The sequence below is a fragment of the Neodiprion lecontei genome, chromosome 1, assembly GCF_021901455.1.
Source record: "Neodiprion lecontei isolate iyNeoLeco1 chromosome 1, iyNeoLeco1.1, whole genome shotgun sequence".
In the NCBI taxonomy this organism is placed as follows: domain Eukaryota; kingdom Metazoa; phylum Arthropoda; class Insecta; order Hymenoptera; family Diprionidae; genus Neodiprion; species Neodiprion lecontei.
The window spans coordinates 8,077,962-8,886,288 of record NC_060260.1 but is presented as its reverse complement, the minus strand read 5'-3'; the positions used below and the strand labels follow the sequence as shown (position 1 = coordinate 8,886,288).

Here is an 808,327-nt window from a genome sequence, read left to right as displayed (position 1 = left end):
ACCGTGGGTGATAGCGATGGTGGTGGTGGTAGTGGTGGTGGTAATAATAGTCGTCGCTATGGACCATATCGGTATTGGTGGTAGTGGAATCGCCGGTTGTGACGGTACCGGCAGCAGCACCAGGCGGCACATCGCGTTTCCAACACACACACACACACACAAAATTCCACGCGCATAACCACGCGCTGCAGTCGATAACGCCTGCGCACTCAAAGATGAGTACCTCCAGTTTGCCGCTGTGCCAGACAGCCCGCCGCATCTCAACAGTTGGCGTTGGTCTCCGAAAGTCCAAGCTTCGCATCATCCGACTTAAGCAGAGAGCTTGCGGAATCCTCGAACAAACTTACCGATATCTCAAAGAAACGTGGAAGAAACTGATAAAAAGAAGAAGGAAAAAAAAAGGAAAACAACCATTCGAATCGATCGCTCGAACACCGATTGCAGAGAATTTCAACGGTTTGTAGAAAAGCTGAGACAAAACAAACACATAGATTGAAAACGATCTTGAATAAGATCGTTGGTCTCATCAGTAAGATATTAATTTTATTTGCCCACGCTTATGGTTAAATTCTTATAATCTCGAAAATTTCGTCAAAAATTTAAATCGATCGAAGGATCCAGAAATTGATGGATTCGCGGTGTATGAAAATCGGTGATAAGCTAGACTTGTGATTATTTTTGGTATCACGCCGCGAGCGTTAATAATTCTTTTGTTATAAACAGCGATGAAAATTGGCGATAATTATCGATTCAACGGAGAAAAGTAAATTTGCAATTAACTGAGAGAAAAACAGATACCGAGATACAAAGGTAAGGCGGGGGGAGTGAGTAGAGTCGAAGAAGAAGAAGAAGAATAAAAGAATAAGGAAAAAAAATTACTAGCAACAAATAGTCGAGCAGACGCGATGCCAGTTGTGTAAACTGAAAAAGGTGCCGTGCGGTGCCGTTGATAACTTGATGGCCGATTCGTCGGGAACGGTGCACGTGATATTGAAATTTCCAATGCTACAACCCCCGTCACCGCTTTTGGAGATGGCATCTCTTCGTCTGCCGGATTCCGAGGAGTTTGACATAGACACGCGACACAGAACGAACGGTAACCAGGTGGTCCCGAGTAACACGACCTCGGCAACGACGATTTCGGGCGCGATACTATCGAGCACCCATTTGACCACGCAACCGGGCAACAACGACCTCTTCGCGAAGGTGAGGAACGAGCTCCAGGAGTACGTCGGCAACTCTCTGGTAGACCTTGTCACAGCCCCGAGTCCGGCAGGTTCAACGATGGAGGAATCGCCGGTTGGTTTCCTGAACGCGAGCGGATCCGCGAACCTCTCGAGTGATCGGCTTCCGGATCTCTTTTACAGGCACAGCATGGCCATGACAGCCGTTTACTGTGTCGCCTACATGCTTGTGTTTGTTATTGGATTAATCGGTAACAGTTTTGTGATCGCTGTGGTTTATCGATCGCCGAGGATGAGGACCGTCACCAACTTCTTCATCGTTAACCTCGCCGTCGCCGATATACTCGTCATCGTCTTCTGCCTACCAGCTACGCTGATGAGCAACATCTTTGTCCGTGAGTAAAAATAAACCCTCGTCATTATTCTCGTTAACACCAGACTTATTCCGTCCTTAGCGTTACACTCTTTGAAAACGAATCGTGGATTAGTCACTGGTGCAAATATGCGCGGCTAAATGTCACTACCGTGCTCGATCACTTCCATTTGTCTTCGAATCAAAGTTGGCAATAAAATTAGGCCGTGATTAATCGTTGGTCGAAGTTGGAGACTGCTATTTCTCGGACAGCATTTGACGAGGCACTCGGATATTCAAATTCCGAGAAATACGAGAACGGAAACGTTCACCACATTATAAACCATCGCTCCGCGTCTTTTGGCTGATTTTCCAAAGCCTTTCAGAGTTCGGAGCTTTTGCTCGCTTTCGGGGCAGAGTCGAGAGTCGATGACTTTTTTCACTTCCACGGCCTGTCTTTGTCTTTGCTATCTGAAACTGACACGGGTGGATGAAGGTGACGGGGTGTGCACAGTATATTTTACCGTCACTTTACCGATACCGATGGCCTATCGCGTCGATGATCTTAATGCAAAAATTCTACCCCGGGGTGAAAGTGCATCCAGAACGCGAAAACTTTCACGAGATACCAGCCAATACGTAAGAAAAACGAACTCAGATTTGAGAAAAACCGAAAACCAAACACGGCTGGAAACATTTCTTGTCAGGGTTCGGAGCTTTTATCGGGCGATGGAAGGTGAAAAAGAGGTGAGGAAAAAATTAGGAACGAAAGGGGATGGGTGGAAAAAAACGTGGACAACTATATCAGTTGTATTTTTACTCTCTTAAGTATGATGGCATTTGTTATTGCGAACGTGTCAATCCGACCTGGTCTGTACCGATAAAATATTTACCAGAGTAAAAAGACTCGAGAAATATGAGATCCGGTAATAATGTTATTGTGGCAAATGGAGCTTCACGCGTGTCATCGCAGTACGCATCACGTCTGTATGCATGTAAGGCCGTTGAAGAAAATAGGAAGGGGAAGAATTGAAAGCTGTTTAAATAAAAACACCAATACCATACAGACCGTAAGGTCATTGAATGGAATGAAAAATATCTATAGAATCATCGAGCGATAAAAGTGGATCTATAGGTATTGACTTCGAATGAAAAGAGACAACGAATCTTGCCGAATTCTGATGTGTATGAAAAATGTCAGGCAACAGGCGCTTCCCGACACAATCAGCTCTTGTAGCACTTCTGACGATGATTTATCTACACGCACTATATTTGACTCGTGCGGTCCCCCTTTTTAGCCCGACTCTTTCGGCTATACACGCCAGTTTCGTTGGATAAATAGAGGGCCAATGTTTGCTCGGAGAGCCGGACTAGAGAAATACCGTAACCGAGAATGAGGCAGAGCTTCTGCGTTATGCCGACTCGATTCGCGAATGTAGGCAGTATTTTTGTTTGGATCAATTTTTTTTTCTTCCACGCCAAGAAAAATTTTCCCACTTAGATTCTGCAGCGATTGAATATCGAGAAGTATTTTTTCCTATCGTATAAAGTCCGTGCTAAAATATCTAACGTTGAGTAGGTGGATGAAAAGTTGCCAGGTTGATGATGAAAATTACGCTCGACCTTAACATCTGGGAGGAGAAACTTAATGACGTACACATTTCTTGCGCACTTGTCTCGTATACCTTTAAGCTACTCGGAAACAGACTGCAATCTACCTATTCGTGCTGTAATTTTCACGAGAGTGTAAGTATTTAAGTATATACATGTATAATATTCAAGTGCAGCAGTGATCTAACCGCTGAATAAACGCGACGACATCTATGAGTACGGCTGCAGAAATTTGCAATTTTCATTTTGTCACCAACGTGTGAATACCCAGCGATAATTACCTGCACAGGGTGAAAAAAGGAAGAGAATCGGAGTAAAAGAATACTTAGATTTTTTTTTTATCTTTTCTCTAGAAACGAAACAAAACGAAAGAAACGAGAAGCAATATAAAGGACAAGAGAAAAACAAGAATCCAGCGTGGAATTTGCAGAGCGGATAAAACAATCCTAGTTAGGTTATAGCGGAATTGTTAGTGGTGAATGTGTAACGTAAAATGCGTCTGGAATTTAGCGGTGATGTTAAGAGAGCTGAAGAGAGACGGAAAGATGGAGAGTATAAGGAGCAAAGCTCGCATAACGTCTGGGTGTGCCGTGTGCGATGTAGAATCGACGAAATGCATTCTCATTCTCGTACCGCAAAGTATAACTTCTCTTTATGGTATTGCCTCGATGGTAGGAATTGCGAGGATTACAACAATTCATTTGCGACGTGGAATGAATCCTTTTGTTTTTCGGCTTGTTGTATACCGAGTTCGGCAGAAAATCCCTCCAACGCTTTGTATTGTAATTATAAGATAATACGGAGTCGCCGTTTCGTCGATCTTCAACCGATTAGTTAGTGAGAAAATTTCAAACATCATTGCGCAACCGAATTCGCGCGCAGTTGCCGCAGAGGTGTATGTGTATCGCAAATGTGCCGCACATAGCCCAGTGTCAATGGATCCCCATTATCCAATGCGGAATTCATTAGCCTTCGCTGTTAGGAATACGTTACGCTTCTCTACGTAGCCTTGCCTTTAACCTGGCGTGGTATAGTTGTAAAGAATGTACGTAACTTGCCAACTCACATCGCTCGCAAATACTCATATTATATGCACTTATCAGGCAGTCGAATAAAAAGACGAGAACGAAGAAGAAGAAGAAGAAGAAGAAGTGTCGAATAAACAAGTTGAATTTCGTTTCTCTGACAGTTACAAATACATCTTCTTTTCTTCTCTTTATCACATCTTATTTTACTGCATTATAATTATGCCAATGGCCAATATGGGAGGAGGACAACCACGCCACAAAGAACTTGGCACAAAAGGGGAAACGTATTCTTCTCTCGCATGACTGCAGGTGTATTTTAAGGATGGTTCTTAAAACGGTCAAAGTACACCCGAGTTCACGCATCTTTTCGAGGGAAATCGAGCGAGATTAACGTCATCTTATGGAAGGCCAGATTTTCATCTTTATAATATTCATGCAAATGTAGAATACACACACACATACACACACACACATATGTATGTATGTATTTACAAAAACGTGGATGTGAATTAAAAATCTCCTAAGTTGGTCTAGAAATCGTAGAAATGCAAGAGGTTGCAATGTGCAGAATCGAAAGTTATTTACTCGGGAGTCTAGAGATGCGCGAGATTGCCATTTTAATTGGCTTATAAATTTCGTTTAAATGAAATTTATTATTCTACTGTCAGCGCAGACTAATTTTCTCTATCGTGTCTTTAAAACCTTCCGTTTTTTAACTTCACTTGAGCTTCTGATTTATTGCAAATCGAATTGTTACACGACCAATGATATCACAACCAAGAATCACGGCATGAATCCGAAACTTGTTGATTTTTTTTTCCATTCGTTGATAAAAATGATTTAAATAATCGTTACGCTTTAACGATAACATTTTTGGCAAACATGATTTGTTTGAAGATTTCTTCTCGGGGGTGAAAAAAGAAAAAAAAGAAACGTTCACCCGTTCCAATATTCGCAATTTCGTAATTCAAGTAGGCATTTAAGAGAAAGCATCACGTGCTTCGATTTAAAAAATCACATTTTCGTAACTCATCCCGGAATGGGTTCGTTAGCGATTGGAGGTCAGTAGGTCGAAGTTTTTGTGCAAATACCTCACGTTGCTGGAAGTTTATCGAAAAAAGGAGAATAAGGTAGGGAGGGACCAAAGTATTTAATTTTTGAATGTTCTCCGGGAAGTCCTTGGGGTCGAGCTGCGGCGGCCTAACCTGTTAGGTAAAATGGAATTTAGGTCATGTTGCAGCGGCGACGATGGGTCGAATTCTTATCACGTAAGGTGGCACAAGCTCTGCGCCGATTCAACCTATTGATTTATCTCTCACGATCAGAAGAGAGAGCTTTTCACATTATTCGGATCTGGAGAGGAACTCAGGTGGCATCGATCAGGCTTCAATTGAAGGCTTGCCCCGTTCGTTTATCTATTTTTTCCGCCCACGTCTTCCTCTCAGCTTTTGGACTCGAGAAATGATTTAACTAAGGTGAAAAATCTGCGATCGATGTGAATTGAATTGTGTTTAATCAGACGAATATTTCCTTCATTTCCGATTATAATTCAGAAGCTACGAATTTTTATTGAAATGCTCGGTTGTTAAGTATTAACTACATCAAAACAGTAACGTCACCGTATGACATTCTTACTGCAACGAAATCATCGTTAGTTTGATTTTTTACCAATTTCGCAGCTCATTACGTTCATCAATAGAGTTTTCCTTATCTTCGCGATTGATGCAAAAAGAAACGTGTCATTCTTCGTTATGTAAATACATCAATATTATTTCAAACTCGCTTCAAGATAATTACAGAAGAATCCATTCACAGACAAAATGGATCTTAATTCGCAAAGATTGAACGAAAGATTTTGGCGACAAAACACGGATCAAGTCTATTTATTCGTCAATTATTAGCAAGTCAAAAATATCTTCACCCAAATTTGCACTTTCCAAGATCTCGTTCTATTTTAAAGAAAAAAAATTGATTCAATAAAATTCATCCAATTAATTTTAGTTCAAGTACTGAAGCCTTGATTGCATAATTTCTGAACTTCGGTAACAGTGTACATAATTATTTATTTTCATCTCCTACGCGCTCGAGTAATTTTTAATTTCATTCGCAATATTCAAACGTTCGGAGTTTAACAAACAATTTATCGCCATCCATTCTCCTTGTGAAACAAAAGTCTGTCATCGAAAGGTTATCTTGAGATAGAAACGGTCGACTGGTTCCAAATTTTGTGGTAATAATTAATTAGCCAGGTTTTTTTTATCGCACCCAATAATTCTCGGTTCGTTTCACCCTTGTCCAAATTAATTTGGCTAATCACAGTGAGCTCAGTCTGCTGGTCCTAATTATGCCGAGGAATCCGCGATTGTGAGAATTGTTCGGTTGATTACCGAACGACAGAGTCTCGGCTCGTTATTCAAATTTATGTAATCACCGTATGCAAGATTATCGTAGATTCCCGATTCCCGCGATTTACTTCAACAAACTAGACATATCCAATTGAGACATATCCATATTTATCGTTCATGTAGCGATAAAATGAAGGCAAAGCGTTACATCGCGTGGCTGATCGTTAGATAAATTTCAGAGGCACGAGGGAACCGAACGTTGGAATTTACACAACATACCGATTAGTAATATTGAAATTATTTTCGGCTAGTAATTTCTCCTTTCAGTGCTAGACAGGCAGTGATCGATTGACGACCGACTTCACCTTTTATCCTGCGAAAAAGGAAAAAGAGAAGAAACCAACGAGAATAACCATACTCTGTAAAACCGATGCGTTTAATCCAGCCAAACCTGATCGGTGTGGATTAAGTCATTTTACCGTGTTTTCTCACCGGCGATAACGAGAAAAAGTAGCTATCTTTCATCCCTTCGTCGCTTTCAAAAGACAAAGAAATGTATCAGAGGAATTCTCACAATGCCGAAAAGAGAAAGGATAAGGAAACAAAAAAAAAATAAATAAAAATTTCACCGCGATTACGTCGTTTATGATATAAAAAAGAAGAAGCTACCGTTCGACACGCGAGGGAAACTGACACCCTGCGATAATATGTTATTTATATAACTGGCAGAAAGTTGTATGGCAATCGCGTATCGCGTGTGAGATTGGATTCGATAAGAATCTTTCCTCGTCACGAGATTTTTGAAAACTCCTTTGTCACCCATGTACAATGTACATTATATATAATATAATGTAGCAAAAGTTTTACGTCTGGAAAGCTTTCTTTTTTTCTCCTCACCGCGGAGAAGGACAATGGTTGAAAAAAATATTATATCACATCGTTGAGTTAAAAGACTCGTGGATATATTGCACTGGATTCTTTCATCAAAATTTCACTCAACAAACTGGACGAAATTTCCGAGGCAACCTTCGGAGGACGAATTTACTCTTAGATATTTTCTTCGGATATCCCTTGTCGAGTAAAAAAAGGTAAGAACAAAAAAATAAGTGAAAAAAAAAATGGAAAAAATGGGAGATGCAGAATATATTCGAGCGTCGTTTAGTCAGAAAATATGGTCTCTGACCCCGACGTTCTACGTTCTTGGGTAAAAGAAAAACAACGAAAACAAACAAAAAAACCTGCCAGTTATTGAACTCGAAATATGTCAAATTCGTTCATAACCCTGCCCACTGTATGTGAACACGGCTAATATATGACTCGGTATTGATCCCACTTTGAAAAATTGAACTTGGGTGCATAAAAAAAAAAAACAAAAAAAAGTTTCCCCTGCGTTGAGAGGGTGAATTTATCCGATAATTAATTCCGCGACGCGGCCAGCAGAGATCAAATTTCCACTCAAGATAGTAGAATGGATGTGAGAAGATGAGTAAGGTGTTTAAGGAAGGGTGAGATGAATAAAAAAAGATGTATCGTAGAAGGTTTGGTGATTAATTGATCAATTTCACCTGTTTTCGCGTTGTCGAAATGGAGGCGAAGTGCCCATCGATCGAGTGCAATTTCTGGCATGTACGGTGAATCTCGTTACTTTATCGACTGGCTATTTCTGGGCTCCGTCACCCAGTAAAACCAATTTTAGTTCGGTAGACTCGACATAAAAATCAATGTTCCGTACATCGGCGATCGGAGCTGTTTTTATCGTTCAAGGAGTAAATTTTCTTTCCTTTTTTCTCGTCTTCCCTTGAACACAGTGTTGACTACGCAAATAGTATTTCATCAGCCGTTCGACTATCGATTGTTTTTAAATTCAATCCCTTAAAACCCGGTATTCCAATCTCCTGAGGGGTTTCGTTTAAAAAATTCTGAAATTTTTTCTTCTCCACCAATTGGCTGTGCGTATGAAAAAACATTGGGAATTCATAAAATTTTACACACCCTGTGCATGTGTCATTTTTTATTTATTTATTTATTTTTTTTTTGTTTCTTCTTTTCTCTCGACACAAAGGTCGGGGTTACAAACAGTGTCTATTCTTTGGACTCGCGTGATTATTCAAAGTTGCATGTATAATACTTGAGTAATGCATAACTTCATCGGTTATTACCAACTTCTATTAGTGTGAAAATCAACAAGGTTCAAACCGTTCGATCATCTTCAAAAATCATGAAGCAAAAAGTGGTTCAGGTTGAACCGAGGCAAAAGAGAAATAAGATAAGAGTGCCAAACGCTTGTTCCGCTGGTAACAAAAGCGTGGAAAAATAGAAGCAAGAAAGCTGAGTAAGCTTCGGTTGAAGGAAAAATACCGCTTTATATACTATAGTTACGGCAATCTGTTATAATCCACGAATACCCAGCGTAACCCGTACAGTTTATGGGTACCTCGTTCTTTTTTTTTCTTTTCATATTTCTTTCTATCATTCGGTCCCTTTCCTCCGTTTAATTTTTTTCTTCTTTCTTTCTTTCCTTCTTTTATCAATTATTTATATCCAGACTCGCTTTGTCCCGCGTCTCTGAAACAATTCACAGCCTTTCCAAAACCCGGCGGGGATACATTGACTGTCAAGTCGATGGCCTCCCTCCGGGTTACGGATTGCTTCAACAAAATGCACCGACTAGGTGGAATGGCATGTTCATTTATCAGGGCCGGTCCAAGGAGACGTGTGTGAATTTTACACCGCCTCCTTTGTAACTCGACGTTGCTTCCCGTTGGATAAATTAAAGCTCTAGTTGAGCTGCGGTTCTCGTCGATTCATTTTCCTTGAAAACAGCTCTGGGGATGGAAATAAATTCAAATTACACGCGCTTGCCGAGCCAGGTAGTCATACTTTATGCAAGCTCATGTTTTTGTTCTTTGAAAGCGATAGAAAAAAATTGACTCGCATAATTACAAAGACTCACAATTGTTTGTACATAAGAAACTCGGTTCAATTTATCGTTTGATTCTGCAGAGTTATTTCCGAGAAGATATAACGATGTTTTGGGACTGTTAATTGAAATTTTAATGTCCTCTGTCACGTGGTAAACGCTTTGTTTTCTCACTCCACGAATTCTAAGTAACAAATATCGAGTCATGAATTACAGTAAGTGAATTGATCTATTTTCATGGTCAGAAGAATCAATGTTTCGCAAAAAAGTAATCGAAATGTGAGCGTGTGAAACTTTGAAATTTGAAACATTTGGTCTGGATTCATTGAACGAGAAAGGTATATTCTCGAAATCAAATCTAGTCAATCATTCTCTGATGGGATTCTGAAATATTTTATTGCCGAGTGTATCACAGGAGAATCTTTGCAAAATAATCCACACGTAGAAATGCAAAAAAATGAAAACAATGATGGTAATAATAATTATCAAATAGAGAAAAAGAATCGATCGTAAACCCGAATATATAAACTGCCAATGAAACTGAATTTCTTTGAAAACTGTTTGATTTCCTTTGCGTCGAAAAAGGGAAGAAAACCAAAAAATCTTTGGTCGTAAATTACAGGACGGGAAAATAAAATTACCAAATTTGGCGCACAGGTAACGGCGAGGCGAGGTTAAAATTTCCAATTTGAAAATTTCCGACATCGTCAAATTCCGAATTTATTGGTGGCGAAACTTACAATACAGAAATCAAATTTCGACGAAACATCAAAGTTTCAAACGGTCCGAAACTTGAAGCTCAAGGTTCCGAAAGTGCGTGAATGAGAAAATTTAAAAATCTGAAACATCGAAATTCCGAATGATCCCAAGATTTTCAGTGCTGTAAATTTCTGGCTTGGTGAAATTTCACGACTTTGATCTTCCTTAGTTTCGGATTTTCGATATTTTTATTTTCGGAATCCTGGTCATTCCGATTTTCGGTTTTTCTGATTTTTTACACCAAGTCGTCGAGTAAACTACGCTGTATGAGCATACTTCAGCTCTCAGAATTTTACTTCATCAATGCTTTATTTTTCGAGATTCTGCCTCATCGTAACTTGAATTTTTGGAATCAGCCGTCGGCTGTCCAACCATTCGAAACTTCGTCGTTTCTTCAAAGTTTGATTTCGTTTACCTCAAGTTTCGCCACGAAACAATACGGAATTAGAAGCTTTCGGAACTTTTCAAATTCGTAACTTCAACCGCGCTCCGTAACAGCTGGTATAATTCGCGAGCAAGCACGAAAGCTGCATAGGTGAAAGCCGGCGCCCCGTATTCGCGAGGGTTGCATGCACTCTGATGCAGAGGCAACGGCGACCCGGGCAGGTGAGTGTTCGTACGTATCGAAGGCTGCTCCGGGGTGAACGCCCTTCGGTGACCGCGTCCCGACGCCCGCGCCGCCTGACGTAGAGCGGAAACGCAAAGTCCAGAAACTGGGGCTTTCATCGTTATAGTTATACCTAATTCCTAGTTGTGGAACAACATTGTTTATGACTGCGGTGAAATCCCTCCTTGAGCAAAAACCCTGAGCGTAAGATAAGAAATTGCGGAAGAAGACGGAAGAAGACAGAGGAGGCCGTATTAAAGATGCGCAGACGCTTGCCAAAAATGGGGTCGATAGAGGCTCGTATACTTGTGATCGGAAATAATTCATTAACGCTGCTGCGATTTCCTAATGCAGCGGTCCGTGATCGTTGATCCTGACGGAAAGCAACGGATGTCCCGTCGTCGTCCGAAAACTTCTTGCCAATACAGCGGAAAAATTTTTCGCGACCTTGTCTCAATCCTCATCCTTCCAGTTTCTGGCCCAGTGTCGATAAATTTCACCTCCATTGATTTTAGTTCGCTACCGCAGCGGCAGGTTTGCATTATGGCAGTGAAAATTTGCCAAACGAAACTTGGCGAGAATGATTCGGGTTCATTTCAACCTTTCTGAATTTTTAAATTATCATTTAAACATTGTGACTGTTCAAAATCATTTAAACGTAAACAGTTTACGTTTCAAGCTAATTATCGCGTGTTACGATATTATCGCAATTATGATTTAGCACAAACCAAAACCGAAACAGCTATTAACCATCTTCGAATTTTAGTCACTAGCATAAATAATCGCGTCACAAATATTTTCGAATAGTCGTTTAACTCCGGAATTGGTTTTTTTTTTTTTATTTATCTCGTCATCCAGTGAGCGAAAAATTCCTCAATTCAGGCCAGACGTATTCCTAAAGATCGAAATAATTACGAGTACTTCGATAATGTGGTTCGAAATTAGGTCGAACTAATTGTAAAATGCAGCACAATCCACGGAAGAAAAAAGTGAGCAAAAGAAAAAACCAAAACGAACGAAGCAGAAATAATTCACACACAATTCATGAATATTTGTTGCAAAATAAATGCGTTCCACAGTTTTTACTACCGTGTAACAATGTTCCGATTTTTTTTTTTTTAACCGTCTCTTCCTTCATCCAAGGCCACAAAAAATTATGGGATGGAACTTTTTGTCGAGGAATATCCTCGAGCTTGGCTCAACTTCGAGTTGGTAAGATTTTCCATGAGAACTTTTACGTACATGCGTGCTGCGGGCTTAAGCAATATATGGGCGCAGGTTATGCAAGTTTATGCTCGAAGCTCTGGCGAGATGTTTTGCCTCAGAAATCGACTGCATCTGGCCTCGAGTGCCAAGCAGCCCGAATATAGCCAAGCGACGCTGTACCAAATCGACTGAGCTTACAGGTTTATGTGCCCGGTTTGAAATTTCCGCATCCGCATCCGGATCGATCGGACTTCCCTCCTAGCTGCGCATCCCCGGTAATTCAGCTCCGAAAACAATCTGATCGATATCAGATGCGCTTGAAAAAGTGATAATAAAAGATGAATTATCGCGGGTGAATGTATTCGGTTATCAAATAGTCATTTTCGACGTGATAAAAACACAAATTTCACTCGGTTATACCTACAAGTAATTTTTTTAATATCTCTCTCTTTCTCTTTCTCTCTTTCTCTCTCTGTCTCTTTGCATAAAATATAAACATGGACGAAAATCCGTTGAAATCATTGGTTTTTATTTAAATTTATACTTTATCTTTATTCTACGAGTAAATAAGTTGATTCAAATAAATTTATTTTGCTAACCCAAGTGAGAGAGTAACTAGGCAAACATAAGTTATGAATCGTTTGACTGATCATTTTTTTTTTTTTTTTTACAGAACATCCAATCGACGCGTAATATAACGGTGATATTATTGATTCTATTTCATTTACTTTTTCCACTCCTTAAAGGAGGCGTACATCTGCCTGTCATTTATAATTGAACGACAACCGGCGCAGTTGGTCAAATGACGTCGTGCTTGAAACTCTAATAATAAACACGTTGACAACACATCCTGTGTCAGTTATTTTATGCGATGTTTCGTTGATTAGGTAAGACGTATTGACACGGTGAAATGAGGAATAAATGAATGAACAAGCGAAGTGCGTTTTTAAAATAGATTTTTTTTCACGTTTTAATTTATAACGGATCGAAAACGATAAACAGGAAACTTCAAGAATTGCGTATTCGTGAATATTTCAGAGCGTACAAGACTTTCGAATAACGAGTTCTCAAACAAACTGTCGCTAATTGATTACACCTTTACCTCAAAGGGGCGGAACGGGCGCTGTTTAAAAACTAAAAATATGCTCAATTTTATCACGCTTCACGCTCGCTCAAAGAATATAACAACGGCTGGCAAACAATCTGCTTTTCATTGCTGATTACGGACGCGCGAGATTCAAGTGATCTCGGAATGGTCGTGACGATGACAACCAGATTGAAACCGCGATTGTTTAAAGAATCAACTTGGCACGTGTGAAAATAAGAAGATAGATTTAAACTCCAATTTTTATACGTGCATAAAACGGATCGTATTATTTTTATTTTTCCATTAAAGAACATATTTACCAATCTCACAATTAGCGGCAAATGAATTTCACTGATTTTTGCTTTTAAACTTATCGTGTGAATTGATTCAATCATTTAAATCAATCGTTAAAATATACGATCCAACGATTTTTGGTTTCTTCTCACTTTATCCGCGTTTGAATTTTTTTTTCCGTAAACATCTAATTATGCATTTCGCGTACCTTTATTTTTTTATCCCTTTATTGTTCTCTCTCTGCTTCTGAATAGCCAATCCTATTACTCAGCATCACTTGCCTCCGGCATATCTACCTGTAACAAGTCACGGACGTCGAGGGATTTTTATTTTATTACCCCCGACGGTACTTGACTCGGGATTTTCTAGTAGGCACCAGCCATGCACATACTTAAGGATAATCAATATCGAGGAAAGGAGCCTGTTAAGCGGTCAGCGAACGATGACCTGATAATCTACGGATCTGTGTGTGTCGGTGCAAGTGTGTTGGCGAAATTGCATAATATTATATTGCGATGAAGCATGTCACGTATCACTTCGCGTGAGGTTGCGCCGTCGGCGCGGTGACGGATTTTGAGAAGGACCGACTATAGGCTGAAATAATTTAGTGAAATACTGAAGGGAAGAAGCGCAGAGGCAAGTGATCCAGTGATTTTACACATCGTGCGATAAGAATTCAAATTTCCCGATCCGCGAGTCTGGTAAGAATGAGTAAAAATAATCGATGTCTTTCCCCGACTAACAGAGTATAATCGATTATTTTTCAAACTTGATTAATCGACCGACTCAATTATTTTTCCTCGAAATCAGTTTTTTGGTTTTTAATCCCATGAAAGTTGCAACGCAATGTGAATTTATGCGATTAAAGTATCAATTGTCATCATTCTCTTACTCACTAAGTACCTATTTCATATAAAAAGTGAAAGATAAATGAATATTTTCACATGAAATTGAAAAATATTTTGAATGAAAAAACTTTCCCGCTATTAAGACTACATCCTAAAATTTACGTAACTTTGGTTTCACATGCATCGTGTAAAAAAAATCTGAAATAATCGATTAGTCAATCGATTTTTACCGATTCAATCGAGCAGTGTTCGATTATTTTTTTTTCGACTCGATTAATCGATGCATCGCTAAAGCGTCGGTACTAAAAAATTTCAGCAGTAAAACAAGAATCCCATATCCCGATAAGAAATTAAAAATTTCCATCCTTTCTTTATTTCTAGCAAATCGCCGATGCACGCGCAGAACACAAATCATATCAGAAGGTGAAAAAATTTTCTTCCTTAAACGAAAGGCACGCGATGATGGAATTTATTTGATGTACATTAATTGTTCTCCTTTTACCCGTCGTCGATAGAATGCGTATTGAGCGACGAGTGTGTGTCGATGGAGAATGAGTACGATGAGTATTTCGTACCTGAATTCTTTCTTCCCATTGTTATTCGACCGAGATTTAAGACCGGCCCATGATCAACATTTACGATTCAAAAAAATAACAGCCATTGAAAATACGAAACGTACATTTTGTTGTTAAACGTTACACAGTTTCGATTCAAGGGGCAGGACAGAGTTCGCGTTTCCACTGACGTGATGAAACATCGTCAATTGCCGATGAATTTTTTCAGCTGCTAAAGAATAAGCATTCTTACGTATACACAACTGTCCTCGCCTCGTTCGGTATAATTCGTTTTATCAGCGTCTCAGGCGTGCCTCCGTGTCTGTGAAGAGTGTGTTTGAATGTGCGCGTCTGTTGCAAACGACGGTCTTGAAAACATGTTATTAACAACACGATCCGTTTACCGTGCTTACAGTCTCAGCAGCCGCAAAGGCGTGCGACGAGAAGGCCGCGCATTTGACAAACGATTCGTCTTCAAAAGACGGAGAATAATTTTTAATTACCTCTACCCAGACGCATTATCTATTCTCTCAACGACGGAGACTCGAGACTTTGGATAATCGATGCTTAGGCGCCTCTTTCGCACTGCCGACCATAAATCAATGTTGCCTTTGGCGATATTTTCTGAGGGTAGACATTTTTGTGTCGGTTTTGCAACGGGGTGAAGTGTTGAATATGCTTTAGATTGTTGAGAAATTTTTCGAGAATTTTTTTTTTTTTTTTCAACTCCAATTTTCATCCTTTCCAATTTTTTTCACGTTTTCAACACAAAGGCAAACAAATTCTGCACCTCCGTAAGTAGCTTCTTAAGATCTTACGCAAAATACGGCATATATAGTACAGATGGAAAAAATATCACGAGGTAAAAATCACCTGATATTTAACACCTGTTGATTAACGGGTATAACTTGTGTTAATTGGTATACCGAGCTTGTGTGATAATCAAAATATCTTGCTCTAATCAACTGAACCGCTGCTTTTCGACTGATTACTTAAGTTTTAACGGTAAGTTTCACTCTTTCGCGGGTAACTCAAATCGGTAAATATGCGTAGAAATTATGTTAACCGAGTTTTTTTTTTTTTTTTCGATCGCTAATTTTAAATACAATATCAGCTAAAGCCTCGAATAATTTTCGCGAATACATTTCACGTGACGAACAAATCACTGAATTCCCTTTTCGTCATCAGGTATCGCACAGTTTCGTCGGCGTAACGTTCACCTGATCTGTAAAGATACGTTTTTGAAATTTCGATGCATAAATTTGTTCGCAGAGCCGAATGAGTTAACAAACAACAGTATTGTTTCAGGTAGTTTGTACATCGATCAATGTCAGTTGTTGAAATAAATTGAAACAAACACGTTAAAAATGGAAATTGAAAAAACACAAATGAAATGAATGTAAAAAAGTTGTAACACTACAGACACTCTACACGTTAATTGAGGTGTAGAAAAAAACTCAGCCTTAAATATTTTGACAAGCACAGCGTAAGAGGTTCGATAAAATTTCACAATTTTTTACATTCCTAAAAAATTCTTACGAATCAAAAATACAATCTCAGAGAATACTTCTGAACCGAGTTATAATACACATTACACATGTAATTAAGATATTGAATTGGAGCTAAGGGAAGTGGTAAAGCAATTGTTTGCAATAGTCAAGTGAGCAGTAGATATAAAGATACGCGGGTATCGAAGAGGAGCGATGGCCACCAAGCTAAAAATAATCCATGCATCGATTAATTGAATTCAAAAAAAAAAAAAAAATAATCGGACAAAACTCGATTCAATCGGTAAAAATTAATCGATCAAGCGATTATTTCGTATTTTTTTTTTTTAAACGGTGCACAAAAAACCAAAATTTCACAAATTTCAGTATCTGGTCTTAAGAGTGGAAAAGTTTTTTGATAATTTATAATTTCATTCAAAATATTTTTCAATTTCAGATGAAAATATTCATTTCATTTTCACTTATTATATCGAATACGTACTTAGTAAGTGAGACAATGACGGTAAACTATAAATTGATATTTTGTTGCGTCGTTCATGGAAGTAAAAAACAAAAGCCCGTTCGCGAGGAAAAATAATCGGCTCGGTCGATTAATCGGGTTTGAAAAATAATCGATAATGGTCGATTAATCGGGAAAAAATATCGTTTATTTTTGGTAATTGTTATAAAAAACAGGCTGTGCAGGTAGGAGTAGGCGCCGGGTAACCTGCATTCGTGTCAAGGCAACCGGGGGCAACATTCGCAGACGGCTTACATCGGTCGATCACAAAGCTGGGTAGCGGGCTCTGCCTCCACCTCCACCTTTGACAAGGGGAGAAAAGGGGGATGACGGGGATGCCGAGCCGCGCCGAGCCCAGCCGAGCGAAAGCGTGAATTGCAAAATCGACCCTGTTCGTGGAAATCGAATATGTATGAAAATAAAGATCAGAATTCGAGATTGAAGAACAGAATTTGACAGGTTGTGGCTGTTTCGAACCTCGTCGCACAAACCGACCCCTGATTCTCACATGACGTCGAGACAAGCCGATTCTTCCCGAGATAAAAAATTTACGGTCTATCTCGAGTCGTTGATAGCCGGTGGTAATCCAGTTTTCATCCCCTATTCCGAGTCGCTGTGTATTCTTTTTTTTTTTTCTTTGGTTACATTCGGTGAGTTATTTTACGTTCGTTGATGTAGAAGGTACGTCAATAAACCATGTTTTGTTTGATTTAATTAGAAACGATTTTTGAATTTACATTGTGAAGTACTATTTTCAGTTTCCAGATTCGTAAACGTCATTAAATTGTCGAGAAGATATCTACGGTTTACAGTTATTTTCTTTAACACGAAAAAAACCAAGAAGAGAATAATTCATAATTGTCGGTAAAATGCATTTAATTGTGAAATCGATAAACGAGATATTTGAAAAAAATTGAAGAAGAAAATATGTTTTGCGCGGTGTAATAAACGGGTGAAAATTTGTTGATTATTATCAGGCGAAGAATGATTGTTTCGAAATGGAAAAGTTGCAATTCCGCGCATCCTGCTCCCGGTAACGTTTCACGTGAACCGGAAAAATTACGGATCAATAAAATGAGTTGGTTTTTGAGCGACGCGAAGTTCGTGACAAACGGGAATCTTCGCGAGGCCATTACTACGTATTAAAGTTTCCTACTCGAATTGATATTCCTCTGCGAAGAAACGTCGATGTTATCTTGTTCCAGAATGAATGAATATCCCGCAGATGAAAATCGGACCCACCGGTTGTTCCGTTAAATTACAATCCGCACGCTACGCCGACCACGATGTAAAAGAATCGAGGGTAATCGTGGGTTTGCCTAAAAAGTATAATGCGGGTGATCGCATTTCCGTTCCCGCGAGAAAAAAACGGCCGCTCAATACACCGACGCCTCCTCTTCTGGTCGCAAAACGAAAATAATGAAAGGAAATATTTATGTATAATAAGCGAAAACAATAAGGCGGGAGAGAAGGTTCAGAGAGCCAGCCGAAAAGTGGGGCATATCAAGTAATGCGAAAGGATGAATAAATGAAATGTCGAAATGGAAAGGGAAGAGAAGGGGAATTAAAAATTGAAAATTGAACCCCTCGGCAGACTAGCTGGCGCACCGTGGCCTGGATAGAATGCAAAATTATACAAGGAGCAACGTTCCTAGGCTAGGGCGGTGTACGGCAGGCACCTACAGGTGAACTAACTAGGTCAGCGTCCCAGTTGGGGCGCGGGTTGGGGATTTACCTGAAGCGCGAGAGCTTGCGAAACGTCCTTGAACCAACCGAACTCGTTCCAGGCCGCTCGCTCCTCTCTCCCTGTACATACGTACACCTATGTATTTGTGCATATTATCGGATGCGCAGATGTATTAGTTTCAATGATTAATTGCCGAATCGCAATCGCGTATTGATATTTTCCTTTATAATTGCAAATATCGATCGGTAAGAATGCAGCCTCACCTCTGCGTTGTAATGCCGAATTTGAAAAGTTTACAAAGCGTCTGATTCCGAGTTTTTTACTGGCGAAACTTGAAGTGAAGAAATCAAACTTTGACGAAACATCAAAGTCGTCAATGGTTCGAGACCCGACGCTCAAAGTTCCAAAAGGGTGAAATTCCCAAAGAATAAGACGCCAATAAGATGAGAAACTTTGAAAATCTGAAACATCCAATTTCTGAGTAATCGAGGATTTTTATTTCTGTGAATTGCTGGCTTGGCGAAATTACACCACTCTAATATTTCTTTGTTTCGGATTTTTGATACTCTTATTTTCGGAATCCTGGTCATTCTGATTTCCAGTTTTTCTGATTTTTTACACTCGCTCGTTGAATCAACCACGCTGTGTTGTAATGTTTTAATCTTTTCGGAACTTTGAGCCGTCGGCTCTCCGACCATTCGAAACCTTGTTGTTTCGTAAAACTGATCATGTTTCGCCACCAAACAATTCGGAATTAGGCGCTTTCGGAGCTTTTTCAATTCGATACTTTAACCCCGCCCCAGAGTGCAGAAATCTGAGGTGATAACGTGGAAATTATTCAATCACGCAGTCATATTCCTAAATAAGTATTGAACGATTTTTGGAAGTTCCGAATCATGAAGATCTCTTTAAATAAATTTACAAATTTACAGAGAATATCTGAGTCAATCGTTTCTGCAGACTCTCGATTAACACATTTTTACAGAAAATTATATTAGGATTTGGAATAGAAAATTTTCACACTGGAACTAAGAGTTATCAACCACAAATTGCAGGGATAATTAGAAAGTTCAATAAATTTTTATCAACTTTTCACAAGTATTTACAAACTCGGCTCAAAAATTAGGAACAAGAGTCAAACATTTCTTTCAGGATAATTACAGGAGGTTGATTTTTCCAATTGTTTCGACATTTTTACGCTATGCAATTAACATCATTATGGAAATGAAAGTTAATTTATACTCAACACTTATCTCATCGACACGAATATCCAATTCGCTGAACAAGAAATTCATGTTTCGTGTAGCGTTTTGCAGAAGGAAAAATTTTAGTCCTTTTTCCGCCTTGGCTGCTAGTTAAAGTCATAATTCGACCGAGTGTGGAAGCATTTACAGAGACGGTCGTCGTCATAACCCGATGAAATGGCTCGCAAAACCGCGCGGTAATAAGGCGATAAAAAGGCATCAGAATACTTATCTCTGTTTAAAGACTTCTGCTTGAAATTCTGGACAATAATTTCCCGATGTTTTAGACGTACTCTAGGATATAATAGGGGCGGATGATCGCACTAAAAAAGTTACGAAAAGTAGTTCAAACGAATGTTCAACAGATGTGTCTGAAGTCAATCAGTTGGGTTCAATGAAACAAAGTAATAATACGTATTAGGTGACAAAAATATGGACCAAAAAATTTAACGAAATCATTTGCGGTTATTAATCATATATTACGGAAATCACAGAATTAGATCATATTTTTTTTAATGCTGATAACGCACAGCATCTGATATAAGAAATTATAAAACTTTACGTTTGTAAATAAATTCAGCATGTTTCTTAACTTCTCAATTATTCACAACAACGTGGATGTACAAAATGATTCAAGGGTATAACTAGTGAATTTTCAAAACTCGTCTTAGGCTCACAAATACATGGGTATTCATGTGGAAAATGTATTCACGTCAAAATCAGACTCAGTCCTTGAAAGTTGGACAAACAATAGGAATAACTGAATAGTAATTTGATATTTCCAACTCTATTAACAATAATAAACTTTCAGTATTTGAAATTGCAGGCTTAAATTACTTTCCATGACAAGGGCTGGATGTCGAAATAAAATCCGCCTCAATCGACGGCTTTACTTTTCGAATCTCGACTTCACCATTCTCTGTTATACTATAAAGTTTTCCGATTCAATTTCGATTCTCAAAAAGTAGGTTCAAAAAAAAAAATTGAACGCTCTCGTAAGCGGTTTAATTTCCTTTTGAATTTTGGCCAGTCAGAGGTTTCACTCGATCATAGCGTTCGATTTATATGGAAAGTTTTTTTTTTTTTTTTTTCTACCACCAAGTCTTTTTCCAGCTTTGTAACGGAGGGGCATGAATTTATGACTCGAATCGATGGCGACTGCCAGTATTAAATTGAAAACTACGGATGATGAGATTCTTTCGCACACTATCCATCTTCGGAGCTTGATATACAAGCCATTCAAAGCTTCGCCGCATTATTTAACCAGAACATTCCGAGGTCTCGGTGACCACGTATAAACGTCGACAGGCGCAGATTGCACCTTCGGTATCTATGACCTGCAACGATCGCTTCGATGTCGGGAATGCAAAGTACAGAGACACGGTTTGCTGTATAGACGCGTGTCCCAGTTGTCTGACCCACCCCAAGGTCGTGACCTGTCAGGAGATAACTACGCATCTAGGTCACAAACGGATTCCTCATCGATGCAACGGTGAATGTTAGGTACGAAGGTATAGCTAACCACCTGGCTATAGTCCGCACCCTTCATCTAGCAGCTTGTAGACTTCGGGAAAAGAATCCAATGGTGTTCCGCAATATCCACGAATAAAGAAAAGAAAACGTCATTTTCTCACAACGCTTCTTCGAGGACTGGTCGATCACTCGTTACATGAATCTGCTTTGTCATTTTTTTGGAATGGTCTAGGAATCCTTTAATGGGGCTGAATATCGTGAGAAAATGGTGATTGATGTGAAGTACCAATTTTGTGAAACGACAGGGTGAAAAGGTAGGTCAATGACAAGATCGACGTAAGGAAGTTTCATTTTGGAATCCATCAAATTGATAGAACATTCGCAATAAGGAGTCAAATTGTTGTGATATTGGTCAAGGTCGTAATCGAGGGAAGATGTTAGATCGTAATTTGCTCAATTCAGTGGGGCCATCAACAAATGTGATCACGAGGATGAAGACAGGTCAATTCGGCAAAGAAGCTAGATGAAATATAACGTCGTATTGATAATATAGACGAGCATGCAACATCGACATCAGTGGTACAAAAGTGACTCACGTTCTCTCAAAGTGAGAATGGATCTCGGGTCATGTGTGATCGAAATATCGAACACCAAGAATTTCAATCAGCTATCAAGGACCTTGATGAAGGTTAGACGGCCTCAAGTTACAGCTGATCAGTTGTCAGCGAGGAAAATAATACGATTATCACGTACCGACTCAAAAAAATGTAAATCGCGTTTTGTATCTCCAATGTCTGAGCCACATGCTCGTCAATAATTGACGTACGTTGGTGAATCCTTCACGTTGATTGGTTCCGGATAAAAGAGCTGTTCGGAGGCAAAGATTTTCATCAAAGACCGCACAGACTCCCGTTGCAATTTCTGGGTTTGGCAGAAGGGATGATCGATTTTTCCTATCAGGCTTGTCGAACCAATAAACAGGTATTCATTCAGGGTTAGCGCTTAAGTAATGATGAGAAAATCATGATTCAGTTTCCTCGGTTGACCTGTATTGATCATAATGATCAGGTATTAATTGGTTGGTAATAATAAATATATATATTCTACCGTGGTATTGAATTTCCTTCGCAAGTCAAATGGTAAACCCATCATTACGTTTGACTAGTTGAAGCTATGCTATGTTGAGAAGTGTTTTCGTTCAAAGAGGTCTGTGGAAAATTACACGAAAGTCGGTAACCAACATTTATGGATAGCAAGGGGTCAGATGATCAGAAGCTCAAAGAACTCCGACTTCAAAATGAAGGCAAAAAAAAAAATTTCAAATCGACCGCCAATAAGGTATCGAGTAGGAGGGATAAAATTGTTCGTCGAAACCCTCCGTCACAATTTTGCGAGATATTGTGAGAAAAATTACTTTTTTTTTCTTTTCTTCTAGGGATAGTGAATATATCCATGCTGTCGTAACTCGTGCAGGATATTAACACATCAATTTTACCTTCGGCCGGTTCGCCTGTCAGAAACCCATTCCAAAAACTGATCCTCCTTCTCCGAGATATGAGCATTGAGATTTTCAAAAGTTATCAGCCGGCGATATGGGCCCAAATAAACGAATCTTAGTACTAAGTTTTGACAGTGTGATGGAAAGGATGGCGTGGTATTTCACCTAGGAAAGTATATTCCCAAAATTTCCCGCCGAAACGAATATTGGAGAAGTGCTAATAGCGCGGTCCAGACTTCGTCTGCGACATATTTTCTCCCATATCTTATTCGGGTGCGTGTATTTGCACATACATACATATCCAAAAGTTAGAGGCACCCAGCGCAGCTGGTACCGAATGTAAGAAAAGTCGGAGTAATTTATCGAATTGATCACGTGATTCGATGTTGAGAATGATTTGTCAAGGAGAGTCGATATCGTATTATTCCTTCGTTTCCAAATCTCCATCAGCTAAATTGTCCCAGGTATTGAACAGCGGTTTGTCACACGGTAGAATTTGCGAATTATCACGAATGAATAGCTACTTTAAAAAAATTAACAATCTATTGGTGAAATCAAATTCGTTTTTCAGTCAATCATGACAACACTGACTTACGATTTCAGACTGATCTCTGCGTGAGGATCAACTACTCTGAGAGTTGTATTTTTCTTGTGACAAAATATCGCTCTCATCACACTTTCATTCGATAATTATTGTGGCAATACAAAAGCATTTTGTACCAAACCGTCACTCGAAATAACAGTTAGGTTTTTATTTCTGAGCATTACTGAATAATTACGTACCCAAAAAATGGCGCCACCGTGGTCACTTGCCTCATAGGGTATAAAAATAAGCAATTTCCATCGCAGCTAAAATTGGCGATATAATGAAACGACTTTCGCCAACAAAATACCTTGAAAACGTAATCACAAGTCTATATATGTACATACATACACGGTATACATGTGTACACTAGTGGTGAAAATTACCCGATAAAAATCTGACAACATAATGTTGCGAGAACAGCGAAGATAGGTTGGGAAATGATCAAACGAGACTCGATTTCGCTGGTGACCTTATACAAGTCCGGATGATGTGTGTTTAAGATATCTTGGAAAGATGTCTGACGATCTATCAAACGCACTACCCCAGCGAATTGGGAAGTGAAAAAGTGTCGTTGGAGTATCTACAGTACGTACAGTATGACAAAATCTTACCGGGCACAACTTTCCCGAACAAATAATACGTACAGAATCGATTCACCAACTATCTACGAGTTTTTTAGGTTAAAAATTTCCCTGCGAATGTGATTCTGAAGTGTTATAGTGTACACTAAGTAATGAAAATGGTCTAGCTACCCTTTTTAGGCTTCTAAACGTTACCGTTCACAACAAAAAGGTCGATCGATTTTATCACGGTTTCACATTGAACCTGTGTTTTCACTGACTAAAAAGTCTAAGGTTTCCGAAAATGATATCAATTTCGAAGTAGATCCTCAGGAACTACTAAGTAATACTATATTGTGTTACAAGTGCGGGAAGTGGATGGTTTTCGATTGGTGTGAAGTTTGCTATGAGAGCCGAAAAAGCGAGTACTGCAATCGCACGTGTGACACACGCTGATTATTCCAACACTTGTGACGGAAAGTTTGATTTGAGAAACCTACGAATGTAATATAATAATAGTTTAAAATAAGTAGACCAACGGCTATCAAGGGCTATCAAAAGGTCCAGATCCACAGGCCTGGGTTTCATGAAAGCTAACTTGTGTAAAATTGAGTGCGCATGCGCCAGCGTCGTTTTACCGCATCGTTCAGAAATGGCGTACCTTACGCACGCTCCACAGGTTTATAAGATGTAGCTTTCCAATAATTTATTGAAAAAAGCTGTTTCTTGAGTTTCCTGAGAATCTACCTCAAAATGAATCTAACCTTCGAAAAGATCAGACTTTGTTACCCAAAAAAAAAAACATATCGGATTATATTTTTTCTCCGGAAACAGAAGGAGTTGAAAGTTTATAGACAAAGTTTGAATTCGAAAAACGTGATAATATTGATCAACCCATTTTTCTCAAACGGTAAGGCCTAAAGAGGTCTAAAAATTAGGGGATTTATCCGATAAAAAGTTTCATCCAGATAGAAATGTCACCCTCAACAAGCTGTCCAAGAATTGTTGGATCGGCTGATACATAATACGATGCGTCCCGTCGCTGCAGTGATTCGACGGCAGAGTGCCATGGGTATGCGACATGTGTGGATGCCTGTGTTTATAGCCACCGCGCAAACGGGGTACAACTGGAAATGGGGTAAAAAGAGGGTTGGAGGTAGTGACCTAGTGCAAGTGACCGAGATCCATGACCTGGATACCGATGCCGCACAGGTGTCCCACTGGCCTCTGCCCCTCGCATCGCCAGGTGGAGGATGGGCGAACGCATTCCGGAGGGTCTTCGGGAGGACCTCAATCCCAGAGAGTTTCAGATCGTATCAGGCACTGATCCGTTCAACTTGTAGGTACCCGCCCCTCCCTCTCTTCGTGGTCTATTAACCAAACAAGTCCCGGGCAATGTCGCGATCGATTCTCGCTCCGCCAATGCAACGGATTTAATCGCAAAGTAAATACAAGTGAATCGGTGTCTCGGTTACTTCCAGTCTTAAACTTTTTCCTACAGAAGTTCAGAGTCTCGAGTAACGGAGCTATGATCTTTTGGTAAAAGTCTGTCTTTCATCCGATCCAAGCAGTGGCTGAAGAAATTCTAGTCGGAAATTCACGCGGGTAGAAAACTATTTCGGAAATTTTGTCTGACAATATAATTCTTCGATTCGTGTGTTTTTACTTTTTTTCCAATTGAGTGGAAGGAAAAGTAGGTATCGTTCTTCACATTCCGTGACCTCGATAAGAAGTCAAAACGCAAGATCTTGGCAAAATGTTCGGATGTATAGTTGGACTCCAAATTATCCTCCAAACGGCTGTCGATTAATCGTAGTCTCAACAAATTTTTGGGCGTATTCGGTTACCAGGCAGGATAAAAAAAAAAAAAAACTCTAATCAAATAGGCCTGATCTAACATATGGTCAGATATTTATTTTTCGATAAAGAAATTTTGTCAACTGGGCGATAAAATGTCGAAAGCAATCGTGTTTGCTATTCGTTTCGTTAATACTCCCTGCCGTTAAAACGTTCAAATTTTCTCTGTACATATTACAAAATCTCTCCACACGACTCGCACAGTCACGTTCTACGCAAAATTCAATTTATCGTTTCAATTTCTTCACGTCATATTGCAGAAATAACCCAGATAACCCGGGTAGAGTTCGAGATTTTAATAAAACGGTGGATGCACCGACAGGTGAACTTTCGCAGCGATACCTGGCAAGTCAGTGCAGAGTTCGCGGGGTTACGGAGACCTTGAAGGCATCCGAAACCAGGGCATCGGCCAAAGACGACGACGCATGCGCAGCAAAGACGCAACGCTGCCAGCCGGGCTGCCCTACATCGGAGTGTTACTACTGGGGAGATGCGCCGCGGCGGCCGCCGGACGCGATCCTTGCTCTCACTCCTTGCGTTGCTTATTTTCCCTGCATAATTCACCGATTTTCATTCCATTGTTTGGCAATTTTTTTTCCATCTTCCACGACGATTGCTCATCTTTTTTCTATTCATTTCTGTCGTACGACGCGCACTATGAAACTAGATGAATTTACGGAACCGATGGAATTTCACAGATACAAAAATTTCATCGGAAAGAACCGAAAGGTTTGTTTGTTTATTCGCTTGTTTTTTTTTTTTTTTTTATTATTTTCTTCTTTTTCACTAGCACAGATTTTCATCTAACGTTCCCTATTTCCGACTACAATCTACAGTTGTTGACAACTTTTGTCTACCAGATGAAATTGACGTTTCAATATTTAGTCAGAAAATGTCTCCTGCAACCATATTTAGCTACACCTACCAAACGGTTACGTTATCGTTTTTTTCATTTTTTTTAAAATCGTAGTTAATTTTCTGTGGTTGCTAACCGAAGGTGATAATGTATATGTTTCTTTGAATACTGCTTTTCAACAGCAGAATTTTCCGAGAGATAGGAGTGTCACGTATCGCCTGGGGCCATATGAAAGTGCCTACTTGAAAAATTGCATGAAATAGAGAAACAAAAATATAATGACACGAGAAGAAAACATATGTTTCGCAGAGAGGTGAGAGCTTTGCAGTGTTATCTGTAGTACCTAGGCTGTGTGGTTGAATAATTTACTCGAATCCCGTACGATCGAGTTATAGCCATAGAGAGAGATATTGGCGAACTGATAAGAAGTTTATCGAAAAATGAATCAGCCTTTGAGAGTTGACGCGGTGCTGAAAGCGTAAATTGCGAGCAATAATAATCGGATCTTCTTGCAAGTTCCTAGTTTCGCGAGTGAAACGAATCGTGTGTACATAACTGAGGATAAAAATTTTCTAGAAAGATTAATTACATCACATTAAAGAAGACTAGAATATTCCAGAGACGAGATTATCCGCTGGTCCCGGATTCAGCGAGAATTACTTCTGAATTCTAATTCAATGATAATTTTTGTAGGCTTTTTATATAACCCAGTTTACCGAACAGCCCCTTCATTAATTTGCATTTTCATTTTCTGTCCTCAGTCCAGTTTCACACTCCTGCACTTCGGAAATTTAATCTCAGGAAGTCTCGACTCCAACAATACATATATATACATATATACATATATATAGAGATGTATATGTATATGTATATACCATTCAAGGCAACTTTCGGTACGACTAAGAGAATGAAAATTGTATTAGCTTAGAAACTCCAAGAGTGTGGCAATATTCTCTTGATAAAATTATACTTTTCATCAAATCATACAAATTATTCAACAGTAGAGCATTCATTCGATGGCGAATATTTTCACAGTCTCACTTTCTCTCTTTCGTTTCACTTCAGTCAAGCTGTTGATTTTCGGGAGGTATCGATATGACGGTGATTCAAAATTATCGAAATATACGTCGCGAATCAACCGTTTCATTACGTATTCCAATTTTTTTAACTTCCCGTTTCTCTGTTCTCAGGCAAAAAAGGAACCTATTGCAGGGTGGCGACAATTTTGCTCGAATAAGATCCCCGACTTTTCTCGTAAAAAAATTCAACATTCCCTAACGTTTTCCCACGAAACTTAAGTTGTTGTTGGGTAGCTTTGAGGACCAAAGACTCCAGAAGTTGTGCACCTTAAATATATAAATTTAGTCCTAAAAAACACGTAGTATTGCTTCGTTTGACACGTATAATTATAAATTGAAAAATACCATTTTATCTTAATACCAAGTTAGGATCAGCTGAATTAACGAAGCATGGCGGAAGTTTGAAAACAATTTATAGAAAAGTGCGTTCTTCCCTATGGTCCATCATAATTCTTTGACTTTTCCCGAAGCACAAAATTTCTCGAATATTCCCGGCTTTTCCGGTTTTTCAGGTCTGTCGCCACGCTGAGTTTCAATCATCGCGCAAAAGGCGCGACCGATTAACCTGTCAAAAAACCTTAAATATCTAGGACTTGTCGCGAAATTCTGTAGAAACCCAATCCGCATCTGCGTCTTTTTGAATCTGACACATTGCGATGCGGATTGTTCTTCCGAGATGCGGGTCAAGTCCGGGAGGGAGGTTGGAGGGCATGCATTATTGTGTGGCGTGACGGTCGGCGGTCCTCTTCGACGCGAAGTCTTCGAGCTCAGCATCTCTCCCCATCCAGCGTACCACGGAACGCGATGGATGGTCCAGAGATGCGTTTTGCCCATTCAGACGATCACAGCGATCAATTGAGTGGAATAATTATCGATATGGACTGAGTAATTAAATTGAATAACGACTGGAAAATGATTGCAGAGCGACAAGAAACGGGTAATTGAACCTCGTTAAAATTTGAAAGCTCGCTAATAGTTTAGAGACTTTTATGCCGAGTCTTTCGCTGGCTTCTGGAGGAAAATCACTGTGATCGTTCGACGCTGTGGATTACAAAAGTTAGTAACATCGCGGTACATCGCGACCTTCCTATCCTCGCCTGATTCCCAGCGGAACCACCCAACGGAAATGTTGAAAAGAGATTCACACGCACATCTACATTAAACCCCGCGACGGATCCCAGAACGACCACCTTACCTACCCGATTACCTATATCCGCTCTAAACGATTCTCCATTCTTTCCAACACACATCATTCTTCTTCATTTGCGCCGTGGTCACTGTGACTTACTGTTTCGTTGGTTACCTGTCGGGAGCAAAATGTTTTTGTACCGTAGTCAGCGAATGTACTATTTTAGCGATTGCTGGCTGACTATCGGTACATCAACCTTTTGTAAGACGGATTAAAAACATCCTGTATGCTAATCAGCATTTATCTAAGCGAGCTAAGCCTGTAGTTGTTTGATAGTTGATAAGTATTAAAAAATTGAAAATGATTCAGGATATATCATACAATTTCATTACGTTACGTTATACTGGACTTTGAAATTGAATCGATTGAAATTGTTGGAATTTGTTCAAACCTCAGGGGTATCCAGCACTTGAACGACATTACTTGTAAATTGGAACACTAAACACATAACTGTTTTTCGCGGATGTCGAGCAAGCGATGGTTCCCTGTCGCGATGCTCATTCCACTTTCAGCAACGTGCAAAAAATTTATAACCTTGAGTGACTATGGTAAAATAAGTAAATTGCAAAAAAGAAAATGATCCAACCTAAAGTCAAGCATCGTTGCGATCGTGAATGAGCCTATCCATGCAGCTAAGAAATCAAAGATTTGTTTAACAATTGTTACCGTCACGCCACGTGACAGAGGAATCCCAGGGAAATACCCGTATAACCTAACACGTGCAAACTCACCAAGGTTGCTGAGTAATGGAGAAGTTACTCAGATGTCTCCGCTAAGCTCTGGAACAGCGAAAAGGGAAGCTCGAATTAATTTAACAAACTGGATTTTCGGTGCTTGGATAAGTCATTGCTCTTGTCTACTTCCATATTTATTCACCGCATGTTATGCAATAACACAAATTAGGTTTCAAATATACCATACTGAATTATCAAGCAATAATTAAAATAAGGTTTCCTTACCTCGTCCGCGTTGCTCCACGCTCTACACGTATATGTAGTAGTTCCCTCAGCATCTCAGGTTGAATGGTGGTAAGACACTTTTCACACTGCAATAAAAATATGATAAAATATTACTCGCACAATGAACTTGAATCAGATTTCATCAAACTACAGATTGTCTGTAACGAAATAAGTTATTTGCGTGATATTTCAATGATTTCTGATTCATTTCTATATGAACTGTAGAAATAAATACTGGAGGGATAATAAAACAAGCACAGATATTGAATAAATGCCTAAAAAAAAAAAAAAAAAAATAACAAATACGATATCTCGAGAATGGATGAACATATTCGAACGAAAATTGGCACGGTAAAAATTTTTGGGTCGCTCATCACGAATCCAAGGTAAAAAGCTCAAAATTTGTAATGATGAATCCATTCCAGTAGTTCCAAATGAAAAAAATGGTTCTATGTTCATGTAATATGATGCATGAGGACTTTCAAATCGTTATTGACAAATCTGAATTTGTGGTTTGAAATTCGAATTGGATGTTTACATTTTATTATTTCTCTGAACTTGGAACCTGCAATGTGAAAACGGGAATTTCGAGGGCTGACGTAGCGAATAGTTTTACCTTGTCACAAATTGTATCAGTTATTGTAATGAACTTTTTTTATTCACGTAGAATTTTCATCGATCATCACAGTCATCCCTGATAAATTGTCCGTCAGACCAGAAAATATAACTGTAGAATATAATGGGCCCTGTTCGATTTCTATAAGTGACACGAACTCTCCGCAGGAAATATCGAGTCCTTTGCCACGATACACAGTCGCAAATCGCGAGCGGCTGAACCGCAGTAGTCGTGGGAAAATTTTTGAGTGTACAGCAAACAGCGTTTATTATCATCCATCCCTTGCAACGCAGCTTCAGCTAACGCCGTCGACTCCGGTGTCAATTACACCTGTTATATAGAGCCATCCGTAAGCTGCACACTATGTTTACCGATGTGTGGAAGTGAAACGGATTTACTGACATCGGGACGAAGCTTTCCGTTCGCACACTCATCTTTCTTTGCTTAGTTGCAATTCAAATATCTCGTCGTCATTCTCAATCGGACGGCGGCGTTCAAAGTACAATGAATTTTCGGTATCGATATGCGTTCCGATTTGTTAATCCGTGAATTGTTATTCCAATAACGTTAAACTCTGTTAAAATCGATCTTGCAAAGTATACGATTTCGTAAATTAATTAGTCTGTGACAAATGACAGGATAACAATACCTACTGTGTCATTTTGTAATAGGAGAATAGAAATCAAACTTTTTTGCTTTTGAGAAAAGTCGATATTGGTTGGGGAGGAAATCTGGGTAATTGTTATAGCTGTAGAAGAAACAGCTCAAGAACTTCAACAATTTGAAAAGAAATAAAAATAAACACAACAATTCTCAAGTAGTTTTCGAACTCGCAATAAAATTCGACAATCAATATGTTGAAGCAAATGGACGGAGATTCTAACCTTCCTTACAAAATCGAACTAAATCATTCCATTAACTCTTGTCTGCAGTACAAAAAAGAAAGAAATTTAAAAGACTACGGAAGACTCACCCTTGCAGGAAACTCTGGTCGTAATTTTTTTTCGTTTCCATCATTAATAGTTACGTCAGAAACACGCTGCGGGTCGGATTTAATCAAGACTCACTTATAAGATAAAAAACGAACACGAAACTCACAATTAGAATCAGCAAAAATCACATTTTTTCCGAAAAAAATATCAAAGCGATGTTACAATTCGTTTGTCGAACCGAAAACAGAGTTTCAAAAATGGCATACGTGAAATTCAAAATACCGCATGATTAACCAATCCATTCGAAAAAGTTTGATTCTTGATATTTAATTGATATAAAATTATGTTTCTAGTTTAATTGAAACGAATATATTCATCGCAATTAGTGAAAAATGTAAAAGAGAAACTTTGTATGCATTTAACAGTAAAATTGCAATCAAGTTCACCGATTTTTCGGGTTGATTCCCGGATGACGATAACATCGCTTTGAGGACTTTTAGAAACACTGTGAAAAACTTCACCACAGTTTCACCACAGAGCTTGTTTTCCGATGCGAACTGAGAGGAAACGAGACTCACTGCATGACAGTCAATCACAAGTCACAATACTGCATTAAAATTGCTTCGGCAAGACTTCCGCACTCGCTGTTCTTCAACGATCGATACAAATATCGTAAGAATTTCGCGACGTGTATTCATCCCGAGCTCAAACTTGATACTGAATGCGAGAGGCGTAAGAGAGTATTATGAAAACAGACGTTAGGATTAGGTACGCGACAATTGCGAGTCTGACCCCAGGGATGTTTACGTTCTGTTTATAATGGCGTAGTTCCAAAACAAGGGTGTTTCCCTGATCGATTACCCGCATAATACACGTCATAGAATATATTAATGTTTATTGTTTCATTCATTTGTGTTATATAATACATACTGACGAACGTTACAACATTTGAATTCGAGTATTCGATTTTATTCCATATATTCGCAAAACAAGGAATTGATCATAAATTTCGATTACTTATTCGACAGAGTGACATAATTTTTTCATATCACTGATCTCCGGAGTTTCCAGAATATGAAGTACATCAAGGGATCTTTTTTGATCGAGAATCTTTCAGGGTTTTAACAGATGCGTGAGGCCGATTTTTCCTTGCACAAATAGCAATGTGATTCGTTTTTTACTTTATTACATGCTGCGTCTAGTATTATTCTACAATTTTATTTATCGAGCAGTCTTCATTGCGCTATGATTTTTTTCAGTCTCAACGGGATGTTGAGTTTCAAGTAATTTTGCCGACCCTTAACTAGGTTTATACCATGATGTAGAATCAAGGACCCAGAAACTGACACTTTTTTCACGTCGGACGTGTATAACACATGTCATAGAGAAACTTTATGGTTCGGAAATCGACTGCACGATTGTTTTCGAATTGCAGTTCATATCTCAAAGTTTGTACCTCATACCTTCGTCTCTGCTCACAATTAACTCAGAATCAAAGAAGCTTCTCTCTCTCTCTCTCTCTCTCTCTCTCTCTCATCTTTGGGACTACGCAGCTAGGGATTTTTCGAGACCCCAATTAGTGCATTTCTCCAGCCATGCTCTAATTTTGAGAGCGCATCGACGTTGGTAAAAGCAATTCTATCTAACCTATTCAGGAGGCGATTGCTTTTATCTCCAGTTTACTTTGCAGTCGGTCAAGAACTCGCGGCCACGAACAACGTCTAATAACAGAGCTCAGTTGGTCTGTTTAATTCAGGAATTAAAGCCGTTTATATTCGATCCAGGTCAAGATATTCCCCCGCGACTTTCCAGCGTCTCTCTTTTACACACTAATTCTCTGGGTGTAAATCTTCCGGCGTCCGAGTTGTCTGACTTCCTCGGATACCCGCACGCTTCGACTTCGGATACGCCATTACTTATCTTTCAGAGTTCTTACAATTTTCTACCACATTTTTTATTCGACTCGCGATATTACCCTTCGTGTGCGCTGTTATTCCGGAAAATCTGGTTCTCGATATCGCCTCAATTATTATTCAAGTGGTTTTTGGTACATATATTCTGATTCGATCGGAGAGATACGTTGAAAAATCAATACCTAAAACAGTGATGATGCATTCAGCAGTAAAGCACAATTTTTATCCAAGTTGAATGGCGTTCAGCTGATTGGGAGCTGGAAGACTTTGTGTTTTTCTGATTCTTATAATAATTTATTATCAAATTTCAATCGTCGAAAAAAAATTGCATTTTTACCGGTATTATTTGAGACAGACACGAATAGAAAATCTGGAAAATACACGTGTTTCGACTTCACATTGACTAGAAACGATTCGAATTCTCGTTTCTTTGCAATTTCGGTTGGCTCGCGACAAGCGGGGGACGATTCGTGAGTTTATATCCCATTGCAAAGGGCAAGCTGTTGCTTCAGACGGAACACGCTAGGAATAATAAGTCGGGGTTTGAAACCCTCATTGGTTACGGAGCAAAATACGTCGTAAGAGGGATGAAGAGGATGCAACTACTAGATAAGCTGATCCGGTTTCTGCGTGCAATTTCGCAGAGTCGTTGATCGCCGGAGAAAACTTTGTCCGATCGGTGTTGAATCTTGAAAATTATCTCGATTCGGATCGTTTACTTCGCAGGATCGTCGGAATCGTGAGCTTTATCGCTGAATTTAAGGCACCTTTGTAAACTCTTTCTGTTTCCTACACACCTGCTTTTTTCCGTGCAAGTTCTTTTACTCTCTCACACTTTTTTCGGCATCAGAATCAAACTTGTAATCTCAAAGGATCAGCGACGAATATCTGGGGGTGAAATCTTCAGATTAAGTCAACCCTCCGTGCGGGAAAAGTTCTTTGAATCGTCGCCAAACGCTGAAACATTTTCCTTTTGTTAATGGAAATACGTTTCACCGTTTCACCCTCTCGTATACCGTGGTGCAATTTTCTTGAGGACTGTTCAAGGATTTTTTGCGAGTCGCAGAGCTATAACCAGTTCCTCGTTTATTCGACTCTCTCTTTTTTTCGCCTTCCCGAGAAATTTTCAATCAGCGGGTGGAAAGCTTGGCTTCAACTCGATTATACCGTCATGAGGCGGATTTTTACCCTGCACAAACGAAACCGAAGGCAAAGTAAAAATTTAGTTATAAGTAAAAAATGCTCGTATCTCTGATTTGAAAACTGGTTTCGCTTCAATGTAGCATTTGCTAAAAACGTGAAAAAATCAGACCTTTTCTGTTCACTCCGCTGATTCAACCTCGTTCCTTTTACCTTATCTTCTGTCTCTTCACTCTCCTTGCGAGACGTGTTGACGGAAAGCGATGAAACGACCCCTGATCCTTTCACCTCCTTGATCCATCGAGATTTGTCCGACCAGTTGTCAAAGTCGAGTCTGCAGGGGGATGAGAGTCTCCTGGCCCAGTTTTTGCTCTCCGAAGGAGTTTGAGGCTTCGTGGAAGACCATCCAGACCTGGGGCAGGTTGACCCGAATACATGATGCAGCAACTCGGAGGTGGAATCCGAGGCCTAACAGTTGCCTGGCATCTGTTCCCAGCCTGGAGGGAAACACGAAGATTTTTCCAACGTCAGCAAAGAATTCCTATCTTTCGTCTCGCTTGCTCTGAGTTTTCGCTTCCTCTCGCTCCCCGGCAGTATCAGCTGAAATAATGCGGGACAGAATTTCGTTCGCCAATTCTCGCGAATCGCAAAACTCACGGAAAAAAATTTCTGATACAATTAGCGGCGAAAATTAAGCGCCCCATTGCAAGGTTTTATTCGGGATTTTGCGGCATGTTATAGTTTATAATAAAGGTTCGGGGAGTGGAATTCATAGAATGATATTGAATTTATTGAAGCAAAGACATCTCAGAAGCGGAATAATCAAAGGAAAGCGATATAATCTACAAGATTTCCAAGTCTGTTGCGATTTGTACATTAATATGATATTGTTAGATATAAAGAATCAATTGGCAGTGCCAAAGAGGTCGCCCAATGAATTTTATTACAAAGACACTATGGATTAAAAATTTTATAAATTCAAAATGAACAGGACAAGAAACAAATTACAACGAAATGTGAGATATCACAATGGGATATAAGTATACAACAAAAAGGTGGCTTACAGCCTGAAGCGTAATTCTTGGTGACTGATTGATTTATAATTTTAATTTTAATTCATTCGAAACAGTGGTTTCATTAAATTCCACGATATAAATGACACGTCGACTCACATTAAGATAACAAGTTCTTTGAGAACTCCCAGCGAAGATGACGGCATAGATTGCACAGTTCAAACAATGTGACGTTCGTTAGATTAAATTGCAGGTGATACAAGGATCGATGGTTGAGACAAGCCTCTTGTTCAGTTGCGCGATACGGAAAAGCCTGGCATGGTACAGAAATCCGAGTCAAAGTTCAATCGAAATAAAACCAAGCGAAGCAAGCGATCCGAGCGAAGCGCTAATTGCTATGATACAAACAGAATAAATGTTAAAAAAAAAAACACCAAGTTTACAGAGGATGTCTGATATTATTAACCTACTCCTTGCGGGCGAGATAAAATTTCTATCGCTGATAATTTGTGATGCGTGAATTCAAATGATGCATGTGACTAACGAGTCTGCAAATTACTGGTCAGGATCTTAGGCCGTTTCGCCTAAATCTAATTGAGAATCGACGAAAATACGGTGATCAGCCGTGGATAGCGCGAATAAAATAAAGGATACAGCATGTTTCGGTGTTTCATCTGAAAAAAGTGCAAAATTTATTTATTTCTGAAAATCGACTCCAAACATGCTGGTCGTTTTGAATCAACTGATAAAACAGAGCAGCGTGCTTAGATAAAGTTCTCTGAATGATATAAAATTGATCTGAAGATAAAGAAAGAAAGTTATTCCATATACCCTGTTGCGTTAATGTCTCCTTGTGAGCCAAGTCTAGGGATCAGACTAATTCTCGGATCCCAAGTTAAAACGTCTGATGAGAAAATCTGAGGACATCATCGGCGTCCTTGCCAAGCGGTTCTCGCCGGGTGTCCGAGGATAAGAAAGACTTGATTCTCGGGAGGAAAGTGTTTGCTGCACAGCTTCGACGCGTGTTTCATGTTGAAAACTACTCGAGCGAACGCATCGGGATTACGCCGGATGGATTCGATGGATTCGATGGATAACGAACAATCCCTCCGCGTAATTCTGCAGGATAGAGAGCATCCCTCGGGGTGTGTGCTCCACTTTATCCTCATTCACAACCACAGTCGAACCGTCGAGTCAGTCAAGCCCTTAATTAGGTCGCCAAAACTTGCCGAAAGTGGAACGCACTCGAGGGATATAATATGCTTACACGGGATTACATTATTCCACGATTGCTTATTTACCTACATACCGAAATAACTTCGGTCTGTCTTTTTTCACCCCCTTCAATTAGACCGGAGGATTTAGCCCAGTTTTCTTCCTCAGCTTGTCGAGAAATTTCCTGGTAAACATGCACGTGTCATCCTTCGGACGGCGAATTAAGACTCTTATCAGGATTAAGACTACATTCAAGCGATGTTTATGAGCACCTGAAAAACGACGCGTCACACGCCGAAGTTGGGATATTATCATCCCCGAGGCCAGGTTCATACCCCTGATCGTATGTCGGCTTTCAACCTTCGAACGGACCTTCGTCACAGGCTTATTGAGTCGAAAGTTGCAAATTCTGACGTGAAGCTCGAAAATTGTTTATCTCAAACATTCGGATTTCATAAAATTTTATAAAAATGATGATAGTGAATATGAATTTTTCTCTGAAATCACGTCAGTTCAACGAAACGCACGGAGTTGATAAAACGTTGTCAAATTTGATGAAAATCGGAATTTTAATACTTTTAAAAACTTGTTCTCCACGAATTTTCCGCATTTAGGGTAATTCAATTTTCAAATTAACCGAGTAACAGTTGACAAACACACCGACGACTTTTGAACAACGTTTCAAAGGTAGCTTTTCAAATTCCCGTATTATATTTGCTGTTCGAATTGACCCTGAGTTCTCTGAAAAAAGATCCAATTAGATTCCCGCACACTCCGAAGTCGTAAAACGACCGTTGGTGAAAGGCGGTGCTTTTGTTTTAGAATCTCTGCAAGTTCCGTTATCCACCGTTTCCTCTTCCTGTAAGGCTCGTGAACTCCCAGTCCTTTTCTCAGACGGGTAGCTTTGTAGGTCAGAGGGTAAGGAGGAATGGGAAACACCCTAGGGAAGTCTCTGCAGAGTCCGGGAATTCGAGGATATCCCGAATCCACGTGTAGCCTTATCGAAATTTCAATTTCTTCCAGCATCTCGGGCAGAAACTCGCGTTCGCGGAGCCGCCTTTAGCCCTGTAAAAGTTGCATTAATTTGTTAAAAATTCACATACTAATTTCGAAAAATTCGTTCGAACAAACGAATTGTAAAACAGTTGTGGAGGAAAATTTGGCAGCGAGATAAACGGGAAGCAAATAACAAACAAAGGAGGGCAAGAATGGAAGGGATCTTTAATTTTCCTCTCTCCTCAGCTCCAGGGACCAAAATTGGCTGGGCGTCAAATCGCGGACAAATGTCGCCCTGAGATTCGGCGAAAATTGAACACTAGGCAGCAAATAGACGGTCCAATTTGCGTGGGCGGTTCCTATCTGCGAATAAGCTGATAATAAATTCTTCAGAAATACCTTGCAGACAATAAATGATACTTTACAACATTTGTTTACGGTGAAAATAAACCCGTTTAATCCCGGTACCCGTGTTACAGTGCCGGGTTGTCAACGCTGTCGGTATAACGCGTTTTAGAGGCAAAGTTATACGGACTAATAGCGCCAAGCTCGATGGCGTCAAACGGCCGTTTAATATGCAACGTCTCTATCGACTTGCAAACACCTCTGACACCCCGTCACGTGTCGGCTATTACATGTTTTCAAAACTCAAAGAGCCGAGATTACGTCCAGGATAACTCGTCCCACTCTCCTTTTCATCGCACAACCATTACTGATCGAGTCAGGGTGTATCAATTTTTTTTATAAAAATCACCTCCATCAAACATTCTCATTGGAAAGGGTTCTGAAAACGACTCTGTTTCAATCAGATTTCACAACGAATCAACATTCGAAGATGCAAATACGGTAATTCAGTCAAGATTTTACAAAATCATAATACAATATACATACAATATTTGACATTCATTGATAAATTATCACATCATTCCAGCTAATGAAAGTGTGCAAGCCACTAACAATGCAGAGAAGAAATTCAAGACGATTGATCAAACGACAGTCAAGAATGTACAGTTTCTATGAAAAAGTGTATTAGTTTTTATTGGGAATAATTTTACCGAAATTGAGTGTTTTAACGGTTATTGTTGATTTGACGCAATTTTCTGTTAACGAAAGAAAATAAATACACAAAAAAAAAAAGCATAAGACTTATTATTGAAAACACAAGGTGTAAACTATAAAGAAACTTGTTCAAACCCGTATATCTAGATGCAAAATCAATCAATGTTGTTTTATGATAGAAATGTCGAGTGAATTATCCTCTTTTCACGAAAAATATACATATGTTCCTTCGTGTTTAACACATTACTAACAAGTAAACCAGGGGTGTATAAACAGTATAAATAAGATTGTAAATACTAATTATTTATCATTTATTCGTCCAACCATTCATTTGCAAGATTAAAATACGCCTTTTATGTACATAATGCTCATTGTCAAATGATTTTTTATGACAATTCTTTTGTGACTAGTCTTTTCTTCGAACAATAACAGCTTCTTTTTAGCCTTCACTTTTCATTGTTATAACCTTGCTGAATTTGTTATATTTTGACTCGTAGTTCTAGAAGAAAATGTGACTAAACTTTGTTCAGTAAAAAAGAAATGTATGTTGTAAAATTGAATAGGTGAAAGAATAAATTGAAATATGGACTACGATGTACTAATTCGATGTTGATCCTTCGGCGTCTTCTCGCAGACTGCTGACCGGTGAAACTCATTCATTCCCAGACACTACACTGCTACTTTCTTATTCGATTTACGTAGTAGGCGCGTGATTCAAATCGTTACAGGTTTTCGATATTTTCTCTGGTCATAGAGTGGAGGCGTAGATTATTATTTTTTTTTTTTAGAATCACGCAACAATCAACCGAATCCTACATTTTATGAACGACTTTCATGAAATTTTTATAACGATTTATATTTTCTACATAATTCTCGTTTCATTAATCGTACACGAATTAGACAGGAATTTTTTGGCCCACAATAATCTACACATTGTATCGTTGATGTCATACCCGGGGTAAATAATGACGTGGGTAAAAAATTTGGCAAACTTTTTGATACGGAGGGCAGAAGATAACAATGGTAACGAGATGAAGAAGTTGCAGAACTCGAAGTTATGTCGGAAAAAAGGAGTGAAATAATCGCACAAGAAGAAGCATGGAATGGTTTATTTGCAGAACGATAACATCGCGCCGAGGGACTGCAGAGGGTACCAGAGCTAGCCAAATTGAGTAGATTGTGAGGTTGTGAGGAGTATCAGAACGCTTTACCCCATGAGACTCAAAGTTGTACCGGTTTGTTTTTTTTTTTTTTTTTTTGTTTCTTTATTTTTTGCGCATCCACTTATCTAGAGAATTCATTCTAATTTACCGAATTATCCTCGACTAGACGAATGCCATTAGGAGTACGTATCCACCCTGCATACGGGCCTAAAAACACCTGGAGATCAGAATCAGTAGCCGTGCGATACGTACACGCTTTTGTTTAACCCTCTCGTTCGAATATATGTTTCAGTCGCGAAGCTCGGTTTTTACGCGGAATACACCTGAGTAGAAATTTAGCGCTTGCATTTGACTCTACCGAGCTTGATATAAACCTACTTTAAAGGAAACTGAACTTGGAAATTTTGCATTGACCCTCAAACTTCTAGAAATTTAAGAAAAAAACCCTAAATTGAACCGTCAACTCCTAAAAATTAAAGTACCAAACCCAAGTTTGATGATTTCAACAGACGGACGATTGAACCTGTTTCGACGCTTTTTATTTATTCTTAGTTCCTTCGTTGGACCGTTAACTCCTCCTCTATAAATATAATATTATAATGAACAAACTATTCAAGTGTTCGCAATAAATGATCCAAGGGCTATTTCGACATGATTCTGGTAAGATTCAATAACATTTGAAAATCAAGTATTGCGTTTCAACTGTATTAATTCAACATTCTCACAAATACGACAATCCTTTTAACTGACTGAGTATACAGAAAATACGATTAAACTCACGTGTGAATCAATCCTTATTTATTGGGATTTTAATTTGATTTTATACGCTGCAATAGTATTTTTCGTATTTCAATCGTAATCAATCAGAACCTATGGACCTTTATCAACGGGGCAGGATTTTGAGCGTTAAAGGAGGGCTTTAAGCAAGCAGATTTAACACTACCTCTGGAGGGTTAAAGGAAGTTCTAAACAGACACTACTTTGAGCCTAAACTCGGTGAATCTGTAAATTTGGAACATTTTTAGCGTCAAAGTAGGGTCTGATATTGCATTGAAACAGAGCCTACTTTACTCATCTTTAAACTCCACGCGGGAGCTGCTGCACGTAGGGCTTAGGGTAGGCTCTAAATTTCTACTCGGGTGAAAATCCATCTCGAATTTCTGAAAAGCCTCAGGGCGACTTGGCGTAAAAGTTTTGAAACGTGATTCCGACCTCCGGAAGTGACTCGGTTTACTTCTGAAAGCTCGCGACAGTTAATTTCCGAATATCCGTGCATCGGCGTGCATGTAGTCCGTAGCAACGATAGGCCGGCGTGAAAACGGTCGGTTCTAATTGAAATTGTGCTTTTCACAACCGACGCGCACCTTTGTTTCAATTTCCATGTCGAACGACGCGCCGCACCGGCTATTCATAACTCCGAGCAATTTACGAGCTTTTTGTACCTACATACATGTCAAGTTTGCACTGGAATTTCGTTCCCTGGATATTGTTCGGTATTATCGCGATGCCCGAGCATGTTGGCGTGTCCTTGAGTCGATGCTTTATTACGCTTTATCACTTCGCAGGCGCGATGCGTTATTACGCGCGAGTTATGTTGCACAATTCGTACGTTTTGTATCTATTAAAAATTGCTCAATTTCAACGTGACGTGGGCGTGCAATTTCCGAGGTGACGTGATTGAAAAAAACGCGTCTAGACTCTTAGGATAAAGATCCATATTTCAAATGCTGCTGACACAAATCTCGGGACTGAAAAAAAGAAGCCATTTCTTTGTAAGATCACCTAAAATCTGTCTGAATTAAAAACTATGAACTTGTATGTGCGGCATTTCATTCCAAACCGACCTACGTGTGATCTTCGCCATCGGCGATTTTGTTTATTTACAAATATCGTGTAGAGCGTAAAAAAAAAAAAAATCACCATACACTGAGTCTTAGATTTTTTGGAACCAATTAGGGTTTGATTTTTAGCGCTCCCGAATTCTTTGTAAAAAAAAGAGACTGAGAGGGAAGTGGGCAAGTGGGCAAGCTTTTGGTTTAGAAGCTACAGGTAAACCAAGCAATTGGAACGTAGGAAAAGTCAACTAAAATATGAATTTGTATTTTTGAAATTAATATTCGTTCCGATTTTTCTAAGTTTTCAATTACTTGCTTCTTCCATCTTGGTTTCAAAATTTTCGTTTCTCACCGAAGAATTTATGAGAAAAATTTCAAGCCAATCCATCGAGTCTATTAATTCGAAAATTGGGTTTCCTTATTTTTGAGAGCAGCAAAAATCAAACCCGTGTTTCGAAATATCCAAAACCCTGTGAAAGATGATTTATTTTTTTTTTTTTTCTTGCACACTCTACATCACACATGAAAATTTCATTGCCTTACGTATATCCGAAAAATTTCTATTGCAACATCTGTTGGCTGTATAACCTATATAAAAAATAAAAATGTATCATTCCTGTGAATGATATTGCCCCGCGAATGCAGAGAAATTCATTTTGAATCTTGACATGGCCAGCGGTCGTAATACCGACAATGTCTTATGTTAGTTTGGTATGCATAGTTATATTCATGTACCCATACACAATGTCGTCGCGGGTTCCGAGATGTTGAAACTTTCCTAAATCCATGTAGATTCGAGACAGAAGCAGACACCGACACGATTCCGAGAGTGTATTTGCGTCTGCAGCAGTACGCTGCCTTGCGGATATTATATCCTCTGAAACTTTGTCCGTCTAACAGTTTCGAGCGTGGATAGAACGCTACGCTACTGGCAGACAATGCAAATTGAGGTTTCAAGTTTGTTCAACAGTTTTGATCCCGGCCGATCGGATATCGCGGAGGAACGATGCAAAATCTTATTTTCAGGCCTGGAAGTAGACGTTAATTGGATTGGAAAGTGCCGAATTGGTGAATAATTGGAAAGTAGAAGAGAATCTGATACCCCGAGTCGCGCACCCACGCAGCGTTCACGGATCGTGATAAAATTCAATTTACACAGTTGCATTTCGCCTTGAAGATTCGAAGAAGTTCCGTCTGAATTTCATTCGGCGAACTTAGCCAGCTCGCTGCAGCAAAGTCCGAGTCGGAAACTCTCGACCTCGAGATTTTAGAACTTTCAAATGATATACGTCTGGCGTCGTTCGGGGTTCGAAAACGCTGTTATCTCTCGGAAAGGTATAAAAATTTTTCCACGTGAAAATCGTCTGACGAATTTATGAACAATAAAATTCAAGTCCCCGTACGATCCGATGGATTTATCTACGGCTTAACTATTTAACTTCAAATTCCAAATCCAACCAATCCCGGTACTAACAACCTCTTTCGAACTTTGCAGACCCCTGATAGCGGTTTATTGCTCGTCTGGATTATGGATTATAAAAAGACTAATTTACGGACTGCCGGAAAATGGCACCGATGTTTGAACAATTTTTTATCCCTCGAACAACAACACTCGGGCGATTGTATGCACCTGAAAAAAAAAAAAAAACATTGTTCACCTGTCAAAAGTTGATAGAATTTGTTTTGTTCGATAAAAATTATCCTGTACAACAGCGAATAATAATTTTTTGTCTTATAAAGTCAAATATTTCTCGTAGGCTTGCATTGAAATAAAACTTTCTAGTTTGAAACTAACGAGTTTCCGTCAGTGGAATTAAAATCGCGGATTCTGAACCACGACGTCATCATTTCTGTTTTTTTCTTCGTTGTTTAGTCGATCGATGAAATTTGAAACAGCAACTGCAGTGTCTCAGAAATTTTTCGTAAGAGTGAACTCCGCATCGGTGTATAATTTGTTTTTTACATCATCGGAAATGTCTGCGACGTTAGATGTATATACACATTGGTGAAATTGATTGAAAATCGATAACTCGGCAATTTTCTTGAGGACAATTTGTCTCGGAATGGATTTGGCTCGGGATTCCTCGGCTTTCGCATTCGACTCGAAAGAGCAATCGTTAGTAAGATTGTCAGCGATCGTCGACCGGGGTTTTCTACTCTGTAGATATAAAATTTTCATCCACGGTTGCAGGAAATTTTCGGATCAAACCCCGTAAAGCGCGAACAGCTATGGGGGAGCCAACGAAGCTATATGGTCCGTGAATAACATGCAGGAACGCCATAAAGCGAGGAGCTTGCAGCGAACGCGGATCCCTGCTGACGTTTCGCTTCTCGTCGATTGCGCGAAAAAACTTCAAGTGTTACGGTGACTGAAAAATTTTAATAAAATGCTCACGTATGCTTGAAAAAATGGTTCACGTATGGATAAAATTGAAAGCATCTCTTATCCAATACGATTACGGTTGTCAATACTACGTTTTCCGGTTACTGCAACGAGAAATCCGTTCGTTTCTTATTTGAGTTTTCTAAATTTTCCGTTTGCGTCAACGAAGCTCGTTCTCATTTTGTCTTAAAAATTTTACACTCCGGTTGTGGTAAAAAATGAGAACACTTATCAAGGACCGTACGAAGCGATCGTAACTGGAAATATCCTTCGGTGCATGCAGGCGCATTTAAGCACCCGCCTAACTCAAATTCACGCGTACTTTATGCAATTGCACGAACCTTATTTATCCAGCGTAAAAGGGGCCGACGCCTGCAGTTCCATAAACTTGGAATACTGATTACCGATGCAAAGCATGCCTCGCGGCGCTATCGGGGTGGTTTTATTCAAGCGAATATCCACCGTATCAGTTCCGGTTCTAAAGGAACGAATCGTTCCGATATCTTAATCCAAGGCCAGGTTTGCGCCATTGACAACAGAATCTCCCGGACTCGATATCCTCCCCAGACTTTCTTCACTTACTTATCTTCAAGGTCCTACTGCAGCTGATCTCTGCACGCCACGATGCTCTGAAACCCCACGAAATGATCAAATCCATTTATGTGGCTGGGAAAAATTGAGCTTTTTATTTATCTGGAATAGCGTCTCGATTGATCTCGCGATTCTTTCCCATTTCAAACTTGCCTTACAGTCAATGCCAAATACTTTATGCCGGGTATTCTTTCGATTTTATCTCATCCAGACGTTGTATCAATGCTTTACATCCGTCCTGATAGCCAGCTGTAACAAAAGAGTCTGCGGCATTTCGTTTTTCACTTGAGAACCGTACCAATCAGTCCAGCTACGTGTTTCTTACACTGAGAGAAATTTTTAGTTCCGGTTACCGCTCAGTCCTCGACTATTTTCATTTCTTATCACAATCGAAAAATATACTTGCAAGTACAAAATGAAAATTAGTTTTCTAGCTGTTACCGGAAAGTCTAGTATCCGTTACTATTCTTTCTCATTACGATCATTGTTACTATATTTTCTTGTAACTGTTGCGAAAATTTAATGCTTGTGCAACGATAAATTGACGTTAAAGCCTTATTTAACTAAAAAAGTAGAGTAAACCGAAGAAACTGATTTTGCGTTGCTATTACCGAAAAAGGATCGACAATAGCGCAAAATGGTTACGCGTACCTCGTTTTTCGTAATTCCAACAATATTCAAACAGATTTGTTAACGATACCTGTTTAACTGAATTTTTCTAGTCACTATAACAAATGAAATTCCTCTCAGTGCATATCCAAAACGATAGGAAATCATCAATTTCATTTAAATGTAATAACGTGCATGTGCATTACCTTGAACTAATTTACTCCACACATTTGGATAAGACGAGACGATTTCACGACGTCGCTTAATTTTTACAAATGAAAATATTTTCGCGGAATAAGGGTAAACAGATTAAGAAAATAATTGCCAAGAAAGTTGTTGAAATTTTACGGCACTTGAGAAGCGCAAAGAAGTTTCTCTATTCGTTTTTATTCTTCTCTTTTTTTTCGACTTCTAACAATAATTCCTCAACTACAGTTTCCTAAATTTCTTGAAATATTCGCGCTGATGAGAAATCATGAATTATTCAAATATTCAACAATTTTTTCAATGCCTCATTTTTAACACAAAAAAAACAACACTGCACGTTAGCATGCTATGGATCTGATACGTACAACGAGATGATTCTGCTGTATTGGTAAGAATTTTATCAGCCAAGCAGAACGGATCGACAGCACATCGCGAACAGGTTTGTTGCATTAGCGAAGTCCTTGGTCGATAAATGTCACCTTTTTCCATATTCAGTGAATCTTTTTTGTGTTTGATGGAAATATTATATATTTATACGGTCACATAACTATTTAAAAACTAATATGTACATCTATGCATGTATGTATATTTTAGCACTATAAGACTGAAGCTAGTAACGTTAATGTAACGATAATTTGAAACTAAAATTATTGTTTTGAAAATTTAGGACAACTTCAAGAGAGGTTAATTTCCAAAATCTGAATACACTTTGCTTCTTAAAAATAGATTACTCAATTTGAGAAACGATCCTACGCTTACAAAACAATCATTTTTCCTAAAAATAAGTCGTTACATATTAACGTTACGAATTTCACTCTCTATTTGTTTTCAAAGTTGAATCCATACGGTCGATTTTCAACGATTACAGAATAGTGATGTAAGAAATGTAAGTTTTTAAGTATTCACGGATGCGAGTAGACATTTTTAAATTTGACATCATTTCGCAGGTACACCATTATGCAAATCGCATCTTATTCCGGAAATTGCCGAGCCGAGATTATTTGTTCTATTATTTGACGACAAATTTATAACAGAAAAAAATTAATTTTGAGGCTAGAGTGTGATTCGAATGTTAAGACGAGCTTTTGTAATTAATCTCCACCATAAAACTAATGTCTTCTGTCTTATTTAATATTAATTTCGCAATTTTTATCTGCAAAAATGAAGTAGGTACTTGTGACGATCACACTCCCAAAATATTCGCACGATTTTTGCGAATACTCCTTACACCACTATTTATAGAATAGAACGCTTAGTTACGACTGATAATTAATTAACCAATCAAGTAAGCCCTCCATCGAATCGAGCATCGCATTCGTCTATCCTTCGTTCAATCCATGTAGGAGGTACATATATCGCCCACTGTAGGCGTCACACGTGCCTTCGGTCCAGAGCGGTGGGCAGACTGAACTTTCCTGTTACATACACGCCTGGCACAAAGAACCTTTACCCATGTTAAATAGAGCAGAAACTGAAACTGGCCACCGCGTTTCGACACTCCGTGTTACATTCTCGCAAACAGCTACAATATGAAAATTTCCCGCAGTATATGGACGCGGTACACGCTCTAAAGTTGCAGGGTAAATCGATCAGGCCGAGTCGCCATCTTTGATGCTAGCGAGGAGCTTTTTCTCCTCAGCTGCACAAAGGCATCGATTATAATTCAGTTTCCTCGACGCATCTCAACTTCTTACTATATCTGGCTGGTATATACGCCACATTTTGTCTCCCTCGCCGGCACATCCTTCGATGTATGCCATCGGTGATGGATAATTTAGTTTTCATGAAAATAATTGTTGTTTTCCCTGAGGTTCCACGCAGCGCTTTTCAGGAGCTAGAAGCTGCACTGAGAGAAATTTTTAGTTCCGGTTACCGCTCAGTCCTTGACTATTTTCATTTTTTACCACAATCGAAGAATATTGTTCTAGGTAGAAAATGAAAATTAGTTTTGTAGATGTTACCAGAAAGTCTAGTATCTCTCACTGTTCCTTCTCATTATCATCGCTGTTACTACATTTTCTTGCAACTGTTGCGAAAATTTAATGCTTGTGCGACGATAAATTGACGTTAAAGCCTTACTTAACTAAAAATGTAGAGTAAACCTCAAAAACTGATTTTGCGTTGCAATATTACCAAAAAAGGATCGACAATAGCGCAAAATGGTTAGGTGTACCTCGTTTTTCGTAATTCCAACGATATTCAAACAGTTTTTTTAACGATACCCGTTTTACTCAATTTTTCTAGTTACTGTAACAAATTAAATTTTTCTCAGTGTATCTCACGAGGTAGCCCTATGGAATAAAAATTCGTCTCTGAAATGCGTCAGGATGAAATATTTCAACAAACTTTTATAAGATTCTACGATGATATGTTGCAAGATTCTAATCTGAGAGAAGTAAATCTACATTTAAACACGGTGATTTTCGTAAAAGTAGAATTAAATGGTTTCTTTGAAACATCTTGTTTAAATACCTTTTTCACCACGCGACGAGGATATTTTCAGAGAGAGTTTCTGAAAAAATTGCGAATGCCAGATATTTATCTGAAAATACCGAACGAAATCGGCTCAAACTTGCATTCAAACTTATTTCAAGCTTCGAGGCGAGTCCGAAAAAATTTGAGGCACACGGACGTCTGGGATAAGGGTTTCGGAAATGAACGCGCACTGCGACACGAGATTTTGTATCGAACTTGGCGCCGGCCTTGCCTGACGACCTCCGAAGTCGCCAGTCGTGCATCAAGTCGGTTTGACCTCGAGTGGTTCAAGTCATCCCGCCGATTTTACAGACGATGTATTATCAGCGACGAAAATTCGCGGGCAAAGCCTGCGTTACAACGTCCATAATATTGATTTCATTTTTCATCCGTTATACCGTCGAAAATCTTGAAGGATAATGTCGAATTAATCACCGCGCGATGTAAGTTTAAGGCGGACTTTTGTGATTGATCGCAGCCGCTTACCAAGCATCAAACGAAGCTCCTCTAATCACTTTGGAGTCTAAAAGCTACCCTGGATCCTTTTTATCAGCGTTCGAATATCAAACTCTGATGCAGAGGATTCGTTCCGAGAGAATTTGTTTTGCTGAACATTTGCAGATAACAGGTTTACTGTATACGTTTTTTCTCAAAGCACAAGACTTTTAAATTGCCTGATAAAAGCTTTTTGGACAAAGCGCATGAATTAAGACTATTGAATCAGCGGTTGCACGACACTTTTACGCATACTACACATTTCGTCTCTTTAGATAAATTACAGGACTTGAAGTATATAAGTATATACATATAGTATATAATATAACGTCTTGACTGGAAAACAAGTGCGTTTCGATCTATGCGAATATTTTGTAACAAAAGTCAGTACCCCAAATTCATTTTTATTGAAATTACTTTTCACTTTTCAACAAGGCTGTTCAAAAAAATACTCAAGGACGAGGAGTAAAAATTGCAGTTTGATATGAACGCAGCTTTTTAACCCCGTTACGTGATCGTCCGTCTTGCCTACGTCATAAGCTTTCGCGTCGCTCTTGAAACGATGAGAATATGAATAAGACGATCAGTCGAAGTGGTTAACTTCCTTTTCCCGCGGAGCAGTAAAGAGGATGTTGACTCGTAGGCGAAGGCGCGGAGCCTGACTGATGTCCAGATTAGAAACTTTCCAGGGTGCGGCGGGGATGCTCGGGGCGAAGGGTGACCGACCTGACCCACTATCGGCTGCGTGCATGCTCGTTAATATTCCAGGATGAAGGTGCTGCCGAGCCGGGAAAAGGTTGCGTCCCGGTTTCCTCGACGTAAGCTCGTCGCGCGCCTCTCGGAGCAACGAAATCAAAAAAAAAAAAAGAAGATAACAATTTCTTACCGCACGTGGAGAAAAATTTTGACCCATTTTTTATTATATTAAAGTTAGCAGCGTAACCGTAGAGATAACCGTGAATTTCAGTAAACCGTAATAAAACGACATATTCATATTTTGCTATTTTATTTCATTCAAAATCATTCCGAAAATAAGTGAATAGTGATTTTTCTCAGCATTTCGCTACGATGACTTCAATATCGGACTTTTTTTCTTTTTTTTTGGATAATGTGAAAAATTCGGTCAAGAAATTTTTCTTTTTTCCTCACAGCCACGATATTTTTTGCTAGTCTAAACGTTTGATTGCCTCGGTAATCGTGATGACGAGTTTCGTGTTTCGCACGTAAACACGTAGCGGTTTTCTGATCTAATAATATTCTTTAGAAATTATATTCAGTCATTTCAATACTACAGTTGAGACTTGCATCCGTGCTCTTTAATCTTCCGGCAAACAGTTTACATTCGGCCGAATTACTCGATTGCTTTGGTTTTGAAAGTACCGATTTCTTGATGTTAAAAAAATAAATAAAAACGATAGAGATTTTTCATGTTGATGACGCGTTTCTGCTCATTTTTCAACTTTAAGTTGGTAATAAACGTCGTTTGCTTAACTATTTTCGTTTTTTACCCTAACTAAAAAATACAATCTTGGGTAAAAGCTGGATGTGATGTAACATTTTTTTTTCATCATGGTCACTAATGTCACGTTTTCTTGTAAATATTGCGATGATCTGAAGTTGGTGCGCGAATGACTCGATGTTCATGAAACTGAACAAGCAAATTCAGTAAGGCAGTAAGGAAAAAATTTCGTACGAACAACCTTAACCGCATTAAATAGTTACCAGTCGTACCAAATTATCTTGCAAATCCAACAATTTTTGTGACGCCAGCGGTTATTTTACCGGCATTTTCCATTACCTATACCAATAAACGAATGAAATTCTCCTCGGTGCGTGTTTGGAATTTATCTGAAAATGAAACGGCCGAAAGGATGATGCTGACGCGAACATCTCACTCCTGCCGTCTACCGGCTCGTGTTTAAGCATACCTAATAGCCAAGTGTGTCTTAATTCCTCGCATAGTTGGCGCAGTCGCGTCGGTAAATATTTCCAGATTGGCGGTCTCTCCGAGGGTCCGGACGCGCCCTGAAGGTAGCGAATGCGAAAGGGAGTTTTCAGGGCGTTCAATATCGTTGCCCCCATTTCCCGAGCTTCGGTACGACCCTTGCTGGCTCTATATACATACATCCGTAAACGGCCGGTCAGTCTGTGATCTGCAATTAATTCCACAGGACGCAATTTGCATCCAGATGTTCCGTACACTCGTTACTTTTATTTTCACTTTACGCAATTCGATGATTCTCCTCGGGAGAGAACGACTGAAATATTCTCGACGCCGAGCTTAAATATAATTCCGGTAACTGCTACAAACACAGCGTTGCTACGTAACGTGATCCGGATATATTTGCTTTCGAGAATGAAAGATGAACGAAAATATACCCACGTATGTAATGTGCATAATCGTGGTTTACTTATCAAAGATCCATGAACTTTTCGACTGATGTTGAATAATGTATCAACTGGTTTTTTTGCGATTGTCCAATCCGTCATACACTTTTCAGGTGGTCGGAAATTGAGAACCAATGGCATGAGTTCGGTTAAAAAATTCGCCTTGTTATTATTTCCTGCAAGATTCAATTTTTCAAATCCTTTAAAATCATTGGTGATAATATTGATGGTTCAGGTTTTCCGGAGATCGTTATAGTTTCTTTTAAAAGTGAAGAACTTACCATTCCTCAGCGGAATAACTCCGCTTCTCTGAGTCTTGGGTAAAAAAACTTGTATCTTGTAAACAAAAGAAGTTTGTTGAAGTACTTTCGTACCCGCATTTTCTTCACCCTCACGATTAGAGATTTACTCATTTCTGAAGCTTCAGTGGAATCTGAAAATCCAAAATCAGTCCAAGGGTCAGCCAGTTTATAAAGCCGTAATTTTTTTATTTTCAGACAGTTTTTACAGATCAGCGCAAGTCCATAAAATTTCATACGATTTTCCCGAGGCATGAATTTGAGTACGACTACTGTTTACATGCTTAAAATATTACGTCACGTTTATTTTTAATATCAGCAGTACTTGACAGTGTGTGAAAAAAATGAACAAACAACTAAATCCTGGTTTAATTAAATGAAATTGATGTTTGAAAGGAGTGGTAAAGATTTGCACGATAAACGGAGGCGAATTGCATCGATGTCGCCACCTGAACGAACCCCTGCGACGAGCCCTGGTCTTCGGAGCTTTATGGCAGCACCACGGACTCCACGACTACCTCTTCTCTAAGAATGACGATCACGGAGGTATCGCAAGCCCGTAGCGTGTTTCCCGCTTCAAGTAAATACAGGATATTAGTTCCCCGGATAGTTTGAAAGTAGATTTTAATCTTCGATTTATATACATTTCGTAGAAACAATACGTAGGTATGTATAATATTTGCCCGCATTAGATGGCTAGATTTACGTATGTACCGTAATCAGGCCGATGAATGAACAATTCGCCTCGCAGTTTGGTGTATGTTCAGTAATGTGTGAATCGGGGTGTTTCAGAAAAAAATTATTTGCGAATCTCCGCTATGAAACCCCCAGAAAGTTTGTCAAGGCTAAAAACAAAGGTTCTTTCAAAAAATGAGCGCTCTACGTTATGTGGAAGATCGCGCTAAGTTGATTTTTCACTTTTATACAATTTTTCAAATTCATGAAGAATCGTGAGTAAATTTTTTTTACTGCTTTCAGTTGAACACAAATGTCAGGAAAGGAATAATAATTGAAATGCTAAAACGTGTTTCTTCACAAATTCAAAAGAATGTGTTAAAAAAAGTGAAAAATCAAATGAGCGCAACCTTCCACATAACGTAGAACGCTCATCTTTTCACAGAATCTTTCTTTCAACGTAAGTAAACTTTGTAAGGGGTGCAACGGTGGAAAATCGTGAATCATTTTTTTCTGAAACACCCTGGTGTGTATACCGAAGCCAAAAACTCCCCAATTTCAAGTTTTAATGCGAATAGTCCTTCGCACACAAAGGAGAAAGAAAACCTGAAGTTCACGCAATTAGCATTCTTCATACTTTCGCATTGATCTCGTAATGAAATCAACCGTTCCGTACGCACACGTGACTGGAATTAACCATCAAATCCATCCAACCCAAGTGATACGAGGACGAAACAAGTTGTACACATCATTTAATACACACCAACTTTGAGCGCAGCTGCGTCGGGTATGAAAATGCTGCATCTATGATTATTGCGCGGGATTACATATCTACGCAAATAATCCGATAATTCCACTAACGCAAATGCAGTGATCGAAATTAAATCGTGTCCATGTACAACAGGAGATGACCTATTTTTTATATTATCACTCGCTTTTCTCGAGGCTTTCTAACAACGTAAAACGGCAGTGGCAATCGGCGAATATGGTTACAAAAGGATTAGCGAAACATTTGAGATGCCGCAGACAGCGCGATTCGTCGGACTCTGGAGTCGTTTAAGAATTGTTATCAGCGTTGCATGAGGTTGGAAAAGAGTTGCAGGTCCATTGGCCAGGATCTCTGCAGCGATGCAGTTTGCTTTTACTTCCTCAGTTTCTCGGTTGGTTGCAGCAGAGAATCGCTGATCTCTTTCATCGCACCTCGCAGTCGCCGTCTTTACGTACATTCATGTGCATATATATATATATGTTTGTGTATGTGTGTGTGTGTGTGTGTATGCATAGCTACCGAGCGATATCAGATTAGCCGACATTATATATATATATATATGCATACATGTATATAACGCATATCTCCGATTCGCTCTCCCGTTGCGGAAAATAGCGCGAATGGTAAATTCTGGGCGCGATAAGTTATATCATGGGTGTGGACCTTGTCCGAATGCGAAATGCACGCTGCTGTCAGTTATTGCGGATACGTAATGCTCGCGTAAAAATTGCACGACCGGTTACTCAGCCGACACTGTCTGTAGCTGGTACGGTTCTACACTGACAATGAGATTAAAGATCTGCTTACGCGACTTTTGGCCAACGTCACACCGTGATTCAGTGCTACTCAAGTTTTACTCCGATCAGCTTTGTACTCGCGAATCTTTCATTTGGTCGTTGTTATTTGGCTGGAAAATCCGATAAGGAAGTACGGAATGGATAATAGATATTGACAATTTGTTTAGCACACTTGTAATATTGATGTCGTGTCTTTGTGACAAAGAAAATATAAATTACCATCAACTCTTATTAATTTATGGGAATCTTTGTCAGATTAAAAATTATATTTTGATATTTTGATTTTAATTTTCGAATCTGAATGTGAATACTTTCATTTCGTCCAGGGTATTTGAATTATCACATCAAAAAATCCGTGAAGATTCTTCATTTTTGTGAATAAGCACGAAATTTTTTAGAATCTGTAAAGATCCGTACGAAATCTAAATAGTCTCTAGTTTTCTGAAGTTTCCTTATTACATGCCAGCAAATGATCGTAATTTTATTTATTTACTTTCTTTGCCTGAAATTTCTAAATTATCTGACAAAATTCCGTACAGTTTTTCGATGTGAAAGAAAGTTCTCAAAAATTTCGTTTACATTTCCAGAGTCTCCGGAATCTATGCGGACCCTAAAAATTTTCGAAATCTTTTTACCCATGATTAATTTTTATTTACCAGTCGATTTTATTGCCTTGCGATATGCGGTTTGCAACAGTGAAACGAAACAGTTTAACTGCCTTGATATTTGTTTAAATTTATCCCTAATCACGTAACAGCAACGCAGTTTGGTCGATGGCAGAGAATGAGGTTCTGTTTCGTCCACATGCGTCTTTATTTGACTTAAATAATCTTGAACTCACTGAATCGGTCCTCGATACTCGTGGAAGTATTAGAATTTAGAGAAACAGACCGTATCCGAACCACGAATCGAAATTCCTCTCTCTTGATAACCGAGTCTGCACACATTACACGTGTATACAGATTTTGTTGTCAATCCTAAATGGATTGAAAAAACACTTACCGCAGGCCAAACACCGAAACCTCTGATTGGCGAGCTTCCAATCTTCACTGAGCATTATCAAGACCGAGAGAACTCTTTCTGTACGACAAGCGGTTCGACACTTTAATCCGATGCTCTTTGCCGCCTCGCCGCAAGAGTTTGCAGCCATAGAATTCATTTTTTATCCCTCTCACTTTTCACTCCAATCGTATAGGCCCAGACTCCGTTCACCGCCTGGAAGAGCATGATTCATCGAATTTCGAACCTGTTAGACAATCCATTTGCTTGATCGAAATTTTATTCGACGTTCTCTTCTCGTCTTACGATCTTATTCGAGATCAACCACGCCCGCTCAGCCTCTTTTATAGGAACGATGCTGCGAGATATAAAAATTTCCGTCCAATGATTTCGGCGATAAGAAGACATTGTTGAAATGCAACGAACCTCGGGCAAGAATTTCTCGAGTAAATCGAAGTCTGAATTCGTTTGCGTCCTGGTCCAAAAAATCTTTCCCGGTACATGATTTTCAAAGCTTGCAGGGTGATGCGTAAAAAAAGATTCAAGACCATCTCAAACGTCTTGGATAAAATTTTTCTTCTATAATCGAACGAATCGAAAATCAAAAGTGTTTGGATCAATTTGACAGACCTTTAATCGTCGCTACCTAACAACAGTCTCAAGTTGAAAAAGGCACGTCTTTTCGTGCCTCAAATACCGCCTCGATCAGACTTTGATAACGGAGTGTCGAAAACGACATTGTGGCCTGTAATTAAGAAAGAAGTTCGGCACTAGCTTCGTCACAGGATCGACACGAAGCACTTGAGGCTAATAAATAACAATTTAGTTCATATACACAGCGGATATTTATTATACCGGTGTAACAGGGCATGAATTATGCGCCTATAACGTATGTGTATAATTATAAGTTAACGCTTGATTGCTGATTCAGATTGCAGTCTGTACCTACTTACATTTGCAAGCGATGCGATGCAGCGAGTGCCGTTCACTTTCGATACGCGGTGCGGTGTTTCCACTGAAGCATGAAGGGCTCGAGAAAAGACGTGGAAATCGTTGTTTTTCATGAATAAAATTAGCGGACAAGAACCAAGGAAAATATCGCGGACAGTCGGATCAAGGCACGAATTCCGAAGGAAGGATTGCAGAGGCGGCGAAATTCAAATTCGTTGGTTCGTTCCAGCTGAGCGAAAGAAAAAAAAAAAAAGAAAAAATCGAGTGACGTTAGTCCCTCTCGATTTACAGTGACTAATCTTGGATTCTTCGCACTCTTTCGCCCATCATTTATACCCAACGATACTGATACCGGCGTTAAGTGGCCGTTTTATCGGGTCGGACGCTATCTAATTATATCAGTAGGTGCGTTTAACTGCCGTCGAGCGGTCTTTCTCCGATTTCCGAGGGGCTCAATTAATTCATAATGCCATTTTCAAGTCCGTTAACCAACTCGATACGATGATAATTTAAACGTTTATTAGTGTACGTGTAACTTAGCAGATACTCCAGATGTGGGCTCGGTTTGATGTTATTGACGTGCATTTCTCTTTCTAAAAGGAACTGCCCAAGTTTTAGAACGATTTTTACTGTAAAAAAATTCTGGCGGCAAGAAAAGACTTGTTTTCTTTAAAGAACCAAATCTAAAACTTCTCAAACGACATGTTTTTGAGGTTTTAAAAAAAAAATTAATCCTATGATTTGATGATAACGAAATTCAACTTTTTATTTCTCATTTTCCCAATCGATTCAACCTCGTTAATTATCGAATTATAAACGCTTTTGTAGACCACGTATTTTCAGGTGATATATAATTAGATTGAAGTTTTGTCAATAATCCAGCGTATTGCCTGGACGAGAGTAATTTTAGGAGGTTAACCTCGACAGCCAAAATCGAGTCCCGTTGATTGTTATGTATAAGAATTTCCTTGTACATGCTTAGTAGGAGTAGCAATATCCCCTGATGTTGTATCGATGCAGAGCATCGTTTTATCAATAAATGGGATTTCCTCGTAATTGATTGATTCCCGTGTTATTAGTTGTACATTGATATGCATAACAGAGGATGGAATCCAGCCATCCTAGCCAAGCTGACACGACAGAATAGGAATTGATTTGCCCTGTACCACTTGACTTGTAATTTTTAAGTTAGAATCGTATTTTTAATTCTGGATACTTACGACTTCAACAAGAAACGTTTTATGTGTCAACTTGTTCCCAAAATTGATTCAATTTTCAAATGAGAATTTCAAGAAAATTATCAGAAGACTCGTAGATCGGCTCGAAATTTGTTGTTTACCGTATTATGCAGAATAGATTGGAGTCTCGTAGATAATTGAAATAAAGAATAAATTAACGCTTACAGTACCGATGAGTGTTTAAGAAAAATCGTTACTTCGCACATTTAGGATCATTCCCAAATTTAATAAACCACGACGAATAAAACATACTCACGTATTTTGAAAAGTCAACTTCTTGAAGATCATTAAAAATTTGCACAATAATGATTTTTTCTTCCTGAAGTTTCGTTACGTCAACGTTAATAACTTCAGCCTCACGTATTTTGATTTGTTGCATGAGAACTGAACGTCAGAAAAACGGGGAAACTCCGGAAACGTAAAGTGTCACACTTATCTCAAATTATCAAGTTGATTTTATTGCCATTTCGAATTAATCCACAGCAATACCCGATATATTGTAATTTTGCGAAACACGTAATTACGCTACAACGTTTCACGGTATAATTAAAATCTACGAACCTTGACGCGAAGAAGAGTGACATTTTGCGTCCGTGCCGTTTCCCCACTTTCGGAAGCTCTGATCGCATTGCAAAGGGGAGTAAAATTTTCACGACTTTTGTTACGCAGCTGAAAAGTTCGTATTTTTCATCCCAATTATTTGAACTCTCATTGACATTTTCGCTAACGTTCAAACAGACCTTCTGTTTCACTTCGACTCGTTCACGGTTTGGAAGATTGGAGACCAATTCCTTGCGTCGTTTGCCCGCGAAAGTTCACGTCAAGTTTTCTCATTGAAGAACACGAACTCCTTTTAACGAGGCGACGTTTCTTCAATCGATTTCGCATACCAGGAACAAGGTAATGGCAAACACTTTTTCCAGGAAAACGCAATTTTCTCCCGCTCAATCTTAAACTTTTCAAAAGAATTCCCGGCGCATTTCTGATGGTAAATGCAAAACGATAGCCTCAATCTAAGGGTGCGTCCGGCATAAAAGAGTCTAAAGAAAAAGGTATCGAAACAAAGAAAATGGTGAAACAATATGGATGAAAAGCTGTGACTGAAGTCGATCTGCAGTTAAATTTGGTTTAAACAATATTTCCTTTGATTAAACTAATTCTTCGACGTATGAACCTTGCCTCAAGATACCCGATTGTGAATAATTTCAAAAAATTCTTTTCAACAAAGTCATCTCAAAGCGAAATCAACGCTGGTTCGTCAAAATTGGCTAAAAAAAAAAAAAGAAACGAGATTTCGACATTCGAATAGCAGAAACATGATTCAACTTTCTTAGAGTTGCAAGCAATTTCAATTTTCGGTATCCTAATCGATTGTTTTCGAGTTTTTTTTTGTTCGTGTTTTGAAAAGATTGTTCGAGGAAAATTCAATTTAATCAATTCGGTTTTCAAGCTTTGGCTTGGTTACGTTTTAATTCTACTGACCTTCGAATTCGTTTATCGCATCGTTAAATACAGCACCCCCACTCATATGTTGATAATTTGATGTTTTTTGTCACAGCATGGATCCTGGGCTGGTGGATGTGCAAAACCGTACCTTACATCCAAGGCGTTTCGGTTGCGGCTTCGGTCTACAGTCTCGTTGCTGTGTCGTTAGACAGGTGAGTGAAACAGAATTCGTCTACATTTTCCACACCGTTAGTCTGATTTCTTCCAATTATCTAAAAATTTATCTCGCCTCGCCCAAATCGTCCGAATCGGACTAGCCAAGCTCTGCTGATTCCCTCGAAGCTCCGCACGTCGCGTCGCGTCAATAAAGTTTCCAAAATCTCCGGTCACTTACCGTAACAATAACGGTCGCATCTACGTCTGTTATCACAGCGTCGAAACTTCTGTTTGTTATGCAAACTTGCACAGCATTGAGCAAACGGCTATATACCCACCAACCAGTAGATGATTAGACAAAGGTCTAGACACCTCGGTGAGACTACTGCCTCATTTTGCACTTTAGCTCGACGGTATTACAGGGGACGAGATGCATACGTCTGTCGGACAGAGGTGAACAAGGAATAAGAATGACAAAAAAGTAATCGATTATTTTTCAAACTCGAGTAATCGGCTGACTCGATTATTTTTACTCCCGTGACGACGCAGTACAATATCAATTTACGTGATTAAAGTATCAATTATTATCACTGTCTCACTTATTAAGTACCTATTTGATACAATGAGTGAAAGATAAATGAATGCTTTCACCTGAAATTGAAAAACATTTTGAATGAAGCTCGAAATTATCAAAAAACTTTTCCGCTATTAAGACTACATACCGAAGTTTATGAAATTTTGGTACATTGTGCAACGTCGAAAAAAAAAAAAAAATAAATACGAAATAATCGCTTAATCGATTTATTTTATACCGATTCAATCGAGTCGTGTTAGATTATTTTTTTTCGACTCGATTAATCGATGCATCGATTATTTTCAGCTCGGTGGGCATCGGTAATAAAGGCCCACCTTTGAATGACTCTTGGAAAAATGAATATACCGACTAGCTGCAGCAGAACCTTTTTTTGCCACCTTAAACACCCTCGAAATTCCCTCGTTTTTGCCCCGGGTTCCGAGTTAACCGAGACGTTTCTCGAATAACTAAGCGATCCTCGTAAATTTCGGCGAATATGGAACGGGGGTTGAGGGGGTGGAGAGACGCCCGGTGCCCCCTTGTTTGGTATTTAATCGCTACGAGGGGTGAATAACGATATTCCCATACGATCGCAGAAAATCCCACTCTCTGCAGACTTCACCTCGAACCACTCTCGGCATCTCGGCGCTAAATGTACAATCGCTTCGCATATATGCATGTATATATGTATATGCTCAGTTATCCACTCGCCAAGGTGGGCATATTATACATTCTATCCGTCGTTCAAGATCAGACTATTTGTACAAACAAGATATTCCGGGCAGCGTTTGCATCCCTGCAAAGGATCTTCACCGCTCTATTTCGTAATCCATTTTGTGCGTTCGCCTGTGTATTCTGTAATTTAGATTCCTGGGGAAAAGCTGTTTTTTCGATAGTTTTTTGTTTTTTTTTTTCTCTTTCTTTCTTTCTTTGTTTTTATCATACTTTGGAACAAGGTCGAAGATTAGTTTTTGGCGTAAAAAAAATTCTCTCACAGTGTAGACTTCTTAGCTCAGGTCCGAGAGATGCCTCGCAGCATTTGACTTTCTACATTTTAAATAGCGCGTGTGAAAAAAAAAAAGCACTTACCCCAATTTCTTTGCTAGATTTTTTTTTTCGTTCCTACAGTAACAGTAAAATTTTCCGTTCCCTGCGAATTATATTCTTTGACCTGAGCGGAGAGAAAGAAAATTTTTAACTTCGAGAGAATATATTTCCAGTTCAGCGAAGAGGGACGTGTAAATTATTTTTTTTCTTCTTCTTAGCCTCTTATTTTGAGCAAGTCACTCGAATAGATTTATCCGGGTCCAAAACTTCGCAAAATAAGTAACAATCGAACGCCGATTATTACGAAAAATATTTTGGGCAAAAATATTCTCAGATGAAACCTTCGTATAGGTCGGGTAGTATAATTTTAACCTTTCGAAGTCTTCAAATTTTTTGCTCTTCAATTCGCCGACTGTGTAATCGCCGAAAGTCAATCGTTCCCCGTCCCGATGCGTGATAAGCTCGTTTGCATGATACGAAAAAAGCTTCTCTCCCCCCGGGTCGAAAGTATAGCTTTGAAAAAAAGCACACACAGTTTCTTAAAATGCGGGGATCGATGTGTCGGTGAGTTTGCGCAAACTCTGGCGATAGTCAATAACAGATTCGGCTAATATTGACCGTGTTAACAGCCCGGTGTTATTAATAATGTCGTTAAACAAACGGATAAAGATCAGTCTCTACCTTTATTTGCTGACATAGATATATCACGAAATCATTTTTACGATCTTGGATTGAAATTTATTCGCTCGCGTTTCGTCCAGGAATGATATTTTGTACGCTGAATGTTCTTTTTTTGACGATTTTATTTTATTTTTTATTAAACATCGGTTCTCACCTGACAAAAAAAAAAAAAAAAACTTCTTCAACAACTTCAACTTTGCGGGTGAGTTTAGCGAGAGCTAAATTTACAAAAATATTTGGCTTGTAAAATGTAATTAACTGCGGGCTCCAGTTTGACGTGAGTGCCTTGTCGTTACTATTACCGAAAAAGTATTTCAGTGCTTCTTCTGACGCGACTGTACTTGGCATTTTTCTATTCTTTCCTTTTTTCTTTTTTTTTTTGTATAGTTCGCTTGCTCTGCACGAACAGCTAATAATTATGTTCTAACTGTGCTTCGAAGTGAATTTATGCGATCAAAGTTTCCATCGCGATATAACCACCACACCGAACCCAATTACGAACACCGATTCAGCACCAACTTCTCCAAGCCACTGATTGCACTACCGTTTTGTGAATGTAAAATCGATGCGGAATTGGAAATTTCAAATTTATGCTTTTCTCACCGTTTTTTTTTTTCTTCACGATCGACAAAGGCAATAGTTTCTCAGCTAGCTAACGGTCGGTTAAATCCTTGCAGGAATTTTCGAATCGTGAAAATTCCATAAGGTACTTTGGAAAAAACCTCGAAATATTGGGAAACTTCATCTCATTTCTTTACGATTGTTCCAAGCTTTGCCTATTCGGGAAAAAACGTTGGATTCGAATTCACATTCGCAGCATGCAAATTCAGAAAGTGTACCTTCGAAACTTGACGCAACCTTCGACTGATTTCAGTCGACAAAAATAGTATTCTTCCAAAACTCTGCAGATTTTTCTAGTAAATTCAAACACGTTTCAAGCGAAGTAAAATTTCCTCAAGGCCAAAAATGGAGCCTAAAATAAGGCGGCGGTCGGTGCCTGAAAATATGAAAATAATTTTAAGGATATTTAATAGACGATGAGATTTGCCTGGGCACTCGGCTCGTTTTACAACAAAGAGGCGCTCGTTGACTTGGAAGTTTAGGGGGTCCGCAGTGCGGTGCTCTTATTCAGCATAAAGGGTAGATATACGTGAAAATTATACCCGAGCATAATTCGAAGGGAGGCATTATAACAGGGGGTAATTTTGTGCTCGTGCAAATAGCAGCTATTAGAACAGGGGAATTGAACGAGTTCCGGTGTAATTAGCGTGTCGGTAATAAACTTTTTCCCAAATTTGTGATCCGCGAGACTGCAGGCGGCATTCGAAATCGAGTTTAGAGTTTTTTAAGCGGACGTTTGATCGCCGAGTCAAGTCTCGTTGTGAAACGAATCGCCCAAGTTCCCGCGTTTATATATCGCGTCTCTGGACTCAGGAGAGCGCAAAACAGGCGTGCCAGTGACCCAATCCTTCAACCTTTGCCTGTAAATTGCATAATGTTTCTGCACGTGTAATACCTGCGGTGCATAGGCGTATAGAATGTAACACTCGTGAGTTTTCAGGCACGGTTTCAACCTTCCGCCGCGGTCGCATCGAGAGTAATTTCTAGTTGTCGTTAATGTACAGTTTTTTTAGTATATTTTCATTACTTGGCATAAGCGAGAAATATTATCCTGGCTACGGAATGAAGATGAGTTTTGTTAGTCTAACCAGAAGATGAATAGTACGTGTCACCATTCTTTTTGATAACGGTCACTCGGATTATATTTTCTTCTGGCCATTGAGATAATTTGACGTTAGTGGAACGATAAATCGACGTTAAGGCCTCATTCGAGTAAAATAAGTTCCGGAAACTGAGAAAATAGATTCGACGTTGCAATAGCCAGAAAACGAAATATTGCCAACTATAAACACTTTGTATCAGGCTCTTCTGTAATTCCGACAATATTTAAGCCTCGATTGCAATGTTACCCGTTTTTACTAGAATTTTCTAGTCACTATACATACGAAATTCTTTCTAGCATGTTTGGCCGTTTTATCATTAGGCTGGCGAATATCGCAAACAAGACTGCAATTAGTCGGATTACTGATTAATGATCTTCATCTGTGCGGCTAAGGTCCGAATATAGGCTTGCACATCATAGTGCAAGCTGTGCTTCTCAAATTTCCCCATTATCGATCTCGAGTTCTTGCCTTTCAATTCAGCGCGAAAGATTTGGCACGCAAGTTTTTCGAGGTCTCTGTTTTCTCCGCAGATTTATCGAAATTCGATGTATCGTCGAAGCTGTACAGTTTCTTCTGTAACCTAATCTGTATCTTGATAAATTTTTGTTTCGCATTAATTTTCAGGGAAAATTGCTCAGTCGTGAGAAGCTCGTACGCCTTTGCAAGACCGTTTCTACGCACGAATCCAGAAAACAACGTGGCATTAATCTTAAGCATTCTTTTTCGTATTCCTGTTACTATGTGAAAGTTACATAAAAGCTCATTTCACTCTCAACCGTGCAGCAGGCTTATATTTTCTTCAAATGTTGGACGATTTTTCAGACAAGCAAAAAAGGAGAAGAATCAAAAAACAGAAACCAACAAAAAAAAAAAAAAGAAAAAAGGAGTAAAACTGGAGTTGAAGTTGTTACACGAGATGAGCTTTTTATACAGTCCCACTACTTTGGACAGGCAAAAAATCAGTGAGAAAAAATTTCCAAACATTTCTCACTTGCCCGATATTGCAGAATTTCGTCGAATCATTTTTGGCTAATTCAATAAAAAAAAAAAAAAAAAAAAAACGTTGCTGCTTTTTTTTTATTGAAGATAACATGGCAGAAGGAGTGGAATGAAAATTGAAAAGGGTCAGAATTCTGGAATAAGAAATATAAGCAGAGTGTATCCACGCCCATAAGAAATAACAAATACGATAAAAATTCAGGCTTTACATCGGAGGATACGAGGCAACGCTATCTTCAACTCTGACGTGTGACCCAGCCCATTTCATCCCTCTAAAAACATTTTAAAGCCCTACAAAACAGCCGCCTCCACACTCTCGTATATATTGCATTATAGTGCCCTTGTCGTAAAGCGGAAACGTAATATTCTCTGGATTCTATTTATCGGAAAAAGTTACGTCGCGACAACTTTCTATACACTGCAGGAGTTTGAAATTTACTATAATTCATGTCAAATTATTGCCCAAAGAACACGTGCTTCGTCTCCCGGAATACTTTTACCCGAAACTCGAAACCGACTTTATTCGACAAATGGAATGATTTCTACAAGGAAGACGATCGTTTTATGGGAAATACTTCCACGGCTTGTGGCTATAAAAGGGGCGCGGAAATCGCTCGAAACTCTCCGCTAATTTCGTTTACATGAAAATCGTCGACGTTACGTTTTCTTTACCGTTTTTTCGTTTTTTTTTTTTTTTTCCTTCTTCTTTCTCCCTCAGCCGCAATGGTGGAAAACAGAAAAATATTTTGCGTTCAGGTTTGACAACGCGCGGAAAAATCTACTTCGCTGAGTCAGCTAATTTCAAGAAAATTAGTCACGACAGCTAGAAATTGACCAGTTTAATTAACCAACAGGCTTGTTACGTCGAAACACGAATTTGCCTGGCTATGCTTGCAAAACTTTGACAGCAAAAAATTTTCTCCTACTACATTGGCACCAAACTTACTCGCTGATCGAGTCAATTATTTTTGTTTCGTGCAAAAATTCACCGCTCTTATCCACGAAACAAGGCACTTCGAACGGTACCTCGAAGCAAATTTTAGAAACCAAGGGACGAAGGTACAAAGAGTTCCGTTCCCTGGAGTCAAATGTGGAGGGACAAGCGTTCGGGAGTCGATAATGTCGGCAGCGAGTGGATAAGTTCGAAAAGGGGATTCGGGGGGAGAAAAGCCGATCAGGTGACCGATCCCCACCAGTGCAAAACCGGCTGACTCAATTATTCGCAATATGCCGTCATCTGGTTTGTTGACCCACGTGACCAAAAATTTTCCATCCAATCACCGGTCATTTTTTCAATTCAAAACCACTATAAAACCCCGGAGATACGATGCAGAGGCACAAGCTTACTTACCTCCAAGTAGTAAACTCCTCTCTCATTCAACATGTTCAAGTTGGTAAGTCGAAACACAGTAATGAAAACGCGTCAATCGCCAAAGTCTCGGTTACACACTCGATTCGTTTCTTCGATTCGTTACTGGAAGTGTAAATCATCCAGTCAGAAAAACGCAATTACTCTAAAATCAAAAAGGCTCATAAACGACTTCGGGACAATTTTATTCACACTGTTATCTCGTCTTTATTTCCAATTCTTATCGTCGAACGCGGGGACCAAAGTACCGAAAAAGAAAACTGGCTATCGCGGACTTGAACAAGAAAACAAAGAAAACGACAGAGACAATCGGGAAAGAGTGCGCGCAGATCTAATAGTCGATTCCTTTTCTCTTTGTCCAAATGACAACTCGTTCCATGTGCACGCACAGCGTAGACGATAAACGGTGAACCGGTGCCATTCACTCGGTCCGGGGTTAACAAAAAAACAAAAAGAAAACGTGGTTGAAACCACTCAAGCATGGGATAACCGCTCCGGACTCCCTCTGAGCGCTCCGAGTTGTTTCGTCAAAAATGGTCCCACACCTCCTCCTTTCCCAGCTCGATTCTCACCGGGTATGATTCCCAGGTCGTTCTCGCCGCCGTCCTGGCCGTCGTCGCCGCCGTTCCCGGGGGCCATACCGGAGTACCGATCAGCTGGGGCCACGGACCCATCGTCGCCCCCCAGGTGATCAGCCACGCCGTCCCGGTCCTGAGGGCCCACGTCGTCCACCAGCCGATCGCCCCGGTGGTCCACTCCCCGCCCGTCGTCACCAAGACCGTGCTTGCCGGTCACGGATACGCCCCGGTCCCCGTCTGGGGCCACCACTAGGCGTTCAATCGGGTTACGCAATCAGGCCCCATGCCCACCGCAATCCACCGCCACCTGCAGCAGCCCTCGATTTCCTTTCGCCCCTCGACACCGGCGAGTAATCGTCGACTACCGCGATGTCGAAGGGAGCAAAAATGTAAAACAAAAAAATATGAAAAACAATTTATTCCGTTATCCTCCCACACACCCCCGCCGCCCCCCCGCCCCCCATAGCACTGATTCGAAAGATGTTTAAAACGCAATTTTTCTAGGGTGAGAGCTTTTTACTCGGAAAGCTTTTGCGCTGTTAGCTGCGTTGTGAAATTTGTCATTTTATCACCATGATCATCTTCACTATAATAGGCGTTTCGATCAAATTCAAATAAAATTTCTTTTTTAAACCTTATTTTTGTGTGATTATACTTTGCTTTTCCACGATTACCCTGTTCGTTGATTCGATCGTTTTTTTTTTTTTTTTTTCCATCGTGAAATCGCACGGTCGATCAAATATCCGAGGCAAAATTTTAAGCGGTTTCGAAATTGCATTGCGGTTACGTCTCAAGTGTGAATAAATTTTGCCTCGTTGAAGATGTGGAGAGAATATTGTCCTTCGAAAATTCTACTCGATACAGATAATTTCATTCCCAGTTATTACAGCGAACGCAAATCAACCGAGGCGAGCTGCAATGATGAAGTAAGCATCCGCGAATCCACTCGAATCGCATCCATGCATTCGAATCAGCAAAATAGTTGGCATTTGTAACGAAACTGACAAGCGAACGAAGCACGTTAGGCAAAGCGGGAGTAAATATCACACGATCGTGAGTAGAGGAGTGTAATTTTGAAAGAATGGTGAGACTCGCGAGCGTGCGACATTAAAAGCTATTTTTATACTTTCGACAAGGTGGCCGGCGTCTATTCTTCGGTAAAGACATTCGCTACACCTTAGAGAACAGTCGGATGCACGTGGCTCCGAGTGTGTGGATGGTAATGCAAAGTGCAATTGTCTCGTCACGTGAGGTACCCGAATTATATGCGCTCGACTGCGGCAGAAGCGAGTGTAATTTAGCCGAGAGTCTAGATTGCGACGGAATCGCATAAATCACAAACAGCTGCACGGTCTCTGTCTCAATTGGTGCCCGACAATCCCTGCCTGTTACTCTCCGCGTGCCGATTACCCTTCATGGATATTCCGATAATTAACACAGGTCGTGAAAGAGTCATCGACGGACACGGATCGCGACGTGGGTGTTTTAAGAAAAAAGATCAACCTTCGGTTATTGTCTTCGCTGTTTGAAATGGCCGGGCTTAATTACCTCCGCTTATATCGGCTTGCATAATGATTCCGCGACTCCCGCGAAAACACGACGTCCATCTATCGTCGGTTAATTGAATCTGTCCTTATCTCCAAATTAATCGTTTCAATTAAACCTCGGTTTAATGACTCGCCCGAGTTCATCGCGATCGATGTATAATATACGGTGACTCCCGTGGTATAGACTTCGTCAAAGTTTGTGAAACAGAACTGTGAAATCCGATAGTAAGTCGGGACCAAATTCATTTCATCCCAGATACAGTATAATCGAAATCAAATTTTTCCCCACGCAGTATAACAACGATAACGAATTATTCAATTGCGATGATCACATGTGTGGTATAGAAAAATTTAGTACAATGTTGTTTCGGTGGGATTTTCGAACCAGTCGAGAACCAATGCCGTTAATTAATTTTGTAGAATTATCAAACACCTGAACAAGCTCGAATAAGACGTTATTAACGAAGCTCCGGTGTACAACGTAATTGATTCAAGAAAAAACGTCCATTGTCATTAATTATACCGATCAACGCTGCGGTCTCAGCGGAGTCGTTAAAGCTCCTTGAAGCGTGTCGAATATGTTATATCGATAATAACCAGGCAGCTGCGGGCAGACAGCGCGTACTTACGCAGCGTCGTAATTGGATAACACCTTGCAAGCGGTACCGTAAACCAGCCTCCACGATTTAACGAATCGCCTTTGTTTCAGGTTCCTGGCCATTTGGTGGCCGCTGAAGTGTCAAATAACGAAGCGAAGGGCTCGCATGATGATCGTGGTGATCTGGTTCATCGGTCTGACGGCGACGCTGCCGTGGCTGCTGTTCTTCGACCTGGTCGTGATATTCAGCTACGCGCCGGACGTCCAGCTCTGCCTCGAAGTCTGGCCGGAGCCGTTGGACGGATCGCTGTTCTTCCTGATAGGAAACCTGATGCTGTGCTACGTCCTGCCGATGATCCTGATATCCATGTGCTACGTCCTGATATGGATAAAGGTGTGGAAGCGTCACATACCGAACGACACGAAGGACGCCCAGATGGAGAGGATCCAGCAGAAGTCGAAGGTGAAGGTGGTCAAGATGCTGGTCGTCGTGGTCATCCTCTTCGTCCTCTCCTGGCTTCCCCTCTACATAATATTCGCCCGCATAAAGCTCGGCGGTCAGATAGACGAGTGGGAGGAAGAGATCCTCCAGATAGCGACGCCCATCGCTCAGTGGTTGGGCTCGAGCAACTCTTGCATAAATCCGGTCCTCTACGCCTTCTTCAACAAGAAGTACCGTCGCGGTTTCATGGCGATCCTGAAGAGCGGTCGGTGCTGCGGAAAGCTCCGCTACTACGAGACCGTGGCGATGATATCCTCCTCAACCAGCATGCGGAAGTCCTCTTACTACGTGACCAACAACAACTCCTCGACGAGGAGAGCGGCCGCCGCTCACGGACCGCCGGTTCACCAGGACAGCAACGTCTCCTACATCTTCAATCACACCGGCGTTTAAGCCTCGGTGAAACGGGCAGGCGAACTGACGAGAATGGAAAATGATTTATCGAAAATTAAAGACGAGGAGACGATTCGCTGAAATCGAGCCGATTTCCGCCTTCTCGAGTTTATTGGCTTGAACGAACCCCGAGGATGTACCCGGGGCTCATTGGAAGGCTGGTCCGAAGATTGTGTGCTTCGATCACCCTGTCGTGGTCGGTTGGTTTGTTCTCGGTCCAGATATCTCGACGAGCTGTTATTGTCGGCTTCGAAACGAGCCCGAAACGAAAATGGTTAATCAGATTTTCGCATCACGATAACGACAACGACAACAACAAAAGTAAGGATCGCACCTACCGGCGAGTACGCGATAAGAATCTCTGTAAGAATTCCTCGACGTATTTCAATCCGTCGCAAAAATGAACATGTCGCGGGCATGCCGTTTTACCGCGTCTGATACGGTCGTTGTTACGTATATCCGATTCCTTTCCAATTACCACCGTTTGAAGAAAAATAAAAAAGATAAATAAATAATAATCGAGCATCCAATTCAAAAAAGAAAGAAAGAGAGAAAAACAAGTAACATTGTTCTACCTAAAATATACCTACTTACATATTTGTCGAAATGATCATACTATGTAACGTATTAACGCATACCTTAATTACTATACCTATATCCATACCATGTATAACGTCGTGTGAAAGCGTATCGTACTTTCTGTAATTGATTATCTCAAGTTATAATTGGTGAACATACCATAGCTAACATACCCTTTAATAATATACAAAATATTCTTGGTAACAAAACATATTATACTACATTATACATACATATACAATACACCTATACTTAACGCGTCATATCCTATAATTATCATGTACCATTATTCGCTACGCACATTTCGTACAAAAAAAGAAGAAAAAATTAAAAAAAAAAAATACAAAAAAAAAAACCAAACAAAATAAACAAAATCGAATAAAATTAACAGACATTCTAAATTATGCGTGAAGGCGAACGAGAAACTCTGTACAACTACATACCTATGTTACAGATATGCGTAGGAGTTTGAAATTAAAAGCGAAAAAAGAGGAACGCTGTTTGCCGTTTTTTTTTTTTTTTTTCTAGTAGTCCGTGAAAACGATTGTAGGCGATGAGAATTAATACTCCGCAAACAAACACGGGTACAGACACACCGATAGTGAGTTACGGCCTGCACAGCGTTAGACACGCGTGACAATTGACCATGCACGGCAACGTATTCGGTTCCAATTATTTCCACAATGTTGAACAAGCTCGTGCCTACTGCTTAATGTTTATGGTTTCGTATTTTTATTTTCTGCTCGATCATGTCTATAAACGGTTAGTAAAATCGGAAATATTATACGCTAGGCGTACGTGATTTGAACAATTTAGTGCAAAATTGCAACACTCGTAGGTACGAAACTTCGTCATTATGTTTATGATTATTAATTTATACGTAACATCATCCGCATTATTGATTATGCCGCTACTATGTGTGTAAAACTTGTTCCTTATTATCGCAATTACACAAATAGTCGTTGTTATTATCATTCATCCTCATATTCTCATTTTATGCCTATAATTTCACTCGCGATTAATTAAACTTCTTTTACTATAATTGTTAGCGTTGTCGATGTCGTTGTTGTTGTTGTTGTCGTTGTTGTTGTTGTTATCATCATTATTATTATTTGTATAATGTTACCACCGTTGCCATTGTGATTTATTAATATTAGGAATATTAATTTCCATTGTATAAGTTGTGCGTCTTATTTTAATATTATATCATGGTATATAAAACCTGCAGCTGTATGTTATACATTAATTGCATATTAATAAAACTGTTTTTGGCAAGTTGTAATTGAAATAATTCAGGTCTGAATAGAGACTTTTTTCGCGTTTAAATGGATCAAAAATAATTATTCATGAGGTATATTCGCGTAGGGATCGCTCAGTGATGGGATGAAAAGTGTTAATACGTTAGCATCTGCACATATTAAACTCGAAGAACAATTTGAAAGGTTATTACGATAGTTTACTTACGTTTTGTTTATAGTGTAGTACATCTGGTAATTAACTTCTGATTGTAACAGAGGAGAGACAAAATTTAAGATATCACGTGTCTAATTTACGTAATTATTACGATAAATGCTCTGCAAATCATTATGTATAAATCACTGACGATGCTTTCTTTGTTCAGGGCATCCGTCCTAATTTATTATCTGATCAGTTTCACTGCGAATTTTAAAATCTTGCCGCAGGTTAATAGAATGCTTAAACTAATTCACTTCACACTGCACTTATGATTTTTTCATAAATTTACCATTGTTCGGTTCATATCGTTATCAGCATACCACCAATCGGCAGATTTGTGGATTTGAAATTAAAGAAAATGTCAAAAAACTTTTTCCTTGCAGAATAGTTGAAATAATGGTCCAGGTATGAGCCTCACCAAACAAAATTTCAGCTTTTGAATATTTTCAACAGCAAGGCTAATTGTAAGCTATTCTCGCTTCGAATCAATATAATGCAACTTTTCTGTTTTTCAACTGTAAGACTCGGTTCCAGAATTATCGGACAACTTCAATCGAAGTAAATTTTTCCGTCTGAAGAGAAAATTCGGATAGTATAATATTACTGATTGTGAGTTGAGCTTTTTACCTTATCAGCGTATAACATGGTTTTCACACAGTCAAATAGCCTCACACTCACCGGATGTTCCTGTAAACAAGAGAGTAAGAAAAAAAAAAGAAAAACGATTAGACAACCACACCAATGTACTAAGTCGTGAAAACTATTTTCTAATTTGAAAATTTCATTTATTTCACACTATTTTTAAGCACAAGCTTCCTCCATACCTTGAGCAAAGGTATTTTTATAATAATGTTTATACGCATCACTGCTTATATTTAGGTACATAATATTTAATTTTATCCGTCATAACAGCAGTCTCGCGAACGTCCAATAACGTCCAAAAACTGTCACTCATGCAGGTGCCCCGTGAATGGAATTAAACTAACCACCATTTCACACACACACACTTGTGTTACTTAATTTTCATTCCCAATACGAATAGCTACTGCTGACCATTAGTAACTTAATCTCTATCCGAGGAAATTTTCAACCGTAAAATACCGTTGCAAAAGATCGAGAGTCGAGAGAATCCTGAGAGAAAGATAGCAGATTTTCTGAAATTTCCTGGAAATTTATAACTTTTCTATAAATGTTGATTAACATTTAAGAAACTTTTTATTCGTGCATAAATTTAACTGATGATAAAATTATTCAGTTATATGAGAGAAATTTTAAATTTGATAGATGTCTTAAAAACGGGTACACATACATTCAAGTGTCCGTCAGAAAAATTTCAGCATCTTTTTTATGAGCAAAAGACGTAGAGACGTAATTACGCTTTTTCGAATAAAAAAACTTCACGATTCCCGAGTAATTTGAAACAATATTATTTCATTCGTCACCGAATAATCCTCCAAAATTTGGCTGGTTTCTAAACTTACATTTAGGATCTCTTCGTTTCTCCGGGAAAATTGAAACGCTGTATTTGTGGAACGACTATCTAGTGATATTCTTATTTGTGGAACAAAAGATTTGATTCAGCTAGTTGATAATGCATTTACGGTATTGAATTGAATTTTACACGTTAAAATCTAGTATATAGACGCTGCTAAATAAAATGGGCAAAGAGAGTAAAAAAAAAAATCTTGTCTCAGTAAATTGACATATGAATAAAGAATGCATGTGAAGCATGTTTGTTTAGATTGAAAATTATTAGCCAACTTCTCCTAGAGTATAAACTTAAAATACAGTGTTCGTGAGTTGAAAATTTATCCTCAAATTTACGGGAAACAAGGATTTTTCGTAGGTAAAGGACATCAGGGGATGAAAAGGACGGATTCTCTTATAATCGCAAGCTTATGAGTTTGACACGGAACCGCAGATAATATGATAAAGATTTTTTATTTTCACGAATACGATTTTTTGAGAGGAGTAGAGATATAGAAATTCCACAGGTATCAGAGAAACCGTAAAATTTTGAGAAAAAATTATAAATACTGAAATTTATGTATATCCAAGATGGCAGAAAAAATTCAGAACAGCTTTTGAGCGTGATTCGAATAACCAGCGATCCTCCAAAGAATTTCACAAAACGAAGTTCGCGCAAAAGTTACGCTAGGATATAAAAATACGTCTGCTAGCAGAGGCGTAGAAGAGAAAAATCCGAGCTTTCACTCTCGAAAAAGTGAACGAGGGATGTACCGAAAAACTTCGATATCAGGAGGAACGAATTCGAAGATTTAACACAGGAGCTTGGGCGAGTAATTCAATTCCTAATTGCAAGCCTCACGGGGTGCCATTTGCACCGGTCTATCATCGCCACTTATCGGGCACTGCAAAGACCCGGCAAACCGGAACCCTGGAACTAGTTTGTCCCGACAAGACTCTGGGGAACCTTGTACCTACACTAAAACCTGCTCAATTACGGTACAATAGTCCCGTATGGCTCCCCATGGCTCAGCATGAAACTCATGTGGGTTTCAAGCCCTCTGAACAACTTGTACAACATTGGGGCGATTTCCCATCAGCTCGTCTGCTCGTGACGAGTGCGATCTCGGCTTTTACCCTCGTCGAATTACCGCGGGTTCCGTAATTAGCACATCTGATTATTTGCTTCAGGTTCAAAGTTAGGGGTGGTTTCAATTTCGACTAATTAATCTCACCGCGTTCGCCAAGTCGATCGTCAAGTTTCAACAACGAGGTATATCTCACTTTCATCGGTAATGGGTTTACAGCTGGTCATTTTTTCGAACTACGTTGCACCTTGAGAAAATTACAGTTTCAACTCCCGGTAGGGCTTGGGATGTGATTGTAATCGCCAAAGTCACGGGGTTCCGAAAATAGACACCCTTGTATATTATTTCTGACAACACTTGCACGTTAAACGAATAAAAGAGACTCGGAAAACTCCTCTATGGCTTGTATCCAGTCAGACGATATTCGAAACCTGGTGAGAAAATCCTGCTTCTCATGATTCAATTCACACCGTCACGTTACAATAGTAGAAATGTAGGATAATTGGTACTATCGCGTATAGAGCATATAAACTAAAAATGGTACGACCACATAAAATAGCCCACCAAAATCGTAGATATCGGCATTTGAATTATTTATCGACACTTGAAAGAAGCAATCTCGTAAAAGACGAAGAACAATCGGAATGAAAGAAAAAAAAAAATTAAAGAACTTGATTGCTGTACAAAAAGCAAGGAATAGAGAGATAAAAACTATCGACACAACATGAGCTATGTAGACATATTAACCGTGAACTTCGAATACGAATTTGATCGATTATGACATATCCACGATCTATCGATTCATCAAATATCTGACCACATAATATATTTCGTAAATTATAAGTGCCTGAGAGTGAATTAGTAAGTATACAATACACTTTTACGACGCAATAAAGAATTGCACGAAGCAACATATGACGTATAACGTTATATTGTAATTATTCTGCTGTTAAACACTGCGAACGATATGAAAAATATTACAAAAATAACAATTATGTCTGCCCAGTTTGGTTAATTATCGCGAATTGAGTTGACGTAGAAACTTGACTTGTTCGAAATCGGTTGACAATGTGTGTCAGTTGCAAAGATATCGACGACAAAACTGGCGATCGTTATTATTACACTTACGTCGTCATTCAATAGAACCATGTTCCACCAATACATCGATGCAATATCATCACGGTTAAGTATTGTCAGTTCACGGTCAATATCCAAGTCCATCGTCTATATAAATATGCCCTCCTCTTCTCATTCGCATTATTATTACCACTCACGTTACGGGGTTTTTTCTATTCGTATAGAGAATATAATATATTTTTGTTACAGTGAACGGTATGGTGTACGAAAAAAATGTAAAAAAAGCAAACAAAAAAAAAAAAAAAAGAAATAAAAAAAATCACACACACACACACTATATATTTTTTAAAACTGTACAGTATACCCGTTGTAATTTTAAAAAGGCATGTATATCTTAGAAGATATAAATTCATGTTCAAAAATATCATTGAGTACAGTTGAAATGAGAATTGCGTAAAAGCATTGGCACGCAATTTTTAATAATCTAATTTGAAAATGCGGCACTCCGGTACGAGACGAAAATTAAGTGTTCGCATGTACTGCGTTATATGTAAGGTTAAATTAAATTAGTTTTTTTTTCACTATCTTAAAGTAGCTTCTATATGTATTGTGTATATATATATATGTAACAGGTTGACGAGTTACGTAATTATACGCAATTGAATAAAAAATTGCATCGCTTGAAATTGAATAGCACCATCCGTATATAATAGCTATATCATTTGTATTACAGTAGGTGTAATATTTAAGGCCTAATTGTGACTTCTACGATTCTATTCAATGCTTGTAAGACGGACGGCACGTAAATTTAATGGAATATTGAATAACTTTTAACACTGTTCTAAGGTGATTCCACGGAAAAGGAGTCTCAAGTTGTTGCAAATATATTTAACCCGATGTCAAGAAACTTATCATCGAGTCAAAATGTCTGATAAATAGTATTCTAGAATTGTATTGTTGAAAAAATGAAAGAAAAAGAATAGATCGTCACGATAATATACCTAAATCAAGAAGAGACAAAACAAAAAAAAAGAGTGCTGTTTGACTTGTGTAACTGGTACAAAACTGTAATTTATATATGTATGTGTACAATTTGTGACCCATTACGTACGTATATAAACATTGTATGTTTAACGTGTATAGCTTGAAATTGTATTACCCATTATCTGTGTATATAATATGTCTGTATTTTCATAAAAAATAATGTTAACAGATGACCCGAGTAAGATTTTGGAAATATTTCTGATCAATGAATTGAAACATATAATAATATATAATATATTAAATAACGTAAGACGATGTTCAAAGTAGAAAGGGACGAAAATTGGTACAATACAATTTAAAATGTCACTCGCTCTTACACTTGATAAATTATACGACCTTGAATATAACTTAAATTCATTTCTAGCGGAATTTTCTGTTTCATTCTATCGAACAATTATGGAGCATATTGACAGAATGAAAAACTCATGCACGTGTATGAAAAACAAATACTTTAACGAAGATGCTTGAAATAAAACGTAGTGGCTTAGGTCTTGTTCAAGTTTTATCACGCATGCAACTAGACGTAAATTATGTATGACAAAATGCAGAAGAAAAAGAACGATTCAATGCTGGATATACAATATTTACCGTTTTGAGATAAAACATTATTCTCGTGGGATGATATTTCAATGTAACGTTAGTTTTCATATTTATGCATAATTATCGACTTCGTTTAGAGTAAATCAGAACATCCCGGCCTCCAATGAATAATAAAAAAGGTAAATTGTACGAGAAATACAGCGAATGAAAAAGATGGATCAATTCGTAAAATCAAGAGTATGGGAAACGGTTGAGCTGTACGTATTGAGAGAGGAACGATCGCGAAATAATTGTGCAGTATTTGATTATGTTCGATAAGGCATCGAAACTCTCCGTAATCTGCATGTATAAAATTATCATCTTTTTATCTCGTATCACGATTTGCTGGAAAAAAATTTGTTATACCCTGTGAAAAAAAATTACAGAACCAGAAAAAAAGAAAAACAAGACAAAAGATTCTAGTTATATGCCGATGAGCTAATCGTGAAGTTCGACTGGTTCAGTTTTGATGTATAGGAAAAAAAAATCAACATATATAAGATACGTGTTACGTGGATATGAGATGCTCATCCAATTAACAATGAAATAATAGAAACATATTAGGTAAGCTATTTGCCAACTGGAAGAAATATTATATATGTATAACCATTTGTTGATAAGTTACACTTATAACGTGACGTAGCGTAATGCAAAAGTTATTTAATAATCAACTACACAGTGATGTAACTAAGCTGACTATATTGTGAAATATATTTCAGTTATTATATATTATGGGTTACGTAGATGCTGGATAATTTAAATGTACGAAATTATATCTAATTCATCGTGATTGGATGTGTAAACGGTTACATGGTTTCACCCAACGTACTAGGCATGAATATATATATATACATACGTTATATATATATATATAGAAAAAAATAAAAAAATTTATAATTAAAAGTAAAACATTATTCCCAAGATAAATACTCGATGCGATATAGTGTCACAGGTCTTAATTATTGCAACTAGACACCTTTGATCCAACTGATCGTTATATGTATAAGTATGATAATAATAAGCAAAGTGCTGAATAGTGCATTGCATTTATTAACTCATTTTCTTATTCGATTTTAGATTTTCTTTGAACAAGACTGTTATGCTACATCACTCAAATATGAAGCAAATATAGTACATAAATTAAATGTATTTTCCCAATAAACTAAAATAAATCATCTAGTCTGTCTCGCGTTTGACTTAATACGTCCAAGTCAGAGATTATTTTTACTTACGTAATACGTATAGATGTATACCACGTTCTCTTTCCTTCCATAAAATCTCCCGGCCACGCATATTCTTTTCCCTTAAAACTTATCGGGGAATGAATTTCTTCGCAAAGCATATCTCGTATCATCTTACGGAATATTCCAGCGCTCCGTTATCGACGTGGAAATCTGTTTTCTTGCTCAGCTATTGCTCGATTGTTCGCGATTCTACGACACCAGTGCACGGTAATATGGATGAAATCGTCGGTGCAGAGGATTTCTTACAATGTGTCATCAAGTACTCCGTGCACTTTGACAGTACCCGAATAATTGGAGGATTGTTTTTTTTTTTTTGTAGAGTCAAGCTTTTGTTTGAACTTTTGAATTTTGAAATCTAGAGCGTGGTTGAGACTACGGATTCATTGAGCCCAATATCCATATCATTACTAATTAAAAATTTGCGTTTGAGTGATAAATCTTGACGAATCAGAAATCATGGAAAATTGGGTGTTTTGATAGTCCCTGTACATTCCATGCTACAAATTGAACGTTAATTATTTAATTTTTGCACATAAATCGTATTTAACATTGAATGATGGAGAGGCTTCATATTTTTTTTTTTTTTGCATCTATGTTTTAGGAGTCTACGAAAAGATAATTCGGTTATAATATTTCTCACTTTGCGATTTTAAATAAAATTAAAGCAGATTCTACAGCTCCGGAAAAAAGTACTGTGTAACGTCATTCATACTAAAGTATAGTTCGATAAATATCAAAATCAGTGAAATTCATTTGCATATAACTTGTGCTATTATAATTCTTTCACACAGATGACAAAATACGATGTTATTATTTTTAAATACTCTGTTTCATGTACATACGAAGAGCAGAATTCGTTTTATGATAAGACTTGACTATTGGACTCACCTGACGTTATAATTTTGTTGAAATCGCCAGCCTCTTGATAGTGCCGATACAATTGCCGTAGATTCACGATGAAATCGAATTCACGTAATCCGGATTATTTTAAGAGCACCTCAAATCACGATGACACTGAATGCATCACATTTTGACACCATTCACCATCGACGCTCATTTTCCGAGTTTTTAGCAAACATAAAACGTGGGAAAATCATTCGCTCACGTTACTATTCCATTTTCTGAAAACGAATGAATAATGGTTAAATCAATTACTAGGACGAGACTTATTATAAGACGGTCAAAATTGGACCCGTGGAGACGATCGTGAGACTGATTTAAATCAATTCAGTTCGAAGTGAATGACATATTCACATTACGGTAATACAAATTTGGATTACAGAGCTTGTCACGAGAAGTGACACCGTCGCAAAAACCGCCATTTTGAAATACCAACGTGCATGGATGGATATATGCAGATGTGCAAGAATGAATAATTGATCGTTGGAATGGACGGTAAGTGTTGCCATGCGATACTTCGGAGCCATTATAGTAATTGCCACAATTTAAGAAGTGTGGAGATATTACACCCAGGCTAAAAACGAACACCACGCACCACAGATCGTCGAGATGTCGTCTTACCTAGACAGGAATGTCTCAGTCAAGGTTTCACGGTTTTATATGAAAGTTGTCGGAATTTGGTATGCTGGAACAGAACGTGAGAAATGGATGCTGAACGGGGCTCTGATTTACACAATAGCCGCTCTCGTCTTTGCCATTGCCGTCATCTTAGTCGATTTGTTTCATATTTGGGGAAATTTTCACGTGAGTACAACATTGGACAGTTGATACCGCTTGGATTCATCAAATCGCTGCCAGATTCAACGTTCTAAAACAAAAATGTATCTCCATATTACAATGCGTTTTCTTTTTGTTCTAGAAATTGATATTTACGATTTCAGGATGTCATGGAAAATCTCGTACTGGCGATGTCGCTGTTCAGTTCGATTTTAAAATTGATGATCGCAATAGCGCGAAAACATGCAATTGTCGATTTAATCGTATTTTCTGAAAAATACTTTTGGAAGGTGAAATACGACAGTTTTGGCGAGCAGGTATTAAACGAGTGCGAAAGGAAGGGTATCATTCTGCTGTGCAGTCTGGCATGTGCTGTCCAAGGAACAGCGATCTCTTATGTAGCAAAGCCGCTTATACGTGAGTGTAAAGCTTAGGTAGGTTTACAAATTACATTCTTCTTTCTCACTTATAATAACTCAACAGCAAACAATGGATTGAACGATACTCATAGAGCACTGCCGTTCAGACTTTACGTCGATTTGCCTTTAACCGTGACACCGTATTACGAGATTACTTACACAATTCAGGTATCGTAACTTTATTCAAGTATGCACAAAATTTACAACAATTTCCATCAGTCTGAAATCAAGATTACTCAACTCCTAGCATTGAGAACTGTTCAATCGAGATGCAAATTATTGATACGGAGAAGATATATTCAACCGAGTCAGTTGCTGTTTTTTCTTTTATTTTGTCGCAGAGCCTGTCAACCATACACTCAGGAATCTGTTTCTTCTGCTTCGACAATTTGATGGGTATATTGAACATTCACATCGTTGGTCAGTTTAAAATACTGCAGCACAGATTGGAGACGTTGTGTGACGAATGTATGAGTCACGTGCATGACGAGAGTCAAAGGAACTATTTTGAGACGGTGGATGTGAATTTGCCGAGAGAAATCTTCAACAAAAATGAAATTTTGAGAATGCAAATCGACGTTGTGACGGCTGGAGTGAAGAAGAATCACTCGGATCTCAGTACACAGAGTTACGACGAATTGAAGAAATGCGTAAAACAACATTTGTTCCTAATTGATTACGTCGAAAGACTCGAGTATGTCTTCAGCCCGATGCTTTTCTGTCAGATGGGATTTTCCAGCATATTCATATGTCTGACAGGCTTCGAAAGTCTTGTGGTGAGTAAGGTGCAAAGTAAGGTGAACAGTCTTGGCATTATGGTCGAATTCATTCAGATTTATCGAACGAGATGTCACGTTTGACAGCAAATACTTAGAGATTTTTATCAACAGGCTAGACGTGCAGTATTCATCTTACATCTGCTGTCCGCCTGCTTCCAGACCCTAATCTTCACATGGACCTGCAACGAGATAATCATCCAAAGCATGAAAATTGCGGATTACGCATTCAGCGCGAAGTGGTACACGATACCGGATACTGAGGAAGGACGGTCCATTCGCAAGGGGTTGATGATGATCATGATGAGATCACGTCGCGCCTGTTCTTTGACTGCTGGAAGATTTCGCGCGATATCTTTGCAGTCCTTCACGACTGTCAGTAAACTTATACTCGATTTGAAGGAAATTCAGATCACAGAAAGAATAGGAACCTACTCATCGTTAAGTCATCTAATAACAACGTTCGCATTACAGATCCTCGGCACAACTTCATCCTACTTATCGGTACTGCGTCAGATGAGCGACGGAACTTAGTTCATTCAGTTATCATAGTATATTCAGCAGCCAAGAATCAGATTTTAATATGAAATCCCGAATCGCATGAAATTCGGGATGCAAAACATCGGCTCCAATCAATTGATCCGCATCTTAAAAAATCTAAGACTGAAGTGCACGATATAATCCCAACAAGGGATTTCTTGTGTACAAAAAGAAGCTTCAATTTATCTTGGATACTGTATTTCATAATTCATTAACAACGTCTACTTGTAAAATGTGACTATAAGGTTAAGCGAACGTTAGTTACCGAATAAAGAAATGTACCCAGCTTTTTTCGAGAATGCTTGAAAGCTTCAAACTAGAGCTGTACATTGAATCGATGGTACGAGGACCTGAAACACGGACTTACAATTTTGCACAGGTTGAAAACAGTCGTTAATCCGAAGGTCTGATCCTCCCTTGTGCGTATTACACATACATGGTGTGGTTAATGGATATTTTTTCTGTTCTCTGGTAATTACAACATTGCCTTCGTTAGCCGTATTGCGTCTTGTTTCGCCTTGTGAGTCCATTATCTATTTTCAAGCATTTTGTTTGACGTAATTTGAAACCAGACTACTTTAGTCTGCAGTCAAATCATCTTTCCAGTCTCAATACTTTTCTTTCCGATGTTTACTTTGGCGATTTGACTCCGACTATCGTGCGATCAGCTCTAATCAACTCGATGGATGTGAAAAATTCATCATCGGATCGGCTTGCCTAAACCATCGCGGGAAAGGAACTATTTTTGTGAGTTCGCGGGATATTTTATTGCGGATTTAAACCATCGCTCATGTCTGCCGTCAACCACATACATTGTGAATGAGCTCGATCGATCAAATAGGATATCAAACGGAAAGACAATCATTGTGCTCTATTACAGCATAATCGGTGTACAATTTACCGGCTCACTTATAATGCCGTAGACTGGATAGTCCGTACACGTTGAGAAATTGCGGAGACGACGTTTTACGAGGACAAATACTTGGCCATAAAAGGGGGGCAGTATGCGAGTTATTAGGTTTCAGAATTATAAAAATTGGCAAGAGGAATTGAATAGTTACAGTTGGATGTGCATTAGAATGTTTCAGAATTGAATAATTCGTGATTATACAACATGGCACACCCTGAAAGGATTGTCAAGGCTGAAACAAAGGTTCCGTCGAAAGATGAGCATTCTACGTTGTGTGGAAGATTGTGGTTGGTTGATTTTCTCTTTTATAGATTTTTTTAAATTTATGAAGTATCGTGAGTACATTTTTTTTTACTGCTCACATCAATCTCGATTTACGTCACAAATGAGACCCACAGTTGCAATATCAAGCCTCCAGTTGATGTTTGAGAAGTGGATCTGACGACTATTCAATCTCACGAAATAGTTATAATTTAATACGAACTTTTAATATAAGAAAATAAGATTCCCGGTTGATATATTGTCATGTTACAGATCGTGAACTTTGCGTTGAGTACAAATGTCAGGCAAGGAATGATAATTGTAATGCTACAACCTGTTTCTTTACAAAATCGAAAAAATGTGTTCAAGAAAGTGAAAAATCAAATGAGCGCAATCTTCCACATCACGTAGAAAGCTCATCTTTTCATAAAATCTTTCTTTCAACGTGAACAAAAATATTAGGGGGTGTGACTGCGACACTTGTTTATGTGCGTAAATAATTAATACGATAATTTGGTTTGTTGTTTTCCATTATTCCATGTGAAATGTCGTGCCAAGTAATGGGGAGTTCATACTGGACCAACAGCCGCCTGTATGTATCAATTCTCATCGCAGAACTCTAGGATTTCGGTGGAAAATCGTAAATTATTCTTTTCCGAAATACCCTGATATACGTATTGTTCGAGCAAGTTTCACAAAGCTGAGTTGATGATTATAACAAAGCAGCCCTGCTTTTGGAACATATCCAAGCCGCGTATAAACTTCCGATACTTTGTTATTATTAACGAACATTTCACGTGAATGAGTAGTACACTTATTTCTTACATGATATTTAAAGTCATCGTTATGTAATCACACTAGGTCAATAAATTTTGGGTTATTATTTGTATGATTTTTATTATTATTTCATCAAGATCAAGAATGTTACCTTGACGCAATAATTCTACGTCGCATCATATTATCGTATTATAGTATGCCGTCAGTAAAATATCTGTACCACGATTTCTTCTCAACTTGTCTTATAGAACTTGATTATGAATAAAATTCGCTCATGTCAATTATTCAACGATAATAAAGGTGTTGAATTATATGAATTCGACTTGCAAAATTATTCAAAGTTTTCATTTTTGAATAGGTGAAAGCAGTGACTTCGAGTCCGTAACACGAGTCAATTCAATCATCGAAAATCCAATACCTGAGGTATCAGAATCGTTGAAAGTATACTTGAACTGCTATACGATTCATTCGAAATTCCGATGGATCTGTAACCAAATCATTTCGTCGCGTATTTCTCGAATCGCTTGATCCGCTTTTTTGAGAAAATCTCGCTCGTGTCTCGTCGTTAATACGCCAATGTATAAAATTACTCCTGCAACTACAATTTATGATTTCATGTTTCGTCGTTATTATCTTATAATCCCTATCTTCTCCGGATCTCTGACGCAGAAATGCTGCACAGTAAAGAATTCTTGAACTTCACATGTGACTATTGTTGGTCAACGATATTTGCACTCTTGACTGTCGTCGCGATTATTACCCACCTTGTTTTCGTCGACTGTCGGCAATTCCGCACCTTCGAACAGCGATCGATGCATTGCGCGGTCGTTGGTAAAGAAAGCTTCTCCCAACGTATCGTCTTATGCTTTGTAAATTTCCTCCATTGCCTGAAGGAAGGTAAGATAATACGGAGTAGAAGCCCCGTAGTTTACCTACTTGCCTATAGAAATTAACTAACGCAGAATGATTACCGTCAGAGGATGAGTTTTCATGAACGAGAATTGTGAAATTTACTTGTCGATGAAGGTGGCACTTTAACTGTCGAAATTGTTATTCCAGTCGTTTCCAGTAAAAATATCGATAAATAGTATTTTAGAATTGTACTGTCGAAAAAATAAAAGAATGGATCGTCACAATAATATAAAATAAGAGAAGAAACAAAAAAAAAGCGCCGTTTGATTTGTGTAACTGGTACAAAACTGTAATTTATATATTGCAACGTACCGTTTACCCAAGCACACTCATAACCGAGTACACGCATGATCGAGCAAAACCTAATGTGTACGGGACAATCTCTACGCACGACGAGGCGACAACACCGAGGGATTAAACCAATTATATAAGGACCACGGTGAGCAGCTATAGTCAGCAGTGTTCCAGAAAAGAGCGAACCTGACTTTAAAATTGATGTTAGGATCAGGGGTTTGAGAAAAGATAAATTCGAGTCAAAAGCGACCAATTCAATCATACGCAAAAGAAACGTGAGTTCGACAAACGTAACTCAATCTTGAAAATTTAATATACCAGAAGAAGGGAAAAGTAGGCGACATCGGGGAAACTAATTGTAAGGCAGCTTCGCGCCGAAACTCGGATTACTGTAAAACTAAATTTATTTTTGTTATATTTTATCCATTTTGTGATTCAAATCGACATACTATGATTTTTGTGAAATATATTATTATTATTATTCATGCATTCGGCACTTATGAACTATCCGCGGTTGTTTCCTTATCCGAGCAACTAGGGAGTAATATCGTATAATATGGGGATTCAGCGACGGTGACACAACCTCACACTTGGCATCGTTATAAACCATGGCCCAGTCGGGTAAATGTCATTGACAGCCACGTCAATCCACCCTGGACTGTAGAGACTATCGATAAAATAAAGAACACGCACGGCGAGCACGGGAATCTAAGTTGTGGAAAAAGGCGGCGAAGGTAACCCATTAGCTCGACAGGGATAAATTAAAGCAGAGTAGGGTTTTTTTTTTGAATGGACAGCACCTATTTTTCCTGCTCCTATTCCCTTGAGATAGCCCGAATTTAACAAATATACTCACTATTAGCACCTTTCTGCAAAGAATTCGCAACCGATGCACTTTCCATGAGCGAAACAGCACTCGAGAAAGCCAGCAAACGTTACATTTGGCGCCTAACGTGAGGCTATCTCAAATTAAAATCAATTTAAAATCAAGAATTTACGTTAAAATTAACTCAAAGTCAATTATAAATGAAGAACTTACCTTGAAATCAAATTAAAGTCATGAAAGCAGTCAAAACAGACTCACTTTGAAAGAGATCTTTACTAAAAAGCTTAAAGTAATTCACGTCGAAATCCAAGGACTTGCTCATTCACAAAACATTGCGATTTTCAAAACATTTCACTACAAGTCAACTTTGTCCATCAGGCTTGGGATCCACAATTATTGAGATTGAAAAATATCGGATAAGGAAACAACCATGGCAGGGCATAGTGGCAATGTTAATCAAAATTTAGCCGATAGAAGTGAAAAAATTTCCAGGATAACGGCGTACATATGTCAGAATTCGTGTCAGTAGTTCGTACAAGCACGCGAAACCCTTTAATTAGTCGAGAAAAAGGTCCAGATGATATGTTTGCGGTACTGTTAAATGCTATTAAGGAATCTTAGCAACTCATTTACGAGAAAATAACGGCACAAAAGGGTAACGTAGATCGACTTCACGTGGACGTTCGCACGTTAAACGTTGAGATAGACACCGGACGAGCCGATTGCCATGATAAGTTCGAAACATGTGAAAATATTGTACGAAAATTTGAAAGAAAGAATATTAAATAGCAGCAGATGTAACCAGATACTGAATTAAATAGCAGACATGAAAAATTAAAACAAATTGTAAGCGAGGATATTCGTATATTGAGATTTGTAAACAGAGGACAAAACAATGTAAATAACGACACGTCAAATCTGACAGCTAGACAGATAAAACTACCGTAGTACTTAGGGAAAAACTGGTAAAAAACAAGTAAACTATGTCGAGGAAATGGAAGAATATTTCGAATTTTTAGGTATAGATAGTAGCCAGGTTTTGATTTTATTGGGACGAAGCCTGCAAAATGACGCAAAAGTTTGGCGGACTGCGCGCCGCGATGTGATTGATTCGTGGGACGGGTTTAGAAAACGGTTTTTTGCTAGACGTTGGAGGGAGGATACGCAAAGAGAAATCCGACGTGACATAGAATTCGGATACTATGCCTCCGACTTCGAATCAACATGGTCAGAGTACGCGAATCGAAAATATGCGGCAGCAGCCGTCTGAGATCCTCAGATATCACAGTGAGAAATAGTGCGAAGTTTAATACGTCACTTTGACGAGAGCATTGTTAGCAATACGTTTTGAGCTGCACAATTTGGACGTAATATAGCATGATGCGCACAGTTTGAATTAGTATCCGACATTTTCTTCAATTTCTGCAACGACGGACAACCAAATTTTCTTTTCCAAACCTTTTACGTAAACTGTCGAAGCATCAGGCAGCGACACCCAGTCGATGGTGAAATCGAGCTTATCAAAAGGCGAATCGTCACCTTCCCAGGATAGTCCGTGATAATTCCGTGACAGCTACAAATTTTCGCTTTCACATGGAGCGAGTAAAGAATTCCAATCGCACGGAGGTTCGAAGAGAAAAGTTAACGGATTGGTATCTTCGTCGAGTGACACAACTGCCGATTCTTTTGGTGTAAAACCGGAACCCGGTCTCCCGAATCCTTGCACGTCGAGTATGAACTCCATCGTGAAAAATACTGAACGGACTGTCGTAACCTTCAAGGTTTTTATACCAATTTCCTCACTCCAGCAGTCAGCGGATTATATTCAATTATACGATCGTGTAAATACTGGTCCAGATTTCAGAGCTTCGTTTTGTTTCGCACTGTCGATGAAAATCAAAGGTTCGTACTGTGGAAATTCGCTCTTTGTCAACAAAGGCTCGGATTCTTTGCCACAATAGGTGGCTTGAAAATTTGCGTACATCTCGTACACTAACGCAAAGCGATTGTGACTCATGTCCAAGTTCAGGTTACCGTACGGATAAGACGCGGAATTCAAGATGAACTTCTGACGATATGTCATCAAGTACTTCGTGTACTTTGACAGTACCCAAATAATTGACGGTCTTGTTTTTTTTGCAAAGTCAAGCTTTTGTTTGAAGCTTTGAATTTTGCAATCTAGTGCGCGGTTGAGACCACTGATTCATTGAACCCAATATCCACATCATTCCTAATTGAAAATTTACGTTTGAATGACAAATCTTACGTAATCAGAAATCATAGAAAATTGTTTTGAGAGTTCCTGTACCTTCCATGCTATAATTTGAACGTTAATTATTTATTTTTTGCACATAAATCGGATTTAACATTCAATGATGGAGAAGCTTCGTAATTTCTTTTTGCGTTTAGATTTAAGTATTTCACGAAAGAATAATCCGGTTGTAATGTTTCTCACTTCCTAATTTTTCAATCAAAATTAAAGCAGATTCTACAGGTCGGGAAAAAAGTACTGTGTAACGTCATTCACGCTGAAGTTCAGTTCGATAAATATCAAAATCAGTGAAATTCATTTACATATAACTTGTGCTATTATAATTTTTTTACACAGGTGACGAGATACGACGTAATTATTTCTAAATACTCTATCTCATGTAGATGCGAAGAGCAGAATTCGTTTTATGATAAGACTTGACTATTGGACTCACCTGACGTTATAATTTTGTTGAAATCGCCAGCCTCTTGACAGTGCCAATACAATTGCCGTAGATTCGCGATGAAATCGAATTCACGTAATCCGGATTATTTTAAGAGCACCTCAAATCACGATGACACTGAATGCATCACATTTTGACACCATTCACCATCGACGCTCATTTTCCGAGTTTTCAGCCAACATAAAACGTGGGAAAATCATTCGCTCACGTGACATTTTCTGAAAACGAATGAATAATGGTTAAATCAATTACTGGGACGAGACTTATTATAAGACGGTCAAAATTGGACCCGTGGAGACGATCGTGAGACTGATTTAAATCAATTCAGTTCGAAGTGAATGACATATTCACATTACGGTAATACAAATTTGGATTACAGAGCTTGTCACGAGAAGTGACACCGTCGCAAAAACCGCCATTTTGAAATACCAACGTGCATGGATGGATGTACGCAGATGTGCAAGAATGAATAATTGATCGTTGGAATGGACGGTAAGTGTTGCCATGCGATACTTCGGAGCCATTATAGTAATTGCCACAATTTATAAAGTGTGGAGGTAATAGATAAATAGACCCAGGTTAAAAACGAACAACACGCACCACAGATCGTCGAGATGCCGTCTTACCTAGACAGTAATATCACAGTCAAGATTTCACGTTTTTACATTAAAGTTGTCGGAATTTGGTACGCTGAAACGAGTCGTGAGAAACGGATGCTGAACGGGGCTCTGATTTACACAATAGCCGCTCTCGTCTTTGCCATGGCCGTCATCCTAATCGATTTGCATCATATTTGGGGAAAGCTTCACGTAAGTACAACATTGGACAGTTGATGGCGTTTTGTATTTACAAACACACACTCCAAAAACGTTGTTCCGGGAGTCGACTATAAAAATTTCTGTTTCTTTACGATTGGCTCTAACGTTAGGATGCAACGGCGTCTGAAAGTGCATCAAGTTTTGGATTTATTCTGGTTCGTCTTCGTGAGGGTTCTAAGAGTAGTTGACTCCTTACATCTAAATTTCTATCGAGTACTTCTATTTAGAAATTACATATTTCAAGTCGAATTTCTGCGAGATCGGACGAAAGTTCGAGCATTCCACAAAATTGTGATCGGGGAATATTTTTTTCAACCTTCATCTCTCACCGCTTGAAATTGGAGATTGTCATAATTATTTCAATAGTATTTTATAGTTAAGAAAAAAAAAAAAGAAATGAAAATCCTATTCGAAAACAGGAATTCAGTTGCAATTACACCACGATGGATTATCACTTTCTGACTATCCCGTCACCATTGTCAGCATCATTGAAAATTTCATATCTTCTTAATCAGAATGCTAGCTGCTTTAATAGACTTGCTGAACATAGACATCAATAACGAAACATAATTTTCGGGTGGTCAATACAGAAATTTCCTCAGAGATACGAAATTGAAAATAACGTTTCTCGTTGCATAAAAAGTTCGTATTGGAAAAATTTTCTTGAATTGGTAAATATGATAGAATAAAAATTCAGCTGTAAAACAAAATCTCCTCGGAATGTGAAAATGAACTGACAAATAAATTGTCGCAAAGGAAAAGCACCTGAGTAGTAAAATGTTGAAACATGATAGACTTATCTGAATAACAAATCGCTGCCGGATTCAACATTTTAAAACAAATATGTGTGTATCTCCATATCAGAATGCGTTATCTTTTCGTTCTAAAAATTTGTATTTCCAGTTTCACGATATCATGGAAAACATCCAACTGTCAATAACGCTGTTAAGTGCGATTTTGAAATTAATGATCGCAATAGCGCGAAAAGATGCAATTATCGATGCAATCATATTTTCTGAAAAATACTTTTGGAAGGTGAAATACGAAAGTTTTGGCGAGCAGGTATTAAACGAATGCGAAAGAAAGGGTATCATTCTGCTGTGCAATCTGGCATTTGCTGTCCAAGGAACAGCGGTCTTTTACATATCAAGGCCGCTTATAAGTGAGTGTAAAGCTCAGGTAGATTTACAAATTACATTCGTTTTTCTGATTCATAATTACTGAACAGCATACAGTGGACTAAACGATACTCATAGAGCACTGCCGTTCGGACTTTACGTCCATTTGCCTTTAACCGTGACACCGTATTACGAGATTACTTACACAATTCAGGTATCGTAACTTTGTTCAAGTATGCACAAAGTTTACAACAATTTCCATCAGTCTGAAATCAAGATTACTCAACTCCTAGCATTGAGAACTGTTTCATCGAGATGGAAATTATTGACACGGAGCAGATATATTCAATCGAATTAGTTGTTGTTTTTTTTTCGCAGTGCCTGTCGATCATACACTCAGGAATTTGTTTCTTCTGCTTCGACAATTTGTTGGGTATATTAAACATTCACATCGTTGGTCAGTTTAAAATACTGCAGCACAGATTGGACACGTTGTGTGACGAATGTACGAGTCACGTGCATGACGAGAGTCAAACGAACTATTTTGAGACGGTAGATGTTAATTTGCCGAGAGAAATCTTCGACAAAAATAAAATTTTGAGAATGCAAAACGACATTGAGACGGCTGGAGTGAAGAAGAATCACTCGGATCTCAGTACACAGAGTTACGACGAATTGAAGAAATGCGTAAAACAACATTTGTTCCTAATTAATTACGTCGAAAGACTCGAGTACGTCTTCAGCCCGATGCTTTTCTGTCAGATGGGATTTTCCAGCTTATTAATATGTCTGACAGGCTTCCAAACTTTTGTGGTGAGTCAGGTGCAAAGTAAGGTGAACACTTTTGACGTTATGGTCAAATTAATTCGAAAATTCGTCGCAGATTTATCGAACGAGATGTCACGTTTGACAGCAAATTCTTAGAGATTTTTATCAACAGGTTAGACGTCAAGCATTCATGTTACAACTGCTGGCCGCCTGCTCCCAGACCCTAATTTTCACATGGACCTGCAACGAGATAATCACCCAAAGCATGGAAATTGCGAATTATGCATTCAGCGCGAAGTGGTACACGATACCGGATACTGAGGAAGGACGGTCCATCCGCAAGGGGTTGATGATGCTCATGATGAGATCACGTCGCGCCTGTTCTTTGACCGCTGGAAAATTTCACGTCATATCTTTGCAGTCCTTCATGAATGTCAGTAAAGTCATACTCGGTATAAAGCAAGTTCGACTCACAGAAAAAATAGGAACCTACTCATCGTTAACTCATCTAATAACAACGTTCGCATTACAGATCCTCGGCACAACTTCATCCTACTTATCGATACTGCGTCAGCTGAGCGACGGAACTTACGATTAGTTCATCTAGGTATCCTCTGTATACGGCAGCTAACCATCAGATTCTACCACACTGAGATAAAAAAATTGTTACATTTAATAAATATTAATTAATCCGAATAGTCGGAACGTTTGCATAGTACTGAGAGCACATTTATTCAAAGCGACAATTTATGTAGTTTTCAATCAATAAAATCCGTACTTCAGACACTAAATAATAATTTATATGAATTCAATAACGATTGAGCGGCGTAACTTACTTCAGTTGCTCTTCTGGTTTGATATCTCCATCCAAACGCTGCATGCTTCATGTCCTACAAATTGGCGCTTCACTCAAATCATATTTACAAGGACCAATAGGATATTTTTTCGATCGAAGAAGATATGGCATTTTGTATGATAAGCTGAAATCACAACGACTGACCCCGTATTTTGATTAAAAATGTATTTAAATAATTCAATGATTTCTTTAGCATTTCAGTATTATTCCAGTTCTGCGAACATGTAATGCACTGCTCTAGAGTAATATGTAAATGTGGTGTAAATTTCGCTCGGTTCCATATTTTGTTACATTATTTTTTTTTTTTTTTTGTCTTTTGCATACGATATGCTGTTGTTATTGACTGTCACTTACCAAGTGTAGTAGCGTCATTCCAAATTATTTATTGGAAAACTTATTTGGATCACAACCATACCCCAATATATTGCGTAACATATAGTTGGCCGATTTGTTTAGAGCTGGACTAAGGTAACGCTAAGCATTCGAGTATATAAACATCTCTGATTGTGAAGCTACTTTTCAAGCGGGGAAGCTTGCCGTTCAGTGACAGAAATTTGTACTACTTGGAATGAATTATCATTTCGGTTGAAAAACGTGAAACATGCACATCAAAAAATCAGAAGATTATCGAATCAAGAAAAATTTTATTTCAGTGAAATAATATTGATCTCGTAGAAACAATGATTCATTTATAGCAATGGCGTATGCAATGGTATCGAGAGTTCTTGAAATGAATTTGGAGTGTATGTTTGGAATTTTCAATTACGCATATTTGTTTGAAACTGAGAATGGTTATATTTCATTGTATCGGTCAATAACTTGAGTTAAGTGTGGTACGTGGGTATAGCAACGCAAGAAATCTTTCTTGGTTCCACTCAAACATATCCTCATTTACTTGGACGGAATTTTTTTTGTTTGATGTGCTGTATAATCTGATGAACAGAATAATTTTCTTAAACGAATATCAAAACCTGTCTTGTGAAACAAATTCTTGTTTCAACCTATTGCACATTTCTTTAGTCGTAGTTATCGTTGATCATGTCGGACAAACATCACATTGAGGCAAATATACAATCTGGCAATAACGTTACTATTTTAGCAAGCGCAGGATTATCATTTCCAACGTCTTGGTGCTTTTGAACCGATGTGTTCAGCGGTTGAAGTACTATTATTTCACGAATTGAATGAAGTTTCTCGATTCAAGGGAAGTTCTCGTTCCAAAATTTCCAGTTTAATTCTTTGAAATAAATATATGTACTTGTTTGAAATATATTAAACTCGAAAGTATGCAGCATTCAAATCAATGAATCGATGCTTTTGTTTCAACTGAAAATTAGTTGTTTTGAGTGAGAAATTGTTCGAATCAAATAAACTGGAGGCCAAAAAAATTAGTTGTTCGGTTCGAGACCTTTTTTTTTACAGCGTAAGAAATCCCGAATCGCATGAAATTCGGAGCGCAAAACATCGGCTCCAATCAATTGATCCGCATCTTAAAAAATCAAAGACCGAAGTGCGAGATATAATCCCGACAAGAGATTTTTCGTGTACAAACAAAAGCTTCAATTTACCTTGAAAGATGTAATTCTTAATTTATTAATAACGTCTGTTTGTAAAATGTGACTATAGGGCTAAGCGAACGCTGGTTATCGATTGAAGAAATGTACCCAGCTTTTTTCGAGAATGCTTGAAAGCTTCAAACTACAGCTGTACATTGAAGCGATGGTACGAAGACCTGAAACACGGACTTACAATTTTGCACAGGTTGAAAACAGTCGTTAACCCGAAGGTCTGATCCTCCCTTGTGCGTATTACACATACATGGTGTGGTTAATGGATATTTTTTCTGTTCTCTGGTAATTACAACATTGCCTTCGTTAGCCGTATTGCGTCTTGTTTCGCCTTGTCAGTCCATTATCTATTTTCAACCATTTTGTTTGACGTAATTTAAAACCAGACTACTTTAATCTCCAGTCAAATCATCTTTCCAGTTTCAATACTTTTCTTTTCGATGTTTACTTTGGCAATTTGACTTCGACTATCGTGCGATCAGCTCTAATTAACTCGATAGATGTAAAAAATTCATCATCGGATCGGCTTGCCTAAACCATCGCGGGAAAGGAACTATTTTTGTAATGTCACGGGATATGTTATTGCGGACTTAAGCCTTCGCTCATGTTTGCCGTCAACCACATACATTGTGAATGTGCTCGATCGATCAAATAGGATATCAAACGGAAAGACAATCATTGTGCTCTATTACAGCATAATCGGTGTACAATTTACCGGCTCACTTATAATACCGTAGACTGGATAGTCCGTACACGTTGAGAAATTGCGGAGACGACGTTTTACAAGGACATATACTTAGCCATAAAAGGGGGGCGGTATTTGACTCGTTGGGTCTTGGAATTAACAAAATTAGCAAGAGGAATCGAATAGTTAGAGTTGGATGTGCATTAGGACGTTTCAGAAAAAAAATATTTGTGATTTTACAAGATGGCACCCCCCGAAAAGGTTGACAAGACTGTAAGAAAGGGACCGTCAAAAGATGAGCATTCTACGTTATGTGGAAGATCGTACTGAGTTGATTGTTCACTTTTATACATTGTTTTTAAATTCATGAAGTATCGTGAGTAAAATTTTTTACTGCTCATATCAATCTCGATTCACGTCACAAATAAGACTTACACTTGCAATATCAAGCCTCCAGTCAGGAAAGGAATGATAATTGTAATGCTACAACATGTTTCTTCGCAAGATCAAAAAAATGTGTTGAAGAAAGTGAAAAATCAAATGCAATCTTCCACATCACGTAGAAAGCTCATCTTTTCATAAAATCTTTCTTTCAACATGAACAAAAATTTTAGGGGGTGTGACTGCGACACTTGGTTATTTGGGTAAATAATTAATACGATAATTTGGTTCGTTGTTTTTCTTTATTCGACGCGGAATGTCGTGCTAAAGAATAGGAAGTTCATACTGGCCCAATGGCCGCCTGTACGTATCAAGTTTCATCGCGGACCTCTAAAATTTCCCCCGCTCCTGCCTGCTCAGATATCGTAACGGTGAATAATCGTAAGTTGTTGTTTTCCGAAATACCCTGATATACGTATTGTTCGAGCAAGTTTCACAAAGCTGAGTTTATGATTATAACAAAGCAGCCCTGCTTTTGGAAAATATCCAAGCCGCGTATAAACTTCCGATACTTTGTTATTATTAACGAACATTTCACGTGAATGAGTAGTACACTTATTTCTTACATGATATTTAAAGTCATCGTTATGTAATCACGCTAGGTTAATAAACTTTAGGTGATTATTTGTATGATTTTTATTATTATTTCATTAAGATCAAGAATGTTACGTTGAGGCAATAATTCTACGTCGCATCATATAATCGTATTATAGTATGCCGTCAGTTAAAATATCTGTACCACGATTTCTTCTCAACTTGTCTGTTATGTAACTTGATTATGAATGAAATACTCTCATGTCAATTATTCAACGATAATAAAGGTGTTGAATTATATGAATTCGACTTGCAAAATTATTCAAAGTGTTCATTTTTCAATAGGTGAAAGCAGTGACTTCGAGTCCGTAACACGAGTCAATTCAATCATCGAAAACCCAATACCTGAGGTATCAGAATCGTTGAAAGTATACTTGAACTGCTATACGAATCATTCGAAATTCTGATGGATCTGTAACCAAATCATTTCGTCGCGTATTTCTCGAATCGTTTGATCCGCTTTTTGAGAAAATCTCGCTCGTGTCTCGTCGTTAATACGCCAATGTATAAAATTACTCCTGCAACTACAATTTATGATTTCATGTTTCGTCGTTATTATCTTATAATCCCTATCTTCTCCGGATCTCTGACGCAGAAATGCTACGCAGTGAAGAATTCTCGAACCTCACATGTGACTATTGTTGGTCAACAATATTTGGTCTCTTGACTGTCGTCGCGATTATTACCCACCTTCTTTTCGTCGACTGTCGGCAATTCCGCACCTTCAAACGGCGATCGATGCATTGCGCGGTCGTTGGTAAAGAAAGCTTCTCCCAACGTATCGTCTAGTGCTTTGTAAATTTCCTCCATTGCCTGAAGGAAGGTAAGATAATAAGGAGCAGAAGCCCGGTAGTTTACCTACTTGCCTATAGAAATTAACTAACGCAGAATGATTACCGTCAGAGGATGAGTTTTCATGAACGAGAATTGTGAAATTCACTCACCCCAAACACATGTATAAGATTCCAAAATCGTCGATGAAGGTGGCAGTTCAATTTTCGAAACTGTTATTCCAGTCGTTCCCAGATTTTCATTTCTTCATGCTCAAAAAATTCAGAGAATCACGTCAGAAACGGCAGTATAAACATTGCTTCAACATTACAGTTTTAATTACACAAATACGTATTTCAAGTAATATTGTGTCCTTTCCATTTACAGAGGCGATTTGAAATTCAATACATCTTCGTTACTTTCATTACAAGATACTCGAACATCAGAAATTTATCAATTTATAAATTCATAAACAACAATGGTTTTACTCAAAATTTGAGAAAATGTGTGCTGAAATTTTAAACGATAACTTGCATATTGATTTGCCATTTGAAATCACTTCAAATCGTTGAAAATCTGATAGATTCCTTCAACTTTCTTCCACCGTGGCTTATTTTGCTGTAAAAACCATTTTATAAATTCAATTAAACATTTTCTATTTTTTTCCGCATTCAAATTTGATATTATTGGTTTTTAATCAAAATCCATATCAGTGAGATCCCAAAAAACCGAATATGTGCTGAAACGAACGAGATACTTGAAGCGTCTTAATGATGTAAAAAATAGTCTTTTCAATAAAAATAATCCATTGTTGAATGAAATCAAACGATTATATTAAATATTCAACCATTTTGCACTGATTTTAAATAAAAAGTCGATATCTCAGCTCTGGGTTCTAATTTTTGAATTGGTTGTTTTTATACTTTTTTAGAAAATTTTCGTGGTTTACGAAAACGTGAGTTTAATGAATTCTCAATGTGCAACTATCTTGTAATAAAATAAGTGAAATACTATCTATCCCTGACTCATCAATCTCCTCAAATCAGATGAAAACTTCAGTGAGTCCTTCCATGTCAAAAGTGAATGACTGACTGTTAGGTCTTGGTTAAAACAACGGAAGTATCAAAACTTATACTCACGAAGTGTTTTAGGTAAAAGCTCATCGATAATAGGCTTGCGATATGACTGAACTTTTGTAATCTTGAAACACACTACGTGTTTGGTTTCAGAATTATCTGTAGTTTAAATATAATCATTTTAAAACAGTTATTACGTGAACACGGAAATACCAACTGAAAAGTAAGAAGTCAAGTCTCACGTGACACTTAATTACGTTGAAATCGATAACCCGTATCTATTTTGCACTCGCAGAATTGGCGCAAGCTTGGCCAATTAATGAGATCAAGGGTAAAAATAACAGATTGTTGAACTTTAACAAAACTGCTTGAGCACAACCTAGAACATTACATATAATTCATCCATAGGTCACAGTGTGGTAATTTACGTTTTCCGTCTCTAAGAATAAGTCGCCGACGCGTAGCTTTTGGAAGCTTATCTACTTTCTCAAAATTTAATGATATCGGCCAAACGAAGTAGCAATAACTAACGCTTCAGTGATCAGCAGTTGCACAACTGGTATGAAATTTTTATACCGATCTTTGTCGCCCTGAGCAAAATTCAACAGTGTGGATCAACTCCGCGGCCATGGATATCAACGTCAGAGTGCGGAGCCACTCTCAAGGAGTAGACCGCGTCGCAAAAACCGCCATTTTGAAATATCGAAGTGGATATATAAGTATACGGAGATTCGAAGTGGTAATGATAGATTGTTCAAATGGGCAAGTGTTACTGTGCAATCCTTCGAAGCCATTACCGTGATTGCCACAATTTACAAGACGGAGATACGTGCAATATAACCAAGTTAAGGAAGAGTGTCACGTATTACAAATTGTCAAGATGTCGTCGTACCTGGACAGAAATATCTCGATCAAAGTTGTACGGTTTTACATGAAGGTTGTTGGTTTTTGGTACGCTGAAACGAAACGTGGAAAACGGATCCTCGTCGCTACTCTGATTTATACAGTAGCGGCACTTATTTTCGCCATTGCCGTTGTGGGGGTTGATTTATACCATATTTGGGGTGATCTTTACGTGAGTACAAATTATGGAACAAATTGTATCCGGCGGATAATGATCAGATGCATAATATATCGTGCAACGTATTTGCAAGGATTACGTTTATGCGGAATAATGCTCGAGAGCAGATTTCATAGTACGAATGTGTCTCCGATCATTTCAGGAGGTCACGGAAGTTCTCGCCGCCGTCATTCCGGTAATTAGCAGCATTATAAAATTATCTATCGCTATCGTAAGACGAAATGAATTGATCGACTTGATTGTGTTTTCCGAGAAAAACTTCTGGAATGTAAAATACGACAGTTTTGGCCAGCGTATACTAAAGCAATGCGAAAAAAGGAGCATCATTGTGCTGGGCAGCATGGCCTTTACTGTTCAAGGAACGGTGATCTCTTACTTGATAAAGCCGTTGATCGGTGAGTTTAATACCGCACTGATTGTGAGTACCGTGTATGCAGTAGCAAAAATATCGTCTTACATGGGCTATGCGTTGTTTAATTATCGTATTTAATCGACAGAAAACTACAGGTTAAATGGCACCGATAGAGTACTGCCGTTCAGGCTTTACGTCGATTTGCCTTTATCTGTGACACCGTACTACGAAATTACTTACTTGATTGAGGTACTATACACCAATCAATCTTAATCTTAATTCTTTGATCGCAATGTACTTAATTGTTAGGCCAAAATTAGTATTCATGGTAATTGGGACGCACGGAAAGTAATTTTCAGAAGTACCGGAGCTTTGTACTCATCGGATTTTAAAACTATACTTCGTCATTGAGATCAAGTGTCAATTTGTTAACAAACCATGTTAAAGGAAGAAAAATAGTTCTCATGAGTTCAAATTTATGTAAAACATTTGTTTTTGCTGTACCAATTTGTTAGTCGGTACAATCCTTAAAAATCCGATCTGTAACATGCCGGTAAAGAAATTGTCAGTATGATAGTTGAAAAATTGTGTTAAACAACTCTTTCAAACTTCAGAGCCTGTCTACCATACATACGGGAATTGTTTTCCTCTGCTTCGACAACTTGCTGAGTATATTCAACGTACACGTCGTTGCACAATTCAAAATTTTGCAGCATAGATTAGAGACGTTGTGTGATGAATGTGTACACCATGTAAGTGATGGGATTCCAGTGACTCGGGGTCCTCATCTAGCAGCGAATGAAAAATATTCGGAGGACATTTTTGGCAAAAACGTTATTTTGAAAACACCGACCGATTGTGTAAAATCTAGAATACAACAAAACCATGCGGATCTCGGTAAAACAGTGAACGATAAGTTGAAGGCATGCGTAAAGCACCATTTATTCCTGTTCGATTACATCGAAAGACTGGAACACGTCTTCAATCAGATGCTTTTTTGTCAGATAGGAGTGACTAGTTGCCTCATATGCTTCGCAGGATTCGAAACTTTTTTGGTAAGGAATCACGCGCTTGTAATTTTATTTGTATCTTCACCCGATTCTCAACTTCATTATATCGAGGTTCCTTATGGATCGTTCAATTCACAATACGACTGTTTAATAAAAGATCCGTGACAATTATTCTCCACAGGCTGGACGCCTGGTATTCATTTTTCACTTTTTGGCGAGTATCTTCCAAACCCTTATTTTTACTTGGACCTGCAACGAAATAAGCCTCGAGAGTGCGAAAGTTGGCGAAGCTACATTTCGGTCCAAGTGGTACTTGATGCCAACCTCCGAGGCAGGAACGTCTCTTCGCAACAGTCTGATGCTGATCACGATACGATCGCGTCGAAACTGTTGCTTGACTGCCGGAAAATTTCACGCAATATCCTTACAAACCTTCACAAATGTACAGTTCATTCGTCTGCAATGAAAATACCAAAATTTCTCCAATCACCGCGTGATAACAATGCTCTGTTTCAGATCATGAGGACAAATTTATCTTACTTGTCAGTACTGCGACAAATGAGCGAAGAAACTTGAGTGGCACTTCAAAGATCGACGACAACAAATCAAACCTTACGTTGCTTATGTCGCAAGTAGTCAATTCGAGCATCGAATAAATGCAAAGAATTTAAGTATGATCTTCATAATTATTTGGTTCAGTTCAGTTGAGATAAGCTTGCATCACCTAAATACGTAAATTGGGCTGCTCAAAAGCCGTTTCGTTTTGTTCTCTATTAATCTGCCTACCAGTGAAACAACATCGCAGCATTAATGTAGCCACTACTGTGTGCTAGTGAAATAGAAATCACACCTTTTTCTGTGTCATTAGGCGCAAATTCATAACGATCGTATGCTATCCATTTCTACAAACGAATTCTCGTGCCATTCAAACGGACGTATATCCGTTATCATGTCACTAATTCTGCTACGAAATACTTTGAAACCAATTACGCAAAGCCACAGACCAACCATGTCTTTCTTATCAATCTTTTTCGAAGAAAGCATTAGGCCTGCAGCGACTGACTCAACTTCTAGTTAAGTTTGGACATAGCTTAATGTAACGAATATCATCACAAGTTAGGGTGATTTTTGAAACAGAATTTCTGTCGCTCTCATTGGTCTATTAAGTCGTTCCTTTGTTAATTTTGTGGTTTGACTGTGAGTGACGTACGGTGGACTCTGATAGCCGTCATAATACCTCCATGAAATTGGTTTCCAATACGCCGTGACTCAAGAGAAATCACTTCTGTGAATCCATAAAATATGCCATTGGGTACTCACACCTTCGGTATAATGTATGTAGCTCACCATATGCCTCGTGAAGTTGTTCGATCGATCAAATGGGGCATCAAACGGAGTAACAATCAATGTTCTCCATTACGATAATAGGTATACAATTTGTAGAACGGCATGTATAACTCTGTAAGCCGAGCAGGTTGCCGGGTACAGAAATTGCGAGGATAACCTGTTACGAGAAAAAACTTTTGCTGATAAATTTGACAAAATTCTTCTTGGCGGTAGTTCGGTTTTCGATCTGTGGAAATCAGCGAGAGAAATTAGTGCCAAAGATCTTTCTGGCGCACAGTGTTGCAGCCCTTGTATTCTTTAGTGTGGTTCGAGGGAATTAACCTTTTTTATAGCTGGGCTACGTAACTGGAGTACGTGGGTGCATTTCGAGTAATGTCTTGGATACATTTTTCATTGGTTCATAGTCAAGGCTCCAGTCCATTCGCACATAGAATCACCTGAATTTCATTTAGAACCACCTGATTTATTGCGAAAATCGGAGTTTTTGAAACTCGTCGGGATGCTGCTATAAATTTGATAAGATTTTCTGAGAATAACTTCCGCAAGAGATCCTAAGATGATTACGGAAAGCACATAACGAAGGAATGCGAACAAAAAGAAATCTTCCTTGTCTTCAGTTTCACTTCCCTCACAAAACGGACAATAGCTAATTAATTATTTACTCCAATAATTGGTGAATTTATCTCTACCAAAGACTGTCAGAAGTGTTTCAATCCATCAATTTACCAGACCGAAACGCGTTAGAATGAGCAAACCTTTTTCGCACGTACTCTAAGTATCTTTTCAATGTCACCAAGGCATTGAAGAACGACGCTTTGACAATTATCGCTATTCAGACAATATTGGAAGGGATTCATCGGAACGAGTTTCATCGTTCGAATATTGGGTAAATTTATCTTCGTCCACGTGACCGTACTTTGAAATACTTTTTACAATTCCGGTATCGGATGCTGGTCGCTTTTAGCGTTGATGATTGGGATTTTTATACAGTTCTAAAAGGATTTCCGCAGGCTCTGTCAACAGTTTACACTGGATTTTGCTTTTGCTGGTTCAACGATCTGCAGGGCATTTTGATCATTCGCGTCTGTGGTCATTTCGGAATTCCATATGTAGTAAAAATTATTTTTAACCGCGTGGCTACTTCCATGAGCATTTCTTAAATCCCTCCAAATTTTCGGGATCATTAGATCTTAAACTACGTGGATTAAGTAAATATATAATAAACAACGCATCGTAAGCTAATACTTTGTATTAATTTACAAAGGTTATCGAGCTGGATCGTGGAGAAGAAAATTAATGCGAGGAAAAAATTTTTACCACGTAACGAAATTTGCCTGTTGATGTACGGAACTGTTCTCTATTTACTTTCCTACGTAGTAGGAACGTGTTGGATAAAATACATATTGATTAAACATTGCCGTCGAAGATACGCCTGGTGTACTTAACTGTACAGGCGTGAAACATCTGTTTAATTTTTATCGTCCGTCGATCGTTTTACGCTTCTGGATCCTTTAGAAATTGCTTCATAATTTCGGCTCCATCAGCATTGACTTTCCGGTACCCTGGTGCGGATCGTTTCACTCGTTCGTACCATCGGCTAACGTTTCCGTATTTTTTGTGATGAAAATTAAGCGCCTGAAAATTTATGAAGTGTTAAAGACGAGAAAACATTCTTTGGTAATCGAGTACTTGCCGATTTTTACGAATCAACTATGGTGAGATAATTTTCACTCACATCAGCGGTTGACACAGACGCTACCATGGACAAATCAGCCAGAGTCAAATTCCGCCCTGCTACATAATCTTGGCCGTCCAACAATTTGTCCAATATTTCGTAAGCCGAAGTCAAATTATCGTACTTTGCCGGATCGTGCGTTGTAGCTCCCATAAAAAGAACTGGGTACTGAAATAACGTTGTACATTGTTATTGTAACAGCTTGCCCGTATCGTGTAAAGTTTACATGACTTTGACGATACGTTCATCGTACGCACAAAATATTCCGAGATACTCTTGTACAGATGGCCCATGTCGAAATAAAGACGCTGGTTTACAACAGCACGTGCAGCTGGATCCTTCGGGTAAAGTCTGTCGTTTTTACCGTACGCGTTCACCAGGTAAATCATGATGGCTCGACTGGAATTGAAAATGAAACACAGCATGTACAGCATAGATCATTCGAGTATCTTTCACGGATAAGCTGTTTACCCTTCTTTCAATTCGGGAATCAGAGAGTCTCGTACCTTTCGGCTAGCTTGAAGTCGCCATCGATCAAGAGCGGGACCGTCTTTTGCGGATTCAACTATAAACGCACCATTCGTTATTTAACCATGAAAATCTCGAAGAAAAGTGCAAGAATTTTTCCTTAAAGAAATACCTGCTCGTATTCTGGTTTAAGTTGTTCACCGCTGAACAAATCGACGTTTATACAGTTGAGGGAAATTCCAATCGCCTCGGATGCCAGCAGCACTGCACGGCTCGGGGGACTGAATGGTGTGTAATACAAGTCAAGTGACATGTCGTAGATTTGCTTCCAATACTCTCAGGCAGACACCTGCATCTGTATTAAAAAAAACAGTGCAGAGGTTGAGTCACGGAGAAATTCGCTCAAAGTATCGAGACCGTCTTGAAAGTATTCCAAATTAAACTTATGAGTGCGATTTTCACCTCGAGATGACATAAAAACTATGTCACGACGTAGCAGTGTTACGCGAATGACGATCTATGGACTATGAAATTGATTTCAACGTACGTTTGAATATAAGTGAGTGACGAGTTGAGCAACTGTACGATTGTTCAGGTCTAGAGCAGCCTTCGGACTGTTAAGTACGGTTGTCTTTACTTCTATGTCTCATCGTCACACGACCGTTTTCCCTTCGTACCTGAGCTTCAAAAATTCATAACTCCAAGTCACGGAAGAATATTTAATCTGGCGTCAAGCAAGCGTGTCTCTGAATACATTGCAATGTCCTGGTTTTCACCACATGAAACACGACGTCAGTTGAGCGTCTGATAACGCATACCGTTTTGGCTCTAGGCTGTTACGTCATTCCCGGTTCTAGTTACAGCATAATCCATATACCGTGTAGACTTTGGGGTGAATTTATATCGCGTGTCTAATGGCATGAGGAAGTATGCGCCATTGTACGACCTTCTACCACGCGTAAAGGTAAATTAGCAATTTTAATTTCTCCCTTTGTATTAACGCGAAAAACATGAGGATACGTTCAAAACCGTTGAAATTGAAAAATGGACGAATTGACGGTAAAAGGTCCTAAAGTACTGACGTTTATGCCCTTTCGTCACGAATTTTATGAAAAATAATCACTTTCACTAACGGTGCAAGGTCGCTTTTGCCCATGTATGACATTATACCACGCATAGCGGTAGAAGGGTGGATACATAAATGTATTTCATTCACAATAATACAATGTTTAATTAACGGTAGAAGGTCGTCGGTAATTACGTTTTTATACAGTTACGTTTGATATCATTTCTAGGGAGACTGGAGAAATTTTTTTAAATTCTCCCCGATATCGATAAATCTTCACGTTTCGAATATTTTTGCGTCGTTTGCCAACTAGGAAAAAAAAATTTTTAATAGTGGATGCGACTTTATACCATTTATAAACGTTATACGTGAACGTATATTTTGGTGCTAAAAAGGCGTATCCAGCAAACATAAGTTACCTTATACATTTATTTATTTTTTCGGTTAATCTTGGTATACATATGCATTTTCAGTGCTTTTGTAGCAAATTTCGCAGAAAATATACGTCTTTTTAACTCTAAATTTGCCTTTTTGGTGCCTTTTTGGTCCGTATACCGTTATATATATGCGATATATGTATGTTTTGTCAAAAATGTAACATTCATTAGTTGTAGGGATAATATTCGCGGTCTGGAAAAGTTGGCAAATATTTCAATCGGTAATAGAATTCATTGAGAGAAATAGTTGAAGAGAAAAACGTTTCACTATCTACTGGCAAGTAAATATGAGACTAGTAAATTAAAAGTTATTAAATGTTGAATCGATTTCATCAGCTGTGTTTTTTTCGATATTCTTGAAACGAGTGTAATTGACGTACTATTTGACTCGACAGTTTGAGATTCTGCCAAGAAAAAATCGACTAAACGTTTGGTAAGTCGAGAAACCAGAGAATTGTAATTCTAGAATTGCCTAACGCGATGTATGACAACTTTCATTGAAATTCGAACTTTGGAAGGATTTGGTTGATATTCGATGATAAAAGTATAATACATATATTCCTCACGAAATGTGTAACAAAGTTATATATTTGTGCGAATGGTTTACAGCCTTTGATCAACTAATAAAAGAGGAGAAAATAAACTATAATTCTACGAGAACTCTCGAATCGGTTCTACTCTAGGTAATACCGCTTACGTGCACTCGCACGATCTTTTATATATAAGCAACGTACAGTGATGATGAAAAAAAAAAAATAATAATCGATATGGCTAAATCTACTTCTTCAAACTGTCAACTAGCTCCTTGAAGGCTTTGGCTCCAGCTCCGTTCGTCTCCTCGTATTTCGGAGCTTCGGACTCGATAGTGGCAAGCCAACGTACGACGTTCTTGAACTTGCTCAGATCGAGGTTCATCACCTGGAGAAAGTTTCATCATTATGGTACCGTAACATTCACAGCTGCGACCTCGCGATGTCTGCGATTTCTTACCTCGAAATTGGATACGGTCACTGCCAGAGCGAGATCAGCGATCGTTAGGGTCTTGCCAGCGGCGTATTTTTGCCCTTCGAGGAACTTGTCCAGAAATTCAAGTGCCTGATCGATCTTCTCCCGCTTGACCGGATCGGCAGGCGCGTTGCCGAATATCGTTGGATACTGCAGTGGGCACATCGAGAAACGTGTATGCATGAATATATTTCCCCCGATTGTATAATAAATTAATTAAAGACCGAACAAGGCAAAATGTGGTCAAAAAAGAAAAAAAAAAATGTCTGGACCTTCGGAGATTTTATATTATTAATTATTGGCAAGAAAAATTCTGTCTCTTCGCTTCTGGTAAATTCAATTTCAATACGTACGAAGTATTCAGCGAATGCGTTGTAGAGAGTTCCGTGGTCGAAGTAAAGTCTCTGGTTGATAAGCGCCCGCGATTTAGGGTCCTTCGGGAACAAAGAATCGTTCTTCGCATATTTGTCAACCAAGTATCCCATGATGGCGCGACTGTTAACAAAAGTTGTCACAATTGAAACTTGCTTTATGTACTACGAGTGGGCGCAATTTATAAATAGAAGAAGGCCAATCATTTCTGAAAGATGTTTCTGGAATAGCAGCTTCCGCGAGAGTCAATCTTGCCTGTTAGGAACCCGACAAATTTCAAAGTCTTAGCTAACAAGAGTAATTGTTCGTCGTTCATTTTCAACCTTGCTCCTACGGAGACCTTGAAGATATCCTGTCCCGTGTTCTATTTATAGTATAGCCGGTATTCCTACGCTACTTCTATCTCTCAAGCTCGTGTAATTATAATGCTAGGATTTATTACGAGGCGGCACTCGTGGTTTTACACCGTCTTTATTCTTGAGCGGTTGATCGATCTGATTGAATTCCTACCTTTCCCAGAGGTAAAAACCGTCGTCGTCCAAGGTCGGTATTGTGTGCTGGGGATTCATCTGGAAAATGAAAGGATAAAGGTACGTGTACAATGACGGTTTTAAGTACGATGATGTTCGCAGGGCATTTTTTGGGATTTTTTTTTTTTTTTTTGCATTTAAGAGCTGTGAGGTTAGTTGAGTTTATTTCCCTTTTTTTTCATCGAGATAGACGTAAAAGTAATCCAAAATATAGCATTCAGCATGACTGTTGATTAGTTTTTAAGTCCTTTATATCTACAGAAAATTGCGTATGATTTAGTTTTATCATTATTTCAATCTTGATTTCCAAAGAAAACTGCTCGTCACATTGTGAACAAGAGCTTTTGTTATACAATGGTAATAAATGTTATGACTACTGCGAGCTGCATTTATTCATCCACGCACTCCTTCTGTAATGCAATTATGGTATAAACATTTGTAGTTGTTTTGAATTGCAAGCCAGTGACGACAAATTTCTAGCGCAAGTGAAAACGGCTAATAATTATGGTAAAAATAATGACACGAAGAACAAAAAAGCAAAAGAAGAAAAGGATATTTGATGATTATTTGACGTTTGATTTTCATTCTCATATTCATGACATGTAAGTATGTACTAGGCAAAAACTATTGTTATGATAATTATTTTCGTAATATCTTTCGAACCGTTTAGCGTGAAACGAAACTCTCAAGGTGCATAGAGACCGTTTACTTTACAAACAAGTGAAGTTCGTACCGTGAATGTTACCTAATTTTACTTATACGCTATGACTGCGAAGGCATATTAACCGTCAAAATAAAACACGCTACCGCGCATTTTTTGTTTTTATAAATCTCAACACGACTAAGTGAAAAATTGACGATATTGTCGTTGGATCGTGAATTCAAGTTTAATATGCTCATTTGTGTAAGAATTTGACGAATGGACAGGGTCGTAAAAATGTTGCTTGTTATTTGAGTTGAATTTGTGCAAATTAAGCATATTCACAGCAAAATTAGCACGCGCGCATTCATGTGAACTTGAAAATGTAAGTAAAAATCTGACAATATGCATCAATAGTGGTGAAATGAAAAAGGTAATAGGCCTGTATTGTCACCTTCAAAAACTCGGGCTTCAGATGTTCGCCTTTCATCAGATCGGTCATTTTTTTATTCAATTCGACACCAACAGCAGCGGCAGTTAGTAGAACAGCACGGCAAGGCGCGCTTCCCGGTACGTAGTACAGATCGATCGTCATTTCAGCTTCTGTCAAATGATAGATATCGGTGAGAAGGGTGAGTCAATTGCACTATTTCCAAGTCAGCGTAATAGCAGATATCACTGAATCGATCAACGAAATAAGAAATTTAAAAATATCATAAATCGAAAAATACAGCAATCACGCGTAAACAACAATTGTATCGAACTTCGATTCGCAGGAGAAGAAGAAGAAGAAGAAGAAAAAAGGTTCGAACCTTGTTTGAGAGAACGTAGTTTCTAGAGAACAGTGGCCGTGACGCGTCTGGCAGGTTTGGAGAGTGTCGAGAGACTAGCAGAGTTTGTGATAAAGCGGTTTTATAAGCACTCGCCGGTGCCGCCGGCACAACCATGGTGAGCCATTCCGTCTACAGGCGAATGACCTTGCAGGGGTTCTCAACTTAGCCGAGGAAATGTGTGTCATAATCGCCGAAGCGTGGAGAAGCTCTTTCCTTGAGTCAGAAGCGGAATGAAAACCGACTTTATCGTTAGTGACTGACGACGAGTGGCCGAATCGTGGTACCGGAATATTACGAGTATAACGCCGGGCACTGAATTCTGGATCCTTTTTCGTGAGACTCTCCGCAGATCTGTTGCTGCCTAGCCGATTGTCTATCCACACCCATCGGCCAATCGAGGCTCGCCAAGTCTCGGAGAAGTGAAAGTTACCGGCTTGGTCACGGCCATGAATGGTATGAAGCCGTGCATCAAGTGGCTGGATTTCTGCATGCGTAGCACTTTTATGATCCGTTTGATGGAACGGAGCGTGGAGAGACAAACGGCCCGAATTCTCTCCGCCAAAGTGATCAAAGGACAAGCGGGAGACGAATTGTTCCAGCGTTTGTATCGTCGAAAAGAATGGATATCAGAACCACTGAACGATTTCCAGTGGCAAAGTAATCGGAATTGGAACATGCGGTTTTTCTATCCAGTTCAGTTATTCATTCATTGAGCATTGAAACGCAGAACCAGAGGCTATTTGTTGTTCGCCCTGTTGCCCTGGGAACAATTTATATACTCGTTCGAAGGCTGTACAACGTACAATGTTATACCTTCGACATCGATTTCTCTGGAAGAACTGTAACGCCAATGTGCCGTAAATGAACCGAATGATATTGCATTTTACAACACGTTTTAATCGCGGACGAGTACGCATGTCGGATATTAGTAGTGGCTCGTCATGAATTTTTCAATACCATTTGTATGCTTGTAGGCATGATGGACGGACCCTTCACGGGTTGTCGTCCACTCCCACATCCCGATCTATGAAATTAGCTTGCAAATATTGACAGAACGAGAGTACGTATGACGTTCTAGATTTTCTTCATCTCCCAGACGTGATCATGACAATTTTCATGTTTCATCGAACACATCGCTCAACTTTTATCCATAGCTTTTGTACGAAAATCATCGAGTACGGGAGAAGAAATATCATTTTCGCGTAGAAAGTGCGATTGAAAGCGATAACGAGTCAACTTTTACACAATGTCCCGCAAAATTGTCGTCTTGGAAAGCTTCGAACAGTTGTTTGCAGAGCATATACATTCAGATAAGAATTTACAGATCATATCGTGGAATAAGTTTTGCAAAGTTTTCGTATCGTGAAAGCCACGTGTGTTATCATTTTAGCGTGATTACTGCATTGATAAAAGATAGCGAATAATAGATAATATTATGTATTTGAAGTGATACGAAGTGCATGATTCTCCAACATATTTCTTAATTATCATTCTGTAAGTGATTAAAAGCGTTTTGGGGAACGACGATCAGTTTCCAAAATCCCATGAAAATCTGTTGCGAATTCTGACTATGCGGAAACCCGATTCCACGATCATTTTTGTGGGTTCAGTGAACGTGAATTCGTCTTCGTTTTTCCAAAACTTTCACTGTGAATTTTGAAATTAAATTCATCAAGTACTGCCAGGATTATTATTACTTGAAAATAATTAGTCTTGAATTTCCAGCTCGTACGAAATTCAAAATTCTCGTAACGATTGAGTGAAGGAGTAATGTAACCGCGTATATTCATAATTTAAACCGCGTAATCAATACTACCGCGAAAACAGAAATCGTACAATAACGGTGAGTGTATTATCCATTGATCTGTCGATGTTTGTGAATGAGATTTTGTTGCTTTTGAAACTTGCTGATAGTCATGGATTTCCCCAACAGCTCACCTCAACTCGGGTGACGCGAAACGTGAATAAGATCGGTATTCGAGTATCGGGAAAGACCGATGATGGCGGAAATCGCATTGAAACCGTTGGCCACGGTACTAAAAACGTTCCATTCAAGTGTTGAAATCCTTCAATCTCAACGGTTAAGCCCGCCTGCCTGTAAACACGACTACATCAAAGCGGAGATCCAGCTTTCAGAGCGTTCGACTCAATTTTCGCACAGTCATGCGAGTCGAGCGTTATGTAAGTTTGCACAACACCATTATTGCTGTACAGGTGTGCCGACACCCACTCGCAAGTTACTCATAGCGGACCAATTTCCGGGAAAATCACCTTGTAGTTGATTACTTAATTTCGGGCAGAATGCTGATCGGATAAGACTGCACATTTTCTTCCTCATGTGCGAAAAATACGGCCAAAAATAAGCACGGTGTATTGGAAATATTTCACCATTTTCTTTTAACTCGCAGCAGCGAATTACGACTCGTAAATTTCCCATACTCAATTTTCTTTTTTTGGGCCTGAAAATTACCACCCTTACTTGCCCTTGTTCTTCCTTGTTCACATTTCGGCCGAAAATAAAAATTTATAAAAATACCGACGAAAATGTGCAAAAAACTAATTCGAGTTTCAAAACTGTGTTTCAAATGATCCTGTAAAATTTTCTATAATCCTTTGCCACCTTATCGACTCTGTCTCAAATTTGAATTCGCAGATCGTACCACGTGACATTAAAAATTGAAACAGAAATTTCTTTCCCTAGGAAATGCGTTATGCTCAACAATTGGCCCGTTCATCGCATGTTCTTCTACGGCTAACTATAAATGTAAGTAATAAATGAATCACAAATGAAATCATCTTTCGCGCCGAGCAGATATTTACGGTGACTGTGCACAATTCCGATGCCTCTGAAGTTTTCTACAACGCAAAGTAAACGTGGCGCCTTATTTGCAATGCTTCGGATCGTATCTCGTATTCTCAGCGATCTTTCAATTTATTTACCGAACGAATTGACATTATGCAGTTCTACTCGTTTTCAAGAATTACTCGCCGCGCAAGCCTTATCAGCGTAAACGCGATGAAAGCGACCACGCTGATGAAATTGGCGAGATATCTTATCCTAGATAGGAAGCTTCGGTTATTGATAAGAACACGTTTTCCTCGGTAACATATTACGTAACTTTACCACCCAGTCAGCTTTTAGATAAGGGACGGGACGATTGGATTCTAACGATTCGCGACATGTAAACAGTTGTTCTATTTCCATGTAACTATCGCAAGCAAGATACTGAGCAGCTGCATTGTCCTAGGCTTGTGTTTTGCGCCAATTACCAGTAATAATTACCCACACGACACAATGTTACCAACTACAGTTAGACAATGAGAGATTGTGCGTTCCAAACGCGTTGTTATTTATTACGTTCCGTGAAATCGTTTTCACTTCGTTCAAGTCGAACTCAGCATTTCATGTACCCGATTAAATTTTCCATTTTACACGTAGGAACCGGTTTCCCATTGCGTTCTAAATCGGAAATTCTTTTCAGCATGCTGTTACACAACAAACGTCATAAGTTTGCTGCGCACGAAATGACAAATCACTTTTGTGACTATTAACCGTGACTCCGGCGTACTCAGTCAAATATTTCACAGGATAAACGTTTAAAAGGTTTACATTTTGATACTCCGTTAACTTAAACCGTTTAATATTGATCTAATTATTTCTACATACAGTTTGATATCTCAAATTTCTTTTAACTTAAGGATTGAATTTCAGTGCCACTTGGTAAGGATTTTTCATGATTTCGGATTAACGTATTTGAGCAAGACCGCAGAGAAGATGGTGCCCAAATATTGCGACTTTCAACTGCTGTATGATCTCTAAAGTGCCAGTATATGCACTATTTGTGTAACTGGTTTTTGATACAGCTTCGAACCAGGACAATCATCCGAATTAGTTACGGCTGCTGAGGCTTTCGAGTTTCGTGCAGAACTCCGGCAATATCAGCGGATGGCAGTCCATGATTTACCGACGGCTGAAAGAACCTTCACCGTGCGTAGCAACAATCGAATTCAAATCGTTCAATTCTGCAGACGTACCAACTGCAGTAACGTTCATGAGATGATTGTAATCGGCGGTTGAACATATTAAATTTAAAAAATTACTTCCTCAATCGGGTAAGGAGCAGACTGCGGGTAACTTACAATTGTGGGTCAAAGTGCTGAACCATCTTGAAATAAGATAAAGTATTACATGGATAGCTAAAGATTAAAAATTCAATAGGAGAAATTTTTCTGTTTAAATAAAATAGATTTGTTGGATCTATCGCTATCAAGTAGTATTTAAAAATATTTTCTCTCCTAGTTAAGTGACTGAAGAATTTTTCTTCAACCCAATTTCGTCATCTACCTCATGATTTCATGTAAAGAAATATACAGCCATTAAGATAATTGCAAAATACACGTAATCATAACAAGGTGATATTTATTATTTTGACTAAGTAATTAAGGTGAAATAATCTGATAATAAGGTGAAGATTAATTCTTATGAATAATAATGACTAATCAACAAGTTTCTCAATTAACCGCTTCGCTTGCAGGGTCCGGAAAATCTTCCAACGAGAAACCTCTCAAGCGGAGTGAATTTTTGAGGTAAAACTTTCGTACTGACGCAGAAAAAATGTAGGCTTCCACTTCTTCAAATTACACCGATGCACCGCTGCTTGCCAATCGGGATATTGCGCTGGGCACACGTGCGAGGAAATTGAAACGTGTGCTTCTAACGACTAGAAGATCTTTCATTTCTTCGGACCAACAGGCAGCGCTGCAGTCCGAGGGTTGAAGCGATTTGTTCGATCGTCAGAGATCCGAAATTCAGCTGCGCTTTTTCAGCATATCCCCCAACATTTTGGCTCCGTTGGTGTTTATCTCTTCGTACCCAAAGTTGGCCAGAGCTTTTTGACACAGTCTGTACCAGTTGGCGACGTTGTCGAATCGGCCAATGTCGAAGCCGAATGCCTGAAGCAAATTTTTATTGGGATTCTTTCACTCCTCCGATTCATATACCAATTTTCAACGATCTACGTCTCGATTGTGCAACAACGGATAGTTACTCACGTCAGCTGTACTGACTGTGGCGACGATGCTGAAGTCGGCGATGGTCAACTGATCTCCGGCCACGAATCTGCTCATCTCTAAAAACGTGTCAAGTACTTCGAACGCCTTTTCCAGAGCTTCCAAATTCTTATCGTCGACACTCTCAGCTTGGCCAAGGATAATTGGAAACTTGCGAATGAGAAACAGCTCGGTCAAATTTCGACTGAGAAACGCACCTCGCCCTGGCAATACGATCTTTACACTTACGTAAGTCTTCAGAAGGTTTTGGTTCAGCGTACCGAGGTCGAAGTAAAGTTTCTGGTCAACGTTGCCTCTGCGCTGCGGATCCTTCGGATACAACGAATCGTTCTTTGCATACTTTTCCACAAAGTAACCCATGATGACTCGACTAAAGATGAAAAAAAAAAAATGTGAACATGACGAATCGTTCCAGTAGTGTGAAAAATCTGCGATACATTTAAGTGAAACGCAAAAGTCACGCACCTTTCCCAAAGTATGAGTCCGTTATCGTTGATCGTTGGTATCGTGTGTTGCGGATTAATCTGAGGCGATCGAATGAATGATGTATCAGTTTAGTTACCGTAGAAATTTTCAATTTCATTCTCGTGGGAGTAAATTAATCATTTGACAGCACGGCTTATTATTTCCACAGGCAAAAGGCATCGACAAATTTGTAAAACTTTTCATAATTGAGATGAGAAGGATTGATCGATGTATACCTTGAGAAATTCCGGCTTCAAGTGCTCGCCTTCCAGGATATTGACTACCTTCAAGTTCAAATGAATGCCCAAGGCTTTAGCGAGCATCATGACGGCTCGGCAGGGAATACTTGGCGGTAAATAGTACAAATCCACAGGCATTTTGGTGCTTTTGTTGTACAGTTTCTACAAAATGAAAGGCAAATGTTGATGATTGTTTTGAAGTTTTTCCCGATCGTTTGCGAGGGTCGCGTTTCCATCGACGATTAAAATGATGCATGTGCATTGATTATTACCGTGTAGATTAACACAGGTTCATTGAACGCGGTCATTAAAACTTTTGAAATTAAACACCTAAATACGAAAAGGGCCTCTGAGCCTTCCAGATCCACAACGCCTTAATTGATAAAGTTTCATGAAATATTCATCCTACCCCTGAATTTTGCTCGTCAGACATTGCCTGCTTCCCGCCCACCTGCAGCTGCAGCATATATCATAAAGGGATGGGGAAAAATGGTTTACTTAAGTAACATAACGCCTTTGAAAAAAAAAAAAACAATCCGAACGTTGCCAAAAAGACCGACTGATCTCGATGAATTACGGAGGATTAAGTAATTCCCATTTATATGCGTCAAAATTCTCCACCCGCCAGCAACTTTTGGTACTATTTTCATCGTCACATCTTATTGAAATGATCGGAAAGGTACGAGAAAATTTGGATTTTATTGTCTCTGGTCACGTCTGTGTATTTATATCGCGTACTTCTCGGTTTTTGTGTCCTCTTGGAGATATCGTTAATAAATCATGGCGTATATTGCACGTGCTGCAAGACGTGTGCAAGCAAGCCAAGGTGTTAGAGACGGTAAATCTCTGTTTAAGCTCCACAATTTACGAGCGTTCGTAAACGAGATCCTCGTTCCAATTACTAACACAAGAAATACAATATTGCGAAGTGATCGGACAAAGTCACTCGCGTACGCGCAGATATCGAAATAATTAGAAAGGGAGACTTAAAAATTTTTTCAGTTACAAAAGTACCGTCCCGTGGGTGTAACCATGTATTTTGGTAGGTAAATATTGTAGAAATTTATTGACTCAGACACAGACGAGTAATCTCGTTTGTGAGAAAGTCAAGGTAACAAATACACGTTATATTTCTTGAAATTACCGTGTACAAGACATCAGGCGAAAATAAATCATGTGCTTTGAATAAATTTCATTATTTTTAGACGAGACTTACGAATTTCAGGGACAGACGAAGTAACGATCAAGTAAACAGACCTGATATCTGATCAAGCAGTGTAACAAAACAGTGAATCGAGAGAAATATGTACACATAGAAATCTACAAAAGGTGTGACAGTGAGACATGCATTTCGATAGACTGAAATTCTACAATACGGACGTGCTGAACAAATGCTGGCTTTAATTCCGCGTTACCTGAATCAATTCGACGTTCCGAGTCTCAGCGACTTGTAATATCAATCCACGAATGAAATAACGTTCGATTACAGAGCTCACCACTCCAGCAGATGTAATATTCAATCGCTGTGTACTGCCTCGAATGGAAGGCTTTCCACCAGTTGGACTGGCGATAGGTAAGCACGGTTTAGTTTTGTGATAGAACCAGAAGCACGGTGTACGTACGTGCAGAGTTACTATGACGATAAGGCCAAAACAAATATCGGGACGCCCGTTACTACAGTGATGCTCAAGCGACTTAAATGACGAGTCCGCTCGTCGATGGTTGAATCGAGTCCAAGAAGTTGGACACCAACAAAGTTAACGGAATTACCCTCGAGTCAAGGATTCGATTGATCAACATACGATGTCTACCTGGCGATTGTACCGTTAATGTAGCTTGCTGACGTCATAAGTAAAGCTTCCGGAATGAGAAATGCTTTCTTGGTATGTTTGACATAACTTCACTACCCGTACACGAACTCGTGCTCATGATTGCAGGAAGTGAGAATGCTGAGCATAATATCGATTCAGCCACTGATTTCTCATCTGAAATTCATCAACCTCATTCCTTACTGCACGCTTTTCTCTTTTCCATCGAGAAGACTATCGGTGCAACTTCAGATCATGCGGTGCAAAAAAAAAGCTTGCAAATGCCTGGCTCGTTTTCAACGACGTTCTCCGTCAACCGTTTTCCTCGACTAGTCGCGACGGAAATTAAGGCGGGTCAAGAACGTGTCGCTATTTTTAAAAACGGAGTTGTCAAAATGACGGGGAGGTTTCAGACCGAATTCAAAACACCATGGACGCTGATGAAAGCGTCCGAAGAGTGTATACCGAAAATTTTCGCATGCGTAGGACCGGTGAGAAGAAAACGAACTCGCGTCTTCTAACCTCGTTAACAAACTAACGATAAGTCACCTTCTCGGACCAAACATTTTCAGTTTCGAAACCTTCTAGTCGGAGCCTTTCGCGGTCAGAGATGAAATCACTTACTTTGGCAACGGAAAGCAGGAGGGTCGAAGGAGTCGCGGACAGCTGACCACGGGGTACGATCGCATTCATGACACGGCCCCTTTCAACCCCAAACAGCAACGCTGTGATCGCAGGCAACCTGCTCTTATCTGGGACGGAATTTACGAGGAAAATAAACGGCGCAAAGTAGCTATCGTCACCAGTCATTGGCACGGTCGACCTAACAGAATACAACTCGATTTTCCCGAGAGCAAATTCTATCGGTCCAACAAAATTCAAGATCAGTTTTACAGAAGAAACAACGTCAACGTCGATTATGATCTGGACAGGCAGTGTCACAGCTATTAGCCGTGAATCTCGTTTGCGGACGTCTGCATTTTTTGTTAATAACATTTACAAGGCTGCACGTACTTTTACTCATATTTACCCGTCATTTTTTACCATGTACTTTGCTACGATTTTATTAAATCACTGAAAAATGGTACCGCGTTTCGGTAGAAGAATATTTTGTTCAGAAAGTAGTAAAATCTTTTTCATTTACACTTCCTGAAAACATTTTTTCCGTGTGAAATGTAATCTGGTCATGATTCACGAACGTCTGTATTTTCTTGCTGTATCTGAGAACACGATTCACTCTATTTGTTACATATGAAATAAAATATAGAAATAAGATTTTCTACGTTTAAATGCGTAATTAAGGAAACAAGATTGCTGTACGTGATTGAAAAATTAGTAAAAATACCTCGTCTCGACTTTGCAACATTGGGATTAAATCTAATTTCGCATGATTTTCATGACATCCACAAGAACATCGAAGACATTGCTTCATCCAACTTGCTGACCAAGTTATCTATGTCTGTAATACGACCGTCAAAAAAAAGCGCAATCTTTCATTTTTCACAAAAAGTAATAGCTGCAGTCTTCCCAAGGGGTGGATTTCTTTTCTCCCCATTGTTCGCTCGATCACAGTGAAATAAATCCACCTATCATCGAGTCAAGGCTTACTAAAATAAAAAGAAAAGAACGCTCATCTTACACTGGATAGCGCAAAGCCCAAGTATTATTTTTATACTTTCACACGATCCGTTTCACTCGTCGGACGAATGCGTGACCTAATTAAGCAAACAGTTATGGAGTAGGTTAGGCTGGTTCCGATGGACGCAATATTGTACGTCAGGACACTCACGCGAGGCAAAGCGCAAAACCAAATTTATACGAAAGCGTGGTCGTAACGTTGCAGCAGCAATGGTCGCGGTGTAAGGTAGACGATTTAGTATAATCTGAACTGTACGTTGCTGCGAGCAGCGAGGCTTGACCCAACTGCCGAAGTTTGTTTGAGAAACACATATAAACGTCGCACATCCGTAAACAGGATAACTGCTTCATCATACAACTTGTTACGGATTTCACGGAGAAATACGGGATTCAGTTCGCGTGTTTTACGACTGCATTGGCATTTCTCATCCAAAGGCCGTTTAATGTCCGTTCTACAACGACGGTGAAATTCTCGTTCTCGTAGTTTATCGCCATTTTCTCTGATTATGTGAGACTGCGATGGTTGTCCAGGTGAAACAATTAGTACAGTCCTGCACTTTCAAAATGAGGTATATGATTTGAGGATGATTATGTTATTTCTCGAAACGGGAAATTCGTTTTGACACCACGGTTCGACAGTTATAACCGAATGTATTGCCATGGGTGTCGATTTATTTTTCATGTATTTTCAATTTGAAGTAGGAATAAAAGGTAACTGGTCTTGAATTACGAAAAATTTTACTAATTCTATATCGTGCTCGCGACGGAGATGATTAGTTAGAAATGAGGCAACGAGAATTGTACGAATACGAATCTTGGAGTACTTTGGCGGTAGAATGGCTGGGTGAAATGACTACCAGGCTGTAATTCCATGTTGATTCAAATCTTACACCAGACATGACATTATCTTGGCTATTCACAGATGTATTTGCTCCAGTCAATTTGATAGCAATAAAGTGGCGATAAGAAGCTGCGTATAAAACTGGAGAATTTCTCTGCGATTTTATACCGAGCCAGTACCGACGTGTCTCATAATGAAGACAAAACCAGTTGAAGCAAGCTTGAAGTCCGAAGCTGTGGAAGCTCCGGTTTTAACCACAGAAGAAGTATTGACAATAATGAGGAAAAAAATTACTGGAAGCTTTGATCTGGTTGAGTACAACCTTCGTGTAATAAACAAGACCAATGGGTTTATGGGACTATACCACGCGCTCACCACAGTAGTGAAAGTCAACGGTGCGACAAGAGTGGACCATTTTTTCTTGAAAGCGAAACCGTTGAAACACAGCCCCCAGTACGAATTCCTGGTCGAGTCGAACCATTTCCAGAAGGAATTGACGATGTACGGGAAGATCATTCCACGCATGAAAACCGGAAAGAATCAGGCCAGATGGTCGGCCGAGTGTTACTTAACGAGGGACGATCTCATAGTTATGGAGGACCTCTCGGCCCTTCGATACGCGATGCCTGAGAAGTACGCGCCCTTCGATTACAACCACTGCGCGGTCCTCCTTCAAACCTTGGCCCGATTGCACTCGGGCTCCTTTGTGATCGAGGATAAGCTCAAGTCGGAGGGCAAGACCTTGTTCGAGGTCTACGGGCATGTTTTGGACGAGCCACTCTTCAACGGCTCCGATATATCGAGGAGATACAGAGCCTCGTGCGTCCTGGGAACGAGATCCTTGATCGACCTTCTGCGCGACGAGCTGACCGAAGAGCAAAGGGCCGAATTCAAGGAACGCGTCGAGCCGTGGTGCGATAACTTCCCGGCGATCCTGAGCCCTTCGACGAAGTACAGGAACGTAATTTGCCACCGCGACCTCTGGGCCAACAACATGATGCTCAAGTACGACGAGTCGGGAAATCCGCAACACTGTTGCTTGATAGACCTGCAATTCGCTCGGTACGGTACACCGGCAATCGACTGCGTGATTTCTCTACACTTGATCACCGACCGAGAAACGAGAGACAAACACGGAGAATCGTTGTTGAGAGTATACCATCGAACCTTTGAGGAGGAGTTGAGGAACGCCGGACTTGATGCCCGGGACTGTCTTGAGTGGTCGACGTTTTTGAAGAGTTGCGAAGAAACGAAGCCAACCGCTCTTGTCTACGCTATTCTTAACCAACCTGTAACAATGCTGGATCCTGATACATGCAGTGAACAATTCGCAGCGTCGCCGGAGTTGTTGAACGAGAGCTTGTATAACGATAGATCGGCGCTGGTGTGCGGTCAGTTTCTTTCCGTACAACCATACCGGGAACGAATTACTGAAGCCTTGCTAGAGGCGTACGAATTGTTGCCAAACTACGTGGCAAGTCAACTGTGACGTGAAGCGTATAACCCTCTGTCAAGACCCATCGGATCCTCGTACCTGTTTCAAGAAACAGTTTGAAGCAATAAACTTTGACGTAGTAAATTGGAAGATTTTCGTAATCTCCTTGCATGGATCAAAAACTGTATAATGTGTATTTGATCCGTGCTCCATGCTTACTTTTCACAAGTTAATGATATTTAATTACAATGACAGTGATGTAGGATTAGGAAAATGCGTATTCTATACAATTATATGTAGACGTATTTATCGGACTGAAAGAATGGTTCTTTCTCTTTGCGCTATGTGATGATGAAAATAAAAAACTGCATTTGTATCAGACATTTTTTTAAGGTATAAAACCTAACTTGTGGAATTAAAAAAATAGAACCTCAGTAACGGACGTATAGATAAGCAGCCTTAATTTGAATTTCCCTTTCAATTTCATTTACTGCGACAATTCTCCATTCGAGCCAACATTCATGAATCCCGCTTTTCTTCTATTTTTAACCATGTTCATCGTTTACCGTCATTTTATAAATTTTAGCAAACAAGATCCAAAAATTTGAATTCAAAATTATCTAGTTATGAGTTTGAGTTATACAGAGTTTGTACAGATATTGCAGATCGCATGACTGAAGTCGCAACTCGTTGTCAAATATTATTAATAGAAACAAATATACTGCAAGCAATTATCTTACCCAGCCGAACTGGTGTTATCTTTTACAATACATGTAAAGAATCTACCGTATCTCTAAAAATATCTGACAGCTTTTGATGAAAATTACATGTCCAAGGGTCCCATTCGGTGAGGCGCCGAACTTAAAATCAGAATGAAATGAAAATCACCGTTTCCCAGTTATTAAATATTAAAGACGATGAAAAACTTCTTCTTTTTTCCATCTTTTTCGCGAAACGCTGACCAATATTCCAGCTAAACCAAATCATGCTACGACTTGGAGTTTGAAAAGTGGGTTATACCCGAAAAATCTTGACCTCTACTGATTTTGGGCAAAATACGACAGGTAAAAAAAGTTATTTGATCCTTTTAGAAAACAGGACTTCACCGTGACTTTATTTCAAGCGAATGAATGGTCACAAAGTCTCGAATTGTAAGAGGAGGATTTACTGAGACGTAAACCAGAGCCCGCTCGACTATGAAAGATTCATTGATGTAATACCGATGAAACCCCAAAAATTCGAACTCAACAAATATCGGCATGCAATATAAACAACAAGTCATTTGTCGCAGTTACGTGATTCGCGGATGTATCCGAAAAAAACAACGAATTTTCACTGTGATGGCAAATATTTTCAAAGCAAAGTCAAGTGGGTTTCCCGATTCAGCAAGTTCGTTAGTTGAACATCTTGATAGACATTTCAAAGCTATCTTCCACAATCAATTGGATATGCTACCGAAATAAATTGATTTTGGGAATGAATTTTTCACGACAACTTTAAAGAAATATCTCGCAACACCGGAGTCTTCAAAAAAAAGCAAACACTGCTGATGTCTTGAAGTTCTAACAGACGTAACAAGATAACCTAATTTTCAGGGACTTTTACGAAACAACAACAACAACAACAATTCTTACAGCGAAGATATTTAAATCTACAACTTTTGAACCATACCATCTTATAGGAAATTTCGTGCCGAACAACTTTGCTTTCATACATTTTTGTCCTATAAATGATATTTTTCGAGTAATTAAAGGAAGTTTATTGAAAAATGTGCCGTTTTCGCAACTTCTATTGGATATTAACTTTTTGCGAAAAAGTTGCCATTGTAAAATCACTGCAAACGTACAGGGGATATAATTCATGTTATTTAAAAGCTATTCCAACTATAATATTGCTGTTCGTTCTTACATCCATGTTACAGGCCTTTTTAAGATAATTCCAATGGACTAGAATATTTTCCTGATTTCTCGCTCACGCACTTTCTCTACTTTGACTCAACCTCAAAGCTCCAATTATTCGCGCGCGAACCTCTCAATAAGAACGCTCAGCCAACAAGAAAAGAAAGAGAGAGACAGAGAGAGTCGGTGAGCGCGAAGCGCGCGCATTAGCTGAAAAACTTTTCAGCTCGGGGGCTTTGGCGTTATTATTGAGAATTCCTACTGTAGTACAATAAATAATTATAACTTGAAACCAATACAGCGTCAATTTAAGACAATTTGCTGAACGGAATGGTGAGGTTTGAATTCGCAATTAATCGTATTTGCGTATAATAACCGAGGAGTGCATACAGTAGTTCACATGACTTTTTTTATAAAAAAAACAAAGACCGTTGGCGACAAGTTTCTCCGCTAAATTTCCTGCTTCTTAACAGAAAATAGATACTTGGCGTATACTTCTCGACGTTTCCTTTATTTTTTTCCAGGTATTTGAATATAAACAAACGTCCAATTGTTTGTTGACGCAAGTCTCACGTCTGCAGACTTTATCTTTGCCATTTGCAAATGCACTTGGTTGCAGTGTTATCAACAATTTGATGCAGATAAATTGTTGATAACAAGCCGTATATAAGATCGTAGACGTCCGTTGCAAGATCACATCAAGTAACAGTGCCACTGCATACGTACCATGAAACCAAAGCTGATAGAATTGAACGACGTTTCGGCGACCATGGAATCCGAAGCTGAATCGCCGCTTGTGACTAAGGAAGAAGTGCTGAGTATACTGTCGAAAAAACTCTCCGGAAAGTTCGAGCTTGTCGAGTACAAGCTCCGCTCATTAAACTCAACCAACGGCTTCCTCGGAATCTATTACGGACTCACGGCCCTGGTGAAAATCGACGGAGTGACCAAGGAGCACAAGTTTTTCCTGAAGGCTCAACCGTCGAAGCAGAGTCCTCAGTTCGATCTGCTGATGGCGGCAAAGGCGACGGAAAAGCAGTCGGCGATGTACACCGAAATCATACCGCGCATGGGAAACGGGAGCTGCTGTTCCGGCTGGTCGGCCAAGTGCTATTTGACCAAGGAAAACGTCCTGGTCCTCGACGACCTGTTCGCCCAGGGTTACGTTACGACGGACAAGTACGTGCCCTTCGACTACAACCACTGCCTGGTCGTCCTTAGATCCTTGGCCCGATTCCACGCCGGGTCCTTCATAATTGACGAGAAGCTCAGATCGGAGAACAAGAGTCTGTTCGAGGTCTACGGCGACATATTGGGCGAGTCGTTGTACAACGATAGCGGAATATCAACGCGAATGCTGAGCTCGTGCATCCTGGGAACAATGTCATTGATCGACCTCCTGCAGAAGGAGTTGAGCGAGTCGGAAAGGGCCGAGTTCAAGGAACGCGTTAGACCGTGGGGCGAGAATACGGAGGAGCTCTTGAACCCTTCGAAAAAGTATAGAAACGTCATTTGCCACCGCGATTTATGGGCCAACAACCTGATGTTAAAGTACGACGCTTCGGGTAAGCCGGAGCACTGTTGTCTGATAGACTTGCAGATTCTTCGTTACAATCCACCGGCGACCGACTGTGTCTACGTTCTTTACTTGACCACCGACAGAGAGACGAGGAACAAACACGGTGAATCGCTTTTGCGAATGTACTACGAAACGTTGGAGAGGGAATTGACGAACGCGGGACTCGATTCGAAACGCTGTCTCGACTGGCCGACCTTTCGGAAGAGCTGCGAAGACACGAGGTCTGCGGCTATTGTTTATGCGATTATGAATTTACCCGTGATGCTACTTCATCCTGATATGATTAAGAAACAATTCAACGACTCGCCAGAGCTACTGAACGAGAGTTTATACAATGACAGATCTGCCGTGGTGTGCAATCAATTTTTGAATGTCAAACCATACCGAGAACGATTGACTGAAGTCTTACTCGAGGCTTACGAGTTTTTGCCACGATATAAAGAAGGCATCAGACCATAGCAACAAGAATTTCGTCTTGCGTTCGTATTGCTCGATTCCTTATTTTTGTATCAACCATTGATTAAAAAATCTACGTTTTACAGTTTCTTGTTGCTCTTTATTTTTCTAGTAAATAACAAACTTTATTCTCAAAACAGGAAATGCGTTTTGGCACCATGGTTCGGCGATTCCAACCGAATGTATTGATTGATATTGATATCGATTTCTTTTTCATATATTTTCTATTCAAATTGGGAATAAAAGTTGACTCTTCCTGAATTACAGAAAATTTTACAAATTCTATATCGTGCTCGTTATGGAGAAAATTAGTTAGAAATGAGGCAACGAGAATTGTACGAATACGAATCTCGGAGTACTTCAGCGGTAGAACGAATGGGTGAACCGACATATTGTCAGGCTACAATTCAATTTTAATCCAAGCCTGACGCCAGGCATGACGTTACTTTGGGCATTCACAGATTCATTTGGTGCAGTGAATCTGATAGAAATGAAGTGACGATTAGAAGCTGTTTATAAAGCTACAGAATTCGTGTGTGAATTGATACCAAGCAAGTATCGACGTGTCTCATAATGAAATCGAAACCATTTGAAGTAACCTGGACGTTCGAAGTTGTGGAAGTTCCGATTTTAACCACAGAAGAAGTGTTGAAAATAATGGAGAAAAAGTTGCCGGAAGCTTTGATCTGGTCGAGTACAACCTTCGTGTAATAAACAAGACCAATGGGTTTGTGGGACTATACCACGCGCTCACCACAGTAATGAAAGTCAACGATGCGACAAGGGTGGACCATTTTTTCCTGAAAGCTCAGCCGTTGAAGCTCAGCCCCCAGTCCGAATTCATGGTCGAGTACGACCGCTAGTCAAATTCTACCTGCAGTTACAAATTTTCGTTGTTGTCTCTGTATTAGCCGATACTAGGAACGAAACTTGCTGGTCCAGTGAACATCCATATGGATATTTCGAACCTGTGGTTAAAAATCAATTAAATTTGTGATCTTGTAACGCGAATCGTCAATGTTAGCTACAAATAGAACCTAACACGTAATTCGGGCAAATGGGTGCCAATATATCCACCAATCACTTGATTTCTCCAATAAAATAGGAAAATGTTGAGCGCAAGGAAGGTTATTTTATGCTTGCACCCTTGCCTTGGCCATCTGGTCCCGACCTAGCCCGCGGTGTGATGTTTGATGCGGGACCGGGTCGTGAAGATCGTTCGTCGAGACTATCCAGCAGTCAGGCTCTGCTAAATTGACCAGAGGGAGTCAGGGTAGGTAAAATAAACGATAGTGACGACAATCAACGGTACGATACCTTTGGTTTGTTGTAATCTGGTCTCAGGTGCCTGTAAATCCTCAGAAAATCACCGCACTCACTCTTGTCTGTATCAGCATACAAGATTATTCATAAAAAATAAATTTGTTACGAAAACTTGATCAAAGAATGAACAACATCTGCAAAGAAAACTCGAAAAACTGTTTACCAAGTTCAATAACTATTCGGCGAATATTACCAGATGCTTCCATTTCGAACTCTCTTATCAAGAGATACCCTGAAATAATGTTTCGTAGTCAGCTTCCGATTCTTATTGGTTGTTTTATTTGTAACCGACGTTCAGATATTTTATAGATTTCTTCGAAATCTTGATCATGTAGTACAGAAGCCTGTCAATGCCCAAATCAGGTGCAGAGATTATAGTCAGTAGCTCAAATTTGGAATGATTCTTGACACTTTCTCGGAAGTTGAGACACCGTTCGTATACCCATTAATTAATTATTAGTCTGACTTAAAATTTCTGATCATTTTGTTTGTGTTGATTGTAATCATTTTGAGAGAGCGTTTCCAGAAAATCTTATTGAATATCGTTTCAAATAACGGTAGAAGAATCGCGAAGATCACGACTATGTGGATCGCAAGATCGTACATTCAAAAATTATTCCTATTGGCAAATCAAACAATCCAGATTTTGTTTTAGAAATATTTATATTTACCAATTCAATTTTGCAATAATTCAACATATGCCAATTACAATTAGAGTCGCATTTACTATTATAATTAGCAAATTCTAGCAATGAAAAAGAAATAGTAAAATTCAAACAAAGCGACTCAAGTATTAGCTCTAAATAAATGAATCGAAGCACAATTAATATTGCAATAATGTTTGTCATTCTTGTGCATATTATACTTACAATCCGTTACACGTCTTGTGATTACCAAAAATGCAGTTCAATAAACAACTACAACACGAAACAAATGCAGCGTTGATTTGAAATAATTTACTGGATGGAATAGTGAGATTCGAATTCGCAATTCATTTTACCTGTGTATGCAGTACTTGGTATGAATCTTTTATCGAATAACAGAGACTGCGGGCAACAAGTTTCTCCACTCAAGTTTCTACCCAACAGAAGGTAGGTACGTAACGTATATTTCTTGACAGTTGTAATATTTTTCTTACGTATTTGAATAGAAACAAACATTCAATTGTTTGTTGACGGAAGCCTCACGTCTGCAGGCTTTATCTTTGTCATTTGCAAATGCGTTAATGAAATTTAATACACACAACATTGTGATAAGAAGCTGTATATAAGATGGTAGGCAACCGTTCCAAGATCACATCAAGTAACTGTGCCATTGCATGTCTCACCATGCAGCCGAAAATAATAAAAGTGAGCGACGCTTCAGCGACCATGGAATTCGAAGGCGAATCGCCGATTGTGACTGAAGAGGAGGTGCTGAGTATTCTGTCGAAAAAACTCTCCCGGGACTTCGATATGGTCGAGTACAATCTCCGCCCATTAAACTCAACCAACGGCTTCCTCGGACTTTACTACGAACTCACCGCACTGGTGAAAATCGACGAAGAAGCCACAGAGCACAAGTTTTTCTTGAAAACTCAGCCGTTGAAGCACAGCCCCCAGTACGAATTCCTAGTCGAGTCAAACCATTTCCAGAAGGAATTGACGATGTACGGGAAGATTATTCCACGCATGAAAACAGGAAAGAATCAGGCCAGCTGGTCGGCCGAGTGTTACTTAACGAGGGACGATCTCATAGTTATGGACGACCTCTCGGCCCTTCAATACGCGATGCCTGACAAGTACGCGCCCTTCGATTACAACCACTGCGCGGTCCTCCTTCAAACCTTGGCCCGATTGCACTCGGGCTCCTTTGTGATCGAGGATAAGCTCAAGTCGGAGGGCAAGACCTTGTTCGAGGTCTACGGACATGTTTTGGACGAGCCACTCTTCAACGGCTCCGATATATCGAGGAGATACAGAGCCTCGTGCGTCCTGGGAACGAGATCCTTGATCGACCTTCTGCGCGACGAGCTGACCGAAGAGCAAAGGGCCGAATTCAAGGAACGCGTCGAGCCGTGGTGCGATAACTTCCCGGCGATCCTGAGCCCTTCGACGAAGTACAGGAACGTAATTTGCCACCGCGACCTCTGGGCCAACAACATGATGCTCAAGTACGACGAGTCGGGAAATCCGCAACACTGTTGCTTGATAGACCTGCAATTCGCTCGGTACGGTACACCGGCAATCGACTGCGTGATTTCTCTACACTTGATCACCGACCGAGAAACGAGAGACAAACACGGAGAATCGTTGTTGAGAGTATACCATCGAACCTTTGAGGAGGAGTTGAGGAACGCCGGACTTGATGCCCGGGACTGTCTTGAGTGGTCGACGTTTTTGAAGAGTTGCGAAGAAACGAAGCCAACCGCTCTCGTCTACGCTATTCTTAACCAACCTGTAACAATGCTGGATCCCGATACATGCAGTGAACAATTCATCGAGTCGCCGGAGTTGTTGAACGAGAGCTTGTATAACGATAGATCGGCGCTGGTGTGCAGTCAGTTTCTTTCCGTACAACCATACCGGGAACGAATTACTGAAGCCTTGCTAGAGGCGTACGAATTGTTGCCAAACTACGTGGCAAGTCAACTGTGACGTGAAGCGTATAACCCTCCGTCAAGACCCATCATGCAGCTCTTTTAATCTGTATCCAGAAACAATTTAAGACTATGAGCTTTAACCCAATAAATTGGGAGGTTTTCGTAATCGCCGTGCATGCATTAATAACTGTACAATGTATGTTTGCTTTGTTCTTCACGTTCACTGTTCATATGTTAATGTAATTTAATTAACAATTACAATGATGTTGGATTAAAAGAATGTATGTTTTGGAAGAACAAACTTTTTGAAACGTCTTAATTATCATTGCGTGAGCTTTTATCGAACATTAGTAATTCAAACAAGAATATCATCAAACGATCTTCAAGATGCAGCCAAAAATCATTACGAAAACATCTGCTTATGGCATTCGATTTGACCGACGACCCAAGTCTTACGATCACAAAAATGATCTTCACTTTTTTTATGCATGCATTATTCGGCGTAATCAACCTAAATAAGACGATAAGAAACTGCGTATAAAAATGCAAAACGCGTATAAACAACCCTACAAACAAGGGCCAATTTCAGCTTTTTGAAGGACGAAAAATTCTTCGAGTCATGAATTGATCACCGCGCAATGTTTTGCTCGAGGCTGAGATAACCGAATTCAAAAAACGTACTTCGGCATGATGTGAGAATATTGGGGATGCTCTGAGACCCTCGGAAAACAACAGGAACGTAATTTACCGCCATGACTCGTGGGCCAAGAATTTGAGGTTCAAGCACGCGGTTTCAGGGAGGCTAAAGGCGTACGTGTTGCTTAATAGATTTACAGTTCGTGCGTTATAATCCGCCGGCAACCAACTGCGCGTTTGTTTTTCACTCGACCACTGACAGCCAGACAAGGAGAATAAACACGAAGAAACATTCTTGCGAATTCACTGCTAAACTTTGGGATGAGAATCGAAGAATTCGCCCGATCTGACGTGAAGGACTGCAACCTCGCATGATACGCTTCTTTGAGAACTGCGAGTACGCCAAACTTTTTTCTATACTTTCACGAATTTTCTTACATATTAAAATGATACCGCATCGATCCGTGGAGAAAAAAAAATCACCTGGTCACTGGAGTTGCTCGAAGATACTTCATACAATGACAAATGATCGGCCGTGACGTGCGATCTATTTTTCAACGTTCAACCCTCCTGGGAGCGAATAACCGAACCTTTGCTGGAGGCTGACGAATTATTACTAAACTACGTGAATGTAAATCGTGACGTAAAGCGTCTAGCCCTTCGTCGAGACGTATTGATTTATCGTTTCGATGATAACAGACACAGGTTGGATGATTCAATTGTAATGCGACTGTAGCTCAATGCATTTTGATTAATGTAACGTGCGTATACATTGTACAAAATATGCTGTCTTGGAGAGAAATTTTAGGCGTCGAATGATTATGGAATTTTCAAAACAACGAGTTTAAAATCACCAGCTTGAAATTTTTCCAACGTCGGATTCTGCTGCGCTATCTTATGAGTTGGGGCGATTGCATCGAAGAGATCGTTCGTCATTGCTCCGAAAATGCAATTTTTTTAATCTTCCATTTTCCCCTATAGAGACGAATATCGAGTGAAGACAGTTTCCCTCAGCGTTGTCAATTTCCAGAATGAGTGACGGGGGTTTTCTTTCTTCTCTTCTACTTTCTAGTTAATAACTCGCGGAAAGCTTTAATGCCATAAATCTTGGAATCGACTTAACGGATAAAGCGCGACTGCTTGGTCGCAGAAGTATTCGATCTTGAAAATTTTTTCCGAAGAACATACAAATAGAGCAAGGTAAAAAAGAAGTGACAAACTTATAATACAAAAGTTTCCGATGCAGCGTAGCTCCGGTTGTACTTTGATAATTTTCTCCATCCCGATTGAATTCCAATAATTAATCGCAATCCCATTAGCGTTTATATTATTCGAGTATTTTCAGTAATACTTACTCACGAAATCTTATTTTCTATACAATTTGGAGCGAGCCTTTAATTTCCGAGAAAACATTCGGGCGCCTGCCGCAATCTCAAAAATGACGTTTCAATTGAAGAGCTGCGTGAAAACGAAGGCAAAGCTTAAAATATCAGCGGTCTTTGAAAAGCAGGATGTGAAATCGTTAACGAACTGTGGAAAATTGCTTTGGTTGAAACGGGCGTCTGCTCGTCACAGAATTTCAGGTCCTGTGAACTCGCGTCCATAGTCCGAAGATAAGCCTGATATTTTTCACTTATTTTTCTTACCGTCGACGACCCTTTAACACCTTGGACTTTATATTAGTACCGTTGAAAATTTACGGACGAGTTATTTTACGTGAAAAAACCAGGAGTTCCATTGTAGGTAGCAAAATACGTGACAAGAAAAGCTCCGTGAAAAGCCTGCGCTTAACGAATTATCCCAATTATTCTGTGCGATATCTTCACAAATGTGAGAAATACCGCGTTTTGCGCTCGCAGCAAATTGGAGCTGTTGAAAACTTGGCTTCTGGGTGCCGAAGTTGTAACAGGAATTCAACGGTTTCCGACGTTATGCGAAATTAAGTCAGGAATCGAATTTATTCCCGATATACCTACTCAGTTGTTCTGGAATTATTGCCTAAGCTTCAAAGTTTTACTAGCCGCGTGGCTCTCCGAGTTCGTTGAATAATTTCAGTACCTTTAACCGAATAGCGTAAACCGAGGATTGGATACGAGCATCCTGAATTTTCTGCAACTTCTGGTAAATTGTATTTTTCCAGGATACCCGAAATTCCATTTCCTTTCCGTCAAAGTTAATAATTAGCGATGGCGTATAATGAGGGTTCATAATGGAAAGAAATGTTCGAGCATTCTCGTTCTCGCATGGAAACATAACTTTCCAGTTCATTTTTCAGATTATTTCTTTTTACATAATTTACAACAAACGTTTTATTCCTGTGAATGAATTCACTCATGTACGTAAGATTAAAAATGATGTAAACGTATTTATAACGCGATGAATAAAACGAAATTGCAAATAGCGACGACTCGTTAAATTTACAGAATTCAAAAGTTATTCATCGCAAGTATTTTACCATTATTAAACCTCGCGAAACAATATCGGAAAACTGTTTTGCCAACAGACGAGCCTGTAGAAACAAAATTTATGAATCCATAAACTTGCGTATTCTGCGCAACAATGACGCTTAATAGGCCAGTAAAAAATTTACATTTTCATTCTCTTCCTGTCGATAAGAATCAGTCTGCTACGGGTACACATGTGCAGAAACCCTCGTCACACGGTCACGTGTTCAGATTTCCATAACTAGTGAAGCCGGCTTATTATCCATTCATCGCGATTTTATCTTCGAGCAGCTTGCAATATTTTTAGATTGATCTGATTGGTCAACTATCAGTGTTAGGTGATCAGTCGGATTGTAAGCATTGTGTTTGCGAATGTCTATATTTAACGAATTTTTTCTGCACTTGACAAAAGCCCGAAGAACAGTCGATTACGTTTGTAACGAGGCGATATGTGGCAGCGATTAACTATCGCTGATCTTTTGTTTTTTACTCGATGAATAATTTCAACTCAGCAATATAATCACGAGTTGAAAAACAATTCAATGCGTCACGCTCTTCAATCGTTTTTCAGATTCTGCAATTTGCTCTGAACCGTGTAAAAATTGTTCAAAGCTTGAAGAAAAGCTGCAAGTGTTTCGACACGTAACAGTAACGTGTACGTACTGCGAATAATCGCACAGAAACACGTTTCCAATGTAAACTTTGCTAATTCTGCACTCATGTAAACATAACGTGTGTATCTTTACTGCGCTCGAAACGAATAGCAATATCGCGATGTGAGCAGTACAGCTGTACAATTACGAGTGTTGTGAATGCTTCTGAAAACTGTCGATGCCAGGGCATTACGGGGACGGAAATTATTCAAGCGTGCGAAAGCAAACAGAACAGACGTTTCGGCGGTTGCTGATTGTGCCCGATTGATCCAAAAAAAACGTGTCTAATTCAGGAATACTTCAAATCTGATATTAAAATCTGATATTTGCTTCTCGTGATCAGCCCTCAGCTTTTCCCCTCGTTCTCTCTTTCGTCGTACGATCAAACTGCACGCAGGCTGGTTCAATCGGAAGCAAATATATTTTTTGTGAAACACCTAAGAACGAAAATTTGTGTGGACAATCGATCGATTGACACTGGGTGAATAAAGTATGTCATTGAAGCAACAAACTCGCGTATTCGATTCATCGTTTGTCCTCGGGTGAAATTTTGCATAGTTCTGGCATGAAATTCCAATGAATGTGCGTAACGCTGTTCGATTTTCACTACTCGAAGTTCACTTTCTCACCAGGGTAAAAAAATTAATATTGGCGAGAAGGAAACACGAATTTGGCAAGAATTTTTGTCGCGTGAGAAATCATTTCGATACTTTAGTATACAACCCTTATTCCACAACCAATTGCAAAATATTACCCCTGAATCGAGCTGGGTGACGAAGTAACCAAAGGTTAGTTAGAACTATTAAGTTTTCCCCCACGTTTGATTATGACCAAATTTTTTCGCAACACATTCTCGAGACAACAAAGCAATCAAATTTCTATTGGTTTTTTTTTTTTTTTATTGTCTCTCATTATTATAATCAACGCTACCACTCTTACCAGTCAATTTCCTTTTCGACATTTGTTTTTGTTGTTGTCGTGATGGAATGTCACAAGTTCTCGATTAAGATAGTGGAAGGGGAAAGTTGTCTCAGCCCGCTGATTGTGAGACCGACTCAGGTGTGTCTCAACTACGATTTTGCACCCGGCATCTGGATTCGCGGGTTATGAAAGGGCGGAAGTGCGCAAGCGCCGTCGGCACTGGCGGCAAGCTTTTGCCCGAGTTGTTCAGTGACGCGGTGGTTATCGCCGAGAGGACTTGTGCTCGGAGAGTGTCACATCGCGTTCGTCGTACCGACGATACTGACCATGTGTGCTGTGATAATTGACCGTGAAAAATTTTCAACGATCGGAAAGTGACGATAATAATCGGGCCGATCGTTTTGTGAACATTTGATAAATTTCAGGAGACGAAAACGGTCGTAGTTAAATTAATTAAAGAAAAAAAATAAAAATGGGATTTCTCAGACGCTGATCTTCGGTTAATTAATTTGATCTACTTTTGAAAATCGTTGAAATATTTTACATTTTGTTCGATTTCCTCGCTTCGTGCCAATTATCGAACAGCAGCGAGATATTTCTTGTACAAAAGGATAAAGGATTTCAATCGAGTCCGAGTTTGGATTGAGTCGATTCTAAAAGACGATGATGTAACCTTTGAGACACGTTGTGCACACCTGAACTTTGTTATCCAATTTACGGAGGTTCGTTCTTTTCACGAGGGTTGTAAAACCGGGCCAGAGATATACGCTCCGTTATTTTCAATTCGATGTTTCTTCCTTTCTTCTCTTCAAGAGAATTCGAAGCCCCGCGATTCTGATATTTCACGTATAATTGAATTATTATAGCGAACGTAAAAAAGTGGAAAGTAAATAAAAATTATCGTAAAAATAAATAAAATGTAGCTTATATCTTCGAGTGTTTTGTTTGATAATTCAATATTTGTTACCTCGACCAAGTACCGAAGTTTGTCAATATATCAATTCAATCGTCAGATGTACACAATCCGTGACATTGAGAATCCCTGATGCTTGTATCGTCAAAAGAAGAGATTATAATTCGTGCACACAAAGTCTTAACCATGTAAACAATTTCAATGAATGGTACGGGTAATTTTACGGTGTGAAAATCTCACTAATATTAATGCCATTAATGAAAGTGACGATGATAATAATAAAATTAAAAGCGTGATAATTCGTCGCGAGTTTCAAGAATCAAGTTCAAAGAAAGTGAGAAAAGCGACGAACTCGCGAATGGAAAATTTAGGGGAAGATATTAGCTATGGAATGGATTTTAATAAGGTGGTGAATAGAGTGACGACGGTGATTTCAGTGGCAAGATCGTTCATTGGATGTTGGTGGATCTTGGATGTGTCCGGTGGTGGAGCATGAAGGGTGTTACATCTCTATCGTAACGGTAAGAGGATCAAATTGCTTAAGGAGCGTGTCGCGACTCGTTCGCAAGGAGCGTAAGAAGGTGTCGCGGGCTTTTTTGCCCCCAGCTAAACGCCGGGAAAGGCCCATCATTCAAAACTCTGTCGTCACCCTCACCGTGTACCTACTTTTGTGTACTCCCCAAACAGGGACTGAAAAAAAATTGAGGGATTAACGAGACGCGGTTCATACAATCATTCGTCGAATCGTTATCGGCACGTTTCAATTGCATCTAGTCATTTTTGACCCTTGTTAATTTTGCTCGTGGAAAGCTAATGAATGTCAAGAATTTTGTACAACGTTAGAACGATATTCATTAATCTTCACTCAGCAGACATGATAAATAAACACGTCTTGTGCGATTGAGTGACTTTGAAATCCGAGGTGATATTTGGGCCAGTAAAAATACACAATGAAAATTCCTTTTCGCCTACGTTACGGACGAATAAATAGCCGCCGCATTAATAATTGCCGAAGGCTTATCAGAGCGATGGCACGTAATGTTCGATGTTTTATTACAACTTGTGGACTCGTGGCGCGATACTTTTATACCTGATAATCGTTTCGCACAGAAAAACAACGCGATATTCATGATACGCGTAGAAAACGTGTCGCGATTTACATCCTAGAACAGCTGCGGTGACCCAGCCAGCTTGGAGCCTTCCTTTACTCACCTACTACTCCAGACTTTACACGTATCGTCAGTTTCATCTTCGCACGTTGTATACAAGCATCGCAATATCACATGTGATATAAGAATTCGGCTCAAATGCTACGCCCTTTGCTCATATTTTCATCTAAAATATTCACCGCAGTGAAACGTAGACTTCCAACTCTGTCCCTTTAAGTAAAAATCTTCGAAAGCTATAATCATCTAATTGACGTTTATCTCGTAGGGATTACTAACTTTTTCAATTAAAAATCACCTCGAATAACTCTGTAGGAATGATTTTTAAAATTTTTACTCCGTGAATGAAGTATTCAGGAATGACGGTGGAATGTAAGAAAATTGAGGAAGAAACTTGAATCTCTCTTTTTCGCTCATATCTGAATCATTTCTGTCAGGTATAATTAATGTTTGTCAAATTTGTGATTATATCGACACAGAGCGAAAAGAAATTCTCGATATTCCAATCCGCCGAGCGAGTGAGATACAACGACAAATTGTTATGGTAGAATGCCGGAGACGCATTTCTGTACGGCCACCTCGGCTGATTGTGAGATAATTAAAACGAGCAAACGAGTTTGGGCAGTGGTAGGCGATAAAAATGGTTGGTCGTTATGGGAAGTACTAGCGCTTAAATTTGAATCAGGGAATTAGGAGTAATTAGCTGGCGCAATTAAACTTAACAGACCCAGGATGATTAGCCACGAAGAACAAAAACCTGAGCTTTTGACCTCGTGCCCTGATCCGTTTCGTAAATAAACTTTGCTCCATTGCTCTTAAATCTGTAGTACACAAACTCACCCCCTGCCGAATATTAGGGCGTCCATGATCTCCGAGTTATCGGAGTGAAAGCAACCGACCTCGGTTTAAGGGGAGGGAAAATAACTGATTTTTATCCTACTAGGAAAGCTCATCGCCTCTCAATCAACCCTCGTATTCGGCGCATAATATTCAACGACAATTATCGCGCCATCCCATTTTGCGGAGAATCAGAAACCGCGAGGACTCGTTCGCCCGTGTTTATCGTAGCGTTTACCGTGTTTGAGTTGAAGTTTGCGTGCCAACACCGGTACATGCGAACACATGTGCCATTATACTGCAGGGGACGCGGCCTTGCTCATTATTTTAGCTCAGTTTCTCGGCAGCAATTAGCGTCAACGAGAACACCCGGACGGTTTTAAATCGGCGATGATAATTTGAGAATCGCGCGAAAACCAAGGGAGAAACGTGTTGAACCGGAATCTCGTGTCAAGATCATTTAATTTCTCGAAAAAATATGCATCCACATTAATTTGCTAATTAGTCTCGATTATCGTATCGAAGTTAGTAACGTTGCCGTAACGTTTCGTGCCAGGGAATCACCGCTGTTTCGTAATAAAACAAAACCCACTCGCAATCAGAAATCTTAGTTCGTTGAAAAACCTTGTAGAAATTAAGCTAGCGGTGATTTTTTCCCCAATTTTTCGTTACGATAACTTTACTAACTTCGACCTCGTTCCCGAAATTACGACACAGGTTTGAAATCCGAACGAATTATCACCCCTCTTTGAAGAATACTTCTCGTTTGTCAGAATGAGACTCCTTTTTTTCGCAAGGGACCTTGAAGGACTTTTTGATCCTCGACATTCGTACCTTCGCGCTTAGATATGCAGCCGCTGTGGCCAGCGACACGTCACACTTCCGTGTATGCATTTCAGTGCAAATATACGCGAAGCAAAAAGCTGCACGCGAGGTTGAAACGTGTCTGAAATTCTCAGCGCTCTATATTCCGCGCATATACTCGACGTATACCTCACGCGATACGTACCTTATACTCCTTATAAACGACGCGGCTTCGGGGCACCAGATGCGGAGATACACGGATGTTCCTAATTCAAACTCAACCTCTCGCGCAAGTTCAGTGATAGCGGACCCAACCAGCCAGACTATGAGTAGCTGCACCCCGTACGACTACGAATATTTTACCTATCCGCACTCAACTTTCCGGAACTTGAACTTGTAACACTCGCTCTGCCTTGTGGGTCTCTTTACTCGCTACGGAGGTTCGAGCTCGGAACTGCGAGGTTCGTTCGAACGTCTAACTTAATTTGAGTAGTCGAGAAAATTGCCTCAATTTTTTTCCGAAAAGATAAGAAGAATGGATTTCGGCGGCTCGAATCTGTTTGATATTTTTTCGACTCAACTGATTGCGCACGACACTTGGATTCTTGGATTTATTTCTCGATAGCAAAAGTTTTCTCCAACTTTTACTGTAAAGCATCGAGTTAAATAAAAAAAAAATTCTAAGAAGATTGAATTTTGTTTGTCTTTTCGTGTATCTCGAAGTATAACTGTTATTAGTGTAACGGTTACATCAATTTTCGAATAATTTCTTAATCGAAAAATTGCAAAGGGTAGTATTCGCCAGATAATTATCCGTCTGTACTCCAATAATATCGCTGAAAAGTTTAAGGGATTTCTAAAGCACAGTAAACTGCCGGCACGCTGGAATTCGAAGTATCGTTTGCATTCCGATGATGTTGTTTTTCGGACTACAACTGTAGATTATCTCCCTGGTTCTTGGGAGGTGGAAGGTCAGGAATTACTCGCAAGCGAAATGAGATTTCTCAACTTACCGAGAGTAAACCTACGCACCGATCGACGAGGTTCTTAAGGCATACTTGTTCGATGTTGAGGCATCTCAGCAATTTCCAGACGCTCCCACGTGCCGTATATTCAATTCAATGTAATTGGTTGGCTCGCGGCAATTAGCGCGGTGATTCCCGGGAATTCCCCCGCCTTCGTCCCTGCTTCATAAATGGCTATAATATACCCGCACTTATTTGTACCCTCAACACCGTCATCGTCACCTCAGGAGAGCACTTAGCTTCTCACTCAAACGTAACGTCTCGTCATTCGCTTGATACGTTATGTCCTCTCGCACACTCTTTACACGACGCCTTTCTCGCGTTTCCTCCAGTCGATTAGCAACCTTTTCCCATCGAGATATCCGCCTTTATTTTCCGCCCGTCAAACTCACCGAAATTCGCCGGCTCCGTAACGTTGCAGTTGAAGTTTCCGAAAGAATGTTGAACTCTAATTAAATCCTGGGACGTGATCAAATATTTCGTTTTCAACGGATTCCGAAATTTGTTAGCTAAATCGATGAAAAGTAAAGATGAATTAAGGGGGGTGGGGGTGCAGCTTGGACGGTCTAAGATCATACCTATTTTTGGAATTTAAAAAAATAAAAAACGAAGACACCAACAGCAATTTGAGTCTGAGGGCTTTGTTAAAAAAAAAAAAAACGGCAGAATTTTGTCATTGAAATTATCCGGTGGCACATATTCCTCGGTCAATTTTTTTTCCGATCGACTTGAAATTTTTACACAATCTTTAGAACTTGTTTATCGATTCGACCGCATGGCTGAATTTTTTAATTTCATTCCCAAAATGATTGTTACATCATTTTTTGGTCGAGAAAATAAAACTTCTTGTTCGTAATCTGTAATAGGATATGACTGCAAATAGATGAATTAAAACGGGTCAAATACAGCGCTAACAAGGCAATTGGTATTGCTTGGAGTTAGGGAGTAAAGTCGCTTTCTTAGAGCCGATAGGACTACAAGTTTCATCTTTCGGTGCTGTTTTCATATCGACGTTTCGGGTACAGAAATCTGCCACCGTCTTGAGAAGTTGGTGATCCGGTTATCCGCAACTTGACTCGTATTTACGACTTCTTGAGGCGTGATTCGGTGAAACGTGGTGGTAGTATTTTAATCACTGTTTCTCTGATTAAATGATACCCTAAAACTGAAATTGGGTTTATATAAGAAATTGCACACGCGGGTGCTTTTCGATGAAAAAACCGTGGACTCCGTTCCAGGAATGAAACGACGACCAATTCACCTGAGTGACACCCTCGCCCTTTAATCAGTTGCCAATACGTAGCGTCGTGCGAAAAGAGGACTGCAATCTCGTTTGGCAGGAAGTCGTGGCATGCTTTGATGGTTCTAGGATGATACTCTTGGTTCGTTGGAACCTGACCGTCGATAAGCGGGTTTCATCGCTCGGTGGATTCTTCATCGATCGTGAAATTTCCTCGAACACTGCAGAATCAAGACCGGCCTGAACGTCGTGGAAAAATATATACCTACGTTCGAAACTGAAACGTATTAAATACGTACCGCGAGTGACTTGAAATTGATTGAAAAATTGTTGAACCACTAAATAAACGATTCTCGTTGAGACCTTGATCCTTTGATCACGCGCAAGCGAAATCCTTGAGTGTGTTATGAGAATCCGTTAACACGAGTGTTAATTGCGAAATTAACGAGACAAATTTCATCCCCGTCTTGTTCCCACACACGTACATGCTAATAATGCTACAGCTACCAAACGACGCGACGCCGAGTAAAATTAGCATGAGGTACGCGCTGTTCTCCGGCAGATCCTTTCCCAACGTTGAGTAGGCACTGTGATAACGAATAACCGACGATTTACAAAGAGTTTCAAATGTTTTACTGTCCCGCGTTTTGAATTTCCTCTCTTTTCCCTCCCAATCTTACAGGCGTGAAAATCAATGGACTCTGCGAATTTCCGGCCGCTTGGAAAAGCGATACCGAAACAGGGTGGTTTTGAGGTCATTTTTTTTTTTTACCGGCGGATCGCTGTCAATGGGGGAAAAATTTATACCCACGCGGTTCAATTTCAATTGGCAACTCTGTTTGCCTCTTGTATGTGTGGCGCGTCGAATCCCCCTTTAAGGATACCAACCAACAATGGGTATAGATTCTGATTTATTCGGTGACCCGAATAGAGCAGTCGCCTTGGTGCAGAGAAATTTATCACACAATTGTTGAAAAGGACTTTTTAGAGGTCAAGGTAGTTTTCAAGAGTGGACGGCAGCCTAGCCTTTCTCGGTGACGTCGAGACGGTGTTATTACAGTTGAGAAACTTTTCCGACATTCTTCTTCGGCTTGAAATTTCACATTCTCTTCGGCGCGCTGCAAATTCAATGACATACCTACTTTTCGCGTGTATCTCATGCATCGTGTAACGACTTGACACCCCGCACGTTCATCTTGTTCGTGTTACACTAGCTGTGAATATTATTCAGCTAATTTTTAACCCTTTCACTTTTGTGTATAATGTTGGTGTCGCAGCGGGGTCGCCGCATACCCCGCATATATCAGAAATCATGTCGTGGAAACGGAAATATCCATTCGGATAGCTGGAAAACATTTATGGGATACTCTTTAACTACGATATTTGAATGCGAATTAGTTATGTTTGGGAAAATGAAATTTTGAATATGCCGGAAAATGGATCGTTCTACTCAAGAAATCATAATTCACTGAATTTTTAATATTATGAGCTGAAAATTGACTGAGTAACTCTCAAGACACAGTTATTGGAATGAAAAAATATGGCGATACTGCGCGATGAGAAAAAGGTATTTATTTGAGCGAGTGTAGTTTAATTTTTGAAAAAAGTATGAATTACCGATTTTTACGATATTTCATTATTTATCTTGGATCAAATCAGATTATTTTGGATGATTTTCATACGGCCATTTTGACCCCGGTGTACAGCGTAAGAATTTATATGAAATAATTTTTCGAACACATGGTCGATACGAGTTTTAATTGAGGTGAATTACTGGAACAATTTTTATTAATTGTTGAACTAATAAACCCGATGGAGGTATGCGACGAAGCGTTCACCTGAAACGAAAACCATACAATTATTGACTTATCAGTTCCGCATTAACAAAGGCTGCGAATTACCGTGCAATAATTAATAATTGAATGCTCACTATTATGGTGCAGAGATACAAAGCTATGTTATAGAATATCCGACTGGTTCGTTTTAAACGTGGCTAGAATGTAATAAATCCCCGATAACTGGCGTACGGATGGATTATATGAAATTAGAGAGAAATTGATGCGCTTTCACATCACGTTACTCGCTGCAGTGAGATAATTTTTAAACAATTATCGAGTGATTTGAGCGGTGCTGTTATTTAACTTCGTTGAGTTATAATTGAGAGAATTTTCATGTTTGCCTATCAAGCCTGATAAATCCACCATTTATCCAAGGCTAAAAACCAAAATAAGCGGCAAGATTTTTCGATAGCAACATTTGAGGACAATTATTGATCGCTCGTTTGAACATAACGATTCAACAAATTTGAAGTCGATATTTTCAAGACAAGCTGGAAGTCGAGTGGGTATAGTAGGTACAATAATCTTTACGCTAAATACAAAATCGGATCTCGCAGCAGATCCTGAAACATCGCTGGTTACAGTAAAATTGTAAAATTGTGTGTAGAATGAAACTAGAGAAAAGAAATTTCGACATTATTCCTCGTCTTATATCGTAGAGGTATACGTATTATCGAAAGTACACGGAGAGAAAAATTTGAGAAAAATTACCCTGCTGTTACTATAATCGTGATGTAAAAGACATCTAATGCAGTTTTTACCGTGCTGCATCAGAAAAATGCGTCGTCACATTTTAAATTTTGTGCCCCCGAAATACATAGCTTCTAAGCGAGATAGTAATTTTTTTCATAAAAACCCGTAATTTTTGTAACATGCATCAATAAAAAGTGCATTAGGTGTCTTTTACATCACGATTAGTAACAGCAGGGTAATTTTTCTCAGATTTTTCTCTCCGTGTACCGAGATTCAGAAGAACGGTAAAACATCTGGCACAAAGAATACTCACCGGTCTTCAAATAACCTTTCCAAAACGAATAACAAGAAATTGCGAATCAGAATTATCTGAAATTTGGTTTTCTGTCAGGGATGATAAACCGCCAAGTATGTAAGGGAATCCAGTAGACTCGAGTAGGATCTGCATCAAGAACCGAAACAATGACGGTATATTATCACAGTTGTTAAGCTGTTTATAATTTATGGCTAATTTAACGGTTGGCTTACGGTTCGCGTCCCCTTCCATCCCTACGTCGTTGTTGGGTCAGTGCAAAACTGGTTAATCGTTCGTTGATTGATCGCTTTGCACCTTTGCCTCGGCGGCGTTAGATCTACACAGCCAAGAAGACCAGCTTATGGCCGGCTGATCCCCCGGCCAGATAATAAATCATCGTGCAATATGCCGCAAGCGTGACAAAACATCCTCAAATACCTTGACAGCGGTCGCTGATGGAGGTGCGGATCGAATGAACGGTCTGACAACGTAACATTAACATGAGGAAGGGAATAAAAAAATCAAGTGTTAACAAGGGGGTAACAAAAAATTGTGGTAAGTGCTTGAAGATGGTTGCAAACATGCGTTTGTATCTTCATCGGATGTGGAGAAAGTTTTGACAAACCGGAAGGAATACTTTGGGTGTAGAATCGACCCGATTATTTAACGACCAATCAAAGTACTTGTTGAAAGGATGAACTTTGAATTTTTCCAGATTTTTTTGACACGTGATTTCATCACGACGACTCATCCAATAAATTGATTTCAACAGTGTTCTGATCTTTCACTTCGATCACATTAAAATTTTATAACAACAATTGATGAGAATGTTGCAATTAAAATCTATCAGACGATTTTTTTGCGAACGACTTATCAGAATTTACTGATATCCAGCAATAGAGGATCAGCAAAGCTTGAGATTAACAATAAACTATTATTCGTAATAGTTATGCATGATAAGTATACATTACACTTTATTCTATATATTTTTTAGCACAATTACGTTACATATTTATCCAGTCTATTGCAACATTTGGAAATAAAGAGATAAAGAGAGAGAGAATGAAAGATAAAGGCAAAAATAAGTACATTCTTGTTAAAATCTGAGTAGTAGATTGTTAAATTTTTTTTCAGAAAATCTGAGAACCGGAACTCATCGAAACAAACGAGTAAAATATCAGTTAAAATATTCAGCGAGGTTGTAAATTTATTATCGCATAAAATTTTTCATTCGCAATAATTGACAGAGTAGAACGAATAGATCGATTTACGGGGCTGGTTTTCTTTGAGCAAATCGCAAGCCAAGCAGGAATTTTAATAACCCGGACCAGCTGTTATTGATGAAAGACCGCGTATCGCAATATTCGTGTTTACACGCCCGTGTCATGCATGCATATTATATGTGTCGTGGATAAATTCTGTCATAAATTTTCTCAAGGTAACTATTCCGGTGGATATAAGTAATATATTTGGCATGAGGATCAAGTTAGAAAATATAAAAGGCTTCAGAGGCCGGGGGCGAGGAGGAGGCCTGGCACAATATCCATGCAAAGAGATAAGATCCAGCCTTTGAAAAGCTTTGTACCTAACGTTGCATCGTCTGTGTGTCGGTGCGTTTACATACATACATGTATATATACGTGTATACATGTATATGTATGTATATTATACACCAACATTTTTTTGAAAGATTTATCGTTGGCAAGGAAGCTTCGCGCAAAAGGAAAAAGTCGCCGGTTGTTGGTCGGCGGGTATTAGGAGGGCCATGAAAGGTATACAACGCATCAGCCACTATTAATAAATCCACCCACCGTGTTGTCTAGACTCCTCGTATAAATGCCTCCTATATCCCCTTACGTGCAACGAGATGTGTATTTATTATTCAACCACTTAATGTAAGGATGAATATAAAATATCACGGTGCACCGAAGGCACGTAATTCATTCCGCGTATCTGCTCGCTTCTGTATCCGTTGGATCCCCTGCGGCTAGATCCAAGTAGAGAAGCTGATTCTCCGGGGATCCCTAACGCCCTTACAGTCTGGGGATTTATTTCTCGCCTAAATACTTTCCATCTGGATATTCATTTCTCCTTATAATGCATCTCGGAAGCGTAAATTCGATTTACTCGAATATGTTGAATTTGATTCGCATCGAACGGATACATCGTCCCTGCACGAAGTTTTAAAACGAGGTTAAATTCCGAAGATTTTGTGGGCGACGTGCAGTGGAATAAAATGTCAAGTTATTTCACTGAACATTAAAGTCAATCTAGCGAGTTCGTCGAATCAAAATTAATTCAGCATTCTTCGATACTTTTAAATTTCAAAGCTGTATCCAGCTACGTTATGGTTACACCAACTCGACTTTCTCAGGAGTGATTCTGCACGATGAAAAAAGTTTGAAATATGTTTTCGGCAGGCACTTTGTACCATTTTTCAATTTCCCCTTCTAAAAATCATTTGTCAAAATAATTAGATTCTTGCAGCATATTAGTGAAAATTGAAAATTTCTTTTGTGTTCTGATCGAATGGAGCGAGGTACTGTTTTTATTTTATTTTTTTACAATTTTTTTTTTTTTTTCACTTTATGCGAAATCCCCTATCGTCGAGACTTAATGCTGCAGCTCGGGTTGGATGAAAAACAAATTTAGACGAAGGTAGAGATCAAAGAGAAAAATATCGCTGTTTGAGTACGTATGTTTCTGAATGAGAAAGAAATTGATATGAAATTTGCAACATTTAATTCTGCAGAAGTGGAACGACGTTTACACAGCAGACATTTAACTCCCATACAGTACGAGTATTATGAAACAGAAATATTGTGTGTACACTGCAACATATATCTAGAATAAAACTTGGCTTGAAATTCTGACGTAAAACCGTGGAGGATATGAATTCACTGACGTCATTAATTCCTTTCCTGTTTTCTTTTTTTCATTACGTTACGTTTTTCTTCCCTCTTCGCAAGCTCAACTCGGAGATACTGCAAATTTTAATTGGTCGCTCTCTCGCTTTATTACTCTTGCATGTTCCTCTGTCTACTTAGTCGGCTATAACGCGATCGTATTGTTCACAGGCTACGCTGTCGCGTGGATCAGATTATGTGTACGTTCAGGCTTGGGGCTATTAATCTGCACGGAAGTGTCTCGAGCTTATCCCTCGACTGAGGAGACGCGCGCCATTTTGAAAGATCGGGAAAATCGACGAGATTTATTGTTGAAGTCTTCGTACAGTTTTCATGCAGGTACCTTGATATTGGCGCAGAATTGATTTTTTTTCGGACTGTGAATCGCTGGTATATCATCGGACTGAAGTTTTTTTACATTATTGTAATGATGGATCTTTGGAAAAAGTGGTTATTTTGCCACTTTAAGATTAGTTTGAATTAAGTAAACCGTTGATGCAATATCGAAAATCTCTGATTTCGTAAATTCACCTTCTTCGGTTATTCTAAAGTAGCGAAATAGTAATTTTATGTTTGAACGTTTCGATATTTTAACGTTACCAACTTCGTATTGGAAAACAGAAATGCTCCGAATTGCATACTTGGAACCCTCGGCACGAGCCCGTCACTTTTCTTATGCTCTTAATTAAGAAAAATGTGTTTACCTTTAATACCCGCCTTATCAATATTCATATTTTAATATGAACCAACGACCCGTGACGGATCTATCTATATATAATGTCAAGTAACAGTTACGCGAGTTAGAAACGCTTCTGAAATTGTAGCTATAATTTAAGGGAAATTTTTCTGGTCTCAGATACTTTTATGCATATTATATTACATAATATTCCACACGCGCAAGCCTACTCAACGAAGCTGTAATTTTATACGAAAGGGTTAATACATCAGTTCGATCCGACATGACGTAAGGAAACTTACTTGTTTTATAGGCGCATAAACGTAATGCGTAACTCTCGATACGTCTGTCAATCCAAATTTTCCAAAACGCGTTCTACTTCATCAATCGGCAGGAATTGAAAACTTTAATATCGACGAATCAAGGTTTTAATTTCTTCATTTTTTTGCACGCCGTAACCAACTTGAGTGTAACGATTTTAACTATAGCGGTATACGATCAATTTTTAATAAACCGGTAGAGATGTATCGAGCTTTGAAGGGGGAGGGAATCCAAGCCTCGCATCACTCTTGCACTGCAAACTTCCAAGTGTAATATATTTACACGATTCATGAAGATAAAAATATTAGCGTTCACCTCAAAGCGGACGTGATAAGATTTTCGAGGCGCGCACATCGTGAGATCAGCTTGCGTCGATCTTGCAGCAAAAAAGAAAAAAAAAAGAAGGCTCTGCTTTACACGGAATAAAAAATTTCTCAGTGAAAAAGTGATCTTCTCAATTTTTCATTTTCCTCAGGTCCACGTCAACGTGCGTTTTTACCTCGATTGTTATCCTAATATTATGCTTTATTGAAACAATCCGAAGTTGATTAACTTTAATTTATTTTTTCGCGGTTTCATTTGCGTTGTAATGAAATCAACTTGGAGAAAAATAAGACCTGAAATTATGATCAAACAGAGAATCCGTATTTTCACGACAAATACGAGACTGCAAACAAACATTTCGAACGAATAACTCACGTAACGAACGCCCGTAACGGGGTGATTAATTTTTTTCGTCACTAAAATTTCATTATAATTAGCAATCAGCAAACTGTCTTCAAGAACGCTCAAATGAATTCACGAATTATGTAATATCGCGTTGACTTGTACTTGTAAAAGGTTACGCACAGGCCTGCAATATACGCACGTAAGAATGCCGGGATATGCCCTGGAAATTACTCTTCGCAACGATAATAAGGCGAGTAAATTACTTCGGTTTGAAAATAAATCTTTCAAGACTGGAATTCTTGTATAACTCATTAATTACTAATTAACGCCGGGTCTCCCTACTGTGCAGGTTTCAAGACAACTCGCAAAGTCCCCTCGATCTTGGCCGAGCCTGACGGCGTTTACAGTCGAAAGTAAATGAGGTGCGAAATGCTGAAAGTTTTCAATTTAGAATCAATTCCCTTTCGCACCGGTTACGTGCATAATAATATGTAGGGGAACGTGGGACATGACGAACTCCCAAGCCACTAATTATTTTTTTTTGGCTTTTGACCACCGGGTACAAGTTGTTGAGATCTATGTCGAACAAGTTCGTCATTACATTGCCATAATTTCCAAAATAGAAGAAAAAAAAAAATCCGGGGCCTTTTTTTTCTAATTTAAAATTTGCTATTTTCTTTTTGTTCAATGACTCAGCATCCTTTGATTATACCTGTATCGAATGAATCATTGATTGTCTATCAATATGCATGACCAAAAAAATGTATATTCCTGGAGCTAATGGCCTTTGTCTAAAATATAATTTTTCTTAAATTTCTATATAATAATATCTCAAGTTTAAAAAAAAAAAAATTTCTGTATATATTCGACGTTCCTAGATACTGAAATTTAATAACAAAAATTCCAAAAACATTAAAACTTTCTTTTGGTACATATAGATTTAGTTTGATATAGTGTCATTATACGATCAAATCAGCCATCGTCTACCTCATGATCAAACACGTACTGCATTTATCCTCAAAACGATTCTATACCAGAAAGGTTTTTTCCACAGGATTATCAGGTGACTTGTGAGCCCGAAATTCCTGTTCACCTCACGTTTCACGATCGGTTACCGTCAAAGAATTTTGTCGATAATCCGGAATGTGATGAACATTCATACAAATGTTTCATCTAAGAATCTTTACATATGAAATCTCGTACTGAGGAAAAGTAAAACAATAGTCTTTTTTCTTTTTTTTCTCGTCTGGCTTGCTTAACGTTGTTTCAATTTATATTTGTGGTAAAAAGAAATTCTCGAAACTCATCAATATATAAGATAATTGAAAAAAAATCACTGCTGGTCAAATTGATCGTAAAACTATTAGGTGACATTTTTTTTCTTCCTTGATTAATTTCGGAAAGGGGTTTCACAAATTGCTAACTCGCACTTATCCTCGTGTTTTGAAATGATGAGCATTTTAAAAAATTACCATTTTTAAAATACCCGAAGAAGTTGAATTTACAAAATCCGAGATTGCAGACCTTGTATTGATAGTTGACTAAACTTAAACCATTCTTAAAGTTGCAAAATAACCACTTTTTCCAAAGATCAATCATTGCAGTAACATGACAAACTTGAGCCTGCCCGAATACTCGAAAAGTAAACATGTTCCGAACCTAGTTTCGATATTAAACGAGAAATGCACACATGCAGCAGCGAGATACATATTGAATGTACGTAATATCAATCAGGCGATAAGCCGAAGGCAGAAACCTCGCGTGGAGGAGCTGCAGCCGTCCGTGATGCAGATTCGCAAAGTGTTTTCAAACATGCGATATAACACCGTCATGCACTCCAGGCAGAGCCGGTTAAATGGATGTTTACATGCAGCTGCAGGCAACTGACATCAATAACCCTCCAGAACCACTCCAGAATCTCAAGTCGCAAGTTTTGCGCCCGAAGTCCGGGCTTCCATACAGCCGGGGATCGTGTGCGGATACAGTTCCCGAACAACAAGAATTTCCAATTTTCCTTTGACCAACGCGATAATTGCTTTTCGCTCGGGCGAACCGGTTCCAACGTTGGAACCACGTCGCGACCCACCAGCGTTGAATTCAGTTCCCACGGTTAAATTTGACTACGCGAAAAGTTTGGCCAAACTTTGCTCTTCCCGCGTCGTTTTTTGTTTTTTTCTCCTGCTCCTTTTCACTTCTTCCCTGCTGAGCTGATTTTCATCTCTTCCGTCTGGTCGGTGACAGATGTCGGTTTATTTTATCAAGCAGACTGCTTCCCGATGGTAAAAAATATCTAAACAGAAAATTCCCTTTCGATTTTACGATTTTTAGATTATTTTTCACGTTCCTGTGTGTGGGATGGGGGGGGGGGGGGGGGGGAGGGTTAGGTGGTAGAACTACCACATTTTTTATATCATATTGTCGAACTATTAATTCCACGAGGAATATCGTGCCTGAAAAAGTTTATTGGGTTATGTAAATTCGAGCGAAACGGATTCAATTAATGCAAGGGTAATGCTTAATGATACTCAACAACCTTGTCTTAATTGTTCTCGACGTTGATGTTGGCAAGGAAAAAGTTGAAGAACACGCTGGTTCCTCTTTAAACGGAATAATTCAAGAGATTCCAAAGATATTTTCAAGTACATTCCAATTTCACTGTATTAAGTATATCCAGATGAAGCATATTCTCATTTATACGAAGCCTCATTTAATACCCGTCAGAGCGGCTAAGCCACTAATTTGAATCGTTTTAACGGTAGGGTAAAAAACGCGAATGCCGAGAGAGAGAGAGAGAGAGCGGGGTGGGGGGGGGGGGGGGGGGGAGGTGGGCGGCAAAATGATGTTAGAATAAATTAAAAGCAGTGATCTGTATTTCGAAAGGATTATACACTTGAAGCGGTATTGTCAATTTCAGGCGACAGCAGCCCCTCTCTTCAGATAACGTCGTTGAATATAAACGAAATGCAAATTTGCAAACCCGCTTTTCGATTGCCCCTTAATTCTCAGGTACTGGTATATGAGGGGGGGGGGGGGGATTAATTGACGATACGATTCCAAAGCGACGCTGCGATGTTTCTCCGCACTGGCAAAAAGAAAAAGAGAAGACAACCGACAAGGAAACTAAAAAACGTCAGACATGTATTTTTTATACAGACTAATTCAATGATTCAAGAGGTAAGGATCATCCCCAAAGTTCACTCCCGGAAAAAACAAAGGATACAAACCCCGAGGGAAAAACACTGCGCATATTATCGTCTGGTCATAATGGACAACCATTTTTTGCGGTGAACTTAAAGGGGCGGGTTCGAAATTCCGAATTTGAAAAGTTCTGAAGCGCCATATTTCGAGTGTTTTGGTGACGACACTTATAGTTAAGAAATCAAACTTTAGTTTGATATAGTGAATCTGAACTTTCTTTGTTTTAGAGTTTCGATATTTTTACTGGTCCTCTACTGGAATCCTGGTCATTCTGATTTTCAGTTTTTTTCTAATTTTTTTGCCCCGATCCGTTCAGTAAACTACGCTGTGTGAGTATATTTTAATTTTTGGAATTTTACGCCACACAAAATTTATCTTTCGGAATTTTCTCTGCTTTTTTAAAACTTGACTCTATCGTAACTTGAATTTTCACCCTCTAAACGACCGAATTGGCTGGTGAAAAAATACGTGTCCAATACTTTTGATTCGCTACAACATATTGTCACAGAATGTACAAAATCGATGAGGTGCACTCCGGATATTTTCCTCCTCAGTGAAAATCTGATTTCACAAAATGAAAAATAAATTATACTCGGTCCGGAAAATCGCGACTTACGTCGCGTAGTAAATGCTAGTATCTGATTATTTACGATTTATTTCACACTTGTCGCGCATGTGTACAGAGTCGTTATAAGTATTAGGTAAAGGCACACGTTGAGCACGCGTGGCTATAAGAGCAATGCCCGTACATACGATAATATAATAAACCCTGATGCAGAGTGTTGTAGTTCTAACGTGATTACAATCATGCATAATGCATTAGCCTCGCGTGCTTTTAGTACGGTCGGTAGCAGCAGCGGGGAACGTATCCGTGGGCGGTAAGGATTCTTGGCGTGTGTCTGTGTGTCGGTGATCACGCGTCCTTTTCCTTTCCCGACTAGGCGTGTAATGAAATTCCCATCGAAACTGCTAATAACTTGTCGGCAGTGGTCAATTTTGCGATCAACGCTTTTTTTCACTCACGCTGGTCGCATCAACGAGGAATGCGAATCCCGGAAGCAGTTTATTCGCCAATCAACGACGTTGCCTGCGAATGGGATGCTTCAAAATTATAGACAAGGCGATGGAAGTTTCGCGAGCATAAGGATCCGGATATCACGGTCGAAAAAATTGCAGATTCCGATACGCAGTATCAAAGTATTTACTTCGCTTCAATCGTGCTGTACAGTGATTTTAAATTTACGTCACGGAAGTTGGAATTGATATTAACCGTTCCAACGCGAAACAACTTTTAATATAAATTGACAGACTCACGTGGTTGAATCGGAACAAGCTCAAAGTAGCTTTGAAAACCAATAATTTCATTTTTTAAATATTGACGAGCAGTAGAAAGAAAAAAGCGACCTGCTTAACCTAAAGATTCCGACACAAGAGAAATGTGACTAAATTCTCTCTGCCGAATCTTTAAAACAAAAAACTTTTTTCTTTTTTTTTGCCCTTGTAAATATGCTCGTCGAGCTGCTTCAGTCGGTTTTTTTTTTTTTTTTTTTCTTTAATCGTAAAATACAAAATTGTCGAGCAGTTATCAAATTACCTGGATGTTTCAACCTTCGATAAAGACACTCGAATCGAAGCTTGAGAAAATTTTGCAAATATTTCTATAACAATCCGTGCTATCAGCTTGAGTGTGAATTTCTGTAATCTTATTCGGTAATATTAACGGGTAATTTTGTATCGCTGCGTACGATTCTCTGGAACAATATTAATTTTACGTTGTAATCTTATCGCGTCTGGTCTCTAAAATGAGATCGTAGTTCGTTGGCTGCAGGTTTGAAAGGGTGCACGAGCAGAGAGGGCGCAGCTCTGAGCTGCTCGTACGTTCGTGGGCACGAAGCTTTTGTCCCAGCTAATTACCCCACACGTACGAACGGCACGTGGTGATGTGTGTATACGTACCTATGTGTTTAGGTATTTACACAACTACAATGACCTTTGCTCTTGATGTTGACCGGTAAGCAGCGTTGTTTGTGCGCCCCAGTCAAGCTGTTCTAACGTTCTGGATTCGCGCAAGCTCATAACAAACTTAACGACGAATAAGCTTCTTTCAATTTTGACGAGAACGAAGGAGAAAAATTCTCGAAGCGTTTTTTTCCCCCCACAGACTGACGTATCGTTCAGATCTTACAAATATTTAGAAGCTGAGGTTATTTTTTATCTCATTTTTAACCAGCAGTCTTAATACATTGTTAATAACAACCGCTCGTCCCGTATAAGACAAAATTCCATTGTACTCGTATATTGAAGCAAGTTTTTAATAGTCTGATTGATTGAAATGTGATTGAAAAAATTAAATAATACAAAAGTAAAGCGTAATCGACCGAACACGGGTAGAAATAAATCACTCGGTGCTCTGAATAGCTACGCGATGCAAATGAGAGCAAACAGAGCAATCTGGCGGACCAATTATGAGGTGATTAATTTTTCACGCTTACATTGATAATATGACATATTCAGATCTGCACAAATCTATATCTGATCCAAGCACCCGACTCGCTGTAATTATCGATCGGTATAAATGGGGATTGAAAATTCAATGACCGAGTGCTTACTCATTGTCAGTCAGTAATCTTGACATTTTCAACTGCAAGCTGTGAGCGCATACTGTGACTAATATTCTTCATTTATACGATATTGAGAGCTAATTGATCCGTAAAATGTGAGAACTAATTAACTGCAGGATATTCAGTATCGGAATAAATAGTCTGGTAATTACTGTCCTCGAGTTTCGATATACTTTCGAACGAGTTTCTGACTTTCTTTTTTATTACTTTGCGTTTTGAGGAAATTCTGATTTCATCAGAAAATCTCACGCAGCTATTCTGCGGATTGTGAATCAGATTGATGACAGACTCAATTCCAAGATGCCACGAAGTAAACTTTCGCTTGTTTCACTCGTAAGGGGACAAAATTGCCAGCGCAAAGTTTCCTAGGAAGCAGCGATTTCTCGACACGTTCGTATCGGGGTAATTGAAGGGAAAAGGTGGCTCCTCAGTTGACATGGAAAGCTTGATATACCGAGTGACGTGTTGAGCAGGGCGTGAATCCCGGACACTGCATAGCAGACAGACGAACACGTGCGTAGACAACCTCATATTCCACGTCGTTTAAACGAAACTAGGAAATTTATCCTCGAAGATACGAATTTCAAAAGAGAACAACGATCACAAAAGTCCTGAATATCTTTGCTCGTAATTATTGATGAAAACGTCAAGGCGCATCATCTATCTTCGACAACATTAAACCACCCGAAATACTTTTCTAAATAAAAGTGTGAGTCCATTGTTTTTTTTACAAATATGTAACAAATATTTCAGCTCAATGAAATATGGTGAAAATAGCGTCTCACAATTAGCGTCATCAACTACCGAAATATGTTCGATACCGAGTTAAAACAACACGATTAGTCGTAGCGTCAGAATATTTTCCGACTTCCGGTACGCAGCGCCTTGTACGCCACACACATGAAAATTTTCAAACTTCAAAGTAATTTCCACTCCGCAAAGCTCGCAACCGGAATTTCGTTTGACTCGCAAGAACACTTTTTAGTGCTTCAGCGTATAATTATTTTTTTCTCTCCCTCTCTCTCTCTCTCTCCCTTTATAGCCCTTTCTCTCACTATCTTTTTCGTATTCCTAGCTGTAAACTATTTTATTTTCAGACCACCACGTAACGTAAAAGGCTTGATTAATTATGCACTCCGGGTGCATATTTTTGCCTTTGCTATGTATATATATACATATATATATATATATATATATATACATTTACGCGGAGCATATTCTTACCTAAAACATATAAAATTTCTGCAGTATCTTCATCGTAGTACGAACGTTTTACATGATGTATTTATTTTACACCTATATATACGTGAAACGTTGCCACGATAATTCGCTACGTTGCACTATAATGCATTCTCATTTTTGTTCCGTGTTATTTTAGGTGTCAAACCGCACGGTATGTACCGAACGAAGGTGAGAAGTATGTTTTGAATAACTGTTGCCATTGTTTCTCTGTGCGAGAATTTATTCGAGTGAATTAACATAATTTGCAAGTTTAACAATATCACCACCATCTCGAGGGCTGCTGACTACGTGAAAGTTATTTATAAGGGCGAGGGCCGTTTCGCATTTCGCGGCACCCTTCATTAGCTGAAAAAAAAATCACATGCAAATTTTAACTAGGTACAAGCGTATCGGCATTCCGTCGATCCGCAAAATAATCATCAATCCGATTAAGCGCCTGAAGGGATATCGAAACTGCAAGGTTCATAATTCATTGTAAGGAATCTGATAAGGAGAGTGATTTGCTTTTCTAGAATATTTGCAGGCAGAAAAGTGGGTGAAAAAAAATTCGTCCTTTTTCGGTGAATTTCCATTGGAATCGGAACACTTTTGGCAATTCTTCTTTGAAATCTTCTCTGGTAGTTTCTTCTGTTGTCGGAATAATATCGATCGGTAATACATTATTCGTCACAATATCCAAGTTTTTTTTTTGTTTTCTTTTAGCATGAAATAATCCAATTTGCCAAATAATCAGGTACCTTGCATCGCGCACAGCCGTCCCGTAATTGACATCGAATATCCACGTATCGATTACGTCGTCAACAGAGAGCCCAGCAATTTTCGAAAATAATTGACTAGGGTTGCACGGGTGTTTGAATAATGCATGCAACGCATGATGTACCCGGGTATTAATTCGATTATTAGACGTTACTTCGTACCGTTCGTTCGGCGCAGAAACAGGAATCGGCATCGTTCAGCGACGCGAAAGTGCTTAACGTTCTTTCTGTCTGAATTCCCTTCAAAGTATCTTCCATGAATGCATAATACGAGCTCCGCGAGTTAGCTATGATCAGTCATTAAAATTGCGTTACGAATATCCAGGTACCGGGGGCCTTGGAGAATCGCAAATATCGTTCCTCGAGCTTTGAAGCTTACCTAACTAAGTGTATATACCTACGCGTATACAACGTGAACTTATTTCTGAAAACAAATGGAATCTCGTGCTCCTCTTCGGTAAACTTGAGTGCAAGGCACGTTGATCGATAGAAAATTTCAGATGCTTTACCAGATTTCGGATTGTTTACGAACGTGGTCTGACGTTCGATTCGGGATTTTCGATATCAAGATATCCGCGGCTGGTAGCAGATCCGTTCTATTATCTGGCAAAACTCGGCATCCACACTCTGAAAATATGTCTTCATCGGATTGTAGTTGGAGAAAACTTGCCGTTTTGCAAACGAAGGTACATATTTTGCGCGCTATTTTTACAGGTAGTTACTGTTTCTTACAATTAATCGGTGAATCGATTGACCCTTTAATCCATACATTTGTCCTCACTTGAGATTCACTTGAAATTATGCATACATGGGCTTTTGGAGTCGCCAATTACGAATATGAGTTTAAAATTCAAAGATTTGACATAGCGGATCCAATATGGCGGATGTAAATTCAAACAGTTATTTTATTTTGATAAAACTGTGTTGAATGGTATTTTTGTCGTCACTGATTGCGAATCTGAACTCAAGAATCGAAAATTCAAAATAGTAGATTCATTCGGATTTTCATGCTAGATTAACATTAAATGCTTTTTCGCCTCTAAAAGTACAAATTTCTGCCGTTTGTTTATATGCGCTATTTTTACAATAAATGCATAAATAAATTTTATACTTCTTTTTCGACTTAGAAATATTTCGGGGACCATGTGGAGCCAAAAAACTCGGCAGTTGTTACTAAAATAGCAGTTTCATGAATAAAAAACTGCAAAAAAAAAAAAAAAAAGGAAAAATGATGGGACACGGAGCGTCCCGGTATTCATTAAAGGGTTAATCAACCTCTTTGCATGATTGTTTTTCATAATAATCGCGGTTAATCGAAAGGAACGATCGATTAAAGTGGATCAATCTCAAAGCCCTTGTAAAAACAGATTCACTTCGATAGTAAAAGACTGGTCCGGATACAGTGAAAGGCTGATAACTGGAGGGCTAACCCTCGGCCCTTAGGGGACCGTAACAACCCGGGAATTACATAAAAATGAAATCTGGGTTTTCTTGGCTGGAGGCAAAGCGACCGATGGGCACTCGGGGTTCGGTCGGCGGGATATGAAGTATTTATTACCCATACATTTTACGCCCTACAGGGAGGACGAGTCGATCTCCATAACAGAATCGATCTCTGCGGTTTTTATCCACGCCTTTTCACACACCCCCATCAAATGATACCCTCGTATAAGTCGACGTGGGTGAAGCAGCGCACACACCGATTTTCCAAAGGCAACGAGACAATAACAGGCGTCATCGTCATTGTTTTTAAGATTTCTTTTCTCACCCGGGGGTAAAAATGTGCAAGCCCCAGAAAGTATCGAAGCTGCACAATCACATCGAATTTTCGAAAAACGCGAAAATATGTTTACTAGAATATCAAAAAAAAAATCAAAGTACATATTGAAAGGATGAACTTTGAATTTTTTCAGACTCTTTCGACACATGATTTCTTCACGACGACTCGTCCAATAAATTGATTTATACAATGTTTTGGCTTTTCGCGCCTACGTAGCTGAAACCCTGAACGACATACGAAAAAAGTCCCTTCACAAAAATTTTAGCTTTCCTTGTGAACTTGTTGAGAGTATTTTTTTCGGATTTTTCATACCCCGTTTCAGTGTAATTTTGATACAAAATGCGCGCAAGTTATTCGTAACTGAAAGGTGTCCTGATCGAACGAGCTACAATTTATAAGTTTTTAACGTGACATATTTTCCTACCACCAGATGGCATCCTTTGATATCCCGGATCCGAATAGTACCAACAACGAAGCTCCGAACACCCTGTTCCCAGATGATTTTCCTCTTTCTCTCCCCAATTCCGGAAACGTTAACAATGCTTGCAGAACTTTTCATTCCTGATTTACGCCGCGTTTGTTCGGCACGGTGCGAACCGAAACCAGGCAACCACGCAGCTCTCCCGCTTTCGAAATTACACCGCCCATAAAGATACCCACTGTGTACACTTCGTACGTAGACGTAACCGGCGAATGCGAGGTGCAATGGACCGTGATGAGATAACAATTTCCATACTCCACGTGCCCGCGTCATCACTCTCGACGGGGTCCCTCCGAATATTATTTCCAATCTTCGTACCGTCCGATCGCGGATGATGAGCCTTGCTTGTCTCGGGGTTATTTTTACCCTTCCCAAAAAGCAGTCCCTATTTTTGTCTCGTATCTACGATTTTTTTTTTTTTTTGTGTTTCTTTAATCTCGTATTGTCGACTAATCGAAAGGCAAACAGCTTCGTGTAATTGATTCGTCGTTTTTCTCTGAATCGATGTACGGATCTGCTATTTTTTTTAAATCGATGCAGGATAGCGCCAAAATTGTGAAAATGAGGTCAAAATGCTTCAGTTTTTTTGAAGCTTAGATGAATGGGATTCGTTTGTTATCCGATTTGAACCCCTAAATTTTAGCTTTTGCATTAAGCCTCATTTTCGGCGAATTATGACAAGCTGTGGAAGAAATCGGTCGCGTTGAACTCGTGAAGCTGTTGGAATAGTGAAAATAAAATGAAGAATACGTGATAGATGAATAACGCTTGAGAAAATAATATTGCACTTTCATCAAAACCTTGGAGAAAGAGAAATATAAAGATCTGAAATGTAAAACTCTAGAATCATGATTTCATTCAGATACCAATAAATTTACGCCACGCAGTTTAGCGTTGGCTGTATCGATTTTTCCCTTTCTTCGAACTCCGGTGAAAATACGATAGTACCGAACTTTTCGCTTTGAAAGTGGCTAAAAAACATGTGATAAAAAAATTCCTCGCAACAAAATTTAGAGTACAGTAGCATGTGAAATATGTGTGCAATTTTTTTTCAGGATTCATACTACCATAATCTAAATTCAATCGGAAGGAATTTTTGATCCCATCCTTTTTAGTCATTTTAAAAACGAAAAGCTAGGAATTATCGAAGTGTCACCGGAGTCCTTCTTTTTAATCCAATCGATCCTCCGATCGCGGGGTGAAAAAAGAACGTACCTACAAAAAAGCGAAAGAAATTCATCGAGCGTTACTCGAACTCAGTTGTATAATCGAAGAGGCAAAGGTATTTCTCGAAGGAATATAAAAGCTTCGTTTCTGCAGAACGTTACACGGGCCGATGCAATTTTCCTGCAGCGAGGCCGTGTTACCTCATTCTCGTGAATTATGAATGTACCTCCTGCTGCTTAACAGCACCGTGTATATACGTACATCGCAGAGAACCAGGGTCTCTAGCTTCGGCTGAGAATAAGTCTGTTTTAGTGGAAGGCAGCTGTCAGCTGGTTCAACGGTGTGCCGTAAACGTAAAACGCGAACTGGGATCAGATATTCTTTACAAGTTTCTTTATCCAGTGCGTATTTTCCACCCTTAGCCTACAGCGTTGTTCTATAATTCTCAGGATTTGCTAAAGTATTCTTAGCAGTTATTTTACAGTAAGATATAAGGGTACACGGCAGCCGAGAAGTTGGCGTGAAACACGGTGAACAAAAGATCTCGGAAATCTCACGGGGTTAAAAGTTGTTTTAAAAGAGGGAAAGGAGATTTAAGTATACGTATACATGTGTGTATGTGTACACGTGGAGGTGCATCAACGGGCCACTGATAATAAAATAAATACCTTCGCGACCCGATAACTTCTAAACTTGGAAACAGAAGGAAGAAGGAAGGAACGATAAGAATGGACGTTAAAAATCAGCGAGTTGGCCTGTTTCGTACGATTCGTTAGTGGCGAACAAGGATTTTAACTTTCCTCGAAATACGATTTTTTGCGTCTTTTTGCAGATGATAGTCCATGCCTTAAGCACTGTCGACAGAAATTGAAAAATTTGTTTTCCATTCGGTAATTCCTTTGCTCCATAATTCATCCAAATAATTATGTCGAGATGCGATTCTTAACGCGTTTATATGTCGATGTAGAGACTTGTATTAGGAACGGAAGGACGTTTCGACGATTGAACTCTGCGGTAGGTGCGCAATCAAACTAATGGAAATTTCAGCGAAAAATCGTCACGTCGTTAATTTTGCGAAAGAGGAATTATCGATTGACGGGTGATTTCACCTTGGAATTATATATGGGTTACATTTAGATAATTAATTTTAATTTCTAATGACTGTGGAAGAAGAAGGAAGAGTTTATTTATTCCTTGCCAAAATTTCACGTGAAAGAAAACGAGTTTTATCGACTTATCGAAGGAACAATAAAACGGCGGTAATAACTGAAACGTTAGAAAATTAGTAAGCAAAATAATTCGGTTTTGTTTGCGGTCGGAATTCGAGCTTACCGAATCGCGTGCTGAATTCGAAGTATAATGAAACGAGGAAATTCGAGACGTGGGTGAGAACGAGTTTCGACCTTTTTCCGCTTCTCTCTCTCTCTCTCTCTCTTTAGCGTAAAATAATAATTGAAAAATTAACGCCCCCGTGTTTTTGGGAAATTCGCTTTGACGAATTTATTTCTCACCCTATTCACCGCCCACGCAGATTCAGGGAGGGGGGGGCAAATTTCGTCGTATGTGCCGCACGTGTGAGCTTGGACAAACCTTTTTATGAACTGCGGTTTCGTACTCGAGGCACGCAAGCATCCCTGACCGCAGGTTCACGCCTTCACCGGCCTATTTTCGTTGGTACCAAGTGACCTTGCCTCCCTTCACCCTTGGGCCTTCTTTTGCTTCGTCCCCCGACCCCCGCAGACCCAATTAACCACGTATGTTCGCCTCGCGGTTGTTCGCGTACCGGCAGGGTTTTCAAATTTGTTAAATTAGAACTGCAGCTGGATCCCATCTGGAGGTGGATTTTTGTACTACCTGACGGTTCTCTTCGGAATCCGTTACTCCCCTAAAGAGGATAAATAATTAAACCCACCGAAAAGCCCTTCGGTACATTCATCTCCGCATAGTCCGACGTTTAATTAACTTCCAACAGATGTAACATGTACATACACGTATACACATATTATATACATTGTTTATCATATCAATTTTATTCAAGAGTGTCGGTTGAATTGGTTCTACATTTTTATTTCTTTATTCAATTCACATAGCAGATTAAAATCGCAGTTTGCTATTCTTTCGACAGACTAATTCCCCTCTTGCAAGCTTTCTTCAGAAAAAATAGCGATAAATTTCATTTTTGCACAGTTGTTGCTAATAAAACGTTTGGTGAAACGAGCATCGTGAGAGTATCGTGTAATTTATACTTATACTGTTTCAATTACAAGAAAATATCGTATATACCTACAAATATTCGTTATATGTGATTATTCAATCGTGACTATTAAATTTTCTGAGAATTTCAACAATCTTATGTTATTCCAGGTAACATGTTTTCAGTTAAATGAGGCTTCAAATCAAATTTACTGCTACATTATATCAAATCATCTAAAATGTTTCTAAAAAAAATTGTGTAGCACGAGTAATTATGTTCAAAATTAATGGTAACTAACACTTACCAGATTTTCCTGGTTCGATGTACAAAATTAATTTTCATTTTATGCCAACGATTCCTCCCTGTACATTTGTGGTAAGAATTTAGACGGCACAAGGATTCTTATAGTAACTGCAATGGAAAATTTCTTTTGGTGGATGTATACTGTAAAAAATGTCTAGTTATCGAAAAATTTAATCCTGGGGACAAAATGAAAATGAGTCTTGTACCCGTGGTTAGAAAATCTAGCATGTGAATTATCATTCGTTTCTTGTTACAGTTATAATAATTTAATGTTTGTGCAAAACGAAAAAAAAAAACAAAAAAAAACCTTGTTTTAGAGTACATGAAAATCTACTTACATATGTAACTAAAAAAAGTTGAGTCATTCAATTGAAAAAGATGTTTTCAACAGCATAAACAGTTTTAATTTTCTAATAACAAGAAAATGAAACGTCGGCAGCTACGACAGAATTTTTCAGTCATTGCAACAGTATTAAAATCGTTATTTCAACGATTCCCGTTGTACTATAATTTCCAAGCATTTATGGCGGATGAATTTTTTTTCAACATTTACGTCTTTTCGCGAAATCTGGCCTGATAGAATATCGCAAAAATTTGTATTTCGTGAAACGTGAGCTCAAGCTCGGCGCGCTTGGTGTTTCGGCGCGTACAATTGTATCGCGAAACGTCAATAACATCTGGTATCAAACCCGGTGTGCATGAATCGTGCATCACGGAGTGCAGAGGCCAGGCCGTACTGTCTGCTGAATATTAACACGTACGTTGAATACTAATACCTACTCCGATTTCCCGCGTTGAAATCGCGTCGATGCATCGAGCCGAGAAATGGCAATGTTTGCAGGGTGCGCCAAATATTATTGCAGCGAACGCCGGAAGAGACGCAAGCCCGGCGATAACCGAACCTACAATCATGCATCCCACGCATGAGTTCGGTATAATTCCTGCACTTATGCCGGTAGTGTCTGATTCGGGGTGGTGGGAGGGAAATTAGAAATTTAAAAAGTTCCGAAAGCGCCAAGGTCCGATTTTTTCGCTGGCGAAACTTGAAGTTGAGAAACAAAACTTTGACAAAACGTCAAAGTTTCGAATGGTCCGAAACCCGACGCTAAAAGTTACGAAAGAGCAAAATTCCGGAAGGACCAAATACCGGAAGGGCGTAACTTCGATAAGTTAAAGTTCCGAAAGTGCGAAAATATGAAAATTTTCAATTCTGTAACTTTCTGGCCTGGTGAAATTTCACCACTTTGACCTTTCTTTATTTTGGATTTTCGATATTTTTACGAGCAGAATCCTGGTCACTCTGATTTTTGGTATTTCTGATTTTTCATACCCATTCATTGAGTAAACTATGCTGTGCGAGTGTATTTTAATTTTCGGAACTTTGCTCAATCGTAACTTGAATGTTCGAAATCTTGCATTTCGGTACTTTGATCCGCCGGGTTTCCGACCATACGAAGCTTTGTTGTTTCTTCAAAGTTTGATTTCTTTGCTTCAAGTCTCGCCCCCAAATAATTCTGTATTACACGCTTTCGGAACTTCAACCCTGTCTCTCTGCTTCGCCTCTGTGAAGCGTACACTTGCATTCCCGTTTAATTATCCTGAAATTGGCTCGAAAATCCAACCGCCAGAGTCGATTATTCAACGGCAATACCGTATGCAGATAGAAATTTAACGCGGTTACTATTTTACCCGTTATAATTCCCGCGCGAGTAATTTAAATCGAAAATTTCCACTAGCCATCGCCACGTGGTTAACGATTTACCGTCCAAATTTTCCGGTTTAGGACAGAAGATAGATACCAAACCAAGTGTAATGAATTACGAAGAAAAACTTTCTCGCTAATTTTTTATTTTTTTTTTTTTTACGCTATCTGGAAAATTGCAGCGATTCTAGGAGAAGGAAAATTCCAGGGTTTAATTTCTTCTCGCCGAGTCCGTTATCTCCGACTCGTGATTTTGGGAAAAACGGATGTTAGCCTTCGAGAGCAGCTCGGATGGATGCCGTGGGCGTTTCGGAATGAAAGTGCCTTCGCTTTAAGTATACCGCCACTCGCAGTTTCATTTCCCTTTATTTATTTACCGTTTTTTGAGTAATTGTGATGTGTTTAACATCCGCTGGTTTCCTTGCAATTTCTCTTAAATTTCACGTATAATGATGTAACATATTATTCATGCGCCGTAATGTTAAGTGTGTTTGGTCACGTTAAATTGCGATTAATCAACCCCCTATCGCTTCGTGACTATATATACATATATATATATACATATATATGTTCTCCGGAATGCATAAATCTGCTTCTCTTTCCGTTCTGTATCTTCATCATCGCCCTAAATTTACACGAATTCGTTATCTTTTGATTTAACGCTGCGCTTGCACTGTAGATACAACTCGACTTTCTTCTGTGGCAGTTTCTTATCTCGCCAAGCGTGTTTCTTTTTCACTTTCTGTAATCAATTGGAAAGAAACGGGGGAGTAGCGGTAACAGATTCAAAGACAAACCAAGTAAGAGAATTAAAAAAAAAAAAAACTTCACTTTTCTCGGTTTAATAGAATTTTTCGCAACCCTTTTTTCACCAGTCGCATATTCGACAACTTTGAGACTGCAGACTGGATTCAAAATTAAACAAAGCGGGCGTGCAGAAATGAGAGTTTTATAGTTTACACAGATTTAATCCACCTAGAGAGACAACAGATCCAAATGAAGACGGCATCAAGGTTTTCACCTCAGTTCTGGAACGGAGATACTCGTGTGTACGCTGATAAGGGAGTTTATATTTACCGTGAACAAAATAAATGCGAAATAAATAAATGTTTCCTTATATTATTATGAAATTTTAGCTGAGCCTAACATGATTTGTTAACTATTAAAAAATTTCTATCGATCATTATTTGGCTCAACTAAAATTTGATAATTTACAACAAAACCTTATTTATTTCGCATTTATTTTCTTCACAGTAAATATAAACTCTTTTATCGGTGTACGCGTAGAAGCAGCGAATTGCGTGTGCGCAGCATCGGTTCAGGATATACACTGAGAGAAATTTTTAGTTCCGGTTACCGCTCAGTTCTTAACTATTCTCATTTTTAGGTAGAAAATGAAAATTAGTTTTCTAGCTGTTACCGGAAAGTCTAGTATCCGTTACTATTCCTTCTCATTACGATCACTGTTACTGTATTTTCTTGTAACTGTTGCGAAAATTTAATGCTTGTGCAAGAATAAATCGACGTCAAAGCCTTGTTTTACTAAAAAAGTAGAGTAAACCTCAGAAACTGATTTTGCGTTGCAATTACCAAAAAAGTATCGACGATAGCGCAAAATGGTTAAGCGTACCTCGTTTTTCGTAATTCCAACGACATTCAAACAGTTTTTTTCAACGATACCTGTTTTACTGAATTCTTCTAGTTACTGCAACAAATGAAATTCTTCTCAGTGTACTCGGTGCCTGGTGGTTGAATTGAAAGATTGGGCATCGGGCCGCAATAGCTTTCGGCGGGATTGTCAAACTCTGCAAGTTCGCAACTCTTCGAACTTATCGCGATCCTACGAACAAGCTCGCAGTCATTCCACATCTGATCTTCGTACGCAAAGGAGCCTCGCGTGAGATCCTTGACGGTCCTTATTGTGCCTCGAGAAACTCGCCGACGACGAGCCAACGCCATCCAAGGCAGAGGGAAGTGAATTTATTGCTGCAGACTGTAACGCCGCCGCCTCTCCTCCCTCTAGAGTCTAGACAAATGGTCACCCCCCTCAATTTATAGTCTTTCGATAGGGGCAGAGGTCGCATAAATTTCCCGAGTTTGAAAGGGCAAGACAGGAAAGCTTCTGGTTGCCTCGTACCGAGATCTACTCACGTTCCGCCTTGCATCTCGGCGTTATATGCGTCATACGTGTCCTTTCTTCCGGTACACGTCCTTAAGCTTCCTTCAAGCTTCAAATTTAGCGTCAAACCGATCGAGTTTTCAGCCGGAATTATAAATTATCGGTAGGTATTCGGGTTGTTTGTGTAACATTCGGTCGAAAGGGTTGAAGCTACTAATTTCATTGGGTTTATTGATGGTGAAAAGTTTGAGTATTCAGATAAGATTGCCAAGAGAGCGGACAAAATTGTTCAGCGTACAGAAACTCGGGAACACAGAAACTTGACAAAGTTGATATCGAATTTGTTTTTTTACTTTTTTGTTACATCGCGTAAAACTATCCAAAAATCTGCCAAGCAATTTTATAATGCGTCCGTCCCAGACCCTGCGTCTTATTTAGGGTTGATAATGGACGATCCCCTAATCAATTGATACATGACCAGGGGTCCGACTTTAGCGATTTATATTCCCGTACTAACGAAAGTTCCATCCTAGCTGCCCGAGTAGAAATTTAGACCCCCGTGTACGCCTGCAAGTCCTGCGTTTGGTAGAACGTAGAAGGACCTGTAGATGATTAACTTTGTAATGAAAATAGAAGCAATTCTAGACTCAAACTCGGCCGATATTACCGTTTCATCCAAAGACTCGTTACTTTGATAATAATTAATGTAATTCAAATTAGTTTTTCATACTCTGACAATTATCAATTACTTTATTTCATTTTTCGGGTGATTAAAGATCTTAGGTTTCGGGTATTGTTAATTATTTTGGTAAGAGATAACGCATTACTATTTTTTATGTTACTGTTTTATTTTCGCAGCCTTGATCCCTTATTGCATATAGTTATTCCGAGTAAGTAGAATAATATAATCGCCAATCCCGACATTGCTGCGGTACTTTGGGTGCTGGTAAAAAATCAGAATGGTCAGAATTCCGAACATAAATATATGGAAAACTCACAGTCACGAAAGAACGAATTGGTGAATGTTCGTTATGCCAGAAATAATGTAAATAGAATATAAAAGTATCAAAATTTGAAGTTACAGAATTTAGAATACACAAATGGTGAAAATTCCGAAAGTCCATTAGCAGAATGAGGCAAATGCGATTGCTCGCAAACACGAATAAATAACCTTCGGATGGATCGTAAAGTAGAATTTTCTTCTATTCGAATTCGTAAATGCGAAGGATCAAGAATCAGAACGGTTAGAACTCCGAGTAGTAATCTCATAGAAGGCTCGGAATATAGAATTGCGGTATATCAAAATCGTCAGAATGAAGAATTCCAATACTCGTATATCAGAAGAGCCAATACATCATGTTGTGTTAGAAGCCGAGAAATATAAGTTTATGATATCAAAAGATGTGAGCAGTTTATAAGTCAGAAAATAAAAACAGGCACATCGTTGTCCACACTCTAAAGGCCTAACTCAACAGCTTTGACAACTCAAAGTTTTGAGGACATTGAGACATTGAACAGGCTCTCATATGGAAGGAGAATAACACAAAGTAACAGAATAGGTTACAATACGAAGTTAAAATCCACAAGGCCTTCAACTATGAAAAGACAGTTCTCTTAAAGTTCTGAGTAGGACGTGAGGACCAAAAATTACTGGATAAGGCTTTGCTTAGTACCTGCAGGCTTATGGTAAGGTCTAAATTTCGCCCTGTTTTGGGGAAAAACATCCGTCGATTTTGACATTTTATTCAGAGTCCAAAGGTTTATAAAAATTTCACCATGCAGCCAAGAAATGATCGAAAAGATTGACATTTGAATTATTGCAGATGAAATAGCGGTGATTTTCTTTTTTTCGCCATTTGACAAAAGCTTCGTCAGTTTTTTTCCTACCTCCCGAGGAAGAATTTTTTTCAACAAGGGTTTGAAATTTTCTTTCCAATTTTTATACCACGAACGCGCAGCTCCGTTTTCTCCAAGAAATACATATTTGTCTTTTGCCACACCGTCGATTGGAATCCAGTCCTATTTGTCCGCAGCAACTGTGCAGCGAGGATTTTGCAGCAACGTCGATGCCCAGGATTCTAGTACGTATGGCAGAGCATTTGAGGATTGAGCGCTCGTTACTTGGACAAATAGAGCCGGTGTTGAAGTGGGCTCCATTTTTCCCTTGCGCTCTGAACGTACCTATCCAGGAACGAATTTCGATGGAGATACCTTCGTGAAGAATATTGTCTCTGCCAATCGCGTGACACAATCCGTACCGTTTGATCTCACGCAGTGTGATTGCGATGGAAAACATTTTTTCCATTTTAAAGGTACTTATGTGAAATGCAGGCAAATACTGCTAAGCATGTGGATGTTTCAATCGTGCTTTATCAAGTTTGGTTTTTTATGGAAAATAATTAGCTTCACTGACACGTTGTAAATACATATTCTCGTGCAGTTTGATTTTACGAAATATGGTTTATACTTAATGCTAGAGAGAGCGTATATTACACATAATTATCGTATAAATCGTACATGTATTTTAGTACATTAGACAGTTTTTATAAAAATTGTATTTTACGAGCGGCGTCTCAACTTCAACCATATCCGCATGTTTTCAAAGCCCGGATATTAACCGTGGATTCAAATTAGTAGATGGTTTTGTGGACGTAATCATGTAAGATAAAATTATATTCACTAACGAGATTCAAAATTTATGCAGTTTATTCGTCCCGCAATTTATAACAGTTTTTTCAGCCGTAACATTATCTTAACATACAAAAATTTTCTATTCAAATCTAAATTTTTAAAAAATGTTTTCCCATGTTATTTAAATGAGAAATAGAAAATTGAGAATCGCCACCTCTAAATATCAATATTAAGAGCTAATATTTTACGGTGGTAATTTTTGAAGGACACTCGGAAGATTTTTCAATGTTCTTCGAAAAACAAAGAAATAGTCGGTTTTTTTGAAACACTCTAATGTACATAAATGTCGATGTGCGCAGTTTGTGCAACAGTTACTGACGCAGGCGGACTCGCTAGACCTCCTTTTTCCCTCCCACCCTCTCATAGGTATACAGATCGACTATACGCATACCCATAGAACTTTCCCATTACAAGTGGAAAAGTTTTCCATAGCTGCTCGTGGAAAAGTTTAGAAACGGTGAACACGGAGCAGTTTCTCAATATGCAGTAACAAATCTCGAACCCGCAATTTGCGGCGCAGAGGAATAGGAGGGAAAAATTTTCAACGCTGAAATAACATTCGGGGCTTGAGTATCGAGGCTCATTTTTCCGCTCTTTTTTTTCTTACGGTATCACAACGGATTTTACAGATCGCTGATAGTCGAGCGGATAAGGTGAAGGTGAAAAGAAATTTAAACGCTTTTCGGCACACATTTGAACCGAACAAGCAAAGAAAGAAGAATCCTAGTTTGAAAATCGAATGATAGTAGAAAAAAAAAGATAAAATAAAAAAACAAACAGATCTTTTGGGGAGAATCTTGAGGAATATTTGTTTTCAAATGTTGATGTTCTTTTCTTCACCAATTATATGATAAACTTACAGCGTAAAGCGAGTATTTGTGTATTTTAACAGATCTTGAAACACTCGACGAATATATCTGCGAAGATTACGCGTCACCGTATTGATGATAATTAAAATAGAAAGGGGTAAAATAGCGGGAGGGTTGGAGGGGGGTGGGGGGGGGGGGGGGGATGATTCACGTCCAGCGGTCAGTGCGGTGGCTGGTGCGATTATTGGAGAACCACGACTACGGTTATAGACCTTCCCCCTCCCATCGAAATGGATTGAATGTTTATTTACTACGAGCAAATAACGCTGAAATATATCGTTGCTGCCGCGTTGAACATCGCTGCTCGCCTGTTCACAACATAAAGGAAGATTTATGCACGTTGAAATGGAACAATGCGCCAAATATACGTTACTTTATTGCCGCTGGACTGTGTGGGTGTATATGCATGTATACATATATGCCTCTGTGTGTGTGTATGTGTGTGTGAGTCGGAAAAAGTACCCGCAGGCATTTTTATCCACGATTTGCATTTGACTAATTCGGAATTTAAATAAATGCACCGCTATATAAAGCGAAACCATAACGGTGAATTTTAGTTCCATTGTGGCGAACAAATGTTACAACGATTTCAGTATAACTATATCAAAAAATTTTTATCGTTCGGGTCCGGTTTTTCAAGAGAATGAAGTTCGTGACGTTAATATGTAACGATACATCTTTAGAAATGGTCATTATTTCGTAACTGTAGAATCGTCTCGCAAATTGAATAATCTATTTTTAAAAAGCAAAGCGTATTCAAATTTTTTAAATCAAACTCCTTTAAAGTCGTTCTCAATTTTCAAAATAATCGTTTTAGTTTCAATATTTCGTAATGTTAACGTTACTAACTTCAATCTGGTAATGTTTCGCTGTTCAAACAGTAATACTTGGACTCTCAACACGCTACAGCGCAAGTCTTGAGCAAACTTCGTTCTGAAACTAAAACTATATAATGTATATGTAATGTATGTATATATATGTGTATACATGTATTTCCCTGACTGCACAAACTGGTCGTTAATTTTCATCCAAAAGTTACGTTCCCCGGGCGAATTCTTTGGAGAAAAACTGTCGGTTTGAAACTATTCACACACAGATCATTATACGAATTGTAATTTACACATTGATATATAATGTAAAATAAGTCACCTCGGTTTCAAGCCCGTTTTTTTTTTTTTTAAGGAAAAATTTACAGTTAATTCTCTCTTCCGAGTTATGGTAAAGAATATCGACAGCTGTTCTTTCTCCGAGTATTTTGACGAAGTTTGATAAATTTCTCCAATTACCCATTAAGATCGAAAGAATTAATCAACGAATAAAAAGAAGTTTGAAATAACTGAAAAAGTTTCTTTCAAAGGAGTTAATTAAGTTCTTACCGCATACATTATCCGAAAAATTAACTTTGCTATAGTTAGTCAATTTTGGAGATACATCTTTTTCGTCGACAAAGACTTCTCGCAAGTCCAAGTCAATATTCTACTCCAAGATATCTTACCGCGTGTCAAGAAAAGCTCTTTCTACACCTGCGAGATAACGAATATTCGATGATCAAAGCTACAGCATGAATCACCGAAATAAATTCGAGAATTGCTGATAAAACTTTATATTATCCGTGATAAATAGTGAATTCGATACCTTGTAAATTTAAGTAGAGAACAAGCTATTCGGCTTAAAAAGGAATGAAAATCCATCGACATTTCAGTACAATACGTACAAGTTTTCCAGGGAAACGTTTATTTCGGAGATAATTAAGATCGCAGATGCCCGATCCGCGGAACCAGAAACACCCGACCAGACCGCAGCCAAGGAATCCAAGAAGTGGATATTCGTAGGTCGGAACAGCGAAGGCCTGCAAGAAGCAGGTCCTCGTCACCTAAGCTCTGCTTCTCGAAGGCGAGCTTCTAATTCACTGTGTTGCGAACGAATTTATGCGGGGAGTTAAACAGGCACGGGGTTAAAATGATACAATTCCTGCCAGGCTAGAATTCCGGGAGGGAATTCGGGGCGTTTAATCGTGGGTCTGGATACACTTTTATGCAAATAGCGGACCTGAACCGAGAGCGGAAGAAAATGTTGGAAAAGAAAAATGGGCCGGAAGGTTGCCCTGAGAAAACATAAAAGTGTTACACGCGATCTGAAAGGGTTCTCAAGGAAAACGGAATAAAAAGGTGAACGGAGGGGGTAAGAAAGGGGGAAAAAATTGAGACAAAGGGTGTTGCAAAAGCGGAGCACCGCAGGTGCGGGATAACGTCTTAGGAAAACACGGGTCACGGATGAACGAAGATAAAAGTCAGGCCGATACTCTATTTTTCGCGACACATATCGCGTGACTATTGGAGAAAGGGCGTAAGCGACGCGTTTGTTTTTTGAATCAAAGGGTTCGTCGTTGAATAGGGGAAAAAATTGTTTTTTCTCTTTTTCCGTCATTATAAAAGAAAGCTTCTGTGTCAAAAAATGAGAATTAATAAAAGCAAAAGGGTGAAAAACGCCGGAGATATGCCTTTAGCTGTTCAAAAAGATGTTACGATTGATGCCAAAAGGGCGAGGCAGGGTTGAATTTCCGAATTTGTAAAGTTCCGAGAGCGCAGAATGCCGAATTATTTGGTTGGCGAGACTTGAAGTAAAGAAATCAAACTTTTGTGAAACAATAAGGTTTCGAATGGTTGGAAACCCGACGGATCGAAGTTCCAAAACGCAAGATTCCAAAAATTCAATTTACGATTGAGCCGAGTTCCGAAAAATAAAGTTGCGAAAATTAAAATATACTCACACAGTGTACTTAACTCAACGAATGGGTGTAAAAAATTGGAAAAACCGAAAATCAGAAATACCAGGATCTCGAATGTGAAAATATCGAAAATCCAAAACAAGGAAAGATAAAAGTGGTAAAATTTCACCGAGCCAGAAATCCACGGAAGTAAAAATCTTTGATCATTCGGAATTTCGATGTTTCAGATTATTGAATTTTTTCATTTCCGCGCTTTCGGAACTTCGACTTTGATGCTTCGTCAGAGTTTGATTTCTAAATACTTTAAGATTCACCACGAAAAAATTCGGAATTCGGCGCTTTCGGAACTTTTCAACGCGTGATTTTCGTCTGTGAATAATCTTGCAGAGAAACAGTTTGGATTTATCTGATTAGAATAAACGTTGCAGTTATAGTCAGACGTTGCGTTCCTCGAGATAAATAATTTTTATTAATACATATAAAATTGCGGGATCCAGCGCGGCCATGCAGATGAGCGTGTAATGTAATTCTATGGGGCGTCGCAAGATAAGTCTCTCGTAAATCTGGCGCACTAGGCTCGTGCTTTTTTTATGCTTTATAAATACTTTATGAAGTGAAATAATGCAGGATTTATGATCGCGTAGCCGTGAGCCAACTTTTTTAGAGCTTCGATCTTAAACCTTATCCTATTATCCTTAGCATAATTAATCCGACCCGATTTTTGAAATATTTTCTCATATACGTAGAAATAAAAAGCGAAAACAAAGCTGCACACGCGATTTTTCAATCCATTGTCTAAAGTTCGTGGTGAGTACATCGCAGGCTTATCGCACTATCGTTTGCGTTTCAATAAATTGATTCCAAGCAAATTAGTACACCTAATTAGACAAATATCGATAAAAAATTCATTAACTAGAGTTTAGGACAAAATCTCGTAAAAACATTTTTAAAACCACCCGCAGTTAAATTGATACGATGAAATTAATCCCGTGTCTCGATAGAATTTTTCGTCGGTCTATAAAGACTGTTCAACTATTTTCGTCTCCTAGACTCTGAGAAATGAGTTGTGCTAAGCTTTTGAAAAAAAAACAAAATACTCGTGCTTATGTTTCACATCGTCGCGAAACCTTTTGCTGCGAGTAAAGAACAACCAAAATTATTATCAGTGGTAAGTTGAATTGACTCAAACTGCTTATAGCAGGAGCGAAAATGTAACGAATCGATACAATATTATATTTCGAAAAAATGAATTAGAAGAACTTGAGCGAAGTGGGTACGATTATCATGGATGTGAATAACGTGTAGGCGAATGAAACGAACGGATTACGCCTACTCGTTCCTACGAAAAACATTTTTCTCCTTCACTTTACCGGAGCATTTTACACGCAGTAATAAATCAGAGGGAGTTTGTTGAATTTCGTGACAGGTGAGATGTGCAGAAAAAATATTGGAGAATTTTTCCAACGTATCTACGTTGGCGGTATAAAAGTAGCTCGCTCTATATAGACGTCTCATTTCAGCGAGCAGTGACAGTCGCTGAATCGTCTCGTGCGTCAACAGATCCGAACTTGTTATTGATATTCTGAAATAATATAAGTAAATAACTGAATAAACGTGAAGAAATGTGGGGCCGTATTTGACGGTTGACATTTGTCGTCTTCGCGTGTAGGAAAGCATGGCTGACGCAACGTGAAATAAGCACGATGCCGCTTTTCACGTTTATTTCTACTACTGTGTCGTCGCTGAGTTTGATTTAGATGTGATCCGAGTCATCGAAATAATTCGAAATTCGATAATGTGAAAGAAAATATTCGCTACACGAGGTTTGGAACATGCTTGTTTCAAAGAACAGGATAAATTTTGATTCTCTTGCATTTTCGAGTTTGTTCTCTTTGCGAAGTCGATAACGACCTCAACTGTTACTAATTATGCTGAGTCGAAATTGGTGGAAACACTAAAAGTCAAGGAAAAAACATTGAAGCAGCCCCCAATGAGCTTCGAGTATGCATTGAAACTAAACAACTTTTTAGTGCGAAATTTAATCGAGCCTTCAAGCTTCCACGACAATATGTAAAACAAGAAGTCGAGCAAAGAACGATAAAAATAATTATCCTTGTAGAGAAATTTGAGGCTTGATTGTCCCAGTTTTAGTTTGATTCGCGGCGTCAGGTGAAACGGCAGGGCCGACAAATATCTCTGTAATTAACAAGTAGCTCGGAACTCGAACGTTATCTGTAGATTAACAAAGTCGATTAAGACTTAACAATTCCACGAAGTAGATCGTAAAAGTTAACGGCTCTGGGTTACTTTGCGTTGACTCACTTCTCCATTGGCCTTACACAAAATACAGAAGCAAGTACTTTCGAGTGTTTTGTCCAACCTAACTTTTGTTCGTTGAAAAAGTTTACAATTTGCTTCTCAATATTTACGCCATCGAGATTGCAGTTTATCTTTCTAATTAATACGAAAAAAAGCGATAACGAGAGTAGAAAAAGAAACGATAGATTTATCCGCGATTTGAATCTCGGACGATGAAATCATCGCGGATAAAGGATGTGAAATAATTCACAGTAATTATATGCTGACTGTATTACTTTGTGCATAATTGTGAAATGTAGCATGAAAAAATTTTACCTGGAAAATGACACGTTTTTAGCTTGATAAAGGATTCCTTCTTCTCTCCAGACAAAAATAAAAATGAAACGAAACTCCTCCGTTGAATTATTCAACGAATATTTAAAAGAGATTGCTTGTATGCGTATTAATACGACGTGTGTGACTAAACCGCAGCAGAGTTCTCGACAAAGGGTTGAAACGTGAATGTCACGTTAATTTTGAACGCGGAGCAAAGCCGAGTTTTCCTCTCGTAACGATCAGTGAGACTTTGTGGGGATAAACTAACCCGGAGTTAATAATTTTACGATCATTACTCGACGTCAGATGCAAACTATCCGCAATGTCGAAACAAACTTTTGTTATACGACGTGTTTTTGGAATGCGGCATGATTTTTTCTCGCGAATCAACAGGTTTTCAAAATTGACATTACCCTCCGAATCTTGCCAATTGAAATTCAGGTTCGGTGTGTCAACAGATTTGATCAACTCTATAAAGACAAGGTACTGATGAAATAGAGGCAAGTATTTTGTCGTACAACAATCCTTTAATTTTGGTTTCAATTGATCTTCACGCACTTGACAGAAATTAATTTGCATAGACAAACAATTGTCGGTTCAATTGATAAATGCTGAATGAAAATCAGCTTTTTTCTGCGCGATATTATACGAACGCCGAGAAAGAGGTTCGATAGTCGTATTAATGAAGAAACCGGGTTTCAATGAAATTCTGCCGAGCAGAATCTCGCGAAAAATCGAAATCGGACGGACGCCTTTATCCGCTGTTTCAATCACTGACGACACTTTGACCTCTCTAATTGCGTTGATATTGTACTCGAGGGTAGATTGATGTTTGCACTCGACGCTCTCCGCGACGAACAATTTGGTATTTACTCTCCATTCTGCCGCGGTCAGGATCCACCAGCAGTGGAAAACATTCACAAACACAAATAGATAAGACAAATTGACAGGCATGAATATGTTCGAGTCTGTTGGTTAGATGTTGTTGTAAATAAAATAAAAATAAAAAGCGTACGGATGTTGCGTAAACTGTTATTGCAACGATTTTATTCATAAACGAACAATAATTTTGGATCGATTATACGGTTTCTAACCGAATTTGTTTAATTTGTTTACTCGTAAATTGAAAAATTGAATATCTTTCATTTAACCGTGCGATAATTTTTGGACTTGAAAGTTGAGTCAAAAGTGGTCAAATTGATAAAAGAGGAAATCACTCGGTTACAATGAGATAAATTTCTAGTCGTCGTTACTATACTGTTACTTATTTACGATAAATTGACGCTGAGGCTTTATGTAACTAAAAAAAAGCAGAAAGCTTATAAACCAAAAGTATCAACTCTGCTATAACCGGGAATCACAGTGCCGAAAAGTATAATGGCATTAAATAGTTACTTATAAAAAATTTTCCTCTCAGGCCAACAATTCGTGAACTATTGTTGTAACGATACGCGCTTTGCCAGAATTTTTTTCGCTGCAACAAATGAAATTTCGTCGAAAAAGTCGCCTCGAGTCTATTTCAGAGAACCGAGTGAGTTTTTCGCAACGATTTTGTAGAGCTTCTGGGAAAACCTGCAGGGAACGTGAATCCGGGTTCCGGTTGCCGCAGGGATATCCGAGGCTTCGACTATCCGCGCGAACTCGGTTCCTCGCCATTATTATAATTGTTTCGCCCGTTAATTGGGGAGGATATATTTTGGCTAGTATAAGGCGGTACACCCGCGTAATTTGGTCAAAGACAAAAGGGTCCGGAGGAAGCGGACTGTTGATTTCGGGCACAGCCACGCGCGAAAGGCTCGCTACTATATTGTTCTATAATCCGGACGTGGAGAGGACCAATGAAATTTTGTTCAATATCGATGAACAGTAAACGGCACTCGATGACTGTTCCGAGTCATCGAAGCTCGAATACTCACCGAACCAGAGAAGCTTCGGGGCGAAGCTATTCAATAGTTGAGCACTCATCGATTGTACAAGGCGTGGAAAGCAAAAGAAGTTTGAAATAATTGGTCGTTGAATGACGCGAGTGAAAATTTTTTTTTGTTTTTTGGAGTTTATATTTAAAAAAACGCAATTCTAATTCCATACACCGAATAATAACCAAAGTTTTCATTTATTGCTTGCTTATGTCATTTTTACGTTGATAATAATCACTGATCAAGACGAATTTTGAGTCTGGTTAGCAGACAGCAGGTTTTTATTTCCTCTACGCAACTGATAAAAGGAAAAATAGTTGTATCAGATAAAGTTTGCTTTTTGTACAAGCCAGAACGATATTTCGGATTTTAATAAAAATTAACTGTTTTTTCAAACATTTATTGTAAATAACAATTAAACAATCTTCAGTTTCTCATTTAAATCACCTTTACTTCAAACATTTTAACGCAAGACTGAAGTTTGTTTAATCGTTATCTATAATAAATTTTTGAGAAAATGGGTAATTTGTCTTAAAATCCGGAACATCGTTCTGGTTTTTACAAAGGCAAACTTTATGTAATAAAATAATTTTTTCTTTCAATTGTTACGTGGAGGAAATGAAAATTCGTGTACATCAGTGTAATTGAATTAAAAAGCTGCTTCATTCTTACGCGTGAAAAATAAAGGAGTTTCCGATGCGTATTTTCCATATGTTCTCCATATTTTCGGTCACATAAATATCTCCAAAAATTCAACATAATCCGTGATCCGGAGGTCCGATAATCCCGTTGTAATTAGTTTAACTTGAGAATGACCCTCCGCTCCTTTTTTGCTCCCACGACTAGTTCGTCCGGACGGTGTAACCCCCGAAATTACGTGACCTTAGAATTATGAGTGCCTAAACGGCGTCCGGTGAATGTTGATACCGATATCGCGTTTCGCCGGTGGTTAATAACGGAGACTGATTTTCACAAACCGTTTCGCGAGTCGTCGGGACGAGTCTGTGATCTACGACGCCTACGCGTTACAGGCCGGAGGGGTGAAATATTTCTCGTTCATATCACACCCGGCGCTCAAGCAACCGAAACTGACACCTTGACGCCGGAGAAACAAAAGAGAAGGGAAAAAATATTTAAAAAAGAATGGACAAAACAGAAGGTGGAAAGAGTCGAAGGAAAAGCTAAGACGAGGAAAAAAGATAGATGTAATCGATTTTTCTCTTTTATCTGAAGAGAGGCTCATTAACTTTTCTCCAAAGTCTCTTTCCTCCTCCCTTCTCTCTCTCTCTCTCTCTCTCTCTCTCTCTCTCTCTCTCTCTCTCTCTCTCTCTCTCACTATCTCTCTGGTTTTTTATTTCCTTTCCCCTCGACTCGCGTCTTCCTCCCTCATCTTCCCGTCCGTCGAGTATATTTTATTCCAAAGTAGAGATCAGCATTGTTACCAAAGTGCTTTACGTCTCTCAGCCTTCCGTGAAGACTTTTTTCTATTTCGTTCTCTTTCGCCCGTTCGTCTTTTTTCTGCTTCTGTCTTCCTCTTCGTTTTTCCTTTTTTTTCTTGTGTTTTCCCATTCCCACTTACTCGAATGTTTCCTTAGCTGGCTAGTTAGCTAGCTGAGACGTGACAAAGAGTGTCGTTTCTTCCCATTTGTTTTATCATGCTGCGAAATAGTCGTCCTCTCTTTCTTATACCACTAATTCTCACTCGTGTCGGAGACTCGCGATTCTCTCGCAACGACTGCGAACCTCCTCCGAAAAATTTTCCACCCAACCCGTTAATGCTTTTGAAAATTACTCCGCTGATATAAATATATATTAATTCGTTCGATCGTTCTAGCCGAATCGAATAACACGTAAATTGTTTAACGGAACACTAAACTTAATTCTATTATTTTTTTTTTTTCTGTTATATTTTCACTTCGTGAAGAAAATAACCATTCAGATTACCAGAATTTATTCGGATCCCTTACGCTGGATATTTTTTCATTAGCTTATAATATGATTTCCTTGTTCATAAAACTGAGGGTAACGTGCGGATTATTTATTAACGTTACCTCAGTGCTCGCTTTTGTGTTCACTCTGGGTACATGCATATAATACTGCGGGCTAACGGGTACGATATTGAAATGTTAATGGATGAAACGTTGGAAATCTAAAGTTGTTTTTTTTTTTTTTTTTTGATATTTTTTATCTTTTTGTTTTAAATTTCGGTACCGGTGTTTTTTTTTTTTTTTCTCTAAGAATAAAAAAAAAAGCAAAGAGACTATACCGTTTTCCTCTCTCGCCGCGCGAAAACTCGACGTCAGTCGCAGGTTTGAAAGGTAATTTTATCGAGCTACGTCGTTTTATACAAACAATACTACCGGGAGGCTCATAAATTCTTCAAAACGAACTTTTTAACAAGGACCTTTGGGTCTAATCCAATTTTCAGCCAACTGCTGAATTTCCATACACAAGGGAGAAATGGGTTGGTTTTGTCGTCCTGTGTACCGTGTCTACAAGCCAAACGCACACCGACACGTATCGCACGTAAACCAACCGCGTTTCACTCGCAAAATAGTACCTAGCGGACCGTCGCACTGTTGTTGCTGCTACGTTTGCACAGCTTACATGCAACGAATGTTGTATTTCCGACGGGGGAAAAATTCGACTTTTAATTCAAAGCACGAGAGAAACGCGGATGAAAATCATTCGTCGGATACGGATACAAGTTTTGACAGATATGTAATATATTTCGAGTGCGGTGCGGTTGGTTTCGGAGATGGAGAACCGTGAACATTTCTTGCCAAGCGGCTGCTGCGCTATTTCTACGTCGTTTTAACACCTCGAACCTCTTCTAGCCATCTCGGCTTGTAACATTCTCGGAATGTCTACCTCTGCACGCTGCTAGTAATAAGAGGAATATCTGCCGTATACGTCACGGGGGGCGAGGAGAGGCGTTTTAGCTCTGGTCGTGATATTAAATTTGCAAATAATAGATCCGCGTGTACGTTGTAACTCGTTGTCAAGTTTAAGAGATACAAAATGGACGCAGGCCGTCGAGGCTCGCGGTTTACCCGAAGATCCTGAATTCATTCAGTGCTTTCTGCTCTCAAATGCGCGAATAAGCATACCGCTGGAGATACTAAGTGTATATTCACTGGAAATCAGTGGGATATCAGTGAAAAGTCACCGTAACGTCAGTACGCATGCACTGTTTTTTTTTCCAGTGGTATACTCACAACCGGGTATTCAAATTTAGAGAGTGTGCGCCGAGTATTCGCTTTTTCTTTTTTTCTGTTTTTTTTTTTCATCATTTTTCAAACTGACCGATGCGAAGTGTCAAGGGAATTGCGACGAAACCTCGTGAGAAATAGCGAAACAACGTTACTTCATCCGCTCTGGATAGCAGTTGAGTGGTAATATAGAGCCGTCACATTTCTCCGAAGAGCTTACTGCCTGCAGGCTGATCAAAGGAACTCTCTCTGTCTCTTCCGACGACGTCGAGTAATAACTTGAATTATGTCGTTGATACCCCCATCAGAACGGTACGCTTACCCAGCACTCAAACCTTCTCGCTTGAGATTTATCTGCTGGTAAATGCAGTCTACGCTGTTAAAAATTATTGCGAATTTACTACACATTTACTGTAGAAAAGACTTATCAAATTACAAAATCATGTTGCAATATTTGCAGATTCAGTATAACGATGCAAATTGCTACATATTTGCTTTAAATTGCCGATTGAAAAATATTTGTTTTACTAAAATTTGTAAGCAAAAGAGGAAAAAAAAAGTAATTGGAATTTACTAAATTGTGTAGTAAGTTTATTGTATTTGTACGTTGAATAAACGGTGAACGTATGGTGAACGTACACTCTACCCTATCCGAATAAAGCTTTCAATACAGAGTAGACAGTTTCATGCACAAATTTTAAACATTTTGAAGCTTTTTTCAGACGGCGATCAATGCTTGTAGTAACACCTCTACGAATTGGCGAAATATTAATTTTGTATTCTCGTTTTCGACGCATCCGGTACTTAAAACTATAACAATAAGTGAAAAAGCTGCTTTTTATCGCGCATTTATAAGCAGCTTGCGCTGCCGAAGAAGAGGTGAACGAACTCGCGAATCGCGAGCAATGAAGCGCGTTGATGTTTGAGAGGAACTTTAATCCGAACCATGATGGATCATGGGCAACACCGTTGAATAATTAATTTGAAATAATTACCGGGCTAACTGGAATTAATGGAAGACCGCCCTTACGAAATTGGAAATGTTTCCCTCCCTATGCTCACATGTCGGTGTTTCGCTGTTTAACGTATGCCGGTCTCATCCGTTCTGCGATAAAACCCATTTGCTACCAGCTTCCCCGTTGTTTCCTCATAATCTGCATATATCCACCTCTTGCGGTTCTGTTTGGACATATATATATATATATATATATATATATATCATCTGGTAATGCATCATCAGATTTACATAATGCCAAACAGCTGAAGTGCAGCTAATAGGAAAGTCGAGGGATTGACATATTTCTGAAGGAAAATTAATGACGTGATGCTGCTTTGCGCACAGATGAAATTCCCCGAAGAAGCATCTCTGATGCAAAAAACTTTCGCCGAGTACGTTAAAAATGTTTTCTCATCCTTCATTAAACAAGATTCACGCGGATGAAACAACCACCATCCACCACCAATTGACCGTGAAGTTGGACTACAATTCGCAATGCTTTCGTCTCGTCCACGAATGATCAAACACTGGTAGAGTTTCCATTCATCCTACTTTGGTATGGAGAATTCAGTGACTTTTCCTCAAGACTGGCTCTAGAAATGTTGTTGTAAAACATTGATGGAGTTTAACGTAATTGCCTGGTGAGAGGATCAAATCGTGTTGCTTCTAAGCTTATTAATACTTGTCACATTCAAGATTCACTGAATCCTACACGATGAAACAATTAACTGTAATCATGCTTTATCTCGAAATCCATTCATCTTAAGACATTCCAGGTTTTCTGTTTCACAAAGAGATTACGCAAAGACTGAACTCTCGGAATCCGTAAACGTGAAATCAAACAATTTTTATCGACTACAGGAAAATTGTCTATCGGTGTCCTCAGTTCTGTAGATCGTCAGTTAGGAGTTAAGAGCGTCCTTCATAATGAAGGAATAAATTGCAGGGTCGTTCCAACTCCATAGAATTTCTTTCGGGAATCACAATGATTATCATCTTTGAAATAATACGGTCACAAAGTCCACCACAAACTCGAAAGTCTTTGCAAAATTTCGTCTTCGCCTCAGCTTTGGCAAATCTTCGATCCACTTGGTCAGAAAGCGTTTGGTTGTCTCCATTGAAATGCGGAATATAGATCGTTAGTAAATAATCACAGTCCATTAAGTATCGTATATAGCATAAAATTCTCTGCGGTATTTGACAGTCGTTCCGTGGTGTCGTTAACTTAAAGCACAATACAAGCGGTTGAGAGTACAATGAGAAAGATGAAGTTTCTTCTTCCTTTCTGCTTCTCCCTTACCGAGTCCTTGCTGCCTACGTGAAACGGCTTTATACCAGGTGACGACAAATCATCTTTATTCCCGTATTTATTCACTTCGTAGTCATTTACTCGGAAGACCTCAACTCCAACCGTACGGGCCTTTTTGTTGGATGATTTGTGAGAAGAAGCGGACCGTGTTGGTAAAATTTTTTTTTTTTTTTAATGTAATACGAGACAAAGAGTAGTACGATCACATATGTCGAGTATGGAATTTTGAAAAGTGTTAAAATCAAAGTCTGAGACAATCTGATTCTTTGTACCAAACTCAGCTGGGATTCTAATGTCGTAGTAAAAAATTTACCTGTCTTAGAGGTTAATATTTTTTGGCATTTTGAATTTTATAAAACGTGATGAGTATATGGGCGAAATTAATCGTGATTCAGAAGGTTATACTTTAGAACAACTGGACATCTGAAATATCAGTAATCAATTAATATTACAATTTCAAACGCAACAATTTCGTGTAAGTAGAATATAGATTTTTCAATTTTACATTTTCTTCCTTTCAATTTCAAATCTTCGTCCTCAAATATCCAGTCACCGATGATTCTGTACCATGATAGTTATCACGGTGCGTATAAGTCATTCATAACTTGGCATATTTGACATAAAAATTCAGACATTGGACAGATTTGTTTCATAAAAATGATCAATCCTGAATTTATCGATGTTTTATTATTGGTTCAGCAGTATCGCATATTTTTCATTATCGTTATTTTTCCACTTTACAAATTTCTTTCTACTTTTGAATTTAAGTAATCGATCAATTGGTTTCGTGGTCTTTCGACGTTCGAACACCCTTCACCCGCGGAAACGCATCATTTAATTTTCAAAGTACGTCAGTCGTTGTCTGGCCTCGAACGAGCCTGCGAGCCAAACGATGCGCTGGAAATTCGCAAGCTTGCAATCTCCGGGTGGTTATATGCACGGTCTGCATGTGCTCGCAGGTACCTGTACCCCATGGAGAAGGGTGCGCGGTAGTCGAAATCGCCGCGAAGATACAAGCTAGGATTCAGCTTTGATCTATTTCATTCGATCGCACGCTGGAGCCGCACCCGCGATGCGGAAAATGGGAAAAAAAGAAGGAGAACAAAATCGAGTAATATATAAATCCCACAATATCAACGCGGGGTTTGTATCGCGCCTCGCGTTTCTTGATTGGTTATTCCGCTTTACCAGATCCAGATCGTGCCTGCTGACGTTGTGTTTTTCGTACCGACTAAAAGCTTCGCTCCCGACTATCTGCACGCCTCTCTCTTTGCCGACAGAAAAGTCCAACGTATTTAAACTGTATTGATTATCCAGTTTCCACAGTTTGTTGTCTGTTTTCAAAACAAATTTACGTATCACATGGAAATTGGGCAATGGGAAAATGATTAAAAAACAGTAATCATTCACAAAAAGTCCAACTTCTGTTCACCTGATTCATCTGAATTGGCCGCGCATTTTATTTGCCTCGAAATAAAGTTTTCGTCTGGTACTTATCGTCAGATTTAGTTGACTGTAAGAAATTTTTGTCGATCCAATACGATGTTTGATTAATAGTCGCTTGTGTCAGTTAAAAATAAAAGTGGGGGACGAAATGTGGAATGACTTGACGATTGAAGGGTTAGAATATCGAATTTTCAAGCAACCAAAAATCGAATTTACAGAATTTCAAATTACAGAAAGGTCAAGTGCCTGTATAGAAAAGTCATCAGGCTGAAGTTAGCAATGTCAACGAGAGGAAACCTCGGGCTGAGAAATCATCATTACTGAGCAATATAAAAATGACGTTGAACGACCTAGTTTTTTCAAAATTGAACTATATTTTGTTTACGACGGTTAGCCAAATCTCAGACATTCCTAAAAATTCGAAGTAGCGATTTTTCTTAAACACGCATCGTTACAATAACGTTACTAACTTCACCCTCATGAATAGTCAAAGTGTGAACAAGCCGAGTATAGGAAGCCAGAACATAGAACCGTTAGAATGAATGAGAACGTGCGGCAATCCGAAACACGTGATTTTCACAGATCTGATGATTTTATATTTTGGTTTTCTGCACTTTGTCGTCAAATAGATATTCACGTCATTAAAAGTTCGGCACTGCGAACCTTTCCTTCTACGACCGTTCCACTTTTTACTCCCCGGAAAAAATCGTCGTTAAATCGAGTGACGAACGCAATAAAACATATAAATCTTTCAGTTCCAATCAAACCTTTCTTCCCATCAAATATCGTTCACAATCAATCGAATCCAGTTAGCAGAACCTTCTCTATTTTCCCACTACCACAGATATATAGCACCTTGTTTCCACTTGCCTGTTCAAGAGGACCATTTTCAATATCAGACGGGTCCTATTATTCTCAATCTCGACCGGGTCTCTCCCTTCGTCATAGTCAAGGGAACACGAAAGCCTGGGTTCAAGGCACTTAGGTACTCGCTTGCAGCCGCTTTGAGTCAACGAAGAGACGGAGCTTTCGGCGGTCCGCTAATATTTCCGAAATCTGACGACGACGCAACCCTTTTACTAGCACCGCGTGCCTTTTTCCGCGAGCTCATAAGTAGATTTCCGAACGAATACTCGCCTCCCTTTTTCCGTTCGGCCGATAGAAAATCACGCGGGACTATTGAACGATATTTTACTGATATTTTCGCAATCTATTTCACACTTTTTTCATTATTGTATTATTTTACATTGTCATATTAATAACTTTATCCGTACGAAAAGCCTCTTCGTCAATCAGGCAGTCAACTTTTTTGCTTCGGTTTTACCGTGAGATGTAATTCGGCTATAATGATAGAAAAATGTTCAGACCATGATCTCAAGCCAGAGAGAAATTATTTAGCGGCAAAAAAAGCGCGATTGAACTTGCGAATCCTGTGAAATATTTGTCGAGAAGCGATCTCGGAACGTCTCGTTTATTATTTTATAAAGCAGCTTCTGCAGTCAAAGACTCTCTTCATCCTCTGATTAGACAACTTGCCGTGTTTAAAATCCTTTGCGAAAGGGAGATGTTCACGACTTACTTTCTCATCGTATACTCGAGCCAGGATTTGTACGGCTTCCGCAGCTGTACGAGATTCTATTCTCTGAAGGAGGACGAGGTTCTCACCGATTGTTACAAGTTAACGTTAATTCAGTCCTACATACAAATTTTTACTCAAAAATTCATGCAAGGATATCGATTAGCGTCAGGATTGAAATTAAGCTGGTATTTGATGCAGTTCACTTCCATGCTGTGACGGATGACAAATGTTTTATACGTTGAAAAGATTGACAAGATTTAGAAAAAAAAAAATATGTACACAAAAAGCCACTTTACTATTAGGAAAAAAGGTTTGAATTAGGCCACGAACGTTTGCAGTCTGCTGTGATTTTGCATAAGTTTCGATAAAGGAAGGTTGGTTTTGTGCCTAGAACTTGGGCGCGTGAAATTTCGTTATTTCAGCGTATCTATTCGATCCGAGACATTCGAGGAGGGCAAACGTATAAATAAAATCGAAGCCCAGGTCGCACCCATCCTCCGGAGTATACAAAGTTGGTGATAGTTGACGAAATGAAAGTGGTGACATTCGAAGCCATGGTTAAAAGGTTCTCGTGACAGGCGGCAGTAAGTAATGAATCGTATACCTACTTTGCTAGGAACCGCCCGCCCGCGACCTCGCGTGCACGAAATATGAAGTGAAAGAAAAAAAGAGGAAAGGAAAAAGAAGCCGAGAGGGATAAAAAGAGGGAGGGAAAAAGCACACGCGTAAGGTAAAATGCGGGATTAGAAAAAGGGAAAATCTTTACGCACACCGACTCGGCGCTGGGGGATCACCGCGTTTGTATTTTCTTCGGCTCTTAATTCCATTCGTTTCTCCGTTTAAACCAAAGCGTCACGTACGAATCAGGGGCCAAATTATAAGTCATGTATGCCGCACCTGCAAGCACGTACCGCTTAAATTAGCGATTATATTAAAGTCCGGGTTTCCGGTTTACTTTTGTTTTCGGCTCACGTGACGCGGATTACAAGCCAAAGCGACGGCTGCTGATCCTCGGTCAAATTTCTCTTTTTTTTCCCCTTTTTTCCCCTTTTTTCCATCCACTTATGCCACATATTTACGGTATCATTCGTTCCGATAAAGGGGAAAAGCGCCGAAACCATCTTTGCAGCGTTTTTTATCGATCAAATTACGAGAGAGAGAGAGAGAGAGAGAGTTGAAATAATTTTCTCGTTTACTTGTACCCAAGGAATAGAACTGAGAGAATATTTCTATAAAGAATGCGAGCCTTTTCCCGCATTTATTGATATCGGGCGGATATTACTGCGACCGCATCAGGTTACCGAAATAATTTTTCTTATTACATTTCACGACACGTCTGCACAAGGATTATCATAAGGTGTGGATATCCGAGTCCGCACCTTCGGTCCTTCATCTTCCTTGTTTCATCCCTACCTACCAGATGTCTTCTTTTTTCGCCTCTCTCTCTCTCTCTCCTTTCTCTCTCTTTCTCTCTTTGCCGCTTTTTCTCATTTTCTCTCATATCCGCCATCAGTGCCAGGCGCGATTTCTTCGAATCACTTTGGCTGATCTGTTGAGCAAAAAATGCGAATCACTTTTTTCCGCAGGTATTTCCGTTCGACGATCGGAAGCCGCCTTGGATATATCCTTCTACCGGTGGTCGCGTCACGTTCTACGCCTTGATTCGAAACTGCAACGAATCAACGAGCCCTGTGTTTATTCTCGTGTTCACTTCAACAAACATGATCGCAGAATGCCGAATCGCGATGGAATCTGTTGCTTATACAAGTTTTACCGCACACGGTAGCTGCCCGCCACCCTCGACAATGTTTTTCTTTTTCACTATTTCTGTTTTCCAAACGGACGATAACGCTGAATTTCTGCACAATTTTACCACGCGTTGTTTGTCTGTGGTAAAACGTTGTTGAATGTGTAAAAAGTCAACGTTAAATCGCAAAACCGTCGTTCTCTAATTCTGTTTCCATCTCGCTTTGGATTCGCGCTGAATTTGCTTGGACGTTGAACGACATTTAAAAACATTGAATTACCAATTCGATTGTAAACACGTCGTGTACTACCGACTGACTTTCCAACAATTCAGCCAAACTGTCGGACCTCCGAGCGATTTGTCGATGCACTTTCGACCTGTTTTCGATTAATTGAGGCTCGAAACAGCGCCGATAAACGTTTAATAAAACGGATGCGGATTTTCGGTGTTCCGTAAATGTCCTACAAAAATTGTCAGGTCAATTTCAATTATAAGAAATTAGAAACAGTGCCGAATCAATTGATTGAAAATCGCATTTGCGATTGGAAAACGCGAGTTATACGAATTTACAAAACTTTCTGTGATCGAAAAGAATCTTATCATACACTGAGAAAAATTTCATTTGTTACAGTAACTATAAAAATTCAGTAAAACAGGTATCGTTAAAAATATCGTTTGAATATTGTTGGAATGACGAAAAACGAGGTACGCGTATCCATTTTGCGCTATCGTCGATCCTTTGTTGGTAATTGCGACGGAAAATAAATTTGTGAGGTTTACTCTACTTTTTTTAGTTCAATAAGGCTTTAACGTCAATTTATCGTTGCACAAGCATTAAATTTTCGCAACAATTGCAAGAAAATATAGTAACAGTGGTCATAACGAGAAAGAATACTAAGAGATACTAGACTTTATGGTAAGAGCTGGAAAACTAATCTTCATTTTGTACCTAAAAGTATATTTTTCGATTTTGGTAAAAAATGAAAATAGTTAAGGACTGAGCGGTAACCGGAACTAAAAATTCCTCTTAGTGTAGATCCGACTGTAACATTTTGTTACAGTATTATTGCTACAATAGTTTCTAACTGATAGAGAATGAGAGAGTATGGATATAGTTCAGGAAATAATAGCCGGTGGCAATTGAGTGGCCTCAAATTTAACGGACGCGAATAGATACGAAGCAATAAATACACGCGGCAACTGTAACGATAACAAAAGATGAAAGATAATCGACACACGGAGAGTGATACATATATGTATAGTGTATACGTATATCGAATAAAACGGTGGTTTAGCCCCGATGTACCAGCACTCGTACGATCATTGGCCAAATCGAGGGCGATTCGTCGATGCCAATATTAGGCAAGTCGGTGAGATATTTTGCGCTATCAAATATATACCATCGTTTATTCCAGTATATGGACTCTGAATGTGATTTGTATTTCGAGAGTAGTTCAGAAGTCCATATATTGTGCGTATTTTCCGCTTTATGTGAGCAATGTGTACGATTTTTTCGATACTTGAGACGGTTCAACGACGGTGAAGTTCCGTTGATCCTCGGACAGTTTTATATTTGCGCCAATGGTTGATAATTGAATGAATAGTTTAGACAAGTGATAAAAATTATACCACGACGAAACGATTTTGGTAAAGAAAATGGCGGAAGAATATCGTTTTCCTAAAGTTATTAATCAGTGAGCTTTTTTGCACTACAAATATACATTGTCTCAGTTCTTTCTTTTTCCACAAGAAAAAGATTATCGCGTGCTTCTGGAGAAATTTGGCTCAATTCAATTTCGAGTTTTAATTTTTGAATCTATTTTTGATATTCTTTTTTTTTTTCGTTTGATTAATTTGTTCACTTGCCTTCACATCTGATGAATTATCGTATATTCGGAGATCGAAATTTTCCCGAGCTTGGAATAAAAATGTCTCAGTTTAGTTGACAAACGGCTCAGCTGAAGACGGAATTCGATATTTTTAATATCCGTAATGTGTCGTTCCCTGTAATATCCCTCGGATATTGTTAAACTCTGTGAAAGCACTAAGGATATTTCGCAATCTGAGCAAACTAAAAATAGGTCTAGCCGATCTGAGCTGTCACATCAAACTGACAAACTGACTATACGACTTTCACTTGGTGCTCGAACGATTTGAAGAACAATTTTATGATAAATTGAATGGAACTTATATCGAAGTCAATTATCCTTGAAATATGTTCCTCTTCTCATTTTCGACGTTTAATCCACCTAAAAATTTTACTACCTTCTCAGACGCGTCGGTATAATTTCTTGTTCCATTTTCTGTATGACGTTAATTTGACAAGCAGATAAATTCCCACAGAATTACCTCAGCTTAACATTTCATGTACAGTTAAACTTGCAGTCAAGATATTCGTACACTTTCCAACTTCTGCATGGTGCAGGTATCTTCACACCACACCAACACGTGGATTTGACTTCTATCACTTTGCGTGACACTGATCGCATGGGAATAAAACGCGGTAGGGTGGCTATTTTATTTTCCTTGCCGTATCTGCCGTAAGTTCACGATGGAAGGAAATTTTCTTTTCCCGAGGATATGAGGAGCGCATAAGAGTTTGTATTCATCCGTGTGACCTCGTATCACCCTCTCAGATTACCTGTCTTATCTCGGTCCGCGTTCACCGGCTTGTCCGGCGAGATAATCGTTACTCTTCCAAATCCGAGCCGCCTTCGATCCAATTCCGAATTTGGAGAAGTAAGCGTTCGAGTACTTGGCGCTTACATTTTGAGAAATAATTATGCATATTCGCTACTATGACAAGACAAATCCGGGTATTTTATTCCGTGAATAAAGTAAGAATGGTGATTTCGATTTCCTGTTTAAAAATCACCTACAGATCGTAATCGCACTATCGATCAGTGCAGTTATTAGAATTGAATTTCGAAGGGATTCTTTACGGTCGCGAAGAAATGATAAGAATTCAGAAGACGTAACGTTCTTTGGAGGTAATTAAAGGTCCGCGACAGGGGGTCGAATTGGGAGCCTCCAATTTCTTAAAGGCAATTCAATGAAAGGCTTTTGACGAGGCGAAGCAGCGATGGTCAGTCGATCCTTTCACGTTGCGTTGGTAACCATTACAGCATTATTCTACGTCGGACGAGCCGATCAAAGAGCTTGTTTCGATATATTGCACCGTCTTCTCAAGCTTACAGAGAACGAGCCTCTCTCCCTCTGATAAGAATGGTGAGAGAAATTCTCTACGCTTCATTGACATTCGGTTTACCTTTGCAATAATCGATGCGCTGTTAAGCTAGGCAAAGAAAACTTCTTTTACCTTCGATTCAACATCGTCCTAGTTATGGAAAATTCATTTGCAGATGTTCATTTTGTTTAATTAAGTTTTATTTTGTGATCTGACAGGCTTTCGCGATAAAGATCTATATTCGTGAATAGAAACCCTTTTTGATATGGTTAAACATATCGCACTGAGAAAAATTTCATTTGCTGTAGTAACTAGAAAAATTCAGCACAACAGGTATCGCTGAAAAAAAACTGTTGTGAATATTGTGAATATCGTTGGAATTACGAAAAACGAGGTACGCCTAACCATTTTGCGCTATTGTCGATCTTTTTTTGGTAGAATTTTACTTAAATAAGCCTTTAAGATCAATTTATTGTCGCACAAGCATTACATTTTCGCAACAGTTGCACGAAAATATAGCAACAGTGATCGTAATGAGAAAGAATAGTAACGGATACTAGTTTTTCTGGTAACAGCTAGAAAACTAATTTTCATTTTGTACCTCGAACTATATTTTCCGATTGTGGTAAAAAATGAAAATAGTTGAGGACTGAGCGGTAACCGGAACTAAAAATTTCTCTCACTACGGCTATATTGTATTATTTTTTACGCTTGAAAGAAACGAGTCTGATTTATTCTACACAATCAGGGAAGTGTTTCACTGTTAGAAAGAGAAAATATTATGGTTGAAAAATACAGAGAAATTTAACCTGAACAATCGAACCATTATTGTGAAATTTGACGGTACGAATGTGGATGAATATGAATAATTTGGAAACGATGCACTGATTTTCGTAGAATTTTGTTTTGTTTTACGATTGTACGATTTCCGTGGAATATTAACGAGCTGCTTCTTCTTCGTGTCTACAGATGCAGCGAGCGGTCTTACTGCTATGCTGGCTACCGTTGCTCCATCATTGCCAAGCCGTCAATCCAGGTAATTCTATTTTACACACGTACGCAACATAGCTAATTTTTTATTTTATTTTTTTCCATAAATCCAACGTCTAAAAAAGCTTAAAGTTATGCGGAATATTACTCAGTTGTTTAAGCTGTGCTGGCGCAACCCAAGATGCGCAATGTTTTACAAAAAATTACATTTTCAATGTCACTTAATTTCACCACAGTTTTACAATCGTCGACGAAAATATTTCCAGTGATACGAATAATTTTTTTAATTAAGTGGCCCAAATATCGTGAGAGTCGAAAATTGGCCCCAAGTTTTGAATTTACTAAACTAATCACAAAATTTAATATGATATCTTAGGCGTCAGCAAAAGACAAATACATGCCACTGAAAACCGACCCGCTTCACATTCGCGTTGATTTGGGAAACCGATTTCGTGACCGTGAATTTTTGCCGTCTTTTGTTTCCGATACAATTGTCACGAAACGAGCTTTGAATTAGACCATCACGAGTCAGTTGAGACGGAAATTTTGAGTCAGATTATATTATAGCCTCGATCATAACAATGATTTCACTCGGAAATTATAGAGTGTTCGTATTGTGATCCATGTATCAGATTCTTATTGATTATCGTTTTGCATTTCATTTATAATCGATTCGAAAATTTTCGATAAAACACTCAGATATGCTCAATCGTCGGAAATGTGATTTCATGTACGACACTGCCAGACTAATCGGTTTTCGATGATTTATAAACTCTGAAGTTTCTCGTATATTATATTCACGCGTATAATATCTGACTACGACATTGTTCAGTTGTGAGTACTTTATACGCTAATTATTTTCTGTTATTGTTGTAACATACAACTTATACACAGGACTTGGGATGTTATTTAATAATGAGAGGACACAGTATTTTACGTAATTGGTGACAAGTGTTTATTCACATAATTTTTAATGTTAATAATTGAAAAAAAAAAAAAAAATGTCACAATTTTTGCTGAGACTGACCCCCGTAAGGGCTGAAAGGTGAGGGTAGAAGTAATTGCTGCTCTTTGCAGCAAATAACTCATACACATCATCTTCAATAAAGTTGAATAAAAAATAAGTCAATAAATAGATAAACCGAAGAAATTTCCAGCATGGTTAAAACGAGCGTGTAATCCTTGTCCCAGATTTGATGTCAGATCCATATTCAAATAATGGTAGAGGAAATATTGGATCTGCGTTGGTATTCTCAGTATTTCCGTGATTCACAGGTTGACAAGCGCTTCGATCAATGGCTTTCCATCTAAAGAACGAACTCAGTCTATAATATTTTGGTGATAGTTTCAGGTACTTGCAAAACTGTCGTGCGGTTGCGATTTCTGCACAGAGCTTTTTAGGACACGAATTTTACAGAGATTACCAGTCAGAAACAGTCGAGCTTTCCGAAACTCTTCATCGTCGAGCAATTCGGAATTTGCGTAATCTATGGAACAGCAATTGAAATATCAATTCCGAACTACAATTTATCGCACTTTTTGTAATCAAGCGGTGAAGTACCAAATCACTAGAATATCAATGATTTGCTATATTTGTAGTAATGGTTTTTAGAGATGCCAGTAGTAATTTAACGTGTTATCAGTATTTCTCAATTGGATAATAATCGCGTACTATGTTAAATTCGTGTTGCTTATAATGCGGATGTGATATGAGTAGCTAATTGAATGATCAATTTTCTATATTGCTATCTTCCTAAATTGACGTCTGAATAATAAAGGTATCGTGGCAAAAATTCAAATAACCATTCGGTTTTAATAGTGGCATTTCTCCGATGCGGCGATTCAAGAGTGTTGGCTGAATTTTAAAAATATAAAACAATACAGAGGTACTTTTTTAAATCTGTGACAAATTATTTGATAGTTCTGGAGGTTAGATGTTGAATTTCTTTTTTTCACAACAAAAATCAGAATTCGGACGAAAAAATTTACGAGTAAAATTTTTTGAATTAGATTGCCGATGCTGGGTTGAAAATAAGTATAACTTGACTCAATACTCAACCAAAAATGGTCTGGACTACGAATCATAGATTCTCATAATGCTGCCAACCCTAACCCTATCCTAACATAACTGTTCAGCCTACTTTTGATCTCGTTGCGTAACATAATAAATGACCATAATTCAAAAATATTTACCGCCAGAAGAGTTGCCGCCTGCACACAATTGAATGTATACACTTGCGATAACGAGGAATACGATTAACTTGGACATTTTGAGGTATTGTTGGTATGTGCCGAACTGATGGATTTGGTGTAAAATCTTCTCCTTATATACCATCTTGAATCGCGCAACGCCTGTTTAGCTATAACATTGTTTATGATGTTTATTGATTTATCAAGGCTGAAAAAAGTTTGCACTTTGCAGTATTATTTTCCCCCAAAGATAAATATGTACGTAAATCATAAATGTGACAATCGCAAGAGAATACGGCATGTTTCACTGGATTTGTGAAATTTCACTATGAATTTTTTAACCACTCCTATGATGGCAGAAAGGATCCTAATTTTCAAGTGTGGTACGGATTTGAGGTCAGCCAAATGGGTTTTAACAAAGTTTATAGCAGTTTATAAAGTAAAGAAAAGGCTCTCAACAATAATTATCTATTTGAAACACTGGGAGAAGGAAAAATGGGCGATGGAGATCGATCAGTAGGAGAATGACCGAAGGCGAGGGTAGCTGGAAGGGAGCTGTGTTATTTTAGGGAGTCCAAGGGGGGTACAAATTGGGGAGTATTGCTCGGCACAGCTTCCACGCACTTGGCAAGGGATTTTTTCACAGTCATCGAAGGACTGCGATTCATATGTATCTCGTAGTGTGTAAAAAATTGAGAGACAGGTATTTGTTTTTTCATCTGCTACGCTATGACAAATCCCTCACGGACATGACCTATCGATGTTTGAAATGAATTTTGAATGAGAAAGTGCAAGATGTCAAAAATGAATGAATAGGAAATTATGCATGTCGAAAATTAACTCGAATTGCGCGTTTCATAGGCCAAATGCCATTGCTATAAACGCTTTGTGACTTTTTAGTAGTTTTCAGAGGTTGCAACAGCAGCTGAATTATTTTTCGTTCATCTTCGAAGTAAACAATAAAGTACGATTTTGATAGACGTCTACTTATTTTTCCTTCAATCACGTTTATTATTTTCATTATTTTATACCATTCCTTGTTATTTAACTGTCATTTCACAGTGTCTCCGCTGTATTTGCGCTGTAATATTCCAACAATTTTTTGTATGCACATCAGTCTTCAGTGTTTTTAGTCCAATTTTACGGAGGACGGGTGATTAATACGGAGCATTCCACGAAGATGGAGATTTCAGTACATAAATATATTTCAAAAATTATTCTTAGAATACATTTCTCACATGAAAATGAACAAAACAATTCCCAACAACATGGGTCGAAATAAATATATTTGCAGAGTCACCGGTAATTACGTCATATATTTATATCACAATGTTTTACAATTAACAGAGCCAAAGGTTTAATCATGCTTCATTTGATTATGTTACAAGTGACATCAATAGCTACGGGCTTTAATTTTATTTTCGGCTCCTGGAATCACGCAAGTGGATTTGTTGCGCGTGTGGAATTGTACGCGCGAATTTGACTGTGCTTTTACACTCACATTGTGTCGTATATAGCACTAGGAGAATCACTAGAAAGATTCCCGTAAAGAAAAAATATTACATTGACAGAAAGTGAAGCGTCCGTAAATTACGTAATCGATTTTTAAGAGTTTGTGAATTCTCGCTTTTGTCATCTTCCGTCAGCTCAAGAAGTAGAGAATGCTTAAAACTTTAATTGATTACTAACTCAAAATTTTTACTGAAAAATTGAATATAAAATAGCCTATACATCACTTCTGGAACATTTGAAAAAAAGTTTCATCGAAATCCGTCACATAAATTTTAAGTTCAATCCGTACAAACATACATACATACATATATACATAGAATTTTACATATCAGCATAGATGTCAGTGCGATGCAACTCGAAAAAATAGTCACCACCGAAGTCTTCGCCAGATAGCGCTCTGAACGTTACTCCCAAAACAGATGTATATTTATATCCGTATAAAATCGCGGAAATACTCCTTCATTCCAATAAACAAATGAAGAATGATCAAACCGTTAGCTCTATTAAATATAACACATCGTGATATGTATGTTTTAATATAAATATATCATGTCATATCACCTGTGACTCTGCAAATATACTCATTTCGACTCATGTGAATAGAACTTTTTTTTGCTTCATTTTCATATGAGAAATCTATTCTAGGAATAACTTATCAAATTTTCATCATTTATGAAATTACAATTTTGCTGCGATGCAGTCCCTGTTTTCAGATGGGGCTCTGAAACATTTTCATACTTTCCTAATTGTTTCTGAATTTTTTTTAAATTTGACAAAATAGGCACTCTGGAAACGGAGTAACATCTCAGACACGGGTGATTGGGAAAATTTGAAAGAAATCAGAGCTGTTTTTCGACCGGTGCTTTCACAAAAACGAAAGATAAAAAATAAAAAAAACACTTGGATTGAATCGAAGATATCGATTTCCGATCTTGATCGATACTTTGCGGAATGCCCTATACATATATGCGAGATACACTAACCGCACACATATCGGTACGCATCCAAATTGACATTTTTCAGATAAACAACTGTCAGCTATTTGATATTTTCCGACACACCGAGATGTATAGTCGTCATCTGTCACGGACATTTAAAATGTACCGGAATAAACATAAACAAACCATCCGCAACCTGAATAAATGAAAAGTTTCGAGGTTCACAAATAGCAGCTAAGATATAAACGTAGGTGTTCTCGGAATCTAGTTGACTACTCGAGTATTGTAAAGATCCATAGCGACGGGACGCTGGCGATGGTAGAAAGTTTTCTTGTCATGGCGTATTAGTTGAAGAGATTGTAATGCACAGGTCCAGAAGCCACAGTAGCAGAACACACCGGGACACCATGACCCGCACTGACAGATTTCAGACTTCAACTTAAAATATGTACTATCCAAATTTTCAAATTGAAATATTAAAAATTTAAAAAGTTATTGTATTTAAAGCAGAGTTATTTTTGAAAATGTAAAAAAATTCACTAACGCTTATTGAAGTGAAAATGAATCGAATGTTTCGATAGACGCCTATCCTCCGGCTCCACGCCTTTCCCAATACTCCAACGATAAGCGTCCCTTGAGTACTTTTTCTCAGAGCTGAATTCCGTTGCGAAAAGGAAATATAAATCACACGTTACAACTGCAAACAGCGACAGCAAGAAAGTTCAACATGGCCGTGAAACTTTTTTTCAATCTTTACTATCCGAGCAACGTCATGACTTAGGTTTTAGAAGGACCTCGAGTATGGTACTATTGTTCATAATGTAGGGTCAAACAGGTAGGGTGATAAATTGCGTGGTTAAGATTTGTCAAACAAAGAAGTGGGAAATCCCGCCGTCTTGACTCTGATACATTTGTCGCAAAACTGACTAACCCATCACGGGCCGGTTGTGATACCAAACTTGAATCGGAGCATTACAGCCTCACGGTAATGATTTCACTCGCAAATTATAAAGTGTGCGCACCGTAACCCATGTATTAGATTCCGATTGATCAGTATTTTGCACACCGTCTATAATCGATTTAAAAACTTTTGGATAAGACAGCATATTTTGAGCGTGTTCGTGCGAATGACAACCACACTATAATTTCGGGCTCTGATTCTACACCGTGTGTCAGACGTACGGATAAGTGATATTGTAAACTAGTGTCGTTACAGCGCTCGCCTTGGATCACGCTGCGTTCACAAGAGTGGTCTAACCACTCACATGAACTTGGCCATTACGAGTGTGATTCTGTGTACGACACTGCCAGACTAATCGGTTTTCGATTATTTATAACCTCTGAGGTTTCTCGTGTATCGAAATCACGCATCGATCTGGCTGTGACAATGTTCGCTTGTAAGTAATCTTACACGTTAATTATTTTTCTGTTATTGTTGTAACACATAACTTGCACACTCGACTGGGAATGTTGTTTGATGATATAAGGACGTAATTTTTGCTACATAACTGGTGACAAGTGTTTATTCGCATACTATTTCATGTAATTTGAGGAAAAAATTTAAAATGTTACAATTTTTGTTGAGACTGGTCCCCGTAAAGGCTGAAAGGTGATGGTAAAAATGATTGCTGCTCTTCACAGCAAATGATTTATGCACTTCATCTTTAATTAGATCGATCGAAAAATGAATCAATAAATAGACAATCCAAAGAAATTTCAAGCACGCTTAAAACAGATATGCAATCCTTGTCCCAGATTCGCTGTCAGCGCCACACTCAAATAATGACACAGGAAATGTTGGATCTGCGTTGGAATTCTCAGTGTTTCCGAAACTCATCGAGTGTTGACAGCATTTACAATAGCCGGGGTGGCTTAGCAACTGCTTCCCGCTCCACAGCTAGCTCGAAATACATCTGGACCTGGAGCTGTACCTAAAAAACGAAATCAGACTGTAATATTTTGGACTTTTACACAGAATGCCACCCAGAAGCATTCGAGTGTTCTGAAAGCTGTTACCATCAAGAAATTCAGAATTTGTGTAATTAAGACAAACTATTGGAAGGAAATTTCTCATAATTTTTCTTCGTGCTTATTGACATTTGAATAAACTTTATGAATTTTCGGGAAACGAAATATTGAATATAACCCAAAGCATACTGCCTGACAGGCAATTATATAAAGAAAAGTGTGAATAGGATATTTCAAAAAGCACTAGATCGATCCTGCTCAGATTTTCACAGCATCTTCAGCTTAACTATCCGCACCGCGTGAACTAAGATAACCATGATTGCTTTGGTATTTTTCGTTTCACGAAAGAAAATTGAAATTCGCATTTGCTCGACGTTTGTTTACCGTGTAAAATAAAAAATACCAAAGCAATTATGAATATTGCAGTTCACGGGATAGGTATGGGTGAAGGAGAAATACTTTCAAAATTCGAGCAGAATCGGTCTAGTGCTTTTTGAGATATTATGTTTCGACTTTTTTTTTTACATTCGTTCCTATCGAGCAGCTTACATTTGCTTATATCCAATATTTCGTCCCCAAAAATTCAGAAGGTTTGGTCATATGTCAATGAATATGATGTCAAAATTATGAGTAATTTCATTTTAATGGTTTGTCTGAAAAACAGATCCAAAAAACCTTTGAAAAAGCAGATTTCACACTAAACGACCCCCGTAACAGACTAGCAATTGAAATATTAATTTCATACTGCATTTCCATTTTCTGTTTAATTGTGAAATACCAATGCCGTGTAACATTACATTACCTAACGCAGTACCACGTCACTGGAATATCAATGGCTTCCTAATATTGTGGTAATGGTTTTTAATTGAGATGCAAGTAGTGACTGAACGTGTTTTCAGTGCTTCTTAATTGAATAATAATCGCGTTTTATTTTAAAGTGGTGTTATTTTTAATCTGGATGTGATAGGACTGCTATATTAATCAATTGTCTTATTGCTGTCTTTCTAAATTGACGACTGAATGACGAACATATTGTGATGATCATTCAACTGACTATCCGGTTTCAATAATGGCATTGAAAAGTGTTGTTAATTGCAATCCTTTCTCAGCATTCTTATTTCTGCGCCTACGCTTAGCAAAATTTGAAAAACATTGAACACTTTCAAGGTACTCGTTAAAACGTGTAGTGAATTATTCGATAGTTCTGGAGGTTGGACATTGAATTTTTTTCTATCACAAATATCCGAATTGGGACGAGAAATTTGAGGTTGAAATTTTTCGATTGAATTGTCGATGGTAGTTGACAAATAAGTGTAACTTGACTCAAGACTCAGTCAGAAATGGTCTAGACTATGAATCATAGATTCTCATGGTGCTGCCAATCCTAACCCTAGCCTAACATAACTATTCACCTTACTTTTGACGTCGTTGCGTAACATTGGCGTCACTATCACAATTCAAAAATATCGACTGCCGAACGATAAGATGAGACATTTACGATGAGAATTGTTGCGTTACCTTGAGCAGAAACGGCCATTGCATACAAGTGCATGCATACACTCGCGATAACGAAGAATACGATTAACTTCGACATTTTGAGGTAATGTTGCTGAGTGGCGAATTGATGGATCTGGTGCAAAATTTCCTCCTTATATACCATATTGAAGTACGCAACGCCGGTTTAGCCATAACATTGCTTATTGACTTGGCACGCCTGAAAAAATTCTGCATTTTGCGGTCCTCAATAAGCACATGAAAAAATTATAAGAAATGAGTCATTCTCAATAAACACGTGAAAAAATTATAAGAAATTAGTCATTCTCGATAAACATATGTCAAAATTATAACAAATGAGTCATTCTCGACGCAAAAGAATTCGGCATGTTTGATGAAATATTAAAAAGCATTTCAATTTTAAAGCTTGATGGAGATTTGGGGTCGGTGAAATAGGTTTCAAGAAAGCTTGCGGCAGTTGATGAAGTATAGGAAAAGCTATGGTACAAATTTATGTGACAACTGTCAACAATAATTAGTCATATCAATCGGCTGGAGAAGGAAAGGTGGGTTACGATGATGGGTCAAGAGAAGGATAACTAAAAGCGAGGCTGTTTGGAAGGGTGCTGTGTTATTTTGGAGGGTCCAAGGGCCCAGTGGAGATGATAGGCTGTGGTGGGAGAAGCGGCTCCCAAAGCAAAGGGATGAATCACTCGGTGAAATAACTTTTTTCAGGAATGTTCATCTGTCCGAACGATGTCTTATCCGAAAAAGTGTATTTAGAATAGTCGGCATTCCGAATGACCGAAGCACAGAATGTGAGGATACGAAAAAACAAAAGTTCCTAAATTAAAAACTTAGAGTGGCTAATACTTCGAACAGCTGCAAAACCGAAGAAATTAGTTGTTGGCAATTTATGTTTAAAAGCAGCATAATTACGATCTGCAAAACGCAGAATACGATTGCCACAGTTATGTATACTTATGCTGGATGGCACTAGACACCGTCCATTGGATACGCGTGGTGTTGCAGAGAAATATATGGGCTTCCGACGCCATCCAACCTTCCAGCATTTTGGCCATTCTGTCTTTAGCGGGTTTCGGAATTTCGACCTTTCGAGACTTTCTTCGGTAGTTATTGGTAAATTCGGATTCGTAAACATTCGACGAAGACTCAAATCTGACATTCGTAAAGTCGGCCTTTTGGCTGTCCGTATTATCGCAAAACAATATTTTACCGTTCGTAATCTTGGCCACGTTGAAAAAAATTAATAACTTTATTTTTACAGACGACTTTTTGGTCATTCGCAGTTTTGCATCTCCTCCCTCGTTTGCCACATTAAAATGACATCTCTTGGAATTGCAATATTACCACGACCCAGCATAGCAAAAGACTTCATAAACGAATAGTTGTGAAGAATTATCGGAGTAAGTCTTGTTTTAAAAATACTTTTTGTCAGTATATTATACTAATAAAACATCATCTCGAAAAGTCTAGTACCAAAATTCATTTCCGGTAATAAAATCGATCACTCGATTCTATTCAAGAAGATATAGAAAATTATAATAGATCTCTCATTCACGGGACGGTTCAACGAAATTTGAGTTAGCAACCATTGAAAGGTCGTCGCTTCGTTGCCGTGTTGCTCTTCGCCTGTCAATATATTGACAATGACAATAACGTCGTGCAGACGAGTCACCGCTGTCCGCTCTTGACGACTGCTTTGGAGGTTAAAACACCATCCGAGTCATCCTTGTTTGCTCCTCCTTGAGTCAACAGAAGTTGGCAAAATTGGGGCTCTGTTTGGTTTCTCCGACTTTTTACTTCACACGCACCTTGTCCTATCATCTCTCTATCATCACCCAGAATATTGCCGTATTGTTCTTTGTTCACTGCTGAAGTCTCTTCAAAAGTCAATATCCGATTTCTCGAGTATTAAAACAAATGCAAAGATGCGTAAGGTAGAGATAATGAAGCCAACGATTGCTTTCTAATGGCATGGATAATTTACAGAAGCGGTATAAGCATCGTGACGGCGAAAAATTCGTTATTATCAATAATTGAAATTATTCGTGAATCCTTCGTTCCCATTTCGATTCACACTCACGTTTGCTTCGATGACTGTAGCTTGCGCTTTCGGGACCATGAATTTCTGCTACCTTTCTGGTAGTTGCGGTTTCAAAATGGCAACATTAAAATGATGCGAAAAGCCGGATAATGAATCAATAATTTTTACACAAACTCATACAAATTTCATTGAATGTATTCCAATTTTTTATAATCTAATATAGTTTTTAGTTCAGAGAGCATTTTATTCTTTTTACTTCCTATAAAAAGGCTTGCGTGAAAATAATTTTTTCGGCGTAAAACGACACGATGTAGGCCGTAAATCGAAAGAAAAAGTGTCATAATTAAAATAGGGCGTTATAGCGAAATGCCGCACCGAGAGGCACCGGTGTCAACAGTGTGATTTTCGCAAAGCAGCGGTTCAAGAGAGTTGTTGATTTGAATCCTTCCATCAGCAATCTGGTTTCCGCGCTGACGCTTGGCGAAATTCAAAAGATATAGAATAATTCAGAGTAATGTACTTAATTATTTGACAGTTCCGGGGGTTGGATATTGATCTTCTATCGACAGCAAAAATCAGAAGCTGAATAAGAAATTTGGGAAAGGAATTTTTAAAGGCTTGATTCAATACTCAACCAGAAACGGTCTGACCTGTAAATCATAGATTGTGATCCTGCTGCCAGTGCCAAGCTTACTCCGACCGAACTGTTCGCTTTACTTTTTATTTCGTTACGTTACACGGAAATAATCATCAAATTTCGAAAGTATCTAGTGCCGAACGAGAGAACATTTCCTCCCGAAGAGAATCGATGGTTCCGTATCGTAGAATCTGGATTTCCAATTGGAATCGTTACGTTACCTAGAGCAGGAGCGGCGATTACAGAAAACTAAATGCATATAGTCAGGATAACGAGGATTACGATGAACTTTGACATCTCGAGGTGATATTGGTGAGTGCCGAACTGACGGATCTGGTGAAAAATCTTCTCTCTACATACCAACTTGAATCGCTCAACGTCTGTTCATCCACAGCATTGTTTGTTCATTTCGCAAGCCTCAAGAATTTTGAACTTTGAACTTTGCATTTTGCGATATTACGCAATGGATATAGATCGTTATCATAGATTGAAAATGTTTTCCCCAGACTTCAATAAATACATGCAAAAATCAAAAACGAATCAATTGATCTAATGGAATAGGGAATGTTTCACTCGATTTTTTAGCTACTTTCATGACAGCAAAAAGCATCTCAATTTTGAAGTTTGTTGTTAGGGTAACCGTATGAGAAATCGTGAAGGATACCGACCCGGCAGAATCATGTATTTCCATTCCATAATCTTCGGAGCTGTGTTTTCGAATCACATTTTGTCAACGATCCACCGGAATCACGATGCTGTGGATGAACCTTGTGAAATGAGGAAGTGGAAAGTGCTGCGGTCTCTTGACTCCGACACATTTTTCTCGAAACGAGCTACTAATTTACCTATCAAATGCAGGCTTTGATATCAACTTTTAATCAAATCATTCAAGCCTCACAACATTGATTTTGCTCGGAAATTATGGAGTGCGCGTTTCGTAACCCGTGTATCGGATTTCCATCTATCAGTATTTTGAAAGCCAACTATAATAGATTCCAGAACTTTTGGATCAAGCAACATATTTTGAGCTTGTTCGTCTGAATAACAACCACACTATACTTGCCGGCTCTGATTCGACGCCGTCTATCAAACGCACGGATAAGTGATAGTCTAGACTAGCGTCATTACAGCGTTAGCCTTGGATCACGCTGCGTTTACAAGAGTTGTCTAATCACTCAGACGTGCTTGGCCATTGCAAATGCAATCCCATGTACGACACTGTCAGACTCGTCGGCTTTCGATGATCTACAACCTCCAAGATTTCTCGTATGTCGAACTCACGCATAGATCTGGCTGCGACATTATTCGGTTGTGAATACTTTACACGTCAATTATTTTCATGTCACGGTTGTAACGTATAACGTGCATCGTCGACTTGGAATAATATTTAGTTATGAGAGGACATAGTTCATTTCACAGAACTGGTGAAAAATCTTTATTTACATACTTATTTATATATATTCCGGAAATAACAAAATACACAGTTTTCGCTGAGATTAACCCCTCAAGGGCTACCTAAAAGGTGAGGATAGAATGATCGCTGGTCTTTAGAATATCAAAAACTTATACACATCATCTTTGATAAAGTTTTACGGGAAATTAATCATTTAGTGAATAAACCGAAGAAATCTTAAGCACACTCAGAACGGACGTGCAATCCTTGTTCCATATATGCTGTCAGAGTCATCCTATAATAAAGGGTCTATGGCGAAAATTCTATTATCTATTCGGTTTTAATGGTCGCATTTCCCTGATGCGGCGACTCTCATTTCCGCGCCTACGTTTAGCAAAATTCGAAAAATTTGAAATACTTTGGAGGTATTCGCTAAAATGTGTCGTGAATTGTTTGATAGTTCTGGAGGTTAGATATTGAATTTTATGCTACAGCAAAAATGCGAATCGGGATGAGAATTAGATGAGTGAAATTTTCTCGATTAGATTGGCGATGGTGGGCTGGAAATGGGGATAACTTGACTCATTACGTAACCAAAAAATGGTTTGGATTATAAATCATAGGTTCTAATAGTACTGCCAATGCTAACCGTAACCTCACATAACTATTCACCTTACTTTTGATCTCGTTCCGTAACTTAGACATGACTATCATAATTCAAAAATATTTACTGTCAAACGACAAGATAAGACTTTCACGATAAGAATTTTCACGTTACCTTGAGCAGAAACTGCTATTGCATACAAGTGTGTGCACACACTCGTGATGACGAGGATGACGATGACGAAGTGATGGTGGTGAGTGCCGGACTCACGGATCTGGTAAAAAATGGTCTCCTCTTTTAACATCTTGCTGTGCACAAAGCCGGTTCGGCCATCACATTGTTTACTTATTCAGCACACCTGACGAAAGTCTGCATTTCTCGGTATTCAAGAAACACATGTGAGAATTACAAATAAGTCATTCTCGACGCAAGAGAATTCGGCATGTTGTACTGGATTTGTGAAATTTGAGTTCGAATTTTTTCAGCTACTTCTAGGACAGTAGAAAAGCATCTAAATTTAAAGTTTCGTTAGGTAGGGTAATCATTTCAGAAATCGCGAAGGATCTCGACCGAGCAGAATGTATTTCGATTCTGTAATCTTCAGAGTCAAGTCGAAACCAGCTACTAATTAACCCATCACATGCCGGCTGCGGTATCAATTTTGAATCGGATCATTAAAGCCTCTCGACAATGATTTCATTTGGATATTACGGAGTGTGCGTCTCGTGGCCCATATATTGGATTTCCATCAATCAGTATTTTTCACAACAACTATATTCGATTACAAAACTTTGAAACATATTTTCAGTGTGTTCGTCTGAATAACAACCACATTATGCTTTCTGACTCTGGTTCTACGCCGTGTGTCACGCGTACAAATAGGTCATAGTCCAGACTAGTGTCATTACAGCGCTCGTCTTGGATCATGCTGCGTTCACATGAGTAGTCCAATCACTCCGATGTACTTGGCCATTGCAAATGCGATTCCATGTACAACACTGCCAGACTAATCGGCTTTAGATGATCTACAACCTACGAGGTTTCTCGTATATCGAACTCACGCATAGATCTGGCTACGACATCATTCGGTTATCAGTATTTTTATTGTTGTAACACATAACATGTACACTCAACTTGGAATGTTATTCAATGATAGAAGGACATAGTTTTTTTCGCACAACTGGTGACAAATGTTAACTCACACACTTTTTCGTGTACTTTACGGAAAAAAATTATAGATAATCATATTTCTGCTGGGATTAGTCCCCGTAGGGGTTGAAAGATAAGGGTAGGAATGATTTCTTATTTGTACAGCAAAGAACTTATACATATCATCTTTAGGTAAATTTAACGAAAAATAAATCAACGAATAATCTTCTTCAAATTTGTCCCAATTCCGGTCCTTGTTATAAATTTACCTTGACGTCTAATAATGATTTTTCCTTTCCACCACCATTTTCCGATCCGTTCGAACCTAAAGAATGAACGTAGTCTGTAATGTTTTGATGATTGTTTCAGATACCTGCAAAACTGTTACACGGTCGCTTTTTCTGCGTAGATATTCGGAGTACACAACTCTCGCGTAGAATACTACTCAGACACGGTCGAGTATTCCGAAACCCGTTATCGTCCAACAATTCAGAATTTGCGTAGTCAATGGTACAGCATTCGATATATGAATTTTCAACAACGATTGCACTTTTTGTAATTTATCGGTTAAATTCCTGTGTCTTGTGCCATTATACTACCGCAGTATCACATCGCTGGAATATCAAAGTTTGGCTATATTTGTGGTAATAAGTTTTAAAGATGCCGGTAGTAATTTAACGTGTTATCATTGTTTCTTAATTCTCTCCATTGGTATGTTCCTGAATTGATGTCCGAACGATAAACGTATTATAGTGAGACTTCGATTGACTATTCGGTTTCAACAGTGCCATCCCCCAACGCGGTGATTATAAAAGTGTTGTTAATTTCAACCCTTTCTCGGCAATCCTAATTCCGCGCCTACACTTGGCGAAAATCGAAAAATATTGTTTGATAAATTATTTGTCAGTTCCAGAGGTTGTCCGTTAAATTTTTTTCTACAACAAAAATCAGAATTTGTAGGAGAAACTTGAGAGTGAAATCTTCTGATTTGGATGGCCGATAGTGGGTTAGAAACAAGTATAACTTGACTCAATACTCAGTCAGAAATGGTCCAGACTATGGATAATAGATTCTCATGGTGCTGCCAATCCTAACCCTAGCCTAACATAACTATTTCTCCCCGTTTTATCTCGTCGCGTAACATGGATATAACTAGTAGGTATAATTCGAAGGTATCTACTGCTAAAGAATAAGATGAGATATTTACGATGAGAATTGTTACGTTACCTGAAGCAGAAGTGGCCATTGCATACAAGTACATGCATACACTCGCGATAACGAGGAATACGATTAACTTCGACATTTTGAGGTAATCTTGCTGATTGGCGAACTGATGGATCTGGTGTAAAATTTCCTCCTTATATACCATATTGAAGTGCGCAACGCCGGTTTAGCCATAACATTGCTTATTGACTTAGCACGCCTGAAAAAATTCTGCATTTTGCGGTCCTCAATAAATACATGAAAAAATTATAAGAAATGAGTCATTCTCAATAAACACATGTAAAATTATAACAAATGAGTCATTTTCAACTCAACGGAATTCGGAATGTTGTGCTCGATTTGTGAAATTTAACTTTGAACTTTTGAGGCACTTCTATGACAGCGAAAAGCATCTCAATTTTGAGATTTGGTATGGAATGGGGGTCAGGAAAATAGGTTTCAAGAAAATTTGCAACTGCTCCTGAAGTGTCGAAAAAGCTGTCACGCAAATTTGTGTGATAATTGTCAACAATAATTATTAATAAATATGATATAGTGGAAGAAGGGAAGATGGGTTATGGCAATTGAGGAGATAGAGGATAATTGGAAACGAGGTTGTTTGGAAGGGTGCTGTGTTATTCAAGGGAGTTCAAGGGCCCCGTGGAGTTGTTGAGCTGTGGTGGAGGAGGTGGCTCCCAATGCACCCAGAAGGGATGCATTTTGGGGAGTATTGCTTGGCGCAGCTTCCACGCACTTGGCCAGGGTTTTTTTTCTTCGCAATCATAAAGGGATTGCGAAATCTGACCTTTGATAGGTTGACCCCTCCGATTTTGGTCTGATTCATATATGTGTATCTTGTAGTACATCTAGAAATAAGAGACACGGGTTTTCATTAGTTATTTTGTACTTGATGTTTTTCTTTTTTGTACCCGAACCTCGTGCGTTTAATTCGGTCGCGGAAGCAGATTGTGTCTGCTCTGGCTACTACTGGGCGAGCAGTGTACCAGACGCGTCAAACAAGCGTCCAGGCGCTCTTCGCGCTCACCCCAGGCCAACTTCGGCAACCAAACTATGGTCTGAACGACGGGTGTCAAAGAAAATAACCCCAAAAATATTTTCATCCAAATTCGAAGTCGGAATTCGCTGTCTTCCTGATTTTGTGCCCTACAGTTGCCCGGAAAACGATACCACATGAAAAATAAATCGGATAGTCAAGGATTCATTAGCCAGGTATGCCATATCAATTAAAACAAACGCAACGTGATTGTTGAGTTGGGTGGTTGTTTGCATCCGTAGAATACTTCTGCTGCTGATCTTGTAGTCCATCGGTACTGATGATCCGAGATAGTTTGCATCAGTGACTTGACGTTGATCAAGAGAGCAGATTCCAATCACTCCAAACCGGGTTTACCGATATCAAATGGTATGAGCGCTAGTGAACGAATGATTCTGATATTTCGGATATTGAAATAGTTTCTCCAGAACTTTCCCTACCGGCCATAATGCAATCATTGTAAGCAATATCAAACTCACTTTTTAACGTGTTGTAAACGGTTTTGATGTGTTCATTATGTCCCAGTCGGGATGGTTCAAGTTACACCGTCAGTTCCCTCTCGCTTGCAAACCGCTTTGTCTTTCATATTATCATACATACGAAAAGAACTCACTGTCTCTCTAACTTCTTCGTAGGAATGAACTCAAAATTATCTGTCATTTTTTTGAAGTGTCAGCATGAACGACTGTAGTGCAGGACTTCAGTATCGAAATTTATAAATCACCGGCACTGGTTGTGAAATATCGTTTTGTACGATAAATAGGAATGTTAAAGGATATTTTTCATCAATCAATCGAAAAGAAAGAAGAGCAAAGTGTTGGAGTAACTACTGTTCTAATCATTGGTTTCAAGATTCATATACTATCGCTATTTGAATGAAATTATTTGAATCGTAATGAAAAAAAATGTATTGAGAAGTGGTGAAAATGTTCATTAGTTACGAACAATTGGACATCGCCGCGTCGAGAAGTGGTTGTCAGCAAATATGCTGATCGAGCGCAATTCTGAAAGTATAAAAATTGTCTCATTTGAAACCAAGGAAGAGTATAGTTCGGTTTGAATTAATCATGATCTATTGAACTATCCAACTAGACTGAGCGAGATGAATGTGAAAATTTTGCGACTATCACGTTATAGTGATAAGCCTCTAAATTGCAATACTACCACTACCCAAGATGGCAAAAGACTTCATAAACGGATAGTTGTGAAGAATTATCGGAATAAGTCTTGTTTTAAAAATACTTTTGGTCAGTATATTATACTAATAAAACATCATCTCGAAAAGTTCAGTACCAAAATTCGTTTCCGGTAATAAAATTGATCACTCGATTCTATTCAAGAAGATATAGCAAATTAGAATAGATCTCTCATTAACGGGACGGTTTCAACGAAATTTGAGTTAGCAACCATTGAAAAGTCGTCGCTTCGTTGCCGTGTTGCTCTTCACCTGTCAATATATTGACAATGACAATAACGTCGTGCGGACGAGTCACCGCTGTCCGCTCTTGACGACTGTTTTGGAGGTTAAAACACCATCCGAGTCATCCTTGTTTGCTCCTCCTTGAGTCAACAGCAGTTGGCCAAATCGGGGCTCTGTTTGGTTTCTCCGACTTATTACTTCACACGCACCTTGTACTTTGTCTATAATTTCACAAAAAATTACCGAGTCATTTTTTGTTCACTGCTAGAGTGTTTTCAAACGCAGCATTAGGTTTCTCAAGTTTTTGAACCAATTGGAAAGATACGTAAGGTACCGCCATTGAAGCCAACGATTACTCTCGAACAGTTATGAATGATTTCTCCAAGCACCATAAACGTCGGTGATCCCTGAAAATTCGTTAATATCAATAGTTAAAATTATTCGCGGATCCTTTGTTCTCTCTTCGTTTTACATTCACGTTTGCTTTCATGACTGTAGCTTGCGCAAACGATTTCGTGACCACGAATTTTTGCTGCCTCTCTTGTAGCTATCGCTCCAAAATAGCGAAGCTTAGAGTTGAAGGCCTTACTTTTCAACAAGGGTTCTTGTCTCTATTTTTCCATGCCACTAGTTCATGTTCTTTGCTCCGATAGACGCCTATCCTCCGGTCTCGCACCTTTCTCGACACTTGGAGTGTCTGTTGAGTACTTTTCCTCTTTCGAAATCGAAATATCTACACACGTTACTGCTACAATTACTAGAAAGATCAACAAGACCATAGAACTTTGAAACATCGTTACTTAGATTTTGGGAAAAGCCTGAGCACAGTACTACTATTGATAATATATTATACACGTGCCGTAATCATTTGAGAAATCAGGAAGAATCAGGACTGGGTAGAAACATGTATTACGATTCCATGATCTTCAGAGCTGTGTTTTCGAATCACCTTTTGTCACTCTGATCAGTACAAACAGTGAATATGTGAACGACCCACCGGAGTTAAGACGCTGTGGATAAAATTTGTGAGATAAGGGAGTGGGAAATCTCGCTGTCTCTGGACTCCAATATATTGGTCGCGAAACGAGCTAGTAAGTATTCCATCACAGACGGGGTAGCGATATCAATTTTGAATCAGATAATTATAGCATCAGGATAATGATTTCACCCGGAAATCATAAAGTGTTTGCATCGTAACCTATGTATTAGATTCTGTTTAATCAGTATTTTGCACACCGTCTATAATCGATTCAAAAACTTCTGGATAAGACAGCATATTTTGAGCATGTTCGTCTGAATAACAACCACACTATAATTTCAGGCTCTGATTCTACATCGTGTGTCGCACGTACGGTTAAGTGATATTCTAAACTAGTGTCGTTACAGCGCTCGTCTTGGATCTTGCTGCGTTCACACGAGTAGTCTTATCACTCCGACGTATGCACTTGGCCATTGCGAGTGTAATTTCGTGTACGACACTGCCAGAATAATCCGTTCTTGATGATTTATTAGCTCTGCGGTTTCTCGTACATCGAACTCACGCATAGATCTGGCTGTGACAATGTTCGCTTGTAAGTATTTTTACACGCCAATCATTTTCCCGTTATTGTTGTAACGAATAATTTATACGCTTGAATTGAAATCTTATTTACTTAGAGGACATAGTTTTTGATACATAACTCGTGAAAAATGTTTAATCACATTCTTTTTCATGTAATTTGCGGAAAAAAATAAAATGTCGCAGATCTTGCTAAGACTAGCTCCTATGAGGGTTGAAAGGTAGGGGTAGAAATGATTTCTGCTTTTCATAGCTGATAACTTACATACATAATCTATAATTAGGTTAAACGAGAAATGAATCAACGAATAGAAAAACCGAAGAAGTTTTGAGTATGCTTAGATCGGACATAGAATCTTAGTCTTAGATTTGCTGTCAAAGCTATACTCATATAATGACACAGGAAATATTGGATCTGCGTTAGATTTATTAGTATTTTGACAATTCACATACTGTCAAGCGCGTCTATTCCGATCAAATCTTTTCGTATTATAGTTGTCGTTGGACTTCCTCCGTTATTTTTACCTCCGCTTCCCTTGTGATTGTCACCTCCACCAAGACCTAGACGTACTGTAATTCCATGTTGACTACCATCTCCGCTACCCTTGTGACTTCCACCTTGATTTCCGTCTCCACTTCCACCTCCACTTCCGGTTTGATTTCCACCTCCTGTTCCCGTTGAATTTCCACCTCCACTTCCCGTTGAATTTCCACCTCCGCTTCCGGTTTGATTTCCACCTCCTGTTCCCGTTGAATTTCCACCTCCACTTCCCGTTGAATTTCCACCTCCGCTTCCGGTTTGATTTCCACCTCCTGTTCCCGTTGAATTTCCACCTCCACTTCCCGTTGAATTTCCACCTCCGCTTCCTGTTTGATTTCCACCTCCTGTTCCTGTTGAATTTCCACCTCCACTTCCCGTTGAATTTCCACCTCCGCTTCCGGTTTGATTTCCACCTCCTGTTCCCGTTGAATATCCACCTCCACTTTCCGTTGAATTTCCACCTCCACTTTCCGTTGAATTTCCACCTCCACTTCCCGTTGAATTTCCACCTCCACTTCCCGTTGAATTTCCACCTCCGCTTCCGGTTTGATTTCCACCTCCTGTTCCCGTTGAATTTCCACCTCCACTTCCCGTTGAATTTCCACCTCCGCTTCCGGTTTGATTTCCACCTCCTGTTCCCGTTGAATATCCACCTCCACTTCCCGTTGAATTTCCACCTCCACTTCCCGTTGAATTTCCACCTCCACTTCCCGTTGAATTTCCACCTCCTGTTCCCGTTGAATATCCACCTCCACTTCCCGTTGAATTTCCACCTCCGCTTCCGGTTTGATTTCCACCTCCTGTTCCCGTTGAATATCCACCTCCACTTCCCGTTGAATTTCCACCTCCACTTCCCGTTGAATTTCCACCTCCACTTCCCGTTGAATTTTCACCTCCACTTCCCGTTGAATTTCCACCTCCACTTCCCGTTGAATTTCCACCTCCTGTTCCCGTTGAATATCCACCTCCACTTCCCGTTGAATTTCCACCTCCGCTTCCGGTTTGATTTCCACCTCCTGTTCCCGTTGAATATCCACCTCCACTTCCCGTTGAATTTCCACCTCCGCTTCCGGTTTGATTTCCACCTCCTGTTCCCATTGAATTTCCACCTCCACTTCCCGTTGAATTTCCACCTCCGCTTCCGGTTTGATTTCCACCTCCTGTTCCCGTTGAATTTCCACCTCCACTTCCCGTTGAATTTCCACCTCCGCTTCCGGTTTGATTTCCACCTCCTGCTCCTGTTGAATTTCCACCTCCACTTCCTGTTGAATTTCCACCTCCGCTTCCGGTTTGATTTCCACCTCCTGTTCCCGTTGAATATCCACCTCCTGTTCCCGTTGAATTTCCACCTCCACTTCCCGTTGAATTTCCACCTCCGCTTCCGGTTTGATTTCCACCTCCTGTTCCCGTTGAATTTCCACCTCCACTTCCCGTTGAATTTCCACCTCCACTTCCGGTTTGATCTCCACCTCCACTTCCCGTTGAATTTCCACCTCCGCTTCCGGTTTGATTTCCACCTCCTGTTCCCGTTGAATATCCACCTCCACTTCCCGTTAAATTTCCACCTCCGCTTCCGGTTTGATTTCCACCTCCTGCTCCCGTTGAATTTCCACCTCCACTTCCCGTTGAATTTCCACCTCCGCTTCCGGTTTGATTTCCACCTCCTGTTCCCGTTGAATATCCACCTCCACTTCCCGTTGAATTTCCACCTCCGCTTCCGGTTTGATTTCCACCTCCTGTTCCCGTTGAATTTCCACCTCCACTTCCGCCTTGATTTTCACCTCCACTTCCCGTTGAATTTCCACCTCCACTTCCCGTTTGATCTCCACCTCCACCTCCATCCCAACCTCCACCCCAACCTCCACCCCAACCTCCACCCCAACCTCCACCTCCAGCTTTGCCTCCTCCGTCGTTTTCGCGATCACCTTACAAACGAATTTGGTCTATAATATTTTGACAATAGTTTCAGATACCGGTACAACTGTAATATGGTCGCTTTTTCTGCAAAGAGATTCTAGGTACACGACTTTTACATCCAGGACCACTCAGAAACAGTCAAGTATTCCAAAACCTGTTATCGTCATAGAACTCAGAATTTATCTCACTAATTACTAACTAATACTGCGTAATTAATTGGAACAGCTATTGAAAAACCAATTCTAAATTACAATTGTAGTTTATGTAATTTACCGGTAAAATACCTATGTCTTGTACCATTACATTACCGCAGCACCACATCACTGGAATGTCAGTGGCTTGCTTCATTTGTGGTTATGGTTTTTAGACATGCAAGTAGTAATTCAACGTATTATCAGTGTTTCTCGATTTGACGATAATTGAGTATTTTGTCAAAATGGTGTTAATTGTAATGTGGATGTAATATTAGTACTGAATCGTCAATGTTCTTTGATGCTTTCTTTCTAGATTGACGTCTGAATGATAAACGTATTGTAGCAAGAATTCGGTTGACTATTCGGTTTCAATAGTGAGATTACCCTGATACCGCAATTATAAGAGTGTTATCAACCATTTCTCAGCAATTTCATCACCGCGCCTGCGCTCGGCGGGATCCAAAAACTATAAAATAATTCAGAGGTACGTTTTGAAATATGTTATAAATTATTTGATAGGTTTAGAAGTTATGTGTTGAATTTGTTTCTACAGCAAACCTCAGAATTGGGACGAGAACTTTACGAGTGGAATATTTTGAATTAGATTGCCGATGCTGCGTGGAAGATAAGTATAACTTTCTACAATACTTGACCAAAAAACGGTCTGGACTACGAATAATGGATTCTAATAGTACTGCCAATGCTAACCCTAGCCTAACATAACTATTTCCCCCACGTTTTATCTCGTCGCGTAACATGGATATAACTAGTGTGATACGAATGTATCTACTGCTAAAGGATAAGATGAGATATTGACGATAAAAATTGATACGTTACCTGGCGCAGGAGCGGCTATTGCATACAAGTGCATGCATACACTCGCGATAACGAGGATTACGATCAACTTCGACATCTTGAGGTGATGACGGTAAGTGCCGAACTGAGGGATCTGGTGCAAAATCTTCTCCTTATATACCATCTTGAAGTGCACAATGCCTGTTCAGACATAAAGTTAATTGTTTATTCAGCATGTCTGAAAAAAGTTTGTATTTTTCAGTATTTTGTGAAAACACGTAAAAATTATAAATAAGTTATTCGACGAAAGAAAATTCGGCATGTTTCATTCGATTTGTGAACTTTCAACATGAAATTTTAGCCACTTTTCTGGGAGCAAAAAGCGTTTTAATTTCAGAGTTTTGGGTAGATGAAATAGATTTCCAGAACGTTTATGGCAGATTATAAAGTCAAGGAAAAGGTACGGCATGAATTTTCGCGATGACTGTCAACCACAATGAGTTAATTAAAATAGCAGGGAAAGGATGGACGACGTTAGGAGGCTGATTTTCAGATGTTTTTCATGAATTTTTTTGCCTGGGATAAACTAATTAGATTTTGATCAAAAACCTTTACATTATCTTGTTAATATGTTGCGTTGCAGTCACAAAATGTTTCTAGTCATTGATGGCGAAGATATCGAAGATATAGTCTGTTGTCCACCGAAGATCTTCGCTTTAGTTTGTTGTTCGTGAAAAACGTGGACGTCGCAATTTTTATCTGGAACCAAAATGGTTGTTTTTTCACATTATTAACACATTCTAACGGGTAAAAATTGTCAAGATTTAAGTGTTAACAGGTGTTTGAAGAAGATTTCTCGAAGTTCACCATTATTTTCACTCATTTTGCGATAAAAAAAAACCCATGAAATTGTAACATTCACCCCAAATGTTGGTTCATGTTCTTAAAAAACATGTTAATACTGTAAAAAAAAAAAAAAACTATTTAGCTTCCGGATAAAAATTGCAACCTCCATATTTCCCACGAACAATGAACTAGGACGACGACCTTCGGTGGATAACAGCCCCCAACTTCGACATTTTCGCCAGAAATGACTTGAAGAAATGTGTAAATGTAATTCCTAATATTAATAAAATAATTTCAAAGTTAGCTGAAGTTCCAATTAATTTTTGCCACTCGAAAAAATTCATAAAAACGCCTGAAAATCAGCCTCCTAATGTGGTTGCCCCCTTCAAGAGAAGGATAACTAGGCGAGGGTGTTTGGAAGGGTGCTGTGTTATTCTAGCGGGTCTAAGGGCCCCGTAGAGCTGGTGAGCTGTGGTGGAAGAGGAGGCTCCCAACGCACCCAGAAGGGATGCACCTTGGACAGGATTGCTTGACACAGCTCCTATGCACTTCGACAGGGGTTTCGGCACAATCATCGAAAGACTCCGAATTCTGCAACCCTGACAAGGAACTCCAGATAGGTCAACCCCTCCGAGTTCATATCTATCTTGTGGTGCATCGAAAACTAAGAGATAGATATTTTTTTTATTCGCCAACAATCAGTTCAAAGCAGGTGAAAATGATCCCCGTAGATAGGTATTCATCGTCGTGGTTTTCCGCTTTTGAATAGAAGCATCTGATTTATTTGAGGAAAGCTGGTGCTGAAATATTTCATTCATCGATAGAAGCGTTGAATTGTTGAATGCTACTCAATCTGTATCGAAATAACCAGTTTTTTTTTTCAACACGATGTGAACTTTCGTTTACATCGAACTACGATGTAAGATGATTTTCTTGTTTCTCTTGTGCATTTCTGGATGTCGTCTATCGAGAAGTAATCGATAATGCATTCATATGTGGATGATTTTGGATAATCCATTTTAACATTTCTCGTAAATCATAGTTTGAAAAAAGTTCTTTGTCATATTTCATTGACATCGGATCTTTTACTTTGGGTTATATCGCGTTTGACTTCATTTTTCACTCCATCCTGGTGCTTTCAATTCGGTCATGGAAGCAGATTGTGCTCGCTCTGGCTAATACTGGGCGAGCAGTGTGCCAGGCGCGTCAAAGAAGCTTCGAGGCGCTCTTCGCGTTCACCGTCAGGCCAACTTCGACAACCAAGCCTTGATCTGAACAACGAATGCCAAAGACACGCCACTGTCCGTGCCGATGTTGAGCAAAATAAAAAAGTAGTGCGAAATCTTCTCCTCATATACCACCTTCAGGAGCACAAGGCCTATTTAATAATGTCATTGTAAAGTGATTCTGCACCCTTGAAAAAAAAAATGCGGTTGCAGTATTGTAAAACAGATGTATTGGTTTCGGAGCATTTCAGATCAGTTTGACTAGGACCTTACCCTCAACTCCTTGGATTTTGTTCACAATTATTTTAGCTTGTTTTTCTAAATCTAAAAATCAATCCATTTCTTATATCAGAGTCTTCCAAGATCAGCAGGGCAGTTTATCTTATATGCTGATTGAATTGTAATTATTTTCATTCTACTAAAACTTGTTATTACTGTCATTCCACACCTCTCCAGTGTCCAGGATTCGCATACAATGTTTTGTTTATTGTTTCAGCAATTTTACGCATTTATTCGGTGTTTTTATTAAGATCAGGATCGTATAATATTGATGTGTTTGTCATCACAATTACACACGTGTCGTATGCATCCAAATACACGCTTTTTTTAAAAACTTTGAGTAAACAATCGTTGTTTATTCAATTCTTTTATGCTTATCCAGACAGCTTTTACTTATCACCAACTGTTTCGACCAGCCTCTACAGAGACAGACAACCGTCTACAAACTGTATAAACAAATGCCTCCAAAATTTCACGAATAACGTCCCATATATCGAGGTAGGGGAGACAGAACTTAGTTGTTACACTTTTTACTCTCTCATTTTCAGAAGTTTTTCGCATAAAATTTTAGTCAATTCATATCTGGCACACTGTAGATGCATTCTTTGCGCACTTGGAGAAAATTCGTGGTTGTTCTATAGCAAGTCTAAAGAGGGTTTATCAGATGAAAAAAAAAAAACAAAAAAAAAAAATGTCTCATGTGACAACTTACTGCCTCCGGGGTAAGTTACCCCAACTATTTTAAATGACGAAGACGACACAAAAAATCTTGGATAAGATATCTTTTTTTTTTTTTGCACGTTTGTCTACTCTTTTTTGTTGCGACGCACGAAACTCGGATTTTCAAGATATAATTTCACGCAATCCTTTTTTCGTTATTAAATTTATTCCTGGAATCCATGAAACAGTCGACCTGGACTCCGAAAACCCCGAAAACCATGAAAAATTCGCCTTATGCTCCGAAAATCGATACTTTTAAGACATGATATATTCGGAAAAATAATTGTAGTATAGCGCTCGTTCGATAAAATTATTCGGCACATACGATATTGTTTGAACGGGTGTCAGGTCAACACTGACGCTTGATTCGTTGTGCGATTAAATAGCTCATATGCTTTTCGGTAATGTGGTTTAAATTTTTAGTATTTTACGTTTGATTTCGAAAGTCAATCATGTTTTAGCTATTAGATGATCCTAATTTTTTGTTTCATTTGTTTACTAATAGCTGCTCAACTATTACTAATTTTTATTCTCGAAATGGTTCTCTGTAGTTTGCTGATTGCAAATAGTCCCATCATTTCTTGAGTCCTTGAAATCCTCTAATTTTACATTGAGGAACGATGCAATGGTATTTCTTTCATCACATTTGAACAGGAATATTTAAAGATTTTTCAACCTATTCATCATTTTGCCTGTACCAGAACTTTTCTTCTCACAGCCCGAATGAAATTACGCTCAGTTCAGAAATCAATGTATATTTCTGCATGAAACGAAAAAAAGTAATTATGCTACTTGAAATCCTAAGATATGAATTGGCAGAAATCGTATCACTACAATCCGAACAAATCGATCGAACGAAAATCCTCCTAATATTTGTGTTTGTTCGGCCATTGCGATAATGATGCTTGCACAATAATTATACGACACCATGATTTCTCACTACGAGGGTGTTTCTCATACACGCGGTACGGCGATTCATAGGTAATGGCAAAAGGCTTTTAGAGGCACATCGACGCCCCCGTAGAAACTGGCTTCTTGCACTCTCGATTCGTCGCTCGCCTTGCGATCGAGCAGCTACAATCCACTTCCGTTTTTCACAGCGTTATATCGCATTTCCAAAAAACTCAGGCCACCTTCTCTGTCGCCTTCCATTTCCCCCTTATTTCATCGACCCAAGGCGTCAAACCTGCACGAAAGTATCTGCAGCCCCTTGTGCCGGGCGAAATTAATTGAATCAATTCTGACGGTCGGGGTCATTAATTTGATAGCTATGACAGGCGCGATTTTCATCGTTTCGTTAGAATGAGGGTCCAGTTGAGGAATCTTCGTCAACGTTAGCTTAGGCTGAGTGATTTTTGTGTAAACAGATCTTTGTTAGGATTATCGTGAAATAAGCTCTTCCCGGATAAAGCGCGTATGTATAGGTGTAAGTAATTCTTTTCCGAAGGCGTGCCTTATTCCCGGGCTTTAACGGATCGCTACACGGTACTCGGTGAAAATAGGAAAGACGAAAAGTGTTGTCGATTTCTCAAGTGAGTTCAAAAGTTACGTGATTTGCTTCTTCGATGATTTTGATGAGTGGAAATAAATTGCATAAAAATTATAAAAGTTATGTTATACGTTTCTTATGACTTATACTTCTGTTAATGAATTCAGACCGAAAGAAAAATGGACAATTATTGCACAATATTTTAGTTTCCAAATAAAAATATGAGTAAAAAAAATTGAGTAAGTTTTCCAATCGCCTGCAACTCTGGGAATATCTCAACAACGAAGGCATACGGTATAGTACCTGTTCAGTTATAGGGTATGGAATTCTTGAAAAATGTCATACTTGACAGGAAAAGTTGGAACGTCAATTGTTTCAGCCCGTTTATTTGGAAAGTTTTTGCCCGTTCGGCGCTAATATCAGAAACTTGGGAAGTCTGGCAGTTACTAAAAAGAGGTCACCAGCTGCTCGCTGAAGCCCTTGTCCAGAGATATATTAAAAAAAACTGCACTCACCACTAATATAACTCTCGTCTGTTTGTTATTAGAATATTGAATTCTATCGCTGAAACGTTTCTATTCCCTTCAATATCGGGGCTTCGTCGTTACTGTTATTTATTTCTTTTTTTTAATTTTTTTTTTGGAGGAGTGTTCTTCGGTTCCTTTTTTTTCTTATTATTGATAGACAACGAAAAAACTCTTGCTAATCACTGACAATCTCTTCAATCGATATACTCAAAAATTTCCTGTGAAAGAAAGTATATTTGAATATTTTCTTACCATAAATATTTTCTCTGTTCTACTTCATTCAGTCTTGCCAAGAAAAGAGAATCTTGACGCGATCTATCAACTAACTCATAACAGTTTATGAAGAAAGCTGAAATTGTACGCACGGCCGTGCCATAATGTCAAAAAAAAAAAAAAAAAAAAAAAACAACTATTCTTATTCATTGTCAAATCGTTTCTGAAGGTGTTACGAATCTGGGAAAGTAAAAATTAGTTATTGACGACTAAAATTTCATCAGAATTTGACCTGCTGTAAGAAAATCACTCTGGTGTCGTATTTGGCTGGAATTGAGCGTAAAAAACACGCACACGGTAGTTTACAAGTTTTCGATTTTATCAACTGTCCCGATTCTTAATTGTTATAGGCTTTGTTCTAAATTTAGGATTGGAAAGCAACATTTTTTATTTAGTGCTGAATATTTCATCAAACACAAGAATAAAAAATTCATGTTTCGATGGCAGCTAATAATTGATTTGTGGCAAAAGAAAATGTTGAAACGGTTAAAGAAAAACCTATCTCATTTAATGTTTAACGATAGCGTTCACGTAAAGCATATTTATATCGGAGAAGAAGAAATTAATTTATATGTGTATATATATATATATTTATTCAATCAATTACACAGAATTAGAATTATTACAGTACTATTGATTCGGTCGATTACGGAGAAATTTAATCAAGTAAGTCTCACGGGTCTATCATTATTTCAAAAAATAGCATTCTGACGAATTTTCGAAGCAGAAATTATCAGCTAATAATTTGTTGGAACGAACCACCTCGACCGCAGACTAGTAAATTACGATTTTTCGATATTTGATCCCATAAGTTACGCAAGAGGAGAAACGAAATTCGTTTCACATAGATTCCGTGCATCTGCTCGACCGAATTGGCTCCGGAAAATTCCTAAATAGGTATCTCTGGGAGAAAGCTCTGGCGAAGCTTGCAACTGAATTGAGAATATTTTGACTACGTGTAAGAACACTCTCGGAAAAATTGATGTTTTCGATACGCCGTATCAGCCGAACCGAAATTTTAAACTAAATTCACTCAGACTGTCAAAGTTCACATACGCAATTGTTTTGTCCCTCGTACTATACTTTAGATACAGTGAAAGTAATTTTTTTTTTCTTCTTGAGAGGGAGAAAAATTAATTCATTAGTCAAGTTCGTAAAAATATACTAAATAACTACAGATTTAATTCGAAAAATCTAATTACAACATTACAAATAGTGTTTACTAATTGACACTTACAATTTCATGAGGTTAGGATATAAAACGTTATTTGTTGCATTGTCTACGGATCGAAATTTGCTCGGAGTTTCGGATATAAGATTTCTGATTTGGCATTAGATTACAAGAAACTTGACGATTAAACGATTGGCACACTCGCCGTTTAGTTGTTGACTATTTGAAAGATCGATGCGCGCTGAGTTCGGTTAGCAAATCGAATGAAGAACTTGAGAAAGTATTTTTGAAGAGTGGAGAAGCGAAGAGGTGTGGCATGGGTAATTTTAGATTGTCGGATTGGTTGGAGAAATACTTTATTGGAAGTAGCGGGAAAGTCGAAAAACTTTCTCGTCGCAAGAAAGTGGGAAAAGGATCAGGTGTACTTCATAAGTTGAACAATAAAGGCTGTTTCACCGTTATTTGACACAGAATCACTTAGAAATTGCACGCAAATATACGATGCTACCAAAATCGAGCGCCGACATGCAACAGCAGTCAATGGTTGGCGGACAGGCGTTATAGGGGGCGAGTAGTGAAATTAACATCCTCGTAAATTCGGAGCTGACTCAATGGCATTGCCAAATTCGTAATTGAAATATTAATTTCTAACGCAGAGCTCGAACGTCGCCTATTGTAATTAACACGGTCTGTAACCTCGTGTCGGCGGATATGCACAATGCATGTGTCATTATGTATACCCGAAACGGTGCAGCGCCGCCGCATTACATAAATACTCGGCTTTCGGTCACGGCAGATAATAGCGAGTCCGATCCACTCCTCGGAAAACAATTAACACGATACTCTACGTGTAGTTTTGTCCAAAAACGTACGGAATTTTCCTCGTTTCGACGATCGCGCGTATTGTCAAATAACACCGGCAATATTTTCGCCGTTATGAGATCAGGCATAATCAGGGGAAATAAATTATTTTTCTCGAAATTGTTCATCGGTTCCTCTATCGACATGTAAATATGTCTACTGCGAAATTTTCGCGTCAAAATTTAGCGACTATCCGAATATGCAGCAGGAAATTAGGCGGTTATCTCATTGTATTTTTATATCGTCCGTGATTTTTTAGCCCAGTAATATTATTTCGAAAGAAAGCAAACGATTATTGCTAAACGAGGCAAGTATTTTCCCTCCGTCAACGCCATCGATCGATAATAGTCATTACTCTACGGAAGTATCGAGACTGTTTCAAATATCAGTTGTTTCGACCGATCCTGGGTTGGATAAACGTTGGTGTGCATAAATTGCCAAGCAAAGTGGAATAGCGTGAATAGGAAGACCGGTTATTCAACTCGTTAAGTTTGACGACCGGAATTGTACGTATAGTGTATACCCATGTTAATTCCTCTTCATAAACGCAGTGAGTATTCTCTTCGCAAAGCGTAGTGCGCAGTTATATACATTATACGAGTGAAATAAAACTCATCATTACTGCGGTACGTTAAATGCATTTAGCGTGTACAAGTCGACGACGGCTTTGATTATTAAGCCCATAAACGCAGCCAAGCGAGCAGAGATTTTCGTCATTCGCGTGCGTTAATTCCGAAGTATCGTCGAAACGTTGGAAAAATATTCGGCAATAATTTCTTGGGCGACTGTTGGATTCGGAATATATTTCGATTCGTTTTAGAATCTAATTCGCGAATTTTCAACCTGATTCCGAGGTCGATAAAATGCATTATGAATAACTGGAGAGATTGTGCGATTCGTTGTCTTCGCATGGAATGTATTTAATATACGCGAGGCTAGAAATACAGAACGGCAGAATTTGTACTGCGGTAAGAGTAACGAACTCGCTGAATTTGTGGCGTTCATTCGCCTCTCTGGCTAACTGCAGCGGTGCGTAAAGCGTGTGCAATCTCATGGGTACAAAGCGATGCAAGACTCGATGAGTTTTCAACCAATCAAAATTTTTATTCGTTCGATTTTCTGTTTTATTTATTTAATTATTTATTTATTTATTTTTTTTTTTTGTTTACTTTACTTCTTTTTTCACAAATTTCAACACATCGAGCTCGTAGCTCGTACGATATTCGCATCATGAGATAGTTGTTGGGTTGAAATATTGCAATACGCAAACGAGCGATCTCGATGCAATCCAAGCGGAGAGTCAATTGGGCGATACCTGCAACCGAGCAATCGACCCGGTTGGTCAATAGACGCGGAATCCCCGGGCAAGTTCGTTTCGCATTTACAATGGTTATTTTATACTTTTTTTTAGTTTCGCGTTTTTCTACTCTCATGCATTTTTATTTTTCTCATTTCAATACTCGCCGCGTGTAGGTTATATTATATTCAAATGTGCGTGGGTTTCCTATTTGCATTTTATAATGTACCCCCTTCTTTGTTAATTACTTTATGCGCGGTGCGAATTTTGTATAACGAAAATATTGCCTGCGTAGCGTATTATATGCAAATCGCTGACAGTTAAGGAAAGAATATTCTCCTTTGGCCTCTGATTGATTTTTAGACTTGAGATTGTATAGGTATAATCATCAAGTCATGATCTTAAGCTGTTTCTTGCACAAATGCGAATATTTTACAATTTACTGATTCTTGCCTAAAGTAAAGTGAAAATATATGCCGTTGAAATAGACAAATGTCAAGCCAAGTTACCAAACATTTATCCATAAATTACGACTTAAAAATCGTTAAATTTATACATTTCTATCTAACGATTTATATACTGAATAATTATAGATGTCTGATAAAAAATTGGTCTACGCCTGTGAAAAATTCTGAAATATTCTAAAAAATCCGATGTAAACGAATGCTTAGGAAAATAATGATGATAAAACTTGAAATGTGTTACAGGCAGAAGAAATTTATAGGAATTGAGTTTGGCAACGCATTTCATTAAGAATTCTCAATTTTAGCTTGTCATTAGGTGTAATAATTAACTTAAACTCATTTTTATTAAGAGCCAGTCGAATTTACCAATGATCAAGAAGGGGCCTTACTTATGCTCCCACAAAATACTGCCCACTGTTAACGATAAGTGTCGCGGGACTTGTCGCATCGCTTTTCCAATTCTTTAAATTAAAAATCTTGGCACCGATTCAGCAGCTACACTTTTCGTTACATCAACTTCGTATCGGACGAGGGAAAAACTCTGTGAATCTTTTTTAAACGGTGAACCGTGAACATTTCTTCAGCACGTTTGAACGACAAGGAAGCATATATTTCAAAAAGGTCAGCCGGCCGACCTTTGTTGAAGTTGACTCAAAGCTCAGCCACTCGAAATCCAAGAAAATCAATAATAGTCGAATGTGCCACGAGACTATTTGGTATTACCTAACGGCTCCTTTTTATTAGATTTACGAAACGCGATTAATCCCAAAAACGAATTGAAGTGATTGGAGAATCGCATTGACTGACGAATATTGAGAAAACTGCAGGCATGCATTTCGACCAGATATCTGTTTACATTTCTACTCAGTAGGGAGCAGTGGATTCTTTCTACTAGAATTTTTACATATCAAAAGCTCCTTTTCGAAATAGGTTGAAGTGGGTTCTTACAAACTCATCGAAATTCTTACGAAGCGTTTGAAAATTAAGTGACAGTTAAAAATCCGATGAGAAAAACAAGACCTTACTTCAGAGATAAAAGAACGAGCTTTATTACGTAGGAAGGAATATCTGTAGACCTAAATGTATCGAAGATGCGAGACAAGGGCTGAATAATACGAATTTGCATACTGTTCTTGGTGTTAGTGTTTCGGCTTTGGCATCGCAGTTCTTGTTCACCGAGTGGGCTCAGGATCACGTCGGCTAGGTTAGGGTCAAGTCAGCGAACATGTTTGTAGATCGTAGATCACCTCGAGCTACTTTGGCTCGTGCATTATGACCATGCATATATACAGAGCCTCGCTAACTGGACGTTGCGGCCTGTTCAGTCGCCGCTAATCATCCGTTCTCTCAAACCAACAATCGTGAAATTGATCGATTGGTTCGAAATTGGCAAGTGTACCTAAGGTCGTGTAATTGGAGCCGATACATGGTCGTCTTTTCCACAGATTTCCGTTTTTACACTCTGTCTATGTACCTTGCAGTAAAAATCGCGTACAGATGTTTAGAGAAATTCCAGAAACAAAATTTCCTGAACGAAACATATGCAGATTCAAATTTTTCTGCAGATGATTGGCCAGATTGTGTACGATTAATTGTAAGTGTAATTAATCGGTAAAATAAAAATGTACTCACGAATGAAATCGTAGAAGAATTTGCGTTCATCGAACAAATGGCAGGGTCTCAACAGAAAACCTTATAGAAACGATAATTCTGAATATAACGAGTTTAACAAATTCAAATACGTTCTCAAAAAGGTGAATTGTGTGATTTCCAACTGGATCGATACGTGTTTTTACCTTGTGAAGTGAGTAACTATCGGACAGTCGTTACACGTTACGTTTGCTTTAGAACGTGTTTCTTTGTCCTAAAATACATATTTATCTAATCACTTTTTCCACGGTACCATTCCATTCTTTCTCCCAGTACAAAAGTATGTCACGCGATAAAACATTCCTCCACCTATATGACTCCACGCTATCGCGCAATGCGAAACTTTTTTGAACGGGCCAAATTCCGATGGGACTGTAGAATAATTCCTGAAATAATGGTTTTCAAACGCTTGATATAAGCTATTATTGTGAAGTATTTCGTCGGACTTTCCGATGTTCCAAACTATCTTCAATCAAAGATTTGCCATTCATCAATGATCAATAAACGACTGATGAATAAGAATTCTCGACCTCGTATGTAATATATTAAAGAGTCTTGGTGATCGGTCAATTAAGAAAAGCTTAAAAAAATTTTCTTAATTGACCGATCACCAAGACTCTTTAATATAATAAACGACTGAGGCTATATCGTTCCAAATTAGTTGAATGGGTGTTCTTGTCTGATTAATTCAAATTTGATTTTCTCCAAATTACGACGTAGCCATTGCCCAAGTATCACGAGTCTGATCTCTGTTTCGTGGGATGAAATCTCGTCGGAAAAGTTCTATTGGTGAGAAAGGACGTGAAGAAGCAGTATTTCGATTCATCGACGATGGACAGTCGTTGTGACAGCTGTCAAGCAGCACTTGTCTAAATTATAAAAACCGAAGCCTCTTCCGAAGATGCCAAGTGTGAAGAAATGGCGAGCGAAACAAACAGTACGGAGAAACGAAAAAAGAGAAATGGCTGGATAGTGAGAAGGAGGGAAGGACGGAGTGTAAGTAAGTGAGAACGTACGAGTTGAGACCATGGTATAAGGTTTGTTCTCAAGGGGTATAAGTTATGCGGCATGGGGTGGCGGGAGTGCAGGAGATATCGAGATATCGGAATATCGGGATAACCAGTTACGAACTTTCCCCATGATCGTTGGCTTTCCAAACCATCGCACCGTATCAAGAAGGTTCTTGTTAGGTATACGCGCTCCTGGCCTCCGTCCGCAAAGAATACCTTTATTATGTATGTATGCGGGCAATGTGTGTGGAAAGGTGGGTGTGCGGTAAAGTAGCCAACTGAATCGCGAAACTGACACCGTTCCACCCCGTATCGTGAGCCATCGTTTATTCCCGCTGACGATATGTTGATAGCAATGCTCCTACCATCATTCTTCTGTGTATTATCATTCTCCTTCAGGAGGAGATGGATGAAAAAAAAAGAAGGCGAAGAGGTCCAAGCGGAGAACAGAAAGAAGCAAAGGAAAAAAATCACCTCTCCAGAAGTTTATCGCGCAATTTAACCGTTCGACCCTGCAGTCTGCACCTTCCATCTCTTCGTCCGACACCATTACTCCCACTGTCGGTATGACAAACTGCCAAAGATACCTGTTACCAGTTTCCGGCATGTCTAAGACTCTTTTTAATCAAGGTTTCCAAGAATTCACCATCCTTCCTATTCTTGACAGCTAATTGTTGTATGAGGTTGATTTATTTCGTTCAAGCTAAAAAATCCTTCAGTGTTGTCGGAACGACAAAATGTGCCAATCATTACTATTGACGATGAGACCCTTCGACTGTTCTCGATCCAAAATATACTGTCAACGTAGAAAAGTGAGGAAATAGAAACTTGTTCCTTTCTTCACTGGAAGGATAGTATGAAAAGAATCGAGTATTTCCACATTGAGAAGCAACCTACGGTTTTGCGATTCGTTTGATTGCGCGCAGTAAGGTTGACGCTTACGGCCTGCAGGCACCTGCAGCTACCAGAGCTGAAGTTCATAGGTCATAGGTCAGAGGTCAGGTAAGGCGTACCTGCCTTGTCCGTGTACGAGGTTGCCAAGGCGAGAGATCTAAGAATAATCACGAGGCAGGTGGTGGCGGTGCTTGTCCGAAGAAGGCTGATGGAAGGGTCTCAAGTAACAGCTGATCATGCAACGCCAGAGGAACATACCACGCTCAGGGGTTCGTCTGTGAGAAGGGGCTGAAAAGTGTTGTAAGCGTTTTACCCTCGGTCACGAAGACGGTGTGCCGATCCGTTTCGTAGGCGCTATTTACTTTTTCACGCTCACTGCGTCTTGTACAAGTTGCTACGAGAGCTGAGAAGTGGAACCCTCCGCACTCGTGGCGTTCCTCCGCACGAAACTAACCTTCGGTTTGGTTACTCTCATTTTATTTCCAAACTACAGCTTGGACACTGCTCATTCAAAACCGCGGACACATAGAGGGAGAAAGATGAACGTAATCTTTTTCGCACACCCACTTCGACCGGGTCTGCTGACCCAAGACACTATAAAGTCGTTTTATGAGTGGTATAACGAACCGTCGAGTAAGAAGATTTGTCGCAAGATGATGGGAATGATTTTCAACGTACACTCGGAGACGGTTTGACAAACTTCTTCAATTCCGTGCTCTCGTTTTTTGGTTCTATATATTCTCATCCCTTTACTCGCCTCTCCGACTTTGCTAGAAGCATTTCGGTGTCCAAAAAGCAGCGAAGCGCTTGACTTAAGCTACATCTCTGTCTGAGATTCGTGGGAAAAGAAGAGAAGTGGAGAAGATGAGAAGTGGGAGGAACGAATGCAGATCGAACAGGAAGTCTGCTCTTGGCTGTGATGCAGCCAAGTATTTCTCGCTGTTCCTATGCAGTAGCAGTGCCCGACTCTGTTCTATGCTAGTGCTTCTCATAACGCGGTTATTTTCTTCTACGTTTCGAGATGGATTCACCCCTTTCACATTCAGTCAGAGCACTAAGTGATTTCTTATGTTCAAGGGATATCAGGCAGTAGTGACTTTGGTAGTGGTAAACGGGTAAAAAATTCATTTCCAAGCTACCCAAAATAGCGGATGAAATTTATTCTCAGGTATAAATTGACTGCTATATTTCCTCATCTTCGAAATTATGGTCAATGTATATTTTTCTTATCAGAGGCAAACTCGTTTTGCTTAAACTGAGATTTTCACAGAATTAACTGGCATCGAACAACCCTTCAAATGTGGGAACTTGGAGCAGAAAAATTAGGCTCACTAACGTACTTTCTGAAATTATGCCTAGGTGGTTCAAGTGAATTTTCGACCGAGGGCGTTGTCTAGAGAGGGTGAAGTAGGTGAAATGTGAAAAGAGAGAGAGAGAGAGAGAGAGAGAGAGAGAGAGTGAGAGAACGAAAGAAGGGGAGAAAAAACTAAAATTCATTTTTTAATTCATTTTTTAAAGCAGCGGAGTAAAAGAATTATACCAAGTACCGGACAGCGAGGGTGAAAAGCGGAGGGGCATCGGTTTTTTGCTAATTTACTAAAAGTCCCTCTAATTTGTGGTTCCGGAGCGCTATTAATTTACGGGCAGATAAAGTCACCGCCTTCTGTCTCGGATTTGGTTTTTCAAATAGCTTCGAGGGGGCTGATTAATTACGTTGCCATCTTAATAAATTGGTTTGTTTGGATTACCTTTAGGTACAACGGGCCAGCCGGCTTGGATCTTAATGGATCAGGTAATGAGGGTAATCGTTACCTTCTCCTTAACCACGGCTGTTCTTTCTCGATCCAGACAAATCGTACGAACGGTAGGAAACAATAAAAATGAAAGTACGCGAACGAAGAACGGTTGAATACAGATGAGAATACGCGAGTATAAAAAGTGACGTAAAGCGAGAAGTGTGAGTAACCGTTAGGAGAATATATTTGTAACTCCCCGGTAACCAGCCGTCTCTTTCACACACCTACGCAAGCATGTATGACCCGAAGCTTACACGTACGAGCATATAATACTTACATACCGAAGTACACACGTGACTTATTATCGGCCGAGCCGATTCCTCGATCTACTTCGAAATTCCCCTCAGCTCTACTGGGAGTCGTTATGATTAATACGAGATGGGGTGTAAATTGTTTGGGGCACTGGTGTGTTGTAGTGCCCCATCAAACCATGTGCGACGTATGAAGTGAGTATACGAATGGGATTACCTCCCACCCACGCCGAGGTGCATAAATTACGTAGCAGTAAACTTCCGGATAAAGGAATCGATTTTCATCTCCTCTGTTCTCATCTTTCTTTGCTTAAATTTCTACCACCGATATCGTTGGTCCGAGAAGAAATTTGTGTCGAAAAGACAGGTACGAGGATTATTATTCTTCTAGTAATGAGCATTTTTTTTCTTCTTTTGGTACAGATACACACCGAACTTGCTGATCTCTGTCGGCTCATTTGTGCATTTGCATTTCTAGTGAAAAGGAAATCTCGATTTCATCGATTAAACCATAGAAAAAAATTTGTTGTATTCGGTCCTGTTGCACTTGAGAAATTTGAAAATTTTTCAGTGAAACAAGACGAATAACCGACATGCACCGAATGATATTACACTCCGTCATGCATTCGTACATCCATTTGGTAAACACGTTTCGGAGAAACTTCCCGGGCACGTATCTACAACGTCACATATGAGCAGCGTGGGAGAATCATAGGGGAGGATGAAGGGTGCTGCGGAGGGTGGAGCGGAATTAGTGAAATAACACGGGAGTTAATTGAAAAACAGGAAATTAAATTTTCGCAATTCCCAGCGTGGCACGGTCTGGTGGATAACGGGAAACGAGGAGCGTATACGTACAACGGGGAATAACTCGAAGGTGAATTATCGATGCCTTTAATCATTCAATATACGGATGTACATGCCTACGTATGTCGGGAAGGAGAGACGAGAACGTACATATTTTACCATTTCATGAAAATTCTTCTTATACACCTTCGAAACGTGATCGGAAAAATTTATGACGAAAAAACGTGTTTGGCCTCGTTCAGCTACGTGTCAGACTTTGCCTACACATTTAATACGGTTTAATACTTTGCGTTCTGATCAATTCCAATAAACGATCATTCCTTACCCCACGCTGCTCCACGCCATTTTATTTCTCAACTTTTCCGATATTCTTCATAATTACTTTCTTACATTTACATTACGAAACGTGGAATTTCAGTAAAGGAAAATTCAATATTTTAAGCATGGAGTCCAAATTTTCAAAATATCCAAGTTTTGTTTTATCACTGATCGATCTTGATATCGGAATACGCGACTTTAGGTTGGTCGTGAACCAGCCCTCGAACTTCCCGTCTTCATACTGCAGGTTCCAAGTTCACAGAAAATAAAGTGCTCGTATCTAATTCGAATTTTGAACTACAAATTTAGATTCGTGATTAGCGATTCAAAGTCCTCAGGTATCATATTACATGAAAATATAGCGATTTTTTTTCTGTATTGAACCACTATAACGGATCCACCATTACAAATTTTGGAATCCCGACCTTGGATTCGTTATTTGTTATTAACCTAACCCAAAAAACCTCCGCCTATTAATTTCTACCAAAATTCGAATATTTTTCGTTTTTTTCCCCACTTTATTGGATTCGCTATTTTGAATTTTACAAATCTGACCTCAGATTCGTGATCGGTCACCCAACAGACCTTGAAGGACCAATTTTCATCAAAAATACAAATATTTATAGTTTTTTTTTCAGCATATTGCGTAACGAAATTCATATTTTACAAATCTGATTCTAGACTCGTGATCAGCGATCCGAAAAATCTCACGATACGATTTTTCCTTCGAATCGATTAATTTATTATCGATATATCATTATCTTCATACTATTTGTAATTTTACTATTCAAATAATTCAGAAAGTACTGAACCGATCAAAGCCAAAACCTAATCAGTTCGAACATCGGAAAATCCGCGTCGATTTAGAACACAAGCATTGAAATCCGGTAACTTGTTCTCGAGATATCGTCGGAGAAATAAATTGATCACAGACATACACATACATCCACATAAACGTTCATTTGAAAAAAGTTGGAGGTGATTCTCTAGATCTTGAAGCATTGAGATCTAGTGAAAACTGAACTCTTAATTTTCGAGGTGATTAGAATAATTTATTTTTATCTGAAAACAGAGAAACGGGAATTTAGTAATCATAGTATAAATAATTCCCGCTCCATTATACTAATAATCTCGCAAGTCTCGAACGATCACTAACAAATCAATATAATATTTATGGCATACATTTATATCCGCACAACAATATGGTGACAAAATGTGATTGAAATATTCTTTCTTCAAATAGGTTGTGCCTGTGTCGTGTACAGCAGCTTGTACAGCCCACAAGGTGGAACCTTCACTTCGCCGGATTATCCAAAAAAGTATCCACCAAACCTGGACTGTCTACTCTACACCTTTACTGGACAACTAGATGAAATTATCGAGCTGAAATTTGATGACTTCAACCTGCACCGAATTCACAAGAAGTGAGTAAAATTTTTATTTATATTGTATGTATACGGATCCTATGCATTAGATAAACTTGAAACGCAACGAAGAGAAGAACGTATCGTATCAACTTTAGAGAAAACGATGTTGAAATTTTAGTCAAAACGTTGTTTTTTCAGATAAAACTATTAGGTACGGAGAAATAGAAACTTCTTCGAAAGAAACTTGTTCACTTTCATTTGCAAATACTTCACTGGTCTGCACAGCGTGTCGTTCAAGCCGCGAATCGCGCATCTTGTCTTTTTCTCAAGCAAGTCAAGTTCGAAGTAGAAGGCATTAAACGTTCCGCTGCGGAAGCAAAGTCGTTCTCTAACAACAAGTGAAGAACACATCCTCGTCGATGGTAAACGTGGTAAACGTTAATAGCTTCGATGATTGATGGATTAAGATTGTGTTTGGCACATTAGAAAACTGATCTTCCCACGATATCGGCTCATTGTCGGTCGCGTCAGGAAACGGGGGTTGCATGCCAGCGGTGAGGGCGTGTTAATATTTTATCCCCAGCTAAGTAGGGCTCGACGAAACCTTGGCGCGAAGTGCTACGGCAGGTTATATATAAATAACTCGGATTACCGTTGCCCTGAAATATTTAGTCGTAGCCACGATAGAGACGGGACGCGTAAACAGGGTAAGTATGTGAGTACGCGTAGGACGCGATGTGTGATGTCGCAAAAACGAATATTGGGAAATGGTGCGTGACACCCGAGACTGTTGGAAGGTTGTCGAAAATCGTGATCGCAAGGCGATCGGAAACCCGAGTCAAGGTCTCGTTAAAACCTGCTCCTTCTCATCTATCGAAACGAGTAAGTTATCCGTAAGCGTGCTTTAATTCGCTCGCTTGCGTCAAGTTTAACGATCACAGCACCCGATCCTCTGCTCTTGAAGGGTTATTTTCATAACAATCCTTATTACCCTGTAATGGAGTCACTCCCCATCCGCAAAATCCACTTTATATGCTCACCATTAGAGATTGAATCATTAAGCTCCGCGCTTGCGGCTTTTGTGTAGACACATACTTATTCACAAATCACCAGCAGCTACGTATGCTAACATCAACCCTTCACCGACAAAAGCTTAACAAGGATCAGGTAACGTCTGTTAAAAACGACGCTAATCGTGTACGTTTTTTCTTTTGTACAATATTGTTGAATTTTGCTGCTTCATTATCGCATCCTGATGTTTCGAAAATGCACAAGAAACGGTGTCTTGATTTTGGAAACTTTGCAGCGATTTTCGCGGTAATGAACTCACGGTTAAAAACATCTTCGACAATGGAAATATGGAGTGCTTGAAAACTTGAATCTAACGTGTTAGTTTAAAATATATCACATAACATACATATTATGCATATAAAATAACTGTCTAATTCCAAGACTGACGATTAGAGGGGAAATGTTACTAAAATTTTTCTTCGTACAACGGATGATACATGCTATCTGCTTGTGAATCTTGAAACAGTGAAAAAATAAACTCCTTTGGTAATTGATCGGAATTCGGTGACAGTTGTAGATCATGGTCGAATAAAGGTACTTTTGATCTCTGATCTGTGTTGGGACAAGGCGGAAAAAGAGTTTCCTTGTCCCGGCCACGGAAAATTCTCTCAACCCTTTAGACGGCTCGCAAAAGGGTTCCCAGGAGGGTGGTTGAAACGAGCATGTGGCGGCGCCGACCGAGCGTGACCGGATTCATAATTCGCTTTCTCGCTCTAGCGGATCTCCAATTTTAACTCATTTTTCGTTACGTACGTATGTGCGCATGATGTACACATGCAGGCAAAGTAACTTATTTGGGATATCGAATCCGCATGGGATTCGAGTTGTTTGTTCAACGATCCAACGACGCATTTTTCAGACGAATCTGATTATGAGTCACCTGTAATTAATTTTGAAAACAGAAATCAATGGAAACCCTGTCGCTTTCATGTTCCGGGTGTAAATATTGTCAGAAAAAATATGCAAACGGGGAGAGCATGTAAAAAACTTTCTGATATCGAAAATGGGCAGAGAAGTGTTACATTGTTTGAAGATTTTCTAAAAATTTAATCTAAAAGTCTAATCCAGTCTTTCTTTTAAATGTAATTGAAACTATTCCTTCGATTGTTCAAACGAATAACAAGAATGTATTGAATTAAAATTCTGCACTTAGCCAACCTTACCCAGTGAAAGGTGTTCGTAGATTATTTATTTCATATACTTGTCTTAGATTTAGAGTAGATTTTGAGTTGAAATCAGTTGAGTAAAGATGCCCAGATGTTGTAATCTTGCAGTATTTTAGCGCTGAAAGGCATGGTAATAATTGTCTAAATTATCTTTCAGTCATACAAACACTCGAGACTTGGCCCAGTTGTATCATTTGCGAGGCTGATCAACTGGCGGAGCTTCCACTTATACTACACGAATACATTCATCAGCCTCCATTAACTCGAGATTGCTGAAACAATGACTCAGGTCTCTTTGTGCAATAAAACGCTTCAATTGCGGTAACTTGAATGAAAAGAATTTGTGGAATATCGTTTTCTTCGGGTCAGAGCAATTAGCGATTGGCAAAAATCTCTGCAACGGAATGAAAAAGTCTGACGAATATGAAATATATTGAACATCGTAAAACGTGCGGTCGAAATTCTCGTTTATATCTTCAACGTGCGGGCATCGAAATTGAATAATTTTCGATACAACCTACAGAGATTCCGTTCGTCATTTCGAGTCGCAAAGAAGCTTACGCGTTAGCATCGGTCAATATTCCCTGAACGGAAAATCAGATCTTAAAGATATCGGAAAGAGGCTTAGGCGACTAGAAAGAGTTTGTATGATGTCAGGTTGGCTGATAAGTTAGGTACGGAAATTGGATCGGTAATTGCGTATATTCTAATCAAATATGGCCGCTAAGGGATGACAGCCCACGAAATTTGAATCAATGACCGAGGGACTTAGGATTAAAGTAAGACTTTAAGCTCTGACGAAAAGTTATTAATAACTTCAATAGTCTGGTCGAGGATGCTGCTCGTACAAATTAGATTTTGAGAGATAAGCAGATATAACAGTAAAAAATTTCACCAACTCAACTATCGAATTAGAATGCGAAGAGTTGTCTCAGTCCGAAGATCGTGTTTTTTGAGCTTGCCGTGAAGTTTCCTCGAAATTCCGTTTGCGACTTCTTTTCAAAATTGCGAACCTGATTCAAACTCTACATTCCGAAAAACTATGGACAGCGGGTGTTGTGAGTTCTTGTTACCACGGTAATGTTTCGGCACTAAGAATCTTAGAAGTGGGAAAAGGATCGATCACTTCGGAAGGCAGAAGTTCAGGGTCAGGTCGAAACAAGACACTTCGTAGCATGGCAACTGACTCGTCGATCTAGAATCTCAGGAATGTCAAGCTTAGCCCGGTTGCCAGGAAGTCCCTGTTCTTTCTTTTTCCTTCTTCTTGTGTATTTGTCTTCTATCTTCATTTTTTTTTGCTTCGCGAAAAACAATGATAACACCAGCCCATCGTTCACCCACGCCTCGGCATTCGACGGAGGTTCGACTCCAGCAAAATGAACTATTAATATTCGCACCGGGGTCAGTAGATCTGGGATTTATAAAGGTATAAAAGGTATACGATAATCGTAAAGGGAAAGAAGATAGTGAAATGGCACAATTGTCAATGCGTGAATTTCAGTTACGGTTCTTTAAGGGGTTATATGGGTTTCGATGGTTAAAAAAAATGTGTTCTCTAGTTTTTTAAAAGTTTAATAAAAGAATTATCAGATTCAAACTTACGGCATATGAGAGAACAGTATTTGAACATTTCATAAAACTTGCATTCAAAAATTTTGAAAATTCAGCCGCTCAGAACTGGTTTTCAGTGACTCGGTATTTTTAGGGTGGACACGATAACTCATGCTGGCCTTATCAGAAATCATAAAAACCAAATATTTTCTGTCAGTAGGTGTGTATAGCTTGGACTTGGACGAAGGATTCATAAAAAAAAAAATTTAATTTGAATTTTTAGCAAAGTTGTATGCAACTAAGTACAATTTAAGGTAAAATCTACACCATGCATTGCCTTGTAAGATAAATTGTGATCAAAGAAGAAAAAAAATACTTTCGTTCAAGTACTAAGTAATCCTATGTAAAAAAAAGTGTTCAAAATTTTAAGAAGATTGGTGCATTAGTTTCTGAGAAATCGTGGCCACTGACTTTAAAAATATACACTGAGAAAAATTTCATTTGTTATGGTAACTTGAAAAATCGAGTAAAACAGATATCGTTGAAAAAACTGTTTGAATATTGTTGGGATTACGAAAAACGAGGTACGCGTAACCATTTTGCGCTATTGTCGGTCCTTTTTTAGTAATTGCAACGCAAAATCAGTTTCTGAGGTTTCCAATTGACTTGAAACTTTGGAAAAAATATTCTTGACGAGTTGTACTATTAGATAAAAAAATATTTAACAATGAATTTCTTGAAATTTCAAAACCCATGTAACCCCTTAACAAGACCGAATAAAATAGCGTGAAAATTAGGCGCGGTTGTTTAATTCGCGAGGGAGGAAAACTGCCGGGTTATTTCCTGCTGGTCAGGATAACTCGTTAGAAGTACTTAAAAGTAAATCGAGATTTAATGTAGCCGGGTACAGAGCGCTGGCTTACCTACCGCTCCGGAAATCCAACGCGTTATTAAATCATCCAGAAGATTCTATACCTCACACACCGAGAAAAGGCGAATTAAAAGGGTAGGGACAAAGAGTGGTGTACACGCGATATATTTCCACATTGTTAGGTGAAGATTAATCGCGACCTACAAATGAGCTCGATCCACCTGGCAAAGTAGCGCAAATTGAGTTGATTCTGCCCCGCATAATCGTTCCTCTGTACGCCAATGTTAGCTTTGTACAAATTCTCGCATAAGTTTCGAGCAAACCGATCTCTCAAAGCGGCGAATAAACAAGACGGCATTGTTGTTGGGTTGCACGCGTGCATTGTAGGTGCGCCATCGTGTTATGTCAAGCTTAACTCTTGAGTAGAAACAGAGCTGTATATTGAGTTACTTGACAGTATCGTCTCGGAGTGAGTTTACCTCAGTCCAATGGCGAAACTTCGCCCTGGTAAGTTGTCCTCCTGGTGTTGTCAACGGCGTCGCACGTCTGGGTCACCGTGCAGGGTATATACCGAAGAGAAAACCGTAATCCGAGTGCCTGTGGCCGGGACTAAAGTCTTTGGAAATGTCTTTTGACGTCAGTCGCGGATAAAATTGACGCGATAGAGTGACGGAAGAGGTTTTTTTTCCAACTTGAATCGCAGTCGACGAGCTCTGCGTACCGAAATTAGGAGGCTGCATACGGCGAAAGTACCGATGAGACGAGAGTCGTCCTCCTGCAGCGTGACAGCAGATAACGCCTGTCAGAGAAACTGCAGAGGCCGAACTGTCACCCTGTCCAAACACCATGCCCCGTTCATATAATCCCCCATAGGGCAACTGGAGGGCCGTCAACTCGTGACGTCTAGCATTAACCGATAACGACAGATCCGTAATAAAATTGGAATCGAATCGATAAGCAACTGTCACTCTTCTATAACTCCAGAGACGTGTACATATATAAACTTGGCCCGTGGCGAACGGTAAAATTTTACGCAGATTTAACGAGCTTTGAACTGCAGCTTGCAGGGTTGACTGTTAAAATTATATGCCCATGGTAAAATTCACGGGAAGTAACGAGGATTTTCTGACAAAAAATTATAAGAGAAGCACGCCGGGTGTTCCAAATAAGCTTGGTAAGCGTACTTTGAGACTAACGATAAGTCTTAGCTACATGACCGATCTGGAGAGTCTGTTTGCAACAAATATTTGTAGTAGAGAAATTTAGCGTCGTGTGTTTATCAATCTTCATGATCGATTCTTGCACGAAATTGTGTATGAAATTCGTGTAATCAAGATTTGCAAACTCGTATTGCAGATTGTTCACCAACTGAATGGGCATTGAAAATAGCGGTTGGAAGTTTGGATTTCTCAGCCTGGATATCTGACAATAAAAGCTCGCGATGTCTCGTGTCGGCGCCGTCACCCTGTCTGGATAAAGCACGATTGTAAGACGGATACAACGTATGCAAGTCTCGAAGAGTAACAATACAAACAGACTTTAAACTCCTTGGATTCTCTCTCTGCGAAAGTTTCCGACCGCTGTACGAGTACAAGAAATACTCAGACTCTGGAAGCGAGACAACCTTGTGACAGAGTTGTCAGTTCCAAAAAGGATTACTTTACTCCAGAGCTCACCCTGGATTTTCGGTTTCATATACCTATTTTCCCGATTTAATCGCCGGCTCAAGTGTCACCGTGACGAATTGAACATCGACTTGAACAAAATGTTAAAAAAATTCCGTACGTTTTAGTCGTGAAAGAATCAATATGCTACAAACGGCTATTGATTCGGTTATAACATTGCATATTAATTATTCAAGTGATCCAACGCGAAACAGTTAATTCTGCCAGATATCTGTCGCAAACTCAAACAGTTTCAGCTGTTCTCCACAGTGAAACCAACAGATCAATGATCAGTAGCGATAACAACTGACAATACCGGTACAAAATAAACGAGTAGCATCTTGTATTTTTCTATTTCAACTTAACCGCACTCATTATCAACATAATCGCAACGTTGTTACAGTCATACCATTACAACAATCAGCCCAGATTTCGACAGGATTTCACGCAATGAAACCTTTGTGACCTCTTGAATGTTCCTTTTAGTACCCACAATGACGTCATGTTGTACCAACATAGATATGCTCGCTTCAAGGGACACCTAGTGTAAATTTTGACGCGAAGCCATTCAGCCCGGGATACGACATTTGAAACGTGATGTGCTGAAGGCGATGGCGAACAGCGTCGTCTTGGCATGATTACTTCAAAGAGAAGCGTTGTACATAGTTCGGGTTGATTGCAGGTCGACGTAAGTGACTTGAGCGACGGAAGGTAGGTACGTATACCTCAAAGCAAACCCGAAACTACGGTGTAACTAGCGACACGCGAGATCTTATGCTCGTTCAACTGGTCGAAATCTTCTTACGGTTCCCGAGTCTGCTCGCTTTCATACGAAATTAGCTTTCGCCATTCACTGGAAAGCGCAACTCGACTATCCAGTTGCAGAAATTCTATTCCGCTATTCTGGACCATCGAGATCGGGAACTGCTGATGACGTTGGCTGTGACAAGCACTCAACTCTACCCGTAATTAGTGGAGTTGAATCGGAGTTAGGCGCTTCGGTGACACTTTTCGAACGCGATTCTTTTCCAATCGCCGATCGAACGAGGCAGGACAATTTTCAATACTATTGGATGTCTTACGGTGCGAAGCCGCGAAAGTTGTGGAACCTTTCTCCGGTTCGCCACGTTTCACGGTACGTTATCCTCGCTGTACGCGCGTAAAAATCATTCAGAGATATCTAGTCCCGGCAAAAGCGGTTGAACCGCAAGTTAAACGGCTGCAGGTCGTTAAAATTTACAAACCATTTTCCACGAGCGTTAATTGGAAAAGTATTCAGTGTGAAATTTTTCCGTAACCACTGCTGCACCCGAGCAGCAGCCAACTACTTCCGGAAAAGTGGTCTGGATCCGGTTGGTGAGTGTTTCTCTCATTTTCTTTTTTTTTTAATTCTTCCTTCTTGCAGATAAATTGCAATTTGTATTTGGACATTTTTAAACGCTCGTAAAAAAAGAGCGAGTAAGGCTCAGAACCGTGTAATTGGTTATCGAATTTGATCATCCTTTCGTCATAGTTTTGTGATATTCTAACTCATTTCTTCCTGCGTTAATTTACCAATTGTTCACTATTCGTCATGAGATTAATGCATGTTAATATTGGAATGCCAGTTTTAATGTTGATCGTTATTTGAGCAGATTTTATTACCAGTAGGATAGGACTAATTTCAACTAGAATTAAATACGTCGATTCCAGCAAGTAGTAACAACGTATTAGATAAGATTACTTGCTCAAGATTAGGCAGCCACGATTTAAGAGCCACTAAATCATTAGCGTTCACTTTAATGCGCGATAAAATTGATAACTACGTGACTCTCTTACTAAATTGGATATTGTCATAACTGTAGCTAGTTAACTTTTACCCCCTATTAAATTATACCCTTATCTATTGATTTCGGGAAAATATTTACCAACACATGTAGGTATAATTTATCGTGAAATCGTTGACAGTCTTCGGTGTTAGTTTGTAACGAAGATAACGAACGATGGGAAGGAACGCGAGGTGGTCGTTTCTCTTCCGGTACACTCGGTTCGTTTCTCATTCCTTTCCGAGACGAAGGCTGGATTGATTGATTGCTAGAAAACGTGAAAATGATGCAAGCTAACGACCCACTGTACCTCATATTCCTAGAATTCACACAAGCGATCGAATTTCCAAATTCGCTATGCCACGACGCTTTTGCTACGAAAAACCTGGATAAGAAACAACTAACACATGATTCACTAACATCAAATCCTCATTGTCCACGTTTTGGAGCTTCGTGATTTTGAAATAAAGTGCGGGGACTGTGAGCTCAGAGCCACACGAATAGAATTCATAGCCGGGAGTCCATTCCCTGGAACGGAACGTTGATGTGTTGAATTAGTCAAACCGCAGGATTGTTGTAGAAATGGGCATTCGTGGTTGGCGAAAACTCGTACGGCTTATACATGCATAATGTATGCACCGGGTCGAAATCTTGCCGCTTGAATGTTAACTTTGCTCTTCGTGGTCTTCCGCAGCTTAATTCTCTTCACGCGTGTTTTAACATCGCCTCGAAATCATCTTAACGAAAATACGAATGTTCATCGTTGATCGGCGCAACAATTCTGTTTAACGATTGTTAAAAATTTCTTAAATTATCTCGCGCAAAGTTCAGAAGTTTGAACATCTTACAATTATTCTGCAAGTTTCTCAAGTCAACGATTTCAGATTCCATGTCTGTGTCCCATCTTGCGAGGATACCATCGATCGAAAATGATGAAATGATCTTGCTTCTCCTTGAATTTCGTGCAAATTGGAAACTTGAGTATGTCCCGAATGTTGACGATGAATAACTGCTAGTAGAAGCGAGTTTTGGATTGGTTGAAAAATTCAGAAATGATTCAGGGTGCTTGAAAAAATCCGGCGGAAGGTTGAAAGGTCCTCGTATTTTATTTCCTTTAATTTCCTCCGGTTTTCAACTCGACGCTTCAACGATTTCATATCCGCCCACAAGGCACTTGTTCGTGAGATCGTGCGACCGCCTAAAAATGGTAAAACCAGCAATTCTCACATCTGTAATTTTCCGTCCTTATGCCGTCGCACGAACAGCGGTACACGACACCGCTATGGCTGAAATTAACATCGAAATCCCCATGGCTCGACATGGCATGGGCGTGATCTTCTTGCCTTCACACCCATGCCCGCAGTCAAGGACCCAACACACATTTAGCCATCCACTCGCGCGTGCGACCTGCACTACGTTTTCACGTGTGCTCGGTGCAGCGGGTTCTCAAAGGTTGACAGCACCGGTCTTGTATTGTCTAGAGTCTAGACTCCAAACTCTGAAGTTCAGGTTTTAGGAGCAGCTGCACGATTGCAGCAAACCCCTGGCATCCGATGTGTAGAGACTCGGCTCGAGTCTGACTGCAGAGCAATAATTGGAAGATAGAAAGGTGTCGTTCCTTAGAGAGTTCTACTCTTGACGTCGAGATTCTCGCACGAGTTCAGGCACGAGTTGCATGACTTGGAAGGTGAATTTTAGAAAATTCTCAACGAGTGATTCGCACGTATTCTCACTAGAAGTAAAACTGACTTCGTTACAAACGCTGTGCTGATTTACTCACACGCAGGTTGGATAAGCCGTATAATAATTTTGAGAAATTTTTCATGGAGAAAATGTACCCAATAACTTTCTCATCGCAATCAATTCCAAGACAAGGTAAACGGACAGAATCTTGCTATATTCTTGATCCCATCAGCTTGAAGTACTAGATATTGACGAATGATGAAAAAAAAATTCGTTTATGCTCCGTTCTAATAATCTGGGAATGTCGATTGCTCGAAGTGCAGACAAAAACAAACGAGCAGCATCCTTCGGAAAAGTCACTTGGTTTGTCGCAACGTTCCAAGTTAAGTTCCTTAACTTTTTCCTACCCATTCAAGTTACCGAAGGTCATTGAACACAAGTTTCACTCAACGGTTCGTCAATGCCGACCAAAAGCGCAAGAAAATTTGGAATATGAACGTTTGATGTTCAAAGCGTTTTGCGATTACGAGATAACGAATGAATGACCTAACATATGAATTCGTGAGTACATGTTTCACGGGGGTAGGTCCGGTTTTTCATTCTAATTAAATTATTTTCAATATGTACACTCGGCGCGGCAACGATTAATGCCGAGTATAATACATGGACCCCAAGTTAATAACTGAGTAAACACGTTGAATAATATCTCGGTCCCCCAGCCGCAGAAACTTTGCTTAGAGAATGCTGCATGCCTTAGCCCGCCCTCGAAGGTCCAATATCCTTTTCCATTCGGGCAGGCTCGTTCACCCAAAGCCAGCCAGGATCACTGTTAAGTCGTTACAGATAATCCAACCGCCGCCAACTTCCGCCCCCAAGCGAGCTCTCCTCTTCGCCCCTGATCCTCGGTTCAATTGAACACCAGATCGTGGCGGTTGAAATTGTTGGAACGAAGGAAGTAAAAGGGCAATGATAATAATAATAATAATAATAATAACAATAATAATAGTAATAATAACAAGAGTAAAAATTTAATTACCCCAGTCGGAAAACTTTTGCAAGGCAAACTATTATCGAGATATCGGAAGTATCGGAAGTATCGGAAGTATCGGAAAGTTCATAACTCGCTCTGAGGGATATGGATCTATACCGTGGCTATCCAAAGTTGCCAGGGGGCACTCAGCATGTGCTCAATATTTCCGTCGATTGGTTATAACTGTCGGTATATCCTTCGTTTTGGGTTCAAACTCGTTGTTCTTCATCGCAGCTTGATCAAAGGAAAGTATCAACGAGCAAGCTGCTGGATCTATTTCTCTTTGAAGAGTTTCAAAATATTTGACTAACTCGGTTTTCAGTCGTCAAGGCTAGGCGAGGATACCCTTTGACGAACCGTCCTTTTGAGGGAGTCGAAGTCCCGGGAATGAGTTACTTGTATCCGCAGAGACGTTTCCCCCGTGTGAAATAACTTCGGCAGTTAGTTTGAATGCTCATAAAGGTCAGAATTAAACCGTCTAATTTTCAACACGGGGGCAATTGAACGGTTGATTAAGATTCACCCACCAACGCGAATGGAATTGCGACTCGTTCATGTGGGTAAGGATATTTCCACTGAATTTTCATCCCGGAATTTCATACGCAAGCACGGTTACCCAACAAAAACGATTCGGCGACGCATAGTTTGTTACGGAATGGAATAACTCGCGAAGGCGTCCATAAAACTTCAAGCCTCCTTATTAGAACGTGTAAAATTCTCCGGAGCGAAAATGTCAAGTCTGAGGAAGAGTTTTACTGCTGTGAAAATGTCAAGACAGTCGCGCATTTTTCAGGGAATTGGCAAAAGCTGATCTCCGTTCCGCGCAGCGCGGAAATGACTATTTACGAATCACGTCTAACTTAGCGTCGTTAATCGCGTTCAAGAATGATTTAGAATGGACTGAATTGCCGGAATGACAAAGACGGACGAGACTGTCGGTACTTTTACGTTTCCATAGATCGTACGCACGGTATATTTACTTATTGTTATACGGAACTCGATGTCTTCTCCCTAGCAATTACAATCGCCTCCCCCGATACTTGCAGTGCTTAATAAACATAATTGTTATTTGTCTTGTCGAAATTTTGCCCGTGTATCTGTACACAAAGTGGGTATAAGTCAGATTCGAGAAACGTCTCGAGCAGGATGAGGATTGCTTCTCTGGATCCGTTATCAAACTTGACTCTGCAGATCCTGCGAACGTCTTCAACCCAATTAAAACGACCTGGCGGATTTTCGTGCGGGAAATTTATGCCGGATATACTAATCGACCCGCTAGTTATATCGCTTCGGCTAGGTTAACTCGCTCGAACTTAACCGCTGATCCCTGATAGCTGGCTACAACACGAGACTATCCGTCTTCGTCGGCCAATATAAGCCGCGATCTTAATGGCCAACGCCACTCTGAAATAACTGTGAAACCTTGCTCCTGTTTTCGCATTACTTTTTTACCATTATTTGCGATATTTCGGTTATTACTCTCACTGGCAAAAGACAGGCCAACATCTATTTGAGAACTTCTTTTCGTCAATGCTTCATCGTACGGATATGGTTTCGAAGTTAATTTTTCTATGACATGCTCAACTTCGGGGTCCGTTAGAATACTACATCAGGTAAGGCTTCAGGGAAATCTGTGTCCCGTTATTAACATTTAATAAATTAACAGAGAGAAAAAAATTAACGGTATTATCAATTAGGCATAAGCCCTTTTAGAATAAAGTTAAACTTTCACCTTTGATATTAATCATGCGATCTTCAGCTTTTGCCAACCTCAACAACTGCTAAATCCATATTTATCGAATAATGAAATATTGATCGAGATCTCACGAGAGTAATTATATTTTGAAACTTGTTAATAAATTTTTGGGAACACGCATTTGCAAAGGACCATTGCCAATGGCGAAAAATGTATTCAAAAGTTTTCGCAAAACAAGAGAATAAAGAACCTCGCGTGAATCGGTCCGCCTTCAGCATCTGTCAACCGTACGGAAAATCTGGGATATCTTCTGAAAAATTGAGTACAAGTAAAGCCATAGAAAGATGAGGAATGGAAACCGAAGCGCGATTGAATAAAAAAATAAGGAGGTCGGTGAATTTACGAGGGTAAATAACAACGGAAGAAAAGTGTGCCTCGGGTTTGAGGAAAGTACGCGATTTGCCAAATATTTGCTTTCCAAGCTGCACGTTCAATGCGAGAGATATTGTATCAGTTGCATCAAATTTATACCAGTTTTTTTCTCTCTCTCTCTCTCTCTCTCTTCTATTTACGACGGAAAGCTTCAACGTCGACCGTGCAGATACTTTCATTTATATTATTGTCCCTGTCATTTCGTTTTATGTGTTTCCTCCTTTTGGATTCTGGGTTGACACAAATTTTTTGTTTCTCCATGATCGATTCACTTTTTCATACAACGCTTCAGTTTCGAAGTTCGTTAGACCCTCTCTCAAATTTGAAGTATAATTTGGTCTTTCTTATTTCGTGAAAACTCGCTGACTTTTCCTTTTTTTATTTTCCTTCAATTTTATTTTCGTTCAATGGATCTGACCATTCATTGTCAGACGAGGCAAGCTATTCTTCTAACACGTCTGTATCGTGTCTCTGCCTCAATTCGAAGGTGAGTCATCGATTTTCGTACCATTTTATTCAAAAGCGGTACAGACGACGGCTGTAAGAAGTTACGCCTGCGAGACCCGCCTGTACGAAGAAGGCAATTCGCATTCCTGTATACATCGGCAACGTCGAATCATATTTGACGGTTATTTTTATAGACAAATAAATATTCTCGGCTATCGATGGAACGAAAGAGAGAAGGAAAGACAAAAAGAAATGCCGTAATTTATACGCCAAGCGTGCGTACCTACCTTGTGACGTGGAGATGATATCTGTAGAGAATACATTTTCTCCGGGATAATGGCACAATGGTGGCATAAAGTATGGAGAAGCAGTGCGCAGGGGTGAGGGAAGAAATTTCTTTCAGATCCTGAACGAACCTTTTTGCAATTCTCGGTTCTTTCCTTCGCGCCGACCGCAGTTCTGCGAGCAAAGCCTCTTGGAAAAATAAATGTACGACACAAGAATAAAGAAAGGTTCTTCGCAAAGGATATTGTAACTTGTCGCCACCACGCAACCCGGTTCACCCAACAATTTTTCCTCCCTTTTGTTTTTCCCCTATCGTTTCTTCTGTCCGCCTTTCCCATACTTTATCAGCTTATAGATTTTCTATTATCACAAAATTTTTAATAATATAATTGTAACGATTATCTGCTCGATTCTGAAACTGATTTAGGATAGTCGGCTATCGAGTCTAATTTCGTTCGCCCAACTCTTGAATTCTTTCATACCCCAGTAATAAAATCAAGGGCGAGAAATTTGATCGGTGAAATCGTCGGATCTAAGCTTGCAGGAAAGTTGTTCGTCTTGATTCCTTTCGAGTCGTTTCGAGCAAAAGTATAAGACACAGTATCTAAGGGTTCTTGAATTCTTGGAGAGTCAGTGCGGTGTCTCAAGAGTGACAGGAATCGGAAAGAAAGCGATGGCCGCGGGGGTTGAAGGTAGATATTTAGCGAAGTAGGAAATAGAACGCTTTACGGGAGAAAAATAGGGGAGAAATAGAGCCGAATTGTTTAAATGGAGAAAGAGAGGAAGAGAGTGAGAGAGAGAGAGAGAGGAGGGGAGAGTCGGAGAAGGATCCTCTTCGTCTGAGAAAAGAATATACGCGTCGGCGAGAGCTTGCGAGACCTGCTGAATAATTCATTTGGGGCAATGAAAAAGCCTTGAAAAAAAACCGCTGCAATCAGAAGCACACAGCGCTCGGTTAATTCGTGTTTCGTCCTCTTTTTGGCGAGGGTTTAGGCACCCTGCACACCGTGACCGCCACGTATACCTCCTGATATTACGCTCTACGCTCGCTGCACGCACATTCGCGGGGCTGCAAAAGCGAGAAGGATCGTCGAAGGTAATCACCGCGAATGGCCCGACTTACCGACTTTTTACCTTCCGACAAATGGAATAGAAAAACCGATAGCTATATCGGATGAATACAAATTTCAGGCGGTATCCTAAGCTGAATATAAACAGGCAACGGTGCGCCGATCCTGGTGTACCTTTTTACACCCGAGTCGATGAATCGATAGCTAAGGGGATGAAATTAGAATTATTTAAGGGGGTGTACAGTACGAGTATATGGCGGAAAAAGTGGGTAAATTTTGGGAATTTATACAACTCGAGAACTAATTATTCGATTTGATTGGTGTTTGTTGTACCGAAAAGTACCTCTATGTGTATATATATGTATATTAAAACTTCATTCGCGTGATATCTTCGATACAATCAATTTGTACAAAGCATTGTTATTGAGAGTATCGTCGATCATTTTTCTGGGAGACATGTTTAGTGGTGTCACGATACCTCAAAAATCGCTCCACGAATCTACCTCGAATATGGAGACAATATTCTCGGATCCATTCCCTTAACCCTTTCAGTTACGCAATTCAGTTGTGTTTTCTTTTTTTTTTCTGACACGGAAGCGCATTTATACGTTTCCTACGTAATTTCCGACGCTGAATCCGAATCGAATGTCAGAAATTCAATAAAACTGAAAACAAGCTCTCAAATTGGGTCTAAACGGGGTGAATTATCAACATTGTTTCAGACAGTGTTCTTGGATGAGGCTTATACATCTATGAATATTTATTTTGGAACAGTAGGATTCTAAGCCGAGAATAGGTGCAACCCCCAATACTATCTATGCATCCCTAAGAATGGCGAAAACTACCCCTATGTATTGAATCTTGTAAATCTCATAGCCGTTCTGTGATCTCTGTTTGTCAATCAATGAATTCCAAGCGTTTTTAGTATAGGTTTATTATGAAATTTAACCGATAACGAATTTACATTCAAGAAACCGAGTTTCTTTTTTTGGATACGTTTTTTATAACAATTATAAACAATTATAGATTCACAAAAAATCATAATCGTTCCAAAGTTTAAGTGTTGTTTTACCTGAAAATGGAAATGCAATCAGGATTTTGTGTGGAATATGTGAAAAATTACAAAAAAAAGAAAAAAAGAAAAATGGTGTCACTATAGTGGCTTATGTCACTGAAAGGGTTAAATAGTTGTAGAAATTATAACAATGCGGTAACAAGAGAAAAAAAAAATGTCCAGAGAAGAATCGAATGTACATCGTGTACGTGCAACTGATTCTGTATTATAAACAGGTTATAAAATATTCTGCACCCCATAAGCATTCGCCGCTCTTATTGTTACGAGAGACGGTGATCTCGGTGAAATGGATCGATGGTAACAGTAACGCCGGACAGTAGAAGTAAGAAGAGCGATCGGAAGAATGGGAGTGAGGAAGGTGAGTCGGAGTGACTCTGGCAATAACGCGCAAGACTTCGAAATTGACGCCTAAAGGGTTTCGCGGATAAGAGGGGCGTCGTCGCGCAAGCATGGCCGGAGCTGGGATAGTCAGGGAGGGTCAAGTGGGTTGAGATACGAAGCTGATGGTCATTGCATGTCTCCCCGAGGGGTTACAACCTCCACCCCCCGACCCCCCTTTGCGAGCCACTACGAGCCACCGTCTTTTCTCATTTTATAATACCATTCCTCGAGAAATGAGGATAGCGGATAACGCGTGTATGTTGCATACGTATGTGTATAAAAATCTCCGCGAATGAGATGCCGAGCGATCGTTATTTTGGTAACAGTTGGAAAAGCGGGAAATTCGACGTTCCATCGGCATGCCGGGATGTATTATCCTTACTCGCAACGTACTTTGTGATATTGGTGGCGAATGGCTTGGCACCTCTTTCAAAAAGGTATAGGTATATAATCATTGTTCGGGAACTGATGGAGCAATTTTTGAAGAAACCTGATTTAGAGAAATTTCTCGCAAGATATTCTTTTTGGACATCTCTTGATGTTTGAACTACCGTTGGTGAAATTTATAAGAATTTCGGCTAGATTATTTTGAAACTATCAAAAAGAAAAAGAGATCGTTCGATTTATTTACCAATTTTTGTTCAAAACGTTCGTTACCGAATAACTCGATACTCTTTCACAACTCTTGTGGAATTTAAATGAACAAAACTAGTTCGTCTTTTTAAAGAAACCCTGTAACCCTGGATCAGTGATGGAATCCTGAAACTAATTATATTACGTACGTGAAGATCGATTTTGTCGATGTCCTCGGTCGGTAAATGATCGAGCATAAAACTATTACGAGATTGTTCGAGAAGGAAAATATTTCTCTGAGAGATCGCTACGAATGAAATTACAAACAAATGATAAAGATTAGAAAAACTTTGTTCGCAAAGTAAAATTTGAATTACGTAAACTCCTACAAATTTTGACCAAGAATAAGTGACGAATGAATTTTATGGTTACAAGTCAGATGATTCGTTGCTCATTACACGGACGGTGAAACAAAATGGCACGTGTTTGAGGATTTGTAAGTGTACAGTTTCGACGAATACAAGCTGCGTTGGAGGCCGTGAGTTGTTCCTTTGCCTGGTAATTGCATGAACCTGCAGCCATCCGGCGCCAGGAAATTGAAAAACGGGATTAACAAGCACGCTCGGCTCAAATTGACAAACGTGAAAGAGAATTTCTCGTATTCGCTTCGTTTTATCAAATTATACAGAACGCGGTATTAATAGTCGCGTTTCTCTTGACGTTATAATTAGATATTTCTTTCTACTTTCTCTAAAATCTGAATGAAAACTGACGGAGTAAAAGTAGGAATAATTCATGAACATCTTTGGTCGGGAATACTTATCGAATTTCACTTCAGTTCTATTAACATCTGAAAAGCCAGAATTCTTATTCCTAGTCGTTATACAGTTATTGATATCTAATCAGTGTTGAAAAATCCAAATAGCTGCACTTTGATTCTCAGTGAACTTCAAGTCTCGTAAAGCGCGTGAATTGAGATTTCAATATTCTTGTATTTAGGATTAGTACAATTTTTTGTCACAAGCGCATGAATTGACAACAAAAATCTGCAGTCGCTCAGTATATCGATTCCTCCACAGTATCCATTTAAACATCAAAATTGTTTGAGAAGATACACGGCGATAAATATATCGATTATTCTAATGAAATTAAATTCTTACAATAAACACTTAAGACAGCCTGGAAAGCAACAAATTTATAGGCACTCACCGTCAAATACCAAACTAATTTCTAACATGTTGGCAAATTAAAAATATAAAAATAAACTCTGCGAGGTTGAAAACTATGATAATTTATATCGGGAAGAAACATTTTTTGTATTCGTCGAACAGTGAAAATCAGTGTTTGGTTCTCAAAAGAAATAGCAAAACGAGAACATCTAAACCAAAGTAAACTTATAAAACTTGAAATACTTATTCAACGATAAATTAGAATAAGTGGTATATTTTTCCGCCTTCAAATAATATCATTAATTGACACATTAGCTACAATGATTGTGATAGAGATGTAGTGGAATCTACAGTGAAAGAATTTAAAGTAGTGTGAATTGAAAATTGTGCACGAACGAAAATATGGTTCCAAATTTTTTTCCCCGGCACGTTTTTGCGTGCCCCTTGAATCGTCCGATTGTAATTTAAGGGTTTTATGGAGAAACGGTGCAGTGTTTTCGGTATCTGGCAGACCGAAATCGATGGGACGTGGGAGCGAATATATGCGTGTACATATCCATAGATAAAGCGGTACGGCCAAGTAAGTTTCACGCCGGGTTTCGGATGCAACGTGTAAGGCGTACAAGACTGCGAGATTATTCATCAGGACACATTATCCTCGAATCGAATATCTGCGAATGTAAATCAGCGGTAAAATTCACCCGTCGAATAACTCATACCGCCCTAGAAATAATTCATCCGAGTGAAAAAAAATATACTCTGCAGCTTGCGTTCGATTCGAGCCTTGTAAATTCAGATTAAGGATGCGTGGGACGAACAGTCGTGTAAAACAAAAAAAATGTTTAAACAAAAACTTGACGAAAACAACGGATTGGAAAGTGATAATGAAACGTGATCTACTCACACTTGACTAGATAGTTATCACGATACGGGAAAAAAACCAAAAACGCATCGTTTTAACTGTAAACACCTCGTTGTATGTTTTTTAAAAATCAGAACAATGACATTATTCTCGGAAGTTTTTATGGAAAATTCTGTGCTAGATTTTCGTTTCCGATAGATAAAAGGTCATGGTATTTTGTAAATATTTCTTTGCATATTTCGGTAAATTTTAAGGATTACTTGACATATATTTTTGACCTTGAAGCCAATCTGCCATGTGTCTGAATTTCAGAACATTCAAATTTCATACATGACAATTTGCATTGACTTTTCTCATCATAGCCCGAATATCAATTTGCTAGCTTATGTTATCTACCACGTGCTGAGTGATCAATGAATATGAGAAGTTCGCTGGCAAAGTTGAGACCGAATGTGAGGCACATTGAAGCTGAGAGAGTAGTCACCACCAGCTGTTGGGATTGAGTTGAACTGATCTTAATTTGTCGATCTCATGGCTGTTTTAAACAAACCACGTAATTCAACTTCGAAACAAGTTTCACTTGTGTCAAGTTCAAATTTCGAAACTTGTCTGAGCAAAGCCAGGCTTAATAGCGATCTCGGAGCAGTAGGTATACTACATAAGTAACTGGAAATCAGTCACACACGATCAATCTTACCGAAGTCTTTGAGTTCAGTTTCAGTTTTGGAAATAATACCGGGACCATTCATAGAGTTGCTCGTGCTTGCAACAAGGAATGTCAACGTAAAATGTAAAAGTAAAGTTTCACCGTTTCACCTTCATCCTTTACTCCGTTACGAAGTACAGTTTCGAAGAACGTCACTCGTGTCACTCTGAAGCAAAATGACAGTTACTTGGTTAAGAGCATTCCAGCCGTGCATCAGTATTCCCTCCTCTCTCTCTCCCTTCCTCTCTCTCTCTCTCTCCCCTCCCCCAAACTCCGATGGCCCCCTATTCCCTTTATTAACGGATCTTATTATTCTGAAAGGACCCCGAAGCCGTTGTGTTCGCCTTACTTCCAGCCTCCTCTCTTTTGTATCGTTCATCCAGACTCGGTTGACAGTGCGAATCTTTCGAGCGGTTAATTGGAGTGTAATTAGCGTAACTCTGAATAATAAGAGGTTACGAAGACACGAACGAAACGAAAAGGAGACGAAGAAAAAAATTCTCAGGCACAGCAGACGGTTGAAGAGAGGGCAATTTCAAATAGAAATTGATCACCTAATCAATTCGATTAAGAGGCCAACTTGATGAAAGAAATTTGTCCTATTAGAGCGCGTCTGCGTGTGTGCGTGCGTGTCAGGGGTAAATAGCAGACTGCAATTTACCGTTCGATCTGTTTCGCGGTCACAGGATATATATTTTGATTAAACGAGACTTACGACCCAAGTTAATAGTCTCAACCGCATTTCGTCGAGCTCGCGTTATTCGCGAACCTCATTTCGTTTCCCGACAATAGAAGTCTATATCGATACGTGCTCTCCAAAGAGTTTCCAGATTGCTGAGACGGCACCAGAGCTATTACAGAGCCTCTAGATGTGACCGATTGTCTTCCTCTCGCCCTCGATTCACAGGATAAGTTCTTCCTCGAGACGGTGAACCGCTTTTCATTTGAAACTGCGGAAAGCTCATCGTTTCGATGTATCGTTTTTACATTTCATTAGGAATTTCTTTCCCTCGAGGTGTTTGTGAGTTCTTGAAAATAAGAGGCTTCGGCTACGCTCGAGTCTCAATATATACTCCGAATCGCCGGAGGTGTTGGGGTGGTTAAACATTTTATGGGATACCTAGTCTTGCTTTGTATACTTTCTGTTCTTTTGCTCCAAGTCTGGTACCTCACGTCTCACCTTGGCTCATCAGACACGGTCGAGTGTAAAATATTGATGAGATCGTTTTCCTGTCCCGAAGTTTGATTCTCTGAATTATGATGGCTTGCTCAACTTTGGAGTAAAAAATGACGAAGGTACATATCGAAGCGCACGAGACATAAACTTATGAATTCATACTCCTCGTTAATACTTCAAGTTGAAATTAGCTCATCGCTCAACAGATTAGGGTGAAGTTTTCATCCTGCTGTTGAATAAGTACCTGAATTGCATTTTAAAGTGGCAAAGCTTTAACCCGACGATCAACGACTCTAGGTACAGGCAAATGTACGGTAATATTCACCGATCCCTTAACCTTTTACCTTACTTGTTTTCGGTCCGAAACGAAATGCGAGTTCGATTCTGTACGAATTACGCGTCACCGGCCATTGTTACATAATTCATATGGAATTGAATTCGTCGTTTCTTTCAGACCGAAAACAAAGTAGCCGGAAGGATAAGGCATTGATGATGAATATTACTGTACAATAATGAAAACGCTTAAAAACTCAGCTTTTCCGATTGATGTCTATGGATTTCGTGATTTTCATGAATTATAAAGCGTCAAGGGGACTTGAAATCAAACAAATTACTCAAAAACTGCAATAACTGTTAATTCTCAAAGTTAGGCAGGAAGATGTGATTGATTCCATCCATGAACTCGCTGTTTTACCGGAAGCAAGTGTAACGTCAGATTTCCCGTGAGGAACGAGACTCTCCAACTCTTGCAGTAGTGGACTTCTTCTATTTTTCACGCGGTTACGGAGCCTCTGCGATTTGGTTGTGTAGTTTTTGAGTCATATATTTGATTTCAAGTCTCCCTTGAAGCTTCCTAATTCGTAGAAGTCGCGTAATCCATAGATATAAAAAAATTCATACACCTCCCCTTCGAAGGCTATACTTCGGTACCTACTGATTATTGGAACTTGTGTCCATGAGAACCTTCGATTCAGAGGATATGTAGGAGGATATGTCCAATTTGTATAAGTATTCTGCGGGGTCCTTTGTAAAATTTAAATTGACACATCTGCGCCGTATTATTGAAGATGCAGCTGCACTGTTGCAATTCTGCAGAAAAGTTTATTTATCCAGTGGTTGTATCGAACCCTCTTTCGTTTTGCACGCGAGGAAAAATCGCGGAAGGTGGAGGTATCCGTGAATATTGAATAACCGAGGATGACAGGCAAGCAAGATGAGGTATCAGACTCGATATTTCGGGTCTGCCGATGTCAGGACGCCTCTGCAAGTCGTTACTTTGCCCCTACGCAGCATGTCAATTCACGTCGTTTGCAATGGGCTCGCGTCGTCGTCAGTCGACAGATGTCAACAATTTGACGTTATTTAAGTAACCATTTGAAATCGCCGGTATTCAGAGAGCGACTAGACCGACCTACGTCATTTGCTGAATGAGGCGAACGAGATGTGGGAATAAAATTGAATTTTTAACTCCAAAACTTGGTTCTTAGTTAGAAGGGAGTAAAACTTTGGGTTGTACTTAGGTTGAGACGGAGTCTTTTTGTTCTTAATTTTCTCATTTTTTATTTTTATTTTATTTTTGTTACTCGTAAAACTTTCCACGTCTGGCAATTGACGTTTCGCGAAGAACGAAACCGGATATTTTGACGCGCGGTTCGTGACACTCGCGTAATTTTTGCGCACGGTTATGCCGATACGTAAAAGTGAAAATTTACGTGACTGTTGGCACAAATTACTTTCGCATTTATACAGCTAGTAAAGTGAACGCCGTTTGTATTCACTTGCACCTAGACGCGTGATGAAAATTGAATCAAAATTTTTTTCGAAATGGTCAAAAGATTGAACGCAAGCGTGGAAAAGCAGTGTTGTCAATATTTCAGAATGACCAGACCCTGTATGTTGGAACAATTGTAACCAGTTGAGCGAAATGTGCAGCCAAAGTTAGGTTTTTAATAAAGTTCCGTTATCAAGTTTCGTATCGTAACGCTTTTCAGCTACGGTAAATTTCCTGTTTCTATGTAAATCAACGCCTAACGCAGGAATGATATCCGCTAACGTTTTTACATAGTTTAATTATATCCCAAAATTGAGATATTACAATCGAAACATGTGATATCGTTGTAAAATAACCCCGTGTATCGTAACGTTGTGGTAAATATTGGTGCAAACACGCGCATATTTCTGTTTAGAGAACGGTATAGAACAAATAATTGCAGACCGGCCGTACTCGCAGTTGTAAATTAATCGCCAGGTCGAAGCATCCGTCATTTAATATTCGGGATCCGGAGATGGAAGGTATCCGGTAACTTTAATCGTAGGATATTTCCGATAGAGGTCAGCGGCTCTGCGTAAGCCGAGGGAAACCATCTTCGTGGATAATTTAGTCGGGTTTCAGGCCGTGCAACTGTTTGCGGGGTGGTCTGGATGTTGAGCGAAAAGGGTTGTTTCGCTCGGCGGACAAACCCCGTTGCACAGCGGCGACGCGGCGGTTCTGCGGCCTCGGAATTTCATCTTGCACATAATTAATCTTGCCAATTACACACCCGACAAGTATAATTCGACGATGTCAACCGGGGTTACAATTGTCGCTTCTGCCACCCTCGTGCACCCCCCCCCCCCCCCACCCACCCCTCCCCTCTACGTTATCGTTGTTGTTATTATGCACGTGTATCAACGTTGATGTACAAACGCAGGAACGCGTGTAATCCGCGCGTGTCTCCGCAATATTCGCACGGCCACAAATTGACGCTCGTGCGAACAGGCTTCCGGCGACGAGACTTGCTGCACAATTGAGTACATAGATTATGATCTTGAATTTGGAGAAATGCGGTGGGGACTGGGGACAGAGGAGGACGGATCTGGTTATTTGCTTGAGACGCGAATTGCAGAGGTTGCCGAAGTACCCACAATCCGAGTAGTCGAGCTATTGCGGAATCGAATGTAGATACGAGGGCTGTAAAACTTTTTTGCCACACGGTCTATAGCGATAAAGAGAAGAGAATTATGTGAGCCGACGACACGAGATACGAGAATCAAATTAAACCGAGATTATTCAAGTTTTTCCGATGATTTTTTTAATCTTACAATAGTACCGTGCACAACAGACAAAAAATGTAATGTACATTTCTTTCACATCGACGTTGCTTTATTTTGTAATAAATCGAATTATGGAATGATTTAAACCAGGCATCGTAAATTAAGCCGAAAGACGATATAAATGCCGATTTATCTTCGTTACATGTTTTCGTCGTAGAGTACCGTACAATTGAATATCAATAAATTTAAAAAAGCGGTGTTTCCTTACGGGAAAAAACGACATTTTTATCGACTCTCCAACGCGCTGTTCGCATTAATCTGAAAACGTTTTTCGACCCATTCAACGACTCTTCAGGCCTTTGACTTGATCAAATTCGACGAATGGTTATTCGCCTGATTGAAATTTCACAGGATTATTTTTTTTCATGACGATGACCGTCGGATTACCATTTGATTTTTAACCAGACGCGTGGATTCAATCACTGTGAAAGCTTCGACGAATTGGATCTTGTGGAGCGACACGTCCAAGATTCATTAAATACCGAAAAACCAACGAGACACTGAGATTCAGTGTGATATAAATGGGGCTGACTCAATGGCGTCCGGTTAATAAGTACCACGATGCACAAAGTGGCCGAGGCATAACGCGCCTGACTAATGACGGAGCGGAGCAGCTTGGCTTCCATAAGGTCACGTAACAGTCCGGTGATTACCTGCGTGCTTATTCGCGTTGGGGGATATTCTCAAGCAGCGTCTGAAGTTGACCCGCTCGCAGAGAATGAGGGCAATTTTCGATGCCAACTAGATACGCCGGTGAGTAATCACTGATTAGTATACATGGTTCAGCCTTTAACTGCGTGACGAATCAATGCCTCGGAGGTGGGTTCCGGTCCTTCCTGCGCTAAGGAAATCACCCCGATTAAAGGGATCGACCCTAAGTTGAAAAGGACAAATCGATCTTCGCACTTGAACTTTGTGATTAATTGGCGGTCGAGACGTCACTGTTTGATGAGTTGAAACCCATTCGTGAGTATGATGCAAGCAATCGGAAAGAAGTTTATTTGTTTTGTGGCATAACGGTGCATTTTCTAAGCGTGTAGGTATATTAAGACCCGCTTTTATTTCAATACCCCGCAGGCTGTGATGTTATAGCAGAAGGTAATTAGCGTTGTGAAAAGATGTTAAGGAAAATGAAGTCAAACTTAAATTCTGTGAAAAAGCGGTGTAGGTATTTGGAATTTAGGTATATAATATCTTTTCTAAGTCCGATTATACAAGACTGTTCATAAATATACAATATCATTGCTGGTTGTCTTACAAAGGGAGTATCTGACTCGAATCACAGATTCTGCCGAGTGAAAAATGGCGAAACTAGACAGCAGAAGCTTTTCATTTTTGGGGCAACTAAAAGCAACCCTAGAAGGTCCAGCAGAATCCGTGATGCTGAGGTCTGATACCCTTCTTGTTAGTAATGGTATTGATTAAAGGGTTATTCTACTGTAATCAGCATCCAAAGAGGCTAATTTTTGGGAATTTATTTGGGAATAACTGCAAATGCAGTATTATAATTTTTGTCATATGTAGTTGTATACATCTTAAGGAGTATGTGTGAAAATTTTTACAAATTATTCTTGACGTCGGCTGATGTGTAATCGTCCGGTGTAAATGATTCCGTAAATATGTTTGATCTGAAACAAACAAAAAAGATATCTTCATTAACCACATGGCATTAGCAATGAAGTTACGAACGAATTTGTCAGTAAGTTTATTTTTTGCAATATACATCGCATTATTGCTTCAACAATTGCAAAAAAGTTAAGAAATTTTTTTCTCGTAACCTAACACGAAAATAGAAAAAAGCTGTGTCACTTCATAGCTAATACCATGTAGTTGATAAGAATTTTTTGTTTTTATTTCGAACGAAACATATTTTTTACAGACGCTCCTTAAAATGTACGTAAGAACATATTGGGTATTCCACGTCAAATCGAACGGTTGGTTTCTCTGACTCATTTCAATCTGATTGCCCTTTCACAAAATCAAGTACATATTGAAAGGATGAACTTTGAATTCTTTCAGATTTTTTCGTTCGCAAATTGTTCGTAACTGAATAATTTCCTACTCGAGTGGGATGCAATGTATACGCAGCGTGTCTTCTTCAATGCGAAAGGTTGTCTGAAAACATTAAGTAGTGGGCGGTGCATGGTTCAGAAGATGCATCAATAAATATTCACACAGTGGCGATAATTCGGTTCAAACTTGGCGGCGCGGCAAGCAATTTTGTTACCCTGCGCGTGGCGCTGCTGCGCACTCGAACGCGATCTTCAATTGTTACGCGTCTTGTTTATAATCTCGATTGTCGACTTTTTCTCGAGGAGCATACTTCGGTCGATTATTTATCACGATTCCTGACACGATGTGTGAATTCCGTACCGCCGAGCAATATTATTCAAGCGTATTCGTCCAAGGTAAGAATTCAACTATGCGCTGCGTATCGTAATACCGATTGTATAACTTTCACCGTTCATACCGCCACATTATAGTACGTGTGGATGGGAAATGTCCCAGACCCGTGCAAGCTGTTACTTTTAGCTTTTGAATCACTTTTTCGCCCACTACGAGACTCATAGACAATCTTTGGTAGTGAAAAAGACGTGCTGTGTAAAAATTCCAGTCAATTCTATAGGGCACTATTTTGCTACGGAAGATTTTCGGAGATTTTTCGTCAAAACTATATTTTAACGGGGCACGAAAGGTCGTACAAAATTTTAGAAATTATTATTTTTAGAAATTTCAAACAAAGCTGTGAAACTTTTGTACGAGAACTTTTTTCACGTGTCGTATGAATTTCAAACTACGTTAACTTGAAAAAATGATTAATCGTGAAAAACTGATTTTTCGACTAGCTGTGGTAAGAAAATCCTTGGTCAGGAAAATTGGAAAAAATTCATTCAAAATTTGATGCTTTCAATACGAATTTCGAATGAGTAAAAGGGCGATAACCTCAAAATTGGTCAGGGGAAAAATCTCGTTTTTTCCTTCGATGTGACGTTGAATCCGCCATGTACAAAAATTAATAACGTCGCATTAGAAGTTTTTCCGAAACAAAATCCCGTAAATTAGCTTGTTCAGACGCCGGTTAGAGTAGGATAGCCCTTCAAGACAGTTGATAATACGAGTATATGATCTGTAAATCGAGGGTATAATATACAAGAGGTGTGAGTACAACTTGGTTACCCTACGCGTACGTAAGGACTACAAGAACGTGACAGAAACTTGGCAGAGTACCTGCAGAATCTATGATCATAGTGTAATTGAGTAAACCGCGGAACAGAGTAACAGAGAGAGAGAGATAGATAGATAGATAAATAGAGAAAGTTCTCCGACACCCCTCGACGCAAGTTCTTGGTCTTGGACAGACACAAAACGCCCTCTATAAGTGACGTGGCGGATTCGATATCCCGCAAGGGTCGTGTAATGGTTGTGGTGGTGGTGGTGGTGGTGGTGGTGGGTTTGCAAACAGAAGGTGTTGCTTATAGAAGGAGCCCTCAGGAATCGGGCCTGCCTGGCATGCTCATCGGGCGTTTGGTGCCTGGTGCAGCTCGTGTTTAGCTTCTCAAAATATTGACGCTACCCCCGCGGTGTTGGCGTGAGGCAGGTACGTCCCACCTACCGAAATGACTTTGTCTCAATTCTGACATTAGGCGCTATTGTAATACCGATTTCTACCCACGTTCTCACATTTACTTCCCTGCCTTTTGCACCCCGGAAAGACGCGATCCCCGGATATTTGTATGTTTCTCAGGAATGAAGATCGGTTCTCAACGTTTTTTCGAAAACCTTTGAAGCACTCGCTGGAGAGCTACCAAAACCACGTTTCAGTCGGAAACGGTGCTGGAATCATATTGTCAAATAAGTATATATTTCGTGGTGCGATTGAAGTTCCGTTTGAACATAGAACAACTTCTGCATTCCTTAATTTACAGGAAATTTGACGACGGTCCGATTTTAACCAAGAAAATTCATTGAGCATATCAAGTCTAGAAAGCTCGTGTCGTTGTACGGTTTTAAAAATGCCAAAGTGTATAATTGCTTGTACAATTTTGATAAAGTAAAATACTTTAATATGGTCGTAAATATGAATTCTCGTGACATCGTTCTACTAACCACATTGTTAGCACTTATCAATGCTTGATTATGTTTTTTGATCGTTGAGAATGAAAGCATGTAATACTTTTAAAAAAATTTCATAGAATATTCGTTTACTAACGAAATGAGGCACAACTAATTCAAATTGTCGCAACGATACACTATCAGAATTTCTAAAATCACCCAATATAGTTTCAATTCTTCTAATGGTTTGATAACTAATCATTTTTTGTGGACTATCGCAATTAAAAACTTTTTCTCCCACCAAGAGGACATTTTTTCAATTAAATTGAAGCCTGTTAATTTTCATTTTGCTTATTTTGAGTCATCCGTGCAGAATTTTTTCCGTTTTAAAACTATTGTGATTAAATGTTACATTCGACGTACACTTTTTCCTTCTTGATACAATGAGGAAATTAGATCTTTACACTTTTGAAGCATCCCACAAAAAAGCCTCTCCATATCAGGCTGTTTTTTATTCCGCCTACAGATTCTGTAACTTTAGAGCTTACACATCGTTTCACGCGAGATGTCCGAATCACGTTGAAAAGAGGCTGCGTGGGTGTAAATAGCTGTAAGCGTGATAGGATCGGCCCAAGATGGACGGGTTTCAATCTGCTGATGGCAGCAGTTATACATACATACACACAAACGTGTCTTTGTATATACCGCATTCCTTCCAGAGGCAATCTTTCAAACGCCTACACACTTCTCGGTTCTACCAAACGATTTCTCTTGTCACTGGGGTCCGCTGGCAGCCCAACCCCCCAAAAATCTACTCAATCCAACCTGAGTAGGCATGAAAACTCAACGACAGCTAATTTTCCATTGAAACTGTTGAAAAATCCTGGTGAGAAATGTGATTACAATATTGAAATCCGAGAATGATTCTTCCAATAAATTTTTGCGATTGAATCTAATATATTTCGATTTATTTGTGGCGGAACTTGAACATACATGCGAATAATTTTGTCGCCTCATGTTTCAGCGTATGCAAAATTGACTCTAGGAAAATAGGCGTAATAAAGTTTCCTCGTTGAAAGAGGAGAGACTGCAGCGAAGTTATATTCACGTGACAGAAAACTTTCCACTCAAACTCGAGAAATTAAAATACACCGCGTAGAGAATATTTTCCAATAATTCACCATCGCTTCATCGAATGCAGTAGGACGTGTGTAATAGAGAAATAATTTTTTCCTAATCGGAGTTCGAAGAGTTATACATTCATTGTCCGTAACGATATTACCAGAAATAAAGGCATTGTTTCACTGTTAAAAGCAAATGAATGTACATATATTAGAAATGTTTCGAGTAGGTTTAGAATTTATACAAATGAAATGAATATCCCAGTAAACCAAAACGGATTGAATAAAATTGAGTACGACCAAAACGAAACCACCTCGAATTAAAACGAATCGAAAAGACTTACGTGCGAATTCTTTTAAATTTGTTTTAATTTGTTTTAATTCGTGTGAATTTCATGTTTGTCGTACTCAATTCGATTTGGTTCACTGGGATTATTCAATTGAAAATGTAAAACGATTATCATCACGGTCCTATTCGTTCAAAATATTACTATAGGCATTCACTTTCATTGAATATCAGTGAGCTTATAAAATTAACCCGAAAGATTAAAAACAAGAGGAAAGAGAGTGAGTTGCGGTCTACTAAAAATTCCCAGTGACAGTTTTCCAATATGCAATGCACGTGACGAGGGATCTTATGAAATTCAGTAAGCAATGCCACGTGATCGGCTAAAGTTCAACAGGATTACTCTAAGTTTAGCTGGCTTGCCAGAGTCTTAAATGGAATAGCAATTATCTACCTATACCTGACCGGACGAAGATTGATTTTTGACAGGTTACTAGAGGAAACAAGAGTCGAAAAAAGAGGAAAATTTCAAAATTCGTAGACCCTCGGGCAACCATTAACCACGTAACCATTAAGTAAGATCAAGCTTTCTATATTACAAATACTCGACTTATCTCCGAGGAAAATTCTTTCGAAAGACGGAGAAAAAAAATCTACGAAATGTCTGCCTAGTAATCGTTCAGAAATTACAACGAAGTCCTTGAGATTGTACAGAGTATAATACCGGCTCACAATAATGGGACGTGAAGGATCATTGCTTCAACAAAAGCAAAAAAAAAAAAAAAGATAATACAAGGGGAAGACGAAATGAGACAAAACATTCCGTTGAGAGATGGAAACGAAACAGAGAGACCGGAAAGAAATAGAGGCTTTAGATGGCGAGTGAAGGATCGTAGAGGGGAGAATGGAAAGCTGTATAAACTCTCTGCCAAAACAGAGGGAATAATTATCCGGCAATTATACCGAGAATTATGAAGTAGGTATATGATCGCTTGGTTGCCGTGCATCGAGCATTCTCTGAGCGAAAACTTGTCATATTTTCGTTTTATTTCTTGTCCAACGTTCTGGAAATTTATAGAAAAAAAGACATGTACCCTAAAGCTTTCATAAATCGATGATAAACGCTAGCCTTAGTAAAAAAGTGAATAGAACGTTTTCTCAACGAGGAGACGAACAGCGTCCTGCTGGAAAAGAGATAAATGATCCGAACGTGAGGGTAGTTTAGGACAAATACGAGACACGCGAGCCGAGATCCTGCAAACGCGAAAGTAAACCCACGCTCACGATTCCGGAATGCCAGGAGCGTTGACATTTCAAGGATGCGAAGAGATTCATCGACTATTAATATAATATGAGCTGAGGGGTTTATTTTTTTTTTTCGGGACAAATCAAAAATTCAACAACGTTGACGAATCGTTCAACTTGACCTTGGATCTGAATTCTCGTGATATTTTTTCACCCTCGTCTGACGCAAATTCCTGAGATATTACTTGGGATTATGATATCGTTTGAACGATTTACTGGAACATGTTTGTCAAGATAACGATCAGTAAATTTATACGGAGAAATACTAAACGTGTCGGAAATATTTCCATCGATGGCCCAGTGATTTAATTTTCTTTTAAAAAATGAAAATAAGTTGATTATTCTAACCAGCGAAGAATGGCAATAATTTTGTTGGTAAGATTGATAAAATGAAGAAATCTACGAGGAAATCTTTTTTGACTGTCTGACGGCGTTTAGTTGAATTTTTGTTTTTTTTTAGAAAGGCAAAGAAAGAGGTTGCGTTCGTTTCCGCATATTTTATCCAAATGGAAAAACGATACGTCGATTTGGGCACCCCTTAGAAATTTTCAACCGATCGCGGCCGATTTTTCATGGCTAAATCGCGGGTTATAGGTGAGAGAGAATAATACATAGGTGCGTTTTTTCAAACGGTCTATATAATGCATGCGGATTTGGATTTCGGGGGCTTAGGCTCACCCTCTTCTTACTATAACAATAAGCCGAACGGGCTTTCAGCGATCATCGATCCGAGCATTGTACCTGTTTGAGGTGAAAACATTTTTATGCCAAGTACTATCGATTCGTCAACGCAGGTTGGCCATTGCTGCTCCGATTTCGTTTTCCTTGACGCCGGATGACACGAGTTCGACGCACGATGAGAAATGCTTAGGTGTAGAAAAGCTAGGTCCATTTAAAATTGAAAGCTCCCATTGTCGGGCAAGTTTCCGGCCTCACGGCTTTCTGAAAAATTATTATCACTACACATTGAGAGCTGTGTGTCATTGACGCGGGGTTAATGAAAATGTAGGATAAAGGAAAAATGAAGGAGAAAAAAGAATATGAAAAAAACAAAAAAAAAAAAAAACAACGAAAAACAAATAGAAAGGCGAAACAATAAAGCGGGAAGTCGCGCCCGAGTTTCGTAAAAGCAATTCGCTTTTTCAAACAAAACATTTTTTATTCAAAAATCAGGGAGTACAACGACGCCGCCGGAAGCACGGCGAAACAAGATGAATGGCTCGTGAAAATTCACCTGCTGGATATTAAAATACAATTTCAGATTGTTGCCAGTGCGAATTGAGCGGCGCCCGCGCAGTGCAAACAACCGGCTCAAGTGGAATACGAATTTGTTCCACTGGGAGGGTGCAGCAGGCGAATGCTCCCACATCCGATGTACCGTGTCTTTGCATGTGAGCGTGTTCTATGCGCCGAACTGTCGCTCGTATTGCTTATTTATTCGCACAGTGCATGATTTACGCTGTTTTCTGCAGTACAAATTGCCCCCTTTGGCGAAGAAGAAAAAAAAAAAAAAAGAAGAAGAAGAAATAACAGGAAAAAAGGAAAATGAAATACAGTCACCGAGCGGCAATGCTGCAGCGCTTTTCAAGTGCCTACCGGATATAAGCACCACCACCGCTACCACCACCACTACCATCTGGAACGACGAGCACTCATGTCAGCGAACACCGGGTACTAAAATTATACAACGCCATCGCGAAACCTCGCTGACAGCATCTGCCCCACTTGGCATTACAACAAATCTATGATGAATAGGTGGGTTGTTTACTCGCTGAGCTAATTCCTGTACACCTGTGCTTATCTCTTTGAGAGGTGCTTGGTGGAGTTGATGTTTGAAGGGAGACGTTGGTTGAATTCATGGTAATGTAACCTCTCCACAGAGTGACTGATTTCATTTTGATTTTGGAGGTCTTGGAATGAAAATGTAACGGTTCGAAATGAGGTGAGAAAATTGCTAACTCTTGTACGAGGAAGTCGTTGTGCGTTGTGGGAATTTCTTATGATAATGATCCTCGACTTTGCTATTCCCAAGCGAAAGGAGCCCTAAAACTCCAATGCGGCCAAATTGCTAGGTACGGTGCTGTTTGAAACTCTGAGCCCAGCTCGAATCTCTGATGAAACGGATCTGGGTAGGCAAGGACGCATAGGGCTAATAGGAAGCTTGACAAAGTAATGCGAATTTGGTCAAGTTTTAATCACATTTCCTCTCGAGTCCGCGGGTCGAGGACCACAGTCAAGGATAACAAACTTGCGGAATACTCGTACGGGGTGACAAAGTTCAGACATCGTGGTTGAATTTCAAACGGACAAGCCAGCCTGCATACCTTGTCGGAGTGCAGAACTAGGTGCAGAGCATAACTTGAAATTCCTGACTTAAGAACTGAGCAAACGGCTCACCTCGAGTGACAGAGGGACTGGTCAAACGTACTTACGAAGGTTCGTTTTCACCGCGAAATCCAAAGTTCAAAAAGCTAGTGAACACAGTTCGCACACGACCCTGAATTTCTCACAATCAGACCAAAATAATGATGCTTGAAAAAATAGCTAACGGATAAATATTGTCGTCGAAAACCCCTTTTCGTTTCTGATTCTAAGCTCTCTGAGTCTATTGAATTGAAACCAATTACCTTCAAGAGCAGCTAAGGTCAGGTATGTTACATGAACCTGGCTTTCTGGAGAAATTAAAGGAAAGGCATACAAGGAAATCAAAAGGAAAATTGACAATTCATGATCCATGAGGCGAGGTGAAAAGAGTTTCATGATATCGTTGCACAGTAATCAACATTTCAGTTCATCAACAGGTTCGTAGTGGCTTGCTATTTTTTTTTTTTTTTTTCTTTTCTACGGAAATTTTGATATGTCTATGATCATATTAACGTATCGTTTTTTTCTGCTCTCACTTGCATCGCTAGCCATTGGCAAGTGAAATTTGCTTGGTAAGGAAACTCGCTGCAGTTTTGATTCCAAAAAACATAGCGAGCCACTGGGAATCCATTAATAAACATTTCTGTACGTATCGACTTACAGTTTAGGTCATACATAGGAATCCCTTCTAAACTGAAAACTGTGTATCCTAACCAAAAGTGAATTACAAATCGCCGGGTAAAAATCAGCACAATTTTCATAAAAGTTTAGGCGTCTGTACTTTCAACATAGATTCATGGTTCAATATACGAAAAGTATGATAGCTTTGGTCATTTTGAAAATCGCGATGACAATTACATCAATGGCTCATCCTGACATTAAATGAAGCAGGGCAAGAATTTTCCCCGTAATTTCCTTCCAGTAATATTTTTTTTGATCTACGTCCAATACTGGAGTTGAAGACACTGTTAATGCTTCTTCGTAACAATTTAATGTACCTACAATTCATCAAGTAGCATTGAAAAGTGCTGGTTCAATCGCCGTTGACAAGTACAAGTAACGAAATAAATCGAGCAACGATTACAAGTGAATATCGTGGGAAATTTCACGGCGTATTTTTAACCTTTATAAATGTTAGGTTGGCATTATGAAACTAATGCAAAACCTGAATGTCTCAGGTATACGTTGAGTGTCTGCTTATCAATCGTCTTGGCACGTTCACGATACGTACCCAACTAGATCTCATCCTCATTTACGTTTCTTTTCCGAACATTTTTCAAGTCTCGCCCACCGTATTTCTGACGCACATCGGTATGTATAATGCATGTGTATAGCAATGGCCATTGTACGCTGCATCCCTTTATTCTCTTCCTGCATCAATGAATTTATTCTTGCCCCCATGATCGTGCTTTCGCGAGATTTTGTGATATTCTAAAGAATGAATAGAACGATCTGGGTCTCATAGAAAGTTTCACTTCCCGATTCTACGGCTCATGGATCAGGGAAATCAGGCAGATGAGATACACAAGGCTTTCAAAAAGGGATAACTACAACCCTCGAAGTTTCTGGGACACAAAGGTGACCCCCCATATTCTTTTGACCAAACCTCGATAGTATAACGAAATGAGGGTATCGTAATTTCTACAAAAAAAAAAAAGGAAAAAAAAGAAGCTGCACACGATTCGAACCAGGATTCTGTACTCGACAATCATAATGAAACGGAGAAACGAAATTAATTGAGTAGAGATTCGAATGAAATTCTTGACCCCACAGCTCTGCGAACGGACAGTCCAGGATTCTAATGCATATTCCATTTGATAACGTTATCAGCTCGTGAATAAAGTTTCCCGGTTCATGTCCTCGCAAATAACCAGAGAAAATCATTTCGCAGAGTAGAATCTTGAATATTCGCTCGGCCCACGTACGCCGCACGTGTTACCCGGTTGCAATCTAAATCGCGGAGGAAACTTCCATACAGGTCGAATCATAACTCATCTCTGAAACAACGCGACACCCATTGATTTTTTCGGATATAATCCTTACCTCGAGAAATGACGCGCGTAAATCTTTCCTCTTTTAGCTCCGTTAAAATGCCCGCCGTCACGCGTTAGCTCGTTTCATTAAATGAACATGCGTGTAATAAATATGAAAATGATCCTGGAACGTTATTGCTGAATTTGTAATCTTCGTGTTGTCGAATTCTGAAAACAAACCGTCTCGATTTGAATGACGGAGTCCTGTTCGCGTGAGACTGGCATAACTTTTTGCTCAAAAAAAAAAAAGAAAGCTGCACCCATCTACCAAGTTGGGGTAAGAATAATAACGAGGAAATCTTGAAAAAGCATGAATTTTTTTACTTTTTCGCGAGAACAAGTTGGCAAAAGAACTGTCTGTTTTTATGCCGTAGATACAGGGATCGGGTAATTTTTTGTTCTCGTCAGGGGTTTTGGACCTCTCTGTATAAGCGCCTGCTCCCGTACCTTTCTACGTGTCGTTAGGGGTTGGCCTCCGGGTTATCATACATGTAGCTCTACACGCGAGTAACGTGTACCTTCTGCTGGTTGTATAACGGCGAGTGAGGGGCACCAGAATGAAGCCGCAAGTAGGCAGAAGCGAGAGAGAGAACAAGAGGGGAGGAAAAAGGAGAGGGAGGGAGAGAGAGGGAGAGAAAAAGAGGGGCGGAAAAAGGAGGGGGAGGGAGAGAGAGGGAGAGAGGGAGCAGCACGCGCGAGAGTAATCGCTCAAGAGCGCGAGTTAATTCCCGCCCCAACTCTCATTCCCCTTCACCGCGTTCGCAATACGTTATCCCGGATTCTCTATGCGTCTGGAATACATATAATAGATCAGCTCCTTCTTCATCTCCTTTTCATCCTTCGCACACTTCTCCTTCCGTTACACATTTCTTAAAAACTTTGCTTTTTGTCTCTCTGGCAAGTGCAGCATCCCTTGTTTCGATTTTAGAGAGGCAAAAGGTAATACGTGGACAGGTGGATAGCCAAATATCGATGGTTTTTTTTTTCAAATCTTATTGGGAAACAGTCTCGCCTTGAGTACTTGTTATCAATTATTCCTTTCGTAAGCTGCGAAGGTCTTCTCAAAAATAAAGATATAGAAAATACTGGAATCTCGAAATTAAGCTCAAGTATAGATGCTTCCTTTCGTACTATTTAAAATTAATAGTTGAAATATTCTAAATTTTTTCAATTTCACTCGACAATAGCTCATTTTCTTGAGAATACTATTTTCTACGCTGAAACATTTTTTTCCTTCATGTTCGCATCGTTAAATATTTAATATCACAACATTGCACATATATTGATTGTGATTAACAAATGGCAATATCAAATTGACTTCTGGAAAAAGACAAAATCTCTTCTAATGAATTTTTTGAAAATATTCTTTTGAATTAAATGATCCGTCGTAGACTGATATCGGACAAATCTACTAAATTTTCAACAATTTCAAACTGATTTGAACCGAAGGATTGATGTCCAAGTTTTTCTTTATAAAATCCAGTATCCTCTATTTTTGTACTTGTGAGGATAACTTCACAACTTATGTATATAATAATTTTATAAATACACCTTTGATAAACTAGTAAAAGCTATGTAGGAAGTCGGTACATGTACAGGTACCTTCGGTATTCTAAACCGTCATGTTGATTTTCAATAAAATTTCACAGAAAAATTAGCAATCTAGGAAACTTTGCTGTTTGTAGGTAAAAAATTTTCCCCATTTCTGTCGTTGAGCAGTTGCATGTTGTCCCGAAATGAGAAATTCTTTCTCTCATACAGAGCGACGTCATTCTTAGACGAGAAGATATTTCAACTCCGACGAAGTTTTACTCGACTCAGCAGAAAAATGGTACAAGCTAATTTATTTTTATTTTGAAAAGTTCTTTTTCGAATTTCATTTCACCTAAAAAAGTTTCAGAGAACAGCACTAGGCTTCCGTTATAGCCCTACTCGTAACCACTCGATTTATACCACCAACGGGAAAGGAAAAGTAAAAGAAAGAGAGTTAAAAAGGGATACGAAAAGAAATTGGAAGAAATTACTACATGAATAACAAAGACGTTGCGGGCGAACGCCGAACATTGGAAAATATTATCATACACCGTGAAAAAAAGTAATCGATTCTACTTGGATTTGAAAGTGAAAATAATAGCGCAAAAAAGAAGTAGAATAGAAGAGTTCCTTGAGGTCGTCGTTATCCAAATGCTGATCTCCAAGTTGTGATACAAAATCCGTTTTCTCCTAACGTGACTAGATTAGAATAAGTTTTCTTCAACCCGAAGCTAAACTCAAATCAGTATACGCGTGTCTCAGCTTGGTTCACTGCGCGATATTTCCCAGAGGATTCTTGTGAAATCGTTGATTTAAAGCAGTACTCGCAAAGACGTATGTGCGCATAACTTCCTGAAGATTATTGACCCGCGAAAGGAATAATTTTGAAACATCCAAGATTATGGCGTACCACGAAAAACTAGAAGAGATGTTTGTTGGCTCTTTTGCTCTGCACAAGTTTTTCATTTGTGATAAAACCAATCAACTCTGCTGTAGGACTTTATTTTCTTTCTTTTTATTTATTAACAATTAATACCAATTTGTAGAATTTTACTTTCTTTCCATTTCAGTTATTAACAATAACTGCCACACATACGCACACACATTCATCCATTCGTATCATATAACAAGCGATTATACTAATTTGTAGAATTTTACTTTTTTGGAAATTTCTCATGGATTAACAATAAATACCACACATACACACATACACACACATCCCATCCATTCGTATCATCTCAAAACAGATTGTAAAGAATTGGCGGTCGATTTTTCTCAACTTTGACGAGACGTCACAAAATATGTTAAAAATTCAGCTATTTTTGGATTGGATTCGACTTATCGTATTAATCGTCGGTATGGTCAGTCCCTCGGTGGCTCTCTCCCCGGGACCGGAGGTTTCTAGCGATGACGGGAGTCCGCCGAGTCGATGATCGTCTCGTTTCGGGTTGTCAGTCCTCCAGGGCCTCGCTGGAGTATTTTCCTTCAACCGGTTGAGTTGACGTCCCGGGGTTAAGAGAGCGAGATCGGGTTAACTTCTCCACCACTGGATCTCGATTTTGAGTTTGGAGTGGGGCGCCGGCTTCCCCACTCCATTTCCAAAATGGGTGTCAACCGTGATCCCTCCCAAAATGAGGGGATCACTGATACTGGTGTTTACAGCGGTTCGAAATAGGAGATCTTACAATTTCCCCCCTTTTCACGAGAGTGAGGGAGACCAACGATCGGGAAAAACTCGATGCATTAAAACTCCAAACATCACAATTCTTTTTAAATCGGCCATTGCCTTTCGTGGTTCTTTCATACATCCCTACACACACTATCATACCATTCACTCAAATTCATTCGCAAGGACATTTTCCGACATATTGGAGAACAATATAACAAGCACAACATGGCGAATCAAATGTAGATTCATATAAAACATTCTTGACATATAAAAACATATTCGTGCACAGAATCAGCAAAGTTCAAAGGGTGATTCTTCTTTCTATCCCTTCAGAACACGCATCAGACAATCATCAGTCTTACTTAGATGCATATACAATATTTTCAACAATGGACACCAAGGCCCTTCTCGATAAACAATTTACCAAGGCAGAATAAGACATGTAACAAAAGAAAATACATAAAGATTAATACATTTCATAACAAGCACATATATTCGCGAGTTTGATTTCCGTCACCGGAAACTATGAGGAACGTTCATGGTACTTTCGTAAATTCCATCGATTATAAGTCCCTACTTCGTCATAATTCCTGTTTGGATCAGCCAAAATGAAGGCGTTGTCGCCAATTTTACGCACTATTTTATAGGGACCCTCGTAGAGGTGGAAAAATTTTTTCGTTACTCTATCCAATGCGTTAGACAGATGTCGAACTCGGAGCAAAACAAGATCTCCGATGTCAAGTTTTATGACCGAAACTTGGCCCTGTTGTTTAAGCCTATTCTTAAACGACCGCGTCATATTCTCACGGGCGAGCGTAATTAGGTAATCGTGAGAGCGCCCTTGAGGTTCCGGAAAATTCAGGACTTTCAAAATCTTATCCTGAATCGATTTACCAAAATGCAATTCGTGAGGAGAAACTCCCGTACTTTGATGCACCGTTATATTAAGAATTTCCTCCATTTTCGGGATAACTTGAACCCACTTTGTGTGCCGGTCCGAGCACCAAGTGCGAAATAGCCTGCCTAACTCCCTCATCACTCTCTCAGTGGGGTTAGACTGGGGATGACGTATCGAACTGTATAAAGTTTGAATTCCTGCTTGTTCAAGTTCTCTCCGCCAAATTTCCGACGTAAATTGTGTCCCATGATCTGCTAAAATGCGTTTTGGAGTACCGAGACTTGGGACGAAGTCCTTGAGAATCTTGTTAACACAGGCTCTCGCAGTTGCCTTTCGGATGGGGTAAAGTCGGACATATTTGGAGAAAACGTCAAGAGCCACAAAAACATATTGTAAACCCCCTCGTCCAATGGGAAGGGGGCCATAAAGATCCACGCTAATCAAATCGAGCACGCCCTTCGAGATTACGGGTTTATGCGCTCCTTCCATGGAAAAAGTTAGGTATTTTACACGCTGACAAATATCGCATTCAAGAACAAATTTCTTTACCTGAACGCCCATCTTTTTCCAGTAGTAAAATTGCTTTAGATATGATACCGTCTTAAAAACTCCAGGATGTCCTAATTTAACATGAATGTCTTCGATAAGGAGACGTTGCACCTCTTTGGGAATCACGACTTTCCATGACAACGAAGCCTTTTCACGATGAAAAAGAACCTGATTATGCATGAAAAAATCATTCGGAGGATTGGTTGAAGAACAATTCTCAATAATCTTTGCAAGGGCTTGGTCCTGGACCTGCCATTCGCCCATTTTCTTAAAGATACGAAGGAGGCTCGCATCGTAATCAAGCATGGCGACTGTAATTAACGATGGGAGCTCTTTGCTCTTCTCTGGCAATAGATTTTGAGACAGCGTTGCAACCATTAACCGCCGTTCATCATCCTCGTGAAAACGATTATCCGGGTTTCGGCTAAAAAAATCGGCAACTAAATTATCCGCGCCGCGACAATGAGAAACAGAAAAGGAGAACTGCTGAAGAAAGAGACACCACCGAGCTATGCGAGAATTACCGAAAGAAATTGAATTCAAAAAAGTTAAACATTTATGATCGGTGATTATTTCAAAATGCGTTCCTACGAGATAAACACGGAATTTTTTCACCGAATAGACGATGGCCAGGAGTTCCTTCTCTGTTGTAGTGTAGTTCACCTCGCATTTGGTTAAGCAACGTGAAACCACACCCACAACGTTATGGTCTCCCGTCTCCGTCATTTGATAAAGAATACCGCTTATTCCTCGATCGCTCGCATCGGTCTGCACTCGATAAGGCGCATTAGGAATGATATGTTTCAAAGAAATACATTTTACGAAATCTTGTTTCAAATTCGCGAATGCTCTCGCGTGTACGGGAGTCCATTCCCAAACTGCATCCTTTCTCAACAGTTCCCTCAACGGGGCCAAGGATTCGCTATGGCGAGGATTAAACTGTCGATAATAGTTGCATACGCCTAAGAATTGTTGCAATTGACGCTTATCGTTCGGCTCCGAAAACTGAATAATAACTGACAAGCGCGATGGGTCAGGCACAACTCCACGCTCAGATAGCATAAACCCTAAGAAGGGAATCGACTCTTGAAAGAACAAACATTTTGATATTTTTAAGGTAAAATTAAATTGCAAGAGACGTCGAAAAATTTCTTCCAATACATAAATATGTTCCTCCGTATTTTTTGTTCCGATTAATATGTCATCTATATAGCACGAGATAAATTTGTCCAAATCCTTCCCTATGGCGAAACTTAATGACCTAATAAAGCCGCTACCCGCGGTCTTCAAGCCGAAAGGAATACGACGAAATTGGTACAAATTTGACTCAAATAAAAATGCAGTGTACGGGCGAGATTCTTTGCGCAAGGGTACTTGCCAATACCCGTGTGTCAAATCAATTTTCGAGAAATATTTGGCTCCATGAAACTTTTGGAGTAAATCCGACACAAGAGGTGGAGACTCTTGATCATCGTCAATGACTTGGTTCAAATGTCTCGCGTCTAGACACAATCTTACGGAGCCATTTTCTTTTCTTACTATTCTAAGCGGATTACAAAATTTACTAACGGTCCTTTCAATCACATTATTTTTCAACATTTGTTCGATTTCTTGAGCTACCGCAGGACGTAATTGATGAGGAATTGGATACGTGAAGCGAATTTTCGGGTCCTCGCAGTTCAATCGAATTTCATGCTCATACCCACGAGCACAACCCGGTTTGTCCGAAAATAATAAGCTATATCTCTGTAAAAGATTCGCGAGATTCCGCCTATCACTATCCCCTAGCGATAAAAGTTTACACGCGCATGAGAGGGGGGTGACAGAAGCATCGGGGATGTTCACGGGAACGACGCTGCGTTCGTACCTTTTTTCTGGATTATTTACTTGGGCACTTTTATTCGTTAAAGAATTTTCATTATAACTCGATTCTTCGACGCTAATTATATAAATATGCGTTCTTTCCTTTTCTCGCGAACACACTAAGGCCTCTGGCGCCCCCCTGTCAAATATCGCAGTTGATTCCGACAGGCAAATTCCTTGAACCTCGATTGCTATCGTTCTGTAATTGATAACGGTTTCGTTCCGCGACATCCAATCATGACCGAGTATAACGTCTGAGGTTAAAAAGGGGATTACCAAAAGCAGCGTTCCAATTACTATATTCTCTATTTTTATTGGAACGAAAATTTGTCGCTTTATGACTGTTGCCTTTTTCCGAATCGCCGTGGACACTACAATATTTGAAACGGGCAATTCTTCAACTTTATGTTTTTTTATTAACCGATTGTACAACCGTTCGGAAATCGCGGAAATTTGGCTCCCTGTATCAAACATAACAATCACATCCATTTCTAATATTTTCGTACGGGCATGTGGGCTTTTGGCGATACGAGTTCCCTTTCTACACGCATGTTCTATTCCTTTCTCAATTCCATCATCTAATTCTTCTATAAAATCATAATGTTGTTGGCACGATGTCGGACCGGAATACAACGCGCCCATGTTCAGTTTAAATGATTTGAATTATTTGAATTAGCAGTTTCCCAAGGTTGATTATTGACATCTTGTAACGGTGGGGGAAAGCGAGTGTCGGGCATCGCGAACCTGTGTCCGCTATGATATTGCTGGCCTAATCTCCCCGTATTGTTCTGATAACTTGTCTGTTTACGGCCTCGACGATTAAGCCTTTCTTGCTTTGTTGTCCTCTCTGGTAACCCGTTAGCGTGATGATTTGAACTCATGCTATTTACTTTGACTCCGTTATTTCTGGGATAATAACTGTTGCCTGATTTTTTATTTTGTTTCTCGCGCTCTAGTCTAATAACGTCAAGGTTGCCCAATGTTTGTACGATTAGATCTGTATCCGCAAAGTTTAACGTTGAAAGAGTTTCTTTTACCCACGGAGAATATTGTTGAATAATGTTGTAATTGATTTCGAATTCCGAGAGTGTGGGTATAAAATAACGAGCTTCGGCCAGTTGCTCATAAAAATAAGCTTGCAGTGATTTTACGCCGCTCTCACATCGCTTTTCTGACCAATTCTTTTTATATCGAACGCGAATGGGTATTGAATAAAATTCCTCTACGAACTGATTTTTGAATTGTTGAAAATTTTCTATATTTCCTCTTAATTTAAACCATGAATTCGCCTTCCCTTCGAGAGCGTGTTCGATTACTATTAATTTTTTCTCTTCCGGGACATTCTTAATCTTAAAAAACTTTTCCACCTCCTCCACGAATTTAATGGGATGAGTTTCAACCTCATTGCTAAATTTTGGAATTGATATGTCAAATTTAATACCATTTACGTTACTCACAATCGCGGTGAGGCCCTCCGTGATGTTCCGTGCATTTTCCAGGTCTGCATTTTCATTTACAACACGTGTCGATGGTTGTAATCGTTTTTCCTGGGCTTCGAGACTCGCTTTTAGCTGTTCCAGTCTTATTCTCTCTTGGTTTAATCTCTGCCACTCTGCCTCTATTTGACTCGCTCGCGACGTATTGCTCTCTTTCTCACGTTCGTCCTCTCGAGTGAGCACCATCTTTTTATTTACTGTAAAATTTAAACTTTCAAATTTCTGTTTTACCGGACGACCCGATTTCGTAACGTACGTTTGCTCGTTTTTATCTCCCATTAACTAAAATATTTCCTAGAGAATTCTACTAGTCAGTTGTGACAATTTCAACAAATTTCGCAAGTTTATCGTCACTCGTCAAATATAAATCATTCAAACCACATAACCTTTACCGATTCTCAATATACGATAATATAAATTATTGATTCAATTTTCTGAATAGTTGTTAACCGTCATTCTGTAAAAAATATGGAATTCAGGCCTCTTTGTTGGGCGCCATTTGTAGGACTTTATTTTCTTTCTTTTTATTTATTAACAATTAATACCAATTTGTAGAATTTTACTTTCTTTCCATTTCAGTTATTAACAATAACTGCCACACATACGCACACACATTCATCCATTCGTATCATATAACAAGCGATTATACTAATTTGTAGAATTTTACTTTTTTGGAAATTTCTCATGGATTAACAATAAATACCACACATACACACATACACACACATCCCATCCATTCGTATCATCTCAAAACAGATTGTAAAGAATTGGCGGTCGATTTTTCTCAACTTTGACGAGACGTCACAAAATATGTTAAAAATTCAGCTATTTTTGGATTGGATTCGACTTATCGTATTAATCGTCGGTATGGTCAGTCCCTCGGTGGCTCTCTCCCCGGGACCGGAGGTTTCTAGCGATGACGGGAGTCCGCCGAGTCGATGATCGTCTCGTTTCGGGTTGTCAGTCCTCCAGGGCCTCGCTGGAGTATTTTCCTTCAACCGGTTGAGTTGACGTCCCGGGGTTAAGAGAGCGAGATCGGGTTAACTTCTCCACCACTGGATCTCGATTTTGAGTTTGGAGTGGGGCGCCGGCTTCCCCACTCCATTTCCAAAATGGGTGTCAACCGTGATCCCTCCCAAAATGAGGGGATCACTGATACTGGTGTTTACAGCGGTTCGAAATAGGAGATCTTACACTGCTCTATAACTTATGACAGGAAAAATGATAATTTTGGATAGTTTGTTTCAATTATGAAGTATGAATCGGTGACTATAATAATAACTGGGACATGAAAATGTTAGATACGCATGAAATTGATCACGATTACTGGAAATTATTAGAAATCCTGAAGGAATCGACCAGCTTAATTATCAAAACATCCAATCAAAAATGAATTCGACGAGCGTTGCTGATGATGAATTAATTTTTCGTGGTGTCAAAGATCAATCGTAAAACGAGATCGGACGGGATTTTCATCTATGCTCTTTGATTATTGAGTATGTGCGCGCTGATGCACGAGCTCTCTGTGACTGGGGAATCGAAAAAACGTTCTTTTTATAATTCGTCAAAGAGAATTCGGTCGACTGGATAGGGTAAAAAAATGCGAAAGATCAAAAGGTCGGTGGCACGGAATCCCGAAAGTCAAACTACCGACAATTAAAAACGTAGAAAGACCATAAATACGAAAAGATGACTCGTGGAAAAGTAAAAATGTAGAAATAAACTTATACTGACATTTTTTTTTTTTTTTCTTGACAATCAGCAAGCTTACTAAAGGCAAAATATTCAATTGCGAAAATACCGAACAGTCAAAAAGTCGACTTTTCCAAATGTCAGACTCAAGCCTTTTTCAAAAATCTACGAACCCGAATTCATCAATAACGACTGACCAAAGACTCGAAAGGTTGAAATCTCGAAACCCGCTGAAGACAAAATGGCCAAAATGCCGGAAGGTTGGATGACGTCATAAGCCCATATATTCTCTGCAACGACACGCGTATCCGATGGCCGGTGTCTGGTGCCATTTAGCACAAGCCCACGTAACCATGACAACCGTATTGCGGCCATTTGGCTTTCTGGCCCTTCTGCATTTTGCAAATCGTGATGTTGCTCCCTCTGAACCTTGATTTTCAACAACTATTTTTTTCAGTTTTACGGCTGTTGGAAGTATTAGCCGCTCTCGATTTTTAATTTCGGAACGTTCATTTTTCCGTATCTCCACATTTTATGCTTTAGTCATCCGGAATGCCGACTGTCCTGAAAATACTTTTTCGGATAAGCAGGCGTTGGGTTAAATGAACATTCGGGAAGACAGTTATTCAACTGGGTGATGTAGCAAAATTCCCAGCTTCGGTACGCTGGTCATTCGTTGTTTTAGAATTTTTATCTCGAAAATTTCGGGTTTTCCACCAGTCGACTACTTGATCTTTTAGGATTTTGACCCCCACCCAACCGACATCACACCCCTTTTCGCAAACGAACAGCATTACGCTACCGAACTGCATCTACCGTAGTTGTATTGAAGCTGCTGTAGATATTCGGAGTTCGGTTGATTTCATTTTATACTTTAATGAATACCGCTTCAATCTCATCACGAGTTGAAACTGGGTCGTGAAAAACGCGTCGGCTTTCAGTGAACCTTTAAATATAATTAAAAAACCACCTGCTTTCTGGATATTGACTCTGGTCATTCGACCGACTCTGTTTAACTGTCAGATCGAGCACAATATTATCAATTTGTTGATACGACGCGAAAAATGTATTTATCGAAAACTGAATCTACAATTAAATTATTTTGTCGTTTGAATCGTGAGAGCGTCGTGTAAATACGACGTACCATCTACGTTTCTCTTGAATGTAGAAATCAATTCGATCCTAAAGTTTATATGTAGAAAGAAATCTTGGAAATGTTGGTCTGATCAGAAAGAAGCATCAATTTTTGTCAACGTTTCGGCCCTTGGCGTGAGCCCTCCTTAAAACATATATTTATTTAAACATCTGCGACAAAAACAAAAACAAAATTCATTTTACATTCTGTGAATATAAGCAATAGTAAACAAGAAAGCTTGGAACTGACCTCGTAGAAATTCAGACCATGTCCGGTGAAGACTCAAATTCTTACGCTTCGCACAGCGTCAATAACTGTTGGATTTCCATTAGAAGGTTTCTCTTTAATTTCTCAATCTTGACCATCAGATTGTTGAGAAAGATTTTGTCGACTACGCGCGTGGTACGATCGATAAAACTTTCGGGGTCAAACGAAATTCCGCGGTTTATTAAAGAATATTGATTTCCTCCGGACTTTTCAAAATCCCCAAAAATCGTTTCTAAAAAATATCAAATATTGTGATTACGTTGTTAATCTCGTTGAACAGTCTTCACCGATCATTACCTCTTTCCGGTAAATTTCGAACGTTTAAGACGATCCTAAGGGCGGGACACGAAGACGCAGATTTCGAGAGGAAACGCATACGAAGATAATACATTGACATTATATGCGTGCTGTGTTTCAAATAAAAGCAATAAAGCCCCGAGAGACAGCTGCGTGTATATCGCGGACCGGTGGGATGAGCCGGTGGAGTACGAAATGAAATATTGGCTCCATCTCTCCGGAGTATGTGATGATATTGGTGTAGCCGAGTGTCAGGGCCAAGTGTGATTACACGCTGATAGGCGGTTCTTCGAACTGCGGGGAAATTTGTGAGGGCCGAGGGTTTTGGAAAAGGTGTTTTTGAGAAAAAAAAATAAAAAAAAAACAAGTCCACGAGTGACGCGCACGCACTCGACGCGTGTCTTTGCGTCGCGTCGGCTGACGGATACTTCGGAATGTAAGAAATAAACCTTTCTAAACGAAATATCTCTTCCCGCAATAAAACATTTTCTCCTACCATTTCGCTCCGGCCGCGATATCACTCTGTACAAAAATAGAACTTCCCTTCGCTACACGCGTATGGGTATGAATATTTTACTATTTTCATACCGGAAAAGCATCCCCGTCTCGCTGCGGCTGAAACACCCGAGATTTCTCAAATTTATCTTCCCAACTTTTAGGGCACGGAACAAACAGACGAACAATTTTCAAAAATTTACACACGCGGAAGAGCGATGAACGGATTTACGTTCAAGTCTCGTTACGATCGTGCAAAGCTTACGCTCGACCAGCTGAAAGATCCTTCCGCCGACAAATCATCCCCGAACAATTAGCCGAGCGAGCTAATTAGCTGCCATGCATGGACGTATTCTCTGCATCTGAGTTTAGCGCGAGTTTCTGATTTGTTTAGCCCACACGGAGAACGGCGCAGAGCCGGATTCTGACAGATGCGGAAAGCTGAAGTCTGCAAGCTCTGCTAGGTATTTCTCAAGCTCAATTTGCTACTCCGAAACTGAATTCACTCTGTAAATCTGCAGGTTTGGTTGTGATTCATACACGGGAGGAAAGCTTAGGCTGCCGATATTCGTCTGAATCGAACAAATTTTTGACACGTGTTCGTCCGGTTCGTCGTTCTAACGTGTTCTGCAAAGGATTTTAGAGTAGATGGCTGAAATGCACGTTTAATAGTTCCTGATTTTAGTTTGGAAGGAAATGTTGACGAGTACAAACGAGATCGTATTTCATTGTGTTTCAGAAAGGATTATCAAGCTTTAAAGAACTCCGTTCCTCATTCCCTTGAACAATATTTTCTCGCTCTCGAAAAGTTCTCGCATGCGTATTCTAAGTCTTATAATTAGCGGCAACGAAACTCCTTTTATGGAATAGCAAAATAGTATAAGAAAAATGAAGGCCAAGACCATGTGAAGTTGACTGGAATAAAATAAAAATCCAACTGCCTGTTCATCCACTTCGTACGTTCAAAGTTACACAAACTTGAGATGAGCTTGCTGGGATAGAGTAAGAAACGTTTCGTCCACATCTCAATCGAAGCTTGTAGAGATGCTTGAATCGATTCTCCTTCTTTTCTGCACTTGAACAATCACAGAACTCGGTGAGAATTTTTATAGAAACTCAAGGAGGTGAATTTTTCAGCAATTGACACGCTTCGTTCATTCGTAAGATGCTCAGACATTTGACAAGCATTTACTCAATCGAAGCGATTGATAAAGTTCTCGAGGAGAACTTGCGGAACAAATTGGTGATAAAAACTTTCAGTACGTTTTGTTCCGCCACTCCTCTCTCCTCTCTCCTCTCTCCTCTCTCCTCTCTCTCTCTCTCTCTCTCTCTCTCTCTCTCTCTCTCTCTATCCTGCACCACTCCCTAACAAATTTCATTAATGTCAGCTTGTTTTTCTGGGCTCATACTTTGTTTCGCCGGTTGTTTACTCGTGACAGCTGTACCCCCTGGCTCAACGTGCAAGCATCGTTGTCACGCGTAAACTCACTTTGAGAAAAAAACACATGTGTCAAATTTCACACCTGGCAGTGAAAAACCTTCGAACGTGCTTTCGCAATTTGCCGTTTTCGATCAAATTTCATACCCACGTGCAGCGCAATTATTGTAGTCGCTGTGTTGCCATCGGTGACCGATAAATAATTACGTGCGATCCTTTCAACACGATACATACGTATGACGTATATTCGGAACCCTATGAGTTTCTATTTGTTTTCATGACTCCTAATCAAACAAATGTACATCGTGTTCGGGTAAACGTTTTTTGTTCCCCCCGAGTAACAGAGATAAATTATAAACAATCTACTCGTACGCATTTCAATCAGGCAAACTGGAGTACTTTTGTGACTGATGATCGCTATTCTCATGCGTGACCAGATGGAATTACATTCAGAATTGTACGTTTCTAATTTGTATTCAGACGAAATTCCGCTACTAATTAGTTTCGTCGCATTGAGTCGGATGAACCTCCGGCTCGAAATTGCTCTTCTAATTCGTGACTTCTATTCTCTTAATATCTCTGATCATTAAATTTCAAATTCTGGATGCTAACCAAAGATTTGACTGATTAGAATTTGCCGATCTTCACCACTGACGATTATAATTGCTGCAATTTTCAAACGCGAATATCCGTGTGGGTATAATCGCGAGATCTGATAAAGAAGTGAAAGTGAAAAAGTTGTCGGAGTATTTTGTCACCTCAAACCTCATGAGGTGACTGCGGAGGTGTGAAAATCGGGGTTTCAACCATGCTCTCGTCTTTTAGCGAAGAAATTGGCAGCGAGAGACGATCATCCAGCGAAATTTGCCGTAAGAGATTTTATGCCGTCAGACGGACGACGGTGCGTTTCCACACAGTTGATCTTACGATATAATATATCAACGGCTTATACTACCTGCCATAAAATCTCCAGCCTTGGATGAAAAATGCCGCGATTCGCCTGAGTTTTATTTCGAAATTTTCATCATTGCGCACCGTTTTTATCTATAATATTAAAAAAAACGCTAATGCGAGTCAGTCGATATTTGATAGATGAAAAGCAAAACTGACGACAAATAATATAGGTAACCTTAATGGCTTGGACTACGTAACGAAAGAAAAAAAGAAATTCCTTTAAATTGAAAATGTAAATATTCATTGTTTCCAGTGTAGATTGATACTTCGTGTGCAGATATATTATCGTAAACAACTCCTGGGTATAAGAAGTGGAAAATTGCACATCTATGAACGCTAGTAAATTCGAGCTTAGCATGGGAGGCGTGCGTAATTGATAATTTTTTTCCAGTCCTTGGAGCGAATTTTAATTCACTGCACGGAGCTTTAATTAATTTGCTACACGACGCGCCTTAAAGAGGATCTCCCTCTCTGCGCGATGCCCGAAGCTTATCGCTATTACACGAAGCTTCTGCACGTAACTTTTATTAGGTCTTTCAGAGAAATTGACCCTCTAAAAGTATTACCATTATTACTAATACCGAATATGTTCAGTATATTTTGTTACAATCATTTTCATAAGTAATACGATGCTCGTTATAAGATCTTGGAATATGCAATGAAGCTCCAAAACGAGGGAGCTTTTTTGCTCGGGAAAACTTGAGGCCACGAGTAATACGTTGGAATGGCGTTTGAAGCTTCTTTATTTGAACGTTTGAAACTTAACCCTTTGGATCATCTTTGCCACACATTCTAAATCGTATCACTGACACTAGATTGGCTAGTAAAATAGGTTCTAATTGTAAGTGTAATGTTTGCTTGCTGAAATTTATGATGAATTCTCGAAATTGCTTCCATAGAATCCTTCTTAATTGGTGTATAAGCGTGCGACGTTATGCACAATATGATATAATATTACGTGGAATCCTTACATCAAAAATAGCCTTTTTGTTTATACAATCCAGTGATGACCTTGCGTTACGTGGAAATAATAATAGTGCAATAGTTTCCACGACTCCAAAGCACTTCGATTGAAAAAGTTTTCTACAAACTACAATTTCATGGATCAAAACATATGAAGGATTAGTTGAGTAGAAGCAAGCCGAACTGCGAAGTCATTCGAAATTCAAGTCAAGTTCAAATTCAATTTCCAATTAGAACGCGGCGATCTGCCACAACGACGTCATCCTCTCGAGGGTTTAACCTAACAGTATCAAACCCTGAGTCGACTTGAATTTTTATCCACAGTGGCTTCGTAAGAATCGTTGTCAAAGCTTGTACCTATTTCTTGGCAGCTTTTCGCGCGCTCTAATCGGCATTTGCTACCGCGGTACAACTTTTTCCAGGAAAGATGACGACGCTGGTATCGTAAAGCGGATATCCATCAACCAAGTTGAAGAGGTTGATAATTTTGATCCTGAGTTTGCGGCGTCGCGAGCTCGTCATTGCTGCACATGGATCCATATATCGAGAGTCAACCCATTCAACCAGCGCGCTGAACTGGAGCCTACATCGGTTTCGGAACATCGTCGGGTTGTATTCAGCATGACAATAGAGATTTATGAATGCGAGCTGAGCTAAACAATGGAGCTTTATGAGAACGTAAAGCTACCCCAATGGATGCCGCTCGCTTCGCGTGTAAAGATCAATGTTTTAAGGTGGCTCTTCTCCCTACTTTAAGCTCGCACGGCCTCCCGTCTTTGTGTATCGAGCTTCCTTTGTCGACTTGCCCACTCTTCTCGCCGCCCAAGCCTCTTGGAGATTGTTTGTAACTTGCTGGATTTTACTTTTACCTGTTATTTTTCCATAAAATTCGCAAACTCCGCTGTTTTGGAGATTCGTCGTCGTCGTTTTTACCCCAAACTCTGTTCGTTGCGGATACCACTGCTCATCGTGAAAAGGTGTTGAAGAACAAAATTCCAGTTTTTTTTATGATATTATTTTCTAATCAATTTCAGCCGTGACGACATTTGCGGTGCTGAACCTCTTCTTCGATAAACGATCAATAAAATTGGTGTATTTTTGTTACGGTCGACGCCTTTGAGTTTGCTACTTGTCGATTTTTACCCTTCGAGAAATCGTAAAAATTCCAAGAATAAGATTCACTGCATACCGGCGATTTCGATATTCGATCCAAGCGAAACAGAAAGAATTTTACAATTTGAACAACTTTGTGAAAAAATACTTTTAAAACATTACCATCTACGAACAGCGTAAGCAATTAATCAGAATTATTCAGAGAGTAGAAAAAAACTGAAAAATGTATAACTTGTAAATGTTTTCGGTACATTCCCTCATATCTTTACAACGCGGCGACGGTCAACGTTTCCGTCCGCATGAAGTGTTTTATTATAAACCGTTAGTTCGCGTACAGCAATTTGTAACATCAGGGTATCGAGATTGACTGAAGAAATCCGAGTTGACGTGGCAGTTTCCTCGGACCTTGTACTAAACTTGAAAGTTAAAAATTCCTCCATCACACCGTAAAGGTTCACGCACTGTCCGCTTTACGGTTATAATAATTTTAACTGGACTATTCGCCATATTGCTGGACCATAACGAAGGCGATCGCGACAGTCGACTGAAAGCTGTAACGTAGGTGTGCCCATCAGCCCATCCAGCGTCGTAATTCCGAGATGAACCGATTCGTCGTTCGCGCGATAAACGTTACGGCGATACTTGAGAATTGCGAGAACGCGGGGTTCAACCCTTGAGAAACACGGTTCGAGGCGTCATTTCTTTCTGCGTAAAGATAGCGGGAGGCTGCGAGAGTTAAAAGTTTACCTAATGTTCGTAAAGAAGAAAATTTGCCGGCAAGTCGATCTACAGAGCCAGGATTCAGCATTGATTTATCGCCTCGATATTGAGACGTTTCGCTCGAGCTTCTCGCCTGGACACAGAGGTAGACCATTTGTCAAACTGCGGCACAGTGGGAGGATGAAGTATCGGTGACGGTGCCTGGCGTGGAAGCAACCGAGAGATACACGATCCCGGAAAATTGTTGCTCATTCATTTATTCATCTAAAATGCGAAATGAACGAGGGTTCCTTCGCTCTCCGATCTACTCGCGATCCCTTCCACTCGAACACGACTCTCTTCCAACGCGTTGCCGGCCTTGCGTGACGGTGCGAAGAAGGATGTCGAGTCTTTATTGCAGGTAGTCGAAGATTCGAGCGAAGTACGACCCTTCGAGTAACAGATCGAACCTAGGGGATAAAATAAAGATTAAGAGTCCGGCTCGCCCCTTTCGACATCACCACGGCTCCCCGAACCTTGCCGAATTCATGTACTCAAATTAGCCGAAGACGCGACGCATCCATCGCTAACTACCTGATAACGAGTGTGGTTGTGGTTACGGCAACGCCATTAGGCAGGAAATAAACATCAGTTTATGGTCTATGTAATAATACGAGTTTCTACCTCCACTCGTCGCAGTTCTTGTTACGTTAAAATTGGACACTCGAAGTCTCGGAAATGGAGTGAAGAGGTGAAAAAAAAATCGTCGTACTGACTTATTTGTTAATTTTCACCAAGCTTTTACCGTTTTTCATAGACTCAAGTTTCCCGTTTGCGATCCTTTGTCCATTGCGTTAGTCGATACCTTGTAACGTGAAACAGTTGTTCATTCCGTCTCTTGGAAAACAAAGGGAGATAATAGCGTTACTTTAATTATTTTTCACCGTGTCACTGGTACGTTATATTCATGTGGTTCTGGGCATTGCGAACAATCCAATTATAATACGTTTTTTTGATAAATTTCCTTTAGTGCGAATATTCCGCTAAATCCTGATGATTTTATTTTCTTCCTTACTTTTCTGCAAAATATGGATGTGTTTCGAAACGTTGTCATGCGCGCAAGTAGACGTGAAAACACTCGGCGGATTTTGGTACCATCCGAACTAAATGGAATTTCTGTCGCGTGATTGATACTCAAGTTGAGGCGTTGGAACATCAGCCCATAAATTGAATGTAAGCATAAATTAATCTTGAACTCAATTTAAAGTACATGAGTGGTGCGAGCTGCTGTCTCATCTCAGGAACGCAGGAAGAGCGACTGCTTGATTCAATTATTATACTCACCGTACGACACCGCTGCCTGCGTGCATTACACGGTGAAACATGCTGTTTACGTCTGTAAACCCTCGTAAGGTTTGAAGGATCCAACACCATTCGATACTTCGGAAATTGTAATCCTACCGCAAGCGTCGGTGTAACGAACTCTTCTACTTATAGTTACCCACGGGAGAAACTGTTCTTTGAATTTAAAGATGAAGAACCTGCCAAGTTCAATTCCTTCGGTGCGAAGAAATCGGACCATTTGGTGACTTTTGATATTCCCTCGGCGCTTGATTGGTTATCCACGAAATTGTTTACCTTAACGTAAACTTACTCTCATCTCAGAGGCACGTCTATCGGTATGTAGACCGTGAAAATCACCTTGCCGAATTTGGTTTGCAGAATCCTGAAATTGAAGGTTCTATAGAAGATTGAAAAATTCAGACGATGACAGTTTTTTCAACATCGGTGTTGGCGTACCGTTTCGTAGGTATCGTGGAGTTCATACTCACTGTAGATTCTAGTCAGCCGGTCTTTGGGGAAAATACGATTCCATATCCGTTGCATACGGCACGGCTGTGAAACGGTGCTGAGTCAGCAACGGTTTTTCCCTCATACACGACGTTCACCTCTCCTAATTCTCACTCTCCGGCAGACGCTTCTCATCTCGCCGATGGGAGAGGATCTCTGAATTATCTGGTCCCAATCAACGACCTTCCTTGATCTACCGGAATTCATGACGATTTCTCAAACGTTCCTTGAAGCACCCAGCCAAGTTGGTAGAGATCGATATAATGGTGCTTCTGGGACGTTCGATGCTGATGGATTTTCAATCACGATCACACGAAACCCGGAAACTTCACAACCCAAGCTCTCATGATTATTCCGAATTTTTTTTTTTTTCGAGACAGTGAAGAGGACTGAGAATCGACGACGTCTCGTCTAATCTCGGGCCCCGGAAAATGCCTGCAGAATTGAGGTGGTAATATTACCCACATCCTTTCCCGAGTGACAATCAACTTTTGACAAAACTTTTCGAGTTCAGAATTTCTCTTGTTTCGTTTCGTTTCACTTCTTGTTTGTTTTTTTTTTTCTTACGACATTTCCTACGAAGTTTCACGGCCCTCCTTACGTTAGACTATAGTGTCGTCGGGCAATTCGTCCTCGACACGTGGGGAATTCAACGTTTCACCTGGCCTCCCTCTTTCGAGAACCTCAGAGCGCAGCGGACGCGGCGTCTTTATACCGGCAAAACAAACCACGAAAGTCTAATGGAATCACCTCTAAAAGCTCTCTCCGAGTCTACCGGAACTCGGGTGAAACCGAATAACCTGAACCATGCACTTGCTGCACGGTACAAGAGTGTTTCAACGTGAGAATAAAATAAACACGTTCTAGATTCCCGTGGTAACGTGTAATGGACATAGACGCGAGCTTAAATGTCCATTCCAATCAGATTGTTTGAACACCATGCGAAGCCTTCGAATATCTATCCACCACGTATCGGGGATTAACGAATCCTGCATAGTCTTGTTACTTATCCCACACGTGACGGCAATATAGAATTGTTGCTAACCGCAGTCCCCACCCGATTGTCGAGAGGAAAGCTTGATCGCTGGAAGCATTTTATTCAGGAGGTAATATGAGGCTTGATCTCGTCACATACAGTCTCTGACCGGAGATTAATCCGGGTCCAAAAGGTGGTCCGATGTTACCTGATGAATAATACAGGCTGGTTTTCACTGTTGTTGTTATTTTATTGATAGTGGCAAAAGTGCGGGGATTCAATAAGCTCGGCGCTATGTAAAAACCGTTGGAATAGCAAAGAGTAAAGGTTTCACAAGACCTCAAGTACAGGAAATATATCTGCGTGTTTGAGAAAATATGAAATTAATTCATAGGCCTGGTTCGATCAAACTCGATCCAACAGCAGCCTGCGAATGTAATAGAATATTCCTGTCACTAAGCTTGTAATAGAAACAATGTATGGATATTACAAAGTACAATGCTAATTGTATTGGAAAAACGACATTTCGGAGCAACAAAGCGTTGAGAAACTCCAGTATATATCCGAAACTTTCACCGCGATACTCTCAAAGGGCTCATCGTTGTAAAATTTCATTAAGAAACTAATGTACATAATTAATGATACGTACGACACGGAATACTAAATTTGTAAACTGAGCCTCGAGGTAAATAAGGTTGGCTATGAGTATACAACCGAGTTAACTGTGCATAATTTTCATTTGCACATCCATTGCACACTTCAAATTCATTTTAATTTGAGATCCCGCTGAAGACAGCCGAAATGCCGAAAGGCTGGATGACGTCATAAACCCATATATTCTCTGCAACGACACGCGTATCCGATGGCCGGTGTCTGGTGCCATTTAGCAGAGTCTACGTAACCATGACAACCGTATTGCAGCCTTTTGACTTTCTGGCCCTTCTGCATTTTGCGAATCGCGATTTTGCTCCTTCCGAACTTTGATCGTCGACGACTCATTTTTTCGGTTTTGCGGCTGTTCGAAGCGATAGCCGCTGTCAATTTTTAATTTCGGAACAATCATTTTTCTGTACTTCCACATTCAGTGCTCTGGTCATTCGGAATGCGGATTGTTCCGAAAATACTTTTTCGGATGAGAGAGCGTTCGGTTGAACGAACATTCGGGAAAACAGTTAATCAACTGGGTGATTCAGCGATAATTACAACTTCGATACGCTGGTCATGGGAATTGCTTTAAAATTCGTATTTGGAAAATTCCGGGTCTTCGACCAGTCGACTTTTTGGTCCTTCGGGATTTTGACCCCCACCCAACTTCTCACTTACCGTCCAATCGCAACTTCGATTGTGCTACCCCGAAACGACCGAGCCATTTGCGACTCTGGAATTCTAGCTGGAGTTTCCTCGACACTCGACACTCCAGACGATACAGATACTCAAAGTATCCTCTAGTTACTCGCGTGTAAGCGTTTCGCGAAACTCCGCTAACCCTTCTACCCGACGATCCTACGTCTCGAGCAAGAGAGTCGATTTGTTTCAAATGTTCTCTGCCTCGCGATGCTCGTCGCCGCTGACTCGATTTATCCGAGACTGACGGCCCGATACGTTTCACTTAATCAAAACTCTGCATAGTTAATCGCTGATATTCACGTCGAATATTAGCCGTCGTGCAATGCGCGAGATTCGCGTTGATCCGTTTTTCGATATTCAACTCGGATTATCCGCCCGTCAATCAATGGTGTCGGGTATAAAAGCTGGGCTTGTCCAACGAGTCCGAAAACCTCAGCTACGCATCGAAACACCCATCGCAACGACGAAGTGCAGAATGAGTGACTTTTTTTCATTCATTCGGTCTTCGATTTTCATCGAGAATGTGCTTGGATACGAAAATACATGACGGGTTCACCTCTAATAATTTCGAAAAATACGCAAACACCGAACAGAAAAAAAGCGTAACATCATCGATGATCTACTGTGCTGGAAAGGGTTAACACAGAGATGTGCTCGTCAGATGCGTGAAGGATGTGCCGTAACGTAAAAGCCAAAACCAATTTAGGAGGTTCGAAATGCAACCATAAAGTTGAAACTTTTGGTTCGGTAGCTCTCCGCTGCTCTCTAGAGTATAATTTATGAAGATAGAATCACGCAGTGGAGTGTCCAACTTCGGCACATAAATACAGATAGAGAATCTTCGGAGAAAAATCCCTTATAACGGTCAAGCTGCAAAAAGGTGGAGTGAAACCACAGGGAGATATAGCGATCTAGCTTATACACACAAAATCGAAGGTTTAAAAACCCGCGGAAGATAAAAGCCAGCCATCCTTTCTCAATCTTATCGCAGCAGGATTTTCCACGATTCACGATTCCTCCTCAGGGTTAGGACTGATATTTTTCTTTCTATTTTTCTTCTCATCCGAGGTAATGAAAATTTTCTTACCTCTGATGTACTTGTTTGAACAATCCGATGCGGACAAAAGGGTGAAATGGAAAACCTCTTTTCATTCTTGAGTAAGCTTCAGAAGTTCTTCATTTCCGTTTCAACGTCGTCTGATGTACACTCGACGGACTCGGTAAAGAATAATCCGTAAGGGTCTCCGGGCTGGTGCATAATTGATGACGAGAAATTCTCAATCCTGATATGATTGGTTCGAAAAATATGCGTGGAAATCACGTGGGAGCATAAATTCCAAATGTAATATTCGAAAAAGATTTTTCACCGTTGTCCCTTGGGTCTCGACGACGACGTCTGGCGTAACGCCAGTCACAGTCCTCGCGTTATCGCGAAAACGAGTCTCGAAGTGCCAGTCTTCTTGCGACAAATTTTTTCGCATCTCTACACGCTTCGCTGCGCTAATCATCCTCCGCAGCCTGTGTGATAACCCATTTGCTTCACTTGCACTTTTCAACGCACATCGAGTTAAAGTTTTTGAAAACCTTAACGCTTCTCGATTTAGTTACCAAATTACGGCTACCCGTACTTGAATTTCTTGCGCGATAGTTTTTCGGACTTTTAAATCACTGGGCTTTAAGCTTGGAAACCATTTGCTCCAGTTTTTGGTAACCAATGTCGGTGATAACTGTTTTGGTACCTACAGGCACCAATGGATCAATTTCCGGAGAAACGACGGTCAGTTCTTTAACGTTCAATCGCTGAAAGTATCTTTTTAAATGAGATCCGGTGACTTGAAATTTATTCGACGGCAGTGCTAAGTATCACAGTTAGGTTCGTAACTTTTTGGCGAAGGTCGAGGGTAAAAAATACCTCTTGTCGAGGTCTGGAAGGAGTGAGTCAGAATTATAACGTTGCTAGGAGCCTCCGTGCAGGCTAGAAAACCGGTATAAATCTTCGTTCAGAGTTGCAGCCCTCATTTCTTCCCCGCCCTCCACCCTCGCAGGATATAATTTCACACCCTCGGGCCCTCGCTGACTCTCTTTCGGCGTCTTCGAGCCACCGTCGCCTCAGCTATTCCATCGCAGCTTTCCGGGTAACCACTTAACCTTCATACTCTCGCTCTTTCCCATCTTGTCCCCCATCAACGTCTATGAGATATGGAGATTGAGGTCCAGAAAGGTTCAATCACGAATCGTGTTACGTGACAATTTTTCACTTAGTCTTTTCTGACGACAATCTTAGGACAAGGGTAGAATCGTTTAAACTAGTGGCAACGGTCGTGAATGGTGTGAAGGAAAAACATGACCGTAGTCAAGTGTGTGACGATGTATTCTACTCAAAGTAAACACTGAGGATTGAAGGTGTGAGCGGATTAATGAGACAGTAGGCCTGCGACACTCGGAGGCGAGAGAAGTCGGTTTCAAATATGTTTAAACGAAATTCCGTGAAGTGTGTGCAGAGAACTAACTTCTGATCAGGTAATAAACCGATAAGAAATTCACGACGACGCTTAGAATTAAAAAACAAAAAATCACGTGATCAAATTAAATAATACACGTAGTAAACTATTTACATTAAATCTCCCTTCAACATACAACGTCTTCTATCCGCTCTACGATCTTATGCAAATTTTAATCATCAATGTCCGATATTATATCTTTCATTCCTCTTTGTTCTATTTTAGGAGTTGTTTTTAATTAAATTCGTTTTCATTTTATACTCCTTGTGCTGTCTTTTCGCATTCAACTCTAGCCTATCAAACGAAAATTTTTGGCTTGCGATGAGTACGGAGGATTCATTTTATATTCTATTAAGTATAAACTTTATTGTATGACTCGTCGATCGTAACATAAATAAATTAATAATTTGTTTTTGACACTGTCTTGAACCATTTTGTGTATTTTTCTGATTGCTCTCTTTTATTTCATATTCAATCTTCTTTAAAAATGTTACAAGTGAATTTGAAAGTGAGAGGAGTTGTTCCTGAGAAGTGTTCAGGATTTTCTTCGATCAGATACAGTGTGCTATGCGAAGTAGGGTCGAGAGTATGTCCGTCGTTTGGTGTTTACGGTTCGTTCGTGATTCCGGTGCGTAGTTGCGCAGTTGAGAGAGTACAGTGCAACCTGAATTTCGATCAATCGGCGAACCAAATACGTACAAGTCGAGGCGCAAGTCTTTTGTACAGGCGTTCTTGATAAGGATTGAAAGTGAATTTGGTAGTTTTCGTTAATTAGACAATTCCCGAAGCTGATCGAATCGCGACGCAATGAATTAACTACAACAAGATTGAAAACAGGATTTCTAAGTCACCGGAAAGAACTGATTACGAAATACTTGCACGTTTGATCAAGTAAACGTTTTTCATCGTACCATTATCATATTGGAAAACAATTTTCCCACGTGAAAACTCGCTGTGTTCTGCAACGAATTCATTGTCACTCATCTCGAAATTCCGTCCTTGAAATCATCACGTTTTAGCCGGGAAACGAGTCCTAATCAGCACGTTTCTACATTGAAATTAACCGTATAATTAGCCGATCTGTTTCGGTATGCCCGCTGCGAAGTGAAGTATAGAGCTCCTCTGGGCAAGGCGTGGCGGACCAGGATGGCAAGGAGTCGGAGACAATTGGCCTGTCGGAGAGATAGATGAGGCTGACCCCGGGGTCACGGGTTCGGAAATCCCAACTATCCTCATGTCCAGAGATTATAGCCGGCGTCAGAAGCGTCTAACGGCGTGCATTTTGATAATATTCGCGGTTCAAAATAGGGGAAGGTTCATCAAATGTAAATATCAAGATTTGGCTAAGTTCGCGTTTATCTAAATCGTCTGATAACTAAGTTATGACCAGTTTTTTTTTTTCTCTCTCTCCTTTTTTCCTCACTTTTTAACAATCTTTTGGCAGAAATTCTCCTTCGCGTTATGTTTTTATTGGCGTAAATTCGATCCCGAATTACGTTCAACACGAATTGTTGTGTACGATATTCTGAAGGTTTAAAAAACGTGGCTCTATACGTTAGTCGGGATTCAATTTTCGCGAAAGTTTGACACGGTGAAAGGTTTCGGTACACTCAGATGCGGATCAAACGTCAAAAGCATGGTATGAGGACTTGATCCTACTCAAGTTGATAATGAAAGAGTTTTTTTGAAGGACTTTTGTACCTTGTGGAAATGTTTTTATAACGTATCTTAATTAAACTATAATGCTGTGTTTTTTTTTTTCTAAATTACAATCCAGTCCAATTAAAGATATCTCAGATATAGTTTTTGAAGTTTCGCCTAATTTTGCATTAGTATGACAATTATGAGAGTCACCTCTGTGATCCTGGCTTTTGAAAAACGCTCGAAAAGTCAGGTGCACGACTAAGTGAAATGAAACTGGATTATGAAAGAGAATCAGTTTAAATCGAGAGGCCGGTGTAGATTTCTTTCAGTGTATCTCGAAGAAGAAAAGAGGGCGGGTTTTTCTCGAGCTCGGATTCCGCCGAACGGTAATCGGAAACACTTGAAATTCGAAAATGCAAATTGGGTAAAGGAAATGGGATGAATCAGCTCCTCTTCGCCCGTGTATATGTGCACCAATTACAAACAATGGCTAAGCCGAGACCAGATTAACATTCTGATGTCGTATTTACGCGCTCAGCATTACGCACACGATTGCAGAATAGCCCTGTACACAGCTATACGGGGAGATAAGTATATGTTCTACGCCCACATAGCTGTACTCGAGCATTATCTCGTGGCGTGGATTAGGCCAAGCTTACACAGGGTGTTGTTAGATACGAGGGGCTGAAAGAGAAGTTAGCTTTATCTCTATACTAATTGTGAGCGAGAAACTATACCGACGTATTAAATTATTCCGCCGTTTTTCACCCCATAGGAATTACGGATATTTTAAATCCCATCATAAATACAGAAGAAGTAAGCAGTTGGCAAGATTTCTTAATTTATACTTCAAGCGTAATGAGAACTTGGGCCTTTTTTCTCTACAGATATCGTTCGTCACCTTGCGTGCAAAAGTAATTTAGATAGATTTCATACTTTTTTCACACTCGCGATACATGGTTAGCACTTTGCTAGGTATTCAAAATTACGTGTGTAACAGATCCATGTATGTAGGCATAGTGAATTTAGTTTTACAACATGTACCGTTCGTTTTGCTGTATTACTTCAAAACTTCGTTATTTAATTAAAAAATGTCACATTTTTCATCGCGCATGATTCAGTATAAATTTCGAGTGATTTTGTCTAATAATTGGATTCTATTCCCATTTGCAGAGGAGTAAATAAACCGTCAATTCTGTAGCTTTAAACATTCTGTCGTGCCTGGAATTACCGAACCGTTGTGCAAGTGAAATATTAGATATTGATTGATTGAAATATGCGTGGAAACTGACGCAGAAGCATCGCGTGCGAGTGAGGGATGGTCGATTCCATTATTATACAGTCCTTGTTGAAGGGATGAGAGAAGCAGGGAAAAGAAAAAAAAAAGAACGTGGAAATCGACGCTTAAATACATTTTACGAGATTGATACGTTTTCGGTCCACCAGAAATTCGGCAATGGCGATTGGCATTGCATTCAAATTTTCGCGAAAACACGCAATGAAGGCAAATAACCATCAGGCACACACTCTATCCACTCGAAGAATCCGGGGTACGCCGAGTGATGAAAGTAAAAAATAAAGCTCGAAGCAAACGGGAACCGAGATAACATAATTGAAACTTTATTACGTCTGACTCGTGTAAAAATAGAAGAAAACAGACGAGAACTAAACCAAATAAAGAGAGAAACAATCGGATTAACAACTTCACTCCGCCTTCTGCCTTGCGGATTAGTTGAAAAGTATCAATGAGCAGACAGCGTCTGTCAGATTGAACCTTCTACGTGATCTACGAAGCATCTTTTTTCCCCTGTGCAACGTGTAAAAGGGGTCCTCGAAGGATAACAACCTCTGTAAACTACAAGAGTCCACAGAATGTGTGATACGTTCTGGTTTGTTTCAGCTGTTCGAGTGGGGATTTTATCAAGGTGTTTCTACACTTGGAGAGCAAAGGGGTCTCCGAGTACACACCCTGGTCCGGTCTTTTATGCGGAGGCTTGGGGGACATCCCGGCGAAACTCTACAGCTCTGGACCAGTGCTTATTCTCGAGTTGCACACAGAAGGGGCTTCGACCAATGCGACTGGCTTTACCGGCAGTTTTCATTTCATCGACAGACGTGAGTTATTTCGAGTACCAACCTATTTTTCGAGGGTTCGACCCTTGCCACATGCGCGAAGCTTCGCGTCCTTACGGTCCTTGTACGTGGTAAAAATTGTCGAGACTTTGTTGAATCGTGGTTCGTTTATAATCGGCTAATTTAACAGGCGCCAGTGAGCGCGAATCCATGACAATAACAATATCAACGTCCAGGACGGCTGCATTGATCGATTAGTTTACATTCAATTTGTAGCTGTACATAGACCGCGTTGCCATTCCAACTATCATCAATAATCTTCCAGTACACGGTCTGACGGGTATTAACCCACGACTCGCTGATCGCATTACCGCTATCGCGTTTTCGCTATCAAACACTGCAGTACTAAACTGCATCGTCGAATAATTGCATTACTATTGGAACGTCACCTCGACTTACCGCTCGATAATAAAGCTCGAGGATCACGCGACTTAGAGGCCCGGGATCGGAACGCCGAGGCACCCCAAATCCGATCTTTGCTGTTCTGCGTTCGACTTTGATGTCCGGATAAGACGCCGCTCTCATTTCAAATCTTCTACAATTAACTTTCTGCTCTCTTTCGAGAGCTTTAATCGAGTGGCCCGTTTCCGAGCACGTCTCATTTGTCAAAGTAAATTTGAACAGTCCTTGCATCGGAATGAGAATCGTTGGGGACTAAAGAGAAAAGATCACAGTCTTTTATTATTCCGTCCGTAAAACACAGTTTAAAAGCCCAGAAGCATTACTACTTTCTTTCTTATTTCTTTCTTTCTTTCTTTCCTTTCTTCCTTTCTGATCTTCAATTTTGCCGACAAGAAATCCGAGACGAAAATGTCACAGCTCTCAAACCTGCGAAGCTTTTGCTCTTATTGTTAGTCCGAATCACCGTTGCGGGTGAATATTGCGGACGATGCTCGCCGCTGAAAGGGTTCTGCATGGATTTAATGCATTTCGCTTCCGTTAAGCATCTTTCGTAATGACGTTGTATTTATCCAAAATCGTGAAAACCGTACCTATTGTCCTGTATGCGCAGATGGCTGGCCATTAAAGGGCCTGTGACCCTTTTCTTTGAATGCACACGTCGCAGGAGTTCCGCTTAACGTTGCAGTTTTTATCTGTTGTACAATAATCGTGATTTATTTTTAATTTCAAAGAGTATAGAAAATAAAATTCAGTCTTAATTTTTTCATGTCCAATATTGTCGTGTACAAAAAACGAAATATTTTATCTCAATGCGAATTGTCTGTCTGAGAAAAATTCCTTTTATTGCATCCGTCGGCTGTCTTAGAAAAATCTTCTCAACTTTTCAAGAATAAGCCGATGAAAGTTTCCCAGAGCTTCATACAGCTGTGGTGGCAAGTAAAAGTTGCATTTGTCGTAAAGCTAGAACGGCGACGGTCTCTAAAAACGTGGAATTTGGCAGACTGCGTACGTATTCAAGAATGACAGTATTTTCGAAAGAATCAGCATTTTATCAATTGACAAAACTTAACGGGACACGTTTTGCAAAGTTTTTTTCAGGCAAAATTAAACGATTAAGTAATGAAAAGAAAATTAGTCAATTTCCGGGAACACTAATTGTTTGAAATTTTTATTCTTACGTCGAATACCGGTCAACATTTATTTCTATTCAATTTTTGCAATATCGGTAACCCCATCAAAGCGAATTTAAAAAAAATTGAAACCATTTTTGCATTACAAATATTGTTGCGAGAGGTATTTGTTTATTTATTTATTTTTTTTCCAATGGAAAACCTCAATGTGTTCCTTTTTTCCTCGAGTTTTGAGTAAGCTCTGTTCTTTTTCTTCTCTGCGTATGGCAAAGGATTCTCGACAAACCTACACTGAGAAAAATTTCATTTGTTACAGTAACTAAAAAAATTCAGTAAAACTGTTGTTGTCAAAGAAACTGTTTGAATATTATTGGAATTACGAAAAACGAGGTAAACGTAACCATTTTTCGCTATTGTCGATCTTGTTTTGGTAATTTCAGTGCAAAATCAGTTTGTTCGGTTTACTCTACATTTTTAGTCAAATAAAGCTTTAACGTCAATTTATCGTTGCACAAGCACTAAAAATTTTCGCAACAGTTACAAGAAAATATAGCAACAGTGATCGTAGTGAGAAAGAATAGTGACGGATACCAGAGTTTCCGGTAACAGCTATAAAACTAATTTTTATTTTCTATCTAGAACTATATTTTTCGATTGTGGTAAAAAAATGAAAATAGTTAAGGACTGAGCGGTAACCGGAACTAAAAATTTCTCTCAGTGTATAATTGTCTTCTAACGACACTTCACATTGTTTGGATAAGGAAGGGTAACGATGTTACTCAATCGCATCCATATGGCTTGATCATAGATCGAGGATTTCGATCAATGGTGGCATCATGAAATCATGTAATAGCGTAATATCCATATATACGGTTGGACTTGCGACCGTTTGGCTTAGAGGGAAGATGGTACGATGCCATGCCGGTGCGGCTAGGACCGTTTCAATAAAGGGTTGCCCTCGGGGAGTCCTGGGGATTTAATACCAATATCCGTCTCCCCGTCGCGTCGCCCGTACGTGTATATTGTGCGTGTGTGCGTGTATTCATCCTCAAGGAGTATACCTTTACCCTCACTTCTCAACATCTCTATTCCCTTCTTTACCACACGATTCTTAACCGTTTTCCGGTCACTTTTTCATCCTCGAATATTACCCAAGAATTGACCGTTCTCCAGACGATAATCGATAACCAACCACCGAAAATATTTTTACCCAACTTATTTTCGGGGCTGTTCATGTCATCCTCGGGGGGGTTAAAATTGAGGAGCTACTTGAAAATAGAGTCCGCTCCAGACCCCATTTTGATTTGACTACATATTTCATTCCGCACCGTTTCACAACCCTCGCCTTTCGCGCCAACAATTTTTTTTCTTCCTTCTTCTCTACTTTATGTAAACGCGTAGGTATACATATGTGTATTATCGTAATTGCCTCGCTGGGCCAGCTTTGTCGAACGAACCGTTTTAGCCACATATTTTTTCCAAGAGTATCGAGTTTATTGCTGCAGTACCCACTGGTAGAAACAATTTGTCCAACAAATGTTAAGCGTTTCGTGCTGTGAAATTTCGGCGTTTGAATAAGCTCGGGTTTCAAATTGTTTTCGAGGAGGTAGTTTGGATGGTTAGAATTGCTTTATTTGATTCATGTTTTAGTTCACAATGATTATAAATGCGGAAGATTTGCTTGATTTTCCTCTATACGATCGCTCTTTTTTTTTTAACAACGCGATACCAAATGGATATACCTAATTACTTATACCTAGAAATTATATGAGGCTAGATAATATTAGATATGAACAAAATTTATTTGTATAATTATACGTGTTCATTTTTTTCCATGAAAACTACGTAGCCACTGGAAAAGATTTCCCTTTTTTTTCTGTAAACAATTCAATATTGTCATTGCTGGCGTAATCAGAATCCTTGCAATATTGTGAAATTGAATATTCAATTATCCCAATGTGAGAATAACAGTGTTTCAGTGCGTCTGCAGAATATGACCTTGTCAATAAAATCAGCTATCTTGGAGTAAAGTGGAACGAACACGTTATTTTTTTTTTTACAATTTTAAAGTGATTCGATACGAAAGATGAACATCTAAGCTATTGCTGATGATTGGTGTATTTTCTAGTTTTTTATTTTTAAAGAGATCTTTGCCAGCTTTCGAATTTAACAGTTCGATAAATGGAAAATACACTTTTGACAACGTTAAGAAAGTACCTGAATCGAAATTTCCACTTATTTCCGTATACTTTAAAAATCTGGTGAATTTCTCACGATCGTGCAAAAAGAAATAATCATCGTTCGACACAAGAATCCAAAAGATCTTCCGCCTGATACGGCCTGAAATTCAGTTTTCAACCCGAAGGAAATCTAGCTGAAAATCACGTAATCGCGGTTCGCCGTGAAGCGATAAATAAAGGATGCGATAATTCTTGTATAATTCAAGCGAAAGCGACACTTTCGAGCCGTCGACCCGTCGCAGGTACGTCGGTTTAACGGCTCGGCTCTGACGGGGATAAAATATACGGATACCGAGAAGCGCGGACAGTTATACCTAGATAATACAGGCTTATACACGTATATTATACATATACATTACCGCATTATGCATCGCGGATAGAGTCTGGATGCACGGTGGCGAGACGTCGAGGTGCATGATTATGCAAAGCGGGAAGCGAATGCGGCGGCTACACTTCGGTTGAGTTCAATCACGCCAAGGCCGGGTAATGCCCTTAAGATTGCCGGCTTATCAGCTCCGCCCTCTCTTCCCCCCTCTCTCCCTCTCCCCTCTCTTCTCCAGCCCGGTGCAGTAGCCTCGGCAAGAAGCCGCAGGAAGCCGAGATTCGCCGGGGGGAGTAGCTCCGAGAAACCGGAAGGAAGTTACGATTAGTTGCCGGGCATGCCCCGCTGCATTCTAGTGCCGGTAATTGCAATATCTGTTTAGAGCGTGAAGCCTACACCTGTTTCTTTGGCTGTATCCGTCAGCCTCTCGTCATTCATCCGCCGACGCGACTTTTACGGAATCGTCTCGTTATCGTCCTCTAGAGAAAAATTATAACAATGAACTTTATTTTGGAGATTCTAAAAGTCCGCGGTATTTTCTTGAACGTCAAATCTCGAGCGCGGGTGAAAATATAAAGAGATGAAAAAATTGAAGGGCAATAATATCGATGTTTTAAAGAACCGAGAACTCAATTTAGGTATAGACTTCGAAGTGTGGAAAGTAAAATTGTGGAGAAGTGGAAGAATAGAAGGGTCGGAACATTGAATGCCGAACCGTAGAATCGTCAGAACTCGTCGCGATGATATAGAATCGAATATAGATTCTCGATTTTGACGTTCTATGTTTCGACTTTTCTATATTTACAATTTTCGCAACTTGGACTTTCCACATTTTTAAATCTTGTGAATAAGATTTTTACGTCTATGAAAATTCGACAATCTGGCCCCTCTGTCAATCGACAATTACAGTTTTTTATCCCCTACGGAAATCTGAATTGGAAGTCGTAGATTTTTGGCCTTTGCGATGTCCAAAATGCGCCAATTATAACCATCGAAACGATACTCTTCGTCCTTTCGATACTGTCTTCAAATGTAACACAGTTCTAGTGCAATTCGTCGGACAATTTTTTTTTATCCCAATGTTGCTGCAGCTTCTTCATCGACTCTTCAGAACCCCGCGACATCGGTGCAAACCCTTTTTATCGCCAAACGAAAAGAACGTTCAACCGACATTCTACTCTGTCAAAAACTTTGAATGATGACCGCTGCTGGAAGTGCCATGAAGTTAATTGCTGAGATTAATGTGAACAAGGAATACAAATTTTGTGGGTACAAACTATCAAAAATTATTCATTAAAATTGCATATACTTGCAATTTTTTACACAACCTTTGCAGAGAAACTAATTGTTAATATCACAAACGTGAATCACAATATTTATACTTTTTACAGCGTCTTGCAATTAAGATCGTTCAATTGACAATAAATTTGAACTGTTACATTTTAATTAATTCAATGTCCAAGGCGGAACAGGAAAGCTCAAATAATTGAAATGTAACAGTTCCAATTTATCGTTAATTGCCACCGTGTGAATTGGCTTCCTTGAAGAATAAAAAAAACAAAAATAACCACTTCAAGCGGACACGTTGAACTCTAATGCGACAAACGTCAATTGATCGATACGAAGCGGTATTGTTTCAGCAACCCGACGGTGTTTCCCGCCAATTTATCGTGGCGATCATCTGTGGCTGGCAAAAACTTGACTTAGCTTTTGTCGACTGCTAATTGTGTAGGTCCGATAATCGGCCGGATTCAACGATATCCGTGCACGCTGCTTGTGTATCCGCCATTTTAGGCATGCAGGGTATTAACGCGGTTGGCCTGCAAGTTTTTGTTGGTGAAGAGATTAAATTGGGAGGACCGATCCGCGCTCCGAGTCCTTGACCCTCGAAATCTCCGGCTTAATCTTTGGCCAACTTAAATTGGATTAGTAAGTTACTCGGATCGTTAGTCCTGTCGGTGACCAGTGTGGCGACTCTGCAACAAACTACAATTTTCAAAGCCCGCAATGACCGGTGCTAAAGTGAAACGTGCCGGATGCTTCGCTCAGCTAATCGTAAGATTGACGGATCATGATAACGACGCGGCTGGATTTCGACCTACGAAACTCTAATTGTCGGGATGAATTCTCACCGAAATGGAAAGTCGGCAGCATCGACTTAAGTTCAAAGTGAAAAGAACCTTGGACATTTTTCTGTTTGTAAATTTGATTCAGGCTGGTTTTGGAAACTAGATCGGAATATTTTTCATACTGTCGTTCGATTTTATTTTTTGTTTTTTGTTTTTTTTGAGAGAGCGAATCGATAGACCGTTTTAAATTTCACGCGTAATAAGTAAAGTGTCGAAACTATAGAAGAAATTTATCGAGGTCCAGGCCTGAATTTTGCAGACAGTTTAGTTGTGAATACTTGGTTCGTAAATAAATCAGAGAATTTTGCACAGAGAGTAATTTCAGCTGTGAAAGGTGAACCGCTCGATGTTGAGAACTGAGAACTGAAAATTCTCGGCTGGGTTTCTTTTCGGACAAATGGAAGGGGTTGTTTGCTTATCGCTAATGGAAACTCGGGAGAACCTCGCCCAACTCTACTTGCTTGCTTAATTACCGGACGGATCGTACTAATGATTCAAGGCCATAAAATGAAGTGAGTCCCACCGAGTGCCAGGGCAAGGAATATAATTCAACCATATTGCTCGTAAATTTATCAATATATATGTATACGTCAATCCAAGCTTATGCCTGATTCTCTTATTTAAAATAGATAAGTAAATAAATCAATAATCACTATCGGCGTGTGAGAATCTTATGACGGTTAAATGTAGATAACAATTCGGAAATAAACCAACTATTTTCAAGATCTGAAAGAAATACGATCCCAAAATATTCCGCGATTTTCACCATTTCAGACTACGACATCAAGTTTTGCAGATAAAAGGTTTGTTACCTTTTTTTTTTTTTTTTTTTTTACCTATGTTCTAGGCATTTTTTAATTTAAATGACGATAAATGAATGAACCAAATTTCACTTCAATCGGTTTTCATGTTTTTCAGTTATTTCTACGATAAAAGAAAAAGTTTTTTCGAAGTACTCGGAAATAGATTATTAAATTGTTACCCGACGTTACCGAGAATCTGATCGGTACTAATTTCAGAATAACCGGATCGATCGATTAAAAAATCATCAAAATCACTTCACACCCAGACGTTCGTCTGAAAATGATTGGAAACGTTTCTCGAGACCTGAGATTATTAAGATCTAGTAAAAACTCAACTTTTCACTCCCGAGATGATTACAACAACTTTCTCTTTTTTAAAAATACAAAAAATCGGGAAGTTGAGAGACATATTCTTCTCAAAAAAAGCTCGATATGATGAGTCGAAAAATCATTCGGCACGAAAGCAATCGAGTTAAAAATGGAAGAAAGAAGAACACAAAAGTGTGAAACTGAAATTGGAATATGATCTTTCTCGAGGTTCTCCACGAGTCAGTTCCAGAGGTATTTATTACATATATATATCTATACATGTGTGTGTGTGGTATACCTATATACATGCATATATATATATATATATATATATATACGGCTGATAGGGACAGGAAGGGCGTGACGCTGCGAGGGAGCGACGTAGAAAGAGAAGCACTCGCAATTTTCTCATTAATTGTTGAATTTGGGCGAGATTGAGGCCACAGGCGAAGTAACGTAGTAAATGAATTAGCCCAGGGTGGTGTGAGCTTTCACTTTTCCCTCCCTATCGCGATAATATATCCCTTTTTCTCTCCTGCTATCCTCCCCTCGTTTCACCTGGCGGTGACGGCCTGTCGCCCAACTTTCAGTTCCGTCTATTCTACCCCCTGGAACAAAATTTTAATGTAGTTTCGTCATAGCTTATACATCCAACGAGTTGTTTCACTCGCTTAGAAAGTGCTTTCTTCTTATCACACTATCGTTCGAAATAAACTCGACGAGTTCAAATTTGCTGTGAAATGTATATAATAATAACAGGAAGCGTAAAGAAAGCTTATTTATCGTTTTTGCGAAATGGTATGAAATATATTAACGAGCGAAAGTGAAAGTGAGGCGAAGGCGTAATTTGAAAATTACGTTAAATGGTCAGTCATCCGCTTTGTGTCGTTCATAATTTGCTTTGCCTTCCGGTGAGTTGATAATTGTTGGATAATTTGACGGCTAATTAACCAGTCGTGATGATTTTAATGAGATTTCTGTGTTATCATTATCACCGGGTACACGAGCTTTGACGCTATTGTCCAAATTAATTCAACAGTCTTGTCTTGAAATTTACGGTGGTTTCAGTCAACTGTTAGTCGCTAATTGTGTCGCTCAATTCTGTAGGGCATTTGGTGACGGAATTTCACGGCTGACTTGTTATTTATACACTGCAAAACGATAAGCCGAGCCTAGAAGCAAACGAATATCATTGTGAAAACCTTTATTTTTCGCGTAAGCATGTTATTTGACTAATGTACAAAAATTTATGTCTCGCGTACCCGTACAGAACAATTACGAACCTCCGTAGTTGAGAAATTTCTACGTAGAAAATTGGATTCTTTCACAAAAGGAAGCGCTAAAGTTCATTTAGCGATTAAAAATAACAGGGAAGAAGGATGTGGTGAAAAGCAGAGGAGCATAAAACACGTTAAGAGAAGAGGATAAGGAGCAGAGAACCAGAAGAATAGAGGACAACAAAACACTTATGTAAGCCAATGAAGAGGATTGAATTTGGCCAGTCCATGGCAGGAATAAATGGAAGCTGAACGAAGCTGACCACATGGCAACAATATCCAGTGGAAACGCGGAGAAGGGAGAAGAATGTATGTCCGAACCGTCGGGACGTACATCCACTCTAAAAGTGAAAAAGCATCCACGCAACTACTACAAAAATTTCTCAAAGACGGACGCGAAACTTCGAGATATCTTAAGATGAGGTATTGAGTAAAAAGAAGATACTTGTATAAAGTGGAAGTCACTGTAACAAATGTACAGTTCAGTCACCGTTTCGCGGTAGAAAGATACAAAATGGCGAGGTGAAAAATTTGTTTTGGGAATAATTTATCGTCTCTTGAAAAGAAAAAACGACCATTTAGAAAATCGGCTTCAGTCTTGTCGCGTGTGATTTTTGCGAAATCAACAAAACGCGGAAAAAATAGGGAACAGAATGAAAATTCGTTTCATTCGCTTTGGAAAGGTTGGAAAAGTTGCATGGAAACACATTTCCCGTTCGTGTGAATTTCGAGTTTCGAAAGGTGTGCAAGATGGATCCGTGCCGTTGAATCGACGTCGGTGTCACATCGTTTTGACAAAATATACGAACCGGGTAGTATATATACAGAATTTACAAGCGAAGCAGGGGTATTGATAAGCGAATACGGTATGTGTGTAAACGCTGGTGTGCGTAGGCGTCATCCATTCGGAACCGAGAAACGACGCTCGACTAGCGTTGTCGTCGCGACGCCATCGCGTCGCCGGCGAATTCGCCGAGCGAAAGAGCTAATACCCTCTTAAAGAGGGCAGCTTCACGGTAGACTGAATCCATTCGCCTATTCGAAATAGGGGCAACGTACTGGTCCTTCCGTTATTCGGCCCTCCCGACATTTCGCTTTTACATATACGCCAGACCTCGCATCCTTCGCGTTTGCCTTTTGACACGCTTTTCCGTTCAATGATCACCAAATACGGGACAAAAATTCACCCCGTGCAAGGTCTTTCGAACGGTTCCGTTGGGGAAAGAAAAAAATTGGAGTTCACGTACGAACGCCCTTAAGCGTGGAAGAAAATTTAATGTAGATTTTTTATCTGTCGTGGTGAATGTATGGACAGCAATTTTTTCGACTCAGATCTACGTCAATTACGGTAGATTACCTCTAAGCATATTTTAACTCTTGCTTTTGATTTGATAGCTCTTATTATCGCGTTTGTAAATCTCGTCGCAATTGGTGTAGATTTGACTAAAAAAAAATACTGTACATGTATTCATCGCGTTGGTTGTAAAATCTACAATATTTTTTTTTTTTTTATTTCAATTGGAGATTGATCGGTAATAAAGAATTGATTACACTTTCATTTACTTCGATTATTCACTGAAGAGAGTTGACTTTTTCGCATCCTCGTTCCCCTCGTTTCGTCGTTCGCCTGATTTATACGTTCGCAAACTTGAGAGTATGTTGAATGAAACTCGTGCGGAAACTACGTTAAGATTAAACGGAGTCGGGCTGTATTGTAGTTTCAAATCGCAGCCTAGGCCGTGAATTCAACTGGAAACGGCATTAGAGGAGTTCGAAGAACGTTCATTGCCCACGTGTGTATCAACGTGCTTACATTTGAGAAACCGCACACATTTGAATTAACAGCGAGTGTTTGGAGCTGCGACTGGGTTTCGATTGAAATTATGCTAGGGAATTTCGCTCCGCACAAAGCTCTTCAGAGACATATTGTTAAATTCACGTGGCTAGATAATTGATACGACTCAAGCTCAACGCGCAGCATTCAATGCGAATGAATTCCTTCGCATTGCAAATTATCTCACTCAGTGTTGACTCACAATAAATGTGCTAATGGATCCGAACTGCCGTTTCCTTTTTCTATCAAACAGTCGACTGCAGGATATAAGATACAATAATCACGAAAAGAAATTGGTAGAGTATCAAAATTTAACCCTAATTTTATCATTTTTATTAAAAAAAAAAAGTAGTCAGTTCCCGCAACTTTAATTAACAAACTTTTTCGTAAATAAATATCGTTTATCCAACACTTGGATTATTGTATCGAAACAATAATCATCTAGTTTGGTTATAAGTTTGAAAATGAGCCTCAACTTTACAGTGTTGTTGAACTTCGGGTATTCAATGCGAATTTGTGAACAATTCTAGTGTAATAATTAGGAACGCGACTGTGCGTTATGAAATTTGGAAAAGCGATACGTGCATGTGACGCAATATCGGTAGCGATATCTCAGCCGAAATGAAAGCCCCCTCGACAGGCATAAAACAGGAATTCTAAATTTGCTAGGGTAAATTATTTCCAACAACTTCCGGCGTAATTTGCAACGCCCGTTTCGCACGATTGCAAAGGGAAAAAAGCAAGAGAGAAGCTGCTTTTTTTTTTTTTTTGTTGCATCGATCAATCCATAAATCAAGACCGTTTCAACGACTTCAAATATACCCGCGGAAGCAGTTACTCCGCTTTTTCGATCTGCCCTTTAATATCTTCCTCCGCGGATACATTTCAGCAGTTCCCCCCCTGCAAGGCTGCAGGCAATTCAACCTATAATTTCGACTCGGCCAAAGTGGGTTTGTATCCGAATGTTCGATGGGAAACTCTCGAGTCGCCTGCGGAGTTCGCGGAATCTATAAGCTTACCGAGATGTATATCTAAAGTTCCGGAAAATCTACGGCGTTATGAGACGGCTTGGATCTGACTGTAAGTTAGTGTACGGAAACGCCAACTAGCCACGCAATTTGGTTGAAATGAGAATGTTACACAGAAATTATTATACACTTTTTTTGATTTTGATAATTCGAGCTGTGAGCGGCTCTGCGTACTCGGCGGGAAATTGGAGAATTTATTTTGACAAGTTTCATTAGGTTCGGTGATTAAGTGACCACTAATTAATTATTTGCAGGGTCAGAATTGAAAACGAAATAACACAGTGTTTATTAAATGAGAATGATTAATTTTAGAACACGGTAGGAAAATGTTAATTAAAATATTTGATTTGACATGAAAATTTTAAATGCGGCTAAGGTTTTTTAAAAAGAAACTATTATATGGGTTTACAAGAACAAAGTACAAAGTGTGAAAAAATAATGTCGAATCAAATCCAAGAATTGAAGTGACTCGGTAAAAGTATCTTTTTCAAGCGAAGTCTCTTATTGAACAACGTCTCACTTGGAATTTGGAGAAATTTGACAAACTCTCTGATTGGCTACCAACAATTTTCGGGAAGTAAGACCAATCGAGAAGAAGAGAAAACGTTTCGCGCTTTTTAATTTGCCCATATTTCTATCCTCTCCAGTATCTTCGGGAATTTACTTAATCTTCAACAAATATTCAAAAGATCCTTCTGACGCACGAATGCAAAGCGGTTTACGTAGATTATCATTAAGATTACTTCGTTTCACAACGAAGGAAGAAAAAAGAACAAACCGCGCAAGCGGTTGAAAAACATGAAAAAAATATATAAAGTATACCTAATATCTCGGGGCACGGGACATTGATCGCAAGCTCAGTCCGTGAACATCGAGTGTCCAAAGACAAAGGAGAATCTCTCAATTCCTCAGAATATATCCCCAAGGAATAAGAGGCGCGGATTTTGTCGTCTGACGGTCGCACGCAGCTCGTGTCTTTAGTTAAGACGCTATCAGTCCTGATCCTGTTTATTTCCCGACTGAGCTTTATCGCTCCGTCACCTCGTCAAGCTCCCGTTAACGGGCTCAGACGTCGTTATGTTCTGGCGAAATAATTTTTCACCCATTTCCACTCCCGGGGAAATTTTTTTCTTTTATTATCGTTCGGAATTTTTCACGGGGATGATTCCCGGTCGAGTCAAACGGCGCAGATGAAACTGTGCGGGCACTTCACAGTCGATATTTACCGCAACGAATCGGAGAATCAACCGGGGTGCGGAAATCGCTGGGGTGGAGGACGAGTAAGAGCCCCCCAAGTGACGGGAGGGAGGAAAAAATGAAGTGAAACAGATTTGAAAAAGGTAAAAGCAAAAGGGGAACCTCGCACTCCGCACTCCCGACTCTCGACTCTAGAGCCGAAAGCCAATACAAGTCGCAGCTCGATTCGCCACTGAAGCGTAAAGCGCGAGTTTTCGATGGACTTTTCCTGCACTCCGTAGTCGTACCTACATCGATTACAATGTTCGCCGATCGTCGAGGTTCGGAATGACAATGCGAACGAAGGTGAAAACTCGATGGAAAATGTACGTCAGGCATACATGTGGTATCTTGACTTTCTGCAAAACGAGAATCGATCGATCGATCCGTCTCCCTTGACGTCTAAGCACCTCCTGCAATTTGGCGACGTCGACGGCACTTGCGAAAAGTATTAACAAGAATCGTGAAAGTCTCGTGTACCGATCGCGTATTTTCTGGATCCTTGATTGGACAGCCGTTTTCCACGGGCTTCCTAATTATCATCTCATCCTTTCAAGGCGAGTAAGATAGAAGGAACCAATTCCGAGCGACTTAGTCGCAGTCTAGCTTTCCGAGACCGGTATTAACCCAATTCGTAACGGTTATAGTACGCCATTCATCTTTGCCGAGGAAAGTGCAGAGCTACAATATTACCGAGACCACTGAGAAATATCGGACCAAAGGTTCGCTACGAACTTGTTCTTGATTAGATTCTTTCCGCACACCTTGTCTCCGATGTTTCTTAGAACAAAATCGAAAACCCCGGTAGGCGGAAGATTTCCGAATTAGCGATGAGCTTTACGGACCTCTCAGGCAATATTTTCACTCCGATATATTATCGGTAGATACCGCCTCTTATTTAACAAATGGTTGCCGTAAAAGGCACATTATGCACCGATAATCCGGAAGGAAAGTTTCCGATCAAATGGTTAAAAGCAATACCGGCGGCAAAGGCCATCCTTCTCTATCAGCCGCCCTTCTCGCTTCGCCTTTTTTCATCTCCTCTTTTTTTCTTCCCTGTCTCTTTGTGTCGATGGCGTGAATAACGGTCAAAAGAGCGCTCGTTTTATCCGCAACCGCGACAGGGATGCGAGAGAAAAATGAACATTTCGCAGGCTCGCTCGCCAAGACCTGTCATCAGGGAACAACTTGATCTTTGATATCGCTGCCCTGTTTTCATTGAGACGAAGGGAGGTGAATACTGAGGGTGACAAGGCAAACGCCAAAATTGTACAAAGTCCTGTAGGACAACGCTCGTTCAACGAAGGGTAATCATTCTTTCGCATTTTTACACAGGGGGTCCAAACTTACGAACTTGGAGATACGAGGTGCGAAATAAGACGAGATACTTTTGTCCAAATAGCTAAATATAAACTGGCTCAGATAAAAGGGTTGAAATTTATTTTTAGCCGCTAGTGAAAATCGCCGAATCTTTTTCCAATCCACTGGTATAAAGTCCTAAACTGTATTTTACAATCAACGTAATTGAACGTATTTATAACACTTACTTTGAAAACTTCAATCTACGTACTTCCGTATTAAATTAATCATGAAAATCTCGTAGATTTCAGAAAAAAAAGGTTTGATACGTTTCTGTTATTTGCCGTGCACGACTATCTCTCAAATTTTTCGACACATTGTCTTAGACGGTTGAAAATTGTGGAAATAATCTAATATTGGTTTATATTCCGAAGTACCATACGGCTTGTAAACTGATTGCCATGTCATGTTCTGGTTTCTTTTCGTAGGAAAAATGCTGCGGTCGTATTTCAAAAACGGTTAGACTATAAATTGTTGTATTTAAACTATCGATCACTCGATTTTTTCAAATAACGTTCCATGTTCAAATTCGAACACAGTGTGGGGACTTTTGTTTTTGTCAATTTTTCATTCTTTCAAAGCACTTGTCGCGATTCTCGGCAAATCCACGATCTTTTCTCGATTATAAAATATTCCGCTTTACTTCCATTGTTTATTGCAAGTGAATTCGAGTATTGTTGCAATTATTTTTCTCAAACCACATCGCTTTCTTAGGTACAAAACTATTCGTTCCATTCAAGAGCTTATGTTACATTCACGCTAAGCCCAAGAGAAATTTCTAACCTGAATAATAAAAAACGTATCTTCTTTTCCAAGCATTACACCAACACCAAACGATCCCCACTCGGGTACTCGAATTTAAATACTTCAGTCACAGTGGCAAGCTTGGTACTCTGCAACGGTTACCCAGTTCGGTACATTCAGCAAGGTTAACACGATATTATAAGTCCGATGTGATTCAAAATAATCGTATGAGGTATGAAATAAGAGCTAAGTTAAAAAGGGAATGAAAAAGTAGACTTATAGTTTAAGTAATTATCATTTCATACCCAAAGTTTGATTTTTTAACGATTCTTGAAATAAATTTCTTTGTGACAGTTTCATTTTTGCTTTTTGCGTTAATTTTGACTTTTATTTTGTTGAAAGTTTGTGTAGTTTCTTTTATTTGTCACTTGATTTACTAAACAATATTTAATAACTTTTTCTGAATCAAGAAATGGAAAATGCACGAATCGCTTGACGTGGTTGAGATAGTTGAACTTCTCCACAGATTAATCATGTTTTCGTCAAATTCGACGGCACTGCTGCGATAGATAACTTGACGGAATTCAGTGAAGTTTCAACTAAGAATATTGCGTGAAATGCGACGAAACTTTTCCAATTTCAATTACTTCAGCCCTCCGACTCCTGAAAAACTGATAACTTTTTTTTATTAACATTGCAGAACCTTTTTATCAGACTCATCACCAGCAACAGTTTTTTAGTCTACTTTTTTTTTATCATACTTCGTTAAACTTCAACTATTGAGCCATCGATTTTGATTACTGTGTAATGATTTGTTTGCGTTATCTTCAGCGGAGTACCAAGTGATGACTGAACATTCAAACATGTTGGAATAAACGAAATTGTGAAACGAAGGAAAAAAACAATATCCATATTCGGTAGCAAAAAATCCAAACATCCGAGAATTGTAGGCACTTGAGAAGTGACAAAAAATCGAATTGCTGTAGCGATACTCTACAGAATGCGCAAAGTCTTATCGACAGCAACGCTTTACGTTCACCGGTGAAAAAAAGTTGAGCTTTTCAGCTCCGCCAAGTGAAAGAATCGCTATCGAACTAGTGAATTCATCGCAGTAGTATAAAAATATGGTAACACAGAGAAACAAATGGAACAATTTAAAAGCCAGAAAGGTTTTCCTCCAAACTTCGCATCTTGCGTTCAAATATTTTCCGATGCAACTGATGACAGAGGGTGAATTACATCCTGACGTAAATGGTCGATAAATATTAATTTCGAAATGAAACACTTTTGCCAAAAGCAGCGTGAACACGTGTGATCTTTTGATTTCTCTGCATCTTTGATCCCTGTTCGCATCGCGACTCCGTTTTCTTTAACATACGTATACGTGCATTATGCTCTGGAAAGGAGAGTGTGACTCTGAAGGGAATTGCTACGACCTCCTTACACCAGTGCTGCCACCACCGCTGAAAGTGAATATTTAACGCGTTGACCTCGCATCACGTAGGCAGTCGCGATATCCACTTTTCCACAACTTATTCATCCCGAATGTTGATCCAATATTCCACGAATTCTGACTAGAATGTTCGCATTGCGGATTTCTACTCCGCAAATCCCATCGTCGGCTCTGCGCCGTAGTAACTTTATATTTCTTATACGCGGGTGGGGGTTAAAGTCCCGAAACCAAAAAATCGACCGCTCAAAACCCGAAATTTTCAAGATACTAATTTTAAAATAACGAATTATCAGTGTACGGAAATTTAGATTTTCGATAAATCACCCAGTAGAATAACCGTTTTCCCGAAAGTTCATTTAACCGAATGCTCTTTTAACCGAAAAAGCATTTTCAGAACGATCTGCATTCCGAAGAAACAAAGCAAAAAAAAAAAAAAAAGAAAGTTCCAAAACAAAAAAATCATTTGTCAAAAGTTGAAGTTCAGAAGAGGCAAAATTTCGATCCGCGAAATTCAAAGGGACCAAAATCCCGAATCTCCTGAACTTTCGGAATTTTTGAAATTCGTCTGCATCGTCAAACAAAAAAATAACGCCAATGAACAGGAAATATATTTTTAATCACACTCAATCGTACTTCGTAATCTTGGCAGTTCCCCAAAAAAAAAAACATGTCGTTATAAATTTATTTACACATTCTTGCGTTCTCCATTTTTACTTTTCTACAAGACAACTTTCCGTATTTATGGTCCTTCTAATTTGAGATTTCACATTTTTGTACCCCACCCTCATACGTACGTTGTAACGCAAAGAGCGAATTTGAAGTATATTCGAATCCGCGCCCACCGGTAAGAGGGGGGCTAAGAATCGAACAGTCTGCGAGTCATCTGTGACCGGTAAACTCGTCAGTCATATCACAACACCCGACATGTAACGACGCGTCTTATTTTCAAGTGCCAATCGCGTAATAGTGAGTGCGAGTGTGTAAACACGCCCGAGAGTCAGGAGGTATAAGACCTGTGAATAATTTGGATTACGCGTCCGTCGAAGAAAAGGTAATAAACAGCATTAATTAATTCGACATCTTTCCTCAATCGAGGTTTCGTTGTTCTCTCCCCCTTGAGATTAGCACAAGAACTTTCGATTCGACAGTCGTCGAACGCCGACACAAGTGAAATAAGGCTCGAATTGTTCCCGTGGACGCATTACAGGTTTTTCCACTGAATCGCGGACATCTTGTCTTACCACGATGCATATTCGACCTATTAAAGCACCCTAGTTTTATATACTCGGCTTGAAAAAAAAAACCGTTCTGATAAATACACCATATTACAAAATTAATAATTATCATACACGCCGGCTATTTTGTACAGTATATTCCAGCTTTCATAAACATTTTTATTTTTGATTTATTGTAGGCAGACAAAATTGTCTTTCGTCAAAAGAAGCTAGCTTCACAAGATTCGCGAACACTTTGCTTTGAAGTATTAGAACCTTGTCAGTTCGTACAATAAAACAAACGATCGATTTCAGAAACAACAAATCATCGTTTAAACGAAAACGAATTTTGGTCAGTAAGACAGGTTTTATCTTTCATTAATGACCAGGATTGTTTCATCAAAAGTAAGAGCCCCGTTGGTAAGTCTATTAATTATCTTCGTGCATAACGTTCGACACAAGGGATCGCCTTGAAACACGGAAGTAAATTCAGCTTCGGACAGATCCTCGCCGAGTGTTATACGTTCGTAGGCAAATGTAATTCCCAAGATAGTAATCAATGGCACCGAATCCGTTCAGCTTCACACCTCATAAATTGTATTAGCACCCCCGATAGCTACGCCGGATGATTCCTCAGTTGAAATTTATACCTCGAATCAAGTTTCAAATAACCACTTTACATTCAGAGCATCATCCAGGGGACATTTTTCATCCCCGCTTCTATACCTACATTTAATAGCTACACCTACACCGAAAACCATGTGCCAACGCCGTTTCTCACTATCCAATTATAAAAGCCATCGGACGAATGGAATATTCATTATCCCCTCCCTCCCTACCCGCGAACAGCGCAGCGTAGTTTAATCCGTCGTATTTACTGAACGAGTGACTTTTTCAATTCCTTCAAATCACACACCGCACTTTGTATCCGTCTTTTTTCTCTCTCCCATTCTTTTATTCTTTTCTTTTTTATTTTTCAATTTTCCTTTTTCACATATCTCCTTCGTATCTTTCCGGTGGTATTTTTGTTTTCTATTTCGCGTTATCTCGCTCTGTGCGCTTCCGCCTCTTGACTTTCTTATTATTTTTTTTTTTTTTTTTTTATCTTCCGTGATTTTTTCTTACTTTTTTCTTTTCTTTTCTTTTTTTTTTTTTTTTTCAGCCATTCCTTCCTGATCAAAGTAACGAAAACGACATGTGAGTGTATAGAAAACGTGCCTCGCCACGAAGCTCGAGCTCTCCGTAGAGACTCTTGTGAAAATGATAAAACAAAAACTTTCTCACAAACCGCTCGAGATCTTTTCCGCTTCCTTCTTCTTCTACTTCTTCGCCTCCTTGTTTGTTTTCCTCTGTCTCTCTCCTCTCTCTCTCTCTCTCTCTCTCTCTCTCTCTCTATCTCTCTCTTATTCCCTTTGTCCCTTTACGCGACCCGTTTGAATAGGTACCGGTGCCCACTTTATCCACTCGTAAAAATATCCCCATGCGTCACAACCCACTATTCTCAGCTCGTAAAAGAAATTATTATTTGTTTTCGGCCAATTTATCGTCGTCTTTGCAGAACGAAATTACGTTTAGCCTGTTCCGCTGCAGTCAGCGTTGCCGGTCACATCTTTCCGGCACTTTCGAATTCATTTCGAAAATCTTTTATATTCGGGGCGAAACCTCGGTAATTATTATGCCGGGCACAAGTTTTTATATTGAAAAAACGTGGAGTGCGTAGAGAGATCAAGAACAAAAAAATAAAAGGAAATAAATAAAAAATAAAACGGCAATCATAAAAGAGGAAAAAAGGTAAAGGGCGGGTTCGTTTTGTATTATGCGTCACGTGTCAGCAATCCGCTCCAAAAGCGTCGCTATCCACCGTATAATATTTCCATTTGCAAATTCATTTATTCAAATTTGTGATAATTGAGTTTAGAGAGCCACAACCGTTTAGAAGACGGTGGTCAGTCTTAGAAACGATCGGGTTAACACGCCTGTGATTTGCTCAATGTGATGCGTAAATACGTCGTGAGTTTGGAAGTCGAAATACGTTTGGACTTAACTGATGATAGTTTGGAAAAAAAGTAGACGCCGCATTTTCTTGACACGCGCGGCAATCTTCTTTGGCGTACAATTTAACAATTTTAAACGGCTTGAGGCGATTACTGCAAGTTGAGAGGATTTTTTTTTTTCAACTCGTTAACGGCTGCTCAGCAACAACCTTTACTCTCCTTTTTAGTAGTTGTCGTATTAAAATCTTAGCAGTTTTGCATCAGGTACACCAGCCGCTAATTATTCTTTTACTTCGTGATCTTTACAGCCTTGCCGCATTTAATTCAAACTATTCGCGGAGTATACGGAATCAAAGTGAATTTCTCGCGAGTTGAAACGGAACGTTTAATTAACTTGGGTAGACAAATAGAAAATGAAAATATCGGAATTTTTCTACCGCATTTTAAATTAAAAATTGTGCAATCCACTCGAGTAATCAACAACGCGTGTTATATTTTATCCATTATGAGTTTAATTACAAAGCAAAGTTACGCGTAACTCGATATTGCGATTTATTAATTCTTACCAAAGCATCGATGTCATGAACTGTAAATTCGGTACTTCGGAAAATAAATCAAGCCTTGTGAGTCAAACGGAAGATATTGAAATTTCCGACTGTCGCAGGACGACGGATTTGCGATATAACAAGTTGACTGTTCACGAAAATTCGTTTATCGACTAGCTTGAGGGCCCAGGACCTCAGGCTTCGCGGCTCAAAGGTAGGCAGCGGTCCAATTATCAATTGCTGAAATAATTCGACAAGGGACGGACAGTTGGGGAGAGAGACCGGTAATTGAGGGAGGAAACATTTCGCAGGGCTTGCGTATACGTTTATCTGCCTGCAGGAAATTTTTCTTGCTCAAAGAAAATCTCCACATCGTGTATGTTATATTTTCAGCCTTCGATAATGCTGTTCTCCGCAATTTGCCTTGAATATTGAATTTCGTTGAATGCTTGCTTTGAAAAAAAGAAAACGAGATAAATAAATGAATCTTATGCCGTTGACACCGATTATCCGATAAACGCGTAAATGCTCAAAGCTTGTCACGGACAAGAGTGAAAGAAAGTCTGTCTCGAAATTAAACGTGACTCGGAGAAGAACATAGAGATTGAATATTTCAGTTTGGACAGTGGCAGCTTATTTCCCAGAAGACGAGAGAAAATCAAGTGGCTCGGAAAAGCCGCAGGTTTGCAGCTCTCACTTTTCACGCAAATTTTAACTTTTCTGCAAGCCTACTACGCGACGCACACAAATGACACTTTGAGTTATAAACCTCGTTTCGATCCGCCGAGGGTCTACATTGTTATTTGAATCTTATTAACATTCAATACCTTGCGATAATCTCGAACCCCGCATATTCTCGGCCAATAAAACCTCCCCCATATATATATATTATGCGCTATCCAAACTTGATCCAACCGTAATGACATCGAAGAGGCTCGAAAGTCTGCAAGAATCGTTCGATCATCTCTTGGTATCATTCTTTTGAATTTGATATTGGACGTAAGCAGTTTTATATTGCACCAAAAAATTTTACCCGACATTGACACGCTCGGAATTTCATATCTAAAAGAATACGGTTTTGTTTATAATTAGTTAATCGTTTTAAATGTTTGAGATTGATTGTCACCCGAAAGACGATGAGTCTCCGTCTAGTAATTTGGAAATTTGAGCGTCCTATACAAAAGAAAAAACAAGTTTTCGAGGTATAAGAATTTATTCATCCTACTTACGCAAAAGCCTTTCATTAAAATAAGACCGGTTCAGTTCTCCGAAAAAATTAAATTACCAAGAATCTGTAACACTGTCTGCAAATCCTACGCCCAAAATTTTCACAGGCAGGCTTCAAAGCCCACTAAAATTGAATACATTTTTTTGCCAATCTAGACCTCTGTTTACAATGAACAGAATCATCCCATCGAAAAAATTTTTATCACCTGCATTCGTTCCTCACAAAAATTATCAGCAACATTTTAATTACCCTAATTGAACCGGAAAAGAATGAATTCGTGCGTCTCCTTTCCCCAAAAAATTACGATATTTTAGTGAATTTGGTTTCTCCGCGTAGCCAAAATTCTTCCATCCCTCATCCGCGCCTCGTAAATCGTTAAAGTAGATATAAATTCATGTTAGCGCGTCAATATACTGATACAGAGATCCCACAGTTTCCCGTTCATAAAGTAACGCAAAAGAACGATTAACAACGAAGGATCAGGCTCGATTCCGGTGGCGGAAAAATATATAAAACTGATAAAAAATGTAAAATGAAATGACATTCACTGGACGGTCGTCAACTACTAACAATGAAAAGAAACCAACCAATTCGGACGGTAGAATTCTTTCTTCATTGTAAATGATTAATGACGATTGTCCGGGGTGATAAATTGTCTGGTAAATATCGTATTAGCGGACCACTCAGGAAAGCTGGAAGCTTCATAATACCGCATTGTCTTCTGGACAATGCGCGTGGGCACCGAAATCCTACGGAGCTGGTACCGTAAGCTGTCACTATACATGTGTAATGTATATATGTATATGTATACACACACCATATATATATATATATATATATATATATATATATATATATATATATATATATATATATATATATACATACATATACATATATATATATATATATACATATACATATATATATATATATATGCATACGTACACGAAGCTCTGTTAGTGCCGTGGGAACAGGACGAGGAAGCTCGCGCTTTCGAAGGACTGAGAAGACTCTTTCCTCTGTCGGCAGCTCCACTTGATTTAGGTACCCTCGTGCAGTTAAGCTCAACTCCATGTACATACCGGACCAGTACATAATATTCATCCTCGAAATGTGTTTTACCACCAAAGTGCCCGAGTGTCATTTATATTCGCAAATTTCACACGCGTTATTATTATTTTCACACGAAAATTGCTGTTTTTCTTCCCCGGTCTTATAAAATGAACACGATGTCGGTGTGTTTGTTGGCAATTTGTATTTTTTTGTTTTTGTTCTCTCGTGTCGTGTGAAAGAAAAAAGAAGTCGATTACTACTAACTGGAATAAAATTTTTCTACGCAATTGATAATTCTCGAATCATGATATCATTTGTCGAAATTTTCAAACTTTGTGATCAAATCTACAATCTGTTGAACAATTTTTTTTATCAAAGTTTTATTTATGCATACAGTGTATGTAGCACTAAAAATATAGTAGTATTTTCATATTGTTTAAAAATAATTTCTGTTTATCAAGAGATTGTCGTGAAATTTTTGAACAAAAACAACGGTGAATCCTTAAAGTGAAATTATATCGGCTAGGTTCTCGTAGCGCGAAATATCCGGTGCTTATTTCCTTGTATAAGAATGGGGGCAGAGAAAGGATGCGGTTTAATTTCCCGTACAAATTTCCAAGCATCAAGAATGATGCAAACAGGACTTTCCTGACTTTCTTTTTCCCGTTTTATCACTTTTCCTTTCGTTTTGATTTCTTTTTTCATCTCATTGCCATTGAGCCCCTTTATCGAGGCCTCAAATATCGAGGGCAATATCTTCTGGTTCGGCGTACCGAAAGCGGAAGTTACGCAGGGGGTACCTTGAGAATAATTAGGTATGCCAGTCCCGGGACACCCGATATCAACTTTGCTTGATAATGCTCCCTTACTTAGTTGGCTTATTGACGTTTTCATTTCACGACGCGGTTTTTTCTTCGAATGAACAGTTTCTCGCATTGCGAAGAGGCTACGCGATAGTCGAATCCCTGTATTAATATAACGACAAATTTCATCAGCCTAATCACAATTCGATAACAACGATGTATGTGACACGTACAGGCATACAGAAAATGAATAAAATCGAAACAAGTATTGAATGAAAATTTCTCAATGACATTCTAGTTAACGAATTGAATTTCGTGAAAATAGTTTTTCTTCGATAGGGGAGAAAAATGTTAAACTAACTTTTTAAATTAGTTTTACTCTCTCTCTCTTTTTTCTTTTTTTTTTTTAACCTATTTTCTACAAATTTTTTGTGCGAATCGTCCAGAGCAAATTTATCGCTTTGGTTTAATCTTTTTTTTTCTAATTTCTAAAGTGGAACTTTCATTTATTGCGCATATTATATTGGTTCAAGATGCTAATTATTCGGAAATCTCGTGTCAGCGACCGGGCGAAATGCACGCAATTGCGTTACATGTGCGTATACGTACATCGCACGAAAGGGTTGGCTTTCAGGTCACGGAACCCCACGGGCGCAACGGTGATGCCAATTAGTCTGAGTGTGAGCATTGACGCCTGTGCAAACCACCGGCGCAATTCTGTCCTTAGCAAGTAATGAAGCTGTAAATTCATTACAAATACAACGGATCATCGTTTGTCGTGAATACGCCCCTGGTAAATCAGATTCATACGTAATTGTATGCGTTAATTATGGAAATGTCTATAATTCGCAAATGAACAATGACGAGCAACGCAATACGCATAATCGATTTCGAGAAATCACGCTTTAATATTCTCACGCGGCGACGAATTTATGAACGATACATCAATCATTGTCTTTTTTGGAAAACTAATCACACGACAGGAAAGTATATTCGAAATACTTCGTGCTTTTATAAATCACTCGCAGCTTATTGTGTGAATATGAAATAAATAAAAACACCATCGTAATCTTTGCGTCAAAGATCCGATCAGTGTTTCAATAATTAAAAGTTCAACATGATTAAAGAAGGCGAATAAGTTCCAACGCTGGTCCAAATTTTTTTTTCCAACAAATCGCAAGGCTTTTCAAAACAAGTAAAAACGTGAAATGTACCAGTTTTGAAAAACCGAAACAACGAGCCAAAAGACTGAAGGAAAAACTAAATTTCCTCGTTACTTGCCTCGAAATCTAAGCCTGTATCGAAATTACCCTTGACGGTTATAATAAACCCTTTCGTTATCCCACGGTTGGAAACACAACAGAAACAATTTGTTTTCGAGATCGCGGAAGCTTTTGTCAAGGTGTATAATGAAACAAAACTTATTAATGTCTTCCGCGAGATAACTTGTGCGTGTATCGTGTACTTAACCAGAGAGACGAACTTGTCGGGCCTTCTTTGCCCTCGCCTCGAGCCACTCTCTACCCGACTAAGCGAACTGGTGCCTTCGTATTTCATTTAGAATTTATCCCTTACGTCCTGATACCAGTTACCACATCGCAGTTGATCCTTACCTTGAAAATAATTAATATCAATTTAACTGCACGCTGCTATACGAAGAAGAATATTAATGTTTTTCAATCTTTTTGCTCCAAGCTTTGGGACTTCGACAGTAACAGCGATCGTGTACGAATTTCTGCACGAAATTTGGGTCGCTTGATAGAAAAGTTGACAATTTACTTGTAGATGTTCATAAAATAAACACTTCTGCTGAAGCGAAAAATATGGCGCAGAGGTAAACTTGGCGAGGAGTATTTGTTTGGGGTGAAGAGGATTTTCGATGAAGAAATGATGCCAACGAGTCTCTTGCGTGCCACTGCGTTGCGCATCTGTATATGGTCCATTGGCTTCGCATACATAAGATGATGGAAAAAGTTTTGGTATTCATTCCTATCAGAATGAAATATACATACCTTCACCCTAACAATTGTTCCTACCTACCGCAGCTGAAATCAGCATTCTCGGCTGCTTTTGATACCTCAGGTATGCCTCTGGTATGCAATTTGAAGAATTTTCTCATATCGCTACCACATCATACTAGTTTTCCGTCTCACTCTCACACTCTTTCTCTCTCTTTCTCTTTTTCTCTCCATGTCTTCCCTGATCACTTTCCATTCTCGGTTTCAAACTCTTTGCGTCATATATTTTCATTTCTTGTCTATAATTCGAAGAGATTAGTATCACCGTGAAATGGAACCAAAAATGAAAAGAACAATCAGAGCATGGACAGAGGAAAAGAGAATCAGAGAAATGAGAGAGAGCAAAACTGCTCGTAACTCCAAAAATCTAAAGCGGTGATTCCACTTTGGTCTAAAGATAAAACTGTAACTGAAAAAGCAGGAAAAAATGCCTGGCCTGCATTCAGGAAATTTTAAATTTTACTTTGCTCTAGAACAGAGAGAAACCAAACGTTAAAAACGGGTAAAAGTGACCGGAGCATATAATTCGTCGTACATAATTCCCGACTCGAAGTAAAGTTCTGCAGTATAACAAGCATGGGTGGCTAACTTCGAGGAACTGCAGGAAAATACCGTTCGGCGAGAAGTTGAAACCGAGTAGGTGAGAACTTCGCTGAGCTTTTCGCTGTTCGTCCGACAATTGGTAAAAAGGCAGGGTTCTATTTTCACCGGTATACAGTGGCAAAAGTTCCAGTGTACTAGCAGGGCGTCGAAATTGTACAGCGTAGAAATTCTAGTCACGAAAACGAGCCCTCTTCAAGCCGAGAGCCCGCGGTTTACACGCCGGTCGAATTCTACATTCTACGCCTCTGATCCGAATCGTTTTTCCCGATGTGACGTCACGCCACGTTGCGATCGCTTCCGCCGGCTCTACGAGGGACGGATTCGCAGCCCAACTGACAATGAGGAGAGTTCCAAATTTTCCATGGTTTCCCGTAACCTTTTGAGCGGGGGATTTGCTTCCGCGGCCCCTAACTGTTGTCTATTTCCGTGAATTGAACATGCGGCATTTAACCTGGCAATGGTCTGGACAAATTCGCTTACCTACCAACCGCTTTCCATTTCAAACTCTCATGCTTTCCGCTCCTGCTTGGATCCCCGTTCACGTAACCGTGAAACACAACTTATGGAATTCGTTCCGTCGGCCAACCTCCGCTGTCATTCGCTACGTATCGTAAACTGCGAATCTCGCTTTGCGATAACGATCAATTTTCATTATACAAACGTACGGTTTTAACACTTTGATTATCTGTCTTCTTGACTGTTCTGCTCGTTTGGAACGGTGGATTGAAATTATACCATACCCTTGAACACGTTCTTGCGTGTTGATTCATTTCCTTCTCCCAAATGGCAGGAAATGGTTCCAATTTTCAACTCTCCGGGTCGACGTCGCCCCTCGAAAGTGGCTATTTGAGGGAAATCGCCTAGTATGAGAAAGGTTCCTTAATTTAGCGGGCCGCTCTATGCTCGATGTTACAGTAAATCAAGCAATGTAGTTCCAATTGGCATAGTGCTTAACGCTCCTTAAATCGGGCTGAAGTATTTCCGCTAAAAATTTTGTTTTCATATCCATCCTTTCAAATGAATTTTATGTCAGTGCTGTACGATAAAAGTAAGAAAAAGCCTAATTTCAGTACACCGCCCGATATAAAACTTTCGGACTTGAACTTCGAGAGCTTTCAAAGTGATTCGCTTATTTCAAGGAAAAGTATCGGGACGCTGGAACGACCGTAAAAGAAGGTAAAAAGCTTCCACTCGAATTTCTTCATACTAATCAATGAAATGCTATCGAGCCTCAACTCCCTCACCCTAATTCCGAGAAGTAAGGCAATGCAGTTGCTCTGATTTTGTATCTTGAACATATGCTCGGAAACTTTTTCTCATTAACGAGAACTAACGAGCACGTACCTTGTAATCGGGGCTAGAATCGAACGGCACGAATGCGTCATAAAATGAACGCTGGAACTTAAATCACCGGTCTTGATTGTTGATACTCGTCTACGAAGGCATACGTGCCTCGGCACCGCTTCAATCTACGTGATCCCTTACGGATAATCGTGGAACGGTAAATCGGTATTGTATACTCTGTGTAGACGGTGCAAACACTTAGAACTGCAGTGAGCCTTTTGCAAGGGTGAAGAACAAAGGGAGAATTGATTTTCCACCGAGATTCTATCCTGCACTTGGAGTGAAATAAGATTGTCGCAAATTTTGGCTTCGCGTTAAAAATACACGGATGATCGGACGAATTTTTTGCTTCTCACCGCGTTGAAAAACACGGCTCATTGGTCAGGACGCTGGATTTCTGCTCCTTTCCGCCGCTGCACGTTCTCACCATATTTGGAATGTTTTGGTACCGAGCATCTGCGGAATACCAGATCGCATTTCTTAACCGCAAAACGTGGGAAATCCTGCAAATGTCCAGAGAGATTTCCTTTTATTTCGTCGTGTGCGTGTACAATATTAACACCTTGCGCAAAACACCTCCCACGTATTTTGAAGCCCGTTTTCCAAGAGCTCTTTCAATCACCATAAACTCTTTGATGTCCTCGACAAAACATCCCCTCGCCACCGCCTCTTTAATACCGTTCGTATCAGGCTCGCCTGCCAGCTAAATTGAATAAATTAATCAAGCTACCGAGGAACTCCGTCTGCTTCGTCGGAATTTGATCAAATTTTCACACCGTTCGGAAACAGGGACGATAACCACGCAGCACTTGGACTGATATTCTTCAAGTTCAATCGTGTCAATATGTACTTGCGTCAAGAAACTCACTGCAACCTGCAAGCCTCCGAACACAAGATTGCGAACCCGTTTGATTCGGTGCTGTCTTGATAAAGGAGGAGACCTGGAAACCTGAAAGTCAATTGCACAATAGAATTCTCGCGAAACTGACGACAGAGTCTGGCCCGAACGCAATCGCAATCTCACCTCATTTCTGAATTCCAACAAGACCAGCCAAATTTGGTCTTAAGTCAGTCAATACGCATTGCCGTTGTAGGTATGCCTTTCTCTTATAGGGTTGATAACATCTGTTTGCTGAAGAGCAATTCTGGCATGTTTATTGGACCGTGAACTTTGTGTAAACTAAAACCAATGTTCGGCCTGTATCTCGTACGAACAATTTAACAGCGAACTTTCAAAATTCATTCCAGAGAAATAATGAGACCATTAAATTCTTTCGTAGAAATAGTGAATATAGCTGGCATAGTGAAGGTTGAGGAGTCTCAGACCGTGCACTTTAACTGTAAAAAAAACCGCAAAAAAAGAGTCACGGTGTGTTGCAGACATGAGTTATAGTACTGGCATGTAAGGGTTCATATAATGCAATTTCCTTCTTACTAGTGTCCCTCGCCGCCGGAGGTTCGATAAAATGGTTTCAGGAGGTGGTGAATTTTACGAGATATCACCCGACTCCTATTTTTACTGTTCACCCATGGACAACAGGAGATATTTCGCTCGCTTCACGCCTTATCATTATTTACTCTGGGTACGTGTGATGGCGTATGCGTCTTACGAGTGAGGACCTTTTTCACCTTTAAAAGTTCGCAAGTTAGTCTTTTTGCTTCCTTTAGTTTGAGCTTGCACTTTCTTAATTGAGAAGATTCGATCCAACCTGCAGCTACGCGTCTCACCTGCCCAACGCCCTTACACAACACGGGGACGATTCTCGAGTCTCGGTCTGCTCGCAATTTCTTCAAAGAAACGAACGCTCCTCAAATAGAAAGACTTACTTCTAGAAAAAAAAAATTACACTACGAGCACAAAGTGCACATCGCCAGCTCTAATTGCAGACGAAGAAAGCGCTCTTATCTAGCTGGAAGCACCGCTAAGGACACCCATTAGGTATCCGGGACCATCTCCGCACGGGCATCTATAGGGCAGACCGTAAAATGGTCCACCTTTATTGTATTTACTGGCGAGACGGGAAAAATGACGCCGAGGTATAAACGCAGAAGCAGGTTCAATGGGACAATGAATTTTGCCTCCTCGCCTCGTCACGAACTTGCCAACTTCTAATTTAACGTAGAAATAGAAATTTCGTAAGTAGTATTTGACAATGAAATATTGCAGCGAAGTTCATTTACTCTCGAATTGATGTCCGATGCATTATTCGAGAGTGCCAATTTCGGAGAGGCCGTAAGATCCAGTGTTGGATGTTTAATTTGTTTGGTAATTGAATGAATCACTCGGCAAAGACTCTGCGATTGCCTTTGATCTCAGCGTTACGGTGGTAATTGCTTATAATGTATTTTTCATTGCTTCTTGATTTGTCCATTCCGAATTCCGTGATCATTACTCAGAGATCAGTGTGTCCAACCGGAGAACGATGTTTTCCGTGAACTTATTCAGAGCGAAGGTTTCAAACGATGCATCGCATTGCACGAGAGTAAAAATTAGAAACATTCACTATGTTCGAGAGATACGCTGTGAATGTAATATATTCCCAAATTTGTATGAAACCCGAGCCGTACTTCCGTACGTACGTAGGCGAAAGCAACGGGACATGGAACCACGTAGAGAGAAGCGCCAGAAGCACTGCAGAAAATAAGATGCATGAGAGAAGTGCAAGTATTGTGTGACGCGGTTGGATAGACCGAGCAAATATAGCAGAGGCTTCACGGTTGAGGGTGGTACAACAGGATTACAAGGGTGAGGGAGCCGCCTGCGGTTTCTCTGGAAAATAGAACAGAGAGAACGAAAAGTGGGACGGGAATAGGAAGAGCAGAGATTGAAAAGACAGGAGAGGTTGAGATCTCAGGAACGGAGAACGGAAAAAGGAGAATGGTTTAGTTGTATTTGATTTAAGGAGTTCAATGGCGAAAGTAACCCCGGGATAAACTAAACTTGCATCGCCAGGTAAAAGGGTGGACAGAAAACAAGGTTTGGTTCTAGAGGGAAAGAGGGAGAGAAAGAGAGTGTGAGAAGGAGGGAGAGCTCCTCGTCCACGATATCCTTGGTAAACTCTTGACAAGTTTTCGCGTAACTTCTTCGAACAAAGAGTTATAAAAGCCCCGTCTTATCGCCAGCTGCTCATCGTACGATGTGCTAAGAACTTTCTCAGGGACCCTCGTTCACCACACGAGTTTGATTTCGAGGTGAGAATAAGAATTAAACCATGAAACAGCCCCGACTACCTGTCAAGGAAGGGCGACTCCCGGGAGGGTGTCACGATTACCAACTTTTACCAATAACTTGTTTTCTTACCGAGACAGATATCGTCCGGAAATATAGGCTCAAATTTTTGTGCCAACACGTTTGGCACGTCAGGACACTTTCATTCCCACTTTTTGGTGGAAGTTTTTATTTTTGCCAAATCGATTTCTCCTCAAAATATTTTCACCCTCTGGCATCTCGAGTTTCTTAAGCGGAAGTCGGTGCAGGTCTGCAATATATCTTGGCGCAGACGGTCCGCTATCACTTTGTTTCGTCTTCTCAGTCTAGGAACAGTGCCAACCGTGCCGAAGTGCATCTCGGAGTTCAAGAATTCCAGCCCCGGTAGAAGAGTCAAATACCGAACCCTGCGTTTGCGGGAAGACATTCGCACGAGTTGCTCGGTAGCATGACTGTCGATCAATTCGGAAATTCACATGATTTAGTTACGCACTTGTATCCTCGCGGAGAAGAGAAGTCAAACTTCGTTACCATTCGCAGAACCAGTTACAGTGAAACTTCTCTTAACGTACACCTCCCAACGATGGTTTCCTCTCTTGAACGGACAGTCTAAAAATCTCAAGAAGCACAATTTACAGGTTAATGTTGTTTTGAATAACGGACACTACTCAATAACGGACGATATTTTTAGTCCCGAAGATGTCCGCCATTGGGAAGTTTCACTCTATCAAAATTTCATTACTGGCTGAAGGTTTTGATCCTAATTTGGCGGAGCAAAGACTGTGTATGAATAACGAACACCGTTTCTGATAATCAGTGGATAGTCATGATCAGTAATTCGCTTAGACTGACAGAAGTGATTGTGAGCAGCGAGCTTGAACCCTTCTACGGTAATTTAGTCCCCTGGGAAGCCTCCGATTACTCGAACACCTAAAACACGTCCCAAAGGGTATGGATCAGAGCATCATTCCGAAATCGGAATTAATATCAAAGCCTGCGCACGTTGAGAGGAAGTAACCGGAGACGAAAATACCTGCAGGCATCCCTCTCAGAGGCGTGTCTCGCTTTCACTAACCTGATCAACCCATCTCGAGTTGCGTCTGGTTGTTGGCAGGTCATTATGTCATAGTCTGATTACGTCAGTCACGTGTCAGACTGCCGCGAAAAGCGACGTCATTTGTCAAGAGATAAGTGAGATGTATACGGTGTGCGCTAGCCTACAGTGACGTAAGGTAAACTGAATATCTTGCCAATCTATTTTTTCCTCTCACACTCTCTTTCCGTACTTTTCTCTCTTCTTTCCGACAACTCTCGGCCAAGGTTAGACTCCTTTTTACAACGCCGCACGGCGCCGCCTCCATCCGTCAAAAACCAATCGATGAGTGCTTCTCTCGAGATTATACGACACAGTGATGGACTGCTCTCGCGTCGTCATTCTGTGATGAGGAACATTCGATTCTTGCCAATTCAGGTCTTGGGAATGGTTGGATGAAACATGGGACGGAGATGAAGGAAGAGGAACCGATTGACCCGACATTCTTTGACCAGTGACCCTGTTTAACAAACCCACGTTCTTTCTTGTTTCAGGAAAGTTCGAGATCGACGGACAACCGATACCGGGAAGCATGTGTGACTACGAATTCGTCAGCTCCACCCTCACGCCACTGCGTGGACGGTTTTACTCGCCTCGCTATCCGTCCTCCTACCCGAAGAACATCCGGTGCTCGTACCGGTTCCGGGCAAGGTACGGTATACGGTATAAACACACCCTGTCTCCTTCCTTGACTCACTCTCCGTATCTTTCCATCTCTTCCTCCCATCCTCTCGTCACAAGAAATTCTTGTGCTTCCGACGGCGAACAACTTTCCTCATTTCTCACCGGGTCTTCTTGTCATACAGTCATGAAACTTTCTATATTCTACCTCGCCTCCTCTTTCACCTTTCTCAAATTACTGTTTTAAGGTCGGGTATAATGTACGTAAGGATATTTGGAAATGGGCTGCGATAAACTTGGAAAAAGTTTGCAAGTACAAACAAGGACCAAATTGGTGCGGAATATAATATCGTTGGGTAAAGCTGTGTCAAATGGTCTCGCAAGTAGATCATGGTCATAGATATTGTCTTTTAAGAACAATCGTTCAAAATCACTTGTTACTGTTCATCCCATCAGTCCAAATATAAGTTTCAGACGATTTTGTGAATACTAAGAGTTTGGAACGTTCGAGAATGGGATGTAATTTTCATAACGAATACTACAAATATCGGTCAAATTTATGCACCAAATGAGCCCCGACATATATATAGAGTTTATTAGGCGTTGAGAAGGGATCTTGCCGTACAATCCACGGATTTAGATTACAATAAACCTTGACCCATAGTCAGTTAAGTCTCGGAAATGTCTTTAATGAACTCATATTCTAGACTAGAGTCGCAACTTTCAGAAACTTATATCATTCACTGACTTTATTACTCTCTGCAGTCCACGATATTCGAAACTACGGTATCATTTCACGATCGATCGGTATTAAAACCACTCTGCTTCTGTCATTTCGTCTTTTATTTCTTCATTGTTTTATAATATTGGATCTTGAAGTTACGTAGTCTGACAATCATGATAATAATAATAATAACAATAATATTGTTATCGATATTAATGAGGGAGAAAAGAAAGTTTGACAGACTTATTTCACGTTGATAAATTCTTCGAAAATGTAAAATATTTTCTCTGCTATGTCACAGAAGGCCAATTATTGAATTCAAAGCGCATAAATATACTTTCATTGTTACAGATTAAAGGAACGAATTCGTGTGCTGTTCGAAGAAATCGCACTGCAGAAGGGTGATCTGAGGTAAGCCAGAGTCGAGGTTGCGTTATTCTTATTCGAAACTAACTTGATATTAACCAATGTATCGTACAAAGGCCGAACGGTATAAGCTGGAAGGGTGCAGATCAAAGTCTGGCCCAAGATCATTTGCGTATCTTTCAGAGGTTGATACAAGGAACAAAACGTACTATTGTTACGGTGAGGCAAACAATTCTTCCATTGAGAAATCGACTAAAGGACAGAGACCGAGGGCTGCTGGTTCCCTTTGACTGGCGAAGGGTGCCGGCTGTTTCTTTATCATTTTCGCGCGTAATACCGTAAGGGTGAAAAGAGTAGAGAGGCGAGAGATGTATAAGACAAACGGGCCTCAAAATGAGGCATAAATGCCTCACTTAAAAGTTAAGCCACTCTCGTGTTTTCCACCGACGGCCACTTTTTTCCCCTCTAACTTTCACTCTCCCTTTTTACTTTATTCTTCTACCCAACGGGAGGGGCAAATTTTCTGAGCAAATACTCAATTACAAAACTATGCGAGTCACTTATGTTCACACTATATACGTAATTGCGTCCACGGCTTGAATTCCGTATCGGCTTTACTTGAAATTTTTCATCGACTATGCGGAAAGTTTTTTTCACCAATTACTTATCACTCGAAGATTATTTTCAGTTTTCACTTTTTGCTCACTCACCTCTCCTACAACCGATTGATTTCGAGTGGTTAATAGAGTCGCACTTATCTATGAATCGAACATTTCTAGCCTCGATGCCAGCAGGTGTTTACCAATGCACGGAATTCCGAAGATCTATGGCAAATCTTCCGTATAATATTCTATTTGCCCGTTGAGTTATATCATGGAAACGATGATGGAACCGCGTCAAGTCCAGTGGACCATTAAACTAATCAAATAGCTTGAACAAATGTTTGCGAAACGTTCCGACGTCTTCACTCTACGGCTTTTCCTATAACGTACGAACGGATATCGGTATGCGATTGACTCTATCTGCAGCCAAGAAACCATCGAAACATTAAGAATTCTCACCGTGTGTGTACGAAGATCCGCTGAATTTCTATCGCTTACTTCTCGGATGAATTAATTGCTCTTTAGCTAAAAAACTGGGGAAAAGAAATTAATTTTGTGTAACCAATCATTGCATTTCTCTCTGTTTTTTTTTTTTTTTTTTTCTAGTATGCAACTTTACGAATACTGAAAAAAAAAAAAAAAAACGGAAGCTCAGCTTGATCGACTGACCTCTTTTATCGTCCATTCAGGTATAATTAGTGCGTAATTTAAAAAACTGACGCGAGATTTGCAGTAGATTCTAATGTTCACGACTGGATGAAATAAATGTGTATTATGTATATCCGCAGATGTTATGCATGATGGATCGGAATTTTTGTCCGACAAGGAATTCTTACCTCTTTATTTAGTGATTTATTTGCAGAAACGAACGGAGTATCCAAGTACCAAAGAAAATACGTTTAACGTCGAAATCGATTCGAAACGAACGAGATACAACGAATTTATCGAGATACGGAGTTTCAGATAGTGAAGGTAAATTTAAGCTGGCTTCTAAATAGGCTCGGTTGCTAAGGCTCCCTGAGAGAGAAGACTCTCCAGTTTCCTTCAATAGAACGAATCAATTCACCGAACCTACCAGTCCGTCTAGGGAACCCAATACGATTATTCACTCACTATGAGTCCTTCGTGGCTCGAGTTGCGTAGCCGTAATACGAATCAATCAATAGAACAATAGGTCCAACGAATAAGCTGCAGTGAATATTCACTCCGAAAATTTCACTCGCAACAACTGTTTGTGTTTCAGCGTGATATTTTAGCTTGGCCCATATTGTTCGATTCCTATTTCCATTGATATAGTCTTCTAATCACTCGTTCACGCTTCCATTTTGCGATAATATAAATTTGTAGAAGCCGCAAGAATTTCGTGATCCTTTTTTTTTTTTTTTTTTGTAGTGAATAGACCGATTAATTGCGGCTCTCTCACCAGAATTACATTCAATTTCTCTTAAAATCTTATTGTTTTCGGGCAATGAGTTTATTAACCGGACAAAATTTCTATACAATGATTTTCGAGGATCCAGCGTAGTGATGTAAAAAAATGAAGACTGAATGTGCAAGAGAAAGTGGCGGAATTTTTATCCAGGTGAAATTACTGGGGTAAGTTGAGAAAGGAATCGAGTAGAAAATGAAACAAGCTGAGTAGTTACACGCTATGCAAAAATTAACAATTTTGTAAGGCTCTTCTGCATTCCGAAGGCCAAGTATCGAAACAATATGATGCAACAATGATAGAAACTGGGGAAGAAAGGTCGAAGAAAGCAGTACAGTAACAATAAATGCCAAGCGAGCAATACCGTCCCCTGTTTAAAATTGCGATAGCTAGAGAGAGGGTGTAGGAAAGAAAAGGATCGAAAGAGGGACGGGCGAAGCGGATTTAAGCAGCATTGTTCTACGGGGAGGGCGGAGATCTGACGTATTATGAACCCATGAATGAAACATAGGCCTTCGCAACGCTGGATTTTACGAACGCCGATAAGTCAAAGGCCTAATGCCTCCGATATTACCTACATAAATCTGTCCACTCCTGATACCGGCTGACGCCGGCCGGCGAATCGGTAAGCTGACCTCACGCTCTTCGCTCGATGAACATGTCAAAACCGCGTGTCGACAAGTCCCGGATCAAAGCGTCATCCGAAATCCACGTTTCGATTTAAATTTTCCCCGGAGAAAATAGCTGAGATCGAATAGGGAGAGATGTCTTCGGGGTAAAAGGGAGTGGAAATTTTTAGAAATTTGATATTTTTAAATTCGCAAACGTTACCGAGATTTTCCCCTTCGTAGAAGGAATAATATCCCACGTCCTGTTGCCGCGAAATGAAATTCCTTTCCTTCGAGATATTCCGTGCACTTGAGCATGCGGAACTGAAGACAAATGCGACATACCTCAGATCAAACGAAAATTTTTTAGGCACGATCGTAAATGATTTAGAGATTCGTAAATTATGAAATTTCACAACTCCCGTCATCTCTGGAAAAGTTTTGTATCTTTTGTGCTGTAACAGTTGTAACGAATCGGTGAAAATGTCCGATCGATCGGAGATGCAGCAAAGATTACCGAAGGAGAAGAAAAAGTGAATTCACATCTGGTTGGTCGTTTTTTCGAGTCTGAATCCACGTGAAATCGGAGAAACCTGCAGAGTCCCCGGCGGAATGAAATTAAGGAAGCTCAATACGGAATTAGACGAGAGTTGGAGGATTTATCAGGGATTAACTCCTGCAGGCTGGTGCAGTTTGACCGGGTTTCAAGGAATGTGTGCGTAAAGAGACTCTGCAGCCGGTAAACCGCGAGGTGGTTCATCCCTTAGCATCACCTGCGCCACCACCAAGTTTCGAGACGAGAAAATAGTGGAAAAAAAAAACGAACGTACGCAAGCAAACTTCTATCCGGGTTAACTGTACGAAGATCCCGGAGTTTGTTTCCTCGGCGCGAATCGTGCAGCTCTCTCTATATGGACTTTCTCACTGTCGTCAGACTCTGAGCGACGGAGGTATCAAGAACGAGTGTAAAGAGGAGTTGAAATACTTTGCATTAGAACACAATGGGGCCTCGGTCTCGGCTGTCGCCACGTTCGCACAAAGGTTAATCGTTCAAAGTTACCAACTTCATACCGTCAGGGGTTTTAATTGTTGAGGACAATTATTACCTCCGTGAAACTTTGCTCTCGGTTTCCTTCCACTAGTGATTAAATCTTCTAAAACACTTTGCCGACTCGACTGACGTGTCATGATTGTCTTTTGCTATATATATATATATATATTGATCCTCGAAGGAACGCCCGCGTCTTAAAGGATGTGGAAGAATTTCAACAATTTTCCATCGCCGAGCGGGTTCAACGATCGATTTTTATCCAGCTTTTAGCAGTTATTTATTGAACGTTTTCGATATCGTTTCGATATACGTAGTATGTGAAAATTTTTTAACTACACTCGGAAAAGTTTTTCTGCGTAATGAGCAAAATTTGCTCCTAGCAACGAAATTTCAGAGTTAATATTCATCAGACCAAACATCATTTTCTCACAAACAAAAAGTTTATTTGATCTTAAAGCGCGCAGAAAAGAAAATGTTTTCATATTGTTTAAAAAAAGCTCTGGCACCATAATCTTACAGATTCTGTTGCAATTGCAAAATCGGATTTGCGCAGTAAAATCATTCAGTAATAATTGAAAAATGATCGATTAATTGTCGTGACTAAAAAAATTATCGCCTGATCGTAGTTTATATTGCTACAAAAATTAAGGGCCACATCAAACAACGACAAAGAAATATGCCATTGTGACTTGACGGACTGATTCAACGGTATCAGACCACGCATGATTCGGTTCTACTGATGTTACTAGACACATGCCTGTAGCATCTCCTAATAATTGCTGATCTTACTTTTCTCGCGAGAAAGGATTTTTAACGCGTTACAGACACTATTTTACTATTTCAACAAAAAATTTTGTAGAGTCACGGTATGACATATTATTTAATAGCGATAATTAAGCTGTAGCCTTCATGATTTCCTGAATCTTACTCATCTTTATTCACCGAACAGATTTAGCGGGCTGCATTAAACGATTTAGTTGAATGTACCGGAGCGTATTCAATATTTTGATAATATCACGAAAAATGTATTATTGCATTAAATCGACTAAATTCCAAGTGAGATTTCGTGTTTCGAAATGTATTTCATTGAAATTAATTTGTTCGCGATTTTGAAACAATTGTTTCATTAGTTTGACTATTTACAACATAACATTATGTTTCCACGCGTGAATTTCGTGTAAAATGCGTCTACAAATTGATTCTTTTAAATGGGCAAAAAATTTTCTCCTTCAATATTACTGCGATAAGATTCGATTCCCTGAAAATGCCATCTACTTACATTGTGTTTGAATATCGCAAGAGCCCGAAGGATATATCCGACACAGTTAACACGCAAGGCTGGATGCGTAGTCGTACGGAAAATGCAGCAAAGGAGAGAGCCCTCAGCTTTTTGAGGAAGGAAAATTGTTACGTTAATCCCGTATGTATATGTGTCTGCGTGGCTCGATGTTGAAATTTTCGTTTTGTATACAAATTAGATGATTTCCCAACGGCGCTCGCCTTCTCTATGTACGAAATAAGACCAACCTAGCTGCGATGTAGCAGCCTGCAGGAGTGAGGATCGCCTCGGCGAACAATCGGCTGAGGTACAAAAATGCAAAGACCAAAAAGTCGACGGAACGAAATCCCGAATGCCAAAACTACCGACATTGAAAACGTAGAGAGATTATAAATACGAGAAGTTGTCAGGTGGAAAAATAAAAATTGAGAACGCAAAAATGTATAAATAAATCGATACCGACATTTTTTTCAGAATGGCCAAGATTACGAAGGGCAAAATATTGAATTGCGAAAATACCGAACAGTCAAAAAATCGACTTTACAAATGTTAGAGTCGTGCCTTTGTCGGAAATTTATGAATCCGAATTCACCAATAACGACTGACCAAAGACTCGAAAGGTCGAAATCTCGAAACCCGCTGAAGACAAAATGGCCAAAATGCCGGAAGGTTGGATGACGTCATAAGCCCATATATTCTCTGCAACGACACGCGTATCCGATGGCCGGTGTCTGGTGCCATTTAGCACAAGCCCACGTAACCATGACAACCGTATTGCGGCCATTTGGCTTTCTGGCCCTTCTGCATTTTGCAAAGCGTGATGTTGCTCCCTCTGAACTTTGATTATCAACAACTATTTTTTTCAGTTTTACGGCTGTTGGAAGTATTAGCCGCTCTCGATTTTTAATTTCGGAACGTTCATTTTTCCGTATCTCCACATTTTATGCTTTGGTCATCCGGAATGCCGACTGTCCTGAAAATACTTTTTCGGATAAGCAGGCGTTGGGTTAAATGAACATTCGGGAAAACAGTTATTCAACTGGGTGATGTAGCAAAATTCCCAGCTTCGGTACGCTGGTCATTCGTTGTTTTAGAATTTTTATCTCGAAAATTTCGGGTTTTCGAACAATCGACTTTTTGGTCTTTCAGGATTTTGACCCCGACCCAACGACTCGCGTCGTCCAGTGACTTTGCGCCCTTTTGATACATACACGGTACGGAAAACGAAACACGATCCAGAAAGTAGTAATTTTCAACAATATTGAGCAGAATTTCACCGTAGAATAGCGCTTGCGCGGCTTTCGTTCTCCGATCCAATTTATTTATACTTTCATCTCGACCCTCTGTTCACTAAATTTTTTTATGCCGTTTGAAAGCAAAAGATTCAACTGCAAATACCGCCACGAATTGTTTGCAGCTTGAAACGAGTTTATTGTACGTACATGAGATTTGCATTTTTCCAAGCTTCGTTGTGACTGCTTCCAGGAAATTTTACAAAACTCATTATTACCGACAGGTTCGAGTTTCCCTCGGGCAAGTTGTTGTATGGTCAAACCCACCGCGAAGTCGATGAATGATGTTTGCAAAAAATGCAAACTCTCTTTTTTTTACCTGTACACATTCACGGCTACCGGAAAAACCAGTTTCAAAAATATAAATAAACTCGAAATTGAACATTTACGTAATTATACTAGTTCGAGAGGCAATTTTAGTCAATTCATCTGTAATATCACGTCATATATAATATATACGTGTATGTAATACATTTTTAATGCAGAATAACCTGATTTTCCAGTCAGTTTTTCGTAAGGACTGTATTTGAGACGTGACAGTGCTAAGAAATATGTGACATGATAGAAATTAGTCAACGAATCGACGAATTTGCACACTCTGAATATTGCGGAGTTTCGATGGATTCAAATGTACAAATTGTATCGCATGAATTTGAAACATTTTTTTTGCTTTTCGTTGCGACAACAGATTCGTTTATTCTCGGCCCATTTTTTTCATCAACCTATAAATACCTTATCCCCTCTATAAACAATATTTTATCAATGGAGTCAGCTGTTGTACTAAACCGGCGTACAATTTTATGGGCTAACCTGCCTTTAATCTTTGTAATTTAGTGAGCCATTCAGACGAGAGAAATTTTCGGAACAGTACTACGTCAGGTTAGTTTTGGTAACCGTGCAGAGCCCGCCGAATTTTACGTGCCATATGTACGTTATCTTCGTTTTTTGCCCCGTTTTCTTTTTTTTTTCGTTTCGAAAACAATAAACTCATTTTGAGGGCGCAGGACGCTAACGTGTTTGGAGAATTTATTCGTATTTCCTCTCCACGTCTCTCGTTTTACTCCTCTAACTTTCTCTCTCTCTCTCTCTCTCTCTCTCTCTCTCTCTCTCTCTCTCTCACTCTCTCTCTCTTCGAGACTAAAGGATTCTATGAAAACAGCGGTTTCCGTGTAACCATGTGCAGATGTGCCGCCTCCGAACGAGGTGCTAAGAGTAATCCATCTGCCGTTAACGTGGAATGTGAACAGTGGCTCAAGTTATAATGGGTCGACCCTAGCCACAACCGCACTCTGACACCGACGCTAATCGCTTTCATTAGTTTCTGCAGATGGTTTTCCCAGCCATGGAAAAGCGGGCCAATGTACCCGAACATCCTTTTCACACTTAAAACTTTCCAAAAAACTCTACAGCTGAGTGGGCCCAACCGAAAAGCCCTGCTTTCAGTCGGACGCTAGTCAAAGATTCCGGTCAGAAGCCGCCCAAAATCGGCGTGCTTGTTTCGCCAGATCGAGAACAACAACGTATAATTATTATTTATGAAAATATAACCAATCTATTCTGCAATGATTATCAAATCTAAATCACAACCTTACACTTCCGGTGACGTAATCCAGCTTTGTACAGACAGTGAAAAAACCAAATTCATTCTTTATTAGGCAATGCAGAAAAATTAGGTTAACAAGTCGACGCTTATAATTTCTCTCCTGGTAGACGAATCTGAAGCAAGATTAGATCAGATTATTCAAAACTTTTGGTTATTTACACTAAAGTAGGGAAAAAGTATGTGTAGGATATTTTTTTCTTATTGTTAGTCGTTATAGTTATTTCGAGTGATTACTCGATAAGGACCTTTTCAATTACTATCTAATTTCATATGTTTTATTTTTTCTTTTTGCGATGAAAAAAACCGAACTTGATCTCGTTCTTCGAGAAGTAGATCCGAGACTATCTGGATCTTGTCACTTGAGAATTCACGGGTAATGCATAATTTCTATCGTAATTGGGCTGCGACGTGTGAAGCTATTTGTTCTGGTTCGGAAAGAACACCTTTATTTCAAACTGATAGAGACAAAGATCTCTCACGCATCGTGAAGTAGCGCAAGTTATCAGTGCAGGTGAACATAGTAACAAATAATTCGTGCTGACTGATCATAATTTTTATCGGTTTAGCTTGAAAGATTTTTGCAGATTTTTAAAACCGGTATATAAATATCGTTAAATATTTTACCGTAAATTTATCCCTTACAGTCAAGCAATTCAATTACCTGACGATGCAAAGAGATTCAGGATTTGTCACAAAATATAAAAAAAAATTTCAAAGAAAAAAAGGGTGTCACTATAGTGGCTTCTGTAACTGAAAGGGTTAACCTAAAGAGAAAGATCTGACTGCAAACGTGTTAAATGATTTAATTCTGCAATTTTCAAACTCAGCACTGTCTCTGTCTTAAACGTCTGTTTACGATAATACAATTTCAATTCCACCAATTTGACATCGAATTACGAATCTATATTTCGATCACTAGACGATGTCTTATCATGGCGTCGTAAAAGAATGAAGCTGATCATCAAAGCCCTTTTTAATCAAATGGATAATTTATGCTGGATATAACAAGATATTTGAACGGAACGAGCACTATTAACCAAGGATTTTTTTCCTCTCGCTCTGTCTCTTCAGCTGTTCAACGAATATATTTCACAATGCAATGAATAATTCCTTCATAATGAAATGAGTGTAATTTATTCCGATATCTCTGTCTGCAGAGTGTTTATTTGAAGGCGTTAATTTTATTTGAAATTATATTAATATTTATACATACATATATATATATATATATATATATATATATATATATATATATATATATATATAATTATTGTATTAATGAAGTTTGAAATTCAACTCCGTGAATCCAGATGAAATAACGGTTTTCAACGATGGCGCACTTTCAGCATGAATAGAGCTGAAAGGATTTTGTACACAGTGGAAAACCAGATTTGATCCCATATTAATAATTACTTTAACGACGCGTGCATGATTAAGTTACACAATTCAATAATAATCAGATATCGCTTACAAACATAAAACTCAGTGAATCAGTATAGATTCTCGTGTATCAAGTGATTGAAATAACAATCACTCGTATTTTCTGTATTATTAAAAATCACGTAGAGAGTCACGAAAAATCACCATTGTGCGTATTTTTCTTTAGTCCAAAATCTATTTTTGGATTTTGGATTAACATTTTTTTAGCACATCTTCCCAAGTTATAATCTCTCGAAAAAAAATGCCGCACCATGATTTTTCTTTACTTTACTTTCCTAATGCCTTACGAATCAACTAAACGTACCGCAAACACTTGATGATGAATATATTTGAATTAAGCATAGAAAAATCTGCGTAAGACAAACCTGGATTCATTATTGCCTGTCAAAAATCAACATTGTAAGACGTGAGACGGTTTCGTTGAATGCAAACAATAAGAGTACGTGAAACAATTGCTGCAATAACAGATTTCGTAACAACTTATCTACTTCCGATTGATTTCTTCTCTCGCGTATTCGACAGGGCATTGCCCAGTTGAGTCTGGGGAAGCTGTAACCCCGGGTTTGAAATGACAAGTCCCTCGGAGGCAATCGATGAACGTCTGCAGAGGTCAGAGAGAGAGAGAATTTCCCGGCTAGTGGTGCCGGATTAGAGGGTGGGAAATGGGCATGAATCATCGAGTCAACCGCGAAATCATACCGCGGGTAGCAAGATCGTAAAGAGGGTTTCCCATTGTCATTCGCGGTCGAAGTCGTGGCCCCGTTAAACGAACATATCGCCCTTTGGTTGTGAAAAAATGCAGGGGAAAAAGAGAGCGGGAAAGAGGGTGGAAAAAGTCCGGGAATAAAGTATGGAATGAAAAAACAATTGGAAAGAGCGATTTTCCATTCGCAGTGTTATACGTGTTCACGTGTCAGTGTGTGTGTGTATTTGTGTGTACGATTGCGTTTGCGTATGAAGGCGTGAAAAACAACGCTTGGAGGAAAAGTAATATAATCAAGACAGTCGGGCGTCAACTGAAAGCGTCAGATAACAAAGAACTTCTCGCTCGTATTTTCCCTGTCAACGATGGATAAGGATCAAAACTTCCACCTCGCGTACGTTGAGGATGAAAATTTGAAAATGAAGAGTAAAATAAAACGCATCAACTACTCGCACGTTTAAGTCGGCGATAATTCAACTCGGAGTGCAGGAATTAAAAGAAAACTGAGTATTTAAACGAACTGTACAGGCTTTATACCGCTACGCTGTCCGTATAATGCTGCACATAGGATTATGACGTGGCATTTATCTGTTTGCATTACCTGCATCGCGATGAGCTTTTTCTTTACCTTCTTTTTTTAAACAAGTGACGAGAGTCGTGGGATTAAAGTGGCCGTGCTTTTTATAACAGACGAGTCTAATGCACAAAGCATGGATCTTATATTGTCTCGAATGCTCGGGTGCTGCTCATTTTTCTGAATACGTGTCACGGAATATTGCGACGGTTGACCGGATGCGGAACTTGTCATAAGATCGCAATTCGTTTTCATCTCCTACGTTGAGACTTGAAAGGAAATGACATCGCCACGTGTCCTTTATTTTCACGCGAAACATGACTGTCATCATCATCGCGTTCAGTGATCACGGAAATTCACGTGTCATTTGGTTTTTCCTCCTTTGCAATTCCACCTGTATCAAATCCATCTTGAAACTGATTACGAATCGAAAATTATCGAGGATGCACGATTCTGGACGGAAAATTGATTGTCCTATTTACCGATAGCAGTTTTCACTAATGTCACACCCTCTTATTTGGAGTACCTACCGATGGATTGTAATTTCCTACGAGATTCGACTCCGAAGTTGAAACCTTCCGACGACCAACCACGTGGACATTTTACCGGAGAATAAGGATGGCCCGTTATAGCTCGAGTGGCCGAGAGTTTTCCTGAATAAAAAAATTCCACCTCCCAAGTATGATATTTCATTAAAAAAAATCACGGGCTAAGCAGTTGCGTAGAAGAATTTTTGCTCCCCTTTTTGTTGGCCCGTAAAAAATGTTGAAATAATTCAAACTTGAAGTGCCAAACGGGTCCTCGACGTGGAATTGACTCTCCAAGGGCGGATCATCTTCTCAGCAGTAAAGTTTTGCCCGCATTAGATGGGCATTTATACACTCTGCAATGGGCTCTGCACTTTTCAAACACTTAAGCTTCGCTTAATAGTTAATCCTTAGCAAAAAATACATCTCGACTTGTAAGTCGCGTTTATGGTATAACGTTATACCGCCGCAGGTAGTATAAAAGTACTTGAAACTTTGCCCTGGCTGAAAGTCTGCAGCCTCGAGAAGTTGTTATACGTTGGAGCGGATAGATAACCCCGACATTTACTCGTCGAACGTCGTATATGACTCGATGTAAACGGCACGTCGCTATTTACTCAAGTCGCTTAGCCACGGAGAACGCGGACTTCCACATGCCATTCCAAGTCGACAGTGGACTGACTGCTATTCCCTGCTATTCCAAGCTTGTCGCGGAACGCCGGATGCTCGGCGACACGGACGCGAGATCCTTAATCTTTTTCCACGATTCCGAATTTCCCTACAATTCTCAAATTAGAAGACCCGAAAAATTTGTTTACATGCCACGCAAATTTCGCGAGTTTGGCCCGCCTTTCATCGGCCATTTTTTGGTCGCCAATTTTATTTCACAAGCTTCGACTTCGTTCGAAGGGGCCAATTTTAGATAGCGTCAAGTTGGAATTTGGTGCCGATAAAGTGTCTATACTGATTATCCTCGGAATCTTTCAGCGGCGTCATTTCAGATGACTTGATTTATTGCCAAGTGCGGAAAACCGTGAACGAACAGCGTTCGCACAGCGAGTTAGAAAATTAACCGACTTGATCAATCCCAATTTACCGAGATCGTAACTAAGCTCCATAAAATTATTCGCTCTGTCTGTTGGCGGTATTCTGAAAGCACTAGACGAATTTGTTCATCAATTTCAATTACCGTATCTTTATGACAAGCTTAGTGCAAATTTGAGTGTTTAGGATAGTGGTCGTATTATTTATCTAACGAGCTTGATAATTTCACGTCGAAATGAAAACACCTTGGACAATATTCGCAAGAATGGATCCGCTCCAGCGCTGTGGTTCTTCTGAACCGTAAGCTGGGTCAAGTGACGTTTCTAAAACTACTTCATCGGGACCCGTGACTCGTCGGGGGAATTTATCAAGGATCATCTCCGATGTCGCGCAAAATACTCAAGATCCTGGTCTGTGAACGTTCGCCCATCCCGACGTTTTCACATGTTCCAACATCGCCTCGGAGGCGTACCAACAATCCATCAATCAATCCGATGACACGCGTAGATGGAATGGCCATAAATATCGAGCCGCGAATAGGTGGTTTTGAGGTAGCAGCACCGGTTTTTCACCATCGATGCAACACTGAATCGCAGTTAAAACGCAGGCAACACTTTACTCCGTTAAAGAGGACTTGGCTCATGAAGGCGGATCTGCAGTTCCTTTAAACGCAGCCGACCCTGTTTACCTTATATTTTTAATATGCATCGTTTAAGAATTTTTACGCCGTGTAACCAGCCCGGATTTTTAATATGACAGCAGGCTGCGGTGGGTTTTTGGTGCAGCTGCTGGCTGCAAGGGTCGTTAAGAGTTCACGTTGGTGTAATACGTCCGCTAAGTGATCCGGTGGTAGATGATTAAACGGGACAAGTACCATTACCGACGTTCAATTTCAATCTTCGGGAACTCTTCGTCGTTAATCTCCTTTTCCATTCGGCATGAAACTTCTTCCAAACGAAGGGCAAGCAGTGTCCACCGCCTTGAAACTCAACAATTTTCAGCCATATTACTCTCTTCGATATTGGTTCTTATAACTCACCGTGAGAAAGAAAGGAGGAAACACAATTTCGAGAGGCTTATACTCAGGGACTCTCGAGCCTACATCGATCCGGCCGTAAAAAAGTCAATTGACTAAAACCATGGAATTTACATTTCAATTCGACTCCTGCAATCTTTGAACTCGCTGGTTGAAGAGGGCCTCCGTCGACGGCACTGTACCGCGGATAAAAGTATAGACATCGTAACTCTGTACATGGTGGAGTAGCGACGATGGCGGTGGAGGTTGCTGGTCGGACGAATGAAAGGCAAGCCTTCGCCGGGTAAGGACGAAGGGCAAGTACGAAGAACTGGAGGAAGAGGCGAAGGAGGTGGTGGCTGAGAAATGCCTCGATATATCAGCGCTAAGCTGCTCTGTCAGACGCACTCAGATATTATCCTGAATATGGTTGATGGATGCGGAGAAACTCTTCTCCCCGTGGTGGAAACCCTCGTCAATATATGTATATTATAAATATACACGCTTGCTTATTGTTCGGTCAAGATCCAGAATTCGGTTCTCGATTAACCTCCGGAGCTTTTTATCAGCGCGAGCAGCAACGGATGTAGGCACACCTACACGTACGCCTTCGAACTCGGAAATTCAATTATAACTTGGAGTTGTGCGGGTGCATCGATTTCTTTTTCCGCGGCTCAACCAGAGATATGAACTTGAACATTTCGTTGAAAACTCTGCCAGGCTGTCACCGATAACTTCCATTGCTCATTTTCCGCTGAAATAAACTTCCTGACCTTCTTCGTGCGGACTGAAAATCACCATCCCGACGACAAAAGCCTTGCAGCTTTCGGAAAGGAAGCTGCGGGACTGCAGGGAATGTAATTTGGAATTATCAGGGTTGACTAAGCTGGTCAAATAGAGGTTCTTTTTATGGGACCCTCAAAGCGACAAAATTGGAAACAGTCGTGAATGTGTGCATTCCAACAAGAACAAAATAGTTCTTGCCCCCATTCAGACATTCGCATACAGTGGGTTACGTGCTTGCCAACTCAAGCCCACAGGCAGCGAAACTTATTTGCTGCTCTCAAAGTTACACAGAGGCTAGATTAATCCGTTCCATACTGGTACTTTCACGTGCTGATTCAGACTTTCATTCCTCTCGCAGCGGTTCTCTTTGCATTCGGGTATCTGACCGCCCTTTATTCAAAGTGTCAGAGACCCTAAAAAGCTCTAAACTGCCAAGTTGTGGTGTCTCGTAATTTCTTCAACTTCTTCGATGAAACTGATTCGACCGCGTATGGTACGTATCGATGATAAAACTAAATGGTATATCAGGTCCATTTCTGCTTCGATTGCCGCGTTCCAAACGCGACTCTCAATATCAAAGAGCCGGTACGTATCCAGCTTCCGTAGCAACTTTCAACCGCGACTTTATGACTCTCTAAAACTCTCCGAAGCTCGAAGAACCTTCCTGAAAGTACGACAACTAGCAGAGCACGCTAAGCACTTTCTATCGGGTACATGAGATCATAGAGTTCAAACTCGTTCATCTTTAAAGACCAGCCTGGAAGTTTCTTACGGTTTTGTTTTTTCCTTCTTCTCAAACACAATTCATGGGACGCGGTTTAGTTCACCTCCCTTCTCTCTCCCACAAAAGTTTATCAACCGGAAGCTGTATGGAATAAAAAAAAAAAAAAAAAAAAACAAAGTAAAAGAAAACAGGTATAAAAAAAAACCACCTACGGTTAATATCGACTACTGTTTCTTCGAGTTAAGGGCTGTACTCTTCTCTGCATTCAGTCTTACTTCGAATCTTATAGTCCGTCTTAGAGTATCTCGTTCTATCTCTCTGACTTGGGACAGCCCTCTAATGAGGCTGGCTCTCCTAATTGGCAAACCCTCTTAGAAGTCAGAACTTGGACAGCTGCTACTGCTACCCTAGGTTAAGGCTTGAGAAACGGAAGCGGAAGTGCAAGCAGATATTTATTTGGCTCCCGCACTCTGATGAGAGATCATTTTAGGTTAGAAACTCCGAGTAGTTACTTTTCGAATTGATCCACGATTTTCCTATCACGCTTCCGTACTTCTTTCGCCAACTAATTACCGCTCAGTTCAGTAATTTGGCATTAGCGGATGTATTATATACACCAGATACTATTTCCAGTTTTGCTGATTTTGGGAATCCAAAAACTAGACTAGATAATTTACTTATTTTCCCTTCTACATGACTGAAAGTGCGATGTTTTCATTTTCGAATTAAAGAAATTTCGAATTGACAAATCGGTAAGCGATTCGTGCAGCATTGGGGAAGAACTAAAATGACGGATAGTGCTTTTTATTTACGGAAGCATCTGATTCAGTCGCTTTTTCACCCCTTTGCGAGGTACAGCGTTCGTTCCTTGAACCGCATAGCACCCCGAAGAGCATTCACTTTTCCTCTCTCAACGAATGATTACCGCTAAATGCTCTCCGGTAAGTTCCTTGTACCACTTTCCCGATGGTATTAATGAAATGCTGAACTCATCCTTACATTTTTCTGTGAAAAATTACTTGAGACTATCCTCAACTAATTAGCATAGTGTATACATATAGCTAGCTGCTAAGAGTTTCTGTAATCGAGTTTTTATGTAAGTGGACCCAGAAAATTCTGAAACCCACTATTTCTCTGTCTCTCTCTCTCTCTCTCTCCTCAATGGGATTTCACTCAAAATAGGGACTCTATGAAATAATGTTAACCACAAATTATTTATCGGGAACAAATGCCAGGATCATGAACAGAGTCGCAATAGAAATCATCCCTCCATTCGCGCCGGGTGAAAGTTATTCGTTTATTCGTTCCACGAATTATATCCCACTGCTGCCCGACTGTCTTTGGCTGTAAATGTGTTAATCCCAATTGATTATCACTCCAGAGTTTTAATTGATTGGCTGGAATCGCGCAACATGATTAAGAAACAAGAAACTACCATTGCTGGGTGAAATATCAAAGAGTTCTAAAGTACCAAGGATCCCTCTCAGCTACTGGACTGAACAAAGTATCCCTCCGTATCCTTCTCATTCTCTCTCTCTCTCTCTATCGTTCTTCGGGTGTCTTTCTTCCTCTTCATCACTCTCCGCTTCATGTTCTACACTACATCACCGGCCATTCTCATCCATTATTACAGACCGATAGTACAACACGAACTGTGAGATCAATTCCAGAGTATAATCTGTTTCGCTTCGCGGTTAGAGTCGACCATTTTTTAAACACCTGAAAATGGAAGAATCGAATTAGCGTAATGTACCGATCTCATTGCGCGGCAAAAGGTGTAATGAGTTCGAAGATGATGACGAATTTGAATAGATGGGAAACTGGGATTGCCCGAAAACGGACAGAATTCTACAGCTACGTCGCAGACGAGTCGGTAATACGAGTGACTAGGCGGTGCTGGGTGCAGGGCAAGGGATTAACGTGGCTGCGAGAATAGATTACATTAATATATAACAAACCAGTAGCGCCACCTGGGTTTTAATAACGAGGCTATACAGTGAAACGAAAGTAGGCACCAACGTGCCCACCCGCCTTCCGTCGTATACCAAAGCACTATTACATGATTTCCATAATCTAGGGTTGGCTCTGTCTTCTCCGGGTCTCAAAAATGCAAAATACATTTCCAAGCAAAATTGCACGCACCGCTCTGCTCTACGCCTCTTTCGGCGGCTATTCACATGAAAATTACAACATATCAGATATTTTTTAACACCTTTTCTTGTAGTATCGATCGATGACTCGTTATCGGTGATTGACGAATGTATCGTCCTCGGTTACACACCGTGGACACGTAAATACTGTGACCATTGTGACCATCGGTGTTAGGGTTCCCCAGGATGGCTATGGGGCAGTTAATGTCTAGATTTCCTTGGCACGTTCATCGACCAAACCCACGTTCAGTGGTTTAATTTACCCGTAGCAGTGTAGCGGTGCACTTTGCGAACGATTTCCAGATGCACTATAAACGCTGGAACCATAAATCTTCGGGAATCCGATACGTGACCAAGAGATCGAGAGTTTAGAACAGCTGATTCGAGATACAAGAAGCAAGAGTTGCAACACTGTAGAGCTTGGCAGGACACGGGGAATGGGGGAAAGGAGAAAGAGGATCGGTGGTCGCCGCGAAGGAAGTTGGTGCGAGAAGAGAGGAAGGTTAGAGTGTGAGCCAGGGTGTAAATTTCCATTGTTTTCTCTTGAAAGAGGTGCAGGGATCCAGCCTTTGTAAACTCTGCCGACGTTTAAGTACTTACCATCTCCTTGCGGTTCCTAACTTTCTTTTATAACTTTCATTATTTCACGGACCACGAATATACCTTGGCTACTAAAAAAAGAAGAAAGATATAATAATCATAATAGTAAGAAAGGAGCGAACCCAACAAACGGACGCCCTTTCATTTTAACCTATCTCTGCGACATGCGACACTGGGAAAATTTTAAGTCAAAATATTCCTCACTTGAAAAAGTCATGCTTCATCTCATTTTTATACGTTATATCACCACGGCCATTCTTTTTATTACTTTCTTTCTATAACCGACTCATTCAATCGCGATATCATCAACGTTTTTAACCGGTATAAAACTTGCGGATTTGTAGAATTGATTTATCATTTGTTTTAAGAAGAAGCGGAAGAAAAGAAACAACGAGACGTAGAATAACCGTGCTCGCCTAGGAAGAACACTCGACGTACTTTGTTGAATAAAATAACAATCATTGTATTTCGACGAAATTCACTACGCGTTTGCCCTCAGATATTCCGACAAGTAAAACCGAGAGAATTCGAGTCCACCGGGTAATTTATTTTCAAATAAAAATTTAGATGAGCTTTATTTCATCAAGCTTCCATCCGCTCCCTCGGAACATCTTCTTTCAAGTGGCCTTACGAAACGGTACGTCGGTTAATTCAAAAAATGATGAGGGGGAAAAATTGCAAAGAAATATGGAAATTGAGAGGAAAATTTTTACTCATATAATTTTAATCGCAGTATCGTACCAAGGGGTGTACATAATTTGAGCAGGAGTTTTCATTCAAGAATTCATCTCGGACTTGGGATAACAAGTTCGGTCGGTTATTCGTCTGAGTCGGTGCAAGGGGAAATTCCGAATTCACCAATGGTTTCCATACACGAGACACCAGCTGCATCGAGGCTAGTCGCGTTGGTTTAAAGATTCGCCGTTACCTTCGACGGCGTTACATCCCTGGTTCATTTGAATATCAACTAAAAGTTACCGGGTCTAGAATCGAGTTTCAAATAAAGATTAGCCGCGATTCCATTCGCTACTGTACAACGCCGGCCATAAGCTGACGGCATTTTCCTTCGCCGTTTAATGACTGCAGTGCAGGTATCGTTACATGAACCCCGGTTTTTAGTGCGGTCTTTTAGTTTCCCGTCCGATATTCCGCGCCTCCTATCTGTCTCTAAACCCTGAGGCAATCTCGCAAATGCACCGGCACATCCTTCCGTCCTTCTGTTGGTCCTTTACCACGGGTCTTAGTAAAGGAGGAATTCTGTACAGGCATCTGCCCCTTCGTAAATTTTCGACAATACCCATGCCGTGCGATCGGACCTGTAAGCTTTGAAGATTAAACTCAACAATAGTACCAAATTATACGATACGATTTCTCCTTGGCGTGAAAGAGCAAGGCTTCATATTCGCTTCAAACCGATATTCACAACGTGCCAAATTTTGACAAGTCTTAAATTCATGGTGCTTATTGCTCACTGATTTCAGGTTTGAGGTGTAAGATAGTGAATCTAAACAGAAAAACGAAAGCTTGAATATTTGTTGCTCCAAGCTTTCGGATTAAAAATAACGTTTCTTAGGTTGGAAGAATTGCGATAATTATTTTGCATGATTTTTCGGGCTGCTCTGGTAAAGAATGCGAAAAACAGGGTTTAAGCCCACCACCTTGGTCTCGCCAATTTGAATTTCGCAATCCTCGAAGAGTAGAATCCGTGACGAACAGGCCAAAAAACTCACGGAAACGTCTCTTCTGATAAAAAAGAAGTCCGCGATCGCGTTTCTCGATAAAGAGCTGAACGGGCTTGACTTGAAACCTGAAGAAAACGATCACCCGGCAAGCGAGTAATCGCCGATCGAGCTGCGAACCTATTCGATGACGAAAGGACGGGCACTCGTAACGAGACCTCTGTAACTCAAAATGAGTAATTCATAAGATAACAGCCGTGTAAATCTCACTTTACGATGTCGAGTCTAGCCTGGAATTATCGAGGGGGAGATTCCTGGCCGATGGTTGGGCGCGAATGGGAAGTTGGAGGAACCGGAGACGGGGCGATGTCGGAGATATCAAATCGGCAAAGTCCAGCTAAGAACGAACAGCATCCTCTTACGTGTCTTGACCGTAATACACTAACCTGTTCCTGGGAGGCTCTCGGAGGCGTAAAACTCCACTCTTATAAATGGACAGAACTCGTCTCGAGCGGACCGATATAACGAAGAGGAGGAAACTCTTAACTAGTTAGTACAGTTATCGTGAAAGCTCGTATAACTTGGCAGCACGGAGTTTCACCTAAGAGGCATGGTATAGGTGTATTATTACAGTTTTACCGGCGATATGAAGTGGCGGATTAATGAGCTTACACCCTCGCAGTAAAACTAATCTTTTCGAGACGACCGAGGATAAATAAAATTCCGATCGTAAAGGAATACTGGAAAACATGGAGCTTGCGAAAAGAGACGGTTAACAGTTGCGAATTTCAACAGACTGAATGTCAGAGAGAAAGAAAAAAAGAGAATTACGAGAGGAAGGAGGAGGTAGATGGATAGATATGTAGGTAGATTTTATTAATCCACAGCAATACTGAATAAGGATATCCTTCTTTGCTTTACAAAAGAGTAGCATGTAAGGCAAACCGATAACTTTACAAAAGTGATGCTTAACCTAAGACCGAGTGCAAAAAAGTTAACAAATAAACGAAATTACATCAAATTAGAAAACCATGAGAAAAAAAAAGAGAAAGAGGGCAATATTGATATTGAAAATTAATCCAATCAATTGAATTATATACATACATTATTATATCCATACACACACCTGTCGTTTAAATCTGTTCAGCAATACCTTTATATCTTATCTGTGATTTATAGGTAAAACGTCACGAATGCCTGTTGTAGATATAACTAATGACTTTGCACCCTTTGCAAACTGAACAACGATTAATCACTGTCGTTTGCCGTGCAGAGGACTGTATGGTTTATACCTACGCGATAGTTTAAAAAGAAAATTTCATCCTCCCGCAGCCACCGTCGCGTTACCCCGTCGATGATCCCTTTCTCCGCGTCGATTAAGGGGATCCGATTGTTCCTTGGACTTCCGGAATATATTACAACTGTTACTCGGATGGATTTTTATATCCATTGATCTATTTTTCTACGGGGTTACTTGAATGTTTTTCAAATTTTCATCGATTTTATGCGGAAAGAAGACTTGTAAACTTGTGTTTACTTTCATTTTGTATAGGTTTCTTTCTCCCGTAAAATATACCGAATCGAAAAAAGAAATTTGCGAAATCTTTTGGAAGAATTCATTGAGAATTCAAAAGATCGGATGCATAACCAAAGATCAATGAAAACGAGCCGTAGAAACAGTATTTTTTCAATTCAAATCAGTTCAATTATTGGTTAAAAAACAATATCGACTATTATCGAAACTTTTTATCGGCTGTGCTTTCTTTTTGTCACAAAATAACTTTTGTATGCATGAGTTTAAAGCGAACCGCTATGTTTGTTTCGGATTTTGTTTATCACTTTTCGAAATCATATGATAAAATTGAATTTAGAAATTGAAAATAAAATTACCACCGTACAATCGTATAGTAAAATTTTCGAGGACTTCAGTTTCCGAGTAATTAAAACTTAAAATCTAAATCTAAAGTTAGCATTAAACTCTAACAGCACGTTAAAAATATGCCACCGATTGTTGAGAAAAATGACCTACAAGCCGACAAAGAATGCAGTATGCGTGTAATTATTTATACACCACGTTGCCTTATTATGCCATACTCTCTGTCGCTTGTGTTTCCTCAACCGCTCTGTGAAAGCGAGTGATATTTTTCCATCGAATGCACTCGCGTTACAAAAATAAATGGCAAAAGTATCCGATGTGCTTGTGGGAACAAAGGTTTCTATCCTTGTACGGAAGCGAGGTAAAAATCGTTCACGATTTATAATGCAGTGTTATTATTGTTTATAATTATTGCATTGAAGGCCGTTTGTTTGTGCAACGTGTCTCTGCAGTTGTCTTATTGTTCACATCTCTTATTATTCCTATGTATAATTAATATACACGATGTACCATCGAATGGTAGCCTGTGAAGTATCTCGTATCTTTGGTATACATGATAAGGTGTTTTCATTAAATCGAATTGTCGGCTCATTTTTCATTTGCTATGCCAAAAGAACGTTTTCAACAGCGTAAGAAACGCGCTCTGTTTCTCATCACATCCACGCGGTGGTATTCGGTTCGGATTTTCACCCACCCTTGCCATGGGGAGCAGCCCTTAAATGTAAGGATTTATATCCTACCAGGACTACGTGATATCCGGTAGACGTGTGTTTTACATCAGCCACTTATCACGGGCGCGAGAGCAAAACGTTTTACGGAGTAGTTTCCTTTTTTCATTAATTTATATACACCTAGAGCGAAACGAGTGTTAATTTTTAATCGTAGATATATTTTTCCCGGATTCTAGTTTATACAACATTTTTTTTCATCGTTATTCATTCAATTATTCAGCTAACGGGGATGTGTTTAAATACAGACGAGATGTGACGTGAAGTAATGAAATGAGAAAAATACCCACGATTGTGTGTTTCAATGCTAAGTTTACAAGTGTATGACATACAAGATGCAGAGGTGAAGAAATTCGCTTAAAAACTGTGAAAGTACCAGGACCAGACCGACCGTCAATTTGCGGGTGACGCAATTTTAATGGCCAAAGTTCTACACCTAACTTAAAGCCAAAGTGTTGGGGGAAAATTATTATGGAAAAAAGTTGAATGCAAATTTCGTTTTCAAAACTAAATTTTGAGTATAAAGTTTCTGCTTCGACCTTTCGTGAAGTTGTGTAGAAAAAAAAAAAAAAAACAAACAAAAACAACAAAATAAAACAGTACTTCCATAATTTAGGTTTATTATAATTTCGCCTCTATTAATACAAGACAATTAATTTCATTTTGGAATCAGTAACTTCTGAATTTTTTGAATTCTCCGTGGGTTGGAAATGTATTGTAATTTGGAAGCCCGGAAATTCAGTCCACTAAAATTGTTGCATACATTTGCAAAATAAAAGCTGATATACTTTTCGAATAAAGAACAATGCAGCAAAATTAACGAATAAAATAATTTAGCAAAAATGTGCATCAGGTCACGCGCATCGAAATTGGGAAACGATTTATCTCTACGGGAATGCGGCAGGTGGTGATATTCAGCCAAACAAACGCGTGCATTTGGTTAATCCCTTTAATTGCACTATATGTAATAAGTACAATAAACAGCAACCCTTCGCGTAAGCTCGGCATTTGAGCGTGCCAAAATGGAATTAGATAACGTGAACGTTTAATTGAAACGCCGTAGGCGCGCGTGTTGGTGATACGTGTTACGACAGAAGGAATTTATAGGAACCGTTTCGAAACTTTATAACCGACACGTGGAGAAAATTTGACCTGCAAATTTCATTTCCGCATTGAATTTTAGTTCGATTTTTTTTTTCCTTGTGTTTTAGACACCCGGTGTTGTTCAGATGCATTTTTTGTGCATTTTTTTCGTCGACACTTTAGCAAAGGAAAACAAATTTTGTCAGTAATTAATTATCCCGTATTGTAATTTCCAGCGAAATTTGAATCGATAACATACAGTGTGAATGAAAAAGCACTGAGAATGTTTTTAGAGGATCCTGTTATGTTCTTAATTTTATACACTATAAGGTTTTATTTGGGATTTTGCGATGTGTTATATTTTATATTAAAGTTTGAGCAAGTACAATTTATAGAATGAGATTGAATTTACTAAAGCAAAGACATCTCAGAAGCGGGATGATGAAAAGAAGGCGATATAATGTATGAGATCTCTAATTCCAGTGTGATTTGTATGTTAATATAATGTTATTACATGTGAAGAATCGATTAGCAGTGCAAAAGAGGTCGCTCAATAAATTTAGTTAAAAAGATATTATAAATTTGAAATTGTATAAACATAAAATGATTCGAAACAGGAAACAAATTACAAACAAATAGGCGATTCGTAATGGGAAATGGGAATGAAAACAGTGGCTCACAGCCTCAGACGTAATTCTTGGCGACTGATTATTTGTAACTTTAATTTTGATTCACGGAAAACAGTGATTTCATTAAATTCTAGGATATAAATGACTCGTCGACTCACATTAAGATAACAGGTTCTTTGAGAACTCGCAGCGAAGTTGACAGCATAAATTGCACGGCTCAAACAATGTGACGTCCGTTAGATTGAATTACAGATGATACGAGGATCGATGGTTGAGACAAGCCTCTTGTTCAGTTGCGCGATACGGAAAAGCCTGGCATGGTACAGAAATCCGAGTCAAAGTTCAATCGAAATAAAACCAAGCGAAGCAAGCGATCCGTGCGAAGCGCTAATTGCTATGATACAAACAGAATAAATGTTAAAAAAAAACACCAAGTTTACAGAGGATGTCTGATATGATTAACCTACTCCTTGCGGGCGAGATAAAATTTCTATCGCTGATAATTTCTGATGCGTGAATTCAAATGATGCATGTGACTAACGAGTCTGCGTATACTGGTCAGGATCTTAGGCCGTTTCGCCTAAATCCAATCGAGAATCGACGAAAATACGGTGATCAGCCGGGGTAGCGCAAATAAAATAGAGGATAACACGTGACTCGGGTATACGTAGTATAGATCATCCATCAACAGTTTAACATACCCCTCGATCCGTTACAGCACCGTATTCATTCTCCGAAAGAATCGCCTGCAAAAATGAAACAAATCAAAGGATTTCAGTTCTAAGTTGTGGAATTCACATTTTTTTTTTTGTTTTTTTTTTGCAGCTGCATCAACAGGGCAGACTTGATAAGAGTCCACGACGGAAGAGGTACGACCGCACCATCAATAGCCGTGCTCTGCAACCATGGTGCCGAAATTGAGGTCCTCAGCACCGGCGCTGATCTCTACGTCGAGTTCGTCGCGAATTCAGACTGGCCTGGTCAAGGCTTCAAGGCAATATTCCAGTTCCAACCCTTGGACGACTCGCCGCCTTCTCTTGGTAAGTTGAGTAATTGAAAAATTCAAATATTTTCAATAAAGCCTGCTCGGTGGGCGGAGGAGAGATTTACAAAATTCAATGGGTTATCATTTTTGATGTGCAATGAACATGCGTTCGGCATTGCCCTGCAGGAATGAAGCTCTACGGGCAAATCGAGGCAATCTAATAACAAACTCGACACGCCTTCCGGAGGAAATATTATATACCCACCTCATACATTTTTGCCTGAATATTTTCTGTCAAAGGGGGAAAAAAAAGTCGCCTGGGGATTAACTGCAAACCGAAGTCTTTTCTCGGCTGGGTAAATTTATATTTCTTTTCGTTATTCAGGGGGTTGAAAAGGAGATCGGTTGTTTCTTTTTTTTTTCTTTTCTTTTCTTTTCTTTCACATCCAAGACATCTGTCCGCGAGTTGTTCATCTTCGAGATTGAAAATATTCGACGAAGCATTCGCGAAGATTTTAATCAAGTGCAATTTCAAGCACCTTGAAAATCGTGCGTGCAAGGTGTTCCGATTTTACGTGAGCCGATTGTTCTGTTCTTGTTTTTCTTTTTTTTTTTTTCTTCGTTTTTCGCTCAGTCACCCTGAGCGATGTGCACGAATTAGTTTACGATCTTCAACTCGGGGGAGAACACACGTCTTGAAAGGGAACTTTGGCCCTTTCGGGAGACTGATCTCTCTCTGGGGATTTTTTTTACTCTCGACCCAGTCTTGTATTAGAGTTGCTTTGCGTAATAGAATACGGGTGTCTAGACCTTCTCCCTTTGGACTAGCCTGTTCAGAAGTTGACTGAACGGACGTTCAGAGACAGAAGATACATTTCACCGCCATTTCATAGTCGTTTGTTTTCTTGTCACATCGTAATATTTGGTCATTTGTGTTTTACTGGTCCATGTTTTTTTATTTTTTTTTATATTCTTTGAGCGACGCTTCAAGCTAATACGAAGTTATCAGTGGTACAATGACCGGAACTCTTTTATTCTTTTAAACTGAACCAACGAAACCAGATCATCAAATGATATTATCAGCGATGTTTAAAAACAATCACAAGTCCAGATTTCCATTGTCAAGTCAGTGATTGGAAAGTAATTTTGAGGAGGTAAAAAAAAATTTGATCGATTGTAATTTTATTTCCTATTATTTTCAAATCAACTTTTACGAACCTCTAGGTTATAACCAAATCCAACAAATTTTGAAATGGGGAAAAAACATTCACACGATTTCTTTTCCAAAAGGTTAAAAGAATACTTTAACTGATCTTTCACATAATATACTATTCATACACAAAATAATAATCGTTGTCAGCTTTCGTATCTGGAATGAGTTTGAGGTCTGGTTAGCGACGTTGTGTCAGTAAAGTGAAGCTCCGTGTCGAAAGCTCGATTAGGAGTAGCGCAAGGGGGATGAAACTCGAATGGTAAGACAGCTTTGCAGATACCTGCCGAGCTTGAAAGCTACCGGAAATTTTCCGCTGAGTTTCCCGTCGGTATACGATAATCTCAGGAAAAGCGGGGTCGATCAGAAAACCTCGACTCTTGTATCGACTGCCGTATTTTCTCACGACAATTTCGCTTATCCTTGGAAAGGAAAACTTCCTTTTTCATTACCATCTGCACCAATTGTGACACAACCTCGTGATTGAAAATTTCCTCACTATCAAGAAATTCTCAAGGCTGCAACTCAGTCTTAAATAAGTAAAAGGTAATGAGTAATAAAAAAAAGAATTGCCGGATAGCTAGTAAATTTGTATGAAATTAATGCGTGGAAAAAATTCGACAATCGTTGTTTTCAGTTCACGGTTACATGATTGGGAAATAATGGTCATGGTCTTCAGACTTCAGAATGTAATTTATTTTAATTCGCCTTGGCATTCGACTAAAAATTATTCTAGTAAAAAATACTCGTGAATGAGAGGCTTTCAGCTACTCAAAGTACTCTGACAACGAAACGGCAAAGTTCTTCATATTACCGTTGCTGGTGTGGCGAGAAAAAACCAGTCTACATATTTTGTTTGTATAATATTGAAAAGCGATGTGACTCTGACGATGAGACACAGAAAATTTTTCCGATTTTCACTTCCTGAGGAAGAAAGTACGGACAGTTTTTTCAAAAAATGTAGAATATAATGTACTACAGTCAGTTTAGCGTTGTGACTGAAAGAATTTCTAATTCAGAGGGTGCGATATATTCCGCGTGTAAACGAGCGGGAGAACGTGAAAAAAGAAAAAGAGAAATAAAAAAAGCAAAGAGGAACGTAGAGGGGGCGGCGAGGGGGTAAAGGAAAAAAAGATTTTTCGATGAAAAATACTTTGAAACGGGAGGTAGAAATAAATCAAAAGAGACAAGAGAGGGGTGGAGGTGAGACCCTTACATTAAGCCAGATTAGCCAGGTTTGTGCCTGCGAGACAATTCCCGGCAGTAATTATAATGGCCCTGTATTTTCCGTTGGTAATTACAATAATGTGTTACAGAGGTGGACAAGGTCGCCCCTGGGGCTGTCACTGGGACTCCAAGGTACTCGGTCATTGGACCGGCTGTCAGTGCAACGAGTAAGTACAACGCTAGTACATTGGAACCAACATGTTTTCCACGCCCCATATATTTCCGACTTTTTCATCCTCGCTCTCTATTTTGTTTCTTGCTTATTTGCTCATTTTTTCTCCCCGTTTTTACTCCCCGGAGTATATTACGTGTTCGTAGGTACCAAAAGCTTTTAAAACTACCCGCACACTCGCTTTTTTTGCTGCCGGATTTGTATAATCTATAATACCGACCTTCATACCTGTGCATATTTGCCTCTGTGTCACGTATGAATACATATGAATTACACACGTTTGAATTGGCGAAAATGAGAAATTTTCTCGCTTGGCGACACGCCGGCTGAAGCGTTTATTGTTGGGTAGAAAGATAATAAGGATTCTTATTCTCAGTCGGAGACAAAAAATAGAAGCGATGAAAAAGATTGATGCTACTACCCAACGTCTTAACATTTCTCTGATAGTTTGCACGATTTCGTGATAACGTCAACGCAGTTTCGTGTTAATTGACGGAGGAAATTGCCAGGGATTTACTCTTTCGTAGACACCTCGATTTGGTATTTTGTCTTGCAAACGAGTCTATCACCCTCTAAATCAGGTTAACACTCGCCAACGGGTTCCCTTGCAATATCGTAAAATGTTCCAAAATTTTCTAAAATTTTCCGACTTTCAAAACGAACGATCTTACGAATTCAAGTGAAATCCGACAGGATCCTGTGACACTTTGAGTAATAAGAATCGCGTGAAGTATAATGTTGAAATTCCTGAAACTCAATGAACAGAGACATTGCAGAATGATTAACTCCTCATTCCTCAACGAATATCCGACATTGTTAACGTCAAAACTAAGCATGGGAAATCAATATGAAATTAATCACAACGAATAATGGCTGTCACCGAGCGATCGTCAAATTGACCATTGACCGACGCTAAGGTGATCGACCTTACAGTTATAATCAAAAAACCATCGTCCGATGTCGGTGAACTTTTCCCAATATAAAGCGGTTCGTATACGAGATTTGGGAATTCAAAGAAAAGTTGTAAAATAAAAATTCTCGTACAGTCTTAAGTACTATATATATATAAGCATGCACGCAGTGGAAACTGCAGCGCTTACGACACATTGATGATGGCCGCTATTCGGATTCGTGCCAGAGGGATCAACGACATCTCCTGATTTTGAACCTCGATAATGCGTCTACCATACGTATATAATATCGATTCTTCGAAACCACACCACGCGACTTACCGTCCGCGCAATTTCCACATTGAAGATTATGGCATGCCTCTGTGCAGAGGCTGCGTCACGTGTCTATATATATATATAGTATGTTCATCGTAAATATTATATCGATCCTTCCCTATGGTTGAACTTTATCGGCGAGGTATCTACTTCGAGGGTACAAAAAGTGGAAAACTTGGAGCAAAACAGCGTTGGATATTGTTATTCAGCCACGTACTGAACAAAATTGCACCTCGTTTAATACGGGCTTCACACGAAACTCCTCAAACCTCCTCCTTTACGATCTTTCTTCGATCGAGGAAATACCTCAGAAACATCGCTTGAAATTTCCCAACCACGCTTTCTTACACGGAATTTTGCAAAGCTCAAAAATTTTGACTGTTGGATGACGGTAAAGTTTGGGGACAACATCGAACAAACAACGGATTATTCGGATATTTTTAATGAGCTGCTGTTGCTTTTTTGAGAAACTATAAGACCGTGGTTTGTTTTTTTTTTTTTTGGATTTTTATTCTCGCGTTACCTAATTAAGCTGCAAGTAATATAGGAGGGGAAAAAATGCAATGGCGGTTTTGCTTCGTGACAACGAAAAGAAAATGATGGGAACACTCAAGAACTCTATATTCGAAAAATTTTAACGACAAATTTGACGTGCTGAAGAAAACTTGAACGGCAGGTCGGAAGTATGAATGTAACAATGACACGAGATGCCAGCGAAAGTTTTAAAACATTGTCGTGAGGTAGAGCGATTAATAATTCATTCAACGTTGACAATTCATTTTTAAAGAACGTCTGCACGCGGTAGTAGTTTTATGCAAAATTTATACAGGTTAGCAATGTTTTCTTCATGTACAAAGTGGGTTGTGAAAACTTTACAGCGGCAGTCGCCGGGTCGGTACAAGGGGAAGTAGAATAAAAAGCAGAAAAAATCGAGGTCACGCGAAAACATTTCCCCGCAAAATAATCCAGGGAATTATTGATGTTCGTTACTGTGGGAAAATCAATCTCGGAATAACGGTGCTGAGGAAACGAGCCGATCTTTTTGAAAGCGCGAAAAGTGCACGACGATGAATGCAAATTTGACCTGCAGCCTCGGGCGCAAAAAAACTGCGGTAAACTTTTGAAATCCTTGAACCAGAAGTGACCTTTGACTGGTGAGATACGACGCCGACATTGGTACACGGAATTCAACGCTTCTGTTTGCGTTCACCCTTTCCTCGGTTGGTACGTGCATGCAATGTTTGAAACGGCGACGTTGGCTAGGACGGGCTTCGGTTACGTGACTCAGAAATCGCATCCTTCTCCTTCTCAAGGAACATCCATCCACCTTTCCCCGTTTTATTCAGACCTGCAAAACCACTCCCTGGTTTCTACCTTGTGTCTAATTGGGCCGGCTCCGCTTTTCTTATAGATCCGATACTTTGGAAGAAGATGAATGCCGATGAATTGATATTGCATTTGCAGAATACGACTAAAGTCGTTGTCACGGAGCTTCGGTCACTTTTTCATAAACATCGTTACATTTTTCATATTTTAGTAGGATATACAGTCGATTTCTTGGGATATGAGGATAATTTCGGGATCTGTCATATTTTGTAGTCACTATGCCCGATCTTATTATCAATTGGGTTTGGTTTGTAGTTTAATGACCGTTATTTGGTTATATTCACTGCATGAAAGACGATTGTTTTGTAGTTAGAAAATATTTTAGGAACATTCGGTCACTATTGCTTGTAATAGGCTAAACTTTATATTGTTACCAATGGAGTATCGTACATGAGATATCAAAGGACAAAAGTCGTCGTGAAATCATCTGCGAGGGAATTTTTTCTCAATACCGTAGAGCATCTGGTCTACGCGTTTCCGATTCCGAAAACGGCTGCGACAGAATTCGAATGAAACAGCGACAAGCAATGACTATTTACGAAAAGCTCGCTGCGACATTCGCGGCGCCGTGGATAAAACCATTTTCACTGGCGCAGGTGCGCCTAGATCGCAGGAAAAGTGGTGAAATCTGGGTTTTATAGCACCGATAACCGCGCGTCGCTTCGGCGGAAGGGTGTAATTTGTGCAGCGAGGTTTTTCCGTCTAGGAAAATAACCGAAGAGAAGAACGCCCCGAGGGGTGCGACATCGTTGGGTGTAACGAAACCGGCTCATTTATTCGCGTTACAAGAACATCGAGGTGCCGCAGTCACCGTTCAACGAAAGCTCCGATTGCTTAAACGGCAGGTAACAAGGACGAAGGATCCAGCCTGGCTGGTATCTCTGAAAGCTCGTCGAGCTGCGCCGCGATGCGAGGATGGCTTTGTTATTTATGCCGTCTTCCCCCTGGGGACGGGGGCACGTAACGAAGGGGTTGGAGGGCGGGAATTGGCGTCCCGGAAGTCGAGCCCCTCGCGTCGTCGGCTTGTATCAGCGCCGCGACGATTCTAGGATGGAGTTTTGAGCCTCGCGTTAATTTCAACCCGACTGCCAAAACATCCCAGCCCGGTGTAAATCATTTCTCTTTGCGTTATAGCGCCGTCTATGCGCGATGTACCGACGACGTGTAGGGAGGTACCGCTGCGGGTGCTAATTAGCCGAGTACCTACAGTTGTTCGAGGGTTAATTATTAATAGAGCTAATTTAAATTCAGACTTCATTAATGTTAATCAGTGCAACCTCCACCCTGACGACCTAATTCACCACTCTCAAACATTCGCCTGCTTCGTCCAGCCCCGTTACGGACATTCCACCTGTGCAGTTGGACTTCGCGTGACTTTTGCCTGTCTCTATTTTCTCTCTCTCTCTCTCTCTCTCTCTCTCTGACATTTGCGAAGCTTAAATATATGCTTGTTAACACAGATACGGAAACCAGTAGTAGCATTTAATCAATCAATTACTGAATCAACTTGTACGCAGCTAGAAAAGTTATTTATTTCATTGCGAACTTTCGGTCAACAGAAGATTTTTCCATACGGATAATTAGGTTTATTCTTCGTGGTAGATAAATAATAATGTTGAGAATACGGAAAAACTGATTTTTCGGGCAAAATGAGATGAGTTTTTTAGTTTGCATAAAAATTAATCACTTTCCGAATTGAAACACCATTTTTTCACATTGTCTTAGTCAAATAATTGAATTGCATGAACTCAATGAATCAGAAGTAAATTATTTTTTCCACGGATATGGTATAGCTGAATTATTTCTTAATTTCAAAACTTGCCCACTCTCTGAGAGAAGAATATTTATAACCGCAACTTGTCTTTTTTCTTTCTCTGAAACGGAAGGATACGGGAACAATTCGACGGTCAGTCTTTGTCAGCGACGATACGACAAAGTAAATGTCATCGTGAAAAATTGGAAAAAAATTTTCAACCCTGACTGGGTAAAAGCTTCAAAATCTGTTCATCCATTTTCAATGACGGAAAAAGGAACAGGTACGCTTCATTTTTCATCGTGAAAAAGACGAGGTAGCCAGGATCAGATACATCGGTGACCATTGTTTCGGTCACGAGGACTGGAATTCCCATCTCGATGATGTAACAGAGTTTAAATAATGACGCCGCCGAGCATCCAAGAATAATGTGTCCCCGCACGGTGGCCAAGATTGGTGAATTCGGCGGTCGGGTCAGACCGGCTCCACAATGAGTTACCTCGATTTAGATTAGGTCGAGTTAGATTGAGCCGGGTACGAGACACGTTTACGTACATACTGCTATCCACCCCTCGGATTTGTTCCCTCGGGGCACGTGCGGGGAGTGCATATGTTGCACTTCCTACGTCCTCGGGATCACCGAGAGTGCAATCCTACCGCAGTACGTATCCGACGTCCCTCAGGCTCAGCCTCGTTCCCGGCCATCATTATAGAGCCACATTCTTTCCCGAGATGAGTTTCGAGTCTCTCTTACTCGCCGGCTTCGCGAAGGCTGCCCCGAGTCGGGGCGGGGCTGAAATTCTGAATTTAAAAAGTTTCGAAAGCGCTGAATTTCCAAGTTTTTACCGGCGAAACTTGAAGTGAAAAAATTGAACTTTGACGAAACGTCAAAGTTTTAAATGGGCCGAAACGCGACGCTCAAAGTTCCGAAAGTGCGAAAATGAGAAAATTTCTAAATCCGAATCATCGGAATCCCGAATGATCGAAGATTTTCAGTCCTGTGAATTTCTGGCTTTGAGAAATTTCCCCACTTTGATCTTTCTTTGTTTTGGATTTTCGATATTTTTCATAAGCCACGACGATTTTCCTTAAAATTTAAATGTAATAATGAATACAAAAAGGATGAACGAATTCGATTTCTTTTTCTATAGAAAATTGTCTTAGATTGTGAAAAATGTGGTAAATTCGTTCTATTTCACTCTTCCATAACTGGTTTTCTGACGGAGAAAAGTGTTTTATACTATCAGATTCCAAGAGACTTTTCTTCGTCGCGTCGATATCGTTCAATATTACATGTTTCCAGATTGTATCGATTTTTATCAACAAATAGCAACCTGAATTAGTAATTGCAAAAAGAAACCTGTTCGAGTAAACTTGTGAATAATATCTTTTCCATTAAAATGAACCATCGTAAAACGAAACCGAACGAATATTTACTAAATTTTTTATCATTCCGATAGACGACTTTCGATTGAAAACCGATTTTTCACTCTACGCTTATTACAATTCTGATATTTTCATTTCCTATATCATTAGAAAAATTGTGATAAATCTAAAAATTTCGAGGATGTTATTACCGCGAGAATACAGTAACTTGAACATTTTGAAACAACAATTTGAAATTTATTCCCCAATCTGCGCGTGTAGGCATTTTTCTTATAAATTATTGAGTTCTCACTGAGCAGTGATTCGCTGTGTACTTCAACCCGAATATACGATATAAACCAGAGGAGTCTCAACCCTCAGATAACCCTGTCCAAGTATGAACTGCTACCATTCGTCAGAAGAAATCCGAAGCATTTTTCTAACCGAGCATAGGCACCTGGTACGTGTAATGCCGAGGGTGAATGTATTGACAGTGACATGTGGGGGTGAATTAATATTCCCACATCTGTATCATCTGTACGGTATTCTCGTGTTATTAATATTTACACATATTAATGGAGAAGATTTGTTATGCCAACGTGCATTATTTCGCGTGGTTAAAAATTTTTCAATAATATCACCTCCAGTGTCTGTAATATATCAGAGGGGAAAAAAGTGAACGTTGCGCAACGGAAGGAATCAAATTAAACGAAATCGTATTAGCATTTTAATTGCAAATTTTTTCCTCATAATCGATTTGGCGAAAGTTTTAAAATGGGTGAAAAATTTCCGAGGTAAAATAGTTTTCACATTTTTCCCGAGAGTGAAATTCGTTACCCGGCGAAAGAAAAATTACTTTTTGTAAACATACGAAACTCGGTTTTTTTCACTTTGTACACCGTTAACCTGCATTAGTATGTAAATTGCGTGAAAAAAACTTGTAATGGTTTCGTTTATTACCCGCGATCTGTAACGCGATGTTTTTTTTTTTTTTTTTCGTAAAAATTTCACCCATTCGGCTACGAAAATCTGAGCAATCGTCGAAGATTTCTTCTTTTTCAATCGACGCACATAAACGACCATTTCTCAAACTTCAAAACATCGCGGTGGCTAATATTCCACGTTCAGTTTCCGTAACGTTGAGATAAATCGTTGCGACATTATCAGCGCGATAAATATGTAGGCCTATATAGGTATATGAATACTTAGGCAAATCGTAGCGGCCTCAAAAGGGACGCGAATAATTTACGCAGAAATGTTTTAGTATCGAGAGCGACCGTTTCGATAACAGGTGTTATCGACTACGAGGAGGACGACTCGTTTAGTGCCAGGGTCTCTCTCTCTCTGAGTTTATTACTCGATTTGTATACCTTGTTGCTTTACGTGCCTGTGTTATACTTACCTTCGCCTGCAGAAATACTGACATAAACAGATTGCGTATGGAGCTTTCCACGTGGAATCGGACAAGATTTTAAAGTCGAGTTTGTGATTTTATTCGCTTATCTTATTTCTTTCGAATTTTTTGTAACAACTCCTACTTCAGTCACGAAGTTTCGAAAAATTTGCCGTTTCAACTATATTAGTCAAATGGACATAACTCGAGAACGAAAAAAGGTTTTGACAAAATTGAATACAAATTTTTTTCGCCCTGATCCATAGATTCGTAAAAAACAAAAAAATTTGAAGGAATTATATCTACTCGAAATCACCAACTTGCTTAAGTGTTGAACAAAAAATTCTACATGACATTCACGTTTTATTATTTATAAGAAAAATCTTGAAAAGTATTGGTTTTTTTACGAATCTCAAGCCAATGGGCCGATCTTGTTACATTTACATTATTTACTTATATTCAAATCCTAACAATTCAAATTTTATATAATTTGTTTTATATTTTTATTTAATAACGATCAATCGATACTCACACTTGGCGTAAAATTCATGAAAAAATCAATCCTTTTCAGGACACATTTCGCAGAAAAATAAAACGTGATCATCGTCACATCGAACGTGTAATTTTTTCATATCAAATTCAAATAATTTGATGATTTTAAGCAGACACAATTTCTTTACGTTCTGTTATGAATCTGCGCCTTAAGGCGAAGAAAACGTGTTTCGATTTTCGTCAACATCCATTTCATTTTCGAATTTAGTACATTTGAAAAGTCGAAGTACGAAATTTTACGGAACTTCGTAACCGTAGAACAAACTGATACGATAATTTCGAAAAATTTAGCCATCCTCGTTTCGATGTTCGGATTGAGAGAGAAAAAAAAATGAAAAATTTGTCCCAAACATCTTGTTCAGTTTCACGTCGAAGGTCCCATATGGCGCACCGCATCTCATGTGGCGCTAAGCTCCTGCAAATAGCTTGTCTATGCAGTGCCGTTGGTCCATTAGATGTTTACGGTTGGTTAAGTCAAGTATCGCGTCGAGTAACCAGCTCGTGTATATCTCCACGTCTCGTTACAACACGAAATGCACGGAGCAGCCTCGGCTGCGCTTTCCTCTTCGGGACCGTAATCTGATAATTATTATTACCCGCCGTGCTGCTGCAAATTCCATCTGCATCCCGGATTTCTGCAGCTGGAGCTCAGAGCGCGACATATTACCGTAATTTGCATCATGCGAAGTCACGAATCAGACACGAGTTGCGGAAAGTGTTAGAAGACAGAAGAAGTTTTGAAAAATTCGTTACGTACCTACATCGTCATAAAATCAATCCGTCGTTGGAATCATGACGTCTTCTGATAAAAATTTCAAACTTTTCCGTTCCTTTTTGTTTGTTTTTGTTCCAGAATTTCAAATAGCTGAGAAGGATAAGCGAACTTTCGTTTATGAGAAATTCAAAAGTTTTCGCGAATAGAAAAACGGCGTGGGGTTTGATTGAAGAGGATTATTTTTTAATCGATGAAAAAAAATTAACAACTGCAGCGATGTTACGCCATTTCTTTTTTTTTTTTTTTTTTTATTTTCCTTCTTATTCGTCATTTTTTACGATCCTAGCCAGTTGATTTAAAAACGGGAATTTTTTTACAGCTGACATTTATAATATCTCCCAGTGTGCAGGTTTTATTTGCTGTTCGGAGAGAAAACAGAGAAGAAAAAAAAATTCTTTTAATGATATATCGTAAACCTTTTACGACTCTGCGCTGGGCTGAAATGATCTGTATGAGAAAATGAACGGAAAGTACGGCTGCAGCTGGATTGCGAAGCTGGGAGCGAAGCTTCGGCGTCTCGGCGCCGCGGCGGCTGGAAACTTTTCCTGGAAACACGAGGGCAGAATCCCGAGCGTTTCTTCACCGTTTACGTATTGTATAGGTATGCATTACGAACGTATTGTAACCGGTATCTAAATTGTCCAAAACTCTAAACGAAGAATACGCTCCCTTGCTGCTTCGTTTTTCCCATTATTATGTATGGCGGCAGCGCCCCGGCTAATGGGATGAGCCAGCTTTTCCGTGTCCGTGTACCTATGTATAATAAATCCAGCTTGCAAAACTGTACGTGGTGAAAGTTAATTGTGATTGATCGTTTTTGAGTCATTAAACTCCTGCGCAGAGTCCATTATTTTTTATAAAGATTGCTGTGCTCGCCGTAAACAACAAAAAAAACGTTTAAGGAACGTTCAGTTTTTCGCTACGTTGAAGAATTATATGGTGGTTTGAGAATTCGGATCTCTTTACCGAATTCTCTAACGGATCTAGGTATTCCTTGAGGAGTTATTTTTAGAAGTTTTTTTTCAGAAAAAATTAAAACACTCGGACAATTTGAGTTTTAGAGCTTTATTATTCACAGTTTCAGAAGCGTTTAAGAGTTTTTTCATTGACGTTAATAACAAAATGGCGAACGACTTCGAACTCGCGAGCTTTTGCGGTGCCGCATCTATTGACATCACTGTCCAACTTGTAAAAGATATAAAAATTGTTTTAGTTACAAACACCTTTTTGGGGTTCGATTTCATACCTTGAATTAAAAAACAAAACAAAAATTGCTCATCACATATATACGATTATGAATAAAATATTTCGTCATTCGACCCAAACATTATTAAAAATACTTGAATAAAACTACATTTTTGGTAGTGAAATTCAAAAATCTAGCCACAAACTCGAATCGATAAATCAGTTTTAATGATTGTGTAAAAATTTCGAGCAGATCGTTTATAAATTGACCGAAGAATCTGCGCCGTCGTATTGAAAACGTGGTCGTTCGCTACTTATATGCGCCATGCCGCCATTTTGTTAACAATTTCAAGGAAAAAATTCTAAAAGGTTTTTGAAATTATAAATAATAAGATACTATAACTCAAATTGCTCCAAGTAATTTCATTTTTAAAAAAAAAAAAAATTCCCAAAAATAGCTATGACTTTAGCCCGACTAAGCTGTAAACCCCCCCCCCCCCCTTAACGTATATATCTCCAAATATTGAAGTGCGCTCATCTCTGACGTGGAAAAGGGTTTAACAACCCCATTCTGTAGACAATTCTGAACGAAGACACTGGAATGCATTTTCATTTGATGCAGAAATAAAGAAATCATATGGATTCTACGAAATCGCAATAGTAAATTCGTCCTCCGATTCATTATTAGAACTTACTTTAAGCTCTGTAAAGAGAAAAAGACGTCACGGAGATTTTGTCGAGGCGCCGTACCTCAGACGCAAGGTATAACGCTGGAATTGAAAGAGTCATAATTTATAGGATTTCATAACGTGTATAAAAGCGAAAATGAGTCTCAACATTTTAACAGCGAAAGTACCGAGTATGCTGCAAAAAATTTCGCGGCAGGAGAGAAAAAGACAGAGAAGTTAATTAGTCAATTAGCGATAACCAGTAGACGAGCAATATGTACGCAAAGGGAATATTGTAGTTGAGAAATGGTGGAAATTCCGAGGCTCCTTCATAACCAGGAATCCGAAAATATTTATGCTATTCACTCTCGGCGAGCCGGACGTGGCGCTTCGGGAGAAAAACGTCGGAGGAAACGGGTTGACGGTGTATTATATTCTGAATGCGAGCTTTTTCTCGTTGATGAAAAGCTGCGGAACCAATCCAACAAACGTAAAGACGACGATCGATGTAGCCTGTCGTCGGGGATGCTGAATTGGCCGGAAAAGGGAGGAAAATTAATGTTGGATCATAAAATCGTCTGTGAGATTCGATCGGGGATGAAGAAGGACGGTTGAAAGTCGGAATACCGTCGGATCTCTGGGTGTCTCTTAAATCCACAGTGCATCGATTATGAGAACGTTATTTAATAAATTTGAATTAATTAACTATCGCGTCTCTCGTTCCTTGGCATAATTGTGTTTATTTTAACATTTTCCAACTGTATCGAAAAGGTCTTTTGATATTTTATAATGCCGAGTCGGAAACACGCGCGGTATTTCAACCGTTGAGAAGCGAATTCTAATTGTTGAAATCAATGAATCAATGAATAAATTAGCGTAGGAAATTATATAATACACTTATATTATATACGTTCTAACTTGGTTAACGTTCGTTTTCTATTTCATTGTCGATTTGTCTGTATTTTGTTTTCAGACTCTCACCGTTAATTTAAATTTCCACTAAAAAAAAAAAAAAAAAAAAACAGACGTGTTCATCAATCGCGAAACGAATCGCGTTTTTAAATTGATAAGGGTTGTTTTTGCCTGATTTAATTTTTTCAAGGTTTAATCACCGGAACAGTAATTGCTCCTACAACTCATTGTGAGTATTATTGAAAAGCGATTTTTTTACACAAATGAAATGCCCAACCGGTTATTTCAATCTATTTAAGGCATTTGGGTATTCAAGTTTCTTTTACGGACTATTTTTCGATCCAAGTCCATCGAATGAATAGACGAGAAAATAGAAACTGCACAAAATTTAATCACGAATTATGTTTCCTGCGTAATTTATACCTCACATCAACAATTGATCCCTCCTTTAACCCTGTAAAAAAATCACTATTGTACCGGAGATAAGAATGAGACATTTTTCATATAAAAAAAAATTACCATACACAAACCCGGTTACGGATTAGGTTTTTTTGGCAAAATTTTCGCCCCACAGTGGCAACAATTGATCCTACCTTCAACCCTTGTGAAAAAATCATAATACCACGGGAGATAAAAGAGGGTAAATTGTGAAAAAATATTTCTTTTAAAAAATGCCGGACGCTCGCCTATCGTTTATTTATATTTCATATATTTCTCGCGAATACGCCTGACGTCTCGCGTAACTTATAAGGGTGTGCGGCGTAATCGTTAACTCTGACGATTCAGGAGAGCATCGGGCGTGTTGGCGAGATCGAGGCTGAGGTTTGTAAATAATTTAAAATTCCGAGGCTGAGTGCATTGCTGGTGCAGCTCTCCGCCTTAAGCGAGGGTTATTCTGATTGATACCACGCGAGGGACTTGACCGTTTTAAATATTACCGACGAGATGATTATTTCATGTTGCCGCAGCACATAGCGCAGCAATGCTGCTCCCAGAAACCGAGGCATACACACGCACACACACACACGGATACGGCACGAGTGCACGCGTGCATGTGCATCCATAAATTCCTGCATCTCCAAGTGTGCGAAATGCAGGTAAGGTCTGTACGACGACGATGACGCGAGGAAAAAGACTGGAATACGATTTCAATATGACGTTATGAGCTCCCTTTGTCATTTTCAACCGTTCGTTCGCACGTGTGCAGTGAGGGGGGGGGGGCATTTCAACTTGCTGCAGTCCTCCCGATGCTTATACTTCACTCTCGGATGCTTACTTTTTCCTTGATTTTTTTTTGGTCTTTTTTATAATTCTTCGCAGGAGAATAATATGCACAGTTGAAACACCGGGTACGCATGAAATATACGACTTCACGTGATACGGAATTTGCAATTTTCTTAATTTTCAAGACGTTGCGAGAGAAATTCTATCTCGTATGGTCTTTCTCCGTTCCAAGTCTTCTATTTTATCTGATTGTTTATTTTTACTCCACACAATGTGTTAGCCTGTGAAAGATACGCGCGGGGAATAATTGTTTCTGATTTTTTGACGACCTTCGTTGTAAGACCGGTTGATTCATTTCACTCGAAAGCTAATACTCATTTTCCCAACAATCGATCGTTTGCGATAAAACAACAAATGATGGACAGTGAAGTATCGTTTGAGCAACGTCAAAAATTAACCGGCTAGTCGACAGAGGATGAAGACGAGAGAATCGATTTGCAGTTATTTGTAATTTGTAATTAATCGATAAACTACGATGTGAAACTAAGCCGTAATATAATTATTACCTCAACGATATTTTTAGTAACAACGTGTCATACCTGTAAAGTTGAAAATTGATAGGTAAAAATTATGGCTCGTGATTTTATTCTCGGTAGACCGTCATTGACTTTTGACAAACGTTCGTGTAAATGTAAAATTCGTTCAAATCTACAGCGTAACGGCTGCACAAGCCTTGCACGTACGACAAATAAAATCCCAACATTTTGCAAACAGATAAGGTTGCAGCAGCGGCCTAACGACCGCGAACATTAAACCTGCATTACGCTTTGCGTAGATATTTTCCCGCCAATTTCTTTGGCACGCCATATTGCCTTGAATTAAGTTCGCCAGAGATTATACCCCCCATCCTCTTCTCCCGACTTGCCCGGAACTCCCGCTTCCCAGGTAACCCGTAAAGTGATGGAAGGTGCGCGGAAGACGGGGGGAGGGGGACGAGTAGACGAAGGGGCCGAAGGGGATGAAGGGGATGAAGGGGATGAAGGAGGGAATAATAAAGACACCGGAATATACAGAGACTAAACATTGGCGACGGCGAAACGTGGGGGAAGCAGTGATAAAGTACCGTACTAGTCAGCCCCTCCCTCTGTTGTCCTCTTCGTCTCCGCGTTGTCTCCAGGCCTCCGTTCCCCCCTTTTATTTTCCCCTTCTTCGACCCAGCGACCGAGGCACTTAGCACGACCCGGGAAAATATCGCCAAGTATACGGCTATATTTTTTCCCCTAATTTCAAACACTTTTGTACCTTAAAGTGCGACGATGGGCCGAACCCATTAAAGCTCCTGCAATGACGACCGACGACGCTGCTCTAACTCTCATTATTCATTCCGTTCTATCATTCGGTATTGAGTTTCAATTCTACGGTACACAGCCGAGGCTCCCTTCGTTATTGACGATTTTTTTTCGAAACTCACCAATTAAGCAGTATATTAGACATTCTCAGGGTTAGTGTGCACAAGGAAAACCTGGAAAAAAACTTGAAAAGTCAGGGAATTTCGATAACAGGACAGGAATTTTTAGTCTGTCGAAGAAATAAGCTCGTTCTTATACAAAAGTACTATTCAGCTTAAGAAATAAAAAAAAGTAACGGCACTTAAAATTTCGTTTTCTGGCAACATTTCGTACATTCTATGTGTATTATTTTTCTTTCGAAAAATCCCAGACTGTTTTTTGTAAATTGATAGTCAGATAGTAAGTTATTATATATATATACTATAGGTAATATTGAAGGTATTGGTATTAGTGTGTAAATAATTGTCAATAATCAGCGCGGCGGCACGTTTCTTGAAAAGTTAGTAGAAGAGTCCTATTTTCATGCTGGAATACCTAGAAAAGTTCAAGAATTCTAGATTCCAAAAAGCGTACGAACCACGAAATTCTTCACTTTACCGCACATCATTTGTAGAATTATTTATTTGCAATACGACTTGATACTGTAACAATGCAGTTGAACTAGGGAAGAAAAATTCATTCGTTTGTGCAATAGGGATGTAATAATTGTCGCAAAATGATATTTTTTGTTTTCTTTCTCAAATAAAACGACAAAAGTGAGGCGAGTATTAGAATACAGTGAAAATTTGAGCTGTAATCGAAGTTTATAATCATTCCCGAATTTAAGATTAGGAAATTTTTGTTAATCGTTGTCCAAAAGTTGTTCAACGTTTCTTGAATCGAGGGAAAACGCACCCTTGTATGAGAAAAGAAGGAGCGCGTGAATGCAGATGTGGGTTTAGTGAGTCGACGACGAAAAATGAGTTTCCCGCGGTTCGCTCACTTTTCACCGTTTTCACAATAATTTCGTCATCCGTGAGGGTGGATTTTCTAGGGCGTTTGAATTTCCCCGTGACTACCCAGGCTACCTTAACAGCTCCTTGGCACCCCTTTTGTGTACTTTACCTCCAGCGTTGCTCGTTACGGAAACGGACGAACCACGAGAATTCGAGATTTCAAGATTTCAAGATTTCAAGACCAACGCAGAACTCCGCGCTCGACATTCAAAGAAAAGAAAATTTTAAAAGCACACAGACACAAACCCTACGCCCTTCTGCCGGTTTTCGACTCGGGCAAAACTCCGGATAAATCGTTAATTCGAAATGAGTAAATCCTCTCGAATTAAGCTGGTAGATAATAATACCTGCACCCTAATGTTCACGGAACGGTTTAACGGAGCTTTTATTTGCCTTTGCCTTTGACTGGGCAAGGGATTTGGAATTTTCTTTATTTTTGCCACGTTTTTTTTTTTCTTTTCAACTACTTACTTAGATTTGGAAACAAACGAGAAAGTTGATTCGAATCACCTGCAGCAGTTCGACTCCGGCATCAAAAGTACAGGATATAATATGCACGAGTTTATTCTCACCGTTGGATGAAAAGTTCACCCCAACGTACATTTCATTTGAATACATCAAATAAATCTCAAACAGATTTATTTCGTCGGAATAAACAAGTGGCTGCAGTGTACACGCTTGAGTTGCATAATTCGATTCAAATAACCTCATGAGTAATACATGTTTTTTTATTTATTTTTTTTTCAATTTATTTTCTTTTGTTTCACTCCGGAATAAGTAACTTCCTTCCGGATTCCAAATGAAAAAGAAAAACGTTAACATATTCCCGGAATCAACTAGGTTGCACTTTGTTCTACAATATTGCTTCAGATTTTCCTGTTGTTAAAGCTTGTAAGTTTCTCTCATGCTTTTCATCCATAATTTTTACACATGGTTATACAAGTTTTGCCGCATTCATGTAATTCGAATCCATCGCATTTCCGTCAAACCGGGCCTGTGAGGCTATTGCAAATGTCGATATTTCTACTCTTCTTAATTTTTAAACCCGATATTAAAATCATGTTCTGACTATCCGTGTACAAAAACTAACCAGAGACAAATCTGTACCTGCAATTCTTTTCCGCAGGTTGGAAAAAAAGGAAGTTGATTGTTAAATCCGTTCTACATGTGGAAACTTGTTTACATACTTTGCAAATTAAATGAAATATAAAAAAGCAATTCTAACTGCACAATCTTTGATCGTTGTTTGAGGATTCAATTTCTGGGAGCTTAAATCGACCAACTGTTTACACAAATTACGAAGCAGAAGTGAATGAACTTTTTTTATTATTACCCTTACGAGTAACGTGGGTCAGATAATTTAAGAATTTCGACGTGGAAGATATTCGAAATTGTGGACGCTGCGAAGGAATTCGGTAAATCATCCGTGATGATGACGGGGATGTTAATTAAACGAGCCCGGCGAAGTTTTCGAACGAGTTACAGGGGTGCGCGGCCTATTGAAATTCGGCGAGAACGAAACGTCGGCTGCGATTCGGTTCCCCACAAATTCCCGGATTTCCGCCAGCCTGACTTTATTCTTCGATCTGAATCGACTCTCCGATGTTTTCCCCTTTCTCAGTAGTGGGTGTTTTATGCCACGTTTCTTCCCGAAGAAACAGCCCGTCTTCCGGCCTGCGATTTTTATCCCCTTCGGCGAGAAATTTTCACCCCTCAGGGCCCAGTTTTCACCACCGGCGGAGTTTTTCCTTCCGGTAACGCGTCGCTTATGCGTCTTAAGAATTCAAACAAGTTTTCAAGAATTCTTATCTCCACTTTTTCTCAACTAGCAAAACACTCGCGAAAAGAAATTTCTAGTTCTCGTTACTATGTACAGTCCTTCGTTATACTTTCGTTTTTTACTGCGCAACCTAGAGACATAAATTCTGGGTACAAAATTATAAAATGAAATTTGCAACTGTGGTCAGAAAATCGTTTTAATACTATTCTTCTTGATCATTTTCACACGCATTGTAGTTTCTTGCAAATGTTGCAACAATCTGATGTTGGTGCAAGAATAAATCGGTTTCAAGGTATTGATTAAGTGAAAAAATTCAACAAAATTTGATGTTGCAATAATCAGAAAACCTGGTGTATTTACGACTACGATCAATTACACTGAATAGTAACTTTATGCGCAATATTTTTTTTTTACAACTCCAACAATACTTAAACTGTTGTTCTGGAGAAACCCAGTTTCGAAAGTTCTCTAATAAGTTTAAGAAATGACATTTTTTTCCGCTCTCGCGTTTCTCCGTCGATTCGCAACGTCTCGACTAATTGTTATCGGCAGCACCGTCGTGACGTCACGTCGATCGCAATTGGAGACTCGAGCATATTCCGGTGATCTCGTCTCAGCGGATCTCTCAGCTGATCTCGACGGTCCGCTGCAATCAGCTTGGAGTTGATACAGTGTCCCGTTAACTAAGTCCAATTCTCATCCCCGGCATCGTGTAATACAATTTTCTCACGAAGCCCGGTGCTGTTTGATTCTCAATCTGTCGTGTTTTTCTTATTTTTTTCGAAAAACTTTCTCGTACCAACTGGCATTTATCTTACAATTACATAAAAGTTGTTGAAATACAATTTTTCAAAACTAAATTTCAAGGTTGGTAATATATCGTCTATTTTATACCAGTATGCCAGTAATAGAAGAAAATTTTGATAAACAAACTTTCTGGCAACGATATACGTGCGATACTTTCAATTCGGTATTCAGTGCTTTTTATTTCGGTGAAATCAAGTTTGGACGTAACGCTTAAGGTAGAGTTAAAAATTTATGTGCGGTTCAAGATCGGAAAGTGTAATTATTTTTCAATAAGATAAAGAGTACATTGAAACACGTAAAAATGAATCATCTCAACTCAACTTCTCACACAACACTAGACAAGAATCCCCTTACAGAAAGTTGCGACATCGAATACGACGAAATTGGTACTTTACGATGAGATTGATCTACCCGACCCGCAATAATTTCCTCAGGCATTTTTCAATCCATGAACGAATTGTTTGTGTTCGAATAAAAATTGGAACAGGAAGAGAGAGAAAAAAAAGAAAGAAAATTCAATTGAAAAACAGGGCTCTTAAGCAGCTCTGAGCCACCTGGCCTGTATTCCTACTCGTGTAACAAGTCTCGGAGATTTAGAGGAGAAAAGCTAACAATAAGAGGGATGTTGGTGGGAGGGAAAGGGATATGGAATAGACGTTAAGGCGTAGTAACAGGTACCCGTTAGGAGCACCTGCGGGTTCCAGCTTCGTCTCCAGGGATGGTCAAGCTCTGGCCACAACTGTAATTGGCACCCCTGTATATCGCGCTTAGCCCTCGTCGAGATAATATTATGTCCGTCACGCCACCTGTAACTGAACTTCATCCGCTGATTGTGAGTATTGGGGAAAGACTCGTCGAAAAATGTGCCTTCAGTTTTTACAGCGAGTGGCATAAATATTTTTACGCGTGTTTTGCTCAGCATTGGGTCTTTGAAGTTGTGTGCAAAAAAAAAATAAAAATAAAAAATCATTAATCATATTACGCGAAGCGGAGAAACAAACGTTAAAAATATGTCTTCGCCGGTATTGGAACCAATTGAATTTTAATGATTTTGTCATATTATGGACATAACTTGATACAATACGCAGAGCTGACGTCACCTTTTTGTGCTTTTGCAACTACTGTAATGTTGGATTAAATTTGTGTTCAATTTTGAAAAGACAATGTATGAACCAATTGATTTTGGCTTCGATGCATATTAATAATGGGGAAGTTGTTTATGCCAATAACGAATCCAATATTCACGGGGGTTGCAATAAATTTCCGAACAATGTAAATCAAACTGATTTTATTGTTGTTACCTTTGTCAGTAATTCTTTGGGGTTTCTGTAGACGAGAATTTATCAGAATATTCAAATTCTGATAAAAAGTTCAAAAAATGAAAAGTTTATTACTTTGACGTACAGTCTCTTTAAAATCTTGTTCCAACATTCTTTGAAAGTATTTCCAAACTTTCTGAAAATATTCCAATAATTGTGATTACAGAATTCACGTTTCTATACGGAATAAATATTATGAAAATCAGTACTTGTTATCAAACTACGCTTTTTCTGAAATCTTATTCAAACCCTGACAACACGCTCTCAGTAAACTTAAAAACTTTCCCAAATAATTCCACTATTTATCAGATTTCTAACCGCATATTGCCATTATTGTTTAATATTTAATTTTTCGAAATAAATTTATAATTTTAGCCAGTCATTCTTGCAATGAATATTTACACGACGATCGGTTTCCCCTACAGATGCATCCCTCAATTTCCAACAAATTTTCTCGACAAACACAGGCATCGTCAATAATAATTTCAAATCTCCGGACGACCCGTTAATGCGCAAATATATATCCGGTAGACTGCGAGTATCAGATATATGTGTTTCCATTTTATTTTATAGCACCCCAAGCACGGCTGAGAATACGTACAATACATGCGTGCGTGTCTGCGTGTACTATATTTATCAATGGAACCCGGGAGACAGTCCCCGTGAAATAATTCATCCGCGAGATTTATTCAGGCGGCGGTAGTGCGTTTCCTACTGTATATTTACTTGACAAAATCTTGGAAAAAGAGTCCCGTGAATCCTTGACTGAAATATGCGCACTTCCGTTAATGCTAAGGCAACTGGAGGAAGAAAATTGGACGATAATTTAAACTGGATTTCACGCATTGTAAATCACTTTAATTCAATTTCAATATGAGAAATCGATCATTTTATCGAGTAATGCTCCGCGTTGTTGTCGTATATTCGTGCGAATCGAATGCGCGAATAACGAAGCTGAGGGGAATCGTTTATTCCGGATGACTGTAAGATACATTTTCTTACGACCGTTTCCCGGAAATGAATATTTATTGCTCTCAATTACATCGGCTTTGCGTCTTATCCCTAAATTAATTGCAGACGAATGAACATTAGCATAGCGAGGAGGCGAGGGCCTTTATTTGGCAACCAGACTGCTGTAAAACCTCGAAAAATGAGCTTCTCTTAATACTTAATCGTGAGGAAATTTAGAAACCCATAATCCTTCCTCACGCTTGGACCTGCCATCGAATCGATAGTAAAGTTTTGGGTAGAAAAATGTCGACTAAAAATCAAACGCGTAAATTTGGCTTGTGCATCTTTAAGGTGTAAAAATTCGTTGAAAAAAAAGCTAATTTTTACACAGAAAGTCAATAAAAATTAAGATTGTCGTTTGAAATCCCGCGTTAAAAAATCAAAAAATCATTTGCATCCGCGTCGTACAGTTATTAAAAATATTATGCATTTCAAATACACTGCCAAAAAGTATTATTTCATTAAAAATGCCCAAACAAATTGCTTCTACGACACTGTGATACGGTGCAAACTAAATCGACGCATCGAAGCGAGGTGTAGAGAGATGAAGGCGGCTCGTTAAGGCAGCGAAAAGTAAAAAATAGTCCCTCTTCTTCAAAATTCTATGAAATTTATTAAGATATTTGAACAAATAAATACTTATTGTTAGTATTGTTATTTTTGTATTTCGCTATACTTTTGAAATCGTCTGTTTATTCGCACTACCAAAACTTTCGAATTGTCGAAGTTGGTAACTAGTTGGATCAAAGGTGTTTTCGGATTACAAGTTACAGTACGTTTCCAAAAAGGACCCCTAACCGAATATCGCTGAATTATTTTTGCAGAGAACTTAGAGCCGCCCCCGTTTCTACGCCGAGCTTGTGGCTGCGTATATATAACACACGCGCATAAGTCTCTGCAAATACATAATACATAACCTACCTGCCTATACTACCACATGCGAATGAGCACCTGGGTTCACCTTTTGACCCAGTGCGTACGGCGGCGTTCCTGTAGCCAGCTGTGCCGAAGGTGCTTTCCCAGATTTTCCCCTATTTGTGAAAATACGAAGTGGCACTAACCCCGGGAGAAAGATTTTAATTACAACGGAAAATTTTTCTCTGCTACGATCGAAAAACATGTAACCTGTAGTTACGCTCAATTTTGATTGAACACGTTTTTCATTTTCAATAACTAAATTCAACTCCTGTAGGTTTAACGTTGGGTACTGAGCAGACCCGTATCTGGATATGTAAAATTTCAGTGCATCTAGATGAAGTTTCATAATCTGTTGAAAAGAAATGATATCAAGTATGATTATTGGTGATTTTTTTTTTTTTTTTCTCTCTTGGGTACTTATTGAGAGTTGTTTATACCTCGAGTATTTTAATCTAATGAATTGATTTACATTTTGATCATTGAACGTGAACTTGGGTCAATTAAAATTAACTGGAGTTTTTCGAAGACACGCAAACGTTTATTAAGGTCCCCGAAAGTCATTTGAAGTTATGCAAAATAGTTCTATGAAGTATTTGAACTCTCTTGAAGTCCCTAGAGATCTTTTAAAGCCGCACCGATGCAGACTGAGTCAAAGTGTTACACGTAACTTCTTTGAAAGTAGTTTAACTTCGTTAAATTTTTCAATTCAATTCAGAATAATTTTATCGTTAAATCGAAAATATTTAGTGTGAACGATTTGCCCGAATTAATCCTAGTGTTCAGGAATCATGGCTCAAGTATAACAAATATTTAGGCAAGGTATCACAAAATAAATGCAAAATCTTAGGATCTTTTTTTTTTATATCTTAGGAAATTCTAATCGAAATGAAGAGAACGAGACGTGACGGAAAAACCTTATAACTCACGTTCTTTGGTCATTTAACCTTTCGCTGGGCCTTTATCTGGAATAACATTGCTGGCAACTTGGGGTCTTTGAAGACCCCAAACGAAAATTGCTTGCTGTAACGATGCAATTTAATATTTTGCCTAGAATATTTTTTGGGTATTCTCTTAAGTGTCTTTTACAAAATAAAAATGGTCGCAACAATGATTTTTAATTCTAAGACGGTAAAAACTTGAGTCAGATTTTCAAACTTTGAAGTAAGGAAAATCTCGATTAAAAATCCTTACCTCACGAAGGACCCCAAGGTGCCGGTTAAAGGTTAAACCAAAAGTTTGTTTGACCCCGTAGAAGAGTTGTTGGTTCGGAATTGTTCGAGAGTGTATTTTTGTTACTCAACGAGGTGCGAAGCCGTTTGAAACTGTGACTCGAAATGGAAAAAGCGAAACCGCCGCGGTTCCGAAATTGAGATTACTACATCCTCCGGGTGATTTGGACGTGACGTATGACTCCGGCACGTAGGCGCCATTAGGCTTACATGTGACGTGAGGCTAATGCCTGAAACAAACGCGACTCCACACTTAGGAACTGCGGCTATAGGCGGAGTCCTCGAAATCTCTCATCTCTCCCAGAAGCGGGAAACGAGCCAGTCTCTAAGTAAGACGGCTCCGAAGCAAAAGTTGAGAAAGTAAAGTTCAACGAAAGTTCTCCCACGTGGGAATATCGCGTTTAGTGATGCGACTCTCTTCTCTTTTCGGAACTCTCGGGTCCTCGGATGTCTTACACCACTCGGGAAATTCAGCCTCCCTTGGTTGTAAATGCGAGCGATTAACACGCCTGCCTGCTAACTGTTAATTACGTCGTCTTTGTTGATACTGCGAGAGAACTATGACCGTGACAAAAATATAGGAATTTATAAGGTGAAGGAAATTTTGCCTTTTAAATCTTGACGAGGTTGAAGTTAGCAACGTTATCGTAACGAAATATCGGGGGATAAAATCACGGTTTTCTTAATTTTACAATAATTTTAAAGGAACTAAAATTTCGAAATGTAAGTACGTTTTGTTTTATTACGGTTTACTGAGTTTCAGACAATTTCAAAATCGCGAAATAACGGTTTTTCCTCAGCGTTAATCGATAACGATAACGTTACTAACTTCGATATGATAAATCTTGATTCTGTACCCTGTTGAAATTGTTCACATAACAAATCGTAAAACCTTATGGAAGAATGCATCGTGTAATTCATTAAATGATTTATCTTTTAAATTCGATAGAATATATAAATATAAGAAATCACACGTTTTTGACTTTTGATCTAGTATATCTGTCGATTCTTGCATTTGTAATTTATTCAGTGACTTCTTATATATTTTACCGCATTTACAGGATAAATCATGTAATAAATTACACGTAACAATTTATGATTTATCATATAAACAGTTTGGATTCTACTCTACGTACTGACGGTGGTACGTCAGTTTCCTTTCTTGTCAACACTCGCACCTCTTCTCTTATTACATTTCCACGATGCGGAATTGCAATTGGAGAAACTTAGTAGCTGCATTTCAGTACGTCACCGTTTAACTTTACGAATTTCATTTTGACTTTAATGTCTGCAGCTACAGCGTTCAAGGAACTATCATGACAGACGATCAGGTGCTGTCTCATTGTGCTTTAGCTGCAGTTGAATTACAATCCAGCTCAGTTTTTAACTTCTTTGAAATCTCGTCTGAGTGAACAGAAAAAATGATCGATCGCATACTTACGAAACGAACGAAGATGACGGATTGATTTTTTGACAAAATCCAATACTCCATAGAATTTCAACCTTCGCAAGTATTTTTCGTGCGATTGGAATTATCGTTAGGATAAAATTCGTAACTGAAAAAAAGTGCAAGCAGCATAAAAACTTCATCAACCTTTCATCTGTGGTCAGTTTTTGAATTACCCTTATCCTTTTACTAAGTCAGATTCAAGGAGTCTGAAATTCAATCACAATTTTCACCAAATTGGCACAAATAAGAAACAACATAAATTATTGCATTCTGATTCAAAATTACATATCATTTTCCAAAAAGCTTGCCTACATAGCACCAAAATAGGTCAAAAAGTACACTTAACGAATAATTCGTACATTACTACATCTGTATAATGTATAAGCGTTGGCACCGACCCGATACCTTTTTTCCCTAAACCACAAAGGATACTTTCCGATATTCCAAAGTTTTGAACCGCCTCTTCGTGGGGCTAAAAAACTTTCCACAGCTTAGCGCGTAAGAATTTGTTTCAAGCTGTACCACCGCGAAGTTGAATGCGTTACAGCGAAGAAAAATCAATATCAACGTAAAGCTAAAAAAGTAGTAAGTGATGACGCAGACGTAACAGGAGCAATAATCAGTGATTCGCTTGTTTGATTAATTAATTGCACAGCTGCACTCCGAGAATTGCTTATATATCGCTAGAATTCCGTGAACCGCTATCAAACGCCACGGAATTCTGAGCGAAACTTTGATATTACCCCACGTTTAGCGATCAACGATTAAAACGCTCGTCAACGCTTAAAACTTACGGTTCCATCTTCATGGGGAATAATTTATTACCTTGACAATCGACCCTGGCCATCCCACAAATTTTGCAACCGATCCTCATAATTGTACTTCGGCTTGTTGCAGAATACGAAAATTGCTGCCGTTAGTCATGTGTAATTAGCAAAAGAAATTTTATCATTCTATCACTGGGATAATAATAAGGTAGCGATTTTTTAATTGCGAAAAAAGAAGAAATGTGAGCATCGTTAAAGCCACTCGTATCGTGTTTTTATATTTCATTTACGTTATTTGTTGTGTATTGTAATTCTTATATATATACAAGAGCCTCACTTTTTCCCATAAGACTAGCATGGGATTTTATGATCACTTATTTTCTGGCAATTGTCATGGGAAAAATCTGCATTAAACTGGCGTTTGCTCAAGTATAATTGGCTCTTTTCCAGAATACGTTTTTTTTTCTAATAAAAAATGGATGTAAAGGTTAAGTATAGTATACCTGACACGCGATGTTCAGAATTTTCGATCAGAAACTCACTGAAAGTAATTGAAAAATGGAGCCATCAGAATGAAAAAAATATCCTCGGAACGAAATCACTATACTTGATAAATTCCCCTTCAATTTATATTTTTTTCATTAAAATTCCAAAAAAAAAAAATAAAGTGTGAAGTGATCGTAAAATCCCACGTTATTCTTACGGCGAAAAAAACAAGCATTAGATGAAAACCTGGAAAAATTTTTGTATTGTTTTCGAATTATTTGCAAAGGAAAAAAAATTCACCTACACCCTAAATAAGGGCCACCCTATTATTTATATAAATTCTATTCATTCATATAATTCATATAAAACTATTCACTGTTATTCATTTTCTCTATTTTCCATTTCTTCTGGAACCATTGACACCATGGCAAAATTTTCTTCATAAAATTGTTCGCTCTAACCCCTCAGAAGTTAGGCGAAAATGAGATTTTCGTACCACTTTTATCCTGGAAAAAAATGTCATAGATTTAGGGCACAAAAGTAGCACGATTTTTTTCTGCCCACATTTGCGTCACTGACATTCAAGGGGTTAACGACAAAAGTTCGATATTCTTACGTTCCAGTCTTTTACCACTTATTCTCCTTCCCAAGAATTAATAGGGTAATAATCGCTGATAGCCATGTTCGTGTTTTGACTCGTTAGTATTTTTTGCTGCAATTAATTTCCCTACTACATCGATTTCGCGACCCGTATATGAATATGGTTGACGGTATAATCTCGTCTTTGAAAAAAGTGCAGTTTGAGCGAAGAATTCGTCGGTTAAACGGTAAACGGAAACGCAGCTTTTACTTGGCGGCTAGCTCGGCGTGGTGGAGAAAAAGTGGTGGTAAAATACAGAATTTTCCATTCTTGGCAATCTCGGTGATACTTTTCGATTTTTATTTTTCCACCTTATATCCCCGGAGTCGGGGGTGTTTTATTTCCATCCTTTGTCCGTGCGGCAGCTCGGTGCATCGGCCAGTTGTTTTCGCCCAACTGCTGGTGCAGCAGCTGAGTTTCACTTAGCTGAAAAAGCACCGGGAGATTACTCCCAACGAAACTTGTAATAAAACACCAATAAAATTATCAACTTCCGGCTCGGCTAAAAAGTTTCACGCTAAAAATAAACTCTTTTATTTTAACCCCCGGAGGTTGCGAGGATCGCGGATCTAAACTCCGAACTTTTAGCAGCTAGCAGACGAAAGGGTGGCCGCAGGGCAAAAAATATCTCTTCGCGTCGCGTCGCTGCATTCCTGACTTTATGTTGCAGGAGATGAAACTCGTACTGCAAATTGTGCAAACGCACACGCGAAAACCCTAACAAAACGCACCTTTGCCTACTTCTCATCCTACTTCGTCCCCCTGAAGAATGCACTGAACAGGAAACGCTCCGAGGATCGTACAGCGGCCTTCCGCATCAGCGAGAAATTATTACTGCAGGTGCCTTGTACCAAACTGCTCGTTTACATCACGTCGCTGACTTCGCTCGGTTTACCCTTCGTCCCTTATTCTCAGGGAGAGTTCTCGACTCCGCCACCTTCGACAGCCTCGTTTTACCTTTTTCGCAAACGCTACTCGCCTAACTCAAGCGGAGAAAGGGAGGTTCGTTTGAATTTCTTACATGGACGATGCGGAAAAGTTTTTAAAACTCGCGAAAATCGCGTTACGTCCTGCTGATTAACCCTTCGAGTCATAGTCGCAAGTATTCTTACCGTCTGTTTTGTATACATTTTTTTGTATATTTAGAGAAATTTGAAAACATATTTTTTTAATGGGTTTTTAATACTCCAGAGTAATTGTTGCGATATAATTTAAATTATTATTGTTGGAGACAAATCGATTGAAGAAAATCGTGAAAATCGCGAAAATTGAAGGAATGATTCATTTCCGAGAAAGTTACCCCTTTACACATGTACATAATTTATAATTTTTTGGGCTCTGTGATTACGAATCTGAAATCAGATTTTGAAAACCCCTTGCGTAAAGTTTGTTGGCCGTATTCGATCAAATTTGAAATTTTCCAGCTCTTTTCATCCCTTCAGCCGCGGAGATTTGTACGTCACTTTTTGTCTCCCGAATATCTGGAACGTTTCGTTTCTCTGGATAATTGAACATTGTTGGAGGTAAAATTCGGAATATGTAAGAAAATGAGTTGCGAATACAATTTGAGGAATTTATGTCTCACTTGTTGAATAACGAACGATTTGAATTTCAGTATTTATTCTTGTCTACAGTTGAGTCGTGGTATTTCATTATTCAGATAAATCTTGTATTTAGAAGAAACGGAATCTAAAAAAATTGTATAAATAAGAAACGGTCAGTTTTTTTGTTTCTGAAATGCGTCGCGTCTCTATTCATTTGACGATTTCCAACTCAATCCGAAGAATGTAATGAATTTTCGGTGAAAGGAAATTCTCGTTTTCCGATGTTGGAATTCTATTCGATAATTTAACGACTCTTTGAATTCTTTTTACTTGTCAGTCCTTGATATTGCCAATTTACAGAAACTCGGAGAGCGTTTTGAAATAAATTGTGTAGATAATTTCCCAAAGCTTTTTTTCTTCCACCTTCCGCATACAATGACACATTTCGACCGAGCTGTATTCAATCTGATATAGGTACTCGTTAATGAATTTCGTAATATTCAATCACGTTCCTTGAAAGATAAATGAGGAAAATTTATTCGAAATCATAAAATAAAAATTATACAGTCGTAAGATGAAGTGATTGAATCTTTTGGGTAATAATTTGGTGCAAATTGCCGGAACGAGCTCTTTATTTATTTATTTTTTTCAATAATAATCGCGACGTCCGTACGACATCGGTAAGCTTCGTATATAAATTGACGAAAATCCGAGAAACATTTAGACCGATTCAGGCACCAGCTTCCCAATTAATAATAATCCCCCAAAGAAGTTTAAAGTTAAAATTACGCTGAGTATTATCGATGAGATTGGAGGAAATTTTCCCAAGGCAAGTAAGTAAACGCTGAAGTAATACGACGGGATTGGGGTTTCCCGCAAGACGAGGCGGAGAATAATCTTGTGTAGCAGTATTAATTAGGCATGTCAAGGATACCCCAACCATTGTTCGCCCCGAGGACAATGCCCGGAGAAGAGCACTGTATATATATGCAAAGGCTAGAGGGTCTCGGGAAGCCGAAGGCAATGAAATCGTTTTCACGGAAACGCAAATAGCGTTTTGGCTTCACGAGAATCCCGGAAATCTAGCAGTTAATTTTCAGCAAGCGCAAAATTACCATTATTAATTAACTCCCGTTGCACTCTTCTTTCATTATACCGTCAAATTTATACAACGCCGAGAATCGAGTGGTGGTTTATTTACAAGTTAAGAAAAATATTTCACCCTTAATTAAACCTGAACCGTCTCTTTTTTCAAGCGACATACGTACATAGCCTCAAATTTTCATTCACTGCAAAGAGTAATAAAAATTCTTGTGATTTTTTTCACCAAGAGAAAAAAAAAAAAAGATTTGAGCAGCCTTTGCAAAGTGAATTTCGAACACAGTGACAAAGAAAAGATTTTCCCTCGACCCGCAGCGAAAGAACTCGAGTTGTAATTTAGAGAAAGTATAATTTTCACTGTCAGCACTGTTTGCTCAATGAATTTTCAACGTCGCTTGCAAAGTGGGTGGAAATTGTTTAACGGGATTTTGATCGCCATTCTCACCAGTCTTATCGACATTTTTTCGCGAATCGTCCTGGACAACCAGAAGCGTAATAATCTATGCATACCCTCCCATCGTTCTTCTTCATTTGTTACTTTTGTGTTTGCACTGAGAGAAATTTTTAGTTCCGGTTACCGCTCAGTCCTTAACTATTTACATTTTTTACCACAATCGAAAAATATAGCTCTAGGTAGAAAATGAAAATTAGTTTCCTAGCTGTTACCAGAAAGTCTGGTATCTGTTACTATTCTTTCTCATTACGGTCACTGTTACTATACTTTCTTATAACTGTTGCGAAAATTTAACGCTTGTGCAAAAATAAATTGACGTTAAAGCCTTGTTTAACTAAAAAAGTAGAGTAAACCTCAAAAACGGATTTTGCGTTGCAATTACCAAAAAAGGATCGACGCTAGCGCAAAATGGTTAGGCGTACCTCGTGTTTCGTAATTCCAACAATATTCAAACAGTTTTTTCAACGATATCTGTTTTACCGAATTTTTCTAGTTACTATAACAAATGAAATTTTTCTCAGTGTGCTGTTAATTCACTTTTCTGAAATATCTGCAGTGATACTTGCCACAACGGCGACTTAATATCCACGAAACCTTTTTATCCGCCTACAAGTTACACCAGATGGGATGTTTCACGTGTTCTAAAAAAAAAACCGAAACACCGTCGACTTCCTTCATCTATTTCCGTTTAATTTCCTCACTCTTAAATAACATTTTCAGCAATGAAAAGAGAGGTCTTGGCGCAAATATGCCGGGTTTTCAATCCGTTTACATCACGTGTTCAAAGGATCTGTCTTCTGAAACGAGATAGAACCGATCCGTTTACCGTTAGATTTTTACACAGCCTAAGTTCTAAAGATGAATTGAATGAATTTAAAAAAAACAGCATCAGACTGCGGTGAGAAATGATTTTTCTATACTACAGCATATCTCGTAACAACGTAAAGCAAATCGCGAAATTATGTTTTATCCGTGAAGAGTCGATTTGCAGATGTATAAGCTGGATTATATGCAGCGTACAGAGATACGGGTATTCGAATAAACTGAATCCCCGTTATTTTTCTTGGTTCTCGGTGTGATCCGATTTCCCTGATAAAATGCCCTGCGGTGGCTCAATCCGCGACATATTTATAGATCGCGTATAAGAGATACCGTTGAATTCGGTTTCTCGGTCCCCTTTATCATTCGCATATCAAGTATTCACTCCTGGATACATACGATCCAAGTTTATTTCTTCTTACTCGAACGAACCGCGAATTTGCGCCGATGTTGGAAAAAAATCCTGTCAACTCTGACGTCCTTCAACGCTCAATACCCACGAATTTACCCCTTGACGCGTGTCAGGAATGAACACTTTTTAAAATCGATCGCATAAATTTGCATGAAAAACAAAATTCCTAATTTCCAATCAAAAATTATTGTTACATGGATGAGAGCAAGTTGATCCCGCAGGATCACTCGCTGACGAGAAACACAACACGAATACTGATAATCTCGAGTCTTGCTTCCGACTTTCAATTGGATCGATCGACTGCAACGGAACGATATTCGGAGGGAATCCGTCTGTCCCTTGTTTGCAAACGAACGGCGATCCCTTTGCGAAATTCTCCGAGGTGTGAATAAATGATAAGAAAAAGTGAAGGTTTAAGTCACACTTTTGGGCGATAAAATTTGAAAAAAACCATTTTTTTTTTTTTCACTTAAAACGGGTTTGAGAAAACCAGAAAGCAAATATTGCAATAGTTTTCGGCATTTCGGAGCGCATTGAAAATTCGGAAAATGGGAGGAGCGGCCGGAAGTTTTATCGAGGCGGGAGTAAAGGAGCTGCGACGGAAGGCGGGAACTTCTCTAAATCTCGAGACACTTATTTATCTCTCCTCATCCTCGTCTTATCTCTGTCCCTTCGCCCACATTTGTTTCTCTCTCTCTCTCTCTCTCTCTGTCTCTCTCTCTCTTTCTCTTTCTCTCTCTCTCTTTGTCGAGGTAACGTCACTAAATTTCTCGTGAAATAAATCACCCTGTTTACGACTATAGTCATACTGTTTTATACCCACGGGTAGTTCTTGTCCCCTCTCACTGCCTCTGTTTATTCAGAGTTTTCTCGTTTTTACCCCCATTCGTCTTACCTCGGGATGCGTAACCGAGTATATATGTATATATATTTCGGTATGGTTTTAAATTCGCGCCTATAAGAAACACAACCGACAAATATGCCCTCCATTTTTTACGCGTCAAAATTATGTCCAACAACGCTTTATTTGATACCCTGGAGCTCGTAGTCAAAGTTCGCTGACAAATCATCGTGAGTAGAGTTATTCATGCCTGAATGCAGTTATAATTTCAGACAAATTGTATTTCCTTTTGTGTCACAATCGTAATGCTCAGTTTTACGTACAACTGGTGTATACGAAATTCATTACATTCATCCTTCACATCGTGGTATCGAATTGATTACGATATTGACGTTGGACGATGAACGAACTTCAAACGAAGTTTTAATAATCACGAATAGAAGCAATATTATACTGCTGATGAATATTTTCCGCAAAGCTGAGCGAATTTGATACGGTTATGTGACATAATTACATGGGGTATTATTCAGAAGCAGCCAGACCGTAACGAAAACTTTTATTTAATTTTCCCACTCGGCTAGTTTTCGATCAATAATTATTTTGAAAATTATCTTTCCTGTGTTTTCGTTTCTGTAAATTTGCCAACCGAGGTGAAAACACGAGCCAAACAATCGATTGTTCATTCATTTCAATTTATCGTTGAGGTGGAACTTGAATTGTCGTTCTTAACTGCAGATATCATTGATCACGATCAATTACGCAGATTTCGATAAATCACAAACTTCAAATTTAACATATTTTTTCCGCAAGGTCAAGACACGCGAATTTGTCACGCGTATTAACAGTGAAATTATTCGCCAAATATATACCACGTTGTATAAATACTCGAAAAAGGGTTGATGAAAAAAAAAAAAAAAAATAAAGCTCTTGGAAAAATAAAAGTAAATAACGATAATACAAATCTAGAACGACGAAACAGAGCTCTGTGCCAATCTACAGCGGAATCCTTTCCCGAGTAACATGATTATTTTATATTTATAACTTCCTGCAGGGAGAGGATTTAGTACTGCGGTTTTAACGATGCGGTCCCGGGACTCTCGCTGTGGCGATATTTTCCCTGAAACATGAAAGTTTCATTACGCCGGTTTAATCATTCAAACTAAAATCCAAAGCTCCGTTCTTATACCTGGGATCATCCAGTTTTCACGGATTTACGATCACAGTCACCCGTAACTAATTGGCCGCACTGACGGAGGAAAAAACAAGAAAGACAAAAAAAAAACCAACGGGGTCTTGCACGTGTTTATTACAAGTTAAACAACGAAAGCAGTCTCGTTATTCATTTTGCGAATAAAATATTGTAATAATTCTGTTCATAAAACCACAATATATAAACTCAATCAAAATTTTATTCCGCACACGAGTTACTTGCAGCAGTTATATATATATATATATATTACAAATAAACTCGCCGGTCGATTCATACAACTGATTTAAAAACGATTTCGACCCTGAAGAAGAAAAAAAAAAAAGACTTCCTCAGTTGAGACTCTGAAAAGAACCTTTTACACAACGCGAGTAGGATCTCGTCCCTTATTCAATATCTGTCGGTTATTCGTACGCGAAAATTGTTGGCATTCGTTTCGAGCCTTTTCGAGAGACACGCTGGTACTTATCCGAAAATCTGACCACCCATGGCAACAACAGGACGTTTCGTTTGGTGGACATCCCACCGTTATTTATTCTTCGATTAATCGTCAATTCACTCAAAGGGCGAGAAGTTCTCGCCATGGAAAAGCGGGTTTCCAGTCCTCGTGGAATCTGATTGTTATTGGAAACCAAAGAGTAATTATCATCAACTCGATTTTACGAAAGAGAAACCCTGGGCGAGGATACGAAATGACTTGACGCAAAGCTCAGCTTTCGATTCTGGCTGTTATTTTCAGTCTCAATGTGTTCAAGACTGAAATTACTAAAGTGAAACAGCTGCGTTTACACGAGAGAAAACCTTGCGCTCCTTCTGACGACGATCCCCGTTGTCTACCGAAATAGAGTTTTCTAATCGGGCAATGTTAATCCGGGTGAACAGATGGCGGAATTGATGGGCAAGGGTAAATGTGTTACATTGTTTCACCAAAGAAACTTTAACATCCCCATTCAGTTTTCTGCTCAGGGAAATGTCGCCTGGTTGTTGAAGATTCCTATTTCTATTTGATTACTTGATACACGTCTCAACAAAATTTCTTTAAAACTACAACACTGTTTAAAAAGGCTGGCCAGAAAATTTAGAGAACAAAAATTCCATGACATTTCCAAGTCTTCCAGGACCTAAGACTCAGACTTTCCTGACATTTTCCCAGTTCTAGTAAGTTACTTAAATCTGAATCGATCTGCTTATTAACTCGTATAATCGGTTCAAATTCAATTCGAGTTGAAAAAAAAACTTATTATGATATACAAAAAAGTCAGCGTATGCTAATATTTTATTTCGACATGAAAAAGTAAATTTACCAACTCAAAAAAACATTTCCAAGTCACATGACGGAAAACTGATGTTTACCATTTTTTCTGTGACCAAAATGAGGCCACCCTGTTAAACTATATTTGTGCAACGAGACTCGCGCTACTCGAATTTTCTGGCAACCGCAAGAAATGAGATTTCTCTCAGTGTAGCTTTAGGAAAACTTAGAACACGACCACAAAGTCGCCGCTCGCTACTTCCTGAGATTTTCATCTCGAGTACTTTCCTGCCAAGTTAACGACTGCGGATATGACAGAGAAAAACTATTTCCCCGTTATCAGCGCACTTTCTTCTCTCTTTGAGATTCCTCGGTCGGATGAGATTCTCAAATCGAAATCCGGTCTTCGACAGTCGCGTTCGCTTCAATATGATGCTTCAAAATCTTCCATATATTTTACGGTAATTGCGCAACGGGCAACGCGGCCACAAGTCATACACGTTTCGTCTTGACTTTTACAGTCCAATAATCTAGCAGCTAAGGATAATGCCGGTAAAAGTTGACAGGTACGTAAAATTTGTACGATGTAAATTATATACGTATTCAAATTACCGAAGCGTAATTGAAGCGATTTACTTACATCAAATTCGAACTACATTGGCTGCGAAAAATGAGTTTACCTTCGTGAAGTTAACAAATTGCAGTTTGAAATCGAAAAAGCTTATATAAAAACATGGAGATTACATCTTCGAGACTACTGAAGTGTTGGGTTCAAATTTGAAGTAAATCGATCCAACGGTTTTTCCGTTATTACCCTGAAAATTGAATGTATTTCAAAAATTCCTAGAAAATAATCTACTGGTTCGAATAATAATTATCTACATTCAGCGAAACTTTTCTTACCATGCACGAGCTGCAGCTGAGTATTTAATCAGGTCATGAAATATCTGCCGGAAACAATTGCAATGAATATTTATTGATTCGATCACCTGAAGTTGGAAAATAAAATAACGACACCTGTGCGCTGCTGAAATTTATAGAAAAAATTTAAATTGAACAAAATGCTTGATATTCGTTTGAGTTTATTTCGAGAATGCGAAAATCCCGTTAAAAAACAAACCATTAAGGAATATAATCTATTCCGTTCGAAATTCTAAGTCTCGATTGAAATTCATCCACGATGATGTGAAGTTTCATTTTACGGTGAAACTTTTAGGCGATGTACGTAGATTGGTGGACCTGGGGCGGGGTTGAAATTCCAAATTTGTAAGTTCCGTAAGCGCCTAATTCCTAGCTTTTAGATGCCGAAACTTGAAGTAAAGAAATCAAACTTTTAGGAAATATAAAAGTATCGAATTGTCGGTAACCAGACACCTCAAAGTTCCGAAATGCAAGATTTAGAAAACTCAAGTTACGACAGAGCAAAGTTCCGAAAAGTAAATAAGGTATCGATAAAATAAAATTCCGAATATTAAAATGTACTCATACAACGTAATTTATTCAACGGGTAGGTGGAAAAAATCAGAAGAACCGAAAATCAGAATGACCAGGATTCCGAAAACAAAAACATCGAAACATCCAAAACAAAGAAAGATCAAATTGGTTGAATTTCTCCAAGCCAGTAATTCACAGAACTGAAAATCTTCGATCATTCGGAATTTCGATGTTTCAGATATTAAAATATTCTCATTTTTGCGCTTTCGGAACTTTGACCTGTCGAAACTTTGATGTTTCGCCAAAGCTCGATGTTTCACTCAAAGTTTCGCCACAAAAAAATTCCGAACTTGACGCTTTGGGAACTTATCAAAGTTCGAATTTCAACGCGATCCCGCGTACCCAACGTCGAGGAAAATGATAATTTCCCAACTCGAAGATCGTCCGAAATTGACGCAAACCAAACAATACTCGACCCCTGCCAAAGATTGATTTTCTCTCTAATACCTGTGTACGTTTAGTTTCATTAACGCTCCCAACGTTTCCTTCTCTTTCCATCATCGTTATCATTCGTCCGCTCACCGCGTCCTCACCAGTGAACTTGAGGAAGTCTCCGTTGTCGGACAGCGTTGACAGTGACTGTAAAGCATCCTCTAAGGCTTTCAGATCCTTTCCCAGGTGACTTTTCTAGGAACTAGGGTAGCCTAGGCACAGGTTGGCGATATCCGCGCAGCCGCGACACCGCCGAGTCTCACATTCGCCGGTCCTGCACCCCGCGAAACGATCCTCGTGCTCACGCTTCCTCAGTTTCGGTCCAGACGCAGACCGACACAGTCGTCGTGTCGGCATTCCTCTCAGCGTTACCTTATCAGGCTTATCGGTATCAGTAATATCAGTAATTTCAGTAATTTCGGTAATTTCACACCTCTCAAGTTCGCGTGAATCAATTACTTGTAATACAGCCGATTCACCGCAATCACTGGAGTTTATTGTATACGCACACACACACACACACATATATATATATACACATATAAACGTAAATAAATAAACGGCGCCTTTCCTGTTTCTCTGCTTTTATCGTACCTGATTTGGTAGCGATATTTTTCATAGCTGGGTTTTTTTTTTTTTTTTCACCTCATTCACGATTCAACCACAGCGTCTATGTGTATTATAAATATGGAATTTAATACGTGACGTTTTAATGTGTATTTTTTTGGTTTAATAGAACGTTATTCTAAACCTGATGTGTGAGCATTTTAACAAGGTTTATAAAATAAGCTTGTAGGATTTGTTAAATAAAATAATAAACATAATAAATAACGATAAATAAATCTAGTAGAAATTTAATAAGACGCACGTTCGTTCTTCAGTTACATTATACGTTTATAAATATTTTCAGTCTCTTCGGAGCAGAACTGTCGATCAGTTTATTATTCCTGTTCGTTGAAAAAATTACTCCCGACAACTTTCGGTTCGAGTTGAATATTCTAAAAGATGTGTATAGAGTTCCTTATCAAATCGTTATAAAAGGGGAAGACACGTATTTTTTGTAGCACGGGAATTGATGTGGTGATTAAACCGAATGACGTTAGTATGAAGAAAAAGTTAATCGACGAAAGCTGTGGGGAGAAAAAATTTCTTGAAGAAGTTTGATCATTAAGCACGAAGATGCCACTTCGACTTAATTAACGTTTCATCCATATCTGAATAATCTGATGAGCCCCAAACACCCGAAGACCTTCCGAAGTGGGGCCAAGGCCGATTATAATCATTTATCAATCATTAGCCCCACGGTGTTAGCAAAACCTTCTCATCCTGACCGATACTGTACGTGATGTTACTTGAACTACTCTCAATCAGCTACATTGATTTTATTTCAACATATTATGGCATGGATACTTTCCTCGAGCTACTTTTCGTTTGGTTTGTTTCTCGGTGTTTATTTTTCTTTCAGAAGGACCGATAAAATTATTAAATTACCGTAATGAAAATAAGAATCCGAATCAATTATTGGAAGAAATAATTATTACTTTCCAAGTATTGCACTGTCAATGAAACTTTTTCGTTACAATTCTGACAAAACTGTGAGATTGATTCGAGTCAAGTGTAAATAAGCAGTATATCTGAATTGTTATATAGATCTTATCAAAGCTGTCATTTTATTAATGTAAAAAAAAAAAAAAATCGTTGAAGCGTTTGATTTTTGCCTAGTCATCACAGTCATCACAGTGATTCGCACGCAATTCGCAACTACAGATAAGGATAAATATCGAAAATCTGATAAAATATGTAACACCCTTTGATTCTTTTCGTACGTTTAAAAACGATCAATATTCACCCTTCGTTAAACTAACTCGAAGGGAATAATAAAAGATTATTTCTCAGGCCAATAATTGTAGCAGTGCTTTAGTTGAAATATCGTGGGATTAGTATTGAATGACACGGAGAAAAAAAAGGGGGACAACGCGAATGCCAGAGTTATCGCAACGGTTATTTCTTATTCAATTGAACTTGTTTTACCAAGTTGAGACGATTATACACGATTCATTTTCATTTCGTTTTTAATATGTCAAGTATTGAAATTTACGTGATAAAAATTATTTGTTTTTTGTCACACGCCGGGGATTTAAGCAATTTATATAAATCGAGACAGGTAATAATTTATATACACGTAGATAAATACGTTTATTTCACTCTGAAATTTCATTTTCTTTTATTGAAAACTTTTTCACTGTCCGTGTAGACGGTGCATGACTTCTTTCTCGTTTAACTAATGTAATCCTCCCCTCGGTTCATTCCTTGCCTGTCATATTTATCATGCATATTTGATTTTTGCCCATTTATTTTTTTTACCACCCCCTCCCGCTCCTTCGTTTTTTGTACTCGTAAAAAAAAAAAAAAAAATATCCATCTCCCTGCAATATCTGCCGACTCTAAAGTGGGGATGAATTTTTATGTGTTAAATTTTAAACCACTCTTTACCGGTCGCATCGTCGCTCTGAGCTAAAATTTCTTTCCACCACTTTAAATCCACGCGTAGAGACCTCTAAAAACACTGGAATAAACTGAACGACTTTATAAACGCAATTGTAAATATTTCGTTAAAAATCGCAGATCTAGAAACCAAAAGAGATATAAATAATTGGCGCGTAGAAATTAACAAAGAATTGCAGAGAATTTTTGTTGCTCCTTTGAATGTTGAAAAATTTACTTTTCAGGAATATAAAACTGTTGTAGAATTGTGTGGAGAAAAAAAAAAAAAATCGAAAAGTTCGGTCTCAACCGCGATAAAATAGGAAGCGGGATAACCGAAGGCTGAGAAAAGTGGACAGTTTTTTAACCGCATAAAAGTGAGAAAAAAAATTTGTGACCCGGAAGGAATTGAAGGCGTCAAACTGGAGTTCATCAAAGCAAGCTCGATGCTGCTGCATGTGTGGTGGCTGATTGGCGCCCTGTCGTTTACCCTGGGAGCTCTGCGTGCGAAGGAGATGGGCGAGGGAAAAGGTACGTTTTATATCCCGGGGAATGATTTGACGCGAAAAGGGACCCTCGAACCTGCGCCGCCCTTATCTTCGCCGGGGATCCGGCCGTTCTGCCAATTTCAACTTGCCCGAGCTTATCTCGTCCTGGGAAAAGGCGTTCTTCCTTGACCACCGAATAACATTCCTGAGTTGTTGTGTAACAGGATGTCGTTCCCCCAAATTTAGAACCCCTGCATCGTCGCGTGAAAACCGGCGGAAAAGGGCGGGGTTGAAGTTACGAATTTGAAAAATTCCGAAAGCGCATAATGCCGAATTATTTGGTGGCGGAATTTGAAGCAAAGAAATCAAACTCTTACGAGACGACGAAGTTTCGAATGGTCGGAAACCCGACGGCCCAAAGTTCCAAAAAGTAAAGTTCCGATAGGGCAAAATTCCGAAAAATAAAGATTCGAGGAGTTGAATTCCGAAAGTCAAGATATACTCACACAGAGTTGTTTACTCAACGAGTGGGTGTAAGAAATTATAAAAACTAAAAATCAGAATGACTACGATTCCCAACATAAAATTATCTAAAATCCCAAACAAAGAAAGATCAAAGTGGTCAAATTTCGCTAAGCTAGAAAATCACAGGACTGAAAATCATCGGTCATTCAGAATTTAGATGTCACAGATTTTTTCATTTTCTCATTCTCACATTTTAGGAACTTTGAGCGTCGGATTTCAGACCATTCGGAATTTTGATGTTTCATCAATGTTTGATTTCTTCACTTGAAGTTTCGCCACCGGAAAATTCGTAACCTAGCGCTTTCGGAACGTTTCAAATTTGGAATACCAGCCCCGCCTCGACTGTACCTCCAGAGCTTTGCAAGCTGGAAAAATAAAGAATCATTCGAGCGGAATACGTATTTTTAATAAATCGCAAATCGGTATCGATGTGTTTGCTGAATTTAAATGAATTTTGTTCGGAATATTACGACTTGAACTAACACGAAAATGATTTGAATTTTATCGAGAATAAATCACAGGACGATGAATTTGTCCGAATTTTAGAATACATTTTTCGTCAGTATTATGAATATGTGGGTACTATTATTGGTTTATTCCTGATTGGTAAAAGTTTCCTTGGGTAGCAATTAAACAGGCGATTCAAATTCTGTTTAATAAACTGTCGGGTGAGTTGACGTTTGAATAAATCGTGTTTCATGGTATACAGATTTGCACAGTTTGATCTGTCCGATTGGTAGTAATTATAGATAGAAAACTTCTGAAGAGTAAGCAGATGTAACTATCGACTTCTTTTTATTACGGATGCAAAGTTGAAGACAGTTAAATCATTCGCGGGAGAAAGATTCTAACTTAATAAATTCTAAGGGTGTTCGTGGAGTTTCAATCCAAATATTGAATGCAATGCGTTTCACAACGTTAATCAGTAGCATCGCTAAATACAACAACTTATATTGTTAGAAAAAATAACACGAAACAGAGAAATTTGTCGAAAAGTTTAATTTAATTTGAAATAACATTACAAAAATACTTGCTTCGCAAAAACGACCGTTCCAACGAAGAATCGAAACTCTTTCACCCAGCTTGATAGGATTGAAAAACAGAAAAGGAAATCGAAAAGAATTATCGTACAACAGCGAAGTTTCTCATTAACCGCACCGATCTTACTTAAAAACTTGAATTTCTTATTTCCAGGTTAAAGCATTTAGTAAAAACTTTACGACGAAACGCTATATTTAGAAAATTAGTTCTCTTCCTCTTCCATCTCTTCAAGGAACGACACAATTTGACTCCAAACCGATAATGGAACTGTAAATTGAATCCTCTTACGTCCTGGCTATCCCATTATAAAATTTATTAAATCTAAACTAGGATTCGGCGACGTTACAAAATTGCGGAGAACTAATTGAGGTCCTGAAAAAAATTCGAAAATTAAACTCGACCTTTCGTAAAACACGAACAATTTCTTTTCGAGTTACGAATTTCCTTGAAAAATTATTGAAAGCTCTAATCTCGACCCGACACCGATAAACGCAGACAAGTGAAACTTAATTTTCTATTCGTGCTACAACGGAATTGCTCGCAGTGCGGAAGCTTTGAGAAGTCTGACGTACTTTATTTAAGCCATCTGACCATCTTAAGCTTGGTAAAAATCGATGACCGCATAATATGAGGCGAAAACTTGGCTCAGCGTCATAAAAAGCTTCATCATGTATAACCGCCCGAGATCTTTATTTTTTTATTTATCTATTTCTATTATCTCTCATTCGTTTATCTTCTCCGGTGGATATTTCGTGCAGCTACAGTACCTATACTTTTTGATACATTACACGTACAAGTCTTGAACATAAACATTGAGGCTAGGAATCCCCTGAGCTCTAAATTTTTCGCCCAGCAAGAAAATCTTCAGTCGCGTAAGTAAAATGATTCGTCGCGGTAATACTTGTAATTGATTTGTCAAAATTGGCAGCATTCGAGTTAAATGTCAAAATCCTCTCTAATTCACACGACGAAACAAGGTTATCTTAATTCCTAGAAATTTTCAAGTTTTACAAAATTCCTGTTTTTGGTACATCCTGCAATTATCCCGGGCAGAAACAAGTATACCAAATTACGAAATAAAAAAAAATAAAAATACCGCACGTTGAAAGATCGCACAGAAAATCGTATTAACGTATAATTGATAATGAATACCTTAAATTTTGTTATATTGTAAAATTGTAGAATACTACGACTCAACTATGCTGCTCCCTGATAAATTTAGATTCGCAAATTTGACTGAAAACCCTCTTCCGCGAAGTATGAGGTAGTAGGTGAACATTGAGTAACTAAAAACTTAAAAAAAAAAGAAACAGAAAATCTCCATGTCGAAGTTAGCAAGAATCCTGTAAAGGAATGTAAAGCGGCAGTCCGTGTATTCGTACCTTATCGAATTGGCATGAAAAATGAACGCCGCCTGCACGAGAGGGTAATACAGACTAGGTATTTTATTGGCATACGCATTCGGCGATCATCGCACCGCTGAATGCCAACGCGGTTGGGATTTTATGACCATGAACCATAACGCGTATTTTTAGAGGAGAAAAGGAACGATTACCGCGAGTCGTCCCGGTGCTCCTAATGGCAATTTCACCCGTCGCGTCGGCACCAGCTGGTGCATTCGAAAAGGCGAGAAGGAGGGAAAAGGCAAGTTTGAAAACCCTGAATTATCGCAACGCTGCAACGGGTACAAGATTCAGCGACTGCCCCGAAAATCAGGACCGAGGAAAGGACTGAAAATGGGAAATTGATTCACTTCTTCGCAGGCTTGATGGAAAATAATCAAATGGAAGAAAAATATGGACTCGAGATAATTTCCGCCGGTTTTTCTATCCCCGGATTTTTTCTCTACCAGATCAGGAATCGCCTCGCCTTTGTTTTTCAATTCGAAAAAATTGAAGAGGAGTTTACGAACATGAATTTCACAGTTCGACTGGACCGTAAAAACGTACAATGGAACATCGGGAAAAATCCTGGACAAAAAAAAAAAGTCTCTTCCTCCCCTTTTCCCTGCCAGCAAAAAAAAAAAAACTGAACAAAAAAAAAAACAACATAATATCAACAATAAAAATCCAAGCCATTGTCGTCACGGACTGGAGAGCAGCGTATTCACGATTTAGGCACGAATTTTTACCGACAAGCCCTGACAATACTCGTCGAAAAAATTTTAACACCGCTAGACTCGCGCGAATTTTAAAACAACTATATCTGCTGGAACAGAAATGCATCACTGTCAATTTCGACACTGCGGATTTAAGTCAATTTCAATACCGCGCAGATTTCTGTCCAGTTTTCTACACCTTGATTTCTTGCACGATTTAAATTGGCATTGGAATGTTGAGGCATTTTTAAAAAAGTTTCCATCCACTTTTTCGCATCCAAATATCTCTCGTCCGTTGCCCAAATCTGCATAGCGCACTTTTCGATAAATTAATAGGTATAAAGTTAAACTATACAGTCAATTTCGAATATGAATTACTGCGAGAGTGCGACGTGTCTCATTTGTTTTCAGATTAAAAGATCAAGATCTTTGTTTCTTGGTATTACTCTTATTTAAATACTGGCAATAAGAATTTACTCAACCGTAAAAAAAAATCATCAACGAACTCGGAGTTTAAAATCGATTTTCAAGTGCAGCAAACTGGTTTTTTTTTTTACATCGTCAAACTCGTCGATATATAAGTGTTTGTAGAATTGTCAAGTTCGTGAAAAAAGTTCATCTTGCCTAGTGAGATTTGCTGAATCTTTTTCTCTTATACGGTATTTTATTTTCATATATTATTGTTCATTTGCTAATTGCATCGAGGCATTTGGTATTCCATGAGCAACGTTGCATAATTTAAAAACTTTACGGCGTTGATAGGCATGTCTGGAAAAGAGAAAATCAGGAGGAAATCAGGACTTTGTCGAGGACAAGTTCAGAGGTTTCTGGAATGATTAACTACGCGGGGAGTTTGACTTTTACCTTCTGAAAAAGTTTTCTCGTTTTCAATGTTAATTTGAATTAAGCCCATTTTTTCGCCGAATCTCGTTTTCCCTTCAACCCCCGATTTACAACGAAGATGAGGGAGGAATTTATATGAAGGCACAAAATGAAAAATGTGAAATTTTAAATATAAGCAATGAAAAGTGAAATTGATCAAACGCCCGTTTCGCTCGGGATTCGCGCTCGCCCCGTTTTAATCATCACGCAATTAATTTTCAGGGATATTTGAAACCGAAGTTTACAGACCCACTAATGATTTATTATCAAGTCGTTTGAGAAACTTTACTACACAATACTGTATATATCTGTCCAGAACTGTGTATTATATAGAGCATTCCACCCCAACTCCAACCTCGAAATTTCCCGAATCGTCGCGTTTCAAATCTTTTCGTTCGATTCGCAAATATTTCATTTAAAACGTTTGTTTTACTGATCCCATTTTTCTTCTTGCCATGGATAAAAAAAAAAAAAAAAGTGTCCGATGTTGTTTGAAACTTTCTAAAACGTCGACTAATTTCAAATTTTCAGTTCTTTTACAGAACTTCGAGATCTTAAGTTCTGTTCAGCAAAAAAGAATAAAGAATAGTGTATAATTTTCCTTTATATGCTAACGAAAATTATCTCGCAAGTGTTATGTGAAAAACAAAATACGTTGCATGTGTTTTAAAAACAAACTATTGACCAAGTATGCTATGATAAATGAAAACGTGAGCGAAACAATTGTAAAAGCCTGAAATAATTCAGAGGCAAGAACTCGTTGGAAAAAAGAAAGCGTTTTCCCGAGTTTCGGTGAAGCTTCAAACTTTTGGTTTACCTCAACTTTTATTCCAGTCTATCTGGCGCAAGATAACTGAGAATTCAACGATTCTACGATACCCACTTCGTTAATCTTCCCGCTTTGTTGTTACTTCTATATTTTGACACTCCACATTCCGAAGCACAGTAAAATAGATTTTTGCTTTCTGAATATTCCGATACCGTAAAACTTGTGTTTTTTAAGCCTGGTACATTTTCACTGCCCACCCAAAAATGAATCACGTGGACTTAGTTCCACAGGAATCAAAACGGAAATTTGTTACGCTGTACCTTGAGTCAACCATGTCTTTACGAGGACATTAATGTGTTTCGAAAAAAAAAATAATTTGCGGATCTTCACCCATGGCAACCCCTGAAAAGTTTGTTTGGTTTGAAAGAAAGATTGTGTAAAAATATAAGCGTTTTAGGGTATGTGGAAGATCGCGCTCAGTTGATTTTTCGCTTTTTTACATTTTTTTTTTTTTTTGAGTTTACGAAGTATCGCGAATAAAATTTGTTTTCCATTGCTCACATCAATCAAAATATCAATTTACGTCACAAAGAAGACCCACACTTGTAATATCAAGTCTCCAGTTGGTGTTTTTTTTTTCCCGAAGTGGATCTGACGACTTTCTCATTATTAATTCAATCTCACAAAATAGTTGTTATTGAATACGAACTTTCAATATAGGAGTATAAGATCCCGGATGATATATCGTTGTATTATGGATCGTGATCTTGCGGTTGAATATAAATGTCGGAAAAGAAATAATAATCGAAGTGCTACAACGTGTTTCTTTATAAGTTAAAAATAAAAAAACAAAACTTAAATCATCGCGATATTCCACACAACGTAGAACGCTGATCTTTTGACAAAATCTTCCCTTTCACCCAAACAAACTTTTTGGGGGATACCACGATGTAAAATCGTTGTATATTGTTTTCTGAAACACCCCAAAAGATTTATAACCCGAGTCTGGAAGATCCCTTTCTTAGGCTAAATCAAAGGCCTCGCCTTCTCATTTGGCAAAGTGGAGGGACAGTCTAATTAAGCTATCCGTTACCGCAGCACCAAGCCATAGCAGGTGCGCCGCTGCACTGATTAGAGCCACCGATCATTTGGCAGAGACCATGGACCGTTCACGTTGTTTGCCGAATCACCCGTAGCGAACGGGACCGATGAGCTGATTTTCCATCGCGTTTCCCTCCGGCCGTCAAACCCGCAAGTTTAATCAGCTCTGATTTCACGCCACCATGCCTCGAACGCGTCGATCTCGATCATTTTTCGTTTTGTCTTTCATTTTCGGGGCTCGTGGTCGGGGATAATGATTCGTTCGTTTCTGTGTCCACTTGGTCATCAGCTTGGCAAATGACGACTAAGTAAAAGTTGTGCAGTAAAAGGATTTCCCCGTCGTTTTTCATAATTCAATTCATTCTACCCACAAATCTACACTTGGTAAATTCAAGTGAACCTGACTAATAACCAAACCAAACGAATCGTATTTTAAACGGAATCAGACGTACCTACCGGATGTGTCGGTTGGGTGAACGGTGCGAAAAGAAATACTTTTTTTTATGCATAGTTTTTTGTTTTATGATACAGCAGAGCGTTTCGCTGTGAAGTTGTTGAATTTTTCTCCCATTAAACGTGCAAAAAATCCTTCTATTTTCTATTTCCGAGCAAGATAAAACTTACAAGTTACCGAAGGTGTATTTACGAGTAAATACCTACAGTGCGAAACTGATGATATTTACGCCGCGTTGTGAAATGGGAGATTTGACGAGGTGATAGAAATATCTTTGCCGTTGGAGCTATCACGACCCTTGCGCTCGTTTTACGATCCGACGAGAGTATAAACTGTCGTGTTGTATAAGGTGGAATGGCGATGATTCCCGCAGGAAGTGCGTTTATGTCCCGTTGTATTGCGAAGCGGGTAATATTCGACCACCTTTAAAAATTCCCATCCGTTATTCTATGATCTTCCCGCATCGGCTAGTCCATGGGATCGGTGTGAAGTTCACATCTATACCGAAGACTGTTGTTTCCTGGGTTTTAACGCTTTGTTCAATTTTCAATAACAGAACTTTCCGTGTTCTCAGAAAATGAAAAATTCCCGCAGAGAGCCATTCAACAGATACGTTTGCGTTTTCCGACAATTAATTTCGACGACCCCTCTACCCCTGTTTTGACCCCTTTTTCGTCGATTCATAATCCACTCTATTTCAAGTAGTATCCGTAATGGAACATATCCAAAGTATTCAATATGCGAAATTTGAATAATAGAGTGGTCATCGTTGCTTGGAATTGAAAAGAGACGGTCCTCGGTTCTTTTTGGATGAAATTCGCGTACCAAAACACGAAATCTACACACAAAAACCGAACACATCACATTTTGACGCCCCCCCCCCCCCCAATGGAATCAAAATCAGATACGCAATGCTATTCCAATAATTTGCAGTTGTGAGCCGAATTTTTGAGAAAGTTAAGAAACTGGCAAATTGGCGATTATTATGTAGCGAAATAATAATCACCGCACTCAGTATCGTTAATCAGGGAAGTGCAAAAGCCGGAGTTTCACTCCGGAGGGATTTAAACCCTGCAGAACCGTCCCTTTTATCGTCTTATTATTATTTATTCCCACTTCTTTGCCGGGTACAAGGCACTTTCATTATAACGACGGTACGCATCACCGGCAACAAAGTCTCGATAACAAGAATCACCCCAAAAACTCTCGGCTGACGTGGAAGTATTTTTCATGTTCACGGTACCAAATATATGGGCTTGGGTATCCGCGTGCTTTGTTATCGGTGACGGAAAAATCTGCAAAACTTTGAAATTGTGTAAAAAATGTTGAACTTTTCGGCAGTACACGGTGACCAAAAAAATGACGCAATCGTTTCGTATGAAATTTTCTCAACATCAACCGTCAATGGAAACAATGATCCGTGGAGTCGAAAATATCTCATCACATTTTTAGGGCCGTGATGGGCAGAAGGGCTTGGAAATCACCCTCTGTCGGTGGTTCGAACGTGAAAGCACAGCCGTGTGTATCTTTCACCTTCATGCAAGCACAGGCCGAATCTCCCCTCGTTCTTGGAACGAGTGTAACTGTACGTAGCGTTTGTGCAACGGTTAACTGATTGCGATTAATCAGATCCTTTGGCCGATGTGTATCGCGGCCGAACGTATCGTGCCGGTTCAACAGAGATGAGCCAAGCCTTCGCGCACTGTGAACTTGTTCCAAATTACGCGGGCGGAGTCCAAATTCAGGACGAGGTTGAAGTTAGCGACGCTGACGTAAAACAAATATTAGAAAGAAATCGTTACTTTGGAATTTTAAAGTGGTTTCGAACGAGTTGGCTTTCGAAAATATGAGCACGTTATGCTTCGTTACGGTTTAATCGATTTTGGACGATCCTTGAGTTGCGAAAAAAGTATTTTTCCTAAACGTGCGTCGTTACGATAACGTTACTTAACTTTAACCTTATAATTCGGGTAGTTTTATCGAAGCTTTGTCGTCTCTGGCCTATTTTCACACAGTTTTGCAAGAGCTTTAGAATCCAATGCGTGATTCCGAACTTTTTGTCTCGAACTTTGATACCAATTTAAATTGTGGTGCTGAAAAGAGAACTTTTTTAAACGCAATACCATACTGAAATCCATTATTCGCTAAATAGAATCGATGCTGAATAATATTTACAACTAGAATCAACACGGTGTTGAAAAAAAAATAAGTCGACCGTCTTCTCGGGAATTTCAAATGAAATAACTCAAATATATTTAAACAATTTCTGCAAGGAATTCTAATCGAAGGTTGAATTTAATCTTCCTGAATTCTAGTCCGCATACCGCACATAATGTGAATTCTCAAATTGTAACTCGTTCAAACGAATTGGAATTCTCTGTCGCCGCAACAATTAAAAATAAGACGTTTAAATCTGTTTGATCGGAAATTTTTTATAATTCCGTTAACTCTACTTGATGAAATTAGCTGGCTAAAAATCGATTCTTTTTTTTCAAAAACTTGATTACAAGTTCGAAGTAAAAAATACTGAAACTATAATTCAAATCACTTTGTAACGGTTAAAAATCGTTCGAAAAAAAGTTGATTCGTTGGATTTCACTCTAAAGTGGCTCAGTTTATTTAGAAGACTGCTTTTTACAAATGCATTGAAACTTCTTTGTTACAAGTTTGATATCGTTGAATATTTAATTGTACAACATTGCATCGATATTGGTTATGATCGACTAGGTGCTGTTTAAAAAAAAAAAAAAAATGTTTAAAAAATAAAAATTCGTCACAGTGATTTTTTGTAGGAAATAGTCTTGTGAATAAGGTGCACACTTTTAAAAAGTATAATATTTACCAAAAACACTCGGTTGGCGACTATCTAGTGATAAAATGATCGAGTAGGATCGATTTTCGTTGAACCAGCCTCCTTAGCGAATGCTAGCATCGAGAATAGTGAAAAATTGGCGAAATGGAGGTGTAACAGCGTTAAAAAGCCCTCGCGGCTAGCGACGACATCCCTGACCTCTGTCCGGGAAACTCGGTGACGGATAAAGATTCGAGGGACGAGGGTGAGGGAGGGGAAAAGAGTTCGGTCGGAGGGAGCCATTCCTCTCCTATAACTCCGAAGCTCCATTGTATCCCGCAGGCTCTAGCATAGAATCTTACTCTGCCCGGGCCAGCCTTTCGTCGAAATCACACGTATAATTCAATTGACCGTCGTTTCGCCCGTTGAAGAAGGGGCAAATCGTATTTCCGAAAATAAATGTCACGGTGCGCGAGGCGGGCGGAACTTGCGAAACGACAATGAAAGGAAACTCGAGTTATCTGCGGGGAACGCGACATCTCCGCAATTACCTTCCCTCTTTTTTCCCTCCACTTTTCAGATTTTTTTTTTCTTTTTTTCGGTTTTTTTTTTTTTTTTTTTTTCCCCATCATCCCTCTTCACTCCCGTTCGTACCCATCCTTATCCTCCCTCGACTTGTGTAATCGCCTCACGTAAGATTAATACTCATGCGAACGTTGAATGATCTTCGGGATCTTGAAATTTTCACAATTGACGCACGCGCTGGGAGGAAAAGTTCATTTTTTATGCCTGATTTAATTTACTCGATAGGTGACTTGTTTCGTTGGAAAAAGACGCAATTGAATGTTGTCAATTTCTTAGGATCAAGGCATCGATTATTTTATATCATTTCTTACCGCCTAACGTCAACAGATAAATGTCGTCTAAGAACCATACATGAATAATACAGGCTATCTCAATTCCCAAAACAAACGATACTCACTTGAAGCGGGTGAAATTCATCCCAAAAATGTAAAATTTACTATGATAGAAAAAAACATTCGAATAAAGTGAATTTCAATTATTCGTATAGTCGTAAAACGATCTTTACTTATCGTTAGTATCAAAAATTTGTTAGTTTGAAGTACTTCTTATTCGAACAAAAAAAAAAATCACTCGAGCATATCGAATGAATTAACGAATCCTGGAGAACCATTAAATTTCACTCTCTCTGTATTTTCCATAGGTGAATTTTCCAAATTTCAATCTCTGGCATAGTACGAATCGACTACGACAAATATCCGGTTAGAAAAAAGTTTTCCACATCCGACTATCCATACGTAGTTAGCCGGCTAATTAGCCTCTGACGCAACCGAGTCTCGTGCGCGACTGCAGGGACTGCGCAAACAGATGCTTATAATTACTCGAGGCAGAATTTTCAGCCAAGTCTAGGTACCTGCAATTTACTCGACTGGCAATACGCGAGCTTTCAAAAAATAGGCGAGGTCCTTGTGCGATAATAACGATAATAGTAATAATAATGATAATAATTATAATAATAATAGTAATAATAATGTGAGAACAGGAAAAAAATATATATACACGTTAATACGCACCGCTGCCGCCTTCGCACACCGCCAATTACACGCTCGAGCTTTAAGCACTGCATGCGGCAAAGTTCTATGTAGGTAAGCCGAAAAACTGTGACTGGGAGAGAAACGGATTTTGAAGGGAAAGGCGAATAAAAAAAATTTCTACTTGCGAAGCCAGTGGAGAATGAGAGTGGAAAAAAAATAATATTAGAAAAAAAAAAAAAAAATGGAGAAAAACTAGAGCGAGAAAAAGAAATTTTTTTCATCTGCGTTACCCTATTTCAGACTTAATTCGAAGCCTTGGGGTTTCACTGCAAGGGGATTTGTTCCGTCGAGTCTTCGTCTTTTTCATACCACCGTTTTTTCGACTCTTGTTTTCTTCTCTTCTCTTTACTCACCTTTTTTTTTTTTTTTTTATCACAACGCTTGTCTTTCTATTCTCTGTTTCTCTCGCTTTTTTCCATTTTCCTCGAGACCAGCGATTCCATAACAATTGTAACCCTCTCGTCGGCAACGTGACGGATCCACAAACTATTTTACACGGAGATAAAGAAAAGGCACGAAATTTTTTTTCCACTCTTCAACCGTTCACTCTCCATTCAGTTTCTTGTTTTCTTCTGAATGTTTTTTTAATTTTTTGCAACTGCAGCTTTCTCCTTCCGATTAATTTCAAGGAAAAACTGTTCCGCGAGTTTCGAAAATATTCTTTATTCACGTGACAAAATGTTGAAGATACGACGGAGGGAGAAAATTGCCTATCGTGTGTATAGTTATTATTTATTAACCAAGCGAAGGGTTTGCAACTTGCACAGCACCGCAAACGCAGCAATTAATCAGAAATATATCACCCTCGCGTAATTGAAGATTACCCGAAGGTGGCGTGCGTGCTACGCACGCAATCTTGACGCGTGTTGTTGCTATTCTGGAATCGATATGATGGAACGGGCGGCTTCTGATTGAAGCGGCGCGGGTCCAGGCGAAACTGTAATATACAGTATGTATGTATATAATATATATGTATATAATATATATATATATATATATATATATATATATAGGCAGACTTGGGTTAGCTAAGTACAACTGCGATATCGATTACGCACGTCCAATTACTAACAGCTATACGTCATTTCCCTCCGGCTCGCGTATAACGATAACCTTTGTACTACAACCCGCTAACCTGATCCCAGTATGAAAGGCAAAATTGTCGAGGAAATTGGATTACAGAGAGGGAACGAAATACCAAGGCCCCTTTTCCCCCGTAGTTTTGAAAAACCGCAGAATTAACCAGTAGACGGTGAATGGATGAAGAGAGCGCTTTTGAAAATATTCAATAAATATGTATTACATTGTATGTATAAATATATATTCAATTTTTTCGCCGCTATCTGTGAGGCGCGATTTTACACAGGTGGGGGGAAAAATCACCAAGCTAAATCCGGTCTCTGATCTAGCATCGCTGGGTTTATATTCGCTTTTTAGTGTCCGTTAACGCGCGGAAGGGATGAGCTATGAATGGACCACCAAGAGCCCGAGAATTGACCATTATGTACTAACTACTTATACGAGCCATTTTTCGCGAACGTTAACGCAGGCGGCACTTGTTGAGGTGGGTCATTCCGCACCCTGATACCCGGGGAATAAAAAAAAGAAGAAAGGAACGACACGGTGATAAGAGGGGAGCCTACTTTTTTCGAGAAAGCCCGTGAACGAATCCTAAAGAGATATATAACCACTTTGAACGGGGTGAATTCAAATTTTTTTGCATAACTTTCAACACTCGGAGTTCGCAGTTACAGAAAAAAATAGATACACGGCGTTAATCAATGTCACGTCGAAATATTTTTCTTACAAACCATCCAAAAATTCGAAACAATTTTTGCTGCGTTCTTATCACGGGTTAAAACATCAGGATTGAATCTTATTGGTGACATTAGTAAAAAATTACTTGGAAGCTTGATTTATTTTTGCTTTGTAAGTATTGCATTTTTTCGTTTCTGTTTATTTTTTTTTTTCCAACGTTCTCTTATGCATCGATGCATTTTACTTCGAATCTGGAAAGTTTTCAAAGTAAAGAGAGTTTGCGAAACAGTCTAAGAATGTGAAGAAGCGTTGATGTCGATCAAGATCGAAATCAGAGACAATCGGGTTTTGGCGTAGATCCGAATCGAGATGACCGAAGAGTTCCTTATCTGAGGGAAAGTGAAAAGTCGGGGACGAAGAGTATAACGTATTGGTACGGATCTAAAACCCGTCGTCTCGATTTTGTCAAGGAGTTTGACCAGCCCAAGAAAATGGCGCAGGAAAACCGAGATAACCTTCGCCGGGTTAAACCCGACGAAAACTCCTCGCCATGAATCTGTCGGCGAAGCGCGATGTCCTTTAGCTACGAAAGTTATTCAGTGGTCGAGAGAGTAAAGGAGGATTCCGAGGGGTGAAGAAGAAGAAGGAGAACGACAAGGAGGAGGATGGGAAAGACTGAAATTAAATTGGGTCGTAGCACGCAAAACGGTAGGATTGTCCCTGGTAAACTGCCTTCATAAACAATACTCTACGGGGGTGAGAGTCTCCCACTTCTCCCATCCCCCCCCCCCTCCCCCTCCCCCTCTTCATCCCCCGTTTAATCTCGGACAACAAGGAAGAATCCAAGCAAGCCGAGGGAATGGACACGAGAATTCTTGATGAGAGCTGGGGCCAGCCGCTCGTAGGTCCTTGGGAATTGTGCAACTTCCGTCGAGGGGGTGAGGGGGAGAGGGAGAGGGAGAGAGAGTCGCAAGTTCGCCGCAGACTCGAAATCGGATTCTCGGCAAGCCCGGGTAATTCCTCTCATGGAACGTCCGAAGCGTTGTTCGGCGAAAATTTTTGCCCTACGGGGGCTGAATTATGCACGGCTTGGTTGTGCCCGCGGGGGTGTAAACGCCTCTCTTCCTCTTCCGCCCTCGCTCTCCTTCCCTCTCCCTCACCCTCTTACTCTCACTCTCTGCCCCGTGAAATATGCACGCATAGACACCGAGCGGGCGATATGTGTAATGCTCAGACCGGAAATGAAATAAAACGCGAAATCACTCAAGTGTTTCCCTAGTTTACGAGCCGAGACATTCGAGAGATTGTCGCCGCCGTCGTAGCGCCCTGAGCATTGTACCTTTATCCCCTTTCTTCGGGAGACGAGGGACAAAAAATAAAAGAAAAGGACGAGGAGGTAGGAAAATAGTACGAAAATCACTTCTGGTGGGAGGATACGAAATTGCAATCGAAGGCAACCGTCCATACCTCACCTATCCTCGCCTCCGTTAGCAACATGCCAACAACGCGATCCCCTCATCCGGAAATAATTCCTGAAATTATCAGCAGGCTCATTCTTTTTCTACCCTTTTTCTTGGTTTTTTCTTTCTTTTTCACTTCTTCTTCCGACTCTACTTAGTTTGGATTACTCTTACACGTAGGCGAGAAGTAGTGATAGATGGAGATGATCCTACTTTCATATTGATTTTTTTTTTTTTCTTGTTCTTTCTTACATATATGGGATGCTCAGAGCTGCGCGTCTTACGGTGAATTATTTCAATCACTGAATGCAGACGCAATACGAATTTTATACAGTTGTTTTTAACCCATTTTAACAAGCGAAGCGATTTGAATTCAAAACTAAATACGCTAAATATCGTCGTAGTGATGAACAAGTCTGAGAATAAAGAGAAAAAATTTTAATTCTGATAACGTACGACAGGAAAAATTGACTCTTCGATTGTAACGTTACATGAAATATTCCTATTTTATTTCCATTCCATTGTGGAAAATGGGTTGGAAAATGTTTGCAATTTTCTGGTTACAGCTTATAATCTTTTTAATTAATTTTTTTTTTTTTTTCCATCAACTTGAGAGTACAGTCCAAATTCAGATGTGTTGTAACGGCATTTGTTGGGAAAAATTGAAATTGGAAATTTTTTCGTCAATATAATTCATCCTTTGAAAAAATATCTACGTACTTGTTACAAAACCAGCTTTGTCACTTAGTCAAATTATGTTCTGATGAAATTTCCATGCACAAATTAGCTAGTACAACAGATAACAATAGAAAACAGATTCCACAACGTAATTGGAATATTAGAGACAAATTAAATTGCATAGCACATTTTCGATATTGTTATTTTTTAATTTTTTGTTTTTCATCATTTGTCTATTGGGCAGGAGTTTCACTTGCTGGGAGTGAAATTCAAAAACTTTTGTCTTTTCGAGTAAATCTGCTTTATTCTCTAAAATCTTTTGATGCGCCTTGGCTAAACAACTGTGTTCAATTTTAGTAAAGTTTATATGATAAATATGACAATTTATAACGGTGTATATCCGGCGTATAATTCCAACGTCTAAACAACGGATATGAAAGGTGGACGATCAATCACAGAGTCGAACTTTCATTTTCTCTTATCCTCTTATTTTCCCTTCTCGAGTTCCAGAGAGAGAGAGAGCTTAAATTTCACACAATTTCAAGTACAATTTGCGGCGCAAACGGCATCCGATTTTACTCGGTACGGGCAAAGGGAATGGTCTGTAAATGGTCGACTGACTTGTGTTGGAGGGTATGTTATATGTACATTGCGAATTCGTGAGCGCGAATTCCAGAGGAGCTTGTTATTTATTAACCAAGGGTCAAGCGCGGATATCGAAAAATACAGTGCTGTCGGAGGTGTGGCTGTAAGTGAGAACGATGAGGCGATACATCTCCAAAAAGTCTTTAAAACAACCCGATCTGCGGGGATTCGCCCACCCCGCTTTTCCCACTTTGACTGATACGAAATACGCGAGGGGCAGCAAGGCCCGATTTACTATGTGAAAAAGGTAGATCCAAACTCAGAAATATTTCATTTGTTTTCGTTACTCAAAGGAGATTTTAATGAAATAGTTATTGTTACAATAACTGTTTTATTTTGGAATATTGTGAAATTACAAGAAATCGTAGTAAAAGTAACGGCTTGAGCTAATTATAGTAGGTAGGCAATGAGAGTTCTGGCAGCAGGCTTCTGTAACGTCATGTGTTACCGACACTAGCCAAGACACGAACCTTTTTCCAGGTAATGCAGTTCTCTGATATTGCACGTTGAGGAGGATGATGTTCGTGATATACTGAACTATACAAGTGTACGCTTTATTCATATACGTCCGAAATTCAACCGTGTACATCAATGTTCATAGTTCCTCTCCGATCTCTAATCATATTTACGCTTTGAAACCGGATCGAGCAACGTCCATAGTTTTTCTTTTTATTCAAGTTAGGCCGTTAGTCCATTTATTCAAGTAAGGCCTCAAGGACAACTCACTGCTACGTCGAAATTAAATTACAGCAAGTTACAAAACAATATCGTACGAAAGACAATAACCAAGAATAGTTGTAAGTATAAAATTTTCCAGTTACCGCTACAAAACTCCTTGTCATTTTTTACCCAGAACTATACTTTTTGGTTTTGGTAAAGAAAAAAAATAACTGAGGACCTTAAAGTAACCACAACTATAAATTTCATTCGTTGAGGGAACAAGGTGCTACAATTTTTTTTCATTTGAAATAACTTGGAGAATCGCAACGACATCTTTGCGCTAAATGCAACGAAATTTTCAGATTTTTAACAACGAACACGAAATTCTATCCCTGCTATTTTTCAATAGTGTTCTGTTTCTTTCAATTATATTTTTAACGTTCTTAGAGTAGAAGCTGGATTAATTCGAGTAATCCGAAACCGTGATGGCGAAAGCAGAACGTTGAACCCATTACTGCGTTTTACTGCCGGCCAAGTCGAGCAATGTTTTTTATAGTAGGCTCTGGCTTTTGCTTCATGTAACGTTCATACCTACCTGTAAAGGTATAATTTCCCGGTACACTTCCGCAACAAGCACATAGAATTAAGTATTCGCTCGTCGTGTGAATAAATAATTGCTAAATATACCTACCCGTGGCATTAGCTCAGCAACGGGTTGTTTTATTCAACCCTGTGAAAATTCATTTCGAAACGGGCATGCGACACCACGGGTGATGATTTCAGGACGACGTCACTTGTACCCATTCCTTTCGAATAACGTTATTCTCGATTAGTAATTACGAGTGTTGAGAAAAATACGAAAATTAATCAAACACAATTAGCTTGTTTTGCTTAAAAATATACCGATTTAACAGAGCACGGCTTACGAGATTTTTGTACTTTTGTTTTTTATTTTTAAACTATAATTGATGAACGAGATTTTTCAACGATGATTCGTCATCTTGAATCTACGTGTATCGCTGAATGTTCGAGAACGATTTTTTATAAATTCTGGAAAATTATAAATCGGAGACTCATTTGGCATTGAAATATTATTTTAAAAAAAAAAAAAAAAATAATTTGACCCATCGTTACGGTTTTCGTAGAAATGTGCATTTTTGGTAGTAAAAGAAGCTCGTTAAAAAGCGACTTTGTACAACTTTCTATCTGCGGCTCATGAACATAATTACACCGAGTTTTGTAACTCGAGAGAACAGAGAACCTCCCTCTTCGTGTTCCCTAAAGTTTCGGTCTACCTACTTAAGACACTTCCGTTAACTCAAGACCTTTCCTTCCTTTGACAAGCGTTTGCGAAGCGAGACAAGCCGCATCTTCAACCAATGATAATGAATTTCGGGGAAAATTCACCTCGCCTGTATATGACGGACGCGGCGTGAAAGCAAGCGAAGAAAAAGCGGCTTTCAGGTAGAACTCGAAAAGTGAAGAAGGTCCGATTGTCCGACAGCGGCAGCTAACTTTTCTTCCGCACAACAAAACGCCGCGAAAGAATCCTGTTCCAGGGTCTTGTTGTTGTTTCCCAGACTTCGTTTTCTCGCTTTTATTTCCTTTTCTGCTTCGCCCGTTCCAACCTCAAGCGTGCCGTGACAGGGTTTTGACACCGTTTCAGACAGACCGGACAAAGTGCTGAAGCCTCGTTAATGGAGAACGACATCACTAATCGTCGTTGAGAGGAAAAGATTTTTTGTTTCTCCCTTCTTTTCCATTTCCTTTTTACCCTTTTCCTCGCCTTTCTACGAGACTCGGGGGAATTCACATTCGGATCACCGGTTCTTTCCAAGGCTTATCCTATCGATAACGCACCTCGATTCAATTACAGTTATCAATTATTAGTCGCGACTCTTTCGTGTATCTGTCGACTCATCTGCAGAATGACGTGACGGGTATTCGGGACTCGGAAAAAACGTCGGATTGTACCACTTTCCTCGAAAGATAGAACTTTTGACGGCACCTCGTTCCAACGTCGGGAAAAAACTCTGTCGAAATTTATACTCTTGCTCATCGTTCGCTTAGACAAGAATTATATATTTCTGTAAATGTTTAAGCTATCCTGACAGCTTATTATTATTATTTAATTAGAAATGTGATTTTATTACTACAAATCAAAATCAGCGACTGAAATATCTTGTATAAAATATCACTGCTATTGAATTGCGACATACTCGCATAGAATATCTTTTGCATACTCGTTTCTACAGAAATTTTTTCTACGGATTGTGTTTAATATTATATAAAGCACATTCAGAGCATTCTTCGAATCGTAGAAATCGTATATTTAATCGTCGATTTCGTAGATTTTGATTCAATTAAATTTAATTTAATTTCAATTATTTGTGTTGAATTTATGTGTGTGTTTAGTGTGTGTTGTATCGAACGGGTATCATCTTGGATGTGTGAATTAAGAAAATTATTCTGTGAAAAAAATTCCAAAGAAAAATTTTCTGCAGAATAATTCACGCAGCATCATTTCTGATGCGAATTTCGAATTCCTTGCTGCAGGAAAATGTTGTGTAGAAAAATATTTCTGTAGAAGCAAGTCTGCGGAACATATTCTGTAGAATATTTGCCCTTTGGAATCGATCCTCCTTCTTCGAAGCGAATCAGGAGAAACAAGCTTGTAAGACCGATCTGTGTAAAGCCGATCATTTCTCCAAATAATAATGACGACAACAGAAGTAATAACCATTATAAAAAGTCAACAAACAAAAATTTTTTTCGTACCTACGAGTAAATAATTTGCGATTGTCTCATTATAACCCAGTTTGAACATCAGACCTTGCCATTGACTCTGTCACACTCATTGGCGTCGTGTGTAGTGCGAATATTGGGCTCAAAAGGTTTCTTTAACGAGCAATCTGCCCCTCGTCAATAATCATTACCTTGGCGGCTGATTGTCGGCCAAGATCACGTGCCCGAGGTAAAAGCGGCTGAGCTTCTCATGTTCCTTTGGCTAGTTAATGAGAAAATCTTAATTCGCCACTCGACCTTTGAACCTCTGAGAGGCAGGGACGTCAGTGTGTAGGTGATTGGTTATGTGAGCAAGCTCAATCGCGATCACATCGCAAAAGGAGTTCCAGCTTTTTCGTTTTGTTTTCATGTCGAATACCAAAGTAATCTAGTACATGAAAGTTTAGAAAAAAACTACAATTATAACGTCAAAGAAATGGAATAATAAGCAAAGTGATTTGAGACATTGAAAACAAGGTGTTGAGAAACTTCAATCGCCTGATGAAAAATTATGCTAATTTGAAACCTAGTTCCTATTACAGCCGAGTGGAGGAAAGAATTGAGCGAAAGAAGTTTGCGGAATGTGGCAAGAAAATGTCATTTTCCGACTTCATACGAAACTCTATGATTATTCAAGAGTCGGTACGTCGACGAATCTCGCCGAGATTGAAACACGAGAAACGGTGTAAGAATGACCTTGCAAGTTTTAAATCTGAACGAAGAACCGCGATGGTTTCTAGATCCCAGCAGAGCTTGCAGCGCGTAAGAAAGACAGAAGCCGCGTAAGGTAGGCAGGTAAACCTGCACCAGCGGTGCTTTCGCCTTGCGTAATTTGAATAAATAGGTGAGAACCTCGCGGCGAGTCCCCGATGTCGTGTAAAAAATGTACGCCTTGGCTGCAGACACGGAAAAAGCTTGTGCTTTTCCACATGCTTTGTTCACGCCGCGAGAAAAGAAAAAAAAAAAAGAACTTGGAATCTCCGGGGAAATAATACCGCGAACCTTCACCTGAGCGCCTCGATCGTGTTGCACCCGCAGGATCAGGTGCAGGATGCGGTCCTTCTTTGAGAACTGATGGAAACGTTGCACACCTTTATTGCACTATTTATTCTTCCCGCGCAACGGTCATTTTCCGATACCTGCATAATGGATCGATATTCGAAGTGACTGATCCAACCATAAACGAGATTGCGAGATCTTTTACGGGGGAAAACGATTTGAACCCAAGGCACGAGCCGTGAGGAGGCGGGCTGAAGAGAATTATTATACTTTTCCGGGAAACATACTAACGACAATAAGAACGGTCATTTCCGAAAAGCTCTGCGATAATCAACTCTCATCCATCCATTAATTTCTTTCCTCCATCCCACGTCGTTTTTTTCTTTTATTACACTTTTTTCTTTACCATCAACACATCATTTAGTACCGGCACTTGGAGAAATATTTCCTCTGTGCGAAGGGTTGTATTTACTATAGTGGTATCTAATTTGATCGCAATCAGTGCAGCGAAATTCTTTCGTTATTGGATCAATGTTTGGTAAATTGGTCTGCTTAATATTGACGCAAATTGACGTAACTTTATACCGTTGAATTATTTTTCAACCTGACGCAGGGGGTTGAACACCTTTGAAATCTCGTGTTCGCCACTCATTAAATATGATGGTATCATTAAAAGTATTTGAAATTTCAAGAAATCTTCTCAAAACCTGTAACATCCTGTGAAGTTATCTGAAATTTCTTGAATTTCTAAAATATTTGAAGTCACACGATACTTTTGAAAGTTTATGAAATCTTTTTGAATCCTTCGATATCTTGACAAAAATCTACGAAATCCGATGGAATCTGTGAAATCCTTGAAGTCACGCGGTCTTATCGAAAGTTCAAGCAATTTTTTTTTAATCCTCTAAAATCCTTTGAAACTGTTTGAAATCATTTGTATCTATTGTGATCTTTGAAACCATACACTATTAAAATCTGGTGTAGACATAAACCGACAAGTGAAACCCCTCGCCCTGACTCTGTTAATTACCTGTAATTGATTACGTTGAGTCGATTTTTCTGCGAGAAATAATAAAAATGGAACTGAATGTTTTTGGTATCCGTTGTTATCCAAAATGCGTGTAAATCAAGTAAACAAATTTAAAATAAACTTGTCCGATTTCTTATCGAAAAACGTAAAATCAATTGAGATCCCGTAACCGTTTGTCCGCTGAACTGTCGTTATACACAGAAAAGATTAGACCCAACGCCGCAACGCGAAAAATTCTCTTCACCGATGTTCGCTAAACACAGGAGACCCTAGAACCCCAGATAAAATTTTAGGACTTTTCGGATAGAGCAGAACCCAAGAGGTAAGATCAGTCGAGGGAAAAGGAATAGCCGAAGGCCTCAGGGGTCGATAGGAGTGGCGCTTTGGATTCGCAAATTTGCGAAAAGAGGGCATCGGCTTCGTCGAATCCATACCTGCGCCCAGGTACGAGGGGAACAAATCGACAGCGGTGTTCTAAATAATGCAAAGGCGTTGCGCTTCCAAGCCCGCCGTATCAGGTGGGCATTACGTATATCTATAGAATTACGTACGATGCATAGGGGCCGACTGAGAACTAGCCTTATAAGCTACAACGGTTTAGCCTGGCTTAGCTAAGCTCAACTTGGCTTTGGTCAGCTCAGGTTAGGCATGCTCACCTATCTTGTACGTCAGCCCTGCTTGGTCAAGTCCGGTTGCCCGGTTAATCCAACTATCCTGAAGCCTGGTTGGCCCAGTATTCGAATTTCCTCGAGGTGTTGGATGCCCGCCTTTTTAGCGGCGTGGGAATTTTGCCGAGCGAAATTCCTACTTGGCACAGTTCTTGACTGTTTTCATTTTTCATATTTTTTTTTTTTCGTCATCATTGACAGGTGTTTTCGAGGTTTCGAAGACAAAGGACCCCGCAGAATCCTTGGAATCCCTGGAAATTGGCTCCCGATCAAATGTTCTCGTGTACACAAGTCATAAAAAACAGTAATTTCCGAGATATAGGCTCCGAATGGGGGTGGATGGATTTTTGATATCTATGGATTAGGCGATTTTTACAAATTACAAAGCTTCGAGGAGGACTTGAAATCAAATTTATCACTCAAAAACTGCACAGTTGGTTCGCGGAGACTCCGCTCACGCGTGAAAAACAGGACAAGTCGATGATTGCAAGAGTCGGAGGGTCTCGTTCTTCACGCGAAATCTGACGTTACACTTTCTTCCGGTGAACCAGTGAGTTCGTGGATGGAATAAATGCATTGAGGAAATCAATCACAGCTTCCTGCCTATCTTTGAGAATCAACCGTGCAGTTTTTTGAATGATTTGTTTGATTTCAAGTCCCTTCGAAGCTTTATGATTCGTGAAAATGACGAAATCCATAGATATCAAAAACTCTGGACACATTTCTACCGAAGCCTACATCTCGAAAACTTCTGCTTTTTGAACTTGTGTCCAGAACTTTTGATCGTGAGGATATTTACTACAACGTACTGAAGATCTAACCAATTCGATCGGAAGAAAATTTTCATTAGGATTCTACAGGATCCTTTGAAAAAAAAATGGTTGCTCTAAAATGGCGCAAAAGTTGTTCTAACGTGGCGAGTAATTAGAAAAACACAGTCAGACATAAATCTTATAGCAGTGCTTGGATATAATTGATTGAAAGTTTATTTATAAAACAGTTGAAACCGTCGAAGCAAGCGGTCCCAATTAATTATTAAACCCTGATCAATGGCATCGTTAGAGAAAAGTCCATCAATTACTGAGTCCTTATTACGATATAATCTTACAACGATTCTTTTACATTACGTCCGAACCGAATTACTTTCGTCTTACGACACTATGCAATTGATACTCATCATACAGAATTAACAAATACATAACTCTACGAATCAGACAATCGTTCATCGAACGCTGATTAGTGATTCGAAAAATACTCGGGAAAAAATTTTTATGCCCTGTTCGGACGATCTTTCATCATTTTCGCCAAACTTTTATCAAAATTTCAGACTTAACCTTTCAAAACTTCCGAACTCCGTACTTCAAACATTGAGAATAACCAAACGACACGCTCGCTTCACTTGTGCAAATCGTTTCGCGCACTAAACTCCAATAAGCATACATACGTTTAAGTACTGACAATGAGTGGCGTAAGTAATATAAGACACTCGGGTTCTCGTGCCCTGAATATGGATGAATAATTTACTCGCCATACTCCTTTGGGTCGAAATTCAGGGACCGTCATGCATGTGTAAGGACGTAAATCAAATCCTGCATAGTTACGCTCCCTGCAATCTCCGAACAACATATTTTCTCCTTTACATGCCTAACCCATCCTCGTACGTCCAAGTAAAGCCACCTCACTTTTTACACCGAATGAATTTTTCCAGCAAATATAATGCGCAAACAAATGGCCAAACGTACCCGCTACGAGGCACGAATTTCATTCCGGGAGCTTCACGTCGCGCTCGTTAAGAAAAAAAAAATTCAATTTAACCATCGATCGATTGATCACATATTTTCAACAAATATTGAAATTTATTTCATTGCTCAGCGACGTTCGTTAAAAACCCGCTAACTTGAATTTTGTACTATTTTAGAAGCACGATTCGCTCTTCATTTCGAAGAACCATCGGAGCTCCGAACTGAGCACGAATCGAAATTGTGGAATAAAAAGTCTGTATTTGTTTACCAATTTTTCATTTATTATTCATATACATGCCCGCAATTTAATTAACTAACAAATAACAAACCTGTAAAATATTTCGCAACCTGCTGCAGTGATACCGAGAAACGATTTTCTCATTTCTGGGTAATTTTTATTCCACGTCGCGCACGCGAAATCTAATATCGTTAAACAACATCCAGGTTTATCCATTTTGTCATGGAAGGTTTTCCCGAACGTGCGATAAATATGAAGTCTGTTTGCAAAATGCCTCTGTATCTACCGTATATCGCATGTACAGTAGGATGAAAATTTGCAAGTATAATTAAAGGCATATTATATCCGCTGGAACTGTAATCCTAGCGTAAAGTTTTCCATAGTTTGAAAGTTCACCGCAGACGATAAGCCAAGCTTTCTAGTGCGCGATACTCACGTGCTTGATTAAAAATCAGTCTAGCGACAAGCGACTTTGATCCATGGAGAAAATAATTTCCACAAGGAATACAAACGGTTCTACATTCCTTACGGATATAAGAAGACCGTCTGTCCTCTTTCACTCAGATATTTCACAAAGCCGTGCATAAAAATCGTAACGACAGGCAAGCAAGCAAGCAAGCAAGCAAGCACTGCTCTCCAAACTCGTCTCATGTTACACATATAATGGTATTTGGAAGTGTTTATTCAAGGACCGTAAACTGTTTCGAAACAACGAGAAGCGACTGCTACTCGTGCGTCAGTGTCAAAGTCCCGCGTTGCGTCGGGGTTTGTGCACTTTGAAAATAAGCTCAAAGACCCCGAAGCGTCCGCTTATCTTAATTTAGTCCCTGCAGCACGCGTCCTACTTTTTGACCTGAGATATCGATCCCTGGAGATTCTGCAGGGATAAAATTGAACTCCAGCGAATGAAATAAAAGAAACTTTTTCACTAAGCCAGCTCAGCTCGATCACGCTTCCGCGGGTTTAATGTACGAAAAAGTTGATGCCTTGTTCTAGAAATTGATTAATTTGTCTCATTTTGTTTCTTTTTTTTTTCTTCTATTCAAGACCTGATATTCGAAGAAAGCATGGCAACGGTGCAGCGGTGGTTTAATTCGAGAACGTTGATTTGTTGGGCTGGATGAATATTTAGTCTGTCAACCGTATTATTTATGCTCAATAATTTGCCTTTTTTCCATTACCAGGCAATAAATATTTATCACTTTGTTATAAGTTTTCTCCTTTTCGCGATGTCACCCCACTCACCGAGCGGGGAAAAACTTTGGAATGACAATTTTCTTGCCGGTACATAAAAAATGCCTTCGGGAAATTTAAACCGAATCAAATCACATGCCTGGGAATTCTGCGGGAAGAGAAAAAAAAAAAAAACTTTCCGCCACTCCGAAGTTCGAGCTTTTTCGGCAATAGGATTTCACTTGATTCAATTAAAAGATGAAGTATGATTTAAGAATTACATAAAAAATCACTTCCACGTGAACGAACTGATACCTCCCACTTCATTGAAACAAACTTAGCTTTTAGTTTCTATAATCTTCGACTCTATCCGATGAAATTTGAAATTATTAAGTTAAAAAACAGATCACCAAGTCTCGTGACCCTTAAAACTTTTAAACTGGCGTTTGACTTTCTCTCAATTATATAAATTGTCTGAAACTCTCTAAATGCGTTTTTTACTTTCACAACTACGGTGTGAGAAAATATTTTACCATGGCGATATATCTGGCGTAAAATTTCCCATACGCGTGACGATGGATAGATTCAGTCAAGGCATCTTTTACTATTCATAGCGGATGAGTAAGCCGTTGAATTTATCGAGCGAGTATAAGAATCGATCCCGAGAGATTTGTAACTGACAAAAATAACGTTTTCATACTTGCAAGAAGCATCGCAAGACGTCACTGCATGCCGAAACGGTCAATCGGAAATATCCGTTTCGTATCTCGTTCGTTGTTCAAGGAGCTACGGAATGCGAGGACGTTTCGCATTCCGGAATCCTACGTCACTCCAAGTGCTTTTATTCGCTTTATGCATAAAGGTAGCGAGTACACATATCCAGATACGTACCTCAAGTACGGCGGAAAGCCTCTCAGGGTGCCGGCCATTCTATTTCGAACCATATTTCTGTCGGCTGGGTTGAAATCCCGCATACGTAGTATATATTCTTACACACGCCGCACGAACCGCAAGGAGTTAAAGCGGAAGTTCACGTTTTACCTGCGACGTATATCCGTATCCAAAGTGACGCGACGCCCGATACGCGCAGGGCTGAAAGCCGAAGGAGACGTGACTTTGAAAAATTTCCCGGCCACGCAGCGCCAATTAGGCGCTAGCTAATTGTGAGTTACACCGTCACGTTGTGCCTCGTAGATGCTCAAGAACTGGATTGAAAAGTCTTTGTTTCGTCTGCGACTCGACTGGAATTTTCTAGGACATTTGCTACACTTATCCGAAATTCGAGCCAGCTGGAGAAACGAACGAAAATTATTGGAAATGGGAAGATAAATTATATAAAAACGCGGTAAATTCGCTTCGACTTTGACCTTTTATTTAAACGCACGAGGAAGAAGGTCCGCATTTTCTCTTCTAAATCGTAAAGAGCCTTCTGTTATTTCTTAGTATGAAATCACTGTTTATGTTCATATTGCCCATGCATGTTATATTAATTTATACCTATCGTTTTAATGTTTTTTTCTTCTTTTTTTTCTAATTTAAGTGCTGGTGATTCAATAATCCAAAATAAAACTCATTTGCATTCAGTAGATAGTATATTCTGACAACGGGTTACAATTATCTTCGTTTTATATCGTATTCGTGTACTCAAGAATAAATGATGTATTTTTAAATTATAATTATACTGAATCAGCTACTGGTGTAAAAACTAGTTTTGTGCAAATTTTATAGATATTCCGATCGCCCGCTTTTATTTTTAACACGCAAACGGTAGTGTAAAGTTATTAATGGGGAGTTCTCCACACGTGCCATTCCTGAAAATAGTCGACAATTAGAGAAATTTTAACGAACATCGAAATTCCAACTGTTGACAAATGGATATCTGTGATAATTGAATTATTTTATCATTTGTTTGAAAACAATCCTGAATTTCTACGTTCATTGGCATTTTATTTCACTTTATTGGCATCAATTCTCCGCGCAATCATGGGATTTTTTTTTCTGTTCATTTTTTCCCACACACTGTACTTGATTACTCGATATTGAGTAACTACGGTTATAAGTTGATCAGGGTGGAGTACCTATCTGAAACATTGTAGATTTAGTCGATTGGATTAGCAGATATATGAGGAAAACAGTGGTTTATCATTGGATCGGGTTATACTACAAAAAATTTCATTTGTTAGAGTAAATAGAAAATTTTAGTGAAACGGGTATCGCTGCAATAACGCTTTTAACATTGCACATTTAGAGTGATTATATTATTCAATGCTACATTACTTGATTCTTACGACATTTAATTCGTTTCTTAAATCAACTAAATTTTTTTTGTCTAGCCAAATTAGGTCTTGACATGAATTTATGACTGCACCAACACTCAATTACAGCATCAAAAAAATATAATGTAAGTGATCATAATTAAAAATCACATTAACGCATTCCAGATTTTCGGTATACAGCAAAGCAATTTATTTTGGTTTTCTATCATGAACTGTATACTTTTCGATAAAGATAAAAAATGAAAATAGTAAAAACTCCTCTAGGTATAGAAAAACGACGTCAGTTTGACCGTATGAACGAAATGCATGAAAATCATTTTTGTGGTTGCGAATCTTCGTCGCGGGGGAAATCATTACTAGTGCAAACTCAGTGTATTCACCAGACACAAACAAAGAGGAACCTCGCTGGGTAGCCGTTCGAATACCTTTGAGCCCTCGAACCCTTGAACCCCTTGAACCCCTCGAACCCCTCTCGAATCCTCGTCGCCTTGAGTGCAGACCCGTAATTAAATCATCCATACTCGTAAGGTGCAGTAGATCCTTCTCGTTCTTCACCCTCGCATATCCTCTTATCTCACCCCTCCTTATTTCTCCTTCCTTTTTTTTTCGCTTATTTTTTCAAAACCCTTTCATACACACGGCTTCAATTATTTTAATTAATCCATTTCGTTGTCTGCAGGAGAAAACTTGCATTGCATGTAAACCCGTTTCTGTGTTCAAACTCAACTCTTGAGAGGACATTTTTCTACAAATTCAAGCGCGTTATAACAATCAGTTACTGGAATTTAATTTTTGAGATACATACCGCAATTTGTGTAAATCGAATTTCTCATTCTCGACTTTTTAACATCATGTTTTTTTATTATCTTGTTTTCCAAATCTCAAGTGAAAAAATGTATCGAGTGAATTAACACCTTACCGTGCTTTAACGAGTCTGACTCGTGATGAAGATTTTGACCCAAACATGAATATGACGTGACAGGCTCGTGAACGGAAAGTCGGGCCAAACATAAACACCGCGAGTCAGGCTCGTGAACATAAACATCGTAATACAACGGTCGTAATTGAATGTTAGTTTCTATCAGTACGCCACGAGAGCTAGTCACGAGTCTCATAACTGCTGTTACAGAGCAGATTGGTTATTAAAATTTAACAAACCCCTACAGAATGCAAAATGCAAAAGTTTTAAGTGAAATCACCCTACAGAATGCAAAATGCAAAAGTTTTAAGTGAAATCAATGATAACGAATCCAGTGATAGTGATGTGTTTGCGCCACCCAGAAAGCGTCCAAGGCGTATAATTATAGGTGAGAATAGTAAAGAGGAAGCGTACGAAGCGTCGATCGTGGACTTGATAGAAGGTAAGAAACACGCCAATAGTTTGAAGGTATTCTGTGATCTGTGCCATTAAGCAACTCGACACGTTCGATTAGAAGTGACGAGAGCAATGTTTTACGTGAGTTCGCGATAGATCAGACAAATAGCTCGAGACCGACGCTGCTGTATATTTGCAATGAATATTATTTTAACGCGATTTTATATTCCCTTTGATAACCGCATCGTCGATATCCAGTTCCGCATTCATCTCGAATACGATGAAAAGTACCAAGAAATTGATTGTAAAATAAACATGAGCGGAATTTCAACGCCTGACGTTTGCCAATCAGCCGCAAGTCCCGATGCTCGAGTTAACAAGCAAATATATCGTAAAATCGAAGGGATTCGCGTGTAAGTTTCCACCTATGCATAATTGAATCGTGGTTGTAATTCCGATAAAGTAACCCATATTTCACGCCGATCCATGATCCGACCGGTTCGAAGCCCTGTTACGGATTTTCCGGGGTATAGGCGGGCCGTTGTTCTTCCTGACTGTCCGTGTAATTATGACGAATGGTCCGGGCATTCCCCACGCCAACCGGAGGATGGACCAAGCCCCGAACTCAGCCCTTGATGTACGCTGCGGTCTATCGGATTAAAATGCTATAAAACTCAATTACAACTTGATCAAATGTCGGTAGGTGATGAAGGTAGTTGAGTGTTGTAGGTTACCTACAAGCGGAACAAAGTGCTCGCAAACCGAATTATAATGAAATAAAACTTGAGCTTCGAGAGTTGTCGTACTGCAGGTTATGTCGAGGAGGTTGGTTGGCCAAAAATGTTTCGCTTTTTGTGAAAGTTAATTGGAGAAAGTCGGGTATCAGGTACTTATCGAATTGTTATATTCGTGATCTACGAACATCTCTTCGCAATATACAAAAATCGAACGTGCTGGTATTATACACAAAAGTGATTTGTTTCGAATCACTTCGAAATAGTGAAAAATCTAATAGATTTTGATCGATTTCATTCTATGATGGATAATTTTATTCGGGAATCTATTTTTTTACAAATTAACTGAAACGCTCTTTACTGTCATGATGGGGCATTGTTTGATATTTAATTTTACGGCATCGTACCGATATTTTCATACAATGCTACCTCGAAAAGAAATCCGTTTCGGTAAATTAGTGGAAGTTCGTGTTTTGAATAAAAATGGGCCCTCTTGAAATTAAATCGAACAAATCGAATATATTTTTTAATATTTTGAAGCGATTTGAAATATAGCACCGACAACTAAGCTTTCGCTTACAATTTCAGTATTTTTAATCACATCATTTCAGGTTGCAAGTATAACAGTTTGGTAAATACTTATTTCACGACTATTTCATAATAAAATTAATATACGTTGCGATGGATTTTTTGTGAACCAAGTGAACTCTTTACAATTTTCAGTTGAACAGTAGCACTGAATGATTGTATTGAACGAGGTTGTTGAAGCGAAAGTAATTCACTGCTGGCCCGAGTAACTTTATGCAAATGTGTGATTATAATACGGGCATTGTAGCAACCCTGAAAAGCTTTCAGGATCTGTAGGCTAAGGATCGATAGATGGTCGAATTATTAAACAAAGTGATGAAAAAAGTAGAACGTCTTCGGAAGTGAACGAGATTCCAAGAGCTAGGTGACCATGAGTAAAATTCATTAACCGCGTCAATTTTACTCAAAGTCAAATTAACGCCAAATTGAAGGGTTAATAGACTGAAATTGAAGCGATAGTAAAAGGACCTTTTGTACTGAATTAAAGCAGAAAAGGGATCAATTTGTCGCAGGGAAATTGAATTCATCATCCTGAGGTGACGCATGATTATCTTGTCTCAAAAATGTAGTCTTTCACTCGTCTCAAAACTCGATTTTCGCCAAAAGTTTTGCACGCCAATTTTTCAACCATCCCATTTCTTACGATTCGCGTGAAAAAGTGATTTTAGAAATATCCCAGTTTTTATAATGAGTCGATAATAATTAACAAGTCTACGAATATCTGCAAACATAAAAAACTCAATTCTATCGGGCACTAGTTGTATGAAAATTGAGTTGTAAAAATAAAACGCAAGTCGATAACAACAAACATCGAAATAATATTTGTAGAACCAAACTTTTCATCGCGCAACCGAATCGGGAAAAGCCAGTTTCGGACGCATTCTCCGTAATAAAAGTTGAATTCATACGATTCTGCAGCGACGCGTCGACGCCTCCGAAATCCGATAACAAATGAAAACTTTCCCCCGTAATTCATATTCGATTGTTGCAAAAAGTTATGAAAACCGTCCAACAATATTCCCGGATATTTCTAACGAGGAGAACGTAAACGGGTCACATTCTAATCCTTGTCATAAGCTCTTTACTTTTCGGGAGAAAGATAGAGAGGAAGAGTCGACGACTCGTTCAGATGCAATGAAATTAACATGAACGTGGTGAATGGCGACGATTCTTCGTTGCCATTCTCTGTGATTTCTACGTAAGACGGCAACTTCCAAAGTCAATTGAAATGGTAATTGTTTCCTTCACCTCCGGTATTCCCTTTGGACTATACAGTTTTAATAACGAATCTTTCGTGTATAATATATACGACATTCACGATTCTCTGTACTCTTGCCTTATCTGCACAGTTTTGCGTCCTCGTACTTTGAATATATATTCAACTACCGGATCAACACTCGCATTGAAGGGGACATCCGAGTAATGAAAACGGTGAAAGAAATTCTTTGATACCGCAAAAAAAGGATTTGGAAAGCCAAAGTGAAAACTGACCGCTAATCAAAGGAATTAATTAGCTAAGTGGCATTCCTTGTTCTTGTATGCATCAAACGGATCTCTGATTTTTCAGGTTAAGCTAGGTCAAATGAGGTGGTAAAAAATTTTCACGTATCGATATACCCAAACCAACTTTTACGAACATACTTGTCGTGCGAAAATAAAGCTCGAGTCCAAATTTGAAGCGATTTGAAGCGTTTTTTACGGAGATGAAGCACGAAATGTCTCTAAATATGGAAATATCGAAAAATTATTTTCAAACCACGTCGGGGATCGCGGAAAATTTGCGGTAAAATATTTTTTTAACAAAATTGCATCCGAGTAACGAACAACGCCGATGACGGAGTGGATATTAAGATTGACGAGGACTGCGAGCGATGATCAATAATCCCCGCCGTCTCAGGCATCGTCAAAATACATCGGAGCAGCTTGTCACAGTTTCGTATGCAGATAGTCCCCGGGAAAACTTTCTGCTCGTTTGACTCCCCAGTTAAGTACCCTATTCACCCGCCATGAGACCCAAAAGTTTCAAATCCCGTCTCAAGTTGTAACTCGGAACTGATCACCAAAGTACACAGAAATCCCCATAGCCGGTGTACGTTCTATCATAGGCAAAGAGGAGTTGACTCAGTCGGCCAGAACTTCACGGTAACATCTGCAAATTCTGATGAAATTTTCATCGTCCTCTCACCTATAATACACGCGTCCTGCCTACCTTATACCTGATAGTTATCACACCGCTGGCTTGACTGGTTAATCTGCCGTACTACAGATTCATTTAACCACCGGCTTACTCCGAAGTCTGAAATTGGATACGAAACATACACCATCACAAATTTCTGATCAATAATAATCGATAAAATACAGTTGGGCAAGTCCACCAATTATCTGTAAACGATTCGGGGACGAGGCATTTATTTTTTTGCAATTTTGATGTAGGAAAATGGTGCAAGTTTCGGATCAATCTTTTTATCTTTTAAAAAATTCATTATCGCATTCGAATTTTATCGCGTCGCAATTGTAGAAAACATGTAAACGAAGGTGTTTTCGATCTAGAAGAGTCGAATCTTTCGGACCATTGAATCCGTTTTAAGCTAGATCCCGAGGAAAACTGAAAATCACATTTTCCACCAAGAAAACCAAAAAAAAAAGAAAACAAAAAAACTCGACATGGGCCCAGTTTTAAATTCTTTTAAACCGAGTCCCAGGAGTTTGGATTCTTCCAATTTATCTTTTCATAGATGACAGTTAAATCTCACAAAACCGCATCGTCGATTCTCGGCTTCTTGTGGTGAGATTCGGGGTGAAGAGAATTATACGAAATATAGAAATTAATGGATGCGAATTTTCTGCGTTTTTTTTAACGGAATTTCTAACCATGTATCTACGAAAAAGGCACTTTTCCTTATGACTCAAGAGAAAGACAAACGAATATTCCAAGTAATTACGCCCTAGTCACTCGTTGAGAGAAAAATAAAATACGGCTGAAGGTGAAATATTCAGTACTCTGGGTAATGAAGAGCCATGGAACTTTTTAAAAAAGATCTTTTACAACCTCCACTTTAAATTCCACAAGTAACTGAAATTTGTCAAATATTCTCTTCGTTTTAAGTTTGAAATTTCGTGGCAAACGCATTTTTAAAACGAGATTATGCCGGGTAGTTCCGAAACTATGTTTCAAGTCTCAACAACTGCCAAAAAACAAAAAACAAATAAATAAAAAAAATTTTTTCCAAATCGAGTTTACTTTGTCGACACGCTTAATTTATTACTCACATGGTAAAAGTTTTTCTTCCATCATGGCAGCCGCTGTGATGAAAACTTTCGATTCTAAAAAATGAACAACGTGCGTCCTTGAAAATTATGAAATCTGTGCTGAAAAAAAGTTTCGTTGATGAGACCCCTCGGTCTGGCTTCTACATTTTAATGCAGAACAATGGGGAGGGGGGGGGGGGGGGGGGGGGCGTAAAAGAAAGGTACAAGTGCGTTTGCTCGTTAAGGTCAAGTGAATCAAGCTCCTCTAACAGCAGAAAACTTTTATCAAATCATGGCATTGAATTGGCCCTGATAAAAACACAGGAAAAAGTTCTAATTCTTAGCCAGAAAATCGCGTTTCGATTATTCATCGACTGCAGAATATCGACGGCATCGGAAATTCGGTCGCTTTCGTTAACAGCCTTGCGGATTTGTTAATTCGATGAACATCCATCGCGCCAGGTATCTTTTCCACGCACCGTTGATTCTACCAACACACTGAGTCTGGTAGTCCGGCTGCTTTTCGCCTATGATTTTCTAGTTGCAGAGAGCAGAGGGCGGAATAAATGGTCTTGCAAGCTTGCAAAGTGTAGCCGGGCCCCGAGTCCCGTAATAATACACTCACTTTAGCATTCGGAGTGCATCGATGCGGACTAACGAGATTCTCGAGCATTAATCATTCCATCTTCGTATGAGCAGCACAGGCGATATAATGTTGCAGAAACGCGGAAGAGCTTTGTTCCGACCTTTGAACACGTAGTTAACAGTCATTGTGCCGTATTAACGGGTTTGTCAATCGGTTAGTGAACAAAATTCCAGCTGTAGATTTTTTTTTCACTCCAAAGTTTGCCATACGAAAGAAGGTACGGGATAAATAATTGATCATATCTTCATTGGTTTCAACTAATTTAAAGGGGAGTAGAAACGCGGAGAAGATATTGTTATCATATTTCGTATTCTCTAAATTTTACAAACACAATTCGCGGATCGCTCGACTTAAACCTCTGTATTGTGATACGGAGACATTACGTATACCTGAGGGGATAAAAACTGCATGCAGAGCTGCTTCGTCCTCGATTCTTTTGTACATTTTTCTTTTCCTGTAGCCGATGCAGCATGCCTTCAGGTTTATTCTCATACTTTGGCAGCGTCGCGAGCCGATCGAGCGGCAGAAGCGTGAAAATTATTCAATTTATGCAGGCGCAAGAATCCAGACAAGCTCCTTAGGATAAATGCGATGCAAATATTCGCGTCTGCTTCACCTTCACCGTCTATAAGTTGCGACGATAATCTCGAAGCATGATTCCGAGAAAATATTAACATACACTGCGAATATTCGCGACGTGAAGCAATTAAATTCACGCACAAATGCGAAAAATTGATCAGTCAGGGTATCGATTTGTTTTTAATTTATCAGATCCGACGAATTTTATACATCTATTTACGGTGTATAAATTTTCACCGATTGCAGACTGCCGAGATGCAAAATTCGACGCGCGACTCGACGCAGCATGAACTTATTCCGAATAATTTTTTTAACTCCCTTGTTAATTTTAATTAAATTCATTTCACCGCGTTTTAACTCGATGGCAGATTGTGTACGCTAATTGGGCCAATTATTTAAACGGAATGAAAAGGCATCGCGAACGAGATTTGCGCCAGTGAAAAACTTGAAAAACATACGTTTACGATGTACGAATAAAATTTAATGAAAATCCCGTGCTTAATTTTTACATTTTTTTCAATCGATACTGCATACACGTTTCCGCCAATTTGCAATATCGATTGTTCCCGTTTATTTGTAAAATATCACGTTGCACGTATTTTAATTCCTTGGATTCTTTTTTTTTCTTTTTTTTGTTTCTTTTCTGGCGCTCGCTGTTTGGAACTGCCCATGACTTATTTGGATAAATGTACAATACGTACGTTATTTTTGACGAAGTTATTCGCAGCACGCTAGTAAAAATTTGATGAAAACTGTCATTGCAGTACGGTGATATTTTCACTTAAAAATTAAAAGTCATTTGATATTCAAGACTTTTGGGGAATGAATTTTTAACACCGAATGTTGGGGATGATATTTGAAGGAGCCTCGTGGAGTTTGAGCAATTAGGAGAATGCGAGGGATGTTAGTCGTCGGGAAATTTTGACGGCCCGACTCCGCCGCTTCCGTTTCCTCTCTTTCCATTCTGACTTCGTTTCTCTTCTTATTTTCTTTTGTATTTTTTTTTTTTTTTTTTTTCATTTCTTACTCCTTTGCAAGACCCCCTCCCCGCCCCCTCACTCCAAAAAAGTTGAATAAACAACGGGGGTCTCTGTATAACTAACCCAGTTGCCGCTGACTTGAGGAGGGACAATAGCCTCCGTTATTTGCCCCAACTGACCCTGTGCCATGCCAATGTATAAGCAGCCTCCTGAATTCACGGAGAAAAGGAAGAATGAGGCCTCGCAGCTTGCTCTACCGCCACTTTCCTACGGTCTTCCACTCTCGGGTTACGCGCCATTTATTTATCATTCCGAACTCGCCGCGTTGTGTCGTCGAAACTTCAATTTCACTCGTGGAAGTTTCGACTCGAATTTGAAACCGCGATTCGGAAGAAGTTCCCGAAAAATGTGAACGATGATAATTTTCTTTTCAAAAACTTTTGCAGACTCTGCTTTTTCCTACAATGAAATTGAACAAGGAATAAATATTGAGAGGACACGGTTTCAACGACTTTAACTGAAATTTGTTACATGAAATTTGTCGAAACTATTTAGATAATCCGTTTAGATGTTAGTTTGATCGATTTTTGGGTACATCTCGTTAACACGATGAACAGCTAATGCAATTTGTCGATTTAAACGAACGATACGATTCGCAAATCATTTTGTAGATCGACCTGAAATGAACTGCATGCAATTTATCTGAAAATTGATATTGACTGCAGAGAATTAATTATTATATAACGAAGCTGTAATTGTGCTTTCACCAAATAAACGCCCGCTTCTCATTGATGGCTATAAATTTTCTGCACCTGCCACGTGATTATTCAATACAAAGAGTGCCGGGATTTGTTGTTTTTTTTTTTTTTTCTTTTTTTAATTTTCGTCCTTCTTGCGTACAGTTTCAACTTCTTTCATCTGGCTATTCATCGTTGCACGTTACGCGTTTTAGAATTAATTTCATTCGATACCGTATCGTATTTTTACCATTTGCTCATTTTTTCCTTCCAAGATTTATGGCCTTGCTATAAAATCGCCTGAAACGAATTTTTTCGCCAGAATTATAGATTAAATTTGCGATGAATTTACAAACCGTCTAACTCGATTCCAAGTCAATATCGAGACTCGTTTTATGCTGCAACCGTTTCGCGGTGTTTAAATTTATGCGTAACGGAAGAATTGTTCAAGTTTGAGGGAACCGCTATAAAACCCGTAGTAAATATTTACCCATCGAATTGGCTCCGAATAGCGATAAGAGAAGCGCGTCCCAAAGTTGATTCAGCGAATCGATATCTTTTCCCACGGTAAAAAGATGTCTCTCAACCTCCACCGCAGTGTGTCAAATATGAAACAAAGCAAAGAAACGCGCCGTGCACGGAGAGAAAAATTGTACGTTTAATTGTTTTTCTTTTTATTTTTTCACTCACTTCGTCATTTTTACCTAAGTTATTTTTCTATCAATGTTAATATCTTCTCGAAGGCTGAAAATTTTGGTGTCGTGCAAAAATTCGAATTTCGAAATTTAAAAATTAAATTCCCATTCTGCACGACGATCAGATTATTCGAAAAACGATGTTTCACTTTTTACACCTACGTATCCGTGACGCGTTCTATTCATTCTATTTTCCTCGCTAGATTTCACGCTTTCCTTAGATATCAAATTTCGTTGACATTGCGGACAGGAATTTTCCAAGATGCGCGTTATACTGTCGTTCGCATGAAAGCGTAGCAGAGAAGACTCAAACCGTCGAAGAAAATGCCTCGAGTGATGGACAAAAATCGGGTCATTTTGTGTGGCGTGGGTCGATTGAAAAGTCTGGCTTGGAATGAGGTATTTTCTTTTTTCACATTTTGTTTTCTTTTTTTAATAGCTCTTTTATATTCCTCGAAACTTCAATACCTCAAATCGATGTGGTGTCAAAGTTTTCAATTACCTTGTGTTCAATGTAATCCAGAAATCAAGTAACACGTCATTCATTCCCTTGTGCAGAATTCGGAATTTATTCCACTTTATCCCGTTGAACGCGATCTTCACGAAGCATAAAAGTTGTGAAAATTTCAACTCATCCAAATATTTTTATAATATACATATTACGATTTATACGAATTGCAAACAATTGAGAAGCGAATGAAGTTTAACTTCTACTTCCATTTCCAACAATATTTAAGCCCTTGTAGCGACTGTACCCCTTTTACTAGAATTTTATAGTAACTGTAACAAATGAAGTTCTTCCCCACTTGAGGAAGGAATATCCTATTAAATTTAACGCGAGAGTAGGAAATGCAACGTGTAGTCGGTACTGAGAAACAGCCACTCACCGTCATCACGTATCCCAGATTCCCGCGTCCGAATAACCGAGTCAGGAACACTTCTGAAATCGCTGGTCCAGAACATCCGAGGCTCGAAGAAGTTTCGCGAATCTGAAACGAGAAGGGACTGAAAATAAAGCATGTGGGAAAAGCGTACGAAACACTTCACTCCGATTTTTCTCTCAGCTCGTCAGAGCTTTCGGATCGTTTACATTCGATCGACTAACAATGACAAAATCTAATCAAACCCTTTCGGCGTTTGGACGAGTTGTCGGGAATTTTGTATAGAATTCAAAGGAAAAGGAGGACGAAATTTGTTTGAGAATTGGAGTACAGCCAGACGTGATTAAGGCTTTATAATCGAGCGGAGAACAGTTGGAAGTTAAAAACGACAAAAAATGTGATTGAATTGTCTGAGTTTCAAGATTGGATGTCAAGATTCGTATTGCGGCTGAAAAGTGGGCAAAGAATAAGTTTTATGGAGACAGAAATGAAACGAGAAAGCCTTGCGAATGAAACAAATATACGCTGGAGAAGCTTTTAGCTTGGCGTTTTTAAGCGTGCTTGGAAAACCGCTGCGAAAAAAATTAATAAACCAGAAAGTCAGAGAGAGTTGTCGAAGTAGAGACGCGGTAACCGAAATTGAATTGACGAAAAAAAAACTTCCCTTACAATCAAGCACAAACGGTTTCGATTAAATATCTACACGTTGCTTATTGTATTTTTTCTGCGCCATAAGAAGTCAACCAAAGTTTACCGTAAACGTATTACAGAGACGTTCAGGCTATGACGAAAAACCATAAATGCAAAAGTATTAAATTCGCTTGCACTTGAAAAGAAAGAAAAGGAAGCATCGCAGTGTACAAAAAAGATAAAACGTTTTACGGCATTCTGTCTACTCGATGAGTATCATTAATTTCGATGCAGGCTTCTATCGATCACTTTTTCAAATTGCCCCAATCAATCGATTGCCTCGTAAGCTCGCGGAATGCGTATCCGCGGTGCTGAAATTTGAGTGATCGTTATAAGTAGACCGAGAATAATATGTAAAATGGCATATGTCAACCCCCAAATTTAATCCACGGTTAGTTAATCGAAAAGAAAAACGGGGCTTTTCTTCTCTTACATACGTTCAATCCGACGTCGACGATAAGTCTAATAACGAAATGACACTCGATCTATTTCCAGGGAAAGCTAATTTCGACTGAAAGCCAAGCTTCTTTTTTTTTTCTCAGCGTGCTATTTCACTTCGGAACTATGTGGACCTGAAATAACAATTAAACGTGACGTAGTCGAGTTCGAAGAGCTGGAATCCCGAATCTAAAGTCCACGCTCACGACATAAATACAATTTTTGGGATTCTCTGGCTCTCATGATCTCTATCACCGAGCCAAAATCGACAAATTTTACAGTTAATGTTCTATCGAACTCGGAATCTTCACCTTGTTCCGATCTACCAAGTTTCGGAACATTAACAAAATAAAAGTGGAGTAACGGTCCGAAAACTATGATCGAAGTTGTTTGACACATTATTTTCTCAACAATTTCAAACCTAAAAATATCAATGCCGAATACGCGATTATTCATAATCATAATATTAGAACAATTATTAGGTCATTACAGCATTTCTCCAATGTCGAAATTAATTACTCATTTCGTTAATGAGTCGTGTCGATTAATGTTTGTATTCGGTAAAGGTGTACAAATTTGAAGAAGTTTGCTGTACCAGGGCGGCCGTCCACCTGGAAAGCATGAAAAATCTGTAAATATCAGGGACCTTAAAGGAGTCATGGACAACTGGGAATTGTTAGGGAACTTTTATTTTGGTGATGGAAAAAACTGTAAATATCAGTTTTCTATCGTGAGAGTTAAAAATGATTTTTAGAGGTGGCAAGTTTACTTTTTTACATCGAAAAAAAAAAAAATTAGCTTAAACTGACTTTTTTCAACATTATATTTTCTTTCAATTCGACTTGAATTTGTACCGAAAAGGAGTTAAATAAGCTAAACTGTTTAGGTCTTGGAAAATGTTGAGGAAAACTGGGTCTTAGGTCCTGGAAAACCTGAAAATATCATGTAATTATTTTCTCAAATTTGATTGAATTGATTTAAAAATAACGTAAGCCCTGATAAATGAAAGTTAGCATTAAATACAAAACAAACCAATATTACTATTCTTCCGAAGTCGTGCCAACAGCTGATCGTTGTTCGTTCGAATTTGTGGCTTATCAAAGATCAAATCGAACTCGACCGACTTAAGTTCGGATTGTGCCTCGATGCGAGCCTTGATTTATTTCTAGATCTTGGTTCGTTTTACGAACTTCTCCTCTTGCCCGTCTTGCCGTTACATCCTTAAACGACGAACGTCAATAAAGCCGGCCGTTTCATGCGTGAATGACTCGTTAGAGAAAAGAGAGAGCTTTCCCTCACGTGCTTAGGGTCGCATAATGGAAGGAACAGTGTCAGCGTTTCGCGGCTGGTGTGCGTGCAAGTGTGTTAAGGGAGATTAACCAACTCTCGTGTACGAAGCTAATTAGGGAACCTCGACGTTCCCCCCGCCCCCGACATAACCAAAACCCCGGAAACTGAACACCGCCGAGACCGTGAGTGAAATCTCATTCCGTTATGCCCTTTCACCTCGCACTCACTCCCCCCAAGACATTGTCACGTCAGGTTTTGTCATACCGTGGTGAAATCCTCGCGAATCGATTTATGCTCCAAGAAGTAGTTCGAGCGAATGTCGAAGCGCACTTTGCTGGACGAAAATGTTTTTTGAATACGCTGTTCGGCGCGTGAACAAGCGCTGTAATCAGCAAATAGTTCTCCCAACGGTATTAAAACGGTGAAAAATGTCTCTCCACACGACTGTGAATCCGGAGGCACGCTACATTTCGACAAACTACGTACACCTAGTCTCGAAAGTATCGAACGATTTCGGATAAGCCTTACAAACTGCTCGTCAAAATTTCATCACTTTTACGCGTGACTTTGAATTATTGCCGTTTTGTGCACGACTCCTTCGAATCAAACTCATTTAGAATGAAACTGCACTTGAAGACACTCGGGGATTTCCAATGGTGAACAATAGGAAACGGAAATGAAGCGAGGACGAGGATTCGGTTGAAATCCAAATTACCGCAAAGCTTGTTTCGACGCCTCTGAAGTGTCTGCGTCTCGTTCACGGTATGATGATAAATATACACAGCGATACACGATCGATTCGTTCACGCTGGTTTAATGCCGATGGTTGTGTACATTCTGCCCACTTCTCTGCTGAGTATCATCGAAAATCAAGCTATTGTCGACCCATGTTCCGAGCCGAAACTATACGAAATTCTCGCAAATCCTACATATATATGTATGTATGTATAATGTATAATATATATACATGTATGTAATTCTATCCAGGTGCAAATGCACGCGCCAATCATTGAAACTGCAAATAATAAGAAACTCCTTTTCCAGGCTTAAAACCACAAAGTATTTTGATCGCTTCGAATGATTTTTGTTCTTTTTTGCCATTTCTAGTGAATTTGCTTTGAAGCTTTGTATCCAGGAACTCTCTGTACTTGAACTCAGGCGTTAAACGCTAAGTGAAAATTGAATTGACTTCACGTGAAATCATCCGATCATTCAAACTTTCTCGTTTAATTTCTAGTCGTGTAATCCCGAGTCACTCGAAATCCTATTGAAATCACTTGAACTTGCTTTGAGTCACATAAATTGAGTTCAAGTCGTGAGAATTCACCAATATTGAACTCGCTTGAATTGACTTGGAATCTCACGTAGTCTCTTGAAGAGACTTGAGGTTGTTTCGAGTAAGGTGAAGCGCTTTGAACTGTCTATAGAACACAAGTTGACATCAGCTTGACGGTTAACTGCATGATGCCGAATCCCTTCGTTCCCACATAATTAATCATTCCCGAAAATACCATCCGCTGCATTCGAGCCATTTGTACCGAAAACCCTCGTTTTACTGTTGAAAATCGGCGTGCAAATTGTCAGGGTACCCCTGCAGACTTGTCCTCTTCGTGATTGTGTTGATGTTTTCAGGCAGAGTTTGAATACTCGTCGAGTCTCCTGTCAGGTGCGGTTGAATGCCTCCCAGTCGTACTCGTTATTCCGGGGAAAACCATTAGGGAATTTCGGTTTCCTATTCCAAATACGGTTCCGCATGTACACACGTACCTGCGCGGTGTGTATCCAAGCGGGAATTTAAATTGCAGCCGACCTGAAATATGGATACGCACTGAACACACGCCCAACCGTCGTCAAATTTTTATAAATTACACCCGTACCCAACACACACCTAACGTTCTGTTCGCAAACTTATTCCGAGGATGCGGCCGTACGCACACGGAAACAGCTCTTCAAGTACCGCGATACTCTTCGTGCTCTACGCAACGAAGTTGAGAGTGCAGGAATGAAATGAAAGAAATAAAACGAGAATGAATGGAGATGTAAAAACGGTACAAATGATCCTTGAATAGTTTCTAGTGCAATTTCAGAACAAAGCGCGTGGCGTATTCAACATTTTTCGAATTTTTTTTATTTTATCAACAACGCGCGGAAATAGAATCATTTTTCGGATCAACAAAAAGCATTGCTGTGGGTGGTGAAGTCAAATTTTTACTTGAGTGAAAAAAATATTTCTTTGCGGTAACAAACATTCAGTTAACTCAAGTAACTTTGAAAATCTCATTGTTGGTCCAAACGATCCTTTCTTTCCGTGCAGATTTGAAAAATTTTCCACAATTTTTAACCCGCCGAAAAACGAACGAGAAGCTTGACGTTTTTGATAAATCGAAGAGTTTATCGATGTTTTAATTTCATAAAAACTGTCGAGAGCGGTGAAAAGTTTTTAATAAAACGTATAACTGTAAACATTACTAAACGTATATTGGAAAATGCCTTGAAAACGTTGTTACAGAGTGAGGATAAATTTTCTTCCGTAAAGCGTCGTTCTTCGCAATGCGTTAGAGCTGGCTCTAGAAAGCACTACGTTGAAAAATTCATGCTAAAATTCTAAAACTCATTACCGAAGCAAGTGCTGCCTCACGGTGACACGAGCTATGACGACAGCTGCATGTTGGTGAGTTTTTAAAAGGTGAAAAATAGGAAGAAGAAAAATAAAAAATAAATAAAAACTTGCAAGGATCTCTGAAAGTTGAACCAGCAGGATAGATTTCATCCGGCTTCGTATAAAGAACTGTGTCAGCCAAATATGATGGCGCATAAAGTATACGAAGTGTTGGCGTAAGGAGGAATCGAAGACACATGTGTGGCAGGGTAAGACTGCAGGACTTGCACGTACGGCATACGAATATGGGGAATAGATGAATGTGGGTGCTTTGGCGAGCAGCCAACCGAAGTGGGGAGATAGATCTCTCGTGTGTTTGGCAGAATTTCCTATCTCATCCAGAGCGGAGGTCGAGGCATGGATACCCACTCGCTTGTGCGGGGTTCGTGGGTGTTAAATACACCTACTTACATGGGGTTTCAGGCGGCGTGTTAGCGCTTAAAGTAACCGTGTGAACCACTTCGTCTACCCTGCACCGCGTTAAACGACACCTGCATAGACGCCGAGCAAATTCCTCGCCGCAAATTGGATGATCAAAAATCCCTTTGACGATGACGATGACGATGGCGATGACGATTATGATGGGTAGTTGAATTTTCCCTGGTACGACGCCGCGACGCTGGGGCGAGGGTGGAATAAGAGCGTTTAATGTGACGCGCCCTTTCATTTCACGGCGAAGAAAACTTGCCCGACTCTCAAGGGACGGATGCCTTCCTCTTTCTTGCACGATGTACGGAATGCCACAAGTTACTCGTCATTATCTGGCTGATCGGAGAGCTGCGGAACTTTGGCGAGATGTTAGAATTAACAAACTTGGAGTGGGTGGACGGGAACAAGTATGAATTGTAAACTTTCCTGAAAGTATCTCTGCATACCTAAGACTAAACTTTTCTTCACGGACAAAGGAAATGCCAATTTCCAAACTTGACGAAGTCATCAGCCCCGTTTTATCTTCTTGAATTGACGTTTGTCGAAAGCTGATACGATTGTCGAAATCGAACTCTGTGTAGAAATACTTGAAAAAAAATAACGACGTTGAATAACCATGAAAAGTTTGATGGTGGATGAAAACGGTATACGAGTTGCGATAATCTGGGCGACTTTGTTGATTTTCCGACTTTCGGCATTCGCTTGGTTCCGCCGTGCTGGAAAATTCAATGCTTCTGCTTTGTACATCGGCATAACTAAGCCTGTAATTACACTATTAAGGAATCCTCTGAGCAAACTTCAAAGGTCCTCAATTAACCCCGAGATCTACGCCTGAGGAAAACCACTCCAACTCGGTCTGACTCCGACTATAATCATCGACTCCATCCACCCTCGGCAGCCGAGTGAACCGCTGGAATGAAACAACGTTGCTAAAAGGTTACGCGATGCTTTAAAAGTTCATCCCTTTAAGGATCCGCCACTCGCCCCTTTAAATGCTTCGCCATATCCGGAGTCGAACCGAATGCAGATTTTCTCGCATGACATGAGAGAGAGAGAGAGAATCAATTGCACATGCACGCAGGAATTGTTTCGGATGGTAATCGTCCGATGTGTGCTCTACCTGACTGTGCCTTCAAGCCAACCCGTGTGTGAGGGAAACAGCTACACTGTAACTGTCCGCTCACCCCAGTCTGGCAATCTCCGTGTGTACGAGGGGAGGTTTGCTCCGTTTACCTCCGGGTTAACGGAGACGAGCTCCGTTGCCTCGGGATGCTCCGTTGCATGTGGAATGTAGAATCAATGAAGTGGTTAAACGTCTGCATCTCAATACGTCTCTACGTATCCAAGTAAACATTTGTTCACGCCTTCGGATTCGGTGCAGCGTTCTGTTTCTCTCCGATATTCCACGTTAACCGTTCAGTCTGACGTCAAATTGGGGCTTTGCCGCAGTCGCTAATCATCGATGATTCGTAATCGTGACGACTGGCACAGGAATCTTGCGACCAAGGACGACATTGAACGCAACGGTCGTTACACCGATCTGGTACAAAGTAGATTTGAGTCTGGAGTCAAAATGAATGGCAGGGAAGTCACACAGATGGTAGATTAAAGTACTCAGCTGTCCATGAGTAACCGTGTATTATCTCACTGTCTGAACATGTTGAACAGATGCCAAATCGAGGCGGAGTCTTCGTTCTCGTTTCATTCGCTCACTATTATTTTATTTTATTTTTTCTTTCTTTCTTTGTTTCGAGTCACGCGACGTCGGCAATGAGCTTGGATCGGTGATTTATCAAATAACGAATCTCGTTATTTAACATCCACGAAGTCATGGGGTTAAATCACGACGAAGGTCGCCCGGTAAAACGGTGATCTTTAAAGAAGGGTGCACGGTTGTCCGAGGGCGGGAAATGGGGCGGTTAATTAACGCTTCAAAGCCTACTTTCACCCGCTCAATCCAAGTTCGCATTCGCGCGATCCGCTCGCGCCGAGAGTTATGCATCATCCCTGCTCCCCCTAATTGCTCTTTTTCCAGATCCTCGACTCTAAGGGTGCCAACTACCTGACAAGAGCATTACTGATTGCGTACTACGTTTGTACGTGTATATACCGTTGAATTGCAGAAAATTTTTTCTGCACGAGCGAGAAAGGCGCAATCGTTGTGAACGAAAAAATTTTCTTACAGTTATACGAAACTCGGTTATCCAATTTTCATTAAATTTGACGGAAAAATTTTCATCCCTCGTCGTTCCAATTTGCCAGTTTAATCCATAATTTGCTTCGTCGCTGAAACTTGCCTGGATCAACAGTTACCGTGTATATTTCGCTAATACTTTCACGTTTGAATTGAACTAAACAAATGGGGTGATGATAAATAATTGGGAATTTATGAAAAACTTATACCAAGTACGATCGATATTGTAAAGTTACTGTGAGATTTTCACAAAAGTTTGAAAGCTCGTTTCAAAGTATTGATAAAATACGCTATAGAATACTTTGATCCAGCTCGCAAACGAGCCTTCTAAAAGTTACGAGATTTTAACACTAACTTCTTGTCACGAAAACAAGCGAACAACAGTTTTTGACATTTCGGTATCGAACAAAATCTTCTCCAAGAATCCGGTATCCGGAGGGGATGAAGCAACGTTCACCCGAAAAAAGCACCTCCTATATTTCACATTCCGTATACCTTCCCCGAAAATACGGAGCTTCATAAATCTGCGAAACGTTTATTTTTATTCTTTCTTTTTTAAGAAGGGGGATTATTTTGATTCCTTTACAGCCTTTTATTTCCTAACATTTTTGTCGTCAATCCGTTACATCAGCTCTCCTGCACCCTCCTCCCTCTCCATCTGAATATTCAGAAGAGAACAGGGAAGATCCCGATGGCCGTATTGTCAACTTGCCAACCGATCCAACAGTCTCAAGAGTTGCCAGTTTATCATACCGGTTCAGTACTTTACTCCCTAAATCGACAGAAAACGATTGGCCGGGCTAGCTTGCGAGCCAATTTTTTTCCTTCCCTTCTCTTTTATTATTACAATTCTTCTCTTGTTCAGTCAAGTATCTTCCTCAATCTTGTAATTTTTTCTCTCGAGATCAATAGACCATTGTCGCATAGATTCTGAAAATTAATTTCGTTTCTTATTGCACTCAATATCAGCCGCGGTAGTTGTGAAGGTACATATTTTTCGCCCGTATAGCCTATATTTCCCGTTATTAATACACGTCGTGGCCCACCGAGAGAAAAATTTAATCTACTCCGAGTGATGAATAATCGTACCACCTCGTAGTAAAAAGTATTATTGAACATAAAACGCAGCCAGGGATAACAGACGTAATAAAGACTGTAATTCTTTAATTTTCAACATACGATTCCAACTCTGTTCGTTTAATGCAATCCTGGAGCAATAAATGAACTATATTCTTGTGCGTAATCGCTTTGTTTTTTTTTTTTAATTAAAATTAAGAATTCAAAAATTTTAACTCGCACAATTTTAATAAAATGAGATAGGATAATTATTCCGCGTCTCTCTTCTTCTCTGCTGCAATGTAAATATCGAAGTTGGAATCAATAATCTTGTGAAACATGATTGTCGATTGAAAAAATTTTTTCCTAAAGTTCTGTGGCGAAAACCGGCATTGAGTGGAATAAATCGCACGCTATTCCATCATCTTCTACATTTCACCAGCGGGCAAGCCGACGAAACGAAAAATTATTCGGACAAATAGCCGACGTTATATAACGCGGGTAATAACTTGACCTCAGAGGTGATTACCTATCTATATACTTACACATACTTGTATAATATTTTCGGCGAAAGTATATTACACGGATACGACACATCTACTACATATCCAATCATTTTCACTTTTTTCTCTCCTTTCTTTTCCTCGGTCTTCCCGTTTTTTTTTTTTTTTTTCCGTTATCTTTTACTTCCTTGTCTGGACCGGCCAGAATCTTGGGGAGAAGAATGAAGTTATCTCCGTCGCACAATCTATCTCCCTGTTTTCACGCCCCTGTTTCACTTTGTTTCCTTGAGTGAAAAGACCTAAGAATTCGGGCAAGATCGACTATCGCAATCCTCTTCTCCCGTCCAGTCCTCTTTGCAGCCTTAACCCCAATTTTTAATCGCATTATTTGTATCTTATTTTACAACCCGGAACCATTGATCGTCGAGTCTACTCGAATCTCGCTCGAATGAGGTCAATGGAATAAAAGGGGACAGAAATACGCTGGTATCCGAACAAGAACTTCAGCTGAGAAGGAAAACAAAAATTAAAATATCAAGTTTACGGTACGTAATATGTTACGTGTAAGCATCGTCGAATAATGTATGAAATAAATTATAGACTTGCGGTAGATTTGAAGGTAGATAAGAAATAAATCAGCGACCGGATCATTGAGCATTAAACAACATTATATATCTACCTATACATGTATGTAATATATCTTACTTTGGTTCAGCGAAAATTTTCCAGCTAAAGACAAGCGTAACGATAAATTAGGAGTTATCGTTCGTTTTATACGTATATACATAAATATATGTATATATGTATACATATATGAAGAGAAGGAGAAAAAGATGCGATGAATCATATCCACTGTGTCACAAATTCCAAGTATATGAGTGAAACAATAAATTTGTCCGGGTGCGTAATGTTTCCGTGTGGGTTACGTATGCGAGCATCGTATGTACGTATCTTATACGTATGTGTGTGTGTGTGTATACGTATACATACGTACAGGTACATCGGAGAGTCGTTTTAAGAAAGTTTTGCCAAGTCGGCGCAATAGAAAAACATCGTAAATCTATATCGATTTTCTCGCGAACGCCGCGCATCATCTCTGCACACAGCTTTGCTTCGATAAATTTCGTTTCGCAGGTCCTTGGGAAATGTTTTTGCCCGATTTTTGTTTGATAGATGGCCCGGAACTTGCAAGGCGTAATTTTTTTCTTAAGGGTCAGAAACGTTCTCCTAAATTCGTGACAGCAAACTAGTTTACAACCTTTCGCCAACTTTCAGATTCTTTGGCACACTTTCCTAATTCTTTTTTTTTTTCCCCCCTTCTTTCACTCTCTCCTTTTTTTCTCTTTTCTGCTTTTTTCGCCCTTTGTGCGTCCTTTTCCTTTCTTACCCTTCATTCTCTGAACAACTAACCACGCCTCTGACTAAGAGTTATTTTACAACTTTAGCAAAAGTAAATGCTCTCCGTCAGCCGAAACGAGTCGTTTGGCAGGGACGCAATAAGGGTCGCGATTTTCACCCTCGCGATAAGTAAAAATAAGATAACCGTCAAAATTACGCGTAGCCGTTCGGTTTTAGTAACACACAGCAGATAAAGCTTCGAAAACGTGCAAATACACGATAAAGAGTTTTGTTTTTTCCAATCTCGAAGACAATTTATCCCTGTTTACCACGACCGATTGGACAATTATCCCAGTTTTCAAGATTTTTTCGAAAACCAGGTTGATTGCCAGCCTACTCTAGCGCTGAAAAATTACCCGATTTATAAAAAAGCCCCGAAATCCCGATAACAAGGCGTGCAGGGCGATACGGCCTCTTATATTTATCACGCTTTACGCCACGCGCGTAGATAAATATGAGGGAATTTTGCAAAACCGCGAGAGGTAAAAAATCTGGCAAAATGTGTGCGCGTACGGAGAGCGATTTTTATTCCCCCCTTATTTTTCCGTCCCTCTTTTGCGACTCGGGGTTGAAAAATCAGCGAAATGAAACTAATTGAAAACCGTTTGAAACCCGGAGGGGATTCGATAGTGATGAGAAGCCCGACTGTGGCGGTTGTTCAAATACCAATAGTCGGTGCCAACTATCGTGCAACGTTCCAAAAACAATTAACAATTATTTACAGCGCCGTTTGTCAAGCTCTACTGGTTTTCCAACGTTGTAACAGGAATTTTATTCACCGTTCCCCGGCATGCAAGCGAATCCACCGGTGAAGCGGATAGGTATACCAGAGGGTGGAAATTCTATCGGATAAAAAGGTGGAGTGCTTTTTGAATGAAAAATAAATCCCATCTTCTATTTTTCAACAGAGGAGAAATAATAACCGAGCAAATGTTTTTCTTTCATTTTTGTTTCGTCGGTACTTCTCCGTGGTTTCTTTTTTTGTTTTGTTCTTTTTTACCGTGTTTTCGCATAGATTTTTCGCTGAGGGAAAAATGTGCTTCGATAGCACGAAACAGTTGTTTGACTTGGAATAACAATCGTTTTATAATTTTTTTTTTTTTTTCCAACCTTGCATGATTACCTCTTCGATAAAGTTGTTGAATTCTTAATTGTGGGAAGAAAACTGAACCGATTTTAATGAAATTTGACCGACGAATCGAATAATTCGCAGAGATTTTAGGTCACAATATGGCGAGTGTTTTTATTTGAAATTGATTTTCATATAAATTCTCAATTCCGATCGAATAACTCGACGCACCTAATTTTAGCATATTTTCTGTAAAAATTCGCATATTTAGTGCAGATATGCTGCCGTATTTTTTTTAATTTCAATTGACTTCCGGTTATCAAGTCGAACCCACATAAACTTTTGGACAGATTTTCGTTTTCAGAATTTTTTACTTATTTTGCTCGAACTCGACACGAGATTTTTACCGTTGGATAAACATTCTGCAGAGTATCCCCGGGATTAGTTATCGACGTCAATCAAAACTCCGAACCTCGAATTGATCAACGTGGTGGGTTATAAGAAAAAGATATAAAATAATGACAAACATCAACGAAATGTACTAGATTTTTAAGAATTTTAAATCAATTCGAAACTTCTCATCGATATCTCAGCTCTTGTTTACGATGTCAGCATTTTGTATTTTTGTATTTTCTAATAGATCTTAGTTTCGCTTGCGAAAATTAATTAATTCGATCAGTAGTCAATACAGGTACGACTATCCCTTAAGAGAAATTTCTAAAAATGATAAATTTTCTGCCCAATAACCTGCTGAAGATAAATTTCCGCAGTCAGGAAATTGAATTACAAGTATCACAAAACTATCGAAACTCTCACAGCTTTGAATTTAGAAATTGCTTCCGAAGCCCCCGTCGGGTTTCGGATAAGTTACCAACTCTTGTAAACACAACTCGATGCGCGATAGCCTTTTCCTATCTTTCTTTTTCCAAATCGCAGCTGACTCACTTGGAAAGAGCAATTTACCAGGCACCAACACACACCTGGAGTACCGTCGATCGATCTATAGCAGACATTTTTTCCACCCCCTCCCTTAGCGATATGCGAAGAGTGATCGATGCGGCCGGGGGAGGGGCCCGCAATTCCGCAATGCGGGGCCTTCTGTACCGGCCATGCAGCGATCTTCAACCCGTTTGCGAGTTTTCATATCGTTGGTGTACGCAGCACATCAATTCCCGGAGCTTTTCGCGGTGCGAAAAAGCGAAGAGAAAGAAGGGGGTAGAAGAAGAGAAAAAGAAAGGAAGGAGTCGAGGAGCGGAGTTAAAAAACAAAAAAAAAGGAAAGCAATCGACAAATGTGAGAACATTAGTTCTATTGACCTCCGCAAATTGAAAGAACTGCACGATCGTACGTCAAAGAGTTTAACGGGTTGCGAGTTACATGTATACATGTGTCTGTATATATATACATATATATGTATATGTCGGAGAAAAGCCACGGAAAGGCGGAGAGGATGAAAATTGATTAATTTGGCAAGGATTACTCATATCAAAGCGTGACGATACCGAACACGTCCGGTAAGCTGGCTAGCTAACCCGTGACTGTCGATTTCGTCCAAGCGTTGTTACAAACAAACCATTTGTTTGTTGCTAAGATTCCGCCATTAAGCTATATTCATAGCTTGCAAATAACGCTTGACGCTTGATACGGTGAACTCATCGAGAGTTCAATTTCAAATGAAATATCCTTTTATTCTTAAAAGACTAAATACATTTTTAAATGGAATTATTGAACAAAGATTTGTCATACTCCGACATATATATATATATATATGTATACGTGTATGTATGTGTATACATTTTGGTGGAAATTACTCTTTAAAATACTGATAAAATACCGCATATAACCGCTCCGCACCCATAACAAAAGTTTTTGCAATAAATATTACCGCCTTGTTTGTCGTGAGATTTCAGTCGGGTTTCATTCTAAGGGCGCGAGGCGAGGCGAGAGCGAAAAAATACTCTTTCTATTCTCTTTTTTCCAGTCCAGTAACCACAGCCGCGAAATGTTCGCCGTTTCTGTATATTATGTATACATGTCACTGTATATATGTATATATATACAGTATGTATATATACACACATATATATAGGTATATATGTATATTTTCTGTATGTACCAGAGATCAATAAATTTCAAGTGTTACGTGGTTTCGCCTCGCACACAACGCATCCGGCTACAGATAATTCATCCCTTAACTATATTATGCTTCGCCGTGTAAATAAATTCAAACCATTCCAACCCTCTTGGCTCGAAGGGAGAAAAAAGGGGAAAGAAATATTCAACAACAAAGATAAGTATTCTACCGGAAAATCTTTGATACTTTACAGCGCGAAGTTGCTTCCGTAATGTCTTATCGAATATCCCTCGAGGTTACGGTTACGGTTCGTCTTTTTTTTCCCCTACATTTTTAATGATTCAGCCGTTACTGAATCAATTTTAGATATTTTTTTGCAAAATACGTTGTGTTTTAAAGCGCTAGCAGGTGTATTTCTTCGAGAAAACGTTGACGAAGAAGTAATATTAGTTTCGTAATGTTTGAAAAAGTTGAAAAAGTTGAATCTCGGTCTGCCTTATAATCTTGAAAAATTTGTTCGAAGGTTTAACGTTTTTTTCCTACGTTCTACTCCGTATGTTTCACCCTTAATACATCACGTCAAATTTGACGACACTTGTGCAACGTGTTATAGGTGGAAAGTTTTTCAGGCAATTTGGGAAAAAGGGATGTAAGTCGATTAAGTCCCTCGGCTCCCTCGATTTCACCCCTCAATTACGCGGCTCGACACTGTATAGCCTCATAAATTAACCGCACAAGCTACCGAACCGATCAGAACTCGGGGAGGTAGTTTTGGCCGAAGAGCGCTATTAAGACGATCTGCCAGATGGTTTTGGCCCGGTTGACGGCGCTCCGAAACCTCCGGAATATCGTCATTCTCCGAGGGATATTCCCCATAGTCGAGGAAAAGAGACGGACGTCGGCGAAGGGCTGACCCTCTTTATACGCGTAACATCACGTGACACGGCATCAATATACCTAAACTCATATATGCCAGGATCGTTGAAAATCTCTCTCATTCATCCGGCTGTCTCATCGTGCAGCTGGGTCAATATCGAGAAAGCAAGCAATTTTTTCACCATCAAAAAAAAATACGGAAGGTCGGAAAATTTATGGACAAGAATTTTTCAAACTCCACATCTCGGTCTCGATTATTGGCAAAAATCGTGCCGATCAGGTTTTCTTTCTCTACTAATTTCAATCTGTAGAGTTTTCCGCTTTTCATCCGTTTCCCTCGCTCCTCGGGGAGAAAATCGATGTTGGATACACGCGGCCCGATTCGTGACGTGGGATTTGTCCTGATCGCGGCTCAAAGAGCCGGGTGAAAGGTGTCGGTGTGAATCGGCATCGAGCGTTACAATTTCATCTTGAAATCGAAAAAAGCCCGGTGCGTTATTCATGACTATATTCCCGCATATTATTCACTTTGACAGACGCCGAATGCAAGGGGTGAGTTTAAGGGATGGGGATAACGTACGCTTAATGAACGGAGGCTTTTGACCGTGGCGTTTATCGTCCATTGCATGGAGGGAAAAGCCGCGAGCCTTGGCAATGCCGAAGTGCCGATATATTCGTGCGAATGGACCGATATAACCTTATTTCACTTTTCCTTTTCCTCCTTGAATCTGCAAGGATCGGTGATAAAGGGCCAGATATTAGATACCAATATCCATAAACAGTATCCCCCATTTACAGATCCGCGGCATAATATGCCGTGAAAAAAAAATTGAGCTCACTACTAAAATCGAGGAAAAACGTCGACTTTGAAGTAGAGTTTAACCTTCGTTCTTTCATAACCTTGCATATTCGCTGTAAGCATGCCTGTACAAGCTTCGTTTATTATGTAATGCGGGGTTTTATTTTTTCACTTTCGATCCCTGCACCCTAAAAGTGTATACTTATTTTCTTTTACCTCAAAACCAATTCCTCGGAGCGGTAAAACCAATGTCGGTAGAAAATATTCATAGCGATGGATATGGAGGACTATAAATGTCCAAATCTTCCGGGCCTTCCGGCACTATACTCGTGGCTCGTTTTACCTTTGTTATTTATTCATTCGTTTATTTCATACATTTTCGCGGTCGATTTCGAAAAGCTGACTGACAGCTGTCTGTGATTCTGAAATATTCTTAAATAACACCTCAAATCCTTTCTTTTTTTTTTTTTTTGTTTTTTGCATTTTCTAAGCTAACCATTTTTTTCAACTACTCTCGTTCTTTTGGAACCAACGACGAAAGAAATAAGTCGTAAAATAACAATGTTGTTTGTAGAAAAAAAAAAAAAAAAATGAGAAACTAATGACGTTATCGTCCTAAAATCTAAAGGTTGATTTTTATACTAAAAGAGTTTCTAAAAATATCACATACGCAATTACATGGCTAAACGCTTGCTTGACACATTAAAGCTTAGGAAAAAACTGGCTCAGATAGCATCAAAATAACTATTCCATTATGTTAATTGCAATTGTTTATAAAAAATGATTCAAACAAATTATACTGAAAATCATTATTTTGAAAAACCGACTGCGCCAATCGATTCTGCGGGAAAAATAATAAAGAAATCCCCGCATTTTGTCGTCAGAGTTCAGTTCGTTAGTGTAATAGTTTTTACGATAAGAATTATGAAGACTTGTAAATTTATTTAGCACGATCTTACACTAACAACCTGGACTCGGCGAAAAAATGTTATACAGAGTTGTTTCATAATTTTTCCCGTAGAATCGATTGGCGTGGTCAGTTTTTCAAAATAACCATTTTCAGCATAATTTTTTAAAATGATTTTCTATAACCAATTGCAAACGACGTACGAAAAAATCGGTATATTTCTTTTCTTCATTTTGCTACGAATGCAATAATTAGTTTGATGCTATCCGACCCATTTTCTCATGGGCATTAATGGGTTAATGTACCGTATAACAGTTTGTATAGTCGTGAAATTAATTCCAGTTGAATGTTTTACATGAGCTATAATATTCAAATACGAAATATACGAGCATTCACTCTCCTAGTAATTGTCGTATAATTGTTTTATAGAGTATTAAATGCAATGATATGAAGTCAAATCTGCGCTTCGCGCTCTGCGATCCATCATCATCTTACGCTCTGCTGTAAACATGTTCTAATATAAATATTGAACCCGTGTGACCGGCAAAAAATTTAATTATGCCTTATATTATACAGTTAAAACACACGATATTAGCAGTAACATGCCGGATGAAAATTATCGAGGGGAACCGGGGCACATCTATATTAGTAAAACAAGAAAACCTTGTTTATCCACGGCCGAAGATTGCCGCGCAATGCACACATTACTGTAAATTCAATTTTCAGAAATTATAATCTCGCCTACCCGGCGGCGGGAACTGATTGAATTCATTGATTACATGCGTTTGATTTCTTACCGAGAAACGTAAATATGCCGACCCTTCGGCGCTCCTTTATGGTACCAAAAACCATAATACGAATTTCAATCCCATGAATTGTCCCTTTGTTTCGACACATTTTTTGATTACACTCACGTCCTTGACCCCAATACAATTAAGAGTTCGCCTGATCATTTATTTTTATATCTTCTATCGAGCATTTGTTTCACATATGTTTTCCCTTCGTGTCTTACTGCAGATATGTGTTCGTGAAATTTATTGGAAAGAGAAGATTCAAGAAATAAATTTTTATCGTGATTCGCGAATCGAGGGTTTTCACTTGATGTCACGTATCCTCTGTAAAACAGTACAGAAACATAACTTTCAGCTTCTGAAAACTCGAATGGTAATGTAAAAATTGCAACCAATTCTGTGGGAGACGCAACAGGTTTACACGGCTTTTCTTTCCGAAGTATTATACGAGAGAACGTCATTCTGCGATGGGTGTTATAAAAATTGTTGAAATGCAAACATGGTGCAAATTTTCTGAAGTGAGTGAGAATTAAAAAAAAAAAAAAAAAATCGCGACTGAAAACGCAAATGAACGAGAAGAAAACTGGGAAAGAGATGATGAGATAACGTGTGCAATGAATGGTAACGGGCAAATAGATTTTCCACAAATCACTCCGATTGAAATAAGGTTACAAAGGTACGTCCAAATTTTTTATTTCGCGGACTGAAAATACGGATGTATGGATAAATTTCTTCGAAGCATGACGGGGCGGGGTTAAAGTTTCGAAAGCGCTTAATTCCAAATTATCCGGTGGCGAAACTTGAAGTAAATGGATCAAACTTTTAAGAAGCAACAAAGTTGCGCATGGTCGGAAACCTGACGGCTCAAAGTTCCGAAATGCACGGTTCCGAAAATTCAAGTTTCGATAGAGTGAAATAGCGAGAGTTAGAATATACTTACACATCGTAGTTTACGCAACGAACGGACGTGGAAAATTAGAAAAACCGAAAATCGGAATGACCAGGATTCCGAAATTAAGTATACCGAAATTTGAAATTTTTTTTTTGAAATTTCACCAAGCCAGAAATTCGTAGGAACGAAAATCTTCGGTCACTCAGAATTTCGATGTTTCAGATTTTTGAATTTTCTCAGTTTTACACTTTTGGGACTCTGACGTGTTGGATTTATGCCCTTTGGAACTTTGAGCGTCGGGTTTCGAACCGCTCGAAACTTTGATGTTTCGTCAAAGTTTGATTTCTTTACTTTAAGTTTCGCGCGCTAAAAATTTCGGAACTTGGCGCTATCGTAACTTTTCAAATTCGGAATTTCAACCCCGCCCAGCATGACGAAGGCAACGTTATATCGACGTGTTTTTACGTCCAAGCACATACATGCTGCATGCTTATTTCTATCTCGCAGCGAGTAGCAGCTGCTATAAAAGTTTCCACCCAACCTGCTGGAACTCGGTCCTCTACGAGTTTCGAGGAAAAATGTAAAATGAAGAATTTTAAAAAAGTTTCACTTTTGTTATACTCTTGCTGCCTTCGTCCATTAATAATCCCGGATGTACGTATAGCTCGACCGCTTTCCGTCCCTCGCCCACCTCCTCATCCTTACGCAAATTTTATTTAACGGATACATTACCTGCTGCACGCTCGTTTATGTTTATATTTCATCACGTACATCGTACGTCGCATTATCGGAACCAGTAATTTCCGTCAGAATACGACGTAAGAGATGATGATTGCAGGGTTGAACGAAATAGCTTTTCAATAGAAGTACGCGATAATTTATCACAGGTCAGCTGATGATGCGATCAAATTCATTTTTAAAAAACTCGCAATACGGTTAATACTTATCGTTGAAATTATTTCATGTAATTTTGAAACAAATGCTGATTTTCACTCCGCGTGAATGAAATTTTTACAGTCGTTTCTAAAAGCTTTACCATAAATTGATCCCTCCAACTCCAGGCTTACAGAAATTTCACGATATTTCTAGTAGTTCGAAAGATTTTACATCGTTCAAATAATTCTAAACGATTCCCGAAAATATCACGCGAATTTAACGAGGTTAATGAATTGTACGGATTTAAAAAGAATTTATGCGTTTTGAAAAAAACGTGGTATATTACACGACTGTATAATTTTTATTCATTTTTTTATGCTATTACTTGAAAATTATTCGCGAGGTAGATTGAATTTCGCAGTATTTCCTTTTTCAAGTAAATTCCGAAGCTGTTTTTTCTTTATTCACTCTTTCTGGACCGCTGCGATTACTTGAAATAAATTTAAAAACGTTGAATCAGGTCTCAAGATGTGTAAGACGGGACAGAAATTTTAATCAACGCAAAAACATTTCCAGACACGCCTAAAGCCTGAAGTCGATTCGTTAAAACGAATGTCCAACTTGAGAGAAAGCAGAAGTCTCAGAAATCCTTAGATTCCAGAATATAAGGAAAAGGGGGGGAAATGATAGAATTTTTTCACCCCTACCGCTTTCATTTCTCGATCGTTTAAGCGGCACGGAAATGGTCGGAGGTTGGAAACGGGCGATGGGTGATGGGGATGAGGTTACAGATCCCTTAACAGCTGCAATACTTTTGGTAACACCGTTCCGCCCAATCGAGCAACCATTACAGCCATTAGCGGCAGTTCCGGAGCAGCTCTTCGGCACTCCGCACTTTCCCACGTTTAGTTGAGGAACGGTATTCGTATTTACATTTTTATGGGGTCTGCGACGAAGACGATAACGATTATGTGTACAAGACACACTTTTCGGTATTGATGAATCAATCCAGCAACGATTTACCGCAATTATTACTCCCACCGAGCTGAACGATTTTAAAATTACATTTTAGGAGAGACGAACGAAGAGAAAGTCACGATGGAACGATAGAAAAAAAAAAAACGTGAGAAGCGTAAGAGATGGATAAAAATAAAACGTGTCTCGGATTTTCTCTACACTGCAGATTTTATTTTTCTACGTTAGCTTTTGATCCTTGATCTTATTTTGATCTGGTCTCCTTTTGGATTTCGGCTCCTTTGCCAAGAAGCCGAAATTTGAATTGAACGAAACTGACAACGAGTACAAAGGATCGGGAATCCTGTTGGCCGGAGGATCGTCTCAAACTCGGGAGATCATAAATCTTGCATTTCATTATCAAACTCAGCGTGAGACTTGAAGTTGGATATCGCAGGGCAATCGCTCATCTTGACCTTGACGTTTGACCCGGTGACCTTTGTCACGCGAATGAATTTTCTCAAGGATCAAAGTATTGAAGTGAATTACCTGCAGCCGTCGTTTAATTTTTGATATTATTAGTGTAGAAACTTGATTAAAAATACAAAGAGACGAAGCGAGCTTATTTTTCGATGTCCGTTGCCTCGCGGTATGAAAAATAATACAAAAGCATAGAATGAGAATTTTTAACTCGGGAAGAAGGAAAGAAAACGACTCGTATAACCGTGTTCAAAGTGGATGCGTAACAAACTTCGGTGTACGACTGACGGTCTTCTGGGACCCAAGGAATATCACATGCTTCAATTTTCAGGCTTAAGAACGCGGCCTCATAATCCCACCCACCTCGTTGTTTCCCAGTCGCAGGATAATAAAAGTGAGTACCAATTTGAAAAGATGATAATGCCAAAGAGAATAAGAAAATGAAAAGAAACAAAGCGAAATGAAAACGCGTGGGAAGCCACAAAGGCTTTTTCGATCAAATTTACGGTCGTAAGAATTGTCAGGTTAATTGATTCCTTTCCGGGAGCGGGAATATAAATTCCTACCAATTGTTGAATTTTCACGGCATGATGAAAATCCGGCTGAGTGACTGACGAGTGCTTCTACACCAACTTTTGTCATCCTACAAAGCCGCGCCTATTTTATTACGTCGGGAAATCCAACAAATCTCAGCCAACTTTTTGAGATGAAAATTTTGATCTTCGTGCTATTTGGATATTTTTAGTAGAAAATAAGATCTGAAAATCCCTCGATTTTGAGGAATTTACGACTTACCGTTTATGAGAAAGGCGTTGTTAAATTTTATTGCTTTTGTGAATTGAACCTTTGTCTTCAAATTTGGAACACTTTCCGGCGTTGGGAAAAAATGGGATTCGTTTTATTTTCAGCTTGAATAACTCCGATCTTTGCGAATATGAAATCCTGTAAGATAAATACGTTTTTTCGAAATTTTCAGTCCAGTATATTCAAAGGAGCAAAAATTAAATTGTTTATATTTTTAAATAATAAATGGCATATAAAATTTCTCGAGTGGAACGAAAATGAGCTCATAATTTAGTGGATATAAATATTCTATAAGGGCTTAAAATTTACTGAGTAAGTATATTCCGTGTTCTTGGAATATTTGTGCCGATTCAATTATGATCCGATTTTCCTTCAACTCAAAAAATTTCAGGAAATACAACAAATTCTCTACTTTTCCACAGACAACGATTAAAATAGAGAACTGCCAAAAACACGCTTTTTAGAGAACTGTTGAACATTTTGACTTAAAAATTGTTTTAGAATTTTTTGAAAGGTTATTTTTCGAAACTATATAAGTGTAAACAATAAAATATCAAAATGCTAGATGGCACCACAGATCCGATTCTTCACATTCAAGTACTGGAAATCAACGAAGAAAAGACGTGGGGTCGTTTGTACCCCAGTGTGTCAAACAAGGGTTAAATGAAATTGGCCCGTTTTGACGCGCAAGTCCACCACCCCTTAGAGGCGTAATATCGCGCTATTGTAATAATGTCAGGAGGGTCGAAGCGAAATTAACGATGCAAAAGACTCGGCGTGGGCGCAGTTGTAATTTCGACTAACTTCGTGGAAACTGATATGATTTCTTGAGGCAATATTATGACAGCGCCGCTTCGCCGTTAAAAACCATATTCGCGAACTCCCGTCGCTTCACTGCAATATCCGCTATATTGCGAATCCCAATTTGCATACATTATTTCTTAGACGTAAGGTGTATCTTATACCTACCTCGACTTATACGTCCCGTGACATAATTTTGGCGCGGAATTACTTCCGCCCCTACAAAGACCGCGCTTCGGAGACTACAAGCCAAGATTCGCGACGTCGTCAATTTTCCCCTGTTGGCAGAATCGCGTCACGGCTCATTGAAGCCGTCGAACACACAATTTTTTGCAATCGAGATCCGCATCCAAACCGCTTTCGCATATTACGAAAACGGCGACATGTAATGAAATTCGCGATCGGTAAAATTGTCCTAAACGCATTTTCTTTCAGAAAATTTCTCTACGGCACAATCTTCGCATAAACACATCTATTTTGAGGGGGCTTCTAGCTTGCTGAAAATTTCAGCTCGAACCGCGTGTCGTCGACCGTATCGTGACCCAGGCCGTGGGACGCAACTGTTATATTCAACGAGTCAATTATAAATCCAGGCAACCCGGAAAATCAAAGGCTTGTACCCCCGAGACAGCAAGGGTAGTGCTCCGAGGGGTGACTGAAACCCAAGGCACGGTACGAGGAGTGAACGCAACGTGCAACGGGCGGTTCTGAAAGACAGAACGCAAAGATGCCTGCGTCACTCGAGTACTCGCATTCAAAGTTCGGGGTTGCCTTGATTGATGTGTCGGAAGAACAAGACTACGTACGCACGCTACCGAAATTTGCTAAACGCGCGAAAAATCTGTTCCGCGCGCAGAGGACGCCACCGGAAATCGAAGCGATCAAACTGAAAATCGGAGCGCTCGGCGCGAGGGATCATTCCAAAATTATCACTCGGCGCGACAGGTCGCTAAGCGGGACTCGGAGCAGCCGATACACCCGGTAAAACCGAGATTGCGAAATCTCACAATTCGAGACTTACGTGATCCGATAAAAAGTTTAACGGTTTGGAAATAATTTGACGATTCTTATGAAATTTAGTTTCTCAATCATTTGCGGCGTCACTGATTGCGCTTTTCATTCTGAAATTAAGGTTTACAGAGCGTCACCAACTTTCAAAATTTAACATCACAAACCGACGAGATAACAAAATAAAATTTGAGAAATACAACCTGTCGTCTCTTTTTTTCTCAAGCTTCTCTTCTTTTTTTTTTTTTTTTGTACTCGACTTCGGTATTTTCCGTCAGTGTTGGCTATTTTTAGCGCATTTCATTCTCCTCATCGAGTGAAACACCAATTATCTATAAATCGTGAAAGCAACGAAAAATATATAATCACTCTCTTTGTCACAACGAAATCCGAACAACCTGATCAATTTTACATATATCTTAAGGTATTCAAAAAAAAAAAAAAAATGTATTTCCTCTAATGCGCCTCAAAATTTCGCTAGAGCATCTCAAATAGAATATCTCAGCCAAATATGAGCTCCTGATATTGATATTTAGAGGTCCCTATTTTGTTTCTTCCATTTTTCATTCAAATAACACGTGAAAAAGAATCGGAAAAATTTAGATTCGTTTTATTCTCGTTAATGGCTTGACTCATGAACTATTTAAATATGGATACTTACACGAAATTTCATATCCTATAAAAAGATACAAAGATAGAATTTTCCCAACTCCAACCGATTCAGAGATATTCAAGATGACTCAATTTTTATGGACGATAACGGTATACGGCAGTCTGATGTACACGCATAGTAAGCTTCGATAACTTTTTTTAAAGCAGAGCTCGCCCGCCGCGATTATTTGAATCGTCCTAGACAGAAACGAGAACATCTCGTTAGGTACACTGGTACACAAGCAGCGGAGTGATAAAAGAAAAATCGATCCTAGACACATGGCGCGCTCGTTTAAAATCTGCGAAATGTACATGTCGACATGGACGCGTGTGTACGTATGGACTATTAGTTTTGGCATTAGAATCCAGCTGTCACCGCCAACCCCAATTCGGTAAACCTGCAAAATTAATCCTCAAGTTGGCGTCGACGCTGCGTAATCGCATTCGCGACACAAATTCCGAGGTGCAACTCGGGTCTGATACTCTTGTGCAAGTTACAAGTTGCCCAAATCCTCCGCAGGATTTCGCTAATAACTCAAGGGAACTTCTTAGCTTCTCTGTCGTCACGTTTCATACAGAAGACAGAATAGCATTTTACAAAGATTTAGTGCACGGTTCATTTCGAGACTTCGAAGACAAACATTTAAGTTGGCTCTCTCGTGTGTCTAAAATACTTGGAATGATATATTTTATGCCCCCGTTTCAATTAGGTCATTTAATTGGGAACTTGTTACAGGGCTTTAAGTGACTTTATTAAACTCACGGTGACTTATAATAACTTTCCGGAACTTTGACGCAAGCTATGAAATATATTCTTCAAACTTTCAACAAGAAATCAATGCGGTCTATCGTTACTGTAAAATCTAATTAATTCTTTCCGTAAAAATTTCAGCATATAATTCACCTTTCGCTGCAGCCTCGAATCACGGGCACTAAATCATCTGCAATTCGAGCGAAAATAAAATAAACGAGCCAATTGTTATGGAACACCACACAAACACACGCACACACACACACAATATATATATGGGGCATTCCGTGCCAACTCAGTGAGCCGGTGTTCCCGACCAATTTAGATTTTTTTTATTCCTTATTTAAGTTGTCTCAAAAGAGCCATTTTTTCTAAAAAATTCGAGACATTCCTTAATGTTGAATGAAGATTTTAAGCCTAGAACAGGAGTGTGATTCCAGTTTTTTTTTTTTTTATTTTTCCAGAGGAATTCAAACACTTTATTTCAACAATTTCAACGCAAGTTGCATCATTTTTTTTGTTTCGGATACGATGATAAATGTGAAACATTAGCAGGAATGAATATTCATTTTTCTTGAAGACACTTATCGCCTATTACTATTCATCTTTCGGAAATTCTGAGAAGAAGCGTTCACACTCCCGTTCTGGGTTTAGAATCATCGTTTCACATCACGGAGTGTCCGTGAATTCTTTGAAACAAAAATGGCATTTTTGAAATATCTTGAACAACGAATTATAAAAAAAATTAATAAGGAATCGTTTTTTAAACTTTTCGTGATGCTTGAAGAAAGGTGGATCATATAAAAAATAATCAGAAAAATCTAAATTGGTCGGACTCACGGGCTCGGTGAGTTGTCATGGAATGCCCCATATATATACGAGTATATATATATATATATATATATACACAGGCATAGCACGTGGTATCGAATTCATCGACTTTATTCCACCATAGGTTGTAAAACGCCGCTATAATACTTCCGTATAATGAAATTCTGGCTTTATTACCGTAATACTGACCAATATGACATACGCCAAGGAAAATTGTGTGAGCGTGTCAAAACATTAAAGGGTTTCACCCCAGGATGAGTGAAGCATTATTACTGGACACACGTCTGTTATATGATCATATTCAACGACCGTGAACATTGTTTCGGAAATGTTGCACATTTCGTGGCAATTTAACCAGGTCAATGATCATTCACGACTGGTTAAATCACCCACTGCATTGTTATAATAACAGTTGTCAATTATTTTACCTAAGAATAATTACAGGCAATAATTGAATACCTGCAGATATTTTTGGCAGCTGTATGAATTTTTAATTTATATTTTTTTTTTTTTTTTCTCTCTCTTCCGAGTAATCGATTAATGAAACGTGTTACTTTACTTACTTTGATTGTAAGAAAATGTTGCATTTATTACGATCACAGTTGACACTACTACATTTTCTGCGTAGATGCAATATCAAATCTGTTCACTGTGTCTCTGTGACCATAACTTTTTATTTCAAGATTAATGCCTTACAACAAGATTTATTGTTGAACCGACATCGAGCTTGGGGTTACAGGAGAAAAAATTCGCATTCAATTTGTACCCAGAACAATATTTTTCGGTTATGATAAAGAAAAAAAAAAAGATGACGCGATGGAGACGCGCGATGTATAAACGCAAAGTCGACAATAATATACTTTCTAAACAAATAGATAAATAGGCGGATAAACAAGTCCGGGAAGAAATATAGGGGAGAGGGAGTCTGAAACTGGCGCATATTTATACGGAAGGGATACACGGGCGATCTTTGAGAGTGGCGGGCGATTAAATTTGTTTCAAATCTTAGGGTGAATGAGGATTGGAAACGGTGACAAAAAAAAAAAAAAACGGGGAATAAGAAAAGCGTAGCGAAATGCCGGAAGCCAGTAAATCTCCTGCCGCAGTCAGAATTGAGTTACAGCTCCATTCAGCATCCACGTTAAGTAACTTCGCTTCAGCTCCGTTTCCCCTCCCCTCCCCTCACCCCGCCTCGTCGTACTCTTCTCAAGGAAACTGCGCCCCCAAGGGGTTGCAGCAAAGGGTGCAGCAAAGATTCTCCTTCCGGAATCCGCTCGCCAATTGCGCAACACTCTCGATCATCTCGGTGTTAACCGAAATTCGAGTGGAAATTCGTCGAGGGTTTTCAGCCGTTAAATATTTCATTTATTCACCGCAGCTAATAACGAGGGAATCAACGGGTAATCGTCATCGACCGGAAACTGCCGTGAGAGAATCGAGGCGGAAGCTCTTGTAATGTTGACAACTTTCTGCTACCATAGAATTTCAATCCCCCTTATTCGAAACGAAATTTCCCGATTTTTACGCCTGGGTAAAAGCTCGTCTGAAAGAGATAAATTCTCATTCTTGCGTCGGTCGTTTTATTGCCAGTTGAATTAAATTCATTCGCCAAAGAGATGATCGAACATTATATTTTCATTGTCGCTCGTATATATATATATATATATATATATATATATATTCAGAGTTTGAAAAATATTCACCTGTACATTTATTCTATATGCAATTATTCTCCGGAATACGCGTCGCGTAAAAAAACTTTTCGCGTGTATATTTTTTCTTTCCAGATATATTTTCCATCCCGCTTTTCTCCCAAACGGATTATTTTCCGGCCAACAGAGGTGGAAACAATGAGCTTGCGGTATGCTCCGACGGAGTTCGTTACTTACTTCTTTCATTTTACAAATTAACCGTCTCAAAGAATAATATATCGTAGTATTTGTTATTCACCGAGACTGTTAAACATCGATTAAACAATAATACGTCGTGTAAGACACGTTGCAGTATTATTTGTCAGCATCCCCCTTTCTCGAAATATTATTTCAAATCAAAACCTATACTTTCAGAAGGTGGGCGTCAAATTTTTATTATTTGTTTGAATATTTTTTATTTTTTTTTGCAAATTTACCACATTGTCAAAAATTCAGCTCCCACCACCCGAAACCATAGTTTTTCGTCCAAGCCTGACATAACATGAAAACTTTTTCTCAAAGGTGATACATATGCAGTGTGTATAAATTATTTAAAACTTTACATTTCGTAAACGACAAGCTTATGTTATATTCTCAGTGGAATACGACGCGACGTGTCAAAATGGTAAAGAAGGCTGCAAGGAGAACTTGACGGAGTGGATGTGTGTATTATTCTGCTGTATGCTCGCGTTTATCTCCAGAGACTTACCCAGTAACGCAATATCGTTACGAAGGCTCGATGGCCTTTTGAAATATAATCGAGTCAAAGTTGGAGTCTGTGAAGTCAACCCTCTTGTGTATGGTTATATGCCGACTCACAATTGAAGCATGTATACTCGATAATCCGATACACGTTGAGAGGATCAACGAAACGGAGAGATAAGTAGAAAACAGGCGTCGAACTACTTTCGAATACTTCAAAGCGTGACATTTGATCTCCGAAATATGTATGCTAATTCTTAAAAAATATTGATACAGACAGAGGTCTTAGAAGCGGGATAAAGCCTTCAATCAGGAAATACCGACACCGAATTTGGTTTTGTTCAGTAATATTCTGTCGCTTTTCCACCATTGTGAAATGTCTTGGTTTCAAAATACATCCCCGAATTTTTCTTTATCATCTATACTCAACGCCTTTAACTTGATTGCAAAATTATTTCTGACAGATTTTGACCCTCTCTCTCTCTCTCTCTCGCTCTCTGTCTCCGGGCGAATCGTTATTAAAAATTGAATAACCAAAGGCCGTATCAGTACGTGGCAGCGTAAACAGCGATCGATCTCTGCGACGAATCACGTTTTCTATTCGTTTTTATCTTCCGTTTCATCTCGCCGATATTTCCTTAATTCCTGCAGCCATTTTGCAAAGAAGAAGAGAGAGCGCGTGACACGCGATAGAAATACGAAACGGAAATACCAAACACTCACGCAAGTTTGCGATACGCGTGAGGAAGCGTGAAACAGCTCGCGTGTCACTAGGTGAAAATTGATGCTGCGATACAATCTACTCCAATTTTGACGCGATTTAACGGCCGACGTCTATGCGGCAGAAAGCCGAGCTTTCAACGATCTCAAAAGATTTTTTCAATCAAATTTCATCAAAAGTCTGCTACAGTAATGAGGAAAAAAATCGTATCAAATTTTTCCCAACGAGATCGAACTTCGAGATGTCGAAAATTTTCGTCAAGTATACCGGAACTCGAAAATTCGACGAATCGAAAACAAGATCGAGAAATCTGAATAAGGTCAAATATTTACAGCTTTATAGAAAAATATTTGTCAAACGTAATTTCAGGGTTTTAGGGTTTTAATACGAATATAAAAAGATAGAAATATAAATTAAAAAATGTCGAGTTGATAAATCCGAGAAACAGTGAGCGGGCAGAGAGACATGGCGTTGAAGAGGGTGTAGAGTTAACGACGTACAGAATACAAGTATACAAGCTTATAGGTACACTAATTCTTGCTCGCCCGACCTCGGTTTGCTCCGACGATCACAAATGGCATTAAAATTAATTACAGTTGGAACTTTGGTGGTGCAATATTAATACTGTCGTTTTAGTATCTGACTTACTGATTTCATATCTGTAATAACCGTGTACATATTACACACACACACACACACACACACACATACACATACGTACTCTCCTCGTTTAATTAGCGATTCTCCACAATTGCGGCACCTCGTTATACACACATAGACAGGTGTATCGATCTACGCACACCCCCCGATACAGTTCTCGACCAGCGTGAAACTGTTCCAAAAGCTGATCAAGGCGTATATTATATTCATCGATTAAAGTTGCGTATAATGTACGTGAAACATGGTTAGTTGGTTGAATAATAGAGAGAATGGATGGTAATGGAAAATACGTACATCGATACAAGAAAAAACAAAAAAAAAAATGTATTAAGGCTGCTGAGAAATAACTTTCAAATTTTTAAAACCATTGACAATTTCCCAACATACGGTTCTCATGATGATATTTTCCTGCAGTTGAAGAATACAGAATTCAACTTAAATCAAGAGATTATAATTAAATAATTTGCACTGGAAGATTTTACGTGAAATAAGTATACTTCTGGGTGAAGTAGACACGAAATGATATTTCATCGAATCAAGAAAACTCTTCCTTCGCCATGTTTGGTAATTTCCGAAAATCCGTTTTCTGTGCTTATTTTTTCAACTCAGTTGTCCAAATCTCGTATAGTCAATTTGAAACAATAAACTTACGAGTAGAGAAAAAGTTGCCGAAACACCGAAGCAGCATGATCATTTTGTTTTTCGAGTAAATATCCAGACTCGAATAGATTCAAACAGTCCGTTCGCTTTATCACCGAGAGTACAGCTTGTGCTTTGATGTTTTGTGGTCAGACTTACAGTTACAAAGTTAAGGTGGCTTAAGCCGAGTTTACAGTGCTTGAACTTTTTTCTTTCCTCTACTCTTTCACTTTCTCCTTTTCACCTTTTGCCTCGATTTTTCGTTTTTTTCTTTTCCTTCTTTCCCTTTGTTTCTTATACATGTACTCTACCACAAAGAATTTTCAACGCTGCCAGCTCATGAATGCAAATTAAACCCATTGCTTTGCCCCCGTGGTCTTCTTATTCGCGAGGTATTAACCCGAAACCCTCACCTCCAACCCCATGACCTTCACAAATGGCTCACTGTGTTTTTACCGCCATTTATTTCGACCATGCAGTTCGTAAAACAAAAAAAAATTGAAAAAAAAAAGACACAGGAAATTAGATGATTAGCTAAAGTATGTTGCTTACGTGCGGTCGAATCGTTTTTGTTTTCATTTCCGTTTTGCAAAAGCGAGAAAAAACAAAAAAGGATCAAGGTATCCGTACAACGTGTAACGTCGTAAATGAACAGAGAACGAAGCCTGCAGCTATGGCGATTTAAAAATATTTCCTAGCTTAGGCCAGAGTACTAGGAATATTTTATATTATTCCACCTGCATGGTGGAAAAGTGCTTCTGTGACCTATACCTACATGACAAGAGAGCGTTTCCAACTGATTTTCCAATTCTAAAATTACCTCCAGAGAGAAAATGAAACTTGTCTATACACGCGTACGGTAGAATATAGTAGACTGGCGGGATGAAATATTAGCAGACAAATTACCGGCGGAAAACTAATCTCCATTGTTATTACACGGTAAATGTAATTAAGAAGAAACTGAGATCACCTTAGGCTGTGTAATGTTTCTTTTTTAGTTCCGTTTGTTCTTTCGCTGCTTGCATATTGGAGAAATATTCTTTTTTCCTTCTCTCTACTGTCTTGTTCGCGTTTAAGGACCGAGGGTAAATCTACTTTACCTATAACAAACCGGTTAATAATGCAAGCTCTTTTCTCCGCTCGCTCATGGCGCTTGCATTCGTCGTTTGCGCACGGTGTAAGGTTTGAATCCCGGGGGTCAGAGCCCCGCGTTTAAAATCTCTTCCACTTTCCAGTGTAGGCAAACTGAAGGGCCCGCACTTGTGGAAACTAGGGAGCGGAGGTCCGAGCTTCGATGTCGAAGGGCTGAATACCGAAGCTCTGGGCTTTGGGCTTTGGGCTTTGGACTCACCTCATTACCAACAAACTTTGCATCCCCCCTCCCCCCCCCCTCTGTTTGCACCCGTGCGGTGTACGTAAACGTTGGCAGGAAAACACAACGGCGACAAAGCGACAAACTTTCGTTATTACCTACCTGAATTCTAGCCAGCGTTATTCGTGAAAAGCTCGGGTTATTCATGACGGCGTGGTTTAGAACGTACAGTTCCGCCTGCTGCAGTCGAGCCTCGGTATCACTTGGAAATTCAGTTTCGCGGTATTAAAAAGTATTATATTAAAATGCGAACGGCAGAGACAAACAGCAGAAATGTATGCATGACGAAAAAGGAATACTTCTCTTTTGCAATTTGCGTCTCGAGGTTTGTCGAAGTTATTTATTTTCATATTTTCACAACACGAGCGAGAGGAGTAATCAAGGTATCAAAAGTTTTTTGCCTCCACATTTGTTACAGTCGATAACACGCGTTGTTTCTTCTCAGGCAATAATCTCAGACGTTAATCAGGCAAACAATATACCTGCCTGTGTACTTGTATTCGAATATGTTTATCGGGTCAAAAAAAAAATCTCACCTCTTCGAACGTGTCATCTATTTTACTTTGGATTTTCAGAAACTCCTGTAAAGCTCTCAAGAATGACGTTTATTTCTTGTCTTGCTGCGAAAAAGTAGACACTCCTTAATACATTCAAAAGTTTCAAAGCGGGATGGAAATAGGGTTGTAATTAACCCTCCGTATCCCTGGTTGCTTTTCAGACCCTCGGTATTCCCCCTGGGTTTACGTTCTCAAAGTGTTTCGGACTTTGAAAAAATCTAGGAAAAAATCAGGGTTACTTCTCGGAGTGTCTGGTGCCTACATCCAAAAGTTAGCGTAACGTCAAATGTGCGACAAGGACTTTTTGATGAAAGTTGAAATTACCTTTCCTTACTTCGGAGAAATTTGAAATTTGTATTTCGGCTATGACTTTAAAGGTGCCCAAGGGATGTGAAGAGTTAACAATAAAGCGGTATGCATATTCCCGACATTTCAAATGTTCTGAACGGATTCTATATTCTTAGAATATTCATATTACCGACGAAGTGCTTCTCCCAGATGAAATCAAGTGTTCTACTCTCCGCAACACCGTTTTTTCAATCGTGCTCATAAAAAAAAAGTATCAAATTGGTATTAGAAAATTTTTGGGTAAGGATGAATTCCTTGCTAATAATTTTTCATTCTCCTTAATCTTCTGCACTTGTTGTTCGTCAAAATCCTCTTATTTAGAGACATAAATAATATAACTATATCGCTGTTATTGTTACGACATATCCCTTGTCTCGACGGCGAGCAGCGCCCTTCGGTATTATCGTTTCTGGTATTATTGTACAGGTCTGAGAATACGGCATTGTCATATCCACGAACGTTCAGCCGGTTATATATTTACCAACAGCTCCGTGAAAATCATGACGGGAGTAGACGACGTATTGACGCAGACTCAGCGGCGCGTTTGCCGAACTTTCGTCTCTCCAGCTGCAGGTATAGATACAGATAAAGTTGGCGCAGAGTCTAGAAGGGCGAAAGAGCGATTCAAAGAAGTGTTTGCGATTTTTCTCGATCGGTCAGCAGCCCGCTGAACGGAAAATCCGAGGTCCGAAAGAGGCGGAAACGGCAACGCGTGCGAAAACATGATAAACGCGATTAGCGCCGATACTCTCTTCTTCCCTCGAATAAGACGCGGGAACGGCGAACTTTCCCGAGTTGCGAATCCCGGGCTTTCGCCCTCGCCTCATGCAATTCGCAACTTGCTAATCCGCGGAGTCTTCGCCCGGTATAAAAAGTTTCCTCACCACCTCAACGCCGGCTCTGATCCAGATCCCGTTTACATAATCGATCTACTTCTACTTTTATTCTTCGTTTCAGCTTCCTCCTGCGACAACGTCTTCAACAGCGATCTCACCAAGACCGGCATCGTTACGTCACCCGGGTACCCCAATCCGTATCCGGCCAGAGCCTACTGCAGATACGAGTTCCAGGGACGGGGTAAGGAGCGGGTTCAAGTCATCTTCCAGGAATTTCATCTCCACGACATATACACCGATCCTAAGGAGTGAGTAACCAACCCTTCTCGTTATCCTACTTTTACGAGCTTCTTCTTTTTACACTCAATTTTTTTATACGACCGCATCGCGATTATATACTGCGACGGAAAAAAGAAAAAATAAAAACGTCCCTGGCAAACGATCGCTGCAGGTAGATTTTACAATGCATGGAATGGTGATGATGTTTTGAATTCGTTTTTTTTTTTCTTTTTAAACCCTCTTTATGTTCGTCGTTTAATACGAGATGTCGGGCAATGTTGTTACAAAAGTCGAACGTACTTGTGAAGCGGAAAATTTTTATTCTACACAATTAATTGTCACGTGATACACCTACTATTTTTTTAATTTTAATTTTTTATTTGCAAAATTCCGAAAGGAAAAACCAAAATCTTCATTGTTCACCTAGGGTAAAAAAATTTCTTCGCCTCACAGTGTATATTTTCGAAATTTTACGATCGCCAACTGCAGCTGATAAGAAACGAAGCGATAAAAAAAAATATGGGCCTCGCAAATCTCAAAGAGCGTTTTGTCAACGACAAGTGCTTACTTGCACCCGGTAACTATTCACCGGATAATCCACGTCAAGGAATTTGATTCTGCACGATTTATCATTGCAATGTATTTCTATTGGCAAGGAATATTTCCTATTAAATTGGGTATTTTATTATTACAACCGCTTAAGGCTGAGCTATTCCGAAAGATCCTTCAGTAATTTGTGCGACAAATAGACAAGAGTATTAAATACATGAACATTTTTCGAATACAGATTCCTTGGAATTTTCAACTGTCTCGTCGATTTTTCAGCTTTTATTTATCACCGCCGGAATACACTCTTGACTTAATACATTGTAAAAGAATGTAACATCCTGCGGTGTAATACTCTCGGTAAGTGATTGTTCTTCTCACCGGGAAAGCGTCATTTACGAAAGAGCTGGAAACATGGCAAAAATCATCATTTTCCTCAGTAAGAATGAATTGAAAAACTGTTTGTTTTTTTTTTTTTTATCTTATCGAGAAATAGCCTTTTTCAACAGAAAAATTTTAGATAAAATCTGTACTTTGGAAAACAAAAAGCAAGCTAGATTTAATCGCATCCCCTCAAATCCTTCACTAATGAAAATGAAAGATCGATTAGGAAGACGACGAAGAAATTAATACAGAAGCCAGGTATATCTTTCAGCTGCGAAGCTTCATCGTTTTGGAAAGTTGGATTACAAGCTGGAATAATTGCCGCGTGGGAAGACTCGCTCATTATAAGTGTATAAAGTACGCGAAGTTTCAACCTACTCGAAAGTTCAAACTTGCAGCCTCCCTTTTCTTAAAGCGACTGTCAAGTAGAACTCTGCAACACCGAAACTTGACAAAGAACAAATGAACCGAGCATTTCAAATGATGCTGATTTTTGCGTCAACTCGACTTATTTTTCACGAATTTTAAACGTGATTGCCTTGAAGCGATTTCTTCGGTTCTTGTCACGAAGTTGATGCCCCATTTTTGTAGAAAGTAAAATATTCCTTCTATCTGGTATCCATTCCAAGATGTTATTGTAAAAATTGTTTTTATTCTTGGCAAGCTCATTTGCAAGTCGGAATCTATTGAAGCTCGAAGCTTCTTGAAACTTTGTAGTTTTACTAAAAATTTCACGGTGACATTACAACACCAATTTTACTTCGTGTAATTTTTACTTCGGAAATTCTATCACCATATTTTTTTTTTTCGAGAGTTTTGTATTCGGTTGAAGAATTTTGTTTATTGAATTAATTATGTTCACGCTTTTATTGACGTTTTCTGTTGCGATTGAATAGAATTGTTCAACTAAATTACACGATTAATTGACATGTCCAGAAATCGTTCGAGCTTTTTTAAAACTTGCGTTGAAAACTGTCAGAGTTGTTTTACCTCTCATAAAATGCTTGTTAATTTCACAGAGTGGGACACCAAGCCGATCACGAGATTGAGCTCTGCATTATCGACTGAATTAATTTTGTACATTTTAATGAATTAATTAATTTTTCGAACGGTAAAGCCATGGGAATTAACGATAAGCTTGAGCCCATCTGTGACCAGCTTTATATCAAATTATCGGAAAATTAACAAACTGCTTAACAAGGAATAGAAAAAAAAAAACAGTTGAGATTGCGGAATGCAATTAAAGGCTGACAAAAAATGCCAATAAACATTAAACAATCAAGCGGTACATATTCCGTATTAGGTACGATGAACAACAGGAAAGACAAGAATGCTTGATCTCGATGAAAATTCTAGGAGCTTATTAGCAATTTGGGTATAATGTAGTGAAAAAAAAATTGAAGTTACACGTTTTTACGATTCTTCGTTTTCCATACGCGGACTGCGAATAGTGACGGGATAATGTGTAATGGTAATGGCGGCGAGCTTTGCACGAGGCCATTTCAACTCCGATGGGAGAAACTTTGTCACGTAACTTCTCATCGTCGCCATGTATTTACGGTTTCCTGTCAGAGCCCGGTATTTCATTACTGCATCTTCAGCCGCTGGTAGTTCCTGTTCATTTTCCTAATGCAAATATGCGTCACCGAATGCAGAGCCGCTTCTCTGCGCTTTTCGCTACGGACATTCATAGGAATTTTTACTCCGGGATAGCCGAAGAAATTTACCAACTTTCGTACGGCTATCGTCAGTTTTCAGAGACGAAAGTGTTTTTATACTTTAAACATTTTTCGGCGAAGGCCGCCGAATTTTCATAAATTTGAATAAAATAAGCCGCTTGAATTGGCATTGATTACGATTTGATTTTCGAACGGAAGTGTTATCCAAAAAATATTACACATTTAGGAGGAAGCGATGATAGTTTCGAAAGAAAATACCAGATTTCCGTGCGATACGATGAAAAGAAAAAAATTTGAACTGGAAGTACAAAAATGATTTTCGGAAAGGGAGAACTATTTAATTATATACTTCTTTGAAAGTGATTTAAAAAATTTGAATCTGAACGTTGTTTCGCGTTATAGTGAAGCCTGACGCAAAGACTATTCATCTGTGAAAAAAATTCACGGGAAGCAAGCGGTTCCAAATTTTTATGACACTGAGCAAAGAAATTCAAACGCGTGGAATTCTTATATCGGACGCAAAAAAGGAATAATGAAAACCCTCAAATTGTGTATTTTCTGTAAGAGAGCTGTAGAAACGAAGGGTCCTTTTTATTTTCCTGAAAGTCTCGAAGTTGGTCATACGATGTATGTGTTTATATGTATACAGGTTGTTTTTGAATTTTCCTGCTCCCAGGAGCTTAAACGCTTTCAAATTGATTAAAAGAAATTCCATCATGCATCAACTTTAAGATAGTCCGCTTTGTGATCGAAGCATCTTATGGAAATAACATGGGAAAAACTTTTTTTACTCTTCGAAATTTTATAACTCGTTGACGAATGTACCGAAAATAATGGAAAATACATATTTTTGTAGAGAATTAAACCCTTTACAGAAAAGCTCCGATGCATCAAATTCTTAAATAAAAGCCTTGATATGTTGATTAACAAGTTTGATTAAACTTTAAACGTTGATTAACATATGAACCAGAATTATTCTAGTGTACGCGAGTACAATATTATATTCGAATATGAGCATTATATATTGAGTTGTTATTTTCATTTTTATTGTCAAATTTCATCAAATCCCGGAAAAAGTTTGCCAGTTGTTTACCCGACCGTTTTTGTTATATCCCTCGACAAATTTTCTTTCCATTATACACGAAGCAAGTTTCGAAGCATCTTATGTAATATCGTTTCGATCCTCGCCGGTTGGTTATTGTTATTATCCTCGTTACGAGTTGTCACTGCGTTGTACATTTTTATCAACTTTATTTTCGCCTTCTTCATTTTTTGTTTAAAAACTTCCTTTCATTCGCGGTTAACGATTTTATCGAACCCTCGACCCGCAAGCGTTCAGCCCTTACGAGTGACACGAGGATAAAAAATGAGAAAGTGCGGAAGAGAGTATCTTTGAGGCTAATTATTCAGGAGTGTACAATATACTTTTTCCAGGGGTGCCGGAACAATTTATTTTGCGTAATAATTCATCATTAGCTAACGAGGCCTGCGACGTAGTTAGCCGGATACTCGTATACGTGTACTACATTAACTTTCACTTTTCAAAAAAATATTTTTAGGTTAATTTATTTTGAGCCAACTCCTCAGGACGTGGAAAAGACAACTTACCTCTACGTATGCGAAGAAAATAAATATAAATTGTTTCTAAGTCTGCGTGTGGAAGTAAATGAAAACATTTTTAAATATGTGTTGTGAAATATTTGTCGAGGAATGGAAATTGGATGGTGATTTAATCGGAACGAATATTTTTCAGGGATCTCGAATTTTCTCGATATATCCTACATGCCTAGAATGATTTTATAGCCAATTTATTTGTCACGGAATTTTTCGGAACAACTTAACGGTTTTTTTTTCTCACCTGCCTAGTATTTTATTTTATTTATTTTTTTTTTCTACCTGTGTTTTCCTCTCAATATCATTATTACAAAATTATCACACTCTCCGAAATAATTTCAGTGTTATTTTCATTGTGTAACCAGTAATGAAGTTTGGATAAATTCAGTTGAATTATAAAACCAACGATGAGCTTTTTTTGGCTAAAACTGGTTCGTTTCGGGTGTTCGTAAGAATATATTTCTAAATGGATTTCGCATTCGCAAAGATTCGACGTTAAAATTGCGAATCATATTTTTGTCGGACAACAAGAAGTGATAAAAATTGAAATACCGTGCTTCAATTCGAAAACGCGGCAAAATTAATGAACGCTGTTTTTCATAAACGACGACGATTCTGATATCTCGGAGTACCTACACTTTGACGTATCTTAATTACAATCTGATGAAAATTTCTACTTTGAAAAACTGGCCGAAAGTTAATGGATCCGTCCATATATAATAATTATTAACCGGTGAAAGGCGTCAAGAGACTTGGAAATTCCATTTCTAATCTTCGTTACAGATTGTACGCAACGCTTTGGGTATATGCAGATATTACAAATGCCTGTCTCCGACATCATAATTAACGGCCCGAGTGTAGAAACCAATTTGCACAAAGTATGAAACAACATTAACGGTGTCACTCGCGTCTCGTGCAAAACGGGCTTACGAAAATTCGACGCGTGCTAATTCCTCGGCTTACTCTTGCTGTCCATAATAATTCATTGCCAATTTCCCTCCCCCGCCCCTCCGTCTTCAATTCCCGCCAGTCCCTTGACAAGCATTGTCGTTTTTATCAAATGTAAAAATGAATTCAAACCCCCCACGCTTCGCTGCCCGCGTACATGTTTCATAGCAGTTGAATTTTTTTTTTTTTTTTTTTTTGCCTTCTGCTTCCGTTCCACCTTTCGTTTTTATTGCTCATATTCCGTCCTCCCCCCTGCCGAATCGTTGGACGAAAATTTCACCGGGCCAATTGTCTCGTGTTATAAGCCCCCTGGTTCTATTCCCTCTCGACATCGATTCAAATATTAAAACTCCCGACTCTACGCAAACCCGCATTAGAATGTGGCGCCGGTTTTCTTACAGAATTGAAGAAAATACTCCCGACAATCACGAAACGTCGGCCTTTACTTATTTAGTTCGGGGTGTAGGTACTTTATACATCGGAGTTTCTGGAATGGCGCGCGGCAGCGCTGAAGAATGAGAGAAAAATTGAAAATTCACATAAGCTTCTCTGCACTAAACTGAAAGATGAATTTATGCAACAAACTTTTCCGACTTATGAACATTTGTGCAAAACAACGATGGGTGCGTGTATCGATTGAACCTACATTCTCGTAAAGAGTGTCGAAATGGATGAATTGTCATTGAAGAATGAATAAAAGAATATCACTGAAATTAATCTCGCGTGTCTAATGGCATAAAATCGTAAGCGCCATCTTACAACCTTTTTCTGTTGAAAAAGGCAAAAGGGCGTATATTTTTTATTGGATCATATCTTGGCTTAAAACATAAAAATATGGTCAGAAACGTTGAAATTGACCAACAGTTTCATTAGTAGCCAAAGGTAGATGCGACCTTCTGCTACTGATTCAACCATAAAAACGTATGTCGATTAATTCCGTAAGGTCGTATCTGGCAAAAATAATTTTCTTCTTTTTTCTCGGACTCGAGTATAAATTCGTCAAGTAAAAGCAAAAGGTCGAATGTCCTGGTAGATTCGATCTTTTACTCATGATGATAGTTGAAAAAAATTATCTACTACGGTAATTGCATAACGGCATGAGAGCCAAAAATTATTATCATCATTCCTCTCATTCCGATAATTAACGATTTCGCTAATCAATGTTGAGAAAATCGACATCCTCAGTGTACAATAACTTTGTTAGTTTAAATTTTTTATGCGTTTCAGTAGTCTTTAAAGCATTTACAAAAAAATAAATAAAACTATCGGCGGTTACGACCTTTTGTTTTTACCTTCGAGAATTTTTTTTAATTAACTCTACATTTTCACAGATATCGGTTTTTCCATGCGTTTCAATGGTTTTTAGAATGATTGCAAAAAAAAAGGGCGGTTACAACCATGTATTTTAATCTTTTTTCTAACGTACACTTATTAATGGAAAAAGGTTGTACCTGCCTAACATACGACCCTTTGCCTTTGTACTTTCAAACGCTCGATTTCAATATTGAATTATATGTTTTGGTCATTTTCAGAGTGAATGGTGAGAAAGTTTTTTTTTCTTTTTTAATTCCAAATTGTGATGGAATAAGCTCATCAATTATTCACAGCTTTAGAGAGGTTACGTTATTTGGCAATTTTTTTTTTTATGCCAAACGTTCGTCGTTTCACCAAATTCAATTGGTTACAGTCCGTTTTGTTCGTAAATCAATTTCCAAGTTCAATCTGATCGATTTCAGTCGCACTCTCGAAATCTTTGTATCAGCATTGTTTCATTGAGACGAGTTCGTAATAAATATCCAATTGTACCTCGAATACTTAGCGTTTCAAACATAATGGACAAGGTTTGCAGCATCGTCAGGCTGTAAAATACATTTAACAGTGAGAAACTGAACAATGTCAAACCCTCGTTTTCCCTTGCGATTTGTTTAATCTCAAAAAGGCAAAATTTATGCTGTGCGGGCTTGAAATTTCTGAATAATTGAAAATCGACTCAGCTCGACGGAATACGATGAATGAGAATTTTCATTCGTGTAAGTAACGCGTTCAAGAGTAACACATATTTGAAAAAAACGAGGGTGAAAAGCACATCGATGTTGTAATCCAACCGACTTTTAAAATTCTTTTTTTCACTTTCATATTTTCCCCCGTCGCTCATTCTCCCCATTTTCTCTTTTCCCTTGACTTTCACTCTCTCTCGCTCTCTCTCTCTCTCTCTCTCTCTCTCTCTCTCTCTCTCTCTCTCTCTCTCTCTCTCCTCTCCCTCTTTTCCTCTCCCAACTTTAGCAGAATGACAGAAAGACGAACGGATCGTAGCGAAGTGATGCGATGTCGGCTCCCCACGCGCGTTTTCCAACTCGGAGGATTAATAACTAAATGGACGAGCGGGTGAATTATTGAATAGCTAAGCGCGGGGGGAAACAACAAATTCAGAATTTACACACACCCGGGAAAGCTTGAGCAAGCAGGGCTTGAACAAAGATAACAGCTTCCTCTCCCGCGGTTGTTCTCTTCCGCAAGTTTCACCCCGCTGCATATGCCGAGTTAACCAATTCTTCTCAATTATTCCCCGTCTTGACTCACATGCCAAAAACTCATCCAAACTTTCGGGAAACAACTCGAGCAGATGGAGCCTCGAACTCGGGTTTCGGGATTTCGACCTTTCGTGTCCTTGGTCAGTCGTTATTGATAAATTCGAATTCGTAGATTTTCAACAAAGGCGCGAGTCTGACATTTGAAACATCGACGTTTTGACTCTTCGATATTTTCGCAAATCAATATTTTACTCTTCGTAATCTTGCCAATTCTCAAAAAAAAAAAAAAAACTCCGGTGTAAATTCATTTATGCATTTTTGCACCGTCAATTTTTATCTCTCCACAAATCATATTTTCATATTTATGGTATTTCTACGTTTTTAACTTCGGTGGTTTGACTTTCGGGATTTCGTCCTATCGACTTTTCGGTCTTTCGTATTTTTGCACACCACCTTCAAATTCAGAATTCTACCCGAACCTTGCGCGTGAAATGACTTTTCACTTCTTCTCGAGATCTAATAACGGGGTGGGGTACAAAACAGCGGAAGACTAAAAGCAGCTAATAGATGGCGTTACGCTTTTGAAGTGACACGAGGGTACATGAGGTACGTGAATGTGGAACACGATTTAATGTAATAACGTCTTAAGAAAGTCGAACTTTCGGGAAAATAGATTTACTGTTTGAATGTTATTAAAAACATGCTGCCCATTCCTTTGTGCTCTTTTTTTTCTTTGATGACACAGACGATTGTCTGATAAAATGAGATAATTTTGATAAAACTGGCACGGTGTTGAAGAATTTCAGAAATTTAGAATTTTCAGTAAATTAGCGATCGGTATTTCGTCCTTTCGGAATTCTGGTCCCTCTACATTTTGCGGATTTAAATTTTTCTCCTTCTGAACTTTGATTTTTACCAAATAACTTTTTTAGTTTTTTGATTGATCGAAGTATTAGCCACTAGCAATTTTTAATTTCGAAACATTAATTTTTTCATATTTTCACATTCCGTGCACTGTTCATTCAGAATGTGCGGACTGTTCTGAAAATACATTTTAGAATAAAAGAGTCTTTGGGTTGAATAAAATCCCGGAAATACAGTTATTCGATCATTCGTATTTATTTATTTATTTTTTTTTTTTAATTTTAAATTCGTAACCCGAACGTTTCTCGGTTTACGCACCGTCGTCTTTTTGACTTTTCGGAATTTCAACCCGCGCCCTAGTAACGACGTTTCACGTCTCGTTCATTCGTATAAATGAGAAAAAAGTTAGGCACCCAAGAGGCAAATAAGAAACTCATTTAACCCCTAATTTTCATACGTATTTCCTCGTCCTTGTCGCCAACTTTTCATTCCCTCAAAAAACTCGACAGAAACGAAATTATTCGAGTTGGGTTATCGCACTCCAAACTCAAATATCTCAGCATCTTCATTCCGCGACAAATTTCTCAATTACTTCGAACAATTTCAGATGCGACGGAATCGACTCGCTCCTGGCCTACGTCCTGATCGACGGAAAGATGGAGAAAATCGACGCGTTCTGCGGCTCGATGACGCCTCGACCATTGATGAGCAACGGGCCGAAGCTCTCGCTGGAATTCAACGGCATCGTCTCCTCCAGACACGTGAGAGGATTCAGAGCGACTTACTCCTTCACCGAGAGTAAGTACTCTGCTCCATTGCTCTTTAAATTTCTGTAAGATCCAGGGCCGTAAATAATAAATAACAATCAAGGGTTTTCCCGCCGTGCGAAAACTGGGCAATACTCGTCTCACAAAGGGTTGTGAATTAGAAAGGGAGGGGAAGGTTAAGCTCGTCGAGAAGTCAAACTCTCCTCCCTCTCCCTTCCCCTCTCTCTCACTGTCTCTCTCTCTCTCTCATCCCGAGAGCCGATACCTTTTGAAAGTGTAAGCACAGCAGCGTAAAGAGGGAATTAGGCAGAAATCCACTCGGAAATTAGCCCTCAACCCCTTCTCCTGGATACGTGCGAAACGGTTTTCCCTGACCTCAATGAATACTCCATAGTAGGTCCCAAAGTGCTCTCACAAGTGTTCCTTGGCGAAGCTAAAGGTCGCACAGGTTTACCCTCGAGGCTGTGAGCCCTCGCCGAATACAAACCGGTTGACGAAATACCCTGGAAACTGCCCTACGGCCTGCCGACAACTTTGGCAAAATGTTATTCGTGCACGGGTACGATTACATCGCTCCCAGCCATCCTTGTTGTTCGACGTATAAATTTTGGTACGCGCGTTGCCGCAATTTTGGTAACACAAACTTATCGCGGATATTTATTCATGGATTATTCAACACCTTGATGTGCAGATCGATTTTTCTGCTCGACGGTATTACGGAGATGTCGTGCTTCGGCAGGTCGGCGATATCTGGATCATTCGAGCTTTTTCTCTTGTTCTATTATCGCTTGTTGAGGTGGATCGTTGGCCGAATATTAGAACATGGTTGTGAGAAAATTGTTTTGAATAATTTATGGAAGATAATATTGTGGCTAGAAACAGCCGTCGTAGAGTGAAATCGGACAGATGTACTAGATTTTTTACCACTTTGAAGCGATGTGAAACGAAACGCTTTTTTTATAATTTCAGTGTTTTCTATCTTTTTTAGGGATCTTCGCAACTTGCGAATTTGATAATTTAATGAACATTTCTACATCTATAATCGCGAGCATAATCGTGTATAATATTATTTTTTCGTTCGACTAACTTTATCACGAACTATAAGCCAAGTCCGCTGTGCAACTACTTCGTTTTTTATCATCGAGAAGAAAATAATTACTCGTTTCAACTTATACTATGCAAATAAGACCAAATAAAAATGTTTACATGAATTTAATACAATATCGATATATATTCTGCAGCTATTGCCCAAAACTTATGGAAAAAAAATGGAAATAATTATAAAGACTATTCTTCTGGGAGAGTTTTACATTGCAAAAGTATTCAAAAAAATTGCACACATCGTTTACTTCCGAGTACGGAAAGGATTCGACCTTCGTTACGGTTTCACTTGAACCAGTGTAGGAAATAGGGAAGGAGGGAAATACGTAGATTCACTGCCGCAAGTTTAGCATTCGGCTTTCTTCACTGAATCCGGAAGGTTGGATGGCTTCGAGTTTTACCGGTTCAAGTTCCTTCTACATATTCCGCCCGTCTACTTATCCATCTATCCGTCTCTTCCCCTGTCGGTGACACCTCCGTCAAAATTTCAATTTCCCTTGAGTATTCCTGAGAGAGCGATATTAATATGCATAGTACGACACAGTGCCAATTTCTGCATTACTGCGATTGAACACGCGTGGAAATCTCAGATGCGAGAACGTTTGTCAATTTATTGGCAAAATCCGCGTGTCAGCGACAGGTGCGTGCTAATGTGGATTGGAAATGAAACGCGCTAATCATTAATCGCCGGTTTAAGCCGCCAGATTCGAGCCGAAATAAGCGAGAGAGGCCTGATAGGTTTTCGGCGTTGAAAATCCGACTTTTCGAAAGCAATTTGAAAATTACGTAATATCTGCAAATGAAAGCTGCTTAAAACTTTTTCACTCCAATTTTCATCGTAGAAGTATTTCACGATTCCTTTCACCTGTCGATTTCTCGTTTCTGTAACCGCCTTGCGGAAGAAAAAAATCTTAAATTTCTTCCCGAAACTTGATGAGAATTAAATACGCTTTTCGCCTTTTTCCTGTTTGCTGATTATGAATCCTGTTTCGTCGATCAATCGCGAAAGAATATTGAAAACTCCGGATGTGTCATTAACCTGTTAACAGCAGGGAAATATCAGTTCAAATCGACCTTTTATTAGACGTGAAATTTATAAAAAAGTCCAATACATTTCTTATTTGGAGTTCCCAACCTGATTTCTGGTCGACATATCGGTCAGCCCTGCAGTTAACATGTTAAAAGATCAAATAAAATGGCTTGGATGTTCCACTGTGTAAAAATCGCACTGATAAAAGTCTGGCAAGCTATTAATTATAAAAGTGAATACCTTTTCAAATCTTCCACGATGAAGAACATTGAAATTATCACAGAAAATCATCTCCTTCGACTCAGAAATATGTTTTTGACATTTTAATAACTGCGGATGAGAAAGGAATGTTTATAATTCCTGAATTTTGGCGAATCGACCGCTTGACTATTCAGAAATAAAAAAATTTCAGCTGAAAACTCAAGATTCGATAAAACGTTCCATGCATTCCCATCTTGGTATAAAACATTTCAAACCCCTTTTCCAAGTTTTGAGAAGGTTGAAACAAAAACTGAAGTATTGGAATCGACATTTTCGAAATATCAAATATATTGTTCAACTTTTTTGAGACCAAATGATTCTATTTACACAAAATTGTTTCAAACCTGAACAGATACCTTAAACTAACTAACGCGATTAGTGAAAAATTTCTGTTCTCCATTCGGAGAGAAGATGAGGCATAGTTATAATTCCTGTCTTCGTGCACAAGTTATACGATTAGATGAAACTTTCACGTGTAATGGTGAGACTTTGTTTTTCACAGCATGATAAAACCGACTACAACTTTCGAAAGTTTAGCTTTCACAACTTTGAAACGCGCTTCAAGTGAGCTCTAGTAGTTCGATGTATTTAACGCTCCTTATGCTTTGGGAAGTGAACTTCAACTCGGCATATTTGTTAATTTATAAGGGCGAACATTTATCAGCACAGAACTGCAATGAACCCGGAATAAAGCTAACGGTGCAGAATTATTATCATTGCTGAATTTTCCTCCTACTCTATTACTGCACCCGACAATAATCGATGTTTACGTTCCGTCGTGACGATAATAAAATAAAAAAATGAGCCTATCCCCCAATTTGAAATTATATTCTCGGGATTATGATGTACAATTAAGACGTGGAAATATTTTTATTCTCTCAACCAAATATTTCACATCGTACTTCGTTAAATTCAGTATCAATTTCCGCCGGTAAATGAAAAACGGGGATGGCATGAAAAGCTGGACTAGGTGAACGATCATCATTATTCATAAGAAGTTTTTTAGTTTGAAAGCAAAGCGCCCACTTCCTTGGATACAAAAAATGCAAATTCACCCACGTTTTAATTATCATGTAAAACATACCTTTACGTGCACAAAACAATTCAAAATTTCGAGCTCCAACCTCGTTACGCTTCATTTGAATCGTATGGTAATGAAAACCGTGTCTATTCTTGCAAATCAATAAACTACTGAAACCTGGCATTGTTCAGTTGAAAATCCGAAGCCCCATTTCACTCTTCCTTTTTTTAGTACAATTAAATAATACTAAATAAAAAACAAGCTCCTTTGCGAATTATTTCCACTGTGTTTAGATTAGCATTTTCATTTTACGTTGAAAGCTGAATTCACGGCGATCGACTTTGACGAACGAATGAATCAAAAACGAACACTCGTGAGATTTGCCTTTTTTACAGCCGAATCTATTCGCTGATTAAAGAGTTTTCGAAATCCTGGGATATCCCGGAACGCCAAAAATCCTTACCATCTATCTATAAAACGACTGCGGCGTTTCGAGTCGCGCCGATATCGCAGGGGATTCACGTCGCCGCTTTGCTCGCGGAGATTGACGCCATAACTAAACTCGAGAAGCCAAGTTTGGCAATAACAGTTTTTGCTTAGATTGTCTAGCAGTCTAAGCTGTCGCTGCGGAAGTACGCCGTTCCTAAACTATGTCACGCTTCAAGTAGCTTCGCCATGCGATAAAGTGGACGACGGATAAGGGGCTGACGATTTTTTCCCTTGTCTTTTTCCCGCACGTGACGAGTTCGGTAATCCGAAAATTTTTCTAAAGCTGTTTGAAACAATTTTCATTAGTGCTGAATTTTATTGCGCGTGAAATCTATACATAATTTAGGGTGCTCTTTAAAAACGTAATTTTTCAATTTCGACCAGCGTGCCCGCCAAATTGGCTCCACGTAATTTAAAAATAATTGTCTCATTTTTTTGAATTCTTATCTCAACTCCAACCCGTGCCCCAAGAGGGTAGATTTCCCCATTCAACTCTTTTAGTGGAACATCAAATCTACCAAACGGATTTAGATCAAATTTGGTATAGGGTTTTTTAAGTCACTGATTACGAATCTGAATACTATATATATATTTTTGTTATGATATTTAGCTTGTGCTCGACTTCTAGCTCATTGAGTTATAATGTGATTCATGAAAGCACAAAAACAAGCCCTCGAAGATTACGTCTTTGCTAATTCACAAAACGCGTGGGCTAATGCATAAAAATGCCTTCTGCGTGAAAAATCCGTCGATGAGACGAACAACGAATAATTTACGGCTAATGATGTGATCGTTATGCCAATTCTGCAGAGGGCATCGTGACGCTTCTTTTCAAATCATATCGGATTTATACGCTCCTACTTTACTGTTTCAATATCAAAAGTATTGAAGCAGCTTAGCGGGACAAAAATCGACACTACTTATAAATTTTATTACGAGATAGTCGTAGATTGAGTATTTATCGATTTATTATATTTGTAAGCTATGAAGATCTATTCACAAATACAAGAATATAGCTAATTACAAAAAAGGTTCGGATGTCTATACTTCATTTGATATCGCTTTGAAATTGAGCAAAAACGTAACAGCATTGTCAGATTTCGCCCCACGATGTCTCGTTTTGTTTATAAGTTTATTTTCTACGAATTCAGTGAAATGTATCTTTTTTATCATGTTGGCATGGTAAAATATTCAATTTTACAAATGGCTACATCGAATCGTCTTTTAAACTATGAAATGAGTCATTGAATTTGAATATCGAAAAGTATCGATTTTCAGCGAACCGGCCTCCTTAATTTGCAGTTTTTCACACACACACACAATTTGCAAAATCTCGCAGGCAATGCCCCACAGCGATGGCCGCTAAGTTAAAAATAATCGATGCATCGAATAATCGAGTAGACAAAAACCATCGAACATGACTCGATTAATTCGGTAAAAATTAATCGATTAGTCGATTAATTTGTACTTTTTTTTTTCATTAACGGTGCATTTGCAGCCAAAATTTCGTAAATTTCAATACGTAGTCTTTCTGGCGGCAAAATTTGGTAATAATTTATAGTTTCCTAAAAAATATTTTTCAAGCTCAGGTGAAAATATTCATTTATCATTCGTGAATTATAACAAATAGGTACTTACTAAGTGAGACTAATAAGTGATAATAATTGGATACCTTAATCACATAAATTGATATTGTTTTGCGTCATTGATGGGATTAAAAAACAGAAACCCATCGTGAGGAAAAATATTCGAGTCTGTCGATTTATCGAGTTTCAAAAATAATCGATTATACACGATCAATCGGGGAAAAATAATCAATTTAGTGGAAAATCAGGCATTAATTCCTAAGTCGTGTCTCAGGCGTCTATTATACGCATACTCGCTGACCTGATTGCGAGTGTAACGTTATACATGGGTCCTTGATATACGACGTACTCATATACATGTATACTCGAAGGTTATTGAACGGGCAGGTATTATAAAAGTTCTTTGAAAACTTTATCAATTTTAAGAAATTGCCGGTTATACGATAGAACCCGGGACCGAGGCTGCAAGCGGTTGGTTGGATACTCGTTCATTGACTTTTGCCCTACTTCCGGTTTTAAGTGGCCAAGTGTGCAATAATATCCCCTGACAAGTTGTTAAGCTCCGTGTATGAAGTGTGCAAGCCTTCGTATCTTGCTTTTGAAATCTCGCAAGGTTTGCGTAGAGTAGATGTTGGACGAAGGTCAATCCGCCATTTTGAAGAAACAAAGTATTCAATTATTTAGAAAATTTCCCCACGATTATTAAAGGATCAAATTTTAGAATTTTTTTAAATAAATTTTAATAAAAAAATGGTCGAGCGTCATTTTCAGTGAAAATTCTGACCATGTCTGATGAATTGATAAGCCACTTGTGAAAGTTATTTATTAATTCATCATTTTGGCATGATGGATGATTCAGAAACCCTTCGGTAAGTAAAAAACACCCATCACATCTCCGGAAGTTATTGGTTAGGCGAATTTAACCACGAAGAAATATCGAGAGAGGCACAGAAGTTGGTATATTTCTTTACAAACTTGGGATATACAGAGAAAGAGAGTCTTGTGAACGATCCAGCAAGCACTGCATACAACTTCGATACCTCGTTTAGTTTTATTTCGATTGTTTCGGGCAAGCTGTGTCGAATTTTGTGTTTTTAGGAACGATATTGCATTATACACGTGAACGGTAACAAAACAAAAGTTTTCCAATATATCTTTCTCCTAGAAAGTAGAAGCAAATACACCTATATATATAAGTATACGAAAATACTGCAAGTTCGTATTTTAACTTGTGTCAACATATGGAAGTCAAACGGTCTTTCTGACTTTCTCTTTTATTTTTCTCTCTCCCTCTCGCTCTGCCCATCTATACGTACATATATTTCTATCTATTACAAAGCTTCGTTGGTTTTAACAATCTGTCTCACAATCCATGTCTGTCGGTGTAAAGACGAATTTACTGTTTCTTCATTGTTCTCAACATCGTTTTGTTAAGCACATGACAAACTATGGTACGTATAATCAAGTTAAAGAGACTGTATATCGTGAGAATGAAAATAAAAATCTTCAAGGCAATTAATTGAATTCGAATCCGAATTTTTTCGCCACTATGTTACTCAAACAATATTGAATCCCTGTGTAACCGATAAGCAACGGTACGAGAAAAATGTTAAATACTGTAGAGTATAAATAATAAACATGAAAATAATGAAGAGATCGAATATCTTAAAAGTCATTGAAATGCATTAATCACTTTGAAATGAGCCGAAAATAAACCCTGTAAAATTTCACTGATTTTTCGAAAAAGTTTCAATTACTTTGCCAGGCTATCCTCGTTTATCTCGACACTGTATTTTTTCCACATCTCCGCTGAATTTATCGCCTCGCGTTGACAGGTTTATAACATAAAATAGTTGATGCTCGGTATTTATGAAGCAATCTAGATAAAATCTCTTGGTGATTAATTGTGATTATAAATTCATTTGGCTGAGAAGATAAATCGACTATAATCCTCAAAACTGGTGTCCGCCTATTAAAGCTCGAAGGTTACTTAATTCACCTTTTCACTCTTGAGCGTTTTTCGTTTAAACGATGAACCGGACTTTGGTGGCTACATTTTTTCAAAAATATTCCGGCAGCAAATTTTCTCTAAAGTTTCTTCACATTCATCGATTTATCGTTCGAAGAGAAATGTCTTTAACAAATATTTCGTTCTTTATATTAAGCAGGTGGGTTTGAACTCTGGTTGGAAGTTTTGATCGATCGTCGATTTACGGGACGTGCCTTTTTGCCGAAACATGCGGAACGTATCGCGGTATACCATCCCTCGCAATGACGTCATAGATCCTATAAGCTCCCCTCGAAGTGTTAACTATTCCTCCAAACATATTGGCGGATTTGCGCACGGCCTCTTCGCGTGTAAATTGCGGCTTATCAAGACTCACGGCTTTCATAGTTTTCCCCGGAATCGAGGTCGAGGGCTTAAATCACCCACTTCCTGTAATGATTTGCGAAAAAAAGATTCCTTGGAAATATTGACCGAGCCAAAGAGAAGAAATACAGGGGCCGCAAGAAAGTTTTTTTTTATTTTACCGACAATCGATCAGTGTAGCTAACCTCCTAAATTATGCAATAATTCTTACTCAAGGGAGAACAACGCGATGAAGTTTTGTAAGAAGAAGGAACGAAAAAAAATTATAAAAGTTGAAACTGATTACGCATTCGTAATGAAAACTGGAAAGAAAAAGCTGCAGCTTGGCTTTTATCCTGATCGAATAAACTTTCCGAATCACACGAGAAGACAATATGACTGAACAAAAATGGAAAAAAAAAAAATACCGAATTGATTATCTCTCGATAGTTGGAAATAAACGTTGATCCGTGAAGTAATCAAACTGTAAGTGCTTTTCGTTGAATTATCTAACAATTCCTTCAGCTCGTGAACTGCAATTCAATGCGCAGGTACGTGTTATATACCTATGTATATAAATTTCACTCGTTAAAAGAATAAAGTTGTAAACTATGAGGAAGTGGAGATAAAAAAGAGTACGTACGGTTGAAACAATAAAAGATCGAAAGAGAAAACCTATCAAATAAATGCAGTTTCCGAACTGGCGCACTTTCTACGCGTTTAACACACGTGAATAACGGGCTGCTGCATTCTCCATCGATTGTAATAAAATAACGCACTCGAGACGGCGATAAGGAACCTAAATTGTACCGAGAAAAATTTTGTAACAGTTTAAATAGCGCGCCTACTACGTAAATAAAAATAAGAAAAGTAGGCGAAAGCGAGAAGTGTTCGTGGACGAATGAGTTTCATCGGTTCTCACTCTGCGAGAAGTCTCCGAAGGAACAACATCTAATCAATACCTCGTAGTCAACATTTTCAACCTATTCGCACATTTAAAGGTATCTAATTTCACAATCTACATTTTCTTTTTTTTTTTCCTATTGAAGAAAATCTGGTCACATGTTTTTTTTTTTAATGTAAATGAACACGTTACAATCTTAACAAGTTTGTAATAATTAAAAGTGAAAAGCCATTTACGAAAATGAAGTCTGTATGATGAAAACGTGGCTCAACAGCTTGACAAAATCCGTGATTGAAATATCTACTGCCTTTTTTACCAAAAAACTACAGAACCCGCTTTGACAACAATAAAGTAAAAGCTGATTAAAAATGGAAAACTGTTATCGTTTGAATAAAAGGTTAGTCACAAAAAATGATCGAATTAAATTTGACAATGAACATTTATATATAGAAAAGGCGTATTTAATCTTGCGAATGAAAGAACAGACGGATGAATGATTAAAATTGATTAATATTTACAATTTTATTTATACAAATTTATGCACCTATGATTTATTTATTTATTAAATGAAAACAAAATATATACATCATACAGTTCACCTAAAAAAAAGAGAAATTCACTCGGAATGAATAATAAAACGACATTGACCAATTTTAAATCTATAAATAGGTACATGTCTAAACAATTTTCTTTATAGCTTGAACCTTGTATCCTTAATAATAAATCTTCTTTCTTTTTGTGTTAAATGAATACTTCTTATGATGGACAACAATTGCTACAATTTCTATAAGTCACTTCCATAAAAAAAGTTTCTAACTACGTTCATTCTTACCACAAATGAAAATTACAGTTTTAAGTATAAAATGAAAGTAAGTTTTGCAGCAGCTGTAACCGTGAAAAAATATGGCGTGTTTTCTGATCACTACTCGTACGATAGTTTCTAGTAACTATAACGAATAAATTAATTCTCAGTTTGGCAGTTTCATGCGGAGGGCGGCGTAGAAAAATGTCTATAAATCTCTGATTGACACGAATAATTGAAAATATTGAAAGGACGATACTTTTGTGGCTGGGTGCCTTATGAATCTTCGCTCGCCTCCATAAATCCGATATCGAAATGTCGAGGCGGCGTCCAACTGTGCTGGATAGCTGATGCCTCTGTGTCCTATGACCTGTCCGCAATAAATGAGCGAACGAAACGCACCCAGGGGATGAACAAAGTCTTCGAGGGTAAGAACGTGGGTCGCTGCGTGAGAAAAGATGAGAAATTGCCATCCGAGCCGATTCGGAAAAAATACTTTCGTTACAATATTTAAAAATGGCAATTTTTTGGGGAAAAAATTTATGCTGAATTCAAAATAATATTACGTCGACGCATATGTGACAAAACTTTTTAACGATGTGATCAATTTAAGACGAAGTTCTTTTGTTTTCTCGTTTTTATAAAATTTGTAGGATTTCTGACACCAAAATTTTGAGTATCAACAAGAGTGAAAAAGTGCTTTTGTCACGTGTGAAAAAATTTGAGTAAATTTTCATCCTGCCGGAAAAATTATCATATCTACTTAGATCCGAATTTTCTTTTTATTTAATCTGATCCAATTATACGTAACTTATAGATCCATTCGGATCGGATATTGGACTTAATACTTCTGCCGTCAGTCTCTACTTTTTATCTGTAAAAAATTCCCAGACTTTCCAATTTCAGTTTTCCCAATAAGAGACGAAATTCCTAAATCCGAATTTTCGATACTTGGTTTCTGAAGTATGTGCCTTTCGGGCGGTGCATCCGCTCTAAAAAACGAAGAGAATCACTCGGCGGGAAGAAATCAGTTCGAGAAGGAAAATTCTGGGAGGGTTGGAAACTTTTTTCCGCCATGAGAAGCCGTTTCGTGCCATTCGAACAAATTGTCAAAGAGATAAAATAAATTCTACACTTTATCGCGCGAAGGGTACTTTGCAGCTCGGACGGCGGTTCTCACGCTAAAAACTTTTTGCTCGTCTATATGTTATACAGATAGCCTGTATAGCCCTGTATAAGCATGTACATGATGTCTGGCTACTCCTCGTTCACGAGATCGCAACCTTTTTGCCTGCCTTTTTTCGGTCTATGTCTTTTTTTGCTCGTCGCGTATCTGCGGTTTGTATCTTTTTGAAAAATATCACGTTGCCTTGCGTGTTTGTAGGCAAGACAATTTGAAAAGTTCCGAAAACGCCCAAGTCCGAATTATTTGGTAGCGAAACTCGAAGTAAAGGTTTCAAATTTTTAAGAAACAACAAAGTTTAACTTTCGAAACCTTGAGCATCGGCTCTCGGGCCATTCGGAACTTTGATGTTTCGTGAAAGTTTGATTACTTTACTTCAAGTTTCACCACACAAAAATTCGGAATTTTTCACCTTTCGGAAATTTTCAAATTCGGAATTCCAAATCCGCTCCGTTCAATCAAACGTTGGGACAGAAGCGTGACTGTGGTAAAATTATTTATCAACAATTACACATGCGATAGAAGGTTCGCAGGGGATGCAGGTAACGGGAATGACGGCGGCGGGGGGGGGGGGGGGGAAGTTAATTAGAATTCAAAATCACGCTGACGTAGTGCAAAATTGAACCTGATTATAACGCGACACTGTATGCACATACATTGTCGATGAATTTACAGCTTAACGCAAATACCCTAATAATGCCAACCTAATTAGAATGTATTAATATTAATCACGGATTCTCGGATAATCGATTCCACAATCTGCCCAGCTATATAAACCGGCTTTGTGTGTCCCGGCTCGTTGTCGGTCGCATCACGGCGCTTCGATGCAAAGTTTCCCTCAATTCGCCAGCAAACTAAACACCTGAAATACGAGTGACGGAAAAATCTACACGCCATGCAGTTTTTGTCCGCATTTTTATTCAAAATTTATACTCCATCTTCATCCGAAGTTAATTTTGGCGAGAATCCTAAGATCTCAACCGAAACCTTAACTCCCTACGAGGTTCGATTTCGCTTGCGAACCAAGGCGACGAAGTTTGTCGAAAGAGTAAAGTTTCACGTATACGATCGAGATCTAATGTGCGAAGGCAGTGATGAAACACGAAACAAAGCACACAAAGCGAGACCCAAAGAGGATCGATCTCTTTCTTTCTCCCCCCCCCCCCTCCCCCTCTATTTCTCTCTTTCTCTCTTTCTCCCTCTCTCGTTCCCGGAAAAAATAGAGAGCGAGAGGGATGGCGTGAGGAAATCATAGAAATAGAGTGAGGATCAGTTCTGATATCGCATGTGGCTGAGGCAACTTTGCTCGGCACTTATGAAACGCGGTGTCTGAAGATTGATCGATTTCTAGTACGGGGCTAATGGAACTTGAAGAAGACAAAACCAAGAGACAGTGTCGCTCTCTTGAAAGATCAGATTCTGTTTCAATTTTTGTCAATATAAGAAATCGGCGACTCTTCGTCGCCGGTTGTAGTTTCCTCGTTCGATGTGTTCGTCATTTTGAATGAAACCGGTGAAGTTTGAGTTGTCCGTGAGGGTTTCGGGGGAAGTGGACACATCGGCAAATCGATGGGTGGAACGAGAATGAACGGAAATGGACAAAAGCAGCCAGCTCCTTTTTCCACGTGGCTGCGAGTGTGCTTTGGAAGTTTGTTTTATGAAAACAAATCAAATTCTATTCCTCCATTATCTACCTAGATTCTAGAGAAAAAGGAGGAGGTTCGTTACATACAATTCGACACTTTTTATCAATTTTACTACGAGATAGCGACGCATTGGTATTTATCAAATTTCATGATCGTGAATCAGGAAGACCTCTTCAAACATATACAAAAATAGAAAATACTACAACGTAAATAGAATATCGATGCCTGATTTCAAATCGGTTAAAAATGGTCGAGAATCTAATAGACTCGTTTGATTTTACTCTACAATCATTTATTTTATTCGGAATACTATTTTCTACAAAGTCTATTAACATCGTCATATTAACATCGTTAAATATTTAACTATACTAGTTTGCACCGATATTGATTATGATTAAGAAGTAATTTTTCAGTAAATAATCTTTCGAATAAAATGTGCTATCTCAGAGTGTCGAAAAAATTTAAATCTATTATATTATTAATCGTTTCGAAGTGCGTCCCGTGATAGAAACAGAAAAGATATATTCTTCGTACGATCAAACATCTTTTTAAAATTGTCTTCTATCTCACTTTCACAAATCTGTTTTCCTTATCCATCACTTCCAATTCGAAATAACTTCATTGCTATGTGTATTTTTTGAAAATGAATTCTTCTGAATGATACAGTGCACAAAACGATGGGTATTATTACTAAGAGACGAAGTATTTCAAAGACTTCTACACGTAGTCTCCTACTTGTACGAACAGAATCTCGAGGGTTACGGTGCAGGTCGATTCTATAGAAACCGAGACGACATCTTGAAGAAGCCATTACTCAAAACATATTTTAATGGAATGACGTCTTTCTCCCCTTTGTTGAACGAAAGTACAAACTGCGAAGCAGCAAACGTTGCTCGTGAAGTCAAATACATAACGACGGGAATCTTGGCATCGAATTGACGTGGATTATAAGAATAAAGCGGTTTGTTATTATGATTTTTCATTGTTGTATCCATGAAGAATAATTACATCGCGGTTAAATTTATACTTTTCTCATCTGTCAGAGTGATTAAATCGATGCTCGCGTCCCTTACGTTGATTATTATTTAACGATTGAGAAAATATCAAGTATCTAATCCAGAAAAGAAGAGACTGAAAAAAACTAACAATACAATCAATCTTAAAAAATAGGTTCGATAAATCAAATTTTAATTGATTGAAATGAATCTTACACCGTTAGCGCAGAAATAAATAATTCTCTCCTCGAAAGGAAAAAAAAATTTCCTGTGCCAATAATATTCGATGGATCGCATTCTTTTTAAAGTTTTTTTTTATCTTCTGGAAGAGGAAATGCTAACATTTAATGGACTTTCTACGAAATTGCCTGAAATTAAGTTTAAACAAAGTTTAATGTGTGTATATATATATATATATATATATATATACATATTGTAATAAGGTGCAACTTTATTAAATTTGACCTATAATTATTTTGCATACGACGCTTTGTCGCTTAGTTGAGGAGCTGTGAATTTATTAATGAATTCATTACGAACCGAAACGAGCCACCCTTCATTAAAACTTGCCGGTTAGTTTCGACACGACGAAGGAAAAGGAAAAAAAAGTATTTTTCCGATAATGTTATCATTGAAAAAAAAAGAATACATTCAATTGCAGGCTGTTGGAAATTCCCTTCAGTATAATGAAAAACAAGTTGTTTAAAATAAAACATTCATTACCCTACTGTTTCGACAATTTTATCGCGAATGAGTTAAAAATGGACGCTGTCATAAAGGGAATCTTCTTCTTTTCCTGTTCACAGATTTCGGCATCACGACGGGTCGCCAGCTGCCGGAATATCCCTGCGCGTTCGTCTTCAACAGTAACGAGACTCGAAACGGAACATTCGCCTCGCCAAACTACCCCGGCTACTATCCGAGAGACACGGAGTGCCATTACTTCTTTAACGGGCAACCGAAGGAGCGAGTTCACCTCCATTTTCACTACTTTGACGTCGAAGGAGTGCTGCCGTAAGTCGAGGAAAAAATGTTGGGATAAATAATGAGAAATCTGCTGTTTAAAATGTATATATTTGATCGCGGGGCTTGCTGTTTGCAAAACATCTCGATGTGTAAGAAATACATTGATGCTACTAATTGATATAAATATCAGCTTCGCTACCGGAGCGATTTATGCCAATTGTCTACTGTTACGAGTCTCAAGAAACGTTGAATTCTAATTAGATACAGCTGACATTGAACGCTTTACAGACGATGCTGATATTATTATTGAAGATTGGAGTCAATATGTACACTGATTTCTCGCAGTAACAGATTTTTTTGCAAACCAATGGTTTTTGCAAACCCGCTACGAGACTCATACCGAAGCTGTAATGAAAACGTGTGTATCTTAAACAACAAACTTTAGCAGCCCTTGCACGAGGGCTTGGAGAATTTCGTGCTTTGAAGGAGATTTCTATTCATTAATTTGCCACCAATCTGGAAGGCGGCCACGACGAAGTTTAAAAAATTTGAAAATAAAAAGGACCCTAGTTGAATACGAGCCCCGTTCAACTTTCGGCTGATTATTATAGCGACAAGTGAAAATTGAATTTAACACCCGGCAAAATCGAGTTACACGCCTTCGGTGATGTTCGTAATTGTAACGGGGGGTTGCGGGTGGGGGTGTTATGGTTTAATTAATCAAATTCATCAAGCACCTCCTCCTCCTCCCCCATCCATGCACCCTTTGCTAGAAACGCTACATATCGCGCTGTGTGTATATACGTACATATATATATATACATATATATGTATATGTATATATCTCCTTTCGCCTGCAAGGATTCCTCTCCAATCTTTGGATACACGGTATATCACGTATTCCGAGACTGGCTGATACCTAGCAAGTTTCAAAGTTACCTACCTGGGAGATTGCAAATTGAGTAATTGATATCAAGGCCCTGTCTTGGCCGTCTCTGCCTTCCGCGCTCTATAAATCTGGGATTCGTACCAACTACCGTGTAACGAGCGTTTTCGTGGGAATTAAACGGACCCGTTCAATCCCCTCGAGAGATCTCGAAATATATCTTCGCGCCGCGGCCGTTTCAAAGGCGCGGAGACGGCGGTCCTTGCAAAACTATTGGCCTCTGCGCAGGCTGTCTTTACCCGTGCTGGTACCTGTAACTTTATTGACAAAAACAAGCCGGAAACATTGTTTTTTCGCAATAATTTTCATCGCCGTGAAAAGGGGAGAGTCGGTTATTCTGTCCAATAAACTTGAGCGATTATCTCGAAAACGGCCGAGTGAAAAATTTGAGACTGATAAAACTTGACAGCCAAACGAAAGCGTTTTAATAGAGATGTTCGAAAAAAAAAAAAAAAAATTGTGTATAACAAAAAATTTATACATTTGAAAAAGAATAAATATATAAACTGTGAAAAACGTAATCGTTTATTTGGAAAAAGTAATGAGCAGGGAAAAGTATATGTTTGCTGGTAAGACATTGAAAATGGATTTATTTCTAGTATAACCGGAGGTTCAAATTAAATGGGACATGGAATTTTTTCATGCCCATTATTTGATTGTAAAATCATGTAAGTTTCAAATTTTTTCATCGAAACGTTTCCGAGATCATCGCGGAGTTTGTCGGACAGATCGACAAACCGACATTCAGACCGACATTTTTCTAAAAACCTGTTTTTCGTATTCTAGAGATTCGAAAACGTGAAGATTCGCTGAAATTAAAAAAAAAAAAAAAGTGATTTTCAAAGGTTACGAAAATCAAAAATTAATTTTATACGATGAAAAAGCGCCGCAGCGATCTCGGATAAAAACTGTTGAGCACGTTCCGTGCATCTACATAGCTATTCAAACCTTATCCTTCTTTTGAATCCCTCGTTTCAAAAGTTAACTTCAATATTGTCAGAGTCAAGGCTGGTTGAATTTGAGCCAAGGGTGTTGAAAACAAGTAAAAAGAACTTGTACCTTCTCAAAGCCACCTCTCTTTGTGGTTCGCTCATTTACTCTTGTTCTGAAACTTTCGGAGTTTCGTTTTATAAACAAACGGAACAAACAAAGCTGCCTATTCTTTTATATAGAGTTACATTGCTAAAGCTACACTCTGAAGATGTTCATACGAGAGTACGTCAGGGTTAAAAATTTAAAAACATCTACATCACGTTCGAGTTTACCTATCGGTTATTCGGACAAGGCTGTGATGCTTCAAATAATTGTTTTTTCGATTCACACCGTGAAAATTAGATAAAACCGTGCGAATTTATACGAAGTTTATACTTAAGTATAACCAACTGAAAGTCAAGCAGCTACCAGAGTCATTTGAAGTCTTTCGAATTCTTCAAGTTCCGCAGTTTTGTTTTTGCAGTTTTGCTTTTGCATTCACTAAATGACAGAGTGAGCCGTCCGTTCCTTTAATTTTTTCCCTTCTTTTTCTCCTTCGCTTTGCTTCTTGTACCTATAATACTTTACTTTTCCTCTTTCCTTTTTCAACAAACTTTTCGGATGGATTATCTTTCTTGCCGTTATATCTTGCTTACTTTTATCCTCTCATAACAACACCGCCATGCCTTCCTGATGTATCAATTTCTTCGAGTGAAACATCCAATTCCTTCTCACAATTGATACGTATAAACTGAAGTAGCTTCGTACAACTCCATATAAGCGCACATATGTACATGCATTGGTACATATGTACTATGACGTGTAGTTTTTTTTTCCTTATACGTACATCCTTGCAAGCTTATACACAATTTACTTTACCAGGGTCAGTTTACGTCAGGATTCGCAACCAAAACTTGCCGCGAAATGAGGTGAAATTTTCCACATTTCCAAATACGTCACTGCGAGGGTATATTTTTGGCAAAACGTGTTTTTTTCCCTTCTTCTCTCCCGTCCAGACGTCTGTAATAATTATTTTTTTCACCTATCCAGCATGGCTTCGAAGCGCAAAAAAATATCTTGTTGAATCGCGAATAAGGTAATCTTACTTTCCGATCAGTTTTCCAATAAATGTATACATATATGTACATTGTATGTAGTATATTTATACGAGTAAGGCGTACACGCATGTGAGGCAAAAATCGATCGAGCATCGTCGAGGAACGTAAATATATTAATAAAACATTGAGTAGGTATGAAAGAAAGAATGAACTGGTAAGAGGATGGGAAAGTTATGTGATGATTCTAGTCGAGGACAGGATGGCGAAGTAATAAGTCGCAGGTTGTATAGAAAAATATACGCCTTTATATACGTACGCACAAGGCCTCGGAGTGGAGCTATAAATGAAATTAGATTACTCATGGAACTGCCAAGTGGGAGCCACGATATCAATTTATGGCATACCTAGCCATAAGCGAGAGACGTGATCATCTCTAGATTTTTTTCGTGAAAAATCGAGGGAAAGATTTCATCGTACGCGATGACAGACGCGGCAATATTCACCATTTATTATTCGTAACTTACGATGTATAGCGCTTCGTTGACCTGGCAAAGAATAAATATTTTCACTACATCGGTGGCGAGTTTTTATTAATACTATTTTTCCGATTCTTCCGCATCGAGAATCGATGATTTATTACAAATTACTCGGTATTTTTCTGCAACGTCTTCATACTGTCCGTCAGCTAGAAGTATGACTTTTTTCGACGAAAGAATAGAAAAAAATTGATGAAATTCCAAGTTATGACGTAACTTCAGCATTGAATCTGTGAAAAATATACGTGCCGCACACGTTGCCTTACGAATGTAATTATCTACTTGTTCGTTTACTAAAGTAATGCAAATAAAAAAAAAAATGACGTATTATTTATATTCCTCTCAGATCATTATTTATTTATTTGGAATCAACTTTATTCAATCATAATTCATGTAACAATTCGTATTTCATTGTCATCTCGATAATTATCTTCCGTCAACGATTATTCGAACTTAAAAATGATAAATATATAGGTGTATCTAGAGGAGAATTCTTATCTTTGGTTCGTTTCTACTAATATTGAACGTAAAAATAATGATTGTAAAAAAAAATTGTACCATCGAAATTTCGTAAATTGCTAAGGCCAAGTCTGACAGCTGCAGACTCTCTCGTAGAAAATTTAATGACCGACTGACCAGCTGGCCGTAATCCTTGCTCAGCCAAGCCTGTCCTCCTCTAACATGCGTGCGCGTGTGTGAACAAATTTGTATTTACCCTTACACATGACTTCGGTTAAAACGTTTGTTCAATTAGAACAGTTCGTGATGGGAATGTAAAAGGTTCTTTACACGTCGAGGTGATTTGCAAAGTACAACTGGAGTTTCTCACGGAGTGAGGGGGCGAAAAAAAGAAAAAGAAAAAAACCCCACCCAAAAAAAAAAAAAAAGAAAATGACTCGAAACGGCAGGTAGAGAGCTTTTCCCTAATTTAGCTCGAATTCATATTTGAAGAGCGAGATTGCTCGTAATCCTTTCAGAAACCCTTTTGCCCAAAGGGTAGCTCACGCCTCGCTCCGGCAATATTTCACCGTGCGTCTTCGTGACGGTGTGCAATTTACGCGAAAAAAGGCTACGTAGCCCGCGGAGAGCGAACCCTGCACCCCGTCTTTTGTTACCCTCTGTATTTATTTTCTCCCCATTCCCATCCCCCTATCTACTTTTCTCCTTATTCCTGGACACCTATTCTACACCCAAACGGCAGACGACGCGATAACGATTGCAATCGATCTTTCAGATGCGGAGCTGCCTCGGCGAGTGACTTCGTCGAGTTCTCAAATTACATGGCACGCGATAGAAAGTATTCCCGGCATTGCGGCCAACTTAAGGAATTCGACGTCGACAGTGACGGGAAATTCTTCAGGGTCACTTTCAAGAGCAACGAGAGATTGGACGGGACCGGCTTCAATGCCAGCTACGTATTTTACGACGAGGAGGACAATTTCACCGTAAAACCGACCCAGGGTCACGCCTCCACGTGTAAAGGTAATTTCAATCTCGCTAATTCAAAATTTTATAACATTCAAGAAAACGGAGATCAGAAACTGTTAGGCTGGGAAAAGTGGTTAACGATATGTTGTAACGGTTGTTGTCTTTGACAAGAAATGTTCCAAAGAAGACTTGTTGTTTAGGCTAAAAAATTCAAACTAGAAACAAAATTTTTGATATCTGCCGCATTTTTCACCAACAAACTATACGGAACCTGTTTTGACAATAATAAGGAAAAGTAACAGCTCGGTATAAATAAAAAAAAAAAAAAAATTATCCTTTAAGAAAAAGACTAGACATGTAAAGATATCGGATTAAATTTGAAAATGAACATTTATACACATAGATAGAAACGGCGTATTTTAATCTTGCGAATGAAGGACTGAAAATAATTAATATTCACAATTTTATCTGTACAAGTTTATACACCTCTGACTTATTCATTTATTGAAAAAAAAGAAAATCTATACAGCTTATCTAGAAGAGAAAAAAATTCATTCAAAATTGATAGTAAAACAAAATTGACTGATTTTACATCTATAAATTGATGTGACGGATTTTGTAAAGCCGTTTAGCTACGTCTTCGTTATATAGATTTCATTTTCGCAAACGGCTTTTTACTCTTAATTATGTAAAAACGGTTACTACGGTATTCAATATGCATGGACATTTGTTATTGTACCGAATGTCAAATTTCTAACAATATTATACCTATCATATACCGATTTGAGAAGATGGAAGATTGAGAATCTTGTATAACTCCATAATTTTCGAGACAATATTTCTACCCCTCTTACGATAACAAAACCCTAGAAAGGTCGGATACGTTGAAAGAAATGTAGCCTTGAAAGAAATAATTTTACACGCGATCAACATTTTCTCGTCTCCGATCAATCTGAATTTGAAATTCTTCAGTGCAGATTAAGCCGTACCTCAACATTCCACAGACAAATTCCGTACTTCATTGTTACACGTTATCAAATTTCTGATCAATTATTAAAAGTAAATCGTACTCATCGAGTTCTTCGAACAACCGCAAATTACACAAATCTTATATAAATATTATCCCGAGAATCGTAGTGATTTTAACTTTAATTTCATGCGAAATCTCTTCCCGAGATTCAAAAAATCTCAAATTCACTCGATTCTTACTTCTCTCTACAATTTTTACTCAACGAATTTCCGAATATTTAATACTCAAATCATGTTCAATCGTCCTTTTTCAACTCTCCCGAAACCCACTTTTCAACCTTAAATCTATCGAGAAACAAGTCTGTATTTTGCTGAAAAACGATCGTCAGTTAATTCCTCGATAGCGATCGTCAGTCGTTGATTGCGATCAATCAAGTTTGAGAAATTCATTACAGTTTCCGAATGCATGAGCAATTTTTCCATTGAAATCACGAATCTTTAACATCGCGGTCGCTCTAAAAAATTGGTCCTCCGAGTAAACAGCAGCTAATTACAAGAACAAAACGTATTCCATTTCAAGTATCGTTATGAAAACTAGCTAATTAGTAACGCTCTGGAAGTTTGTTCGTGAGACCGTTTGACGAAAAAAAGAAAAGAAAAAACTCTGCCCAGCGCAGTCAACAGGTAGCTGCAGTATTTCGGGGCTTCGTATAAATTTGGCCAAGCGAATTAAGAGCAAAGAGACCTGAGAGAGTGAATTGAGCTGAGCGTTGAGGGTCGTAAACGGGATTATATAAAGTGGGATGGAAATCGAGCCAGTGACGAAGTTATTCGACACAGTTCGCTGTCTCGTCGAGGGGTAATTTTTAAGGCGCATTGAACGGCGGTTGTGCTTGCGAGCTTGCAGATATATGTACATGCCACGGGTCTAGATGAGATATTCGAGCTTATTCGGTACTCAAGTCCTCGTGTATTCCTTGGCGAATTGAAATTCGCGAGATTGTGTTAGGATCAATTTGACGTACCGAACGAGTCGTTTGCTTATTTCGGTTAAAGTGCCCTGTGTAAGGGTTTATTCGAGGGAATCGTATCGCGAGACATCGGGTTCAAATTGATCCACTCGAACGAACCTAACCCTCGTCCCTCCACCCCTTCGTTCCTTTGCTCCTTCGCCTCCCGCAGGTGAAACGTCTTATTATAAAGTATAATATTCGCCGAAGGGGTTTCTCCAGACGTTTCTAAATCCATCCTCACGAAGCCTGTTATCAGTTTCAACTGGCTTACTTTCCGTCCTTTTTCTTTGTTATTCCCACCCCCATACGAACTTCCAGGAATAAGCCGAGGGCCGCACAGTCAAGAAGAAACCGCAGACACAACGAAAAATTCAACCTAAATGAAACTTGAATGGAAATGAAAACGATCATCGACGATATTTCCTCCTATTGCGAATGGATTTTTTCCAACTTTATCAATTGCTGCGAAAAAACTTACGCCGTGACAAGTTTGCTAAAGAAAAGAGCGTTTTTTACCGTTGCAAATAATTTCAGTGCACCGATATCGTACGTCATGGATTCGCATAAAATTTTCGAATGTATATGCAATATACATATGTGATTTTAAAAAACTAATTTGTACCGAAAGCGGGGACCAAAGTTGGCAGCATAAAGAAAACAAGCATAGATTTTTACGCACCGACTTCAGGCTGAGAGGGAAAAGAAAACGTATACCCAGAGCTTTTTTCTATTGCAGAATAAAAGTTGAAATCGTGTGTAGGTGCAGAGTGTGCGAAATTGGGCAATTTTAGACACACATATCGTATGTGCAGGAAGAAAAGGTTACCCTCCCATAAAGGATATGCGATAATAAACATTACCTTTTTTCTTCTTCTTCGTCTTTCTCTTCGATTTTTATGGGTTATGAAAAAGTCATATTGCTGCACCTCAGACTTTCACATAAGTGGAATACACATATATATATATATATGTATGTGTGTGTGTGTGCGTGTGTGTACGCAAATAGCTTTAGATTTGAGTATTTTAAATATTTCCGATACACAGCACATATTATTTCATCTATCACAATTTATACAATTTTAATGGGTACTTTTTCAATTGTTTCAATGTCATAATGTCGTACGGAAAACGTTCCGGATTCAGCACAAACACGCGTATAATTTGTAACGATGAAGTTATCGAAGGTTTGATCGTACGATACGTTATGTTTGAATTTTAAGCAGCTTGTATACCAATCAAATCACGTTATGAAAATATCCTCTGTCAGATTTCCGGCAATGAAACTGGGTTATTTTTATTCGTAAAAAAATGTATTCGGTAACGATTAGTCGCAGTAAAATTGTGCACTATACCACAGACACGCGTATAATTACCAAATCCTAGCGAAGGAGTAAACTTTTCAATCAGTCTGACTATTATCTTCTTCGCTAACCACATTTTACGTTGATTTATTTCGAGTTGAGTCGTCGAAATTAACTCGTCAAAAGAGATGGAAAACGTTTCAACTGCATCCATAGAGAGATTCACAATTGAAAAGTTTCGTGAAATACTGCAGCGAAAGGAATATGTACCAACAATGAGAAAGTATCATTCAATGAGACGGAATTTTCTACACATAAATCCGACGCGAAACAATACAGAGAAAAGCTTCCTATATTTTACCTACTTTATGCTTCAGCTGGAACTACGTGGATTATACATTCCGTGCTGCTGTTGCTACGTACCGTTGTTATCATTATCGTTAAATGCATACAGTGGAACTTAATTTATATTTGTTTTCATTTTCACACAACGGTCGGATTAAAATTCAATTAGTAGAGAATGTTATTCGGTATTCTGCTTTTGAAATCGTGAAAATAACCAAATTAACGAACAAAATTTAACCCACGAATCGTATTTCCGACTCAATAATGAATCTGTCTCACCCGCTTTGAATTTACGAAACTGTATAACAAGTTTTGATAAAAAAAAAATATGTTTAACTGACGGATGAATATCCAGTTTTGTGGCGTGTGCGCGATATCAATTTTTCGTTTAATTTGTTTTCGGTTTCCGCAACGAAACGGTTATAGTTCTAAAAATAAACTGACAGAGCTGGTTTAAAATGTAACTAAACAACAAAAGTAGTCTAATTTTCATCCTAAAATATTCAGACGTCCAGCTAGCAAATGGATGAATATAAAAAAAATTCGTGATGAAATTCATGCGGCATAGGCGTAACCCACGTATAACTTGGGAGAGGTGAAATTGCATGGAAAAAAGGGGCGACCACTCTCCCTCTATATCGCGGATGAATTTCTGATTTAACGATAGTCATCGATCGTGTGTAAAGTACGAGGCACCGGGGACGTTTGCCTTCCGCGAATCGCGAGATAACAAGGGGGGGGGGGGGGGGTGGAGGGGGGAGGGGAGGGGCGACAAGATTTGCTTCTCTAAGGATATTTCATAGGTGAGAATGTCTTCGAGCTGAGGCGAGGGTGAGTTAGTCTTTCTTATATAACCTTCGCCGGCGTTGAGAGCCTCGGGGAGTGTCATCAATTTTTCGATATCCTCGTGCAGGCAGGATATATGTACCAACCCTGCTCAGCTACGCCTATCGACGGAAGGAGGACTTCGCGGGAGCTTGCCGAGGGTCGAATCGTCAAAAATTCATCTTTATAAGCCAGAGGCTGTTTACGACGCGGGGGGGGGGGGGGGGGGGGGGGGCGAGAAAACGGCGACGCTTCAAAAATCGGGCTCAAAAATTAATCCCCAAATATGTCCTGCCGATCGGAGAAGTCGTATAAAATTATCGCCTAAACCTACATACGACTTTTCGTACAATATCAGGTTATTCCATATTTATGACCAACCATTTTTTACCGCTACCCATCGATGTTATAGTGTTGTTTATTTGTCAAATATCACCGCAAAATTTTCGCACTATTTTCTATACGTCAGAGTTAATATTCATTCAAGTTGAGGCGATTGTCGGAACTCTGTCAAGTGTTTCAGCGCTTTGAGGAATTTCACACATCCACGCAGCGCTCAATATTGTAAAGATATACTATATTACACTTGAAATACTTGCGAAACCGTTGCAGGAATATCGCAAAAACGTGGATCTCTAAGATTTAAAAACTTGCGAAAAGTTGAGTTGTCGCATTTTTTCTGCAATATTATTGACCGTGTATTTTTATTTTTTGAATTTATTCTCCACTTTGTTGCAAACTAAATGCAAACGAGACATTATGACGTCGCAAAATGATGATTAGAAGTGATTTTCCTCGTTTTACCTACGTCACGTTGTCAAAGAGCCTAAATAATTGCGCCGGAGTTGGGTCACGTTTGTGGTAATTGAATAACGTCGCACTAATCTTGTTTCGCGCTTTTAACCGGAAGTACTGAGGTAAATGCGTGGTGTTTCGGTATATATTTACCAACGACGTAATTTCTGTCCTCTCCTCCCTCCCTCCCCCCTTCATGTCCTCTGGCGATCGCGTAAAGACTGGGTTTCGGCTCCCTCGTTGTTAAAATCCGCTCGTTGAGATTCACCATAAAAATGAGAATACGTGATCAAAGATTTGTTGTTTCGCGGTTTCCAAAATGCACTGAACATTATACTTTCGAAGATAACGCTTTTTCTCAAGCTAAGAAAAATATTTTATACGATCACTTGGAGCATGTTTGCATCTGTGAAACGATACTTGAATTATTATATTGAAATCTTTGTGTTCGACGAATCGCATGTGGGATTGTATATTATTCGAATATTTACAATGCGACAAGTCATTTATTTGAAATTTGCATTGTGAATTCCGAAGAAAAGTCTTGCTAAGAATAAACATACTGAAAACGATGCAAATGTGTTTAATTTTTCATAATGATTTGAAAATGATTAAGAATATAAAAATATGTATATCAATCCCAGCGCAAAATTTCCGATTCGCTAAAAAAAAAAAAAAAAAAAACACCGTCGATGACAAAAGCTACATCGGTATTTTTCCACTCTAGACATTTTTCAGACAAATATAAGAATTGACGCATTTATTTTTCCCGAGATCAGGATTGTTTTTTCTATATCTCTTATTTCCCTCGCGCCGAATACAATTTCCCTGCAGGAATTGAATTGTATCAACGCTGCTTTATACACAGCATTGTTTTGGGCCTGCGATATCTGAATATGAAAACGCAACTTGAAGATGGGGAATATCTGGGTGAAATTAAACCCCAAGAGAAGCTGTGAACAAAAGGAAGAAGAAAAGATCCCTTGAAGCCTTTGTACCCCGATACACGCGAATCTCCACAGATAATACTTAATTGCGTCAACGAAAACGCGGAAAGATGACCAGGGGGTAAGAATTAGCAGCTAAGTGCTGACTCGGGGGATTTCATATTCCGCACGGCGAAATAACGGAGTATAATTTATTATGTTAGAGAACCGGGACTAATCAGATTTTCCTTGATTCGCTGCGAATCTCTGCAGTCGTAGAAGCATCAACGCCAACCCCTTTGCTGATTCTCGCATGTATATCGTACACCTGTACAATGTGCGATATCCCCGTGTAAGAGAATTGCCTAGAATTTGAAAAGTTTTTCAAACTTTCTACTTTGCGGAAACGAGGCGTTCCTTTTTGACATGGAAGGATTCGCGGCTGTTTCGCCGTCTCTCGCCATGCGGAACAAACGACCGTTTCATCTTGTCTCTTTCTCAGTCTGAAAGCATTACTTATTCCCCTTCGCGACCTTCTGTTTTAGAATTCGTTTTGTACCTCAACGATTTTCGACCCTTCACTTTTTAGACACTTACTTTACTAAATGATCGATCTGCAAATCTCTAAATATCTGGAATTTTTTTCATTTCAATCTCATATTACTAGGAAACACGTAAATCGTGTTCATTTTTCCAATAACTGTACCGAAAATCGACATTTAGTCTCGGTTAATTGTTTTTGCACTCGCTTCACCTTCTGAAAATAGTTACGTGTGAAAATTTGTAAAACTAAATCCATTCACAGGATTCAAATCTTCGATCTTCTTCGTACGAATAATTTGATTTCTCACTCACCAGCGAATCCTGTATCTTGCATAAATTTAATTAACCAATTGAATGTACAAATATTAACGAAAAATGTCTCAGAAAAAATAAACTAAATTCTAGTACTCTCTTTCCGTCAATCGAGGTTTATAAATTTTTTATTTCGTCAGACGTTATGAATTTCCAAGTTATTGCAAACACCAAATTGTTTATCGCAATAGCATACCGCGGTATGCTCCATTTTCTCAATTGGCATCGTCGAACCAACCGTGGTAAAAAATAGCAGTCGTTTTCGGTAGAAAAGAAACGAAGAGAAGCCGTCCAAGGTAGATGGCAAACGAAATTATACGCCACTAAAATTGTCTATTTTGGTAGACTTTATATTAGTCGGAAAGACCGCGAGGGAAGGCGAAGGTGGATAATTCTATTCCGAATGTTCGTAATACTATTACGTTCCGAGGTAAGCCGCCGTAATCGGATTACTTGACTCGGAACTAAGTCTCCTGGCGGTATATTTCATTCGGTACCGGAAAGTTGCCACTTCCGGTCCCTTTAGCAACGTGCGCGAAAAGTCGTCATAAAACTGTCCGACGACGACTAATGGCTATCACCCGAGAATAGAGGCATAATGTGATATTTGTTTCCCTCTGCAGCCGAACGTTAATCTATATTAATAATTAATAATTCCTTTTTTAATAATTACAGGTCCTGCAGTGATGTTCCTGGTACTTCAACTCGTATTTCGAATCCATCTCCAGGCTTGAAGCAGTTCCTTTTACAAAAATTACCGTTTATTACGGAACCAATTGCACTCAGCTACAAATAGCAATTATTTTCCGAGTCTGCTGGTCATGCTGTTGCGCAGGTGAGATGAGAATTCGCACCTGGTGATACAAGAATCTTAATCCTCGTCCCAACTAAACACGAAACTTCCGGCCTACGTTGTGGTTTGTTGAAGAAAAAAAAAATAAAAAATTCTCATATACTTGCGGTTCGTTAAACTTTATTGTTGGTCTAATTTATGAATTTTTATTCTTTTTCTTCCTTAATGACGACAACGAACAAACTGAACGAATTCCGGTATTATACCTATACAGTGACGTTGTAACGCAGTGTTTTTAACGCATTCGGCATTTTCTAGAACGGGGAAAAAAAAAAACATTAAACAAATATAAACTGATTTTAAATACAATTATTAATAACAAACTATAATTATATGTTAACAAGATTAACTATGTAATACGCGTAATATACATATATACATATAATATAGATATATATGAAAATTGAAACTGACACAGTTATATAATATATAAATGAATGATAATAGTACGTAATTGATGAAATTTAGTTGAAACGGCGTGCGTTTCTCTACGAATGTGCGTGCGTGTGTGTGTGTGTGTGTGCGCACGATGATTAATCTGGGCGATTTAAGCAAATTTAAAAAAATTACTAAAACACCAAAGACAATCATTAACATTGCTTTGCTAAATTCTTACCAATTTCATTTCGTTATTTTACCATAGCAAAAATATTTAATTGTAGCGTATTGCACTATCATTCGTGACGTATGATTGAAGCTTATTCTTAGATCAAACTAATTGAATTTATCCGTCAATAAATAGATGCCGATTTTTCTACCGTCGGAATTTTTCCAAACCACGCGCGAAGTTCTTGATCTTTATAAGAACGGGAAACCTTCTCAACTTCTCGTATAAAGTAAGGCAATTTTGGTTATCCGTTAGACGTGAGATCGTTGAAAATGTTCAGACGTGAATGTATTTTTCAGTTGGTGAAAAAGTTCGGCTACAAACTTGATATCGACCCTCGTATGCATGCAATTATATTGTATAATCTGTAAAAACAAATATATATATACATATACATACATGTAATAGTTAAATTATTATACATCTATGAAACCAATTATTGTAATTGCGATTAGAATATACATTAGACTGTAATATGTGAATATTTTGGAATAGGTTTATAATTCGTTAATGCATATAATATATAATAATGAAACTCCTCGAGATACTATTAAAATATACGTTATGAATATGTTTACGGATAATTTGTAATGACGATGCAAGGTGACACATTGTACATGGTTATGCAGAAGGTCTGTATGATTGGAATGAATTTATATACATACGTAAGATTATACAATAGATATATGTATAAATATAATATAATAGGTGTTGACCAGTGATTTGCTGACTGTTTATTGCTATTTACATTATTACATTACAAATATATTTATTATTAAGACTACGGTACATGAAATTATATACCTAAAATTAAACGGTAAAAACATATAATACATAAAAATGTACGATTGTCAACTTGTAAATATTATGTTATCTAATACCGTAGGTATAAATAACACACTGCATTCATTTCGAACCACATATAGGGTATGTATATTAACATTAATAATTGCCAGTGGTCGATACGGTTTTTCTCCCGATATGTACAAATAACGTTTAACTATTCTTCCACAGATGTAAATCGAGGAATTAGGTATAACACTTGAAGGATCGAAGCGGAAAGCAATAAGAAAAACCTGATATACGAATTTTCGAACACATTGCAAGCCAACCTATAAAAATCGAAAATTTGATGTGCTTCGAATTACCTCAAGCGAAACCAACGATTTGCAAACTCTCGTGTATTATCGGTAATTACGGGTGGAAGAAAAATGAATCGGTAGAACCGAGGAATTAGCCACCGATCAATTCGTTTCATACGACAAAACAGTTTCGAGAGATTTTTGGGTGGTTTGCTTTCGTACTACCGGAAGTACTTCAAATGTTCTCAGCTAAATGATGCCAAAAAATGTCACGTGACTTGTTCGGTTATATGAAATTGCAAGGGTGGTTAACCCCTCGAATATAACTGCATCGACCGCTGGCTTTCATCGTGAAGAGCAATTCTCACACATACTTTCTTATTCTGTATGTAACCAACGAGCACAACGGGCTAACTTACAAGTGATAATATTCTGCGGGGTGAATTGTAACATGTAAATATTTGAAAAGAAGAAAAAAGTAAAAGAACTTTTCGTCTGTCCATACATATATATATACATACGCGATGCACGTCTGCATATTAATATGTTAATATACTTGTCACATGTCACACAATTACTTATTATTCCACCTGTAATGTGCATAATTTGTTTATTCGAAGAAAAAGGAAATAATCGCCGATGGCCCGTTCGTTTTTCAAAGGAAACAATTAGGACACTTGGTTTTCTCGGGTGTTAAAGTCTCTGAGCCCGAAAACCACGACCGTTCCTCGATAATATTTAACGAATTTAACGAGACGGTCATGTTGACAATGTTAAACCCGCGGCAAACTCGAGTGCAATAATTTTTCTCGGTGCTCTCGGCTCGGGGCAGAAAACGTTTCTTCGATACGCCCTGGCCAACGTCTATTTTACTACCCTGATATTATTGTCGATAATTGTTAATTTATGTATTATACCTACCACTCCAACAGCTGTGACACTCTGTGAATCACGAAAACTACAAGCTACGATTTCCTGCAAGCCTACACAGCGAAAGGATTTATTTTCTTATTGAGTTTTTTGTGGCACTTTTGCCAAACTTTCATGTACATTATATATATATATATATATATTATATATATATATAAAAACGCATTAGTTATTATCGAAGTGTAATTTCATTCGCTGATACGGAATTAATAAATCATAAAGTCGTATGAATGCATTATTCATCTCCCTGAGAATCAAAACTTTCGCAGGTTCAATTCCGCAGAGAAATTATCCACCGACCGACTCGCTTTATGCAAATTCTAACAACAGATACGTTTTTTACGATATAAAACTTTGTTTCGTTCAAAAATATTCAGCCACTTTTCCAGTATCAATTATTTAACATTTATTTTAATGCATTCAAATAACAGATAATTAGGCACAATCGATACACTGTTTTGAAGGAATTTGTTACATCTACGGAAATCGTTTTTTTTTTTTTTTTCTTGTTTTATTTCCATTCATCGTGTCTACTACTATTAATCTTTCATGAAGCATCCCCTCCATTTTCAGAACGGGAAATTGTTATTTTTCAACACACTGTATTACGAAGACACACTCAATACAGATTACGACATGGAAAAGATTTCACTTTCATTACATTTAATAAATGAATGAATAAATTAAACATTGCTATAACGATCTGTTCAGTTATTCATAATCGAACAGTAAAGTCCCCAAGCATTTCTGTCGTAAATATATACGGTTATAAAAAAACGTTTTACACCTGTCGTTGTGACTCGACGGACAATCGATGTCCTTATCTATTCCAAAATTGATCAACCTAAATTTCGATCTCGACTCAGTTATCCTCGTGAATTTCCGACCTTCGTACATCGGCTCCCAGTCAATTTTCAATTTAGATCTTTTCTCTTCACCTGCAATTATGTCTTTAATCGGCATAGGAATAGTAACAAGTTTTCAATTCGTCTCGAGTATTATTCATTGCGATTAATTAGCAAAGTCGAACTAATTTACTCCGTATCACCAAGGAAGCTGCCCGAAAGATGGAAATCCTCCTTTCGTCGCCAACTTGGCATCCCTCTCCTTTTATACTGTTTTTACCTCTCCTTCGGAAAAAATGTAAAAAACCGTCGATAAAACTCCACCGGAGATGATCCGGGTTATTAAATCAACGCCTGATACCCAGAGGATCGCGTAATATACGATAATAATGAAAATTTGATGATCCAATATCAGGTCCGATAAATAAGCCTCGATGTCACAAGTACACGTAGAAATTAAATTCAATATTCAGAATATCGCCGTCTCGTATCTCGTTGGAGCTTTTTTATTTTGGAAAAACATTTTTCAAACGGATATCGTTTCTCTGCAGAAATTTTTCTACACGAAGGTACGATCCACCGAAACTACCCAAGCCGTGGCTAATAATTTGAAACTTTAACTGATAAAAATATCTGCGGAACCAAGTATTTATATTTTGTTTAAATTCAGTACATAATACGCAGAAATTTATTGCTTATAATGACGTCACAGAGGCAGTTTTCGAGAAAATACTCCTGGTTCACATGTTTTGTCCGATGGACTCATCCGGCATTTTAAAAAATATTTACAAAAAACAAAAAGAAGTTGTGCGTATAAATTATCATTCAACCATTAATTTCTTCATCAGCACCACTGAAATTCGTAGAGAAAATTAATTTTGAAAAAAGAGTTGACTCGCGATATTTTCCAAACATGGGTCGAATGAGAGAAAACCTTTCAATTTACTCGGTTCTTCGAACTAAGTCGCAAACTTCGGGTGGGGGGGGGGGGGTGGGCGTAAAAGTGAGCTTATGATTGGAACCATGAGTCTAGCAAGTGTCACCAATGACAAACATCCAAATGTTTCGAACACAATATCAATCAACGTACCTAAGTTGTTCGACGAATTATCACAGACCCAATGCTGCTGACTTCGGAAATTGTGCCGAGTGCTTGTGGCCTTTGACGTCACCACCACTTTCAATCTGGAAATTAATGGTATACGAAACAGCTTTCTACAGTGGAATTAACTGCAGCGTGAAGAGTTACGTGAACCCGATTAATCATCGACCGGTTTGTTATAGCTATGATAATACCAAAAGTAAAAAACGTGACTGGTGTTTTTTTTTATTTGTTTGATTGGAGTAAATTTCATTCCGACAACCCGTTGACTGAAGAATATAAAGACAGTTGCCCTAATGGGCTTGGGTGTGACAACCGAAAATCATCGTGCGCCTGCGCTCCCTGATTGTGAGATCTTCCAACGGTAGAGTTGAGAACCTATTGTAGAACATCAGAGAGTTACCGATTTCGACATGATGCTGGCCGCATTCACCTTCCGAGTAACACAGTCTTCGCAATGCCAAGCCCAAGACTTGTCGGCGATACAAGAAATTAATAATAAGAATATTCGTAGCAAAACAGTGATTTAATTAGAGTATAGGTACCCGAGAGAAGGATGTATACAAAGATCATAAATAATAATAGATCATATGTAATAATGATGCAGAGACCAAAAAGTATACATGTATGTGCGGTCCATGTACGACATTAATATATATGATCCATTTATGATTGATACGTGATGCATACTATAAATTTGATAATTTTCCAGGAGACAAACTAGATTATCTACAATAATACGGCTATAATATGAAAATAGAAGAATTATTCATTTCGAAATGGGATTCTATTCGACACGCGCTCGATGTATTCCATAACATTAATATTCATAATTATTCCAACAACATTTGCTCTGTCGATCTTGAATTTTCGCAGGCGTAGAATCGAAAGGCTGTTTTAGCTAGTCGCGAGTGAAGTATCTACGTTGGGTAGAGAAACAGAATTGTTTTTCGAAAAGTGTTTGGATGGAAAAAAAATTCAGAGTAACCATAATACATCACGGATGCGCTAATTTTGATCGATGTGAAATGGATGCTCCGTACATGAAACAGTATTTAACGCAGTTTCCTGATTTGAAGAACCTAAAAGGGTGAATGTCGGCGATTTCTGTTGTTTCTTCTTAAAGCTTCTTAAAACTTCAAGAGTATTTTAACACATATTTGAAATATACGAGCAAAAATTTTTATCATTCAACTGTCGCAGAATGGCAGCGTTATTAGCTGACCCGTTAACTGAAGAATAAACCTTTAGTCCACGCCTGACGATCGAAGGGTCAAGCCGCTTGAGTCTGCAATCGGCAGCAAAGATGAAATACGTATTTCTTGTCTGGAATATAAGAACTGAAATCATTATACATCATATCATATCACATCATACATCATACATCATACATCATACCATACATCATACAGAGTATTGAAGTTCGAAACCAAAGTTTGAATGTTCGGCTATTCTGAAAGTGACGTCACCCGAAATTTTTTTTCTCCTGACGACATCGATCTATATAGACGAAAATCAGCTAGCCGAATTCCTCAGTCCGGAAACAACCGCGCAGTAGAGCGGACGGATAAGAATCGCGCGCCGCAGATTTTGAGTACCGGAATCTCTACGTCCTGGATCCTGCGCTGCAGGTCCGATGCCTGATGAAACTCGACTTCCAGGACAAGCGCTCCGTAATTTCTGTTTCATGTTTACAATGAATTAGTTCGATTCATTTTTCGCGCTAGCCCAAATTCAGGAGCTGTCAATGCGATAATCAAATTTATTATAAAGTCGATTAGTTAATGACTTACATTAATCCTTGAACGATAATTTTTGTGTGTTCTTATACTGAAAATATTTATTACTATTCAAGGCATAACCCGAGGTGGTTATCGGTGGTTGTTGGAGGTGGTTGGCGGTCGTTGGAGGTGGTCCGCGGTGCACGAGGAGGAGGACGACAAAGACAAGGACAACAAGGTGAACAAAGAGGACAAGGATCAGTGCTCGGTGAGTAAAACACTTTTATAATATTTGATGACAATTGTAATTATATTTCATCTGAAATATTTCAAACTTGTCATGTTTACATTAAATTATTTAAATTCATTTTCCGCGCAAGCACAAATTCGGTAGATATAAATGCGCTAATAAAATTTATTACATTATTAATTAATTAATTAATTATATTGATCCTTACACAATATTTTTAATGTGTTCCTGTACTGAGAATATTTATTACTATTCCAGGTATAACCCGAGGTGGTTGACGGTGGTCGAGCTGGACGAGGTGGAGGACGAGGATTCGTGCTGGGTGAGTTTAACATTTTTACAATATTTGATGAAGTAGAATCAGCATCAGGAGTAGGATCAGGGGAAGATATAGAAATAGGAGTAGAAGTAGGAGTAGTGGTAGGAATGGGACTCGGAGTAGGAGTATGAGTAGAAGTAGGAATAGTAGGAGTTGGAGTGGGATTAGGAGTAGGAGTAGTCGGAGTAGGAATAGGAGTAGTCGTCGTAGTAGGAGTAGGAGCAGAAGTAGGTAGGGCGGGGTGGGTCGTGAGAGGGGGGGGAGGGGTGGGAAGGGGATATTATCATATCAAGTTATCAGTAATAAGCAATTGCGGGTAAAATATTAGCTTACTTTTGTAAATATTTATGAATATAGCCTCTATGAATGTTCATTGTTGGTGTATAAGGTCTGGCAACGTACCTACTTTCTGTAAGAGATGTTGAAAATTTTTAACATAATTATGTTTCAGTTCTGTGCCCCACCTAGTGATCCACTGGTACATATCCTCCGACGTGACATCGCTGTGCTACGTATAAAGAAGAAAAGATTTATTAAGATGCAAATTGCTCCTCTCTTCTTGTCATTGTGCTTTCAGCCATTGTTGTGCTGTGTGTTTAAAATTTAGGACAGTATATAATATAGAATAACAGGTACAGCTACGAATATAGCACTACAATAAATCTTATAGAAATGAGCTCTCATTGAGATTTCTCTGTATTTATAACTCGACGCGAGAAGGCAAAAATCAATGTAATGCCATCTGTAAGGTAATTTGACTCGTGTTTGCACAACGAGAACTCGTTGGGCATTTTGCGGTGAAGTTTGAAAAATTGTTGTACAAGAAATTAAATAACTATAAAAATGGATAAAAAATATTATCTCTAATTGTGAATGTAGCTAATACAGCTTTAACCGTATATTGATTATGTTATTGATCTATTGTTACAAGATCGGAATTAGATAAGCTCTCTAAATACTCTTTTCTAGACTATTAATTTATATCACGTATATGTATACTATGATTACCCTTGCCACGTTTTATGTTGCGCTTGTGTAATTTGTATATTATTAACCTTACGTTTTACTCTATTTGCGACAAGTTGTGAGTGTTTCTAATTTCTTGGCAATTATTTATGTACATGTATGTGTATACATGTATGTGTATACATATGCATGTGTATATACATATATACACATGTTTAAAACTAGATTTTTACAATAAACACAGAGGTTTTAGTATATTCACATACGGATTTCTGTGTATAGGTATACTTGAACTAAAATATCCTTATCTCTAACACGGAGTATTTCGTAATTCGCATTTGTTCTTGTAACCCAATGTCCTGCATACGATGGCAAAAATCGAGATCCAACTTAATTGAGTCTCAAAGCCTTGTTGACATAAAAGCAGCTATTTGATAGAAATTATAGTTTATAGTTTACACAGCCCATTGCATGATATTTCATTATAAATACGTATGTTTCAATGTATTTAGGAATAATTTATCAAATGTACAGAGGTCATGTGTAAATAATAAATGAATTCGACCGCAGTTTTATGTATTCATTAGAGCTTTAACAATAAATTTAAGCTTTGTTACTTCTTTTATTTCATTATGGATAATCAAAAACATCTCCGACTATTCGTGCCGTGGAAGCATGGGGATGAAACCAAATGTAGCAAAAGACTAGAAACAGTGTATGTAGAGTACGGGTATTTTTCTAACAATGCAAACACGTGCCGCTAGCTTAGTTTTGACATATCTAGAATACCACGCCTTGCGAATTAGCTTTCCAGACAGAGTTGAATGATGAATTTTAAGGACTGCATTATCGTTGTTGAATACTCTACGCCTCATGGGAAACGAAAATCTGTAACGATAAAATTGATGCACCGGATCATCGTCGACTTACCTTTTGAAATGTCCTACCATTTCCGAACACCTCCAACCATCCTATTTACCTATATTACTAGATTAGCTATGATATGAAAAGAGAAGAATTATTCATTTCGAAATGGGATTCTATTCGACACGCGCTCGATGTATCCCATAACACTAATATTCAAAATTATTCCAACAACTTTTCATTTGCTCTCTCGATCTTCAATTTTCATAGGCATAGAATCGAAACGTTGTTTTAGCTGGTCGCAAGTGAAGTATCTGCGTTGGGTGGAGGAGCAGAATTGTTTTTCGTAAAGTATTCGGATGGAAAAAAATTCAGAGTAACTGTAATACATCACGGATGCGCTAATTTTGAACGAGACGAAATGGATGCTTCGTATATGAGACGGTATTTAACGCTGCGTAGTGATTTAAAGACCTAAAAAGGTGATGGGGAGAGAAAGAACGAAGCTTCTTAACACTTCGAGTGTATTTTAACACACATTTGAAAGATACGAGCAAAATTTTTCATCATCCAACTGTCGCAGAACGGCAGCGTTATCAGCTGAGCCGTTAACTGAAGGATATATCTTCAGTCAACGGCTGACCATCGAAGGGCCTGGCCGCTTGAGTCTGGAATCGGCAGGACAGATAAAGTGTGTATTTCTTGTATGAAATGTGAACACTAAAATCATTATACATCATATCATATCATCATACATCGTACATCATACATCATACATCATACATCATCATACATAGTATTAAAGGTCGAAACCAGAGTTCGGATGTCGGATGTCCAGAAAGTGACGTCACCAATTCAGAATCAGCTAGTCGAATTCCTCAGTCGGGAAACAACCGCGCAGTAGAGCGGACGGATGAGAGTCGCGCTCCGCAAATTTCGAGTACGGGTTCTCAACCTCTCGGATCCCGCGCTTCGGGTCCGCTACGTATTTCGAGTACCGGGTTCTCAACCTCCCGGATCTACAATAAATTATTTCAATTCGTTTTTCGCGCAAGCCGAAATTCAGTAGCTGTCAGTCCGCTAATAAAATTTCTCGACTTCCACGATAAGCGCTCCGTGGTTCCTGGTTCACGTTTACAATAAATTATTTCAATTCGTTTTTCGCGCAAGCCGAAATTCAGCAGCTGTCAGTCCGCTAACAAAATTTCTCGACTTCTAGGGTAAGCGCTCCGTGGTTCCTGGTTCACGTTTACAATAAATTATTTCAATTCGTTTTTCGCGCAAGCCGAAATTCAGTAGCTGTCAGTCCGCTAATAAAATTTCTCGACTTCCACGATAAGCGCTCCGTGGTTCCTGGTTCACGTTTACAATAAATTATTTCAATTCGTTTTTCGCGCAAGCCGAAATTCAGTAGCTGTCAGTCCGCTAATAAAATTTCTCGACTTCCACGATAAGCGCTCCGTGGTTCCTGGTTCACGTTTACAATAAATTATTTCAATTCGTTTTTCGCGCAAGCCGAAATTCAGCAGCTGTCAGTCCGCTAACAAAATTTCTCGACTTCTAGGGTAAGCGCTCCGTGGTTCCTGGTTCACGTTTACAATAAATTATTTCAATTCGTTTTTCGCGCAAGCCGAAATTCAGTAGCTGTCAGTCCGCTAATAAAATTTCTCGACTTCCACGATAAGCGCTCCGTGGTTCCTGGTTCACGTTTACAATAAATTATTTCAATTCGTTTTTCGCGCAAGCCGAAATTCAGCAGCTGTCAGTCCGCTAACAAAATTTCTCGACTTCTAGGGTAAGCGCTCCGTGGTTCCTGGTTCACGTTTACAATAAATTATTTCAATTCGTTTTTCGCGCAAGCCGAAATTCAGTAGCTGTCAGTCCGCTAATAAAATTTCTCGACTTCCACGATAAGCGCTCCGTGGTTCCTGGTTCACGTTTACAATAAATTATTTCAATTCGTTTTTCGCGCAAGCCGAAATTCAGTAGCTGTCAGTCCGCTAATAAAATTTCTCGACTTCCACGATAAGCGCTCCGTGGTTCCTGGTTCACGTTTACAATAAATTATTTCAATTCGTTTTTCGCGCAAGCCGAAATTCAGCAGCTGTCAGTCCGCTAACAAAATTTCTCGACTTCTAGGGTAAGCGCTCCGTGGTTCCTGGTTCACGTTTACAATAAATTATTTCAATTCGTTTTTCGCGCAAGCCGAAATTCAGTAGCTGTCAGTCCGCTAATAAAATTTCTCGACTTCCACGATAAGCGCTCCGTGGTTCCTGGTTCACGTTTACAATAAATTATTTCAATTCGTTTTTCGCGCAAGCCGAAATTCAGCAGCTGTCAGTCCGCTAACAAAATTTCTCGACTTCTAGGGTAAGCGCTCCGTGGTTCCTGGTTCACGTTTACAATAAATTATTTCAATTCGTTTTTCGCGCAAGCCGAAATTCAGTAGCTGTCAGTCCGCTAATAAAATTTCTCGACTTCCACGATAAGCGCTCCGTGGTTCCTGGTTCACGTTTACAATAAATTATTTCAATTCGTTTTTCGCGCAAGCCGAAATTCAGTAGCTGTCAGTCCGCTAATAAAATTTCTCGACTTCCACGATAAGCGCTCCGTGGTTCCTGGTTCACGTTTACAATAAATTATTTCAATTCGTTTTTCGCGCAAGCCCAAATTCAATAGCTGTCAGTACGCTAATAAAATTTCTATAACTTTATAATCTTCTCATAATCTTTCTGGTAGATTATATCGATCAAAAAATTATATCAAACCTTACACATTATTTTTGATTTGTTCTCACGCTGAAAATATTTATTAGTATTCGGGGTATAACTCGAGGTGGTTGAAGGTGGTCGGAGGTGGACGAGGAGGAGGACGAGGAGGACGAGGATTTGTGCTGGGTGAGTAAAACAGTTTTATAATATTTGATGGCAATCATAATTATATTTCATCTGAAATATTACAAACTTGTCACGTTTACAATAAATTATTTCAATTCATTTTTCGTGCAAGCACATATTCAGTAGCTATGAATAATCTTATACAATTTATTATATTATTAATTAATTAATTAATATTCTTATAATATTTAATGGCAATTATAATTATATTTCATCTGAAATATTACAAACTTGTCACGTTTACAATAAATTATTTCAATTCATTTTTCGTGCAAGCACATATTCAGTAGCTATGAATAATCTTATACAATTTATTATATTATTAATTAATTAATTATTATTCCTATAATATTTAATGGCAATTGTAATTATATTTCATCTGAAATATTACAAACTTGTCACGTTTACAATAAATTATTTCAATTCATTTTTCGTGCAAGCACATATTCAGTAGCTATGAATAATCTTGTACAATTTATTATATTATTAATTAATTGATTAAATACATTAATCCTTACACAATATTTTCGATGTCTTCCTATACTAAAAATATTCATTACTATTCCAGGTATTACCCGAGGTGGTCGGAGGTGGACGAGGAGGAGGACGAGCTGGACGAGGAGGAGGACCAGGTGGACGAGGAGGAGGACGAGGTGGACGAGGAGGAGGCGGGGTGGGTCGTGGGAGAGGACCTCTCCTCTCCTCAGAGGAGAGGAGGGGGAGGGGCAGGGAAGGGGGAGTGGTGGGCGGGGAGGGGGAAGGGATGGGAAGGGAAGGGGAGGGGAGGGCGGCGGGGAGGGGCGGGCGGCGGGGAGGGGCGGGCGGCGGGGAGGGGGAAGGGAAGGGAAGGGGAGGGGAGGGTGGCGGGAGGGGGGCGGGCGGGCGGGAGGGAGGGAGGGAGGGAGGGAGGGAGAGGGAGGGAGGGCGGGAGGGAGGGAGGGAGGGAGGGCGGGCGGGAGGGAAAGAGTGGAGGACGGATGTCGATGCGAACCCGTTAGAGTTAATACAGCAGTACACCCCCCCCCCCCCCCCGCCCTCCCTCCCTCTCCCTCCCTCTCCCTCCCTCCCTCTCCCTCCCTCCCTCCCTCCCTCCCGCCCGCCCGCCCCCCTCCCGCCACCCTCCCCTCCCCTTCCCTTCCCTTCCCCCTCCCCGCCGCCCGCCCCTCCCCGCCGCCCGCCCCTCCCCGCCGCCCTCCCCTCCCCTTCCCTTCCCATCCCTTCCCCCTCCCCGCCCACCACTCCCCCTTCCCTGCCCCTCCCCCTCCTCTCCTCTGAGGAGAGGAGAGGTCCTCTCCCACGACCCACCCCGCCTCCTCCTCGTCCACCTCGTCCTCCTCCTCGTCCACCTGGTCCTCCTCCTCGTCCAGCTCGTCCTCCTCCTCGTCCACCTCCGACCACCTCGGGTAATACCTGGAATAGTAATGAATATTTTTAGTATAGGAAGACATCGAAAATATTGTGTAAGGATTAATGTATTTAATCAATTAATTAATAATATAATAAATTGTACAAGATTATTCATAGCTACTGAATATGTGCTTGCACGAAAAATGAATTGAAATAATTTATTGTAAACGTGACAAGTTTGTAATATTTCAGATGAAATATAATTACAATTGCCATTAAATATTATAGGAATAATAATTAATTAATTAATAATATAATAAATTGTATAAGATTATTCATAGCTACTGAATATGTGCTTGCACGAAAAATGAATTGAAATAATTTATTGTAAACGTGACAAGTTTGTAATATTTCAGATGAAATATAATTATAATTGCCATTAAATATTATAAGAATATTAATTAATTAATTAATAATATAATAAATTGTATAAGATTATTCATAGCTACTGAATATGTGCTTGCACGAAAAATGAATTGAAATAATTTATTGTAAACGTGACAAGTTTGTAATATTTCAGATGAAATATAATTATGATTGCCATCAAATATTATAAAACTGTTTTACTCACCCAGCACAAATCCTCGTCCTCCTCGTCCTCCTCCTCGTCCACCTCCGACCACCTTCAACCACCTCGAGTTATACCCCGAATACTAATAAATATTTTCAGCGTGAGAACAAATCAAAAATAATGTGTAAGGTTTGATATAATTTTTTGATCGATATAATCTACCAGAAAGATTATGAGAAGATTATAAAGTTATAGAAATTTTATTAGCGTACTGACAGCTATTGAATTTGGGCTTGCGCGAAAAACGAATTGAAATAATTTATTGTAAACGTGAACCAGGAACCACGGAGCGCTTATCGTGGAAGTCGAGAAATTTTATTAGCGGACTGACAGCTACTGAATTTCGGCTTGCGCGAAAAACGAATTGAAATAATTTATTGTAAACGTGAACCAGGAACCACGGAGCGCTTATCGTGGAAGTCGAGAAATTTTATTAGCGGACTGACAGCTACTGAATTTCGGCTTGCGCGAAAAACGAATTGAAATAATTTATTGTAAACGTGAACCAGGAACCACGGAGCGCTTACCCTAGAAGTCGAGAAATTTTGTTAGCGGACTGACAGCTGCTGAATTTCGGCTTGCGCGAAAAACGAATTGAAATAATTTATTGTAAACGTGAACCAGGAACCACGGAGCGCTTATCGTGGAAGTCGAGAAATTTTATTAGCGGACTGACAGCTACTGAATTTCGGCTTGCGCGAAAAACGAATTGAAATAATTTATTGTAAACGTGAACCAGGAACCACGGAGCGCTTACCCTAGAAGTCGAGAAATTTTGTTAGCGGACTGACAGCTGCTGAATTTCGGCTTGCGCGAAAAACGAATTGAAATAATTTATTGTAAACGTGAACCAGGAACCACGGAGCGCTTATCGTGGAAGTCGAGAAATTTTATTAGCGGACTGACAGCTACTGAATTTCGGCTTGCGCGAAAAACGAATTGAAATAATTTATTGTAAACGTGAACCAGGAACCACGGAGCGCTTATCGTGGAAGTCGAGAAATTTTATTAGCGGACTGACAGCTACTGAATTTCGGCTTGCGCGAAAAACGAATTGAAATAATTTATTGTAAACGTGAACCAGGAACCACGGAGCGCTTACCCTAGAAGTCGAGAAATTTTGTTAGCGGACTGACAGCTGCTGAATTTCGGCTTGCGCGAAAAACGAATTGAAATAATTTATTGTAAACGTGAACCAGGAACCACGGAGCGCTTATCGTGGAAGTCGAGAAATTTTATTAGCGGACTGACAGCTACTGAATTTCGGCTTGCGCGAAAAACGAATTGAAATAATTTATTGTAAACGTGAACCAGGAACCACGGAGCGCTTACCCTAGAAGTCGAGAAATTTTGTTAGCGGACTGACAGCTGCTGAATTTCGGCTTGCGCGAAAAACGAATTGAAATAATTTATTGTAAACGTGAACCAGGAACCACGGAGCGCTTATCGTGGAAGTCGAGAAATTTTATTAGCGGACTGACAGCTACTGAATTTCGGCTTGCGCGAAAAACGAATTGAAATAATTTATTGTAAACGTGAACCAGGAACCACGGAGCGCTTATCGTGGAAGTCGAGAAATTTTATTAGCGGACTGACAGCTACTGAATTTCGGCTTGCGCGAAAAACGAATTGAAATAATTTATTGTAAACGTGAACCAGGAACCACGGAGCGCTTACCCTAGAAGTCGAGAAATTTTGTTAGCGGACTGACAGCTGCTGAATTTCGGCTTGCGCGAAAAACGAATTGAAATAATTTATTGTAAACGTGAACCAGGAACCACGGAGCGCTTATCGTGGAAGTCGAGAAATTTTATTAGCGGACTGACAGCTACTGAATTTCGGCTTGCGCGAAAAACGAATTGAAATAATTTATTGTAGATCCGGGAGGTTGAGAACCCGGTACTCGAAATACGTAGCGGACCCGAAGCGCGGGATCCGAGAGGTTGAGAACCCGTACTCGAAATTTGCGGAGCGCGACTCTCATCCGTCCGCTCTACTGCGCGGTTGTTTCCCGACTGAGGAATTCGACTAGCTGATTCTGAATTGGTGACGTCACTTTCTGGACATCCGACATCCGAACTCTGGTTTCGACCTTTAATACTATGTATGATGATGTATGATGTATGATGTATGATGTACGATGTATGATGATATGATATGATGTATAATGATTTTAGTGTTCACATTTCATACAAGAAATACACACTTTATCTGTCCTGCCGATTCCAGACTCAAGCGGCCAGGCCCTTCGATGGTCAGCCGTTGACTGAAGATATATCCTTCAGTTAACGGCTCAGCTGATAACGCTGCCGTTCTGCGACAGTTGGATGATGAAAAATTTTGCTCGTATCTTTCAAATGTGTGTTAAAATACACTCGAAGTGTTAAGAAGCTTCGTTCTTTCTCTCCCCATCACCTTTTTAGGTCTTTAAATCACTACGCAGCGTTAAATACCGTCTCATATACGAAGCATCCATTTCGTCTCGTTCAAAATTAGCGCATCCGTGATGTATTACAGTTACTCTGAATTTTTTTCCATCCGAATACTTTACGAAAAACAATTCTGCTCCTCCACCCAACGCAGATACTTCACTTGCGACCAGCTAAAACAACGTTTCGATTCTATGCCTATGAAAATTGAAGATCGAGAGAGCAAATGAAAAGTTGTTGGAATAATTTTGAATATTAGTGTTATGGGATACATCGAGCGCGTGTCGAATAGAATCCCATTTCGAAATGAATAATTCTTCTCTTTTCATATCATAGCTAATCTAGTAATATAGGTAAATAGGATGGTTGGAGGTGTTCGGAAATGGTAGGACATTTCAAAAGGTAAGTCGACGATGATCCGGTGCATCAATTTTATCGTTACAGATTTTCGTTTCCCATGAGGCGTAGAGTATTCAACAACGATAATGCAGTCCTTAAAATTCATCATTCAACTCTGTCTGGAAAGCTAATTCGCAAGGCGTGGTATTCTAGATATGTCAAAACTAAGCTAGCGGCACGTGTTTGCATTGTTAGAAAAATACCCGTACTCTACATACACTGTTTCTAGTCTTTTGCTACATTTGGTTTCATCCCCATGCTTCCACGGCACGAATAGTCGGAGATGTTTTTGATTATCCATAATGAAATAAAAGAAGTAACAAAGCTTAAATTTATTGTTAAAGCTCTAATGAATACATAAAACTGCGGTCGAATTCATTTATTATTTACACATGACCTCTGTACATTTGATAAATTATTCCTAAATACATTGAAACATACGTATTTATAATGAAATATCATGCAATGGGCTGTGTAAACTATAAACTATAATTTCTATCAAATAGCTGCTTTTATGTCAACAAGGCTTTGAGACTCAATTAAGTTGGATCTCGATTTTTGCCATCGTATGCAGGACATTGGGTTACAAGAACAAATGCGAATTACGAAATACTCCGTGTTAGAGATAAGGATATTTTAGTTCAAGTATACCTATACACAGAAATCCGTATGTGAATATACTAAAACCTCTGTGTTTATTGTAAAAATCTAGTTTTAAACATGTGTATATATGTATATACACATGCATATGTATACACATACATGTATACACATACATGTACATAAATAATTGCCAAGAAATTAGAAACACTCACAACTTGTCGCAAATAGAGTAAAACGTAAGGTTAATAATATACAAATTACACAAGCGCAACATAAAACGTGGCAAGGGTAATCATAGTATACATATACGTGATATAAATTAATAGTCTAGAAAAGAGTATTTAGAGAGCTTATCTAATTCCGATCTTGTAACAATAGATCAATAACATAATCAATATACGGTTAAAGCTGTATTAGCTACATTCACAATTAGAGATAATATTTTTTATCCATTTTTATAGTTATTTAATTTCTTGTACAACAATTTTTCAAACTTCACCGCAAAATGCCCAACGAGTTCTCGTTGTGCAAACACGAGTCAAATTACCTTACAGATGGCATTACATTGATTTTTGCCTTCTCGCGTCGAGTTATAAATACAGAGAAATCTCAATGAGAGCTCATTTCTATAAGATTTATTGTAGTGCTATATTCGTAGCTGTACCTGTTATTCTATATTATATACTGTCCTAAATTTTAAACACACAGCACAACAATGGCTGAAAGCACAATGACAAGAAGAGAGGAGCAATTTGCATCTTAATAAATCTTTTCTTCTTTATACGTAGCACAGCGATGTCACGTCGGAGGATATGTACCAGTGGATCACTAGGTGGGGCACAGAACTGAAACATAATTATGTTAAAAATTTTCAACATCTCTTACAGAAAGTAGGTACGTTGCCAGACCTTATACACCAACAATGAACATTCATAGAGGCTATATTCATAAATATTTACAAAAGTAAGCTAATATTTTACCCGCAATTGCTTATTACTGATAACTTGATATGATAATATCCCCTTCCCACCCCTCCCCCCCCTCTCACGACCCACCCCGCCCTACCTACTTCTGCTCCTACTCCTACTACGACGACTACTCCTATTCCTACTCCGACTACTCCTACTCCTAATCCCACTCCAACTCCTACTATTCCTACTTCTACTCATACTCCTACTCCGAGTCCCATTCCTACCACTACTCCTACTTCTACTCCTATTTCTATATCTTCCCCTGATCCTACTCCTGATGCTGATTCTACTTCATCAAATATTGTAAAAATGTTAAACTCACCCAGCACGAATCCTCGTCCTCCACCTCGTCCAGCTCGACCACCGTCAACCACCTCGGGTTATACCTGGAATAGTAATAAATATTCTCAGTACAGGAACACATTAAAAATATTGTGTAAGGATCAATATAATTAATTAATTAATTAATAATGTAATAAATTTTATTAGCGCATTTATATCTACCGAATTTGTGCTTGCGCGGAAAATGAATTTAAATAATTTAATGTAAACATGACAAGTTTGAAATATTTCAGATGAAATATAATTACAATTGTCATCAAATATTATAAAAGTGTTTTATTCACCGAGCACAAATCCTCAGCCACCTTCATCTCCTTGTCTCCCTCGTCCTCCTCCTCGTCGACTTCCGACCACCACCAACCACCGCCAACCACCTCGGCTTATACCTGGAATAGTAATAAATATTCTCAGACTAAGAACACATCAAAAATATTATGTAAGGATTATTATAATTATTTATTTAATCAATATGTAATAAATTTCATTAGCGCGTTTAAAGCTACTGAATATGTGCTTGCGTGAAAAATGAATTGAAACAATTTATTGTAAATGTGACAAGTTTGAGATATTTTGGTGGGGTGTGTGGAGGGGCGGTGGGGAGGGGGAGGGGACCCCACCCCTTTTTATTAATTTTTTTTTTCGATGGGAAAATGCCTTATGCACACCCTGTGTTTCACGCAAGAAACACAGGGGTAGTGTGGGACCCGCCCCCACTAAAAACCCACCGTCCACCCTGGTACGGGATGAGAGACTCTCCGGAACCACCGAAGTATAACTACCGCCCCGCATCATTCCACCCTGATCTAATTCCTACTTCTTCTACTCCTACTTTTACATCTATTTCTACGTCTACTCCTACTCCTTCTTCTACTCCTACTTCTACTCCTAATCTTACTCCAACTTCTCCTACTCCTACTTCTACTCCTATTCCTACACCTTCCGCTGATCCTACTCTTACTCCTGATCCTACTTCTGATCCTACTCCTACTTTTACGCCTACTCACACTTCTGATACTATCCCTGATCCTACTTCTACTCCTTCTTCTGATTCTAATTCTATTCCTACTTTTGACCCTACTACTGATCCTGACCCTACTTCATCAAATATTATAAATATGTTAAACTCACCGAGCACAGTTCCTCGTCCTCCTCGTCCACCTTGTTCTCCTCGTCTTCCTGGTCCTTCTCCTCGTCCAGCTCAACCACCGCCAACCACCCCCGATGACCACTGCTAACCACCTCGGGTTATAACTGGAATAGTAATAAATATTCTCAGTACACGAATACATCAAGAGTATTATGTAAGGATTAATATAATTAAATAATTAATTAATATGTAATAAATTTCATGAGCTACTTAATATGTGCTTGCGCGAAAAATGAATTGAAATAATTTTTTGTAAACATGACAAGTTGGAAATATTTTAGATGAAATATAATTACAATTGTCATCAAATATTATAAAAGTGTTTTACTCACCGAGCACAAATCCTCGTCCACCTCGTTCTCCTCGCCTTCCTCGTCCTCCTCCTCGTCCACCTCCGACCACCTCCAACGACCACCGATAACCACCTTGGGTTGTACCTTCAATAGTCATAAATATTTTCAGTATAAGAACATATCGAAAATATTGTGTAAGGATTAATATAATTAATTAATTATCAAATAATATAATAAATTTCATCAGCGCATTTATAGCTACTGAATTCGTGCTTGCGCATAAAATGAATCGAAATAATTTTTTATAAACATGACAACTTGGAAATATTTTCGATGAAATATAATTACAATTGCCATCAAATATTGTAAAAATGTTTTACTCACCGAGCACAAATCCTCGTCCTCCTCGTCCACCTTGTTTTCCTCGTGTTCCTTGTCCTCCGAGAGTCGAGTTTCACCAGGCAGTGGACCAGGAGCGCAGAAACTACGGAGCGATTGTTCTGGAAGTCGAGTTTCACCAGGTAGCGGACCTGGAGCGTAGAAACTACAGGGCGCTTGTCCTGGAAGTCGATTTGCACCAGGAAACGGACCCGGAGCACAGGATCCAGGAGGTAGAGAACCCGGTACCCGAAATCTGCGGAGCGCGATTTTCATACGTCCGCTCTACTGCGCGGTTGTTTCCATACTGAGGAATTCGGCTAGCTGATTACTATAGATCCATGACGTCAAGAGAAAAAAAAATTTGGATGACGTCACTTTCTGAACATCCGACATCCGAACATCCAAACTTTCGTTTCGAACTTTAATACTATGTATGATGATGTATGATGTGATGTATGATGTATGATGTATGATGATATGATATGATGTATAATGTTTTCAGTTTTCACATTTTAGACACGAAATACGCACTTCATATTTCCTGCCGATTCCAGACTCAAGCGGCTAGGCCCTTCGATGGTCAGTCGTTGACTTAGGTCGGGGAAGATTGGGCTCACAAAATTTAAACAGGTCAACGTCGAATTTTAGTCCGGTGAAAAATTCCCTACTCAGGAATCATTCCTAATTATTATTCTTCAATCGACTAGACTCCAATCATTGCAAAAACGATAATCAAATCCAGGTCATACAAAGGAAATATAAAGGATTCCCTCGGTTTCAGAATTAAAAGGCACAATTGTTATGCATACATTCCAACCGTAGAAAACTACAGAAGACAAGTTGAGCTCCCTGTTCACACACAACTGGGAGGATGTGATTCAAGTTTTCTTTCATTGGTTGCAAGTTTCTCTATGTACCGTTTAGCTATTTCAGAGTACATGTCATCGTTGTCTCCCACAAAAACATCCTATATTAGAATCTGAATCCCGAAATTGCTGTGTTTGCAAAGATCGGCCAAAGTTTGGCGTTTAAAAACTCGTAGGGTATAGCTCTTATTCGTAAACGGTTTCGCGGAAACAACTTAATCGATCCGTTATCCCTCTTCAGAAAGCTGGACGATATGAACTTCGGAAATACTCCAAATCTGCTTTCATACGATGTTTTTTGATCCTCGAACCTTGGTTCCATTATATGATTCTTAATGGTTCTTCACAATCTCAAAGTGGGGGTTTTTATCGCTACCATTTAATTGTTTACGATAAATCCAACGCCTAATTTTATTTCACGCTAATGTGGATTTCAATTCTGAATTCGTAGTTCAATACCATTTCTGGAGCTATCTCGCAAGTGTCTCAATTACTGGCTCACACCGTACGTTAGCTTTGACCTTGCAAAGGAGAAGATATGTTAAAAACGTAGAAAAAATCTAGCAGTTCTACCGTACGAATTGTTCAAGGACGCGGAAATCTGTTCGATAGAATCTCCGAATTTTAGAAATTTGAAACATAGAAAAGACAAAATGTTGAAAAATAAAGTACGTTAATCCAAATTACAGAACCGTCAGAATCTATTCGGTCGATTTGATATCATGTCTCACTACATTCCGACTCTTCTCCGTTTCGAATCCTTAGATCAAAAAAATTCTGCGGGAGAGATCTCCATATATTTTAAATTTCTGTATCGAGACTCTTCTGTCTTCTGATCTTTCTAGATCATCAATATCACTCGCGCGTCGTATAAACAACACTCGGTCACGAAACGGTGTGTAATTAACTGAGGCGTCGAACTAACGATTTGATACTATAGATCTACCTTAATGAATGTATCATTCATTCCACAGAATCGAGGCATACAGTTTTTTTATCTCTAAATAAAGTATACGGTACATGAATTTTCATCGGATTTATTGTTCTTATTACTAGATTTGATGGGATTTCTACAAGTTGATTCACGTTCACTGAAGTCACATGCAATTCTTGTGTACCAAATCACGCTTTATGTGGTGTGAAAGTATCAAGGTATCAAATTTCAACTAATATTTTACCTATTATTCGTATCTACCCTTTCGACTTACTTTAAACACACCTACTTATCCAGTTTTTTTTTTTTTATTGTACTGGAATTTCTCTGCATCGCAGTCACAAGATGTGTGTTTCGTATTTTTGAACACATGCACACATAATTAACGTTTTTTATACACAAATATCGACTTACTGTTACAGTGTTATGATTAATTACCTTAGAATTCGAGTTATTTCTTATTCGAAACAATGTATAACTTCGGCTAACTAATAATAAAAGCAAACAATCATTCAGACACTTTGATAATTTAAAATGCTACGATGCAGGTGTTCGAGAAAAAGTAAATTTTCGTTATCAATGTTTCCTACACGCATTTTTAACGTAACGAATATTGAAAAACAAAGTTTTTCAGTTGATTATTTTCATTTGAAATCTTGAGACATCAACTTAATAGCTAGTGGTTACCACTTGAGTAGACTTACCTATATCTACATGGAATTATACATTCTCCTATGTTTGAAGGACCATTATATGTATTTGGCACATAATTCACAGTATACAACCTCATTCATGTTGTCATAACCGAAATTGAAAAGATAATTTTAATATCAGACAATGTTCACATCATTATTATAATATTAATCTAGGCCTACATACAATCGTCATTGCATATCAATTACCATCACTCAAGTACAGATGATCTAATCCTACAAATTATAATGCAACTAATATTCAGAAACGAAAAATTTCCCTGGCACATACAGATGACTGATAATCGTTAGAAAAATTCGTTGGCACGTAATGATAATCTGCTTCTACAATTCTCTCTCAAAGTAATTAGTAACTACTAACAGTCAATTTCCACGCGGAGTTGACTAAGTCGTTGAATGTTTCCATTTCTATATTACAGATACGTACAGTTCGTAAAATTGACTATTGAAAAGTTTTGCAATGGTTCTCTTTTTCTTAGTTTACCATTAGTTAGTTAGTAATAATACTGATATAGGTACTAGATGTTACTTATAACTTTACAAAATTATTAATTGCGTAAAATATCCTTATCAGATACACGAGTGTTGGTAGAAGTTCCTTATTAATTGGTGTGTATTATAGGTATTCAAAGTAAATTTACGATAAACGTTTAGTAAACACTATAGCAGCCTGTTTCTTGGTCGCAATTGCCGTAAGTCAACAGATTTTTGCTCAGTTGACGAATAAAACTCTCCAAGTATCCAACTGCTCGGTTTCATCCAGCGTAAAATTGGGGACATCAAAATGTAATTTCTCATTTCATAATCAGTCTTTGTAAAAATTTCTTATAGTATACTGATAATATGAACATGTTTGTAAATTTTTTCCCACCTTTTCTTGATTCTTATTATTTAATATAACAAATATTCACCGTTACTTTCATCGTACCGTGTTTTTTGCTGTCATATTCATACGTTGCTTAGGTTTTATACGGTCGTCAGGCCACTATACTTTTTAAGAATTGCGTTATTCATAATACTATTTACTTCGTTATTATTGTTGCTGTTGTTGTAAGGATTAAATATACACGAATTGTATTCCTAGATATTATTTATAACTAGTTAGCTACTGGTGCAAAAATATCATTTCATTGGATTATCATGAATTTGCACGTTTGGACGTTTCGCTATGTAATATTTTTGTGTGTATTTATTCGTTCCCATAAATACGAGTACCTTTAAGGTTATATCATCGATTATTCATTCCTTGCCAACATTTAATATTACATCAAAATAAATGGTAAATCGATAGTTCGCGAATAATATTCATTATCAATTGCCACGTATTGCGGTACATTAAATATCTAACCCAACAAAAACTTCTCGTATCTACGACTACATATATTTACACGGAAATGCTGCGGAAGATCATCATTCGTCAAAAAGAAACTGTTCGAACATTTTTTTATACGCTCGTGCTCTGAAAAAATTAACAATATCGCACGTAAAACAACGCTTCGCTAATTTACGTTTCCTATTTTTATTGTTATTACTATTGCTGTATTATACGAATAACGGAGCCAACGTTCCATGCAGCGGCAAAAGTTGCATCAGACAGCTCTTTCTTTTTAAAAATAGCACAAATGCTAATTTACTAAAAGAACTGCACATTTTTCCTCGAAATAATCTTCAAAAATAATGTTCCAGGTTTGAGCTTAATAGATAGTTGTGAGACGATAAGAAAATATATCACGGTCGGACCTACTGTGAAATTGTCTAAAGTACATGAAATATGAGATATTTTCCAGCACAATATGGGGTCATATAACTTACTGCATCCTTTTCTCATCAGTTGATTAGATTAAAGGAGCTTTGAAACGCGATCCTGATGCCACTTCCGTCTAGAACCTGCTTACAGCTTCATCGTCGGTAACGAAATAATTTCCAGTCTTTCCCGTCGAAGCGTACATCTTGTAAGTTGGACTGACAACCAGACCCTCGCCCGAATCTTTTTCATCGACTACAGACGAATGGCGAACGATTGCACCAGCTTTGTTATCCCTCTTGATCAGCGTCAGGCGACAGTCCTCCGGTCTCAACGGCATCGAGGGATAATTCGGCTGTCTTGCAAGCGTGGTCAAGGCTCTGTCTCCGGTCTCGTTGAAGCTGATGAACACGTGCAAAGTTCGACAAAGTTTCGGAAGTAATATATTGCGCAACGAGTGGTCTAAAGTGACGATTCTGAGTAAGTATGAAGTTAGCCTCACGAGCCGAAGGCGAGTACCGATACCATACGAACTCAGAATCGTCATTCCTCACACTTGCACACGATATTGTTCACAATAAAAATACAAAATTAGGCGGTTTCGGCCGTCTACTGAAAATGAACGAAAAAAGCCATTTTTCTACGTATGACCAGCGCGTTGCGAAATAGCGAACCATTTCTACACTAGTGGAGAAACGATTCGCCATGTCTCAACGCGTACGTCATTCATCGAGAAATAGCGTCTTTTCTTCATTTTCAGCAGACGGCCAAAATCATCTAATTTACATTTTTGCTGTGAAAAATATCGTGTGCAACTCGTGGGCAGTAACGATTCAGATTTCGTATGACATCCGCAGTCACTCGGAATCGTCCCTTTGTCCCACTCGTTGCATAATATACTACCACGCCGATCAAATGCTCAGCTGTAATGTAGCCCGTTGTTTCAAATATAGAAAGCAAAGTGTACCTGTGGTGCCTGACGATGCCTCTCTTGATTCTACAATGCTCGTTCCCGACCTGACCATCAACCGCTGTCCCGTGAGTCCTGCAAGCCTCAACCCCTGGGACTGGAGACAGTGAGCTCGGACCGTAAGAAGTGTTGCTCTGTCTTCTGTCCAATATATGAACCAATTCCACGGAAGGAGTGGGAGAAAATGTTCCCTGTTACGTAACGTAAATGTGAAATGATAAAACTGTGCAATACGATAAAACTGTCCGTTTAATCTGCTGTAAAGTTGCATGACTCTCAACGCTCACGTATTCCGCAAAACAATAGAAGTATGAAACGATTGACATTGACGTCGCATAAATTGCTTGTTTAATGTTTCACTAGACATGTAATTACCTGCAACGACGGTCTCCTCAGAGTACCTCCCTCCATACCAATCAGCTTTACACCTTTGATGTTTTTCTTCCCCACACTGGAGTCGTTGTTAAGGTTGAGTTCCATCATTGACTTGTCGGCAATTTTGTCATTCTTTTTGCCTCTGTCGATGTTCGAAGGTTTCGCGTAAACCACGTTGTTCACTGACATGCTGGATGCCACGGGTTTACTCTTGGTGTTCTTGTTCTGATCCTTTACCGAGTTACTGCCATGCGTGACTGGAGCTCGACTAACACTCGCTGAATTTGCTGTTAAATTTCTAACCGTTAGTATTTGATCACCAAAGTAATTATTCTGACTAGAAGAAGTGACGGAAGTTTGATTGGCCTCCGGAGACTGCATGATGCTTTGCAGATTTTGCAAATTTTTGTTCGCGTTTTGAATAACAAAATCTGATTTCGGTTCCTCCGGCTTCTCGTACATATCATTCACGGTCTCGTAGTGCTGCGCGTCTTCATCACGGACCGATCGATTTGCGTCGTATTTCTGCATCTCATGACGATTTTCTGCATGCTCTGACCCATTCGGTGGTTCCTGAAACGTGTGTGGTCACAATTCTACAATGATGAAAATAAATGTGGAAAATAGAAAAATCTCAAAGTTTTTTTGGGCAACAACTCGAGTTCCATCAAGTGGGAAACACGGATTTGCTCGGTTATGCAGTGAGATCTGCAAGAAGAAATTTCGTCGGGTAAATTAAATCTCGAGTATTCAGCAGCGATAATCATTACCGTGAGATACTTCAACGAATTAATGGTACAATTTTTCTAAAGGTCTGTATACCCCACGCCCCGTCAATTGAACCGTTTAACGGCCAATCGCGCTTTTCCCCCTCAGAGCAAATCAGTTCACTCACGGTAATGACGGCGTCAATTAGCGCGGCACCAGAACTGCTCTGAACAACGCCGCTCTGTTTGGATGGTTTTCCCGGTGAATAAACACCCAAGACGTCACAGCACCTTGGAAAGTACCCTCTGCCAAGTAAATTTTTGGTGAAAAAACTGACGAAAATCTGCGATATCATTGCGCAAATCATCGCTGCAGTCCGGAACGGAAACTTTTGAGTCTGTGTTGCGGAGTCGTAAAATGGATACTCGATGAGCGGTGGTATACCCAATCCCTTCTCTCCCCCTGATAAAAAAGAAGCAGCTGTCTTTTCACCAAGTTTGAAAAAAATGCAGTGGTTTCTTTCATTGTCAGTTAAAAAATCGGACTGATCGACGAAGAATTCCTTGAGCTACTTACCGGAAACTCGTAGTACGACAGCCACGAGGTATCCAAAGAGACATCCGTACGTGTCGACACAGTTGGGCCAATGTACGACGGCGAGGAGTTGCGGGAACAAAACGACGTAAACGAGATCCGAGCAGAGATAGCTACCCCAGAATTCGTGAAAAAAGTTGTTAGGATAAACTGGTACGACTTGTAATTGATTATCCGTATCATTGACGAGGGTGCAGGTACATTGTACTTACGAAAGGTAATAAACGCTGCCGACCGTCATAGCGACGGCAGCTGATAAACCTGACACGACCAAAACAGCGATACGGAGAACCCAAGCAAGCTCTTTTTCTGTCGCCTGTATGAAAGAGAATTATCTTTATATAGATAGCGACGACTCAAAGGAACCTCCCGCATCGACGGAGTCGGATGGAAAATGAAGGAACGGTGCAGGATATGAAAAAAACTCCCCTACTCACCTTGGGCCTGATCGTTAATCGATATATGTTTCTTGCGAACATTGAGCTGCTAGCCAATATACTCGAGTCAGCGGAAGACATGACGGCGGCCGAAACAGCGCCCAGGCCTGTGATTAGAGAATTGAAGAGTATGGGCATCAAACACAGCTCATTAGCGTTCTAAGTAGTACACAGTCAACTCCATGATCCAACTTATTATCGGTAGGGAAACGAAGTGAACTAATCGGAGACTTACAGAAAGAGCGTATTTCAAACCAATAGTTGACTACAGGTCAACCAAACATTCACGAATGCCCCTTACACAGGGTACAATTTGACTGTAAATTGAGTTGTCATCAAACAATACCTTGTCTCGACCTCGACATTGTTCAGGACATTTGTCGACATGGGGTTGACACAGCTTCGACTTTACAATTATTGACAGTCGTTGTACATACTACTAATGTATAATAATAATAGTTACTGTTCTCCTAGCTTCGATTAGCAAATAGTAGTAGGCATCTCGACAAGTGTGCTACCTAAGGTACCGTACTTGCATTATACGTTACCTATGAAGGAGACCCACTGAGGTGTCAAGTAACGCAGAACCAACGGTAAAACCACGTTTCCATCCTCCTGCGTTATGGTACGATTGAAACCTTCCACCAATGTCCAATCCGTCGCTTTGGCCACTAGACCCAAGAGCCCAGATGGTACCGCAAGCGTGAGGCACCCGATCATCGAGACGATCGACAAGGTTCTCGCTACCGTTGTGCTCTTGATGCTCAGGATGCGTTGAAAGTAACCCTGTAATAACGCATACGAGGTTTTGGATATGGTGATTGATTTCGGAATCGTATATACATCCCTCTTCCAAGAATTTTGTAATTTTTGCTATGCGGAAACGAGTGCGATGATTAAAGTATGTGACTTAGTGTCTATCAGCGCGATGATATTATGGTAGAGCTGTTTTATACCTGCCATGGAATTCCACCGAAGACGAGGAGCAACATGCCGTCGATCCATTCGCCCATATCTTCTTCTCTAATTTCGCCAAGCCAGTCTTTCGTCGGTAGATTCTTCTCCAATGAGACTGCCGAGTGCATTACGGCAAACGGGGCGGCAACCGCCAGACCAAGAGTTATGCAAGCGAGCTGCAAGGCGTCCGTGCAAGCGACGGAATACAGACCACCGCAAACCGTGTACCTGGTAGAAACGTCGTTGAAAGAGAATACTGAGGGTCGCCTTGATTGTTTTACTTTACAAATTTCTTGATTCTGACGATGGTACACAAATACGATAAGCTTTACGGTTATGATCGATTGTCGATAAAGAGCGGAAATTGAGAAAAAAAGATACGCAAAGTGGCACTTGGAAGTTAATTATATCGTTTTGCCGAAGACGTAAAAAGGTAAGTACTCGCGATGTATTCATTGCCAAATGAATAAGTATATTCGGTCTTCTTGGCTCTCTTTTAAATAATTTCAGAAATTAATATTATACGATTGTCGGATTATTGTGCAGATACACCTTTCTTCTTCAACGTTATATTTACTCTTCACCAAGAACCAGGAGTGAAGACGAGTATAAGTCTTTACAACAACCGCTGACAAGCGTAACCCAAGGATAATGCTTTTGTGTACGCGTGACATTGCTTCGGTTCATTCGAGGAGGCTTTACATTCCGATATCTCCTGACTCGAATATACCTATACTTGATATTCACGCATCGAAAGGAAATCTGCGAAAATATTCATTTCAATAACCTTTAAGAAACATTTCTTATAATGAGAAAAAATTATTCTCCATTTTTTTCAATTAAATATATTGATGGATTGAACTTTTTCTCTGTACAACTAACCCGAAAGCGAACGACTATGCTTAGAAACTGCTCGAATGTTTTGCATATTTTCGAAGTGCACGAACCTTGCGTCATTTTAATGACGTGTGGTTTCTTAAAAATATTTTAATTTTTAACTTTATGGACGCATACGTATTACGTAAGATCCGGATAATTATGATCATGATGAGAAAAGAAAGAATAAACTCTGACGGATTCGTTGTATAATATAATGCAAATGTCTAAATGAGCGGACGCTTATCGTCGCTTCACTGGACCGCTCAGTGAATTCTCCAGACTGCGGCGTCGTTATCTTTTCCTTGTCTATTCTCTAGTTCATTTTATTGTTTCGCGTCGTCCCTAGCGTCTCAGGGACAAATCAAGCTTTTTTTTATATCCGAAGATTGGTCGTCGAACGATTCGCTACGCTGCCTCTCGTAATGGGATGGATGCCCGCCGTGAAATTGAGGGAAAAATGTTATCAAGTCACCGAGGGTAGCTTGCTGACTCACCCCTCAGCCCGAAAGCTGAAACCTGAGACGTTGTGCATACCGCACTAAATTCTGTCGAACTTATCGATAAACCTTTTCTTGGCATTTTAAATTATTATTATCATTATTAGGCGAATTAATTTTCGCTGTGCGGTTCACACGCCTTTTGCTAAACGTTATTGCTTGTCGATAAATGGCACGACTCAAGTAATCAGAAAGTTTTGGTATCAACGTGCGAATTAAGAAATATTTTTTGAAAATACCAGTCGTTACTTACACTGCGGCTAGCAGAGCAGAGGCACAGATGCTGACGTTGGAGTCGATTCCAGCAACGACGGAAAGGGAGCTGCCCAGGGCACTGAGTACCGCTCCGCACCAAAAAAGATCTCCGCAAAGAGCCGGCAGGAAGAGAAGTCCTCCCACTCGAGCACCGTATCGTTGTTGAAACGGGTCGAGCATTGTTACGTACTCGGCGTTCCTCATCGGCTTCACAAATAGCAGGGCGCCTGTGAAGCGAGAGATGTTGAATATGAAAAAGGCAAGGTCGATATTTTTCAAAAGATGCGTCGAGCTCAACGCAGAAGAGGGATGTAATTGGTCAAACGAAATCAATTGAAGGACGGATGCTGGACTAAACCGAGTGACACGATTTGTTTGTATATGTACATAGGACTTACAGCTGTGAAAGAGGAGTTCGCTGATTCGAAAGACTTTGAAAGCAATCTGGATAAGTTCTTTGGAACGTACACAGAAACTTGATTTTTCTCGGTTTATTCCCCGTTTCTATCCATCCCCTCGATTCAAACCCACTTACCGAATAGTAGGCTCAGACTGTAACCAATTGGTACTTGACACCAAGCCAATCCTCTGGTGAACATCGCCTCCGCAGTTCCATTGATGAAACCACCACCGACCCACGTTGCTGTAGAAAAAAAAAAAACGAATCCTAATGAAGTTGGTATGATGTTGAGAATTGAAAACATTCCATATTCAGACTGTGAGACTTGATGATTCCAGTATCGTTACGAGTACTACGCTATTTGAAGAGATGAAACAAGAGACCTTTTATGCACCGTCAAGCGTAAGGAACTTTGTGGAATACAAGTACTAACGAGCTTCGAGGATAATCCTAATTCGTAACTCATAACTCAGACTAAGAAGAAATTTGAGAGAACAATTAGTATAATTTGTCATGCAAGTTAACATCGCCGGTATAATAAAATGAGAACGTTGAGTTTTGCATTAAAGGATCATCAACAGAGATTCACCGCTACGCCGTTAATGGGAACAGTATATCTTCAAGTGGAATGTTTATTATAACGATGAACGCATTTGGGACCGCGCAACGGTATGGTTCTCAGGCTAGGAGGGCTTTAATTTCAACGTAGGTATGAAAAACTAGAGTACTGAAAATACGGTGGCAGCGGGTGGTATAATAAGGGAAAAACGCAAACAGAAAACAAAACAAAAAAAAAAAAGTGCAGGATACGGGTAGATGGAGGAAACACGTAGCAATATGATAAAAAACGAGGCATTGTGGTATGCCATCCCTTCCCAACGTGTGGAGGATTTCAGAGAGGAATATGTGAAAGCATTTAAAAGAACCGCAACTGTAGCTTACAACCGGGCGTGAGCGACAGTAGTCGTTCAACATTTCACATACCTTGTACTCTCAGAGTCGCGTTAGTCTGATTTACAGTGCACCTTGCGGGTCGATTTGAATGGCGAAGTATGCCGAAGCAAATGGAAGCTGATGGAACGTGGATGAATGGATAAAATAGGTTTTGAAAATTCTCTCTCACACTGTCAAAGCTTCAGCAGTCTGCAGCTCCGGGTAACCGGGGTACATTCATTAGAGTAATGGCTAATGCGGAACACAAATGGCTCTGGGCGTTCAATTATACGAAAGCCGCGATATCGGTGGAATTACGAATGATATCCGCGTGGTTTACCATGTTGTACGGATTTTTCTTTCCGTTTCACCCGAATTGGAGGTCCCTTCACTTTCGTTCGGCGGGATTCGGTACCGAAGATCGTAAATCGCGTCCAGTCAAAATTGGGCGAGTGGAACGATCTGCGGATTACGTGAACTGCGAGGAAAATCCGTTAGTGAATCGCGCGTCATGATTACCGAGTCCCTCAGGCACTCGGGCCGAGTAGATGAGGCCATTGTTTCATATTTAAAAAAAAGTTTCGAGCGCTTCACCCGTTCGCCAAGAGTCTGGCGGTGAATTTTTCCACTAATTAAGTCAAATGAAATATGAAGTAGAAAAGGTCGGAGTTCTCCGCGGCGCACCGAAGGACTTTCCCGTCTTTCTCTTGAGAGGCATAATAGCCGCCTATACCGACGGTTTTCACTGTCTAACTAAATCCATTTTCTCTCAACACATCTACACGCAAAATTCCGAGACCTGAACCGCCTTAATTAACCGACTTAACGCGGAGGCGGTCATAGTCGCGACACAATGAAAAGATAGAGCCGGGCAAAGAGACTCCAACATTACTCACCGATGAGAGTCAGCACTCCGAGGAAGAGACCGAGGCCTCTGTTCGCCAGCAGCATGTCGTCCTGCCCTCTCTGCATCTTGTTCTTCTTCACCGTCGCTGCCCAGACACCAACGCCGAGAACAGCGGCGTAGAATACGGCCACCCCAGCGACCCCTGCCACGTAGATTCCCATCTTCCAGTCTTCCACGGAGTCAGCTTCTGCCCTGAAAACATCAGAGACACTCTGTTACACTTAAGACGGAAGGAATCCTGCAGGAACATAGAGCCCGCCATGGTTCACTGGTTCACGTCGAGATTAACCCGTGCACCCATTCAAGCGCGAAGAAAATGCCTTCCTTTATTATTTTCTGTTCGCCCTCACCCGGCAACCCGCAGAGCTGACAGTGCCAATGTTGAATGACGTTTATTCGGAGTGCGTGAATGATCTGCGGATATGCATGTAAAAGTGCGATGTGTTCGTGCTAAATCACACACATCGGATGCCCGGCAAGGGCACGGAAGTACCTCACCTTCCCGTCGGGCTCGAGTGAACTCGTGGGGTTGGTGTATTTTTTTTTGTTTTTATTTTTTATTCAAGTATTACGTTACTGAACACGGTCACAGGATCAGCTCGTTCTGAAACAATGTAGAACAACGGCACCGAGATGATTTAACGGGCGTTTCTTTGTCAGTAGGATGTGTCAAGTGTCGAATTGTTTGTACCGCGTACCGCAGTTTGACCGAAGGTATAACGATTCAGATTCAAACCCAGGGTAAAATTTCAGTAGTAGCCAAAGAAATCAGTAAACGTTTCATGTATATACTCGTACAGGCGTAAGTTCAGGTACTGAAATAGAACAGTGACCTCTTTTCCTAGATTGTCACGTCAACTTTCACATTTAGATGGAATTGAATGAATTTTCATCTAGCAGTCGAGAAATGCCAGAGCTAATCCGAGCGTCGCAAACTCTCCAAGGATTCTCTCTCTCTCTCTCTCTCAAAGTACTAGAAATAAATTGTCATTTCAATAGCATGTATAATACGCTTTCCTAAAGTGCCTCTAAACTCGCTATACAATGCTAATCGGGTCACTTCAACGCTGCTGCGTTTTGCATAAAACCACTCTCGGCATTTTGACTTGTGTACCATATTCGTATGTTTTTTTGTAATTAGTATCCAGCGTGAAAGCACGAGACGAGAGGGAAAACAAAGGTGTAGAAGAACACCCTTCTGTATCATGCAATCGTTAACCAGTTATAAATCCTCGAATTGAACGCAGACTTGTCATACTTTGAGGAATGAAAAGAAAAATGTCTACAGAAGACAATTTACCCCGTCAGAGATGGGAATTCATTGTCATAAGAGAATTATTTCCAACGAAGAATACATTTCCGACAGAATTTCAAGAGCCTTAGTCTCCGCGTGTGTAATATAAATGTTGTTTTACGAAGACTGTGTGAAAAAGGAAGTTTAAAAAACCGGCTCATCCGTAGCAAAGAGAATACTGTAATGTCAGCGAGTTTAAAGGAGGCACCTCAGTCTGACTCTATGAATATGCGAACACCGTGTACTCTAATCAAAGTGACGCCTGCAGCGTCTTCGCCGCGACGCACATGCGTAGCGTGTAAAACAAATGTTACGTGGACAGGATCTGCGAGAAAACGAATCCTTGTGAAATACCGAATTGAGCCGGACGTGTAGACGGGCAGTGATAACTCACGAGCAGGGTCAAACAGGGTTTCCGACAGTTTCAACCCTTGTAAATGGAAGCTCGTGGAATGCGCGAAGAATGTGTTTAAATTAACAAGCCGGTATATTCAAGTATTTACAGCCATGTTCATCCTACGAACCTCCAGACGGCCAATGAACTTCCCCAAACAATTTCTACTTTCTGAATACAACATTTTCGTTATTACATCTCACGCTGAACCAGCGAGGCTTTTCTATGACGTGATAAAAAATAACGCACAACGAAGATTAAAGCGAGCCCATTCAGAGCTTGCGGCGAAATTTCGTTGAAACTGTAGGGAATTTTTTTTCGTACAACAAAGGGGAGGGAGATTTAATATTTTAGAATCAGTTTTTCGCATAGCGACAAATCCCTGTATAATAACAAACATACGTTCCGCTTGAACTATTTCATCCGGAGTCCAGAATATATCACGAAACTTGAACAGAGAGCTTAAATGAAACTTTGCGAAAACTGGGATCCCTGCATCGAAGTGCAATAATTTAATTAAACCCTCCGTTAATTGGCGGACGGGCAGTTGAGCCTGCAATTAGCATTATACCGGTAGCATATAGATATATATCCTATATCACGATAGCTCGGGAGTAGCGAACAATTATCAGTCGAACCCGCTGTAATAGCATATGTTAGAGCCGTGAAATCGCGGTTTCAGTTACGGTATCGATTGCACCTGGTGCACTTTAAAGTCCAGCGAATTTTTTGCCGGGATACCCTGCACCTAAACTCCATTTCACGGGTCACGAACGAGGCGAGTGACGATCGACCGTCGATAGTCCAACGGAGTTGAAATTATGAGATCTTTGACGTGCTATTTTTCACCCTGTCTGATACAGGCGTCAACTGACCTCCTGGAGCAAACTTCAATTAACCAAAATTCCAATTTACAACAGCCGCTCAAGCGTGCACGCGACAACGGTTTTAGATTGACGACGACCTGTTTCTGACGACGACCGGGGTCATGGCCCGGTATGAAACGCTGAAAGCCCTCAATTTCTGCACAGGGGCCACTACATTAGAGGTTGCGATTTCTCCGATGCGTATATATGCGAGCCTGCCAGCACTTTGCAAGCTCACCACGCCGCGCTCCATCCAAATTCCATTACACCCGCACACAGACCGACTACAGCTTATCAATTTCGCATGTTACTCAACCAGGCGAGTCAAGCTGTTGACAACTCCCACTGTGAGTCATAACTTGACGTTCGATTGTTCAATTTTATGTGGATATAGTGACTGATGAGAATTGGGCAAATATGCATGGCTTATAGACGCGTTATCAGAAAAACTTTTGCTTTCAATAAACAACGGCTGCCAGCACTCGGGCTGTACATCAACATGTAGCAGAAATTTACTGCGAACAGTTTGCAAAGAAAGGATGAATATTCAACTCGCGTGGTTCAGAGGGAGGATGAAACAACATGCTGGATCTGCTAACGAGGGGTTCGAAGGAGTGATCGAGGGTTACAAGTGTGTCGAAACTGCACCATGAATTATGCCGGAAACACGATCTGCCAATTATCACAATTCCCTGATCGTGAAACTCAGGGGAAAATGGCAAGGTAACACGGTTCCAGATTTGAACGGTTCTGTGCAACGATCAGTCTCGCGTTCACGTGCATGGAAAATATGATTCCGAAGGTTTCGCTACAGCTGTCTATTCTCGCCAAAAGGTAAAAAGGTGTTTCATATTCTGCATATACAGGGAGAGTGTCGGCTGTGCACTGATGCAAATGAAATCTAACGCCGCTTTCAAACTTTCTACCTGTATCGTGTTCCACCAACGTTTCAGTGAAATGTTCAACCCTTCTTCCAGGACAGATGCATCGTGGAAACTCTGGCGCGGTGAGCATTCCAAGTGCTCTTAAGTCCTTAGTGCTGGGTTTATAGATCGTTTCGAAACGTATTATCCTTCGTGCAGGAGTGAAGCATTTTCTGGGATGATTAGTTGACGGTAAGGGTCGTAGTTGAATTACTCGTATTACGAGAAGCGATCGATCAGTGGTAGGCAACTCGAATGATTAAAATGCGATTCGACATCGGAACGTACCTCGTTGTATAAAATTTCTGTCAAAAAATGTAGTTCAAATTTCAACCTCATTACTCGAAAGCCTCAATTCTCGTAGACTTACCTACCATTCGTATTAGCTTTTTCACTCCCTCCCCTCATTTGTTTTCTTTTTTAATTGTTTATTACACCATAACGCGGTGGTTTTGAGGAGAAGAAATTATGATAACGAGGCACTTTCACATTGAGTATAATATAATACCGAGCAAGAATTCTTTCCAAGCGGTATAATCACCTCATTATCGCACGCTATCCTCGTATACCAAGATTTGAGAGTCGACAAAAATATTTATGTATCAGTTTCTTCGAGTAGCGCGGAGTTTGCGGTAAGTATGAGTTCGCGACGTGATCTGATATACACCGAGAGTGCCTGAGTATGCGTATAATCCACTCTAAAAACCAGCGCATAGCGGGGTAACATCGTCCTTATTTAATGGATACCAAGGAAAGCTTTTCAAGAGTGTGTCTATAGTAACCGGAACATTGAAAATTTCGTAAATCCAACTTCCTTCCTCAATGCAAGGAGGGTATAGATGCAAACATTTGTCTCAATTATGTTTCAGTGCAACTCTGCAACAGTGATACAGAGTTCTGGAGTCGGTACAATATCTTAAACATCAATGAGTGTACCCATCTATAAAAATAAAACAAAACAAAAAAAAAAAACGCTGACGATGGTTGTACAAGCTCACGAAGTAGTCACGTAACGAACGGTCGTAAAATGCACTGTTTTATTTAATTTCACTCGGTTTGTCGAAAGTCACTCTATTTTTCAGAAGGCCCGATTGACGAATCTTTGTAAACGTTGCACAAAAAAAAAAAAAAAAGAAAAGAAATTAATGTAATCCTCGGCTTTTCTTACGACTGATTAATTTTTCTTCTTCTTTAATTATTACACTCACCGTTTCAACTTGCATCCAGCTTGATTCAGATTGGTATCATCATCCTGTGTGTTGGAATATCGTCTCAAAGTTCAACGTGAACCCGAAGCGAAACGTGATCTGGTACACGAGTTGAGGATGAACCCTGCGAAAACGTCGCCGTGAAACGAGAATCGTACGACTGAATATCTGGCCCAGCATCCGCGCTGGACCGTCGAGGGGCTGGATCCACGTGCTGGGGAACCGCCGTATTGATCCATTCGCGCAAACTCCCGCTACTGAGGGTGCGTCCAGAAAATTTTCGAAGGTCTGACACACGACGACTGATGCACCGCGGGCGGCCTCGACGCGAGTCCGAGTTTCGAAGTCGTTGTACCATTTCGAGAGGTTCGCGAGAAATTTATAAGCCGCTATTTGGATGAGCGGATTTGAAGTTCTGCCAAAAAAAAAAAAAATAAATAAATAAATAGTGACGCATGCAGTAAAGCTGATTGTGTCTGTTATAAATTCTACGACAAAACCAAGTTCCGTACCTATGTATGTAGTATCGTGACTATTGTTTATTTATTACTATTTTCACGTACTTACTAGTAGGTGCTATTTGTTTATTAGATTTTTCAACAACGTAGACTTTGTCGGTACAGTTCCCAGTTCAGTGTATCTGTTGTTATTCTACTGCTATTCGTGGCTGTGAGCAGATGACTGATGCAGATATATATATACATATTTTTTTAATTGTAATAAGTAGAAATATTGTTAAAAATGATCTATCCTTTAATGAGGTTTCCATAAAAAATTAAGACGTTTGTTTTTTCCCCAATTTCAATTTGTACTCTGTACAAACAAGAAATCTTGATGGAAAATTTTTGATAATACGTAATTGTTGCAATTCATATTGATTTACACTCAACATAAGCAATATTTCAAATAAACAAATTATGAGTGCTAGGAAAAATGTAGCTTTTCATTTCATTTATGATAGAATAAGATAACAAACGGAATGCTAAACGGAAACTGCAAATTGACTGTGACGATTGTTTTTTTTTTACGTAAATTAACTGTCTTGAACAAGAATGTCTGAAAAGTCATGATACACATTTAATTTTAGGTAAAAAACCAATTTGGTTTCCATGATACCTGGTCAAGGCATGTGTCTACTTTGGAAAATTTATATACCGAAAGTATATATTATGCATAATTGAATTGGGTAATAACAATCAACGATAAAGTCGAATAAACTTTACAAAAACAAGAATACATTGGCCACTGTACCGTAATATAGTCCTCGCACCATTGCTGCTTCAGAGTTGGCAATCCAGCTGCTTGTCCACCCATCATGAGTATCTGGCTGAGCTGAACGATGAGACTGATTTTTGATTTTGGTTATAGGATCGATACGTACATACGGAAATTCTAGGATTACAAGTATTCAAAACCTGGATCTCACCTGAAATTTCTAGCATGTATTAAACAATTGTTTTCGCTTAGCCTCGTAAAAATAAATAATAAATCGAGATTTTGTAATCTCGATGTAGAATAATTGAATAATGTAACGACTGGCTTACAATTAAAGAAACGATTACTTACCAGATACAAAAGTAATTTCAGATTTTCAGCTAAATTTGGAGAAACGCGAGCGGTTCAATGGATTCCAAATTTTTTCATCCTTACAGGCAACATCCTTGAACATCGTCGAGTTGTTCTTCAGTTAATGAGTCGGTAAAAATACTACAATTGAATTATGTGTTCAATATTCCCAATTCTGACATGAAAAATTTTGGTCGATCCGTTTTGGGACAATAATTAACTGGCGGAATAATTGAATAAACACTTGTTCAGATTGATACGGAGTGATGATAAAAATTTCCAACTTCATTTCAAATTGTTCTAGGGTATTTGTTTATCAGTACCTTGTTCTTCTCGTAAATACTTCTCAAGATACAGACGAATAAATACCCACGAAGTATTTGAACTAAAGTTGAAAAATCGAAAACAAATTTGCGCTATTTTTTGTCATTCAATTAATAAAATACGATACAAACAAACTGATCGCCCTTTATCTAGCCTCGTGGACTCCACGCAACATCTATTCTAACAGCTTTCACAATTAGAATACTTGATTCCTCGAGTATTCGATACCTTGGTGCGCATAGCATCTTGACCGTTTCGTATCTCATCACCGGTCAAGTTTATGTGGCATGAAAGTTTCGAATGTAAAATAATGATTTCGAAGGCCCAAGCATGAAGAACGGAATTTTAATGAATTCAGTCAATTTTGTACCAGAAGCTCAATTCAATTAGAAACGAAATAGTTATCAAATTAAATAGACCGGCTCGTACCCTTGTACCCACAGAACTGTGCACCAGCAAAAAGTCAGCATACGAAGGAATTGTACAGAGAGTTCTGTCAGATTGTAACTCCACATTTGATTGCCTAGTAATTTTGTTAAATACATTGAGACTGAAGCTATCTAAAGTTACACGGGTATCTGGCTTCTGTCCTCTGTAAGCCTGAAACACGTAAGATATTGATGTGAATTAATCTTTTTCTTGGGGAGAGAAATCCCTCCCGACTGTAATTCAAAACCGGACTTCTACAGCTTTCTATTGCCAAGACGAAACTGAAGAGAATTCGAAGCATGGGCACTCTTATATTGCGAGATTACCCGGTTCTCATCAGTAGCGGTTCCCATTGGTTCTCGGATTATGAGATTTCTCAATTTTAGCGTATCGCTACGGAGGGAGCGCTCAAAAATTACGTTATCGGTTTTAGGAGGGAGGAGCGTTTCAGATTCTGACGAAAAATCACTCGGCGGAGGGGGGAGTACAGACACGATGACGTCATATGCGGAAAGCAAAATTCATAAATAAAAAATATTTCTGTTAATGCGGCTCGGCAGTAGCGTGGCTTCTGTCACAAGTGACAGATAAAGTTTCTGTAATGCATTGTACTTCGTTTCATTATGCTAGTTTGAAAAAATTGTGAGCCGAGAGATGGTATCACACACCTAAACAGGAATGGGCGTAGGGGGGGGTCGGTAATTTTATTTATGTCATTTGGAAGGGGGGAGATTTTTAAATTTGACAGAAGATGAGAAAAGAGGGAAGGGGGGGGAAGGGGTTCCACTCTTTCGACGTCTCCAGCCCTCGGATTTTAATGGACGTTATTGTTGAACTGATAGAATCAACTTACTCGTTAATACTACGTCAGCGTGTCAATATTTCGACGCAAAGTTGGCGATACATGACGAATGAACGCCGCATTTGATTGTGTTTCAAGTAATCTGTATATCTACCCGAGTCAGTTGTATGTCGCAATTAGTAAGCTATTTATTTTGGCTTTAGACAAAATCCATTTTAATACGTGCAGTAGTTATCTTATCCAAATTGAAAACCGAAAACATGACTTGTGTCTACATAATCAACGATTTTCTGCAATAATATCTCCCCCTGTCGTACCTCCCGTGGCATATGACAAAGGAAATACAAAATGACCGGGAGAGATACGTGTTTAATTAAAAAATAATAATTTACGTACAATCCAAGAAAGGGATGATTTTATGTTGCGTTATATTCAGGAATCTTTTGAGTTCAAAGCTTTTAGGTAATATTATATATTCCATTTCAGGTAGTATGTGAGACAAAAAATCTAATCATTATATGTTATTATACAAAATATATGAAGACGAATCAAAATTATCATATTATATTCGTATTTTGGAGTCTTTTATTTCATTCATTCATGAGTAAATCTATACCCTGCACACCTTATCTCTCTCTCCCCTGGCACCTTTAAAAGGTATGAAAAATAATTAAAGTGTCTCGCCCTTTCGTAGGCATTACAAGGAGACTGTTAATATTCCATTAAATACGAGATTGACCGCAATCATTATGTTGTTTACCTTGCTGCGAAAGTTAGTATTTATTTACATTAAACGCAAGATCTTGGAACTATCCAAATGTTTCACCGAGCAACAATGTATATTTGCCACCAAAAATGTATTTTTTGAGCCGACGTTCGCGTAATTGAGCGTTCGGCTAAATCAAGCCGTGGTTCGAATAATTGAGGGTTCGGATGACGGAGGTTCGAATAATCAAGGTTCTACTGTATGTAAATTCGATATTTTCACACACTGGCCATTCCACCAAATCCTGTACGCAAAGCCGACATAAATTTTTTTTTTTTTTTTTTATGACTTCGTCACAGAATTTAGGTGTCAACAAAGTCATGTCCCGGGTATGAAAGATCTCTAACTTCAGTTAATAGGGGTTTTCATAATTATTGGAATTTGCTTCGAAATTTTCCAATGTAATTAAACGGTTCAAAAAATTTTTAAAAAAAAATAAATAAAAATACGGTTTTCTATCAGAAATTTTCTGAATCTTCCGAACATGATGATCATTTTTCACTCACTTTTCATTTTCAGCGCGCAATTCAAAAAATTAAACCTCAAACATCAATTCCACCATGTTCGCCATCGTTTTTTGAAAGTCGAATTTTTTTTTCACGATTCAGGAAATTTCCGATGAAAATCATGTCTCCAAATTTTTAGCTCGTTCACCTCGAAGTCACGGTGTATAATATCAGCGAAAAATGATGAAAGATAAGCCCTCAAATTTTATTTAAACCGAAACTGTGACTTCGAGATCTCATTTTCTTTTTTATTTAGAGGAAGCTCAATTCGTCTAGATTGCCTAACATGACGATGTGCATTTTTTCTCAGATAGGAGCACTAATACCCACTAAAACCTCGCAGTTACGGATTTTTTTGAACATTATTACTCTCACAATAAAATATATACTGAGAATGTGTCCGAATCACGTGTATTTTAAGTGAGGAAATCCATCCTGTTGATGGCACGGATTATAATTGACGTAAAAATCTGAAGAAATTAGGCAATTGTTTTTGAGATATTTAAAGTTGATTTGGGAGGGTGGGCCGAAAAAAATTTGTCAGCATTACATTACAACAAGTACGTCCCTTGTGTTACACGCTTACATTTTTTGTCTCTGCGACTTGAAAGGAGGACTTTACAACATCGAAATATAACAATTAAACATTTCTTGCAGCTTGCCGTACTGAATTTTTATTCGTATACGATATGCAATAATAAAGACTAACCCAGTTTTTATTTCTAATTTATTTTTGCGGCACTTTTGACGGAATTCTATGAACATGGCTTTTTATCAAATAATATTATCAACTAATAGTAATCACAATATAATAGCCGTTTTCGCGTTACAGGACAAATGGAACATATCTGTTTTTTTTTTGTTGAAAAATTTCAAAAAAATTACTTTATCATTTTTTTTTATCATTGCAATGTTACGATAAAAATCATCGGAAATGTTGGTAAATAAAAAACGATAATACTATCCTAATACTTTCTATGAAGATGATACTTACATAAGTAGTGTAACAATTAATAGTTCATATGTACCGTCTGAATAAATATTTAACATATTAACGTTTAGTCTATTATGATTAAGGAAAATTTACTAATTATGCATTTCGCTACATTTCTTACATGTAGGGTACCTATAATACACGTGCTTAGTGGCTTCTGGCCACCAGAGAAAGTGCGTATAAAGCTCGTCATGCTTTGCTCACATCAATTGCAGCGCACGGATCGAATTTGGATGTCACTGAATTCGCATTTTGCTGTGTTCCGCGACAAATGATTTTCATACGTGCATAAATTTCTGGTTATAAGAAATTTCGCAACCTTGTTATGCATGTTCTAGAGAGGTTAAAACCGAAAACAAAAAAAAAAAAAAAAGAAGAAGAACGGCAAAATAAATATTAAATATTAAACAAAAGTAAAGTGAATACGGGCGAAATAACGGTAATATTACGGAACATTGATAGGGCGAGCAAATGCGTGCGTAGCGATTGACCTGGTACTCGCAGGAATTAATATCATCAAGTTTTTGTACCCGCGTGTGTATTACAAAACGGCGCCATTTTTTCCGCCACACTGAGAGAGTTTAATAACAAATCTCAAGTAAGCGTAATAATGAAAGATTAATTGTAATACGAACCTTAAATGACACGAAGATACAAGTTATGTATAAATTACTATTCGTACCGACTAATAAGGGGGTTGAATCAGCTTAATAACTACTAGTCAGAAATAATAATACACATGTGAGCAAATGTGTCTTTTGTAACGAGCAACGAACAGTCTTATTGTGGAAGGATGGATAAATTATAAGCGACCAACTCGTATGATAATGGAAATATATAGTATAAAAAAAAAAGAAATTCTTAGGTATCATTAATCAAGAAAATATGCAAGTGTGTAAAGTTCAACATTGAATATTCTGAGATTATACAAGTTTTACTGAATGATGCGAGGTGGGTTTGTACTTATTCTTTCTCCAGTTTTTGCTCCTCGTAGCCGAGTCGGAAATATTTCATATTTCCAACGCCAAACCACAAAATCCAAATTTCACAACTATATTACCTGTATAGTGTAAAGTGCGGGCCCAAAATGACTGACGAACAATTGTAATTTTAATAAAACACGAACGATGCTCAACGCCTGCAGTATCTTGTCGCTGAACAAAGTGTCAATTATTTTTCTTCTTTATAATTGCTAGATCATTAATTGATGCAAGCTTTGCGTCATTATTTTGGTTTAAAATATAAGTCTCTTGTCAACATCGACGTTGTCGACGGAACTTGTTTCTGCTCGTTTTTCTGCAGATTCATATCGTCGTAAGATTGGAATTCGGTTGCTACTTTTCGCGCGGTTATCGTCAGCATCCTCATCAGATCAGTCGTCTCTGCAAACTGATCCAGGACGGAGCACAAACACTGAATGTACCACGTCCCCTCCTCAGGATTACGCCACGAAAAGAAACCTAGTGAACATAGATTGTCAAAAAGCAAACTATAGCGTCAGACGCAGAAGATGAATACTTATATTAGTAATTTAAATGGACACCGAAATTTTGTTACAGTTTAAATAATGTAACATACCGTCTACGGAACTGTGAGCAATCAGAAAATCGGAATGGGTAGGAATTTTATACGAGGCAACTGCGGAATCCGTCTGGGTATTACTGGTCCGCGACATTAGCATAACACCGCCGTCCAATTTGTCCCCTCTACAAGCCTGTAACACAATTGAATTTTATTTTACCGATATCACTAATTTCATTCAGAACAGAAAATGGATCATTGACATCATATTATATTCCACGAAATCTGTTACATTTACAATTCGTTCGGAATCCAAGTTCAGAAAACCTGGGTTAAAGCGCAAAATTTCCAAGATACATTAAAATTGGTTTGTCAGCCGCTTGCGAAAATAACAAAAGAAAGGAGATTTTTTTATTAACTTGACGTTGAATACCTGAATAATGTGACGATTGCTTTACCTGATAAAAAAATAATTTCGGTTTTCCTGCCAACGTTGGACAAACATCGGCGGTAAAGGGTTTCCAAATTTTGTCAGCCCTGTAGGCAACGTCTTTGGCCATAACCAAATTATTGTTCAACCCATGCGTCAGTAAAAATACGCATACGCAATCGTTGTTGGTATGGTCTGCGGAACTTACTGAAAAATGAACGATGTACACGTTAATTATGACTGTCAATGATAAAGAAAGATTAAAATCATGTCAAAGTTTTCACGATCATGAAATCAGTCTTTCCATATGATTGATGTGGTAAGTTTCGTACATTTATTTATCTCATCGAGTACGTCACTGTGCTCAAGATTGTCACGAATAACAACGTCGAAGCCTAATTTAGTGAAAGTGGCTTCGATCCGCTTGGCATCAATGCTGGATCCTTCCCGCTTGGAGAATCCTGTTTCAAATACTTCATGGTTGAATATTAAGCATGTTCCCCTGTTGGCATGACTCATATTATACTGTTCGGACTCTAGGCTAACTGGCATAAGAGCTGTTATTCCACTCGGGGTTCTGCGAAAAATAAAAAATCTCATCACATTCGTCGAACTTTACCTAAAGTGATATTATGTTAAAAACAGGGAAAATTGGTACGAAAATTTTCCACCAAGATCGGTCATATAAAATTATACATATATGCTGTGTCGTAAATAATTACCCAACGATAGTCTGCTCTTTTTCATTTTCATCGCTAGGGCCAGGGGGTGTTGCGTCAATGTGATCCGTTCTTTTGTGCATCCAACTTGGAATTATGCCGGGATCGTTAGACGGTGTGCCCTCGTATCCTTGATCCGGAGATACCTGTTGATGGTTTATCAATATCTGTTAATACTGAATCTCAGATGTGAATTTTCCTTCTCTTATGCTTATCATTAATAATCAGGATGTTCAGCCAATGCAGGTATCACAAACATTTTCCCAATCAACGTGATACGAATATCTTACTTATTACTTACTCACGATTACCTGTGAATAAGGCAAACAAATGTCGAAAGGTAAACAATGAAAGTTGTGTGTGAATTACAAAAAAAATGTATGCAAACACGGTAGACAATTAGGCAAACATGTATGCAAATGAAATAGTATAGTAGAAAAAACCGAGAAGAGCAAAACGTGCAATCTTATGTGGAAAAAGCTTCGAAAACTTTTAATTTTGACGCTGCAGCTTGACGAATAATTCCCAAAAATTCCCGTTTTATGCTCGATCCGCACTAATAAACGAACTTAAATGAATAACCGATCGGCCAATACGATTTCGTTCCAATTCTACCACACGGAAAAAATCTGTTTGATTTACACGCGCGACTGTAATCGTACGGACAGTGCTTTTTCGGAATAAAAATTACCGTGACTACGGTATTTGACAATTTCAAAAAACATTCGCAAGTGTAACTTTAATATATGTACTGGTAAGTAATTCTCATCGCAGTTCATTCCTATCATTATTGTTAGTTCAAAAAAGCGCTGTGCGTACAATTATCGTCTCGCATGTAAATTCACCAAATTTCGTTGTCGTACATGTTGGATTTTTTGTTTTTTTTTTTTTGAGAAAGAGAGAGAGAATTTTAGCCTTGGCTTATTTCTACATCTATGGGTACTACAATAGTCAACGGCCGATAAAATTCCAATGCCGCACAGATTCGACCGATTGACGATATGAATGTGAATTTTAAGAAGGTTCGTCCGAGAACGTTAAAAAATTTAATCCAAGGATGCAAAACGCATCCATCGCTAACATCGACTCTTTCTTATGATTGGTAAAAATAATCAACGAGACTGTTTTTTCAGAATTTCGGTATCACCTTCAATGCGAAAGTGTGGAACCTTCTCAACTTATACTGATGGATGGTCTGATTAGTTTTGTTAACAGTATATCTGAATTTTCGATCGATTAAGCTTGATCGCAAAAAATTCAAATCTTATTAAAGTTAGTAACGTCATCGTAACGATTCATGCTGAGGAAAAACCGTTGTTACTCGATCTTGGAATTGTCCGAAATTCAGTAAACCGTAATGAATCAAAACACACTTACATTTCGATATCTCAGTTCCTTCAAAATCATTGTGAAATAAAAAAAAATTGTGATTTTTTCCCCAATGTTTCGTTGCGATAACGTTACTAACTTTAACCTGGGAAATCCAGCGATAAACGAATAGATAGGCAATCAAATGGATCACCGTCATATTCCGCAATGATTTCAAAAATTCCGCACTCTGGAATGATTATACTCAGGTTTTATTCCGACTACTCTTCGATAAGCGACAGCAAATTTAATTTCCAATCAAAATTGATCGATCGAAACACCAGGCGAATAACAAACAATTCATTTATTCAACCAACCAAATCAAGATGGGCTGGCATTTTTTGTTGCGGTGTCGAATGCCCGGGTGCCTGCATATATTCGGTGATACGAACGCTGTCGATAACGTCGCTGATTCTTCGCGAACGTTTTGTTTTTCCACTAATTGGCGTCGACGGCGATGTTTCGTCGACGTGCATGTCATCTCCACTCTGAAAGAATTATACCTGATCTGATACCCCGAGAAAAAATGAACAGTACAAGAACAATCTAGATCTACGAAATCGGACGGAATTTTTACACAGTGTCAAATAATTTTTTCAAAATTTCGATACGTGGAGGACTTAAGGTCATGTAATACTCCTACCTTTACCGACCGAGCAAACTGACCCTTGTTTTCTTACAATAAATACACAAACGAAATTTGAGCCCTTTCCGTTCATTTGTGTATTTAATACCCACAGGAAGAAAAAGGGTGAATTGCTGAGTTGGTAGAGGTGGGAGTACTACATTTCCTTAATTGCGATTCGATGCAAGTTTAGCAAAATCTGTATCATCGACGGTTTGAAAAATTTATCTTATGCACATTTACGATTAGGTAAAAATATAAATAATGAATCCACTATAATTGTGCGAGATAATCAGTCCACACGGTTTAACGAAACTGAACGGAATATGTGAAATTTTCTTCTAATCGTTGCGTCTTCTACTCTGCTTCAGGCTACACGCTTAGAATGATAATAATCGGAAGCAGGATAAGCATATTTGTCTCACAACTGCGTGTTGTAATTGAATTATTATGAGGTCAGTTAGAAAAAAGAAAAAAAAAATCTCCGTTATACGCATAATTAGTATATTTCATCCTGGGAATCACTTTACTACATGTATAAAGTACTCGAATTGGCGAAAGGATGTTGACAAATAGCGAGACGCAACCTCACTGATAAGTGATAATTAATTCTACCGACTCGCTTTCGACCGCAGCTTTGTTAAAAAGCACAACATATAAAATAAAAAAAATTCTACGTCGATAAACTTACTCCATATTATTTCTTATATTTCGTTGTGGGTTCTTTCATAACTAATATAACAGATGCAACTGATGACAAATATCTGACAATGTTGTCCGGTCATTTTAATGTCGTAAGATTACAATGTAAGTAATTCAGAGGAACCGAAATATGGAAGAAAATGTCATTTGATTGCGATAACGCATCTTGTGAGTTTTGCAATACACTCTCGGATTAGCGCGACATTTCCGAATCTACACAAAAAAAAGCACGAGAAGCGTGAATGTAAAAATACGTTTCGTAAATATGTTCCGTTTACTCGAAGTATCGTTATTGTACGTGTAATTTAAACTCGAAACTTTACCCTGTCGTTAAATGTAATCCCTTAAAAGGAAACGCGTAAATATAACTAACAAAATAAGCCTACGTAGCGTCCATGTTTTGCGTATATTTACGCGACGAGAAAAGAAAATATGCTATGGTTGTTGCAGCACATACTTGAAATCAATCGTGTTAGTCAAAAGTTATCAATAAAACTCATGACGAGAAAAAAGCAAAGAGGCTGAATAAATGACCCAATATTACATGTTTTGAAAAGATAGTCAAACATATTACGCAGAAATAGTATAACAAACTTACTCTATACGACAATCGAGATTTTGAATTTGCTAAATAATTGATACGGAATCCTGAATCATACCTGCAATTTGCGTTTCGACATTGTCACATAACGAACAGATCAATTTTCTCCCCAATAATCAAAAATTATCTGATAATATATATATCGTTTACTATTCTGGATTATTAACCGCACGAATAAACACTTTCTTGTTTTGCCCTTCTCAGAAGTCCGATTATAATATTACAGTATCAAATCGCACAGGAAGACAACACCATATCATCACACTACAAGCTACAGCTCCGCAATGCCGCTGTGAGTAACTTTTGTACGTACATAGACGTGTGACGTCATCGTCGTAGTATTGCCGTCTAACATTGTGACCGCGCGAAACAAAAGACGGTTGTACACATTTGACCACGAGTTAATCCCATCAAGTATCCGAAGTTTAGGAAGCACGAATGATTCGTGTACGCAATACGTGTAACTAAATCGATGAATCAAATGACCAGATTATACGCTGTTATCTACATCGTTACTGGTTCGATACACACGTGAGAGAATCGAAATCCCTGCGTCACAAAAAAACGTTGTAGATTCACCGTGCAAGAATCGTAAAGTACGCTCGATTCCCGCCAAAAGTAAAATCAGATAACTTCGCGTCGCGCCGAGGCGTATGTGTTACGTCACTTGCACTATATAATCCAGAGCTCCGAATCGTACGAAGCGAGGAATAAGACTGACGCGAGAAGTTTCACGATTATAGCCGCGTCTCGTTCGATGGCGTCCATAATATAAGCTACATTATTGCGGAAAGAGCTGATATGCGATATTCGCGATCGGAAGCCGATGATTACGAAATACGAATGCAATCAACAGCCAACCAGCAGCGTTCATTCGGCTCATTGGAAATGCGTAAATAATGCAAAGGGATGAAAGGAGTCTCCGTTATTTTTTCAGCTTACCTCGAAGATAGAGTTTCCGTTAACACCGTTGTTTCTAACGTCGACAAGTTTACTACCGCCTCGTTGATCCGCCATAGGTTTCAATCGTTTCCGACTGCTCGACAACAGCGTAATAATTTCACGCGTGACTGAGAAGAGGCAGCATAGAAGTGCGAACATTACACGATGCCTTTTGAGCAACACCTTCGTCCGACCGATTTCGAGTAAGGTAGCCGTACCGAGCTCAACAATGACTAACTTCGGACTGACCTTAAGTAGATGGATATCATTTATCAATTTTATCATCAAGTTTATCTTTCGGAGTTCTGAGGCTGATAACCATATATAAAATATAACCGATCCCGAACGTCGTGTTTCACTACCGTTATTACAACGTACTTTTACTCCCACTTGTTCGTTATTTTTTTATTTAATTTTTAATCTTTAATTCAATAGTGAATTTAAATCACCCACAACTACATCTATTCGAACATGCGTCATATAGGATTACCAAAAAGCACGGAAATGGCAATCAGAACTGAAATATGCGGTTGTAAGAATAATAATGTTAAATGTCAAAATATAGTGTTCATTAATTTATATAGCAATAGATCAAATGAAAAATTCAGTGGTAGTAATATTGTCGGTAAGTTTAGTCTATTCTAAGCCAGAGTGTACCTTTCTTTCCTACCGTCTGCTCACGAGAGTATCCACTTGAGATTTTGTTTACGTCTCGTATCTTTCAACACGAATGCTCTTTGGTACAGTCTGGACGCGAAATTACAACTTTTTCACAGTAGTGAATGTTGGTGAAAAAAATTACAATTATTCATTGGCGATTTAACGATCAGTTTTTTCACGTGAAAATATCGTGAGATCGAGAACAATTCATGCCAGTATAAAATTCCTACGTCCCGTAAAGTAAAATTTGTTTCATAAACAATTAGAAACTTGTTTCCATCAGCTTTCATCATTTGTTACGTTTTCTCCTGGAATGAAAATGAACGATCCACTGAGAATCTTTATCAATGAAACCACGATATGTTGATAAAAAAAATTTGCATTAAAATGCGTTGCAAATAATCGACGAATTCTGAACATTTATATTTACAATTTTACAGCAAAATAAAGTTTCTCGAAAACTATTGACAGATTAATTTTAAAAAATGTCTGATTTAAATCTGGCTAATTCTTCTCACGTGCAAATATACAACGAATGTATCCATAGTATAGCTAATCGGCTATGACTAGTCGTAAGCGATGATACTCGATCGTCCAATCATAACTTTATTTCGGTGAGAAGAACCTCTCAGACTAAATAATATACCGGACAATTCGGGAGATAACCAGCTTTAAGAACTGTTCTTAACGGCATGATGGATAATCTAGAACAGCCGATTGACGATACAAAGTTGTAAAATGATTCAAATTATTCAACTAATATTTATTCTTCTTAATTTAATTCTTAATAATATTAATATCTTCTTAATATTAATTCTTAATAAGAAATGTGCAGGATTTCGTCGCAAGGAAATTTATTGGTTTTCTATCAATAAACAATTCAATGTAATACCACGAATTGTTTATAAAATCTACAGTCAGAATAAGCGAAAAATATAATAATTATTCATATAATTTACTCGTAGTAGTTGTATCGAAGTTATAACAAAAAATTATTTTTTCTAATGATTATACAAATATCTGTATTTGTGGCATGAATTGTGATACGTGGGGTTATTGTTGTGACAATATTGAAGCACTATATAAATATGTTAATGATAGTAATAATTTGTTGTTAGCATGTATGTCATGTTGAAAATATAGTACGTTAATCCGTTTTCGTGTATTTGATTATTCCATGATTTTATTATTATTAGATTGCAATGGCACCAACACAAATGTACACAATTTTAATAACGATAAAAAAACATTCTACATTAGCAATTAAAAACACGATGGATTCAGCCTTTACAATTTTCAACACTAGACCTGATTATATAAGGTAATAAAACAAAAAAAAAACGAGAAATAATAATATATATATTATAAATGAGAAATTTACACATTTGATTAAAGAAGACGTAATATAATAGAAGAACAGTTGCTCATTCTTATTGAAGTTACAAATTTACTTTTATTCTTAAATATCGGATAGATACCCTCGGTGTGAACTAGAAAAATACCTCAACGTTCATGTTGCGACCTAACAATATTAACGTATTAATATTAATTGAAAATAATATTGTTCGATAGGTTGTTCGCTAATTACAATACTTAAAATATTTATATTATACCTGATTGAAAATGATTTTAAACTGTTGCATGCTCGAGTATATTCTTTCAAATATGTTTCTTTTCTTACTTGAAAGTTTTACATTAAATTTGATTATAAGTAAATTAATATTAATCGAGTACAAATAACGAGTCGGTTTGTCTAATACAGACTACAGTACTTAGAGTCACGACAAGCAAAACAAACAAAAGTAATAGTTGAAAATGTGATAGAATGGTCACACATACGGATTGTACAGAAAGTAATAAAGAAAGTAAGCTGAGATAAATTACAATGCATTGTACAACAGTATTTCAATCGTCGTAAGCTATTAGCCAGTGCAGAATTTTACAACTTAAAGGAACGTTTCTCTCTCAAGTTGTAGATAACATTGTAAATATTAATTAGTCTGCATGTGCAATATGGATTATAACATCACTGTCATTTAGTGAAGCATTCAAGCTTGAATTTTAATTTTTACCAAGTGCACTTTTCGATTATTATCATCTACTCCAATGTACATACTATACCGGTATTATGTCAAACAGTTTCGACCGATATTCCGTTTTTACATTATAAAATTACAGAAACAGCAATGTATAAAAATATTAATGTAAATGTGTCATTTTTTTCGCATCAATGAAACATGGTCAAGATTTTTGGTAAATATCAGATGTGGAATCTCCTGAGAATTTTATATTTGCTAGAATAACGATTCGACTTGGATTGTAAAAAAAGGAGAATGGTACACGTCATTCTTCTTTAATGTATCTTAAGATAACAACTTTTCTGGCGCATTCAGAAAATTTTTCGACTCTTAAATCTACCAGCTCGCCCGCTCTGTTTGTAGTGAGAATTTCGTTTGTGATATAACTATATTAATCTATACTAGTCTCAGAAGCTTCAAGAATTAGTCGAATGTATTGGCTTAAAATATCGTTCCTAATACACATTCAATTATATGTAGTACAATTATTATTCAACATTCTTAATTTATGTCTAATGAGTACTAAGCGATACATATGCAAACTGCAGTATCTTCGTGTATGAATTTAAATTTTATTCTACAATATTCCGCGTATAGTGATGGTTTTATGTACAACTTGATATTTGTATCAGGAAAAATTAATTATGAACTGTATGATGAAAATGAAATTGGAGGTAAAAAAAAATATAAAATGATGTCAGAACATTTTGAAAAGAATTAACTAAACTACTGCTGATTTATAATATTGTGCGACCTCATGTGAGCATTCAATGCCGTTTCGGATATAAGAAGTAAATTGCAAGTACCACACTTGAACAAAGCTTGATTATGTAATATTTTTGGATGTGCCACTTGGTCATTTGGATGCAATTGCCTGACATGAGCCTGCAAGTGAGTCTCTTGGAGAAAACCCGTCGAACATATGTGACAAGAATAAGGATATCTAGTTTGCAATTGAGTTTCATTTTCTTGTTGATTGATAAAAAGGAAAGTGTGAAATGTATTTCTGTGCTGCAGATATACATTATAAGATGAAAAGACCTGGGGGCAATGGTTGCATTTAAATGACGCATGGGCTGCGACTGTTGGGATTTGATTTTCAGATACGTTGGACTTTCCACTTTTGTGACACGTCAGTACATGTGCTCTCAGATTATCTTCAGAACCATAAAGATATTGTTTGCACAACTTGCATCGGTATGATTTTTCCGATGGTTCGTTGTACTCAGTTTGCTGATGTAGAGACTCGTGATGCTTTAATTCTTGCTCTGTCGAGCATTGATAATTGTGACATATACTGCAAGAGTATATAGAGTTTGCAGCAGGTGTAGGTAACCTGTATACCATGTTGGCGATACCGTTAAACTGTGGATTATTATTGGATTGATTTTGACACGATTGAACTATTGTCGATAACCATTCTGAAGCATTGACTCGCTGGTCTGGGGACAAATTATTTTCCGATATGGGAACTGGTAAAAATGGAACTCCTAGTTCAAAGTTGTTAGAATTTTCAACCGGTGTGTATGTGCGTGAGCTATTATTGGAGTTTATTGGAATCATTGACGCTGGTTGTTGGATGTTATTGAAGCTGCTAACCAGAGTAAATTGGGGTACCACATTGTTGCCTGATGTAATGGGTAGAGATGATATCGAAACTGGTATTTGGTAATTATTGGTACTGTTGACTGGTTTTGTTGGAGTTAAATTGTTACGTGAACTACTGTCAGGTGAAATCGGAACAGGGTGTTGAAAATTGTTGGAATTGTCAGCTGTTAAAATCGGTGGTAAATTATTTCCCAAGCTCCTGACAGATATAACTGGACTTGGTTGCTGAAAGTTATTAGAGTGTAAAACTGTAAGAGGTGATGGAATATTATTGCTCTCCTTATTAACAGGTATTGCCAAACTTGGTTGTACGACGTTGTTTGAATTTTTCACTGATAGATGTGCGGATGAGTTAGTATCTGAACCACCTACAGGTAAAACTGAATTTGATTGAGAATTGATGAAATTATCAAGTTGTCGAAACGGCTTTGTTGTGCTATTTGAGGTAGCTGAGGTAGAAGTTGTCTCTAGACTTCGAAAATGAGCGGCTAAATGACGTTCCATTTCTGGTTTTACGTCAGTTTTAAATGATTGACAATATTTGCAGTTGAAAAGAGGAGCAGCAACTTCTGCGTGACCATGTAATAAATGAAGCTGCATTTCATTGAGGATATCACTTCTGTACGTGCGACAAATAGTACATATACAAGTCTTTTTCCCATGCGGTCCATCGATTATACACGCCCAAGTGCCAGGAGAATTTAGGGTAGATCCTATCGAGATGTGTGTCATCACATGGTGGTGCCAATCAACAACAGTATCGCATTCAATCTCTGTACATGTTTTACAAATGTAACTAACTCTAACCCGTGCTTTTATCGACTCGTTACAATTATGATTGTTGAGATTTTCCTCCGTATTAAACTCAGCATTGCATTTGCTACAAGTGTATGGAAGAAGTTCTTTCAAATCTTTAACACGTAAGAATGATAACTTCTTAGGTTCTTCGTCACTCGATTTTTCCAGCTGTTCTTCAAGGAAAGAATTTTTTGTGGTAAACTCTTTTTCTAGTGCATTCTTCTCACCAGGCAGTATTTCGATATCCATAGAATTCGAGTTATCAGATAAGTCTATCACACTGGGAATTACTATAGACCTGCCCGAGGTGATTTTTTTGTGCGTAGAAATAGAATCATCAGGTACAATTTGGTAGTTTGATTCTTGCAGATTTCTTTCAATGATAGCAATGGTTTTCTCGACTCGACTAATCGATTCTTGGTGATTATTTTCAGTGATAGCACTTGTTTCCTCGGCTTCGTTCGGTGATTCTTCTTGATTCTTCTCAATGATAGCAATTGCATCGTTAATTTGGTCAGTCCTGATTCCTTTCAAAAATTCCTGATTCTTATCAATGGTAGTGCTTGTTTCCTGAACTTCACTAATAGATTCTTGCTGATTCCTCTCAATAATAGCACTTGCATCATCAATTGGATCAGTGGATTCCTGTCGATTCTTTTCAATGGTAGTGCTTGTTACCTCAACATCTTTAATGGATTCTTGCTGATTTCTCTCAATAACAGCGGTTGCGTCATCAATTTGGTTATTCGGTTCTTGTTGACTGGTCTCTATGGTGATGCTTGTTTTTTCAACAGCCTTCGCAGACTTGTCAATTAATTTTTCTACAAGTTCTGGTCTTGCTTTAACCGAATTGCTATGTGTTGAAACATGCTTATCCAATATAGCTTGACTATCAAACCATAATTTACAAGTCTTACAATGAAACTTGGCTGTAGCGAATATGACTTTACATGAAACTGGTTTTTCTGGTGTACCTTTATGTTCCGTGGAATGTTGTTCAAAGTCTTTAATACTATCCATCATGAGCGCGCAATAATTGCATACATATTTTTCCTGAATTATATCATGTTTGATCAAATGATTTTCATAATCTTTTGTTGTGTCATATTCGATTTTACATATGTTGCAAGAAAGCGGATTATCCCCTGATGATTTACACAGGTCTTTAGGAATTTGTAGTAAATTTTTAATGGTTCTGTGCTCTTCAACATGAGTATCAAATCTTGATTTATCAGCGAAATCTTTATTACATATACTGCAAATTAGTTTAAAGCACGGGTTGATAATTTTGCTGACTTGAGGTGGAGAATTGATTTTTTGATAACATGCGTGGTTAGAAATAAGGTGCTTTTTTAACTCAACTTCAGTTCGAAATGGTTTTTTACAAAAATGACACTGATAATCAGCTACTAGAAGACTTTCAGTGGGTTCGTCGTTATTGCTATCTTTTGTACAGTTTGGCTCGATGATCTTTATTTTAATATTATTAGGAAATACCGAATGATCAGCAATATACAGAGGATTTTTGCAGTGATTGAACCAATGCTCGTAAAATAGATGTCCGATTGAAAAAAAGAATACATTGCAATGTTTACAGAGAAATGATATATACATTTCTACGTTAAGGTCACTGTGCTTCTTTATATGCGAGTGCATATCTTGCAAGGAACTTAAAATTACACGACATTTATTGCAAAACATCGCTGGCGTGACTTTGCTCAAACTATTCCGTGCGCACAGTGAACTGTCAAAATGATCTTCAAAGCATTTTCTTGTTTTAAAAAATGTTTTACACTGTTTGCACACTATCGCAAGTTCAATTATTACACCATATGACATTTCGAGTCGTTCAGCTTTATGGCAAAGGCAAATTGAGAATTCACAAGTTGAAACAGCAGCAGCAGCCAATATCGTTGGACTATTACTAGTCCCTGTGAGTTTGGGTGGTACTTGTTCCTCAGCTTTAGCATTTTCGCTCTCAGAAATGCCACTGGCTTCATTTTCAGGAATTATCACTTCTCGAGCATCTGTAATTGACTCAAGCTGTTTCTTAACCTTTTCAACTTCGTAGGTATCCTGCAAGTCTTGTTCAGTATGCGTCAGCATGTGCAAAAACAAATCTTCTTTGGAATCGTATGTTGATCGACACATAGTGCATGTATATGATTTAGAAGTTTTCAATGCTATATTCGGACTAACAGGTTTCTTTTCAATACGGTGCATACGTCTAATGTGATAACCAAGGGTTCGTCGATTCTTGAATTTTTTATTACAGATAATGCATTCGGTGGCACAAAGCTCAGATATGTCTGTGCAACCACAGTGTTCAAGATAATGTTTGACTACATTTTTAGTAACCAGTTGTTTATCACAGATGGTGCACATCCTACTTGTACTTCTTACATGCAACGTTGATAAATGTTTTCCCAAGTTGTACGTGCTTCTGAATGTCTTCTTGCAAAAAATACATTCTTTTTTCATATATACTTCAGTATCGTCATCAGCTTGATCAACTTCGACTACTACACTACCGATACAACCATTTGAAGTCGATGTATCTGACTTTGTACATGTCAGAGCTAGTGGATCAGATTCACTTTTATCCTTGTCAACAGATGACTCAAGTTGTTCTACTATATCAATAGCAGGAATATCCTGTGCATCAGAAGACTGAGGATCTTCATCGATGTAGAGCGATGGAAATGTATCAACATAATTGTCAACAAATGACATTTCTTTAGTAAGATTATCAGAATCTATTTTGCTGTGGTCTGTATTGTGATCTCTCTTCTCAACTATACCACTTCCAGTTGATGTCTCCTCTCCACTTGAGCGAGTTTCAATAGTTATGCAAGCAGGTCGATTTGGTGAATGATACTGAGTCGTCTTTGATGTTACATTTTTTATCAATGACAGACAGTTCTGGGTAAACTCAGCCGGGCGTCTGATATCTGTGCTAGCATTTTTATCTTTGCAATTTTCAATAGTACATGCAAGATCGTTAATAGCAAAAGAATCAGTACACATGTATTTCGTGGTATTACAAGGTACCGTTTCACTTACTACTGTGTTGTGGAAATTCGGACTTATTTCTGAACTTTTGCTTTGTTGCACTGTATAATCATTTTCCACGGCTGTATTGATTTTGGGTGCATCGTTATCACTGCTCTCACCCAGGTCCATCCAAATATCTTGTTCATCCATTATGGAATGGTTTAACATTGTCATGCCGTTGAGAGGAAAAGATGTTTTAGCCACTTTTTCTTTAGCAGGTACAGATCCGTATGATTTTTTGGGCTGTTTTGTTTCCGACCCATAAACTGAACATGTATCTGGCTGATTTACAACATGTATAGAATTATTACTGACTAACGTCGTGCTATTTAGTTTCTTCCGCACTTCATCACTATCAAACAAAAAATCTATGTTCTTTGTTAATGACACAATGCAAATTTTCTCTGGTGTTTTGGTTACTTTTTGTACACCAGTAGTGATTTCCGCCCTAGGAACTTGTGCATTAGTTAATTCTGGTTTATCTTGGACTAATCGTGAGGCGGTTCGTTTCTTTGGAGAAACGGATGATCGTCTTGTAAGAGCAGATGCTATTTTGAATGACTTTTCTGAAGTCCGACTAAGATGATTCCTAATTTCATGATTATTTGTGATCCAAGATAGACGCGGCAATTCCCTATCCATATGTCGTTTACTTTCTTCTTTGGTATGAGGAGACAAATTTTCTGTATGATCCATCCGATTTGTTGGTCTCTCTGCATCTCTTGGTCCTGGTTCAGAATTTATTATAGATGAATTGTCGTTCAACGAAACTTCTACACTTTTTACTGGTGAATATCTTTCCAAATGTGGAGGTTTGTCATTAATAGACAATGCACTTGTTTCCATTTGAACTGTAACAGTGTGAACTGAGTTTTGAGGACTCTTCACCACATTGTCACTCATCGAAGACACGTCAATGAAATTGGTAGACGATCGTCTGTAGGGTGAGTGAGATGTATTTAAAGTTGGATTTGAGAGGTTGCCAAAAACAAATGAAGAAGAATATTTTTGATAAAGTTTTTCAATTTCTGAGGCAACATATCCCGACTCGGATGTTTTCAATGCTTTAAAATCTATCAACGGTATAATCACATCTTTGTGAATGTTCCATTTCTTTCTCAATACTGCATCCTCCATTTCTTTTTCTTCCAAACATTTCATAGTTTTTTCTGGTAAAACACGGCTTTTATCAATCTTGAAAAAATAATCTGTAATCAGTCTGTTCCTAGTCTCTTTGGCTATATGTTGATCTTGAACTGTTGCTTTGATAGGTAAAGTATTACTCAGATTGTTAAAAACTGTTTCATGTTTTTCTGTGTGTCGATTTGAGGGCCCCACTGGGTCAACTTTGTTAGGTGTAGTCGTATCTTGCTTCTTCAGTCGTTTAACTGCAACATGTAGAGATTTCAGGTGTGATGATTTCTTTGGAACCATATCATCATTTTTCTGATTTTGACTGCGATCAATGTTAACTTGTAGATGGTCAAGTGTGTCCACATGATCCGAATCTCTGTTGCGCAGAGAATTACGTTTATTAATTGATCTGCGATTAGTGTATGACAAATATTCCACTTTTACACGCTTTCTCAGTTTAGGAACATTCACCGCATCTTTTTGAGAAGCGTATAATTTTCTCTTGCAAGCAATCTTTACGTTATTTTCGAAATCTTCATCATTAGTTTCACTCAGATTTTTAGTCTCTGAGACTTTGTTACGTAAACCTTCATCGGAAGTTAATGTTCTTTTGAGAGACAGCTTGAATCGTTTTGACACTGACGCTTCATTTACACAAACCTTCAAACTTTTCTCACTATTTTCAATTTTACACATGCTATCAGTTCGCGGAATTCTGCTACTTGGATATTTTTCACAATCTTGATATTCAGTGGATTTTTCACTATCCAATTTTTTGGTATGTAACGAGAGTTGAAATTCGCGCGATTCATCATGACAATGATTCACGTTGGGTTTTCTGCAAGATGTACTTTTGTTGAGTGACTTCTTCCTTTTTGCTTTTTTAATGCGTTTTCTACTAGCTGCATGATTACTTGAAATCTTTTTTGTAATCACCTCAGAATTACCATCAGTCATGATGTCCGTCAGATTCAGATCTTTCAGATTATTTTGTTCGTCGGATGTTTTGGTTTGCTGCTGGTTTCTTGAAACCGCGAAGCATCCCGTCTTACGTGGGCGAAATTTTTCCATAGTTTTTAATTTAGTTGCATTCCTTGCCAGTAAATTGGCCAGTTCTTCTTCAGGTAAACGTTCTACTACCACAGCACATTCTTTACATGGATGCATTTCTGTCCAAACTCTCTCATCTTTATCAGTCGTCTTGACACTTTTCTTCTTAATATCGGTTGTACTTGAGTCGCTATCACTGGACATACTAGAACCCATGGCTTTGATAGATTTTCATCAATCTACAAAACTAATCAGCATATTGTAACATCTTCTCAATTTTCAGTAATCCCTACCTTTTCTACTTGAGAGTCAATGATTCTGTGACGTCGAGAAAGTTCTTGACAAAGTCAGAATTTATCATGGTTTCACCCACACCATACACCTCGTTTTCAACATGAATTAGATCTCATGAATGGTAAATTGCAATGCAACGTGGTCGATATCATCATCTATTCATAACTGATTCTTGATTTGCTGTAACACACAAACATAACGCATTGTACTAATAATCACATAATGAAATTTGAGAAGTATAAAATAGTAGCAAAGCATTGTTGTACATACTCTAGGTCTTGTACTTTACTAATATCAACCATACTTCCTTGAAAGCCATTGATAAATAACTTAATCTCATGTTAAATAATGTGCGACTAATTATGACAAAGGGAGGTAAACTAGTTCGGAAGGGCTTTCGATGTATGATTCAAAGAAAAAAATATATTGCATAATACTTCTTTAAAGCAAAGTCCAGGTGGGTAACTGGCTGCCCTGGTGGTACACTTCTTGAAACAGCTGATTAGTTTTTCATTCGCCAAGGAATTGCAAATGACAGTTAGCATCGTTGCAAACTACTTGCTGCCATCTAATAATTTAGTCTGTCATATAAAAATGTTTGCAAATCTTCTTGAAAATTCAGACACCAGTCATTGACTCCGGTTATTTGAACTCCGGTTTGTATCATTTTGGCAGTGAAACTCAAAGAAAAAGAACTGCAGTAACGAGAGAAAAAGAGGGCGCAAGGCCCAAAATCCAGAAAATTATTGTGATGGAATTTATTAATGGCTTTCAGTCACTTTTTTGTAGTTTAGATTACTTGACTCAAATTATTTCAATTCGGATCGTTACCTACAAAACTTATTTGATTTTATTCAAGAAATATACTTTAGAATATTCTAATCATGTTTTAAGGAGACATCATAATAGTTAAGGGAAAACAACAGTTTTCTATAGTTTCCTGTGTATAAATGTCTGTTTCAGACTGCTCTTAGTCAATGAAGCTGCAGCTAGCAGTTAAGAGTAAGCAGCGGAACGTGTGAAATTTTTTGGAAATAAGAAAATGCAGTTCAGTTTTATCTGGGACTTCAAGGTATTTTACAAATTTTTGATTTTCGTACTCCACTACCTTATTCGAATGAACATTAAATCGTTTGACTGCTAATTCTGGCTGCTAGCTTCAGCCTTGTTCTTAGTCACTTAAGTGACTCAAATATTTATGGTGATTAGGAATGATGCTTATGGATGTATTGTATTTTATCCGTACCTATTTGGGTCCTCAACCAATATTAGTAGGGACACTGTCGGTATGCAATTTTTTTTACTGCAATTCACATCGGCCAACAAACACGCAAGATTTTGCATTATAAAAAGTACTTATTATATTTCCTGATCCTGGGTTTCCACTTGAGCTGCAAAGTATTTGAAAAGGATCTTCATGAACATGACTATTTTATAACGACTTACAACAGTTTTGACATTCCATTGTGCTGGCGCTCTGAAGGTTTATACTCACATGACAAACTTTGGAAAATATACTTTTTTATCGAAGTACTGTATTCGCTCTGATTGTTCCACCCTTTTCTATTCTTCAACCAACATTTGCATGGTATCTACCTGTAATTAACAGATGGTAAAATATACAAAAGTTTATCAGGCAATTGTCGATCAAGTTTCCTATAGAATTCTATTTATTTGATCCTGTCAACATACAAATTTCTACGCCGGAAATGTGACATCACAGAGATTAGATCAGTACTGAATATGTTTGGCCAGTAGCAAATAAAACAACAATAAATACTAGACTGTGACGTTTTGAGGATTATTTCTGAAGTAAAATTTTATAATCATCAGTAAACGAACAGAATTTTCAGTCCACAGATATAAATTATCTGTTGCGCTGATCTTTACATAAGTTTATAGATTTGAGTGAATTGAAAACAAATTACACATGCTAAACAACCAGTCCAACAGACACAATACATCAGACTTGAGATAAATTATGAACAAGCATCAAATTTCAAAAAATTTATTTTGCATAATTAAATTCTCAATAGTTAAGCCTTATCACACTTACAATTTGTGGCTAAAAACCAAAAGTGAACCAACCACTAAAAGTACGATTCACAGACCCAAGTGTCCAGACTTATACTTGTGTACGACAGAGTTTTCGTTACGTGATGTCAAAGAGAACAGCGATGCTAAAAGTGACTCATAATGCAGTACAGGGTTGCCATAGAAAGCTAGTTTCAATAAACTTGCAAGATTACCAAATGACAGAATGGTGATGATAAGATCAACGTAAATGAACATACGTATTCAGACACTATTCAGACACTTTAGAACATTTGAGCACCCGATTAAAACTGCCATGGTAATTTCAAGACGTCCAGGACTTCCGGTACAACTGGACAGCCTGTAATTAGCAGTAATAATTGCATCTGTGCGTAAAATTGAAGTACGTGAAATGTGAGGCGCTACGTACACACGCATCACGCAGACACAACACAGATACCATATCAGCAGTCAACTGCACGACGCCATAGATATTCGTTCTATTGGTTTGTAGTATACATGATACAGCGATGAAAATTTGACCGACAAACACATGGGTAAAAAATTAATGTAGATAGCACTAATGGAAGAATTAGAGGCATACTAACCTGTCGTCACTACAAGTCGAGAATATGAACGCGATATTCGACAATAATTTCAGGTTCACTTTACGGCATAAACTAAAACCCACCGAGTGCCGATACGTGACTGTATGCAATGGCCGTTGAATGCTTGGTTGGCACGATTGGCACTCCAGTACAATGAACAAGCCTTCGAACCCATGGACCTAGTTTGAAGCCGGTCGTAACGCTGATGGCGCTACGATCGTATTATCGAAAAGATATAATTCAGGAGGGGACAAAGCGTATGGGAGGAGATATCAGCGTGAGTGGAGATATATGGGTTTATCTTCGTAGGTCTATCTCGATAAAAAAAATAATTGATTGACGCCATATTTAAAAGCTTCCGGTCCTGAAAAATGACAAATAACATATCCTACATTCTAATATTTTTATAAATAGCAGAAAGTAAAAGACCTTCCTACTAGACCGACAGGAACGTTTTGGTCAGTTTTGTAATTTCGTGTCCTACGGTTCGGAAACAGATTAAAAACTCATCTTTATACCAGTGAAAACCCAATTGGCGTTACCTGAATATAAACAGTGATCTGTAACATTATCTGCAACAATCTCTGCAACTATATTCCATAAAGAGTTGTGTAACGCAGTCGGCAATGGATGAAATTGTTATGCTCTTGAATTCACTCAACGCTATTGGCGTCTACACTTTTATTATTTATCGGTGAACGAAGATGTTACTATGGTGTCCAGTCAATAACAGTAGATTCACTGCCTCTTTATCCTATATGGAATGAAAAACGACAGAGCCGTGACTGAAGACCACAGACAGTCACCCCCTCGGCCGATAAAAAAGCTACGGGATTGTTAATGCGGCTTCTTACGCTTACCCGCCAAGTACTAGTTACGAAAATTTTCCCACGGGTAATCGTCTTCGCATTCTTCCATCAACGCTAGACAGTAAGTTTTTAATTTGAAAAGATGCCAAATTATAGAATAAATTTCACTACCGGATTACCTTCATTATAAATTCACAAGAGGACGCTAAAACAGCAAACTCTCTATTTTAGTGGAGCATTGCTACCTTCACGTTTTAATACTATGGTCATAGGATCGTCTGCTGTTACCTCGTCTGATATCAGACTGAACCTCGAAAAGCTACTGTCAACTTCACAGAACATGTCTCGACTAGCAGATGACAAAAGTACAATTTTCCGCAATTAGTTTTAAGTTGTCTGAATGATTTAAATCTTCAAAGTTCTTCGGATCAATAAGCCATCGTTGATAGCTTTTTATTCTTGTTAATTATAAAACCGGTAAAGGGTGTAATAAAGGGCGAATAAAAGATATCCCTGTCATTAAAAATGCGGCGAACTGAGCTGTGGTTGTCTCGCATGCACGTGACGACAATGCCGTACCTTTCGTAAGCTCATAGTGACGAAAGTACGAAACCGCGCAAGCCAGACCCAAAGCTAGGCGATAGTAAAAGACTATGGAACGTATTTCCGGTTAGCAGCGACGATTTGTCAGGTGGAGGGGATCGATTTTGACGTTGAGGTGGGGCGTCTAGTGGTCGAGTTGAAAGTGTCCCCCGAGTCTTCTCACTACAGTTTTCGCTATGGCGTGTATAGGGTCCGGTAGGCTCTGTGCTCGTGTGGAGAAATTGTGCCAGTTTGGACATTTCACTCAGGTTCGAAGGAAAGTTTCAACGGCATGTGTGAGATTTCGTCAAGACATACCGCAGTCCGGCTCAACATTGGTACAGCACTGCCAGGTACTGTCTTTTCCTTTTTTTTTTTCTTCAATGAAGATATATCGTGCCCAATGATATTATGTAAAAAAAGGCTAACCTAACATCTGACGTCCGCTATCTAGTGAAACTATTCGTTGTCGTTGATCTGGAAGCCTATAGAAATGAATCAAATTATTTCTATTACGTAAACTCGGAAGTTGTGGGTGATTTATTGATCTCTATTTAATCAAGGTATCGATAAACGGTTTTCCAAATGGAACAAGATCTTACGTGATGTACACCCTTGCAAATTACATAACTTGAATTTCAAACTTATAGAACTGCTCGATAAGAGCACCGTGCACAGTCAAATTAAAGCTTGTACTGTCATCCGGCTCGCGGCGGGATTTGTTTAAATATCAACGTCCTCTGTGTTATATTTCATTAAATGATCACGGTTCAATCCTCAATCAGAATCGTCAATCCATCTGTCAAAGTCAACGTTTCTCCACCGCATGAAGTAAATCGAACGAATCTTTAAACTTTCTAAAAAAAAAGAGAAGAACATAAGTAATACTTCACTTGTTTTCATTCGTGTCTCGTCAGCTGATAACAGCAGACGATCGTTCTATGTGCGCAGATGCCGTCTGCTAGCGCGCATGTTGCAGCAGTAGATTTGCTGCAACATTCCTGAACGATGATACATCTGCTTTGAATCGACAATGAAACATAACAATTTTCGCTTTTCACCTTACTTAAAATTTTGCCAGCACTCGGATCGTCTAATTCATGCCAAGTTTTTTAACCAGGCAAGAAAACCGAAGGTTGTAACCGTTGTAACAGACAGGCGTTTTGCCGCCATACTTGAATCTGTATTTGACGGTGGCGCGCAATTCAAATGATCAGCTTTCTCAGGCAACGGCCAAGTCTTATTTTGCGAAAGTTTGTCTTCGTTAGTATTAGCGGTTTCTAAATCTCTGTTTAGTAATGTACAGGTGATTTTTGCGTGTGTTTCACATGCGATTGGTATGACGACGACGACGACGATGACGACGAGAACTGCGAAAACGGCGAAAACTGCGACGACGACCCCACTCGATTATCAAACGACGAAAGTCTGGCTGTTACCGCGGACTATCGAAGGCTTGACTAATCATTATTCACGTTACGAAACTTGAGAAATAAATACGAGTAGAGGTTTAAGCATGCGAAGGAGCGGTACCGGCAATGTTCTTTCTCGCAGCTCTTGCCTATCCGTACATAATGTTACTAAATTAGCAAAACTAGTCGCGGTGGAAAATTTTTCACAAGTGGGCTAGGCGGATCTCTCATATACAGATTCCTCAAGACATTCTTTACTTTCTCGCTGCGGAATAACTTGCATACATAAATATGTGTGTGCATGTGTACAGTTATAAATATACGCAACAAATTCCACTGCGTTTTCGCTATGCGAATCATACTTTCTCACAGTTCTAGTAACATGCTTTACATACACTGTATACTTTCTTATGCGCGCGCGCGCGCACACACACACACACACACACACACATATATATGTGCATATTATTGTAACTAGCTTTTGAAGTTCATGACTGCCGCAACAACTCAATTAACCTGTCGTCAGAATGCATAAATTGCTTAACTATAGCTCCGGGGAGTTTTACTGTCTACATACGCATCTCGTAGTACTAGAGCAATTAGTGAGTTAGTCATTGCGAGTCATTCGCTTGCAATCAGGCAAAAACGATTAGAGATGAGGCAAGTGGTGCTAATTAATTTTCCTTAATAACGGTATATTGGAAATAAACTCTACAGATACAATTTCTCCAAACCGCGAAATTATAAAACTAACGTTTAGTTGATCCATCTTATTTACCATCTGTATACAAACTGGCTAAAATAAATTCTTTCCATCTCTTATCCAAGTCAACAAATTGAGCAAGTTGGAATCTTTTATGGGATAAGAGGCTTCTACTTGAAAACAATTTCAATAAATTCATTCATTGTCGTTTTATTGCTTTACTCCATCGACTCGTCAAGCTCTTACGATTTCACAAATTCACCTGCTCGCCTGCCTGCCTACCGAATGCCTTACATTTTACCCACCTATCCATACATCGCGGGCCGTTTTAAAATCACGCTCTTGAGCGCGCATGCGTTGCACGCGAGAGAATGCACGATGAATATTTTCACAATACAATTAGTAGCGCAACAAATGACTTTGTTCCGTATGGACTGCTGCACGATTAGCATTGTAGAATCGTAGGCCAGCTGTCAGTCAACATCGGCAATGCCATCTTCTTCACTTTCGCAATGTTTACCCGACCAAATATTATCATCCGTACTTACGTTGCACGACGACGGTGTCAAGGTTTCCCGCCAAATTTAGGCGGCAGGTTCCTGGTTCGTGGCGCTGCCACCGCTCGCTGATTTTTAAACTCACAGTAACGGTTGAAAATATGCAAAAAAAAAAAACATTCGCAAATCGCTCGAGAATACGTATTTGATAACAGAGGGTATTTGTCGAATTTCAGCAACCATTTTCTTATAATCCGAAACAAATTTCGATTCGAACTCAAAGTCATCGAAGATTGTGCAAGAAGTAATTATTTACTTTCTGACATTTGGAGGTGTCGCTATTATGTATAAACGTAAACTCATCCGGCAATTAGAATTCATTCATTTTATTGAAATGATTCCTTTTAAAAACAAATCGTTTGTAAAGTTATTCATTCTCAAATCGAATTATGTATCATCATCGTCGTTGTTTTAATTTTGTTGTGATTTGAAATCCGACACACTCAAGTGTGCTAAAAGTGAATAACTTATTATTAACTATATCGGTGTTATGTATTTTACAAAGTGCAAAAAGTATGAACCGAGCGTATCTTTATTTCTTTGACGTCACTTCTTGGGTTCTCGGTATTTCCGTTGGTAAAAATCAATAGTCTATCATCGTCGCGCAAAAGACGGCTGATCTAAATATGGTGCGAAATTTGACGAAACTTTTACTCACGTCTTATTCAAGATGATTATATATGCTTTACGAAAAATTCAAGATATTAAAATTTCGATTATGCTCAGTATACTATATATATATACTGATATCTACAGTATATATATATATATATAGTGCAAATTTAGATTTGTTTCTTCGCAAAAGTACCGAATTTGAAGTTAGTATTTAACGTTGACGAAAGGAAGAATTTAAATTTAAAAAATGATTCAGGAATTTCAGACTTTGAAGGTGTTAAGTGTTTAGATCACGAGATATGTTTGGTGTTTCATTATGACTTATTAAATTTCCTTACGATCTCTTTAAATAAATCAAGCATATCAATAACATCAATATACCGACATGTTGAAGTGCGAATTGCAAATGTTTATCGAAGATGATCGGTCTGCCCATAACTAGATCTCCGGTACGTGTAAAGTCCTACCAACATCGAAACGATCATTCGTCAACTTTTTTCTCAAGCAATTCCCCAAAACCGACACGCTATAATACTGTACGATATACGTATCCTCTGTTATACGTGAGCAATCAGTTTTCTGCCGGCCTATCGCCTGTTTGGAGAAACTCAGATTAAACATCCAGGTTGGAAGTGCGTGTCCTACATACCCATGTAACTCAGGATGCTTACGATCGTGACGTTTACGGAATTCTTCTCCCAAGGTGACTCAATCGTCGATAATGGGTATCTCTCTTTTCCACGTCTGCTGCCTTCGATGGCTTTACCATTCGGTATCCGGCGTATGGCGTTCTTCAGTTTTGAAAAATCTGAATAATATGACCTTATTTACAGACGTTTCTCAATAAAGTCTGTCGAGAAATGAAAAGAGCGGTACGTGCATCTTTTCGTACGAGAAAAAAAAAAGAAAAGATGAAAGAAAAAAAAAAATGAAACGAATAATGATATTACCACCGCAACCGGTTTCGTAATAGTCTTCCAAATTTTACGATCAAACCGTAGGTGTTAATAAGCTCGCATAGGTAAACGGTAATAAATTGTACTTAGGTATGAGAAATTTTTTTTAATTTTGTAATTTTTTTCTATTTTAAATTAAAAAATTTTCCGACTATGCAAGCGGTTAGGCATTAAAATGTGTATCACTACTAAGTCAAAAGTATCGTTCGTCGATATTTCTTGATCCAATGCATAATTATTCAACCGTTTATATTTCACACAAGTCTCTGGATGCATATCATGCCAAATTGTTGTAGCGAAAGGCGCAGCTTCTAAAGTACCCTTCGGACGACTTACATCATAGCGAATAATTGATGATGCGACATAAAATTTTAGACGAAAGAAATTCCCAATTATTTTTAGCCGTAGAGCCGGATTAATGTCGATGTCTTAATCGTGAATTCGCGTTCTGCAATTACGCTCGTTCGAAATTAAACGACTGACGAACATTTCGTCAGATTGAATGTTCGTATATGATATTTTAAAAATTTCGTATCACGATGATTATTCTAGCTCTATCGTCTGCGGTCTAAATTTAATACTCGTTAAGTAAACGTCAGTAGTTTTCAAAAACGTCGTCTAAAGTTTTATCAACTTTGCAAAAAATCGTTCAAATTCCGAGTTCCTCACGCTAGTCCTCCTTTTTCATACACTTTCGATTTTCTGTAAATCGCTTCAACGTTAATTATGTTAAATATTATTCATAAAATCCGATACAAATTTGAATACAATGTCAAGAAGAAAAATGATCAAATGAAAATACATATAATATAGAAACGAAAGTGCAAAGGACCGTTGAAAAACGCAATCTAACAAAACAAATAATAAGTCGTAATAACGACCGTTTTCCACGGATATAAATGAATCCGCGTAGATGATTCAATATTCATTGAAAATTAATACGCAACCGCGATTTCAGTATGTAACAGTAAATACCTGTTCGTGGTTTTCCTAGTTACAACAATTACGTATTGCGTTACATGCAAAGCGTGTGGCGCAAATCTTGTCTTCGGCTAAAGTCAAAGTTAGTGACGTTAATTTAACAATACATTTTGTAGGAAAATCGTTACTTCGCGGCCTTAGAACTGTCTGAAATTCAGCTAATAAATTATAACAAAGAAAACATGTTCGTATTTTGAAAAGCCAACTGCTCGAAAGTCGTTCTTAAAATCTTACAACGATTTATTTTATGATATTTCGTTACGTTAACGTTACTAACTTCAGCCTTGTGTTTTCGGACGATGTTCAATGTTCATCCTTCTCTTGTTCAACAAGCTTTTCTCATCCTCTATCGATCCCTTATAATTAATTGAACGGAATTTTTACCCCGCGAATCCTAAGCTCCGGCTTCAATCAATGTTACACAATTATCGTTAGCAGACGAATAAACAAACACAATACAAATATATTATAATAGGTACAAAAAAGGGTAGGTAACCCACAAGGCTGCAACATCAACGTCCAATTACCTCACTCACACTCGTATAAAACGCGTGTAATAATTGCGGTGCGTGTGTATCATATATTATACGTAACGCGATGTGATGGGTGCCAAGGCTGACAAAATCTGCGCTCTTTATTGTCGTGCCGCTAACAATGATTCGATTATCGCGTACCCGGGGGGCTGCTATTGTATCTTTTTGTGCTAAACCGACGCTTCGCTTCTTCACAAAACGTGCATTGTGTAATATGTACCTTATACACGCATTTCAATATTTCATTTGGTAGCTTGGTCGATCGTTTCGATTCTGTACAACGCGTAAGATGATATTGTAATCGGGTGGGAACAATGCTTCGATGATTAAATCATTACGATACACACGCGAAATGTTAGAAAATCTATTGAGGGGATTGGTTGGCCAAAAATCGACAATTTTCATTTACTTTCTTACGAGATATGTTGTCGAGCATTCGGTATTTTACAAATTATTGTCGTTGTAAGTTACCGAGATCTCTTCAAATATGGGAATATCGAAATTACTAGAATCGTAAATAAAGCTTGGACATCGATGATTCGATTCTGGTCGATTTTCACCTAACGTATGTATCTCCAAATATTGAAATCCACGTATCTCAAATGCAAAAACGTGCTTGACAGCAACTCCGTTCTGTACGCAATTACGAACAAAAACATCCCAATACATTTTCATTTCCATAGGTCTCTAAACGAAAACAAGGAATTGCAACAATTTCGTAAATAAAAGTACACAGAATTTCGTGAATGAATTAACGATTTTCGAGATACGAATAACTTTCCTGAATTCGTTTATGAAAGAGCGATGCACGATCATAAATTTGAGCCCTTCCCGTTCGTTTGTTTATTCATTACATGAAGGAAAAGGGTGATTTTGATCGGTCGGTAAAGGTAGAACTGCTACGTGACCGTAAAAAAACGCTACAATGTACCTGTGACTAGATCATTCAATAATACAGAAATTAACGTTTCTCTGCCTTCGTTTTTTGGTCTCTCTTTTCCCAATTCCGATTTCTATTATTATTGTTATTGTTATTATTATTATTTGTTGTTGTTTTTGTTTTCTTTTTTTTTCAGGTACTTTACCTGGTTTACTTAAACAAAATTTAAAAATAAAAAACAAGAAAAACCGCTATACGTGGATCGATATTCAAATAATACCAGAGACGCTCTGACCTCCGAATATTTGTTCATCGATCTGTCAATGTCTGTTTTCACATGTTTATTATTACTACATGTATTTTCTTCTTATTTCATCCTCTTCTTTCGTCCGATCGAAAACTCCCGCCCGTATTTTATATTCAAAAACTGTTGTTATCGTAATGTCTCATTGTCCTCGAGCACTAGTGACGACGGTGTTCACGAGGCCTGTATGGCGTCATAACGCATATTGGCGATTGTCGAGTGCGAAATTCGTTGTTCACCGGGTATAGTAAGAAAAAAGTGGAATGCAATAAAAACTAGGTATACGATAGGATCAGAACCAAGCTCACGCGTGTAATTATGTATTTTCTAGGTCGTTTCAAGGATAATTCTAGATGTTATTATAAAATTGAAACGAAAAAAGATAATTGCAATATTTAGATCCCCCGCAATGATTCTGTCACGTAACTGTGTCATTAATACTTCACACAACGACACATCGATCGGACGATTCGACGATTCCGTGTAAACTTACACGTAGTTAATTGTCCAACGAGTTGTAATATCAAAAAGAGGGGGAGGGGCAAATTTAACCATTGGCTGCTGACCGTTGTTAACGAAGCAAGAACGTTACTTTTACAATTGGTACAAGTTGGGCGAATGATTTTTTTTTTATCAAGATCTCGTTTATGAACTGGCGGTCACAGAGCTTTGGATTTATACGCTGCAGAGCTTTCAGTAACAAATTCTATACTCTATAATATAGGCCTCATAAAAATTCATGATCGACGGTGAATTATCTTGTTATTGGAAAAACATGTTGTGATATCATTCAATAACAATTGCCCCATACCTGCATCTCGTAATTTCCGTGCTCGGAATTATTTATCAATGAATGTTTATTTTTCTGCAGTGTATATCATTAAGCTCAGTACAGATCAATTTTATCCAATGCTGTAGTTTTTCAGGTATTTTAAAAAGTGAAGATTTTTCAATCGAATATAGTCAAATCTTGCCAAAATAATAATAACAATAACAACAACAACAACAACAACAATAATAATAATAACAGCATATCTTACATCTAAATCTAATTCTATAAACACAGGCTGAAAAATGGTTGAAATTAACATCACATCTTTCATCGACACCATATTCCGAGGCGTGAATCACTAAAGTGTATTCCTACGTCAGAAGATCATGAATAAACGCTTCCTGCATGAATGAAGATGGTTTAACCAAGGCGAGAAGCGAATCCTACGAAGCACGAGGACTGCATTTTTGTGTCCGCGAGTTCTTTTTTTTTTTTTTTTTTTTTTTTTTTTTAACAATACCTAGACAATTATAAAAATTGCATAAAATATCACCCAAAATTTTACTCGCACATTTACGTGTCTTTACGGCAAGTGAACATAAACTTGCGTGGGAAATTCCGTGTGAGGCATTAACAGTAACTAAATATTGGGTAATTACAATTTCTCATTACATAAAACATATAACACTTTGTGAATAATTTTTTTTTACCCATCACGCAACTATTACCTGCCTATTTTGTTGTTTCAATATTTAAGGAGCAGATTTTTTTTCTTCTTTCATCTTGTATTCGAAATGAGTAATTCATCCAAGTATATATGCTTTTCTTTTAAACGTTTTTCAAATCTCGTAACCCTCCCAGCTTCATAATATAAACGTTGAAATAAATCGTTATTCCCGTAGCGCACATTTTTGCATGTAAAACGTTCACCGTATCCTTCTCTTCTGCGCCTTTTTTTTTCATTTATCCATATATTTCATTTATTTATATCCATTTGTCACGTTCGCGCGGTCTCGAATCATTCAGGGGAATTTCGCTTGCGCGTTTGCACGGCCCTGTTTATCGTTAGTTAGTAAGACTTGGACAAAGAGCACGCAGAGCACGTACCCTGAATGGGTGATAAGGATGTAACGTATAATCTGCACGATCCTCATTTGTAGTCTTTCGGGTTGTTTCTCCTCTGGAATTATTTTCTCATACCGACCGTGCGAAGGTCTCGACGACGAACCGATGATCTTCGTACACCGGATACATCCGCGGTTTTTCCAATAGCTACTGCAAACATATTATATACACAACATACGTATATGTACGTACGACTGTTTCTACTTCGTTTCCGGAACTTGATTTAACCGCATGCATTTCTTCACCGTAATAATTGACAATGAGGACTTGAAATCATTTTTTTTTTTTTTTTGTTTTTAAATCTCTCTTGTATTTCTAGCGATAAGAATATCAGGAATTAGTCAATTTATTTGTATGATCTACTTTTATCCCTAGGAATATAAAATTTCATCAATCTTCAATTTGTCAGAATAGTACTGGAATTACAAAAATACTTGACGCGTCGTCTTATTTGAGAATTATGTATGTACAAGTATAAAAAAAAAAAACACGCACACACACAACCGAAGAATCGTCAAAGCAAATTTTTGAAATCGTAGCAACGTGTCGATCGATTTGAATCCGATCGAAGTGAATTATTTTTCATATTCCCAGCTTATGTCAGACGTAATGAAAAAGTATTTATACGGAATCCTGTGAATTTGTTAATTAATCAGGAATCAAAATCAAACGTCTATTCGAATATGAACGATTGTACTTTGTGCTTTTGAAAATAAGGAAACAATGTAGTAAAATGCTTGATAACGTGATATGTTTTTATAAAAAAAACTTCTCATCCGCGGTTTCATTTCCAATGTAATTGTACTATTTTAACGTGATATCCTTTTCGTGGTATTCATATTCTGCAGCTTATTACTTTCCTATTTTTCTTGTTTCTTATTCGACTGAAACATCGGAGAATAAATCTCACTTAGATTTAAATAACAGCGATTACTTACGAAATTCCAATAAGATTTTCATCGTACATCTATTTTTACATCCGCGTAGGGCGTGTATGGATAATAATCCGCGTAAGATAATCGATTCAACGCACAAGATTATTATACAACACACATATATATATATATACGAATCTCGCTTGTATTTTGTATGCAAAGCAAACACGTGCGAAACGTTGTATCCGCCCAGGGTACGCAAATTTAACTAAAAACATCCGAACTTGTGAAAATTATAATGTAATTAGCAAGTTCATAAATCCGTGGAATTCCCGGGAGTATAATACTCGGTTGGTTTATTTATTTATTTATTTATTTTTGTCGCATTTAAATCTCGGAAATGTCGTGAAAATATAGAAGAAAAAAAAATGAAACGAACGTTTATGAAAAAAATTGAATACCTACTCAATTTCTATAACCAGAAAATGTCGAAAGTATTGACATGTATAATCATGCTTAACAGTTACTTGTAGGATATTGAATTACGTACTTTGAACAATATTTGAACCGTTTCTGTAGCGATACCCATTTTCTTAGAATTTCCGATCACCTATGACAAATACAAATACACCACGATAAAATACAAGCTGTTTCATAATAAATTGCTTGTATTTCAGCTAGAAAAAAGAAATTCTGTGCCAGTACGCGCGTGTAACGAATAATTATAAACCGTGCATCCAAAAATTGCCGCATAGTTAATTAATGCTTCCCAGCAGCTTAAATATTCTACTCGAAGATCTGTTTCTTCATCGTTCCCTCTCTCCTCATCTTGTTTCGTCCCTCTTTTTTTAGAAAAAAAAATGTAATATCCTCGTATTACTGATAGTATCATTCATTGCACGTTTCGATATAATATCTTAGCTAATCGCGTTAATAAAGCATTTAACATTCAACGCATTCCAGCTGCAACATTATTATATACACATATATATGAATGTACACATTCTTGTTTCACGCAAGTCGCGTTAAACATGAATGTCCGATGTTTCGGGGAAATAGAGTAGAAAGAACACAAACGCATGTATCACCAATATCACAAATTTCATTTGATAACAATTAGCGCAGAGAAAATAGAATAGTATAACTTACACAGCATCGCGGTTTTTTCTTCTCGATGAATATTCAAATATACGCTACATATATAAATAATATAATACATAAGTATATGAGAAGTACTATACGAATGTGGTATACTGTATGCACGATGAAAAGAGAGAAAGTCTTTTTTGCTCGTTCAGAACGACGAGCAAAAGTCAAAGTATATATCATCGTTATTAGTATAAATATGCATTACAGTGAAATTTATACCCTGCATAATGATAAGGTAGTAGAAAAAAAAAAGAAAAAATCGGAAGTCGAACAAGCCTCTCGAGCCGCAAAATACCGCGGTTGAAAAAATATTTGCACGTGGGTATCTGAATTCTCTGTTGTTTTTTTTTCTCGTTTTTTGTCGTTTTTTTTCTTTTTTCGCTGGCTGTTTTTTCTTCTTCCGTCCCTTCGCATCGTACGGAGTATATTCGCATCTTTTGCTTACGTGTACCTACGGCGTAACTGTGTTACAGTAATTGCGATAATCGTTGTTGTTGGAAAATAGAAATACGAGGAGACAACAGCACGTGAACGATACAGAATTCCGAATCGGCCAATGAACGGTCGTGTTTCTCACTTTTACCCGCGATTCGGATTTGGGTATCGGGGCCAATCGGGTTTCATGATCCACGAAGGAACGCGAAGACGGTGAAACGCTCGCGTCTCTTGCACCTACTCGGCGAAGAAGGCGAAAGCAGCCTGCAGTATTATATACCTATAGTACATGTATATGATACTTGACCACTCGCTCGTTTCACTTGTAATGGTTAAACGTACACCGCTAATTTGCAGGTATGTACATACGCGTATATACGTATATATATATACATATATATATATACACACACACGTACGTAAGCACGGCACGTACAACGAAAGTGTTTCAAGGGGAACCTTTGACGGCCTAGCGAAGAGATCGGCGAGAGGTAAATGACTCGCAAAAGAAGAAAATTGAGCGGCAAAAATTTATCATCACGAGGTACACTCGTAGTAAAAAAGCATCTCCAGAGGCACGTGCCTTTACTCTGCGCTTACGTCGAAAATCGCTACGCTTTATTGTTTACTAGCGCGACGACCAATGAGGTAAAAATAATCGAACAGGCTTCGATTGAATTGGTGCATTTGAAACCGAAATTTCGTAAATTTCAGAACGTAGTATCAGTAGCGGTGAAGTTTTTTGACAACTTACAGTTACACTGAAAATAATTTTTCAATTCCAGGTGAAAATATTCATTCACCTTTTACTCGTTACGTAAAGTAGGTACTTAGTAAGTAAGACGATTATAAATAATTGATACTCTGATCATATAAATTTATGTTGCATTGCGTCGTTCGTGGGAGTAAAAAACGAAAACCGATTGTGAGGAAAAATGATCGATTATACTCGATTAGTCAGGAAGACATGATCGATTTAGTCGAAATTCGATTATTTTTTATCATACTTAGCATCGAGCTTCAATTCGAGACTGAAAATAATTACAATGCGAATTGATATCCTGTAATTCTGCAACGAATTACCTAAGCAAATTGCGTAACTTATCCGACGAAAAAGAGAAATAAATAAACGCGTAATCCAACTTTTTTTGTTTTTCTATCTGTAAGCAATCGTCAAGTTGAATTTAATTTCAAGACAGACGAAATTACGAAGATAATTCAGTAAAACGATACCGTCGGTAAATGGATTGAAAAAAAAAAGTAATTATACGATTTTTCACCATTACTTTAAACGGTATGAAGTTATCCTTTGGCAAAAGTAATAAAAGAATCTTGCGTCACATCTTAAAGCTTGTACCCGTTTAGATTTGAAAAAAACGTTGAAGTAAACTGTACTATTCTAGAACCAGCTATCCGATCAAATTAAGGCAATTTTACATGGGCCTGACCCACGATTAAAATATCATCAGAAATACTGCGCATACTTAGGATTAAAATTGCTTTTAAATTATTATTTTATAATATTTCGATAATTTGCCAGAGTTGTATATTATTAAAAACCATACATCGTCTATGCAAGAGACTCAAAATTTTAATGTCGTTAAAAATCGACTTAGTTCATTTGTCAATGTAATCATTAAATTTGATTATTTTAACGATCGTGACGAAATTCTGCACACATCAACTCTATAATATTAACTGGTATTGAAGTGACTCTATTATAAATTCAATACATTTTTTTTATTAAAAACTTTGAAATTTAAAAACTTTTAGAATATTTAAAAAGCTGGAATTTTGAATTTGTTGTCACCCGAGTTTCGTTATCTGATCGGTAATAATACAAATTCCTCGCAATGTGTTTCAACAATAAAACTAATTTGTAAACTTCGGTATTAAAGCAGAACTAAAGCAGAGTAATTTTGTCAAGAATTGAATCCTGATTTCGACTATTAAGAAGGTTACGGTGATTGAAATAACGATACTTTTTGCACCAAATTAATATATTCGTAAGCTAAGAAGATTTCTTTAAAAATATGAAAGTAAAAATCACTGAAACTAGACACACAAGCTTAGGTTTAATAGGCGTTTCATTTAACGTGACTTTAAAATTGTTAAACATGTGGTAGATTCGTTTGGTTTCGTTCGACGTTGGCTCATTTTATTCATACGACTATTTCATACGAATTCATTGGGACAGATTTTGTATTGTTCATATTCCGAAAGAGATCCTTACTCGCCTTAATGTTAGAATAATTTGTTCTTAAAATTCGATTTGAGCACGTGACAATTCCTTAAACGAGCTTAAAATCGGAAAAGCAATTATACCAATAAAAAGAAGATTAAAAGGTTTCAGGAATACAAGGTATAATCGCTTTTTGTACACCATAATGTAAAATCTTGATTTTCGTTTTTTACAATTTTCTCCATACGTACCGCATATATAAATAATTATAAAATATATGAAACAGAGGTAAAATTTTCTGAAAAATCGATTGCCGCTATCAATTCCGCAGCATTATCTTCACATTGCGAGAAAAACTCGAATTTTCAAAGAAAAACAAAAAAAAAAAAATCAAAAAACACTCATTTTCCGCAATATTTCCAAAACATCTCAAAATCGTCCAAAAAGTGTTTCCTTACTCAAGTAAATGCATTTTGCGACAACATTTTTATTTTAAAGTTAACGGATTAATACGTACAGTAACAAAACACACACGCCAGATAAACTTACGGTTTGTGTATTTATACGTGTGTAACACAGTCACTACGAGAGAGAAAAGATTTCTCTTCGATATATCTACGAAGAAGAAGTCTCTCTAATAATTCTCACCACGACGGCCATGTTTATTAAACCTATCTCACCGTCTCGGAATATTTTATTTTCATCCCAGCTGTGCATGCGTCTCTCTCTCTCTCTCTATATATATATATATATATATATATATATATATATATATATATGCAACACGTGCATGTACGTATTTACCTGCTGGAAGCACACACCTATGGGATTATAACTCTCGTATGTGCCGTGGGAAAGTTTGGGTTCACGCGCACCGAAAACCGGTCGTAAGGTCCATTAGTAGTAGACGATCTCTCGATTGTGGGTTAAAGTAGGCGGAAGAAAATCCTCTCGATAGGTTCTCCCTTGTTTTTTTTTTTTTTTTTTTGTTTTTTTCCAATTCCCATTCTCGTTTCACCTCATCCTAGTTTTCCGGGTCAACGGAGTCTCGTCGTTTTTAAAATTTTATTTTTATTTTTTTCTTACCTACAGTAATCACTCGACGCATCCCGTTATGCAATCCTCCTACGTCGTTCCCTCCTCCTTCCACATGTTTCTTCTATAAATTCTCATCTCATACGTGTTTTATTTTAAGTGCATACGTCTCGTCCGTTCCTCGTAATAATACAACGCGTTGAAGCTATCGAGAATATGTCGGGAAATATTTATGATCTGTTTAGAAACAAGTCTTCTAGGAAATAATGGGAAAAATGTTAAAAAAATAAATAAAATAAAAATAAAAATAAATTATTATGTATAATGGGATTGAATCGTTTCTACTTTCTCGATCGTCGATCCTTGGTAAATGATTTTTTACTATACTATTCGGATAATTTGCGACAAATAAATTCCGATCACACGCAATTAATTGCATAGAATTATGAAAATGTAGAAATGATGTATTAGAAACAATGGATATCTAATCTTGCCAAATATATTCACGTTTCCATAAATATGACTTCCGTTTGTCGGTATAATCCAAAAAGTAATAATTCAACGATTATTCGGATGTTGTAACAACGTGGAATCAGCGAGCTTTAATTACTAGTTAATAATTATAGAGTACTTGTGCGATTCGCTTTCTATTGCACTCTTCTCGACGAAATTCTCACAAGTTTTGCAATTATGTACAATAATCCGCATGCAAAAATACGCACATCTAGAAGCAATTTCCTTTGCTTAAATCGTGAAAAACTGTATATTTTGCCGAAAGTTGAAACGTACCTTTCGATGGGTATTTTAATTCCTAACACCGAAAAAGGTGTAACTAAAAAAAAAAAAAAATAAATAAAAAATAAAAAATGAAACAAAGATACCGTCGCGTCGTTTTCTTGGAATAAGCTTCGTATCCTGGACGGTGAACCGGATGCGCTGCAACGCGTTCACGGGAAAATCAAATACGGTCGGCCTCGAATATATTATTCAAACACCTTAGAAGAATACATTGCGTCGAGTTGGAAAAAAAAAAATCAAATTTACATCGTACCTGTGGCAAAACGATCGTTTAGAAATTATTCGTATTATTATTATGCTGTGTAATTATACCGTAAGGATCCAATTGTATCGATGTGGAAAAAATGGACCAAGTCAGATTGATCGAGTGGATCTGAAATGCGAAACGAGCGGTAACAATTTTCGTCAAATTGTAGTGAACGAAACGGAAGGAAAAAGAGATTAAAATTCAGGCAGTCGAAACGTTTTTTCGTTCTATGTAAATGGCAAAATTTATTTTAACCGGCAATTTTTTGTTTCAAAAATTGATAATCGGTTCATTAAAATTATCTGTACAGAAAATCTAACGCGATTAATTTTTCATTGAAATTTATCGTGATCGTGCGATTAACGGTTCAGAGTTTTCGACATTTTTTTCACCTTACAGATCGTCGCGTCAGCAATATTGACGATTTAACAATTTTATTTGAAAATCAACCAATGTGTAAACTTTTCAAGTTGATAGATTAGTTTGATTTCAATCAACTATTACAGTGTCTCTAATTCTCAAGACAAGAAGCTTGTTCTGCTGCCTAATTGACTGCGTGAGTCCTTGCTTGTCGAAATTGGAAAAACAATGCGATACTGGCATTAGAAAAAAACAAAACAGTTATGTGGCGTTTTTCAAATTGTTAATAACGATCTTTTTTACTCCAGTACTCGATTTGTCATGTTCATTTTTCTCTTTTTTAAGAAAAAAAAAAAAAAAACATCATTTGTCGAGAAAAAAATTCTTTCAATAAAATTCAAGTTAGTCTAGCTTTTGTTCTCACTTTCTAAACATTGATTTTCTAAGTTTCTTTCACTTTCCTGATTTATCGCTACAGTGAGAAAAATTCCATTCCTTACAATTGCTAAAAAATTTTAGTAAAATGTTTGTCGTTAAAAATAACGGTTGTGATCTATTTTTAGTTACAAAAATACGTCTTACGGTTAACTGTTTATTCTTAGTCTGATATACTTGTCAATTGTACACAATATTTTCCAATTATCGCAACATTAAATCTGTTTGCTTAGTCAACGATATTTCATTTCAGTAAATTAAGTCTTCGTCGTAAATTTATTTTTGCACAAACGTCGATTCTTCGCAAAGGTTCCAAAAAAAAAAAAAAGGAAATAAATAAAAATGAAACAACCACTCCAGCGTCCATAGTCAAAAAGAATATAGCGGCATGTATTAAAATTTCTGGTAAAATTCATACAAAAACTGGCATTCATGTTATACCCGAAACCGTAATCATCGTTTATGATAATAAGTAAAAATAATAAAGAACCGTAGGCAGTAACGACGATAAAAAATTTCTCTCGACGTTACCGTCTTCGTAAAAATCCAAAATTTCTCAAACAATTTCATCGATCCATGCAAACCGTGATCTTGACCGTAAGCCGAACCTGATCAAACCTACACATCTTCTTCCTCTTCTTCTTCTTCCTCTTCTTCTTCTTCTTCTTCTTCTTCTTCTTCTTCTTCTTCACCGTAAATCTTGGAGCGGTGAAAACGTACCTTCAGCTGTAAGAAAAGTTTCACCTTCGTGCTGTCGCAACATCCGTTTCCGGTAAGGACTCACAACAGCAACGGCTGCAGGGTCAAGGTCGAATCCTTAGCGTCAAAATCCCGAGTACCAGGCCGCTTTCCACGGTTGTGATACGAAGCACGATGCAGGCGGCGGTAGATTGTAGATGAAGTCGAAAGGAATAAGAATAAAAGTGGCGGAGGGGTACAGAATTCGGACGGTGGGGGAAGAAGAATGTCGGAGGCATGCGCCTGCCTTCAGAGAGATTTGAGAGAGTGAGTGACCTTGATTCCGCAGGACTCGGATTTGTCCACGCAGCATCTTCGGATATGCCTGCCGGTTGTAAGTTTGTTCCGCCGGTTGGTCGGCCGCCTTCGAAGCCCCCGACAGACACGCCGCGATATGTGGGTCGAGCAGAAACACTCCCGCGGAGAAAGTTTCTACAGGTTGTTTGTCTTTTCGAACCAAAGTCATGCCGCCGTGCTCCCGAGCATCGCACAGACCGTCGTCGCTTCTTGTTAACCCTTTTGAGTCACGCGTTATTCCGCTGAGTCAAATTTTACAACAGCACGGTGCTCTGCGGATCAGATTTTCAAATTTAAGATGATGGACACGACACGGCGGATCCGAATTTCAAATTTAATCGGAACTGGTCAAAAAAAAGTCTACGAAGCGGTTTTCGGGACCACTGATTCAAGATCTAAAATCAAATTTCAACAATTCAAGACGGCGGATCCAATATGGCGGACGAAAATTTTGAATTTGTTCGAATACGGTCAAAAAATTCTATACAGGAGTTTTCGGAGTCGCTGATTGGATTTGCCGTAATGAATTTGTTTTTAAATCTGATTTCAGATTCGTAATCAGCGACCGCAAAAACTTACAATTTATGTAAAACACGTATGCGTGCAGAGAAGCAACTTTCCCGGAAATGAATTATTCCTTCAATTTTCACGATTTTTTTTCAACCAATTTGTTTCCAACGATATAAAAATTTACATTATATCGCAGTAATTACTCTCGAGTGTTTGAAAACCTATTAGCATACTATCAAAAATAACGAAAAAAAAAAAAAAAAAAAAAACTGCAAAGAAATATGTTAAAAACTTCTCTAAATATACAAGAAATTGATATAACGTAGCTGGTAAAAGTATTTACCACTATGACTCAATGGGTTAAATACCGATCGGAGTCATCGCGGCTGTGTTAATTTTATTCATCCCCTGCGGCAGTAATGCGAAAGACTATACGATTTATCTGGGGAAAAATATTTCCCGGCAAAAGTACCATCCCGAAAATATGATTTCATCGCATATAATTAATGTACAGCGTTTATGATTATTATACTTTCTAGGAAAAATGTGCGAAAATTTTTAACACGTCAATGTAAATTTTATTTTGTCAACACTGATTACCGACTGGCAGAGAAAAATGTAAAAACATTTTTCAAAGTTTTCTATATCGTTCTATGAAAAACAAGATGATTCTTTTAACAAAAAAGTACCTAATATAAATAATCAAAACTTGTATAACAGTCTACTAATTTTTGTTTATTAATTTATTAAAAAAAAAAGAACAACAAATTTTATCCACTTCACAACGTGGACATTTTTTTTACACTCGTCTGTAAGAACAGTCGAAATTCAGCGGGATTTAGTGAAATGATCTAGAAACTTTATTCAGCTGATTGTCGGTCCGTTTCTAGCTTTCGATAATTCAAGTCGAACAAACCTATTTTCATTTCTAAAATAATTTATCATCGTACAAAGCACTAATTCCATGGAGGATTTTCTTGACGTGTGACGTTTACAAATTACTTTATTCATCGGTTTATGTATAATATATATAACCTATGTAGGCCTATCGAAGAGAGCGTTCGTTTCTTCGACGATGATCGTTGCCATTTCAGTCCGCATGTGCATTTAAACCGCACACATGCGTTATAAACTTTTCACTTTTCTGTATACCTATAATAAGTTGAGCTTGTCCGCACTTTTTTTTTTTTTAACACTCCACCTCAACAACGTTATATTATGTGGCATTCCGCATTCGTAAACCGGAACCGCACCTGTTTTCGATATATCCCCTCACAGTCTTCGATTTCATCTCCCAATATGGTACAGGTAAATATATATACCAACGTATATACTTATTTGTTACATAGCAAATTATTCGACATTGCTTGTGAAAAATCTCCAGACATATATCTGCCTGCTCTTTACTACTATTGTAACGGTATAATAAAACATTGCAATAGAAATAATAACTCACGCGCGTATAATTATTTACCAAATTTCGTCCATGGATGAATAAAGCGAAAGGAAATCTTCTCAAATATATATAATAATTAGCATACGAGCGTCGTCAGAAAGACACGTGTTAATAATTATTCTTCTAGCTTCTCACTCGTTTCCCAACAATTTTCTATACAGTTTCTTTTCCGATGTATAAAAGGGCTTGTTAGCTTGGCCAATCGAGATACCCGAGCGTGATAAGAATTATTGCATACAATTTTTTTACATTTCTTTTTTTTCCCTTCTTCTTTTCTTCGTTTCTATTTCTCTGGACACGTGAAGTAATAATAAAATCTCTAAAACAAAGAGAGAGAGAGAGAGAGAGAGAGAGAGAGAGAGAGAAACGGTCGAACCAATTTATAAACCGTCACGTATCGACCGGATCTCTTTCATCGTCTCTCATCGTGGCGTGCATACTGAAATTATATTTTTGAAAGTGCGGAATGCTGGAGGGGACTTTTATATATACATATGTATGTATATATGATTTTATATTTTGGTATGCGAGTATTGTGAAAATACAAATTGCTGAAATTCTTCTTTTACGTACGGTCTCTGATTTTCGATTGGAAAATCCAGTTTGTGAAACGATATGCAATGTCGATGCATAGCTGCGATTACAACGTGTAATGCAACCAAGTTTCACATTCGGTATTATACCGCAAGGGAAAATTCATTTCTATCGATTTCTAACGGTTTCGACATTCGGCCAAACCGTTACCGCGTCATCTTCCAAAACTCCACCTCAGCATATTCTCCGACCTATTGCTCAACAACTTTTATTTTTCCATATTTCATACATATAATTATATATTTATAAAAACACACACGCACACAGACGCGTCTCCAATAGTCGTCCGACTCCCGGTTATATCGACAGCGATCTATGCGTTAGTTAATAAATATTTTAGAGCTTACATATACTTCAATTTCGTGTGAAAGTCCTATCGATATCGTCCAAAATTCAAAGCGTGCTCTTTGGTTTTTTTTTTCCTCTTTCTTTCTTCAAATCAAGCAATACGCATGTATCTTATATTATTTACACACACACACATATATATATATATATATATATATATATATATATATATATATATATATATATATATATATATATATATATATATATATTCAGAAATTTTTAAACGATCGTGACCCCTCACCCACTTTGATTTGGGAATGGATTTTTCCCATCGTCACAAAAACTGTCCGATTTGTGACGTACTCTAGTCACTGACAAAGGTTATTGTTCCCTCTCGTATTATAATCCAAAATCAAAGGAAGGTTTACGATATTTCATCATTTACCTTCGGGGACATTAGGTATTTAATCGATGAATTAAGATGTTTCTTTTGTATGAATTTTGAGAAAATCCCAAATCCATAAAAAAGACATTCCTCTTTGCATTATTGCTTCTTTCATAGGAGATTTTCCAAAAATCTCAACTTCCAGACCATGAGTTGAAAAAATTTGACAAACATCCAAGCTATCCTACAGTATGGATCTGTGACTAAAAAAGTCCATTCCCAAATCAAAACGTGCGAGGGTTCGCGACCGTTCGAAAATTTCCCGACTACCCCAAATATGTGTATGCTCTGTATGGTTGGGAAATTCATTTGTGATCGTACCGATAATGTGCAGGAAAAAAAAAAAAACTCGATGTTATCATTCTCGCAAGCATCCTCAATTCTACAATCACTCATTAACGACTTGCTGCACCTGTCGTAGTCATTAAATTTCCCAAAATAGCAACTAATTTTCAAACAACGTCATGCACTTACCGTACCGTGTCTTTAAGGTCGGTATCTTTAGTCATCATCGCTGTGAAAGTGATTCTTAAGATCTAGCCTCGAGGCGGTTTCAAGAGAGAGAGAGAGACAGAAAGAGCGAGAGAGATAGAGAGAGAAATTGCAGTATATTTATAATACAGTATCGATGATTAATTCCCAGGAATATTTTTAATGTGAAAATATTTCCTATAACTATACGCACGTTACGTGAAAATGCGTGTAAAGTTATCGTGCCTATAATAATTTAGTCATTTTGCGTGTATTGTATAATATTATAGGCTTAGCGTCGTTGTCGCATTAATTGATATACATTGTAAGATACGTCTAACAGGCAACAACCTTCCATCTTTTATCTAACACTTTCCTACATTCGGAGGTTTGCGTTTAAATTTCGTCATAATTCTGAGAAGTCGGATTAGATAGAAGACAAAAAAAAAAAAAAGCAAAAAACCTACAAACCCATACAATTTATCTACAGTCAAGACTATAATAATTCCTTTGAATTTACGGTCTGAAAATTATAATGAACAACTTTTGGAAGTCGTACAACAATCAATTTTTTAAACAAATTTCAATTTTATTATGTTGGATTAACCGTAAAGAAGTTACGGATGTTTTTCTCCGTTCAAGAAAAACAATGTAAAATGGCCATCAAAAATATCCATTTCGCCTGTATAATTTATTTAAATGGAAACAATTTTTTTTCAATTTCTCGGATGCAATTTTCAATATGCGAAATTCATCGAACAAAAAAGTAGCATGCCATACGTGAAGGGAGAAGAGAGAAAAGTTTGAAAAAAAAAAAAATTTATTATATTTAAGAAAATTATACTGCAAATTTGTAGGTAAATTAATTCCGTCAATCACGCATTATATGCTAATCCAAATTTATACCGCTGCGCTTGACTGTGAGAAAAAAGAAAAAAGAAAAAAAAAAAAAACAACCAACACCAATTGTTACGACCGAGAATTTTTCATGATTTTGTAGACTGTTGCAGATTGCCGTGCAGGCTGACTGCATGGCAAGGAAAAATTACGCGACGGATCACGTAGCAGCCGATCAAGTTCACACATCACGCTGCGCAATCAGCTGAGTGTCGTCAAAAATACAATTCTGGTTAGACAAAATGAAAAAAATCTGTAACTATTAAATGTAGTATTGAGAGATGTAATTTATACGCTAGATAGTAAGAAGTAACTTGCAGCGAATTTTCTTGCCTAATTTTACAGAGTGGCCACACACCTTGAAAATCCGTAAAATCTGGAAATCTCAGGATTTTTAATAGGGGTCATGAAAAATCCGGAATTGTCTGGGGATTTTAAATTTGGTCGTGAAAAACCAACTAAGAATATCAGTTTTCTATCATGGGAATTAGAAACAATTTTTTCTCGTCGAAAAAATAAATTTGGTAAAAACAGATTTTTTTATTTTATGTACATTATATTTTTTTTTCAATTCGAATTGAATTTGAACCAAAGGTTTCTTACTAACTTATCGGATCTGGGGAAATGTCAGGGAAAACTAGGTTTTAGGTCTTGGAAAATTTGAAAGCGCGATGAAATTTATTTCCCAAAAATTTGTGGCCACCGTGTTCGAACAATGTTCAAACGATTATCGCAACGATTAAACCCGTTACAATACAATTATCTGTAAGCGATCGTTACAACGAATAAAATGAGTGAAAATATCTCGTCGCAGGTGAGTATAAACGGACGTTCGGATACAGTGCAACGACACTCTCTCAAACGATAATTAACGGTACCAAAGTGTATAACAATATCGTTAGCGCTATTGGTCATTATTATTGTATATAAGTTGCAAATTCTCGCGTTTCGCCACGAAGCAGGCACTTAGACAGCGCTCGTCAACACGCTTAGTACAACAAAGCCGATGCTTCAGCATACACGTGTCGATTATTTTTAACAGATACAACCCAACGTATAAGGTATCACATATCAAATCCCTGCGCGGCTGCTGTCGAGAAGTTGAGTAATTCGTTACCTCGAATAACGCGCAGCTTGTGCTGTAATACACCGTATATTATATTATAATAACACACATCGTATCGGATTGCTGCAAATTCTAAGATCGCGGTTCGCAGTTTGTAAATAACATTAGGTATTATAATATAACTGCACCTCTACATTGCCGCAAAGTTAGAGGGGTTATCGAATGAAATTTGTGTCAAGGTAGTACCGCACCTTTATATACATGCGTGATGGTGTGTAATAACGGTGTGGAAATTCCAATGAATATCTGCAGAAGATGCACGCCCAAATCGCGAATCTCGACTTATCTCACATCCGCTGTTGCACCGATTAATCGCACCGGTCAACGCGAACTTTGAGTCTCGGTTCTAGATTTCAAATTTTCATTTCTTTCGCGTAAGTTATAAGAGAAAAATTCTTCCTCAAACATTTATTTTGAATAACTAGGGGCTTCGCCCCTGCTACAACTATTCCCCACTATTTCCTCGTAGGGGTGAATTTATTTATGCTGATTTGATGACAGGTCTGCAACCGCTGATCGGTTGTTTCCGATCAAGTGAAGAATAAAAAAAAGAAACAAAAAATACTAGTATCCTTAAATCTTACTCATACTCTTCGTCTCTTCTGTTACAGGTAAGGAATCCGAGATAAAAAAAACTAACGTGTATTATACACGTATTCATGAATCACCGAATGAGTGATACAACTTCATCGGTAAGTGCAAAAAAGATAAAAGTCAGTTTTGTAGCATTCATTTAATTAATAACATCATTATTTCAAACGGTTCGATTTTTGAGGCCTGATAACTCCGAAACGAATTACCTTACGCAAATCTTTATTCAGATCTTTTTTGTAGAGCGTAAAATTTCCTACAAGAATATGTTTTGTTTATATCTTAACACTGATTGGTTTTCGAGCAATAAAATTCTAGATTTAAAAAAAATTTATTCCCATGTTATTTAAATGGGAAATAGAAAATTGAGAATCGCCACCTCTAAATATCAATATTAAGAGCTCGTATTTTACCGAGGTCATTTTTGAGGGACACTCGGAAGATTTTTCAATGTTCATCGAAAAAAAAAAAATAGTCGGTTTTTTTAAAATACTCTAATATACGCACATGTATATTCGTAACTAGCTGACCAGTCCCGGCTTCGCACGGAAAGACAAATCTAATTGTAAGTTGAACGTACGCTTAATCACTTAAGTGTCTCTCCGCTTGAAGCTTGCACAATAAGATGGCTTTGTAACCCCGAAACCTTAATTTATCCATCACATCGCACTAATGTTATATTTCACGTATATCCAACGATTTTGTTAGCGCACGCCGCTAGATCAGTCAAGCATTGCTTTTTCTTCCGACTTAATTTATAAATATTGCAAATTCAACCAAGAAACTTATATTCATCAAAATGAATAACAGCCAATATTACTCGGAAGATAATTTATAGCTTTTTATTAGTGAAAAAATTTTTAAAATCGCTACAGTAATTCCCGCGATTACTCCTTACATCCAAACACAGAAACTCTGTCTCTCAATAATATTATTACAGTATAGATTGCGATTGTAAAAATACCAAATTCCTGGCTCAATTTCTCGGTATCATAAATCATATATCTATAAAATGAAAGGAAAATTTGTAATCGCAAGGTGGAAATACATGAAAAATTCTATCTGCGGTAATGATTTTGTAATTAGCGTTGCTGAGTTCTTTGCCGCAAAAATTACAAAATCCCGATCCAGGTGTTAGACGTAGTTAATTATCGGCGGCTGGTTGACTTTGGGATCAGCCGTTCCAACAAAATCGGTATATGTAATAACGTCTTTCGCGAATCGAGCTGCTGCTGCCTGTGCTGCAAACTGCTTCGCTCACTTTCTCTCGCTGTCATGTCGTCGTTCGCACAATCACTCGACTCGCGAATCGCGATATATACATATATACGTGTGTCTACCTCTCCGAATTGTACCACCGTGTATACGTGTATGTATATCGGTACATCGAAGAAAGTCGTGAGAAAATTCTTTGCAATACGTATATTACTTGTTTCATTATTGTTTATCCGTCAACAATCGCGTTGTACAACACGTGGTGAAAAATTAACAAAAAAAAGAAATGCGAATCTCACAAAAAGTTCAAGGAATTAACGGAAGGAATGAAAAATTTTGGAAAGAAGTTGGCGAAAAATATTTCTATCTCCTCTATTTTCCAAAGTAGTTAAACTTACCGGTTTCTCGAGGAATTTATACCTCGCAGTTATTGTATTCTATTAAGCACGATTTTAAGTATATACCTATCCTCATAGAAATTATCGCTAATACGAGCTAATTTTCAAATATATGACATTTAGGTACAAATTGTACAGATACGCGTTAATTTAAAATTCGATCCTTTTTCACGTCTCCGACAATTTGAACACTAGAATTCAATTGTATTGCCGCATAGCATTTCACACCTTGATTTCCTGTAGAATTTCCACGTTGACATCAAAGCTTGCGCCCCTTCGAGATTTAAAACACACAATCGTTTGTCAGTTTATTCGTTTGATTTTATTTCATTTTTACTTACAATTCAAAGTTCATTATCGCCTAAAAATTCGTATGACAATAAATTTCAAATTATTATGCACGATAATGGAAAAAGTATGGGTTAGAAAATACACGTCTTGTTGGGAAAAGAAACACAAAAAAAAAAAAAAAAACACGCTCCTATAAGTAATAATTGTCTATACGCACGCTCTCCTTAAAAGTTTACCGTAATTTCATTGAGCAGTTTCGAGATTGAGCAATAATTGCCGCAGCGCCGGAAGCTCGGTTAACGATAAGTAAAATAAAGTGGCAACGAGCCAAAAAATCAAATAACAAAAAATAAGGCAGAAATATTCAAACACTCGATCACTTCGGTAAAGACTTGTTAACGGTGTAAAAGGTACGTGGGATGACAGTTGCTTTGCCTCACCTACCTACCGCATGTCCGTACACGTATGCGTACGTACGTACACACATGAATACATAGGTGTAAGCGCCTACACTAGAAGCACATAGGTATGGGCCCTTCAATCTGTCAGGCTTGTTATTTTTATTAATATTAATTTTTCTCTTCCCATTCCTTACTTCGACAATTCGATATTGCAATACAATTGTAATTGATATTTCACGTGTAACGTCGTTAAAGATTTTGAAATGAACAAGTGAATCTATTGATCGCTATGTATAAAAGTTTCACGCTTCTCTTAATGTTCGTATCACATTTCACATTCACGATATATTGAACTTGATGGATGTCGTATGATAAATTTAGAGAAAATTCTTTCCTAGTTTTCACATCGAATCGAATTGATTCAAGGATAATTGACTAATTAAGGAGTCGATTTATTCAATTAATTTATATGTAACTACCGTACCTTCGGTTACTAATTAATTAAAAACACCGCTTAAATAGGTGTGCAATTAAAAAGCAATTTGAGAAGTATAAATTATCGATTCTGGGGTCAATTCACGCTAGAATGGAATGCTTGAAATATCATTTCAATAGCGACAGTCAATAGGTTGAATGCTAAATCCTCTGTACGGATACAAAAATCCACGCTGTTCTTACGAAAATCCAAACAAGTAACCGCGAATAAGTCGAATCCGCCACGTGCGTAATCAATATTCCAAAGACGATCCGCGCGAATGTTTCATTCATAATTTTTTTCTTTATCCTCGTGCGAAAATAAAATAAATAAAATATCCACATGTGTATTACATTATACTATGTATTCAATTTTCAAGTAGCCGTCACGCATTAATAATTCATGCCGGTTTATTAAATTCCCTTGAAATTTGCTGAAAATAAACTTTGTGGTATATTAATAGAAACTTTTGCCGAAACCTCGAATAAACAGCGTTATAACCAAAGTACACAAAAACACTCACGCACACACACGCATACTGTCGCATACACGTACGGTATAGAAAGAAAAAAAATATACGTATATGCATATAAAAATAAACTTTGAACAACTTAAATCCGTAGCTATGACCTAAAGCCAAGTATTTACATTCAAATTGTGAAATTTGTCATTACTTATCCTTGGTCGTCGTAAAACCTTGCAAGGTTGAAAAATCGATATCGTCTAATAATTTTTTATTTATTTTTTTTTTCTTTTTTTGCTTCTTCGCGAAACAATTTTATTTACATTTACCTGTACGTGACAAAATTTCAACAAACTATTTTACAGGTAGAAGAAACAAATATCAGAGTAACTCTGCGATAGTCGATCGTTCATTTTTACCATTAATTTGTTTTTTAGTCTGAAAATTTTTCGTGCTAAAAAATGCTTCCTCAAAATTATACGATGTTCATGTGAAATGAAATATATTTGAAAATAATTAATTCCTATTACCGAAATGTCACGATACGCAATTGAATTTCACTGTTTTTCACACGATTATATCATACCTTTTTCTTTTTTTTTTTTTTTTCTTTTATAAAAATTCGCCCAGAAATAAGTAAACAAGAAGTCACATGCATTATAAAAACACTCGTCACGCCTGTCAAGCATCCAATCTATATTATCCCCGTGTTCTGATTATTTATCTTATCGAACGGGTGCAATAAAAATAACTGTGTCAAACGTAAAGAAAGATGGCTGGAATAAAGAAAAGGGAGCAAAATTCATCTTGCCCTGGGCGTGGCAGGTGTTTAAACGAGCATCCGCCACCGCACAGCCATACCAGGCCATAATCTGTGTAATATACCCAATCCCAGATTGAAAACCGTTAGTTTTTTCGAGGTCATATTGGGCGACGTTAACGCAGGTTTTATGCTAATACGCATCGTTGTACGTGCGCCTTGATATCTCGAAGTAAAATTTAAAAAAAGAAAATAAATGAAGAGGCAAAGGTACCGACGCACGCTTCAACCTGCGTGAATTGATAGTGTGTGAGTGAATTAAATTTTTTATTTTCTACTTCTTCTTCTTCTTCTTCTTGATCCAAGACACCGCGGTGAATGACTCTATACATTATAAATTAATTGTATATACGTGAAAATAAATTTACATCCTCATTATATATATCCTTGCAACTTGCAACACATATACACCTGTATCTACCGATTTTTTACTCACGCCCAAATTTAACGTCAAGTTTCGGTTTATTTTTTTTCAATCTGTCCATCAGCGACGAAATTCCAATTATCATTTCATTTTTCTCTCGTACGTTATATATGTTATATGTATTCGGTTATACGCGTAATGAAATACGTGGGTGATGTTTTGTACTCTTGTAGTGAAGAATTTCAATAATTTATACGGTGTTTGTTCTTCCCATGAATGAAGCCCGCCTCTTCGTGCGTTTCCTTCTTTATACGCGGATCCCGCGATCACGATCCCTGTGTAATTATATGCTTGTATATTTTTGACAGACATATAATAGACGCGGATACCATAATGTTCATTCATGAAAATAACCGAATGACGAATTGCTATATTTATACTTGTAGAAAATTTTATGGAAACTTGTACAAATATCGCACCATTTATATGTGTTCAGGTTTGATACTATGCATCTTGTTTCCTTTCTTTACTTTACCCAACAACTCTCGTCCTTTCTAATACGTATCGATTGAATTTTGCGCTTCTAATATTCTCGTGTAGAATCTACAGAGAAAGAGATTAACGCGTATTTTATGAAAAAATCTAAAATCCCCGATGAAATGACAACACGTTTTTCATAGTGTTGACGTATTGCCACTTTTATGTGACGATACGTTTTCAGGAAAAATCGTTACTTCGCAACTTTGGAACTTACCCAGAAATTTCAGTGTAACTGTAACAAAGCTAAACACCCAATATATTATATACGCGACTAGTTCAGAGACATTCTAATTTTCCAAAATCGTAATTTTACTTTCTACTTATTAGCTACATTACAGCGTCGCTCGTTAAACTTCGTCCTTGTAATGTTCGCAGAACTGCAGAGAATGTTTTTTTAACGAAATTTCACACCTTTGCTGAAGATGATGCCACGATACTTGAAAAATTGAAAAAAAAGAACAAGAAATTAAACTCCGAAAACTCAAAACCCTCTAACTTTGGATTTTACTTTTACCTCCGAATTACGACGTTTCGAAATTTAGCACATTCTGTTTTCAAAAAATTTCGGGAATTCGGTCGTTCGAGATTTTTAACCCCGACCGAAAAAAGCTTCGACGATTATTTTTAACCGAAAGAAATAAAATGACGTAAAGCTGGGTCAACGTCTTTATGTATACCATATTCAAGTACATAATATCTGTACACGTAATATGCTACTGACTTGACAGGTTTACGAGCCGAAAGTGATTCGCGCTTTGCAAGGACATGGCGTAATTCGGATCCCGATCGCTTGTAATCGCGTGATAAATCGATCCTTGCGAGAACACGAGACGCGTCTCTAGGTACGCTTCTTCGTTTCACTTTCGCTCTATTCACTATACAATTTCCCGCAAGGTCTCGAAATTACACCAAAGAAACCGAACGCGAAAATAAAACCTAGATCGAACGAAGAGGAGAATTAATAAACGATGTACGTGTCAATTGTTATTTTTTATTTTTTTTTTTCATCCTTTCAATTCCAAATATATGTGATTACACAGCGAGCAGATCAGCGTCGTTATAAATTTCCCTATGATTTATAATAATATTTTCGAAATGCACACGAGGCAAGTGTTGATAACAGAGTCCATTCTGAGAGAAGTTATTTGTTTATTTATTTATTTTACTTATTTTTTTATTGCACAAGGCGCGCAAGGGTGTTAATCACAGCTTTACGGGCACGATTCTTTCTTCCGAATATATTACTTAACATCACAGGCGTACAAGGAAATTTTTAAGAACCACCAGGTGTGTGCCATCGAAACTTGTTCCGTATTTATAAGCGTAGCTCAGCTCCATGCCGATTATTATTTATACAACGGCGGGTTAAATTTATTACAAATCGTAAAATAGTTTTGACGGATTTTTATAATTATAGATAGGCATATCAAGTGGTATTACAGATATTATATACCGAATGCAGTGCGAGGTTCGGAAGTTCTTTAACCAACGGTTATAATGTAGCAACGAGTAATTCGTCGAGATCGAGTTATTTATGCATAATTAATCGTAGCTTTGAAAAACCTGGAAAAAAAAGTTTAGCCTTTTAAAATATCGTCCATTATTCATTTCTCATCCTCTTCTGCGGTAAATCATTCAAAATTTTCATTCAGCTTGAGCAAGCTTATATTAAAACACGGTTCAAAGTTAAGTACGTGTTGCTGTTTTTTTTTTTTTTTTTAATTAGATTTCTTATTCCCGATTACAGTTAATCGATTAGCTCTCGTTATTCACATTGCACAATTAGTCACAGTAACGTACCTACTCAATTTTCTCAATTTTGTAACATCGTTATGCATATATATACATGCAACGTGTTATAACTGCACAAAATCAGGATGTAACATCGTGCACTTTGTACCGTGCAGATTTCGAGATTAGCGTATATTACCGCAAACGTTGCATGACAACTTTTATATTAATAATAATCCAACCACTTTCGAAAAGAGTCTGGTTTAATACACACGCACGCACGCACGCACACACATATATATATATATATATATATATGTTTGTGTGTGTGTTATGTATAGGTATTATACATATACAAGCATGCATAAAAGTAGTACGCAGTGATGGCCAGCGATATTTTGTCGTCGTTTAAACGCGTAAGAATTGAACAATTCAATTGCAAAAAAAAAAAAAGAAGATATAATTGAAACAACGAATAAACAAACCTATACCTTAAAATCTGTCGAAATTAACTCGAAATTTGATTGTCGAAAGAATCCACGGAAAGAAGAATAAGAAAAGCAAAAAAACAAAAAAAAAAAAACGTAAGAAAACTGCACACCAACTGTAAATTGAATCGAAATATTATACAGCACGCGTAATTGGCTGAAAAAAGGGTTAAAAAGACGTAACGCAAGCGACAAGTTTTCGGATGATCTCCCCTTTCCTTTGCTCATTTCGTCGTTTTTATTCTAAATGCGTATCGAGGATAAAAAAAAAATGAGTGTTAACCTTTGATCGAGGAGGGAATGAGAGCCTCTGCGATCCATTGATGGGTCGGGTGCTGGCGAGGCGATTGCCCCGGGGTAGACCACTTTCACATTCTTCTCCCCTCCCCTTATCAGGACGTCAAGTTCTTTCGATGAATTCACGAGCCTCGCGTCTGGTCGCATACATATATGTATATTCTTCATCATCATCCTCGTCGTCATCGTCGTCATTTTCTTTCTCCTCCTCATCTCATCTTTCTCACGTAATCGTAAGTCAGTCCGCGGCTCAGGGCTAATCGTACGTCTAAAATTCGTAAGGATATTTAAGTGCCGGTCGTATCGCGGCTAACGATTGTGAGCGGATCGTTACATCAATCAATGGGCTGATGCTTGCAGCTATTCAAATTTTCATATTCCTCGTCCGTCACGTGTGCGTGATACGAAAAGTAGCGCGTGGTGCTCGGCCGAAAATTCATTTGATCATTTCATTTATTTTCGGCCCAACCGTATCGTTCGCTTTGTTCGCTTGACGAAAAACTAGACGAAAGTGGCATATTATTAAAAAGTAGCACTTTTCTCCCCCGTTTGCGGGAAATATGATCTGATATTTCTTGCAAATTGATTTTTCAGTGTTTCTGATTTTCTCTCTTTCATTTCCATTCTGAACCACGTCTCTCTGTATCGTTATAAACTTCCAACAATAATATTGTTTTCAGACTGATAGACCACACTTTATACACATAAAACGAAAACACTTTTAAAAAAGTCAATAATGTGGCGAGAGTTGAGTCGGGAATAAAGTCGTATATGTAACACGGGAATAAAAGTCAATTATCCTTTTGTTACATAATTTACTGTTTTGGTAATTTTATTACGCGATAATCGTAGGTTCAGCGTTTATCGAACTATTATACATATCTAAGAAATAGGAAATTACTTGATTCGTAAACGAAATCTTGGTTATCGATGCTTTGTTCCAAATCGCTTCAAAATTGTTAAAAATCTAAACCTAATTGATCCGTTCGATTTCACTCGACGATGGTTAATTTTTTCATTCAAAGATTATTCCTCACAGAAGTTCACTGACGATAATTTTTGTTACAACGTTTCGATACGTTTGAAAATTCAATTTTACGATATTGTACTCGTATTGATTTTGACAAACAAATGATGATATTATATTGACTGCTTAAAAAAAAAAAAAAAAACGTAAAAAAATTGTTCCCATAACTTTGGTAGAAAATAGTCTTTTGCGATAAAATTAACCATCGTCGAGCGAAATCTAAAGTATCTACTAGATTTTCAAGAATTTCAAAGAGATTTGAAACGCAGCATCGACATCGCACTTTTTCTTTATAACTATAGTATCTTATGTTCTCGTGATTCTAAAGAGATCTTCGTAGCTTGCCAATGTAATAATTTAACAAATACCACCAAGCAGCTTAAAGAGATTCAATTTCATTAGCACGCTTTACTTTTTCTTTGTCTACCGAATGTATGAAAGTGCGAGGTTAAAAAAAATTTGTGTCATCGTGGTTTTTTTTTCCTGCAAATCACCTCATCCTTTTCTTTCAAACATCGTTATCTCGTTCGCGATGATTTATTTTTCAACCGCGAATCGTGACAGACGATCCGTAGTGTCCGCGCACAAGATGTTACCACAAGTAGTATAACTGCGCGGCAAGAGCGCCGATTTCAAAGTAGAATTGTACGAGAAAAGTGGGAGAGACGAAGAAGATCTGAATTTTTAATTATCCTATAAATCGACTGGATAAATTCTAAATATCGTTATACAACTCGCGTATAAGCGCAGAGCTTATTTTGTCGGTTTCCTCTTACTTTCTATAAAACGCGAAGCAAGGACGGAGAATGAATATTACACACGCTATTCGCTATCGCAGAGAGAGTCGTCGATTTAATTAAACGTTTCTTTTCTCTCTCTCTCTCTCTCTCTCTCTATCTCTCTATCTCTCTCTTTTACTTCTTCAGCTCTTTAGTTTTCGTTCAAACGGTCGACGACATCTCGAGAGTCCGACGAGTTGTTATTTTTTTTCTTTCCTATTATCATTTAAATGTATGTAACGTGTACACAATATCACTTGTATGTATAAAAAACGCGCTTTTAATTACTCGGCGTAAATCAACCAATACGAATGTGCAGTTATAGCTTTACTATTTGTATCTGACTTTTTTTTTTCCCTTTTCTTGGGCATAACTTGTACTTCATCACTCTTCGATCTTTTCATTCTGACCTTCCTCATTCGATCCCATGTAACTGCGGACGGATATATCTAGGCACGAGATATTATATTCGTGTATACCTTTCGTAGCGGTTGACACAAATTGGCTGTACCGTTATAGAAAAATGAATTGATAATCAGGTACAATCAACACGACTCGAGTCTATAATTATTATTCATAAAATTCAGACTCACGTGCATTGGTTTACCGGTCTGTGTTAGTTTCTTTTTTCCCGTTTTTTTTTCTATCCTTTTTCACTGCAGAGGAACAACCCAATTTATGACATCCGTGCATGAAAATTTTCAGGTGAATCAATCACATCCATCCAATTTCAGATTTAATCACCTTCCTTAACGATTCACGATGATTTTTGTCTATAAAGTTGGTCAAAAGCTAATGCTCATTTTTCTGCAAATTTGAAATGGTTTTTTTCTCCACCCTATTTCAAGTAGCACTGCAATTGCCTGTTTTACGTACCTCTTAAAAAAAAATACAAGATTTTTTTTCCGAACGTTAAAAACGATTTTTGTAACTGATGGTTGAATTGCAACAATTCGTTAAAAAAAAAAAAATAAAAATGAATTATACTAACGAATTAATTAAATTTGAATTTTTTTCTACAAGAAAGTTGTCCTAGTTCCTAGAATCCAAAATCATTTATTCGTGATAACTTGTTGAGAAATATAGGTGAAAATATTATTTAAAAACAATATCGATCTACTATCGATGTAACATATAACAGTTGCGAAACCTCGGACGTAAGCGAAATTTTTCAATAGAGAATTTTAATCACTTGCAAATAGAGAAGGCCCGAGGCTACAATTCTACCACAGGTGTAACCCACTGTTCAAAGTTTCACGGTAAATTATCTCACGATTTTGTGCAAAGTCAAGAATATACTTCGTACGATTGAAAAATAAAATTTGATTAAAAACGGAAGCGAAAAAAAAAAATTTTTTGTCCTGAGAAAAAATCTAGGTTAACGAAATAAGAAAAAAACAAAAATGACGATTATTTAACAGGTTGCTGTAATCGTACCGAGTATAAATATCGAAGCTGCATGGAACGTTTAAATATCGTCATGACCGTAGTCGAAAGGTATCCTTGGTAAAAATTAATTGCAATAAATAATAATTGGTAATTTAGTGTTTTTTATTTTATTTATTTATTATTTATTCTTTTTTTCTCTTTTTAGTCTAATGTCATCCGAGTACGTAATACCTAGATAGCTAAACAACCTGCTTATGCAATTAACCAAGCGTCGAGTGAGAGTTAGAATGTATGTAAATTAATATGCAAATCGATATTGTCTTAACAACTGTATTACCATAAATCGAGCAGACTTAAATCGCATGACATGATTTCATTTCACGTAACGAATTCCGATTATACGCACGAATCGGCACGGCGCGTGTTACACGAATGGCTGAATTACACGCGGGATGAATTGCGTGAGACTGCACTTTGCAGGCGTCAAGTCTCAAGTCGTGACACTACGATTTTTCATTCCAATCACAATCGGGAGGCGACCGATCATTCGTCAATGATCTGACCGAGTCAGCGTTGACGCGATGCCTGAATCGAGATCTGAGAAAACGAGAAAACCGTATTTAATATCTCCAGTAATTATATTTACTCCAGTGACGGTGAATACGAATTAACACACATCAACAATTGAAAAAAGGTTTGATATTTACAATCTTCGAAACGATTAAACTCTATTTTCTGATGTGTTTTTCACTACGAGGCAAAAGTTAATAACGTTACTGTAACGATGCGTGTTCACGAATAATCGTTACTTTGCTTACTTACTGCAGGATTGTCTGAAATTTATTAGAACGTGATAAATGAAGTATACTCATATTTCTAAAAGCCAACTCCTTAATTGTCAGTCGGTAATTGGATATTAAGGATTTGTCGATCATTTTTCCCCGGCCGTTAACGTGACCAACTTCAGCCCAATTTTTTACGCACATCTTTCTAGTCGACCAGTATCGTACGATTTAATTAAAAAACAATTAGGAAATCTCACGACATATTATAACTCTAACGCGCTTATGTAATGTTTAACGAACACCTGTCGCACCGTTATATAATACTAACTAAAATCTATTTTTTTTTTTCTTTTTTTTCAACCTGGAAATAACTATCTGTAAACCCTAGAAATTTCTACGGTAACTAAAACAAATCCAAAAAGACTAGAATCTGTTAAAAAAACACTTGAGTTTGATCATTTTTACCCATAATTCCAACTATAAAATCCATTTCGCAATTTGCGAATATTTTAACTTATATTATACATTAATTTCTGTCACATAGTATAAATGTTGTCTCGTTCGTCTTCGCCGTCATTGGCGCAAACAACGTTGCTAGACTTTGTTTAACCAATTTTTGTTCTTCTCCTAACTTTTCACTGAGACGGTACAATGTTTATTCACGCAACTTAAACGGGATGGAATTTTTGCGTCTGCGCAAAGTGCACAAAATGAACGGCGTAACATCGAAATCTATTACAGATCGACCGTAACGTTGCAGAGGAGAATTTAAAAATTTCTTATATCAAATTGAAAAAATTCAAAACGACGGATTCGATATGGCCAATCTAATATGGCAGACGAAAATTTCAAATTTAATCGAATCTGGTAAAAAAAAACTCTAAGCAGGGCTTTTCGGGGTCGCTGATTGGATTCGCCATACTGAATTTTCAAAATCTAATTTCAGATTCGTAATCAGCGACCTCAAACACCGAGACCAGAATTTTTTATCAGCTATATTAAATTTTTGAAACCCATAATCAGCTTCGTAATCAACGACCGCAGAAACTTACAACTTATATAAAACACGTATACGCCTGAAGGGGTAATTTTCTCAGAAATGAAAAATTCCTTCAATTTTAACGATTTTTTTCGAACCAATTCGCTTCTAACAATAACAATCTACACGCATCATGTCGCAATAATAACTTTCGAGTATTGAAAACTTATTAATACACTATCGGAAGTAGAAAAAAACCGCAAAGAAATATATTGAAAAGTTCTCCAATTATACAAAAAATGGATATAAAACGGACGGTGAGAATACTTGCCGCTACGACACAAAGTTTCAACCTACACTATAGGACACCGGCATTAATTAATCAAGCCAAAATTAACTTTCGCTCTGTGCAATTATAACTACCTAGGCAGGTATATGAAAAACGCCAGGGTACGGAAATGGCATAGAAATTGGAATTTGATTCGAGATTCGAATTGAAATAGAAACATAACCAGTTGCGGCGTCCCATTGACGATGAGGAGAAAGTTTTTCAACTTGTACATTATATTCATCCTCCGTCGTCGATACAGCTACTTCTGTGTGTGTGTGTGTATATATATATATATATGTGTGTGTGTGTGCGTGTGTGCAGTATAGCTATATACTTACGAAACTAAGGAGACTCGAGGAATTTTCAAATTTCTTTTACTCACTGCACGACTGGGTCACTCACACTTATCTTTACAGGTGGGCATTTTTGTACCGCGCTGCGGCTTCCTCAACATTTTTAACGAAACATCGTCGCGTGCAATCCCCGTTTCTCATAACCCGTCGGAAAGTATTATATACGGTACAAGAAGCGTTTGCATACGTTTACTTATTTACTAACCGGTATATCAGCTACAGAGACTCGTAGAGAATTTAAATTACACCTCAGATTCGTTCGACTTGTGAGACAATTTTTTCTGCCCAATGAATCGATCGCTCGTATCCCGATGAAAAAATATCGATCTCGTCGATATACTTTTTTCTTATCACGTCACATGTAAAAGAAAAGAAACATGCAACTCGCAAAATTGGCCAAGTTCATGTATGTACGGATTCAATCATCGTTCTGTAAGGTACAAAGTAACAACAACAATTTCTGATATCGGGAATCCTTCAATTCTTGCGGTAATACATCGTACGGAGAAACACAATTTATCGATAGAAAAAATTTTTTTTTTTTTTTTTGTTACCAGTATATTTGTCGAACGGTATTCGTGCGACAAAAATTGTCCTGATCGTTGTTTTTTTCCCCCCTTTCGATTTTCACAAAAACTCAATACTCACCACATCGCTACATTTCCCTGCGATATCAAGTTAATATTCCCATGCAGTCTTCTTACAAAAAAACAAACGATTGTCTCACGAGCCGACTGTGAGACTAATGCCAATTATTATATTCCTATGATAAAATACGTTGAGCAACCACCGTATAAATCATTACTCATCGATTTATTCTTACCCCTAATTTTCAGATTTACCCTTCTCATAAACAATCCGTATTACCTACACGAATCCCACACTTACAAGCCTCCGCAACGAATTTCCACCCACGTAATTTTTGTCTCTCAATTTACTTCCGCCTACATAATTTTTACATCATACACGTAATCGCGTATCAACGATGCCTACGTGATCCTGATCATCCGTCCGTCTTCCCGGATGCGGGTGAAAGAAAAAGAGGAAAAAATAAAGATAAAAACAAAATAGAAGAAAATAAACACGACTAGAAAAAGGTTGAAATAAAAGTGTGTTTCACCGTTGCAACCTAAGGAGTACGTGAGCGGGTAATATGCCGATTTTTGGGTGCTCGTCGAGTTGACGTTACGGCTGGCCTGTTATAACATTACGCAAGATTGGACCGGTCGGCTGGGATCATAAACAGCTGGTATCGGTGGGCAGAGACGAGGGCTTAGCTTCACCGATTTCGAAAGCCTTTCGAAGACTAACCGTTCGTTTTTATCCCCGCATTTAATATTTATAGTTCACGTGTGACGCGAAACGTCGTCTTCCTCAATCGACGAAAAGGTCACCCTACTTGATTAACATTTTCTCCCAGCTTTCTTGTGAAAATTTCTTCTAATATCTTTTTACGCATTCGAGCGGATCTGATTTGTTTCTCATTCAGGCATCGAATCTAGTAATTGTTTTTTTCTTTTTTTTTTTTTTCAATAATGAAGTTGTGAAAGATCCGTGAAAAGTATAAAGTCTTTTATTATATAATTTTCATTGTGAAAAATTTCGCAATAATTCCTGTGGTTACAATGAAATTACGGTAAAATTGGCAGCCTTGCAGCATCGCTCAAGCATCGTTAAAATTGGAAGCAAATGTGGTACAAGCAATTATACAATTTAACGTGATTATAGTTGGCAGTACTAAATTTTCTGCTAATTTAGAATGTGCGTAATATTCTACGTTTTCAATTCATCGCGAATGAGGTTCGAGAAAATAAAAGACCAAAAAAAACAAAAAACACAGCAACATATTATTTCTGAACTTTTTCGTTACATCTTCATTATCCAAAACCATACTCTCCGAATAATTGATGTAAAAAATTTTAAATGATAACGGATAATTCATAGAAACGAAATCTACTACTTTGAATTTTTTTCCCAAACGATAAAATCAATGCGAATACGTAACAAATGAATTAAATGATTTGAAAAAAAGAAAATTGCAAAATCTCGTCTAGTTCGCTTGGGCCGATTATCCGAATGAATAAATAAATCATACCTACGTAAATCGCGGCAACACGCTTTACACCGTTCTAATTGATCTAAAGATTTTTTTTACCGACTGTCGGTGCATATGCAGCACCGACTTTCCTAGATCGGTTGCAAGGTCTCTTGTATTATAGCCCACATAGACGATCGGCGATCGATGAACGCGTTCACCGTCGATTCTAATACAGGCAGCTCCTGACCTACTTCTTTTTTTTTCTCTTTATTCCGCGCCATTATTTGCTCCTGTTTTTCCATTTGTCTCGCGTAATTCACAACCGTTGCACCTGTGGATAATTGTCGTCACCTAGGCTATGCGGACGGTGTAGGTTTTCCCATATATTGCACAGAGTCTCTGACCAGACAAACGTGTCGGGTCGACCAAAATTACGAAACAATGACCGAGGAGATCTCGTTACATGCCGCCGACTGCACACAATTGCCCGAAGCCTCGTATAAATAATAATTGTCTTCGTTATGTAATTTCCAACCGTCTCATCGCGGCGTAAAGTTACAAACTCTTGCAGTCCGTCACGTGCACGAATACCCATCAATCCGGTTATCGAAGCGCGCTTCGGGATTTTTTTCAGAATAAAGAAGTAGAGCAATAAGATCAAAAGTTGAGGCCAGCAGCTGTCTATTTTCTAGTCACTTTTTCATCACGCCGCCATCAAGCTACATTTATAATGGACGTAACATGCCGGACACGTATTCCTGTATACATACCAATGCACAGCTCGTAAAGTACGAAACATATTTATTTTCTCAAATTCGTTTCATTTCATATTCAAGTGTTTACTTGCAACGGCGGTAAAAAATCACGAATATCTGTCGGCTGCGTCGTGTTTCCAAGATTTACGACGTAATTTCGTTACTTGTAATTGTTTAATCAGGCATTTTACGAGGTTGAAGTTGGTAACGTTAATTCAACGAAACATTGGTAAAGAAAAAAAAAATTCTAATTCACAACTTCACTTGAGACATTTTTCGATTTCTTTTATGGTTCACTGAATTTCTAAACTATCCCAAAATTGTCAAGTAATAATTTTGCCCAAAAGTACATTGCGCTACGTTAATGATAAGAAATTGAATCTCACTGCATTTTACTGTGTGAAAAGAAAATTCTACTGAATCGAACCGCCGATCATCTCTCGATTGAAGAAACATTTACTAATTTGTGTGGCGATTTTCGATTAAATTGATTATTTTTTCACGATTAATCGGATTTAATCGATCATTTTTCCTCACAATGGGTTTTTGTTTTCTACTCCCACGAACGACGCAATGCAATATCAAGTTTGGTGATCAAAATGTCAATTATCATCATTGTCTTACTTACTAAGTACCTATTTGACACAACACGTGAAAAATGGATGAATATTTTCCCTTGAAATTGAAAAATCTCTTGAAAGAAGCTGTGAATTATAAAAATACTTTCTCGCTATTAAGACTGCATATTGAAATTTACCAAATTTTGGTTTAAAAACGATGCGAAATAATCGATTCATCAATTAATCTTTACCGATTCAATCGAGTCGTGTTCGATTATTTTTAGCCAGTGGCCGTCGATGGTAGTCCAAGCGATTGACGAATTGCTTCGTTCGTATCCGTATTGCAGGCAGTAGTAAAACCGGCGTGGTATCAGCCAGTGGTGAAGTAAAGCGTGGGTCAGACACGAGCGAGTAGTAAGTATCGGTAAGAGTCAGACGCGTAGAGACGCGGATTTACAGCCCGAGGCAGAAGCGTGCAATCTTAGATGATTAACGCGTTTCTACAGATTGACAGACGATGATAAAACGTCCATGAAATTTGCGCTACCTTTAAATACTCGTGCTTCTCCTTATTGCGTTACACCGTATAAAACGCGCTCTGAAACTGGTGACTGGTCGAGCTCGTAGAAAAAAATTCACAATCAAGCTTCGTAAGAGTTTTAGTATATCTATGCATGTAAAACGCGTAACCAATTTTATATCATTGATGCCATGTGCGGAGGATAATTTAAAAATTTTTAAGTTTTTTAAAGCAAAACAATTATCAGGAAGCATAATTTGATTTCAAAAATTGGGGCCTCGTTTAGAAAAAGTTGTATCTTCTTTTAAAAAACAAATTGCATGACGTTTCCTGACCGAAAAGAAAGAGTTTGCGAACCAAGAATATTACATTTTCGAAAACTATCGCGCATTAATTTTCGGTGAGTTACAAAAATGCGAAAGACCGAAAAGTCGACGGGACAAAATCCCGAAAGTTAAGTTACCGACGATAAAAAATGTAAAAGGACCATAAATACGAAACGTTGTCTTTGAGAAAAATAAATATTGAAAACGCAAAAATGTACAAATAAATTTATACCGAAATTTTTTTTCGTTTCGGTATTTCGTCTTTTCGGGAGTCTGGTCCTTCTGCGTTTTGCGGATCGAAATTTTTCTCGTTCTAAACTATGATCGTCGACAATTAATTTTCTTAGTTTATTTTAATTACGGAACTTTAATTTTTCTACATTCTCACATTCCGTGCTATCTTCATTCGAAATGCCAATTGTTCTGAAAATACTTTTTCGAACAAAAGAGCGTTCGGTTGAATGAACTTTCGAAAACTTTTGAAAATCCCCATTTCAGTAAACTGATCATTCGTTATTTCAACATTCGTACCTCGAAAATTTCGGATTTTCGATCAGTCAACTTTTTGCTATTAATTCGAGATTTTTGTGACCCACAGTTATCCTTAAGGAATATATTGCGTATTATGTTCACCTCATTAATGACAAAGCAAATTTGAATCTTATTACTTGAATTCTAAATCAATAAAAAGAGATGAAAGCGAAACAAAAAAAAAAAACGCACCATTATATAGGTAAAATAATTCACCTTCGTGACGGTGAAGTTTTTCGACTGTACGATTGCTCGTCTATTTGTTGTGTAATGTTTGTTTTACGTTTGATTTTTTATTTTTTTTTACTTCTCTTTATTTTTCAGAATGGGGCAAGGTCACGCGTACGAGGGGTTATCCCGGGGTCAAGAGCTGTCAGTTCGATGCAGACGCAGCAGCCAGGTTCTTTGCCCGAATTTCAGGTCGACCCTTACCGCCTTATTGACGATGATCTCAAGGACGTCTATGATGACATACGGCTGGTGAGCAACCTTTAACTTTCACCGACCGCCGTCGGATCCGCTATTTAACATTTGTACTACACGTACATACCTTTTTGTACAGTAAATAATGCCAGCGTGCATTAATGCAATTAATGTTCAAGAGTTATTTAAATTAATCGTTCTTAAACATCTTCCATATCCTGTCAACATCTCCATTCTACGGTATAACGTCCAATTGGTTCTAAATTCATAGTTTCTATTTTTTTTTATGATTTTATTTACGTCAAGTTTCTAGTTTCTCCATCACTTTTCAAAACTAGTTAGATATACCTACTGAAAAAAATAACTTGTTCGTGCTGAGATTTAAAACTTCAATACAGTTAGCAATGAATAACAATAATTCGATTTTCGACGATAATGTAAAAACGATAACGTCCCAACGAACCGTCAGTTTTTAATGAAAATTGTATATATCGAGAAAACCTGGAAATGTCGATGCTCATTTCCAAAAATCATAACACATAAGAGAAACGAAAAAATGAATAACGACGTTGAAATTTTTGCGGTAAAATAACCGATCCCAGGGGAATAAAAACTGCAATTTTGATTTTACAAAACCGGAAAAATTCACAAGCAATATCTGATCTAATAATATTCTAATTCTTCAATTTTCATTTGCCAATTACCGAGTATCTGTTTATTGAAAAATTGTGACACTTTCACAAATATTTCATTACTCGACGATTAACGGTCACCGTGTTTGAATTTTGCAACATTTGCATTTTCTGATGCGGTTCCGGATTGCATTCTCATGTTTCTGTTTATTGAAAAATTGAGACACTTTCACAAATATTTCATTACTCAACGATTAACGGTCACCGTGTTTGAATTTTGCAACATTTGCATTCTCCGATGCGGTTGCGGATTGCATTCTCATGCGTATTCATACGGTGGCCATGGATACCCATACGGATGTGCAGCTCGCCGCGCTTTTAGTTCTCCTTCTTGCATTCTCAGCCATACGATGTATCGGTAATCCTCGTATTTTATCGTCACCGTTGCATTTAACAAGCGCGCGTTTGCGACATGTCTTCATTAAACATTTTACCCAAGCGAAAGCGAAGAAGCCGCGATGTGCGTTCGCGTCGTTTCACGGTCTGCATATCAGCAAAAAACTTTTACTCGAGTAACAATACATATATATACAAGTATAATAACGCGGTGGTCTCACAAGCCGCACGCGGTTTCTGTTCAATTTATTTCTCCTGCTCACAATCAGTTCAATTTATTATACCTTTGCCCGTTATATTCTCAGGTATGCAAGTCTCTCTTTTACAGCTGTAAATACAGGTATACAACTTCTTTAGTATTGAATTACTTACGGAACGAAAGTCTTTTTTTTTGTATTCCTTTTTCGTCTTTTCTTTCTAGGAACAATTCAGTTTCAATTCAAAATGTACACAAGTAAAAATAAAACGTGAAAGAACCTGGTACTTCCCAATTTTTCCCGGTTCTTTCCTGAATTTACTGCGAGCAATGAATACGCTTTACTTTTCATTATACAATTAACTATATCGTAAAATCTTTAAAAAATGTTGTCAACATTCCCCCACGGCGAGTTATTTATTGGTTACGAAAACACCTCGAAAAACAAATTGTAGTGTAAGTTGAGCAAGTATCACGCGCAAGAAGTGAAATTGACAGTTTTCATTACCAAATTTGCTAAGTGGCATCAGTGAGCGGATATTCCCCGATGGAAAAATTATTAATAAGTTAAAATATTTGTCCTTGGGTGATCGTTTCTATTGTAGTGACGTACACGCGGCATGTTTAACTTTCCACCATGGTGAACGAAACGGTTTACCAGGAATGATTAATAACATATTTTTCCAAAATAATCTCGAATTCTTCAACCCCTCGCAACGTACAACAAAATTCCTCCCAGCGTTTCGAAACAATATGAAATTACTCTTTATTTTCTCTCTTTTCATTTGCTACAATTTCGCGGGTTTTCGTTTCTCCTGATTTCATTCCGCAAGGCTAGACTTTCTTCTTTCTTTCAAATAAAAATCTCGTTAATTATTACATGCAGATGGAAAATTTCCGCTCGTTGTTATTGTATAAAATAAAAGTATCCATTAAATATTATACGGGCAACGGTAAAACCACGCGCGGTATTATTCCATATGATTGGCTTCTCTCCAGTATGTAACTTTCTGTCCGTACGTGTACCATGCGTCTGTAACATAAGGAACCACCTGTACAGGTACGCAACGCGTGTACGTCTACATATATATATGTATGTATATATGTGCTAGTACGCAGACATCAAGATGTGTGATTTGAATCCTAACGCCTCGTCGAGCGCCTGCCCAACGTACACTTTTTCATGCCGACTGAATAAATAAAACATGTAGTAACGGTGGCTGCGGCAGGTGGGTACGTCCTTCGCTAACGATAATCGCCTACTTACTTCAAAGCTAAAATTATTATCCAAATCATACCTCGTTTAGCGGCTCCTACGGAGAGTATACTAATCGACGTAATCACGCGACTGAGAAAAATTTCGTTTGCTACGGTCGCTAGAAAATTCTAGTAAAATTGCTGAATTATCTTATTGTTGCAGCATCAAAACTCTGTTTCTTTAGTTTGCTATATTTTTTTTCAATTGAACGGGGGCTTAACCATCAATTTATTGTTGCAGTAAAAGTAATTTAACGCGATAATTACAAGAAGAAAATACAATAAGAATGACAATTTTCAGACAGAGCAACGAAACTCGTTGTCATTTTTTACCCAGAATTCTATTTTCAGTTATGTAGTAAAAATTGAAAACAGTTAACTAAAAATTTATCTCGTTGCAACGTGAAACTTGTTTTACAATAAAGTTGTGGAGCGTTTGAGTAGTCTTGAACGAAACTTCATCGCAACCCCTTTACTTGCATTTATATATTTACAACCGTACGTTCTTGCACTGCGACTGAGCATCTGGCTCTCGCCTCCAAGTGGGGCAGAAAAATTATCGTTAATAATACCCCTTGTGCACAATCACCTCCTTCACTACATGCACGATGTTGAGTAATCGGATGTATACGAGCGAAATTAAATTGTGGATACCGTTCAGACACGGGTTTCAATTTTTATAAAAAGTCAATTCGTGAAGCTGCGTAACTAAAGTCGACATTTCATCAAATTTCCCTTCTTTTCATCATAATTAGAAGTAAGTCTACTTTTAGTGCGCAGATTCAAAGACTGGCTGATTATGATCCAGTTTCGAAATGAATCCGACTTCATACGCAAGCTTCGAATATATTTAGAAACAGGAGTTCAAAATTCTATATTAAATGTAAGAAAATGTTGGATAAGTGGAATAAAAGCTCTTGAATCAGTACCTGCACGATTGGATTGACAAAAATTGAGGATAATTAACATCAAGTTTGCATCGTGTTGCAGGAACTCGTCCGAAACACGTCACAGGAAGAATTGAAAACCATAGCAACATATTACTTCGACGGTCAAGGAAAAGCCCTGCGACCAATGGTGGCGATTCTTATGGCTAGGGCTATAAATTATCACAAGGAAAGAAGGTTCGTATAATTATCTCGACCGTAATACCTATAAACCAAAACCTCGACGCGTAAATTTCTAATTCGTTGAATTATTTGTCTGTTGCTTGTTCGAAAATGAGGAACAGGAGGTAATGCAAAACCGGTGATTAAAATTCCGTGCAACCCGATGAAAAATATTCAACATTGTGAATGACAAATTTCTTTCCCCCCGACTCGTTTAGCGATCTCTTGGCATCGCAGCGACAAGTGGCGATGATCGCCGAGATGATACACAGCGCGTCTCTGATCCACGACGACGTGATCGACCAGTCAGATTTCAGGCGTGGAAAGCCCTCGGTGAACGTGTTGTGGAATCATAAAAAGGTAAGACGTGTAAGCCTGGAATTATCTCCCCTGTTCAGCATTCGTCAAAGTCGAACATTGTAGAAAATTCCGATCTGATGACGAAGGTATCGAACTTACTTCCAATCTGCGCACACCTGTCACCATTAATGTATTTTGTACATGTAATAATGCCTGCCTGAATTACATATTCGATCGAAAAGTCTGAGGGGCAGAAGGAGCGCGTGCATACATATGGAATGCAGGTGGAAGGAGGTCAATTCGATTCGTGTCCGGCAACACTTTCTTGTGGATCCGGAAGTGTGCCGAGTGTCAAGTGACTCTCGAATTACGTACGTGATGACCGCGGCGTCTCTCTCGTTGCTTTTAGATACGTCATTCGCCGATCAATAGGCGAGTTTTCGAGGTTGAAGTTCCAAATTTGAAAAGCTCCAAAACCGCCTAATCCCAAATTATTTGATGGTGAAACTTGAAGTAAAGAAATCAAACTTTTACGAGTCCATAAAGTTTCGAATGTTCGGAAACCTGATGGCTCCAAGTTCCGAAATGCAAGATTCCGAAAATTCAAATTACGATATGGCAAAGTTCATTCCAAGAAATTCGAATAACACAAACTAAAATATTAACTATTTCATAGGTGGTATGTATTATAATTACCACGTTCAAAACGACGAAAATAAGTGGTGTTTTTGATTTGATTCTAATGGTTTGGGGTTGATTTCGAGCATCATAGGGATATCCAAAATTAAACTGAACAAAATTTAAATAATTCTCATTTCCAGTACGGATCAAAATAGATATTTGTACAAAGTATGATGCAACAAATGTTCGTCGTTAACTTTTGATTTAAACGGTCTGGTCGATTCGTCCTTGTGAATTCCACAACGCCAAACCGAAATTGACATTTTAATACAATCTTACAATTACAATCTTACAATTAATACAATCAAATTCTCCTTACAACATACCGGATTTCTTTCCTCTCCGTTATTTTTCACATTTCGCCACTTTGGTCGTTAAGCTACTCGTTACCTCAGCTACTCTTAGTTTCGTCTTTTTCAAATTACGCCAACTGCTGTGTAGCAGGATCAAGCGTGAGGCGGTTGCGTAACAAATTATCACATTTTGTGTACTGACCGCGTTCGTATTCGACAGTATGCGATGTTTGTTTCTTCCTTTTCTCGTTTACCATATTACTTTTGACGTTTTTAATGGTTTTCTTTTATTTTTAGTATCCCAAATCTATTTATATCCGCTATCGGTAAGGATCGAAAGTGTTGCCGTCACTTTTACTTTCGTCTGTAACAAATTTGTTACCAAACATATTCGATGGGAAACGTTGCAGAATTATGAAATAATTTACATGTACGAGCATAGATGCAGATTATCAAATCTGTCGATCACAAAAAAAAAAAAAAAACACACACACACACACACGCGCACATTAATCCATTCGTTGCAGTATCTTATGGATCGTGAAGCCCGTGGGTCTCGAGTCACCTTTCTCGTTCTAATTATAATTGAGAAGAATTAGACTCGCTACGGGTATCGTTAGAAAGTAAAAAGCATCAGAGGGATTCCCTGGCTTGTTTCCCAATTGTCTATTGCGATACCTTTGAATAGACCCCCAAGACTTCGTCTCGTTTGAAAGTCATCCTCATAGAGAGTTGTTTCCTCCTCTTTATCCCGACTAAACGTACTCGCGATTCGTAGTGTAAAACGTGCATAGATCAAGCGAAACTAGTTCGTTAATCCTAACTATCAGTTTTACGTCGATCTGTGCCGGATGACCAGCAAGTTTTCAGCTGACACGAATCAGTGGCAAAAGTTCAATGTCCACAACATTCCTGCACAGCACCTCGTACATAAGTATAAAACGTTCATTTTATGGATTGTAAATACATGTAATATGATCCGGTACATGGTTATTACTCCAGCTTGACTGGTTTCAACGTTCGCACGAATGATCACTTGTTAGTTATTCATTACAGCTCTTTCCCAATGTTTGAGTGTGTCTCCAAGCATGCGGCAGAAATTCGAGCAAGCACTCGATAATGAGACCTAGAAAAATCTACATCTGTACACGGATTTCACGTTGTATTTCGAGGCTTCGCCTGAAAAGTACGCGCGGAATACTTTTGCTCAACAACGCCCTGGCCAATCTAGGACATTGTAGAAAAAAAATGTCAGTGACACTTCACACCGATTTGTTGTAACTTAAGAGTGAAAGGACTTGGACGTTAATTGCTCTTCAAGGTTGAACGACCACTCAGTTGGCAATGATATATAGCTTAAGGTATTGGATAATTGTCGGTGTTTACACTCAACTCGGAGCCGAAGCTCGTGGATCGCACTTGCGATCGTTGATCGTCGATCATCCAAAATCGAAGCGCTGCACCGATCTCAATCGTTCGTTCGTTTGTAATTTATACACAATTAGATGACGTCGATGATTCAGAGGCTTCGCTGTACCGTGTTTCCTTTTTTCTATTACACACTTCGCTCTCATTGAGCAGTGAATCCTGCAGTGATTCAATATTTCGTAATTAAAATGAGAATGTATACCATTGCCTTGCGACCCGTTGTAGTTCAACTTGATGCCAGTCGAGCAGTTTCACGCCGAATTTACCAACTGCTCTCTATACCATATCTGCACACTAATTTGCTCATCGTGTTACACGTTCAAGCTTCAAGACAAAATGTTTCTTCGTTCATTTTTCTCCCGATTTTTTCGCCATCCCGGATGCACATACCTTACAATCAGGATTAAAATTCAAAAAGTAGAAGGTACCGCAAGCACAGACCGTGCCTAGCCTTCGGCTGTCACCCATCTCCTTTTTATCTAGTCTCCTCGACATATCCGTATGTCCGTATATTCTCTTATAACTTCAGAACTACTTGACCGGTTTTCATCACGTTTTTTTCTATCGACATGTACAACGTCTGGTCAGATTTTAGATTATAATGCTTTACAATCGAAAATTTCAAGATCCCAATGAGCTCTGCAAAAAAAAAAAAAAAAAAAAACCGCGAGAGCATATATGGCTATGGCTACTACTTTTCTCGCAAGAAGCATTTGTAAATATTCGTCGACGGAGCCGCGGCGAGTTGCTATAATAGTAGATATGATGACATTACTCTCGTATACTTTCGCGGTCAGTCTCGGAGTGTCACTTATAAAATTCTTGTTGGCAAATCGGGTTTCCTTTCACCGCGTGGTTCCTGCAGCAGATACCTGTATCAATATTGTACAATCCCCCGAACGCGCGGGTCTGAAAACCACCTGCTGCATGTATAACTACGAGTATGTCCACCTTCAAGAAACGCATAAATGTGCGACGAGAGGTGAAAAATAATGTTTATTATAATCGCAATTACTCATTGCTACTTGTTATATAAAATAGGTACTTAGTAAGTAAGTCAATTATAATAATTGATACTCTAATCACATATCGTTGGTGGGATTAAGAAACAAAAAACGATTATGAGGAAAAATAATCTAGTCGATAGATTAATCGAGTTTGAAAAATAGTCGATTATACTCGCATAATCGTAAAACCATAGTCGATTTAATTGAGATTCGATTATTTCTGTTCATTCTTAGTACGCTGCAAAGATATTATCTGTATAGTTTTTTAAACATTGTTGTAAACCGGTCTCCAATCATATGAATATTACGCACAGATATGTGTCTATGTGTACAGATGTCGAGTGAACAATGTGAACTACCGCATTGATCGCCGACCTTTGCGGTGAAACAACTATATTATTATACCTATATGCGTATCGCAATCGTTAATGCTGGACAAGACTATTCATTGTAAGGTGTACCGATAAGCATGAGACATGATTGTTCTTTCATTATTTTATTGTTCCGGAACGCCCGTGTGTGCAAGAATCCTCGATTCCTTGTGATTTGAAAGAATGTATGCATGCATAGTATTCCAGTCAACGATTTCAAACAAAGGTTTCCCAAACTTTTGTGTCACATCTCACGAAGAACAAACATTTGTGAATGACGGTTCGCAAATTATCATCTTCGCCATTTATTTAGCACTTGACATTGAAAGGTCTATATTTGGTTGAGGAACACCTTAAAATTATTACGAAACGCGCGATATACGGTGACTGATGACTTACACAACGATTTGCAATAATCATTATTGTTCGTCAATGAAAGAAATTTGCGCTTCTTACACAACCTGGCGCGGTTAAAATATCCCATGAAAATTTTAACACGTATCAATTTGCCAATATTATAATACAGCTAACATTCCTGCCACATACTCGTCAAGCTGCAAACCCTCCCGATGCCACCTGTGATCCCCCCCCAACGACGGTGTTGGAGAAAGAGATATTCAGCCCAAGGATTCTCATCGTCGTTCGACTTGACGGATATCTTTGGATTATAATTCCTTCTTCATTAGGAAAAAAACAATGCAGACTTCGGTCCGTTGCCTCTGTCAAATCTAAAGTATTTTAGGACGCGTTTAATTCTGCTAGCTTTCCATTGTTGCAGAGTTCCGCGTTCGTAATACTGCCACGATTTCAGTAACACGTGTGTCCTGCATTTTAATGTGATGTCACCTTGCGTCTTTGTACAAACATTCTACGTGTCCTCTTCGCATTGACATGCACGGTCTTCGAAATTTTTGTAAATACTTCCTCGATTATTGCATGCATTATTATCTTGTCTCAAGTACGCTCGCCTCCTTCTTATATTTGCAATGTATGCATTTGCCATTTTTGAAGGTCCGTAATATTTACGCTTCGCTCCGAATACGAGTCCTTGCACCGTCATGCGTATTTGTATAATTTTGGTCAAATAACACAATCCTTAAATTGGGTATCGACGATATTTTCTACGTCACTTTATCAGCGCTATCCTTACTTCACCATATTTATCCTCGTCAATGATTCGTAACGTGAAACGATATAATACAGAGCGAGAGATAGTTCCTGAGGTGAAAAGTTCGTACCGCAAAAAGAATAAATTTGATTAAGTAAGAAAAGAGAAACAAAATAAATGATCAGAAGATGTGTAAACCTTAATGTTTAAAGATGAAGTAAAACGAGAAGGAACATTGTCTCGCCATACTCATCAGCTTATAACGGCGATGGAATTTTATTAACATAATAACCACAAAACGGCTTTCACAAAATGCAAATCCATAGAGTTACACGTAGTAAGACATTGTTTTTCGAACAGTTATTTTATAACTCTATGCAACAAACTAACCGTCCATTATTATCTCTGGATATTTATTTTTAAACACTCGTTTCCTTTTCCCTATTTTCCAGGTCACGATGGCCGGCGATTTTATTCTCGCAATTGCATCGATGATGATCGCAAGACTTCGCAACGACGATGTTACGCTCACCCTAAGCCAGGTAATTAGCGAATGACGCGATGACGAAACGCGACACGTATGTCAGCGGCTTAGAGATACTAAGTATACTACTCGTATAAGAAGCGATAAGTCAGATAAACTCGATTTGCTTTCTAACTTTGTATCTCTCGCTGATTTTTCAGGTCGTCACGGATTTGGTGCAAGGAGAATTCATGCAGCTCGGTTCTAAGGAAACCGAAAACGAAAGATTCGCACATTATCTGACTAAAACGTACAGGAAAACGGCCAGTCTTATCGCCAATTCCGCGAAAGCCGTAAGTACCGGAACAATCGATTCGTGTTTAATTAACCTTTGACTCCGAAACCTGGATCACTTTTGTCCGTGGCGATTTGGATTGTTCGATGCGCATCACACATTCAGTGCATTATATTTGCAATAAAGATATTGCAAATAATTATTTCACGTTGTTTTTTTTTCGTAGCACTGTAGCGACAAGTCCAAAGATGATATATAAATTTATGTAGATTATTTACGATAGATTAAGTTAGTGAAACAAAAGCCGGACACTGATAATCCAAGTTTCGGGGCTAATTAAGGGGATCCCCTGATCGATTTCGACCATGACGCGACGTCTGTATCTCCAAATATCGAAGTCCACGTATCTCAAACGCGAAAAATGGCTTATCAGCCTCGTTCTATAAACATATCTGAACAAAAACACTCCAAGACATTTACATTTAACGGAGAAATAAACAAATGGCATGAATCCTACGAATTTACTATTACAATTTGGTAGAATCTGTGCCATTTCTTTATTTCTGCGTTAAATGAAAAGGTATGAGAGTGTTTTTGTTCGGAATTGCGCATGGAGTAAGGCTGTTAAAGTCTATATGGAGATAAATCCGTCAACGTCGAAATCGACCAGGGCACCCTCATAAGGATCAATTGTTTTGCGAGGCCTTTATTATTTATTATTCAATATTCGCACTTCGTTTCGCAGGTCGCAATGTTGGCCGGTGCCGACGATCATCTAGCGGACGTCGCTTTCCAGTACGGAAGAAACGTCGGTCTGGCTTTTCAGCTGGTCGACGATCTTCTAGATTTTGTATCATCGTCAGCAGCCATGGGAAAACCGACAGCGGCCGATTTAAAACTAGGACTTGCTACCGCGCCAGTTTTATTTGCTTGCGAACGGGTAAGAAAATGACATCAATAATGCGTGTGAAGAGAATATTTCAAAAAAAAAAAAAGATGAAGTGCGTAAAGTGAGTTTTGATAATGAGAAAGTATATTCATACATGCGTATTTTACATATTTCAGTATCCAGAATTGAATCCGATGATAATGCGACGTTTTCAAGAGCCCGGAGATGTCGAGAAGGCATTTGAATTTGTCCACAAATCGCAAGGTCTTGAGCAGACACGGTTTTTAGCAAAGAAACACTGCGTCGAGGCGGCTCGTCTGGCACAATCGTTAGCCGAAAGTCCTTATCAAAAAGGCTTACTGGTAGTAAGCGATTTCGTAATAAACCGAATGAAGTAGCCGAGGATTTAAATATATTAATAATGATAATAATAATAATAATAATAAATATTTGAGAGCAATTCGAGTACAAAGCTGCTGTCGTACTCCTCAGAGTCGCGACCTTAAAGGTGATCCTTGGGCAGGTAATCCGATTCGGATTAATCGACCCCGATCCTGCACCCCCCCCCCCCCCCCCCCTCCTCCCTTTTCATCCAAAAAGGAAGGCAATAAAAAACTGTGCAAAGCGAAAAAGTCTCTCTCCGGGTCGATGACACATGTACCGAGGGAAGAGAGATCAACAGGACTAAGTAAACATTTGTGCGCATCTGTGAATTGTCGAATGTATGTTCATGCATGCTACTACACGTTGTGTGAAAATGTGTTTTAGAGTGAATGTTGTATTTTTTTCTGTTTTTTTTCTTTTTTCTTGTAATATACCGACGAGTTCAAAACGTGCATTGATTTTCTCAATAATTTACGTCGAATGTAACACGGAGGCTTTTATTATATCAGGGTTGTGCGAGAAAATCACTTCGTACTGTTCGATCGGGTAAAAGTCAAAGCTACAAGACACTGTTTCATATCTTAGAGTTAAACCAGATCAAAGAAAGAATAAAAGTCACAGAGTTATGCTTAGTGTGATGCTGTTTTGAAACCATTTTGAAACAGTTCGGAAAACGAACTTAAACGGTTGAGATATTTTTGTTTTGGCACATAAGTGTGTCTTATTTGGATATTCTTACACATAATTTCATCAGTTTTCGCTGGAATTTATGTTTGTATTTTATGACAGCAAATTTTGCTTTGATTCGACGTATTTCACTGATTTTTACTTTTTTCATCGACAGTATTACACAAGATTATTAAAACTGTTATAATGAAACTCTAATTAAATAATACCACTTCTCAAGGTTCAGATTTTAGACAAACCGAGCGTTGAAGACACGTATTGAGAAATTAATGACGAAGCTCGTCGGTAGGAATTTTCAAAGATATTATGTTAAAATATATGTAATATGTATAAATATCTGTATGTATGTATTATGTAGAATTCGTGGTAGTGCCAAGCGATTGAAGTATTATTCAGTTTTGTTTTTTTCGTCATTCTTTCGAATAAATTTTTTAAGTACGTATTGTAATCTGATCAACATAAAAAATGAGATAAAATATTCAATCGAGATAAAAATAAAGACACAAAAAAAGTAAAACACATACAAATAGTTAGTAAAATGAATATTAAATCTATAAAATATCGATAAAGCTACCACGATAAATCTGAATCGTATGCCCAAGTGCCTGATTCGATTTTTATAATTTCATTTATGAAAACAAATGAATCTTATGAATGTTGATTAATTATTAAAATAAATGAATAAATAAATAATAATGATAATTATTACTATTATTATTATTGAATAGAGCACCAGCGGAACTTATAGTCCACCGCAATTCGGGTAGTGCGAGCATTACCTTATTTTTTATTATTGAACATATCGTTAGCCACACACCTGTAAATATTCTTATATAATGCTTAGAGTAGCGCATTATAGAAACATTATATACAAATGTATAATAATATATTAAGATCATGCAAAGCTATCGGATTTTCTTTTACAAATTTCACATGCATCAAGAAATTTGTGCGGCTGCCTTCGGACTGTTACAACGCCATGGCTAAAACGAGATATCAATATGAACCGAGTATTTATTCTTGAGCTTAACGGTTTGATTTTTTTTACTTGAATTTTATTTCCATGTCCTCAACGTTTTTACTTGCCTTATGATACGAGTTGAAATACTCTCAAAATTATTAAACAAAAGCTGTCTTTCTTTTCCGTACGCCGAGGTGAATAATCAACCGGAACAATTAAACTTAGTTTAGTTTAGAAGAATAAATACATTCAGTATTGTTGCCAACAGTCCATTACAATTTAAGCATCGAGTAAATTTCAACAACAAGGCCCAGCTTAATCTTTTCAACCCAATTTAAAGCTGTCAAGATTCATATGCCGATTTTGTTTCCTTCATTTATACAAATTTGAAACACTATTTAAGTTTAAACTTACAAGCTTGGTAATAATTGTACATCGGGTAAGTGATTTTCAGAGAGTAGAAATTGGGCGTATGAAAAATGAATGTACATGGAAGAGAATTGAAGAAAAATATATATTATACATAATATAATGTATATAAATATAAATATTATATACATATATATATATATATATATATATATATATATATATATATATATATATATATATATATATATATATATGTATGTATATATTTTTTCGCCTGCACAAAGGAACATAATGTAATGTAATATTCTGAATAAATATCTAATAATGGAGTTGATCAGATGCTGGACACAAAAAAACTGCTCAAATCTAACTTATATTAATGATATAGGTTAATATTGTACGTGCGTCCAAATACGTGTAAATATGTATAATATACATATATGTATACACATAGGAATATATATATTATACATATTTTATATATTTAAACACGTATATAGTTACATGCACCATGCGTGCGTGTGTAAAGTAATATAATATTATATTATAATTATTATTATTATTCGAATAATAACAAAGTAAGCAAAATGTAATTATGATCAAATGTAGATTAATCAATTGTTCTTAGCTAAAGTATTTAGACGTGTATATGGAGCAGAGGTATAACCGAATTTTAATAAAATAAAAAACAAAACAAATTTTCTTAAGCAAATCATGAATGGTAACGAACATACCTCCATCTACACAAATCAGGAAACGAGTAATCGACGGAGAGTATTAATTGTTCAGGGTCAATTATACTTCTTAAAACTTATATTCGACTCTACTCGGAGAAAAAACGAAGAGATTTGACCAAGTTTTCTTGGTATTTCTTAAAGCTGTCTGATATTACGCCAGTATATGAAATTTACAACTCGATAGACAAAGCAGTGGCCCCCCCCCCCGTACTGTTCTGTGGAAAATTATTAAAAAGTGGATTTAAATTTTAGATTGTTACTCCGTATATGCGTATAATTAGGTGCTGATATTGTAATTCTTTCAATTTAAGTCTGATTGGTATAATAAATTGTGTCATTGATGATTAACACAAATTTGAAGCGGCAAGATGCAGAGATATTATTAAACGTATAATTGGATTTTAATTTGCACGGTAGAAAAAATCATTCAAAAATCATTGTGTGAAAGTGTGCTTGACATGTATGTTGATGATTGTAATTTGCGAGTGGTATCTATTTACGTATTTTTTTTTTTTTTCCTTTGTAATCTTCATTTCACGAAGTATAATTTGATAGAATAATGAAAATGTAAATACTACTCGAATTACCTAATATTTTTCACAATATGTTGTTCGATTTAGCTATACTGACAAGTACATAAGAATTGGTTCGATCGAAGCTGAAAATGAACTAAAGAGTTTCTAAACTAATTACTGACATTGAATTGACATTGTAGTCGTGTATATATGGGTAGTCAACAATTAAGCGTAACCTGGCACGAAAGCTAGCAAACCCCCATTTTTTTTGTTTTTTTTTTTTGGTTTTGGGTTTTCCTTTTTTTTTTCGTATACTGACAATTATTAAGATGTGAATAAAACAAAATATTATAATTATTGTGTTGGGAAATTGAATCAACGTTGTATAATTATTAACTTCTTTATAATATAAACACTAAAAGAAAACATTGGTCGTCTTTTCATTTTCTTTTTTTTTTTTTCTTGTCAACTTTATCAATTTGAAGAAAAAATCAATATCCTTTATTGTTTCCTTACAATCGTCATCCATGTGCTCAAACTATGAATACTACAGTTGCACAGTTAATGAAATTTCACTAGTTGAGGACCTTCAATTTTACTTTTACCATAACTATCACTCCCATACTGTAAAATAAAATAATCAGAAACTGTTTGCCTTTTCTACATCGCCTTTAGTTTAGAAATGAATATCACTCTCATTTAATTACTAACGGGGCCTCTATTAAAATCTTCTTCGCAGCGTTTTTCAATACGCATGCAATATAATACGATATACTCAACAGTTTGACTTCTTTTATTTTAAACCTAACACTGATCTTTGCAGTAATATTCTAATTCCCGATTGCAAGAAAAGAATCGCTGTTAAATCAATTTCGATTTATTCCTTTGAAAGATGGTATTTAAGTTGACTAACATTTAAAAATACTGGAGAAAAAGCGAAATTTCACTTCACATTCCCAATAGCAGTGTTTTCTCAACATCTCTAAACCAACTTATTGAATGAAACTGGATGAAATTATTGATTACGTCATTATTTCCACGCATCTCCTTTTCAGGAGAATAATTCTCTTCGTATATGTAACTTTGAAACAAGTGTCAATTCGAACATTGAATTTGAATGAGTTAATTAAAAAAATACAATCCAGTGGAAATAAAATCGAAATTAGAAATAAAGTTTGTATCGCAAAGCAGAAAATTTATGAAAAAAACATTTTTTTTCGTAATTCAAATCTACATATTTACAATACTATGATATCTTGAGACATCACATAACATTTGGGATTGTTTTATCCTTAAACTTAGGATCATGAAATATTTCGATTTTATTTTCGACCACGAGGACTATTTCAATTCGAGCACTTTCAATTAGAGGATTTTATTACAGAGACAATTTAGTCGTCAATGCATAATGCACAAGAATGGAATTCTAATCTGAAACGTGAATTACTTTCCAGCTAAATGATTGAATAACGAATTTAAATCAAACTTGTAATTCATAGGATTCTATTATTCAATGATTCTGAAGCAGTATTCCAACCAACCATTAAATCCCCCGCAGGTAATACATTTTGTCATTAAAACTTATAAAGATCATTGAAAGATGTTTTAATCTTAATAAACGATTTTATTATACAAATATATTATTTAATTTGAACTGCAAGAAGCATCATTATAACGTCAATTCAACATTATCAATTATCAGACAGTCGGTTTTAACATTGTGCGAATCTGTTGTAGATATCGCTAATTGCTGTATTTTTCTTTTTTTTTTTGCTTTTACGAACATTATTCGTCAAAATTCGAATGACAAAGAAAAAAATTCTTGCATCACTTTGGATCTGTTCAAAGCGATACGATATTGTGCTAAGTTTACTTATTTCACAGATATTAAGAGTAATGTTATTACAAAAACTTAAACTACTACATTACAGTTACTTATCGCTATCAACCATACGACTATTATTATAGCAAATTGTCATAACAATATGTATAACCCAATAAAGTTATGCTGTTATTATATGGGTTCAATAAAAATAACGTAATATTACAGATGATATTTGAAAAATAGAGTGTAGCTCACGGTTTTCAAATTATATGGGAAAAAAATAGATTGTCATTTCTTCCACCTTGATGTTATAAATCTATCTTGAAATCCAACAGTATGAAACCCCTAATGTTTTTCATACAAAAATTACTCTAGCTGGAGAATCGAAGAGTTTATTTTCCTTTCACAAAAATGTAAGGTAAAATGATTAATAGTTAGAACACTGAAGTCAAAGAACAAAAGGACGAGAAAACTTGTTCATTTTAGTTTGAAAAAAATATATGATGACGCGATTATAGTAGCATCTAGAAACTATAGTTTTGAATGACTATCTAGACGTGTGGAGTAGGCAATAAGACTAAAAGTGCAGATTTTGTTTCAAGGAGCCTTATTTTAATAAAAATTTAAAAGTAATTGTAATGAACACACGTGTGTTTTGATAACAGTACTGCAAGACATGAGGTTGATCTTCATATTATAACGTCAATGCAAATAAATATGAACATGAAACTCAATTATTTCAACTATTATCAAAGGTTTATGGTGAATGGCAGGAAAAGTAAATCATTACTCGAATAAAAAATGTTACATCTTCATTTTTCAGCCATTTCATAAGCCTTGAATGGTTGACATAACTCAACTTTTCTGCTGTACACCGTTTACATGAATGTAATAAGACTTCAACCTCATTCAGACTGTGTTCAAAAAGTAGTACTGTCTTTCCTTAGTACCAATTCACGCTGAACAATAATTTTAATAGCAGTGGCGATGCGTTTGGTGGAAAATGAAAACTATCGAGGGTTTGAGAAAAAATAATATTAAGAACATAAATCACAAAGGAATACAAATACTTCTTATATTCATACAACAATGATCACAATCTGAATGACAATTACTCCAATGTCATTGAAGTTATTGATCAATATATTACGTGCGTAACATTAGAATTACATTGCGAAGTAACTGCCTCTTCAAGCGTACAGTCAAGCTTTCGATAATTCGCTGTATTTGGTCTTCTTCTACCACGCCCTCGGGATTTTCGACCCTCAAATAGTAGTGCCATTATCTAATAAATAGTATGTGAAAAATTATGGTTCAATAAATTTTTGTATGTTATTTTACAGAAATATTTCGTCTTTTCCATACCTTCTGCTTCTTATGGTACGCTATGTAGCAAATAAGGCATGTTACGGATATCACCATGAAATAAGTAAAGAAGTGCTGAGGCGGATCCATCGTACTTGCTGGTGGAGGTTTTGGTACATTATTGCCGATTCCTAAGGAATTAATCAATATTTGAACAAACCTTAATCGCGATACGATGTTTACGATTTTACAAAGAAAGTTTGAACATTTTCATAACTGCTCAGTTGACAATCAAAGATTAAACAGTAGAAGTATTCTATCGTAGATGTACTGTAACATATTTCAAATGTAATTCAGAAAATTAAACAGTTGCATTTGCACAGATGTCTACCAGAGTGAGTATACAATTTATGAAAAAAACTATCTAAGAATATCTGTAATGAACAAGAGGAAACCCGCGAAACTACGGAAATAAATAATTTGGTAAGAAAATATTACACAAAAAAAACTACTATAATAACGATGTTGAAGATATAAACAAAATCAAACAAAGTTGGGTCTGATGAAATCTTGACTAAAAATTGCAATCATCCTTACGAAAGGAAATAACAGACTTATAGTCATCAAAGTTAAGTAAAGAAATGATAAAAAGAGAATCAAAGTTACTGAAAAAAGTGATTTAAGATACCTATTATGGTAAACTTTATCAGAAACTGTAGTGTACTAGTTATTAGAGTTTAAAAGAAACACTTGATTACATTAGTATTATCAGAAATGAAGTTGAAATTTGAAGTATCAGGTAAAGCATCATTTTATGGAAAAAGAATGAATTAAACACGTTGACCAGGCAACCTGACCTTGCTCAATATCCTTGTCAACAAAAGATGATGAGCCATCTGTTTTAGTTCTCTCTGCGACTGGATTCTCAATTCCATCATTTCCATCATTGGAAACATCGTCACGAACTTCTTCAAGTTCAGGACTTAGTGGTTCCTCATTTCTTTGAGAAGCCTTGCCTGAATTTTCTATTTTATCAGTATCGTGAGGCGCAGCTAGTTTTATTTTTGCAGTAGTAGAAACTTTTACAGATGGTGGTGTAATTGGTACAGTTTTATTCATTTTTTCATTCGAATTTAGATGAGCAACTGCATCAGTTTTAACGTCGTTAGTGCTCGAAGAATGTGATAAGTTCTCGTTTGGAGGATGTATTTGGTCAATTGGTGCATCTTTAACACCGGCTTTGCTTTCATTTGTTTCTTCGATTTCTTGTTCTTCGTGTTGAGCTCCATTATTTTCTGATTTCTTTGTATCTGACACAGAATTATTTCCTATGTTTTGAGTACCAGTCGGCAGAAGTTCTTGGCTTAGATGATTCTCTTGTTGATTTGGACCTTTGACAGTTTTTTCAAATCTGGAACCACTATTATGACCAGGAGGTTGAGCTGGTTTGACATTATCATTGCTGGAGCTGGGTGAATTTGTCGACTCAGTTAATATCGCAGTTTTCAACGCCTCATTGCTACCTCTTGGCATAGGTGTTGTACTGCCGACAAGGATTCGATTCACCCATAATAAGATGGGACATACTGGTTTAACAGTTACCGTAAGATTGGCGCTAGAACAGAGCCTATCACACTTCAAATTCAATGTTTGGTTGAGTAACGTAAAATTGGGTATTGAGTCTATATTTTTTCCACCGTAGTTCATAATTTTCTCATAACCGGAGTTCGACAAGGTACTCAACAGAGCAGTACATATCTCATTCTCTTTCGACGGCTGCTTCGCTACTTTTTTTAATTCCTCAAGAATGTAAGATTTTGTTAGGTTGGTTTCGTAACTTTTATTTAACTGAGAATGAAACTCGCAAAATTTAATTACAGCATAACGAATACCTGTGCATAAGTAAATCAGTTCACTTTTGTCATCATTCAATGGAGGTAGCGACGAAGGTATTACCGACGTACCGCAATATTTTTCGTACTCTGGTGCAAAAAATACAGCTTTCAGATTACAGTTTGATTGTTCTAATGTTACTCTGTTTTCCCCGTACGATACGCCGTAAATTGTGGTTAAGCAGAGGTAAATAAAGGGCACGTAATTCATTCTGTCCACAGTTGATTTCATAATAATAATTCCTTTTTGCCTTCTGCAAATAGCCGGTTGCATTATATGTGCCTCATAATATCACAAAAATTATTTCCGTCGGCTTTTAAAATAATACGAGCTGTCATCAGCTTATCACGCTAGTATTTACTGTATTTCCACCAGACGTCAGTGCCAGACACCAGTCTCATCCCATCGCATACGTGATCGCTACAAGAGTATACGTACGCACCACGGACTATGTCATATAACTAGTATAGAGATATTGTTCTATATACGGAGCATGATCGAAACAGCGACGAGTCTACTCTTCAGCCAAGCTAGATGGCGCTAGTGCCGGTAGTACTAAAATATAGAGATGTGTCGATAATACAGAGCATGCTTACCGTAGTGAAGTCCCACTATACTAATCGAAACTGAACAAATCACAAACATTAACAATTGACGTTGTTATGGCTCTAATTATAACCCTACTGTAACCGCCCGGCGTGGGGGGTGCGTTGAAAGACGTTCATATTACTATTATATGTTACACGGATAACTCGAACAAAAAAAAATCAAGCTCGTGAAATTTGAGTAATGAAACCTTTTCGTTACCTCCCGGACTAAATCACTCGATCATTCGATCACTCGATCTCTCGATCTCTGGATCATCCAATTACTGGATACCGCGCGATCATCCGACCACTGGATCACTCGATCATTCGCAGAATGGCGCCCCCCTGCGATCCATCGTAATTCCCTGATTTTTCCCGATGAACAAAATTCCCCAACTATTCCCGATTTTCCCGATCTATCGTCACCCTGATTATCAATCATCGAGCAAAAGACGCGTCCGATTTATGCGATTAATCTACGCGCAAAAAGGCGCGACTGATTAACCTGTCAAAAAATCTTAAATATCTAGGACTTGTTGCAAAATTCTGTAGAAACCCAATCCGCATCTGCGTCTTTTTGAATCTGACACATTGCGATGCGGATTGTTCTTCCGAGATGCGGGTCAAGTCCGGGAGGGAGGTTGGAGGGCATGCATTATTGTGTGGCGTGACGGTCGGCGGTCCTCTTCGACGCGAAGTCTTCGAGCTCAGCATCTCTCCCCATCTAGCGTACCACGGAACGCGATAGATGGTCCAGAGATGCGTTTTGCCCATTCAGACGATCACAGAGATCAATTGAATGGAATAATTATCGATATGGACTGAGTAATTAAATTGAATAACGACTGGAAAATGATTGCAGAGCGACAAGAAACGGGTAATTGAACCTCGTTAAAATTTGAAAGCTCACTAATAGTTTAGAGACTTTTATGCCGAGTCTTTCACTGACTTCTGGAGGAAAATCACTGTGATCGTTCGACGCTGTGGATTACAAAAGTTAGTAACATCGCGGTACATCGCGACCTTCCTATCCTCGCCTGATTCCCAGCGGAACCACCCAACGGAAATGTTGAAAAGAGATTCACACGCACATCTACATTAAACCCCGCGACGGATCCCAGAACGACCACCTTACCTACCCGATTACCTATATCCGCTCTAAACGATTCTCCATTCTTTCCAACACACATCATTCTTCTTCATTTGCGCCGTGGTCACTGTGACTTACTGTTTCCTTGGTTACCTGTCGGGAGCAAAATGTTTTTGTACCGTAGTCAGCGAATGTACTATTTTAGCGATTGTTGGCTAACTATCGGTACATCAACCTTTTGTAAGACGGATTAAAAACATCCTGTATGCTAATCAGCATTTATCTAAGCGAGCTAAGCCTGTAGTTGTTTGATAGTTGCTGAGTATTAAAAAATTGAAAATGATTCAGGATATATCATACAATTTCATTACGTTACGTTATACTGGACTTTGAAATTGAATCGATTGAAATTGTTAGAATTTGTTCAAACCTCCGGGGTATTCAGCACTTGAACGACATTACTTGTAAATTCGAACACTAAACACATAACTAATTCTCGCGGATGTCGAGCAAGCGATGGTTCCCGGGCCTGTCGCGATGCTCATTCCACTTTCAACAACGTGTAAAATTTCTAACTTTGAGTAAGCTACGATAAATTCAATTGCGAAAATAAAATCATTCGACTGAAAGTCCGGCATCGTTGCGATCGTGAATGAGCCTATCCATGCAGCTAAGAAATCGTAGATTTGTGTGACAATTGTTATCGCCACGCCACGTGATGGAGGAATCCCAGGGAAATACCCGTAACCTAAATACGTGCAAACTCACCAGCGTTGCCGAGTAATGGAGAAGTTGCTCGGAAGTCTCTGCTTAAATCTGCAAAAAACAAAACAGAACACTTGAATTAATTTAACAAATTGGCTTTTCAGTTTGCAAATTAATTATTACTGTTGTTTACTTCCGTACTCATTCACCCCAGATTACGCAAGGGTTAAAATTCTGCTTCAAATGTACTACCTTGAATAATCAAACAGTTATTAAAATGAGTATTCTTACCTCCTCCAGGTTGCTTGCTCCACACTTGACATGTAGTAGGGCGCGTAGCATCTCAAGTTGAATGGTGAAGCGTCGCACTTTTTACACTGCGATAAGAATATAACAGAACATAATCACAGACCGAATAGCAATAACGTTTAACTGAAACACAAACCTCTGAAGTGACGATCACGCACTAAGGATTGTTATTTGTTTTGAACGGTACGACGCACGAGTCGTCGCCCTATACATATACGCATTTTCACGACACAGCTACACATGCGTAAATAATAAGACTTCCGTATTCAATTAATGTGCCGATAATTTTTTTTTATACAAAAAGAATGACGCCTAAATGAACCACTCAGTGATAAATGCGTTACAATTGCATTCTACAAACGTATATCTACGCGTGAGACGCGGTTCGCAAACCAAAATCCGAGATACGAACTCATTCTCAAACGAAGGTCAAGTTTTGCAAGGTCCGTTTCGTCAGAACGTAAGAAAGAAAACCGCAAAGACAGATTATCGGGGTATTTTCTTGCCACAAAACACTAGGAAATAATTAAAACTTTGCCCGAGAGCAGTCTGAATATGTGAATAACTTGTGTAAAAAACTTTAGAACGCTATAATTCGAGAATCTGCTCCGCAGTAACACTTGATTCTACGCTAACTCTCACTTTATGTGCAGTAGCTGGCTGTATGAACCGACTGGATAAACTTGCCAAAAATGCAAGTACACATTTACCGGAAATCAGCCGAACAAGCAATGAAAAGGACTCCGGATGCACAGATGAAAATCGACATCGCTAAAAGCTGAAGTGTGAAGAAAGCACTGCACACTCGAAACATTCGATATGCGCAGGATGTTTTTGTTTTTTCTTTGGGTCACACGCTGCCCTTTGCATGTTATTCATGGATGAGTGCTGTGAGAATACAATGATTGAACAACGCGATCTGAATTATCACCTTATAGTACACTTTTGGAAACGCAAATCCGAATTCTCTGACGACTCTCGATCGAATGCATGCGCAATAAATGCGTAAAAACGAATAAAAGATGAAGAAAAAATGGCATACCTTGTCTTTTCGCGATATGTGAGCACGGGATTTAAACTAGATTACGTTACCGATAATGTGTTTATGTACCACTATGTCTGAATATGATATTTGGATATGTGGATTCCATAATAACGGTGTTTGATTTTTTTCAGAGCTTAGTTCCTTTTCGAATCGATCCTTTGACGCCATGTAAGAAGTACTTAATTTTATCAACAGCCTGAATCTTAATTGCAAAATCCACACACAGTTTACGAGGCAGTAACGCATTCTTTTGTAATTCTTTTATATTTTTACAAAGGGGTACTTCGTAATACAACCAAAAAATGACAACGTTGTCATGGTTTCCACATAGCTTATACACACGGAGAAGACTAATCACCACGTTTTCACACTTCACGATTTGTTCAGTTTCAACCACTGCAGTAACACTTTGCCACGGTAAATATGCTCTGTATTATCCCCTGCTTTCTTGACGCTGAATACGGCAAAGTATTGGTCGGTTGCCGACAAACATTTACCGTCCAGGCACCTCGAAAATTAGTTCCAATGACCTTTTCGTGTCAGAGGACGCTACTACTAGGTCGTCACATCGACTGCCTAGCGGCTGCTCTCCACTCTCTTCATCGTGTGACAGAGAGAGGACCACAGCATGTTGCACGACTAGCTCTGTCCGTTGGTCTCGGCTTCAACAGCTCCTTAAAGCCAAATGTTCACTGGCAGCAAAATGCTGCCGCAGTACTTTGCTGCCGAGTTTTCAACTCCGTGGCAACTTCAGCGCTACCTGGTGGACGCTGAGTGCGAATTATCTGCCGCAATTTAACTTGAATACAACTGGATCATGAGATAATAAGAGATGCCATTTGAGATGCTAAACCGGATTTACGAGTATATAAGTTTAAATGAATTAGAATGTAATATCTATTGTAAAACTGATGCTTTTTATGTACTATATATATAATTTAATGTAAATATTATATATAATTTTGCAATATCCTTTTTATTATGCTGTCATTGATAGGTGTCACACGATAATACAGTATGACATTATTTCGTTTAATATTACGACATGATGCGGCACCATTAGTGTGTTGACAGAAATTTTATATTTTTATTTCTATTTTAGCATATAATAATAGAGCTGCTCGTTGCGAAGCATGCTGCACTGTTCATGAAACCTCAACTAAACCGTATAAAAATTGCTTACTGCGAAAGAAACAATGGTTTCAACTTAGGACGGTATGTTTACTGGTTTTCAAATATTTTGGTGCAGTTGAATGATGAAACTGAAAATTTTCTACACATCTGTACAAGTTACATAAATCAGAAAGCAAAAAGTAAAAGTATTGACCATATTGTACAAAAAAATTTAAATCAATGTATAGTTGATATAAAATTGTTCCATTCAGAGGCCAGAGTTAAAACAATTTCGTAGCAGGTAGCATTATGCAGTATAAGTATATTGGTTGTAATTTCGGTATAACGTCTACATTGTAGCAATAGTGATTGTGCCTTTGGTCCTTGCATCAGGTGGCTCAAGGCAAGACTATTTTGTATGTATAATATATTGTATCGAAGGTATTATAGATAATAATTTATAAATTCTGCATGTGTAATTCTTATATCTTTTTTGTTTATTTATAATATAATATATTATATATTAATAGAATATCTTTATTCTAGAAGATTTTCTAAATATATATTATACTTTTTTCCTTTTAAAATGTGTTACACACTGAAAGCTAACGCTGCCTAGCCTAAAATGAGTTTTGGGCTGTTGAATTTTTACCACATGGACTTCTTACAACATAATTATATTTGCCTGAACCTTTCGCTAAACAGTATAATTTTATTAGGTTCATTTCATTTATTTCAGAATAATTATTACGAATTCATTTTGGTGATGTTTTGGCGATTCAAAAAAGTAATTTTTTTTTCTCAATATTTTCTTTCTATATAAATAAAATATTCACGTATCGTATCGTCATAAATTCTCAGTTATTTCAATAGTACTATTATGTATACAGTAAAGATGTATAAGTTATGCTAAGAAAATAATTATAATAATATACACAATTGAAATTGTTAGGAAAAACTCTTTAAATAAATGAAATTTACATTGCAACGTTGTTAGTAAAATGACCATTTCTTGCCATAAATAAAAATGACAAACTAAAAACAGTACTAGAGTCTCGATTTATTGTGCTTGAAAATTCGTTTCCTTTTTATAAAATGGCAAGATAAGGTATTTTTCTCGTAGAATCTTAATAAATAGCGATGAAGCTTTATCATTTCGCCACCAAATGCCGAAGCTAAGAATAATTCTGAAGAATATAAAAACTTTAACTTTTCTAGTAAGCGACGCGTGGTGGATAGTCCTAATTTACCTAAGGCTAATATCGTCGACTAACTGATGCAAAAATCAAGTTACTTTGACAAATTATGCATTCATTTCAACTCCATGCATATTATTATGTCCATGAATTCGAATCATAAACATTGGCAGCTGCTCTAATGGAGGCAAGCATTCTTCATGAGAACAAATAAGGATTGATTTTTCGAATATGCAAAATTGAAACTTCACTGACAAAAGGACCAGCTTAGTGAAGACTAGCGAGGAGCTAGTCCAACTAGCAATCCCATTATTGCTCAGATAATAGCCATAATTATAATATCATTGATATTCTTTTTCCTCGAATATGGAATACTGTTCGATACGCGAGGATATAACGATTGGAATTCATATTCTATTGTATAATACTTCAATGCTCGAGACGTAAAATGTTTGCCTCGTAAGTTCAGCTGCTCGGACATATTGAATGATTCTGGTTCGATCATCGAAAAATCATGGAACTTTTTAAAAGCTATTTCTTGTTTATTGACCTCGTCTTTCTTCGGTCATGAATTGGTCGACAATGTTCTGCATAGATTCTCGAAGTTCATCGGTGCCGCCAGTAGCGCCACTTGCCACAGGTACTGATACTGTCACTGTCCTAGTAGTTTTGGTTACTCTGGAATAATAATATGACGTTATTACGGAGGGTGGAATAGAAATTATTGAAAAACGAACAAAATTACTAAATTATACCTTTCTTGAGCTTCAGGATTCACTTCGGTCGTAGTGGTCTCCATAAAAGATGGCTCGGTGTGTTGTAAAAAGTCAGACTCTGCGTAATAAATATAAGTTAGGTGCTTGGAATCAGTAAGAAGTATGAGATATATTGGCTTGCTTTACAACTTGTTCACATTGACATAAACATTAACAATAGAAAAACGTTTCATCGTTACATCATGCCCAAACAAGGGGTAATATTAGACAAATATGAAAAAAATCTTGACAACATTGCTAAACATTTGACAAACAATGGTATGTACGTATTTTTACGAATTCAGCCAAATTTTATACGTTTTTAATTCACAGTCGAGCCCGCGTAACTGAAGAACAGGAATTTTTTCTCTCTCAGAGTTACTCACACATATAAAGAACATATGGGAACTTGATGCTGATAAATTTGATAAGTATGCTTCAGGCTATTTACTTTGGACCATTCTAGAAGGTTTCATACTCAAAATGGGTATTTAGATTACTAAGTAAAAAAAAATTCATGTTTACAACAACTTTAGTGGCAATTCAATTTCGGAAATTTTATCAACTTTGTTGAATACTACTGATAATTGATTGCAGTACCAAATGCTATACATGTAAATTCAAAGATACGCATTGAACCAAATATATAAATAAACAAATAAAAATACGGTACATTTTTATACTTTTCACTGAATAATTAACATGGATATGGTTTACGCAACATAGAAGACGGGTACTTTGTTACGTCATTTCATTTATTCGCGTAATATGCTCTTTCTGTTATAGTGTTGCTGCGCGCATCAAGCTTGTGAGAAGCTCTGTTCAGGGTGCCGAGTAAAGCGTTTAGCAGTTAGTTTTATTTGACTATTTTCACATGGCAAAATATTTTAATAAAGTAATAATAATAAGTATCGGAGGAAGTACTAACTACAATGTTAGTATTGTTAGACGAATGATATGTTATTATTTTATTATTGCAAAAGAAAATTAGTCTATTTCGTAAACTGAATAAACAGGCAGTTTTACAGCATCAAGGTTGTTTTGAAAAGGTTTATTGATTAAGTTTCAACCTTCTTATTTTCATTGAAAACGTATATTTAGGAGAAATTTTGTTTCATCAGTTTAAACGAATTATGTGGCAGACAAAGACGAAGTATTACCATTAATGATGTTGATATTTGGAATTCAGCCTGTATGATAGCTAATAAGTTTAGAACATTACTGTAGAGTATTAAAAGGGAACAAGTTTCGTCGATTTTTATAAAAAGTTGTAATAATTTTTCTACAAATATAAACAGAATACTTATCTTTTTGATAACAATAGATATCTGCATTGCTTAATTTGATCTGTTTCGAGAAAATCATCAAATCACTATTGATCTCATGTTTGTCTGCCAAATGTGTCTAATTATAAGATGCATTGAATTTAAACTCAACAATTACACATACGTACATTTGAATATTGTACTTACTTGACGATTCGCCTAACAATCCTAACTTCATACCTACATAACATGATCGTTGGTCCCTCTACACTTTAGCTTTATCTTGATATCCTTATTGTTATAAGAACTAAATAGATCAGACTTAAAATGAAGAGCACTAAAGTAAAATATTTCAAACTTCACTCATTGAACTTTCTCTACAAACGTGCAATCAAAAATGAAATTATCAGGAGCAGCATAAATTCTACATAAGCCCTTGAAATTCTAAAGTGCAATACACTACAAGATTGAAAAGTCAAATAATTCTCAATGCAACATTACCATGCGATGTATAGATTATAGTAAAAAAAAATCATGCAGCATAAACGTTTGACCAAACGAACTATTCAGTTATATCTTAGAAAAAGAAAGCTTGTGCGTATTCATTCAATCTTATAGTATAATGGAACCAAGTTTATTCTACTAATTACCAGCTGACGATATTCAACCCTTGTGAATCAATCTCATCAGACGTGACAATTCATCGATAATTCCCTACCAATTCAGAGAGTTTCTTCGCACAAATATGCAACGAGTAACAATAGATTCTAATCACCTATATGATTACACCATAGCACTTTATTTGTACTACTCAGGAAGTTGACAGTAGATTTATAAATAATAGGGGAAAGGCACATCGGAAAACACCTCGCTTACCTGCACCTGCGTGCAGCTCTTATTATTATCACTGACACCAGTGAGAAGCTTACGAAGCTTACGATACTTACTCTACACTTTGACTTTCAGATAATCTATCAGTCGAGTAGATTAAATGTTTTGCTAAAATGAGATTCGTTTTCGAGGAGACCTGTTGACTAGCAGAAGTAGATGAAAATTAATTTTCATATATGACGCCCTCGTTCACTATCTAGGCCCATGTATAAAAATGATCGCTCAATTATTTTTAAGATATAAATAGAATTAACGTTAATCGTACCCAGCTTGCCTTGGGGCATGGCTGGAGAGGGCGAGGGCACGTCGGAGCGTACGCGGCTCCAGGACAAGAATAAGCGCTAGCAGGGCCACCAACACCGCAGCTGCGACGCCCATCCAACATACACAGCTGGCTCTACCACTAGTCCTCGTCCTAGGTTTCGTCCCTATCAGACTGCTCTCAGAGGTGGAGCACGCCGATTGTACTGAACTGCGCACTGCTGCCACGCAAACATTATTCTTCTGATCAACAATTTTTACTTTTTTTTAAGAAATTTACAATCTCAATTCTCCAACTGCAGTTAGTATAAGAGAGGAGCTGAAAAAGCATGTGGATTTATACATATCTAAAAACCCTTCGTCAGCCCCACACATAAAGTCCGAATCTTTTCGAATACGATGAAGAAGTTGAATAAAGCCATTGTAAAAGAACAAAATGATTGATAAAAAAAAAAAAAAAAAAAAAACTTTAAATACATTATGTGATTTACAACACACATAAACATATGTACACTATGAAGTTCTTGATTCCAATATTACGTGAGTATAACTCGGAAGAAGACTGGATTAGAGAATCTGTGTAACTAACATGAATCCCACGCCAAGTGATATTAGCTTCCTTAACTACACATTTAACATATGAAATTATGATAAGCATCACGCTGTTTTATAATTCCGTTCTTCGAACTTAATTAATCCTGAATAATTTCTATTCAGATGCCTGGTCCTAATCTATATGTTAAAGGGTACAAGATACCTTGTAAGTAAAAATTATTGAAAAAATTCTTATCAATATTGAGAAAATATTCACCAACAAGGCACTGAATTCACCGAAGTGAAAGTCATCTGCAAACTGAGTGTTTTCACATTATATACTGACTTTCGATGCGTGATCCGTCTATATTCATTTCAGGAATTTACTTTAAGTTTTGTAATCGGAAAAGGGTAACTATCATAACTCATGCATATTGATTGTAATACATGATGATATTTGAATTTTTTGAATACATTCAAGTGTTGCAATCGATATATCGAATGGTGATTGGGTTACCCCAGATATACTCTTTTAGTATAACTGTTCTATTCCATACTTAACTGGGTTAAAGTCATATCGCAGAAATAATGCATTGGATATGAACGCTTACATCAAAATCCAATACACAAAAAAGTATTCACAATCCCCGCAGGTGTGTGTTCATTGCGAATGCGATGGATCATTATGCTTAGTACCTATATCCATAAAGCAATACGCCAATTACTTCCAAGCTTCATTTTTCAGTTTTAGTAATGTTGTGCAATATTATAAGACGTCCAATGTTCAATTCAATTCATGCTGCTTGCAAATTCACGCTAAATCTGTCAATGCCATGCATTCCAAGTTGAGTAGTTGTGAAAAAGGTTTTCCATGCACATTCTTTGTGAAAGTTGTCTTTCGTTTATATACATGCCATAAGAAATGTTAATGTTTATGTGCACATGTGTCCCTCAGTAATTGCAACTCGTTATGCTGCACGAATTGGAAGATTTCTTGTTACATATATTGGAGCAATTTAAAAATAATGGAATGTAAAAGAGAAAAATTTTTAATTCCACAACACGTTTTCTATAATTTCGATTTGAGAAATACGCGAAACTACTAAGATATCTATAATTCTGAGTAATTCAAATTTGAATTACACGCTACTTCCATTTTCGATATTCCATATAAGTATGAGTACAAACTAGTACTGCAATTTTTCATTAAAGAGCGTATCGAGTTCCAATAATAGTGTGTTGATACGTTTTCGAGCTCGCTCGAAGATTTTAATTATGGTTGTTAGTTAGCGGGATATGTACATTGCTTACTTAGAAGGTTAGCTGTGAGTGAGGTACCTTGGTCGTCCTCCAATGGGGACAATTCTGCACCTTCATGCAGGGCGACGTCTGATCCACTAGAACTTCCTAACGTTCGCCTCTTGCTTGGGGATCTTCTTCTTGGTTGGGGTGAACTATCGCTATCTGATTCACTGTTGACTTCACGTCTTGAACTACCATTTTTTGAATAAAAGTCTCCATTACCAGAGCCAGGAGAAGTGTCTAATGAGAACTCTGTTTCCCAATCTTCTGGCCGCACATCTCCAGATCGTACAATGGTTTGCCAAGTTTCTGGTTTCCCATCACTCGATCTTTTCGTAACTACAGTTTCAGTCCATGTTTCAGGTTCAGAGCTACTAGATTTCACAGTTCTTATAGTCTCTTTGACAGTCTTCGCTGATGTGATGTTACCATCTTTGAAGAACTCATTGAATTTTTCTGGATCTATAGTTTCTTCCAAACTACTTTTTACTACAACTGTTTTAGTACTTTTTCCATCTTTAAAATCAAGTTTTTGTAAATCTACTGGTTCACCTGTGGTACTTTTAACTGTGGTTACAGTTCTCACTACCCCTTTTCCATCTTTCAGTAATTGTTTGTACAGCTTCGGGTCAATTGGCTCACCTGTTTCAGTCTTTAATGATTCAAGGGTTTTTGTAAATTCACCTTTCTTAGAGAGCTCCTCAAAATCCTCTAAAGATAATTTTTCCTGAAATTTCGACGGATCTATTTTCGTTCCAGAAGTTGAGTGTAACGTAGTTACTGTATTTCTCAGTCCGCTACTTTTTACAATGTTATCAAATTCTGCAGGACTCATTACCTCTGTAGAACTATCGCCTTCCGTCACATCATCTCCACCAGACGTAACTATTCTCCTAGTGATGGTTGTGACAGTTCTTCTACTGGCACCTCCATCCGTCATACCCTTGAAGGCTTCTGGATCTATTTGTTCCTCTGAACTAGTACGGATGGTTTTTAACGTTTTCACGGACTCACCATCTTTTATGAGTTCTGCTAAGTCACTTGGATTGATATCACCAGAGTGAGTACTTCTTGTTATAAATGTTTTTACTATTGTACCATCTTCTTGTATCTCATCATACTGTTCGCAAGAAGAACTTGGCTCTAAATTTGAAATGTGTTCAAACTTCTCTTTAAATTTTTGTGGATCGATACTTTCGCCTAAGGTAGACTTTACAGTAGTTATCATATTTGCAGTGTTATCTTCGTTAATTAACATCGATTTGGTAGAGTCATTTTTAGTTGTTTTAACTGTTGTATAAGTTTCTGTTACTGTTTTACCTTCGTTTGGCAGACCTACTTTGGGAGAAAACTTATTATCTTGTGATGAACTTTTGAGTCCTGGCAATTTTGATTCTACAAACTTTGCTGACACGGTCTCAGTTACAGTGGTCATACCGTCATCAGTTGTGAATTCTTTGATAATTGTTTTATTGCCATCTTTGGTTGTTTCTTTAATTTTTACAGGAATTTTACTCTTCGGACTTTGAGGCTCTCTAAATGTACTTGCAGATATTTCTTCCATGATAGGACTGCGTCCCTTCTCCTGTGATCTTTTAGGTGACTTGAGTGAAACCTTGGACGTTTCTGGAGATTTTTGCGGCAATTTTGACATTGGCTCTGGTATTTTAGTTTTGGGGCTTTTAGGTGTTTGCGTTGCTTGAGTATCTTCGATTTGTAGGTGTAAGTCAGTTTTGGTGGACAACTTGGAGGAGTGGCGAGGGGCAGGAACAGGTTGCTTTGACGGAGCAGAAGTAGCATGCCTCTCTACAGTCCCATCAATCTCAGTAGAATCATGCCCTGACCCATCCAAAAGGACACGGACAAGAACAGGAACAAGGACATAAAGCACATTGATACACACTAATAATCTCAACACTTTAACCCAACAATAAGATGGGCTTGACTTTACATTATACATATATATTAATATACATACTATGTAATTAATATATATATTTTTTGACTGAATTATGTTTTAGTTAGTATCAATATTGCATTAGGATTAGTTTATATGTAAAAAAACACACATTAGAAAATTACCTAGAGTCTGTGTTTGACTTTTACTAAAAGGTATGAAATTTTCTTACAGTGAAAGACTAACTAAAGTCAACTATTCGTGATGCAAACTCTTTTCTCGTGAAAAAAAGTCACAAAATAAACATATACAAGATTCAACTATGCGATATGTTTATCTTAGAAAATAATGGATTCAGTAAATTTGTGCAAACGGTGTACGAATTGACCACTGAATTATACCAGTATTGTTTGCGTAAGGCTCATTGTGAAACTGGTGTCAACTGAAAGGCTGTATAAAGAATCACGAGAAAGCGGGTATGCCGAATACAGCTAAGGGATTTTTATTCATAGTTGACGATATGGTACGATATCTTACTAAAATTTGAAGCAATCTTATTGTGCTACCTTTCAATAAAAGATGTATACAGACACTACGTTTAGTATTAATTGATCAAACGTATCAGTTAGTGTGAAAGCGTTAGCAGGAGTGCTAACTATAGAAGATAAAGCTAAATACCTGAGGGTACCAAAACAGTAGTTTTACTAATATACTGACTTCCCTGAAATAATGTATCAACTATTTTTGTTTAATATGTTACCTGGTCGCGTGAGAGATAGCGATTGGTCAGCTAGATCTTGAGCTCGTCTCGAGGCCTCCTCTGTTACATCTGAAATTGATAGATTGCATGTGAGTTGAGGAGTAAGAGATGGGTTTACATTGAAAGCAATGAATCAACAAAGATTAGATGAATGATGTGTTCCCTGCATGGCATACCTCGGTTCATGCGTCACTAGTCTGTAGTTTCCTGTTAATTGAATGAGAGATATTACTTACTGCAATAATATAATAATATATGATCTCTATATTGTACTATACAGGAAAGTATACACAGCAATAAATGAAAAACTGTGTGTGTGGCAAGATTTATCACTGAAGTAGCAAGGTGTAAAACGGCACAAAATCCTGTAAACATGCAGTAAACGAAAAAAATGAAATATTCAAATCATGGGTAATACACATTAAGGCTGAAAATATATTTACAAAAATGAAACCAAAATATATTATTCGATATAACGAAGTGTTATTTCTTTGAAGTCGTAGGATGGACATGGACAATTCATATAATTAGGATACATTCACAGGAATGGATCATTGCCGTAAAAGAAAATTTCAGTCTGTTCGAATCGATTATGTAGTTCCAGCATGATTCAAATGAGTATTATTTTTAATATAAGTTCAACTATAAAATAACTTAAATTAATGTTAAACATGTTTCTGAATCTAGCCTGTATTTAAAAAATGTTCTATCCACTAAAAATGATGAAAGTTATGTGGCCGACAAGAATTAAAGTGTTGTATTTGCTTGTAGTTTTTAAGAAAACGACAATATTATCTGTGCATGAAACGATGATATTTTTAATTCAGTTAGGTATTATAGCACATATTTCAACTTGATTTACTCTTTGCACAACTATGATAATAACTAAACTCTGTTGTGAATGTATACTGGATATGAGGTTTGGAAAACTATTAGGTGAATAGGTCATTAAGGGTTAGTATTATAAGAGGTATGGTAGATGTGCGAAATTAATTATTCCAGTTGCCTCGACGAGGCTGGTGTAAACTGAGGTTATACAAAAGCATTAACTTAATCAATTAATCATGTTACACACAGCTGGCATGTAATATGTATAACACAATTATTCCAAGGTACCTTTAATGCTACTGTCACTGAACTCGGCGGGGCTGGGTGGTGGGGTTGCTGCCGTCCGCACAGACTTTGTTACAACTGTGGTGACGGATTGACGCGTGCGAGGCTCTAGGTGCTCTAGCCTGCTCGTCACCCCTGCAACTAGCCTATCCGAGCTATCTACCGGAGTATGTTTCAACTCTTTCGTGGGGCTTACTTTTTGTGGAATGCGTGAAATTAATTTACCTTTACCTTCGCTAAAACTTTTCTTTGTATCATCATCACCTAGCCTGTCGACTTGTTTAGATTTTTCAACAAACGATTTTGAAGCTACTGCCTCTTCATTCTCTATTCTATCTGAACCATGGGGTGCTGAGGAAACGTTATAGCTTCCGGAAGCTAGTGAATCATCGGATTCTCTTTTAGTATCTTCCCAGAACTTTTCAGTCGCATCTTTCAAACCTACCGCAGCATGATCTACTTCTTTCGCAATTTTATGAGTTGCAGATTTGGCTCCTTTTACAATGCTTGATATCACTCCTTTTCGTTTTTTTGATTTCTTATCTTCATCCAGAGAAGCATCTCGGTCCAAAGAACTGCGGGCCGAACTTGAAGCGGAGTCAGAATAATCTTGAGCATTTCCAAATGCATAGGGTTCGTTTCGTTGTTCAGCAGCACTTCTTGTATCTGCTAAAAACATCATTGTAGCTAATTTTGCATCAGATATTGATTCTGGAGCATTTGACACATCTGCTTGAGTGATTTTTTGTTTTTCAGCAGTACTAGCTTTTTTGTCAGGAATGTTCACGGTGTCATGCTTAGATCCTTTGAAAATACCAGAAAAGAGTTTGCTACCCTTTTCTTTGCCTTTTTTCGCTGCTTTCGAAACTTTTTCAGTTGATGCTTCTGCTGTTTGCGCTACGTCCGCAATAGCCGAAGATGTCTCGTCCTTGATGACAGTGGCACCATCCTTAATTTCTTTGCCTACTGCATCTGTAACTTGTTTCGATTTCTTTAATGCCGCTTCTGTGCCCTGCTTAGCTTTTCCAGTAACTTCCTTGGCTCCTTGAGCAACTTTATCAGCTGTAGCGTTTGCAGTATCAGACACTGCTTCAATTCCACTCATCAATTTACCTTTGGTTTTTTCTTTTGCACTTTTAGCAGCATTTGAGAGCTTTTGAGAGTCTTCAGCAACTTCCGAAGTTAACTTCGCTGTTGCATCCTGTGCACTACTTGCGACAGAGTCCTTTGTATGTTCAATATTCTTTGATGCCTCCTGCGCAGCTAGTTTTGCACGTTTGGTTTCTTCTTCCGCCTCTTTCTTCGTTTCGTCGAGAAATTCTTCCACCTCTTCTTTCGCTTCATCAACCATATGCTTAGCACCTTTGATAATACCAGTTAGGAATCCACCTGTTTCTTCTTTAGCTTTCTTTGCTGTCTGTGCAGTTTTATCTTTAGCAGATGTTGCAGTCTCAGCTACGGAATCAGCTGCTGATGTTAATTTATCTTTCGCAATTGCAACGTCATCCTTAATTTCTTTTCCCACATTGTCCGTGATGTCCTTTGATTTCTCAACAGCAGATTGTGCACTATCCTTAGCTTTCCCAATTAGTTCAGAAGTTCCCTTAGAAACTTTATCACCTGCAGCCTTAGCTGTATCAGACACACCTTCAACAGCAGCGACTATTGTTTTCTTCGTCTTGTCTTTTGCACTATCGGAAGCCTCTGAAAGTTTCTTAGAATCCTCAGTAATCTCTTGGGATAGTTTGGCTTTCACATCTTTTGAAGTATCTACGACGTTAGCTTTGGCATCTTCAATGTTTTCAGATGTCTTAAGTGCAGCTTGCTTAGCACGTTCGGTTTCTTCCTCTGCCTCTGTCTTTGTATCGTCTAGAAACTCTTCCACGTCATCTTTAATTTCATCAACCACATGTTTGGCACCTTGGAAAATACCAGAAAAGAATCCACCAGTTTTTTCCTTAGCCTTCTTCGCTTCCTGTGCAGTTTTGTCTTTAGCAGATGTTGCACTTTCAGCTACGGAATCAGCTGCTGAAGCTAATTTAACTTTTGCAATTGAAACATCTTCCTTAATTTCTTTTCCTACCTTGTTCTTGATGTCCTTCGATTTTTCAACTGCAGATTGCGTACCATGCTTAGCTTTCCCGATTAATTGAGAAGTTCCCTTAGAAACTTTATCACCTGCAGCTTTAGCTGTATCAGACACAGCCTCAACACCAGTAGCCAACGTTTTCTTCGTCTTGTCTTGCGCACTCTTTGAAGTATCTGAAAGTTTTTTAGAATCTTCAGCAATCTCTTGGGATAGTTTAGATTTTGCATCTTTGATGTCTTCAAATGTTTTAAGTCCAGCTTGCTTAGTATGTTCCGCTTCTTTTTCTGCCTCTGACTTTGTCTCTTCTACAAATTCTTCTACGTCATCTTTAATTTCATCAACCACATGTTTCGCACCTTGGAAAATACCAGAAAAGAATCCCCCAGTTTTTTCCTTAGCCTTCTTTGCTTCCTGAGCAGTCTTTTCACCTGCAGATGTAGCAGAGTCAGCTACAGAATCAGCAATTGAACTGACTTTCTCTTTACCAACAACGATATCATGCTTAATTTCTTTTTCTACCTCGTCCTTGATACCCTGAGATTTTTCAACGATGGATCGTGTGCCATCTGTAGCTTTCCCAGCAAGTTTGGAAGATTCTTGAGAAATTTTTTCAACTGCACCTGTCGCTGCATCAGAGATCGCTTCAACACCAGTGGTCAATTTTTTTTTAGTCTTGTCTTTTGCTTTTTTAGAGGCATCTGAAATCTTTTTAGAATCCTCAGAAATTTCCTGTGATAGTTTAGATGTTGCATCTTTTGTCAAATCTACGACTTTGTCTTTGGCATCTTTGACAGTTTCAGATGTCCGATCCGCAGCATGCTTTGCCCGTTCTGTTTCAGATTCTGCTTCTTGTTTTGTATCATCAAGGAACTCTTCTACATCTTCTTTGACATCATCAACTGCATGCTTCACCCCTTTGAAAATACCAGACAAAAATCCTCCAGTTTTTTCTTTAGCTTTTTTTACTTCCTCAGCAGTTTTGTCTTTAGCAGATGTAGCAGTATCGGCAACAGTACTTGCAGCGGAAGATAATTTTTCTTTACCAACTTCAACATCATGTCTGATTTCTTTGTCTACCTTGTCTTTGACGTCTTTGGACTTTTCCACAATAGATTTTGTGCCATCCTTGGCTTTAACAGCAACTTTAGAAGCTTCGTCAGCTACTTTATCAGCTGCAGATTTCGTGGTGTCAGATAGAACTTCAACACCAGTTGTCAATTTTTCCTTTGTCTTATCTTTAGCACTTTTAGCAATATCTATAATTTTTTGAGAATCCTCAGTAACTTCTCGGGACAGTTTAGCTTTGACTTCTTTTGTGCCATCTAGAACCTTGTCTTTGACATCTTTAATTTCCTTCGATGTGTCTTGCACAGCACGTCTTGCACGTTCTTCCTCTTCTTTAGCCTCCTTCTTCGTATCATCTACAAACTCTTCAATGTCCCCTTTAACGTCATCAACAGTGTGTTTGGTACCTTTGAAAATGCCTGATAAAAATCCACTACCTTTTTCTTTTGCCTTTTTAGCTTCTTTTGCTGTTTTAGCTTTTGCCGTTTCAACTGTATCCGTCACTGCATCTGCGGTTGAGACCAACGTATCTCCAACGACTTTTGCATCACGATTGATTTCTTCCTTCAGTTTCTCCTTGGTCTCCTTAGATTTTTCGATAATCTTTGCTCCGCTATCTTGAGCCTTGTCAAGCAGATTTGTAGCCTTTGCAGAAGCCGAATCGACAGTATCTTTCGTAGTATCAGATACGAGATCGACACCAGCTCCTAGTTTGGATTTTGTCTTATTTTTGACAGTCTCAACGCTATCCAGGATTTCATCTGTGGTATGCTTGACTTGTTTAGCTGCTTCTTGAGCGGCACGTCTAGCCTGTTCTTCTTCTTTTTTAGTCTCCTCCAGGAAATCAGCAGCATCACCTTTCACTTCGTCAACAGCATGTTTCGTAGTTTTGAAAATACCAGATAAAAATCCACTGCTTTTTTCCTTAGCTTTCTTAGCTTCCTTAGCAGTTTTGTCAATTACAGCTTCGGCAGTATCAGCTACAGCATCACCCGCTGAAGTCAGTTTTTCCTTAGCTACTCTGACATCATCGTCAACTTCTTTTCCCAGCTGTGCCTTTACATCCTTTGACTTTTCAACAATTGTTTTTGTGCCATCAGTTATTTTTCCAGTAAATTCTGTAGCTTCTTTAGAAACTTTCTCAGCAGTTACATTGGTGGCATCGGACACAACGTCAATGGCAGAATCTAGTTTTTCTGTGATGTTGTCTTTGGCACTTTTAGATGCGTCCGAAAGCTTCTTTGAATCTTCAGCAATCTCCTGAGATATTGTAGCATTTACAGTTTTAGCAGTATCTGCAACTTTGCCTTGGACCTCCTTAATTGTGTCTTGAGCAGCCTGCTTAGCACGTTCTTCGTCCTCTTTCAGATCTTTCTTCTTGCCATCAAAAAACTCTTCAACATCCTCCTTAGCTTCACTGACAGCATGTTTTGTACCTTTGAAAATACCAGAGAAAAATCCACTGCCCTTCTCTTTGGCCTTTTTGCTTTCCTTTGCCGTTTTGTCTTTTGCAGATTCAACAGTACTGGCAACTGCGACAGCGGTAGACGATAACTTATCTTTTACGATCTTAGCATCATCTTTTATTTCCTTGCTCAGCTGGTCCTTGGATTTATGGGCTGTAGTAATAAACTCCGTTACTCCTTGGGCAACCTTATCAGAGGCCTCCTTGGTACTGTCAGAAACAACCTCATATTCAGCAGCTATTTCCTCTTTTGTTTTATCTTTCGCACTCTTAGAAGCATCCAAAACCTTTTTAGAATCTTTAGCTACTTTCTGCGATAGTTGATGAGTAGCATCTTTTGTACTGTCTACAATTTCGCTTTTAATACCCTCGACTTTTCTAGCTACCTCCTGTGCAGCATATCTAGCACGTTCTTCCTCTCTTTTTGTTTCTTCCAGGAAGTCTCCGGCGTCTAATTTAACTTCGTCAACAGAGTGTTTGGCACCTTTAAAAATACCAGATAAAAATCCTCCTGTTTTTTCTTTAGCTTTCTTTACTTCAGCTGCTGTTTTGTCAATCGCAGTATCCGCAGTGTCGACTGTAGCATCAGCTACTGAAACTAATTTGTCCTTTACTGTTTTGGCATCATCTTCGATTTCCTTGCCCACTTTGTCTTTAAAATCTTTAGATTTTTCTGCAATTAATTGACTGCCATCCTTAGCTTTCGCAACAAAGTCAGAAGTTTCCTTAGAAATTTTATCAGCTGTAGATTTAGTGGCATCAGATAAGCTTTCAACACCAGTAGCAAATTTATCCTTGGTTTTGTCTGCTGCGTGTTTGGACGCATCTGCGAGCTTCTTGGAATCTTCAGAAATCTCTTGTGATAGTTTAGCTGTAGCATCTTTCGTTTCATCTACAATCTTGTCCTTGACATCTTTGATATTTTCAGACGTGACCTGTACAGTCTTCTTAGCACGTTCTGCTTCGGCTTCTGCTTCTTTCTTCGTATCATCGAAAAACTCTTCAACATCATCTTTGATTTCGTCAATAGCATGTTTGGCACCTTTGAAAATACCAGACAAGAACCCTCCAGTTGCTTCCTTAGCATTCTTAGCTTCCTGTACAGTTTTATCTTTGGCGGATGCAGCTGTATCAGCTACAGTGCTAGCAGCTGAAGTTAATTTATCTTTAGCTACTGCTACATCATCCTTTATTTCTTTTCCGATGTGGTCTTTGGTTTCCCTGGATTTTTCGATAACAGATTTTGTGTCCTCCTTAGTTTTCCCAATAAATTCGGCAGTTTCTTTAGCAGCTTTATCAGCTGCAGCTTTAGTAGTATCAGAAACAGTTTCGATACCGGTGGTAAACTTTACCTTGGCCTTGTCTTTTATATTCTTGGATGCTTCTGAGAGCTTTTTTGAATCTTCAGCGATCTCTTGAGATACTTTAGCTGCTGCATCTTTTGTCGTATTCACAACCTTGTCTTGGACTTCTTTAATTTTTTCAGATGTTTGATGAGCAGCCTGTTTACCATGTTCAGCTTCGGATTCCGCTTCTTTTTTGGTGTCATCAAGAAACTCTTCGAAGTCATCTTTGATCTCATCGACTGCATGTTTGGCGCCTTTGAAAATACCGGATAAGAATCCTCCCGTTTTGTCTTTAACCTTCTTCGCTTCCTCTGTGGTTTTGTCTTTAGCGGATGAAGCAGTGTCAGCTACAGAATCAGCAGTGGAAACTAATTTATCTTTTGCTATTGTGATGTCATCTTTAATTTCCTTCTCCACCTTGCCTTGAACATCCTTGGACTTATCAATAATGGATTGAGTACCATCCTTTGCCTTTTCAACAAGATCGGAAGTATCTTTTGAAAGTTTGTCAACTGTAGCTTTGGTGGCATCAGATACGATTCCAACACCAGTGCTCACCTTGCCTTCGGTTTTGTCTTTTAAACCCTTTGAGACATCTAGAAGCTTTTTAGAATCTTCACTAATCTCTTGCGATAGTTTAGTTGCTGCATTTTTTGTCGTATCTACAACTTTGTCTTTGACTTCTTTCACGTTTTCGGATGTCTTACTGGCAGCATGCTTAGTACGTTCTACCTCAGATTCTGCCTGTTTCTTATTATCTCCTATGAATTCGCCTACTTCTTCCTTTGCTTCATTAACTGTATGTTTGGCACCTTTGAAAATACCAGATAGGAATCCTCCAGTTTTTTCTTTAGCCTTTTTTGCCTCCAGTACAGTCTTGTCTTTGGCAGATACGGCAGAATCAGCTACAGTATCAGTTGCTGAAGCCAATTTATTTTTAGCCAGTTCGACGTCATCTTTAATTTGTTGACTAACCTGGTCCTTGATGTCTTTGGATTTTTCAGCAGCCGACTGTGCGCTATCCTCAACTTTTCCAACAATCTCCGATGTTTGTACAGAAACTTTATCAGCTGTAGCTTTAGCTGTGTCAGAAACGACTTTGATTCCAGTGGTGAATTTGTCCTTTGCTTTGTCTTCTACACTCTTAGATACGTCCGAGAGTTTTTCAGAGCCTTCAATAATTCCTTTTGAAGTTTCATTCTTCACGTCCGTGACACGACTTACAGTTGCGTCTTTGGTGTCTCTGACTTTATCAAATGTGTCTTGTGCAGCACGTCGAGCACGTTCTTCTTCTCGCTTTGCTTCCTCGAGAAAATCACCGGCATCTCCTTTAACATCATCGACAGAATGTTTGGCACCCTTGAAAATTCCAGAAAAGAATCGACTGCCTTTTTCCTTTGTCTTCTTGGCTCCTTTTGTAGTTTTTTCAGCTGCCGACTCAGCAGTGTCGACCACAGCATCAGCTGCTGATGCAAGTTTATCCTTGACTACTTTAGTATCATCCTTGATTTCCTTGCTGACTTTATCTTTTATGTCCTTAGACTTTTCAACTACAGTTTGTGTACCATCCTTAGCTTTAACAACAAGGCCAGAAGTTTCCTCAGCAACCTTATCAGTGGCAGCTTTGGTAGTATCCGACACAAATTCTACACCGGTCGTAAACTTCTCCTTGGTCTTGTCTTTGACAACCCTGGAGACGTCTTGTAGCTTTTTAGAATCTTCAGCGATCTCCTGCGACGCTTTGGCCGCTGCATCTTTTGTCGTACCCAAGACTTTACTTTTGATATCCTTAACATTTTCAGACATTTGATGAGCAGCGTGCTTGGCATGTTCTGCATCAGATTCGGCTTCTTTTTTGGTGTCATCTAGAAACTCTTCAAAGTCGTCTTTCACTTCTTCAACTGCATGTTTGGCACCTTTAAAAATGCCAGACAAAAACCCTCCAGATTTTTCTTTCGCCTTCTTCGCTCCTTCTGTGGTTTTATCTTTAGCGGATGAAGCACTATCAGCTATAGTGTCGGCAGCTGAAGCTAATGTATCTTTCGCTACTGTGATGTCATCTTTTATCTCTTTCTCCACCTTGTCCTTAATATCCTTGGATTTATCAACAACGGATTGGGTCCCATCCTTTACCTTGCCAACAAGTTCCGTAGTTTCCTTCGAAACTTTGCCAGCAGTAGCTTTTGTGGCATCAGCCACAACTTCGACACCGGTAGACAATTTCTGTTTGGTTTCATCTTTTACATTCTTAGAAGCATCTGAAAGCTTTTTGGAATCTTCAACAATTTCTTGCGACAGTTTAGACGTGACATCCTTAGCCGAATCTACGACTTTGCCTTTGGCATCTTTGATCTTTTTAGATGACTCATGAGCGATGCGTTGGGCACGTTCAGCTTCAGATTCTGCTTCTTTGCGTGTCTCTTCTAAAAAGTCGCCTACATCTTCTTTAGCTTCATCTGCCGCGTGTTTGGCACCTTTGAAGATGCCGGAGAAAAATCCAGTAGTTTTTTCTTTAGCTTTTTTGACTTCAGACGTTGTTTTGTCGATTGCAGCATCAGCAGTTTCAGCTGTTGCATCAGCGGCTGAAGCTAATTTATCCTTCACAATCTTAGCATCATCTTTAATTTCTTGTTTCACGTTATTTTTGACGTCCTTGGATGTCTCAACAATCGTTTGTGTACTACCTTTAGCTCTTCCTAGAAGGTCGGAAGTTCCTTTAGAAACTGTATCAGCTGCAGTCTTGGTTGTGTCAGACATGACTTCGACCCCTGTGACCAATTTTTCCTCAGTTTTGTCCTTTGCATTTTTGGACGCATCAAAAAGCTTTCGTGAATCCTCAGCAATCTCCTGTGATAGCTTGGCTGTTGTATCCTTTGCCATATCTACGACCTTGTCTTTCACGTCTTTAACATTTTCTGATGTCTCATGGGCAGTGCACTTAGCACGGTCTGCTTCCAACTCTGCCTCTTTCTTGGTATCTTCGAGAAACTCTCCAACGTCATCTTTGATTTCATCAACTGCATGTTTAGCACCTTTAAAGATGCCAGACAAAAATCCGCTTGTTTTTTCTTTTGCCTTCTTCGTTTCATCTACAGTTTTATCTTTGGCGAATGCAACAGTATCAACTACGCCATCAGCAGCTGAGGCCAATTTCTCTTTAGCTATTACAACGTCATCTGTAATTTCTTTACTGACCTTATCTTTGGCGTCCTTAGACTTTTCTGCAATGGATTGTGCACTGTCCTTAGCTTTGTCAGCAATCTCAGAAGTTTTCTTCGAAACTGTATCAGCTGCGACTTTAGCTGTATCGGCCACAACTTCGATACCGGTAGTAAATTTATCCTCAGTCTTATATTTCGCATCCTTTGAAGCATCCAACAGCCTTTGTGAATCTTCACTAACTTCAGTAGAAATTTTGGTTTTCACATTCTCTGTATTATCTTTGATTTTGTCTTTAACACTGTCAACTTTATCCCCTGTTTCTTTAGCAGCACGTCTAGCACGGTCTTCTTCTTCCTTGGCCTCTTTCTTTGTGTCATCCAGAAACTCTTCAATGTCTTCTTTGACGTCATCAACAGCCTCTTTAGCACCTTTGAAAATTCCAGAAAAGAACCCACCAGTTTTCTCTTTAGCTTTCTTTGCTTCTTTAGTAGTTTTTTCTTTGGCTGATGTAGCAGTGTCGGCAACCGTATCAGCCATCGTATATAATTTGTCTTTGACTACTTTGATATCACCTCTGATTTCCAATCCAGCTTTGTCCTTGATGTCTTTGGATTTGTCAGTGATTGTGCTAGCACCTTGCTTAGCTTTACCAACCAGTTCTGTAGCTTCATTCGAAATCTTATCAGCAGTACTCTTCGTAGTATCGGCAACAAGTTCAACTCCACTAGTCAATTCTTCTTTTGTTTTATCCATTACATTCTGTGATGTATCTACAAGTTTTTTTGAGCCATCGGTAACTTTCTCAACAAGTTTAGCTTCAATATCTTTTGCATCGTCTACAATTTTATCTTTTACAACTCTCACCTTTGTAGATGTTTCTTGAGCAGCATGTTTAGCACGTTCTTCCTCTTCATTCGCCTCTTTCTTTGTGTCCTCAAGGAATTCTTCAATATCTTCCTTAACTTCATCAGCTGCATGTTTAGCACTTTTGAAGATTCCAGATAAAAATCCACCAGATTTTTCCTTAGCCTTTTTCTCTTCTTTTGCGGTCTTCTCTTTTGTAGCTTCGGCAGCACTGGCCATGGCACCACCTGCTGCAACTACTTCATCTTTGACTGTTGTTGCATTATCCTTAATTTCTTTACTGATTTTGTCTTTGACGTCGTGAGATTTGGTGACAATTACTTCTGTGCCATCTTTGGCTTTTCCAATAAGTCCTGCGCTACCTTCGGAAACTTTAGTGGCCGCATTTTTGGCGGCCTTAGATACACTGTCAACTTCTCCAGCCAGTTTCTCTGTTGTTTTATCTTTTGTACTCTTAGAAGCATCTACAAGCTTCTTTGAATCCTCGGAGATTACGTGGGATATTTGAGCTAATGCACCTTTAGTATCATCTATAATTTCAGTTTTCATTTTTTCAGATGCTTCTTGAGCAGCACGTCTAGCCTTTTCTTCTTCTTTCTTTGTCTCCTCCAAAAAGTCAACAGCATCTCCTTTGACTTCGTCGATGGAATGTTTAGTTCCTTTGAAGATGCCAGATAAAAAGCCACTTGTTTTTTCCTTAACTTTCTTTGCTTCTTTTGTGGTTTTGTCTTTTGCAGCTCCAGCAGTGTCAGCTACAGAATCAGCTGCTGATCTTAATTTATCTTTTACAATCTTAGCATCATTTATAATTTCCTCACTTACCTTGTCTTTGGTTTCCTTGGATTTCTCAACAATCGATTCTGTACCACCTTTAGCCGCTTGGGCAAGGTCTTTTGTGCCTTCTGACACCTTTTGAGCTGCATCAGAAACAATTTCGACACCCGTAGCTAATTTTTCCTTGGTGTTATCTTTAGCTCTATTGGATGCATTCAGAAGTTTCTGAGAATCATCGGAAATTTCCTGGGCCAGTTTATCCTTTGCATTTTTGGTACTATCCACAACATCGTCTTTGACATTTTTTAGTTTCTCCGCTGTTCCTTGAGCAACGTGTTTTGCATCTTGTCCGACTTCTTCAGCAGCTTTCTTAGTTTGTTCCGCAAGCTCTGCGGCATCATCTTTAACTTCATCAACAGCCTGCTTCGTACCTTTGAAGATACCGGACAGAAATCGGCTGCCCTTATGTTTAATTTTTTTTGATTTCTTTGTCGCTTTCTCACTTGTCTCTCCAATAACATCAGTGATCGCATCTTCCGTTGATGAAACTTTGTCTTTCAAAATGTTCACTTCTTGTTTTGTTTTGTGACTAATTTCATCTTTAACCGTGTTAGAAGTTTCAACCATTTTTTTGGCATCATCTTCAACACCATCGGCTATTTTCTTTGCTTCTTGAGACACCTTAGTGGTTGCATCTCGAGTGGCATCAGAAACAACTCCATAATCTGTGGCCAATTTGTGCTGAGCCGTGTCTTTAATGCTTTCAGAAGTCTTTTTTAACGCTGCAGCATCACGATCTATAGCCTCAGACAGTTGTGCTCCCAAGACCTTTGCATCACTGACAATATTAGTTTTTGAATCCTCTAATTTGTCAGATGTTTTTTGAGCTACACTAGCTGCTGAATGTTCTGCCTCCTTCACCTGTTTTGGTGGACCTTTGAAAAAACCTGTTACATCATCAGTCACTTCATCAATAGTCTGCTTGGTTCCTGTGAATATGCCAGAAAGGAAACCATCACTGCCTTTCTCATGCAGATTTGGGTCGTCTTTAGAAGCGTTACCTGTGTGGACGATGGATGCGTTGTACATGGTGTCACTAGGTGAGGGAGACTCTTTCTTCGAAGGACTCGGAAGTTTTGGTTGCTTCACATCTCCGATTGAAACTCCAATGTCAACAGTTGCACTTCCTTTCCTGGATTCATCCAAGAATTGGGTAGTCGCATATTTCAAATCACCTACAACAGGCAATTCCCCTTGTTTGGTTTTAGATTCGGTATCTTCAACCGAAGGTAAACCTACGTCTCTGGTTACTGCAACGTTTTTCAGATCAGCCAAGAATGAAGCTGTTGCTAATCTGAGGTCCTCGTCTGCGCTGTCAATGGAAGTTTCTCGTGATGATTGTTTGTCCTTCGATTTAGTTCGCTTTTTATTCTTGGACTTAGGGCTTTTGAAAATTCCAAAGAAACCTCCTCCTTTTTCTTTAGTACTGTCGTCATCAGATCCAACTGATTTATCACCAGCAACGTTTGCTTTGCCATTCGTGGGTACTGTTTCAGATATTACAGACTTTGTTAACAAAGTTTGTTCATCTGATGTCGGTTCTTGTGAAATGATTTTCTTATCACTGTTTGACCCTTCTTTAATACCTGGAGCATCTTTCTTATAGGTGTGCTCTGTTTTTCGTTCAATGATTCTTATACCCAATTCTGGATGAGTCGCAGCTGTCATTGGAACAGGAATCTCAGATTTGGGACGGATGTCATGCTTGCTTACATCATCCTGACCACCTTGAATCATTTCAGTAACCTGTGTGGTAGTTGTTGAGACTACTTTCTGAGATTTCTGCAAACTATCATCTTTGTGATGTGGCTGCTTTGCCTTTTCTTCTTCTTCTGCGGCTTCTTTTTTAGTTTCGTGCCAAAATTCTTTGACATCCTCAGTTACTTCATCGATGGCATGCTTAGCATCTTTCAATATTCCTGGTAAGAATCCCGCACTTTTTTCTTTAGGTTCTTTTACTTCTTTTGTATCCTTTTCCGTGACTACTTTAGCATCTTTATTTACTTTAGATACTTCGATGTCACCTTTTAGATTCTTAGCATCTTTACCAGTGGTCTTAGTTCCTTCAGGTTTCTTTTGATCATACGAACTTTCCACGACTGGCTTATTACCATTCGCAAGTTCATCATGAGTGCTAGAACGTAACACAGGGAAGCTAATATCATCTGCAGCTTTTCTAGTATCATGAAGAAATTTTTCTGTTGCGATTCTCAGCTCCTCATCTCCGCTGTCAAAAGATGTTTCTTTAGACGAGTCCTTGTCTTTGGACTTACCTCTCTTTTTACTTTTTGACTTTGGACTCTTGAATATTCCAAAGAATCCACCACTCTTCTCTTTGACTTCATCCGATGCATCCTTCACTTCGGTACCCAATTCCTGTGATAACGCTTCAGCTTTAGTAGTCAATTTTTTTTCCCCAGTTATTGCAGGCTCAGTTATAACCTTGACATCACGCTGTACTTCCATAGAAACTTTTTCTTGGAAATTTTTAGTTCCTTCATGAAGATTTTTACTACCTTCTTTAAAAGAATCACTGATAGTATCTGTAGTTTTTTTGATATCTTGGCCAGTAGCGGTCATTTGGTCCGTAATGTCGGGAATCTTTGTTGGTACAGCTTCTCCAATAATTTTAACATCCTTTTCGACGACATTTATTATTTCGCCTCCTGCCTGTCTGGAACTTTCACCTACAGTAGTGATGTCCGATTTCAAATCTTGGCTAGCAGCAGGGATGCTACCAACCGCGACTACTATTCCAGCAGTAGTACTTGCGAGACCTTCTGATGTTTTATTCGCAACATTCAGTGCCCCATCTGAAATCGTTTTCTGAACATCAGCTTCAGCTTTTTCTGCAGCAGCTTTAACGTCATAAAATGTTCCTTTAATCTTATCTGTAGGTGTGTCAAATTCATAATGGACATTATCAACAAATCTATCTTTTTTAATGTCAATGATATCTTGAGGAGATGTTATTTTTTGACCGGCAGAATCTCTTCTTTGGTCTGCGACCTTTTTTGTGTCATCCAAAAATTTAGCTGTTGTAATTCTGAGTTCTTCATCTCCGCTATCAAATGATGTTTCTTTCGAAGATCCCTTGTCTTTTGATTTACTTCTTTTCTTACTTTTGGATTTAGGACTCTTAAAGATTCCAAAGAAACCACTGCCTTTATCTTTCGATTCTTCTTTAAGATCTTTAGTATTATCACTAACTTTTTGAATAGTGGTCGGCGTATCCTTGGAATTTATTTTTTCATCAGTAACATATTGGACTGATTCCCTTATCACTTTTGTAGTTTTACCTGCATCTCCCAAAGACTTTTCAATTGATGTTGAGCCACCTGATGATTTGGTACTGTCAATCAACTTATCTTTAGCAACAATAGCAATGTTAACGTCTTGTGAATTTTGTTTAGGATCTGTAGGAATTGAATGGATAGGTTTGGTTTTATCCTTCAAAGTTTGTGCTTTGTGTATAGTGACATCGCGATCTGGATCAACAATGTCTTTATCTTTATTTAAGTCTGGGCTCACGAGTGAATTATTATCTTTCTGGCTACCTTGGAAGTTTTCAGTGACAATTACGGTGGTACCACCAGTACTCAAAATGTTCGTTGTAGTTTTTGTGGGTTCTTTAGGCAACCCTTGAAAGACTTCAGCAGTTCTTCTAGTATCATCCAGAAATTCTGCAGTAGATACCTTAATATTTCTGAGTGGATTGCTCTTTTGATCATCTAATGGAGCACTTGGTTGATAAACTGGGCTAGAAGTGCGGTCAGGTTGATGAGCTGAATCAGCTGTTTTTCTCGTGTCTTCAAGGAATTTCAGTGTCGAATTTTTAGCATCTTCATCTCCACTGTCGAATGATACATCCTTGGAATCTTTAGATTTTAACTTCTTCGATTTCGGTGTCTTGAAAATACCTGAGAATATCCCACTAGATTTATCTTTCAATTTTTTAGATTCTTTTTCAGCTTTGTCTTTGTTGTCCTCTGCATCTTGTTGGACATTGTATATAATTTCGTAAGCAGATACCCTGGGATCTTCTTGTGGCTTGGCTGCAGATACAGTTTCTTTAACATCAATTTTCGTTGAATCAATTTTAAGGATGCCTTTAATCTCTTTTGGTTTTTGCTTCAGTTCTTGACTAGCTTGATCAACAGCAATTCCCAACTTCTCATCAATCTCTTTTCCCTCGCTCGCTAACTTTTCTTTTTCACTACCAATGTCTTTATTAACATCAGATAGCATTGCATTGGCATCATCATAAATTTTTGCAACGCTCTTTACAGGACCTTTACTCAAATCACTTTCAGTTTTCAGATCACCTGATAAATCTTTCACGTCCTTCCCTACCTTATCAGATCTAAATTCTATTTCCTTGACTACGCCTGAAATGACAACTTTACCTTTCTGTATGTGTTCGTCTATCGGTTTTTCACTGAAACAAGAAGATTCTGTGTCTAAGATTACTTCCGGTATCTTGGGGGATTGCGCAGTGATTGTAGTTATAATATCTGTCGTTGGTTGGCCTATGTAACGTGTTTCGCTAGTTACAATTGATACAGATTCTTTGGGATCTGTTGTTGTTACACTAGCACCTGAACCAATTACGGGATCGCTCGGGCCGAAGTAATACGTTTCCCTGGTTTGGGGTTCACGGACAATTTGAGATTCTCTAGTAACAGGTGGAGTATAATCGGTAATGGTTGTTGTCTTCACGGTAATGTTTTGCCCTAGATTAATGGGATCCTTTTGCTTAACAGTAATATGTTTAGTAGACAATGGTAAATCACTGTTATCAAAATCTATACTAGGACCTGAGACATGATATTGTTTAGTAATAGCTGGTTCGACATCTTTTTGAGAGAAAGTATGCACTGTGGTTGTTTGACCTAATTTCGGATCTTTTTCTGTAACAGTAGTGATTTTATCTGACAAAATTAAATGTGGCCCTACAGCACCTGCCGCCTCTTTACTCTCTTGCGCATCATCATCATCATTAACCACCGACCACCCTTCCGCTAACCTCTCCTTCTTTCTCTCTGCGTCTTGTATTACACCTGTTAATTAAGTATCACATATTTTAGGCATCTAAAATCGTAATTAAAAAAAGTTTAGACTTATTTCATTCTAAAATGATTAGTGTAAGCTTGCTAGCTTGGTTTATGCGTTGATCGAGTAGCAATTAGGCTTTCCTATGTTTTGTGCGTAGGTGTATGTGCTCTGGAGCAGCTATCTCTGTCTAATCAACAAATTCGGCATACCTCATTCAATATGAAAGAAGTATATTTATTCGAGTTGAGGTATTATTTTTTCCTCACAAACACCGGTCTGTACTCATAAACATAAAAGTATGAATCAATTGAATCATACACTACATCAATTTTAATTTCTAATTTCTCAATAGTTCTTTCAGGGATGTATGTATTATATTGATACGCACTTTAATATCAGTATAAATGATTAAATTAGTTGATCCAGTGCTATCAAGAAGTTGATAAGTTTTGTAGCCTAAAATTTACTCACTGTCATTAAATAATTAATGATAATTTTAACATCCGAAATCAAGAGATTATAGAGTGCACAAAAGAAAACAGACCAAGAAAAAGAATATTTAATAATGATATTGTTGAGAGTAGCCTGATAAACGCTTCTAAGGACAGCTGCTCCGTGTGCCTGCACAGAAATAGGCATATTCATGCAGCGTCAAAGAATGCAGTGTTTCCTAGCTGAAAAAATAAATAAATCAGAAAGAACAAAAGAATTTGCTGAAAATATGACTGGGAAAGTTAGATAGGATACTGGAATGTTAGGAGTACTTATTTTACAATAGATGTAAAGAGTAGTGATAAGCTAATCACTGTAGTTATTATTTATTGAAAATAAGCAAGCCTAAAACGCGGATCAATCGGCACCGGTTTCCAGGAGCTGCTATCAAAAATAAAGTCATTAATGTGAAATGGTGATTAGAAACTGGAAATACCAAAGGCTGGTGAATTATTTCTGGCTAGAGTAGACAATGATGTCAATCTCAACATTAAATTATAAAATGTTGTTTGATCATTTTGAATAATAGAGTATTTGGAAATATTTCCCTGTTTAGACAAAGAAGGTTTTTGCGAAGAAAAGTTAATACTTCATCACATTTTTTCCTATTTTGGTGACTGGTGACAATTCAAATCCACACATAACACGTACTGAAAATATTTTTTAAGTGAAATAAAAATTCAAAGAGATATTACGGCATTATTAAAGAATGAAAAATTTTTTTCTATCCTATAACACGACACAGTTTAGTGATGTAAATCGTGGAATAAGCATCCAGAAGAACCATTAAAAAGATATCCCTTAAGCTGAAAGTGCCAATAAGGCTGTTAAGTATTATATTCCTAAATATAAGTAAAATTGGTCATGCTACAAAGATAAATGTGTTACGGAAATGGTGCTGCTGTCCTTAGATTTTTTTAAACCTCTGCTGTTAGGCAAAGCTCGGCTCCTTAACCGACCCATTTTCAAAAAAATTGTACATGTACTACTTACCAGAAACTATTTTGTTGGCATCTTCTATGACTCTCTGTCGTTTTATATTGTCATCGTCAGCGTCATCTTTAGATCTTTTCGTCATCGTATCGGAAATGTGACATTTGTATTCAACAAAGTCGGCCATCATATCGCCAAATTCCTTTTCATCACTGGCATATTTATCTTTTATAGGAGTCGAAGTTCCATTTGGTATAGTGCCATTGGTGACTGTGCGGTGCTCTTCAGTTGCTAAGTGCACAAAACGTGTTGCCAGTAATGATTTGCAACGTAAAAAGCGAATTTTAATATGGCATGGCAATAAAAATTTTATAGCTTATTCGCGTTTTATCCAACTACAACAGTTTGTTTGATTGACATTGATGATTATGTTCATTATATACTCATGCAAAAATCCAAATCATGATCCAATACTTCGAAATTATGTGCTGCTGAGCCCTTTTAGTATTCGATTCCATTTGCAACATTGTAAGTAACATATTCAATTTAAAATGGCACCAGTTTTGGGTTTGAAAGTTGAGCATCGATGAATAACTGTAGTCAGAACACTAAGCTATGGAAGTAACTCGTGATTGGTAATAATGATCCAACATTCAAGTTAAACATGACTAAGAGACTAATGACAGTTGGGTGTGCAATATTCAATCACTGCCTTAATGTAGACAGTGATCTCATACTATTCTCCGGTATTCGTATTCTCTGAATGTGATGTGTATCAACTATAATATTTGAATAGATACTTTCATTTGTTGAGAGGCAATAGAAAGTTAAACTTTGTTAATTGTTCAGGAATTTCATAAACATACAACACTTCGATTATTATAAATAAAATATTTTTGCTGATTTGTAAGTCTTCGATTATGGTACTTATCATTTCTATTAATAAAGAAACTGCAGTTCTACCACGCATACTGATTATCACGTTTTTTTTTATCACAGCGTTGTAGCAGTACTTTAAAGCTTCGTAACCTATGATTATGTAATACGACCTTGAGAATTGCAAAACAAGCAATTTGTGTATGGCACATAAAAAAAAGTCAAATATTATAGGTCTGATGTCAGTTTGCAAATCAGTATATAAATTTACTTACTACGTTTGTGAGTTACTGCGCCTGGTATGCTGAGATCTTCAACAGACTCTGATTCCTGCAATTGAATTTTACAACGTTTGTACGTTAAACCTGAATAAGTATGACGAATATTACATCAGCAAATATAATGAAGCATTACATTATTATACAAATTTCCATACATTAAAAAAGGCTATTAGACCTTAAAGTTTCTGCTCAATAGTATTGAAAATATGAAGGAATCGATACAAAAAAGATGACAAACCTTCATTCGATCTGGCTCTTCCCAATCTGGGTCCATTTTAGGATCCATGGTAGCATCTCTGCGAAGAGATGTATCTCGGGAAGGCCCGAGCTCCTCTTTCAGGGAATCAAAACCAGGTTGATCAAGCCTTACTCTTGCTACGGCTTTTTCTACATCGTCGGTAACGAGTTCTACATTGAATATGCATCTTTTCACGATATCTTTACGACCGATTTTATTCAAAGCCTTTTCTAGAGTATTTCCTGGAAAAAAATTACCAATGAGAAACAAAATGAAATTAGCAAATAGTCTATCTTCAATTTTACAAACATCATCTGGACTAGAATTAAACGCTTTTCTACACAGAAGAAAATGATAAATTCAAATTGGCCAACCATCGTTATTATGTGAATTTAATTTGAATGTCTTTCCCACGCGAGATTGTTTCAAAACAAACCTTTGTGTTTACAAGGTCCTTGATGCCAAGACTGTGACCTTCTAAAAATAAGTAGCAATTCACTAACGTGAGAATTAGTGGCTTCGTTCTCAAACGTTTGATATAACGTTATAAACATGGTCTTTTCAAATAATTTCACAAAACACACACACCAACTGGTCACAAACTGATATTACTTTATAGTGTTTTATGAATATAACACAAACATTCACTGCAAATCACTTGATTTTAGAAAAATTCTACACGTTCAAGGCCAAGGTAATGCTTTAAATATAAAATTCACAACTTTTCTTGGTACTGTGTGGTTTATATCAACGCAGAAATGAAAATTCCTTTGTAAAGATCTATCAGCGTCAAAGGACGATTGAATAATGCCAGACGGATGGAGGTTGTTATTTTTGTTGATTATAGTAATAATGCTGAGCTATAGTGGGGTATAGCAAGGCGATTAGTATTAGTGGTGGGACTTGTGTCAAGCATGGTAATGGGTGATGAGATCATCAACTACGTTTCTGTACAGATTCCACACGTGTGACTCAACGATTATGCGTTCTTGTTTATTTCACCTTGTCAAACTGGTTTCACTTTATACTACTTCATAGTGGTTGAAAGGCTCTGCGAGCCTTTACTACACAATTGGAATTAATTGGCAAATGTATGCAGGTAGAAAAAAATATACCTGAATTCACAAATCAGTCTTTTGTTTACCGATTGGAATACGAGTTATTATTAACATAGTTATTTAATAAGCCATTAATATTCGTGCGCAGTAATACAACTAAATACGGCTTTATTTTGCAGGTGTTTATAGAGTTTCCATTGTTACGTTTTAACACTAGCTTATTTTAGAAAAGAAATGTCTATTTTGGGATCTTGGAATGAGTACCTAACTGTCAAGTGTACAGAACCTGTTTCTCTGTATATTGAAGTCCCGCATAATAAGCTGTGGAACATTTGAACTGACAAGTAAATCAGGAGTGCTATCATTGAAATAGCTAAATATATTAGTGGCATCAATTGGGGTAGCGATCAGCTACTGATCAACTCATATCATGTATATCAAACGATTTAATTGCGATAAAAAAAAAGATCTGCAAGTGAAGTTCAGAAATCAGAAGGATGTAATAATCTAAATGATAATATGGATCATATATTTTTTTGCACTAACCTGTCGCTTTGTTCCCATCGCTTTGCCATAATTTGAACATCATGTCGGCTTGCTGTGCAGGTTTGCCAGGATATTCTTGCTTGATAAGCTGGACATCATTCGGCGGGATGTTTAATTCTTCCGCTAGTTTCTCCCAGTCCGTATCCAATAGATTGGCTATATCCGTCAATCTTATCGTAGCCCTATGAATAGCATCTGGTCTAGCTGTACATGAAAATAGTAGTTAGTAAATAAATCCCCGAGATAAATAATGGTGTAGATTCTTGATGAAAGAAACATGTAAACAATATTTTGATACTAGACGAGTTAATGGAACTTTGAGTAGAATTTAAAAAATCTGCATGGTGCAGCAAGAAAACTTTATTACTTACTAATTCCACCATCTCGAAGGAAACTGTAGTTCTTCGATAATTCAAGTAAGTCTAGCTCCGATGTCGCACCTTCGGGAGAAATTTTTTCAGGTAATAAAATATTCAGTGTGCAAAGTGGCGTCTGAGAAGGTTCACCCTTTGGAACTTTAGGTTCACTCATAAACATGATGCGGCCAACAGTGTCGGCGGCATCTGGATCTTTGACTCTTGCAGTAAACGGAACTCTATTTTCTTTGAAAGCCCTGAATGGTAGCTGTAATTGTTCTCCGCTCTTCAAAACCGGGATTAGATTACCGGCAAATTCCATGTATTGTGTTTTCCCTTCGAGAACCTGAAAAAAGTGTAACACAGCAATTAAACTAATGAACTCTTTAGAAAACAGTATAATGCTGTACCGATAGCTTTGAAATATGAATGGAATACCTCAACATCCCGGCTTTTGGCAACCTCGGTAAAGTGCTCTTGATGTTCTAGCGTTTTGTCTTCCTTATCATCTGTCATGCAGAACACACGTAGTCTCGCTTCTAGTGGATCGACTCGTTTAGCAAAAACAACAAACCTGCGGATTGAATACGTAAATGAGAATACATTAAAAATAAACGTGAAAAATGTAATGCGTGCGAGAAAAATAAATTGAACCGGCAAAAATATATATCCGCATTTTGTATTAACCATAGTTTGTGCTCTATTGGTTTACAACTCACTTGGCCATAAATGGCACGTGCGTAGCATGGGTATAAAGTTCTGTGGCCATTTTAGTAGCCTCAGAAATGTTTCTGCAATCCATCAGCCAGAAACGAGCGGATACAGTCGTCGTAAAGGAGACACAGTCCTTGACAAACGTTAGTGGCGTAGATCCGGTTACATCCTCCCAGACCGCCCGAGACTGACCCCCTGAACGACATACATGCCAAGTCCAATAACATTATTAAAATATGTCCGTGCAGTTAGTATACAAATGGCAGCTGTGAGACACGTGTGGATTGAAAGTACTGATGTTGAATACAGTTTTTCATTTGTGGCAAGTTTCAATGTAATTGATAGTTACAAGCAAAGTAACTTATCGGCAGACAGAAAATGAGAGTGTCTTTTGTAACATGTTTAATTGTATTTAAACTAATAGATCTTATCAAGGTACAGAGTTTAACTGTATTTAAACTCAGCGGGTATGTGTGCTTGATTGATACGTGCTTGACACTGATGTATAATTAATGGGTAATACTGTATGGGTTGAATAATTCGATAATGCTAGCTAAATAAAGAAAAAATAACATCCATGAGAAATGTGTAAAAAGCAGGATGTGTATAGAGCATAAAGCACGAAATCATGTATGTCTCGTGTAGGCTCTTCGTCAAAGTGTTACATTAGATACGTTTATTTTTAAAAGATACATATCTCGAAGTTCCATATTCTCTTTCTTATTAATAACAATTAATTTGATAAAGAAAGAGAATTATCGGTCAACCGTAAATAGCAAATTGCAGTTGCATTAACGAATATTCAGTATGACAAATAGTATGGTAATCGCGTAAGTTTATGATTATCATTGCGACCATATAAACTTTTGTACCACTGTTGTCAACATATAGCGCATGGAAAAATGGCAACAGTACTGGAAAGATATCCTAAAATCAAAATAAAGTTTTAACCATTGCATCCACAAACAACCAAAGTACGTTGAGTACATCTGTATTGTCGGAATGAACTGCATAATTATACCGAGACTTGTTAATGCGTTAAGTGATTGAATATATACAAAACGGACGCTATTCGAATGATTCGAACTGCAACATGCAATTTTTAATCCAGATGCGATTTTGTCGATACGAAGTTTTTCAATTACTAGTTACAATTCGTCGTAAGAATTTCTATGATCGAAGCATTTAACAATCAACTAAATGTGCTGAAACAAAAACAATCGAATTAACAATTACAATTAGCCAAGTTGGTAAAATTTATCTACGTTAATTAATGATCCATACCTAACTGACTCAATCCTAACAATACGCAAGCATTAACAATGAATCACAACAAGATATGTATACAACAATGGTACTGAACAACATTTTGCTATGGAACACCACAGCTACCACCAATCCTTCAAATCTCTGTCCAATAATTTCTATTATCAACAAATCCTGGACCAAAATAAGGTCAATATCATTTTATGTCGACTTGATTGAACAAAAACATATTTTTTAAACAGGGGGACCAGTGGGGTTCAGCATAACTGAACATTAACTCTGTCACTTAATATTTTGCAAATATACACTGAATATAGCAGTAGAGCTACTTAAACTAGATTTCACTTTGAATTTAAATTAAAGCAGTAATCGGGCGTGGAGCTGACTCTAAAATGTTGATGTTAAAAAGCAAAATTCGTTGTAAAGAGGATGATATAACTACGAAGGCTTGAAGCATTATATTTCAAATGAAACACATTCAAGAAGCTGGCTAACACCGTTACGTAGCTAATTCCTTCAGCATCTGGTAAAATCTAGGTTTGCAAGTACATATAAACATCATACTAGTAACGCGACTTGTGAGCGAATTTCAAAATTAAAATAGACTCATTTATTATATATCAGAAAGAGATTCTCCGTTCAAGTGGCTTGCTGCCCTACAATGTTACGCGCAAGCATATATTACCAGTTATGCTGCACAGAAGTCTAAGAGTTCCAACTGCTCCAGCATCTCCGGAGTATTGATTAATCATGCCTTTATTAGCTGCTTGTGGCATTGGTATCGTCAAAGTAATCGGTTTGTGGAATTTTCGACGTCTGGGCTCTACAGTCACAATCGGTGATACCGCGACACGATTTCCAAGTAGCTTAGCTACCAAATCAGATGGTATCGGATGAGCCTGAAAGTGTTAAATTTGTTTCAATCTTAATTTTATCAATAATTGACAACTGTAAAGTAGCAAACATACCTACAAACTCGTTTGGTGGTTCCATTCAATACAAATAATAACCCGTAAGAAAATCTACGTGCAGTTTAAAAATGTGCATTTCCAAATTCATAACTGTCTTACCTGTAGCCCGACTCTAATTTTCTTTGTAAGAGCAGCTGGCGGAAATACAGCCTGAACTTGAGGCACAGCGGAAGAAGAGACAGTGCCTCCTTCAGGACCTACTGCATGAACTTCCTGTCTAACACGAGACACTACGGCAAAGTAGTGCGGGAAATCTACCGTGAGAATTCGTACTATACGTGACGTCTGGAGATCCTCTAGCTGGCTTAATTCTGTAAATTCAATATGTCTTGTTGTATAGATTCATCAAAGGCTCAAACATATGATAATTTCAAAAAAATTAACAGGTAAGAATATGAAGAAATTACCTAGGTTTGAATAGTAAAGCAACAGTTTGAAAAATTTACCTTCTCCTTCAAAGCTCTCGTTAAGCACATCCTGGACAGCTTCCTCGCTTGCTTCCAGGGTGTGCTCGCGCCATGTTTCTCCATTATCTGATCTCAGTATTACTATTTCTCTTTCCTTTCCACGCAATGAGGCAAAATGTGGTACCTCTATAATCACGGGCCTGAAAGTGACGAAAATAGATTTCCAAATATTGCCTTATAGAATGAAAAGGGCTTTTTAACAATTTGTTTCAAATGTCTCACCCTAGGAACTTAGCACCGACAGGCCCAAGCTCGAGAATTCTACTCGCCAATGCCTCACCCTCCATTAGAGGTGGAGGATTGGTTAATTTATCTCTTTTCAGGTACCGACAAGTTACTCTCATAGGCATGGCCGCTTTACGCGGTGGCACAATCACGCGAACTCCACTGTGACGGCATCCACGCATTGCGCCTCCCCTTGCATCGACCAGGAATGAAACTAGGAAACTGTTTACAGAAAATTAAATTAGACATATCGTGTAAAAGTCTAATGCAATATTCACCACAACCTGCCTACAGCCAATAAAATTTTAGCCCAGTTTCTTGGTGCTATAGAATATAATTGATGAAGTTGTATCAATACTTTTGTAGATAAATGTTCGCATAACTTGAAAAAGTAGATCATTTTATTAAACTGGGCAGGTTGTAGGAAGGCACACCTTCCAGTTGAGAATTAGTGCAACATTTCTGATAACAGACCGAGAATAAGTTACAATAAAATTTGATATGTAAAGTCTAATAGCGTTTTTGATGCACAAAAATAAAGTGTTGATCAAGAAGAAGGCTTTATTCATCGGATATTAATGACAAAAAAGTTGCACATTTAGAAGCGAGTGAAATAATCTAGCCAGATTTCAAAATATAAACAATATGTTCATGTATTTACAATTTACAAAACATAATTCATAAATAAGTGGCATATTTTCAAATTTATAAATAGCACGTATATACATAAAACGATAGTGGTAGAAAATCAAAGCTCTACTGTCACCGTTTACTTCAAATTTGAAATCAAAGATTAAATTACTCATATAAGTTTGTGCTCTTGAGTGTGTTTGTGGTAGTAAGTTAGCACAATTGCTTCTAGGATGGAAATTATTTATAGTAATATTGACAGAACGAATAAAATGCTTTGCAACTATGGCGAACCAGTAGGCAGCAACTATAAGCAGCGTTTGAATATGTTTCAGCGCTATATCAAGATCTAAAATTTGCTATAAATATCAATTGAAGAGTATTAGATCAAAGATGTTGAACAGTTGCGAATGAGAATGACAATAGCATATCTGCATGAAAAAAAAAAATTTATATTGTACTACAAAAGTTACAATAAATTTCCAGCTGTAGATATTTATGTGAAGTAGATGAAGTAATGATTGGAGGTCACACTGAGCTAAATGAAAACTATACCTATATGTATATATATGTATGAAATAACGAATTTTAATACGTACAAAATACAAAGTACCTACAAAAATACTTATCAGTGAATACATATGTTGGAGCAGGATATTCGTTTGGGTAAAACAGCATCTTGGTTTAAACACAATTTCGAATATATATTTTTATGCAAGGTTCTTTTTTATAGTGCGCTTCTAATCAGACCTAATGTTGACGATAAACAAAGAATTTTATTTTCACGATTGCGTATTATTGACTTCTTCGGTGATAGCATCGCATTGTGTAGGAAGTTAAATATTTCCAATATGTATTCACCTTATTCCCATCTCTAAAGAACTATGTAACATAAAATATGCTAAACAATGGATAAACTGCACTATAAAGTGGTGTGAGATAAAAAATGGGTGCAACACTGAAAAGAATTTTAGACAGCAAAAATATGAAGGCAGAGACTAAAGATTTGTCCAAGGGAGTTCACTTACTTTCTCCAGTGTGGAATTCTGCGGGTAGCGGAAATTAAATAACAGAAAGAATCGGAAACAAAATAAAAATCGCGTTAGTATTCATTTCTCTATACAAATATGATAGTGATAGATGACCAAAGATGAAGGATAAGATATACTACATTCTAATATTTGATTTTAGATTTTCGAAATTAGTAACAACAAGTTCGATTTATATCAATCGATGGATTATTTTGATAACGCATAGACAATGACTTTTTGTTCATTGCACTAAGATTATTCATAATCTCGAAAACCGTAATTTTTTTTTTTTGTTTTTTATACATAGAAGCCTACCTTTTCTATATACATAGTAGGTAACAACAATGATTATGTATTATAGCTGAGATTGGTAGTGCGGCAAACCATTCACACTGTGCTAAAATAACAACATAAGAGTTAGAAAATAAACGAAAGTACGTATGAAGTCACAGAGTGAAAACCGATGATCTTTATAGCCGGGCAGCTATATGCTGAATTTAAAATATTATTATTGGACACGTTTTCTTCACTGCAATTCGTAGCTGAACGTGTTAATGGCCAGTTTGAGTGTTCCGTTATTTTTTTGCCCACTGAGCTCAAACGTTTGTTAAATACCTAGTTATTGTTACTGGTAAACCTATGATTTTTTACTCCAATCGGACATATTATGATTGAATTAATTTCATCGTTTCAATGAAGAAAAAAATTTCTTGCAAAACAATAATTGACCATGGTTGATCGATATTTCAAGAAAAAGAGAAACTAAAGGAATATAAAGTGGTAAAATTCGAATTCAAAATTTTGTACAGAAAGGGTGCAAAAGGTAATTGAAGCAAACACAATGGTATGTAAAATAATGTCCAATGTCATTGTACAGAAAATAAATGTTCAGAAAATTTTTTGCATTTTCGAGCTATGACGAAAGTGCTTCAAATACCACAATGTTAAAGAAAAAAAAAGAATGAAAGTAGTTATTCAGTATTCAAATATCATATAACACGATACACCTTAAAAAATTTTGAAGAAAGATACAACTTGAAATAAATAAAGCAAAATTATAAAAAGGGGTATATAATGTACCTGTCCCTCCACATCCCTTGTCCTTTAGGCACGATACCAAGGGCTGCCAGTGATGTGTTTAACGACACTATTGACGCGCTAATCTCAGAACAGAACTATACGTGATTATCGAATTTAGCTTTAAGACGTGCTCATGCTTGCATATCGTGCAGTGCTGCCAATATCTGCATTTTATTGTTTACTTAATATCAATAACTATTTCTAAATGCTACCAGGGCGCTACGAGAAAACTATTGTGAGGGTGCAGCGAATGACATGAGGTATCGACAGATGTATGGTGATTTTAAGTTACATCTAATCCGATCTTCAGAAAACAGTGCACATTTTGCTAGTTTGCCGATAGTTTTATCAATGTCACATTATTTCTATTATGAACAGTCACGTGAACGATGCTTATTTAAAACTTGATCGATAAATATTCTCAAACGAATAACCTCAATTTCAATAAGAGTCTCTACGATCACTGCTGTGTACTTGGTAAATTGGTTCAAAACGTAAAGCAATGATCGTTTAAACCTCTTCGTACCAGGCTTCAAATTCTCGTAAGATTAAAAATATTGACCATTATACCTAATTTTTGAATTGAATAAATGATTTGTAGAATATTTATTTGCATATCACATTTGTAATTTATTGCTCTACATGACATTAGATTGCAGAAATTATTTCAAAATGTTTTTATATAGTTATGGTTACAGCATCGTTACTAAAAAAAAAAAAAAAAATTGCTGAATAAATATTGTATTGAGAATGCAATTTTCAATACTGAATATCCATGCCAAGTAACTACCACACGACACACATACCATTGTAAATTGAGAAAGATCTCAGAGCAAAGTATCATTTCGATCCATCATTTACAGGATTTGAAATAACTTTGAGGTAATTAATGCGGAAATTAAGTTTTTAATATGAAAATTTTCACATTTGTCTCATGGATAATTATTTACGATAGGCATAGAAGTTGCATGTAGCTTGAAATATCAAACACGTCGGTTATATTGGAAATTCACGAATAAAAATCGAAACAATATTAGTGCCCTATTTTTTGAGAAGCAGGCGTTCATATTAATGCCAACTTTAACTAAATAGCAATTCTTGCGTAACAACGCATTGCTAAATGACTGATAAGTCGTACATAAGAAAAAGAACACAGGAGCCGAAGTACACCCGAGTGGAAATACATTTCAATCATAATTTCGTTTAGATTTATTTTAAAGCCCTTTAAAAGTTTAATTTCAACTAAATAACATTGTTAGTAGCAAGCAGTCTTTCACCAACACACTCCAAATCACACTATAATACACAATATCGTTACTTTCTGGTTTTAATCAAGAACAGTTCAGTATTTACATCAGAATTTGTCTAAGCGAGATCCTAAGCAACAGTTGGAAATCGATAATTCGTTGATGAGATCATTGTAAAATAGGTCAGTGATATCTATGCGAAAAAACATAGGTAGCCTAATTGGCATAAAGGCTCGAATGCACAACCTCGACGAGAGTGGTGGAATTCCCTTGTCGTATTTTGTATACAATCCGAACTTATAGAAAGAAGTATAGGATTTTTTTGCATTCTCTGTGAACTACGAAAGTAAGCTAGTCATGAGTCTAATCCAGTTTATCGGAGTAGTGAGAGATTAGCGTAAACACTCGAGAAAGTCTCTACATTAGAACCACGGCCATTTAATTGGAAGGCCGTTATTTTGAATGTTTTAAATTTTATTTGTATTACAAGCGTGTTTTAAATTTTTTCGCTTTATTCTCGGTTCCCAAAGAGGAACTTTTATGCTACATACTTGAGTAGGTTTGTTTTCAGAGTTTTTTTTTTAACTGAATTTTACATCAGATAATCATTCTATACTCGGTGTAATTTAATATTCAAAATAACGAGAGAAAGACTATACATGTATCAACGGAGTATAAGGTAATCTTCATTTCAATCACTGCAATTAGAATTTCACCAACGCCGAATATTTCGTTATTCTATTCAATCGTTAGCATATTACACAGTTTTCCATGGAGTAATTTATAACTTTAGGGTGGCGATAACGAGTGTAAAATAAACATAGTATGAAGATACATACCCAACGTGAATCGGATGCCTGTTGATGTCCACATTGTCTGGTTTGTGATTTGCGGCATTTGATCTGTGATAGCTTTCTTTTGTAATCATTTCTGTTATAGTTGGAGCTGAAATTGGAGATTATAATGTTAAAATAATGCAATTCTAGACAACACTAAAGGCGGCAGTTGTACGAGATATGGAAACAATTTTACCTCCAGAATGTCGATTGTCTCTTTCATCGTCAGTCACATTGAGGCGCATAGAGTCATCACCCATTGATTTCATATCGTCAACAGTCATGTAACGGTACTGCTGTTGGTCGCTTAACATCGGATCTTCGCCTATAAGGAATCATGATTGAACGAATGGATATGTTTTTCAAATTTGGAAAGCATTGATTAACTACGTAAATAAAAATTAAACTAGAGTTATCGTAGTGTGGATTGAAATGCTTCGGTGAGATATATTCAAGTATGCTTATATGATGCAAAATTGGAGCACTATCTAATTTATTGTGCAACATATAGAAAACTAGAATCCAGTAATTTTTCAATATTTTCCCATATTATATTAATGTAGCGGGTGTATTGATTTGTGTCAGTCCCAACGATTTATTTGAATCACCATCACCGCAACTCAGTAATCACTGAGCAAGCTCTGTTTATCAGCAAGACGCAACATTTTTCCGATCATAGAATTATTAATGCTCTTGATAACATGTGTGTTGCTCAATTCTATGGATAGCGTTTCATCCACTTTGATAGTGAGGCACAGATAAAGCTGAATTTATTTTATCAGAGTTGTTTAGATATTTTGTATTAGTCTATCAAAAAATAGTATCATGTCGATACATGTAGCAAATCACTGTTCATTGTTTAATATGTCCTTCAAGATACTATTAACATATTGTTGCTTGTTAGAAGTTTTACACATTTGTGATGACTTCGGTGCTGTGTATTTATTGAACGAAAACTTGGTAAGACAAGAAGTACTGAATAACATATGCACTAAATTTAACTAACAATGGTAAAACAAAGTCGATTATTTACATTTCAAGTGATTCCTCTAAACGTCATCAATGTTTTGAGGTGAGGAGAATTCTAAGCCACGAGCATCACATATCGAGTTGTAACTGTAGACTGATTGCATTTAAAATGACCTAACAGATATTTCAAGAATGTAAGTAGTAATGATCCACTTGTCCAGCCGCCTACAAATTCAGCCTACACTTACTAAACCAGTGATGTCACGATAATAATGAGGAAATGTTAAAACGAAACATGACTAATGCGAATTTTTCCAGTATGACACATTTACAAAATCAATATGACATTATTTAAATATTTACAAAAAAATTTTTCTCCATTATCAACATTTCAGTGCTTGCACAGATTGTTTGCTCATATAATTAATTTTAGGCATGGATACAGCGTCTACGAGGAAAAATTTAGGTATATATATCATATGAAAATAATTCAGCCGATGCGTATGATAATTAGGCAACTTAAATATGAGGTAAGCTGTAATTTCGGTTTTCAAAACTTACGTAACGTGCGGTTATAAAATTTCAGATATTGTCAGCAAGCAAAAGATTTATTTTTCCTTCAATTATTTATAAAGCCTTTCAACTACGTTTCAAATGTAAGGTTTATTTAATGTTTATACCAATTTAATGATATTTCACGCAAAAGCGGACGCCCCAAGGCTACCTATACTTATATTCTAAGCATACTGTTTTATACTTGTATACGAATAGAGGAACATATGTATGTATGTACATAGATATATGCAGGAATTTGTAAAGTTGTTGAATAGCACATATGTATTCATAACATATTAGATCAAATCTGTTTCTCTCGAGTTCAATCTATCTTTAAATTTGACTTCGTAAAGTAATGCCCTACATTTTTCTGGCAACATTGAATATCTACAGAAAATCTGAGTCAATTAAATATAATTACACGGAATTGAATTAGTGTCGTAAACAGAAATAGTTTATAGCTTCTGAGAATTTATGTATGCTTCTGCTTGTTCCGCTTGACCCAATTGCATATGCATGCATTGTTGTGTTAAACATTAAGTCAAACGGACTAAAATAGCGATGATTTGAGGTCAGAAGTCATTAGCTTTGTGTTTTTTTCTTTTCGGTTTTGTTAGTTTTATGTTTACTCTACATCCACATCAATTATCACACCGAATTCACGTATTTATACATTTAGATATATTTTTAGAGCATAGACGTAAGCAAGTCAGTTTTTGCGTTCAAAAAGCCACTACCGTACCACTTCTACCGCCCCGATGAAGAATGAAAAATTATTTCACTTACATTTCGTATTTTTATTTTTTTTGAACTTTGCACCAAATTTTGACAATTTCTTCAATATGTAATGCATCGAGAAGCTTTGAGGAGAAGAAATCTTTTTTCAAAGTAATTGAATAGAACTGCAGAACATTAGTAAATAGCTTTTGGATTTACGAGTAATTTAATACCTCTCTGACGTATTGGCGTATTATTTATCAGCATTTCAATATTGATAATAATTAGATAATGATAACCATTGACGTGCGAGGGAATAAAAAATTGTCTTGATTAAATCTTTCTCTGAAATGATGTATTGATAACGATTAGAATATCGATTGATATTCAAATACTTTACTCAAGTTTTACTATTCAGCAAGAAACGTGAATCCAGTGACATGACAATTTTATGTATGAATGAAAAATATTTGACAATTACTTAAATACATGATACTTGTATTTAAAAAATTACGGATTGTTCCGGATGACCTTCTTACTCATTCCTAGATATAATTGAAGCAGATGTAATTAGTCAGCTACAATGAACACCCGAGGCAACCTTCACAGCTATTTCACGGGCTACTGGTTAATAGCTGCAATTGGTTCTTTTTCTGCCCTAACAGTTGATCTGTCAACCATCACGAAGCACCGTTCTCTTTGAATCATCTTCTCAATGGGTGCCAGCACAGCCCAATTATTCAACCTATATGTATACACGCACGTAGAGTATGAATCTCAATTGACACTATACTTCTGTTCTTTGAAACTTTAATTATATAAATTTGAAGAGTTTTAACACGTATCATTTTCCAGAATAATGCTCGTAGCGTTCAGGTTGGGTTGTAATTTTGCTAAGAAATTTCTCACATCAAGAATATCAGATAATTACAACATTGAGCGAATTAGATCACGTTCAGACGTGACATCTTTGGGTCAACTGCAATCGTTAAGAGGCCATTCACGGTTAGTATAGATGGAATAGTAATTATGTAATTCGATAACTGATATGACAACTTAGGAGAGAACAGAATATGTTTATCTGCATAAAATAATTTCTCGAAAAATTATTAACATATTTACACATCAGGTCGCTGTTCCTGTTACGGGCACACCCACAGCAAGCCATCTTCTTTGGTTTTTTCCTGTGCTTTACCTTTTCTAACGGCATATTGGTATTGGTCCACAAATAACTTAATTAGTTATAATTTAATGAAAAAGCAAGCACTTAAATCGAGCCTGAATAGAGTGATCGGAATAGCTGTGATGTATAACACACTTTTCTTTGTTATAAATTATGATTATTATTTTAGTTTTATATTATTAATGGTCCATTTATTGCGCAATTTCAAAAACAACTACTTTATTACATTATATTTGTTAAATCTGTAATATGATTTTTCAGATATAACTTTCAATACGATAAAGTATTAATGAAAAAATTTTCTTGTTCTTCGGAAGAAATAATGTAGCACAAGTTCTACGACACTTTAATCCACAAAAGTTTATTGCAGTGTGGAATATTCAAATTATTCACTGTTTTCAATCAAATGTCATAATAAACCTAGATGCACATTAATCAATGTTATTGAGTTCGGTAGATGGTAGTTCTTAGAGCACTGTGAGTTCATTTTAAACACGGAAATCAGATTAAAATCGGTTGAAAAATAAGTTCACTTCTGTTCTTCAAGTAAGAAGTACACAGTATGCGAAAAATCACCCTATTCACTTCAGAGGTGTCTGCCGATCTTTAACTCTGTATACACTTCACATCTGCAACGGGCAGGCCAGGAACAGCGACTGTCTTAGAATTGATACTTGTTCAGCACAAGCTTAGAAATGTGACCTCATTCCATGAATCACTAATTTTATAATAAGATCCATTGGTCCATGATTTCGCAATTGATATTTACACAATGTTATATTTATACTTGTTTTTAACAAGCACCCAAGCGATAACCCTTCACCTTGAAATTAAGTGAGATAAAAAGATAAAATTTTGTTTTTGAATCATGTCTACTTTTTAATCTGCGGTATGACGTAAGCATGTGTAATAAAGCAGCAACGTATAATTTATGAAATTCAACAAATTCGATGCTGTTGATATTGGAACGAATGAATCACTGTACACTCTGAATCTATTATCAGTAACAAAGATGCATGTAAATTTACTGTAAGAAGTACTAGTATGGACAACAGTTTGCAATGCGAAAAAATTTATGACTAAAATTAAAAATTCTCAGAGCTTGATTAAATTTTGATTTTGATTTGATTAGTCGACACAAATACTTGTTTAATAATTTATTTTAAGGCGTTCAAATACTAGTTGGTAATGAAAAATTGCTACAACAAGAATTTTTCCTTTTAAACATGCTAACACTGAACACTTAGTGGCTGGCAAGCCTTAGCAGAGTGATTTACAGTCTGAATACCATGTAAGTGAATCTTGTGAAATAATATGAATGGCACTTTTATAATTTTTTCTATTTTTTAACTGCAATCCTCGATCGATCGTTAGCTTACGCTCTATTCGGAACTGGATAAATACGCACAAACTGTTAAGACTCAGTGGTTTTGCTTAGTTATATAAAATGGAATATTTTGGTGGGCAGAATCGAACTTGGCACTTGGCCAGCCTAAGTCAAACTAGCTTAACCAGAAAACAAGAGGCACGAAACAAGGCCGCAGATCCTGTCTTACGTAACAGGTAGTAGTAGAGAGAAAAAGAGAGGAGCCGCATCAAAACGTACCGAACACATAACAGATGTCACTCGGCTAGCATAATAGTGGGAACTTTTATACAAGTCATTACTATGTAAATTACATTAACAATAGTATGCCCTATATTTCTTCAACGACATTACACATAAAACTTCACTGTTGTTGGTGCGTGTAACCAGCGCATGTATGCACATCACAAATAAGGATCTTTAATTACGGGAGCTGACGTACATGTATACACATAATTACACAATGCACATTAGGTTGTGTAATTAATCAATAAAACCCATGCAAGTAGGTTTATTGAACCAAGAGACATGATCATGTTTACATTACGAAACAAAGGACATATCAATGAAGTTTTTTCTCCTAATGTACAAAATGGAACTCTTGTTGAAGCAAAGAGGTAGTGTTGAGAAATTGGTACATTGCGGTGTACCGCTGAAGTTTTTAAATTCAACGCCGTTTGGAGTTTGAACATGTAACCGTTCTATAAATATGATCTGACCTATATCGAAACTAATTATAGATTTTAATGTTTATACAGTGAAGCAAAGAACGAATGAAATGGCAGGAAACTTTGGTTGCGAATAATCCCTTGGGTATATCATTCGATTAGCCAACAATCTTGATTCCTACGTTACTCTCCATTCACCAGTAGGTCAACTTGTGACAGTTTGAAACATTTGGCACTCTTTGAAGTTTTACATGATAATTTAGTACCAAAGGTAAATATATAGTTTATTAGATAATTCTATCCATAAGACTGTCAGTTTATCAGCAATTTGACCAGCACATTAATGAGAAAGCGAATGAAAAGAGTTGTATTCGATCTGTTCAGCTACTTACAAAACTATTTGAATCTAAGAACGGAGTAAGGGAGATGACCGTCAAAACATTGAGAAATCGAAAGTATTCTGAAACTTCTGTATACCTATCATTTAAGATTTTGATTTGAATTGTGTAAATACATATAAGCCTAATAATAAGTCGTGTAATATGAATTTATGTTAATTACTGCGATAAGCTGTATATAAAAGAAAGTTCGAATAAGTGAATAGGAATGAGTGTATGGAATGTACAAAGGGATGACAAGGAACATGAAACAAGAATGAGCGAGAGACACACAGAGAGCTTCAACTTACTAGTATAGGTCATTTGGCCCTGGTAGTAGGAAGGGAGGTAGACATGTTGCGCATGAGGCGGCTGCCCGTACACATTCATGGCTGCCATACCAATTTCGTCGCCACCTATATCGTATACCGTCAAGTAAGGTAGTCAGGGGTAGTTTACCATCAATATGTATTCCCTAACACTTATTGATTTTTTTTTAAATTTCAAATTCACTATTCACTGGGTGGTTGCAATTGGTATTTTAAATTAAAGAAATAGTTCGACCATCGAGTAATAGACAATTATCTTAAGCATTCTTATGTAATAACTGATGGAAACTTTCCAAAAATTTCATTATCGTTGAAATTACAGAAAACAGAATTGACTAGTTCATTACTTTAATTCATTGGAATGGTGAATTATGATCAATTTAAAAAAAATTTTTACTTATTTTCAATACATTGAAAATTTTATTCCAACATTAAATTTGATAACAACCCGGTGAACTTTGTGCTAAACACATGCTCTTGCAAAATAAATGCGAATTTCAACATAACAAGAGAAGCAAAATGATACATACTGTTCATCAATGAAACATATATCAACAAAGAAGTTTATAAACAAAAGGTAACTAGTCTCGGCTATGAGGAATCTTTTCTGCTGATAATACCTAGACATCCATAACTTCAAAAAACTTCTATCGTCTAATAGTTATAACTAGCGTCAACATTGATAATAGTCAGTGCCCTAAAACCATGGCGATATTGAAACCCTCGTATTTAATTGGCAAGGGAAAGGAATGACGTCAATATTCGGGAATTCTAATGCAAAGCAAACTAAGAACGAAACATGCTATACGATTTTGCTTCCATCTAAAAGCTACTAAAGAATCAAATCCAACGTAATTTACCTATATAAGAGTACATGCTAAAGCTTGTCTCACGTGAAAATAAGTTGGGAATGATTGCAGGTGCGGCATGCAACACATGTATAGAAATTCCTATAGACATGCAGTTATAAGTATTATACAACTTTATGATCGTATTTTTATGATAGAACAATTTGTTTCACTTAGTGCGTTAAATGAATAAATTAGATTATTCAACACGCTCTGCCAATTTACAATACCTAAAAGCTTAATAAGATATCGAAATTTATCCAGCGAGAATACTGTGCACTATATAGCAATAGCAATAATTCAGTAAATTTAGCAGAATAATTTAGTGCGATACGAGAAATAACCACACAATTGTTTAATTGATTATAAATTCTCAACTCGTTCTCCAAAACTGATACCTAAATACTTATGGAAAATTACTAAGCACATGGCTACTATGTGTATGATACGCGTGATTATGGCATTTACTGAAGAGATATATGCCAGTCGTTTTGCATTCTGTTTAAGTTCGTACAAGAAACCTTTGGATGCATGTTTCTGATATATGTCTAGATGTTATAGCTTTTTAAACTAGTTACATAAACATGGTCCAGCATTACAGCACAGCATAAAAGTAAAAGTCAATGGAAGACTTCAGTATACACCAGATGTGCACTGGTGTAATTAGTTGAAAATGCTATAAGTTGCGTGTCGCTTTATGATAAAATATAAAAACAACTCAACTGCATAACGAATCGCTGCAAATTAATCAGGCAAGAATACTATTATGTACATAGTAATTGCATCTATAAGATATTTCGTACCCATTAAGCTAGTGAAAATAACTTTGAACCAGTGTAAAAACTACAAATAACGGTTTCGTTAAAAAGACAACTATGAAAACTCACCACCTTCGTCTTCGCTATCACTCATGAACGTCTCCTGCATCGATTCAGGTGCCTGTACCTTGTACTTCTCTTCAATTGTAATAGTATGCGTAGTCGTGATGACAGTTTCCGTTACAACTTTCAAAGTTTCAACAACGCTGATGTACCCTAATTTCTGTGCTATGTCCAAAGCTGTTTGCCCATTCTATTTAACAGTAAAATGATTTCATGAAACGAGTTGCTTAACCTTTAGACCGTCGGTGATTTTAATACATTTTCAAATAACCCACATTTTTATTATTTGACTAGTGGCGACCTAAAGATTAATGACTTATGGTCTTCATTCTCTAAGATGAAACTTGAGAGCTTTTTGAGTCATAAGGCTTTTCCAATATTAAACAATGCGAAAGAGATAAAATTTCTTCTCATCATTTAAGAGCTACGATAAGGGTTTTTTCAATTCAAGCAACAATAAGTCGTACTTTATACATTTACAAAATGGTTGTTAGATTTCATTCTATCGATTACTTTGATCTTATTAGATAAAAGCTGAAATTTTGCTCACATTGGTAACTGCATTAGGCTTTGCTTTACTCTCTAACAGCAAATTAATAACTAAGGTATGCCCCTGTTGCGCAGCTTGATGTAATGGTGTGTAACCAGCACCGGTACTGCTATCAACACCTGCTCCCGATCTCAGCAAGAAACGTACCATTGCTGCTTGACCAAAATGTGCTGCGACATGCAACGGTGTGTAACCAGCCTATAAAAATTAGCAATTACTATTACATCGATCGTAACTTCGTATGGTAATTGATATACAGAATTTTTTGTTCCAATAAACAAATTTTTTCAACTTGACTGTGAAACAGACTATCACCTATTTGAATGCACATGATTGAGATCAAGAACTAAGTGAAAAACTTTGAGTGCTGCTGATCGCAGAAGTTCACACTAGCCTGTACAAGGCTAATTATGATGCTTGTTATTAAATTCGTGACAATTCTATTAGATCTAACACCCATATACATACAGATATATACATACTTGTTGAGCCAATGATAGTACTGCATATTTGGATAATAACGTTTCGATTCGTTTATGGATATTTGGGCGTATCTTACCTTAGTTTTGGTATCAATATCAGCTCCATTTTTGACAAGGATGGACGCGACGTTAACTTTGTCTTCTTGCGCACACAGGTGTAATGGTGTTAGACCGTTCTGTAATTAATATGTAGAACTAATATCTAATATTCTTGACGAAGCAAGCGATTAAACGCATTTAGACTCGGAAATAATGTAAGACAATAGTAGTACCTTAGCTTTGTGATTTGTATCTGCTTTGTGCTCAATAAGGAGAGTTGACATATCGGTATGACCCTCCTGGGCACTCAAGTGCAGAGGTGTGAAGCCAGCTTTTGATTCTGCGTTTGCCTTTGCTCCATATTCTAATAATGTTGTGGCGATATCCATCTGCGTGTCATTAAAAGTAAGTGTAAATAATTTAGTATAAACGAATCATTGATTATTTCATGATTTACTCAATGTAATTGGATATTTTCGTAGGTGTGAAATAATCCATATTCATCACCATTACGCAAGTAAATAGACTTTATATTATAAATATACAACTAGGGTACCTGATTTTTACGAGCCGCAATGTGTAGCGGAGTGTGACCATTCTTAGCCATTGCATGAGGAGAGGCTCCCTTGTCAAGAAGAAGCAGAGCCACATTCTGATGGTCGTAATGGGATGCAACGTGAAGCGGTGTGACTCCATTCTGAGTTGTTAGTTACGTAAGCATACATGTTAAAAAAAAGTGTCAAGTAACGAAACGACAATCAGAATTATACAACATTTTGTTATCCATGTGGAGTATGATATTTAAAAAATTTGACACAGCAAAAATTCTACGCTTAATAGTTGCTAATTATTTAATTACATTTTGCCAAGCCTCGATATAATGTAACAACTGTGTAAAAAGATTAATGAAAAACTCTTGGATATTTCAAAAAATAACATACATCGTAATCGTAATCAATATTCTAGATCTCACCTTTCCTTGAGCATCGACAGGGGCATCCTTCTGTAGCAGAAGCCTTGCAACATTCATATTTCCATATTTTGCAGCAAGATGCAACGGTGTGAAACCTTTCTTGGTCGTAGCGGTAAGCGATGCTCTATTTTCAAGCAAGACAGATGCCACCTAGAAATGAAATAGGCAGTGATCAACATGACATTTGTTCCACTTGTAAACTTGAGCTGTAATTTTTATACTCGATTTTCATAATAATTACACACCTCTTCCTGGCCTTCTTTAGCTGCAATGTGAAGCGGGGTGTATAAATCTTTCGTAGTTGCATCAACATCCGCACCATGTTGTAGGAGTAGCATCACGATATCAACGTTACCCAACCGTGATGCAACATGTAACGGAGTTTGGTCTTCCTATAAAAAGATTATTGAAAATTATCGATTTGAAAGGACTTCACAAGGAGGGACCCATAAAAACGTTAGAGTAACTGCAAACAGTACACTCAAACAAATCCCATATACACAAGTAGGTACACATTCAACTATCGCAAAGTGCAACAGTGAAAAAATAGAAAAATTTTTTGGAATTTGAGATAACTTGTGAATGAATGTTCGATTAAAACAAAAAAAAGTCTTCAGATATATGGTCTGATAACAAAGAAATATCCGCCTTTCCGCTCTGCAGAAAATTGAAATATCCTTACTCTAGCTCTGGCGTCAACTAGAGCTCCGTTTCTCAACAAAATCCTGATGATGTCGGTCTGATTTGCTCTAGCAGCCAAATGCAGGGGGGTTTCTCCTCGCACAGTTGGAATGTCTGGACTAGCATCGTGTTGGAGTAAATAGATGACAATGTTCATACATCCCATGAAGCTTGCAACGTGTAAAGGTGTAAGGCCGGACTGAAGAACAATTTCATGTCTTTAATATGAAGCTCATAAAATGGGGATCATAATCTATCGCACTCATATCTAAGAATATCTATACCTCTGTCATTGCTTCGATGCTAGCTCTGTGTTTAAGAAGCAGTTCAACAACTTTTATTCTGTTCTTTTTACAAGCAATGTGAAGAGGGGTAAAACCATTTAAGGCTCTGGCATTAGGATCAGCATTTCTGTCGAGCAATAGTTTAGCTACTCTAACATGTCCGCAATGAGCTGCCACGTGCAACGCAGTCAGATAATCAACGGTCACATCGTCGACCGGTGCTCCATGGTAAAGTAGAATACGAGCAGCATCAACGTGATCACCTTGAGAAGCCATGTGCAGTGGGGCAAGTCCATTCTGAGGAATGAAACATTCGAAATAAGAGTATAAAATAAAGACATGTTGAACGATGTTGAATGCCTGGTAACTTACCTTCGTTTTAGAACCAATAGGTGCTCCGTTTTCTATTAGTATATCTACTACTTCATGATGACCAGATCTAGCTGCGCAATGAAGCGGAGTGAGCCCATCTCTCGTTTTTGCTTCGATATTCGCATTTTTGGACATAAGCAGATTCACCATTTTTATCCTTCCCCATTTTGCTGCGACATGCATTGGCGTTATATTATGCTGAAAATCAAGTTTCACGTTAACACAGATACTCAACTGAACAAAAATATCTATGTATAACAGACCTGTTAAACACATTTTGTGCATCAAACATCATTTAAAACAGCTGACCCGTTACTACACGAGTAAGACTGCTTTATGACATGTGCTACAAATGATACTATGTATGGGCTTGAAGTTCTGTGAGTAATGGCTTATTTCGGCACACTATAAGTCAGTAAAACTCTGCGCAATTCGTCATTCGATGAACTATTTTGTAATTGATATTACGGGCTTCATTACCTTTGCGGTGAAATTAACTGCTGCTCCTTTTTCATAGAGTAGCGAAGCTATCCTGTCGTTACCGTAATGGGCAGCGATGTGAAGGGGTGTAAAACCACTTTTTGATGTAACATCAGGATTGTGATCGTTCTGTAAATAAAACTCAGTGTAAATCCATACTTATATGGCCATACATCACAAAACGAATTTCGATTGCCTTTGAACATCGAATTTATGTACTTTTTCAATATTGTTTCTTATAAACAGCATCAAGTAGAGGTAAAAAGGTTTACTTGTAAAAGCAACGCAGCAGCTTTGCAGTCGTCCTTCTTTGCAGCAATGTGAAGAGCTGGTAGACGTACTTTACCTCTTGTGTCACTTTCGAGTAGTACCGCTACTACTTTGTCGTGACCCTGTTGCATGGCCACAGCCAATGGGGTAAATCCATCCTGTGAACACAATTCCATGATTAGCAAATGTATCTTCATCTTACGATTCGTTGAATTGCAAAATATACAACGTAGGTATTTTGTATTTATATGAAATAATTAACATGAATTAAGTGCAAGGCAATGCCGCAAACAGTCTCAATTTGCAAGTACTGTCAGAATAACATGAGGGTAATTGAACAGGATCCAATCAATCCTGGAGAGAAATACTTCAAGTCAATAAAAAACATATTTTGTTTTACCTCAGTGGCAAGAGTTTGATTAGCGCCCTTGCTAAGCAAAAACTTGACAACGGAGTCGTGGTTTTCTTGGGCAGCCATGTACAGCGGTGTGAAACCATTTTGTGATTGGGCATTGACAGAAGCGCCACGTTGAATGAGTAAATGTACAACCTCTTCTTGCCCAGCTGAAGAAACAATGGAATCGTATTATTTATTAAATACGAATCTTATACAAAGACATTAATCAGTTGGTATTTTTTCAGCAGATAAATTTCATGGCTTAAAGGATATAACACAAACTTGGTGAAGTAGAATATTCAGTTACCAAGTGAGGCGATATGCAGAGCTGTATTTCCTTTCTTGGTGGCAGCATCTACGATAGCTCCTCGAGTTAAAAGTTCTCTGACTATTTCTATGTGGCCGTCTTTAGCGGCTAGGTGCAAAGCGTTTAGACCATTCTGTAATATCAAATTATTTTATTAGATACTGCTATTAGATTAGATACAGCATGAGAAAATAATTGACGATATGCGCTAAAGGATTGATTCTAAAAACTTAAAGACATCAAACCTGACTAAAGAAGAACTACACTAGAGATTCCGAAAATTTTAAATACTGAGAAAGTGTGAGCAGCCCTTTCATTACGAGATTTCATCTTTGATTTAACAAGATTTTAGGTGGGTGTAAATTACGTTACAAATGTTTTGAGGGTCAAGTGGGTTCAAGTGCATTTCTGATGAGTGAAGTGAATTCAATCATATGATCTATAAGGCCTCGATACCTTAATGATGATACGATACGTTACGAATATGCCTTGGTATGTACTGTAAGATGCCAGTCAACCATAGTCCCTCGAGATAATGTAGATATGTGAGTGTACGGCTCCATTTTTGATACGTATTTTTCTCATGCAATTAGATAAAAATCTGCTGAGTAGTCTGACTCAAGCATGAGCGAGTAAGAAGGAAAATATTGATCTGCGACATTGCGAGTAGATTGGTCAAAATTCAAAAACTGCAAAAGGTTATTTTTGAAAGACTTCCAAAGACCTAAATTTCAGCGCTTTTAAACTATAAAAGTACTGTACTGCTCTCATGCATTGATTTGTAATCGATATCGACACTTCCACGACATCGAGGAAAACTGCCCAAAAGGTTATAATTGGAGAAATTCGTAGTATGTACGCAAGTTTTTCGAGAATACGACTCAGATTTTTATAAAATTATTTACAAAATAAACATATCCTTTGGTCTCGCTGCCGTTATGATTAATACTCAAATGTAATCAACTGTCTTCAAATGAGCATTATCAACGACGGTCTGAATTTAACGAGAAAGAATTCCGGGTTTAATATGTATTGGCAAGCGGCATGACGCATGCTGTCTGCTAAGAAGCTGCCACGCGTTTTTCCGAAATCGGTTTCCGTGTGAACATAGCCACCATCGAATTCGCTCGATTCCCTAGAAATGCAAAAATCGAGAGTGGCTATGTTTCGACAGATTTCGTGTTCGAAGCTGAACTAGGTAGATACGTTCTACGAGACAGTTACCGGTTGTTTGGGGAATTGGGTATGATAATAAGGGAAAGCGAGGGAAAACTATCGGAATGATACACCACCAAAGAGATATCGTGAATAATGGTTCATTCGGAGTGATCACCACGAAACGATCATTCTTACAGCGTTAGAAGCATTTATGTCAACTCCGGACTCGAGGTACTCCAACACTTTTTCCAGTTGTCCCGCTCTCGCTGCCCTGAGGAAAGCTGTACTTGGGTCACTCTGCAACACAAAAAAGTAAATTATGTAGGTAATATGTTACTTTCATGTACCCGTACAGTTTTACGATTCATGAATATTATATCTGTATCGTCTATTACGACGGTAGTCGATCGGTCTGAACTAAGCGATCAGTGGTGCCACGTCGAAACAAAACTGATCTCGGGCAAAACGATCGTTGTATTCATTTGTTTACTCTTGTCAAGCTCAGACGCGTATCGGATGGACCGAGACTCGCGGTCTTGAACCTTGATTGCGACGATTTCGCGTTGTTACGTAAATTTTGCGACTCCGTAAAACCGTGTCGGTTCGTTTACAAACCGTGAATTAAGCAGCGGAAATAACGGAAATAAACATTTGTGCAATGCTTCAGCCCCGGCGAAGGGTGCTCGAGTGCAGTGGCGGGCAGGGTTTCTCGCGATAAAGGGTTTTATCAGTCGGTTGGGGTTGCGTTGCGGTCTGTGGGCGCCGTGCAGTCTGAAGTGACGTCACGGGGTAAAGGAACTCTCCTCTCCCTTGTCGCCACCTGAACCCTCGACACTCGGCCTACCCTGAGTCTAGACTCCGGAGATTGACGCTAATACGGATTAACACGATCTGAAACTGCAATTTTTCGATACGACTTTATTTTCTTTCTAAACGTTGGGAGAAGGGGGGCGATCGGTTATCAGTAGTATAAATTCAGAATTTTGACCAGACTCTACAGTACCTTCGACCGCCATCTTGAATGTACGGCTCAGGTAGGAAAATATCGATCTCGGTCAAAGTATTGTTACGACAAAAATAAAGATACCAATTAATTATAATAAAGAACAAATTCCACCATGAATTAAAGACGGCGGCCAAAGATACCGCAGAAACTGGTCGAATTCTTGATTTAAAATACTGACGACACCCCCAACCTCTAAAAAATGAAAATAGTGTTATTTCAACTGGACTACAGTTCTTTGCTCGCTTTTCCGCGAGGAAGCGATGAAGCCGGTTAATTAAGACTGTGCAGGTGAGAAAAAAACGAACCTTCATTCGTTTAGGTACGGCGCAATTTTCCGCAACGTGGTTATAATTCGCGTAATTACAGCAGGGGTGCGCGTTGCGGGCAACGACACGATCGACGAGTGACTTTAGAGTCGCGTCAGTCCCTCGAATGCGATCTAATTAAAATTTGATTATGGAATACCCTATCATCGAGTCCATGCAAGCATGGAGCAATCCTGACGAATACAACAAACAACTTTACAGCTCTTCTACGATGCTTTGAAAATACGACCGAGGAGGGAAGAAGGCTCGTCTAGATTTAACGCAGTCAGTTCCGCTGTGAGGTGAGTTGAAATTGATACATAAATCTATTCTTTAGTCATAGACGGATGAAGCGGAAAACAAAAATTATGCAAAACTTTTCGATCCATTCGATTTACAAGCCTTGTTTTAGGTTGAGAACCTCGGGTATGTCGCGTCATCATTCTTAGAGATGTATATAATTTTGTTATTCGGTTCAATAAGGCGTGAGCAGTGCTTAAATATACCTTAGCACACTGTAATCGATCTTTCGTGCCTCTGTTCGTTAATAATTAATTTATTCTTAAAAATCTCCGACTTTCGATGACAAACAACCTTTTATGCGTACCGTAAAACAATTAACAGTTAGAGGTTGGAAAAAACTGGAAAAGCCGTTGAAACTTCCGGGTGAAATTGCCAGCAAGCCGGGGTTGGATGCGATGCAATCATCAATGCTGCAAATCGCTATTCGTTACGCCATTGTTCACCGTTTACTTCTTGGATTTACCTTCCTACCGTTGACTTCTTTGCACAATTCGTTACCTTGTAACTCGATTATCACAGCACGAGTACCGAGTCATCGATATATCATACGTAATACATTGCTATTGATATCATCCACGGCTGCATGCGTGCATTATCGAAGCTTGTCAAAAAGCATAGAAGGAAATGAAAAGTAAAAAGGTTGAACAGCAAAAGTCCGGACAACATAACGAGCGTCGGAGTTTATTTAAGTATGAATGTGGAGTGAAGCCAGACGTGTGCATCGTCTGTCGCCTGTAATCAATACACTCGGTGCTGCATAGCCGGCACGAAACGCTGCTGATACGTGTTTCCGTTTATAGATTTATGGATCTCTGCTTGGTTGTGGGTGTACAACGCATCCAGTCGGTAAATGATATTTTAACAACCTGGAAAATCTTGGCCAAATATATATCGGACCTTCGTATCTTGCTGGAAATGATTTTTACGTTCGTACACGAAGAGAAGATAAAGAGCTGATTTTACTCAAAACTGGTAAGAAAATAGGGACACACGAAGGTTTTTGATAAAAAAAATATACCCACGTATCGACTATATTTTTTACTACAAACGTAGCAGATTTTACTTTGCAGACAGTGGTTTTTTTTGGTTCTAAGAGTAAATTCTGCATCTTACGAAGTATATTTTACCATAAAATTGTGATGTGTTCCTCTTTTCCTGCAGTTTTGAATAAAATCTGCTCTTTTATTATCCTCGTACAGGCTAAATTAGCTGTTGCTTGTTTTTCGCACGATGAATGTTATTTTTAAGGAAAAAATTTCATCTTACCGAGGCTCCGGAATTCGAGTCGTGTGTGTATAGATCTATTCCAAGCAGTTATATGTATACAGATACTCTGCAGAGTTCTGGCTAACATCGCAGCCGCTTCTATTTTCGTTTCAAAAATATGTAATCAATGAAGTAGATCGCATGTTTTTTAACCGCGACGTAAATTACTTGCTGTCTGAATAAGCGAAAAATATCGGGTTCTTATGCGTCTGATCATTTTTACTTTATTTTTTTGTCGGCACATGTCATGCGGTTGATGCAAAGAAACTGATTCTCATCTTGTTTGAATTCAATTTTTGTCCACCTTGTAATTAGTAGGTGAAAGGTTTACTCATACTTTGAGAATTACTACAGCTGATACTATACAGTAGTCGAAATTCCTGATATATTCTGCTTTACTTATTATACGAAATGAATGCCGGAGGCGAAATTAACTCGGGTTAAAAACACAACACTGTACAACGTGTCGGAAACGGCGCTACAGCAATAACCGTATATTATGAAACCAAAAATCACGTTATTCCGTTACTCATGTACGTAAATTATACAACGTCAACAGTTTGAAATTATACACTGAGTAATAATTGCAGGTTTTACCGAAGATCATTCAAGATTTTTTTTTAAATTCCTCGGTTCTCTATTCTTATTGTTTTTACACAGACAAAATTTCAAATCATAGCTGCGTTTTACTGAATTTCTTTTTTATAGCGTATAATTATTTTTTGTCTTACATCTTTTCTCTTTATTCTTTTTTTCGAACCTCAATATCTGTGGCCGGCGATTTTTCGGTAATAACAACGGAGTGCTAACGTTCGGTAAAACGAGTCTGTCAACAATTTAGGATTCGGCCATCGGCTAACTGCACCGTGAACGATAATAATGCGCTTTATAGACGTCGTTAGGACGCGATATTGGGGTGAAGCGCAAAACATCACTACAGTACGGAGAGAGTAGAGTATATTATACGTATATGTATGGTGGTTGTACAACATATGGTCGTCATCTGTCGTCAGTTTGGAGTTGAACCACGGTACCCAGCATCGTACGTATACCCTAATTGCAAGGGTGGATCTGGGATCCCAGAGTCACGGAGGATGGCTGACTGATGCCGAGCTCCTTTATGTTTGCGAAAATATTAAAACTACACGTATGCGAATCCACGGCAACGCCGTAATATTCTGTACCGCGCAGTGATTGGAAACCGGGCGAATAGATAAAGTAACTGATTCAATAACACACGTCGCTTCGTGTACATACACGCAAACAAACACACACTCGTGTACTATAAATCTATTTTATGGTGTTGTTTATCTTGGTCTAATTTGAGCTGTTAAACGGTCTCTTATTCTCTGTTCGTTAAGCAATTAGAGTCTGAGATTGGTTTCACTTTTCACTGCCAAGGTAATTACTGGGTGGGGGGCTTTTGTAGCTTGGTGATTTGTCAATCATTATACCAGTACACATATGTTTCATGCATCTTATATATGGCGTATATGATAGGTATATCATCATGCTACCGATACATACTTATATTTTACTCTACTGCAATCTAGTTATGCGTTACACGTTTTGTACTCTGACCGTATTACGAGCAGAGAGATGACTTCGTTTTAGTTCTAAACCAGATTAGATTCTAATGGAACTGCAATACGCATAATAGATAACCTAATTGCGTGATTGATTCAAGATCCGTTTTTACCCCGATGAAAATTGCTCGAGAGTTAACTCACGCTCTGTATCTCCTGCAGTTGACCCCATTTTCACAGTTGTAGATATATATATTATCGTTTTGCAAACACTTGGATCAAACATAGTGCATACATGCATACTAGTAAAATATCAGATTCATATCCATGGCCGCTTGCTTTCCTTTTGCGCCAATTTTCTGCCACAACTTGACTCCGAGTGAATTCATTGGTCGGATCTAGCGTATCAGGCCAATGAAATCACACGGTGTCGTGTTGCGTCAGAAAATTGACAAAAAAAAAAGGAAAGCGGTCTGTGTCGGATTTTACTTCCTTTTGGATCGAAACAATATGTGGACAATGATAATCCCTAAGGAATTCTTCAACAGTTTTCAACAATCAATCATCGATCTTAGTTATCATGCTTAATATTTGCGAAACAAGTCAAATTCAAGTTTTCACGCATGAAAGCATAACAAATTGAGGAAATTTGATTTTCACGTCAACATCGAGTCAAATCGTGCCAAACTCGACTTTCCGATATCGTGCTCCGCAGAATCGCGTCATCCGTAATTATCCAGACGGCTTCCTCCCGCGCGAGTCGTTAAACAGCATTCGCAGGTCCACAAACACTTTCCATTCACGTGTCGGCGTGTATAGTCCCTGCAAGAGGAGGCAGCGTATTCACCGAGGAATAGTTCGCGCGTGACGTGATCATTGCGCGTCATCGCCAACCCGGTCTCGCCTGCTCACATCAGTTATGACATTGGCTTGGTGGGTCGGCATCAGCATCGGCATCAACAGCAGCAGCAGCAGCAGCTACCGGCAAGCATCGCGACCGTCTCTCGATACCCATACTGTCGTACGCACTGAATTACAGAGCGTGCATGACGCAAACGAACACGCCTTCGACCCAGCAAGAAGGTCAGGATGTTGCCAATCGCCCAAGCTCCGCAAGTCCTTGAAAATCATTGTGTGTTTGACGTTAATGATCGCAGAGCAGTCGAGCACAATCCGCAAGCTGCAGTGCGCGGTTCGATTATTACTACAGGTATACGTATCCACGATACGCGGGTTGCGTAAACTTTGCGTAATAATCTCTGATTAGATTAATTAACTTCTCATATGTGTGCATATGTAACGACAAGTACCGTACGTACAATGCGTATATGAATTTATAGTTACAGGATGAGAGATCGGGGGATGTTGAGAGGGTTAATCAGTCTCGTTATCGCCGGTGCGGGTTACGAAATATTTCCCACGCAGTCTGCAGACGTGGATAAGGGTATTTGAAAAAGTATCTGATTACGGACCGTTTGTTCGTCGCTCTCCGTGTAATCGCAATCGTACAAAACTTATCGTGCACAACGCAGTGTATACTTATACATAATGCATATCTACTTGATTATCGCATTGTGACGTCTACAGCCTTGATGTCATTGGAAGGAACATCTGATCCTGAGGGTGCCTTAATTTTTTTTTTCTTTTTCATTCGGACATTTTTTAAGGCGTTGATAAATTCTCATCGATACTTTTAAGCGCAACGATTATTATTGGTATATTTTCGTAATTACGTAACCGTAATGTATGAACAGGGAATAGAAGCGATCTGACTTGGCGTGCAACCTGCGATACTGTTGCGTAATCGAATTAGTGCATCGGTTTACTAGTCGGATGAACACAAGAGAACACACAAGCGGTAAGACGATCTGTAGCCGATAGTATTCTGCGCTTCTACCCTCTTAGCGTGAATACAGACAGACGGATACACGCCGAGTAAAGAGTAGACGAGGTAATGAAACTCTGATGGAGTCGCGGTGTCTGTTACAAACTCTTTAGAAACCGGACATTGAAGGCTCTCCTCCTCATAAGTCTGCATCGCAGCTAGGGCGAGACCGAACGACTTGGCGCTAGAGAGCCTCGAGTGAAAAGAAAGTGAAAGAAGGCGAGAGAGAGAGAGAGAGAGAGAGGAGAGGAAACGCAAGAAAAGAGAGTTGAAGAAGGAAGAGGATTAAGACGGAGAGAAAAAAAGAATGCGAGCAAAGAAAGGCGATGCAAGATGAAAGATGGGAGATAAAAAGAAGAACCGCGCTCCATGCTCCGCTGGCTTCGACGTCGTTGGCGTCATAGACCAGAGGGTAACGACCAAGACCTGCTGCAGCTCATCGTCAGCTTGGCCGTTTTCCACGAGGACGTTGCCCGGCGAACTTAAATATTTACATACGGATGCTTTGGTAACTCGTGTCTGGGGATGTTTTTCACGGGGGGAGGTCAGGCAGTGCAGACGTGCAGACAATAATTACCGTTCAAGTATGCGAGGCTAGACTCGGAACGGGAAAAACTACGATCGGATCGCTCGATTCGATGCCGTCGCTGCTCCGACAAATGCGATATACTTTACAAGTCTATAACCTGGACGTCTACGTGTAGTACAGCTTTAATTATAACTAAAGACCGACCGAAGATTCGGTTTCGGTTTCGGACAGTTTTTACCAAAAATTCTGGTTTCCGACACAACTTGGCCGGAACTGGCGTTCGTGTCTTGTCGGGCACAGTCGCGTATGTTCGAAATTAATTTTGTGCCCACACTGCGTTCAAAAAAATAAATTTATTTCCCAATAAATTGATTCGAATAATCTGTTACAGAGCTAGGAAAAACAATAAATTCAAGGGTATAATAAAAATGTAACTAAATTTTAACTCACCCATCTAGGTTTTGGTTACGGTTTCGGCCGAAATTAGAAGAGGAGCTGAATATTCGATTACGGTTTCGGTTTCATCTGAAAATCGGGTTTCGGTCGGACACTAATTATAACGGAACGCAATTTCTAGCAGATTTTGATTTTATTATAGAAAATCTAATTTTATACTCTTAGAAATGAGTCCGAAACTTGAACACATGACGGACGTTCTCGTGCGGCTATTAGTAGAGTAAATTCCGCCCATGTCGAAAGAGAAAGACAAAAAAAAAAAATACGGAAACAATCGTATTTTCCTTAGTAGATAATCATCGAATGACTTGGCTCCGTCAGTCTTCCAAAATGTTCAATCATCCAACAGTGAAAATAATAATAAAATAAAAAAAAAAAAAAAACCACCTTACCAGTTGCCACCTCGAGAGTTTTAGATAAGACCCAGAAGCAGATAGCGAAATGACCGCAAGACGAATAAATGCGAGCGTATAATAACATGATATATTTGAAGCCTTGGGCCACAGCAGAAAATAGCGTGCGAAACGCATTAACGTAACTTGATGTGCAGATACGGAGGAGGACTCGCGATAAAGCTCTGCTTTACACGGTGAATGCAATTTGCGAACGGCTCTTGCAAGTGCACGGTATGAAATTTTCTCGCGGTAATTTTTCCAACAACGCTCGACTCTTGACGATGCACCACGCGATGCAGGTTTCGTTGTAAGATTCCTGGAGGCGTGAGATAGATACGCATTCTGTGAGTCCATTCCGGTTGTTGTTCACGCCTAGACGCATCCACCCGTACTTCCTATTCGTTGTTGAAAACAAAATTCTAAGCAAGTTTCGTGTCTGTTCTATGCGCGATTGTAGGGCTTAAAATTCCTTTGCAGAGAAAAAATTCTTTTACAGATGATGTCAGGACAGTGAATCATCGTTTTTTTTTTTTTTTTTTTTTTTTTTTTTATAATTAGGAAGCTGATTTTCTCATCTTCGGTCGATGAGGACGAATTTTTATTCCGTTTTTTCTTTTTTCGCTACCGCAGATTTTGACGCGTTGTCAAATCTTGTAACATTCGCTAATTATTATCCATTTAACGGATTGAGCGGATCGAATTGAGCGGATCGCTTTGCGTTGCTGAGAGCTGATTGTGGCTACTTAACTATCCGTTAGACGAAAGTAACTCGTCTTTCAACTATCTCTTGAAGACTTCGGCGTTGTACAATTTATAGGCGCGGATGTAGGTACATGTTCACAAGTTATCCAATTGTTCAATTTAGATTTTGACGCTTACCAATATGCACTTTTTATTATCGTATCTATGTAGTATTAGAACCGAGATTAGAACCTACTTATATACGATAAACGACGTAATCGTTCCTTTGAAGCGCGCGAATCGAACGCGAATGCGTCATCCCATTTATCCGTATTATTCCGTACCATGTATAAATAATGAATATTAATAAAAACAATATAGATTGATGCAATGCGTGTGCATTTTGTACAATAAAATCGAACAACTTATGGCGCAATGGATCAACCATCTTTTCACCCTCGGATAAATCGCATTGCTGTTTTTAACAGCGTTCTAATTCGTTACACGATGAAGATAAACGAAACGACGTAGCATTGTGATTTGAGATAAAAATTGGAGGAGCATTGCCAACAACAATTATACCGTCAATTGTTTGAAATTTTATACAATATAAGTGTAATTCAAGGCTTGCTACAATTTCCATTATTGTCTATTCTTTTTTCGCCGACGCGAGTGTTTCGACAATCCCTCTGGAGGAACCACAAAGCGGTCAAGGCTTGAGTAATTTTGACAATTGCCGCTGCCTGTTCGCGGATGGGCTTTGATCTAACAGCCCACACTTTAACATCACGCGATGTCATGACTTTTTACGCTTCGAAATAATACGGATAAAGTAGAGCCTACCTATTTGCCGGATATACTTTTGGCCATTTACTAAACCACAAATAGATGGCAATGATTTCTCGGTATAATTTTATGCCCAGTCGTCCTGACATCAGGCTTAAAAATACGCGTATAATTTATCTATCGTATTCGAAGGTGTGGAACAAACGTTGTACGCTCTCTTCTCACACATTTTTCACTTTTCATCCGGCAACAGACTTTTATTCGTGTATATACGGGGCTATCCTCATGTATTTTCGAGTAACGTTTATTCAACCCTGACCCACCTCGAGTCTGATACTTATATTTTTTGTTTTGATTTTCGCTAGATTAACGTCCCAACTCTGAAACTCAATTATACATATCCTCTCAGTTTTTTTTTCCGCGAATCATTATCCATTTCAATGATATCGAAGAATTTTATTCAATACACTGTATAATAACTTGAACGGGAATGGTGCAAAAAATGATTTTATCGTTTCGCTAGAAATTGGTTTTTTTTTTGTCTCAAATCAAATAACAGTTTACAATTATCATTCCTGTTGCGCAAGTTTTTTTTTTCTCGTTCATAAGTCCGGGGATAATTTAAGTATGACTATCTCAGTTTCATTCATACGATATAAAGACGGTATTCTTCCGTCGTCAAAGAAGTTACTTGAATTACGATAAGAAATTACATACTTTGAATTACGGTTAATTAACGCAGTAATTAGATATTCTTAATAATTATTCGAATGCGTCAAAGACACATTTTATATACATCTATATAAGATCGTATACGCTAATGAAAAAATTCAGAAATTTCATGGAACTGTAAATTATACAGATAAAGAAAATTGGGTCGAATGCTTAACGGCTAGATTGCGTACAGTCGATTCCTATAATGGAGATTTAAGAATCAATTCGGGCTGAAATAGAATATCCATTATACATATTTTTACAGGTGATTCACTAGTTACCGTTGTTTTCCGATTTTTTAACCATATTTGTAACGAGCTAGATTTCGCCTTTGAGATCGTTACAAAAAACTAAATGACTCACAATATGTTCCTAAATTGATAATCCTGATGATGTGAACGCATCATTTATTTGTTCATCGACTCGTTGAATATTCAGGGCATTTTATATGCCTACGGCACATAGATGATTAACTTATCAACCTTGTCCTGCATATTCACGGTCTTGACTTCACGTTTATCGACAAAAAATATGTGCACATATACATAAATTGAATAAAAAAAAAATAAAAAATAACCGTTCTGCCTGCCCACTTAAATTTTTATTGGAATATTTTTGGTTTTGGCCACAGTGTTTATGTTCATGTTTTTTTTTTTTCTTAATTTTCAACAATCTTACAATCATTGTCAAAGACGTGTCGTGATTTGAATGGCTCAGGGGGCGGGGATTTGAAAAAAATTGGAATTGACTTTTAAATTTAGAATAAAAATATAAAAAATTGTAGAAAAAAGAACGCGAGGGTCAGATTTTAGTCGAATTGATGTGGAATGCCCCATATATATATATATATATATATATGTATATATATATATCAAACTTCAGCAGTGCATCGTAAATTTAGCCAAACCAACATTCGGAAATCGTATTATTCAATTTATAATTATGTCGTGTATTTTTAGGAAATCAATTTTATTCATTGACGGTGCAAAATTTCTGGAGCTATTGTTGGTCGTCAAAACTGCCCGACGTTGTAGGAAATTCTGAATTTTTTCATGGGAAGAGGCAGGGAATTTTATATTAGCAAATTGTCGTCAGCCTGAATCAGCGCAGTATGAGAGGAAATGAACGAAAGAATTATGAAAGAATTAATGAATAGGGTTGTCCTAAAAGTGAGACAAAATTACAATGAAGCTAGTGAACAGAGTTAGAAGACAAGTGTGTTAAATTTTTTCGAAATATAAAAATATAGTTTAGTTTCACCCTCGTTTAAAAGTATTAGAGAGTCCAAGGGGTTGAACAAAAATTTTGATTTTCGGACTTCGCTAACTTATTCGAATGGACAGTAAAACGTTTGGCCTTCAGCCTCGTTTGGATCTGCATCAGAGGAACAATTTTTGTCATCTTGGGAAAATTTTTACCTCGCCATATACTCGTCGCGTTAAAATATAAACAGGGTAGGATTATACGTACAATAATTTCTTCACGGCCTTCTATATACATACCTGTATTATGTGTATATATATATATATATATATGCATACTCGACCGGTTAATTCACGGTCGATCGGTTACTCAACGACCAATTATCTCGCTGCACCGTATCACCTACGAGCAAACGTATAATAACGATGAAAAACACAGAGACAAGTGTAGAGAGAAGGGAGAAGATGGACGGTTTCTTTGCGGCGAGGTACTAGACGAATTCGACGATCGCAGCAGCCTTGTGCTTTCTTCTCCTCTTCGATGTTACACTCTGAACTCATGCGTGCAAGTCGTTATTCCACATGGCTGGACTTTACTTGGCTACATTACCGCACAGAGCTCGCAGTGCCGTTCAGCTCTTTTCTTATTTAATCCTGCTGCAATGCCGCAATGCACTGCGCCATGTGCACCGAACTGCATACGATGGAAACGCCACGATATAACGCATAAGCGTATAGACGCAGTTCACTACTCCCGGTAGTAGATACACGCTTGTATGTACGTTTGTTACTGCAACGATTATAATTACATTATTACGTATTCGTCTGTAAGGGAATTTATTTTTATCTCATTGTCAGCTGCAGCAGAGGTGCGCGCAGATGTAATTGCTTATTGTTAACCGCGAATTACGTCTGACCATGTAACATGTTTCGTTGCATTCCTCTTCTTAAGCTTATACCGCACTCAGACGTGTTATTTCTTTTTTTTTTGCTGTATCATTGATTTTATCTATGAAAATTAATCGGATTGAATTCGTGTTTGAGATTCTTGTGTCATCCTATGTGCGATGATAGTTTTTAGCAATTAACAAGCAAACATCGAGTGGCTGGTCATTTATCTTGCGCAACTCTTTTGAACGTTAGTTTGAACTTCTTTATTATTCCGACATTGAAGGTCTCGTTCTTTTTGGTATAAAATCGCACTGTTTGACTATCAAATGTCTCTGTAGATCTGAAAATTATGATACTCACGTACCTGATTATTTATAAAAGGTACAGCTTATTGTCATCCGGATGGTAGTCATTTTTTCTTCGTCATGCGACGAGAGGACCAACAAAAGAAGTGTGGAAATATTAAGTCAGTTTTTAATACAATTACCTAAACTCAGTCTAACCGCAAAAAATAACGTAACGATGTACCGAATAGTATTAAACAGCTGTATATTTCTTAGCGTGTTGATAAATCAATCAAAGATTAAAGTAGTTTCGATTTTAGGGGTTGAAATTTATTTAATAAACAGAAGTAATAAACGCAACGTGTATACAACAAGGAAAGGTTCACGTTCGATTTTAGTATGCATGATGTACGTGTTTTCAGGTATATACACCCAAGAGAAAGAAGGTCACAGCTAGACTCAACAAATTTTATTACATAAGTGTACGTATTTATATTGTATACATATAGAAGGTGCGCGGAGGATATTACGAGGTACGCTATTATTCATGCTCAAATCTTTTGGTCTGTAATCGCACTATAATGACACAGTGCCTTAATACCTTACGAAGATTTGATCAAATTCTATAATGATTGTTACCACACTCTAATGTATACATGACGCAACAACCTTCCGTGTAGTGAAAGCAAAAAGGTCTGAGATGAATTATTTCTTCTTAATTATTATTATTCGTGTAGATTCAGTTTGAAACGACGACGAAACCCGCGAAGTTCTTAACATTTCAAAGATAATATTCCGAATTAGTGCAGTTTGGATTTTGAGCTCGTGACTTTGAGCTTTGTCCAATCTTTTCCTTACACATTTTATCGCCGAGATACGATCTGATATAAATGAAAAAAGCAATTAAAACGTGATTTTCATTATTCGAAAGACGATTTACTTCGGTCTCAGAAAACGTAACAAAAAATATCCGCAACAATATCTTTCCTGAAGTTGGTCTTTTTACACGCAAATGACGTCTTACAATCGCACGTGTGCGTACCTGCATGTAATTAATATCGAAACGAGTTGACGTTACTCCGGTGACTCAAATTGCCGGCAAAACACGATCGTCGTCTAACGTTCTCGCTGCATTCACGCGCGTCTCTATTTTGTGCCAATTGTAGGCAGAATGGCAATAACACTACAAACCATTCGTAATACCGTCACTATTATTTATAGCACCAGTTGTGTATAAACGAACACACGTCCAAACTGACTATCTAACTATTATTATTAACACTATCCTTGACTCGGCTGCCCGCCGCATTATACGTTACGTGTGTACCTATTACACGAGCACGTCTACGCCGTAAAACCGAGGCGTCAAAATTCATCGAAACTCCGCTCGTGCAAGATTCGCCGGCCGCACGATGTGCCAAAATTTTATACCCGCGAAAAATAGCGGAATCGATAAGAGAAAGCGATAAGCAGTAGGTAATGTGAGATGAGCGAGGAACAAAAATTAAAACAACGTCAAGTGGTGCAAGTTATAGTGGGTTTAAATTTCATCCTACAGGTTTTTGTTGTTTTTATTTTTTCTTTTATTTTTGGTAGTTGGAACCATTTTTTTTTTTTACCCTTATAGCCACTGAAACCTCTTTTTTTCATCGAGAAAACCAAGCATGCAAGGAAGCCTGCTGCCAGGCTAATTTTCGCGCATGTACCTAAATTATTTTCTTTAACGTATTATCGTTGTCAGAAATGATGAGAGATTTATGGTGGTATTCAATTGGTGATATTGGGTAGGTAAGAGGGCAGGAACTGGATTGTATTGGCGTGGGCGAGATAAGATGGAGACGAGCGTTTAGCGCTGGTATGGCCGGGGAGTTCGTTGACTGCAACTCGATTAAAAGCGTAAAGAAGTTAAGGTCGGCTTCGAAGCATGACCGAGAAGAATCGGGGCCCGTTTTATCCGATAAAATTTATGCGCAACGTACATTACAACATTTACAATTTATTCCCGGCATTGTAAGCAAACGCGTGGCTACGACAACTTTTTTACGCACTGCACTAAATTGTTCATATTTTTGTTTCGCAACGAATTTATCACTCTGACGTAATTTCGTACGTTACAGTTCATTTGCTTGTGATTTTTTCTTTTTCTTTTTTTCCTTTTTTTTTTTATTTGGTTTTGTTTTCCGTCAACGCCAACGATTTTTCAACGAGATTCGACGTATCCGCGATATAATTCTGCTTTTTGACGAATTGAGATTATCGACTCATCTGTCATGATACCTGTAATCGTATAGTGCCTAAAAACTGTTTCTCTACACCGATCGTTTTGCAGTCACGCAAGCTTATGAATTTAAACATCAGATACGTCAAATTGTGAGGTCTGAAAAAATGGGTTTTTAAAAATAGTTTAATATCAGGGGTTGAAAAAAAATTCTTAAATTAAAAATGTAGGACTTTTATCGATGATGCATTTAAACTTGAGAACATTTCATATCGGTGTATTTTATCTTCTACGATGAGCCGTTCGTTGACAATAAGACCCTCAAAGTTGTCACGTTTACAAAAGAAAAGTCAATTTTCACATAGTGTTAAAAAATAAAACATGATAGTTGTAATTCAAAAAAATACTTTTAAATGTAGATTTTGGTCAAGGTATATCGGTCTTGGAAAAAAGAACATGGAGAAAAAAAAACCTTTCCAAGCAAATCGGAGAATCAATTGATGTCGAAACTCTGTCTCTGCGCAAACAAATGCCTGAATAACGCCCGTGTGACTCGGAGATTATCTTCAAGGATCTAGTTATCCTTGTTCTCAATTCGCAACGCCATAAACTTGCTCGTCAATCTAAGCTGCGACTGTGGCTTGGATGTAATTGGTCCAAGTTTCGTAGCAACGGGACCCGGTAAGCACTGTTGGTTAATCGTTAGAAATTATTATTATCATCATCATTCGTCGAAGTATACCTGCACAAGTACTGCAGGAATTTCTTCCATCACCTAACTGAGTTGCGGTATTGATTGAAAATTTCGTGATCAACAAATCGAGAAATAAATCTGTGATCGAAGCTCGGTTGAAAGCCTGATTTTTCGATCCTCCGCAGTCTTCTAATTCATTCGAGTGTCAAGCATCCCATTCTAGCTTCGGCGTCTATCGACGTTCAAAGCTCTTTAATTAACGCTAATTATGTTCGGACCCTCGTTATGGGCGCAGCTAATTACTCCGCGGTGTGCTCGCATCGTTTCAAGGTCTCCACGTTCGTCAAATTACTACCTTTACTTCACAGGTAATTAACCAATGAATGAGACTTAAACCTGTCACGTTACGGTGGCGATGCGTTTTTAGTATCACTGTTAGAAATATTTAACTAAACACAATGTCCCATCAGGTACACTTTATATTTGTGATATTTGTTACATTTTTTTTAGTGAATATAACACACATTTTTGTAACATCAAGACTCAATTTTTAAGTTATACTTTTTTTTCCCCACTTAGCTATAGGTTAAAAGATGGTTAAATCAACTCAAAAATGTTGGTGAACTTTTTGGGACAATTTTTTTCTAACCGTGTAAAATCCCTCATTTTCCGGACTTTGATGATTATACGAATAAATCTCAACATACTAAAATCTTGCAAACTCAATTACCTCAAATTGATTCTAACTTTTCAAAATAGTGGTAATATTTTTTAGCATTTCGTTGTCACGTTAACGCCAATAACTATAACCGCTTGCCATTGAAATACGTATCATAAATATCATAAGTTTCTGTACCAGAAAATCCACTACATTTTTTTGAGTCATGGAAAACCACAATCAATCATTTTTACAGTCAAATATCACCCAGTAATTAACGAAGAAGGCAATAATGGCTGCAGTGAAAAAGTCTCGTGTAGGATATATAATAATATATATACTGGTAAAAATGTTGTATCAGACAATTGAAGAGTGCAGATTTGGTGCAGATAAATTCGCATGTCTCGTCAGCATCCGTTTGCACAGCGTTTCGTCGGCAGGCACAGAGACGATTTGTCCTTTGTTTATTGCAACGAGTTAAACGTGATTCGATGAACGTGCCGGCGATTATTATTATTATTATTGTTGTTGTTATTGTTGTTATTATTGTTATGAGCCCTGGGACACAAGTTGAAGCGGCTGCTAACTGTCGTCAGTTCTTGTAACCTTTGCAGCTTGGGCCGCATGCTTATGTAACACGATCTTATAATTATGTACTCGTTCGTTTTTAGTGCCCGAAGCGCGGAGTAAAAGGCGAATATAAAAGTTCTGACATTTACTTCGAATTCGCCGCATCCTCTTCACATCGCCATCCATCTTTCTCTTTCTTGGACTGTCGCCTTGTTCGATATGCACCTTTTCGTCTGCCGTTATAATTCTACCCTATTCTGGGTATTTTCCTTGGCACCGGCATTTTCATTATTACCGGCTTACAGCTATTTTACTGATGATAACCGGTAATTGGCGCGGTAATTAGGCGGCCTGATATCTTAAATTTTGATTTTACATTGAGAAATGCCAATCAGATCGATATTGTTTGGAGGGATTTGACCAATGTAGGTTTGCCTCTAGCTGCATACGTCGAAATATTCTACGATTAAGTAAACTTTCGTACGCGGGTATTTTTCCCCCGCCGTATAACGTTTGCAATCATTGTATAATTAATTAAATACAATACCATTAATATAAGGAATGAGTTGCCGCGCGAAAAATATTCTTTAAGACGAATTTTTGTATTTAAGCAGGCGTTTCGTGGCTGCAGGGAAAATGTTTGACTCGTTGAAATCGAAGGAGGGAAGTAGATTCGTCGAGCTTGTAGGTCACTCACTGCTCGGCTGTATTTTCTGGCTACCGATCAAAATCTTTCGCGGCCTGGCTGAAAAGCGAGTGGTAAAGAAACGAAAACAAACAAAACGGCTATAAAAGAAAATGATATCAGGTGCTTCAAATTCCCGAGTTGGAAACGCCTCGTCAGTGAGCGGCGATCGAAACCTTCTCCGTCTATAAATACAGCAGCGGTATCCAGCGTTTTTTTTTTTTTTTTTTTCCTAGAGCGAGACAGGAACAGACAAGCTTTTAAACAAAATTATTTATTTTTCCGTGTATATACGTGTTGCATTTATTTTTATTCTTCGTCAACTCTGTCTGCGCAATGAGAAAAAAGAATTTTTCGTTCAACAAAGTATTTCTTCGCGGGTGGCGAAAAAAATATGCTGTTGTGCGACGTATAACTCTTTTTTTTTTTATTGCATCAACGAAAGATTTGGTGAGATCGAGTGAAATTTAGTTCCTGTACGAAAAATTATTGTTAAATTTTTTTTTTTTTTTTTCCTCAACACCCGTAAAGAAATATGTTTATAGCAGGCTACATGTTTTATACACAGTGAACTCCGAATCAGAATTTCTTTGAATGTCAATATTGGTAAATAATTTGTTTACGATAAATGGACTTGAAAAAATAGGATGTTATCGATTTGAACCAACTGAAAATTTTCATATTCTGGTAAACTTGTAGTGCATTTTTTTCATCTTTGTTTTGTCACATTATGTGGACTTTTTTTTTATTTGTAATTTAATAAATATATCCGGAAATAAATTTACTGCACCCGTGTAAATATATAGATTTATTGAATTTGGCATCGCTTTTTTGCGTCGGAATGTATATTGTTTGCTCAAATGCTTGTTTATAAATGCAGTTGCGTATAGGCTTCGGGGACAAGGTGTCAGCGAATGTGAGATCAACGACACAGATATCGCTTTGCACTGCATAATATTTTTTGTCGATTGGTTAGCGATCTGCTGTAAACACGTGACTATTACAGTTGCTAAGAATAAATAAACTGACAGTCAAATCTATGCAAATCGCATCAATTATATCGTCGAATTTAATCACACGCAATATGAGAGCGTTTACCGAGCGTTTCAGATGTAAGGAATTCAGCAAGCTGAGAAGAAGTTTCAGTAACTGTGTTAGAATTGAATTAAATTCAGATACGAAATTATTCTTAAAATCCTTCGGTTCCAGTCTCTGCTCTCTCCTTAATTTAATCAATTTTTTTTCTCGGGGTGCAGCTAAAAATCCTTATAAATTACATTTCTTATCGTGGGCAAAAATTGGTTTTCACAGTTATGGAATCCAAGATTAATATTCGAGTGTAATATTAAACATCTATATATACGTGTATTGAAATCCAGTCAGCTGTCGTTCGAGACGTAATCGGATAGCCGTTAGGACTTGAAGCATACATGCAACAAGCAGCAATATAACGTTCAGATTTGTATGTTTCTCTTTCCCTCTTGGAAAAACTTTCATTTTCCTGCGTGTCTGCCAAACATTTTTGTTCAGACTGCACTGAAAAAAATTATTAGTCATTCTATACAGTCCTTAAGTATTTTAATTTTTTTTACTATGCATAACCGATAAAAATACTTCCGGAAATAAAAAAAAAAAAATGAATCTTGCAGCCAGAATCGAAAAATTTCATGTCTTACTGTTCTATAGTACTCTCTATGATTAGAGTCACTTGTGCTATATTTTTTAGTAACTATTCCAGCAATTTGGTATTAGTAAAACAATAAAACTGATGATTTCGATCCCCTTTTTAACTGAATAAATGTAATCAACCAAATAAACAGATTTAATTGTAAACTGTGAAATTTCCCTGAAATTCCAACAATATTGAAACGATACCTATTTGATTAGAATTTTTGTGGAATCTCGGTAAGCTAGAAAATCAAGTTTCTCCCAGTTTGAATATTCCAAATCCAAAATTTGTGAAAATCCGTTGGATTTGTATAGTTTTAGCTTGAAGAAAGCTCGTGTGATTATTGTAGGTGTACGTATATGTGTAGCTAGACGTCGACTTCGAAGACAAACGGAGACCGACGCGACGCGACATGCAGCTGGTTGTTATTTAATTAGAATATATATGCTTAATTGAAATTAAGCTCTCCGGCATTTGTTAACGGGAAAAGAATTGCAGTTGCGACTCTCTCTCTCTCTCTTTCTCTCTTTCCCTCTGTGTTCATAAAAATATGTGTACGCGAGTTTGCTGCTTCTGTTTGTCTAATAGCATCTAAGTTCGGCTGGTGAATCGAAGAACCGCATTCGATGCTTGGTGCAGTCCACAGGATGCGTGCCAGAAACACACGTGCAACTATTTCTGGGTTAAGATTTTCGTTGAGGAGTGGAGCGGATACAATCGACACGTGGTCCTAATTGCAAGACAATAAACACACGCGATGTGCTATGCGTGCACATATTTATAACGGTAAAAAAATGTCTATGTATATGGTTCATTTTTCGCTGCTTACATATCACTCGCTGCATAACTTGTCACGCAAACACAAACATGCTGCAGTGTAACGAATATTCTAGGTCTGGTAACGATAAGAAACATTATATTATTTATTTCTTCGGTAAAGCTCAAGCTTAATTTTATCACAATAAGATCAAGAATAGACAAAAAAAAAATAGATAAATTTAATCCAGATCACTAAGTTTGTACCGTACGATTTTTCTCACGAGAGAAATCAACGCTACCGGCCTACTTTTTATGCAATTAAGATTTTTCCTCAATTTAAGAACTCGTCATTTTGCTGATAGTGTAAACAACAATCTGTGCCAAGAGTCGTATCCACCAGCTAGTGGAATTCTTGGCTTTGAAAAAAAAATAGGTAGGTTGAAATCTATGAATCGCGGTGGTTTCCCTAGTAGCTAAATCGAGCTAGCCAAGCTCGTAGAGTTTTTGTTACATATGTAAAAATGGCGTGTCTAGTGCCGATCATAAACCAATATTCGTCGACATAAGGGAGACAAACGTGGTCCAGAACGCTGCTGCGATACTTGACGAACAACAAGAAGTCTAGTTCGCGTCACGAACAGGTGTATTTTAAAATAAAGAAAAATACTATAGCCAAACTGTATCCACGGTTATAGTTTTTTGTCATACAGTTCAGTGATTTCTCTTGAAACGATTCAATGATCGCGCGGAATTCAAACTGTTCTCCACATCTGAGTATACTTGGAGATTTTCAACTACGTACTAAGATGTTACTTTGATTCGGGTATCTATTTTATGCTTAATTTCTATTTTCCGACCAGTGATTGGAGGGCAATGAGTACGAATAAATATTTTCACAGAAAGTATGCGTCTGTCCGAAGCATATGGTATCATACCTTTTTACGATGATACTACTAATGCCCTCAACGTCGTAACCTTATTATTTCGAACACTCTCATTATCTGCACCGATTCAGAATCACCCCGAGTTTAGACCACGGAACAGTGTCAGTTGAACTTTGCCCTCTGTGATTTTTCATTCGATACCATTGTCATACGACATGTGTAGTACGTGGATGTTATTGGTGCAATAGATTCGCGGTTACATTCAATGTCACTTCAATCGCATTCCTCATATTCTAACTCTCTGCAATAGTTCAGCTTTGCGATTTACTATCCATTGTCTCGTCCTCTTTGGTTACAGTATTACGTATTAGGCAACTGTGGCTGATTGAGCAACGCTCATTGTGCCGTTGATAGTTGTTAATATCGTCGATCGCAACTAGCAACAACAGCAGTCTACGCTGCAAAATCGTGACGCCGGTCGCGTACCTACTCTAATTTTATAAATGAACTCGGGCGGAATGCTATGCGCCAGGTTCTATCTTAGGAATATGTTATACGGTCGCATTGGCACGCGTAATAATTGCGATTGTCGCTTTGCTTGTATTATAATAATCGCGAGTAATAGCAATTTCGGATTCATCGTGCTGGATGGATGCTGGAGTGGCGTGATGGCGAACGATTGCCTCGTTGTGATAAGTATTATCGTTGCATAGTTACTTATTACCGTGTAGTAGCAGACGTGACGGCGATAATTACCGTCTGAAAGGCATGCGTTCATCTATACACTGTACATGTATGCATATACGTACAGAAGACGCGAATATGGAAGTAGACGACTTTCCCTTCCAGAGTCAAGTTACCAAATGAAGTCCTTACTCGATTTCGCTTTCAAGTCTCACATGCGTGCTCGGTTTACTTTGAACCTCGGAATCAGCCGAATGAAAAGACCAGAAGCGCTTGGACCTGAATATTCGTAATGATTTGCCGATTGCCAGAACAGGAACAAGCGTCGTGCCCAGCACTCTTCGTTGGTTATTTGTAAAATTTATCATCGATCACTTACTTCTCTACAGGTATCTACAGTTATTTTCAATCACTTCTCAAGTAGGCGATGCACAGGATGACGGAAGGCATAACAATCCACTTAGAAACTCTAAGAATAAAACTTTTAGACAGCAGCTATTCAAGCTAATCATAAGTTAATATTTTCATGGCTGTAATGCGTAGATAAACTCTAATTTAATCTTTTCAGACGCTCCGTGGTTCCGTATACCTAACATAAAACACGGCACCAGTTCAGCCCCCCCGCCCCCCCCCTTCATCCTCAAAGTATAAACCGAAACCAAAGACAGGCTCGACTGGATTATGTGGTGTAAAAATAGGCATGCGCGAAACCGTTTATGTAGATGTCAAAATAGGGTCTAGGTTAAACCTATTTTTGGCTTTAATCATCTAGTTTCGAAGAAGCCAGGCGTGGTCCCAGTTACTGGCTGTACCAACATATAAAATCACCTCGATTCCCACCGGCTAGATAAAAATTAACTCGGCGCCGATCACGAAGCTCAGAAGTAACGATCAAATTCATCGAACTTTCATCAAAATCATGGACGTGTTATAGAACTTGAACAAGTTTCATATTTTAAATTCTTGTGTATTTTCAAAAAGAGACTGAGAAATTTTTCTACCATTTTACAAAATTCGCCGTATAATACAGACTTTCGCTTTTTACCTGACGTGTGAAGGCCGCCTTAACCGTTAACTGTTCACCACAAAGACAAGGTGCTAATTCGGAGATCGATGAAGCCGATGATACTTTACATACTCGTGTGAACGTACAATCGTGCGTGCAGGATTCTTCACAAACAGGTTTCTTCGTCCACTTATGACGTACCTGTCGGTACGAGAGTGTGAGTTGAATTTTCTGTCAGCTCAAAACTGCTAGTTGGCAAAGTGGACAGAGAACGACCAGGTACCTACCTCACATTCTGCTCTTTCACAGTTTACTCGAGTAATTTGCATAACAAATACAAACTATGATAACCCATAACAATATTGAACCCATGACTTGCGTTGGTTCAGCAACAGAGCGCAAAACATAATGTACTTTTTAGAGTATGGATAGCTGCGAGTCCATAACGCCAACGTGGTTCCAGTCGTTAGCTGATACACTGTATTTGCGCTACTTGTTTAGCGTAAAAATGTACCGTACTGTCTTGCTAGTGGACGTCTAGCTCCGACTGATTGTCACAAGTCGACTGACCGAAAGAGGTACCGTTACTACATAACGTAATTGGAATGGTCAGAGACGCGCGGTACTTGCATAAGTAACTGGGCAATCGGGCACATGGCCCATCCTTGATATCGCTATCGCACTGCACTTCGGGATGGTAGCACGAAATGTAAAAGCCGTGTCGCACCGCATTCATTGGATGCTTTTCGTTGATGTCCTGCAAAGTGCAGTCGATCGGAGTCCGCGAGTTCTCCGAAATGTTATCGGCAATTTTTACGACAGATGAAGTGTATCGTCGTCGACAAGGGACGTTGTCGTGAAGAACTCTCAGTGATTATAATGATACGACCTAAAAAACTCTGAACTTGTAACAAGTGCAACTTGTAGTTCACTGTAGATACATTTCGACGTCGATGCGGAAACGTTATAAATTGCAGTAGTGATCAATTGAGTCGTGAAATGATCCTTCGTGATTCGTGTAGCGGTATTGGTAAAACCGACCATGGTTAGAGTCATATTGTATTCCTGCTATTCAATACGAATTTTTCAATCAAAGAACAATCGTTTCCGTTCTTGTATCGATCCAGTAACCTGAGAAACGATTTCTTTTGACGGAAGGAAAAAACCGTGACCTGTGGCACCCGATACTTAACCTTGGCTGTAACGAGCTGTAAAGTCATTGGTTGCCGATTGCCGTGTTTGGCAGTTGAACCTACGAAGCTTATTGTAAGCAGGTATTGGTTACCCGGCTACCAACGGCCGTGACCGAGTCAGAAAACGCTGACGTTGTTCACCCGCCTCAAGGTCCTTCAAAAATTCTCTAAACAATACTCTGGCTGGGCTTTGATCTTCGCTGGACAAAAAGTAGCTTGACTAAGCTGAAAACTTCATTGCGAAATACGAACCCATGCGAGCAGCTCTTTGTGTAGATACTTGGATAATTATTGGCTAAAGAATATCGTGCTGACTTTCGTCGTGCAGGTCAGCCAACCGTTACAAGGTATACCATGGGTTTATATTCAAACTCGTATGTGACACTTGACTTGTTTGTACTGCTACTACTGCGTCACACTTTCGGGCCTTGATATATTCTCCGTATGTCGAAGGTGATATTGACGAACCATACTACTGCAATATTTACTCACTTACAAGTCAATGGAGATTAACTCGGCGTAGATCTCTGGTCGTTGTTGGTTAAAACTTACTGATGGATGTAAACATACGAGAAGATGTCTGCTTACCTGAAAAATACAAAAAAAAACAAATCTGTCAACGTATGCCTTACGCGATGCGAAGCTTAATCGTTGGTTTATACGAATGCAATTTGATTCGATCGGAGGAATGACGTAATCGGTAAGAAATGCGTTGCAAATGTATGAATTTCTCCACTTCATCAGGGTCAGTATACCTGTACTACGTACACGTATACGCGTTTACAACGTATTACGCGATGGCAGCACTCTTTGTGTTTACGTTTCGCCTACCTCTGCCGTATTTGGAAGGCTTAAACGATTCAAGTTTCAATTTGTAAGATGGAATACATTTCGAAGGCCGGTGAGAGGTAGGTGCGAAACCGCAAACGCGCCATTCCATCATGCGTTTGCGATACGGGGAGGGGCGAAAGATCCTTCTTTCATGGTATTGGATCACCATCGATATCGGCGCTCGTGAAGCTCAATCGTACAAAAGCCCGCTTCGCGTTTTGCATACCTACAGGTATTTTGCGCGTCGATGATGCATGCGTCGAAAGAACGACGCTCTCTGCGCTGAACCGAAGACTATTTTCGGATTATTGCCTAATTCAAATCTCACCGGGCAAGGTGTAGTGGCGTCAGGCGTCAATTTTATTTTCAATAGAACGAAACAAAACAAAGATGAAGAACTCTACGAAGCTTTGGAATATGTTTGTTACACAGTTATATGTAGCGGAGCCGTTCATCTACGGTGAACGATTTGAGAATGACCCTTCAGCAAAATGAAGTGACTTATATGTTCGAGCCACTGCCCTGCAGAGGGATTTATGGGACATACGCCTGTGTGTGAGATGAATGAAGTAATAGATAGGTATACGTTAACGTTGCTTTGAATTTATTAATCGTGAATAATAGGTTGGAATCGTAGTTGGAGTTCTTTATCATTCACGGCACGTCCGTTCCGGATGAGTCGCGGAGAGTACCTGCATGGGCGAAAAACACACGATGAGTTTACAACCTACGCTTCGCGGCGTCGTGCAGTTTATTGCGTCAAATCTATTTTCATTGGTGACTTGAAAGCATGATTTTTGCGCCACTACCGCGACATGGTTGCAGTACGTCGTCCATCCAGCTGGCGTTGAAGGTGGATTCGTCATAGGGAATCAATATTTTTACCGCATAACATAGAAGAAAATCCCGTTTTAAGTGCCTCGCTGGTGCTGGAAGGAGGAAATTCTGACATCTGCGGCGCCGCACCGTCCGCAACACGGCTGAAGGTTGTTCAAGGTGACTCCCTCCGCAGAGGAAGACCGTTACCAAGCTACAAAACGTACAGTATAGAGAATCAGAGAGGACGGCTTATGCTACGGTGGCGCTGGTGCCGTCAAGGCAGGCACCCTCTTTCGCCTGATCAATAATGCCCTGCCTTGCTTTGCCTTGCTTTCGTTTCTCCTCTTATTCCATCCCCGGCTTTGGATTCGCCGACGGCTCTGACCTATCCCATGAAATATAGGTCATGGGTATGTCTCAAACTCCGCCTTGTAAGTAGGTACTCTTTACAGTCACGTACACACCCATATGTATAATATATGTGACTCGACGAGCTTCTGAAGCATCACGCCTCTGTGCCATGCAACGCGCTAAGCTGATGCTTTGCTTTGATGATCAGTCTCATTGTCAGCAGGGATTCCCCCCAGACGCTTCCCTGCATCCAATTAACAATGACATTACGAAGAAAGGGCCATTCATACGGTGTGATGCCGCCGAAGACACTGTAAGAAAGCTATTCTTCAATCGAGTACATCCAGCTTCCAGCGGCGTGCTGATGTATGTTCAATGTGCAAAAAGCGCACAATACTCGCGAATCATCAACTTGTATTTGTTGCAAAGGTAAATGACACGGTGAAATAAGTTTCCTAAGCTGCAAATTACATTAAATCGGGTGGAACGGATTGCAGAAAAGCTCTTCTTTCGAGCCCTGGGAAATTTGCGATTAAAGCACAGCGGGAGGAATACCGTGGATCGAACAAACTCGCTGCGGTCTGATTGTCTCGCTTATAATGTAGGTCGCGCGACGTCGCCAACGGCTCATATGCAGCAGCCAGTCTAGGTATGGTAAAGGTTTATTACATGCTGACTGTCGTTCAATACATACGCGGGAATACCATTTACACGATCAATCCTTCGGGATGATGAGAGTATCCCGGTAACAGCTGCCAATCCAAAAAGGATCCTTTGACAAAGGATGTATTATACCGTCATATATATAACTTGTGGAGGTTTATTGAAAAGATGACTGGAATGGAACGAGGCAGAAGATTTACTTGAATCCCATTTTTCAGTATACTAAGACTGGGTACTTTCCACCGAAGTAAGCTGGAGTTGTAAGCGATTGTGGACTTCCGGAATACTTTTTTACCCCATATAAATCTGTGCAGTTTGACCTTCGGGCACGCCCTCTACTGACGCATCTTTCACACGATGGATGTTTAATTAAAGGCTTAGCCACTGTCACGAAAGTAAAATGGAGTAGTTGGGCAGGTTATACATATACATATGTTTCCGAGGGTGAATCCCGTCACGCGTTAAAACAAAGGTCAACCCAATGTCATGATAAGCCTTGTCAACCGATTCCCCATGATCCAGACCAATAAATTTCATCGTATATATAGCAAAGGTGTATTTTCGCCTCATCGTTAATCAGTACGATACATGGTTCCACTTTATTCGTGCCCCACAAAAGTTGACCAGTTAAGATGTTGCAAGCAGCCTGTGAAGCCTGGAACGTGGTAGTTTAACATTTTCTGCATAGTCGTTAATATTTGACATCCAACATTGTCAACTTTTCATCCCTTGAACTTGTTACATATGCTATTGAATCCTGATTAGCTGAGTCAATTTGGAAAATAGCCGCTATACGATTTCTGTACTTCGGTTGGTTCGCATGTTTCAGTAATTCTTCCGAATACCATGGCGCTGCAGGGCAGGGTGATGCTTGACCGACGTTGTCGATGATAATGAAAGCGTTGGAGTTGGAGTTGGAGTTGGAGTTTTAACGATTTTTCCTTAGCTGCCACGCAGACTAGCTGTGACTACCTTAATGCCTGCCTACAATATACACGCTTCCTCTATCGCCCAGACATCGTGGAACCTTTATAAACGCTCTACTCGCGCCCCACCCTCGCAGTGTGGTCAGGAATTTTTATGCGGTATGAATTTGACGCTGTACGAGTACTGTTTTGTACAAAATTGACGCCAAGTCCGAAAGATTCGGTTTCAGCCGAACCAACAGGTCAAAAACAAGTTGCAGAAGAGGATCAGTTCGATCAGTTCAAAAAATACATTAAAAAAAGACAGAGCGAATTCGGCTGGATCCCAATTTTCACTAAAATTAGAATAATATTCCAAGATCGTATTTCGCGATGGGGGTTTTAAAAAACTGTTCCTCACCTTGCAAGTCGTGAAAACTACTTTGTTCAAGAGAAGGTTTTTGGAGTAACTACACGGTGCACAAGTTCACAAATAATTCCCAGGATGACTCGGGGCTTCTGTGATCGGATGTAAAAGAAAACATTGACGTGTCGCCTAACGATCGTTGCAGTATTTGAGGTTTTGCCGACTTAATACTGCGGTATTGGCACTAATCGACTTAGGGGTATAACATCGGTTCATTTCTTAGTTAATTCAATTTATTCATTTGCGCTTTTGTTTACTCGACAAAAGAAAAATGAAAGAATAAAAAAAACTCTCGAAGTGACAAATCCGAGGCGATCTCCTAATCTGACACCCTGCAAACACCTTGACCTCTTGACCCGTTTCCCCATCCGCTCTTTCGTGATGCCACGCTGCTGCGTTTGCGTTTATGGACATGTTGAGCCTCCCTCGTCGCTTTAGTTAGATTCGTCTCTCGCCCCAACTTCCGGTCAACCGAGACTTCCGGATAGTATGTTATACTATATCGGACCCGTTGTAAGGCTGCCCTGATAATTCCTTCTGGGTACCTAAGGTAAGTATACCAGTTATTGACACGTTTAGACCCAATTATTGACCCTTTTATTTTCCAAAATTATAAATTGACGGCACAAATTGTGAATTTCGCAACGACTAAAACCAATTGCTAGAGGGTTAGATGCGACAAATTTCTTTTTTTTTTTTTTTTGTAATTTTAGAACTAAGGATCAAACAGATGCAACCAAAAAAGGTCAATAATTGGGATAGGTTCAGTAACTGGTAACTTATTGACGGTCCTTCTAAAGCTCACTTCTTACTTCAAATTCATTTTATAACCGAGGTTTGCACTTTTGATCGATGTCAGGGTACTTTTTTGTATTTTTGAACGCGTTTATTGTACGCCTCACATAAAACTGTACCAATTTATTATCTACGGTAGATGCGTGAATCAAGATGGATCGTAACATGATTTCCTTTGTCAATTTCGTGTTTCCTTCATACAATATACCTGTTATGCGCGTACTTTCAAGTATCGCTACACTTATATCACCGATAGTTATACCTTATAAATACAAATTTATGTACCATGTATATACAGTCGAACATATCCATCTACACGTCTGGATATACGTATACGTAGGTATATACGATTATGTGGGGCAGAGCAACCTGGATTCTCGGCACGGGTCGATAGAAACGCGACAGCGCCATTTGCCGCAGCACTCCCCTCGTCCTCCTCGTCCTCCTCTTCATCGTCCTGGTCGTCGCCTTCCTCCCACCTCACCGCTGCCCGCATTACACAACGCTATGGTACTGTATGTACAGTCGGATTCATAATTTTTCACCCCCACCCATTCGCATTTCAATTCCGCTCAAAAGACTTCAAAGCCTTGAGTATGAATTTCGATTTTTTTTTCGTCAAATATAACTGCCGTAACAGGGTGTCGATAGAATTCACTGCGTTTTCCCCGACTTCCAGAGTCCATCTTTTCAAAATTCTCTGCCAGTTTTTTTTTTTTATTATTGTTAATATTTATTTTACTATCATGCTTCAGAAATGGTTATGTAAATGCTCTTCGAGGCAACTTGAATACAGTATGGTGTACTAAAATAAAGCAGATGTTACGTCAAAGTGAGAATCGCAAAAATTATTTTTTTTATCTCACACGAATTAATACTTAATTTATCCTCAATTTTTGATAATAAATCTCAAATAATTTTCACACATCAAAACAAAAATATCTTTTCAACAAGATTCAAATCATCTATGAATCAAAAATGATAATTTATAACTTATACTGTAAAATTTCAAGCACAGATTTTTCACGTTTATTTATATTGTTCACAGTTTTGACTTGAAAAAAAAAAATTCCATGTGTGGGATAGAATTTTGAGAATAAAAGTGACAAATAGACGATAACGCGTTTTCTTATCAACTTAAGATTTTCGCATGAATTACGCGATAGTGATGATCAATAATTTCCTGGATATTTCTTATACGTCAATTACACGTCGTGCTGTCCTCGCTAAATCTCGCAGCAATTGGTTCACTTTGTTGAGAATACTTCAAAGTAGAACCCTTTTGAATTAGTAAAAAATTTCACTCAGTGATTGACTCTCGTCCAGAGGAATAACATGATTGAAAATACAACGAACTTTACAAACTAACAGACAAAAAAAAATATATATATACATTTATACGTTTTTAATTATATCAATACATTGTACTACATATAAAAGAACTCGCGTCAACTTTTGTAAATTTGCGGAGTACGTGGTTCAGGTATTTATTTTTTCGTTCAATCAATAAAATGCAAAATTATTACCAATGCGTGGAAAAGAAATGAAGTTTCTGTATCGTGTGTATGGCATATATCGTCTCAAAATTGCATGATTGATATATAATATATATAATATATATATATACATATATTGGCTCCGAACATCCAGCCGCGACTTTCTCCCGCACCTACAATACAATCCTTTATTCGAAATGAAATTTGAATTACAAATCGATATCGTAAATCAGATTATCTCACGCCCGCGCGTGTATTTCCTGCCCAGTCCCTTGACAGCGAATCGAATTACGGGTCAGCGGTATAAAATCGTTACATCGGTGAAAGAAGAAAAAAAATTAATAATATCAAAATTCTCCGGTCCGAATTGCGGACCATTTCCGTATAATCGGCTCAAAATTGACTTCCTGAAAATGTTCTGATTCATTGGTCCGCCCGCATCTTCAAGAGCATTTTAAATACTCACGGGTATACAAGAGGCAAAAAATGATTCACGCTGATCGTTGAACGGCGATGAACCAGATAATTTTATTCTTAGTAAAAATTGTAACACAGCTACAGTAGAAAAGTGTAAAGGAATACAGAAAATAAATAAAAATAAAAATACTAATTACGAGAACGAGAAGAAAATATTGTTGGATAAAAGGTGGAATTATTATTCACTGTGCAATCCGAAAGAGAGATAAAAAAAAAAAAAAACAGGTGGAGGTTCGTTTTCCCTTGTGTATTAGCGGATCGCGTCGAGAAGTGCCTACTACAACCTGCCGCTATGTCGATACTTGTTAAGTTCGGTTTTGAAGCACCATCTTTTTGCAAAGAGGTTTTGAAGCGTCCTCCACGTTACGGTTACACGTCAAACGCGTTTGTTAGCCCCTTTGCCAAGACAATTGCCTCCTCTTCGCTTTCCATTATTTCTTTTTCTTTCTCCTCTCTGTTTTTCCTATATTATAACGTACCGCACACCGATACGAGAATTGCTTTGAAACTGTTGGAAGTCGAGCTTTTCTTCTCGTTTTACGACGGATTCGTCATTCTTTTCACAAACGAAATTTTTGTCGCGTCGATATAACGATGCGGGACGATATCGAATTGTTGTTACGGCGGACAGACCCTTCCCTCAAACCGACTGAAAGCGGAAAAATTCGCCGATTTTTTGCCCCCTTGTTTTCCGATAAAATACCTCTGTGTCATTTTTACGAGTTATATGTCGTTGTGAAGATAAATTTTTTTAATTGATTATTCATATAACGGGTTTTCAATTTACTTCTTCAATTGTGATTTTTATTTACGATCCGACAGAAGCTCGTTTTACGTATTCGAAAAACAAAAGCGTCTAGAATTCTATTATCGGATAACGACGTGTTTCACGAATTTTTTTTTTTTGGTAACGATACATTTTAAGCAAATTGTGGGATCAAGGTTTCAGAGAGAATGGAATAAATTGTCGAAAATTTGACTTGATTGTACGGTGATAAATGCTACCAATCGTTCTTATTTTTGAAATTTTTTGAAAGACTGATATTATTCGATTGAGAATACGGTTTCACCTTCACAATTTCTTCCAATTGAACGCTCACTCACAAAATTCCGAAGATCGAGTGGATGAGAAATGCTTCGAAATACACGCGAGTTAAAAAATACTCTGCAACAATTTCGAACTAATCGTTGGAAAATATGTACAATCAGAGCCATCGAATGTTGTCACTGCTAAATTAATTTCCGAAAATATTCTGGGTAACTAGCAGAAAAATAAATTCCATATTGAAAATTGGTAAAATCACTATCCGTTGTACCTTCATTCTACATTTAGGCTTCATGGAATATCCTGAAGTCAGTCTTGTCGGTTAAACTTTCACTGCACTTCTTCGCTATGTTCTTGTCAGAAGACGAGATATTTACTTCTTGGTTGGTTTTCTTTCGCTTTGCTTAGATTAATGTTTCTCTTAGATGATCCTGGGCTTTTAGATAATCCCCTGAACTTTAACAATACAACCGATAATTAATCTCAAACGATATGGAATCTTGACAACCAGTTATTAATTATAGTAGGCGAATCAAGAACGAAGCAAAAGTGTTGAAAACAGATGAAACCCGGTAAAGATAAACTGGGATGTGACACTCGGCAGTACGACGACGTGACGTATATAATTGCAAACGGGCACATAAAAGATTACGTCAATGCTGTCAAACTGGTTCTCATAACAAAAAGTTTCCAACCTGCAGGTATATTATAATATAATTATAAAGTGCTCGCTTCGCTTTTACATCCACACGTACATCATTTTCATAATTTTTCGCACGCCGCCCCGCGGTTCGCAAAAAATTTATATAATAATTGTTACTGTCGTTGTCGTAGTTGTTGTTGTTTTTTTTTTTATAAAATTACTGCGAGTGATAAAATTATACGACTCGTTATTATTTTGGTAATTTTTTTGAAATCATCGTGACCTGAAATCAAAAATTCAATAATTTCTAAAATTCATTCCGTCATCCTGAACTTTACAAGCAGCAAATATCACAGGTATAATAATCCGAAATAATGTTTTCTCGAGAAATAATTTCGAGTATAATATTTGATCAGTTTCGATCAACTTTTTCGACACTTTGCTGAGTTGTACAGTGGGTGATCCATAAAGTTCCTGATGTTGGACACGCGCCGCTACGATTCTTTTGTTACTTAAATTTTCTTCACGTCGATTTGAATTTTTTTTTTTTTCCCCCTAAAGTATCGAGGACTCGAACCCAGCCCATTTCGCTGTAGTGAATGACGAAAACGTGCTAACGATCTGCCAACAATTCACGGCGAGGAGCGAGCGAAAATGCGTTGAAACACACGGGCCTCTATTGTTGTCAGGTTTAACACCGTGAACCACTAACGCGACGAGTTGAAGGTTGTGTGCGTCGTGTGGTAGAAAGTTGGGAAAATTTTAATGTGTCGCCTGGGGTTTTATTAGTACCTTTACTCGAATAAGGTGCGTTGTGACGGAAACACGGCGTTGTTCTATTCACCCCTCCTCGGTGCGATGAAATTTCACCCTTAAGCTCACGTGGAAAACTGTGTCAAAGAAGCCGAGACTACATGAACGGAAAAATAGCGAAGTACCATTGTTCTCGGTAAAAAAGTGAAAGGGGGAGAAAATCGTACGTTTAGCATAACTTCGTTTTCTTACCGCGAATTATCAATTCTTCGTCCTATTCTTTACTGCCTGTGTTTTTGGTAAAGAAAATAAGAAGAAAAGAAAAGAAAAAAATTGAAAATTTATCGCTGTTATACAGTCATTTTGTGCGTGAGTTTGATCAGGGCAGGTTTGGCAACGCTGTGACTGCATTCTGTTTGTGTGCGTGTGTGTGTGCAAAGGTTTTTACGGGCAATGACGTCACGAATATACGCACGCTACTTGCGTAACGTGGTCCTTCACAGCATCCTCTATACTGCTATAATTACACAGATCGCCAGACACGCGTACGTACGTTTACGTCCTACATGTGTAAAAAAATTTATCACCTCTATCGCGGTATAATCTTCTAACTGCAGTTGGATTGAGAAAAAGGGTCGCAACCAATTTGTCGATTAGAATTTTTAAAGTACGTATAATTTGTGAAATTTTTGACATATTAGACCGTTTTTTTTTTTTTTTTGGTTCTTTTTTCGAAATTGTATTAGAAGTTCATTATCGTACCAAATTGTTCTCTAACAAATACTCCAGTTTTTTGAACAAAAAAAAAAAAAATAAAAACAAATCAATAAAATCAACATTTTCATTTCGCATTGTTACAAATTTGTGAAAAGTTCTTGTATAAAAATCAAAATTCTGTATTACAATATTAGACAATTAATATCTGACAGTGAGAACTTATAAATATGTACGTAATACCGTGAAAGAGTAATAGAGAGTATTATAGGTACTAATCATTGCTTTGAACTTTACGATTCATCGCTGCTCTTCATCCGTACTTTTTTCCCACACATCTCTCTTGTTTTGTCTTTTAATCAATAATTATTTCGCTTATAGAACTGAACTGCACAAGAATTAACGAGTGTCAATATATGGAGTTTGATTTTATTTCCCTGTTGAAAATTACTCGCATATATAGTAAACGTTTTTCCTCTCTCTGAATTTCTTTCTCTTCTTATTCTTGACGAGTGTACCGCGCACTTGAAATCGCTACGCAGTTTTCTCTTATTCTTTCCTGATCTCGGCATGCGTCCGAGCATCTCTGGGATGTAGGAGCAGGTTATACTTGTACGGAAACCGCGCGCGTATTCTGGTTGATCACGTAGTCGGTCGGCCAAATTCGTTCGTTCGTTCGTTCTCAGTTTTGTATGTGGGTATAATTTAAACGCCTGGAACACAGATACCGCTGGGAATCTGTGCGTAACGTATTTCTATTTTCTACGCACATCTCGTACAGCAGAAACTGGGTTGCGAAAGCAACCGGCCAGAGAAGAAGAAGAAGAAGAAAAAGAAAAAAAGAAAAAGAAGAAGGAGAGGAAGCATTCGATGTAGCGATGTTGATGCTAAAATTATACCGTCTTATACACCCAACTTTATGTATAATATATTAGTGTGTAACGGCAGATCAACCGACGAGAAAATCTTGCGAAAGACGATAAAAATCGCAAACGCTCTTTCGAATTTCCATAATAATTATCGTCCTTTCAGAAAATTCAATAATTGTAACGTGGTATTATATTATACAGTGAAAATCTTTTGTTTTTTGAAGCACCGAGTGAAATTATCATACAGTTGGATGTATAATTGAGAAAAATGAAAGAAAGGGGGAAGTATTTATAACAAGTAATGAAAATTTCAACCTTGTACAAGTTTTACAATTCAATTTCAATAATTATACAGGCCGGCCATTCGGACTTTTTCTCGATATACGATCACATTCGCGTGTCGCTTGTACCTACGCTACTAATATTATACGTATGTACGTATAAATAGGTGTATATGTATACGCGCATGTAAGTTACGGCTTTGGCAGGTGAGTAATAGCCGGGTGGTTCACGTAACTTCACGAGGCAACGCCTTAGGCGAATATTACTTAATCGTTAATAATTAACCGACCTGGACTAGCGCCAAAAACGTGGAGTAATTTGTCTACGTATACCTATTACATTCCTCATACCTCTACCCGTAATTTTGGAAAAAAAAATGCGGACGAAATCGAATATCTATATTATCGAAATAAAATGTCGTCGACGACGAAAAATCAACTATTTCCACTTTCCGAACTGACGCGACTTTCGTGGGTAGTGTGTATACTGGGAATTATCGATACGTAACTTGTTTGTGTAATAACTTTGTTCGTGTAGAATTATTTTTTTTTTAATTCTTACTTGGAAAAAGTTTCCAACGGTAAAGCAAATTGTAAACTTGACCGGAAATTAACCGTATAAAAGTTAATTGCTACTCTAATTAATTTTTATCCCGCATACAATGGGCAGAAATGTTTGTTTGGTACGCAATACTGCGAATTAACTTAGCTTTTTTTGCTCCTATTGCTGCTGCTGCTGACATCAGCAGTTAATAAGTCAAGTATCAAAACTACGTAATCGTGAATGGACGAGGTTCGTGTCTTGCGGTATGTTGTACATGTTGTTTGTTACCTTACCCTCGATGCACTGACAATGAAATCAAGTCGGACAAACTTGAATTAACGTGGAATCGTGAGAGGTGCGGAAAAATGTACGTGACGTAAAAACAAGGCTCGATCGATTAGTAAGTTTAACGTAAGGAAACGTTGAGAAAAAAATCGTAATTATGCAGCTTTTAAATGACTTTGAACAACGAGTTGAATTTAAAAAATATGAGGGACCTGAGATTTATCATAATTTATTAAATTCCTGACAATTATCAAGCCTTGATATTAAAAAAACGAAATGCATTGTTACATGAATTAACGTTACGAACTTCGATCTTTTTTTGTAGACCATTCTTCATGGTCTGAAGACATTTTTCCAGGATTTCGGGAAAGTTGACAGCCTTTTATAGGGGATCGAAAATAGAATTTATGGATAAGTTGAAGGCGAAATCGACTGTTCAACAACGTTTATAAATTCCGCATAAAATTTACTGCGACGCGTTGATCAAATTTAAAACTTCAATTTAGGCATTGCCAAAACAGCGACCAAATATTTTTTTCATCATTTTCATCTGCAGTGGCTGCTTATTATTACAATCGAGAACACCTTCGAAGCGTATTCTCGAACACGATCGCATTGATTGATATGACGAATGTCGAAACGTGATCGTTGAACGAATCACTCGCCAAATAGGGTTTGCACCAATACTCGGATCCCGTTCATTTGATCCCGTGGCACACGAGTCACGTGCGCAAGGTACGATGAATAAATTTCACAACGATCGAGGCCAAACTAATTGCAAAAGCTTGCCGGAAACTTTACAACGACACGCCTTCCTCTTCCACAACGATTCCTGTGTACGACTCGAGTAGAGTGGTCCTCCAAAAGGTCATTTCTAAATTTCGACTGGCTCGCTCCCTGCATCAGCTCCAGATAATTCATAAATAATACGCCAATTTTTTCAGATTTTTATCTCAACGTTAACTTGTGCCCCAAAGAGAGCGGAGAGTTTTTCGGGTCGCTAATTACGAATCTCGACTCAAAATTTAAAAATTCAAGAAGACGGATCCAATATGATCGAGTGGAGTCGAAAAAGTCATTTGATTTTGATAAATCTCGGTACTCGGGAGCTTTCGAGATCGCTGATTACGAATTCGATGTCGAACTTAAAAAATTTTAAACGTTGCATTCAATATGGCAATATCAAGTGACTTTTGCGGTTTTGGTTTACCATGTTGGATCCACCGTTTAGAATTTTCAAATTTTTAGTTCAAATTCGTAACGAACGACCCAAAATACCCCTTTATATCACAACTCATCAAATTCGTTGGGTATATTTGGTGTGCTCCTGAAAGGGTTGAACGGAATCTACCCTCTTTGGGACACGGGATAGAGTTCAGATAAAAACGTGTAAAAATTTGGGAATTATTTTTAAATTATGTGGAGCCGATTTGGGGAGCGAGCCGGTCGAAATTCAAAACTGATCTTTTTTAGGACCACCCTAGGCTCGAGTGAGAATTTCCTATTTCAACGTCGAAAATCCGCAGTAATAGTTTTCTAAATTCCTAATAGTAGGCATCTACCGTACTTATAGGGGCATGAAAATGTGAAGTTAACCGTTTTGAACGTGTCATCCGGCCCCCATTTCGTCTGCGGAGTAACGGATGGACGCCTTTTCCAGACGAAGCGGCGACGCGAGAGCGAACCGATTAACTGACTGCACTTCCCTTCAAAGCAATGCCCTCCGTTCGTTCTGTAGGGTCGGAACAAGTGGGGTTTCGGTGTACACCGAGTGCGATTTGGCTAAATGAGTGATCCTAGGTTGGGTTGCTTGAAGAAGTTTTTTACATTGATCAAGGGGTGAATTTTTCAGGGAACACCTAGAAAATGGTATTCCGAATGAAGCCATGCATCGTTCAGTGATATCGAACGAATCTATCATATTTTCACAACCATCTTGGTATTTTCTTTTTTCATATTTTTGAAGATATATGCTCGTAGCTTTGTAGGAATACAATAATTTGATAAATACTCACGACAAAATACGCGTAATATATTCTAGTACTGTGTAATTAATCGATTAATCGAAAAACTTAATCAATCGAAAAAACGATTCATCGAAGTCGCTGATTAATCGATTAATCGATTAATCGATCAATCACACAGCACTAATATACACTCGTAATGAAATTCATGAATTGCATCGATGTTTGGACAACCAACCTCACAATCAGTAATTTTTACACCGGCATTCAGTCGCTGAAATTTTTGTTAGAATTACAAAGACCGTTCCACAATCGCTGTTTCACCCTTCTGACCATTTATCTCGCTTCCCTTTCACTCTCGCTCGCTCCCTTGTCATTGTCAGTCTCGTATTTCGCATCTCGTTCGAGAAGAAGGGTCGTTTTCACGCAAGGGCAGCACGCTGGATACGAACTAATTCGTCAAAATAAATCTGCACCCCACTTTCTTGCACTCGTTCAGCCCTTTTGCGAAGGGTTAGGTCGGATAACCGACGCTATCACTTTCCTGCACGGTGTTAACTGGGTGTCCGGTGAACTGGAAAACCTGCCTATTATATCCAGCCATTTTCAAGAATTTAAAAAAAGTCTTTTTCCCTCGTTACTGTTCTGGAATTAAAAAGCTATTCGGACTTTTTTCAGTACCAGTAAATCAAACAACTTCTCGAGACTTGCAGATTCGATGATTTCAAAAGCGCCTCTCGACTTAGCTCAGGAAATTTATCGAGCTTGTGAGTTAGAATAAATTTCAGGCTATATTTCGCAACGACTGCAGGCGTCTGTGATGTATAATAAGAGAAATCGCGCAGAGCGGCTGTTATTTAATCCCGACGGAGAGTAGAAGAGGAAAAAATGTTTGTATCATTACTCACCTCGTCGTTTATCTATTGATTTTGTCAAATTTCACGTAGGCGTAACAACAAAGCACCCCGCACAGCTCGAGGTCGTATTTACATCAGGATTGGTCCATAGCTACGGCCTTGAGAGACTCATTAGTTATTACTTGTGATTTACAGCCGGCTCGCTCGAATGCAGGATCAACAAAAGTGAATTACTACGCGACTCCGCTTTTGCCTGTATGTTATATGCGTGTATACTATACATATACTCGTATACGTGTATAATATGAGAAGGAATTGAAATCATGAAATTCTATAAATAAACGATGATCCTTTGCAACGAATGGCGCGTATAGTTCTGTTTGCAAACAAATTGTGTCTTATTTACCTATGTATACATATATACACACACACACACATATATGTATTCACATACATGTATATGCCCATCTATATATCCACTTCTCACGACGTGAACGTCGACCGAGATGAGAATCAAGAACGAGATAGGAGAGGGGAAACAGGGAAATAAAGAGACAGTCACGGCTAAATATACTGTGTATTCTTGGCAATCGAGCAGGTTGGTAATATCCTAACGATGTTACGTATGGAACTCTTTACTTTATTCGTCGTATTTTCTCCTTTTCACATTTGTTTGATTTTCTTTTTTTTTTATTTTTATTTTTTTTTTATTTATTTATTTATTTAGAAGGAGGATAAAAATACTGTGGTTCATTGTCGAAAGAATGATCTATGAAAAAAACTGTTCACGTTATAAAACTGATCGTGAAATCTAGGATAAAAGAAACGCTGATCGTCGGAAAAAGCCGACCGGATGACAAATAAAGCCAGGCGTATATTATATGCGTTTTATCCCCGTATAATCCAACACACACAAACACACACACACATTTCTGTGGTCTTTCCGTTTCTCTTTTTCGCATTCCCTCGGGAGTACTTTGGCCGCTCCTACCCTTGGGTAATGTAAGAAGTATACAGGTAAGCGGGGTCAAAGCCGCGAGAGAAAATCTTGAGAAAAACCCTCGACGAATCGTCGGATCAAAAGACTCTTGAACGAATTCTCTTTGGAATGTGGAAATAATTTTATCAGCTCACACGAGAATGATAAAAATCGAAAACTATTCGCGACGTTTACGATTGAAGAGATTGATTGGCCAAAATCGATGCTATTGATTACTTTTATTCGTTAGATTTTCCAACTCCAACAACCGCTCATCTTCCTCAGAAGACTGTTCACTACTTATTTCACCGAAACACCGTTTTGTCCGCATGTTGGTTTTGCTGAATGCTTAATTTTACAACGTTGCACCGATATTGATTACGATCGACAAATGGCAATATTCTTCGTGGCTTGCAGATACGATAATTCTCCAACTGCTCGTGACCATCTCGAAACTAAATGACCAAGAAGTATGGATCTTTGGCTAATCCATAAATAAATTAAGCCTCCCTGTGCTCCGAATAAACATCGCCGTGCTCCCGGTGTTCTGTTGTTACATAGAACCAAGGGGATCCTACGGGAGGTGTGCCATACGTACGTGCATACCAAAGACAGCTGCGATTGCCAGCTGTCTCGCACCTACCTGACTCACGTTGTCCCGAATGAAGAACGCGTGCATAAGGCAGGTATAACTATAAGAGGAGACTCGGAACTGATGGTAAAATTCGGGCTCTTGTCCCACGACCCTTTGGCCACCACCGCTTGGCACGGGACGAGAAAAGAAAACAGAGTCGGACCTTTAAACTCTGTCGAGATTCTTCACTGCCTCGGAAGATCTCGCCGGCAGGTAGAATGTAAGTCTGTCGTGTAGGCCTTCCAGTTGTCTCTCACGTGACGTAACGCGATGCTGTACAGAGGCATTCCGTCTTTGGTGCCTTTGGTCCATCCCGAGTCGAGATTCTAGAACTCCGTTGAACCCTCCCAGCCCTCGGTTCCTTTGTAGTTCGGATATGCCGACTTGAATTTGGATGTCATTTACATCCTCCGCGTACTCACAGCCCAGCTGTAGTTACGCAATGTGAGTATTTGCTCAATTTTTAACCTCGACGTTCTCGTAAGTTCACAAGGTTGAAGCAAGCAACGTTGACGTCGCGAAGTATCGGAAAAAAATTCATTACTTATTTTTTTACAGTTTTAGAACGACTTTCAAGTAGTTGGCTTTTCGAAAAATATTTGTATGGTTTTGCCGAATTGCAGACAATTCTAATGGTGCGAGGTTACGATTTTTAACTGTACACGCATCGTTGCAGTAACGTTACTAACTTCGATCACATATAAATTCATTGATCGAAATCGAACCTCGAATCTGCCGAACTCGAGAAAGAAAAATCTCAAGGATTGATTGAGGTCTAAAACCCGGAATACTGCAATTGGCACTTCCGAGGGTCAAATGAGCCCCAATTATTCTTTTCCTTTTTATTGTTTTGCTTCTCATTAGAACCTCAAACATAAAAATCGTAGTTTGTTTGAGGCGCAGGTTACGCTTGCTGCTTCTTGAAATTTTGATACCATCAGCGTAGATCGAAAACTCGTAGTCACTTGTTGATACTGACATCTGATAATTGTTACGCGAGAGATTTTGTGCATTAACGTTTCCATTTCACGTTCCCGCACAAAGTAAACGAGTCCACGCTCATCCTTCAGGAATACAGTGTTGGCGATTGCTCGAGTTTTCAATCAAGCTTGGATCATCGAAACTTCGGATCCATTCTTCCTTTGAATTCCGTTACTACTTACTCGAGGTTGGAAGCGTGAAATTAGCTACGGTTTGTATCGAAATGCAGTTGCAAGACTTTGCTTCAATTGGTCGATATGCATAATCGTCTCGTAATCATGACGGTTACAACGATCGAGTGTTGAATGAAACTTGATAATGTCATTTTTATTCTCATCGATTTATATGTGAGCTATTGAGGATAGTGAGGCAACCGTGCGGCTTTTGGATCGATGACACATTAAGTAATCCGGTGTGAAACACGAGAGTTTGACAACCACGGAAGCCTTTTCATGAATAATTCGACTTCTGTGGCGTATCACCTTCAGCTTCGATCGTCCGACGGCTGCAAATCTTTCACGATTTAATCTGTGGAGCTAGATGATCGCATCTCAGCTTTGTTTTTTAGTTTAGTGTTGTGATATTTGTAACTCGATGTTTTAATTTTTATCGACGTTATTTATAACAGTTTCATCTATCGTATTCGATGTACGCCCTGCCTTGGGTTCGTCTGTCGAACTTTTTCACTCTAAATAAGTACAATAAATAAATAAATAAACGAATAAATCTTCCGTAATCGTTCACAGAGTGGAGTGGAGTGACATGTCGCTATTCTGCAACTCCGTACACGGAGTCAGGATTCTATTTACAAATTTACTAAATGTGGCGATAAAATAGGCTGAAAGCTTTTCTTCATCCAGAATGTGTCCAATTAAACATTTTCTTGAAAACGAAATAACAGATTTTTACATTATTTCGATTTTGACCAATGCGCAGTTCTTAATTTAAAACCGATTCTCGATTTTCACCCAAATCGATCCAGCTGTTCCCGAGTTATTCTCAGATTGAAAATCATTCGAAAACGGATTAACGAATTTAGGCAATACTTGATCCATTGATCCGTCTACATTTGAGTTAGGATTGGCTGTATTTCGTGCAAAATCGACGTAGTCGTTTCTGAGTTATTAGTAATACACAGAGATCTGTTGTGTACGTAGAAATATTTTCGCGAGTATCGGGAATAGAGTGTAGTTAGTTCTAAGAGCGGTCCTTTTAGGCCAAGTAGAATTTCCTGCTAGCCGATCCTTGTGATTCTACTTTTAAGATTAGTTACTCCGTAAATAATGATAATAACAATTCACGACGATTGGCTTATACGACGCGACCGTGTGTATAATACAAGACGGCCGAAACCGGTTTTACTTCGTTTGGGCGACGAGACGCGACGAGGAAGACCGTGAAAACGTTCCTGGGACCAATCTGCTCGCGCGCAGCGAGTCGATACGCGTTCACACATAGGTTTATCCTACTTATCACGTACACGTCGATGATCGATCGATGTGCGTACGGGAGAAGATGTTATTCGACACGTATGTACACAAGCTACATAACTCGCGTAATTTATGCACGCTTTGCTATTTATTATTACAGCAGTAGTGTTATGTCGTTTTCTTTTCTTTTTCTTTTTCTTTTTTTTTTTTTAATTGAAATTTCTTTTTTTCAAGGAGGTTCATCGCCTGTGATATTACACGTTTTTCTCATATCGCAGTATTCGGTAGTTTTCTATTCATCGGGATGAAGTTAGTAACGTTACTGTAACGATGCATTTCGTTTTTTTTTTTAATCGCCACTTCGCATCCGGAAAAATCTCCGGAGAAATCTCCGAGAATTATTAACAAAATATACTTTAATTTTGAAAAGTCAACTCCTTGGAAGTCATTTTCAAATTGGCCAATAATGATGATTTATGAGCCTGACGTTTCGTTAAGTTAACGTTACCAACTTCAGCCTGATTTCAATTCAGGAAAATTCAATCCTTTCCAAATCAATTTAATCATCATAAAAACCAGGGAAAGTTAAATTAAGTGCTGAGAAAAACAAAAAAAAAATGACGATAAGATTTTGGAAAAGGTCACAGCGAATGTAACGAGTGTCGTTAAATTACGCCGTGAATTTTAAAAAATTTTATAAGGAAACTTGTGTGGAAGATAATTTGACTTCAACTTGTTCTTGTTCAAGTTATAATCGCCAAATTGTTTTCTTTCAATTTTTTGCTCTTGTTTTGCAATTTTTTCCCATCATCGTCGGCGAAACTGCGTAAACCTAGTCGAATGAAAATTCTCTCTCTAGAGTCTGGACGTACCTGTTTTCCCGTTCTCGGCAGGGTTTCCATGTTCGTCCCGTTAACTACCGGCGCTTTTTCCTTCTCTTCCTGAACTCCGTTCTGCTGATTATTATCCCCAACGACTTTGGCGTTCTCTGCAGTAGGAACACCGCTGTCCGGCCCGCCCTTGGCCTCCTCGCCCGTCATCCTTCGGGCCTTATCAATCTGCGGATTCGTTTTTTCGTTTTCGTTCTTTTATTCCACAATATTATCGCCCGATTTTCGTTGTTCTAATTTTCGTTTTTTTTTTTTTTTAATTTTTTATTTTTTTATTTTTTTTTCAATACTTATCCTATTATCTTCTAGACGTAATAAATTCATTGTAAAACGATCAGCGAAATGGCAAGCAAGAAAGAAAGCGGTGGAATAATAAATAGCCCCCCTTTTTACATTCTCTCGCTCTTTCTACTCTTCTCTCTGTATACTATACAACATTTTTATCATACATTTTACAGTTTTGCTACGGTTCATACAGGATGTACAAAAAAAAAAAAAAAATTAGCCAATCACAAAAACCGCGCGAATCGACTGTACAAATAGAAACAAAGAAATCAGGAACCAGAGGGGGGAAAAGAAACTACACAAAATTTACCAATTTTTTTTATACAATCCAATTTCAGCCGGGTTAGAGAGGGTGGGGGGTGAACCCGCGGATCGATTCGCGTTGTTATAGGGCGCGATGACGTCATCTCGTCGTCCGACTCCGGAAAACGTGTTATATATATACGCATACATACATAAATGTTAAATAAAATATCACCGATCTCACGCTTATCTTTTCACCCCTTCCTCGTCTGACAATATAATAGCCGTAGCGGGCTAAAAATCCAGATAAGTCGTTGCACCGCGACTAGAAGGGGGGAGGGAGGGGGAGGGGGAGGAGGATGTTAAACTCGATTAACTCCTTAATTTCTCACAGCACGAAACATGCGGGCTTTTGTGTGTAAAATTCACGCCGTTCGAACGCAGTGTGTCTAAAAGTTAAAGATATGGATTCATAGGGAGAAGGAGAAAAATTTACAGAACAAAAATCCGGTCCATTTTCATTTCTCACTGATTATAATATACAAGTTAAAATCTAATCGAATGTCTCCTCCGGTGGTAATTACGTAGGTAGCGGCATGATTCACGGTCGTCTCGTTTAAGTTTTCTAAATACACGATATAGCGGAAGAATGCCGCTGAAATAACGAGCTCCGGGAGAGTGAAGAGAAAATTGAGTCTCAGTGCTGGAAGAGGCTCGACCCACGTATTATACGGATGATAATCTTGTGTGTTCGCGGAGTGTAATTCAAGATGTTACACGTACTGTTAAAACTCGATTCGTCTTCGGTTTCGCTCGAGACGCGGCGGTGACGTCACGTCAAGCTGTATATACGTATAAATAATATTTAATCCAAGGGAAAATTTAGATTAACGAAGAATGTCAATTTTCTATTTTTGCACTGACCAATTTCTTCGATTTGACATGTAGGTAACTGCAAATGAAGAAAACGAGAATCGGACTCGTCAAACTTTAACTGTATTATACGCACTATAATGAATCGATTCCCGGTCAGATATAACATCGAATAAATAGCGTGCCAAAGCCACGTTTCGAAGTACGCGTATAAAGTTGTTCACGTATACAATATGTTTCTACATATATGTATAGTTTTGGGAGTGACGCGTACCTGCGGAAATCAATGACGGTGAAAATTTCCGCGAAAACTGGGAAGCGAACCGTTGAGTTAAACCGGAATTTTACCGGTTGCCAAAACCGGCATTGCAAAAATAATCCACCAAAAAAGACCCGCAGCATAGAAATTCCCATAGACTTATATAATCCGTCTAAAAAATTCATCACGCAATTGGTCGCCGCGAATACCAATCGATTCGCGTTACGCGTGTAAATTTTCGCGAAATATGAAACACGTCGTGATTTTATAAATAACGATAAATCCCTCTAGAGCCTCGGGGAAAAGAGGGGTTGAAAAAAAAAGATTAGAAAACCACGAACGGCGGGGTTCCTTTCTTGCATTTCCGCAAAAATTCGACATTAATTACATTAACATCTTCTCACGTAGTCGGGTCAACGTGCATATTGTTCATCTTCGTCATCCATGCACTCGCATGAGTGATAATTAATTGTTTTTTTTTTTTTTTTCTGTTTCTGCATCCTTCGTAATTAACAAATATCCTCTGATCATCCGATGGGCGGTTGGTTCTTAATTTTTATTATATATATATTATATGTACTCGGTTTGAGAATGTAAACGGTTCTTCTAGCGGACGCCCATTTATCGAACGAACGCCGCGGTACGAAAAAGATGCGTGCCGATCATCGGAGCAACACAGTGTCCAATTTACATGCGCAGTATGGATATATATGCCGTGTGCCTAAATATACCGCGTTGAAAAACTGCACGTAATGTATTTATTTATTTTTCCCTCCGCTTTCTTGCTTTCTTTCTTTTTCTTTCGATGTACACGTAACGATAAAACGATACGTTTAATATACGTTCGACTATCATACGATATATAATCTTACGATCTATTATCGATGATTATATCTTCGCAGTTGAACACTTTCACTGTCAAATCACAAAGTAAAACATTTCACACCTTGTAAAACTTTTTGGTTGCCCCTTTTTATTTTATCCCCGTTCTTCTATACCGACGTTACGTACCGCAAAATTTTATACGCGACTGCTCCGATATAAATCAACGATCAACAAATAATACATGTGCATACATCTGTGTGTAAATTTTGTCTTCTTTTTTCCTTTCTTTTTTTTTTATACTGCTCTCTTTCTTTTATTTTCAGCTATTGTTGTATACCTATTTATTTATTATTTCGAAGAGACTCGGCATTCAACGCGACCGCCCTCGTTGAGACTCTGTACTGTTTTAAAAGTCGAAACCCCCTCGTCGAATCGGACGCCGCGTTGCGGACGTTCCGGAAACTAATTCACTATCCCCTCTACTACACGATTTGAGAGGATAGGGAGCTCCGGTCAGCCTCTCTTCCATCGGCCAATTTTTTCATTTACTTCAAATCAATATTTCATTCTTTATCGTTCGCTTATTTTATCGAGAAACTTATCGTTTCTGTATAGGTGGAAAAGAAATTTTGTTTGTCAGACAAAATTTCGATTAATCTTTGCAAAGTAAAAATTTTAATTTCATTATATTTTGTAGTTTGAAATGCTTTGTATAATTATGAGACAAACGTACCTTGTAATTAGAAAATCAATTTTAACGCTATGAAATGCGTTTGATTGTCAATATATGATGAGACTGTTATGGACTTTATTAATAATGCGCGTACCTAAATATTCAATAACAAATTTTATAATATCACCTGTATTTTTGAATCTGCACGCTCTCCAACTTGCCGGCGATACATTCGCTTGCAGTTAGTTGGCAACGAAGTGCCCGCTATGTCCCGCTGAGTAACGCGGGTCAAAAAGCAACTCAAAATTCATGTACATTATGAATTTTCGAGTAAAAATTATCCCACGTAAATGCTTGAAAATTACGTTTTGTGTTGCAGATTTTTCAACGTGCCTGTCGGTATACCTCGCTTATCACTAACTTCATCGACCGCCGATTTCGGACATCTGTTGACGGTAAGGTGAAAGTCTCTATTTCCAAAAGCACGTTTAGCTTGGATGTCAAATGCTAACAGGCTTCGTTTTTTCACGTTATCCAGTGGTACTAATCACTAATAAAATGAAGTGCAGTGACACTCCAGCGATTAGTGGTTGCGCGAAAATATTTCTTTGACAGTCGTCTCTTCCTTTTACAACAACCCAACCGTTCTGACCGACTGTCACGAAATTGAACGAGTTGACCGAAGCGTTTTTCGGCGTGCTCCGCAGATTAAAAGCCACGCTAAGGCCGCTTTCGCCTACGAAAAACTGGGAAAAATTAGCTTCTTTCACATTCCAAACGTACTTGGAAACAATGTCAAGCTCTTTCTTGAGTACATTCATAAACTTTCCTACCAAGCCTCCCGGATTATCCTCGTCTCTTACTTTGACGAATGGAAGATGGTTTGGTGCCACAGCCACCTTAACGATAAGCTTTTCGGATCTGGATAAAATTTCAAGTGCCCGAGGATGTCTCGCCCGTCCTTCAGTCCCACGGACGTCAAGTTTGTTGAAGAAGCTACTGGCGCCCCGAGCTGCAGAAGCGTTAATCGGTTTTCCAAACACATCGATTTCACCTTCAATCGAGTCTATAAACATGACGCGCAAGGGTTTTTCACCCTTCCGAGTAACCGGGATTAAGTTTTTTATGTAACCGATAAAATAGCGACCGTTGTAAAAGTCACCAACCACAACGTAGCTTCCATCGGGCTTAGCAGCTCGCAAATATCTGAATACTACATTCAAGTCTTCCCCCATGTTCAAGACGTACAAATTGACTTGATCGAACCGGGAAAACATGTATTCGACATGGTCAATGGTGTGGACACTGGTAACGAGCACTGGGAACATGTCGTGAAAGTGATTTATGAAAGCGTCAATCTTCCAGGTTGTTTTCGTTGGAACCACAAACTTCACGGTTATATACACGGAGTAGAATTTCTTCATCACCTTCGACAAACAGACCATCAGTTTTTCGTGATGGTTCTCAATATCACTGGCAACTATTCGATCGATCAAAACTACCTCGATTAAAAAAAGACACACCAAGAACTTTGGCCGCATCTTGCGATGTGGATCAACAGCTTTCGGCTGCAGTATCTGAGACTCTCGATGCATTTTTACTATTTGTACGCACCGTGACTCCGAGCTCTGCTGCAGGCTCGTTGAGGAAATTGGCTGCCTGATGGAAGTGCAGGAACTTTCGTGTCATTTTACAACCCCTAATTGGTACCAGCTTTTAGTCTGTAACAGCATGCATCGGCTATCAATCGTGACTTCGAGCCAAGGGGTAAATTTAACGACGATGTTTCCTACCGGATAACGTAGAGAAACAGTGAACCGTGTCTTTACGGGTCGTAAAAAAATCAACTTTGCGGTACATACAATTTTGCTTGTGCATTATGCACTTTGCAGTAATACGTGAAATGATCTATTTTCCCCCTTCTATCTACGATTTACTGGCTGAATAGCGCGCTGATGCAGGATTTCGTCGCGTGATGAACTATTGCAAACACTTATGAAACAATTGATGTAAAATTTTATTTAAAATCACATCATTTCCTCGTAACATTGCCAGTTAATTAATGCTGTACAAATAATTAATGAAACAGTATTGATAGACTTAACTTTATATTGGTATATTTTGATCTGTGAAGTACAAGTGAATTTCAATTTTCTGAACGACAAGTATTGTGGTTATAGTCTCAGACTCATTCCAGCATTAGATATTTGGCTCAAATAAATATTTGGTAACCCTTGAGACCGCGAATAATTTAGTTTACTCACTTTCCATATTGAATCATTGAAGTTTGTTTTTTTTCTTAGCTCTAATGTCTTCGTGATTTACGTGTTTAACCATCTGTGAATTAACCAAGACCCCTGGATTAGTCGGAAAATGAATATTTGCGATGAGGGGCGCACTTAGTATCGGAAAACTTTCGAGTGTAACCGGTTTCTAGCTTTGTTGACAAATTTTAAGAAAAAAAAAAAACAATCCAAGAAAGTAAATAAATAACAATAAAACCGTAACGAGTGAGCGATTTCGCGAAATTGAACGAGAAAGAATAATCGAGAGAAAAGAGAATAAAAATGGAAAACGCAGAACGTTTCGATCCGTTTATCTGCGCTTTTTCTAATGTTTGAAAGCTAGCTGTTTTTTCAAAGCTTCTTCTTCAGCTGATTTAAGAACATCCCGGAGGCAATCCTCCATTTTAACTCCGCCGATAGCTGCTCTAGCCAGTGCGTTCCGGATGTCCTCACTTGTGGCGGTTTTCAGGCCTGAAGCTATGCCAAGAGTTTCCCAAATTACGAGAATCGTCGTACTGCACCCACGGTCGTATGTTCCAAATTCACCGCTCTTATAATCCCACGGCAGCATGTAGTGATAATGTGGCCAGTATGATTTCCTTACTAGAAAAATACTATTTTCGTCCGGTGGGTATCTGAAAAATTTTCGACAAATAAGGATCTCCAAAAATTTTCTCTAGCATCGTTCATAGATTCAAAAATATCATCTTAAGCCAATCAATAACCGAACGAAACGAAACGAAGTGTAAATTCTATGGTGATGTTGAACCCTTTGGATCGTTCCAAGAATCTGCAACTTCTTTCAATGATTTCGCAGGTTTTGCAAATATTTTCATTTCGTAAACACGATTGAATGGAATAGGGAAAAGAGAGGAATACGAAGAGAGGCTACCACAAAAATAACTCTACAGCTTTAATTTCACAAGTATTCAAGCCCGTCGTTTCCGGTGAGGCCATTTGGTGTGGCTAGGGCAAGTTCGGTCTGAAAGGTTAATCGAAAAGGTCTTACTATAGAATTAACTGATTCGAAGTAGCTGTTGAATAATTTATTGAATCGAGGAACGCGCGTTTTCATGCCGTGTGTGCTTGGAAACGTTTTTTTCGCTTCAAGAAAAAATGTCTCGCAATACTTGGCTCACGTCGCGTGAACACCTCGACTATCGATGATCACGGTGCCGTGGCTCTTGGGCATTTTAAAGAACAATCTGTGTATCAGAGAGGCAGTATCGTAAATAGTGACGAAAAAAGATATTAACTTCTGTCCCGGCTTCAGGCCCCATATCAAATTCGCGCTGTTGATCAGCCAGGACACGTTCACCGTGAGCGCAAACCGCAAAAATCCCAGAATGAAGATCGAGTTCATCACAGATTCACCCCAATACTCGACGGGCGCGTTTATCGGCAACAAAAGACCAAAGATCGGCATTATGATCCAGTAGAACCTGCCGATTGAGTAAAAATATGCAGAAATTAATCCCTGAAGGTAGAGGTATACCAATAAAGTTGAAGTTAGTAACGTCACTGCAACGATGCATTTCTGTGCAAATAGTCGTTACTTCTCGACTTGGAATCATCTGAAATTCGGTAAATCGCTGTGAAGCAAATTTGTGCACTAATATTTTGAATGAACGTAACTGTTGTACTTTAAAACTGTTCTGAAATTCAAAAGCAGGGATTCTTTTACCGAAATTTCGTCACGTTAACGCTACCGACTTCAATCTCGCGTGTACCAACCTTCTTTGCAAGTATACGAAACCGTCAAGGTCAACGTCTCGCATGTCAATGTCCCTCACGTGTTTTTCCATCTCGGGATTAGAGGTCATCACGTTGCTGAAAACGTGACTGTACAGAAATCCCTTATCGTGATTATACGGGTCAATGTTTGTCTTGTAAAACTTGTGGTGAATACGATGAGCGAGCACCCAGTCGTAGATGTTGCCCTGCGGTGAGAGAAGGTGAGGGTTTCAAGTCAGTACCTACACTGTTCAGGCTGTCGTTCAATCTATGACGACGCTGAAGCTAGTCGCCAATTCGCAGGTAGTTCTTACGATAGAAAACTATAGGTTCCTACTTCAAGCGTTGGTAAGGCAAAAGGTCAACGCGCACTATGCCGAAGCGAAGCTACACGAAACGAACCGAAGAAACGAGAAGAGGATCGAAACTGTTGGAAGATGTTGGAAACAAAGCGAAGTTTCCAGAATTTATCGGAAGTGGAACGAAGGTTTTGTAAACAAATACTACAATCCCGATCGTTTTATAAAACCGTCATTCCATTTCCAATAAATTCCGGTAACTTCGTTTTAGTTTTGGATACCTTCCGATTGCTTCGCTTCCGTTCCAAATCCTTCCAACAACTTTTTCTCTTCGCTTCGGCATAGTGCGCGTTGAGCTTAATAAGACGTATTTTTAAATCGGCGGATAACTTCGGCACAATGTCCCATATTTGGAGCCAGTCTTACCACGCCTGCCAGAGTGTGAGCCAGCATCAGGAATAACCTTAGAGGCCAAGAGGCAGTGTAGCTGGAATGAGCCCAGAGTCTGTGAGCCCCAAGGGTGATTCCCAATGTCGCTGTGAGCGTGATTACAGCGGCTGAAAGTTTTGGTTTCGGAAGAATTTTGTCTTGGTGTTGAATTTAGAGGGAGGGGATTAGAAACGGGACAGAATTCACTCACCGAATATCACCGTCAGCCATTTTGCCTCGAAGATGAGCAGCCAGAGACCCCAAAGACCGAGGGCGTGCAGATAAATGTACCACAGAACGGTCGGCCAGTGCATTTCCCTCTTCGAGGGCGGTGCGTCTTCCTGCATGATTTACCCTTTGTCGAACCGATCCGTCGTGAATTACGGAATACCAAAACCTCGCAGCTATCCTACGACCGTTGTTTTCACTTACTGGATAATTATTGCACCGTCCGACTTCGGAGGGATTCGAAGAATGACTAAAACGACCGGCGGAACCTGTTCAAAGTTCTGCTTAAGCTTAACCCCACGCGACCTCCTCGAAATCTCATTATCGACGAATCGGCGAATTTCACATCGTCATTTCCTTTGACAAGTTTCATGTCGCGTTGTGTACATTGTCGCTACTATGTCTGACATTTTTCTCTGCTTTATCACCACTGTTGAAAATTTCTGTATGGAACTTTCTGCACTGTATTGGAAATTTTATTCGGTTACGAAACACGATAAATTTACTACAGAATTTGGCAAGATACTTATTTCTGTCTTTCCGCTATAAATTTTAGCAGGATCAAAAATTTTCATTGTAACTTTAAAACGAATACGTGGTAATTTACGTCGATGGACCGATTTTGTAAATTTACAACCTGACTTCGTGAATTGACAATCATTCTTAACAGTGACGCTAAGCCGACTTAATTAATCTATCGATTCTCATAAAACAATACACGGCGTGAATTTCCTTTCAACTGTAATGAAGAGCCCGATTATTATTTTGTTGTTATTGTAGGACTCGCGGCCCACCCACGCCTGTGCAGAATTTTACATATACTGTAGCCGTGTTTGATACGTGCACTGAAAATAAGAGACACTAATATTGTCGACGGTCCCCGGGAGTTCCCTTCGGCTGTGTATTTTGTCTCTCACTCGTGACGCAGGTGCTATTTTCATCGATACGCTGCGCGGTCACCTTTGATTTCTGTTCACGAAAAAATTGAAGGTCAAACTGGTGCACGGAAAATATGATGTCAGTTGACCGCAGATGGAGAAAGAGAAGGAACTCTTGGAGAGTCTAGTCAGGATTAATCGCTGCGATCTATGGTTGGGTTGTAAAATTATATAAGTATAATGAAAAACACTTTTCAGAGTACAATTATTTTGCATATTTGATTATCAACGTTCGAATATACATGTATGTATAATGTGTATAAATATCTCGCAACGCATGTATATATATATATATATATAACGATAATATTGATTAGACTTTATATTTTCTCGTACATAATTAATGTGAAAGAGAAAAAAAAAAGAGAGTGAGTGAAATAATGGAAATGAACGATTATTTTAACCATACAACAATGCGACGGAATACTGTCAAGTCATACCACGACACCTACATGCTATATAATAATATATTTTACTTTACACTGCGCTACATTATTGTTGTTGTTGTTGTTGTTGCTGTTATCATAATACATCTACTGTTGCAGCGTATCTATTACATTATTTATATTCATATATTACTATACAAAAGAGCTTAAAACGATGCTAGGCGATAGAATACATCTTATATAAATAATAAAATATATTTATATAATATATTAAATCTCTTTTATATCCTCTCTTTTGTATATGCGGACACAGTTGAACAGAATTCGAATACAGAAAGACGCGCAATATGTAGGTATAATCGTTTGCATTAAACTGCACATATATCTCCTCGAGTTACGTAGTGCCACTTAAATTCCGGTTATTTTGTGTAGTTTTTTTTTTTTTTTTTTTTCATTTTTGCTAATTACCCATCAATTCACTTATTTTAGTGGTATATCAGATTATGGAAAATAAGACTCGATTTCGGGCGATCGTTTATACATCGTATATCGAATATTTGCGCGAAGGCATTAAACTGACGTGATTTTTTTTCCCTCTCTTCTTGTCAAATATTTATACAAACGTATGTGTGTACATTAATTATCAAAGGTTACAATTCCGCGTCAATATATATATATATGGAAGTTTGTGACTGCGTGGGTATAAATGTGTAGCAAAGTAAAAATATATCGCTCGAAATAGGTTATTATACGTATAATTTCTTTCTCATAAAATAGGTATCGATCTATAAACTTCTATTTCATTTCAATATGGTCTCTGTCGTATTCATATATACCTACTTGGAAGGTGCAATATTCGTACCTCACACATAGGCATGTATATACAATTTGCACGTACACGGTAGCGTTGAAAATTTGCAGGACGTGTGCAGAATACCTAATTATCGGATGTGCGTACTAATGCTGATTTTTTTTTTTTTGTAATTATCTCATCTCGATTCAATTTTAAAACAGGTGATTTTGAATTACCACAGACTTTCACACGTTTCATTCTGCACACTGATTATCGCAGTCGTGTACGCACGTACATACACATCTATGTACACCTTCATGCATGTAAGCATCATCGCGCGTTATACGTGTAAACAATCAAAAAGTTCATGTCGATCATATGCCTATCGCAAAAAGGCACTGACCATAAATTGAAGCAACATTGTGCTCGGGCATATTTATAAATTTATGTTTATATTTTTATTAATATTATACATACGTATTAGACCTGTTCTCAAGGACAGTGAAATCGAATTTCAATGGTTGCACGCCTCTAATCGATTCGAAATTTTTTTTTTTACTTTGCATATTAAACCCCCCCCCCCCCCCCTCCATATTTATCCTCCCCCAGAAAACCGTACTTTTTCTCATATGGAAAGCATTGATTTTTCGAGGTTTTTAATCAAAACTGCGTACCGGGTACAAAAAAAAATATCGTGAAAAATTTTATAAAAAAGCAAAATGAAGGTGAATTTGTCCCGTTTAAAACGTCGCTTGGAAAATTTGGCCACCTTTATTTTTTACACCGCTATCTAACTTTCAGTGCGCCAAGAAATTTTCACTGGTGAATTCAAATTTTCGAGCGGTCAAGGAACTCTATGGGATTGGTCTTGAAGAAAAAAGAAATTCTTTGCTGAAAGTAATAAATAGAAATTTAAAAATTTCGATCATCCCATCTTCCTTCTTATGAGAGTAAGAATTCGCTTCTTTTTATAAGAAAGAAGATTAAGTGATCGAAATTTTTGAATTTCTGTGTATTAGTTTCAGCGAAGAATTATATTATCTTGTTGTTTAAGACCAATCTCATCGAGTTCCTTGACCGCTCAAAAGTTTGAATTCACTGGTCAAAATTTCTTGCCGCACTAAAAGTTAGATAGAGGAGTCAAAAAGAGTGACAGTCAAATTTCCCAAGCGGCGTTTTAAACGGGAGAAATTCACCTTACTTTTACTTTTAAAGAAAATTTTTGGACTCGGTACGCATTTGTGATTAAAAACCTCGAAAAATCAATGCTTTTCTTATGAGACAAAGTAAGCCGTTCTAGGACTGGGTAAATATGAAGAAGGGGGAAAAAATATGTAAAATTTTTTTAAAATTATTTCGAACCAATTTGAGGCATGCGACCATCGAAATTCGATTTCACTTTTCTTAAGGATAGGTTTAACAGGTATACATAAAATCGTTATACGTAAGGTATTATACATACAAGTATGAGAAAAAGGCTTGTTAAGTCGGTTTGAGGTAAGTCAAGGTATAGCTTACAGGCTTTTAAGTCACTTGAAATTCGCAATAAAAGTACGTCGATGCACCTGCAGACTTATTATTTATAATATGTATATATTAAACATCTATGTAAGCGAGCACAGTTACCCGGAAAACTTGCTACATGATAAAACTCTAGTGCGAGACATTCTGCATTGAAGCGACTTGTACGTCCGAACGAAGGATTTCCTATTATTATTATTAATATTATTGTTGTTGTTGTTGTTTCTGGCAGTGGAATTTGAATTTTATTGTAACGTGAGCGGAGAAACGACATCACGTCAAATCCACGTTCAAAACTTTTTCCAGATCACTGTGCACGTGTGGAATCATTCAGCACAGTCTCCACTGTGTTTCATAATTGAGAAATCATTTCTAATATTTCGAAGCAAACGTCCAATAGAATGCACGTGTATAATTTAAAAAAATGACAATGAATTTTTATTAAATTTTCAATGTCTCGTTAATAAAAGACGAAGTAACAAAAGACTCAAGTGTTCCGGAATTATATTTTTAATTATATATACCTGTATATTGTATGTATATACGGTTTTTTTTTTTGCAACAAAAGCATTTCTTTTGTCGCATTCACGTCACTTTTTAGTTGCCTCCTGTGCTCGTTAAGTATAGACGTACATAATGCATGTCTTATATTTATTTTGCGGAATTCTTTCGTCTCTGTCGAATCAACGTAATACTTGGACGATTTAGAATGAACGTAGAATTATTGAATGCATTCGTACTGCAACGTGTTGTAATTAAACATTACGACGTGACAGAAGATTCAATACTTTTACGTATGCGCATTTGTGAGATTTTCACGTTTTAAAGTAGAGAATAAACGACGTTATTTCATATACTTATACGCGTATGTATTCGAATGGAAAAAAAAAAACAACAACATATCGATAAATAAATAAGTGAAATTATGTACGTAACTCCGTCGCGTAAACATCACTGACATATTATTAATTATCATAATATATTCCTGCTGCAGTTGCTCTCCGCAGATTCACGTTATTTTTCGAACGTTGGCCGGTTTCGCGTATTTTACGTATATTTATATATGTGTATATGTAACGTATAGGATTGTTCGGGGAAGGTGTAAACTGTCGTTGTTGCAAGTATTTTGAGTAAGTGATTCGCCGGGACAGGCTGCAGCATCTGGTCCCGATCTGATCGCAGCATCGAATGCAATCTACACCGACTTGCGGTCCATAACTTCCAACTCCCTGAGATCCTCCGGAGGGATGTCGGTGTCCCCGTAGCCCCAAATGTGGCTTCCGTCACCGCTGCGATTGGCTCGCCTCCTGACCATTTCCGCCGAGACGTATTTTCGGTCGTAGGCCCAACCGAGCTTGGCAAACGTGTCTATGAAGCCCGTCGTTATGTTGAACGAGTAGCTTCCCAATTCACCAGTCTTATAATCCCACGGAAACACGTGGTGGTAGTTGTGCCATCCTTCGCCCAACGCGGCTATCGACACGGCGATGTTTTCCACCGGAGATATGTTCCTGAAAACGATCGAAGGTTCGGGTTAGAGCGAGATCGAGAATGCCGGTAATTGGCAATGATTGTCAATCACGACGGAGAAAGCGCTCGATATAGTCCGAGAGCGAAAACCTACTTGTCGTAAGGCTTCTGGCCCCACATGTGAGCAACGCTGTTCACGAAGAAGGCGATGTTCAGGGTTACGCAGAACCGAAAATTAAAGTTCACCCAGAACGATATCCACAGGGATTCGTCCCAGAAGTAATACGGGACGGCGACCGGAAATCCAATTGACAGGAGGGCGAACAGCGGCACGTATAACCTGAGGATCATTGCATCGATGATAAACTACTTACGATTAGCTGTAGATAAAGTGGGTCTACCGGTTTTCTGGTCATCTTGGTACTAGGTCTGATCATCGTTCAAACAAATTATGGCTATATTCATTTTGCCGAATCCGGTCCCAAATTGTCCGTAGAATCGAGGTCCGACTGTATTACGTCTAATCGGAAGTTATGAACAGCGGTTTGATCCACCGTCATTTTTTAACAGTAAAGTAGACCAAGTGTTGAAAACTTCTGTCACAGAATCTCTGAATTCCGGATTTTATTCGCGAATGTGGCGATGTCGAAAAGATCAGAGGTCCGATTAGTAAGTATAGAGTATCCACAGAGGTGGTCGTGATTGATGCGTCTATCCTGCACGTTGCAAAAAGATATTGAGCACGAATCGTTTGCACGGACATTTCCAGCGTGGTTGCCTTCATTCGTCGGTGATCCTAGTCGCGTTTCACGCAAGATAAAGATATTAAGGAGAATAGAGTTTTGTTCAGGAGTAAAGTCTCACCGCTTTTGCCACATGACGATCGGGTCTGCCTCAAGATCGCTCATGTCGACCGCGTCTCGTTTCGCGACTACCTCAGGATGTGGAGTTGTAAAAAGCCATCCAACGTGGGCGAAGAAGAAGCCCCGTTTCGCATTGTGAGGATCGGCATCAGTCTCGCTGTACTTGTGATGCACTCTGTGATCCAACGCCCAGGCATAAACGTGTCTCTGAAAATTTTTTCCCTCTCATTTATCGTTCGGTTCATTTCTTCTTCGACCTTTCCATACATCTACACCGTTATCCCCTTAATTCCTCTTCGCTGTTAACTCCGTCTTTGATATTTTGATTTACACCCGTAAGAAACGTTGCTTCCGTAACTAGACTGAGCAAACGTTTCTTCCTCATGACCCACATTTTATAAATAGGCTGCACAATTGGGTAGAATTGGCACTAAAAATTGGCTCATCCAGTATTGATTGACTCGACTTTCGTACTTCTTCTAATTGTTTGCGACGTACGATAGTTTCTTCAAAGGATCGATCGTAACCGCACTTGAACCAAATTTTTTAACAGTACTTTATCTGCAGTCAGGAATTAAACATGGCGACTATAAGTTTCACTTTGTAAAACGCCTTTTATACGTAAATCGACTGAATCAATGGAAGAACGCAATGAAACTTTTCAGAAAATACTTGCTTCGGAAATGATCGTTTACGTCTCTGGTCCCGGAGTACGTCTAAGCTTTTGATCGATAGAGCTTTCAGTTTCAAAACTCAATTTGACGCTGGTATTGACAGTGCTGTTAATTTACTCACAAGGAGAGTAGAGTGGCTTGATTACACGAATCTGATTGTCCTTGCACGTGATCAAAGGTGAAGACCCCCGATTTAACCTAGTTTTTGATTTTCAATACAATGAGCCTTGGTTGCCGAGATATAGCGATTTGAAATTTTTCGATTTTTGAGCGAGTTTCAGCTCGCGCTTAGAGTACGCGTAGTAGGGTGGTTCAGAAAAGGGTCCTTGTTTTAGATTTCGTTCTTCTCCCAGATTCTAGCACCTTTTCACTAAAGTGAAAAAAAAAATACCTCAAGCGAAAGAGCTGGGCTGAAGAAACTTTTTACTACTGTCGTTGAAATGTCGAAAAAAGGCTATTTTCGGTTATTTAAAATTTGAGATATCCTTAAATCCTTCAGTGGCTATGTTTTGTAAGACGTAACAAAAGTTTTTGTAAAATATATGTTGAAATTCGTAAGAACTAATATTTTTAGCTTCCAAATATCAAAATATTTCACTGCTCTTTACTTCTCTTGTTGCTCTACGGTGAAAAAGAGCTCACAGGAAACCGGAGGAATATCAGTCAATACTAAATACTGTCTCGTCCTTGCGAGTTAACGTTCTTAAAGATTATCTAAATATATATTGAACAAATACATGTCCTGAGAAGGGCACCGATGGTCGCAACGTTGAAAAAAAATTGATCTTTCTTTTTTAATCAAGTCGTAAATATCAAGAATTTCTTTGAAAAATCTTAGCTTCCGTCTAAGTCAAGTTATGGCGTAACGGTTTTTTCGTGTTTCGACATACGAATATACTCACTTGTCCGGTGATCGTGAATAGAAGAACGAGGAGGAGACGTAGCGGCCATTTGGCCTTGTATGCTCTGTGTGACCACAATCTGTGCGCTCCTGCGGTGATGCCAAAGCCCGAAGTGTAGATCGTGACGAATGCTGAAAGTTTATTCAAATTCATTACACGAGCTATGGCGAAATTTTCCGTTCTTCGTTATCCTCGAAGAATTCACTTTCCTAAACATCATACGTATTCATCATCAACGCGCCCTCTAGAAATCCAAACACGGCAGCGCAGGTCGCGTGACTCGAAAAATCTAAGCTCAATAGAGTTTAATTTAATAACAATTTATCATCTCGTGCCTCTGAGGTGGTGTGACGCATTCGGCACTCGGTCACGGTCATAACCAAATTCGATCAATTTGTCGCAGACGTTTTTCAAGTTTCACCCAAAAATCGTTCAACTTCAAACGTGAATTTTGAGCCGTACAAGATAATAAACGATACGCTATTTTCACGAGTATAATCCTGGTCGGGTTATTCGATTTCGATAAGAGAAAACCGCCTTTGCTGCATTTCGAGATGACGGTTACCTGACTTCCGAAAACTGAGAAAAGAAATTTACTCGAGCTCTAATCGCTGTCTACTTGCAAGTGAGTTCGTCAAGTTTCTGAAACAGCCGTTTCTTTTCTAATAAATCCGAGAACCCGGAGCGTCGAATTGACTGACCATAAACCTTGAACATTGCGACAATCGAGTCGTTTTGCAGATGATCAACGATTAATTAACAACGTATGTTTTTTACGTATAACTTATACCGAATCTTCACTGTTCGAACGCGATAATTTGTTCCGCTGAGTTGAAATGAGTAAATAAATAACGTCGTATACACGAAATCTGAAATACGAGTCTCTCCGATACGCGTCGGACGGAAATATTACATACGCTTAATCACAACTAGACGAGACTATAAATCACGTAACCGATACGAGTAACGCGACGTATCTGCAAAGTTTGATTTATTCTTAATTTTTTTTAAAACTTGTCTAGACGGTATACATATACACAAGGTTGTAAAACTACGAGAACGAGCGGATCTTTTTATTCCTTCGACGTGAATTGGGGGGGAGTTTTGATACGATTCCGGTTATCTCTTACCCCATAAAGCTGATAAAAGTTTCGCCTCGGTGAAGATGAGGTAGAGTCCATAGAGGCATCCTCCGTGAACGAATATCTGAACGAAGAGATCGGGCCATTTAATCCTCGGGACGTAAACATCCGTGGTTCTTTGGGAGTCGTGTTCTTCCCCGTTTTTCAACGATCCGTTCTGAACGTCCCCAGGACATTTCGTGTTCATGTTCTTGTCGGGCAGTTCGACTTCCGCTTCCGTTGTGCACGTCGTTGACGGGACTCTCTCACCGCCTGGCGCCATTTCGATTTTCAATTTGAGGGGATCCGAATTCGAATCACTGATTACCACCGCGGTAAAGACAAAGTCACTCTTCTCTCGGCGACTGGCACTCCTTCACGTGTTGCAAGTGGACTTGTTGATTGCCTGCATTTGGGCTGCTGTAACCGCGTTTCCTCTTCTTCGTCCTTCCCTTGTCGGTTCTGTTCCAATCTGCGAGAATTCGTATCTTCGGTTGTCGATTTACAACTCATAGTCCCAGTTCCTCGTACTCGAATCCATGATCGTCGCGTTTTTCTTCCGGCGCTGTTGAATCGGGCGTCTGTAATCAGAGAGAGGAAAATAGAGGGTGATTCGTCCGATTGTTTAGGGCGGGGTTCGAGTTCCTGATTTGAAAAGTTTCGAAAGCGCTGAATTCCGAATTATTTGACGGCGAAACTTGAGGTGAAGATGTCGAACGTTGAGGAAAAAAAAATCCGGAATTTGAAGCTTTCGGAACTTTTCTAATTCGTTATTGAAACCCGGCTCCGCTTGTTTTTCCCCGAGAAGACATTGACGTATCTTTAAAGGACAGGCGTGATATCTCGATTCGCAAAACGATTATGTCACGCCCTGCCGGGGGATTCCCCGGTATTGATATTTGTGGTTCGACGGATACACCCGACGCGTCCAAGAAGCCTTGACTAAAAATAGAACGCGTATTATCGCCACCGTTTTTCGAGTAGGCGGCTCTAAGTAAGATAAAAAACACTTCCGGCTCTAGGGCGGAAAATTTACGACGATAATATACATACAACCGCTTCCAGGGCGTTAAACCCTGTAATACACCATATACGAGAGAAATTTACCCTTCAATCTGTATCCCGCACTTTCCCTCGTTCGTAGGTACAAGAACACGGACCTGCAATATCGGCCAGCTTACCGCACTTGTTGCGTAGGTATATCAATGAGTTTCGCCATTTTCAATCATGCATGCTGCAACGGATTCATACTTGCAACCAATTACGCAATTTGTAGAGGTGATTTCACTCCGGCGACGATTATACGCCCGATATGCTTCGGCTGGCTGCTGCTTCGGTATTTCGAAGGGTGAACGATACGACCGCGGATATACGCAACAACGATGGAAAAATATCCGAGTGTTAAAACAAGCGAGAATATACCGATCGCGTAAAATTACGGTGGAGCGATGACACGTGTTGTATCTGTACTGCAATTAGTATGCCGGTTGCACCCGCGATGCTTATGGCTTGCGAAATTCGAACACCTTGCTTTACTATAATCTATACTTTACGTTAACTTGTATCGCTAATAAATAAAATAGTAACAGCTCTCGAGTGATATCGATCATTCGTCGTTAGAGCTCGGATTAATATGCAAATGCGTGTTTTTTATTTAAATTAATTTCATTACGCATTTAGTTTTCTACGTAAAGTGTGACGCTTCGAGCCAGAAAATAGTTTCTATCTTTCGTACTTTAGTTTTTTAAATCTGTATTATATGTAGATATTTTGTAATTTTTAATACACATTTATCCGGTTCCTGTTCATTATGAATATTAATTTACACGCATTCGTAACATGCACAATATAACGTTTTGTTAAACATGTTCTTCTCTTTATCGGTAATCGAATTCCTCACCTATTCATTATCATACAGCTACAGAGATATAAAGTTAAATAACTCCGCAACACGGTCTAAGCCAAAATTAGCGCGATAATGAGTATAACTTGGCTATATTACTGTTTCAATTTAATTCATGACTCACATAATTACGTTGCAAGTTTAAGTTCGTTGGCTCATATTTCACCCGTAATTAATCTTGACTTGTTATCGCGGTGTATTATACTTGCGATATGGAGAACAATTTCACCAAAAATAAAATCCACGTGTAACTTTGCACAGTTTATAAATACTGCGTAATACGCTTTGTTACCGTTAAATAAAACAAAGTTTAAGAATACATTAATACTGTGAAAATAATTAACGCCGGACATTAAACTAACAGTGATTTTATAATTATAACTTTCCCGCTTTGTATAAATAACATATACGTATACTGAAAATCGTTGCGACGGATTGAATTACAGATGTAAAATATATAAATTTATATATTTATTTATATATATTGAGACGATGTTTATTCATTCCTGTCTCGTAACATATACCTACTCAAGCACGAGTCTTCATCCATTCATATATTTTTCACCGCGCCGCTAGTGTACAACGATGAGTCTAAATATACATGTCGTCTCAGCTGAGAATGGAAAGAAAAAGAGAAAATCACAAAATGTCAAGCATCGAGTGTTGAACCCGGTGAGAAAACGAGGAAACACAGAAAAGAAACAAATCGTTTAAAATAATGCGGACGAAGCTGCGTGACAACAAAATTCTGAAATATCCAGGCTACGGAGGAAAATTATTCCTTCTTTTTTTCAATATTACCAAGCTTTTTTTACCATCCAGAAATACGTAAGCTGGTCAAGTGGGTCAATGTGACTAATTATCCAGAATAGACGGTTAGACGTACCGTGGCAAAGATCATGCAGATAATTCAGTGTCTGCAGCCACGTGCAACATGCCGAAATAACTACTGTACGAAATTCGTAATTCAATCTTTCGACTTGCTTGATTCCGAATGAAAATCCAGAGAAAAAAAAAAACGGATAACCCAAAGTGTAATTTAGTCAGCAAGATGCGAAGCAGAACGCGTTTTGCGGTTAGATGGGAAATATCACAGATATGTACAATGTACATATTTCTAGGATGAGGTGAAATACCTGCACAATCCTCTCTGCCTGTGCTAAACTTCGCTCTAACATTCTCCTTTTACCGTTATGACATCTGTTTAGATTAATTGACGTTAGATTACGTCATGCGACGTATAAGCAGACCTTAGTGTACAATCTACCTGCCACGAATGTACGTATCTACCACCTACTTGCTGGCAAAGCGGTTGTGTCTAGCCTCCGTGAATGCGATGCCAACACTGCCGACGCGACATCAGAGTCCGCAGGCTAATTCCATAGCGATGAAAAATGATACGAATATATAGCTACGAACTTCCGTTCGCTAAAAGTTCTACTTTAAGGCTGAAAAACGTTAGAAACGTTAGACTGTACCCAAATAATCGAGCGCTTCTTTTTAAATTCAAATCGAAAATATCGTTCTCGATGATGAAAAAACAATGTCGTCCAAGTTTGAGCTCTTAATAATATTATTCAGAGGTGCATCGTCGCGATTTTTTATTCCCATTTAAGTAACATCGAAATTGTTTTTTTTTTTTTTTAACTTGGAATTTTATACCTCGTCAACGCATTAGTGGACCGATAAGATTACAATGTTTTTTTTTTTTGTAGGGAATTGAACGCTCTACAAAAAAGGTATGTTACATTTTATGATAAATCTACTTTTGGAAAAGTTATTCAAGGTTAAAGGTCAGCAAAGATTCTTTGATATATTTGGAAGAGTAGATTTATCGTAAAATGATAACAGACCTTTTTTGTAGAGCGTTCAATCTCTTACAAAAATACGTTCTGGTCTCATCACTACACTAATGCGTTGACGATTTATAAAATTCCAAAGTTTAAAAAAGAAAATTCCCATGTCATTCAAATTCGAAATAGAAAATCGCGACGATGCACCTCTAAATATTAATATTAAGAGCTCAAACTTGGACAGCATTCTTTTTTTGACTTGAATTTTGTTGAAAAAAAATGGTCAATTTTGTCCATTTTCAGATAACGACCATTAATCATTATTCAAAATGCCAATTGGCAACGAAGCCGGTAATTGTAACTACATATTTGGTCAGAATACATTTCCTCAAATAATCAGGACTCCTGTTTCTCCATATTGCGAGACTTTTTGCATCGATTGTGTGTCCTGTACATACAAACACCGGTGGAAAATATAGTTTGTGTCCAAAAATTGTCCTTTATCTAATTACGAATCTGACTGAAGCATAAAAGCGCACGTGCTTTGCAGCAGTGGTTCCATTTTCCTTGCTCACGACTAAAAGCACTTTTGCTAAAACCGTCGGATTTAATCGCCTGTTTCAAATAACAACAACCAGCCAAATGTCACACAGTTTGAGTTATGAAATTCTGTTAATCGTTATTGGATCGTTTGAAAGTTTCTCGACAGCAAAATTCAACAAACTTGTTAAAGACCCTTTCAAGTTTCGTTTTTCTCTCGCAGTCAAAATCTTGCCATCACTTACACATGCGGTACGCTTTAATGTAAGGATGCTCGTTATTTGGGGGCTGAGTAAAATCTCAATAGACGAAAAGAATACCGGCACGAAGGGGCGACGTTGAATCGCTGCAGTAAATCGCAAGCCTTCACTTTTACGCCGTCTATACTTGTTCGTACGTCAGTTACGGGTACGGAAATACAAATATACCATATTTATGATATTTATAGAAATGACTGTTCGAGATGTTGCGTAGGTTGAAGCGAAACGGAAGACCGGCTAGAACTGCACCGTCTAACGATACCTATACAACCTGTACATACGTATAATACGGCATGCCATCTCTTGACTCTTCACCGATTTCATCGGCTTCTTTCCCATCTCCGACGAGGCGTAAGAAATAGAAATGAAAAATACACAGAATCGTACCGATGAAAACCTCAATTATATCAACCCAATTTAATTACACGGATTTGTCAACTTTCAAACAGCAATCAAAAACACATCACGGAGAGTTCCGTTAACGGTGTAAATTCCTCTTTAAGATAATGAGACTTGATTAACACAGGTCTGTAACGAAAAATTAGAATGCGCCGAATCTACATCTGCTTTCCATTTTTTGCCCACACACATATGTTACATATTATTTTTTTTTTTTTTTTAATTCAAAATTCTGAATTTTATGTGTTTTGTTTCAACATTCACATTACTTTAATCTATTTCAACAGTATCTGTACATACAAAACCAGATCGAACTGATAGAAAGAGAATATTAAAGAGAAATTAGAAAGAGAAGAGATTCGCCGTGAAACTCCGATCGATGATATGGAAAGATAAAAAACTATCAAAAAAAAAAAAAAACTAGAATTATACCGGTAGATAGATTTTCCGATGATTTTAATGCTTAAACTTTTTAACTTGGTAATTTTTTTCTTTTAACAAACATTGTCGCTATCATTAATGTTTAATTACAATTTGTAGGCAAAAATAGTGTGTTATTAAAAAAAAAAAAAACACTGCATGAAAAGTATACGTGGTACATATTTTTTGGTACTTTATTTCGATTCAAGAGCACCGAGTCTGTTACAATTACAAAAACGAACGCCATCCATCGAATTGTATGGAAAGGGCCTTTAACCCGCCGGTGAACTCGTCATACTTATATTTGTATCTATCGGCGCTGTTCGGGCACGAAGACACAGTGAGGTGTTGTACGAAACCATTTTAAGAAGAAAAGTCACGCCTCGCGGGTGTCGCTAGGTGCGAATCAGCAATCGAGTTACAACAGCTGACGATATTCAAATGCGGCATGCGTGAGCGTGACGTACGTTTTTCTTAGCCACGTTACGCAACGCGATCGTCATTGCAACGGATGTCGACACCAAGGCGGTTTCTGCATTATCGAAAATTGTCTCACGCTCTTCCGCGCGAGAATTTTTTTGTTGAAAGAAGTGTGAAATAGTCGTCTTTGTAACGATTCTCTAACGCTAATTTCCCGTCTCCAACGAACGTTAGCAGTCGAGTTTCTCACGATGATGATGATGTTTACAGACCACAGTAACCAAGACCATCGAGAAAACTAACTAACCAAGTTACTACTGTTATTAAGACTAGATCGTAAGATCGATGTTTCAGTGAAGATGGGCAATGAAGTTCTAGACCGATGACTCGCCATTTCAATGCTGTGAGCACGAAACTGTTTTGGAACATTACAAATGTCGTCCCGTAAACAACACGCTCTTGCGAAGGGAGGCTTATCTTGGTGTCCAGAAAAACAAAATGCGTTTAACGTCATGCATTGGGGGTGAAATTTATTAGCAGCCTTCGTTCTTTATAACTCCGGTTGAGTAAGAATGTTGTAAGAAAAAGTAAAACTAAAAGACGAGTAGACAGCATTCAAGTGGCGACTCGTCAGTTTAGAAATTCATTGCCCGTCTTCATTGACACAGCGATCTTACGATCTGGTCTTATAGCAGTTTTCTCTACTCGTCTTTTAGTTTTAGCTTCTCTTGCTCGTTATAACCACTATTATAGTTAACCCAATAATCGGTGGCACTAAATTTCTCTCTCGACGAGCCCTTCCGTTACTCCGTGTTACTCTAAAATTCGAAATTGATTGCTACTGAATATTGGATCAACTGTTAACGGCTTGGTCTAAACCAGGAGTAGCCGGTATTAATGCTTAATGATTTCAACAAGGATCATTTTACACAATCGTCACTACGTTCAGACTGCAGAGCTCCGCTTGCACCGATACAGTTCGACGTATTTCCATTTCAGGGCTGGTAGCAGTCAAGTCGCCTGAAAAAAGTGTGAAAACTAACTTTCAGACCTAAAAAGGTGACTCAAAATTGACTCATCTCTGACTCAGAAATAGCCCTATTTTCAATGATGTCGCTGTATACCGGTTTCCCTTATTTTTAACGTATTTTTCCACATTGCAAAAATGTATTACAGTGTACATGATATTCGGTAAATTAATGACAAATGAAGAGTGACTCTGATTTATGAATTTATTGTCCTTTCAGGCGAAACACTTCGATCGAGAAACAATGAACAATGTGATCGCAGTTGATTTTCTACAATACTCAACAAACAAAATCTTGTGGGAACAAAAATTGTGCAGTCAAATTTTTTATGCACGAAACTCAATTACGACCGAAAGAGTGACTTTATTGATCATTTCTCGAGAATAGTAAAAAAAAAAAAAAAGTGATTAATAGTCAGAAAAGTGACTGACTACCAGTCTTACTAGATCCATTTTTAATCTGCCGCGCGATTTTGCAATCCAAAATTTCTCAGAGTTCTACGATAAGTTCTTACCGCCCGTAATTTCATGCGGTTCAAGAGACCGGAATTTTTTCCTGCAACACGTTACACATATAAACTTTCCGTGGTCGCTGACTTTCCATGCAGCCGCACGCTACTCCGAAATCAATACTAATCTAGCGACCCGCGATAAGGCTGGTTCGTTACGATGATCGCGAAGAGTAAATGCCATGCTGTCCGGGGTAAAAGTGCAGTCAAACAAGGAAGTTTTCATACGCCGTTCCATTGTGGCGTATTATCAGCCGTTTTTCAGCCCCGATAAGTGATAAGAAATTTACACACTGCGTAAGCTGATTGGGAACGTTGCGTGAATCCTGCGGCACTTTTCCACGCGGTTCTCTATGCCCTAACCATTGCTGACAAAAACATTTCTGCTCCGCGTGTTCCGATGTTAAAAGCAAATAGCCTCGGTTCCGACAGGATGATACAAAAAAAGGTAATTCACAAGTTGACACAGAAATTAATCGCCTTGAATTCAATTCAAGTTATTATTAATAATTTCTCGACGTGGAAAGAAAACCGTGTTCACAATTTTCATGAATTAATATGTAATTACGAAGTGACCTCTGATTGAGATCGGACAGACAGTAATCGGTCACGATTTTGGCATTGAGATAATGCAGCAACGAGTCAACGTTCCTTATCTGAATTTTCGTATTCAGATATCTTTCCAATATACAATTTAACTCAATCGGCCTCAATTTCTCGTTAAAAATCCTGATCTTACATCAATTCTCATTAACCGGATCTCAGGATCGACGCGTCATTCAACGCGTTTCAGTACAGAGACATAGAAATCAGTTTCGTCGATAATTCTCCTCCGCAAAATTGAACATTCCGAGGACGGTAAGGGTTGAGGTTGAAATGAACTTGCGCAACGCTACGAAAATCTGTATTTCTTGGAAAAAATGTCAAGGCATCGTCGCGGCTTGGTTAATATTACGTGTAATTAAGTCGAACGATTAATTTACTCGAGCTCGAGTTACACCTGACAATCAGAGAAGCCCTCCGACGGTTTGACAATTGTGTCGCTGTTTCACGAACGTCTTTCGCAGACGAGCAGCCGATAACATATGAATTCGGTTCATCCGAGTCGTAGTACGTGCTTTGGGCTGATTGGATCGACGATACTGCAGATATTCAGGTCATTTGGTATCCATTTGATCACCGCGTTGCTCTTCTTCAATTACTTGACCCGATCCTCCTCCTGGCGCCGTGACCGTGCACTCGTCCCTCTCTTCTTACACCGCCGCGTCTCCGCTTCTTCACATAACACATTACACAACCGACATACCGACTACTTGATATGGAAGCACGAAATTACTATGTCGGAGCTGTATCTCGTCTCTCTTCTTCCACTCTGCACGATGATTGATTCTCGTTAAAAAGACAATTCCTCGGGCGCGCTGATCGGAGTATAATATTCGATTCAACATTCGATACGTCGTGTCTTTCTTCCCTGCAGAATGTTCACCTTGACTATTATATTTTAGCCGACACACGGCACCCTGACTCACTTTATTTGCCGTTGGAAAACTTTCTATTACACGCAAATATCACGGGCATTGTTTTTCCCATTTTTATCTACTCGTTCCATCTCTCTTGGCGTGTACAAATACATTTCGTCGTGTTACGCTCTGAACCATGGCTGCAGTGAATAGGCTATCAAATACGCTTGGAATCGATATTTCTACGCAATAACTTTCCATTCCAAACTTGGCATTTTCAGTTTTCTTTCTTTCCATTGTATCCCAGCGTTTTTTACACCGGCTGAAGAAAAAAAAAATTGTGAAAAATTAGGTTTGTAGCAGTTACAGCCATGCGATGATTGCGTAATATATATTGCATGTGTTATATTCAACAGCGTCAAATTTCGTAAACACTCTCTTGTATTCGCTCTAATTGTAATTACGAAGTAATAACGCGTCTTCGAGTTCAAGCGTGCGGATTGCTCTGCGAATCGCGTGCCATTAACGAAACCGCGCCTTGATGCCCTTCGGAAGGCGATATCTAACGATTCGCTATTCAAAATACACCTACGTATTACGCTTGTCACGCGCGTTGCGTTAGGTTCAATTTACCCATCAAGCCTAAAATTATTACGTCATTGAGGGTGCGCATGAAATTGAATAAGATACATAACTAGACCTCCGATTGATCCGAATAACATCGTAACGAGCATTTATGGATTAATTTCAATAACGCACGTACGATGCGAAGAAAGAGAATGTGTCGTAGTTTTAAAACATTACATTCGGACACACCCACCTAGGAATACACTTAATACTCATTCTCATCGCACCCCGTTTGTGCTGATGCCATAAGCTGACCTTGTTCCGTGATCGCTTCTTTTTTTCACATATTACGCACAATATGTGCATAAATGAAACTTAATCCGACGGGTTTAATCCGTACATTTGCAAAAATCTGAAGGAACTTCGCGGAGTAATTTCTTCCGATCTATACTTATATTGGATTATGCATCTTTCCTCCCGATGCAGAGTTACGTAGAAATTGCTAATAAGACATGAGGTCGTGTAAAAAAATCTTGGCAACTCGAGGACGTTTAAAAAAGAGAACACTGATCTCGTTGTATAATACTCGTTGTTATTTATACTCGAAAGATTTAGTTCAGTGTTTACTGCAGTTCGAGTAATAAAAATCCTGTTCAAATAAAACAGGATCTGCAGCAATAACGTTCGTTAATTTGGTTTAATTGGCTTAAAAATTCCGTAATACACGTATTTATTACCATCATTATAGCGATCATGTTCGTGTAAAACATGCCCCAATAACGAGAATACAACAATAATAAAATTAGGTATTACACGACACGTGATAACGAGACGTGAATCCACGTTATGCTTTTCCGTTGCATAGCAAAATGAGTGGAAGAGAGAGAGAGAGGACGGGGGGAGGTTTGTTAGCCTAGCTGTGAAAATAATTGTACAAGCTGTGACAGCTGTTTGTTGCTGTTGTGCTTCAAGTACGGGGAACACGATGATTACACTGTCGTCTTGTGACGTAAGAATATGATTATCAATTTGCGGCTTAGACGGGGCGTCGGTACTTGTTGTTATCATCATTTCTTCGACACATTTTTGTGTTGAATCACAAGAATGATAACAATTATCACACGAACCAGGACACGTCATGTATACTCAATTTACATGTTATTGCGGGGTTCCTAGGCTTGAAAGGTCGCCACGCGTTATACCGAACTCGGTTTTTTCTTCTCCCTGTTCCTTTTTTTCATCCTCTAAGGCTCTGATGGAATTGCCTACCAGCGGGGTGGTCGTCGCGACGTCGACGTCCCGGCGTCGTCGTGGCGCGAGCTTCTCGGCGTTCCGGCGTCAGAACGCCTCAATGATCCGGCCGTGAACTATAAATTCGAAGTAATAAATTTTGATTGAACGTTTCTTACCGTGTAAACGTCTGTCTCGGTGTTCGTGCGTGCCTACAATGCGCGTGTATAAATACAAGGCGTGCAAAACTATAGAAAGCCTACGTGAATCGATACGATATACGTATAATACGTATAACGACGTGCGGATATCGATCGGGGATATCAATTCTCTCTGTACTTTTGGATCCTTGCGATCGTCGTTCGTTAAGGATGAATTCTCATTGTTCGACAAAAAAATACGTGTCAAGGAATTGACTCGTTGAAACGACGATGCGTGTGGCGAGATAGAAGAATTAACAAAATCTCGAAGAATCTGAGACAGCGTAAAAACGACTTATTTTATATGAATAATAAGTTTGAGCCGAAGTACGGTTTCCTTTCGTGCTTACATCACGTTTCGTGAATTTTCTTTGAGGTACGAAAGGCGCTTTAGAACTGCCGCAAATCCATATCCTCGATGAACCGTTGTACCATTGTTTCGTCTTATACGCACGACTGAAGTGCGCGAACATGCTCGCGGGTGACATAATTCACTTTATGTAGACGTAACCGTATTCTATTGAGCAATAAAACGCCTCGCTGTACGACTGTGTTCGAGGACACAAGTTTAAAGAGCTTTCGAACGAGATCTTTTTACCGCTCGGTATGTTTCACCTGTTTCATATCTTTCAGGCTGCTTCTATCAAGTATATACCTCGTAGATTAAGGCGGAGAATATTCATCGATAACAGTGTGCGAAAGCTCGGTGTAAAGTAAACTTTATCGATGCATATCATACACGGTTTTACTTCCTTTTATTCCTGTAGCATCAACAGCGACGCATCGTTATCAGAGACAATCTATCGATCGACTAATAATTCAATTTCTAATGAAAGAATGAATCACATGTACCAAAAAAGAAAAAAAGAAAAAAAAAAACTGTTCGTTCGACAAAAAATTATTTGACGCTCGCTATAAATTTTATTACTGTTTCTTTTTCTTCTATCATAGGCGAGGAACGCGCTCGTCAATTCCCACAGATATTATCGTCGCGAAAAGTTTGCGGGGTATCATACCAAAATATAGGATAATCCGTACGAGCTTTTGTAATAGAGGCGGTGACGCAACTTGCAGCGTGACGACGCAGACGACAGTTTTATAACATCTAGTCCGGTGCTTCGTATACCTGGCCCGGAAAATTTTAATCAACCAGGCATTAGTCATGGATTTTATCGGACCATCGGGGCTTCAATTTTACCAGCGCTCAGTTTCTAATTAACGATAAAACCGGAGTACCGTTGGTTACCGGAAGATTATTAACCAGAGCTGTGGGGAACAAAGGACTAATTTTTTTTTCTTCTCTTTTCCTCCTGCCCGGAAAACCAAAATAATTAAAACGTCATGGATCTTCGTAGAAGATTCAAGTAGGTCTAAAAGTATTCTTTTTAGAAATCACGACGTTAACAAACATTGTAATCATGCGAAAGCGCAATTACTGTAATTTTTTACGCGATCTTAACACTCGTATGCTAGGAAATTTTCATCACCCAAATTCGACCATTCTTTGTCACTTTCGGGAGAGCGAAAACTCGTATCACAATTTCTTCACAGAGTTTATTCGGAGAAAATTATTAGCTACCAGCCTTGATACCTGGAAAACAATTTTCTGTGTAGGAAAAGAATTCAAAGAAAGAAAACACGATTCTATCAATTTCCGAACGGATGAGTAAATGATAGGTCAGAAGTGGATCGGCACGACACGTGAAGTTTTTTGGAATCACTGATAACTCGAAGATCTATTAGCAATTTTTTTTTTTTTCTTTTACAGTTTCTTACTAACTTTTGTGACACGCGAAATGATTAAGCATACAACGCCTGCTCCGACACGATAAACAATCTTCTATAAATATCTGAGTAATCGCAGTGAATATCGCCGTTTGAACGATTAGACTTGAAGATTCATCATTTCTCGTCATTTTTTAACGCGTCTCCATCAATCACCGTCTGCTAATGTGCACGTGTGCATTATACTTTGCATATTATATACAAGTCAGGGCGTCGAGCGATAATTTGTCCTGCAAAGTAACCAGCTATTCCAATATTACACGTCTGACTCATTTTTGCGACTACAATTTTTCGAATATATTGTAACCTTGTTCCGAAAGAATACATCCTGCAGTTTGCATCGTATCGCGGGCTTGCAGTTAAAGAATAACGTCGAAAGTTCCTCGACACTGCACATCGCGACTAATTGGAAAACTCGTCACCCATTCGTATTATTGCCTAGCGTTTTGTTTGACTGGCGTTCACCGATGACGGAATAAAAAAAAAAGTGAGTGAGCGCGTTATTTAAAAACACAAGATAAAAAGTCATTTCCTAGCACTATATTTATGTAAAAAAGTAATGCAATTTTACTAACGATTCAATCTCGATGCGTGTAACCTATGCAGACATGAGACGCACGCGGTAAAACATTTGCGACAACTAACGCGTTTAAACAACTGATAACGCGCTTATTGCGCTAAGACTACATTTAATGCGAATCTTTCTTTACCTGCAGGCTCAAATACGTGAATAAATACCTCTTTAGCAACCCGGTAGATCATCGTACAACTTTCGTTTACCAATTTACGCACGGTATTCAACAATGGCATAGGATAACTCTTAAGAACACGTTATCGGCATTAATCGTGGCTCGACAGGCTCCGGTAGACTTGAATCAATTACTACGGCACGTGGCTCGACGCTTTTTCCGGACTCCAAGTCCCAAATTTTTCCTACCGGAACAAAAGAGATGCAGTGAAAAAAAAAAAAAAAAAAAAAACGGGCATTCACACGGTCCGAACGAACCTGACGTAGTAGCTCGAATTGGTACCTGCTTCCTACCTACGCAGGGCGTAGTTTCGTAACGCCCTCTGAAATGCCTTACGTACTTTCACGTACACGGGTTTTGCAGTGAACGTGTGTCATCTTCACAGACACACACAGAAGCGGGGACGGCCACTAGCCGTAACACAATTTCCGGTTAGAACGCTGTTTGCTTGCTCGGACGAAAGTAACGGATCAAATTTTACGTCAAGATTATGCCTGGCGTTACGTCCGCGTCTCTAATGTCTTGATCGTAAGGTAAACCTCCTCCTGCGAGCAAACCCGACGTAAGCAGCGTCGCCTCGAGTCTGTCAACTAATACCTTCATTCCCTGCTGACGATATCGTATGAAATTCAATCTTCCCGACAGCCTGATTTCCTCGAAAATCAATACCAAAAGACCCGAATGCTTTTCATCGCGCGATACTGTGCCAAAATATCGGATATTCTTCCCGGTTAATTTGTTGCGACGATATTTGTTGCGCCGGTTAAATCTGGCCATCCTCTTTCTCAATAAACCGTATCCAGATAGACAGAGTACGCACAGTTTCATGTCCTACGGTAACAGCCTCCTCGAATAACTTTCGATCAACTTACCACATGCAACGATATTCATAGTTATAGATAGTCATAGATAGTTGCGAGTGAAACCTCCCGTTTCAAGAAACATCAGGTACCAAAACGACCATGCTTACCTCAAGGGTGTAGGTAGCTATAGTCCAAAGCAAACAACAGTAGACCCTTGTTAGAAGAACGCCGGGACGGGTAAGAATGCGAGAGGTAAAGCCGGCTTAGGCTCTTGGGGCATAGAGTTGAGGCCTCTTTCACCGGAGTTCCGACTCGCGCTGGAAGCCGATGACGGTTCAAGGCACACCTTGATTCTCGTAACGATCTTCACCGCGACACGCACCGGGCAACAATATCCACCATGGAAATAACCGAACCACGCACCGAAACACCGGACATCCACGGACCAACCGATGTCGGCTTCTCTACCGTACTGACGATCAACCAACGAACGGAGTCGTGGCTCGCTTCGAAGGAACTACGTTTGGCGGGCACCGCGGCTGCCTGAATCAACTCCGTAGTATTTCATGGCGCGTGCGCCCTCCCGCGTCCTGTATCCAAACGCCTCTTCGTTCTTGCAGTGTTATGGCTTTTCCACTTGTTAACTTGCCAACGAGATTACGACCACGCTCTTCTTCGTGCGAAGACATCGGAGCCAACACTGTCGGAGATCTGCAGTCTGTAAAGCGTGGTGTCTAATGGTTCCCGGTTCTTCGGGTGAATCTCTTTGAACGTCGTCTAATTTTGTCGGACATTTGCCGGCACAGGCAGGAACGCGCGTTTACGCTTCTTTCCTCCTTCGTATTCCGATAACCACTTGAAACCGATTACGAGCCCATTACAGTAGGACCCCTGACATTTTGTCATATCTGGTTTCGCTTTACCGCATAACCGATTCCGATTTACTATCTACTTCAGAGATTACTGGGTACCGAGGTCATTCTCATCGTCAACTCGATTCTAAACCCAAGGAAAAAGAAGCTCGCGATACATTTGCTGTTTATTCGAGACAGCAAAAATGTCGACAGCTTTTCAAGATAATCGGATTCTAACGGTATGTTGATTGCAGTTGAAAGCAAAAAGTGAAAGATGAGAATATCTGCTTCGATTATACTGTTTATGAAATTTTTCAAACACTTTCTCATTTCCATGCTTTCATTTCGCTTTGCTATTGATTACAGCGATCGCTGGGAAATGTTACGTTATTTTCCTGAGAACCGTACCATTGCTTATCCATATTCATTCCACGCGACCGAGAATTATATTTCTAAGGAGAAAATGGAAGAAAGGAAGGTTCCTACTGTATGCTGCGAACCATGGTGTTGTTTCTGCTATTTTTTCTTCACGGATGTCCAAAGTCATTACTCTCATTAACGGCTGTTTAATTTATTGATATTCAATCCTTCGCCACCTGCAGCTTTGGCTTACATTGTCATTGTTTTATAAGATTTAAACACTAAATATCGTCTGAGGAGGGGATGAAGGAAAGAGATGAAAGATATCACTGTGATCTGGCAATTTGCATTTATAAATTGTTTACTTCGTGCAATTGACGATGACAATTGGTCTGGCCTAAACCAAAGTCAACGTTTGTAGGCCGGTCTGCAAGCATTATTCTCCTCTACTATTCTTCTTTTCTTCCTTTCGTTCCATCGACGCATCGATCGGCTCAAACGATCGAACTTTTCCGACGCGATGCTATCGATAAATATCGTGAATTACAGTCGAAGATTTTGTAACGAGCATGAAACATGCAGTCAATACTGCGCGTATAATGACATCTGAGTTTGTGTGAAATCCAATCACTATTCCTACCAACACGAAATTTCATAATTATTTTTACCGTTAATTTACTTACAAATTAACCTTGAGGAATGAAATATCTTCTATTATTACAACCAAATGGCGGTGAAAGTGAACTTGACTAAATATCGGCAAATAATAGCAGAGAAATTCAATTCGATCTTGCAATCTTTTTATAACGCAATGCACTAGTGCTGATGCTGGCATCGTATAAGTGTCGTCATACACATCGCACGTATGGAAATTGAATCGCATGACAAATAACTTGAAGACTTATTACGAGTTTTCTTTCGATCCTAAGGTCGGAAGGTTATACTGTTTTCCATTTTTGCAATTCGGTGGACTACGTAAAAAGGATGCTAGAAAAAACTTTGAAATTAAAAAGTTTTACAAGGTCAATGATGTAAGGTAGTAAGAGACAGAGTCGAGTCATTACGGTCACTAGACACGCGAAATATGTGCGTATGCATGCATTGTTTGTCCGGCTGCAGAGATTTAAGAATTATAAAAGATGAATTTGGTTGAAAGTGTGAGCCGGAAGCAGACGGACAAGCTTCTAAGCTACGTGAAAATTCGTTTTTCGTTTCTTCAATTTAAAATTTTTCTTATCCCACATCTGGTGTAGACTAGATTTGATAAAGAGCTAAACGAATGCTACACGACGAACTCGCTCAAACGACGATAAGTTGCTACTTCGGCTTCTCTCACTGCTGGGGTTATCAAACACGCGCACATGCTGCTAGTTTATCTAGGAGTGAAGTTTAGAACCGGGACTGTACACGTGTTCGAAGAGTGCCGAAGCTCAAGCGGATACGAAGCTTGATTAAGACCTTAATCCAGCCGTTAAGCTCCGTATCAGGTCCTCAACTGTCACGGAATGCTGAAGATGAAGGATCAACTACGCTGGCAGGTTTCAGTAAAAACTCTTGCATGCGATCACACTTTGATCGCTCACAATCAGCCATGGGAAACATTGCTCGTCGCCTGCGAACCTGGAACAGTTCAATTGCAGTACCCAATATTGGTCATAGAAGCCGTTAGTCCACCGGCCAGTACCTCGATCCATACTTCGGATAATTTACTTATCAAGGACTACGGAAAAATAAGCTAACCACATTGCCACTTTAGTCACAATTTTTTTGGCTCTGGAATGGAAGGGAGATGGATTGATCCGGGCAGCAGTTCTCAGCCGTTTTCTGAACGGTTGTTCGTCTAATATTTTCCGCGAAATGCGAACGATACGCGATACTTCGAATATCAGCTTACTGTTATCACAAAAATGTAATGGAACGGACGTTGCTCCGTGAGTTTGAAGTCCCGTCTATCCAGTGGTTAATTTGAAAAGAGCCGGGGGTTCACAACCGGGATTTACTGAAACACCAAAGCATCCGAAGCTTTGGGGAAATCCTGACGTATACGATACACGTACAGTATAATGTGTTTCATAGCGTGCGACGCTGCCTTTCGCTTCAAGGTCGTCGTGAACTACCTCGATTAGAACCGCTGCCGATAAAAGTAATGTCCGATAAACGACCACGTGCGTATACAGGGTGTCTGTCAAAACACTACTTTCACCCGTCAAATTTCCGCCCATGCGATCCTGAAAGTTCGCGTTATAATTGTCGTTTAAGTATCGAACGCAACTGATCGCGAGCAAATTGCGGTCGCATCGTTGGATTGGAACGTCTGTACGGAGATTCATATGATTTAGTTTACAGAAAATGCCGTTAATTTGCATTTCGATAAATTGTCTATAATCGATTTAACAGTTGCTATTCAGCATTATTAAAACGACTTATGCACCTGTTTCTGCTCCTCAATTCGGCGGTTATTTTTGGGAAATCTTAACCTTTGAATCCAACTTTCCGGCGGCTAAAGAACAGAAACAAAAATATAGTCGGCAAAAATATACTACAGCAGTTGGTTAATCCTCGTTCGTTTGGATCATTATTCAGTAAACACTCTTCAACTCGAAGGTGTTGATATGGAAGTGATGTACAGGTTCTAAATGACTATACCGGAAACAGCGAATGAGGAGTTCCTTTATCTCGTCTTTACGTTTCGTCAAATCTTACTTACTAAAGGTGTGCCCTTGCTAACACAGAAATTTTAGTACAGTAATTTACGGGTTCGCTTATTGTTAGTAGTTGTGTCGAGTTGGCCGGTGTGTTTGAATATTTGATACTGTTATTCGGAGAACACATTCGTTAGCGAATTAGGATAAACGATATTGATCTGAATATAACGTACCTAACGTAAGTGTAGGTACCAGTTATTGGCACGTTTAGACCCAATTTCTAACCCTTTTATTTTCCAAAATTATAAATTGACGCCACAAATTATGAATTTCTCAGTGACTAACACCAATTGCTAGACGGTTGGACGCTACAAATTTATTTTTTTTGGCTATTTTGGAACTAAGGATCAAACAGATACAACCAAAAAAGTTCAATAACTGGTACACTTACCTTATAGATGTTTCAGACTTTTTGAGTTCTCGTAAATGAATACTTCCTTCTTTCTTTCAAATAAGCGTTAACTTGTCAAAATCAATAGGATGTAAATTTAACATCCAAGGAGTGAACCAAGAAAAAACAACAAGCGCAAAGTGTTTTTCGAACAGTCCCAGGCAAATCTGGGTAAATAATTTTTCCCGATATATCTAACAACGTTACTTTTTACTCGATTTCATTTTCAAAGATTCCCTCTCTCCAAACTTTACCGTGCAATGATTTTTTTATTCATTTTTTTTCCCCATTTTGTCGAGAACTTGCAAGCCACCGAGTAATGATTCGTATCGACTGTATTCGAAGAAAAGCCACAACGCTTGGCGGAGCTTAATGGTGTCAATTGGTAATCGATAGTACGTATCGACTGTCAGATCGATATGCAGGAACGTGTTTCAGTTGGTGCCGAAGCATTATTCGCCACGCACGTTCAGCAACCGGCCGAGTTTTCACGCTGACACAAATAATCATGAATCGTTTTCTCGTTTCAAAAATCGCCCGATTTTCCAGCCTCGAAATTTAAGACGCGGCTGCCCCAAAACCATATCAACGAATGATTGTGTTCGACACATTTTCCTTCAAATCATATCCAGGGATGCTTTGCCGAGATAGATGATCTTTTCCTCGCCAGATCTAACAATTAATGCTCACGTTCACATGAATTTGGAATCCAGTTTCGATCTTTCAATTGCAACAACGAAATTCCAGATCGCTTCGGAAGTCGTTCGAAGGGTTCCAAGCAGTTCGACTCTGCTGGCCTTTCAACATGAAAATCCATTGAAGTTGCGTAGGTGCAGGTACAACAATGTCAGTGACCGAGCCAAAAGTTCATGGCCGAGGCATCGTAACACCTACAGGGCTAGAAGAACGCAGATTCTCTTCAACGATGGCGTAACTCTGTTCGACTCACAATCAACTGGACTCGCTGCCTGTGGTAGACGCGTTTCGTTCCGTACCCAGTAATGCGTTGGCAATAATGTGTTGGTCAATAAAACTTGCAAGAACTTTCTCTTCTACGTTTTCATGCCGTCGCGATGTCTGTTCCGAATATTAACAACAAAGCTGCTCCAAGTTTACGTATATATATGCTGTTGAAAATATCTGTGTGGAACTTCCCACACTTCGATAATATAATATCTATAAAGTATAAAAAGAAACATTATTTAAATATGGGCAAAAGTTGTTGTGTGAGAATCGGAGAATCGCGCCAAAGCGTCAACGGTAAGTCCTCGTCTAAGGGTAACAGAAATTAGCGTTACAGTACACTTATTTGACCAATGTGCAACTTTTGCGAACCTCTGTTTGCATACGTCTGTGCGTATGTGACATCTAACAATGCTACTAGTAGTTGGCTGATCCTCATGTCACGCAAATTGAATATATTTTTCTCGCCGTTGTAATCTCATCGACTCATCATTCTCACTGGTCAAGTACTGACAAGTTGTGTAGTTTCTCAAATTGCAGTTTTATAATTGGGCAAACGCAACTATAATTGATGCTTCAGTATTGTATAGTTTAGTCAGAGTGAAACCCGATAAATACATACATTAATCTTTCACAATGAAAATGATGAATCTTATAAAAGGGAACGTTCCATAAATGCTGCAACGCTCAAAACGCATTTACTTTAACAATAAACGTCACTTTGTCGTAATCCAATTGTCAACAGTTGATCTACCCAATCTCAAAATATCAGTCTTGAAATCAACGAGCCAGTCGATTCGAAACCTTATTCAGCACATCAATTGCAAGACTTTCATATTCATTCGGCAATTTCGAAGTTGAATATACTAATGTTTATTTTTTTCCTTTCTCGCCATCCACAAATGTCGAGGTTACGCTCCGCGGAATTCCTAGCTAATACCCAGCCTATCGAAGAATTATACCAAATAGACCGTAGACAAGCTGATCTTCCGAATAAATATACCGTCAAAAACGTTGAATTTGATTACGGAGAACAATCGCTAATTGTCTGGTTCACCTTGCACGAGGCGTCGACCAATTTCTATTTTTTTGTTTCTTCATAAACGCAGCCGGGATATGTAAGTTTATACATGAACAGCTTCGGTCAATGCCATGGCGGAACCATGGTTGCCACCTCACGCCAACTGCCGACCCGTGGATCGAGAAATGAGGGGGGCAAAAATGTAATGGGTCATACGTTTGACCCGAAGATTTAATTTTCCACCGCGAACCCGGAGTAAAGAAGCCAAAACCCGGATAGGTGGCAACCCCGAGTGGAACCCATTCAGTTATCGCATTGCCTTATGGTGTAAGACTGGCGCGATTAGTTTATTTGCCCCGTAAATCCATATTCTGAATTACGATGGAGATGTGCTGCTCGACGATAAACATGGTTTTACAATTAATTCAAGCACACAGAGTTACTAAATTGTTTATTCAACCCGCAACAACGTCAATTGTCAGTGCTTGTAGTTTGTTTCATTTCGATCGCTACAGTGATCTGTATTATCTACTGCCGATAAGTACTCTGGAGCACGGTTCCTGATTCTGACTTATTTTTCACTCGTCAAATGAAGATTTTCCGTTCAAAGCTTCCTTCTGATTGGTTTGTATGGCGCTTATGACCGATTTCACGGGTGAGAAAGGAGTGAAAATCAGGGTCCAGTATCCGATATGGGCCTACCATCGACTTTCGTTGAAAAACGGGGAAACTACGAACGCGCGCATCTCTGTCAGATTTCTCTTTTACCGACGCGGTTCAAGTTCGGCCAAACGTTCCTCGGGCAGCACTTCTCGGCGTGATTAGTGAATTTCCGAGGCTTTGAAGCCGCCGCTCGCCGCAGCACTGCGCTTCCACAATCAGTTCGTTTTACAAGTGCACTGCTCGGTGCCCGCAGTGACGATAGGAAATAATCGTTAAGTGCGATGCTGGTTAAACCGCAATGAGAAATCCGCAGCTACGTAGGTGACCTCGTTTCCCTTTATTGCTCACAATTAGTACGTACGTAAAATCGGCTACTTAACATCCCCTTCGAGGGTAGAATGTAACTATTATAGGCACAAAAATTTTGCTGTACGCTTAGTGCTTTTTTATCGAACAACTGCAGTAGTAGAGTTCGCTTCGACATAGCTGATACGTATGTACGTTTTACACGTAGGTTTACATATATTTTCGTAGTTATTATAATGATTACATGCTTTTACGTGCATTAAAGAGGCTGTGCCATGATTACATTGTAGAACATTTTATGTAAATTATACCTATACAGTGACCATAGAAAATAGTTAATAAACCTTTTTCAACATTTTTATCCAAACCGTAGTCGGAGTGAAAATTTTTATTTTCCCAGCACCTTCTAGACTTAGGTACCGCAGACGTACGACTGGCTGTATTATAGGTATCATTGAAAGTAACGTCAATTTACTCGTTCGTCAATCAATCCCCATTACCCACGTGTCTACGCAAAATTCAAAATAGTTTCTAAGCAATTGGTTGAAAAGTGCGATTCCCAGTCAGAATTTTTCAACAATTGGTCAGTTGTCTTGAACCGTTTTCACACCGTATTGCAATTAGCATGAAAAATTACCGTGGGTTCGAGGATTAGCCGAATACATATACGAATAGGTACATGCATGTATTAAGTAGTAAGAATTATACCGAAACGTCAAAACTACGACCCCGTGACTCGTTATTGTCATACCGAACGTGACCTGAATACCTTGTGAACGGTTGAAACGTGACGGTATCTACAGCGCCGCGCGTTTTGCGGTGTATATTAAAATTTCTGCTCTTTGGCTACGTTTATTATCAGTGTGTCACTGTTATTATCACTGTTTTCATTAACACGCTGAATTTCTTTCGCTTCATCGGATTATCCGGTAAAAAATTTAGAGATTGAAAAATCCGAAGAATTCTGTGTTGTAACGCAAGGTCGAAACGTCGCGAGTTTATTGGATCCCCGGAAGTCCGACGATGGATGAATTCTTGGAGTAATTCTCACGGAATAAAAAATATATCCAGTAATTAGCATATTATCAAGTTTACTGGTGCATGTATATGTATATATATACACACACACGATGTCCTCTAGTTTAAGTCAATTATAGTCCTCTCTTGCCTATGAACTAGCCGAAAAATTGCACGCGTTTCAAAACATCGTAGTCCATATTTTGTGGATCGTTAAATATTCAACCTTACTTTTTTGCATGTCGAGAATGTTTTAATATTTTTTTACTTTGGGAGAGATCGATAGAATTGCATAATATCCTATTCGTTATTTGGTTATAAGTAGCTATAAAAAAATTCCTATATAATAATTACGAATGTAAGGTATAATTTGTATTATTCACATTTAGTCCTCGTAATCTTATGATATCAGGATTAGGCTACCAGTTTCTATTCTCCTAAACCTTCAAACGCAGACGTCCGGTTTTATTTCTAATTTATTGCGTCTAAGCCGCATCGCGAATTCCGTATAATTATTCGATTTCATTTTCGAATTTACCATTAAGGGGGTGCCCTTGTTGATTTCGACGTTGATGTATACATCTCCAAATATCAAAGTCTACGGATCTTAAATATGACTGGCGACACAGCTAACGTGAGAAAATGGGATGCATTGTCACATGATTCGTACAGAATCAAAGTCACACTTCCTTTTGGAGGGAAAAAAAATTCACCGGAAGGTTAAGGCATTTATGCATTTTACTCTACCTCATCTATCCTTGTCTGCAGAAGCATTTATGCGTGCAAACGAGGACAGATGTGAATGCATACCGAAAAAAATCTAAACTCATTTCTTTTTATGCACGTGAAAAACAGTAAAAGTAAGGATAGATAAGGCTACCTCATCTTTCTCTCTCTTCTTTTTTTTTCTTTTTTTCTTTATCGACGTTCCGGCTGTTCCATTCTCTTTCCCACTCTATATGTTATTATCTCTATGGTTATTTTGAAAAAGATTAAACCTCCTTCAACGAATCAGCGATCCGAATCAGCATTGCCAACGTAACCAACTCGTCGGAACGACTGCGGCCAAGTGTACGTCTTTCTTTTGGGTCAAATTGCAATTACTCCAGCGCCTTCGCGAGTCGGAAATGAGTGACTGGCGTGAGATTAGGAAATGAAAAAAGAGACGAAGATTAGTTTGCGTCAGCTGCCGGCCGTCGCTGTGATAAAACCTACCTTTCAAACCGTACGACGTGATCAAACGCGAAGCAAACGCCGACGGCTGTATTGACCGATCGTATAATGCCTGCCACGTTTTCATCTCTGCGCGTCTCTGCATCTCGGTTATGAAAAGTAGTACAAACTTACAACTAATGCCTGACCGCCAATCCGGCCTCTCATTGTGCTTACTCCCTGCTGACTCCCCGCCTTATGTGGAGATGAAAAATTTCTTTGAAGCAAGTGCCGTTCTCGGTCCCGCCATGTGGCTCACTCGTAAAAATTTCTCCGTTCCATCCAGAGCTTAGGGGGCCCCCCTAATTCGATGGTCAGAAACGCGATACTTCTTATTAATTTTATCGATAGATAACGGTACATTGTGTATGTATTAAATTATCACATTCTTGAGCCTCGAAGACCTCTTCAGTAATACGAGAACAGAAAATAATGGAATCGTGAACGATTGGTCAGATATCGAGAATTGGTTTAAGGTCGATTCAATATTGTTGAAAATCTAGTCGATTTGATCGAATTCACTCCACAATTTATTCAGAAGACTGTCTTCTAAGAAATCACTGAAACTGATTTTTATTTATTTGTTTTTGTTCAGCAGTTAATACAATATTACCATTTGTCAATCATAGTCATTAACGGTACATTGCTGTAACATTAAATATTCAATAATACGAAGATTGTGAAAAACAGTTTCATTGAATTATTCGAAAACAGTCTTCTGCATAAAATGACACATCCCAAATTGAAGTCGAACGAATCTAATATATTTTTAACAAACTTGAAGTGATTCGTAACGAAGCATCTTCTATAATAATTTCATGAATTTACTCAGTATACAACTATCTCTTAATAAACTCTACAAAAAGTATTGAGAATAATCTGAAACTTGTTATAATTCCATTAGACTTGTACGCCAGCGTGCAGTGTTTACCAGGGTATTTTTTTCTTTCGGGAATAACCCGATTGGAAATGGATAGTAATGGATACGGGATATGAAAAATAGCGCGTGTTATCCACTAAAGCAGGTCCTTTAGACTCGGTAGCCATGTGCCACGGATTGTTTGAGCAACTCATTTTTCGTCCACCTTTTGCCTCGTTCGTTTTCGAAAATTTGATCAGATCCTTCTTAATTCGTATTACACGGAGTAATTTCATTCGATGTGGGTAATGTTTCTTACCTCTGTTTCCCACGACAAACTATTTCCACAATACGATACTGTCCGAGAATTAAATCTTTGCATCACGCAACTATTATACGTCAATGACGAGATTTTAATGTCTAAGATACATACACGTGCGTATATCCAATATGCGCAGATATTGTAAATTTTATTGCTTAAGTTAGGGAAGCAGTTGAAAACAATTTTTTCACCTCAACTAAAATTGGTTTAAGAGGTAAATTTATCGCATATTGTATGTATACGGCGCGATCGTTCAATAATACATGTATTTGTGAATGAATTACATCCTAAAAAAGTGAAACCTACAGATTGCGATCATTGTTCTTATTATTTTTATTAATCATATTGTTTTACGGTCGTGGTTACGCTATTCAACGAAAATTTTCGCCCTATTCTAGCAATCTCGATTGGTGAGATACACGCTATAATTTAACTTGCGCAACTTCGTATTTCCTGTCCGTAAACTGATGCGATATTCCAGCAGAATTAAGTCTTGGCGTGACAAAATATATCGCTAAAGGCAAATATTTCCTGAAAGTGTATCGAAATTTTTCATACGCATTAAATATCGCAGTAATACGAGATGAAAAAAATTTTCATTGCATTTATACTGTATATTTATTATTTATGTACCCGTACATACTTTATCTATTATGTAAAAAATGATCGGTCATACGGTAAGATTATAAAGTGAAATACCTAAATGCAATTATTCGTTTTACACGGTTCGTAAAATAAGCTACATTGATGCTCATTTCTTCGCAAATCACGAACAATATATTTTTCCTCACTATTATTTACAGAAGTTCCCAGTTTATTTCTGGGTAATTATGATTTTATGACACGCGTCCTGAAGCAATTATATTTCTCACTAGCTCCTTAAATGCGAAGGTCAACTATGACGTTTTATGAGAATCTATACGATTACTCTACCTTGCCTCTTATAACGTGTTTTTTTTATTTTTTTTTTCTCCTGCTTTGCTAAAGGCGTAAAAGGCATGATATAATTTTTGTTGCTGCATCGCGTATGTACGTGGTATACGTATCTAATGTTACCGACTTCTGCTCCGTACGATAATTAAATAATCTTACTCATATCACCCAAATATAACTCATTTCATTCATTATACGTATAGTATATGAGATAGTCGAGATACAATCTGAGTTGCCAGTAACACTTAAACCTTGACTTTCGTGATCAGCTTCCGGGTTTCGTGTTGCCGCTCACGTAATTCCGCGTATTTTTTTACCATTCCGACTATGTCTACTTATATAATTATCGTCGCTCGCCCAAACAGTCCATTGACACAATTAAAAAATCTGAAATAATTCTGAAACATCCCGTGTCTGTTGTGAGAATTTTTTAACTTTGATCTCACATGTTTTCATCTTGAAGAAACAAATCTATAAGAAGAAAATTTGAAAAAATTTTCAAAAATCTAGCGTTACATATTAGAATGTTCCAATGACCGTCTACACTGGACTAAATTTTCTTTCCGATTTTTCGTGAATTAGTAAAAAACGCTGACCCGCGTCGCTTCAGAGCTTAATAATTTTGATAACCAACACAGGATCTTTCAGAATGATTTCAGATGCTAAAATCGTACCGATCCATCTGGTCGTGTCGAAAAATTGTATAATTTCATTCAAATGGTTTCAAAAAAAGCGAAAAAAGGTGATTATTGTCGAAAGTCTGAACAATCATATAAAAAAATGTCGGTCAAATCTTACAGGTCAAGAGTCAGATCCATGTCGAATTGGCGTGGAATGCCCCGTGTGCATGCCGTTACGCGTCGCATTATTTATTCTATAATAATATAAAGAAAGTATTTTATCGTGTAACCATAGTCTGTCAATCTGCGGGTGAAAAAAGTCGAGATAATTAGATAGAAACGTGGAGAAAATTCATCCGTAATAACGTCGAAAGGCTCGTTTTTCGGTGACAATTCGACCACTCCGCGTGTCTCGTTTGGCAAGTAATTCTCGTTAGCCGAGCTGAGTGTACGTAACATCCGCTGTGAGGAAATATTTGCACAGAGACCGAGGAAGTTCCGAGATTTCGATGTGTTCTAAACTTCCCGGCTATGTCTCGTGTCGCAATAATTGTTGTATACAGAGCGAATTGCTAACGACCGAATAATTTAATGCGCATGCGCTAAAATTCAGTTGTTTTGTCAGAGTGACCAATATTTCTTAGGTTACATATATCGCGGCGACCTGTCATCTGAATTTATGAATGTTGGTTGACCTGACATAAGATCTGAATTTTAGCGGATGCGTATTAAGCCATTAAAATTGTTAGCAATTTAATCTGTATAGGTATCAGGTAATTGTGCCAGTTATTGACACGTTTAGACCGAATTATTGAACGTTTCATTTTCCAAAATCATAAATTGAGAGCAAAAATTGTCAATTTCTCGATTACAAATTTTTTATTTATTTATTTTTTTTTTTGTATTTTTGGAATCAAGGATCGAACAGATACAACCCAAAAAGGTCAATAACTGGGACGGGCACTTATCTCATACCACTGACCACTTCAAATAAAACCGCAATATCGAGTAGTGTGATTGATCCGTCGCGGTAATTTTTTGATAAGTACCCGCTCTCCGGGCTGTTGCTATATTAACGAGCGTATTTATAATTGTTACAGACCGCGACCCATCAAATTGCATCGTAATAATTAAGAGAGAACCATAAACAGCCAATGGCAGATTATATGCCAGGGCAGTCGATTCGAAAATGTCATAATTAATATGCAAAACGTGACGTGACATCGACCACGCGATTCAGCGACCATAAATTTCACGTCAATTTCTAGTTTTTGTGTCAACGATGTGGGGACGGAGTTTGGAATGAACGCTGAGGAAAAAAAAATAAGTTGAACAAACAACGAAGGAGAAGGAAAAATCGGTACTTGTGGGTAAATTTGTAGAAGTTTACATGCGTGTGGAAGATGTCGCGCTGTTATGTTTACACTTTTCACAATCCGGCGTGAATGCCATTAATTAAATACGCACAGCAAGTGGCGTACCGGTATTCCTTGTGTATAACACACTCCGATAGTGTGAGCAAAAAATAAAAAGAAACGGAGGAGAAAGAGAAAAAGAAAGAGACGGAACAATTGAAGGCGGCCGACTTCTTCTGCCTGAAACGAAACGTGGAAAAAAAAATAATATTCTAATCGCGGTAATAAAGTGAGCGAATGTACCGTTTTGCCAAAGCGATAAAATTTCTTCGAGCTTGTGACCCATATTTACTCCTTCTTCGGCTCCCTATCATCTCCGTGAGCAGATAGGATCTTGGTTTTATGGAATGCTAATTTTTCAAAATAAGGTGGAGAAAATTGAACGGAAAAAGCAGCCTTGACGTACGCCCGGTAAATATGTCACGTGAGTATTTGAAGCCCGTGGAAGTTTATACCGCACAAATATTTGACGGGGACATAAACTGTGCGCGATGGATTGAATGCGCAGATATTTGTAGGTATACGTAAATGCAGATCCGGGGAAACAGTTCAAGTGACTCAAGGCTGAGATGTGTTTTTTTTTTCGTCCTTTTTTTTCTCCATACTTTGCACAATTAAAACACTTTATTTTACACGGTTAAAAATAGTTAACAGGGACAAGAGTTTACTGATCTCTGCAGGGGTCTTGCGACTTCATATTAGTCATCTTTAAAGTCTGTCATACGTATACGTAGTAAGAACGACGACGTAATGAAACGTCACACCATGTAAAAAATAATAATATTTATTATTATTATATAGTACGCGTATACATATATACGTATACTTTGCTGGGTGATATTTGAAATGGTTTCATTTAAATCAACATTTTAAATATTGTCAAAGTAACCATTTACGTTTACCCATTTTAATTACATTTTTAAAAGCATTTTGCGTATTTCATTTTAAATGGATCTGTCGAAGCATTTTACCCAGCAGTCGCTGTAGGAATCATTGCATGCAAGGCAAACGTTAATTGTTCAGTTTAGGTGTAATGGCTTGCCTAGTGTCTACCGGTTTGTATTGTCCAAGCCAGCGTCTAACAACAAAGTTTAATTCGCGTTTTTTTTTCGTTTTTTTTTTCTAACCATTTCTTTTCCCATGTGGTTTACCTCTTTGGTGCCCTCGGTCGACCCTGCTTTGAGTCCAAAGTTCAAACTCGCAACATTCAAGGCCAGTCTCGGGCACATGATACGTGTATCCTTGCGAGGTACACGTCCGTACAAGCAGGTTTGGCGCATCTTTCGACTTGTCGAATATGTACAATATTTAAACAAAAGCCACGTAATGTTCGGGCTGAGAGAGTTTCTAGTTTCGTTCAGTTTTCACGTAACTTTCGGCGAAAAATGCTTGCGTCACTTTATCTGTTACACGACGACGGGAGATAATATTATTTTAACATCGGATATGGGCGAGTCGACATTTCTTTTTTTTTCTCTATTTCAGTCCAGTTAGTATATGGAAATGGCATAGATTTTACGTTTGGCAATGAGACTTTGAACATTCTCATTAACAGGTAACGAGGAAATTTAAAGTGCAGATGAAAAGTTACAGCTGGTAATATTTTGAACGTCTGCGTAATTGAGAAACATTATTGTACGTGATATATATAAAGTTATTATACAAATTGTCGTTTACAAGATTTCAAATATTGAAATTCGACAAAAATCAGAACATTTCGGAAAGATTTGTCAATACCTCGTATGGTCTTTTAGAATTGCTCTTAAGTCCCAGTCGCAGAAAGTATGTATCGGTATCTCTAAATTCAATTCGCGTTCTCGTCGAGAGTATTAAAGTTTGATAAATTTCTTAAAACTTGCGTTATTCGAAATACTTACTTCCAGAGCTATTTCTGAAAAATTTCTTAAATATCCACATCACTTTTTCACACTTCCAATTTGTCAACGGTAAATAATGCTTTTCACAAACGTACATCACTAACTCTTGTCCGTCGAGATTACAATTCTTCGCCTAGAAACACTATGATTTCCTATTATTGTACGAATGACTGTTATAATGCCCGAGTATCCCTAAATTCGCAACTTTTATTGTAATTATGAATAAGCGATACGACAAACATTGATACCAAAAGTCTCTCCGTGCATTATTATACTATAGCAGAACTGCGACGAAATCTTCAAGCTTGACAGTTTTCTCAGAAACGAGGTGAGAAGTTCTGTTCGGCTAACCTCTAGATGGCCTCTTTTTCCAATATTATATTCCTACGCGAGGATCGCCGTTACACAAATTAATCTCGATTCTCCCTCTGCAGATTTCGTACGGTGTGATAATCACGGCTCGTGTAGCGTCGGGTGATCTTGGATCAAGTACGCATGACCGCAAGCGTGATAATGCAGAGATGATGTTCTTGTAACCTTTTTATCCGAAGTAAGATCTTTCATCCTGAAAGAGTATCTGGGATAAATTATTAAAAAATAAAAATGTTAAGAAAAATACTTCTTCATTGTGAATTATGTAGACCGAAAAGAATTTGCATTTTACATTATATTCCACAATTTATAAGTGGAATCCTGATCGGAATGCGAGGATGGAAGTCGAATCCGACGTGCCGAAGTCCGTCATTGAAAGTCTGATCGTGGCGTCCGATTGAATTTACACTTTGGATATAAGTATTTATATTGGGACATATTTAGCCGCCATTCCAGCTGCCCACCCTGACTCGGTATATTTGATCTGATCCAGCTTGAGATTTCGAGAGGTTTGATTTTTATAGTGAAATCATCACTGTTGGACAAAAAGTCCACTATTTTAAGTTGGATTTTTCGTCGTTGGTCGTAAGCATGCTCTTTTTTACCCTCATCGAAATCCAGAGTCCTTGTCTTAAAACTCACATCATCGTATTAATACTGTCCATGTACATAGGTTCTAATTGATTTAGCAGATCGCAAAAAATAACACTATAATCTTCGTTAACTCGTAAATTTGCACACGTAAAATTTTTTCTTACAACAGTCTAAGTATCCGTGTAAGCACCCACAGTTTTTCTGATAGATATGCGCGAAACTGCTTCTGCAGTACTCGAAATCGATTAGTCGAAGGTCAAACTTCTTTTTATGCGTTAGCGCGTGTTTTTTCTGTTCAATTAGCAAAATCTCCATGGCTGTATTAGACAAACGAACGCAGCAGGAACATTACTTCGTAACGGTATTCGCACGGGGAAAAACCCACGTCTTCGTGCCGATCCTTCTTCAACGACGTTCGAATATTTTATACCCGCAACACGACGGGACGGTAGCAGCTTTCATAGTTCTTTATTCGAGCGGTTAAGTAATCCGCGGGAGTCAAAATCAGAACAAAAAAGGACAAAAATCATCGATGACGTCGTTCAAAACCCATTTTTACTTTCACCGAATCGATTCGGATTTGTATCAAGAATTGCTAGTATCGGATTGGTCGGATGATCGAAGCTAGTCGATCATGGAGACTCCTTGAGATACTAGCGCTAAAGAATCGGTCCACTTCGAACCACATCGATCGCCGTTCCGATATCCTGGTACCGTTGCAGCGGTGGACGAGCACTGCCGCTAGAATGGAACACAGTAGGCCTGTAACAAAAGTAAATCGAGAAGAAACGAGGAAAGAGAGAATACCGTAGAACTACAACGGAAAAGTTCCACTTGTACGGACATTATGCTTGAGTACCGCTTCGCCACAAGGATGGAAATCGCAGCGTTTCGTTACAGGTTTAATGCCTCCAAACAGAACAACGCGTCACGTCGGGACCTAAGGAGAGTGGTGTCCTTTGCCGATTTCCGGAGTGCCTGGAGGTGGATGAGAAGCAGCCGACTCGAGTAGGTGGGAGAATGTGTAGCCGGATGATCGAGGAGGAGAAAGACGACGAAGGGCAGGAGGGGGAAGAGGAAAAGAGGGACGAGGCGACACGCATACCTACACTTGGACGTTATCTTATTTCATTTCGCGCAAAGAGGGGCGGCTCGTTTCGTTTTCGCGGGTAGAGCAAAGCTCATAAATGGGCTTCACGGTCCTGCATCCTCCGGTACTTGCCAGTTAACTACGATACCTATCGTCCGCAAGTCGGACTCTTAGTTGATTTACTCCAAACCAGAGACAACCAGATCAGAGTGATTGTTTTACAACCGTGTTGAGTGTACGCGGTTTTGACATTGGAGACGAAGCACTTCATCCGCCAGCCGATCGACCATGTAAGTCCGACGGGGTATATGTAAGCACTTGGAAAGGGAGTCTTGGGAAATTACTGGGAGTTTTGCCACTTTGACCATGATCGCATCGTCTAACCGATGTGTACCTAGATCCATCGTGATCAACGATTTTTTGATTTTCCGATTACTGTAACGTTCGAATGTGACTCGGTCGCGTTGTTGCGTATGGCATGAATTCACGAGCGTATCTAATCGGCTTCCGAGGTGATTAGGTTAATAAACCATGGCAAGTATTTCTCGTTTCCGAGGTACTGGGGTAATGGTACAACGCATAGGTATAAATGAGGGATACGCGGTGGCGTCACGCCGAGCCGACTTGCGTGGCCGAGAAATGTATCTCTGTGTCATATTTCTTATGTCCGGCATGTTATAATTGTACAACGGTTGTGCGGAACGCGGATTAAGTGTAATTCGATTAAACCCATAGTTTGAATCAATCCGAAAGCAATAAGTTTTATTCACCTTCGCTCAAACCGCATTCAAAGTAGGAGAGATGAAAAAAAAAAACGGTAAAGAATAATGGAAGAAAAAGTTTTCCAATCGTTCGGTATTGGCAATTTTAATAAAGAAAGCCCGATTTGTCGTAACGATCGGTATAAAATTATACGACTTGTGTAATTACGAATTTGACACAATTTTCAAACCCCATTCCTTGGGACGTTATACCTCATGTGCACGCGAATAGTAAACGCGCAGTTCTTCATAGAAACAAAACCTCGTCTATGTCGCGATAGTAGTTACACCCGTCGTCGTAACCGTCTATGTAGCTATAAATCGCAACGTCGAGTACTATAAAAAAAATACGATCGATGATACGATAACATGTTGTCTTTATCAGAAATTGGATCTGTTTTACAAGAAGAATTTCATAATTAATTACAAGCAGCCTCAACATCTCGCATCCTATAGTATCAATGTTTTCCCGAGCTCAAATCCCGTTTCTACACAAAAAATCAATAACTATTTGTTTCATTCGGTTTTGCGCACCAACCTCGGTTCAGAGTTCCGTTAAAAATTTACGGGTACAGTCCGTTTAGTTTTCGGTGACTGTTTGTTCTGTCTCAAAATCTGCTTTTAACTAGAAAAGTCATCTAACTTTTAGTTTTTTTTTTTTTTTTTTACTAAATAACTAATTGACTGATTGCCTGAATCCTTGCATTCTGGTATAACCAAATGGTCAACCGTTATATGCTTTAAGGACAGGTGCATGATATTTGTAACGTTAAAATCTGTGCCCATGTTTGGACTAGTTATGTGTAGTAAAATATCCGCAATGGCCTCTACGGTTTTAGGCACGAAAAAAATGTGTTCAGAACACGTATACGTAATATGCTCATGATACGGTTTTTGCGAGGTATTATTACAGTCGCTTATGCAATACGATCAACCGCTCCACTTCCTCCATGCGAGGCTATACATTATGTATAGTAAAACATGAAATTTAAGAAGGGGACAAAACACATTAAAACATCATTGCACGAGAAAACGGGCGGCTTACGCAAAGAGAAGTTTATAATTGTGATTCTTGTTCAGTCCTTAACTATTTTCATTTTTTACCGTAACCGAAAAATTGAGTTCTGGGTAAGAGATGAAAATGAATCTTGTAGCGGTAATCGGCAAATACAGTACGTGGTACTGTTCTTGTTCATTATACTCATTTTTCTTACATTTGCAAACAGATTTAACGGTATTGAAACCGTTATTGTATCGATACTCATTTTATTGGAATTTTTTGGTAGCCCTAAGAATTGAATTTTTCTCAGTATAGTCTAAAAGCTTTGCTTTTTTACGCAAAACACGACCGCGTACAGTACCTACTATCTTCGCCTCGAAAACTTTGTTTTCCATCCTAATTTTGGCAAAATTGTTTCAATGGTTCGTCTAAAATCATGCTTACGAGTACTACTGATGTTGCTCTGACATTTTTGCTAATCTACTTGAATTTCTCGTCTATTTTCTTACTTGAATCAATTCACGTATCCCTCTCTTCCCTCCGTTTAGCGTAATGATTAGTTACAATTACTACCACTTGATTGAAAACACTAAGCCACGTCATGATTGTTGAATGAATAATCAAATTACACTTACAAGAAAAAATGAAAAGATAACATCTGTTTCACCTTAGTGTGCATCGATTTCGAACAATCGCTGGTCAACTGCAATAAGAAATGAATTGTTTATTACGTTAAGTGTAAAAAAGATGAGGAAAACAATTTTTTCCAAACTTACAGGTATACGCAACTTTACGATAAAATACCGTCTAAGTCATGCCACGCGTAGTTCGCTACTAAATCCATAATCTTCTAACGTAAAATTGTACCTACAAATTAAAAAAACTCTAATAGCCCATGCGCCTGTAATTTTTCGTTTTTCTGATCATCAACTAGGCCCGTAATTAGATCCGCGCGCACAGAAACGAAGGGAACGTCGAGTTGTTGTAGCGGACCAAGAAAAACATTCAAAAAATGAACACGACAATACAGATTCTCACGTTACTCTCATAACTTATGTAATCGACACGAAATAAGACAGTGCTGCGGAGTCCCAAACAACTTCCTTGAATTACAGCAGTAAATTATTTTCATCCGCGTGTATTTGCCCAAATATTTTCGCCTCGTTAGTACGGATGGGAGTAAAAACGGAACCTGCCTCTCTGCGAAATAACATTTCGTACGATTTCGTTAGGTCAGCGTCCGCTCTGCGGCTGGTCCATGTGCAGTCGTTGACAGTGAATCCAAAGGCGCTGTGACCTCCTTTCGAACAACCTGTTTTCATCGCGATCTCCGGCAGCCGTCTTAGATTTGTGTGCCACGTCCCGTTTCACCGAATAACCATTCAGCCAGCGAAATGTTCGTGAATAATCTATCTCTCTTACTTTTACTACGACGAAAATTGGCTCGGTGACTCGGTCATCGACACTCGTTCTTTTTACGCCTACTTACCCCCTATGCTGATCCATAGTCACTCCATCGCTCGAAATATCCATAATACACGAGGCAAGAATTGGTCCCCGTTTTCTCAAACTCGTTTCACTTTATTAATTATATTACCATTACCATTATTCTAAAAAAATAATACGATTTTGATAAATATTTCCAGTACTCGAGTCCTGAATTCGTTCCGTACGAAACTGGGACCGATTTTTGACGAATAATGCATCGAAAATGTCTCGGAATTTTTGAAATCGCGAATTTTTTTCCATGCTCTAAAAAAAAAATTTGGGTTTTCTTTGGTGAATATTTATTACCACGTGAATAAATCGGTCGTAAAAATTGACTATTATTCTCACCGGTTTTCTTAGGGCGCAAACGTACCTAATTTACAAAAACACTTGGATAAACATTTTCCGACGTTTCGTTTTGGACACCGGATGCGTTGACGATTTACACCTACGCTATTCCACTTGCTTCAAGGTGTTTAAAACCCTCCAAGTTCATGTTGAAACGGGTCAGTAAGGCTAACGGGACTTGCCTTTCAAACTTTGATCATTGCGGTGTAACACTTCACGTATTGAGAAAAACTGTGTCGTGTAGCTGCGCCTGATTGACAATGCCAGCATCCCAGCGAAAGTCGAATCTATGAATACTGGGGCCAACGGCCCGAAGGGAACTTCGCCTATTTTGATCTTAAATTAGACTCGTCTACAATAAATGCAACGTGTCAAGCCTCGCGATAAAATCGTCAGACCAGCGATAAGAACTCGATGAAACTGTTGAACGAAATGTAAATCGTAATGTGCAACGTTGGTGCTAATTATAGTGGCATTAATAGAGAATTCAAATAATTTTGAAACTATGTATCATTAGCCAATTACCGCTTTACACGGCTGGAATTGCGTACCGTGCAATTCAACTCTACGCGTTGAATTATACCTACTCGGATGAAGTATTTCCGCTTGAACTTGGAAAGTTGTTGCAGTGCGATAAACGTCTGATATTGAGTGCAGCAATTACAAGTGAAATCACTGCACTGCTAGAAGCATTTCTTGCTTGGACTGCAGTTTTTTCTGATTCATGGAGGCTGTATCTTCGTCAAGTTCGGTATGACGGTTAACGCTGTAAAAACGTAATACTCAAGCAATTCAATTAACCATCTCTTTCTCTCTTTCTCTCTTTCCATTTGAAAATGTAGATTATCCACATATAGAGCTTGCGAAGAGCAAGATTGAAAGTGGAACAAGCGGGAGTTTCTTTGACCGTGCAATCTCTCTGCGTGCATTCACGTACACCGGCATTAATATGAAGTGAGAAGTCAAGATCCAAAGAGAAGAGCAATTGGCACGATGCTCTCCGCGTTCAACCTTTGAAGGCGGTTGACGTTCGCCGTTATTTATATTGTCCGTATTCCGGTTGTCCGAGGTCCGAATATCCCCGTGCCAATACAGCCTGAGAAGCGTAATTATTTCTCGCTCCGTCACTTGCAGCACGAAAGTGTGTCGTAAAACAATTCCTACAATGAGACATTTACGACGATCATTAATCAAGGAACTTTCATGTATGACTGATGAGAATAGCGAAGACCGTGAATTACATCTCACGGGGTGAAGCCTATTATGCTCAAGTTTCACACTTCTCGGTGGATGGCGTGTCATGGCACGTTTAACGTCTAGCCTGATTATTTCAACCGCGACTATACGAAGAGCCTTATGCAGGAACTGCATAAGATATGCAGAAAGCCGATACGCAGTGCTCCATTTATCGTGCAAGACAATATTTCACTAACGCGCCGCAATCGCGGTGGGGATATTCACCTTTCGAATTTACCGTCATTGTCCGAGAGATAGCTGCAACACCCGTTTCCTTTCCTACTGCGGTCTTTGTCGCAGCTACGGAGATGAGAATCAGAAAACTCACCAACGAGAGTATTCCTGAGAATGCGTGGAGACGTAATCATCCGCAACTTCTCAACCTTTTGTCATATTTGGTCATATTTGACATTCTAGCTGGTAAACGAAGATGGCGCCAAACCTCTTGGGTAGTACAGCGACGCTGTTCCTCGAGGCCACGCAACAGGATATCAGACAATCTAAAACGCCAGAATCAGTTCCGTCAACGTCGAAAAGCACAGCGCAAACAGCGCAAACGAGAGACGAGCCCAAGTACAAGTGGAGAATAGTTTGGCGGAACGTCATAGCGTTCCTCTACCTTCACATCGGAGCTCTTTACGGATTCTACTTATTTTTTGCCGGTGCAAAGTTTCTGACCCTGATTTGGAGTGAGTCGATCAAATAATATACCACCATAACACAATGCCATTCTGTTTTTTTTTTTTTTTTTTGTAACAATCAACGTACCCCTCATGCATTGGCTCGCTTTTTTCGTTCAGCATTGGTGGTTGCTGCCCTTGGTGCTGTTGGTGTCACGGCCGGTGCTCATCGTCTCTGGGCGCACAGAGCATACAAAGCGAAATGGCCAATGCGTCTGATTCTGATGATATTCCAAACGTTGGCATTCCAGGTAAATGACGTCTCCAATTTGGGGCAATTGGGCTGTCAGACCATCGCCAATCACCGCAAATAATTTTTAAAAAATTTCCCCCCGTTTAGAACCACCTCAGCGAATGGGTTCGCGATCACAGGGTCCACCATAAATTTACGGACACGGATGCCGATCCGCACAATGCTAAAAGGGGTTTCTTCTTCTCGCACATGGGATGGCTGCTGGTCCGTAAGCATCGGGACGTGATCGAGAAGGGAGCGACAGTCGACGTGAGCGATCTTGAAAGCGATCCAATAGTCGTCTGGCAAAGAAGGTGAATGAATTTTCGAACCGAGCTTTCGAGTCTTGTTTACCTGCGGTAAAGTTACCAGTTTACATGGATGTGGTCACAAAAGTTTGCGGTCTCGGCTCCAAGCTCACTCCCCATATTTACACAGTCTCGTCCTAATTGCGAACTTTCGTAATGCGCAATTTCCCCAGTTACAATAATTTTCTCGTCTTTTTACCCCTTTTGTTGCACAATTATCACACCGCCGCACTGCAACGGTTTGTCCTACATTTCAGATTTTCAACAGGTTAAATTTGTGTTCAAATTACACGTTCTTCGCGTCTGGTCACCCTGTACTGAAAATAAATTAACACTTTTTTTTCCTTCTCTCTCAACGCTCGCTTCGCAGGTTGTACGTCATCCTCATGCCTGTATTCTGTTTCCTTATACCAACCTGGGTACCTTGTCATTTCTGGGGAGAAACTGGAATGAACTCTTGGTATTGCGCCACCGTTTTTCGCTACACTCTGTCACTGAACCTGACATGGCTTGTCAATTCGGCAGCCCATATTTGGGGCACTAAACCATACGACGAGTAAGTAACGCCTCTTTTTTATATCTGTACTTGTTTTCGCGTTTCACCGTAATTCCACTCCTTAATGTAAAACAATTTACGATTTTCGGACTAATTTGACAGAGAAGGGTACACAATAACAATCAGAATGCTACGTACGAATCAATTTTTTGAAAAAATAAGATTAAGTAAAATAAAAAATCGTCCCTCTAGAAAGAAAAATAGAAAAAAACTTGTGCGCAGTTCACACGTGGTAGAAGCGGAGTCTTCAGAAACTAAACTGCGAGAGAATGAGGAGAATGAAGTATCAGGAGTGGGATAATTATTCGTTTCATCGATAGTCGTTTCATTTCGTTTCATGTTTTGCATTTCCGTTTCATCGATATTTCCGTTATGTCGATAGTCGTTTCATTTCGTTTCGTCGAGTTTCAAATCATTTCCGTACTGAAGCAGTTTTCACCAACGGCGCTAAAGAAGTTTTCACTTCAATAAAAACTTACGGGATATTTTCTTCCTGCAGTTCTATCAGCCCGACGGACAACGTGCGCATAGCGCTCGGAGCTTTCGGGGAAGGATGGCACAACTACCACCACGTATTCCCGTGGGATTACAAAGCAGCTGAGCTCGGAAATTACCGGGCAAATTTCACGACCGCTTTCATAGACTTCTTTGCATGGCTTGGACAGGCCTACGATTTGAAAACCGTGCCGCTTAATATGATTAAGAAAAGGGCAGCCCGTACCGGCGACGGAACGAGGATCGATCGAGATGAACATTACGGGCACTCGCACGAAGGCGCGATATGGGGTTGGGGCGACATAGACATGCACACCGAGGACATTCTTGATGCTCAGATAACAAACAAAACCGACTAGAAGAGGCTTCCTGGTTTGATCGATGTCTGGGCTGCTTTGATCTTTGTACAATCACTGCGTTATGTTCACGTCTCGCGTTGGTTTCTTAATATGATACGATACGGTAATATACGGTTACGTCCTGGGAAGAACGCTGCGAGAGATCAGGTACCCGGCTGGGACGTAACAATATATTGCTTATAATTGCTATTCTGATCTGAGTGTCTGATACACTCAACGATGACCGATCGACTGCAGTCGATGCATGAAATTTAATTAAATTTTACACGTACCAAAGAATCGCGGCAAAACTACGCGAAATATAACATCTTTATTTATTTTTTTCTTATTATTCATTAATGTCAAAACCACTTACAAGGTTTTGTTGTACTTTGACCGCAAAATTTTATATCCATTATTCGGAAATGGATCGATTGCGACGCATGCATTCATTGCGTTTGCATATGCATGATTCGCGTCGTGAACCAAAATTTGTTAAAGCTGATCCCAACAATGAGATCAATGTGTGTTATTATGGACGGTATAACGACTGAAGTTGAGAATAAATTTAACGTCAATACGGAGTTTTAGAGAATAAGTATTATTCACAGCTACGCACAACGATTTGTCAATTAACAGAGAGAAAAAAATACAATCACAATGCTTATTTTGATTAATTAATATTTGTGAATAAAAACAATTGTTTGACGTATGGGCAACAAATCGTAGAATCAGATGTATTAGACAGGACTGGCGTCTTGTGCGGAAAGAAAATTAAAAAATTTGCCTTATCAATATGTGATGAAATATATAGGTACGAAACTTTTTATTATTCGATATTTTAATTGATAAAATAATTGAGTTGATACGTTTTCTTCCCCTTATCTTTTTTGCTGCAAAACTGCCTTTGTGGGTGCCTATATACAATGAAAAACGTAAATGTCTTAATATGTGTCGTGTGTATAAAAAGAAAGAACGAACGAAAGAGAAAAACATTTTAATGTTTTTCACGAACCCTTGTAACTACAATGTAATTGGTTACAGCTAAATCAACAGCCTGACAGTAATTACATGCTATAGACCTACTTGATTCACGTCATTCATTTATGTGAACTTGTCTTATTGCTAAAAGAACTTGTCGTGACTCACGAGTCTGAGGCAACGCACAATTACAACAGTAAGTGTACATTATTCCGCATAAAAGAACGTTTAATATCTTCTCAATTTTCCAATATCGTGTGGAAAAAATATTGCCGTGATGTACATATAAACATCTAACTTGAATCTCTCGAAAACCAAACGTCGGATTTCCGTTCGACTGCTGACAATTTTTAAGATTTTGAATCTATTTATACCCATGGTGTACTATAGCAATTATGCTACATTTTGTCCGTGCGCTGCACGAGCTTTTTTAGTATGGTTGAAGAGTATACAGACGATATAGTGGTTAGATTTTGCCGGTTCAGTATAATTAGTATTGTCTTATGATTACTTCTTTTCGGTACATACATATGACCCTCATACTTGTATTGGCTTTACATTATACAAAAAAATTAATTAAATTTTAAGTAAATTATTTTTTAAATTAATAATTGTTACGTATATAATATGTTTATACATGTATGTATATTATGCATAGGAATAAAATTCATATACATGCCTCTATAATTTAGTAGGGGTTAGTAGTTTACAATACCCAACGACCGATTAATCTTGATTGCCGTTGATGCATTACTTTAGAGATGAAACGAGCGAAATCATCAATTATTGGTAATTTTTGACGATCGTTGCTTATGAATATTTTTTAAGGAAGAATTTCGTCTCGTCAAAAAATTAAATGATTTTCATCGAATTTAAATTCTTTTATAAGAATCTCTACGCGAGTATTTCCACACTTTTTCAAATATGGCTGTTTACACTCTGATGTTTTATTATGGATAATAATTGTGCTAACATTATACGACCTAAGAGTGTCAAGGTGACAATAAAAAAAAATTTGCTTTTCCTGTTCTGAACTTGTTGCAAGAAACTGTAAGTGATTACGACAGGTATATTTACAGCATTTACGTTAATAAACTGCCTATTTGCTTTCGCAGAAACATGCCGACAACACACTTAATGACGCTAACGATAGCAATCGAAACATATCTGCTGGATAAAAAAAAAAAAAATAAATTACTTTGTTTTCCTTCTCCGTGTAATGTTATCAATCGTGTAATTCAACTGTCGAAGGAATTATTTACTAACGGCGATAGCGATCTTTTATTATCGCCTACAGCGCTCGAAATGTTATGTTCCCTGCTGCGATGATTGGGGAAAAAATATTCATTGACAAAATGTGATCCATTCGAGAGCTTCGACAGCCAGATTCATTCAACAAATATTATGTTTTTCTTTGTCTTTACAGGAAAATGTTACAAAAGCTTAGATGTAATCTAATCTTTCGTGCTCGCCATTAATCCTTTTTTTTAACAAACACAGATATATCTACATTTATGATACATACGCATGGTTCTGATAAGACTATCTGTTTACAAAGAGATATATTTTGTTAAATCCATCTCCCTGCATCAGTTACTTTCTGTTTTCCAATCGTATCTGTCAAACTGAGCAGCGGCAATAATGATTTCCTGGTTAATGGCAAACAAATTGCTCATTGTTTTCGGGCTATTATGTTTGGGTTTTGCCATTTCTACCGTAGTTCTTGCCGTTCAAAATTCAAATCTCAATAACGATCTTCTCTACTGTAGGCGCTATGGATCCATCGTTTCAAGCTAGTCATTGTGAGTAAATATAATACGGCTATATTTCATTATGGATTCATATTCATTCTATATCGATGAGAAGGAATCAAAAAATTATTCCCCGTGATCTGTCAACATTTCGAAAATGTACTGTATTCGATATCAAAGGAAGTCAGTATTTAAGAACATTAGATTACAAATAATTGCAATTTACTCTTTTTGTAAGATTTTCTCGTTCTTACAGAGAATATATCGATGAAGTGTCATCTGCAGAGGACGAACTGGAATACGTTCGTTCTCTGGAAAAACGCGGCAATGCAAGACGGATTCAGAAATTGCAACCAAGACACGATCGGAGATTGAAAAACTTAAACCAAGAAAGAATCAATTGCTATTCTCAATAATTAACTAATATATAAAACCTAGTATGAATAAAAATTAGTGCTGCTACTCATGATAAAGCAACTCGAATTCTTGGGCAATATGGATTGCCTAAATTTGCTTACAGAAGACATGTATATCATAAAAAAAGTGTATATAACGTGAATGATTAAAGTGTATCGGGTCCAGCCATATACCCCTTGGACTAAACGTGATGTAAACGTATTTAACAACGGTTTTTATAATCTGCCAATGTTCGAGCAATAATTGGTCGTGCAGATATTTCTAACAAAATTACGTGCTACGGGCACCAAATGGCTTGTGACCCGCTTAACGGTCCTGGACGTCGGGTTGCATATCACAGGCGCAGCTGCGTGATATGTGTAACATTATCGTATTTTTCCCCAATCGCAGAATTTCCGGTTCAGCGTACATAAGTGTCGCGTACAATATCGGCTGATCTGGTTTCACGATTCTTAATGATGAATAGCAAGAAGAGAAAAGAAGGATGATAGAAGCAGATAAGTGTCTAAAAATGTCTCAAATCTACTACGCATGTACATACCTCTTCGAAAATGCAAACTATTCCGTCCAGACTTCCTCAATGATCGCAACTGCGCCATTATGTAATCAAAAACCTGTCTGCGTGGACTTTGTTCGTTAATTTGAACCACTTGCGATACACCTTGCGGTGAATAGGTCAAACGATGACAACCCACACAGTATAAAACTTCCATGGGATATCCCACTCAGCTCTCATACAGCCCATATATATCCTGGACTATTACGATATCCTAATGATATCCTGCATAAATCCAGGATCGCGTCAATGTTTATGGGACGTCCTATTGTCGGACTTGGCCATGCTGGACATTTATAGAATATCTGTTTCATAATCTATATATATAATCTATATAATATCTATCTATATAATATAAAATATATATATAGATTATAATATCTATATTATAAATATAGATATATATATATATATATAGGTGTGTGTGATATTTTAGACATATTTATATGATTATTTGAGATCCAATCGCTGCATCCACAACATTTTATAATTAAAGTCTATGTTAATTATATATTTGCATGTATCGTCATCACTCACAATTGCGCATATATGTACGTGCGCGCGTGTGTGTGTTTGTATGTCTGGTAATATACGTAATGTAACAGTTCATTCGGACTAATTCATAAATTGTTACTATTTTTGACCGGTGATATACATTTTCTTTGTGAGTATTATTTAAAAATTCACACGTCTGTTCGGCGCTATGATTGCGGTGATTCCATATGTGATACTTCGCAATTGCTATTATAGAATTCGCGCTCTTTTATTGCCACATGGCTGATGGCGTTTGTGCACGTGGCACGTGTTCACTACTACATCTAGGATACGGAACCGATGAAAAGCGGTAAGTATGCATTTTGAATATTGAATAAATTTATTTTTACTTTAATTTGAACATAACCTCAAATCGCACACGTGCAGCGTCATCGTCATTTGTAATAATTGAACATTTTCTGCCGTAGAGTTCTTTTGTATAGAGAAGTTGAAAATCTACATTAGCGATGTATATTTAATTTACACGTATTGTAATACTATATGCACTTATGAAAAAAAGGAGAAGCATTTGTTTCATTTTATATTTTGATGGTTTTAGAAGAGCTAAAAACTGCTTTGTTCTGAGTTTTTTTTTTATCGTATTTATGGAAAAAAGATGAATGTTTCTGTTTTAATAGGGGTAAAGACTGCTTAATTGCTAATTTTTTTTTTTCTTTTTTTTTTAACGATCAATTTATTTCATAACGATCATCACTGTGTCTAGTTCATGTATACATAGGTATATGAATGTATATTATATACATACGTCAATAAAATGCCATTCTTTATTATTTAATTATTCGACTATCAAATCCTCTGATTACACACAACATATTCCGATATGTACCAATGGTACTTTTTCGACAAAAATTTACCTCTGATACATTTCACTGTAACGTACCGCGGAAGTCCGGCTGATATTCACGAATATCCAGAGGATGTATTGTGCAATCCCATGAATATCTGGAATGCGGACATCTGGATGTTCCGCACGAGTCGTTTGTATACCGATGATTTTTATATTTAAATAACAGAATAATCTCGTAACGTACGACTGGTTTTATAAACGTGTATGTCTCTGAGCATTTTCATTTATTATTACAATACAATTATTCTCTGTCCACATGTGGTAAAAAACGTTAGCATGAGTGAGAAAATATACGATACACAGATGAATATATTTCTAGAAGTTTTGACCACTTGACCATAACACCTAGTACAACTCCTTTGCAAGAATAATTAGCATCAATTAAACGATAATTAGAATTTTGTGCACGTACGAATGCGCAAGAGCTGCGAGTCGACGAAGTACAGAAGTTTATACGTGAACCTGCAGTCATCCCCCACGCGTTCGTTGTTTAGTACCTTTAGTACGCTATACGACATCGTCTCCTCATACGTCATTCATACACTTACTCTAAGGAGAGTAGAGAGCTATGAGGCTATTGGGTTCACGATTAGACGCGGATTTTGTTTTGTTGATCTCACCAAGTAAAGCGCTGGTCAACAAGCCAAGCGAAAGTGTCGGCCTAGTGTGTAGAAATTTATCACGTAAAGGAATTCGCGTGGACGATTCTCTCAGTTGCAAATGAAAACGGATACAGTGTAGTGGTACGTGTGAAATCGTCAACTATTAAACATTGTGAAATATCATTCAATTACAAACCATTACCTTGTTAGAATCTGTGGAAATTGCATTCACGAATTGGTAAAAAAAAAATGATAATAACCGACCACTTAAGTCTCGCAAACACGATCGTGTCTATATACATCTAAAAACATGTTTTTTTTAAAACATTGACATTAGTCCAGTCCAAAAGTTATATCGGACTTGAGGGACTTTGCAATGCTGCTACGTACACGTTTTTTATTTGCAAAGATAACATTAAGTGCTTACAATTAGATTCCGACGGTGTTATCGACGTACTCGTACGTAAAAACTTTCACCAATACTCTCTCAATTTTTTTCATTTGACAGCGATAATTGCATGTGCCCAACACATGCAACGACGCTGCGACTAGAGATGTAAGAATATTGATATTAAGATTATTTAATAAATTGACTGTTATAAAAAAATATGACCGGTCATTTACGAAATTACAACTAGACAGAAGTAGCACGTCATTTCTTTTCGCCTCCCATAAACATAATTTTCGTTTTTTTCAGTAGAAAGCAATATAACATTCACAACCCATTATGAATGTATTGATAAATTTACTATAGTTTCATCACAAAATTATGGGCCTAAGAAGACAGTTTATAGATTTCCTCACATTTTTTCTTAAAAATTTGTTTTCGAAACGTTTCTCAGATTAAGTAGGTACATATATATATATATATATATAAAAAATAAAATTTTATATATATATATATATATATATATATATATATATATATATATATATATATATATATATATATATATAAAATTTTATTTTGAAACACCCTAATATATATTATGATTGCTCAATGTGGTAATTTTATTTGCAGTCACGTTACTAGTTTGTAACGGTAAAGATACGGTAAATTTATCGGTCACGTTTACCACTCACATCTCCAGCCGTGACGTAGTAAAGCGTCGTAGTGCAACGAATCCCGCAAAATTGTTTTAAATACCCGCGCATGCGCAGTGAATTGTTCATCAGGTGGTTTGATGATGAATGATCACGCTGGAGGGCGCAGCGTCTGCCTGACCTCGCTCAGAAACTCCGGCTATCAAAACTCCGACGCTGATTCGGGCTCACAATCAGAGCCGAAGGAAAAAAGCCGGCGGAGAGCCGGTGGAATATTGTTTAACTTTATTTGTGGAATCTGCTTTGTTCTCGCCTTAATCTGCGCCGGCCTGATCACTTTCATTATTCTTCTGGGAGGCAGATACGACATCTCCGACGCATTTGCCGGTAAGATACACACTTATTCTAGTGTTGATCAAGGTAATTCCGGCAGTTTAAACTTGAAGCGAAATATCAATGAAAACACGGAAGGGTTCTTTCATTTAGATCTGCGCGTAAACATCGTCTTTGTCTTCTTCTGAGTAAGAAAGAGGTGCAAGTGCACTGTATAGAGCTGCGCGCAATGATTGAATAAAAGAATGAATCCTATTTGTAGGAATCTGTTAAAACAGCGGCAATTAATCGTCGTACCGATTATTAAACTTCAAATCTTATTGTTTGTCAGATGTTTCAATGACTTGTAGTTTTGTTATAAGAGCAACAATGTCTTTACTTCTGGGATTCTTTTTCTTTTGCAAATCACCGTCCAAATTGTGACTTAAAAACTTGAGTGTGCAATAAAGTATCAATTTGACAGACTCAACAAAGCTCAATGACCTGCAGCCGTTTTTACCTGAGACATTCAAATATATATTACGTAAACAAGAGAAACTTTCAATTTACTTTACATGTTGAATTCACAGCAATATGTTGAAACAAATTTTATACTTATATTCATTGGAAGAACAAAAATATGTGCACTAGCATGTTTTTAATCAGTTTGGCGACAATCAAATAAATATATTCCATAACTATTGTATCAGAACAGTCTGTATCGCGGAGAAATTAGAAAAAAAAAGCAGAAGAAAGACTAGATTGTAGAAGAATGTTATTTTCTATTTACTATAGAATTGAGACATATCTCGTGGCTTTGACCTTTACTTAGTCCGATGTTTTTCCAATACCATATTATTTGCTTAGCATGTAAACACAAGTATAGTTTGATAATGAGTCGTTCATATCAAAGTAAAATACATTTGCCTGCAGGTTCTAATAAAAGTGACAACCTTGTAGCCATGCCACAGAACGAGACTCTGAGTGGCTTAACATTTCGGTTGCCAAAAGATGTAAAGCCGATACACTATGACTTGTACTTGTTCCCCGATCTAACGAAAGGAACCTTCAAGGGAAACGTCACGATTGCAGTGGATCTATCAGAGATAAGGGACTACATTTGCCTTCATCAGAAAGATTTGAATATCATTTCTACGAAGGTGGTCACTATTGGCCGCGAGAAAAATTGGGAAATTGAAATTCAAGAAACTTATGCTGTTGAGAAATTAGAAACATGGGTAATTGCACCGAAAAAAGAATTTCAACCTGGACTCTATAATGTCACGCTAGAATTCGAAGGCGCCTTGCAACCAGATAAAATTGTTGGCTTTTATTCTAGTACTTACAAAGATGAATTGAAAAGAACAAGGTAAGCGACTGTGAAAACTCCTTAGGCGTGTACATGTGGCATACAGGCGATTACCAATGAAGACTTGATCTTTAAAGATGTTGTAAATAAAAAACGGATTATGATCAACTCATCGACCCAATCATATATTATCTTATCGGCTCATGTCAACCTGTAAAAGGTCCTCAGATGTTTTCACCTATCTTTTAATACTAATCAATGTCAATAGATTTGATTCACAGATTATGAATTTTATCTTATTTTCTTTGTCACTGACATGTAACAGGAACCTGATTTTAAGAAATGAACTACATTCATTCATGCAGTAATCACTTTAATGCGTAGTAAATAATAGTTACGATCATACATCACTTACTTTTTTAGGTCAATCGCTACATCAAAATTTGAACCCACCTATGCCAGGCGCGCATTTCCATGCTTTGATGAACCAGGATTCAAAGCAGAGTTTTCAATCAAAGTTGTACAGCCAGCTGGCGATGGCTACACAACCCTTTCTAACATGAATGTCCAGGTGATATTGCATTTTGTTTACAGAGAATGTCAGAATTGTATTGATATTGTACAACTTTCAGTTTTTCTCTTAATTCAAATTCAATGATATACATTTGATATGATTTTATTTTATCATTTGTGCCTTACAGAGTGCTGCAGTAAACAAACCTGAACCAGGTTTAACAACAGTTACATTTGCCAAAAGTGTGCCAATGTCAACTTACCTTGCCTGCTTTATCGTAAGCGACTTTGTGGCTGTAACAGAAGAAGCTAAAGGTCTTGCAGGACGGACTTTTCCTGTAAGTGTTTATACAACACGAGCACAGCAATCGAAAGGTGCCTTTGCGCTGAACATTGGAGTAAAAGCTATAGAATACTACATCAACTTGTTCAACATCGATTATCCATTGCCAAAACTAGGTTTGTATTTAAATAGATTCGTTTCACATTATCACAGAATTTCTCAATTCCATCTAGACGAATAAAAATGTAGAGACAACTCTGTTTCATTTCAGATATGGCTGCTATTCCCGATTTTGTTTCTGGGGCAATGGAGAATTGGGGTCTGGTTACGTACAGAGAAGCACGTCTCTTGTATGACAGTGCTAAGAGTTCCACAGCCAACAAGAAGAGCGTCGTCACTGTAGTGTGTCATGAATTTGCTCATATGTGGTTTGGAAACCTTGGTAAGAACCACAAAATTGGTTCATAATTTTACTCTGTATCAAGCTATGATATAAATTGGTTTTTTAAGTCTTTCAAATATTCCAGTGACCATGGCGTGGTGGAATGACCTCTGGCTTAATGAGGGATTTGCTACCTACATGCAGTTTAAAAGCTCAGATGCTATACTTCCGGAATGGGGAATGGTCAGTAACACAAGTTGATAGTAAAATAGTAGTTAATTATTATCAACGATTTTTAACAGATTTTTCCTATTACCGAATCAAATTTTTAAATATGACACTAAATTTTCATTTTGGTGTCTACAGATGGATCAGTTCTTAGTCGATTTGGTTCACCCAGTTTTCAAAACTGATGCCACCCTTAGTTCGCACCCAATAGTTCAAACTGTCAGTAACCCTGATGAAATAACAGCAATTTTTGATGTGATTTCTTATAACAAGGTTTGCTATAATTTATTATTATAACTACATATGAATTTTTAAGAATTACAATAGAAGCTCTATTGATTACAGGGGGCATCTATTCTTCGTATGCTCGATAACTTTATTGGCTCTGACATTTTCTACGCAGGAATAACTAAATATTTGAATCAGTATGCTTATCAAAATGCAGAGACATCTGATCTCTTTTTCATTTTGCAAAATGCAGTCGGTTCGAATTTGCATATCACAGCTATCATGGACACCTGGACTAGACAAATGGGCTTCCCTGTTGTGAATGTCGTCAGAAATGGTGATGTTTATACATTGACCCAGAAACGATTTCTGGCTGATCCTAAAGCCACCTATAACTCAAGTGAATCAAATTATGGGTATGGACTTATGTTATGACTTGAATTTCGAACACATATCGTAAATAAGTTAATTACAAGTTTTCTGACAAATTCTTCTCATCAATGTGCAGCTTTTTAAGTGACTAAACCAAATAATTTAGTGATTTTTATTTCAGATACAAATGGACCATTCCCATTACCTACACAACTAGTGCGAGTTCCAAACCAACATTGGTATGGTTTGACAAGCATGCCAGTAGCTGTAAGTTACAGGAGATGTAAATCTTATATGATTATACTCTATTGGTGAAATTGGTTCATAAGACTAATCTTGATACATTTTAGTGTCTATTACTCTTGACAAGTCAGTACAATGGATTAAATTGAACAAAGATCAAATTGGGTACTATCGTGTGAATTACGAAAAAGCTGAGTGGATGGCACTGAGTAACGTTTTACAATATAACCACAAGGTGAGAAACTTCTATGTTAGCTATACTGCAGTATTTCTCAACTAGGAATTATAATCATCTAGTCGGATTTTCGGTAACACAAAGCAAGTGTAAGAGTGATATTGCAATTTTTATTTGTAGTAAATTTTTCTTTTTATGCAAAACCCCAAATTGTATCAAGTGAAATATTAGTCAAGCAATATGAAAAAGTAGATCATTTCGAAAATTTACTCAAATCTTTGATGTTACAGACATTCTCGGCTTCGGACAGAACTCACCTTCTGGAAGATGCATTTAGTCTAGCCGATGCGACTGAGCTAGACTATGATATAGCAATGGATATGACTGCATATCTCGTTGGTGAGACGCATTTCGTCCCGTGGAAGGTCGCTGCTTCAAAACTCAGCACCATTAACTTTCTACTTGCCTCAACAGACCTATCCACTCGTTTTAGAGTACGTATAAATATTAAATAACGACCCAATATTTTCAAGCTGCATTGATCATACCTACATCATTCACTCAATTCTTGGCTTCCAGACTTACGTAAAAAACTTGGTCAACAGTACGTACGAAGCTGTTACATGGACAGTGGGTGTCGATGAAAGTCATGTAACGCTGTAAGTAATAATTTTATTGCGCAATATCATGTCTTCCACTGTTCTCCTAATACTCATTTAATGATGTATACCCAGCCGTCTTCGCACCACCATCTTAAAAATGGCATGCGGGGTCGGTCATGCTCAGTGTTTGACTGAAGCCGGAAAGCTCTTCACTAGCTGGATAAATGATCCATACGATAATCGCCCTCATCCTGATGTTCGATCTCTAATTTACTACTATGGTACGTTTGTAACTAGCTGATCATAACGTCACAATCTCGTCATAAATATTTATAATTATATAAAATAGGCAACCTTGGACGGCAATTTGTATAGATAATGTGTGGAAATTCTAAAGAATACATTTTATAGCGTACCCCGTTGTGAGTTATAATTATAATTTGTCAATGAAAAAAAATAGAGGATACGATGTATCATTTTTTACTTTACAGGAATGAATTCTGTGGGCGGAGAGGCTGAATGGAACACCATGTTCGATAAATTTGTCAATGAGACAGATTCTACGGAAAAACTTAAACTGATGTATGGTTTGGCAGGAATTAAATCTGTTTGGATCCTGAACAAGTAAGAGCACGTTATCTGTACTGAAAATGAGCTAATTGTGCTTCAGTGTGTTCATATAAGCCGGATTATCTTGACATGACACATGTTTTTATAGATTCATTAATTTGGCGATCGATGAAAAGTACGTTAGATCTCAGGATTATTTCACCTGTATTAATAACATTGCCGCTAATCCCGTCGGGGCGCCTCTGGTTTGGGATTGGATTAGAGAGAACTGGGAAATTTTGGTCAAACGTTACACGTTAAACAATCGCTACCTCGGGCAACTGATTCCTGGAATTTCTTATACTTTCTCTACTCAGCTCAAGCTCGATGAAATGCTAGCTTTCTTTGCAAAGTATCCGGAAGCCGGAGCCGGTGCGAGTTATAGAGCTCAAGCCTTGGAAACTGTATCTAACAATATCAAATGGCTCAAAAATAACTCTGGCAAACTTGACTCCTGGCTGAAATCTCACCAAGAATAAGAATGATGTGGCGCATGTACTCGATTTTATTGAGGTGGCACACTCTTCTATCAGAAGAGTAGATTCATGTTGCAGGTATACGCAAGAAATGTAAATCATCAGCATCATTCATAAAGATTGAATTCATGAGAATCACATTAGTGATTACTGAAAAGTGTTTAGTAAATCTTACCACGTTTCTTTATGAGAACGATTAAAATTAATGATATTACTCGCCTTGAAATCTCGTTTTCAAGATTTTTCGCAAATCGTAACTGTAAGAAATGAACTTGCATTTCTTCACAGTAACAAATACGCGACATTGAACCATTTATTCTAAAATATTGATATTTTGCACATTTAACATTGTTGAAGGTGACTATTGATTAGTATTTCAGATACTGTATATACTACACATGTTTTGCTATATAATCGATATTAAAGAAAAAAAATGAATTGAAATTCATCAGTGTTTGGGCTTCAGACAAGTTTTATGACTCATTACGTTCTATATCTTCAGTGGTTTGTTAGCGATTTCGTTATTTCAGAAGTTCATCGACATGGAAAACAATCACGACAAGATTGATTCATCATATTAGGCCACGCAAATCTGATTAACGAATGCAAGTTGCTCGAATGTCGCATTATAACATTACAGCTAAGACTACAACTGAAAAAAGTAGGTGAGATAAAAATTGCACTAACTATAGATATCATTCGGTGTTGGATATAAGTGATTGCAATTATACTTTGGTGATATCAATGTGACTTAAGAGCAAATCAGATGTTGGGTGGTGCGGTCTCAGCATCTCCCTGAGGAAGAGACAGCTGGGGAACTGTATATAATACGCATGTCAAAAGCTAGCCAGGCGCCGGGTGATGCGATCTCAGTATCCTCCTGAGGAAAAGACGGCTGGAGGACAGTACACGCACATCAAAAGCCAGCTGCTGCACCGTACTCGCGTCTGAGGGTAGCGGATGGCGGGTGTGTGATGCACATGCGCAGCAGCGAATACGCGCATCGAGCGCGGATCCCCGAGCGGCGTAGAAGCGAGTGGGCATTTGCAGCTAGGATTTGCAGCTCGAGCGCCGACTAGAGCAGATATAGGGTGGGTTCATCTTTGCAAGTGCGAGCCGCGCTAGCCCCTCTTATCGTCAGGCTCTATACGGCACGGCCCATGAGCCCATACGTTCGGCAGAGACCTGGGTACATCAACTACACGTTCAATCCTGAAATGCGAGAAGTTGATCAATCGCATCCGGTAGACGGAGTCCGTGTCGGAAATACAGAAAGAGGTTCAGAGAGTCCTGGATTGTTTTGGATAGTCACGACTGCAAAGAGACTGAATTTAAGTCTAGGGTCGATTATCGCAAACCGGCAGAGGGCCGGACGAAGCACACCTGCCGAGGCGCTCGAACCCGAGACTCGGTCTCACAGAAGCCACCATCTGTGAAGCAGTGGGAAACGATGTAGCGAGAACCACTAGACTCTAACATCAGATTCTCGTTATTCAATTTCTCGAATCATAGGGTACGTCATCATGTCAATCTTTCGTTTACACGCGTTCAACCCTTATATCTTTCACACTTCAACTCATACTTAACAAAACCGGCAACCACCCACAACAACGAAAACTGTTGCTTCAGCTATGATGAGAGCCGTGTCACCAATGTAGCAAGATTGTGTCCGTAGAGCTAGAAATATCATTTCCGCTTCGACGTTACGGTTATCAGTATTTATGAATCTCGGTCATCTGTGTTTCAAATGAAACACTTAACTAGAGCCCCTGTATACGTCATACAATGCATAAATTGGCAGTTTAAAGTTGAGGAACAGGTGTTGCACGAGTTGTGTTATTTGATTCATGCTTTACGCTTGCCAGCATCCAAACTGAACCACATCAGTCCGCTGGATCCATAGGGACACATATTTTCTGATTGCAAGAGCTCGTTCCAAACGCTTGAACGCGATTGAATTTGCGAGTGAGCGTCGGGGCGTCACAACTCGGCTCGACGTCAATTGACATCAGTCGCGTACAGCAGCTTGGCAGGAATGCATGTGCTTATACTTTAAGGCTTTTAACTTGTGTTGTTCTTTCTGAGGGTATTGCATGATTGAATTAGAGCATTTGTAATGGTCCGGTTTACATCATGGTAATTATTCTCAATATTAAGTGAAATGTGGACGATTGGTGCCGAACATGAGCAAATGTTTGAGGTGCGTAAACTCTCTGTAATTAGTCTATCCGGTGAGCGATTGTAATTGTATCACTGCTATTGTTTGCAATCGTAATTTCACTGTTTCTAATAAACCTTAGATACCAACCACAAATAATCAACGATCGCGCAATCTTTTGAATACATATATTTTGAAAGTGTACAATTCTACTGGTTATATCATTTTCTGTTTGACCCCAACGGACCGATTTTTTCACATGTACGATGAGAAAGACAGAGAATATCGAAGAATCATTTGATCGGAATATTCATTACAGAGAATACCACATTTAAAGCACGCGTATCGAATAATCTACCAAATATGGTGATGTGCAAAGGAGTATGTGAATGTGGGAGTTTAACAAACGCAAATTATCTCAAAGTTATTCCTTCGATGATCAATAACTTTGCCACTTTTGAATAAAAAATTGCCAAGAATTGCTCAATCGAGAAGGTCGAATCGTAGGACAAGTCGTATTTAATGGACAACCCGCAGTGAGATAGGTGACTTGAACATAATACACAGTTTACATTGTGATATTTCATATATTAGTAACTAGATAATTTGAATAACAAAAATAAATGTAGCATTAAGACATGATTCTTACGCTTATTAAACCTTACATAACCATAATGCGAAATTATTACAGCCTGGTTCTTCTTAAGGCTACTCCATCACTGCTCCGATAACTGATGTAGAGAATACACATAACATAATGCTTTTACACATTAGTTAAATCTTTGCAGTTCAAATCGTGAAAATGTCTTTAAAAATTTGATGTAGATGTAACCTCTTAGTGACAACAAAACGTTACACAGCCTCAGAATCAAGCATTTTTTAATTAAAATTGAAGTTAATAGGTCTAAAATCCTCATATAACATTAAAATGTTGCTCAATCTTTCATTGAAACTGGACAATTTATTCACCATGGCTTTGGCGGAGGATTTGACCCACCGTATCTGGGTAGAGTTGCATAGCCACCATAAGGTGCTTGGGGTGCGTGTGGTTGTGGTTGATACGGGTTATATCCACCTGAAATCCATGTATTTAATCAATAAACCATACAAAGCGTTTGCTTTCATCTATTGCACGATATTATTTTTTTCTGACCGAAAAATTCCAAATAATCGAGAGAAAACAACATTTATCGCAGCTATGGACATTGCAATATTCAGCCAGTAAACCTATCAATACCCACGAAATTGCTGATCGGAAACTTTTGAGAGCAGTAAACAAAATATTGTGATTCGATTTGAAAAAATTACCGATATTCAAATGTAATTGTACATTGCAATTACGACTGAAAATGATAGTGACTTGCTATGAGTCGTATTATTGTATAAGAGTTACTACCTTGTGTTGGATAAGGCATTGTTGCATAGTTGTATAATCCGTTATAGCCTGCTGGCATTGGTGGAGGCACATATGTTGGGTAGGGAGTAGCTGCACTAGCACCGTAAGGCACGGGCATTCCACCTTGATATTGCATTGTCGGATATGGCAATTGAGATCCGCCTTGAATATTGGATTGTGACTGTGATTGGGGTGTGTTGCCTGGAAATTAAGTCGCAGTCATATGAATAGTTTATTTTTATCCAAGTAGTAACAGATTCGTTTGTTGCCTATAACTTATATTGTTGGTCTAATTGTAATATGCCACTAGTGCATAATCATACTGGTTAAACGTATGTATAAAAGTTACCTCCGTGATGAGATGGGATCGTTGGTGTTGTTGCCGGACCTGTGTGACTTAGATTTGTGGTTAAATCCTTCATTAATTCCTCCTTCTCGGTTTTGCGGGCAAAGCAGAAGTCAGATATTTTGTTTTGGAAAACCACCAGCAACTATCGAGTGTTACAAGAAAATAAAAAAATTAATAGGTGTGTACATATGCAAAGAAACCGGTATTTTGAATACACAACAAAGTTATTAACCTGTGTAAGATCATTGTAAAATTTAGCTCCTTCCCTCAGGTTGTTCTCAAGCTCTTTGAAAGCATCGTATGCAGATGCCAACTGACACAACATTGCTTCACGTGTACTACCGGCACCAGAATGCTCATTTATAAATGCAGCATGACGTGCCTGCAAGTTTACAAAGATTTTATGTAAATCTTCCAATCTCAGAGAGACATAATAATTAATAAATCAAATTAATATTACAATATCAGCTTGTTGTCTAATACTTAAATAGAAATAGAAAATTTGCTACAGCCTCACCTGAATGTCAGCTACTAGGGATTCTTGTCGAGCCAGACTATCTCGAACTTGCTTTTGTAATGGGCCATAAACTTGACCAATGTGTTCTACAGACATGTTTGGTTCATCAATAGCGCCATCCTGAGATAATGCTGACAAGAATACTGATTTCATATCGGTTGCAGCTGACTTTAATTCGCTTTCAATTGCATCTCGCTCAGCCTTCAATGTCTCAACCTAGACAACATTATTCCAATAATTATAGATATGTACAATAATATCAAAATGCCTCTGGCCAAACTTAAGCACAAATCAACTTACATCCTCCATTAATTTTCTTAGTTGAGAAACAGCCCCACTTTCTTGGAGAGCAGAGCCAGCTGGTACAGTGTTCAACAATTCACTTGGATCCTTACTGAGAGTCTCCATTCCTGAACGAAATGATTCAAATCTTTGTCGGACAACCTTTTAAGGGATGAAACGTTAATAGTTCAAGTTTGAAAGCCACGGATAAAGGATTCTTATTATATCAAATCACCAACACTTAGTGTTTGTACCTTGTCAGCAGTAACAGCATTATTGATGATCTCACGATATTTCCGAGCGTTGACAGTAAATTGTTCGGTGAGACTTGCACTCGGTATTCTAGTCCATCGTTCTTTGAATTGTTCCCGGAGCTGGTCGTCAGAATCCTTTTCTTCTTTCAGCATTCTTTCAGACTGAAAATTAGTGGAGAATTTAGTTGTATGGAAATTCAGATTTTAAAGTGCAGGGAACAAAGAACATTCAATAGATCATGGCAAATAATTTCATTCACTCAGTGATTACCTCGTCCAAGATGTCCTTGTTTCTTTGCAGAAGCTCTGGAAGTTCATTCATTGTTGCTTCGATAGCTTGGACTCCGCCAGCATTCCTCACATAAGCTGCCTTGTCCAGTAAAGATTGAGGCAATTCTGTGCCACTTGTGTCTTCGATAGCAGCTGGCAAATTTAGACTGGCTAAAACGCTGAAAATAGAGGACAATAGACACATTCGCATATTTTTATCTGTGAAATTTGATTCCATGAAAACAACTTTACCTATTCAACATCTGAGTTGATTCTCGTAGCTTGGAAATCTCACTGTTCACTACTTCATTGCGACGCGACTCATAGGATGACAATGCATGATGCACACTCACAGGCAACAGTTCCGCGAACAAATCTATCAGAATATGAAGATTCCATAATTTTTAAATATAAATAAAAAATTATTTTATTCAGTATAAAAATATACATTATCTTCACTATCGTACCGTGGAAATTAGAGCTGAATGTTTCAGAAGGTGGAAGTATCTTAGCTACACTAGCCTTTCCAATGGGATTTAGCATCTTGACATCGGGAATACGTTCGTGATAGATAAAATCATTGTCTTTCTTTGCTTCAGTTAAATTTCTTTGCGCCTTATTGGCATAATCTTGAAACAAATTGGGTTTATTAGATCGCTGTTGAGCAGACTTGAACAATTCGACTGCGTGCTAGAACAAAACATAAAACTGGCGTTAAATCGATTTACTGTTCAAGTTTTACTGAATAGTAAAAGTTATTCAGATGTAAATATAGAAATTAATTTTAAATTAATGATGTAGGTACATAAAATGGAATGAAGAGAAAATATCTCACAAAATTGGATTCATAATATTAACCTACCTCCAATCTAGCAATTTCTTCTCCAATGCTTTTGTTTGTCTTGCATACAAAACTTTGATACAATTCAGCCATTGCTCGATATCCAGCTTGCTTTCCTGCAATCTAAAGTATCATTTTATATTGGTAATTAATCAGAGTATCATTTTTATAGGGTAAATATAATGTGGCATTCTTTTGGAGCACCTCAAAAGTAACAAATACAATAGATTATTTAAATCAAATATAGTTTATGAAACGTACCAATGGAACCCATTCTTTGTCCCAGAAAGCACGGAAGATCTCTTTTTGAAATAATTTCAAAGCTTCGGCGTATAGATCTTCTGCCTGCGCAGCAAGCTTAGCAATAATACCATCCTTCATAGAATCGTGAATTGCTTTGTGTACAAATATTTCTTGTGCTTGAGCTAGCATCAGTGAAGATAATGCGCCGAGGGTATCAGGACTTATATCAGGAGTTGGCTCTTGCTGAATGGCAAGCATCACATTACCTTTCAGATAGTTGAATATACCAGCAGATTGCTGAAGGATTAAAAACCATCAATTAATCATCTAGACTCAATATTTATGCAATGAAAACATCAATGCATAGTCAATATCTCATTAAAAATACAAGTGAATATGGACCTGAAAGAGCTTCGCAGCGAGCTTGAGGCCTTCATCACTATCAAGAGACTGTGTAGCCCCAACTGCGCTTTGCAGGGCAGCAATATTAAAAAGAACGCATACTTTTTCATATGCCAATGAGCTGATTGCTAGAAAAAAACAGTTGGAATTAATGTCAATGTTCCATAATAAAGTATATGTCATGTAGATTATTTTGCTTCTTTATTAAACTGAAAATTGAAAAACTTCCACAAGTGAGTATCACAGGATAGAGCCAATCTGCTTACTCAAACTCAGTTTTCCACCAAATATTGTCCGATCAAAGGCATCCTTCCATTTGAATGGTATTTGAAGCTCATGTGCTGGAATCTTTGCTTCCAGAGCATTGAGTTGATCATAGTAACTGCGAAACAGAGATTATTTTTGTGTAAAAAATGTACATACTTTTTAGTGTGTACACAACTATTCCAAACAAACATAAGAATTTTGCCTCAGATTCTGCTATTGCGTACAATATGTTTCTCAAGATAATACGGGTAAGTGAGAGCCAAGTATCCAAAGCCAATATTTGACTGAAATGTGTTAAAGATTACTGTGTTTACCTAACTACTGCAAATCATGTTCATTAGTCAATTGAAACTGGACACTGGGTGTAACAAGGGTGTAGTTATATGTTACAAATATTTATTTAAGACGTGGCACGATCAAACGAGCAACAAAATTGAGCGAATAGAAAGCTTAAATCATTTTATATCGCGAATAAGTACGTATAATTTCAAGCGGAATGTGTGATGAAGAAAAAATGATAATAATTGATAGATGAATGAGTCATACCTGTAAATAACCTCCAAAGAGCTTTCGTACTTCTCAAAGGCACGCCATAACGCGTTATTACGAAGTTTGTTAAACTCATTTATAGATTCAGTATAATCTTTCTGGTTGTCAGCAGAGTTATATGTTGATTTAATCACATTTGTCAACGGTTTAACAATGTCAACATCTGACGGTTTCTTTAGGGGAACGGCTATCAAGTCTGCCATTTTGACGTTCACTGGTAAAGTGGTGTAAAGTGATGACTACTAGGATCCGACGCCAGTGGCGCGTTGACAGTTAGAGCTCGAGATCACAGGACCGTACCCCTAAATATAGGTACCCTTAGAGAATTAGTCCGTACTGAAATAATGAAGTACGATAACAAAATGAATTCTCAAGTACTATGAGAAAGGGAGACGTGTCGGCTAGTTTTTCTTACTTTATATTTAGCACGGGATCCCCCACAATTGAACACAGTTTCGATTCTCAACGATCGTTTAAACGGGATAAGGTGAAGGAAACCCCACCTTCCATCTACGATACTGATTCATTAATTACTAGTATGCCCGTGGAGTGTCACGTCCCTGGGACCTGTAACGTAATTCGCAAAATATTTACCTCATATCCCAGATCGAAATTAAAAAGCAGTCTATTAACCACAGGGTTGTTTTACATTTATGTTTATTTTCTTGCAATTTGGATGAAGATTTGATGATATCGAGTGTATTGTCAATAATATTCGACCCAGGTCAGGAAATTATCAAATTCAACATACAATCACGAAATCATCCACTACATATTTGTTATTATCGGACAATATGACTCACTGATTTCATATACATAAAATTAACCAATAACCATAGATATTTCACAATTGTGTATAACAATTATGTGCGTAACGATGATTAAAAATCAACTCTAAAACCGCGCATGTACTTTACTTGAAAACAGTTTTCAGTACCGCGAATCAAAGTAGTGAATAAATTGAAAATATTGACATCATCTTATAACCTTCATTTCTTTATATTCTATCTTTTTTTTTCTACATGTTCCCAGATTAATTAATATCCTCACTTCAACAAATATGACGTTAATTGACGGTGTTGGTGACGAAGTAACCGATTTCTTCATAATAGTCAGCGTACTGTTAGTTGGATGGCTGGCATGGTGTTCTACAAGTATAGCCGATCAGCCACTTATACGTACAGTGTTGATATTGCAACATCGCACACGTACTCGTATTGCAGAACTTAGGGCGAGTAGTCAGATTACAAACTCTACAAGTCGAATCCAAAATCTTGAGCCCACACCTGAAGCTATAGAACATGCAATTGAAACTGTGACCGATACGGTAGATCCGCAATGTCCAACATCATCCGCTGTCCCAGGTAGAGCTAGTGCGACGAATTTCTTACTCATTTTAATCAATTTCTCAATTTATTCACTGTTAATCATATTCCATTGCAATTCTGCAGCTCCTGCTGAAGAACAAAACGAAACAAACTCATCTGTTGCGGCTGCCTCGTCCGAAGAAGTGCTGATCCAAGCTATGGACACTTTCAATAACGATGATTCCGGATTACGACAGAGAATAGTCAAGATCGATACTGCTACGGAATCAACTGATGTACCTGAATCTGCGGCTACTATCACAACCGAGCATTTAGGTGCCGGTGCTGAGCCTGTGGTTGATGAAGCTACCCAAATAACTATAAAACTAAAGTTTATCAACGACGATCAAAAAGTAGTTAAAGGAAGTCCAGAGGAATTATTGGGTGATTTTAAAAGGTGATCAGGGCACTCCATTTTTATCCCAAATCCGTAACACGGATGTGCCTTATGCTAAATAACAAAGATGTTTTGGTCATTCTAGTTGGTATCTCTTATCCTGTAAAAAAAAATTCTATTTGTGACTTTTGTTGTTTGCAGGAAACATTTTGAGGTGGAACTTGCTGCTCAGAAACTAGTTCGTTTGGTATTCAATGGTCAGGTACTTCAACCTGATACTAGAACCTTGAAGAGGTGCGGTTTGTACCATAATTGTGTTGTTCATTGTTTGGTACATCAACCACGACCAAATCCTACGCCTGCAGTTCAGTCAGGCACATCAGACAATGCCTCGCCACTGTACTTTAACCCTCAATCATTCCAAGACTTGCCAGCAAGTGCAGGTCTTGCAGGAGGACGGCACGACTGGGATCTTAGTAGACTTTTAGTTAGCATTTTGACAGTAATTTTGGGTCTCGCTTGGTATTCACGATACCATTATGCTCAGTTATTCACGGCAACTACTACTCTCGCACTATACGCGCTCACCGCTATGTTTACCGTTGCACTTTTCGGCCATTTTTTCCCTGATCAAGATAGTATTAGAAACATTGAATAAAAACGACCTTAATCATTTTGGAAAAACTGGACAATGTTATATGAAATATTTAAAACACAGTTACTACGGATAAAGTGACTTGATCACGTGAAATCTTGAACATTTTGTCTCGGAATAAACGCAATGTCTTTACATTAAGTAAGGACGAAGTCTGTTTTCAATTTTCAGACATTGACCGTTGCATAACAAGAGTCCGGAAAGTATACTGTTACCTTACAAATATCAGGAAGAGGAGAGAATATTTCGGAAAAGAAAATTCTTATGTAAATTTTTCTACCACGTACTACTTTTCAATTTTAAATATATATATATATATATATATATATATATATTTTTTTTTTTTGTAAAATATAGGTGATGAAAAACTGTTGGCATTAAATTTGCTATGAATTAATTCTTGTTTAATTTAAATGATACGCAAATTCTAAACTTTGCCGTGTATATAGAATGTAAAAAAAAAAAAACCATCGTTGTTACATTGAAATAGCAGGTTTATATTTCAGTTACCATGTTACATGCGTACAGAATGCAGTTTGAGTTATTTTATAAATTATTGCCACCCGTGATGAGCTTATGTTAAACTTAACTTGTTTGTTATATTTTCCGAACGTTATCTTTATTTTTAAAATGTAGGAAGAATAAACCAGAGGTTAAAGAATCAAATTGTCAAATTGACTAATAATTAATATAAATCTCAATTTTATTTATAAAATAATTCCTATAATTTACATACATACGCAATCAAAGAACTACTAATTGCCACCTGGCGTTTTCTTATTCCAGTAAAAGATTGAGCCACAATCAAGTATTAGCATAAAATCGTTTTTCAAAACTTTGTTACCTGAATTCAAGTAGCAAAACAAAAAGAAGAGAAACGACGAAAATCGAATACATTATTATTTGGCTTCTAATGTTGTCCCATTGAGTTTAAAAATATTATCTGCTGGTACATTAGAAAAATTAACATTTCCAAACACTAATAATCTTTGATGCAAAGCACTATTGTCCAAGGCAAAATTTCCTACAGGATTTTCAAGTAGGATGACACCCTTTTGGGATTTCGATTTTACATTGACAAAGTGACAAACAGGTAATTTGTTGTTTACATTTGATATGGACGGACATGTACCAGCTGGAACAATTAATATTGTCTGCGTGTGTAGCGACGTGATTGGTGTTGACTCAGTAACTAGTTTTCCATCAGAATACAAATCGTAGTGACAGCCATATATACCAAATATTTTCTCGATCTCAGAATTCAGTTGATTATACGATATGCTGACACCTCCGGTAAAATTTTCTAACAATATGGTGGCTACCGAATTAGTGGCCCCAAATCTTGGTTTAAGATTAACGAGTTTTAAATTTACCCATTTAGAGAATGGTTCTACTTGGGAGTCGTTGAGATGTAGTCTGATTTCGGTAGAATCGGATGGTTTAACTTTTGTTAAAACAAGTTTAAGATTGACCCCCTTAACTTTTTGTTCTTCTTGTATAATAATATCATCGTCAGGAGACATCTCTGCGATATTTTTCTGAGGCGTTTTTGTAATTCCTTCTATGAACGATTTATAGCTAACAGCCACTGCAGCCAAGTTGCTACTAAGGTCCTCAATCTCGTAATACACAATAGCCTCATCAGATGGTACAAGGTGTGCTTTCTTCCTTAGTTTCTGTACACGGTTTATTATTTCACGTGCAACCCCTTCGTGCTGCATTGTTTCATCTGGAGTAACATCCAGAAGAATCAGGATATCTCCTTCACTGTGTGCTTCGTATTGTTCAGAAAATTTTTCAGCTGCTGGACCGGTGAAGCTAAACATAAGCCGAATATCTTCAGGCCCTAATTCGTGACCTTGTACTTCAATTTTTTTTGTTGCAACAAATTTTTGTAGATCTTCATCCGATAGTTGCTTGATAGCTTGCATTATAGATTTGAACTCGCCCTTCAGTCTAGCACCAAGCGTTTTATGATCTGGCTCAGCACGTAATATAACGCCATATTTTTCTTTGTCAGTTGTAGTAGTGAGCTCCCTTATGTTCAATTCTTCAAGTATATATGTTTTGAGTGAATTGATATCTTCTAAAACTTTGGGGTCTCGATGGATTACCACAATTCCTGGCAATGGATATTTTACAGGAATAGTTTTTCTGTCTCTAGCAACTCTTCCGAGCTCAATTACTGTTTGCATGTGAGAAACTGCTTTTTCGATAGTTTCGTCAATAAGAGCTATGTTTGGATCAGGAATCATTTGGTAATGAACGCTGTCCATGTTGCCTTTGGTTGCTACAATTAACTTGGACAGTCGTTGGAACATGAATTCAGTTAAAAATGGTGTAAACGGTGCATTTATTCTCACCATTGTATAGAGAACAGAGAATAACGTGTTCAGCGCTTGTTCACAATCTCTTGTTCCTCCATCACCTTTTATTCGTTTTCTGTTCATTCTTACGTACCAATTGGTTAGATTATCTATAAATTTTATCAGTCGAGGTACGACAGTGTAAAGTCTATAAGCTTGCATTTCTTCTTTTAGAAATTGCAGCAATGACTGAGTAAAAGAGGTGAGCCATCTATCCATTATATTGTCCGACGAGTCAGAAATCTTCTTGGTTTCATTGTAATTAAATGGTAGTTTTTCTTCACGTTCAAATCTCTCAACATTTTGCATCAAAAATCTAAATGCGTTATACCATGGCAAAAATACGTCTTTTATAATGTCTCGCACACCTTCTTCTTTGAAGCGCAAATTTTCAGCCCTGACTACTGGGGAGTTGATCAAGTACAACCTTAGAGCATCAGCCCCAAATTTATTAAGTACTTCTTTTGGATCTGGATAATTCTGCTTTCGTTTCGACATCTTCTGACCATCGGCAGCAAGGACCAGACCATTAGCAACTAGATTTTTGAACGGTGCCTTTCCAAATAATGCTGTAGAAATTACCAGCAAGGTGTAAAACCAACCACGAGTTTGATCGATACCTTCGGCGATGAAATCAGCTGGGAAACTATCTTCAAAGTCTTTGACTCGTTCAAAAGGGTAATGCATTTGAGCATAAGGCATGGATCCAGATTCAAACCAACAGTCAAATACTTCCGTGACACGTTTAAGAGGAGGATGCCCAGGACGCTTAGAAGGAATGGTCAGATGGTCTATACTTTCTCTGTGAATATCTTCAATCTTGGATCCAGTCAACTGCTCTAATTCTGCAATACTTCCAACACACACAATTTCCATTTTGTCCTCGGACACCCAGAGCGGTATGGGATTACCCCAGTAACGATTTCTACTGATGGCCCAGTCCCTAGCATCTCGAAGCCAATTACCGAAACGTTTGTCTTTAACATATTCAGGCACCCAATAAGTTTCAGAGTTTGCGGTTATTAGCTTGTCTTTGAATTGTTCAACCCTAATAAACCAAGATGGAACTGCTTTGTAGATCAACGGAGTATCGGACCTCCAACAGTAGGGATATTTGTGTTTGCTGGTTCCACTGTGAACAAGTTTTCCTTTTCCTTGCAGATGCTTTATGATATTTTTATCAGCAGTCTTGACATACTGACCCAAAAAGTCACTTACTGGCTCTGTAAAATTACCGCAGTTATCAACAGGGCAGACAACAGACTGATCACGAGTTATTATTCCTGCTGCCAAACAGCAGCGATAATCATCCTCTCCGAAGTATGGTGCTTGATGAACAATTCCAGTACCAGTTTCAGCAGTTACGTAAGTGTCGTTTAATACCACGAAGGCTCCTTTTTCCCTCAGATCGCAAAAGTAGTTAAATGGTGGCTCATAGCGTTTACCTTTAAGGTCAGTGCCCTTCCTCTTACCAACTAATGCATACTGATCTTTAGATTTGTATATAAGGTTCAAACTTGACTCAAGTATGACGTAAATTTTATTCGTAGTCAAGTCTTTCGCCTCGACATACTCAAAATTCGGATTGCAACATAATGCCAGGTTACTGGGAAGAGTCCACGGGGTTGTCGTCCAAGCCAAAATAGATATTCCAGGTTCGTCGAGCAGTGGAAAAGCGATTACTACCGAAGGATCGGCGATGTCTTTGTAGTTCTGACCAGATTCAAAATTGGATAATGGAGTATTACATCCGGTAGAGAAGGGCATTACTTTTACACCTTGATATACGAGACCTTTGTTGAATAATTCCTTAAAGATCCACCATATGGATTCCATATACCAAGGATAAAGAGTTTTATAGTCATTCTTAAAATCGATCCATCGTCCAATCCTTCCAACAATAGTTTCCCACTCAGACGCATAGCGCATTACAATGCTTCTACATTCTTTGTTATAGTTGGCTATCCCCATCTTGGCTACATCATCGGGGCCCTTGATCCCAAGCACTTTGTCGACTTCGAACTCTACTGGTAAGCCATGTGTGTCCCAGCCAAATCTTCGCTCAACATGAAACCCACGCTGATGTGCATACCTCGTGACTATGTCCTTTATTGACCCTGCTAACAAGTGACCATAATGTGGCATACCAGTAGCAAAGGGTGGCCCATCAAAGAAGGAATATCTAGGTTTGCCTTTCGACTGTTTTAAACAAGTATTAAATACGTCCAATTTTTTCCATAACTCGAGGATGACTTCTTCCTCTTTGGGAAAGTTTATTGTATCTGGTAGTTTTTCCGTCATTGCAGTGTTACAATTAGATACTTTGTGATAAACGAATGATGCAACCTGCTACTTCGCAGCCGTATTAGATTGATTTGATATTATTGTATTAGCAGCAGAAAACTATTCACGTGTGAATTCACACATCTTCCTTCACGACTCTGTGCAAATACTCTATGCAATAGTCAGCAAAAAACCGATTTTAGTTTAAATAAATAAAAAGTTTCACACCGGCTGTTCAAACGACCTCAACGCAACGTGCTTCTCTCATCAGCAGAAGTTGCAAATTGTTTTTAGGTTATACTATGGTTATATTCTCACAATCACTGTTCTAGTGTTCTAGCCTGATGATACGAGTTTGTTGGCCGTTGAAACCATAGATATGTAAAATAGAGCGTAAGCAATGGTTTAATTGTCCTATGAACGGAATCGAGTCGGTTCTCTAAAGGACAGCAGATAATAATTCTCGCGCTCTCTCTGTCGCTCTACCCATGGAGTGTGGGCTACGAGAGGGGGGATGAAAAGCCTAGGCAGGTATGTGCAGCTACCCCCACTCCATGGGAAGAGCCACAGAGAGGGCGCGCGAATTATTATCTTCCATCGTTCAGAGAACAGTTAAATCTCTTCTGAGCGTCGTGCCGTGCATCAGTCGTTTCCAAGCAATCGGAGTGAAATAACGTGTTCTCAGTATCGGTTCAAGATTCAGACCGCGTTGTTCAGGTGGTGTCACGTTGTTCGATCAGTGTATTTCCACCATACTCATCTGTGAGTAATACACGATGAGCAGCGTGTAGCCTGTGGAAAAACCGAGTGACTGAAATAAAAACACCCTGCGAATGGTGAAGGTGAATTTCGTGTCCCGAGTTTTCATTGTTTTATGTAATTTCAGATTTAAGTGATGTCTATTTTTGGCTCTGTGCAACGAGTGTCAATTTTATTCTTTTTTTTCTTTGGCTGATTTTCGGCAAATGCGCAGTTCCGTTGTTAGCAAATTTATTTGGTCGGTTCAAAGATACTGCTACAGCACAGAAAGTGAGTGTAGAATCGAGTATCGTTACGGTGCGGATTTTCGGATTATAAGAAATTACTGAAGATCTGAATAGTGTGAAAAATGCGTCACTTCACCAATAAACCTGAGATGCTACAAGAACTACTACGTGTTAAAGTGTGGAGCAGCCCAGAGTCGAGGTAACAATACTTTAATTATTGATTGATAATTCACGGTGGTCATTTAAAGCCGAACTTTTGTTCTTGCATAACATGCAATGTATAAATATGAATCTCGATAACAGTAATAATTGACTTGAAATCTGAAAAGCCGATTTCCTAAATTAATTCAAGTGTTTTGTTTTGCTTTTCACAGATTTAAGCAGAGACTTCCGAGTAACTTCTCCATTTCTCGGCAACGCTGGTGAGTTTGCATGTGTTAGGTTACGGGTTTTTCCCTGGTATTCCCCTGTCACGTGGCGTGGCGGTAACAATTGTTACACAAATCTTCGATTTCTTAGCTGCATGGTTAGGCTCATTCACGATCGCAACGTGCTTAACTTTCGGTTGAATAATTTTTTTTCGCAATGCAATTTAGCGTAGCTTACTTCTAGTTAGAGATTATACACGTTGCTTAAAGTGGAATGAGCATCGCGACAGGTAACCATCGCTTACTCGGCACTCGCGAGATCGAATTGTGTTTCGTAACTGATGTAATAATCTACGTTTGAATTTACCGATGATGCCGTTTAAGTGGTGGGTTCACCTGAGGTTTGAACATATTCAATTATTCACGTTATTGTTAAATTTATGAAATTCGAAAGTCTGGCATAACGTAACGTAATCAATTTGCATCTTATATATCATTTTCAATCTTTTAACAGCCAACAAGTATTGATCAACTGCAGGCTTAGCTCGCTTAGAAAAATGCTAATTGGCATACAGGATGTTTTTAATCACTTTTACAAAAGGTTAATGTACCGATAGTCTGCCAACATTTACTAAAATAATAAATGCAATATTAGGGTTGGCGGAATATAACCGCGATACTGTATTCTGAGTAGGCAGACTACGATACAAAAACATTTTGCTCCCAACAGGTAACCAACGAAAATGTAAGTCAGTGACCACGACGCAAATGATGAAGAATGACGTGTGTTGGAGAGAATGGAGAATCGTTTAGGTCGAATATAGGTAACCGGGTAGGTAGGTGGACGTTTTGGGATCCGTCGCGGGGTTTATGCATGAGTGTGTGAATCTCTCTTTTCCGTTGGGTGGCTTCGTTGGGAAACAGGCGAGGGTAGGAAGGTCGCGATGTACCGTGATGTTACTAACTTTTCTAATCCACAGCGTCAAACGATCACAGAAATTTTTTTACCAAAAGACTCCGCATTCGGGTCTCTCGACCATTTGACAGCAGTTGAATATAAAAGAAATTGAATTTTCCATTTGTTGTCACTCTGCGACCATTTTTCAGTCGTTATGCAATTCGATTATTTAGTCATTACCGATCGTTATTCCATTCAATTGATCTCTGTGATCGTCTGAATGGGCAAAACGCATCTCTGGACCATCTATCGCGTTCCGTGGTACGCTAGATGGGGAGAGATGCTGAGCTCGAAGACTTCGCGTCGAAGAGGACCGCCGACCGTCACGCCACACAATAATGCATGCCCTCCAACCTCCTTCCCGGACTTGATCGCATGTCAGAATAACAATCCGCATCGCAATGTGTCGGATTCAAAAAGACGCAAATGCGGATTGGGGTTCTACAGAATTTTGCGACAAGTCCTAGATATTTAAGGTTTTTGACAGGTTAATCGGTCGCGCCTTTTTGCGCGTGAATTAATAACGGGACTCGGACACGTGTTTTTGCGCGTCGATTTTGCAAACAGTACATGAAAGAGTTATGCACTATCGATGTGCTGATATTTCAGCTCTTTTGTCAATTTTTTGACGAGTAATAAAGTTTTCAAGTTCCACGCTGCCTTTTGCGCGTGGACTTGGTACCTTTCAGTTATGAGAGAAAGCGCGGCATTTGAAAACCGGCGCTCAACTCGCAGGAACAAAAATCTCTGTAGTGTACTCTGATAGTGGAAAATTTTAGCATAAGTATTTATGAAATATGTCTGAAATGTACAGACATACTCGTTTAATTGATCGTATTATTTTCTATTTTAGGGCAACAAAATCATTTTTTTAACGAATGCACTGAAAACTATAGAATGTTGAGTCGAAAAAGATATTCACTTCAATAACTCAAAGCAGAAAGAGATGTCTATTCGAAAACTTGAGAATGTTTTTTATTCATCAACACAATTAATAATCGAAGCAACGAATATTAAGGCGAATATCATGTTGGACTCGACTCATTTTTTGTCAGTGTATGGACTTACGCGATTGTGCTAACCATACCTTCACCTGTTTCAGCTAATTAAACCTTTGTCTGTTTCAGCTAATTAAACTTTTTGTCTGTTTCAGCTAATCGAACCCTCTGTCTATTTCAGCTAATAAAAGTTTTTATTTGTTTCAGCCCGTAAAACTTTCTGTCTATTTCAGCTAATCAAACGTTTTGTCTGTTTCAGGTAATCAGGACTTTCTGTCTCTTTCAGCTAATCAATCTTTTTGTCTGTTTCAGCTAATCAAACCTTTTATCTGTTTCAGTTAATCAAACTTTTTGCCCATTTCAGCTAATCAAACTTTTTGTCCATTTCAGATAATCGAACCCTTTATCTGTTTCAGCTAATCAAACCTTTTGTCTGTTTTAGCTAATCAAACTTTTTGTCTATTTCAGCTAATCAAACTTTTTGTCTGTTTCAGCTAATCGAACCCTCTGTCTATTTCAGCTAATAAAAGTTTTTATCTGTTTCAGCCCGTAAAACTTTCTGTCTATTTCAGCTAATCAAACGTTTTGTTTGTTTCAGGTAATCAGGACTTTCTGTCTCTTTCAGCTAATCAATATTTTTGTCTGTTTCAGCTAATCAAACCTTTTATCTGTTTCAGTTAATCAAACTTTTTGCCCATTTCAGCTAATCAAACTTTTTGTCCATTCCAGATAATCCAACCCTTTATCTGTTCCAGATAATCAAACCTTTTGTCTGTTTTAGCTAATCAAACTTTTTGTCTATTTCAGCTAATCAAGCCTTTTGTCTGTTTCAGCTAATTAAATCTTATGTCTGTTTCAATTAATTAATGTGTCTCTATTTCGTTAATTACAGTTTTTATTTACCTAATTTTAAGATAAGTATATTTCTGCCTGTATCGACATATGTTACTAATTATATTTTCGTCTGTTCCAGGTAACTGAGTTTTAATGACTATACTGAAAAATTAACGCTTCATTTTTCAGGCTTAGGTATGGCTTAAGTCTAGTTCAGGTCTGGTTCAGAGTCAGTCATCTTTTTTTTCACCGATATATAGATTTAGCGATGTAGTTGGTGGTTACAAAGTGTGGTACAATTTATTGCTGTAGTTTTTTTCTTGAGTCGCTCATAGGTCATGTTCGATTTGTATTTCACTATAGAATTATACAGCTCTGTTGTATTTTGGTGGTTGTGCTTATTCTACTCAGATTCGTTTCCATTTCTTCAAAGATTTCTGCATCGTCTTTCAATAGGTAAATGCCAACGTCTTACAGCGATTCGTGTTTTCAATCTTGGTTTAGTTGTTGATTGTGTTGCGTATTCACCAGGTTCTCCATTTTAATGATCATCTCATACCTCATAGGAAAAAACCCGTGCGCGAACATCCAAAGTCAATTCACGTTCACTTATAAGATAAAAACAATCACCCTTCATCCATAATTAAAACAACCATCTTTCATCTATAATTAAAACAATCATCTTTCATCGATAATAAATAGTCAGCGGGATATACGAAGTGAAAAATTTCGACTGAACTGCGAATATACACGAGTTCAAATTGATTGGGAAAAACAATTTACCATAATTAACATGTGAAAAAAAGTCATGTGCAAGTTTTCGAAGAACGTAAGATCGATCTTGCAAGTATTCTCCGTGGAGTAGGCCTACTGGGGATACCACGTAAAAAAAAACGCGCCGGGTGCTCTACCGCTTGCGGTGGTGTGGAAACGAGCATAAGTGAACTTATTTTCACTGGTGAAATACTAACATATTGTAGTTTTTCAAATGACAATTTTATTCTTGCGTAAATTTAAGCATTGTCAATAAAACTCATGCTTCAATAACATGTAATGCATGTGGAATCGTAATACCGTCGGATTTCTCTAGTTTAGTTAAAGTGAATTCGTAAATTCAAATTTACCTGCGCTTTTTTTTACCTATATGTATATATATATTTCTCCAAAACTGACAATCACCCCACTATTGGATCCCGATGCTGTTCCAATAACTCATCAACGACACATATTTCTTGGATACTTACGAAGCAATTACATGAATTTCTAACAAGTTCCTTGTAATTTTAACATATGTAATGTAACTCATTAACGTTCTACCAATGTCTCCGC

General features: G+C 38.6%; 25 protein-coding genes and 6 long non-coding RNA genes across 81 annotated transcripts; 14 read left to right on the top strand and 17 right to left on the bottom strand.

The window, feature by feature from the left end:
- Positions 1 to 248: 248 nt before the first annotated feature.
- LOC107226300 (neuropeptide SIFamide receptor) lies at positions 249 to 70,901 on the top strand. 2 transcript variants are annotated; one of them, XM_046736293.1, is made up of 4 exons: positions 249 to 529; positions 724 to 1,579; positions 58,107 to 58,206; positions 67,379 to 70,901. In XM_046736293.1, exons 2-4 carry the CDS (start codon positions 958 to 960, stop codon positions 68,160 to 68,162), a joined length of 1,506 nt encoding a protein of 501 aa, XP_046592249.1. In that variant the 5' UTR covers positions 249 to 529; positions 724 to 957; the 3' UTR covers positions 68,163 to 70,901. The 2 variants fall into 2 exon arrangements, with proteins under 2 accessions (XP_046592249.1, XP_015522548.1); XM_015667062.2 differs by having other exon boundaries at positions 249 to 1,579.
- Positions 64,518 to 65,760, top strand: LOC107226301. The gene is made up of 2 exons (XM_015667063.2): positions 64,518 to 64,569; positions 65,133 to 65,760. Exons 1-2 carry the CDS (start codon positions 64,558 to 64,560, stop codon positions 65,373 to 65,375), a joined length of 255 nt encoding a protein of 84 aa, XP_015522549.1. The 5' UTR covers positions 64,518 to 64,557; the 3' UTR covers positions 65,376 to 65,760.
- On the bottom strand, positions 70,642 to 76,781 carry LOC124293829. Its single transcript, XR_006903687.1, has 3 exons — positions 76,684 to 76,781; positions 70,875 to 70,883; positions 70,642 to 70,768 (listed from the first exon to the last, which is right to left on the bottom strand). It is a non-coding gene; the product is annotated as an uncharacterized LOC124293829 (long non-coding RNA).
- Positions 76,782 to 78,237: 1,456 nt separating this feature from the next.
- Positions 78,238 to 80,497, top strand: LOC107226289 (odorant receptor 83a-like). The gene is made up of 6 exons (XM_046741939.1): positions 78,238 to 78,399; positions 78,537 to 78,789; positions 78,856 to 78,959; positions 79,133 to 79,567; positions 79,682 to 79,942; positions 80,042 to 80,497. The coding sequence occupies exons 1-6, from the start codon at positions 78,256 to 78,258 to the stop codon at positions 80,099 to 80,101; spliced, it is 1,257 nt and encodes a 418-aa protein (XP_046597895.1). The 5' UTR covers positions 78,238 to 78,255; the 3' UTR covers positions 80,102 to 80,497.
- A 6,893-nt stretch (positions 80,498 to 87,390) lies between these two features.
- Positions 87,391 to 90,629, top strand: LOC107226472 (odorant receptor 83a-like). The gene is made up of 6 exons (XM_046741928.1): positions 87,391 to 87,610; positions 88,523 to 88,781; positions 88,848 to 88,951; positions 89,116 to 89,550; positions 89,678 to 89,938; positions 90,038 to 90,629. The coding sequence occupies exons 1-6, from the start codon at positions 87,416 to 87,418 to the stop codon at positions 90,101 to 90,103; spliced, it is 1,320 nt and encodes a 439-aa protein (XP_046597884.1). The 5' UTR covers positions 87,391 to 87,415; the 3' UTR covers positions 90,104 to 90,629.
- Positions 90,630 to 93,729: 3,100 nt separating this feature from the next.
- On the bottom strand, positions 93,730 to 95,683 carry LOC124293973. The gene is made up of 3 exons (XR_006903839.1): positions 95,560 to 95,683; positions 94,594 to 94,685; positions 93,730 to 94,462 (listed from the first exon to the last, which is right to left on the bottom strand). It is a non-coding gene; the product is annotated as an uncharacterized LOC124293973 (long non-coding RNA).
- A 697-nt stretch (positions 95,684 to 96,380) lies between these two features.
- LOC107226473 (putative odorant receptor 85e) lies at positions 96,381 to 98,611 on the top strand. Of its 2 annotated transcripts, XM_046730441.1 has the most exons (7): positions 96,381 to 96,571; positions 96,720 to 96,752; positions 96,831 to 96,972; positions 97,075 to 97,178; positions 97,544 to 97,984; positions 98,121 to 98,381; positions 98,456 to 98,611. In XM_046730441.1, exons 1-7 carry the CDS (start codon positions 96,428 to 96,430, stop codon positions 98,513 to 98,515), a joined length of 1,185 nt encoding a protein of 394 aa, XP_046586397.1. In that variant the 5' UTR covers positions 96,381 to 96,427; the 3' UTR covers positions 98,516 to 98,611. The 2 variants fall into 2 exon arrangements, with proteins under 2 accessions (XP_046586397.1, XP_046586392.1); XM_046730436.1 differs by having other exon boundaries at positions 96,720 to 96,972.
- A 1,909-nt stretch (positions 98,612 to 100,520) lies between these two features.
- LOC107226475 (glutathione S-transferase 1-1) lies at positions 100,521 to 102,176 on the bottom strand. Of its 2 annotated transcripts, none has more exons than XM_015667297.2 (6): positions 102,037 to 102,176; positions 101,662 to 101,844; positions 101,528 to 101,586; positions 101,279 to 101,420; positions 101,022 to 101,189; positions 100,521 to 100,921 (listed from the first exon to the last, which is right to left on the bottom strand). In XM_015667297.2, exons 2-6 carry the CDS (start codon positions 101,800 to 101,802, stop codon positions 100,781 to 100,783), a joined length of 651 nt encoding a protein of 216 aa, XP_015522783.1. In that variant the 5' UTR covers positions 101,803 to 101,844; positions 102,037 to 102,176; the 3' UTR covers positions 100,521 to 100,780. The 2 variants fall into 2 exon arrangements, with proteins under 2 accessions (XP_015522783.1, XP_015522784.1); XM_015667298.2 differs by having other exon boundaries at positions 101,952 to 102,102.
- A 1,374-nt stretch (positions 102,177 to 103,550) lies between these two features.
- On the bottom strand, positions 103,551 to 113,677 carry LOC107226476. Its single transcript, XM_015667300.2, has 11 exons — positions 113,562 to 113,677; positions 112,144 to 112,308; positions 111,908 to 111,966; positions 111,671 to 111,812; positions 111,425 to 111,592; positions 111,187 to 111,325; positions 105,994 to 106,142; positions 104,880 to 104,938; positions 104,351 to 104,492; positions 103,983 to 104,147; positions 103,551 to 103,910 (listed from the first exon to the last, which is right to left on the bottom strand). Exons 2-11 carry the CDS (start codon positions 112,282 to 112,284, stop codon positions 103,770 to 103,772), a joined length of 1,305 nt encoding a protein of 434 aa, XP_015522786.2. The 5' UTR covers positions 112,285 to 112,308; positions 113,562 to 113,677; the 3' UTR covers positions 103,551 to 103,769.
- LOC124292992 lies at positions 107,239 to 110,643 on the top strand. Its single transcript, XR_006902916.1, has 6 exons — positions 107,239 to 107,432; positions 108,098 to 108,215; positions 108,306 to 108,796; positions 109,074 to 109,136; positions 109,855 to 109,976; positions 110,085 to 110,643. It is a non-coding gene; the product is annotated as an uncharacterized LOC124292992 (long non-coding RNA).
- A 2,940-nt stretch (positions 113,678 to 116,617) lies between the features above and the next one.
- On the top strand, positions 116,618 to 126,005 carry LOC107226480. Its single transcript, XM_015667304.2, has 2 exons — positions 116,618 to 117,937; positions 125,776 to 126,005. Exon 1 carries the CDS (start codon positions 116,627 to 116,629, stop codon positions 117,920 to 117,922), a length of 1,296 nt encoding a protein of 431 aa, XP_015522790.2. The 5' UTR covers positions 116,618 to 116,626; the 3' UTR covers positions 117,923 to 117,937; positions 125,776 to 126,005.
- On the top strand, positions 120,453 to 121,890 carry LOC107226477. Its single transcript, XM_015667302.2, has one exon. It carries the CDS (start codon positions 120,494 to 120,496, stop codon positions 121,802 to 121,804), a length of 1,311 nt encoding a protein of 436 aa, XP_015522788.2. The 5' UTR covers positions 120,453 to 120,493; the 3' UTR covers positions 121,805 to 121,890.
- On the top strand, positions 124,310 to 125,782 carry LOC107226479. The gene has a single exon (XM_015667303.2). It carries the CDS (start codon positions 124,396 to 124,398, stop codon positions 125,758 to 125,760), a length of 1,365 nt encoding a protein of 454 aa, XP_015522789.2. The 5' UTR covers positions 124,310 to 124,395; the 3' UTR covers positions 125,761 to 125,782.
- Positions 126,006 to 130,628: 4,623 nt separating the features above from the next.
- Positions 130,629 to 496,931, top strand: LOC107226474 (suppressor of lurcher protein 1). Its single transcript, XM_046733833.1, has 13 exons — positions 130,629 to 131,793; positions 186,589 to 186,655; positions 226,367 to 226,547; positions 288,740 to 288,954; positions 320,839 to 320,995; positions 322,041 to 322,100; positions 346,303 to 346,517; positions 348,989 to 349,066; positions 457,450 to 457,636; positions 466,781 to 466,971; positions 481,115 to 481,322; positions 486,021 to 486,268; positions 493,919 to 496,931. The coding sequence occupies exons 1-13, from the start codon at positions 131,746 to 131,748 to the stop codon at positions 493,975 to 493,977; spliced, it is 1,914 nt and encodes a 637-aa protein (XP_046589789.1). The 5' UTR covers positions 130,629 to 131,745; the 3' UTR covers positions 493,978 to 496,931.
- On the bottom strand, positions 187,541 to 188,925 carry LOC107226482. Its single transcript, XR_001525706.2, has 2 exons — positions 188,803 to 188,925; positions 187,541 to 187,916 (listed from the first exon to the last, which is right to left on the bottom strand). It is a non-coding gene; the product is annotated as an uncharacterized LOC107226482 (long non-coding RNA).
- LOC124293334 lies at positions 192,755 to 194,848 on the bottom strand. The gene is made up of 2 exons (XR_006903265.1): positions 194,736 to 194,848; positions 192,755 to 193,180 (listed from the first exon to the last, which is right to left on the bottom strand). It is a non-coding gene; the product is annotated as an uncharacterized LOC124293334 (long non-coding RNA).
- On the bottom strand, positions 200,498 to 201,905 carry LOC124293332. Its single transcript, XR_006903264.1, has 2 exons — positions 201,790 to 201,905; positions 200,498 to 200,887 (listed from the first exon to the last, which is right to left on the bottom strand). It is a non-coding gene; the product is annotated as an uncharacterized LOC124293332 (long non-coding RNA).
- LOC107226481 (glycine-rich cell wall structural protein 1.8-like) lies at positions 205,871 to 209,383 on the bottom strand. Of its 8 annotated transcripts, none has more exons than XM_046733791.1 (3): positions 209,287 to 209,383; positions 207,664 to 208,263; positions 205,871 to 207,567 (listed from the first exon to the last, which is right to left on the bottom strand). In XM_046733791.1, the coding sequence occupies exons 1-3, from the start codon at positions 209,360 to 209,362 to the stop codon at positions 206,243 to 206,245; spliced, it is 2,001 nt and encodes a 666-aa protein (XP_046589747.1). In that variant the 5' UTR covers positions 209,363 to 209,383; the 3' UTR covers positions 205,871 to 206,242. The 8 variants fall into 8 exon arrangements, with proteins under 8 accessions (XP_046589747.1, XP_046589737.1, XP_046589767.1 ...); XM_046733781.1 differs by having other exon boundaries at positions 205,871 to 207,759; positions 207,808 to 208,263; XM_046733811.1 differs by having other exon boundaries at positions 205,871 to 207,663; positions 207,808 to 208,263.
- Positions 496,932 to 516,109: 19,178 nt separating the features above from the next.
- LOC107225754 (high affinity choline transporter 1) lies at positions 516,110 to 531,319 on the bottom strand. 2 transcript variants are annotated; one of them, XR_006904321.1, is made up of 14 exons: positions 531,077 to 531,319; positions 526,381 to 526,583; positions 524,687 to 524,794; positions 524,150 to 524,378; positions 522,520 to 522,748; positions 522,112 to 522,349; positions 521,564 to 521,670; positions 521,339 to 521,442; positions 521,109 to 521,239; positions 520,720 to 520,994; positions 519,825 to 520,397; positions 519,447 to 519,640; positions 518,548 to 518,880; positions 516,110 to 518,194 (listed from the first exon to the last, which is right to left on the bottom strand). XR_006904321.1 is itself a non-coding variant. In XM_015666318.2 (13 exons), the coding sequence occupies exons 2-13, from the start codon at positions 526,550 to 526,552 to the stop codon at positions 518,616 to 518,618; spliced, it is 2,625 nt and encodes an 874-aa protein (XP_015521804.1). In that variant the 5' UTR covers positions 526,553 to 526,583; positions 531,077 to 531,319; the 3' UTR covers positions 516,110 to 518,615. The 2 variants fall into 2 exon arrangements, 1 of the variants encoding a protein (XP_015521804.1); XM_015666318.2 differs by having other exon boundaries at positions 516,110 to 518,880.
- Positions 531,320 to 536,179: 4,860 nt separating this feature from the next.
- On the bottom strand, positions 536,180 to 543,315 carry LOC107225753 (caspase-1-like). 2 transcript variants are annotated; one of them, XM_046731866.1, is made up of 7 exons: positions 542,488 to 543,315; positions 540,819 to 540,989; positions 539,137 to 539,279; positions 538,747 to 538,991; positions 538,443 to 538,621; positions 538,042 to 538,177; positions 536,180 to 537,923 (listed from the first exon to the last, which is right to left on the bottom strand). In XM_046731866.1, exons 1-7 carry the CDS (start codon positions 542,506 to 542,508, stop codon positions 537,688 to 537,690), a joined length of 1,131 nt encoding a protein of 376 aa, XP_046587822.1. In that variant the 5' UTR covers positions 542,509 to 543,315; the 3' UTR covers positions 536,180 to 537,687. The 2 variants fall into 2 exon arrangements, with proteins under 2 accessions (XP_046587822.1, XP_046587826.1); XM_046731870.1 differs by lacking the exon at positions 540,819 to 540,989.
- A 1,458-nt stretch (positions 543,316 to 544,773) lies between these two features.
- Positions 544,774 to 556,849, bottom strand: LOC107225752. 3 transcript variants are annotated; one of them, XM_046731858.1, is made up of 4 exons: positions 556,690 to 556,849; positions 555,543 to 555,643; positions 555,294 to 555,460; positions 544,774 to 554,227 (listed from the first exon to the last, which is right to left on the bottom strand). In XM_046731858.1, exon 4 carries the CDS (start codon positions 553,967 to 553,969, stop codon positions 546,836 to 546,838), a length of 7,134 nt encoding a protein of 2,377 aa, XP_046587814.1. In that variant the 5' UTR covers positions 553,970 to 554,227; positions 555,294 to 555,460; positions 555,543 to 555,643; positions 556,690 to 556,849; the 3' UTR covers positions 544,774 to 546,835. The 3 variants fall into 3 exon arrangements, with proteins under 3 accessions (XP_046587814.1, XP_015521801.1, XP_046587816.1); XM_015666315.2 differs by having other exon boundaries at positions 555,294 to 555,438; XM_046731860.1 differs by lacking the exon at positions 556,690 to 556,849 and adding an exon at positions 556,104 to 556,634 and having other exon boundaries at positions 555,294 to 555,438.
- Positions 556,850 to 558,243: 1,394 nt separating this feature from the next.
- Positions 558,244 to 616,516, top strand: LOC107220960 (all trans-polyprenyl-diphosphate synthase PDSS1). 2 transcript variants are annotated; one of them, XM_046731034.1, is made up of 8 exons: positions 558,244 to 558,433; positions 600,031 to 600,186; positions 603,601 to 603,734; positions 603,938 to 604,079; positions 609,360 to 609,449; positions 609,592 to 609,723; positions 610,411 to 610,605; positions 610,731 to 616,516. In XM_046731034.1, the coding sequence occupies exons 1-8, from the start codon at positions 558,278 to 558,280 to the stop codon at positions 610,950 to 610,952; spliced, it is 1,227 nt and encodes a 408-aa protein (XP_046586990.1). In that variant the 5' UTR covers positions 558,244 to 558,277; the 3' UTR covers positions 610,953 to 616,516. The 2 variants fall into 2 exon arrangements, with proteins under 2 accessions (XP_046586990.1, XP_046586996.1); XM_046731040.1 differs by lacking the exon at positions 558,244 to 558,433 and adding an exon at positions 581,871 to 581,951.
- Positions 616,517 to 617,055: 539 nt separating this feature from the next.
- Positions 617,056 to 619,665, bottom strand: LOC107220961 (trans-Golgi network integral membrane protein 2). The gene is made up of 3 exons (XM_015659783.2): positions 618,198 to 619,665; positions 617,401 to 617,531; positions 617,056 to 617,320 (listed from the first exon to the last, which is right to left on the bottom strand). Exons 1-3 carry the CDS (start codon positions 619,504 to 619,506, stop codon positions 617,174 to 617,176), a joined length of 1,587 nt encoding a protein of 528 aa, XP_015515269.1. The 5' UTR covers positions 619,507 to 619,665; the 3' UTR covers positions 617,056 to 617,173.
- Positions 619,666 to 623,926: 4,261 nt separating this feature from the next.
- LOC107220941 (ankyrin-3) lies at positions 623,927 to 722,866 on the bottom strand. 31 transcript variants are annotated; one of them, XM_046745948.1, is made up of 37 exons: positions 722,484 to 722,681; positions 719,934 to 720,119; positions 677,265 to 677,366; positions 675,912 to 676,044; positions 675,608 to 675,771; positions 675,210 to 675,365; positions 674,938 to 675,066; positions 674,458 to 674,655; positions 674,086 to 674,382; positions 673,803 to 674,000; positions 673,366 to 673,512; positions 673,121 to 673,270; positions 672,704 to 672,844; positions 672,381 to 672,536; positions 672,186 to 672,284; positions 671,627 to 671,824; positions 671,083 to 671,266; positions 669,330 to 669,434; positions 663,380 to 663,508; positions 663,187 to 663,292; positions 661,101 to 661,178; positions 658,357 to 658,581; positions 658,114 to 658,274; positions 657,767 to 657,978; positions 657,382 to 657,595; positions 655,436 to 655,625; positions 655,155 to 655,290; positions 654,732 to 655,062; positions 654,361 to 654,564; positions 652,757 to 652,998; positions 652,513 to 652,567; positions 651,422 to 651,652; positions 634,060 to 649,941; positions 632,944 to 633,012; positions 630,296 to 632,125; positions 626,034 to 626,112; positions 624,559 to 625,956 (listed from the first exon to the last, which is right to left on the bottom strand). In XM_046745948.1, exons 2-37 carry the CDS (start codon positions 720,099 to 720,101, stop codon positions 625,821 to 625,823), a joined length of 23,235 nt encoding a protein of 7,744 aa, XP_046601904.1. In that variant the 5' UTR covers positions 720,102 to 720,119; positions 722,484 to 722,681; the 3' UTR covers positions 624,559 to 625,820. The 31 variants fall into 31 exon arrangements, with proteins under 31 accessions (XP_046601950.1, XP_046601904.1, XP_046601916.1 ...); XM_046745960.1 differs by having other exon boundaries at positions 630,323 to 632,125; XM_046745932.1 differs by lacking the exons at positions 624,559 to 625,956; positions 722,484 to 722,681 and adding exons at positions 628,455 to 628,671; positions 722,774 to 722,866.
- Positions 722,867 to 725,233: 2,367 nt separating this feature from the next.
- Positions 725,234 to 728,910, bottom strand: LOC107220949 (acyl-CoA Delta-9 desaturase). Its single transcript, XM_015659768.2, has 5 exons — positions 728,068 to 728,910; positions 727,854 to 727,984; positions 727,129 to 727,334; positions 726,651 to 726,836; positions 725,234 to 726,029 (listed from the first exon to the last, which is right to left on the bottom strand). Exons 1-5 carry the CDS (start codon positions 728,201 to 728,203, stop codon positions 725,720 to 725,722), a joined length of 969 nt encoding a protein of 322 aa, XP_015515254.1. The 5' UTR covers positions 728,204 to 728,910; the 3' UTR covers positions 725,234 to 725,719.
- Positions 728,911 to 730,314: 1,404 nt separating this feature from the next.
- On the bottom strand, positions 730,315 to 751,343 carry LOC107220948 (acyl-CoA Delta12-desaturase). The gene is made up of 6 exons (XM_015659767.2): positions 750,985 to 751,343; positions 736,762 to 737,333; positions 735,632 to 735,762; positions 734,057 to 734,262; positions 733,347 to 733,532; positions 730,315 to 733,233 (listed from the first exon to the last, which is right to left on the bottom strand). The coding sequence occupies exons 2-6, from the start codon at positions 737,033 to 737,035 to the stop codon at positions 732,918 to 732,920; spliced, it is 1,113 nt and encodes a 370-aa protein (XP_015515253.1). The 5' UTR covers positions 737,036 to 737,333; positions 750,985 to 751,343; the 3' UTR covers positions 730,315 to 732,917.
- A 6,665-nt stretch (positions 751,344 to 758,008) lies between these two features.
- Positions 758,009 to 777,501, top strand: LOC107220959 (acyl-CoA Delta-9 desaturase). 3 transcript variants are annotated; one of them, XM_015659778.2, is made up of 6 exons: positions 758,009 to 758,091; positions 773,642 to 773,913; positions 774,025 to 774,155; positions 774,245 to 774,450; positions 774,815 to 775,000; positions 775,500 to 777,501. In XM_015659778.2, the coding sequence occupies exons 2-6, from the start codon at positions 773,655 to 773,657 to the stop codon at positions 775,852 to 775,854; spliced, it is 1,137 nt and encodes a 378-aa protein (XP_015515264.1). In that variant the 5' UTR covers positions 758,009 to 758,091; positions 773,642 to 773,654; the 3' UTR covers positions 775,855 to 777,501. The 3 variants fall into 3 exon arrangements, with proteins under 3 accessions (XP_015515264.1, XP_046602079.1, XP_015515262.1); XM_046746123.1 differs by lacking the exon at positions 758,009 to 758,091 and adding an exon at positions 768,462 to 768,695; XM_015659776.2 differs by lacking the exon at positions 758,009 to 758,091 and adding an exon at positions 768,463 to 768,681.
- A 3,919-nt stretch (positions 777,502 to 781,420) lies between these two features.
- LOC107220958 (glutamyl aminopeptidase) lies at positions 781,421 to 788,762 on the top strand. 4 transcript variants are annotated; one of them, XM_015659775.2, is made up of 16 exons: positions 781,421 to 781,683; positions 782,564 to 782,973; positions 783,832 to 784,267; positions 784,631 to 784,778; positions 784,909 to 785,179; positions 785,275 to 785,445; positions 785,531 to 785,628; positions 785,752 to 785,886; positions 785,959 to 786,257; positions 786,395 to 786,480; positions 786,564 to 786,691; positions 786,922 to 787,125; positions 787,211 to 787,290; positions 787,366 to 787,514; positions 787,725 to 787,857; positions 787,952 to 788,762. In XM_015659775.2, exons 2-16 carry the CDS (start codon positions 782,727 to 782,729, stop codon positions 788,319 to 788,321), a joined length of 2,955 nt encoding a protein of 984 aa, XP_015515261.1. In that variant the 5' UTR covers positions 781,421 to 781,683; positions 782,564 to 782,726; the 3' UTR covers positions 788,322 to 788,762. The 4 variants fall into 4 exon arrangements, with proteins under 4 accessions (XP_015515261.1, XP_046602048.1, XP_046602039.1 ...); XM_046746083.1 differs by lacking the exon at positions 781,421 to 781,683 and adding an exon at positions 781,702 to 781,780; XM_046746075.1 differs by lacking the exon at positions 781,421 to 781,683 and adding an exon at positions 781,861 to 782,001.
- A 2,281-nt stretch (positions 788,763 to 791,043) lies between these two features.
- Positions 791,044 to 796,116, bottom strand: LOC107220952 (programmed cell death 6-interacting protein). The gene is made up of 15 exons (XM_015659770.2): positions 795,844 to 796,116; positions 795,297 to 795,412; positions 795,031 to 795,158; positions 794,647 to 794,925; positions 794,407 to 794,508; positions 794,012 to 794,234; positions 793,797 to 793,920; positions 793,546 to 793,723; positions 793,275 to 793,436; positions 793,039 to 793,182; positions 792,739 to 792,954; positions 792,454 to 792,603; positions 792,222 to 792,363; positions 791,873 to 792,073; positions 791,044 to 791,551 (listed from the first exon to the last, which is right to left on the bottom strand). Exons 1-15 carry the CDS (start codon positions 796,047 to 796,049, stop codon positions 791,442 to 791,444), a joined length of 2,481 nt encoding a protein of 826 aa, XP_015515256.1. The 5' UTR covers positions 796,050 to 796,116; the 3' UTR covers positions 791,044 to 791,441.
- A 262-nt stretch (positions 796,117 to 796,378) lies between these two features.
- LOC107220953 (transmembrane and ubiquitin-like domain-containing protein 1) lies at positions 796,379 to 798,890 on the top strand. The gene is made up of 4 exons (XM_015659771.2): positions 796,379 to 796,570; positions 796,879 to 797,210; positions 797,298 to 797,610; positions 797,752 to 798,890. Exons 2-4 carry the CDS (start codon positions 796,907 to 796,909, stop codon positions 798,206 to 798,208), a joined length of 1,074 nt encoding a protein of 357 aa, XP_015515257.1. The 5' UTR covers positions 796,379 to 796,570; positions 796,879 to 796,906; the 3' UTR covers positions 798,209 to 798,890.
- On the bottom strand, positions 798,556 to 803,299 carry LOC107220940 (isoleucine--tRNA ligase, cytoplasmic). The gene has a single exon (XM_015659743.2). The coding sequence runs from the start codon at positions 802,870 to 802,872 to the stop codon at positions 799,105 to 799,107; it is 3,768 nt and encodes a 1,255-aa protein (XP_015515229.2). The 5' UTR covers positions 802,873 to 803,299; the 3' UTR covers positions 798,556 to 799,104.
- Between the last annotated feature and the right edge of the window lie 5,028 nt (positions 803,300 to 808,327).

Excerpts from the sequence above, each read along its gene's own strand:
- LOC107226289 (XM_046741939.1), top strand. The coding sequence starts at position 78,256 with ATGAAAGTTGTCGGAATTTGGTATGCTGGAACAGAACGTGAGAAATGG. Across the intron at positions 78,400-78,536 it reads ATATTTGGGGAAATTTTCAC|GATGTCATGGAAAATCTCGT; the intron begins GTGAGTACAACA and ends TTACGATTTCAG. Across the intron at positions 78,790-78,855 it reads TGTAGCAAAGCCGCTTATAC|CAAACAATGGATTGAACGAT; the intron begins GTGAGTGTAAAG and ends ATAACTCAACAG.
- LOC107220941 (XM_046745932.1), bottom strand. The coding sequence starts at position 720,101 with ATGACGGGCGAGGAGGCCAAGGGCGGGCCGGACAGCGGTGTTCCTACT. Across the intron at positions 676,045-677,264 it reads ACATAAATGCTTCTAACGCT|AATGGTCTAAACGCTTTGCA; the intron begins GTAAGAATGATC and ends TTGATATTACAG. Across the intron at positions 672,537-672,703 it reads TTGCGGCTCGTAAAAATCAG|ATGGATATCGCCACAACATT; the intron begins GTACCCTAGTTG and ends AATGACACGCAG.
- LOC107226477 (XM_015667302.2), top strand. The coding sequence starts at position 120,494 with ATGAAACCAAAGCTGATAGAATTGAACGACGTTTCGGCGACCATGGAA.
- LOC107220949 (XM_015659768.2), bottom strand. The coding sequence starts at position 728,203 with ATGCAGGAAGACGCACCGCCCTCGAAGAGGGAAATGCACTGGCCGACC. Across the intron at positions 727,985-728,067 it reads ATGGCTGACGGTGATATTCG|CCGCTGTAATCACGCTCACA; the intron begins GTGAGTGAATTC and ends CAAAACTTTCAG. Across the intron at positions 726,837-727,128 it reads TTCGTATACTTGCAAAGAAG|GTTCTACTGGATCATAATGC; the intron begins GTTGGTACACGC and ends CTCAATCGGCAG.
- LOC107225754 (XM_015666318.2), bottom strand. The coding sequence starts at position 526,552 with ATGGGAATCTACGTGGCAGGGGTCGCTGGGGTGGCCGTATTCTACGCC. Across the intron at positions 524,795-526,380 it reads CGGAGTGCTGACTCTCATCG|CAACGTGGGTCGGTGGTGGT; the intron begins GTGAGTAATGTT and ends TTTTTTCTACAG. Across the intron at positions 521,443-521,563 it reads GATTAACGATCAGGCCCAAG|GCGACAGAAAAAGAGCTTGC; the intron begins GTGAGTAGGGGA and ends TCTTTCATACAG.
- LOC107220958 (XM_015659775.2), top strand. The coding sequence starts at position 782,727 with ATGATGAATGATCACGCTGGAGGGCGCAGCGTCTGCCTGACCTCGCTC. Across the intron at positions 784,779-784,908 it reads TTTCTAACATGAATGTCCAG|AGTGCTGCAGTAAACAAACC; the intron begins GTGATATTGCAT and ends TGTGCCTTACAG. Across the intron at positions 785,629-785,751 it reads TACTTCCGGAATGGGGAATG|ATGGATCAGTTCTTAGTCGA; the intron begins GTCAGTAACACA and ends TGGTGTCTACAG.
- LOC107220959 (XM_015659778.2), top strand. The coding sequence starts at position 773,655 with ATGGCGCCAAACCTCTTGGGTAGTACAGCGACGCTGTTCCTCGAGGCC. Across the intron at positions 773,914-774,024 it reads GTTTCTGACCCTGATTTGGA|CATTGGTGGTTGCTGCCCTT; the intron begins GTGAGTCGATCA and ends TTTTTCGTTCAG. Across the intron at positions 774,156-774,244 it reads TCCAAACGTTGGCATTCCAG|AACCACCTCAGCGAATGGGT; the intron begins GTAAATGACGTC and ends CCCCCCGTTTAG.
- LOC107226476 (XM_015667300.2), bottom strand. The coding sequence starts at position 112,284 with ATGCCTGTGGATTTGTACTATTTACCGCCAAGTATTCCCTGCCGAGCC. Across the intron at positions 106,143-111,186 it reads GGATATGCTGAAAAAGCGCA|AAGCTGAAATGACGATCGAT; the intron begins GCTGAATTTCGG and ends ATCATTTGACAG. Across the intron at positions 104,148-104,350 it reads ACGCATTCGCTGAATACTTC|TATCCAACGATATTCGGCAA; the intron begins GTACGTATTGAA and ends TGCCCACTGCAG.
- LOC107226474 (XM_046733833.1), top strand. The coding sequence starts at position 131,746 with ATGTGTCCGGTGGTGGAGCATGAAGGGTGTTACATCTCTATCGTAACG. Across the intron at positions 186,656-226,366 it reads TTGCCAAGCCGTCAATCCAG|GTTGTGCCTGTGTCGTGTAC; the intron begins GTAATTCTATTT and ends TTCTTCAAATAG. Across the intron at positions 349,067-457,449 it reads ACCGGCTGTCAGTGCAACGA|CTTCCTCCTGCGACAACGTC; the intron begins GTAAGTACAACG and ends TCTTCGTTTCAG.
- LOC107226475 (XM_015667297.2), bottom strand. The coding sequence starts at position 101,802 with ATGTCACTTGACTTGTATTACACACCATTCAGTCCCCCGAGCCGTGCA. Across the intron at positions 101,421-101,527 it reads GACTTCAAGCTAGCCGAAAG|TCGAGCCATCATGATTTACC; the intron begins GTACGAGACTCT and ends TTTCAATTCCAG. Across the intron at positions 101,190-101,278 it reads AGAGTATCTCGGAATATTTT|TACCCAGTTCTTTTTATGGG; the intron begins GTGCGTACGATG and ends ACGTTATTTCAG.
- LOC107220940 (XM_015659743.2), bottom strand. The coding sequence starts at position 802,872 with ATGACGGAAAAACTACCAGATACAATAAACTTTCCCAAAGAGGAAGAA.
- LOC107220961 (XM_015659783.2), bottom strand. The coding sequence starts at position 619,506 with ATGCAACCGGCTATTTGCAGAAGGCAAAAAGGAATTATTATTATGAAA. Across the intron at positions 617,532-618,197 it reads TGACAAGGATATTGAGCAAG|GAATCGGCAATAATGTACCA; the intron begins GTCAGGTTGCCT and ends TTAATTCCTTAG. Across the intron at positions 617,321-617,400 it reads CGTACCATAAGAAGCAGAAG|ATAATGGCACTACTATTTGA; the intron begins GTATGGAAAAGA and ends ACTATTTATTAG.
- LOC107226300 (XM_046736293.1), top strand. The coding sequence starts at position 958 with ATGGCCGATTCGTCGGGAACGGTGCACGTGATATTGAAATTTCCAATG. Across the intron at positions 1,580-58,106 it reads GATGAGCAACATCTTTGTCC|CATGGATCCTGGGCTGGTGG; the intron begins GTGAGTAAAAAT and ends TTTTTGTCACAG. Across the intron at positions 58,207-67,378 it reads GTTGCTGTGTCGTTAGACAG|GTTCCTGGCCATTTGGTGGC; the intron begins GTGAGTGAAACA and ends CCTTTGTTTCAG.
- LOC107226473 (XM_046730436.1), top strand. The coding sequence starts at position 96,428 with ATGAAGGTTGTTGGTTTTTGGTACGCTGAAACGAAACGTGGAAAACGG. Across the intron at positions 97,179-97,543 it reads AAATTACTTACTTGATTGAG|AGCCTGTCTACCATACATAC; the intron begins GTACTATACACC and ends TTCAAACTTCAG. Across the intron at positions 97,985-98,120 it reads CAGGATTCGAAACTTTTTTG|GCTGGACGCCTGGTATTCAT; the intron begins GTAAGGAATCAC and ends TATTCTCCACAG.
- LOC107220953 (XM_015659771.2), top strand. The coding sequence starts at position 796,907 with ATGACGTTAATTGACGGTGTTGGTGACGAAGTAACCGATTTCTTCATA. Across the intron at positions 797,211-797,297 it reads AACATCATCCGCTGTCCCAG|CTCCTGCTGAAGAACAAAAC; the intron begins GTAGAGCTAGTG and ends GCAATTCTGCAG. Across the intron at positions 797,611-797,751 it reads TTATTGGGTGATTTTAAAAG|GAAACATTTTGAGGTGGAAC; the intron begins GTGATCAGGGCA and ends TGTTGTTTGCAG.
- LOC107220952 (XM_015659770.2), bottom strand. The coding sequence starts at position 796,049 with ATGGCAGACTTGATAGCCGTTCCCCTAAAGAAACCGTCAGATGTTGAC. Across the intron at positions 792,604-792,738 it reads CCCTAGTAGCTGACATTCAG|GCACGTCATGCTGCATTTAT; the intron begins GTGAGGCTGTAG and ends GTAAACTTGCAG. Across the intron at positions 792,364-792,453 it reads TTTACAATGATCTTACACAG|TTGCTGGTGGTTTTCCAAAA; the intron begins GTTAATAACTTT and ends AACACTCGATAG.
- LOC107226481 (XM_046733773.1), bottom strand. The coding sequence starts at position 209,362 with ATGTCGAAGTTGATCGTAATCCTCGTTATCGCGAGTGTATGCATGCAC. Across the intron at positions 208,264-209,286 it reads AATAGCCGCTCCTGCGCCAG|GTGATCGCGAAAACGACGGA; the intron begins GTAACGTATCAA and ends TTCGTTTGTAAG.
- LOC107225752 (XM_046731858.1), bottom strand. The coding sequence starts at position 553,969 with ATGGGTTCTAGTATGTCCAGTGATAGCGACTCAAGTACAACCGATATT.
- LOC107220960 (XM_046731034.1), top strand. The coding sequence starts at position 558,278 with ATGGCGTGTATAGGGTCCGGTAGGCTCTGTGCTCGTGTGGAGAAATTG. Across the intron at positions 600,187-603,600 it reads TCTATGATGACATACGGCTG|GAACTCGTCCGAAACACGTC; the intron begins GTGAGCAACCTT and ends ATCGTGTTGCAG. Across the intron at positions 610,606-610,730 it reads TTTTATTTGCTTGCGAACGG|TATCCAGAATTGAATCCGAT; the intron begins GTAAGAAAATGA and ends TACATATTTCAG.
- LOC107225753 (XM_046731866.1), bottom strand. The coding sequence starts at position 542,508 with ATGTCGAAACGCAAATTGCAG. Across the intron at positions 540,990-542,487 it reads TGTCGAAACGCAAATTGCAG|AGTGGAGATGACATGCACGT; the intron begins GTATGATTCAGG and ends TAATTCTTTCAG. Across the intron at positions 539,280-540,818 it reads TGCCAGCCCATCTTGATTTG|GTATCTCCGGATCAAGGATA; the intron begins GTTGGTTGAATA and ends AACCATCAACAG.
- LOC107220948 (XM_015659767.2), bottom strand. The coding sequence starts at position 737,035 with ATGGCGCCAGGCGGTGAGAGAGTCCCGTCAACGACGTGCACAACGGAA. Across the intron at positions 734,263-735,631 it reads TATTCACGATCACCGGACAA|AGACACGTTTATGCCTGGGC; the intron begins GTGAGTATATTC and ends AAAAATTTTCAG. Across the intron at positions 733,533-734,056 it reads ATCGTCATGTGGCAAAAGCG|GTTATACGTGCCGCTGTTCG; the intron begins GTGAGACTTTAC and ends AATGATCCTCAG.
- LOC107226479 (XM_015667303.2), top strand. The coding sequence starts at position 124,396 with ATGGTAGGCAACCGTTCCAAGATCACATCAAGTAACTGTGCCATTGCA.
- LOC107226472 (XM_046741928.1), top strand. The coding sequence starts at position 87,416 with ATGCCGTCTTACCTAGACAGTAATATCACAGTCAAGATTTCACGTTTT. Across the intron at positions 89,551-89,677 it reads CAGGCTTCCAAACTTTTGTG|GTTAGACGTCAAGCATTCAT; the intron begins GTGAGTCAGGTG and ends TTTTATCAACAG. Across the intron at positions 89,939-90,037 it reads CTTTGCAGTCCTTCATGAAT|ATCCTCGGCACAACTTCATC; the intron begins GTCAGTAAAGTC and ends TTCGCATTACAG.
- LOC107226480 (XM_015667304.2), top strand. The coding sequence starts at position 116,627 with ATGAAGACAAAACCAGTTGAAGCAAGCTTGAAGTCCGAAGCTGTGGAA.